The sequence below is a fragment of the Leptinotarsa decemlineata genome, unplaced genomic scaffold (genome assembly GCF_025532065.1).
Source record: "Leptinotarsa decemlineata unplaced genomic scaffold, Ldec_3_MD MMD2_tig00026330_RagTag_RagTag, whole genome shotgun sequence".
Classification (NCBI taxonomy): domain Eukaryota; kingdom Metazoa; phylum Arthropoda; class Insecta; order Coleoptera; family Chrysomelidae; genus Leptinotarsa; species Leptinotarsa decemlineata.
The window spans coordinates 5,080,981-6,037,279 of NW_027412690.1; the positions used below are offsets into that span (position 1 = coordinate 5,080,981).

Sequence of the window (956,299 nt, forward strand, 5' to 3'; positions counted from 1 at the left end):
GAAATGATTTATTTTATAATTATATAATATCCCTCCGATTATCAACTAAACCAAGCGCCACTGTTTTATGGTCCAACTTACTTCCCGCAAACAAACAAAGTTATGCTGCCTTCAATGTAAGGATGATAAAGGCCTCTCTATTGTCTTTTGTTACACCAGTATTCTGCAGGAAAAGGTGCTTTATTGCTGAATGTGGTAAATTCTGAAAATAACCGGTCTATGTAATTGAAGCGATTCAAAAAGCGTGTTATGCTGCATTCAGCGCAGCGCTTTGTGCATTTTCATCTTAGACGCAACCATTGCTTTATTCCGGGAGAGACTGCGAAATGGCAAATATTTTGGCCGCCATCTTACTGACGTCATTGAAGGAAAAAATAGCACTAAATTTGAACTGATATCGAATACATATGGTATGTTCAGTATAATAACCGACAGAAAGTAGAGTCGAAGGTGACTCAAAGTGGAGAAATTAGTTTAGAGGTGAAGACTGGAAGAAGTTGGTTTTAGTTTGTTGGCTATTAACCATAGTTAACTTTGTTTCTTAAAGGCTTCTGATAGTTCATGAAGATTATATATATCTTTGTGTTGGTCAATGATTGTGGTGTCATCAGCATGATTATTCAGAGTTCAATATACTAATGAATAATAAATCGGTCTCATTAATCAACGATAGTTATTATAATGATTAAAATAACAAATATGAAGACACTAATGATAGGCGGATTTTTTCGACTTAACCTAGTTAGAAGACGATAAATAGGTAGACATAGACACTCAAAAGTTCACTCATGGTATTCACAAGTTGAATTTATTAAAATAATCATAAACCAGTGGACAGAAAACACAGAGGTACAATGACAATGAAATATCACGAAAGCGATCGCTAACGGTATTTAGTTGAACTAGAGGGCTAATTTCAAGTACAGTTTCTGTTTATTCTTGGAGTTATATAACGTAGATATGGTGTCTGAAATTACTGGAAAGTGCATTACAAAGGACAACTGAATTGAATATGAAACTTCTTGATGAAAAATGTCATCCATGGTACATATCATTGTGCCGACTAGAATGTCTACTGTATTTTCTATAATTTTACTGTACTTCCAAATTTCAAGGATATTTTTCTTATATAGCCCCTTCTTATCTGAATGAAATTTCACCCCTTTCAAATCATAATATTCATCAATTCAAGAAAGAAATAAAATCACAGATGCTCACTGCTCAGTGCTAATTTACACAATTTTAAATTCAATGTATGATAGTGCAATGAAATTGTTAAATTGACCAAAATAATTTTAAGAATATTAAGCGTTATTAGCAACTATTTGATGTATTATTGTTAAAATATGTCTAATACTGGTGATTTTTGTATTATGCTTTTGGCTGCACTGCCTTGACATATAATGAAGTTTGTTTAGTTAAGTTCTGTGTTTCAAGTGTTTCTTGATGTAGGTTGAAGAGAAATGTAGTGTCAAGTTGGAAATACAAAATAAAATAGAAAATGTATACGGTCTTTTGATAAAGTAAAACAACAAAGTAAAAGGAGCCTATATTAACAATTATTCTTTCTCTTCTCTATGATAGTATGTTGTTATGATAGTAAATAAGTATGTTTATAATTATTTTCTTATACTCACTGTATAATTTTTGGGAGGGGTGCAAGAAAGCCTTTGGCTAACCCTTTTCCTTTTATGTATAAATGTATTTTTATGCATAATAAACGATATTATTATTATTATTATCATTAAGTGAATATCAAAAACACTAGAGTCCTTCAAGGCCATGACACCATTAGATACCTCAATATTGGTCACATGTGCCAGAAAAAAAGCATAACTTTCAGAAATTCCATTACATGGTGATTGATGATCACTGAGAAGATATAGGCGACTTTAAAGAAGAATGAGTTGAATTCATTGGTAGATATATCTATCCATTCTCAGTAGGATTTATTAATTTCTGATGAAATATGTCATAAAGCAATATTTTAAGAATGAGAGTAGTGTTTGAACCGTGAAATGAGAATTCGCTGTATCTTCATTTACAGTTTGTCATTGTGAAAGTGACTCTTCTGCACCTTCATAAACAACAATATTTTTGGATTTTGGATAAAAATAAACGAGCACTTGTTATACTCATAACACTTTTTTGAAACGCAATAAAAGTCGAACGCTTTATTTCTAATTACAACTTTATTTCCAATAATTCATCAACATTGCTTACGCAAAGATAAATTACATCAATCTATAGGGCAGTTTTATTTCTATTAAGTTCCTAATGTAAGCGTTTTTCAATAGAACCATCGTATCTCGTTAAACGAAAATCCATCAGACAGTCATGCCTACAGTTCCTCTCAATACATAAAACACAAAATCACAATGAGAACCATTCATTTTATTCTACAACGATATGCTGAAGAATAACATACATTCGAGTTAAATTTCTTAAATACATTTAAAATTTTTCTTCAACCCCGTCATTACTTATTTGAAATTGATTGTTAATCTGCTAAGGAGGCAGTATATTTTTATTTGGTGATGACGATCCCCAATTTTTAGATGAAGTCATGTTTTGGGAATCAGTATTATATATTGAGTGAAATGCGTAAAAAAGTTTTTCAGTTCTATAACATTTTTGTATTATATCTAAAAGTTTTGACAATTATTGTTACAACAATCGCACCCAGAAATAAAACCTTATCAAAGGTTTTTTCCAAAACATTTTCTAAAATATTTCTTACAATATAAACTTTGTTTATGCTAACCTCGTATCCTGGGTGAGGTAATTTTCTACTTTATTTGCCACGTTCTACTCTCTAACATCAAAACAGATAACTCAGGACTTTTCGAAAATTAAGCTGTCATGTGATAGATGCTGCTAGAGTGATTCATTTGATCCATATGGTAGATACCCTGTTTTTTGTTGAAGCCGTCTACATCCTCATGAGTGAAAAGTCTACCTACAAGGGTTGGATAAGTTGAAGGAATAAGGTTACGAAAAATATAGTGTCCCTTCAATGGATAATTCAGGAATTAAATTTGAGCTCTTAATACGAGTATTATTTACACAAAAATCAATAGGAACGAATTGAAATATTCCACATTGAACATAATTTGATTTTGGCTCCACCATATTTCATTTTAAAGGGATTCTGAAGTTTTTTATACTACAAGTTCACTGTTCATTTTGTTGATCATTAAAGAAATATTCTTCGCTTGAAGTTTACGAAAATTTTTTAGTTCAAATATTTTTTATTTCACAATGAATGAAGCATTGGAAGTTATGGAAATCAAATGAACAATTACATTCCTGAATGGATGGTGGTGAGCAATACGGTATCAATCCACATGCTCATTACTTTGAGTAATGGATTTTGATTTCGAAACTGAATCGAAACTTGGTTTTGAAATCTCAATTGATGCTTTTCTGGTATGACACATTATTACTTGTTAGCGTATTAATATGAGGTTGTTTCTAAAGTTTGGTCCGTTTTTATGTCATTTGTTTTGTAGCTCCACATGTCCAGTAATATTCAACCTAATATGACAAAACATCTAGAATACAGTTGGTTCTACACCCCAATTTATTTTATGAGTTACATTTTGAATTTCAAACTTGATGGGTACTTATTCTAAATTTTCGATAAATTGTTTCCGAAATTGAAAAAAATAAACATGAATGTATCATTCAGATGAAGTATTTATTACACAACTTCATTAGGTGAACTTGTCAAGATTCTCAATACTGTCAATGGTATTCTTGACATTTTTTGATATTCCTTAGAAAATGCCAACCTCTCAGTAATGAATATAACTGTTAAAATCTGAACCTATAAAACGGCGAAATGCTGCAGAAGGTTTGAAAGTAGTTTAAACCGGAATTTGAACTAGAGTTTGAACTTTAGTTTAAACTTCAGTTCAAACCAAATCTATAAAACGGGTTGCTAGCTCAACTGTCTGGGATATTCTCTCAAGTTGAAAATAACTCAAAAGACTTGATATTTCAATCAGCTCAAAGTGAGGGTAACATTTTCATAAAGAGAATTATTCACGTATCTATAACTATTTCAAGTGCTATTGAAATTAATAGTTTTCAAATATCTTGGCAAACACTGGAATGGAATTTGAAAAACTTGAACGTACAGTTACATTTGAAGCGGATGATTAGTAACATTGTCTAATGGATATTCATACAAAATGAAACAAACTGAGTAAACTCACGTTAGCAGAAACCTCATTCTTTATAGTATACTTTGAAAATAAATTGGAAAATTTTTATAAATTCACATCGAAGTTGCTAATAGCTTTATTATTATCCAGAGAATGAGGAAATATGAAATATATGCTTCAATATGTCTAACAACGATTCATAGAAGTTGAATCTGATTTCAGTGTACCCAGTGTTGATTTAAACTAGAGGCATGAGAAATGTAGCAGCAAAAAATTAATGAGTGCCAGATCAGGCGCAGAGCATAACATCTGAACGAATGATATGTAAATTTTGCCCTGAAATATTCACTAGACGGCATATGGTTTCTTGGCTGATACTGAGACGTATATTGAGCTACATCTGAACTGTGTTTTGATAGTATCCAAAGTACCCCTGAAGCAAAACATTTGGCATTAACAAGGATGTAAGGGCTACCTAATTCCTCGAGTTCAAATCTCTTCCATGAACCACTCTGGCAGCCCAAACGCAATAATGTCTTCCACATACACCAACAATTTTAAGACACGCTTCAGGTGATGCTCGAGTATAGTCAAATTCGTTAAAAAGATATATCTTATTCCTAGAAGAAGATCGACAAGTGTTTTCTAAAATTTCTGCCACAAGCTTACAGTTACAAAAAAATTTCTGCCTCAGTTTACCTTAATCTAATGTAACCTCAGGCTACAAATTCAAACATTTAGTTACACAAATCATGGGTTTCACAACTAATCCTGCTGACCCTTTGGTCGAGCTCTGGTCAAAATCTTTTCTGCAAAGTATGAGCAAAACTCCTCAAATTTTAACCAAACCGCTACCGGGCGACCATTTCCAGGTTCAGACCCCGGTGTTGTTGTAGATGTAGGAAACTGCGTTGTCCTGCACTGGCGGGATCTTCCTGGTGGAGGAGTTGTTGTTGTAGAAGTGCGAGGACTTCCTCATGCTAGTAGAGGAGGACATCATGGCCACAGCTTCGTAGTATCTCAGTCTGCCGCAGCATCGTCTGCTCTTTATTATTGCCACAAAGCCTCTGCGGTACTTCTTGTTGAAGAAAGCGTAGAGTATAGGATTGATACAAGAGTTAGATGCTCCCAACCACTGTGCTACCGGGGTGGCAATCGGAAGGATCTCCTCCTCCCAAGGTTCTATCTCCCCACCAAGCTTGATCCTAGCGAAAATTGCATACAGTGGCAGCCAAGAGATAACAAACAAAATGACAACCGCTACGAGCATTTTCACAACTTTGACCTTGGACTTTTGCTGCATCTTCTCCATCTGGGCATCCTTGGTGTCTGTTGGGATGTCGCGCTTCCAAACCTTGATGTAGATCAAGACGTAGCACATGGTGATGAGGATCATGGGAAAGATGTAGCAGAACATCAAGTTGGCAGTCAGGAAGTACAGGGAGCCGTTCATTTGGTCAGGCCATACTTCGATGCAGAGCTGTACGTTGGGAGCGTCGCTGAAGATCACCACTAAGTCGAAAAATATTGCCCAAGGTATTGTCGTTGTCAGTGCCACGAACCATATGAATATTATAATGATTCTTGCTCGTCGTTTGGTGATTTGGCATTTCAGGGGCCACCATATTGCCAGGAATCTGTAAAAGAAACGGTGTTTTAGTTTTCTAATGTCAAAGTTTCAGACGAGAGATTAACTAATATATGAATTTCTTTATTCGAAAGAAAAAAAAACATTAAGAAAGTTTTGAACGTGATACACAGTCTGAAGCCTTAGGTTTTGAAATGAATTGATTGGATTTTGGAAAAAACTTTCTAGATCTATGCATGTAATATATATATGGGGCATTTCAAAATAACCCATTTGGATGTTTGAAGTTGACAATGTTTCGTTGTGTATTTTATGAGTTCGGACTTCTATTATCTCATATAATATAAATTGATTCGAAATCCCTGAAAGAATCTGTAAAAAAAATTGAAAAGACCAACCGAAAAGATAACAATTTTATTAAACAAAAAACAGGCCACCAAACGTGGACTGCGATTCCAAGAATTGCATTTACTGCATACCCTGCGAGTGCGGAGAATCATACATCGGTGAAACTAAGAGGCCATTGAAAGTTTGCATTGCTGAGTACAAGAAATACTCACAGCGAGGAGAAACCAGCAAATCCGGAATAGCAGAGCATGTTTGGACTCATCAACATAACATCAAGTGGGCTCAAGCTGAAATAATTCACAAAGAGGAACACTGGTTTAGGAGAAAATTCAAAGAAACCGCGCATATGTTGTCCAACAACGCATTTAGCCAAGCTAGCGAAGAGATACGTAACATATGGAAACCTCTAATCAAGCGGAAAACGACCAACTCCCGCCAAACGGTCATCTCCCGCTAAAACCAATAAAGCGTAGAGAAGGAAGAGGGGATAGATGAAAGCACTCGAATGACCTATAAATAGTCAGATCTCGGAGAAATGAGTCCAGTTATCACCCGAAGACGATTGTTGATACTAACAATCGAAACGTCGTGACGTAACTTGTTTTGGAATCTTTTAATTTTAATTTTTCGTTTTTTGTTAATGATATTTTCAATTTTCAGTTTGTATTAATATTTCAATTTTATATTTTTTTTTGGTTGTTGCTTGTATGTTATTTCTTTGTAATTTCAGTTTTTTGTTTAATAAAATTGTTATTTTTTCGGTTGATCTTTTTAATTTTTTTTACAGATTCTTTCAGGGATTTCAAATCAATTCATATTGTATTAGATAATGGAAGTCCGAATTGATGAAATACAAACCATTCGATATCGGAACAGTTTGTTTATTTTGAAGGCCTCTGGGATCTAGAACCCTGAGATCTAGAACCTTCTACCGTTAGAATGAATATTTCTTCTTTACCAGGATGAAACAGAAAGTGTTGATAAAATAATACTATATGTAATGATATGAAAATTCTATGTATATTAAGCTTTGTGACGTCATCGGTAATTTGTTTATTTGAGGTCTTTCAATACTGCATACAGTAATGACAATCAATTCAATATTTTTATACTGGGTGACCAAAAATTATTTTTTTTCATTAGGGTACCAACCCTATTCTTACAAAATACAACAGTTGAATGATATGTTCAAAATGACATCCACCACTCTTTCTATAATAAGCAAATCCACGGACATATCCTTTTCCAACATTGCGAATAACCCCTATATTAATCTTGCTAATTTCAACCTGGAATCGATTTTTCAACTTCTCTAAATTTTACGGTCTCTCTACATAGAGTTCCAATTTTAAATGACCCCACAGGAAAAAATCTAGTGGCTTCAGATCTGGTGATCTTGGGGACCCCCTATCCTTACGTGCATAGTGAACGGATACACCAACATGTAGCAATCATATTCTTTCATTTGGTTAGTTAGGTAAGTTAGAAAAAATGCGAAATTTCACTTTTTTGAGCTTCGGCCAAGGCTTTAATTTCCTAGGCTCCAACAATGATTTTCATCTAGATATGAGTAGTTTGTATATCTCATAGTTGATTTTTTATCTAGCTATTTCTTTGGAATGTATGAAAAATACTATCGAAAGTATTGCGTTAAAAAGTAATTGTCAAGTAAATGTCAGTTAAGGCGTTTGGTGGAAGATTCACCACATATTCTGAGTGAGGAAGATTTTGAAAGTAAAATATGGTTACTTCAAGTGGAACCCAAGTGGAACCCAACTAGTCATGTCAAACATATTCAGAATGCTATTCGTCCTAAACTATTGAGTATAGAGGAAGATTCTCACGATACTTAACGACAAAATGCATCAGACAATCCACGTTTTATTAAACAAGTTATGTTTTCTAATGGTTTAGTATTTCATTGGAGTCCCTGGTAACAGAAATAGCGCCATAAGTTTTGCTTCATTTATATTCAGTTGCCGTATTCCCAGCCGTTGTCAATTGTCACAGTGATTTTATCAGTCGAATAACTTGAATCAAACATGTGGTAATCGCATCGCATTCGTAAAATCCCCGTGAAACTTTTCATTGACACGAATGTAGGGAACTTCAGGGAAGTTGGTAATGGAGTTTTGAACTTTTGGAGTCCGATATTGAATTCGAAAACATTTTAATTATGCACGACTGAAATCTCCGAAAAGAGCATTTTCACGGCCAATTTTCTACAACAATGGGATGATCAATTCGCAAACAAAAAGTATTCGGAATGTTCCAAAGACTTTTCAAGAGTTTCATTGAAAGTTTCATACAAGGTCTGCTGAATTCTCTCTTTGTACTTTCGTGGGATGATTTTCTTTTGGATTTTTATACACATTCGATGATTTTAACATTGTTTAACTCTGTTCAAACAGTGAAGGAGATGAATCAATGCGAATTATAGTCTCAAATATTATGATGATTGCAGTTAATGACATCATCCAGTTGAATAACGAATTTAGGATCATATTGATATTCCTGACTCACTTTCAATCTCTCAAGTTTGGTTTATACAAACTTATTCTGGTGGAATTCGAACTTCACTTACTGACTGTAAGCCACCAATTGATGAAGGCAAAATATTCGGCAATTAATTATGTGATCTCAAAATAACTCTCAAAACTTTCAATGGAGAATTGCTTTTATGAAAGTTGCATAGAATGGGATTCACTGATAAGATGAGTTGGTTTGAATCCTGTATCAAAAGTAGATTACAAGTTACAAAGTTGAATGATGAAATACCAAAAAAATAAAAAAAACATAGTGTTCCACAATGGTCTTTTTTGGGACCCATGAGTTATATTTATACAATTATAAAAACTGTGAAAAAACACTTTTCGAAATATGAATTTATGTTACAGGAAATATACAAAGTGATATCAAGTTTACGGAAAACTGATAAAATTCAATGATTTGAAATTGAACCTGAGTGAATCGAAATTTATATCATTTTCAAACTGGGCAACACATTTTTTTATATCTTTTGATTAAAAGTGTTGGTGTATTTTCAGATAGCCCGCTTAATTTCAATGGATTCATCAAGAACAGGAAAGGACTTACCAAATGAAACAAAATCTACGATATTTAGATCTATCATAGTCTCATTTTCAATATTGTTCAACTATTTCGTTCTCACTAAATGAGAATGAGATGGAAAGTTCATAGAGATTACAGAATAAGGAACTTCAACATAATTTCTGAAAGATATCCAGCGAAAGAATATCTGAAAGATGAAATACATTTCTCAAGTACCAACCATTCATTTATGCAATACAAAAACTTCAACTGACGTAACATAAGTTTCGGACCAAATCAATTATTCTATTGAAATCTGCAGGATTACAATAAGTTTTCACTAGCGTTACTGTTAATGATCACATTGAATTATGAAATGTTCAATAATTGGTGAATGAATAGAAACAAAAAATGGCGAAGGAACAACGGATCATGATGTATACTGTGGATTTATTGAAAATATAAGTTCCACTCTGACCCGTTCAATAATTGGTGAACGAATAAGTTCAAAAATGGCGAAGGAGCAACACAACATGATTCATACAAAAATATTCTTTAGCCAGGTATGCAATTAGAATGGAATTGTAGCTTGAATTTATTTCTGCCAACAGGTGGAGGATTACTTAGATTATCATTGGAGTGATCTTCAATTCTCTCAAGTACTATTTCAGATACGACCCAGTACTATACTTTGAAGTTGAATAGTTCTGACTGCCTCGAGATGAATTTGTTGCTAGCAATGCTGAATATTTTCCCAGATATTTTTCTGCAGTCGAAAATTGAATGTTATGTCCATATAACGACACAATGAAATATGTCTGTTTTAGTTTTTTCCTATTATTACATTTCCAAAGCTATCGTATTGTTGTTAATATAATACAGTACGATCCGAAAGCTAAACACTTACTTTCATAACCTGATTTCAATCAATTTATCAAAATAATGTCATTAGAGTTGCTGGATCAAATTGTGTCAAATCTATTTTACGGGTTGTTAGCTATGGTTCGCAGGTTTTCAAACCCGACGTTTCGACTACGACTGCGGTAGGCATGAGGCGATGAGGTATCGAATGAAGTACTGTGGTGGTCCTCACAGCAGATGAATCATCATTGAAATTTGCCTCTGGTTCAATTACATTCGACGTGGATGGTACTCCGTTCCTGATTGAATGACTTCATTCATGAGCAGTCAAGGACAGGCACCCAGATCTTATTCATGTTAACTCATTCTTCCTCTTTATAGAAAGTGCCTCTATGTTTTTGAATTTCATTGCCTCCCTATATACTCTTGAATATTAATTATGAGTTTCGTATTTCGGACGGAATAATGAGACTGCTTTTTTGTGTTCATGTTCGGCTGCAGCTGATTGATCGTTGTACTCGAGGTGACAATTTCAGATGTTCAGAGAGCTGTGTACTTATTCTGTAATATCAATGTAGACCAACCCGCAGTCACAAGCGGTCCTGTATACCCCCGTTTTGTTTTTCAGAATTCTTTTAATTCGTTCAACATTTTTCAAAGTGCTGGTAACCTCCATTTGTTTATAAAAATCATCCCACTGGAGATACTTCAGTAGTGGATAATAAGCGGGTAGGTTGAGAATACTTCGCCAATTAGCCGTATAGGGTTTTTGACCGGAACCATCGTGTTCAAGAAGACCACATTGAAGGTTACTAGTATGTGTCCTGGACTTGGACCTGTAAAAGAAGACCACGTCGAAGGTCACTAGTATGTGTCCTAGACCTAACTATATATCTCTGATATTTCAATGAAATATCACGAGTACTCAACAAATGACAAGTACGACAAAACACAAGTACGACAGTACATATGTACACATTGGATTTGAACCGCTAGAAATCAAATCCATTTGGAAAAACGTCCCCAGAAAGTTTATTCCACATAAAAGCAGTTCCGCAAATGAAAAAGTTCTTAAATAATGAAGTTCGAGGTGTACTGAGTTGAACTTCAATACGATGAGCAGTCACAGTCCGTCGCGTATGTATGTATGGTGGAATCAAACGTGTCCATTCACTTGAACACTTTCTGTGAAAATATCTATAGAAGAGAGACAAATTCCCAACCTTCCTTCGATGTTCCAGAATATCAAGGTTGAAAGTAATCTTCGCATATCTAATCAGGTGGATGACTCTTTTCTGGAAGATAATTGAAAGATATGTTAATTCATTCAGTAATATTTTAAGCAACATTTACTGAAATTGACAAAAAATTTAGTATTTGGTGAATGCACAAAAATATGGTGGAGGAATCAGAACCTGACCAACGTCTTCAGTTCAATCGAGATGGAGCTCCCTGACCCTTTCGGCTGATTTTTGTCGAAAAAGAACAAATAAATACCTTTATATAATTACGTGTGCTGCTTAGGTAATTGTACATTGTTCAAAACATTTTCATGAGGCTACTGTGAACTGGAATATCTCAGTGAATCCTTATTCAGTTGAATCTAAATAAGAGTCATTTGAATCAGTGCTCGAGATTCGAGAAAGTCGACGAAGTCCGTTTTTGCCTGGTCCTGATTGTCGAAGATGCTTCTGGTGAAGAAGTTATCGAAGTGCTTGAGAAGATGGTAGTCGTTTGGTGAGAGATCTGGGGAGTATGGTGGATGGAGCAGAACTTCGACGCTCAATTTGTTCATTTGTCGGACAGTGCTATGTGAAACGTGCATACGGACATTGTTGTGGAGCAGAAGATCATCTGTTGACCAGTGTCGGCTTCTGCTGACGCAATTTTCGGTATATTTCGTCGATTTGCTCACAATAGGACTCTGTTGTGATAGTTTTGATACAAATCCAAGTGATAATTTCAGTTGACATAGCACTGAAAAACAGGCAAACCATAGATATGTGTTTGAGGTTTTTGACCCATCATCAGTATAGTGCAGCCAAATGTGAAGATGGACAACCAAGTGTTACCCATCCAAGTGGACTTGTCAAAGGCGTTTGATAACGTTGAATATTTCATTTTGCTTGAAAAGCTTAAGAGTTTCGGTTTTTCAAGTACAGTCAGCCAACTTAAACAGTCTTACCTATCATGAAGGAAGCAGTTTTATTACAGTGGTTACGAGTCTATAATATATGTAGCTACTTCGAGTGTATCCCTGGGATCCGACATAGGTTCTCTTTTGTAGGTATTTACTATTTATTGATTATTAACGTGAAAGATTGTGATGTGAACGACCATGTTTTCAGATGATTCGAAATTATTTTCCATAATCAATGATCTGAGTGATTTTATAAAAATATATACAAACTTACATAAACTTACAAAAACAAATTCATGACGCAATTCTCTATTATATGTCATGTATTGAATTTTCAAATGCATCTCTTTCCATCGTGATATATACTCTTCACGAACGAATCTGAATTATATCATCGAATTATTATTCGAATGGAAAGGACTGAAATATTTCTCAATATACTTCTTGTTTCTTTCTTGCATTGTGAGTATACTTCTGTGTATTTTTCTGTAAATGGGTAAGTATTGGAGAATTGAGCTATTATTACTATCATCATATTATTATCATCATTACTTCTCTCATCTACAAGCTTGACACTTCAAATAACACAATTTCCAGCCACGTGTGAAATAACATCGAACTACAAGCATTTCTGTCCTTGAGGCGTCCTTTCTATTCCGAGACCAATTCCATCAAACGTAGGATTATACAGCAGGACGCTTTCAGCTGTAAATGTCGGACAATCTGTCATCAGGAATCCACTCAGCAAGACTTACAAACTTCCATTGGAGTAAGGACCAATTCAATTTTGAGTTATATCCAACTTTCGATCAAAGTCCTATGTAAAGCTTCCGGAGTTGTTGGGAATTGTTGTTTGTTCATGGGAACCGTATGCATTCGGAAGATTCAGATGAATGGAATGAGCTTTTTGAGATAATGAGCTTTTCAGGATGATGGTTTGGGTACAACTCTTTTTTATTCACTGAAATTTTTCATAAGGAAAATATATGTTGAAAATCTGTTTTATATTAACCAGCTGCCTCTCAGAAGTCGAAACTTGTGCGCGCTAAGGACTAACGAGGTCTTACCTTTCAACAACTGATTCCTAACACGGAATAATTGGGTGTCATGGAGAAAAAAGAGTTTGATATAATCTTTATAATGAATCAAAGACAATTGAGAAATGTCTCGTTCGTGGATTGAAATAATAACTCATTTCTGCAATATTATACTAGAAAAACGTTTGCTATATATATTTAAAATTCATGTAGGTCTATTATTGATCACAAACAAAAGTTCTATAAGGTAGAAAAATATTTGAAAATCATGAATATTTGAATAACAATAGGAAATAATAGAATCACTTGTGTGGGGAAAATGAATTTTAATTTTGGATTAATTAATCTAATTTTGAATTGAACTCTGGTAAAATAGATGCGTTTCACTCATTAGTTGGTTGGTGAAACGGTTGTCGAAACGGTTGTCGAGAAAAGTGTCACAGTTTTGATTTCAGAGAGGTGAATATAATAATAATAATAATAATGAAGGTTTTTATTATTTTCAAATAATATACATATAGATTTTAACATTGTATGCAAAAAAAAAATAAAAACATTTCTGAAAATAAAGGGCGAAGTTCATTTTCTGCAGACAAACGATAGTTTTACTACGAAAATGTTCTTCCACTTAACCCTTATCCATAGAGAAAGCTGAGTTCGATCAAACAAATAGCGGTCAATAACGGTTATAAGGTAAATATTATAGACTCCATTCTTTCCAAAAACTACAAAAGGACCAGGTCTATCTGAATGCAAAATGCGATAACGTAAGTTATAGGACATTGTCATATTTGAGTGAACCCACCAATAATATTGCCTATTAAAAAAATGCTTACAGGACGAGTAATAGTTTGAGTAAATTTATTAAAAACAATAAAGACAAAATTCGGTGTTGGACAGATCAGGAGTATATAAGCTGACTTGTGGCTCTTGCCCAAAACTGTATATTGGCCAAACAAGGAGAACATTTTCCCAAAGAATTGAAGAGAATATGAGTAGTTTTGTAAATAGAAAGAACAATTCCACATTTGCAAACCACCTTTCAGCAGAAGGGCATGAAATCAATCATGAATAAAACGTGTTACATTCAGAAGAGGAAAGTTTGAAACTTGATTTTCTAAAATGTTTAGGAATCAATAGATTCAGGAATACGGGTAAATTATTGAATAATCAATTAGAATTGAATAACTCCCTGTTACTAAATATTTTTCAAATATGGAAACTGGGACATGAAATCAAGCAATTTAATTCATTTCGAACTCAGATAAAAATCAGGTACTTGAAATGAAGGTACTTCAAATTGTAAAATAAGGTGTATTAGGCATTGAGTATGTAGCTTATAATTAGTAAAGACACGCCTGAAAAAGTTATTGTATGGCGAAAAACGTGTTGCACTTTTGTAAAACTGTTTAGTGAAAATCTCACGCCATAAAGTGTTTTTTGAATACGTTATCTATGGATTTTCATAAATTATCGGCCAATTCCATCATATACAAAATTTTAGCTTTGTTCACCTCTGTTATAAACAGCTTTGCCCAGAAGACTACTTCAGTTACTCGGGCTTGCCCTTTTAGAATATTGGAGCCCAATAATACATTCGTGATTCAGCCTAACACCACTGATATGTAGAACCTGTCGGGTCAAAATATGTCTGGTGCTGGATCATGAACGCTTCGTCTTTGTGCCCTGGTTCCATCTAGTCGCCTAGCAGTGGAAGCGCTGGTGAAAGGCATAGCACAAATATCGTTGATCGATGTCGGAGCTTGGCTTTGCAATTGACCGCCTTGAGGAGCCTCGTTTATCTCGGTTGAGTCTTCTGCTGATTCCATAGCTGGCGTTAATATAGATGAAGATGCCTTTGCTCCTACTTATGAAAGATAATTTTTTTAAATTTTGGATTCAAAAGCATTCGATTTCGAAAAGCTGAAATATTTCAAAAAGTTTTCCAAATTATCATTCATTTCATCAAATGATGGTCAATTCATTTACTTCGAAAATACATACACTACTGCGTGTAATGTGAATAATGGAGTGGTGTGCAAATATTTATCAACTTCCAACAATTCATGGTTGTAGATTGAGAAGAGAAGTGGGCAAATAATTAGGCCTTGTGGAACTTCGTGTCCTTACGATAGTTGATCAAAAATATTGTTATTTAGCGATACATATTTCTGTCAATTTTATAGGAAAGTTACTCATGAACTCACTGTAATATGATCGAATCCAAAATTCTCACTTTTCTACTATACTGCAATATCAATAGAATTGCACGCTTTATTGTCTGATGACAGCAGATTAGGTATTTCACTAACATCTGTTGCTGGTTTCTAAAACTTCATAACGAATTAAGACTGATTACTGCTTTGCTCAAGTCCTCCAAGTAGAATAAAAACCATTGCTCATTATTATCATTAGATTATCTGGAATCTGTTGATTCACAAACTTTTCTTGTAGTTTTTGTGGTAGTGAGCAATTTGCCAGCCCGTTGAAGGCCTGATAGTTCTTTGAATGATGCAGTGAAGTAGTGAACTATGCAGCGGAGAGAAAAAAAGAAGTTTTGAACTGAGCTTCGTTTATTTTTGATGGATTTTGAGAATATTTGTAAAATTACAAAGCAGTCGTGCTTTTTGCACTTTGACATCTAATTCAGAACTATGAAAACATTTGGGAGACTATACTCTGGTTTCTAGCGAAATACTTTGTTGGTCTGTGTAATTTGAAAAGTTTTCACGTACATCGGATTCTCTGAAAACTTTATCTCAAACTTCAGTTAAGTAGTTTATTAGGTAAAGTTCACCGGAGTAAAATCGTTTTCATGGAGAGTTACAACTGAATTGATATACCCGATTCAGACTGGAACAACAATTGAACGACTGTTTTACAAGAAAGCTAGTCCATTCTGAATCTCAGAATAACACTGGGACTAGACAAGGTAATTGTTATAGTTTTCTATTCCATCTATTGCGTTAAAGTAAATCCTCCTGGATATCGTACAACAGCCGCAAAAAATTCTCCAGACGTCGTATTGTATCGCATTGTCATCTAAATGGATGAAAGATAGCAAAAAACATCATGTAGAGAAGATTGATGGAAACATCTCACAATTTGATTCATCTGACCGAAAAATTTGAGATTCCATCACAGTGGATCGTTTGATTACCATCAGTTTCACGACTGGATGGAGAGATAATTTATCAAACGTGATGAAATGTTGGTTTTTGTGGATGGAGGTTTGTATGTCGATAACTTTCAATAGATAAATGATTCATATATTCAGGGGATGAAAAGGTTTTGGTAGAGATGGATATTAAAACATAATTTCCGCACCTTTCAAGATTTGGAAAGAAGAGTGATAAAGACCATTCGATCTGATAGATAACTACTGAACTGCTAGTGATTTTTTTGTTACAGTAGAATGTTATATGGTACAGAATTCGAGTGAATGATCTCTTCACTATGACTGCTCAATAATCATGAAAGAAGACACTTATGAATTTCATCCGTGTTTTTGGAAAACTGACGGGTCATTCATTTGGCGCTACGTATATTTAAATTTGAATGTTTATGTTAAATTATCAAAATTTTTCATTCGTTCGAAATACCTATTGATGCCACTATGTTTGGAATATAACACCGTTCAAATTTCCGCCACGGTTGCTCTGGGTCGAACGCAAACGAAACGTCCAATTCTCCATGACTCTTGCGCATAAATCAGGCTTAATTTGACCGGTGACATGGGTTATGTTGGTCTGTGGCTTATTCGCATACTCCTACAACATGAGGAAGTCTCACAAAAAAAAGTCTAACGGGGTGAAATCGTATGATCTCAGTAGCCAGTTCATACCACCTCACATAACCATGCTCTCAAATCGCTCGTGGAGAATATCCAATGTGGCATGAGCTGTGTGGCATGTAGAGCCGTCCTGTCGAAACCACATTTCACTGGTGTCCAAATCATTCAATTAAGGCCAAAAGAAGAGGCTAATGATCGACTTATAGGGCTCGCCTTCGACAGTGATATCCTAGCCAACGTCGTTCTTAAAGAAATATGGACCGGTGACGCCGCCAGTCCTAAATCCACACCAAATGGTGTCTTTTTTGGAATGCATTGGACGCTCTTAGATCTGATGTGGATTGGTATCGTCCCAAATTTCTGCTCCGATAAGTTTGTTGGGGATTAAAATGGACGCCAATATGTCTTGGCACAATCTTGTCGCTGGAATTGCAAAGGCTGCTTATCAAAAGCTTGGAATACTATTCCGAACCAGAAAACTATACACACCTCAACTACTTTTGATGCTTTATGAAGCTCAGATCAGACTTTCTTTGAAGTATTGTTCTCATGTATAATAATAATATATTCATTGATTTCTTCAGGACATCCTGAAATACATACATTATTAAAAAAAATATATAAATAAATGACATATAAATAACAAAAAATAATGATATGATAGAAAAAAAAATAAACGCATTTTTCAATAATTCTAGAATGGTTTCAATATGGGGATATACATAACAAATATATTACACAGAAAAAAAAACAGGGATTAGATTCTATATAGTTCATGAGTTTTTTTTTAAATGGAAAACATTTGTTGAATCTTTCAACGAAAGTGTGAGTTTGTTATACTCATTCAAACCTTCATAAAATAAAGACTTCATCATACTAATCAAATTAGTTCGAGGAAGATGAAATTTTTGAGAGCTACTTTGGGAGCTACTTGTTAAGTGGTTTTGGATTTGAGATTTATATATACAGAATTCTTCGAAATAAGTTGGAAGCAAGTTATGTATTAGTTTAAAAATGAATATCATTGATAACTCGTACAGTCTCTGGGAAACAGACAGCCACTGCAATGTACTTAACATGTTTGATATACAGCAATACCTATTCACTTGTAAAATAATCCTCATTTTACGATTCTGTAACTTTTGTAAAGCCGATACCTCATTTTGGTCAAATGAGTAGAAAAGACTAGCACAATAATCAGAATGGGTTTGTAATTTTTGAGTACATTGAAAGCTGAGATGAAATTATTGAGGAAAAATATATTTTCTTAGTAATTTTTTTGAATATATAATCAAAATGAGCATGAAGAGATAAACGATTATCCACCAGAATTTGAATTCATTTACGAACTCTATTACATCACCTGCGATTTGTAATCTTATGTGGTGTTTGTTGATGAGTGATAGCTTATAACCAGTCGATAGGATCATATATTTTGTTTTGGAGGTGTTGAGTTTTAGTTTATTGCGATTCATGTACTTGTAAACATTTTTTAGTTCATTATTCATTTGATCAGCTAGTGTTTCTATATTATCTCCTGAAATTGATAACAAAGTGTCGTCAAAGTGAAATTACAAACATGGATGGTATCTATATCATTCAGGTAGATTAAAAATAATATAGCTCCCAAAACACTTTCCTGAGGTACCCCGAAAACGACATCGCGAGATGATGACACTGAATCTTTTATTTTGGTTACCTGTTTGCGTTGTGATAAATAATCAGTAGTCAGCCATGACGAAACAGTTTCCCTGATACCAATACCTTGCTGTTTATTTAGTAATATGTGGCGATCAATTGTCTCAAAAGCTCTTTTAAGATCTAAAAATACGGCTATGATATAATGTCCCTTATCGAACTACAAATGATCGGACCGAACAGAAATTTCGGAACAAGAGGAGGAGCACATATTGAATATATGCACGGACAACATGACACCGAAGTACACCCGTAACACAAACTTCAAGGCCAAAATCATAAGCCGCGAAGAGTGGAAGACCATTAGTCATCTCGAAAACATGTTTGGAAAAAACACCTGATATACAGATGGATCGAAGACCAAACATGGAACGGGAGCTGGAATATACCGAGCGGAAAGAAATTTGAACTACAGTTATCCGCTAGGACTATACACATCCGTCTTTCAGGCCTTGCAGTGTGCAAGGCTTATTAAATTGAGACCTCAAAGAAATGAGCGGATCAATATTTTAACAGACAGCAAGAGCGCACTAGGGACTCTGAAAAACCCGAAGGTGACATCAAAAATGGTCTGCAACAATGCATAGCCTGGAACATCGAAAAAAAGTTGGAGATTTGTCTCTCTTCTATAGATACATTCACGTGAGGTTTTCCAGTGACTTGGTACATTTAATTCCACCAAAAGTGGTACATATCAGAAATACGTGGCGGATGGTGGCTGCTCATCATTTTGAGGTTCGACTCAGTACACCTTGAACTTCACTGTTTGGGAACTCTCTCATCTGGAGAACTGCATTCATGTGGAATGAACTTCCTGAGCGTTTTTCCAAATGGATATGATCTCCAGCGATTCGAATCCAATGTGAATCGCTACTGTCGCACATCGGTCTGAAAGCGCCTCAAGGATTCTCCTGTAGTGCTTGTGTTTTGTCCTTTAAAAAAATTGATAATTTCATTTGTTTCCGTACGTATTCATTCAGAAATGGGCCTCATCGCTTGAAAGTGATTCAAAATTCTTTAATGCAAATTATGATGGAGGAAGATCGGAGGTATTACAATCAGTCATTGTATCATGAAACTGGATTATTCGAAGTTTTTTAGAGTTTATTATGGACTGCTAATTCTGCAATCAAGTTCGTACGGTACGCTTTCAATACTCGTAACAGTTCAGTTAAGACCATAAATATTACACGGTGCAGACTCACGCATAATCAAAAATTTATAACGCATCTTGGGACTGAACTCCACGAAAATCTACCTGAATCATTGAGATATATGAGAAATGAACTCAAATTCAACAGAGAGTTGAAAGATATTTGTTGTTATATGCTTCTACGGATACTCGAATACGGGATAACCATTATAAGAGGTGTTTCCCAGAGGCAGAGTGCACCACAAACAGATCTCTCTCTCTCTCTCTCTCTGTCTCGTCCTATCTCTTCTTCTTTCTCTCTCTTCCTTTAACCACCCTGCAAAATTAGTGAGTCTGGTTATACAGGATAAGAATTCCTACTTTGTTTGTTGGCTACAATACAAGCTTGCTTAGGTACCCGTAACTTTCATTAGTTTTCCTAGGATTATAAAATATAAGTTCCCTTTCTTGTTTTCCAAAACTAAACGTTCCTTATCCTGCCTACTATTTCTCCATCGATGTTTTCTACAACCACGAGTATATCGATAAAATTGCATTCCACCACATTAATCTTGTTCGTGACTCGAGACACTCAATTTTTTTCTTAAAGCACTGCAGTTTTTGGTCATTTCGCACTTTCCTGTTTCTCCAAGACCTGTTATAAAACAATCATGTGAGATTGAATCACGTACATACTCCATTAGTTTCTTTGCACAAATGGAAGGCCTATGAGTTTCTGCAGAACGTTCACCTTTTCCCAAGGCAATTGAAATGTCTACGGCTATTTTCCTGCGGACTCTGCTCTCAGAGATGGGATGGAGTGGAGACCACACAAGAGATTTATTTGGCTTTTGGCCACCGGTTGCGAAATGTTCTCGCTGAGAAATATTTTGAAGGAATAAAATGCATAAAGGTGAATGGAGTTTTTTTTCACTTATAGAAGGAATTCTGAGAAAGATGGTTATATGGATGATATGAGAAATTTCCCAAGAAAGGAAGAAATCAAATAAGTTCGATATAAACTTTTCACAAAGATCTGTGAATTAAGTGCTGACGAGTAGTTGACGAGTCTTTTTGACCTGAAACTGAGAGAATTACACTTTTGATATGTTCGATTTGCATGTAGTCGAATTTCATATCCATGCTCTTTCATGCATTACGTTGTGTAGCATTCATTTTGATTCCATAACAAATGTTGGGAGTACTAACTGAATGGTAATCACTGATATCCATGATTTTCAGTATTCATATGAATGCAAATTGTTTCTTGAGGATTTTTTTTCGTATAATTCAATATTCATGCAAGAATTATTTTTTTCAAATGGGCTTCTTATTTCTTCCAGATTTTATCTGATTAAAACTATAATGCACGATCTATAAATGTTTGTGAAATTTTATTTTGAAGTCTCTTTCTTTTTTCGGAAATTTTCCTGATTTTTTGGATAAAAATAGAAAAGTGGAAAGACGAAACGGAGTTTTCTCTAAAGCCTCAGAATATATATCATTACGAAACATTCTGAAAATTTAAATTGTTCAATGATATCCTGTCAATTCACCATTTGAATCACAACGTTATCTTTAATATTGAAAAATTTAAAGATGCGGCATATAATGAATTTTCATCACTTGCATATATTTTCATTCAGGGTAATATTTTGATAATTATTCATAGCGAGTGTGTGAAGTAGAGAAATGTGGTAATATGTAAATCAACAGTATTTCCAATCCATCTTGTCCTGCAAGATTCAGTATCATCATTTTACTTCGTTAGCTAAATCTATAATGATGATAGATGTTATTTTTCGAAATGAATTCCAAATTTATTTTATTTATTGAAGAATTTGATTCAAGTGTAACGTTATATGTGATACGAGTATGTGTGTAAATGATCTTTATTGCTTATCGTGTATTACCTGTCTAAGGAAACCGCTACTAAACTGTACACAGAAGCTGCTACTGACACACCCTGTATGTAAGGAACAGTCTTGCACATCCACCATCCCAGGATCCATGCTGCAAAAAAGATGAAAATATAATCAGTATGATCTCCTGAATTTGAATCTAAATTTTGGAAGATTTAACCTTATGTTACTATCAGTATTGTTTTCAATATTCATGTTAGCATGTTTTTTGGCCTCATATAATAGTAATTGAGTAGACATGTCTAGAGGACGCTCTTTTTTTATTCGAATGATGGTAATTTTGTTGGGTATAGAAGTTCTTAAAACACTCATCATTGCGTGTTTCAGACCTTTATTGGTATCGTAATATTTACCAAATAATCATCTTTTTTCTTATATCTACTTTCGAAATGGAACACTGACTTGCTACAAATGTATGGTATGAATTAGATACTCGTCTAGTAGTGGGCGGTGGAGCACCATCCTGTTGAAACTAGATGTTTATAGTTAGCCAAAGGCAGATCATCTAAATAGTCTTCGAAAATCGACATTGAGAGCTGGTGATAGGTTTCTTCATTCAGAATTCCGTCAAATAAATGAGGACTCAAAATTCTATCTTCGTAAATTCCTGCCCACACGTTAATACTAAATCACAGGTCAAATTTCTCGGAACTGCCTGGGGTTGTTTATGCTCCAAATGTGTTCCTAATTTCTGTTGAATATTCCACATTTCGTAAAAGTGCTTTCATCTGTAGAAAATATATTTTCCAGGAAAACAGGAAAATCAGGTCTTCTTATTAGCCAATTACAAAATTCTAATCGCTTCTTGGCATCACCTGAATGCAATTTTTGAGATATGTGTATTTTGTAACATTTTAAACCGCTATTTTTATATGTCTACAAGCACTTGTATGACAAATATTCAATACGAAGGAAATTTGACTTGTAGATTTCCCCGGATTCATATTTATCTGCAAATTATAAATTTTTATTGAAAAAGACACAATGTCTACTTTACCTCGCCTATAAGAAGAAATAAAGTTGATGATGGTGGCCAGAAGACGAAACGTCGAATAGCAAATCTGAAAATATCATTATGTAGCAGGAAAAAAATGGCATTATAGATGTGCAATTTATTTTCGAATCCTTCGAAAAAAAGGTCAGAAAAAATAAAAACCATTTTCCAAAATTTTTGTTTTTTCCGGATATCTCCGAACATACTCGGAATTTCAGAACTTTCTCAATGGCATATTGTTAGTCAGATGAATGCGCAACTTTGACCTATTTCAACCATCTTCGTATCTCTCATAGTTTCCGAGATCCCAATGGTGAGAATTGAATTTGAAACACCCTGTATACCTATCGGAAAAAGATTGTTGAAGGAAGTGTGTCCAGAGTGTGTTCTGCCCTTGGGGAAACGATGAGTTTGCATCTCGCCGCTGTTTTCCATATCTACCACCAATTCCTTATTTATACATTCAAAAAGACAGAGCGGTTTGTTGAACCTTCTGGAATGGAACAAAGGGCCTCCGATTGAAAACACTTTATGACCACTTAATCTAAAAGAGGATTGACAGAAGAGCCACACAAGGACATTCTTTATATTTAGCTATCTGACCTTAACATCCCGATGGCATTTTTGTGGGATGCGAATTTTTATCGGGTCTGTTCTTTATGATATCCTTATTTTTATGGAGGAGTGGAGATAGTGAAAATATCTTACGAATGGAATGATTTACTTGAAACGAGGCATTTCTAAAAAATATTTGGATATTTGTTATGTGATCTCGAAAAGGAACTGCTGCTACTTAATGAATGAAAAACATTTGGAGAAAATTCGGAAGACTGGTGGTTTATATAGGGAAGCGATTCAAACCAGTGAACAGACTTTTGATGTGCATTGCCTTTCTCAATTGGAGTGAAATTGCTTGAAAGACAAGGGTGATACAGATATCCCACAGTGGCCTATACAAAGTCAATTGAATAAAATCCCAATAAATGAAGTTCTGAAAAGAAAAACTACCTGGTTACCAGAAAAAAAGGTTTCGCGGTGTTAGCACTTGAGAAAAATATTTATTCGATACGAAATTATGGCTCGATGACTCTGCTGACGCCCACCCCAAAAATTGTTTGCTCAATCTGTTTTTCATTTTGTTTTGTTGTTCAATTTAATGTTCATTGAAACATGATTTTATAATTTTGAGTTAATTTCTCTCGAATCCGATTAAATTTTTTCGAAATAATTCTTCATTTCATTGGTGGAATTGAAGGGCGTAACATCAATTCCGTTAGGTGTTATCCAAGTGATTTTGGAGTTATTTTGCGTAAAATAAAATACTTCCAAATGCCTCAATTGTTGAAACTCTCATCTACAGAGTAGAGCAAAAAGAGCATACGTGTAGTCGCCTGGATCTACACTGCAATAATAAGACCTATGTTAACGTATGGAGCCATTGCATGGGAACCGAAAGTTCTACAAGCAACGGCCATCCAAAAATTATATCAAATACAGCGATTGGCTTGTTTGAACATCACAGGAGCCATGAGAATAACACCAACCGCGGCAATGGAATTAATCACGTGTCTGACCCCTCTGGATCTGTACGTTAAGGAGGTTGCGTTAATGGCTATGGTACGATTGCGCACGGCTGGTGTAAACCTCGAAGTAGGAATGGGTCAATTGAGGCTGGGCCTATGGCGGGAAGCGCTTACTGCGCAACCTCTGCTGCAGGCAACAAGTGATGCAATTGAACCCAGGTTTGTGTTTAATAAACCCTACAAAATACAAATTAAGCAGAACACAGAGTCAGATGCTACAAATGCAATACGGATTTATACAGATGGCTCAAAAACCAAAGAAGGCTCAGGATGTGGAGTGTACTCCAGATCACTAAGCCTAAGGATTAAGTGGGGAATGGGAATGGAATACCAGCGTGGTCCAAACAGAACTGGCTGGTATCTCAATCGCCACAAAAGAAATAACCAAGAAAAGAATTTCTGGCAAAAACATAACAATCTGCACCGATAGCAGACAAGCACTATTAGCCTTGAACAGACAGCGTGTTACTTCAGGGCTAGCACTAGAGTGCCACCAAGATTTAGCCAAAGCCTCGGTAGATAATAACATTATCCTGAGGTGGGTTAAAGGGCACGACAGGAGTAAAGGTAATCGCATTGCCGACTCTTTAGCCAAGGAAGCGGATGGACTAAGAATTTTAGGACCCAGTGGCACCCACGGCCTGATGACTTCGACAATTGCGGAACTAGTCAAATGTTACACCCATGCTCAATCTTCAGAGAGATGGGATGAAATCAAAGGATGTAACTTTGCCAGGATCACCTTGGGCGACCCTGGGAAGCTGGCGCCGAAGAAATATCTGGCGATGACCAGGAAAAATCTACGCCTTACAGTAGGATTTCTGACTGGCCACTGTCAGCTGAGGAAACACCTACATAATATGGGGCTAGTGGACACACCTCTATGCAGGATGTGTGAACAGGAAGATGAGACTGTCAGGCATGTCCTGTGCGAGTGCCCGGAGTTATCGTCAATAAGAGAGTGTGTGTTCGGCGAGTCTTGGCCTACACCTGCCGATATAAAGGAGATGTCTCCCAGCGACCTGTCCACCTTCCTGGAAAGGACAGGATGGTCGATGACCTAGGAGGACAACTCCTCGGGAGAATGTACAATGGGTCACATGTGGCCTAAGTGCGTGGGCTTACACTCACCCTACCTACTCTACAGATACAGATACAGATGCCTCAATTGCTTTGATCCATTTCATTTTCGAGTTTGAATCACACATCTTACTTTTCAGATGAAATTTACATTACACTCAAGTCGAGGAAAGATTGATCGATGATTTTTATGATGACGTTGCCTTTTTCTGTGATTTTGTTCATTCAATTCCTCAAGTAAGGGTGAGAATCACCCCTCGATATTTTAATATCAATGGAAGTTATTTGAAAGCCCTTGAAATTATCTTTAATGTAGCCTCGGAATTTGGAAATTGTGTCTAATAGTTTAATGAAGATTCCATTTGTAACTTGTAACATTCGAACTTATCTATTTACTCACGTAGTCGATTACCTTTTCAAAATAGTGAAATAATCATCTACAAAATGATGAAGATTTTGTTGGGAAAGTTTTCGAATAATCACAATGAGGATCGGGATGATATCATGGCCTGAGATGACTGCGGTCATCCAAAAAAGCCTCATTCTCTCAATCTCCCAATTCGATGTCGTGAAAAATGTTGATATAGTAGAAATTACAGAACAATCGCAATGAAATAAAATTATCTCAAAGAACAATTAATTCAGGCCAGTCTCAAATTAGCTACAGTGTAGGTTGATGGACTGATACCTATCAGAAAATAACTACTTCCCTGGCCAATACCACGAAAGGCGTTAAATTATAAACGACAGGTCGCAGTGCAGGATTCCTCACTGAAGTTATTCCTGCACATGCTGTTGGCGAAAGAACAATTATACAACCCACCAAAAAAAAAATTTGTCTTGCTGCCGAAAAAAATTCAGCTAATTTTGCTAAATCCATCTGTGCTGATTTCGAAAAATACAAATCTTCTCTTTGTATCAGCTCTAGTTTTCGAGATATAACATACTCATCAAATACTTAAATATTCTTACATTTCTGTATATTCCACCACTATAATTGCATCATGTTTATAAACAAACTTAACAAATTCTAAGACAAACGCATACTAATGACTTCTAATTAAAGTGTACTTATTGGAAAGAAGAATATAAAACATTGTCGCTGGTGCTAAAAAACATCAAGTATGACCAACATCAGTGTGCGATCTGTGTTGATTTTAGGATGGTGAACTGGGACAACAAGGTGGCTATACAAAATATCCTTGTTTCCTGTGTCTTTGGGATAGCAGGGCTGAGGACCAACACTGCAGTAGAAGAAAATGGCGTTCTAGAGATGCTTTAGTTCAAGGAGAAGCTAACGTAGTTAACGAAGCATTGGTTGACCGAGAGAAAATGACATTACCTCCGTTACATATTAAACTAGGGCTGATGAAACAATTTGTAAAGGCCCTAGACCAGAATCGTCCTTGTTATAACTTATAAAAGATTCGCATTTTACAGACTCGATGACTGAAATTGAGTGTAATGCATGGTGCTCTTTTGTGAAAGTTGTGGAAAATTTTTTGTTCTTGGAAATAATAAATCGAAAAATTACCGAGATTTAGTGGAAGAAATGCTCAACAATTTCAACAAACACGGTTGTTATATGAGTATTGAAATTCATCACCTCCACAGCCACTTAGACCGTTTTCCAGAAATTTTCAGGTGACGCCAAATAACAGATTTGTGCGATCTGGTTAGGTTACATGAAAAGTTAAGGTTTTTTGGGAGATATGTGTAATGATTTTTGTAAGTATATTGTTGTACAATAACTATCTTACTTTTTATTCGTGTTTCGTTTATTTGATGGGTTGCAGCACTACTTATATGTAGATAGTTCTGCGTTAAATTACCCTATATGTAAGAAATGTGATCTGTTATCGTATTTTCTGAAAATGATCTAATGGAGCAAATCTGGTGGCATTTTTGGGTTCAGCAGATCCAAATAACCTAGCAACAGTAAAACAATTTCCGGCAACAAACTGTGTGTTTACCAGTGTATTGGATCACACTTGTAGACCGGTTTCGGGCTGTTTGGCCACTCATCAATGATTTCCGATATCTGAAAATCGAATTGCTCCATAGTATCATTCCTCGAACTTGGCCGAAACGAACAACAAACAACAAACAACATGTTTGTCATCTCCCCATTTGCCTGTGAACGAGGCTAGTGTAATGGTCAAGCTTGGAAATCATTGTATGTGATTTACTTCAATCTTCCTCTTGAAGATGATCACTTGGTGATTGAAACACATGTCGAGGTGTTGAAAATAACGATTTGAGATAGATCTTCAGTAAAATTCATTACTACACCAAAGGTTCCAAACAGTGCATTACAAGTACATGGTTCGATATATAAAAAATGGTTTGAACACGAGTTGTGAGAATTCATTCAACTACAATATTTATGAGAAACACTAATAGCATATAACTCATACGAAACGGGATATTTGCAATAAAGGTTTGAAACATCGATTCTTTGACCTTGGAAAATCTGTAATTTGGGGTGTCAAAATGAAAGTTTATACAAGTTTATAGCTAACCATCTCTCATTCCGAGGTAAAACTCGTAAAATTCCTGGTGACTTGCGTTGGAAAAATTGGAAGCTCGTCAGTCTAGAATAGTCTTTGTCAAAGTGAGCGATAACGCCCCCTTGTGGGTGCTGGAGGCCTATAGGGGGTCAGTAAAGGGCACAGAGAAGATTGGAGGGCGTTGAAGCGGTTTAAGGGGACGATGTCTAATTTAAAATTTTTTTTTGCTTTTAACATGAAATTTACCGCTCCTTTACGCTTAACGCGCGTTTCTTCGTGTCACGCCATCTAGGGGACTAGACAGTAACTATTTCCTGACCAATAGTTGTCAAACTGTACAATAGATGGCGGTAAGCTTCAATGCAAAGCGAGAAGTTTCTAGTCTCCATTCTCGAAAGTACTAGGCCCGCCCGCTGCCTCATATAATAGCTCGCGCGCCATTCAGCCAGTAATGGCATTTGACAATATTACGAAAACAAGTGAATTTAGTTAGCGACTAGCTAGGTAAAGTGCTGTATGTGCGTTGGTGAATACTGTGGGTGGTGTCATTAGCAAGTTTTCAATACTCGATTCTTTACTTCGGCATTTTTGAAGACAAAATATGTCGGAAGCAAAAAATAAGAAACGGCAGTATAGCGCGGAATATATAAAATATGGATTAATTGAAAATCCCACAAATCCATCTTCGCCTGTGTGCCTTGTTTGTCAAAAAACATTTTCGAATGAAGCGATGAAACCCTCAAGGTTACAAGATCATTTCAATAAAATGCAGTCAGATAAAAAGACAGAAATGTGACTTATTTTCAAGAACTGAAAAAGAAACAGTCAGCTCAGCCAACTGTGTCAAAACTTTTTTCAGCGGCGTCTAAGCAAGACGACGACGGACTCCGAGCTTCCTACAATATCTCATTGCTAATTGTTCAAACAGGTAAACCTCAAACTATTGAAGAGGATTCAATTTTACCGGACATAAAAGAAGTAGTAACAACTGTGTTCCATAAACCAGCGACAGATATCCAAAATTATCGGAATTGATGAGATGACTGAAAACATTTAAGAGTCATTGTGCAAACATCTGAAGACTTCTTAATTCTAAATTCAGTTGAAGCATTATTGTTGTCATACGTGAGGTTCATTAAAAATGTGAAAATATATCAAGAACTAGTATTTGCCAGACATTCAGAGGTGGATACAAAAGGAGACACCATATATAATACACTGGAAAAATTTTGTGATGAAAAAGAAATTCCACTGAAGAATATAAAATCAGCTGCTACGGATGGCGCTCTGGCTATGACAGGGTGTCAAAGAGGCTTTATAGCGTACTTAAAAAATGAAATTCCAGATGTGCCAGCTGTACATTTGAGTGAGCGCCTCTCTCAATCACTGCAATATATCATCAAAGCAGTCAATGAAATCCGAAACAGCTCTTTAAATGACAAATTATTTAACCAGCTTTGTGTTGTTGATGATGAAGATTTCAACCGGTTGCTATTTCACACAGAAGTGCGTTGGTTATCAAGAGGTAACTGTCTGATTCGATTTTACAATCTATTTGACTCTGTAATAATGTTATTGGAAAACAGAGACAAATAATTGCACGACAACCTCATCACTTCAAAGAATGAAATTGCGTACTTGACAGATCTGTATAAATTATTTAATGACATCAATCTCCAACTTCAAGGTGACGACTTGAATTTGATTCAAACATTGCTGCTTTTGTAGCCAAATTGCTCTTATGCAAGAATAACATCGGCAGACGTGAGTTTCGCAATTTCCCTAGTTTGTCAGCAGTATCCTTCAACAACGACGACTTGCTTGTTTACTGCCAACATTTGGAGAACCTCCACAGTGATTTCGCAGAACGATTCCAGGACATTTCAAAATTGGAAATACCGGACTGGGTGTTGAATCCTTTTTCAAATGTCAACACAGCAGGATCACTCCAGCTGGAAGAAGAACTCATAGAACTGATAACGAAATAATGAAAATAAAATTGTTGTACCGTACCCTGGATTGTGGTCCATTGTTCAACGATTTTTGATAGCATTTACATTTTCGTATTCGTGTGAATGTGGATTTAGTGCTGTGGCAACGTTGCTAACTGAAAAGAGAAATCGGTTGCAGATTACCGAACGCGGTGACTTACGGCTGTTTTTAGGCATATAAGAGCTTGTTAAAAATCATCAATTCATCCCTTCACATTAAATTAGTTTTAAAATTCAAATTGAAATGTTTGTTTTAATACCATGAATAAAATTTTTCCTAATATAACAAAGTGGTGTTTTACATTACCCTCATCAGAAAGTCTTATTTTCATATGACACACATGATTTGATTATTAAAATAATGATTGCGATGGTGATTCTTAAGATGTCGTAAAGTAAAAAAAAATGGGGGGCGCTGCGCTAGAAAATAATTAATTCTCGAAGTTGGCGGTAGACAAAATGAGTGTTTGAGAACCTCCCGCTAGAAAGACTCTATAGTTGATAAGAATATTATTTCTGGGAAACAAAACAGAAACTTTCCTCATTCCTTGTAGTCTGGCGAGTTCATTACCGAAATATCTTCCCAATTCGATTTGAAATAACTTCCGACTATTTTTCTCCCCCATTCTGCCACACTGCAGTATGAACCCGTTTTTACGTATTCCCATTTCCGCATCCGAATGGCTTTAAATATAGACTCTAAAACCCCTGAAATGTGTCCTCCCTGAGTGCATGCCGACCTAGATTTCCTCTAATCTGACAGCGACATTCACTATTTCCCATCAACAATCCAACAAATTTGAAGTTGCAGGGCCTATGGTAAGGAGTAGCCATAAATCAATGCACCTGTGTCAGCCGGTTTGAGTCGAAACCAGGTCAGCACCCTGCAGGGTCATGGCGCAAGCGCCCTCGCTTTACTACGGAAATTATCCTTTCCACCTCGCCGTAAAACTACCCCACATACTCCGAGTAATATTCAATATCAGGAAAGCGAGGAAATGACACACGGAACTTTTCTTGCAATCTCTTAACAACCTGGAAGTAATCAAACTGAGTACGTAATTTTCGAGTTGTATTGCTCTTTATTACTTTCGGCTTGGAGTTTTTCAGCAGAAAAGTTTTCAGGTTAGACAGAGCAGGTGTGTTGAAGTCTTCATGGGTGGGAATATTTTGCATTCGGTGATATAATTAGGCAAGGAATTCTTGATGAAATCTTGATTTGATATCACTTTTATGGAGGATTCTCTTTCATCTGTTGTTGTTTTCTCATTGCAATGATAACAGTTTGGAGAATTTTGTCAAATTTTTCAAATATTCGTTATTTCTAGATAATCTGCAGCTTTCCATTCATTTCAATAATTGTTTCAACGTTGTTATTAAAAAAAAGAGTTGGAGAATCAAGGACTCATATAAACCAATAGGAAACCGAATTATTCAGAGCGAAAAAGCTCGTCAAAAGACTTTATATTATCTTCTGTCAGAGAGTTTTTTCGAGCGCAATATCAATTAGGCGATAGGACTCAAGGTATTGTACCGATTGTTCACAAAATGGCTGAACCAAAATTTACACCGATCAGCATAGAAGCTGGGTCCATTCCCTGCAACTACAAGAAAGCTATAGTCCAACCAATCTCTAAAAGAAGAAAGAATCATCTTCAAATTTAAATTCAAATTTTATTGAGTCTTTTTCCTGTTAACATTAATAAATTAGATGAGTCTTTGAATGAAGAAAAAAATATACATTGTAAAATCACATAGAGACAGATTAAAAAAAAGCCTTTTACGGCAAAATCATAGAAGCATCACAACACAAAACTGAAACGGTGTAGAATATAGTAAATTCGTTCAAAGGCAAACAATCGAAAAATAGCAAAGAAATAATCTGTAATGAAAAAACCTTGACCCAACTGTTAGATATGGCCTCTGCCTTCAGCCACCATCTACCAACAACAGTTGAAATAAAAATATTCGATCATTTTGCTTCAGAACTGTCAACGACCTGTACAGCAGGACAGAGCAAATGCGAATCCATTGTTTTTTTAACCTGTCACTGAGAGTGAAGTTGCGGAAATAATTCATCATTTACAAAACAAGAAGTCTACCGGTCCGGATAAAATTCCAGTTTTAGTTATTAAAGAATCCGTATTTATTATTGCACCACCTTTAGCACATATCATTAACTCCTCAATCACCCAAGGGAAATTCCCTTCGAGCTAGAAGTTAGCCTCGGTGATTATGATTTATAAAAAAGACGACACATGCTGTATTGAAAACTACAGAGCCATTGCTCTTTTTAGTATTTTCTACAAAATTATCGAGAAGGTGGTCGCAAATAAGGTGACGAATTTTCTAGAAGCTCGAAAATTGATAAGTGGTAACCAACACGGCTTCAGAAGAGGTCACTCAACAGAAACCGGGACAATAGACTGCTTTCAGTCTTTATATGATAGTATAGATGTTGGCGAATATATAATTTCAATAATGTTTGACCTTACTAGAGCCTTTGATACTGTCAACAGCTCTTTTGTTTCAGACAAACTGCATAGCCTAGGCATTCGAGGTAATATTAACAATTGGTTCATATCCTTCCTAGAACGAAGGAAATTCGTAGTAAAAATTGTCGAGGTCATTTCAGATGAATTTGACAAGGAAGCGTCCTTGGTCCTCTGATCTTCTTGATTTTTATAAATGATCTTCCTGATCACATATCATGGGGGAAAGTTCTGATGTATGCCGACGAAACATGTACACTTCTTTCAGATATATCCGAAAATAAACTAAAACAAAAAATACAAATTATTCTTGAGGAATTCAAAAGCTGGTGCTTCAAGAATAGACTAATTATCAATCATAAAAAGACTGCTTGCGTGGGGTATCACAACAAATATTAAACACCTTCAAATTCAGTTATATCATTTGGGGGGTAATATATTAATATATCACGTGACACAAAATTTCGGGTACAGTCCTTGATCAACATCTCTCTTAGGATAAACAAATAGACAATGTTTGTGGTGAACTTGATAAAACTTGAACTCTTTGAAAAATGTTCTAGATCGCAAATCCCTTCTGAATGTGTATTATGCATTTGCCTATTCAGCTATTTCGTATGGCATAGTAGTATGGGGACAAGCTCAGGATATTCAACGAATTCTTCAGAAAAAAATCGTATGGCCCATTTACAATCTTTCCTACCAGACTTCCTGCAGAGACACCTTCAAAAAAAATTATATTTTGACAGTTACGTGTATATACCTCATGGAGCTACTCACATATACTTTCATAAACAGGGAAAACCTCATCAAACATAGTGACAAGCATGATTATAAAACCAGGAATAAAGATAATTTATGGATAAGTAAATGTAAACATTCATTTTATAAAAAATTGTGGCAGGTAGCTATTTCTACAATAAATTACCCACGTCATTGAAAAAAATTAAATCCCTGACTATTTTCAAGAGTAAGCTGAGAGGGCTTCTGATTGCAGAATTCTTCTATGACTTGAATGAATCTGCAACTCATTTCGAAGACTGAAAGAGCTTATTATTCTCTTATATAATCAGTTTTCAATTTGTTTTCATGTTCATTGCTTTTTTTCTATTTTTTATGTATGTATTTCTGTGTTTATGTGATTTTACAATGTGTATTTTTTTCTTTATTTAAAGACTCATCTAATCTGTTAATGTTAATAGGAAAAAGACTCAATAAATAAATTTGAAGCATCTTCTAATTATGATCTTCATTTGATAGAGGAGTTTATAAGCATTGGAGCCGATTGCTTCGGAAATATGAAATTATCGCCAAAATGGTTTATGTTCAACCGAAAGTATTTTTTTGGGTTATGTCACGTATGTATGCGTAAAATAATAAAATATGGAAAGTCTCTAGTAATGACAGAAACGAAAACTTCTTATTTACGGTTGCCTCTCTGCTTCTGCTGCACGTGAAAGTCCTTGATACGATTTCATTCTCAATACATAGCTTTGTAGATATTAAATACATAATCCAAACTTTGCTAAACAGTAAGAAATGAAGTAAGTAATAATAATGAGGTTCACTTGACAAAGTAATTAGTCGTATGAGATATATTGCTCCGAATTCTTGGGGTTCTTGTTGAATACTCTTCGTGAGCAAAACAATAGCAAAATCAATACTCCTGACCGCTCTGGACTGAATGATTCCGTACAGCCCATCTCGTCTTGTGTTTGTAAATCTTTTGCTGGAAAAATCTTCACTTGTTTACTTTGTAGTAAATGTTCAAGAAGTAGCGAAAACTTATGTGAATTTCTGGAACTTCATCTAGCATTTCCTAATATGACTAATAACCAGTCCGTGCAAAGCTTATTGCTAAATCATCTGAAAATGGAATTTTTAACAGGTTATGATCGACTGTATTGCCAAACATGCGCCAAACTAACTGACTGTTTATAAGGAAACAAGTATATCTGAGGCACCAGTCAATCTAATAATAACACTGATGATCTTCAAACAAGACTCAACCTCTAACGGAAGCAAGAAACGCTTTGGAAGGTTCGAAATAGATGAACATTTTAACCTAGCAGACCACTATTATAATATTCATGCAGTCATTGTTCACTGTGATTCTGGCGTTGAATTTGGTGATTATTACGTCTTGGTCAAAGACGAAACGGACTGGTTCAAGTTTGACGATAGTCGTGTCATGAAGTGTTCTGGCGATGCATTGAATTTATTGTAGCCTCTGGAGACACCCTACATTTTGTTTTATAAGAGAGAAGACATTGTTAGATCAAGATCTTCAGATGATGTGGTTTTCCTGCAGCTGAAAAAGCAAACGCGCCGCTGGAATCAATGAAGTCGCCCCGGAGCGCCAATTAATTTTTATTGTTGTTTTTATTTTATTGTTATCGTTGTTTTAATAAAATTCCCAAAAATTTATTGCATATTACACCCATATCGTCGTTTCTCCAGCATAGGCCAGATCAATACTTTCATGTCACAAAATCCAAATTATTCCTTACATTGAACATCTCATTTTCCTCGGTTCAGGTAGGAAGATTTCTCTTCTCCAAGAATAATGAACGTCTACCACGCTAAGAAAATTTCAAAAGATGTAATTTAAAAGTTCAAAGGAAGGAAATTTCAGTCAATACTTTGTTGGAACATTCTTTCACCGACTACATGCATTAAATCTGGTTTTGCATATCCGTTTTTTTGCTCCAGAGATTTAATTCAGAATTAGAATGCGTTCTGAGTCTGTATTTTCCAGCTATTTGAATAAGAATGAGACATTTGAATCCAGGCAATGAAGATATTTGATTACTGCAACTAAACTACGTATTGAACTGGAACTCCTGGCGTAGAATAAATTCAAAACAAGAACTGTTTCCGAACACCAGAACTGCAACAATAATTTGAATTTGTCTACTTTATCTTCTGGAGACGCCTACTTGGAGACAGTTTCTTGATTTGGACACATTATATTGCATAAATTTTTCATTTCAGAATAATTCATTATACAGTGTCTTTATTTCAAAACTTCCCACCCTTAGTACTACGTTTAGCAGGGAGAATTTGCCTTAGGCAAAAAACACGTCAATTCAGATATCGAGGGGGAAGTATAAAACCAGTGCCAGTGGTATTTTATGTTCAACCCCCTTACTCCTAGTTACCCCCACTTAATGATTTTAAATGGCACCCCCTATCTTGTAACACATCATTTTGAAGATCTTAAAAATTCTCACTAAACCCCGTTTAGAAAACTGAAATTGGTTGATCCGTTCTCGTAAAATATGGCAAAAAGAAAATAATAATAATAAAAAATGAAATTATAGCTATTGCAATTAAATAAATGTACCTTACTTCATTAGTTGTTCATAATGTTCACCATTGATAGCTAAGCAAAAGTACAATCTATTCTCGAATTCCTGTCGGACTTTTGTAAATGTTTCGTTATTAATTCGTCTGCATGTGTCAGTAATCTTGTGTATTAAATCCTGAATGTCCTGTGTGGGAGTTCTGTATACTATTGTCTTGAAATAACCCCAGAAAAATAAATCCAATGGCGTTAAATGCAGAGATCTTGTCGGCCATTCCAGAGCGCCTAATTCATTTGTCAGGATACCGTTGATCGATCCACTGTCATTTTGAATTCTCGCAGTTATTATTTCACAAAATTCAATTGTCCTATCATAGTCATCCTCACTGAGTTGCTGAAGAATACTCATTTTGTGTTACAAGATAGGGGGTGCCATTTAAAATTATTAAGTGGGGGTAGCTAGGGGTAGCTACCATTGACACTGGTTTTAAACTTCCCCCTCGATATCTAAATTGACGTGTTTTTTGCCTACGCCAAATTCTCCCTGCTAAACGAAGTACTAGGGGTGGGAAGTTTTGAAATGAAGGCACTGTATGTTAAATACTTAAGAACTTGAAATTCCAGAAATGACAACAAAATTCTAATGAAAGTATGATTACCCATGAAATTACAACACAAACTACAAAAATAGTCACTAATTTACCATGAGTATTGAGTATACGGTCCAATGTAGGCCAAAAACGAAGCATGTATGACCGAACACTAAACAACGCTGTTGCGACCCAACATAGGCATCATCAGTTGCAATATGCTGATCCGAAATGCATTGCTGGATTCAACTACCCTTAAAAGTATGAGAAAAGGTAACTTAGACGCCATCACAGAATATTTTTAATGTTTACTGTTCTTATTGTTTTTCTGACACAAAATCTACGGCTTGGCATGAAAATGACTGTTCGTGTTAGTATGGCCTGACTTCGTGCTTCACAAATACAGTATAAAATATGTTTAAAATATATTTTTTCCGTTAACCAGCTATTGTACCCTTACGAACGAAAACCCTCAGAAGTCGAAACTTGTGCGCGCTAAGGACTAACAAGGTCTCACCTTTTAACGTGTGATTCCTAAGATGTTGATTCAACTAGGCTCATAACTTGATACACCATTCAATAATTATACGGCGGTACTAAGTTCTCCGATTCAGCTAGTGAAAAATAAACCAGGCTGATTCGTCGGATTCATACCAAATTACCAGTTTTATGCGAATTCTTCTACGAAATATTGGGAAAATTTCCAAATGATGTAAGGTCTTTCAACAGGTATTTTCTAACTTTGAGAATTGATAGCGGCCATTTTGTTGAAGCTACATCTGTAAAATTAGTTGTCATTTGTTTAGTCTGTTTTGCTAAATCACTATGGATGTTGTAAAAAAAGCGATTTATTTCCAACAGAAGTACCCAGTTACAGGAAATGCTATTATTACAGAGTATACATGGAATAAAATATTAAAAATAATGGAATATATAAATATATAAGAGTAAATGCTGAAACAAAGTATATATGAAATATTTCTATAAGTAGAATTTCAAAAGAGGAATGACAAATAGTATATAATACAAAAAGTTACAAATCATGCAATTTAACAGTACTGACACAAAAGTTATTTATAGTTTTTGGGAAAGAAAGTTTTTGACTTTCTACTACTCCATCTTGAGAAAAAAAATATGTGAGAATCTTCCAAAGAAAGGAAGGAAGTAATCAATTTGAAAATAAGTAACTTTCTTTGGAAGATTGCCACATTTTTTTTTGTATCAAGATGGAGTAGTAGAAAGCCAAAAACTTCGTTTCCCAAAAATTATTCTCTTCTAAAAATATAACTCCTTCAATTTAAATTATTTATATTATTAATAAAAGTGATTATGAACTTGTGGTCAAGTATAGTTGTGACTATACTTGACCTTGTTATATCATTTTCCAGTTTTTTTTAATTCACCGATGTTTAAATAGACCCAGATATTGCTTCTGTGAATATATAAGGAATTTACCACCTTATTTTGGCTTGAATTGGATGTACATCAACGATGTATGATTTCAACAAGACGGAGCTACGTGCCACACAGCTCATGAGATATTGAATATCTGCACGAGCAATTTTAGGGCATGTTCATATCACGTGTGTATGATGTGAACTGGCCAACGAGATCGTGCGATTTGACCCCGCTAGACTTTTTCTTGTGGGGTTTTCCCAAGTCGTAGGTGTATGCGAATGAGTCACAAACCACAGCGGTCCACAAAGCCAACATAACCCATGTCATCGGTCAAATACAGCCTGATTTATGCGCCAAGTCATGGAAAATTGGACGTTGCTGATGCGCTCTTCCCATAAAAGCCGTAGCCGACATTTCAACGATGTTTTATCCCACATACAATGGCATCAATAGGTCTTTCAACGGAATGGAATAACTTTGTTTTATTTGGATTTAAAGAGAGGGAACGCTCGATGAAATACCCTATAGATACTTACATATAATATTTCATTACTGAAGGTTATAATTGAGTTTATGAGAAACTGCTTTCTGATCTTCAAACCCGCACGTGCCATAAATTGAGCTGTTATACCTAACACAATGATGAATTGATATCATATCATAATATTCATTCAGTATTCCAAATATATGTATCTCATATTGAAGTGATTTTTTCTGATTTTCCACCTCAGAAATCGAACATAAAATCAAAACTACGGAGGAAATTCCTGTACATAGTGAGTCTTTTAGGTGAAGTCAAATAAAACCTTACCAATTTTCCAACATGGAAGCTATTCACTGAAACTGACATGAGCCCAGTATTTCATAATTCTCAATATTTTGTGATATTGATGACTTTTTAATTTTGTGGAAATTCATCTTCAATTGAATGATATAGATATAGAAATAAAATACTTTGTCTAATTTCCACTTACTTAATGTATTGATATAGCGGATATAAAATAGCGGATGACACCACTATTTTATGGAGAGAGAAGAACTCATTTGAATTGCATAGAAAAATATCTTCTGACTTGCAAAAAATAAAATCGTGGTGTGACGCTAATATGTTATCCTTGAATGTCTCAAAATCCAATGTGATATCATTTAAATGCTCGCTTGATGAACTTCACATGGGTAAGGGTATCTTACAAAACAAATCAAATACTAAATTCTTGGGTGTATTTATTGATAATAAGCTCAAATTTGAAGAACACGTTAGACATCTTGGGAGTAAGTTATCCTCCGGTTGTTATGCAGTGAGAGTGGTTTCAAAGGAACTGAACTTCAGTATTGCGAAAATCGCCTACTATTCTTTAATTGACGCCCATCTTCGATATGGCATACCATTTTGGGGAGCATGTAGTCCAACCCTTTTGTCTTCTGTTCTGGTACTACAGAAAAGAGCTATTAGATGCCTTTGTAATGTTAAACCCAGAGATTCATGTAGAGAACTCTTTAAAACCAATAAAATATTAACTGTGATAGCAGCGTTCATCTTAGAGACGGTGTGCTTAGTGTTCGTAAATAAATCAAAATTCACTTCAGTAACCACTCCATATTCGACTCGAAGTAGTGAGTTTACTTTTAGGCTCCCTATCCCCACCTCAAGTTTAGTAAAAGATTCGATAATTTATAATGGAGCCAAATTATATAATCATCTGCCAGTTGACATAAGGTCTACTACTAACTTATCTATCAGGGTTTTTAGAAGGACCGTAAAAAAATTCCTTGTAGATAGACCGTATTACAGCTTACAGGAATATTTTAATGACTCCTTTTAAAAGTTTTGCTTTGATGTGCATATTGAAAGAAAGATCTATTTACCGGCATATTTTATTGTAGATTGTATTAGTTATTTTGACATTTGACATTTGACGTTAAGTTATCGAAGTATTTGATAATTTATAGTTTTATTTTATAAGGTGTTGTAATTGAATATATGTATCTTGCTTTGTCAACAAGTTTTTCTTATGACAATAAAGCATATTTATTATTATTATTATTATAATACGACCAAGATTTCGGTTTTTACACCATTCTCAAGTATTCTAACACGAAATACTTGAGAATGGTGTATAAACCGAAACCTTGGTGGTTTTCTAACATGGAATACTTGAGAATGGTGTATAAACCGAAACCTTGGTCTTATTAATATCAATTCATTAAGTAAGTGGAAATTAGACAAAGTATTTTATTTCTATATCTATATCATTTAATTGAATTCTCAATGTGGCAAGTAGTTTAGATCAAATCTAGAGGGCCAAAAATATTTGAAATTCTGCTTTCATTATAGAAAACGGGCAATATGAATACGTAAGGATGCTTTATGATAAAAGTGATAAAAGATGAAGTTTCAGAATGCCGCAAGTAAGTATTTTCACACGTGCTACCTAGGAAAAGCGTGTCGCAGTCCTGGTAGTCATGAGACGTAGAAGAATCAGAATCACTAGCAACGTTGGTACTTCCCAGGGATTCATATATTCTCCCACCCTCTTTTTGTTGTATACCAAGGACTCATTGGAAAAAACAAAGATTCCAATATATTGCTTTGCTGACGATAGCACAATTGTCTCGTCATTGCATTTGGATTCGAGGATATCGGCTACGGAGGCACCTCTTCATAGGCAGCAGTAGGTTGCATATCTTAATGAGGATCTAGAAGTGATTTCGGATTGGGGTAAAAGTAACCAGGTTCAATTCAATGCCACAAAACCCAGGCATCGGCTTTTTCCAAGTAGATAAATGACTCCGTACCTGATATAATGATGTCAAGTCAGACAACCCCGCTTTCTGCTTCGATAAGTTTGTTGGGGGTTGAAATGGACACCAATATGTCTTGGCACAATCATGTCGCTGGAATTGTAAAGGCTGCTTCTCTAAAGCTTGGAACACTGTTCCGAACCAGAAAACTGTACACAGCTCAGCTACTTTTTATGCTTCATAAAGCTCAGATTGGACCTTCTTTGGAGTGTTGTTCTCATGTATGGAGCTCTGCCTCCAAACATACCCTGAAGTTGCTGGATTCCATCCAGAAAAGAGCATTCGCCTGATTGGAGACGCCAACATCACTTAAAACCTTGACAGTCTGGAACATCGAAGAAAGGTTGGAGATTTATCTCTCTTCTATATATACTTTTACAGGAAGTGTTCAAGTGATTTGGCACATTTTATTCCACCAAGAGCGGTATATATCAGAAATTAGCGACGAACTGTGGCTGCTCATCGTTTTGAGGTTTAACTCAGTACACCTAGAACTCCACTGTTTAAGCACTCTTTCATTTGGAGAACTGCGTTTATGTGAAATAAACTTCCTGAGAATGATTTTCCAAATGGATTTAATGTCCAGCGATTCAAATCCAGTACTTTCAACTACTTTCGCACAGGCACCGCAATTAGAGCGTCTTGAGGATTTTCCTGTAGTGCTTGTGTTTTGTTCTCAAAAAAACCATAGGTATCTTCAGCACACCCACTTCGAAAAATGAGCAATGTTCCTTTCGCCTTATGATTTATCGAATGTTTCGAAATCCATACTGATATTTGAACCAGTTCTAAGTTCTGGCATATCCCAATTTTGAAAAACCTTCTGAAGTCAGAACACGTTTTTCAGAAAAAACAATGGCGTATCCATTTCTCTGTGAAAAATACCTCTCAATGCACAAAAAATGCAGACCATTCGTTCATATGAATAGTAGCATGTTATTGAGGAACAGCCTGTATGTACCACTCAAAAATAGCGTTTAAGAGAGATGAAAATAACTATGAAATGTTAAAAAACCTTTACTCCCCGATAAAGTTTTCCACTAGTTTGTTCACGAAACAGAAAATCGTTTACGACGTATGGATGTTGCCTCATAATATCGATGTCTTATGGAAAAACTTGTAACTTTTTGTTAAAATACGATGCTATATCTCACAGATGATGGCCTGGAAAATATTTCACGAAACCAAATAGAAACAAGTTTTCGTCACGAAACTGAATCGAGAAAGTTCAACAAAACCCATTTATCATCGATTCGTGGATGTCACTGCTTGAAGTGGTTCAATCACCTGCTCATTCGAATAAAGTGGTTGATACATGGTAGTTGCCTCAGTATTTAAATCGTATCACCAAAATGTTCGTCATCTTTTGGGGATTTGAATGTGTTTATATTCAAACAGAACCTGATTGGTTCTGTGGGTGTTTGATTCTTTGGCATGTATATATCTGATTGGCTATAAATTTTTTGGTTGAATGCTTCAGTGTTTTGCATGAGATACTTTGTATCCTCGTTTATAGGTCTGGTGAAGAATTGAGTAAGTTGAGCCAATTACTTTCAGTGTGAATAACGACGATGCTTAATTCTTCGCTATTGAATTTGATTTAAAATACACTGAAGGTAGAATGGAATTTTGAAACAAGGCTCAGCTCTGAAATTTGCTTGTGCACTTCAATAATCATCACACAAAATTTCTACATATTTATTATGTACCATAATCTTTGATAAAAGTACTTCAAGCTCAGGTAAAGCTCATCTTCCAATGGTGACCGAATCTCTAGAGCAGGAGTAGTTTTAGGTGGGGTTCAGATACTATGGGGAAGTTTTGATGTATTATTTCGGTTTCAAATAAAATTCTGAATTATAGAACACAAGACCAAAAATCAATGTGAGAAACTACACCGATGGTCTTGAGCCAGTATGATTCTCCAGAGGAACAGCAAATTCGAAGTGGATCTTCTATTAGGCGTCCATTAATCTCGAACGATATTCATTTTTCGAAAAATTCATGTTTGAGATGTTTCACATACGTATGTCAAGCCAAACATAGTGGCCAAATTTATAGCTAGTTTGTTGCAATTTTCATATTTTTCCGAGACATGTTTGGTCCAAAATTTTCAATAGGATACTGTTTCATACATTTGCAAAGATATATCTTCTTGAAAATCGATTTCCTCTGTTTGATGGCTTTGACAGATTAAACAACTTGGCAGCTACATCGGTCCATTCTGCCGCTACATCGTTCCTACGATCGGCTAGATTCTCAATAACTGAACAATGTCTTCTCAAGAGTTCTTTTTATATTCAAGAAATGTCGGAAAATTATTGAATTTTTGTTTTGCAATATCGTTTTCAAAGATATCCAGCTTGCGACGAGAAGCAGACACCCTTTGTATCATATCACATATCAATTTAACATTTCCTTGTAACTTTGTGTTGAGCGCATTTAAATATTTCGAAAAATCTTTTAAGAAAGCCACAACTTGTTTGCTATGAACTCGAAGTGCTTTCTGGCTTTCTGCGTATCCGAGTTTTGCAAGAACGGGGTTACTTGTTCTTTAATTAGCCAGGCTAGATGGGAAACTAATCAAACTATATCAGTTGTAGGTACTGGTGAAACAGGTTAGCTAGAAAACTCAAAATAAAATAAGTACTAAGCAAAAATCTATGTGGCCTAAAAATATTTTTTATTTAATTAAGATATTGTATGCCTTATCTACGTAATAATTTATATTTGGTATACTTGCTGGTCCGAGGTTCGACCTTTCGCGGTCCGCCCGTTGCTGACCGTTGCTTTAGAGATTCATATACTAAAAGTTAACCCAATCTTGCTAGTTTCATTAACATCTTCAACATTATGTTCTTCGATTGGAAATGTGGGTGATGAGAGAAAACTGCATAGTCAGGAAGATGGATAGAGGCGCTCTCAGAGCGGTGCCTGTGTGAAAATATTCCGATAAGAATACTCGATATATTAGTTGATCTAATAAATAATTCATTCAGAGAAGGAATCTTTCCAGTTTTTTTGAAGAAGTCGGTTGTGTTAGCACCGCCAAAGGGAGAAGTCATCAATGATCCATCAAGTCTTCGTTCAATTTCTCTAATCTCTGCAATGGCTAAATTGATAGAAAAATTAGTGAAAACAAGACTCCTTTGCTTTCTGAATTGAAACAAAATAATAAGTGATTGCCAGTTTGGTTTCCGAAAGCAAAAAAATACTTCCGATGCCATATTTTCATTTCTTTACAATGTTTATTCCAACATAACTGACAAAGAAACAGTGGCTGTGGTCTTCTGTGATATAACCAAAGCATTTGATTGCATGAATCACTAAATCGTTTTGCGGAAACTCAGTAGATATGGTATAATTGGAATAAGTCTTAAGTGGTTTGAGTCATACTTAGCAGATCGCACCCAGATGGTCAAAACCACTTCGTACTCAAATGAAGGTAAAATTACTTGTGGCGTCCCACAAAGTTCGGTACTGGGCCCACTTTTATTCTTAATTTACATTAATGACCTATCGTCTATCCAAGGGAAATTTACTTTATTTTCTGATGATACTACAATTTTATGGCATGCTCCTAACAACCATACGTTGTATGAAGTTATTGAGAATGACATCACGAAAGTGAAAGACTGGTTTGACTCAAATCTCTTGAGCTTGAATTTATCAAAAACAAAAATAGTGTCCCATCGTTGCCAGATTCCAGCCGTACATCTAAATAATATTCAAATTGACAACGTACTAACTTCTAAATTCCTTGGCTTGTTCATCGACAATAATTTAAAATTCAACAAACATGTAGAGACTTTGAAATCGAAGCTCTCCTCTGGATGTTATGCAATACGAGTAACTGCATTTGGGCTCGGGTCTGCAGAAGCTTGAATGGTTTATTATTTTTTTTTTGAATCCCATATTCGTTATGGTATTTGCTTTTTTTTGGGGTGTGTGTTCTATCACATGCCTTCAATCAGTATTATTAATACAAAAACCGTGCAATACGATGCATATGCAAAGCCAAGCCTAGGGACTCTTGTCGACCTCTTTTTGCCTCTAACAGAATCCTAACTGTGGTCTCCTTATTTATATATGAGACAATCTGCCGTCTTTTCAAAAATAGGGTATTGTTTAAAAACTTGGACGAGCCAATGTATCAAACCAGGCAAAGATTCAGCTTAAAATTACCGCTGCCTTCTTCAACCCTAGTTAAAAATTCCATCATTTACAACGGTCCCAAAATGTTCAATCACCTTCCTCAAGCCATAAGAACCATAAATGACCTTGGAGCTCTTAAGGAAGAGTTGAAAGACTTGTTTTCTGTGAGACCTTATTATAGTTTAGCAGAATTCTATGATGATAATTTTAATTGGGAAGGCTAACTGTAATATCTACGGTATTTTATTGATTTGATTCAATTTAGTTTGAATCGATTTATTTAATTTTATTGACCATGTTTTTATATCCTGAAACTTTGTATTAGGTTATTATTATTTACATATCTCTTTTCAGTTCATGTTATCACTTACTTTTAGTTATTTTACTTTTGTGATACTTTTGTGATTTAATGTATATGTTATTTATATTTCGCACAAGGCTTTATTCTTCAGACAATAAAGTATATTTGAATTGAATCGAAAGTAGCGATTCACATCGGATTTGAATCTCTGGAGATTATATACATTTGGGAAAACGTTCTGTTTAAAATCTGTTTAAAATCTGTTTTTCCGTTAACCAGCTGTCGCACCCCTACGAACGACAACCCTCAGAAGTCGAAACTTGTGCGAGCTAAGGATTAACGAGGTCTTACCTTTTAACGTGTGATTCCTAACACGGAATAAACTTCTCAGGAAGTTTATTCCACATGAATGCAGAGGAAAGAGTTCTTAAACAGTGAAGTTCGAGGTGTACTGGGTTGAACCTCAAAACGATGACCAGCCATAGTCCGCCGCGTATTTCTAATATGTTCAGCTCATGGTGGAATCGAACGTGCCAAGTCACTTGAACTCTTCCCGTGAAAGTATTTATAGAAAAGAGACAAATCGCTAACCTTTTTTCGATGTTCCAGACTATCAAGGTTTCACGTGATTTTCGCTTCTCCAGTCAGGCGGATGGCTCTTTTCTGGATGGAATCTAGCAGCTTCAGGGTATGTTTTGGGGCAGAACTCCATACATGAGAACAATACTCCAAAGAAGGTATGATCTGAGCTTTATAAAGCATCAAAATTTGCTGAAGTGTGTATAGTTTTCTGGTTCGAAACAGTGTTCCAAGCCTTCAAGGCGCAATTCCAGCGACATGATTGTGCCAAGACATATTGGTGTCCATTTCAACCCCCAACAAACTCATCGAAGGAGAAAGCGGAATTGTCTGACCTGACATTATTATATCCGGTTCGGAAACATTTATCTTCTTGGAGAAAACTGATGCCTGGGTTTTTGTAGCATTGAATTGAACCCGGTTACTTTCACCCCAATTCGAAATTTGATTTGAGTTGGTGACGGAATATAAATTACTGAAATATATTCACACCTAGGATTATGAAAAATTATTCTGACACATTAAAGATCAACCGATGGAAAAGGTGAAAAAATATCAACAAGTTTAGTATTCCAATAGTGAGAATCAATAGCAAGTAATTTGTAGTTTGAAGGGAAGAATTCGGAATCCAATACTCCTTCTCTCAACCAGGTTTCCGTAATCGAAAATATACTGCATTCTGAGGCCAAAATATTATTGTAAAAATGGTGTGTTTTTGAATTCAATTCTCTGCATTTTTGCTAATACAGAGTTTTTGTATGCTGTTCCTGTCGGATGTATCCCTGATATTTTAGTGGCGATGACTGGAAATCCAGTCTCTTAGCTGATGAAGATTCCTTTTTCACCAGTATTCAAACGATTGATGTATTCCTATTGAACGAGTCGAGGAAATTCGCGCTCTTTCACAGTTAGGTAATGAATTCCATCCTTGCATAATTTGATCTTTCTGAAACCAATTTGTTTCTACGAGATATTTTATAGTTGTCAAAAAAAATTCAATTGGTTCTTTTTCGACCACCTACAAGTGAAGTTCGCAGTAACAGTGCTTTACAGACCGCCCAATTTTCCCGTGCCTGAATTTTCATCAGAGTTTGAAGAGTGCCTGTTTTCTCGCAGTCCTAAATTTGACCATATTGTTTGTGTTGGTGATCTCAACATATATTATTTGGATCCAGAAAGTGTTCAATGCGTTAGAATGAACAATAATTTGGAATCATTCGGTTTGAAGCAAATGATTGATGAACCGACTCAATTTAGTGCGACTAGCAGTACGCTCCTAGATCTTATTATCTGTTCTGAAACACTGAATATAAGCAACTGTACTACGGTTGATTGTAGTGTGTTTACTGATCATCGCCTGGTATCATGTAAAGAAGGTTTTCCTAAAACGAAAAATTGGACTTTCATGTACAGAAACAGAGATTTCAAACGGTTTAACCAAGTGGATTTTAGCACTACTTCAAAAGAGATTGATTTTGATATAATGTATAACATGGAGGATTTGAATCGCATTTTTAGTATTTTTGCACCAGTAAGAACCGTAAGAATTTCCAAAAACAAAGCTCCTTGGTTAACAGAAAATTTAAAACAGAAAAAACAATTCTGTACATCGGTGGAATTATTATAAGGATTTGAGAAATCTCACGAACAAAACGATAAATCTTGAGAAAAAAGCGTACTTAGAATTCAGTTTACGAAATAAAAAACAACTATGGAGAGGACTAGCAGACCTTGATATATACAGTAAGAAATCAAACATGACGTTACTTCTGCGGTATCAACAATAACAACTTGATTCCTGATGAGGAATGTATTTCTTTTTTTAACCAAAATGAAAAACATGAACACACATTTAATTTCCATGCCATTAATAATAGTGAAGTATTCGAAGCGATTTTAAGCATTAAATCTGTGCCGTTGGTTCGCACCTACTGAGTATCAAGATGCTATTACATTGTTGCCCTATCATTGTTCCTCATATCACTCATATTTTCAGTTATTGTCTAGAATATAATGAATATCCGACTCTCTGGAAACAATCACATATTCTGCCTTCATCTAAAGTAGCTATCCCAGATAATTTGAGCGATCTCCGTCCTATCAGGATACTTTGTGCGATACCCAAGGTTTTTGAAAAAATAACAAGTAAAGAAATAACAAAATACCTTTATGAATTCAATATTCTACCACCTATTCAATCTGGTTTTTCCGAGCAAATTTTAGCTGCACAACTGCATTACTAAAAGTAGTTGACGACATCCAAAGGTCAATAGATGATAATAAACTTTGCCTTCTAGTTGTGCTCGATTACTCAAAGGCGTTTGACCACATCAACCGTGTACTTCTTATATATCTTCTGAATTACCTTGGATTCGTACCGAGTGCACCTGAGTTGATTGGAAATTACTTACAGAACCGATCAAAAAAACTCTACGTCAAATCTCATCAATATCTATAACGGTGTTCCGCAAGGGTCCATATGGGGCCCACTACTATTTGTATTATATACATCACAATTTCCAGATTGTCTTTGATATTCTTCTGTCATCTGCTACGCCGATGAAACATAGAATGCGATGAAGATACTTCTGACATAACACAAAACAAGGTTTCTATAACTGCAAACGGAGTTGAGTTACCTCTTAAGGATATTACTGAAAACTTAGGAGTATACCTCGACAGTTCTTTAAGATTCACACGACATGTATCGCAAATTCTGAAACGAGGGTACAGCAATCTCAAAATGATATATTCTAATAGAACACTGTTGAAAAAAAAAAGACCTTGTGCGAATCTTTAGTGTTGTCATATGCTAGTTTTGCGGACGTAGTATATGGTCCCAATCTCCTTCAAGCTGACAAGAATAGATTACAAGAGCTACAGAATTCATGTATGAGGCTGATAACTGGAACAGAAAGACGCAACCATATATCACACCATTTGACTAAATATGGAGTCGCGACGCATTCTACATTCTACTGTCTTGTTTCATAAAATAATGAATGACAAGAAACCAAGTTATCTTTATAGAAAAATCAGTTACAGGACGGACGTACACAACCTCAATCTTCGATTCCGAAATCAGCTTACCACACCAAAACATAAAACGTCTCAATTCAGAGGCTCTTTTTCATTTTTTCTAGCCTGGCTATACAACCGGTTACCCAATGGATATATGCATATTTCTTCTGGTGCGCTGAAAAAGAAACTTAAGAGAGATATTTTACTGGGTATTTTCACTATATCTTGAAACCTGTCAAGTAGGCATTTTAATATCTATATCGTATCTTATATACCATAGAGTTATAAATTGTCATTTATTCATTCTCACTCAATAATTATAATCTTCATTTGTATTTATGCCTAATTATTATTTTTGAAATTAAATTGTAAATAGGAATAAGGTTGGATGGAAGAGCAAGTTTTGTCAATGTGTGAACATGGGCGAAAAGTGAATCCTGCCATTTGATAAGAGCTATGTATGTACTTATGTATGAACTTATCAATAAAGTCAATTATTATTATTATTATTAAGAACATTTTGTCATCAAACCAGTCATGCCGAACATAACTCTGAAACTCTCTGCATATCAATTGTATATTACGCTTGTTGTTACGGATCACAAGGACTAACCGAAGAGAGTGAGAATGAAAACTGTTTCCCAATTTGTTTTACAACCGAAAAATTACCGTTGGAAAGTGATTCATTCCATCAACCAGACAAAAATATTCATGCGATGCATAAATCTTGGGCTGTTACATGGAATTGTTGCAGCGTCAGGACGCTTTACGTCGTCGCCAAATGATCCGACAGAATGCTGCAAAACGTAAAAATGCTGGAAAATCCATAGTGAATTCATCGCCTGCACAATTTCGAGACCTTCGATATAGTCCGCATAAAGTATAGGCAACTTATACGAGAATTGCATAAAATTTACAAATTTCTGCACGAGAAAGTGAATTGTGTCTGGACTGAAAGAGATTTACTGTCTCAAAAAATTGATAGGCACAACGAACCTGAATGATATGAAATATCAGACGGTCTGCATAAAATAGGATATTGAAGTATTAGTATAAAGAGCCTTCAAATTATAAGTCGTAAGAAAATTAGGTGGAAAAACGGGGGCATTCTTTTTTTTAAGGCATAACACAATAACTACAGAAAAGTCTTTAGGGCGTGTGAAGACATGCCCGAAAAAACCATTGTATGGCAAAACACGTGTTGCGTTTTTTTAAAACTGTTTAGTGAAAATCTCACAATAAAGTGCTTTTTGAATAGGTTAATTATGGATTTTCATCAAGTATCAGACAATTCCATCATGAATCCTCGTTGTTTTTGAATCGCTGGAGATTGAATTCATTTGAAAAATGTTCTCAGAAAGTTTATTTGACATAAACGCAGTTCTTCAGAAGAAAGAGTTCTTAGGCAGTGAAGTTCAAGGTATACTGAGTTGAACCTCAAAAGCAGTGAAGGGAAAAGTCACCACGTCTTCTCTCTTCCAACACGTATTACAGACAGGACACAACATCAATTTCGATAACACAAAAATACTAGCAAGTAATGAAAACTTTTACTCGCGAACAATCAGAGAGGCTATTGAAATTGAAAAACGACCTAGTAATATGAACAAGAGAGATGATGCGCAAAGATTACCAACAACATGGAGATCCGTTTTATCGCTTCACAAAAGCAAACAGACCGTCCAACCCCAGAAGTAAAACTCAGCACATGATAATATAGGTAGAATAACAGAGGCAGGAGGGGTAGTTCAGGTAGGGCGAAAACAGGTAGAGGCACAGAGTTGTGACTGATCAGTCTAGTTGAAAAACTCCAGACATCATCAGAGGAGGGAAAATGTACCGAAACATTGTAAAAATAATCCTCATGGGGATAAAACACACAGAACACGGACAAAACCCGAGAAAACAGCTCATCTTTTTTTGTCCGTGAGAATTTTAGATATATATATATATATATATATATATATATATATATATATATATATATATATATATATATATATATATATATATATAAATATATATATATATATATATAAATCCTTGGAGTTATTTGAGATAGTAGCGAAGCGCCCCCAAACACCCAAACTCACATGAATTTTCAAAAATATTGATAATAAAAAATTGCACACAAACCTATTTTAACAATTAGTTCCCTTTTTTCAAACTTAAAAGATAAAATCCCAAAAAAATTTCAATCTCAAGTGGTTTATAGTATCCCTTGTATAAGTTGCAGTGCTGAATACATTGGTCAGACTGCCAGATTATTAAAAGACAGAATATCTGCCCACAAAAGTGATTGTAGACTTCATCCAGAAAGGTGTGCCCTTAGTGAACATGTTTATAATAATGGACATGTAATGGATTTTAACTCAGTAAAAATCTTGGCTGAAGAGGGAAATGTTTCTAAAAGATTATTCCTTGAAATGACTTACATTTCGCAATCACGAAATTGTCTAAATAAAAAAACTGACTTACAACATTTAAGTGAAATATATTCCTATTTACTTTTTATTGACAAAAATTGGAATTCCTTCAAAGACAACTCATTTGACATTACTTGAATTCATTTATCAACTCATCAACAAAAATTACATAACAAAACTCTTTCTTCTGAAAGCAACTGTAACTCTTTGATTAATTGTACCAGCGGCAAATGCCAAGTCTACTTCTTCTTGAAAATTTTAATAAATTGACAAGTGATATGTTTCTAACCTAAGATCACCACGTTCATTCTCAAATGAAAAATTTTTTATGATTACTCCTTATATATATATATATATATATATATATATATATATATATATATATATATAAATATATATATATATATATATATATATATATATATATATATATATATATATATATATATATATATATATATATATATATATATATATATATATATATATACAGGGTGTCCCTGGACTTCCTCTTTTCCTCTCGGGAATGTATAGATGGGGTCAAAATATCACCAGTACTTCATATAACTTTTTTTCCTAAAATCCTTCGTTACCAAGTAACGGGCCCTCGAAGTTACAAAATGAAAAATGTTTTTCTTTGATAACTTTTCAAGTGAATATTCAAAATCATCCAAATTTTGGTAATTGACTAAACAAATGAATTCCTTCGATGAGCTTTCATGCAGGAGTCAGTTGTTTTGCTACAAAGTCAGGAACGGACTACCCCCGATGGTCCACACCCCAAAACTTTGAAATGACAGATATTTTTCAATATTTTTCAACAAATTAAGGTTACTTGGACAATTTTATGAATAAAAGTACTCGTGTGGAAAGTCGATCGGAGCAACGAGTCTTGATAAAAATGTAGTTTCACTCGACGACATCAAACCCGCTCGTCCACCATTATTTGAAATGAATAATTATCAAAGCAGAAATAATAATGATAACGTTAATTCAACAACATTTATCCTGAGATGTGTACCATTATTCGAAAATATTAGTTTTTAAGGAAAATGGAAATGATAGGTAAAATGTTCATAACGAATTTTTATAATGCAAACACGTTTAACTAACGAAACTCAAGAGCCTCAAGAGCAAACAGAAATGAAAAATCCGCTACAGAAACTGCTCGATATGACCACCTTCTCTCTCTATACATTTTCTTAGTCTGCGAAGACACCCTCTCTGTACTTGAAATAGCATTCCAGGGTCGTTTCGTATGGCTTCACAATGTAATGTTATTCTATTCAACAATGCATCTCTTGTGTGAATAGGTGTAGCGTAAACAAGGCTTTTTAGATGCCTCCACAGAAAGAAATCCAATGGATTTAAATCCGGAGACTGCGATGGCCATAAATATGGCCCACCTCTACCAATCCATCTATTGTGGAAAATATGGTTCAGATGGTCACGCACAATCAAACTAAAATGAGGAGGAGCGCCATCATGCATAAACCACATATCTTTTCGGGTTTGCAATGGAACATGTTCCAAAAGTCCATTCAAATCGTTCTGAATGAACTCCAAATAACGTTCTCCATTCAATCGGTCCTGTAGAACGAATGGTCCTATAAGATGGTTTCCTATGATACCAGCCCAAACATTCACGTTGAATTTCCGTTGGTGCTTGGTTTGCAATATCCCATGGGGATTTTCTTCGGCCCATATATGGAGATTATGAGAGTTGATAACTCCATCTCTACTGAAACCTGCTTCATCAGTGAATAAAACTCGATTAATAAAAGTCATATCCTCTCTTTGCCTATCCATGAACCAATTGGCATATTCCAGTCGTGCTGGAAAATCTTGAGGTGTCATGGCATGTACCTTCTGGATGTGAAATGGGTGGAGCAGTTGTTCCCTAATTATTCTATGAATAGTGGACTTGGATGTATGGAACTGTTCTGATAGATTTCTGATGATCATTGAAAGATCATCAGCGACGGCTTCCAAAATATTTTCCTCCAATACAACGGTACGTACAGTCCTAGGAGCGCCCTCAACACCTCGTTTTGGCAAAACTGTACCTACAATAATATCGAAATAAAACAACGTGCTCAAATTAATTATCAATTATTACATACCTGTCTCCCTCAAGCTGCGATCGACACGCTCGAATGTTTCTCTTGACGGTACTGTTCGATTGGGAAAATGCTCGGAATACAGACGACGAGCTTCTGCAGCATTACAAAATGCTCGTCCATAAAATACATGCATATCTGCATATTCATTGAATGTAAACTGTTCGGTCATATCAAAAAAATTCAAAATATCCTATAGAATATTGACAATACAATGATAGTCATATGACAACGCACCACTCAACAAAACAAAATCGCATTCCAGTTTCTCATTTTTTATCAAAACTTTCTAAAAGGTTTTTTTGTCAACATCTGTGAAAGAAATGGAACATAATTATTCCCTGGATATTTTTCACCTGATCATGTGCAGCCGTTTTTGTAGTTCATTCGTTTGCTTTTTATTAGTATAGTAAATATTTTTTCCGATGTGCGTTTTTTCAGCTAAATTTAGATTCGTGTTGAAGAATTTCTCCCATAAAATTATAATTAGCAGTGAAACTCCTCAACAGTTTAGCTGTGAAGAAGAATTTGAAACATTCGAATGTTGAGTTTCATGAGATTCAGATAACTGATCAACACGAAACGTGATTATTCCACACGTATTATGTACATACAAAATACGGAATGAATTCGATATTTCATAGTAGAGTAGCTTGTTAGTTTAAAAACACCACGAATCTACAGAACTTGATATTTCTTTTGAAAAAATATCTGCTATCACAATTGTGACAAACTTCCATATAGGTACTGTAGTTTTTGTTTACGACTTCATTTTAGCATACTTTGTATTATTCCTGTTATAAATGTTGTTGAATTAACGTTATCATTATTATTTCTGCTTTGATAATTATTCATTTCAAATAATGGTGGACGAGCGGGTTTGATGTCGTCGAGTAGAACTACATTTTTATCAAGACTCGTTGCTCCGATCGACTTTCCACACGAGTACTTTTATTCATAAAATTGTCCAAGTAACCTTATTTTGTTGAAAAATATCTGTCATTTCAAAGTTTTGGGGTGTGGACCATAGGGGGTAGTCCGTTCCTGACTTTGTAGCAAAACAACTGACTCCTGCATGAAAGCTCATCGACGGAATTCATTTGTTTAGTCAATTACCAAAATTTGGATGATTTTGAATATTCACTTGAAAAGTTATCAAAGAAAAACATTTTTCATTTTGTAACTTCGAGGGCCCGTAACTTGGTTACGAAGACTTTTAGGAAAAAAAGTTATATGAAGTACTGATGATATTTTGACCCCATCTATACATTCCCGAAAGGGAAAGAGGAAGTCCAGGGACACATATATATATATATATATATATATATATATATATATATATATATATATATATATATATATATATATATATATATATATATATATATATATTTATATTTATATTTATATATGGTCATTGTCATTCCTTTGAGTGAAATTATATTCAAACTGAATTATTCAGGAAACATTTTTCTTGCTATGGTCACCCTCATCTAATTCCCGTATTGGTCAAAAGTGCAACTTTTGCGAATTTGGAAGGATCCAGTCGACCCGAACTACATTCTTATCGCCCATATCTATGAAAATGCAACCGAGATAACCGCCCTAGAACCGATGAAATTCGATAGTTTCCGAATCCTTGTCACAGATTCCGCACTTGAACCTGATATAAATCAACATTTTCCTCCTCAATCCTAGCATTCGACCTTCCGCGTTCTCTGTTGTCTGCGGAAAGATTTTGATTAATCGTTTCCACATCCGCACAAACGGTGATAACCTCGAAAAATTCAATACAGAAAAGTTTTCATTCTCGTTGAGTTACTTCCAGATCATTTGGTGAGCAAAATGACATTGTGATAATTTTTAATCTTTCAGGAGTTGCCGGATATTCGAGCTGGTATTCGAATGGCATCAATCCTTGTTACTTTGGGTCAACGTCCTGTTCAGGATCGGTCCGCGTTGAAGTGTCCGTCGCAGGGGATGACACTAATGAAAACAAACAGATTCGAGTTTTGTTTCGTTTTATATCCCAAAGCTGTGTTTACGCAATGAGGACACAGTTCTCGAATTATATGTGAATATTTCATGAAATAAATGAGTCAATATTGCATGAAATAGCCGATTCATGCATCCACAACGTATTCAGGTAACACTACATTGTGAGATTTTCACTGAACAGTTTACACCATACAATAGCTTTTCCCTCAGGCGTATTTATACTATCTGAATTTTATCCAATTAGTGAATTATACAGGGCTATTCAAATTCCTTTCTGTAAATGGGGATCTCGTAAACGATAAGAGATAAAGTGTCGGTTAAATTGTGGCAAAGTTGGGTATTTTAGACACCATTTCAATAATGTGAAAAAATCGAATAGAACTCTTTTGGTTCTGGAGGTATACAAGTAAAAACAAAAAAACCCAAATTATTTTTTTCCTGTATTTTCTTTATTTGCAGACATATTGAAAATCTGTCCACATTTTGCTATAGGTACTTGATGTGAGCTATCAGAACATGTCATCTGACTTGGGCCACCCCTATCTTTGAATTTTTAAATACAAACCTGTATTTTTTGTTGTAGTTTTTGGATCGTCGACGTTCATTTTATACTGAGAAATTGAATTTTATTTTATATTTCGGGATGTTTCGGTGATATTTTATTATAATTGGGTTTATTATTCCCTTTTAAATTACGGTCCTGGAAATCGGTTGACCGAGTTGAATAAAAACACAATAGCAACTTCCATGTCTCCCTATGTACCGTAGAGTTTTTTTTCATGTTTAGGTACGTATTCATATTTTTTTATATTTCTTTTGCTGTGAGCATTTTCTACAATGAACTTTGAATAAGAAAACCTTTTATGATTATCTGAAACATATCTACAACAAAAATATATTAAATGCGTTTTTATCACCAGAAAAAGAAATGATAGCAATAATAACATCCGAAACGAACACTATAATTGTAATGAACAGTGAAATGAAGTAATTTATATACACAAAAAAATTAATGGTACAATAAGTGTTCGAATTGGAGCCCTTCCTTTTCGAGACAAGTAATGGGTCAATAAGATGGCCTGCAAGATCACCAGATCTTACTATTTTGGACTATTTTCTATGGGGGACATTGAAAACTAGGATTTACGCTGGTAGAGAGATAGAAAATGTGGAAAACTTGAGATTGAGGACTTTGAAAGCAACAATGCAGCAAAGAAGTGTATTAAGGGCAATAAATAATATGAAAAAACTAGTTCAAAAATGTATCGTGTATATATATATATATATATATATATATATATATATATATATATATATATATATATTGTTATATATTGTTATATATGAGTGATGTTGATGATTAGTAATTTGTTTTTTGGATTGTTTTTAATTTGAATTTTATAAATGGATTCAGAATTTTATTATATGAGTTTTGATTTTTATTGTTTGTTTAATAAATTTTGACAAATATACTTCAGGTAGATACCTTATCTTACAGACATTTCTAACCTTGCTTAGCTCAGCTCAGTCGGATTTATATAAGCATGCAGCGCCCTCTCTATCCACAGGTAGAGTTTTTGGAAAAGTCTTGGATGTTTTCAAAAATATTTTGTCAAATAAAATTTCAAAAGGATAATAAATATAATATAGAATTCAAAAATATGGCACTAATACAATTAACCTTAACCTACCTACACCTGCGAAAAATATCTCAAAATTTAAACACTGAATGGAATTTCACAAAATAGTACCACTCTATAATAATTGCTGTTCCGTGGTATAACCTTGTTGAAAATGAACTGATACAACTTTCTCTTATGACAGATTACTAAAATGGCTGCTCAGTGAATGTTTATAAATTAATCATTAATATCAAGTTTACAAGTGGTTATAGTTCTCAATGTATTTTTAAAATAGTGAATGAATGTTCAGTGAGTTTTCAATCACTGAGAAATTGAAATACCTCTCCTGGATTCCTTCTATCAGCAAACAGGTTTAGTGAATGGTGGTTTAAGTTTTATAAAGGATTTCTAAATACCTTGAACTTTTCCTTGTTGGTGCGGTGAATTGATCTGGATGTTCTTTTTTTTTTAACTCCAATTTTCCCAATTGGTACTATGTGTAAGTTCAATTATCTGCTTTCCACTATATATTTATTTAAAATTGAATCTATACGTATTTTAATAGGTTTGATCCATTAATTCCCAATTTTAACTCAATTTTCAAAACTTTCAAAAATTTTACATGCTTCTCGTTCCAGCGTCGATCATCGACTCGACATTTCTCATCACACTTGGTCAATGAGAATTCACTCTTGGACAATAATGTACATTTATCTACCTATCTAGTTTCAGAGGTGATCCACATATCAACAAAAACGTTCAATTGTTAGCATGTTAGAGATCCATGTTTTCAACAGAAGTGCAGCGATTTGCAAAAGTAGAACTGCAATAGCTAGATAATTTTCGTCTCAAAACCCTTACAAACAAATTTATCGAATCTTCATATTTTTCTGGAAAGTCCTTTTCCAAATACTTCACAATTTATGAGTGTATCATCAACACTGATATCACACTGCATTAAAAGAACAAAAATGATTCGAGTTGACCCTGAAACCGAAATCCACCCATCACGTGAAAGACTCCGGCACTTTTCATCGTATTTTCCACTTCTAATTCGCCTCATTATCAGAAGAACGCCACAAAGTAGTCAAGACGAGAAAATAAATTGGAGTGAGTTCTACATAAATATTTCTCCATTCATTTTGTCGCGCCATTTACTTGTCACATCCAAGCAAAAAAATGTCGCCAAGCAAGACGAATACCGCAAATTTTCAATATCAATTCAGACTCAGAGCTAGTTCATCTAAGTGTGAATTTCGATGTGCTAGAAAATGGAATGCACGTTGATAACGATGGTGTGAGCAAGATAATTTGTTTTTGGAGAGTGAGTCTTACGTTTTGTGTAGATTGGAATGATTCACCGGAAGTCTTTCAACAAAGACTCTCGTTCAGGTTTTTGATTACTTATCAAATTCAAATGGGCTTCAAAAGATGTATCAAAACTGGAGATGTCTGTCGCAGCTGCAAACTTGAAATGAATGAAAGCAAAGAACTTCACCATCAGAGAATCAGATATAATCCCAACAGGTCTAGATCCTTCTGGTCGGTAGCTAAAACTACCGACAAAATTCACAATTGCATCACTAACACAAGTGATGGAATTGTGGCACCAACAGCCATAGAAAAATCAGATGTACTAGGCACCACCCACTATTCCACACTAGAATCCACAATGCCGGAAATTACTCTTCAACAGCTCAATATCAACAAGGCGTCTGTCCCTGATGGAGTGCCCGTCATCGTACTCAAAAAGTGCACAAATGAACTCTTCCAAATAACTATAGACCAGTCGCTTTGCTATCAGTGAATACTCTCTCGAATACTTTTACCATCAACGCTGGCTTTCCCCAGGGATCCATATTGTCTCCAAACCTTTTTTTATTGTATATCAACGATTTATTGGAAAAAACAAGAATCCAATATATTGCTTTGCTGACGACAGCACACTTGTCTCGTCGTTCCATTGAGATTCCAGGACATTGGCTACGGAAACACATCTTCACCGGCAGCAGGAGGTTGCAAATCCTGATGAGGATCTAGAAGTGATTTCGAATTGAGGTGAAAGTAACTAGGTTCAATTCAATGCCATAAAAACCCAGGCATAGGTTTTCTCCAAGAAGATAAATGTCTCCGAATCGGATATGATAATGTCAGGTCAGACAATTCCACTTACTGCTTCCATAAGTTTGTTGGGGCTTGAAAAATGTACACCAATATGTCTTGGCACAATAATATCGCTGGAATTGCAAAGGTTGCTTCTCAAAAGCTTGAAACACTGTTCCGAAGCAGAAAACTGTACACACCTCAGCAACTTTTGTTGTTTTATAGATATTACTGGAGTTTTTTTTTTTCCAACACCAAATCGTTATTTTTAACACCTCGACACGTGTTTCGATCACCAAGTGATCAACTTCAAAGAGGAAGATTAAACTGAAAACTAACGCGAAGCTAACGCTATTTATGCTATATAGATACCCCATACAGGAAAACCATCCAGGTGTACCACCCATACAGGTGTACCAACCTAAATTAATTTTACAATTTTGCCTTATCTATTATTTTACAATATGTGTTGTAGCTGTATATAAAACAATTTTCAGCTGTATAAAAAGTAATTTCACAATATTGCCTAACTAAATTCATTTTTGCAATGTGTCCTTATGTGGTAATCAGTAAACCCAACAATATTATTTCAACAAGTATGCTCTTTGGTATAGGTCCGTCATCGTTATTAATAATATTATTGTGTTCACTTATTTCTACACCATGATAGGCATCCAGTTGCCTGTTTTTGTTAACTTGTCTAACTAATCTTAATGAACTGAAGTCCATGGAATGGTTTTGTTGCAGATTATGATGGGCAACTGCTGATTTTTCAGGTCTTCCGTATTTTAAGTGTGCTATGTGTTCCTTATATCTCACTTTAATAGAACTTTTTGTCTGTCCATAATATTTTGCATCGCAGTCCTTACATTCAATTTTGTAAATTCCAGACTTTTCTGAATTCTCGACTTTGTCTTTTGGACTTCCCAAAAGGCTCTGTAGTGTATGACTTGTTTCAAAAACCATCTTCATACCTAGTTCCTTGAAACTCTTTCCAAAGTTCTTCGTTAGAGGGAAAGTCAAAAGACGATGCACTGAAAAATTCTTAGAGGGAAAGTCAAAAGACGATGCCCTGAAAAATTCAACCCAGCACGTTTGTGTTGTCCACAGTGATGTGAACTGTCGGGAATATACCTGTACGTGCTTGTTTCTTTTCTAAATATATCGTATTCTAACCCTCCATATTGGCTCCTCATTACCAAAACGTCAAGAAATGGATGTTGTCCCTCATTTTCTAACTCATACGTGAATTTTATTGATGGACATCTATTATTTAAAATAGAAATAAAGTCGTCAATATTCGATTTTTCGGTATCGAATATCGCGAAAATATCATCCACATACCTAGGAAAATACCAAATCCTAGGAAAATACTTCGACTTTTCTTTGGCTTCCATTTCGAATCTGCTCATGAAAGGGTCTGCCAGGTAGGGGGACAAGGAATTTCCCATGGCCGTTCCTTCCTGTTGTTCATTAAAGCAACCTTGCAATCATCTTTGGTAACGCTGGTGATAAAGCTCAGATTCGACCTTCTTTGGAGTATTTTTTTTAATTATTATTCTGGCATCGACTACTGAGGTCATTAGCCATTTTGTAGTATACGATAACTCTTTATATTTTGTTGAGAAGTTCTGTTGCTTTCAGAAAGTTCAAAACATTTCTTATAGCTTTGGTTCTGATATTATCCGGTGAGTTATATCGTTGTCGATCGTCTTCATATTGGTGGTATTCTAAGAAAAGATGTTTAACCGTCATCAAAGCTTGGCAATTTTCACAGGATGGTTGTCTTTGTCTTCTCAGTATATAAGAGGATGTTAAGTTCATATGTCCTATCCCAAGTCGTGTTATTACAACTTATTCTCTTCTCGTTAGCCCTTGTGGAAGTCTCATGGCTGCGATATCAGGTTTGATATCTCTCAATTTTGAATCGTTATTTGTCCATTCGTGTTGCCATGTGTTGAGTATTGAGTTTTTTATGAATTCATTTGTGTCATTTGGACTCACAGGTATACTCAGATTGACATTATTCTCAGTTGCAGCTCTTTGGAGTATTGTTCTCATGTATGGAGCTCTGCACCCAAACATACCCTGAAGTTGCTGAATTCCATCCAGAAAAGAGCCTTCGCTACTTGGAGACGCGAACATCATGTGCAACTTCCATAGCCTGGAACATTGAAGAACGGTTGGAGAGTTGTCTCCCTTCTATAGATAATTTCACGGGAGGTGTTTAAATGACTCTGCACATTTGATTCCACCAAGAGCGGTACATATCAGAAATAGGCGACGGACTGTGGCTGCTCATGGTTTTGAGGTTCAACTCAGTACACCTCAAAATTCACTGTTAAATTTCTTGAGAACATTTTTCTAAATGGATTTAATCTCAGGCAATTCAAATTCAATCTGGATCGCAACTTTCGCACAGGCACCGCTCTGAAAGCGCATTAAGGATTTTCCTGTAGCGCTTGTCTTTCACCCCTAAAAAGAACGGAATGGATAAATCTACTCATATTTATGTATTTTATAAATCGAGTTTTATCAGTGAGACTACAACAAAAACAAAACTTTACTTTCCTCAATTTGCTTCAATGCATAAAATTATTCAATCTTTTTGTAAGAGGAGCAGTATAAAGAGCAATCAGTAAATGCAAGTGAACGATCAAACATGAAGAACATTTTGTATTTTAGATAAGCTCAGTCCGTAGTTTACATACATTACAGCTGTTTTTGGTTAAATATGTCATGGCTCTGCCAACAGATAAGATCTTTATGTGCATCACGAACAGAAATAATTCACCCTGATTGAAGTTGTTCAAAATCTGATCTTTGTCAAAGTTATTACTTTCCTGCTGAACTATCACTGCAGAGCTAGAGCAAAATCAATAACTCCACAATATACAGAAATCGTTTAGAAAGAATAATACACCATATTACGCGCTAGCCATTCTTTCTCACTTTGGAAACATTTTTCCAATATGCCTAATGACTTTGACCTTGTAACTTTTGTAATTCGATATTTCATAAAGGCGTTAGTCAAGCGATGCAAACGATTTATAACTGTCAAAGTTGATCGACAGTGCTCTGAGTTTGGACGGAAAAAGCTTCAGTGTCAGGGAAAACAAAACCATTATCAAACAGCTTCACACAACACATTCTATAAGAACAATCTATCATGAAAGCCTTGATCGTCTTTTGAAGAAGAAATCAAGAATTATTTTGTAGCGTGATAGAAATCCTGATGAGTCATCAATCATATTCTGCTTCGAAGTTTATGAAAGAATATACGAATCATCAGGTTTTGAGGCCCTTACAAACATATAGGGTGTTTTAAAAACCATTTTCTGATCAAAAATATTGAAGAATTCAAGTGTGAAATTATGCGCCCTTTGATGATCGAAATTTATTTGTCTTTTCATACAATACAACTTTACGATTTGATAAATTACTATGGGAAAGGCACAACCCACTATTCCCACACTAAAATTCACAATACCGGAAATAACTATTCGACAACGTCTAGTCAGGCGAATTTTGAAACAGCTCAATAACAACAAGGCGTCTAGTCCTGATGAAGTGCCCGTCATCGTACTCAAAAAGTGCACAAATGAACTCTTCCAAATAACTATAGACCAGTCGCTTTGCTATCAGTGATATCAAAAATCATGGAGAAAGCCGTAAACCACCATATCCTCAAATATTTGGGAAGCTTCAACATCTTGAGCGATCATCAATATAGCTTTCGGAAACAAAGATCTACAGGCGACCTTCTATCGTATGTCGCCCATATTTGGAATAAAACAATCGAGAAACATGGAGACTTAAGAGCTATTGCGATTGATGGTTTGTTGGCCAAACTTCGATGATATGGTTTGTCGGATAATTTTTGTGAATGGCTCTTCAGCTTCCTGAAAGAACGTTTCCTGCAAGTGGCCGTTGATGAACATCTCCCTTAAACTTTCACTATAACGCTGGTGATCACTATGGATCCATATTGTCTCCAACCCTCCTTTAATTGTATATCAACGACTTATTGGGAAAAACCAAGAATTCAATTTATTGCTTTGCTGACGACAGCACAGTGGTCTTGTCATTACATTTGGATTCCAGGATATCGACTGCGTATGCACATCTTCACCAGCAGTAGGAGGTTGCATATCTTAATGAATTAGAATTAATTTCGAATTTGGGTGAAAGTAACCAAGTTCAATTCAATGCCAAACAAATCCAGGTATCGGTTTTCCTCCTGAATGATAATTGTCTTCGAACCGGATATAATAATGTCAGGTCAGACAACTTCGCTTTATGCTTCGATACGTTTTTTGGGGGTTGAAATGGACACTGATATGTCTTGGCACAATCAATTAGATATAGGAATACAAATACTTCGTCTGATTTCCACTTATTTAATGCACCGGGGGTCGACTCAATAACTAACAAGTTGTTGAAGAGGCTTCCGGACCATTACGTTGAATGCTTACTTAACATAATAATCAGTTCGTTGGCCCTCAGACACTTCCCCAAAAGGTGGAAGCATGTGGTCGTCGTCATGATCCCGAAACAGGGTCAGAACCCGCTGTTCCAACAGAACTACCGCCCGATCAATCTACTCTCTTCGGCGGCTAAGCTGGCTGAAAGAGTTGTTTTCCAAAGGCTGCAACAAAGAAGTTGAGGACCGAAATGTTCTGCCTGATGAACAATTTTCTTCAGGAGAGACCACTCCACTGAGTAACAGGATCTAAGGCTGGTCGAAAACACCATCCACGAGTTAAACACCAACAAAAAAGTGCACATTGTTCTATTATACATCTCGAAGGCCTTCGACCGTGTTTGGCACGAAGGTCTTCTGCACAAATTAAACGCATTCGACCTGCCTCGGGGCCTCGTCCGGTGGATCGGGTCTTTCCTGAAAGACAAGACATTTCAGGTTAGAGTAGAGGGATCTCTGCCTGATAACAGAGAGATCCTTGCTGGAGTGCCACAGGGGGCCGTGCTCTCTTCGACGTTGTACTCACTTTACACCAGTGACCTTCAGAGGACCGAGCGTGTGAAGATATCTCTGTACGCCGATAACACGGCTCTCCTTCCATCTTCCATGGGTCGGGAGCTCGGCGTCGTCTATATGCAACGTGCATTGGATGACCTTGAGCGCTGGTACCTTAATTGGAAGATCCGGGTGAACCCGGATAAGACTCAGGCAATAACCATGGGAAGACTGAAATCTTCTCCGGCCAGAAAAGTGAGAATCTCTGGAAGGGGGACTGAATGGCAAGCGCGGGTAAAGTACCTTGGCCTTCTAATAGACCGTAGGCTTAACGAGCGTCAAATCAAAGATCGAGGGTCGGATAGCACGTCTGTATCCTCTGATCAACAGAAAATCTAAAATGAGTCTCAAAAACAAAATTACCGTCTATAATACGATGTTCAAGCCTGTCATCATGTATGCTTCAGGCGTCTGGGGACAAGCGGCGAAATCTAATATCACCATTCTGGAGGTATTGCAAAACAAGCTAATAAGGATGATTGTGAATGCTCCTTGGTTCGTGCGAAATGAAGCCATCCGCAGAGATTTGCAGCTACCTTCCATTCGGGAGTCCATTCAGTCGAGAAATCAGAGAGTTTTCGATGTTGCAGAAACTCATGAAAACCCATTAGTCAGGGAAGCTATGGATTATACTGTAGACGACCCCTCCCGATATAGAAGGCCCCGACACTCTGTCGAATGAGGCCCCTATATCTTCCGTTGAAAGATGAACAACGTTTTCATCCAATTCACCCCAGCCAGGCAGGGGTATACCGTGAAGGGCGGAACTGATGTCTGAGGACACTCATGCCGCCATACCAATAACACCCACTTCAGTTATGACCCGTTTGTCCTTCTGGCAAACATCAGTCCAAATGGTAAGGGAGCCAGGCTCCAACCTGTCTAAATTCAAGATGACTTCCACCACCTAACTGAATGTATTGATAATAATACGACCAAGGTTTCAGTTTTTACACCATTCTCAAGTGTTCTAGCACTTTAGTAGAGCTAGAACACTAGAGAATGATGTTAAAACCGAAACATTGGTCGTATTGATATCAATACATCAAGTAAGTGGAAATTAGACAAAGTATTTGTATTGCTATATATAATTGAAGATGAATTTCGATAAAATATATGAGTCATCAATATCACGAATCTTGGCACAATCATGTCGCTGGAATTGCGAAGGCTGCTTCTCAAAAGCTTGGAACACTGTTCCGAACCAGAAAACTGTAAGCAACTCAACAACTGTTGATGCTTTATAGAGCTCAGACCAGACCTTCTTTGGAGTATTGTTCTCATGCATGGAGCTCTGCCCCCAAACGTACCCTGACGTGCAACCTTGATAGCCTGGAACATCGAGGAAGGGTTGGAGATTTGTCTCTCCCCTATTTTCCCATGATTTTGGCTTTGTTTTCAGCGAGTTCCATACTTTGAGCTATCTGACAGGCTTTACTGAATGTCAAATTTTCCTCAGATAATATTTTTTTCTTGACGTTTTCTGATTTGAGGCCGCAGACTAACTTATCCCGAAACGTATCATCTAAGAATTGTCCAAACTGACAATGTTTAGATAATTTTTTCAATTTGATTATGAACGCATTCATATCTTCAAAAGACTCTTGAGTACATATATAGAACTGGTACCGTTCAGCAATAATCAGCTTTTTTGGGCAATAATGTGCTAAAAGGACATTTTTGAGCTGCACATATGTCCTAGAACTGGGTAATTCTGGTGAAATTAGATCTTTGATAACACTGTAAGCCTCTCCACCAACCAAAGTGAGAAATAGAGGTACTTTCTTCTCTTCTTCCATATTATTACACAAAAATAACTGCTCCATTCTCTCGATATAGCTAGATATTTCCGACTCTCCAGGTTTGAAAGGTTCAATTGATCCCACCAAAGACATTTTTATAGTTCGACTTGACTCAGCTTCAGACTATTGACCAGTTTATCCTCGTCGCCAATTATGTTATGTATTTTCGGATACAGACCAACTACTTTTAGATCAAACTTTATTACAAAGAATTATCTGACATTACAACTTCATTCCTATTTGACAGTAAACCGACAGTTCCCCAAACCCGTATTCTAATGTTTTCTAAATACTGAAGGTTTGATACTTTTCAGCTTACCTTACATGATTATAATATATAACAACTTCGACACGTGTTTCAATCACCAATCATCTTCAATAGCGTTAGTGAACTTGTTTCATCAAGTTCACTAACGCTATTGAGCCTAGTCTCTCAACAGCTTCAGCAAATTCTTAAATAACCAATGTAAAATTCCTGGAACGTTCCTCATTTTTTCTTCACTAGTTCTCGATCATTTGCAGCACTCTTCATGGCATTTTCCACAGTAACGTCTTTGAAATTATATATTTTTATTTATTGATTGTTAATTGAACATGATATAGCTCTAATGGCAATAACCAACTGCACTGGTCGATCATCAACAAGTGTGAATAGTAAGTACTGAAGAAACATTCCAAATATTCTTTTGAATAAATGAGAAATTGCTGAAAATAATGACAGCAGAATAAAGTGGCAGTATATGTAACTAGCGAGTAGCCCCGGCTCCGCACGGGGCAATGCTGATAATAAATATAAATGCAGCCTCCGAAAATATAGCGATGCAGAAAAACAGTGATGAAAAGGTTACTTTATTTTATGAATGTGCCTTTTCCTCCACGGTTGGCGCCCCAGTTGAAATATTCATAGTTCCTTCCTTATTGCACATAAAACGAACCTACATACAAAGTTTCAGCCTCCAAGAATATAGCAGAAAGTCAGTGATGAAAAGGTTGTTTTCATATGCAAACACCTACGGGGGGCTCCCCAGTTGAAATATTTGAAAATCCTTCCATAGTGCGCATCTAATACCTAAGAAACACCTATTGCGAAATTTTAGCTTCCTACGATTTACCAGTACGAAGAAACATAGATAAATAAGTGTTAAATGAGTGATTTTTATATTTATAAGTATAGATGAAATTATTGGACACTAAGAAGCCATAAAAAGCTTTTCTAGTATAATAGTGTCTTGAACTAAAACTTGATTCGGGCTCAACTACAAATTTGATAAAGAGATGGAGGAACTAGCCAAGGAAATGTGACAGTAGATCGTTCGAAAAGAAAAATAGTAGAACTGTTTCACTTTGAAGACTTCCTCAATACAACTTCGTACCTTACACATATATTGATGAATGTCAATATGCTTTTCAATAGGAATTCACTGAGTTTGAGGAATTTAGTGCTATTTGATGCCAAAGATATTTCTCCACCAGAAAATTATGCAGGACCAATCCATTGTATATTATTGGTACTATACTGGATAGAGGACACGATCCATCTAGAACTTCAACAATATGGTTCTATTGATTTTGCGTAATTTAATACTACTGAATCGAAAGTTGTTTCTTCACCGAAAAACTATGCAGAACCAAGCCATTATATTTGATTTGTGATGAAGTGGACAGAGGACATCATTTATCCAAATCCTTTTCAGTAGGGGTCAATTGATTTTGTGGAATTTAGGGCTCTTGATCGTTCGAAAAAAAAATAGTAGAACTGTTTCACTTTGAAGACTTCTTCAATACAACTTCGTATCTTACACATATATTGATGAATGTCAATATGCTTTTCAATAGGAATTCAGTGAGTTTGAGGAATTTAGTGCTATTTGATGCCAAAGATATTTTTCCACCAGAAAATTATGCAGGACCAAAACATTGTATATTATTGGTACTATACTGGAAAGAGGACATGCTCCATCTAAAACCTCCACAATATGGTTCTATTGATTTTGTGCCGTTTAGTACTACTGAATCGAAAGTTGTTTCTTTACCAAAAAACTATGTAGAACCAAACCATTGTATATCATTTGTGATAAAGTGGACAGAGGACATTATTTATCCAAATCCATTTCATTAGGAGCCAATGGATTTTGTGGAATTTAGGGCTATTGAATGGATATATCGTTCAATAACCAGATAACTTGTCCAAACCAGTATATATCAGTTACGATATGTACAGAGTACAGTCCAGAAATGAAAATTCGAAGAATATAATTTTCTGTTTGAAGTTTTATCACTACATAAATGTCGCCCCGGGAAAATTGACACATTTCGTTTCATGTGAAAATCCAATCTTTTTATTACACCAGCTGCCGAAAACGGAAAAAATCAATTAAACTCATTAGAATAGTCCGGCATTCAATTAACTCTACTATATTCCCGATGCTTCCACTTCATTTGTGCTGATATTCAATTCCGAAATGCTTGGCTAATAGGAGAATGTCCAGTTTTCCGAGCAATTTAATCGAATGGGCGAAATCAGGAATTAGTTGAGATGAAAAACAATGACCATGACATGCTGGAAATGCCTTCATACTTCGATGGCTGCGTTCTTGGTTTGGGGAAACATTTGTGATGCAGCGATTTCTGGTACATAAGTGAGGACGACACGAATGCTGCATTTTTTGAACCGTGTCTGAATTTATTTGGGTCGTGAACCTTTGTCTTTGTGAGTGTTTGAAAATTTCATTACTCTTTTCAACCTCAACACCTTTTTGATTTACTCAGAATGTAATTAGACCTTCAATATTAAATAAAAACATGAACTGTTGACATTCCTCAACTCATTGAACTGTTAGAATGTTTGTGGTTTTCAGGTTACCAAATACAAAAACAGTCATTTTTTGTGTGAGTTGAGTGCCAAAATAATCAATTATTTGAAAAATGGTGTAATACCTATTGAAAACTTTATATGTATGCATTTATTTGCTGTATGTTATTGTATATTTGAATATTATCACTTGAATCTTGAATGAAAATTAGATAATAAAAAAATTGCAAATCTTATCATACAAGAGATTCCATTTTTACATTAGTTCTGTTCCTCAGTTCCTCAGAAATATAATTTGGGATTGCATATTTTTCTGATATTTATGAATGATTGATGTGAGAAACTAAATTGTAAAAAACTTTGTTCTGATGATGATTTCACATTTCATTCACAAAGATATTCATCATTGTGAGCATATGCAGAAGCAGTTGAACCCAATTAAAATTGATAGAGTCAACAAGTTGTGTCTCAATGTAAAGTTGTTAGCTACACCGCAATACACAATATTATCATATTCCTATGAAATTGTTGGCACTGAGTTGAAGTAACAGGTATTGTTTTTGATAGAGGAATCAAATTTGATCCTGAAGGAAGCAAAAACCTTATAATCAGAAATTGAGTTTCACTAATGTGAAACCTTTGCAAACATTGTTTGACAATTATGTGATATTTAGAAATGTAGGCTTTTACGGCTGGCGTCAATGTGGTCCTAGTACTCTTATTGACGTGTCAACTGAAACGTCAAGTTGACACGTCAAAAAGAGTACTTTGACCAGGCCACTGAAGATGACTGCCGCAGTTGTAGTCGAAACGTTTGGAGATTATGAACAAAGAAGACCACGGCAAAATCCCAAAACTAACCATAACACTTATGTGATATCTAAAATTAGATATGCTAGTGGCTAGTACTACCTATCTGGTCTCCTTTTTACGAATGTCATAAGATTGTTATTGAAATTGTTCCAAGGAAAGTTTTGTAATTGAAAGTTGGCCAAACAATCGAAATTCATGTTATAGGTTGACTGTTATACAGTATTGTAACAAGAACTTAATATTCAATGATATCAAATCACAAAACATCAAAATAAAATAGTTATTTTGTTACAAACTCATTGATTTTCTGGAGATTATTTTGGACATGAAAATCTCCAGCAAGTCAATGAGTTTGTTCCGAAATACCTATTTTATTTTGGTGTTTTGTCATTTGATATCATTGAATATTAAGTTCTTGTTATGATACTGTATAATTTCGAGTAATTTTCGGTGTTAACAAAAAATATAAATAACCTCGACAATTATTTCACCCCTCAAAATAATTGACCGTGGTTAACACCATAGTTGTGTAATTCCTAATATTTCCTAATATCTATTAGTCGTTATAGCAATTTTTTGTAGTAGGCACCATTTAAAAATAAAGCGTTAATGAATTAAAGTTCACTCAGATGGTCATGACTTCAAATCTAGATGAATTTTTCAATGCTAAACAACTTTTTTGAATAACATTTCCCGAGATTTTTCAAAATAAGAGTACTTTACGCCTGTCTCAAAATCAAATACTTGAAAGCTCGTTTATTACGTGTGTTTTACTGTATTTTGTACACTTTCTTAGTGAATTTACATATTTGTATATGTATATCATTTGTATATCAATCGGGTCAATTTTAATATTCAGTAATTGATGAATCATATATTTCATGTATTTTATTCATATGAATTTCACAAAAATAATATATTTTATAGTGAATATATTTTATACATCGAAACTCATAGAGTATTTCGTTCATCAACTTCATATTTCAAGGGAGTTCACTGAAAGTTTTTGCTATTTTCATAATGTTATATGGAGTGTATATTTGTCAATCAATAATATTGTCCTATGAATGGAAAACTGCTGAGTAATGAAGACCTATGATTATTTTTATTTGAGAAAATTTTAGCACTCGTTGCAGTATAGCAGTATGAACGATGTAATACTAATGATGCTCGATGACTATTCAACTGAAAGAGAACGAGTTGTGAAAAATAAACTACTCCACTTCATAGGTCCAATTAGACACTTTTCTATGTTCATAGAATGTAGCATAGAATTCAAATTTGTATAATGATAGTATATAATTGCAATCATTATTACGCCGCCGAAAATATTACCTACATTAGTTCTGACAAGCGACAAGGTTAGAAGCAATGATGAACTAGTGAAATAAATGCAGTAATTATGAAATGTGATTGAAGTATAGTGTTCAATTATGATTTTGAATCATCAATGAAGTTAGTGAAGTTGAATCAAAGTAGCATCACTAGATTCCATCCGTATTATTGCAGACATAGCATTTTGTAACAGTGGTGACAGCAGCGGTGTAAGTATTGAGTTGTTTCAAAAGTTTCGTCCGTTTTAATGCCATGTGTTTTTGAAGTTCTGTATCTCAAAAAATAATCAACCGGGCATTTGGCAATGATAGTGTTAATGCACGCACTGTTCGAAGTTGGTTTGCAAAATTTGAGGAGCCCGGTGGATACCGGCCCATCACAAACGGTGCTGGGTCAAAAATCTATGAAAGTGGGTACTCCGCAGACCCCTCGCCAACCGACTACCATCGTTACAAGCACTTCGAGAACTTTATCACCGGTAGAACCTTCGCCAATCAGAATTAAGTAAAAATGGCCTTCTTCGACTTCATCGAATTCCGAGCACACAATTTTCATGCTGACGGAATTGACTAACTTGTGTTATGTTGGCAAAGATGCACTGATTCAAATGGCGCTTATATCGATTAAAATGATTGAGTATTCACTGAGATACAGTTTGGAGGAGACTCATGGAAACGATCAAAACTTTCGAAACAAACCAATAGTGATACTGGAAAAATGCGACAAAATGGCGGTGACCCCAGCATTAAATGAAAAACAGAAAAGTAATAGAAAATGAGAAAAGGATAGGATGAAAAAATAGAAGCAAGAGAAACGAAAAGGGAATCAGAATATGGTGGTTTAGTGATAAGACATTGTAAGGAAAAGATTGGACGATTAAGAAAAAAAAAGAAACTAAACATTTTTTAGTAAAGGACACTTTTTTTGTACCTTGGGAGCTGTCTGATTTGTCCAGTCAGTCCAAGTCTCCAGAAAACACTGCAGTCTCATGGGCTCATTGCGTTTATTCACCAATCTTCTCATGACGCCCATTCCATCAGTCTCGTTCCCTGTACTAGTTTGTACAGGTTCCGTTTTGGATGTTCGTCATATTCTTCTGGGCGTAATTTTGTACGTCCATATGTTGCCTGCCTCCTGTGATTCAGTGCCTCACATTCGCATAATATGTGTAGAGCTGTTTCTGCCCCTTCGTTGCATACTCTGCAGCTGAGGTCTCCGTTGTACAGCCCCATTTTATCCAGGTATCCTCTGAGCGGACATTGATTTGTGACCCTGTAATTATTCTGAGCCGATCCCTACTATATTGAAATAGTTTTTCGGTTCTTTTCTCGGACGGTTCCCTAATGAAGGTTTTACTGTGTTTGTTGCCAGGTACTTTTGTCCAGTACTCTGTATGCTTCTTATTGGTCCATGTCCTAATCTGGTTTCGTACAAATGATTTTGGTACCCCCAGAGCTGGTTCAGGACCTATATATGAAGTTGATGATCCGCGTCTAGCGCATTCATCAGCTTTAACATTACCTGTGATTCCTGAATGCCCTGGCACCCAGTACAAAGTTAATTTGTTTCTGTTTGCAAGTTCATTCAGTTCTTCATGGCATTCCTAGACACTTTACTAAAACAATCAATAAAGTAACCAGTGATACCAAAAAGAGGAAGAATATAAAGAAGACCAAACATTTACGGAAAATGTTCATCATCGACTCACTTTTCTGGAAAAACGTCCCGCCAAACGACTTGAAAAACATTTTCAGTTTTGATCATGTGAACGCCAGTTGATGGAAAAATGTATTTCGCTAACCCTGTTTCTATCGCTGTGACTCACATAAAATAAATTATATATTGAGGAAAATTAACTTCTGAAACATATGCCACCTATTAAATTCGGATCCACAAATTGTATTCTCCCATCTCGGTAATAACACGGTTTGCAATATATTCTGCATTAGAAAACCGTTCGATATAATATGGGATCTTACAAATTTCAATTTGAAGGACGGTTAAACTCCGATTTCAATTAAGTTCAGTTGGCTGATCTGGCGTCCTTTCTTCTCCAGAATATTCAAGGTTTTACTATATTTTATCTATCGATTTTACACCAGACTATCACCAAATTGCGCTGTGGCTTCTGTAGCAGAAGTTATAGAGATGTATTCACTCTGATATATTCCATGATATTCGAGTTTTGCAATTTGTACTTGAATTCTATTCAAAAAATCTGAAAGTGATCTTGGTTACCTTCAGGTCAAGTTGAATTTTTAGGTAAGGTTATTGAAAAATTATTATGAGTCCAGAGAAGAAAAACTTTTGCACTCTTCTTTTTTCGAGTTGGTTTCATAGAAGAGTCACTCGTGTGATTCCGAAAGCTGCAAGTTGTAAATGATGAATCGAAAGTTGAATTTCATTTGGAATATTCCTCTAGAAAAAAGGACCAATATGAATTTACAAGTCTCAAAACTCATTACTTGACATTTAAGACTGGAGCAAGGATGCATCTTCAATATTTTGCTTTTATAATTATATCCGCTGTTTCAACAAATAGCACGAGAGTACGACAATGGGAAACTCATTATATACATTCTCGTTTCTGTTTTAATGAACGAATTTGAAATTTAGGTGACATACTATCGAATGATTGATGTACTTGCTTTTCTTGTTACGAATAAGTGTGAGGTGGGGGATTGTATTCATTCTCAACAGCAGATGTCCAAATATTGAATTGAAGAAAATGGAGAGCTACCACTCCTGAATGTTCTAGAAGAACGCCAAGGAGAGTTTTGAATTTGATGTGTCTAGAAAAAATACTATCATATATCCATGAGACCTCCCATCAGTGACCTCGACACAAATTGGTCAGGCAACACATTCTTGTACATTGGCTGATCATGCTCCTCTTTAGCAAAGAAGGATATCACATCGAGAACAAATTATTAAGAAAATACCTGAACGTAACGAGTATCCTTCAAACACAGTCCATAAACTATTAGGAAACAGAAATTTGAGAAACGTCTTTCATCTCCAATTTTTCAGAAAGATGAAGACTGAAAGTTGATGGTTTTTCCATACGAACCGAAATACATGAATGGGTTAGTCCATATATCTGAAAAGTACACTCCAACAAGTGTTGGTATTTCAAAAGACAGTATGATGGATTCACGGAAGGAACTATTAAAACTGCTACAAAAATTTTGTTGGTCAAATAAAACGGACTATGACAAGCAGTTTCAAGAAGCACGTTCCTTGAACAAAGTGTTCTAGTGTCACAACAAGTAACCATTATGATGAAAATTAGGCAATGAGATATAATAACGAACCGAATATTGGTACTAAGATGTGAGGGTTTGAACAGGTTGATATTGAATGCAGTTACTTGGTTGGTAAAACAAGCATCCCAGGGCATTGTGCAAGAAATTATTTTCATTAGATTCATGTTCTAATTTTAACAGGTCTTTCATTAAGCGCCATTATGTGAGAAATATAACATAGTTCAAATGTGAATCACGTCTTCTCTGGGTGCAGCGTATCCTAAACGTCCAAATTTCCAGGCCTCTGGCTCATAAATCAGGTTTTTTTTCTGTGGTTTGTGGTTCATTCGCATACCCCTGCGACTTAAGGAAACCCCCACAAGAAAAAATCTAACAGGTTCAAATCGCAAGATTTCGGTGGTCAGTTACCATCACCTCCACGTTTCGGTGGTCAGTTACCATCACCTCCACGTTAGATGATCATACACTCAAAGCACTCGTGCAGAATATCCAATGTAGTATTAGCTGTTTGGCACGAACCGTCGTCTAGTTGAAACCACATGTCTATTATACACAATCTATTATATATCTATTCATGTTAAATATATGAACTATATGAGTTTTCTTTTTGAATAATGAATGAATAGCAAAGGGTATATTTGAGCTATCTCTATTCAATAAAAACCGTGGATAAAACTACTCTGCCAGAAAATTAATAACCTGAATAATATCAACAGTATATTTTGGTTGATTAAAAAACCACTTCCATCTGCAGAATAGCAATACATATTCGAGAATCCCTGTAATTTGTATCCTGCTGCTTGCTCGTCTGCGGAAAATCCAAGTACCCCTTTTTCACTAACCATCCTGAAGAACGTAGGAAGTTTCTTTGATAAACGAGGTACTTTGTAAACAGTACATTTTTTTCTGCTGGGAATTCAATTAGCCAAAGTGAAATATGAACTTAGTGGAACGTTTTCAGTGCGTGTAAACATAAATGGAAACTGGAAATCACATCCAGAAATCCGGGAAAGCGAATGTATTGTATGGCTAGACAAGGGAGACTTTCGGTTGTTGAATTGACAATTAAATTCGAAAAAACTCCTGAATTCATTGCTATCGGTTCGACAGATAATTCCGTGCCACCGCAGACTTGAAATATTGATGTTTTATGGGATGGTGTCTGAATTTTTTCTGTCTAGCAAATATCAGACATTTTCTGGCATCTTCCAGGATGGGGTAGCAAATATTTATGCGTATTTTTTTCTGTTGTAGTGTCAGATCCGCTTCTCCATGAAGAAAGTGCTCATTTTTACCTGAAATAAGTGCTGCTGAAAATATCAAGATATCAATATCTAGAAAGTTCTAGTACATTTCAGAACAATCGAGAGTATTCGAGTCCATTCCATAATATTCCAAAACATCCGGATACATTCTGGAATGTTGTTCAAGAATATTCTGAAACGATTGGGTGAACCCCAGAATATTCTAGATCATTGTTGAATAAACCAAGGAGTTAAATGGTGTGCGAGCTCTTCATCCCCCATCCGTGAATAAGGTTTCCGTTTTAACCATTGTGGGGTGTTTTTGAAAAAATATGGGTTGGAAGTTTGGAAGTTTCGCTCTCTAGAAAGTTTCAGAACAGTCCAGAATAGACCGGAACATTCAGGTGTTATCGAGAACATTGCACAACAATCCGGAATATCCCAAAATATTCCGGAATGTAGTGGAATATTTGGGAACTCTCTGGAACATTCCAGACAATTGTTTTTTTAAGGATCAAACACAAGCACTACAGAAAAATCCTCAGAGAGCGCTAATAGCGGTGTCTGTGCGGAAGTAGCGATCCACATTGGATTAGAATCGCTGGAGAATCAATTCACTTGGAAAGACGTTCTCAAGAAGTTCATTCCACATAAACGCAGTTCTTCAGATGAAAGAGTTCTTTCAAAGTGAGTTCGAGGTGTACTGAGTTGAATCTCAAAACGATGAGCAGCCGCAGTCCGTCGCGTATTTCTGATATGTACCGGTCTTGGTGGAATCAAATGTACCAAGTTACTTGAAAACTTCCCGTCAAAGTATCGATAGAAGAGAGACAAATCTTCAACTTTTGTTCGATGTTCTAGACAATCAAGGGTGCAAGTGATGTTTGCTTCTCCAATCAGGCGGATGGATCTTTTCTGTATAGTAAACAGCAACTTCAGGGCATGTTTGGGGGTGGAGCTCCATACATGAGAACAATACTCCAAAGAAGGTCTGATCTGAGCTTTATGAAGCATCAAAAGTTGCCGTGGTGTGTACAGTTTTCTAGTTCGGAACAGTGTCCCAAGTTCTTGAGGAGAAGCCTTTGCAATTCCAGCGACATGATTATGCCAAGACAAATTGGTGTTCATTACATCTCTCAACAAAAAAATCGAAGCAGAAAGCGGAATTGTCTGTCCTGACATTGTTATATCTGGTTCGGAGACATTTATCTTTTTATAGAAAACCTGGTTGCTTTCATACCAATTCAAAATCAAATCTAGATCCTCCAGATATCCAAATAAAATGACGAGACAAGTGTGTTGTCGTCAGCAAAGCAATACATTGGATTCTTCGTTTTTTTTCAATGAGTCGTTGATATGCAATAAAAAGAAGGCTAGGGACTATCCCGGAGTACTTTGAGTATCCGAGAGCATTACAAAACACATCGGAACAATCTGGAATGAATTAAAACACTCACCGATTGTTTGGTCTGCCGACTCAATAGCAAGAAGTGTTATTACCAACAGAAATTCGATGATGAAGAATAATTATGAAGCTCCTTAGGTGGCTTGGAGAGTTGTTAACGGGCTCCATTTGTGATACGAATCTAACGAATATTTCTGCTGATACCATAAAAACAAGGAACTTTATATTTCAGTGAAGAACTGGTGTAAACTTGTGGTGATGGTACCTAAATTGAATTAATTGTTAGGAATACTAAAACAATTGTGTAGGGCTGGACGGAAGTTTTCAAAAATAGATAAAATATATGAGTTGAGATCTAGTAATTTTCGAATTCTACTTTAGAGAAATGATAGTGAGCTCACCAAGATCAGTTTTTACAGAGATCTGACATATCAAAGAAGTGATCTTTATATTCTGCTAAGTATTAACACTTTTATAATTAAATTTATGGATTAAGCCGTTACTACATGGTAGGATATCATCATGCAGTTTCATCCTGTAAGGACATGTTCAACCTATTGAATTCATTGCAGATGCAATTAGCAATCAAAAACAAATAGAATGTGGAGTCCCACAAGGTACGGTACTGGGTCCTCTGCTTTTCAATTCATATCTGAATGAATTATTCAATTTGGACAGCGTTGGGAAAATAATTGGATACGCAGACGATACTGCGATATTCTATGAGGCAGACACTTGGCTTGATTTGAAAAAGAACGTAGAAACAGATTTCCACTTGCTCAAAAAATGGTTTGACCAAAGGCTCCTGACAGTTAATCTGGAAAAAACTAATTTTCTTCCTTTTAGCTGCAATCTATCCAATGATTGTCCATTTTAATCTCTTGATGTCGGCGAACAAGGAAAAACAATAAAAATAGATTCCCTGAGAAAAATCAAATACTTTGGCGTCTACATAGACAGAAACTTAAGGTGGGACTCTCATATAAAATATACAATAAAAAAACTGCAAACAATGCTTCACAACTTCCGTTCCTTGAAAAATTACTCACCTCACGAAGAACTTAATCATTTATATAGTTCCCTAGTAGAGAGCCGTTTGAGATATGGTATAACAGAATGGGGATCAGCTCTGCGTGTACACCTCAATCCGTTAGAGGTATCACAAGGGAGATTCATGAAGTTGATCATGTCCAGAAATTCACGTTTCTCGTCAGATCTCCTGTATAAAGAGTATGAAGTTATGGATATGAGACAATTATATTACCATTGTACAAACGTGAAGTATCATTTCAGCAAAAATGAAGCATCATCACGAAACCACGACTATAACACACGACATCATGACCAACTAACCTATCCTACTGTTAAAAAGTCAATTTCATAAAGATCATATTCTTTCATGGCAACTGAATTATATAACACCGTACCTCACAAAATAAAAAAAATCTTTTTCCAAACCAATATTCAAAAAACAAATTAGAAAATACATTCTCGAAAAAGATAGACACTTTTAAAAAAATCTGTTAGAGTGAAATAAATTAGTCATAGTCAAATTTATCCCGAAGTTGTATCATACTGTATTGTAAGTAGCATAATTTTATCCATATTTTCTGAAATTTTATCTATTTGTACATTAATATTTTATTCTCATAGAACGTGTAATATTTGTCTAAGGTTTTATCTATTTTTCTTACTTTTTGTTTGTCTAGTATTTAATTGGCCTATTTTATCTCAAGCTGAAATATAATTTGCTTAATTATAACACCAAATTCACAAAATTTAATAAAATGTTTTTAGTTTCTACTCTATGAATGCAATAAATATTTTTATACAAATATTTATGTACTTACATATTCTTTATAACTTCTTGCGAAACAAGAGCTCTGCTCTTATCGTCAAACCACTTTGTTCACATATTTTGTTTTAATTGTACTCTAATCTGTATACGTTGTGAATAAAGTTATTATTATTATTATTATTATTATTTCAGAATAACCTTATAAGACGAAACAACTGTAGCTTGAGTTACGAACAAAAGTGGTAGGAAACGTAGGAAGTTTTAATTCTTATTTTTCGAAATTAATAATTCCTGCAACCATGACAAAATAATTGATCACTAGAAAAATAATGAAATTCTAAGACAATTCACAGTTCTCAAAACTCCGTGAAGATTACTTCTTTGATGTGTCAGATCTCTGCAAAGAACGGATCTTGCTGAGCTAACTATTATTTCTCTAAAGTAGAATTTGAAAATAACTAATGATGTCGATGTTTAAATTTTCAACAAATGTTTTCTGCATGATATACCATCTATAGTGCGTATAATGCTCTTCAGGGCAATAAAAACACCTGCCACTGGAACAATCCTCAGAATGACATCCCATATATGTTTGGAGGTACGGTAATCCAGGACGAGGATTTGAGGACCCTGATGAAGAATGACCCATCACAAAAGGTGCGCGAAATGGCGGAAGAACTGGACGTTAGCTTCCAACCGCTCGCCAACCGACTACCAGTTTTTCGAGCACTTCGATAACTTTTCCGTCAGTGGAACCTTCGCCAATCAGAACTATGTGAAACCGGCCTTCGTCGACGTCATCGAATTTCGAGCACCCAATTTTTATGCTGATGGAAGTAATCGACTTACATTGGCAAAAGTGCACTAATTCAAATGACGCTTATTGCGATTGAATTCATAATTATTCAATGATATATTACAGTTGGAAGTCAACTCATGAAAAAGTACAAAACTTTTGTCAGAAGCTTTATCTGAGTAACGTAGGCATTTTTTTCATTCCTGCTTAGAAATTAATAATTAGGCTCTTCCAACTTGATACAAGCAGAGGCCAAGGTCCATGTTGTTGAAAGTATCTCTAGTTGAGGATTATTCACCCTCATTATTCTTATGCGTCAGCACCTCAATTCCAGTTGTTAATTTCTTTATCGGTTTCATGACAAGAAACGACAGTAATGGCTACTTTATTTTTAGCTAGTTCTTGAAGTGGAATCAGTTGACAATCCCTGCATATTTGGAACAAAATATCCAAAGAAAAATTTGAGTCACAGTACTCTCATTACATATGTTATGAATAATTATAAATAAATAATAAATCGCGAGTAAATTATAAAATGCCAATTGCGATCAGCCAAATATTCAACAAAGGCTTGTGTGATTGATGACTTGTTTATTTTGTGGAAACTCATTTTATTAAATTGAACAGAGAGCAATACTTTATTTGCTTGTGTCTGTGTTATCACTGTAAAAACATCCAATGACCTTAATCGAGCAGTCAACACGGCTACATTTCGCACTGTCAAACTATAATCACCGATGTAGTTACATCCATCATCGAGATGTCTGAATAAAACATTTGAATAAAACATGTGGCTTTATCGTCCGCGTGCTATTTCCTGTGCTCGAGCTGAATGGACCCGATTTGTTCCTGGCCCTGGCCTCAGTTCGTTGGCCTTTCACCTGGAAGATATCGAGTGAGACGTCTCAGAGGTATTCCCGTATTCCCATCCAGGAAGCGTTGCTTTCAACAAAAACGACTATTGAGCAGTGAAATATTTATCAATCGGAGATGAAGGCGGATTTGAACGAGTTATAAAAATCGAACTATGGATAATTTGTATAGTTTTATCTTACTGTGATTTGACTATCTCGAGAAACTAAGTGATATATAACAGCCATCTATGTTTTGGAAATGAGGTTGATTTCAATAATGACTTGAATGGTTCTTCTGTACTTTGATACTATTGTCACTGATAGGTTGGGTTAGAGGTTGGAGCGGATATTGCCGAAACTTCAATTGCTTTTTTTTTCAAAAACTTTATGATATTGTATGGATATAATTTCATTGATGAATAATAATATTAGGAATAACAACAATTACAACGTATATACTAAGGAGAAAAGAACAATATAGACAGTTCAACTGATTTGCTTCAATAAAAATGTTTGGAATATATAAAATATTGCTGATAATATTATAGTTTGAAACAGAAGACCATTTTTAAGATATATTTTGAATTTTATCTTGCTGACATTTTTCAAAGAATTTGGTAAATTGGCCATATAGTTCCAAACTACTCCAATGAATCAACTGTTCATCAATATTTGATCATTATATATTTTGAAAATCAAACTTTAGTATTTCAATTCGTTTTTTGTCAGATGAATGAAGATGCAAAATTTGTGTGCATAAATATTTTGATTAATAGCCAGTCTTCAAGTATGCCCACTGACTATACGTGAAATATTTTTTTTGATTTATATACATTAATAATTGGTTTCTGCAGTATTTTTAATAGGTTGAGAGAAGCATTTGATGCTGCTCATACAAATAAATATATTCGAAATATTTTAGTGACAGAAAATATAAAATTTTGAAAAGTATTGATATTATGGAAGATACTTGTTTACGTGAAATTTTGATATATTCACACCGTTATGAATTTGTATTTATTTAGGCCCTAGAAACTTGACAGATGATGAATTATTGATAGTTTAATTATGATACTTATTAGATTGTTTCAAATCGTTAGATTGACATTGTTTTGTAATAGTCGAAAATGAAGACTTTTCATAATTTGTTGTATTTCAGCCATAATAAAATATTACGAAGATCAGACAGTATTTCCTGAATACATTCAACTAGTTGTTCATGGCTGCTGATACAGCATAAACGGGCAAATATGTATGTTTTCTTGAAATATACAAATAAAACACGCGAACATTATTGAACATACTTGAGTCGTTGGAAATACATTTCAGTGGAAGAGCTTCATGAAGCAAGAGCCGAATCGATCCCTCTACGAAACCCTTGGAAGGATTGATTGCAGCTTGAGAAATGCTTCTGATACAGATTCTGTGAAACATGTTTTTCCTCACGAATCAGTAGGTACACAGTTGTCCGGAAAATCTTGAGAAAAAAATTGTATCAGATAATTTAGGAAGCACTGAAATACGTCAAAAATCTGTCGCTATAAAGATTTCAAACTATAATCAGGTCAGCCGTCGAAAGTGAATTCCATAACTGTAAAATCTTTCATAGAAGAAATATCTGCACCAACTGGACTTTTGGTGTTTGAATTTGATTTTTTTTCAACTTCAGCACTTCTCTGGCAAGAGATTTATTTACAGCTGAGTAAATTGAGTTGAGTTTTTCCTCCTCTTTTCAGACGATATTTGTCTCGCCAGGAGCTGAAAACTTCACGATAAATATCGTCTTACTCTGGTGGTCGAGAAGGGCTACATCAGGCTTATTAGCTTGTATGAGCCTGAGGGTAGGGAACGGATAGTTCCAAAAAATTCGGCACTTCTCGTTCCCCACAACGGATTCAATATCCCCCGGAGCGTAGAGCAACACCGGTGTCTTGTCAATACCCATTACGCGACTGCGGTAGACTAAGGTGTTAAAAACACCATCCTGGCAAGCCATGATGAACCCCTCAGTTTCCGACTTTAGCCCACTCGACCTGAGAAAAGCGAAGGTCAGGCGCTTTGATAAGCCAATTATTATTATTATCGTAGTGTGCGCTGGTAGTGTGCGCTTATCCCTCAAAGCCCCGATACATTCGGGAGGGCGCGCCAGCATTATCAACCAGTGACCACTCTCCACACCGTGGGGAAAGCGATCATTGGGTCCGAGAATCATGTGCCCTGAACAAGTGCAGTGAGCCAAGAATGACAGTCTTCTGCATCTGTGCGGCTAAAATTTCTGCCTTAGTGCGGCAAGCCGGTATGATTTTAAGATTCGAGGGTAGAGAGGACATCATTCCACCAAGGACTCCAACAATCAGAACAATCATCTTGACAGAGTGATCTGAATAGAGTCTACGGAGTTCGAAGGGAAAATCTCGATATTTTATCCGTTTTTCCTCCTCTTTTGCTCTGGTGGTCCAGAAGATTTACATCAGGCTTATAAGCTTGTATGAGCCTGAGGGTGGGGAACGAATGGTTCCCCACCCTCAGGTGGTATATTACAGCTTGCTCTACAGTATTTAGTGCAAAAAAGAAGCATTCTGAGATGAAGCACATATGTGTGGAGATTGTTTGTTTTATGTAGTATTTTTTTTATAAGAATACAGACTTTGCACTGATGCACTCTAATGAGTGACAACTTATATTGGCATAGCAATATATTGGCATAGCAATATCAACTCTTTGAATGATATACCCAAGGAGTATCATGGAGATAAAAAAATACTCTTCAATACTTTTTTTGAAGTACCTCTAATTGATGGGTGGTTTTTCTGACACCCCTACAGCAAACTATGCTATAACTGAGTGAAGTTCCTTCATTTTCAAGTATTTGTGAATTGATTCACTTATATCTAAACGACCCTGCATTTTTTGAATTGCTGTTTCGAAATAATTATAGTTTCGCCTTTATAAGTAACTTACTTTTTGGTATCGAAAGTATCTCATTTTCAGTTCTTCTTTTCTTGGTTTTTTCATGTATTTATGGAAGAATCCATCCAGATATTTCATGAAACTGATCAAGCCTAATATCAATCAAGACTTACTTCTGATCGTTTTCACCACAATAATTCTGGTCGCTTCACCAAATAATGTAGTAAACTGATTGAAGTATATTCAAAAAGAAAGTTCAGCATCATTACAGTTCTATACTTTTTCGTATAACTCATTTTTCAATCATGTTTCATCTTCATTGTGTTTATGTATTGTAGCATTAATTTCTTTCACTATCATCGGGATAATGATCAGTGACTGGTGTTCATGAAATTGCAGAAGCCATGGTTTTCTCGTAATTTTTACTCTTTGCCCATTCTGGTTGAAGCATGTTGATGATTGCAGTGTAGATAGGCACAATTTATTTCGAATATTATTGATTCTATATTTGAAATAATACTCATTTCATTTTGAATTACATTGGGAACGATTCAATAAAAGCTTAATTCTGACAATTCTTTACTACTATTATTATATATTTGTTATGCAAAACCATCCTCTCAAGTTATGAAACATTGTTAGAGCTTCTGTAAAAATCGTTTCATAATATCCTAAACTTCCCCGTTCTCCCCACCCAGTACATCCGCCTTCATTTCCTGGTTGTAATATGGCTGAATGGATTCCGGCCTATCCGGGCTGGCCTTGGCTTGGTTCGTTATCCTTTTCACCTGGAGAATATATTGACCCGGTCACCGTCCTAGTTGCACGTCGTGACCCACTTTCCGGCGTGCCCCGCCAAACTTTTAATATTCATATCGAATCTTCCAGAAGCGGACTCGACGATTTATTTGGATTATTGGGTTAAGTGTGCGATATATTGAGTGCTTCGTGCTGCCTTGTCATCGAAAACAATCTAGGAATATCGGTCGAAGGCTTTTAATATCCTTTCGGGGATTGCACCGGAATTCTCCTGGTGATTGTGGAGTTTTCGTGGCATTCAGTAGTTTTCGTGCAATTTGGGTCGAATGAAGATATGATATAATGAAGGAATTCTGGACGAATGATACGAGGGATGCTTGTTAGCAGGTGGGGTTGAAAGATGCATTGTAGCTCACACCTCTTCTGCCTCATCGAAATGAACTCAGCTTCTCAACTAAACCGATGTTATCTGTACATTGATCTTTCAGGTCAGCTGGCAAGAGTGGGACTTTATCAAACGCTGAAAACCTGTCCGGTTCGGAGCAGAGTAGGCTCAACTTCCTTGTGAAGAACGATCCCCTACAAAATTGACAGACCATGGACAACTTTCTACAATCTAGTGACCTGATCGATGGTCAGACCACGACCATCTCCTGCAACATCCTCTACGGAAACCATAATGATTCTCTGAAGAGATTTCAGTTGAATGGTCGATATTGTTGTTGTCGGAATTTGAGGTGCAAGATTCCCACCTTAATGAATCTAAAGAAATGAAGTTCAAATGTTCAAGCCAGTCTCGGATATACATACACAGTGCAGGAATCTTCACAGAAAATTTCCTGCATATGCAATTGGCAATACAACTGAGAGAGTCGACCTTCAATTCTGGAACGGGCACACTTGCAGACCGGTTTCGTGCTACTTAGCCACTCGTTAGTGCAAGATAGCTATCATCATCGATCTAAAGTCAATGATATTCTATAATTGAAAATTGGTGGAAGTCATCTTGAATTTAGACAGGTTGGAGCCTGGCAACCTTACCCTTTGGACTGATATCTAAAACTGAAATTCTTTCAGAGTATTTCATTCCTCGTCTTAAGTTGGAGCAAACAACAAAAATGTCACTCCATCTAGTAGGCAAGGAACTAACTGACTGCTTCCTTATTCAGAGGAATCGGGCAAATTTCGGATATGCAGTTGGTTAGTACCTCGCCCACTAGATGGAGGGACATTTTTGTTGTTCGCTCCAACTTAAGACGAGGAATAGAAATACTCTGAAAGAATTTCGATTTCCAATTATGGAATATCATAGACTTTAGGCCGATGATGGTCACTATCTTGAACTGACGAGTGGCTAAGCAGCCCGAAACCGGTCTGCAAGTGTGCCCGTTCCAAAACTGAAGGTCTACTCTTTCAGTTGAATTGCCAATTGCATATGCAGGAAATTTTCTGTACTGACGCCTGTCGAATATAAACCAACGCCGTTCGTGGTATTAGCCAGTGGAGTAGTTGTTTTCTGATAGGCGTCAGTGCATTTAACTTACTGTGTAGGTATATCCGACTGGCTTGGAACATTTGAAGTTGATTTCTTTAGATTTGTTTACTGCCAGTCTTCAAGCATAGCCCACTGACTAATAAGAAAGTCCCACCTTAATGGCCACATCAACTTTCCCAAATGAGGACATCTGTGTCTCAGCCAAATGTGGCGATATCAGATTCAGCAGAGATTCTTGACTCATCGAGTAGAATGAGGGTTGCAAACAGTTGTACACGAAAATAAGTTTCTGCTCATTAACTTTTTATCCTGAATATTGAGGAACAAGGAAAGTGTATACTTCAAGAAGACACCAAAACCAGTTGAAATGGAACTTCAACACGATTTCATGAATCATCATTTTGAATAACATTAATGAATACCTCTAACATCAATACACGATTGCTGTGTTCAACTTTGAAATTCGAGAATTGAGTATTCTGTCTATCCCATGTATGTAACCGCCTCTTTCCAGTTGCTGCACTGCAGATTTATTTTCAGCAGCCACTTTCAACTCCTGCAAAATCTGAAGTTTTTTCTTCGGTTGCATACTACTTTGGAGAGCATATGAAATGAAAAAATTGCAGGAAATACAATAATAATTCATTAGTTCTTCAGATTATGTCTAGCATAATATAGAATAAGTCAGGTGTCAGGAATCAGTTAAAATCTGTGTCTCCCAAATACTTATAGAGTAGTACGCTTTTTTTAATAAGATATTTTTACTACTATTTTGAATTAATTCAAAGGAAGATTTTTGTAGCAGTTTGGTAGATGATTAAATAAGGTTATTGCCATTTATTTTGGGCAACGTTCTGTTTTTTGGAGACGGTGATTCGGTACTTCTAGGATTGCTGCATTTCTTGTGTGATATCTACTGTTTTCCAGCGCTCTGAATGAATCCAGCTCTGTTTTGGCATATATCAGTGTATGCATGATATACAAAGAATAGAAAGTCAGGATTTTCAGCTGTACAAATATATTCTTACAGCTTACTCTCCTGGCCACTCCAACGATATTTCTATCGGCCTCCTGTGATACTCTCCATATTATGACACACTGACTGAAAGTGTGCAAAATATATTATCATTAATACAGATTTTTCTTTCTATGTTGGTTTAGGAGATAATACTTTGGAGCTAGTTTTTTGCACACTTCATTTATATGGGTAGTCCATGTACAGCGTTCATTCAGCCCAAGAAACTTCGTTGAAGGTGCTGTGCTCGAGTTTATCATTTGAGTGACTGAATCTTATGAACGTTGTCTTCTCCATGTTCATAACTAATCCATTTGTACAGACAATTCCTCAGATATTTTGATTTCTTCATTGGCCTTCAAGACTGTTTGCTCTACATTACTTCCTGTAGCTATGAGGAGGGTGTCGTTTGCATACATTATACAACTTTCATTAGAAATGTCATTCACGTATATTAGAATCAACAGAGGACCTGAAACAGAACCCTGGGGAACCCCTACATCATTTATTTTCAACGAAATGTGATAAGATTGCAGCTCCCATAGTTAGTGAGAAAGCATATTCCAAGTATGGATCACGACATGTTTCGCTTTCATAATAGCTTTTTCGTAGTGATAAATTACTGAAAGTTAATTCTTCACTATAATTTTTATATACCGACGTAATCATAAGTGAGAGCTACCTACTCAAGTATTTTTTCGATCATAATTTGCCTAAAGCATCTACTCAGCTTTTATATTTCTATATATTTTTCATATACACTTTTATACATACATTTATATATGTATATATATATATATATATATATATATATATATATATATATATATATATATGTATATGTATATATATGTATATGTATATACATTTATATATGTATATAAAATGAATATGTATATAACAGTTGAGTAGGTAGCTATCACTTATTTTATATACATATATAAATGTATATAAAAGTGTATATGACAAATATATAGAAATATAAAAGTTGAGTAGATGCTTTATGTAAATTATGATCAATAAAGTGCCTGAGTGGGTAGTTCTCACTTGTGATTACGTGGGGTATATAAAAATTAGAGTAAGTAATAGCAAAACATAAGATATATTTTGAGAATGAAGTTAGTGAATGTCAAATCGTAAGGTGTAGTTTATGAAATTACCATGAATCTTCATCAAGTGATGGCCGAATCAATGAGTAAAAAAAGATTACTATTGACTTTACTGAGAGATTCAGAACGGCACAGTACAAATATTGTTTGCCACGTATTTCGTAAGTGACATATAAAGAAATAACCACCAGGTAGCTTAACGTTATTTATTTATTAGTAAACAAAACACAAATTTCATGTGTTAACCTGCTAATACTTCCAGCTTGAGTCGTAGTTCTCACTTTTAATGATTAGATACTAATATGAATTTTTAATCCAGTGTTTTCCAAACTTCTTGAGAATTCAGGACCTTAAACCGTTTGTGGTTTCCATTTTTTTATATTGAAGAAACCTATGATGAATGAGTAGTCAACCAACGGACAAGGAGCCAGTTTTCTCTGCAAAGTTGTGAATCCACTGAGGTATATAACAAATGATTTTGATTTTGTAAACCACCTTCTGCAAATATTCATATTCTTGGTAATTTCTTCGAATAGCACTTTCAACTTTCAACTGGTGTCCTTGCAGTGAAAGACAAAGAATTGACAGTCGCTATTGAAGCCTGGCTTTGGTACCAACTGACATTCTCATAGGTGGCGTCTTATTAAGAGACGATATTAACGCCTTCACTCAAGCCGACTTGTCATTTGAAAGAGAGTATAGCAATGCAAGCTTGGTTCAGCCTAATACCACTGATGAGTTCTTTAGAAGGTCGAAACAGCGCTGCATGGATCATGAATGTTTCATCTCTTTTGTTTCATCTAGTCGTCTTGCAGTAAAATCTCAATTGAAAAACACAGAAACTCTCGTTCGGCAGTCGATGTTGAAGTTTGACTTTATCGTGAATTATTTTCAATATGTTAGAACACTCAGCTTTCATATAACACATCAAATATCGATCAATTTCATCATGAACAACATAATTCATTTCATGTATATGTCCCAAAATATAGTAATTTACTTACTGAATTCATCAGACGACGATTTTGAAAGAAGCACGTTTTCTCCATAACTTCATCCAAAAACGAATCAATTGAAACCTCATGAATAAGTAAATGGGTTGATACACTTGAGGAATCTATAAGACGTTTACCATTTGATTCATAAGGCTTAAGGGAAAAACGTTCATGTATCTGGTGGATCGGGCAGATCTATGAGAATCTCGAAATATTGGATACGGCCAAAGTGCGTGAGAAATTATAATTTACTTATGCTCCGTGTGACGTCTTTCTCAATACGGTTTTTGCTGGGCAGAAAAAAGTAGAAGTATTTAACTTTGTATGAAAATATTGTATGCAGTCGGTGCTTTGACAACCGTTACGATATAAAAATATGAAGGTTTGTCGAGGCAGTAACTTCAAAGTCTTCAATGTTTGAATAAATCAATCATTGTGAAAAAAGTGGAGAAAAATCTCACACTTTTACGTTATCATTTGAATGTTCTATTGACTTATTTCAGTATTTTCTAATATTTTTGGTATTCTCAGTATTGAAAATTGGTAAATAAAACTTTCTATGGTTTTTTACCACTTTTATTTGTAACTAACGTTACACGTTACACGGATATTTTCGAATAAATACAAAAAATTGAAATAATGGATCGTGTTAACATTTTAATATCAACTATACATGACTGAAGGTAATAACAGAGGTATTTAACTCGATTGAGTATGTGACATTTGTTTACCTGTGACAATGTGGGTACGCTAATTGGGTACTGTTGAGTAAACTAGATCGATTTGATCATTTAACAGGTTACACCCTCATTCTTCATGCTTCTGAATTTCCAAGAATTATAAATAATTGAGTTTCCAACCCTTGCTTGCATAGTGCAGAATTTCCGTCTGCAGTCTGAAGGAACCTTTCATGTTCAACATACCGTTTTTGGAAATTTCGACCAAATTATTCCACATAAACACTATATCCATCCTGTCCAAATCAGATAACCTGGCATGTGGCCTGAATGCCACTTCCACATTGTTTTTTTTAAATCCCGTTATTGTCTCTGCTCAAACATAGGAAGTCATATTTCTCAATTTCACTACTGATCCCCTACCACGTAGTAATGGCTACATCCATCATTTTATTGATATACTAAATCTCAAGGTTCATATTGAAATTATAGTTTGATTTTTTCAACACCACATTATTCACGAATGCCGCTCCTAAGACGATTATCCGTTGTTGATTTTCATTGATTGTTTCTTCAATACTTTGTCAATGGTGATTGAGTGTTCCCGAAGTTTCGCACATTATTGTTGTTATAATTCTTCTATAAAGTCATCAACTTTTTCCTCGCTTGACTGCTTCATCCTTTGCCAACATAAACCCGTGTTTTATGTTTATTAATGATTAAACATTAGTTTAATCATTAATAATAATTAATAAACTAGTCTACTTCTCCAGCTGACTTTTGAATAATATTTTTGTAGCCATTATATGTTCGAGTGATTTGCTTGTTAGTCTATTGTGGCGGCTACATTTTCAAATTTCTCAACCTTCCCCACTACTACCACCCATGTCAACTTCCATTCTATGGAATCTTATTTGTTGAATACTTTGCAGTAATGAATTTCAGGGGAGATTTGGACAAAGCTTTTGGCTTGCAGAATCAGAAAACCGAAAGTTTGTTTCCATGTTTTTTGTATTCTAATTTCGCTTTTCATCACAGTTGGAACCACTTCTATTCTTTTATAAACTCATCAATTTTTTCCTCGCTCTATTGCTTCATCCTTTGCCAACATAAATTCGTTTTTTATGTTCATGAATGAATCTCTATATTTATCTACTTCTTCAACTGACTTTTGAATAATATTTTTGTGGTCCTCAGTCATTAAATGTTCCAGTGATTTGGTTGTTAGTCTATTCTAGTGGCTATATTTTCAAATTTCTCGAGGTTTCCATTCTATGAAATCATATTTGTCAAATACATTGCAGTGGTGAATTTCAAGAGAGATTTGTGTTTTGGACGAAGTTTAGCTTGGAGAAAGCCCAAAGCTTGTTTCATATGTTTTGTATTCTATTTTCTCTTTTCATCATAGTTGAAAGCACTAACGTGTTCAAAAAAGACTTCATTGTGCGATTTTCACTAGTTGTTTAGTTGTTTAGATGTAGCCGTTACTACGTGGTAGGAAATCGTAATGAAAAAAAGAGAATTGAAACTTTCTATGTTTTTCACCATCCCAAGTGATTCTTTCCATCCAGACAGTCATAAATTAGCAGCCTACAATTCAGTGTTGCACTGTCATTGTCTGCTAGCAATCTAGCTAGGAAAATTGATATAATTACAGAGATAGGCCATAATAATGGTTTCAACGCAGATACAATCCAGAAGTTAGTCAGAAAACAAAGCCATAAATTCACTTACAGATCAATATACTTCCAGATCGAACTATCAGAAAACAAGAAATGGGCGACTTTAACATATTTTGGTAAGAGAACAGAGACAGTTGCGGGTTTCTTCAGAAAAAACAATGTGGAAGTGGCATTCAGACCACATGCCAAGTTATCTGATTTCCTTTTCAATGCCAAAGATGAAGTGGACATGTTGGAGAAATCTGGAGTTTATAAGCTTGTGTGTCCGGAGTGTAATAGTGTTTATATGGGACAAGGTGGTCGAAATTTCCAAAAACGGTATGCTGAACATGAAAGATCCTTCAGCCTAGGTAAAAATGATTCAAACCATTCCTTGGCATGCAACCACAAGTTCCCGAATCTAAAAGATACGGAAATTTCGCACTATGCAAGGAAGGGTTGCAAACTCAATCATTTGAAATCTTTGGAAATTCACAAGCATAAACATTGCGGGTGCAACCTGTTAAATGATCAAATCGACTTAGTTCACCTACTCACTGGTTTTCAAATTAGCATATTCACATTATCAGTAGTGAACAAAATTCAGGTACTCAATCAAGCTAAGTACCTGTAATATTACCTACAGTGGTGTACTCAATCATTTTTAATGTATTCGTTTGAAAATGTTCTTATAGGACGAAATTGCAGTAACGTTAGTTTAAAATAAAAGTGGTAAAAGACATAAACTTCCAATTCTTTTTTCTTCTTTTCTTTCAATACGTTAGTTATGGATTTTCATCATGTATCGGCCAATTCCATCATATAATAATAATAATGTTTTATCACCATTTTTGATACACTTGGGTACATAAGGTAAGCCAGTTGTATCTACTACAAGCTGTTAAAGATAAAAAGAGAAAGAAATTATACCCAGATTTACATCTATATATATACACATACAAATAAGCATATCTGCCCACAAGTTTAATGAACATTCGATACCATTTACACAATTCAATCTAAATAAAATTATGTCAACTATGAATTTGATTGTTTGTGAAATTGTCAATTAAAAAATCTTGGTAAGTGTAATAGCATCTTTCTAAAAGCATAGTTTCAACACAGTCATGAAATACTTTGTCACTTGTGATTTTATCAACTACATTTGACAGTTTATTGAAGCACGTAATGGCATTATACTGAGGGAATTTTTATAGCTTGTCTTGAGATGCTGTGGGATATTTAGAAGATCACCATTTCAGGTATTATGACTGTGTTCTGAAGCAGTCTTAGCGTATAATTTATAGTTTTGCCTGACAAATAAAACACATTCAAGAATGAAGATTGACGGGGCCATATTGAAGATCAGCCTTATGATGCGTTTTTGTACTATAAAGACTCTGGAAAAATCCCTTACTCTGTCCCAAGCCATAATATTCAAACTTATATGAGGGTAGGCCATGGAATAACATATGTTGAGTAAGCCAGTTTCATCCAAATAGGATTTCAGCTGTTTTATGGCATAATATGCTTTATTCAGCTTAGCACGAATATAGTCCACCTGACTATCCCAATTTAGATTGGCGTCTAGGTAGGCCTCTAAAAATTACATTTCTTCAGAAGTTTGAATATTATAGCAAGAGCCTCGATCAATTGAAATATTTCTTCTGAAGTGGAAGTTAGCACTCTTCGATTTTGAAGTATTCAGAATAAGATTATTTCTTTGGCACCAGGTAATGAACTGATCAGTAATGTGTTCAGATTTGCTGATGGGTTTCTCAGCATAATTGCCTGCTATAGTTATCATTGTATCAGCAAACATTATGACGTAGCCCTGCTTTATATTTTGTGATATTGATTACTTATTTATTTTGTGGAAATTCATCTTCAATTAGATATGAGAATGAAATACTTTGTCTAATTTCCACTTACTAAATGTATTGATATCAATACGACCAAGGTTTCGGTTTTTACACTATTCTCAAGTGTTCTAGCACTACTCAGCAGTATTAATATCAATACATTAAGTAAGTGGAAATTAGACAAAGTATTTCATTCCTATATCTAATCTTCCTTCATATGTTGAGGAAAATCATTGACATAGAGAAGAAATGGTAGAGGTAGAACAGAGCCTTGTGGCACCCCAAGTTTCACCGTCTTTGGATCAGATGTCGCTCCATTGCAGATTACAATCATTTCTCTGTTTGTCAAAAAGAATTGTATCCAATTTATTATATTTCGTGGAAACCCAAGCATTGACAGTTTTTTGATGAGAAATTCTGTGCACACTGTATCAAAAGCTTTTGATAAGTCGAAAAATAGTGAGATCACATAATTTTTTTATCAATCTCTGTGTGCATATAATTCAGAAGTTGATAGGAAGCTGTCACTATAGATTTATTTTTCCTGAAACCATGACATACATCTAATATACATAAATTACGTGACACGTTGTTTGTCCACGATGGACTCCTAAACTACTTAACCGATTTCAATCAAATTTTCATATCGTGCAAATGGAGTAAATGATTCACTTCGTTATTCATAATGGTTCCCTTCGATTTTTTCGATGTTCCTGTTTTTCAGGAAAAAAACTACAACCCTTTCGAAACAGGAAAAGCAAAATAAAACACGCAGAACAAAATTTCTGCGCAGTTAACCATACTGAAAGCCACTTATTACGTTCATTCCTTTCTTTTGCTTTTGGATTATAAGCGGGCCAATATCTTCTCCTCCCATCTCCTAGGATTTATGATATAATATTGTGAACTTGAAGCATTCTGGCTCATCGATTCATTTGGATTATTAGGTTAAGTATGTGATTTATTGGTTGTTCCGTGCGCCTGGGTTTTCATACGATGGTATCAATTTAACTCGCGGATGTTTCCAATTTACTGATGGAAAGAAAATCTCGAGATTTATTACTGGATATTGAACTGGAAAGATGGCAATTATTTTATACAATTTGGGTAATCAAAACTCCAGAAACTATATAAACAGAGCTGAACTGTTGACGAGGGTGCAATAAAATGAAGGTGATCGTTTATTTATTGGAAAACTACACTGAGTTTATCTCTATGGCCTATAAAAGTTTGGGTTTACGGATGGAAAATGTTTAGGAGTTATATTAATCCGCCATAAAACCTCATTGGGAGTATTCGGTTCGAAAGAAAAGGAAATTTTTGGTGATATTTAGATTGTGGTCAGCGAGTGGAGAAGGAGATAAAAATGAATTTTTTTCAAATTCGGCAAATACTTTTATGGTTTGTCGAGGCAATGACGTCTCTCGTCCCCCAAGCTCACTGGTGAAGGACAGAAGAAGCGATGATATTCATCTTCTGTCTTCCACTGTAGCTTCCACTGCAAGACAACTACAAGTACTCGTGATCCAACAAGTGTTGGATAAAATGGTTTCTCTGTGCGTGTGACAAGCTTCTTCAGAGGTTCATACATCTTGAGTTCATCTCCGACCAGAAATTGAACTCAATATGTATGAAACACTCTCGCCAGCGAAACGTCATGAAGATATTCCAAAAATTGTCGGTTCTCAAACTCGATGCAGGTGGTGACACTGAAGTTTTGGATATTTGATCTATATAGAAATATATATTCCTGTCAGCTCCCATCATTGCAAACTTAGACGATACGTTAATGGAGAAACGGAAAATCACACTAAATCTTCAACTTTTTTGAAAAATGATGACTCAAAGATCATATTTTTGATGATACACTATTGGCATGCTACGATACAAGCTTGAATAAAGCTATTGATAAAATGGATGGCGCATTATAGGATGTAAATGAGTACCTCATGGCAAATAAATTGAAACTGAATAAAATGAAAACTAAAAGAATGATATTAGTGTGAAGTTACCCACAACTTCTCATCCACAGTTTATGACGAAGGACAATCGAACTGGGTTTAGAATGAGATTAGCGAACAGTGTTGCCACATTGCAAATATTAAGAATTTTACCTGTATTTCCATGTTATCATTTTAAGAACACAATATATTATTGAAACATATCGAATAAATGAGTCAGTATTTTACATAAACTCATTATATCAGCCAACTGTCCGTATACAAGCATTAATACCGAAAAAAATGTAAAATGAGAGTAAAATATTATTCAGGAAAAATTCATTTGTACCGAAACAGGTAGCGTATGAGAACTGGAAAATTAGTTTCTCGGTGAAAATTTTATGACTTGTAACAAGTATGTCATTTGAAATATCCTGCGTTGAACAATACCGAATGCCCAGGAAAGACTCATCCACAAAATATCAAATTTCTCACTAATCAAAAATAGTTTGTTGACGAAAATTTCAGAATGAATTCTTCGAAAGTATATCTATCGACGTGCTGAAACAGATTTGCGTACCTTACATTCCTTGGGTGCGAAACAAAAATAATTTCATATATTCGGAACTGAATTACTCAAATAAAGTCAAATTTCTCACTTATCAAAAATAGTTTGTCGATGAAAATTTCAGAATATATTCTTCTAAAGTATATCTATCGACGTGTTCAAACATATTTGTACGTTGAGGAGATTACGTTAATGGCCATGGTACGATTGCGCACGGCTGGTGTAAACCTCGAAGTAGGAATGGGTCAATTAAGGCTGGGCCTATGGCGGGAAGTGCTAACTACGCAACCTCTGCTGCAGGCAACAAGCGATGCAATGGAAAGCCAGGTTTGTGTTCAATAAACCCTAAGAAATACAAATTGAGCGGAACATAGAGTCAGATGATACAAATGCGATACGGATTTATGCAGACGGCTCAAAAACCAAAGAAAGCTCAGGATGTGGAGTGTACTCCAGATCACTAAGCCTAAGAATTGAGTGGGGAATGGGAAGAAATACCAGCGTGATCCAAACAGAACTGGCTGGTATCTCAGTCGCCACAAAAGAAATAACCAGGAAAGGAATTTCTGGCAAAAACATAACAATCTGCACTGACAGCAGACAAGCCTTATTAGGCTTGAACAGACAACGTATAACCTCAGGGTTGGTACTAGAGTGTCACCAAGATTTAGCCAAAGCCTCGGTAGATGATAACATTATCCTGAGGTGGATTAAAGGGCACGACAGGAGTAAACGTAATCGCATTGCCGACTTTTCAACCAAGGAAGCGGCTGGACTGAGAATTTTAGGACCCAGTGGCAGCTACGGCCTGATGACTTCGACAATTGCGGAACTAGTCAAATGTTACACCCATACTCAATCCTTAAAGAGATGGGATGGAATCAAAGGATGTAATTTTGCCGGGATCACCTTGGGCGACCCTGGGAAGCTGGCGCCGAAGAAATATCTGGCAATGACCAGAAAAAATCTACGCCTAACAGTAGGATTTCTGACTGGCCACTGTCAACTAAGGAAACACCTCCATAATATGAGGCTAGGGGACACACCTCTATGCAGGATGTGTGAACAGTGCCCGGAGTGCCCGGGCACTGTTCACACATCCTGCACACATCCTGCATCCTCGGGGCACTCGGAGTGCCCCGAGTGCCCGGAGTTATCGTCAATAAGAGAGTGTGTGTTCGGCGAGTCTTGGCCTACACCTGCCAATATGAAGGAGATGTCTCCTAGTTGACCTTCCTGGAAAGGAAGGATGGACGATGACATAAGAGGACAACTCCTCGGGAGGATTTACAATGGGTCATATGTGCCCTAAGTGCTATGGGCTTACACTTACCCTCCCTGCTCTACAGATACAGAAGCCGCAGGATGAACAATCCATTTTTACTTGCTTTCGTCCAACCCGTGTTAGAAATCACACGTTCATAGGTAAGACCTCGTTAGTCCTCAGTTCGAACAAGTTTCGACTTCTGAGGGTTGTCGTTCGTAGGGGTGCGACAACTGCTTAACGAAAAAACATATTTTAAAAATATATATTTCTAGAGAAACAAAGAACACGTCATAAATGTTCACCACTTTCAAATAATTCAACTAGACCTCTGAATTTGCATAAAATTTTCTGATATTCCGTTTCAAAATAATTCTTCAAAAATATGTATATGATATGGTGAGTTTGACGTTCGATCCCGATTTCAAAATTCTCCAGAAAAAGTTGAATGTCATTTTGTCAATATTTTGCACGATGTGAGTGATGCTGATACATCTCTATATTATTCCTAAAGTCCAAACATACTTGATGTTAGTGAGAACTTTCGAGACAAAATTTTCATTTCCTATTGTCTATCTATAAACACAGTCTGCCTGACATTCGGACTAATAGCATTTGTTTACTCAGCTACATCCAAAATGTTTATGTTGTCTGGATGAAAACGTTCAAAGTTTGTTTCATCCTTTGGAATGTTTCGAAGTAAACTATCAGAGTCTCACAACGAATCGGATTGTGATTCGCATAATGAAGGAATCAAGTTGACTGAAAGGGATGTGAACTTGAAGTTCCCTCGTCCTTTGACACCCGAACCATTATTATGGTGAAGGAGACAATGTTACTGGCTGATCAATTTGTCCACGAATATATTAGACAAGTTATAGCTTCCAGAATATCAATGTAAGATATAGTATGTGCAAAGAAGAGTTTTCGCATATGTTTGACTTTCCGATTACTCCCATATTTTGAACATTTCAACAGTTTTTAATTTTTGACAAATTTGTATGTAGATCAGAATGTGAAATTTCTGTGAGTTTTTAACTGCATTTCCAAAGTTACTTTTGATTTTGCATTGGCAAGAGTGACAAGTAAACTTACTCCAAAAGCCTTGGGAGATGATAAGGCAAGTTGTCAAAACTCCATTTTCATGTCTCTAACTATATCATTTTTCGAATGGCGAAGTTTTGGAAAGTACTTTCCGAAAGCAGAATTGTCGATGAATCGATTATTATGAATAATTATTGATTTGATACATACAATGCATTTCTTTTCAGAATTTGAATAAAGTACCACTATATTGCTCAAGTTATTGAGGACGTTACACGAATTTTGTTTCAGTGGAGATTGAGCTTGAAACCATGAGACTTTTCATGGATTTTTGAAGATTACAATAGAAGACGGTCACAAATACACAAATTTCGCGGATAATGAAGTATTCGTGTTTGAATTGAAGGGGTTATATTTTTAGGAGTGATTAATCTTTGGGAAATAAAGTTTTTGGCTTTCTACTACTCCATCTTGATACAAAAAAAAGGATGAGGGAATCTTCCAAAGGAAGGAAGGAAGTAATCGATTTGAAAATAAGTAACTCTATACATGGACGTGTAGATCATGCAAAGAAGTAACTTTCAGACACATACTGAAAGAAAGTCATCCTGAAACAGCAACTTTCATATAAACATTGAATTACACGAAAGAAAAAAATTCTTTCGAAACAAATACTTCTATATGAACACTAAATTATACAGAAGATACTTTTCTCTACTCAGTTGGTATTTCAAACATTCGTTGTGGAATAAAAATCAGATATCATTCGAATGAGTTCAACTTGGAATTGATGAAATGAATGGTAACAAATTGCACCTACTTGCACTGTCATCCTCACTGGTATACATCGATGTTTCGCCTTAAGACACTTGCCCTACGGCTCTTCAGTAACAAATTGGAAAACATTGTAGAAAATACACACAATTCATTCATGAATGACATTAAAATCGTCTGAATGAAACTAAAATTGAATTATGTGGCGTGTTTAGATCCACCACCAAAGTGACCAAAGTAGAATTTAACAAAGAGGAAATTTCAACAATGTTCAAGGGGCCGAAATATACACCAACAATAATTAATGAAAATAGTTTGGATACGTTGATATCAGATACAGCTATTGCATTAAAACAGACAGATAATAGAGATATAGGGGCATACAAGATAAATGAAGTAATTCGGAACCATCCATTCTCTTTATCAAACAGTAGAGGAACAGGCATAATAAAAACTATACAACAAAAAATAAGAAATAATGATCTTGTTTTCACGAAAGCTGATAAATCGAATGCCATAGTTATCCTTGATAAACCTTACTGTCATCAAGAAAGACCCGACGAAAAATAGTCAAAATGAACTGAAAGATTTCCTCTTAGATACTAAAATCATTTTCACGGAATGAGAGAAACGGAAAATCACCAACATGAACCCCTCTTGCCCTAAACTGCATGGCCTGATAAAAACACATAAAGAGGATAACCCCATAAGACCGGTAGTTTCGTATATAAATAGTCCGGTAAGAGAACTAGGAATACGTCTTAACAACTTGTTCAAAAATATTACCAATTTCGTCCCACCTCACAGCATTAAAAATTCACTGACTTCAGTAGAAAACATAAGGAACCAAACCACGCCACATGATTAAATTTTAGTTTCATTCGATGTGAAGAGTACCTATGTAAATGAAAGGGTTCTTGTACAGTTAAGATCGAGGTGTACTGGGTTGAACCTCAAAATGATGAGCAGTCACATTCCGTCACGTATTTCTGATATGTACCGCTCTTGGTGGAATTGAACGTGCCAAGTCACTTGAACACTTCCCGTGAAAGTATCTGTAGAAGAGAGACAAATCCCCAACCTTTCTTCGATGTTTCAGACTATCAAGGTTGCAAGTGATATTCGCGTCTCTAATCAGGTGGATAGCTCTTTTCTGGATGGAATTCAGCAGCTTCAGGTTATGCATAGGGGGGAGATCCATATATGAGAATAATACTCCAAAAAAATGTCTGATCTGAGCTTTATAAAGCATCAAAAGTTGCTGAGGTGTGTATAGTTTTCTGGTTCGGAACAGTGTTCCAAGCAAAAAGTTTTCAAGTGCCAAGTCAGTGCCAGGCCATCAAGATTGCAAATGATGTTCGCGTCTCCAATCAGGCGGACGGTTCTTTTCTGGATAGAATCCAATAGCTTCAGGGTATGTTTGGGGGCGGAGCTATACATGAGAACGATATTCCAAAGAAGGTCTAATTTGAGCTTTATAAAGCATGAAAAAATGCTGGGATGTTTACAGTTTTCTGATCCAAAACAATGTTCCAAGCTTTTGAAAAGCAGGCTTTGCAATTTCAGCGACATGATTGTGCCAAGATATATTCGTGTCCATTTTAACCCCAAACAAACAAATCGGAATTGTCTGACCTGACATTATCATATCCGGTGGTTCGGAAATATTCATCTTTATGGATAAAACCGATGCCTGGGTTTCAAACCTGGGAATTAAACCTGGTTACTTTCACCCCAATTCGTCGGGATGCGTTGACCAAACGCACATTGATATGAGAGCAGAGTAATTTTTCGAATGTAGAAACTAATTCCACATTCACAAACTATCTTCGACAAAAAGGCATGAATTCTGTTAGAAATGACGTCATACATTCGGGAGATCAAGGTTTGGAACTCAGTATTTCGTAATGCTTGGAAATAATTTGGTTTTGAAACACGTGTCGCGGTTTTTATGAACGGTGGAAATCCAACAATTAGGTGTTACTCGAATATGTCTTCATCAGTTACCTAATTGCGCAAAATTTTATAAAACTAGAAAATACATTGGGAATAATTCATTAGTTTATCAGTAATTGAATAGAACTGGCCGATACTTGATGAAAATACATAATAAAACTGATTAATAAAGTTTATTGTATGATTTTCACCATAAAGGGTTTCACTAAAACCGCGACACGTGTTACGCTTAAGGAAGTTTTTGAATAGCGAAACACGTGTTGGGGTTTTTGTAAAACCCTTTATAGTGAAAATCATAAAATAAACTGTATCAATTAGTTTTATATTTCGTGCTCTTCATTTTGTAAAGTTTGTTCGCTAAAAAAATAATCTTCGCATTGTGAAAGTTAAGTTTCCTTCGCTGTGTAATATATTTAATTTTACAATTTCATTGGTCGAATGAATTAATGAATGAACAAATAAATGAATGTCAAGGATTTTTGATGAATCGATCGTGATTTTCTATTTTTTTAAACACGCTTTCATTAGCTTCACCTGTATGGGTTTATTTTTGTTTGTTTGTTTGTAACACTCGATCTCGGGATCTGTATTTGACAGAATTATCGACATTATTGCTTGATCTATTCGCGGGCAGATGGTGCTGTACGTAACCTTTTGATATAATTCGAACTTACTTTACATGTATTTCTTCATTTGAAAAAAGTATTTTTTTATTAATACGTGCACCTGCTGTCTTATTTGTAACCCTCCTTTGCGCGCCTGCTGCCTTGGACTTGGTAGCTAATTTTCAGGCTCCCTCTCCGGAATCGGAATCAATGATAATTTTTTTTTCTAAACAATATACGGCTGATTGATCCCAGAGTTTAGATAGAATAAATATAGTTTAAAAATACTAAAAAACACGCTTTCAAAGAACATCGAAATAAAAAGTTGAAAATATTTTTTTTCAAATAGGATTAAAACAATAACGAATGGAAAATACTAGTATTAATGCATATTGCGCTTTGGGTCATATTTTTTGTATATCAAGCTTATTTAAAAAAAAATATTTATAACCTTTCAGTTCTATGTTCTTTGAAACTATATTTATCAACTGAAGTGATTGAACTAAAATTTTCTTAGGAAACACAAAAAGCTTCTGTATAATAATTTCCATAGTTACATTAAAATCTTTCAGTTGACTCATCGTGAAGGTAATATAATAAAACTTCTAAGAAAAATATCAAATTCGAAATATTGATGTTATCATCAATAAAAAGCCGTCATCTGTTATCATTCAAAGCTGATTAGATGCCTGGAACACCTACGGTTTTTCTCATTTCAGCTAACCGAGAGTTTTACAGGACCGAAATTATCCTATCGTACCTCCCACCCGGCGGTTATGCAAATATTATCCGTTGCTTGAGCGCCTAGGAGGGTGTTTTATTCGAATTATGAAATGCTGTTAGTGATGCTGCCATGTCACGAATGCAAAATAGTTTACCCGACGTGCCCGACGTGATTATCGTTGATAATGCTAATGTATTTTCATATTGCGGTTTTCCCGGATTGTGTATTAGCTATGTATCCCTGAGGGACACTGGGTCATGGGAATTGTTCCGATCGCAGATGGTCCTGAACGGAAATTCACTTTGTATGCATTCGCTGGCATCGGCAAAAAATACCGCTTCTTGTTTTTATACAAGTACTAATTGTTGCCCGCGGCTTTGCCCGCGTAGAAGTGAATAAATTAAATTATGGAACTTGTCTCAAGGTATATTGGTCAAACCGGCAGAACATTAAGGAATCGCACCAAGGACTATCACATGTTAATAAGAAAACAAGTTCAAAATATTCTAATCATGTTTTAGTAGAAAATCATATCTTCAACGGAGATTTTGATGATAAACCATCATGAAAATGTTGAAAGTGTCTATATAACAAGGCAAAAAAGACGGTAATACCCTTCCAACACCAACTCAACTATCACCTATTGGAATGGAAATAGTAAATAGTAAATATAATGAAATCTACACTCATAAATTCAAAAACCAAAAATATAATAAAGAACTGAAAATTGCATTAATAACATACATTGTTCTTCTGTTGGAAGTTATATTGGTGAAACTTCAATGCTATCAGAAGTGCGTGAAAATGAACATCAAAAATATATCAAAATGTCCAAACATGTTTGGACATTAATAATTATAATAATAATGTTCATTCACAGTAAACAACATATAATTACATAAAAAAGTTCATTTAAAAAATACAGTAACTCATTGAATCAGGGTAAGTGGTGAATAAACACGAAAAAAACACAGAAGTAGCTGCAAAAGCTACTTGTATATGTGTATATGAAAGCAGTAAAAAAATAAGTTTAATATCAGAGTACAAACATGGATGAAACAATATGGAAATGATTGCCAATGGACCACAATGTAACTGCTTTTTAGAAATAGATCGTTACTTGGCTACCCGTCTTCAAGGAAAATATGAATAGTGGCGAAACTGCAACAGACTAATATCAGAGAATAACTTGTGCTGAACCGAATGTTCTGGAAGCAATCAACAACATATTCCACATTTTAAAACTCCTTTTACATTCATTGAGATAGTTTAAAATGGAATCACATAAAGAAAGAGGAACTGCAACTATCAACAGTTCTAAGGATGCCGGTAGATTTTGGCCTCCGAAATATGCAATTCTTAGCCTTTATCGATGGATAGACTACCAATGGATAGAATTATCGCTGGATAGCACATATTGCTTGGTGAAAAATACATCGAAATTATTTCATTTAGTTCATTATCAACTGAAAATTTGGAGATTGTTCCTCGGGCGCCAATGAAAAGACCAATGATTTTTATTTCACCATTAATTTTATATTTCCCCTTGATGAATTTGATGGTTGGTACATAGATCTTTTTCTGCGTCAGATTCTGCAGACTGAAAAGTACCTATTTCGAATTTTTTTTTTTTGGATCCAATATGAATGCAATATCGTCCTTTCTGTCTATCGCTATAATGCTACCATTGGAAGTTGACTTCCTCATAGAATTCGAATATTTTTCAGACAATGTAGTAGCCGTTGGGGGAGTGTGGTTGAATGATGTGATGACCAAATGGACGAGAGGAAGAGTGGACGTAGGACGTAGTACAATGTCTGCACTGGGTTCCGGCTTCAAATCTACCGGGTCTACCACACGTTATCAGGCCCTTTAGAGTCCTTATTCAATTTGCTGGAGGGTACTGATCATGAAGTTTCACACCTCTTTCTTCCATTTTGTGGTCCTTTCAGTTGTTATATATCTCAACTTCCGCAGAGAATAGGCACATTTGTCATTGTCGATGACAATATTCAGTTTTTTCTAACATGTAATAACTTTATCAACGAAGGATCTTACTTTGTCTGGTAGCACATTCTGTTTAGATCTGAGTTTCTTGGATACATTGAAGTATTGGAGAAACGCTTTCCATGATGCTATGAAGAGACCTAGTCCTTTGAATTTTAGAGAAGGGTTAACATCTGCATTTCTTTGAAAGGAAATTTTGTCGATATCTTGGAGAAATTTGGAAAGTAATTTAACTAGGGGAGTTGCCTGAAATGAATATACCAGTGATGGCCACATTGAATAGTTTTGTATGAGTATAAACTTTTCCTCAAATCACAAATATTTTTGTAATATGTTCGACTTTAAATCAAAATAATTGTTTCAAACTGATCTTTCATAAGAATGAGATGCAGATAATGATTAGATTTGGAAAGATGATTATATTTGGTTAGAAAATTTCGCATTTGAAAAAAAGAGAACTATTCAGAAATGTTCAACAAATGAGATTCGTTGAGAAACAAAATAAAGGAGACGTGTGCGTATTCATATTATTTGGTAGCAAGTTCAAATCTGATAGAATACTGTTCTACCAAAATATTCGTTGAAAGGATATCTTTTAACTTTTTGATGTTTTACAAGTATTAAGGAGAAATGCTATCGCATTTCATATGTCAGGCTCATCCTTCAAGGAGAGTTGTGCAGTCGTGATCGAGCCCACCATCACTGATGATACCTCGGCGGGTAGAAACAGTGGTACCTGGAGTTGGATCTCGAATGATTCGTTCATGGTCTCTGACTTTAACCTAATGAAGGAAAATTCAAGAGGAAGAAAGTATACAAACTGTACTTCCACGGTTCGTGGAAAGTGTGTGACGATGCATTAGAAAAAGTGAATTGGGTTTTTCCTATATGTGGACTAGGTTTCTGGTTTTGAACTGACTCATGAAAAGTACATATTCCTCACCGATTTTCCTCATTGAGTATTTCTTTGTCACCTCTGAATTCATTCGATACATTCATGGTACTTCAGAATCACATCGATTCCAATTGATCATCTTCAAGAGGAAGATTAAACAGTTTATTTATTCTTCCTTCCGAAGGTGATCACTCGGTGATCGAAACACGTGTCGAAGTGTTAAAAAAAAACGGTTTGATAAAACCCCAGTAATATACTTTTGTTTCTATCATGCATTATATTGTGTTTCATTTCGTGATTTTCTGTGCTTGCTGGATAAGAAAAATGCCTTTTATAATTTCTAGGGAACTTGATCCGTTTGTGGATTAGTTTGTTTGGATCAAATCCAACAAAGAACTCTTCAATATGAAAACCCTTTAATTTTTTATTGCTCTGGAGGAGAAGTTGCCAGACCCCAATTCAATAAAGCCGAAAACACGCTCATAAAATTATATTTCCCATTATTTGTCGATAACATCGGCCTTAACGGTCATCGAATATATCAAAAATTCAATGTATCTATCGGAATGTTGTGAATGGAGGAAGTTTCGTCCAATGAATTAGAGTAACAGTTTTCAGCAACCCAAGAAAGACTCATAAGTTTTTTCATCAACTACCAATGGGATACAGAAAAACCTTCACTGATTAAATTTTTGCAAACCGCAATAGTTTTTCAGAAAAAAATCCTTTTCTCTATAACGATTCATTCTATTCTGAAATGTATATCAATTTATACTTCATTGTTTAATTATATTATTTTTGTATTTTATGTAGAAATTTCGAAAATGGTGAACTAGCAAACAGATTATTAGGTTTTCAACTCCAGAATAGAGTTTCAATGAAAATAAAGAATGCTGAAAAAATTTATTGGTATATATACATACTGTCAATAAAAATGAAAAATGCTAAAAAAATTTATTGGTATATATGCATACTGTCAAATTAAATTCATTCAGAAGAAGAAGCTAGGAATTAAAAGAAAATTTATATATAAAACAATCTTGGTTCTTCAGTAAAGATTGTCAAATAAATGGTAAAATCTTGTTGTTATCTCATACAATTTTCAAATCCTGAAAGTTATCGTTTATTTGGTAACCATATTGACAAAAACACTGATTTTGAGAACTATTTTTGGTCCCTACGGTGTTACACTCCAAATGAGCCACAATAAAACATCTATCAATGGTATTTCTGATTAGTTGGTAATATTTCTTCAGGTTTTCTCATATTCTAAGTGGATAATTCTTGAATAATCACGCGGTTTACTTTAAATATTTATTTTCGAAACAATACATACATTTTTGGGAAAGAAAGTTTTTGACTTTCTACTACTCCATCTTGATACAAAAAAAGAAGGATGAGGGAGTCTTCCAAAGGAAGGAAGGAAGTAACTCTATACATGGATGTGTAGATCAGACACAAACTGAAAGAAAGTCCTCCTGAAACAGCTACTTTCATATTTGTTTCGAAAGAAAAAATTCTTTCGAAACAAATACTTCTATATGAACACTGAATTGTAACATGAATGGTAACAAATTGCACTTACATAGATCACTGCCATCCTCACTGGTATACACCGATGTTTCGCCTCAAGACACTTGTCCTAAGGCTCTTCAGTACCAAATTGGATAACATTATAGAAAATACATTATTTTCTATAATATTATAGATAAAAGTAGCTGTTTCAGGAGGACTTTCTTTCAGTTTGTGTCTGAAAGTTACTTCTTTGTATGATCTATGTATAGAGTTACTTCCTTCCTTTCTTTGGAAGACTCCCTCATCCTTCTTTTTTTGTATCAAGATGGAGTAGTAGAAAGCCAAAAACTTTCTTTCCCAAAAATTAATCACTCCTAAAAAATATAACCCCTTCAATTCGATACATACATCATTCTGAAACTTCTTAGGCTTGAGGAAATCTGGGAATTTTCTCTTTAGATGATGATTCATAGCTTAAACAGGGTCAGGGTTTTGCAACAGTCCTGCTAAAACTTTGTAAACTCCTCAATCATATTCCATTGTAATATATTCTGAATCGCATTCGAGGAACTGGAAACACGCTGGATTTATTTATTGTTCTCGCATCACACGACTCACAAACAGCAGCAACCTTCACAAAGGCGAACCAATACGCCACAATAATGTAAAACAGTACATGTGAGGAGACTTACACTCGTCTCTGACAGATATATAGCCAGTTTGCTGGTATCAGTTTAGAGACATGTATGGAAATGGTAAATGGTATTGGAGAAAAACGGGTCTCTGAAACTATTGATGTATAACGATTTTTATTGAAGTTTAACAAGCACAACAGAGAAATCAATAAATCAGTCTTTCTGGAAAAATGATATCAAAAATTCGTTCAACTGATATATCTCTAGATGACGATAACAAAAAAAATCATCATTTTCGGCAAAACTGTTAATTTGCGATCTTCATTGATGCAGCGGTCATTGAATTGTTCCAAAAATGTTTCACCACCATATTCAACATCGAATTCAAATAAGCCATGTCGAAAAATCACCGCCCACTTATTAAAACAGCCTATTGATTCATATCCTGCCTCCATCATTTTCAATTTTCAATATCCCTTTCATTATATTTCACAGACGGGAAATCTGATTTATAGGTTTTCATATGACAATGTGAGTATTCCAATATTTAATCAACATCGAAATTCATTAGGATTTTTCCAAATAGAATTTGAAACGGTTCTAAATTAGGATCGATAATGATTTACAGTAAAAATTGATCATAATCTTTTACTGTTCGACTGAACTGACAACGTCTTCATTTCGTCCTCAGAAATTTTTGGATGCAATGATATTTATTTATTGCGTATTCATTTATAAACTTTTTACAAGACTATTTACATCATGTCAGGTCCAAAGTGAGTGAGTCTATTTGACCCTTCACCACAACCCGCAAGGGTTTATTGTGGCTCACACCTATTCACACTCGTCTAAATAAACCCAGCTTCTTAACGAAGTCGCTTAGTTTGTATGGTGAGTGGTCTTACAGGTTTGATGGTTAGATAAACTCCTGATTCGGTACCCAGCGGGGCAGGCACAAAGTATATACTCTGCTGTTTCATCGTTAATGAGGTAGTCGGATAGTCAAGGTGCAAGATTCTCTTGCATCGCTCTTGAGGAGACGACTCAGTCATTTCCTGACTGCACCACCAAACCGTTTTTTTTAGGTTCAGTTTTTGGATCAGGAGTTGGAGAGTTGAGAAGCCCATCTTCGCTGTAGACTCAGCGTCAGAAAGAATTTTGGAGTTTACTCTGTCTACACTATACAGGGGTGCGCAAAAGTCCGAAATAAAATTAATATCTTTTTAACCAGTATTTTAGGAAAAAAACGCTGAAACAAGTCAGTTGATTTCACGCTGTACGCATTTTTTGGCAACCCTCCCCAACTTTTTTTTTCAAATGCAAACCTATGTCGTGTATGGGCTCATTGAAAAGCTCGTAAGAAATGGATTCTGACCATACCCTTTTTTTGTGGTTACAACGAAATGAGAAAAAACTCTTTTGAAGAGTTACAAATACCTAACTTAGTGCTATCTACGGGTGAATAAACGTAACAGATGCTGAAATTGGCCTCCACCCTCTACTTGGCAGGCTCCTAGGCGATAGTAAAACCCGTCTACGGAATTCCGAATGGCCTCAGCCGGTATATTATGTGATTGCACTCTAATTCTGCTTTTTAGATCTTCAATATTAGCCGGCCTATTTTGATAAACCTTGTCTTTCATATATCCCCAATAAAAATAATCTAACAGCATTGAGTCTGGGGATCTTGGCGGCCATTCAATTGTACCACGTCGTCCAATCCAGCGTCCTGCAAATATGTCATCGAGATATTCTCTGACATCAATACCAAAATGTGGGGCAGCGCCGTCCTGTTGGAACCAAAGTGTTTCAGTGGGGATATCTGGATCTGCTTCATTGGGAAACATAACAGCTAAAGCAGGGACTAATTCAAAGCGTAAAAAGTCTAAGTAGCAAGCGTCTAAGTCTCACTTCGACTCCGCATTCTATCCCCACATCCCAACAATATCAAGACTTCGATACGCTGCCTCTCTGACAGTACCATTTTTGTTCAGCAAATTAAAAAAGAACACTTTGAAGGTACCCAATTAATAAACTGAACATACATAAAATTTCAATTTCACCCAGAATTTCCACAATTTTGAAACTGACTCAAGACAATAGTTCTTATCAGGGCATTCATTTTGGTACAAAAAATGCAAAAACCTTTTTCTCTTTTTGAGGTACACTGGTCAACAATTGCTTGGGATGTAACTAATTTTATGTGTAAGTTTTTGGCGAAAAAATAAAATCCACAGAATGTTGATGCTACATTACGTTATCAGTTTTACACATGAATCAATGAAATTTGTTGTGGTGCCTGGCCCGGTTGGTCTGTTCTTAAAATTTGTAAACTTTTAGAAAGTAAGTACTGGTGATCCTTAGCAATTGTTGATCAGTGTACATCATCACCACTTATTTGTTTTTTGCAACGTAATTCAACCGTATATAGCACTAAGTAGGTATTTCTAACTTTTTTGGTTTTAAAAGAGTTTTTTCTCATTTCGTGGTAACCGCATGAGTAAAAAAAATAAAGGGTATGGTCAGATTCCATTTTTTACGAGTTTTTCAATGAGTCCATACACGACATAGGTTTGCATTTGAAAAAAAAATGTTGGGGAGGGTTGCCGCTAAGGGGTTGAAATGAAATATTTCATTTTATTGCCAAAAATGCGTACAACGTGAAACCAACTGAGGTGTTTCAGCGTTTTTTTCCTAAAATACTGATTAAAAATATATTGATTTTATTCCGGACTTTTGCGCACCCCTGTATACATTCGATTGTAAATACTAACAATCGAAACTTCGTGAAGTAACTTGGCTTGGAGTCTCTCAACTTTTTATTTTTGATTTTTGTTCGATTGTTCTATTTTACTTGTATTTTATCTCACTGTTATTTGATTTCAGTTATTTTTTTGATTGATATAAATGTTATTTTCAGCTATTCTTTTTCAATTCTTTTTTTATCAGTTTTTTCGTGGATTTCAAATCATTTTATATAATATCAGACAATGAGAGTCCGAACTGATGAAATTCAGATCCACTCACTTTGGACCTTTGGATTTGATCGTGGATTCATTTTGAAATATAGCTTCAGTGCCAGAATCAGTATAATGAACTCCGTAAATATAATAAACTAATTTGAGGTTGAAGTCTATGGACATGCTCAAGTTATTCACGTGTGGAAACCGATGGTATTGAAACACTATCTGGTATCTCTGAGATGACTGGGAAGTTTTTTAGGCCGATTTGCGTTATTCAAAATAAAATAAAGTTTGTTCAGTCGAAATGTATGTTTGGTAGTCTCGAATGAAACCGTTTTCCCATTTTCATGAAAGTCATTTGAACTGGATTGGAAAGAACAGTTCAGTTATTTGTTTTCATATATGTGTTGGAAATACAAGATCCTCATACGGTACCTTGTGGTACACCGTTCTCAATTCTTTCAAAGCTCTCCCAAAATTTCTTTCATTGAGTTCTATTTCATGGTAACTCATTATCATATGATTTATCAATAAGAAACCGTAGTGATCAATTTAATGAGAATTAAATCTCGACTCTACCCTCCCTAATGTTTTGACACACCGTCTCTTCCAAAAGTTATCGAAAGTGCAGTTTGACTTATGAATCCCAGCGTGACATATTATAGCGAGCGAAACATAGCAAAAAAGTTTCCTAATAGCCTTTATATTCCACACGACCCTAAAAATTGTAACAGCGCTCTCGAACTTCCGTTGTTTCATCTCGTTAACCTTGAGATCCGGGTACCAAAAAAACTCCACCGTAAACACAACAAATTGCGAGCGCCGTTTGGTCTTTAATAAGAGCGTCCTTCAACGAGCAATTAAAACGGTTTTTAGTCGTAACTTGCCATTATTTCGTTTTGAAAACGCTCCGGCCAGGGTCTTTAGGATTTATTGCTAGTTTTTGAAATATTTTCACTTCCTGACACTGGTTGTTGGCTATTTTGTTCATATCGGGCACGTAAACAAAAGCCTAATGAATACGAGAACGCAATTTTAGTGACAGCTCATTTGAATGTGAAAATTGACAACTGAAAAAACCTGACGACAGCAGACGTCTCGTCATTCCATTTGGATTCCAGGACATCGGCTGCGAAGGAACATCTTCACCGACAGTAGGAGGTTGTATATCTTGATGAGGATCTAGAAGTGATTACGAATTGGGAAGAGAGTAACCAGGTTCGACTCAATGCCACGAAAAGCCAGGTATCGGTTTTCTCCAAAAAGATAAATGTCTCCAAACCGGATATAATAATGTCAGGTCAGACAATTCCACTTTCTGCTTCAATAAGTTTGTTGGGGGTTAAAATGGACCCCAATGTGTCTTGACACGATCATGTCGCTGAAATTGCAAAGGTTGCTTCTCAAAGCTTGGAACACTGTTCCGGAATAAGAAAACTGTAAATACCTCAGCAACTTTTCATGCTTTATAAAGCTCAGCTCAGACTTTCTTCAGAGTATTGTTCTCATGTATGGAGCTCCGTCCCCAAACATAGCCTTAAGCTTCTGGATTCCATTTCATATGCCTGATTGGAAACGCGAATATCACTTGCAACCTTGATAGCCTGGAATATCGAAGAAAGGCTGGAGATTTGTCTCTCCTCTATAGATAGTCTCACGAAAAGTGTTCAAGTGAATCGGCACACTTGATTCCACCAAGAGCGGTACATATCAGAAATACGCGACGAACTGTGGCTTCTCTTCGTTTCGAGGTTCAACTCAGTATACCTCGAACTTCACTGTTTAAGAACTCTTTCATTTAGAGATCGCCGTTGGCGGGTTGGCTGTCCTTGTTTATCTTTCACTGCCTGAACCACTGTGGATGCTGTTTTTGGCGAGTACATTGGCTTGGGATGTGGGGATTGAGCAAACTGGCCATCGGATGCCTGCTTCCACGTAGTCCTGCTGGATACGAGGATGACAGAATCACTGGTTCTGTTATTCCCTAACTGAATGGCATCCTAACGATGGCTTAATCCTAAGGTGCGTGTATCCGTGCCGAGAGGATGAATGACACTGAGCCTATCCGATGTCTATACGGGACCTTCGAGATACCGGGCGTCCTCTCCTCGTAGCATCTCCTTGTCACGGTAATGCGGGGCTCTGCCGAGATTGAACTTCTTTTCTTAGCTACTTGTGGGACTTTCATGGACAGAGTATGCTCAAAAATTTTTTCTGACGCTGAGTCTACAAAGGAGATGGATGTCGAGCATACGAGAATATCCAACTCCTGATCCAATAACTGAACCTAAAAAAAAGGTTTGGTGGTGCAGCTAGGAAACGACTGAGTCGTCTCCTCAAGAGCGGGGTAACTTATGGAACCACCTTTCACCAAATTCTAGAGCGGCGTGCACAGAATCTGCCTCACGTTTGCAGTTTAGCAAACGTTTGCGCTCACGTAATGATTCACCAAAACCAGATGCAAAAAGTCCTGCACGGCCAAATCTAAGGCATCGTCAGGTATATCTGATATGCAAAAACCCTCATATGGAAAGGTTGTCGCGGGTATCAAGGTGGGGATCTTGCACCTTGACTATCCGACTTACTCATTAACGATTAAACAGCTGATCATATACTTTGTGCTTGCCCAGCTGGGGACCGAATCAGGTTTTTTTTAGAGTTCGGCAGAGCCGAACTCATACCACCTGACCTGAAAGACCACTCACCATACAAACTAATCGGCTTCGTTGAGAAGCTGGATTCAGTTGGTCGAGTGTGAATAGGTGTGAGACACAATAAACCCTTGCGGGTTGCGGTGGAGGGTCGAATAGACCCACTCACTTTGATACTAACCTAACCTAACCTAGAAAACGGCGTTTCTATGAAATACACTTCCTGAGAACGTTTTTCCAAATGAATTTGATCTCCAGCGATTCAAATCCAATGTGGATCGCTACTTTCGCCCAGGCACCAATCTAGGGGCGCCTTCAGGATTTTACTGTAGTGCTTGTGCTTCATATGATATGATATGAACACTGAATTATTTAAAAAGCTTTTCTCCACTCAGTTTGTATTCCAAATATAACCCTTTCAATTAAGGTACATAATCATTATGAATTGAACCCTGTTTCAGATGAATTTTTTATTGTAATGACTATGTGTTATATATGTTCTGGACTATACTGAGAAGGATTTTCATCATTAATTTTTTCCCTTTTTTTAGAAGTTGTCTAGTTTCTACATGATGATGGAGGAGAAGAACGCCAGAAAGTATTTTTTTGGAAATTTAATCTTCCATGATTTTCTGTTTTACCATGTATTTCTGTTTTTGAAAAGGAGTATAACCAAATATTCCTTTAAATTTTTCACCAAATTACATTTATTATGTTTGGTTGATTTTTTCTGTGTGAATGTTTTCTCTAAGAAAAACACATTCTTACACTTATCATTCTCTTCTTTCTTGTGTGATCTTTTCAAAGACTACTCAGATTCAAATATTTCCTTGATGAAATCAATAAAAATAAATCACTCTCCGTAGCAATATGTTTCCCTAATCGAAGTTGTTTCTCAGGAAAAGCAGTTGAGATGCTTCCTTCTCCAGAAATAATCACAAAGGGATAAGAAACTGACATTGTTTGTCAATGTGGAAAACTGCTTATTGGAACGATATACGAAAAAATCTTTGCCGGAGAAATTGGGTTCAGCAACCTTTGTTGAAGGGATTCCGAAATAAACGATGAGAGAAATTTTTCGGTGGGGTTGTTTTCATGGGCCATATAATCACAGAGGGATTTGTTTGTTAAAATAGTATAGGAGTCCAGTCACAGAATTTTGTACCAAATTAGTGTAGTTGGAGTTTACGGAATGATGGCAATTTATATTTGTGTACAGGAAGGAAGCTGGAGATTTAATGAAATTGAAAAAAGCATTTCCCTGGCTTGAATATCAGTATCTATTTCATGAGTTCAGATTTTCATCATATGATATGAAATTATTTGAAATCTCAGAAACAATCAATAAAATTAAAATGAATACCTGGAAATAACAATTATATCAAGCAAAAAAAACCCTTAAATGAAATAACAATGAAATAAATCAAATAATGGAGAAGAAAATCCTCAACAAACTTCCATTCTTAGACGTATTGGTGAAAAGGGCCGACACTGAGTGGGAAACATCTGTATACCGAAAACCCACTCACACGTGACACTAAATCCAACCACTGAAAGTCAACTAGTTGGTGAAAACACGCCCGAAGAAGCCATTGTATGGCGAAACACGTGTTGCGTTTTTGTAAAACTGTTCAGTAGAAATCTTACAACAAATTGTTTTTTTGAATACGTTATGGATTTGCATGAAGTATCAGTCAATTCCATCGTATAGTTCACCAGCGATTTGAATCAAGTTCGGAAGAGATAATAAGTTGTTAAATTTACAGTCAGTTATACCCGAACTTCTTGAAGTTGCTATACATACTCTTTCAAAAGCTTCCCAGAAAGTAGTTCATGATATATGACTGAATGAATTTGTAACGTTTGAGCCTCGGACTCATTCTGTTACATCAGGTTTCTCCCAAGACTCAAACTTAGGTCCCATCCTATTTTCCTATCCTATCTTCATTATTTCCTCAGTTGTGACTGTGAATTAGGACCCAGCTTGCACTTGTTTCGACTTTTTAGAGTTATCGTTCATAGAGGATGACAGCTGCTTAACAGAAAAACACATTTTTCTAACGTTTGTTTGAAGGTGGTTGGAGATGTTCCGATCGGAACTTGCCCAGATTTCTGATATCAATTATAAAACCACTGCAAGGAAAAACATCATTTTTTGTAAAAAATTCAACAAAAAAATGTTGTCTGGCCATCGAACAAGCCCATGAGAAGCCCCGAGTATGGTTGGATACGTGGACGACACCTTCATAATATGGAACCATGGGAATGCAGAACTGGATACTTTCCTGAAGCATCTCAACAACGTAAATCCTTCCATCACTTCCACAATGGGGAAGGAAGTCCACAACGAATTGCCATTCTTGGACGTATTGGTGAAGAGGACCGGCACTAAATAGGAAACATCTGTGTATTGAAAATTCACTTACACGGGACAGTATCTGAACCACGAATCCAACCACCATCAATCAACTGACAGAGGAATCATCAAGACTCTACTAGATCGTGCTTTCGGGCTCTGCAATACAAAGGAAAGCTTCGAAAAGGACTAGGCATCATCAAAAATGACCTTCAATGGAATGGTTACTTCAAAGTGATGGTAGAACAAGCTTTGGCTAAAAGACATCAGCAAAAGCTCCACAAGGAAGAGAAGCCGCCACAACCAGTACTTGTACTTCCCTACATCAGAGGATTGTCGGAAAGGATAAGAAGGATTGGGTCCAAGTATATCTGGGAACACTATCCACAGCAGCCTCACGAAAATCAGGCCACCAAACGCGGACTGCTATTCCAAGAATTGGATTTACCGGATACTCTGCGAGTGCAGAGAATCATAGTTGAAACTAAGAGACTATTAAGAGTTCGCATTGCCGAGCACAAGAAACACACATCAGCGAGGAGAAATCAGCAAATCTGGAATAGCAGAACATGTTTGGACTCAGCAACATAACTCCAAGTGGCCTCAAGCTGAAATCATTCACAAGGAGCAACACTGCTTTAGGAGAAAATTCAAAGAAGCCGCATATATGTTGTCCAACAACGCATTTAGCGAAGCTAGCGTAGATATACGTAACAAATGGAAACCTCTAATCAAGCGGAACACGACCAACTCCCAGCAAACAGTCAGCTCTCGCTAAAACCAATGAAGCGGAGAAAAGGAAGAGGGGATAGGTGAAAGCACTCGAATGACCTATAAATAGTCAGATCTCGGAGGAATAAGTCCAGTTATCACCCGAAGACGATTGTGGATACTAACAATCGAAACGTCGTGAAGTAACTTGGTTCGTAATCTTTTAATTTTCATTTGTTGTTAATAATTTTTCAATCTTTCAGCTTGTGTTGACAATTCATTTTTTATTTTTTGTTTGTTGCTTGCATGTTATTTCAATGTAATTTCAGTTTTTTGCTTGATAAAATTGTTATTTTTCAGCTAATATTTTTATTTTTTTGTACAGATTCGTTCAGGGATTTCAAATCAATCTATATCATATTAGACAATGTAAGTCTGAACTGAAGAAATGCACATTTTTTTTTAAATCTATCTATCTGAAGACAACCCAAACAAAAATGTGACCTCAACCTTCAAAGTGATTCACTACCTGGAACAAACTTTTTCTATTATACGTGTAGCATTAGTTTGTGAGGCTGCTTGAATTTATTTTCTTGCAAAATAGTTTCGATTTCACGAAAAATCTTGAGGGATCAATTTCAATTATACTTGGTGAAGGACAATTATGATATGTATGAAATGTATTCATTTGTATCTTATCAAAATACCACATCATATGTAATTATTCTAATCATTGAAATGGGTATAGTGAGCTATCGTTGAAAGATATATCATATGCCACTGTCTTTTTTTTCCTCTCAAAAGGAGTTATGCCGCATTTTTTATGAAAGCTGCCCCGACTTCTCACAGATAACATCGTCTGATCTAAACCTATTATCAGAAAAAAAAAGAAAAATATACACAAACCTTCCACTGTATGAAGATCCGTTTGGTAATTTTTGAGTTTATCGTCTTCAAAGAGACAGATGAAAGCGGTGGGGGACTTGGTTTCATAAAACGCAGTGATGATAGTGATAAATGACATATGAATATTCAAAAAGTAAATATTCATGCCTAACTGATACTTTTTATCATACACAAGAATATATGAAATCCAGTACCGAACCTAAATGTCATGGAATGTAAGACAATGAATTTCTGTAGAACCAAATACGAGTATCATAGATATGCATTTTTATATGCCATCCAAAGTGTATGACTTTTGTAAAATACATTTCTTGAAATATTTCAGAGGCGTACAAGTTTTGAGAATTCATAGAAACTGAAAATTGTCATGCCTTCATACATATAATTCTCGTATATTGATCGTTGGCAGTGTTTTTAAATTTCATATGACTTTCATTATTTAAAATGAATGCAATTTTTTCTACAATAAAAATATCCTTTTGAAGTCATCCTTACAAACCTTTCAACAAATTTTTTCGCACTTTGATACATACACTTCAAAATAAATCATTTTATGGTAGATATAAGTTGAAGATATCATCAGTATGTGATAGCATGCTATTTTTTATCATCCATCGTTATTTATTGTATCGAATAATTTTGTCAAAAGTTGAAATTACTATTATTGGAAAGGATCTAGTTCCACGAATTATTTTTATGGGAGAATGACCCTGGAAGAAGCGACGGAATAATCTGACCTTTAGTAAATGTTTCTCGTTTCTTGTGTATCTCACTGAAATCCAGTCTAATTTTCCAATACATTGTGTAAATGAATCGGATCTTCGATTCTATAGAAGCTGCTGCTGAGGTTAATGAGATCATGGGGGATACATCTAATTTGCAATCTTTAGGATCGAAGGAAATCGTAATGCTCAAATTTCCGATGAAACGATCTCTTTTCTTTAGTGTAATAAATTTATACATGCTTTCAATCAAAATACCGCATATTCCATTTGGAAAAAAATTGTTACATATTCATTATATTTTGATTGATATGAAATGAATTAAATTCTACTCGTCATCAACATTCGGAATGATTTATAAATTTGAAGTTATTAAAAAAGAATTGAAACATATTCAGAGCTGTATGAAAATATTCAAATATTCATTTATGGTAATGACATTCAAATCACATATTTTCAATAGGTATCAAAATATGAACAAAAAATCTCCTTAAAATCTCGTTTAAACAAATCAGCATTGAAATCATTTTCATCAAAAGTTGATGAAAAGTGATATTGATCAAAACGAAGACATTCTTAGAGGAAGTATCTATAGTCGTTTCAGGCTTATTGAGCGTCATCAGAACGATGTAATCAAGTGCAGAGACGAGAACACTTGGTTGCACAAATGTATGGAGTCAACAGAAACCAGCTGCACCGTAGTTTCGGTCAGATGACTTAGAGTTGAAGTCACCAAATAACATTTTCCCTGAAACAGTCTGAGCTGTCTGGATGACATTTGACATATTTATCTTGGAGTTTTGTGAGAGAAAATATGTATTAAACCAGATTCAAGTAGTTGTCTCTTGCATTGTTGAGTGCTCTGTCCATGAGATTTGGATTTATATCAAATTCACTAACAACTATCTCTGTATTATATTCTGGTTTCAAAAGATGCTCAAGCTGCTGAAACTGTCTTCAAGGAGAAGATAGTTATTCCTCCATCCGGAGATCATCTGATTGAACCCTAAAATACAATTGGATTCTGAACACCTTATATTCGTGCGGTTTCCTTCCAACAAAGTGTTGCTCATTCTTGCATTCAGGTACACCATACTGTTGTTGACCAATAAAATGAAAACTCTCAGCTTCAGAAATGATAATAATAACGATCCTTCAGATCACATAAATGGATTATGCTAGGTATCAAAACAAATTCATCTACATAAACAACAACTAAAACAAGTAAACATTCTAGCTATAGTTACACGAGAATATAAATAGAACTCAAATATAATTAAGGAAATATTCTAAAAAAAATATTGTTCAATTGCTTCTCAAGCAAATGTTTTTTGGAATTTTTTGAAAGTGTGAATTGATGTAGAGAGATCGGGAATATCCAGGAGATTGCCGTGAAGAGATGTCTGGTAGGTAAATAACCTTTTATAAATTTCTTCATTGTGTGCCGGAATATGGATCATATTTTTTCTCCGAAGATTGACGTTATGCACATCTGTTCTATATATAACTTTTCCATATAAATATTCAGAATTTTTGAATTTTAGTATTTCATAGTAAAAAGTGAGAGTCTGTAATTTGTGTCTGTTACACATACTCAACCAACCCGCGTCTTTCAGCTCATGGAAAATTTTTTCTCTCCTCCTAATGTGATATAACATTCGAAGACAACAATTTTGAACTTTTTGGATTCGACGTATGTCGCTACAATATATACATGAACCATACACAATGTCACAGTGATTGAAATGGAACAATATCATAGTATCGCTAAAGATTTTCTTCACTTTCAAACTTAAATACATTCACTGCTGATATACCAACTTCAACGACGCGTAGGCCTTTCGAAATTTTTCCGTAACATGTGTTTTAAAACGTAATTTAGAATCTATGAGTAAATATAAATGTTTGCAGCTGTCTCTGAAAGTCAGCATATAAGCCCATAAGATTATCTGCATTTCACTCAAAGCTTCATATTTCTGAATAACGCCACCGAATAATACAGCAGAAGATTTATCACAATTCATAGATAAAAAATGATCATTAGAAATATTAAGGAGGATTTCTGAATCACGATTGATTTTTATGTTGGCTCATATTTTCCAATTTGAATGCACAATAAATTTGCGTGTCATCGGCAAACATATGGTAATTGCAATATGTCAGATGATTATGAAAATTGGAGGTATACAATGTGCATAAAAGTGGTCCCAATTCACTACCTTGTGTAACTCCTTGGTAAACCACCATTCTATTTGATATTTCGTTTTCTTTTTTAACGCACTGAGTTCGGTTTGATAAATATGATTTGAGAAAAGAACAAGCAGAAGTACTTAAACCAATAAAATGTAAAATTGCAGTTAATATTTGATGATTTAACCCGTCAAATGCCCTAAAATAGTCAATAGATACCAAAACACTCAACTCATTTTTATCCAAGGTAAACAAAATATCAATATGTCTGTTTCGTGAATTTGGACGGATGCAAAATATTAGTGACTCTATCCATTTGGAGGAAGCAAATCTTCATAACATAGTGAAAACTATAATAATAATAATCATATCTGCTTAGGGCACATGGACCAATGATCATTTACCTCAAGATGTGGTAAGTAGTTATTGGTTGATAATGCTAGCGGGCCCTCCCGATTATGGAGCTCCGGGGTCAGGGCACGATCAGCTCACCGTTCAAAAAATAATAATAATAATAACCATAATATTTATTTATTATAAGAAATTATACAAAACTAATTTAATAATTTGTTCACAGAAAGAAAGGTAAATAATGGAGTACTATCTGAAAAAGCCTTCACGAGTCTCGTTTATAGCTAGTTTCAACGGCTGGCGTCAATGTTTTGATTAGTTTCTGGGTTTTGCCTTGGTCTTTTGTGGTTACAATCTCTAAACATTTCAACTGCAACTGAGGCATCTTCAGTGGCGTGGTTGAAGTCAAGAAGAGTACTTGGATCACTCCACTGAAGTTGACTGCCGCAGATGCACTGGAAACGTCTATAGATTGTAACCGAAGAAGACAACGGCAATACCCAAAAACCAACCCAAACATCATTTACCAATATCTTTATATTGGTAAATAATGTTTTCGAACAATTATTTGTTCATCAATGAACCATTTCATATGTCATATGTCAGGTCTTTAGTTGCGAATTTCGTCACTTCTTTTCAAATGTTTCCTTCACAATAGACGGTATCATCCACAAGTGAAAGAGTAGTGGGTATATAATAAATAATATGGTCTCAAAGACGGTTTTCATAATAATAAAAATAATAATAATATTTATTCACACAAGAAAATTAATTACAGAGTATAATTAACAAATACAGCATCATTGTGAATAAACAAAAATATACCACTGAAGCAATAGGTTCTGCTTGTGTGAGGGCTTACACACCATGAGTATATATAAACAAATTTTTCGAAAGTACTATACTAAAACTACTAACAATAAAATCAAGTATACAGTTATTGTGATAGCAAAATTAGTATAATTATTAATACAACTATCATACAATATATTCATAAAAATACACACACTCTCATATAACATTTACGCTTATACACATCGAATTAATCGCAGGTAATATAATTACGAATTATGGATACTGAAATTTCTACGTGTTAATAATGTGAAAGACTTCCAAATGTGTTTTTATATACTTATATTAAAGTGTGAATATGTAAAATGTAGAATAATAAATATCGAGATGAAAAGTATGAACTTTCAATAGTTTAAAATTTAAAAATACTCGAATATACTGATATACAGATAGTGCAATTAGGATAACATTATGAATATCTGAAATTATTTTCAATTTTCAATTATTGACTGTATATAATGACGAGGCGACAGTTTTGTAAATAATTTTAAATCTAAATGTTGACCATACGTCAGCATTCGGGAAGGAGATCAAATACTTTTGGGGCCAGATATTGACAGCAATTTTTGGCCTATTGATTTCGAAGCGAAAGGTATTAAAAAATCCTTTTTTTGTCTTGTAGTATAGGTATGAGAAGGTTTATTAAGTTCGGTGTTTTTGAAGAACTGAGTTGTAGCGATGTAGTGGAAACATATTTGTCTGTTATCAAAAATCTCAGACTTTTCATAGAGAGCATCACTCGCGTATCTGTTGTTTTTGAAAAGTTTCATTCTTATTTAGACATATCCCAGGTTACGGTTCTGGCAGTGCCCATACTGCCCTATGTTTGAACTTGCTATTGATAATTTGTCAAATGAATTACAAAAAGTTCCAAAACATTTTTCTTCATTTCCTAGATTTTTCAAGAGGAGTTCAAGGTTGATGCTATCAAATGGTATCAAATCGATAAATATGCCATGGTATGAAATTATGCATTGATTTTTCCCAAGTATCTCAATAACGTCTTTTCGATATAAACTGAATCGATCTTTTGGAATGATTGAGTCCATTGTTATTTCCAGACGATTCAGATACTTTTCAATATATGCAAATTGTTCCGTCTTCACCAGTTTTCTTTTATTTTATTTTTTATTTTCATTTTTCTCTTTCTGTATTTGTCTACTGATGATTTTCACTCAATTTTCAAATTTTTGATTCAACACCAAATTCGTCTGTGTGTGAAATTCTGATCGAATATATGGAGCGCTCCTCGTATCAATATATTTGGTCGGTCGCTGGAACAACAGCAGAACTGGAATTTGATATTACAGTCTCGCTATAGAAAGCATCTCAGGTCAATTGACAACCTACTCAATGAATTAAGAAAGTTACTGGCCAGCTAGTGTTGTGTGATCCAACGGGTTTCAACGATCATTCTCCTGGAACCGGAAATCTCTCTACAAGCCGCTACTGGAGCCGACATAAACTCAGGTGAGAACCACAGCCACGTAATCTCTCTCGCCCTTTTTTTTGTGTCCTGAACAAAATTCTATTGGAAACTTCCTTAAATCATATAATCCTATATTATACTACAGTCCATTTATCTAATGAAGCTACACAAATTATATGTGTTCAAATTGGAATTTTCTAAAAAATGCATTTTTGTTGTGATATTATTTGTAGAAGTGATTTGAGATTTGCTCCGTGATTTCATAAAAGTGTTCAATCAAATTCCAGTCAGAAAGCTGTGAAAATCAAACTATGCACAATGTTTTGGAATAAATCACCCGTAATTTTGATGCACTCATTCACATTTTCCCGACAACCTTGAGAGAAAAAAGTCCACAAATGATACTTCATCTCAAGTTCAGTCGCACAAACACTCATCCCAACAATCCAGATACATCAGTATTTATCAGCTCGCTACCCCTTTTCTATTATCCTCTCTCCTCAGCGACAGTCTCTACATGTCAGACGCCTTTGTATCACCCAGAAGTTATTTCGTTCTGTCACCGAGTTGAAAGTTTCGAACTTTTCGGGATTCTGTCCATTGTTCAGAGCCGAAACCCTATTTCAAATTGCCGTTTTGACACCAGATCGATAAACTGGCCGCATGCCCTTGTGCTCTGGATGGGTTCACTCCAGATGTAGTGTATGTATACACTGTTGTAACACTGAAAACGGTTCAATGCTAGCCAATTGACAAACTGCTTTAATCAGGGAGCTTGTTGCCAAGGCACTCTGGATGTCACTTCAATGCCGGAACGTGGGGTTCGATGTATTTGTTTTGCCGTGCTTCTTTTCAATAATTTGTTGTCACGCTATTGAACTGAGGAACATGCAAACTATCACGATGGAAATATTTCAATCTGATCAGCTAGATGACTGTGTCTAAATTTCTAGACGATAGGATCTGGCGAAAAACGTCTGGAAAATAACTGCTTCCCTGGCTAATATCACACCGGAGATTATTTTCTATCACATAGAAATTTGCTCAACTATGATAACTTGGAATCAGTCTATCATTCGAGCCCATTTCCAGCAGAAGTCTCAGCACAATGTTACAACTTGATTTGTCAATTCAACTCAATTTGTTGAATTGAAATTCTCGCAGATGCTTTCTATACCCCTAACATTAGGTAGCCTCATCTATACATGAGAGGTTTCGGATACTCTTCAGTTTCAGAACATTCCACATCATTTGGTAGTGTTCACTGCTTCACAATGACCCAAAATGTTCCAGGATGTTCTGGAATATTCCAGACTATTCCGGAACTTCAGTAGTATCGGTGAACTAACATTAAGTGGTCCCAAGCTGAGATCATCTGCAAGAGGAAGTTCAAAAATCACCATCCTTTTATGGGTCTCTTCAGTCTTGGAAACAGAAAAATGTCGCAGGGGGCCAAATTTGGTGAATACGATGGTTGGATCATGATCATGGTGTTCTTTTTGGTCGAAAACTCATGAACAATCGATGTAATAACCATTCGTCACCATTTATGAAACTTTCAGAAACTCTCGTGATGAACAGTGACAGAGACAAAACAAATTCAAATTTGAAAAATGTCATTGAAACGCATAAGTGATTCATTGTTGAAATACTTTGCAACTGGTGTATCAAAACATATACATTATTCAAATGTATATGTCGTGTATACGTGTATAAAGATCATTACAATTTTTATACTTTTCAGATGGCGAAGGTGAAAATACCCAAAAAAAGGTCAATAAAAACCTAATTTTCCACACAAAAATGACCTTCGTTCAATATATTGACCTACAATTGTATTTTATGTTGGGATTGAAGATATATTATTTTCACTATTATTAATGTTAATTATTCATTATCCATAACCATCATGTGAGCATCATCTGGTAGAATTAACTTTGCTACATTAGGTTCCTTTTCAAATGCCCGAAAAAGTATCTGAAACATGAAACTTTGCCTTGAAAAATGAAGTGTCTTTTCCAGGGTATGACGGTGGATTATGAAGTGTTGTTTTTCATCTCTCGAGTGGTTCGGGTCGGAGAGTGACACAAGGAGGGTACTTCAAATGATCGCAAAGCTGCGAAATTGTGAGCTCATATGAGTTTGTGCGGTGAAAAAAAGTTTACCGTTCAACTTAGGGAAAGTTTTTTTAGAGAAATCGTTCGCTTGGATGGAATAAATTTTAAAGAGATTTGTTTTTAACGCAGTATATTTGAATGATGTATTGAAACGACTTCATAGAGTTGAATTGGTTTTCGCTGAAACTAGAAGCTAGAAATGTACTAGATTGTTCAAAAAATAAGGTAAATGTTCAAATTTCGCGGGCTATCCATATTCGAACAACGAATTTTTTATGTTGATATACTTATCTCTAATATCTTTATAGTTTCAGCTGTTTGGAATGTTGTGTTTGTTAGTGAGAGGCATACAAGTAAAAAATATTCTCCGTGCACCAAAAATGCTTGAAAAACACTTGGAATGTTGACGGTGGCATACGACGATTGTACTCTGGGTCAGAAGAATGTTAACAAGTGGTACACGCTCTTCACAGAAGGTCAAGAAGATGTGAATGACGACGCTCGCCCTGGACGCCCTAGCACATAAAAAAAACGACAAAAATTTCGAGAAAGTGGAAAAAATTGTTATAATTGCTAAAGATGTCAGCCTTTTGCCTGCGGCATGCCTCAGTCACCGTAGTCAAGCCTGTGCCACCGAATTCACCAGAGTTGATCCCATGCGACTATTCCTGTTTCCAAGATTCAAGAGACTCATGAAGAGACGGCATTTTGCAACGATAGAAGAAATGAAAATCGAATTGTTGAGAGAGCTCAAAAAGTGAATATGAAAACTGCTTCGAGGTTTGGAAAAAATACTGGTACAAGTGTATTATATCAGGAAGACTACTTTGATGTGGACAAAATTGAAATTGATGAGTAAATAGATATTGTTTGAGAAAAATTTAAATTCACCAACATAATTTTTTGAACAGAGAGCGTATGAATTTTGTTTTATTAAAGTTTTTTCTCCTTCTGTCACTTCACTTAAGTTATCCATGTTTCATAATACGTTGATTCAGAGAAGTCCTTCAATAACTTTCTTAACGGTCAATAACGGTCTTAGTTATTGTTTAGGAATATTTCACATCAGTTCGAACAAAGAAGTGATTAGAACACTGCTTACAAATACTGAAATAGAAATAACACGGGTTGATAGCAAGTGGAGATCGGTTGTCCGTTCTCGCGGCTTGAACCTCCGATTCACACAGCGGTCGATTGAGTGAGTGCAGCAAAGCCCCCTCGGCTACCGACCATTATCATACATATTTTGGATGATTTTAAGAATAAATATAGTTCAAAAAAAACTTAAAAACACGCTTTCAAAGAACATCGAACTAAAAAGTTGAAAAAATGATCGAAAAATACTGGTATTATTGTGAAAAAAGAGCTTGATATACAAGAAATATGGCACAAAGCGCCCACGCTTTTTTCACAATAATACTAGTATTTTTCTATCGTTATCGTTTTGGGCTTATTTAAAAAAAAATAATTTTCAACTTTTCAGTTCGATGTTTTTCAGAAGCGTGTTTTTTAGTTTTTTAAACTACAATTATTTTTAACTCTCCAATTCGATGTTCTCCAAAAGCGTGTTTTTTAGTTTTTTTGAACTATATTTATTTATTTTGATTTTGTTTTGACCGACCTATCGAGGATGTTACGTACAGCGCCATCTGCCCGCGAATAGATCATGCAATAATGCCGATAATTCTGTCAATACAGATCCCGAGCTTGAAAGTTATAAACAAACAAACATACATACAAACAAACATACATGCATGCATACATACAGGTAAAGCTAATAGGTGAAGCGTGTAATAGAAAAATAGAAAGAGTTTTTGCTGTATAGGCCTTCATCGTCGCATTACTATTATCGTTATTAATTCGAATCTATTTCGGGGTGAATGAACTGATACCTACTGAAGTTAGGATCATTGGAATCGAAATGTAGAATCGAAAATTATCTGTGTATCAATGCAAAAAATTGAGCAGTCACAAATAGTGACTACTCAGTGAAATGTTAATTATCGTTAACGTTAATTGATGCTTGGATTTTTGACTGAATCTACCACCAACTCAGCAAGAATTCAATGATTTCCAAGTTCTAGGTTTCCGAGTTTTGTAGTGTTTTTATGAGTGATTTAAGTTGAAAATTATTAATATTTTATTAAAACAATGATAAAAATAAAATAAAAACAACAATAAAAATTAATTGGCGCTCCGGGGCGACTTCATTGATTCCAGTGGCGCATTTGCTTTTTCAGCTGCAGGAAAACCCGGAGAAACCTGCAGCACCACATCATCTGAAGATCTTGATCTAACAATGTCCCCTCTCTTATAAAACAAAATGTAGGGTGTCTCCAGAGGCTCCAATAAATTCAATGCATCACCAGAACACTTCGTAACAGGACTATCGTCAAACTTAAACCAGTCCGTTTCTTCTTTGACCAAGGCGTAATAATGATCAAATTCAACGCCAGAACCACAGCGAACAATGACTGCATGAATATTATAATAGTGGTCTGCTAGGTTGAAATGTTCATCTATTTCGAACCTTCCAAAGAGTTTCTTTGGAAGGTTCGAAAGCCTACTCGTGCCTGACGAAACACCGTTCCGGGTTTGATTTTGGAGTTTTCCTTCTCCTAGACGGGTTGCAGACCAATGCTAATGACGCCCATCTCACCAAATTACACAAGTCATGGTATGCCTCTTGTGCCTGTTGCTCACATTGTGTGATGGACCCTCTTACTCTGGGAACTTACACGGTGTTAGATAATAATATTTTCTCACAATGCAAATAAATATGGGTTCTTACAACCTACTACACTATTTATTGTCTTTTTTTGAAGCCATCCCTGGATGTGGCATCTATTGCATGGTGGGCATACCAACTGCCTATCATAAACGAATGCGTATACAAAATTTCGTGTCCCTGCTATTTACCGCTTAGGAAATCTCTCGTACGGAGACGATCCTGGCAGCAGCATCAGGTCACGTTTATGATTGACATGCATTGTCATCGGTTCTGGACCAGAATGCAAAATTTCAGGTCAATCGGATACCGGAAAGTGGGTCATACAAGTCAAGTTAAATAAAAGCTTTTAAAAATGTGTATATTCTATTATTCTACTGAGAAATGAATCTTCGACTTTTACCAATATAAAATTTGAAACATAATCTACAAGTTAACTTATATATGTCAGACACTGATTTTGCGTCCTTATGTATTCATTTTTTTCTCCAAGATTAACTTTCGAGGATGACCATTCAGAAATTATTGAAGTTCACCATAACATTTTTATGTTAACATTGTCTGGCTGATCTTCCCCAGTAAAAAATTGCCCTACTTCATCGTGTTCAAAGATGATTTTGTGACCCAGAAACTGGAGGCCGATATTATTCATATTCTCGCGCCTGTTTATTACTCAAGGACGTCCACCTCCTTCAGAATTGTCTTAATTCCACCCGGAGTTTTTAGGGCGGAAAAAGGAGAGGGTTGTTAAAAGTAAGGAAATCCACTAAGAGGCTGTGAACTGCTGGAATACTTAAACAGTTACATTGGGCATTTGGTAGTTTTCATAGTCCGGAGCGTTTTCAGGAAAATTAAGTTGAGGATTGATATGTGGTGGAATTGACCGATACGTGATGACAATCCATAACGTATTCAATTAACACTTCATTGTGAATATTACTGAAGTGTTTTTTCCAAAACCAAAACGTTATTTTGACACCTCGACATGTGTTTCGATCACCAAGTTATCATCCTCAAGAGGAAGATCAATTAGATCTTTGATCTGATAGAACAAGTAATACGTTGGGAAAGTTAGTAAAAAATAATAAAAACATCCAAATTCGAGAAATCAGGAGTGTGAAACGTGTTCTGAGGTATATATTGGTCAAACTTGCAGAACATTTAGGATTTGAATCCAGGAACATACGAGCTATGTAAATAAGAAAACAAATTCAATATACTTGAAACAAAACTTGAATTTTATTCGAGAACAGCATCATATTCATATAATACTCAATATAAAAAATATAAAAAAATTAAACCATGGATCACTACAGACCTGATTATCGTAATACGGCAAAGGGATCACCTGAAAAAGGAATTATTAGTTAAATATACCCCAGACAGGGAAAATGAATATAAATCATACAGAAATCGATTAAATAATATTATAAAGTTGACAAAAAAATCAATATTATGAAAACAGATTGAGTACAATAAATGGAAATTGTAAAAAACGTATGAACTTGTAAATGAAATAACTGGAAAAAACTCACTAATAAAAACAAAAGTCGGTAATATAACGTTCAAAATTCAAAACGGAAAACCAATCTCTGATAAAAAAGATAATCCTAATAATTTTAACAATTACTTCACTAATATTGGAACTGAAATGGCAAAAAACATTTAAAAAAAAACAGAAAACTTACCTGATCACTTCCTCAAAAACACCATGCAACAAGAATCCATGTTTCTGAAAACAGTAACACAAAATGAGCTGATTGAAATTATATTCAAGCTAAAAACCAACTGTTCATCTGGTCCTGATGGCATTTCCTCGAAACTCATAAAGAATATTCATTTATTCGTTATATCTCCATTAACTCACATGATGAATTTGATCTATAAAAATGGTAAACTACCACACCAATTTAAAGAGTCAATCGTCACCCCCATATATAAAACAGGTGAGCGTGATGACATTGGAAACTATAGACCAATATCGGTTATCCTTAAAAAGTAGACTTGTAAATTACCTCAATGCAAAAAAATACTAACAGGTAGACAGTTTGTTTTCATTAGCAACTCCAATACCGAAAAAGCAGTACTAGAATTTGTACAAAAAATAATTGGAGCATTGGATAGATCAGAAAAATGTTCAGCTATATTTCTAGACCTAGCTAAGGCATTCGACACCGTTGATCAGGACAGGCTATTGAAAAAATTACATGGGTATGTTATACGTGGCCCAACGTATAATATTTTGGAAGACAAAGTTGATAATAGCCTGAGTGAAGCAATGAAAGTTAAAACAGGAGTACCACAGGGAACAGTTTCAGGTCCCATACTATTTCTTGTTTACATAGATAGTATCTGTTCCATCAACAATTTTGGTGGTCATCTCATATCATATGGGGACGATACAGCACTCATATTCACAGGTAGTAATTGGAAGGAGGCATTTGAAAAATCAGAATCAATGTATTCTAACACTCATAATGATGGACACCCTAAAACAATAGTCATGTAGCTGGCATTCAGTCTATGTATGGAGTGAAACACAATAATTTTGGGAAAATATATTGTTATTGATGATCCCCTGAAAAAAAAACTGCTGGCTGCCGCTGGCCATCGTAAATCAATTGTGACGTGGTCATGATGGCGCTCAACTACGCGATTATTGTTCTAGTTTTCGCGTCGTTTCGATAGACATCTAGCAAATTCCCTATCGGCTTGGAGGTACTTCGATTACCGTATATAAATGCTACCCACGTGCATATCCGATAGTCAAGTTAAGCAGACAGTACGGTACGGAGCGATCTAATAAGGCGATAGACATTGGAATATTAGTTGAAGTTATTGTTGAAGGGTTTGGTTGTATTAACGGTGAAATAAGGTTGAGTTTGATTATTGTATAGTGTAATCAATTATTGTCAAACCCATGAGGAAAACGAAACAATATCTAAGAATACATTCGAAAAAACAGATATAGAGTGTTGGTTTTTATACATTTGTTACGAAATGTATGAATAGACTGAAGTAGCAATTCGAATTGCACCAACACAATATATCATTACTCAGTGTTTGTTTGAAGGTGATTGACCCAGTTATTACCCGAAGACGATTGTGGATACTAACAATCGAAATGTCGTGAAGTAACTTGGTTTGGAATCTCTTAATTCTATATTTATATTTATATATTTTTTATATTTTATATTTATAATTTTTCAATTTTTCAGCTAGTTTCAGTTAATAGTTCAATTATTTGGTTTTTCGGTTGTTGCTTGTATGTTATTTCATTGTAATTTCAGTGTTTTGCCTAATAAAATTGTTTTTTCAGCTAAACTTTTTAATTTTTTACAGATTCTCTCAGGGATTTCAAATCAAGTCAATGTAAGTCTGAACTGATGAAATGCATATCATTCCTCAAGTTCAAGGTCAATTTAAAATCTATTGAAGTTTTCGGAGAACTTCTCAGTCACCGTAGTTTTTTCTTGGTCTGGGTCTGCAGACCTATCAACGAAAAAACAAAAGACAGTGAATGAAAGTACGTAGCGTTTTTATCGGAAAAGTGGCATTATCATAATTTTATACGATTCTTTAAGGATGGTTAACGCCGAGCTGCTGGAAAATTGGTTTTCATGTGAAACATCCAGACCAAAAATCGATGTTTTTAGTGGCTTTTGTGGATTTATGGTATCGTTTCGTTTACATTCCGGCCAATTGACGAGTGTTAAAAGGAATGACTTCGTCTTTAGGAGGATCTGTAATTGATTTTTTTCGCAAATGGCGATATTGTTTCTGTTCCATAAAAGACTTCAAGTTTTATTTTTCCAACAGTACAGTGTGAGAAAACACTATCATTTCAGAAACGACTTTTGGTTTTATCTGTATGAGCGTTTTTTATATTTATGTCTCTGCTGGCCTAATAAAAATTCTTTCGAGGGAAAATAAAATAGCGTTGTTTACGTCGAATAGTGAATATTTCTGTTTGCTAAAAATGTATTCCAAAATGAGTACGGATTATTGCAATAATGATAATGATAACCCTCGTAGTTTGTTCTGAACCAGATAAATTTCCATAGCAAAAACTGTGAAATAAGCCCGTGTGTTGTTAGATTTCACATATCACTCTAAGGAAGACCTGAGTGTTGTGTTTTCGTTCTTATTTGTCAGATTAAATGACTTCATTCGTTTGCAATTGAGTGTAGGTAGCTAGATTTCATTTAGGTTAGTTCCCTCTCCCTCTCTATCAACATTTTTCCTGAGTTTATTGATTCATTATTTCCACATAAGTCGCTCATTTTCAATTATAGGAAGAAAGGTGATACACGCTTTGTTGTTGAGAATGTTTATACAAATCGAAATGCGTGATAAAAAATAAGGTGTTCCATTAAAAACAATCATTTTATGAAATACTTTCGCGACTGTCAATTTTTTTTGTTTCCAGCATCGAGAAGGCCATCAAAATGCTACCGAATTCGTAGCATCAATAATAACGGAGTTGGCAATGGTGTTAACTCGATTTGGAACACCCTGTATACTCTTGTTTAGTAATTCTGAGTTTTGTGCAGTATTTGTGTATATGCTCTTGTGGATTCTGTTTTTTCATACGATGTGAATTCAAAATTCATGTGAATTTGCTAATGCACAGTAATTCATAACGAATGTACATGTATCATCTTGAATTTTTGTATTCACCTAATGATCTAATATGAGTCATTTTTTGACGAGTCCCATATCGTTTTTGTTGGATTGCACCAGAATCAGGAAAGTAACTTCATGGGAGGCATTGTTGAAACTTCATATTTATTGAAACAAATTCATCATTTCAACAACAATATTGATAAATATCTGCATTAAGACTAGGACCATCCCAGATCTATGGAAATTATCTAAAGTTCGGCCAATTTATAAAAAAGGGGACAAGATTGTTGTCGGTAATTATAGACCCATATCAATAATATGCAACTTCGCCAAAGTGTTTGAAATTCTCATCTATAGCAGGTTATATCCTCATCCAAGCAATCAAATTACACCACTTCAACATGGTTTTGTGAAAGATCGCTCGACAATCACCAACCTTTTCAATGTTACCCAATATATTTCTGAAACCATTGATAGGAAATCCCGAATTGATGTCATATACCCAATATATTTCTGAAACCATTGATAGGAGATCCCAAACTGATGTTATATATACGGACTTCTCTAAGTCGTTTGACAGACTTGATTAAGGATTACCGCTATCGAAATTGTACAAGTACGGTTTTTCTCTGACCCTGATCCAACTTTTTTATCATACTTCACTGACAGGCGTCAATATGTTATTTCCAATGGCTTCAAGTCCGTGGAATATGCAGCTACCTCGGGTGTTCCACCAGGAAGCAACCTAGGTCCACTTCTCTTCAAAGCCTTCATAAACCACATAGTTGAGGTCTTCGACATCAACTGTTCGATATACGCGGATGATCTGAAATTATATTGTGAGATCAATGGCATCGAGGACTGTCTTCAACTCTCCCTCAATCTGAAACGTGTTGAGCAATGGTGTTTTCGCAATAATCTTCCTTTGAACACCAGTGAATGTAATGTAATGACGATGTTCCACTTCAACGGCCTCTCACATTCACCGATCTAGGTGTTACCTTCGACACAAAAATTTCCTTCATACCATACATCGAAGCCATTCTGTCTGCTGCAAACAGTATGTATGGATTTATTGCACGAAACTCCGGAGATTTCTTGGATCTATCTTAAACTATGTTTTCGTCAGATTAAAATTAGAATATGCATCCATAATCTGGAATCCATCTCAACAGTTGTATACAGAGAAAGTTGAATCAGTACAACGTCGTTTCCTAAAACTTCTCTCCTATAGATCAGACAATATATATCCACCAAATTTCCCCATGAGGTATTGTTAGCTAGATTTGCTATGAATAACTTGAGTTGCCGTCGTGATTGTCACTTCACAATTTTTTTTCAAATTGAATAATAATTCAATTATTGATCCACATATTCTTCAAGAACTTAATTTCATTGTACCTAGACCAACCACTAGAGTGGTTAGTCCTTTTTATCTGCCATCACCACGTACAAATATTCTGAAACGTTCACCTCTGCATAACATGTGTGTCAAATGCAATTCTGCAAGTTGTCAGCTCGACATTTTTTACTGTTCCATCTCTGAGACTAGGTCTTTCTACTTCAGCTAATTATATATCTATTGTTTTTATCTTATAACATATTGTGTTTGTATTGTATTGTGATTTGTCTTATATCCCTGTTCTGTAGTTGGGTGTAACCTGTAGAACAGTGCATGAATAAATAAATAAATAAAAACATTACACGATATTTGAATAGAGTCAGTTGTGAAAGTAACTTTATGTTACAACATCTTCAAATGATCATGATGAAAGTTGTATTGAATTTTCAAATTTTTCTAACTGCCGTTGAAACCCCGAATCTTACTTTTTTTTTTTCGTGTATTTCATAAGGAGAGCTTGTCGAACAAAAATTCCATTCACAATTCATCTCGCATTAGTTTATGGACCATAGAATTATCCAAAATGTGTTTGTTCACTTTATGTTTATTTTAGGTACCCATTTGCTTTTACGTTTATTATACTGTAAAAATAACCATGAACTTGTATGCTCACTTTCATCGCATTACGAGGGTGAAACACTCATTAACATCTCGTCTCAGAGAAGATTCGTATATTTCCCTCCCAATTTACATTTATTTGTGAATCATTCAGGATTGTTTTGAGAGGTTGTTGTGTTTTTAGATTAAATTTACATCGTCCAATAATTCAATTAATATCAAGTTAATGATGGAATACAAATTTCATTTACTGGTTTCTCCCTGTGAACATTCTCGAAAGACTTTTGGAGATTTTCACCAGCCAAGGAGGTTTTTTCGTTTATCGTTTGACACCAAATACTGGTAAGAGGATAAGCACCGATCAGATTAATTATTACCACAGGACGAAGGAGCTTTGAGTTTGTCATACGAGTCATCTATCGAGTCACATGTTCAAATCGATAAATCTCAAAATCTTCGTAAAGAAATATGTCGTCGCCATTGTCTGCACAGGCATGTTCTTCAAAAATAGTTGAATCCAGAAATGTATTTGTGGTTCAGCCTAACACCACCGATAACACTTATGATGGGTCGAAACAGCGCTGGCTGGTATTGGACTCTGTATCTGTAGAGTAGGAAGGGTGAGTGTAGGTCCACAGCACTTAGCCCACATGTGACCCATAGTACGTCCTCCCAAGGAGTTGCCCTTCTAGATCATTGTCCATCCTGTCCTTTCCAGGAACGTGGACAGATCTCTGGGAGACATCTGCTTTATATCGGCAGGTGTAGGCCAAAACTCGCCGAACACACACTCTCTTATTGACGATAAATCCGGGCACTCGCACAGGACATGCCTGATAGTCTCATCTTCCTGTTCACACATCCTGCATAGAGTTGTGTCCACTAGCCCCATATTGTGGAGGTGTTTTGTTATTTGACAGTGGCAAGTCAAAAATCCTACTGTTAGGCGTAGATTTTTCCTGGTCATCGCCAGATATTTCTTCGGCGCCAGCTTTCCAGGGTCGCCAAAGGTGATCCTGTCAAAATTGCATCCTTTGATTTCATCCCATCTCTTTACGGATTTAGTATAGGTGTGACGTTTGGCTAGTTCCGCAATTGTCGAAGTCATCAGGCCGTAGTTGCCACTGGATTCTAAAATTCTTAGTCCTGCCGCTTTCTTGGCTAAATAGTCGGCAATGCGATTACCTTTACTATATATTTCAAGATATTTTTCCTACTCAGCCAGTGAGTTGTGTTAAACAACCAGAAAGTAATTCATTGTTATGTAGTAAATACAATACAATGGCTCTGAAATTGTCTCCTTACATTCCTTCCTTTCTTGTTCATCCATTCGCCCGAAATGAAGTATGTAAATTTCTGAAAATGTTATTTCTGTTACTCATTTTTCCCACCAGCCACTACAATTTCAAAAAAGCGTCAGTTAGCGATGATTAAATAGATCTGATTTTGTTGAGCCTGAGGGATGCTCAATGAAAATAAAAACCCCTCTCAAGATATATTCACTAGATGGTCGATAAAGTTCGTAGGCTAACACACATACAACGATACTAATATGGAATCCATATGATTATTAGTTGCCCTTATTATTCAAAAGAAATATGTACAAATGTCACAGCTATTGGACTATTGATTTGTCGGATTGGAACATTTTGAGTGAAGCAATTTTTGTTAGTTCGAAGGAACTGAAAATAAAAGGATTTTTGTGTGTCGAAAAGGAACTGTTGAGGCCAAAATTTGGCTTGATGAACATTATTCGGACTTTGCACCTGAAAAATCAACCGTTGAGAAGTGGTTTGCCAACTATAAAAGATGTGAAATGACCACCGAGGATGATGCCCGCAGTGGACGCCCCAAAGAGGCTGTTACCGACGAAAACATAAAAAAAGTCCACGAAATAATCTTGCATGACCGCAAAGTGAAGTCGATCGATATAGCTGAGGCTCTGAAGATATCAAAGGATTATGTTGGACATATCGTGCGTGACTTTCTGGGTATGCGAAAGCTCTGTTCAAAGTGCGTGCCCCACAAGCTCAAAATCGACTAAAAACAACAACGAATTTATAATTCTGAGCAGTGTTTGGAGCTGTTCCACATTAATACACTACAAAATCCATTAGGGTCTCAGACGCTTCGCGGCAGGCCCTGTATCGTCAATATTGTTGAAGAAGACCCCATGTGCTGTCTTATCCTTGTGTTGCCGCAGTGAAGTGATCTCTGCGACTTTTATATGGGTCTTTTGCTAAACGGGTTCCAACTCGATGACAGAGATGTGATCACCCCATCCAGTGTCATACACTCAACCGAGTTTGCCAGCTGCCCTGAAGAGAAATGCTCCAATTCCTGCTCTCTCATGGTGGCAGACCATGCAGAGAAGAGGATTCGAAATCCTAATGACTTTACAGGCTCCATTCAATACCACCTATATACTACAACGTCAAAAGTTCATGGTCTTCCTGTTGTCAGGGGAAGTACAACCGTGGAACGGGTGATTTGGTATACAAACTCCTTATGAAGTTGTATCATATAACATTGGAATAGCAAGAATATTCGAACGTCGAGTGGGTAGAGCTCCTTCCGAGTTCAAAAACGAGCAGTGTGAAATTGGAATAGCTAGCAACTTTGTTCTTCCCTGACAATTCCGAAGACCAAATCTCTCGGTGTTTGTGTTGGTATTTACCGCGGAGATAATTTTTCACTGCTGTTTCCTCTTGTGAGTGGTGTTGTACCACCCCGAAGTAAGTATACGTTTCAACGGCATTCATTTGGGCAGGATGCTTCCATCTACGAGCTGCTCATCCTCTTCGTAGTCCAAGCATCGTCCTCTTTTGAGATGAACTGTTGCACAAGGTCTGTCCCGAATATCATACCGATAGCATGCGTGTAATCTTCACCACCCTCAAGGACTGATGAAGATCCTTTTCTTCAGAGGCATGAAGTTCAAGTTCATCCATATAAAACAAATGGATGACCTTGTGCCTACAATTTCAATGGGTGCCACACTTATACCCCCGAGTATTTCTGGGTGCAACGGATAATGGCAATAGTGAGATGCAGAAGAGAACGGAACTGAGGGAATCCCTGCTTCGACTCTAGCCTGACTAGATGTCAGAGTGAAGCGAGTCCACCAGAGTGGCACTTATTATCATTACTAATAATATAATTATTATTTGGTCTCAACTTGAGTTTGCACTGGTCATGATCTATCCTCCAAAGCCACGATACATTCAAGAGGGCGCGCCAACATTATTATTATTGTTATTAATGTTATTATCTACTTTTCTCTCTCTCTGCCATATCTGGGATTAATGAATATTTCAATTCTTTGGACCAAAACTGGTTATCTGCAACAATGTCGCTTTCTAAAAACAATCCTCTTTCCAAAGGGCATCGAAATCGGTAAATTTGGCACATCAACCGAATATAAACACGTAGGAATTCATGCGAACGAATTTAATATGAAGTTGAATCACGTCATGTTATGAAAAATGATCCAGTTTCTGCGGTTGGCTTCTGTGATGCGAAGTCTTCAGATAGTAATTAATCTTCCGGCCTCTCTATATTTTGATCTTATTAATTTCCCTCTTCTGGTAGAGATTGCTTTTCATGAAAGAGTTCGAAAGACAAGTGAAGGTTCTCCTGATAAATGATGTCGCCAGATGAATCGAAGTAATTGATAATGTTTTTCTTTTGAAACACTGGAGATGCACGAGAGGCGCAAGGTTGACGGAGATATTGTCAAGTGGGTCGAGTTCCGGATTTAGTCCAGGGATCGACATTCAAGGTTTCCTGTCGAATTACTGAAATCCGCAGGATTTGGGGATACATTATTCGTTGTATATACGATAAGATGCGTTCTGGATATGGAGAGAATACAAGTGATGTCGTTTTTGGTGGATCAGTTGGCAATGAATCACGAACAGCCTCTCAACGTGAGGTACTTCATGTTTTTGAACAGACAGATAATGATGTATTGATCTTGTTTTAGTGGGATATTGTTATGCTATTGATTTTCATTTCATTTATTTTTTTTCTAGTCATGAGTTGAAAAAGAAAAAGAAATGGCACCCGAGCTAGCTCAGTTGTAGAAAATATGTAATATTTGGGATCAAAGGAAAAAAACATTCATTCTGGAAATACATACAAAAATTACATATGAAGGGTTCATTTTCACTTACAAATTAATTGGGAATCTCAAAGATCTACTGTGGAAACGTCTCTATTTCTCGTGAGCATGTCATGTTATTTTCAATTTCCTGGAAAATTCGGGAAATGCCATTTTTCTGAAATCTTTTCGAAGTTAATCAAACCACAAAAAGGTAATTAGAATTCTGGCTGGTGCTTCTTGAAGTGAACACTGCAGGTCATTATTCATTCGTTATAGTTTTTTAACAATGCCTAGTTTGTGTATCTACCAAACTCTGATATATATAACGGGTGATTTTTTAAGAGGTATAGGATTTGATTCTCAAAACAACACAAAAAAATTGAAAAAATTGATGAAATCTTCATTGGAATCGATAGAACGATCAATATAATTTAATGTTTGAAGATGATTTCATGCAAATGTTGTCCGCGGCTCCGCTTTAGAAGGCCCATACGCAAGGTCCAATTTTGGTAAACTCTCTCTAACATATCGACCGGAATTTCACGTATAAATGCTTCAATATTGACTTCCAGAGCGTCAGTCGTTGCTGGTTCATCCCTGTAGACATGAGCCTTAACATGACTCCACAAGAAATAATCCAAAGGCGGTAAATCACATGATCTAGGCGGCCAATTGACGGGCCCCAAACGTGATAAACACTGTTCACCGAAGGCGGCTCTTAATTGGGCCATTGTTTCGCGTACCGTGTGGCATGTGGCACCGTCTTGTTGAAACCACATGTCAGGCATGTCCAATTCTTCCATTTTGGGCAATAAAAAGTCGTTAATCATCACACGGCAGCGCTCGCCATTCACAGTAACGTTCTGGCCACTGTCGTCTTTGAAGAAGTACGGCCCGATTATGCAACCGACCCATAATGCACACCAAACAGTGACTTTTTTGGGATGCATCGGTAGCTCTTGCAATGCTTGTGCCTGGTCTTCATTCCAGATGCGACAATTTTGCTTGTTAACGTATCCATTCATCCAGAAATGAGCCTCGCCGCTGAACACAATTTTTCGATAAAAATGTGGATCTTCCTCCAATTTTGCCAGCGCCCATTCACCAAATGTTAGACGTTGTGGGAGGTCGTGTGGCTTCACTTCTTGCACCAGCTGTATCTTTTAAGGCTTAACACCAAAATCCTTTCGCAAAATTTTCCACGTAGTGGAGTAACAGAGGCCCAATTACTGCGAACGGCGGCGAATCGACATTTCACGGTCATCACGAACACTGGCGGATACTGGCGGATACAGCCGCAATATTTTCTTCAGTTTTTACTCTACGTATGCGTGTTGAGAACTGGGTTCGAAATTTAGTCACAAACTTCCTAGTAGCTCCCTCAGTAGACCCGCGAAACTGCCCATGAATTGGAAGAAATGCAAGATGCACTTTCTTCACCGAGCATGAATTTTGATAATAAAATTCAGTAATTTACAAGTGTTGTTCATTCGTAAGTCGATTCATGGTTAAATTATAGACCAAACTGAACAAGTTTGATAATGACACAAGACACGATTCACGCGTGATCTGTCGAAAACAATCTTGCCAAAAGATACCAGCAAAAAAGCACTCTTTAAAAAACAATATTCCAATTATTCCTATAACTGAGCAAATCCATGAACACTTCACCAGAAATAACTCTCAACTACATTAACCTTATAGTAGATTGACAGTATTAAAGAATCACCCCATGTGCTGTGGGGTTAAGCTATATTATAAGCTTAGTGAGGACATTAAATCCTCAAATATGAAAGTTTTCAAAAGACGAATGAAGATTTTTCTATTGCAAAAAGCATACCACTCTGTGGATGAGTTTCTCCTTGAATCCTAATTTGATTGTAGCTTATCAACTTTTTCTTTGTATGTTTTATTTTGACTATTTCATTATTGTTTGACCTGTTGAATCAGCCAGTATTTTATGATGATGTTATGTTTTTTTTGTCTAATGTAATTGTGGGGGAAAACTGATTCAATAAGTGTTTGACTGACTGAATGTATGTCCATGTTCGAATCTACTAGATAGCAGGAATTTTGAACTGCATAGGAACTTTCAATGATGAAATACAATAAAGAATCATTGATAACAAACATCCTTCTTATTTTTGAACTGTGATATGAACTGCACTGTACCTATTCAACTTTTTTATACTTTGCAACACAAAACAAATAAATGTTCAACTCCGGAAGATACGATCTAACTAATACGAAGTAAGTTTGTTTCGAAGTACACATGTGAAACATAATTTTGAAACTTCTGTAGTCGATGTGAACGAATTTATGGTTTGAATTCGCAATTGTGAACAATAAATCAATAAACGACCTTCAGACCAAATCCGCAGATTCCATATTCTTGAGTAAAAGGGAACCTTCCATGACAACGAATAACGCAAACTTTTTTTAGTGAAAGGTTTCCATAGCGCTTCATGTATTTGAGTGTATTTGATTAATACTGCGATCCTTTTATATGCGAATATCCACATCAACCAGATCCTAAAACGTCTCTGAAAGGCAATTCGATATGATTTATTCTTCAGAAGGATTCTGACTGCTATTGGATCATATCACGATTTCATCCTTGTGAGTAACTGAGTGCCATATAGATCAGGGACTGGAAGTATTTTCGTTCGTAGCTTGTTCTAAATACAAAAATTTGGTATTTGGTATATATGCTCAAGGAGTTAGGTTGATACGAGTCAAAATTACTATGGATACATGTTCCCAATGGATGAAGCTTGCTGGAGTTTTTTGTCAACACTAAACCGTTATTTTAACACCTTGACACGTGTTTCGATCACCAGGTGATCATCTTCCTCTTCCAGTTTCCAGTGGATAACAAAAAGTAAAAAAAATAAAAAAAAAACATTTGCGACAGAAGAAATTATGTCATTTCAAAAAATTCGCCTATTTTGATAACAAATCGGGAAAAATATGGGGGTCTAGTGACTATTGAATATAATGGAATGAAAAGGTAATTACTTTCCATCTACCCAAAATTTTATGCACAAAAGTCGAAATGAAATATGTATTCACATTCAATGTTTTTCAGTTATTAACTCTGCGAGGTTCAGTGATCCAAATCACATTTTCAAATACTGTTTTTTCATTTGTTGGGAAAGGGATCAAAAATTTCTTCGTAGCTAAACAATTCAGTTTTTTGCCAACTACTTTGTCAGAAAGTTTCATCAATTACTTTTCACAACACAGTTTTAACAACGAAATTACCTTAAAATCAAAAGCACTCACAATTTCTGATACTGAGTTTCACAACAAAAACATCAAAATAATGCAAGATTTCCTTATTGAAAATAATTACCCTCCTTCGTTAGTAAAAACAGTCTGAATGAAAATAGACAACCTTTACTGGAAACAAACAATTCAAAATAGTTCAAAATTTCTTCTGTTTCTAACCTTTCTGGAAAACTTGGATCAATTTTAAATATTGAAGACATCAAAATGGCGTTTGCAAATGCTAACACTGTAGAAACATATTTTTTTCAATATTTTTAAACAAAAACTCCGATAAATAAGCAATTGAACGCCATTTATTGAATTAATTGCAAGGATTGTACAGAATATTATATAGGACAAACGAGACGTTAGCTGAAAAATAGGTTGTCTGAACATGAAAGAGATATTGCCAATCCAACAGCCCTCGCTTGACACACAAGAGAAAACAACCAAGGAGAAGATTGAAGACCTGGAGGACGAAAGGATCGAGGGTGATTCTGTAATAATCGGTAACCAGTGGTTGAACGTCAGCGGTATCTTTACCATGTGATGTATTCATACGTACGGATTCGAACGATTGATGATCGCACACAAATGCTATATTGTTGTTGTTCTTATTTTTATTCCCATTGAAATGATGATGTAGGTTGGTATGAACACGTCGATCTCCATTATATCATCTCGATGACGGAAGTCACTCAAACAGGGTGCGAAGCGTACGACAGACCACATACGAACTTGCGCTGATCCATGTATTATATGCAATCATGATAGAATGTATTGGACGGTGTGACCTTCCTCTTGAAGATGATCACTTGGTGATCGAAACACGTTTCGAGATGTTAAAATACCGATTTGGTGTTGGGGTTGATCTTCCTCTTGAAAATGATCACTTGGTGATCGAAACACGTGTCGAGGTGTTGGGTATAAAAACTCCAGTAATATTCACGTCCTGTTGAGTTGACAATGATTCCAAATGAATTATTTTTCTTTAACATGCTCCTCCGACAAATGAAGAACATGTCAAGCGTCAGAAAATTTGAAGATTATAGTGAAAAAACTCCAGGGGAATCCCTTCTATTAGCTAGACGAGTGTTTCTATTTCGTTATTTGATACTTTTACTCATCCCATAGTTATGTTACCTCACAGTTGATTGTTTCATTTGATAATTTTGCATTAGAGTCTATAATATAAGTTTGTCTTGGGTGTTCAAATTTTTTTTTCACATATTCAATCTCAGCTATCCTGTGTCGTGTGCATGATTGATAAGGATCAATGAAAGTATATATCTACCGAGAGCTTTCATATCATCTCATGTTATTACTTTTTCAAGTGAATTTTCAATTACAAGTGATGTCATAGAAAATCACGTGTCATCGAATCTGGAAACCCAACTGGTCATCCGTAAGGACCCAAATCAGTTTACCAGTTCAGTGCTAACCTTGTGTCATTCCTTATTGTTGATTATATTCCAGATCTTATCAGTTCTCATCTTATGATGTTTTCAGTTCAAATAACGTTGGATAAATCTCTAGAAAATAGTGGCTTTTTTTCAGAAACCACTATTTCCATTACTCATTTTTCAGCTTTCGAATTGAGATAACTTGGAACATCCATGGCAGAATTGAAGAAATCCGTTGCGTCTATCTAGACATATATAAATGAATCAGAAAAAGTTCGCAACAGGAATATAACGCAAAAAACCAATAAACAATAAAGTCCCTGCTACATCCTGATTTGACCGATACATCATTGAAATAAATGATAGAGTATGGAATATTTCGAAATCAACACTCCAAACGACAACGGCTCCTGGTTCAAATGAACAAAAAGGATTCTATTTACTGCTCAAAGATCCTTTTTTGTTGGGATTCGATAATACTTTTATCCGATAATTCCCCACGTACAATTCTACAAATCGCAGGGACGAATATAAATCAACATTATTACCGTGGAGCTTTCAGAAGTTTAAAATATCATCTGGAAAGTTGGAGACCCTCTCACTTAATCAAAGAACGCATGAGTTCTGCACTGTGACAATCTCAGTATATCACTTCAAGCCTTGAGATTTGAGGATCGTCTAACCGACAAGAAAAGTTCAGCAGTCTGGATGTTCACCCAGAAGGAATCGGTCATTTTTCCACTGGATTGCAATTGGTCTCAGGAGGTTTGCAAACTCATCGAAACTTTGTATACTTTCCGAGTCAGAATATGTTTTATTGCCGAATAGATATAAAAATTTTTATCGATGAAGTTCAAATCGTAGCTCAATGATTAGTGTGAATAAATTCACATTTTCTGAAGGGTAGTTTGTGGGAGCTGGTATGATTTTTCATGTCAGTTCTGCTGGTACAAGAATTGCTGGTTCAAGTGTATTATATCTGAGAAGAACTACTTTGGAGTAGTATAACTTACTCAAACTGTCGAACTATTGATTATGTGAACGCTTTTTTCTCCATGGCTATTCTTGATATCCCTAGTATGTTCCGTTGAGCTCTGTTTACTGGAGCCTTTGAAATACAAATTTTATACTTCGATTGGGAGTTTTTTTTCGTATGCACATTATTCAAATAGATGTACTTTGTTGAAACATATCAGCGAAATTTCTGAATGCTAGTGAAAATTAATGCAATTTAGATGAAGTTGATGGTTACCTGAAAAAATGTTATTTTTTTTTTCAATCTGCCCTGTATGGTTATTGAACGTGCACTAACTTCTGACGGTATTCAAATTCCAACCTAGTGAGTAGAATTTGGGTCGTCTGGTATAAGATCATTCTATTGAAAACCTTTTCTCTCACTAGAGGAAGAGATAGTATTTTTATTCTGGTGAGTGTAGATTCAAGTGAAAAATGTCACTATTTGTTGCAAACTCAATAGATCACACATCTATTATGAAAGAGGTTATGACTACAATAAACTGTACGATTGCTGAGATCTTTGTGTTTTGGACCATCATAGGGACTGTTAATTTTATTTCATGAATAGCCGTTTCATCCTTCACGTTATAAACACCTCTCACTTTTTGATATTTTGAGAAAGAACAAAAACGAAAAAAATTAATAACTCCTAAAATTAAAACCTTTTTAATTAAAACAAATATTCTTCTGATATAACCCTTGTACACCCTTTTCAAAAATCATTGGAGTGAAGTATTTATTTGAAATGCTTCAACAGAGCAGAGATGAGAAAAGATATTGAGAAAATATCTGAACAAAATAGGACTGTACAACCTCAACTGCAGGCAATGCAACAAAGCTTCAGAGACAGTGAGTCATATTTTATGGGAATATGTTTCAATATTTTTTATATATCCTGCAGTATGGGTGACACATGTCTATTATCAATCGAATAAATGGGAAAAGCATTGAGAAATATCAACGAAAACTTCTATATCTGAAAACAATGTGGAAGAATTATTATTTCAGTCATGCAATAATCAGATATTCTGAAACTGACATTGTGGTGTAACAGAATTCGATTGAATTATGCCTATTGAAATGCCATTGAGGGGAAATTAATTCTCATTGATGGCATAACAATATCCTCTCATTTATTACGTTATGAAGCTTTTCTTATGGATAATATCTGTGTCAGATTTCATTACGAATCTTTGCTTAATAAATGAGAAACCGAAATTATAAATTACAAATGCAGCTGGAAATATCATTAGGATATTGTAAAATCGAACATAACCATAAGCCTGAATATCTTAATGCATACCTATAATGATAATGAATGTGTTTTATTGTCCAAAGATAAATTCTGATTGACAAGGCTTTGGTAGATGTTGCTTTTTTAAAGAAGAAAAAAAATAGTCAAATACATGAAATCAGATTATATGCTAGTAGATTAGTAGAAATATCTAGAGTCTTATCATAAAAATTATGAATTTGAATGTCACATTTATTAAAAAATATTTGTTAAACAATAAATAACAAAAATAACATGTGATTTTACTGAAGAATATTTGTTTGAATTGCAGTTAGTTCGTTAGAAGTTATTTTTAAAGCATAACACCCAGATGAAAGTTTTTTGTTAAGTAATAGTATGTGGTCCTCAAACTATTTATCAATTACTAACCCGAAAAATTTGTTGAATAGTGTCTTCTCAATCACATTCGAATTCTAAGCTGGAGAAATTTCATTAAGAATATATTTAAAGTCTAAAACTTTGGTTTTTGAGACATTGACAGCTAATAAATTTGCACTATACCAATCTGAGATTTTGGAGATATCGAAGCCGATGGCATTATGTAGATTATTAGTGTTGGTTTTATGCCACAAAATTGTACTGTCTGTCGTCGGCAAATAAAGTGAATTCACATTCTGGCAGTCAAGTCGTTGATATAAAATAGGGTAGGTCCGAGTACTGAGCCGTGTGGTACTCCGCGAGAAATGTCATAAATATCAGATACCTGATCATGTTCAAAATCTTGTTCCCTGAGCATTACATCAGCATTATAAAAACAACTATTTTATGAGGAGATGCTCGTTTTTAACGACTTGCCGGTAGCTTCAAAACACACCTAGCAGTATACATAATTTAAGTAAGCTTTCTTTTCATATCTACGCAATCAGAAATGATTCTGAAAAAATGTATTTCATTCTATTTTTTTTTCGAAGGAAAGTAATTATTCGAAAGAAAAAATTCCTCAACGTGTATACAAAATTCAGATAACAGAACTCAAAAATTCTAAGAAACATTTAAGAATATATCAGATGAAAGATAAATAAAATTGAATGAAAATCATTCCTCGAACGTATTTTGTTCAATTTGAATTCGAAATTCACTTGGATTCAATCAATGAATTATTGGTAGTATTATCAATTCACATTTGAATTATATCTGAAATACTCATTTCCGTACTAGTGATAACAAACGAACCTATAATTCTATTTGAAACTACATTACATGTAATATTTTCTTCGTTCTTTCGGAAAAACTTTGGACAAAACATTACGCCTTACGCCATTAAGACGTTTTCAAGCAACACTCTGTTATGAGACTATCACTAAATGATTTACAAAACTGTAACACGTGTTTCACTATACAATATCTTCCTCAGGCGTGTTAATATTCATATTTATACGAATTTTATAGTATCATAGCAAATATGTATAACTATTGAATTTTTTTAAATCAAACATCAAACTGTTTCTTGCTTGACATAATTCTCGCCTATCAATATCTGTACTGATTGATTGATAATAAAAATAGTAATGATAATAATAATAATAATAATATTCGTTCCCCACCCTCAGGCTCATACAAGCTAATAAGTCTGATGTAGTCCTTCTCGACCACCAGACCAAAACGATATTTGTCGTGGTGTTTTCAGCTCCTGGCGAGACGAATATCGTCAGAAAAGAGGAGGAAAAACGGATAAAATATCGAGATTTTCTCTTCGAGATGTTCTGATTATTGGAGTCCTTGGTGGAATGATGTCCCCTCTACTCTCGAATCTTAAAATCATACCGGCTTGCCGCACTAAGGCAGAAATCTTAGCCGCACAGATGCAGAAGACTGTCATTCTTGGCTCACTGCGCTTGCTCAGGGCACATGATTCTCGGACCCAATGATCACTCACCCCACGGTGTGGGGAGTGGTCATTGGTTGATAATGCTGACGCGCCTCCCCGAATGTATCGGGGCTTCGGGGGATAGGGTCTGACCAGCGCACACTACGGTGAAAAAAAATAAAATAATAATAATAAGTTTATTTACCAAAAAAAAAATGTTACTACATAATCAACACTAGAATTAATTGTTATTGAGATGTAAATAAACATGGAATTCCCACTAAAACTTAAGTTGCGCGTGGGATTTGCACAAATAAATTCACAATTTTTTATGCTGTTTACAATATACAGTGGTTTGAATTGGTCTCATTTTGTTAATTTCTATATTGATTCTTAACATTTTGACACCTGTTTTAGATATGACTACAATAAAGTTAACAATACACAAAAACAGTAAACAAACAATTTGCGAATTATTAGAATTGACAAACTATATTAATATATATAGAAATTTAATAATAATATAAGATTCAGAAGGTCAGTTAGTCAATGAGAGAGCGAACCAGATCTCGATTCAAGTTAAGAACGTAGTTTCTGATTATTTTTTTCAACATTTGACAAGAATTTATATTCATTATGTTCATTTTTTGTTCAGTGGGAAGGAAATTGAAGACTTTTGGAATGAGGTAAGTTATATTTAGTTGTCCAATTTTTGTACTGCTCAGAAATATTTTAACATGATATTTTTTTCTTCCAGTAAAATGTTCGTGGTCGATATTATTTAATAGATATTTATTTTTGTGTATGTGCGTAAGTATGTTTCTAAGAAATGTTTCTCTTACATCGCATATTCTTGATTGTGAAAAGGGTAAATTGCTAGAGAAGGTTGCTTCTTTTCCATACATAATTTTCAGAATTCGTTTCTGTACTGTTTCAAACTATTTCAGGTGAATAGCAGCGACCCCACCCTAGCTCAATATAGAATATTGAATACGAGATTCTACTAGGGCAAAATAAATGATCTTCAAGTGGTGAGTTTCAAGTAATTTACACAAATATTTGAATTTGAACAGCATACTTCTTAAGGTTTTTGTAACTTTCTCAATGTGAACATCCCATCTCATATGACTATCCATTGTTACTCCTAAATATTCAATGGTATCTGTTCTGTAAATATCAATAACCGACTCGTTGTTATATATAATGAGGGAGTTGAAATTTGGTAAATGATTAACAAATTATCTGCAGAATTGTTCGAAATATTGATTCTCTTTCATATAATTATCATTTCACATTTTTTGTCACAATCAAATTAGATTGTTGAAACTTTTAGTAAATAATTCCCAAAAAAATACTCAACAAATATAGTGAATATTCCAATATTCAGAACGTCACCATCAGTGGGATGTTCATCTGATTTGATGAAAAACGGCCAGATGTAGGGAATAGTCAGAGCTACTACCAGTTCCACATATTCAGAATATGCAAATCTCCGAAATCCATGAGCCAGCAATATTTGAATTCATTGACTGAAAATCTGGACTGTCTGGATCAGATGGTGGGATTCCTCAGCTGAATGATTCTCATCTCGAGAAATATTCCACATAGCTTTCTCTCTATATCATACCCACGAATTATCTTCACCAGGTGTCCAAGAATAGAATAAATTGAAGCTATAACTCAACTTTGATTGATATCCTAAACTACGAGAGAAAGAATGAAAAGAAAGTTTTGGAAATTATATGATGTAATCCTATGTTTCCAGTGTAGTTTGGAAACGAAGTAGAAACAGAAATCGTGGGATATGAAAGAAGTTTTGAGAGTTGTGAAATATACCTGGTCTGTTCAGAAAATGAGGTGAGATTAAATTTTACTCAAAAATTATGTATGTATTCATCAATTTCTATTTTGTCTCCTCCAAAGTAGTCATCCTCAGATATAATACACTTCTGCCAGCGTTGCTGCCAAACTTGCAATAATAGAACCTATCCATAAAAAAAATGACAAGCAATCGGTTTCCAATCACCCAACTCCAATAGCAGGAGTCGCTGCTATCTACATTTTCCAAAATATCCGAGAAACCTCATCATAAAAAAAAGACTCCTCTCTTTTTGCAAGAAGTATAAAACCATCCCAGACTGTCAATATGGCTTTCAAATTCGCAAATTCATGATGAATTGGGTCAATGAAGTCATTTCTAATCTTGATAGAGGTGAAAAAACGATACGTGCTCTCATTTGAGTACTTTCACTTATCTCTGCTTTCCATTTTCTGCTTCACTAGTTTTAGTGGGAGATGACCGTTTGGCAGGAGATAAATGTTCTATTCGACTTGTCACGATCTTTCGACACTGTTGATCACGATTTACTTTTGAACAAGCTGTTTTATCTAGGAATTCGTGGCTCATCTCTGTACTGGTTGATATCTTATCTGTATTGCAGAACGCAAACTATGAGGGTTGAACTGGAGGCTGGGACCTTCCAGTCTAGAACCTGTGTCATTCCCACCGGTGTTCACCAGGGTAGCGTCCTAAGACCTATGCCCTTTCTTTTATTCGTACATGACCTCAACAATAGTAATCGTCAACATTGCACAGTGCAATTTGCCGACGATTCTTCGTTTGTTTTGAAGTCCTCGGCTTATGAGAGATTGTCGTGTCAGACCAATCAAGCAGTTGCTAATATGCAAAAATATTGTTCTCAGAATGATCTCATTCTCAACAGGTCAAAAAATAATACAATCATCTTTTCACTAAATGAGAATGGTAGCACTGTTCTGGTCAAAATAAATGGCAAGTTATTACAACAAACTTCATATGTGAAATTTTTAGGTTTGAACATTGATGCACAACTCTCTTGGAAGAAGCACATTGATTATATTTTGAGTAAACTGTCGAAACATTGTTTCGATGAGCTATTACTATGCTTATATTCAATCTTCACTCAGTTATTGTCTGATCAACTTTGGTTTGGTCTGATTTTGTTGGATTCTATTTTTCCACAGTTCGAAAACATAACCATGGAAACAAAAAAAAATATTTTTTATTATCTGTCGTACAGAGAAACCGCAATAACGTAAAAGTTCACTATTACATAGAAAACAGTATCAACATGGGTTGGGGTGATAAAAACTTGGAATGGTACAAAAAACAAACAAACAAACCACTTCAAACGCATCCCTTATTCCAGACGGGGATTGAAAATTAGAACAGCGTCATTTATTATTCACCACTGTAAAAACTTCCCATATATAAAAAACGTGCAGAATTCATTGCAGATACTGAAGATTAGAATATTTACTTTATTGGTGTTTTTTATGTCCCGGTTTATATGTTTACTGCTTTTCAAGTTCATGATGAATCGACGATTAGCTGGAAATGTAGGAAGGAAATAGAGAAAATCATTCAGGAATTTGATGCCCTTCACCCTTTTCTGAGTTTAGTGAAACTAAAAAGGATTTTGACAAGCTTTATGAAACGAGTAAACTGGTTTTGAGGTTGATGGAAATTTTTCCAATCTATTTTTGTTGAAATGAGAAAAAACGTATAATTTAAATGCCATGAATGGAAAAATATAAAATTTTCCAAATTCATTCAATTTTCTGTAGCATAAATATCTAAAAATCTATAATCATCCATGTCAGACTACAAATAGAATCAGAAGTACATTATAACACCCTGTAAGTATATTTTTTCAAACAATTTTTGCAGGGCAAAATCAAATTCAAATTATTCATTCATCCATCAAATTCTGAAGTTGGTAATAATAATAATGAAAATAATATTTATTCACCTTCTTATGAGAATGAAACATAGCAAATAGATAAAAAATGACAGTCACTTCATTAAACAATAATTATCAGGATAACATAAATATCAAATCACAAAATAGTGGTAACAACTATTGTGAAGTACCCGTCCATAGTAAAGCTCACATATTTCTGTTGTACACTGAGAGGCATAAGAGTGAATTAGGCTAAAAGCTGATGAATAGTTTGAATACAATGGCCAAATGAAAGATGTCATCCAACCAGCAGAAAGGGGAGTAAATACTGTTAAATTGTCAAATGTGAGATGTGTCCACAAATCAAACTGGAGAAAACAATAATGATGAATAAAGTAAGTAGTTATGCTAGCTAATTTTTTATGTATTTCTATTCGAGGTACACTTTGAGAAATATTTTCAAATGTTTTTTTAATTGAAGTGGATTCACTTGATTTTTCAGATCTCCGAGAAAAAACTACACAGGGCGTTCCAAAGAAAACTTGACCACGCCTGAGTCAGAAACGGACGTGTAATCGAAAATTTCAAAGAACACGTCAATTTTAATTTCTAGGGAGACCAATTCTGATATGAAAATCACACCCGAAACTTCACCCCCCTGCGGTCAGCAACTACTCCCCCTATTTTTTCAGTAGCATAGGGGTCATTTGTTTCTCTATGAATTCTTTCATTTTTATCGAGATTAGTTCATTCGTTAGTGAGAAATTGAATGTTTTTGCTGTCGCTCATTATATTGAGGAAATCAACAAAAGCTATATCAATGGCAACACAATCAACAGATGATGTGTTCAAAATAACCTCCATCTAGTTCCATACAATAATATAGCCTACTTTCGAAAGCGTTCCTTACATTATTAAAGATGTCCGGAGTCAGAAATCGGGATTCCCGAACAATTTTCTGTCGGAGGTCTTCTAGGTTTGTAGAATTTAATTAGATAGATAGATAGATACAATTTATTTGTTCAGGAAAAAAATACAGTACCCCGGAGGGCATAGGACATATCAGTATTCAGCACATCACAATAATATTAGGTTAAAAGAGGAAGGAAAGATGTACAGTACATAAACTGCACAAAAATTTATGCATACATATAAAAATATTAGTACATGTAGATATAGGCTCTTAGAGTCCATGATTGTAGTGAAAGCAGTCAAATAGATCAAATAAATAATAGTATCATTTAAATACTCGTCAGTTGCATAGTATAGTAAGTGAAAATGCTTTTAATTTTATTTTCAATGTTGTTTGGAGTATTACAGGTCAAGTCTGACTTTATTTCTTGTAGAGTATGTGTGTTTTTTTAGAGTTCTCAAAAAGTTTGGTGTTTTCCTTAACAAATAGTATAGTATCAAGAATGTACTGGCTGTATAAGGTTAGTATTTCATTTTTTATAAATGAGGGTTTACAACTATCAGTTTGTTTATGGTTGAATATGATTCTGAGGCATCGCTTTTGCATCTTAAATATTTTGGGGACATTTGTCGAAGAACGTAAGAATATTAAACCGTACTTGATCCTTGAGTGAACTTGTGCGTAGTAGACCCACATAGCAGCGTTTATATCTATTGCTCTTGTTAGCACTCTTAGAGCATAGCAGTATTTTGCAATATTCTGTATTATTGAGGTTAGGTGAGATTTCCAGTCCAATCTAAGATCAAGCTCAATTCCCTAGAACTTTGTACTTTTGCAAGCTGATATTGTTGATCTACCATCTGAGGCTGAGTATTCACACGCAGTTGATTGTTGGGAAAACTTTATTATTTGTGTTTTGTTTATAGTCAACTTCAAGTGATTATGTGTGAACCAATCTTCCAATGTATTCAGTGCTTCAAACAGGCTTCTGTCTAATTCTTCAATACTATGTTCCTTGATTACTACACTTGTGTCATCTGCAAACTACACAGTGTAGAAATCAATAGCATTTGCTAGCAATTGGTATAGAGAATATTTAGATTGTTACTTCATCTGACTAAGTTTTCGTTAGTGAGGTAGTATTTTTCAACAACTCTTTGTGTTCTATTTTGCAAGTATGATTTTATTAAATCGTAATAAACGTAGTAGTAAACGTTTTCAAGTGGACGACACTGTTAGTTTTTTCTGTACTGGTGGTTATTGTTGATTCTAGTTGTCATTGATCAAAAAGTAGATGTTTTGTCACTTCTTCATGAATTATTATTCAGTCATCCTTGTTCACTGTTACAACATGGTTCATTCTACTGAAGAAAGAATAGAAATTGTCACAACATATTGAAGAAATAATACATGTGCTGAAGCTGCTGCAAGAATTTATAATACGAATCATCCAGACCACAACGTGAGTCGTCAATACGTTAAACAGAAGACCTGCGACAGAGAATTGTTCGGGAATGTCGATTTCTGAGTCCGGACATCTTTAATAATAAAAGGAACGCTTTCGAAAGTAGACTATATTATGGACTATATAGTATTATACTAGAGGAAGGTCATTTTGTACATTTTATCCGTTGATTGTGATGCCGTTGATATTACTTCTGTTGTTTTCTTCAATAAAATGAGCGACAGCGAATTTTTCAATAACGAATGGACCAATTTAGAAAAAAATTACAGAAGTAGTAGAGGGACAAAAGACCTTTCAAATGATGTATCACTCGACCAAATCAAAAATAATCCTTCCAGTAATTAAAATTGACGTGTTCTTTGAAATTTTTCATTAGACGCCCATGTGTAACTTACAAGGCGAGTCAAGTTTTCATTGGAACGCCAAGAGATTTATATAATAATAATAATAATAATGATAATAATAATAATCATTTATTCAATACTAAATTATATTACATAAATATAAAATTGAGTATATGGAGTACAATGTACCTTGATGAATAAACACATACTTCCACTGGGGGTGAAACCACGTATGTGGATAAATTACAGAACAATAACAAAATAGAACAATTATGATGATCAAAAAAATATGGGCAAGAAAATAAATATTAGGATCCAGATATCAAATATAATAAATTAAAATTTATGTTTCACAGTTTTGGTATGAATTCAACACTAAAATAAATTAGGATAACCTATCACTGAATAAAATAAACATCTGAAAACTTCTGCAAATTAAAATTGAATTAACATTTATAATTCGCAATTTCGTATAAATAAAAACTACAGTAAATTAGTACAATAAAAGGTCACTAAATGAAATACACCTCATATAAAATAAACACTACAAACATCTGCAAATACAATCTCTATATAAATAAAAGCATCCAACATTTTTTTGTTTACTCTTCGATAATTTTACGTATTTCCTTTCTATCTATTTCTGTTAAGAATGTTTTCACATATTTCTTAAATTTTTTATGAGAGGGTTTCATTTTCAAAGTGTCCGGCAGGTAATTGAACAATTTCGGGGCTATGTAATTGAAACTTTTTGTCCGACTATTTTGTTAATTTTTGGAATGTCATACCTATTTTTTTGTCTTGTACTGTGAGAATGGGTGAGTACTCTTGATTGTTATGTTCAAATATTGTTCAAATATTGTTTGATACGTATTTGTACGGTATAGAGTTGTCTCATGTCCATTACTTGTGTTTCAGAGTAAAGGGAATCACTAGAATAGCTTAGATCTTTCTGTCCACGTTATGACCCCATAATTCAAATGAGTTTCCACTAAACTTTTGTACACAATTTTTTTGAGGTATAGATAACATATGACTTGTTTGAAACTAAATAATAGAAAACGCAAGTTTTTCACAAGATATGATATATGCTCATTCCATCTCAAGTGTGAATCTAGAAATATACCTAAATATTATATTTTTTTCACTGGTTCAGTGTATCTGTATTATCTTGATAGCTTCTCAAACATCATCTGTATGACACAGTGTGTCAAGTAAAATTGAATGATCAATCACGTCGAAGGCATCAAGGTACTAATCGAAAATACCAAACGACTTTTAACATTCGTCCGCACATTTGTAGATCTTATGAATCAAATTTTTCATCGAATCTTGGGTTGATATATTTTCTCGAAAGCCAATTTGTAAATCTGGAATCAATTAACTACATCGTTTTTCCCCACTTTCATGTGTTGGAAAGCTGAAGGAAATAACACACGTTTAAACAATTTGTAAGATGCAGAAATATAAAGTGGCGGCATATCATTTTTGTCGAAATGGTTTGGATTTCTAAGATTTAATTTCGGCAACATCTGACCAATAAAATGAAATAATTATAAAAACTTTTTGCTATTTTCACCAGGAAGCAGAAAGAAATACAAAAGGAAACTTTCGGTCTTCTCATAGAGGTATGGTAATTGTCAGGACGAAATTACATATCTTGTGAAGTATTCTGTATGAATTCATCAATATTCAGTCATATATCAACGTTCTGCTATACTGACCGTATTCCCCAAATCATACATTTTTATGAAATTGTATGTCTGAATGAATAAAAAGTTCAAAGAACAAATATACTACCGGGAAAGCAGAAATTCCAACAGCATCGCAGCTAGCAAGAGAATTCCGAAAGATATTCCGGATACACAAAACTATTCATACATTTTCATCCGATTACCTTTTACGAGAAAGTGAGTAGATCCCGCCATTCATTTGAATTCGTGCACACAAACTCGCTGAAAATGCTCCGCGATCTCCTAGCAACCGCTCACAGTTTTCGATTTCGCACAATGTACAATTTGGCTCATTCTTGTTCGCAGAAATGTTTATCTAGGAATTTGTAGTCTGTGAGCATGGAACTAGTACTTGATTATTCATCGAGAACGGGGTTGTTATAGCTGTAGCTGTTTGGATTGAAGTTGATAGTAACAGTTTCATCAGTGTTTCGATTATGGAATAAAAAGCTCACTTTAGTAATGAGTTTGGAAATTGTTGTAGGAAAGAGCTCTGGAAATCACTAAAATACAACAAAATCATGACTCTAATGTTGTCAGATGTTCCTAAAAATCTGAAGGATCCAGAAAAAATTGATGATTTTTTGGTGAATATACTATCCCGTTTCATGAACCTTCAGATGCACTTCCCTTTTTCCAAGGAAAAAACACAAGCACTACAGAAAAATCCTCAAGGTGCTCTCAGAGCGGTGCCTGTGTGAAAGTATTGGATTTGAATCGCTGGTGATTAAGTACATTTGGGAAAACGTTCTCAGGAAGTTTATTCCACATAAGCGCAGTTCTTCAGATGAGAGAGTTGTTGAACAGTGGAGTTCGAGGTATACTGAGTAGAACCTTAAACGATGTGCAGCCACACTCCGTCGCGTAATTCTGATATGTATCGCTCTTGGTGGAACCAAATGTGCCAATTCACTTGAACACTTCCCGTGAAAGTATTTATAGGAGACAGACAAATCTCCAACTTCTCTTCGATGTTTCAGGCTATCAAGGTTACACGTGATATACGCGTCTCCAATCAGGGTATGTTTGAGGTCAGAGCTCCATACATGAGAACATTGCTTCAAAGAAGGTCTGATCTGAGCTTTATAAAGCATCAAAAGTTGTTGAGGTGTATACCTACAGTTTTTTGGCTCGAAACAGTATTCCAAGCTTTTGAGAAGCAGCCTTTGCAATTCCAGCGAAATGATTGTGCCAAGACATATTGCTGTCTATTGCCCCCAACAAACTTATCGAAGCAACAAACGGAATTATTATATCCGGTTCGAAGATATTTATCTTCTTGGAGAAAACGGATGCCTGGGTTTGTGTGGCATTCTATTGACCTTGGTTACTTTCACTCCAATTCAAAATCACTTTTAGATCCTCATCAAGATATGCAATTTCCTGTTGCTGGTGAAGAAAGGCCTCCGTAGCCGATGTCCTGGAATCGAAATGGAAGTGTGTTGTCGTCAGCAAAGCAATATATTGGATTCGTTGATATACAATAAAAAGAGGGTTGGAGACAATATGGATCCCTGGGGAACAACAGCGTTGATGGGGAACGTATTCGAGAGATATCCATCGACGGCTACTTGCAAAAAACGTTCTTTCAGGAAGCTGAAGAGCCATACTCATAAATAATCCGACAAGCAATAGCATCACACTTTTATAAGGAAAACCGAATGAACAATTCAAATTTTGAGTTACTGGATACAACAAAATCATAAATGTAATGTAGTAGGATATTTCTGAACATCTGAAAGATTCATAAAAAATTAATGATTTTTTGGTGAATAGTATCCTGTTCTCTTCCGTTTTATGAACCTTCAGTTGCACTTCAGATTTCTATAGGAAACAGGTTGATATTGACGGACTCTTCAAGGCTTGTCTCACGGTAAGTTACTGACAATGGAAAGGAGATTTCTATGAGCAATTAGACGGCGTAGCGATGGGAAGTCCACTCAGCCAACTTCTTCATGGAGCAATTTGAGAAGGAAGCAGTCGACGTTTTCGATTTCAAATAACCAACCATTTGGCTACGATACGTGGATGACACCTTCGTCATCTGGAGACATGGAAGGGGCAGACTGAACGTACTTCTAGACTACATAAATGCTCAATACCTTAACATCAAGCTCACCATGGAGACTGAATAGAAACAAAGGATAGATTTTATAGATGTACTCGTCGAAAGGCGTGGCACACGACTGACACATAAAGTGTACTTTCGAAGCAACCTCCAAATCAATAGCGGGGAATTATCAACACCCTGACGGAAAGTGCCCGTAGAATATGTGACCAGGAACACCTACAAGAAGAATTGGAGCATCTTCAAATTGCTTCGAGATCGAACGGATACAGTTTACAGCTTGGCCAAGGGGATCGGCGGTGCGAACGACGAAGAGGGGAGCGAGGCTACCATTTGCGCGACACCGTTTGCAGGCCACGGGCAGTCACGTTCGTCGTCGCGACCAATAGTCCAACAGCGAAATGTCTTTATCGAAATTATCTCGATATTGCTTAGACATATAATAGTGTAATGAATCTGAAGCCGGCCCTGACCGTTATCTCAGACACCAAACGCATGCCATCACCGCGAAGAAAGCGGTCTGACTAACCGGGAAAATACTAGGTGAGTGCAGAGACCTCTAGATGAATCTAGAAAGTTCGTTAGCGGTATATAAGCCCTGCTTTCCGTCCATAGAGAGTAGTCTGTACTCAGAAAGTGAATCGTGCGTTTAAAGAAAGGAATCTAACTGTGAAGATAAATTAAGCGTTAGTTACTAAGTGTTGTATATAAATTAGTTGTGATAGTGAAATATTGTTAAAACTAAATTTGATTAAGACAGTTAATTCTTTAATTCGTTACAATAGTTTTTTGGTTCAAGACCTAATATTTGCAAGATATTTTGGAGTACACGATTTGAATAAGAGTCGGGGTATAGATGGTGAATTCCACAAGAAGTACGAGAAGTACAGATTATATCCAGAAATATTTTTTGAGTACACCAGAATTAGTATTGAAACTTTCGATTATATTCTTATGAATATTCAATCAGAATTGGAGAAAAAAGTTAATGCAAATAGAATTTAGAGTGCCACTGAAAAATTGTTTTTGGCATTAAGGTATGTACTTACCTATCCATACATATCCATCTATATTAATCAACATTACGTATTTATACAGGTAATATTCAATTAGCTAATCATATTTTCGAGAATTACCTATAGTATCCATCAGTATGAACAACTTTTCCCAAGAAAGTAATGGTCGCAAACGGATTTTTTTATAACTAAATTTATTTGGAACTATCTTTGCCCAAAATATTATCAGCTAATTAAATGTTACCCTGTATATTAATATTTCATGAAATAAAAACACTTCCAGATAATTATGTTATTCATTGCAAAAATCTGAATTGTATGACAGTAGTTTTTCGTACAACTAAAACAAAAAACAACTTCTAACTTGTAATTGACGGTAGAATGAATAATGAATTTCTAATTTTTTAATCACTCTTTTATTCAGCAATAAAAGTCTTAGTGTTCATTTTTCGCGGCGAAAACAACTAAACTCCTTTGATCACGGCACTATTCGCCGCGACTACCGCTCGACTCCGTGCCTTGCGCCGTTTTGCACCGTACTGCGTAAAAAACAGTTCGTATATACAAAAACATATGAGTCATACAGGATACTGGCGAATAATAAATAAATTAAAAAAACAGTTTGTATATATAAAAATATATAAGTCATACAGGATACTGGCAAATAATAAATACATTAAAAAACAGTTTGTATAAATAAAATTATATAAGTCATACAGGATACTGGCAAATAAATAAATGAATTAAAAAAAACAGTTCGTATATATAAAAACATATGAGTCATACAGGATTCTGGCAAATAATAAATAAATTAAAAAAACAGTTTGTATATATAAAAATATATAAGTCATACAGGATACTGGCAAATAATAAATACATTAAAAAAACAGTTTGTATATATAAAATTATATAAGTCATACAGGATACTGGCAAATAAATAAATGAATTTAAAAAAACAGTTCGCATATATAAAAACATATGAGTCATACAGGATACTGGCAAATAATAAATAAATTAAAAAAACAGTTTGTATATATAAAAATATATAAGTCATACAGGATACTGGCAAATAATAAATACATTAAAAAAACAGTTTGTATATATAAAAACATAAAAGTTATACAGGGTACTAGGAAATAATAAATGAGTCCTTTTTTTGTAAATATAAAAACATATGAGTCGTACAGGATGCTAGTGAATGATAAACAAATAATGTATTTTATTGAAGATTATTTTTCATTATGAACTTCTTGTATATTACTGTATGGTCTTTCATTTAAAAAACTTTCACAGCCTTCCTGAAGCATTGTAAATACTTTATTTCTGTTACATTCTTTAGCAAGTGGTTGAACATTTTCAACCATTATAAACAATGGAATCCTTTATGCCTGATGTCATTGGTATTGGCAACTCAAAGTTGTTGGATTGCGATGTCACATAAAGGATTGGTGAGGATAATTGAAAATCGGACTTGAATATAAAAATTACATAAAAATCGAACACTGCCTTGAAATTTGGTATGTAGAGTTGAAATCGGTTTTCAAACGATTTTTTGTGTTAACTCATTTCGGTATCATCAACGCGAAGCAAAATATCGAGAATCTGCCTCGCAGAAACGCAGTAGGCTGGGTTTAAGGCTGACACTTGGGCTTAGTATTGCGATACGTGCGGCCTGTACCCAAAATCAAATATTTGCTTAGGAAAATAGTTCAAAAACAGGAGTGTCTTTATCTTAAGTGTGTCACACTGTATACATCAGGTCAACATCGAAAGCCCCAATGAACCATCAATTCCCACATAATAACCGATTCAGTCACATATTGACATATTGAGAACGTTCGGGCCGATTAGGCTATTATTCCCAACACCAAACATAATCAATTTTCATGATATAGTGAATCAGAAAGCAGGATCTACGAGACCGGTCACTGACCTTCCTCAATAAATCACCTGTTGAGAATACTATGACAGGTATGAAAATTGGTTGGGTTGTGTATAAGAGACTATTCGTGGAGGAATCTAAGGGAGTTGGGGATTTGACGTTGATATATTTTGATATTGGTTCGGATCGTGGAACTGTGCCAACCTACGAATTTCCTGAATAACCGCGCATTGTTCTGTTGAAGCTGAAATTATGTACGAGGTCCGTTCCAAAAATAGGGTGTGAATGTTAAGACGCTCTGACCGTATAAAGAGACAGACAACAGGATGACCAGTTCAGTTTGAGGAGTGCCAGATGATGACAGTACTACCAACCAAATCATTTCATATATTTGACAATGGAAGTCCGAACTAGTGAAATTAATCATGAAACATTGTCAATCACCTTCAAACAAACATAAAAGCATAAGAACAACTGAAAACATTAAAACAGAACTGGAACACCAAAAATGGGATACATTGAATTATAGCACAAAAAGTGAACATTGAAAAATCGACGAACCTTGAATACATTTAAATGAGTTGTACGCGGGGAGGAGATCATTTTTGACGTGTCTGTCTGCACTGTAACACTCAAGTCCGAGGTGGCTACTGCTGGAGACTGCCGGATTCCCGGATCTCAAGGGTCAGAAGAGACTAGTTGGAGTAGTTTAGATAAAAAACCTAAATTTTCTTGATGGTTTCTGAAAATATAATTTCAATCAGGAGTAAGGAGGTTTTTTTATAGTGACAGTTCAAATCCAATATTAATTATTTATTATTTTTGTTTACTCATTCATTTCAAGGTTGGGAATGCATGCCGTTAGGTAAGGTTAGATCCAAAGTGGGTGGATCTATTCCACCCTCCACTGCAACCCGCAAGGGTTTATTGTGGCTCTGTGGCTCACACCTATTCACACTCGACCAAACAAACCCAGCTTCTTAACGAAGCCGATTAATTTGTATGGTGAGTGGTCTTTCAGGTCGGATGGTAGGAGTACGGCTTTGTCGAACTCTAAAAACCTGATTCAGCCTACAGCACAAAGTATGTGCTCTGCTGTTTCATCATTTTCCAAACAGAGGCGACACACACTGTCTTCCGACAATCCGAGTCTCTACATATGATGATTCAAATGATAGTGACCTGTCTTGCTTCGGCAAACTTGATTTTTTTTCTCGAGACAAAATTTCACATTATTATTGCGTCGCGAAGCTCATTTTCCGCAGTTTACTATAAGAATTCATTTTATTGAAACCGATGTTATTTTAAAATCGACTTTTTGAGAACGATATAACAATTCCACGCTACACTAACCAAAAGCTTTTTGATAATATCTGCGACAATTTACAACAGCTTGTTAACTAAACACCAAATATCTGTTTGTCGAAGATCCAGTTCATATACACTGTCTGTTCAAAAAATAAAGAGAATTTTTATTTTCCTCAAAAAATATTTATGTATTCATCGATATCCATTTTGAACCCTTCAAAGTAGTCTGATATGCTCTCTCAGACTACTCAGACTCTTTCATGAATCTCTCCAGTCTTGGGAACAGGAAAAAGTCGCAGGGAGCCAAGTCTGGTAAATACAATGGCTGAGACATTATTACGAACAAACAATGATGAGTGAATAGGTGCATCGTCGTGATGAAAAAGTTATGAATTGTTTTTCCAGAATACTGGATGTTTTCTTCGTATTGCTTTCTGCAAGTGGCGCATAACTTGAAGATAATACTGCTTATTGACCGTACGATCATGTGGCAAGAACTCCTGAAGCATTACGCCACGGTGATCGAAGAAAACAGGGAGCAAAATTTGAAATTTGATCGAACCTAGCATGCTTTTTTTCTTGGCTCTCCTAGGCATTTCCTGTGGAAAGATTTGGAAAGGTTTCGATGTGAAAAGTCAACAATTACGGAAAAAACTCTGCCGACACACGCTTCATACCCAGAATTTCCGAAAATATTGCATGGCATGAGCCAACCGATATGCTGACATCCTCAGCAACTTCTATAATAGTGACTTGACAATTTTCCATAACAATTTTTTTCAATTCCTCAACATTTCCATCGGTTTTTGATATGTTGGGGCGTCCAGAGCGAGCTTCTACAAAGTTTGTGCTCTGCTGTTTCATCATTTTCCAAACAGAGGCGACACACACTGTCTTCCGACAATCCGAGTCTCTGCATATGATGATTCAAATGATAGTGACCTGTCAGAAGGCCTATTAGACATCGTAGTTCATCCGTATTATAGTCCAACAACTGTTTGGTATCAAGTTTAGAAGGGTGAATAAACGCCTGAGAGTGAGCCAATCCTGGAAGATTCTGCCAGAAGTCCATGAATCTTCTTGCCATACAGATGTTCAATATTTGTTTGGCAAAGCCTGAAGCGATGATAATGATAGGTTTTGGTCCAATGAAGCTGTTTACAGCACCCTCTTTTGCAGCCTTCTAGGCTAGTATGGCCAGGAATCCAGACCAGAGGCAATCTGTTGAGTCTTCCTATGAAGGAGAGTCGTTTTTGGAAATTTGTCACCAATTGAGACGTTTAAAAAATGATTAACTTTTGCGGCTGATGTTTTCAGTGTCAGTGTTTTTCGAGTTTGAAAGCCGTGGATTTTTGGAATTTCTTCTTGACGTTTCGCTGGCGCAAGTGGCTAGCTTCTTCAGAGGTTTAACCATCATGGCTTGTCCGACGTCATCGGACAGCAAACCATGATGGTTAAACCTCTGAGAAGAGGAAGAAATTTCAAAAATCCACGGCTTCCAAACTCGAAAAACAGTGACACTGAATTGAGACGTTCCTCGGTAGGAGCCAATAGCGTAAATTTCCGCTTGAAATACAGTCGCATAGGTTCCTAGCCGTATTCCTTGTTTCATTGGTATGCTTGGAATGTCTCCTATTCCAATGTAACTGAGGTGGTCCATAGTGACAAGTTTTGAAAAGGAGAACAAGATTTCTGTAAATGGCCTACGAATAAGAGCTTTTAATTTGGTAACCCTTTTCAGCACTCATGATTGTGTTCCTTCAAAAAATAAAAAATCAAGAACAGACCTGTGCCCTTGCCTCTGCAAATCAAGTCAGTCCAACTAGACACATGTAATACTTTACTGTTCTAAATCAAGAGAAGAGTAGGGAAACGGTATCAATTAATAATCCGAGTATAATTCAATCTTTATATACTAACAATTTGAAATATGAATTCTACCTACCCTATGACTAATAATTTCATCGGAACTTTGGTTAAAGTTAATTCAAGAAAATTTCAACCAATTAAATGAACATGTAATGAACTAATCACCATTCTCCACATTGAAAAACAATGTAGGAAGCAGTAAAAAAATCAGTTCTATTTGGCCATTAGGTATATTTTCAGAATTCTCAAATAGTAATTTCTAAACGTTCCAAAACATTGGTTTCCAAACTTCCCTCTTTGAAACTTTATACTTCATATTCGTAATTGAACTCAAGCCCCTCTCTTAAAAACTGATTTGTATATGTGGAATTGGTCTTCATATTCAAGTAACTACTCCTGTGTTCTCTTATTGATTGGAAAAAGGTTCTTTCTGTTTGGCCAATATAAAGTTTTGGGCAAGAATCACAAGTCATCTTCATTGTTTTTAATGAATTTACCCCAATGATTTTTATCCGTCCAAGACTGACTTTTTTTTTAAATGTCCAATGATTGAATGTGTATCAAACCAAACACTTTTTGCAAGATTAAAAAAATTCAATTTCTATCTGGGATCTGATTTGTTTAATAATTTTGTCGTTAAGTGAGCAATAGTTATAGGGCATTGATTTATTTTACTGAACAACTTACGACCTGATATCTCTTTTTCTCAGCATATAACGTCATTCTAATTTTGAATAGCTTCAATAAGTGAAAAAACAAGCTATTATTTCGGTATCCTTGAATTAATAAAATATTCATTCATTTGACATGATACATGTATTTTCTTGTGAACGAATTTCTATAAAACAAATGTTCCATTTCACGTTGATGAATATCAGAAAAAAATTGAGACGGGGCAAATTTTTAGTACTTTTTGGATATACATGTTATAAGAGGAGACCAACGAAATTCCTAGATTGTCGTAAACTTGGATTCACATCGTGAATGACTACAGAAACTTCGGAGAGTGTTATATTTTTCCATAACGGAAATCTAATCTGACATTGACAAAGATATATTGATTCCTATGCACTTGATCACTTGAACTCTTTTCTCGTTTCTTGTCGTTAAAATTTATGACCGCAGCGTTATGATGAAAAATTATTTTATTGTCACTAGGATGGGCCATTAAAACTGCAGACACATATCATCGAAATCACATTTTCCACGTGTACGACTCGCTGAAAGTTGTATTTTCATAAAATCTAACTTTCATGCATTATAATAGAAGGTACTTTATCAATTTCAATAACTCATTACAAATTTATCGTCTAATTTTACTAGTTCGGACTTCCATTGTCTAATATGATTCGAAATCTATGAAATAACAAATAAAATTGGAATGAAATTGCTAATACAATGAAACGAATTAATTAATCCAAGATGAAACATGAAAATGTCCACATAGTGAAAATAAATGAGGAAGAATTAAAATAAAAATAAGCAAAACTTTTAAAAGAAATCAAAACTTATGAATAAATTGAATATAGTTCAAATGAAATACATGTGAAGTGAGTTCGAATTATATCAAGGAGGTTACGTACAGTGCCATCTGCCCGCGAATAGATCAAGCAGTAATGTCAATATTTCTGGAGTTAAAAACTGACAAACAAACATACATACATACAGGTTGAGCTAATAAAAGTGTGTTAAAAAAATGTTTCCAGAAGAAGTGAATTTATTATGAAAACTTTATGATTCATTATGATATATCATCTCGAAGCATTTTTCATCTTCTTTCAATTAGCAATATATCGGGAGTTTTATTTGAAAAAAATGAACTTTTGACCAATTTTATGTATAATGCAAATAATAGTAATTTTGGCACACCCTGTATGATGTTGAGTCGATTTCTTGGTGTTAATTGAATATTTTCAGTTTGTCCCAACCACTATCAAAATAATAACTTTTCATGAATTGAGATTACTGATGTACTGAAGTTCAATTAGGGCTATGTGTTGTACCATATTTAGCACAAATTATTTTTCATCTCGAAAACCTTATTAACAAAAAAGTATTTTAATAAAAGGGCGATTTCAAAAATGTGTTACTATACGGGTTCTATTTACAAAAATTAAGTCGCTAGGACTTTTTGACAGAAGTAGCAATGCCTCAATGCTGAAAATTCAGATTCACTTCAGAAAGGGCTCTTTTGATTATTGATTTTATTATTATCATTATTATCATTCAAAAATATGACTGATGACACAACTGGTATACAACTGAATATATTTGCAATTCGTATATACAACCTTCGTTGATTCAGATTAATTTTGAACCATATTTCATCATTCTCAACAAGAAAAAAATTGATTGAAGAAAATTCACATTATCTAATAAACAATACCGTAGAAACTTGAAACTTGCTAACTCTCAACTTGCCTTTGCACTTAGGGATGAACATTCTCGAATTTTTCACTTTCTTCCTTCCAGTGAAAGTTTTTTATACCTAATTATAGATTGAAATATTCAATCTACACTAAAGTGATTATTTGTTAATGATATTTTATTTTAATTGTCTCATTTTATTGTCGACTTTATGTATTTTTTATGTGTAGATTTGAATATAATTATTTTAAACTCAGAATTGCTACTAAAATCATAACTGAAAACTAATCTCAAATACTAAGTCACAAAATCCTCACCACTGAATTTTGGCCATGAATGTTTCGAAAGTATCACACAATTTATACCTGGAACATGAGATAAAAAATATAATAATTCTATCCACACAGAGACAAGAATACGAATAATTTGATCTGATGTCTGATGCTATTCAACAGGGAATTATTCTATTCAAATTCAGCCATTCTCTTGCTTCGGCAAACTTGATTTTTCTTCTCGAGACAAAATTTCACATTATTATTGCGTCGCGAAGCTCATTTTCCGCAGTTTACTATAAGAATTCATTTTATTGAAACCGATGTTATTTTAAAACCGACTTTTTGAGAATGATATAACAATTCCACGCTACACTAACCAAAAGCTTTTTGATAATATCTGCGACAATTTAAAACAGTTTGTTAATTAAACACCAAATATCTGTTTGTCGAAGATCCAGTTCATATACACTGTCTGTTCAAAAAATAAAGAGAATTTTTATTTTCCTCAAAAAATATTTATGTATTCATCGATATCCATTTTGAACCCTTCAAAGTAGTCTGATATGCTCTCTCAGACTACTCAGACTCTTTCATGAATCTCTCCAGTCTTGGGAACAGGAAAAAGTCGCAGGGAGCCAAGTCTGGTAAATACAATGGCTGAGACATTATTACGAACAAACAATGATAAGTGAATAGGTGCATCGTCGTGATGCAAAAGTTATGAATTGTTTTTCCACAATACTGGATGTTTTCTTCTTATTGCTTTCTGCAAGTGGCGCATAACTTGAATATAATACTGCTCATTGACTGTACGATCATGTGGCAAGAACTCCTGAAGCATTACGCCACGGTGATCGAAGAAAACAGTGAGCAAAATTTGAAATTTGATCGAACCTAGCATGCTTTTTTTCTTGGCTCTCCTAGGCATTTCCAGTGGAAAGATTTGGAAAGGTTTCGATGTGAAAAGTCAACAATTACGGAACAAACTCTGCTGACACACGCTTCATACCCAGAATTTCCGAAAATATTGCATGGCATGAGCCAACCGATATGCTGACATACTCAGCAACTTCTATAATAGTGACTTGATAATTTTCCATAACAATTTTTTTCAATTCCTCAACATTTCCATCGGTTTTTGATGTGTTGGGGCGTCCAGAGCGAGCTTCTACAAAGTTTGTGCTCTGCTGTTTCATCATTTTCCAAACAGAGGCGACACACACTGTCTTCCGACAATCCGAGTCTCTACATATGATGATTCAAATGATAGTGACCTGTCAGAAGGCCTATTAGACATCGTAGTTCATCCCTATTATAGTCCAACAACTGTTTGGTATCAAGTTTAGAAGGGTGAATAAACGCCTGGGAGTGAGCCAATCCTGGAAGATTCTCCCAGAAGTCCATGAATCTTCTTGCCATACAGGTGTTCAATATTTGTTTGGCAAAGCCTGAAGCGATGATAATGATAGGTTTTGGTCCAATGAAGCTGCTTACAGCACCCTCCTTTGCAGGGGAGTCAGCAGCCTTCTAGGTCAGTATGGTCAGTAATCCAGATCAGAGACAATCTGTTAAGTCTTTCTATCGAGGAGAGTCGTTTTTGGAAATTTGCTACCAATTTAGACGTTGCTCGGTAGGATCAATTGATGTACACTCGTACCTGAAGTACCAAACGTTACCTCCGCTACTGCGGCAGACATCACCAGTGATTTGTGCGTTGACTGTTGGGAGGAAAGTTATATCTAGAAGTTACAGCTACTGTTACTGATCTGTTTGTTTATTTCTGAAATGGACTTCATCCATGTGTATCATTTCCGTGAATGATTTTCAATCCCATTGATTGATCGTTCTGAAATTTTGGGGTTTTCAAAGTCCAGTCTTCAGTCTTTGATCCTCCTTGTTGACGTGCAGGAATCAAGATTCTGTCTACAGTCACTTTTGTGTAAAGCTATGACACAATTCAAGACACGTTACTACTGAGTTATATTCAACAATTAATAAGAATTATAATAAGTTCATTAGCAGTCTCTTGGTGACAATATAAATAATGTACAAAAATAGAGCAGTTTCTTGAAATTACAATAAACAATAATTCCACAAAGCCGAAGATGTCCGTGGTATTGAGTTTATGTATTTCTGATCTCTAAACATTATTCTAAGAGGTGTACATAAATGTTGAAAAACTAGTAGTTACCAAGTTACTGAATGTTAACTCAATAATAAGAAGTTGTAACTCTTCAAAAATCTAATAATATTGTAACGAGTATAATACCTCAATAATTCAAATCACATATATCTACACACATACATATATAAAAAAAACAAATACAATAATTCACGATATTACAGTAATTCACTGATGAACATATTATCATACAAATAAATTTCAAATTTCAGATACAAAGTAATGTGAAAAATCATTGAATACATATTCATTATTCGAACAATTATAGAATAGAGCTCTTCTTTCTATGGAAAGTATAAAATGCCCTACATTTTTTTCAAATTGAAAAAGAGAGTATGATGCAACAATTTCTCTTGTTAGGTAATTAAAAATTCGTGGTGCTAAGAATGCTTGGCATTTTTGACCTATCGTTTTCCTTGCAAATTATATTTTTAGTTTGTTGGAGTCCTTTGCTCTCGTGAAATATCTATGCGTTATATAATCAAGGTCATTTTTTTTGTCTTTGAATAAATAGATGATTGACTTGAAAAAATATAATTATCTCAAATCAAGCATTTCAATTTCTATAACCCATTAACCGCCAAAGGTGCGTCAACGCAACTTTTCTATACACTTTTTTTTGTGGTTTGGATCAATATTATTTATGTTTATTCTGATGAATATTCATAATAATAATACAGAAAATGTAAAAATATTTTTATTCAATCCAAAACATGATTTTTTCAATTTCTGAAATGAATTTGAAAATGTTATAAATTGACCGTTCTGGTAATTCTCCAATAAAATCACTTTTTTTCGATACTGAATATGAACTGATGAATTCATTTTGTGCTGAACAGTAATGAAAAATATGCTCAATGATAACGTGTATTCTCATTTACGTAAATATTTTCGGATGTCGTACATTTTTGCATGTATTTGTGTTGGTTGCGTATACGCACCTTTGGCCGATAATGGTAAACATTTTCATGCACTAGTATGCGAGTTTTGACAAGTTTAGGAATATCAGGATACAATGGTCAGTTGATGATTAGCCTTGATTGAGTTTATTTCAGTGCGAATCAGTATCAGCAGGGAAGATGTCTTGTATTTTTTATAAAAAATTGTCAAAATGAGGTAAGAATCATAACTCGAGCGTAGATTTTGGTATTTCATTATCATTATTTATTCTTATAGTGCGTTTTCGAAATGGAAAATGAAGAGAGCAATGAGGACGCAAGAGTTGAGTGCTTTATTAGAGGAAGAGTTGGATTATCAAAATTATGATTCGATTGATGTCGTTTATGTGCCGGCGGAATTATTTTTGTGAGCTTGAGAGAAAAAAGGATTTTTCGCAACAGGAACAGTGAAGGAAAATCGCACTGCTGAATGCCCCGTTGAAGATAGTAAAAAAATGGTTTGAAAGAAAAGAGGTTTTTACACTTATGCTTTCGATCCCATCCTCGGAGTTCTAGTTGTGCGATGGAATGACAATTCTGTTGTAACTGTGGTGACCAATACGTATGAAGTTCTCCCTCTTGTTCAAGCTAAACACTACAATCAAAAAGAATATAAAGAGATTCTTATACCCCAGCCAAATGTTATACACCAGTATAATAAATATTTGGGTGGAGTAGACCTCCATGACAATAGCATTGCTAACTATCGAATTAGGATAAGAGGAAAAAAGTGGTAGTGGCCATTGTTCACTAATATGATCGACAGTATGGTTGTAAATAGTTGGAAAATTTATAGAATTGCGAATGAATCCAGAATATCACAATTGGAGTTTCGTTCTCAACTGCTAATGAGTCTACTGAAATGAAGTGGGCAATTAAGTAATACCAATGAAACCTCGAATGGTGCCGAATCCAACCTATTGTACGGAAGACCATCTAAATCAGTTCTACCAGTTCTACGGACATGTGATAATTAGACATACCAACAGTGCAAGAAAAAAATGTTGATTTTGTAAAAGTACCACCATATATTCATGTAGGAAATGCAAAGTGCATGTGCACCCAGATCGTTTCGAAAATTATCATATGAAGAAATAGGACACCTACTCTTTTTTTTTCATTCGATTATTTTAACCATTTTTGGCCAAAGGTGCGCTTACGCACCCACTTGTTTTTTTCAATACTGTGAGTTTATATTTTTTTTAATGACGAATTGTTCTTTTTTTGAGTATTCTAAACGTGCCACAATAAATAATTTTTCTAAATTACGAATTTCTAATGTCTTGGCCGTTAATGGGTTAAATAGGAGATCAGACGAATAGATTCTTTTTTTGTGGAGCATAATTTTTAAAAAAAGTTTTTGCATAACTTGCAATTTTTGAAGATGTGTATACGATGTAGCACCCGAGATTCAATTAATGCAAAATATAGTATTTTTAGAAGGTACAGGGTTAATATGTTGCTCATGTATCGGAATCTCCCTAGTAAAATTCTCAGAGTACTAGTGACACTATCTATATGACAATCCCAACGTAAATGACAGTCGATTTTTATCCCTAAATATTTAACATTTTCAGTAGACTTAACTCTCAAAATATTGCTATGGCTCTTCACTTCTAGAAATTTGTAGTTGGGTAAACTGTTTATATAACTTGTGATAGGCAGAAACATAGTTTTATCAAAATTGATAGTTGACAAAATATGGTTGAACCAGTCGATGATTGTGTTTAGATCTTGTTCAATTTCAACTATGAGGTCATTCCGTGTTTCACTAGAATGAAAAATTACAGTTTCGTCAGCAAAACTTATAATTTCGCCAGAGGTTTGTGAAGTTGATAAGTTATTGATGTAAATAATAAATAGTATCGGTACCAAAACCGTCCCTTGTGGAACACTGTACCACCCTTTCCTTGCTCACATAACCATCTATTTTTACGCATTGCCGGCGGTATGATTCAAATATACTGTAAACATTTCCACGAACTCCCACATCTTGCAAGGCCTCCAAGAGCTGAGTATGGTCCACTGTAAGGTTTTATTTTATTGAAGTCGATATTATCTCATAACTGACTTTTCGAGGGCAATATTCCAGTTCCATCACGCCGTATTCCACAATAACCATCAACTTCTCGATAATATCTGCGACAATTCGCAACAGCTTGCATGGGTGCAGACTAGACGCCAAAACGTCCTCTCGATGGCCCCAAAAGGGTTAGTTTCAAATTTATTTCTCCCGACAACAAACCGGGAATGTTAATGAAGGAACGTATTAAACGGGCACTAGAGTGTTTTTGAGGAAGGGATCGAACTCCTTCGCCAGGGGAGTTGTTCAGTTCGTCGGATTATGATAAGTAATTTTACGATTTTTGAGACAAGAAGTTAACGGTTATTTCTTGTCGAAGTTTTCAGGGCTCACTCGATGATAAGAACACTCGTAAAGTTGTCTTGAGTCATTTCCATTTTCGGGATTGGTAATTTCGAAGTTAGATGAAGATGCTGCGTCATTGACACTTCGAGCCCGTTTACAGAAAGTTCAGGTTATTGAACGGTTTCTTTCCAATTATATCGTGTTTGTCTATAAAAGTTGATTCAGTAAACGATGCTGAAGAAGTGCTACTTATGATGACATAGCGATTTTTTCCAATGGCTGAGTTCTGTTGAGTGAGTACGTGGGGTTCTCCGAACCCCTTTAGTTAACAATTTTTACCCAAGCATTTTTTTATTCATTAGGGAGTATATATTGATTGAGGGAACAAGTTGAAAATTGAGAAAGGAGCCTTTTGTCTCTCTACTTCTCCATCTCGTAACAGAAATATTGGAATCAACTCTTTGAAAAAGTTTATTATCATTCATATACGAACTGCAAAAAAAGTTCTTTTAGAAACAATTACTTCCACTTGAACAAATGTTCCCTTCTCTATTTGAAAGAGAGATTCAGTGGCTTTACGAACTGTCATCACGACAACATTTTCTCTTTCGTTGACATAAAATTGTGATGTTATACAGAAAATGTAAGGGGTTATTGAACTTTGTCTTCGAAGATAAAAATTAAAACAACAATAAAAATTATTTGGCGCTATGGGGCACCTTCATTGATTCCAGTGGCGCATTTGCTTTTTCAGCTGCAGGAAATCCCGGAAAAACCTGCAGCACCAACTCATCTGAAGATCTTGATCTGCCAATGTCCTCTCTCTCATGAAACAAAATATAGGGTGTCTCTAGAGGCTCCAATAGATTCAATACAGCGCCAGAACACTTCGTGCGCGACTATCGTCAAACTTAAACCAGCCCGTTTCGTCTTTGACCAAGGCGTAATAGTGACCAAATTCAATGCCAGAACTACAGTGAACAATGACTGCATGAATATTATAACAGTCGTCTGCTAGAGTGAAATGTTCATCTATTTCGAACCTTCAACAGATTTTCTTGCTTACGTCAGAGGTTGAGTCTTGTTTGAAGATCATAAGTGTTATTATTAGATTGACTGGTGCCTCAGATATAGTTGTTTCCTTATAACAGTCAGTTAGTTTGGCGCATGTTTGGCAATACAGTCGATCATCACCTGTTGAAAATTTCATTTTCAAATGATTTAACAATAACCTTTGCATGGACTGGTCATTAGTCATATTATGAAACGCTAGATGAAGTTCCAGAAATTCACATAAGTTTTTGCTACCTCTTCAACATTTACTACAAAGTAAACAAGTAAGGATTTTCCTAGCAAAAAATATTTACAAACAAAAGACGAGATGGCCTGTACGGAATCATTCAATCCAGAGCGATCAGGGGTATTGATTTTGCTATTTTTTTGCTCACGAAGAGTATTCAACAAGAACCCCAAGAATTCGGAACAATCCGCTTGTTGTCCTAACGAGAATCTAGTGGACTTCAAAGACTTCAGGAAATCGGTTGGAGGGAAAGATGATGCATTCTTACGAAACTGCAGCTGCACGAACAGGTGTTTGAGTTTGATGAATACGTAGGAAACATTCCCGTTCTCGTTCATCATCAAAACCTCGTTCTTGAAATTCTTCTTCATGAACAACACTTGTAAAATGCTCTTCATGTAGCAAGTGTTTCCTAAATATCCAATCCAATTTTTTTCTATAGATTTTCAAGACAACTCTCTACTGATTCGTAAGGAAAATTCGTGTTTTCGTCTTCAATAATTCAAAAAGGTACTGATCAGTAGTTTGAGACAAACTTCGAGATCAACACAAATAAGTATGATAACATACTCATTTGTGATTTTCGTTTAACTCAAAGTTTTTTTCGAAAACCTTTCGAACCTTTCAGTTCGTGTAATTCAATGTTTCCGTGGAGATCGTTATTTCGGAATGTATCTTTTTTGTATTTTATATTCAAAGAAAACTTATGCAAGATCTACATATTTATAAAAAGTTTCTCCTTTCACTTTTCGGGATTTTTCAGCATTTTCGTTAAAAAATAGAGAATTAGAAAGCTGTTTTTCCAAAAATATCTCGTCCAGAAATGTTTCCTTCTATACATTCAGATTATCTTTGATGAAATGGCCATTCATTATCTTCTGCATTCCTTTTTTTTTGTAACGTGCTGTAAGTTGAGGTACTTGGACTGATCGTGTGGATCTCAATCCACATTCCTGAAGTCGAATTCGTACAGTCTGGTCCCAGTTGCTTGATTTAGCTCATATTGTAGCTCCCTGGTTCTTGAAAATCTACGCCTGAAAGCACTCAGACATAAATACCTGTTCTTTTGGGCTAAAGTGGACCCTAGCCGCCCTTGATCTGGATTCCTATGGACAATGTCTGGTTGTTGGAACGGTTCCAAAGTTTTGAAACCACTTATTGACTTACATCTGACCTTTGACCCATCTGACGTTGAGAAACACCACCTCCAATACATGTGACAGCCCTAGTAACATCATTGTCAGAAAGAAATCTTTCAACACCTGCCATGGTGAGACAGGAAGCATCAAACAGAAAATGAGTACACTGCACCCCTTATAAGTTCAATTGATAAATGGTTTGTACTTGGAATCATGCTCTTATCCATTCCTGTTTTGGCAAGATAAGAATTATCTATACTATCTGTAGAGTGGGGAGAGTCAGTGTAGGCCCACAGCACTTAGGCCACATGTGACCCATTGTACATCCTCCTAAGGAGTTGTCCTCCTAGGTCATCGTCATCCTGTCCTTTCCAGTAAGGTGGACAGGTCTCTGGCAGACATCTCCTTCATATCGGCAGGTGTAGGCCAAGACTCGTCGAACGAACACTCTCTCATTGACGATAACTCCAGACACTCGCATAGGACATGCCTGACAGTTTCATCTTCCTGTTCACAAATCCTGTATAGAGGTGTCTCCACCCAGCCACATATTTTGCAGGTGTTTCCTTGGTTGACAGTGGCCAGTCAGAAATCCTTCTGTTAAGCGTAGATATTTCCTGTTCTGTTTGGAACACGCTGGTATTTTTTCCAATCCCCACTTAGTCCTTAGACTTAGTAATCTGGAGTATACTCCACATCCTGAGCCTTCATTGGTTTCTGAACCGTCTGTATATATATGCGTATTGCATTTATAGCATATGACTCTCTATTCTGTTTTATTTGTATTTTGTAGGGTTTATTAAACACAAACCTGGGTTCAATTACATCGCTGGTTGCCTGCAGCAGAGGTTGCACAGCAAACGCTTCTCGTCACAGGTTCAGCCTCAATTGACCCATTCCTACTTCGAGGTTTACACCAGCTGTGCGCAATCGTAACATGGCCATTAACGCAACCTCCTTAACGTACAGGTCCAGAGAGATCAGACCAGTAATTAATTCCATTGCCGCGGTTGGTGTTATTCTCACGCCTCCTGTGATGTTTAAGCAAGCCAGTCGCTATATTGAATATAATTTTTTGATGGCCGTGGCTTGTAGAATTTTCGGTTTCCATGCAGTGGCTTGTGTGGCAGTGGTTTGGTTTGTTTTTGAGGATTTTGAGAGGTTTGAGGCCCGATAAACTTCTTTTTCTGGTGAAAAGGATCATCTCAGTCTTGTGATTGTGATTGATCGAGTGTTCCTTACACCATGTTTCTATCAATTTGAGTCCATCATGTGCTCTAACTCACAGTGTATTCACAAATTTGCCGGTCTGTAAAATAACTGTGTCATCTGCATATGCAATTGTGTAGAATCCATTATTGTTGAGGTGAATGATCAGGTTATCCAGAAATATGTTTCAGAGACGAGGTGATAAATTCCCTCCCGGACATCCCCCAATGACCAGTCGTGTCACTGTGATGTCTTCTACATTGATATTTATTGCTCTACTAGAGAGCATTTTGAGTTTACATTTACATTTGAGTTTACATTCTTCTACTGCCAGGGGTATATTTCTGGAGTGCTGGAGTTGCTGAATGATTGTTGGAAAGGTTGTTTTATCAAACACTCCCTCGATATCTATAAATATTCCCATGGTGAATTCTTTGTTGTCCAATGATCTCTCGATTCTGCCAACCACATGGTGAAGGACCGAATCAGTAGACCTTCCCGGAGTATTTGCATGCTGATTTGGATGAAGTGGGTTGTGAACTAGTGCTTCATCTCTATTGTACTGCTCACATAGCCTCTCCATAGTTTTCAAAAAGAACGATGTAAGACTAATTGGTCGGAATGCTTTTGGTAAGGTGTAATCCATCCCACCTGGTGGTACAAGTGGTATAAATACCAGTGCTACTCACTGGAAATATACCTCAGAGCTAGAGAGGATCTGAATATTCAAACCAGGTGCGTCATAAGAATATCCGGTCTCCATTGAAGTAGGGCTAGTCTTATACCGTCAGGTCCTGGTGACTTGTAGGGGGAAAGCCCGATATGTCCCTTCTTATCTTGTTCTCGTCAATTACTGTACTAGCAGATTGCCAGTCGTATAGTTAGGGTATTATTGGTACTTCCGTCGTTCGTCGTTCCAGAAAAGACAGAACCTGGGAAGTGAGTTTCCATTAGAATCGCAGCACTCTCTTGGAGGTTGGCGGCTTTGTCGTCATTTTCCCTCGTCAGTATGCCGATACTCTTATGATGGTCATTTGGGGGTGCCTTCTGTAGCCTAAAAGCTAGTAAGAAGTCTTCAACTGCCTCACACTAGGCTCTCCAGGCTTCTCTTTGTTTTTGTCTGCAGACTTTTTTGAACTCTTTGAGGTTGGCTTGATTATCTATACTAATGCAAAGCCAATAGACATACAGCTCCGTTTTTCTCATTAAAGTTGTCCACTACCAAAGGTCACATTATTATATTTATCATAAAACTTGTAAATGATCATTACAAAATAGTAATCCTTCAATTGTTTGGAGGAGTGTATATTGAAACACGTATTATGGTTTTGTGAAGTGTCCAATAAAAGTTTCACAATTAAATGTTACTTGAATAATTCATAAATGAAATAAAATGATTGAAGCTAACAGCGAATATCAATATTCATCAAAAGGTGATTGATTTCACTTCAGACATACATGAGAAATTTCACATCTGTCCTGAAACCACCAACACTATGGAATATTCATTTATATCAATGTACAATTGAAACTAGTCCCTTGTATGGGAATGATTCCTAATACTGAATAATTAAAATATCCCATCATTGTATCCCTTCCCACATAAATATTTCACAGCTATATGATGATTTAAAAAATATCGATCGAAATATGAAATAGCTGCCGAGACTTTCGTTATTTTTGGCACAGAATATCTACCCTTCATACATGATATTGGAAGGAAATTGGGCCATACAATGAAAGATGATCATTTCACCCTCTTTCTGGAACGAATAAGTATGTCATCTCAGCTGTGTAACGTTTCATCGGGATCTGGTATTTTTTTCAAATCGCATTTGACGATGGGATATTTTATTGGAAAAATTCCGCATGAAACAAAACTTATTTTCGATGTATGGAAAAAATGGTTTGAAGATAATGAGAGCGATACTGTTATACAGGGTGGTCCAGTGATGCTCGATTATGGTCTAAGATTTGTTTTCTTGATTTGCTTTCATTCACTTCTCTCACACCTAAGAAAATACTGTTTCTCGACGTGCGACGTTTTCCCACTAATCAACTTAGGATCATCAGGATATTTATCAAGCAGTTTTTTTCAAGGACAGAACACACGCATTATAAGAAAATCCTTAAGGCGCTCTAAGAGCGGTGCCTATGCGAAAGTAGCGATTCACGTTTGATTTGAATTGCTGGAGATGAAATCCATTTGGAAAAACGTTCTGCGGGAGTTTATTCCACATAAACGCAGTTCTCCGAATGAAAGGGTTTTTAAACAGTGAAGTTCGTGGTGTACTGAGTTGAATCTCAAAACGATAAGCAGCCACATTCCGTCGCGTATTTCTGATATGTATCGCTCTTGGTGGAATCAAACTTGCTAAATCACTTGAATTCTTTCCATAAAAGAATCTATGAATGAGAGCAAAATATACAACCTTTTTTAGATTTTCTAGATCATCAAGGTTGCAGGTGAAGCTCGTTGTTTTCTGGATGGAAACCAGCTTCAGGGTATGCTTAGGGGAGGAGCTCCATACATAAGAACAATACTCCAAAGAAGGTCTGATGCTGATGACACAGCTATTGTATACCATGGGGAAAACTGAATCGATCTCAAATAGATAGTTGAAAATGACCCCTAGGAAAGAGTAACGTGGTTTAATCACAAACTGCTGACCATAAACTACAAGAAAACTATTTTTATATCGCTATCGCTGCTATCGCTAATAGCAGAAGTGGTTTGCCAAATAGTCATCGAAGATTACACAGGGGAAACAAGCCAGATAATACGTGTTGAGAAAACAAAATACCTAGGTATAACTATAGACCAATGTCTATAGTCAGGTGGGACGCTCATGTCAATTATATTACTCGCACATTGAGAAGCCTACTACTCAAATTCGAATATATTCAAACAATTGTTAATTTACCACAAATGAGAATCATTTATAGTGCACTTGTAGAATCTAGGTTGTGGTATGGTATACTTGGTTGAGGTGGAGTTGCAAAAACCCATCTATGTACCAATGTACCAAAAAATTTAACTTACCCTTCAGACGCACCATTGAAAGAGGCACTACTCCTCGATATAAGGCACTCTACTTCAGAGATGTTGTGCCATTTCAATTCAGAGAAAAAAACATGCAGTTTGTAGATCAACGATATTCCACAAGGCACAAACCTAATGCAAATATAAAAACAAATCCGGCTACAAGAACTCTAGCTCAAAGATGCCAGACTTACCTTGCAGCAAGATTATTTAATATCCTGCCAACTGATATCAAATATGGAATCAATAGCACAAAATTGTTCAGCACTTGGTTCAAATAAAATAGATATTCGTAATTTGAGTCATCCGAATAATAGTTGAGTTGAAAGAATACGTTAAATATTTTGTAAGGATAAATATGTGGTTCAAGAGGACATCAAAATAATTTAATCATCTTAATAATTTCTTTTCTCTAATAATTTTTTCATTGTATTCATCTTATCATGCTTCATTATATATGGATATATAATCGAAATTCTGAGCTCTCAGAATTTCGTTAAGGTATTCAACTGCCTGCTGCCGGTAAAGATGACAAGAGACAAGTGTACTGTCGTCAGCAAAGCAACATATTGGATTCTCAGTTTTTTCTTAGTAAGTTGATAAGAAGAGGGTTGGAGACAATATGCATCTCTGGGGATATTCATCGTAGGCCTTCTTCAGAATCTTTTGATTATTTAAGCGTTATTAATCAGTTTCAACATTTAGAAATTTTTATCGTAAAACAACGATAAAAATAAAAACAACAATGAAAATTGATTGTCGCTCTGGGGTGACTTCATTGATTCCAGTGGCGCATTTGCTTTTTCAGCTGCAGGAAAACCTGGAAAAACCTGCAGCACCACATCGTCTGAAGATCTCGATCTGCCAATGGCTCCAGTAGACTCAATACATCTTCAGAACACTTCGTGACATGACTATCGTCAAACTGAAACCAGTCCGTTTCGTCTTTGACCAAGACGTAATAATGACCAAATTCAACGCCAGAACCACAGTGAACAATGACTGCATGAATATTGTAATAGTGGTCTACTAGATTGAACCTTCGAGAAGTTTCTTGCTTCCGTCAGAGGTTGAGTCTTGTTTGAAATTCATCAGTGTTATTATTAGATTGACTGGTGCCTCAGCTATACTTGTTTCCTTATAACAGTCAGTTAGTTTGGCGCATGTTTGGCAATACAGTCGATCATCACCTGTTAAGAATTCCATTTTCAGATGATTTAACAATGAACTTTGCACGGACTGGTTATGAGTCATATTAGGAAACGCTAGATAGAGTTCCTGAAATTCACATCAGTTTTCACTACCTCTTGAACATTTACTACAAAGTAAACAAGTGAGGATTTTTCCAGCAGAAGATTTACAAACACAAGACGAGATGGGCTGTACGGAATCATTCAATCCAGAGCAGTCAGGGGTATTGATTTTGCTATTGTTTTGCTCACGAAGAGTATTCAACAAGAACCCCAAGAATTCGGAGCAATCCTTTTGTTGTCCTAACGAGTATCTAGTGGACTTCAAAGACTCCAGGAAATCGGTTGGAGGGAAAGATGATACATTCTTACGAAACTGCAGCTGCATGAATAGGTGTTTGAGTTTGATAAATAAGTAGGGAACATTCTCGTTCTCGTTCATCATCAAAACCTTGTTCTTGAAATTCTTCGTCATGAACAACACTTGTAAAATGCTATTCATGTAGCAAGTGTTTCCTAAATTATCCAATCCAATTTTCTTCTCTAGATTTTCAATATATTTATTTCTATTGCTAATATCCTAATTTTTATAGAACATTTGTTCATTTGCTCCACTTTTTTCATAAGTTCCTTTATGAACAACAGGAATTTATGTTCATAGACTTTGTTTTCATAACAAGTCATCAGCTTTTTTTATAATGTAGTCACTTCCTTTCCTGTCTTTTATCTGTTTTGTCATTTCACTGCTTTTTTAACATTTCATCTCAACCGTTTTGTCATCTCTGCATTATAAAATGTCTTCTCGGTTTCATCAACTTCAGTAATGACATGCCTCCTTTCTTTCTCACATTTTTGATCAATAAGAAGGAAGATCAATGAATACTGATGATATTATCAATACTCGTTGTTCATGATCTTGACTTTTTTCAATATTCATGCTGATGATGCCACTTTCTCCGGTCACCGTACTACGGTAAAATGCTCAATATGCATTTCTGCAAGTTTGCGTATCATTTCATTTTGTTTTTATTCTGGTATTTTGTATTTTTGGAGGCAAATATTATATCAATAATACAAATAACACTCACTCTAAGAAAATAATATATATCAATATATCAATAAGTTATTCATAACACTAACCGTTATTTTGGTTGGCATATTCCCGTCTGTTGGAATCGAAAGTATTATCTTCCATCCCACAAACTATTTTGGGATATTCTTTATGATGAATAGATAATTCATATTACACAATACAGATAACACAATAATTGAAAGTTAGAGCAATGACATATCCCCTTACGAAAATCCCATCTAGTGAATAAACAAAGAACTCAATCCTCGAATATCAAAGATGAACGAGGCTCGCCAATGTGGTCAATTGGAAACTAGAGCCCAAACACAACAAAAGACAATGTGGTCAATAATAAACAATAGTTAATTGCTTGTTCCTACTAATATTTTCTTTCTTCTTTATATTAAATGACCAAAAAATACTGACTGAGAAATGATGGTACAAAGGTAAAAATGAACAGAAAAGCTGTCAGACTGAACTTTGCGAAGAAATGAGAAGCCTAAAAATAACTCTATATAATACATTTTTGGGTGCTAGAACGTTGCGTTTATCTCTTGATCTACTACATTACCTTCCCTATGCACGAACTTGATTCGTTTTTCCATTTCCCTTTCCTTTGCTATGTTACCTAATATTCGGACGGAAATTAATCACATTTTCCAGGAACGAACTCATTTGAATAATTATGGCGACCGTGTCGGTTTTATGGTTGATCGAGGTGGAAAATGAATCTTGTTAACTCGTTTTCAGCTCCAGAATTATTCAGGTAATTAAAATATTCAAATTCGTTTTTTCTACCCGAGAACTGAGTTAGTGACAGTCAATAGGCTTGCTTAACAATCATTTCAATCTGACTAATCGAGAAGTTTCAAGAAAAATCAAGTGTACATTAAAGAATCATATGAACAGAATAGGTAACGGTCTACAAAACGTGAAAAAACAGGTTTTTATAATATCTTTTCAAAATTATTTGCCGAATTTCCGAATTTTCTTTCGTTTGTTAAGAAATATGAGCTTTAGAGCACATAACATGAATTTTACACATCAAAAACATCTTTCATCTTAGAAAACATTTTGTAAATATGCAGGGTGTAACTTAATAAGTGTAAAACATTCAAGGAGGTGATTCCTCATCAAAAAAAAAGATAGGATCTCTCATATAAAAAAAATTCATTGGAGCATCCCTTGTTAAGATACAGCCCCTTAAATGGGATACATAAAATTTGTATAACAATTTTCTTCACAAGCACTAAAAAAGTTACAATATTGAAATCAACCTGACGTTTTGTACTACCAAAAATAAACTCAGTCAGAAATTATTAGGTTTACCCCATGGTTGTAAGGGGTGGAAAACGCAACACTTAAAATTTATTTCCAATGTAACTTTCTGTCCTATCATTTGTTTACCATTAAAAAATTCATTTCCGATAGCCTGTTTCATTTTAAACAAAAAATGTCTCCTAGGTTTTTTGCCCAAAATAAACTACAGAGATACATCGTCATAAATGCGAAAATACGAAACTAAATTATCTAGTAGGTCGCTATTAGCGATAGTGACAATTAAACTGGTATGACGCTGTTAGTTTGTGAATTTTCGAAATTGAATTAATACTAATTGTGTGTTGTTGTTCTATTGTTAATTTGTTACTTTAATAATTCACTTGTTATTAAAATGGCATACACAAATGAGGAAATAGCTGATATGCATTACGTTTACGGTCTGTCGCAGGGGAATGGGTTAGAAGCTTCTAGAAGATATGCTGAAATGTATCCTTAACGGCAACATCCTTCACATAGAATATTTGCTCGACTTCATCAACGATTACGAGAATATGGTTCATTCGACAAAAGAATGCAGGATTGTGGTCTCCATCGAGAAGTACGAACACCACAGCTTGAGGAAACAGTACTTAATTTGATTGAAGAACAACCTACTACCAGTACTACAAAGATTGCTTCCCAGCTAAATGTATATCATATGACGATATTTCAAATTTTAAAGGAACAACTCTTACCATCTGCAAAGAGTACAGGCACTGTTACCGCGAGACTTTCCGAACCATCTTGAATTTTGCAATTGGATGCTGGTAATTATTAGAAGAAATTGTGAAGACGATGGAATTCACAGACGAATGTAGTTTTTCTCGGGACAAGATTATTCATTGCCATAATTACCACATATGGGCTGCTGAAAACCCTCACGCTATTGTCGAAACTGACCATCAAGCACAGTTTTCTCTTAACGTGTGGCTCGGTGTTATTGAGGATGATTCGATTGGGCCTCATTTTCTACCTCCTCAATTGAATGGTGAGGCATACGTTCAATTTTTAAGAGAAGTACATCCAGTACTACTGGAGGAAGTCTTTTTGGGCGTCAGAAGGGATATGTTTTTATGCATGATGGGGCTCTCGCCCATTTTATTAAAGTAGCACGTCAGCATTTAACTGAAACATATGCAAATCAGTGGATAGGTTGAGAAGAACCACAGAACTGGCCCGCTTTATCCACGGATCTCAATCCTCTCGATTTCTCTATTTGGGGACATCTACAGCATTCGGTTTATCGTACTCCTGTTCGCGATGTAGTGGACTTAAGAAACCGCATCATCGATGCGTGCAGGGTAATCAGAGAGACTCCAGGAATATTTGAGCGAATACGTGGCCCTTTAATCGTTCAATGCAGGTACTAACTATAAAATAAAAATAAATCCAGTTCGCATTTATGACGATGTATCTTTGTAGTTGTTCGTAAAATAATTTTTTGCTGCAAACTGGTTTACTTTGGGCAAAAACCCATGAGACATTTTTTGTTTAGAATGAAACAGGCTATCAGAAATAAATTTTTGAATGGTAAACGAATAATAAGACAAAAATTTACATTGGAAGTACATTTTAGGGGTTGCGTTTTCCACCCCTTACAACCATGGGGTAAACAAAATAAATTTCTGACTGAGTATTTTTTTGGTAGTACAAAACATCAGGTTGATTTCAATATTGTAACTTTTTCAGTGCTTGTGAAAAAAATTGTCATACAAATTTTATGTACCCCATTTAAGAAGCTGTATCTTAACAAGGGATGCTCTAATGAAGTACAGATAGTGTCCCGAAAACTGACAGCCAGGTCTATTGAAAGATGAACTTTCAGAAGTATGATGAAATATGTAGTTCATATTCTTTGGAGTAACTGCTTGTGAATATCTCAATGACATTCTTGCTCAATATTGAATAGATCGTGAGGGGCCTCAGCCACTGTAATCTCCGGACTTTGCAGAATTATTCCTTCACCAAAAACAAATGTTTATGCGACGCTAGTGATGATTGCGAATTAGTAAAGAAACAAAAGAACGCAAGATCCCAGTTTTTGGCAACGTGTGCAATAATCGAAGAGGGGACTCATACTTGTATTGCAAGTCAAAGTTTACATTTTCAGCATCTATTTCTCAATTAAGTTTCAAATTATCTAAAAAATAAAAACCGAGCACACTACCACTTACGAGACCACGAAGTTTCATCAATTGCTCGGACTCCTTCATCACAACTTCAACACCCTGTTTAGAAGATGTGTTCATCTTACTTTTTATAAAATATGACAAGGAATCACCCCTCGAAAAAGTCATCATTTGAGTTACACCCTGTGATACATTTCAGCACTGACTAAATTTGATACGAATCAGTTTCTCCCTTTCTATGAGATAATTGTATACGTTTTATTCCACAACACAGAAAACCTTTCTTTCAGTTTTTTACATGGGAAATCCATATAAGAAATATTCAAATATATTGATGGAATACTCTGGCAGATTTTGATAAATTGCTTCTCGATCAACATATGTGGGTGTAGACAAATTACCGAGTTCAAAACGGTTGTCAGAAATATCAAATTATCTCCCGTTTCCCTTCGAGGAGTTTAGTGGATCTTTAGGATGTTTATCCAAATGTATTTTTTTGGGGAATCTGGTGGTGAAGAGAGCGATGAGATCTGCTCACTTCGACATGGTGTAGCAAATTAAAAATATGGTTTTCACCATTACAAATTTTCGTGAAAATTCGTGTTATCGTTAATCGGTCCTCAAATAATAGCTTCTCAACTACTGTAGATAAACTAGATATACAGTGGATTGTTGAATATTGTAAAACTTCTTTTATTTTAGCTATAAAGTATTTGTGACTGAAATTATATCGGCATGTTATATAAACTGAAACAGATTTTCACTAATCAATAATCTCAAGAATGAGATATCATGAGAAAATCATGATCAGTCACTTCAAAATTTCGTTATTTTCAAGAATAATATGTATGCGCGTCGAAAAGATTGTTGCAGTTCTGGTGTTTGGGCACCGTGCTTGTTTGGGTGTGGAATGATGCTCAAACGATATTTTTGAGGAAAAGCACATTCACCCAAAGACAGCTATTCCCAAATTCAATAGAAGAGAGTACCTACTTCGTTTTTTATCAGTTCCAAAAACATTATTCTCTAAACGAGAGTATAGAGAGGGAAGGAAAAACTCTACCATTACTTCTACTCTATTTGTAATACTTCGAATAATGACAGCACATAACCTCTGTTTTCACTTGTTTTGGAGTGACTTTTGGTTATTTGGAGGAAAAGTCTGTATTATTATTTATTCAAAATGGAAAAACTGCTCAACATACTAGAGCAAAAAACTCAGAAGAAAATGTTTCAGAGATTATTCTGAAGTTATATATCAAATAATAATTTACGAGTTATATTTGTCCTCATGCAAAAGCTTTGTGCTGTGAACTAACAAAGAAACGGAACATTGTCATTTGTGGAACTTTCGAAATGTTCAACAATATCCAAATTAATGAAATATATCGACAAATTCTATATAAACAAAAATGAAAATTAACTTCTGTTCAAGTAAAATAATTGATTCTTCGTGTGTTATTTTCCAAAGTTCTCATATATTCCCCAATTTCTGATTTGAAGAAATCCGTTTTGCAAACTTCAAATATATACAATCAAAGATTCTGTCAAATCAAGTCAACAGTATTTTTTCACCAAATTTTTGTCGTGAATTCTTCAAGTTGACATAACTTTTCTATTTATTGACCGATTGACATAAATTAAACAATAAATTTTCAGTACATTCAATTAGTGAAAACCACACCAAAATGGGTTGCGTCATTTTTGAGATTAACCTGCACAAACGCGAAGACAAACAGACATGATACGTTACACATTTATCATATGAATTGATTGATTCACTGACGACACGCTCCGGTTCGCACAGGTGCAAATCAGAAGTGGAATTTAATTCAAGTCCTAGGCTCATAGATTCACTGATAAGGCCAGTAGGTTCACATGTTCTCAGTTCGCCTTCCTTATTGAGTGTTATGGCTGTTATGTGTTATGGCTGACGCCACTAACGTTTGAGGAGGAGCTTTGCGGTAAACAATATTTAATGTTTTATTTTGTGGTAACAAAATAGATCCATTTTTGGGGGTTTTGACATCAAATATTGTTCATGAGGTATTTCTAAAGCACCAACATTGAGGATGGTCGCTACAAAAAAGAAAGGAAACTTCTGAAGCAATTTTAATGATGATTCCACTATTGGAAAACTATATTATTCAGATAATAATAATAATAATAATAATAATAATATTTATTGCATATTGCATCCCAAATCGTCCGTTCCACGGTTGTACTTCCCCCGGCAACAGGGAGGTCGTGGACTTTTGAGTTTGGAGTGTCTACATGACAGAATGGTACTGGATACAGCCTGTAAAGTCGTCAGGAGTTCGGATCCCCTTCTCTGCATGGTCCGTGACCATGAGAGAGCAGGAATTGGAGCATTTCTCCTTAGGGCAGCTGCTCGAGCAGCTGATGAACTCGGTATAGTTTTCGACTCTGAACGAGGTGACTACAACTCTGTCACCGAGTTGGAACCCGTTCAACAAAAAGCTCAGATAAAAGCTGCAGAGATCACCTTACTTCTGCGGAGACACAGGGATAAGCCGATGCATGGGGTCTTCTTCAATAACATCGAAGACCTTGGCTTATCAAAGCGCCTGACGTTCGCTTTTCTCAGGTCGAGTGGGCTGAAGTCGGAAACTGAGGGGTTCATCATGGCTTGCCAGGATGGTGTCTTCAACACCTTAGTCTACCGCAGTCGCGTGATGGGTATAGAGGTTCCTGACACAAGGTGCAGGGCCTGCCGCGAGGCGCCCGAGACCCTAATGCACTTGCTATCAGCATGTCCAGCATATGCGGTCTCGGCCTATATCCATCGACATAACGCGGCCCTAAGAGTGCTATATTACCATCTACGGCACTCTTACGGTATTGACGAGACACCGGTGTTGCCCTACGCTCCGGGGGATATTGAATCCGTTGTGGGGAACGAGAAGTGCCGAATTTATTGGAACTATTCGTTCCCCACCCTCAGGCTCATACAAGCTAATAAGCCTGATGTAGTCCTTCTCGACCACCAGACCAAAACGATATTTGTCATGGAGTTTTCAGCTCCTGGCGAGACGAATATCGTCAGAAAAGAGGAGGAAAAACGGATAAAATATCGAGATTTTCTCTTCGAACTCCGCAGACTCTATCCAGATCACTCTGTCAAGATGGTCGTTCTGATTATTGGAGTCCTTGGTGGAATGATGTCTTCTCTACTCTCGAATCTCAAAATCATACCGGCTTGCCGCACTAAGGCAGAAATCTTAGCCGCACAGATGCAGAAGGCTGTCATTCTTGGCTCACTGCGTTTGCTCAGGGCACATGATTCTCGGACCCAATGATCACTTACCCCACGGTGTGGGGAGTGGTCATTGGTTGATAATGCTGGCGCGCCCTCCCGAATGTATCGGGGCTTCGGGGGATAGGGCCTGACCAGCGCACACTACGGTGAAAAAAAAAAAAAAAAAAAAAAAAAAAAAAAAAAAAAAAAAATAATAATAATGATAATATTTATCCACACACGAGGATAATAGTACAAAATTGTAATTTGGAAACAAATTCCTAAAACTAACGGTGAATAAATTTACAGCTTACGAAGTACAAGTACTTGTTTGTAAGTTTTAAAAGAAACACATAAGACATTACTAATTGAAACGAAATATAAATACACAGAGTGTATAAGTTCATCTAATAAAATGATCTAAAATTAAAATCTGAAAGCAAAAACATACTAAAATATCTACATTGCAACATAACCTACGTTTTATTCCAATGTCTTCTCGGAATCGGGATTTACGCGAGCTTATTACTTATATTCCTCTGTTCCAAGGATGATGCTATGATGAACAAAATAAAACTGTAATGACGAAGCTTCGACAGTCACAATCAAAAATACCTAAATTTGTCGAATGCAATAAATGCATTTTTGCAAAGTTGAAGTTGGTCCATTATGACATGGACTCCACAAAAAGATGTAATATCCTGTTTTACGTATCTCGAAACTCAAATGTGTTGATTAGATAGAAATGCGATGTCTTTGTAACTGCGAAATTCTAAAAATTCAATGATCTTTCAGGTAGCTGTGTAAAATGTGGATGAAACGTTGATATTCAAAACTTTGGTGTCGGATAGATCAGGAGTATATAAGCTGACTTGTGGCTCCTGTCCAAACTGTATATTGGGCAAACAGGAAGAACATTTTTCCAACGAATTAAAGAACATAGGAGTAGTTTTGTAAATAGAAAGACCAATTCCACATTTGCAAACCATCTTTTAGCAGAAGGACACGAGTTCAATCATGAGTACGAGGTGTTACATTTAGAAGAGAAGAGTTTGAAACTTAATCATCTAGAATGTTTAGAAATCAATAGATTCAGGAATTCGGGTAATTTACTGAATGATCAATTAGAACTCAATAACTCTCCGTTACTGAATATATTTTTTCAAATGTGAAAATGGATCATAAGTGCAGGTAATTTAATTCGTTAGAAACTCAGGTAAAATATCAGCTACTTAAAATTCAGGTACTTCGTTTACAGGTACTTTGATTTCAGGTACTCCATAAACTATATATATATTTAGTATTGAATGTGTAGAATTAGTTGAAAGACACGCCAGATGAAGCCATTGTATGGCGAAACACGTGTTGCGTTTTTGTAAAACAATTTAGTGAAAATCTCACAATAAAGTGTTTTTGGAATACGTTAGTTATGGATTTTCATCAAGTATCGGCCGATTCCATCATATAATTGAAATACCTTCATCTCACGTATCTCCTTTTCCTGAGCAATCAGGAAAACCACCTGTATAGAAAGAGTTCGTTACTTTTTTCAATGATTTCTCAAAACTACTTAAAAATTGTGATATTGAGGGGAAAATGTATCATTGTAATCACCAAAAAATTTTATCCAAATGTGATGACTTTATAGTTTCCATGCATTGGACAACAATAACTTCTACAAAAAAATTCCGCGTTATCTCATTTTCTCACTCGAGGATTGGCTGGGCTGTTTCTTAAACGGATTTTTTGCACTTTATTCCCATAAGGGAACTTACCAATACCAAGCTGTTTAGTTTATAAAAAAGTTTAACCCCAATCTAAGGATAATGACTGTCATCAATTACCGCCTCCTGACAATATCTCTTTTTTATCTTCGGCTGAGGTTCAAGTTGTTCATAAAATCGGATTTCTTTCAGAGCCACAGGAAATTTATAGGGGCATTCTGGAACGTATGCTGCTAGATATCTGTCTCAAGACGTTAGGCCAGAAAGAATGAATATACAGACGAGTATGCCTTTCTGACGTGCTTGTAGGGTATTATGTTCTGGTTATTGAGTTGAATAGGGGATATCAAGTCGAATAGACTGGATAATGTTTTGAGTTGTCTGGGAAAGATACCCAATTCACTAGATAACACGGTCTTATTAGGCCTTATTGAAATGTTTGTAGACTAGTATCATATCAGTTCGGGAAAACTATCGAAAGAAGAGTACTGATTCATGTCATATATGATTTGGGATTCGTTATTTTGCAAGCTCTGGAAGTAATACAGAAGCAAGAATATTTTATTAAAAAACGATACTTCTGATTCTACTTACTTGACGATTATACATCGTAGTTACCTTTCTATATTATTTTATCTAGTTATAAATATATTAGGAGTCTGTCAAATGTATCATACTATCGCCATTACTCATGAGAATGAAATTTTCCAATGCCAGCCAAAGGCAAGCGTCACCAATGGACACCAATATATCTTGACCCAATCATGTCGCTGAAATTGCAAAGACTGCTTTTCGAAAGCTTAAAACACTGTTCCAAACCAGCAAACTGAACACACCCCAAAAACTTTTGATGCTCTATAAAGCTCAGATCAGACCATCTTTGGAGTGTTGTTCTCATGTATGGAGCTCCGCCCCTAAGCATATCCTGAGGCATCTGAATTCCACACAGAAGAGGGCCATCCGCCTGGTTGGAGAAGCGAATATCACTTGCAACCTTGATAGTCTGGAACATCGAAGACTGGTTGGAAATTTGTCAGTCGTTCATAGATACTTTCACGGGGGGTGTTCAAGTGACTTGGCATATTTGATTCCACCCAGAGCGGTACATGTCAGAGGTTTAACTCTGCACACCTCGAACTTCACTGTTTAAGAAGTCTTCCATCTGGAGAACTGCGTTTATGTTGAATGAACTTCCTGAGAAAATTTTTCAAATGGTTTCGATCCCCAGCGATTTAAATCCAATGTGAAACGCTACTTTCGCACAGGCACCGCTGTTAGAGCGCCTCAAGGATTTTTCTGTAGTGCTTGTGATTTCTCCTTCCGAGTATACTGCTATTTGTTTGACTTATAACAGAAGTATATAAAAATAGTGTTCGTTAGTGGAGCATATCCTGTTCATTCCACATAATCGCAATTTTCCAGATGGAAGAGTTCTTGAACACTGAAGTTCGAGGTGTGCTGAGTTGAACCTCAAAACGATGAGCAGCGACAGTCTGTCGCGTATTTCTGATATGTACTGTTCTTAGTGGAATCAAATGTGGCAAGACACTTGAACACCTCCCGTGGAAGTATCTATTGAAGAAAGGCAAATTTTTAACCTTTCTTCGATGTTCCAGGCTTTCAAGGTTGCACGTGATGTTCTCTCTAATCAGGCGGATGACTCCTCTGGATGTAATCCAGCAACTTCAAGGTATGTTTGGGGGCAGAGCTCTAAACATGAGAACAATACTTCAAAGAAGGTCTGATCTGAGCTTTATAAAGCATCCAAAGTTTCTGAGGGTGTACAGTTTCCTGGTTCGGAACAGAGTTCCAAGCTTTTGAGAAGCAGCCTAGGCAATTCCAGCGACATGATTGTGCCAAGACATATTGGTATCCATTTAAACCCCCAACAAATTCATCGAAAGCAGAATTGTTATACACAATATAGTCAAGTACAGTAGCATCAATTACTCTTCAAAATTATTTCTCTAAGTACAAAATTTCAGCAGCTTTCACAAGTGATAATAATTCAGGTAGAACCTTGTTTAATGCAAAACCCAAACGGAACAGAATGAAAAAGTCAGGTATATATAGAATAGAGTGTGGCGAATGCTCTGCAGTATATACAGGCCAAACCGGTAGAAATTTTGAAAATAAGACTGCGTGAAGACGACTGTTTGGACAAAAAATCTGCAATGTACGAACATCTTCAAGAATCAACCCACAAGATAAATGAAGATAACCTCAAAATCCAACATATATGTAATAAAGGGAGAAAAATGTTGGAAGCCATGGAAATTAACAAATCAATTAAAATCCAGAAACCTATACCCCTAAACGAGCAACTTGATTTATGTAGGTCTCCTCTCTTGAATTTATGAGTTTAATAACCCCTAGAATTTTCAGGATGGTATTTTAAGTTGGCATCCTGTCTCTCAAATACCTGTCCTTGCAGCATACCTGAAAATTCTATAAAATTGATGTTTCAAAATTCAGATTTCAGTTTTATACATGATAATGGGATCAAACCCGGAACCGGTCGTATGTATAAAATTTTCCAGTGGTATTTAGATAAAAGTGTTTTTATTCGTTTCATTCAAGTGATCATGAATCACCATAAAGTAGACAAGTCATCAATCACACATGTTAAATGAGTGAAGAACTTTTTGAAAAATATCAATTTTTTCGCCAATCACAAATCTCTTGTAGAAAACACTTGTTTTCACTACCTGAGTCCACGTTTCTGTTCCTATTGTTCACTAGAAAATATATATTTCAAAACAAAATGTCAGTCCATTTCACGTTCAATTCCACGTCTGAGAACATATTTTGTAGGAAATTCTCAAGGTTTAAATGCGATTGAAAATAACTGAAACACAACTATGAAATTATGGACTTACTCATCTGTGATTGGCTTCGTGGTAGTGGAATATGAATCTGGCCATTTATAGTTGGTTTGAAGGTGTGAATTATGGGTAATTTTGGTTACTTACTCAACAAAAACCAGTAAAATGATAAATGCGTTCCTCGATAATCATTGAAAAAAGAATAGTTCTATATGGTTATTACAGCTTTGTGAATATTTCTGCATGACCATAATAAGAAAATAAATAAGTTTTTATGCGGCAATTGCCAAAAAAAGTTAACTTTTTTCACCATTCTCAAATATCTACGGACATTATTGGCTGACCATAAAGTAATAGTATTCTGGAGATAACCTTTGACTCAATTTCTTCAACTATCAACTACGAACTGCCCAGATTCCGAGTAGAGAGAATTGGGTTCTCTGGATAGATGAAAAACTAACAGCGAATAGCTGTTGGTGCCAAAAATGACACTTCTCCATAGAAATAATTCACAAGTTGTATCTGATTTGGCAACACCGGCCTTAAAGGTGATGAAACTACTGACTTTCTTGCGGAGAAGAGCACTGCAAGCGGTTTCATTGGTCTAAAACCTGTTAATCGCTTCACTTCATACGTTGCCGAAAGAAAACCTGGACTGAAGAGTTTCAGAATTTTGGCCCAAACTCTCTGGATTGGTGCATCCCAAGTCGATGAAACATCCTTGGATGTATGTTACCAAACAATTGTTGGACTACAGCAGAGATGAATTACGGTTACTCACAGGTCACTGTGGTCTATATCATCATATACAGAGACTTGTACTGTTGAAAGATGGTACGTGGTGTATTTGTTTGCAAGATAATGAAATAGCACAGAACATACTTCGTGTCTGCTCCGCACTGTTATGCGTTGACCTGAAAGCTGGACTTTGGACCTACCTATCTACTAACTATGTTCATCAATAAACATGTATCAGTGTTTTATAGACCCTTCCAACTTAATTACAATGAAAGGCCATTCCTTCATGTTTGGATGGTTCTCCCTCGGAAACCCTCAACATAAAATCTGGTGTTGTCCAGGATTCTATATTTTCTCCATCCCTTTTTCAATTGTAGAATACTGTCATATACAAGAAACCAATAATCATAAATCGAATATATTGTTTCACTAATAACAGTACAGTGGTCTCTCCTTTCTATTCAGATGCTCGAACATCAAGCAATGTATATCTTCGTCGGCAACAAGAAGTGTTGAATCGAAATGTAGATATGGAGAAAATTGTCTCGGATTGATAGTATCAAGTAGAATTCAAAATAAAAAACCGTAGGCTTCAGTTTCAAGTGTTTAGTTGTTCACTAGAATGCCTTGTAATATCACATGACTGAAATATCAGAGATAGCTTCTCAAGAATTCGGAATACTGTTTCGGTCTAAAAACTGTATAGTCAGCAGCAATTCTCATGCTTAATGAAGATGAAATTGGACTTCCATTAGAATAGTGCTTACGTATATGGAATTTCGTACCCAGCATATTCTCAATACAAAGAAACATCCATCCTTTTTACTTTGATGCACTGTTTGGAACATTTGGTGTAGTAATGAATATTAATGGAGTTTTCCCCAACAACAAATCGTTATTTCAACACCTCGACGTGTGTTTTGATCACCAAGTAAATCATCTTCAACAAGAAGATTAAACTTCAAGAGGAAGATTCGATCTTCCTTTTGACGATGATCACTTGGTGATTGAAGCACGTGTCGAGATGTTGAAATAACGATTTGGTGTTGGGGAAAAATCCAGTAATATTCCTGCATCTTATTGAAAAATCCAAACACCAAGAGCAGTGCTAGTATTCTGGTAAATTGAAGGAAGAATCGCATTCAATAAGTACTTCCACGAAAAGTATTCCGTTGACTCAGCCAACTTGGTTCTATAGTGGGCATGGTATCTTAGATCGAATTATAAACATTTCTTGTTATATAAACCTACTGAAACTATTTATTCAAGTAAATGTAACCTGAATCAGGGAGATTCAAATAGAAATTTCATTCGAAATATCATTTTACACCTGCTCCGGATCCCACATCGGCTAGACCGATGGAGAAATCTCCAACATAGCCTATAAACAAGAGTTTGACGCTCGTAAATCACATCCTGCTTCATATCCTTCCATGAACCATCTTGGAACAGGCTGCAAAGAAGCTCCGGAAACAAAAATAGCAATACCATTAAAAAACTCATCCAGGGTAGGATAATGCACGAGACTATTGAAATTGAAAAACATAAGTTACCACCACTATTTAAAGGATATAAATATCTATGAAGTAAAATTTTCCAGTGGTATTTAGATAAAAGTGTTTTTATTCGTTTCATTCAAGTGATCATTAATCACCATAAAGTAGACAAGTCATCAATCACACATGTTAAATGAGTGAAGAACTTTTTGAAAAATATCAACTTTTTTCGCCAATCACAAATCTCTTGTAGAAAACACTTGTTTTCACTACCTGAGTCCACGTTTCTGTTCCTGTTGTTCACTGGAAAATATATATTTCAAAACAAAATGTCAGTCCATTTCACGTTCAGTTCCACGTCTGAGAACATATTTTGAAGTAGGAAATTCTCAAGGTTTAGTTGCTATTGAAAATAACTGAAACACAACTTTGAAATTATGGACTTACTCATCTGTGATTGGCTTCGTGGTAGTGGATTATGAATCTGGCCATTTATAGTTGGTTTGAAGGTGTGAATTATGGGTAATTTTGGCTACTTACTCAACAAAAACCAGTAAAATGATAAATGCGTGAATATTTCTACATGACCATAATAAGAAAATAAATAAGTTTTTATGCGACAATTGCCAAAAAAAATTAACTTTTTTCACCATTGTCAAATAGACTGATATCTACGGACATTATTGGCTGACCATAAAGTAATGGTATTCTGGAGATAACCTTCGACTCAATTTCTTCAACTATCAACTACGAACTGCCCAGATTCCGAGTAGAGAGAATTGGGTTCTCTGGATAGATGAAAAACTAAGAGCGAATAGCTGTTGGTGCCAAAAATGGCACTTCTCCATAGAAATAATTCACAAGATGTATTTGGTTTGGCAACACCGCCCTGGAAGGTAATGAAACTACTGGCTTTCTTGCGAAGGACAGCGGTTTCATTGGTGTAGAACCTGTTAATCGCTTCACTTCATACGTTGCCGAAAGAACACCTGGATTGCAGAGTTTCAGACTATTGGCCCAATTTCTCTGGATTGGTGCATCCCAAGTCGATAAAACATCCTTGGATGTATGTTACCAAACAATTGTTGGACTACAGCAGAGATAACTTACGGTTACTCACAGGTCACTGTGGTCTATATCATCATATACAGAGACTTGTACTGTTGAAAGATGGTGCATGGTGTATTTGTTTGCAAGATAATGAAATAGCACAGAACATACTTCTTGTCTGCTCCGCACTGTTATCCGTTGACCTGTGAGCTGGACTTTGGACCTACCTATCTACTAACAATGTTCATCAATAAACGTGTATCAGTGTTTTATAGACCCTTCCAACTTAATTACAATGAAAGGCCATTCCTTCATTTTTGGATGTTTCTCTCTCGGAAACCCTCAACATAAAATCTGGTTTTGTCCAGGATTTCATATTTTCTCCATCCCTTTTTCAATTGTAGAATACTGTCATATACAAGAAACCAATAATCATAAATCGAATATATTGTTTCACTAATAACAGTACAGTGGTCTCTCCTTTCTATTCAGATGCTCGAACATCAAGCAATGTATATCTTCGTCGGCAACAAGAAGTGTTGAATCGAAATGTAGATATGGAGAAAATTGTCTCGGATTGATAGTATCAAGTAGAATTCAAAATAAAAAACCGTAGGCTTCAGTTTCAAGTGTTTAATTGTTCACTAGAATAGCTTCTCAAGAATTCGGAATACTGTTTCGGTCTAAGAACTGTATAGTCAGCAGCAATTCTCATGCTTAATGAAGATGAAATTGGACTTCCATTAGAATAGTGCTTACGTATATGGAATTTCGTACCCAGCATATTCTCAATACAAAGAAACATCCATCCTTTTTACTTTGATGCACTGTTTGGAACATTTGGTGTAGTAATGAATATTAATGGAGTTTTCCCCAACAACAAATCGTTATTTTAACACCTCGACGCGTGTTTCGATCACCAAGTAATCATCTTTAACAAGAAGATTAAACTCGACGCGTGTTTCGATCACCAAGTAATCATCTTCAACAGGAAGATTAAACTTCAAGAAGAAGATTTGATCTTCCATTTGAAGATGATCACTTGGTGATTGAAGCACGTGTCGAGGTGTTGGAATAACGATTTGGTGTTGGAGAAAATTCCAGTAATATTCCTGCAACTTATTGAAAAATCCAAACACCAAGAGCTGTGCTAGTATTCTGGTAAATTGATGGAAGAATCGCATTCAATAAGTACTTCCACGAAAAGTGTTCCGTATCTTAAATCGAATTATAAACATTTCTTGTTATATAAACCCTGAAACTATTTATTCAAGCAAATGTAACCTGAATCAGGGAGATTCAAATAGAAATTTCATTCGAAATATCATTTTACACCTGTTCCGGATCCCACATCGGCTAGACCGATGAAGAAATCTCCAACATAACCTATAAACAAGAGTTTGACGCTCGTAAATCACATCCTGCTTCATATCCTTCCATGAACCATCTTGGAACAGGCTGCAAAGAAGCTCCGGAAACAAAAATAGCAATACCATTAAAAACTCCTCCAGGGTAGGATAATGCACGAGACTATTGAAATTGAAAAACATAAGTTACCACCACTCTTCAAAGGATATAAATATCTATGAAGTCTCCGAAGACTATAAGCGTATGAAATTCCTGGTTCTGATAGAAACACCAAAGCCTTGACTCCCATGTGAGATATCTCATTCTCAAGTACGTGCAGCAAATACTTGATGAACAAACAACAACCGGTCTATCAGTGGTCATCACTACCAAGTGAAATTATTTTCAGAGGAATTCTGTTATATGTGGGACTAATTTCAATTTATATTCGCATGTTCTCAGAAATATATTTTTTTTAAAGTACACTCAGAGTTCTGCACTTTCTCGTTCTCCATTTGCCATAACAATGACTGGTAGGTTACCGACAATTCCAAGAGTTCCAACTCCAGCTGGATATATAATCTTGACAACTCTATTGCACGACATATTTCAGAGAGTAAGTCCCCTTACTGATCCTTGAGTAACTCCAGATGGGAGCAGTCTATCCTTGAGATAGCGGTTGATTGAGTTCACCAAGTTTTTGTTACATCTACTGTGATGACCAGGTACAAATTTGCTTTCGTTTCTGTTACGATATTGTTCACTATTTTAATGGTTTGTATTGTTGATCGCGATTTATTGAATTCACAATGTGAAGTGTGTATCTTGTTTTCTTATTGTACCACTGTTTCTACGCCGAAAAAGACATTCATAAAAATACATCTCACAAGCGATGTCAAACAGTTGTGGAACGTTTTGATCTGCCAGAAACATCGCCACTGTCTGTGAGAGTATGCAGGAGAATGTCGGGCTTTTGCAGACCACAACTTGAAGAATCTTGCGTCGTGCACCCGTACAAAATTCAACTAACCCAGGACCTAGGAACGTGTATTCGCTCGATGGGTTCTGGATCAGTTGGTAATTGACCCTAATTTTCATGAAAAAATCATTTTCAGCGATGAGTCCCAATTCTGAATGAATGGGTATTCATACAGATGAGATTCAGGAGCATCCAATGCATCCCGAAAAAGTCACTGTTTGGTGTGGATTTTTAGATTTTGGGCTTGCGGCGTCATCGGTCCATATTTCTCTGAGAACGACGTTGACCAGGTCATCACTGTCAACGGCGATGATCAGCACTATACACTATAGGACGCTTATAACAACTTCTTTAGTTTAAACGATCTGAACACCAACGACATGTGGTGTCATCAGGACGGCGCTACATGCCACACAGCTCATTCCACATTGGATATTCTGTAGGAGCGATTGGAGGGTATAGTCATCTCATGTAGAGGTGATGTGAACTGGCCACCGAGATCGTGCGATTTGGCCCCGTTAGACTTTTTCTTGTGAGGTTTCTCAAGTCGCAGGTGTACGCGAATGAGCCACAAAGTACAGCGGTCTTCAAAGCCAACATTACCCATGGGAGCGGTCAAATTCAGCCTGATTTATGCGCAAGAGTCATGGAAAATGGAATATTTCGGATGGGGACATTTGAACGAAGCACTTAATGAAAGACACATGATTGATCATGTCATTTAAATGGAAAACAAAAGAATATTATTAGTATTTCATAAAACAAAGCAAGGAATGCAAGTAATCGACTAGATAATGACCTCTTTGACGTCAAAATGCTTAAACAGCAATTAAGTTGAATAGAGTTCAGGCAAATAACAGGATTATCCTTTGAACAAAACAAAACATTTTTTATCAGAATTATCCAGTCTATGTTTATGTCTATGCTTCTGCTTTTGTGCCTATATGCCATTGCACCCTTGTAATCCGAAAACAGTCACGTCGTGATATGTGTGAACCGTCTAATAAATCATTATACAACGGACACTGAATCCTGCCAGGAATGCCCTTTCACTGAACGCATCATTAGCCTCCTTCGATGTGGAGGTGACAAGGTCAAGGAATTACATCTGCGAAACCCGACATTCGAATTAGTTTCAGTGTTGGAAGGTCGACATTTTGCGGCTTGATGTGACGGAGGGTTCGACTTGGAAATTCTTGAGAAAACTGATTAGATGGTCGTTAAAGTTCCACCAAGCATCCGGAGGCTGGGGAAATATCAACTGTGATCGGGCTCCAGAGATAACAGTGCACCACGTGTCTGTCTGGTTGGGATCCATCTTATTTTTTTGCGGTAATTAAAGAGATAGAAAGCTATTACTCGGGAGAATGGTTGCGGATTATAGTCGGTTTGCCGAAATGAGGCGGTCTGTAATAATAAATGTTATTGCTGTATAAAATATTTGAGATGTAGATAGTTGTGAATAACATTATGTTCAACCTTTGTCGGCGATATCTAAGTAATCTCTTTTCGTTCCTTTCACTTCATCATTCGACTAAAATTCTTCTGTAGAATAAAAAAAATCAGAGTGAAGAATAAATAAAATAGTTGAAAAATATTTTTCACATGAAACGTGTTGGAACTAATAAAAAAAAGAAAGACAAATTACTAGTTTCAAATGAATATTATATATTCATGAATATCGTTATAACTGTATTCGCATTTGAGTCATATTTTTGTTCAAAGCCTTCTCAAATGATACTAGTTGATGTCACTAAACTTGCTAAAGTATGTAAGTTTTTATGTTACTGAAAATTTGCGCGAAAAGAATGTTGCCTACAGAAATTACTATGCCTGCCTGGTTACAACTGGTTTTGATGTGTGGTTATTTCATTTCAATATTTAAAAAAACATTTTTATGTATGATACATGGTATATATACAGGTATTCACAGGTTTTTTTATGACTAGAAATGTAGAGGAAAGTTTTATTGTAAACGAAATGTACTATAATAATGTAAAAATAATTCCCTGACCAAACGTTTCGTGTCAACACGACCACCATCAACTTCGTTTCTCAAATACGCCCTGTATCTTTTATTACATTGTTGAAGCGATGAAATCACAATTCAGTGATATATCACACATTATATTTTCATATCCTTTTGTTTAAAATAAGTAGCATCATCAGAGATAACAGTGAATATTTGGGGGAAAATGAAACCCATACAAAAATTAAATTCTTCATGACAAACTCCAATTGACGATTTGTTGAATACACATGAGTTGTCTGTCCATACAATTTCTGTGATAATTTTCTAGCATGAAAGGTGTAATGTTTTACCATGCATGTCTAATTTTTGTTTGAGATGGTCAATATCTGTACTAGGTGTTAAAAAAATTGTCTTGTATGCATCTCCAGACCAAAATTCAAAGTTTAAAGATCTGGTGACTGGGTGAGACAAGCAATTGGTCCATTGTTCACAATCTATTTCGTTCATGTCAAAGAAGGAATTCCATATGTTTCTGCATGAATCAATAGCATATCAGTTCTTTCGTCTTTTGTATAAATTTTTTCTAGGTTTTCTTCTCATAACATTGTACGCTTATATAATCGGCTACCTATCGAATTGACATCACTACCACCACTTGGTTTCAAGAAAAATCTGAAGAGATATATGTTTCAATCCGGTTCTCTCTTTTATAAAACATTATCAGTTGATACCAATACCTCATATTTATTTACCATAAATATGTACGAAATAACAAAATTATCATTATATTATTATATTAAATTTCCTTTATGTTTATGACATGACTATTCACATTTAAAATATAAAATTCTCATTGTTTATCAATATTCTGTATCACTCGAATCTGGCAACATTAAAAACAATCAATATTCTGAATATTACAATAACTAATGAAATTTGGAACAATCATGTGATACAAATCAATTCAAAGAACTCAGATTATAAAAAGAAAACAAAAAAAGAAGAAAAAAAACACATCAAAGGTGCTGTTTCGTTCCCTCCTGTTCACAAAATCACAAGTGATTTTGGCGAAATTGAGAACGCGTGTGAATCGTTGTATTCATGGACGTGCCACTATATGGGTGTCTGCAATATGCTTTGTAATGTCCGTTGTGAGTAGTCCCACTGTGATTTGAAAGTGCATATAGATTATAACGACAAGGAGCCACATTCTCATTTATTCGTTTTTCCACCCTCTTTTCTGCTCTTTAGACGATCTTATCTTTTTCTTCTTTTTTTCATCAAGCTCGTTTGCGAAATATTTTGTATTGATATGAGTCAGTTTTTGTTGGTTGGAGGGAAGAGCAATAATATCTGTTGTGATTTATCATGTGCAGATGTCGAATTCTGCCATTTGTTAGGTTAGGTTAGTATCTTTTGTAATGAGTAACCTTTCAATGAAAGCATTTATTATTATTTTTATTATTATATAATCGAATGCATAATCGTCTGGCAGTTATATCAACAACTCATTTGATCATCCTGCTATAAAAACGGTCAATGAAGTAAGATGCTAATAAATTGTACCAAATTACACAACAATCGTATTTTGACCAAAAAACTAATACTTTTGTTACTTCCAGGATTGAAAATTATAAAAATATTCCGTATGAAAATTGATTCAGAAGAAATCAGCCTCCAAACAAAAATAACTGTAATACAAAAATTTTCTAGAACGAAAAATACGAATGTTTTTTGTGTTAGGGTATGTTTTAATTGAAATTATTTGGTAATTTCTGTGGTATTCGGTTGAATAGGTTTCGAAGAAATCAAAAGATATTACAATATAACTAACGACATGACCGTAATTAAATATGGTTGTCACTGATGATGCTAGTTATTTCGAATGAAACGCTTTAAAAATATATCAATTATAGTAAAGCACTGAATTGTGATTTTTTTACTTTCGTGACCATGTTGCCACGAAACATATGTTAAAAATTTATTGTTATATTGTTACAGTATATTTCGAATACGATACATGTTTTTTTCTGTTTTTTTATATTTTCTGAAATAACAATTATATTCGTGAAAATAGATTTCCCTGTATAATTCGCGAACAGCGAAAGTTCCTGTGTTTTCCTTCGATCAGTCTACTGATAGTCTACCACAATAGTTACCTTTTTATCATTCAATCGTTCTCATATCTTTACCACGAGATGAAGAAAACGGTAATGTGCTTACCTAATAGATTAGGCACATTACCTGTCATTCTCAAAATACTCCAAATACTCATTGCCTGAAAATCAACAAACGTACAAGTGAACGTTATAGTTTATTGTCTCATTATCTTTTGTACGTTGAAAATTTATAATGTTCATCAATTCCATACCCTATAAAAATAATCAAGCAAATACAACAACCAGAACATCACTAATCGGCAAGTTGATTGCAATAACAAAAACTTACCAACCAAGCCTAGTGTAAAAGCTAGCCACCCAATAAACGATCGTCAGAGCTATAGCATGATGGTAAAAAAGTTCTGGTAAAATTACTGACTGTAGTATTCAATGAGACGTTGAGCACCAGAGTGGCTCCCTTGGACTGTATTTTCAAAAGGGATCCTTTAAAGGCATCGCTACCTACCGAACTGATCACCATGATGTTTTGGAAAGGGCTCAAGTTCTTTCGGGATTACTTTTCAGTCAGAAAGAAGTCGAAAGTGCATGATATTTATCACATAATTAGAAAAACAAGAACCTCAATGATTTATGAAATGGAATAGATTCAACTGCATTGATAAAATTCATATAATGATGATAAAAATTACACACCACGTTAGTTTTGATGAACTTGACTATGACTTGAAAAATTACCAATTCAATAAATAATATCTATTTTTGAATAAAAATTTTGGTTCTACGTGTTTTCGTTATCAGGCCATGAAAAATCTAGTTCATTTCCTGATGACGCCGACTTGATTGATGGAATGTGCGTCGAAAAGAGTTTTATAGTGCTTCAGTTCTGGTGTTTGGAGGCAGTGGCTTCTTTGGATCTATTCCATGCCGGAGATTTCAGTTCTTCTCTTCAGTTCAGGGGTATTTGAGTTTATTCTCCACGAACAAAGAAATGTCATTCTGTTCAGTATAGAAACGATTAATGGAATATCAAATTCATTTTATAGGTAATTGTCACTGACCCATGAAGTATATAATTCCATATTGATTTTTGACAAAAATTTGAATTAACATAAACATTACATGACTGCATTCAAATAATATAAGGTGCATACCTACCGAGTTTTTCAAAATGATTTGATAGATAATTTGAAAGAACTGATTACGCTTCTTGTTTCTTATTAAACTCCTCTTAAGGAGTCCTGGTGATAATTTTACTGTTACTAACAATATTAGTTGTTTTCCAATTCGATGAAATTTTATAATTTTCATCGCCAGCGATATATTTTTACTAGTCATCTCACAAGTCGTCTCGTACCTTATAATAATAATGGTGAAGTGCATTCTGGAAACATATCAGTACTTGTGTGAGAAAATCCATCTCTATCTTTATGGTGTCAGTTTCATCTCTTATAAAAAGAATAAAAACTGGTACTTACGAACAAAGATATTGGACATCAAAGTTGCAGGCAAGCAAAACATCACAACCAGAATATCTGCAATGGCCAAGTTGACAATGAAAAAGTTCGTCACTGTCCTCATACGTGGCGACCGAAAAACAACTGCAATCACAAAAAAGTTCCCAACCAGACCCAGGGCAAAAACCAGGAGATACGCTACGCAGTAAACCGTCGTCATAGCCATAGTATGACGGTAGAAGAGTTCCGGCAGTAATACCGACTCCGTAGTGTTCATCGAGGCATTAAGCACCAAAGTGGCTCCGTTGGACTGTATCTCCAGGAGGGATTTTTTGTGGGCATCGCTGCTCTCTGTATGAGTCTGCATGATGTTGTGGAAAGGACTCAAGTACTCAAGCATCTCGTCTGGATCGCGCGACAGTTCTAAATCAACGGTTTCAAAGTTAGAACTAGCGAAAATATCATCCCCGGAATCTGTATCGAAAAGCAATTTGGAAAACAGCATTGATATGCCACGTTTCTCACCCATATGTTGGAGCCGCTACTTCACATAACTTTGGGAAAGCCAGTGAAAAGTTCTCGTGAAAATCGCACACCGCATCCGCGGGGTGGACTGTCACGGGGCGCGAGTTTGTTCGAAGTGCTAGACGACGCGACGCTGAGAATCACGTTGCAGTTGCGTGGGAGAGGGTTGCATAGGCGGCTGCGTCGGAGTTTCGGTTTAGAACAGTGGTGGCTTTGACGATATGCCCCTAAAGAAGCTTTTTTTACACTCGCATGATGATTTGATGTGTAATGGAGATATCTATCAGTATGTGTTTTCTTCCGATAAATATTTGTATCAACTTGATCTGACGACCTGTCCAACATTACATCAAGGAAAGTGAGTTGACCTTCTTGTAAAATCTTTATTGGGAACTTCATTTTCGGTTCCTGTTCGTTGATATAATTGAAAAAAATATTCAAAGTTTTCATTCCAAACAGAAAAGATTTCGTCAACATATCTCCACCAAACAGACTGTTCTGGTGAGTCTCAACAGATGGTCCGTCAAAAAGTTTTCATATATATGTTGATCAAGAAATAAAGGAGAACGCATAGTCATGCCAAATTCTTGTTGATAGAAATCATCTCCATATTGAAAATGAGTTTCGTCCATACATATTCTCAAAAGTTGTCAAGTGAACTGATGTCAACTGAAAATTTATGTCAACTTTTCAGTTGATATAAATTGTACCAATTCGGTGAGTAAGTTCCATATAAACACACAGTGCTTTTCAGATAAAATGAAACAAATAGCGTTTTTTCTCAATGTTTGATTAGAATTTGATGTGTTCTCTTTAACCAAGCACTGGCAGAATGAAAATAACTTACAAACGATTAATATTCCTGGGTTTAGCCTTGTAAATTATTTTTGTAGAAAAATCAATGAAATGGAAGGGGTAGCTATTCATTGAAGACAAAAAAATATATCATTGAAACCCTCAATTTGAATTCATTCACTGTGGAAATTAATTCATGGGACCGACCTCTTCTGAACATTATAACTGATAAACTTCTGAAATCTACAAGTGTATATGATAAGGCTCGTCTGAAAGCAGCAATAATCAAGGAATCAGGTGCTTGGCTGAATGCTTCACCTGTTGCATCTCTTGGAACACTATTAGACGATGAATCTTTCAGAATAGCAGTAGCACTTAGGATGAGTTTATCTATTTGTGTGCCTCATACTTGTGTTTGCGGTAATATAGTTGATGAGAAAGGTACACATGGTTTAAGTTGCAGGAGAAGTGCAGGGCGTACATCTCGACATCACCAAGTAAACGACATGTTGTCAGCAGATGTTCCTGCAATTCTGGAACCCTTAGGTACTAGTCGAGATGATGGTAAACGACCAGATGGTATGTCTCTCATACCATGGAAATACGGTAAACCTGTGGTATGGAACTTCACTTGCGTTGACACGGAGAGAGTTATTCTGAAAATCTAGAGAAGAAAATTGGATTGGATAACTAAGGAAACACTCGCTACATGAATAGCATTTTACAAGTGTTGTTCATGACGAAGAACTTCAAGAACGAGGTTTTAATAATGAACGAGAACGGGAATGTTTTCTATTTATTCATCAAACTCAAACACCTGTTCATGCAGCTGCAGTTTCATAAGAATGTATCATCTTTCCCTCCAACCGATTTCCTGGAGTTATGAAGTCCACTAGATACTCGTTAGGACAACAAGAGGATTGTTTCGAATTCTTGGGGTTCTTGTTGAATACTCTTCGTGAGTAAAACAATAGCAAAATCAATACTTCTGACCGCTCTGGATTAAATGATTCCGTACACTACATCCCGTCTTGTGTTTGTGAATATTTTGCTGGAAAAATCCTCACTTGTTTACTTTTTATTGAATGTTCAAGAGGTAGCGAAAACTTATGTGAATTTCTGGAACTTCATCTAGCTTTTCCTAATATGAATAATAAACAGTCCGTGTCTTAAATCATCTGAAAATAGAACAGGTGATGATCGACTGTATTACCAAACATGTGTCAAACTAACTGACTGTTATAAGGAAACAAGTGTAGCTGAGGTACCAGTTGATCTAATAATAACACTGATGATCTTCAAACAAGACTCAACCTCTGATGGAAGCAAAAAACTCTTTGTAATGTTCGAAATAGATGAGTATTTCAATCTAGCAGACCACTAATATAATATTCATGCAGTCATTGTACACTGTGGTTCTGGCGTTGAATTTGGTTATTATCACGCCTTGGTCAAAGACGAAACGGACTGGTTTAAGTTTGATGATAGTCGTGTCACGAAGTGTTCTGGCGATGTATTGAATCTATTGGAGCCTCTGGAGACACCCTACATTTTGTTTCATGAGAGAGAGGACATTGGTAGATTAAGATCTTCAGATGATGTGGTGCTGCAGGTTTCTCCGGGTTTTCCTGCAGCTGAAAAAGCAAATGCGCCACTGGAATCAATGAAGTCGCCCCGGAGCGCCAATTAATTTTTATTGTTGTTTCTATTTTTATCGTTGTTTTATAATTTCGCAAATTCTGAGTTCTCTGGCATTTTGAATCAGGACCTGAAAACATCACCTTAATGAAATGGATAAAAACACTTCTGTCTGATTTCCACTAGTTAATTTTATTTATACGTCTGGTTTTGAGTTTGACCCCATTTTCAAGTATAAAACTAAAATGTTAAATTTAAAAACTCAGTTATATCGGTATTTTATAGGTAAGATAGAAGGACAGGTATTTAAACGAACCAGGGTGCCAACTGCAAAATTCAACACTGAAGATTATAGGGGTTGTCAAAGTTATAAATTCAAGAGTGGAGACCTACATAAATCGAGTTGCTCGTTTAGGGGTATATGTTTCATGTTTTCAACTGATTTGTTAATTTCCAAGCCTTCCAACAAATTAACTTTTTCCCTTTATTACATATGTGTAGGATTTTGAGGTGATCTTCACTTATGGTGTGTTTTGTTTTTTGAACATGTTTATACATTGTAGATTTTTTGCCCAAACAGACGTTTTCGCGGTGCCTTACGTCAAATTTTCTACCGGTTTGGTCTGTATATCCTGCAGAGAATTCCTTACATACTATTCTATATACCAGATTTTATCATTCTATCTTGTTTGGATTTGGTATTAAACTGAGTTCTGCCTGAGCTATTTTTATTCATGGAAGCTGTTGTTATTTTGTATTCAAAGAAGTGATTTTGAATATTTTCTGATAGTTGATGTTATTATATATACATAAATTGGTTTCACTGCAGTTTGGGTATAATTTACTTGTAAGTGTTTCATGAGTTTCTCCTGATATTACCTTTTCTATTAAATAAACCATCATACGATATCCATTATTTCTATTTCCTCCAAGGACATTAAAAATATTCTGAAACAAATACAAGCAAAGTAATTCGAAATTAACATATATTACAGTGACTCGTAGTTTTACTGCTGGTAGCTCAACCACAACTACGGTAATGGAAATTGTCAGTGGCATAGTCGACTTTGGACAGCTGAATCATACGGCTATCACGTTCTGCGACCTCTCGAAACCCTTCGACTGTGTCGATCATGACATCCTACTGGAAAAAATGTATTCCTACGGAATAAAAGGCTCTCCAAGGCTCTCTAATGGGCCACTTTTATTTATTATTTATGCTTATGAGCTAAGCAACTTCATGACTCCCTTCAAATGTGATCTCTTTGCCGATAATACGTCATTCAAATGTTCGAGTCCAGATTACCACGTTTTATTAGATCGATCTGAAGAAATTGAAGAAAAAGTTGAAACATGCTTCAGAGCTTACAATTTGAAACTGAATAATGACAAAGGCTTCTCGTAACGACCCGTCAGTGTGAACAACTAGATCAGAATGTAGAGTTATTTGGTGTGACTTTGGACTGTAAATTGAATTGAAATGCTTATATAGAACAATTGAAACATAAACAGTTCAGGCATATTCCAAATCACGAAACTTTGAGAACAGTTCATTTCTGTTTCAGTCTCATATGGGTTATGCCATTTTACTGTGAGGAAAATCCTCGGCTGCTAATACGATTTTTGTTCACCAAAAAAAGCAACATATTAGGTTATTTTATTCATAGCTTTTGCATCACTTTGATCACTGTTCCCAAGAATGAAGACACCCATGGAAGGATGGCGTTCACTAACGATTGAGGAGATAAAATCCAAATCGCTGAGAGACATTTGGAACATATCAAAAACTGTATACCGGAACTGCCTGAAGGATTGAAATAAACGCTAGCACAAGTGTATTATATCTGAGGGAAACTACTATGAAGAGGATAGAATAGAAATTGAATAATCAATAAATATTTTTTCAGGAAGATGCAAATTCTCCTAATCTTTTGAACAGACTTCATACGATTGTTACTCAACATAGCCACAGAAGGCCACCAAGACAAGCAGTGTGTCGATGACTCGACTGAGTTGATCTAAGTACGACCGCACATAGGAAATATTCGTCAACAAAAGAGTATAAATCCCAAACCAATCTTCAGGTGATCAATCGATTTATTACTGCTACTGGAACGAAATTCTTCTGCAAGAATTGTATCTATCTGCTTGTGGGGACGTTGGAAACGGTAAATGTTTCGAATTTCTGAACAAAATATTAATTTTCTAGAAACTTAGTTTCAATTATTTATCAACTTCTGAATGTGAGCAACTTCCCTGAAGTTCTAAAACACCTCATTTCCCAGACGAAGTGAATTACCTTTATAATTCCTCTGAAGTAACGAGACAATAAAATGATCGTAAAGCGACTTCCGACAAAACTCCAGAAAACCGCTGAAACCACTAAATGTGTCTAAAGCAGGGAGTCCCTTACACTACATCACCAATTAAATTGATCAGACTGAAAATTTGTTCTGAACGAATTAAAGAGTTGTAAACCTGTTACACTTAGGTCAACCTAAGATTACACATACGTTATCAATGAAATATGGAATAAAAAAAATACTGTCATGAAACACCATTCCATTGATGAAAAAAATTAACAGAGAAATGTTTCGTCTACGACTTTGGTAGATGCGAAGAAGCAATAGATGAAGGGCATGGGTTGCTCTCACATCAGAAACTACATTCGAGATTCGAGTCTACCGTTATATTCCATTAATAGCGTGTGTGGCTTCACTTCTGTTGGTTGAATTGAATAACCTATCTTTACGAATGTAGTTTGAAACTACAATTCAATACTGTGAGTATCTATACCTTCTTTGAGTGCATGTTCCATTAGTACTGATTTTGCATTTTGCTCCAGACGATTAATTTCTCTCATGTTCAGAAGGCTTTTTTGTGATTTCAATATAGACACCGAACCACAACTACTACACTCTGCGATCCTTTGCTGACTATAGGTAGTCCCAGAAGTATCCGGTCCAACAAACAATAAACAAAGATTTTGGAAAAAAATTAATTCATTTCCGATACCGTTTTTATAATAGAACAATTAAAACTGTCTGCTCCTCAAAATAGTCATTAACTGTCTACATCACTTCTTCATCGTTGAAAAATATTTGACCACTGTGTCATTTTTCAAGTTTAGGAACAGAAAATAATCTGAGGTGGCAAAATCTGGCGAATAGGACACATGAGGTGGCAATTCAAACTTTAATTTGGTAATTTTGGTCATACAATAATGAATTTGTGAGCTGGTGCATTGGGTGATATGAATAATACCGGAGTATAAACTCCGAGATTGGCGTGAAGTTATCCACAGATTTCTGGCCATACATGCTGACGTAGAGGAAAATAAAAATCTGTGGTTGGGATTATTAGCACCTGTACTAATATCTGTGGCTGGAAATACCTATTCACTATAGGTTGAAGGTGGAATTATTAAAACTATTTTAACAAGTTCTATTCTGACAAGAAAACAGTTTTCACTATATCGATCTACCCAAGATTCTATAAGAGTTATGTGATTTTCATGAATACAAGGAATCTCAAAAAATGAGTCTGATTGTTTCAACAATTTTTTTTTCGAAATCTCTTCAGATGACAGGAAAACTATCATCACCAAGTTAATCTACTCAAGAAACTATGGAAGTTGTGTGATTTTGATGGACGCACATCATGGGATATCATTTTTATATGGGGTATTGGAAAGTAAGTCTAATATTTACAATTTTATTTTTCCCTAAATTTGTATTGTTGATGAGAAAACGATTATCAACGCGTCAATCCACTCAATATTTTATAGAAAAGTTAAACACCAAATAGTCTTAATAATTCCACGTTCAACCTATAGTGAATATGTATTTCCAGCCACAGATATTAGTACGGGTGCTAATAATTTCGCATCCCAACCACAGATTTTTATTTTCCTCTACGTCAGCATATGTGGCCAGAAATCTGTGGATAACTTCACGTCAATAACTCCATGTATGTTCTCATGAGTATGAGTTTGTACTCCATTTCATATGATTAAAAATATTTCGATGTGATGAGTAACTGTTCAGAGTACATAAGAGTAAATACTCGCTATTTGATTTCTATAAACTTGTCAGAGCCTGTTTAGGAGGTAGCAGGGATTCGGCATATTCTCGCATTGCCTTTTATTTGAGCAAATAATTAGCGCGTTGTCTTGTTGTTACAAAGAGTGAAAGCAGTGAGGACGAAAGTAATAAGGGATGCGAATCCCAAATGGGATTTGTGCATATGTTACGTAATTTTCCTGTACTTTTGTCCAAGTCACAAACACCAGCTGTCCGACTATCAAAGTCAAAAGCACTTGAAGCGATGAGAAAACAATGGACGCCTAATTTCGGTTTACGAATAAGTCAAATCTACAAAAAAATTAATAATATCAAATCCAGACTCAAGAAAAAGACTGATATTAATAGAACAGGAAATAAGAAAATTGTTATGCAGGATTGGGAAAAGAATTTTTTGGAAATCATGGAAGGCGATAAAAATCCAGTACTTACAAAGATCACAGGTGATGTGATATTTATAAATAAAAATGTAAATAATGTATCCAAGCTATATTTAATCTAGAACCAAAAAATGTATTTCTGTTAACCCTTCATTGCATGGTTTTTTATATTCGTCTTGTTCATCGGATTGTTTTTGCATGAGAATGAATGGAAAAATATTAAAACAAATTCATTTCATTTCAATACTTTTTTTATGTGTTGTAGAAATGCAACACCATGTGTACGCTATCAATATTTAGGTGGTATGAAACTGAAGAAAACAATAATTTTTTCTGTTCTAACAAAGTCCAACGCCACACTTGGAACAAGTTGTTTGTGAAATTCATGAGTTTAGAACTTTACATCTTACTTTCTTTCTGTCCAAATGGGCCAATATCCAATTGAATCTTGTCTCACGTCTTTGGGAGGTACATGTTGGGTGGGACCCCTCATTTTTTCTTTTGAATGTCTGTTTCAATGGATAAGGACAGTCTACCTCTTTTTTCTCTTTCCCGCTGTGCACCAATTTTACACATACATTCTGCTATTTCTGTTTTGAACTCAGACAAAGTTGGCAATTTGTCAGTACTTGAAGGCTGAACCAAAGCCTGCTTATAAAGTACCCAAGAATTGACTACTGCCAAATCTAACAGATGATAGAACAGTCTGAAATACCACTTTCTACTGCGTAGTAATATTTTGTGTCGTGTCAAATGACTGTCCAACAAAACACCACCAATGTGCCGGTTGTATTCCTTCACAATGTATGGGCAATCCACTTCAATTCTTTCCTTTCTCTTTCTATCGAAACGCTGAACTTTACTCAGAGGTTTTTCTCCATCAAAATTCGATAGGAGTGTTACAGTTTCATTGTCTTTCCAGGCAACATTTGAAATTTCTGTGCACTTATATGAGGCAACATATTCATATGTAGCACCTTTATCTGCTTTTTTCATAGCTTTCTCATATGGCAACTTACAGTTTGATATCCTATTTCTCCGTACAGTACCCAGGCTCAATATTTCTCTTTCAGCTAAGTATGATATCAACGGAATCGAGGTATAATAATTATCGAAGTAAATTCTGTGATTCAGGTTGTCTGGAATCATTTGTGCCAAACGAACCACGAAATTGCTGCTAGCACCCAAATCAGGAACTTCTGTTGAGTAATTGCCATTTTCTTGTCCTGCATAAATTTCAACTCTTGAGCAAATCCTGATACGGAGGATAAAATGAAGAGTTTGAACCCCCACTTATGAGGTTTGAGTGGTAAATATTGCTTCAGAAAATGTATTGCTTTTGTAGAACAAATTTGCTCATCAAGGGATAGGTACTGCTGCATTGGAACTTTTGAGAAGTTTCTGTTCAGTGCATCATGAAGAGGTCTTATTTTATCCTCATATAATACATTGTAACTATGCTTACGTTATGATTTCAAATCGTTTCTATTATTTGGGTAGACGAACTAAAGGGTTAGAGCGCCCGTACACGAGCCACATTTTACGGTCGGATCGACCACGCAATTGCAGTCGCGTTCCAGCGAACTCAAGCCGCCCATAAGAAATATTGTACTATATGTACACGGGCATTCACAAAAGTCAAAACGGATGTCTGCAGTCAACTTGCTGTTGATCTCCGCCGAGATGTCATCGCGGCATCCGCCGTACACTAACCACAAACTTGCAGTCGTACCCAACCGCGTACACCGTGGTGTACTTTTTCTCATATTGGTCTCACAGTATTCAATTTTTGATGTCAGTTGCCTCAACTGCAAGTGCGGTTTATATGACAGCAAGTCGACCACAAAAATGTGGTTGGATCAACCACGAAGTGCAGTCAACGTGACCACAATGTTGTGGTTGCCTCAGCTGCAAATATGTGGTCCGTGTACGGCCGGACTTAGCTGTGCACAATTCGTATGCTCAGAATGTGTTGAATTATAACGCATACAGGACATGTTTTTCAATTCGTTTGTTTATTAATAAAAAACAAGTATTCTGGTTGATACTTCAAAATATACTTATAATGCACTGTTTGGAACCTTTGGTGTAGTAATGAATATTACTGGAGTTTTTTCCCAACACCAAATCGTTATTTTAGCACCTCGACTTGTGTTTCGATCACCAAGTGATCATCTTCAAGAGGAAGGATTCTTCCTCGCCTCACTACAAACAAACTCTCAGACGTCTAAACTTGTGTTGAATTTATTGGAACTATTCGTTCCCCACCCTCAGGCTCATACAAGCTAATGAGCCTGATGTAGTCCTTCTCGACCACCAGAGCAAAACGATATCTATCGTGGAGTTTTCAGCTCATGGTCAGAGAAGAGGAGGAAAAACGAATAAAATATCTAGATTTTCTCTTCAAACTCCGCAGACTCTATCCAGATCACTCTGTCAAGATGGTTGTTCTGATTATTGGACTCCTTGGTGGATTACTCTCGAATCTTGAAATCATACCGCCTTGCCGCACTTAGGCAGAAATCTTAGCCGCACAGATGCAGAAGGCTGTCATTCTTGACTCACAGCGCTTGCTCAGGGCACATGATTCTCGGACCCAATGGTCACTTATCCCATGTTGTGGGGAGTGGTCATTGGTTGATAATGCTGACGCGCCCTCCCGAATGTATTGGGGCTTCGGGGGATAAGCCCTGACCAGCGCACACTACGGTGAAAGATAAGAGGGCTTTATTCGTTGACATTATAAAGAAGAAGTAGATACAAAAATTAATGAAAGGGCGACGTTCAGCCGAAGCTGTTTTACAACTAAACCTAGATAGGCATTGGTAATCAAACATCCCACAGTTGGAATCGAACCATCGTTCACCTGCCGGTTGACTGAATGAGCGGAACAACTTACCGTGACGAATCGGCTACCGTCCGACATTTTTGATGTATTTATTATCCACTTTTACATTCTGTATACAGTGCGGGCGTAAGACGCCCCCTCCCTGTCAACCTTGTGTTGTGGGAGATTCACAAAAATATTGAGATGTTTCCGAAACGCTCTCACAATCATGATTAATCAACAAGATCCGCATGTTTATTGAATGAATACAAGAAATAGGTTAGCAGTTATTCAAAAAAACTCCCTAAATTTGAATATATACAACTATCTCTATCCCACAGTTGAATCTTTGGATTTCAGAAATTTCAAACATAATATCAAGATATATCTTCTCAACCCTGTTTCTACACAATCGAGAAATATGTTGCTGTAGCTGGTCCATTCATAGTTCTTGAAAAATGATTCATGTTGTGATTCATGTAATTCATGTGATAAAGCCTGTTTTTTTTGTTTTTTGACCTTTTTATATTGATATCTTTATTATATTGCCATTCATGTGACACTGTGGTCATTTCAAGGAATTTTGATATGCCAGTTTTATTTATTTATGAAATTTATTTATTTATAAAATTTATTACTTTGATCTAGAGATCATGTTACTCAATTTAAGTGTCTAACGTGGAACCTATAGTAAATATGACTTTGCCATAAATGTATTTTGTATATAAAGTGGTCAAATAAATTACTCGACTCTACTCTGCACATCTCTATGCAATATTTCTTTATTTTCGAGAATCGAATTAGTCGTTCCTGAGTACTCAGCAGTATCATAATATTTGAACGCTATTTTCCGGGTTTTTTGGCCGTGGTCTGTTGGTTTTCATGCCTTACGTTTCGTCAACTACTGACTTTAACAGTATCATAATGTTGAAATCACTCACTAGTAAATGTTTGAATGGTCACCATTCACTTGATAAATTGTTTTCATAAATTCATTATGAAATGTTTCTGGAGTAATTCGAAAGAATCACCTCTTATTTTAACCATAAGAGTAATGAGAACTTTAGATTCCACTAATCCTCACAAAAATCTGAGGATGTCATATCAGGTAATGCAGCGGGTCATTTTGAGGGAGCACTTTTACCTATCCAGTGGTTTGGATAATTGTATAGATAATGTCAATCCAGCTCATAACAAAGAGGTACTTCATCTTGCTGAAACCTAATATTAATTAAGAACTTCTTCAAGTTTGTTAATTTTCGTCAAACGTGATCCCTCAGAAAAGCCCACTAGATCACCTGATATGACAGCTCAAGATGTTTTTGAATGAATACGTGACATTCAAGGTGTCCAACATATTAGGTTGGACACTATATTGGATTGAGAATTGAAATACCTATCAAACAAGTTGTCACAAAACCTCCCTCTATTTAAAAAAAAGTTTGTACCGTCCTCTCGACGACGAGTGATGCAACACTATTGTCTTTTTTATCAAATAAAAAACTGCAAAGCATGCATAACAAACCCGGAAAAGAATTTCGACAAAGGGTTAACAGAGTTATTGAAAAATTAATGCCGTATATCATCAAATTGACATCAGATTGTTCGGAGAAGTAGTCTGATGTACCGAAAATTTTTTTAAATCTCTTTTTCGATTTATTAGGATGCACAAATTAATGACGCATGTGTAATCTTCTCTTGCTCTAACTGTAGACAAACAAAGCACTAGTCTGTGTAACATCAACCAATGCAAACCCGTCTCCTGTCAGTAGCAATTTGTTTACCTTTTTCAGAAGGTGTGGACTTAGCCAATACATCAAGCGATATCCAATCTGCACTTAACTCGTGGATATTACCTCTCCAGGAATCGATAAGGATTATGGAATGAAAGTCAATGGTCTTATTTACGGAGACAATGGCGAGGGTAACAACCTGGATTTCTATTAGCGAAATTTGTCGACAAAAATCGCCGCTTAGAATGGATTTCACTCATCCTACCAAACTCAGAGATGTGGAAACTTGCTACTTGTTGTCGTTAGTATATGATGGAGTGATAACCTTGCCCAGTTACATTTCCAGTAATCATAACTCTGAAACTTTTTCACAAGGGTCAATCTCTTTGAATATTTCTGGACAACATAAATATTGATGATTTGATTAAGCTGTTTTTTGTGCTTGAGAATGAACGTGAAAGAGGACAATAAATTTGTCTAATTTCTAGTAAGTTTGTTATTTGTTACAACCGGTTTTGGTTCGTTAGACCATTCTCAAGTAACTGATACAATTTGTCAAGACAAGTCCTTGAATATATAATGATACAGTTAAATACCTGAAACTCAATTGAATTGGTAATACCAATACTGCAACAACAACAAATTATCGTCTATAATATATCACAATTACCAACTGTTGATCCCCAAAAACCTATGAAACTTACTGGAATTTTTTCAAACTTTGAGTAGAGCCCAAATGATGACAGCACGACCTATATCTGAGAGGTGTAACTGATGATCAGTTACACCTCTCGAAGCGAAGCAGTAACTCGTCTTGATAATGCCATCTGAGATGATGGCGAAACGTCGACTATCGAATAGTACACAACGGATGAACACCCGGAAAAACAACACATCATATTCTACCATCCGTGAAAACCTACATTGTAATATATATATATATATATATATATATATATATATATATATATATATATATATATATATATATATATATATAAATAAAAATAAAAATAGAGATTTTATCGAGTGTGCATGATATAAATCAAAAATTAAACAATTTGTGGACACAACACTCAAAAAAGGGGGGCAAACCTATATATATATATATATATATATATATATATATATATATATATATATATATATATATATATATATATATATAGATATATATATATATATATATATATATATATATATATATATATATATAAATATGAATACGAAGGTTATCGAGTGTCTTGATATAGATAAAGGAATTTTTTAATCGGACATAGCACTCAAGGAAGTGGCAAACCATAGACACGTGTTTCGGGCTTTTGGCCCATCATCAGTATGGTGCAGCCAAGTGTAAGGATGGGCAACACTTGGTTACCACTTAATAGATCTTGTGTTTACAAGAAAATGAAACCACAAATGTGCGGCTGGCTCCTGCTGGTGGCTCCGTGCATTTGTATTTAATTCTTCTGGTAACCAAGTTTTGCCCATCCTTACACTTGGCTGCACCATACTGATGATGGCCAAAAGCCCGAAACACGTGTCTATGGTTTGCCACTTCCTTGAGTGCTATGTCCGATTAAAAAATTCCTTTATCTATATATATATATATATATATATATATATATATATATATATATATATATATATATATATATATATATATATATATATATATATATATATATAATATATATATATATATATGAATATCCTGAAAGTTTCATGGAAATTCCTCGGGTTCTATTGCTGGAATATTCTTAATAGAATATACCTTACATATTCTAATAATATTTCAAGATACTATTAGGTCTTCGTCCACCATCGTCCTTTTTTATGTATTATGTATTACCAGATAAAAAATCAGCTATATATGCACATATACGCACAAGATTCTTCATACGTGCAATAAAGGAAGGAAGAGGAATTTGTTGGAAGCATTAGAAATGAGTCAACTCTAATTGCAGCTCTCTTCTTTTGAATATGTGAAATATGTGAAATCCACAAGTAGGTTTTTAGGGATCAATAGTTGGTGATCGTGATTATTGTCAATTATCCTTTTCTAACAGAAACTTTGAGATGGACAACCATAATAATCAGTTAGGGAATCTGATTTACTGTTCGTAGGAATCATACACTTTATTAAACCTTAAAGTATTAAATTATTTACAAATATTGGGAGTCGTAGATTTTCCATAAGTGAGTAAAAGATAATGAAAGACGTTGTGATTTCTATTTACTCGTTCATGAATTACTGACACAGTAATCTATACCAAAGTATCGGAGATGACAGACTGAACACTAGTCAAACAGACAGATTGAAAAGAAAAAACTGAAAGGGTTGTATCCCAAAAATTCCGACCAGTTGAATTACAGTATCAGCAGTAAACTCAAAGTAGTAATATTCCATTCAAGGATATAATGGCTTCTTCAGACATGTTTTTACACGCCTGAAGAAGCTATTTTATAGCGAAACATGTGTTGCGTTTTTGTTACACTGTTTAGTGAAAATATCACAATGAAGTGTTTATTGAATATACTATACTGATTTTAATATGATAACATGTCGTAATTGGAAAGATATTGAGACGGATACCATATTAATCGTTTTCAAATGAATACGTCAGTAGCCTTAAACATTTCATGCACAAAAATTGTCCTTTACACCATATGATCTTAGGAGCTATCGAAATTGAAACTATCGTGCAAGAAAATAAATTCAAGAAGTCTGACAAACCGATGTGAAACACATGATGAAGAAAAGTTGCAACTATGTTGGTTATTTTCACGATTATTTTATCGTCAGTATGAATGCTTAATGGACACAAGACACAAGAATTACATTAACTCTTGTGAAAAGATAGGATAAGAAAAATAACTGGCAAGATATACTATAGACAAGACAAGATTTATTCTTCCTGTACTCTTACAAAGGTCAAAACGTAATGAATAATTTTATAAAAGAAATGTTTCACATCGGTAGTTGGAGAAGGGGTTCAACTTGGTCATTGTGGGGAGAGGCTCGGATTAACATAGGTAGGAAAGGTCATAATAGTGGGTGAGTCCCAAGATAAGGGACACAAGGAACAGTTACGGAATTGAAAATCTAGCTATTTGTAGCTCACAATATTAACATGGAAAAAGGCCTGAATATACGGGTTGCCTTGGTAAAGATATCCCCTTGGTAAAGATATTCGAGAATATTGAATTTTATGAGGATAAGTGGGTTAGAAAAGACCTATACATTAGAAGTCCAACTGGAAAACCCCGATTGGAAGACCCTTGAAAATAATGAAAAACAAGATTAGTTAGCAATACCTAAACTAAAAATAATGCCATGAAACAATCCGCTTTGTTGTACAAATTTTAGAGCTGGCAACTCTAAGTTAAATATTAAAAATTGAAAATTCACAATTCACTTAAAAAAATTATAATTTTGATAGCAAGATTTTGAGACCGATCATCGGTAGTCAATTATTTTGAAAGTCAAGGCCGCATTTTTCTTTTAGATGAATAGATACTACTTGAGAAAGCTGTTGTATGACGACAACTTGTCGTGATTCTGGAACATCTTATAGTGAAAATCTGAATAATTCTGGATAATGAGTATTTCAAGTATCGGCTAGTTCAATTCAATTACTGTTCTCCATTTTTGAAATGTTTCAATTTTGCGAATAGACACCAGAAAACTTAAAATCAATAAAAATATTTCTCGATCAAAAATGTTTCAAGAATTATTTTTAGGTAATCAAAAACAAAGTATACTTTGAGGCTTTGAAATGAGCAGCTCCAATATGAGCAAACAGCAACACACACACACACACACACTTTCCACTATTACGATACGAAATGGAGATGATATTCTACAGATATATACGACGCGATAATTTTCAGTCATTTGCGTGGGCAACATGCCTTCAGAGAATATATAACATGGATCAGTACAGCCACAAGAATTGAAAACCGTGTCTCATCGGTTACGAGCAAGGAAGAGTGTAATCTCTATTTTTATCAGGAACAGAATCGCTCTGGAACCGTATATTGCTCCTACAGGTGATTTTACGCCCGACTGGTGTGTTATCCGATTTTCCAACAATGAAAAATTGGGAAAGTAGTGGAATTGAAACTGAGAGATCAATATATCAATGAGAATCATATCATGACATATGTTCAGCATTGTACCACAACGGCTCTTCTGTTAATTACCGACGATCTTTCTAAAGCTGTATATGATGAGATTGTGACCTGATCAGTACTTCTGGTTTATAGCAAAGCATTCAACACTATTGATCACGAGATTTTTTGTGACAAACTTGTCTACTTTAGGTTTTCTCAGAAGGCAGTGTCACTTTGAGGAAATTATTTAAAAAATCGTACTCAAAAAGTTGTTGTGGATGGAGTTGTATCGGATGCTCTACCGGTACCAAATGGAGTGCCACAAGGATCTATCCTTGGGCCTTGAGCTTTAGCTCATACATGTGCGATTTTTATCAGTTAGTTAAAAAATGCAATATGTATCACTTTGCCGACGACATGCAATTATATTTCTCTTATCCGCCTCGTGATTCTAGCTCAGCCCAGTTATATATTGATAGGGATCTTCAAGTCATCTCTGACATCTCTACAGCCCATAAGTTCAAGCTAAATCCTGATAAATCTGCAATAACGATGTTTGAACCCAAGAAGAACAGAGAGCTCACCAACTCCACTTTTCGAGTCCGCATCGAAAATGAAATACTTCCCTCCGTGACCGAGATGAAAAACTTAGGATTGTGATTTGATCCAGAACTTCTTTTCACTTAACATGTCAGCTATCTGAACCAAACTTCTTATAACGTTCTCATGCAGCTGTTTCCAAATCGTGATTTGCTCAATACTGCTTCAAAACAATCGGATGTTCTTCGTCTACAGCGTATTCAGAATAGCTGTTGGGAAACTCAGAACACTACATCTACAAACATAAAGTTTTGATATCTCGTCAACCTGATTACTTACTGAAGAGACTTAGAACATTCTCAACACAAGAAACAGTTCAGTTTTAGGCATCCCCAAACACAAATCTGCCATCTTCACCCGCTGTTTCTCGTATAATGCACCTAAACATTTCAATCGAAGACCCTGTGAGTTGAGATCGTATACAATAAAAAACTATAAGAAAAGACTAAAGACCTACTTAACTGTCTAGTCTCTTGTCCGTTCCCGACCTTGGCATCACAAAAAGGAATTTTCTACAGCGGTTGCATACATTTTCTGATCTTGTTATGACAGTGTCACTGTTAACTCAACTCCTTTGTTGTTGTTGAATTATTGCTATTTCCAGGTTGAGCTGAAAAATAGCTTTGGCTGATACTTCTCTTATTCAACTTTATACTGAAAGCTGTTTTCTTTTTGTTCGTTTTAATTGTACTTTTATGGTGAATAAAGACGTATTATCATCATTATTATTATTACAGAAGTACAGTTGCTCTTGTTGAGATATTACTTGCAATGAAATAAACTTATCAGTAACTAGATAACTCTTTATACAGTGTGATCAAAGTCAAGTCGGCATTATTATTATCTTACTTCTTCATTATTCGATTGAATTAGAGAACAGAGAAGTAGTAGTGGTTTCTCCGCTGATCAATGTGGTGCTATCAGAAAAACATCGCGTTATCGATTTATTGCTCCTATTGGAGCTCCTATTGGACATTTCGTTTATTTCTACCTCAATCGATTACCAACTCTTTTCGGAATTCAAAAGGTCATTATGAATTTAATTCTTAAACCAAAAATAACGGAGGTACACGCCTTTTTAACTTCTCCTCAAGTTTGCCAAGAAATTTGAAATTAATACAGAATAATGCATCAGTTACAATATTTGCTGAATCTCTCTCTCTCTCTAAAGTCATTGATATTGGGTCGAAAAAATTCCGACCGGGCTTCAGAGCGATATAGTACTACCTTTAACAAAAAAAATGATTCCAGATCGAAGATATTTTCTAATAGGATGCACAAAATAAAAAGGTTTCTGCCAAAAGTAGGTTAGGTTAGCTCCAAAGTTAGTGGGTCTATTCTACCCTCCACCACAACCCGCAAGAATTTATTGTGGCTCACGACCAAATAAACACAGCTTCTTAACGAAGCCGATTAGTTTGTATGGTGATTGGTCTTACAGGTCAGATGGAAAGAGTACGGCTCTGACGAACTTTAAAAACATGATTCGGTCCCCTGCGGGGCAGGCACAAAGTATGTGCTCTGCTGTATCATCATTTTCTGAACAGAGGCGACACACACTGTCTTCCGATAGTTCAAGCATCTGCCTGCCAAAAGTAAGTCAAAGAAAACATTTGCAGTGGACGAAGAAACTGAAATAAATATTGTAGCTCATTTTGAAGCATTTTCGAAACTATTCAGAACATTTCGAATCTTCCTTTCTATGGAAGATTCCCACATTTTTCTGTATCAAGTAGGAGTAGTAGAAAGTCAAAAACTTTTTTCCCCAAAAATTGGTTACTCCTGAAAATATAACCCTTTCAAATCGAACAAGATTCCTTCTGGCTGGGATTTAATCAAATAGGTGAATGAATGTCATTCACCTATGCTTTTTCTTGTAATGTTATTCAGATTGGTACTGAGCAGCCCTAAGGCAAGTGTCTTACGGTGGGAACATCGATGTCTACCAGTGATGAAGACAGAGTTCCATGTGAGTGAAATTTTCATTTTAACTTAGTATATTGTGTAGAAACCCTGTGAATGATATCTGATTTCATTCCATAACGAATATTTGGGATACAAACTGAGTAGAAAAAAGTGTTATCTGTATAATTCAGTGTTCATATAAAAGTATTTGTTTCGGAAGAATTTTTCTTTCGTGTAGGTGATTCAATGTTTGTATGAAAGTAGTTGTTTCCTGAAGGCTTTTTCTTCCGGTTTGTGTCTAAAAGTTACTTCTTTGCATAATCTATACATCTATGTATATAGTTACTACTTTAAACATTGATTACTTCCTTCCTTTCATTGGAAGATTCCCACATTTTTCTGTATCAAGATAGAGTAGTAGAAAGCTAAAAACTTTCTTTCCCGAGAAATAATATGTTGATTGCAACAGGTACTTTGGAAAGTAAGACTTTGCCATCGTCTAAAGTCTGTTTGTGGATAATTTCAAACTCTATGGGTAATTCATGGAAGAAATCACTTTTGTATCTCTTTAATTATATCGTTCGAGCTTTTTGAAGGACCTTGTATGCTATTTTCCTGAATGATCAGTAAACATTCAATTTTCACAAGCTCTCTCATTCAGAAATTAATCAATTTCATTCTGGAAATAAATGTATAGATTTCCACTACCTTTGAACAATACCTATATGGAATAATCGAATTTTGTTGGGAATTCCCATTTTTCTAGGATGTTATTTCATATTTTCCTAGAAAGAATGTATGTTATCAATTTGATTATAATCAAAGTTGAAAGTCTGTAAATTCATTCAGTAAATATTGATTGATAAAAAAACTTACAGATAAATTACAGAATAGATACCGACCATTGTGAACGAAGTTTTCATTTCTAAAGTCATTAACCTTGAACTCCGAACTGTAATATTTCCAAGAAACACGTTCCATTGTAATCAAGATCAAGACGAATGCCCAGCAAAAGTTAGAATGCGTATTTCTCAACGTCTGCTAATTCATTGTCTTCAATGATTAAACGTGCTTAATTTATTACTTCCCTGGAAGATTCTGGCTCCATCTCCGTTCGTGTGCAGAGGGTGTTGCAACCAGAGAAAGGGATGATATTTATTTCGTGATTAGATCCTTTATCAAGTTTGGGGGAAAATATTGTTCGTTTTAAACGTTCATTATCTCTCACTCAGAACCATATTCTTTTCAATTCAACAGTTTTTGAACACATATTTAATTTTTCGATAATAAGATTTCTGGGAACTTGAAAATTATTTGGATCATTGTTTGGAGAATACTTTTGGTTAAATAAATGCATCATCATGTATATTTTTCAGGAGAGATCAATTTTTGAGAAAGTTTTTGCTTTTCACTTCTCCATCTTTATACAAAAACAAATAATATTTTATGTAAGTGTTATCACATCTCACGCGAACAGCTATATTGAGTAAATAATCAAGACATATTAGTCGAAGATTTGCATTAAAGTTCTACAAGTATGAATCGCTACACCAGTGTATATACATCTTACATCAAATCAATTGATGTGAATATCGACACTATGACAGTATAAATATTCAAATGGTTAAAGAATAGTTCCTTGTTGATTGCAGATGTCGCTGGAATTGGATGGATAGGTAATAATTGTACAAATTTTTTGTAATTTCTTGTAATACAAATGAAGTCCAACATCCATGCCTTTCCAATTTCAATAGGTATCCAATCAATTTCTTCGATTTGATTTCGAAAAATACTTTTTGTTGCATGGATTATAATGAACAAGAATCAAATTACCTATTCTACAAAATCGTAAATGGGTTGATAATTACGGAATATTATTATTCTTTTGATATACTGAATTTGAGGAACACATTTTTCGAAATTATGAATATTCAACTTTATATTCAGAAGTAAAGATTTACCATTTGCAGAACGGTGTTATTTAATTGATTGTTGAAATTCAAAAGACATATTAGCGACATCTCTATTAGAGTAGTGAAACTACATGGGCACCACACTAAGAGAACTGAACATAAATTACTGTAACTGTGTCGATGCGATTAGATGATAGATGTCTTTACTCACCTTTTCAAAAAATATTTTGGAGGTTTGTACTGATTGATTTGTTCATCGCTCTCACAGGTGATAACGAGGAAAATAGATGTAGAGTGAACCTCCTAATCGCCAAAACTCATGAGATGAATGGTATGTTGAAAATGAATAAATCAATATGTTGCAAACATGTCACATATAATCAATGATTACATTAGGAATATCAATCTACACATATTTTGTGCCTTTTTCATTGTAGGAAACATTTCCGATCGATGAAGGAAAAAGTTTGGTTATCTGTAGAAATCTTCTTTTACAAAAAGAGTGTTACAGGTAGATGTCTCTGCGGGTCACACGTTAGGTACAAGTTTATATAGCATACAGGGCGTTTCCTAACTACGCTATGAAACTTCAGAGGGTGATTCGTTAGGTTGTTTTAAGAAAAAATACACGGCGTTGAAGTTTGAAAAAAACGTTACTTAAATAAAATAATTTTTATTATCTTTACACCGATTTGGTTGAAATTTGCTACCGTTGTTTGGATGGATCACTAGGAATGACACATGGAGAGAGATTTGTGTGGTTTGAATTTGTGATTCACTTTTTGTAATCGGCTGTGATTACACGAAATGAATCACAAACCAGCTTTTTCACCTCAACGGTCGAAAACTTTACATGAGGGTTATTCAGTTTTGACAAAAAACAAAGAACATAAAAGTTCACGCATTAAACTTATGTCGGTGATTTTTAGCATATGATAACATTCATAGACACTGAGTGTCTACACTATAAGTGTAGAATCACGTATTTCTCACAAAGTTTAGTAAAATCAGCTCAAAACTGTGGTATTTCCACATAATTCACAGAAACTCAAAAATTACGACATTTTTCTTAAGTTCGTTTCAAATTTTTTAGAAAAACATTAACTATAGTAAAATGTCGTATTTCTCACATGATTCATACAAATAACCCAATAACATATACACATATATATATATATATATATATATATATATATACGTGTCTATGGTTTGCCACTTTCATGAGTGCTATGTCCGATATTAACTTCTGTTTCAATATCAAGACACTCAATAACTTTCATATTTGTATATATATATATATACCCACACAGCACTAGATATTCATGGAATATTCCCTGTATATCATAAAACGAACGTATATATTCCAAATATTCATAGAATATTCTTGGAATATATACATGCCTTTAGAATATTCATAGAATATGCTTGAATGAATATGGCAGGATTATTCCCGAAAGAATGTGCATAGAATGTCTATAAATGGATTATTCTCCCTTGAATATTCTAAGAATATTGTCGATCGAATATACCATATGGTATATTCTTAGAATATATCCCCACGGTATATTTTGGAATATTCTATACAATGGAATTTTGAATTATCTTATAATAACGTATTCAAATAATTCAATATTATTAAAAACAAAAATATTTGAAGATCTTAATCGAATGCATAACCTAATGTATATAACCCTGATAGTGTTAACCAGTTTTTGAACTCAACGCAAAGATTCTGAATGAATTGCTCCAACAGCAACTGTTGGAAACGACAAAAAAATTTGAATGGGCCAATAAATGAACCAATTGCATCAATAAATTGGTTAATTCTCATCCTATTTGTCTTTTTGTATTTGAAATTATTTAATTACAAAGCGAAAAATCCTGGAAACAGAGAAATGGGGAAGTGAATAATTGGAGTAAACGTTTCTCATTGGTCAATTGAAGTGTAGCGCGCGACAGTCGAATAAGCTCTGTGAAAGCGGCTGTCCCTTAATGCATGGTACATTTGCGTTTGCGTTAAATTCGACATTTGATTCAACATGGCGGTTGACGTGGCAGGTTCGCGTGTGTAATGCATGATGTGTTGGTGTTATTATCAAAGTATAATTCTGTCACGTTCAGTGTGCCATTTATAATTTGGGGTTGTCCAATTTGCAGTACAGCGAATAGTTTGATTTTGGATCTTCAAACAGGAGAGTTGCATCTATTCCGTATTCAAGAAAAGTAAGTAAAATGCAATAGTATCGATAGTAAAGTCATGGTGACTAACCTACTATACCTCATTTTAGGTTCGAGGAGAGATGGTGTGTGGGATTTGTTGGTTTGACTAAGTACATGTTTGAACTAGAGTGATTTCAGTTGTGTATCTTCAATAGAGAAAAGTAAGTGAATGACACATTCTTTTGTATCATTTGTTTTCATAATTTTTATCACTCGTTTTCAAGATAGTATCAATTTGCCCAAAAGGAAACAGAGTGGTACCTGGTACAGGCAGGTGCGCCAAGGAACTGAAAACGTAATGATTACTTTTCAACAAGATAATGCAAGTTGCTCTCCAAGTCATAAAATGTTGTAAATGTTCATGAGTAACCTATGCGAAAAATATCTATTTGATTTTTATTCCAGTTTTATTGTGCCACTTTCAAATAGTGATAATGAACGTTAATGTATATTTTGTTCCAGGTATTACTATTGAAACACTGGCTGATGCATTGTTGGACAAATATAAGGAAAACTATTCTGGTGAGCAAAGTTTGAATAACTTTAAGTAAGTGAAATTCATTGAAGAACCCATCATACCACTCATTTTAAATACTTCATTTGTGGGTTTATTTTTCTAAGTGAGAAACCTAACCTAACCTATTTCTTGATGTAATACACTTTTTCTTTTTCAATGAAATGATATATTTATTATTTTTTAATTAGTGCTGATGAATTCACAGAGTTGTTATTTTAGTATATTTTTTAGTATACATTTGTTTGAGAGTAGGAACATCCTAATTTGAATACATTTCTAATATTTGTAATGTGACAGTATTCAGGAATATTTTATTCAGTGAATAAATTAGATTTTTTATTTTTAATATTGGTTGAAACGTCAAATATTTCAGTGTATATTGTTTTCAAAATATATTTGTTTATGAATATTATGTGTTTTATTACTTGTGTGAATCTTGTATCAAAATGCAATATATACATGCCTAATAACGGTTACTCGTCACATTCTTGGAATATTCCAAATATTCCTAGAATATTCATAAAATATATTTAAAGAATATTCTATGGTGTTTCTCTATTGTATATTCCTACAATAAACTAAGAATATCCTGAATATTTAATGAATATTCCTCGGGTTCTATTCCTGGAATATTCTTGATAGAATATACCTTAGATATTCTAAGAATATTATAAGATATTCCAAGAATATTCCCAAGGAATATTCTTAAAATATATCAAAGGTTCGCCAGGAGCACTTCCAGGGAATATTCTCTAGAAGATATATATATCCATGGCATATTCATAGCATAATACAATATCCTTAAATGTATATTCATGAAATATACCTGGAATATCCATTGCTATGTGGGTATATATATATATATATATATATATATATATATATATATATATATATATATATATATATATATATATATATATAAATATATATAAACACAAATATATACATACAAATAACCCAAATATCTCTTAAGTATATTTATATGTGAAGTAATACAAATTATGAAACAAAAAACAAACATTAATTGGCGCTTCGGGGAGACTTGATTCATTCTAGTGGCGCATTTGCTTTTTCAGCTGCAGGAAAACCCAGAAAAACCTGCAGCACCACATCATCTGAAGATCTTGATCAGCCAATGTCCTCTCTTTCATAGAATAAAACGTAAGGCTCCAATGAATTCAAGATATCGCCCTTGAAGAAACATTATTATTATTATTTCGAACCTCCGTAAGAGTTTAGTGCTTCTGTCAGAGGTTGAGCCATGTTTGAAGATCATCATCAAATAACAAGTCTATGTTGATGTAATTGATTGCTTCTCCGATATCTACTGGGTTGAAGGAAGAATTAATTCAAGAATCATCAGCATGGAGACGGTAATAATAATGATTTGGTTTTCCATTGACAGTGATTGTGTACAGTGTACGGAACATTGGACCCAAAGTACTGCCTTGCGGAACCCCTGTATTTATCTGACTACAACTAGAGGATATGCTCCATCAATTTGCACATAATGTATAAGGACTCTGAACTGACAAAATTCATATTTTAGGAAATATTTCTCGAAATTAATTCAGTTCCATAAATCCTTTCATCTCATTTACAAACCCTCGGCAATATGCTTCTCGAACCTGCCGTAATTCTAATGAAATTCAAATGAAACAAGAGGGAAAGTAAAGAAGTGAAATTGAATGTTCTTTGTTAGTGAATTCCAATAAGAGAACACGATTTTTCACTCAAGTGTTTACGGAGATAACCTGCATAGTCACTTAAGTTTTTGCAGCGGAACCCCGACTTCTAAATAATGCATGCAATCGCCCACATACTGGGCCAGTTCTGATTTCGCTTTCGAGAGCACAGGATGAGAAAGGTATTTGCGGTTGATATTTTGGAAAATTGTAGTCAGAGAGATGAAGGTCGTTTTGGTTTCAGGCGATATTACTGGTGATTATGGAAGTAGTGTTCACGGGTGAAAGCTTTGCAGGGCACAAAAAGGATGATGACTTGCAAGGAACGCAGAGTGATAAGGTTTTTTATCAATACATAGACCCTGTTTTGAAATATTCTCACATTTCTACGGACCCACAAGATGATCGTGTTTACAAAAGTGAGTAGAAAAACCATTACTCACATTATTATTCATTTTTCACCTGACACGGTAATTTGGTTGGGAATAAAAATACTCAAAATACCACACAACTGCTGATATCATCAATATCATGTCACAACCTACTGATATCATCAATGTTACAATATCACAACCTGCCGATATCATTAATATCAGCAAGTTGTGTTTCATAGACAAGTGATTTGAGATGTCACTAAAGATAAATGTCTATAGGAGTTGCTCTTGTTCTGCAACCATACCGCCAAGGAGAAACATCTTCAGATGAAAACAAATTATCTGGGGTTGTTACAAATTATCGTTATTTACTGCAGGATAAATATTACTGGAGTTTTTTCCCAACACCAAATCGTTATTTTTAACACCTCGACACGTGTTTCGATCACCAAGTGATCATCTTCAAAGAGGACGATTAATCTTCCTCATATAAAATGACTTGACATCCCTGGAAGAACTATTACACATTGAAATTAAAATGAATAGCCAACAATAACAATTATATCAAGCAAAAAACCATGAAATGAAATTACAGTGAAATAAAATAAAAGCAAAAATCTGAAAATTGAACAATTGAACAAAAAAAAGGAAGTAAAAATTACGAGATTTCAAGCCAAGTTACTTAATGTCGTTTCGTGTTAGTCTTCGGGTGATGATTGGACGGGATTTGGCCGCCAACTCTCGCCAAACGGTCATCTCCCGCTAAACCGGTGAGGCGGATAGAGGGAAGAGAGAATAGGTGGTTAAAGCACACACGAATGACCTATAAATAGTCATCCTTCGGAGCAATTAGTTCAGTCATCAACCGAAGACGATTGGGGATACTAACATTCGAAACGTCGGCGTCGTGACGTAACTTGGCTTGAAATCTCTCAATTGTTAAATTTTTTGCTTGTATTTTATTTTACTGTTATTTCATTTCAAGATTTTTATGCTCAATTAAATTGTTATTTCCAGCTATTCATTTCAATTTTCGATTGTATTGGATTTCAAATCATTTTATATCATATTAAATAACACAGGTCTGCAAAAAAAACTTAAAAAAAATTGTTTTGATTTCGTTAACTGATCTTTATGTAGTTTTTTGCGCTGCATTCAAAAATGACATTTGTTTTTATCTATCACGTGAGGTTTGCCAACAAAATAAGAATGAAATAGTTGAAAAAATACAAATAACGAGGAATTGTGGATTTATTTTTATTATTTCAACATGAAGTAAAAGAAAAAAACAATGCTACATAGCTAAACTAAGCATAATAGTGATACACAAATGTTTGTAACGTGAATAAGTCTTTGTAAAAACGTTTTTTTTTTTCGTCAAAGCTTCTTTTGATATTTTTTCGGCTGTGTTCTTGTGAATTTCCCTTTTTACCATCCGACAGTTGTCTGTCATCATGTTAACATTCCACCGACCTTGGTATCTGCGTTCCATTTCTTTTATGTCTTGATGGAACCGTTCTCCTTGTTCCTTATTACAGCCCCTAGATTTTCAGGAAAGTAGTCCAGATGTGAGTGAAGGAAATGGACTTTGACACTCATGTTGCAGCCCAACATTTTATAGTTTTGTATCAATTCAGCAACAAAAGTTTTGTAGTTTGGGTCTTTTTTGTTTCCAAGGAAGCCTGTTATAACAAGTTTAAATGAATTCCAGGTATTTTTTTTTCATTTCCATTTTAATGACAAAGCTTTCATCTTTCAGAAGTTTTTTTATGTCAGGCTCAACGAAGACTCCTTCTTTTAGTTTAGCATCGGATAGACCAGGAAACTTTTCAGAAAGGCACTTGAAACAATCTCCTTCTTTGACTAATGCTTTCACAAACTGTTTCATTAGCCCCGCTTTGATATGGAGTGGTGGAAGTGACAATTTTTAGAATCCACTAAACTTTGTTTCTCAACATTTTTATCTCCAGGAATAAGACCCTTTCTTATTCGGCTATCCCATTCACATAGGAAACATGGAAACTTAGTGTAACCAATTTGTTGATCTAATAACATTGAAATAACTTTCAAGTCTTCACAAATGGTCCACTTATGATCAGAGTAGCTGAGCTTAGTGAGAAGAAATTCAAGATTTTCGTAGCACAGGCACAGAAGCATATTGGTTTCCATTCTGAAGAAGTATAGCTTTCAAACTTCTTTTTGATGAATCGATGAAGTCTTCATTTCTCTGGTTCATACGTTATATTGTTGCAGAAAACTAGGTCACCCACTTGTGTAAAAAAAGGGACAAATTCCCTTTCTCTAAATCGGTACCATGAAAATGAAACACAAACATATGTCTTTTTTAAAGTTTAGACCCTAAAATTTTTTGCTGAGTCCTTCGGGAGGCTGGATTTCCCAGTTTAGATTCGTTATGTTATTGAAATAAATAGATTGAAACCGTATTTCATCTTAGATATACACTCACATTAAGTAGTCACTTGTACATCATAAAAGCTCCATAATTCAGACTCAATTTACCGCTTATATAGGCTATATAATACAGAAACATCGAACTCTTACCGAACCTAAAAACCCAATTAATGAGAATTGTGACTTATCTATGAGTGACAGATTTTTTTTATTATTTTTTCCGTAATCTGCACACAAAATAATGTTAAAATCACTAGTGAAATATCCTACAATTTTTTCATCGTAGACCTGTGTAATGGAAGTCCAAACTATTGAAATACATACTACTAATTATCACATCAGAACATTTTCTTTATGTTTTATTGGCAAGAATAAGAACCACATGAAACAGAAACAAGATCTGTATAGTTTTCTTGACATGTACCATGTTGATGATGGTCTCACTATTAAAATAAATTTTTCTGTTCGGAAGGCTGTATCAGCATTCACAAAGAAAATTTCACTTATACGAGGCAGACTACCTAGTACAAAGTTATTCTTGCAAGAAGTGATTCATTGAGGCATTTTATCAAAATGGCATAGTCCGAGTCACAAAAATATTCAAGAATAGATGCGTAAAAAACTATCTGCATCCACTTTATGCTTTCATTATGTCTATGGTGAATGAAATGATGAAATGAATCCACTTACCTCAGAAGATAATCGTATCAAAAATCAGTTTTAATGTATATGTATTCACATAGCATTAATTCATTAATGACAGCAGTTTGAATGATAACAGAACATTATAAACGAGTTTTGTTGCTATTGCAATATTTTGAGTCGTTGACAATGAAGTTCTTCGACCGGCATCTAAAGTTGAGGGTGAAGAAATTGTGATTGTCAATAATAAGATTATTGAAAATACATTCATTGCTCATCGAAAATAGTACTATATATTTTTTTTTATGAATAACACTTCATATTGATATGGATTCTGCTTCAAATCGAGAATTTTTACTCGCATTTGATCTTTCACCTAAGTCAAAAATAAAAAAATATGGAATGGCAATTTTTTCATGATATACCTACTAGGGAATAATAAGAAAAACAGAGAAAGAAAGGAAGAAAAAAGTAAAGAAGAAGTGAAAATAAAACAACAGTGATATTGAGACAAAGAACTGAACAGAATATATTTCTCAGTAATTTTTTGTTTGTGTTCGTCTATTAGTCTACAGTGTTGAATATGAAGAAACTTTCATCAGGATTTTCGCTGCAGACGCAGACATAGTTACTCTGATATTATTATATGGATTATTATATTATAAGTTATGAAATGGCCTTATATTATATCATTATATATAAAAAAAATCGTTCAAATATGTCGTTTTCATCGGCAAAGATGCTTAAAATCATCTTCCTTCGCAGATTCAGGTTATGCACATCTATTCTATATGACAGTGGTTCTAATAAGTAGAGAGGGCTGATGTATTTGATGATTTCATTGAATATGCATGCTACAAGAAAACGTCTACGATTGAACATATCCAATAACTTCAAATCTGCTAATTTGTGTAAAATTCTAAATCTTTTTCTAATGCCAAATATGAACCGGATGCAAGAATTTTGAACGCTCTGTATGCAACGTCTGTCGTTTGTCTATACAGGGATGTTGTCGATGTTGTCTACACATTGAGCAACAACTGATGAATCACATAGCATTTGACATCTACATTCAAATATTGCCTATGAGGATATATCAGTTTCAGAGATGAATGAGCATGAGTTTTTGTAAGTTTTTGATCTGAAATTAACATAAATTTCTTCAATACTACCTTGATTGTATCTTAGAATTTCCCAATTCGGAACTGTATTACTTTACTTTTTTTCCAATACTATTGGAAAATACTATCAATGATGGTATATTAATGAAAATTCATATTTAAAAATTGGAATGGAAAGTCATGGCATTCTTCAAAACAAATGAAATATTGGTGTTGTCTTTCAATTGTATTTAAGTAATAATATTTTTCCAGCATACTCACCTCCACATCTTCCATTGATACCACAAACTCCAACAGTGGACCTGCAACACTTGGTCGATAAGAACCCTCTTGCTGCTTCACTTCTCTTGAGCTCCATGCTCCACTTACCTTCCATGTATGCACCAGCCAATCATCCAGAGTTGCTCCCAATCAACCCTTATATAGCTCTTCTGCTGTCTCAATATGGAAGGTATCTACCCCAACATGGGGCCAGCAAAGGGTTATATGGATACCAGGCAGCCAATAATTACCACAACAATAAACCGTTCGGGTCATATAAAATCTATGACGACAGCGAGTGAATATGCTGAAGACATTGGAATAGGGATATTGTGACTCAGTGGAAATCATGTGAATCTTCATGAAATGGAGATTTTTGTTTGTACTTATTTTTTACTTTTGTAATATAAATATTCTGTCATTTTCATTATGAGTGACTTTGTTTGGATAATTTTGTATAAAATTAATTTTTTTCATAATAGTTTTTTATAATGGTTTAGGTAAATTTATCAAAAACAATAAAGACAAAACTTCAGTGTCGGATAGATCAGGTATATGAGTTGACTTGTTCTCTTGCCCAAAACTTTATATTGGCCAAACAGGGAGAACTTTTGCCCAAAGAATCAAAGAGCATAGAAGCAGTTTCGTGAATGGAAAGACCAATTCAACATCTGCAAATCATCTTTCAGCAGAAGGACATGAGTTCAATAATGAATATGACGTGTTACATTCAGATGAGAGACATTTGAAACTTAATCTTATGGAATGTTCAGAATTAAATACATTAAGGAATTTGGGTGATTTACTGAATGACCGAATAGAATAACTCAACGTTACTGAATATTTTTCAAATGAGGAAACTGGTACATAAGCTCAGGTCATTTCTCTAATTTCATTACAAACTCAAGTACACATTCAACATTATTTGGCTAGGTAAAACTCAGGTACTTGAAATCAAGGTACTTCAAATTGTAAATATATATATATATATATATATAGAGTATTGAATATGTAGATTTAGTTTGAGTTGCAGTGAAACTGTTAAGTGAAAATCTCACAATAAAGCGTTTTATAAATAAGAGAATATTCCAGAAAAAAGTCAAGGTTGCTTTTCCAAAAGCAATGTGATTTTTTTGAGTAAGGTAACTGAAGAACAGAAAAAAAATTATTTGCAAATTTCTTTATACTTTCACGGTTAGATATCATCTTGATTAATGTTCCACAGTTTGGTGCCCCCATTACGTTACAGTGATGTGTGTATACTATGACAATGTTGTATTAGAATCTAATTGAATAAGCTTCTGTCCAAATTATCCCTACCTGTCTCTAGTCTTTTAACTAGACGGATTCAATAACTCACACAACAGCTTCGCCACGAGAACTCTTCATATAACTAACTCTTTGATTAACCTTCAAGTCTTCAATATTATGATTTCGATACAATAATTATGAACGAAATTTCGATTTTGTTGTTCAACTTTCCACATAATTGAACAACATGTACTGTTACAAAAGTAGGTCAAATAAATGAATTGTCAAAGCGAATTATGGGGTTAGTAGTTGAAATAAATATCGTCTAAGACCTTTGCTTTCACCTGATACCCTTTCAAATAACTGGTTGAATCAGTTGTACACCTGAAATTTATAAAAGAATTTTGGAACAACCATTTCAATGGATCAAGGAGTCTGAACTTTCATGGTCGGGTTTATTGACCATAGGGTCAATGTTTTCATGCATGACGTTTCGTCGGCATCAGACATTGTGATGTAGCTGCCCTCCCAGCAGATACCATTTCGTTGATTTGGATCTATCATTTTATTCTATTGGTGGTGAGTGTGGCCTTATTCCTTTACTATATTAATGGATCTGATACACGCGTAACTCATTGCAGACAGTCACTTGCTTCATTCTTTTGGTTGAAATTTCTCAACTTTTATCGCCTCCCTTGAATTGAAACTATCGAGTGTTCAAAGGGACCCTTGAACACAATAACGTGGGTGCCATTTCTGAGTGCTACTGCTGATTCGTGGATATGTTTCAAGCAGGATTTCTTTTCATGTTCAGAAAACCAAGTACTCATACTCCTCTTCATGGTTCCAATGAAGACCGATCCACACCAACAGTATTGCTCGAGGCCCTCTAGGGTCCTTAGCTCACATATTGTTTTTCTCCAGATCCTAATCTCGTCCGTAACAATATTCACATAGAGCAGAAAATCCTTCGGGTTATACAATGTACAAAAAAACAATGCAAATGAATAGGTATCTGAATAAAAAATGAGTAGTATTTGAAACTTTAGTTGGGAAGGTTCAACGTATCTGTGAACCTGAGATTCTTCTCGAAAACTAGAATGCCTTGGGAAGGAATGCGTAGGGAGGAGCCGATTTTGGGAATTTTGAGAAATCCGGTAAAGGATTTGAAGGGAACCTAGAGGTGCTTTATTGAACTCAGGTTGCTGTATATATTACATACCTGTACTATATTACATACGTCATTTGATCTGACCAATAGGATCAACAGCGATGGAATGAAGTCGGAGACCAAAACCAACAATGTGGAATTTTCTGTGAGAACAAATAGAGCCCTTCGTCCACCACACCCTATCGCAGTGGAAGAAATAGTATACATACGTATTAGGAAACGTTGATTCAAGAAATTTCAATAGATGATAGTTCAATTATTGCATTTGGAACAGATAACGTCTTGATATGATAAAATTCATGCCATTAACAAATCGATATCTCATCACTGAAAATAATGGATTATGTTTTAAGAGTTTACCGACAGCTCCTTCAAGGAATCATCTGCTAGTTACCTACCCATTAGAATGATATCTGAGCCGCACATTCTCCAGTATTACATCTTGACACCCACCCACGCCCGTGCTTGTCTTCTATCATCACGTTATAACAGGCAGCTTTAGGCAAAGCTTCGGGTCCCAAATTTCAATTAGAGATGAAGCTGTGAGAGACACAACTCGAGTTGTGATATTAAATGTAGGTGTGAGGTTCAATTACTGCAATATTGACAATCGTTTATTAATGTCACACTTGTTGAGTTAGATGATACGTTGAAATTTGGATAATAATAATGATAAAGAAGTCTTTCACGGCCCATTGTGTTTTCTTAGGAAGATTCTTGGACTACTTTATTAAAGTGTGGAGAATGGTTATTTATCGACTACGGCGCTTCCTTTGTAGGGTTAGAGCTACGGGAAAAGAGCTAGAATGGTACAACTTTTTTGACATTGCTGGTAGAATAGTATCCTCATATCATTCGTATGGAACTCGGTATAAAATCCATTATTCGTTTTGAGATTTTTGCTGCATTTTGCTGCATTATGAATCAGACCTTTCCAAATCCAAAAATGATAATAAGTGTCATGAAACATTAATCTACTTCTAGGACTAGCATGTAGCTCACATAGCCAACAATCATTTCAGCAAATTCATCAAAAACAATTCAGAAAAAACCTCAGTGCTGGATAGATCAGGATATATACTCCTCATCCACATATAAGTGAATTTGTGATCCTTATCCAGAACTTCATATTGGTCAAACTCAGAGAACTGTTTCTCAAAGAATAGAGAGTACATAGGAATGTAAGCTTTCACGGCTGGCGTCAATGTTTTGGTTGGTTTCCGGGTTTCACCGTGATCTTCCTTGGTTACAATTTCCAAACGTTTTAACTGCAACTGCGGCAGTCATCCTCAATGCCGTGGTCGAAGTACTCCTCTTGACGTACCAACTGAAACTGAAGCTCTCATTACTGCCACGTTATTTATAGTGCTGGCAAAAATGAGAGCTTCAGTTTCAGTTGGTACGTCAAGAAAAGTGCTTCAAACGCGCCACTGTAGATGACTATCGCAGTTGTCGGTGAAACGTTTGGAGATTGAAAACAAAGAAGATCACGGCCAAACCCGAAAACCAACCAAAACAATAAAGAGCATGAAATAAGTTTTTTGGAACGTGAGGGCCAATTCCATCTTTGCAAAATTTGGCAAAGGACCATGATTGCAATCGTGACTAACACTGAGTTAGCAAATCTAAAATTACCTGTTTGAATGTTAGATTAACGTGGTTTTTCTCTAAAAGGCGCTCAGCTAACCCAATACTAGGAGATTAATACTAGGAGATTAATTTTGGACACCAAAAGATATTAATTTAGCGTTGTCGAGAAGAGTTATGTTTTTAATGTATTTCACTATTTGGTATGTTTTATTGACGCTGAATTGTGGTTTGAATCAGTGTAGGATTGAATGAATTATTTCTATGAGCATTTCCGGAATTTTCACGGATGGAGCCGTTACGAATGACACCACAGGTCTGCTTGCAAAATTTGTTTTGTGTTATTTGATTAGCGAATAACATTTGAGTGCTTGTATGTTCATGACAAATGCCCTACGTTTGTCAATTTCAATCATTATAACCTCTATTTCTTTGACTTTTTTGTAGTAAAGGGTTGTTGGATCATCAACCAGAATATCGTAAAATCACAAATTAAAAAAATCACGTATTCGCACTTATCTATGACATTTACTGGTCGGATTTTGTAACGAATATATCATTCATTGGCTTCTTGTTTCTCATTTCTTCATTGAATTGGATCCCATGAACGGGTAATATGTGTTTTCGAATTGGAACTACTTCGCAGAGTCATCCCTGTTTCAATTGGTACATAAAACTTCCATACTCACCGAATCAATATTGGGCTTAATATTATGATTGAGGCCTCTTTCCAAAAGTCTGGTTCCATCTTGTGTTGATTCGTTGTCGGTGATATTTACAAACCAATCAAAAAAATGTATAGCAAGAATAATTTTTCGACTGATGGGAGACATTAAAATGGAATAGCTGTTGAAGCTTTTTATTTTGTGTCAATGATTTTTATGGATGGAAATATTGATTTTTTCACGCATATCTGTGTCCAGAATATGGAATTCTGTATAATGAAGTGTAAAAACTAAATCAGTATGTATATTACGAGTACATCATTGATTACTTCATAGGCTGAAAATTCACAAAACCTCGGTTTTTCAAACTTCCAAAAGAAAATCTCACATTAAAATGTGTTTTTTGAATACGTTATTCGATGTACATATTCATTCGAGTTGTCTCATCAGAATCATGTTCTAGTCACTGTCAAAATCATAATGCCAAATTGAACTTGTGGATTTCTACAGAAGCATTTATGCAAAGTTTTATTGTTCAATCAGAGTCATATTTGAATCTTTGATTTCAATAGTTCAATTTGATTATATCAGTGACTCAGATTACAAAAATGATGCATTACTATATCTTGAAAGCCACGTATGATTCAGAATTGTGATACTATGACACCCAAAAGTCAGTTTTATAGTTATAAGTTATGGTTATCACTGTAAAACTGTGTTGTCATAGCCTTCATGTTTTCTATCATTTCATCGGTTTGAAGAAAATACTTATATTTGGTCAAAAAATCATAGAGATATTGTATAACAACAACTCAATATAAATATAGGCTCCAATGAATTGGAAATCGTGGAGTAAGCAAAAAAATCTTGGGGTGACTATAGACAGTGATCTCCGAATTGATACCCATGTGAATAAACTGATCCAGAAAGCTTACTTCTCACTCAAGCTGATTTACGTAAATGAAAAATTCCCAACTAAAAACACAAGAATTACGCCATGTGAGACTCCTGTTCTTTCATCTTTTTACTATGCAGATGTAATCTATGGACCAAACGTCACAATTAGGAACAAGAAAAAACTGCGAAGGATTCAAAACTGCTGCCTTCGCCTCATTCACGGGGTACGTAGAAGGAACTGAATTCCATAAAAGCTCAGAAATTCTTTTCTGATTGATTCGGCCATTACTTGTGTCCATTCCATTGTAATTTCAAAAACTACACCTCACGATAATATTTTAAATCAAATATATCACACAAGTTGTGATATATTTCCCAAATAAGGTTTGTGGAGATCAAATCGTGAGGTGTGTTTTTGAAATTGCCAGAAACTCGTTGGCTTGACATGGAAAACCGAAGGTCACTATACCCTGTGTCTATCTGCAATTAAATTCCGACTTATCAATATAATAAAATTACATTTCGGACTGACGTACACAACTTAAATGTACGGCACAAAGGGTTATTAACTCATACGATACACATTCACGAATTTTTCAAGCGATTATTTATGTGTTAGATATGCAACGTTTACAATAAACTTACCCCCTATTTGAAATATTTTAAAATAGGTATTTTTAGGCAAAAATTTTAAAATTGAACAACTACGTAAACAAACTTGACTTCTCAATAATTTATCCATATATATATATATATATGTATATATATATATATGTATATGTATATATATATTTCTTTTTTGTTGTTATTGGAATGCTGATCAATATCACGTTCATGATGTATTTCTTTTTAAATTTTTTTTATTTTGTATTTGTTATATTTTTGTTGCCACTTCGCGTAGCTGGCTGTGGAGGTTAAGTGTTTTAACAAACCTGTAGTGTTCTGCATTGACATTTTGAACTTCGCCTTTTGGTTTTGATATCCTATTTCACCCAATAAAGACCATTGTAATTTTTTTTAACCGTAGTATGCGCTGGTCACTCCCAATTCACCGAAACCCCGATAAATTAGGAAGGGCACGCATTATCAACCAACGATCACTCTCCACACCGTGGGGTAAGTGATCATTGGATCCGAGAATCATGTGCCATGAGCAAGCGCAGTGAGCCAAGAATGACAGCCTTCTGCATCTGTCCGGTTGAGATTTCTGCCTTACTGCGGCAAGCCGGTATGATTTTCAGAGTCGAGAGTAGAGAGGGCATCATTCCATTAAGGAACCCAATAATCAGAACAACCATCTCGACAAAGTGGTCTGGATAGAGTCTGCTGAGTTCGAAGAGAAGAACTCGATATTTTATCCGTTTCCGTGAAGACACCATTCTGGCATACCATGATGAACCCCTCAGTTTGACTTCAGCCCACTCGACCTGAGGAAAGCGAAAGTCAGGCGCTATGATAGGCCAAGGTTTTCAATGTTATTGAAGAAGACCCCAAGCATTGGCTCATCCTTGTGTGGCTGCAGAAGTGAAGTGATTTCTGGGTGAATGGATTCCAACTCGGTGACAGAGTTGTGATCACCTCGTTCAGTGTCAAAAACTTAACCGAGTTCGTCAGCTTCTCGGGCAGCTGCCCTGAAGAGAAATGCTCCAATTCCTGATCTCTCATGATCGCGGATCATGCTGAGAAGGGGATCCGAACTCCCGACGAGTTTACAGGCTACATCCAGTACCATTCTGTCATGCATACACTCCAAACTCAAAAGTCCACGGCTTCTCTATTTTCGGGGGAAGTACAACCGTGGAACGGAAGATTTGGGATACAAATTCCTATAGAGATGCATCTTTTTTCGGGTCTTTACGTCGAGTTGATACAGCTCCTTCCGAGTCCACTTCGCTACTCCAAACGAGTAGCGTAAGATTGGAACAAAAAGCATATTTATTGCAGCAACTTTGTTTTCCCCCGACTGTTCCGATGACCAGATCTGTCGAAGTTTGTGCTGATACTTGCCGCGGAGAGAGTTCTTCATTACTGTTACCACTTGTGAGTGGCGTTGTTCCACCCCGAGGTAAGTATACGTCTGTCTCTCTGGCATCCAGATGGTGTAAGATGCTTCCACCTACGAGCTGTACATCCTTTCCGTAGTCCCCGCATCCTCCTCTTTTGAGATGGACCATTGCACATCTGTCTATCCCAAATTTCATAAAGTTTAAGATCATCCATATAAAACAAATGGGTGCCACAGTTATGCCCTCGAGTATTTCTGAGCGCAACGGATAATGGCAATAGTGAGATGCAGAAGAGGAGGTGACTGGGGGAATCACCCTGAAATACACCCCTTACGAAAGTGACCCACCCTGTTCGGGACTCTTGTTTTTTATTATCATTATTGTTATTACTGTCAATCATTATGACATTTCGAATGCACACTTGGAAATTCAACAACTTTTGATTTGGACATGAATTTCAGTTGAATTCTGAACTAGGAACCTAAACCAGGAATTTGGAGAATTGTATTTTCGAAAAAAATTGTGGACTTTCTATGCCATTGTATCTCCATTATAGCTTGTTTCATCAATTTTTTTTCGATTCCAACAAGCTCATTCGTAATTCCCGATCGGATCACACATAGCTGTGACAGAGATAGTGTCAGAGTTCACAGGATATGGTTCATTAGTCCTGTCGCCTGCCGTCTCTATGATCAACAAGCCGACTTACTTCCATATCCGCCATCCACAATCAGAGTGGCCCGTACGTGATACAACGTCACGCACACACACTCTTTAATTAAACAATTTAGCTGAGGGGACCCTTGATTTCACGATATTACGAAGGACGTTGTCCTGAATCCTGATTTTGCGGTGAACATTGTTGATTATCAATTATTTGAAGCGGTATTACTCTTGAATGATGAAACATACTTCTGAATCTGTAAATATAACTCCTTCCAAAATTACAACCAAAAATAGAAAATAGTGAAAGGTGAATTATGAAACTTATGAGAAGATTTATGAGATATTTGAAGAGAAGGAACAGAATTGTGAGAGTGTAATATCTGAAAATATTAAACAGGATTTTCCACAAACCATCTTACACGGACATCATTATGCGCAACTCATCTATACATCCTCATCAATATAAGGTAGCAGCATTTAATAGTATGATTCATGGATTATTGAATAGAGATCACCATCCTCGGCCCATCAAATAAAACTCAAAAATAAACTGGTCTCCTTGCCGGAAATCGCAACTCAGCCACTATCAATAAAGCCACTCCACCAACGGCTAAAGCGGGTGCAATGTTGTCCTTGACAACCTCAACTACGGAAGCCAGAACAGCTACAGTGGACGCAGAACTGCAAGAACTGGGGAGAGATATATAACATCACAAAGACTATCAACTGGAAATTACTTCGAGTCCGGGCAAAATTAACAAGAATGTCACAGTGGGTGCGGAGACACCCACACCCCTACAACAGAGGCGCTTCGTCGCTGAACACGCAGAATCTGGCTGGCTCTCAGAGTCAAGCCGGATCTGCTAGTCGAGTTCAAAATAAAAAGGGTAGAAAGACCAAATCACACAGCCAGAACTACACAGACAGAGGTCCACGTGAGGCCAACTATAAAAAAGCGCAGGACCTCTACTGTGTTAATTCTCCAACATAATCTCTATACAGTTTTCCCAATGACGTTCAATGAGTTCGATACCGTTTTTATAATAAGTACTGTCCTGCTCCTCAAAATAGCCATTAACTGCTGACGTCACTTCTGCATCGTTGGAAAATCTTTGACCATCAAGACATTTTTTCAAGTTTGGGAACGGAAAATAATCCGAGGGGGCTAAATTTGGCGAAGAAGGTGCATGAGGTATCAGTTAAAACTTTAATTCGTTGATTTTGGTCATTGCGGATTTGTGAACTGGTGCATTGGTGATGAAACCAAATTCAAATGTCAAAAGAGGCCGTTATTGCTTTATTTCTTCACTCAAACGTTGCAATGAGTTCGCATAGTATGTTTCCTTTTCGTAAGATAGTCAATGAAGATTATCCCAAGCGCATCCCAAAAAACGGATGCCATGACTTTGCCTGTGGATGAAATGGTCTTCGTCTTCTTTGGAGCCGGTTCTTTCTCTTGCATCCACTGTTTTGATTCTTCTTTTGTCTCGAGTGTGCCGTGATGGACCCATGTCTCATCCATGGTTATGACATGACGCAAGAATTCTGCTTTGGTGCTACACTTCATTTCCTTTTGGCAGCGCGAAGGTCCTGTTTGAACTCTGCCACCCAACATTTTACTGTTGTGAAGGAGAGAGCAGACTTACCCAGAGTGGAATCCAGTTCAGCTAAAATATTGGTTGAGCTGATGCCTCGGGTGTGCCGTGATGGACCGATGTCTCATCCATGGTTATGACATGACGCAAAAATTCTGCTTTGGTGCTACACCTCATTTCCTTTTGGCAGCGCGAAGGTCCTGTTTGAACTCTGCCACCCAACATTTTACTTTTGTGAAGGAGAGAGCAGACTCACCCAGAGTGGAATCCAGTTCAGCTAAAATATTGGTTGAGCTGATGCCTCGAGTGTGCCGTGATGGACCCATGTCTCATCCATGGTTATGACATGACGCAAGAATTCTGCTTTGGTGCTACACCTCATTTCCTTTTGGCAGCGCGAAGGTCCTGTTTGAACTCTGCCACCCAACATTTTACTGTTGTGAAGGAGAGAGCAGACTCACTCAGAGTGGAATCCAGTTCAGCTAAAATATTGGTTGAGCTGATGCCTCGAGTGTGACGTGATGGATCGATGTCTCATCCATGGTTATGATATGACGCAAGAATTCTGTTTTGGTGCTACATTTCCTTTTGGCAGCGCAAAGGTCCCGCTTGAACTCTGCCACCCAACATTTTACTGTTGTGAAGAGAGCAGACTCACCCAGAGTGGAATCCAGTTCAGCTAAAATATTGGTTGGGCTGATAATGAGTATTGTACCACATAACGGTGACCAATTTTCCTCACTGTCACAAATTCACCGAAAACGTTGGCTATTGATGGCTGCCAAACAAATACTATATAAGGTTGTTTCTTCATACTTGTTAAATATGCTTCATAGATTGTGTACTTTCTAATACAGTGATAATCTTCAAAGATATTTTGAACTACCGCTATATCCAGGTTAGACCGGGCTTTTGGGACCACACTCGTATACCTTCATATCAACATGAGGTAGCAGCATTTGATAGTATGATTCACAGACTATTGAATATTCCTCTTTCAGAAAGCGATTTTTATAGATAACTGGTGTCATAAAACATGTTGTTTTCAAAAATGGTTGAAAGGTGGATATTATTGCAGAAACAAAATCTGAACCAGGTCTGTCCAGTTCCAAATAATGATACTAAATATTACAACTTACTGTGGTGATCCTACTAATAATATCACTCGTTTTTTAAAAAGCAAAGAATTGGACACAGCCTACAGAACAAATAATAAGTTTTGTACAACTGTCATTAAAAGTGTACTACATCAATCAGAGAATTAGGAAAAAATTGCTTGCCAGCAAACCTACACCCAGAAGGTTTAGGTCCTTCTGGTCGGTAGCTAAAGCTGTCAATCCTAGCATTAACACAAGCGGATAGTTCAATTGCAACAACAGACTTAGAAAAAGCAAATCGCGTCTCACTCCACAGTCGATTTTCTGGAGAAGGCACCACCTACTATTCCCACACTAGAAACCAAAATGCCGGAAATTACTTTCTGACAGCGTCTAGTCAGGCGAATTTTGAAACAGCTCAATATCAATAAGTGCCCGTCATCGTACTTGAAAAGTGCGCAAATGAACTCACACCAGTATTTTGCAGACTCTTCAACCTGTCTTACAAGAAAGGGTGGGAAGATTGCTCGCGTTTACAATTCCCAAAAAGGGAAAGAAAACTTTTCCAAATAACAATGGACCAATAGCTTTGCCTTCAGTGAAAGAAAATCATGGAGAAAGCCGTAAACCAGCACATCCTCAAATATTTGGAAGGCTTCAACATCTTGAGCGATCATCAATATGGACTGGAATGAACTGGAGAGTCTAGAGCTGTTGCGCTTGTTATTTCCAAGGTCGAGTGTGGCATGATGGTTTGCTGGCCAAACTTCGATGCTATGCCTTGTCGGATCATTTTTGGGCATAACTCTTTAGCTTCCTGAAAAAACGTTTGGTTGTCGATAGATATCTTTTGAATACTTTCACCATCAGTGCTGCAGATATCCATATTGTCTCCAACCATCTTTTTATTGTATATCAACGACTCATTTGGAAAAAAAAATCAAGAATCCAATGTGTTGTTTTGCTGACGACAGCACACTTATTTCGCATTACATTTGGATCCCAGGACATCGGCTGCGGAAGCACATCTTCACCGGCAGCAGGAGGTTGAATATCTCAATAAGGATCTAGAAGTAATTTCGAATTGGGGTTCAATTCAATGCCACAAAAACCCAGGAATTTACGCTTTCTGTTTCGATAGGTTTGTTGGTAGTTAAAATAGACACCAATATGTCTTGGCACAGTCATATCGCTGGAAATGCAACGGCTGCTTCTTAAAAGCTTGGAACACTGCTCCTAACCAGAAAACGGTACTCACCTCAGCAACTTTTGATGCTTTATGAAGCTCAAATCAGGCCTTCTATGGAGTATTGTTCACTTGTATGGAGCTGCGTTCCCAGACATACCCTGAAGCTGCTGGATTCAATCTAGAAAAAAGATAGCCACCTGATTGGAGACGAGAACATCACTTGCAACCTTGATAGTTTGGAACATCGAAGAAAGGTTGGAAAATAATCTCTCTTCTATAGATAATTTCACTGGAAGTGTTCGCCACGATCCTTTTCTGAGAAATTGTAGAAAATACACTTCTTTCCAGGCATGAGATTATACTCTGATTATTTAGGCACATTTGATTCCACCAACAGCGGTACATATCAGAAATACGCGACGGACTGTGGCTGCTCATCGTAATAAGGTTCAACTCAGTACACCTCAAACTTCACTGTTTGAGAAATCTTTCATTTGGCGTTTATGTAGAATAAACTTCCTGAGAAGGTTTTTCCAAATGGATTCAATCCCCATCGAATCAAATCCAATGTGAATCACTACTTTCGCACAGGCACCGCTTAAAGAGCGCCTTATAGATTTTCCAGTAGTGCTTGTGTTTTGTCTTTGAAAAAAAATGGCTCGTGTGCCGCAGGTTGGCTCCTCCTGGTATAGAGAGTTGAGGTACCATTCAAAGAAATGTCACAAGACCCCCTTTTCATTTGAGAAAAACTTGATAGCGCTTTTTCAGCGACAAGCTATGTCACACTGTTGGCTTTTTTATCAAAAAAATCTGAAAATTATTCTATTTTACAAACATTTCATCCGACTCTGATGTCTTTCCCCGTAGGAAATTCTAGAGAAGCGTACTGTATATTTTTTTAATCTGTTGCCCCTTTTTTTAAACTTTGTGGCCGGACCCTTCCTGAAGTCTCTCAGATCCTGCCCTGATTCATGCCACGCGGAAAAATATGAAGAGAAATAAAAATTGTTAATAAAACATAATATCATCTTCTGCCGCAGTCATGAAAGCCTTGAAACCACCCATATTTAATTTTACGACCCGCCCGTTTCTCCTTCATTCCTTCCATTTTTGTTTCCGCAACATTTTATATCCCGAAATCCCCGAGGCCATAAGAGAAAATTCAAAACACATTCCCGGTTCATTTATTCCCTGATGGCAGAGAAAGGCATTATGCTGTGGAGCAGTTCGAACATCTTCAAGAAACGTGCCGTTTATGAAGAAGTGTATCAGGAAGGATTATTCGCAGCTAACTTCAAGCGTGGGCCGTTGGGAGTTCTTGGAGAGACTCCAGGAAGTTCCATTGTGAGTAGCGGCAGCCTCTCGAGCACATTTTAATGTGCCCTTGTCTTGGGAAATGTTGAATAAGTAGTTTGAGCGTCTCCTGTTCGGTGTTCATTAGTTATTTGCCAGTATTATTATGTGCTCGTGACTGGAAACTTTAGATGCTTTCTACGAACAATAGTCTTTCTTGATTCAATGATTTTCTACTGTTAATTTTGAGATGGTTTGATCTGACTCTGTTGTTTCTCTCATACAAATCCTGCTCTCCATAATTCTCGCTGAAATATATTTTGAGGAAAACCTTATTACAATACAATCATATAGAATTATCAATAATGGCTGTTTCTATCATGAATGCACATTCAGCTATATCTGAAAGGCAATAATATGTTAATCACGAACTATTTATCTTGAAGCTATTTTGAAGTTACTTTGGAATGTGTTTATGAGTTTCATGAAGGGTAACGTGTCTGTACGAAGCAGTGGGTCAAAATCAATAACCATATTTCAAGAGGTAGGAAAGGAGTCCTACAAAATCATGTTTAGTTCTCTGTTATTTTATTCTTTTTATCCTTTCTGGAAGTCTTCAAGCTTATCCATTTCTTCCAAGTTTCTGGTAACCCATGTTTTACATGACACTCATTCCAATTATATTGTCCTCTCTACAGGTGTTCACAGGTCTCTTGCTTCACGTATGTAATTTTTTTTTGCCTTATGCCTATTTGCCTATTGTAATCCAAAGCGTCTTATTAGCTGCATTGCCTGCAGCTGAAGCCTCCGTTGTACAACCCCATTTTATTCAGCTATTCTTCTAATTAACAGTGTTCAGTGGGTAGCCCTTCGACTGTTCTGACCTCATCCCTGCTTTTTAAAAGCAGGTACACAGTTATTTCCTCAGACAGTCCCTTTATGAAGTTTATCCCGTGTGTTTTTCTTGTACTCCTCATGTTTTTTATAGGCCCATTTTCCAATCTGAACACAGAGGAGCTCCGCGTCTGGCACCCAGTATATAGCCAATATATTCCTGTCCATCAGTTTCGTCAGTGCCTGACATAATCCTCAGACCAATTTCGATATCACTTAATGTCATTATATTGATTCGGAAATTGGAAATCAGTTCAACTTAGATCTTCATTAATTTTCTTTTTGTTGAAACTACACCGCCTTCTGGTGAACAATTCCAAAACTGAGTGGCTTGTTCTGGATTATAGAAATGAGGATGCTTTATCAAAAATCGTATGAAAATCCTTTCAGAAACTTCTGGAAAGCTGGAAAATTCAGGTCTCTATATCAATGATATCTGAAGTTTGGCAAACATGTATATTATCTTCTGAAAAAAACGCGTGGGAGTTTCTTGATTTTGATGAAAATATTAGTCGAGAGTTGAGTGTGTTTTCAAATTTGAACAGTCTACAGAGTGACAGTTCTGAATGCTCCAATTGAATACATTGTTGAATTTTTCAAGAGATCTGTAGTAGTTCTCTGTAGAATACGGTTTTCTCTCTCTCAAGTATTTTTTATTCATCTGCGAAAGAGCTCAATTCCATACTAATAACTCCAAAACTCATGCTTCAAGTTTGAATAATCGAAGATATCATTTTTGTAACTCCAATTTGTTGCGATTAATTTAAAATAAGTTCAGTTTCAATATTTGTCTACCTTCCTTTGATTTTGATTTTTTTTCTACGTTTCTCAATTTATTGACAACTTGGATAGTTACAATAAAAAGCAATTATGTTGAATGCTTCCTTCCAGATAATATTTCGTTCATTCCATTGTTTCCTGAAAAGGTAGACACATCATTGTAAAAATTATATCCGACTTCACAATTCAATGAATTCAATATCCATTCAAAGAATCTGTCTTGAATGAAAATTGAGGTCAATAATGTATAGAAAACAGGTTATTGGAGAAATATATTGTGAACAATCAATCAATTAATCAAAATATGCTTTATTATCAAAGAATAACATCTTGTTGACAAAGCCTGTATAAATAAAATAAATTAAATTAAATTATATGAATAACATTTATATAATTATTTACTTAGTATACATAGTATACGTAGTCACTACTTTATAAAATTGAATTGTTAAAAAGCAATCAGTCACTCATTTAAAATTTAAAATATAACAAACAATAGTAGGTATGTGATATCAAAATGTAAAGTTTTGGTATATTTATTATTAGTCTATTATATCCGCATAATATTCTTCCAAACTATAATAGGTTCTATCGGAAAGAACTTTTTGTACAGCTTTTCTGAAGCCAGTATTGGACTGTATATTTTTGATATAATTTGGAAGGTGGTTGTACATCTTGCAGCCGTTATATATAATGGAGTCCTTAACTAGAGTGGAATATGGTAAAGGTAGTTTGATATATGGTCACTTTGGCGGGTGGCATATCCACTATTTGGAATGGAATTTTGTTTATGTTTATAAATGAGACACACTGTTTCAAGTATGAATATACACACTACCGTGAGAAGGTTATGTTGCTTGAAGTGAACTCTACACGAATCGCGAAATTTTAATTTTCAGAGGTACCTCATGGCTCTTTTTTGTAGAACAAAAACACTTTGAAGAACATTTCCACTGCACACTCCCCAGAATGGGATACCATATCGCAAATGTGACTCTATCAAGGAGTAGTATACTGACTTTGCGATTGTGTAACCTAGTTCGTTTGCAGCAGTTTTTACAGCGTAACAACTAGAGGACAATTTTTTATTCAGGTTTTTGACATGTCCATTAAATTTGAGACCGTTGTCAATGTATAGTCCTAAAAATTTAGAAAACACACTGTTTTCAATGATCTGGTGGTTGATAGAAATATCAGATACTGCGCATTTGAAGGACACTATCTTGGTTTTTAATATATTGAAGGATAAAAGGTTTGAGTCACACCATTCGTCAACCTTTATTATATCTGAATTGATGACCTGTTGAAGATCGGCTTCCTTATCTTTATGTCATAGTATGGTGGTATCATCGGCGAATAGTGTGAAACTTCCTGAAATGTCAAGCATCGTCAAGTCATTGACATATAGTAAAAATAAAATTGGACCTAAGACTGATCCTTGCGGAATACCACATTGTATATTACGTACGCTTGACATTGTTTTTGTTTTTACTACTTGTGTGCGGCCAGATAAATATGTCGTAAACCATGAATGTGCCTTATTTCCAAATCCGTAATGGTGAAGCTTTCGCAGCAGTATCTCAAGATTCACTCAGTCAAAAGCTTTCGATAAATCACAAAACACAGCCACCGCAACCTCCCCATCATTGATTCCAGTATTTATTTCATATAAAAGTGAAAAAATTGCATCACTTGTGTTCTTATTGCACTGATATCCAAACAGTTTGATGCTCAATATATCACACGCCTGCAAAAAGTCAAACATTCTTTGCCTAACGAGTCTTTCGATGATTTTGGCTAACGTAGGAATGAGTGAAATGGGTCTAAAATTCCTAGGAGAGCTCACTTCACCACCTTTATAGATCGGTATGACAATTGATGTTTTGATGATTGATGATGTGTTGATTCAATACAGGATGTTTCTCAAATACTGCCAATCAATTTCAGGTGGTTATATAAATAATTCATTAAGCTATTTATATCGTTCAAAGGATATAAACTTCTAAAATTATTTTCTGGGTTTTTTGGCCGTAGCCTGCAGGTTTTTATGGCTGACGATTCGTCTACTACTGCGGGAGATATTAGCAAAGGCGGTAAGGTAACCGTTTCACTATAGTGAAAATCATACAAAAGAGTTTATTCTGATTGATTTTTGTCATTATCAAACAAATTGTGAGCTCATTCAGATCTCGAACGGAGAAATAATCTGGAAGAAAACAAGGTTTATGAAAGGAAAAAAAAATTATAATGACCTAATGTCCACTAGTCCTTCTAGAGAAAGATGACATTATATCAACATCATCGATCAGGTTGACAGGTTTGTCGAATCTTTTGAGTAACACAATGTTGATATATCTGAATTCGAAAAAAAAAAATGGATTTGTGTCAGTAGAAAATGACAGAAATAATATACGCCCTAAATACTACATCAAATTGAAATAGAAGCTGTTATAAAGCTCTTGCACTGATTTCATCATGAGCTTTACGGCTATTAATACATGATGCTAGAGATGAAACTTAGGATTCACCTGAATGCTATTGATCAATTCATTTCTCAATCAAGTTGCATTTGCGGCCCATCATATTCTATTAGAATCAATACTACACTGATTATCATAAAAAGCCATTAGCGTATACGTTATTATCACGTTTGATTGATCGTAACGGAAATGGATTTAATGCGAATTAGGCGCATGGTGGTACCGATATCATTAATTCTAATTACTGAGATTGAGTGAATATTGTAAATGAACTTGTATGCAATCATTGATAATTGTGTGTATTTGATATTGGTTTTTTTTGACCAGTGTCCGTCAATACCAAAACGGCTTTCATTCAAAGTTTCCATCGGCCTTCTTTGGGTATTTTCCCTTTCACAATCTGAAAAATATATGAGGATTGCAATAGAGAACACTATACAGATATACTATACGATAAAATACTGCATGAAGTATTGAATTGGAAAAATCTGAGGACACTCTCAATGTTTCCTTTGCTAATTCACTTCATTTCAGAATGTCCCCGACAGATGTCAAAGGAATTTTGGAATGTGAAATACGTCAATGTTGTTGATTGCCTTCTGAAATGATCAATGTAGTGCAAGGATCTACTGTCTGTTTCGCCACGATCCTTTTCTGAGAAATTGTAAGAAATACACTTCTTTCCAGACACGAGATTATACTCTGATTATTTGAGTTAACGTCCCTTAGAGTGAATTAAGGTTGAGGAAGGTAAAAATAGCTAATGAAAGTTGATGGAAACCCCGATTTCCTCCACAAAAAGTGACTTTTGGTCAATGTTATTCAATTTCGAAAGTTTGATTTTAGTAGACCCTTCAATGTCAAATATGGACTATAGGTTTTATTTCTTTCACCAAAATGTTCTATCATGCTTGTCAATACTTTCGAAAAAAGTGGATTTGCAATAAAGATCAAATTGAAATTACTTAATTGACGATCTAAATCTGTAACCAGTTAGAAAAGTCACATGAAAACTATCAATGTATATTATAAAAAATATTCAAACAATAACCAATATTTTCCAATGAAAGACTTATTAAATATATTGTAAAAATTTCAAGCCATCTATTGAAACCAATATAATGATAACATCTAGAGATTTGGAGATTGTAGTTTGACCATTAATGAGCATCTCGTCAGTTAAAATTCCAGATGAAATTCAATCGGGTCATCTTCCTGAAACTATCTGGTATACTATTCACAAAATGTTCACCGCAATTTCTCATTGCCAGGTTCGAGTGCTTGTAAAATGTCTGATTTGTGCTCTCGAAAGTCCTATACCTACTTTCTACTGCTTTCGTTTCATACTGCTGAATATTTATAGTCATTAGTTTGAAAATGTTCGTACTGGTCTGTTTTGTCTTCAAATAGTTCAGATATCCCAGTTTCAAAGACATTATTGTGACATACTGTTTCAGCATATCAAACTTTCCTTAAGCAAAATCTCGATCTGGATGGCTGATGTATTACCATGTAGAAGAGCTGCCACCTTCTTCTTCAACTTTGATGTGACTGAACACAAGAAAATATAATATCTGATTTATTTCTGCTATAAAGTTGGGACTAACAAAAAAATCAATTTCCGGGAAGCGTCCTCACTCATATGGACTCCACAAGATTCACAATAAAAATTTTCCGTTTATCTCCATAATTAGTTCCAGTTATTCAACCATCCTCAAGTTGACCAGACTTATACTCCAAATCATTCAATTGTTACAAGAAAAACCTTAGTTTTGTGGAGAATTGAAGATTCTCGTGGACAGAGAAAAAGAAAAAAAAATTCTAATATTATCACCCAGGAACTCAAAGGCTTGGTTTCGCTTTATTCAGAGTGTGCCAGGGAAGATGATCGTTATAAAACCGTGAGCAAGCATCTCGCACAAATATATAGGGAAAAATTGAAGGAAAATCATAAACGCCATGTTGATCATATAATAGCAAAATCCAATAATAAATCAAAAACAATGTGGCAGATGATTAACCATCTCAGGAAAAATGACAAACGAAGCAATAATATTGAAATGAATGATGGTAATGTTGAAATATCAAAAATCGAGATGGCTAATAATTTCAATGCCCTTTTTTCCCCTATGAAGTGTCATGATGGGATATACATTAAATTTATGGAAAATAATTTTCCCATCTGCCAAATCTCTTTTTCTATGCATCCCATTAGTGAATTTGACATAATTGATTTGATAAAAACACTAAAAAATTCGGGTGCAAGTGGTTATGATGAGATTTCAAACAAGCTCCTAAAAAAATGTGCTCATGAGTTATCATATTCGCTGCATCACATCATTAACCTATCACTAGAATATGGAATGTTTCCTGACAAACTGAAAATTGTTAATGTTGTAACAATTTATAAAAAAAGGTGATAAAAATTTGTATGAAAATTATAGGGGCATTAGTTTGCTTTCTAGTGTATCAAAAGTTTTTGAGTTGAATATCAAAAATCAATTAATTTCCTTTTTTTCTATGAATAACATTCTCTCATCAAAACAACATGGATTCACAAGGGATAAGAGAACATAAACAGCTCTATTTCAGTGAACACATTATAAATGCTCTTGATTGCAAATTGCACATTTGTGGTTCATTCATAGATTTTTCAAGAGCTTTCGACACCGTGAACCATGAACTACAGAAATTGGAACGATATGGCGTGAGAGGGACTGCTCACAAGTTAATTAAATCATATCTGCATGGCAGAATTCAACGAGTGATTGTTGACGACACTGTGAGTGAACCACGGAAAATAGAGCAAGGTGTCCCTCAAGGATCCATACTTGGACCACTTTTCTTCATCATTTTTGCGAATGACTTGTTTCACTATTTTCAACAACTTTCATCAGTACACGTGGTAACATATGCGGATGATAGAAATTTCCTTTTGACAGAGGAAGACTTGGCAACTCTATCAGATATTACTGGAAAGGTATACCAGCAAATTATAACATGGGCAAGTGAAAATCACCTGAAAATCAATATAACTGAAACTGTGCTGATGAAATTTACTATGGTCACGAATGAGTCCGAGATTTTCAGTATATATGAGGATGATGATTTTCATGTAGAATCCTCTAAAGAAACTAAATTATTGGGCATCACAGTTGATTACAGACTCACCTGGACACCACATATCGTAGTGAAAAACTACGTAAAAATTGTTATGCGTTAAGATTCTTGTCTAACTACTTTAATGCTGAAATCTTGCTGAGTCTGTACTATGCCACTATACATTGTCATTTGCGATACGGGATTTTGAATTGGGGTACGGGATCGTCCGTGGAAAGGATTTTTATATTACAAAAGTCGGCAGTCCGAATAATTGCTGAACTGGGATGGAGAGAGTCATGCAGGAGCTCTTTCAAAAACCTGAAACTTCTTACGGTTGTTGGGATATATATCGATGATTTTATTCCTCTCCATGTAATTTTGTGTTTTTCTTTTTCATTTGGAAAATCATTTGTGAATGTGAATAGTTTTTTTTTAAGATAACGTTTTCCTTGTTATTGTATATTGGAAGATAAGTTTTTTCATCTTTTTTCCATTGTACCTTTCAACAAGTGAAATATTTGATAATAAATAAATAAATGAATTTCACCAAATTACTGAAGACAACTGAAGTTTCAGAACGATATCAAATAATCTGTCGTGAAAATATAACAAAAAAAATTGCATGATGGCTCTTCTACGGTCAAAATACTCTGGAGGTAAAATTACTCTTCAATCTGATCATCATCGGGTGAGGGCTGATTCGAGGGTATTATCCTGCAGAAGTTATTCGAAAATCACTAATTCTGACAGTCAGAGATATGTCTTGAAAAGTTTTATTAGCTGAGTAACTTATCTGTTGAATCTGTTAAAATCTGCGAGGTGAGGTCTAAAAAAGTCTTACTTTTGAACGTGTCCAACACGGGTTGGACGATAGGAAGTGAAAATCGATCGCTTGGCTTTGCGGTTCACACAGGGCAGCGGTGGATTGAATGAGTGAAGCAAACCATCCACATCAGCCTACCAGGCTGATGTGGATGGTTTGCCCGAATTTTTCAGAGATACGTTGACGATACTTGAACCAAAATTGAATTAGACAACTTTTTGCAATATAGTAGTAGCATGATAACCTCCATAATATTCACAATGGAGAAAGAAGCTCACAATGAACTGACGTTTCTCGATGTAATGGTGAAGAGAACCTTTTTCAACTGGAAAAATCTTCATAAAGGAAACCAACCTACAGGAACGGTGTATCTACTAGTAGAGAAATAGTTGAGACTCTAATTGATCGTGCATTTAGTTTTTTGTAATTTGAAGAAAATTCCCCACAAGAACTGGACCCGCAGATATTTTAACAGAATGGATACTCCGAGAAACTGGTGGAACAGATTTTAACCAGGAGACAAGTAGAGCCCTTGAAAAAAAGTCAGAAATAACCCTATCTCTTCCTTACGTCAAAGAACTGTAGGCAATGAGAATTGGGTCTTGGTACAACATTGATACCATATGATGCAAGTAATTTGTATATCGGTGAATTCAAGAGACCAGTCAAAGTCCATATTGGTACTACCAGCGAGGAGAAACCAGCAGATCAGGAATAGTTGGGCACATCTGGACTCATCAAAGCTTTTGATTGTGTTTCACACGAACTTTTAATAGAAAAACTTACATTCTATGGCATTAGAGGCACGCCGTTGAACCTGTTCAAGTCTTACTCAGAAGGTAGACAACAGTTTGTCCATCTTAACAACAGTTCTGATTCAGAACGGAAAATCATAAAACATGGAGTACCGCAAGGTTCTGTTCTTGGACCCCTGTTGTTTATCATCTACATTAATGACCTATGTTTTCACATGAGGACGAAATGTCAAATTGTCCTATTTGCGGATGATACCTCTTTCATCAGTTCAAACAGCAACATTTCACGTCTTCTTGATAATGCTGAAACCTTGATGACTAAAGCGGAAGCTTGGTTCTCTGCCAATAACCTTCGACTGAATAAAGGGAAGACACAAAACCTCACAATTTCCTGTAATAATCAGATCACGTTAGGTAAGCATTGTAAATTGCTTGGGGTTGTTTTAGATGATCGTTTGAACTGGACTCCCCATACAGATATATTGAGTGAGAGACTATCCAGTCTCTTATTTTCGCTTGGACAGCTCAGGTACTGCCTCAATTCGAGCATGTTAAAAAATGTTTATTTTGGATTATTTCATTCTGTGATCAGCTATGGTGCGATTCTGTGGGGTAATGCTGTTGATTCCTCAAAAATATTCAGGTTACAAAAACGCGCAATAAGACTATTAGCTGGGGCTAGGTATAGAGACCACTGTCAACCACTGTTCAAAACAATGAGGATTCTACCACTCCCTTGTGTGTATATATACCAAAATTTACTAGAAATCCATTCAGAAAGGCAGAATATTAAAAAGTTTCTGGCCTGCATCATTACACTACCCGGGCTGCTACGGCTGATGATTTAGTATTGCCACGTTACAGGTTGTCCAAATCTGAGAAAAATTCATTAGATTTTAAAGTATATATAAATTTCCCTGTGAATTTAGATCCATGAACGAGAAATTGTTCAAAATTAATGTGAAAAATTATCTTCTCGAAATTGTTTTTATTCTAAAGACGAGTTTATTCAGACAAAAATTCAATTTTGACGTGTATTACCCAATTTATGTGATTATGATATATTTTATATTGTATACCTGAAGGCTTTTAGATAATGTTATTATATATTCATTCAATATGATATATTAATTGTGATTGACTTGCTATAACCATATCATGTATGAGTTACATAGTTGAATAAATATCTATCTATCTATCTATCTATCTATTACATCAAGTGGTTTGGATCTGGATTATTCCACATGAAGTAACACTGGCTTGAAAAAAAAATGCATTCATCCAGTCTCGTATGGATATAAAGAAGAGACAAAAATACTCAAGTGGTGAATAGTCTTGAAATATCAGGATTGGGCTAGTAGCAATCAAAACGTTGTAAAGCAGCGTGATTTGGACTCATTTTTCTCATTATTTCTCATTCATCATTTCAGTTTCATTTTGGATCACAATAATTATTTCTTAGAGTTTAAATATTTTCAAGTATCATAATTTTTTCTCGTGAATTTCAAAGTTTTCAGACAACTTTTCAGACAATACGTCCTAAACCACTTCAAAAACAATTTATTGGCGTGAAGTTACCCACAGATTTCTGGCCACACATGCTGACGTAGAGGAAAATAAAAATCTGTGGTTGGGATACGAAATTATTAGCACCCGTACTATTATCTGTGGCCGAAAATAACTATTCACTATAGATTGAACGTGAAATTATTAGGACTATTTGGTGTAAAACTTTTTTATAGAATCTTGAGTAGATTGACGCGTTGATAATCGTTTTCTCATCAACAATACAAATTAAGGGAAAAATAAAATTGGAAATATTAGACTTACTTTCCAATACCACATATAAAAATGATATCCGATGATGTGCGTCCATCAAAATCACACAACTTCCATAGTTTCTTGGGTAGATTAACTTGGTGATGACAGTTTTCTTGTCATCTAAACAGATTTCAAAAAAGGAATTGTTGAAACAATCAGAATATTCATGAAAATCACACAACTCCTATAGAATCTTGGGTATATCAATATAGTGAAAACCATTTTCTTGTCACCCATACAGATTTCGAGAGAAAAATTGTTGCAAAAATTAGACTCACTTTTTAAAACACCTTGTAGAATTGTAACCAGAAGATGTGCGTTCATGAAAATTACACAACTGTTATAGAATTTTCGGTAGATTGATATAGTGAAAACCGTTTCCTTGTCACCCATACAGATTTCGAGAGAAAAATTGTTGCAACAATCAGACTCACTTTTTAAAACACTTTGTAGAATTGGAACCAGAAGATGTGCGCTCATGAAAATTACACAACTGTTATAGAATTTTGAATAGATTGATATAGTCAAAACCGTTTCCTTGTCACCCATACAGATTTCGAGAGAAAAATTGTTGCAACAATCAGACTCACTTTTGAACACCTTGTAGAATTGTAACCAGAAGATGTGCGTTCATGAAAATTACACAACTGTTATAGAATTTTCGGTAGATTGATATAGTGAAAACCGTTTCCTTGTCACCCATACAGATTTCGAAAGAAAAATTGTTGCAACAATCAGACTCACTTTTTAAACACCTTGTAGAATTGTAACCAGAAGATGTGCGTTCATGAAAATTACATAACTGTTATAGAATTTTCGGTAGATTGATATAGTGAAAACCGTTTCCTTGTCACCCATACAGATTTCGAGAGAAAAATTGTTGCAACAATCAGACTCACTTTTTAAAACACCTTGTAGAATTGTAACCAGAAGATGTGCGTTCATGAAAATTACACAACTGTTATAGAATTTTCGGTAGATTGATATAGTGAAAACCGTTTCCTTGTCACCCATACAGATTTCGAGAGAAAAATTGTTGCAACATTCAGACTCACTTTTTGAAACACCTTGTAGAATTGGAACCAGAAGATGTGCGTTCATGAAAATTACACAACTGTTTAGAATTTTGGGTAGATTGATATAATGAAAACCGTTTTTTTGTCACCCATACAGATTTCGAGAGAAAAATTGTTGCAACAATCAGACTCACTTTTTAAAACACCTTGTAGAATTGTAACCAGAAGATGTGCGTTCATGAAAATTACACAACTGTTATAGAATTTTCGGTAGATTGATACAGTGAAAACCGTTTCCTTGTCACCCATACAGATTTCGAGAGAAAAATTGTTGCAACAATCAGACTCACTTTTGAACACCTTGTAGAATTTAAACCAGAAGATGTGCGTTCATGAAAATTACACAACTGTTATAGAATCTTAGGTAGATCAATATAGTGAAAACCGTTTCCTTGTCAACAATTTTTCTCTCGAAATCTGTATGGGTGACAAGAAAACGGTTTTCACTGTATTGATCTACCCAAGATTCTATAACAGTTGTGTAATTTTCAAGAACGCAAATTTTCTGGTTCCAATTCTACAAGGTGTTTTAAAAAGTGAGTCTGAATGTTGCAACAATATTTCTCTCGAAATCTGTATGGGTGACAAGAAAACGGGTTTCACTTTATCAATCTACCCAAGATTCTATAACAGTTGTGTAATTTTCATGAACGCACATCTTCTGGTTCCAATTCTACAAGGTGTTTTAAAAAGTGAGTCTGATTGTTGCAACAATTTTTCTTTCGAAATCTGTTTGGGTGACAAGAAAACGGTTTTCACTATATCAATCTACCCAAGATTCTATAACAGTTATGTAATTTTCATGAACGCACATCTTCTGGTTCCAATTCTACAAGGTGTTTTAAAAAGTGAGTCTGATCATTGCAACAATTTTTCTCTCGAAATCTGTTTGGGTGACAAGAAAACGGTTTTCACTATATCAATCTACCCAAGATTCTATAACAGTTGTGTAATTTTCATGAACGCACATCTTCTAGTTCCAATTCTACAAGGTGTTTTGAAATGTGAGTCTGATTTTTGCAAAAATTTTTCTCTCGAAATCTGTATGGGTGTCAAGAAAACAGTTTTCACTTTATCGATCTACCCAAGATTCTATAAGAGTTGTGTGATTTTCATGAATACAAGGAATCTCAAAAATGAGTCTGATTGTTTCAACAATTTCTTTTTCGAAATCTGTTTAGATGACAAGAAAACTGTCATCACCAAGTTAATATTCTCAAGAAACTATAGAAGTTGTGTGATTTTGATGGACGCACATCACCTGATATCATTTCTATATGGGTTATTGGAAGTGAGTCTAATATTTACAATTTTATTATTCCCTAAATCTGTATTGTTGATGAGAAAACGATTATCGACGCGTCAATCTAGTCAAGATTCTATAAAAAAGTTAAACACCAAATAGTCAACCTAGTGAATAGGTATTTCCAGCCACAGATATTAGTACGAGTGCTAATAATTCCGTATCCCAACCACAGATTTTTATTTTCCTTTACGTCAGCATGTGTGGCCAGAAATCTGTGGATAACTTCACGCCAATAAACAATTTTACCTACATTTGAACAATAAATTTTCAGGTTATTCATAATATTTGAATGCTTTTTATATAACAAAGTTTCGAATTTGAAACCTTCATAAGTATGTAATTCATACAGTAGATATTTTCACCAAAAACATACCTACTGATTTTATTAAAGCGGGTGAACAGTGACTACCGCCTACTATAAAAGTTTGCAATTTGAAAAGGTATAATTCTTGTCAAAGAAAAGTAACATCATTTGACTTGTGAACTGAATAATTCCCGTTTCCTAAAAATGCATTCCCCCCTTCACTACATTTTTCAATGAAAAAATTGTACCCCTACTTCCACAAAAATCCGCCCCTCTCCGCAAAGTTAAACGCGCTTCATCCCCAGTCTCTGCGTCCTGAAGTTGGTCCGATGTTCACTGCTCAGTTGAGCGTCGTTTGTTAGAGAGTTCACACAGCCCGCTACGCTCTTCTCTAATCCAATACGCACACGCTGATCACGAGTACAAACAAATGCAAGCTCTCCACAAAACGAAGCGGTTTTCGATTTCCGAACTTTCTGCGGGCATTCTCGGGCGTATGTAAAAAGTTTTTCTACGAATTGATGCACCTCGTTGGTGTCGGACATCCATGTTTTCAATGACTCGATAATGAAGATTATCGTTTGAAAAGGGGATCGGAAATGGATAGAGTCCCCCCAAGCGCGCCCGCTAGGGCAGCGCAAAATAAAAAGACAAACAAACAGAAATTAGACGACCAAATAAAATCGAAGTCCTGCAACTTCGGGATAAATCTGGTGATGTGTGTTTTGTGTATAGTGAGTGTTTCTTCGTCGGTGTGGCGAGAGTTTGACTTGAAAGCGCGACTGACTGTGCTCGAGGATAGGGTGGCCTTCTTGGAGGTGAGGTCGGACAAAGGGGTGGACGGCTTCGTCGAGAGGTTCAGGAGGGAGGCGGTGTTCCACCTCAAGAGGAGGGTGATGAGGGATGTCAGTCCGATCAGGAGTCAAGAGGGGCGCATGTCGAGGGATGCACCTGAATGTGTTTGTCCTGCAGGTGAGTCTGAGAAAATAATTCAAAAGCGACAGTTAACGTATGTTGTTTTTAAAGGTCTTATAACGATAATTTACCTAATGTGATTGAGAAGAGAACATTTCTTAGAGAGGTTAGTTTTTGTGAAAGAAATATTTATCTTCTCTTTCAATATATCAAAGACTAATATAATGTAACCTGGACCATATAATTCTTGAAGAACACATCATTGATCATAAACTAGAGAACAAATTTTTAGGCCTCAACATAGACAATAAATTAAAATTTGAAACGCATATTAGTATACTATGCAAAAAATTATCCTCAAGTTGATAAGCGATAAGGTCTATCTCTAACTCTTTGGACTATCACTCTGCTAGAAAAGCATACTTTGCACTTTTCGAATCCTAATTGCGGTACGGAATTTGTTTCTGGGGGAGCAGCTGTCAAAACTTGATAAGTCAAGTTTTCACAATTCAAAAAAGACAAGTAAGATTCATTACCAGAGGTAGTGTCCAAGATTCCTGTCAGCCCTTTTATTTAATTCATCACATTTTAACAGTCTACCTAAATTTTTATGGCAATCAAGCATTTATGACTCTCTATCTTCAAACAATAATGTGTAAGTTTTTCAAAGAAAGGAAGATGAAATCAACTTCGAAATGAAATATAACAATGGAAAAAGGCCCTAACTACTTCTAGATGAATATTAAATTACACAAAAGAAAAACTCCATATGAAAAACCGCATTTTCTCATTCAGCTCTTACTACAAATATTGTTATAGAATTGAAAAAGTTATCACTCATAGGAACGCAACAGAATAAATGAGAAGAATTGATAAAATTTGACTTACATGAAACACTATCAAATTTAATGATGTACTTTTCAAAGTTATGGGTTGAAAACAATTGTCTTCCACTTCAGTATCAGTATCTCGCATGAGAGTACGACTGAGAGTTTTCCATATTATGGATTGAAGAAAGCCAAAAACTCAATATAATATTTTTATTTCCGCAGGAACCTCTTGTCGAAGATTTTTCATTAATTACAATAGGGTTCATAGAAAAGGCAGAAACTCACGAACTTGAAACGATTTGAGATATACTTATCTAGTCTAGTGGCGATAGTAGTTAGCATTGAGTTTCCTTGAAAACTACATTAGCAACCACATAACTTGACACATTCATTGAATTGAAATATTGTGTAGTACTAAAAAGTTATGAATGTAATTTATATATGTCCATGCTCAAAGTATGAGGTATATAAAAATTATGCTGATTCATTTGAGGATTTATTCTGATTTATTCTTTTATTTGGTGATTTCAATATAATAGGAGTGAATTCGATGATCAAAATGTTTTGTGCAATATAAATGGAGAACTATTATATACGAGCTGCAACATGAACATTGCCAGTCGAGCCAACCTTTTCAAATATAGGCGTAGACTCACTGGTATACACCGATGTTTCTCCTTAAGATACTTGTATACTAGTGAGGGTGACAGTGTTCCATGTAAGTGCAATTTATTACTATTAATTCAAAGTAGAACTCATGTGAATGTTATCTGATTTTTATTCCACAACGAATGTTTGAAATACAAACTGAGTAGAGAAAAGTATCTTCTGTATAATTTAGTGTTCATATAGAATTATTTGTTTCGAAAGAATTTTTTTCTTTCGTGTAATTCAATGTTTATATGACAGTAGCTGTTTCAGGAGGAATTCCTTTCAGTTTGTGTCTGAAAGTTACTTCTTTGAATGATCTACACATCCATGTATAGAGATACTTATTTTCAAATTGATTACTTCTTTCCTTTCTTTGGAAGATTCCCTCATCCCCCTTTTTTGTATCAAGATGGAGTAGTAGAAGGCCAAAAACTTTCTTACCGTAGAGTTATTCGAAAAAGTTGCTGAGAAATCGATTCTGACCCTAAATACTGAATCTCAACCCAAATTTGCCTTGTTCGCAGTAGGCTGGGTTGAAGACTGTTACTCGGGCTAAGTATTGCGAAAAAAGCGGCCCATACAGAGCTACACCGGTATCAAAAAATCAAATCTCTATTTTCAAAAAATAAAGGGGGTGTCTTCATCTCAATCGTATCACACTGTATATAGAGTGTGTCCCAGGATTGTTGTTACAAGAAGTATGATGAAGAACTAAACATTTTATTCTTAGATTGAGGACTTGAGCTCTGCTTGGTGAGAAATTAATTCCAATTTTTTCAAATTATGAAAATCAAATTGGCGTTGATGGTGAAGTGAAGTTGAAATTTTTCTCTAGTAATATACCTTTTTCCTTTATGAATGAATTAGAATATTACTGAAAAGAGTTATTCAGGATAAGATATTATGGCTCTATAAAGAACTTCATGAAGACTCAATGATATTGACATTGCCAACATTGATTGATTGATTTAATTTCCATCATTGTCTAAGTTAATATGGAAAATGATGGAAAGTCGCTGGTACAAATAAACAAACATCATCATCATTCCTTGCTTGTTGGTTGCGAAATAATGAAAACCAATAAGCATATAAATGATTTTGAAAAAGGGGTCAGGATCAAATATTATTTCGACTGAATATTCATCCTCCAAATTAGATTAAAGTCATAAATTTCCATTGGAATTCCTCTTGAATAACAGTTTGGAAATCACTCTTGATAGGTACTTTTCTGAAATCCTTGAAAACCTAATAATAAAGAGAGTCATTCTTACGTCTTCAAGTGAAATTTTCAATTTTTTCATGAATTTGAAGAAGGGAAGAGGCATTCATTGAATTTTATTTTATACAATCTGAAAAAATATAACTATTTCACATATTTAGAAAGGTCAACCTTTTTGATTGATTTTGAATATAACCCGTGAGGTTTCTGCGTGAAGACAGTATTCTAGTTAAGAAAAATAAAATAACAATGCAGGAAGTAATCCATTCGGAATAAGTACTTCGTACAAACAAAAAATGTGGAAATCTTCCAAAGAAAGTAAGAAAGCAATCGATTTCAGAATGAACTCTTCACGAGGATGAAGGTGCATCAAGATGGATAAGTAGAAAGCCAAAATCTTTCTTTACCAAAAATTATTTTTTCTTGAACATATATCCCTTTCAATATATTAGGAGTACCTCTATATACTTATAATAATAATATCCATCGACATAACGCGGCCCTAAGAGTGCTATATAACCATCTACGGCACTCTTACAGCATTAACGAGACACCGGTGTTGCCCTACGCTCCGGGGGATATTGAATCCGTTGTGGGGAACGAGAAGTGCCGAATTTATTGGAACTATTCGTTTCCCACCCTCAGGCTCATACAAGCTAATAAGCCTGATGTAGCCTTCTCGACCACCAGACCAAAACGATATTTGTCGTTTTGGTCTGGTGGTCAACCAATGACCACTCCCCACGGTGTGGGGAGTGGTCATTATGACCACTCCCCACGGTGTGGGGGAGTGGTCATTGGTTGATTATGCTGGCGCGCCCTCCCGAATGTATCGGGGCTTCGGGGGATAGGGCCTGACCAGCGCACACTACGGTGAAAAAAAAATAATAATAATTTTTATTTTCCTTTAGACAATAGGAAATTGTATAAGAATTGTCTTAAAAGTAGAAAGTAGATTAACAGAAGTTAGGTATACTACCAGTACAAACCACAGTCTTCACAATAGAAGTTACATTACATTACATTAGCTTGCAGAAAAAAAAAATCCACGTCATAAAAACACTTTTCGATCAAGTAAGATTTCAAGCGAGATTTGAACAAAGGTGCAGGTACACAATTTCGAAGATCATAGGGTAGAGAATTGAAGACTTTAGGCCCTATTACATTTGGTGACTTCGAACATATCATTATTCTGCAATGGGGAACATCTAAATTATTTTTTTGTCTGGTATTAAGATGGTGAATATCAGATCTCAGTATAAATTCAGCTTCATTTTTAAATACATATAGACAAGTTTCAAATATAAATATAGACGACATTGTTAAAATTCCCATATTTTTAAAACTATAGCAGCAGGATTCTCTTCTTTTCAGACCAGTCATACTCCTTATAACTCTATTTTGAGCAATAAATACTTCATTCGCCAAGGAGGATACGCCCCAAAAACAAATTCCATAACGAAGTCTATTTTCGACTTGTGCATAATAGAGTTGTCGTAGCATATCAAGACTGAGGATATGTCTTAGGTTCTTCAGCTGGAAGGATATAGTATTCAAGTGAGGAATCAGATGTTCACATTAAATTTTCCAGGTGAGACCTTTATCAACATGTAAACCCAGGAATTTCACACATTCTTCACCCGTCCTAAGATTATGAAAAAATAGTTCTTCACATTCTCTCTGACTATTATGATACCTTATCACCTGCGTTTTCTCCATGTTCATGAAAAGGAGGTTAGCAGCAAATCACTCTTCCATATTGGTTACTGTTAGTTCACATTGTTTGACTAATGTTGCATTGTCATTAGATGATAAGACAACAGACGTGTCGTCTGCATATAAGGTAAAAGAATCGAGAACGTCCAGTTTGTCAATATCATTGATATATAATAAGAATAATACAGGTCTCAAGACGGACCCCTGTGAAACCCCTATATTTATGTTTCTCATTTTAGACGATGCATTATTTACTTAAATGTACTGCTTTCGATTTTGAAAAAAGTTTGAAAGCCATTTTAGTGGTAAACCTCTTATCCCATAACGGGATAGTTTTTCTTTCAAGATATCATTTTTGACACAATCAAATGCCCTGCTGAGATCGCAAAAGATCCCTACAGCACACTCGCCGGTGTCAATACATTTCATGATTCTATTATAAAATGAATGAACTGCAGTCATGGTTGACCTATTATTCACAAAACCATGCTGATTTTCTGATAGGATTTTCTCTTGAATTAACCTGAAGCTCACCATAACACACCTTCCGTGTGTTATGGTCAGCTTCAAAAACAGTTTCACTGAGGGCAGAAGATTTTTCATGCAGACATGATTTTTTTATGCAATGCAGACTAGAAGATTTCCCAAAATCTAATTTATAAATCAAAGGCATTTGCTCTGTTACCCTTTGATCCCCTCGCAAGCCGTGTCCGGTCGCTGGAAAAATTTTTATTAGCTCTGGTTTTTGAGATACACAGTACTTAATCTTAAAGAGTAGTTATACTATACGTGAAAAGTGAAAGTACATAAAACAATATTGTTATGTTTCTTTTAGAATATTTTAAGTACACAATTAATAAATAAAACATTATTCTTAGTGTTTTGACAAATAAAAGAAGTTTGTACCACCAAATTTCAATTAAGTCCATCCGATTCATTGTAAGATCGCTGTCGTTTAGCTTGTCTTTTATAAAACACTTCTGGAGCATCCCTACACACAGACCAGCAGTAGTCTGCAAGCATTGCTTCATTCCAACGGCCCTGATATCTCTGTTCCATTAAGGCAATGTCTTGATGGAATCTTTCTCCATGTTCGTCACTCACAGCTCAACAGTTTTGTGGGAAGAAATTAAGATGAGAGTGAAGAAAATGAATTTTTAAGGACATGTTGCCTCCAAGTTGGTGGTAAGCTTGAAGAAGCTCTTTAACCAATGCTGTGAAGTTATCATCTCTTTTGTTACCTAAAAACCCATGTACAACCCCCTTAAAGGCTTCCCAGGCTCTTTTTTCATTTCCTGTTAAAATCATGTCAAAAGCAGGATCATTTACGATTTCACGGATTTGAGGCCCAATAAAGATGCCTTCCTTGACTTTAGCATCACCCAACCTGGAAAACTTTGCTCTCAAGTACTTAAAAGCTTGTCCTTCCTGGTCCATGGCCTTCACAAAGTTTTTCATTAGTCCCAACTTAATATGTAATGACGGAAGGAGAACATCCTTAGGATCTACAAGAGGCTCGTGAACTACATTTTTCTCATTAGGATTTAGGTCTCGTGTAGGCCAGTTCATTTTTTTATAGTGAGATTTTCTATCCCGACTGTCCCACAGACACAAAAAACAACAGTACTTGGTGAACCCTAATTGCATTCCTAGGAGTATAGCAATGACTTTCAGATCACCACAGATGTGTCACTTGTGTTGTACATATTTGATTTATTGGAGAAGTGTTTTCATATTTATATACGTTTCCTTCATGTGAACTGCATGACCTATAGGAATAGAGGGTAGCTGATTTCCATTATGCAGAAGTACAGCTTTCAAGCTTAGTTTTGAAGAGTCTATAAACAGTCTCCATTCAGATGGAGTGTGATCCAAATTCAAGCTGTCCATCAAACCATTAACATCAGAACAAACTACGAGGTTTTCTTTTTTCTCAAAAAAAGGAAGCAAATCTTTTTGACGCTGTCTGTACTGAGATATTATCACATCATGTTTTAGAAGATTCCACTGTTGTAGTCTTGACCCTAACAGCTCAGCCTTTTCCTTAGACAAGCGAAGATCTCTTATAAGGTCACTCAACTCTGCTTGACTAATTCTGTGCGGATCACTAGACCTATCGCTTACCTCAAAATCACGGTCATAGGATGTAGAAGGATGGGTTGCTCTTTCTAAACAGTCTTCATCATCTTCCTCTAAAATTTCATAGTTTTGGGGTGGAGAAGGGACTGGCAAATTGTCTGAGTGTGGTACAGGCCGAAGAGCAGATGGTATTTAACCGTTCCTCTTTTCATCATAGATAAACCTTGCTTAATGGGAGGAGTTAAGCAGAAATAACAGTCGTCTGTATGATTGGTAGGCTCACGCCAAACCATAGGTACTGCAAAAGCCATTGCCCGGTTTTTATTTTTCAGCCACTCTCGCGATATGACGGAACAAGAATTACAACATATATGAGGAGCCCATGATTTATCTTGGTCCCCATCTTTCACACCAAAATAATGTTCATAGGCTGTCTTAACGATAGGTGTCATTTTACGTTTCTGAGCCTTGAATGTTATTTCACCACATATATAGCAAAAGCTATCGACAGAATTCACACACTTTCGAGGCATTTCAGATCCGCACTTAAATTAATTTAAAAATCAACTTCACACGATAATTTCAATAGCAACCACGTGCGTACAATTGACAAACTCACATAGGTTATGTTTACTACTTAAGAACAGCTGATGAGGGGGGTGTTATGTAAACAAACATGTGTACCAACTGTTGGTGATGAAATATTTCATTTGTTGAAAACTCAATATACATATATATAATATAATGATACCTACTATATCTTGAAAACAAGAGCTAATATATAATTTTTATGGTCACTTTCGGTTTTAACACGTGGAAATACTTTAAAATCATCTAATTTCAACCCCGAAACAAAAACTTTGTTGTGTTGTGTAATATGAATCCAAAACCTCAATAATTCATAAATAGGCTTGACTGATCTGTGAGCTATCACGTAGAGATCAAAATCCATTAATTTTCGTGTAGCACACTTTCTTGGGCCTGAGATATGCGTCTTTCTCAACTTACTGAACTTGAAGCATTGGACTGACAGGAGTGGAGGAAAATATTCAGCAGGTACCTCAACGTAGTTAAGTGGCAAAAACTTTAATTATACTCATTCATCATAATAAGCAGTCGAGACGGATATTTATAGAGTTTAACAACTTTGAAAGATTCTGCTTTCCATCTGAGCAGCACAACAGCAATTATAAAACCGATTATAGAAACAATCACCGTGATTACGGCGCAACAAATACAATCAAGTGTATCAGACGAAATCAAATTAAGACGAAGGGTTTTTATAGGTCATGTTTTCATTATGACTGGAATAATGGCAGTATTCAAAAAATTGGATTGCTTCAACGGCCTCCATTGAATATAATTTTTCGAGTAATTTCTTCAAATCATGAAGGTAGTTCTGATTTTTATAATACATTTACGAGGGATATCCAAAACCTAGCTGAGGACTTCATGAGAGGACTAAAAACTATTTAGGTATAAACCTTTTGTTCAATTTTCAATAATTTTTCAATACCATTTCAGATCATTGTAAGTGATTACAACTCTGTCACCAAGTTAAAGCCTATTCAGCAAAAGGCACACATAGAAGTCGCAGAGATTACTTCACTCCTGCGGCAAGAATGAGCTAAAAATATGTGCAAGAAAGTCCTGCTTTAATCTTTCACAACCTCGTCTATTATTGCGATAATTTCTTGTTTTCCGGAAGCGAAACTCCAGAATTTTCCTATTTCAAATACTTACACTAACTCAAACAACGTGCCTTTCATATCTTGAACTTTTTGTACCTACTTGTAACATGAATTATTTATGAAGTTGCATGGCTGGTAGAAATTGATTTTTCCCATTTGGAATATGCCAGAACTATAACCTTCGAATTTGAACATATATGAAATACAAGTTGTTGCCCGGGGCTTCGCTCACGTAGAATTCGGTTTGTCATATTAAGTTTCGTGACAGACCATTTTGAAAAAATAGTTACAATATGTTTTTATCAACCCCAACTTCCCCAACAACCCTTATGTTTCCCTCTTGCGGGTGTAAATTCCTGATAACCTTCCTTGATACTTATTTACGCCATACAAATAACCTACCTGCATATTTTGAGATTCTAGGTCCCGTAGCTTCGTCTGTACGTTAATATAAGAGCGGGAAATAGCTGGTAACTTATAAAAAAATTCGTAAAACTAACAAAACCGTCAATGATGCCTGTCCTCACGCGTCTGTTCGGGTCGGTCGGCCGCCCCTCTTCACCCGCGCATCGTCCCACGTCGTCCCACAGTAGACGCGACGAGTAATGGTTTACTGCGTTACGTCAAGTTATTCTTATATTTAGTGTAGAAACAATATTCGAAACGACAATTGTATCAATTGTTTTTTTCGAATATGGAATCCAGAAGCTTCAGGGTATGCTTAGGGGCAGAGCTCCTTACATGAGAACAATACTCCAAAGAAGGTCTGATCTGAGCCTTATGAAGCATCGAAAGTTGCTGGGGTGTGTACAGTTTTCTAATTCGGAACAGTGTTTCAAGTTTTTGTGGCCTTTGCAATTCCAACGACATGATTGTGCCAATACATATTGATGTCCATTTCAACCCCCAACAAACTTATCGGAGCGGAATTGTCCGTCTCATCTGACATTTCGGAGACATTTATTTTTTTGAAGAAAACCGATGCCTCGGTTCTTGTGGCATTGCAATGAACCTGTTTAGTGTCACCCCAATTCGAAATCACTTCTAGATCCTCATTCTGACGACAATTCGATGATGCTATTAAGTAGATCTAGTGATAATTGTGAAAATCAAAATGAATTTTATTAGCAACTTTCAATATGGGTTTTCATCAAGTATCTGCCAGTTCCTTTCAGTGATATTTGAGACTACTTGTATATCTAGTAACAGATACTATTATCATATATATTTATAGGTACTATTTTCACACGTGGTGACACAAAACCGCTTTATTTTTGTGCACAAAACCGTACTTAAAACGCAATTTACCTCTGGTTCCATCTCTCGACCAGAGAGGTGGAAATTCTGTTGAAGTTTCCTTTTCAAAATTTTGCATACAAGTCCAAATTCACAAGATTAATTATCTAGTTCAGTTCGAGACACTCTGTGGTGACTGAGTAGTGGAATCATTTATTCATATAAAGATCATTACACATCTATAAAGAACAAAATTATAAAATACTCTTTAAATAGATTCGTTAAAATATATGTCCATCTTGGCAATCATACTGGTTCAATAATCAAAAATATTTTATACAACATTCTTAATTACTAATTATCAAATTATGTAATTGTTTCTTCTGCATATTTCTCACAAATCAATCGAAAGCTACACCTTCTCTAGACGTTTTTTCGAAACACCACCCACATTCCGTATCACATTACCGAAATCATTTTAACGAGGTCTGTCACCATTAACCTCAATATTTACGGCTTTTGGCCTTTCTTGTAGTGAGTCAAATTAGAGACTATTTGTCACTACGTTCTTTCATAATGTAACGTTGATAGAGTCATTACTCATACGAGTAAAATATTAAATTATTCGGTATGGCACCATAGGAAATATGCTCGTTTCTAATATATCAATTAATAACCTTGAAATATGAGATTCTAGGAAATACGCCTTGATATTGTCTGGACAATACATTTTTCCATAAGTTTAATATTGATACGCATTTGGTGTGTACATGGATGAAATATTAATAAGAAAAAGGTTTTCCGTTAATAATCCAAATCAATATCATGAAGAGAAAATATATATCTTTGTACTGGATGAACTACTGAACTATAGAAAACTACTGAAACGATTTTGAAAATTTTTTCCACCAATAGAAAGCTAGATTACCAGTGAAAAATATTTTATTTTTAGAAAAATTGGAAATCCCTACCGAAATTGAAAATTGGCCTTTTAAAATCTAATATTGATCGTGTGCACAATTAATATTGTTAGCTACTATCTCTGTACTATATAAAAATCAAGCCAATTACCTCATCACCTTTGATTATCATGCCTCAGTTGTAGACGAAATATCATTTTCTCTCGACGAGGAGGTGCATCATTTCCTTATGATGCGAAACGTCATTCGGGAAACTGTATCTATATTCTGGCGTGGAAAAAGTTGAATTGTATAGATCACCTAGGTCTATACAATCATAAAAATTTTCGAAACAAACTTTAAAATGAATATAACACACATTTGAACAATAATAAGGAAAACCGTTAATTTGGTGGCGGCATCCATTAGTATAAGAAGGCTACATCGCCTACAGCTTAAGTCTGTTAATATTATTGATATTATCAATATCACTTCAGCATAATATCAAATTTTGATGACCAATGAACCTGATAATTCCACTTTGAAATGCAGTTCTATCTTACGATAGAACTGCATTACAAATGGGTTCAAATCTCTCACCAACTCAACTTCTACGCTCTTATTTGGATCAGAGAACCAATGTTGTTCTTTTATAATGGATTTGCGTCTGCACCATACTTATCACCATCCGGTGTGCCACAAGGCTCCAATCTGGGACTCCAGCTTTTCCTCATCTTCATAAATGATCTCATCTGCGAGCTTTGGTGTGGCAACTTACTTTTTGCGGACGATTTGAAGATGTTTTCATCTATCACAAGTTCAGAGAGCTGCACTTATCTCCAGTCTCAATTAGACCTGATAGATAATTAATGTCAAAGCAATAAATTGGCAATGAATGTGAAAAAGTGCAAAGTTTGCTCCTTCACAAGTAATGCCAATATTATTGAGTATTTTTATACTTTCGAAGATGAAATACTCCTTCGCGAAGAAGCTGTCAAAAATCTGGGAAGACGTTCGACAGCAGGTTGACATTTGTTGGCCACTGTCGCGGCTTCGGCTAGAAAAATGCTTGGCTTTGTTCTGCGCAACCGTAAATCATTCACCAGTATTACCGCCTAAACCATACTTTATATACAAGGCTATTCAAATTCGTTTCTGTACATGGGGATCTCGTAAACGATGAGAGATAGAGTGACGCTTAAATTATGGCAAAATTGCGTGTTCTTTCGGATGTTATTATTGCTATCATTTCTTTTTCTGTCTGTTAAAACACATATAATATATTTTTGATGTAGATATGTTCCAAATAATCATTAAAGGTTTTCTTATTCGAAGTTCATTGTAAAGAACGCTCAGAGCAACGGAAAAAAATATGAATAGGTACCTAGAAATGAAAAAAAACTCTCGAAAAACTCTACGATACACAGGCAGACGTGAAAGTTGCTATTATGTTTTTATTCGACTCGGTCAACCAATTTCAGGGCCGTAATTTAAAAGGGAATAATTCACACAATTATAATCGAATATTACCGAAACATTCCGAAATATAAAATTGAATTTGATTTTTCAGTATGAAGTGAACGTCTACGATCCAAAAACTACAACAAAAAATACAGGTTCGTATTCAAAAATTCAAAGATGGGGGTCGCCCAAGTCAGATGACACCCTGTATGAAAGATTAATGGATGTATTCTGAGAGCCCACAACAAGTGCCAACAGCAAAATGTGGACAGATTTTCAATATGTCTGCGAATAATGAAGATATTGGCAAAAAAATAATTTGGGATTTTTTGGTTTTTCCTGTATATCTCCAGAACCAAAAAAACTATATTCGGGTTCTTTACATTATTGTCTCTGAAGTACACAACTTTGCAACAATTTAACCGACACTCTCTTATTGTTTACGAGATCCCCATGTACAGAAACGAATTTGAATAGCCCTGTATATATCTCGTTCGCTCCAAGTTAAGAGTATGCTACTTTGATTTGACATCCTCTCTAAAATGTACATAAGGAAACCTTGGCAACTGTGCAAAGTCGTTTTCTGAAGTTTCTTACATTTAGAACTGATGGCGTGTACCCTGCTAGAGAAACTGACCACTCCACACTACTTCAAAGATTCGGACTGCTTTCCTTGGAGCAGTTTAATCAAGTATTGTTATGTTTTACGAAATTTTGCATTGTTTTATTGATGCACCCTCGTTACTAAAACAAATTAACTTCAACGTACCCCAAGCTACGACACGTAGACAGATCACTTTCTACATCCCTTTTACTAGATCCAACCTTGGAAAAATGTCTCCTATAAATTTGATGTGTGAAAATTATAAGACCCACTGCAGTCAATGCGATATTAATTTCCATCCACTGAGACTATATTATCCAAAATTGAATATACCGTCATCTAGCTTACTGTCTTCATTTCGTGTTATTCACAAATGATTAATTAATATGTCATATTTTTTTCTTAACTAAATCATATATGTGAATTTATTTTTCAATTTGTCAAATCCTTAATATGTTAATCTTTTGTTATATATTTACTTCAAGTAGCCTTTATTTATACTGCATTATTATATTATATGTAGATGGATTCATCTGTTGGGCAATGAATTATTTTTTTCTTTCTTCTTCTAATAAAACTGAAACTTATTCCACAGAGATTCATGTTATGCGGACTATGACAAATCCCTTCAGCTTTGTGAATTCCAATAATATAATTCAGAAATTATATTCACGATTCATCATAGATCCATAAGAGGATTTGTTCTTCAATAGAATCGGATGAACGTTGATCATAAATGAAGCCTTGCATTTTCCGATGAATCAAAATGAAAATAACTAAGCTCATTACAGAAAGATTAATTAGTCGAATGCAGTTGATAAATCGTGATTTACTACTAGAGTTCGTTTATTATAACGAAATTAGTTATTAAATGTATATGTAAATACTCGGTATTTATTTTAATGTTTAGGTATGTCGCTAACCGCATTGGTTCGTCAACGGTTCTGTCTTTTTTGGAAAAAATCCAACGCCTTTACTGCTCCCTCACAGCAGAATTGAAATCGTAGAGTGTTGAAGTTCTGGTATGTGGGAACACTGCGCAAATTGAAATCTGGTGCCATTTCAATACTCATCATATTTTTACCAGAACCACTGATGAAACACATCATCAAAAATAATTTGAGCATTGGCAACTGACAGACTAATGTCTCACCATATACCGATGGGTACAGTCGAAGTAAATGATATTGTGCACACTTGATGTTGGCGGCATTCTCTACAACAAACAAATACATGGAAATGAACCGGCTGCGACCTAGTCCACGTGGACTGTAGAATTGGCGGTTCGTATTGGATAATTTTTACCAACCGAGTTTTATGATTGGCTGAAGGATCATAAAATGGAATTTGAAGTCATGTTACGATGACGAATAGAAATCGGAAAATGCGGGGATGGTTATCGACGTCGTGTCATCAATGTTCAATTCAGAAACTGATCGCGATTTGAATGTTGAAATTCGATATTGGTGCAGTTAAAATTACTTAAAATTTTTGTTATCTTTTGAAAATGTGGCCTCCTTGGACAAGTACTAATAGTAATATCGAGTGTGATAACAACGCAGACTTTTTCCAGTGTAGTGATTCCAATAGCGATGGTGAACAATGCCATAAAGAGATACCAGTGGATAAGATTCGGATGCATTCGAATATTGAAACACAAATTGTTTGTTTCAATGTATATAAGAATCTACATCTCAAGTTTGATTTCGAGGGAAAGAAAGCAACATCAGATTTGACCGAAATTCCTTTCTCAAACTTCATGAACGCAAGACGCGGTGTGATACAAAACCTTCAGATGTCCATCCAATAAAATCATTGTAAAAAAATATGGCCGTTACGAAAGCAATAAGATTCCTACATAAGGAAGTAATCGAATACTTCCGACCATAACGTGAGCTGCTGTGACAAAACTATTCAGAATTGGACAAAGAAACTAGGATTTAGATTTAAAATAATAAACAAACGTTAAGCAGTTATGGAAAGCAGAAGAATAGTGGAATTGCGTAACAAATACTTATAATAAATAACTAAATATAAATATAATCAGAAATTATTATTGAATAACGAAATTAGTTAGCTCCCTAACTATATTATTGAAGGGGAGTAGCTGAAAGATAGGTTGCACTATATCGTTTACTTGAACAATACATCTAGTATTTTAATACGAAAGTAGAAGTTCACTTTTGGTTACTTTTATATGAACATGGCCCTGTAAATCTGCTAATTATAACAGCATTCATTACGTTCAGTTAAACTTGATAGTATATTAGGGAGATTTATGTAAATTACGCTATCAGTTATTGGTTCGAAAGGTCATGTCTGCCTTCCCCTCCAATATCGAAAACGTCATTTATTACGGTTTCCTAATAGAACTACCTATTTTAACTTGATTAATGGATAGGCAATGATTAGCGTGAGTATGAATACGTTTCAACACGCAGAAGACATAGATGTAAACTTTCCAAAAACCTAGCATTCACATTTTCTTAGATAGTGACATATATGGAGAAAAATGTTATAGAAAACTCAGAAAGCAATGTAGATGATGAACAAAAAATTTACAACCAAAAAATAATAGGAAACGGCAATGATTCAACTTGTTCACGAAATTATTGAAACTACTTTTCTCATTCCAGAACAAAAATACGGCCTCATGACATAATTTTCTGATAATGATTTCTTAGTTAGCAGAATACTCGCCAAAAGCTTCATTTTTGATCTGGAATCAGAAAAGTGTCTTCAATAGGGTCCACCCCTGCTCACTGGGCGGTACATACAGATTTCATATTGAGATATGCATGTATATACTATGCAATTTTGTATCTTTTTGAAATTAAATATTCATCTATCTTTTCCACCTCATCCTTCAGAATGTGTCAAATACCTTGACAAATGCATTACCCACCAGTTCAAGTAAAGATGGGAGATGATTATGAAGAAATGAAATCTTCAGATATTTTATTATTTTTTATATTATATCATACCGTATTTATAGATTCGTAATCGATGATGAATCTGAAAAAAAATCAACATAAGAATTCACGAAAAATCATATACCTACCTACTTACCACACAAACCTTATCTTTATAGAAACAGACCTCTTTCATGTGAGACAATTTTGCTTATATTCGATTATCTCAAGGCAGCACATCACTCGTAACAACTTCAGTAATAATTAATAAAGTTATGATACAAGATATGAAATCGATCAAGTACGCTTCTCTGAATCAGAGATCGATCCATTTTCTGGTACTCTCAATTTCAAAATGATACGTAAAACTCCGAATTCAAATGATCTACTACTATCTCTCTTTTGAAGAACAGACTGAAACATATGTTAGACAAAAGTTCCTATGGTTCACAATTATATTGATTTCGAAAATTTATATAAACCAGGATCTATCCTTTTAAATTTCCACTCAAAAATGTTACTATCAAATACTTGTTTTATAATTCATTGTATCAGCTCACCATATGACGCCTCCTGAGGTATTCGTGCCAAAAAGAGGTTTGATCCGGAACCCTCTAGCCGAAAAAACCACAAAAAACGACAATGAGAGGCATTTACCAGTACAACTCTCTATGAAGCATGGAGTAACCAAAGAATTTGACTCTGATGAGATAGACGATGACTGAACGATCCCAACCGCACTCTCTGTAACATCGAAACAGAGCAGGAGCTTCTTAATTTTCAAAGTCTTGATCCACCAACAAATTTCTGACTCTGGGTGATGCCTCCAGAAAGCGTGTCTTTTGAATCTGCCATGTAGCAGGTAATAGCAGAAGCAAAATCTGCATCTGAGCAGGACAGGAAACGTTTACGTTCAAACGATGATTCATCCAAACCAGGGGTGGAAAGCTCTTCATGGCTAAATCTTAATCACTGTCAGAAACTGCTGACTTGCAGATGCCCTCATATGAAAAAGTTGCTCTGGTCATTAAGTTGTGAATATTGGGCTCTGAATATAATACAGTCTCAGTTGGTGTCTGCCATGCTGCAGACTGGATCTAGTTTTCAGCGTTTAGTATAGTTCTACTCTTGCTAGCTGATCTGCACTATCAGTCACCAATGGAAGGGAAGTAATCAGCTTCGTTGATATGCTGGATATTTGGTTAAATTTGAATCGGTATGAGCCACTACCATGCTTACCATTTGCTTGCCTTTCGGAGAGGGGTGTTAGACTTAGAGCTGATGTCGACTGTTATATATTGGGTTATGAATCATCAATATTGAAAACATATTTGATCATCGTTGAACATATACATCAATTAAGCCATGAGACTTGCCAATATATTGCCAATCAACTCACTGTATACGTAGAAGAAATCGCACGAGAGCAGTGCCGTATTCGGTAATAATAGTTCAATATAACAGTTTGGCTTTCCTGAGAGACTTTGTACCTCACAATGTTGCCGGATCAACTTCTTCTAGATTTTCAATTATGACTGTCGAGGTACTTTTCTTCTCTTTAAGAGTTACTTCCTAAGACTTCACAACACTAGTCGTATTAGTATGACCCGACTTGGTGCTTCAATGAGTTATTATACCCAGTTAATAACTTTAGACACCATTTATCAATTGAAGGCGATATGACATTAGCCGAGTCAGCTAGTATTATATTATAAAAATACCAACTACTGCTCTTGAAAACTGAAACAATTCAGACGAAACTATGAATTCTAAAACTAATTGGATCAATGAATCGGATCACCCAATTAATTTCCCTCATTACCAGTACCGAAATCATTGTCACAGCATCTGAATGCACCCCCGAATCAATTTCGGCGTGTCACATAAACCCATGACAACCCTAATCAAGAGGTAACATGAAAATCCCTCTGGAAAACCTGAAGACTCAACTTCTCAGCGCCGAAAATGGAACGGTCCATTGATTTCCAGCAGAGGAAATTGTTAAAGGGCACACAGCCCGGAAATTGGAAGCCAATAAATTGACGAGGGGACTGCCTCAGATATCACCGACATACGACAATAGACGTTTCGCCTCAACTTTGCAAACTTAATTTCACACGTTAGTGCACATGCACCCGAATTTTCTTGTGAATGTAAATGCGCTGCCGCAGATATCGTATTTGATTTCGGCGAAAAATTCGGAACAGAGAGAACGGAAATAGTCCAGGACTATAAGTTCTCCACTCATGGGGTGGGAAGGTTTCAAAACGAAAAAGAGTCGGGATCTTAACGTTCTTGCCTCTGTTCCATTTCATATGTGAATAATATGGAACCCACTCAAGCGGCAAAGGTTTCAAAACGAGAGAGTCGAGATCGAAACCTTCTTGGCCCTGTTCCACTTCATATGTAGATAATATGGAATTCACTCACGGGGCAAGAAGGTTTTGAAGCTACATGGAGTCGAGATCAAAATGTTCTCGCCTCTGTTCCACTTCATATGTAAATAATATGGAACCCACTCGAGGGACAAGAAGGTTTCAAAACGAGAGACTCGAGATCAAAACTTTCTTGCCCCTGTTTTACTTCATATGTAAATAAATTGAAATTCACTCAAGGGACAAGGAGGTTTTTAGGCTAGAGGGAGTCGAGATCAAAATCTTCTCGCCCCTGTTCCACTTCGTTTGTAAATAGTATGGAATCCACTCAAGAAGCAAGAAGGTTTAAAAGCTAGAGAGAGTCGAGATGAAAACGTTCTTGCCCCTGATCTGCTTCATATGTGAATAATATGGAACTCACTCAAGGTGCAAGAAGGTTGCAGAGCGAGAGAGTCGAGATCAGACCATTCTTGCTCCTGTTCCACTTGTCAATAATATGGAAGTCACTCGAGAGAAAAGAATGTTTCAAATCGAAAGGGACTCGGGATCAAAACGTTTTTGCCACTGTTCCAGTTAAGGGGCAAAAGGGTTGCAAAGCGAGAGAGAGTCGAAATCGAAACGTTCTCGACTCTGTTCTACTTTCTATGTATATGAATAGGAATCCACTCATAAGGCGAGTAGATTTCGAAGCGAAAGAGATTCAATTTCTCCTGCAAATGCAAATACTATGGAATCTACTACTCATGGTGCAAGGAAGTTTCAGAGTCAATTAAGTTGACTCCACTAACGGGAGAAAAGGTTGAGAAATGAGAAAGATTCGAGGTCAAAACTACTTCGCCTCTATTCTACTTTCTATGTGAGTGAGTAGGAATCAGCTCACAAGGTGAAGAGGTTTCAAAGTGAGAGAGATTTGAGATCGACAAGTTTTCATTCTGTTCTACTTTCTATGTAAATGAATAGAAACCCACTCACAAGGCGAATAGATTTCGAAGCAAGAGAGGAAGCAGATTTCGAAGCGAGACAGAAACCAGATCAACAAGTTCTCGTTCCTGTTCTACTTCCTATGTGAATGAATTAGATTCCACTCACGGGATGAGGAGGTGTTGAATCGAGAAAGATTCAAGAACAAAAACGAATGAGGATCAACTCAAAAGGTGAGAAGGTTTCGAAGCGAGATAGATTTGAGATAAAAATGGTCCTGCCTCTGTTCCACTTCCTATGTGAATTAATTGCAATCCACTTACGAAGCGAGAAAGTTAAGAAGTGAAAGAAATTCGAGATTAAAACTCACAAAATAACTCACAGTTTGAGCATACTCTGCCACCATATTTTGGATAACAAAAATACTATTTATAGAACTTTCAATAGATGAATCGTAGATAAGAACATTTCATAACGATGCCTACTGATCACAGTGGACTGGTCAACGAATTGTTCATTCCATTTTAGAAAATACTTCGCTATTATTCTATCAGAAATATCAGGTAACTGTACAAGATGAGGTTTCGGTATGGGTGATTGATGACGAAATGAATAAAAAACACTTTTGTCTAAATACCGCTTGTAGATTTTATATATACCTACCAGTAGTATTTAGACAAAAGTGTTTTTTATTCATTTCATTCAAGTGATGGAGTTTTGGCTTGTACATTTTCCGAAAAACAAAAGTGGCAATTCTGAAGTGAAAATTTCACTTTGGATTGAATGAAAATGAACTTTTCTCTCCTTTGCGAAACCGAATATATCCATTGAAAGTACAATAAGCTTTTTCAACGTTGCCATATAAGTGGTTATTATACTCGTTTCTACGTGTAGCTAAGGAGCTTTATTCAGAATATAAATATGTTGTTGTATTGGTTTTCTTCTAGATAATAAGACGGCTCATTGTTATTTTACTATACTTTTCTACGTTTGAATATAAAATCAAGAAGCTCGTAGAATCCAAGTTTTTAATAATATCGACTGCTGTAATCTCTCTGTCAAATGTGATATTGAGTTGAAATTGACCATGAAAGTTTCCACAAACGAGTTGAGTTGATGAAAATCAATTCCGAAAAAAGTTTTTTGTGAGTCATTTTGTGGACTAGACCCATTGAAGAATCAAATGAAAAAAAAGTGCTCTCAAGCGCTAAATTTGCCTAGACGTTTGTAACAATTTTATGAATCAAAAACGCATTTGAAAAAAGAGACTTTCACGAAAAAGAAATCTTTTTTGTAAAGATAATTTTAGAGATTGCAGTTTTTACAAAAATTGTTTGAAACTATGTGAAGAATTTCATGATGGACAAGCTTATCAGGGTCCACAAAAAAATTGAGCTGTCTCCAAACTTTCCAGCAACAGAAATCTAATACTCTTGGACTACATATATGGTTTTGGCGAAAAATTCGGCACAGAGAAAAGAGAAATATATGCGAGATCGAAATTCAGAAACTGTCGGTCGGACGCAGCCACCTGAAAATTGGTCATACTTCAGCGCTTTCCAGCTGATGACTGACGATGCTGAATCGAATATATACCAGGCCACAGGGAAAATAATCAAGTTAGTTCCTGCATAGAGAGTGTTATATCACTGGCTAATACTTTCCAATCAACAGTTTTGTATCTGACACCGAACTGATGTCAATAAATTGAATTTTCTTCAGTGATAAACGAAGCAGATAAATCTTCATTCTTGAATATTCAAGAGTGGTCAATTCCAAACATTTTGGGGAGGATTACAAACGGCTCGACAGAAAATTGTTCAGGATGATTACCAATCTATCAGGTCATGATAATTATTGTACGTTTTTTATTCTGAAGTCTATTCATAGCAATAGAGGGTACTGCTCAAATCATCAGCTGACTCTGTATTTTGGCCAAATGTGCCCGACCTGGAAGCCAACTAAAATAGGGAGACTGTATCTGGTTCATGTTATAACTTGATCATTTATAAAAAATATTTCGAAGGTTATACCTGCTAAAAGGGTATCTCATATGATTTAGAAGACAGTATAAACGTTGCCCATTGTCTGAAGAGTAAGTTTCTTGGGTCCAAAAATACATCTATAAACCCTGGCTATTGAAAATATGTTGCTTTGGAATAATGAATTAACCTTCATATAACTAAGTTTTACTTGTGCTGCACTTTTTGGAACCTTTGATGTAGTACTGAATATTACTGAAAAAAAAACTCCAGTAATATTTATTAACTAAAAAAGTTACACGAAATAATCATTCCAGGCTGTCACAGCATATAGGACAAACCTTTAGGTACATTCAATAGTTGAAAGGTAATGCATGCTTTTGACCTCTTTATATATCGAAAACGCTTGTCAGTTATTCGCAGCGCTTGATTGGTTGCATGAAGATTAGGCCTTGGCAAAATTTAGGGTTATCAAAGGTAATTCAGTATCACCGAAACTTGTCAGAGAATGATTATTTCTACTACTGCGACAACGACAGTGGAAGGGCAACTTGAGCCTATCATTTAAAATTTTTTCAAACTTAGTAGCTGGTCGACTGGTAGTTGCTCTGCAACTACCTATTCCTTTGTTATTTGGGCAGCTCATAGATTGTTTCGACTATAATAACCAAAAAACCTCTTTACCAGTAGTTGGGGTCTTCAGCTCTGAGTTTATCTATTTCGAGACATTCTGGAATTTGTTATATTTTTATTAGAGTGGCACTATATCTAGCTACTTTATGAAAATAGTTTCATATCCATTCCAGAGACTAGCTGCGTATACACCTCAGCAGCTTTGGATGCTTCATATATCTCACACAACATCTTCTTTGGAGTATTGTTCTCATATATGGAGCTCCGTCCCTAAGCATATCTTGGAGCTGCTGGATTCCATCCAGGAAAGAGTCATCCGCCTGATTGGAAACACGAAAACCTTGATAATCTGAAACATCGAAGCAAGATTGGAGATTTGTCACTCTTCTATTGATACTTTCACGGGAGGTGTTCATGTGGCACATTTGATTCCACCTAGAGCGGTATATATCAGAAATACGCGACGGACCGTGACTGCTCATCGTTTTGATTTTCCTGTAGTGCTGGTGTTTTGTCAAAAAAAAATTACCGAGATAACAATAGTGTGCAAACAAAGTTTCGCCACCCGATATTGGTTTCATCATTCTGGTGGGATGAATGATCACTGCATAGTCCCATTTCACTATTACTAAAGTTCTATTTTAGAAGCTGTTCATGTTATATAGATATACTAGTTTTTGAAATAATAAGTATAGTTTTCTACTCGATAAGAGGAAGTTTGTTTTAGAGCACCACGTCTGACTGAACTAGTGCAGGTTCACATAGCAGTTACCTTCACCTGTATCTATAGTAAGGTATCAAACTGATCAAGAATACCTTGGTTAGGGAAACACGAAACAGTATTTTCATTCTGTTGAAGAAAAAGTGTTTTCAATTCATCCTGCTTCTGAGAAGGTGACACATCTTTTCCTAACTGCACCATCTAGCTTTCTAGATTTGTTGAAGGGTTGCAGATCAGATAATCTCCTGCTCTTGATACGATGTCACAGGAAGGATAGTTGGGGTCGTTTAGTCAGGTTATTTGCAGGGCGTGTTCGAGGGGAGATTGTTTCCTCTCCTGATGCAGATTCTACTTCTGCAGCTCAAGAATGTTGTGCAAGGCAGATTCATGGAATATCCTGCCCTTGGTGAGGCGATAAGTAGGTTCCTGGCTATAATATTTAGCCTTCACGGCTTGTTCAAAGTCTTTTCTGTTGACTCATATCATTTGCGAGACCTGCTTGGGTGGAGATTATTTCTTCTCTATATGTAGATTCTGCTTCTGCTGCTCAAGAATGGAGTGCATGGCAGATTCATGAAATATCTTGCTCTCAGTTAGCCGATGAGCCGCTTCCTGGCTGCATCACCTAACCTCCTAGGTTTGTCCAACAGATGAAGAACTGAGAAACACCTATTATTATTTGACTATTAGGGTCATCCGAGGACGCCCAGTATCTCGATGGTTCTGATGGTGATACTCTTAGGGTAGTACATCCTCCCGACATGAAGATGGGGTGCCACTTAAAATGACCCCTACCTTCACAAGCAAGAGTAATCTAATGATCTTCGCTAAGTAATATAAAGAGAAATATTCAAAACTTCTCAAAGAAGTGACTTTTTTCACAATGGATACTGAAATTTGACATAAACGCTGACAATAAAATCCCCAGCGTCAATACCATCCTCGGAAACAAAATTAATCTTCTACATAAAATTCCCTCCAGGACATCCCAATTTTTCATTACAGATCTGGCATTGTTAGAGTCCACTGCGATAAGTAGATTACTTTTGGCATTATTTTTGTCAAACAGTCATATCAGCTGGTGGCAGATAGTCGTATGAATGGGCGCTGAAATTCAATTTCTCTCTTCGGACTCTATATTCGGAAAAGCTATTCAGCTTGTCCATTGAGGCCGAATTATCCCGGGGAAAATATTTTTCAGCTGCGAACGCGTCGTTCCAGAAGGAAAAATTAGTTCATATCTTAATATTTCCACGTGAACAGGATTGTGACGGGATGATCTGAGGTTTCTAGTCGAAGGAGTCGGCTGGAAGCTACAATTTTTTGTTGTTTGGGTGAGGTATATTCGGAAAAAAACTGTTATGTTGCAGAAATTTATGAAAAATTCGGTATAGCCCTGAAAGAATATACAGTACAGAAAATATATATTCTTCAATAAGATCAACATATAAATGAATGCTATAGAAACATTTGAATTGAATGGTTGTGTTATGAATAGATGAACATATCCATTACTATGTGGTAGGAGATCATCATGGAAAACGAGAAACGAAACTTTCTATATTTTTACCACTTGAATTGGTAATTTTATCTCTTTGGCACTCTTGGTTGAACCATGACTTCTGCGATGCTTGATGATACTTCATTTTCAGTTCAAAGTAGTATGTTGCTTGTCTAGCTGTACTAGCTTCTTTCAATAAATTGATGGATGTAGTCGTTACTAGGTGGTAGGAGATCATGCAAAATGAGGAATGAAAGTTTCTGTTTTTTACTACTTGAATTGGTAATTTCATCTCTCAGGTACTCTTGGTTGAACCATAAGGTCTGCGATGCTTGATGGTACTTTATTTTCAGTTCAAAGTAATATGTGGCTTGTCTAGATGTACTAGCTTCTTTCAATAAATTGATGGCTGTAGCCGTTACTAGGTGGTAGGACATCATGCAAAATGAGAAATGAAAGTTTCTGTTTTTTACTACTTCAATTGTTAATTTTATCTCTTAGGTACTCTTGGTTGAACCATAAGGTCCACGATGCTTGATGGTACTTCATTTGGTAAATTTTCGTTATGTGGACACCCGGCGATTTTGAAAAAATTTTTGACTGTACTTACGTATTTTGATGCGTAGATTACGAATCCGAAAGAAAAAAGCGGCGCTCTCCCTTATTTAAAAAGTTACGGCCCTTCAAAGTTCAGAAAAGGGCAACTTTTCAGCCTTCTTTTTCACTAAAAAAAACTATTTAAAAACACAAGCATTTATTCACTAGGTCACCTTTACACCTTATTCCTCCTTCTTTAACACTTTTCACTTCAATAATCAACATTTTTCTTATGAAAAACTTTACTTCAGGAATATGGACTGCATCAGTCGTACCAACCATATCATTAACCTTAAAAACGTAAAATACAGTGATATGTACCCAAAAAGCAGCTCCGTACATTTTTTAATATTTTTATAAGAAAAATGTTGATTATTGAAGTGAAAAGTGTTAAAGAAGGAGGAATAAGGTGTAAAGGTGACCTAGTGAATAAATGCTTGTGTTTTTAAATAGTCTATTTAGTGAAAAAGAAGGCTGAAAAGTTGCCCTTTTCTGAACTTTGAAGGGCCATAACTTTTTAAATAAGGGAGAGCGCCGCTTTTTTCTTTCGGATTCGTAATCTACGCATCAAAATACGTAAGTACAGTCAAAAATTTTTTCAAAATCGCCGGGTGTCCAGATAACGAAAATTTACCCTTCATTTTCAGTTCAAAGTAGTATGTGGCTTGTCTAGCTGTACTAGCTTATTTCAATAAATTGATGGATATAGCTGTTACTACGTGATAAGAGGTCATCATAAAAAACTGAAAATGGATCTTACTATGTTTTTTACCAGAGTATCAAATAATAAATTAAACATATGAATCGGTAAAAAAAAAGTAAAACATTTCTCCAGTCGCTAAGATAATCCACTTTGAATAAATAAGATATTGGACCAAAAGTAAAATGAGAAATAGATAATTCTTGAAAATTTATAATTTTCAACTTCTGGGTACGCAAATCCTATTACCACATGTCTAAATTGCCGGGAATTCAAATAGAGAGAACTAAAAAACAGTGACATGCAAAACGAATCGACCGATACATCACATGACAAAGCGGCCGGCACCGATATATCACTCGACCTCAGAGGTTACATAGGCAGCCCTTGAATACATTTCAAAGGGGGCTGTGCTTTCTGTATACATTCAATAGAATGCTTTGTGTATCTGAAATGATAAAATGAATCAATATTAATGTTAAGTTTTAAAATGAAACGATATGAATATCACAGAATCGATAGCAATATGGGTCTGACAGAAGATACCCAATGCAAGAGAAAGAAACCGCAGTGTCAAGGCTATGGAGTCTCACCAAAGAGATGAAGCTAGACAATGAGCTGTAACAAGCAAGGACCATCAAAATAGATCTAAAAAGTTTACAGTGAATCAGGGCATGGGCTAGCTCCCCGACAATCTAGTCTAATCACAGAATCGATAATGTCATCAATTCGTGGTGGATATTTTAATCATGGCAGATTAAAATAGTGAATGAACAGTTAATAGTTTCCAGAGGATGAACTTTGAAGAAGATGCACCGAACATCGTCAGCCTCAAACCTAACGGTATGTTCATCATCTGCCTCTACAAACGACAGAATCAAAATCGTTGAATCAGCATTCAATCTACCACTGATATTGAAAAAAACAACCAGTTACTTTCATCAGACGTGATGGTCATAAGGAAACCAATTTACCAGAAACTCGCACGCACTAACTAACATCAACCTATTATCCAAGGATATTTTCATCCAGAGTCAAGATGTCAATGACCTGCTGTTTCCACCGATCTGAGAACTGGAAAGGAATACAAAAATAATGTAACAAGGTGGCAATGACTTATAAAAACTGTAGAAAGCCATCGACAGACGCACATTAGAAAAGCTTCTTTCATCAAAAGTATTACCGACAAAATCAGGAGAACATTGTGGAGACAAAATATCTGTACTTGTTACGAAGATCCAAATTGGGTACTACATAGACTGGAATATAAAATCTCTCTATAGAGAACAAAGTATTGGCCAGACCAACAAAAGAATACCCTCTTTCATTATATTATCTGTTTCAATGAATTTACTTGAAGAAATGCATTCTCATTATTTTTTTTAATGCAACTGAGACAAATCATCACCTCTACTGGAAACGATGACTATTTTACTAGAAAGTTTTAGCACGATTCGTGTTTACAGTCTCCTGAAAAGTATGTGTTAGCAAAAAATTACATTGACTCTTGAAAATTTTGATGCACTGATTTACTTGAACTTCCAACGTGGTTCATGAATGAGATTTTGATAATGTAAAAATTCCTTCATAAGCCTTTGTACAAATCAGAAGGTAAATGTCAAGTCGCAAATTATCGATCAATGAATTCGACTGTGAAGTGTTCAAAAATTTGAAACCACTTGGTATACGATAGCTTGACTGAATTCTTGGATATTCATGTAGTGAAAACAAAGTAGTAATTTTAGCAAAAAATTAATATCATTATTCAAAAGACTACTGCGAGGCTTGTGGCCAATATTTATGATGTAGTTGAAAATGATAACACAGCTATGATAGTTTTTCAAAAAGCCAATTAAAATGTTCGATCATATGACATCATTTGGAAAGCTTGACCTTTTCAAAAATTATTTGGGTGATCCTATTCAATAGTGAATCAAATGCAATACGTGGTTATGTTAGGTAAAGTTAGGTAGCAATGATAGTGTGTATAAATCTAATCAAATCGTTTGATCGTATGACATATTTTTAGAAAAGCTTTGTAGAGAATAATGAAACAATAATCATATTTGCGTGTCATGCATGTTCAGTCACAGTAATTGTTGGTCAATATTATATGAGTCGAAAACTACTCAACATTCACCTGTATGCGATTCATGGTGAATCAAATCCAATACTAGGTTAGGTTAGGTTAGGTTGGGCTAGATTGAGTTCCCACGATAAAAGAAAAACCCTGTTTGATAATTATGACCCTTGTAGGAACTATATTCTGGGATGAAAGTGTTACATAAGTGAACAACTAGAACTAGAATATTACTGGAGTGTTTTCCCAACACCAAACCACTATTTTTAACACCTTGACAACTGTTTCGATCACCAAGTGATCATATTCAAGAGTTTGATCTTTCTCTTGAAGATGAGCATCACCAAACCACTAATTTTATCACCTTGACAACTGTTTCGATGACCAAGTGATCATCTTCAAGAGTTTGATCTTTCTCTTGAAGATGATCATTTTTTGATCGAAACACGAGTCGAGGTGTTAAAAATAACGGTTCAGTGTTGGGATATTCATTACTACACCAAAGTTTCCAAACAGTGCATCACAAACTGGAACTAGAATAACAACATTTACTGTGAAATTATTTTGTTGACTAGTTCCAATCAAATACAACCTACCTCGTGAGACCTTGAACAACAACGTGTTGAAATAAGCAAAGTTTACGTGAATTTTTTTTGTGTGTGAGTTAACCTTCCATTTTTTTTAATCAATTCCTGATTGATCTGATCATTGTTATTGATTTGAAGATAAATTTATCGCAGTACATTTCTCCTAACTTTCCCGCCTTCCAATTTATTCTAGTTCAAGTTGGATGTTGAAATCCTCTTACGTGGCCAAATGTTTAATCGTAGATTTTTCTGTTATTTGAATTTCTCAGCTACATCGAATGATTATTCAGACTTGTGTAACTTCAGCTAAAAATGATCATTCTACCGATCTGTGGTTCAAGGATCATTATGAATCCTCAATTTCTCATCGCCCCTTTCATATCGCTGGCAATGTAGGATTATACAAAAGTGACTTCTTAGCCGAGGGAAAAGGATCAAAAGAAGGATAAGTAAAGTCAAAAATGAACTGTGATTGCGTCGTCCTGAATGCGAATGGCTAGGGGCCTTTTTCACACGGGGAAAGGGCATATCCCGGATATTGCAATCATGCACGTTAATAGCTAGGAAGATCTGAAGCTGGGGCCTCCACCGCCAACTCTGACAAATGACTCTTTCCGGCACCAGACGAACTACTACACTATTACTCAACACCTATGTACGAGGATGGTGCATTATGCTTCTAGACATATTCCATTTATATTTACCTATGAAAAACTAAACGGAATATGGCATGATTCGTCATAATGATATAATAATAATAATGATAATCTTAATCTGCATAATAAAATTAAATCTTACAAAACAATATAACACATGTAGAAAACAAATAAGTACATTATTTGTTTGAACAGATAATTTCTTCAATAACATTTAGTATCCTGTTACTTTTAACACTTGATCTCTCGAATAAGATTTTGGTTCCTTTTTCATCGACAACTGAGGATATTAACCTTGTGTTCTGAGTAAGTGTTATTAATAACTCCGCGAGTCACCCAGGAAGCATCATAACTATTCAGTTCCATCGAAGGTAGATTCGAACTCACAATCTTCAGAATTTGAGTGGAGCACACTACCACTGTGCCAATTCAAAGCTTGTCAAGTTTCACTATTATCTCTCCCTCTTTCTCTCTCTCTTTCCCACAGTTTTTAATGAACCCAGATCTAGTGGGCGGGGCCATAACGGAATTCAGAAAGCTCTTTCTACATTCAATTAGCTGTACTGTTTACTCAAACAATTAATCAATATCCTGTAATTTTTGTCTACTATCCACTCTCTGAATAGAATAGTCAAAGAATTTTTTCACTTTCTTATCCAATATCTGTCAATCAGTGAAAACATCTGAGAATTGGATATTGTATCAATATTGTGAATACCTACCTGTTGTCACATCATTAAATATAATTTGACAAATGGCATACATCGTAACCAATTAGTTGTTTTTTTTGAATGTTTAGTGCACTAGTTGTATTCATCGACATTTCGTTTTATTTTTTCTTGAGAAAAGCGAGCCATAGAAACAAATCGGAAGATAAAAAAAATGTATTAATTGAAGAGTTTTATTTACCTTGCCCTGTTTGTTGTTTATTTGTTTGACCCCCTTCCTATTGACAGATTGATATCATATTTGATATATACATTCAGTTTTGATGACAATACAATTCAATAAATTCTGTATCATTATGAATAAAAGATGGCCGCGGCTACAAAATGGCGGATTGCATGTTGTTTCACAACTATCCCAAGATGGGTATTAAATGATAGGGCTTGACTAGTAGAATGGTAGTACACTTTGGAAAAGATGCAAATCTAAGATGGCCGCAGCTAAATAATGGCGGATCACATATCACCTTGTAATACTAAGTCACTAAATGAACTGAACAGAATGAGGAGAAGCATTGAGTATCAAAATCAGAAACTGAAAACTTGAAAATGAAATGAATGAAAAAAAATGTTGAATGGAAACTAAAAGAGAATTTCGAAGGTCCTATGTAGCAGTCATCACACCAATCTCCTCAGCAATCTCCGGTATTGATCAGCTGAAAAATAATAAAATCTTTGAGCGTACTATTTACATATTTATTCAGGTTACGCTACACCCAACGATTTTATAATTTTTTATCCAATCACTACCGTTTATTGCTGAGAAGAGTGGTGTGATGGCTGCTTCCTAGGACCTGATTATTTTTTTGTTTCTACTGCATTATCTACATCAGTTTTATCTTTTTTTCCAATAAAACCGTTTGACACTCAATATTTGTCACTTATTTTTCCAGAAGAATTACCCAATATAAAACTGAATGTACCAAAATACGTCAGTGCCGTACATTTCTCTTCGTCACTAATGCTGGCTAAACGATGCCACTAGACTCAACGATTCGTATCTAATTGGGGCTGAATGAAAATTTATGAAAATAACATTGGCAAAATTCACAGAAATTGGATGAGGAATACCTTCAGTATTGATAAAAAAAGGAATCATATATTTTCCAACCTGTAACCTCCTGAATTTGAACTCACGTTTTTTTGAGTTCAAGGTATATGCGGTGAAGAAAGTAATAGAAAACATAATAACTAGCTTTGAAAAAGGAGAACACACTATTGCTGATTTATGTGATCTAACAAAAGCATTCGATTGCGTCCCTCATTCTATTCTATCGAAAAAATCAGATGACTATGGCATAAGAGGAACCCCCCTGTCTCTCTTTTCTTCATATATGACAAACAGATACCAATATGTGTCAATTGACTCGAACAATGTGTCCGACTTATAACCAGTTACATGTGGAGTTCCTCATCATCGTTCATCAACGTTCGGTTCTGGGTCCTCTTTCATTCATAATCTATATAAATGATCTCTTTTCCTTCATGTTACCTCATAATTGTTTTGCTTTAGCCGATGATACTACTCTTACGACATCCGGAAAAATCAAGAGTAATTTGGTGTGCGATATAAATCAAATTCAAAAGAATCCTGACATGTGGTTCAAAAGAAATAATCTAATGTTGAACGGAAATGAAACTCAACACATCATTTTTATATCATACACCTCTTGGGTTGAAGGACAGACTGTTAAACTCTTAGGTATACATCTAGATTATACTTTGGACTGGTTAGAGCACATTGAAACAACTTAGCATCAAACTGTCGAAACACACTTTTCTTCTTCGGAAATTGAAAGATATAATCTCTCAAAAGGCGCTATTATTGGCTCACACGCTTTTTTCTATTTCCACATCTCATATAAAACAATTCACTGAGGAAATAGTACTAACGCAAATAGGATATTTATGTTACAAAAAAGGCCTTGAGGATATTATCTGGGGCTGGTTTTTTAGACTCCTGTTGACCTCATTTCCTTTCGATGAAAATGATGACGACATTACCTTCTATTCATCTGTATCAACTTTTGAAAGATATTCATTAAAATGAACCAACATTAAACAGAAATTGTGATTTCCACAATCATGAGACTAGATGATGTGATTTGTTGAGGGCCAGTAGATTCAGACTGAAAAAGTCAAACAGAAACTCTATCGATGTCAACTTATTCAACTTGTTCAAAAAGTATCTAAAATATCTATTGATTACAAATTGTATTTACTCTACTGACAAGTATATAGCTGTCTTATCTAAAGAAACAAAAATAAACGACGACAGTGTAATATTCATTCTTGGGTAATAAATTAAGTATGTGGCTATATGTGACCTATCTTATTTATATCTTATTTGTATACATCGAACAGACCAATAAATTATCTTATCTTATTATTTGTCAGATTTTTCAGACAAAAAATTAATCTCAAGTTCACATTTTCAACGAAAAATTGTAAAATAGAAACACAATACAATGAATACAAAAATTTGTTTCAAAAGCATCCTAACAAGATGAGTATATTTTTTGATGGATTTACATTTTTAAGGTTAGGAATCAAACGTTAAAAGGCAAGACCTCAAAAGTTTCGGCTTCTGAGGGTTGACGTTCGTAGGGGTGCGACAGCTGGTTAACGGAAAAACATTTTAAACATACAACGTACATCTTTTCCAATTTTCAGTATCCTTTTGTGACTTGTTTACATTATCTTCCAAATGAAGTATCACAATTTGAAATATGAAACAATTTTATTCCTGCCAAAATTATATTTTTAATGATGGGACACACTTAATACTTTTCGTTTTCAAGTAAAAAGGATGATGATCATCATGGGGCGAGAAAGAAAGGATGACAGTTGGGACTATTATAGGAAGATAACCCCCTTGAATTTAAAATTGACATGCTCCAGCATGTTCCTGTCAATAATAAATTTGTCTTGAAAATATTCGATCTATTTTTGTTGATGATTCACACTTTGTAATTAAAAAATATTGTGAAGTCCTGGTACATGTGTGTACTATACTGACGTATTACCGAATAACAAACGGAACATCTGGGGAACAACAACATGGAAATGACCAAAGATTAGCCCTACTGGGTCTCTCGTGTAGGTTGCTTGTTGCGCCAAATACGCCGAATGAAATTTCGTGTTGATGAATATGGAAATTAGGCTATTTGCACCTCCATATGATGAAGTGTGACATGCATACGAGGACAAAGTTAATTCAAAATAACCCAACAAAAAGGAAAACTGGATGATTGGAGTTTAAACTGGGGCAAACAACTAGTTCCTGCATCAATATATTCTGCAGAAATTTGAATATCTTGTCATCAATGGACATGACATAATAATATTCAAATGATGTTAGTGATATAATAATGATTATTTCATTATTTAAATGTTGCCAATTCGGAAACGAATGTAACGGACACAGACAGAATGTATGTTTGTGCATATTTGCTTTGAAACTATCAATGTACCAAAGCATTGAATTTCAACCTATCGGTAATTGATCCAATAAATTTATTTGTACCACCTAGACAACTTTTTTTCTTCAGAATGTACCTTTTGACTGAAAATTGACAAAATAGATTGATTTTATTTACGATTCAACTAAATTATCCACAACCCTTCAGCCATACGATCAATTTCCAATCTTCTGAAAAATGCCGAAGAAAGTTGATTTTATTTTCATGGGAGACACCTTTTTACAAGCACTTCATATCATTCAACGTAACAACGGCGTCCAATAACAATTTTCGAATTACATTTTCTTCATGGACATATACAATCACTGACATTTACTCTCCTTCCAAGTCCCCCATATTGAACTAGTTGAAAGTGAAGAAATAATCATCAATATACTGTAACAAATTTCATCTCACCATTCATTTATGTTCCATAATTTAAACTGTTACTGTTTCTTGCAGGACTGAATTATATTTCATTAATATTAAAGATTTTTCAAATATTAGTAACATTGCATTTCTGTATGAAATACAATACAAGTATGAAATACTAGAAAATGATTTATAAGAATACTTGGAAGAGGTAAATCAAGAAATGAGGCAAAATATGTGGTATTCACAAGAAGAAGTTCCAGCGCATTTCGATAACGAAGTTAGGAAATATATTTTCGGTCTGTAACCAGAATGTTGGATTGGTGCAGCTATTCCTTGGCCATCCATAAGTCCAGATCTCAACCCTATTGACTTTTGCTTCTGAGGTTTCATGAAAGAGGACGTGTATTTCGTTGAAATGATCCGGCATACAACAACTGGGGCATCGACTCATTCAAAGTGCGAATCGACCTTGCACAAAATTCGGTTTTTGTTTTTAAAACGATAGTCATGTCACTGAGTGTTCTGATTGACATTGAAGCCCCTGGATATGCCCTACATTTTGTTTTAAGAGAGAGAGAGGACACTGACAAATCAAGATCTTCAGATGATGAGGTGCTGCAAGTTATTCCGGGTTTTCCTGCAGCTGAAAAAGTAAATGCGCCACTGGAATCAATGAAGTCGCCCCCGGAGCGCCAATTAACTTTTGTTGTTTTATAATTTCATGATTTGTATTTTGATAGTGAAATCAACAAACTAGTTTCACTACGAATATGTATGTTAAGAGTATTTTGCCCTATCGTCGTTCAAATGTTGTAGATTAAAGTTATGACTGGTAACTAGTTTTCAGCAAAAACAATGTTTCACTTCAAATGTTACTCTGATAACACCAGAGAAGATCAAAGGTTACTGTGATATCACCAGAGGAGATCAGAGATTTGGGATCAAAATATAGAGTTGCACTTTTGAAAAAAGTAACGCCAACTGGAAATGTGAAAATTGACTTTGCAAAGAAATGTCCACTGAAATTGTAGAAATTGGGGGGTCGAGAAAACATCAAATACCCGTATTTATAGAAGTTGTGAGATGAGCAGAATCACGATGATATGCCTGAGAATCTTGGTGATCAGTGCCTTTTGTACACACTATGAAAAATTGCAAGCTTCAAAAGAGATATATTTTTCAAAGAAGATGAAGCCCAGCAAATATTGATGTAGTCCAAGACATCAAACGGTTCATCAAACCGAACTGAATATTTCATATGTTTGTTTGAAGGTGGTTGACAATGTTTCGTGGTGTATTTCATGAGTTCGTACTTCCATTGTCTGATATAATATAAATTGATTTGAAATCCCTGAAAAAAAATTAAAAGATTAAGCGAAAATAACAATTCCAATAAACAAAAAATCTGTAGTTACAAATGAATAACATACGAGCAACAACCAAATGAAATGAAAAATAAAAAAATTGAAATATTAATAAAACCTGAAAATTAAAAAATATTATTGATAAAAAATGATAAATAAAAATTAAAAGATTGCAAAACAAGTTACGTCATGACGTTTCGATTGTTAGTATCCACAATCGTTATCACCCGAAGACGATTGTGGATACTAACAATCGAAACGTCGTGACGTAACTTGGTTTGGAATCTTTTAATTTTTTTCCATTTTTTGTTAATAATGTTTTTTAATTTTCAGCTTTTATTATTATTTAAATTCATTTTTAATTTCAGTTTTTTTGTTTGATTGAATTGTTATTTTCGGTTAATATTTTGAATTTTTTTCAGGGATTTCAAATCGATTTATATTATATTGAAAAAGGGAAGTCCGAACTGATGAAATATTTCATATGATCTTGTCCATCGTAAAGTTTACTTCGACTCGGACATGAGAATAATTTCTGCAAAATGGATCCCCAAATCTTTGAATTTTTACTAAAAGCATGCATGGATAGAACCTTACTTCTGTTCTGTGTTCGATTTGAAAAAACATGCGAACTTCTCAAAATGTGTTGTCATTATAAACAATACTTGGGTGGATTTCTACGACCTAAAATAAAAGTAGCAATCGTTGAATATTTATACACTCAGATTCTTCAATATCTAGACTATGTTGTGAAAAAAACTGCTACACATACTCTTGGTCTTTTTTGTTTGGGATTGCCAAATATTTTGTGAACTCAATTTTATTCAAATTCTAGTCATACATTTCACTTTCTTTCCATGTAGAAATCTCTCTGAGAAAAAGTGAAAATACATTCAATTATTTTGGAAAGGAAATATTTCCAGCTGGTTCACTGATCAACCCTACTAAGATTCAATCTCAAGACCATTCTAATATCGAATTGCGAATAATTGTTGTGGATGATTCAATGAATCGAATCTCGAAAGACAACAAGAATATATGAGTTTCTGGAAATGTTGAATACTCAGCTTTGGAAGAGAAACTGTACCTGTTGATGAAAACTACAAAATTGCAATTGAAAGAACCGTACATTCATTTTATTTCCAGAAAGAAATAGCGACTCTCGATCAAATGATGAGAGCTTCGAAAGGAGTCCAAAGTATGAATCCAATAATGAATTTCAGCTGGGAAAGACGACACAAAAAATTGTTCCTAATAACGAATGATGAAATCATTAGTCTGGTTCACATGTACTCGATTTAGCTCTTTTTGGTGACATTTTTCAGTTCTGTCTAAAAATTACGACCAATGTGTCATTCGATTCCTATTTTTGCCTAGAAACTTTGAGGAAAGGTCCGAAAACGCGCCGATAAAAATCACAAAAGTTATAAACAATTGAGTGAAAAAAAATGGGGCTGAATTTTCTCTTAATATCCCGGAAAATTCTCAAAATTTTGGAAATTTGAAAGAAGATTTGAAAAAATCAATGAATTTGCGTAAAAAAAGTCACGACTCTCGAAACTGTATCTCGAATATTTATAATTTTTACAGAGCCCTGAAAATAGAGCCAAAAGCGGGTAGTCTGGCTTCCGCGCGCCTTTCGTCACTCTGATATAAAAACAAAAAAAAATATTGAAATATATTAAATGTGAATATTAAGGAATAAAAAAAATCATGTAATGTTGGGATACATCAATAAACAATAATCCGCAGTCAAAAAGTTTTTATCCCAATTTTACCGTTAATTATAAATTTGTTAATTAATAACTTTTTCTGAATTGAAAGTTAATATAATAATATAATTATTAAACTAAAACCCTGGCATTTTTTTCCTTTGGTGAAGTTATCCTTAATAGGCAAAAAAATAGATTATCGTTGCCAAAATAAAAAAATTGTTATTTTCTATTTTGTTATTACAATTGAAAATAATAATTTTATAAAGAATACATTAAAAATGTTTTTCTTCAAATTTTTTATTGTTTCAATGTCTCATGGCTAAAAACTGATTAATAATATTTTTTTAAATTTTTTTACAGCTATTGTTAATAAATTTATTATAAACAAACAATTTCTTTGTTGCTAAAAAATGCGTTTGTTAATTAACAATCGTTTTTTGCAACTAAATATTGAAATTAAGGACCGTTTTTTTTAATCATAAATTCTATTGTACTTCAAGGTTTTGAGAAAACTTTTTTTTTCTTTTTTAATTGTTTATTAAAAAAATTGTTAAAAACAAAATTGTCATAGACAAATTTTTTTTTTCATTTTTTATTTCAATACTTTGTTCTATAATAAGAGTAACTACCTATGTGTTTTTTTTTAATCTTTCCATTTTTTATAAAACTTTTAATATTGTGATATTGAAAAAAACAGTTACTTTCATTATAGAACAAAGTATTGAAAAAAAAATAAAAAAATAATTTGTTTATAATTTTTTTTAAATAAACAATTGAAAAAATAATAAAAGAAAAGTTTTTTCAAAACCTTAAAGAACAATAGAATTTATGATTAAAAAAAAACGGTTCCTCAATTTTAATATTTAGTTGCAAAAAACGATTGGTAATGAAAAAACGCATTTTTTTTTTATAAAATTATTACTTTCAATTGTTAATAAAAAAATAGAAAATAACAATTTTTCTATTTTGGCAACGGTAATCTATTTCTTTGCTTATTAAGGATAACTTCACCAAAGGAAAAAAATGCCAGGGTTTTAGTTTAATAATTATTGGGATTTTTATATTAACTTTCAATTCAGAAAAAGTTATTGATTAACAAATTTATAATTAACGTTAAAAGTGTGATAAATATTTTTTGACTACGGATTATTGTTCATTGATGTATCCCAACATCACATGATTTTTTTTATTTCTTAATATTTACATTTGATATGTTTAAATGATTATTTTGTTTTTATGTCAGAGTGACGAAAGGCGCGCGGAAGCCGAACTACCCGCTTTTGGATCTATTTTCAGGGCTATGAAAAAATTATAATTGATCGAGATACAGTTTCGGGAGTCGTGACTTTTTTTACGCAAATTCATTGATCTTTTCAAATCTTTTTTCAAATTTCCAAAATTTTGAAAATTTTCCGAGATATTAAGAAAAAACTAAAGCCCCTTTTTTTTCACTTAATTGTTTATAACTTTGGTAATTTTTATCGGCGCGATTTCGGACCTTCTCTTAAACTTTCTAGGCAAAAATACGAATCGAATGACACCTTGGTCGTAAATTTTGGACAGGGCTGAAAAATGTTACAACAAAACTACATATGAACTAGACTACATTTGCTGGGAAAATATCACCTGAGGAAGATATGAGACGCGAGAATATAGAGATTAATTATCTGGATGAAATTCAGCTCAACGAAGGATATACCATGGGAAAGATGTGGCATGACAATAACATAACAAGTTCACATCAAACATTGTCAGAAAGCAGGTCAAACAGATCAAATTTGCCTCCTGGGCCTCCTGTAAAAGAAAATAGAATGATTCCTATCCACATTGAAAGTGTTTATGGTTTCGTTGATGACGGTTTATTTATGTTTGATTCAAAGCATTCTGGCCACTACCATGAAGACATTAACGACGATGTGATGGAAGAATATTTTGACATTATTCCACCTGACGGTGTTAGTTTGATGGATGATGCAAGTTATCATTCCAGATAAGTTGAAAGTAATGCTTCGAGAAAAGCAAATATCATTGACTTGCTTCGGCAGAAAAAATACCAGTTGATGAAAGTATGGTTGAAAAAAAAACAATTGTCCACAGTGTGTGTGATGTAAGGATTCAAAGAATACACATAACTCAAGAATTCATACAACTGTGTATTTGTGTCTATGAAACATGCTAGAATGTCATCCACATATTTGTACCAATTGAAGAAATTCCCAACAAGCGGGTACCTGTGTATTTTTCATTTCAAATCAGCTATGAAATCTTCTGTCAGAAGGGGACTTAAAGGGTTTCCCATTATGAGTCACCCTTTGGTTGAATAAAATATGTCGTTGAATTAGAAATAATTCAGTCAATAAGTCTATTATTTCTTGTTTCGATATGAATTCTTCAATCTGAATCAAGACTGAAAATTACTATGTTTCATAAGATTGATATTGAGTTTCCTGATATTTTTACTGAAGATGAACAAAAGAAACCACTGGTCTGATGGGGTAGTTCTATTTCTGTTACTTTGATGAGTAAATGAAGTTCAAGTGGTTGCTTTCTTTCTTCCATCCATGATGTATTTAACGTTCTTCAAAGTTTCTTTGATTTCTTTCTGATGTAAAATTCAACATCAGAAGTTTTGAGGTCCTAGTTTGGACAGCAAGACTCAGATTTTGTTTGCTTCTATAGTTAGCTGATAATATTTCCATGCATCATCATAAGTAGGACCACTGTTGTATCAACAGTCGGAATGGTATGGGAGAATCTCAAAACAAATGTTTTTATTTCACACGATGAAAATAAACCGGTGGTATCAACCTTGACCCACTATTTCAACAACGCCCTATTCACCAATTATTCAAGAGTTCACGAAATCATTGCCCTTTACCAAATACCTACTGCCTCCAATACGGTCGTTGGCTTGTTAAGTAGGCAGGTAATCATGAGCGATATTAATAAAACGGTAATTGATGATGTGTCAGGGGTATAACATACCTGTACTGCACAACAATCGCATCTTGTGATTATAATCGATATATCAACCTTGTCTCAGAATCTGAAGACGTCAGGGGTTCTGCAGTGAATAGATGAGGAAATTCACCGTCGGGTGGGGTCGTTGATCTAGTTAGGTGCGTATACAGAATGATACAATTCTAGGGTCCTTGAATGCTCTAGGGTCCTTTATTTCATATATATATATATATATATATATATATATATATATATATATATATATATATATATATATATATATATATATATTATGGGTTAGTTGTTGTTTTTTCCGTTGGGTATCTGCCACATGTACCTACAAAGTCGTAGGTCTACATGAGAGGAAAGGTGCAACGTTGAGCATGTCAATAATCCACCTCTCCGGGGTGCAAAAACAACTCCATTGGATATAATTTACTTCATTGTAATTGTGCACATAAAAAAAGTTCAGCCTTTGGAAAGTACAAGATGAAAATCGATTTCAAACATTTTGCAATGAAAATAGATCTATGGTTTTTTCATATGAATCTATGACACCTTAGGTTGGTATTAAACCCCTAAAACCCCCCAAACTTTTATATGAGTCACAAGTAATTCAGTATCGTGAGACAGTTGGTTTAATACATCATTTTTGAAATTTTTTTTTGCTGCTCAACACTTTTTGGTCCAGCCAGTTTTTATCGAGGTGTGGCAAACATTTTAGTTACAAAAAGTAAGTTATAAATAAACATTCCTGTTACTTGCAGGTTGAAAAAATATGTATTTCCTAAAATGAATAGTCAGAATCATTTTCCTGAATATACCAGTGGAAAGAAATTTAAGGAATATATTTCAAGTGTGTTTTATTTTTCAGATATTTTAATATTCTTCGTAACTGAGTACAAAACGGTATGGTTGTTAAAGGTAACATAATATAATTTGAATCTACAATGAAGCCACTTTCACTTTGGATGCTTTCTTGTATCCAAAGAAATTAATTTCATTGAGAGCGCTTTTTTGACAGTGTTGCTTTATCCAGTTTTAATTGTGTTTACATAGTACATGGTCTTTGTGATTTTATGTTGGATAGAATGGAGACGCGAACTCATTTGTCTTCCATTCATTGGTGTAGTGTTTCCGAAATGGAGTTGATGAGATTGAATGGAAAAGTTGAATGAGAATGCCTCTCACGTTAGGTAAATAGTTAGCTGAATAGTTTTGTGTATACTTCGATCTGCAGGAGTGGCAGTTACAATTCAATTACGAGACTTAGTTTCACATTTATTCATATTTCATTTAATTTCATCTCATTTTAATTCATCTCAAGAACATTTTACATTTCATAGACACGTCCAAACCTTAACCCAAATAACTAAAGATAGATAATAGAATGATTTGTAGTCCTGGGAATATAATCGAGGTTGACAATAATAATTGTTGAAAAATAAATATTACTGGAGTTTTTTCCCAACACCAAATCATTATTTTTACACCTCGACACGTGTTTGGATCACCAAGTGATCATCTTCAAGAGGAAGATAAAACTAAAAACTACTCAAAACTGAAGCTACTTATACCAATCAGGTACATCATACAGGTAGGTAATCAGTAATACCACCCATATAAGTGTACCACCCTAAATTAATTTTACAATTGGCATTTCTATTATTTTACAATATATCCTTATGTATGTTTGAATGTTACAGCTATATATAGAACAATTTTCAGCTTTATAAAATTAATATAATAATAATTGTGATATGGGATAGTGAAGAATAAAAACATATATGATCTACATACAAGATAAAATACTAAATATGAATGTATGAAATGTATCATGTATGAATTATATATAAAACGTAAATGTATAAAATATATGAAGTATGAAGTATAAAATGTAAAATAAATATATAATGTGAAATGTATAAAATGTCAAATGAATGAAATATAGATAAGTGTATTAATATATACCGTAACAATAAAGTGGGAAAGTATATCCAATCACTGTGATTATCCATGAATAAATGCCGATTTACAGCGATTATGTGAGTAAATTCTTGGTAGTTGGATACAGTTACTAAATAAGATACATTTCAATTTTGATTTTAATTTTTTTGGAGGTAAATCTCGAAATTGAGATGGTAAGTTGTTATAGAGTCCCGTATCCATTTTGGTAGTTTTTTGAAGCCTTGTTATTGGTTCAACTATTCTGGTTTTGAACCTTGTATCATATTCATGTATCTCTTCATAAGTTTCATAGCATTCATTATTATTTTCAATATTTATTTGTTTGTGGTATATAATTAAGGCATAAACAGTTATTATTTCTAGAGGGGGAAATAAAGGCCTACATCTAGCCTCCCAATTCGAATTTGTAATACATCTTATGGCAGACTTTTGTAAAATTAGTGGTTTAACTATGTGTGTTTGAGCTGCATTACTCCAAGATAAAGTAGCATACTGAAGGTGTGAATGAAATAGGCAGTAATAAGAAGTTAGCGCTGCTATTTGATTTTCAAGGTCTCGAACTTTTTCAATAGCAAAAACAGCCTTGGAGAGTTCAGTACACAACAAATTGACATGTTGTGACTACTGGAGGTGACTGTCAATTTGTACACCTAGAAATTTCACATTTTCATACATTTCTTCTTGATTAGTAGAATGATTTGGCCTACAATCAAATTTTAGGCTTACAGTTTTACTCTCATTCAGTATGAATTCACTGTTGTCGAATCATGTATGTGCTTGTTGTTTGACATCATCCTGGGCTATTTTGAGATCTTCATCCCTTTTTATACCTACTGATTGTGAATGTAGCGTCATCTGCAAAGAGTAAAGATAATCTGTTATGTGCAGCCATATTATGAGGAACAGCAGAGGTCCCAAGATTGAACCTTGAGGTACTCCCCTTTCAATTTATAGGAATTGACGTTTTTATTATTGCAGTCCATTCGCTGTGTTCGCTTGGACAAATACGAAGTGAACATTTTTTGACAGATTCCACGAATGCCATAGTAGCTCATTTTGTTTAATAAAGTTGAATGATTGATTGAATCGAAGGCACATGTAAGATCCGTTAAGATACCCAGACAGTGTTTGTTTTTGTCGAAATTTTCTTCATAAAATTTGGTGAGGGACATTATGACATTGGCAGTCGATACTCCTTTCCTAAAGCCATATTGTTCTGCTACAAGTATACTGTGAGTATCTGGATAGGAAGTTAAGTCATTATACATTTTTTTCTCCAAGATTTAAAAAAATACTGGCAGTATGGATATTTGTCTGAAATTATTTATTAAAGATGGATCATCCTTTTATAAGATCAATATGAAATTGTTCAATGTCTGCAAATTACATAATTATTATCACAAGTCTAGAACTCACTATCGTTGATACTTTTCACAATGGATAATTGAAAATGTTCGATGATCAATACAGTCTCTAAAATTACTATACCAGCGAAAAAAAATTAATTCCAAAATCGATTCACTCCAGTGTTTTCAATGAGATTTCCCAACCGGCATTTGTATTTTTAATTTCGCCCATCTCGTGCTTTGAAACATAAAACCTATTTTACTTTTATGATGGAGTCGTTATGAAACTGGAATTGACTGTCATAACAAAGGCCTTTATGGACTACATTGGAATTCTCAGTAACTTTATTTGAATCCCAATGGAGTCTTCAGTTCTTGTGCTCCGGGTGAATATGAGTAATAAATACTATTTTACGGCAGGATCATGTCAGGATGAGCATAAATTTCCTAGGGTAGAGTTCATTTGAGAAACTTGCAGTGTATTTGGATATTAGTTTGTGTTGAAAGAAGTGATTTTGATTTCGGTGTCGGTTTTTATTATGAAAATAATGATTGCTATTCCGATTTGTTAAGGAATATTTCAATTTCAATCAAATTATGGTACATTTTTGGTAGGGATTCTATGGCTGGAATTTAATCGAATAAGCAAATGAATGTCATTACCTACTATCATCGGTAAAATAAGTAGATTGAAGCAATATATTGGATTCATGGTTTTATTCAATAAACCGTTGATATACAATGAAAAGAGGGCCGAAGACAATATGGATTCCTGGGAAACACCAGCGTTGATGGTAAACGCATTCGAGAGATATCCATCGCCGGCCACTTGCAGGAAACGTTCTTCCAGGAAGCTGGAGAGCCATACAGAAAAATGATCTGATAAGCCGTAACGTCGAAGTTTGGCCAGCAAACCCTCATGCCACACACGGTCAAAAGCCTTAGAAATATTAAAGAATATCTAGGCGATTGCGTTATTCCAAATATGTCATACGATGTTATATAATAGTTTGTCTTCGACTAAATACAAACTGTAGATATTTCCAATGAATAGAGTGAGTGAACGTCTATAGTGTCCGGCTGGTAAAAAGGTCAATTTTAATAATTTGTGAGTATTTTATCAAAAATTCAAATAGAGCACAAAGAAGTCCCATGTTTGAAAGTTGAAAGATCTGCCCCTGCATTAACTAAAATAGTGTCAGATGACCTTCGGAATAATTCAGGGTTCGGTAATTGCATACATTTCGCTATTTCTTTCGCAATGATGCCAAATTTATCTATCCCCACAGGCTGTTTCGTACATTTGCTATTTTTGTAATTAAAAATAAACGTGTTCCATTTGCGCATGGTCGAAGCTTCACAAATTTTTGTAATTTTGGTAGAATTCTCCTGTTACTGTGAAATTTCTGGGAACCTTGGTTTTAGTCTCGGGTAATTTTATTGAAAGGGCCGAATTAAGATCTTCCATGTCATCAATTTTTAATCTTCGAAGTTCTTGAAACCACGTGATGTATTCGGGCTCAGAAAGGCTGATGCTTTTCCATTATTTGATTTGGAAGCATCTGTGTAGAATGTTTTTGACTCTTTTGGAGCATATTTTTCAAATATGTGTGTTAAAAATGCACGTAGTTTTATATACCAACACAGTTTTTAATAATTAAGGTACTGCTCAGCATGGAGTACTGAGACCATAAAGTTGATCATTTCAATCTTCTTGACAACTCTTCAAAATAAAGTAACAAGGTATTTTCGGAACAAGAATTTAGCTTGGCTTTCATTTTTCAGTCCATAAAGTTTCTGTAAGCAATTTCATACTTTTCTCCTGATGTCCTTGGTAGCAAATTATTGCAAACATCTATTGCTTTCAGAACAATTTCTGGAGGTTTATTTCCCAACTCTTAATCTTCGTATTCCATTATATTCAATATTCAATGAATCTGAACTGTTTATACTATAACAATCAACAATAAAACTATTTTCGTTGGGTACGTTGACAGCAATAATGATGCAGTGCTTCGGTTTTGTTGTTATGGAAACGCCGACAATGGGCTACTTGGATACTGTACGCAAATCGTCGGCGTAGCGTTGTCAACATTGAGAACGTGTCATATCAATCTGACATGTAACAATTCATGGTTGACTTGGGTTATCGTGAGAAACTATTTCTCACTGTCATGGCGGATATTTCTCACTGCGTGAGAAATCTTTCGTTTTGAATGTAGGAAAGCGATGAGAGAAGTAGCACATTGTATAGCATCCGTAGAGAAAAACTTATTTCTGATATACTAACTTTCACTTCTCATGGTCCGATTCACATAATGCTCGGCGACAAAAGAGCTTGTCCATTTTTCATCTTGCAGTTGAATGATATTTTCATCCCCATTCACTGTTTTTGAAGGCTCATCTGATTATCAGTAAAGTGCTTCTGGTCTATCATCTATGATTTGAAATATGAGAACAATTCGTTTTTTTTGTACAAGTCAAAGTTTTAAACCCGAGGATATTCACTATTCCAATTAATTCATGAACCTAATGCCATTCAGTATCATCAACTAGATTAGTTTTCAATCACTAGTGATTACCCTAATCATTACGATATAAAAATCTAATATATAAAAATGGATGTTTGTTGGTTGGTTGGTTGGTTGGTTGGTAAGTGATAAACTTCTACATCGCTCAACCGATCGTGATAAAACTTGACATGTATAAGTAATTTTTCATTGAGAAGGTTTTTAGGCTATCAATTTTTTTGTAAGTCGCCACTAGATGGCGCTGTAGAACAATTTTTTAAAAGCACTTTTCAATAACGCTGCGCACGCCTAAGTTCGTTGATTCTGATTCTGCCAAAACATTGGAACAGCAAACAGCAGCGGTACAGCAACATAGTACTAGTATTGTATATTTATAAATACCGACAATATTACTAATTTTCATGAAATTGGGTGTGACTGTATCATCAAAAACGTAATTAAAAACCGGCAATATCGATTATAAATATGACCTGAAATCCCGAAAAATGCTCCCAATGAACTGAATGTGACGTTCTGAATCAGCAAATGTTGTTGGATAGCAAATTTTGATCTACGGTATTCTTAGTTGACAAACCACCAAGGTCGGCTTTGAGCAACGAACTCTTATTTTCTGATTACACATTTGAAATAATCCGCTTACTAAGCATTTATAAAAAATATAATCTGATTACTTGATGGACTGTAACCAGCTTAAAATTTTCTGTACATGTTTTCGATTTCGTGCTTCCCATAAAAATTTAACATTTCTTTCTTCTAAACAGTTTTACGCTCCTTTGTTTTTCCACTTTACAGATGTGAATTTTGCTATAATCGACATGGAACCGTGAGAGAACGACCAACTTACATCAGCAGCCGTTCGGATCACGGATTCTCCAAATATGGCCAATCGAATCCATTATAGATACGCTCTAGAGGAATGTCTCAATAACATGTTCCTTCCAAATCGACCATTAAGAGATAAACGCCGGTCTCTTGCGCTCGATAATTAATTAAAGTATCAATTTACCAAAGCGAGATGAAGGCGAAATCGAGATGGAGTGTTGGACATACAGGGTGGTGAGAAGAATAATAGCTTGGGATTATTTCAGTTAGAATAATCCTGAATAAAATGTTTAGTTAGCTTTTCACCGTTGAACTTGAGAATCTCCTCATAACTATGTTTCATTTTTGATGATGTATTTGTATCAGTTGTATAACTTTCATACAGGAAGAGTATTTCAAGAATACTCAACTATTACTCACCATACACTATGTCCAAGATAAGAAGGCCACTATGGAAATATCGGAAATAGTGAGAGATACAATTCGGTTGAATGAACCTTTTTCTTGAATTACAAAAAATCACTCACTAGCAGCGCTAGTAGTTCCGTAAGGACAAACACTGCCTAATCCTCATATAAACATATGATAAAGTACAATTAAAAAAGAATGTTTTCAACAGAAGATGTTCCTGGAGCAACACTAAAATTTGCAACTGTGAAGGATAACAATGCTGTAACATTAAAACGTTGACTTGCATGCCGTAATTAGAAAGTAACTGAAAAAAAAGTGAATTGATAGACAGGTTAGTACAAACTCTAGTAAACGAGTAGCGGTAAATTCAAACTGTAATAAAAACAATTTGAAATAATTATGAATTTCAGACTTATTTCCGAGTGAAATATGAATCAAATATAGATGGTAATGTAATAAATTCAATTAAATATAATGAATATAATTCAATAAACGATTGAGGTTATATCTCATTCTAATCAATGGTAATTGACTATGAAAAATTTACTATTTATTTCATGTTCAGAGCATACATATGAATATTTATTTATTTTTTGCACTTTTAAATCCACTCTCCTCGAAGCATGTATCCATTTCTTACATCCAACCTCATTATGTTTTATAAATTGAATAAAAAACACGTTTTCTTCCGGATATCGATTATTATCCGACGTACAATTCGGAAAACAGCAATGCTTTGTTGGCATTATACTAGCACAAAATAATTTTAAATATCAGATTTATATTTTTAAATAATAAATTGATATTACGTAAATAACACTGTTTTACATGTAAATATTTTATTATTTGTCCCTACTACTAGTGCTGCCTCTCGTGACACGTTTGCTGTACTATTCTCAGGAAAAATGCTCATTCGGTTGAATTAGTTCGTTCATTTGGATGACGTTTCAAAATTCAGAAAATATCAAATATGTGTGATACATCATTGAAGTTGTCACCACAAAAGCTAACTTATAAGAAGTGATTCTTTTTCCATTCTATATGAAAAGGTAAAATTTTTGATGGTCTTTTAGAGAAGAAAAGTCAGATTAAGAACCTAGGAAAAGACTTTTTGTGCAGCTTGAAAAGTGGCAATAATGAAGTGTTTTCTGTTTTTCAATATCTTTTTGAATGATGCCAGAAGAAATTCTTATGATATCTGGATCTAATCCGGAACTAAACAGAACTTTTTTAATTCAAAACGACATTCAAATAATCTCTGAACACTTTTCCAGTTCAATAGACTTTGAATTTCTGAAGATTCTTGATTTTCTCATGCTGGCAAACAATATAATTCCAGAATACTCAAAACACGTTGTTGAAAATAACGTCGAATGATTAAATTAATCTTCTACGACTATAACAAGAGTTTGATTCATTGATAGTATTCAGCCATCTGTTTCTTCATTTTGAAAGACGAGCTAATCTACAATCAATTTCACAGATGAAAATATGCTCACGAATCAAACTGATTTCAAACTCTAAAAATTTGTTTCATTTCGATCATAATTGGTTGTACAAATAGGAATTTTGGAAATACACTTTTTCTGATTCTTCTATTTGATCTCTCTACTCAGCATATAATCAATCATTTTTGTTCTTTGTGAATATATAATTCACAATAAATCTAGTATTTTTCGTTCGTTATTGTTTTGAGCTAAAAAAAAATATTTTCAACTTTTTAGTTCGATGATCTTTTAGTTTTCCAAACTATATTTATTTTTTACTTTCGCATGCTATGAATGCGTGTTTTTTAGTCCTTTTGAACTATATTCATTTTATCTGAACTTTGGGATCAATCAGCCGTATATTGTTTGGAAAAATGACCGTTGAAGCCTGAAAATCAGCTACTAAGCCCAAAGCAGCTGGTGCGCAAAGGAGAGTTACAAATAAGGCAGCAGGCACGCGTGTTAATAAAACAAAAACATTTTTCAAATGAAGAAATACATGTGAAGTGAGTTCGAATTATATCAAGGAGGTTACGTACAGCGCCATCTACCCGCGAATAGTTCAAGCAATAATGTCGATATATCAAGGAGGTTATATACAGCGCCATCTGCACGCGAATAGATCTAGCAATAATGTCAATAATTCTGTCAAATACAGATCCCGAGCTTGAGAGTTAAAAACAAACAAACAAACATACATACATACAGGAGAAGCTAATAAAAGCGTGATAGAAGAAGGAGATTTGAAACTTTCTGTTTTTACCACTTTTATTTATAACTAACGTTACTGTAGTTTAGTCCTATCAGGACATTTCCAAACTTATACATGATTACATACATATACAGGGCTTTTCATGATGAGCGTTAATTAGCCGTTTCTGACAAACTATTTAACGGATCAACCTGAAAATTTCACAGTATGCATAAGTCAATATGACCTACACGCCTAAAATATTTCAGATGACGCGGCGTTGTCGCTTCTACTATAAAGTAGCGGCTTCTTTGATTTTTCAAATGGAACACCCCGTATATAATATCATATTATGATTCATTATTACTTTGTCAACAAATTCATATACTATTTCCCTATACCTATCTATTACCGCTTAGAAGATATAAATTAATTTCGATATTTTTTCTACCAAACATGAACTTTAATGAATGCTGATAATCTTGAACTCTCTTGCACTAAAACGAACAAATTTGAAATGGAGTGGAGTGATACAATGAGGATCTTCATTCCGTGTCATATTTTCATTTGCCTCATACAGGGTCTTCAATAAATGCAGATACTTTGATCTCATGAAAAAATGAGTGGAACTCAATATACACCCTGTATATGTAACATTTTTGAGCTCTACATCCAATTTTAGATTAACTTTGTTCAGATAATACTATTTCTATTTTGAACCGTTTTCGAGATAAACTGTTTCAAACGGAAACTGACGTGGTTTTCTTGCTCGTTTTTTCGAATTCATTTGAATTTGCTTAAGTAGAGGTGAAGATGTGTTTGAGCATATTCTGAAATACACTGACGATTAAATTAACTCATTAATTTATGGGTTTATTATTTTCAGTTCGTGTTTCAGCGTTAATAAAACTATTGTTTGAAGAGAAGTTTCATTCGATGGTTGAGGAGTATTTTAATAATTATCTTTTCATTGTGTTATCTGTGACTAATTGAGAAACATCAAACGAAATCTATTTTACAAAAATGAGTGATGAACAAGGAAACCATGTCAATTTCCGTTTGAAACAGTTTATCTCGAAAACGGTTCAGAATAGAAATAGTATTATCTGAACAAAGTTAATCTAAAATTGGATGTAGAGCTCAAAAATGTTGAAATATACAGGGTGTTCCATTTGAAAAAATTGAGTTCCACTCATTTTTTCATGAGATCAAAGTATCTGCATTTTTTGAAGACCCCGTATGAGGCAAATGAAAATATGACTCGGAGTGAAGATCCTCATAGTATCACTCCACTCCATTTCAAATTTGATCGTTTCAGTGCAAGAGAGTTCAAGATTATCAGCATTTATAATAGTTTATGTTTGGTAAAAAAAATAGCGAAATTAATTTATATATTCTAAACGGTAATAGATAGGTATAGGGAAATAGTGTATGAATTTGATGACAAAATGATAATGAATCAAAATATGATATTATATACGGGGTGTTCCATTTGAAAAATCAAAGAAGCTGCTACTTTATAGTAGAAGCGACAACGCCGCTTCGTCTAAAATATTTTAGGCGTGTAGGTCATATTGACTTATGCATACTGTGGAACGGCTAATTAACGCTCATCATGAAAAGCCCTGTATAGTTTAATGTATAAGTTTGAAAATGCCCTTATAGGACGAAACGGTAGTAATGTTACTTATAAATAAGTGGTAAAAAGTGGAAAAAAAGTTTCAATAGCTTCTTTTTTACATTTCTAATAAGTGACAAAGATGAATCCAATAAGTCCAGGCTAGAATAATAATGATAATTCACTGATTTGAAAATTCTACAAATTGTATTATTTTGGATCTTTAAAAAAAATTTAAACTACCAACCAGTTGAAATGTTTGCTCTAGCACGATTTTCGAAATTCGGCTATAATTTGTATATTGATTGTTTAAAATCATTTACGAGTTTTTCCGGACCTGAAATATTGAGAGTGCACGCATTTTGATCTATGGAGTTATGAGGAACTGAGTTGAAATAATCTCCAAAAAGCCAAATATAAATCCAACATATCTGGTCTCATCTTGAAATTTTCGAATTCAAGCGGAACATTTCAAAATTATATATATTATTGTTCAACCGATTGAACAGGTGAACCAAAACGACCTATCCGACCCCAAAAATACTGTCTCCCGATGCGTGTTTCGTTAACGAAGTAAGCATTAGAAGGAGATGACTAAACTCAAATCTTAGGGACATGTTAATGTTATGAAATACATCTAGGCGAATAACGGAGATCATTAAATTAAGTCCTAGTACTGCTTAGGGTGTTACCTTATTATTGTTCCTAATGGTAATTACTACCTGTTTCAATACCCAATATTTACGTATTCAACATATGAAATTATTAAGCGAAAGAATAAACACTGAACTGTTTTGAATGGTATTTTTGTAGCTGTTCTTAGATATCATTGTATATTTTTTTAATTTCTATACTAGTACTTCCAAAGTCGTCTAAAAATATGTAGTCGTATTCTTCAAGGCTTGTTCACCGATACCAAACTTTTCTGGTCTATAAATACCAATATGTGAAGAATGTTTCATGTAGAAAGCTATTATAGACCTACAACTTCTTCGTTGCGATCCTTACCACTTATTTAATACATCCCAAATTTTTCTTCTTCAATTTTTTGCCTTCAGGATTGCCCAGTACTTGTTGAAGCAAACGAGCAGTTTCGAAAGACAAGAAAAAGATTTAATTTTTCTGTTGAAGATTATCACTTGGTGATTGAAAGACGTGCGGAGGTGTATAACGGTTTGGTGTTGAAATTAAACTCTTAAACTTTAGTTTATCGGAAATTTGAACCAACCTGTAGGTATACTTTGATTCATATAATAGAACTCATGTACATTATGAATCTTTGTCTTTCACTCTATTCGAAAATTACCCATTACTTTCACCTATTTTCTTGATGAACGTTTTCTTTGTATCATATCTTCCTTTCCTCAAGTCTAAGAACATGAAAATATAGTCTCGTCATCTTTTGCTGTGAAAAATGTTAGGAGCTGCAGATATACCTGAAAGTACTAATATTTTTCGAATTGAAGGGGTTAATATTTCTTAGAAGTGATTAATTTTTGGGAAAGAAAGTTTTTGGCTTTCTACTACTCCATCTTGATACAAAAAGAAGGAGGGACTCTTCCAAAGAAAGGAAGGAAGTAACTCTATACATGGATGTGTAGATCATGCAAAGAAGTAACTTTCAGATACAAACTGAAAGTAGCTGTTTCAGGAGGACTTTCTTTCAGTTTGTGTCTGAAAGTTACTTCTTTGCATGATCTACACATCCATGTATAGAGTTACTTCCTTCCTTTCTTTGGAAGACTCCCTCATCCTTCTTTTTGTATCAAGATGGAGTAGTAGAAAGCCAAAAACTTTCTTTCCCAAAAATAGTATTTTTCCTTTTTTCATCAAACTCTACACACATTTTTTATAACAGAAATGCTGGTTCTTCAATGTCATACGTGAACTTCATAGTTATGAAACTGATCTTGAGACAAGAAACAAACTCTTCTGCGTTTAATTGAATAGAACTGGCCGATACTTGATGAAAATCCATATTGAAAGTAGTTAATACAGTTTATTGTATGACTTTCATTATAAAGGATTTCACAAAAACCGCGACACGTGTTTTGCTATACAATAGCGTCTTCAAGCATAAACTAAACGTTTTAGTTTATGTTATAATGAAACACGTGTCGCGGTTTTTGTGAAACCTTCACAGAGCGTGGAAGATAAGTCTTCTCTTCTATTGCTTCCATTTCAAATATGTAAACAGGTCTCTGTCAAATTGTTTTTAGTATTTATGCCCTGAAAAAATAATCGCATTTTCCTATTAAAAACTGAACTAAAGTAGTTTTTAACGTACATTCAGAAGTGCAATGAAGCACCCCACTATTTCATCATAATGTGAATATTGAACCATAAATCCAATGCAAGTTGTTTTGCACATTTTGTCATCCACCAGACATTCCAGAAAACTATTCCAGATATATCTCATAACGATAAGCGGTTTTCCATTCAGGCGGGGAGGAAAATGTAATAAAGACACTAAACGTATCGGCGATAAATTTATTTCGAGGCCCACTTCTTCATCTGAATGTTGAAAGACTTGGCACGGATTTTGGTTTTCCTGCATTTTTAGAACGAATTGTTATATGCAGTAAATTATTATTCTTGGGAAAATATATTTTCTTGAAAGGAATGAATCGTTATCGTTAACCGGAATTCTGTTTCTGATTCATTAGATCCTTTTTTTGCCAGATATTTCAAAATTTCCTATCACGCTTTTCACTTCATCGAAAACAATGTTCAATTTGTGAGAAATACTAAATGAATGAGTATGAGTAGAAATATTGCGAATATTATACTTCCAATATGGACGATCTTATTCAAATCTATTATCAATACACACGCTGTCTAAATTAAAAGGGTATATTTTTCGGAGATATTAATTTTTTGGGAAAGGGAGTTTTTGGCTTTCTACTCCTCCATCATGATACAAAAACTGTGAGAATCTTCCAAAGAAAGGAAGAAAGCTATCAATTTCAATCAATCAATGACACAGGTGGATTCAACCCATTCCGTGATAAAAATTCGTAATTATGAACGAAGTGAGTGTTTTTTCTTATAATGTTATCCGTTTTTGCTACTGAAAAGCCGATAAGGCAAATGTCTTACAGCGAAACATCCGATGTCTAGCAGTGAGGATGACAGTGTTCCATCTTAGTGAAATTTTACTTCTTTCATTTATTATATTTATTTATTTATTCATTTATTTATTTCATACACTATTCTACAGGATGAACCCAATTACAGAATAGGAAGTAACAGTGGCATTTACAAATATGTACTTACATAATATAATTTGTGAATCTATATAAAAGAAATAAATAAAAACAGAACTGTCAGTTAGCTAAGCAATGTCTTTTGATTTGTATAATCTAGCAGTTATATATCTAGGACATGACTAACAGAATTAGAGGTATCGCACATTGTATAAATTGTAGTTTTTTTCATTATATTTGTACACGGAGTGTTGAGATAAAATGTGACACTATTCCTAGATGACCGTCTAGGAACCCAAAAATTCAACATATGTAACAGTTGAGAGCAGGTGATGAAAATGTTTATTACCTTGAATAAAAAAAGAAATGAATAAAATTGTGAGTTACAAGCAATTCATAATAGGGTATTCTTACAGTAGGATACGTGCCTTCGAGATTAAAAGACATATATTTTAGGGAGCGCCTCTGTAGGGCTTCTAGTTAATTTATATGAACCTGATAGTAGGGACTCCATACGACAGATGCATATTCCAGCCTAGATCGAACAAAAGTGAAATACAGTAATTTCAATGTTGAAGCTTTTTCGAAGTCTTTTGTATTTCTAACTAAGAATCCATACATGCGATGAGCTGCTGTTAGAGTAATGTCAATAGGTTTATTGAAAGAGAGGGATGAATCAAAAGTAACACCTAGATCAGTGAGCGTGTCAGGACGCTCCAGAACTTGATTGTTTATGACGTAGTTGTGTAAATTCAGGTTGGTTTTCAGTGAGTAAGACACTACATTACATTTGGATGTGTTGAGAGATAGATTATTCTTTCGACATCATGTAGCAGGGCAGGGTTGGGCGAGAAATTTGCAATCATTAGAACATGTTATATTGTGATAGAGTTTCAAGTCATCTGCGTATAAAAGGAAATTGACATCAATCTCAACTCCGATATCATTAATGAACATATTGAATAGTATGGGTCCTAGATTTGATCCTTGTGGCACACCAGATGTGGCTATATATTCGATAGACTTGAAGCCATTGAGTTGGACGTACTGCTTACGGTTGTAAAAATACGATTTGAAGAGGGTAATTAATTCATTGGATAACCCAAAAGTCGCAAGCTTGTTGAGCAGGACACTATAGTCAAGTCTGTCGAACGCTTTAGAAAAATCAGTGTAGTTGACATCAATCTGAGACTGTCAATCAATATCGTCTGCAATACATTGAGTGAGGGTTACAAGATATGTGGTGGTTGAACGTCTTTTCATGAAACCATGTTCATTGGGGGTAATAATGTTGCTGACATGACAATAGATTGTCTTCTCAAGAAGCATCTCAAACACTTCATAAAAGTTGCCTATGATAGAGATGGTCTGTGATTTTGTATCTCACTTTTATCTCATTTTTTGAAAATTGGATAGACTTTCGATATTTTCCATATTGATGATACAGTTGATGTTTTCAGGCATATATTAATTAGAGTTGTTAGTGGTTCAGCCAGAGCTGAGGCACAATCTTTAATAATGAACGCTGGAATATGATCAGGTCCCGCAGTAAATTTAGGCTTTAATTTATTTAGGATATGAAAAACATCTTCAATACCAAAGTTTTTGATTGCTAAGCAGGGAATATCACTACTGTTGTTCGCATGGTCACTTTATGTTCACACTATATAAGAACCACTGAAGAAATCTGCAAAAACATAAAGAATATCTGAGGGATTATCGAGTAGCTTGCCTTCATGTAACATTTTTTCTCCGATTCCATTCGTATGTTTTGATCTGTTGATGAATGACCAAAACTTATTGGCTTTATGGATAATCTCGCTCTCAGTTTTCTGAATGAATTTTTTATAAGCTATTCTAATGGCTGCTTTGATTTCTGCCCGAAGACGTTTGAATTCGTGAAAAGCGTGAATGTCGCCGTTTCTTTTTATTTACACCAAAATTTTGTTTTAGTTCGAATTTTCTTTATCAATGCCAATATATTGTATAGGAAACCTGTGAATGATATCTGGTTCGATCCCATACAAATATTTGGAATTCAAACGGAATAGAAGAAAGTGTTTTTCATATTGAAACTGAATAATACCAGTTTGTTGTATGATTTTCACTACAAAGGGTGTTACAAAAACCGCGACACGATACAACAAGTATCGGCCAGTTCTATTCCATTTTTCATATAATTCAGCGTTCTTATATGAACGCTGTTTGTTTCAAAATATTTTTTTCATTCTAATATGAAAAGAGCTTCTTGAAAAAGGTTTTGTCTTTCAGTTTGTGTCTGTAAGTTACTTCTTTGCATGATCTACACATCTTTGTACAAGCTGTCCGAAAAATAAGGTGAATTTTCATGTTTCTCAATAAATTTACTGATTGATTTGGCTGTTAATTGATGAAGATCCATAGAAATTTTATAAACTACACCTCATGATTTGATCTCCACAAACTTTATTTGAAAAATATATATCACATGTTTCGCTGACACACTTCCATATATTTTAATTTTTCTAATCCATATTACTCATGATGATATTCTGCTGTTCACCATTCTCAAAATTCACATCACATTTTTTATGTACTTTCCAAGACGTAAATATGATTTGCTTAATGTTGATTTTATACAACGCTGGAAATTTAGACTTATCGCGGCATTATGAAAACGTTGTTATGAAACGTCTTTTTCTCATACATGATGGAAATATTCACTATAAAAGTCATAAATTGATGGAGGAGGTGACTGTTTTCGCCCTTGAAGTTGTCTAGAAAGATGCTGATGAAGAACTGAACTGTCTTCGCCAAAAACTTTCAAGAACCCCAGAATTTCGATAGTTTTTCATGTGACTGAAATAATAATTACATTTTTATGTATTCTTTAAATATAATTTCATGTGAAACATTTCTATTCGAAATCTATCACATAGTAATAGTTATAACTGATTGAATAAAGTGATTTTCGTGTAATACAATGTTCACTTATTTGGATGAGAGAAAATATTTATTTTAGAAGGACTTTCTTCCAATTTGTAGCTGAGAAAAACCATCGGCTTTGTCTACACATTTTCAAACAGTTTTTATGCTCCCAAAGAAGTTTCCCACTTTTTGTGTATAATTATTGAGGTGAAAAGCCAAAAAGCTTCTCTTTTTGGGATCCTCTTTTTTGTAGAAATAATCACGAAAAGAGTTCGACTTACTTGGCTCGTCTGATTTCACTGAAACAATGAAAGACAGAGAATTACGTGATGAACTACAGCCGCCCATCGCATCGAAATTCAAGACAATACATCTTGAAATACGAAAAATTTGTGTCGAGAACAGCTTCCTTGTTTAACATCTTCCCGTTATAGGTTTTCCAGATGAATGTGATTTATGTCGATTCACATCCAACGTGGATCGCTACTTTTGAAGTGCTTGCCCATTTCATTGAAAAATAATTTGCCGAATTTACTGTTCACTATAGAATTTGTTTTCTGATTTTTCTTTTCATTCAGTCCTTCGAGGAGAAAAGTAGTGGTTAGGGTTAGTGGCCAATTCCTAAAAGTAAAGATGACGTCTAAGTTGTCTCGTGATACACTTTACGAATGCGTGAATAATGTATTGGAAATCTCCAAAACTTAGAAGAGGAACTTTTTGAAGACTGTGGAAATTCAAATAGGTCTGAAAAACTACGATCCCCAGAAGAAAAAGCGTTTCAGTGGAACCGTCAAATTGAAGTACATACCTCTTTCAAAAATGGCAGGATGTGTCCTTTGAGATCAGCAACATTGTGATGAAGCTAAGGCAAATGGATTACCCTTCATGGACGTGGAAGCCTTGAAGAAACTGAACAGAAACAAAAAACTTGTCAAGCAAGAAACTAGTCTGTCCGGGTCTAAACCCGGTCTAAACAAAGCTGGCAAATTCCCTGGTTTTCTCCCGCATCAAGAGTCGATGACTCAGAAGATTGATGTGGTCAAGGCAACCATCATGTTCCAGACTAAAAAGGTACTTTGTCTTTCTGTTGCTGTTGGGTATGTTGACAAGAATTCCGATGAACTGGTACAAAACGTCCATCTTTTGGTCAATTTTTTGGTTTCGCTATTGAAGAAACAGCTATCGTACAACTAAAGTCTCGCATAAAATTCAAAATTAAAGTCATTCTGTGAGCATTATGAATTACCCCTCTTTTATTCCTATCATTTTTTTCTCTCTCTCTCTCTCTTTTACTACATAGGTACTATAATTTTTGAACATCATATGTTCGATGCATACTTTTAAGTTTTGTATATTGTAAAAGAGTTGAATGGAAGAGTAGGATTTGGCGTGTTGCACACGTTTGTCTCCTGAATTCCGCTCCAGGATTTTACCAAACCCATTGAATTTTCCTGTATGTACCTTCTTTTTTACCTTTGTAAATAAAAGACATTATTATTATTATTGGCAAAACACTTGGTCGTTGCACGTCAAGTCTTCGATGGGACCTCTCCAGAGGCTGTACTTGGCAGGATTGGGGTTTTTATGATTGAACATACGTATTTACTAATGTATAAGAATATATGTTCAAAAAACCTTACCAGAAAAATAGCAAACGGAAAGAAACAAACCACTATAATTTCTCAACCGAAATCATATAACTTACAATAAAACGACGAACGTGCATCCCCATTCAACGAACATCCCTCAAGCGTCTCGACGATAAACTATTTTCGCCCCAATTCAATACCGTCCAACAAAAAAAACTAATATCACTTCCTTTACGGGTGAGAGCTGTTGGCTAACAATCACTCCACAACTTCCACCCTTCAGACAACAATATATCGTTAAGCAATAATTTTTATCCGATTGCATGCTTTGTAGAAGAACTTAATAGAAAATTGATGATCAATTTCCTGCGGACCATAAATCAATATCGTAAGTCTTACATGAACCATCGCTTAGCTTTAATAAACTTCCGAGAAAGTATGTCTAGCTCCGGTTCGGGTTGCATGACAGAGAAAATTACTGGAACTGATAGTCATTGTTTGAGAATTTTCAGAAGAATAATTGAGTGACAAGAAATGAGGCAGTGTTTGCTTCTTCGTACTACTGTAGAGACTACCCAATGGTGTATTAAAAAAATGCTATACAATAGCATTATCGGGCGTCACAATAATTTATTGTGACACCCTAAGATGCTATTGTACGACTATAGCGGAACACGTGTTGCTTGCGGTTTTGTAAACTTTCAAGTTGAAATCTCACATTGGAGCGTGTTTCTTGAATACAGTATCATGACGCCTGAATATGCTGTTTCATAGCGTAACACGTGTCACGGTTTTGTAAACTTACAAGAAGAAATCTGACATTGAAGTGTGTTTTTTCAATAGGTTTTAATAGATTTTCATCAAGTATCGGACAGTTTTGTCATACCGCCTGATGGGTTATGTTGGAACATGTTTATTTAAAAAGATCGAGAATAATGTATTTGAATTTTGGGTATCACACTTTTTTTGAGAAACAGGTCTATTTGGTGAGAATGTATATCATTATTACAGAATGAAAATTGAAATCCACTTCAAGAGGAATACTTCTTCACGATAGCATACCTAGAGCAAGCGTATGGAGCGTATGAAATAACCCAATATTGTCATTGGTCCATTTCTGTTTTTTTGTTTGTTATGAATAATAAGAGTCTGGAAAAACCTAAATCTGTTTTAAAATATGTTTTTCTGTTATTCAGCTGTTGCCCCTATACGCACGACAACTCTCAGAAGTCTTACCTTTCAACGTATGATTCCTAAGACATCCATGAATTCAATAGTCATAATTCACTTATTGAGACACAAATATAAATCGAAACACAGCCTAACATTCTACATACTACACAATAAAATACACATTTCTAGAAAATGATCAAACTATACTAAAACCAATAATGATTGAGAGTAGAAGCAAGCCCAGTTGACAGCAAATCGGAGGCGTGCTTATTAATTTTTGAGAGGGTTAAGAATGAAAGAAAAATTCTTAGTACAATTAGTTAAAATATTCATACACATTTTTTATTTATTTCATTAAAACTTTGCAATATCGTAATTTACCTAATCGTTGTAGTCATTAGGTGGGACTTATGAAATATATATATATATATATATATATATATATATATATATATATATTTCATATATATATATATATATATATATATATATATATATATATATATATATATATATATATATATATATATATATATATATATATATATATATATATATATATATTTATATATATATATATATATATATATATATATATATATATATATATATATATATATATATATATATATATATATATATAGATACAGAGATATATATATTATTGAGTGTGTATGATATAAATCAAAAGGAGGAAATCGTGGACATGACACTCAAGAAATATGGAGGCAAACCGCGGACACGTGTTTCTGGCTATTGGCCTCATCAGCGCGGTGCAGCCAATTGCAAAGGTGGACAACAACTGGTTACCAAAAATGGAAAAAAAAAACATCACATATACACGGTGTCACCAACAGGAGCCAACCGCACATTTGTGGTTTCAATTAGAAGACCCAGCATTCCCAGGCATCATCTAACATATATATATATATATATATATATATATATATATATATGTTGCTGTTGTTACCGCTATCATCAAAGTGAATTATGATTGGTTCAATATTGTATTCAATACGGTTGTCTACGTCCCACATTTTTTGCTCCTCTTTTAAAACATGCTGCATGCATTTCTTCCAGTCTTCTACAGAAACAGTTCGAATAGCTTCTTGTAGGTGATGTTGCACGTTCACTAATTTAAATGTTCTGTTTTCTCGTGCCACATATCTTTTTACTTGCGCCCAGATTAATTCTATTGGGTTTAATTCGCAGTGGTATGGTGGTAACCTTAAAACTGTAATTCCACGACTTAACGCCATTTCATCCACTGCGAATTTTTTATATTTGTCTGTGCGTAATTTTGTTAGCTGAAGTAGTTCTGCCTTTAAACTATCTTTGTTATATTGGATGTTCTTATTAATTAACCATTCTTGAATTGCTGCTTTTTTCCATGATTGTTTCGGTAATGGTTCTAAATGTCGACTATGGTATGGGGCATTGTCCATGACGATGACAGACCCAGGTTCCACAAGTTGAATGATGCCTTCAAACCATTTTTCAAACACCTCCGCATTCATCTCTTCATGATAGTCGCCTGTTTTCTTAGATTTAAATATTAATTCACCATTTGGTAAAAATTCACTGTCGCTTCCTATATGCGTAACTATCAGACGACTACCTTTTCCAGATGGCTGTTTTAACCCAACTGACAAACCTTCAATAAAGGCTTGTCGTGCACTTGTTATATTACCATCCTGCCATACTTTTTTGACCGTATGTCCTTGGTTAACCCATGTCTCGTCCATGAAGTACAATTTTTTTTGAGCTTCCGAAATTCGTCAATTTTTCTTAGATAGTTTTTTCTCCATGCTATTATTTTTTGACGTTCAATGAGAATGCTTTTCCTGCCAACTTTTCCGTACGTAAATTTCATTTCGTGTACAAGTTTCCTAAAAGTTTCTTTATTAATTTTTGGGACCAATTCATGATCGCTAAGTGCCTTCAGAACTATTTGTAGTGTGGGCAGCTCATTTCTGAAAAAGAAACTGTGAATAGTTCTGCGTATACTGGTTTTGGCGTCTTCATCAACTGTGTTTTTTTTTCGTCCGCTACTAGTTCTTGGCGTTTATACGTCCCCATGAATTTCTGCTTCTCTTAGTATTTTGTAAATCGATGATTTTGGTACACCGGTATAATCAGAGCACATATCAACTAATTCTTCCTTTGTAATTGTGGAACTTAATGATGTAGAAATGCCCAGTTGGTTATTCGGAGGTACACACGTAGAATTACAGCACATATGCACAAAGTCATCTTTTGATCTCTTTCAAGACAGTGAAATACTCGCAGTACAATTTGTTTTTCTCTTACTCCGACAGTTTTACCTTTTTCGACGTGGAAGGCCCGACCATGTCTCCCATTTTTTGAGTAGTTTGAGAACGGTGTGGAAATATAATTATTAGCACTATTATTTTCACCAATTGTTATCACAACACGTCGATTGCTGACTAACTTAACTGTAAAACGTACAATTCACAAACCAATGATACGCTCATGGCTGCAAGTACATTAGTGAGGACTGCAACGATGAGATGGAAGTTACGGTTAAGTGACAAAGACAGAAATATCGTTGCGTACAGCGTTGCCACTAGTTGTAATAAATATCTAACACTATACAGAAAATAATGAATTTTAACTGATCAGTAATCAGGAAATGTATAAGTATTACTCATTACAAGCTCATTACTGATTTTTGTCATAAATAATACCTTTTAATTGTACTAGTATTGTGTATTATCTATAATTTGCCACAACCTACAACTCTACTGCTTACTATATTTTGATTCTGCTATAAACTGGTAACGTAAAATTTAGATATGACAACGCGCTTTACTTTCAATCATTATTGGTTTTACTATAGAGAAACTCCAACACGAAGGATATTACCTGATGTAACCCAAATACAGGCTAATTTGAAGAGACATCCAGAAAACAAGAGAGAACAGATACCTGCACTAAGATGTTCTAACCGTATAAAAACACAAACAAGAAAATGAATTGTTCAGATCAGTTCAGTATTCAGTACAGCCTGCTATCGAAAGCGCTCTCATATAATAAGTAAAAGTTATTGAAGCTTCAAATCCTTCTTGTTAAGAATTGGTAATGCATTATAAATGCAGCAACATTGATCTCTCAGTTTGTTTTTTTACGTACGGGAATAAAAATAAATAATTCGGTGCCAAGTCAGGAACATACGGCGGATGAGTCATCAAATCGATGTTTTGGGTTCTCAAAAATGCAGTGGTTTGAGCCGATGTCTGAGAGCTCGCATTGTCGTGGTGAAGAGTGATCCGTCTTCGGCGGTTGGTTTTCCTGATTTCTTGGAAGACAATTGGCAAACAAATGGTTGTGCACCACTCAGAATTGACTGTTCTGCGTTGTTCTAGTAATACGGTTGCGACGTGTCCAGTTTTTCCAAAAATACAGGCGACTATTTGCTTGGAAGTGCTTCGTGCGCGAACAACTTTTGTTGGATTTGGTTCATCTTGAAACAATCATACAGTCGACTGCTGTTTACTTTCGGGCTCATACGCGTAAATCCACGATTCATCACCTGTCATGATGCTATAGACGTGTTTCGAAGCACCGCGCGATCGTATTTTTTGAGCATTTCCTTCGACCAATCGACACGGGCCATTTTTGAGCGATTGACAAATTGTGTGGGATCCAACGCGACCAAATTTTTTTGACATTCAAATGTTTATGCAATATTGAATGTATGCTGGTCCCACTAATGCCTGAGGTTTGCCTCAATCTCACGATAGGTCACATGACGATCTTGCAATATCAGTTCGCGCACAACATCAATGGTTTTCGGAACAACAACTGATTTTGGACGACCTTCACGGAATTCGCGTTGGAGTGAACTACGACCACGATTGAATTCACCATGCCATCGATAAACACTGGTCTTTGATGGAGCTTCATCGCCAAAAATTGAATTAAGTTCATCCATGCACTGTTGCTGAGTTAATCCACGTCGAAAGTTGTAAAAAATAATCGTACGAAAATGTTCACGATTTAATTGCATCTTTGGGCCGAGATGAATCTTTTAAGTTACTGTAAACAACACAAATAGCGCACGTATGTCAAACTGTTCTGAGTTCATATAAGCTCAAAAATGTCCAACTTTACGATAGAGCCGTCCGGCCCAGATTGCAACACTAGGGTTGCCAAATCTCCTACCACATCTACCAATTTATAGATTATATTCAACAATACAACCTCATTTCACACTCTATTGAATTGGATACGATCTGCTTGGAAGTTAAAATGAATCAGACATTCATGATAAAAAATCCTGACCTGTATGTCGAAACTCTCTGATACATGAAGTAACTATAGGTTGTGAGTTATTCGAAGTTCTGGTAAAGTGGTATGTCTCGACCGCAAGTCTAATATTTACAAAAGCAGTCACAATGCACCTAACTGAACTGCCAGTATTTACCTGGTTCTTTCTGTGGATTTTATTACGACATTGGTATTCATGCAAGACAAATATTTGACGGAACATTTTGTGTCCATTGGAAACTCGCTTCTAATATGCATGAAGTGAGTTCATAGTTCAAGTAATACGAGAGAACCAAGCTGAATACAAGTTCGGGATATTTTCTATTTATATCTTTTTGTATGTGCTTTATAGAAATATTGGAATGGTTGTTCTGAAATTCATAGTTTTTTTTAGTTGTAGTGATTTTCGTGACTTTGTTTATGCCGCTCAGATTTACCAGAAAAGTTAATTGAAATAAGCAAGCATCCCATCACCGTTAAAGCTGTCTATCATATATGAACCATCAATTAGGAGCCCTCCAGAATAAAAAAAGCTTATCAGAAATATTAGGATGTGTCAGATTAAGGTATGGTGGCTTAATTTCGAGGTAAAAAAGTACAATTATCAAAATCTGACAATCTGAGCGTGAAGTATCATACTCTTTTCACCTCAAAATTGACAGCAATTCGCACGTTTTCCTGGAAACACATACCTAATATCCAGAAAAAATTATCGTTTATGCAGGAATATTGGGAAACCATATTGTTGGACCTCTATTTATTGATAAAAATTCAACAGGAGGACTGTATTTAAATATGCTGGAAACTACTGTTGACCCTCTCATCACTGAATTCGTCGAAGCGAATCCAAATGAATTTGATATGGATTTTGTATTCCAACAAGATGAAGCACCACCACATTACTCCAGATAAGTAAGAAACTATTTGGATACTCCTTTTGCCGGTCCTTGGATTGAGCATCGAGGTCCTACAGAATGGCCAGGCCGCTCGCCATATTTGACATCTTTAAACTTTTTTATTTTGCTATTTGAAGCAAAAGCTGTTCGAAACTGAAGCTGCCTCAATAATGGATATACGGAAGAGAATAATAAATATTTGTAGAGATATTGACGTTACTGTTTTCGAAAATGTTCAGCGTGAAATATCGGATAGGCTATTCATATGTCAAGAAGTTCAAGGCATTTTGTGAACTAACCTCAAGCTTATCACCTCATATTATGTAGTTAAATTTCAATATATTCAGGCAATTATTAAAAGTTTCGCCATTTTGTAGTAGTTGAAGATATTTACATAATATTCTAGGGTTGTGAAGCATTTGTCAGGAGCTTCAAAAGGATATATCACAAGACCCCCCATTCCATTTATTTTTTTTTCTCATATGGCACCCAGTCGCCATTTCGAAAGTTTCATCTGTCAATTTCACTTCAAAATAAAGTATACATGCATTAATTTTATTAAACCAAATTTCAATTTTTTGAGTTGACCTGTTCAGAAAATAAAGGGGGGGGGTGAGACATTAAAGAAATGCACTGTATAAGCTTGTATACTCAAATAGTTGTATATATTTCCATTTACGTCATTCTTGAAGCTCTCGAATCACCTACGGAGGAATATCTAAACACAACTAATTCTCGCACAGTCCGGAAGCAAATGTTCGAAACATAAACTATCATTCGAGCGAAACTCATATTCATCGCTTGTAGCACCAGTTGTAGAATTGATAATTAATATATGAAACGATACGAGGGCCGGATCAGATTCCCAATTATCAGCCGATTGAGCTGTTCCCAACTTCGTGATGCAGCACGTGAACTATGAACTCACTTGCTAATTAAAACAGTTATGGCGACGAACGCCATCAAATCTCGACATAACCAACATAAAGTATCTCAAATTGGATAAAGCATAATCCTCCCAGAACCAGCATCGATTCTGGGTGGGGAAATTGCTGTGGAAATGAGTTTGCAGCTCGATCCGTAGTCGAGCTGAAATTGGCTGTCACTTCGTTATTAATTTCTTGAGGAGTTACATGACTAGACAAAAAAAAAATTAATTGAAATCGGTAAATTACATGCATATACTCGAGGTGTTGGATTTCATTTCGATAGATGCGAATATTGCCCCAATGATAATCACTAGGCATTAGTCTGAAAGTTCATTAATGTTGAAAATATGAGCTCCAACTGAAAGATCAGAAGTTCATTTTTGTTCAATATATCTGCTGGAATTTCGAGATCAAATCGTCGTGAAAATTTTCACATCCACTAGAGAGTGCGTTTTTTAGTGTTTCTTCATAAGAATACATCCCACCTGGAACTGAACAAAGAAGTATTGAATAAACAAAGTCGGAAACTGGAAACGAATCTTTTGAGAATTTATATTCAATGAAAATGACCAAATTTATCAAAGTGAACCAACCAAATGTCACATCAATCAGAGGAGGAGTATAGCGTCAACATAAAAATGGTATTTTATCTCAACAAATATACTCGTATATGTGGAATAAACTTCCTGGGAATGTTTTTCCAAATGGATTCAATCTCTAGCGATTCAAATCTAATGTGAATCGCTACTTTCGCACAGGCACGCCTCTCATAGCGCCTTAAGGATTTTCTTTTAGTGCTTATATTTTGTGCTTGAAAAAATATCAGTTACTCCGCTGCATATCATTTGCAGCAAGAGTTGAATAACTGTGTATTATCCTTGTTAAAAAACTCACTAGGAATCTTCACTTGGAAAAGGTTCCAAAGAAAACTAGTCTCCCCCTATCATCATGTTGTAAGATCTGTCGAAAATATTGGTGCTTAGAGCAGAATGGAATGTTTGTGAGGCCAATGTTGATGTACAGAGCAATTGCTTGGTGGCAAAAATCTTTACGGCTCAAGCAGAACCCACTTCTTGTATTGGTATAGATATGTGGATGACGTTTTGGTACGGCCTGTGGGCCGCATTTGGCCCTCGGATGTATCTTTGACACGACTGGGTGGCTGTTCTACAGGGGAGCCTGAAAAGGCAGACCACGTGATTGATAGATGCATGAATGGGGAAAGAATTGGTTGAAGAGAGTGGAAGGAGAGGTAGGTAGGTAGGTAGGTCTAAAGTGACTGGGTCTATTCGAACCTCCACCGCAACCTATGAGGGTTTATTGTGGCTCACACCTATTCACACACGGCCAAATGAATCCAGCTTCTTAAAGAAGCTGATTAGTTTGTATGGTAAGTGATCTTTCAGGGCAGATGGTGGGAGTACGAATCTGCCGAACTCAAAGAACCTATCGGGGCAGGCACAAAGTATATGCTCTGCAGTTTCATCATTTTCCAGATAGAGGCGACACACACTGTCTTGCGACAGTTCGAGTCTCTGCATGTGATGATTCAAATGACAGTGAACTGTAAGAAGGCCCGTTAGACATCGTAGTTCATTCCTACTGTAGTCCAACAACTGTTTGGTATCAAGCTTCGAAGGGTGAATAAACGCCTTGGAGTAAGCCAATCCTGGAAGATTCTGCCATAACTCTGTCCATAACTCTAATTGTTTGGCAAAGCCCAAAGCGATGCCAATGACAGGTTCTGGTCCAATGAAGCCGCTAGCAGCACCCTCCTTTGCAAGAGAGTCAGCAGCTTCATTGCCTTCCAGGCCAGTATGGCCAGGAATCCAGACCAGAGACAATCTGTTTGGTCTTCATATCGAGGAGAGTCTTTTTGGGCAGTTTTCTACCAATTTAGACGTTGCTCGGTAGTAGCCAAGAGCTCCCAACGTCGCTTGACTGTCCGAGAATATTTTTATTGATTTGTGAGTGAGGTTGGATTTATCCAATCTCTCCACACACAATTCAATAGCGTAAAATTTCGCTTGAAATACAGTCGCATAAGTTCCTAGGCAGGTAGATAACTATGTCCTGGGTCTGCGAATGAAAACACCTGCACCACAACCGGAAGGTGTTTTTGATCCATCTGTAAACCAACAACTATCTGCTCTTAATATTTCCTTCTCCGGCAGGATCCAGTCCTCTCTACTCGGGAATAGTACTTTATAAGGCAGTTCGTAGTTGACAGTTGGAGGCATAAAGTCAGAGGTCACTTCCAGAATGCTGTGACTTCCAATGTCAACAAACAGTCTGTTGCACTCTGCATTGAATTGATTTGTGCAATTGGCAATGTGCACTAGTCTGTATGCAGTCTATCTAGCCTCTCCTTTCAGCAAAAAGTGGAGAGGAGGTAGATCTAGAAGGATCTCTATGGCCGCTGACGGTGTGGTACTGATAGCCAGACAAGCCTGTCTCTGTAAGCCAGATAGCTTCGCTTGGGCCGTTTTCTGTAAAGCCTTTGGCCACCAAGCAATTGCACCATAAGTGATCATTGGTCTGACAATCCTCACATAAATGCAATGGATTTGTTTGGTACCTAAGCCCCAAGTTTCACCACAAATCCTTCGACATGGCACTAGATAGGTGGCTGATGCCTGATGTAAGGCCTACGGGCTAGGGCATCAAAGGCAATGGCGTTATTCATGTCCTGAGGTATATATTGGTCAAACTGGCAGAAAATAATTTTGAGAGTTAAACAGAGTAACCTAATGAAATAATTCGATAATTCGAAATTCATAATAAAAAATATCAGATAATTATTAATGCGTTGAACACCTTTTATCCATCTATATGGAAGTCTCAGTCAGAAAGAGATAAAGTTGTTTTTTTTTTTCAAAAAATGTTAATTATCAATGAAACACAATAAATTCCACATTTCGCCAATTTCTCTGTGTGACTGTAGATCAAATGCTACACTGATACTTATATTCAAAGTTTCATAGTGGTACAAGATTAGACATGAAAATAATTACAACTCAGTATGCTATACTACGTATTTGAATATACAAATGATATTCATTCGGTTGTTTCTCTTCATGGAACTTCATGGAAAAATTAATACCGGCTCCTCCACCAATTACTTTAATGTTTAATTTTCTGTTATACAGTCGAACACATTTTAATTGATAGAGAAGCAAATTAAATTCCCACTTCATAATAACAGTTCCCATTGCCAATGAACTGGCACGATCCCAAAAACCAACATCCCTTTCAGAGCTACCGAAGCGCAACTTTTCGAAAAACAACAAATCCAGTTCACTTCACTCGCCAACATTTACTGAGATATATTTTTAATTCCAACATACCCACTGATTAAACCAGTTGCTACCCGAGCGCAGATTTCCTTTATCCGTTACTTCTCGATTAATATTTCGAGCCATTGTTAGCCCATCTGTGAATCAGAGTTGCAATAAAGGAAGCTCTGAGCACTCTGAGTAATATGCATGTAGTATGCATGTTAGTATGAATGCAGGTAGAGGCAACATGTAGCCACGATCTCGTTGATTATCTGACCACCCATAAAGCGGTTGCTTTGCTCTTAGTAGCATCAGGAGCCGGTATTGTGTGAGATTGCTATTATTAGTCCAGGCAAAATAAACATTTCAATTCACTTTGTTTTACCGACCGTATTTTAATTGGAGAACTGTTCTTTAGGTGATTCAATCCATATGGAAATGAAATTAGATGAAATATTCATTCGTTTTCATTCAAATAAACAATAACATACGTTTCGACATTTCTGTCATTTCTCAAAAATTATGAAATCACAAACATAAAAATGTGAATAGATCAATTCCACTTACAGTTAATTTTGAAAATTGCATTATTTTAATGACGTTATCGTGAAGATAAAGTGTTTAATGAACAAAAAACTTGATTTGTGGATTGCGTTTTTATATAGGAATTCGGAAAGTGAGACGCAAAACTTTGTGTCCAGACTGCATGGGGAAGGTTAGCCCATGTTCATCAAATTGTTACAAATATGACTTACTCATTGTCGGAGAGTGAAGAGTGAACATTTAGTAATTAATTTTGGATACATTTTCTTCTTGAAGTTGTCGGGACTGGTGATAGGTGAATTATGAATCAGTCGGACACAGCATTTACAAAATTCATCAATAACACCAACAAAACAAAAAATAGGAATAACAGTGTAACCTCGTGGCGAGGAGAATCGAAATTAGTATTAGTTCCCGGCCGAAATCTCAGAATCGAATGAATGCATCGGCTAAGAAATGTGTTGGAAGTAACTTTGTCACTGAAAATGGTCGAGTCATAAATATAGTCAAGAAAGCTCAACCACTTGGGCCCTTGTCTTAATTCATAAAAGTGTTAACAATGAGTACCTACTCGAAACATTCCAAATGGTTTCGTTCTAAATATTCATCTATTTTCTTCGGCAATAAACTTTCTCTTCAAGATAAAAGTGCATTTCAATGATAGGCAATGAATAAAAAACAAAAATGCTAAGTAAAAACTAAAATAAAAGAATTAACATAAAAAACCCAAGCAGATGGATATTTTGGACGATTGCCCGATAATAGAGTTATGAAAAGTTAATTTCCTAACAAGAATTCATAATGCAAAAACAAAAATTAATAAATGAAATGTTTCAAAACTGAATAGTTGAAGGAAAAACCCTACAAAATTATTTTATTCATTGCTAGTTTCTCAGGAATAGGTTAACCGATTTTCAAGAGAAGTATCGGATGAAAAATTAAAATAACTATCAAACGAGTTGATAGGTGCAGGAGTGCATATTTCGTAATCTCTATGTTTGAAATAGTTATCTCTCAGAAATGGTGATTCGTAAAAAAAAGAATGAGAGCAATTTGTGCAAATAATTTTCACGATGCCTCTTACCGTTAACGAAAAAAATGCAAAAATTTTCGACTTTCAACGAATTATTCAGTACAATTGACAAAAAATTTTGATTTTCCACCTATTACAGTGTATTTGAAAACTGTACTTACCAATTATCAGCTTCATGCGAATTATTGTGAGCTCACCACTCTGTTTAGGTCATCTTCACTGGACTATATAGTCCAGTTTGAATGCTGCCCGACTTTTTCCTGTGTCTGTGTTTTTCACCTTCTTTTTCTTTTGAGTCCATTGTATTTTCTTGTATGTCGGACAATTGTTTGTTTTGTGGTGACATGTTTTTTCGAAAGTCTGTATAAAAGCCAAGGTCGTTGCTAACACAATGTGTTGAGTTTTCTGTGTATGTTAGATTTTGCTCCATTTTTTGGGTAATTTAACTGCGCTGCTACCAGCTGATTGCAGGTTATCACCAACGCTGATACAGGGTGACTCGTGATTAGTTAGGAATATGAATTGATGTTACAACTCCTGAAAAATTACACACTTCGTATTCATGCCGAGTGACCACTAGTTTTTGATGGAATTGAATCAATATCATTCAAAACAATCGATTTACAAAACTGGTTGCTTGAAAGTTTCATATTCAGAGAAAGAACAGAAAGTAAAGGAATATTTAAATTATTTTTAGGATTCTCTTCAGTTACAATCGGAATGTTCTATGGCCGGCCCATGAATACGCTAATCGAGAGAATATTAAAGACTCGCATAATAATAATAATAAATAATAATTTTTCATTATTTCCTTGTTAAAAAGTACATTGTTATACGTACAGTGACAAGGAAAACGTTTGAGGGTAGGACATGTTACAGAGTATAATGTTTGTAGTAATCAATACTCTAAAAATGATACGTATAGGTATATACATATAATTACTTGTTTGGCTTAGATTATGTGAAAAAATAACTATAAATAAATGAAAGTCAATTTTATCACATAGTTGTGATATTTTGTCATTAAAATATAAAAAAACAGTTTAAAATTCGTCAAGTGTGTAGCAATTTTTTTCAATAAGTGCCTTTTTCAGTCTTGATTTAAAAATGTTGAGATTTGGTGATATTTTAATTGATTCTTCTAATTTATTAAACATTTTTGTTCCAAGATAAAGAAAACTTTTCTGATAAAGAGTTGTTCTATGAATATCGGGCATCAGTTTGCCTCTAGAACGAGTTGGATAATTATGTTGCTGGAAAGGTGTATTATGCTTGTTTCTATAAACGTATATACACAATTCATAAATATAGAGACCTGCAACAGTTAGTATCTTGAGATTTTTAAAAGCATTTCTACATGATTCTCTCCAACCAATACCGGCAATGATTCTTACTGCATATTTTTGAAAAATAAATATTCTTTCAGCAGCAGATCCGGTACCCCAATTCAAAATTCCATATCTCAAGTGGCAGTTTATAGTCGCATAGTATAAGCTCAGTAAAATCTCTTTACTACAAAAATTAGCCATGAATCTCAGAGCATAGTAGTTTTTTCTCAATTTAATACAGAGGGTCTCAATATGAGGAGTCCGTGTGAGTTTGTAGTCCAAGGTGACGCCTAACATTTTTGTAGAAGTACAAGATTCAATTGGCAGTTCCCCATTTTCATGGATAACAAAATGTTCGGGCCAGTTACTAATTGTGAACTTCATCATCACAGTTTTAGATGTATTGAGTGTTAAGTGATTGTTTTCTGCCCATATGTTTACTTGTTTATGTATATCCTGTGTTCTTTCCTGTAGGGTCGTTACATCAATTTCCTTCACTATGAAATTTGTGTCATCTGCATACGCTACTGTGTGAATAGTTGACAATCCTTCAAAATATTCCATCAGGTCATTTGCATATATCAAAAATAGTATAGGTCCAACGATTGATCCCAGTGGAACACCCTGCCTAATGGTTACCAACTGACTGAGAGTGTTTCCAACACTGCACGTTGCCCTCTGTTTTCCAGGTAGGATTCCATTAAATCTAGGGCAACTCCTCTTACACCATATTTTTCCAATTCCCCTAATAGCAGGTCATGATTAACGCAATCGAAAGCTCTGGAGAAGTCTATGAACAATCCGCAAATATGGAATTTACCATCAAGATCATTAACCACATGCTCATTGAACTCATAAACTGCTGTTTCTGTACTTTTGTTCTTTGTGAAACCGTGAAAAAAGGTTATTTATTGTGAAGAAAGACATTAATTGATTTTTTAAATTTAGTTCAAAAATCTTGGAAATACTTGAGAGTAAGCTAATTCCTCTGTAGTTTTCATAGAGGTTTCTATCCTCTTTTTTATAAATTGGTGTTACTTTGGCTAGTTTAAGACTATCCGGAAAAATTCCATTTTCAGTAGACAAGTTTATGATATACGTCATTGGGCTGCAAAGTTCATAAGAACAGTTTTTCAATAAATTGTTTGATATCTCATCGTAACCACTCGCGTTTGAATGCTTTAAGCTCTTTATCAATTCTATAATTTCGGGTTCCGTTAGGGGACGCAAAAACATTGATTTTTCGCATATTGAGATATTGCTATTCATGTAATCGAAGTCTACATTTCGTTGCTGTATGAAATTTGAGAACTCATTATTGAAGTTGTTGGCCATGTCTATGTTTGATACTTCAATACCATCTTGTTGAATTTTCATTTCATTTACCACGTATTCTTTTTTTTGAATAGTATGTACCATATGCCACATTGATTTGACTTTGTTGCTGGGAATAGACATTTTGTCATTTACGCACTGCTTATAACTGGCTTTTAGTTTTTCCCTATACGTTTGGGTCCCTCTCTTATATGTATATCTCCGTATAATTATAGACTAGATTAGATAGATTCAGTTCAATATTTTTTGACATCATCCATGAAAACATTTTTATTGGATATGAACCTGGATATTCAATAGTAATTTTCGTGACGATTCATCAACTCGCCACAAAATATCATCCAAAAAAAATGTAATTAATAAACTGAAGGATTTTGAGGAGATGAACGTAATTCTTTCATTGATTCATGGGAAAAAATCAGTACATTAAAACAAAATTTTTGATTTTTAATATGAAAATAACTGAAAATGAAAGAAAACTACTGATCATTACAAACTACAATCACTTCAATTTCAATATTAATCGACATGAATCATTTTTTGATTCCACAAGGTATTCAATTCAGTTCTGATAATGAATCATTTCAAATGAATGTCAAACCCCTCAATTTTTTACTATATTTCTATTTCACAGTGGTGAGCTACACTTGAGAAATCGCTAGTCTAAGTGGAGTTACTTCCAAATTATGTAAGTCTCGGAGAAAAGGTTTCGTACCTGTAGTTTATACGAAGTCAATCCTAACAGCTAAATGGAAGTTCTCCATTACTCTTTATCACTAATAATAAACTTTGTGTAGGTTTATGAAAAATTTCCTTGATTTTGAAAAAATTATATCACGCCGCCCATGCCATACAAAAATACTGCCGACATTCAGTAACTATTTACTTTTCATGCCATTGACTTCGTATGTACTATAACTGCTAGAAAATTCACTCTCATATTCGGTATTCAAATTATATCATTCATATTTTTTATAAAAATTGAAATATTTTGGAAACTGATACGCCTACTATCAAATGCACTATTAGCTTTACCAATATCACAATGATTGGAATTTTGTCATAATGAAATATACAAAATGAAAATTGATATATTTCCAAAATACATCATGGTATTTTTGTTCAGTATGAATCTCTAAATCAAAGTTATCATGCATTTGTTTCGTAGAAATCACCGTTCTAAAAACAATTGGTACTCTTCGATATATTCCATAATAATGTATTTTATCAACGTCAAAATATATATCAAGCTTCCTTGTTTCCTTGTGTTATTTTCATGCTAGAGAAAATTCGATTTTGTTAGTTCAATTTTCAGAAAAACAGGCTGCTGCTCTTCTCTTCTACAGTTGAACTGAAGAAGACAAAAGCATCTTTGTTAATTTAATGCCTGTGATGAAAAATTTTGAAGAAGACAATTTTTAAAATTACTAGTTCGAAAATTTATGATTAGATATTATGTATATTTAATTAAATATCAGATGTCGCCCCCTCTGTCGCCTCTGATAGTATCAACCAGACGTCAGTACCGAGTCGTCATTCGTCGTCATGCTAATTCTTATCACTTTTTGAAAAATAACACGAGTAATTCATGGAATATACAAAAATGTTCGACAGTTCGACTATTTTAGACGCACAGACAGTTCCGATCAGTTCGAGAGCAAGAAAAGCAACAGTGAGATAGTAAAATGAGTGTACTACTTCCAAAGTACATATAGTGTATAGTTCTGATTTTGTTCAACAAATTCATAAGCCTGTTGTTCATTAACTTCGCATAGAGTTCAAACTTTCACAGCCACAGATAACTATGCTGGGCATAGGCGTTTCGTCTATTACTGCGATTGACATTATCAAAGTTATCTGATTACTGAGTTATGAACATGACTCAATAAATGAACTGTAAATTATATTGAAAGCAATAAAAATGAAACAAATGAAAAATTGGAATGACATACGAAAATACATCATGAAAAAATACGAATATATCAAAATAAAACAAAATATAAGAGAAAATATGATACATCTCAAACCAGAATATTTCACGACACATTGCTTATTGGCATCTATAATCATATTCGGGTGACAACAAAAGTGAACTTGCAAATGTTACAGTAGTCTTGACTTTAGGCCATTTCTCAGTTTTGCATTCAATCGTGCGTGTTATAATTGCGAATATTTCCCAAAGAAATATTTCTCTACTTCCCACCCTCTACTACTGGAATCCCATAAAAACAATGTTGTTGATATGACATCACTGTCAGTTCCAAAGAATATTTTAAGCGCCAAGGAATGACATCAGTTTCAACAGATATAATCCTTGATATTATCTCAAACAATCCATTCCACGTAAACATCACTGAAAACTTCATTCCTTTCTCCAAAATTCTCACACAAACCATTCTCTTATTAAATTAAAAGATTTTATCTGCTCGAGCATAATTATTGTGTAGGGTAGAATTTATGGTGCATGTTTATTAGATGCTTCGTGTTTCATTAGAAAAACTATTTATCCGACTCGATCTGAAAACACGATCAATCTTGATTATTCAGAGGCAGGCCATTATTCAGGATTATCGTAACAGTAACAGTTCATGAATGTCATTAATTGTTTACTTTCTTCGTTGTGAGTGTTTGCTGATCGGTAATTGATTGGAAGTGCTTGCAACAGAGGATTCGTGATCCAAAGATTATTGGTCGAATAGTTCGTGGCCTCGTCCTGTAATAAACTCATTTGATTCTAGTTTGGATATAATCGGACTCAAGAGATATATCAAATCCTATCGGATTCAATTCAATGTCGGTCATGAGAATAGCCAATAAAGGCGTTTTCTGACGAAATATATTTTATACAAAATAGCATACTGCCACATTTTCTGCAAATCTGAACAAAACTGGTTGATAGAAAAAACAAAGAAAAAAATCTTTAAATTTTTTCTTTATTTCTGCTTACTTTAATTTTTTTTATTTCTCAGTTTTTTTTTGTTTAATATGATTGATATTGTATGTATTCATTATACTTTCATTTCTTCTTTCATAGATTTCTAATCAAAGTAGAAGAATCATATTAGATAATGAAAGTCCGAAGTAATAAAACTCGATATTTCAACTTTTTCCTCATTTCATTTGATTCCATTAATTTTCATTCTATGATGAGAACCTCTCAAATATTTTACTATTATTATATTGACTCCATTGAAATCAATGTTTTTTCTTTACAGGTGAGTTATGTCAAGGTCTTCAAACCGATAGTAAGTGGACAGTTTCATTTTATTTTTCAAAATTATTTTGTGATGTTAGCCAGTTATTCCACAGGATGATTAATAAAACCCAAATGATGCATTTTTTGTCAATACCTTCATTCAAAGTTTGACTTTGGCATCAATTTCTACTTCTATCGAGTTTTAAAATTTTAATTCAATGTGGAAAAGTTTCAATTGTGGAATTCCTTGGAAAATCGAAAGAAACGAACAAAATAATTTTTCTGAGTGCAATTTTCAGTTCGAACGCAAAATTTTCAGTGAGTAAGATAATTTCGATTGTTTGTCAATTATTTGCATTACTGTTTCGAACTCACTAGTTTTGACACTGCTTTCTTCTAGACATATTTTCTAAAAAAAAAGAAACATAATTTCATGTATATTTTTACTATACATTTTCAAATGAACTATTGAAATTTGATCAAATGTGAAGTGGAGTTCATTTGTTCATATTTGAAAAGGTTTGTGTCTAAAAGCAGTTCAAATGGGTTAATTTTTTGATAAAATCAAATAAAAGTAGAGTTGGACGTTAATCAAATTTAAATATATTGAGTTCTCCAATAGATTTACATAATAATTCCAAAATTATAGAACAACAATAAAAATTAATTGGCGCTCCGGGGCGACTTCATCGATTCCAGTGGCGCATTTGGTTTTTCACCTACAGGAAAACCCGGAAAAACCTGCAGCACCACATCATCTGAAGATCTTGATCTGTCAATGTCCTCTGTCTCTTAAAACAAAATGTAGGGTGTTCATCTATTTCGAACCTCAGTAAGAGTTTGGTGCTTACCTCAGAGGTTGAGTCATATTTGATGATCATCAGTGTCATTATTAGATTGACTGGTGCCTCAGCTATATTTGTTTCCTTATAACAGTCAGTCAGTTTGGCGCATGCTTGGCAATACAATTCATCATCACGTGTTAAAAGTTCCATTTTCAGATAATTCAACAATAAGCTATGCACAGACTGGTTATTTGTCATATTAGGAAACGCTAGTTGAAGTTCCAGAAATCCACATGCGGTTTTGCTACCTCTTGAACTACTACAAAGTAAACAAGCGAGAATTTTCCTAGCAGAAAAGATTCACAAAACACAAGACTGTTCGAAATCATTCAATCCAGAGCGGTCAAGAGTATTGATTCTGCTATTGTCATGCTCACGAAGAGTATTCAACAAGAACCCCAAGAATTCAGAACAATCCAGTTGTTGTCCTAACGAGTATCTAGTGGACTTCAAAGACTCCAGGAAATCGGTTGGAGGGAAAGATGATACATTCTTACGAAACTGCAGCTGCATGAACAGGTGTTTGAGTTTGGTGAATAAGTAGGAAACATTCTTGTTCTCTTTCATCATTAAAACCTTGTTCTTGAAATTCTTCGTCATGAACAACACTTATAAAATGCTATTCATGTAGCGAGTGTTCCCTGAATTATCTAATACAATTTTCTTCTCAAGATTTTAAGGATAACTCTACTCATTCGTAAGGAAGAACATGTTTAACATAATCTGCATAAGAACCATTTCTCAAGCTGCGATTGATGCTTCTGAGTGATGAAAGGTTTCGTAGAGGGATCGATTCGGCTCTTGCTTCATGCTCCACTGAGATGGAACCAGAACCACGAGGACTTCAACTCATATTTCTGGGACGAGAGTGACCATTGGTCGCACTGAAAAAGAAGAAGGTCGATCAATCACTTGCGAATTAACCTCGACAGGAGACTGATGAACGTTAATTAATTTTCCAGTCGAAGAAGACTTTACTGATGACACTGTTGGTGTGAACGACAGTTTTTGGGTAAATAAATATACTGAAAATGCTTCAGTAAAGTTGTTTGTCAATTTTTCTTTCGATTTTTTTTGTATAGTTATTCAACACGAGGAAAAAATATATTTGTTTTCTTTTACACACGTTGATAAATATGAAAGTAAAGAAAATGAAGTCCTATGTATTATGGGCAAACTGTCATGAAAACCTATTGTTACGAATTATCGTTGTTATCAGGAAAAAATGATCAAATTTCCGTTTGGCCCCAAATAAAATATTGAATAGGTTCCACATTGTCAACTATTGGATGTAGAACCCAGGAGCTACATTCTGTTGCTGAAGATACAAGACTGTTTCATCCAAATTCGCAAAATAAAGTATCTAATTATTCACGATTGATATAATTCTTCAATGAATACGAATATTTTTCCACTCAGAAAACATAATGGCGCAATCCCTATTTTTTATATCATCAAATCTAAACGTTTTTAAATTCTGTAAAAGCTCCGTTCAGAGTATTCACTGGGGAGAATGATTTCCGCACTGCAGGAAATTAAATTGTATTCGTGAAATTGTATTTTCATTACAGAGATTACAGGAGAGTTCTCTTGAATACATTTTTTCGGCTTGTAACTGTTTTCCAATTCCAATTGTGTAATGACCGGTAAATTGGAAGTTGATTTATACCGGATGATCCTACCGAAAAGAACACTCTTTAAACTTTCAGTTATATTTTGCCAACTAGAATGGATGATGAGAAAAATTTGTAATTGATAGTTGTTATAGAAAATGTTTTTTAAATAATGCCGCTTCATATTGTGAATGTCATAAATAATACGGTGCATTTCAATTGAAACAAGCTGACCTGAATGAATCATTTGATATTGAAGCTACTGAAGTCGATAAACTGGTCTCTTCTCGGCCACCTCTTCCCCACAACAACCCTCATATAAAAAATTTCAAATAAAAAGCCTTTCCAGTCTGTGTCCAACCCTGAACAATTCTGGAAGAACAAACCTGAACACGAGATTGCACTATTGTTGTTGAATTATTCTGAAATAGTGACTATCACCCTTGTTTCATTAATAAGGTTTTTATTTTGGCCACGTTCATAGTCAAGGTCTTTTTTGGTTCATCGTAGATTCTCCTTTTCTGAAATGTTTTAATTTCTCAACAGAATAGGCATCCTTTCCGTCACGTAGTGCCAGTGTGATGGTTACCCGAATAACTTTCCGGGTTGATGGGTTTTAAGGATATATTCAATGCAACGACCATTTAGATCTCCAGATTTGACTCAACGGAACTTTTTTCAGTGGATATAGGTGGCTACGAGACGTAGCCAACTACTTCAGATAATTCACGGGAAGAAATTACCAGGTGGTCTAGGCTACAATTTTTCATATCATTGTATTAAAGTTGATGGTTTCCAGTTCGAACATTAGATATAGTGTTTTTTTTTTTATTTTGTTTTACTTCCTAATACGAAACTGAATGTGAATTTGAACATCACAAGGTTGGATACAAAATTAGAAAAAACCTTTCAAATAAAGTGTAACTGGACTTTCATCACATTTGAAATTTTTGACATGTGATTTGTTATGTTATTTTATGTTATGTTATGTTATGTTATGTTATGTTATGTTATGTTATGTTATGTTATGTTATGTTATGTTATGTTATGTTATGTTATGTTATGTTATGTTATGTTATGTTATGTTATGTTATGTTATGTTATGTTATGTTATGTTATGTTATGTTATGTTATGTTATGTTATTTCGTGTTATGTTATGTTTTGTTATGGATTTGATTTTTACGTAGAAATGAGTTCCACTGAAAAGTGAAGTTGACATGTTGACACGACATGACGATTTTTTACAGTTCCAAATGACTTTTTCAGGGTGACTCTATTTGAAGAAATGTACTGTATACACAAAAATTCATTTTCAAAAAACTCTTGTTCAATGATTTAGGTGCTTCGTATCGTTTTTCTTTCATTTCAGCTCGAGTTCGATGGAAAAGAGTTTGCTCTTGTCAGCTAATCTTATCAATTAAGATAGTATGATGTACAACCCACTGGAGACTTCGTTTCCTTTCAGACGGAATCGCGTGTTTTCTTCAGGGAATCGGAATTAGGGATCCCATTAAACAGATCACGGATCGTATGAGTATCGATAGTAATGACGGCGAAACGATACTGAAGTATACAGAGTGTTTCTTATTAGTCAGTGGGCTATGCTTGAAGACTGGCAATAAACAAATCTGAAGAAATTAACTTTAAACGTTCATGCGACTCTCTATATACCTACACAGTAGGTTGAATGGACTGACGCCTATCAGAAAATAACTACTCCTCTGGCTAATACCACGAATGGCGTTGGATTATATCCGACAGGCGTCAGTGCAGGAATCTTCATTGAAAATGTCCTGCATATGCAATTGGCAATACAAGTGAAAGAGTCGACCTTCAATTTCGGAACGGGCCTTATTCAAAGGAATCGGGCAAATTACGGATATGTATTTGGTTAGTACCTCGTCCACTAGATGGAGTGACATTTTGTGATGATCGCTTCAACTTCGGACGAGGAATGAGAAATACTCTGAAAGAATTCCGATTTTCAATTATGGAATATCATTGACTTTAGGTCGATGATGGTCACTATCTTGCACTGACGAAACCGGTCTGCAAGTGTGCCCGTTCCAAAATTGAAGGTCGACTCTTTCAGTTGTATTGCCAGTTGCATATGCAGGACATTTTCTGTGAAGATTCCTGCACTGACGCCTATCGGATATAATCCAACGCCCTTCGTGGTATTAGCCAGGGGAGTAGTTGTTTTCTGATAGGCGTCAGTCCATTCAACCTACTGTGTAGGTATATAGAGACTGGCTTGAACTTTTTAAGTTCATTTCTTTAGATTTTATACAGAGTGTGTTCAAAATGTGATTCGTTACCATGTTTCATAATTAGTTAGTTGTTTCAAAAACTACACCTCACGATTTGATCCCCACAAACTCCACAAGCTGTTTCGCTAGCACAGTAGGTTTCTAAGTGTATGAAAGTGTATACACTTGAGCCAAACATGTTGTGATTTTGAAATACTATGGATCTTCATCAAGTAACGGCCGAATCAATCAGAAAAAAATAGTTAGTTGTTGTACCTGCCGCAAATTTCAATCTGTTCAATAGATGGCAGACAAGTGCTAATTAAAAAAGAACTGAAAGGTTCGTAAAAAAGCAAAAATTGCATCCACCACAACATATCATTACGGAAAATATTGTGCTGGTGTAACATCAGGACCAGAGTACAATCATCGTATGCCGCTGTCAACATTACAAGTGTTTCTGAGCACTCAATTCCATTTTCTACTCAAAATTTGATGCAAATTTTATGATCCATTCTTTTCGATACAAGAAAATCGCCGAACCCGCAAAACAGTTCTAAGTTGTGTGCCTTTCTCCGACAAACTAAACATGCTAAACAGCTGAAGATGTGTACATATGTTTGAGTGAACCAACATAGAAAAATGAAAAAATCGCTGATAGAATTTACGTAGCCCGCGGAGTGCCCGGTGTTTCAAGCCGAGAGACCGGGCAATCGATTTGCATTGCCCATCGTTCAACCCGTGCTAGAAATCGCACGTTGAAGGGCAAGACTGCGTTAATCCTCAGCTCTCGAGAATTTTGAGACTTTTGAGAATTATCGTAAGTAGATCCAGTGAATCACTGTAAAAATTCTAATGGTAAGTTGAGGCTGTGCATCAGAAAAAACTCAACAACAATATGAGAGTATTATTATGTGACAATTATATTATTGTAACGTAGTTTATCAGCTGACGTTGTTAGCCAAAAACAATTACACTTCACAAAAAATCCAAAACTCTTGTGTAAGATATTCTTTGAACCTTTATATTACGTTCCCAGAGGATTTCTAGTTACAAACTGGCTTTACCTGAATATTACGTTCAGTATTCAAATCCAAAAAACAAGCACCTTTCCCAGTCATCAGAAATGCAATACTCTTCTCGACACGCATTTTAGGCGTCTTCAAAAGATGGTGTCTTTATCTTCTGTTATACTACCCGTGCAACTATGACAGATGATTTAATATAACTACATTATAAGTTGGCCAAATCGGAAAAAACTCACTGGATTTTAAACTCGGTAATGCCCTGTGAATGTACATTCGTGAATGAAAAGTATTCCAAAATCAATATAAAAACTACCTTCTTGAACATTTTTTTTTAATCTATACATGAATATAGTCGAACAGAAATTCAAATTTCCACTCATTGAATCCAAATATACTTATATCTATGCTCAATTATATCGGTTTCTCAAAAACAGCCATTAAGATGATGCAAGAATACTTCACTAACAGACGACATCATATGGTGAAACTAGAAGGCGAACTGTCTGAATCGGTGAGATTGATGCGTGGTGTTCCGCAAGGATCTGTACTTGTACCTTTGCTTTTCAGTTCAAATAACAAATATCATGCTCACACTGATGATACCCGACTAAATATATCGTTTATATCAGAATATCTGACTGAAGCTGTTGTTGAAAACACATTGTATTTCTCTTGTTGCTCTTTCTTTTTTCATCTTGGTAAATGATACAATATGAGCATAACTTCTCCATGGCCTGGATCAATTACCGTGAAGCATTTGATACAATATCGCATGAGGTCATCTTGCATTTGTTCAGATGCCTGGCGGTACCCGACAAAATAGTAAGATGCATTGAACAACTGAAACCACTCTGGCGAACTCGCTTCACCATAACATCTGGTCAAGGCAGAGTCCAAACAGAATGGGTCACTTTCAGAAGGGGTGTATTTCAGGGCGAATCCCTCAGTATCCTTCTCTTCTGCATCTCAGTATTGCCAATATCCGTTGCGCTCAGAAATACTTGAGGGTATAACTGTGGCACCCCCGGAAACCGGAGGCACAAGGTCACCCATTTGTTTTATATGGAGGATCTTCAACTTTATGCCTCTGGACAGAAGGATCAGTCCTTGAGGTTGGTGGAACAGTACACGCATGCTATCGGTATGAAATTCGAGATAGACAAATGTGCAATGGTCTATCTCAAAAGAGGACAATGGGTGGACTACGGGTAGGATGTACAGCTCGTAGAGGGAAGCATCCTACACCTTTTGGATGTCAGAGAGACGTATACTCAGTGTCGGGGTGGAACAACGCCACTCACAAGAGGTTAACATCAGTGAAGAACTCCCTCCGCGGCAATTATCAGCACAACATTCGACAGATCTGGTCATCGGAACTGTCGGGAAAAACAAAGTTGCTGCAACTCATACGCTTGCCGTTCCAATTTTACTCTACTCTTTTGGAAGTGAAGTGAACTCGGGAGGAGCTGTATCAACTCGACGTAAAGACCTGAAAAATGATGAATATCTATAGGAGTTTGCATCCCAAATCGTCCGTTCCACGGTTGTGCTTCCCCCGACAACAGGGAGGCCGCGTACTTTTGAATTTAGAGTGTCTACATGGCAGAATGCTACTGGATATAGCCTGTGAAGTCGTCAGGAGTTCGGATCCCTTTCTCTGCATGATCCGTGACCATGAAATAGCAGGAATTGGATCATTTGTATGTATACAATTTACTTCAATATTTATATAAAACAGAAGTAAGCTACAACCTATTACAAACCCTTATGGAACAAGAAGTATCCAACACGCAAAAATTGAAACAACCTTTTGCTCAAGATCTCTTGGCCAAAAAAGTCATATTTATTGGATTGCAAAATTATTCAATTATCTTCCTGATAATTATAAAACATATATAAGAATCCTTAACTCTGAACAACTATTTAAGAACTATTTTAAAAATTTTCACACTGTCTTGTTGAATATACAATGAAATTTTTATGATATCCTCAATTATATATATATATATATATATATATATATATATATATATATATATATATATATATATATATATATATATATATATATATATATATATATATATATATATATATATATATATATATATATATATATATATAATATATATATATATATATATATATATATATATTTAATATAATTTTACCCTACCTATCATTATAAATGTGATTTTTCATAGTACCCTACAAACTTCAATGATCATAATTTTATTGTAACACCTCAATTTATTACCATTAAACTATGCCTAAAATATTTGTTACTCATGCGTAACTGTAGAAGTTTTTATGGGTTCCAGATATTTATTGGTTGAACACACTGACACTAGAATCTATATATAATTTTTATTTGACTGTATAATTTTGATCAGCGAAATTTTCAATTACGTATGAAAACTATTTTTATATTGCTATGTATCTTCTTATAAAATAAACCAACTCGATTAACTAATATAATAAACCCCTCACGCACATGCTTAAGTTTCTATCTTCAATGGGGATTCTCCCTCTTTATTTGACAATTAACTTATTATATTAATATTAATTCCATTGTGAATTTTGTATATTGATCAAATAAAGTTTATTATTATTATTTCTCTTTAGGGCAGCTGCCCGAGCAGCTGATGAACTCAGTTTAGATTTCGACACTGAACGAGGTGACCACAACTCTGTCACCGAGTTGGAACCCGTTCAGCAAAAAGCTCATAAAAAAGCCGCAGAGATAACCTAACTTCTGCGGAAACACAATAATAAGCCAATGCATGGGGTCTTCTTCAATAACATTGGAGACCTTGGCTTATTATCATTATGATTATTATTATATTATGACACTACTTATGTAATTGTGTTATCGCTCCAAATTTCATACTGACTTGATATAAACAATATCATGTATGATATTGTTTATATCAAGGAACAATTGATGACTAAAATGAATAGAAACATCCATGGACACTATTTTGCGGCAAGATCAATATTATCATTGAAATAGAAACAAAAGCTCATTTCACCAACCACCAATTAATAGACATAGCAGTCTGAATGAACTGACCCGTCACTTGATAAAAATCAATAACACCATCCATGGTAATAAATACGGTGTTAGTCCTATGCGAGTGTCTGGAGTTAGCGTAAATAAGAGAGTGTGTATTCGGCAAGTTTTGGCCTACACCTGCCGATATGAAGGAGATGTCTCCTAGTGACCTGTCCACCTTCCTGGAAAAGACAGGTTGGACGATAACCTAGGAGGACAACTCCTTGGGAGGATGTACAATTGGTCACATGTGGCCTACACTCACCCTCCCTACTCTACAGGTACAGATTTATGGTATTACCAATGAAGCTATAATGTCAGCGAAACGAGTTTAGAAATAAAAATGTTTGTAAAAATTAAATAATGATATTAATAATAATAATGATGTGTCTTTATTCTGTCAATCTAGGATACATACAGATTTTTTTACATTTGGAACATTAATGATCTTAGGGCTGACGTCAAAGGCGAAGTTCAAATCAATAATTCAAAATTACTGATTTGTTGTTATATACTCAACTATTTTTGTCGCCAATTCACTGTCACGAACAATCTTAGGTATAGTCATTCGAATAACTCATAAATGATATCAAAATTGAACTTCTCAACATGACTTCACTCAAATAATCTGCAAGTATTGTATATCATTTTGCTTTTCCCTATTTCCAGAACTCTCAAATTATCCTACCAGAGATAAATGGATTTTTTCACATCTGAACCTCTCCATATACGTTTTAACACTGCACTGGTCGTCCACACGATCTAGGTAATTAAGTCGCCCAACAAAATCCCTTTCATCTTTGTCTCCAAGACAAGAAGATTGATGTCTCTACTACCCTCCGGAATAAAATTCTTATCTGGCCGTTCTTTTCTACAACAAGCCGTCTGGAAATATGTAAAATACAGAAAAAAATCATCAAGGATTACACTTGTAAAGACTTTTGAACATGATGAATGTTTTAGAGCTTCCTCGGATTTTTTATTGTATTCTCTTGACTTTTTCGTCATTTATCAAGGTATAAAAAATGTTCTGAATGCATTTTGAGGATAAAAGAACAGGAAGAACGCAAGAAGGATTTCGAGTTAATGAAGCTAAAAATAGAGACTCCCACAGGCGGGCTATTGTTTTTTATTTGGGATTGGAGAATTAATGATTGATGAGGCGCTTCTAGCAAAAGAGGAAAACAAATCATTGGTGGAACTTGAACCATAAAATTTATTCTTCGAATAAACGTTGCACGTTGAAGGAAGTCTGACCAAAAAATATAAAAACATTTTATTATTTTTATTGTGACTTTTGAAAAAGTGGTGGAAAAATAAGGAAAACGCAGTTAGAAAATTCATTACTTATACATGGTGAATCGACAGTCTAAATAATAAAGAATTACCAAAAATCAATTTTGAAATTTCTTAGAGTTGAAGAAAACTTCACAGGGTATTATTATTTTCAATCACATATACAAAATTTCAGATGTAATTGATTAGTGAGTCGAAATTTTCACAAATAAATTCATTATTTCATATTATTGAGAAATTGTTTCAGTGACTGAAAAGTAGAATATCAATTTGACGTTTCTCAGGATTCTGTTTTCCGGCTTGTTAAAGATTGGTACTGTCTATTGATTTAAATAAAGTATTTTTTGGAAAATTGAAGTTTGTTTGTTGACCGGTAAAAATTGCTTGGGATTCTTCTAAAAACTTTAGGAAAATACTCAACTGTATAACAATAACATACTGTGTGTATTTTATTGTTTGTCATGTTGTATGTTACTGTAAGTAAGTGAACAGACTGGGAAAAAATATTTGCTTTCATATCCATACCTTTATTTATTTATAGTATAAAAACGTCTCAATATGATGACAGTTGATATATAGATGACCTATAGATTCAGAAATAAATGAAAAAGAAACTGGTGAAAATAATCAAAATTGTGATGAAAGATATTTAGCAGTTTGAGATGATATTTTTAAGGCAAGATTATAGAATGATTGAGTGGTCATTTTTCTTGACCCTCTTCAAAATTGAACATTTATCAAATGAACCAGCATATTGATTGAACCCTCTGAAAATACTTTACCGTTCGCACATGTACCCTCTTTATCAAATCTACAACAAACAAATGTAATTGAAAAAGAAAATCCTCATTCTTGAGGGAAAATAAAAGAAGTTGATCAGGGAATGATCTCGCTCAGAGATAAGGACTTTGGAATGCCTATATATGCTTTTTACGAAAGAATACCCGAAAGAACAGAGGGATGAGAGCCAAACCACTTTGTCTTATTGAATGATGATTTTTGATGGATTTCGGAGATTCCGTATGCCTTTCCTCTCATTGATTCGCGGAGTGGAAAGTATTTGAGTTTATGCAAGGATACTTAAGTCTGGAGAAATGATTTTTATTGCAACATGACTGAATTTGTCTGGAACTTGATGTACAATAATAATGGATTGTTTGAAGGAGCAAAATTTGTGAATGAAATAAGTATTTCCCGAAACTAAGTCAGTTGTGGTACTTTTGAAAATGTTTTTCTGAGGACATTAATCTATTCTGATATAATTTACCGACCTGATGGTATAATATTTCATTGTTTTCAATTGGGACTCAGAATGAATTGAATTTCACTAGTTCGGACTTCCGTTGTCTACTATAAACAAAATAAACCTGAAATGGAAAAATAGTGAAATAAAATACAAGTAAAAATAGAACAATTGAATAAATAAAAATAAAGTAATGAAAAAAGAAAATAAAAATAAAAAGAGGAGAGATTACAAGTTAGGTAAGTTCACGACGTTTCGATTGTTAATATCTACAATCGTCTTCGGGTGATGACTGGACTGATTCCTCAGAGAGATGACTATTTATAGGTCGTTCGAGTACTTTTACTCATCCCCGCATTCCATATTTCCGCTTCACTGGTTCCGTGGGAGATGACCGTTTTGGCGGGAGTTGGCCATTTTCCGCTTGATGATGGGTTTCCATATGTTGCGTATTTCTACGCTAGGTTGGCTGAATACGTTGTTGGACAACATGTATGCGGCTTCCTTGAATTTTCTCCTAAACCAATGTTCCCCTCTGTGCAAGATCTCAGCTTGGGACGACTAGATGTGTTGATGGGTCCAAACATGGTCTGCTATTCCTGATTTGCTGGTTTCCCTTCGCTGTGTGTGTTTCTTGTGCTCGGCAATGCGAACATTCAATGGCCTCTTAGTTTCACCAATATAGCACTCACCGCACTCACAGGGTATCCGGTAAATGCAATTCTTGGAATCGCAGTCCGCGTTTGGTGGCCTGGTTTTCGTGAGGCTGCTACGGATAGTGTTACCGGATCTGGAGCAGGTTGTGATGTTGTACTTGGAACCAATTCTTCTTATCCTCTCCGATAATCCTCTGATGTAGGGAAGTGCAAGCACTGGTTGTGACGGCTTCTCTTCCTTGTGAGGCTCCTGCTGTCTTTTAGCCAAATTCTTTTCTACCATCGCTTTGTAGCCATTCCGTTGAAGATCATTTTTGATGATGTCTAGTTCCTTCTCGACACCTTCCTTCGTATTACAGAGCCCAAAAGCACGGTCTAATGGAGTCTTGATGATTCCTCTCTTGGTCGATTGATGGTGGTTGGATTCGTGGTTCAGATACTGTCCCGTATGAATGGGTTTTCGATATACAGATGTTTTCCACTTAGTGTTTGTCCTCTTCACCAAAACGTCTGACAATGGCAATTCGTTGTGGATTTCCTTTTCCATTGTGAAAGTGATGGAAGGTCTCACGCTGTTGATGTGTTTCAGGAAGGCTTCTAGTTCAGTATTCCCATGGTTCCATATTATGAAGGTGTCGTCAACATATCTCAACCAGACTCGAGGTTTCTTGTGGGCTTCTTCAATGGCCAGAGTTTCAAACCACTCCATATATATATGTTGGCTGTGATTGGTGAAAGTGGCGATCCCATTGACAGTCCCTCATCTTGTGTAAAGAATTCGTCTTTCAGTTGGAAATAACAGTTTCGTACACAGCATCCTAGTAATTCCATAATTACTTCTATAGGTAGATTCGTTATCTCTTTCAGGTTCCCGTCTTCGGATAGCTTTCTCTGTATGATTTGGAGTGCTTCTTCGACCGGAACGTTGTAAATGGAACGTTGGAAAACGGGGATAAGTGAAAATACTCGAACGAACCTATAAATAGTCATCTTTCGGAGGAATCATTCCAGTCATTACCCGAAGACGATTGTAGATACTAACAATCGAATCGTCATGAACTAACGTGACTTGGAATCATTCCACTTTTTTTTATTTCACTATTATTTCATTTCAGATTTATTTTGCTCGATATAATTGTTGTTATTTTCAGCTATTCGTTTTTAATTCTTCTTCTTTAGTTGTTTCAGGGATTTCAAATCATTTTATATAGTAGACAATGGAAGTCCGAACTAGTGAAATTCATCATGAGAAATTGTCAATCACCTTCAAACAAACGTCAAAATGAATTATTCATAACTGATTAGAGATATGAGCTTCTAGACAAGGCTTTCAACAGCATTCAAATGTGAACATTTGGTTATCAGGTGATATACAATGTTTCAACATTGAAAATAACCTGAATTTCTTTAATTGTATTTGCGTTGACAAAGTGACGAATACAGAACTCATTATCAAAAAGAAATTCTACCTCGGAGAAATTTCGGAAATTTTATGTCTTTTCGGAGATATACAAAAGAAAACTTTTTGGTTTTTCTAGTGTTCTAGATCTATAAAAAGTATTTTTTCAAGACACAGCACAAGCACTACAGGAAAATCCTTAAGGCGCTCTAACAGCGGTGCCTGTACGAAAGTAGCGATTCACGTTGAATCTGAATCGCTAGAGATTAAATTTATTTGAAAAAAATTCTCCACGAAGTTTATTCCATATACACGCAGTAATCCAAATGAGAGAGTTCTCAAGCAGTGAAGTTCGAGGTGTACTGGGTTAAACCTCAAAACGATGAGCAGCCACAGTCCATCGCGTTTTTCTGATATATAACAATTGAACCAGAATTAAAATTAAAAATAAAATGTTGAGAGATTCCAACCCAAGTTACTCCACGACGTTTCGATTGTTAGTATCCACAATCGTCTTCGGGTGATGACTGTCATTACCCGATGAATTATATGATGAATCACATTTCATTTCATTTTTTTAAATTAATTGAAGTCTGCTTGTTTTTTCCCAATGAAAACTGAATTGTTTTTTATATATTTTTTTAGAATGGGAGGTTCACTTGAAAATGAAATGCCAAAATAGGTAAATGATTTCAAATATGAAAATCATTGTTGGATAGAAGAATGTTTATGATATAGAATAGCCATTGTAATGAATCTAACATAAGAATTTTCTTAAAATATTCGGTGAAAGGAAAAATTTGTAACAAAAGTATTCCATATATTTACGCAATTAACTGCAATTCCACAGTAACTTCAGCAGATAGTAAATGAATCTCGCTTATTCCTAAACTGCAAAGTGTCCTACTTAAATGAGATAAACTCCATTCTGTGAAACTGGAACGAATATTCACAACGAGCAAACTCCACTGAAAGCATTAAATCTGTCGAAAACCCTTCAGCACCGAGAGCTTCGTTAACGCCATTAGAATGCATCTGCGTAACAACTACCTCTAAAAATTCAAATCCAATTCCAAAAACTGCACGTCAATTAAATTTAACGTCATGGATCGAGGGAGAGAGTTCATAGCGAATCTATTTCCTAATTAAATTCTCAAATTGTGTACACATGAACTTAGGCAAGGGCTCGCTCAGTTTCCCCAGGGTTACCTCGGCAAATTCACTTCCAGACTGAAAGCAAACTCATTTCAACATGCGAATCAGGATCAAGGGATCTGAAATGATCCCTGTCGCTCCGTTTACAGAACTTAAACGTTTTCACCGACGCTCTGTTTACATTTTCTGCGAGATTTTCGGTGATGCTACGCAAATAGTGCGAATTCAGCTTTGTTGGAGTCGGTTTTTTCATTCGGGGAGAACATATGATTTTCATTCATCACCTCCTGACATTCCGTAGATGAGAAGGCTTTGATCGTGTGTATAAAAAGATTGGAGGAGTCATTCCTTAGTCGTTCCGATGTATGTGCAAGTCACCGAAGAACTCCTCAAGGAAGACAGATCAGGAGATCCTGTTGGTCACTGAATGAATATATACAGGCTGATTCACGGTGGATGGCACATTAGACGTTTCTGGTGAACCAGACAACGGATCACTTTGAAAATTTAATGAAGGGCATATTCGGACATTCTCTAGCCAACTAAAATATTTTCGACAATGCGGTGTTGCCGCTTCTATTAGAAAGCAGTAGCAACTTTGATTTTTCAAATGGAACACTCTCTATATAATATTATTTTTGGAATCTCCAACAATTGCCCGACAACTTTTCTTGATATTTCCCTATACCTATCTGTTACCGTTTTCGAAATAAAAATTAATTTCAATTTTTTTCTTCGAAAATCATGACTTCTAAAAATGCCGATATATTTTAGTTAAGAAGTACTATGATATCGAAATTTGGTTTGGAGTTAGGTGATACTTGGACACTTCCCACACGTCAGCCTAATCTCCGTTACTTCAATACAGGGTGGTAAAAAAATACAGTTTTTTCGTTTGCTTGAAAAAGTTGCTGAAATTTGATTATTTTTAACGGAACACCCTGTATATTATTAAAAATTCGCAAAGCTGCTGAAATTTGCTTTCTTTCTATGTATATCATACCTATACCTAACTAGTCAAGTTTCGGACTTATGAACATTTATTTGTGAAAATGTCCCTTCAGAATGGTATTTCCATTCGGTACCATGATTACTATTTGACAGTAGCATTGTGACATTCTCCTAATAATATCGACATTTTCGTCACTTCAGAAGTTGCAAATACCTTCAAAACGATGGAACAAAACTATTCAAACGAAGTTCTTATGAATTTGTTTATTATTTTTGGACAGTGTGACAAAATTATCAGCAGAACATGTAGAAAGTTCAATGAAATGTATCCGAATCTACCGCCAATGAACCTCAAGAAATTTATACGAATTCAGAACAATTTCAATGCATTTGGATCAACTTTAAAATCACCAAGAAACTTGCCTCTACCCGTAACTTTCGAAGACAACCAGATTAATGTCTTAGCATATTTTCACGCATTTCCCGAGTCATCGATAAGAAGTGCTGAAGAAGATTTGGCTATAAAATATTCATCGGTTCAAAGAATCTTGCGAAGACATAAAATGCATGATTATAAATTCACCAAAATTCAAGCAATGAAGCCTCAAGATCCTCAACAGAGAGTAGAATTTTGTGAAATGTTGTTGACACGCATTCAAGAAGATCCACTTTTTTTAAATAAAATTATTTGGACCGATGAATCGAAATTTTCGAGAGAAGGGATTTTCAATAGAAAAAATCGTCATTATTGGTCCAGTGAAAATTCTCACGTCACAAAAGAAGCCGGTTTTCAAGAAAAATTTAGTTTTAATGTCTTCTGCATGTTGATGGACAACAAATTGAGGTACGTGATATACGAGGAGTCATTAACATCCAGAAGCTACCTGAATATTTTGGAGAATACTGTAGACAGTTTCGTGGATAATCTGCCACTCGAAGATTATCGAAACTGTTGGTACCAACTAGACGGAGCTCCTGCACATTGCACAAGAGAAGTGAGCGCAGAACTGGATAGACTATTTGACGATCGGTGGATGAGGCGCTTGGGACCATGGAATTGGCCAGCGAGATCACCCGATCTTAATCCATTAGATTTTTATTTGTGGGGGATGTTTAAAGAAAAAGTCTACAAAATACCCGTGCGTTCGAGAGATGAATTGTTAGAAAGGATTGCCCAAACATTTGAAGATTTGGATCCCAATGAAATCAGATCTGCCACCACGAAAGCAGTCAACACCCGCATTTTAAAGTGCTTGGAAGTGAACGGCCAGCGATTCGAACATATTTTGAAATATTCCACATGATTGTTTTACTTTTTTATAATTATTCATATCAATATTTCCAATTTCAAGTTTCTTGGTGCTTTTTTAAAGTTTATCCAAACATATTGAAATTGTTCTGAATTCGTATAAATTTCTTAAGGTTCATTGGCGGTAGATTCGGATACATTTCATTGAACATTCTACATGTTCTGCTGATAATTTTGTCACACTGTCCAAAAATAATAAACAAATTCATAAGAACTTCGTTTGAATAGTTTTGTTCCATCGTTTTGAAAGTATTTGCAATTTCTGAAGTGACGAAAATGTCGATATTATTAGGAGAATGTCACAATGCTAGTGTCAAATAGTAATCATGGCCTGCTTACCAAATACTGAATGGAAATACCATTCTGAAGGGACATTTTCACAAATAAATGTCCAAAAAAAGTCCAAAACTTGACTAGTTAGGTATAGGTATGATATACATAGAAAGAAAGCAAATTTCAGCAGCTTTCCGAATTTTCAATAATATACAGGGTGTTCCATTTAAAATAATCAAATTTCAGCAACTTTTTCAAGCAAACGAAAAAACTGTATTTTTTTACCACCCTGTATTGAAGTAACGGAGATTAGGCTGACGTGTGGGAAGTGTCCAAGTATTACTTAACTCCAAACCAAATTTCGATATCATAGTACTTCTTAACTAAAATATATCGGCATTTTTAGAAGTCATGATTTTCGAAGAAAAAAATTGAAATTGATTTTTATTTCGAAAACGGTAACAGATAGGTATAGGGAAATATCAAGAAAAGTTGTCGGGCAATTGTTGGAGATTCCAAAAATAATATTATATACAGAGTGTTCCATTTGAAAAATTAAAGTTGCTACTGCTTTCTAATAGAAGCGGCAACACCGCATTGTCGAAAATATTTTAGTTGGCTAGAGAATGTCCGAATATGCCCTCATTAAATTTTCAAAGTGATCCGTTGTCTGGTTCACCAGAAACGTCTAATGTGCCATCCACCGTGAATCAGCCTGTATTGTGTATCACTACACAACATAGGCAGGGGTGTTTTTGAAGCAGAACTTCTTTACGCTTGCTCGACTTGTGACTAGTGAATATAAAAAGAGAGAGAGTTACGCTTTGTATATTGCTGTCGGGGCATAAAAGAAACAATTCGTGGACACAACACTGGCTATTGGCCTCATCTATCTGAATATTATTGAAACATCGAAACATGAATTAATAAGCAGCATCTCAAAATTAGGAACCCAGTAAAATATGTATTCGTTATTCTCCTTATTGAACTCATATTTAACTTTTTTTCCCAAAATCCAAATTTTGACCATCGGTGCTTTTAGGTAAGATCAAACAAAAAAATGGCCATTAACTGGAATATGAATTGGAGAAAAAATATATTTTGACGCAATCAAGTTGTTTGTTGAAATGTTTCAATTACACTGGATTCAGCCCAGAAGAATCCAGGAGTGTCATTGAACACTCAAATATAAAAGAGAATCTTCGAACTAAAAATTCTGAAGCATCAAAGAATATTGAGTACCACAAAAAAAATGGATGTACGATGTCTGTTCAACAAATATGGTGAATTTTTATTTTTTGGTATGTTCTTGAGCTCTTTCAGCTATTCGGTTATTATCTCGTCAATCGTCACAAAACGACGTAATTTCATGGGTCTCTCTAATCTCGAAAACAGGAAAAAGTCGCAGGGAGGCAAATCTGGTGAATACGGTGGCTGTGGCATGATTACGGTGCTGTTTTTGACAAAATATTGCAGCATTGACGAGTGAGCAGGTGGATCTTATTTTTCAACAGACCTTGTATTTCATAGGTCTAGTCTAGACATTGGACTTGTCTTTGGCTCAAGGTACTGTAGTTTCCACGCAACTCCTTCGAAACATGGTATATACTATAATATGGGCATAGATATAGTGAAGATTCAGCAGTTTTTTTAAAATTTTCTCATTTTGTCTTCTGTTTTATTTCAGTTTCTGTTATATGAGGTCAAGACATAAATTATTCATAAGATTCAAGTGTTCACGAATTCTTCAGAAGTCGTAACTATCTATTTATCTATGGAAAGTTGTGAGTCATCTGTGAATATTAAACAAGAGTTTGACATTTCGAAAATAACTGGAGACCCGATTATCTTCATAAGATACTTTGACTGAACCACATGGCCTGAATCCAAAAATGTATTTTCTTGGCTATAAGCCTATTTTGTTTTATATAATTTAAATATTACAATGTACAATTCACTTATCTTGATACTTCCTGTTGCCTGACAAGTGAGCACTGATGATGACGAAAGTCGAAAGCGCTTTGCAAGAATTTTAAAATATTATACACTTTAATACAAAACCTCTTCGATTCATTAATATATAAAGTGGTCACACTGAAAAAAATTGTGAGCGGAAGCCATTGAATATCACTTTTTGAGTCCTTTCATGTAGACAGGATCATATTCAAAGTCATGAAGGTCATTAAGGCATTCCAACTCAAGCGGGTTTTAATTTGATTTGAATGTTGAATGTCAATTTATTGTGTTTGTGCAGCAAACTTGCAGTGTAATCATATCATGAGTCCTGTCAGATCATGACAATTTCAAAGATATAAACGAAAGAGAATTTTTGGTTTTTCCTGTTATCGAAAATTCCAATTAAAAATTCTGATGAAGTAAGGACGATTAACTTAATTCTACCTTACTTTGGCAAAATTGCGTTAAGTTTTCACGAATGAATTTCAAAAAGTCAAAAAACCTTCATATTTGAAAAACGATGTGACCAGTTGTTGTTCGTTATTGATGTTTGAACTGATTTTTGCTTGATTAACATTCGCAAGCTTGCAATTTACGACTTGGGACAAGTCACTCACGTAATAGTTGATCATTTTTTTGAATAAAATATCTCAGTTACTCCGCTCGATATGCTAGGGGCACTAACATTCAGAAAATTAACATTGTGAAGTTTGGAATGATACATTCGTTCATTTTTAAACTTTTCCTTCATATTGCTTGATTATGACTCTCGAAGACACCTAAAAGTCTGGTGTCATCCCAACTAGCAATTTTATATTTTATAATGGTTGTGAAAACGTTTCGGAGAAACAAATTATAAAACTGTATTTCTCCCAGAAATGTTTTCAATGTGTATATAAAATAGCTATAAATAGGAAATTGGCACCGTTTTATAAAACATTATAGTCTTCAATAATATTTTGTAACGCCTTTTGCAAACACTACAAAATAGTTTTATAAACATTTCGGCAGTCACTATAAAATTTTTCTAACACCCTTGAACAACAATTTCGTAAAGAATCTTACAAAATAATTGAAATACAATTTTATAAAAGTGTTTTTAATAATTCCAAGTAAAGATTATAAAATATAATGTAGGCGCAAGAAGTGATTTTGTATTGGACACTAGAAAAATTTAATAGATATATCACCAACTGAAAGGTTGGGGCCATTTTAATAACTTTACTTTTGTACGTATAAAATCGATGAAGACATTGTTTGTGCTTCAAAGATTGATATTTTAACTGCGAATGAAATTTTATTGACAAATATATAGCCTATTATTAGTAAAATTTAAGCGCGCCACGCTGTTGTTAAAATTTTTGGAAAAAATCATCAATTATACAAAAATTCACTTTGTTGACGTATTCATTTTTTAGTTGCAAATCAACTCAGTTTGTTCTAAATAATATAATCCTATAATATCTATGTACTTTTCATCTGCAAATATTACTATATGTGCAGTATTTCATATTTTTAACTCATCTAATGCCAGTATTCCGAATCGTTATCATTTTAAAACGGCGTCGTTCTATAAAATAATTTGGTATCAATAGCAAGAGTTTTAATGGCTTTCAGCTTCTATGTTACCCCTATAAAACTATTAAAAAAAATCTGTTTAAAATCTGTTTTTCCGTTAACCAGCTGTCGCACCCCTACGAACGACAACCCTCAGAAGTCGAAACTTGTGCGAGCTAAGGATTAACGAGGTCTTACCTTTTAACGTGTGATTCCTAACACGGGTTGGACGATAGCAAGTGAAGATCGATCGTTCAGACTAGGGCTTGAACCACCGACCAACACGGCAGTCAATTCGAGTGAGTGAACAAAGCACCCATGCCGAACCGCTTGGCTATCGACCGATTAAGAAACATTTAATCATTAATAATCCTGTTTTTAGCAAGAACAAATTTGAAACACCAGGTTACGTACGTCTTCGTCTAAAACAAACCACTTTTCTCATTTTTTTTTCCAGTGACCAATATTACACGACGTTATTAGACCTATAGTTATTGGGACGCTAGTCAAATTAAACTTGACAAATTATACTTCATTACACGACCTCTTAAATCAATGTCAGCTGATTCTTCTAAAGTGATGCATTTTATTCTTAGCGATAGCAAATATATATTAGAGAAAGCAATTTGATTTCATAACAGTTATTTTATTGTTTTGGAAGTAAATTTTGGTAGTAAATACACCATACTATGAAATACTTGGGAAATTATCATCAAAGTGACTATATGGCAATGAAAACAAAATTGTATTTGAAAGCATTCCAATAAAATAATTTTATTAAAACTTCAGGAAGCAGTTATGAAATAATCTTGAAATAGTTTTATAAATGGCATAAAAACGTCACAGAAAAGTGCTGTAAATCTTCGACAAAACAATTTGATTTTATAAGTTGGTTGTAAAAAAGTTTCTGTGATAATTTCGTGACTATTTTATAACGTATTTATAATTTTATTTTATAAACGTTTCTATGACTAATTCATAAAACACTTTCATTGCCTCTACAACTGTGTTATATTCACGGCTCGTCTACTATAATCAATTAGCATTTTGGAAGTAATTATAAAATACCAACAAAATGAAACTGTTGTAGCACCATGAAATTATAAAACAATTTTGCTGGTTGGGATGTAGTTTTTTAATACTCCTTTGTCTACGATTGGAATATCTCATAAATTCGATGTATAAGATACCCATGTTATACCATGTACTTTGGATTTGTTTCAGTATAATTAGAATATTCATGTCCCAAGTTACACTGAACTGGATTGAGAATTTCAATTATTTTTTATTTGTTGATCTATTACGTCATTATTTTTCATGAAAATTAAGAAATTGATTTTTGAAATTCATAGGTAGGACGAATGTAAAAAAAACCGAGTCAATATGCGTCAGTTGGCGATTGGAAAAATATATCCCAAAATCGTCGAATTTTATCTTGAGAGGAAACATTTCAAGTACATTATCAATCATGCCACTTCTACTTGAGAAGCTCACTTGAAAATACGTAGAATTCTTATTTCAACCCCTGATACTTCTTTAAATTTTCCACGGTGGCAATGAACCAATAACTTTTTATAAATCGTTCAATTTCAGCTCATAGGAATGTTTTTGTAAGAAATATAACGCTCTACAACAGATGTTCACCCACCTTTTCGAAAAAAAATCGATACCAAAAAAATTGAGTTGAAACTTAAAAAAAATGTTATGTGTTCTTCAATTGGATAATTGAACCTTTGAACGAGCAAAATATTTTTCAAACTTTCTTCCACGGGTAATTTTTTTAAGTAGTATCAGTTTTCCTGGTAGCCCAGGAGAGAAAATATCGTTTGAAAATAAAACTCGCTAATGTGTACCTATACAATGCACAAAACTATGTCAAAAAAACTATGTCAAATAATGCTAAATTTTGCTAATGTAATTCTCATTCACTTCCCGACGATACTCGAAAACGAGACTATAACAAAACTGAGCAAAATCGTTGTTCACGTGTTTGCACCAGAGTCTGTCGTCTGTTACACGATTCATTAGAGTCGTCGTATTCCTTGCCCATCTCTCTTTCAAACGTATATCCTCTCCACAGTTTAACATTAGCGCTCCCGAGGGATGAACGACGCTCGAACTGCCCCCAAAGCGGCATTCATAAGCCGGGAGCGATGGGATGACAAATGCGGAAATTATGGGCAACATGCTTTTATTTAGGGGAATAAAGTGCGGTAACTAAGGTGGATTGACCGTTGTTCGGGGGATATAGTCTCAATGTTTGGACGAGCAGTTGTGTCAAAATTGGTATAAATTGTTTATTTATGCGGGTACTATTACCTTTTTTGTTCGAATAATATGTAGTTCATGAAATTATGAAAAACAATTGAACTGGGCATGCAAATATGTATGCTGGTTGTAGATTTACCACTACTTTAAACTCACTTGATACCAGTTTTTCTCAAAACATTCCCAGTCTCATCGGCTACTTCATTCCCTGTGTATATCTTTTATTCCCAATTAAATTTTTCCAAAAACATTAAAGACACTTCCACAGGCTCCTCACACTCCCCAGTCTTTGCAAATATTTTCATGGAGGTCTCTGAAACCAACCCGTCTGTCCTCAAACCTACCTTTGTTGCATTTCCAATTAAATTTTTCCAAAAACATTAAAGACACTTCCACAGGTTCCTCACACTCCCCAGTCTTTGCAAATCTTTTCATGGAGGTCTCTGAAACCAACCCGTCTGTCCTCAAACCTACCTTTGTTACATAGCTTTATAGATTTGAAAGGATCTCTTCCTCAGGAGTTCAAAATTATAAACAGCCTTTCTGTCCTCAACATCATCATAAAATGCAACAATCCCTTTACACACACTAATGGTTACCAATTCCATCTGCTACTCAGAGGCATATTTATCCTACCTGATTGAATTCAGTCTGAAATCATCTTATAAACAGATCTTTAAGTTTCACTGATAACCACAATATATCCAAAACGACTATACCAATTCCTAGATTCAAAGACAAATCCATCTTTAGAAAATTCATAATCCAATTTGCCAATAGCTTGATGACCAGGCTTACCATCCGAAAGCTTTCCTTTTCCATATTCTTGAAATTATCAATAAAATAAGCTGTTTGACAAGGTATACCATGATCTATACTGATATAAATGTGAGGATGTGAGGATGGATGTATGTATGTGTCTTTGTGGCTCTTTCACGCCCAAACGACTGAACGGATTTAGATGAAACTTTACATGAATACAGCTTATAAATCAGAATAACATAAAGGCTACAATTTACAAAGGTTTTCTGTAATTTTGGTCACAATATAACGATAAGTATTAGGCAAATCGAGAAAATTCTTGCTCTCTGAGAGCTATATTGGGCTGCTTATACCGTTGGAGTTACATGCAGATAATGTACCCTAAGATTGTTTATATCAAATAGTTCTAAATAAAAGTCCGCGATAGCATATATCTACCTCTTATGTGGTGGCCACCATATTGAGTCATAAATACAATTGAATTATGTATTCTTTTTACAATGCACAGGTCATCATGCGTCGCGTCTATTGTAAGAAGACGGGGTTAGAGGGGCCGTCTTAAGCAGTGAAGCGCCATCGCCGAGAACGCGAGCCGAACGCTGGCAGACGCTTGAGGGCAGACGTCGTTGACGGTTGTATTAGTTTTTGCGAATTTCTTCATAGGTAACATAATTCGATTCTCGAAGCTATTCATTACTTAGTGCAGTTGGCATATTTTTTAGTTACTGCATTTTTGAAGTAAAAATTAGTAGCTGCTGCCCGCTCTCATATTAACGTATAGCCAAAGCTACTGAACCTAGAATCTTGAAATATGCAGGTAGGTTCTTTGTATAGCATAAATGAGCATCAAGCACCCAAAGGAGAAAAACAGGGGTTCAAAGATTGTATTGAATTTCGTCAGTTTTGAGGTTGGAAACCTGAAGTTTTGGGTAATTAAAAAAATTGTTTTTTTGTTCAAAATGCTCTGTCACGAAACTTAACGTGACAATTTTACGCGAGCGGCTGGCAACAACTAGTATTATCCTATAGGAACTGAATAAATTTGGAATTTCACAAAATTTTCTGAAACTAATGGTAGGCCATCTACAAGATAGATCTTTTACAGTGAATTTAAATTTCGACACATATAGAAAGTTTTATGCTACCTCCGGTGTACCTCACGGATATTATTTGGGACCTGCTTTTTTTGTACTATTCATGAATGTTTTTTCCCTGTTTCGAAATATTCTGAAGGTATGCTATTTACGGATGATCTAGAAAGTTTTAAATGTATCAACACGATACTGCAATGTGTTATGTTTCAGAAATATATTGTTGAATGGAGTTATGAAAATAAATTGTGGGCCAGGCTATTTCAGAAAGGGAAAAACGTGTGAAAGACTCTGGGGTTACGTATGTTGTCTTTCACAACCCATATCAACAATTTGGCAAACAAAACGGTAGGCTTTTCTCATGAAACAATCTGAAAATTATGAAGTATCTTCACAACAGTTCAGTAAAAGCAATCGTGAATGTACTTCCGATATATGAATGGGAGAACATATCATAATTTTGAATAGAATCGCAAAAAGTTTGATAGGAACAACCTCATTGAGAAGGTAATTGAGGATATTGGTTCTGAACCAAAGCAGGAAGTTGGCAGCATTGTTATTTCTCTTTAAAATTACCATTAGTGACACAAATACCCTTTTGAATAATTCTTCGAACTTAGAGCACCTCTTGCTTCAATTAGCTAATACATTCAATGTTCAATCAGTTGGTAGACATAGACTGGGATATGTCCCAGATCCACTTTAACCATGTAATCAAAAAGTTGGTAATTCTTGTTACTTTATAACTTTACATTCTTATTTACATATCGCGGGTTTCTAGGGCAGTTGGTGAATTTGTAAAAAAAACATGTTTCATGCAGTTTATAACGAAAAATGAAATAGAAAATCTAGTTCATTTATAAGAGTAAATCATAATAGCATTGAGCAAATTGATGTTGCTCGCTTTCTGGGAGTTATGTTGGATAATAAAATCACATGGAAAAATCATATAAACGAAACAACAACCATGTTAAGGAAAACTTGTTTCGTAATAAGGCAACTGAAAAATACTGTATCAACTGAAACCATGAAACTGGCATACTATGGATTGGTTCAATCAACATTCAGTTACGACCTAATGTTCTGGGGTAGCTAAAGCTACCTAAATCAGATATTCGTAATCCAAAAATATCATTAGAAGCATGGTTGGAGTCAAGCCTAATACATTTTGTGAATCAATTTTTCCTAAGATAGGTATTCTCACAGGATCCTTAAAAATCTGATGCGGTATCGTGCGTCGACTGAAAGCAAACTAAGAGTTCAGATTTGTTGCAAAATAATTGAGGATCTAAAAGGTATTTGTTTGTTGTCAGATGCACTGTTCTCAATTAAAATTACGTCATAACGCAGCACCGCTTAATAATTTTTGAAAACATCAATTTAGTTATCCTGGAATAAATGACGTGTAGCAGAATTTATTTACTGCACCTCTTGGAAATATGGAGTTTGTCGATATGTGATTTCTTTTAAAGATTGAAAGCAGAAAAAACAGCGTACCCACCATAGCAATAAAAAACCTCTGTATATACAAACGTCAGTAAGCTAATATTGATGTTGGTTTAAAGTAAGGTGTTGGTGTTGAAAACTGTCACAGCGCGTTTTGATTGATTTTGAAGTGTTATTGAAGTTATTTTGGTAGTCCGCTGTTTTTCTGAATATCAGTAAATATGGTAAATTATACGAATGCGGAAATGGCGCAAATGCATTACGTATATGGCCTTGCCGATGGTAATGCAACAGAAGCCAGGCGCATTTATCAGGAAAGATATCCTAATCGTGCCTTACCAGATAGCCGAACCTTTTCAAATATTCATCGTCGACTTGGGGAAACTGGTAGTTTCAAGAAAGGGACTCAGGAAGGTAGACCTCGTGTAGTAAGAACTCCTGAAATTGAGGAAGCGGTGCTGCAAGAAATTGAGGAACATCCTGAGACGAGTACGAGGAAGATCGCTAGAACTCTGGATATTTGTCATCAAATTGTTTGGCGTATTTTGGTTGATTTTTTGTTATACCCATACCATATTTCGAGAGTGCAGGCATTACTCCCCAGAGATTTTCCACAGCGTGTTAACTTCAGTCAGTGGTATCTACAAAGTATTGCACTAAATCCGCAGTTTGAGACACAAATTTTGTTCACAGACGAAGCAAATTTTTCTCGGAATGCCATTCAAAATTTCCATAACAATCATATGTGGGCTGAAGAAAATCCCCATGCAATAACCGAAACCCATTTCCAACACCAATTTTCGGTTAATGTATGGGCAGGAATTATAGGTGATCATCTATTAGGCCCATTTTTTCTACCAGGACGCCTTGATGGTCGTTCTTATTTATACTTTTTCGAAGAAGACTTACCTGGGTTATTGGAAGATGTGCCACTTGCGTTAAGGAATCGATTATGGTACATGCACGATGGCGCCCCTGCTCATTTCAGTGTAATTGCCAGAAACCATTTAAATACAGTTTATCTTAATCGTTGGATAGGTCGCGGAGGACCTCAGCAATGGCCAGCAAGATCCCCCGATCTCAACAGTTTAGATTTTTTTTATGGGGTCACCTTAAAACTCTTGTGTATAAAACTCCCATTAATACTTCAGAAGATTTAAGAGAGCGAATAGTTGCCTCGTGTGAAACTATACGAAATACGCCGGGAATATTTGAACGGGTGCGTAATTCCATGCGTAGAAGGGCGGAAGCATGCATACTAAGTGCTATTTGTGCTATTCGTTTAGACTTACTGTCACAAAATAAAATAAAACTCGTTTTTGTGAAAAATGTATTTTTTTGCAGATTATGTTTTCGAATATTATTAGGGAATTGGTAATGCGTTATGAAGCAATTTTCAGATTCTCATTCATTTAAAATTGATCTAATTTCTTAATTTGCTTTCTGTCGATTTTTATTTTTTTGAGTGAAAATCATGCGTCGGACAAAGAAATACCAGGCGATCAAATTTTCTCAAAAATTAATGAGGATTTTAAAAATGATTTTATTTTGAAAAGAAAGCATTGGCGTAGTACTTTCTCCCCAAAAATATTCAATGCGAAACCCAGGATGCCACTGTTTGAAAAAATACAATTTTGTGTACATCAGAAAATGCGCCTTGAGGCATGGAACATATGTACCAAATATGCCAAAGATGTCTACAAAATTATCTCAGTTATCATTAAAAAATTGATTATTTTTGAAAACTTTGCCACCCTGTATCTCAAAAGTTAAGGCGTTTAGGACATACGTCCATAGGAAGTTTTTTTCTTAAAATGGGTCTAAGAATTACCTCCTTGAATATTAGCATGTGTTTAAAGAACACCCTGTATATTTCAAATTACCTACTATAAATATAAAAACACAAGAGAATTCTATTATTAATAATAGGAGTTTACACAAGTACGATACAAGAAAATGTGAAAACCCAAATCAATCATACTCAAGATCAACAACCATTGGGCAAAACTCGCATGTCTATAAAGGTATATTTGTTACAATAGATTTATAGATTTGTTCAGTACCAAAATTGATCTTGCAATTCTGTGGATTTTCAAAAACTTCCTGTACAAATATTTAGAATCCAGGGCATTTTACTCGTTAGAGGAATTTCTAGACTTTCTAGAGAAATGAAGTAATATGTTGTATTCAGGTATATTTACGTGTATATATGTATACAAAATATACATTACATTTTGTAACGAGTCTAATAAATCATACATTCTGTATTCCTTCTTGTGATAACTTCTGTGACGAATAAAGTTCTATTCTATACTATTCGATAAATGTTATTGAGCGCTAAAGGCTTATTTGGATAAATAAATAAATAAGACTGCAAATACTATAAACTAATTGAATTATCAGATGACCAGCTAATTCCTTCGTTCGTGAAAATATATGATGTGGCATACTTTCGTGGACAGATGGCCAGGTGTAAAGAATACAATAGGGTATTCGTTTGAAAATGTCATTGTAGGACGAAACTGCAATAACATTAGTTACAAATACAAAGTGGTATATAAACATAAGGTTTGTTCTGGTTCTCAGTTTGTACTGTTTCGAATCGTCCAAAATCAGTGAGTCAGTTGTGGACTGAAAAGGTTAACGCGACAACTGACTGGAAAAGTCCGGGCAGAGAACCAGAACAAGCCTATAGAAAGTTTTAATATTAATTTTTCACGATGATCTTCTACCGCATAGTAACGGTTACATCGATCAATTTTTTAGAAAGCATAATATTTTTTTCGGAATTAAAAAGCAAAAAACTGTGGATATACTACGGTGGATACTGTTAACTCATTGAATCATCAGATGATGTGCTAATTTTTTCTTTCATTTTTTGAAAATATATGCGGCATAAAATAGTTTGATGGGAGACCTAACCCTACAAAGTTATTAGGTTTTTCATCACATTTGTTGACTTGTGGGCATATTTTTGTGTTATTTCAAAACGATTTAATAAATGCAAAAAATCACACGTTCGTAAACAATTATTTTCTTTATTCAATTGGCTATCCTCACGATATTTTGATTTCTATTTAATTGTCTGATCTGATTTTTTTTCTGCACACCTCCCCCCACTGCCCAGTTTTACGTCTGTTGCGACTAATTCGCCGATTTATCTACGAATCGACGCGTTTGCCTTGGTGTAAAGATCAAAAACGATTTATTTTTCTATTCAAGCTCTTTCCCCAGTGCGAGTTCTTATTGAATCTCGCAACCGGGGCTCGTTTTTCACATTCATCAAGCGTAATGATGGAAGAGATGGATGAAACGTAACCATTATTGATAGCGGTTGGCTGTTCGACATGGGAGCGTGTCCACGGCCTCCTCGATCGATGTTGGTTGTCCCTCAGAGACAATTCACTTTTAATCTGATTGATTAGTTTACTGTGCGAACGCCTGCAGGGGATTAGGTTTTGTGTGTTTTGTTTTCAGTTTCGATTTAGACAAGCGAACGACCATTTTTCAAGCGGGTTCGTTCTGAATTCGTCCGGGGACTTGCTTGTGAGTTCAGATATCAATATTGCTGTCATAGTTCAGCAAAGTTAACTCCAAAAATAGATTCATCAACTGATAAAAATATTCAACTTGTATTCAATTGAAATTGTTTTTTACGAGAAATCAATTTAGATGGAAAAGTTGAACACCATAAATATTTTTCCCAAAACGTTATGGTTTCTGGGGAATGTTTCTCAATTTCGGTTATTTCAGCGAATGCAAGTTTGCAAAAAATAAAGTTGAGTTTGATTCATGAGTTTTTCAAATTCACTTCGAAAAGTATTCAAATTGATGTTTCAAATGTTGGGTTTTAATTTTTAAAGGTATTTGTTCCTAATTCACATATTGGCAACAGCCCCTATATCAAGTTGAAATAATTTATACGTAACTAGATATTCTACTTTAAAAATTTTGTTTATAAATCAACAATTAGGGCAAAATATAAATTATAGTTCAATACCACCTCCACAAGCCACACAAACAACAGTTGTTTTGTTATTTATCTATACAGAGGAAGATAGGTTAGGTGCACAAAATGTCATATATGACAGAATGTCTCGGAATTCGGAACATAAGTGAACAGAACAACACGCCTCTGAAATATGTCATCTTTGTTTGTCTCATAGTAACAGATTCACTGTTACTGTTATTAGCTATAACCGATGTTGCCAAATGTTGAAATAGAAACGAATCCCTTTAAATGTTGAATGCATTATTTCATTCCTCTTTTTCAAATATTTAAATAATTAAAAAAAAACGGTTGAAATGATAAGTTTAAAATGCGTTGTTTTAGAGCTCTTTTATGAAAACAACTTGATTTTCGTCAAAAGAAACATTCCCCAATGTTTGGGATTAGTTAAACCAATCGTTTGAATGCTTTTACGAACTGTCATTGTAACAAGCGCAGACTGGTCTCTTCCAGTGACATAAAGTCGTATTCTCATGCGAGAAAAGAATATGTTGTCTTCAAAGTTATCCCAAAGGTAGCTGATGAGGAGATAAAGATAGGTGTTGTCCCAATGAAAGAGCTCAGAAGATCAAACGTCAAGGTTTTGCTTCCGGTTTCCTTCGATTACTGTTGGTTCATGATCGTGCGGTCGATAAGAAATATTATCTTGATGTTATGCGCCGCTTGCGGGAAGCAATACAACAAAAACGTAAGGCATTATAGAAAAATAATTCATGGTTTTTGTATCGCTCAATGATTGTTCTAATTATGTCTCAGCTATCGTATTCACCAGATTTGGCCCCATGCGACTTCGTTCTGTTCCCAAAATTGAATAATCTATTAAAGGATGGCGTTTTGCAACGATTCGTGAGATAAAAACCGAATCGCTGAGAGAACTCAAGAAAATGCTGACTTTTCACTCCCCAACATTTTTTTTAGGGTTACCTAACATTTTTGGAAGTTTTAGAAGCCAATTTCACGTTCAAAAAAATAATTCATGGGTTTTGTACCGCTCTATGATTGTTCTAATCATGTCTCAGCTATCGTATTCACCAGATTTGGCCCCATGCGACTTCGTTCTGTTCCCAAAATTGAATAATCTATTAAAGGATGGCGTTTTGCAACGATTCGTGAGATAAAAACCGAATCGCTGAGAGAACTCAAGAAAATGCTGACTTTTCACTTCCCAACATTTTTTTTAGGGTTACCTAATATTTTTGGAAGTTTTGGAAGCCAATTCCACGTTCAACTTTCAAAAAAGAATCCATTTTTTCAAATTAAAATTCACTTTTCCTAATCAACACATTGGAAACATACCCGTTGCTTATCAGGGACATCGCTGAAGGCAATTGGCAATTATCATTAAATGAAATTGTACGTTACCACTGTAAGCTAAATCAAACTCATATTGAACCGTTCCAGACATATTTGCCAAATTTTGAGAAAACATACATTACCAACCACCATTTTTCTTGCATCCCTGAAAGAATCTGTAAAAAATTGAAAAGATCAGCTGAAGAAACAATTACATTAAGCAAAAAAACTGAAATTGTAATGAGATAAAATTTGTATTTTGAGCCACAACCAAAAACTCAGAAAATTGAACTATTAACATGGGATAATAATCATGGCTATTGTAGAAGCCCACCAGAAGCCCAGAGTGTGATTGAGATACGTGGACGACACCTTCATAATATGGAACCATGGAAATGCAGAACTAGACACCTTCCTGAAGGACGTGAGTCCTTCCATCACTTTCACAATGAATTCTTAGACGTATTGGTGAAGAGGACCGACACTAAGTGGGAAACATCTGTATACCGAAAACCCACTCACATGGAACAGTATCTGAACCACGAATCCAACTACCATCAATCGACTGAAAGAGAAATCATCAAGACTCTATTATACCATGCTTTTGGACTTGTAATACGAAGGAAGGTCTCGAGAAGGAACTAGACACCATCAAAAATGACCTTCAACGGAATGGTCACTCCAAAGTGATGGTGGAACAGACTTTACTAGAAGACAGCAAACCTCTAATCAAGCGGAACACGAGCAATTCCCGCCAAACGGTGAGCTATAACCGACGAAGCGGTAAAAGGGGGAGAGGGGATAGGTGAAAGCACTCGAATGACCTATAAATAGTCAGATCTTGGAGACGACGATTGTGGATAATAACAATCGAAACGTCGTGAAATTACTTTGGAATTTTTTAATTTTTAATTTTCATTTCTTGTCAATAATTTTATTTCAATATTCGAAACATTGTCAGTCTCCTTCAAACTTACTGTTATTCTTATTTTTCTCATTTCGAATACTTTTACAGAGAAACATAAAGCAAAGGGTGACATGGAACAAAATACCTATATGGAACGTATTTTTTTCAGTTCTTAGGTTCAAGTGTTTTTGTGCCTAATTCCACTGGATTACTCGTTTTCAGTTCCGATTTGAAGTTTGAACAGGCGCAGAACCTTTTTTTTTTCAGTCGGCTCGTTTTGAGTTTCTCGAGGGACGCGTGTTTGTTGGCTCTGGTTCAAATATTGATATTGTCATCGAGGAGTCGTGTTCAATTAGATAGAATATTGAATGAAAGTCAATTTCTAGCATAATTCATCACTATGTAAAACAAAGGCGCCGCTTTCTTGAAACAAAGAGTATTCAAGTAGACTTTTCACTACTGAAACGTATTAATTTAACGATTTGCCTACAAACCTCTTAAAATGACAAGGGAAAGTGATATCTCAAAATATTTATTCTTGTTGATAGTGGATTTGTCATGTCATTTACACATGTCCTATGGTCATTATACTGTTTGATAAATATGAACAGTCTACCTGCCTATCAAAGGTGCCGCTTCCTGAAGAGCCAGAAGTAATTGAGGTACCAAGAATGTTTTCCATTAGTGAAAATCATTGACAGTAATAACCTGAATTTTTTAAATTTGGTTCCCAGAGATCACATAGAAAGTTACCCAAATTTGCATGAACAGTACCCTAGACTTGTTTTCCTGACTTGAGATAGTTTTTAAATTTTTATGAAAAATTCCGTCTCTAACAGTTTTGTAATAGGGAAATGACTTTTTTCACTTGTACCACTTCGTTATCTACAAATTTTCATATTCCTGAGCAAAAAATATTCATTCATTAGAGTATAGCATATTCAGTATTATGACGAATCTAAAGCCACCCCTGACCGATATGTCGGCCATCGAACAAACATATGACATCACTGCAAAAGGAATGCAGTCGGCAACCGCCGATCAAACTCTAGTTGAGTACCGAAATGACTATAGAATTCTAGAACGATCGTTACCGATATATAAGGCCGGCTTCTCGTCCAAAGAGGGCAGTTGAGTTCAGAAAGTGAATCGAGTGGTTAAACAAGGAATTCAAATAGTGGAAATAAATTAAGCGTTAGTTGCTAAGTGTTGAAAATAAATTAGCTGTAGTATGCACCCCTCCGAGGGGGTGCGTACTACAAAAATTCTGATTAGTTTGAAAGGTGTCCCCCTTCAATTAAAAATCGACGTGTCCGAGCTTTTTTTAAAAATCTCACTTTTTATATTCAAAAACGGCTCTGTTAAGTTTTCGTTGTTACACACTGTATAGGATGGAATACCATCTATTCCAGTTACCTTCTTAGGTTTCAGTTTTTTGATTGCTTCTTCATATTCAGACTATGTAACTGATTGCATGTTAAACTTATCATTTGTTACTGAAATACCACTCACACAGAGTATGATTGACACGATGACTTTCTTTTTGAATAAACAGAGGTAAAAAATATTGCAAATGCTTCCGCTGTTTCATTGTCTTTTTTTTTCCTTCATATTCATAGTTCCCAATACTATCATTTTTAGTTTTTCTGTCATTCACCCAATTGCAAAAATCATTAATATCTGTACCCAACCCACTTTCAATTTTTTCAATGAATAATCTTTCCTCTTATCTTATTAGTGTCTTAATCTTCTTTCTCATACTGTTGAACTGTACTGCATAATAATCAGATACAAATCTCAATTTCCTAAACCTCTCTTTCTCCTTCAGCAACCCTTTAATTTCCTTTGTAAACCAACTTAGATTTCTTAGATTTTTTATACACATTGTACTTTGGTACACATTTATCGATAATCTTATTCCATATACCATAAAAATTTTCAACTGCCATATTAACATTTATTTCTGTTGTCACATTAGACCAGTCGGTGTCTCTCACCATTTCACCAAGTCTATAAAATTCGGCTTTTTTGTAATTGTATTTGCTTAGGTTTTGCTTTTGTTCATGTCTATCAGTATCCATATTATCTAATATGTAGCTATGCTATATATCCCAATATGCATTGCGATATATTCTGTTATTCCTAGTGCTTATATGTTCTTTTGCCGTTATAAAATCACTAACCGTACACATAGTGGGATAAAGATCGCTAAAGCCACAATTAACTGGAACTTGCCACGTATATTTAGTAGCTATACTTGCAGTCTATAGGACTAAGATTATCCGTTGAATTGTGAAATCTTGTTGATGTATCATCATAACAAACATCAAAATGTTGCCATTACTATTACTTTTATTACTTCCCCAAATATGATGATGTCTATTAAAGTCCCCCATCCAAATGCTCCCAAAATTTTGCTCAAAATTCTATTCGATGTATTACATGATAAAATGTTATTTAGCATACTATACATGTTGATTACATGAATATTTCCTATTACTATAACATTGAATTGATAATTTGTAACGTAAAGTCGAAATGTTATGAATGAATTGAGTGTGTTATCTTGTAATGTTATCCAGATTGTTGTTGAAGAGGCAAGTGTCTTATTCCGAAACATTGGTGTGCGCTATTGAGGATGACAGTGTTTCATCTAAGTGAAATTTTACCCCATTCACATACCATATTGTATGATAATCCTGTGAATGATATCTGATGCAATTCCATAACGAATGTTTGGAGTACAAACTAAATAGGAAAACGTATTTTTGTATAATTCAATGTCCATTAAGAAGTACATAGTTTGTTGCTTTGAAAGTCCTTTTCTTTCGTCTAAATCAATGTGTATATGAAAGTGATCGTTTTGACAGGGTTTTTCTCCAGTTTGTGTCTGAAAGTTACTTCTCTGCATGATCTACACATGTTTATAAAGATATTATTTCGAAATTAATTGCTTTCTTCTTCTCTTTGTATGTTTTCTCCTCTAGAAAGTTATACACAATATCCCCAAATATTATGTAATGTGATGGTATGTCCGATAAAAATCTGGAACTTTTAGGAACATTCGCGAACATCACAGATCTTTGTTGTACAGTCAAAGCATCTCTGTATCGTACATTTATAAAGAAGTTCTTGTGTTTACTTGAAAGGTAAAAATTGGTTTTGCAATTAGTAGAACATTCCAAAGTAGATCACCAAAGCTGATTCTGTGACACCAGCCAATAAGAGCGCGGTATAGTTTGGTGTTGCGCAGTTACGCTTTGCGCAGCATGGCTTGGTTCCGAGTACTATGTATCAGTTTCGCTCGAATCGTTATCTTTCAAACCGTGATAACGCTGCTCGATTCTCAACCATACGCTTGACCTTGAAAGATACCGATTCGAACGAAACTGATACGTAGTACGCTAAACCAAGTCATACTGCGCAAAGCGTGTAGCGAAACGTGATTTCCACAGCGCCACTTCGTTATAGAACTCACAATACATTTCCATGTGCTCTAGGCAGGGCTACGATTAGCAGCTCGAGAAGGGTTTTTCAAAGCGAGTTTTTTTAGTTCCACATAAAAACGGCAACGGCTATTTCGATCGTGGTTACTGCAAGGCCATTTAAAAGTCAGAAAAGATCGACACATTGATGAAACTGTTTTCGTGCTTTTGGTTGAATAAAACTCATAATATCATCTTTTTGATATTTGGTTGGTGCCTGCACTATTTTAGGTAGGTAAGGATATAAAATTCAAGTGTAAATTTAAACATGCACTATTTTAGTTTTGTCAAGTCATCTGAGAATAAACAGTGTACCACATTTCTGCTTTTCACTACAAAGAGCCAGGTTTGATCCACTACAACCCTGAGATACCATACGATCCATTGCAAGCGTAACTGCGAAACACCAAACTACACCGCGCTCTCATTGGCTGGTGTCACACAATCGGCTTTGGTGATCTACTTTTCAAAGTATTTGAAAGCACTCCATAATGTACCGGAACGTACTGGAATGTTGTGGAGTGTTCGAAAACATCAGAGCATACCTCACATAATTATGAAATGTTCCAGAATAGATTTGAATATTTTGGAAAATTGTAGACTATTCGAAGCTTTTTTCTTTCGGGTTAGGCTACTCATGAGTAGGGGTATATAAAGCAATATTCACCAACCATTTGTATCCAATCTGATACCTATTGTCTGAGTATTACTGTCTTTCGGGTTTGAATATGACACAAAACAAAAGTACGACCTTCTACTATCTTTCGGGTTTGAATATGACACTAAACAAAAGTACGAACTTCAAAATGGTTCGCTACGTAAAACAAAACCAATGCAAAAAAAAATTTCTTCATCATGACTGTCGCATCAGTTGGTCAGATCGCTGGAATTTATTTTCTGGCATGAGTGTTGATTTTGCAGTAACTTATAAGATATTTATTCGGATTATATGCTATATAAAAAACACGCTTTTAAAGAACATCGAACTAAAAAGTTGAAAATATTTTTTTTAAATAATCTCTAAACAATAACGAACGAAAAATACTAGTATTATTGTGAAAAAAGCGACGGGCGCCTGATATACAAAAATATGGCACAAAGCTCCCACGCTTTTTTCACAATAATACTAGTATTTTTCGTTCGTTATTGTTTAAAGCTCATTTAAAAATTTATTTTTAACTTTTTAGATCGATGTTCTTCAAAAGCGCGTTTTTTAGTTTTTTTTAACTATATTTATTTTTCACTTTTCAGTCCGATTTATTGTCAAAAATACTTTTTTTTTAAGTTCTAGTCACTAGTATTATAAATCTTTAACAGACGGCACACGAATGTAGAATTCCTCTCAAACAACATAATAAAGTTTGAGGTCTCAAATTCTATAGTAATACTGAGATGCAGTAAGTCTCCAACAGAGGGCGGACAGTTGTAAAATTTATTTCGAAGTAAAGAGAACATTTGCAGAAATAATCCCAAAAAACAATTCAGTCTTGATGTTTTGATTTGAAGTTTCATTCAAAATAATAATGTACTAAAAATATTTTTTCAGTGAATAATTTCATTTTTCATATCAATTTGATTTGACATGTATGTCAAGCACCTCAATTCTAATTTTTCGATTTTTTTTAAATATTTGAGTAACTGCATTTTTTAGGTGTACAATTTACGATAAAGTTTTCATTGTTGAAATCCATATTCTGGTTCACGGATAATTGTAAATATTTAAATATTTCATCTGTAGTACAAAATTTCTCTAACACTTATAATTCTCAAAATATGTCTTTTATTTTGATTTTCTTTTGAACAACCTATCAAGGAGGTTACGTATAACGCCATCTGCTCGCGAATAGCTCAAGCAATAATTGATAGTTACGTACAGCGCCATCTGCCCGCAAATCTCCAACCTTTCTTCGATGTTCTGGACTATCAAGGTCGCAAGTGATGTTTATGTCTCCAATCAGGCGGATGGCGCTTCTATGGATGGAATCCAGCAGCTTCATTGTAAGCTCAGGGACGAAGTTCCATACATGAGAGCAATACTCCAAAGAAGGGCTCATATGAGCTTTATGAAGCTTCAAAAGTTGCTGAGGTGTGTACAGTTTTCTGGTTCGGAAAAGTGTTTCCAATCTTTTGGGAAGCAGCCTTTGCAATTCCAGCGACATGATTATGCCAAGACATATTGGTAGCAGTTCAGCGCGTCAACAAACCTATCGAAGCAAAAAGCGGAATCGTCTGTCCTGACATCATTATATTCGGTTCGGAGACATTTAATCTTTTCAGAAAAAACCGATGCCTGAGCTTTCGTGATATTGGAATTGAACCTGGTAACTTCCACCCCAATTCGAAGTGACATGTAGATCCTCATTAGAATATGCAACCTCCTGCTGCCGGTGAAGATGTACATCTGTAGCCGATGTCCTGGATTTCAACTAAAATGACGAGACTAGTGCGCTGTCTTCTGCAATATAACATAATGGATTCTTGATTTTTTCCAATATGTCGTCGATTTACAATAAAAAGAGGGCTGGAGACAATATGGATCCCTGGGGAACACCAGCATTGACGGTAAAAGTAGTCTAGAGATAACCATTGACGGCCACTTGCAGGAAACGGCCTTTCAGGAACCTAAAGAACCATACACAAAAATGACCCTACCAGCTATAGTATCGAAGTTTGTTTCTTTATTGCGTTATTCCTAATTGGGTAACATACAATTGAAAGTTGCCTGTTGATCTTTGGTTATGAAAGCCATATTGATGATCGCTCAATATTTTGAAGCGGTCCAAATATTCAAGAATATGTTGGTTTAGAGCTTTTTCCATAATTTTTGATATCACCGATTAGCAAAGCGACTGGTCTATAGTTGTTGGGAAGATGTTCCTTGCCCTTTTTGGGAATAGGCTGGACGCGAGGGATTGATATCGTGTCCGTTTAAAAACCACGATATTTCAAACATTGAAATGGATATAGTGAGACAGATGCCGTTGCTAAATTTTTTGTTGACCTGTGAAAGGGGAACAACAGCTAATAAATATTTTAGTTATATGAAGTCGCATGATAGCATCACCGCCTCGACTTCTCACGGCTTATCGTCATATTTTAACCAATTCACACAATAAATTTGACATGAACCTCACCCTTTGAATAACTCTGTCCGTTCAGACACACAAACAGTCAGACAGACATGGCTGACATTTTCATCTATAATATGAAGTGGTAACTCCGGAAGCTAAAATCTTCTTATCGGAAGAGAATAATACGAATAAAATCGACACATATTTAAGCTGATCACTCTTATCGCGTCAATGCGTTTTCGAAGCATTTATCCTTGAATAATCCGCGCTAACTTATCACCAGCTTGGTCGAGAACCCCGAAAACGCTCGTTCGCACCTTTTTCCGGAGAAAAATGATCACTTTATCAAACAAATCGAGCTCGAAAACCAGTGCATAAAGAAACGATATTTTAAAAATCTCGTTTATGTTCCACCGTCACATCGAAATCGCTTGAAAGTACGGATACTGTTGAGGCGGATATACATCAATTCGGGTTTAAATGTATTAACGGACATATTCAGACCAGTTTCCGAAATATTAAGCACGTGCCAATGCGGGGCCTTTGTGATCGGGCTGATTTATTGGCTTTTTTATGGTTTCCACCCCCGATTCATCTCAATAATGATAACCATGCATGCATGATGCAGTAAATAATAAATAGTCCTGATGCGATAATGATGCACTGATATTCCGGTTCGCAGGAAATGATGATGTATGGATGGGGGTTGTTGGGAAGATCGTAAATGATTGTGTGAATTTAGAATTTTATCAACATTGTTCGTATCCAGGGATAGAATACCCCATCGCGTATTGTTTACAACTTCAAATATCTGAATAGCGATTAGTTGTTATTATAGTAAGTATTGTGATAATAAAAGATAACAAAAATGTATTTTCTCTTTCAGAACTGTTTTTTTTTTCATTCTATTGTGAAAATACATATTTTCCTCCTCTGAAAAAATTGGTTTTGGTACTTTGTTATGGCACAATAGAGCTCTGTCACATCAGAATTTAAATTTCTGATGTGACTTTGGACACTATGGTTTCGATTTAATTTCAGTAATAGTGAAAACTTACTCAAAAACTACTAGAATTCAAATTAATTTTGTAACAAAGATAATATGTGGAATAAAACAACAATAAAAATTAATTGGCGTTCCGGGGCGACTCCATTTATTCCAGTGGCGCATTTGCTTTTTCAGCTGCAGGAAAACCCGGAAAAACCTTCAGCACCACATCATCTGTTGTTTTTATTTCAATCACAGAATTTATATGTGGAATTTCAAGAATTTTTGAAAAGAAAGTTACCTAATGGATGAAGTACCTAAAGAATGATGTTGCAACTCATCCATTCCAGCAGATTTTTTCTTTAGTTACTTGTGTCTTCATTTTTGAACCAGACATATATGTCCAAAATGAAGTTATATATTGCGTTTTCCGTTTGAATTTTAATATCTCAGTAAATACGTTGCAGACTTTTCCCTACAACTATTTAGTTGTAGCAGCTCCAATTAATTTTTGATGTTGTTTTATAATTTCATGATTTGTATTTTGGTAAAGTAAAATGTAGAAAGAAGTTTAGAAACATTTCATGTCGTTGTTGATTTTTATTTTTGTATTATAAATTCTTGTTAGGAAATTAACTTTCCATAACTCTATTATCGAGCAATCGTCCAAAATATCCAACTGCTTGGGTTTTTTATATTAATTCTTTCATTTTAATTTTCACTTAGCATTTTTGTATTTTCTCATTGCATATCATTGAAATGTTCTCTTCTCTCAAAACGAAAGTTTAATGCCAAAAAACATATGGATATTAAGAACGAAACCACTTGGGATGTTTCGAGTAGGTACTCATTGTTAACACTTCTATGGGTTAAGACCAAGGCCAAAGTGGTTGATCCTTCTCAACTATTTTAGAAAGTTACTTCCAACACATTTCTTAGCCGATGCATTAATTCTGTTCTGAGATTTTGGCAGGCAACTATTGTTTATTCTGGGGTTTCCGCCGAGAACTAAACCCGCGCCCTACAGTCTCGTCGCTGTTCGAGAAAAGACTTTGCGTTAGTTTCTCGAGGTTTTTCGTGTTACGTTCGTTATTGTCTTATGAGTTGAAGAATTTTATCGTTGAATACGCTGAATAATAATTCACCTATCACCAATTCCGATAACGTAATCAACTTAATCGAAATATGGCTGAATCAGGGCACTTTTGCCAACGTAGGTTAGATTAGGTTAGGTCCAAAGTGAGTGTGTATATTTGACCCTCAATCGTAACCCGCAAGGGTTCATTGTGGCTCTCACCTATTCACACTGGTCCAAATAAACCCAGTTTTTTAACGAAGCCGATTAGTTTGTATGGTGAGTGGTCTTTCAGGTCAGATGATAAGAGTACGGCTCTACCGAACTCTAAAAGCCTGATTCGGTCCACAGCGAGGCAGGCACAAAGTATGTGCTCTGCTGTTTCATCATGGATGGATTGGTCCGGTTGCAAAAAGTTACAGTGAGTCACATCAACAGCTGATCACCATACCATACGGTAACCATGCTCTTGTTTGGTGGGTTTTTGCCTTCAGGAAGTGCCTGTGTGGGTGTCCATGCGTCCAACCATTCTCCTGAACGTCTTCTGTTGTATAAAATTCACTTTTCATCACACGAGACGATCCGACCCAAAAATGATCGTTTTTGTTGCGCAAAATCAAAGAAGAATATACCTTGAAGCGTGACAATTTATGTCGATTGTGAGTCACCCAATTTTCGAGCTTCTTGACCTTTTCAGTACGTTTGGAACCATGAAATGCCGCATGGGAATATTGTAGGTCGACCACTGCGGGGCTCATCTTCAAAGCTAAAATATCCGGAACGAAATTTTGGAAAGCAACGTCGAACAGTGCGTTCATTAACACTATTGTTGTAAATCATGCCCGGAAGAAATTAACGTCGGCCGCTACTGGTAGCCATAAACCAATGGTGACGTAGCTAAAAGGGCACGAATGTACGATGATTCCCCGCCATTCGAGAAGCAGCGAGAATAATGCTACTTCGACAGAACTTCGGCCAAATTTCTACGGAATTCGATTACGATATTGAAACGCTAGCTGCGAGTATATCGACACGGTCAAGTGGACGTTACAGTGCGGTACGCGAAGTGATTTGTAAAGGCGATAGACATTCAAATAATAGTTGAAGTTATAGTTGAAGTGTTTGTTGTATTTAAAGAGAAATGAAGTTAAGTTTGATTATTCAGTGTAGTCAGTTATTGACCAATCCACGGGAAAAAAACTTAACACCATCATTGCCAAATGCCGGTTAATTTTTCAAGCTGTTTCAGCGGCGCTTTGGTTCAATTCGAATTTGTGGAGAAAAATTGGCGGATCTCTCATCGACATCATATAGTGATGAGCTGAAAATATGCAAGAAATCAAGATTTGGGAAAAAATGAAGAGCATCAATGTATAGAGAAAAAATTCTATATCGATCAGTATATACCTCAAGAAAGAAGATTGAATATTTGTTGAGATATGGAGCTACAAATACACATGACATTGAGACGAATAAAACTCTTGAAATAACCTATAGTTGCTTTTCTGAATGAATTTTATTATTTTCACTGCCAAGATAAATCACTCATTGCTGCACTAATATATATCCAAAACATTTCATGAAAACAAGTTCTAATGCTACATTCTATTATTATTGCAGTCTCCCTATTTTTTTTCTTTTGTTGTAACTGAAATTCCTCAAGCGTCTCGCTTGGAATGAATCCAAGTTCCTGAAACACATTTTCCAACTTTATTGGATCTGACTCACATGAAATTAATGTTAAAGCCTAATTAATTGTTCTGCCTCTTGGGTTTGTCAACATATTTGTTGTTCGACCAATAAAATTTACGACGCCGTAAATAAGCCGAGGTGACAGTTTTGTAACAGTTTTCCCAGTGTAACCACTAAATTTCGAAATAACACTCCTTTGAAGTATTCTGTTGAAGTTGATGGACAGATTATGGGCGTAAAATACGCTTTGTCGTTTGATTTGTGGCACAACAAGAGCAATGGGTTTCTGAAATATCGGGCGATTTGAGTTACAGATGTTCTCTTCGTGTTTTGAAAACATTATCAGATTTCCAAATAAGTCAATTAGGCTGTTTGTTATATTATCATCACTACATATTATAAAACAAAGCCCCCAGCAGTGTCTGTCTGTTTCACTGAACGTGATAAGCTCAGAAACTGAACGAAATTTATCGGAGTGTTCGATAGTATAGTGGTCGGTTGGCAGGAGGTCTGGGGAGTATGGTGGGCGAGGCAGAATTTCGAAGCTCGATTCGTTTGATTTTTGGACGGTGATTTATGAAACGTGCGGGGTTGTCGTGGAGCAGAATCGAACCTAGTACCGGTTGCTGCTGAAGCAATTGTTGGTACTGTGATGATTCAGCCCGGTTGCAGTAAGTAATAGTGATTCACACCAGCTGCCGACCTTCATACAGTAACTATGGTAATTTTTTGGTGGGTTTTCGCCTTTGGGAAGTGCGTGGATGGCTCATCGGTGTCCAACCACTGCTTCTGGTTACGCGAAATCAAAGAGGAAAGTACCTTGAGAAGTGACAATTTCTGTCTATCGTCTTAATCGTGAGATGCCTACTTTTCGACCTTTTTTTCTTTTCAATACATTTTAAACCATCGAAAACCGTATGGGAGCTGACGCCCAATTCTTCCGCCATCCCATGCACCGTTTGTGATGGGTCAATTACTTCCAGGAAACTGACCAATGAAATATCTTGGCATTATCCTTGATAAAAAACTTACCTGGTACGCTCATTTGGAAACAAATTCTCACAAAGCCAGACTCTCCTCATAGACTTATCGAAGTATTTGTGGTAAAACTTGAGGTTAGGTCCCAAACGAATCTATTGGATTCATGTAATGATTGCCAGACCAATAATCACTCAAGGAGCAATTGCCTGATGTTCGAAGGCTTAACAGAAAACGGCTCAGGCAAAGCTCTCTGGCCTACAGAGACAGGCTTATCTAGTCATTCGTGGTGCCATCAGTAGCACACCGTCAGCAGTTATGAAGATCCTTCTAGGTCTACCTCCTCTCCAGATTTTTTGGTGAGACAGGCTGGATAGACTGCATTATACACTACTGTTCCTGAGTAGAGAGTACTAGATCCTCTGGGAAAATGAAATATTGGGAGCAGTTAGATCAAAACCACCTTCAGGTTCTGGTGCAGGTGTCGCAGATCCAGGACACAGATATCAACCTGCCTATGGACCTATACCACTGTATTTCAAGCGTAAACCTATGCTATTGAATTATATGCAAAAATATTGGTAGAATCCAACCTCATACACATGACAATAGAAATTCTCGGTCAGTCAAGTGGCGTTAGAAGCTCTTGTCCACCACCAAGCAACGTCTACTACCACCAAGCAAATTGCCAAAAACGACTTTCCTCAATAGGAAGACCTAAAAAATTATCTCTGGTCTAGATACCTGGCCATATTAGCCTGGAAGGTTATTAGGCTGCTGACTCTCTTGCAGAGAAGGGTGCTGCAAGCAACTTCATCGGACCAGAACCTTTCATAGGCATCAGGCTTTGCTAAACAAATATCAAGACCTGAATGGCAAGAAGATGTATGTACTTTTTGCATTATATTTCAGGATTGGCTTACTCTAAGGCGTTCAATCACCCTTCGAAGTTGTAAACCAAACGGTTATTGTAGGGATGAACTACGACGTCTAACATGCCTTCTCACAGGTTACTGTCATTGGAATCATCATATGTAGAGACTTGGACTGTCAGAAAACAGTGTGTGTCGCCTCTATTTGGAAAATAATGGAACGGAAGAGCACATACTTTATGAAATTCAGAAAAAAAATGAACAGCAACAATGTATAGAGCACAGAATTCTCTATCGATCACTATCGATCTCTATCGACCTTGAAACAGTAGAATAAATATTCATTGAGATATGGAGCTACAAAAACACATGACATTTTGAGGAAGCCTGATAATGTGATTCCATTTCCTTTGAAACTGATCTACTTTGAATCTGCTCTACTCAGTATTCATTTTGCCATGGCCTATTCTCATGTCAAGCAAATATCATGATCTGGGACAGAGTGTGAGAATTTTCAAGAGTCTTTATAGCACAAAAGAGTGTACTCAGACTGAATGAAAGTCTGAGTACACTATCGAAAAAGATGTCGACCAATATTTGCTTCACAATAACATCTTCCAGCGTCACGTCGAATAATCGAAACAATCATCTTCACAGAGTGGTCTGGATAAAGTCAGTGGAGCTCTCAGAGATAATCGTGATACTTTATCCGTTTTTTCTCCTCTTATCGGACGATATCAGTCTCGTCATTAGCTGAAAACCCCACGACAAATATCGTCTCTCTCTCTGATAGTCGAGAAAAACTACATCCGGCTTATCACCTTGCTTGAACCTGAGGGTGGGGAACGAATAGTTCCAATAAATTGGGCATTTCTCGCTTCTCACAACGGATTCAAAATCCCCCGAATCGTAGGTTAACACCATCATCTCGTCAATACCTTAAAAGTGCCGTGAGTGGTAATGATGAACTCCTAGGGCTGCTTTATGCCGATGGATATAGGCTGAGACCGTATATACTGACAGCAAGTGCATCAAGGTCTCAGACGCCAGCGGCAGAAACATCTCATTATTTTTATTACTTTTAAGCTGTATGGGAACTGGCGTCATCATGATTAGCAACGACACGAGGTTGTTTTTTCTATTTCTACTGAGACTTTTTGCAAACAAATTATTGTACATCATTCAGCGTCAACTGTTCTATCGTCTAAATCAGGGGTCTCCAAACTTTAAAGCCTTCGCGTCATAATGATTTTTTCAGTTCGTTCCAAGGGCCAATTTCTGCCCTCAACTATATTTCTAGACTAGGATAGTCTAAGCAAACTTATGCTTTTTTGCATTACAATTATTATTGTGTATTGTGACACTTAACGATATCTAGTGGCGAGTAGTGGTACTATGTACTATCTTTTTCAGCTACCCGCTAGGTGGCATTAGGCGTAATTAAATATTTGGAATTACCGCGTTGGTTCGAGAAAGTTCTGGTTGTAGTTAGTGTATTCCGATCCCCTCGAAATGGCAGTAATAATTGCATATAAAAAGGCTAGCGGCGCAACTGCTGCGAGTTAGTCTGTGTAGGAAAGGCGAAGAAAGCGAAAAAGTCCATTGTGAAATAAAGTTACACAATAAAGTTACTTATTGTTTTTATGTGTGATTTGTTAGTATGGAAAAGAAGCGAAAATTCGACAGTGAATGCAGAACGTTCCAAGAAAAATGAAACTTTCAGTATTTTGTGATTGAGTCCAGTAATAAGGCGCTATGTTTAATTTGTTATGAAACCACAGCTGTTCTCAAAGACTATAACATTAAACTATGAATCGAAACATCTTCAAAGTTACTCCAAGTATACAGGAAGTTTGCGGAAGGAAAAATTTGAAGCTTTGAAACGCGGACTCAAATCGCAGCAATCTTTGTTTACCAAAGCGAATACTGAACAAGAGTCTGCAACTCGCGCCAGCTTTTGTGTGGCTCTTCAAATCGAAAAACGTGGCAAACCATTCACCGATGGAGAAATGATGAAAGAAGGCTTGATTGCAGTAGCCGAAGAAATATGCCCCGAAGAGGTAAATTTATTTGAAAGTGTCAGTTTGTCAGCAATCACCGTGGCTCGGAGGGTGCAAGACATCGCAGAAAATATATCATCTCAACTGTCTGACAAAAATGGAGATCATGAGTGGTTTTCTTTAGCATTGGATGAGTCAACGGATGTGTCAGATACTGCTCAGGTGTTGATTTTTATTCGCGGAAAAGCTAGGAAGTGTATGAAGAACTTCTTGATATTAATAGTATTCACGGCACGACAACTGGGGCAGATATTTTTAAGGGAGTTGAAAATGCCATTAATAAAAAGAACCTTCGATGGAAAAATTTGAAATCTATAACAACTGATGGAGGCAAAAATATGTATGGTAAAAATAAGGGAGTGGTTGCACTTGTGTCGAAGGCTGTAGAAACTGATGGTGGTTCAAAACCATTAGTCTTACATTGTATCATTCATCAACAGTCTTTGTGCGGAAAATGTTTGGATATGTCTGAAGTTCTAAAACCAGTCGTAACAGTTGTTAACTTCATCAGATCCACTGGGCTGAATCACCGACAATTCCGCGAGTTTATTCAACAGATTGGAGAAAATGATTCACCATATCATACTGCCGTGCACTGTCTTAGTTGCTGAAAAGTCCTTAAGCGCTTTTTTGAACTTCGCACCGCCCTTTTTTCGATTTAGAGAATAGTGAATGGATGTGGAAGTTAGCCTTCTATGCCGATTTGACAAATTTTATGAACGAACTGAATTTGAGATTTCAAGGAGACAATCAGCTTCTCCCTGATTTATACACCAATATCAAATCCTTCAGGCAGAAAATAATACTATTTCAATCGCAATAACGTAAAGAATGTTTCACACATTTTGGAACATGTGAAATATTCAGCCACACTACAGAGACTGAATTTCCCGTCAATTTTGCAATCGAAACTTTGAGTGCTCTGAAGATAAATTTTGATACTCGTTTTTCATATTTTGATGTCATTGCGAATGGAATTAGGCTTTTTCAAAATCCTTTTGATTCTGACATTGAAACCCTGGCTCCGGAAGTCCAAATGGAAATTATTGATTTAGGTACAGTGATATGCTTAAGAACAAATATCAAAATTCATCTTTGTTGGAATTTTATAAGACTCTTCCACTGGAACAATTTGATAATTTGCATAAATTTGCTCGTGGGTTGTTTTCTGTTTTTGGTACTACTTGCTTGTGTGAGAAAACGTTTTCCAAGATGAAGTACACAAAGTATGTTTACAGATCTCAATTAACCCATGAGCATCTTAAATCTCTTTTGATAATTGGTACAAGTAATCTCATCTCATTAGTGTTTTTGTTTTACTGTGATTCATTTCAATTATTTGTCAGTTATTAATATGCTTAAACTTAGATACTTTGGTTAAGTTTTCTTTGTCATCATTTCTGTCGTTAAGTTTTACCTTTCAAGTAAATAAAACCGAGTAATTATCATTCTGTGTTTTTTTCTTCAACTTATCACAGCAAAAGTAACAACAATTAGGTAATTATTGGCTGTCGCGGGTCAGATTGATGACAGTAAATCATTGGCTGTCGCGGGCCGGATTGATGACTCTGGCGGGCCGGATTTGGCCCGCGGGCCGTAGTTTGGAGACCCCTGGTCTAAATTAATGTTGGAAATATGTCAAGTTAAGTCCAGAAAACAAGCAATGATTTTCTTGGAAGTGTTTTCACAAAATTTTTACGAGATTTATCGAAATAGCCAGTTGGCAGGGTGAAATATATTCAAGGAAATGGACCGGAGATATCAACATATCAACGTTCCGAAGGGTACAAATGTCGCAAAGAAATTCAATCTGATCAATATCTCTGACCCCTGTATATATCACTCCATTTGCCTGACCGTATCGGAGTTGCGTATGGAATCGAACGTGAACTTCATTCGTGGTGTCATATTCCACGAATCCTCGCATGCAGGCATATCTACACTACGTGTCGAAACAGGGATATAAATAAAAAATAATACTGCTACCGATAATGCAGATTTCTTTCGCCACTCTTCTCGGTTGAAAAGGTTGCCAGTCTAACGAGTTCTGCGGCTTACAGCTGCCTCTCCCCATAAACTCCGAGAAGGCTCTTTATCTGGCTTAGAACTGAGCGGATCATAGATTTTTATGTTGATTCCGAATGAAAGTCACAACAAATTTAGCATAGATTTCGGTGGTGTTCATTCAAGCAGGATTTTTTTTGTATCGTATGGCGGATTTTTGGGCATGTGATATAAAATGTGGTTTGTAAAATCCGTTTGCGTCTGCAATATCGTTCCATTTTATTCAGTGGAGAAGCATGGAACTGGAATTGGAATTCGGAGATTCAAGCTGTATTATGAACTTGCACGAGCTGAGTTCAATACTGAATATACCAGATTCAACATAGTGCTTCTCTGATTTGGTTTGTTACGATAATTTTTTTTAATTAATTCTTTGCATCGATTCAACTTCAATTGAATATATTTTCTGTATCACGAACACCCTATAAAAGTAGTCACTTCTTCATAAATTTATTTTCTATGCGACTAAAACTTTTGGGCTCGGTACTAATTCAAAACGACGTAAATTAGATAGCGATTCCTGGAGAAAATCGTCAAGATATCTGCCTAGTAAATGTTTTTTTTAACTATCATTGATTGAGTTTCGCAAAAGTGCGGATTTACATTTCAAAGGCTGGTAAAGGTTAAATGTTTGGTGCATCTTCGGGTTATTTGAAAGCGAATTCAACCCTTGATTCAATCGAGTTTGGATTAAGACAATAAATGGATTTCGAATCATCTCCTGTTGTGCTAGAGATCTCGACACAAGTAGGTAAGCGTTCGATAATTTCTTATAGAAACATGAACTTGAAAATACCTTGAATTGTTCATAATTCTAGATTCATTTCTCACGGACCACGTTCTATATTTACGAGTTTTCTACACTCGTTGTGTATCCAAAGGAAAGTTTCAGAATGCTTCAATTCCTGAAATATTGCGACTACTTAGAGTTGGGTATTGCTACATCTTTTTACCTGGTGATTGTATGCAACGGACTTGGATAATAGAATCGACGAGGATTAAAATAAAAAATCGTTACAGAAGCAATAAACATAATAATAGAAAGATCATTTTTTGGGTGAAGTGTATTAATTAAGGACAAACCGATGCCTATATTTTACGTTATACTAAGAACCTTATTCATAGTTGAGAAGAATTGAATGATTGATGTGTTTGTTGCCTGTTCACGTTCTATTCTTCCAACCGAAGTTCTTGCAAGAATCGGCTCATTATATCGTTAAGTAGAACATTAAGAATCAGTGACCTTTGAGTTTTTCTTCATCGTGATTTATCATATCTATATATTAGGAAACCTGGGTATTAGTTTAGGATTGAATCTTGTAGTTATCTCTCGTATATTTTAGTGATTTTTGTATTAAAAGCCGGCCAAATCACTTGGCGCCGGATTTTGATTAGAAATCATTTATTTTATTGGTGATAACATCTTTGATCCACGGCCCTGTTGAATGTTTCGAGTTGGTAACCAAACCGACCGTAACTACTATCTGGAAATTAACAAACCCACGGGTAAACGTAATAAGTTTGTATTTGAAATATTATCATATGCCAACCGCGAATACCACAGGAAATGCCACTGTAATAAGTTCTCCAATCGACAACTATTAATTGAGTCTGACAAAGGGAGTTCCGTGGTGGCCGTGGTAGTGGACGGACGTGCTGATAACGTCCGTCCTCAAAGAAGGTACGCGGATGCCATGTGCTATCGTGGGACTCCGTTTTCTGTTGTGTTGTATTAAAATTGAAATGTGGAGTGTCTGAAAAAGTGATGAATAAGTGGCCCCCTTTATTCACGCCGGTATCCAGGCCGGGGTGGTTCGGATAACCACGTAAAGGGGGCTATATATGTGAAAAATTACCAAAAGGTCTCCCAAGTAGGAGGCGACTTCAAAAAATGAAATTGTTTTTATGGTTCAAAAAAAATAGTGTTTTTTATACATAAAGTTAGAGAAAATTGGTGGCAGCATTGCTTTGTGCAAGACCGCTGCGCCCCCCGACGAAGCTCCTGTTAACCAACAGGAGGAGCATTGGTCGGATGCGCTTGAAGATAGGAAGCAACGACCATCTAAAATAGAGAGAGAGAGAAAGAGAGTCTGACAAAGCTTTTGATAGCATATTTTGTGAAAGATGACAAAAAATCAAACGGATTTAGTTACATGGCAAGTGTTGACTTGTTTGATTGATGACCTATTTATTTTGAAGAAATTCATATTGAATATAGGTTGAAGAATATAGCTTTTGACTTATTTCTACTAAGATTTTTATTTGTAACGACCGGTAAACATGTACATCTTCTTTTGAATAATTGAGAATGTACCTAGTGAACAATATTTGCAAAATATCGATCATATAATCGTGTTCATAAGCCTTATACACCATATGAAAATGAACTGGAATATCATATTGGTGAATATAACAATAACATTATAATGGATATTCTCAACTTAAATATTCTGGCTAATATTAGAAGATTAGAATTAGATCTTATACTAATTCACAAAATAATAAATGGTGGTATTAATTACCCAGAACCAATTGAACTCCTAACTTCAAATGTGAATTCAGAAAGAACAAGAAATTATCATATCAACTATGGCCAGAATGAGTCTAAAGGTTGGTATTGGCTCACTTGATTTTTTCATATGTTTTTAATAAGTGTGTCGTAAATGAATGAATAAAGGAATTTTCAGGAGAGATTAATGTTTAGGAAAGAAAGGTTTTGTAAATTTTCCAAAGAAAGAAAGAAATCAATCAATTTCAAAATGGACTATTCACCAAGAATGTGTAGGTTACACAAAAAAGTATCTGACAGACACAAACTGAAGAAAAATTCCTCTCGAAATAAGGCAATAAGGCAGGTGTATTTATCTCGAAACATCGATGTTTGCCACTGAGAATGACAGTTTTTCATGCAGGTGAAATTTTACATCTTTCGTATACTATATTGTGTAACAATCCCGTGAATGAAATCTGATTCAATTCCATAACGAATGTTTGGAGTATAAACGGATTAGAGGGAGCCGTTTTTGAATAATCCTGTGTTCATCTTATGGAAGTAATCTAAAATTCAATTCAATGCACTAAAAAAGGTTATTTATTTATTTATTTATTTATTTTCAGTGGAATACAAAACAAGACAGACCCAAAAAGAGTATCCACAAATGATGAAGTGAAAATAACAATGAATGTATTGATGCAATATCGTGTTATGAACAGTGCAGAGCAGTGCAAATTACAATAGTTAGATATTAAAATGGTGATTGTATGAATGTTTGAGAGACATGGTGAAGGTTGCGAGGTATTTAGAAAAGATGTCAATTTCTATTGATTTGAATATGGAGTTAAAGGATTCACAACACCTATTTAGGGGAGAATTGAAATAGTAATTAGTTTTAATTTGATATGTTTGGAATGAATATAATCCTCTGGTATTATACAGAGGTACATTTGTCAAAAGTTGGTTCAATATAGAACTGCTGTCCCAACAATCAATTATTTTTTTATATATGAACTTAATATCAGCTATTTGGCGTCTATCCGCCAAAGATATCAGATTGAGTTGTATTTTATTTGTAATGGATCTTTGAGATTATGAAAGAATTTTCTATTGATATAGGTGACGAATTTGCTTTGTATAGATTCAAGTCTTTCAATATACGAGATATACAGGGGATTCCAAATAACTGAAGCAGAACTGTGCTGACTATTTACATAAGCTATGTAAAGTGTACGACAGGGTTAGTATTACGGAAGTCGTGACAAGTTCTGATCAGAAAGCCAAGAGCTTTGTTGGCTTTTTTTGCAATATAGTTAATATGTGAGTCAAATAATAGCTTAGAGTCCTTGACTTCCTAAAAAACAGTAGAAACTAATCTATCTCCTTATTCAACTGCAAAGCTCATCAATCTATAACACTCCCTCACAGATATTGATACGGTAGGTTTTCAGATGATGAGGGGATATTTATGACAGTAACAGATGTGATTCTCAACAGTTTCAAATGATAACTCAAATGACCGCTCGAAATATGCACCTCTATTCATTTTATACATAAGATAAAATTTCAATATGAGATACAATCTAGTTCACGTTGAGCGTAGTTAACAATAACACAAGTAAAAGCTTCACAAAATAATTCAACCACCTACACACCTGAAAACAATGGCAGTTTTCTAGACATTTATTGCAAAAGCTCTTGGTTTTCTGTTGATTTTGCTTAAAATAAATATCCATCAGTACAGAATACCACCCACACTGAAGCCCACATTATAACTGGTGCACATATTTTGAAACCATAAAGAACTAGAAGCAAACTCTGCCCTGTATTTTTGAGTGGAGTTTGAATATTTTGCTTGCAATACATGTACATGTGGGTGGAAGATTTACTTACAAGTAGGTGAATATATTGAGGGAACAATTGTTTTTTTGCAGGATGAAAACAAATATCACATTTTGGTGTGTGTGGTGTTTACAATCAAATTTTCTGCAAGAAACTTATTATAATATGTTGGGATGGTTCATTTTTGAACATTCTGACATCAGATAAAGTAACGAATGAATTGTTCTTGTAGATAATTTCATTGGGGAAATCAGAATTTATTGATTTGTAGTTGCATACAATTTCATAGAGGGATATGCCATGACTGATATCTTTCAACAATGCCGGTTGTCTTCAGTGTCTTCATCCACTAAGCTTCAATCAGATCCACTGGGGTATTGAATTAGCATTTGCAGAATGCTAATGAAAAAAGGAGACGTTCAGTAATGATACATATGACATCATTCCCCATAAAACATATTCATCTCATGACCAACTGCAAATCTTTTAGAGACTGATAAATGAAACAAGTGAATATAAATCACTTTCGCTATTGAAATTGAGAAGTTGTTTTGATAACAGTCATTATTATATGAAGATTTGTGAGTTCATTGACTAATTTACTAATAAATCCATCTTATGACAGTTGAAAACAACATTTCATTATAATTATCGGCGAATGTGGAGAGACTTCAAAGTCTGAAATTTTTTCACAACGAGAAAAACAAACTTCCATGTTAATTGCTTTTACTCAATATATAATTATGGAATCGACGTATCTGATCAGTTGAAGATAATTGACACTCCTCAACATATAATTGATTTTTCCTGAATGTTTGTGAATAGTTAACTCACTTGTAAGTAGGTGGGTGGTATAGATTGGGATCAGCTGATAATTTTATAATATTAAATTAACCTAAGTTGTTAATAACTATCTTCATCGATCTAACTTTATGAAATAATTATTGTTCAGTTAGTAAGCTTAATGAAATAATATGACCTGGAAACGAAGTAGATTCCATGGGTTTTATGGATCACTCGCAAAACAATCAAAACAATTCTGAAAACATATATTATTACACAGTGCATTTCTTTAATGTCCTCCCTTTTATTTTTTTAACGGGTCAACTCAAAAAATTAAAATTTGGGATAATTTGGGATAATGAAATTAATGCTTGAATACTTCATTTTGAAGTGAATTTGCAGATGAAACTTTCAAGATGGCGACGGGATGCCATCTGGAAAAAAATTAAATGGAAAGGGGGTCTTGTAACACATCATTTCGAAGCTCCTGACGAATACTTCACAACCCTAGAATATGAAGTCAATATCTTCACCTACTACAAAATGACGGAGCATTTATTACTTTCCTGAAGACAAATATTCATATTTATAGAAATATTCCTTTTTATCTGCCATATGGCAATTCCAACAACCCGATAAGGTTTGCTAAGTTATTTTTTGTTTATAGGAACGTCAAAAATGTCAGTACGACAATGAACATCATTGTTTAGTTAGAATATTCTCATTTAGTTTTTGGTTTTACTAGCAGAAAGGTCAACAATCTCTAGATTGTATCTCATTAAAGGACATTAAAGAAATGCACTGTATACATTGAAAATTCAAATTATCCTTCAGTTTGTCTGTGTTAATATTTCTACATCGGCAGTAAGTATCGTTGTTTTTCGTATTGGGTATAATCATCAGTTTTCTTCAGTCCTACCACTGAAGTGTCAGAGGATACCTGATAAATATTCTACATCCTGAAATCATAATAATTTTGAGTGATGTTTTCAATTGTCAGATATTTATTCGACTACTCACTGTATAAAATACATTCTTACTCACATGAACAATACAATTTACAAACACGCATTTCAAAACATTTTATTTCTTTCAATTGATAAACGAGGAATTCTCAACAGAATACAAACAATCTGCAATACGTAAATATTTCTCATTTTTTCATTATATTGTTATTCAAAGATTATATTGTCAATTGCAATTTGGTAGATATGTTTACATTCAGTGAATTTTGTTGTGATTATTTTTCTTAATTCAACAGTAGTGATTGTAGTATGCTCATGAAATACACCATTGGTAAAAAAATGTCATAAATTATTATGAATGAATTCAGATTCATGGATATAAATACAGGGTGAAAGTAATATTTTTCATCTCATGAACATAAGCTGACCACGATTCGCTGAAAAAGTTTTAGTGGACTTTCACTAAGTGACATAATTTAGATTTTTTCATATATTCTCATATAAACCAATATATATATATATATATATATGGTACTAGCACATAAAACTTTTAATGAGTTAGTTGAGAATTTGAATTATTAATGGAAAAAGATGTATAATCATGACAGAAATCAGAAAAACATAAAAAGATTGTTACAACAAATGAATAATTTTGGAAATATATGAAATGACAAGGAAATGTATTCAATGGTCAGTGATGTTAGTGATGGTTCAGAAACAATAGTTTTCCGATTTTTGAAAGGCGAAGCAGAGGCGAGTACACTCATTTCTTAATTTTTTTCGTTCATCAACATTTTCAAAATAAATTTTTAACTGTCGCGAAATATGAGGTAAAATGATAAGACACCATTATCACATAATGAAGGGCATTTCTATTAATTTTGTCACCTTCATTTCTCATTTTGTACTGATTGATTTTTGATTGATCTGATATCTGTACTATGTCATTGTAGGACAGTCCTTTATTGCTTTTAGTATTCACTTTTAGTTATTTGATGTGATGACATGATCACAGATGTTAATCTGAAGACAATAAAAACTGTTTTGTTGCATTTTCTCCCATCAGCTGTTTCTTTTTTGTGGCCATCATTCTCACAATCGTTTTTCTATCCATTGTTTGATATTTCGTATGATTTACCTAATATAACAAATCCAATAAAAAAAACATCCTATGAGCCATTACGGAAACCCGATCCCATCATCCGTCCTCCTTATCAATTTCAGTTATCATATTTGTCACATGTAATAAACGCGATTAATGATAAGGTCTTGCATGAATGGGTAACTTGATCTGAACCATGGTAATCACAGTCGTCTTCTATTGTTACCTTAGCCATTGACTGTAACAAAGAATTCAGGTAGCAACGTTTACAATAATGAGTTGCATTCTGTTCACAATAGGAATCGTTCCACAACAGTGTTCTTCTAAAAATGCGGTGTGGATTTATGGTTAAGACCGTCTATAAATAGTTAAGCATACAATTAACACTTCAAAAAATGTACAAGCTATTTCATGCACATACATAAAGAGTTTTTGAAATGTTCAACTGTTAACTGGGTGATCTGTTGATTTTTCATGGCGAAAATTATAATAGATACAGGATTGTAGGGATTTGATTTCTCTTATCCACCAGGTATCGCCCATACGGTACTGAAAATGAAACGGATCAAAAATCTACAAGACACAGTTGTTGAGGAGGCATTTTTCTATCATAACCTCAATTGTCATACCTCCTGACTGCTGCCCTTAGAATTTGGATATGCAAAGTACCAAGTGTGACACATCATTGTAAAGATAAATTTATGAGTAAGTCATTCCTGTAACTGTTCCCTGAGTAACTGTTTATTTTAACAGCTGCCTCTTTTGAGTTTTGAAACTGAATTTGTATTTCTTTCAAATTATTTGAAACTTCACCTAGAAAACAGTAAAAAAAATGTTCTGTGGCCTTGGAAAATATTTGAGAAATCAATGTCTCCAAATTTTCTGTGACAGTTACTACTACGACGACCTACTTAAGCAATCAATTTTTTTATGATTACCACAGACTTTGCACTACGAAACCGTATTGTATTAATTGAATACAGTAAAAATAATGATGAAACCATAGGAACAATAGGCTGAATACTCGAATAAAGAGACCTGAGATAGCAGAAGTAGAATATCTGAAAAATAAAGATGAATGAGTTGTTGGAGGAACCAATAACTGGAAAGGATGAAAAGAGGAGGTAGCATTGATATTAGCACAGCAAGACGTAGGAGAATTTTCTATCGAGACTTTATTTCTTCAGAAAATAAGCTTCATATATAAAAACATTTCCATTAAAATTATCAACGTTTTTATGTGAACCTTCAATTTGGGGAATTTGGTTAAATTGAAAACATGATTGAGATGATAATTTTACGATGAAAATTTTTTGCTAGACGATTATTTTTTATTCAACGTTCACTACGTATCTATATGAAGGAAACTATAACCTCCAACATAAAATTATGAAAACACTATGCAACAGATGTCTACTATTAATGAAATACAATTCCCAGTTTTGAAGAAAAAAATTTCAAAAACTATGCACACAGATGCCTACTTTCAAAGAAATACAGTTCTGAGTTTTGAAGAAATAACAAAACTTCGAGTTCCAAAACCAAAATTTGAATTTTTTAATGAAAGAATCCAATATTAGTAATTATTTGACACATCAAAGTACAAAATAATCAACGTCAGTTTCATGTCTTTGGTAGGTTGAAATAATTATTCGTATGACATGAATGAGTAAATGTTTCTGAGAAATCACTCGAAATAATGAATGAAGAAATAGTGCCATGGAGAAATTGCCTGGTGACCGAACGCTTCACAGAAAACAGCTCAGGCGAAGCGCTCTGGCTTAAAGAGAGATTATCTTGCCATCAATGGTGCCATCAGTACTACACAATCAGCGGTTATGGAGATACTTTTAGAACTACCTCCTCTCCACATTTTTATGGAGAGAGGCTGAATGGACTCCATTTAGACTTGTGTACATCGCCAATTGCACAAATCAATCTAATGCAGAGAACACTATACTGTTGGTTGACACTGGAAGTCACAGCATTCTGGTAAACATTATGCCTCTAACTGTCAACTACGAAATGCCTTATACAGTACTTTTGCCGAGTAGAGAGGATTGGATCCTCCGGGAGAAGGAAATATCAGGAGCAGATAGTTGTTGGTTCACTGATGGATGACAAATACCTTCAGGCTCTGGCGCAGCTGTTTTCAGTTGCAGACCCTGCCTAGGGACTTATGCTATTGCTATTGAATTGTGTGCGAAATGACTGGTAGAATCCAACCTCATGCACAAGTCAATAAAAATGTTCTCGGAGAGTCGAGCGTTATTGAAAGCTCTTGGCTTCTATCAAGAACATCAAAATTGATAGCAAATTGTCAAAAACTACTCTCCTCGAATGGTCTCTGGTCTGGATTCCTGGTCACATTGGCCTGTAAGGCAATGAGGCTGCTGAATCCCCTGTAATAGAAGGGTGCTGCAAGTAGCTTCGTCGGACTAGAACCAGGTTTTCCCAAACAAATATTGAACATCTAGATGGCAAAAAGATTTCAGGACTTCTTGTAAAATCTTCCAGTTGTTGGACAGTTGTTGGACTACAGTAGAGATGAACTATGATGTCTAACATGCCTCCTTACAGGTCACTGTCGTCTGAATCATCATATGCAGGGACTTGGACTTTCAGAAGACAGTGTTTGTCGCTACTGTTTGGAAAATGATGAAACAACAGAGTATATGCTTGCCGAAAGAACATTTCCATTCCACACAATTCCTCATTTTGATTGCTCATGAATGAAAATATTTATTTTTGATAGCTTTATACTCAATAAACAGTTTATTTGGACCATTTTTCTACGTGTCGCAAAACTCGTAGATTGTTCTAGATCTGTTTTATTTATCTCTGGACCAGTTCTGAAGTCCATTCAGGCGAAATCATGGACATCAACTATAAAAATATTGAACTATAAGAAAATATTCACGAGGGGTTAATTTCATTTAAGAACTTGAAGTAAAACAAAATTTTATAAGACTGGCACCATCTAAAAAAGAGTTTCTTTTTGGAAATGGCCTTGAAATATCATTAGTGGGTAGCAAAGTTTAATTTATAAATCACTCCTCCACTGGACCATGCTTACAAGACGTTATCACAAGCCCTTTGAAATCCGATTCTATCTCAATTTCTTTCGAATGAAAAACGGTCCATTGTCTGCAATAAACAATGCCTCACAGGAACGAAAGAGTTGATTCGCTAACCCCGGTCAAAGAACCATGTGTTTTGTGGGAGGACACACAACACTCTCTCCTCAACAATGTAGCTATTGATCAAGAATAATAACAATGCTTGCGTTATTAACTTTCGATTCGATTTATTTGATAGAACTACGAATGCGACATACCCTGTTTTGCGGATCAACATTTGAATTATACGTTTTCGCTAAGGCTTGCATTTGCATGCGTATTGCTATAATGTAATATTGTTGTTAACACTTTGTGAATGTATATGATGGTTGCGGTGAAGTGAAAAATCACTTGCTCTTCACCAATTTCAACGCATTGGTCACAATGCTTGCTCTAAACTCTAAACTTTATCCGAAGGGAAACCTCATGTTTGAATCAGCAGCCTGTTCCAAGTAGTAGTCCAGGCGTTTGAATTTGCATGCTACACATTTTTCTACATCTGGTCGGTTGCTCTATTTTGTTATTGGTATTCTTCTAATCCTGCCATCTTGGCGATGATGGTGGTCCAGGCTTTTATTCTTTGGAATACTGGATTCCCGTTATCCACACCTGGTAATCTACATTCTAGTACCGATGGACTCAGAAGTGGAGTTCCTGATATCACTTATATCGCCTTAGTAGCAATAGTTTGGTATCCGCTGGCTAATCTCATTAGTAATTTTCCTTGGGTGCAGTCCATTATATTCTTATACTTTTTAGCTCTCATTGCTTCTACCCAGAGTGCCGCACCATATAATATGATGATTTGTATGACACTATTTACTATCTCATTTTCCAGATTCTCTAAGGAGCTGTTATAATTTTCCCTGCCATTTTTGTTGTCGTCTTGATATGAGTTCTGGAATAACTCATCATTCCCGGATTTTTGTTCCCTCTGTTCCAGTTATCACTTACTGTCATGTTCTCAACCAAGTAGTTCGATTGTCCCATCTTCTTGAAGATTATCACTTGGTGATGGAAACACGGGTCGAGGTGTTAAAATAACGGTTTGTTGTTGGGATAAAACTTCAGTAATATTCAAGTAGATCTTCTGTGACAAATTTCAGGTGCCTCAGCTAACCTGCAACCATCTAGGCAATGTGCAACTCTATAATCTTGCCTGAAGACTGTTTTCTATGAATACTGAGAAAGTAACACTTTGATTGATATTGGGGTTATCCAATGTTCATTGTGCAAGATTTCCACCTTGAGGACAGCAACAACCCTCCCACATGTGAGTATTTGTTGGTCAGCTATACCTGTCCATAAAATGAATTCAGCCTCTGGTTTGAGTGAATCTTTGTTCAAGCCCAAGCGTTTGCTTACTTGCTAAGGAAAGATCTGCTTCCTCTTTTAATGCAAATTCTACCTCTATTGCTCAAGAATGTGATGCAAGGCAGATTTGTAAAATATCTACTTCTGAGAAGGCGAAAAGACGCTTTATGGCTACATCACTCAGCCTCCTTGGTTTTTAATAGAATCAAGACTTAGAGAACTGAGTTCTCGCCTTGATCCGATGTAACAGGTATTTCCGGTTGAGGGTCATTATTCGACCTTCATCTCGTTTGAAGAATCAGGGTCAGATTCTTCGGTTACTTTGTGGTCCCACGAGGAGCTAGGGACAGGAGATCCATCAGCAGAGCACCCAATTCACCGATAGTTCCAGAGACATACATCCTCCCAGCACTGGTATAAACCCTCAAGATTTGCCATCGCTGGAAGAAAATTGATTTACAGAATAACTAGCACCACATTCTGTTATTCCCATATTCAGCTACAATCGAAAGCTGCATTTGCTTATCATCTCCACACACATGACATAACAACAACAACATAAGCAATTAACAAAGGCAGCGAACTCCGAATGCTAGAAATACAATTTCTTTTAGGTTTGCTCCATTTCTTTCTGGATCCAATATTGAACTTCACGCAGAAACTACTTGGAGATAATAACGCAGATATCAAAAGAAACTATTCACTTATTTCATGAGATTACTTATGCCGCATAAAAACGATTTTACTCCTCTGACATGGTCTTGAAAGATCACTCTTTTAAATTGATGAATTACTTCTCCAGTCGACAATGTGTACAAGAAGTTTTCAGAAAATAGATTCTATCTCAATTCCTTACGGATGAAAAACGGCCCATTGTTTGCAATAAACAATACCTCGCTGGAACAGAACAGTTGATTCGCTAACCCCGGTCAAAGAACCATGTGTTTTGTGGGAGGACACACAAACACTCCGTCCGCAACAATGAAGCTATTAATTAAGAAGAATAACAAAGCCTGCGTTCTTTCGCTCCGATTCATTTTGTTTGATAGAATTACGAATGCAAAAGACCGTGTTCTGCGGATCACCCTTTGAATTTGACGCTTTCGCTAAGCCTCAGGCTTTTTATTCGGATTAGAAGAGCTTCGGACGAGGCAGATTAACTGAAAATTACATGCTGTATGTCCCAACTATTATGCGCTCGGCATTATGCGAAGTTTTAATAGGTTTATAATTTCGCTCTTGCGGGTTTGTCGAGTGCTGTTTTTGAGTTGCTTTTTTGGATGTTTAGTGAATGTGTTGAAAAGTGCTTGAGGGAATGGAAATGAATATGAATTTTCGAGAATTTGCGGGAAATTTGTCCGCTTTTCAAAGAGTTGGTAGTTGCACGACTCAACGAATGATCACAATATTTATTTTTCTGAAGAAATATGTTTGTGATAATTCAGCTACAGAAGAAGGACAAGCGGTACTGAGAGTTTCTAATCAAATCAAATCAAAATGTACTTTATTGTCGAAGATAAACTCTAATTGACAAAGTGTTACTATTCTATGAAATATAAGATACACATAAGATATTGTCGAAGATAACATATCATTGTCAAAGTGTTATTATTTTATAGAATATAAGTTACATAAATTGAAAGTAATATTTGAACATTTGGTGATTTCAGAATCTTGGGGTGAAAAAGTAGTCAAAAAGTAATAATGTATATGCTACATATTGAAATAAATAATGATAATGAAAATTTTATTAAAACAACGATAAAAATAAAATAAAAACAACAATAAAAATTAATTCGCGCTCCGGGGCGACTTCATTGATTCCAGTGGCGCATTTGCTTTTTCAGCTGCAGGAAAACCCAGAAAAACCTGCAGCACCACATCATCTGAAGATCTTGATCTAACAATGTCCTCTCTTTTATAAAACAAAATGTAAGGTGTCTCCAGAGGCTCCAATAAATTCAATGCATCACCAAAACACTTCGTGACACGACTATCGTCAAACTTAAACCAGTCCGTTTCTTCTTTGACCAAGGCGTAATAATGACCAAATTCAACGCCAGAACCACAGTGAACGATGACTGCATGAATATTATAATAGTGGTCTGCTAGATTGAAGTGTTCATCTATTTCGAACCTTCGTAAGAGTTTGGTGCTTCCGTCAGAGGTTCAGTCATGTTTGATAATCATCAGTGTTATTATTAGATTGACTGGAGCCTCAGCTATACTTGTTTCCTTATAACAGTCAGTTAGTTTGGCGCATGTTTGACAAATGATAATGAATATTCTCATGCAACACATAAATGTAAGTATAAGAATATAAAAACTATAAAGCATAAAAATATGAAAATGAATGCATAGAAAATAAAAGTAAGTATCAAGTTCGTAAACATTTTCAACTATACAGTTGAGAGCTGAATGTAAACATCAAACAAAAAGTTAAAAAAGGTACATATATAAATACCACTAGTTACTGAAACACAATAATTTATTAATTATATAATTTAAATTCCTCTCTGAATAGAATTCGTTTAAAGAATAAAAGGCCTTTGAAATCAGAAGCTTTTTTACAAACTTTCTAAATTTAGTGATACATGTTATGCCTTTGATCTACATATTATATTTCTGATACCATTGAAAATATGTCACCAAACTTGACGAGTACAATAATTAACCCAATGACAAATATCTCAAAAGTCAGTTGAGGTAAAAAATTCATAATATCATTTAGTTACTGTTTTAGATTCGGTACATAATGAATTAAAATGACAGTAATTCGAATTCTGATATCTCATGTGGGCATCCCAGGCAATGAAAGAGCAGATCAACTGGCGAAAGCAGCCATCTCAAATCCATTGACTTATACTGAACTCAAAATAAATCACATTGACCTGAAATCTTTCTACAAACAAGAAATCATTAACAATTGGCAACATCAGTGGTACAATTCCACCTCTAAGCTAGCAGAAGTAAAAACATCAGTACTCCCATGGAAAAATATTCCCAAAAACAGAAGACACCAAGTGATCCTGACTCGTTTGTGACTGGGACATACCCGCTTAACACATGAATACCTCATAACAGGTGGTGATAAACAAAGATGAGAAGTGTGTGGAACAGACCTGAGTGTAAAACACATTCTAACAGAATGCGTGCTATATCACATCAACAGACTCACTCATCGCATCCCACAAACAATGAAAGACATACTTGGTGAAAATTGTGACACTGAACAACTGATAGCTTTCCTCAAAGATATACACATTTTACGACATATATGAATGTCATATACTAAGCATTTGTATTATGCCGTTGCTTAATAACCCTAGCGGTTGATGCAACTTTCTTTAAATAAAAAAAAATATATCGATTGTACTGAGTGAATTTCTAGCAATAATTGATTTGCTTCATATTGTTCCATTATTATACTTTCACAAACAATCGTCAACGTCACTAAACTTTTGTAACTACTTTTTTTCTCATGTCGACATATTCTGAATACCGAAACAAATATTTTAAGTACTGGTCTGCATATGTTCACTTGTCATTATTACTCATTGGTATATCTATATCTCTGAAAGTATTCCACGGCTTGAAATACTGTTGAACTTTTTCGAAAACTTTCCTTAGGACAACACTTTCCTGATTTGCTCTTTATTTAATTGATGAATGGTTGATAAATATCCAACTGTTTAGTTTCGAAACCCTGTTGAAGTTAATCGAATTATCTTCTATAGAATTGCCTCTGCATCAATCTTAGTGAGGTTCTGCTGCTCATCAGAAGAGAAATATCTGCATCAGTGAGAAATCTTACACAAATGTACTGCAAAAGTCCGTCGTAGTGAGAATTTAATGCTACTATTATAAAGTTGTACTATATCTTAATCTTTTCAGAACACTTTTTCCACATCATGCTGACCAATTTAGCATCAATATACAAGATATATGATGCTGTTATATTTTTTAAAATTATTTTCATCGAATTACGGTCAATTGAAGATGATCCATGTATTACAAACACCCTACAAAAGTAGGCACTTCTTCATAAATTTATTTTCTGCGCAACAAAAACTCCTGGAGAAAATCATGAAGATATCTGCCTAGTAAATGTTTATACCTATCATTGATTGATTTTCGCAAAAGTGCGGATTTACATTTCAAAGACTGTTAAAAGGTTGAATGTTTGGTGCATAGTGGGTTATTTGAAAGCGAATTCAACCCTCGATTCAATCGAGTTTAGATTGAGATAATGAATTGCTTTCGAAACGTCTTTCATTGTGCTAGGGATTTCGACACAAGGAGACGTTTCATTTCTCACGGACCACGTTCCATATTTACGAGTTTCCTACACTCGTTGTGTATCATCTAGATAGAAGTTTCAGCCTGTATTACTTCCTGAATTATTGCGATTACTCAGAAATTTTGATTGTTATACTTTTTCACGTGGTGATTATATCATAAGACTTGGATGGTAGAATCACCGAAGATAAGTTGCTCGTAGAGGATTTTCCTTCGAAACTATCGTTACGGAAGCAATAAACATACGAATTAAAAGAGAATTTTTGGGTGAACTGATTTATTCGATAAGGACTAACCTATGCTTATATTTTTATATTTTACTACAAACCTTATTTATAGTTCAGAATAATTGAATGATTAACGTTTTGCCTGTTCACATTCAATTCTTCCAATCGAAGTTCTTGCAGGATTCGGCTGATTACATCGTTAATTAGAACATAAGAATCAGTGACATCACCTTTGCATTTCGTCGACGTACGGGTGATCGATCGTTTACTGAACCAATGAAACCGAACTGAACACCCATTTCGATGAAAAATTATTATTTGCAGCTGTTGTTGAACGCTTCATCCGTCCATGGTGGAGATTGGCAAAACAAAGTGCATGAACTGACAGAGGTAGTTTCAACAAGATGATCGTTGTCAATTGGAAGACCCTATATATAAGTATTTTAGTGTAGAACAGAGATGTTCGTATAAGACTTCGAACAAAATCTCTGCCTCATATTCAGGGCAGCAATCTGTTTCTCACCCAGTACAACATAATTAACGGCATTATTTCCTTTATGAGGTATTCAATGCAGTTCTTGTTACAGCCGCGTTCTGAAAGCAGATGATATTTTCCATTGATAACATACGACGTAATGATATACTGGGCCTTTGTTCCAAGATTCACTAAGTGATTTGATACACCGACAATATCAAAGTCGGCCGCCTTCGTGAGATTACCATTATCAGCATGTCAAAGTTCTTGATCTCCAGACAGCAGTGCGCTAATTTGAATACTTACTCCTCAACCTTCAGGCAATATCTAAGACATTCCATCACCGACTGATTCTAATATCTAACGGTACGTAGTTCGAATATGAGCCTCGGGTTTACACGTGAAGTTATTTACCGGATTAAAAGGGAATTAAACGTTCAGGCGGCATCTGGTGTAAAACGTCGCATTATCATACTTAACTTCATCTGAGTTTCGAGAAGTTTGTCACTAAACAATTTAAGTCAAAACTATGCGAGTTGGTGCTTATTTCGAGACAAAATGCAAATTAGACTCGGTATCACGCACGGTTGAATTTGGAGGAAGATGTTTATGCAAATGTACCCCCCAATTACATTGGTGCTCGTCACTTTTGATTATGTTAACTAATGCCAATGGTGCTTTTACATGCTCAAATGCGAATATCGATGGGTGGATGGAACTTATTTATTTTCACAAACTACACTTAAACGATTTGATCTCCACTAACTTTATTGAAAATAATCATAACATGTTTCGCTAAAACATTAGCTTTTTCAAATGATTAATACATCCAAGCATCCTTACATTCATATTTATATACTACAGGTAACCACAATCGAGACTACCTGTAAGAAATTACCTGAATCTCTACATCACATACCTGCTCGATTATGCTTACCTAAAGCAAATTGCCTACCATCTACATCAATAATAATTCTTTATGGGTTTTTAAGAAAACAAGTTCAATAATGGTGATCTATTCAAATCTAATTGGTCATTCATTAGAATATTTGAATTTTTAAGTTTATTAATTTCCATTGCTTCTAAATGATTCAGTTTGAAACCTTTATTTTCAATGTGCAAAATTTCGAATTCTTCATTAAAGATGTGATTTTCTTCTAGAAGATGATTTGAATACGTTGAATTTGTTTTCTTGTTTACATAGCTCTTATGATGTTCCTGGATTCGATTCCTAAATGTCCTGCCAGTTTGACCAATATATACCTTAGGGCACGTTCCACACTTTAATTTATATACCCCTGATTTCTCGAATTTAGATGTCTTATCTTTATTATTTTTAACTAGCTTTCCCAACGTATTACTTGTTCTATATGCAATTTTAATATCTCTATTTCTCAAAAATGAAGCCACTTTTTCCGTTGGTTGTCCAAAATAGGTTAAAGCTCTATAATTTTGATTATCTACCTTATCAATGGGAAAAACGTCTCGCATCGCTTTTGTGTAGACTTTCTTGGCAAGTATTTTGTTTATTAATTCGGCTTTAAACCCATTGTTTACCGCAATTTGCTTGATGATATTGAGTTCTTTATCAAAATTATCTATTGAAAGAGGAACATTGACTAATCTATGAATCATGCTATTATAAGCTGATACTTTGTGTTGATACGGATGGGTAGAATCGTAATGTATCGTAATATCCGTATAGGACGGTTTGTGATAAATTGAAAAATCATGTTTGTTGTTCCTCCTACTAATTGTTAGGTCCAAAAAATTGATTGAGTTGTCTGTTTCTATTTCAATAGTGAATTTAATATTGAAATAGAAACAGACAACTCAATCAATTTTTTGGACCTAACAATTAGTAGGAGGAACAACAAACATGATTTTTCAATTTATCACAAACCGTCCTATACGGATATTACGATACATTACGATTCTACCCATCCGTATCAACACAAAGTATCAGCTTATAATAGCTTGATTCATAGATTAGTCAATGTTCCTCTTTCAATAGATAATTTTGATAAAGAACTCAATATCATCAAGCAAATTGCGGTAAACAATGGGTTTAAAGCCGAATTAATAAACAAAATACTTGCCAAGAAAGTCTACACAAAAGCGATGCGAGACGTTTTCCCATTGATAAGGTAGATAATCAAAATTATAGAGCTTTAACCTATTTTGGACAACCAACGGAAAAAGTGGCTTCATTTTTGAGAAATAGAGATATTAAAATTGCATATAGAACAAGTAATACGTTGGGAAAGCTAGTTAAAAATAATAAAGATAAGACATCTAAATTCGAGAAATCAGGGGTATATAAATTAAAGTGTGGAACGTGCCCTAAGGTATATATTGGTCAAACTGGCAGGACATTTAGGAATCGAATCCAGGAACATCATAAGAGCTATGTAAACAAGAAAACAAATTCAACGTATTCAAATCATCTTCTAGAAGAAAATCACATCTTTAATGAAGAATTCGAAATTTTGCACATTGAAAATAAAGGTTTCAAACTGAATCATTTAGAAGCAATGGAAATTAATAAACTTAAAAATTCAAATATTCTAATGAATGACCAATTAGATTTGAATAGATCACCATTATTGAACTTGTTTTCTTAAAAACCCATAAAGAATTATTATTGATGTAGATGGTAGGCAATTTGCTTTAGGTAAGCATAATCGAGCAGGTATGTGATGTAGAGATTCAGGTAATTTCTTACAGGTAGTCTCGATTGTGGTTACCTGTAGTATATAAATATGAATGTAAGGATGCTTGGATGTATTAATCATTTGAAAAAGCTAATGTTTTAGCGAAACATGTTATGATTATTTTCAATAAAGTTAGTGGAGATCAAATCGTTTAAGTGTAGTTTGTGAAATTACTATCGATCTTCATCAAGTAACGGCCGAATCAATCAGGAACTTATTTAGTTTCCGCCTCATTTCATGAGACGCTACCACTGTAAAAAATAAATGTATATCTATAATTGAAGTCATGAATAGGAAAATATTTGAATAATTATCATCAATCATTGTTGTGTTCATGAATTATTTTTGATGATACATTCAAATAATCGTATTATTACGAGTGTAGCAAGTAAAACGATTTCTGGTTCACCCAGAGCTTTTCTTGAATTATTGAATGATTCTTGGGATGAACTATCTGTGCTCTTACCACTGCCACATATGTATATCTGGATATATTATTCAAACTGGAATATTTCACACTGCTTCTCCTGTTATTCAAAGCTATCGCTCTAATATCATCTATTCTCTGCTATTTCGAAAGTGATATTAACTTTTTCCACTCTTTATTCGTTGGGATTCAAGAAACGCAGCAAAAGTAGTCAGGCGAATTTTGAAACAGCTCAATATCAACAAGGCGTCTGTTCCTGATGAAGTGGCCGTCATGGTACTTAAAAAGTGCGCAAATGAACTCGCACCAGTATTTTGCAGAATTTTCAACCTGTTTTACAAGAAAGGGGTTTTTCTTTCTTGTTGAAAGATTGCTCGCGTTCAGCCTATTCCCAAAATGGGAAAGAAAAATATTCCAAATAACTATAGACCAGTCGCTTAGCTATCAGTGATATAAAAAATCATGGAGAAAGTCGTAAATCACCATATCCTTAAATATTTGGAAGGCTTTAACATCTTGAGCGATCATCAATAATGCTTTCGAAAACAAAGATCAACAGGTGACCTTCTATCGTATGTCACCTATATTTGGAAAATTGCAATCGAGAAATAGGGGAAGTCAAGAGCTGTTACGCTTGATATTTCTAAGGTCTTTGACCGTGTGTGGCATGAGGGTTTCTTGTCCAAACTTCGATGCTATGACTTGTCGGATCCATATTGTATCGAACCCTCTTTTTATCGTATATCAATGAGTTCTTGGATAAAACTAAGAATGCAATGTGTTGCTTTGCTGACGACAGCACACTTGTGTCGTCATTAAATTTGCAGCAAACAAACCCCCCCTGAGCAGGTTAGCAAACGTTTGCGCTCAAGTAATGATTCACCAAAACCAGAGGCGAAGAAGCCCTGCACTGTTAAATCTAAGGCATCGTCAGGTGTAGCGGACGTGCAAAAACCCTCATATAGGAAGGTTGTCGTGGGTATCAAGGTGAGAATCTTGCACCTTGACCATCCGACTACCTCATCAATGATGAAAAAGTAGAACATATACTTTTTGCCTGCCCCGCTGGGGACCGAATTAGGTTTTTAGAGTTCGGCAGAGCCGTACTCTTACCATCTGACTTAAAACACCACTCACCATACAAACTAATCGGCTTCTTCAAGAAGCTGGGTTATTTGGTCTAGTGTGAACAGGTGTGAGCCACAATAAACCCTTGCGGGTTGCGGTGGGGGGTCGAATAGGCCCTCTCACTTTGGAATATATCTCAGTCATGATATTCTCTTACTACGAGAAGATAAGAGAAAATATTCCATCAATGTCAACGTAATTAGCCGATTATTGATATCCCTAGGTTTTTCCTTGAAATCCAAAAAAATTCGAAAGTTAAGGAGTTTGATTCGATACTGAAGTGATGAACATATTTTTACTTGTAGATCAGGCAAAGAAACAACTTTCAGACACAAACTGGTAAAAGACCTCTTTAGAAGGCTCTCTAGGCTTCTACTTGCAGTTTGTGTTTGAAAGCCCATTTGGGAGGGCTTTTTCTTCGAGTTTGTTTTGAAAAGTTGCTTCTTTGCATGATCTACTCATTTTTGTGAAGAGTATTTTTTCAAATGTATTGCTGTCTTACTTTCGTTGGATGATTGCCATATTTTTTTGTATAAAGATGGAAACCTTTCTTTCCAAAAGTTTTGGTATGGTAAGGGATACATACTCAGAAAAAAAACCGAGGGTTTTGGAGTTGATCTGACAGTGATAAGCACATAAATTATTCAACATCAACTGCTGCCTCCAACAGTAACGATTCATAGCGATAGTTTAGCCAAGCGTTTCCTGTAACTTAACTCTGCAACAGCTACTCGGTGACTACACTCTTCAGAATCTTTTTATGTCGAAGATAGTCATTCAGAATGATATTGGATACATCTTTTTATGGACAGCCGACCTTGAAAAAGCTATATATCATTGTTATTGATCACAATTATTCATACCGCCTCATTTCTGATGAACGTTTAGATCTGTGCCGCCTTCATTTGTTGTCATAACGTTCGAAAATGGTCAACCGAGACATAATAAAATATTTATGTTTGAAAATAACGCCTTCTGAATATTTAAGCGACGTAAGAAAATAAAAATGACATAGGGTTGGTGTTGGTATAGTGCAAGGTAAGAATGGTCACACCAAGGCATTGTTTGATATAACTCTCGGTATACAAGGTGGATCATTGTGCACAAAGTTGTGAAGGTTGGGCTATTGAGTTTTCGGTATGTTTAGGATTTGGATCAAGTGATGAAATATTTTTACTTGACAATCAGATTTGTGAAGAAAAAAACACATAACGATAATGAAAACAAAATCGAAATGTAAGAGGAGAGAATTTGCTAGTTTTATTGGAACATTGAATCAATCTTTTACAGCCATTGTATATGGGGGTTATATATGGAAACCTTCGAGGAAGAGATCTCTTAGATGAATAAATGATATTTATAATGCTACTTTGTCAATAGGATGATGTATTGAAGCAGATCTGCATTGATGGGAAGAGCATATGTAAAATTCTGATAAATATATCAAACATTTCAGTTTTAAATTGAAAGGAAATGAAAGTTCTGGCTTTCTACTTCTCTATCTTCATACAAAAATTACAAGAATCATCCGAAGGAAGAAAGAAAGCAATCAATTCCAAAATGAATTCCTCAGAAATATAACCTGTTGTAGAAGTCCATATCATCTCGAAGTGGAGTGTAGTAGAATTACGATGCAGAAAATCCCAAAGTCGTCTCCAAAATGTATTATCACCTTCAGATGTTAGAACGGTAAAACCTTCAATCAGTACATGTTTTGAACCTATTATAGGTCCATCATCAGCTAATTATTTGAAAATTCTACAATAAAAGAAGAAGAACAACAATAGTTGATATAATGAAGTATGAAAATACTCACATGGAGAAGAACATTTTATAATAGAGGAAAGAAAATTATCACATGATACCAATGAATAATTGGTAATAGTAATTAAATTTGATATTTAGTAATATAAAGGAGGTTTATAACATCCTAGCTATAAATGACAGAAGTATGGGAGGTTTAGAGCCTTCATACCCATTAATAAAAACACCCAACATGAAAAAGAATTCTAATGGAAGAGATCTGAACTGAATTGGATGAAAATGAGGAATAAACTGCCAAAAATGTATAAAAGAGTAAAGTCGAGATGACATGGAACAGTGACAAGAGACCTGCAAACGCAGAACACAACAGAAGAAGGACCACCACATACATATCAACTCGTGTTCTGAGCAAACAGATCTCATACATCTAAACATGCCACTTTCTTACAATAATTCGTAAAAGTAAGTATATGAGTTCAACTGAGAGATCAGTAAGGTTTGAAGAACAAGTGTCCGGATCGGCACCACCATGCGAGACATCTATCGCACACACATATAATCTACATCGCGAATATTTCGTAATAAAAAAACTTTGATCACCAACAAATAATTGTGAATAGAGGATTTTCCTTTGGATACGTTTGCTTCACTTGATTGAGAAATAGCCTAAAAATCACATCTGTCCAAAATGTGAACATTTAAAAAAAATCTATTTCATTTATCAATTTCAAATCATACAAAAAATTTTTGGTTTAATCAGTTCATTCATGGCCTAGAACTCGATAGAAATGTTATAACCAATACCTGGTTCATCCAATTTTTTCATACAGTACTTCCGGTGATATGATAGAAGTAGAAGAAAAAAACAGAACAAAAATTTCATTTTTCAAAGGAAATCCATTCTTCATCTTCTCGTTGAAAATAAGATTATCTATAAGAGAAACGTGTTTTTTTACCCACCAATTTTTATGAAGATCCTTCGAGAATTTGAGTATATATAACTCCATTAGAGTTGAATCAATTCTTTTGACATTTTATTTACCGCCTTATTTTTTTGTTATGGAATATAGCAATGATTATTTTATAACTTATGGTTAATGTCATTTTATCACTTGATATGAATATGATTGACATGAAGAGAAAAAATGTTCTTCATTATAGGTACCTACTTGTATGATTCACCCTGTATTCGTGAGATTAGCCCAACCCTTTGGCAGACGCCTAACACACCATACAATCAGCATGTTATTATCTGGGGGTGTAACACACTGTTTAATAGACCCACATTCGACAACAATGTACTCACAGTTGATCACCTATTTTAATCCTGTCCGAACCGTTACAAAGGGTTTTAATACTGTTTGGAATACCAATTTCAATAGCAAAACATTCTGCTTGATTACTTCGATTAATAGACAAGATATACAGTGCGGAATATCTCTCATAGAGGATTGATTCAGCTATTGTCCAAGGATGTGGAATGTGTCTGTCTGTAGGATATCTGTTCTTTTTTCATGATATTTTCTTCAAACTGTATGGCGCTCTACAGCTAGTGGACTGAGTCATGGCCGGTGGGAGAAATTGTATCTGCGTAGAGTTTGGGTCGATGTATGACGAAGAAAGTATTAGGAAAGAAGGAATATAAACTTTTGTTTGCAATTTTACGTTTACTACTCGACTAATCTGACAGACCGGTAACAGATTGAGGGGTGGGCGTTTCAGTCCGGCAGCTATACATCTTCATTATCGAACAGAAAATGTGTGAAACTTCTGATGAAAGGACGAAAAAAAAGTGTATATCACATCATCAGCCTCGTTATTGGATAATACACAGAAGTTTCTTTCAGATAAAAACTGGAAGAAAAAACTCTTTCAAAACAACTACTTCCATGTAGATAGACAATTGCCTACACAAAACAAGTGATCTGTCCATAATTCAGTTCTAACAATGCCATGTCTCATATAATTGTTGTCAAAACTGTGTCTATAAGAATATAGGCTTTCACCACCGGCGTCGATGTTTTGGTTGGTTTCCGGATTTTTCCATGGTCTGCTATAATCCGCCGCAGATGCAGTTGAAACGTTGGAAGATTATAACCAAAGAGGATCATGGCAAAACCTGGAATCCAATCAAAACCGAACTGTTTCTGCTGTCTTTACTGGAGTAGTTTCCTAATCTGCGATTCTTCTGTAGATCTTCAACAATCTTCCAGTATTATCGACGCAAAATCGCGACATTAGAGGTGTCATATATGACCAAAAAAATATGAACTTTGCATAAAGATATTCAGCAAGAAAGGTTGTGATAGAAATAGGCAGGTATGCCTCACACGAGGTTGCAATCTTCCTCATACCAGGAAGATTGCAACATACAGGTGATCTTACTAGTAAAGACGTTGAGAATTGTTTGGGAGGTCAACGATAGAATCAAAAGGTTCACCAATAGAAGGTGGGAGAATACTGGAAAAGAAAAAAAAATTGTGAAGATGACACGCTGACTCGATAGTTTGACTCCAGGTCATAACTACGAGAGAGAAAGATACTGAAACCAGGATGACGATGAATTATTAAAGAGCGAGAATGTTTCCAGAATATTCCGCCAGTGTTCGTAACACCAGCTGTAGGAATTGGAACTCCTGCAGAAAAACTGCAGGAGTTCCTATTCCTGCAATTTTGATTTTTCGAAAAACGTATTTTTCAAAGATATCTAAATTCTTCAAATAAGTAAATACATTTTTTGAAACCAAGCAATAATGGAGAGAAAATAGAAAACCTTTCTTTAATGGGTAATCTCTTGACATTCCCATTTGGCAAACATTTCGGAATGATAGCCATACTTGAGGAAATATATAGGGTCTTTCATCAAGCTCCATTAGGTGTAGGATATAAAATCGTTCGAATGTCCGCCACTAATTCTCTGGGTGGAGCGCATCCGGAACGTTCAATTTCACAAGACTCTGTCCCGTGGGTTGGGCTACCTATCGGGCGCGTCCTCAGGTGGCGGGTAGGGGAACGGCCAGGGAACTGAAGGCAGAAATAAGTAGGATGAGGGGAACTAAAACTTCCCAAAGGCCTTTGCGAAACATGCCACCTTGGATCAGCCTTCCCAAGCTAAGGAAACGTGCCGACACGGAATGGCCGCAGGGTGACATGCGGTTACGAACGATCCCCGTGAGGAACCGGGCGAAATCTCATTGTAATCAGCCTTCCTCTGGTAATGCGGGGCTTTGCCAGAGGAGACCAACTCTTTCCTTGCTACTCGTGGTAACACACATATATGAAACAAACAAATAGATCCAACAAAAACCAATTCCGAGGCTGGACAGAAGTGCTCACCTCAATCTACGGCGGTGGCTGGGGCTGAACAGAAATGTCCACCCCAATCCACCGCTCGAAATGAGGCTGGACATAGCAGATCACCTCGTGATGTAATGCAAAGGCGTGGCATTTGTGGCGCCCAGGCCAAAAGGAGAAAGAGAGCGGAAGAGGTAGGGGTGGCAGAATTTATAAGTGCACCCTCCTCCTACCCCACTACACCACGAACAGCATGGGCACTTCCTGCGGCGAGCGCCAAGATCTCCGCCTTGAATAAAGGCAAGGAACCGGCTGCCCCTGCAGGAAATCGCCTTCAAGTGAACACCTCCATTAGGGGAACCCCAGGAAGATTGAAGAAGCCGCGCAACGACAGTAATGTCGCTGCACCTTCCAAAACCTTCCCAGAGGCCGCCGTGAGATACCTCAAGATTTCCAAAGATATAGTGTATTTGGCGAGTCTTTGTCTACACCTGCCGATATGAAGCAGATATTTCCTAGTGACCTGTCCACCTTCCTGGAAAGAAAAGGATGGACGATGACCTAGGAGGACATCTCATCCTTCCTACTATATACATACATACATACGCATGTATGGCGCATGAATCAAGCTGACTTTCACCGATGGCATAGGTTATGCTATGGGTTATGTTGGTTGTGAGGACCGCTGTGGTTTATTTGCATACATTTGCGATTAAAGGAAACCTCACAAGAGAAAGTCCAACGGGGTCAAATCGTACAATCTCGAAGGCCAGTTCATATCACCTCCACTTAGGACCATGCCCTCAAGTCGCAATGTGGCATCGGCTGTGTGGCACGTAGTGCCGTCCAGTTGGAACCATATATCGTTGGTATCCAGATCATCCAATTCAGGCCAAAAGAACTTCGTAATCATTGACCTATAATGTCCACCGTTGATAGTGATGGTCTTGTCTACGCCGTTATTGGAGAAATATTGACCAATGACTCCGCCAGCCTAAAATACACAATAAAAAGTGACTATAGTTGATTTCGGGAAACCGGGTTTCAAGAAATTTGTTAAATCAATTTCTTGTTGCTTTAATTTCACCTTTCACATTTGATTACCGTCAAATGGTGGGGGCTGAGTTGACGGTGAATTCAACTCCCTTCTATCCAAACCCCTACCTTAACATCATGAACGGCATACACCCATCACTGTTTCTTTCAAGATCTCCAACATCAACTGTTGTGAAACAACCATCGGCATCAGCACATGCCGTAAGTTGAACAGAGTTATAGCTTATAAAATCTAAATTAGTTGAGCCAGAGTTTTTAAATTTTCTCATTCCAACATGTTTGCCATCCATAGAATCGATGCATTTGGGTAGACTCCAAGGCTGCTGATAGCTATGTGCGGTGTACTTTTACATATTACCATTAGGAACTGGGGTTCACAGTGGTTGTAAGTACTCCCAAATTGCACTGGTTGTTTCAGCCACAACCAAATCAATAGTTCAGTGACCTCCTATGAAATATTGAGCCAAACACTTGAAAGAACTGCCATTAGTCATGTATCTGAAAAGTTGAAAATTATGTGAGTGAAGTAGAATGGAATTCGTGAAGTAGTTGGTAATTATTCAAGTAGTGAAATAAATGACAGATTTTCAAATAACTCAATTTCTGTTTACGTAATCTACCTGTTAATCTTCTATCTCCACCTTCTTAATCATCAACAACTGCTCCCAATCAGTATTCAATTACTGAAGATTTCAATATTCCACAATAGGATCAAGTATTCAATGAACTGGAATACTTTCTTTCAATGGAACACTAATGATGATATTTTTTTATATTGATTTTCCATTACCTACTTCAAATGACCATACCTCAGTGACATAGTTCATTTGTTTGAAGGTGATTGACAATGTTTCATGATGAATTTCACTAGTTCGGACTTCCATTGTCTACTATATAAAATGATTTGAAATCCCTGAAACAACTAAAAAAGGAGAATTAAAAATGAATAGCTGACAATAACAATTATATTAAGCAAAATAAACCTGAAATGAAATAATAGTGAAATAAAATACAAGTGAACATAGAACAATTGAATGAATAAAAATAAAGAAATGAAAAAAGAAAATAAAAATGAAAACTGGAGAGATTCCAAGTCACGTTAGTTCACGACGTTTTGATTGTTAGTATCTACAATCGTCTTCGGGTGATGACTGGACTGATTCCTCCGAGATATGACTATTTATATGTCGTTCGAGTACTTTCAGTTATCCCCGCTTTCCATTTTCCGCTTCACTGGTTTCGTGGGAGATGACCGTTTGGTGGGAGTAGGCCATTTTTCGCTTGATGATGGGTTTCCATATGTTGCGTATTTCTACGCTGGCTTGGCTGAATACGTTGTTGGACAACATGTATGCGGCTTCCTTGAATTTTCTCCCAAACCAATGTTCCTCTCTGTGCAAGATCTCAACTTGGAACCACTTGATATTGTGTTGATGGGTCCAAACATGGTCTGCTATTCCTGATTTGCTCGTTTCCCATCGCTGTGTATGTTTCTTGTGCTCGGCAATGCGAACATTCAATGGTTTCTTAGTTTCACTAATATAGGATTTTCCGCACTCACAGGGTATCCAGTAAATGCAATTCTTGGAAGTCCGAACTAGTGAAATTCAACATAGTTCATATTGTTACATACTACTTCAAATCAAATCAAATCCTTTATTTTCCTGTTCGACAATTTCACAAGTAATTGTATTAGGAATAGTCAGTAAAGCTAAAATTATAAACTACTACACTAAAACTAGAAGCACACACGAAAACGCATGCACACACCACACATACACTTACGTTAAATAATCATCAACACTGTAATACGCATTCAGAAGTAAAAAATTTTCAATCTTTGTTTTGAACATCTCTAATGTTTTGCTTTCTTTTATTTCAGTTGGTAAAATATTGAACAAACGAGGACCTGCAACATTAGGACCTTTAAGAGCAATCCGCCCTCGAGCTAGAGGAACTTGATATATTTTTTTTGGCCTAGTGTTAATTGTATGAGTAGAGCCTATTAAAGGAAATTGACTTCTATTTTGAAAAACGTAGACACAAATTTCCATTATGTACAAGCAGGGTAAAGTCAGTATTTGTAATTTCTTGAAAAAAGGTTCACAGGACTCCATGTAACTTATACCAGTGATACTTCTGATGATGTTTTTTTGAGCCAAAAAAACTTTACCTGCGTTGGTTGACCAACCCCAAAAACGTACACCATAGCGCAAACTTGTAATCGTTAATTTTTCCTCAGCACTCAGAGCTAACCTGGTTCCAACGAAAGATGAAAAGTGGCTTTGACATCGGAAAAAATCCCTAAACTCATCAGAATCTCTGCTTAGATCGCCAACTACAGCAAAACAGATATGCTGCCGAAAGTGCCGATACCTGATCAACGGGTGAACCCAGTACTTGTGTTTTTTCTAATTCTTAGCCATCACCATAACATTACCACATTACAAAACTATTGGAAAACATTTGCTTCAGTGTGCACGTTCCAATGAAAAGGTTTATTGAAACTCATTACATGAAACCACTTTCATGAAACACGTTTCTGCAGTGTCCACCGCGCCCTGTACAGATATTTCACTTTCCAAACCAAATATCCCCAGTCATCACTTTAATCCTAGCAACAAATTTGGATTTTTATTTCAAATGGGCGCAGCGATAAAATTCACAAAGTTCACATATATCTTCAATGGAACAATACTTGGCACACGTTCGCTGCGCCACTTTAATCTCATAAGCCAAAGAGCCGTTCTATTTCGAAATGTCACACTAAATTACATTCATTTAACGCGCGACTTAATTAGTTCTTCAAATCTATTTTTGAATGGAGCGATATGTATGACGTTAGTCTGAATGCCCGTCTAGAAGAACATGATGAATGTCGGCGACGAAACCAGCGTATTTTATAAATATGTCACGGCTAAGCCGTATCATTTTGCTAGGATGGATATCTTTGCTGTAACGTCTTTGAGATATATAAATGCGGTGTTGAGAAATAAGACACTCGCCAATTCAGTAGTTGGTGGTGTTTTCTTTGAATGCTTCTCGAAAGGGATATTTTTGGTTTTGTTTGTTTGAGTGCGAACAATTTTTTGTATTACGTTGCTTTTCATCTCTGAGTATTTATACTGCCATATTCAAGATTTAATTAATATAAGATCAAAATCGTTCACAAGTGATGAAATCAACAAATGTTTATAATCTAATGTATTTTCAGTTAGGTATTTGACACGATTAGATACTCTCTATTGTGCTCTGAACTCTGCATCAAACTAATAAATATTACTGGAGTTTTTTCCCAAAACCAAATCGTTATTTTTAACTCCTTGGTGATCGAAAAACGTGTCGAGGTGTTAAAAATAACGATTTGGTGTTGGGAAAAACTCCAGTAATATTATTACTACACCAAAAATTCCAAACAGTGCATCATAAAAAAATATCTGCATCTAACTGTTTCTAGATTTATACATTTCTACAATCTAGGAAATAAACAATAGAAACTATTCTGAAGTTTATCAAAGGGCTAACTGGAAAGCTCACCCCGAAAACTTATTGAGTAATATAAACACTGATGAGTTCAATTAGTCAGTAACGCCGACGACCTGAGTTCAATTCGCATACCGGTAAATTCTTTCAATTGAATTTCCCCCACCTGTCAACTAGGACCACGTGACCAGTGGTTCAGAGGTAAAGGCCCGAGGGGTGAGGCAGAGTCCTAAGGGGGCCCACGCTTCCTCAGATGCTCATTCCATCCTCCTCTGTACGTCACACGTTTCTCTCTCCCACTCACTAAAATCTCTCCAAAACACATCTACCTCGAGTGGGGTGTTCCACGAGGTTCCGATCGGATGTCACGAAAATTGACAAAAATTTAGCGCAATAAGAAAGTATGGAATTTTGAGCTAGGAACAAGTTTGTTCATCTACAGATTTGAATTTCCCGCTGTACGCGCGGTAGCTTCTGATTGGTCGACTGGATGACGGCAAAAGTAGAAGAGTGGGGACGACTACGTCTCACCTACCTTGAGGATGTTCCACAAGGTTCCGATCGAAAGTAGTAAAATCACGAGAATGAAGCGCCATAAGAAAATACATGAGGTTTTGTGCTGGAACTCTTGCAGTTATTATATTACTTTGTATTCATAAATTGAAAAAAGTCCATTAAAAAAATTAAATATTCATACTTAGCTTTCTTCAATGGTCGACATTTCGAAAGCGAGTCACTTACGTTTTCAAAACCTGGAATCAACTCCAAAACTTTTGCCTCATATTGTGAACAGCTCTAATTCTTATGACGTACGTCAAAAGAATGAAATGTACAGATGTCACATGCGATAGTCTACATAAATACATATACAGGATATTTCCTGAGAATTCAGTTAAGGTTCATGTTTCCGTTTCAAACCTCTCTTTTTAGTAATGACAACCAGGTACGATCCATTTCCACGAAGCTATTTGAAATACACTTGTTACCTGCTAAAAGGGTAAATACAGCTTCTTTCATGTGATGATTTTTGGTCCGCTCCATTCTATAGCGTGATCAACAGTTGATTTGAGAATATGCTCCGCTATCCCCGATCCTGCCATCTGTCTTCTTCTATACATTCACGATGCCATTTCTTCTCACATCTACGGGCCTACGTGTTTCACCTATATAACTTCTTCCATAGAAACAAGATGAACTACAAATTCAATTATTCGTTTTTTCAACCGTACTTTCGGGTTTAGTTTGTATCGAACGAGATCTCAATATATTGGTGGTTCTGAAAGCTGTTCTAACATTATATCCATATCCATTGCCTCTCAATTTCTTCGACATACCGTGAACATAAAGTATGACGTTCGTTTTGAGGAATGTGTATTGTTGTTGGGTTTGTGGTGATTGTGGAATCTGTATTTGTTGTGTGTTGCTTTTACCAACTTCATTGAGAGCTCTTCTCACAAATTGTTCTGGATATGCGTTTGGCTCCAAAACACATTCAATGATAATTGTTTCCTCTTTCGTATCATGATTATGAAGAGTTATATACCCAAAAAACAGTATAATGTGGTAAATATCCAATATTAATATTTATACCTTATTGATGGCATCTTTATTGGTTTTATTGTTTATTGAATTGAAATTATTTTTTTCTCGATAGTTAGTTAATTCAGTGTAATTTTTTGTTGGTGTTTGTTAAATGCTTACTCTTTAGATGAGACCACAATGATTATTTTGTCACCACAATTTTGTTTTATAATGGTACATAAGAAAATGCAGGCTGATAGGCGGTGAACTGATAGAATTTGTAGTTCCAAACGTTTTAACTGCTCCTGCGGTAGACATCTTAAGCTAACGAGTACCCACTCCTGATCAATCGGCATTTGTGCTAGGTTAATCTGATTGGTCCACGTTGTAGACATATTCATTCAGTGAATCTTTGAAAAATTCTTCACTACCGCTATTCAAAAGTAAACTTAAAACTGAATTGCTCAGCCAACAGTGATCCAAACATAAACATTTGAATTCAATCCTACTATTGTCCTGAAGTTGCCATTTATTTTTTGTAATGTTTCTTTTTTTTTCAAACGTGGTTGAGTGGAAGAATAGCGCTTTGCTTAACTCCGCCACGTAAAATAAGGACCATTTATTATTATTATTATTATTATTATATAATTCTAGTAGAATGTAAATGAGAGATTTTGAACGGTTTTATTTAACTTTCCCTGTGTGTTTGGGTATAATTTAGTAATTGAAGTTTGACCTCCTTCCTGTTGACAGATGGTTCTGATATTCGTTATACACATTTAATTTTGACAACAATACAACTCAATAAATTCTTTATTATTGTGAATCCAACCTTTCAATACTGAGACACTAAATGAACTAAAAAAAATGAGGAGAATCGAGTAACAAAATCAGAAACTAAACTTGAAGATAAAATAAGTAAAAAAAAAATATATTGAACGGTATTAATCAGATAAGTGAATAATAAAATCGTTGGGCAAAGTATTCACTTACTTACTCAGATCACGCTTCACCCAACGATTTCTTTAATTTTTCATCTGATCAATAACGTATATTGCTGAGGAGAGTAATGTAATGACTGCTACCTAGGATCTTCCGTATTATGTATTTAAGTACATCATCTACATCATCATTATCTTTTTTATATCATTAAAACCGTTCAACATATTTTTTTTGGTACCGAATACCATGTTCTGTTGATCCGTATACCTTCTTCTTTCCTGTTGAAATGATTGGGATGCTTCTGACCTTCAAAGGTATTCATTATAGCACGTTTTCGCCCTGGCGTTGGGATCTTCAGAATTTGATATATTCCAGCTCAAATACATTCAGATTTTATAATAGATGAAAATGTTGTTTGTGAGAGACTGACATACATTTCCCCGCAAATTAAAAATATCTGAAACATAATGAACTCTGTAGAGTACAACAAAAATCTTTAACGAAATTCAATTATTAGCTGTTACATTACTTTTTCGAAAGGATCTAGGAATTATTTGTCTGAAAACTGAAGAAGTGAACATTGAACTCTCATTGAACTGGAGCAATTTCCAGTGACTTGATACAATAAGAGAATCCACTGCAATGAAGATGAGCAATTAGGAAGTCTCGCAGTAATATTCTGAATATAATTATGACCATTATCGTGAAGTTGGAACATTAAATACTTTCATCGCAAGACTTTGGTTTGAATGGGTTTTTTTATTGGGAAAAGTCAGACGACTCTCCGGCTATTCGAATAATTTCACTTCTACAGTATATTTCGGCAAGTAATTCGAAAAACTGCATAACGACGATTGATGAAATGAGTTTTTTCATCAACCCGCAGACGTTTCCATACAGATGATAACTTTCAGAAGTGATAACTCGTGCGAGCTGAGTTAACAAGGACCTACCTTTCAGCGAGTGATTTCTAGCACCCATCAGAAGATGAATAATGAAAAATCCACAATAGCTGATTTCGACTATTAATAAATCAAAACTGTATTCATTTTCCCCAACCAGGTGTTACCACAATATAAAAAAAGCTTCATTGAACAGCTCTTCATTCAGATCAAGACATACTCAACCACTTTGTGGTTAGCTCAAGCACTCTTTAATTCAATTTTATTCTCTGTTTTGTTGATATTGGAAGTTCATATTAATTAATCCATCTAAAAAATCTTCAATCTGATAATAAATTCAATTTTTTTCTTTTCAGGTAAGTGCCAAAAGAATTCAGAATAATTATTCTCTGGTAAGTAAAGTGAATAACTATAACCTCTTCGTAACAGTTGTGTCTCAGTGAAATGTTTCAGATGAGTACAAATATTTGTGAAATAGAAGCGACAAAACGTTTCATTCTTGCACTTGGCTGTATTACCAGAGAAAGGTCGTATGTATCGCTTTTTCGGCCGAATGTATGGGCTTTTCTACATTAATAACAATATTTTGACTTTCATTCAATGAAGTGAAATTGAAAAATATTCCTATAAATTGTGAACACTGGAGTTTTCATAATAAGGGATTTTTCATCGATAACTTCATTCTCAATTTGATTTTATCATCAATTTTTGGACAGATTGGGTTGGAATATAACCCAAAAAAGAAAACAGTAGTCACGTGATTTCTTTTCGAAATAAACCGAAAAGTGGGGTTTTTCTCAAAATGTATATGTAGCCCGTGTGAAGAACTCGGGCAGAGAACGGTAATTCTTGAAATAAACTATAGGTTCGTTCCAACCTTGAGTCACAAACAGATTTCCAACTGTTTGTAAATCGTTGACAACGCGCATGTCTGGTAAATATTGGTTTCTGATTAATTTGAAATTTCTGATTGGAACAGCTGATAGTTCAACTGGCAAGTTTGGCATGGAATTTCAACATAACCTTCAAAAATAATTTGGGAAAGAAAGTTTTTGGCTTTCTACTACTCCATCTTAATACAAAAAAAAGGGATGAAGAAATCTTCCAAAGAAAGGAAGAAAGTAATCAATTTGAATGTGTAGATCATGGATGTGTAGATCATGCAAAGAAATAACTTTCAGACACAAACTGAAAGAATGTCCTCCTGAAACAGCTACTTTCATATAAACATTGAATTACACGAAAGAAAAAAAAATTCTTTCGAAACAAATACTTCTATATGAACACTGAATTATACAGAAGATACTTTTCTCTACTCAGTTTGTATTTCAAACATTCCACAACGAATGTCACTCCCAAAAATATAACCCCTTCAATTCTTTAAAAATAAATCTAATCAAGTGTATTTCTGGAGAGTAAAAGAAGGTTGCAGTATTTTATATCTCTATTCTATTTACTTATCAACATGGAACTGGGAGGTCACCGCAATAATTAATTTGTGTAATTAAAGATGTTCATATCATAGGTTCACTTAAAGAATTCCCAATTTTTCCTGCGCCAGCAAATACATAATTTATTTTATAACAATTTTTGCAGGTTATGTTGTTTGTAAGTTGCATAAACATAAAACAGAAACAGTAATACGGAATATGCATGCGTCAGATTGATGGTTAGAAGATAATCCTCAAACCATTCTGATAGATTTCGAACAGGTTTGAATCTTGGATGGAACAGAAAACTGATAGTTTACTGATGGTTGGAAACTCACGTTGGAACGCAATCACATTACTGCGCAGAATCCTGATTGTCAGAAACTGTTTCTGACGCTGGTTGGAACGAACCTTATATCAATTTAAAGCGTGAAGTGGAGGGTGAATTCATTTTTCACTCAATACAGTATTTGCTTATTTATTATACTGTCACTAATTCGTTCAGATCAGAATGTATTACTTTGAGTCCAATCTTTGATAGTGATGCAGTTTACAATTATTGATAGTGGTAAAAACCTTGCTTATGAGCATTTTTCCAAAATCTTTTTGATATTTTGACAAGGTTATGTTAGGTCCAAAGTGAGTGAGTTTATTCGATCCTCCACCACAACCCGCAAGGGTTCATTGTGACTCACACCTATTCACACTCGACCAAATAAACCCAGCTTCTTAATGTAGTCAATTAGTTTGTATGGTGAGTGGTCTTTCAGGTCAGATGGTAAGAATACGGCTCTACCGAATTCTAAAAACCTAATTCGGTTATAAGTTCATAAATCGTCTTGCCATCCAGGTGTTCAATTTTTGTTTGGCAAAGCCTAAAGCAATGCCAATGACAGGTTCTGATTCGATGAAGCTCCTTGCAGCACCCTCCTTTGCAAGGGAGTCAGCAGCCTCATTGCCTTCCAGGCCAGTATGGCCAGAGATCCAGACCAGTGACCAATAGCTTCTTTTGGAATTCCCCGAAAAATAAATATAATAAATATAATATGGCACTGCTTGAAGAAGATGTACCTGGAATGAGGAATTTCAAAAACTGAGTTTCACATAGGTTGCATATTGAGTCTTATCTAGAATAGTAATGCAGTTTATAATGGATACAGGTACAAAACACCTTGCATAGGAGCATTTCTCCAAAATATTTTTGATACTTTGACAACTTCATTCTAGATTTTTTTTTAAAACAAACCTGAAATTGGGCTAATGAGTAGAATCGCGAATCTTTACAGCTAACAGTTTTTGTAACTATACCTCGAACCTCATTGAAAGTAGTTATCGATAGTTTTCTCACTGATAAATAACAATTAATAATGTTAACTTAGTAGTAATGTAAATGATGAATAAATAGGGTCCAACATAGTTCTGTGTGGCACCCCAAGAGCGGTTATTTTCATTTCTATATTCCTTTCCATTTTATACGATGATTCCTTTGATTTTGAGAAAAATAAATACATATTGATGATACTCGTATAACTGAGGAGTAACTAACTCAAATTCAAAATTAATAGCGTGATAGTTTTTACACAGTGGGAGATACGACTCAAAGCATATTTTATAAGTATTCAGAAGTAATTGTTCTACTCATTATATCTGCATAGTTCTAGTTTCTCAAGTTTTCACCTGAGCTTACCCTCCTTACTTTGGCTCTGGCATTTTTGACCCCATTCCGATCCTTGTACCCCCGCTGCGCTGTTGCAGTAAAAGTCATCTGCGAATTTATGTCTTAACTTGGGCCACAACTCATTTAGGTGACGCATACCCATTTCATAGAAGCCACCAAGTACCGTAATATAGTCCCTAATAAAGTGCTAGTTTGTTCGGGGGTGGTCTGCCTTTCATCTCGTGTAGCAACTCCCTTGTGTACCGTTCTACCTGCCGTCTATAGCCCATGGCCAAATTGCCCTTGCATTGTACAATTCACAAATTTAAAGTGGTAATTAAGCGGTCAGGGATCTGCCCGGAAAAATATATGGGTCAGGGTAATTTGAGCCCTTTTTTGTTTTCTTTCAACAGGTGTACGAGGTGGAATTTGTAAGGCCTCGCTCAACATGATCGTAGGATGTTCTTATCTCAAAGTTTCAATCAAGTGATTGAGATAAAATAATTATACAATTTTTTGGGGTAAAATCATTGATGAAGATGCAATGACGTGAGTATACGAATTTTATCCGGGATTGCAGTAGAATATGATATAACTGTTTCTTTGAAGGTGATTGACAATGTTATATGATAAATTTCATTACTTCGGACTTCCGTTGTCTGATATTATATAAAATGATTTGATAACCCTGATAAAAAAAAGAATTAAACATTGAAAAAGAATAGCTGAAAATAACAATTATATTGAGCCAAAAAAACTTGGAATGAAATAACAGCGGAAAAACATACAAGTAAAAATAGAACGATTGAACAAAATTCCAACCCAAATTACGTTTCGATTGTTAGTATCCACAATCGTCTTCGGGTGATTACTGGACCAATTCCTCCGAGAGATGACTATTTATGGGTCATTCGACTACTTTCACTTACATCCGCTTTTTTTTTTCCGCTTCACCGGTTAAGTGGGAGATGGCCGTTAAGCGGACATTATTCGCTTGATTTTTATGGTTTTCCATATGTTGCGTATCTCTACGCTAGTTTGGCTGAATACATTGTTGGACAACATGTATGCGGCTTCTTTGAATTTCCTCCTAAATCAATGTTCCTCCTTGTGTATAACCTCAGTTTGGGACCACTCGATGTTATGTTGATGGGTCCAAACATGTTCTGCTATTCCTGATTTGCTGGTTTCCACTCGCATTGCCGAGCACAAGAAACTTACGGCGAACAGCGAAAATGTATTGAGCATGTTACGAAAGAATGGGACAGCATACAGAAGTTAGACCATTTATTTGAAAAAATTGTAGAACCTTCGATTATAATATTCAAAGAGGATTACTCGAAGTCATATGATGATGATAAACGTTAACTTTTGCTTACACCTCATATTATTTCTTCAAATGAGCATATCTATTCATTATCATGTGAAAATTTCAAACAGAAATGTTGTATATAAATACATGAACATATTTTTCAGTTTTGACAAGTAGTTTCGATAAAATACTCAAACGCGTGCCATTACAGGTGATGAAACGACCTGAACGATCAGAAAATCTTTTGTTTGCGAACCGTTTGCGTTACAAAAATAGGGTGAACCCGGTATCATAAACCAGCCTACAGCAGCTGTGTCAGATCATAACGATATCAAAAAATTTTGCTTTACCACTTAGATACCGTTTTGCCTTTATAATGAGTTTTTTTTACTCTTCACTATTAGGGAATAGAGTACAGTAGAGGGCGACGCGACGCCGACGTAGGTTAAAAATTCCAAATTTGTACTGTACTAGTACTATGTTGCTGTATCGCTGCTGTTCCAATATTTTGACAGAATCAGAATCAACGAACTTAGGCGTGCGCAGCGTTATAGAACAGTGCTTTCAAAAAATTGTTCTACAGCACCATCTAGTGGCGAGTTACAGAAAAATTGATAGCCTATATATATATATATATATATATATATATATATATATATATATATATATATATATATATATACATACATTTATTGAAAGGTCAAATTTAGTTGACTGGTTATTATATAACTATAAATTATTTTTGATTTGGGTATTTCAGTCAATATCTGCGGGCTATGGAAACACTATTTTTTGTTATTCAAGCTTTCGAAAAGTATATTTTTCTCCTTTATCAAGAATATCTACAAAATAAAGATCATGTGAACATTATACAGCAATAGATACAAAAACTCACCAAAGTTAGTATAAAAAAAGGCATATAAATCCAAACATAAAACGAAAAGTCAAATGCAAAATTTGACGTTGAAAATTTTGTTACAACACCAGAGAAAATGTGATTATTATAATATTCACACATACAGTGAGATTTAAATGTAAGTGTAAGTGAAAAATTATTAGTAATATGATATTGAAATTATTTGTTCAATTTTATTTATCAAAAGTTAAAATATAATTGTAAATTTGACTTAAATGTTGTATTTCTGATTTTTTGTTTGAATTATTATTATGTTTACTTATGTGAACCATTTCTAGTAAAAGCCTTTTGAATTAATTATTTTCAACTGTTAAAATTTTAGTATTTTGATAATCCATAACATGATCTGAAGAGATAACATGTTCAGCTAGTCCACAGGAATGTTTGTTTAGTCTGCAGTCACTTTTATGTGAAGTGATTCTTCCAGATAGATTACGACTGGTCTCACCAATGTAAATTGAATTACAAGAAGAACATGGAATACTGTATATAACATTAGATTTTTCTTTGTTGCTGAGAGGGGTTTTGATTTCAGGATATAGGGTTGAAATTGTTTTATAAATTTTGGTAGAAATTCTAATACTTTTTATGTCACGAAATATATTGAGTAATTAAGGGGTTAAATTTGGAATATATCTTCAAAATCATATGTGTGAATATTATAATAATCACATTTTCTCTGGTGTTGTAACAAAATTTTCAACGTCAAATTTTGCATTTGACTTTTCGTTTTATGTTTGGATTTATATGCCTTTTTTATATTTTATACTAACTTTGGTGAGATTTTGTAACATATCTATTGCTGTATAATGTTCACATGATCCTTATTTTGTAGATATTCTTGATAAAGGAGAAAAATATACTTTCCGAAAGCTTAAATAACAAAAAATAGTGTTTCCATAGCCCGCAGATATTGACTGAAATACCCAAATCAAAAATAATTTATAGTTATATATATGATGTATTCATTGGAATTCATCGGAAAAAATCATTAAATCTTTCCTCTTCCTGTGGAAAGCATATCTCTCAGATTATAATCGATTAGAATCTATTCTTTTCAAATTGTCATACCAGGGCCTCGAAAACTATAAGTCCGTTTCTGGAAATCAATGAATGCATATGCCACAGAATCCCCACGAGCCATCTAGTGCACTGGAGACCAGAAAAGAGGGCTTTTTCAGCTCGAGTGGCACCCTCGTCCTTTTCGGATAATGTACGCCTCCGGTACTTAACTTTTTACAGGCATCACTAATCTGGCATCGTGCCCAGCCTGAAGAGGTTATTATGGAGGTAATGATTAATGCGATATAGGTGAGGCGAATATCCGTCACGGTGAGGTGTACTTGACGATATGTCTCACTGACAAGAATGTGGCCACGGCAACGTTTCGTCTTACGAGGGCGAAGCAGAAATTTGTTGCTTTGTACCAATTGGAATGTTTTCCACAATGCACATAAAATGAATTATTTTTACGTCGTTGTGGTACTTTGATAATGGATGGTACGCTTTATCAAACTCAACAACATGATTCAATAAGTAATTCTTAATTTGCCTCATCACTTCAGTTATACTTCAAAATAATATTCGTTGAAATTGATAGTGAAAACATTTTCTGAAACAAGCTTTTGTTCACATGCTCTAGAAACAAGAAAATAAAACTCAATTGAAATTGAACCCGTCAATTCACTACTTTTGTATATTTTATAAAAGAACATAACATTTTTTCTCCAGAATCATTTCTGGATCATGGTAAATTCTGCGACAAACTTTCATATTATGTAAATCATATAATATATTGAATGAATGGGTTCGTTCCATTCAATTTAAAGAATTCTTTCTCCTATATGGAGAATGTGAATAAAACCGTCTTCGAAAAAAATGTTTTACTGATAACTCATTTTTCAGTTATCACAGTTCCTAGGTCAATTCATTCCATTCATAGCTTAATTGCTGCATTTCATTGAATACGCATGTCCTGAGAGTTCATGAAAAATAAAAAGTCTGCATCTTACGACCAGGAATGATGTCACTTCATTTATTGTGTTTCGCTAATCAAGCCTTTCCAGTTGATTTTCATATTATAGAAGTTAGTGTGAAAATGATTAAATGCAATTTGGTGACGTCCTAATAAGGTAACTTCAATTAAAGTTGAAAAGAACAAAATCCGAGCTGGTTCGTTCGAATGAAACTTCTACTATAATAATATAATAATAATAATAATAATATTTAATCAGTTGGATCATCTATAGATGACATTGAGTATGTCAAAACGTGTACAAATACAAAATTATAAATACAAACTCCGTGCACTTGGAGGCACAATATACAATTTACATAGATAATATATAATAGTTAAAACCCAAAATAATCTGCTATTCATGTAACAGCATTGTTATTAAAAATCTCACTAAAATGTTACACATGTACAGGGTTATAAGTCATCATCCGTATATTCTTTCAGAGAATAATAGGATTTATCCATGGGCAACTCTTTGATTTGATTTTTTATTGTAATTGGAAGTTTATTGTACAATTTAATGGCCATGAACCTGGGACCTGATTTAGATATAACTAATCTGTGTGTTGGCACTTTCAACTGTAGGGAATTTCTAGTATTATAATTCTTATTACCATTAAGAGTAGAAAAACTGGTTACGTGCGATTTTACATATTTTAATATCTCATAAATGTATAATACTTGTAAAAGTCAATATTCTGAGATTTTGGAAGATGAGTTTGCAATTTATCCTTCTAGTAACTTCTGCTATATACCTCATGGTTCTTTTTTGAATTTTGAGTATTCTGGAACAATCACTAAATGCTACCCAAGCTATAATACCATATGGAATGTTACAATGAAAGTATGCATGGTAGTACATTATTAAAAGTGAACTATTTACATTCCAGCGAGGTTGTTGAATACAATAAGATATTGAGGATATCTTTCTACAAATCGTATCAATATACTTGTTCCATTTGAGATTTTCTGTAATCTCCAAACCCAAAAATTTTGTCTCCTCTTGTTGTAGAATTATTCCATTAAACTGTGATCTGGAGTGGTTCTTGAATGATTCTTTCATTTAACAAGAGACCATTGTCTGAGAACCTGTTTTGGGTTCTTTTTATATCATCAGATGCTTTATCAACACATATATATATATATATATATATATATATATATATATATATATATATATATATATATATATATATATATATATATATATATATATATATATATATATTTTGTTTGTTATTCTCTATTTATTAACGAAACAAGTGATGCATCACTTATCGTTTGCCTTACTTTATTCAATTACTTTGCAATTGTGTGTACTATTTATTCATTTTTTTATTCGTGAATAAAGTATTATTATATATATATATATATATATATATATATATATATATATATAACAGTGGACCTAATATAGAACCCCGAGGAACTCCGAAGGAACAATTTCTAGATTCTGATTTATTTCTGCTACTGGACCTTTCATCTACTACTCCCGTAAACATCATCAATGGTATGTGCGTTGAATGTGAGGATGAAGGTAACTATGAGGTGTCGAAACAAACAGTATCGTTATTTATATTTATACCTGATTGGATATTTATATGTGATTTCGCTATAGAATAGTTTCCTAAACATACTTGAAAAAGGTATTGTACAGCAAAAGACGTTGTAAATCATGCCCTGAAGTAAATAACGCCGACCGCATCAACTTTAAGTGACAGCGCACTACAAGACGATACAATAAGGCGATAGGCATTTGAATAATAGTGTAAGCTATAGTTGAAGTGTTTTGTTGTAAAAAAGTGAAATAAAGTGCTCTTGATGTATACTTTTTGAATCTTGGTGAATTCAGAATATGAATTGAAACATGGCCGGAGTCATAATGAAAAAGAACAAAATCCATGCTGGTAGGCCATGGCGAATGTATCATGAAGTACCAAACGTTTCGTTAACTAATATGGCAGACATCATCAGCGGTATAGGCGTTGACTACAAGGACGAATCTCGAAGTCTCAGCAATGATTTTCAGTTTTTCAAAATGAACGTGTTCATAATGAAGAGGATTCTCAACCAATAAAGATGCAGATGACCAGATTTTTAACTTGCTCCATCGTTAGTGAGCCTTGAAAATTTTTTCTTCAAAATATATTCTCAAACATCAAACTCAATCATGAAACTGGCATAGCTTGCTTTGAAATATTCAATTTCTACCAACCCAATCCCAACCTTAAGTCAATCACATATGAGCTCATTCGTAACTTCACAGTTGTTTTTCAACCATTGTCCATCGTTAGTGAGCCTTGAAAATTTGTTTCTTCAAAATATATTCTCAAACATCAAACTCAATCATAAAACTGGCATGGCTTGCTTTCAAATATTCAATTTCTACCAACCCCAAGCATAAGCCCAATCCCAACCTTAAGTCAATCACAGATGAAGTGATTCAGAACTTCACAGTTGTTTTTTAACCATTGTTAATCGTAAGTGAGCCTTGAAAATTTTCTTCTTCAAAATATATTCGCAAACATCAAACTCAATCATAAAACTGGCATAGCTTGCTTTAAAATATTCAATTTCTACCAACCCTAAGCATAACCCCAATCCCAACCTTAAGTCAATCAGAGATGAGCTTATTCATAACTTCATAGTTGTTTTTCAACTATGATCAATCGCAAGTGTGCCTTGAAAATGTTCTAGCTCAAAATATATTCTCAAACATAAAACTCAATCGTGAAACTGGCATAGCTGACTTTGAAATATCCAATTTATATCAACCCTAAGTGTAAGCTCAACCTTAACCTCAAGTCAATCACAGATCAGCTCATTCATAACTTCACAATTGCTTTTCAATTATTGTTAATTGCAAGTGAGCCTTGAAAATTTTCTACCTCAAAATATTTTCCCAAACGTCAAACCCAATCACGAAACTGATATAGCTTGCTTCAAAATATTCAATTTCCAACAAAAAATCAAATCTGAAAATATGGACTCTGAAATTGAAAATGAGCGTAGTTCACTAGAAATTTTTAGTTTGGCGGTAATATTGATAGGTTTTGAAAGTTCTTCATTCAATAACATTTCGAAAGTGATTAAAAACTCTAACTCAATTTCTTGAAGTAGTAGTTAGAATTCTAAGCTAGTGTGCTCAGAGTTCAATTTGTAGTCAAGTCATATCAACGATAGTTTTTTCCACGCAATTCTCAAGTTATTTGACGTTGAATTAAGTAAAATGAAATATATTTCGGAATAAAAGCACTTATTCGGTTGACGGTATGACCATCGACTCCTCACTCGAGAACAAATTGATTTACTCACTTGTTATAAAATTAACCCCAAAAATTATTCAGTAACATTCTATTTTTGCCATAAGAGTATTTTTATTCACTTGGTTGAGTGGAAGAACAGCAGCTTGATCTGCAGTAAATAAAAATAGTTATCATTCTCATACTCAAAGCACAAATAACCGCCTGCATTTTCATTTTCTCTGATTTTACGTAGGTTGGGTTTCATGAGTATACTAAAGTTCAAGAATTACCAGTTTCTCCTCTTCAACATCCGAATCTCGAGTACCGGTGTTCACCATTCCAAGTTTTAATGTAAATTTGCCCTAGTACTTGTTTTTGTAGACTACGCAGACGTTTGAGTCAACATTTCCTCCCGTGAGCTTCTCATTGATGCCAACTATATCTACCCCGCGTTTTTCTATTCACCATCGTGCCTTTTCATAAAGGATAAACTGGAAAATATCAAATCGGTGAAACGTTTTCTGCGGATTTGGCACTCGGAGAAAATAATAAATTTGAGAAGCCACCGCAGACATTTAGTAAAGGAGTAAACACTATATACAGTGTAATGCAGCTGAAAACAGGCGCCTAGAACAAGTCATTTGCTATTGACGTCAAATTAAGTTTTCGGGAGGACATAATTCTACGTAAATATCACCCCATTTCCGCAACTTTTATGTACTAAATTGTGCAAAAATGTGGTAGAGTAACACCTTGATTAAAAGGTATTTCAATTTTGTATCCAACCCTTCCACATTCTTCTTCAACATTGTAGGTTAATGGACTGACACATATCAGAAAGCAAACACTGCCCTGGTTAATACCATGGAGGGCGTTGGATTATGTCCGACCGGTGCAGGATTCTTCATTAAACTTATTTCTCTATATGCTGTTAGAGGTAAAACTGCCGCAATAGATTTTCAATTATTAAAACACACCTCGTTCACAGACGGATGAGGCAATGGCAAACCTGTTGTTTGTTTTCCGCTCCAGCCTAGTTCGAGGAATGATACGCTGAAGGAATTCGATTTTCCATTACCGGAAATCATCAACTTCATGTTGATGATAGACACTACCTTGCACTGACGAGTGGCCAAACAGCCCGAAACCGGTCTCCAAATGTGTTCTATTAATTGAAAAACAGTTGTATCGCCAACACATTATTCAGGAATAACTTCAGTAAAGAATATTTCATTGACACCTGTTGGATATAATCCAACGCCCTTCGTTGTATTAGCCAGGGGAGTAGTTGTTTTCTGATAGGTGTCAGTCCAGTAATCTACAGTATAGGGCTGTACAATGGAGACCTCAGCTGCAGATTATGCAACGAAGGGATAGAAACAGCTCTACACATCTTATGCGAATGTGAGGCACTGAATCACAGGAGGCAGGTAATATATGGACGTATGAACTTACGTCCAGAAGAATATGACGAACATCCAACACGGAACCTGTACAAACTAGTACAGGGAACGAGACTGATGGAATGGGTTTCATGAGAAGATGGGAGAACAAACGCAATAAGCCCAAGAGGCTGCAGTGTTTCCTGGAGACTTGGATTAAATGGACAAGTCAGACAGCTCCCAAGGTAATAAAAAAACGAACGAATTGTTCCTTCATATGATTTGATAGTAAAGTTATATAACAGTTGGGCTTACAAGTTCGTTTGAATCAGAATTATGGAGCGTTTATGATGAAGAAGTTACTACACAATGTGAGTGTATACCCAAGATAAAATAAGGTTTCAGTCTATTTATTTCAATTACAAAACTAATCTGAACTGGGAAAATCCAGTTTCTACTGGAACAAGGCATGTAGCATGATCAGAGTAGCTGAGCTACTAGCTACTCTGATCATAAGTGGACCATTTGTGGAGACTTTTCAATGTTACTAGGTCAACAAAGTGGTTACACTAAGTTTCCATATTTCCTATGTGAATCGGATAGCCGTGACAGGAAACAACACTATATCAAGCAAGTGTGGCTAATAAGAAAGGGTATTATTCCTGGAGTTGAAAATGTTGAAAAACGAAGTTCAGAGGATTCTAAAAAATCTTACTTCCACCACTCCTTATCAAATTGGGGCTAATGAAACAGTTTGTGAAAGCATTAGACAAAGAAGGAGATTGTTTCAAGTGTCTTTCTGAAAAGTTTCCTGGTCTATCGGATGCTAAACTAAAAGAAGGAGTCTTTGTTGGGCTTGACATCAGAAAACTTTTAAAAGATGAAAGCTTTGTCACTAAAATGGAAATGAAAGAAAAAAATGCCTGGAATTCGTTTAAACTTGTTATAACAGGCTTTCTTGGAAACAAAAAAGACTCAAACTACAAAATTTGGTTGCTGAATTGGTACAAAAGTACAAAATGTTGGGCTGCAACATGAATGTCAAAGTCCATTTTCTTCACTCACATCTGGACTACTTTCCGATAATCTAGGAGCTGTAAGTGAGGAACAAGGAGAACGGTTCCATCAAGATATAAAAGAAATGGAACGCAGATACCAAGTCAGTGGAATGTTAACATGATGGCAGACTACTGTTGGATGTTAAAAAGGAAAAATTCACAAGAAAACAGCCGAAAAAGTATCAAAAGAAGCTTTGACGTTAAAAGAAAACCCTTTTACGAAGACTTATAATCACTTTGCAAACACTTGTATATCACTATTATTTTTAGTTTAGCTATGTTTTATTGCGTTTTTTGCTTTTATTTCATGTTGAAATAATGAAAAGAAATCCACAATTCCTCGTTTTTTTGTACTTTTTCAATTATTTCATCCTTTTTTTGAAGGCAAACCTTGCGTGATAGATAAAAACAAATGTCATTTTTGAAATCAGCGCAAAAAACTACATAAGGATCAGTTACTGAAATCAAAACAATTTTTATTTAAGTTTTTTCTGCATACCTGTATAATTATATGAATTCAATAGCAGTAGTGCCATCTTTTTGTTAGCCTACAAACTTTTCAACTCATCTCGTACTAGTGACATTTCGGAGAAAGCAGCTTAGTCAAATAATGAAGTTTTTCATAGGAGAAATGTTGATTATCATCCTGAAAACTGTCAAAGAAGGTGAACTCAGATGTGACAGTGACGTGGTGAAGAAACATTTGTGATTCTATAGTTTGTATTGTACAAAAAAAGGCTGCAAAGTTGTTATTTTCGGAACTTTGGAGTGCTATCACTCTGGAAATGAGGAGAGGCACCGATTTTTCCTTTCGTATTCGCAATCTACGCGTCAAAATACGTGAGAGAACACACAATTTTATTTTCAAAATCGGCGAGAGTAGCCCACCAGAAATTTCACCTCATTTCTCAGAATAAACATCGAAATAAAATGTTATACTGAATATTCCTAATTGAAAAAATAACAGCAAGATAGAAACACGAAAACGGGAGTTCCTATCGACTATCGTAAAAACAAATTATTCTTGTAGAAGGAAACAATCGAAAACGAAAGTATAGGTGTTTCCAATGTTTTCGGGAAATTTAGGATTATATAGAAAAATTATCCAAACTGAAGTACATAATTTTATTTCAAGTAATACAAATCATGGAATTATGAAACAACAACAACAAAAATCAATTGGCGCTCCAGGGCGACTTCATTGATTCCAGTGGCGCATTTGCTTTTTCAGCTGCAGGAAAACCCGGAAAAATCTGCAGCACTACGTCATCTGAAGATCTTGATCTGCCAATGTCCCCTCTTTCATATAACAAAATGTAAGGTTTTTCCAGAGGCTCCAGAACACTTCGTGACACGACTATGGTCAAACTCAAACCAGTTCGTTTCGTCTTTGACAGTGAACAATGACTGAATAAAGAATATAATAGGAGTCTGCTAGACTGAAGTGTTCATCTATTTCGAATCTTCGTGAAAGTTTGATGCTTCCGTCAGAGGTTGAGTCATGTTTGGAGATCATCAGTGTTATCATTAGATTGACTGGTGCCTCAGCTATACTTGTTTTCTTATAATAATCAGTTAGTGCGGCGCATGTTTGGCAAGATGATACATTCTTACAACCAGGAAATGAAGGCGGGTGTACTGGGTGTGGAGAACGGGGAAGTTTAGGATATTATGAAACGATTTTTTACAATAGCTCTAACAATGTTCCATATCTTGGGAGGTTTTTCATAACAATTATAAAATAATAGTAGTGAATAATTTTCAGAAATAAGCTTTTATTGAATCGTTCCCAATATAATTAAAATGAAATGAGTATTATTTAAAATATAAAATTAACGATATTCCAAATAAAGTGTGCCTATCTACTCTGCAACCATCAACCTGCTACAAAGTTGACAAGTGAGGATTTTTCCAGCGAAAGAACTACAAACATATGACAAGATAGACTCTATGGAATCATCCAATCCAGAGCGTTCAGGAGTATTGATTCTGCTATTTTTTGCTCAACAAGAACCCCAAGAATTCGGAACAATCCTCTTGTTGTCCTAATGAGTATCTAGTGGGCTTCAAAGACTCCAGGAAATCGGTTGGTGGAAAAGATACATTCTTACGAAACTGCAACTGTATGAACAATTGTTTGAGTTTTGTGTATATATCTTTATATTTGTATATATGTATATGTTTGTAAGCACACTATTTTATTTCCTCCATTATGATTACTATCCATTACTATACTATTCATTCTATTTTTCAAAAATTATTTACATTGGCCCAGTTAACTTTTGGAAGTGGAACATCCATCAAAATTGACGATGTGCCTCCAGCCTAACTCGACGTTCCTAAGAAATAACAAATTTGGGGACGCCGCCACCTCAGACTTTCGCCAGGGGAGACATTGAAATATTCTCGGAAGGCTGATCTTACATTCCCGAGCCTACTTTGACGAGTTAGCGTGTTCTAATAATCCCCCTAAGCGAGAGCTAACGTCGTGCCAACTGCAGATTCCCAATCACGGCTCCTTATTTATTGGCACTTTCCAATTTTTTCAGGAAATTTCGAACCGCTTACAATAATAACGGTTACGAAATTCTCGCCGGATCGGATAATTCGGAAATTGGATCGAAAACCGGGTATATTTGGAGACCCCGCGAGACAGCATCTCTCGTAGGAGGCCTATAGGAACACACAAACAGATGAACGTTGTAGAAGATTATGAAACACTTCACTAAGAGAGGAGATAAATTAATAGTTCAAATCAAATTCATTTTTTATTGTTTCGTGAAAGAGTTTCAATATGATACTTTGAGGAGTAGTACTACAGTTTTACGAGTCAGAATGTTAATTTATTATTAAATAAAAAAAATCTCAATAACCCTATAACAATAACCAATGCTAAAAAACTTTCTAAAGTGAGAGGCTTATTGGCTTTTATTCGGTAACCCTGCAACGCTTTCTGTTGTAAAATTGTTCTAACAATTTCTTAATGTCTTCGAGTTATTACTACTAAAAACGAATACATATGAAATGAATACTTTGTGCGTTGAAAAAATGTAACGCAGTGAGCATAATATAAATTAGGCGTTGGGTACAATTAATTATATTTCCTTAATAGGAGTATGAATTACTATGAAAATACTGAGAAGGTAGGCAGGTCAGATGGTGAGATGGTGAGAGTACGGATCTGCCGAACTCAAAGAACCTGATTCGGTCCCCAGCGGGGCAGGCACAAAGTATACGCTCTGCTGTTTCATCATTTTCCAGACAGAGGCGACACACACTGTTTTCCGACAGTCCAAGTCCCTGCATATGATGATTCAAATGACAGTGACCTGTGAGAAGGCCTGTTAGACATTGTAGTTCATCCCTTCTGTAGTCCGAAAACTGTTTGGAATCAAGCTTCGGAAGGTGAATGAACGCCTTGGAGTGAGCCAATCCTGGAAGATTATGCCGGAAGTCCATGAATCTTCTTGCCATCCAGGTGTTCAGTGTTTGTTTGGCAAAGCCCAAAGCGACGCCAATGACAGGTTCTGGTCCAATGAAGCCGCTTGCAGCACCCTCCTTTGCAAGAGAGTCCGCAGCTTCATTGCCTTCCAGTCCAGTATGGCCAGGAATCCAGGCCAGAGACAATATGTTTAGTCTTCCTATCGAGGAGAGTCGTTTTTAGCAGTTTGCTACCAATTTAGATTTCGCTCGATAGGAGCGAAGAGCTTCCAACGCCGCTTGAATGTCCGAGAATACTTTTATTGACTTGTGAGTGAGGATGGATTCATCCAATCTTTCCGCACACAATTCAATAGCGTAAATTTCCGCTTGAAATGCAGTCGCATAAGTTCCTAGGAAGGTAGATAACTCTGTCCTGGGTCTGCGGCTGAAAACACCTGCACCAGAACCGGAAGGTGTTTTTGATCCATCTGTGAACCAACAACTATCTGCTCTTAATATTTCCTTCTTCCGAAGGATCCATTCCTCTCTACTCGGGAATAGTACTTCATAAGGCAGTTCGTAGTTGACAGTTGGAGGCATAAAGTCAGAGGTCATTTCCAGAATGTTGTGACTTCCAATGTCAACCAAAAGTCTGTTGCCCTCTGCATTGAATTGATTTGTGCAATTGACAAAGTGCACAAGTCTGTATGCAGTCCATCTAGCATCTCTTTCCAGAAAAAATGTGGATAGGAGATAGATCTAGAAGGATCTCCATAGCCGCTGACGGTGTGGTACTGATGGCACCACTGATAGCCAGACAAGCCTGTCTCTGTAAGCCAGAGAGCTTCGCTTGGGCCGTTTTCTGTAGAGCCTTCGGCCACCAAGCAATTGCACCATAAGTGATCATTGATCGACGATCATCACATAAATCCAATGGATTTCTTTGGGACCTAAACCCCAAATTTTACCACAAATCCTTCGACATGTCCATAGAGACAGTCTGTCTTTGTGTAAAACTTTTTCCAAGTGAGCGTTCCAGGTGAGTCTTTTATCAAGGACAATGCCAAAATATCTCACCTTCGTTCCAAATGGAATGACCACACCATTGAGGAAAAGTGGCTTTAGATCGTCCAATTATCTTCTCTTGGTGAAGGGGATTAACATAGTTTTGCTGGGGTTGACAGACATCTGCTTCCTCAGGCACCAACTGTGAACAACGTCCAACGCGCTTTGGAGGATATTACAAGCTACCCTTTCCGACGTGGACCTTGCTAGGATGACAAGGTCATCTGCATAAGCTTGCAGATCAACTTTCCTTCTGTCGAGGGCATCAAGTAGACTATCCACCAGGAGCGACCACAGAAGGGGAGATAGTATTCCACCTTGAGGGCAGCCCTTGATGACCCTGAACCTGATAGCCTCGCCTTGAAGAGTTGTAGTTGCAGTTCTGTTTACTGGCATGGCATAGATCCAGCCCGTTGTGGTCGATTCTATACTCTTCCTAGCCAGAGACAATACTATATATTAAGGTAGTGCATTGTCAAATGCTCCTCCAATATCAAGAAATACAGCAACCACAATCTCCTTGTTGTCAAGGGATTGGCAGATTTTCTCAACGAGGTTGTTTAATGCTGAATCTGTCGATTTGCCGGTTTGATAAGCATACTAGTGGTTATTCAGGGGTGATGCATATAATGCTACCCTCCTGATATGTCCGTCCAGTATCCTCTCAAGTCCTTTCAGCAGGAAGGATGTGAGGCTGATTGGTCGTACCGATTTGGGGTGTGGGTCTCTTCGGCCCACTTTAGGTATATACCACCCTTGCTGCCAACCAACCGGGTGGTATATAGTTCCACGCCAGACAAGCTCTAAGTATACAATATTGTAAGAATAGGTACAACTATTTCCAGTCCGTTGTGAAGAAGAGCTGGAAATGTACCATCCTCTCCGGGAGATTTGAAGGGCTGAAAAGACTTGATAGCCCATTCAACTGCCGGTGCTGTGATAACTTTTTTTGCGACGTCCCAGTCGTTCTTATTTGGGATTTTCTGTTGTTATCAAGAGTCAGATTTCCAGGAAAGTGGTTTTCTATCAAAAGTTCTAACGTTTCTTTACTAGAGGTCGTAGATGTTCCATCGGGTCGTTTAAGCGACCCAATTTCAGCAGTCGGCTCTCTAGAAAGAATTGTTGTGCTGCGAGGTAAATGCTAAGTACTCAGAATTTGAAATGTGATATTTTGTATGATAAATTTACTGTTGACAATATTATCATTATCTTTGATGTTTGTGGATTGAGTCTTACATCAATCCCATACAAGGAAATATTTTATCTCCTTCACTTTCACAAGTTTTTTCTCTCAAATGAAAAAATATTATCAATTGAATATAATCAGTGGGGAATAAAAGCTATCAACGAATTCACTAAATCGTGTGAAATGGCCGAAGAGAAGAGACACATATAAATTCATCAATTCCGGAGATCTGCTCTGCTGAATCACTTCATGTAGTTAGTTTTATCAGTTGAAAGAATCTCGTAACGAAACCCATCATATAAATCACCCATCCAATAAAATCCCTTTCTTATCGGAAATGGCCACACAAACGCTGTGATAATATCACCCCAACAATGCACAAAAAGACATATGGAAGGGAAAATGTGCGATACCCAATTCATATAAAATAATTTGTGGAGATTCACAGGGGCTCCTTAATTATTATAATAATCACGTTTCCTTCATTACAGGGTGTTTCAAATTCGATCGTCACCATTGGGGTTTTGGAAAATATGAGAGATACGAAGATGGTTAAATAGCGGCAAAGTTGCGCCAGTTGAGAAGTTTTGAAATTCCGAGTATAACCGAAGATATCCGGAAAAAATAAATTTCAGAAAATGGTTTTAATTTTTTTCTGGCTTTATTTTTCGAAGGATTCAAAAATGAATTGCACTTCTACGTTGTCACTTTTTCCCTGCTACATAATGGTGTTTTCAGATTTTCTATCCGACGTTTCGTATTCCGTATACCATCATCAACTTTTTTTTTATAGGCGCTACAATGGATTGATTCTTTCTGTTCTGAATAGAACCATTCTCCGAAATTTCTGTTTTTTCCGGATATCTCCGGATATACTCAGAATTTCAGAACTTTCTCAACGGCATATTGTTAGTCAGGTAAATGTGCAACTTTGCCCCAATTTAACCATCTTCGTATTTCGCATAGTTTCCGAGATCCCAATGCTGATGATCGAATTTGAAACACTCTGTATTATGTTCCATTTCACTATATAAAATAATGAAATTCGTAATGAACAATTTGGAAAAGGTATCCCGAAATTAGTGAGTGGAGGTACAACTTGTATTCAGTAGTTTTTGGTTTGTCATTTTGAAAATAGCAGTCAACAAATATAGGGCTAAAATTATTAGATGCCGGGAATTGAATGATGAAACGGTTATGATAAAATCTATGCAAACATTTAAAAATTATTATTCGTGAAATCATTATTTGATATAAGAGTATTTGTAGAGTCGTCGTTAGGCCAGCCATACAAATAGAGTTTTAACTGACGGTTATAAATGAACAGCTATAACTGTCAGTGGAAACTGTTAACTAAAATTCACGCAGATAGACAGATAGACAGTTGAAATCTTTTAGTTTTCACCGCTCCCACTTTGATCGTATACAGTTTCGTTTACGCGACATAATAGAAATGAAAAGTGAACATGGTTTAAACACGCTCGCTTCTGGAACGAATTGAACTGGACACGTTTGTTTCAATTCCCAATCAAGCTCAGTTAAGTTAGCCTTCAGAGTGAAAAATTTCGAAATGTATTTCTTTCAGTTTAACTGAATAATTGAGCTATACCTGATTTGTTATCACTATCAGTTGAAAATGTGCGTATGTGGCCGGCCTTATGAGCTGATTGAATATGAAAACTTGAACACTATCACTGTTCCGTGAATGTCGTTTATAACGGAAGGAACTGACGAATACAACTAGTTTTAACTGATACTTGATTCCTGAAAACTCAGCATTGACAGAGAGTAGCGTTGAAGATGTTTCCCCTTACGAAGACGCCGTCCACGTGGTCGACACAAAACTCACTCCTTGGATATCAAAGATAAACGAGGCTCCTCAAGGCGGTCATTTCCACAGCCAAGCTTTGACATCGACCACCGACGAGATTCGTCCTCTGTCTTTCACTGCAGCTTTTACTGACAAGTTACTGAAAACCACAGCCCAAACACAGCGCATTTATGATTCAACACCAGATAGCGCTGTTGACAATTTTTGAGAAAAACTATAACGTTGGTAGCGTTATTCACGAGGTATCTTCAAAAAATGAGGTGAATTTCAATTTTCTCCAAAAACTTTTATATTCTGTTCCCTCAAAAGTATCTGATTGCGAACGAGCCTAGTTCGAGGAATGATACTCTGAAGTAATTCGATTTTCAATTAACGGAAGTCCTTTATGTTGATGATAGACACTAGCTTGCACTAACGAGTGGCCAGACAGCCCGAAACCGGTCTGCAAGTGAGTTCCAATAATTGAAAATATATTGCGACAGTTGTATCACCAACAGCATATGCAGGAATAACTTCAGTGAAGAATCCTGCACTGACACCTGTTGGATATAATCAATCCAACGTCCTTCGTGGTATTAGCCAGGGGAGTAGTTGTTTTCTAGTATGTGTCAGTCCATTAACCTACAGTTTAGGGAGTTGAGACTGGCCTGATAGAATTGTTCTTTTAGATGTTTTACTTCCCTGATAGTGATTTGATGATTGTCCTTAACAGTTTTCCCCACTATCTCAACAATTTAATCGCTTGTTGATGTGCTGGAGCGTCGTCGTTCATATCTTTTTGGCCTTCTGTGAAAATCTTGTACCATCTGTAAACAATTTTTCATATCACAGAACAATCACCGTACACCACTGTCAACATTTCAAGTGTTTTTCAGCACTTAATTCCAGTTTTCACAAAAAATTTCATGTAAATTTTCTGATAAATTTTTTTTGATAACAGAAAATCACCGAACACGCAAAATACTTCTAATTTGCATTCCTCTTAGCAACAAACTAAACATGATAAACAGCTGACACTGTGAGCATATGTTCGAAACGAGTTTACCAACATAAAAAATAGAAAAATCGCTAATTGAATGGCCACGAAATTTGATCATTCACTTCATTTTTCAACAGACCTCAAGGGGATGATCAAACCAAGTCGAAACATTCGCTTCGGAATGAGAATGAAATTAGTTCCACTTGAAATCTACTTCATACATATTCAAGAAAAAGATATTTTCTCCACAAACAATACCAAGCTCTTCACGAATCTAAAATGTAGTTAAACTAAGTTCAGGTAAATTTCAAGCAACTTCAAGTTAACTCCAATGGAAATAATATGTAGGGGTTCATTGAACGCAGTATAGAGTTGATCCCAGGCTGTAGTGAGATTTTGGGTGAATTTGATAACAGGTTATATTTGTATCAACACTAGATAGTGTTGAGATATTCCGTATCACTTTCGTCATTAAAATCAATAATGAATTCATTTCCACCATTAGTATGGATGTGTCAAATCTCCATATAGTCTTTTCCAACTAAAATTACTTTTTAATCATTTTCCGCCAGTCTTCTTCGGTAATATTAGATATTTCTTCTTTAATCAGCTCTACTACCTTCTTATCAAATGTTGTAAAATTATTTTTTTACCCCTGGTGGTCTGTTTCAATTTTACCCAAATCAACTCGATGGGATTGAAAACCCAAAATAGGGGGGAAGTCTAAGTATGGTGTGTCCATACTTTTCAGCAATACTCCCAAGGGTATCGTCTTTTTCAAATGTTTTTGTCTGTAAAACTTCAAGTAGTTGGTTTTTGGTATAGTAATATTGTTATCCATTAAAAAACTTTGTATTTCATCTTTCCTCGAATTTTCATTCGGTATTTTGATGAGCTGTCGCGAATGATAGGGAGCGTTCTCAAAAACTATTACACTATTCGCATCCAAATTTGGGATCAATATGTTTTCAAACCATTACTCGAAAATATTAGCTTCCATGTTCTTATGGTAGTCAACATTGCAGTACTCAAGTTTGTTTTCACATAATTTCAAAAAATTCGGAACCCATCTTTTACTTCCTCCGCAATGCACAATGATTAGTCGCGATCCTTTGTTTGCAGGCATGTTAGGCGTACACATTCTCGAACTATCAGTTCACCATTTAGTAACTGTAGCGTGAATGTCATAATACCAAGTTTCGTCCAAATAGAAAATTTGTCTATATTTATTTATTTGTTCTAAGTATTTATTACGCAATTCCACTAATCTTCTGCTTTCTATAACTGCTTAACGTTGGTTTATCATTTTAAATCTAAGTCTTAGTTTCATTATCCAATTTTGAAGAGTTTTGTCGTCGCAGCTCACGTTATGGCTGGAAGTATTCAATTTTTTCCTTATGATTCCAGTTGTAGGAATCTCATTGCTTTTATAACAGTCATATATTGTTTTTTTTTCAATGATTTTATCAGATGAACATCTAAAGGTTTTGGTAATTCTGTATCACACCGCGTCTTGCGTTCATAAGGTTTGTTTTTGACTATTCTACTGTAGTTGAGAAAGGAATTTTGGTCAAATCTGATGTTGCTTGTAATAGTTTGTTTTCCTCGAATACAAGTTCGAGATCTAGATTCTTATATACATTGAAACATACTCTCTGTGTTTCAATATTCAGATGCATCCGAATCTTATTCACTGGTATCTCTTTTTCGCATTGTTCACCATCGCTATCGGTATCACCACACTGAAAAAAGTATGTGTTTCAATGTTCAAATACATCATCATCTTATTCACTGGTATCTCTTTCTTGCATTGTTCACCATCGCTATCGAAATCATCACACTAGAAAAAGTCAGCGTTGTTATCACACTCGTTATTACTATTAGTACTTGTCCAAGGACGCCACATTTTAAACACTCAACAAAAATTTTAAGTTATTATAACTGCTCCAATATCGAATTTCAACTCTAAAATCGCGATCAGTTCCTGAACACGACGGCGATAACCATCCCCGCATTCCCTGATTTCAACTCGTCACCGTAACGTGACGTGAAATTCAATTTTACGACTCTTCACCCAATACTTCATACTTGAATACTTCATATTGTTAGGGATGTGTCCATAAATTGTGTTTGACAATGTACATATGAAATGATTTGTTGAAAATTGTAAAATCTTGACTATCAGTCATTTTAGTAATAGTCAAGTCTGGAGGATTCATTGAGTTGCAATTGGTTGAAGAATCAAAGATGAGGACGTACTTTTCATGAAAGTATAAAGAACTGAATTGTCAATTTTGTGTATCTCTGAAAACACTATACAACTCAGTTCCTTCATTTTGACAGAAGATCCAGCAAAATAACATATTTGAAGAATTCACTTGAAATGGTGGCAAAATAGTGTTCCGTTTTTTCTCTAAAAATGTTTCGATAGGGACACGTTTTCTTCAATTGAATATTCGATTGAAGTATAACTGATGACTCATACAATTTCTCTCAATGTTACCAAGTGCCAAGTGCAATCATTATAATAAGTTCATGAGTGAACTTTAACGTTGGTGTTACATAGGAAATTCTGTTACACTTTGTAATACTAATCAATATACGAAATATTTTTTTTTTAATGAAAAATCAACGCAATATGGATGAATATCACGTGCTTCTAGCAAAAGTTTTAGCCTTGAGAATGGGAGATCAAAAGAGCGAGGACTTATGTTCCTTATATCTGACAGAAATATGTCATTTGTCATATGACAATTATGAACAAGAGATGAAAACGATTTGTGTAATACGTTGTAAGGAGAGTTCAGACTTTCATTCGCGTAACTATACGGGGTTTGGGATGATTTACAGAATTGATAGAATATTGGAAAATATTTATTGTAGTTTCAAAATCGAATAGAATGGAAAGTTGAAATGCGTTTGTCAACCAGTTCGTTTTATTTGGTACTTCTACAATGATTAACAAATGGAAGTGTAAGCACTGTACCAAGTTCAGAAATAAATGGAAGAAAAATCAGAATATGAATATTCACATGAAATTGACAAGTGAAAAACTATATACATTTGAAAAATGTCTTCGTGGATCACCCTATATGAATCTCATCAACGTTTGCCTACTCGAATTAAAAGACCGATTAATTCGAGAATTTCATACAACTCTATTCTGTCATCCGGAATTTCAATCGAATGAAAATGAAACATTTTACGAATTCACGTCACACAAAGTTCAAGGAAATTGCCGTCATATCCGTTAGGGTCCCACTATCGAAATTTTTCCTACGCTCATGACCCCTCACATTCAAGCGGCACAAGTCTTTGCCCAATTAAGAATCGAGCCTTACAAAGAGTTGAGGAACACTTAAACGAATTTTCTCCAATTTTGTTATATGTATATTCATAGACACTTATAAAATTCATTATCGCGTTTTATTACTCCTTTGTGCTGAAATTTTTATGCCATTCCAAATCGGCGCGTCCCCAGATGAACAGAAATTAAAATTAGACTACGTTCTCGAAGTAATTTCGGTGAAGGGTTCACAATTATTTACTGATGATGTCGAGATGAAGAATTATCTGTAATCAAAATTAGAGGATCTCGTATTTCTGAGGTTTGTGAGTAAAAAGTTGTTGTTGAAATAACAATTAATGCTCGATCCACACTATGATGCAGTTCTCGGTCCGGTCTCGGTCCGATCAAATCTCGCTGTGTCTACACTACTAGTTCCACACTCAGTCTGTCTCGATCCATGATCCACATAGGACGTTTCTCGAAAAAATTCAATAAAATGTACTCGCCAAAAAAAAGCATTTACTGCCTTTTACTAGTTCGATCAGTATTTCATCTAGAAATAATAAATATAAATTCGTATTCTATTTATTCCCTTTCACTTCATTTATAAAATATTTATTGAATGTGCAAAACAGTCAACTATTCTTTTAAAATGTTCGCGAATTTCACTATACTTTTTTCTCGGGGAAAACGTTTATAAAAAGTTGATGAAAACAATTATAGTGTGACTATTGATTATTTATGATCAAATGTTATAAATAACTTAAAAAAAGTACTAACCATTTTCAGAATCCCACGATTTATTACTAGCCATGACTAGAAGAAAAATGTAACGTCTCCTTGCAAGACCGAAGAAAGACTGGAGTTGAAACAAAAACGTATTCACGTATTTCTGATGAAACGTATTTCTGATGAAACATAACAAATATCAAACAAAAATTGAACGTCTGTATTGATCACATAATTGCACTCTTCCACCATAAATTTCACATGGAGATACCCAGTCAGATTCGAAACGCCGTCAACCAGCACTGATTGAAATTATGGAAAATGATCTACTTCACCATAATGAAAATCCGATATTCGAGCAAGATGAGAAGAGCTCAATATGCGTCACTTGTACAGCAGTATCTGGATGAAAGGTCTCCTGGTACATGGATACTACAAAATGACCTGCAAGATAACCCGATCTGTATTTCATTGATTTTTGTGGATACATCTGAAATATGAAATGTATGCAACCCAGCCTGAATCTTCAAAAGATTTGCGAAGCACCACCATTAAAGAGTACCAACAAGTACCACCCGATACGGTTGTATGAAGATGAACGGCTGACATTTCACACGTGAGATTGATCACACGCGGGTATTCAATCAAATGAAATTGAACTTACAAGAACCCGAAGCTTGAATTAAAAAAACATAGCGCCATTCTGAATGAATTTCAAATTACATGCTATAAGTCATCGCTCCACATTAGAAAAATAATGGTATATGCCACCCTTTGAATGGAAGTTACATTGTTTAAGTATGCACATACAAAGCCGTGAACCTAGCTGATAAACTCAACAGTAAATCTAAAATTCAATTAGATTCAACCTTGAAATATATATTCAAAGTCATTGTTTTCCAATGAGAACTCTGGATTCGCAAAGAGCAGAATATTTCGCTTTCAAATATGCATTTAGGTGACAAATAATTGAAAATATCACGAAACATAGGAATTTTTATTTTCTCATATTTTCAGGAGAGATTATCAAATTTTGTCTTTCCATTTCTCTATCAAAATATAGAGTGAGTGAATTCCAAAGGAACAAAGAAAAAGTATTTATACCTTTGTCCTACTATTGATGTAACCCAGAGCAATAACATCAAAGGACTCTGTTCCCTTCGCAGTGCTCATTTTGAAGTGAGCCCTTTACGATGGAGTACTTTGACCTTTATACATATTTCAGAATAAAATTTCTCGTTTCTTTCAATTCCGGATTCAAAAATAATTTTTGAATTTCCAAAAAATCATAGTTGATCTTGGAAACATCTTGAAGATGGAGTTCACAGTCAAATACAGTTGAGCCACAGTAGAATAAAACAACCAGTAGGCTCTCTCACCACGTTATCCGCCCGCTCTTAGGATGAGATTCTCATCCAACGCGTTCAGTGCTGTAGTATCAAGGGATTCGATGGTCCCACGGACATCTGATTGGTTATAATAAACGGTCGAAAATGGATATTGTGTTCAGTTTATTCGCTGTTATTATTGTTTTTAGTTTTTGTAGTTGGTTATAAGTAACTTGCCACAAAATCTTCTACAGTATCCACAAATTTCGTTTTTATATGAGCAAACGCCTATGGTGAAAGAACGAAATTGGCACCTCACTTCGTTTCGAGGTCACCGAGAACTTTGTGAGTTTATGAATGAATTTTTGAGAATTTTTATACTTTTTCCACCTACTAGTATATATTCATAAACACTCAATTCATTATCGTGTTTTATTACTACTTTGTAATACAATTTTTACGGTATGTCAAATCGTCGCCTCCCCAGATGAATAGAGATTAAAACGAGGCTACGTTCTCGAAGTAATTTCATAGAAGGTTTCGCAATTATTTACTGATGATTTCTGTCGAGATAAAAGGATATCTGTAATGAAAATTACTGGAGACGTTTTTGCCCGGCGATTCTGTTTCATAGGAGCTGATTATTCATTATGCTAGAAAATTGCGAAGACACAGCGATTTCGCGTGAACGGAATCAAATTATAATCTGTTGACGAGGAGTTTTTATGTTCGGATCTGTTGAGATCGCGTTTTTCCATCACATATCCTTCATATTAAGACTACGCTTAAAAATTGACGAATAATTCAAAACATCACGAAACTTCGAAGCATAAGAATTCATATTGTTTTATATTTTTGGGAGAGATAATCAAATTTTGTCTTTCCATGTCTCTATTGAAATATAGAGTGAGGGAATCCTGAAGGAAGGGAGAAAAAGTATATTCAGGGTGTAACTGAATAAGTGTAAAACATTCAAGGAGGTGATACCTCATCGAAAAAAAGATGGGATCTTTCATATCAAGAAACTTCATTGGAGTATCCCTTGTTAAGATACAGCCCCTTAAAGGGGGTATATAAAATTTGTATAACAATTTTTTTCACAAGCACTGAAAAAGTTACAATATTGAAATTGACCTGACGTTTTGTACTACCAAAAAGACACTTAGCCACTAATTTATTTGGTTCACCCCATGGTTGTAAGGGGTGGAAAACGCAACCCCTAAAATTTATTTCCAATGTAACTTTTTGTCTTATTATTTGTTCACCATTTAAAAATTCATTTCCGATAGCCTGCTTAATTCTAAACAAAAAATGTATCTTGGGTTTTCTGCCCAAAATAAACCAGTTCCCAGCAAAAAAATATTTTACGAACAACTACAGAGATACATCGTCTTAAATGCAGACTGTATTTAATTTTTTTTTATAGTTTTTTGTAGTTAGTACCTGCATTTAACGATTGGATGGTAATGAACAAAACTGATTTATTAATAGCAAAACACACAACATGTAGAAATCATAGTAAATGTTCAAAATGTCTACCTTCAGACATTATGCATGCGTCTAGATGTCGGCGCATTGAGCCACGTATTCGCTCAAATATTCAGGGTAATCAGAGTCTCTCTGATTACCCTGCACGCATCGATGATGCGGTTTCTTAAATCCTCTACATCGCGAACAGGAGTACGATAAACCAAATGCTGTAAATGGTCCTAAATAGAGAAATCGGGAGGATTGAGATCCGGGGATCGAGCGGGCCAGTTCTGTGGTCCTCCTTGACCTATCCACTGATTTGCATATGTTTCAGTTGAATGCTGACGTGCTACTTGACTAAAATTGGCAGGAGCCCCATCATGCATAAAAAACATATCCCTTCTGACGCCCAAAGGAACTTCCTCCAGCAGTACTGGATGCACTCCTCCTAAAAAGTGAACGTATGACTCACCATTTAATCGAGGAGGTAGAAAATGAGGTCCAATTAAATCATCCCCAAAAACTCCGAGCCACACGTTGAGAGAAAACTGTTCTTGATGGTTAGTTTCGACAATAGCTTGAGGGTTTTCATCAGCCCATCAGCCCTGTACACAAAAAGCATATTTATATATGTAAATTAAACTATATCACATATATCATTATTTCAAAATATCATAACGTACTATAATTATGGTTCGCTATATTCTCTGTGCTCATATATTATATCTATGTATTTGAATGAAACAATAAATTCTATTCTATTCTATATGTGGTAATTATGAAAATTAATAATCTTGTCCCGAGAAAAACTATATTCGTCTGTGAATTCTATCGTCTTCAGAAAGTCACAATTTCTTCTAATCATTTCCAGCATTCAATTGCAACATTCAAGACGGTTCGGAAAGTCTCACGGTAAAAGTGCCTGTACTCGTTGCAGATGGTAATGGTATAAGATTTGTTCCTTTAAAATTCGAAATACCGTCATATGATCAACATTTAGCTGGAAAGCCATCTTTATAGTACTGGTAGTAGGTTGTTCTTCAATCAAATTAGGTACTGCTTCCTCAAGCTGTTGTGTTCATACTTCTCGATGGAGACCACAATCCTGCGTTCTTTTGTCGAATGAACCATATTCTCGTAATCGTTGATGAAGTCGAGCAAATATTCTATGTGAAGGATACTGCCATTGAGGATACATTTTAGCATATCTTCTAGAAGCTTCTAACCCATTCCCCTGCGACAGACCGTAAACGTAATGCATATCAGCCATCTCCTCATTTGTGTATGCCATTTTAATAACAAGTGAATTATTAAAGTAACAAATTAAGAACAGAACAACAACACACAATTAGTATTAATTCAATTTCGAAAATTCACAAACTGAAGTGCGTCATACCAATTTAATTGTCACGATCACTAATAGCCACCTACTAGATAGATCAGTTTCGTATTTTCGCATCTATGACGATGTATTTCTGTAGTTAAGTATTCCTAAAATAATTTTTCGTTGCGAACTGGTTCATTTTGGGCAAAAAACCCAAGAGACACTTTTTGTTCAGAATGAGGCTATCGGAAATAAATTTTTAAATGGTAAACAAATAATAAGACAAAAAGTTACATTGGAAATAAATTTTAGGGGTTGCGTTTTCCACCCCTTACAACCATGGGGTGAACCAAATAAATTGGTGGCTAAGTGTCTTTTTGGTAGTAGAAAACGTCAGGTCAATTTCAATATTGTAACTTTGTTAGTGCTTGTGAAAAAAATTGTTATACAAATTTTATGTGCCCGCTTCAAGGGGCTGTATGTTAACAAGGGATGCTCCAATGAAATTTCTTTATATGTAAGATCCTATCTTTTTTTCAATGAGGAATCAGCTCCCTGAATGTTCTACACTTATTCAGTTACCCCCTCTATCCAAGAAAACCTCTTCGCAAAAATGTGTGGATAACGCGCCGCGCAAGCTCACTGTTGACCAAAAATCAAAACGTCTTGATGATTCTGAGCAGGCCATGTTTTTATATAACAAAACAGAATTTTTACGTCGATATGTGACAATGGATGAAACATGAATCCATCAATTCACTCCGGAATCAAACCGATCGTCATCTGAGTGGAGAGCAACTGGTGAACCTCGACCAAAGCGCCCGAAAGCACAACAATCGTCTGGAATGCTTATTGCCGCGGAATTTTGGAATATGCGTGGTGTAATATCGACTTGAGAAGGGAAATACCGTCAACAGTAAATATTATATAACGTTATTGGAGAGTTTGAAGCCCGAAATTACAAAGAAACGACCGCGTATAACAAAGAAATGAATTTAGCGCTCTAACAATGTTTGCTGTTCATTTTTGCCTAATTCATTTTGGCATTACTCTTGTTCCAACTAGCTCAATGATCTTTACATTCGATTCCTTTTTATTTTATCTATTTTTTTCATAGATTTGGAAGCACCATTTCAGATAATAAAAATAAAATCTTGTGGCATTCATTAGGAAACATTGTTAATCATTTCCGACAGAAAATATGAAGTAATAGGTAAACGCGGGTCATTAACGTAGACCTTCATTTATTTTCCATCCAATTGATTTGTAATTTATCAATAATGGCATTTTCTTCATATTATCAATAAATTATATGAACTTCCAGTTCACGTCACAGTGATTTGGATAATGAAATACTGTCCATCTGACATTAAAGAAACATTACCAAGTACATTACCTCAAATCTCCTTTCATTTGTTACCGCTGTTAACAAAAACCAGAAAGAAACCAGAAATTTAGACTTTTCAATTATTTTGAAATGATTCACAGATTTTTTTTCAAATACGAGGAAATGTGTAACGTTTTTCGTTTTCTATAAATTCTCAGCAGCCACTTCACATCAATATACAGGGTGTTAATTAAGTACCATAAGTACCATAAATTCAACAGACGATTCTTTAGGTAATTTTGAGATGAAATGTTCATATAAACATAGGTCCGCAAATCCTTCGTTCTCAAGGTACAGGCACCTAATTCTGTTGTAATTTGGCAATCGTATTTATAACATTAAGGAGCTAATTTAGCCCGAACGTGATTCAATTTATTAAGTCCAGCGGGATTTGAACGAATATTTTTGACTTAAAAATGTACGCCACTGACTTTTGTGCAATTTTCATTATTTCATTGGATTGAGCAACTATAAATACAACTCTTTCGTTTTTTTAAGTAAGCAATTAGAAATATAACTTTTTTGTCTCTTGATTTTTTTCGTATCTTGCTTAGTTTTTAAGAAAAAAAAGTCGACCTTATTGCATATCCCTGGACCTCACAAGGAATAATATGGGGAATTAAATGTTTCTTCTGGGAATTATCATTTTTACAATGTTTTATTACTGATTATTTAACAATAACAACAAATATTAAATATCATTAACATCTAGACTAACGAATTGCACTAAATTTAGTGTTGGAAATGGCCTCCTTCGGTTTCAATACAACCATCTAGCCGCCGCATCATTGAATTTCGCACTCTTCTGAAAATACCATAAATAGTAATGAAGGGTTGCCTTGGAAAACGATTGCAGCATTTAATAAACAACTTGACAGTTGTTGTAAAATTTATAAGCTTTTAATCTATAATTGTTATAAAAAGTGTGTTTAGTGGTTACTTTTCGAACCATTTTTGTAAAACATGGTTCAATTTACCAACAGTAAAATGGCAGATATGCATTTCTGTTATGGAATGGCTCACGGAAACTCGAATGCTGCAGGACGCATTTACCATGAAAGATTTTCTCAGCGTGTAGTGCCTAATAGAAGAACTTTTGTACGTCTCCATGCACGACTTTCGGAAACAGGCAGCTTTAAAAGATCGACGGGTGTCATTGGGAGGCCTGCAACGGTACGAATAGTTCAAATTGAAGAAGCTGTTTTAAATGAGATTGAAGTAAATCCTCATACCAGTACTCGGAAGATAGCTGAAGAACTGAATATTACCCATGTCACAGTGTGGCAGATTTTAAGATCGCAGCAGCTATATCCCTATCACATGCAACCCATGAAAGCTCTATTACCCAGAGATTTGCCTGTAATACCAGCTTTTTCTAATTGGTTACGCGGTGAAATAAGCAAAAATCCAGGTTTCCCAAGTCGAATATTGTTTACAGATGAAGCTTGTATTTCTTGTACTTCCACAACAATCAGTTTTGGGCCGAAAACAATCTACACGCCTTGATAGAAAATAATTTTCAAGAACAGTTTTCTTCCTTCCACCTAGACTTAATAGAGAAGAATACCGAAGGTTTTTAGAATTTGTATTACCCGGACTTTTAGAAGAAATTCCAGTCATGGAAATTTTCCGTATGTGGTACATGCACGATGGTGCTCCACCACACTTTAGTGTAGTGGCACGGCAATTTTTGGATGAACATTACCATAATCGCTGGATTGGGAGAGTAGGCCCACACTAATGGCCACCTCGCACGCCCGAAATGAATTCCTTAGATTACTTTCTCTGGGGACACCTTAAGTAATTGGTATACAAAACTGCTATTCAAAGTGAAGAGGATTTACGTAATGAAATCATTAATTCATGTGATATAATAAAAAATACGCCAGGTATTTTCAGGAGAGTGCAAAATTCGATGATGCGGCGGCCGATAGTATTATCCGAACAAAGTTAATCTAAAATTGGATGTAGAGCTCAAAAATGTTGAAATATACAGGGTGTTCCATTTGAAAAAATTGAGTTCCACTCACTTTTTCATGAGATCAAAGTATCTGCATTTATTGAAGACCCTGTATGAGGCAAATGAAAATATGACACGGAATGAAGATCCTCATTGTATCACTCCACTACATTTCAAATTTGATCGTTTTAGTGCAAGAGAGTTCAAGATTATCAGCATTTATAACAGTTCATGTTTGGTAAAAAAAATATCGAAATTGATTTATATCTTCTAAACGGTAATGGATAGGTATAGGGAAACAGATTTTCAAACCGGCAACGCTACATTACTCCATAAACATTGATTTATTGTACAACTGGCAACGCCGAACCTGCCATGCTGGCATGTATTGACATTTGACAGATGCAGTCTTATGAGTCTAGTGTCTACGGTGTCCTTCTTCAACCAATAGATAGTTCAGCTAGTGACTCATAGATGACTCTGTGTGTTCTATAACTTAATTTTCAAACCGGCAACGCTACATTACTCCATAAACATTGATTTATTGTACAACTGGCAACGCCGAACCTGCCATGCTGGCATGTATTGACATTTGACAGATGCAGTCTTATGAGTCTAGTGTCTACAGTGTCCTTCTTCAACCAATAGATAGTTCAGCTAGTGACTCATAGATGACTCTGTGTGTTCTATAACTTAATTTTCAAACCGGCAACGCTACATTACTCCTTAAACATTGATTTATTGTACAACTGGCAACACCTGCTTGCACTAGCAACCGGTAAAACCTCAATCTCCATCTCTCTTTGCATCGATTACGTCACACGCGCCTCTCGCTCTTACACACACATACACATCTTTACATGAAATATTAATTATTTTCCCAAATCTAAGTATATTTTCCTATCTTCAATATGATAATGACGATTACATTCTACGGAAATCAAAAATAATGCTGTCAAGTATAATGAATGAGTCAATTTCGGTCCTGACAAAACTAACGCTATAAATACCCAACATTCGCAGTTAACTTCAATATCTTACGATGGTGTAGAGGCTAAGGACAATGTCTACGGCGCGGACGACCCAGGTTCGAATCTCATAACTATAAACTTTTTTTATTTAAAATCACGTGACTGAAGGGGACCGAGGGAGCTGATAGGTTAGGTGGAGTACCAAGGGGGCCGAGGGGTGAGGAAGAGTCGCAAGAGGGCATGAGCGGTGATGTGGAGTACTAAGGGGGCCGTGAATGCTTGAATCGCTACGAAACTCGTTCCATCCTGCGTCGATGACGTCACACGTTTCCCCCACTCCTGTTTGAACCAAAAATTGCAGAAAGTTTAGCTCCATAAGAAAATACATGGGATTTTGCGCCAGAAGTCTCTTTGTTACACTACTGAGGATATCTATGTCCCAAAAGAATAAAACTGGTGCATCTGATATGACAAACTTACAGAGAGATATCAAGCTGAAAGCAATGGTGATGTGTTGGATGAATACAAAGGCCAAATTCAGACCCCATTTTGTGGAGGATCCCTCACAATTATTGTTACTAAAACGAAAGTGGACGTTTGTGTAAACTCCATTATCTGTTGATGTTATCACTCTTTCAATAACGCCAAGCCTTTTCGAAAACATCTACTATGAGTGTTTTAATAATATAGTAACATATAAACATTTTGTACATGTCATCCACGTATCACCTTCATCATTTGGAGGCATGGGAGAGACATATTGAATCTATTTCAAGACCACGTAAATGCTCAACACTGAACAGGAACAACGGATAATAATAATAATAATAATAATAATAATAATAATAATAATAATAATAATATTATTATATTATTATTATTATTATTATTATTATCCGTTGTTCCTGTTCAGTGTTGAGCATTTACGTGGTCTTGAAATAGATTCAATATGTCTCTCCCATGCCTCCAAATGATGAAGGTGATACGTGGATGACATGTACAAAATGTTTATATGTTACTATATTATTAAAACACTCATAGTAGATGTTTTCGAAAAGGCTTGGCGTTATTGAAAGAGTGATAACATCAACAGATAATGGAGTTTACACAAACGTCCACTTTCGTTTTAGTAACAATAATTGTGAGGGATCCTCCACAAAATGGGGTCTGAATTTGGCCTTTGTATTCATCCAACACATCACCATTGCTTTCAGCTTGATATCTCTCTGTAAGTTTGTCATATCAGATGCACCAGTTTTATTCTTTTGGGACATAGATATCCTCAGTAGTGTAACAAAGAGACTTCTGGCGCAAAATCCCATGTATTTTCTTATGGAGCTAAACTTTCTGCAATTTTTGGTTCAAACAGGAGTGGGGGAAACGTGTGACGTCATCGACGCAGGATGGAACGAGTTTCGTAGCGATTCAAGCATTCACGGCCCCCTTAGTACTCCACATCACCGCTCATGCCCTCTTGCGACTCTTCCTCACCCCTCGGCCCCCTTGGTACTCCACCTAACCTATCAGCTCCCTCGGTCCCCTTCAGTCACGTGATTTTAAATAAAAAAAGTTTATAGTTATGAGATTCGAACCTGGGTCGTCCGCGCCGTAGACATTGTCCTTAGCCTCTACACCATCGTAAGATATTGAAGTTAACTGCGAATGTTGGGTATTTATAGCGTTAGTTTTGTCAGGACCGAAATTGACTCATTCATTATACTTGACAGCATTATTTTTGATTTCCGTAGAATGTAATCGTCATTATCATATTGAAGATAGGAAAATATACTTAGATTTGGGAAAATAATTAATATTTCATGTAAAGATGTGTATGTGTGTGTAAGAGCGAGAGGCGCGTGTGACGTAATCGATGCAAAGAGAGATGGAGATTGAGGTTTTACCGGTTGCTAGTGCAAGCAGGTGTTGCCAGTTGTACAATAAATCAATGTTTAAGGAGTAATGTAGCGTTGCCGGTTTGAAAATTAAGTTATAGAACACACAGAGTCATCTATGAGTCACTAGCTGAACTATCTATTGGTTGAAGAAGGACACTGTAGACACTAGACTCATAAGACTGCATCTGTCAAATGTCAATACATGCCAGCATGGCAGGTTCGGCGTTGCCAGTTGTACAATAAATCAATGTTTATGGAGTAATGTAGCGTTGCCGGTTTGAAAATTAAGTTATAGAACACACAGAGTCATCTATGAGTCACTAGCTGAACTATCTATTGGTTGAAGAAGGACACCGTAGACACTAGACTCATAAGACTGCATCTGTCAAATGTCAATACATGCCAGCATGGCAGGTTCGGCGTTGCCAGTTGTACAATAAATCAATGTTTATGGAGTAATGTAGCGTTGCCGGTTTGAAAATTAAGTTATAGAACACACAGATTCATCTATGAGTCACTAGCTGAACTATCTATTGGTTGAAGAAGGACACTGTAAACACTAGACTCATAAGACTGCATCTGTCAAATGTCAATACATGCCAGCATGGCAGGTTCGGCGTTGCCAGTTGTACAATAAATCATTGTTTATGGGGCAATGTAGCGTTGCCGGTTTTGGAATTAATCGTGAACTACTCGACGAAAATTGGAAGCGCGAAAATGATATATTTTATAATAATGAATCAGATTTAAGAAAAAATATGACAATCTGCGATCCGTCATTGTATACGGGGTGTCTCAAAATACATCATTGAAAACAAACATAACGTCGAAGTGTACAGGGTACGTCAAAATATATTTAAGAAAAAACATGTCGGTTCAACAGAAGTCTAGCATTCCAACATGTCGGAAGTCACGTATCTTTGTTAACCAAGTTAGCATCATCAGGAGAAAGAGGAGATCCAAAAGTGTCGAGAGGTTAAGCTTTGTGGACTCAACGTGAGGGCAATGGGGGAGCGAAGTATTCGACAATGACATTTCAAAATACGTGGTTTTCCGTGCGTTTTCGATCGTTTTTCGTGCGTTCACGATCGTTTTTCGTCCGTTTACGATCGTTTTTCGTGCGTTTTCGATCGTTTTTCCTGCGTTTTCGACCGTTTTCCGTGCGTTCATTCGTTACCGTTTCATCGTTATTGTCGTAACGGTTTTTCGTGTTTCAATATGACAGTCATTTATCATTAAACGCGTTTCGCTAACCAAGTTAGCATCATTAGGAAATGATTATTTTGCGAATTTTCAGACTCTTGAACGGAACCTTGTGGAACACCCAACCTAACTTCTGTTACAGAGTAGTGTCGGTCAGCCAATCAGAATGGAGAAATCAAATATCGCTCGATTGATTGTGCTAGATGAAATTGAACTGGAGAATGAGGGTCGAATAATAATAATAATAGTGATAAAACATTAAAAGCTTGAAAGTGACGTAGTCAGCGTGATAGGTGGTGGCGTGTGTGATAATGAATGGGTTATTACAAAGAATAATAGCGCAACTGTCAGAAGGGCACTGAGTTGTATATTTACTAATAATGATCAGATCGAAGCATACGGCATGTCAAATGAAAGGATAAGAAATGGAGAATTCGTCGACAGAGAAAAAACAAATATGGCGTAATGAATATAATATCCAAGGCCGAATGTGAAATAACATAGGAAGAATTGCAAATTCAACAAACTTGTAATTAAAAAATGTTGGGTTATGAACAACTATAAGTTTATTCCAATTGCAGAAGCTTGATTCAAAACGCAGAATTTATTGACAAAGAAAATGAAAAAAATTATTGGATACTGAAACATATGATATATTTGGATTCCTTAGGGTGAGAAGGATTCGAATCCATCAAAAAACGACCACTTCCGGTTTTCACTTCCGGTTCTCCGATTTCGATGATTTCAACATCAATGGATTCGTTTAGATGTCATGAAACATAATTGATCATTTGTCGAAGCCAAAAGGACCTTATAACCTATTTTCATTATACTAGCAGCAACAGACCGATGTGGGTACTCATTTCAAATGATGTCATTTGTAGATTATGAAAAGTATAATATCGAGCATCTAATGTGAAATAGCATAGAAAGAATGGCACATTTGAAGAAAATCATTGAACATATTTGAAATTAAAAGTTGTTGAGTTATGAACAACTACGAGTGTAATGTAATTGCAAAAGTTTGATTCAAAACACATAATTTGTTGACAAAAAAAATGAAATAATCATCGTATACTGAAACATATGGTATTTTTGGATTCCTTAGGGTGAGAAGGTTTCGAATCCGTCAAAAACAGGTCACTTCCGGTTTTTACTTCCGGTCGTCCGATTCCGATAATTTTGACATCAATGGATTCGTTTAGATGTCAAAAAACATAGTTAATCATTTTACGAAGCCAAAAGGACCTCATAACCTATTTCTGCTATACTAGTCGCAACAGGTCGGTGTGGCTACTCATTTTAAATGATTTAATGTGTAGACTATGAAAAATATAATATCGAGCGCCTAACGTGAAACAGCATAGGAAGAATTGCAAAGAGAATCATTGAAAAAACTTCGGATCGTTACGTACATCATGTCAAATGAAAGAAGAAAAATTGCAGAATTCATCGACAACGAAAAAACAAATATGGTGCAACATGTCAGAAGGGCACTAACTCACATCTTTATTAATGATAACTGAATCTCAACGTGCAGCACATCAAATGAAAGGGAAACGAATGCAGAATTCATCCTCAGAGAAAAAGCAAATCTGACGCAACATGTCAGAAGGGCACAAAGCCACATTTTCGTTAATAATTGTCGAATCGTCACGTACAGCACGTCAAATGAAAGGAAAAGAAATGCAAAATTCATCGACAGAGAAAAAACAAAGATGGCGCAGTATGTCAGAGTGACACTAAGCAACATCTTTGTTGATGATAGTTGGATCTCAACGTGCAGCACATCAAATGAAAGGGAAACGAATGCAGAATTCATCAACAGAAAAAAAAAACGAAGACGATGCCAAGAGGGCCCAAAGTTGTATCTTCACTAATAATAGTCGCATCATCACATGTAGCATTTCAAATAAAATGGGGGAAAAAAAACAGAATTCATGTGTTTGTTGCGCTATTCAAATCCAAGGTGACATGGATCAATGTCAACGCTGAATATGCATCTAACAAAGACTCTTTGATTTTCTTTTGTTTCATTTCAGAATATGTCATCACTAATTTTTATATTCAAACCCAAAGTGACATTGATCACTGTCAATGTCGAATCTACATCCGGAGATACGCAGTTCTCAAAGCGACGAAACAAAGGCTCTTTGTTTCATTTTGGAATATGTCATCACTTATTTTACTATAAATACGTCATGCATGGCGAAATGAGTTAGTTGCATCCGTTGAAAGTGATACCAGTGACAAGTGCACCGATTCTATTTGAAAGTAAGTGTTTTAGGTTTGACTTTTTCCTCAGATGAATTTATTCAAATGTAATTTATTTGAAAATTGGTGAGAATTGTTGAATCATTTGATTTCCAAAATTTTTCTCGATATATATATGTTGGATGATTTCAGTCAAATGTTTTACATGTCGTGGTTTGTTTGAGATAGTATTCGCATATATTGTCAATCAAAACATGAAGCTTTCATTTTTTATTTTTCACAGATGGATTTACAAAAGTTGAATGCAAGTTCGATCGTGAAGAGAAAGCCAAGTATCAAAGTAGTAGATTTGCCTGTGGAGATGCCGCAGAGGATATTCACTGCCAAAATCGTGAAAGGAAAATTTGGTGAGGCGGTCTTGTTAGATTTGGGAGATAAAGTATCATTTCTGCCCCACCGAGTGACGGAGGCGTATCGTCCTCACTTAGAAGAATTTTCATCAGGAAAATACGCTATTGTGTTCAAAGGGTTGATGGACATTGGGAAACCGAATCTTGTCGTTTCATTTGAGATTGTACAAAATTAAGGTTAGTACTGTTTCCAATTTTTTCTTTGTTTTATAGGCAAAGAGTTTTTGGGTGTATACAATATTTCTCATTCGAGTCAAAAATTCTCACTCACAGATATGATCCGCATAAAGTAGTGTTTCCATACAATATATTTCCTTCACTTAGTACGTGCAGAATATGTGTTTTAAATTCATTATTTTGAATGACACTTGATTTTTTTATTTTCATTATATGTGTAGCAATTACTTCATGGAAGACATTACCCTCTCTGTTGTCAAAAAATTTTGTTTAGTGTATGTTTTTATTAAAAAATCGAATTTATTTCAGTGTATGTTTTTATTGAAAAATCGAATTTATTTCAGAATAATACATCAACGTGTGCAGTATCAGTCAGAGTCATCTCAACAACAACATTCAAAACCGTCATAGCAACCTTTCCAGAACGAGTTTCAAATCTAAGCAGTTTCCATTTTTTTCAATCTATAGAGGCTTGAATTTGTCGATATTCAGTGATTTGTTGGACAAACTGCGTCTATTCAATATATACACAACCGTAATGAATTTGGAAGACTTTGAAGATTCATCGTGGTGTGTTCCAAAATTCAAGAAAAACACGCCGTTCTGTATGGGTCATTTCAAAGGAAATTTGTTCAGCTGCAGTCTCAATAACGTTGATATTTTATATAAATGGCTTTATAATATACTACCAAAATAAATACAATACATATCACACACATCTTTTTTTGAAAATGAAAACTTATCTTATACAGGGAAAGTTGTCAAAGATGTGCAATAACAAAAAATTATATATCAGATTTTATAGAGATGAAGAAACATCATATTGAAAGATACTAAGTTGACAAAAACAGGACATTTTAGAAATAAAGGAAATAAGTTTGTCTGTCATTTTAAATTCTGATTCGTTGGGTCGATATAACAAAAAGTGGCATTTTATATCTTGAATTTTATTCAGGACACTATTATAGATTATTGACATTTGTCATTAAATTTCAAGTGTGATATTTGGAAATTCATTTCGTATTGTAGTTTTTTCGAAATTCCCTTTCAAAATAGCATCCTTTGATATAGATACCGGACGAGTTCATTATGTGTAGATAACCTGAGTTTCATTTTTATGACAATGTCGTTTGGTGTGATCACGAGTCCATTATAACAGGGAGTGAAATGAATTCTCAGACATATGAATATAACAAAGTAACGATACAGACAAATATGAAAAATCGTTATGAAATAATTCAAAGCCATGAATCGAAATACATGAATTGCTTCGATATTCTGAAACAAAAACACTCAGTATTCACAATTCCATTCATTATTCCAACTATCTTCAAAATGCACATCAAGCATTTTGTCGTAGTACGGTGACCGGAGCAAAGTTACAACTTCAGCATATGAATGTTTATAAATAGTGAGGTAGGTCAAGATCTTCAACAGGTATTACGAAATTCATTCGGTGTTCATTGATCACGAAACGGTTCGTAAGCTTTCGGAATACAATGCAAATAATTTTCTTTATGACTATTCGTTAGATATTAAATATTATTACCTCAAAATATATCGAAATCATAACACGTTTGCGATTCATTTTACGATCAAGTTACACTTGAAAAGTGAGTTTCAGTTTGCAGAAATAATAGCCCACACATGTTGGAAATTTTGCCATAGTGTGGTGAAAATCGTATTGAAAATTCTACGAAATATAAGCGCATACATACAGAGTGAATCAATATTTGAAATACGTCGTTTGGAACCCCCCATAACCCTTCTCTATCGAATTTTGGCAGAAATAATGCTGAGTCGTATTGTAGAGTTAACGTTCGAAATTGGGGAAAGTGAAGTATTCAACAGTTTTGCGTGCGACGGTTATGCGTGCGTTTTCGAACAGTTTACGTGCCTTTATTCGTTATCGTTTCGTCGTTATTGTCGTTTTTTTTTCCTATTTCAATATGACAGTCATTTAACACTTAATGCGTTTCGCTTACCAAGTAAGCATCATCAGGAGATGACTAAAGTCCACGCTTTGTCGTATGAAGGTTCGTTTTGCGAATTTTCAGACTCCTGAACCGAACCTTGAGGAACAATCAGCCTAACTTCTGGTACAGAGTGGTGTCGTAAGCCAATCAGACTGGAGAAATCAAATATCAGTAGAATGATGGTTTTAGATGAAATTGAACTGAGGAATGTGGGTCGAATAATAATAATAATAGTGATAAAACAGTAAAACTCAACTTGTGTTACAGAGTGGTGTCGGTCAGCCAATCAGAATGGAGGAATCAATCAATGGCGTGGTAGAAAATGTGTGAGGATTTGTGGAAATGAATGAGTTATTAGAAAAAAAAATGGAGCAACTGTCAGAAGGGCACTAAGTTGTATATTCGCTGATAATAATCGAATCTTCGCTTACAGCACGTCAAATGAAAGGACAAAAAATCCAGAATCCATTGACGAGAGAATACAAAGATGGCGCAACATGTCAGAAAGACATTAAGTCACAATTTCACTCATGATATTTGGATCTTAACGTGCAGCACATCAAATGAAAGAGAAACGAATGCAAAATGTTATCGACAAAGAAAAAAAAACAAAGACAACGTAACATGTCAGAAGGGCAATGAGCCGTATTTTCGTTAATAATGATTTGTTCTCAACGTACAGCACATCAAATGAAATGGAAACGAATGCAGAATTCATCGACAGAGAAAAAACAAAGATGGCGCAACATGTCAGAAGTGCACTAACCTGCTTCTTCGTTAATAAAAGTCGCCTCGTCACGTGCAGCATATCAAAGAGAAAACAAAAGAGGCAACCAAAAGGGCACTGAACCATATTTTCGTCAATCATAGTCGGATCGTCGCATTCGACATGATTCATTCACTCAAAACTGAAATATTTAGAAGATACCAAAGGAGATCTCACGGTGACTATAAGTTCTGGTATGCTTTGTTAGGTATCGAATGATGCGTGCAATTTCGTTAATTCCAGCGACATGATTATTCCAAGACATATTGGTGTCCATTTGAACCTCAAAAAACTTATCGAAGCAGAAGGTGGAACCCCAAAAAATAGGAGATATAGTACACCAAGTCAGTGAAGAGCGGCATTTTCCTGCCGAAAAATTTTTGAATTTCTTCAAATTTTCCAAATATCTGTAACAGAAAGACAAAACTCAGCTGCGGAACGCTTCTATCTACTAAAGTTAAGTATGTGTCGGTAGTGTGTAACAAAGGTTTCCATTAAATTCACTGGTTGCGCCCTCTGGAAGATGTTTGTTGCGATACACCATAGGTGACAATATTTATTGTTTATCATTTCGAATCCATTGAATACAAGGGGTTTGGAAATAGAAAAAAACAACGTTTTAACGCTTTGTAGACGTGTTTGATGCTCTATGAGCAACACCCGTTATCCATATTTTCATTATTATCTCGATTGTATGACCACCAAACATTCGATATTATCGGGATTGAAGGGAGCTGATAGGTTAGGTGGAGTACCAAGGTGGCCGATAGGTTAGGTGGAGTACCAAGGGGGCCGAGGGGCGGAGTTCCACGCTTAAATCGCTACGATACTCGTTCCATCCAGCGTGCCCCCTTGGTACTCCACCTAACCTATCGGCCACCTTGGTACTCCACCTAACCTATCAGCTCCCTTCAATCCCGATAATATCGAATGTTTGGTGGTCATACAATCGAGATAATAATGAAAATATGGATAACGGGTGTTGCTCATAGAGCATCAAACACGTCTACAAAGCGTTAAAACGTTGTTTTTTTCTATTTCCAAACCCCTTGTATTCAATGGATTCGAAATGATAAACAATAAATATTGTCACCTATGGTGTATCGCAACAAACATCTTCCAGAGGGCGCAACCAGTGAATTTAATGGAAACCTTTGTTACACACTACCGACACATACTTAACTTTAGTAGATAGAAGCGTTCCGCAGCTGAGTTTTGTCTTTCTGTTACAGATATTTGGAAAATTTGAAGAAATTCAAAAATTTTTCGGCAGGAAAATGCCGCTCTTCACTGACTTGGTGTACTATATCTCCTATTTTTTGGGGTTCCACCTTCTGCTTCGATAAGTTTTTTGAGGTTCAAATGGACACCAATATGTCTTGGAATAATCATGTCGCTGGAATTAACGAAATTGCACGCATCATTCGATACCTAACAAAGCATACCAGAACTTATAGTCACCGTGAGATCTCCTTTGGTATCTTCTAAATATTTCAGTTTTGAGTGAATGAATCATGTCGAATGCGACGATCCGACTATGATTGACGAAAATATGGTTCAGTGCCCTTTTGGTTGCCTCTTTTGTTTTCTCTTTGATATGCTGCACGTGACGAGGCGACTTTTATTAACGAAGAAGCAGGTTAGTGCACTTCTGACATGTTGCGCCATCTTTGTTTTTTCTCTGTCGATGAATTCTGCATTCGTTTCCATTTCATTTGATGTGCTGTACGTTGAGAACAAATCATTATTAACGAAAATACGGCTCATTGCCCTTCTGACATGTTACGTTGTCTTTGTTTTTTTTTCTTTGTCGATAACATTTTGCATTCGTTTCTCTTTCATTTGATGTGCTGCACGTTAAGATCCAAATATCATGAGTGAAATTGTGACTTAATGTCTTTCTGACATGTTGCGCCATCTTTGTATTCTCTCGTCAATGGATTCTGGATTTTTTGTCCTTTCATTTGACGTGCTGTAAGCGAAGATTCGATTATTATCAGCGAATATACAACTTAGTGCCCTTCTGACAGTTGCTCCATTTTTTTTTCTAATAACTCATTCATTTCCACAAATCCTCACACATTTTCTACCACGCCATTGATTGATTCCTCCATTCTGATTGGCTGACCGACACCACTCTGTAACACAAGTTGAGTTTTACTGTTTTATCACTATTATTATTATTATTCGACCCACATTCCTCAGTTCAATTTCATCTAAAACCATCATTCTACTGATATTTGATTTCTCCAGTCTGATTGGCTTACGACACCACTCTGTACCAGAAGTTAGGCTGATTGTTCCTCAAGGTTCGGTTCAGGAGTCTGAAAATTCGCAAAACGAACCTTCATACGACAAAGCGTGGACTTTAGTCATCTCCTGATGATGCTTACTTGGTAAGCGAAACGCATTAAGTGTTAAATGACTGTCATATTGAAATAGGAAAAAAAAACGACAATAACGACGAAACGATAACGAATAAAGGCACGTAAACTGTTCGAAAACGCACGCATAACCGTCGCACGCAAAACTGTTGAATACTTCACTTTCCCCAATTTCGAACGTTAACTCTACAATACGACTCAGCATTATTTCTGCCAAAATTCGATAGAGAAGGGTTATGGGGGGTTCCAAACGACGTATTTCAAATATTGATTCACTCTGTATGTATGCGCTTATATTTCGTAGAATTTTCAATACGATTTTCACCACACTATGGCAAAATTTCCAACATGTGTGGGCTATTATTTCTGCAAACTGAAACTCACTTTTCAAGTGTAACTTGATCGTAAAATGAATCGCAAACGTGTTATGATTTCGATATATTTTGAGGTAATAATATTTAATATCTAACGAATAGTCATAAAGAAAATTATTTGCATTGTATTCCGAAAGCTTACGAACCGTTTCGTGATCAATGAACACCGAATGAATTTCGTAATACCTGTTGAAGATCTTGACCTACCTCACTATTTATAAACATTCATATGCTGAAGTTGTAACTTTGCTCCGGTCACCGTACTACGACAAAATGCTTGATGTGCATTTTGAAGATAGTTGGAATAATGAATGGAATTGTGAATACTGAGTGTTTTTGTTTCAGAATATCGAAGCAATTCATGTATTTCGATTCATGGCTTTGAATTATTTCATAACGATTTTTCATATTTGTCTGTATCGTTACTTTGTTATATTCATATGTCTGAGAATTCATTTCACTCCCTGTTATAATGGACTCGTGATCACACCAAACGACATTGTCATAAAAATGAAACTCAGGTTATCTACACATAATGAACTCGTCCGGTATCTATATCAAAGGATGCTATTTTGAAAGGGAATTTCGAAAAAACTACAATACGAAATGAATTTCCAAATATCACACTTGAAATTTAATGACAAATGTCAATAATCTATAATAGTGTCCTGAATAAAATTCAAGATATAAAATGCCACTTTTTGTTATATCGACCCAACGAATCAGAATTTAAAATGACAGACAAACTTATTTCCTTTATTTCTAAAATGTCCTGTTTTTGTCAACTTAGTATCTTTCAATATGATGTTTCTTCATCTCTATAAAATCTGATATATAATTTTTTGTTATTGCACATCTTTGACAACTTTCCCTGTATAAGATAAGTTTTCATTTTCAAAAAAAGATGTGTGTGATATGTATTGTATTTATTTTGGTAGTATATTATAAAGCCATTTATATAAAATATCAACGTTATTGAGACTGCAGCTGAACAAATTTCCTTTGAAATGACCCATACAGAACGGCGTGTTTTTCTTGAATTTTGGAACACACCACGATGAATCTTCAAAGTCTTCCAAATTCATTACGGTTGTGTATATATTGAATAGACGCAGTTTGTCCAACAAATCACTGAATATCGACAAATTCAAGCCTCTATAGATTGAAAAAAATGGAAACTGCTTAGATTTGAAACTCGTTCTGGAAAGGTTGCTATGACGGTTTTGAATGTTGTTGTTGAGATGACTCTGACTGATACTGCACACGTTGATGTATTATTCTGAAATAAATTCGATTTTTCAATAAAAACATACACTGAAATAAATTCGATTTTTTAATAAAAACATACACTAAACAAAATTTTTTGACAACAGAGAGGGTAATGTCTTCCATGAAGTAATTGCTACACATATAATGAAAATAAAAAAATCAAGTGTCATTCAAAATAATGAATTTAAAACACATATTCTGCACGTACTAAGTGAAGGAAATATATTGTATGGAAACACTACTTTATGCGGATCATATCTGTGAGTGAGAATTTTTGACTCGAATGAGAAATATTGTATACACCCAAAAACTCTTTGCCTATAAAACAAAGAAAAAATTGGAAACAGTACTAACCTTAATTTTGTACAATCTCAAATGAAACGACAAGATTCGGTTTCCCAATGTCCATCAACCCTTTGAACACAATAGCGTATTTTCCTGATGAAAATTCTTCTAAGTGAGGACGATACGCCTCCGTCACTCGGTGGGGCAGAAATGATACTTTATCTCCCAAATCTAACAAGACCGCCTCACCAAATTTTCCTTTCACGATTTTGGCAGTGAATATCCTCTGCGGCATCTCCACAGGCAAATCTACTACTTTGATACTTGGCTTTCTCTTCACGATCGAACTTGCATTCAACTTTTGTAAATCCATCTGTGAAAAATAAAAAATGAAAGCTTCATGTTTTGATTGACAATATATGCGAATACTATCTCAAACAAACCACGACATGTAAAACATTTGACTGAAATCATCCAACATATATATATCGAGAAAAATTTTGGAAATCAAATGATTCAACAATTCTCACCAATTTTCAAATAAATTACATTTGAATAAATTCATCTGAGGAAAAAGTCAAACCTAAAACACTTACTTTCAAATAGAATCGGTGCACTTGTCACTGGTATCACTTTCAACGGATGCAACTAACTCATTTCGCCATGCATGACGTATTTATAGTAAAATAAGTGATGACATATTCCAAAATGAAACAAAGAGCCTTTGTTTCGTCGCTTTGAGAACTGCGTATCTCCGGATGTAGATTCGACATTGACAGTGATCAATGTCACTTTGGGTTTGAATATAAAAATTAGTGATGACATATTCTGAAATGAAACAAAAGAAAATCAAAGAGTCTTTGTTAGATGCATATTCAGCGTTGACATTGATCCATGTCACCTTGGATTTGAATAGCGCAACAAACACATGAATTCTGTTTTTTTTCCCCCATTTTATTTGAAATGCTACATGTGATGATGCGACTATTATTAGTGAAGATACAACTTTGGGCCCTCTTGGCATCGTCTTCGTTTTTTTTTTCTGTTGATGAATTCTGCATTCGTTTCCCTTTCATTTGATGTGCTGCACGTTGAGATCCAACTATCATCAACAAAGATGTTGCTTAGTGTCACTCTGACATACTGCGCCATCTTTGTTTTTTCTCTGTCGATGAATTTTGCATTTCTTTTCCTTTCATTTGACGTGCTGTACGTGACGATTCGACAATTATTAACGAAAATGTGGCTTTGTGCCCTTCTGACATGTTGCGTCAGATTTGCTTTTTCTCTGAGGATGAATTCTGCATTCGTTTCCCTTTCATTTGATGTGCTGCACGTTGAGATTCAGTTATCATTAATAAAGATGTGAGTTAGTGCCCTTCTGACATGTTGCACCATATTTGTTTTTTCGTTGTCGATGAATTCTGCAATTTTTCTTCTTTCATTTGACATGATGTACGTAACGATCCGAAGTTTTTTCAATGATTCTCTTTGCAATTCTTCCTATGCTGTTTCACGTTAGGCGCTCGATATTATATTTTTCATAGTCTACACATTAAATCATTTAAAATGAGTAGCCACACCGACCTGTTGCGACTAGTATAGCAGAAATAGGTTATGAGGTCCTTTTGGCTTCGTAAAATGATTAACTATGTTTTTTGACATCTAAACGAATCCATTGATGTCAAAATTATCGGAATCGGACGACCGGAAGTAAAAACCGGAAGTGACCTGTTTTTGACGGATTCGAAACCTTCTCACCCTAAGGAATCCAAAAATACCATATGTTTCAGTATACGATGATTATTTCATTTTTTTTGTCAACAAATTATGTGTTTTGAATCAAACTTTTGCAATTACATTACACTCGTAGTTGTTCATAACTCAACAACTTTTAATTTCAAATATGTTCAATGATTTTCTTCAAATGTGCCATTCTTTCTATGCTATTTCACATTAGATGCTCGATATTATACTTTTCATAATCTACAAATGACATCATTTGAAATGAGTACCCACATCGGTCTGTTGCTGCTAGTATAATGAAAATAGGTTATAAGGTCCTTTTGGCTTCGACAAATGATCAATTATGTTTCATGACATCTAAACGAATCCATTGATGTTGAAATCATCGAAATCGGAGAACCGGAAGTGAAAACCGGAAGTGGTCGTTTTTTGATGGATTCGAATCCTTCTCACCCTAAGGAATCCAAATATATCATATGTTTCAGTATCCAATAATTTTTTTCATTTTCTTTGTCAATAAATTCTGCGTTTTGAATCAAGCTTCTGCAATTGGAATAAACTTATAGTTGTTCATAACCCAACATTTTTTAATTACAAGTTTGTTGAATTTGCAATTCTTCCTATGTTATTTCACATTCGGCCTTGGATATTATATTCATTACGCCATATTTGTTTTTTCTCTGTCGACGAATTCTCCATTTCTTATCCTTTCATTTGACATGCCGTATGCTTCGATCTGATCATTATTAGTAAATATACAACTCAGTGCCCTTCTGACAGTTGCGCTATTATTCTTTGTAATAACCCATTCATTATCACACACGCCACCACCTATCACGCTGACTACGTCACTTTCAAGCTTTTAATGTTTTATCACTATTATTATTATTATTCGACCCTCATTCTCCAGTTCAATTTCATCTAGCACAATCAATCGAGCGATATTTGATTTCTCCATTCTGATTGGCTGACCGACACTACTCTGTAACAGAAGTTAGGTTGGGTGTTCCACAAGGTTCCGTTCAAGAGTCTGAAAATTCGCAAAATAATCATTTCCTAATGATGCTAACTTGGTTAGCGAAACGCGTTTAATGATAAATGACTGTCATATTGAAACACGAAAAACCGTTACGACAATAACGATGAAACGGTAACGAATGAACGCACGGAAAACGGTCGAAAACGCAGGAAAAACGATCGAAAACGCACGAAAAACGATCGTAAACGGACGAAAAACGATCGTGAACGCACGAAAAACGATCGAAAACGCACGGAAAACCACGTATTTTGAAATGTCATTGTCGAATACTTCGCTCCCCCATTGCCCTCACGTTGAGTCCACAAAGCTTAACCTCTCGACACTTTTGGATCTCCTCTTTCTCCTGATGATGCTAACTTGGTTAACAAAGATACGTGACTTCCGACATGTTGGAATGCTAGACTTCTGTTGAACCGACATGTTTTTTCTTAAATATATTTTGACGTACCCTGTACACTTCGACGTTATGTTTGTTTTCAATGATGTATTTTGAGACACCCCGTATACAATGACGGATCGCAGATTGTCATATTTTTTCTTAAATCTGATTCATTATTATAAAATATATCATTTTCGCGCTTCCAATTTTCGTCGAGTAGTTCACGATTAATTCCAAAACCGGCAACGCTACATTGCCCCATAAACAATGATTTATTGTACAACTGGCAACGCCGAACCTGCCATGCTGGCATGTATTGACATTTGACAGATGCAGTCTTATGAGTCTAGTGTTTACAGTGTCCTTCTTCAACCAATAGATAGTTCAGCTAGTGACTCATAGATGAATCTGTGTGTTCTATAACTTAATTTTCAAACCGGCAACGCTACATTACTCCATAAACATTGATTTATTGTACAACTGGCAACGCCGAACCTGCCATGCTGGCATGTATTGACATTTGACAGATGCAGTCTTATGAGTCTAGTGTCTACGGTGTCCTTCTTCAACCAATAGATAGTTCAGCTAGTGACTCATAGATGACTCTGTGTGTTCTATAACTTAATTTTCAAACCGGCAACGCTACATTACTCCATAAACATTGATTTATTGTACAACTGGCAACGCCGAACCTGCCATGCTGGCATGTATTGACATTTGACAGATGCAGTCTTATGAGTCTAGTGTCTACAGTGTCCTTCTTCAACCAATAGATAGTTCAGCTAGTGACTCATAGATGACTCTGTGTGTTCTATAACTTAATTTTCAAACCGGCAACGCTACATTACTCCTTAAACATTGATTTATTGTACAACTGGCAACACCTGCTTGCACTAGCAACCGGTAAAACCTCAATCTCCATCTCTCTTTGCATCGATTACGTCACACGCGCCTCTCGCTCTTACACACACATACACATCTTTACATGAAATATTAATTATTTTCCCAAATCTAAGTATATTTTCCTATCTTCAATATGATAATGACGATTACATTCTACGGAAATCAAAAATAATGCTGTCAAGTATAATGAATGAGTCAATTTCGGTCCTGACAAAACTAACGCTATAAATACCCAACATTCGCAGTTAACTTCAATATCTTACGATGGTGTAGAGGCTAAGGACAATGTCTACGGCGCGGACGACCCAGGTTCGAATCTCATAACTATAAACTTTTTTTATTTAAAATCACGTGACTGAAGGGGACCGAGGGAGCTGATAGGTTAGGTGGAGTACCAAGGGGGCCGAGGGGTGAGGAAGAGTCGCAAGAGGGCATGAGCGGTGATGTGGAGTACTAAGGGGGCCGTGAATGCTTGAATCGCTACGAAACTCGTTCCATCCTGCGTCGATGACGTCACACGTTTCCCCCACTCCTGTTTGAACCAAAAATTGCAGAAAGTTTAGCTCCATAAGAAAATACATGGGATTTTGCGCCAGAAGTCTCTTTGTTACACTACTATCCTCCCTCATTCAACGTATTTTTGTTTCGATGGTTTAGAGGTTCCCTTCCCTTTATTTAGGTCTCCTTGAGAAATGTTAACATGGTTGATTCTGATATTGTTATAATGGTCAAAATCTGCTGCTCGCTATATCATTTCATTTACCCCCAATCGACAGCCGAGCAAGAGCAAGAACGGGGACAAAATTTTACCTTCTTCCCAATACAGTGATACATAGCAATCTTTCTCTGAACAGGTTTACGTACTACCAGCTGGTTTTGTCGATTCCTTTTTTGTTTTAAAAAGGGAGACATATTCAAAATATGGTCATTTATTGTTGAGATAATCATTCATTTTTTATGCATCTTTTCAATGATTTGGTAACGAGAAAGAAGTGTTTTTTTCTCGTCAGATAACAATCATAATTAACTTTTCTTTTCGATTTGTCTTTCAGATATTGAAGCAAAACCACAAATGGGCTGAAAAGTCTCAGGCCTGAGGAAGGAAACGCGTTTTTTTTCAAAATTGTCTTTCTTCATCAACGTAATCTCTAGGAAGTGACGCAATATTTTCAGTGCCGCTCTAACGTTTCAAGCAATCGAAACTTAATCAGTCCTACTCAGTCCTTACACATACCTCAAGGAGTTCCGCAAGGCTCGATCCTGGGACCATTTCTCTATGTAGTTTATACAAATGACTAACAACTTTAATATACATATGGTGTGTTATGCCGATGATACTAATGTATCAGTAGCCCAGGACGATCTGAATGCATTGAAAATTGTAGCCGAAACATGTGCTGAAGTGGTCAAAAAACAATAATCTAAATTTGAATACATCAAAGACTAATGCTATGTTAAATACTCTGCGTGGGCACAATTTAAACTGCAGACTTTTTGATGGTACCCCAAGTGAAATAGAAATGTCAACATCGATTAAAATGCTGAGCATCACTTTTGACGCGAACTTGACATATTGATTGACATATTGACAATCTATGCACAAAAATAATAAAATTTGGCTACTCTTCGAGGTTTATGGCAAATCATTGTAGTAAAGAGATACTGCTGATCCTGTATCATGCTAATTTCCACTCCCACCTGAAATATGGCATTTTAAACTGGGAAAATTGCACCTCTGTAAATAGAATGTGTAATCTACAGAAATATGCCATACGAATATTGGCAAAACTAGGCTCAAGAAATTCGTGCAGACTTTTTTTTTAAATTAAACATTTCAACAGTGGCAGGGACCTATATCCTAGAAGCCTGTGTGCCCGTTTTCAAACAAAGATTTAGCAATATAGCTGAACGTTTACATGACTATAAAACTAGAGGAAAACAGTTGCTACTACCAGTACGCCATCGTACTGCCCTCTTTCACAAAAGTTATGAAGTGAATAGGTGCAAATTTTTTAATATTTTACCCGAGACTGTGAAAAACTGTAAAAACATATATGTGTTTGAAAAAATGACAAAACAGTTGGCATATTCGGGTGAACCAACCAGGAATATTGCCCGTTTGTCGAAGAAAGAAGGCGTAAATTTAGCTTACAGAACGAATAATAATCTAAGTAAATTTATCAAAAACAATAAATACAAAACTTCGTTGTTGGATACATCAGGAGTATATGAGCTAACTTGTGGCTCTTGTCCAAAACTGTATATTGGCCAAACAGGAAGAACATTTTCCCAAAGAATTAAAGAGCATAGAATTAGTTTTGTAAATAAAAAGACCAACTCCACATTTGCAAACCACCTTTTAGCAGAAGGACATGAGTTCAATCATGAATACGATGTGTTACATTTAGAAGAGAAGAGTTTGAAACTCAATCTTCTAGAATGTTTAGAAATCAATAGATTCAGGAATTCAGGTAATTTACTGAATGATTAATTAGAATTAAATAAGTAAATAACCTTGGTAAAAAATCAGGTACTTGAAATTCAGGTACTTCAAATTGTAGAACAAGGTATATATAACATTAAATGTGTAGAATTAGTTAAGACTCGTCCGAGGAAGCCATTGTATGGCGAAACACGTGTTGCGTTTTTGTTGAACTGTAAATACGTTAAAACAGTTCATATTACAAAAAAATTGTTACACTTTTGAAAAATTCCTCAACAAGTGAAGTTTTTTTCTTTTTTTCATCTGTGTGACTGTTTATAGATCATTTATTTTTGAGATCTGTGAACAGACAGTAGTAGCTGGGAGCCAAATCTGACGAATATGGTATATGCTGGAGCAATTAGGAGCCCTTTTCATGCAATTTTGCCATCGTTCTTATCGATTTGTGACACTGTGCTTTGTCTTGATGAAGCAGCACTTTTTTCCTTCAAATGGGGCTGTTTATCCGCAACTTCGGCCTTCAAAGGTTTCAATAATGCTATATGATATTCAATGTCGATGGTATTTCCCTTCTCAAGATAGATACCGAGGCCGTCACCTTTCCAGCCGATTGTTGTGCTGTCAGGCGATTTAGACGAGATTCACCAGTTGCTATCGACTCTGATGACGATCTTTTCGATTCCGGAGTGAAGTGGTGGATCCATGTTTCATCCATTATTATATATCGATGCAAAATTTCGGTTTTTTATGTTTAAATATGGCCAAACACTGCTCAGAATCATCAAGACGTTCTTGTTTTTGGTCAACAGAGAGCTCGCGCGGCACTCACTTTGAACAGAGCTTTCTCATAGTCAAATACCGATGCATTCGAAACGATTTTGTGGATTTTCTGCATCATCGGTGTCTCTACGACCACGTTTGAAGTCACCAAATCAATGTTTATTTGTTGTTTCTGATGGAGCATGGCCCTTATAACACTTCGAATGAACGGTATTTTTTCCCATCGAGAAGGAGTGTAAAATTAAAACACGAAATTGTTTTTGTTTTGAAAATAATAAAAGTATTGTCTCTCGTGGCAGAATAACTCACAAACTCATCAGTAGAATATAATGAAATTCCAAAAGCTTCTTTTTGAAGGTTAGTACCAACTGAAAAAAGTGGTGAATGCAATCAGACTAGAACAATCTATGTGATAGACTCGAGATTTTTCAGCCCATATAATATTGTGTGCATCGTCATTTGGGTATTCAATCCTTTGACTGCATAAAATACAAAACCTATGAGTTATTTTCCAATTTGTGATATAATGATAGACTACATGACTTACAGTTATTTTGATTTTCTAAATGAAACCTACATTTTATAGTAATTGCTTTATCAGCTATCGACTGATCCACTGCGATAACATTCAAATAACTCACGATTTCTCAAACTGTTAGGAATCACGTTACGGTCTACCACTCAAATTACCGAGTATCGCTTCTCCTTTACCACTATATCATCAACACTGTCCTGATCATCGTCATTTTCTATCATCACTCACCAACCAGGCTGGTCACTTCTCTGCAAACAACTCTATTCCAGACGCGTATACTCCGCTATCGAACGAATCATATTTGCGATAATTCATATAATTTCATAGAACTGAATGCGTATTTCCCATACGTATTTGCATAAGTGAGGATTAAAATCCGCAATGCTGATTGGATATCTCCATAATGTTCATCCCACAATATGGGAAAATCAAAGTAAATTACTAGCATCATATGCAAACGGGAGATCGCAGATATCTCTGACTCCGGGTTGGTTTCTACATGCAGATGAGATTATTCGCCTCCGACATAGCACGATCGATTGGAGCGAAGGGTCGTTTTCTAGAGTAGCCGGATGAGTATATTATATAATAATAATAATGATAATAATGCTCATTCACATAGGAAAGAAGAATACAGAACAATGTAGTAAGAAGATGAAGGTGAATAAATGAGTACTCGATAAGTATTTTTCACACTTGTTTCGAGAAAATACAATGCAACAAAACTTATATATATATATATATATATATATATATATATATATATATATATATATATATATATATATATATATATATATATATATATAAACATACTGACTGACAATTGCGGAAATATGAAAAAATCCAATGACTATCAGTCAGACTTGTCCAAATTTAAAAATATATATTTAAAAATCATTCGCACATACGAATATACATGTGTAACTGTGAATTAATACAATGGTTGATGCGTGTGAATGGTATAAGATTGTTTGTATGACATTTAAGTGACACAAATGTTAGAATTGGTGTGTTGGAAATTATAATAAATGAGGAAAAATGGACAATCCTAATGTACTAATATATAATACATCAAATTTTGGAATGTATCAATTTTAGAAACTTGTTTTGTAGTACTTCAAGAGGACGAAGGTGTGTTCGAAATGCCCCGCCCCAGCATGCTATCCCATAGCGTAAATTACTTTCTACTAGTGCAAGGTAAATAATTTTCGAAGTGGTGGGTGGAGAATAGTTCTCTTGAAGTTTTGAATTTGTGTAGAATACTTCGCAGCTTTTTGCAAATGAAGTTAATGTGCTTATTCCATTTGAGATGTCAACCAATAATTACCCGTGAATACTTCACCTTATTTTCAGGATGAATCAAGTGTTGAATGTCTAGATCTATATCTTCAGAAAAAGGGTGATTTGTTCGTGCCATTGCAGCTAAATGAAGTATTGAAGTAAGCATTCGATACAGAACGGCATTGATTATTTAAGAGAAAATATCCACATTGGAATTTCTCCGAAATAACATAACAGCAATAGGCGACGGATTTTTTTGATGCACAAGATCTGCAGAAATAGTTTACAAATTTATGCATATCATTCGGGAATATCACTGAGGTAAATTTGTTACAAGCACCTCTTATCATCATCTTTTTGTGTGACAAATATTTAAGATTTCACGCTGTACACAAAAAACCTAGAAGTATCATTAGATCAGATAAACCAGCAGACCATTCTGAAGAACTACATCTCTTTTGTTTGGGTATCTGTCATTCGGTCACGTTCAAACCAGTCTATCATATTGAAGATATACCCAATCTTGCTGAAATGAAACATTAGTTGAACATTCATTTGGTTTTTCATGATTTTGCAGCTTAGCACATAGAGAGGTACAGCGTTTGCTAAACTATTCTCCAATATTATTCTATTTGTTCAATGAATAATTGGTCCCAAAATCAAATGAAACTCACTTATGGAATGAACAGATAGTAGATACTGAAGTTAAAAATGAATTGCTATACTTTATTCAAATCTGTTTAAAATCTGTCTTTCCGTTAACTCACAAAAGCTAAGCAAGCTAAGGGCTAATGGGGTATCATCTTTCAACGTATGATTCCTGGCATTGTGATTCATTGATCTACATAATCTCACGAAAATAAGAGAAAAATCCTTCAATTAATATTCCTATTTGTATACCAACAATTTGTATATGGAAACGTTATTCTGAATTTCAATACAATCGAAAAGAATACGCGACGTATTGATGATGCAACTAGCTGCGTTGAGTAGGTCGGCAATTGTTGACAAATACGAGTTCAGTCTTTTATGTACTCTGTTCATGCCAATATTCTAACATTGTACGTCCAAACGAAAATGATATTTTGTGTATATGTCGATGCATTCAGCTGTGAATATTTCAGTTACTAATATTTATCAATACCACTGGGCTTGAAAATTTTCTTGGATAAATATCCTTTTTTTACTCGAACTTTGTTATTTTCCAGCAATACCAATCAAGCAATCAGCAATAGAAAAATATGGCTGTACTGGTTGTTCTGTTTCGTTAAATATAATGGAGTTTTTATTGAAGAATGAAAATTCTTCGACGACATTTTGAGATCTTGTGATATTACTATTGATACTTTGGAGTGGTATTTATCGTTCTTTGACATATTTTGAAAAAGAATATAAACTTCAAGACTGGCTGGCTGGACTGGCTGGTCTGGTCTCAAAGTTGATATCGTATTTTCGACGGTATGTGACATCACACTATGATGTTTTATCAAAAAGTTTCGAAACCAGAAGTGGTACTTTGTATAACAAAAGTGTAGACAAAAATATTCGAGAAAGCACTTAAAAATAGAATAAATGACTTCTTGAACAAACATAAAATAATATCTAATGAGCAATTTGGCTTTCGAGAGAAAATGTCAACAAACGATGCCATTGCCTACCTAACCAAAGAAGTATCCACGTCCTTAGATAAGAGTGAGCCCAATTTGTGCGTGTTCCTGAATTTGGCCAAGGCTTTTGACACGGTTAGCCATGAACAGTTGTTACAAACTTTGGACGATATAGGATTACAAGAAAAACCGAACAAACTACTCACTAGTTACCTTTCTGATAGAAGACAAGTAGTGAAAATCAACAATGTACTATGTGAAAAAGAGTTGATCAACTACGGTTTACCCCAAAGTACGATACTCTTCTTCATTCATGTCAATGACTTATTATTGTCAAACATGTCAACGGGAAACATTATCAGGTTCGCCGACCACACTGCTATCCTCTTTATAGATCAAACATGGGACACATTGAAAAACATAGTAGAAGCGGATCTGAAAATCATATTCAGTTGGTTCAGTCAAAAAATATTAACTGTCAATTTTGAAAAAACATAAAAGCACACTACCCAATTTTGAAAATTAGAACGTAGAACATAACGGAAATATGGAAGTAATACATTCGCAAAACGACATAAAGTACTTAGGAGTAACAATAGATAAACACCTACACTGGGACCTTCACATAACGAATATAACGAAGACATTAAGATGCTTATTATATAGATTCAGAAAATTAAAAGACATACTTGACATCACTTACCTAAAAGTGATATACTACGCTCCAGTTTAGTCAAGACTACCATACGCCATTCTCAGCTGGGGTGGTTCAGTTAAAACCCATTTGAAGCAGTTGGATGTCCTCCAAAAAAGAATTTTGAAATGAATCTACGGCAAAAAAACAACTACTCCTCCAATATACTATTCCAAGAAACAAGTATACTCCACCTCAGACAACTGTTTATGCATCAAATAATAATATTGAAAATCATCCTGCCCTTGTTTATTGTCCGATGTAACGTAATGTCCATCGTAGTTTTTATTTATAAATGATAATAATAAACATTATTATTATTATTATTATATTTTTATTGAAAGAACGAGTTACATCATCTATTAGCCCTCTAAAGAATAAAATAAAATGGAGAGAAAAATGTCTTGACTTACTTCATTTTCAACAGGGGCTGGCAGATACGCTTTTCAAAGTTAATAACTGTGTGATATGAAAAGCCGCCCTTTCAGTGTAACAATTACTAAAAAGATGCCTTTCTCAGAAGTAGGTACTGAGATATAATACGATAAAAAAACAAACAAACAACTCGTAAAAAAAACTGTTCTGAAAAAAAGCACAAAATTCTTAACAAAATGGAAGATACATTAATATTTTCTACTGTATTATGGAGAAACAACATTCCCAATCTGAAAAATATACAAAGCTGAATCAATAAAGAATCTGCTGGAGTGTAATAAAGAGCAAACTGAAAAGTTCATCCGGAAAATTTTGCGTAATATAAACCACTAAAAAGTCCAATCCATAAATTCAGACTTCAAATTGAGAAATATTCAATGGAAAAAGATGAAATTTTTATACTAAGCTTTTTCAGTGGCCGACATTTTGGAAAACAAACCAAAATTTACTTGAAAACTTCATATTACGCAATAACTCGAGATTCGATGAGCTCGACGAAGGCCGTTCTCACCTGGTCCTGACTGGTGAAGATTCTACCAATGGGAAAGTAATCGAAGGGCTTGAATAGACAGTAGTCGAGTGACGATATATCTGGAGAGTATAGTGGCTAAGGCAGAGCTTCGAAGCTTAATTAGTTCCATTTCCGAACGTCTTCTGTTGTTGTTGAAGATCCATTTCTTATCACACGTGACAATTAGATCCAAATTAGGATCGCTTTTTTTGCGCAAAAGCAAAGAAGAACAGATCTCGAAATGTGACAATTACTGTTCGAATCGTGGGGCATCCAGTTTTGAGCTTTTTGGCATCTCCCATACCTTTTAAACCGTCAATAACCGCATGGAATCTGACGCCCAGTTCTTTCGTCATCCCACGCATCATTTGTGATGGCTCAATCTTCTCCAGGGTTTGTTTGAAGGTGGTTGACAATGTTACGTGGTGTATTTCATCAGTTCGGACTTCCATTGTCTAATATGAAATAAATTGATTTGATAACCCTGAAAAAAAAATCAAAAAGATTAACCGAAAATAACAATTTTATTGAACAATGTTCAATAAAATTACAAAAAATTACAAAAAAATAACATACTACAGCCAAACAAATAAAAATTGAAACATTAATAAAAGCTAAAAAAATTTAAAAAATCAAGTTATGTCAAAACGTTTCGTTTGTTAGTATCCACAATCGTCTTCGAGTGATAACTGCACTCTGGACTCATTCCTCCGAGATCTCCGAGATAGCTAATTTATATATGGAGTGGTTTGAAACTTTGGCCATTGAAGAAGAAGAAGGCCCTAGTCTGGTTGAGACACGTAGACGATACCTTCATAATATGGAACCATGGAAATGCAGAACTAGACACTTTCCTGAAGCACAACGTAAGGCCTTCCATCACTTTCACAATGGAGAAGGAAATCCACAACGAATTGCCTTCCTTAGACGTATTAGCGAAGAGGACCGACACTGAATGGGAAACATCTGTATATCGAAAACCCACTCACACAGGACAGTATCTCAACCAGAAATCCAACCACCATCAATCGACTAAGAGAGGAATCATCAAAACTCTACTGGACCATGCTTTTGGGCTCTGTAATACAAAGGAAGGTCTCGAAAATAAACTAGGCATCATCAAAAATGACCTTCAACGGAATGGTTACTCCAAAGTGATGGTAGCTAAAAAACAGCAAACACTTCACAAGGAAGATAAGCCGCCACAACCAGTACTTGTACTTCCCTACATCAGAGGATTATCGGAAAGGATAAGACGGATTGGGTCCGAGTATAACATCAGGACCTGCTTCAGACCTGGGAACACTATCCGTAGCAGCCTCACGAACACCGGGCCACCAAACGCAGTCTGCGATTCCAAGAATTGCATTTACCGGATACCCTGCGAGTGCGGAGATGTATGGGTCAAACTGAAAAGCTATTGAAAGTTCGCATTGCTGAGCACAAGAAACACACACAGCGAGGAGAAACCAGCAAATCCGGAATAACAGAGCATGTTTGGACTCATCAACACAACATCAAGTAGGCTCAAGCTGAAATCATCGCCAAAGAGGAACACTGGCTTAGGACAAAATTCAAAGAAGCCCCGTATATATTGTCCAACAACGCATTTAGTCAAGCTAGCGTAGAGATACGTAACATATGGAAACCTCTAATCAAGGGAAAAACGACCGCCAAACGGTCATCTCTCGCCAAAACCAATGAAGCGGAAACAGGGAAGAGGGAATAGGTGAAAGCACTCGAATGATCTATAAATAGTCAGATCTCGAAGGAATAAGTCCAGTTATCACTCGAAACGATTGTGGATACTAACAATCGAAACATTGCGACATAACTTGGTTTGAAATCTTTTAATTTTTTTTTCTTCATTTTTTGTTGATAATATTTTTAAGAAAGGAAGTTTTTGGCTTTCTACCACTCCATCTTGATACAAAAAACAAGGATGAGGGAATCTTCCAAGGAAAGGAAGAAAGTAATCAATGATCTACACATCCATACATGGATGTGTAGATCATGCAAAGAAGTAACTTTCAGACACAAACTGGGATTAAAGCAAATACTTAGGTGAATGAATGACATTACGATGTCATCGATGACATAAGCAGATCAAGCTTATTCCGTGACATTATAAAGTGTGTATTTTCTATAATGTTATCCAATTTGGTACTGAAGAGCCTTGGGGCAAGTGTCATGAGGCGAAACATCGGTGTATACCAGTGAGGTTGACAGTGTTCCATGTAAGTGCAATTTATTACCATTCATTTAAAGTAGAACTCATGTGAATGATATCTGATCTTTATTCCACAACGAATATTTGAAATACAAACTGAGTAGAGAAAAGTATCTTCTGTATAATTCAGTGTTCATATAGAAGTATTTGTTTCGAAAGAATTTTTTTCTTTCGTGTAATTCAATGTTTTTATGAAAGTAGCTGTTTCAGAAGGACTTTCTTTCAGTTTGTGTCTAAAAGTTACTTCTTTGCATGATCTCCACATCCATGTATAGAGTTACTTATTTAAAAATTGATTACTTCCTTCCTTTCCTCGGAAGATTCCCTCATCCTTGTTTTTTGTATCAAGATGGAGTAGTAGAAAGCCAAAAACTTTCTTTCCCAAAAATTTATCACTCCTAAAAATATAACCCCCTCAATTCAAATATTTTTAATTTTTTCAGTTTTTTTAACTTTTATTAATATTTCAATTTTTATTTCTTTGGTTGTTGTATGTTATTTCTTTGTAATTTCAGTTTTAAGTTTAATAAAATTGTTATTTTCGGTTAATCTGTTTGATTTTTTCCAGGGTTATCAAATCATTTTATATTATATTAGACAATAAAAGTCCGAACTGATGAAATACTCCTCCAGGGTCCTCAAATCCTCGTTCTAGATTACTTTAAGTCGACAGTTTCAGGGCACATCTTCCAAAACATTAGAATGTATTCTATTTGCCACAGAAAGAAATGTGCATACATTTACATTCCTCCTAATTTACATTCCTTCGTTAATTTAATCATAGCGTCGTGAAATTTTTTCTAGTGCTAGTAGACCAACGATTCGATGGGAATATGTATGTTCAGTGAAATTAACTCTGTGAGAAGCTCCAATATGTTTCTTGATATATTTGCATATTCGAAAGAAATCTGATTCAAATTTCCACAACAGATTCACCATCACATCAACATTCATCACAATTAGTGATGCCAATTTTGGCTAGATGTGAAGAAGAGCAACTATAATTTAATTTCAATCAATCGATGGTAGATGGGTTTTGGTTTATTTTGAAATGTGAGGAATATCCTCTGGTAGTTAGGGATGTAGGTGTTGTTGCTCGAACGAACAAAAGTCAGCCTTTTTTCCACTGTTCTTTTTGTAAAGTTTCCACATGACTGATTTGGTCTTCATTTGCGAAAACATGTTTGATATCATTGCATGCCTTTTGGTCCAGATGAAGGTAATATTGACATTGTGAATTGATAATCCACTCAAAGTTTTTCTGATGTTGTTTCTGATCAGTGTTTAAGGTTAATTTGAAAGTCATTCGATAATGAGTAAAGAACCGATTTCAAGTCCGTTATCAAAATGGACTTTCAATACTTTCTGAAGCTATGCACAGCAAAGCTCCCTTTATAGCTGAAGATTCTGCTGTATAGTTAGAGCAATTGGTCTGAATTCGAATTTTGTTTGTTTCTTTGATGTTTGAGATGTAGAATCACAGCCTGTACCACCACTACTCATTTTGGAACCATCTGTATAGATAATTGTATCATTTATATAATCGCTCAGTATTGAATTCAAAAGCATTTTATTGTTAATGTAACTAGGGAATATGGCTGTCGGTCTGAATATAAAAGTATCACTATCAGAAATTGACTATTCATTAAATTGGTGAATATCTACTGAACTTGTTGCAATAAATGCATTTGTTAAAGGATTGTCCTGTTTTTTGTGTCAATATCTATCAGTTAGGTTATCAGTATTGAGTTCCGCTATATATGCTAGTGTTACTTTATTACAAAAATCTAATTTTAATCTTCATTTTGTTTGCTAAGTAGTCTCTTTGGAGATATAGCGGTGGTTTAACAAAATCAATTTTTCTTTTGCATATCACGATATTTCGAATTGAGGTCTTTGATTCAATTGATTCCACAAAAGGAGACTAGGATAAAACCGTTCGTTGGTTAAAATGAGGCTGGAGCAAGAGAATCGCTGAATATTCCGACAAAAGGTTGGCACTTCTCCTTTCCTCATTCAATATTCAATGTGATTCAATTGACATTTCTTATATCGCAAACTGCCTCCTGGTTTATGCATTCTGAACGTATGCTGCGCTCCACTGACTTGTGCATTGAGCTGTGTTTAGCGTCTGCAAGCGTACCGTGATATGAGTATCTCGCCGCATTCGGTTTGTTCTTTGATGTTTTGGAAGCCATCAATGTTGATATTCTGAATAATTCAGAACTTTTGTAAATTTGATATCGTTTGCCGTTTACTCTGAAAGCGCTTTGGGACCACAGTAATTTCTAATGGAGATGGAGAGTTGTCTATTAGTTGGGTAGAAGATGGAATGGGTGCTAATTCAGGCGACTAATCTGAGGAGGGGCCGATTTTCACCTTAATCGATAGGATTTCCTAGATGAAATCATTACGAATAGAGTACGAGCATCAACACAGTTTTCATTTCGAACACTGCAAACATTGTTGAAATATGGAAAATATGTTCGGATATAATATATGGGAAACGGTAGTTTTTCAATACTGGTTGGGCCTCTTTGTTGATAGCCTTACAAATTTCAAGTTCGTACTCAAAAGTGAACTCGCACCAGTATTTTGCAAAGGAGGGGATTTTGCTTCTTGTTGAAAGATTGCTCGCGTCCAGCCTATTCCCTGAAAGGTCAAAAAAGTTATTTCCAAATAACTATAGACGAGTCGCTTTACTATCAGTGATATCAAATATCATGGAGAAAGCCGTAAACCACTATATTCTTGAATATTTGGGAGGCTTCAACAATAATAATAAATGCATACATGCTTCCATTGAAAGGTTACTTAGAGATACTAACCTAACCTAACAAATGTCGAAATTCAATATCTGCACATGATAAATCAAAGCAGGCATTACTCTTCTTGGGCGATCATCAATATGGATTTCGTAAACACAGATCAACAGGCGACCTTCTATCGTACGTCACCCATATAACGCAATCGAGAAACATGAAGAGTCAAGAGTTCATGCGCTTGATATTTCTAAGGCCTTTGACTATGTGTGACATGAGAATTTGTTGGTTCAACTTTGATGCTATGGCTTGTCGAATCATTTTTGTGTATGGCTCTCCAGCTTCCTCAATGAACGTTCCCTGTAAGTGGCTGTCGATGAATATCTCTTGAATACATTTACTGGTGTTTTCTAGGGATCCATAAAGTATATTTTATATCAACGACCTAGTGGAAAACACCATAATTTAATATGCTTTGCTGACGACAGCATACTTGCCTCGTCATTCCATTTGGATTCCAGGACATCGACTGTGGATGCACATCTTCACTGGCAGCAGGAGGTTGCATATCCTAATGAGAATCTAGAAGTGGTTTCGAATTGGAGTGGAATCAAGCAGGTTAATTCAATACCAGAAAAACCCAGGCATCGGTTTTCTCCGGAAAAATAAATGTCTCGGATCCGGAAAGAATAATTTTAGGACAAACTATTTCGCCTCCTGCTTTGATACGTTTGATGCAGTTTAAAATGGATACCAATATGTCTTGGCACAATCATGTCGCTGGAATTGCAAAGGTTGCTTTTCGAAAGCTTGGAACACTGTTCCGAACCAGAAAACTGTACACACCTCAGTCACTTTTAATGCTTAATAAAGCTCAGAGCAGACCGTCTTTGCAGTATTGTTCTCATGTTTAGAACTCTGCCCCCAAACATTCCCTGAAGCTGCTGGATTCCATCCAGAAAAGAGCCCGTTTGGCTGATTGGAGACGCCAACATCATTTGTAATGTTGATAGTCTTGAACATCAAAGAAAGGTTGGAGATTTATCTCTTTTTTATAGATACCTTCACGTTCAAATGAGTTGGCACATTCGATTCTACCAAGAGCGATACATATCGAAATTACGCGACGAACTGTGGCTGCTCATCGTTTTGAGGTTCAACTCAGTACAATTCGAACTCCACTGTTTAAGAACTCCTGCATTTAGAGAACTGAGTTAATGTATAATGAACTTCCTGAGAACGGTTTTCAAAATGTTATCCATTGTGAATCCCTACTTTCGCGCAGGCACCAATCTACGACCACCTTAAGGATTTTCCTCTAATGCTTGTATTTTGTCCTTGAAAAAAACGTTTTAATGCTGTCATTTGCGGAGTTTTGAAACTAAGTTCAATCAAAACTTGAACATAATTAGGAATTCATAACTTTAGTGTATTTTTTGAAAAACGATAACACCTTGTGATGTGCATTTTCTCAAAAATAATTCACTACATTCTTACAACACCAAGCTTTTGGTAAATAATATTAAATTCAGTAAAACTTTTATTACATTATCAGAAACTTGATGAATACGACAATGGGCTAAATGCATGTTTCGCTATTTTCGTTCGAATGCTAATGAAACATTCATATTCATCGTTACAAAGATTTGCTACTTCATACTCGTACAAGCAAAACGCTCTCTCAGAGATTTTCACTTCACTAGTCGGCTGTGTCGTTATCCGTCATAACAAACTTTCGTTTATTAAACTGGTGTTAGATTATACACGATCAAAACGAATCTGAAAGGAGTATTTCAACATTAAGGAAGGAATGTGGGAACATTTTCTTGTTGATTTTGTCAGTGTTAAATAATAAATAAATGAAGTTTATTAACTACGTTACATTAGTATAAATGTTTGTAGCAAGTCGTTCAACATACATCAATAGATTGATAAAAAAAATTTAAAAGACTAATAAAAATTAATTATTGTATATAACATACATATATCACAGATTTCGAAAATGGGTGACATATTCATTGACAGAATAAAAGCAAAATCTCAAAAAATAAGCCTTCAATGTTCTTTTGAATTTGGTTATACTAAGGTTCTTCAAATCTTCCAGTAAGTAATTGTAAAGACCATAATCTAAGGTATTTTTCTGGCTCTTACTGAAACGGTACCGATTGGTACGAATTTTGTTTGCATTTCTGGTGTTAAAATCATGTATATCTGATTGTTTTGTCAAAGAGTCCGTGTTTTTATGTATTTCTACCAATACACTGTACAAAAATAAAGTTGGTAGCGGCATTATTTTCAGTTTTAAGAAAAGAGGTTGACAATGATCTCTGTAACCGGCATTATTTAAAATTCTGATAGCTTTTTTGTAAAGTTTAAGCAAGGCATTAATGGAGTTACCCCAAAGTATAACACCATGGGTTATATGCTAGTGAAAAAGTGAAAACTATGTCATTTTAAGGATATCATAACTGGTAATTTCTTTAAGTTGTCGTAAAAGGAAAAGAGTTCTTCATAATTTACTTTTCAGTTGGTCGATATGGTGAGACCAGGTAAGAGTACTATCTAAGGTAATGCCCAATAATTTGACTGTATCTATACCTGTTTTATACCTGATGAAGTATTACTAGTAGAAAAACATAATTTTTGAGTTTTTTCTGAGTTTAACTTGAAACGGTCAACTGAGAACCAAGTTGTGGCTTTATCTTCTACCTGTTCAGATACTTTAGAGAGTTCTGATGACTCTCTATGTGAATAGATGAATGTTGTATCATCTGTAAAGGTAACAGTTTTGAAGGGGTTCATGAAAGATGAAATGTCATTCACGTAAATGATAAACAAAAGTGGACCCAATACGGACCCTTGAGGTACACCATGCTTCACTAGTTTGAAATCTGATGTAATATTATTAATAGATACGGCTTGATGACGATTTTTCAGGTAGGATTCTATAAGTGAAAGAGGAGTGCCTCTGATTCCATAGTAATGAAGTTTTTCAATCACAGATTGAACGGATTGGACAGATCGCAAAGCGTAATTGCTATGTGAAGACCCTGTTCAATGCCTTCGATCACATCACTGACCACTTTAAGAATAGCTTCTGTTGTTGACCGCTTTGTACGAAAGCCAAATTGACATCCATTAAAAAAAAATGTTTTTCAAAGTACTGATATAGTCGTTGTTCAAGGATTTTCTCCACAATTTTTGCAAAAATACTTATGATCGAGATTGGACGATAATTCTCGATAAGAGAATTGTCACCTTTTTTAAATAAAGGAATAACGCGGGATAATTTGAATGCACTTGGAAAAATACCAGTAGTGAAAATTAAATCAATCAATTCCGTAAGTGGCTGTAAAATTACACTGCAAGTTTCTTTGATGATAATGCTATTCAATTCATTGGCATCGAGAGATTTTGAGTTACTCAACGATTTGTGTATACAAATATTAATATTTATCAACAACACCAACAAATGGACAAACAGAAAAATAGTGTAACCTCGTGATGAGGTTATATATATATATATATATATATATATATATATATATATATATATATATATATATGTATATAGGTGAAATTAAAGATAATATCACATACACGGATCAAATACCCGAAAAACATATATACATATATTTACATTTTTCAACAAGCTTTGTCAGTGAGAATTCATCCTAGGAGGGTAAAGTATATTTATCTATCTATTTATTCAAGAAACACTTTGTTGTGAGATTTTCTATTTTTCGAAAACTCAACACGCGTTTTGTCATGCAATCAAACGTTTGAGTTTGATTTCATGTATTTCTCTGACTTCAATTCTATTTGCTGCTTCATTATCAGGTAGTGTTTTGGTCCCTTGAATCATTACCGTTCTCATTTCTTCAGACAGTCACATCTCTAAACACACAATCATTATATCCACAAAGAAAGACAATACTCCCAGCACCCTTGCAGATGTTTTCCTTCGTTTCTCTATTTCTACTCGCGTTCAATTCCAGTTGAATATAAATGCAAATGAGATAGTTCTCGGCCGATAACGATATTCGATACTTAAAGTTGAACATATAAGTAAACAGAGGAGCGAGCGAGCTTACGAAGTTTACTTTGAAGGCTGAGGGATTGTTTATTCTACCGCCCTAGAACAAATGTTGAGACGATATTGGAGTATGTTAGTTGTCCCCCGTGTCTATGAAAATAAATGAGAGTGGATCTGCTGGAAATATTTGAAAAATATATATTATAGTGAATTGTGAAATTTAAGAGGAAAGAAGACGTTGACGTTCTACTGAAATTTTTGAAACCGATCTGTGTTATGAATGTATTTATTGGAGGTTGTATTGGATGAACATACTGGAAGGTTAGAATTTTCGTTTCGGATGTGAAGTATTCCTCCAAAGGCCTTTTTCTTTATTCAGTTGGAACTTTTCGGTCGAGGTTTTTCAATGATGCTAATAACTATGAAAACTTATATGGAGGTGAACATTGAACGTAGGTAGTTAGTGGGAGATGATGTTTTTTTTTAATTGAAAGGAGTATATTTTTAACAGAGATTGATTTTAGATGAAAACAGTTTTTGGCTTTTTCCTTTCCCCATCTTCATAGAAAAAATTAGGGAACCTTTCAAATAAATGAAAGAAGCAATCCATTTCAAAAAAATATCTCTATACAAAAATGTGTAAAAGTGTAAATGATGCAAAGAAATTAATTTCACGCATGAAGCTTAAACCTTTCTTTCTCAAAAAAATTTTGTTTTTATTTTGTATTCATCTTCATATACCTCTGTGAATTCGAAACATTCGTAATATTGAATAATATTTCGATAATAATAATATGAGTTCACTATTGAACAAAAAAATGACATTGAATTTTCCTTAAACTGATATGGAAAAATGGATGAAAAATTCATAACGACAATCTGGATATAAAATGTTGACGATTAATATACCTGTACCTATATATACAATATAGTATTCATTGCAAAAGATGGTTTAGGACAAATTATTTGAAAAAACAATGGACTGACACCTACTTCCCTGGCCAATACCACGAAGGACTTTGAAGTGTATCCGACAAGTGTCGGTGCAATTTATGGAACACACTTTCAGACCGGTTTTGGGCTATTTGTCCACTCGTCAGTGCAAGGTAGAGCATCGTTCTTCTAAGTAGGCTGAAGCGAATGACAAACAACTTGTTTGTCCTCGCCCAATCTGTCTATGAACGATGTAACCAACCGCATAAAAGATAAGCAAGGAATTACGAACTGACAGATTTCAGATAACTCAAGATAACATTCAGGAGACGGAAACGGAGATTACTCAAAGTATCTAACACTAGTTCAAAAAGATGTTCAAAAAGGCGCGCACATATTAAAAAATAACGCATTCTTGTAGGCCCGTCTGGTGATTTGGTACGCTTGGAGAGTTTTTAATAGATGGGAATAGGGAAAAGCATTGATCCTTGAAATATTTCAGCAGAAATAGGTCATATATCAAAGTGAAAGTAACTGCACTAACTAAATTACCTGGATACATAGTATTTTGCATTCATACGGTATTTGATAACAAATGATTATTTGAACATCAAATAATTTTATAATCAGCAATCTTTGAAGATATGAACCCACACATCATTTCAAATAATAATTTTCATTCGATAGTTCGTAGTTCAAACTTTCCATCTCTGACTGTGATACTGGCAATCATTCCATATCAAACAAACCGCTCACCCGTAATTCCTTAAAAAATTCCAGCAATTATCTGTTATCAAGTCTTGCGGCGAGCAACCTAACACCATAACAACTTCATTATGATGTGACACTCACTGACTGGTCTGTTTCTGGCTGTTGATTTTTCGTTAAACAACGAGAAGTGACAGTTTCATCCGAACCTTTCTCAGATTCTCAGATGTTCACTAGCGATAAGGAGAGAGGCTTTGTGTCGGATTTCGGAGTTAATTCCACAGCGTCTGTTAATTTAAGTGGTGCCTTTTGTTAAATTGGAAAAAGTTGCTTTTTGTCTCGGTTGGTTTCAGCGACCACATTTCTAAATCCTGTTCTTGTCATTAGGAAAATTGATGAACCATATTGGTTTCCGTTGCATCTAAAAATTAGCTCTCTGAGTTCTCATCATCGTATGCGCATTAATATCCAGAATTGATTGAGTTGAAAGTTGATCAAGAGTGGAATATCAATAATACTAAGAATAATTCGAGGGCACGAAACCGTCACACTTTCATTATTTCAAAACACTCGACAGCCTGCTTTCTCGTAGTTTTATTTACAACTCTATCAAACAATATAACGCTCTGCCCAGTGAATTTAGACACTATTCCATGTATAATTTCAAGAAAAAGTTGAAAACATATCTGAAGTCTTCTGGATAGATGATATATTCATGTTATGCCTTGCTCATATGGTTTTCCCTTTGTCTCACTTTTGTGTATGTTTTGCTATATATTTTACCTAATTTAAGCTGAATAGGTTTTTAATATTTACTTTGAAATTTAAAGCCTTTGTTTTTTCTTAGTTTTACAAAGATTCATGAACTACTCACTTATCAAAGTATACTAGGTAATTATTATTATTATTATTTTTTGATTGATGCAACTAATTTTTCTTCATTTTGAGTATTCCAATATTGAATTCTACAAAAAGGATTTGAAGCTTTATATCTTCTATTAATTATCTGCGAGCGCTTTCGACAGTTGGTAGTACTGTCATCATCTGGCACTCCTCAAACAGTTTGAGGAGTGCCAGATGATGACAGTACTACCAACTGTGATCTACTGCATCAGCTGAATCAGTTATAAGGTACTGTATTATTGTTTGGGGTGAGTTGAATAAAATACATTTACATAATCTCCAAGTAATACAAAACACTTTGCTTAAAATAGTATTGAAGGAAGATTTAAGACATCCAACTGATAGCTTATATAAGGAGGCTAGTTTATTCAATATCAGAAAATTATACACCTATCACTGTGTACTATGGACGTTGAACTCGCCTCTCACATATCTGACACATATATACGACACCCGAATCAAATCCGAGAGAACAATTAGTGGACCTTTTTGTAAAAACGTATACATATATCCAAAGGTTTGTTACTTATACTTTGGATCGAAACTTGTCAATCAAGTTCCCATTGAACTAAGAAATATAAAAACTATTAATGAACGCAAAAAAACAATTAGATCCTTCATTGATCACAACTTTGATTTCTCGAAAGAAATATTTGAATCAACTCACTAAATCATGTCTGATTTTTTTTTATTTATCTCACACCTGCCTCCTCTTCGCCTTATTGTCTGGTTCAATACTTCTTCAGGTTGATCATCGCTTTCCATTATATTTTTTTCAGTATAAATTTTTATTTCTTATTGAATGGAATGAATAGTTTTTTTTTCTGGCATTCATGGTTGTGTTCAGATCTAGGAAAATACGCAACACAAGCTTTACAGGCCAAGAACTGTACACCACCACTTATTTATTGTTATCAATTTATTTTTCAATTTTTCAGTCCACTGTAATTATTATTAAAGATATGCTAACATCTATTATAGACAAGAATATGTAAGTTCATTGAATAAATTGATTGATTGATTGATATAACTCCACTATGATGAAGTTATCAAGTGAGTAGAAGGCCGCGGATGATGTTGATTTATATAGAGTTCCAATTAGGTAGAATGTACTAGTATGAACACCCCCGTCATAGTACTCTGAAATTGCGTAAATGAACTCGCACCAGTATTTTGCAGACTTTTCAACCTGTCTTAAAAGAAATGCGTTTTTCCTTCTTGTTGGGAGATGGCTCACGTTCAGCCTATTCCGAAAGAGGGCAAGATACATTTTCCAAATAACTGAAGACCAGTCGCTTTGCTATCAGTAATATCAAAAATCAAGGAGAAAGTCGTTAACCACCATATCCCTAAATATTTGGAAGGCTTCATCTTGAGCTATCATCAATATGGCTTTCGGAAACAAAGATCAACAGGAGATTTTTTATCGTATCAACATTCAGCTGGGAAGCAATCTTTCTAGTACTGGTAGTAGGTTGTTCTTCAATCAAATTTAGTACTGCTTCCTCAAGCTGTGGTGTGAGTACTTCTCGATGGCGACCACAATTCTGCGTTCTTTTATCGAATGAACCATATTCTCGTTATCGTTGATGAAGTCGAGCAAATATTCTATGTGAAGGTTGCTGCCCTTGAGGATACATTTCAGCCATTTCCTCATGTATGTATGCCATTTCAATAAAAAGTGAATTATTAAAGTAACAAATTAAAAACAGAACAACAACACACAGTTAGTATTGATTCAATTTCAAAAATTCATAAACTGACAACTTAATTGTCACTATCGCTAATAACGACCTACTATATAGATTAGTTTCGTATCTCTGTAGTTGTTCCTAAAATAATTTTTTGCTGCGAACTGGTTTATTTTGGGAAAACCGAATGAATTTCTGGCTGAGTGTCTTTTTGGTAGTACAAAACGTCAGGTTAATTTCAATATTGTAACTTTTTTAGTGCTTGTGAAAAAAATTGTTATACAAATTTTATGTACCCCCTGAAAGGGGCTGTATCTTAACAAGGGATGCTCCAATGAAATTTCTTTATATGAAAGATCCCATCTTTTTTTCGATGAGGAATCACCTCCTTGAATGTTTTACACTAATTTAGTTATACCCTGTATTGTTGTGCTTTACACACTTGTCTCGTCACTCCCTTGGGATTCCAGGACATCGGCTACGGAGGCACATCTTCACCAGCAGCAGGAGGTTGCATATCATAATGAGAATCTAGAAGTGATTTTGAATTGGGGTGAAAGTGACCAGGTTCAATTCAATGCTACAAAAACCCAGGCATCGGTTTTCTTCAAGAAGATAAATGTCTCCGAATCGGATATAATAATGTCAGGTCAAACAATTCCGCTTTCTCATTCGATGAGTTTGTTGGGGGTTGAAATGGACACCAATATGTCTTGGTACAATCATGTCGCTGGAATTGCAAAGGCTGCTTTTTGAACCAGAAAACTGTACAGACCTCAGCAACTTTTGATGCGTTATAAAGCTCAGATCAGACCTTCTTTGAGTATTGTTCTCATATATGGAGCTCTACCCCCAAACATACCCTGAAGTTGCTGGATTCCATCCATAAAAGAGATAACATTGAAGAAAGGTTGGAGATTTTTCTCTCTTCTATAGATACTTTCACTGAAAGTGAACTTGTGTCACTTGGACCATTTGATTCCATCAAGAGCGGTACATATCAGAAATACGAGACGGAATATGGCCGCTCAACTTTTTCACGTTCAACTCAGTACACCTCGAACATCACTGTTCATGAACTCTTTCATCTGTAGAACTGCATTAACACGTGCCGTGGTAATAGAAATAATAGAAATACGAGAAAGTAGAAAAAAGGGAGTACACAATGAAGAATTAAGGACAAATATGCCTCTCCTGATAACATAAAACCAAAATATCTGGTACGCCAATGTGCCCCACCCAATTTATTCAAGTGTCCCTTCGGACAAGCATTCTGTTACATACTCCCAAATGATAACTCTCGAAATTCAAGAACAACAAATAACAGTTAATTTTCCAAACTTCGTGACAGTTTCAACAGCGGCCGATATGAGACAATACGGCAACTTATTGTGGAGCCTCTCACAGAAAGGGTTGCGAATGGGGCGACCCTTCGTCCTCAGACTGAATATCTCCCCCTTGACAATCCTTGAAGCTTGTATCGAGGTTGTTGCGACATGACCCGATCGTTGAGAGGAATGTACAGCACGCGGTGTGTTGAGTGGATAAAAATTCTACCCGGGGTTCATTTGAATGAGGCCTGATTTCAAATTCGATATTCGATGAATAATTCTGTTGCTAACGAACTCTCGGGAAAAATGTTCCCAGTGATATTGTGTGAGGAAGTGTAGGTGGAATACTTGATCCGAATCACAACTTCCACATACCAGGTGTGTATATGAAACCACTGGTAATAATACGAGGTCTATTCAAAAAATAAAGTTCATTTTATCTTTCTCAAATAATATTTATTCATTCATCAATTTCTATTTTGTCTCCTTCTGGCACTCGTGCCACCGTTTTCTCCAATCCTCGAAACATATCTCCTTTTTGGTACGTCTTAACTCAAGCACTGTCAGCAATTCTGTTTTTATTTCTTCAATCATCTCAAAACGCCGTTCTTCCATGGGTCTCTTCAATCTTGGGAACAGAAAAAAGTCGTAGGGGGCAAATCTGGTGAATACGGTGGCTGAGGCATGATCACGGTGTAGTTTTTTGACAAAAAATCACGAACAGACAATGCTTCTTGCATGTGGCACATAACTTCAAGATAATAATCCTCATTGACTGTATGACAATGTGGCAAGGACTTCTGATGTACTACGTCACGGTAATCGAAAAAAACAGTGATCAGAGCCTTGACATCTGATCGAAATTAGCGTGCTTTTCTAGTCTTGGCTCTCCTGAGCCTTCAAAACAAATCTGGATCATCGCTGACGTAATTCAACTCAACAATTGCTGTGCGATGGTCAAAATTCAGCAATTCCAGACCGAACTTCGCTGCCACACACTTCATATCCAAAATTCACAATGAACATTCCCATGAACATTTTCTTCACTTTCTCAACATTTTCATCAGTAGTTATTGACTCAAGAGTACAATCAACGTATGCCACTGTCAATATTTCAAGTGTTTTCGAGCACTCAATTACATAATTTTTTGTTCAGGTAATGTATCCATCATATTCATCATAAGTCAAAATGTGACTGGGAAATTTGTTGAGAGCATACACTGTATATGCAATACAATGTTTTATGTGTACTCTAGCACTGCCCAAATTCGAAGATTCTCGACTGCGTACACTTTCCACTGATTGCAAAAAAATTTTTAAAATATTTTCTCTCAAATTTTATACAGACTTAGAACTGTCAATTTTTGAGTTTTTTTTATTGAAAACTAATCGTTTCTATAACCTAACCTGTGAAGTTGAAGAAAGTTATAGTAATAAAAACTAACCTGACCCATAAGACTTCCATCAAAAACTAATCTAACCTATAAACCTAACCTAACCTAAGACTACTGGTGATAATAGTAATCTGCTGTTGAGCTTATGGTTTGATTCAGAACAAATACCGCTCCAGAATGCCAAAACACTCTTCTCGACGCGCGTTTCACCAACCAAGTTGGCCAGGAGACAAACTAGACTCTAACTGGATGTAAAGTACTCATTCGGTTGTTTTGCGTTTTGTATACATCACCACTATAAAAGTGAACATCGAAACTTACTTGTCACTTGTGCCCCTCGAATGTAGAAGTTTTGCATGGCGTTTATGTAAAAAGTAGCTCTTCAATAAATTTTTTAAGTCATTACTATTGAGACTTGTGATAGGTGAATTATTAATCGGACGGACAAAGTGTTTACGAATAATAAAGTTCATTAACATCAACAAATGAGCAAACAGAAATAAACAGTGTACCGTCGTGGCGAGGAGAATCAGAATAACCATTAGTTCCCGGCCGAAAACTCAGAACAGAATGAATGAATCGGTTAACAAAAAATGTTCGAAGTCACTTTCGAATAATCATCACTGACAATATGGGTCGGGGTCATAAATATAGTCGAGAAGGGTCAACCACTTGTGCCAGAATTATTTGTCTAAATCCATAAAAGTGTTAACAATGAGTACCTTCTCGAAACACCCCAAGTGGTGCCTGTCGTTCTAAATATCATCTGTTTTTCGGCAATAAACTATCGTTTCGAGAGAACATTCCAATGATATATGATGAAAAAATACAAAAATGTAAAATGTGAAGTAAAAATTAAAATAAAAGAATTAATATAAAAAACCCAAGCAGATGGATATTTTGTATGACTGCTCGATAATATAGTTATGAAACGTTAATTTCCTAACAAGAATTTATAATACAAAAATAAAAATCAAAACCGAAATGAAATGTTTGTAAAGTAAGCAGTAACCCTACATTACTTTCAACAATGCATTCGCGTCTGAACCCGTTGAAAGTGATAGGTGTGACGAAAAGTCATGGAGAATGTTACAAACAAAAAATGTGTACTTTAATTTTTCCACTTCAAGAATAAGAAGTGGCGTATCACTTCCCTCCTCAAAATGATGAAGTTCAAATTCCCCATTGACGACACTGGTAAGTGGTGTTTTTTATGCAATGATTTTTTTCTATTTTCATGCAATCTCTGTGGAATGCTCGAAAGTCTTAAATTTCCTTCATGCGAACCAATGATTTTTAATGCCAATTTCGACAAAATATCAATATAATATCAATGGCAAATCATTGTAGTGAAGAAATGCTGCTGATACTGTATCATGCTAATTTCCACTCCCACCTGAAATATGGCATTTTATACTGGGGATATTGCTCCTCTGTAAATAGAGTGTTTACTCTACAGAAATATGCCATACGAATTTTGGTTCTAGGCTCTAGGCTCTAGAAATTCGTATAGATATTTTTTTTTAATTAAATATTTTAACAGTGGCAGGGACCTATATTCTAGAAGCCTGTGTGTGTGAAGCCTAGCAATATGGCTGAACGTTTACATAACTATAACACTAGAGGAAAACAGTTGATACTATCAGAACGCCATCGTACTGCCCTCTTTTACAAAAGTTATGAAGTGAATGGGTGCAAACTTTACAATATTTCACCCGAGACTGTGAAAAACTGTAAAAACATATATGTGTTTGAAAAAAGGACAGAACAATTCATATTACAAAAAATTGTTACACTCTTGAAGAATTCTCCAACTAGAACTTAAAATTGTTTTCCTTTTTTTAATGTGTGTGACTGTATAAATCATTTATTAATTACTTATTGCATATATACAGCTATATATAATATATTATGTAATGCGCTCATTGACGTCTTTCACAATAATTTTGTCATATTATGTGAAACCTTATTGATTGAAATAAACTGGTATTATTATTATAATTTGCAAGTCAGAGGGAGTGGGAGAACAGAAGCTTCGCTTGAAATCCCTCTCATACATAACCATAAATACAAGTTTTATTGACTGAAATAAGACTCTAAAACTCCTTTTCTTTTTCAGGTAAGGCATATCCATTGAAAACTATTCAAGTAAGTACCTAACTACATGATTAATGGATGTTTTCCATTGTCCGGCTCTTATATAATAACATAACTCATTAGTCATTCGATTGAATACAACTTTGATTGCAACCATTCATACGGATATAAAAGAGAAAGTATGAAACATCAAAATTGAAATACTGTTATGTTGTGGTCGTGGATTAGAACTGCCATCCGGGAAAAGAAAGACGTGGATATTTTCTGCGACTCATTTTAATTTTGACTCCCCTGTATATACGCTTCCCATCCATCATTTGGAATGGAACAGCGGGAACAACTGGAGCATTAACTGCATAAACACGATTATGTGGCGTCTTGAAACAATGTCGTTATAATTTTGCTAGTCATGTTCTGTGAATGTTCAATAAATAACAGACAATGTTTTCCTTTGCTGTCTCTGCAAAATGGCAACGACACGATATTGCACTTCAGACTAGCATTATGTTATTATTTACGAGTTTTCCTCTATTGGAAATGAGAAAAGCAACCGCAATGACCTTTGCAGAGGTAAACAGATTCATAAAATTGAGTGCAGTCATTTCCTTATATGGTTTCGTGTTTAATTTGTAAGTTGGATACTGTTAGATTGCATATATAGTAGAATTTCAATCCAATTCAGTTTAGACTTCAAAATACATTTCGAATCAGATAACCTTCTACCTATTTGATGACTAATAACTAATTCAAAGGTTAAACAATCGGAGAGAAATTAAAATAACTTATTTGACTAGGCATGTAATAAATGATGACAATAATAATAAATTTATTTTGAAATGTTGTTTCATTAGTTGGGAAAGGGATCAAACACTTTTTGTTGATGAACAATTTGCCAACGTTTCGAACTTTATTAAATCCATCATTAGAGCTCAAACATCAGTTTATCATATGACCTTCTACCTATTTGATGACAGATAACTAATTCAAAGATCAAACAATAGTGGAGAAATTATAATAACTTATTTGACTGGACATGTGATAAATGATGATAATAATAATACATTTATTTTGATATGCTGTTTCATTAGTTCTGAAAGGGATAAAAAATGTTTTGTTGATGAACAATTTATTTTTTTGCCAACGTTTCGAACTTTATAAAATCCATAGTCAGGACTCTAACTTGAGTTTATTCGTGTTGAAAAAACGTTAAAAATATACAGGGTGGGGCACCGAAAACGAAACAGATCAAATATCTTCAAAACGCATGTGTTCGGAAAAAAATGCAAATCACCCAATTTGAATAAGGAAAGTAGTAAGTGAGACACATCGTTAAAAAGGTGATTTCGTAAGGAATTCAGCCATGTCAATTTTAGCTACCTAACTTTCGGTTTTGTCGCCTTCTTGCGGGAAAAGAAACTGTTCCGTATTCCAAATTATGATACTTTATTCGCATGCTAATTTGACATGAATTCGATGACAATGCATTATGGTCCGATTTGCAATCATGGTCCGATTTGAGTTGATAAGTGGTGGTTTTCAGGGTCGAAAATTATGAATTGTTTTTCAATGCAAAAAATCAAGATGATGGCTCCAAAATGCCTTCTAAATTCGATGATTTTAAAGAATATGCAGGTTGCATGAAAACGTCTACGATCAAACATATGCAACCACTTCCAATCTGCTAATTCGTGTGAAATTCCAGTTTTTTTTTATACCAAATACCAACCCGATGCAGGAGTTTTCAACTTTTAGTATGCAACACCTGTCGTTGTGTTCTGAACATGAATGATGAACAACGTTACAGTGGTTGGAATGAGATGAAACTAATGAATCACATGGTATTTTCTTGACATATACATCCAAATATTGTCTATGGGATCAAATTATCTAAAAGAACAATTCGTTCAGTCCAGTCTCAAATTACCTACATTGTAGGTTGATGGACTAACACCTATCAGAAAACAACTACTCCCCTGGCTAATACCACTAAGGGCGTTGGATCAAATCCGACAGGTTTCAGTGCTGTTTTCTTCACTGAAGTTATTCCTGCATATGCTGTTGGCGATACAACTGCCGGAATCGATTTTCAATTATTGGTATAGATAATTTGACACTGGCCTGAACGAGTTGTTGTTTTATATAATTTGATTCAGACAGTCTCCAAGTATGCCCACTCATTTTTTCATTCAGTAATTTTTTCAATCTATTGATTTCTGAACATTCCAAATGGTTCAGTGTCAAATCTTTCTCTTTCGAATGTATCATGTCATACTCATGATTGAACTCATATTCGTCTGTCAAAAGATGGTTTGCAAATGTGGAATTGCTCTTCAGCTTAGGAAAGATTATTTGACTTGTGGTTTTTGCTCGAAACTTCATATTGGCCAAACGGGAAAAAACTTCTTCCAGAGAATGAAAAAGCATAGGAGTTTGTCTTGAGTAGGTCTTGAAAATCATAGAGAACTTGAATTTTTAATTTTGTATTCATGAAATTAGTCTTCCAAAATAAACCTTCCATACTGTGTCAACTCTGAGGCTCATTCAACCCTACACACTGCATTTTATTTTCAGATAAGTATAGCTCTATCCTTGCATTAAACCATTTTACCTCATCTATTTTGAAAACTGAATCAGTATAGTGACATTGAGGCAATTCATCTATTTTCTTGTACCAATCAAATACCATTAAATTTCGAATACGCTTCAGATTATCACTGCCGACTGATCAGTCGATTAAGAAGATAACATATTATAGAATGGAGTAATATTAATCCGATTCTCAAAGTTATTGAGTGTCAATTCATCCATTTGCCAATGAAGTACGTATCATGATTGATTGCATCCCACCTTTTTTTTGTATTGCAGTAAGACAGGTTGGTTGATGTGAGTTAGTTCCACAAGATAAAGCTGAATGAATGAGTGCTGGCAACTCCAATCACAGCTCTGAAGAAATGCATATGCTGAAGCTGCTGGATTCTATCCAGGAAAAAACCATCCGCCTGATTGGAGACACACACATCACTTGCAACTTTGATAGCTGGAGATTTGTCTCTCTTTCATACATTTTTTCACGGGAGGTGTTCAAGTGACTTGGCACATTCGATTCTACCAAGAGCGGAGCATATCAGAAATACGCGACGGACTGAGGCTGCTCATCGTTTTGAGGTTCAACTCAATGCACTGTTCAACTGCAACTGTTCAATTTTCCAGTGCCTTTTTTCTGCTAGTTTTTGAAGTACTAAGTCAGCTCTTCGAAGCTTTTTGTTTGATTGAATATAACTTCTTGTGGTGAGTGTGTCTCTTTTGAGGCATCCTTGAGTACACATATGTAAAGTCATCATTTCTGTTAGAAAGGGGTTTGAAGAGATTCGATCTTGATCATTCAACACTCCCACTATAATATTTCCATTTATCTTTACGGTTGTAACAATCAATGTACACCAATGCTTTGCCTACACTAATGCTTTTCCCCTTGACTTGTGCGTGTTTTCAGGTTTGTTGAGAATGTATAACCACAGTAGAATCTGTCACGAATTAATTATAGAAAGCGGGTAGCGAACCCATAAAATCGAATTTGAACGCGAACGCATACGCTCAGATCACAAAATTATCGGAAACCTAGATACTCCCAAATGGATGAAATTCCGTGAATCACCTTGTATGGTTTAGCTGCTAAAACTGAACTCCCATCCAACTCATTTCTATATGAAATATTTTTTCAAAACACAACTAAGCACCCCGTTATTTTGATGTTTTTTTACACAGGAAATGAGGGGTAAGTTTTTGATGTCAGAATATATCTTTTAATTAGCTTCAATAATTGACCAGATATTTGATAATTCAGGCCTATATTTTCAGTTGATAGTTTTTTTTTGAAGCTGGATTTGACTCATTTTATCTACGTTTTAGGTATATATGTTCACCATAGTTCCGTCGTCATGGGTAAATAATAACCAACTCTCATGGTCAAAAATTGATGCTGATACAATGATGTATAAACTAAAACGAAGTCATTTGATGACCTACCAAATTGCTGAAGAAGAACTGTTAGAACGAATGCTGAAGAATGACGATACAGAACAAGAAAAAATTATCTATTCTATGCAACCCAAAAAGCAAGCAGGGTTATTTTAATTCAAACGAGTTGTCACAGAAAGTGTGAAAAAGCCAGAGTTATGTATCTTTTATGGGACACCGTCTATATGACAGTAGGTATTAGTTATTCGAGGAGTTACTTCTGAATACTTTCTGTAAAGCATACCTTGCTGTACCTGAATTTGTCATCATTTAAAGGGTTGTAACACGAAACTGCTTCACTCAGAACAAACTATTCAGGTTTTCTAAATAAATAACTAAAAACTGAAACTTGAAAGTGCAAACACTTTGTATTTTACAGTCCTTCAAATTGTGAATAATAAGGTTGATTTACTAAACCCAATGCCTTGAAAATATTGAATTTACTTACAGGGTACACCTATACTCAATAAAAATCAAATATTTAGAAGTTGCTGAAGAACTAATTTCCACCACGATATCGATGGTATCCCATTTGAATAACTAAATAAAAATATTCTTACTAAACACAACTAAAATTTTGAAGATTTTTTCAAAGCTGTGATTAGGAATCGATGTCAGCTGGTTGTTCTTAAACGCTGCATTTTATTCTTGGTGGCAGCAAATATATATTAGCGAAAGCAGTTCAATTTTATAACAGTTATATTAGTGTTTTTGAATTGTTGTGAATATACCATACTATAAAATAGTTGGGAAATTATCATTGAAGTGACAATATAGTAATGAAAATAAAATAGTGTCTGAAAGCATTCTAATAAAATAATTTCATTAAAGCTACAGGAAACAGTTATAAAATAAGCTTGAAATAGTTTTATAACTATCATAAAAATCTCGCAGAAAAGTGTTATAAAACTGCTACATTACAATTTACTTTTATAGGAAAATAAGTTTTATAAGTTAGTTTTAAAAACGTTTCTGTGATAATTTCCTGACTATTTTATAATGGTTTTTTAATTTTATTTCATAAACGTTTCTATGACAAATTTATAAAACACTATTATTGCCTACAACTGTATTGTGTTCACCGATCATCTAATACAATCAATTAGCATTTTGGAAGTAATTATAAAATATTAATAAAATAAAACTGTTGCAACACCATGGAATTATAAAACAACTTTGCTGGTTGGGATATTACAACCAGTAGGCTATCTCATCACGTCACCTGCCCGAGTTTCCGCTCTTAGGATGAGATTCTCATTCAACGCGTTCAGTGCTGTAGTATCGAAGGATTCGACGGTGCCACGGGTATCGGATTAGTTATAATAAAAGGTTGAAAATTGATATTGTGTTTAGTTTGTTCTCTGTTGTTATTATTATTGTTTTTAGTTTTTGTTGTTGGTTATAAGTAACTTACCACAAAATCTTGTATAGTATATTAAAATTTCGTTTTTATATGAACGCACGCTTATGGTGAAAGAACGAAATTGGCTCCGCCTTTCGTTTCAAGGTCACCGAGAACTTTGTGAATTTATGAATGAAAGTAGTGGCAGTGAAGTAACTGGTTGATATCTATATGGTTTCGATTCTTCAATGAAAAAGCAAATTTTATTTTCATTAGTTTGCCTTGTTTACTCATCGTAATAGAATTGAAATCACACATTGAAACTTGATCTTCATTTCGTAAAAATTTTGACTTTTGTGGGTTGTTGTTCATATGATGATGACAGCTGGTTATCAGAAAATTACCTTATTCAAGTCTCTCTCATAGGTAGTGAACAGTATGGAAACTTTTCAACTAGGTCTCACTAAAGGCTCGAGTGTCAGATTCTGATGGAAGCAAAAACAGGTCAATATCCTGATTGATTCCTAATTATTTTCGGAAAATCTCCAGTTTCTCAACAGTCTCTTAAAACTTTCATCATTCACTGGGCACAATCTCAGCAAACGCGATTGGAGTTCATTTCTGCGCCAACATCAATATTCCAAATTGAGGTAAATACAAAATTTTCAAGTTTCACGTTAATCAAGTCTCAATGGAATGGAAGTTTCTGTGACAAACTTTCGAAGTAATTCCATTAAAAGCTTTTCCCAAGCATGCGGGTAGGTAATTGTATCCATAAAATGATTCATATTTCTGAATTACTCGTTTTCGCGGAATCCACCTAATCACTCTCATTATTCCTATTACATTAGTAGGGATAATCAAAAATTAACTCAATAGAAACTTTGTGGGCGAAGTATTATATATTATGAGAGAAAGTTCATTAAATTGTGATTGTTATTCAGTCAGCAAATATATTTGAATGAAGGGTATTATTAAATTAGCGAGATTGATTATGTACTATATGAAACAAATAATTTCAGCTCATTCATTATTATAAGTGCTCCATAAACCAGTGTTTATTTTTGATAATCATTAGGTTGTTTCAGAAGTTTTGTTCATTTCAATGTCATGTTTTTGTAGTCCATACCTCAATAAATATCTTTTTCACTCTGATGTGATATATATTGATCAATAGAGAATTATGTACTCTATACATTGATGCTGTTCTTTTTTTTCTCAATGTCCATTTTTTGCCTGTTTCCAGCGTATTACTATATGATGTCGTACAGTGATTTTTTGTCAACTATTCTCTACGAATTTGAACTGAACCAGAGCGCTGCCGAAACATCTCGAAAATATAACCGCATTTGGTAGTGATATTGTTAATGAAAACACTGTTTGACGTTGGTTTGTGAAATTTCGTTCCGGAAATTTCAGCCTTGAAGATGAGACCCAAATTGATGACCTCTTCGGTCATCGTCCATCCTGTTCTTTCCAGGAAGGTGGACAGGTCTCTGGGAGACATCTCCTTTATATTGGCAGGTGTAGGCCAAGATTCGCCGAATATACACTCTCATATTGACGATAACCCCGGACACTCGCATATGACCTGCCTGATAATTTCATCTCCCTGTTCACACATCCTGCATGGAGTTGTGTCCACTAGCTCCATCCTACTGTGAAGCATATTTTTTTTCTGGTCATCGCCAGATATTCCTTCGGCGCCAGCTTCCCAGGGTCGCTCAGGGTGATCCTGGAAAAAATTCGTCCTTTGATTCCACCCCATTTCTTTAGGGATTGAGCATAAATGTGCCGTCTGGCTAGTTCCGCAATTGGCGAAGTCATCAGGCCGTAGGTGTCACTGGGTCTTGAAATTCTTAGTCTAGCCGCTTCCTTGGCTGAAGAGTCGGCAATGCGATTACCTGTCCTCCAACCCAACTCACGAAGACGATTGTAGATAATAACAATGGAAACGTCGTGAACTATTTCGACTTGGAATCTCTCCACTTTTTATTTTTATTTTCTTCATTCATTTCTTTATTTTCATGTATTCAATTGTTCTATTTCTTTTCACTATAATATCATTTCAGGTTTATTTTGCTTATATAATTGTCATTTCCAGCTATTCATTTTCAATTCTTCTTTTTTAGTTGTTTCAGGGATTTCAAATCATTTTATATAGTAGTAGTAGTCGTATATCTCTGTGCTGGGTTTGCGACTCAAAAATCCTGCACCAGAACCGGAAGGTGTCTTTGATCCATCTGTGAACCAACAACGATCTGCTCTTAATATTTCCTTCTCCCGAAGGATCCAGTCGTCTCTACTATATGTATGGAGACTCTGCACCATCATTTAACATAGTGAACTTTTCGGCAGGTGAACTCAAACCTGGCCGTGATAGCTTGGGTAACGATGAATCCAAGTCCAAAAACTACACCTACCGACGAAACCATCGCCAAAGTTTACCAAATGGTGCTAGACGACCGACGAATTAAAGTGAGGGAGACAGCAGAGGTTATGAACATGTCAAAAGAACGTGTTTGACACATATTCAATCAGTATTCAAGGATGAGAAAGCTGTTCGCACGTTGGGTGCCGCGTTTGCTCAAGTTAAACCAAAAACCTGTTTGAATGAATATTTCCAACGCTCTGCTCGAGCAGTTTGGGTGCAATAAATCCCAGTTTTGGCGTCGAGTGATTACTGTGGATGAAACTTGGTTACACGATTATGCGCCGATACAGTCCAAACAGTGGACTGCAAAGGAAGAACCGGCTCCAATGAAAGTAAAAACTTTTTTGGCTGGGAAAGTGATGACGACTGTTTTTTGGGATAGTCATTGAGCTGTTTCAATCGATTATCTCCAAAAGAAAACACCATAACAGGAGCATACTACGCATCATTAATCGACAAGCTGAAGGCAAGATTCGCTGTATAACGGCCACATTAAAAAATAAAACATTCAGACCATACTCATAGATACTAATATTATACTAAGATCCAAGTTTTTTGATCTTGTACGATAACGCTCCAATATAGGAAAAGGGCAAATCTGGTTGTGAGGGCCTTCATTTCTCATTGAGCTTTTTATTTTTGTCCAGTTTCTCTCCCGTCAGCTTTTTGGAGAATCAGAAATATCAGCAGATTTCATCTGTTTCAGATTCTCACTTCATGGATAACTTTCTCCCAATGACCTGAAGTTCCCCTTTGACAGTTTCATTCTTAACGCTCAAACTGGTTGTTTGATTTCCATCCAGCAACTCCACAAATTTGAATTCTGGAATAACGAAATTTCCTCTCTCAATGGCTGAATCAATGGAATAGAAACTATTGCAGAGTTTTGGATAATGGCACTTTTGAAATCAAGTGGGACGTCCTTCTTGTTACGTTCTGGTAGTCCATAAAAGTGAGATGGCTTGCTGTGATATCAACGATACTCCCTCCCAACCAGCAAAGTTGATTTATAATTCTATGGTGTTGCAACAGTTTTATTTTATTAGTATTTTATAATTACTTCCAAAATGTTAATTCATTATATTAGATGATCGGTGAACACAATACAGTTGTAGGCAATAAAAGTGTTTCATAAATTTGTCATAGAAACGTTTATGAAATAAAATTAAAAAACCATTATAAAAAAGTCAGGAAATTATCACAAAAACGTTTTTGCAACTAACTTATAAAACTTATTTTTCTATAAAAGTAAATTGTTATGTAGCAGTTTCATAACACTTTTCTGCGAAATTTTTATGATATTTATAAAACTATTTCAAGCTCATTTTATAACTGTTTCCTGTAGCTTTAATGAAATTAATTTATTGGATAGCTTTCAGATACTATTTTATTTTCATTACCATATTGTCACTTCAATGAAAATTTCCCAACAATTTTATAGTATGGTAAATTAACTACAATTCAAAAACACTAATATAACTGTCATAAAATCAAATTAATTTTGCCAATATATATTTGCTGCCACCAAGAATAAAATGCAGCATTTAAGAACAACCAGCTGACATCGATTCCTAATCACAGCTTTGAAAAATTCTTCAAAATTTCAGTTATGTTTAGTAAGAATATTTTTGTTTATTTATTCAAGTGGGACACCATCGATATCGTGGTGGAAATAAGTTCTTCAGCAACTTCTTAATATTTGATTTTTATTGAGTATAGGTACCCCATAAGTAAATTCAATATTTTTAATTCATCCTTAATTTAGACACTATGAAATACATATATATGTGTATATATATGTTATACTTTCAATTTGATAATAATTCCATTGTGTGGATACGGTAGTGGATTTTTCTGTATCCCGAATATATGAATAAAAATAAATAATAACTCAATGGCGGCTATTTTGAATATTTATTGGGGGGTATATAATAGTTTTAGATTCAGTTCGAGGTGCTTCAAATAAACGAAGAAATGACTTCGTGTTCCATGAAAAAAACTTCCTGGAAGCTTTGAGCTGCCCTGTATATTGGAAATACATAAAAAACACTTAAAACTATCCCACCTAACCCAGTGCTTCAATTTTTTTGCGAAAAACAGGAAAAGGTTATAATATTGGTTAAAATCCGTCGTTTAGCCTTTATAATCAATGAAAGAAACTTTTTAGCCAAAACATCCCGAGAGATAATATTTATCCAAACTGTTCATACAAGCACTTTTGTATCTTCAAAAGTAGTCCGACTCTGCAGCAATACCATCACTCCCAGAACTGAGTGTTTCTTAACAGTTTTATAGGGGTAACATAGTAGCTAAAATACGTTGAAATGTTTGCTACTGATACCAATTCATTTTATAGAACGTTGCCATTTTAAATGATAGCGATCCGGGATACTGAAATTAGATGAATTGAAAATATTAAATACCGCACATATAGTGATATTTACAGTTGAAAAGTACATAAATATTATAACATTATATTGTTTAGAATGAACAAAGTCAATTTTGTGACTAGAAAATGAATACGTCGACAATTTTGGTATAATTAATAATTTTACCGAAAACATTTATAAATGAGTGGCGCGCTTAAATTTTGCTAATAATAGGCTATATATTTGTCAATAAAATTTCATTTGCAGTAAAAATATCAATCTTCGAAACACAAACAATGTCTTTAAAAGTTTTATGAGTGCAAAAGTGAAATTTTAAAATGGCTTCAACCTTTCAATTTCTTAGTTTTCAGTTGGTGACATATCAATTATATTTTCCTAGTGTCCAATACAAAATTACTTCTGGCGTCTTCAAGAAAACAAGAAAACATTTTTAACACTGTTTTATTTCATTGTTATCGTTTTTGGCTGTATTATATTTTATTACGCCTACTTGGAACTACTAAAAAGCTCTTATATAATTGTCTTCTGATTTTTTTATAGGTATCGCTCAAATATGTTGCAGAAGTGCAGTAAGGGAAGTCTTTACAAAACTACTTTTCAAGAGTGTTAGAAAAATTGTATAGTAACTGTCAAAATGTTTATAAAACTGTTTTGTAGTGTTTATAAAAGGCCTTATAAAATATTGATAATAACTATAATGTTTTATAAAAAGGTGCTAATTTCTTATTCATAGCAGTTTTATAAACACATTGAAACCATTTCTGGGAGAAATGTAGTTTTATAATTTGTTTCTCCGAAACGTTTCCGCAACTATTACAAAATACGAAATTGCTAGTTGGGCTACTCATACAAATAGTAGAGTTGATGTCACCTCAATAGATTTTATATCTTCAATTGCAGGAGTTTTCTTTGAGCATATTTTGTATGGAGACTACAGATAATTGAAGAAGAATCCTATCTCATTTAGTTTCCAAATGACCTATATTCATCAACATTCTCTGATAGTGAGCATATTGAAGAACCTGCATTTTGGAGTGCAAATTTCAATAATTAACCTCGATCTTTTTCTACAGACACTAAAGAATGCCTAACAACGCCCTTGTTACGAACACTCCAAGACATCACGGCGTCTTGTAGGAAATAATGATGGAATTCTAAAATTACTCGCGTGTGGGAGAAACATTCCACAATCCGAAGACAAACACTCCATTAATTTTGTCATTATCACTAATTTCGAACATTTAAGTGAATTAACTGTATTTCCCATGTTCTTGAGACGCACCCAGACAGAAGACTCGTGTAATAACATAGTTATGTTTTCCTCGACATCGTGTGGGAAGTTCACTTTCACAGAACGTCTGGTACTAACATGGTTTCGTTGGAATCGTTCAGTCATTTGTTTGGGTTTTTTAGTACAGGTTCAAAAAGTTGTTATCTTGTTTAGCTAATACTATATTCTATCCACTACAAAAATATTCAAGAGATTCTGAAACTCAAACCATTGAACTATTTTCAAAATACAAGTAGATATACCAGGATCGTTAGATTCTAGTGGAATTTCCTCAGTAAATTTTCAATGAATATGCAAAGATTATGATATGAGTAATACATATATAAAAACACGATCAATAATCTGAAAAAGATAATAGAAAGCAGTGTCGGCCTAAATTTATTGTGTGCAAGGTACATTTTGTGAGGCGCTTTGATGGTGCAAGAAGAAAGGTTTATAAAATGAAAAAAAAACACTTGGAATTTTTCATTCATTAAGAAGCACCTACCAAAATTTCTACTAATTTACTTTTCTGGAGCATTAAACAACAAAACTGAAAAAAAACAACTTTGAACCAATAAAAAACACATCATGTATAGGTCGCCGTATGAAATTCCAGTCATAGTCACTGACACTGCGGCTATATACTTATTGAGATCTTTGAAATGAGGAATTGTTCCTTGGCAGAATGTTCTGGTTGCAGCATCAAATCAAAAATGAGATGTTATTGTACATATTCTTAAAAATATCGAAGTTTTATTTCGATTAGTCGAATGGATGTATAATGAATGCATAATTTTTCTTCATATTCTCGGAAACGAACTGGTAACATTTGAACAGCTCGAGCGATTTTCATGAAACGTATCTAAGAATCACCCCAACAAAATTAACTATTGAATAAAAAAACCGCATTAAAATCGGTCAACTATTATAGGAGCTACAGTGTCACAGACAGACGCACAGATATACAGATACACAAGTCAAACTTTCAACACACTTTTTTCGCATCGGGGATTTAAAATGAAGAAAAAATGATTAATTGAAGAAACAAAAATGTTCTTCTTTTGGTTTTACTGAACTTCCTAATTATTGGTGATGCTTTGATGCTATAATCTGCTTAGATAAAACTGCAGTCCAAAACTGAAAGTCTTTCTTGGCCCATTGTATTTCTTGAATAATTTTTTGTTGTTTCAAATTTTGAAAAGCATTTTTCAGCGGAAGCAATACTTATAGGTAATTTAAGTAAATTTCTGTCAAACCATCCTCTATAATATATTGAAGCATATAATTATATCTTTGTCCCAACAGTTTTTCAGTATTTTCTCTTCTGGAATTTTTTTCAAGTTGTTTAAGACTCGTTAGAGAAATCCAAAATCTTCAAAGTGTTGATATACATCTCGAATCCATATTGCTCATCACAGAATCAATCATGGTATTGAAAAATTTTTCTCATATCGGCTTTTGGCAGACTGATATGACATAGATGATAATTTTTCAATTAATCAATTACACAATACAATGTACTTTATCACAAAAATAAATATATTCACGAATTTTTCATTCATATTCTTTCGTGTGCCGTAGGTTGAAAATTTTCTAATCTATTGATTATAAAAAATCATGGCGTGTCTTGTTGGATTTCTTAAAATTCATTTTGCCAACGCCTTACGCCGTCTCTGATAGAAAGCCTCGTACATTCTGTGTATAGACAATGATTACACAGCTCTACAAATGAAATTTTTGTTGTCCTGGACATATTTGGAGCCCAAGAATAATTTCGATGACTGCTATTTTTGCGTAATGAACATCAAAAGTTTCAATCGAAATAAAACGTGGCAATATCCAAATTTACAGTCTACAAGATGTACCCTCTTGCACATTGAAGACCTTTCTCGCCCTATATGCCTCCAAAGTGGTTACTAATCCCTCAGAAACTATGATACTGCTGAATTCACAACATTTAGTACACTCTACGAGTAGAAATGGATATGAAGATGAAATTTGTTACAATTCCATGTATTATTTCAACATGAAACACCAACACTCGTTCAATATTCCAGTATATATTTTTCACAAAATATATACTAATAAATGAATTGTATTCAATACTGGTAAAAGTGCAATTCCTTTGTATGATAAATTCATAGCAACCACCCTGTATAATTATTCATTCCTTCAGTTGATTAATTCTTGTTGTTAAAGTCCATGTTCTTCAGAGTAATCAACTAAGCTCGACCTTAGAACAAAAGTCTTAATCGTTAAGGGAAAAAGCTTCACTTCTTATTTTCACTAAGCAGAAGTTTTGGTTATTTTTTCCTGAGCAGGTGTTTCAGCTCAATGCATTTGTGGATTCTAGAAACCAAAATGGAAAACACTAGTAAATATTATCAATTGTTATCTGAAAGTATAACATACCCACTGTTTGTTTGAAGGTGATTGACAATGTTTCATGATGAATTTCACTAGTTCGGACTTCCATTGTCTACTATATAAAATGATTTGAAATTCCTGAAACAACTAAAAAAAATAAAAATTAAAACGAATAGCTGAAAATAACAATTATATTAAGCAAAATGAACCTGAAATGAAATAATAGTGAAATAAATTACAACTAAAATAGAACAATTCAACAAAAATAAATGAAAATAAAGAAATGAAAAAAGAAAATGAAAATAAAAAGTTGAGTGATTTCAAGCCACGTTAGTTCACGACGTTTCGATTATTAGTATCTACAATCGTCTTCGGATGATGACTGGACTGATTCCTCCGAGAGATGACTATTTATAGGTCGTTCGAGTACTTTTACTCATCCCTGCTTTCCATTTTCCGCTTCACTGGTTCCGTGGGAGATGATCCTTTGCCGGGAGTTGGCCATTTTTCGCTTGATGATGGGTTTCCATATGTAACGTATTTCTACGCTGGCCTGGCTGAATACGTTGTTGGACAACATGTATGCGGCTTCCTTGAATTTTCTCGTAAACCAATGCTCCTCTCTGTGCAAGATCTCAGCTTGGGACCACTCGATGTTGTGTTGATAGGTCCAAACATGGTCTGCTATTCCTGATTTGCTGGTTTCCCCTCGCTGTGTGTGTTTCTTGTGCTCGGCAATGCGAACATCCAATGGCCTCTTAGTTTCACCAATATAGGATTTTCCGCACTCACATGGTATCCGGTAAATATAATTCTTGGAATCGCAGTCCGCGTTTGGTGGCCTGGTTTTCGTGAGGCTGCTGCGGATAGTGTTACCGGATCTGAAGCAGGTTCTGATGTTGTACTTGGAACCAATTCTTCTTATCCTCTCTGATAATTCTCTGATGTAGGAAGTGCAAGCACTGGTTGTGACAGCTTCTCTTTCTTGCGAGGCTCCCGCTGTCTTTTAGCCAAGGTCTTTTCTACCATCGCTTTGGAGTAGCCATTCCGTTGAAGATCATTTTTGATGATGTCTAGATCTATCTAGACTATCTAGATCTATCTTCTTGTTACAGAGCCCGAAAGCACGGTCTAATAGAGTCTTGATAATTCCTCTTTTAGACCATAACGTCTAAGAATGACAATTCTTCGTGGATTTCCTTCTCCATTGAGAAAGTGATGGAAGGTCTCACGCTGTTGATGTGTTTCAGGAAGGCGTCTAGTTCAGCGTTCCCATGGTTCCATATAATGAAGGTGTCGTCAACATATCTCAACCAGACTCGAGGTTTCTTGTGGGTTTCTTCAATGGCCAGAGTTTCAAACCACTCCATGTATATGTTGGCTATGACTGGTGAAAGTGGCGATCCCATTGGTAGTTCTTCATCTCAGTTCCAACTGAAGGGCAAATTCTTTACACAAGTCCAGTAATGTTCATTACTTCACCAAAGATACTGAACAGTGCATCACAATTCAAAAAAAAATATTTATAACAGAAAAGAAGAATAAATTTCTTTATTTTCTTTTTCAATTCAACTTTTATGAATAAAGTATTGAAACAGAAACAGAAAATTTGATGATAATTTTCAGTGAAAAGTTATTTGATAATGTTTTTATCATTTTTAGTGATTGAAAAAATATGAAAATGAAGTTGAAAAATTCCAGAGACAATTTTTCAAAACCATTCATAGTTTCGTGATTTGTTGGCATAGAGGTACTCGAAATATCTCTTACATCAAGAGCAACAAAGCCGCTGTTGCTCTGTGTTATAATTAATACATGTGTAATAATTTCTGGTACCAATTATTGAGACAATTCTTGCACTTAGTTGCATGCAGGCCAATGAGACAGAATCACCTATCGGCACTTTCATTTTTGGGAATGCACTATGAAACTATCACGCTGTATGTACTGCTTGTCAAAACTAGAAAGAACCTCAAGAATTATATCTCTCCCCCTCTCTCACACAGTTTCCTAATGAATGCGCATCTTAGGGAAGGTCCTAAGCTGAGACTTTGAAGTCGCTTCCTAGATTTGATAAGCTGTGGCTGATTCCATAAAACAGAAGCAGTAGCAAGTTCCAATATTACCCTGAGAACTTCAAAACCATTCTTGGCATAGTACTCAATATATCCAGATAACAATTAAATATACATCTTCATTCTAGAGTGCCAGAAGTTTGGATGAAGATGCGGATGATGGAAATACTTCTGAAGTACCTATGTGAAACAAAAAAAACAGCGATAGTTCATTCCATCATTAACAGAAAGTATTCTCATAAAATTATTTGCATTTTCCGGTTGAATATCTAAGGAAATATGTATTTTCTTCTCAATCAAAATTACTACGGGCATGGAATGTGAGCCCACGTGGTGACCATTATTGTTCAATTATCAGCCTTGGACTGATTCCAAATAATCCTTCTCTAATATCAAAATTCCCGAAGAGGAGTTTTCCTCGAACTCGTTTGATAATGCGGAAGGCATTCTCCTTTATTTTCATTCCTCACTCTACGCTCCGTTATTGAATAAAAATATTTCTCATTCTGTTGTGCTGCTAAAATGGTATTCGGGAAATTCATATCGGTATCTCATATGATATGGGAATATTTTTCTATGCTGCATTCCATTTTATCGAGATAAATAGACTTTGTCAAACAGTTTCATAAAAAAATATATTCATCTAGGGGTATGTCTTCAATGATAATTTGAAATTATTGATATTATATTCACCAACTCATTTATTAGAATATTCGTTTTTCAATTATTTCGTAACAAAAGATGGTTCGACAAACCATACAAAAATATACGGAAACTTCATTTGACAGGGCGCTTTTTTTCGAAGAAACGGGGCGAAAACGATTTTTTTACCAAATATTACATGTAATGTTTCTCAATCTACAAGAACTGTTGAGAATGATCTTTCCATCGACTCCTGAACTCTGTCAAAAACACCAGGATCACTTACGGAACATACTATTCAAACTGAATGGCTGCAGCCGTTTGTAGCAATCGGAATGATGTTTACAGGTACCAACGGAATCGTTAGATTTTTTGTTACATGCCGGAATTGGATATTCTTATGCCGCACCTGGTTGGAATATTCAGAGCCTCTCTAGCTCTGAGGTATATTCTTAGTAAGTGTTAATACCCAAACCAGGTAGGATGGACTACACATTACCAAAACCATTTTGACGAATTAGATTCACATCGTTCTTTCCAAAAACTATGTAGAGGCTATGTGAGCGGTACATAAGAGATGAAGTGCTAGTTCACAACCTACTTCCTCCAACTCAGCATGCATATATTTCGAGAAGGTCTACTGAGTCGGCCCTTTACCATGTAGTTGGCAGAATCGAAAGATGATTGGACAAAAAAGAATCAACCCTGGGTATATTTATAGATATCGAGGGAGCGTTTCATAAAAAACATTTACAACAATTACCCAGCAATTACACTCCAGGAATGTACAGGTAGTAGGAGAATGGATACTCAAGATGCTCTCTAGTAGAACAATAAGTTTCAATATGGAAGACATCACAGTGAGAGGAGTGGTCATGAAAGGATGTCCACAGGAAGAGCTCTCATCACTTCAGAACATAGTTCTGGATACCCTGAATAATCACCTCAACAATAATGGATTCTACACAATTGCATATGACAAATGACATAGTTATCATGCAGACCGGCAAATTTGTGAACACACTGTGCGATAGCGCGCAGTATAGGCTCAAATTAATAGAAACATGGTGTAAGGAACACTCACTGTCGATCAATCCCAAAAAGACTGAGTTGGTCCTTTTCACCAGTAAAAAAAAGTTTATCGGGCTTTGAACCTCCCTTGAATCTTCAAAAGTAAATTAAACTTCTCTGAGCAGTACCGTGGTACTGTAATCACAAGGAAGCTAACATGGAACTTTCACTTACAGAGTAGAGCAAAAAGAGCATATGTGGCTTATGAGCAATGTCGGAGGACAGTGGGACACTGTCCCCCGTTTGGTCACCTGTATCTACACTGCAATAATAAGACCAATGTAAACGTACGGATCCATTGCATGGAGACCGAAAGTTCCATAAGCAACGGCCATACAAAAATTATATCAAATACAACGACTGTCTTGTTTAAACATCACAGGAGCCATGAGAACAACACCAACTGCGGCAATGGGATTAATTACTGGTCTGACCCCTCTGGAACTAACTGTACGTTGGAAAGGTTGCATTAATGGCCATGTTACGACTGCGCACGGTTGGTGTAAACTACGAAGTACGAATGAGTCTCGCCTATGGCGAGAAGCGCTTACTTCGCAACCTCTGCTGCAGGCAACAAGTGATGCAATCTGACCCAGGTTTGTGTTTAATGAACCCTACAAAATACAAATGAAACAGAACACAGAGTCAGATGCTACAAATGCAAAACACATATATACAGACGGCTCAAAACCAAAGAAGGCTCAAAATGTGGAGTGTACTCCAGATCACTAAGCCTAAGGAATAAATATGGAATTAAATAAAAACAGCGTGGTTCAAAAAGAACTGGTTGGTATTGTTGGAGATTAACAACAAAAATGAATTTGAGCCACATTATATTTATATATTTTTGATTCGATGTTTCTATGGTTGTATGTTGATATATATTGTCAAGTTCAGTTGTTATATTTTACTAGAAATAAATATTATAAAAAGTCTCCATAAAGTTCTCATCATAAATATAACGTATCTTCAAACAGGTTATGGGCCCAGGCACGTTTCAATAAAACTGGCATATATAAGTAAAACTGTTGTTGATATGGATGTGACAAAATCCAACATAGTCAGGCTGAATAGCAATAATTATCAAATATGGAAATACAAGGTTGAAATGCTTCTACTGAAAGAAGAACTATGGAGCACAGTCACTCAAAACCCACCTGAACAAAAGAACAGTAATTGGGATGCAAAAGATGGTAAAGCGAGAGCTACAATTGGTTTACTAATCGAAGATTCGAAAGTGATACATGTTAAGAATTGTAAAACAGCCAAAGAAGCTTGGGAGAATTTAAGGAAACAATATGAAAAACCAACTCTCACCAATAAAGTTTTTCTGCTGAAGCGGTTATGTAAAACAACATTACCTGAAAATGGTGACATGGAAAAGCACATATCTAATATGATGAACATTATCGATCAGTTAGTCACATTGGGAGAAAATCTAGCATAGAATCTACAAGTAGCACTACTTTTATGCAGTCTCCCAGAAAGCTATATCTGGTAACAGCATTAGAAGGAAGGGCAGAGTGTGATCTGACTCTAGAAATGGTAAAAGGCAAATTAGTACAGGAGTATCATAGGCGGAAGGAGAAATCCACATCAACTAGTGAAATGGAACTAAAAGTTTACAAGAAAGGGTCTGTTAAAAAGGCATTCGAGCACTGCAACTCGAAAAATGTGATATGTCATTTCTGTAAGAAAATGGGACATATGAAGAAAGATTGTTTTTATTATAAGAAATCGAAGAGATAATCAAATACAGCCAATGTAGTTTCTACAGATAATGAAAAAACTGAAGAAAACACTCATGTTTGCTTTAACGTTAGTGATAAAGCTCAAGCTCATGAATGGTATATAGACTCCGGAGCAAGTAGTCATATGACAAACAATAAGGATTTTTTCAAGCATTTCAAGGATTCGCTGAGTGAAGTTGAATTAGCCGACTGTAGAAAAGTTCGTTCTTATGGTGTAGGAACTGGACAGTTAACTTGTATTCTGGATGACAATAAGAAAACAGAAATCACAGTGAAGGACACCCTTTATGTACCCAAGCTCGGAACAAGTTTACTTTCGGTCAAGAAATTAATACTTCTTGGATTCAAAGTCGAATTTGATAAGCAGCATTGTTTCATCAAATCAAATAATACAGTTGTTGCTCAAGGAACGCTGGTTGGTAATTTATATAAACTAAATCAGTACAATTCAGCAATGACTGTATGGGAAGGCTGTAATGACGGCTGCATTCATTTATGACACAAAAGGTTTGGCCACCGTGATTCTACCATTATACGAGAAATTACAAATGAAAACATGGTGAATGAAATGAAAATCAAAAATTGTGGACGTTTATTGACATGTGAAACTTGCATTAAAGGTAAACTCTCAAGAAAATCATTCCCAAAGAAATCTTTGACAAAATCTACCAAAGTATTGGATTTGGTGCATACTGATGTTTGTGGTCCCATGCGTACTATAACTCCTTGAGGAAATAGACGATTATAGTAGATATTCCATTATTCATCTTCTCAGTCAGAAATCCGAAGTATCAGAGAAACTTCAATTTTACGTCAGGATGGTCGAAAACAAATTCGGCAGAAAACCAAAAATCATCAGATCTGACAGAGGAGGCGAGTATATGAACACAGAAGTTAGGAATTTCCTGAAAAATGAAGGTATAGAAATGCAACTCACGGCGCCATATTCAAGTCAGCAGAATGGTGTAGCTGAACGAAAGAATAGATATTTAACAGAGATGGTCAGGTGCATGTTAACTGATGCTGATCTACCAAATACTTATTGGGGCGAAGCAACCATGACAGCAAATTTACTTGAAAATTTGGTTCTGACAAGGTCAACCAATAGGATCCCCTTTGAAGTATGGCACGGGAAGAAACCAAATGTAAATCACATCAAAACCTTTGGCAGTATTGTTTATGCACATATTCCTAAAGAAAAACGCCATGAATTAAGTGAAAAGGCAAATAAATTCATATTAGTTGGTTACGAAGCTGGTTCCAAAGCATATAGACTTCTTGACAGAACCACTGGAAAAATCACCATTAGCAGAGATGTACATATTTTGGAAGAAGCTCAGAGCGGATTTCATCAAATGAAAGAGTTTCAAAACGCTAAAAATAGAAGTGATTGTGAATGTCAAAATGACAACAGTGAAGTTGAAATATCATTTTGTCAAAAATCTACAACTTCTGATGGAAATATTCATGTAATATTCGGGCACGGCAGAAGTAAAGGTAATCGCATTGCCGACTCTTCAGCCAAGGAAGCGGCTGGACTAAGAATTTCAGGACCCAGTGGTACCTACAGCCTGATGACTTCGACAATGTGGAACTAGCCAAACGTTACACCCATGCTCAATCCCTAAAGAGATGGGATAGAATTAATTGATGAAATCTTGCCAAGATCACCCTTGGCGATCCTGAGAAACCGGCGCCGAAGAAATATCTGGCGATGACCGGGAAAAATCAACGCTTAACAGTAGGATTTCTGATTGGCCACTGCCAACTAAGGAAATACCTCCCCAATATGGAGCTAGTGAACACACCTCCATGCATGATGTTTAAACAGGAAGATGAAACTGTCAGGGATGTCCTAAGCGAATGTTCGGAGTTATCGTCGATAAGAGAATGTGTGTTCGGCGAGTCTTGGCCTATACCTGCCAATATAAAGGAGATGTCTCCCAAAGACCTATCCATCTTCCTGGAGAGGACAGGATGAACTATGACCTAGGAGGACAACTTCTCAGGAGGATGTACAATGGGTAATCTACAGATACAGATACTTGGTAGGTCCAGTGTAGTAACCTATACTTTGATTTCGGCTAATTCTGCTCACGTCATCTCCATGAGGACTTTCCTGCGGTTGGCGTGGTCGCCTGTAGCTCAGCTACTTGGGAGAATACGGCTACGGACCATATGAGGCTAAGCCCTTGGACCTTTCTTTGCCGTACCCTGATGGTCTCAATAATTTCATAACTACCAAAATTGTTACTGTCGAAATCTGTTTGCCCCTTGAATTCGAAACAGAGCACCATATCGGAAATCATTAAACGACAAAATATCCTTAGAATAGTCCCTTAATTTCTTGACACATGTTTAGTAAACACCCTGTATTTTCAATATCAGAGAAATGTACTAGTTTTGTATCTTTTCTCTTCTAGTTTGGTGTGGTGAATATTTTTTGCAAGCACAGAATGATCTTGTTTATTATGTGCCCAATGTGCAATGACAGTATAATAAAATCAAATATAAATTAATTTATATGACCATAGAAATTCTAATGAAATCTTATACACATCTTCAGGGTACTTTGAAGTTCTTGGTTAGTAATATTATCAATTGCCCAGTATATATTTTCTCCATATCCTCATCAAAATTTTTCAAGTATCCAAGTTCAACTGATTATATTGAAAGAAATTGTCTTCGCTATTTCATGAAGTGAATCCACTTTTCTCTCTAGAGATGAAATATCAGGAAACCAAAATGTCTCAAATTGACAGTCATTCCAAAACAGTAAACGATTGCGATTCAATTTGGTCAGACTATCTAATGTGTAGCCGCTATTGAAAGCTGAACAAAAATATTACAAGAAATATTATAAACTGCCAAAAAACAATGGCCATATCAAAAAAATATCAAAAATGAATATATAAATCCGATACGTGTTCGACTGATTTCGTTGCACATCGGATAGAAATGGTCTTAATGCTCCTAAAAGATGACAATCGACGACATGCGAACTGCTACGACTGCAATTCACATAGATTGTACTGAAACTTAACGAAATTTATTCTGAATTGTCACGATTGTTTGAAATTGTTTAAAATTGTCACGATTGTTAGAAATTCAAAACACGAAACACTTGTAATATGTAATTGTGCCTCAAAATTATTTTGTCATCACACAAAGTCACGATATCGTCTTACGACAATAACGGGATACTTCAAAGATAGGATGGAGATAACATTGCATATCAATGGAGATTCAACCTAAGAAATATACGGTGAAATTCTATGATATTACTTGTGACGCCTCATAACTGTGATTGCCTGGAGATATTCATCAGATCTTATCTCTACTTAAGTAAAACATTCTAAGGAGAGGCTGAGGGGGAGATCAGTAATCTAGGATATCCTGCGGAGCTACATTATGATATCCTGTGAACAAATTGATGATGCCATGGATATATTCCAGTGTGATATCTGAGTTATCACTACTAGCCGATTACAATCCTCTCCATTTCATTTTGAAGTAATCGAAGCATGGTACGAAACATTGTGACGAAGCTTGCCCTCGAATTACAGAAATTAATGAACAGCTAATCAAATAGGCACTTTCCCCGTCCCTTATCCTAAACTGGCGCCTTCGCCACCGACGAAATTGAGACTTCCTCCCTAATCCTTTCCGGAATCCTGCCGCTGGCCTACAATTCCTTACACGGCCCATATAGTAGGGTCACACGAGTGGTGATATCGTTGCCATTCTTATCAGCTCGGCGAACACGGTGATTCGTTACACGGTGTCGAGCAGCTGCGACGGACAGCGAGGGACCATCTCCGAGGCCATCGGTTCCCACAGACGTGATCAGAAATAACGACTAGAACAGTCCATTTGCTTCGAAATGGATAAAAGCGGCGGAGGCTGATTTGTTGTGGCAACGAGCGCGTTCGATAGTTTTGCCCTCTTTGGAAAAATATGTTCTGCTCGAGAAAATAATGTTTTTTGAATCAAAAATATTGAGGTTCGTTGAGTATAAACAATTTTATTTGCACATTCTCTTGAAAGTGAACTTTCAAATGCTTGTCATTGGCTGTCAAAACTGATGTGCAATATAATTAATAAAAAAATTGAATTTCCATACCCTATGTCTTGTAAACTCCGCAATTAGAGTACAACCTAGCTTGACTTCTATCAATATAACTGAAAATTTGAGGATGATGTTTGACACCAATATGAAATTCACTAATCATTTCGAAAATTTTATGAAAAACGAATATACAGGGTGTCCCTGGACTTCCTCTTTTTCTCTCGGAAATGTATAGATGGGGTCAAAATATCACCAGTACTTCATATAACTTTTTTCCTAAAAGTCTTCGTAACCAAGTTACGGGCCCTCGAAGTTACAAAATGAAAAATGTTTTTCTTTGATAACTTTTCAAGTGAATATTCAAAATCATCCAAATTTTGGTAATTGACTAAACAAATTAATTCCGTCGATGAGCTTTCATGCAGGAGTCAGTTGTTTTGCTACAAAGTCGAGAACGGACTACCCCCGATGGTCCACACCCCAAAACTTTGAAATGACAGATATTTTTCAATATTTTTCAACAAAATAAGGTTATTTGGACAATTTTATGAATAAAAGTACTCGTGTGGAAAGTCGATCGGAGCAACGAGTCTTGATAAAAATGTAGTTCTACTCGACGACATCAAACCCGCTCGTCCACCATTATTTGAAATGAATAATTATCAAAGCAGAAATAATAATGATAACGTTAATTCAACAACATTCATAACAGGAATAATACAAAGTATGCTAAAATGAAGTCGTAAACAAAAAGTACAGTACCTATATGGAAGTTTAAGTCACAATTGTGATAGCAGGTATTTTTTCAAAAGAAATATCAAGTTCTGTAGATTCGTGGTGTTTTTAAACTAACAAGCTACTCTACTATGAAATATCGAATTCATTCCATATTTTGTATGTACATAATACGTGTGGAATAATCACGTTTCGTGTTGATCAGTTATCTGAATCTCATGAAACTCAACATTCGAATGTTTCAAATTCTTCTTCACAGCTAAACTGTTGAGGAGTTTCACTGATAATTATAATTTTATGGGAGAAATTCTTTAACACGAATCTAAGCTGAAAAAACGCACATCGGAAAAAATATTTACTATACTAATAAAAAGCAAACGAATGAACTACAAAAACGGCTGCACATGATCAGGTGAAAAATATCCAGGGAATAATTATGTTCCATTTCTTTCACAGATGTTGACAAAAAAACCTTTTAGAAAGTTTTGATAAAAAATGGGAAACTGGAATGCGATTTTGTTTTGTTGTGTGGTGCGTTGTCATATGACTATCATTGTTTTGTCAATATTCTATAGGATATTTTGAATTTTTTTGATATGGCCGAACAATTTACATTCAATGAATATGCAGATATGCATGTATTTTATGGATGAGCATTTTGTAATGCTGCAGAAGCTCGTCGTCTGTATTCCGAGCATTTTCCCAATCGAACGGTACCGTCAAGAGAAACATTCGAGCGTGTCGATCGCGGCTTGAGGGAGACAGGTATGTAATCATTGATAATTAATTTGAGCACGTTGTTTTATTTCGATATTATTGTAGGTACAGTTTTGCCAAAACGAGGTGGTGAGGGCGCTCCTAGGACTGTACGTACCGTTGTATTGGAGGAAAATATTTTGGAAGCCGTCGCTGATGATCCTTCAATGAGCATCAGAAATCTATCAGAACAGTTCCATACATCCAAGTCCACTATTCATAGAATAATTAGGGAACAACTGCTCCACCCATTTCACATCCAGAAGGTACATGCCATGACACCTCAAGATTTTCCAGCACGACTGGAATATGCCAATTGGTTCATGGATAGGCAAAGAGAGGATATGACTTTTATTAATCGAGTTTTATTCACTGATGAAGCAGGTTTCAGTAGAGAGGGAGTTATCAACTCTCATAATCTCCATATATGGGCCGAAGAAAATCCCCATGGGATATTGCAAACCAAACACCAACGGAAATTCAACGTGAATGTTTCGACTGGTATCATGGGAAACCATCTTATAGGACCAATCGTTCTACAGGACCGATTGAATGGAGAACGTTATTTGGAGTTCATTCAGAACGATTTGAATGGACTTTTGGAACATGTTCCATTGCAAACCCGAAGAGATATGTGGTTCATGCATGATGGCGCTCCTCCTCATTTTAGTTTGATTGTGCGTGACCATCTGAACCATATTTTCCATAATAGATGGATTGGTAGAGGTGGGCCATATTCATGGCCATCGCGGTCTCCGGATTTAAATCCATTGGATTTCTTTCTGTGGGGGCATCTAAAAAGCCTTGTTTACGCTACACCTATTCACACAACAGATGCATTGTTGAATAGAATAACATTACATTGTGAAGCCATACGAAACGACCCTGGAATGCTATTTCAAGTACAGAGAGGGTGTCTTCGCAGACTAAGAAAATGTATAGAGAGAGAAGGTGGTCATATCGAGCAGTTTCTGTAGCGGATTTTTCATTTCTGTTTGCTCTTGAGGCTCTTGAGTTTCGTTAGTTAAACGTGTTTGCATTATAAAAATTCGTTATGAACATTTTACCTATCATTTCCATTTTCCTTAAAAACTAATATTTTCGAATAATGGTAGACATCTCAGGATAAATGTTGTTGAATTAACGTTATCATTATTATTTCTGCTTTGATAAGTATTCATTTCAAATAATGGTGGACGAGCGGGTTTGATGTCGTCGAGTGAAACTACATTTTTATCAAGACTCGTTGCTCCGATCGACTTTCCACACGAGTACTTTTATTCATAAAATTGTCCAAGTAACCTTAATTTGTTGAAAAATATTGAAAACTAGCTGTCATTTCAAAGTTTTGGGGTGTGGACCATCGGGGATAGTCCGTTCCTGACTTTGTAGCAAAACAACTGACTCTTGCATGAAAGCTCATCGAAGGAATTCATTTGTTTAGTCAATTACCAAAATTTGGATGATTTTGAATATCCACTTGAAAAGTTATCAAAGAAAAACATTTTTCATTTTGTAACTTCGAGGGCCCGTTACTTGGTAACGAAGGATTTTAGGAAAAAAAGTTATATGAAGTACTGGTGATATTTTGACCCGATCTATACATTCCCGAGAGGAAAAGAGGAAGTCCAGGGACACCCTGTATGTCATTGAAACTGTTATACTGATGATCGTTCCATTTTGAGCCAATCTCAAAACTAAATACGCGTAGCGAAAAGTAGTAGTCTGAAAAGTCCAATTACTCATGAATGACTTTTTCCTATTAAAGAAGACAAATTAGTGGAAGTAGAGGTGCCAAGTGTTTCTTATGGAATTCATATTATGCATTCCAGTCATATGAAGCTGTCAAGGTAAAGGTGAAGGTGAAGGATTTGCTGTGATCTGAGTGTTTATTTGCACATGTCAATCATTAACTAATTTCAATATTGATTACGTTATTGGTTTGATTTTTTTCCATATTCAAGATCTGAAAACCACTTTTTTGTATATTCATATTTATCACAAATTAATGACTGACAGTCGTGAGTAGGTTACAAAAAAAATCAACAACGGACTTCCGTTATTCGACGGTTGATTTTTTTCAATTATTTTCTTGCAATAGCAACTGACCGAACTTTCCAGACCTGTAGTGAAATTATTTCTGAAAAACTCTTGAAAGTATCTTTGTTACTTGAAACCTCAGTAAAATGCCTGCCAGTTTCACATAAAAGCCAGAAGGAAAACACGTTTTTTATCAAATTATATCAAGACATGCTAAAGTCGCGGCAAAGACTTTCTCACAGTCAAAAATGAATCAAGCAGAGCGTGTGACTCATTCGAGGAATCGATTCGCAGTATTTCGTTTTCTGTTTTCCCCATTATTCATCCAGCAGTCTTATGAGGAAGCCAACAAAATCGTATCAAAAAGAAATTTCCTCTAGAAGAGATAAAAATTGTTGAAATATCGGATTTGAGTAAATTATATTTCAGTTGAATGGATTTTCGATTTGTCAATCGGGTTTTTCATGGAGCTGGGGGAAAATCGCAAAACCAAGATTTTAATGATTTCGAGCATATGTCGTATGAGAGGAGAATAAAATGATAATACAAATAATGGAATTACCTTTCTGGTAAAAATATTTTACTGTGAAAAAAATATTGCTTCTTTTCAATTAGTTACAATGTAACCATGAAGTTCATTATAGCACCTTTTGTTTCATTTGCAGTGGATACTATTTTTCATGGCTGTTTTTCGGATTCATTATGTAGTAAAATGTAAACCTGGAAGCTCTGGCTTGAAATAAAACCAAAACAAGTCCCCAAACAGTATTGCATTTCTGGTGATATAGGGAAAAATGCTTGAAATTGCATCATGTAGATAGGAAAGTATATGTTCCATAGAGTTATTGATTCGTTTTCATTGTTTATTTATCAAATTTCGTTTCAATATTGAAGAAGTCGATGTAATGCTGAATTGGGTTTTCAGAACACTACCAAACACTTTGAGGTTTTCTGAAAATATTGAAATATGTATTTCAGAAAATTTATTTCCATTGATTATGATTGTAAATGTTTAAAATTTTATTGAGAGAGCCTCTATTTTGGACGGATATAATAATAATAATAATTTCAATTATTTACCAAGGTAAAATACGAAAATACACAAAGGAAAATACAATGGGTTTGGTAAACTCCCGGAGAGGAATTCAGGAGACAAGCGTGTGCAACACGCCGAATCCTGCTCTTTCTTCCATTCAACTCCTTTACATAATATACAAAACTTGAAGTATTCATGTGGAAAGACTATTGTAATGAGTGTGGATAGAAAAACTGAACGATCTCTCAGAGAGTGCTGTGCTGTGGTGGGGAGCAGTTATTGTATTTTTGTGTCGGATATTCACTTCATGTTAATTTTTACGAAATCGAACTTTATCACAAATCACTCCGGTGATTTGTTGATGATTATATTGTGAAATAAGATTGGAGATTGCAATAAGAAACGATTTTTCATTGACAGCCATTGCGACTGAGAAAGCTTATGAGAAATATGCTGGAACTTACGGATGCCATATATGTAGCGTAAACAGGAATTTTCAACTCTTTGTATCCTGCACAAATCTAGACTATCCAAACAGGGAAAATATACAGGTAAACAGTAGGTGAATTGTGAAAGGATGAGATTCTGGCATGAATTGATTTTTGTCTGAGTATTTAGGTATTCTCGGTGAGGGTAAATTCATCTTAAGTTCGCGTAAGCTCTCTGGATATACAATGAAACTTGCTTCTTGAATCTGGAATTATTATCCAACATCAAGCCAACATCAAACCAAGGTTTCTTGCCTCCGACATTATATTTAGAGTTATACCATTCAGAGAAATATTCACTTGAGGTAAATACATTTGGTATAATAACTTGGGACCAAACATGAGAACCTGCGTTTTATTGGGATTGAGTAGCAGTTCGTGTTCTACAAAAGAATTATAAATGTTTTGAAGTTCAGTATTGATGACAGCAAAAGCTCCATTGGCAATTCTGGTTTTAACGATACATAAAGACGGGTATCATCAGCGTAAGCATGATACTTGCAGAGATTGATCTCAGTCAGTATATTTGAGGTGTATAAACTAAAAATCAAAGGCCCAAGTATAGATCCTTGTGGAACACCGCACATTTATATCACCAATTCAGATAGTTTGCCTTCGATTTTCACCATTTGATGTCTATTTGTGCATCATCTCAACGGCTGTTTTAGAGAAGCCAATATAATTCAGCATGGATATAAGTATTTCTGGATTCAATGAGTCAAATGGTTTACTGTACTGTATCTGTTGTTGCCAACATGTCATCCGTTATTTAAGGCAAAGCTGTTGTACAGCTATGTAGAGGCCTGAAACCCGACTGAAAGAGAGGCATTAGATTAAAGTTACTTATATATTCCCTAATTTGTTTGTTCAAAATGTATTCCAATAACTTAGACATGGTGGGTAGAATACTTAAGTGTCTGAGATCTTTGTAGTAAAAGATATCAACTGTTTCCATTGAGTTGGGAAACAATTTTCAAGAATACAGCTATTGACTGTATGTAAGTCATTTTTTATTATCGGAAATCATATATACATCATTGTCATATTAATACTGTCGACTCCAGTTGCATTAGTTTTCAGTCAATTTTACTACATCCACAACGTCTTCTTCAGATACAATTGTAAATTTTCTGGGATTGCAACGTAAGTTTTTCTGCTTGTAACATTTAGGTTTCTCAGCACTTTCCATAGTTGCTTCTGGTCTTTATTGGCACAAACATGGTTGAAATAAACTGTTTTTAATGATTCATAGAAGTGTTGGTAATGTTTCGGAGATTTTTATAATGACGAAAGTTGTCCTCTGATTTAGTTTGCTTGTATTTCAGTTTTGCTTTGTCTCTGAGGTTCATTAATTCTCTGAGATTATCGGTCATCCATGAAGAAAGTGGTTTTGTTAATTTTACCAACCGCATTGGGGCATGATATTCAGTCACGTAGGTTTTGGTTATTATTGTGATTTACAGTAACAAATTTTGGAAAAATAAAAAAAAATATTAAAAGTTACGTATACTTATTTGCGATTATATATTTTAATGATTTTAAGTCACAAGCAATGCTTATTTCTTCACTATTACTTTTTTATCGCAGTCAGTAACATACTGGTGTTTTAAAAAAATCAATCAAAGAATAATTCAATATTGATTTCAAACTATCGATTGAAATTTTGCCTGCCGACCAGTTAAGTTGCGAGTGTAAGAGTACAACGCATTTTTGTGCGATTTTGTTTTCATAAACGCGCACTAGAATCCTGCTATTCAAGTCCTTCAAAGGGAATACCATTAATACTGTCTTTTTATCATTCAGTATTATTTTATAAGTGTTGCAATAATGTTTCATGTCATTGACTATCTCATTTGATCCTAAACTGAGCTCTTTGGGGATTTATTGGAAGTGGATGATATCGCAGACAATAGTGCTTGTGTTGTCGATTTTTCCTGGGGAAAACCAAATTATTCACCATCATAGAAGTTGATAGAATCCGAGAAGGATAGGATGGTTTCTCAAATGTCTTTGAGAAGACGGATAAAAAGCAATGGGTCTGTAGTTGTTTAAGTTGGGGACGTCATCTTTTTATGCAGTGGTAGAATAATGGCATTTTTCAGAATTTTAGGAAAGTTACCTCGTGAGAAAGACAAGTTCATCAAAAAGGTGATTGGTTTCATTAATTCGAGAGAAGGAAAGTACGTTTCACTAAGAATTTCAGTAATCTGATTCCATTCGATGTTCATTTCACTTGGAGCTGGAAATTCCTCAACAAATATTGTTTCAATTTAATAATACGATGAACTACATCAGGCATATTATATTGTATGATTCTGAGAATTAAAAATCTATAGTTTCACTAAATTAGGCACCTTCAATTCGCAGTACTGGATTGAATATACACTGAAGAATGAGAGTGTCAAATTCGTAGGGAATCATTATAAACCGAGGAAAGCAGAGGTCAGATGCTTGAAAATCTAAAGTATTTTATATTGTTGAAGAAAACCACATTACTGTATGCCTGTTGTTGAACGGTTTTCAACTCCATAACAGTTGTAATCACCTTATTCAGTGAACTAGTTCATCAAATCTCTATGAGAACTTTGACCAGATTCTAGTGGTACAAAGTATTATTTTCAGCGAGTGTTCAACTCTTTTGGGCCTATAGCAGCAACAGTTTTCGAGCTGTCGAGCTCCGCCTTCATTCGTATGGGTGGGGGTAGCTGTAGGTGTGATGGTGGGGACGATGGTGGGGCTAGATGTGCAGTATCCATGTGAATACTTACTTCTGTGTGGTTCGTGTTTTTGCGGGGTGGATCTGATTGGTACCCAATGCTGACTCCGCATGACTTCAAAGGGAAGCCATTGAGATCTCCTGGTATCTCAATAATTCAAACAGAGAAGAAAAAGGTATATAAGTCAACAAAACGTAGTATCTTGAATTGGGGAAGGCCAGAAATGTACCAGATTATATTTTCGATCGACATCCCACCAATCAAAACCCAGCCAAAGTGCGGACCAATCAGAAGTGAAATGAACATTGTACCCGCTAGACAGATATTGGTGAGATTACGAAATGTAACCTTCGTTCTCGCAGTCAACGCACATACTCATTCTACTGACGATGTCTTTTCGTACTAGAAGTCCTTGGTCACCACGGTCTATCAGTCAGAATTTAATTTTTTCCAATCGTGATTCCAGCCATAGAAGCGTATGTCCTTATATATAATAGTTTTCCAGAACTTTCACGAATGAATTAGAGCTAAAATTTCGACTCTTAGCAAACCTCTTCACGTCGTCAACATCTGCTCGTTGAAAACGTCAAGCCTGTCCGGCCTCCGGCTCAGAGTTCGACGTCGAGCAAACCACTTTCCTCAATCGAATTATATTTGTTGTGGAGAGACTTCGATCTTCGAGATTTATTGTAAAACTTCGAGTCGACATGTGCGGTGGCGAAAATTCATCATGTTCTTTATGAAAATAAAATGTCATCGGCAAATATTGGGGTCGGGGTTGGGGTTACACGTCAGCCTTGCAACCACTTCAGTGGCGGGTAACAGTTGCCCTACCAGTACAACAGGCTTGGATGATGTTCACGATTTCCATAACTGAATATTCTGTCGCTTTAAGATGATATTTCGAATAAATTGAGAGTTCTGTTTGTTCTATAGACTGTTATGTAGAATAGTACTCCTCGTCTCTGAACAAAGATTCAACAAAATGATTAGATTAGATAGATAGATTAGATAATTGATTGTAGATAATTGAAAATGGATGATAATAATCTCGCAGCTCAGATACTACTTGATTATATTAAGGCTAATGTTGAAGTCAATCACTGTCAACTTCTGAATATTCTTCATTATATGTATATGCTTTTCAGCTAGGGTGTTCAAGTTGATAGAAAATCACCTTGTTAATCCAAATCAATCAACTGTTCCGTATTGGCAAATGTCACTCAGTTTGTCTAAAAATAAATGAATACAGTTTAAAAACACTAAAAAACACGATTTTAAATAACATCGAACTAAAAAGTTAAAAATATTTTTTTAAATAAGCTTGAAACGAAAATACTAGTATTATTATGAAAAAAGCGACGTGCGCTTGATATATAAAAATATGGCACAAAGCGCACACGCTTTTTTCACAATAATACTAGTATTTTTCGTTCGTTATTGTTTTAAGATTATTTAAAAAAAATATTTTCAACTTTTCAGTTCGATGTTCTTCAAAAGCGTGTTTTTTAGTTTTTTTAAACTATATTTATTTTTCACTTCTCAGTCCTATTTATTGTCAAAAATACTTTTTTTTAAGTTCTAGTCACTTGTATTATAAATCTTTAACAGACGGCGAACGAAGACGGCGTAAAATTCTTCTCAAACAACATAATAAAGTTTGAGCATTGGTTTGAGGTCTTAAATTCTATAGTAATAATGAGATGCAGTAAGTCTCCAACAGAGGGCGGACAGCTGAAAATTTGTCTCGAAGTAAAGAGAAAATTTGCAGTAATAATTTCAAAAAACAATTCGGTCTTGATGTTCTGATTTGAAATTTCATTCAAAATATTAATGAACTGAAAATATTTTTTCAGTGAATAATTTCATTTTTCAAATCAATCTTTTGATTTGATATGTATTCTAATTCTAATTTTTCGATTTTTTGAAATATTTAAGTAACTGAATTTTTTAGGTGTACAATTTACGATAAAGTTTGCATTGTTGAAATCCATATTCTGGTTTTCTTTCAAATAATCGAATTAGATTTTAAAATGTATCTACCGTTTCGTTTTTTTTGTACTGAATACTTTTTTCTGTACTGAATCACGGGTAATTGTGAATATTTAAATATTTCATCTGTAGTACAAAATTTCGCTAATACTTATAATTCCTAAAATATGTTTTTTATTTTGGCGCTATACGTAACCTATCGAGGAGGTTAGGTTAGGTTGATTCTTACTGTTCAAATATTACTTTCAATTTGTATAACTTATATTCTTCAAAATAATAACACTTTGACATTATTATTTTATCTTCGACAATATTTTTCAAGTTGTGTACCTTATATTTCTTAGAATAGTAACACTTTGTCGATGAGATTTCATCTTCAACAATAAAGTACATTCTGATTTGATTTATTCTTTTGTTCGCAAATAGATCAAGCAATACTTGAATGTTACGTACACCGCCATCTGCCCGCGAATAGATCAAGAAATATCAATAAGGTTACGAACAGCGTCATCTGCCCGCGAATAGATCAAGTAGTAATGCCTATAATTCTGTCAATACAGATCCCGATCTTGAGAGTTACACACACACATGCATACAAACAATCATACATGCATACATACATACATACATACATACATACATACATACATACAGGTGAAGCTAATATAAAGCGTGTAAAAGTGGGGTGTCGCAAGGTTCAACACCATCTACCTCAGTTGTGCTTAACACAAACGAATTTTCGAAAAATTTGAAATACCTACTGATAAATTGAGTTACTGAAGAAGAGAGAATTGAAACTTTCCATGTTTTTTACCACTTGTATTTGTAACTATTTTTACTGCAGTCCTATAAGGACATTTTCAAACTTATACATTGTATTGTATTGATTTCCTAACACGTAGTAACGGCTACATCCATCAATTTATTGATAAGTTGAGGTTAACACTAGTATATCAAAATGGAATGATCAAAAGTTTCGATCAGGCCTTCAAATTGATGCAATTTATTCTGATTTTAGTAAAGCATTTGATCGTGTTAATCACGATTTATTGGTACAGAAGTTGGTTTCTTCAGGTTTTCCCAATTTAATTACTAACTGGATAGGCGATTATCTCAAGAACAGTTCACAGGTAGTCAAAATCAGAAACCTTGAACCAGAACAAATTTTGGTACTGTAGGGTTTCTCCTACAACTATTTAGTTTAGAAATATATAATTTCTTTATTGATTTTTATTTTGTATCATGAATCTTCCTTGAGAAATTAACTTTCCGCAACTGCACTATTGAGCAGTCGCCCAAAATATCTATCTGCCTGAGTTTTCATGTAAATTCTTTATTTTCATTTTTATTTATCATTTGCCTTTTTTTTCTCATCGCATATCATTGAAATGCTCTCCCTCTCGAAAGAAAAGTTGGAAGATTCGTCGCAAGTTATTTCCCAACCTTTTGCTCCATCATCAATACCGGGCATGGTTTCTTCAGAATGGTGTGAAACGTCTGAATATCACGACCAAACAAATATAATTCCAGCTAGTCATAGAATCCCTCTGCAGTGAATTTAGTGGGATATTCACTGCGCCACCTGCAGACAGACTCAGGAAATAACTCCACAAGCATACTTCGGGGTGGGAGTCGAAATAATTTTTTTCAAACAAATTTAAATATGGTTTTCGCATTTCCCAATATTTATGACTTACGTGCTCATATTTGCGTATTTCGAAGGAAAGTCTAATACAAGAGTTCTGTATTTTTTGAAGTTGACTACTGTCAACACTCAGAAGTGCGGGTCCATAAATGTAGTCACAGCAAGCCAGTTTTGAATTTTCAGAGCGTAACTCATGAATTATCTACTTGGAGTCATTTGAGTGTATTATATGAACCTCGGCAAAGTTGATTGGCATGTTTTGTGAACCTCAATTCATTGTTCAACTAGAGTCCGAGGTTTTTTGTTTTATTTTTTATGGGAATTATGTCCCCACCCAAAACAATGTCGATTGAGGTACTGGCTAGATTACGTTTGAGCTTCGATCCGAACAACAATGCACCGGACTTACTTGCGTTCAACTTCAGCAGATACATTTATGAAGGAATATCAGATCCGAATTTAAAGCAGCGGTAACATCAGGTTTCACTGATTGAAAGATAAGTTCAGCTAGGTATCGTCCGCGTAGTGGTGTATGCGGCAGTACCTATATAACGAATGAATGAAAATCTGAGATGTACAAAGAGAATAACAGTGGGCCCAATATTGATCCTTGCGGAACGCCATGGCTCAAAGCAAGGGTCTCTGAGGATTCAAGTTCATGAACCACTCACTGCGTTCTTCCCTTCAGGTAAAATTTCAATAGTTTCACTGAATCCGGGTGGAATCCGAATAATTTCAATTTACTAATGAAAACCTCATGATCTATAGTATCAAATGCCTTGCTGTAATCCAGCAGGACCAGACAAGTAACCTTTCCTTCATCAATTGCCCTAAAAATATCATCAACAATATTTGTTAGAGCTGTGGTGGTGCTAAATCCTCCCCTAAAGCAAGAATAATATATTTTGGAAGGAAACAAGTTTTCGAATTCCATTTCACTTTCAGTGCAAAACATACCATTCATTTCCTCATTTTCCAACGAAACGCCTCTGGTTGTATCACGTTCCTAGACAGATCAGAAGATTTACTGGGGGTGTTCGTCATTCCATTCAAAAGTCAACACCAGAAAAATCATTTGTTGTGGACGGATGGGTTGATTTGATCTGTGGTTTTGACGTTTTCGTGCAGCTTTCGGAAGTATTCAGTTTGACTGATTTATGCCAAGAGCTATTGATAAAACTTTTTGTAGGTTATGATTTCAAATGCAAAATATAATGATTCATAATGCTGACTTTTTGTGTGGAAAAGAACAATGTTTTTTCACCAGATAAGTATAAAATATCTTTATTGCACAACATCTTTTTTCCAGAAATACCATATGAAATTATAACCGGACGTGCGTTCATAAAGTTTCTTTCATTCCATGTGTTACTGCAATATCGCCTATTAGGTAATAAATCACAGATTTTATCACAATAACTTGTGATTACTGGACAAGAAAACACAGTTTCTACATTTCTCTCTAATGTCCTTCCGACTATAAATCCTCCATAAATCTTGGATTTAAACAAACGTCTTCTTTTAATGATCAGTATTTCGACACAATGGTTAACGATTGAAAAGTAGAAATGTTAAAGTCATTTACAGTTGCGTCTAGTTTCGTAACGAGGAGCAGCTAATTCAACTGACGTTGAAGATCAAAGAAGATAGTGAAAGAAGAGTACAGTATCCATCTTGAATTGACGAGCGTTTAGCATGGCCGAGAGCCGTCACCTTCAATGACAGTTCTGACACAATTTCAATGCATTTATATACCATTCATATTTTAAAGTATGAACAAATAGATATATTTATCGCAGCGAACTAATTTACGGAACATAGGTTAAGTCAAAAGTGAGTGGTCTATTCGATCCTCCACCACAACCCGCAAGGGTTTATTGTGACTCACATCTATTTACAAACCTAACCTTACCTATCATAAATAACCTAAAATATCGAAATAATACAGTATCGATTTTTCTTCCTCGATCTACAAGATAGATTCAGCTCTGAGATATCGATAAGAGTATATTTTATCAGTTCAGACTTCCATTGTCTAATATGATATAAATTGATTTGAAATACCTGAAAGAATCTGTAAAAAAATGAAAATCAAAAAGATTAGCTGAATGAACAATTTTATTGAGCATAAAACTAAAATTACAATGAATTAACATACAAGCAACAACCACCAAAATAAAAAAAAGAACTATTAACACGAGCTGAAAAAATTAAAAAAATATCAACAACAAATGAAAATTAAAATATAGAATTAAAATATTTCAAACCAGTTACTTCCCGACGTTTCGATTGTTAGTATCCACAATCGTCTTCGGGTGATATCTGGACTTATTCGTCATCTTGATTTCAAGCAAATTGGAGCTTGGATCCCTTATCCTTAGCACTGATGAATGGACTTATTCCTTTGAAATCTGACTATTTATAGGTCATTCAACTGCTTTCACATATCCCCTCTTCCCTCTCTCCGCTTCATTGTTTTTTTTTAGCGGGAGCTGACCATTTGGCAGGAGTTGGTCGTGTTCCGTTTGATTAGAGGTTTCCATATGTTATGTATCTCTACGCTAGCTTGGCTAAATGCGTTGTTGGACAACATATTTGCGGCTTCTTTGAATTTTCTCCTAAACCAGTTTTTCTCCTTGTGGATGATTTCAGCTTGAGCCCACTTGATGTTATGTTGAGTCCAAACATTGAACTCGCTGGTTTCTCCTTGCTGTGTGTTTTTTTTGTGCTCGGCAATGCGAACTTTCAATGACCCTTCAGTTTCACCGATGTATGATTCCCCGCACTCGCAGTGTATCCCGTAAATTCTTGGAATCGCAGTCCGCGTTTGGTGGCCTGGTTTTCGTTAGACTGCTACGGATTGTGTTCCCAGATCTGAAGCAGGTTCTAATGTTATACTTGGACCAAATTCTTCTTATCCTTTCCGACAATCCTCTGATGTAGGAAAGTACAAGTGCTGGTTGTTATATATCATATTACACAATGGAAGTCCGAACTGATGAAATACACCACGAAACATTGTCAACCACCTTCATACAAACATATCGATAAGAATTAAACTTTCACTAAAAGTTCATACAGTTATTATTAATATCATGTAAAATTCACGACTTGGCTGATTAAATTTGTTGCTTCATGACAAATAAGTTACTTTAACAGCATTTTTTTACCGAAAGGAGAAATAATGAGCAAAATTCCGGAGAAAGTAGAAAAATTTCATAACGAGTTCTTTTATCTCCTATTTTGAATAGTGTGAGTCGTGAAAGATGAAGTTATTGTTTTTCGATATCTTTTTGAAAGAAAATCTCTTGTTTCTTCAATGAAAAATTTTCAGTTGTCTCGTTCACTATTGAAAACCCATTCTATATACAAGAGACATTCTTCTGGTATAAAATTAAGTTTTACTCAACACCTAACATGAAAATTGATATTTCATGTCCAATATCTTCTTCAATCAAAACTTCTTCGTGCATATGCATATTCTACGAGTTCTTTATTGAAACTATTGGAATTATTCCCCACCAAATTTACTGAAAAGCTCTGACCCAATCTGAAGCTTGAAAATAAGTCATCCCCAGCCACCGCCTTAGATTGAGGTGAGTACGTCTGTCCAGCCTCGGTACGTCTCCCAGCTTCGGGAGTTTTTGTTGTTTCCGTTTTTGTGTTTGTTTCATTCATGTGTGTTCCCACGAGTAGCAAGGAAAGAGTTGGTCACCTTTGGCAGTGCCCCGCATTACTAGAGGTAGGCTGAATACAATGAAGTTTCGCTCAGTTCTTGAGTAGGCTGGTCCACGGTGGCATATTTTGTTTTGATCCCCCTCACCTCACTTATTTCTGCTACTGATCTGGAGTCCGGCGACTCCGTCCGTAAGGCCACATTGGCTTCTCCCGGACAGTGACTCCAGGGATAGGATATCAATTTATATTGTAGCTATCTATCTAGAGGATTTGTTATACAATTCAGTATTCTCACGAATAGTGGATTTATCTTGCATATTCCATTAATTGAATTTTCTAATGGTTGAGTTATATTTAGAATCAGAACCATGTTACCACCTATTCATGAACATTTTATCTATTTTATGTGGAGCTATTGAATTCAGAACTTCAGAAAATTTGTATAATCTTCGTAATACACCATATGAGGCTATGAAGGTGAGGCTATGGAGGTAGTTGAAGAGTAAATGGCATATATCAGAAATAATGAGAGTCCTAATATAGAGCCTTGAGGCTGCTGATTTCTAGCTTTCCATGACTTTTAGGGTTATTTTCCGCAAATGGGCCTTTATAAGACTTGCGATGAAGTCACTGACTTATTATGGTACGGTTTCTTTTAATAATCCTTGAAAGGATAATAATCATTTTTCCTTTTCACACAACCCTTATCTACTCCACTGTTGATCCACGGAGCTCACTGTGCCAAAACATTCACGTAATTTATACAACACTAAACAATAATTTATAGATGCTATTAATTGTTTCCGCTCCGTATATAGATTTTATAGCGTTTTATACACGCCACGAATGCATCGCAAAACGCCTTCTGAGCTCCGTTTTCGGTTATTGGCGTTTATAAATTATTTTTGCGGGATTTTCGTTACATGGTACGCCCCTTCGTACATGTTCGGAGCGAATTTATCGATATCGGTTTTCGGTGTCTTCATCAGGTCATTGCAATCCGGATGATTGGATTTGTTCACGATAAATCAACAGTTCAAAAAAGTATTTATCTCTGGATAAATGTTAATGACTTGAATATAAGTTAAAGTGGATCATTTTAGAACACCCTCGCTAATTCAAGAAATTGTTATTTTAGCCCAAACACTATAACAACAGGTACATCTGGTGCGTGTGAGACGTGTGAATATTCCAAAACAGATCTGGGTTCCAAGCCTCCTGTAATTGGAAGTGTGTGCTGTTGAAATAATAGTCAACTTCAAACATGACAAAATAATTCGATGTTCAAAAGTTGAGACCTGGTTGAGCGTTGTCTCGATTTACACAATGGCCTGTTGTCTGCTGGTCATCTATTGATTTTTGATGGATTGATTATACTAGTGGGGTAAACATGGTGACAGGCAGCTACCCCTTTGTCACTAGTGGTTTTCTTCCAACTTGGATTCTGGTATTCCAACAAGATGGCTCAGCTATCTGGTTGGTTCATATATTTATCAGAGAAATCAGGCTTTATGATTCTATAAGAAATGAAACTATATATAAAACTATAAAGAAAAGTAGCAAACTGAAACTTGTTTAGAATGGTTAAGACTTCAGCAGCCGAGGTTTTCTGTGTCACTACTTTTGGAATTTCTTCCTGACGTTTCGCTGGCGCAAGTGGCTACCTTCTAAAGCTCATCTTGAGCTCATCTACGATGACTGGGTTTTATGACTGCATGAAGCGTATCCATGTTGCCTCAAATAGTTTGGATTCGGTAAGTTGCGTAAAGCGTATTTATGTTGACTCGGTTAGTTTGGTGTGCTAATAAATACACCTGGATTGGGTAAATTATCGGAAGCACACGTACCCTTCTCTACCTGCCGTCATGTGCTATTCTTGAACTTATTTGAATGGGATTCCATATACGATGGAGGTTCACAGATTCTCCTCTTTGTTCAAATTATCGTATTTGTCGATCTCTATTGCCTCCCATACCAGTCGACTATGGTATCCCTGGTTGAGGGTAATGAGTTTCGTGTTTTCAAACAGAATACTGTGGTTCTTTCACTGAGTGCGTGTTCCACCACAGTCGACTTGTTCGTTTGGCCTGCTCGGCAGTTACTTTTATGCTCCTTCAGCCTTGTTCGAATGGATCTTTTGGTGATTCGTATACCTCCACACAAGTGTACGGTATACAATATACTCCTGCTGCTGATACTGCTGCTAATGTTGTGTTTCTTTAAGATGGTAGATACGTACGTGCAACCATCTGAGCTTCCTCTATTTTTTGAACCAAGGAACATTATATGAAACTGAAGAGTTCAACAGAAAAAAATGGGCCGTGGACCTGAACCGAAAATGAAATCCTATTCATAGAGCTCACTAAACTACCTGAGTCAACATATAAACGCTTCATGCAGTCGTAATACCCAGTCATCGGAGAAACTAACACCATTGGAATAATAATTCATGAACGAGTTGACTGAAGTAATTTACTCTTTCAAAGAAAAACTATTATAAATTCTCAATATTTCCATGTAGTTAGAATATTTGTTGGAAATAGATCGGTAATTGAGAAAAAAGCACTTATTCTCTTCTACATTATGATATGTATGAGCAATAGGTAAAATATAATTATCCAATAAGAAGAAAAATCTAATCTGGTGAGGTAGCAAGTGAAACCTACGGTTTGCCAGTCCGATAACCTGAAAAAAAATCTTCGATTATCCAAATTTGGCACAGGACTACACAGTAAAAATAAAAATCTCAAAGTGAAAAACATTATCTCGATTTAAAGAAATCTTGCTCTCCTATATTCATAATGAAACATTTTTATAAACTCAGAAATATATTCTCTCAATTTGAATTTGAATCATTAATTCAAATGAACTGAATAAACGCCTATTTCAAGTTAAAAAATATCCCACCAAGATTGTGCATACATTTCAATGAAAATCATCACATTAGCTCAAGAGCAGTAAGTATGCATTCTTTAGTCTGAGCAAAATTTATCTTCAAGCGAAACTATTTTGGGTTTTGAAACAATGATATGTTAACTTGGAGAAGAGAGAGGACATTGGCATATCAAGATCTTTAGACGATGTGGTGCTGCTGGTTTTTCCGGGATCTCCTGCAGCTGAAAAAGCAAATGCGCCACTGGAATCAATCAAGTCGCCCCAGAGCGCCAATTAATTTTTGTTTTTTATCGACCTTTTTTGGGTATTTGTTACCTTCCACAATCTGATAAAAATAAAAATTATAATGGAGAACTTTATGAAAGTGTAGAAGGGCAAACTTTTTAGTTTACCCCGTATATACTTCGTATATATTCGAATTTTTTATCCATTTCTGAAGACGGAGGCAGATTTTGGCCTCCGAAACGTAAAAGATGAGTATTATACCTTGACATTTTTTTTGATAGGCAAAATTGTTAAATACGACAAGTTACTGATAAATAGAAGATTATTCTTTGTGAAAAATACTTTAATTTTTACGCAGTTACTTATCGGGGTAAACTAAAAAGTTTGCCCTTCTACACTTGTATAAAGTTCTCCATTATAATTTTTATATTTTTCGGATTGTGGAAGGTATCAAATACCTAAAAAAGGTCGATGAAAAACTGATTTTTTTTCCTCCACAAAAAATGACTTTCGTTGAATAATGTTTGTTGTTTCATAATTTCATAATTTGTGTTATTTTATATTTGAATATATTCAACCTCAATGTATGCAGTAATATGTTACAATAACTAGCTAAGATTCTTGAGTTAACCGGTATATTAAAGCCACTTTAAAAGTTTTCATGAAGGCATGTTTTATTACATTTTTTTAAGGAATATTTCCGTAACCAACAATCATCACAGGAGTCACGAAACATTCTTATTGATGTTTCACATCTGACAGGCATCCCGTGACGGTTCACAATTTTTTTATACATCTTGCTAAACTGAAATTGATACTGTCAAATGAAATTTATAATTTAGTTAACTCATGAAATATTATAAAGACAGTTTGAAATGAAACATCATACGATACATGTCCTCTGTCAATACAGTACTCGTTTATATTCCGGACTCGTACTGTGATAAGTCACCTAGCGGACGTAAAATACTAATATTTTGTTACACCCCAATTTCACTAGCAGGGGAATTATACATCAATTTGATGAATCATACCAGTGCATCGTATTCGGTGTCAGTGAGTAGGAATATCTAGTTACTAGGAGCTACTTAACATCTGGTGACATTTAGGAACAGTTGTATATTATTATGTAAACCTCAGAGAATAACATAATTAAGACATTAAAAAGTATCCAAGCGACTCCAATCTGGATAATTGCAATTCATGAAAATTTGAAAGCATGGATATCAGAATTGTTTTTTATTACGTCAAGTACCACAATTGTGCAAACTGTACCAATTCGAATCCTTCGAACACAACGGAAAGAGGATTGTGGGATAATACATGTGACACAGCACATGTCCTTTCCCCAGGGTGCGTTTTCAGATAACTGAAAGTGCGAGAGAAGCGTCAAGTGGAAATTTATACAGTTCTGCATAATTTCGTAATGAGGATTTCAAAATGGGCATTAAAAATGTAAAGCTCCGAATGCAGTTCCATTTTGAGTGGTAAACCGAGATTGTACACGGCAAGCGTAATCTGTTTTGGTAATATGTTTCATTTACAGTGGCGTGACGCTCTTGTTTTTGTCACTGTATGTATTTGTTTCAACGATCAGATTTTTCTCAATGGACTTTGATGAGGTGGATATAAAGTGGAATCATGAAAAAAATTTGAATTGAAAAATCAGTTATCAGTAATGTTTCAAGAAACTTGGAAAGTCTCTACTTTTCGGAGATGAAATGGATAAAATAAATAAATAATGAGAGCTCTAAATCATAATAAGTTTGTTGTTGTTTACAGAGGCATTTGGGATCTGCGATAGTAATTATATTATAAGTTTTTTTCAACAATAAGTAACAAAACCCAGTTTCTGACAACTTTATGAATTTATTGACCAAGAGTTTCGCCGTCAGCAAATTTACAATTATTTCTCTTTTACCACAGCGGTACCGATAAAAGTGCAGAAAGTTTTGTTTTCTACCACTTCGAATTCAATTCCAAATGTATCAACAAATTTACTACATCTGTCTGTTCAAAATCTGTTTGAAGCTAAGGACTAACGAGGTCTTATCTTTTAACGTGTGATTCCTAACACGGTTGCAGAATCATCCCCGCTTCAACCAGGTAAATTATCTCGAGAAAATATCTAGTCGAGGCGGGAATCGAACCCACGACCTTCCGATCGTGAGTCGAGCGCTCTACCACCGCGGCCAATTCCACAACTGGAATGCATAATGCATAATATTTCAACACTGCTAAGTGTAAACACTTGAATTTGAGTGGCTCAGTTGAAAGGATCCTTCATGTTTCTTCCAAATTTCGATTTTCACTAAAAAAACTTCAGCGTTCCTGTCAGTGTCAAAATACTAACAACGGTTGTGACTAGTCTTGTTTTCTAAGCCATATCGCTACTATTTTGTTTCGATCAAAATTTTTAGGTCGACTTGCACTAAGAAATTTTTGACCTCAGTCTACTTGGTACATAATCAAATAAATATCAACATACTGTGTCCTAACTTCGAAGGATTGTACCTGTAGCACTAATAATGTACAAGATACACATCAAATGTTTCATTTGATTGATAGTAAAAGTGATTAATATTACTGGACTTTCTTCCCAACACCAAACCGTTATTTTCAACACTTCGACACGTGTTTCGATCATCAAGTGAACATCTTCAAGAAGATGACTAAACTATTTTAAAGATTAACCTAGGTGTTAAAATAGCGGTTTGGTATTGGGATTTTTTTTGGTCCCTTGGGAGCTGTCTGACTTATCCATTTAGTCCAAGTCTCCAAAAAACACTGTAGCCTGTTGGGCTTATTGCGTTTATTCTCCCATCTTCTCATGACAAACATTCCATCAGTCTTTTTCCCTGTACTAGTTTGTACAGGTTCCGTGTTGGATGTTCGACATATTCTTCTGGACGTAATTTGGTACGTCCATATATTGCCTGCCTCCTGTGATTCAGTGCCTCACCTTTCCATAAGATGTGTGAACTGTTTCTATATCCCTTCGTTGCATAATCTGCAGCCCCATTTTATTCAGCTGTCCTCTAAGCAGATAATGACCGGTTAGTAACGCCGTAATTATTCTGAGCCGGTCCCTAATATATTGAAGTAGTTCTTCGGTTCTTTTCACGGACGGTCCCCTAATGAAGGTTCTACTGTGTTCGTTGCCAGGTACTTTTGTCCAATACTCTGTGTGCTTCTTATTAGTCTATGTCCTAATCTGGTTTCGTACCAATGATTTTGGTTAGTATTGGAATTAAACTCCAGTAATATTCATTACTACACCAAAGGTTCCAAACAGTGCATCACAAGTAGAAGCGATTGTATGATTCAATATATGTTCACACAGTTAGTTATTCAAGCTCCATTCTGGAATACCAAAACATACTCTTGGGAATGGAACTTAAGATGTATCACAAAAAAGTAAAACTTTTACGAATGAGAATTTGGAGTCTCATGATAGATAGGATTCCGTTGTTTCATCTACTACTGATTCGAGTAGCTTCGTGAAAAAGCTAAAAAGGATTTGGTTTGTATTCGGTCTCAAATCTCATGAACAGTTAATCATGGTGAAAAAAAGATTTTGGGTCAGAAATGAGAGATTTTTTTATTTTTTCTTTCAGAAATATATTCCGATTATTTTATTGTTGGAAAATGCAAGTCACTTGAAACTTTTCGATTTCTATAGACTCTGGTACTAATAGAACCCATCTCAGAGATATTGACGATGTCCCGAATGCGGATCTTTCCAAATCACATCCTTCCACTACGCCTCTGGTTGTTCTGCAATGAAATATTTATGAAAGATTCATAGAACTTATCTTTCAAATTATGGCATTGCCGTACCGAGACAGAAACCGTCTATGTGTCATTCGTTCCGTCGATTTAGTGCCCTCGTAGGAGTACGTCTACGCCGAGCTAGACACTTGCACTGTTTTCCATACCAAACTACAACCTACGTGCGTCCACTAAAAGGTGAGTTGATAACTGCTAACGAGTGGACGTGTCATCGGAATGGGTCTGGAGTGTGGGTTTCTTTAGTTTAGTATGATTTGATTAGAACAGTGAGCAGGCTCGTAGGTATACAGTGGTCATCAGAAAATACTCCCATGTATTGGTTAGATAGATAAATTTTATTTAGTATATTTCGAGTGTATATGAAAAGTCGCATTATTCCAAAGACATCTTGATTTATAAGAATACAGTAAAATAATAGTGGGTACAAGACTTTTTGTCGAAACCGTTTTGATGCCGACATTCTCGTCCCTATAGGTTATATCTACTCTGAAAAAATAGTTTCTATATAGGGAAAAAGAAACATATGTTTTTTTTTTTGGCAACATTGGACAAGATCATAGAATGATACTTCCAAAATACGTTTCTCTTGGGGTGATAAGTCTCAGTTTTCAACGGTGAATGAACATAATATTGCTTTTGTTCACGTCTCAAAAAGTGTTAACAAAAAGGGGTGAATTTTTTTTGAATGGTGGACATAACATCAACACCATGAAAATATTGATGGAAAATGAAAATGCATTCGTGGTAATAAGATCCAGATCCAGAAACGAACAGGTCACTTCAGAAAAGGTTACTCTAATCAGCTGCATCACAATCACAGACTCTATAACTGAAGCTACCGCCACACTGCAACGGGAATGAACATCGCAGATTGAAGGAGTGACGTCACAGATACTCAGACCACTGATATATCTGAACTGAAGGCGTATATATAGTAAAAATAAATAAAATAAAATACATTTTTTCGCCCAAGAGACTGACAATAATCAGTATACGAGTCGTCCTTTATTACAATAGAAATGTATACCTAAAATTATTCACTAAGTGAATACAGACATTTATCTAACAGGAAGCCCTTCAATTTTTTTTTAATATTTGTTACCATTCATTTGAAGTAGAACTCATGTGAATGATATCTGATTTTAATTCCACAACGAATGTTTGAAATACAAACTGAGTAGAGAAAAGTATCTTCTGTATAATTCAGTGTTCATATAGAAGTATTTGTTTCGAAAGAATTTTTTTCTTTCGTGTATTTCAATGTTTATATGAAAGTAGCTGTTTCATGAGGACTTTCTTTCAGTTCGTTTCTGAAATGTACTTCTTTGCATGATCTACACATCCATGTATAGAGTTACTTATTTTCAAATGATTACTGCCTTCCTTTCTTTGGAAGATTCCCTCATCCTTTTTTGTATCAAAATGGAGTAGTAGAAAGCCAAAACCTTTCCCAAAAATTAATCACTCCTAAAAAAACCCTTGAATTCAAAATATTTATATTATTACAGTCACAAACGTGTATCAAATAATCTCAAACCTAAACAGCTTGGCTCACAAGACGTGAATTTAGTTTTTACAAATGGTATGACATAGTTTTTAGTTTGTCGTAGTTAGTAGTAATACACTGCGGAACTTTGATCGCGTTTTTCTTGAAAACTTATTTTCGTACACCATGTACCTTTTTTCGGCGAACACCACATATATGGATTTGGTGTTCCGCGTCTAGCATACTCATCAGCTATTTCTTGATTGTAGAGAGTGGCCTGGAACTCAGTAAATACTCCACTCCAGACTGATAGTTCTTCCAGTTCTTCACGGCATTCCAGATCGGTCTCGATGTCACTTTTGGGTTCATCAGAGACTAGACTACATTCTATCAATCAACTGTAAGAATATTGATCCATTTCATTAATATAATTCGATGCATGTAAATGGTTCGTAGATACTCTGTATTTTATTTGGATATTTTCTCCTACAAATTGAAACGAAATCATAATAGAAAAGTTAACAAACGAATAACATCTATCGCATCAAAAAGGGAACTAATCATTTTATAAATTCTTGTCCTCCAAAGGACGTTGGATATTGTTCACAGTTGGTGCCTGAGGGAGCAGATGTCTGTCAATCCCAGCAAAACTGTGATAATCCCCTTCACCAGGCGGAGAAAACTGGACGATTTAACGCCACTTTCCCTCAATGGTGAGGTCATTCCATTTCATTGGAGATAGTTCTAGATCTACCTCCTCTCCAAATGTTTTAGGAGAGAGGCTAGATGGACTGCATATTGACTTGTGCACATTTTCAATTGCACAAATAAATTCAATGCAGCGTGGTTATTGGTTGACACTGAAAGTCACAGTAGAGAAGACTGGATCCTCCGGGAGGAGAAAATATAAAGAGCAGATAGTTGTTGGTTCACAGATGGATCAAAAACACCTTCCGGTTCTGGTGCAATTATTTTCAGTCGCAGACCCAGGACAGAGATACCAACCTACCGAGGAACCTATGCGACTGTATTTCAAGCGAAAATTTGAGCTTTTGTGTGCAAAAAGATCAGAAGAATCCACCCTCATTCACAAGTCAATACAAATATTGTCGGACAGTCAAGCGGCATTAAAAGCTCTTGACTCCGAGCAACGTCTAAATTGGCAGCAAATTTCCAAAAGCGACTCTTCTCGATAGGAAGACCTAACAGATTATCTCTGGTCTGGATTCCTGGCTATACTGGCCTGGAAGGCAATGCGGCTACTGACTCCATTGCAAGGAGGGTGCTGCCTGGCAGCTTCATTGGACCTGAAGCTGTCACTGGCATCGCTTTAGGCTTTGCCATACAAGGATTGAAAATCTAGATGGCGAGAAGATTTTTGGACTTCTGGCAGAATCTTCCACGATTTTTCTACTCTAAGGCGTTTATTCACCCTTCGAAGTTTGATGCCAAACAATTTTTGGAATACAGTAGGGATGAAATACTTTGTCTAACAGGCCTTCTCACAGATCACTGTCATTTTAGTCATCATATGCAGAGACTCGAACTGTTGGAAGACAGTGTGTGGCCTCTGTTTGGAAAATGATGACACACCAGAGCACATACTTTGTGCCTGACCCGCTGGTGACTGAATCATGTTTCTAGAGTTCGGCAGAGCCGTACTCCTACAATCTGACCGGAAAGAATACTTACCATACAAACTAATCGGCTTCGCTAAGAAGCTGGGTTTATTTGGTCGAGTGTGAGTAGGTGTGAGCTACAATAAAACCTTGCGGATTGCGATGAAGGGTCGAATAGACCCACTCACTTTGGACCTAACCTAACCTATTGGATTCTTGAGATAGAAAAGTTCTAATTTCGTTTTTCTTTCAAAATACTTGAGAGAATCTTTTAAAACTTTGATACCTCCTCAAAAAATAACATATCTAATGATTTGATATGTTCTGAGCGTAAACAAGCTTTTGAAGTAATTTCTCATAACAATTTGTATCATCCTACGGGCAGAATCAATCTGTTACATGTACTCGACACTGAACTATCACAAAACTATTTAATCCAGCGTGGTTTCGAGTCTCTCTGGAATGTTAAAGAACCGTAAACCACTTCAAATCATGATAATCACAAGATAAAGCTATTAAATCATCACATTTAATGGATTCCATCTCAACGAAATACATTCACAACTCCATTATACAAAATTATCGAGCAAATAGCGTATAAACTTGATCAAACTTTCTATTACCGATGTCAATTAGGGCCGGAGGTAGTCTTTGGAGAACCGTAATGAGATCTGACAGGCAAGGATTAGGTCTATTCAAGCCTAATAGGACTAATGAGAAATTTGAATAATTGTTAGTTGACGGTTATCCATGAAAAACACTTTGCTTCAACTTGATTATCAAGTTTTAATCGGAGTATGGCAATTAACAATACATTTTTATGAAGTTATCTACCTAATTTCGTTTGATCTCAGGGTTTTTTAAAGAAGCTGCATATTTATGTATTAGCATCCCGATCAACTCAAATTCTGAGTTGAGTGAATTATGGTTGAAAATAAATCGATTTTTTCTAAACATTATAATTATGCAGCTCAGAATTAAGACTTTCTCAAAGGGAAGCTTTCGACAATATCTTCAATGACCTATTTTCAGAAATACTCAAATTTCTTAGTGTGCGAGATATTTATTGGGCTGAAAGGTATGTAGGCCAAGAGAGAAATTATATAATTTTTCGGCACCATTTTTATAGTAGGTACGATTGAGGCCTCAAAATAGGCCTCAATTTTGACGATTGCATCTTCATCGGCGCTAAAATTCTTTCCATGGAGCATTCCCTTGAGGTCTGTGAACAGAAAAAGTCGCTGGGGGCCAAATTAGGAGAATACGGTGCAAGTCTAAGCCGAATTCATGCAATTTTGCCATGGTTTTCATCGATTTGTGACAAGGTGCATTGTCTTGATGATACAGCACTTGCTTTTTCTTCAAATGAGGTCGTTTTCCTGCGATTTCCTCTTTTAAACGCTCCATTGGAGGCATGTACAATCCATTGTCAAATATTTACGCATAAATTCGGATTTTTCATGGTGGAACAGCTTCAAACACTGCTCAGAATAATTAATTTATTGTTGTAGAGCTTCCGCATACCCAAATATTCATGCACGACATATCCTACACGTTCCTTTGGTATCTTTACAGCCTCAGCTATATGGATCACATCCATTTTGAGGTCATTCAAAGTTATTGTGTGGACTTTCATGATGTTTTTGTCGATAACAGCCTCTTTGGGGCGTCCACTGCATGCATCGCTCTTGGTGATCATTTCACATCGTTTAAATTCAGCAAACCACTTCTCAATGGTTGATTTTCCTGGTGTAGAGTCCAAATAATGTTTATTAAGTCAAACCGTGGCTGCAAGAGTTTTTCTTTTCGTCAAAAAACGATCAACACATGAAGTTCATTTTCATCCATTTTCTTCAAACTAACAAATCTCACAACCTTATATTACGACAGCTGTAAAATTTGTTCCCGTGTCTTTTGAAGGTTGGAGTTAACTAAAAATCATATAGACTCAATGCTATACTGTGTCCATCTGAGCAAAAAAGAGTCGCAATTAGAAAAGGCCGAAATTGCATTTTTTTGTTTCAATAATATGCGGCAAATTATTTCATTTAGTCGTATCAGTACTTGACATTTAGAAAATTTCAAACTTCAAAAAAACCGTATATGTACCCACCACAGGCATCAAAAAGTAACTTACCATATACGATACACCTGAATGAATTCCGCCTGCCGATTGCAGTTAAATCTGATTGTTCAGCATAAGGTAGCTCATTTATTTCATTCAATAGATGCAAGTGTGCCTGGTGATCGTGCTTTGATCACGCATCTATCGTTTTTTGGGTTTCTTTGCTTGTTGGATGGAAAAAGTTCAGTAGCGCCATCTGTGTGTTAGCCGTGAAACTTTTCAGCCTTCCTTCCTCCTTGTTGAGTTTGATTAAATTTTATATAGAACTCTACTCAGTCAGTTTTCTTGAACAATTTTCCAAATTACATTTTCATGCTTTGACGACCCACAGCGTTCTGTACCAGACCTGCTATTATTAATATTTTTTCTACAGATAGTTTTTCACGGTCCCCAAAAATTTTCAACTTCCCCCAAGAAATAGTGTTATATAAAGAACCAATTCAACACACAAGGCAGAACATTATACATATATTATGATGTGTGATAAAACGCTGATTCTTTAAAAGAAATACGTGATACAAATGTAATTGTAAAAATTGAATTCCCGTTTGTGATATTGGGAAAGGACATAAAGTTTAATGTTAATTATAACGCAAAGTTTTCCCTGTAACTTGAAAAGTCAGAATTCTTTTTTGTTACAATAATCTTGTTTCAATTCTGGAGTCACATCATACGAATCGAATAAACAAATTACTATTAAAATTATTTTTCACCTATATGAAAGCTGCAAAATTATTTACTTATCAAACCAAGAAAACGAAATATATTAGAGGTAACTTATATATAGTTACTGATAAACTGATATAAGTTTTGTTTCTGTTAACTTTATTTTCACATAAAAGCAAATGAAACTGCCGACATTGAACATTAAAGGTGATGACATAAATAAACTCCAATACCAAAACCAAAGCAAATTCTCTTCACAAAACAGCATCGCCTACGTGACGATGTCGTTTCTGTATTTCCCTACCATTGGTCAATAAGCGTAGTTTATTTAACTATTTCTGAAACGTTTCTGATAATTCACTAGAGCTGTTCGCACTTCTGACAAACTATTCCTAATGAACACTACGAGTATATCAATAAAACCCAAGTCACGTTCGTCCTGTGCTGGAAATTATAGTTATTGTGTGGACAATATTCAATATACTTCCAAATTTGCATTAACTTTCAATAATCCTCACCTATTTGGTATGTTTTCTCGAGCTACTAATGTTTTATTTGATGGTCTTATAAAATTCATCAAACCTCAATTGAATTTTAATGGAGATGGGTAATATACCAGTGCTAGAGGCTGAATGGTGGGATATAAATTCAATAAAAAACTATCCACGAGTTCAAAGGAATTACATCTAAGATTTTTCACATCCTATTCACAAAGATACTCTTTCACGTGTTTGTTAGGCTGGCACTTCTAAACGAAGAAAAAGCACTATAAAACATTTCAATAATACTTCATACTATTTTTGTGACTGCTTTCCAAGCTTTCGAAAAATTTTGCAACCTCAAAAAATTATTGCATTTTCCCCATTTATACCTATTCCAAAAACCTATTCCAAAATTCTTGTTTTCTGTATGTAACAAACAACTATGAAAAAAAAGAAGACAAAGACCAAAACGGGATATACAGTATACAATGCTCGGACTGCAACAAATTCTATATCGGCCAAACCAAGAAAAAACTGATCCAAAGGTACAATGAGCACAAAAAGGCATACATAGATCCAACAGTATATAAATCAAACCTTGCAACACACGCCATACAAAACAAACATAATTTCCCCCCACCAGAGAACATAAAACTAATAAAACAAATCAACAAGGGAAACTGCATGGACATTTGGGAAAACTTGAACATCCATAAATTCAACAGTCATAAATCACTTATCAAGGAACAAGTAAAAATCAAAACACAACAAGATCTCACATTCAATATATTAAACAAAAACATACACATTCCTAGAGAAGATCTAACACGAAGAAGAGTACCTAATGCAGAACAAATACAGGCAAATTTACCTAAAGTACCTGAAATACCTGAGTTGAGACGCTCTGACTGTATAAAGAGACAGACAACAGGATGACCAGTTCAGTTTGAGGAGTGCCAGATGATGACAGTACTACCAACTGTCGAAAGCGCTCGCAGATAATCAATAGAAGATATAAAGCTTCAAATCCTTTTTGTAGAATTCATTATTGATATATATATAGATATATATATATATATATATATATATATATATATATATATATATATATATATATATATATATATATATATATATATATATGTAAACTTGATTTGTAATTTTTGTTAAATATATATTATTATTATATTATTTCTCCGACAGCTAGGCGGCAATTGAGGCGCTCAGCTCATTTCAAGTCTTCTCAAGACTGGTGGGAAGCTGTCTAAGGTCACTCTAGCTTAGGTACCCGGACATGAGCGTCACTAGGACAATGAGGCGGCCGATGTTCTAGCCCATGAAGGCGCATCCAAGTCTATGATTGGCCCAGAACCCTTCTGCCGGATAGCGAAAGCATCTATAAAGACATCCATGAACTCATGGATGCGAGCCAAATCGATACATTGGTGGAATAAGCTCCCAGGAATGAGGCATGCAAAAGAGTTCATAAAGAAACCATCGCCCAGATTCACGGAAGACCTGCTAAACCTCAACCGTAAGGGTAGTGGTGGATCTACTAACGGGGCTTAGCCTGCTCAGGAAACATATGAACAACATGGGTCTGACAGAAGAAATCCTATCAGGTTCTGTCAAGAAGAGAAAGAAACCGCACAGTATGTGCTTTGTGAATGCGAAGCGATAGCAAGGTTGAGACACGCAAGATGCGGGGAAGAGAAACCAGAGGTTGCCAGCTATATGAAGGGGTCAGTGTCAAGGTTATGGAGTCTCATCAAAGACATCAAGCTAGACAGTGAGCTCTAACAACCGAGGAGCATCACAATAGATCTGAAAAGGTAGCAGTGAATCAGGCCAGGGGCCAGCTCCCCGAAAATCTAATCTATGAAAACATTGTCTCGAAACTTCTGTTCCCTACGGCAATTTCATAAGAACAGCCTGTCGATACTTCTACCATATCTCTCTCAGTGAAAAAACTTTTAAAGTCATTGATAAATTGTCTACTTCTTCACACCCTACCTACAAATCATTCTCAACTACGGAATAATGGTTTGAAAACGCACTGAGGAGAAGTTCCGATCCGTAAAAAACACATGGCCCAGCTTAGTTAAATATCCATCTGGCGAATTATGTAACGATTGCATTCGTGAAAGAAATGCCAAAGAATGCTAATAGTCGTTGGGAACTTTGAAACGAGTTACGTTTGGGTACCATTTGGTTTCGAAAGCATAATTACAAATGCGATTAGGTATCTTTCTAGACGTATCGTCTGATTTTTCATGGGCATTACTACTGAATCTTTTTAGGGAAACTGTAGCAGGCTTTATGTGCGCTGTCTGTTGGAAAAAATGAAAATGAATTGTCATTTTTCTCAAAAAATATTTATTTATTCATCAATTTCTGTTATGTCACCTTCAACTACTGTGACTTCATATATATGCCATACTTATATGATTCAGATAAAAAAATAATACAAAAAGTGCAAAATTCTTGTTGCCGCCTAATTTATGGACTTCGTAAGTATGATTCAATTTCTTAAGCCTTTAAAAACTGCCGCTGGCTGAATATGAAAAACCGTATGTTTCATTATTTGGGTTGTTTTGTTCATAAATTGATTACACTTCCCCATTCTCTCCTTTCAATACAAAAACTAGTCCTGCGTGAATATATTTACTAAAGGAACATTAGACATAAAAACAAATTAACTATGCCGCAATATCGCACTGCACAGTTTCAGAGATCATTTCTTTTTAGTGCTGTAAAACTCTTTAATTCATTGTCTGAGCAATTGAAGAGATTCAATACCAAGAAATTCAAATACAAATATAAAAATTATATCTATGATATTCAGTAATGTCAACTTTTGCTCAATGGACAAATTAATGAAGAACAGATCAATTAAATTCAATCAGTTATCAAGTCTCTTCAGAGGGTAATCACAAATTATTATTTTTATTTATGTTTCTTATTTTATGATACCATCACTGTTAATTGTCTTTTATTTCTGTATGTTCGCGTGCATTATGGAGTGGTGCTTGTTGGTTGAGTTAGAGTAGCTTTGAGCTAGACTTCGCCAATGAGTACCAGAATCTCCTGTAACTTATTTTCATTTTCAAATGTATCTTCGTATTGTTTTTTTTTTTCGTATTATCAATAAATCCGATTTATTATTATTAATATACAATACACTTGTGCCGGCGTTTTATCCAATTCTCGAAGTTGTTCTAATATTCATTTCATGGTATGTCCTGAGCTCTCTCAGGGACGAGGGTTTTCTTGGTCGATATTCAGCAATTTCGAAAAGAACTTCGCAGGCACACGCTACATTCCCAGTTTCATCGGTTGTTGATGTGCTGGAGAGACCGGAGCCCCAGTACATCAGCATCAGTGAATCATCAAGATGAATAAACCTCTGAAGAATCCAACAAATAGTACTGGATGCAGTTCCAAACTACGACGGGTGGGGATAGTGATTGTGATATACTGTTTGGAACCTTTGGTGTAGTAATGAATATTACCGGAGTTTTTTCCCAACACCAAATCGTTATTTTTACACCTCGACACGTGTTTCGATCACCAAGTGATCATCTTCAAGAGGAAGATAAAACTAATAACTACTCAAAACTAAAGCTACTTATACTAATCAGGTACATCATACAGGTAGGTAATCAGCAATACCACCCATACAAGTGTACCACCCTAAATTAATTTTACAATTGGCCTTTCTATTATTAACAATATGTCCTTATGTATGTTTAAATGTTACAGCTATATATAGAACAATTTTCAGCTATATAAAATTAGTTTCACAATATTGCCTATCTAAATATATTTACAATGTGTCTTTTTGTAGTAATCAGTAAACCCAACAATATTATTTCAACAAGCTATATAGTATGCTATTTGGTATTGGTCCGTTATCGTTATTCATAATATTATTAAGTTTACTTATTTCCACACTCTCATAGGCATCTAGTTGCCTGTTGTTATTAACTTGTCTAACTAATCTTAAAGAACTGAAGTCTTTGGAAGGGTTTTGTTGCAAAATATGATGGGCGACTGGTGATTTTTCAGGTCTTCCATATTTTAAGTGTGCTATGTGTTCCTTATATCTCACTTCAGTAGATCTTTTTGTCTGTCCATGATATTTTGCATCGCAGTCCTTACATTCAATTTCGTAAATTCCAGACTTTTCCGAATTCTCGACTTTGTCTTTTGGACTCCCCAAAAAGTTCTGCAGTGTATGACGTGTTTTAAAAACCACCTTCATACCTAGTTCCTAGTACAATACAGGAAATAGCAGCCACTAACGGTTTCCCGAGGGGTATTGTAGATGACATAATTAGGAAAAAGAAGTTTAGGTTAAGTATGAACGAAATCTCGACTTTCAGAAAGGACAAAAACCAAGATAAATACATCTCAGTTCCATACCACCAATATACGAAGAACTTTGGAAAGATTTGGTGGGGTGTGTATAGTTTTCTGGTTCGGAACAGTGTTCCAAGCTTTAGAGAAGCAGTCTTTGATTGTGCAAAGATATATTGGTGTTTATTTCAAACTCTAACAAACTCATCGAAGCAGAAAGCGGAATTATCTGTGCTGACATTGTTATGTCCGGTTTGGAGACATTTATCTTTTGGGAGGAAACCGATGCCTGAGTTTTTGTGGCCTTGAAGTGAATTTGGTTACTTTCACCCCAATTCGAAATAACTTCCGATCTCCATTGAGATATACAACCTCCTGCTGCCATTGAGGATGTGCATCCGCAGCCGATGTCCGATTCAGAATAGAATGACGATACAAGTGTGCTGCCGTTAGCAAATCAATATATATTATATCCTTGGTTTTTTTCAATAAGTCGTTGATATACAATAAAAAGAGTGTTGAAGACAATATGGATCCTTGCGGAACACCAGCGATGACAGTAAAAGTATTCGAGAGATATTTATCTACGCCCACTTGCAGGGAATGTTCTTTCAGGAAGCTGGAGAGCCATATACAGACAAGATCCGACAAGTCATAGCATCGCTTTCTCCATGATTTTTGATATTACAGATGGCAAAGCAACTGGTCCATAGTTATTTGGATTATTTTTCTTGCCCGTTTTGGGAATTGGCTGAACAAGAGCAATTTTCCAACAAGAAGAAAAAACCCCTTTCTTGTGAGACAGGTTGAAAAGTCTGCAAAATACTGGTGCGAGTTCATTTGCGCACTTTTTGAGTACGAAGACGGGCACTTCATCAGGACCAGAGGCCTTGTTGATATTGATTACCAGTTGTTATTCCTATTCTTCAGCACCATGTTTGATGATTGTCAATTGCTTCAACTGTACGCAATCAAAGTGTTCAAAGCGTTCATGTGAGCAATCCACAAATATTGAAATTCCATTCATTCGAAATTTACTTTATGAAGTGCTTTTCCCACGATTTTATTTTTAATGAATTCCTGTTTGGTTTTCCCAAGAGATCGCTAGCTGTGAGAAAGATATTAAATGTTCCTGGGTCAAACTTCCACCTGTAATATTGTGAATCAGTAATTCGGGATAGATCGTAAAATGGCATTTATATTGCGAAACCAAACTGAAATTCACCCCTTTCAGTGCCCCCATGCTATTCTCGCGACAAAGCTATAAAAACTTCAAAGTTGTAAAATGAAGCTGAAGCCCGAAGAGCTCTCATGGCTGACTGCAATTAATGTGAGAACACTCTGAGATGTAGGTGAGCCCGGGATAAACATAAAACGGAGTTTTCTCAGATTTCACTTTCAATATTGGCCTTTGTTATAAGACCCGGCAAATTGGAGAAATCAGAGGGTACAAAGTTTGGAAAGAATCCGTGCGGGTCTGTAGGAATACAGTTCGCTCGCTTTTAGTTAATGTAATTGACAAACTTTTGTAATTTCATGAAGAAAAGGCATCGATCGAATCGATTTTTATTCTGGTGCTTTTTCGTCTTGTTATAAGAATATTTTATTGTCTTCGTTTGAATTGAACATTCCGATGTCGGGGTCAGGATAACTCGGCAGTATTCATGCCGTTAGTACAGTTGGATTTTTGAAAAATAATAGTAATAATTTAATTGCAAAACGTACAACACAGGATACAGCATACGTCAGGGTCAGGTTTGAAACCAATTTAAAATGTATTTACAATATCTATAGATTATGAGGTGCAGTACAAAATCTCAAAATATAAAACAGTATTGGAATACAAAGACAAAGATTAAAAATACAGCTGAACTTGAAAGTATGAAAACTAATTTCAACATACACACTTACATGTTCACTGCATCATACAATTGAATGAGTATCTGTAACTAATTTCAACATATATACATCTTTATTACATCCAACAATACCTCGCTGAGCTATGGCGAGAAGCGCTTACTGCGCAACCTCTGCTGCAGGCAGCCAGCGATGCAATTGAACCCAGGTTTGTGTTCAATAAACCCTACAAAATACAAATGAACAGAACACTGAGTGAGATGCTACAAATACAATACGCATATATACAGACGGCTCAAAAACCAAAGAAGGCTCAGGATGTGGAGTGTACTCCAGATCACTAAGACTAAGGTTTAAGTGGGGATTGGGAAAAACTACCAGCGTGGTCTAAACAAAACTAGCTGGTATGCCAAGGAAAAGAATTTCTAGCAAAAACAACAGTCTACATTGATAGCAGCCAAGCCCTTTAGCCAAGGAAGCGGCTGGACTAAGAATTTTAGGACCCAGTGGCACTTACGGTCTGATGACTTCGACAGTTGCGAAACTAGACAAACGTCACACCCATGCTCAATCTCTAGAAAGATAGGATGAAATCAAAGGATGCAATCTAAACAGGAACACCCTGTGCTACCATGGGAAGCTGGCGCCGAAGAAGTATCTGGCGATGTCCACGAAAAATCTACTCTTAACAGTAGGATTTCTGACTTGCCACTGTCAACTGAGGAAACACCTCCACAATAAGGAGCTAGTGGACTCACCTCTATGTAGGATGTATAGACAGGAAGATGAAACTGTCAGGCATGTCCTATGCGAATGTCCGGAGTTATCGTCAATAAGAGAGTGTGTGTTCGGCGAGTCTTGGCCTACACCTGCCAATATAAAGGAGATGTCTCCCAGAGACCTGTCCTCCTTCCTGGAAAGGACAGGATGGACGATGACCCAAGAGGACAACTCCTTGGGAGGATCTACAATGGGTCACATGTGACCTAAGTGCTGTGGGATAACACTCACTCTCCCTACCCTCCAGATACAGATATATCCAACAACAACAGAATAATAGCATTTCTGCTTTTTTTACCTCATCTGAAAGTTGGGCTCGGAGGACAGATATTTCTAGTAATTGAAGGGGCAACCACCCTCCTGAACAATTATTTTGCAGAGAAAAACACCGAGTACTATTTTAACGGGTTACATAGATGGGAGCATCGCTGGAAGAAGTGTATGAAGTTAAATGGAGACTATGTTGAAAAATAAAAAATAAATCTGAAAAAATATCTCGCAACTCAGTACTCGCTTAGCTTATTGACGAGAGGATTTCATTCCCTGTTTCACGAATCCATCATTCATCCTAATAATGAAAGAACTCCTTTAAAAACTCAATTAAATATTTATTGTATCGAAACAGGAAAAATACTTACACTAAAAATACAATTAATCATCAAAAACTTACATTATACTACCATCCAGCAGGATCGAAGAAAATGAGATATACTGCATTGATGGAACCTTTTCTGAAGATCAGTAGATACTGAATGAATTTCTCAATACTATATGTTCTTGATCTTGACCTCCCTCAATATTTATCAAGATTTACACGCTGACAATGCAACTTTAATCCAGTCACTGTACTAAGGTAAAATGTTCAGTATGCAATTTGTGCAAAATTTGCGTATTTGGAGATTGTTTTATATTTCTATATCCTGTGATCGTATCAATTTTGATGTCTATGAACTTGGAATATTGAATGATGGAATTCTGAATACTGAGTGTTTTTGTTTCAGAATAAGGGTTTGGAATACCTTTCAATTCATGTTTTCGCTTGAATGAATTTGAATCATTTCATGATTATTCTCCATATTAGACAGTATGTTTGTTAGTTCTAAAGCTCTTCAGACCAAAACGTACGCCTAAGAGTTGGTACGAAAAACCCTGATGCCTGTGGGAGCTTTTATTTTCGAGTTATAGGGTTGGAATTTCACACGAGTCGACGTATGGATCATTCCAGGCGATTTTGCGTTTTATGTAAATTTACATAGTCTATTATGTAATTTTTTTACACCGTGTAAATTTACACAAGACCCCAGGAGGGGTCGGTAATTTGGATTTGTATGTAATTTATCGTATATTATTTGAATTTTGTCGGTACCAGGGGATTTCCGTACGATCTGTCATCGTCGTTTGGCCTGATTCATTCCAATGCATCTTCAATTGGACGATTCGCCTCGATTCAATATATTTTCACTACAGGGGTTTTTATGAGCTGTTCGTCTACTACTTAACATGATCTTGTAGAAATTCATTTGTAACAGTGCTGCTGTATGATTTTTTTTTTGAGTGACTATAAACGATGGATACAAACCTCGTTTTGTGTAGCTTTTCCCACTTCAACAATTCTCCGAATTTATTGAACATAGCTTATTTTGGATGTAGAAAATCAGATTTTTTTGTCGACTACTTTTTTTGTTTTTTTTTTGCCTTCTTCAGTCTGGAAAATATTAAAACTCTAATGAGGAACTTTTCAGTTCCACCTATAAGTTACTGTGTGAATTGAAAGTATTTTTCAGAAAAAGGTTCTATTTTTCAGTGACCTGCCGTATTTGATAATTCTGCTAATCAAAAAAATACTTTATACAGGTACAGATTATACAGATACTCATCTTACGTTTTGGAGGCTTACATCTGCTTTCATCTTCGGAATTTGAAAAAAAACTCGCAATTTTTCTTATCGATGTAAACTAAAAGGTCTTCCGTTTCTATACCTGTACAAAATTTTATATCTTTTAGATTGTGGAATGTGGAAAAAAACTGAAAAAGAAGTCGATAACAAAAATGTATCCACAGGGAAACACTCGGTTGAAAATAATTTTATGAATTCGTAAAACATTCATACTTATCTTCCCCAAAGTTCCCAATTTTATCCCACGTTCTCAAAGAAAAAGTTCAGGTAAGAATTGTTGAACCTTTGGGGTTTTCTCCCCGATGTTGATGGCTTCCCTATTGTTGGAAAAACCCCGCTTCTCAATAAACCAAGGCGTTACTTCCAGAACTTTTAATCTCTCGGCATAATGCGTTTTGTTTCTTTCATTCCAATTCAAAAACAACTTTTCAAATTTTCGTGTCACGTTTCATTATGAATGTTATGTCACCCCAGATTGCAAGTGAGTCTTTCATTGTTGCAGTTCTCTGTGAAACTTCCTCTAAGTGGAAAACTTCCAGGCGGGTCATTTCGCTAAACGTGCAACTCCATTCAAATATTCGAACTTTTCAGTCTCAAAATTTCTTATCTGACACTTTGTCTCGAACTTGTTATCGGAATATTAATTTTGTTTCGGTCTTCAACTTTACAGTTTTCCGTCGTCTTTTTGTCATTTGTTCCATTTGTTGCTCACGACCGTGATGAAATTAGAGATAATTTCGCAAGTTGGGCAGAGAACTTTGATTGCTTCGATGATGGAATAGACTGATAACTGGAATTGTATATCAATGCTCTTTCATACAGTATGTAAAAACCAAATGGAATAAATTCATCATTTCGGTTACTGTAAATATTTTAATAAAAATCATGAAACACGTCAAATGTAAATTAAAATTTGACATTCTTCAACGCAAAAATGCCACCTCTTCCTTCAATGACAATGACAATGACAGGTACAACCCCCAATTTTTTTAATGGGAAGTATAGGTTTGTGATATATCGTTTGAAAGGTATCTTCATTCTCTATTGAAAAATGTCATCTTTTCATGTTCATTGCAACAATTGAGATTAAATAAATTAAAATCATGTGGTTACCGAAATTCGATAAAATACTCTCAAAAACTCAAATGTAACGCAAAACGTAATGAAATGTAGAATACGAAAAAGAACTATATATGTTAACGGAGTACATGTCCAAAATGTTCACCGCGAACGTCTTAGCAACATCCTTATCTCTTCTAACATTATTTAACTTATCAGGCGTGACCGACCTAATCGTATGCGATATTCGTTCTTTCAAGTCATTCAAATCTGAAGGCTTAGTTTTATACACATTGCTCTCTTCGTATCCCCATAAAAAGAAATCTAATGATGAAAGATCAGGTGATCGTACTGGCCATTCAATCGATCCTCGCCTCCCTATCCACCGATTGGAAAATGTATCGAGATATTGCTTTACAATAACTTGGTAATGTGGTGGTTCTCCACCACATTCACGTGGAACTTGAGGGTTTCCTGGATCAAGATGTTTATTGGCTAAAATTGGAATAGTTCAAACGTGTTTCTCTATACAATACCTATCTCAGGCCAGTTCATACTTGCTGAATACTACCTAATTGATGCTCCTACATGTTCAATAACTTACAATTTTATCTGAGTTCTGGTATAAACTAATTGAAAATTATGCACTATGAAAGAAATTTCACTATTCACTTATTGAATGGATATGTAATAAACCAATTTACACATTGGAAAATACGTTTACCAGAGAAAGAGAAATCAATTCTATTTCGCCATTCACAAAATTTTAAGATTTTTTATTTATTTATTACACAAATAGGGATACAAAAAATATCCTCGTTTTACATATGAAAGATAGTGAGTAAACAAAATATAAATGCGGTACATTACACTATATAGTAATAAATATTAACAAAAAACTCAATAAACAGTAAATGAAGAACCGATAACTACTTATGAATAAAAATTGATTTCACATACTTTTTAAATCTAAGGAAAGGTAACCTCAGTTTTTCAATATCATTGCAATAAGTATTGAAGGATCTGACGATTCCGCATGAAGGAGAGTTTTTTCTGAATTGGTTTTTCTGAATGGGGTTGCAAAGAGATCATGGTTTCGCAAGTCTCTGCAAGGTGTATTCAATGAAAATTTTGTTATCAACGTAGAACAATCGACACGTTTATTGAATAATTTATACAGCAATAATATATCTGACATTTTTCTTCTATCTGTAAGAGACAACAAAGAATACTTTTTGTAAACTGGACGGAATGTTCCATTGATTATAGAAATGTCAATTTTACGCGCCAATTGTTTGACGAATTGATTTTGAACAATAAACGATTACACATATTAACGGTCTTCTCAATGTGGGATTTGAAAATCAATTTGGAATCCATTATCACTCCCAAATCACGTACTTCATTAACTGTTTTGATTGTGTGATTCCCTATTTGATATTGAAAATCAATGGGATTTCTATTTCTGGTGAAAGTTATTTTGCGACATTTATCAAGATTGAAGTGTAGGCTATTGCCTATTGCCACAGATCTCTGCAAATGCTTCAAGATCATTTTGCAATCTCTCACAGTGCTGGATTTCTTTGATGGTTCGATAAATCTTGAGGTCATCGGCATATAACAAAAAGTTGGAATGTTGAAATACTTCAACAATATTGTTAATATAAATTATAAAAAGAAATGGTCCCAAGTGACTTCCCTGTGGTACACCTGATGTAACCACAATAGGTTCTGACTGGTCACCGTTAACATAGCTATCTGCTAGGATTATACACATCCGTCTTTCAGGCGGAAGTGTATGCTATCTTGCAGTGTACAAGGCGTATTAAATTGAGACTTCAAAGAAATGAGCGGATCAATATTTTCACAGACAGCAAGAGCGCACTAGGGGCTCTGACAAACCCGAAGGTGACATCAAAACTGGTCTGGGAATGCCATGAAGAACTGAATGAACTTGCAAACAGGAACAAATTAACTTTGTACTGGGTGCCACGGCATTCAGGAATCACAGGTAATGATAAAGCCGATGAATGTGCTAGACGCGGATCATCAACTTCATATATAGGTCCTGAACCAGCTCTGGGGTTACCAAAATCATTGGTACGAAACCAGATTAGGACATGGACCAATAAGAAGCAGACAGAGTACTGGACAAAAGTGCCTGGCAACAAACACAGTAGAACCTTCACAGGGAACCGTCCGAGAAAAGAACTGAATAACTACTTCAATATAGTAGGGATCGGCTCAGAATAATTACAGGGTTACTAGCCGATCATTGTCCGCTTAGAGGACACCTGAATAAAATGGGGCTTTACAACGGAGACCTCAGCTGCAGATTATGCAACGAAGGGATAGAAACAGCTCTACACATCTTATGCGAATGTGAGGCACTGAATCACATGAGGCAGGCTCTATGTGGACGTACAAAACTACGCCCAGAATAATATGACGAACATTCAACACGGAACCTGTACAAACTAGTACAGGGAACGAGACTGATGGAATGGGTGTCATGAGAGGATGGGAGAATAAACGCAATACGCCCAAGAGGATGCAGTGTTTTCTGCAGACTTGGACTAAATGGACAAGTCAGACAGCTCCCAAGGGACCAAAAAAAACCCAATACCAAACCGCTAGGTTAATCTTTGAAATAGTTTAATCATCCTCTTGAAGATGTTCACTTGGTGATCGAAACACGTGTCGAGGTGTTAAAAATAACGGTTTGGTGTTGGGAAGAAAGTCCAGTAATATTGATCACTTCTACTATGAATCAAATGAAGCATTTCATTTTTATCTTGTACATTATTATATTGTACAGGTACAATCCCCAGTTAGGGCACAGCATGTTGATATTCATTTGATTATGTAGCCAATTAGACTGTGGTCAAAAATTCCTCAGTGCAAGTCGACCTAAAACTCTTGATTGGAACAAAATAGTAGCGATATGACTTAGAATACACGACTAGTTACTACCATTGTCAGTATTTTGACACTGTACGAATAGAACACTAAAGTTTTTTAGTGAAAATCGAAATTTGGAAGTAACATGAAGGATCCTTTCAACTGAGACAATCAAATTCAAATGTTTACACTTAACAGTGTCAACATATTATGCATATAGTAACAAATTCTTTAAAAAAATACCCATAGACATTCATCTGACATTGTACATTTGTTAATAAATTTTAATTTGTTAATGAATTTGAAATTAAACATCCTCAACTCGATGCCCTCCTGTAGTGTATGACGATATCCACACCAGAAGATGCTGATCTATCCCGATCTCCGCGAGTCTTTCAATGATCAAGTTGTGACTTGTCCATCATTTGCTCACAAAAATAACGATCAAAATCGTCTTCTGTAAGCTTCTGAGTAGGTATAATTTTATAGAAATGCATTTTATTTTCTTATAATATGTTTACCATCAATGTATGGCTAACATAGAATGTAGTGGATGCCTGTCTACTCGATGTATATGGGTTTTCCTCAAACTCAAGCATCACATCTGATTTGAGTTCATCACTTATTGCATTGGCAGCTGCTTTTTTTAACTGCCCCACATGACCTAGCTCGCGAAACTGCTTCTCTATTATACATATTGTTCCTCGAGATATGGGCGGTGAATTAGAAAATTTCTCATGAAATAGGCGAGCTACTTCCTGTTGTGTTCGGGTTTTATTTCCGTGACCAATCATTTTGTAATACTGTTAATTCATGCATTTTCGTTAAGCTAACCATTTTTCAGACTTGAAGTTAACGAACTTTAAACTTAAATCAAAATACTGACAACTAATGTTATAACATTCTAAACAAGTTGACAGGTCGTTTTGAACTGACGTTGCCACGGAAATTATTTACAGTTTTTAAAAGGATACCATCAAAAAAAATATTGCTTTAGTTTTTGGTCACTTTCTTTTTATCAATACCTCGATATGGAATAAGTTTTGATGAGTTTGATTTATTTTATCTCAATTGTTGCAACAAACTTGGAAGAGATAACATTTTTGAATAGAGAAAGAAGAAACCCTTGAAACGATATATCACAAGACTATACTTCCCATTTCAAAAATTGGGGTTTGTACCTGTCATTCGACGGTGGATTAAGGTGGGGGTAGCATTTTTCCGTTGAAGTATGTCAAATTATAATTTAAATTTGACGTGTTTCAAGTTTTTGTCAAAATATGTACCGTAACGGAAATAATGAATGTATTCCATTTGGCTTTCACACACCGTATATTAAATTGTGTAGCGTTCCTGCGAAAGATATCTGTTTGAATTTCATAAAAAATGTTCAGAATACATTCAGTATTCATGTGAAAGTAGTTATTCCTTCCAGTTTGTATACAATAGCAAATTTTGTGCATAATCAAGACGTCTTTGCGAAAAAATCACCTATTTTGAACTCAGTTGCTTTCTTCCTTCCTTCAGAGATTTCCCCCATTTTTTGAATGAAAATGGCAAAAATAGCCCAAAATGCTTGTTCCCCATTTTTTTTATTTGCATTATGAATGGGAAAAAGTGATTTTAGTTTAATTCAATGCTCATGTGTTTGAAAGTAGTGGTTTTGGATGTATTTTTGAACTCATACTTCTTTTGGCGCGTTAGGGAAAATTGATGAGAGTGAATTTTTACGATGCGCGCGCACACCGCCACGAAAAACCGACATCCTGAAGTTAGCTTCTTCTTCTTTAATTTATGTGGCCGTTACTTCTCAGTTGAGCGCATTTGGTCAGACTCCTACTGTCCGTAGTGAACAGAAGCTCCGTACGGGGGTGCAGCTATCTTGCCCGAGGCATTGCTGCCACCCTAAGTTTTCTAATTCACTTTTTCTTTCAAAAAACGAAAGATTTCTTCACTAGGGCTCACCAATAGTCTCAATATGACACATCTATTATCGCACTGACGACCTCGTCGAATCCGTCGACATCCAGCCTGGTTACTGGCGTTGGGGCCGCCAGTCCTTTCAAATTATCTTTCACTTACATATTCATTTGGAATTAATTTTTTTTTAATCATCTCACTTTTGGACTCCTCTCCGATCGTTATCGGCACAACCGTCCTCTGTCGCAATCGGAGAGGAATTCTCTGAAGTTAGCTGTTCAACAATTTAGTTTCTTAAAAAAGTTACCAACAGAGTAAAAATGAAGACAAATACATATGTTTGCAAATGTATTCACTATTTTTATTTTCATGTGTTTGATTTTTTCTTCCTTTCTTCAGAAGTTCCTCACTTCGCCTTATGACAAAGAAGTAGAAGACTTACTTTCTTTCAAAACTTTCATAATCAAATTTTGAATTCATCAGTACAATATATTCTCGTAATCAAATTCGAGCAACGATGACAATACACTTTCAAATCCTCATCTACTTCCATTCGATGAACTTATTCGATTTCCATCCACACTTTGTTATTATAAGATTGAACGATAATGTTTCTCAACAAGGGCTGGTTCTTCTTTGACTGACAGTCTTGTTATGTAATGTTTCCCTGCTGGAATAACAAGAAGTATTGACACCTGTCAAATCGGTACAGCAGAAATATAATGGAAGTAATGTTCGATAGGAAGGTTCGAAATTCTAATTAAAGAATAATTGTTATTACAATGTTTGATACTCATTCACAATGAGAAAATAATGATTACAAATGATGTTTCACAGTATGAATAGGATTCTTCAAAAACTCATTGTTGCGTATGAAAACATTGATCGAATCAAGCACCCTGAGAGTATACTTGTGAATGAATCACGGAGTGCCACAAGGATTGATTGTAGGTCCAATTCTACTTGCATTATATATTAACGACTCGATGAATATTAATATATTCAGAAAATTTTTTTTTTTCGATAAAAAATTCCACGTCATAGCATATGTGTCTATGTATCAAATAAGAGAATAGCTCAGGACGCAGAAAAATTAGGGCATATTCTGATTGAAATATTCTCTTTCAATATTTCTGAAACATACATATTATGGCTTCAAAGTTAATGATGATGATAATGAAAAATTGTGAGCCGTCACGGCATGTCTGTGAAAAAAAATGTGTCCGCTACTCGCTATCAGTTTATTTTGAAATACAATTTTGTCAGTCTTTATGAAATGCATTCTTCAAGCTAGTGTAATATTGCTTCATTTTTCATAAGAATGGAATATAAATAATTAATAGGTACCTATTTGATTCGAAAATATATTATGCTATGAAAATTGCATAAATTTTAATCTACCAAGAGAGTAGATTCTACTTTAACTGAACTTCAAGATAGACCATATACGCGGGCTCAATGCAAAACAATGCACAATTCAATTATGAAATATAAAAATATAATCAACTTACTGATGACTTGATGGTGTTTCGTAGTGTTATTTAGCGTTATTTGCCCAAGGCTGCTCACTTTCACCTTCTGAATTATTACTGTCAGACATATTTCCTTTTCAATTATTTTTAAAAATTCTTCATTCAGGTTATGTATGCTGTACTGATCACAACTGTATACACTGTAGGTATCCGAGGTTAGTGTGGCGAGAGAGGTAGCGTAACGCCAAACCAGTGGGAATATAATCGCACAGTCGCTTGCGCATGGAGACACGTCGCCACGACACACCTATAGATGTTTCACATCAATAATGAATTGACTTCATTCATATTTCAAAAACATTTTGACAACGATATATTACAATGTGGAAAGGTGGAGTGTTACTGCAAAGTATTTTTCAACTCAACCTTATACTCCATAATTCAACTATAGGGAGAGGTATCATTGAAATCATAGATTGTACCCGATTTCCAGGTCGGTTTTTATAGAGATAGACAGTGTAGTGAGAGCTGTGAGTTGATTTTGCAAAAATAACATTCTAATACAATTTCAAAGGTGACAGGGCGAAATTGGTTTCGTTTTTTAATATCCCATTAAATATAAACAAAAAAAGCTGAATTGGCGAATTGGTTCTTTTTGAATATTTCCGCAATTAATCAGAATTTCCTAGATTTTCAAACGGCATACCAGACTCTCAGAGGGTAACTTTTCTCTGTTTTATGTAACTTTGTATCGTTCACGGTTTACGATTTTCTCGTGCTGGTTCTTCCTTTATTGGCGACGAAATATTCATCAATTTCATTTCGTTTCTCTTTACTTTTGTGAGATTTGTCAACTAGAATTTTTCTTGGTCAATAACGAATATTCATCAATATTATCGTTATTTTAGGGCGAAGCTCCATATGTAAACATTATCCCAAAGATCGGTCAATTTGATCTTGAGGTTAGTCCAGAATTTTAATATGAAAGAATCCTGTTCATCCTTGCTGACGAAAGCGTATACTTTCCCTTTTACTGGAATATTATAACAGTTTTCTTTTGTCACCTGTTTACTCAGTTCATTTATGTCTTTGATAATATATTTTGATATTTGAAGCGTTCTATTGATTGTTGAATTTTTTGTTCTTCATTATATTCTTTCATCCCTTTATTTTTACTGTCGATTATATCACATGCAAATTTCACATTATTATGTGCTTTGCGATACGTGTAATATTTAAGTCATGTTCCGTTGACAAAAAAGCAAACCATTTTAATGAATAACCATCTAAGGTGTGAACTGTGTCAAATCATCTGAGCTGAAAAATATTTTAAAGTCGTTGCTAAACATGCCGAGTATTGCATTATAAACTTCAGCATCTCGAGTAAACAGCTGTTCATTCGCAGCAAAAATTGAATTAAAAACATGCGGGAAAATAATATGCTGACTGTATAGCTTGTTAACGGAATTTGCATTTAATTCATATAATTATAAGACACGGTAATATAATATACATAAACGTTGAGTAAATAGCCGGCGGGGTTTCAATTTCGAAATTGTTCTTTATTTATTGTACAGTGCAAGCTTCATAATATATTCAAAATCAATTCTAATACATTTGTTTACAAATCGAGAATGTAAACATGATAAGCAATTTCACAATGGAATTTGTAATATCGCTTTGTGTTACTACGACTTTCCGATTCAGGAGCATTATTTTCACTATACATATAGGTTGTTCGTTTATAATTCAAATATATATGTGGTAGTTAATGAATTGTTAACGTGACTAATGAAAAATTTCATGAGGTTTTGAACGAATCTGTTGGTTTGAAATATTTTTTTTACAAACTGACATTCATATATTTTCAGTTCTTCATGAAAGTCTGTTAACCATAACTACCATCTCTATCCACAAATAATAATGATAATAATAGGTCACCCATTTGTTTTATATGGATGATATTGAACTGTATGCCTCTGGAGTCCATCAGTCCTTGAGGGTGATGGAATAGTACACACATGCTATCGTTATGAAATTCGGGAAAGACAAATGTGCAATGGTCCATCGAAAGTGAAGATGCTGAGACTATGGAGAAGTTTGCAGCTCGTAGATGGAAAAATCCTACACCATCTGGATGCCAGAGAGACGTATACTTACCTCGGGGTGAAACAACGCCACTCAAAAGAGGTAACAGCAGTGAAGAACTCTCTTCGTGGCAAGTATCAGCACAAATTTTGACAGATCTGGTAATCGAAACTGTCGAAGAAGAACAGAGTTGCTGCAACAAATATGCTAACTGTTTCAATTTAACTCTACTCGTTTGGAGTAGTGAAGTGGACTCGGGAGGAGCTGTATCAACTCGACGTAAAAACCCGAAAAATGATGCACCTCCTTAGAAGCTTGCAAATCGTTCGTTCCAAAGTTGTGTTTTCCCCGGCAACAGTGAGGCCGTGAACTTTTGAGTTTGGAGTGTTTATATAACAGAATGGTACTGGATGGAGCCTGTGAAGTCAGGAGTTCGGATCCCCTTCTCTACGTGGTCCGCGATCATGAGATAGCCGGAATTGAAGCATTTTTCTCTATGGCAGATGCACGAGTAGCTGGTGAAGTCGGTTTAGTTTTCTACACTGAACGAGGTGATCACAAGTCTATCACCAAGTTGGAACCTATTCAGCAAAAGGCCCATATAAAAGCCACAGAGATCATTTCATATCTGCGGCAGCACAAGAATAAGCCAATGCATAGGGTCTTCTTCAACAACATTGAAACCCTTAGCTTATCAATGCGCCTGACCTTTCCTTTTCTCAGGTCGAGTGGGAAACTGAGGGGTTCATCATGGCCTGACAGGATGATGTCTCCAACACCTACCGTAGTCGCATGTTGGGTATAGAGGTTCCTAACATAAGGTGCAGGGCCTACCGCGAGGCAGGACTCCAATGCAATTGCTGTCAGCATATGCGGTTTCGGCCTATATCTATCGATATAACGCGGCTCTGAGAGTGCTTTATTACCACCTGCGGCACTCTTACAGCACTGACGAGACACCGGTGTTGTCCTACGCTCCGGGTGATATTGAATCCGTTGTGGGGATCAAGGAGTTCCCAATTTATTTGAACTAGGTATTCGTTTCCCACCCTCAGGCTCATACAAGCTAATAAGCCTGGTATAGTCCTTCTCGACTACCAGAGAAAAACGATATTTGTCTTGGAATTGTCAGCACCTGGCGAAAAAGGTTTCGTCCGAAAAGAGGAGGAAAGACCAATGAAATATCGAGATTTCCTATTCGAACTCTGCAAACTTCATTCAGACCACTCCTTGGCGGAGTCCACCTTCTGTTTCCACGTAGCCCCCATGGGTACTAGAATGGCAGAATCACTTGTGATTCTGTTATTCCCTAACTGAATAACATGCCAACGATGGCTTAATCCTAAGGTGTGTGTATCCGTGCCGAGAGGTTAAATAACACTGAGCCTATCAGCTGTCTCTACAGAACCTTCGAGATACCGGGCGCCCTCTCATCGTAGCATCGCCTTGTCACGGTAATTCGGGGCTCTGCCGTAATTGACCTTCTTTTCCTAGCTACTGGTGGGACTTTTATGGACAGAGTAAACTTATAAATTATTTCTGACGCTGAGTCTATAGAAGAGATGGATGTCGAGCTAACGACTCCAACTGTCCTCCCTGTAAATTTAGTTCAGAAGCGAGTCTACAGAGGAGATGGATGTCGAGTTTACGACTCCAACTGACCTCCTTGTAAATTCAGTTCACAAGCGAGAGTTTTCAACTCTCCAACTCTTGATCCAATAACTAAACCTGAAAAAAAAGTTTGAGGGTGTAGCCAAGACACGACTGAGTCGTCTCCTCAAGAGCAGGGTACCTTATAAAACCGCCTTGCACCAAAGTCTTTAGTGGTTTACGCAGAATCTGTCCCAGGTTGGGGAACAAACCCCCCATGAGCAGGTTAGCAAATGTTTGCGCTCAAGTAATGATTCACCAAAACAAGAGGCGAAAAAGCCATGCACGGTTTAATCTAAGGCATCGTCAGGTGTTGCTGATTGCAAAAACTCTCATATGGTGAGGTTGTTGCGGGTATCAAGGTGGGAATCTTCTTGCATCTTGACTATCCGACTACCTCATCAACGATGAAATAGCAGATCATTCATTTTGTGCCTGCCCCGCTGGTGACTGAATCAGGTTTTTATAGTTCGGCAGAGCCATACTCTTACCATCTGACCTGAAAGACCACTCACCATACAAATTAATCGACTTCTTCAAGTAGCTGGGTTTATTTGGTCGAGTGTGAATAGGTGTGAACCACAATAAACCCTTGCGAGTTGCAGCGGAGGGTCGAATAGACCCACTCACTTTGGACCAAACCTAACCTGACCACCTTCTGTATAGATGGTTATCTGAAAAATAATCGGCTCAACCTTCATAGAGTCTCTATTATGATTTTACATAAAGATGGTGTGCTTAGTTTTCAGAGTAGAAGGTAAAGGGAAAATAATAATAATAAAAAAGTTTACTGAGATTAATGTTGTTGGGGTGTTGATATACTGAGTAGAGCAGATACGTTGATAGTATATACAAATGTATATACTTCGACGTGGCTCAAAGAACAAATAATGATTTGAGCAACTCCATTGAAAACAATTAAGACGAAACTTCAATGCCCGATAGATCAAGAGTGCATTAGTTGACCTACGGTTTCAGCCGAAATCCTTATATTGGCCAAAAGGAAAGAAATTCCTTTCAAAAAATACAGGAGCAATATGACGACCATTTCACCATTTGCAAACCATCTTGTCACAGAGAAGCATGACTATGTCACGTTACATTTGGAAGAGAAAAATTTTCAATTAGATTGAAAGTGAAATTCTATTGCGGCAGTTGTATCCTGCACTGACACCTGTCGGATATAATCCAATGCCCTGCGTGGTATTAGTCAGGATAGTAGTTTTTTTCTGAAAGGTTTCAGTCTATTAACCTACAGTGTAGGGAGCTGAGCTGGCCTGAACGAATTATTCTTTTAGATGATTTAATTCAATATTTACAACCTCGACAACAGGTTCTATCTTAGTCCCATTGTTATTATTACTTTTGAAGAGCTGTTGTAAGATAAAACGAATTTGGAATTAACGAAATATTCATCTTAATTATTTCTTGAATGAAAAGTGTACATATAGAGTATAACTCACCTGGAGAAGCTATTGTACAGGGGTTTTTGTAAAACTGCTTAGTGAAAATCTCACAATTGAATGTTCCTTCTCCCATCTCAAAACATTAATGAACTCCTTTTCAAATATTGAATCATCTGAAAGTTTGGGTAAATCACTAATAAAAATTAAAAAATCCTAGTCATTCATGCATGTATGTCGCCGTATATTCCGTTCCTAACTATCCCCAAGCCAACCCCCATTTCTAAATTAATCAACAAACATGGCCAGATTCAAACCTACAGGATATCTGGATGCATCGTCAAATATGGTCCAGAATTACATCAATTATGCAAATATCTCGAGGCCGCTTGGTTTTTCACCGTCGACAATATAAGCGACTTAACCGCAGCATCTACGAATGTGACATTGCATGCAGGCAAGTTCAGCTCGCAGCTTTGTATTCTGATTGAGTTGTTACAAGCGAACCGTGTAATTTAAAAGGTAATTTGTACCCTCAGACCGAGAAATGAAGGAATTTACTCTTCTCTGCTCATGAATTATAAACAAGTTGTGTTGGTTTAATACCTTACAATTATAACTGCTTTTATCTTCGTTCACGTTGATTTCGAATAAATTTAATGGAGGCGCTTTCAGACAGCTGTCGCTATAAAAAATGCGAGGTTTCGTTGCCAGGGGGTTGAAGTGTCCTTCGCAATCCAGTTGGATATAGACATTTTTTCAGGTGGAATTTGAGCGTTGAAGTCGTTGGAGTGAGTGATTCGAGTGTAAAAAGTTATTCAACGAATCGAATACCCGTCTTTTGGTAACAGATTGAATTATCTTCTGTTATCTTTGAAGCTTATTCCCATCAACACCAAAAATGTATTTTATAAAGACTTGGAAGAAATGAGCGAAGAAGAAGGCTCAAATATAAATGTTACTCTATTACATATCTCCTATTTTGAATAACTCTAGCATGTCACATTATCCATACTTCCTCGTTATGAACAAGATCTATGAATGGTTTATGGTTTATCTGTCAACGTGAAAACAACCAATGATGTCGATACGAATCATCAGTTGAAATTCGAAAAGAACCAAACTCATCTCTATAAACACATCCAGATTCATATTAGATTTCCTGATAGGTCAATATTATTAAGTCAAAAAGCTGATAAGAAATGGACATCGGCCAGGAAAAAATAATTGTACACCGTATTCAATGTTTCCGGAATTCAAACTCTACTAGAAATGGTATTTTGACTGTTTACCTGATTTGCCATTCACAGTTTATCAATAGAGTTGTCAAGATATGATAATTTATGAAAATCTATGAAGAAAACCAGAAATTCAGCTCTCAACCATAGGAAAACTTACAAATCAACCCATTCAGTGTTCGAAATGATATTCATTCAGAGAAACATCATAGTCTTACTATCCTTCTGTCATTCGCAGATAGAAGTCTTTCGTTCCAATCGGCTTCTCCATCAGAATCTCTCCAAACATCTGCCATTCTGATGGTGCAATTTACTAAATCATCTGAAGAAACAATTCGTTCAGGCCAGCCCTTCCTTACCTGACACCTATCAGAAAACAACTGCTTCCCTGGCTAATACCACGAAAGGCATTGGATTATATTCAACAAGTGTCAGTGCAGGATTTTGCACAGAAAAAGTTATTGCATATGCTTTCGGCGACACAACTGCCGAAATTGATTTTCAATTATTGAAAAGGGCACACTTGGAGATCGGTTACGGGCTATTTGGCCTCTCGTCAGGGCAAGGTAATGTCCTTCAGCAACACGAAGTTGACGATTTTCCGTAATTGAAAATCAAATTCATTCGTAGTATCATACCTCGAACAAAGCTGAACCGAATGATGAGCAACATATCTGTCATCGCCTTTAGATGAGGAACTAACCAACCGCATATCTAAGTGACCGAAATCCTTCAAATGAATTCCACCTATAGTAAGTGAGCATACTTGAAAACTGACTATGAATCTGTTCATTTGTGAAATTATAAAACAAGAATAAAAATAAAAACAGCAATAAAAATTAATTGGCGCTCCGGGGCGACTTCATTGATTCCAGTGGCGCATTCGCTTTTTCAGCTGCAGGAAAACCCGGAAAAACCTGAAACACCACATCATCTGAAGATTTTGATCTACCAATGTCCTTCCTCTGATGAAGCAAAATGTAGGGTATCTCCAGAGGATCCAATAGATTCAATACATCGCCAGAACACTTCGTGACACGACTATCGTCAAACTTAAACCAGTCCGTTTCGTCTTTGACCAAGGCGTAATAATGACCAAATTCAACGCCTGAACCACAGTTAACAATGACTGCATGAATATTATAATAGTTGTCTGCTAGATTGAAGTGTTCATCTATTTCGAACCTTCCTAAGAGATTGGTGCTTCCGTCAGAGGTTGAGTCTTGTTTGAAGATCATCAGTGTTATTATTAGATTGACTGGTGCCTCAGCTATACTTGTTTCCTCATAACAGTCAGTTAGTTTGGCGCATGTTCGGAAATACAGTCGATCATCACCTTTTAAATTAAATCATCTGAAGGAACAAATCGTTCGAGCCAGTCTTTCCTTACCTACACAGTAGGTCGTTGGATTATATTCGACAGGTGTCAGTACAGGATTCTTCACAGACAGGGCCGTAGCGAAAAGAAATACCAGGGGGGAGGGAATCCAAATTTTCCCAACCCCACCAGCAAAATTTCCCAACTTTCGAAAAAATGAAAGCCGAGGAATTAGTTACTACTATAATATATTAATTCTCTTAGCTATCCAAAGATTGGCTGAATGCTTATGCCCGTTAGGTTATGCACAAACAAAAATAAATTTTGGTAATTATAAAAATAATAATGGGAATTATTCTACTTTGGACCAAGATCCTTGGTCTTTCACCATTTCCACCATGTATAGGAATATTCAATACAAACGAAAGGAAACAACACTTGTGCTTACTGTTTTCTACTATTATTCTTTCTTTCTTCACGGCCCGAAATTTCCTAACTTTTCCAAGTCGAAAAAACAGCGAATAGTTGGGAATTTTGTAAAATTGTCACTTCAAAATTTATGGACTGTTCAGGACTGTTCTCTTACTTGGGAGGAATTAAACTTTTTTGAAGTTTTCAAACAACTCAGAAATTAAAAGTATGGGATCTCCAAGTTATGCACGTTGGGAAATCCCAACCTTCTCCCGGTTCTTTCCCTTTTCTTATTACCTCTTCCTTTCTTTTCTCTCATTTTTATTTTTTAATTTTCATTAATTTTTTTAGTATTATTTTTTTCTATCTTCACGGCCCAAAATTTCCCAACTTTTTCCCAAGTCCCCCCCATGGCGACGGCCCTGTTCATAGATAATTATAAAGTACAAAACAATGTGGTACAATTGAATAAAATGAATGAAGCATAAACAATAATATCAAAAAAAGTTATCATTATCAGAAAATCATTATCGAAGGCATTTTGTAAATGAGAATGGAAAATATCCTAATAGTTGATAAGTCACATACACTAACCCAAACGCATCAAAGTTTCAGAAAACTATAATGGAGTATTGCCCTTGTAACTGTCGTTTAAGAACTTGACCGCATAAAACCAGTTATAGACAAATTCTTTTATGAGATTTTCATTATGTACACTGGAAATGTGTTTCAATACATTGTTTTCCATTATGTCCTCAGAAAACATACTTCTTTCTGGTCGAAAATGCTTGAGACAACTTCCAATACTGACTCGACTGATCTGATCTTTTAATAAACACAATATGCAGATTCTTCAGGTTCAAATTGTTGCTAGGTTTGATGGGTTCAGAGATGATTTATTTTCTATAAAATCCAGAAATTTCGTTGCAGCCTCAGAGAATTGGTTCAGGGCTTCTGTAAATCGAATAAACAAATATTGGTTCAGAGAAACACTAATGAATGCATTTGAAGCAGTCTCAAAAATTCATAATTGAAGCAGTAAATGCAAAGGCACGATTACACCAAAATTAGTGAAACTTTTTCACGAAGTTCAAACAAACTTCTGGTTATTTTCTCTTTCTTATCTCTACACAGTATTGCGGCAGTCAGAAACCAAATATTTGAAGCGGGGCAACAGCCCCCAAATGTCCTGATATATTATACATAGTTTGACTCTGTTACAACCCTTGCCTATATATTTCAAAGGCACAAGACGTCTGCATCGAATGCCCGAATACAAAATGAGCGAGTAGCGAAGCGCATTATTTGCATATTTGTCTTATCATCGTGAAAAACACGTCTCGCATCCGATCGCAATTAAAAAATAAATGAAAACAATTAACGTTCATTACTCATTTCTGGTTCTTCGTATGTTTGTTGGTGGTACTTGTCACGATGCGAGGGGTGGTTAGAGTACACGGAAATTGAACTTATTTTACATACAGGGTGATGCTCCGAGAAATGTGTCGTCCGGAAGACTTCCGGTTATTCCAGAAGTAGGTTCAACTTATATTCTACATATTCTAGCTATATTTAATACGTTCTTTTATCATCCATGTGACATAGTTCCCAGAAGATTCAATATCGAACAAAGTCGCAAAATCATGTCACACTATGTATAAACCAAAACTTGTTGGATTTGTCTTCGTCAGGAATAGCAGAATAACATTTAAAAAAATTATAGAAAGTTAGATATCGAACAATTGAGGTGATGACTATTCAAGAAACACTTTATATGAGATTTTCACTAAATAGTTTATAAAAAGCGCATGAATACCTAACTGTCAGTGTTATTTACAATCGATATCGAAATTTTGAACATTGATTCCGAATAAACCAGTCAAATGTTATTCAATTATTGATCTTCCATTGTATTTTTTAAATTTCTATGTCTTCTTCGATTCAATTGAATGTGTTTTTCATAAAATCGTGTTTTGTGAAAATCTATCTATGAATCAACATTGGAAAAGTGGCGAAATACATTTGAAATACAATTTTTCTTGATGTACAATACTCCGTGAATTTATTTCCTTTTCTTTCTATGAAACAGTAACTCACCATATCAGAGATTCTGGATAATACATGAACATTTCATGATATCAGTAGCAAAGCGTAATGGTAGCAACGCCAACTTTAAAATGATAATATCGTTTCTATACAAAAAAATTGAGAGAAACTCACGAAAGACTGAAGAAAGCAATCAATTTCAAAATAAAATTCTCCCAAAGATATGTAGAGCATGCATAGACGTTACTGTCAGATACAAATGGATAAAAATCCAACCGAAACAACCACTTTCAAATCACATGCATGAAAAAGTACTTTCATATGAATATAATATGAATTATATGGAAGTAGCTTTTTCTTTTCAATTGAAAAGGATATATTTTTAGGAGAGATTAATTTTCTGAATACTCCTAGTTAATCATCTATAATTATTTTTGGAAAGCCAAAGATCGTGGAAGGGCCATACGTAATATCCATTTGCATACTGATGGACAAACTGATGATGACAAACTTGTTGTTTGTTGTCCGCTAGTTCGAGGAATGATATTCTGAAGGAATTTGATTTTCAATTATCGGAAATCATCGACTTTATGTGGAAGATAGACACTACCATGCACTGACGAGTGGCCAATCAGCCCTAAACCGGTCTGCAAGTGTGTTCCAATAATTGAAAAATCTATTGCAGCAGTTGTATCGCCAACAGCATATGTTAGGCCCTATCCCCCGAAGCCCCGATACATTCGGGAGAGCGCGCCAGCATTATCAACCAAGGACCACTCCTCACACCGTGGGGTCAGTTATCATTGGGTACGAGAATCATGTGCCCTGAGCAAGCGCAATGAGCCAAGAATGACAGCCTTCTGTATCTGTCCGGCTGAGATTTCCGCCTTAGTGCGGCAAGCCGGCATGATTAGAGAGTAGAGGTGGGATCATTCCACCAAGGACTTCAATAATCAGAACAACCATCTTGACATAGTAATCTGTGAAGAGTTTGCGGAGTTCGAAAGGAAAATCTCGATATATTTTTTTTTCTCCTCTTTTCTGACGATATTCGTCTCGCCAGGAGCTGAAAACTCCACACGACAAACATCCTTTTACTCTGGTGGTCGAGAAGGACTACATCAGGCTTATTAGTTTGTATGAACCTTAGGGTGGAGAACGAATAGTTCCAATAAATTCGGCACTTCCCTACAACGGATTCAATATCCCCCAGAGCGTTGGGCAACACCGGTGTCTCGTCAATACCGTAAGAGTGCCGTAGATGGCACTCTTAGGGCCTCGTTATGTCGATGGATATAGGCCGCGACCGCTTATGCTGGACATGCTGTTAGCAAGTATATTAGGGTCTCGGGCGCCTCGCGGCAGGACTTGCACCTTGTGTCAGGAACCTATATACCCATCACGCGACTGCGGTAGTTTAAGGTATTGGAGACACCATCCTGGCAAGCCATGATGAACCTCTCAGTTTCCGACTTCAGCCCACTAAACCTGAGAATAGTGAAAGTCTGGCGCTTTGATAAGCCAAGGTCTCCATTGTTATTGAAGAAGACCCATGCATTGGCTCATCCTTGTGTTTCCGCACATTATTATTATTATTATTTAGTATTAAGATGGAGAAGTACAAAGCTGAAACTTTTGTTTTCAAAAACTTAACTGTTGTTTAAATATATTCTTTCTGAATTGAGACAACATTGTTTTATTTCAACCAATTCAAATAAATCACTTCTGAATTATACACATAAAGCTTCCTCGTAATTCATTTCGTCCGTATGGAAATTCATTTGGTAGTTTCTGGGTTTATCGCTCAGACAGACATGCTGTTGCGGCCCTTTTTTCATAATATATCAAGAACCAGATTACATTCTAACTCTCAAGCGTTTCTAATTCTCCTTTACATTACAATAAAAATATGACTCAAAGCTATCTATTACACCTTTATGAAAGAGGTGTGAAATATCGCCTTAATTTCACACCTGATTAATGCCTACATGAACTAGCTCGCTATAAATACCGTTGAGGTTTACGAGTTCACAAACAACTCAGGATTCCCTTGAACAAACATAAGTTACTTAAATTTATTGTTCATTTCAATTTGTGCCTGAAATGCTGACGGCATCATCTATAACCGTGAAGAGGAAAGCTGTTATAATGTGAATATGTTTACATTCCCGAAAGAGGCCAAACTCATTATAATGACAGAATAGAACAAAAAAATGAACACGAGTGTTCCTTATAATAGTGAGTTTGGAATAAATATTTCAATAAGTCAGAAAGGTGTCTATTTCTATATTTCCATGGTTTCCTATCATGAAGGTGTCGTCAACATATCTCAACCTGACTTGGGGCTCCTTATCAGCTTCTTCAATGGCTTCAATGTTGCATGTAACTGGTTGAAGTGGCGATCCCTTTGTCAGTCACTCAACTTGCATAAAGAATTTGTCTTTCAGTTGGAAATAGCAATTCCGTACAAATCATCCTAATCATTCCACGATTACTTCTACAGGAAGTCTTCGGATAACTGTTTCTTTACGATTTGAAGTGCGTCTTCGACAGGAACGTTGGTGTGAAGGCTTTCCACGTCGAAACTGATTGATTGATCTTGCTATGTGACTTCAATTGACCGTTCATCTTTTGTGAAGAATACAAGATTATTGTTGAAATAATAGGGGCAATCGAACTCACAGAGCAAGATCAATTGATCTGTTTCGACGTGAAAAGCCTTCACATCAACGTTCACGTTACAGAACCACTTCAAGTTATACAGAAAAAGCTATTCGAAGACGGAGACCTGGAAGATAGAACGAACCCACTTATAGAAGTAATCATGGAGTTACTAGAATGCCGTGTACGGAACTGCTATTTCCAACTGAAGGATGATTAGGGACTGCCAATGGATCGTCACTTTCACCAGTTACAACCATTGAAGAAGCACACAAGAAGCCCAGAGTCTGGTTGAAATACGTTGACGACACCATCATAGTATGAAAACATGGGAAAGCAGCACATCAACAGCGTTAAACCTTCCATCACCTTCACAATAGAGAAGGGAGTCCACAACGAATTGCCATTCTTAGACGTATTGGTGAAGAGGACCGACACTGAGTAGAAAACATCTGTATACCAAAAACCCACTCACACGGGGCAGTAAATCACGAATTCAGACACTATTAATCTACTGAATCAAGACCCTAGTAGACCGTGGTTTCGAACTCTGTGATACAAAGGAAGGTCTCGAGAAAGAACCAGACATCAAAAAAAAACTTCGATGGAATGGTTACTTCAAAGTGATGGTGGAACAAACTTTGACTGGAAGACAACAAGAGCCTCGCAAGGAAGAGAATCCGTCACAACCAGTGCTTGCACTTTCCCACATCAGAGGATTGTCGAGAAGAATGAGAAGAATTGGGTCCAAGTACAATATCAGAACCTGCTTCAGATCCGGAAACACCATTTGTAGCAGTCTTACGGAAACCAGGCCACCAAATGCGGACTGCAATTCCAAGAATTGCATTTACCGGATACCCTGTGAGTGCGGCAAAACCTATATTGGTGAAACTAAGAGGCCAATGATAGTCCGCATTGCCGATACAACAAGAAACACACACAGCGAGGACGGACCAGGAAATCGGAAATGACAGATTACGTTTGGACTCATCAACATTTCATCAAGTGGCCCCAAGCTGAGATCATCCACAGCGATGAACACTGGTACAGAAGGAAATTCAAAGAAGTTGCATTCATGTTGGCAAACGACGCATTCAGCCAAGCTAGTAGAGAGATACGCAACATATAGAAACCCATAATCAACCGTGAAACGGTCAACTCCCGCCAAACGGCCATCTCCCGCTAAACCGGTGAAGCAGAGAGAGGAAAGATGGGATAGGTGAAAGCACTCGATAGGCATAAATAATCATCCCTCAGAGGAATACGTCCAGTCATCACTCGAAAACGATTGTGGATACTAAAAATCGAAACGTCGTGAAGTACTTTGGTTTGAATTTTTTAAATTTTCAGCTCATTTCACTTGTTCGATTTTCAAGTTTTGTCTAGTTTCATCGTAATTTCATCCTCTACTCAACAGAATTGTTATTTTCACCTATTCATTTTAGTTTTTGATTTCATTTGTACTTTCAGATATTTCAAATCATATTATAACATATCAGACAATCCAAGTCCGAATTAATGAAATTCATGACAGTTTTTATAACGAATATCTAGAAATATATAAAAAAACATATCCCACAAAATACAAACCAAATTCATGATTCGGTCAATTGGAACCCAAACTGGCCACATCAATCACTTTTAACAATAATTCCCATAGAATTTCCGTTTGAAGCGTAATTTTTACAGATGAATATTTGTTCGCATTGGTTTTGTTATTGTTTGTCACAGAATGGTAATTAATGCATGTTATTTCATATTGCAGTATTGTAAACATACACTTTATGCAATGTTTTTTCGAGCAAATACTCCATGAAAGCGCATCAGTTCGTGTAGGAAAACGTGTATCAATATGGAAATTATTGAAGTTTCCGTACGTTCTTTGTCATTTTCGATTACTACGAAAATCATCTAGATCTATCTTATTTCACTTTTATTTCTCCTAGTGAATGCAATCTACCAAAAGCATTCTGGTAACAAATTTTCATTGGCAAATTTTTATTTTTACTATTGAAATGGAATTTTGAACAAAACTGAGAAATATATTATCTGTTGGACTAAAAACCAGTGAGTTGTAGTAATTTCCACTACCTATGTAAGTTAGGGTTAGGTTAAGTCCACAGTGAGTGGGTCTATTAGATCCCTCACCGCAACCCGCAAGGGTTCATTGTGGCTCACACCTATTCACACTCGACCAAATAAACCCAGCTTGTTAACGAAGCCCACTAGTTTGTATGGTGAGTGGTCTTCCAGGTTAGATGGTAAGAGTACAGCTCTGCCAAACTCTAAAAACCTAACTCGATCCCCTGCGGAGCAGAAACAAACTAGATGCTCTGCTGTTTCATCATTTTCCAAACAAAGGCGACACACACTTTCTTTCAACAGTCCGAATCTCTGCATATGATGATTCAAATGACACTGACCTGTAAGAAGGCCTGTTAGACATCGTAATTCATCCCCACTGTAGTTCAACAACTGTTTGGTATCAAGCTTCGAAGGGTGAATAAATGCATTGAAGTGAGCCAACCCTGGAAGATTATGCCAGAAGTCCATAGAACTTCTTACCATCCAGGTGTTCAATCTTTGTTTAGTGAAGCCTGGAGCGATGCCAATGAAAGGTTCTGATTCAATGAAGCTGCTTGCAGCACCCTCCTTTCCAAGGGAATCAGCAACCTCACTGCCTTCCACGCTAGTATGGCCAGGAATTCAGACCAGAGACAATCTGTTAAATCTTGTTATCTTCATTCATGCCGCTTCCAAATTAAATGATATCTGTTTTTACTGGAAATTCAAAAGTGTATGAGTTATTATATTAATACCCACTTCGTTTTGGTTGAAATCGTCTCTGTGGTTATGAATTTCTGTAGCCTTCCTATACAGGCTGATTCACGGTGGATGGCACATTAGACACATTGGATCCCAATGAAATCAGATCTGCCACCACGAAAGCAGTCAACACCCGCATTTTAAAGTGCTTGGAAGTGAACGGCCAGCGATTCGAACATATTTTGAAATATTCCACATGATTGTTTTACTTTTTTATAATTATTCATATCAATATTTCCAATTTCAAGTTTCTTGGTGCTTTTTTAAAGTTTATCCAAACATATTGAAATTGTTCTGAGTTCGTATAAATTTCTTGAGGTTCATTGACGGTAGATTCGGATACATTTCATTGAACTTTCTACATGTTCTGCTGATAATTTTGTTACACTGTCCAAAAATAATAAACAAATTCATAAGAACTTCGTTTGAATAGTTTTGTTCCATCGTTTTGAAGGTATTTGCAACTTCTGAAGTGACGAAAATGTCGATATTATTAGAAGAATGTCACAACGCTACTGTCAAATAGTAATCATGGCCTGCTTACCAAATACCGAATGGAAATACCATTCTGAAGGGACATTTTCACAAATAAATGTTCATAAGTCCGAAACTTGACTAGTTAGGTATAGGTATGATATACATAGAGAGAAAGCAAATTTCAGCAGCTATCCGAATTTTCAATAATATACAGGGTGTTCTATTCAAAATAATCAAATTTCAGCAACTTTTTCAAGCAAACGAAAAAACTGTATTTTTTTACCACCCTGTATTGAAGTAACGGAGATTAGGCTGACGTGTGGGACGTGTCCAAGTATCACCTAACTCCAAACCAAATTTCGATATCATAGTACTTCTTAACTAAAAGATATCGGCATTTTTAGAAGTCATGATTTTCGAAGAAAAAAATTGAAATTAATTTTCATTTCTAAAACGGTAACAGATAGGTATAGGGAAATATCAAGAAAAGTTGTCGGGCAATTGTTGGAGATTCCAAAAATAATATTATTTACAGAGTGTTCCATTTGAAATATCAAAGTTGCTACTGCTTTCTAATAGAAGCGGCAACACCGCATTGTCGAAAATATTTTAGTTGGCTAGAGAATGTCCGAATATGCCCTCCATTAAATTTTCAAAGTGATCCGTTGTCTGGTTCACCAGAAACGTCTAATGTGCCATCCACCGTGAATCAGCCTGTATATAGTACAGTATTTGTATTTTATTTTCAACGAGATAACGTGAGTGCATTCTTTGAGTGCTTGTTCGGCTAAAGCTGATTTGTCTGTTTGCCCAAGTCAACACTTTTTTCATATGTACTAAGGATACTTGGTGTACTTGGTCTTTTATTTGTGGGATCCAATGATCGCAAGGGATTCAATATATCGTCTGTGTTGTTGAAGGCTATCTGGTGTAGGTCTTTAACTGTCTTTAGACTCTCCATGATAGTATTCGTTTGCCTGAATGATAGGAAGAACGCAGTAAGTCTGGAAAACTGGTTATTCGAATGTTTCAGTTGGTAAAGTTTGCCACCATATTTTTCAGTTTCATGAAGAATTTGAACAACGGGCCTAGAGCAAGCCATGAAACCATATTGATGGGGGCGATATACTGAAAATTCTGAAGAAAGTTTTCGTGGCTGTCCAGCTTTCTCCAAGACCGGGCCTCATAAGTAGTCATCAACGGTTTTCTCTTGAACATCCATGAAGTAGCCCTCATTCAGGCAGACTGTGACGTCATAACACCAGCCAGGTTGCCTCTCAGCTCGCCATACAAGGCAGACAGATCACCCAGTCAACCAGAGTACATCAAATTGTCACGTAGTGTCCTGTCACACAGCGTGTAGCGTAGCGTCCTCAAATTGTCACGCAGCTTGCCAGCTAATTAGAGCACACGCTTCCCTCAACGCAGCCACGTGGCGCAGTTTCCTCAACTTGTCACTTTTTCTGGCTCTCCACACCTTTGTGATGTCTCAGCACACGTCATTGGGTAATGAAAAATATCGTAGAATTAAATGCTGGTCATCGGCGTGATAGGCTAGGTCCTTAGACTCGACACCAACGTGAGATATTGGAAGTAATTGTGAAATAATGATAGTGATGATCTAATGTAATCGGTTTGTACCTCGAGAATTGATTCTCGAATGAATCCTCAATTTAGTTGTTATTGAATCGCTCTTCTTGATATTTTCCAAGTAAGCATATTGCATCCAAAAGTTTTTCTGTTATCATAAATTCGATATTTTGCTCTGTTGACGACATCACGTCTGTCTATACTTTCTAGAATGAATCATGTTACATTTGATTTTTTCCAGCTGGGCTAGTATGTAGTTATTAACAATAATTTCAAAATAAACATAAGTTCTTCACCTATATTATAAGTTAATATATGTCGAAATGAATTATATTAAATTTTTAATTTTTTAACGATTTCAGAAGCATATGGAGTACATAAGACAATCAGAATGTACTTAGGATAGAAGCATATCTGTACATCAGACATTCAGAAAGTACTTAGAAGTTAAGTTCTTTAATGTGAACCAGGAACAAAAGGTGTCCTAAATTGTAACACTGACGTTTATCTGGCGAGTAAACACTTTAACATTAATGTTATGGAAATTATGATAGTTTTGGATTCTGTTGAACTCATTCAAAACAATTTTTTCGTCGATTCTCTCATACTCCCCAAACTTTAAGACTGCACAAATGAAGTTTTGTGCATCTCATAGCTGCCGTCTACCTAACTTACAACTCAAGATGTCCTCCGACTGATATTCCCTTCCGGCTGTCATCCATTTATCTTAGTAACTTTCAATTACTCGGATTAGGGAAATTAAATTCCAATGAAAATTAATTTGAGCGTAAGTTTACCCGTTCACAGGTAATTAAACCCTTTATAAGCAAGTTGAAAATAGGAATCGGGTATAAGTTACTTCATCACGCTATTTATACCACTGTGAGACATTCTGAATATCAATTAGCGCAGGTGGAGATAATAATGTTTTGTTGTGTTAATGAGATTAATCGTTGAGAGGCGCGAATCTCTCAAAGTTGGCTTTGCCATTGGAATCTGCTTGATGGGGGAGGATTATCTTAGAGTTGGCGGAATAATATTTGAGCAGAAAACAGCCTGGGGACACTTTCATGAAGATACGTATGGTATAACTTCCTATTAGGTTGAAATATTAGATTGTGGATGGAAATAGAATGATGCTTTCAAATTTATTCAAAAGTTGGTATAGATAGTGTTGATGAATTGCCGAGAGCTTAGAGGAAGAAAAAATATAGCTGAAATATCATCTATATTTTTGTTGTGTATAACAACAGCCATGCTTTCAAATCAGGCTAACTCTCACACTGGGATAAACTCAACGTACTTATGTACAATAGTTACATACATTATAATTCCTAACGAATAAACTTGACGTATTATTAGACTTTTTTGAAGGGTTCTCTTCCCGACACCTACGCTTTATAGTGCTTTTTCCATAAACTGATTTTTAGTTAAATTATCTTTCATGCCAATTAATACTCAATAGTTACCAATGCATTCGCTCACGTTTCATATCATTCAACCTATCCTGAATTTTTTTAAACTCAACCCGTTCAACGTCAGTGATTTATTAACCACTTAAACTCTTTAGTATTGCGGCAGGAATCGTATCGTCATAAACAACCCGCATTACGAAATTTATACCGAATAAACATGTCATATCCTTGCAGCACTTAGTACTGCATCCATATTACTGTAACCGTGTCGCAGCAGGACCTGTCTCAAAATGACAATACGTGGGATTTAAAAACGGCAACAACAGATCCGGACAAAGGAGTTTTACCATGAAGTATACGCGTCTTGTGTGAAATATAGATTAAGAGCCAATGGACGGCCGACTGAATAATCATTTTTAGGAAAGCTGGTTTTTAGGATCATTAAAATATATCGTAGAAAAATAATATTGACAGGTGATCATGGCGGTTATATGGCAATGGCAGAAAATGTCATACGAAACTCAATTCCAATTCTATTCAGCATAGTATTATGAATCTATATGTATTACGAAAGACGTTTTTTCCTGTTAGAACATCCTGGCAGACAGCAAAATTTTACCTCAATTATAGGCGTACGTATGGCTAGTAGTAGTCACTCTCACATTTTATAAATTTGCATGCATTTATTAAGTAGACTGTCAGCGAGACAGCGAAGTCATCACACCAGTCAGGTTGCTTCGCAGCTCGCCAGACAAGACATACAGTCAACCAGAGTGCACCAAATTATCACGTGGTGTCTTAAGCTGTCACCCAGCTAGCTGGGCGATGAGACAGCCAATCAGAATGTACCAAATTGTCATGTAGCATCTTCGCACTGTCACCCAGCTCACCAGCTAATCAAAGCGCACGCTTCTGCATCACAGAACATCGTGGCGGGAGATTTGAATTTTCTGTGGACGAGACAGACCACCCAGTCACGTGGTGCGCTTACGTCAGCCCAATACATGTTCGTTTCATGACGTCATAAAAAAGTTTTCGTTCGAGAATTGAACGCAGATCGCTGGTGAATTACCCAGACTCAACAAATAACAAAATAATTCAAAAATGCATCTGAGCATCTGATAGTCTACTGGAATTCATTTCGAATATTGTAGGAAATATTGAAAATATTGTAGATGTGAATTATGTATTTCACACATAATTCAAACAAATTCACTATTCTTCACATGAATCACTAATAAACACATTAACACTATGAGAATTTTCATACCTGTTACTCATGAGAGCCACCCTTGTTGAGCAGAACGATTCTCCATCTCATATATCTCGTGTAGAGTAGATATATTGACTGTTGAAAATTTGGGGTGTCCTTATAAGCTGTCTGTTCAAAAAATAAGGTAAATTTTCATTTTTTTCAAAAAATATTCTTTCATTCATCAATTTTCATTTTGTACATTTCGGAGTAGTCCCTCTCAGATATAATACACTCGTGCCAGCGTTTTTTCCAATTCTCGAAGCAGTTCTGATCTGCAATTTTTTGTATTTCTTGAGCTCTCTCAGCAATTTCGTTTTCATCGTCTCAGTCGTCGTGAAACGCCGTCCTTCCATGGCTCTCTTCAATCTTGGGAACAGGAAAAGGTCGCAGGGAGTCAAATCTGTTGAATACGGTGGCCGAGGTATGATTACGGTTTTGTTTTTGGCCAAAAAATTACAAACAAGCAATGACGAGTGATCAGGTGCACTATAGTGATACAACAGCCACTAATTGTTTTTCCAAAATACCGGACGATTTCTTCGTATTGCTTCTCGCAAGCGGCGCCTAACTTCAAGATGATACTCCTTAATGACCATACGACCATGTTGTTAGAACTCTTGATGCACTGCTACGGTATTCGAACGAAACAGTGAGCTAAATCTTGACATTTGATCGAACTTGGCGTGCTTTTTTTTGGTCTTGGCTTTCCTGGACCCTTCCATTGGGACGATTGGACTTCGATGTCATAACCATATACCAATGATTCGTCACCAATTATGAACCTTTTAGGCAAATCTGGGTCACCGTTGACGTTTTTCAACAATTCCTGGGCGTGCGACGGTTTTTTTGTTCAAAATTCAGCAATTCTGAAATGAATTTCGCTTTCATAAGCTTCATGCCAAAATTTCGGAAAAAATTGCATGGCATGAGTCGAACGATATGTCGATATCCTCAGCAACTTCTCTAACAGTGATTTGATGAATATCCATAACATTTTCTATATTTTCTCGACATTTTCAACGGTAGTTTATGTGCTAGGGCGTTTAGGGTGAGCGACGTCATTCACATTTTTTTGACCTTCTGTTTGAAGCTTGTATCATTTATAAACGTGTTTCTTATTCAGAGCACAATCACCGTATAACACTGTCAATATTTCAAGTATATTTGAGTACTTGATTATATTTTTTACACAAAATGTGATTAAAATTTTTGATCTATTTTTTTCGATAGCAGAAAATTGCCAAACACGCAAAGCACTTCCAACTTTTATGCCTCTCACCAAGAAACTAAAAAAGCTGAAAAGCTGAAACTGTGAACATATGTTCGACATGACTGTATAAACATAAAAAAATTGCTAATCGAATATATTCAGCCGGCGAAATTTGAACTTTTATCCTATTTTTGAACACTCTACGTATACGAGTATATTCCGTCAGTAGGGTGCCATTAGCACCCTACTTCCATCGTCCACTGTCTCAAAGACTAATAGGTAGTAATATTTGTATTGGTAACCAAACTGACATATTGTTGTCTTCGGATACTTATCCAAATCTGGGGAGTTTTTCACTAGTAGTTTTTTTGTGATCTTTTTACCCTGTCTGCTTTCTGGTCCACCTAAATTTTTTATGAAAGCAATTAACAGCAACTGTCCCCTTTCATCGCCAATCAATTGGTGAAATTAAGGTCGAGAAATCCTACTTGATAGACGTTACTAGAATATGCAGATGTATTTATTTCAACGTCATTCAGGCAGAAGCAAATGAATCTTCTGAAAGAATATGAAATATGTACCAGAAAGAACTCATCTACTTACTGGAAGACAGAGATGAAAATAGTTTCGGCATTTCCAGAAACAAAATACGTTTTTTTCAATGAAAACCAAAATTTTCACCATTGTCGAGAATTTTCGAAATCAACGCTAGTTGAAGTATTTCTACCTCCTTAATGAGCATGAGTTGAGGCTTATGTTTAAATAAATGTTCATATATGAATATTTCCCTGAGACTAATTGATACTTCAAATAATTCTATTATCTTTGATCAAAATTCTATCAAATATACAAGAACAATAAAATTTTCAGGTTTATACATTGATTCGAAATTGTCGTGAAATAAATATATTGAAAAAATTTGGAATTTTTTACAGAATTAGAAACTTCATGAATTTGAAATTTTTCAAAAATATATATTTCAGTCTCATTCATTTCTGATTGGGGAACAGCAAGTAAATCTATAATCAAACCTTTGAAAACCTTACAAAACAAAAAATTAAGAAGTTATAAACTTCACCAATATAGATTCGACTCTCAACTCTTATACCTTTTCCGCTCATACTTAACTGAACGTATCCTATCAGTAGATTATAGGGGTCACAAATCGTTCCAATTTATTGCAAATAGTGGTGCCCCTCAAGGAAACAATTTAGCACCCCTTTCATTCTCACTTTACATTAACGACATAGGAAATAATATCTCTAGTAATTTCTTACTCTTTGCAGATGATTTGAAAATCTTCCAAAAAGACCTTAACTTTTTTTACCTTTGGTGTACCGAAAATAATCTTCCCCTCAGTAAAAACAAATGTAAATACTCAAAATTCACCCTCATACATAAAATTATTTCTCATGATTACTGCATAAACAACACACCTCTTCAAATAAGCACTCATAAAAGGGATCTTGGTGTTACATTTGATCCTAAACTGAATTTGACTCTATAATTTTCATTTATAAACTAGTGAATAATCTGATTGACTATCCCGAACTACTCTCCCACTTCAACTTTCATCTTCCACGAAAACTGTACCATGCTTGCTATTGATATTAATATGCCTTGTTATTGGGATTTATTCGTGTTTAGTCATTAAAATTTTTTTTTATATATATTTGAAACCAACATTGAACTCATATAAACCAAACATTGAACTTGAATTCACCCTGTAAACTCAAAATTAGCTGCTTCATTCATTCTATTAAAAGCCATACAAAGAAATTAAACTTAAATTTCATTCCAATAGGACATATTCACAATCATGCCACAAGACAAACCAAATTACCGTCACAAATTGAGATACAAACAAATTTTGGAAAAAAGTCGATATATGATGATAGATCGTTATATATAATTCAATTCCAGAAAAAATAAAGAAACATTATTCCATTACAAGATTTAAGTATCAATTGAAAAAAATCTAATCACTGGAATTTCATAGTTTACATTTTATTTCTATTCCAACTGGATTCGTTTTCAACATATACTTTCTCTAACCAATTTCATTATTTGCTGCTTCCATTGGTATTTTTTTTTCTAGATATAATATGTGTTCATTGTAAAATATGTTATTTCGGTTATTTTATTATACTTTGTTGTTATTTCCCTAATAGAATAGAATAGAATAGAATATTTATTTACCAATATTTGATACAATAGTGTATATTTGGCACGTCACTTAAATATCACACACAAATAAATATCACGAATGTCACAAATAAAGGTAGAGTCATGTAACAAAATGAATAAAAACTGAATCATCACATTTACACACATGAACATATTTACAAATATGATTGTATAATATAACTTATACTTGTCAATTTCACAAAAAAACAGGTGTATATAAGACAACACAAAATATTTGTCAGATGTATATGGAATAAAACAAAATACTTACACTACACAAAAAGTTTACACAATGAGGAAATAATTTAGATTCCTCCTTCCTCCTATTTTCCCTATGACAGGTCATTTATTTCTATTTATAAACTCATCTATACTATAAAAAGCATTCAGCATTAAATATTTTTTTATTTCATTTTTAAATGAAGATAACGTCATTTCTTTCATAGGCTGAGGAACACAGTTATACAAAATAATACAGTTATAGTATAGAGAGTTTTTGAATGCAGCTGTTTTATGCCCAGGTATCGACAATAATTTTTTATGTCGTGTATCGTACATGTGCCTTTCCGCAGAGGTATTGAAAGAGAGTATATTAGTTTTCGCGTACACCAGACATTTATAGATGTAAATGCTAGGTACCGTGAAAATATTATTATTTATAAAAGTTTCTTTACAGCTATCTAAGCGATTTATATTGAAGATCAGTCTCAGTAATCTTTTCTGAGCAACAAAGACGCGCTGTAAATGACTCGATCGTCCCCAGGTTAATATAATTTTAAGCATTCATTGTTTCTCGTGACAATAAACAGAATTGAATTGAGAATTTTCACTATCACTCTCCCAACTAGAGACTGATTCAGAAACGGTCCTGAATACATCTTTATTACTGCCACCATATCGCAGCAGGAAATGTCCCAAATTGACAGAACGTGGGTTCAGAAACAATATGTGCTTCTCGTAGTGCACCAAAGATGACACATTCCTAATACTTATTTCAATATGCGAACTCAATGGCTGTTTAGAATGATTGGTTTAACGATTGAGTCGTTCGTGTTCTGAAAGTAACAACGAATGAATTTCTCATATGGAGGTTTCGATATTGGATTCCAGCGGCGTGTGGGAAACATCAAAATATCTGCATCGTTTTATTGTAGTGAAATATATATATATATTTGGAAAGAGAGGTCTTAGCCTTCTACTTCTTTACCTTTATACAAAACTTCCAAACGAAGGAAGTAAGCAACTAGTTTCAAAAGAAACTCTCCACAAAGATGTGTAGATCATGTAAAGAAGTTATTGTAAGATACAAACTGAAAGGACCAGCCCTCTGGAAATAACTTCTTTCACGAAAACAAAAAATTCGAAATAACTTTTCGAACTACTAGGGTCAATTGAAGTCACAGAGGAGGATCAAATAATTAGTTTCGACGTGGAAAGCCTTTACACCAACGTTCCGGTCGAAGAAGCACTCCAAATCATACAGAAAAAGCTATCCGAAGACGGAAACCTGAAAGAGAGAACGAATCTACCTATGGAAGTAACTATGGAATTACTAGAATGCTGTATACAAAACTGTTATTTCCAACTGAAAAACGAGTTCTTTACACAAGATGAGGGACTGCCAATGGGATCGCCACTTTCACCAGTCATAGCCAACATATTTATGGAGTGGTTTGAAACTCTGGCCATTGAAGAAGCCCACAAGAAACCTCGAGTCTGGTTGAGATATGTTGACGACACCTTCTTGATATGGAATCATAGGAATACTGAACTAGACGCCTTCCTGAAACACATCAACAGCGTGAGACCTTCCATCACTTTCATAATGGAAGGAAATCCACAACGAATTGCCATTCTTAGACGTTTTGGTGAAGTGGACCGACACTAAGTGAGAAACATCTGTATACCGAAAACCCACTCAAACGGGACAGTATCTGAACCATGAATCTAACCACCATCAATCGACTGAAAGAGGAATCATCAAGACTCTATTAGATCGTGCTTTCGGGCTCTGTAACACGAAGGAAGGTCTCAAAAAAGAACTAAACATCATCAAAAATGATCTTCAACACGAAGGAAGGTCTCGAGAAAGAACTAGACATCATCAAAAATGATCTTCAACGGAATGGCTACTCCAAAGCGATGATAGAAAAGACTTTGGCTGAAAGACAGCAGGAGCCTCGCAAGAAAGAGAAGCCGTCACAACTAGTGCTTGTACTTCCCTACATTAGAGAATTATCGAAGAGGATAGAAGAATTGGTTTCCAGTACAACATCAGAATCTGCTTTAGATCCAGTAACACTATCCGTAGCAGCCTCACGAAAACCAGGCTACCAAACGCGGATTGCGATTCTAAGAATTGCATTTACCGGATACCCTGTAAGTGCGGAAAATCCTATATTGGTGAAACTGAGAGGCCATTAAATGTTCGCATTGCCTAGCACAAGAAACACACACAGCGAGGGTAAACCAGCAAATCAGGAATAGCAGACCATGTTTGGACTCGTCAACACAACATCGAGTGGTCCCAAGCTGAGATCTTGCACAGAGAGGAACATTGGTTTAGGAGAAAATTCAAGGAAACCGCATACATGTTTTCCAACAACGTGTTCAGCCAAGCCAGCGTAGAAATACGCAACATATGGAAACCCGTCATCAAGCAGAAAATGGCCAACTCCCACCAAACGGTCATCTCCCACGAAATCAATGAAGTGGAAAATGGAAAGCGAGGATAAGTGAAAGTACCAGAACGACCTATAAATAGTCATCTCTCGGAGGAATCAGTCCAGTCATCACCCGAAGACGATTGTAGATACTAACAATCGAAACGTCGTGAACTAATGTGGCTTGAAATCTCTCAACTTTAATTTTATTTTCTTTTCCATTTCTTTATTTTCATTCATCTTTTGATTAATTGTTCTATTTTTACTTGTATTTCATTTCACTATTATTTAATTTAATCGAAATAACTACTTTCATATTAACAGAGTTTTTCCTATTCAGTTTGTACTCCAAACATTTGTTATGGAACTGGATCAGATATCATTTATAGAAAAGCAACAACAGCCATAGGAATTTTGTTCAATTTGAATGTGGTATATTTGTATAAAGATGAAAGCCAAAACCTGACATTCGCGAAAAATAATCTCTACTAAAAATATACCTCCTTCAGTTCACACAAGATTCCTATGGCTGGGATTGAAATGAATAAGCGTATGAATGTCATTACGTACCTTCATCTATGACATGAGTAAATTCACCTCATTCGTGACATAAAATCGTTATTTTATGAATGAATTGAGTGGTTTCACTTTGTAACGTTATCCAGGCAAATGTCTTATTCCGAAACTTCGAAATCCGTCTTTGAGGATGACATGGTCCCAAGTACGTGGAATGTTATATCGTGACTCTCTCATATACTATATTATGTAGCAATGCTATGAATGATATCTGATTCAATTCCATTACGAATGTTCAAATAAAAGCAGTTTCTTCGAAAGTACTTTTTCTTTCGTGTAATTGAAAGTGTATGTGAAAATAGTTGTTTCGAGAGGGCTTTATTTTTCAATTTGTGTCTGAAAGTGACATATTTCTAAAGTGTTCATTTTTAAATTAATTGTTTTCTTGAATCCTCTGGAATTTTCCACATTTCTTGTATAAGGATAGATGAGTAGAAAGTCATAATCTCGCTTTCCCAAATACTGATCCTCCTGAAGATAAACCTCTTCCAATGTATTATATATAGTTTTTTTGGATATTCAATGATGAAAGCGCAAATAAAATTTCGTGTGGAAGGAACGTTCATGATTTTCGGTAAATGAAAATGGAAATATTCATTATTTGTCATGATGTAAATTCATGTGTAATTCCTCGTTAATACGTGTGATTCCGTTTAGGGAATCATAGGTACGATAAAAGGTAAGACCTCGTTAGTCCTTAACTCGCACAAGTTAATCAACTTCTGAGAGTTGTCGTTCGTATGGGGGCTAATTAACGCAAAAACAGATTTTTAAACAGATTTTTTAAACATATGTTAATTCAATAGTCAATAGAATGTTCAGTAAACACCAATAAAAACGTGTTACATAAAAAAACTAAATATTTAACAAAATTTCAATTATTATTTGTTGATTGAACGAATCGATTATGTATGTGTATGGAACAGTCATTTTGAAACGATCCATCACTCCTCTGTTCAAGTAAATATATTATGAGGTATTGGCTGAGTTATACTAGTTTTTCCATATTGATAACCAAAATGAGTCTGAGAAGCGATACATATGTATGGGAAAATAAATATTATGGAATGGAATCATTTATATCGTATTCAAAAATCACGCCGCAGTGCCATACTAATGCGGCCAGTGTTGCCAGGGTGTTTTCTTGCTCACTAGAAGATTTTATGTCAGAAGAACATTAGAAAATATATTTCATAGATACATATTACACACGTGGTCATTTACGTTATCACCAAGCATTTGAGAGTAACTATGAAAAATAAACTGATTAGTCATAATAAGATTTTAACTGTCAAACAGCAGAATAGTAGTTCGAGAATAAAAACAGGAGATACACTGTAAAAACTATAGACTTGGCAACAGTGAACACGGCGATGTGTCACGTACGATTTCGTCTTCATTTGCAGTGTATTAATTCGCAATATTCTGCAGTCTAATTGCTTTACGGCTTCATTGTGAAAGATTCGATCTTCTCGCTTGCGGCTTTGTAAATAACAATTTGATGTGCAGTGCTGATATTGCTTCTATTCTGATATAATAATTATTCATGCGGAAACAATCATAAATGCCATCACTTAACGAACCTTCGTTGCCAATTTGTTTCATTTTTTCTTTCTCAGTTATTGAAATGTTTCAAAAGTTATTCTGCCGTACCGGTCGGAAACCAATCCAAGAAATGGAAAATCAAAGATTTTGGTCCAATGTTTTTTGAGTTACAAATTATGTAAATAACACAATTTTGCAACTTCGTTTTTTTTTAAGATAAAACACAAGCACTGCAGAATAATCCTTAAGGCGCTCTAAGAGCGGTGCCTGTGCGAAAGTAGCGATTTGCGTTGCATTTGAATTGTTGGAGATTAAATTCATTTGGAAAAATGTTCTCAGGAAGTTTATTACAGAAAAACAACACAGGTCTCCAAATGAAATAGTTCTCAAACAGTGAAGTTCGAGGTGTACTGAGGTGAAACTCAAAACGATGAGTAGCCACAGTTCGTCGCGTATGTACCGCTCTTGGTGGAATCAAATGTGCCAAGTCACTTGAACACTTCCTGTGGAAGTATCTATAGAAGAGAGAGAAATAATAATAATAACAATAATAATAATATAACTTTATTCACAAAAGATGAATCAAATACAGATACAAATAAGTTACAACAGAGAATGAGTAAATAAAGCGATTTTAGGATAAATGCAAAGCACTTGTTTCCCATAGAAATTGACATACATGTATGAATGGTATTATGTACAAAAAACATGCATGTAACATGCATGTTACATTTAGAAAAAATTACAAAATTGAAAATGTTATAAAAAATTATGAAATGTGGAATTTGTAACAATTTAATAATGAGTGTGTCTATAAATAAAATAATTCGAACATCATAAAATATACACAATGCAATAATAATAATAATAATAATTCTTTTCAGTTAACAGATAGCTGTGCAGAATACAAAATACAAATACATTTTAAAATAATTATTAACTGAATAAGACAATAAGGAACGATAAGTACCCAAGTACTTGTTTCCTTATAGCAATAAAACATACTTGAATGAAAAGTAAATGCTTGCTCAACCTTTCTTCGATGTTCCAGACTATTAGAGTTGCAAATGATGTTTGCGTCTCTAATCAGGCGGATGATTCTTTTCTGGATAGAATACAGCTGTTTCAGAATATGCTTAAAGGGGAGGAGGCCCATACATGAGAACAATACTTCAAGGTCTCATCTTAACTTTATAAAATATTAAAAGTTGCTGAGGTGTGTACAGTTTTCTGGTTCGGAACAGTGTTCCAAGTTTTTGAGAAGCAGCCTTTCTAATTGCATGATTGTGCCAAGATATATTGGTGACCATTTTAACCGCCAACAAACTTATCGAAGCAGAGATCGGAATTGTCTGTCCTGTTATCATTATATCTGGTTCTTTTTGGAAAAAACTGATCCTTGGGTTTTTGTGGCATTGAACTGAACCTAGTTAGTTTCACTCTAATTCGAAATAACTTCTTGATCCTCATTAAGACATGCAACCTCCTACTGCCGATGAAGATGTGTATCCGCAGCCGATGACGAGACAAGTGTGCTGTCTTTCACGTATAGTCAGTGGGCATACTTGAAGACTGGCTATAAATCAAATCATCTAAAGGAACAATTCGTTCAGGCCAGTCTCAACACCCTACACAGTAGGTTAATGGACTGACACCTATCAGAAAACAACTACTCCCCTGGCTAATACCACGAAGGGCGTTGAATTATATCCGACAGGTGTCAGTGCAGGATTCTTCACAGAAGTTATTCCTGCATATGCTGTTGGCAATACAACTGCCGCAATAGATTTTCAATTATTGGAACACACTTGCAGACCGGTTTCGGGCTGTTTGGCCACTCGTCAGTGCAAGGTAGTGTATATCATCAACATAAAGTCGATGATTTCCGATAATTGAAAATCGAATTCCGTCAGAGTATCATTCCTCGAACTAAGCTGAAGACTACAACAAACAACAGGTTTGTCGTCGCTCCATCTGCCTGTGAACGAGGTAACCAACTGCATATCCTTTTACGAGGAATTGGGCAAATTTGGATATGCAGTTGGTTACCTCGTTCACAGGCAGATGGAGCGACGACAAACCTGTTGTTTGTTGTAGTCTTCAGCTTAGTTCGAGGAATGATACTCTGACGGAATTCGATTTTCAATTATCGGAAATCATCGACTTTATGTTGATGATATACACTACCTTGCACTGACGAGTGGCCAAACAGCCCGAAACCGGTCTGCAAGTGTGTTCCAATAATTGAAAATCTATTGCGGCAGTTGTATTGCCAACAGCATATGCAGGAATAACTTCTGTGAAGAATCCTGCACTGACACCTGTCGGATATAATTCAACGCCCTTCGTGGTATTAGCCAGGGGAGTAGTTGTTTTCTGATAGGTGTCAGTCCATTAACCTACTGTGTAGGGTGTTGAGACTGGCCTGAACGAATTGTTCCTTTAGATGATTTGAAGTGTGCTGTCGTCAGCAAAGCAATATACTGTATTCTTCGTTTTTTCCAAAAAATCGTCAAGATACAATAAAAAAGGGATTTGAGACAATTTAGATCCCTGGAGAACACCAGCGTTGTTGGCAAAAGTATTTGAGATACTCATAGATGGCCACTTGCAGGAAACGTTCTTTCAGGAAGCTGAAGAGCTATACACAAAAATGTTCTGACAAGCCGTAGAATCGAAGTTTGGCCAGCAAACCCTCATGCCCCACACGGTCAAAGGCCTTAGAGATATCAAACGGAGCTGCTCTTGTTTCTCCATGTTTTTCGATAGCGTTATTCCAAATATGACTGAAATACGATAAAAGGTTTTCTGTTCTGTTTCTGAAAGCCATATTGATGATCGCCCGAAATTTCGAAGCCTTCCAAATATTTAAGAATATGGTGGTTTACGGCTTTCTCTATGATATTTATTACTACTAATAGCAAAGCGACTGGTTGATAGTTAATTGGAAGACTTTTTTGTCTGTTTTGGAAATAGGCTGCAATTTTCCAACAAGAAGACCCCTTCCTTGTAAAATAGTTTGAAAAGTCTGAAAAATACTGTGCGAGTTCATTTGCGCATTTTTTAGGTATGATGGCGAGCACTTCATCAGGACCATACGCTTTGTTGATATTGAGCTGTTTTGAAATTCGCCTGACTAGACGCTGTCAAAAAGTAATTTCCAGCATTGTGGATCCTAGTGTGGGAATTATTAGTGAGTGGTGTCTTTCCCAGGAAATCGACTTTGGAGTGGTACGCGAATTGTTCAACTAGTAGATTTGCTTTGTCTATGGCTATTGTTGCAACTGAACCATCCGCTTGTATCAGTGGTGGACCTGTGGATTTTTGAATAAGTCCGACAGTACACGGACCACATATTTGCAGTTGAGGCAACCACAACATTGTGGCCACGTTGACTGCACTTCGCGGTTGACCCAACCACATTTTTGTGGTCGACTTGCGGTCATATAAACAGAACTTGCAGTTGAGGCAACTGACATCTATATTTTGTGGTGTCAGAGTTAAATACCAATTTCAATATGGATTTCGAAGAAAAAGGACTACTACTTCTTATTTTGAGGAGAAGGAGAAGACGTAGGAAAGTACGATCCACTTCTGGTTGCGCGACAATAGGAAGTAAATTTTTATATTCTGTTTGAAGGTGGTTGACAATGTTTCGTGGTGCATTTCATCAGTTAGGTCCTGCATTGTCTAATATGATATGAATTGATTTGAAATCCCTGAAAGAATCTGTGAAAAAATTAAAAAGATCAGCTGAAAAAACAATTTTATTAGGCAAAAAACTGAAATTACAATGAAATAACATGCAAGCAACAACCGGTGAACTCCGGCAAGACAAAAAAAATTTTTAATTACTTCAGAATGTCCATTAGTTCTTTTGATGCAATAATTAGAATTTTGAAATCAAAAATTGAATGCTGTGAGACCAATATGAGAAAAAGTACACGACGGTGTACGCAGTTGGGTACGACTGCAAGTTTGTGGTTAGTGTACGGCGGATGCCGCGATGACATCTCGGTGGAGATCAGCAGCAAATTGACTGCAGACGCCGGTTTTGACTTTTGTGAACGCCCGTGTACGTGTAGAACAGTATTTCTTACGGGCGGCTTGAGTTCACTGGAATTGGACTGCAATTGTGTGGTCGATCCGACCGCAAAATGTGGCTCGTGTACGGGCGCTCTAACAGCTTCAGCTACCGACCTCAAGGGTCTAGACCCCTTGATGGGATTGGCAAGCAGCTTATCCCTATTTCTCTGATTCTGAAATTGTTTGCTTTCATCTTTTCGAAGTTGACAGCTGTAACGAGCATCAACAAACCTAGTTCGGTTTTCGGCACAGAGACAGCTTGCTCGCATTTTTTGTTGAACCAATGTTCAAAAGAGACCTGCAATAAACGCAATTGGAAGAAATAGTCGCAGTTTGCAATTTTCAACTAATTTGCATTCTTTCCTAATGAAAATTTTGGATCTTTCATTCTGACTCACTACGATTTTATATTGGAAGGATAAATGAAATAACTTAGAAATATTAAGGTGTTATGAAGGATTCATACTACATATCCCAAAATGATTGTTTTCATTTTTTCCATACCTTATAAATTGAAGATCAATTGAAATAAAACAGAAGGACGTCAATGGATCTATTTATTATTTGTTTTGTATTATAGGCAATGATTGATCAGTTGAAAGGGTATGCAGTATGTTTTGTTTAGGGTTATAACTACTCCAAGGATCGATATCGCCTTCTGGTCATGGCTTTCATTAACGAGGTTCCTGAAACTCGATACTGAACTGTACGATAGAGATACAAACTGAAAACGTATACATATATTACCCTTGAATCAATATATTGAAACATGAATATCAATATTTAGGTCTTTTTCAAGAGAGGGGGTTAATTTGATAATTTTTTTCAGTTTTTTACAGTTTTTTCCTTTGAATACATATATAGTGGATCAAAATAACTTTTTTATTGTTAAGAATAATTTTTAGCATATGGCATTGTTGCGAATAATAGTGAATTTTATCGAGAAACAATGTCAATTTTGAGAATCAAAACTGAAAAAAATGTTTGTTACGAAAATTGAAAAGGATATAAAATGGGATTGATTTAGAAAATGTCTCTATCGCCGGATGTGGTTTAAGAAAATATGAATATTGATTGTAAAGGGATATAACATAAAAATTCATGAATACTCTGTCCCTCCACTGGATGATAACTCTATGCATGATAATATTTATAAAATTTGTTGCTCAACCGTCGAAGTCAATATTACATTCTGAGATATAATAGAGTTGTGTCCTTATTGCTCCAGTCTGTTGGAGAATTAAAAGCTAAATCATCATTGAAATGAAGTAAACAAGACTTGGGAGGAAAGATGTTAGAAAACAATGCATTTATGTTTGTTTCGGCCACATTTTCTGTGGCCGAAAAAATTAATATTTTCATTTTTCACCGAATCACCTAGGAGAAAACCGATTAATGACAAAAATTGTGTTGGTCCCTATTTTGTTCGACGAAAAAATATGAAAATCACTTTCTTTTCAGCACTGTTAATATAAAAATAATCACTTCAATTCACTTCATTCATGTATTTGAAATATACTCTATCAGACTGAACAATTCACAGTGGTTACTTTTTAAAAAAATTGGGTTTCAAGATAAAATACCAATTTTGTAATTTAAGAAACTTTTGTTTTTTTTTTCAACAACTCAAAAATATAGGTATAATGGGTATTCTTCAATGCTTCAATATTCATATCATTTATAGTTTCAGGATTATTTTGTTAAAAAATTATTACCCTCGAAATACTCTTTTTATCAGAAGTACATTTCATTTTGCCGAAAAAAATTATTGACAAGTATTATTATCGTCATAACTTTAAGTCCTAGATGGAAGTTCAGTATTTTTTATGTAAATTTCAATAATCTTTGAAATATTCTCAAATATTCAATATTTGTCATTTGATGTTATAAACTATATAAGATCTGTTTTGAAAAAAATCTGTTTTAAAATCTGTTTTTCCGTTAACCAGCTGTCGCACCCCTACGAACGACAACCCTCAGAAGTCGAAACTCGTGCGAGCCAAGGATTAATGAGGTCTTACCTTTCAACATGTGATCCCTAACACGGGTTGGACGATAGCAAGTGAAGATCGATCGTTCAGACTAGGGCTTGAACCACCGACCAACATGGCAGTCAATTCGAGTGAGTGAACAAATCACCCACGCCGAACCGCTTGGCTACCGCTATATGTGATAAGAAAGAATTAGACGAATTTCCAATCAACTGATTATAAAGAACATTTTTTTTCCAACAAATTCACTAGAATTATCTCATTAAACTCATTATTTGTAAGTTTTGAAACATATTTTTGAGAAATATTGTTCAATCAAGGTAGTCATATAAATCTTGGTGAATACTTTCAAATTTCACAATATCATGCTTGGTTAATCATTTGACGTAGCTTCATAATTATTACAGAAAGAACAAAAATCAGATTTCAATTACTAAAAACTGAATTCTTCACCAACGAACCACCCTATAGATATCTACACTTTTTATAGATTTTTGTTGGGCTAAATGTGAAACAGTAAAAGTTGTACTTTGTAGCTTCAGCTCCCCATATAACGTCCTTATTTCTGACTGTAATACCGGTCTTATTTCTCTATCTCGACGAAAAAACACATTTTTTCCTCATATTTGTCATCCCCGTTCAAAATTTTCTGTCATTTGCCATCTCATCCACGCCCCCTGAAATTGCCTGTCGTCTGTCATATCTTCCACTCTTCGCTCGTATCCGCATGAAAGCCATTCCCGCCATCCAAACGGCAGTAAACCTTAATTTGCTTCGTCGCCGACCGCTAAGCAATTCATTTTCGGTACGAAAATGGATATTGATCTAGATGGATTTGTCTGCATCAACACTGATTGCTGGTGGACAGTGCTAGCCACGACGACCACGCCGCATAATAATTCTTGTTTAGTTCGACAGACGCAGTAATAAGCAAAGAGCAACCCAGCCCACATGATGAATTACAAACCGCTAACATGATTTCAATGTTCACATTTAATAAGCTCGTAATTGTGAAATATCGTTTACTGGGGGGGGGGGGCTGAACCAGGTGAACGGATGGAACAGTCACGTGCTCTATTTGACGGAAAACAAGTTTCTTCGACAAAAATTATCACTCAGATTTGTCACACTGAGATATAACTTTTATCTTCACGAAGTTTTCCCTCAAAATGAGTATGCAGTGTGGTACCTTTAACTGGACACCACTTTGGTGGTAACTATCCTATGTAAGGGATGCATGTAATTTAGTTCATTAGAATGTAGAAATGTATCTCTCTTGAAAACAAAATTGACTTGTCTCAGGAATTTTGCAAGAAACATTCTGCTACAATTCTACTGAATTTATTCCAGTTAAAGGTACCACACTGTATAAGTAAGGTTATCAATAGACATTTCAGAGTATTGTTATCCATAGGAAATGACCCAACACCTTCCTTTCCATTTCAATTCCTCTCTGGAATAAAGTCGGTCATGAAGAGAGACAGCGGGTTCTCAACTGCCATACCTGCATGCTGTTTCTAGAAATAATTTTTGAACAATTTTGTATGAGCCGGATATGCTCTTTGGCTCAATTATCTTTCGAATATACGACGGGTTCTGTTATAGAAACATTTTGAAATATCGAAGGTATGTCGTATGATGAAGAAAAGATAAATGAAACTTTCTATGTTTTTTACCATTTTTATTTGTAACATTATGATTTCCACCACTATAATTGCAATATGTTTGTAAACAAACTTAACAAATCCTAAGACAAATGCATACTAATGAATTCTAATTAAAGTGTACTTATTGGAAATGCCCATAGCATGAAATTAGTGCTAATTGCTTCTTACCTATTGTCAGATAAGTGAATTCCATTCCATTGCTTTCCATTGTAAAATTTAGTCTAAACTTGAGTTTCGTTGCAAGAGTTTGTCTTTTACAACTGAAATCCATGGCTTCTACAAGCATGCGTTGTTGTGTGAATAACCCGAACGTTTTTTGCTACATATGTGGCGAGTACACTGTAAAGGAAAGTAGAACACCAGTTTGTGATTTTATAATAAGGGCATATCAAGCCTATTTTGGTGTTCCTTTAGGAGATCAAGATAAATCCTGGGCAAAACTTGTCTTGGAAACTTGCGACATTGGACGAAAGGAGAACGAAAATGTTTAAAGTTTGGTGTTCCAATGAAATTGAGGGATCCAGAAAATCATTTTGACGATTGCTATTTCTGTCTTGTGAATATAAAGGGCAATAATGGTAAAAATCGATATACGTGGACATATCCTAACCTGGATTCAGCAATAAGACCAATTCCACATCAGCAGATACCCATTCCAATACCTACGTTACCAGAGGATAATGTCGAAACGTTATCTGATGAACTACAGACTAAAAGATTTGAGGAAGACGACAGTGAGTTTGAAGGGGATTCAACACGTCCTGAGCGCTTTACTCAGGAAGAGCTAAGCGATCTCATTAGAGATTTGAACCTTCCAAAGGATTCTTTCGAGTTGCTTGCCTCCACACTGAAGGAAAAGAAACTTCTTCAGCCAGACAGCAAAATTACATACTACCGTAATAGAGAAAAAGATCTTTTGCCTTTTATTTTCTTATCAAGATGATATGGTTTTTTATCACAATATTGAAAGAGAAAAAATGGGTGTATCGGAGTATACACAAGATCACTGGCGTCTTTTTATCGACAGTTCCAAACTAAGTTTAAAGTATGTCCTTCTACATAATGGCAACAAATATGGAAGTATACCAATTGGACATTCTACAAAACTGAAAGAAGAATATAAAACAATATCGCTGGTGCTGAAAAATATCAAGAATGACCAACATCAGTAGACAATCTGTGTTGATTTTAGGATGGTGAACTGGGACAACAAGATGGCTATACAAAATATCCTTGTTTCCTGTGTCTTTGGGAAAGAAGATGTGAATTACCACCCTCATCCTGGACGTACCAGCACATCCACATCCGATGCAAATTGAATAAAATTATTATGGAGAATCGTCGAATCTCTGATAGAGAAGTTGCTGAGGATGTCGGTCTATCGGTTCGCTGATGCCATGCAATTTTTTCGGAAATTTCGGGGATGAAGCGTGGCAGCTAAGTTCGTTCCAAGATCCTGAATTTGGACCGTAAAACCGTCGCATGATCATTGTTCAGGAATTGTTGAATGACGTCATCGGAAATCCAGATTTGCTTGAATAATAAATAATAAATAATGAATTTGCTTCAGCCACACCTCTTTTTTGAAGCATTCAATCCACAGATATTTTGAAAAAATCTTGATTATCACCAGAATGAATTTGTGATTTTTGTTTACGCCAGTATGACTCTGAAGATCAGCAAGATATCTTTGCCAAATATCGTCTTTTTCATAATAGCATGTTAATTTTTCCAGAGAAGATTCACTCAAATCATTCTGTAACTGCTAAGTGAATCAAAGATTTGTTTTTCACCGATACGATAACCTTTGATTCAACAATGGAGACGAAGATACCTTGCTTAGTTTATTCAAGTGATTTATGAAGATTTTCTCATAGTGGAGCAGCTAGGAAATTGAATCTTTGAATACAACATTCAAATGTATTATCCAATTCATAAAATATGAGGAACAACAGATATTACCCGTTATACTACGCCAAATTTCTGCGATTCACTTCATTCCCAGTTCTATTCTGCTAACAGCCTTACGGTTTTCTTAATGATTAGTTGCTCATTATTACTGAGTTGTTAGCTCCTCTCCTCTCATATAATCTTCACAATTTTATTTACGGCGTGATTTAAATACTTGATTAAAAAATAAGAGAAGAAGCAAAAAAATCTGAAGGCAATAAAGCCTAACAATGCAACCGATCATTAAGGTTTTATTGTGCCGAAAAGAACCACAGACGAAATAAAACAGCTCTTCCATTAATTACTGCTATAAATACTAAACGCCTGCCGTTATTCAGGCATGTTTCTTTGGCAATGCATCACGACACATGTATACATCTAGCTGTTTAATCCCGTCTCGTCTCTTGTCACAAATCTCGGAATTTTTAGACGCGGATTCTCAGTTGTCGGTTTTCTGTCGGGTTAAATTACCAATTGGAAGATTCCGTGAGAAAGACTTGAGTATGTGAATAGAGGTTCAATGGGATATTGTAAAATTTTCCCATCAAATCACAATACAAAACTATTTTCATGGTGGAACCCAAACACTACATTAAATCCTGGAGACACCCACAAATAAGAATAAAAAATTGAAATATTATTGCTCATTAACTAAGAATCGATAAATTCAAGCAGAAAGTATACAGGATGGTAAAAATAAATAAACTGTTTGTCACAGAAGCTTGAGTGTCATGAAAACTATCGCTTAGTATCAATGATCAGTACATGCATTTGATTATCTCACCGTCTATGATCTTGAAAACATTTGCGTGTCACTTCTACGGTAAGAAGCACACAATTATTCAAGTGAAAACTGAAAACAGTGACTCAACTATTCGTTCAATGAAGCTCTATTCGTTCAGACAAAGGTCACACTAGGTTGCTTTAGTAGAAATTATTATTACATATTTATTTTGTTGTCTACACTGTCAAGGTCAAGCTTAAGTGTCCAGTTACCCTGGTAATCCACCAAACGTAAGCCATTTTTTTGCATCTATCAATGTGGCATCAATAAAACTTCAGAAGGCCTAAGTTCGTCCCCATTTTCAATATTCTGGACCAGTACAGTGTCCAGTCCTCATAAGCGATCAAAGCTTATCTGTCAAAATGTTTGACAGATATTAACAACCGATCGTTATTGACATATTTCTCGTAACAAAACTGACCACTTTCCATCGTCGAAGAAGTCTGAGAAGACCAACCTGAGTCATACATACATTCCGAATTGTGTTTGCAGGAGCATGAGCTGGAAAAGACTATTTCAAGGCGGAAGAAATTCCTTGGAGAAGTTATTCATGGCACATCTATCACTATTTTTGAAAACCGAATATCAATACTTCATTATCAATGTAATATAGGCTGCAAAGAAGAATAGTTCGAATAATTTCAACCAGGTCATCAGATAGTGTGATGACTCTTTTGAAAGATGATCAGACAGTACAAGAAAGTTTTGATATGAGGAAGCCAAAAGGATTTCAAAGAAACCAGCAAAAATATATATGCAAATATTCTTATACCAATTTCTTGAACACTATATGTTGGAATCTATTTTGAGAAAGACGGTATGTTTTTAGCTTCTTCTTCAGTAGTACTTTTGTAAAAAAACAAATGAATCTATTGAAAACTCGTTCCCAACATCAGAACAAAAATTACGCCGAAAATCCACTTACAGATTAATATACCTTCAGGTCAAACAATCAGAAGTCAAGAAATGGATAACTCTAACATATTTTGGAAAAAGAACAGAGATAATTGCGGATTTCTTCAGAAAAAACAATGTGGAAATGGCATTCAGACCATATGCCAGGATATCTCATTTTGTTTTCAATGCAAAAGATAAGGAGGACAAGTTGGAGAAATTTGGTTAAGTGTCCGGAGTGTAATAGTGTTTATGTGGGACAATGTGGTCGAAATATCCAAAGGAAAAAATTATTCGACGTTAACAAACCATTCCTTGGCATGCAACCACAAGTTTTAGAATCTGAACGATACGGAAATTTGGCACTATGCAAGAAAGGGTTACAAACTCAATTAATTAGAATCCTTGGAAATTCACAAGCATAAACATTGCGGGTGCAACCTGTTGAATGATCAAATCGATTCAGTTCACTCACCGGTTTTTAAATTGGCACACCCGCATTGTAAACTGGAAATTCAGGTACTCAATCAAGCTAAGTACCTCTATTAGTACCTACAGGGGTGGTATATAAGGACTAATGTAATGAACCATTATTAGTTCATTGTATGAGTTTGAAAATGTCCGTATAGGACATTTTCAACTGCAGTAAAAGTGGTAAAAAAACAGAAAGTTTCATTCCTATTTTTTTCATTTTGATTTTCTACCACGTAGTAACGGCTACATTATCAAATTGCATGTAATAACTTCTCATAGTCATGATAATTAAATTCATTTCGTATGAGGTCATTGGTGCTATACATTTCATTGCTTCGATTTGATATGAAGTTGATTGCCAAAAGTTTTAATAATTGGATTTGAAAATGAGTTCCACTTCATAGCATAGATTTTATTTACATGCTATCTATGTGTAGTGGTGACCTTTTCTGGCTTTCAACCATGATCGTTAGTGTGAAGGATTTCCAGAGAAAAATTCTATGGTGATTATCCAGAAAAACTCAGTTTACTTTATGAATGTACCTTTTCTGTTTTAAAAATTTTAAAATGCATGATTTTCAAGAGATTTCTCAAAATAAACTTCTATTATCTAACTGAATATGGTCAAATTCAGAGCTTTGTTCTCGTATACAAGTTCCGTTCATGAGACGTAATCGAAATTAGTCGTTATTACTTTAACTTCATGTAACATGGACGTTTTCTGTTTGTTTATTACGTTATTAAATCTGCCTACGGTAAGACATTTCAACTCGACTCCCCACTCATTTCCTTATATCTTTCATTTATAGTTGAATTTAATTGCATCCGAACAATTCTCTGGATAAAATATATTCTCAACTTCCACAGTCGCACTTAGCACGTACTCAACTATGAAATATTATTCCTTTTGTATCTAGCCTGCCTATCTGAAAATTCAATTGATGTTATTTATTATGAAGTGAATCTATAAAATAAAGCATGAAGTGAAGCTTAAGTGGATGAGCAATATCATCAAAATTTCCTGAAAGACATCAATTTCGAAGTCTACAGTAAAATATTTGAAGCATAATTTTATAATTCCGTTTTGGAATGACAGCACCCTATTCAAAATGTTTTGAATGAGGGTACATGTAATATCTATCTCATTTGAAAGTGTTTTCAATTATCTAACATATGTCGGAAAGATTGTTAAATTTAAGATTTTTTCATAAAGAAAATCAGATTTAAAAATACTGACAGTGTTTCTAACGTTTGAACTGGACTTGTAATATAACAGTTGTACTTAAAGCTTTGTAGGCTGGTAGAGAAAACAAAATAAATGAAATTTCATATCATCATTCAATATAGTTGCCTTCGAGGGCGATTCAACGATTATAGCGGTAACACAATTTTTAGAAAACATTTTTATTGTACAATTTGTCTTTGACCTCAATATAGGCCTCAGTTTCGACGATTACTTCTTCATCAGCGTTACATTCCTTTCCTGCGAGCAGTCTCTTGAAGTCTTAGAACAGAAAAAAGTCGCTGAGGCCAGATCTGGAGAATACAGTGGATACGGAAGCAATTCATATGATTTTGCCTTCGTTTTCATCGATTTGTGACACGGTACATTGTCTCTCCTTCGAATGGGGCCGTTTTTCAGCGAGTCCGTCCTTTAAACGGTATAATAGCGCTATGTAGAAGTCGTTGTTGATGGTTTTTTCCTTTCCAAGGTAGTCGATGGATATTATATCATGCGCATCCCAAAATACTGATACAATAATAACCTTACCAGCCGACTGTTGCATCTTTGCACGCTCTGACGAAAAGAGAAATGAAACGGATAAAACATAGAAATTTTCTCTTCGAACTCCGCAGACTCTATACTCAATGATTCTACAGTGATCTAAAATTTTACACAGCAGAGGCCTGAGGATTCATTTTCATTTTTATGTACAATGGAGCCCGTTTCCATAATATCACTTCTTTAGGGTGGCCAGCCTGCAGAGCCCGTGCCTAAATTCCATCAAATATGTCTGGGATCAACTGGTAAGAAGTATCCGAAGCCATCAAAACCCACCCACCACTTTAGTTGATCTAGAAATCCCTCTTCGAGAAAAGTGAAAGCGTTTGCCTCAGGAAAATCTCTGGAGGGTCATGAGAACCATGCCCTGGCGAATGACCGTTATGATTTCTGTTCAAAGAGAATACTGAGCCATTTTGATTTCAATAATTAAATGGTTTTCATTCTGATTTTGGTAGTTCTTTACTTTTCTCACCTGCAGAGAATACACAACAGAAAAATATTCAATAATTTGGCATGGGTCGAAGGACAGTGGGACGCACATGAGGTCTTTCACGCTATGTGGTCACTTGGATCTACACTGCAATAATAAGACCTATATTAACATACCGATACATTGCATGGAGACCGAAAGTTCTACAAGCAACGGTCATCCAAAAATTATATCAAATATAGCGATTGGCTTGTTTGAACATCACAGGCACCATGCGAACACCAACCGCGGCAATTGAATTAATTACTGGTCTGACCCCTCTGGACATGTACGTTACGATTGCGCACGGCTGGTGTAAACCATGAAGTGAGAATGGGTCAATTGAGGCTAAGCCTTTGGCGAGAAGCGCTTACTGTGCAACCTCTGCTGTAGGCAGCCAGTGATGCAATTGAACCCAGGTTTGTGTTTAGTAAACACTACAAAACACAGGGTCAGATGCTACAAATGCAATACGCATATATACAGACAGCTCAAAAACCAAAGAAGGCCTAGGATGTGGAGTTTACTCCAGATCACTAAGCCTAAGGATTAAATTGGGAATGGGAAAAAATACCGGGATGGTTCAAAAGAGATGGCTAGTATCTCAATCGCCACAAAAGTAATAACCAGGAAAGGAATTTCTGGCAAAAGATAACAATCTGCATTGATAACAGACAAGTCCTATTAGCCTTGAATAGACAACGTGTTACCTCAGGGTTAGTACTAGAGTGCCCCCAAGATTCAACTAAAGCCTTTGTAGATAATAACATTATCTTGAGGTGGGTTGGTGGGCACAACAGGAGTAAAGGTGATCGCATTACCGACCCTTCAGCCAAGGAAGCAGCTGGTCTAAGAATTTTAGGACTCAATGACATCTAAGGCCTGATAACTTTGACAATTGCGGAACTAGCCAAACGTCACATCCATGCTCAGTCCCTAAAGATATAGTATGGAATCAAAGGAAACAGTCTTGCTAAGACCACCCTGGGCAACCCTGGGAAGCTGGTGTCGAAGAAATATCCGGCAATGTTCAGGAAAACCTACGCTTGACAGTAAGATATTTGACAGGCCACTGTCAACTCAGGAAACACCTCAATATCATAGGGCAAGTAGACACACCTCTATGCAGAATGTGTGAACAGGAAGATGAAACTGTCAGGCATGTCTTATGCTAGTGTCCGGAGTTATCATCAATAAGAGAGTGTGTGTTCGGCGAGTCTTGGCCTACACCTGCCGATATAAAGGAGATGTCTCCTAGTGGTCTGTCCACCTTCCTGAAAAGGACAGGATGGACGATGACCTAGGAGGACAACTCTTCGGGAGGATGTACAATGGGTCACATGTGGCCTGACAGCTGTGGGCCTACACTCACCCTTCCTACTCTACAGGTACAGAAAAACCATGCCCCAGCGAATCGGAGTTGTGATTTCTGTTCAAAAAGAATACTGAGCCATGAACTTTAACACAAAAAATCACTTTTTGTTTACTTTTGATTTCAATAATTGAAAGGTTTTAATTTTTTTATTTTGGTAGTTCTTTACTTTTCTCACGTGCATCCAATACACAACAAAAAATATTCAATAATTTAGTATGGGTTTGGTAGCTATGTATTTGCATTGCTTCTCAAAATAATAAAACATATAATAAGTTTCTTCACTGTTTAAAAATTGCAAGCATATGAAATGGTGATTCTTCAATTGTTTTAAGGAGTTATTCGCATCTCTGTAAGTGCATACAAAATTTAATGGATTCTCTGGAATAGGTACAGTTATGTATAATGGAGTTGAGATGTATACCACAATTTCTAAAGTTATTAGTTCCAGACTTTGACTATAACGCAAACTTTCTGCAAAAGTTAAACGTAGAACACTAGAAAAATACTCATTGAATGATGTGGCTCAAATTGAAACAATTTCCAGTCACAAAATATAATTGAGAGTTGATATTTCTATTACAGAAAAAAATAGTGGCCTAGCTGGCCACTAGATGCTGCCTGATTTGAAAACAATCAAATATATTATTGTGATATTGAAATTTGCACGTTCACTTCGTTGATAACAGTGTATAAAAAACTCCTTCAAAAAAAAATACTCTTGATATTATGAAATATAAATATTTTATTATGCACTGGAAATGTCAATCACTGGAAATTCCACTTACCACTGATTTTTGTTCAGATTCTATTCTGTAATTCGATTGATATTAAGCAAATGTATCTTTCAAAAAATATAATTATATAAACTCCAAAACTCTAATGAATATTCTTAAATGGGTGGACAACCGGACAACAGTTATAAGAAATTACTTGGATCAATGGATTACCATAGCAGGAAAAATATTTCATAAAACCATAAATATTTTACTTCGTTTTCGAGATAGCTCAAATACGGAGAACGAAGAAAATGTATATTCCAAGTCTGTTGGTTCCAAACAAGGCAACAAGACATAATAATTTACCTTTCCAAGTAGATCTTATCTTTCTCGGATGATTTAGAAATGATTCTTATCTGGATTGTCGTTAATTTGCCTTCATTCATCTTCGGCCGAATGGGTACCGACGGTCTCCACAATGGGGATGTTGACTATTTTAAAGGAGTAATTAATTGAAACATGTTGCCAAATACCTGAATATTTCCACATTCATCAATTTTTCACTGCCAGACATAAAATTAGGGCCACTCCATAATTCGAAATTATTTTGAATGTTTTTGATTTTTTTTTCTCTCCCTGACGTCACATATTTTACCAATTTCTGAAAAAATAAACAATTTTTGGTTGCCTAGATTTACTTATCAATACTGAAAATGAACAATTTCACTTCAGCAAGCTATGGAATGAAATGAACGATTTTATTCTGATATGCATTTGGTTTGAAAAGTATAAATGTAAGGGCTTCAGTATTTCCTCCTCTTGCAGTGATACCAGCCTGCAATCGACTAGGCATGCTTTGGATCAGATTTCGCATCACATTCTGCGGAAGATTTTTACATTCTTGTACCAGTATGCCGCGTAGCTCTCTAGAATTTCTGGGAGCCAGCACATGTCTTCATAAACGTTTCTCAAGCTCATCAAAAAAGTGTTCAATGACATTTTAATCCGCACTGTGCGCAGGTCAAACAAATTGTGTGAGTTGAACCTCGTCAATACACTGAGTAACGATCCAGGCAATATAGGGCCGTGCATTACCATGCATGTTGCTGCTACTTCAAGAAAAAGCATGTATGGTGAAACATGGTCTTGTACAACCTCCATTATGTGACTATGTGCATTCAATATCCTATTCTCCCAATGTCTCCATGTCTCCCAATGCCATAACTGATCCGCCACCCAATGGAAGTCGCTCGGCAATACACGCTTGGGCATATATCTGGCCTGGTCGTTTCCATACTCTATTAATCTACACTATTTCATTTCCAAGAGCTGTTGAAAATGACTACCCCCCGCTCGGATGCAAGAATCCAATCTTCCTTCTCATCAACTCCTGAACTCCATCATAAACACCAGGATTGTTTCTGATTACGTCACACTCAGCAATTATACAATTTCTCAAATCTTTCACATCTTCCACTGGAGTAGTATAAACTAAGGACTTCAGGTGGTCCCATAGGAAATAATCCAGGGGGTTCAAGTCAGTTGATTGAGCGGGCCATAAGTGAGGTCCACCTCGACTAATCCAGCGATCTCCGTAGGTTACTGTTGAAAACTCTCGAGCAAATATGCTGAAATGCGCTGGTGCACCATCGTGCATAAACCACATTGCATTTCTTGTAACCAATGGTACATCCTCCAGAAACTGAGGTAGCGTTTGTTTCAAAAATTTGCAGTATACCACGCCGGTATGCCTTCCTGGCAGAAACACCGGTCCAATTAGAAAGTCACCTACAATTCCCACTCAAACATTAAACGAGAACTGATGTTGAAAGCGATCTTCAAGCACTCATGTGGATTTTCTTCAGCACAAAACATGTTCATTGTGAAACTTCCTTATGGCATTTCTTGAGAAACTGGCTCCATCGGTGAAAAGAATAAGCGTCAGTAGTCGAGGGATTTGAACCAATGTGAGCAAAAGTCATTGATAGGATGACAGAATTGGCAGAATACGTTGAAAAAATCTGCAGGAAGAAGTGCCTGAACTCATTATATGTGCTATGGGTGAAACAAATAGTCTCTAGGAAGATTCCAATTCGTCCCGTTACTCAGATTTAAAGTATTTACAATTTTTCGAGTAGAGGTACCTGGTTCTTCTTCTTTAATGGCCAGCACATTCTCTTCTACTTCTACCGTTCTTACTATCTCTGGGCTTCCTGGCCCTCCGTTTCGCTTCAATGCTCCTGTTTCACGAAGTCGTTGATGTATACGAGTAGAGGTACCTGGTTCTTCTTCTTTAATGGCCAGCACATTCTCTTCTACTTATACCGTTCTTACTGTCACTGGGCTTTCTGGTCCTCCATTTCGCTTCAATGCCCCTGTTTCACGAAGTCGTTGATGTATACTTTGGAAGGTTTTTTCATTAGGCACAATACGATTAGGAAATCGTTTACTGTACAACCGCCTAGCTTCCAATGAATTGCCTTCAGCAAATGAAATGCATGTCAGCCATCATTGCGTTACTATACCCATTCATGATAGAGGACTTCACTGACAAAACTTCAACATATTCGACATAATAGGTACAAATGAGACATATTATTCAAATTGAATGTCTGCAGCTGTTTGTAGTGATCGGAATGCCGTTGATAGGTACCAATGGAATTGTTAGATTGTTTATTGCTTGATAGATCCAGTGTAGTAGGCTATATTTTCATACCGGCTACGTTGATAACTTCAAAATTACCAAAATTGTTATTGTCGGAATTATTTTTGCCCCGTATCTTCGAAACAAAGCGCCCTATAAAAAATCATCAAAGAACAAAATATCTTTAAAATAATCTCTTGATTTTTGCCGCATGTTCAATAAACACCTTGTATGTTCTGAATATACTATTTATATTCAGTGAGGATAGATTGGAATACTTTGTCTGGACGGAAATAAATATATCAATTAGCACTGAATTCATGAAAATGATGTTGGTTAACGCGAGAATTTGCGATTGTTTCTTGTCGTGTTCTATTTTAACACGCCAATCAGTTTCCAAATGTTTATTTTCAAACGGAAAATTAATTTATTCAACGATGAAAAACGTCATGTAATACAATTTGTTAAAGCTTCTATGTTTAGAAGACATGAAGTAGGGAATTTTTCCGTTTTCTTTTCAACGGAAATTATTATTTGCTGAAGTCAGGGAGATTTTATCGCAAATAAAGGCCATTTCATTTCTTGGGAAATATACATCAACAAGCAGATTAACACGTGAGAAAGTCAAGATTGCGGGGCATGTACTTCAAAAATTTCAGTTCTATTTCACAATAAATTACATTTACGCGAATACAATCTATTATTAACATGTATTTGAGACGTATACGGCCTTGGGTTGTTGCACTTTTGTGCGTGAAAAGAATGATAGAAAGGGAAATAAAACTATATATTTGGGTGTATTCATCCTAAATGTCTATAAAGTCCAATTAAAGGTACCTTCGTTACCCTCATTTCTAATTTACGTAAAAATGCACAAAAATTTTTCCGATGTTCTTTTCTTCATTCGACGAACTGCACCACTGTTTTTCTAAAAGAAGAATTGAAGTGGTCGGGCTCTATATCTTCAATCTCTTCCGAAGTGGTATTCCAAACACACGGTTTTCAGGTATTGTTTTGCTGTCAACAAAAAAATTTGCAGAAATGTATTCAAAGATTACACTGCAACAGAAACATAACTAATCATAGGTCACTTTGTAGAAAAATCCGATGATCCGCATCATTCACGGGCTTGACTGACGCTGATAATAGACAGGCATGTGATACATTCAGAACCCTGGCAGAATTATCATAATGACCTATATTCTTTCAATAGTAATGTTGATTTTGATGACCTAGTAACATGACAACATAACCAGGTAGATAATTGTCAAAATTGTTCATTCGAAAAGTGTCAGATATAATCCAACGCCCATCGTGGTATTAGCCAGGGAAGTAGTTGTTTTCTGATAGGCATCAGTCCATTCAACCTACTGTGTAGGTATATTCGAGACTTGCTTTAGATTTGTTTACTGCCAATCTTCAAGCATAGCCCACTGACTAATAAGAAAATTTTTCTTCCTTATTCAGAGGAATCGGGCAAATTACGGATATGCAGTTGGTTAGTACCTCGTCCACTAGATGGAGTGACATTTTGTTGTTCGCTCCAACTTAGGAAGAGGAACGAAATACTCTGAAAGAATTGCGATTTTAAATTTTGGAATATCATTGACTTAAGGTCGATGATGGCCACTATCTTGCTCTGATGAGTGGCTAATGAGCCCGAAACCACTCTGCAAGTGTGCCGTTCCAAAATTGAAGGTCGACTCTTTCAGTTGTATTGCCAATTGCATATGCAGGAAATTTTCTGTGAAGATTCCTGCACTGACGCCTGTCGGATATAATACAACGGCCTTCGTGGGGAGTAGTTGTTTTCTGATAGGCGTCAGTCCATTCAACCCACTGTGTAGGTATATTCGAGACTGGCTTGAACGTTCAAAGTTCATTTTTTTAAAATTGTTCATTTCTACCAACAAAAAAATCTGTTTTTCAGTAACTTCTTTATACGTTGTTTAATCTCTAATCATATCCATTCTTGTAACAACTTGCAAATGAATGAATTTCATTGTTAATGCAAAAACCATACGTCAAACTGAAAAGAATCAAAAGTTTCTCAAAAAACAGTTATACATTTTTTTCATTCGGTACCCTGATGTAGTTCATAATTTGAAACGCTCAAAATATATAATCATATGAAATATTTTCTCAAAATCGAACCTCAATAGACAAAGAACTGCATATTTACACATCGTCAGCTAATTGACGATCAGCAGGCTTTGAAATGAATCATACGTGAGAATCCAATCCAAAAAAGGATCGTTTTGGTTGCGCAAAAGCAAAGAAGAACAGACCTTGAAACGTGACAATTTCTGCAGATCTTTCAAATGGTGTGATAGCCACTTTTCGAGCTTTTTCACCTTTCCACTACATTTTAATCCTTCAAGAACTGCATGGTACCTGACGCCCAGTTTTTTCACCATCCCACACACCGTTTGTGATCGGTCAGTCTTCTCCAGGGTCCTTAAATTCTCGTCCTGGATTACTGAATTTCGCAAACCAATGCAGTTCTCAAATCAAAAATTATTTTCCTTCTCACCTGTATGATTACCTATTTTAGCCTCCTACACTTCCATTCAATATATGAAATCCGTACTTGGAGACATTCCATAAACTATTTGGACTTCAAAGAAAGGCCATTAGAATGATGAATGGCCTAAGTTTTCGAGCTGATGTCAAAGTCTACACTCTGGGATTAACAAAACTGTATAGCTTTCGATGCTCATTATGGATTGATGATGGCAGAAAACACAAGTAATTCTTCTCATCTCATAGCTCCCGAATTCGTACGAGATAGATAATATTCTGTAAATTATTACGCACCTAGGTTTTATGCTAAGCTCCCTTTACATTCGAAGATTTTATCCTATAATAATTTCAAAACCAAAATTAAACATATACTTATACAGGAAAGTTATTACTCAGTTGATGACATTTGCAATGCTGATCTGTGTTGTTACTGAACGGAATTTGATTACATCTATTCAGATAATTTGACCATAATTTGTTGATTTGTACTTTTGTCTTGTTTGATTTATTTCAATTATCTGTCACTGATCACTATTATTGGTGTTTCTAATTATCATCATGTAGAGTGTATATTCTCTGTATCCTTTTGTTTCGGAAATATACTGATTTTAAATTTACTTTTTACGCTGATGGACTTTTAGAAACTGTTGAGCCGAAGAAAACTCAAAACAGCCTTAGTAGCTTCCAAGCTTTCCATTTAGCAAAATGGAGAAAACATTACAAAATTTCATCCGAAAGAGCAATTTCCGTGCTTTCGCAAGGTTATCAAGACACTGTTTTGCTCTCATTTTCCATTAGCGTCCGGCATATCGCTAAAGAAACGGGGTAATTGGAGGTAATTTGATTTACTTTCATTTAATTAGCTCGCAAATTATAGCAGTTCATTTTTTAATTGAATTGAGACATGCAAATTCCTCCATTATTTTGCCAGCAAAGCAAATATCTCCAGGCGCTCTGTTCAATTATTCAAATCGGGTGTGCTGAAATTTAAATACGTTCACCCGTAGTTTTTCACACGAAGTATAAATTCTAAATGCGTGATTTATTTCGTTTCAAAATATCAAAAATTATGCATATATAAATTTTTCATATTGGTTCTCAAGTTCGCTTCTACGTTTTCAGTATTCAATTATAGTTTTCAACGAAAGTCATTTTTTGTGGAAGAAAAAATCAGTTTTATATCGACCTTTTTTGGGTATTTGTTACCTTCCATTTATTGATATATTTAGCGAAGAAATGGGAGCACGTGAAAACTAATTGTATATCTGAATTTTTCGTGAATCCACTGATTTTCAAATTGACTTATAATCCGTATAATATAATCCGTATCTTCTCTAAATTTCAATCCAACTAATACTATGTCAAGCTCTTATAGAGTTGATTTGATTTGATTTTATTTTTCACAAGAGATGTAAATGTTATGTTTTGAGAAAGAAAAAGACGAACTAGCAATACATAACTTCAATTGAGAAATGATATGTATATGTATGTATATGAAGTATTATAACTATTTGTAATATTTAAAGGACTGTACATTTCAGATAATTTTTTTTTTTCAGGTACGTGGAACATATTTACATGACATGGTAGCCACAAAAGTAGAATTCATTGGTGGGTAAATATGAAACAAACTTTTTTGTTATATTGAGTAGTGAAATAACTATATTTTTTTTGAAAAATTAGATTCATGTTAGAATCATGTTCTAGAGCTAGATATTTCATAATTTTCACAATTTTCTCAGCTCTGTCACTTCCTGAAATACCTACTAAAAGTAATTCGTTGGAGTACCACAATATCATAAGTATTTTTCAAGCAGTTCATGATTATTCATTATATAATATACTAGCTGACCTTACGAATTTCGCAATGCCTTAAAAATCGATACAAAATGCGTTACGTTATCAGTTGAGGTGTATTAACTTTTTCATATTGTCTTCGAGACATACGCATAGAAATCATGAATTTTATACTAGTCTTCTTTCTTAAGGTTTCAGATGTTTCGGTAGTTATTCTGCTATTTCGCACAGAGGCAAATCCAACAAATCGAAAATCATGAAAATCGGTGTAGCACGATCGATTAAATGAAGGAAAATGAGTTGAATGAGAGTCGAAATTGTGTGAGCTAGGGATTGACAAGGTCTCATCTTTTAACGTGCGATTTCTTACGTGAATGGAAGTTACAGTTGGTGTCTTTTCAGTTTGTTTATTTTTATTCACGCAAAAAGGATCCGCAGATTCTTATTCGAATTTGCAACATTTTATGATCCAGAATACATTTTTACGACTCACCACAAGTCTTCAGCAATCACTCATTTCCTAAGACAATGGAATAAAAACAAAGTTTCTCCCTCGTTAGGCATGTCATCAAGCTTACGTCGATATCGTCATCCTAATGAGACCAACTACCAACATGTCCTAACAATAATCGTCTTTTTGAAGCCAACATGGTGTAATGTATGTAGAAATATATACTTTGAGAACAATCTGACAACGTTGCAAAATCAGTATACTTTACAGCCTCGATGTGAACACACATATTAACCGGTGACAATAAATAACCTTATAGAAAAGTATCAGCCTCTTGATTTCATAAGAAACAATTTCTTATCAAACAAAGTACATTACATGGTGGCAGCGGAAAAGTGCTATAAGGTTATGCAAGAACACTACTTGGAAAAGTGCTAGAAGGTTATCGAAATTCGTGCGAAACCAGTCGTGAAAAAAGTTCGACCGTTGAGAAAAAACGGCTAAGTTGAAAACATCGAGAATTGCACTGGCAGTTTTTGTTAAGTTTTTTTTCGTCGACAAATGGTGTTTACGAACAATTTTCTTGGAAGAATATAAATTCTATCAGTGAATGTTGACGCAAATAAAACCTTTAATAAATTTGCGGGTTTGTGAAAAGACTTCTGTTTGGTGAATTATTTGAAGTCTGTGTATAAAAATAGGTACAGTTGAAAAAATGGGTGAACCGTTAAAAACACCTGGAGAATTTTCATTCAGAGGTGAAATCTCATCGAATTGGAAGTTGTGGAAACAACAATTTGAATTGTATTTGATGGCCAGCGGAAAAAATTGCAAGCCAGATGAAGTCAAAATTGCCATTTTATTGAGTTTGTTGGGTGTTGAAGCAATACAAATCTATAATACATTTGAATATGCACCAGAAGAAGATAAAAATAAACTGGACGTCGTTGTTGAAAAATTCGACAAGTATTGTAACCCCATCAAAAATTTGGTTTTTGAACATTATAAATTTTTCAAGAGGGATCAACTTCCTGGTGAATCGTTTGATCAGTTCATTACTGCTCTTCGACAACTGGCATCGACCTGTGAATTTGTGGAAAAAGACGTTCTTCTGCGAGACAGAGTTGTGCTAGGTGTGCGTGACTCGAGGATTCAGGAAAAACTTTTACAAAAACCTGATCTTAGTTTGAACGATGCTATTACTACGTGTCGTGCGATGGAAATGCTGTGAATAAACATTATTACAGAAATAATAGTGCAAGTGACAACAGTAAGGCATCTACTTCAGCATCTTTTGAGAGATTTTTCGGACAAGGGAGTGTTCCAAGAAAAAATACCCACCATTTCGAGAAATCTGTAGGTCCGGCATCAGGAACAGCTGGTAATGTAAATAAAAGATGTAATCGATGCGATGGTTTTCACCAATTCGGTAAGTGTCTTGCCTTTAATAGAATATGCAGTTTCTGTCAAAAAAAAGGACATTATAGAAAATGTTGCCCTAACAATAAATCGGGGGTGCATGAAATAGTGCAAGAAACTGATGATATTGAACATTTGAATAATGACTCTTGTGATCCTAATTTAATTGTGTGGTCTATTACCAATCAAACTGACGTTAATGCAGTGGAATGGTTTGAAAAAATTAATTTCGGTGGACATTCATTGAATTTAAAAATAGACACTGGTAGCCAAGTTAATATTTTGAACTACAGTGACTTTAAAAAATTGCGAATTAGTGATAAGGCACTCAGTCGCACTAATTCGAATTTGTCATCTTATTCAGGTCATTCAATTGATGTTGTTGGACAATTATATTTGAACTGTAACTACAAATCAGTGAATAGAAAAATTTTGTTCTATGTGTTGAGCTCCAATAAACCATGCTCGATTTTGGGACTTGACGCGATAAAGTTATTGAAAATATTACCTGGACATGAAATTGTTCGTGATGTTAGTGTAATCGAGAATAATGAATTACAATATATACTTAAATCACATGAATCCGTTTTTACTGGCATAGGTAAAATCAATCGTCAATATAGAATAACTTTGGGTGACAACGCGATTCCATGCGTGAGTGCACCGCGAAAAATTCCTATGGCCTTGAAATCGAAGGTCAAAAATAAACTAGATCAAATGGTGTTGGATAATATAATTGTACCTGTTAATGAACCAACTGATTGGGTACATCCAATAGTAGTGGTGCCAAAACCAAATGGTGATGTCCGTATCTGTATGGACCCTCGTACATTAAATAAATATATCAAACGTGAGAGATTCCAGATACCGACCCAGGAAATTTTGTTTTCCAATTTGGCTGGAGCCAAATATTTCACGCTCTTGGATGCTTCTCAAGCTTTTCTTCAAGTGCCTTTAACTTATGAAAGCTCTTTGTTGTGTACCATTACAACATGCTACGGTAGATTTCGGTACTTAAGGTTACCATACGGAATTTCATCAGCTCCAGAGATTTTCCAAAAATATATTCACGAAATATTAGATGGTATTAGTGGCACAATCGTGTACATAGACGATATTTTAGTTTTCGGTAGAACTTTGGAAGAACACAACTTGAATTTGAAAACAGTTCTTACCAAAATCAAAGATAGTGGCTTAACTTTGAATAAAGAAAAATCCAAATTTTGTGTTAAAAAAATTCAATTTCTTGGACACATCATTAGTGAAGAAGGAATATCAGTAGATCCTATCAAGACTAAAGCTATCCAAGAAATGCACTCACCCAGAAACAAGAAAGAACTTCAAAGGTTCCTTGGAATGATTACTTACCTGTCTAAATTCTTACCTAACCTTTCTCAAGAGACCAATCAACTTAGAAAATTACTAAGTGATAGAATCGTGTGGGTTTGGACTGAAAATGAACAAAAGTGCTTTGACAAACTGAAACGTCTCGTGTCTTCTGCAACCACTTTGTCTTATTTTGATCCATCAAAGGAAACCGTGTTATCTGTGGATGCAAGTCCCTATGGGCTTGGTGCTTGTATATTTCAAGATAATAAACCAATCGAGTTCGCATCAGTGTCACTGACTGATACTCAAAAAAACTACAATCACATCGAAAAGGAATTGTTAGCCTTGGTCTACGGATGTGAAAGGTTCCATTACTATTTATTTGGACAAGCCTTTATCATAGAATCGGATCATCGACCATTACTAGGGTTATTAAAAAAACCCTTAGATGAATTATCTCCTCGAATTCAGCGTTTAACACTTAAACTTCTCAGATATCAATTCACTTTAAAATACGTGCCAGGGAAAGAAATGTATGTATCAGATACATTGAGCAGAGACCCAACTTCTGACTTTCTCAAGACGGAATATTTGGAAAATAACCTCAAAGTATTCTCTATTCTAGCTACTTCACGAGAGAATGAGAAAAGGTTGCAAAAAGCTATTTCAGAAGACGAATCATTACAAAAATTGAAATTTTTTGTGCTACAGGGTTGGCCTGATCACAAAAGTAAGGTACCAAATGATGTCAAAAAATTTTGGCCGATAAGAAACGATATTTTTCTTCAACATGACATTTTGTTTTATAAAAAACGTGTTATTATCCCAGAGTGTTTGAAAGATGAACTGCTCTTCGTAAGCTCGAGCTTTACTGTTGAGACTTTGTGCTGTTAATTGCGATCATTATCGTGGATGGGCTGGGAAAGAGAAATCGTGTATAACGGAAATGCGGTTTTGATCGGCTTTTGAAGGAGAGATGGAAAATTTTTCAATGTGGGTGACAATCTGCAGATGACTGCGAAATAAGTAATGTTTTTTTGTTAATGTACTCATAGTCTATAGTAATACATCATATCTGGTTCCAACCTCCATGCATATATCCACCTAGAAGTTGAGAGGAACACTATGAAAAATATTATGATTTTATTTTTTCCAAGAATTCGTCAATTTTTTTTTTAACATCATTATGATATTAACCACGTACGCCAACTATGTCCTCACCATCAACATGTTCAGCTAACAATTATTCAAGGTTCTTTCAGTAGATTACTAATATATGAGGAGGTTATTTTTTGGCATATTGTATTGTATTTCTGTTATACAACATATATTCTTCAATTCTATCAGTGGCGTTCGTGTGGGATTTGCAATGAAATATTTTGAAGTGATACGATATTGCTTTTTCTCCTTGTAGAAATTATTTTTCCAATATTCAGTCTTCTCTGTAGGACTTTGACCTTTGACGCACAACTATTGAATATGAAAATGATATTTCAAGTTTTTACAATGACACTGGTAAACACACAGTTTGCTGCCGGAATTTTTTTTACTGTTTCTAGGTAATTTGGGTCTGCTGAATTCAAAGATGCCACCAGATTTGCTCCAGCAGATCGTTTTGAGAAAATACGACAACAGATCACATTTCTAACATATAAGTGATATACACTGTCCGCCACTTGCGATGGAACACCCCATTTTTACGGTAAAACATATTAGGAGGCAAAATAGGCTCAAAATTCCTTCAGATTCGTGATCAGGACTACCAACTTACTACGATTACACTTTTTTCCTGAAAAAATTTCAGTCCTGAAAAATCAGAATTTGTTTCACTTCTCATGAAAACACCCCCGTATCTTCCGTAATAATTGAAGTAGATTTTTTTTGGTTTTGACATAAAAACGAAATTGTTTAGGAGAAACTCGACTTTTGTTTTCACATAAATAATTTATTTTTTATTTTGTTGTCAGGAAAGTTATTCCTTCTCAATAAGAAAGAAATTGGTAACTTTGTAAGAGGAACGGAAACATGTAATCATTGAGGTTTTAGAATGGTTATTGTTAGGTTATATTCTCATTTTCTCATTATTTAAAAAAACAAGGATATTTTGTGGCGAAAAATGTTATGTAGTTCAAAATTCTTTCGAAGTACTACTTTGAAAATCACATTTTCAATTAAAAAACAAATCAATCAATTTTCAGGAAAAAAGTGTATTCGTAGTAAGTTGGTAGTCCTGATCACGAATCTGAAGGAATTTTGAGCCTATTTCGCCCCCTAATATGCTTTACCGTAAAAATGAGGTGTTCCATCGCGAGTGGCGGACAGTGTATATCACTTTGGCCAACCCCATTCAGGTGGTAGGTGCATTTTGAGCATTTCCATCAGTTCTGAGAGTTTCATCGTTCCAGCTCGAATATTACGGAAGATACGGGGGTATTTCCATAAGGAGTGAGACAAATTCGGATTTTTCAGGACTGAAATTTTTCCAGGAAAAAAGTGTATTCGTAGTGAGTTGGTAGTTCTGATCACGAATCTGAAGGAATTTTGAGCCTATTTTGCCCCCTAATATGTTTTACCGTAAAAATGGGGTGTTTCATCGCGAGTGGCGGACAGTGTATATCACTTTGGCCAACCCCATTCAGGTGGTAGGTGCATTTTGAGCATTTCCATCAGTTCTGAGAGTTTCATCGTTTTACCTCGAATATTACGGAAGATACGGGAGTGTTTCCATGAGAAGTGAGACACACTGTATGTAGTACTGCTACTCATCAAACGAAACACGAATAAAAGGTAAGATAATATATTGTACAACAATATACTTACAAAAATCATCATACATCTCTGCCAAAAAAACTTAACTTTTCATATAACCTAACCAACATCGCAGCACAAATATGTTATTCGGCGTCACCTAAACACTTCAATTTATATGATTTTTTTGCAAAAACTTCAAAAGGACAGTCCCTTTGAAGACTCCAGCATTAATCCGCCGTCAAGTGAGTGTCCTGTCTCCCGTGATACCTCTCTTTCATCGTTTTGATATCTTGGTGGAAGCGTTCCCCTTGTTCCTCACTGAGGTCACCAAGATTTTCTGGGAAACGGTCTAAGTGGCTGTGGAGGTAATGAATTTCAATACTCATATGACAACCAAGTTTGTTGAAATTGTTGAGCATTTCTTCCACTAAATCCCGGTAGTTTCTCGATTTATTGTTTCCAAGAAAATTTTCCACAATTTTCACAAAAGAGCACCATGCTTTGCACTCAATTGTAGTCATCAATGAACTGATGAGTTGTCGTATCTGAGGTCCATCAAATATTCCGGCTTTAGATTTTTCTTTACTAAGTGCAGGGAATTTGCTGGACAAGTATTCAAAACAAAGACGATTCTGGTCTAGGGCCTTTAAAAATTGCTTCATCAGCCCTAGTTTGATATGTAACGAAGGTAATATTATTTTCTCTCGGTCGACCAATGCTTCGTTAACTACGTTAGCTTCTCCTTGAACTAAAGCATCTCTAGAATGCCATTTTCTCCTACTCGTGTTGGTCTTTAGCCCTGCTATCCCAAAGACACAGGAAACAAAGATATTCTTTATAGCCACCTTGTTGTCCCAGGAGAAAGTTCACCATCTCAAAATCAACACATCGCCCACTGATGTTGGTCATACTTGATGTTTTTTAGCACCAGCGATATTGTTTCATATTCTTCTTTCAGTTTTGTAGAATTACCAATTGGTATACTTCCATATTTGTTGTTATTATGTAGAAGAACACACTTAAACTCCGTTTGGAACTCTGGATAAAAAGACACCAGTGATCTGGTGTATACTCCGATACACTCATTTTTTTCAATTTTTAACAGTCCTTTAAAATTGTTACAAAACACCATATCATCTTGCTGAGTAAAAAAAGGCAAAAGATCTTTTTCTCTATTACGGTAGTATGTAATTTTGGGATCTGGGTGAAGAAGTTTCTTTTTCTTTAGTCTGGAGGCAAGCAACTCGGAAGAATCCTTTGGAAGGTTCAAATCTCTAATAAGATCGCTTAGCTCTTTCTGAGTAAAGCGCTCAGGATGTGTTGAATCCCTTTCAAAATCACTGTCGTCTTCCTCAAATCTATCAGTCTGTAGTTCGTCAGATAACTTTTCGATATTATCCTTTGGTAACGTTGGTAGGCTGCTAAATATTGGAATAGGTATCTGCTCAAGCTGATGTGGAATTGGTCTTATTGCTGAATCCAGGTTAGGATATGTCCACGTATGTCGATTGTAACGATTAATGCCCTTTATATTCAAAAGACAGAAATAACAATCGTGAAAATTATTTTTTTGTTCCTTTCATACCATTGGAACACCAAACTTTGAACATTTTCGTTGTCCTTTCGTCCACTGTCGCAAGGTTTCAAAAAAAGTTTTGCATACTACATAAGGAGCTCAGGATTTATCTTGATCTGCTAAATGAAAACCAACCTAGGCTTGAAAGGCCATTTATATAGAATCACAAACTGGTTTTCTACTTTCCTTTACAATGTACTCGCCACATAAGTAGTAATAAACGTTGGGTTATTCTCACAACAACGCCTGCTTGTAGAAGCCATGGATTTCAGTTGTCAAAAACAAAATCTTGCAACGAAACACAAGTTCAGACTGAATTTTACAATGGAATTCAGTTGACTTTATAGGAATTTATTAAGGCCATTTCCGAGAAAATACTATTTACTTATCGGACAATAGGTAAGAAGCAATTAGCGCTAATTTCATGTTATGGGCATTTTCAATAAGTACACTTTAATTAGAAGTCATTAGTATGCATTTGTCTCAAGTTTGTTCATGAATTTATTGCAATTATAGTGGTCGAATATACAGAAATGTGAGAATATTTAAGTATTTGATGAGTATATTATATCTCGAAAACTAGAGCAGATATAGAGAAAAGGTTCGTATTTTTGGAATCAACACAGATGAAATAACCAAAATCAGTTGATTTTTTTCCGGCAGTAAGACAAACATTTTTTTTTGGTGGGCTGTGTAATCAAAGCAGAAGAATCATGAAATACAATATTATATGATATGATGTTAGGTTGTTTCAGAAGTATTGTTCGATTTCATCAGACTAATTTAATTCAATGACACAAAAACCTAGGCATCGGTTTTTTCCAGAAAAATTAATGTCTCCGAACCAGGTATAATAATGTCAGGCAATTCCGCTTTCTGCTTCTATAAGTTTGTTGGGGTTTGAAATGGACACCAATATGTCTTGGCACAATCATGTCGCAAGATTTGCAAAGGCTGCTTTTCAAAAGCTTAGAACACTGTTCCGAACCAGAAAACTGTACACACCTCAGCAACTTTTGATGTTTTATATAGCTCAAGTCAGACCTTCTTTGGAGTATTGTTCTCATGTATGGGGCTTCGCCCCTAAGCATAACAGAAAAGAGCCATCCGCCTGATTGGAGACACGAACATCACTTGCAACCTTGATAGTCTGGAATATCGAAGAGAGCTTAGAGATTTGTATATCTTCTATAGATATTTTCACGGGAAGTGTTCAAGTGTCTTGGTATATGTGATTCCATCAAGAACGGCACATGTCAGAATTACGCGATGGACTGTGGCTGCTCATCGTTTTGAGGTTCAACTCAGTAAACCTCGAACTTCACTTTAAAAGAACTCTTCCATTTGGAGAACTGCGTTTATGTGGAATGAACTTCCTGAGAACGTTTTTCTAGCAGCAGCTGACAGTACATTTTATCAATTTCCTCATAATAGGATTCTGCTATGGTGGTTTGACCCAGTTGCAAAACGTTACAGTGAACCATACAGCCGCTGACCACCATACAGTAACCATGTTCTTTTTTGTTAGGTTTTCGCCTTTGAAAAGTGGCTGGTTGGCTCATCGGTGTCCAACTACTGTCCTGAACGTCTCCTGTTGTCGTAGAGGATCCATTTTTTGTTACACGTCACTCTCCGATCCAAAAATGGATTGTGTTGCTTGCTCAAAAGACAAGAACAGACCTCAAAACGTGACAATTTCTGACGATCGTTCAAGACACACTTTTTGCAATGTTTGGCCTTTCCAATATGTTCCAAATCATATGCTTAGTTCCTTCGTCATCCCACTCAGTCTGGGTCAGTCTCCACCAGAGTCCTTAAATCCTCGTCCTGTATTACTGTAGGTCGATCACTTCGACCACCAATACATCACTGAGAAAAAAAATAAATAAACAAGGCATCGCGGAAGAAACTTCAAAAGATTCTCTTGTGTGTGGAATAGTTCGCCTATTGAAAACGTAACTGAATATACAACATTAGTTCAATTCATTCTTGGTGATGTAAACATAAAACAAAGTATAATATTGAATCAACTCGTGCATATACAGTTGAATAGAGGAAAGAAAAAAAAAGATAATAGACAAATAACATTGTGCGTAAAAATTCAAGGTGTCAACTTGAATTTTTACACCTATCTGGTACAAAATCCCAAATATTCTTGCCCATGTAGCTACAATGCCTTTGACCGACTAATTTATTACATCTTGGTACCAACGCGGTATGTTCTTTTTTTCTAGTACTATATGGGTGTTGAAGTTCGTTCAGTGATATTTTTCCCTCCTAATATTCAAGTAAAATAACCATTTGATATGAAAAATCCCGCTCTCCATGAACAAATTTCTACTAGGATAAGTCCTTTTCTTATCATATATAATTTTCAAGATATGTTTTTGTATTACGTTCAGACTTTTTAAGTGTTTATCGTTCACACCGCCCCTTGCTATAATTCCATAATTAAGTTGTGATTGTACTGATCCATAATAAATTGTTTTTAACTGGGAGATTTTGAGAATTTTTCTCAATAATTTGAAATGTGATAAAAATTCGCGTAATTTTCTGGTTAAATGTTACATATGTAGATCCCCTTTCATATGTCGATCTAGAACTACTCCCAAATATTTGATTGTAGTGGCCATCCGGTTTTGAAGTTTCCTCGTTTATTTTTAAACTACCCATGTTTGGGAGGTTATTAGTGTAGGAGGTAAATGGCAAGTATTTGGTTTTGTCTCCATTCAATGTTAATTTGTCATGCTGAAACCACCTGACGATTGTGTTGAAATCAACTTCGGCTTTTATTTTGAGTTGTTACCACGTGTTTGACTCATACAGTACAGATGTATCATCAGCAAAACTCAAAATTTTACATACCGATTATAGTGTTAACAAGCTATTGATGTATATGGTGAATAAAACAGGGCCCAAGACTGTTCCCTGCGGGACAATATGTGTTATCATTGATTCCACCACCAAAGCCTATTTCCAACAATAATATCCATGTGTCTTCACAGTGATCTTTTAAGAAACGAGAAAGTTTGGGAGTTTTTTTGTAGAGGATATTTTGTTCTATAGTGCTGCTGAGAGAATTCGAGTTAATCCATACCGTGACGAATGTTTGTGAAGGGTTTCTTTCACCTTCGATTAGTCAATTGAAGCTATATCTTCTCTCCTACCGAATCAATAACAATTTTTCTATGAAAACTTCATACGTTCCCCACGAGTTCACAGGAATTATGGAGATGAACAAATAAACGAAGAGAGATATATTTCAACCGCATTTTATTTGTTCCCATATCCCGCGACATCGAATAAATCGATCGAATCACTTTTTGTGGAACACAATTCTCCCAGACAAAGCTATCCAATAAACCAATTCGAACATAATATGGTATCGAATAGCACACATACATTCAATCGTTTTGGCGCTGCGTTCCATCCAAGGAGCAATTACAGACAACTCGGACCGGCGGCAACTTCAAACGCCTGATTTATTATACTGAATAAATCAATTAAGATTAAATTTGAAAGGATTTGAGACAGCGGGTATGCGTCGTAGTACGCGAGAATTAGGCATAATGGTCAGAATGTCGATATAGACTGATTTTTCTTCGAAGTGGAACTTGAGAAGGCGTCAAATGGTCTTGATGAAATATTATTATGACATTACAACACTTATATATTTACCTGTCTCCGAAACTGTATAGTACTCTTCCTGAGGAAGAATATTTAATTTTTCTCAACCTCGGATAGTAGTTTCAGATTTTGTTGACAGAAAAAATACTTGAATCCAATATACATGATTGCTATCATTTCGATTAGGAAACTACACACTACATCGTTTTATTTATACTATATATTGTTCCAATTATTGACCATTTTCTTTTACTAGTACATAGGTATGTATTCATCGTTCCATTTATTCAAAAGTTTTACTTTTATTTACATTTTATTTTACGTTGTGTTACTGAAATGTCATTAACGATAGTGATATCTTAAACATATATCCTTTTTACTATTGTTAATTTTATAGGTTTAACTTTATATCTGTATATTATATCTGTGTTTTACCAAATTCTTGAAATTGTATTGTTCCTGTTATGCGAAGCAAGTGCTTTTGCATTCATCGTCATTTTTTTTATTACTATTATTATTTTCACCGTAGTGTGCGCTGGTCAGGCCCTATCCGCCGAAGCCCCGATACATTCGGAAGGGCGCGCCAGCATTATCAACCAATGACCACTCCCCACACCGTGAGGTAAGTGATCATTGGGTTCGAGAATCATGTACCCTGAGCAAGCACAGTGAGCCAAGACTCTATCCAGATCACTCTGTCAAGATGATTGTTCTGATTGTTGGAGTCCTTGGTGGAATGATGTCCTCTCTACTCTCGAATCTTAAAATCATACCGGCTTGCCGCACTAAGGCAGAAATCTTAGCCGCACAGATGCAGAAGGCTGTCATTCTAGGCTCACTACCTTTGCTGATGGTACATGATTTTTTTTCACCGTAGTGTGCGTTGGTCAGGCCCTATCCCCCGAAGCCTCGATACATTCGAGAGGACGCGCCAGCATAATCAACCAATGACCACTCCCCACACCGTGGGGTACGTGATCATTGGGTCCGAGAATCATTTGCCCTGAGCAAACGCAGTGAGCCAAGAATGACAGCCTATCATTATGCCTTTTATTATGCTATGTGAAAACTTTCAAGTGAATGAATAAAATTATTATTATTATAATAAAAATATCCTCGAATGACTTCTAAGATATTTGGAACTATGGTGAATTACAATTCTCTTTCACACACATTTTCTTATTTTCATAAATATATCAGGTTTTCATTTAGAATTAACAAAATAATGTAATTTTGTGAAATCCACGTTTGCTTACTCGTTCGTCCATCTGTCTTCCCGGTCAGCTAGTTTTCCTTCCTGAAATGGATATTTCCAATAGAAATATATTATTCCACATATTATATATTTAATAAAAATTCGCAAAGAATCATATGAGTGTGGTTTTCCTTTTCACAAAACCCATTAATTACTGTGTTTGAGATGCAAGGTATACCTCAATACTTTCGCTCTAACTATAACTCCATGTTATCCATGTTGTCCATCATGAAGAAAAAAGCTCAAATGTTGTATTTATGACCTAGTCAGTAATAGGTCATTTCATGTCACTAGTACAGATCAAATCGATGGCAAAGATCGATTCATTGATGCCACGTTTTTAGGCTCCTCTGTCATCAAACGTCTTCTGCTACAAAAAATTTGTACAAATAATAAACAGGTGAAACAAAACTGTTCAGATATGAAAAACCCTGGCTTTGCAAGTAACCGCCTTTAGGAGTTTCGTTTATCTTTTATTTTCGAGAAGTAACGTCTCTGTCGATCTCATAGATGGCGTTTTTGTCTGGGGAGAATTCATCACCGTCACATAAATTGAAACTCGTTGAATAAAGTATATATATTTGATCAGAAATGCTGGCAATAAACTGGTTAAACGTGTTTCCAAGAAGAAGAAATCCAAATATTTCTATGTCACGTTCATTAAATCAGATACTTGGGTATGGTTCTTGGAAAAAGGCATGCTTTACAGTGATTGTCAAAAATACCTATGAATGGAAATAGGCAACTAAGTCTGGTTGAGTTCACCTCAATTTTGTGAAATTCCTCAAGATGTTTTGTCATCTCTCATTTATGAATACAGGGACCGCACCAAAGCTATCATTCAAGATCTTGCATTCCGTAAAATAGACTATTATTTTCATTCACTATTAACTGTGAGTTTTCCGTTTGATTTCAGTACTTAGATTGTTGCTGATTATTTCCCGTTTGCAAAAACAGTTGAATAATCAGGCTTCACCTACAACCCATACCGAACACTTTTTCTTAGTCAGATTGTCGCTTTTTCATCCGAAGAACTGCGTTTATGTGGAGTAAACTTGTTGAGAATGTTTTTCCAAATGTGTCCAGCGATTCATATCCAATGCGAATCGCTACTTTCGTACAGGCACCGCTATGAGAGCGCCTTAAATATTTTTCTGTAGTGGTTGTGTTTTGTCCTTGAAAAAAATTCATATTACGTGTTGAAGATACATTACCGCTCGTTTTCCACTTCCGCGAAGGTATGATTGCAAGTGGTGGAGCCACCAATAGTCTATTCTGTATAAACTTCAATTGATATAACGATGAGATTGGAACCTTTGGTGTGAAAGTTGAATAACTTTTTTCGAGATCAATTGCCTTAACACCAAACTGATATTTTTGCACTCGATGCGCGTTTCGCCAACAAAGTTAGCATCCTCAGCAGAAGATAATTGATACCTAGTCTTATATAGTCTTATATAGTAGTTAGTCCTTATATACTAAAATTTGTTACCTGAGGTTGTATACCTGAAGTCCAATATGGAATTTCTCGGTAATTAACTACCTGCAAGTTCTTAGTAATTATTCTCTTCCTAACAGAAAATTAAAAAGCGGGCTAAACGGGATGGGTCCTTTATCGCCATTTATGTTTTTACATTTCGCTATTTGTAGACTCTCACATGCATGCATGCCTGGTGTCATACACATGCTTAATCAGTTTCAGATTGTTTTCACCAATTCTGTGGTCCTTGTCTAGAGCATGTTGGGCGACACTGGATTTTTCTATCCTTCCGAATTTCATGTGTGCACAATGGTCCTTGAAGCGGGTTTTAATCGCTCGTCGGCTCTGGCCGATGTATTTGCTGTTGCAATCTTGATAACTGATTTTGTAAATACCCGACCTTTCTGTGTTTTCTAGTCTATCTTTTGGATTACCAAGAAGCTGTTGCAATTTATGAGAAGTTTTCAAGGAGCATTGTGCACACATGAAATAAGGAAGGATAGAAAAATCCAATGTCGCCCAACATGCTCTAGACAAGGACCACAGAATTGGTGAAAACAATCTGAAACTGATTAAGCATGTGCATGACACCAGGCTACTCGATGCATGTGAGAGTCTAGAAATAGCAAAATGCATGAATGGCTATAAGGGACCCATCCCGTTTAGCCCGCTTCTTAATCTTCTGTTAGGAAGAGAATAATTACTAAGACCTTGCAGGCAGTTAATTACCGAGAAATTCCATGTTGGAATTCAGGTATACAACCTCAGGTAACAAATTTTAGTATATAAGGACTAACCAGACTAGACTAGGTATCAATTTTTTTCACATGAGGATGCTAACTTTGTTGGCGAAACGCGCGTCGAGTGCAAAAATATCAGTTTGGTGTTAAGACAAGAGATCTCGAAAAAAGTTATTCAATTGATATATCTTTTCAATTTGTTATTGTTATGAATTTATATTGTTATTCACCAGTTCAAGATTCGGTATATTCAATTTTGGCACCACACGCTCTATTTCCGTTACACAAATCACTTTGCCTGAGTTTCATTGCACACTTTCTGTCACCAGACACTTTTCGAATGCTCCTGATAAATCTAAGAGCCTTATATCAGATGATCCTAGCGGGCCATTTCAAAGAACCACGTTCACCTATCAACCGATTTGGATAATTGTCCTCTAACAACTTTGAAACCAACCAGTCTTAATGGGAAGGTAACTCATCTTGCTGAAACGTAACATTACTAGAAAAAAATCGGTTTAGTTTATCCAAACTGATAACAGGTAGAAGCGGTCCCTTAGAAGCCCCACCCAGAACACCGGATATGAAGCCTCTAGATGTGTTTGAAGAGGAACATGACATCTGGAGTGTACGATACACAACTGCAGTTCATTCCACAACTCATGGATATAAAAAAAAATACTCGCAACAAAATTACCTCAAAAGCATTTCATATCATTAGAAATCACTTCAGTTATATTGTGAACACTTTGAATATTTATTTATCGGAAACATTTCAGTTTAAATTAGGATAGTTTGTCATCTCATTGCATAGTTTTCAGATGAATATAAAACTGTAAATTACTCAGGAACGGGTGACTAGATTAGCGTAAATAATTTAGTTCGGTGTAGAGAATTGAAATATCTATCAATCGACGTATCATGATACCTTATTCCTATCAAAAAAAAAGATTTGGTAGCTCTTCCTGTAATGCAACAGTATTGTTTTTTATCAACAAGTACCAAAAACGATGTACTTTCATGTTATGTTTCCGACTTCAACATGGAGATAGTAGCACTCGTAAATAAAAGCTAGTGAATTTCGTTGTTTATCTGTTGGCAGTTACTCACCAAGTTTCAGCCATTTTGGACGTCAATTGTTATGTAACAGTCGTTTGCATGAGTTGCTGTTGTGTTTTTATGAAAATGAGTATCTAGCTGTCCTTACGCAAATCAAAGATGAGTTGGATTCTGTATATGGGGACTTTACACCATCATTCACCATCAAGAGTTTAGGACGTCCAAAAACTGTAATTACCGACAAAAACATCGTCAAAGTTCTTCAAATGCCATTTTTGCCATTATTTCCTAATTTTCCTGGAACAGCCACCACTCAGGACTTCGATATGCATCTCCAAAATTGGAGCGGTCTGCATGTCGATCGAAATTAATTAAATATCAGCAAACTACAAATTATTCACGAAATGAGTGTTGTCGGATTGGATGAATGTATGATCGAAGTAAATGAATGGGGAAATCGTCAGCACGGATAACTCTGAATTGATGGGTTGTTCGAGGAGAGTCTGCATAATAACTTTGGTTCCATTTGATGCTGGAATTTCTGGTTATAGCTTTATTGGTCAGCAGAACTTATTAATTACAAAGCAATCGAACAAGCGTTCTTGATGATCCAAGTTGATTCATTGTCTATAAGTACATGGAGAAATTAGTATTCTGTCTGGTCCAAAGTAAGGAAGGCGTACATGGGAAAATTGAATACCGACTTAAATTCATTATGGGTTTTCATTGATTAATTTATATTCTTGAATAGATTTTTCATTTCTATTTATGATTTTCATTATTTTCATCATCAGATACATCAGTAATTACTGTGATTGATTTTGGGACCGACACGATTGACGTATGGTATGTGAAATGATATGCAAATGTTTTTCAATGAAAATTAGAAAAATATCCCTTGCCTATTCCGATTGTTGTTTATTTGTAATTCTAATTTATCTTGTAGAAAGTTTACCAAGAGTTGTCCATCTTCAGACGTGAAATAAACATCGAAATCTCCTGCTAAAATTAGTGGCAACATATGATAGTATTCTCCTGATTCTTCAAAACCTACTGGACCGTAAATATGTGCTCGCACCTATCTCTCTTTCTCTCTCTTGCCCCTACAGTAATATGAGAAACGTAACTTCTCCTTTTTATATCTTCAATAACTCATACCTCCCTCTCGACTTCCGTTCGCCTCGCCCGATCACAGTTTTCGTCACGTATTCACCAGCTTACTCCCCAAATCAATCGCGCGTAAAAAAAGTTACTTCAGAAATAATTTTCTGGTAGATATTTTTTGCCCAACCTCGAGTTCGAAAATAAAATTATAATCATTTGATGGACAAAAACAATTTGTTGCTATAGCAGTAAAAAAAAGTTCATCTGAAGTACGCCTCGTAGTAACCCGCAGGGATCTATTTTTTTAATATCAATAAATCAACTTTTCAACTAAGATTTCAATGAGAAAATTAATGAAATCTTTTTTTAGCTGAGGCGTCATCAAGTTTCCATAAACTTCATTTATTTCGTTCATTTGAAATATTCTATATTTCACACTTGAATAACCTTTTGGAAATCAACATATAAATATATCGAATAATTGCATTGAATCGAATTTTTTTGACAGAGTATCCTAAATTATATTTGGTATATTTCATCTTTCAATACCTAATTTTAGTTTGGGGGCTACTACGAATACAAGTTAGTAAGTAAGCTAACAGAAAAATCATTATGAAACCAAACACCAGAACCAGTATGCATATGCCACAACACAAGCATGCAAACAAATCATCTAATCATTTGAAGTTTTTTTTAATCCTGGCGTATTTCAGTCGAATATTGAACATACATTATTTTTGTGGTGGAAATCAGAGTTTTTATCGGGTACTTTCATACAATCTGATCATGAATCTGGTTTCAAGCTCCGAACTACTTTAGAATATAAAGCTACTCAAATTTGGGAATATGTAACGCATATTGCGAAAATTCATCCATTTGCCACTTTAATTTTTTATTTTTTATACAAAACGTTTAATTTTGTCAAAATCGTATTTTTTTCAGTACACCAGCAATTGCTATTAAACACATGTTTCGTTTTCATGAAGCTGAATGAAAACTAAACTAGAAATGAATTCGATGTTGTCAAATTCATCAAAGGAATGAGAAATGCTACCTTCTTCTTAATCATTTGGAATGAACCTGGCAAGTTGTAATTATTCGCTGAAATGGACAAACATATCATGTAAAGAGTCAATTAAAAACCAAACGAACATACAAACAGCTTCACAAATTCAACAACATCCAACTCAAAAATTACCGACTCAACATCCAACGACACCTTTTACAACTAAAGTTATACCTTACATTCCAAGACTATCTGAAAAAATAAGACGAATTGGAAATAGATATGATGTTAGAACTACTTTCAAAACAAAAAATACACTGAGATCTATACTCACACATACAAAACCCAACAACACTGAAGAAAAAACAAAAAATTGTATTTATAAAATACCTTGTTCTTGTGGTAAAAGTTACATTGGTGAAACCTCAAGACCATTGAAAGTGTGTGAGAATGAACATCGAGATTATATAAAAAATAGACAATTGACAGGATCAAAATTATCAGAGCACATTTTAAAATCAGACGGTGAACATCGGTTGGAATGGAATAAGACAAGAAAGATTACCAATGAGCCTCATTCTAAGAGACGTAAGCTAAAAGAATCAGCGTATATTCTCATGTCTGGAGAGAACTGTATCTCGAATAGCTCCTTAGAAATAGACCGTACTTGGCTACCCATCTTGAAGAAAACTTTGGATAGTGGCGAAATGGCAACAAACTGATATCGGAGAGTACCTTGTATTACATCGAATATTTCAGTTGTCAAAACTTCTTTGTTCAGTTGTTCAAAACTTCTTGGACATCTGTCGAAGAAGTGAAGAAATAAGCTCTCAAAAAAGGAATAACTGCGTATATATTCGAATTTTTATCCATTTCTGAAGACGGAGGTAGATTTTGGCCTCCGAAACGTAAAAGATAAGTATTATTTCTTAATAATTTTTTTTGATAGGCAAAATTGTTGAATACGACAAGTTACTGATAAATAGAAGATTTTTCTTTGTGAAAAATACTTTGATTTTTGCGCAGTAACTTATCGGGGTAAACTAAAAAGTTTGCCCTTCTACACTTGTATAAAGTTCTCCATTATAATTTTTATATTTTTTCAGATTGTGGAAGGTAACAATTACCCAAAAAAAGGTCGATAAAAAACTGATTTTTTCCTCCACAAAAAATGACTTTCGTTGAATATAACATGTACGTTCTTCTAGGGTTGAGCTTTGTGAAATTTGTCAACATAATTGTCATTTCTTCAGTTCAATTTTTCGTGATATTGCCAACAAATGAAATTTACAAGATTTTATTACCAAAAGTGAATTCCTAGAAAGTCAATTTTTATGAGTTTTGACCTTTGATTGAACGGACAAAAATAAATGGGTGTATTTCAAAATTTTCCATAAACTAGTACGACTTGAACAAACAAAAGTTCACCTTTGGAAACAATGGAAACCAAAATCAACTTACCTATTCTACCGGAATAACACTTTGTTATCACATGTTGTGAATCATGCCCTGAAGAAAATAACGCCGGCCGCCACTGGTAGCCATAAACCAATTGTGACGTAGTAAGAGCGCGCGAATGTTCGATGTTCGCTGCCGTTCTAGATGTAGCGAGAATTATGCTACCGAGACAGTCGAGTGAAAGTTACAGTGCGATACCAGGGCGATCTAGTAAGGCGATAGACATTCGAATTATGGTTGAAGTTTTAGTTGAAGTGTTTGTTGTATTTAAAATGAAATGAAGTTAAGTTTGATTATTGTTCAGTGTAGTCAATGATTAATAAACCCACGAGGAAAAACGTAACCCACATTGAAAAAAAAAGGAGTAAATCAAAATTTAACACTCATTCCAAAAACTGTTACTTTATTCTAAATTTGAGATCGTATAGTTCTTCACTAGTTTAATATTCATTTCTTCCCGTTTTCTATTCATCCTATTATTTATACGTTGAACATCCAGTACCTGAATTATTGTTATTCCGATTCAATAATTGAAATATGTTAAATATTTTATAATCGTTGAGAAAAAATGTAACCCAAAATTTCACTGTTAAATTAACAACATATTTGAATATTTTTCAAACCACTGAAAGGAGAGACAGAAAGACTAATCATTCACAGAAACATTTACTATCAATCATTCACGGGTTACCAACAAAATTACTTTCAAAGATATTCATATCGATTACCTTGAATCAATACTTCTGAACTTAATGACTTTGCCGATTTGCCAAAAACGTATTCTCTCTAGATCATCAAAAGCAGTATATCTATTTTTTTTTTTTGGGAAAGAAAGTTTTTGGCTTTCTACTACTCCATCTGATACTTGTTACGTTTATAGATGAACAAGGTAAAAACCAGCTGAATCTAATCAATTTTCTAGTTCCACTATAGTCTAATTTATACGCTCCTGTGGCTCGTGTTAGAATCACTGAGAAGTTTCAGCAAAGCAAGAAGTAAATATATAATGGGTAAATATAAACACCAAATCGATTTTGGCATGTGCTCTTTGAAATGATTTTCAGAGGTTCGGCAGTTCATCCACCATACTTCTTCAGTTTCATACGTCCTCTACCATTGTATCGTCAAAAATATGTAATACCATATTTTTTTACTGAGGACTACAGAGTGGAAGAAATTACTGTTCACATTAATAAGCTCTTTTCTAGATTTTTTTTCCATTTTGGTACATCCAGGAATAGTAGGTAGGTTGTCTTTGATTTCAGGACTAGAAATACATTTCCATTTTAATGTTTCGAAGAACTTTCTTTCTTTTTTCAGTTTCGCACAGGCCACAATATATAACAATTTTTTCGAGTACCTCAAACCAAATTTCGGCTCATGACATAATATCATTAGCATTCATTACTAAAAGAAGAAACTACAATATTATATGTTTCAGTTCATAAACCCTCAAATTAAATATCTCGCTTTATTCCATTATTGGAAAAATAATCAAATATACGTGATTTGAAAATGATTTCATTCTGTTTCATCCGCATACAAGTAATTGTTGCCACCTAATTAAGTATGTGATTAATTCAACGAGATTCTTGGACACTCGCCCTCTCACTAATTGCAGTTGGCAACACTAGTTTTCCAGCACACCATGAATATGCTAATTGAATTCAGGTAAATACGTTGTAATAACCAAGAAACCATGTGTAGATAACATTCTTGATATTTTGACGGCATCATCCTCATTAGTATTCTCCAGGAAATGAAAATAGGAGCATGCGAGAAATAAAATAGTGTTGTAATTTCCTACATAGGAGAAATGTGGTAATTGATATTCAGTGGTTCAAATGCATGACAAATTAATTGAAAAAGACAACAAACACTGTAAATTATTGATTTCATTAGAAATTGAAAAGACAAGGACAATAGAGTTGCGAAAGAAATTCCAGAAACTTCAGGTGGCATAGCATCCAGAATTGTAGGAAGGAGCAAACGTGGGTTTGGGTTCAGATATTCTGAGGGGTAGAGTTTTTGATAATGGAGTTTGGCCAACATCGTGTTTAAGCTTGCCCCACTGAAATTTTCTCATATTATTTTTGGTAACTGGTTTTTGATCATATGAGATGACATAAATTGAACCGTTATTATGTTGGGTATAACACGTGTTTAACAGCATATAAGATATACTCAAATATCAAAATCAAACAACAATATACTCAAAAAAATAAAACTTGAGACAATTATCATTATAAACTAGTTGACACAATGAATCTTGTCTGATTGAGCATCTAGTTTGTAAAGTCGATGACATGTCTTCTCAAGAAGAAGCTATCTATGAAACCAACAGTTCACATGAAACACTGAATGAGATTTATCTAACTCTCACTGCAAAGCAACTGGTTGAAACCAGAGCACGCGAGCTGTTGCTATATACCTTCTCAACTGTCGACATAAACCCCGAAGACAGAAACATCAAAAATGGGATGGATAAAATTGCGAAATCTACGTTGAGCACCTTGCAGACTTCCACCCAACTTTCTATGACTTCATTTCAATCTTAATGAACGTCGAGACTTTCATCTCAAAGAGCGGGTCGGTAGCAGACAGCACTAATTAACAGCTCCACATCGTAATCTGCCTTGATAAATAGTGTGAACCAGGGAGAGCCGTCTCCACTCCACTCATCCTTTAGCATCTTTGAGGAGGAGATGCAGCTTCCCGGCTCGAGGTGCAGGAGTCGTGGGAGCTATCGTCTCCATGGACGTGGAGGCTCCTGCTCTTCGTCTGAAAGCTCCATTGGACTCATTGCACTTCGGCGGTGAGAGCCTTTCTCTCTCTCTTGGGAGCGACAAACGTAAAGCTCCTCGTGTGAGAGAGCACTTAGTGGTTCTAGCGACGGTTTGTTTTCAGTCTCTAGTCACAGTTGCGTTGCAGTGAAAGAAAGAGCACGAATCTCCTCAATTTCTCAATGGATCGCCTTGGATGACCTCGATCATCGATATTCATGGATTGAGTCTTCCGTCGATGCCATAAATGACGTCTTTGTGAAGGAAGACAATAACGTCGTCTTCATTTACTTAGGCTTGTTTTTTAAATACAGCTGGCTTCAGAATTGCATGTTTTGTTTATGAGCTCTGGTTTCGATGAACCTAGTTATCAATAAATTTTTCTCACTTTCATCAGTGCAAATTTACATATTCTATTCGTAGTGGACTAGGAGGGTCTACAAAGTGGATAACCTCAATTTGTATCAATGGAAATTCTTTAGTGGAACACTCGGAAATCAAAGTATTCATACTGAAACATTACTTGGTGCTTGCTGTTTTTTTTTGTATTCAACCTTGCACAATCTGAAAAATAAACAAAGCTGAATCAAAAGAGAATCCGTTGAAATGTAATCAAGAATAAATTGAAAAATTCACTTCGAAAATTTACTGCGTAACTGAAGAGAACAATTAGGTATTTTTGATTGATGTTTTGGTAACTGTTATACGTCGAGTAGCATAAAACAATTGAATACTAGATTTTCCAAATAATTCCATAGTCTTTGATGGAGCTAACATTCAAAATTAGACCATCAATCCATTGAATTTTCAAACAGTTATGTGATGCATCGCCGAGGAAGCGCTTGAGGAAAATATTGTATAGCGGTTTTTGTTTAAAAATCTGTTTGAAATCTGTTTTTCCGTTAATCAGCTGTAGCCCCCATACGAACGACAACTCTCAGAAGTTAAGAAACTTGTGCGAGCTGAGGACTAACGAGGTATTACCTTTTAACTTGTGATTCCTAACACGGATTCCTTTGAAGTGAAAATCATACAATAAACTGTATAAGTCGGTTTTAATATGGATTTCCAACAACTATCGTCCAGTTCAATTCAGTTACTGAAGTTTTGTCAAGTCAAGTCAAAATATGCTTTTTTGTTTGAAGATTCATATTTTATTGACAAAGCTTGATTGAATAATTAAATAAAAAAACAAACAAACAAAATTACACATATTAGCTGTCGCTACTAAGTCATATAAAACTATTAACTATAAAATAATATATATTTTCCAGTAGATACTGAATATATGTATATGTAAAAAAATAGGAAAGAAAAAGATAACAGATTTGTTATTGCCCTATAGCACATTGGAAGGTGATTGTATATTTTCTTGCTCTCATATATCAAAGGAAATTTTGTAATTGCTGATTTTGGAATTGGCAAGGGTAAATTTCGACTTCCTCTCGTGTGGTAACGTATGTCATTATTTGCTGCTCATTATTTATTACTCATATAAAACTTTCAACTATAAAATAATATACATTTTCAAGTAGATACTGAATATATGTATATGTAACCAAATAGGAGAGAAAAAGATAACAGAAACAGTTTTAATTTACTCAGCACAATACAACACTTTAGGAAAATAGCCAGTAATGATGTATTTTAATAATTTTCAATAATATATTGTCCAAGAAATCCTTATTGACAAAGCTAGTGAAACTTCATGAAGTCAACAATGTTGAAGTTTTTAAAAGATATTCAAATTATTATAGGAAGTGAACTATCATTATATGGTTAAAAATGTACATACAAGAATACACATAAATGAAACAATTTTTAAACCATTACAGATAATAAATAAATAAATCATTACTGATATGTAAGCAACTGAAATACTAAGAGTTAAAATACATCACCGTAATATTTCTGTAAGTCATAGTAGGCATTTAACAAATTTTCTGAATGTTTTTAAATTTGTTATTGCCATATAGCACATTGGAAGGTGGTTGTATATTTTCTTGCTCTCATATATCAAAGGAAATTTTGTAATTGCTGATTTTGGGATTGGCAAGGGTAAATTTCGACTTCCTCTTATGTGTCAACGTCTGTCAGCAGTTGCTGCTGAGTTGTAGTATTTTTTGTGAATTAGGCAAACGGGTTCTAAAAGAATAAACAAGGTACAGTAGGAATTATCTGACTGATGAAAAGTGGTTTGCAGTGGTCTTGTGATTTAGCCCTACATATGTATCTGACAGCCTTTTTTTGTAGAACGAATACTGAATATAAGTAATTGTGTTAATAAAAAAATTTTAAGCTATTTGTTTGAAATGGTCTGTCACGAAACCTAATGTGACAAACCAAATTCTACGCGTGCGAAGCCTCTGGCCACAACTAGCATTCATATTGTTTTTGAAGTACCAAAAGGATAACTTGCCCCTATAATGAAACCAAGCATTTTATCTGCATTTTCAGTGACATAAGATATTTGTCTATCGAAAATCAATTTGGAGTCAAGTCCTTTATTTCGTAACATTTTTGGAGATGATAGTTTCCTAATTCATTGCCAAAATGTGATAGATTGTTTCAATGAAATACAATTTGATAGCATTTGTGAGAATTTGGGAAATAAATCTTTCCACTCCCATAATTATGAATATAAAACTCTGCATTGGCCTTTGTAAATTACAATCTGCTGGAGTTTTTCGAGGCAGACATTAACATTTCAACCACTGATGAATAAAAAAGGTTCAAAGTTTTACCCCCTCCTTAAATATCGTGTTGGAGAACTAGATAGTTGGGTGAATGTAATTTTTTCGAAGATATATGAATATTTCATTCTATAACTGACGAAATCTGACAAAAATAGAGGCGGCACACATTGAATCCATTTTTCATAACCAAATTAGACTAATTATTTTTGCCGCGTTATTGCATCCCGTGAAATCCCCAAAGCTTTCCATTCCGTCCGCATCCAGAGATCTCATAAATTAAAAACTCATCCGTGCATTTTCGAGAAATAAACCATGTCCCATTCACGCATATTCCAATACGTCCGCCATCTGGCAGGAAATTTTTCTCTGATTAATGGCTCCCCACAAAAATTTATTAAATTCCCACCACAGAATCTGCCATATCTTCGGATAATTTCATAACTCCGACGAATATTTAATCCTACAGACAAGAGAGACCTCACGCACTGCTGTCACAGGGTCATAGTTGACGAATAGGTGTGTGAATTTCAAATGGGGCTTTCCCACGTGTGAACTTATCTTTCATGTAATACAAAAATTATAATAGATTTACTCGAAAGATAGGCATAATGCGTCCGGCAGCTCTTCGTCGATATGTACTACGGGTTTCGTTCAAAAAAACTTTTCAGTGTCCTGAAACTTCAGCAATTGAATATTTTCTTTCACAGAGATCTAATTTGGGCGCCAGACAGCCAATAAAATAAATAGTACGTGATCTGTTCGACTGTGTACGGAAGCGTAGAAGGGCCACAGATTATTTGTTTTTTTGATCCACAATAATTTCGACTTAAAAGTCGAAATTTCGACTTTTATCTCGTAATTTCGACTTTTATCTCGTAATTTCGACTTTTTTCTCGTAATTTCGTCTTTTATCTCGTAATTTCGACTTTTTTCTCGTAATTTCGACTTTTATCTCGTAATTTCGACTTTCATCTCGTAATTTCGACTTTTATCTCATAATTTTGACTTTTATCTCATAGTTTCGACTTTTATCTCGTAATTTCGAATTTTATCTCATAATTTCGACTTTTATCACGTAATTTCGACTTTTATCTCGTAATTTCGACTTTTATCTCATAATTTCGACTTTTATCTCATAATTTTGACTCAAAAGTCGAAATATGGTTTCTTGAGTGCATTATAATTTATTCCAAGGTGGTGTTAACAGGAGGTTTGTGAAATTGTTGTTTGATTGAAATTTCAATTGAAATATGAGTATCAATAACTCACACCAGGTAAATATTTATTTCAAATCTTTTATTGATATCCATTTATCTGGAAATTGAATATATTGAATCATTTTAGTTACGATTATAGTTAGTTAAAAATGTAACTGGTGGAATACAAAAAAACTCCCAATTCAACTTGATTTACAAAAATTTTAACAAAAGATTAGTTACCAATCAAATTTTCTCGTCAAAACAAAATTTACTTTTCCTTTCTGCACTGTTAAAAATTTCTATACTAATTCTACACAAAAAGCTTTGGAATTTTTAACGAATAACATTTTTCTTTAATAATAGAATCACAAGTTGTACTATATACATACTGGATGAATTTATGTCAAACCCTGATTGAAGACAATTCATTTGATGGATCATTTTTGGACAAGTTCAATTTTGTTCCATACCATCAATACGAGTGAGAGGTAAGTTGTTGTTAATGGAATTATAATTTTTATTTCACAGTGATCTTGATCAAGTATGTTGGGAATGGAGTATTCATAGAATACGGAAAACAAGAAATGCTATTGCTCCAGCAGGGAGACCAAGTATATTGTATGCGATGCCTTCCCTTTATGGAGTACAGATCACCTCATCAAGATTCCATCATTCGCTTTTAAACATTTTTCTTCGAAGTGTACATATCCCCGGACAGCCTGTGATGAAAATATTTGGAAATTGTGTTCAATTTTTATGAAAAAAATAATTACACAAGGTCTCTCCATCCTTATGCCACAATTAATTTATACATTAAACTAAGAAGTGAATTAATTATGTTAAGTCAATAAATTTTAGATTGATAAGTATGCATTGAAATTATTCAGTACCTTTTTGAAAAAGTAAATGCTTTCCGAACGAGTTTGGCTAAAAAATATTAGTTTCTCATCATAGTAAATGAATCTGATTAGTAATATCCTTACTTCATCATCAAATTCAGTTTTTCACTACAACTGAATAAATTTCTAGTAGAAATTTATTCAACATTTTGAAAAAATACTCTACACATTCATATCTTAAACGTCATGTAGAAACACATTTTGCAATGGCAACCAACTAATACTCTTGGTATGTTCTTCGAAGAGATACAATGTTCATTTCTTAGGTATAGAGACCTAATGACGCAAAAAAACTAACTGGAGCAGAATGGTTCCCGAACGTTCAATCAAAAAATGAGTAGGCTTCGAATATTCAATAGAATCGGTTTCTGTCATATTTCTTCGTAAAAAAACATACCACTATGAGAAGATTGGAGCACTGTCGAAGTGATTTGAAAAGAGTGTCAAAATTTTGAGATAAAAGTTGAAATTATGAGATAAAAGTCGAAATTATGAGATAAAAGTTGGAATTATGAGATAAAAGTCGAAATTACGAGATAAAAGTCGAAATTTCGACTTTTAAGTCGTAATTATTGTAGATCAAATAAACAAATAATCTGTGGCCCTTCCACGCTTCCGTAACTGTGAAACCAAATCTAAACAAATCTATAAGAAATCAGATATTCTGAAGATACTTGATATTCACAAAATACTGGCTGGTAAATTGAACAAGGGTAGAAATCAAAATCTAAATGTGCTCCAAATTTGTCATTTAATCGTGTGTAAAAAATTGTAATAACTCAATATTGATCGTGAATGAAAGTACACTTTCACTTATCTAAGGATAGTCCAGGTAAAAATATCGGAAAAAGTATTACTTAGAAGATTCATGTCATAGAAAAAAATAATCATTGGGAATGGTGTCAAAATTACACCACCAGAGTATACTCAGTACAGGTTTACATTTTGAATGGATATTAACTCAAAATTCAATAATTGAATCATGTCGATAAATCAGTGTTTGTAATGCAGAAAATATTTATTTTAGAAAAAATGAGTCAAGTGCGAGAAAGTTATATTTGTCAGAATTTCATCAGTTTGGGCTTCCATTGTCTGATATTATATAAAATGATTTGAAATCCCTGAAATAGCTAAAAAGAAGAATGAAAAATTGAAGGGGAAGAATAAAAATGAGTAGTTGCAAAAATTAATTATATTAGGCAAAAACCCTGAAATTAAATAATAGTGAAATGAAATACAAGTGAAATTGGACAAATTGAACCAAAAATAAATAAAACAAAATTAAAAAGGACGTTCCGCTCAGACCGATCATCAGCTCCAGAGATTCGGCTACACAAAACTTGTCTAGATTTTTACTCACCATAATACAACCATTACATGGAAAAACATCGTCATTTGTGAAGAATTCAAGGCATTTTGTCGAACTACTAGGGGCAATTGAAATCACACATGAAGATCAACTGATCAGTTTCGACGTGGAAAGCCTTTATACCAACGTTGCGGTCGAAGAAGCACTCCAAATCATATAGAGGAAGCTATCCGAGGACGAGGACCTGAAAGATAGGATGAATTTACCTATAGAAGTAATTATGAAATCACTAGGATGTTGTGTACGAAACTAGCATTTCCAACTGGAGGACGAATTCTTTACACAAGATGAGGGACTGCCAATGCACTGTGCTTTCGGACTTTGTAATACGAAGGAAGGTCTCGAGAAGAAACTAGACATCATCAAAAATGATGTTCAATGAAATGGCTACTCCAAAGCGATGGTGGAACATACTTTGGCTAAAAGACAGCAGGAGACCCGAAAGAAAGAAAAGCCGTCACAACCAGTGCTTGCACTTCCCTACATCAGAGGATTATCGGAGAAGATACGAAGAATTGGATCCAAGTACAACATCAGAACCTGCTTCAGATCCGGAAACACTATCCGTAGCAGCCTCACGAAAACCAGGCCACCAAACGAGAACTGCGATTCCAAGAATTGCATTTACCAGATATCCTGTGAGTGCGGAAAAGAGAGGCCATTGAATGTTCGCATTGTCGAGCACAAGAAACACACACAGCGAATCAGGAATAGCAGAGCATGTTTGGACCCATCAACATACAATCGAATGGTCCCAAGCTGAGATCATACTCAAAGATAAACATTGGCTCAGGAGGAAATTCAAAGAAGCCGCATACATGTTATCCAACAATGTATTCAGCCAAGCTATCGTAGTGTTACACAACATATGGAAACCCATAATAAAGCGAAAAATGGCCAACTCCCACCAAACGGTCATCTCCCATGAAACCAGTGAAGTGGAAAAAGGATAGCACAATAAGTGAAAGTACTCAAATGACCTATAAATGGTCAGGTCACGGAGGAATCGGTCCAGTCATGACGATTGAATTGAGTAAGTATTCACTAAGATTTTACAGTTTGAGAACGGACATGAAAACGGACAAAACCTGATATATTTTGTTTAAAAATTTCGAGTATATCGTAGTAGACGAACAAAAATCCGTCACGAAAAGTCAAATCATGCAAATAAAATAGAACATAACACCTGCTCTGCTAGAAAACGTTTGGAATGAATTCACTGTTCGAGTAGGTTGTGGTAGGTTTCATAAAAAAACGTTTATAACGTCATTACGTGAAGATAAATGACTTTTTTCATTTCAAAAACGGTAAATCAAAACCTGAAATAGACCTTATCCAGGAATTTACAATGGACATTTACTGAATGACCAAATATTTAGAATCAAGTAACTCCTCGTTACGGAATATTTTTTCAAATGTGGAGACTGGTAATTAACTGATACATTAACTCATTAACCGATATATAGATGAGTTTATAAAATTTCATTTCTTATTTAATGTTCATTGAGTCATTCTTCAACTCAGGAACACATTCTTAACATTAATTGTATAGCGAAACATGTGCAGCATTTTTGTAAAACTCTCACAATAAAGTGTTTCTTGAATAGTAAACAAGATTAGGCTCAACTGTATTCGTTTTTCTAATTGCACACAATCAAATTATGTTATATTATGATTATTCTATAATTCTGAATTATACATTTTTTCCCTATGACATCTCCCCATACCGTGGGGTATGAGATCATTGGGTTCGCGAAGCAATGGCTCTGAGCAGACACAATAAGCCAAGATTCGTGGCTACAGGACTTAAATAATCAAAACAACCATATCAACAGACGGGGTTGGATATTATTATTATTATCATTAGGAAAATTTCATGATGAGTTCATTACTAGACTGTAGGTAGATTTTGTTTGAGAAGTAGTAATAAAAAATTAAAAATTGACCTATTGCTGTATTCGGCGATAAACCATATTTTTTTATGAAAATTATTTTCAAATCTATATTAAATCGCCTTCTTCACTCGACCAGTTCCTGCTTCCAACAAAGTCTGCTACTCAAATACATCTTCTCTGAACACCAACAACAGACTGGTCATTCGAAACAGGAACGGACGTTATTCGAGGAAAATGCCCGTTATCTGAAGTTAAATATTGTGATCTTACAGCGGGATTTACTTTGGTCATAATGTTTGTTGGTCAACCGCTTTTATTTGCGAAAGCATCCAAAGGATTTATATAAATACCAGTTATGGCCGACAGACCCCGTCATGTTTCTCAATAACGGAGGTCGAAAGACCTCTGGAAGAAAAATCGAGAATTTTGTCGGAAGTTATTGAATATTATTATACACTGACTACGTTACAGGGGTAACTCAAAGAATAGGCTTTGACGCCTTGATATCAAAAAAACTCAAGCAAAAACTGATGTCATAAATAAGCAATACGGATATTCATTGAAACTAATTTTACAAAATTTTATATTTGTATCTTCCCATTACTATTTTTGTGATTACGGTTGTGAGTAACTCAAAAGCTGATGAATTTCGGAACCTCTCACGAGAGATCTACATTTTTCACTTTTCAACCGACTTATTCATGTACGCCAATGAAACAGTAACTTGATAATGATTTATTACTTCTATTCTCAGAGAAATAGACCATAGTGGGTAAAATATACGTACATGCAATACAAAAGCAAGTCTATCTGGCCACCTGGTAACACTACAAACAACAGCAAAAGCACAAAAGAAACCTTGGGTATGCTATCTTTGAATGCTTCTCTGTAATGACCACGTAATCACTTGAATATATAATTGTTTACACTTGCATATATAACTGTATTCAAACCGCATGCATCTTATTTCATTGAATATATAACTTAGATATATTTGTTTGGTGATATATATGTCGATGACATAATCAGATCAAGTAATCGTGGTATGTGTACACTGTTGGTGCTCTTGCATTTCAGGCGTGCATTTGACACTACCAATTATCAACTGACTATTCTGCACTATTTAGGCTTATCAGTAGTAGCAATTAAGTTATTTGTTTCCGTCCAAGTAAATATCTGTTAAAATCTACCTCAAATAACAGATTACAACAGATATTTACTTGGACAGACACAAAAGGTGTTTACTGACAATGTCATCAAATTCAAATCTTGATTTCGGTGTTCCACGAGGCTATATATTAGGACCACTTCTATTTTCTTTATATACCTCAACAATTCTGAAATCTCTTGAAAATTGTACTGCTCACTGCAATATAGCGACGATACACAGATTCATTACACTTTTCATCCAGGGCATATGGTAATGGCCTGTAATTTCATTAATGAAGATGTTAACAACTTCTTACAAAAACATCAAAACATTGTCTTCAGATTAATTGTAGTGAATCTAACAAAATGTTATTTGATCGAAAAAACAATTCTCAAATCATCAAAATTACTATTGATAATGAACAATTAGTTTTTATAGAACACACAAAATACTTTGGTGTGGAGATCGACTGTGATTTTAAATTCGTAAAACACATAAATGAACTTGTTCAGAGATCTTATCTATCTCTGGAAACATTATACGGAGCCAGGCATTTTTTAACGACGGACATGAAACTAATTCTGTGTGAATCGTTAGTATTGCCTATTTTCAAATCTGCCGACTGCGACGAGGGATGTATCAAAAGTCGTGTACCAGAAAACTCTATACCTTCTTTGGAGTATTGTTCTCATGTATGGAGCTCTGCCCCCAAACATACCCTGAATTTGCTGGATTACATCCACAAAAAAGCCATTCGCCAGATTGGAGACGCGAACGTGCAACATTGATAGCTTGGAACATCGGAGAAAGGTTTGTCTCTCTTCTTTAGATACTTTTACCGGAAGTGTGTAACGCTCCTTACGCGTTACGGGTCACTTTGACGCCGAGTTCAGGTTACGGGTTGCCTCGGGCGCCAACTTTCGGCGTGGTGTGCATCACGTGCTCCGGGCAGCGTCAGTGAAGAAGGTAATACACCAGGGGTCTCTATGGTATTGACTAAATCAACTGTAGCCAGTACATCAGGCTTCAATTGTCGTCCTGGGTTCGAATCCTGGGTATCAAGAAAAATCAATCTACTACTATTTTTACAAGCGGAAGAAAGCGGACAAAGGTTACGCATTCATCATGCCAAGCATCGACAGACGGTTAGGATACTACGGCAAACGGCAGCACAGGTGCTGAGCTCATTCAAAGCTCTTATATGAGGATTCGTGATTCTGGGTTCAAAACAAATAATCAGCAAAATACGGTGGTATCAACTTGAGGAGTGTTTGGCACACGGCCTTCGACAAATTATAACAATAATATAATATTACACCCAGTATAATAATTAATCGGAATGTGGGGTGTTCATCACACGGTCCATTTAAAATAAAATGAGTATATCAATATGAAGGGTGTTCACCACACGGACTTCTTCAAAATAAAACAATCAACAATATCAATACAATTGACCACTCGGTATCAAGGGTGTTTTCACACGGCCTTTAAAACAAAACAGACAGTTATTTGTCGGAATATCAAACAAACTGAGAAACACTAATTTTTATCCACCCACTTTTTTTGTCTACCGGTTTGCCTTTATTTATCGAGGCTCAGACTCGAGCAGAGCTGGAACTGAAACTCAGACTAAAAGTCAACTGAACTCCTGGACTTCCCTGGTCGATAGTCTTCTTCATCTTAATCAGGTTGGAAACTTATCCCTTACCCTTTCAACTGTCTTTCGTTAGGAGGACGAGTGGTTCATGACGTAGGGTATTTTGGTGGCGACATAAAGATCAATGACATCTATGCCGCTCTGGCCTTGTGTACCCCTTCCTGACTGGGGTATTTGATGAACAAACTGTTCATTTTAACAGACGTCATGGGGCCTTCACTCAACCGAGCGACGGGGCCTTCTGAATCGAGTGGAGTCGTCTATAGTGTAATCTACAGCTTACCTGACTATTGGGTTATCATGAGTTTCCGCTGACTCAAAAACTCTCTGATTCTTCGACTGAATGGACTAGTTAACAGCTTCGAATCTCTGCGGATGGCTTCATTCCGCACGAACCATGGAGCCTTCACCAGCACCCTGAGAAGTTTATTTTGCAACCTTTCCAAAGTGGAGAGGTTTGACGGAGCGGTTTGTCCCCAAGCGCCTGAGGCATATATAATGACAGACTTGAACATCGTGTTGTATAATAAAATCTTGATTTGAAAGGGTCATATTTTTAGGAGTGATAAATTTTTTGGGAAAGAAAGTTTTTGGCTTTCTACTACTCCATCTGATACAAGAAAATGGATGAGAGAATCTTCCAAAGAAAGGAAGGATTAGTCAATTTGAAAATAAGTAACTCTATACATGGATGTGTAGATCATGCAAAGAAGTAACTTTCAGACACAAACTGAGAGAAAGTCCTCCTTTCGTGTAATTCAATGTTTATATGAAAGTAGCTGTTTCAGGAGGACTTTCTCTCAGTTTGTGTCTGAAAGTTACTTCTTTGCATGATCTACACATCCATGTATAGAGTTACTTATTTTCAAATTGATTAATCCTTCCTTTCTTTGGAAGATTCTCTCATCCATTTTTTTGTATCAGATGGAGTAGTAGAAAGCCAAAAACTTTCTTTCAAAAAAAATAAAATCTTATTTCTAAGACTGAGCTTAGAGTTTTGATTGATCAGAAGATAGAGTTTAGCTATCCTCATTTGTACTCTGTTCTTAATATAGTCGATGTGATTTACCCAGGTGAGTCGGTGGTCTACCCAAAGACCTAGGTATTGTGTTGTGAAATTGGCCGCGGTGGTAGTGCGCCCATCTCACGATCGGAAGGTCGTGGGTTCGATTCCTGCCTCGACCAGATATTTTTCTCTATAGAATTTATCTGTTTGAAGCTGGGATGATTCTGCAATCATGTTAGGAATCACACGTTGAAAGGTAAGACCTCGTTAGTCCTTAGCTCGCATAAGTTTCTCAACTTCTGAGAGTTGTCGTTCGTATGGGGGCGACAGCAGATTTACAGAAAAACAGATTTTACTTGCGTTTGCCATTCTATCTCCCTGTCTGAAATCGTGACTCTTGTTTTGTTTTGAGTTTTTCCTGGGTTCACCCGAATCTTCCACTCCAGGTACCAGCGTTCGAGGTCGTCCAATGCGCGTTGCATGTAGACGACCGCCAAACATCGACCCATGGAAGAAGCGAGGAGAGCCGTATCATCGGCGTATAGGGAAACTTTCACGTGATCGAACCTCGAAAGGTCGCTCACGTAAAGGCTGTACAGTACTGGAGACACCACAGCTCCTTGAGGCACTCCAACTTGGATTTCCCTGTCAGGAGACAGGGTTCCTTCAACACGGACCTGAAATGTTCTGCCCTTCAGAAAGGACATAATCCTCCGGATCAGGCCCCGAGGCAGGTCGAAATCGAGCATAAGCCTTCGTGCCATACTCGGTCGAAGGCTTTCGAAATATCTAGGAGGACAAGATGGACTGTCTTTCTATTGTTAAGCTCTGAGGTGGAGTTTTCGACCAGTCTCAAGGCCTATAGCTCGGTGGAGTGTCCCCTCCTGAAGCCGAATTGTTCATCAGGCAGAACATTTCAATCTTCAACTTCTTCGGTTAGCCTTTGCAGCACAACACGTTCAGCCAGCTTAGCCGTTGAGCAAAACAGACTAATCGGACGATGATTCTGGGGAAACAGCGGGTTCTGGCCCTGTTTCGGAATCATGACAACTACGGCATGCTTCTATCTTCGAGGGAAGTATCTGAGGGTGGACTCCCGTGGTAGATGCTCTCGAGATTATTTGAAATAAAGTTCGACGACGGTGTCCGGTGATGGGAGTGCCCTCCATCGGTGGTACGGTGTATTAACAAATAACGTATGATTTTCAAATCTCATTGGCGACCCGGCATTGTACAGTTTCCTATCGCTATAGAGTGGCAATTCGCATTAGCGACCTGGGATTTCTATCGCGATAGAGTGGCAATTTGATCGAGGAAGGTATTCATTCAGTCGGGGTCAAATAAATAACGGAGCAATAATATAAACACAAACTAAAATGCTGATTCTACCTGACGTTCTACTGGGGAAAATAGTAACTTCGTTACAAGTGTTCATGTGACTTAGCACATTTGATTCCACCGAGAGAAGTACATATCATAAATATGCGACGGACTGTGGCTGCTCATTGTTTTGCGGTTAAACTTAGTACACCTTGAACTTCACTGTTCAAGAACTCTTCCATTTGGAGAACTGCGTTTATGTGGAATAAACTTCCTGAGAACGTTTTCCCAAATGAATTTAGTCTCCAGCGATTCATATCCAATGTGAATCGCTACTTTTGCACAGACATCGCTCTGAGAGCCCCTTAAGGAATTTCCTATGGTGCTTGTATTTCATCCTTCAAAAAAACGAGCTCTCAGTATTTTTTTACAGACATATAGTTCATAATATGTATTGATGCTAATTTTTCCGATAGTTCATTTGCAGTAAATTCATAAGCCCATGAATATTTCACTTCTTTCGCTGCACCACATAGTCTCCAAGCAGCCAGACATCATCACTTACACCACCAATTTCGGTTATTCTTTTATTGCTCCTTCGCAAGGACCGCTTCACGGATCATTTAACAAAAGGCGTAACCGCATTAGTTCACATAATCATATACAACCGCAAACCGAGGCATTGAATGACACAATTAGCATCGTATCGGCCGCGAATAACCATAAACAGTGCGCCCGAACCACTCGTCTCAACTATTAGGGCACCCACATAATAACCTCTGATCTTCGACTTGTGTGATTGGTGTTGGGTACGGATCAATTGCACTTAGCTTTGGCTTGAGTAGAGTTTCTGAGGAGATATGATGATTGCAATAGCTTTTTTCGACCACACTACTTCTTTGAGAAAGTAGCATTTTTCCGGCCTTGTCCGGGGAGTACGTACTAACGTGAACGACTTATTGGAAAAAAACAAGAATCCAATATATTATACACTTGTCTCGTCATTCCATTTGGATAACAAAACATCGGCTACGGAGGCACATCTTCACCGGCAGCAGGAGGCTGCATATTTGAATAATGATATAGATGTTATTTCGAATTGGGGTGAAAGTAACCAGGTTCAATTCAATGCCAGAAAACCCCAAGCATCGGTTTTATCCAGAAAGTTGAATGTCTCCGAACTGTATATAATAATTTTTGGACAGAAAATTCCGCTTTCTACTTCGATAAATTTGTTAATACTGTAATGAACACCAATATGCCTTGGCACAATCATGTCGCTGGAATTGTGGAGGCTGCTTCTCTAAAGCTTGCAACACTGTTCCGATCCAGAAAACTAGCTGTACATAACTCAGCAACTTTTGACGCTTTATGAAGCTCAGATCTGACCTTTGGAGTATTGTTCTCATGTATGGAGCTCCGCTCCTGAGCATACCCTGAAGCTGCTGGATTACATCCAGAAAAGAGCCATCCGCCTCATTGGGGACCTGAACATCACTTGCAACCTTGATAATCTGGAACATCGAAGAAAGGTTAGAGATTTGTTACCATTTTTCAGATACTTTCCCGGGAGGCGTTCACGTAACATTTGCTTTTACCAAGAGCGGTACATACCAGAGATACGCGATGAACTGTGGTTGTTTTACGTTTTGAAGTTCAACTGAGTACACCTCGAACTCCACTGTTCAAGAATTCTTCTATTTGGAGAACTGCATTTATGTGGAATGAACTTCTTGAGAACTTTTTTCAAAATGGATTTTATCTCCAGCGCTTCAAATCCAATGTGAATCGCTTATTTCGCTGTTAGATCGCCTGTAGGATGTTTCTGTAGTGATTGTGTCTTGTTCTTGAAAAAAAGGCCGGAAATAATCACATTGTTGTGTTCATTGTGAATATGAAAGTCTTAGCAGATATGGATTTAATAAATGCAGTATGTTCACAGTTTGTTCACAATTATCGCAATGAACTATGGAAAGCAGCAGCGATTAGATAGTTTAAACATGTGACATGCGAAATTTACAATGTAGCAGCTGCTGCTACAGTACAATTATTATCAGTCTTCACTTTATGGAATATTTTTGGAATATTTCCTTCAGAAAGCATCCATACAAAAAATTGGAGTCAAATCAGGTGACCTAGAGGGCTACTCTGTAGGACTTTCTAATCAGTCTTTAGTAATGAAGAGGTATTTAATCTTGCTGAAACACAACATCGGTTAAAAACTATTTCAGTATGTCAATTATATAATTTGGTAGATATGTACGCTGTCTGTTGAGAAATTGATATGAGTTTTCAATTTCTATTCTGTTCCCTCCAAAGTATTTTCTTTCAGATATATTATACTTGTGACAGTGTTATTTGCAATCCTTGAAGCAGTTCTCAGATGCACTTTTTGGTTTGTTCTTGAGCTCTCTCGGCGATTCGGCTTTCATCTCCTCAATCGTCACAAAACACCATCTTTTCATGGGTATCTCCAATTTAGGGAACAGAAAAAAGTCGCAGGAGACCAAATCTGATGAATATGGTGGCTGAGGCAATGACGGACGTTTTCTTCGTATTGCTTTTGTCAAGCGGGGGCAAACCTTAAAGATAATACTACTAATCGACTGTACGACAATGTGGTAAGAACTTTTGATACACTACGCCACGGTAATCACGGAAAACAGTGAGCAAATGATTCGTCACCAGATATGACCCTTTGTAGCAAATTTGGATCGCTATGGATGTCATTCAACAATTCTTGGGCGATGCCAATGCGACGTTTTTTGGTCAAAATTCAGCAATTTTGGAACGCACTTCGCTGCCACATGCTTCATACCCAAAATTTACGAAAAAACTGCATTGCATGCGCCAGCTGATATGCCGATATGTAAACCTTCTGTATCTGTAGAGTAGGGAGCGGGGAGTGTAATCCCACATGTGACCCATTGTGCATCCTTCCGAGGAGTTGTCCTCCTATAGGTCATCGTCAATCCTGTCCTTTCCAGGAAGGTGGAGAGATCACTGGTTGACATCTGCTTTATATCGGCAGGTGTAGGCCAAGACTCGCCGAACGCACACTCTCGTATTGGCGATAACTCCAGGCATAGGAAATGCCTGACACCCTCATCTTCCTGTTCACACATCCTATATTAGGTGTGTCCACTAGCCCCATATTATGGAGGTGTTTCCTTAGTTGACAGTAGCCAGTCAGAAGTCCTATTGTCAAGCGTAGATTTTTTCAGGTCATCGCCAGATATTTCTTCGGTGCCAGCTTCCCAGGGTAGTCCAAGGTGATCCTGACAGGATTTCATCGTTTGATTCCATCCCATCTCTTTATGGATTGAGCATGGGTGTGACATTTGGCTAGTTCTCTTCTCAATTCTCTAAGTCATCAGGCCGTGGGAGCCACTGGGTCCTAAAATTCTTATTCCAGCCGCTTCCTTGGCAAAAGAATCGGCAATGCGATTACCTTTACTCATATCGTGCCCTTTAACCCACCTCATTGGATATGTAAAGGTTATTTCATAATGTAGGGCATAAAAATAAAAACCGATGGAGTTTTCACTTAAGCCTATTGTCCTTTTTGTTTTAATCCAGATTTTCAATCAACAATTTGTTGAATGGCAATATAGTTTACATATTATACATAAATATATTTGCAATATTAGCAAAATATGGTTGACTTAGTTATAAGTAAAAATGATCAATGTATATGAATGTGATGTATATGAATAAATATTTCAAAGAATATGTACACTTATCTAATGGGCACTACATCTCCCCCTTTTGGAAGAATGAACTTCATTCCAACCAAAAATGAAGATCATCCATTTTAACGAATTCGAAAGGAAATAGAAGACATGTATTGCCGACCGTTAAAATTACAGATAAAAAATTTCACAACCAGATCTATTAGGTTGGCAAAGTATAAACAAAATGAAAAAATCGTTTTTTTTTGTTTTTAAGTAGGTAATCACCTTCTTTTAAAACTATCAAATCCCCAAAAATAGATACTACACAAAAATATTTCATTACCCCTACTTAAATAGTAATACTTAAACTTAAATTACAGATACGTCTTCAATAATTTAGTAGTCTGAACCACGCACTATTAATGTTTTTTTTTCACTATACATATAACTGCACACTGTTTTTATGCACTGTCGTATTTTTATTGTCTTTAAGGTTTTTTAGTTTACAGTTTACATTGTCACAACTAAAGATTAAGTATGTGCCTTTACCAATGATCAAACTTTGATCTATTTTCGCTTGTTATCGCAACCAAATCTACAGGATTTGAATTAAGGGATTTTGAATATTGATCATATCTAATTTTACGTTTCTCCTTTTCCCCAATTAAAAAATCTCTAGCCCTCTGGTGAGAAATTTGTAAACGATGTTTGAGCTCTAAATAATAGGCGTCAGGGTTATATACTGGGTCTATTTTGTCAGTCAATGCCTTCATCATTTCGGGTCTTTTTCCAAAAACTAGTTCGAAAAGTATATAGTTCTGATATACTGGGAGTCGTATTGTAACAAAAACTATAAATTTTTATCAATTGATAAACATTTTGAACATTCAACGGAATAATCTGAAGTGATTCTTTGAAAAACAGTTTTCTGTGGAAGAGTTGATGTTTCTTGATGTTTTCTTGAAGTTTGTCTTTCTATCTTCTGAGAATTCAACAAAGCTCAATCAAAAAGTTGTAGCAAGTTCAGAATTGTATACGTTTGAGAATAGGGCAGGAATTGAGGTTCCGGCTCATTTCCGGCCATCACGCATATGAAGTGGAACGAAAATTCTCACAACATATTTTCCTATTATTCGAAACAGAGTTGGTGGAGCGAAAGATAATACTGCAAAACAAATCTACCGTTGAGTCGTGCAAATCGTTATTATTGTGTTTATTGCCGTTTAACTCTCAGCAGGCTTGCATCGATCCATTTTCGAAGTATCGGCAAAGCTTCTTATCGTGTTGGAACACAGCATGCAGCAGAGTTATTTGAGGACGAATTAGAACCATCCTAAGCGGGCAATTATGCTATCAAAGCAATCGGTACACAAAGGGCACAATAATCTGTTCCGGAGAGGGCACAATTAAAGTTTCTTGAACCCATACGTGTACTTTGTTACATTAGATGTGATTCATGAAGGGGGTTTCAAAAGAAGATGATAGAGATTATAATGACTTCAGAATACTACAGGGTCTTTCAACAGTGACTTTCGAACTTTGACAATTGATAACGGCCAACTTTTAGCTACATCCGTCTGTCAAATTACTTGTCACTTATTCAGTCTGTTTTGCCAAATCACCATGATAGGATGTAGCATTCAACAATACGTGCAAATACTAAAATTGTTTCATCAAAATGGGTGTTCTCTCCGGACAACGTACCGCGCGCTTCGCCAATTTTACGGTCGGCATAATCGTCTAACCGAGATGACAATAAGATAGGATATGATAATTTATTTCACCACGTTACATAATAAAATATTTGTAGCAAGTCAAAAAATAACATGAAACTAATTTGTTAACAGTAAAAATATTATAAAAACAAACAAGAAACACAAATACAAAAATATAAGAACAAAATTGAGTATGTATGTTGACATTATAAATATTTAAAATGATTCACGTATTCTTCGACAGAGTAGAAGCAGAAACTCAAAAGAAATTTTTTATTGTTTTTTTGAATCTGGACATACTAAGAATTTTGAAACTATCCGGAAGATAGTTGTAGAGGTTGAAATCCAGTGTGTTCTTTTGTGATTCACACAAACGATAGTGGTTTGTCCGAAATTTGTTACAATGTCTGGTATCATAGTCATGAAGGTCTGATTGCTTGATTAATGAAGTTGATTTTTCATGAATTTCTATGAGAACGTTGTACAAAAATAATATGGGTCACGGCATTATTCTCAATTTCAAAAACAGGTAGACAATGATCCCTATAACCAGAATTCGTAATTCTCTGAGAGCCCCGTATCTGAGAATGGAAGAGGTAGAAATATGTTATTTTCAGTGTTCCATTTTTTACTCAATTGGTCAATATGACAGGTCCAAGTGAGAGTACTATCGACAACTAACCCAAGTAATTTAACACTGTTCGCACTTGATGTAGCGGCAAAGCTTACTGAAAACTATAACTGTTGCGTTTTGTCTGTATTCAGTTTGAGTCGATTTGTCACGAACCAACTTGCTGCCTTCTCATCGACTTCCTTTGATATTCTAGATAGTTCAATAGAATATTTGTCAGAGTAAATAAACGTAATGTCATCGGCAAACAAAACAGACTTATATGGATGCATGAAGTTACTAATGTCATTCACGTAAATTATGAATAGAAGTGGTCCCAATACTGATCCTTGGGAAACACCATGTTTAACGAGTTCTAAATTCGAAATGCAATTATTGCTACTGACTGCTTGATATCTATTCGACAAATATGATTTTATGAGGGATAGAGATACTCCCCTGACGCAATGGTGATATAGTTTTTCCAATAATATGTCGTGAGAGACGCAGTCGAACGCCTTAGAGACGTCGCAGATGGTAATAGCTGTGTGGTTACCTTGCTCGAGATTGTCGACTACTTTACTCACCACATTGAGAACTGTCTCTGCTGTAGAGCGGTACTTACGAAAACCGAACTGAGATTAGTTGAATAATTTATATTTTACAAAATATGCGTAAAGAAGTTGTTTAATAATCTTCTCCACATTTTGCTACTGGCACTTGATGTGGGCTCCCAGAATATATTCATGAATCTTTTATACAGGTTGTTATCCAACCTGGCCACCCCCATCTTCATATTTTCAAGTACAGACCTGTATTTTTTGTTGTAGTTTTTGGATCGTAGACGTTCAGTTCATACTGAGAAATTAAATTCAATTTTATATTTCGGGATTTTTTAGTAATATTCGATTATAATTGTGTGAATTATTCCCTTTTAAATCATTCCCTGGAAATTGGTTGACTGAGTTGAATGAAAACATAATAGCAACTTTCACGTCTCCCTATGTATCATAAAGTTTTTCGAGGGTTTTTTTTCATTTTTAGGTACCTATTCATATTTTTTCCATTGCTCTAATCATTTTCTACAAGCATTTTCGACAAGTTGGAAAAATTTGGAGTTTATAAGCTTAAGTGTCTGAAGTGTAATAGTGTTTATGTGGGACAATGCGGACGAAATTTCCAAAAACGGTATGCTGAACATGAAAGGTCCTTCAGACTAGGAGAAAATGATTCTACGTTTTCAAATCATTCTTTGGCATACAACCACAAGTTTCCGAATCTAAGCGATACGGAAATTCTGCACTATGCAAGGAAGGGTTGCAAACTCAATTATTTAGAATCCTTGGAAATTTACAAGCATAAACATTGCGGGTGCAGCCTGTTAAATGACCAAATCGATTTAATTTACTCTCCGGTTTTTAAATTGGCACATGCGCATTGTGAACTGTAAATTCAGGTACTCAATCAAGTACCTGAATGGTATATATTAGCGAATGTAATGAATCATTGTTAGTTTATTGTTCAAGTTTGAGAATGTCCATATAGGACGAAACTGCAGTAACGTTAGTTACAAATTAAAGTGGTAAAAAACATAGAAATTTTCATTTCTCTTTTCATCATGATCTCCTACCACGTTGTAATGGCTACATCCATCAATTTATTGACACTCTATCTCTTATCGTTTACGAGATCCCCATGTACAGAAACGAATTTGAATAGCCCAGTATATCTGGTTTGGACACATTCAACTTCCTGAAGAAAACCGATGCGTGGGTTTTTGTGGCATAGAATTGAAGCTGGTTACTTCCACCCCAATTTGAAATCAACTCTAGATTCACATTCAGATGTCCTGGAATCCATAGGAAATGACAAGACAAGTCGTTATATAATAAAAAGAGGGTTGGTGCCACTATTAATCCCTGGTAAAAGTATTCGAGAAATTGTATATGTGGGTATATGAGGTACCAGTTCAATTGATAGCTCATTTTATTAACTGTTTCAGGTGCTGCAGGTTTTTTCGGGTTTTCCTGCAGCTGAGAAAGCAAATGCGCCACTGGAATCAATGAAGTCGCCCCGGAGCGCCAATTAATTTTTGTTGTTGTTTTTATTTTCATCGTTGTTTTATTATGATATAATAATTATAATATTATGTTATTCAAATTTCCCAAATTTTTTTTCTTGTAATATAAAGCCTCCTCTATGATTCCTCGTGAAATATTTTCACTTCTTCCTCATGTGTCTCATCTGCTGTATCATAAAGTGAAGTAAACAAAAAGATCGACGAAAATTGCTTTACTCCTGATGTTCCATTCGGAGTTCGTCTCAACATCGTAATTATAGAGAACTCGAAAAATTAATGACATCACTCGCGAAACCGAATTAATCACAGCAATATCTCATGCTTCGCCTCGTAGAAGCTTTGCTGTCAGTTAGTTTCAGCCAAGGAATGGGACCAAAACGTAATAAATTACGGGGGAATGTCAACTCCTAGACGAAAGTATAGTGTAATATGCTCCGGTGATCTTATAAATGTCTTGAACGTAATCTATTGTTTGGCTAAATTTATGTAGCCTGGTGTATTTCATCACTCAAAGCGACCGGCTATGGGGGTATCATAACGACCAATTCGTGTCCTCTGTCTTTATTAGGGCCATCGAGCATATTTCAGATGATCTTGATACGCAAGAGTGGCTGCAATAATTGCTTGATGGTCTTTTATAAGGAAGACCCTCATGAGATATATTATCAGCCACATCTGTTTCAGCAGACGAAAAACTCGTCAAATAGCCTTTTTTACAAACGAATGAGCTTAATTCTAACACTTTCATCATGATTTATTTTTCTTTATATTATGCTCCCTCTTTCAAACACTATTTTATTCATTAAAGTAGCTGAGTGTCAGAATGAGCTTCATTTTATTATTTTGTTTCTTCTTACAAAGATATAATTTCCTAGTCGAATTTTTGGGCAGAAAAATGTTGACAAAACAAATTGTTCAAAGCCATTAAACTTTGAATATCATGTAGAACTAGGCCATGACATAGTGTAGAAAGTTGAATAATTGAATAAGGTTCTGAAAGTTGTCAATGAATTCAACACTATGAAAGTAACATAAGAAAAACAAAGTAGAGAATATCAACATTGTGAAAATCATAACTTCTTCCCATTTTCCATTCTTTGATCGATTGGAGCAAAATCATTGTATTTCCATTCATTGACTTTTATTTTGTTTCGAAAGAAATGAAAAATAGGTTCAGAATTTTTCATATAGACTTATTTTCCATTTGCAGCAGAAAACACAAGAGCCTTTGGTTCACAGTTCTCGTTAGATTGTCATAAAATGAAATGATTGGATATTTATTTAAACTTTACCGTAGTTAGTTTTTTCATTCAATATATACCTTTTTACCAATTCTTAGAAATTATAACTTGAGATCATAAATTTTTCTCTTTTCTTTCATTTTCTGTGTTTCATCTTTTTTCTCTCACCAATTTGTCCTTCTATTGAAATTGAACAACTTTACATTCATATAAAACATATTGGTTTTTCATAGCAGTGTCAGCAATTAGATATTCCTTCTACTACTTTCAAGTGATTCAAACTATATTGAGCTGATAGCCATGTATTTATTCCACGGAAAATATTTTTCCTTTGAAGCATTTCTTTTGTGTTGTGCCATTTAAATTTGTGAGAGTAGAAAGAATAGAAATACTTTCACAATGCCGTGAATATACAATCCACTTTTATGTGTATCAGCATTTTTTAGAAATCCATGAAAACTCAAGTGGAGCTTGACTGTATTAGAGAATTATGGAAACAAATATCTTGACTGCACATGCATCCTGGAAATATGACTACTAATGAATTTGTATTAGTAAGCCAACCTATCCGTACACCTACTTATTGTTTTTTTTTCAGTTGCCCACTTCAAAATTCGCTATTTCATCCTGACAAACAATGTTATTCAATAATGATCAACTCAGAAAGTACATTATTCGTGATTTTGATATCGAATATTGAATAATAATATCGAAAAAAAAACTGATTTCTTGAAGGCATCAACTCAAAAGTTCCTTATATTGACAATTCAAAATCTACATTTCTTCCCGCTCTAACTTGGAGATTTCTCATCAAGAAACTTAGTGTATTTTTCAATCTTTCATGGTAGGTTGTTGTGATCAAATTCTTCTGATAAGTTAACATATTAAATTTTTTGGTTTTGTTTTGGTGTAGCGGTAATACGGTTTAGCTCTACATTCTTGTTATTTCAATCTTCAAAAAATATCTCTTTGAAATCAACTATCTTTTTCGGTTTGATCAATTACCATTATTGAGTCGTCAGGATATATGATTGCAGAGAAACGTATCATGTTCATAGTCGAGTTGAAGGTTGGACAAACATTGATCAAATAATTCAAGTTCATTGAAATAATGATAATGTAATTAGTGGTATTAAATGAATACATTATTCAGGCAATCCGTAGAAATCCTTGGAAACAGCTGCGATCTTGCCGATTTATTTAATAATTCAAAATCAGAAATCTTTCGAAGAGAAACAAAAGATTGAAGAGGTGCTTCAGAAAGAAAAATACATGAAGATCGTGAGGGACCCTACTTCATCAATTGGAAGGAAGTTATACCAGACTTCGAAAAAACAATAAGTTTATTTTTCGGAAAAAGATCATCGCTAACACCGCATCACAGTGAGCCACCTCATTTGTACGGACTACCCAAAATTCAAAAGAAGGATGTTCCGCTCAGACCGATCATTAGCCTCAGAAATTCAGCTACTCAAAACTTGTCCAGATTTTTGACACCCATAGATGAAACCACTGCAACAAAAAACATCATTTTCTGTGAAGAACCCAAGGCATTATGTCGATCTAGAGCAATCGAAGTCAAAGAGCAGGACTGATCAGTTTCGACGTGGAAAGCTTCTACACCAACGTTCCTGTCGACGAAGCATTTCAAATCATACAGAGGAAGCTATCCGAAGATGGGGACCTGTAAGATGGAACAAACTTACCGATACAAGTAATCATGGAATTACTAGGATAATGTGTACGAAACTGCTACTTCCAACTGAGGGACGAATTCTTTATGCAAGATGAGGGAATGCCAATGGGATCGTCACTTTCACCGGTTTCAGCCTACATATATATATGGAGTGGTTTGAAACTACGGCCATTGGTGAACCACACAAGAAGCCCCAAGTCTGATTGAAATACGTTGACGACACCTTCATCGTTCAACGAAAGTCATTTTTTGTGGAGGAAAAAATCGGTTTTTTATCGACCTTTTTTTTGGGTAATGGTTACCTTCCACAATCTGAAAAAATATAAAAATTATAATGGAGAACTTTATACAAGTGTAGAAGGGCAAACTTTTTAGTTTACCCCGATAAGTTACTGCGTAAAAATCAAAGTATTTTTCACAAAGAAAAATCTTCTATTTATCAGTAACTTGTCGTATTTCACAATTTTGCCTATCAAAAAAATATTAAGAAATTATACTTATCTTTTACGTTTCGGAGGCCAAAATCTGCCTCCTTCTTCAGAAATGGATAAAAAAATCGAATTGATATGCAGTTATTCCTTTTTTGAGAGCTTATTTCTTTACTTCTTCGACAGATGTCAAAGAAGTTTTGAAATATGAAATTATGTCAATGTTGTTGATTGACAACTGAAATATTTGATGTAATACAAGGTACTCTCCGATATCAGTTTGTTGCCATTTCGTCACTATCGTAAAAGATAAGTATAATTTCTTAATATTTTTTTGATAGGCAAAATTGTGAAATACGACAAGTTACTGATAAATAGAAGATTTTTCTTTGTGAAAAATACTTTGATTTTTACGCAGTAACTTATCGGGGTAAACTAAAAAGTTTGCCCTTCTACACTTGTATAAAGTTCTCCATTATAATTTTTATATTTTTTCAGATTGTGGAAGGTAACCATTACCCAAAAAAAAGGTCGATAAAAAACCTTCATCGTATTTAACCATGGAAAAGCAGAACTAGACACCTTCCCGGAGCACATCAACAACGTAAGTCCTTACATCACTTTCACAATGGAGAAGGAAATTAACAACGAATTGTCATTCTCAGACGTATTGGTGAAGAGGACCGACACTAAATGGAAAATATCTATATACCGAAAACCCACTCACACGGTACAGTATCTGAACCAGGAATTCAACCACCATCAATCGACAACTAGTCATAATCAAAAACGACCTTCAATGGAGTGGTTACTCCAAAGTGATGATGAAAGAGACTTTGGCTAGAAGACAGCAAGAGCCTCACAAGGAAAAGAAGATACCATAACCAGTAATGGTACTTCCCCACATCTCAGAGGATTGTCGAAAAGGATAAAAAGAATTTGGTCCAAGTATAACATCAGAACCTGTTTCTGATCTGGGAACACTATCCGTAGCAGCCTCACGAAAACTAGGCCACCAAACGATTCCAATAATTGCATTTACCGGATACCCTGCGAGTGCGGAGGGTGAAACTAAGAGGCCATTGAAACTTCGCATTTCCGGGTACAAGAAACACACACAGCGAGGAGAAATCAGCAAATCGGTGAAAGCAGAGCATGTCTGGACTCACCAACATAACATCAAGTGGTCTCAAACTGAAATCATCCACAAGGAGGAACACTGGTTCAGGAGCAAAGTCAAAGAAGCCGCATATATGTTGCACAACAACGCATTTAGCTAAGATAGCGTAAAGATACGCAACATATGGAAAACTTTAACCAAGCGGAACACGACCAATTCCCGTCAAAAGGTCAGTTCCCGCTAAAACCGATGAAGCGGAGTGAGGAAAGAGGGGATAGGTGAAAGCACTTATTTGATTTTCAATTCTTGTTGATTATTTTCAATTTTCATCTCGCGTTATGATATTTGAATTTTTTATTTTTTGATTGTTTCTTTTGTTTTATTTCATTGTAATTTCAGTTTTCTTTGCCTAATATAATTGTATTTCAGCGAAATATTGTCAACCACCTTCAATCAAACATTTATTTCATTCAAGCACTATGTATTTTCATATTAAAAATCCATTTTGCGATGCTTCTTTCGAAAAAATCGAAAAGATTCTTCGTATCAATTTACATAACAGATATGTTGAAATGAGTGGGGTTCTCAAAAGATCCAAAATAGGTGAATGTTCACAGCTTCAGTTGTTCAGCATGTTTGGTTTATTGCTAGGAGTCATAAAAGTTGGAATAGTTTTGCATGTTCGGCGATTTCCTGCTGTCGAAAAAAATAGATCAAAATGGATAAAATTTTGTATAAAAAATGGAATAAAGTACTCAAAAACGATTGAAATTTTTACAGTGGCATATTGTGAAAATGCGGTGATTAAACTTTGAGTCAGAAAAATGTTTACAAGTGATATTAGATTTCCACAGAAGGTCGAGAAAATGTGAATAACGATGCTCGCACTAGATGCCTAGATAAATCAATAACCGATGAAAATGTTGCGAAAGCGAAGAAAATTGTTAAGGAGAATCGACGAATCACGATTAGAGAAGTGTGCTGAGAATGTGGACATATTGTTTGGCTCATGCCATGCAATTTTTTCAGAAATTTTGGATATGAAGCGTGTGGCAGTAGAGTTCGTTTCAAAATATCTGAATTTGACCAAAAAAGCAGTCGCCTGAGCATTGCTCAGGAATTGTCATAACTGGTTCCAATCGTCCCAATGGATGAACCCAGGACAGCCAAGACCAAAAAAAGCACGTCAAGTTCGATCAAATTTCAAGGTTTTTCTCAATGTTGGCAAGAGTGTATTATATCTGATGGAGACTACTTCGAATGGGGCAAAATAAAAATAGATGAATACATAAATTTTTCCAGAGGAAAATGTAAATTCACCCAAATTATTGAACCTATACATATTGTTTGAAAAATAAGAATAATAAATTAAATTTTTTTTATGAATTTGAACAAAAATCATCAAAATCCAGGCTGTTTCTGAAGAAACCCGAGAAAAATACCAATAGTCATTTCAAATAATGATTTCAATGTGTCATTTATAGGTCTTAATTTTACCAACAGTTCATATTTGTTATATTTTCTCATGCACTATATGACCTGCCATAAATGTTGTATGTCACATGGTCAAATAAAACGCTACTCTACTCTATTCTTTCAAATTGATCATGCCCTCAATTATTTTCTAAATGCTTCAAGATACAATTTTTATACGGTTGCAGTATTTCGCCGTTGCTGGAAATTCCCTAATGAGCCGTATTCATTCCGAAAAACGGCGAGCAACGTCACATCTTTTCGGGTAATTACGACAAGTTGGTCCCACATCTCGCGAAAAAACTGCAACCCCATTAATTGCTAGAGCGGCCCGAGAGCCCTAATTACTTAGCACACCCTTCGACGGGGGTAGCGTTGAAACAATGAACATGTGTTCCGTCGACAGGCGGGATATGTCAAAAGCTTTTGACATGGACGCTGCTTGTTTGGCTGTTGAGAGGGACAAGGAAAGAGCACTTGTAAAAGATGAGATATTTCATGATATCGCTATCAAACGGCTTTAGGAAGAGCATCACATGGTTTTACACTCTCGACGTTGATTGATATAGTCCGAAGGTAGAACTGAAAAAAGCCGGAGCGAGATACATAGAAAACCTGGTGTTGTCACCGATTCGCTTTTGTTGAAAGCTCTCGACGTGATCAGTGTACAATGTACAATGCACAAATATTAATAGATGTTGTAAGAATCAGTATGAAAAAATGGAAAGCGCTGCGCAAAATGCACCGTAAGCGTCCTTTCATAGGGGGAGCTTCACGTCTCGCTCCCGAGTCAAGTCAAGTCAAAACTGTTTATTCAAAATTTTGGTTGAATTACATAATGTTTGTGTGAGTGTGTTTTGAGGAGGCCCTGCTATAGGCTTATGTCTTTTCTGGGTTAGGATATTGTGTATGTGTAGTATTATGTTGTGATGTCTTATGTTGTGTTGTCATGTGTTCCTCTTGTTTTCCGTTTTTCCATTGGAGTGGTCCGAGTTCGTTGCAGTGGTCATAAGAAGATGGGTCTAGGTTGTTAGGCCGGGGGTGGACGTCGCCCGATTTCAACTCCTTCCAGACGTACCTGCCCGCTATCTAATTCCCAGTGGGTACTCCTCTAGGATACCTTGGATCTGCTCCGACGGATTTTCCATTGCTCCCAGGAGTCTTGCTGGGGGAAACGGGAGCTTCTTTCTAGGTATCCTTCTGGGTCCTCCACGGGGAGTCCAAATTGTGGTCAGCATGTTGATGGCATCGGCGTTATTGCTGCTCATCGTTCTAGTCATCGTCTTTGAAGTTCCTGAAATGGTAGGTTGATTAGTGTAGTATTTACTAGGTTGTATAAGGTTTGAGATGGATAACGGTAAGGGAGGTTGTGAATGATGCGTAGGATTCTTCTCTTGATTGTTAGGATTCGATGGAATAGTATCGGGGAAAGCGTATCATGGCTTTGTAGTCTAGGACTGGTCTGATAAAGGTTTTGTAAGTGTGTAGGAGAGTTTTACTGTCGCATCCCCTGAGCTTGCCTCTCAAGGCTTTTAGTAGGTTGCTCTTTTCCGGACTCTGTCCAGAGTTTCCCTCCGGGCGAATTCCCAGTTGAGGGTCCTCGTGAAGGTGGCCCCCATAAGTAGGATACCGAGTCTTGGACTATGAGGTTTTCTCCTGAGAGTATGAGTTTCAATTCATCAGGGTTTGATTTAGGGCGGGTAGTGGTATGAGGATGTCTTAATGGTATGGTTTTTCTTATGGCGGAATTTATTTTGATACGCCACTTGTTGCACCACTGCTCGAAGTGGTCGATCATGGTTTGTGCTTGGGATAAAAGTCTCGATATTTATAAGGACCGAAACGAAGTCGTAAAAAGTTTGGTGGACGTCTGCAAAGTGCTCAATTCATTCTTGATCGTTGACGTTTCTGTCGTCGAGGTTTAGGTCGACGGTAAAGAAGGTATACTGGTATTTATGAAGGTATTTTCGACAAACCCATCACCAGGAAATATATCATTCAGCCATAGCCTGACTGGTTAAGTATAGGGTTGTCGAACTCCATTTTGTTGGAAATGAACAAGATTATCTTGCAAAATCGTGTAACTTGTTGTTACTGAGGAGTTCATCATCCAAGCAAATTTGAGTATAGTTCATCGGTTAGATTTTATGCAATGAATGAAGATCCAATAATTGTATTCCCAAGAATACGATCCCAAATGATCACTTTATGTACACTGCGTCCCAAAATTTCAGCATCCATCAGTAAAGCAAATAATGAGCAGAATATTTTGGATTCCATTCATAAAATCCATCGTTTATTCACAAAATTAATTTCTCTTGTCGAAATCGTTGTCATGAAGCTTTTGAAGAAATTTTATTTCATAGGAGTGACATTTATACAGTTTTAGTGCTTTTCTTACTGTTCCGGGAGACTTTCCTTCTTGGCGTGCCACAATGCGAAGTGACGTCTGAACATTGTTGTCGTTCATCTTGCGCACCTTCAAATTTCCCCATGAATAATAATAATTTCAGTTCCTTGTTGAACTGTGATCGTATTTGTTGAGAAAAATTCAATAAACGCACAACCTGTAACTCGCAAAACTGATTTTACAATAATCCTATTTTACAAACCAGAGTGGAATGGAATGATAAATAAAGGATAATTTAACAAAAAAACTCAAAAATGCTTCACCTGGGCTTTTTATCCACCGTATGTGAATTGTTTTCAACTTTCTTTATTTATTTTTGAACACTTCAACTAACTTTTCATTTGTGACTACTATACAAGTAGTTCCGGTAAATAACATTTTTTTGAGAATAATTCTTATTGGATCATGTTGGATATTACGAGTAAAATTATTTGAAACAGTTATCGTTATAGTGGACGACTTCAGTTTCTTCCATTTACATTCATCAAATCAGTATCACAAAAACACTTTTTCAATAAGTAAACTTGTTTACAGTTTTCACCCGGTTTCTCTCGAATTGCTCTCAAGCAAGTACTTCTGCAGAGGTTGCTGAACGGCCTTCAAAATTCCCGTTTTCAGTTGAAATTTTAGGAGTTGCGTCTGCTCCAGCTGAAGAGTTGATGCAATTTGATTGAAAATTAGCCTACCAAATGTTTAATTCTCTCTAGGGGTCAAAATATTGAGGGCTGTACGTTCTTAAATAGGCCTTGTATCACAAAATTTTTTGTGCGCATGTGTCAGTATCAGCCATCTTTTTCGTACTGTTTTTTGTAAACAAGCATATTGAATAGGACGCAACTCATGTTTTGAAAATTGAAATATAAATTGAAGTTTATTATTTGTAAAAAAAGTGAAAAAAAAGTAGTACGTCAAAATTATCAGAAAAAAATGTTTATACTCCGTTATAATAATGTTATCTGTAAAAGTGATACACGATACAAATCATTCAAAACCAGCACATACTATTTTATAAATTTTCCAAAGCCTTTTCTTGAATATCGCCAAAAAAATAATCAAATCATCAAGCAAATTACATATTAAAGCATGTGCAAAATGTGCGAAATGTGAATTATGGGTGAAAAAATGTGACAGGAGTGACCAAGGCTTTAAATCTATTGATGATGTTACCAAGGATACTGGAAAATTTGTTCCACTAACATGAAAACAGTCGAATCTCATAACAAGTACTTTTTACCTCATACACAATTTTAAGACAACGATAAAAATAAAATAAATACAACAATAAAAATTAATTGGCGCTCTGGGGCGACTTCATTGATTCCAGTGGCGCATTTGCTTTTTCAGCTGCAGGAAAACCCGGAAAAACCTGCAGCACCACATCATCTGAAGATCTTGATCCAACAATGTTCTCTCTCTCATAAAACAAAATGTAGGGTGTCTCCAGAGGCTCCAATAAATTCAATGCATTGCCAGAACACTTCGTGACACGACTATCGTCAAACTTAAACCAGTCCGTTTCTTCTTTGACCAAGGCGTAATAATGACCACATTCAACACCAGAACCACAGTGAACAATTACTGCATGAATATTATAACAGTGGTCTGCTAGGTTGAAATGTTCATCTATTTCGAACCTTCCAAAGAGTTTCTTGCTTCCGTTAGAGGTTGAGTCTTGTTTGAAAATCATCAGTGTTATTATTAGATTGACTGGTGCCTCAGCTATACTTGTTTCCTTATAACAGTCAGTTACTTTGGCGCATGTTTGACAATACAGTCGATCATCACCTGTTAAAAATTCCATTTTCAGATGATTTAACAATAAGCTTTGCACGGACTGGTAATTAGTCGTATTAGGAAAAGCTAGATGAAGTTCCAGAAATTCACATAAGTTTTCAGTACTTTTTGAACATTTACCACAAAGTAACCAAGTGAGGATTTTTCCAGCAAAAGATTTACAAACACAAGACGAGATGGGTTGTACGGAATCATTCAGTCCAGAGCGGCTGGGAGTATTGATTTTGCTATTGTTTTGCTCACGAAGAGTATTCAACAAGAACCCCAAGAATTCGGAACAATCCTCTTGTTGTCCTAACGAGTATTTAGTGGACTTCAAAGACTCCAGGAAATCGGTTGGAGGGAAAGATGATACCTTCTTACGAAACTGCAGCTGCATGAACAGTTGTTTGAGTTTGATGAATAAGCAGGAAACATTCCCGTTCTCGTTCATCATTAAAACTTCGTTCTTGAAATTCTTCGTCATGAACAACACTTGTAAAATGCTATTCATGTAACAAGGATACTTATATTTGCTCACTACATTTCTTTGGAGAAAGTGGTCCAAATGAACAAAACCCTGATCCTTCAATCTATCAGGAATTTCAACATACGTTCATTATTCCTTATTCTATTGCATTTTTGACTGTAAATTTCATATATATTATATTGCATTAAATATTTTCCTCTAATAAAAATTACTAAAAATATTCAATTCGGTATTTACAAATTTGTCTAATTAATAATGTTATATGTACAGCCTCAAAATATTAATGGCTTGATTTATTTATTAGTTCCATGAGTAATACTCTTGTCAACTGAAATATATTTTCAATTCCATCAAATAAATTGACATTATTAATGAGAATAAAACTGTAAATACTATTTTTGTATATGTTTTTAGATAGTAAACAAATGCTGATACGTAAGCTATCAATCAGCTCACTTTGTTTCCATTTTACGGACGCCTATGACATTTTAACTATCTTTTCAATTGTTCACCATTATGAGCCTCAACTGAATTATAAACATGTGAAGCACCATCAATGATTTTTTCCAATAATTTATTTTTTATAGAGATTATATTTCTTGCCCAGCCATTGTTTATTAAAACAGTACGAATGTTTTGAATGACCGCCATTTCAATATGACGGCTACGCTTGCGCTCGTCTTATGATGAAAAGGCACAACAGTTTCACAACATACTCTTTTATTCCTGGTTGGTCCTGATTGACAGTGATTTTATGTTGACTCTCTTGATATTTCATCAACACTTTATAATCATAAGTTAGTACCATTCCAATAACTGAAAAATATGTTTTGTTTTTCCGGTAACCAGCTATCGTATCCCTACGAACGAAAACCCTCAGAAGTCGAAACGAGGTCTTACTTTTTGACGTGTGATTCCTAACACGGGTTGGACGATAGCAAGTGAAAATCGAGCATTCAGGCTGGGGCTTAAATCATCGACTCGCATATCAGCCGATTGACTGAGTGAACAAAGCACCCACGTCGAACCACCCGGCTGCTTTTATGAATAATTTTCCATACAGTCCTTGACAGACAAGTAGTTAAATAGACTTTCATTACACGATAATGCTTCAGCTTTTGAGAGGCTAATGGTGTTATCGAGGGATTATCATTCCATAAAGTGGTTTACGGAACTTGAATGTTTAGAATGAAATCAAAGATAATCCCTCAGACATGCTATTACCGAAGAACATTCTACATTATTATGTCGCCGATATGTTATAACGCCTCAAGAGGTGACAGGATAATGGAGCGCCGTAAATACAGAATGTAGAGCAAGAAAACATATCAACAGCAAATTGATTATGCTGACAGTTTACACAGAGGTGGTATAGCTTTGTCGATACGTTTTGTAGGGTTGTCTTGTCGAAAAGTTGATACAATTTTTTGATACCTTCGGATTCCCTGATTTCAAAAAGGAAGAAGGTTGTTTCAATTCATCAGATTTTTTTCCTCATTAAATTGATGTATGTAGCCGTTACTACGTGGTAGGAAATCATATCGAAGAAAAGATAATTGAAACTTTCTATGTTTTTTATCACTTTCAGTTGTAACTAACATTACTGCCGTTTCGTCCTATAATGGCATTTTCAAACTTATATATTTAACATTAAACTAAACATTGAACTAAACTAAACTAAACAGTTAAACTAAACATTAAACATTAAAGTAAACTAAACAGTTCAATGTATAAGTTTGTAAATGTCCTTATAGGACGAAACTGTAGTAACGTTAGTTACAAATAACAGTGTTGAAAAACAAAAAGTTTCAATTCTCTCTTCTTCATATTTCCTCATTTTGCTCTTGTATTTACTTTTTGTGTATTGCCACATACTTTCCAAGATGATCCCTACTTTCTTCAACTTTCTTCACTTGTTATCGTCAGACCCGTGTTAGGAATCATACGTTGACAGGTAATACCTCGTTAGTCCACAGCTCGCACAAGTTTCTGAGGGTTGTCGTTCATGAAATTAATGCATAAATACCTAATTTGAACTGAAATTGACAGATGACATTTTCAAGATGGCCCTAGATGATCCTGGTAATTCAAGTCAATAACTTCACCTACTACAAATTGACGGATATATTAAATGATTTGAAATATCTTAAAGAACTAATGAAAAGAAGAATTGAAAATGAGTTGCTGAAAGAACCAATTACGTTAGGCCAAAAAAAACCTGAAATGAAATAATAGTGCAGTTAAATACAAATAAAAATAGAACAAATTAACAAAAAATGAAATTTGATTTCAAGCCAAGTTACTTATAATATGATGCATTCAACATTAGGAACTCAAAAACCAATTCAGAGGTTTATTGCCCTTTCAAAAATCTGACGACCAGTTTTAATAAGAACCTGATTATTTAGCGCCCAATTTACCGCCAACCACCCGAATATGAAGGTCATATCCGGATATACGCAATTGAGAAAACAAATTTTGAACATTTACCTGTACTGCAGTGGGTATTGTGTATCTACGAAGGCGCTAAAGAAGCAAAAATTTAAATTTTATTAAATTTCGAGTATATATAGTCTAAATTACAGATTGAAATCAGAGTTCCACAAAAGTATTAAAATTCATACGGGATTTTTATTTTTTTTTTGGAAATATGTGACTTTTCTACGGTTTGGTATAAAACCTTTTCAGTAGAACGGTTCAGAGGGAAAAATAATATTGAAAATAATGTAATGGTGAAATTTCGATGGTAATTTATTAACTGATTTCATTTTCATGATTCGTTCGTCCGGAAGAAAAACGACACAACTCAAAAACACCAGGTTCTGACGATTAAGAAAACCCAAACTCAGCGAAAAGTTCCTGAATATCAGAGTCAGATAGCCCAAAGTCTGAATTAGAAATCACAAGCTTCGTTGGCTCCATCGTAGCTTGAACAGCTGCTCTAGCCGCTGCCACTTTACGGGGTCCGTATCCATCGTGAACAAATTCATTAATGAAGGTTTTAATTTTATTCACCAGAGTGTTTTTTCAAGAAACACCCCTTCGGCCTTTTGGAGCACTTCCTAACGAACCAGATCGACCGGAGTTTCTAAAATTTCCTCGGCGTTGATTATCTACTCCCCCACTACCACGAGTTCGGCCACCTCTTCGGGGATTTTCGGTTGATTTCATGATGTCGTCAAGACTCATTTCGATTTTGTTCTTCATTTTATAGTGAAATCTTCACAATCTTCAGAAGTATTCTTTCAATACTCGAAACTATACGCCCCTTTCACTTCGGCTCTAAAATTTCACGCTCATAGGACACCGTACAATCGAAAAACGGTAAACTATCAATATCTTAGTCTATATCTTAATATATATGTTACCAATATTTCAAGACGACTGACGACTAGAGATATGAGTTACCTAGTTTACACCTAATTTAATTATCTGCAATTCAATCTCATCGACACAGTGTACATCGGCTCCAGATGAAAGCAATTTTAAGTGGTTAACTATCATAAGAAAAATTAAAAGTGATAACATTTAATTGTTCCAACTATCCCTAGGGAACAGTGAGTACAAAATTCATATGATCTCAAGGGAACCTAAGATAATAATCCTATTTATCTATTCGTATATAATATAAGGTTCAAATTGGAACCATCTGAATATGAAAACTAAGAGAGATATCAATGCTGTCGAATTGTTTTTCTTGCAAAAAAGAGGTACATTCCAACAAACAAATAAAATGTGACAACTGCGAAGACATTTTTCATTACGATTGCACAAATTTGTCCAAACTAGAGATAAATCTCCTAAAAAGTCTGGAAAAGAGAAGTTTGAGATTCTCATGCTCCCGTTGTGATAATCTATTGACACCACTCGTCAAGCTAGTAGAAGAACTCAAATCTACAATTTCTGATCTCAAAGGAGAAGTGAATCAATTGAAGGAGAAACAACCTATACTACCCGAATGTGTCTGCATACAAAATATAATAACCGAAATCAATGAACGTGAAAGAAGGGCTTGCAACGTAGTTATCTACAACCTCCAAATCAATGATGACGAAAATTTAAAAACAGAGGTTTCTAAAATCAGCCAGACTGCCAATAAAAACATCGTCACCAACGATCTCAAAATAGAAAAACTAGGCAAATCTTCTGATGACAAAGTTCAACCAGTGAAAGTTTATTTCAAAAACAAAAACGACTCTTTAAGTATAGTGAAATGTAGATCCATTTTGAAACAAAAATTTGCTGGAATAAATATAACACTTGATCAAACTGTCCATCAAAGAAACTATTTTAAAATTAAAAATGCTGAAGCGGACCTGAGGAACTCTCAAGGGGAAAACGTCTTCATAAAATTTTACGGTGGTGTGCCATTTATCAAGAATATGTCCCAATAAGAACAATATAGAAAAGATTAAAACACAATGGTCAGCAGTTATGTGTAATTCATTACAAAATGTCTATGCTGTTCTAATAATTACATATTATTATTATTATTAACTATATTTCAACTTTCTAATATTACAATGGCACTCAAAATTTTGAACTTGAATATAAGATCATTAGCTTCAAAATTTATAAGATTTAAAAATTCTGTCGATTATTCGAAATATGACATCATTATTTTAACGGAATCTTGGTTAGACACAAATATTGATGACAATGTTATAAGCTTAGGAAATTTTAACATCGTTAGGAAAGATATAGATACCCGTGGTGGCGGTATTGTAATATATATCAGATGTGATTGTAATTTTCATCTCATCCAAGAAATGCCAGTGAACGATACTGAACAACTTTGGTTATCTGTCACTAACAAAAAAGAGAAGGCCTGTATTGGAGCAATTTACTGCCCCCCATCATATCCTGTTCGTGAATTTATCGAAATTTTAGAAGAATGTCTTATTAACCTGACACCGTTATATGATAATTTGATTCTTGCTGGAGACTTCAACATTGATTTTATGAATCCAACGAACAGTTCAGTAGAAAAACTCCAATCGCTCCTAGATAATTTTGAGCTCAAACAAATAATAAATACTCCCACTCGTATTACAAATACATCTAACACCTTAATAGATCTAATCATATGTTCCAATCATTTATCTGTCACAAATACTGAAGTGAAGAGTACAGATCTCTCGGACCATTCAATTACAACATGCAGGATCGATTTGGAATTAGTCCCCAAAAAACCCTTTTATCATACATACCGTTGCTTCAAGCATTTCAACCACGAGGCATTTTATAATGATTTGGTTAACTCATCATTGTATGTAATACACCTAACACCAAATGTCTATGAAAAAATTCAAATTCTAAATGAAACCGTTATATCTTTATTTAACAAACATGCTCCTTTGAGAACAGTTTCAATAACTAAATCTCCAGCCCCCTGGTTGACAGAAAATATCAGAATGGTAATGCGTGAACGAGATAAGGCACTCAGAAAATAGAAAAGAACAAAAAATACGATGGATTGGAATAATTACAAAAACCTCAGAAATTACGTCAATATCGCTGTAAAAACTGAGAAAAAAGCTTACTTACAGTTCAGAATTCAAACAGGTACCCGAAAATCTATGTGGAAAGATCTTGATGACATGGGAATTCACTCGAGAAAAAAATTTAGAAAAAAGATAACAGATCACCTTGCCGACTCTAATGCGATTAATAAACACTTTGCGACAGTTGCCAGTAATAACAAACCAAACCCTCAACTTTTAGACTATTATCTGAGCCAAAAATTACCAGACATATTGCCATTCAATTTTAATCTTATAACCAACGAGGAGATTATCAGTATACTGAACACAATAAAAAGAAACACAACGGGACCAGATGGCCTCAATATGAAACTCATCCTGTACTGTTACCCATTTATTATAGACTTCTTGATAAATATCATCAATTCCTGCATACTGGACAATGCTTTTCCAGAACAATGGAAAGTATCACACGTTATACCTGTTCCGAAAAAAGACACACCACAACACTTTCAGGATCTTCGCCCAATAAGTATCTTGAGCGTTCTATCGAAGGTACTAGAGAAAGTTATTGAAAAGCAGTTACGTAATCACTTAGACAAATATTCGATTTTACCCGAAACACAATCCGGTTTCAGAAAAAGTCGTAGCTGCGTCACAGCTTTACTCAAAGTTACAGATGATATATTCACTGCGCAGGATAATGGAGAACTAACCGCTCTTGTACTTCTAGATTACTCAAAGGCATTCGATACTATCAATCATTGCCTCTTATTAGCAATTCTGAACCACATTGGATTGAATGATGGTGCAAGGCTTTTACTAAGCAATTATCTATGTAACAGAATTCAAGCAGTAAAAATTGAACAATCAATTTCGCAGCCACTATATGTATCCTGCGGAGTTCCACAAGGAACAATCTTAGGCCCTCTATTGTTTTCGGTGTATACCTCATTTCTGAAAAACAGCCTTTCATGGTGTCAATCACACTTCTATGCTGACGACACTCAACAGTTATCAATAGACAATTTAAATACTGATATACAGAATTTAGTAACTCTATCTAATGACCACTGTCTACAAATAAATCCCTCCAAATCTGTAGTGTTATTGTTTGGATCTAAGGCAAAGCGTTTAACATTTCTAAGAGACTTTGTTATTAAAATTAACGATGAAATTCTCCCAATAGTTGACAATGCCAGAAACTTGGGCTTGTATATGGACTATCAACTACGATTCACGGCACATATCGACCACCTTATTAAAAAATCCTTCGGTAAAATTAAACTCCTGTATGGATGTCGACACATTCTGAATCAGCAAACAAAAATTGTTTTATCAGAATCATTGATCTTGTCTCAGCTTACCTTCGGAGATGTGATTTATGGTCCTTGTCTAACTATAAGAGATGAGTCCCGATTACAAAAAATTCAGAATTCGTGTATCAGATTCATATACGGTTTGAGAAGATATTCCCATGTATCGGTTAAACTCAAGGAACTTGGCTGGCTGAATATGAAGAAAAGAATATTTTTTCGTAGTGCATGTACCTTCCACAGAATTTTGATAGAAAAGACACCTAAATATTTATATAACAAAATATCATTTTGGTCACAAATTCACTCTATAAACATTCGTCAGAAAAATCGAATCCATATCCCACGACACAATTCAAGTTTATTTAAACGTTCATTCTCTTATAATATAGGTAGTATCCTGAATGTATTGCCCTCAGATATTATAAACACCTCTAATTATAAATAAAAAAAAACCATTTTTCAATTTTTAATAAAGGATGAAATCTGAAGTACTGATAGTTAACCCTGATAGTTAACCGTCAACCCTTTTAACTGACTTTACGATCACATCTGAACCATGCAGTTTTGATTTTGATTTGTTAGACCTTGTATTTTAAATTTGTTTTAAATATTCATTGTTTTTCATGCTGTTCTAATAAAGACATATTATTATTATTATTATATAAGTCAAACGATTTTTTCGAGGATACTGTAATAAAAATCCGATACAATTTACGTTTCACCGATAAAATATGGGCAAAGTGAACTGTTGGGACATATTCATTTTAACTTTCCTTATCATCGAGATTCTTCAATTATCGTAGTTTTTCAAGAAATACCAATCGTTTGACAGATAAATATTCTGAATTTTGACACAAAACAGATTCACTGAATCCATTTGTAACATCTATTCTGAATTTCTTACCAAATATCTTGTTAAGTTAGTGGCATTGATACCTTGTGGATAAAAACTTTGAACTCTGAGGGGCACATTGACAGTTACAGTAACAATTATATCTATTAACAATTTTTGTGGTCAAGTCATTATTATAGTCGTTTGTAGTAATAAAGTTCGCATGTGATATAGAATAATTTTTTCAGCTAGATTTTGGATTGTTTCAATTGGTTTTCTTGTTTACAAATTCTCATTTCTCCTAAAAATTCAAATAACTTGGTTAGGAAAAAGTATTCAATAAAATAAAATGGTAAAATTCTTAAAACCCCGCTGTGCATATACCCGTCATAATGTTTGCCTTCTCATGTTTCTCATTGTGCATGTTTACTCTGCCTCCAGATGAATCTTGAAGATATGGAATATGAAATTTCTCATCTCCTCCAAGTGAATACACGATTCAAATGTACATTATTGTGTTAATTAAGATCAAATTTATGCTTATGAGTATCTGAATTCAATATTTGGATGTTACTACAAATTTATTTGAGAAATAGTTGTTTATTTCATCTCATACTATTACAAATGATTCAAAGTTTCTAGAAATTGTTTTTGTTACAGGTATGTCTGCCACATATGCAAGCCAATATGACGTCTGGTAAGGAATAAAGAACAATTCAGTCTATAATTTATTACAACGGTAATAAAAAATCATGTTCAAAATTTTCGCCCCACTATTCATTTCACATCTGCCACCAAAGTAACTTTTTTTTCTACTGTTAAAACATGTTACGGTCGCCTCCCCAATTTTAATACAATACCCTTCGAAAAGCAGAAGTCCCTTATATTGAAAATAGAGGAATCTTATTCGGATAATATTACATTCTTTCGCCTCAGACAGTGCAGGACTTTTGATAATGAAATCCGAAAGAATGTTCGAATCGGAATCAACAGGATGCAGATCGTTTCGGCAGGAATGGGGGAAAGTATAGGGATGCGAAGGGAAACAATAACATTCTTGAAACTTTCAGATCCTTGGTGGTGAATAAATGAATGGAAATTGATAATATGTTACGAATTGAGAGGGATCTATTTTCAGAATGGAGAAGCATCGTGGGGAATATTCGATGGTAAATATGTATCAGCTCAACAACCCCTTCACTTTGTGAAGTTCAAATGGATGAACCTGCATTCATTCCGATTGGAATCGTTTGAAGAACTAGTCTGTTGGCTCTTAGTGATATTAACAATAACAATGAATGAAGAATATCTTGCTTAGGAAATGTTTTAGCTTACTAATTCTCCATCTTTATACAGAAAACGTGGTGAACTTACCCAAGAACTATATTCTTCTAACAATATATCACTTTCAATTCAAACTTGGATAACTTTTCAATACTATTTCTGAAACTTACTTCGTTCCTAGGAATCAAAGTACAGAATTCATTTGAATTATTTCGAAGAGGTTTTTTGTTGAATGATTCTCATAATCTTCCAGACCTAACTTCATATCTATATTGAACATAACAAGCTCTGTTGTACTATCCGGAGATCTTCGTAATACAACTTCATTTTGTACAAGTTTGATCTATATCACTAGGGTGTTTTCCCAACACCAAACCATTATTTTAACACCTCGACACGTGTTTCGATCACCAAGTGATCATCTCCAAGGGGATCTTCCTCTTCAAGATGATCACTTGCTGATCGAAACAGGTGTCGAGGTGTTAAAATATCGGTTTGGTGTTGGGAAAGAAATGGTTGAGGCTTGCGCCCCCACCAAGAAGATACTACAAAGCCTCAGGTCGACTAAAGACAAAATCAGCAAGAGAGATATATCGCATACTGTACACTTGTGGAAAGGTATACTTCGGAATAATAAAAAGATGTGAACAAGGTTGAAGGAGCATGAGAGAAGCTGCAGACTAAGGCCAAACGGACAAGTCGATTGTGGATGTTCCACGAATGTAAATGACAATTTACTCGATCCAAGAACAGGTATTAGCACACCAAACTACCTGAGTCCACAGAAATACTCTTCACGCAGCCGTTATATCCAATCATCGGAGATAATTCGGGATGTATAAACCTCTGAAGAAGCTAGCTACTCGCACCAGCGAAACGTCGGGAAGAAATTCCAAAAATCAACGGCCTTCAAACCCTAAAAATAGTTTTTGACAGATTCTCCTGTATATTTTCACGATATCATTAATGTTTGATTCGGTTCCAGACCAATTACTTTGTCCCAACAGCTGGTTCAAAGCTCATATTTCGAGTTGATGGCCTTGGGAGTGATCAATGTCCTGAGCAATGTCATGTTGTCTCGTGATTTGTTTCGGTATATGGAGCTGCGAGTTTGATTATTCCAGGAATGCAAGTACTCTGGTTGAAAAGACAAATATTTATTGACTGAATGGGTAGTGGTAAATTAGATTTTTACCTTCAGAGTATAATCCAGCATTCGTCCTATTTTCACACGCTTTATATCAGCTTCATCTGTATGTATGTATGTTTGTTTGCTTGTAACTCTTAAGCTCGGGATCTGTGTTGACAGAATTATCGGCATTATTGCTTGATCTATTCGCGGGCAGATTGCGCTGTACATAACTATCAATTATTGCTTGATCTATTTGCGGGCAGATGGTGCTGTACGTAACCTACTTGATATTTCTTTGTCTATTCGCGGACAGATGGCGCTTTACGTAACCCCCTTGATAGGTTATTCAAAAGACAATCAAAATGAAAAACATATTTTAAGAATTATAAGTGTTAGCGAAATTTTGTACCACAGATGAAATATTATTATTTTTATTATTATCGTGAAAATTCACTTTCGAGGAATACACCTTCAAAAGAAAATGATAAATATGATATATTCGAAATTAAAATACGGTGCGAAAAAATACTTTTGTTTCAGAAACTTGAACCTAAACAAATACAAAAAATGAAAAAATGAGACTTATGTAATTAACGTGTCACCAATTTCACCAAAGTCGCTTGTGAGTGGAGAAGCATACGTCCTCTTTTATGTAAAGGATGGAACAAAATCGCGCCTTTAAGATAACCGAGGGAAAGTTTTTTTGTGCAATTATTATTTATTTTTTGTTAATTTCTTACATAGTAGAACTTAATATTGTAATTTTTTTAAAATTCGATAAAAAATTCTCAGTATCAGTTGAAATGTGACTTGTGGCTTCTATATCTGAGTTAAAACTTGAAAGTTTCAAACGCAGGGCACTTTCCACACAAAGCCTATTTCCATATTTATTTTTTAAATATACCAAAGTGGAGAATGCCTTCTAACACAAATATGTGGTTGAAAACCCCATCAGCTCTTTCAAGGCTAGGTTCGAAAGAACTGGATACTCTTCCTTAGCCTTTATCCAGAATGGGAGAAACAATTTAAAAGTATTAAGTGTTTATGATATGTTTCCAGTGGGTCGCGGCCTATAGTTTGGGAACCACTGTTCTGAGTCGAGGGATACTCATATTTCTCATCACAGTTCTTCAGAGGGTTGTTTTCTTCCACAACGATATCCTGTTATCAACAATTTGCTTTCATGAATGTTAATCGTAAATTGAACGAAATTGACCGCTACTATTTTACTGTAAAATTCTACTATGGCCCCAAATAGAGAAATCGAGAGGATTGAGATCCGGGGATCGAACGGGCCAGTTCTGTGGTCGTCCTCGACCTATCCACTGATTTGCATATGTTTCAGTTAAATACTGACGTGCTACTTGAATAAAATGGGTGGGAGCCCCATCATGCACGAAAACATATTTCTTCTGACGCCCTAAGGAACTTCCTCCAGCAGTACTAGATGCACTTTTCTTAAAAATTGAACGTATGCCTCACCATTCAATCGAGGAAGTAGAAAATGAGACCCAATCAAATCATCCCCAATAACTCCGAACCACACGTTAAGAGATAACTGTTCTTGATGGTTAGTTTCGACAGTAGCGTGAGGGTTTTCATCAGCCCATATGTGGTAATTATGAAAATTAATAATCTTGTCCCGAGAAAAACTACATTCGTCTGTGAATTCTATCGTCTTCAGAAAGTCACAATTTCTTTTAATCATTTCCAGCATCCAATTGCAAACTTCAGGACGGTTCCGAAAGCCTTGCGGTAACAGTGCCTGTACTCATTGCAGATGATAAGGGTGTAAGAGTTGTTCCTTTAAAATTCAAAATACCGTCATATGATCAATATTTAGCCGGAAAGCAATCTTTCTAGTACTGGTAGTAGGTTGTTCTTCAATCAAGTTAAGTACTGCTTCCTCAAGCTGTGGTGTTCGTATTTCTCGATGGCGACCACCATCCTGCGTTCTTTTGTCGAATGAACCATATTCTCGTAATCGTTGATGAAGTCGAGCAAATATTCTATGCGAAAGATGCTGCCGTTGAGGATACATTTCAGCATATCTTCTAGAAGCTTCTAACCCATTCCCCTGCGACAGACCATAAACGTAATGCATATCAGCCATTTCCTCATTTGTATTTGCAATTTTAATAACAAGTGAATTTTGGGAAAAAAATCCAAGAGACATTTTTTGTTTAGAATGAAACAGGCTATCGGAAATAAATTTTTAAATGGTAAACAAATAATAAGACAAAAAGTTTCATTGAAAAAAAAAATTAGGGGTTGCGTTCTTCACCCCTCACGACCATGGGGTAAACCAAATAAATTTCTGGCTAAGTGTCTTTTTGGTAGTACAAAACGTCAGAATAATTTCAATATTGTAACTTTTTTAGTGCTTGTGAAAGAAATATACAAATTTCATGTACCCCCTTTAAGGGGCTGTATCTTAACAAGGAATGGTCCAATGAAATTGCTTTATATGAAAGATCCTATCTTTTTTCGATAAGGAATCACCTCCTTGAATGTTTAACATTCATTTACACCCTGTATAGTGAATAACGTGTCACTGGTATGTGAACCTTTCATAGTGAAAATCTCACTATGAACTATAGTTTCTAGTAAGTTTTGAATTACTTCGTATTTATCAAGGTGCTTGGAATAAGCAGATTGATCAACACAATAATTAGCATTCCTGAGAATATACAATAAATTTCTGAAGTCCAATGGAATCATTTTGCTTCTGGGGTTTTCAACAGTAATCGAAAGTGAGAAATCCACATAATTGTAGAGTAAAGAAAACTTTCAAGTTCGATCTCATTCAAATTCGAGTTTTACCCAATAATAATTATCGAAAACATAGCAATTTATTTTCCCAAATAAGTATTTTGTGTTACCTCGTACGTTGGGTGTTATTTCAGGATATAGTCGAGGTTTTATGAGTTTCACGCTTGTGCTATAAGTGTTTTATCTGTAATAACAGGCTTGGGCGGGTAACCCTAAATTTCGTTAAATATCTACCACACCACATATATATAGTCTTATTCGACCTTTACTATACACATTCTTTACAGATTACCCCAGGGACGTAGCAAGGAAACGGAAGGATTTACTCATGTCAGGGGCTTTATGTGAAAGAAAGATTTTGGCTTTCTACTTCTCCATCTTGTTACAGAAAATGTGGGAATCTTCCAAAGAAAGGAAGAAAGCAATCAATTTCAAAAATTAATTCTATATAAAGATGTGTAGATCATGCAAAGAAGTAACTTTCAGACACAAACTGAAAGAAAAAGCCCCTCACATGAAAGAAACATACTTTCGAAACAAAAACTTTTATATGAATGTTGTATTATACAAAAACATTCGTATGGAATCGAATCAGAAATCATTCACAGGATTCCTACACAATATAATAAATGGGAGAAGTGAAATTTCACTTACATAGAACACTGTCATCCTCACTTCAAAAGACATCCGTTATTTCGCCGTAAGACACTCGCCTTATGAGCTCTTCGGTACCAAATATGGATAACATTGTAAGAAAAAACACTCAATTCCTACATTTTTTGTATCGAGATGAGTAAACTTTTTTTTTTTAATATTCCCCCCTAAAAATGCACCATTTCAATTTAATCAGGGGCTTTGTTCCAAAAAATATTTAAACAGTAGAGATCATCTGAAATACGAACGCAGAAATGAATAATGAATAGCATTATTTTTTTGCGTGAAAGAACATTACATTCATTTTTATTTGTCGTTTCTCCAAACAACAACTATCATCGATCATGAAGGAATCGGGTTGAATTCAATCAATCAACTCATTCTCGACTATAGTGTTTTTCTCCAAGAAAAAAATTCTGTCTGTACCTGAATACGAGGATTATTAAGAATTAACCTTCCCCGCCCGCGTCTAGCGGGCAGAAATGAATTCAGTATCCCCTCTTCTTTCACTTGACGTGCTACACGCTACAATACATCTATTATTAACGGTTGTGTTCTTTAGCGTATCTACATGTTTTTTATTTACTCTACTTCATTGCCATCTCACCCGTATTGCCATCCGTCTCACTCTTACACACGTCACCTTGAGTTCAAGGACCAATTCGAATGCGAGGACCTATTCAAGGACCAATTCAAAGTTCAACACGACGACTAATTAGAGAACCAACTCGAGGACCAACTCTTCGACAAGGATCAATTTGAAGACCAATTCCAGGATCATATCAAAGACCAATTCAAGCACCAACTCGAGGACCAATTCGAGACCTTTTCGAGAACCACGTCCAGGGCTCACCATAAACCCCAAAGACTTATCACTTCTGCGTCGAAGAGTCGTTCCAAGGCTAAAACCAATTCAAGAACAGAATCCAGGACTGAGTTGTCAGCGCCAATGTTTTCATGCGACACCCACGTGAAACATTTATTTTTATCGTCGCCACTTGGGTGTAGCGTAAATGGGTGAAAAGTAGGATTGACAGCTCGCATAAGTGGGTGCGTGGCAGGAAAAATTTTGCGGTAATGAACAGAAGGATTAACACAAAGGTGTGGTTGGCGAGAAACGTGACAGGTAACGTGGGTAGAAAAAAAAGTAGAGCTGACAGTTTGTTTACGTGGGCGGGAAAAGTGACAGACGACGTGGGCGGATGACCTAGCCTGTGACGTTACCAGGCTGGCCCAAGTGCCGAAACACCTGCATACATGAGAAACTTTGGAATTGTACTCAAGAAGCATTCTATTGGTTAGTCTACTTTCCCACGTTGGCTCCGTCATTGTATGCAAAACGAGTTAATGACGGTTTGTTCATTGCAGAGTGAAAATTTTACCGGAGTATAAAGATGGAAATCAATTTTTAATCAGAAAAATCGGACAAAATTCGGGTAAAATGTATCACTGTTTGTACATATAATAGTAATAGTCTTCATTATTACTCATCACATGCTAGAAAAATACTAAGACCTTGGATTATATACTTATTAGGATAATAAACGGCGAAGTTCAACTCAGAAGCAGGAAATACCACTCAACCCTAAAAATACATTCCTATACTAAAAGAATCGAATAATTAGAACTGAATACAGCTTCACATAAATATTAATCATAGTCTATAACTTTTTAACCAGAAGCTTATTTGAACTGATTCTTGAAGCTGTTCGAACTGAGCTTCGAAAACCTGAAAACTACTCATTTTGTAATCGCATGGAATGATGTTATGGATTTTGCAAATTTGATAACTATGAGATCTATCGAAGTATTCGTTTTCAAAACGGAACGAAGACAATATTACCCCAAATCTTACATTTATTCACGTTATCCATATCCGATGTAGAAACGGGCAGCACGGGAAGTAAGCTTGTGTGCGTGAATAGTAATCGTGTTCGGAGCGGCGACAGCGCCATTTGCACGAACTTCACTCTCCGCTAGTGTGTCCAAGCAGAGCGAACAGGTTAGAACTCGTTTTTGCGATGCAGAGAGAAAAAAGTGATATTGCAAGTGTTTTTACACGATATTTGATTCGAAAACTGATGTACTGTGTTAATGTATTATTTCAATCCCGAGCTTATTATAGTAGTCTAAAACATTAAATTCAAATCAGATTTTTTGCCGGTAAAGTTTGAAATTAAAATTGCGTCATCTATTTTACCTACGTGTGGATCGGAACAAGATGATCGGGGCATAATGGGATACTATAATCAAGACTGATAATCAAGTGACTGAAAAAGGTAAAAAACAAATAAAGAAACCTGGAAAAAAGACTGCAAAGAAGATTAAAAATACAAATGACAAGGAAAACCTGCAGAAAAAGCGTCAAACCAAAAGGTGTAAAAAAGAAACTGAATCGGAAGATAGTTCATCCCAAGAAGAGGATGATGACTGTGCTTGCATCTATTGTGGGTACTTATACTCAGATTCAACCGAAGGTTGGGTCATCTGCGGCGTGTGCCACGGTTGGGCGCATAATTCATGTGCCGGAGTAGATGGGGAAGATCAAGAGACACACATTTGTGAACGCTGTCTACCCGATTAAAAAGCGTACTCGTTTTGTCCCACAGCGTTTCCCATCTTACCCCAGTTATGGGGCAAAACGGGAAATTTGCCGAGTTTATTTTTTCATTATTTGCCAAAAAAAGTTCTGTGATTTTGCATGCTACAACGTTTAATTATGAGAGAGAAATGTATAATGGTTACCTCTTTTGTTGAAGAATGTTATTAAATAGTTTAATTTTCCTTGTTTAACGAGTTTTGTCCTAGCTATTTCATCTTGCCCCAGTCTCCCCTATACAAATTATATTATAAAAAAGACAGCCACAATGTGTAGTTCTCCTATTTTCCATATTCAGCCAACCAACTCCGTGCAACTTATGGGTGATTCTTTCGCGTCTTCATATTCCATATATTAGACGTTAACATAAATTTTGAACTTTTTGTGCTTTTTAAAGTCTGAAAATAACGAAGTGTGGCATGAGAACTATGAAAACTAACAAAATATTTGAAATACTTCAACATGTTGAGCGGTCATCAGTATGGCTTTCGAAAACAAAGATCAACAGGCCACCTTCTATCGATGTCACCCATATTTGGAATAACGCAATCGAGAAACATGAAGAGTCAAGAGCTGTTGCAATTGATATTTCTGAGCCTTTTGACCGAGTGTTGCATGAGGGGTTGCTGGCCAAACTTCGATGCTACGGCTTGTCGGATCATTTTTGTGTACGGCTCTCCAGTTTCCTGAAATAAAATGCGTGCAAGTGGCCGTCGATGGATATTTGTCGAATACTCCTACCATCAATGCTGGTGTTCCCCAGGGGTACATATTTCATTGTATATCAACGACTTAGTGGAACAAACCAAGAATCCAATATATTGCTTTGCTGACGACAGCACACTAGTCTCGTCATTCCATTCGGCTGCGGATGTACATCTTCACCGGCAGCAGAATGTTGCATATCTTAATGAGGATCTAGGAGTGATTTCTATTTGGGATGAAAGTAACCAGGTTCAATTCAATGCCACAAAAACCCAAGCATCGGTTTTCTCCTGATATTATTGTATCCGAACTGGATATAATAATGTTAGGACAGACAATTTCGCTTTCTGCTCCGATAAGTTTATTGGAGGTTGAAATGGACAATATGTCTTGGCACAATCATGTCGCTGGAACTGCAAAGGCTGCACCTCAAAATCTCAGATATCTATTCGGAACCAGAAAACTGTACACACCTCAGCAACTTTTGATACTTTATAAAGCTCAGATCAGTCCTTCTTTGGAGTATTGTTTTCATGTATCAAGCTCCGCCCCTAAGAATAGCCTGAAGCTGCTGCACCAATAGCGATATATATCAGAAATACGCGACGGACTGTGGCTGCTCATCATTTTGAGGTTCAACTCAGTACACGTTTTTCCAAATTGATTTAATCTCTAGATATTCAAATGCGATGTGAATCGCTACTATCCTACAAGCACAGCTTTTAGAGCGCTTCAATGATTTTACTGTGGTGCTTGTGTTTTATTGTAAAGGAAAAAAGTTCCATTCAAAACAGCCCAATACTTTTTATTTTTTATGAATCACTCTCTTTAAATTATCTAAAACTTTCACGAGAAATTACATATCTTTGATATGTATCGGAAAGTGAGAGTAAAAGTGTACCGTGTTAGATATAAATAGAGACAAGTTCAGAGTTAGGAATTGATTTTCTTCATCTCCTGAATCTGTTTATTTAAAAAAATCTGTTTAAAATCTGTTTTTTCGTTAACTAGCTGTCGCTGTGGACAACCCTCAGAAGTCGAAACTTGTGCGAGCTAAGGATTAACGAGGTCTTACCTTTTAACGAACGTCGAGTAGAGTATTGTAGTTTTGGTATTTGGAAAAAGAGTTTGTTTCAGATTTATTTTTGATTAACTATGCTGTAATATTTGTCGACTATTTCTACTTGCTTTTTCCGATACTCCTCCTTCCGTTTTGTCAAAAACTCCCTTTGCATACGTGAACACTGAATAATACTCACGTATTTTCCAGCTAATCTTACATTACTACCTTATCATTTTCTTCAGAACCGAAATAACGAATTTCGTGGAATCTCAAACATCAGATGAATAGTTATCCACAATTCAATGTCACGTACATCGAACTAATCTACTTTTAAAAAAAGTCCGTCTCTGATCAGAGGTCCTAATTCTTTCTATTCCATTACATTGGTCTCCCATTCGAGAGCGTATTATAGAGGACCAGACAACAAGATGTAACATTTTCTTCATCTCACCGAGCGTAAAATCTGTCCATTCTTATAAAAGACCCAAAAATTACGGTCTCGGGAAAAGGAGATAAAAAACTACATCCGCGTGAATGGTGCATTGAACGTTATGTATTCCAGTGATGAGAATTCTCGTGGAATTATCAAAAAACAGGGACTGGTTCTGAGATCCCGGTCTTTTAGTGTCTTGTGTGGATCGTTTCACGGTTAAATGCGTGGAAGTTGTTGAGATGGATGAAATGGGGTAAATGACGCGTAGTTTGCCGCAAAGAACTAGCCTTGGTTCTTTTTTTCATTAGAGTTGTTTTATAAAAATATGGTGAAATCTACTTTTCCGTTAACCAGCTGAGGTTCATTTAAGTACCACAACCCTCATAAGTCGAGCTGAGGATTATCTAGTCTGTTTAAAAAAAATCTGTTTAAAATCTGTTTTTCCGTTAAGCAGCTGTCGCACCCCTACGAACGACAACCCTCAGAAGTCGAAACCTGTGCGAGCTAAGGATTAACGAGGTCTTACCTTTTAACGTGTGATTCCTAACACGGGTTGGACGGTAGCAAGTGAAGATCGATCGTTCAGACTAGGGCTTGAACCACCGACCAACACGGCAGTCAATTCGAGTGAGTGAACAAAGCACCCATGCCGAACCGCTTGGCTACCGACTGACCAAACTACAAACTAAACATTCAATAGTCAAAAACAATGAAGAGTATCGCAAATAAAGTAACATCAGTAGTATCATAATAACATAGTGACAACAATAAAGAGAACAATAAAGAGAAAAATTGTTTCCAATGACTTTGCTGACACATGTATTTCAACCGATTCTATTTCTCAAACATAAAGATGTACAAAATTATCGAGAAAAAGAAAAAAAATGACATTTGGAGATTTTCGAAATACTAAAGGAACATTAAACTTACTTGATAGTTCGTACTGGAACTTCTGCCGTAAAATGAATCCATTGAAAACACTTTCCCAACACCAGAACAAAAATACGGTCTCTCGACGCGCGTTTCGATAACCAAGTTTGCGTCCTCAGAAGATCATCATGACTGAATTTTACTACTATGTTAGTGATTTTACATGCCAGTGGCCTGACTACCACCTGTTAGTAGTACCTAAATACTACCGGTTAGTAGTAGCTAACTACTACCTGTTATTGTTCTTATGCTAATCTAAATAGCTCAAATTTGTTGTGTATTTCCTCTATGTAGGTGACTATCCCCTACTTTTTTTCTCTTATATTTATCTGTTTTCAATTGAGAATTATTACGTATAAGACCAAACAAACGAAGGACTGTTTGAAATAGGACCCTTGTCGTTATTCATAGAACTCATTCCACATTTTTTGATTCCCAAGTTTCCGACGGCATCCAGAAAGATTTTGTTATGTACTGGTCTCAATAATTTTGAACACATCTCACTTATTCTGTGGTCGTTCTCTATGTCATGTTGAGCGACACTAGATTTCTCCGGTCTAAGAAACCGAATATGCGAAATTTGATCCTTGTATCGAGCTAATATAGTCCATTTGATTTGACCAACATATTTTCTATCACAATCATCGCTTACTTCGTAAGTCCCAGACTTTTCTTTTTCCAACGTCTTGTCTTTTGGACTGCCTAACACTTGTTAAAGTGTACTTGCAGTGTTGAAAGCCACTCTGATATTGAATTTTTGGAATGTTCGGACCAACCTCGGTATATTTAAATTCATATGGAAGCACTATGAATTTTGAATCTTCCTCTTGTTGAAAAGTCGAGACATTACGAAGATACTCCCTGAATTTTTGTTTTCTTATTGATTCATCCACTATGTTTGATGCATACACGTTGCTTTGAGACACCTCCCTAACAACTTTTTTCTCAATCTCATACCCTTTTTTTAAGGAAAATGTGAGCAGTCTTTGAACAAGAAATTGTAGTCCCGCCATTTTCTGTTATGGGCAGTGATGGAAGCTGTCAGGGAAATACCTGAAAGTACTCGTATTCTTTCTATGTACATCAAACTCTAGTTCCTTATCGACATTTTGATAACTCGTAAACCAAAAATGATAGTTGATTGTTATTTTCAATTAAGTGGATTTTATATTTGCAAATTTGTTGAGGCAAAATACGAAATCCTCTACCAATTCGTATTTAATGCAGGGTGCAACAGACCATTGGTTGACACTGGAAGTTACAGCATTCTGGAAATGACCTCTGACTTTATGCCTCCAACTGTCAACTACAAACTGCCTTATGAAGTGCTGTTTCCAAGTAGAGAGGACTGAATCCTCCGGAAAAAGGGAATATTAAGAGCATATAGTTATTGGTTCACAGATAAATCAAAAACACCTTTCGGTTCTGGTGCAAGTGTTTCCAGGATAAAGATATCAACCTGCCTAGGAACATATGCCACTGTATTTTAAGCGGATATTTATGCTATTGAATTGGGTGAGGAGAAATTGGAAGAATCCAACCTCGTACACAAGTCAGTAAAAATATTCGGACAGTCAAGCGGCTTTGGAAACTTTTGGCTGCTATCGAGCAACGTCTAAATTGGTAGCAAATTGCCAAAAACGACTCTTCTTGATAGGAATACTCAACAGATTGTCTCTGGTCTGGATTACTGGTCACACTGGCCTGGAAGGTTATGGGTATGCTGACTCCTTTGCGAAGGAGGGGGCTGCAAGCAACTTCATCGGACCAGAACCTGTCGTTGGATCGCTTTAGGCTTTGCCAAACAAACACTGAACACCTGGATGGCAATAAGATTCAAGGACTTCTGGTAGAATCTTTCAGGACTGGCTCACTCCAAGGCGTTTATTCACCCATCGAAGCTTGATACCAAACAGTTGTTGGACTGCAGTAGGGATGAACTACGATGTCTAACAGACAGTGACCGTCATCACCGGTCACTGTCATTTGAATCGTCATACGCAGAAGCTCGGACTCTCGGCAGACAGTGTGTGTCGCCTCTGTTTGGAAAATTATGAAACAGAACAGCACATACTTTGTGCCTGCCTCGCTGGGGACCGAATCAGCTTCTCAGAGTTCGACAGAGCCGTACTCTTACCATCTGATCTGAAAGACCACTCACCATACACATTAATCGGTTTCGTTGAGAAGCTGGGTTCATTTGGTTGAGTGTGAATAGGTGTGAGCCACAATAAACCCTTGCCGGTTGCGGAGGAGGGTCGAATAGACCCACTCACTTCGAACCATTGAAAGTCATCTCGTAAAACAACATTTTTACCGAATAACTTTTTTGACAAAATGGTTATATTATTGAAATCCATACCATGTCCAGTTGTGTTAACAGGTTTGTTCATGGCACATCTATGAGGAGCTAATCAACAATCACTTCTTTGTGAAGTAATACGGTCTTTCGATGTTCTTGAAGTTTTCGTTTAATTCATTTGACATATGTCTTTAAAGCAGTGTTTCTCATTCTTTTTAATTTCGCGACCCCTTTACAAGTTGAAAAATTCTGGCGACCCTCTTATGTCATAGAAAGACAAAGAAATAATTTAATTTAATCAAAAGACTTCGTTAATGATTTTTTCTATTTTGGTAAATTTATCTATCATTCAGATCTACACTCTGCAAGAAGCCGGGAGAGTTTTTAAAGTAAATACGAGGTAAGTTGGTAAGGCTACGCGCAACTTAAGGTAGTACTATCGGTTTTAATTAGCGTGCAGAATTTAATGAAACTTGGCATATTGGTAAATGATTATATCGTAATTAACCAGTCAAGATTTTAGAAGCCTACTGAGAACTGGAAAAATGATATAAATATTTTGAAAAAATTATCTTCAACATTGATCCTTATTGGAAATCACAGTTTTTATTTAATTTCCCAAATCTGAACGTTCAGATTTCAATGGAAAGAGAAAAATTAATTGAATATTGTGTGTCAATAAAACTTCAGCTACAGACCTTGTGATGAGAGTAATTAATAAATACTTAAGAAAAAAGTGCTCTGTACCAGTGTTTGTAAGATATGTTTTAAGAAAGCACTTGCGACTATGACATTGATTGGAAAAATGTATCGCAATTTGTAGTGATGGCGCTAAAGCTATGATTGGCAAAAATAGCGGACTCATTTCGAAATTAAAATCGATAATGCCAAACGTATTTTGGACACACTATTTTCTTCATCGAAAGGCTCTAGCTGCTAAGATAGTACCTTCTGATGTTAATGACGTGATCAAGGAGGTGAAGCCTTGCGAATCCGAATATTCAAAATCGTTTGTGAAGATATGGGCTCGCTTTATCAAAATCTCCTTCATCACATAGAGGTCAGGTGGCTATCCAAAGGAAACTTATTGACAAGAGTTATAGAAAGGAGTGATGAATTGTTAATGTTCTTGTAAGATATGCTAATCGTTTTTCTGACCCTATTTGGCTCTTGGGAATTGGCATTTTTGGCAGATCTTTTCATCCACCTTAATAATTTGAACAAGAACTTCCAAAATCTTGTAGTAAGGCCTCATATTCCTTGCATGATACAGAGCTTGCATAATTCACAAGAGAAACTTATGACATACTTAAAGATGGATTTTGAACCCTTGTTTGGACGAGTTACTAGATCTGGCTGATGTCACCACACATATGAGAGAATGTCTTCTAGATTTAGCTCCTGATGGCATGCTTGAAATGGAATGTCATTCGCAAAGTGCCTACTGAAGTGCCTTTCGCCACTTCATATTTATGTGAACTGACATTTTCTGCAAAATCCAAAAAAGAAATAGACTGGAATTAGAAAATGATTTATTAACGTTTCAAAAATAGCACCACGTTTTGATAAACTTTTGAAAAATAAACAGGCCCATCCTTCAAACCAAACTAAAATTGTGTTTTTATTGTAGTATTAGAACCTTGCCTTTTTATTTCAGCCGGCGAGTAAGGCTTGGCGACCCCCGTAGGGGTCGCGACCCACAGATTGAGAAACACTGATTGAGAGTTGATTTTCTTCAAAAGTGTCTCACTTTCTTGCATATAAATAGGAAAACAGATAGCTAGATTCTTCTAATCCTTCCTTTCAATTTGAGCATTTTCACTTCTTTCGTTGCATTTACATTGTCTCTCTCTCTGAAAAAGATTGAATTGTGATGAAGAACTTTTTGCATATGTTATAATGGCTAACCTCCCTTTATAAAAACCAATATAATTTTCTCGTTGAATGACATTCTCTTCAAATATTGAACAACAGTGGAATCATGAAAGGTGAGAAGTTTCAAATAAGTTCAGTGAAAATATCCATCTTGTTTGTCACTTCAGTCAGCTAGTTTCGTCATCAGAAAAAGATTACACATTCATAGACACCATTTTTTAATTCTACACGATATTCATAACTTCTTTCAACAGAAGTCAAGGGAAATTCAACATGTGGTGTTGAAGGTATCAACTGGCATTTTTGACATTGGGGGGTGGCCATATGAAGTCCTTTTGGTATACATTCGTCACCATTTGTCGGTATTCTGATAGAAGTCTGTGTTCTGCTTCAAACTATCATGCAGGTATCAAAAAAGCTATAATAAACCGTTTCTATAACAGAGCGGAATCGGTTTCCAATTCTTCGAAAAATTTTCTAGGATAAATAGAACTTATAAACACTGTTTCGAAAGGAACATTCATATATTCTACAAGAAACTCGAAAAAAATATATATAACAAAAGTCAACATCAACAATCATCAACTCAACAACCACCATCAACGATGGCGATGCAACTGCCGGAATCGATTTTCAATTATTGAAACACACTTGCAGACCGGTTTCGGGCTGTTTGGCCACTCGTCAGTGCAAGGTAATGTCCTACATCAACATGAAGTCGATGATCTTCCATAATTAAAAATCGAATTTCTTTCAGAGTATCATTCCTCGAACAAAGCTGTAGCGAACGACAAGCAATATAATTGTCATCGCTCCATCTGCTCGTAGACGATATACTAGCCAACCGTATATCTGAATGACCAAAACAATATACGTTATTTCCATTAGAAGAGAAGAATAACTTTCCAGCCATTAAACCAACACTAGTAGTAACATATTTTCTTTTTCTTTAAAGAGTAAGTTACTTAATAAAGATGTAATACATCTCCTCCAGACTGGACTATTTCATTCATGAACTGTCCAATCTGTTTATCAACTCGGCGTATGCAGTGTGTGTGGACCTCGTTCCATTGTATCTAAATCATCACACCAGGAGCTCATCCATAAATTAAAACCACAGTGTGTGATTAAAAGGAATGACAAGCCACTGACTGACGGCGAACCCCCAAGTAGATCGTTGCGTGATTCCTGAAAATGGATTCAGACCACCTAGAAGTGGATCCTTTTGTTTATCGACATGACTCTTTTCGCCAATTATAGTTGAAGACTAGGAAATTATACAATGAGAAGGGATAATCAAGAAAATAGACGAGTTCGGGATCGGTTTTTATGTTAACAAGTGGCATTCGGTATTTATTTTTCAGTGGTTGGTGTTTTAATTTTGTATTCTATTATTTATTGAAATAGATACAATAGAAGTTATAATAATAATCTGTCATGTTAGAATATATCTTTATGTCAAAACAAAGAATCGAATCGTCACAAAATAAAGCTGGCTTTTTTCAAGAAAATCTGAATTATACAATTTTGAAACTGTTCTAGAGAATTTCTTTTTGAATGCGAACTTCAAAAGAGGCGTTGATTTACATTTACGTTTATACATTCATAGAAAGAGCTATTCAAATTCGAATATTTGCTCAAGTGATACCGTAAAATCAAAGTTTTGGTGATTTGATCATTATCAAATTAATTATTTTTTTTGTCATTATGGCTCTGTTAATCACTCCAATGGAAGAAATTCTTTATTTCTTAATGTGCCAGAGTTTTTTTCCCAAAAATCACAAAGTACTTTGAATGTGTTGATATCAAAACCTTCAATATTTCCATTTAGGTTTTCCACATCGTCTCATTTCCAAAAACTTTTATATTCAACCCTCCTTTTCCGCCCTTTTCAAGAACAAAACACAAGCACTACAGGAAACTCCTTAAGGCGATCTGAGAGCGGTGCTTGTTCGGGAGTAGCGATTCACGTTAGATTTGAATCGCTGGAGTTCGAAGTTCACTGAGTTGAACCTAAAAACGATAAGAAGTCACAGTCTATCGCATATTTCTGATATGTACCGCTCTTGGTGAAATCAAATATAACTTGAAAAGTCACTTGAACACCTCCGTGAAAGTATCTATAAAAGAGTGACAAATCTTTGACTTTTCTTCGATGTTCCAAACTATCAAGGTTACAAATGATGTTAGTGTCTCTAATCAGGCAGATAGCTCTTTTCTGGATGGAATCCAACAGCGTCAGTGTATGCTTAGGGGTGAAGCTCCATACATGACAACAATACTCCAGAGTAGGTCTGATCTGAGCTATATAAAGCATCAAAAATTGCTGAGGTGTGTACGGTTTTCTGGTTCAGAACAGTGTTCCAAGCTTTTGAGATCAGCTTTTGCAATTTCAGCGACATGATTGTGCCAAGACATATTAGTGTCCATTTTTAACCTCAACAAATTTATCAAAGCAGAAAGAGGAATTGTTTGTCTTGACATTATTATATCCAGAGAGAACCGATGCCTAGGTTTTTGTGGCATTGGTTACTCTCACCCATTTTCGAAATCACCTCTAGATCCTTATTAAGATATGCAACCACCTGCTGCCGGTGAAGATGTGAATCCGCAGCCAATGTCCTGGAATCCAAATGGAATGATAGATAGATAGATATATAGATAGATAGATTTTATTTAACTACTTTACAATATGTTTGTTTGTAGCACGTCAAAAAAGAAAGTCCAATAAAAAAATGTATATAAAATTTGACAGCAAATGCAGTAAAAACAGGAATTTAAGAATTGTTTAAGATTACATTGCACATTGCCGCAGAGATGCGGCAATGTGCAATGTAATCTTCAACAGTGTTAAAACAATATTTAAGGAGATACTTTTTTAATTATTTTTTAAAAGCATTAATACTCAATTTATTTACATTTGATGGCAATGTGTTGGAAAGCTCATAGTTTAATGAGTTCGACTGTGAAATATTTAGTCGAAAACGGTTGCTTCGGATAAGGTGAGCATTGCGAGTGTTGTAGCTCTGTACATCCGAATTTCTCGGCAACACCGACTGACTTCTATGAATTTCAATTAAAGTGTGAAATCAAAACAAACATGGTAAAGGCATAATTTTTAATTTTATAAAAAACTCTTGACAGTGATCTCTAAAACCAACTCCGGCAAGTACCCTTATTGCCTTCTTCTGCATTTTAAAAATTGTTATCACATGGGAGGAATTACCCCAGAGAGTAATGCCATAGCTAATGTGAGAGTGAAACAGTGAAAAATACGTGGTTTCAAAAGTTGTAAAATTAGTTATTGTTTTCAATTGTCGTAAAATAAATAAGGAACTAGATAGTTTTTTAACTAATTGATGTGTCTGCCAGTTTAGTCTGTAGTCCAGCACTAATCCAAGCAGTTTAACGCTTTTTGTTTTTTGATTAACAGTTGATTGGTTATTTGCTGATATTTGCATTATTTGTGTTTTATTACTATTTAATTTCAATTTGTTTTGCCTTGTTAGTGGCGCAGTCGAGTAAAGCATCCAAGTTTACGTTGTCTTCCTCAGAAATAATAAACGTTGAGTCGTCTGCAAAGAGAACTTACCTATAAAGTGACATAAAGCAGCTGAGGTCATTATTATAAATGACAAAGAGAAGGGGGCCCAAAATCGAACCTTGTGGTACTCCATGACCAACAACCTGAAAGTCTGATGTTTTACCGTCCACTGAAACGCATTGGTTTCTATTGGAAAGAAAAAACTAATGAGTTTCAAGGGAATTCCTCTAACATCATAATAGTTTAGTTTTTTCAAGAGACTGTCATGTGACACACATGATAAGACAAGTGTGCTGTCGTCATCAAAGCAATATATTTGATTTTTGACTTTTTATAATTAGTCGTTGATAAACAAAAAAAAAGGGGTTAAAAACAATATGCATCCCTGTGGAACACCAGCGTTGATGGTAAAAGTATTCGAGAGATATCCATCGATCGCCACTTACACGATACGTTCTTTGAGGAATCTGGAGAGCCATACTCAAAAATGATCCGACAAGCCATAGCATCAAAGTTTGGTCAGCAAACCCTCATGCCATACGGTCAAAGGCCTTAGTAATATCAAATAAAACAGCTTTTGACTCTCCATGTTTGCCAATTGCATTATTCCAAAAATTATAGAATACGATAGAAGGTCGCCTATTGATCTTTGTTTCCGAAAGCCATATCGAAGATGATCGTTCAAGATGTTGAAGCCCTCCAAATATTTAAGGATATGGTGGTTTTCTTCATGAGTTTCAATGTCACTGATAGCGAAGCGACTGGTTTATATTTATTAGAAACAACTAAATGAATGTATCTCTCCTGATACAAAGCTCATATGAGAAAAGATGCTTATTTCTGGAACTGAGAGTTTCAACAAGTTCTCACTTTCGAAGATACTATAGAAGTGATTTTAGGTATCGGCTCTTACTGGTATTCAAAATTTCTCAAGAACTTTGTATGTACTACAAATTTAAAAAGAATAATCCATTCACAGAACATAAACAACATCATCGCACTTTTCTCAAACACCAATTCATATTCCCCAATATTTTTCGATGCTTCGAAGCTCGATAATAAAGCATTCGTGATCGAATGATATTAGACTCAACCACAAATGCTTTGCTGCACTCAATTGTCCATCAAAGACAAGCCTGAGCAAGAGTAAACATCTATGAGATTCTGATACTATTAAATAATTACCTTTTCTAAGTAAACAAAGGTTCCAACAGCGGACTGTTATAATGTCAAGCTCCAACTGCAAGGCAACTAGAGAGAACCAAAGCTCAAAAATGGAAAATGTCGAAGCTGAGCTTTACAAAAGACTACCTGGAGACCACTGTTCATCTTCAACAAGAAAAAATTGATCTCTAGATCCTATGCTTACTCATACTGAGGTTTGTCATTTAAGGACAACTGATTCCAGCAATGAAGTCTTAGTCTGAAAATTTTGAATATTGTTTGGAAAATGCACAAAAATTAAGAATACCAGTTCCGGTTGTTCTGGTATTATTTTCTGGAATATGCAATTTCACTAAGTAATGTCATATGAGCTCTGAATTGGGTGATACATTTATGTACAGTTTGAACAATAACGCGTATTTTTTATGGATGCCTTTTTTGGACGTTGTACGATGTGACAAAACCTCACTGGAAATTTCAAAGGTTTGTGATATCAACACATTACAGGTACTTGGAAGTTTTTGGGAATGAACTTTGGTTTATGAAGAAAGTCAGAATTGCTCCCATTAGGGATGATCATCGGTGTCGTTATGAAAAGTAATTCATTTGATAATCTACAGGTATCGTATTATCGAAAAAAAATCAACAATATTATATGAGCATCACTTATCAAAAACTTGCTACAAAAACGCAAGCCCTCATTTGATGATTTGAATGTGGAGGGCGCCTCAAGTCTGATGACACCTTGTATAAAAATGATATGCTCATATCCTGGTAGTACAACAAAAGTTTCAACAAGTGCGTATAACTTAACAAATTATGAAAAAAAACTATAAAAATTCTACATAATGCGGTCTTTACTGGTCACACTAAATAGATGACCACATTGAAACATTCAGCCACCCTGTATCTATTTCCAACCGCAATTAGAATAATGGCTGGAAATGGATGATGAATCTGACCGCACTTCAATTATTTTAGTCGCCATCACCATCTATCACTGGCATTTCAGCCACTGTGCAAATACCATTGTGAAGTATAGATTTATTGATAATTACAGAAGTGCCCGATTGGCCTGATTATTACCAATAAAGTGATAGCTATCTTTCATTATTCATCATGGAACGGTTTATTCATGGCATTCGTAATCGGCTCTTCTATCTCCCGCTGACGTCAGTTGGTCATTTGCGTAACAGGTTATAGGTCAAACGTACAAGGGTTGAGCAACAAGACTCCTATTGACCTCACCAATTATTTTTCTTCAGTAGGTAAGCATTCTTGTGCAGAAAATATAATAATAATCAAGAAGGGAATAATATCAAATACTGATTTTGCCTAAGCCTACCCAGGTTCAATAAGTTTGTTGGGGTTAAAATGGACAACCATATGTCTTGGCACAATCATGTCGCTATACACACTATCATATATACCTCAATAACTTTTGATGCTTTATAAAGCTGATATCAGACCTCCTTTCATATTTTGTTCTCATGTATGGAGCTCTGCCGCCATTCATACCCTGAAGTTGATGGATTCCATCCAGAAAAGAGCCATCCGCCTGATTGGAGACGCGAACATCATGTGAAACTATGATTGCCTGGAATATCAAAGACTGACCTGAAAGACCACTCACCATACAAACCAATCGCGTTCGTAAAGAAGCTGGATTCATTTGGTCGAGTGTGAATAGGTGTCAGCCACAATAACCCTTGCGGTAGAAGGTCGCTTTGGACCTAACCTGACCTAACCTTAAATGTTAGAATCCCAAAAGCCTGCAAGAATGAAACCATCGCGTTCGATGTGTACTCGGTTTTGAACAGGTGCTAACTTCTCAAGCCGCGATGTTAATGTTGATGAGTCTTTGATATGTTTCTAGTACCCAGAAATGAAGTCGCTAGCGAAGGAATGGAGACATTCTGGTTTTTCAAGGCGTAAAAAACTGCAAGTTCAAAAATTTACTGAAGAAGTTTTCGGAAGTTTTTTGTGATTGTCAGGGAAAACGATTGATTTTCCTAAAAAAAAACGACCAGTCTACGACAAAAAATCATGTAGAGAAGACAAAAAACCTTGTCCGAAAGTGTTTTGTTTTTGTGACACGAAAATAACATATTGCCATTCAGGCAATTCGTGATTCAGGGTTCGATTTACTTGAACACCCTCCTCATTCACAAGATCTAGCCTCGTCTGACTATTGAATATTTTCTCATCAACTGAAAAACATCCTGAAAGGTGGTAATTTCTTCCTGTCGAGGAAGTGATAGCAAGAGCAAGATGTTGTTTTGGTCTAAGTCGTTGCAAATTAAAAAAAATCTTCTGTAGTAGGGTGAGAATTGTTCTCAATACAACCTCGTATAATGGAAGTGATTCTGTAATGTCCGAAATGACCCTTAAATTGCCAAAATGTGGGCCCGCCCATAACTCTCCTCTATCGACACTGTTTCTCTATAATCTTGAATGGTTACACCACTGATACGATCTTCGAAAACGGTTCACCTTCGCCTATCACCGACGCCTATTGGCCATTTCAACATGGGTGGTCGCTAATTGGTACTGTTCGAAAGCCAGTACTGCGTGTACTACTTACCTTAGACCAACACTTTCTGGCTCTCAGCATGTGTTTATTCGAAATCGGGATAATTAAAACAAAGTGATTCCATTAAATGTCTTTCGTTGATCACGTGAAGAATACCGAAATGATCTGGAGAAATTAGGAAATGAATTGAAATTTTTGATTCCGTCATTGATAATACATTGAAAAGTATATTAACGAGAATGGATGAAGCATAATGTTAATAATAATGTTTATTAAATCCTTCAAGATCACAAAATGATATAGGATACGTCACATGGAAAATAAAAAACATACATATATGCACAAACACACATTTACATATATATGACATACAAATATACAGATAGAATATTTTACAAAGCATATTTCATTATCAACTCTTATATTATCAGTCCTCATATTGACTCAAATATTCTGCTGTACTGTAAAAGCAACCGTTAATCAAGAACTCTTTCAGTTTGACTTTGAAAATATAATTTTTTTTTCATTTCTTATATTTACAGGAAGATTATTGAAAAACTTTGCACCTGTGAAAGATGGACACTTTTCTAAAAACGATGTAGAGTATTTTTAAAGCCTTATCAAATTACCATCTCTCGTTGGGTACGAATGAATTTCAGAATTTCGATGGTGATCGTGTGAATATTTCTTGAATACTAGTATGCACTTGTTAATATATATACATGGTACACAGATAATTCCATTTTCAAGACTCTCGGCACTCTAATTTGGATATTAGTCGTATAACCCTTTTCTGGGACACAAATATTCTATGAAGCTTGGAGGAGCAACCCCACACAGCGATATTATATGAGATGTGACAGTATATAAGGGCAAAATAAACATTTAGGAGCTGTTTTTTGTTGAATACCGATCTCAATTGTCTAATAGCATAGTACCCCGAATTGACTTTTTTATTCACTTGAGCTATACTTGACTCCAACGACATGTTGTTATCTTTGACCGTACCAAGAAATTTGGTTTTGTCTGATGATGCAATAATCTCTTTTCGTACCCCGACCACAAGTGGTCTAATTTTTTTAATCGTTCTATAGTAAAAATGCATCACCGCTGTTTTGCTTGAATTCACAACTAATGATTTTTTTCTACACCAGGTTGTGAATTCGAACGACAAGCTTTTCTTGAAGTTCTTCGGAGCTATCAGCATCAATTGCTGAAGTTGTATCATCCACATATAAGACAATACAATTTGTGCTTATATAATTCGGCATATCATTGATATATAGTAAAAAAATTAGTGGTTCCAAAATGAAGCCTTGAGGAACTCCTAGGTCTATGCCATACGATTGAGAGTAACTGAGCTACTGTAGAAAGATACCTCTGAAACCCATTGCATATAGTTTACTGCAAACAATATCGGGGTCAATAATGTCAAAAGCTTTCAATAGGTCCAAGAAAAAAACACCAACATACTTCCCTTCATCAAGTGAGTCATAAACAGACTTGAAAAAAGCATAAAATGCACTTTCCGTTGACCTACCTGGGAAAAAACCATGCTGAGAGATGAGATTATGGGATTTATGAATGTAATGTTTATGATTGTTATTTAATTCAGTATTATTATTATTATTATTATCAAAATGTTGATTCTATAATTCAATATTTGTGATTATCACAATATTGATATTGATTTCGAAATGAATTTACTCGGCAAGACTCTTTTGTTGAGTTTAAATCCTATACAACACTCAGTATAGAGATTTTTCTCAACACCTCAGGTGGATTCAGATTCTGATGCCATACACTTACCAAGAAACAGACCTGTGAATAAATGCTAAAAAGATACAAGTGACACTGGGTAAAGTGTAAAAATGGTTTAATAAATATAGAACAGGAAATGATTCGAACAAAAACGACCAAAAACTAACTCTACTTATATCAAGGAAATCGTGACTTATGTTAAAAACATTGTCTTATGTTTCTCTCGAACGGTTCAGAGCAAATTTTTACACACACTCTTTCAAAATCTTTGTTCTTTGTTTCTGTGCACGATTGTTCTGTGATGACTGTTGATTCATGAAATATTTTCTTGAGTTAGCCAAAATAGTTTTTGTTTGAATTTTTTTTTATTTTATATTTGCAAATTTAATCGGAATAGAAATACTTTCGTGGTGTGGTGATGATCGGGAAGTTTTCTCACAGCGGGAACAGCACAAATACAGGATACCTCGGTGGTATTCTCTCTAGATACCAAAATTCTTCAGGTATGTATTCGACTTCGCCTTTACCGACTACCCGTTTTTAACGACTATAATGTGTACTCAACTTGAGTTTCATACTTAGGCATTGAGAAAATATAAACCGTTTAGTGCGACTCCAATTAAAGTGACCAACTGCTTTTAGCAACCATTTTTGATGATAATACTTCCGGTTAAAAGGTCGCGCAATGTTCTGCACTACAAATGCAGAAAAGAGTGCAATACCTTTTCATTTTATTTATCAGATATCATTTGTATTCCTATTGACAATAACCACCAACCTCTATCGATTGCCTTTCACATAATATAATCTAATTAATTTTGGTACAGGTGGAATTTTGAATTTACCGCTTTCATGAATGTTTCTTGAATGTCTCTGGAATGTTAAACTCGTACAGGGTGATTCATATGTACTATTTATAGGGTGATTCAATTTTAATTTTCATGAGATATTAGAATTTTCTTCTTTTATTGTTCTAATCGAGTCATTCCATAAAAATATATTTTCGAGTGTTCTGGAGAAATTATGAAATTAATTGAAACTGTTGATTGGTTAATTGATAATGCATTCAAAAGTATATTAACGAGACAGTATGAAGCATAATGTTGAAATTTATTTTCAAGAAACATTTTTCCGTGAATAATATAAAACGAAAAAAATTAGGAATGAAAAAAAATATTTATATATGTTCGAGTGACAGCAAAAAAACGTGTGCGTCTCGGGAACCTCGACATAAGTGATAACTTAAACTAATTCAATATTGCCATTGTTCAATTTGAATAAAGCCTAGCTCATCACCTAAATTTTGTGTATATTAAGTGTGTATATTAGTGTGAGGAAAGGTTATTTATTAATGAAACCTTTCAATGATTATTTTGTGTATGTACATACAGTGCTTTTATTTAATGTCCCCTCCCCTTTAATCCGTTCAAAAAATAAAACGGGGGGATATTAAAAAAATGCACTGTTTATTATAGCTACCATAAGCCAATTGTTACTTTCGTAAAATTAAATAATGATACTAATAATGTACATTCACAAAATTGTTATCATCATTTTCAAGCCACGTTTCAAATAATACGTGCTTATATACTGTTAAGATTTTTATAATAATCATTAATAATCGTTTATGTGATATGTATATACAGGGTGTTTCAAATTCGATCTCGGAAACTATGAGAGATACGGAAACTATGAGAGAAACTTTGACCAAGTCTTAGTCATCTCCCGTGTATTTTCAAAACATATATTTTGTGAGGAGTAATAGTAATAATATGCTAAACTGGCTTTATTCCCTTCCACAATAGTGAAAACGTTCTATCTGGAACAAATTTCATACAGTTCCTCGATATTTTCCTTAATCCTTCTTCTAGGTGCGAAATCGAAAATTTTTTCGAAAATTTCTACCCGATCTCCATCGAAGAACTTCTTCGACTTTTCTATGTCGCCCATAATATCAGAGATCACCTCCTTAGGCATCAACCACAACTGATTGTAAAGCAGTGACATACAAATTGCAGTGGACTTCATCTCATGTACACACTCCATTAAAGTTTCGTATGGATAGATTTCACTGACGTCAATTCCGTGTTGTTTCAAAATATGCTTCATTTCAGAATAGTAATCGTCTAGAAGTCTAGACGAATATTTATCTCTTGTGCTCTTATCACTGTTCGCGTGCATGACGAAAAGTATGTCAATTGCCGGAGGACAATATCTTATCAGCTGATAATCGACCAACAGACTCGATACACACTTTTTTTCACTATCGGTGCGAATCAAAATATTGTTTCCCCACATATCACCATGGTTCACAACGTTCCGGTACGTCTTGGAAGGTTTGACATCCTGGAACACTTTGCCAAAATAATATTTCACTTTCTCTTTGAAGTCTTCCATGGTTAAGTCCCTGATAAGATCTGGGTATTTATCCAAGTAGAAGTTCACAACCAAATCACAGGAAGATTTGACTACAGGTTCACCTACATCTGGATTATACATCACCTCTTTGAAGTAGTTTGCGTAATACTCTCCAATTCGCACGGTTCTCCCAAGTGTTTTTCCAAGCTTTTCTTCGAATATCAGAGAACAGGAATGTAGTTTTGCCAAATTTCTCATGACAGCAGCGAGTGTTTCGTAATTGAAAGGAACAAGAAGATCTATAGCAGCATATTCCAAAACAGATAGATCTTCTAAAATAATACAATCGTTTGGTTTGATGAGGAATGAATCAGCAGCAAAATTTGTTATGGAACCCAGCCCAAGTTGTTTGAGGATTGGAATGAAGTGACCATAGAAGAATTCTTCTTTCTTGTAGATTAATAATGAGAGCTCCCTTTTGTTGTCATCTGCTGGAAAAAACTTGCCGAAAAACGAAAGTGGCAGGTTTTGTTCACTGTTTTCCAATATTATTTCTAGTTTGAAGTAATCACCTAGTTGTCCCTGTCGTTGCGCTGTAGAAACCAAAGCATACTCCAAGATCTTGTAGTCGAATGTCCCCAGTTTTTTGCTAAGTATTTTATAACAATCCTCTGTTAGTAATCTGGGACAGAGAATATACTGATAAATCTCTTCTACTGTTGTCTCCATTATACCTTCTGGAATTTTTTCACCTTTTTGTGTATTATCGTACAATTTCAGTGCCAGTTTCAACTTCACAATGGGGATGAATCTATTTATTCTGTTTTTGTATTCGGCAAGCGACAGAATAGGCGAAGGCATTTCCTCCTGAAGCAGTTTTTCATTCAAAATCATATAAAAATAATCTATCAACTCTTCGAAATAGTGTTGCCTCTCGGTTTGAGTTGTGTTTGAAAATATGACCTCAAGTGCTTTGAATATGATGTTGTCAACCCAAGAATTTCCATTAAGACTTTTTGTTCCAATTATGAGTTCTTGCATACCTTCTCTCAACTTGTCTTGATTGATGCTCCTGGTATATTTTCCAAAACATAACTTCGGAAGATCACGTAAGAAGTTGTCATCCAGATTGAGGTTTATTTTTTCGTGGATGTGGATTCGATCTTCGGCCAGAATCGCAATGATCGCTTTTAGATGATTGAGTTTCATGACTGATTTCTTTGCCCAATCAAACTGACAACATTTGTTGATGCAATCTTTTGTCTGAAAAAATATTACATAGTTAGATGAGATGATAAATATGTGGAATAACACATGCAAACACATATTGTCTTATCTATATGTGTACCAGCTGACCGAGCAAACTTCGAACCGCCTCAGGGTTAGGCCGCACTACGGGTAAACCGCCACGGATTTTAACCGCCTGATTGTTAGTTAGGGAAGCTATAGATTATGCTGTAGACGACCCCTCCCGATATAGAAGGTCCCGACACTCTGTCGAATGAGGCCCTCATGTCCCCAGTTAATGGATGAACAATCTCCTCATCCCACTCCAGCCACTCAGGGGTTCACCGTGAAGGGCGGTACTGGCGTCTGATATTCATGCCGCCATCCCATGATCAGTTTCAACCCGTTTGTTTTCCTGACGAACCTTAGTCGTAAGGGTAAGGGAGCCAGGCTCCAACCTGTCCAAAATTAAGATGTCTATAACAACCGCCTGACTTAGTGAGTAAAGGAAACTAAGCAGCTGCACTGACGGTTTTTTCCCGCGACTGATTTTGATACCGCAACTTGTTACAGAATGGCTAGCGGGAAAAAACCGCGCCAAAATTTGTAGTTCATAGAACTTATTTTGGACCACACATATTAGATGTGGCAACCGCGGGCGGTTCTGTCATTATTCGGCATACCGTCATGAAGAGTCGTCGCTCTTCTGGTGAAATACATAAGCGAAATATTGTATTCATGCATGTAATGTAATGTAGGACGTACAATATACAAAATTGTTTTGAAACTATCTACTGACATGCGATAGAAGCTGAAAAATTTCTCAGGATGTTTTTTTGAAATCTCGATAATTTTTATGAAAGACACTTTTCTTAAATCTTCGGCTAGTAAGTGGATGGACCCAATATTTGCAAAAATTTTTATGACGTTTTCTTTTTCTGTTTCTGAGTACGAGCATACATACAACTTCTTGAAATCCATATTCAAACTGAAAATCGTGGCCACTTCCGCGGTTTTTATTCAAAGTGTGTGCGTCTCGAGAGGTTTTGTGGTTTGGCGATTCACCGATTGCGGGAAAAATCCGTGGGGCGGCCTTAGCCTTAGAATTATCAGTTGCTGGGTAGAATAACTTATTTTTATTTATGTTTGTGAAGCTTAAAGTCGAGCCAGCAATACGGCCAGCGTTGCCAGATAATTTTTATGTCTATAGCATTAGGTTTTGTATCCGAAAAACACTATTAAATATATTTTATAAATATATTATGGAGGTGATTTCCATCATGCACAGTCAAGTAATGATTATTATATTGGGTTGTTTCAAAAGTGTTGTTCATCTGTATCTGTAGAGTAGGGAGGATGAGTGTAGGCCCATCGCAAGATTCTTCTTCGGCGACAGCTTCCCAGGGTCGCCCAAGGTAAGATTGCATCCTCCCATCTCTTCAGGGATTGAGCATGGGTGTAACATTTGACTAGTTCTGCAATTGTCGAAGTCATCAGGCCGTAGGTGCCAATGGGTTCTAAAATTTTCAGGCCAGCCGCTTCCTCGGCAATGCAATTATCTTTACTCCTGTCGTGCCCTTCAACCCACCTCAGGATAATGTTATTATCTACCAAGGCTTGGCTTAATCTTAGTGACACTCTAGTACTAGCCCTGAGGTTATAGGTTGTCTGTTCAAGACTAATAAGGCTTCTCTGCTGTCAGTGCAGATTGTTATGTTTTTCCAGAAATTCCTTTCCTGGCTATTTCTTTTGTGGTGATTGAGATACCAGCCAGTTCTGTCTGGACCACGCTGGTATTTTTCCCATTCCCCACTTAATCCTTGGGCTTAGTGATCTAGAGTACACTTCACATCCTGAGCCTTCTTTGGTTTTTGAGCCGTCTGTATATATGCGTATTGCATTTGTAGCATCTGACTTTGTGTTCTATTTTATTTGTATTTTGTAAGGTTTATTAAACACAAACCTGGGTTCAATTGCCTCACTGGTTGCCTGCAGCAGAGGTTGCGCAGTAAGCTCTTCTCGCCATAGGCCCAGCCTCAATTGACCCATTCCTACTTCGAGGTTAACACCAGTCGTGCGCAATCGTACCATGGCCATTAACGCAACCACCTTAATGTACAGGTCCAGAGGGGTCAGACCCGTAATTAATTTCATTGCCGCGGTTGGTGTTCTTCTCATGACTCCTGTGATATTTAAACAAGCCGTTCGCTGTATTTGATATAATTTTTAGATGACCGTTGCTTGTAGAACTTTCGTTCTAGGTGTTGTTCATTTTTATGAGTCTAATTTCAACTGTACTCCTCAGTGAATAATTTTTGAACTCATTCAAAATAGGCGCCATTTGAATCAGTGCACTTTTACCGATGTAACCCAAGTTGAATAATTCCATCAGCATAAAAATTGGGTGCTCAGGATTGGATGAAGTCGACCAAGGCCGCTTTTGCTTATCGAAGTTTTCGAAAAGATGGTAGTTGGTTGGCGAGAAGTCGAGGGAGTGGGGTGGATGAGGCAGAACTTCGACGCTCAATTTGTTTAATTTTTGGACGGCCATTTGTGAATCGTGTGGAGCAGGATAGGACTTCTTCTGTTGACCAGTGCCGGCTGCTACTGATGCAATTCCCGATACATTTCGTCGATTTTGTTACAATAGGACTCTGCTGTGATGGTTTGGTCTCGTGAATGACTGCAGCTGCTGACCACCATACAGTAACTATAATTTTTTTCAGCAGATTTTTGCCTTTGAGAAGTGTCTGAGCTCTTCGATGTCCAACCACTGTCCTGAACGTCTCCTGTAGTAAGTAATCCACTTGTTATCACACCTGACGATCTGATTCAAAATAAAAAATGGATCGTTTTGGTTGCGCAGAAGCAAAGAAAAACAGACATCAAAACGTGACAATTTCTGTCAATCGTTCAAGTCATAGAGCACTCACTTTCTGAGGTTTTTGACCTTATCAATATGTTTTAAACCATCAAACACCGTAGAGGGGCTGATGCCCACTTCGGAGCTCATTTTGAAGCTGAAATCTCCGAAACGAAATTTCGCAAATCAACGTCGAATAGTGCGTTCATTAACACTATCATTGTGGAATGCCTGGTTAATTTTTTGGGCTATTTCGGCAGCACTTTGGTTCAATTTGAATTCATAAAGAAAAATTGGCCAAAAATTGCTGTTAATCATATTGTAATGAGCTGAATAGAGACAAAGAATAAACATTAAATCAACAGCGTCAATGTAGAGTGTAGAGTACAAAATTCTTTATCGATCAGTATATACCAGTAAGTATGTTACATTAAAGAATATATTTATTAAGATATTAGGCTAGAAAAACACATATGACATGGTTTTTTAAACAACCTTCGAAACGAAAGAATGGTACTACATGAAGAATTCGAATAGTACATATGAAAATGAAATGAGATCAACCAATAAGATTATATCATCGCTTTAAAGTGCTCATTACGTTGCTTAAAAGTAATCACTTCAGCGCCTGCGGCCGGCACAGTAGGCAGGCAACCAGCCATTCAAACCATTTGCGAGAAATTAAAATCAGTTTGATTTCATATGATGGATTGGCCGATACTCGATGAAAATCCATAACGTATTCAAAAAACACTTCATTGTGAGATTTTCACTAAACAGTCCTACAAAAACACAACACGTGTTTTGTCATACAATGGCTTCTTTGTTTGATTTCCGTTTCTTTATAATTTATCACTTACATTAATTCAATTCACTGCCTGATCTTCCCAAAAGTTTTTTCGTTTCACTAACCCGAATTTTATGTTTAAAATTACAGTATAAGTGAAGTATTCAAACTATCAACCGGTTATTACGGTAATATGAACAGTGAAGGTCACCACGACTGATATGCTCTCTAGTTTTCTATTTTATCCCCGCCATGATATTTGAGAGTGAATGAACCTTTGCCAACGTAAATGAGCGATCAATTGTTTTTTCACTGAACAAGAGAAGTCCATATAAGACCTTTTGAAGAGGTGACCAATAAAAAATTATTTTACTTGGACTATTTCTTTCAGTGTATCATTGGAAGAACTTTTGCACAGCTGTCATTCTTTGAGAGGTCTCCGTCATTTTTCATTTCTTTTTGAGGACAAAACACAAGCTCTACAGGAAAATCCCTACGACGCTCCTAAATCGGTGCCTGTGCGAAAGTAATGATTCACATTGCCTTTGAATCGCTGGAGATTGAATCCATTGGGGAAAACATCTCCAGCAATTGTATTTCACATGAACGCCGTTCTCAAACAGTGCAGTTCGAGATGTACTGAGTTGGACCTCATAACGATGGTAGCCACAGTCCGTCCCATAGTTCGGATATGTACCGCTCTTGGTGGAATCAAATGTGCCAAGTCACTTGAACACTTCCCGTGAAAGAGAGACAAATCTCCAACCTTTCTTTGATGTTCCAGACTGTCAAGGTTGCAAGTGATGTTCTCGTCTCCATTCAGGTGGATAGCTCTTTTCTGGATGGACTCTAGCAGATTCAGGGTATCTTTGGGGGCGGGGCGCCATGCATGAGAACAATACTCCAAATGAGGTCTGATCTGAGCTTTATAAAGCATCAAAAGTTGCTGAGGTATGTACAGTTTTCTGGTTCGGAACAGTGGTCCACACTTTTGAGGAGCAGCCTTTACAATTCCAACGACACCACTGTGCCAAGACATATTGGTGACCATTTAAACTCCCAACAAACTTGTCGAAGCAGAAAGCGGAATTGTCTGACCTGACATTATTATATCCGGTTTGGATAATCTTCTCGGAGAAATCCGATGGCATTGAATTGAAGCTGATTACTTTCACCCCACTGCCGGTGAAGGTGTGCTTCCGCAGCTTATGTCCTGGGATCCAAAGGTAATGACGAGATAAGTGTGCTGTCAGCAAAGCAATATATTGGATTCTTGGTTTTTTCCAATAAGTCGTTGATATACAATAAAGAGGCTTGGAGACAATATGAATCCCTGGGGAACACCAGCGAGAAGTATCCATCGACATCCACTTGCAGGGAACGTTCTTTTAGGAAGCTGAAGAGCCATACCAAAAAAAATGATCCGACAAGCCACAGCATCGTAGTTGCCCAGCACACACACGGTCTAAGGCCATAGAAATATCAAGCGCAACAGCTCATGACTCTTCATGTTTCTCGATTGCGTTATTCCAAATATGGGTCTCGCCTGTTGCTCTTTGTTTCCGAAAACCATATTGATGATCGCTCAAGATGTTGAAGCTATAAAGATATGCTGGTTTACGGCTTTCTTCGTGATTTTTGATATCACTGAAAGCAAAGCGACTGGTCTATAGTTATTTGAAAGAGTTTTCTTTGCCCTTTTTGGAAATGGGCTGAACGCGAGCAAGAAAGGAGAAAAACCCCTTTCTTGTAAGACAGGTTAAAAAGTCTGCAAATTACTGGTGCGAGTTCATTTGCGCACTTTTTAAGTACGATGACGGGCACTTCATCATGGCCAGACGCCTTTTTGATATTGAGCTGTTTGAAAATTCGCCTGATAAGACGCTGTCGAAAAGTAATTTCTGGCATTGTGATTTCTATTGTAGGAGTAGTAGGTGGTGCCTTTCCCAGAAAGTCGACTGTGGAGTGGGACGCAAATTCTTCAGCTAGTAGATTTGCTTTTTCTATGGCTGTTGTTGCAATTGAACCATCCGCTTGTGTTAGTGGTGGCTATCAACCAGGAGGACCTAAACCCGTTGGGATTGGCAAGCAATTTATCCCTAATTTTCTGATTGTGGAGGTGTTTGTTTTCATTTATTATTTGCAGCTGTTGCGAGCATTAATAAACCTGGTTCGGTATTTGGCACTGGGATTTTTGCGCCTCTCCTGGTAGTCGAGATTTTTGGAGGCGACAGCTTGCTGGCATTTTTTGTTGAACCAAGGAAGTTTCATTCCAAAAGGAATATATGCATTCATTGATGATAGAATGGATGGAGTTTGATTATGAAAATAAGACAAATGCATGATTGCTAAAATAATTAGTGGGCTCAGCAGCACTTGTCTTGTTCAACATAGTATAACTTGGAAAATATCATGAAGCTGGGAGATTTGACCGATATCTTTGAATATTTCATGTTTTTGTTTCGATTTCAAATGGATTGATTAAACATCAAAAGTTTATCAACATTTATCGTGTATTTTCATCAATAACTGGCCAGATTACTCGAAAGCTCCTTTGTTCATTTGGAATTTTGAAAATATCCATAACCATACACTAATAATAGTGAAAGACTTTGATGAGAAGTCGGGAAAGAGAAAAATAATAGAAATAAAGCAGAACAATTCACTGATCAAATAGTGCAACGGAGCAATACCATGGAATATTGCTATAGAGTCGACATATATTGCTAATACAAAATTTCTGCCCAAAAAGGAACACAAAATGATATGGTTGCTCCCAAGTCGAAGAAAAAGCTACTTGGTTGATCAATGAAAAAACAGAAAAAAACAAATAAAGAGAAAATAGATAAATTGAAGAAATGGTTCAACGATGATCGTGAAGTGAAAAATATGGAGGAAACACATGTATAGAAATTGAACTGAATAAACAAGAAGCCGCTGAATTGTATTAAAAGACAAAAATTGATAAATATCAAATACCAGATAGTAGCCGTGGATTCAAACAATAATGGTAACAGAAAACTCTCAAAGTATGTGAAAAAATAACGAGAGGTAATAAATAACATAAGTATTCAATATTAAAGATGACTTTCATGGAAAAAGGAAAATATTAACATCGCTAAATACCATAGGTTAGGGAAATTTTGGGGCACGGTACATCAAGAACGTACATATCAGAAATACGCGATGAATTGTGGGTGCTCATCGTTTCTGGGGTTCAACTCAGTACACCCTGAACTTCACTGTTTAAGAACTCTTTCATTCGGAGAACTGCGTTTATGTGGAAAAGTCTTTCTGGGAACGTTTTCCCAAATGAATTTAATCTCCAGCGATTCAAATCCAACGTGAATCGCTACTTCCACACAGGCACCGCTCTCGGAGCGTCCTAAAGATTTTCCTGTAGGGTGCTTATGTTTTAAACTTAAAAAAGGAATACCAGCAAGAGAAGTTGATAGATAAAATTGGAACTTCAAGCGTGAAATGAATCCATTGAAAAAACTTTCACTACACCCTCAAAGACAACTGTGGAGTAAATAATTTGTTCATCTATGATCGGCTTCAGAGTTGGTGAGTTATGTGATCGACTGTGATTAGTTCGATCGTGTTCATTTTAATTGACAATCACAATAGTGTCTTCGAATTAGTATGTATCAATGTATCTGTCTTGAAATCATCATAAGTTCTCCTAATTTTATTTTCTTACACACAATTCACCAAAATAAGTTGAGATATCCCAATGGTTAATACTATGAGTAGGTGTGTCTGTGGTTTATTTTTTTCGATGTTCACCTATTTCAAACTCTATATGTGTTTGTTTTGTTTTAACTATCTTCTTGTCTAGTTATCATAATGAAAAGCGACCAGTGATTCATATCGCTAGACAAACATGTCATACAAACGACTGCATGAAGCATGTTTCTCATAATTCATGTGAGCAGGTATTTCCAAGGAAAAATATTTTTCCTTATAAACAGAAACCGCATCTCATTACGAATGAAGCACCACGTGTGACAGCACGGCAAACAATTCCCGCTCGCGCAATCACGAAACACGAAATCCATCACCAATGCCCCGACAGCTGTCAGTCGAAATGACCGGCGATCCATTCGAAACATGCACTCATGCTAGGATAAGTGGGTGGTAAATTGTTTTCGAGTCCAATTTGTCAGAGATTCCAAAACACAGCGATTTCAGGGCGCATAAACCGCTTACTGATAACCCCGAACGCAAATGGAGTCGGAGATTTGATGGTGTCCGTAGAGGTCTGTGGTTTTTTCTATGATTAATAACTGAAATTGAAAATTGTCACGTTTCAATGGGGAGATAGAGATCGTGTAATTTGACAGGTAGCTTTTCATATGCTCTCGTTGGAGTAAACAATCTTCATGCACGGGATCGCAACACTACGAGAAGATTGAACCTCCCGCAAAATGAGTTCGTTTAGCTCAATGGAAAATAGTGACAAAGTGTGAACAAGCATACAATATTGTTATTGTTATCAATCGGAGTTCTAACATTTATTATTTATTCTCTAGGAAGTATTTGAACAAATCAAGGGTAACCACAACATCTGACTTTTTATAAAACCCGTTTCTGGCTACCATCGTTACCAACATACCCCACATAACTAATTGACAGTTTGAATTCTGATGAAATCGAAAATTTTTGTAATGGCAGACATAATTTCTGGAACTTTCTTTTGAAATAGCGTCTCGAGACGCTACTGAGACTCTAAGGTTTCATCTGTGTGAAAATAAGTTATGTCTGATCTCTCTGGGATCTTACTCCATAACCTCAATTGTATTGTATTACTGTCTATGTGAAAATCAATGGAGAATGGATGTGTTCCAAAAATTCCTTCTATTCTTTATCGAGAATGAAATGTTTTGAAGAGTCTATGGACATATTTGAAAGTTATCAGGTAGCCATTTCCATACAAGGGCTCTGAAAACTGGAAAAATATTTTTTCGACTTCAATCGTTCTCTTTTCAATTGAGTCCCGCCTTTTTCTTATTCAGTCTAGCAAGAACTGAGGTTTTATCTTCATCTCCAACATATCCTTTTGAGCTAGGAAATTGACCATTTCAAGAGAATAATATCAGCTTCGAACTTGCGTCTGGCAAACATCAATACGAAATGCGAAATTCCTATTCCTCTACAAAATAAGTATATCCTACTATTCTCTGATTTATTGAATGAAGACATTCAGGATTGTCCTATCATCAGACCATTTTATGACAATAAAATATCTACCGTTCCATTCTGAAAGTGTTTCGTTGTTTCCAATATTGCTGCGAGAGTTAGTGGAAAGGGTCGGCTTAGCTCAAGAAACTTTATAATGAACTATATAAGTGGTATTTTTGTTGATCATTGAATACTTCACAATTTTTGGTTGAATTCAGCGATCTTGTGTACAAGTTATCTTGTAGTTTCTATGGAATCGACGAAAAAGTCAAGGTAGTGAGATCTGTAATAACTACGGTAGATCCTATTCTGTCAACAGTGTAATAACGTACAAAAATTGAAAATGTTTGAATGGTGGAATTAGATTTCTTTACCGAGAAATCCTCGTGAAAGCAGCTGCTGTCACCAGATGCAGATTTCTCCACATTAAAATTTGGATGTCAGGCTGTAGGGTTTGTGCCAATCACACGAAGGCCGATCTTTTTGAAATCTGGTCTGGTTGAAATTTGGTGTACCTACTTATATTCTCTCTCATTATGTGGTTCCAGAACTGAATTTTAATTTCAGTTAAAATGCTTTCCACTTACTATTCTCTTCTCGATATTGACAAAAAAGTCTCTAATTTGTTTTTGTTTTCTTAACTTCATATTACCCTACAGGGATGTTATTTTTCTCACTCCAAGAGAAAATGAAAGCACAAGGTTTCAAATATAAAGTTTAATGAGTAAAATAACAATTCCCTGGACAAACAAAAAAAACAACTTCTGAGTTTTATAAAAAAATGTGAAATTCTAAAAAATGAAAGAAAATAGAACAAAGAAAATGCCGCCAATTTGACTGCGCTATTAACTATTAATGTAACTACAAAAGTTTCAAGTCAGTAAGAAATACTTTCAGTTTCACTTTTGCTTTTTTCTGTAATTGTAATATGAACTCTAGCTGAACAATCAGCACTGGGAACCCAACAATATATAACCTCTTTGCAAATAGGAAGTGAAGTCAGGTTATATAATATGTGAATTCTCTCTCTCTCAATATCAACTGGTTAGTAAAACAACAAACACTCGCATAACGCCTCTTTGGTGGTTCATGGTCAACCATAGGTTCGGTTGACCCGGTGTATCTTCAACACCTACACATTTACTTTTAACTTCCCTGTACACATCACCGGTGTACGATTTCACTACCGATTTTCCTTAAATTTCGCACTACGCGCTTAGAGAAAACTACTTCTCTATTTAGGCCACCTTCCTCAGCCTCGAAGGCTGAGGGATGAGACCCCTGATCTCGTCTCGACGGGCTCCGGTGACCGACTCTTTGTGTCTCGCCCAAAAAAATCCCAAGCCCCCGCGACAGCAACGCTAGCCACAAAAACCTCATGTCAGCGTTCTTAACCTTCCCAAGCGTATGATCAGGGCAGGATGTAATATATTCTTTTGTTTAGTCTAGCCCAACTTGTATATGACCGCAATGATGCTCAAAGGTCTGACAGTCATGAAGTAGTTCAAACGCTTTTTTCATCTGCGAAAATATCGACACCAAAGAACCAGGTGATCGACCCCGATCTTTATGAATGAAATAATATTTCATGTTACTATCGCAATGGCAGTTATTATAGGTCCTAGTCAATCTGTTGCTCTGAGGACTAAATAAGTTTACATGCGTTGATCAACAGAGGTTACTTTGACATTTCACAATGAGCGCACAGCTACACAGAACTCCTCAAAAGTTTATTCCAACCCCCATGATTCTTGTTTTTAATATCCCTCAGTGGTAACGTCCTTTGCCTGAGGACGGCTCTGTCGGGCGCATCGAATTTCACTTCATGGTGTGTCGTTTGAGAAATCCAATTAGGATTGGGAATTTATCAGTACTCACACAATATATCACGATAACGTTTTATCGACGTCGAGTTTACTGCGTCCAGTTTACTCCCACACATAAGTTTGAGTTCACGTTTCATTTTATCGGTGGTTAGCTTCGGGACAAGATGAAGGTGAATCGTCAAATATAACGAGTCGTTGGCTTTTGGATGGTGAGGATTTTACGAAAAAGATGGGTCATATTGAAAGTAGGGTGATTAAACGTTATTGAAGATCTTGGAATGTATAGAGAGTACGATATAAAAATGACAGTACCATTTTTGGAAACTAAACGTGAACTTTTAATCAAAACTGTTTTTCGATTATGTATTTTTGAATATGATTGACAATGTTTTCTGGTGAATGTTTGAGGTTCGGAATTCCATTGTCTGAAAAATTGTTGATGAATTTTGAATTCAAGGCAGGATGAATAAGTTAATTGAATCATTAAAAATGATGTCAAAAATATAAAAAATAATAACATAAAAATTCATAGAGAAAGCCATAAACCACGATATTCGAAAATATTTATGAAGGCTTTAACATTTTGAGTGAAATGAAGATCAACAGGCGATCTTTTTTCGTATGCCACCTATATTTGGAATAACGCAATCGAGAAATATGGAGATTCAAGTGCTGTTGCGACTGATATTTCTAATGCCTTTGACCAGGCATGAGGGTTTGCTGGCCAAACTTCGATGTTATGGCTTATCGGATCATTTTTGATCCGATAAGCCATAAGCCGATAAGCCTGGAATAACGTTTCCTGCAAGTGACCTTTGAAGCACATCTCTCGAATAATTTTACCATTAACGCAAGTGTTCCTCAGGGATCCATATTGTCTTCACCTCTTTCAATATATCAACGACTTATTGGAAAAAAACAAGAATCTCATGAATTGCTTCGCTGACGACAGCACTGTGTTATCATTCTGTCGAGACGGTGATAGGTAAATTATTGTTTACACGTGTTCAACGATAATATTTATTAACACAACACAAATACAAAACACTATGACAAAATAGCAAGAATAATTTGAGGGGCCACGTGGTTTGCAGAACGGGGGCCACGTGGTTTGCGGGCCTGACCCTCAGTGAATAGACTCGATGTTACTCACGCCACAGTTCGCACCAGAAAAAACTCCTGTCTCTGGATTTCTCCTCAGGTGGCGAACCGGAAGTTCAGGTTAGCCAACACACATTTCGAGAATTCGACTACTCGATTTTCGAGTGTTCGATTACAGTGTTCGATTTGGATGACTGCTTGACAATAAAGAATTTTCATGTTTTTATACTAAGCAGTTGTAGAAAACGTCCCTACAATTCTATTTGGACTCTAGGACATCGGTTGTGGATGCACATCTCTATCGGCAGCAGGAGGTTGAATATCTTGATGAGGATCTAGAGTTGATTCCGAATTAAGGTGAAAGTAACCGGGTTCAATGCATTGCCACGAAGACACAGGCATCGGTTTTCTCTAAAGAGGTAAATGCCTCTGACCCAGACATGATAATTTCAGTACAAACAATTCCGCTTTCTGCTTCAATGAGCTTCAACGAGCATAATATGTCTTGGCACAATCATATCGCTGGAATTGCAAAGGCTGCTTCTCAAAAACTTGAAACACTGTTCTGAACCAGGAAACTGTACACATCTCAGCAACTTTTGATGCTTTATAAGGCTCAGATCGAACCTTCTTTGGATTATCGTTCCCATGTATGGAGATCCGCCCCTAAGCATACCCTGAAGCTGCTGGATTCCGTGCAGAAAAACCAATCTGCCTGATTGGAGTCAAGAACATCACTTGTTACCTTGATGGTCTGTACATAGAAAAAATATTGGGGATACGTCTCTCTTTTATAGATACTTTCACGGGAGGTGTTCAAGTGACTTGGCACATTTGATTACACCTAGAGCGGTTCATATCAGAAATACGCGACGAACTGTGGCTGTTCATCGTTTTGAGGTTTAACTCGCCTCGAATTTCACTATTCAACAACTCTATCATTTGAAGAACTGCGTTAATGTTAAATAAACTTCCTGAGAAGGTTTTTTCAAATGCGATTCAAATTCAATGTGAATCGCTACTTTCGCAGAGGCACCGCTCTTGAGCTCCTTGAGGTTTTTTTGTGGTGCTATTTTATCCTTGAAAAAAGCAATTCGTATTTGATGTCGAAATGTAAACACGCCTGTTTCCAAAAAGCCAAGTTATCGTGGCCTGAAACAGAAATGAATTGATGATATGCGTTAAATTATCTTACAGGAATATACAAACGACAATGAATGAAGGTAAAGTGATGAAAGACCAAGAGAAATATTTCCATACCAAGCTGTTCCACGACGTTTAGAACAAACATAATTCACAGTGCGTGCTTTTCTCTCTCTTCTTTGAGTGATTCACTTCAATACAGCTCAGGCCGTTTCCCCCTGGATTCAACGTTTCCAAACGTTGCGTATCTGCACACCAGGCTGACAGAATCTGTTGTTGTTCAATATGTATATGCAGCTGTTTTGAAAACCTCTTCGAAACGATATTCTTCTCAATTGATTCTAACCACTTAATATTGTTTAGATATGTTCAAACATGTTTTGCTGTTTTCAATTTTCTGATTTCTCCTCAAACGGTTGTTTTGCCCCCTTCATGGCTTGCTTTCTGTGAGACTGCTACATATGTTGTATTTGGAAGCAGGTTATGTTGATGTATTCATTCTCAAAGATTTTCATCTCCTCTGACAGTTCTGTATTATCAGGAAGACCCAGCTGTCTGGAGTAACCATTCTGTTGAATATCCGTGCTGTTACAGCACAGTTCCTGCTAACTTCTTTCATTTTACAAAGACTGCGTTATTCCTCTCTTGGCAAACTTGGTGGATTTGTGATTCATGTGTCAGTTCGGCTGAGTTGGTGTTCTGAATACAGATGTTTTTCAGTTGTTGTCGGTTTCCTTCACTATCGCGTCTAGAATTGAAGTCCAAAAACCTAACAAAAGAAGAAAAGTTGTAGGGTATGTCAAATTTCTCCCATATTGAAGAGTTCCATTAAACGACTGACCGATCAAAAATGTACTTATAATGTACAGTTTATAGACAAGTCTGCATAACAATAGCCTAGCAATAAGTCTTGCCGATTCTTGGTTTCGTTTTCGTAGAACGAGCTGTGAAAGAGGAGAAAGAGTGTTTGGATGACAATTATGTGAGTATTATTCCAAAATGGGTTGAATCTACGAATCTAGATCATAGAAAGATGCTAAATTTTTGAAATATGTTCATTGCACCCAGTTCGTGAAAGGGTACTGCTTAGATGAACTCGACATCAACACAATATGTAGGTGTTGCCCTTTTTATCAAGTATTTCCCTCGCATATTATATGTATAGTATTCTCAATGTGTCCAAGATTAGGAGTCGGTTAGATTAGAAAAAAGTTTTCAATTTTAAAGTATTTCAAAACTGAGACAATTCCGATTGAGTGTGATACATCGGTGAGTGATTTTATTCTGGTTCTTATACAAAAATTGCATCGGTTGGTTTTAGTTTCTCTGAGACGAAATTTCCTGAATTTTTAAACGTCATTCAAATATACTGTTTTAGTTTCCAGTCTTCCTATGTTGGCCCTCCACATCTCGAGGTGGAGGTATAACATTAATAATATACTCGTATTGCAAGTAATTATTGGGTAATACATTTCCAATTCATTTTTCATCTACTTCATTTTTTTAAATGTCGTTTGCAAGTTAACCAAACTGGGAGAAAAAGTGGATTAATAATTCAAAATCAGAAATATCTTGAAGAGAAACAAAAGATCAAAGAGGTGCTTCAGAAAGAAAAATACATGAAAATTGTAAGGGACGCTACTGCATCAATTGGAAGGAAGTTATACCAGACTTTGAAAGAACACTAGGTCTATTTTTCAGAAAAAGATCATCGCTAACACCGCACCACAGTGAGCCCCCTCACTTGTAAGGATGTTCCGCTCAGACCGATTATTAGCTCCAGAAATTCAGTTACTCAGAACTTGTCCAGAGTTTTACTACCTATGATAAAACCACTGCAAGGAAAAACATCATCTTTTGTGAAGAACTCAAGGCATTCAGTCGATCTAATAGGAGCAATCGAAGTCAAAGAGCAGGATCGACTGATCAGTTTCGACGTGGAAAGCTTCTACACCAACGTTCCTGTCGACGAAGCACTTCAAATCATACAGAGGAAGCTTACTGATACAAAACTGTACTAAACCGCTACTTCCAACTGAAGGACGAATCCTTTTCGCAAGATGAGGGACTGCCAATGGGATAGTTACTTTCACCGATTTTAGCCAACATATATATAGAGTGGTTTGAAACTACGGCCATTGGTGAACCACATTAGAAGCCCCGAGTCTGGTTGAAATACGTTGACGACACCTTCATAGTATGGAACTATGGAAAAGCAGAACTAAACACCTTCCTGGAGCACATCAACAACGTAAGTCCTTCAATCACTCTCACAATGGAGAAAGAAATTCACAACGAATTGCCATTCTCAGACGTATTGGTGAAGAGGACCGACACTAAATGGAAAACATCTGTATACCGAAAACCCACACACACGGTACAGTATCTAAACAAGAAATTCAACCACCATCAATCGACTGAGAGAGGAATGATCAAGACTCTAGTAGACCGTGCTTTCGAACTCTGTAATACAAAGGAAGGTCTCGAAAAGGAATTAGGCATAATCGAAAATGACCTTCAATGGAATAGTTACTCCAAAGTGATGATGAAACAGATTTTGGCTGGAAGACAGTAAGAGCCTCACAAGAAAAAGAAGCTACCACAACCAGTACTTGTACTTCCCCACATCAGAGGATTGTCGGAAAGGATAAGAAGAATTGGGTCCAAGTATAACATCAGAACCTGTTTCAGATATGGGAACACTATCCGTAGCAGCCTCACGAAAACACGGCCACCAAACGCGGACTTCGATTCCAATAATTGCATTTACCGGATACCCTGCGAGTGCGGAGGGTGAAACTAAGAGGCCATTGAAAATTCGCATTTCCGGGTACAAGAAACACACACAGAGAGGAGAAACCAGCAAATCGGTAATAGCAGAGCATGTTTGGACTCACCAACATAACATCAAGTGGTCTCAATCTGAAATCATCCACAAGGAGGAACACTGGTTGAGGAGAAAATTCAAAGAAGCCGCAAATATGGTGCCCAACAATGCATTTAGATAAGCTAGCGTAAAGATACGCAACATATGGAAACCTTTAATCAAGCTGAACACGAACAACTCCCGTCAAACGGTCAGTTCCCGATAAAACCGATGAAGCGGAGTGAGAGAAGAGGGGATAGATGAAAGCACTTATTTAATTTTCAATTCTTGTTGATGAATTCTGATTGTCATCTCGCGTTATGATATTTCAATTTTTTGATTGTTTTATTTCATTGTAATTTCATTTTTTTGCTTAATGTAATTGTATTTCAGCGAAATATTGTCAACCACCTTCAATCACACATTTATTTCATTCAAACACTATGTATTTTCATATTAAAAATCCATTTTGCGGTGCTTCTATCGAAAAAATCGAAAAGATTCTTCGTATTAATTTATGTAATAGAAATGTTGAAATAAGTGGGGTTTTGAAAAGATCCAAAATAGGTGAATGTTCAAACTTTGGGGGTTCACATCTTCAGTTGTTAAGCATGTTTGGTTTGTTGGTGAGAGGCGTAAAAGAGTTTTGCATATTCGGCGATTTTCTGCTGTCGAAAAAAATAGATCAGAATGGATCATCAAATTTTGTGAAAAAAATGGAATGAAGTACTCAAAAACACTTTCACATTCACAATGGCATATTGTGAAAATACGGTGATTGAATTTTGAGTCAGTAATTTTTTTACCAGTGATATTAGCATTCCACAGAAGGTCGAGAAGATGTGAATGACGACGCTCGCCCTGGATGCCTCTATAAATCTCTATAGATATTTTCTTTATTCTATATTCAATATAAGTTTCTACAAAACAAATAGGTCTTCAATCCAATAAGTCATATATGTTATGTGGTTCACACTGAATTTATATTTTTATAAACAAACTTTATTGAATATGATATTTACAATAAAGTATAAAATGTTACAAAATATGATTCAAGAAATCGACGAACTTGGATAGTCGCGAAATGATTCAAGAATCTGATCAAATGTTACAAATAATGATTCAAGAAATCGACGAACTTGGATAGTCGCGAAGTGGTTCAAGAATGAGGCGTCCTCTTGTTTTCCCATATTTATAGGGTCAGGAACTGCTGATGTAGATATGCGTTTCTTCGAATGTTCTAGAAAAACCTTGGAAATGTGCTGAATATGCTGAGTCATTTCCTGGGTAACTGCGTAGTGGCTGATGCAATGTTTGTTTATTATGGTGCAATCCTTGGACAAAGGGTGCATTGATTTTTCTAATATAACAACTTCCCCTTGAAAAGAAAGTTGATGCGGTGCTGCAACTTTCAGTCAAGCAAATGTTTTATTTGAGCTTAACTCAATTTCTTCCTCAATGGGTTCCTCTAGGTGGATACTGGGTCTTCTTCCTGGAGCTGGGAGTAATCTTCGTAATGAAGCGAAAGTTCTTCTGGGTCCAGGTGGTTGATCATCATTGCTTGATGTCATTATACCAATTTGCATAGAACGTCTTTTTCTACATTTACAAAATATGTAAAGTACTATTATTATTACAATTATTACAATTGTGAAAATAGTAAACCATGAAACATGTCGGTTTACGAATGGTTCATTTATAATTTGGTCCAACTGATCTGAATATTGATCTAATTTATGTTGAGCAATATTGAGATTGTCTACATTCAATTTACTCAATTTCAAAGGTTTTAAATGTGGTAAACTTTCTTTTTCTGGTACATCTTTGCAACATTGATATGGTATCAAAATTGGATGACTTTTATAAGTTACATTCTGTTCATTTGCAAGTATTTTTGAATACACTCTTGTGTTTCCAATGAAAGCATTACAATTATCTTGGAGTTTCAAGATTGAGTTAGTTTTTATAATTCGTGTTTCAACCTCACGTTTTTGGCAATTTATTGTTACAGCTAACGGGTCTGATAATGCGATTAGCCAAGTATTACTTTGTATTTCATAGACATTGTAATCTTTTGCAAATAAAAGTGAAATTGAACACATTCTAGGGAGTTCTGAAAGTGGTCTCAAAATTTGAGCTTCGCACATTGCGTTACTATCAATTGGGTACGAAATTACATTTTGACATATATCAATATTATAGTTTAAGTTTTTACATAAATTTAGATTTTCAAATGCAGCATACAGCATTGAATCATCATCTTTTGCTATAAATTTCTTGTTTGTGGGTAAAATGTGATGTAACCCTGTTCGATTGTCCAAAATTGGAATGGGGTACAATCTATAGACAGTATATAATTCAGGTTCTACTAGTGGTATTTTTAAAATAAAGACAAGTCTTGAATCTGCTTGAAAAGCTTGTAATTCAATTATGTCAAGATATTTTGATATTGAAGAAAGTCTTGTTGGTAAAGGTAAATTGTTTCTTTGTATTGTTTGAGCAATTTCCTGAAGGGACGAAACTAAATCGTTTGGCTTTATAATTGATGTGTGAATGATATGAAGTCTGGCAAAAGTAATTGCGTTCAGCATATCATTTAAATAGTCTTCTAGAAATACATAACTTTCTAAAAGTTGTTCGCAAATTTGGATGGCTTTCAACCTTGCGTTTATTAAAGATACTCTGTCGGATAGCGTATATATCCATGCTTCAATTTGAACTATATCTTCATTAAATGCTTGTTCATCAACCTGTAATTGTCGTATTGTAGTATTAAATTCTTTAATTACAGAGGTTGTGACTGAAATTTGGTTTTTTAATAAATTTTCAATTTGGTGTTCATCTTTATAAATCTTGTTAATACATTCATTAAAATATTCGCCGTCACTGGCGTCAAGGTTGCCGGTTATTGCTTTCCATACGGAACCTATTCCATTTAAAAGTCCTCGTTTGTATCGCTTATTATTCTTATTGTAATCATTCGCGTCTATTTGCGTCTCTTCATATTTCAATCCTACCGACTGCGCCAATTTGTTATGTGGTTCACACTGAATTTATATTTTTAAAAACAAACTTTATTGAATATGATATTTACAATAAAGTATAAAATGTTACAAAATATGATTCAAGAAATCGACGAACTTGGATAGTCGCGAAATGATTCAAGAATCTGATCAAATGTTACAAATAATGATTCAAGAAATCGACGAACTTGGATAGTCGCGAAGTGGTTCAAGAATGAGGCGTCCTCTTGTTTTCCCATATTTATAGGGTCAGGAACTGCTGATGTAGATATGCGTTTCTTCGAATGTTCTAGAAAAACCTTGGAAATGTGCTGAATATGCTGAGTCATTTCCTGGGTAACTGCGTAGTGGCTGATGCAATGTTTGTTTATTATGGTGCAATCCTTGGACAAAGGGTGCATTGATTTTTCTAATATAACATATATGTAAACAGCCAAGATAATCAATATTATTGAAGTTGAATTCAGGCAATGAATCATCCGTGTACGAAAAAAGAATGATAAATATTCGATTCTTTCCATATCGCCTACTATGAATCAACAAATCTAAAAGTCAACCAAACTGGGAGAAAAAGTGGATATCAGATGTTTATTTCTTATTCCGGCTTGCCTTTTATAGCCGACTTCGCACGCTGGCGCAGAATTTCGAAGGCGGAATATCGAGCTCCATACAAAGAGATTAAATATTTTCGTCATAGAAAAACAAGAGGCGTCCTTTTTTGGTCGTCTCGAGATACTACTTGGGCTCGCCTAAATAGTATTAGAATTTATTTGAATTTTCGGATGCGGATTCCGATAGTTTTTGTCGATTAGGGATTTTAAATTGAACTTTGTGAACCGAAGAATTGGAAATTCTCGGAACAATGAGCTAGCTATACCTATTTCAGTTCTCGTCTGGGATTTCAAATATTCCCATATTTACTCTGAAAGCAGAAATTTTATAGCTGTATGAAAATATTGAAATTTGAGTTCGAGACATGTTTAGACATTTTTTGTCTCGCTTCGTGAAAAATAGTTATTGAATTCGAATTTTCAAATTCAACCACCCGTTTCATTAGGATGGGTCTTTCATTAAGCGATGAAAATTAGGGTCAGGTACCAACTACCCCACAGACCATTCAGCGAACATACCACTGTCTATGGTTGTTTACCTTCAGTCCATGGGCCAGTTGAATTCTGTAAGGATGCAGCGGCGATTTTTTCGCAGATCTTGCATTTCATCGATGTACGTGTGTTGGTTGATCGTTTACTGAACCAGTGGACTCAAATTTATCCATCACATTGCGAATGGTCCTCTCGGTAGAACGATTATGGCGCGGTACGTTGCGCAAACGGAACACCCATTTTGATGAAACAATTTTATTATTTGCTTGTGTTGTGGAAGGCGATATCAGACTAAATAAATGACAACTAATTTGATAGATGAAGTTCAAACAAGATGGCCATTATCAATTGTCAAAGTTTGGAACGCCTCTGTTGGAAGCCCTATAACTATATATCTATCGCCTACTCGTAATCAACAAATCTAAAAGTCAACTACTATATATTTTTAAACATATTTTCATTTCAGTACTTACATTTGATGTTCATTTGATGCCTACCCACTAACAAGAAACGATCACATAATTGTTGTTTTTTTTAATAGTCATAAAATAGCCCCAACTTTCGAAAATTCAAACCAAGATCGTTTCAATGATTTTTCAAGTTCAAAAATTGGTAATAATATAATTGTTGACAAAATTTGAAGTTTGCCTGTTTTTATTTTGAACACAAACATATTCTTGAATATATTTTACACAAACATATTCTTGAATATATTTTTTCCAAATTGTATATCATTATCTGATTAGTATCATACTATTAGCATCTTTAATATCAATCGCTTCAAAAAAGAGTTGAAACAGCATATTCTTCAAAGTCAGAGACTTGAACTTCTACGTCTATTTCAGTAACTGGACAATATAGCAGTCCAGTTACAATTCCGTAATATATGTATGTTACATGTGTATATATGAGCACTATCGTTTTGTTAATATTTATATCACATCCAGTTTAGAAACATCCATATCGATTTCAACATGTTTCTATGAAGTATAAGTAGTAAGTGTATTTTATAATTGTGATTTTATACTTAATTGTCAATTCAATTTTATGTTTAAATGATATTATATGTCAAAACTGACAACTTCTTTATATTCATAGTTATATTTGTGATTTTATATTATCTTGTGTGTTTTTAATTTTATATATTGAGTAGTTTATTTCCATATGCAAATCCCTTCTCCATAATTCATTCTCATACTTCAATATTATTTTATTTGGATCTCTTTTTCCACACAAACAAGCAACATCGATGCTTCTGTGGTTTCTACGATGTTTGTTCAACTGTATGTATTACTTTAGTTATTTCTTTTTTGCGATTTGAATCTGAATAAACATTATTATTATTATTATTATTTTTCTACCGTAGTGTGCGTTGGTCAGGCCCTATCCCCCGAAGCCCCGATACATTCGGGAGGGCGCGCCAGCATAATCAACCAATGACCACTCCTCACACCGTGGGGTAAGTGATCATTGAGTCCGAGAATCATGTGCCCTGAGCAAAGGCAGTGAGCCAAGAATGACAGCCTTCTGCATCTGTGCGGATAAGATTTCTGCAAGCCGGTATGATTTTTAGATTCGAGAGTAGAGAAGACATCATTCCACCAAGGACTCCAACAATCAGAACTACCATCTTGACAGAGTGATCTGGATAGAGTCTGCGGAATTCGAAGAGAAAATCTCGATATTTTATCCGTTTTTTTCTTCTCTTTTCTGACGATATTCGTCTCGCCAGGAGCTGAAAACTCCACGACAAATATCGTTTTGGTCTGGTGTCTCGTCAATACCGTAAGAGTGCCTTAGGGCCGCGTTATGTCGATGGATATAGGCCGAGACCGCATATGCTGGACATGCTGATAGCAAGTGCAATTTGGTCTCGGGCGCCTCACGGCAGGCCCTTCACCTTGTGTCAGGAACCTCTATACCCATCACGCGACTGCGGTAGACTAAGGTGTTGAAGACACCATCCTGGCAAGCCATGATGAACCCCTCAGTTTCCGACTTCAGCCCACTCGACCTGAGAAAAGCGAACGTCAGGCGCTTTGATAAGCCAAGGTCTCCAATGTTATTGAAGAAGACTCCATGCATTGGCTTATCGTTGTGTTTCCGCAGAAGTAAGGTGATCTCTGCGGCTTTCATCTGAGCTTTTTGCTAAACGGGTCCCAACTCGTTGACAGAGTTGTAGTCACCTCGTTCAGAGTCGAAAACTATACCGAGTTCATCAGCTGCTTGGGCAGCTGCCCTAAAGAGGAATGCTCCAATTCCTGCTCTCTCATGGTCACGGACCATGCAGAGAAGGGGATCCGAACTCCTGACGACTTTACAGGCTGTATCCAGTACCATTATGTCATGTAGACACTCCAAACTCAAAAGTCCACGGCCTCCCTGTTGTCGGGGGAAGTACAACCGTGGAACGGACGATTTGGAATGCAAACTCCTATAGAGATGCATCATTTTTCGGGTCTTTACTTCGAGTTGATACAGCTCCTTCCAAGTCCACTTCACTACTCCAAACGAGTAGAGTAAGATTGGAACGGCAAGCATATTTGTTGCAGCAACTTTGTTCTTTCTTGACAGTTCCGATGACTAGATCTGACGAAGTTTGTGCTGATACTTGCCACAGAGAGAGTTTTTCACCGCAGTTACCTCTTGTGAGTGGCGTTGTTCCACCCCGAGGTAAGTATACGTCTCTCCGGCATCCAGATGGTGTAGGATGCTTCCATCTACGAGCTGCACATCCTCTCCATAGTCCCCATTGCACACATATATATATATATATATATATATATATATATATATATATATATATATATACAAATATGAAAGTTATTGAGTGTCTTGATATAGAAACAGAAGTTAATATCGGACATAGCACTCATGAAAGTGGCAAACCATAGACACGTGTTTTGGCCATACTGATGATGGGCCAAAAGCCCATCATCATATCTATATATATATATATATATATATATATATATATATATATATATATATATATATATATATATATATATATATCTATATATATATATATATATATATATATATATATATATATATATATATATATATATATATATATATATATATATATATATATATATATATATATATATATATATATATATATATATATATATATATATATATATATATATCTATATATATATATATATATATATATATATATATATATAGATATGTCGTAGTTATAACTAGAAAAAATTGAAAAAATTCAGTGGCATTTGTTTGAAATTAGTAAGTGGAGGACATGTGAGTAATGGGACGATCGAAAATTGTTCTAATTTTCTGTGAAATTGTATATTAACATGGAATGGAGAATAGTTTTTCCCAGAAAAATAATGACTATCGACAGAAATGTGAAAAATGTATATAAATACGGAATATTCATCACACGACAAGAAAAATATGAAATTGTTATTACAGGTAAAAGTTTCACAGATTTCAGAAGCAGCAACACTACACAAAAACGAGAATTATTTCCTGAAATCATTAGCAAAACATTCTGGACTCCATCCAGAGAAAACAAACTTGAGTCTGCGAATTGCAAATTGGTTAATTCTGATGTTATTTCAGCTTCAAAGTAGAAAATGTGGTCCAAATTAACTTCTTGCCGACTCTAACTTAGTCTCTGGAGTATTTACATAATTAAAAAGTAACTTTGTGCAGAAACGCCCATAATTTGCAACCATATTTTCATGAAATTTCTGGATTTTGTCGAGAATAGTTTTGAAGTCTCAGAACTAATGGCGAACTCCTGCCATTTTTTGTTATTTCTTATTGGAAATATCAATCTTTCAGGAAGTTCAACGATAATCCAGCAAATTTCACTAAAATGTTTTCTTTTGAAGGGGGTTTATGCTTGTATATTACTTCCATGACTCCAACTATTGCATTTTTCCTTCCATATTTCCCAATTCCCTTACATATTTTTGAGCAAAGGGTATTGATTAAAGTTCATCTCTTGTGGATGAAATCAGAATTCTATCAAAGTAGGTTTTTGCTATTTGCAACTTCAAAAACTTCATATGAGCTTTCAATAAAGAGAGATGAATTTGTTTGAAGGTGGTTGAAAATGTTTCGTGGTCTAATATGATATAAATTCATTTGAAATCCCTGAAAAAATTTATGAAAATTAAAAAGATTTGCTAAAAAATAACAATTATATTAAGCAAAGAAAACTGAAATTACAATAAAATAAATTACAAGCAACAATCAAAAATTTTTGTTGCTCGTATTTCATTTCAAATAATTTTTGTATATTATAACACTTAGATTCTTATAGCGTATTCGTTGTAAGCAAAAAAATGAGGATACAAAGTTATTGCTGTTTAAAGTTTAGTTGCTTTGGGGAAGAAGAATGAAGGTACCAGCGAAAGGAAGAAAAAAAGATGAGTATCCAAGTAATTTGGCGGCCATGACTCACTGTTTTGGCTCATTTTGTATAACCTATTCTTATTTTTGGATAGCCCTATTGGTTATGTTTGAAAATTGATGCATAATCATTATTCAGGCAACTGGTAAAACATTTCTTTAGTTTTATGTATAGAGTAGTTTACCAAAACTTCTGAATTTATGTTGGGTTTGATATTGTAATTGAGACCTTTTTCTATTCTATTCTATTCTATTAGAAAAAGGTCTGAATTACAACATGAGAGTAGTTTATTCTACATTTTTAGGACTCATTTATATTTTCAAATATTTTTTGAACTCAAATACTTATTATTGTGGTATTTCGAATTAATATATTCAAAATCTTTTTTGTTTTTTATGGTTTCACAAGTTAAGTTATATGTGCATTGCAACATAATGTGAGCAAAAATATTGTAGTTTTATTGTGCAATTCACTATGAGTTTTGAAAAATTAAATTTACGTTTTCTCAAAGTGAATCGTCTTGAACCTCATATTTTTTTCTCTTGAACTCTTCAAATGTGAGATGACACTCCACCTAGAGTTAACTGTCTGTTTTGCATGATTTTAAGGTCAAAACTTTCAAAGTCACAAATAAATTTTGTGGTTTCGCGAAAAGGACTTTCCTTGGCATTCCGATGACTCACTTTGTATGATATTTGTATGATTCTAGTGCAAAGCTTTGTACCATGACGGAAAACACCCGAAGTGCTATTACTTGGAAAACCTGCGTCTCTACTAAATTATGTATTGACACGTAATGAAAATAAAACGCAACACCGAGAAAACACGGTGTATCCTTTATTTGTCCCATAAGGTTTCACAGCCGACTCGTCGGATCTCTTGAAAGGTTTCTGAAGGGTTGCCGAATTGTTTGTTAATGGATTATCGCTGTTTGGATTTCTAACCTAACACCGCTTTCAACGCTCATACGCGCTCCTTTTATTGTCGGTAGTTTGTTTGAATATCAAACTTTACACATAAAAGTATTGGTGATACTTTTCTTCTAGGTGTTTGAATAAAGATACGAAACGATAACAGAACTAGGGAAAACAGTTTGCGAGATGTGTTTGTGTTTTTGTAAAATATTTGGTTATTTCCTGGCTTGTTCGATGTGTGGATTTTGTGTCAACACATGACAAACATACCGAGTATAGTCAGAAATGTACCGTGTAGTAGATTTGTAAAAGGCAATAGCAATATTTTTTTCTGACTTACTGATTCCAGCATATTCTTCATTTTGTCGAGGTTATTTGAAATATCTTTCTGTTAAATTATTGTTTTTTGAAAAATCGAGATAGGGAATTATTGAAAGAACAGATGTCTCATAGATAAATATCATACAGCGAGAATTACTCAAAAGATAATATCTAGCTTTAAATTTCTGTTGGAAATAAAACTATAATAATAATAATGCTTATTAACCATTTTTGGTCGTTGGTTGACAATGCTGGCGCGCCCTCCCGAATGTATCGGGGATTCGGGGGATAGGGCCTGACCAGCACATACTTCGGTGGAAAAAAAATATTTATCAATCGATCATATGTGCCCACGAATGTGAACATTCTACATCATTCCCATAATTCAATCTTAATAAAATTACGTCAACTGTGAATTTGCCTGTTTGTGAGATTGTCAATTAAAAAAACTGGGTAACTGTAATAACATCTTTCCAAAAGCATAGTTTCAACACAATCATGAAACACTTTGTCACTTGTGATTTTTTTAACTACATTTGGCAGCTTATTGAAGCACGTAATGGCATTATACTGAGGTGATTTTTCATAGCTTGTCATGAAATGCTTTGGGATTTTTAGAAGATCACCATTTCTTGTATTATGACTGTGTTCAGAAGCAATATTATCATATAATTCATGGTTTTGCCTAACAAATAAAATACATTCGAGAATGAAGATGGAGGGAGCTGTCTATCTTTTTTTGTCTATAAAAACGGGCCGACAGCTCTCCCGGAAATCCATATTAAATATTAGCCTTATGATGCGTTTCTGTGCTATAAAGACTCTGGAAAAATCCCTTGCCCTGCCCCAAGCCATAGTATTGAAACTTATATGAGGGTAGGCCATGACATAATATATGTTGAGTAAGCCAGTTTTATCCAAACAGGATTTCAGCTGTTGTATGTCATAATATGCTCTTTTAGCTTAGCACATAAATAGTCCACCTGCCTATCCCAAATTTGATTGGCGTCTAGGAAGGTCCCTAAACATTTTATTTCTTCAGAAATTTGAATATTATTGCTGGAGCGTCTACCAAATGGAATATTTCTTCTGAAATGGAAGTTAACACTGATCGATTTTCAAGTATTTAGAATAACCTTATTTCTTTGGAACCAGGTACTGAACTGATCAGTAATGTGTTCAGATTTGCTGATTAGTTTCTCAGCATTATTGCCTGCTATAGTTATCGTGGTATCACCAGCAAACATTATGACGTAGCCTACCTTTATATGTTGAGGGAGATCTTTGTATTGGCCCTAGAGCAGAGCTCTGTGGCACCCCGAGTTTTACCGTCTTTGAGTCTGATGCCGATACATTGCAGATTACAACCATTTTTCTGTTTGTCATACATGTTGTTGAATATTTGCGTGATAAAATTGAAATGAATGCGTGACAGACAGAAGCTCCCTTCTATTAAATTGAGAGAGGTATAATTTTAGGAGAGATCAATTTTTGGAAACAAAGATTTTGGCTTCATGCTTCTTCATCTCTATACAAAAAATGTAAAAATTTTTTGAAGAAAGGAAGGAGGCAATTAATTTCACAATAAACTATTCACAAACTGGATTCGTTGTTCATATGAGGGTAGTTTATTTGTTTCATCGTTTATTTCGTTAGTTCGGACTTCCATTGTCTGATATTATTCTACTATGATTTGAACTTTATGAAAGAATAAATAAAATTATAATGAACAGCTGAAATAACAATTGTATTGAGCACTAAACCTTAAATGAAAATGCAATGAAACGAATAAAATGAACAAAATGAAAATGACTACAGAATAAGGAAGAGAAAAACAAAAATAATGAAAGTAAAATAAGCAAAGAATTAAAAAACATGAAATAAACCAAACTGAGTTACTTTACGGCGCGGCGTTTCGATTGTTAGTATCCACAAGCGTCTTCGGGTGATGATTGTAGTTTTTCTTCCAGTTTGTGTCAGTGGAAGTCATATCTTTGCATAGAAAGTATTTTATTTGGCAATAAATTACTTTCTACTTTCCTTTGAAAGATTCTCACATATTTTGTATAAATATGGAGAAGTGGAGAGCAAAAACCCTTTTTTGAGTTGCATGGGAATATTGATAAGTAGACAAATAACCCGCTGTCAAATTGTTGAATTCAGTATGATGTTCCATTTTCATAATTTTAAATGTTATAATTGAAATACTTCGAAAATAATCAATAGACGAGGATTAGTTATGTTAACATCAACTTGAATGAAACGTAAAATTCCAAAGTCAATATAAATCAATTATTGTGCCACTCTGTACATTTCTCCAGCCCACCACGAGTGCTTTTCGAACCTGTAATCACAGTGCGGTATTCGAGCGTCCATAGTTTTTCGAACACAGGGAGTCAGGGCATCACTTCAGGTATCTTATTATAGAAAATGACTAAGGGCAATTCTTCATTAATGAGATTCTGTAATAAAGTTATCTCCTGTTTTATATTCATTAACTTATCTGACAAGTGTCTCGAAATTAATTTCATGCATATCCAATTTTCCATTATTTTAATGTATTCGCCAGGGGTACTGCTAGTCAAGTTTGATACAGGGTGGATATGAGAAGGATAATTTAATCCATTCATAATTGAATGCAATTCAATGACATATCAATAGAAACGATGATATTATGAAAAGCTAGATTTTTTTATTGAGCGTTCAATTTAAGAAACATATAATACAGTTTACGATGCCACAGAAGCTGTGAATTATCCAATAGAGTCCTTGTATTAATTGGATTTGCCATTCATGCCACCGCATAACTTACAATTGAAGGTTGGAGCGCTCCGTGATTTGAATCCACCACGGCTGTGCCACTATCAATAACTTCTGAGGTCGAACAATGTCCATTTGTGACTTGGATTTGACCACACCATGTTTTTCACACGGACAACTACACGTGGCTGGCTCTCGAGTGGACTAACCATCCAGTTTGTTTGTGTTAGCTAAACATGGACTAACAAAAAAATATCGTACACACTATAACGTCAAGGAATTAATATTATTTGTAAGTGTTATTGTTCTGTTTGAAGGACTTCCATTGTCTACTATATAAAATGATTTGAAATCCCTGAAACTACTAAAACAGAAGAATTGAAAATGAATAGCTGAAAATAACAATTATATTAACCAAATAAACCTGAAATGACATAATAGTGAAATAAAATACAAGTAAAAATAGAACAATTGAATAAATAAAAATGAAGAAATGAAAAAAGAAAATAAAAAAATAAAAAGTGGAGAGATTCCAAGTCACGTTAGTTCACGACGTTTCGATTGTTAGTATCTACAATCGTCTTCGGGTGATGACTGGACTGATTCCTCCGAGAGATGACTATTTATAGGTCGTTCAAGTACTTTCACTTATCCCCACTTTTCATTTTCCGCTTCACTGGTTCCGTGGGAGATGACCGTTTTGGCGGGAGTTAGCCATTTTTCGCTTGATGATGGATTTCCATATGTTGGGTATGTCTACGCTGGCTTGGCTGAATACGTTGTTGGACAACATGTATGCGGCTTCCCTGAATTTTCTCCTAAACCAATGTTCCTCTCTGTGCAAGATCTCAGCTTGGGACCACTCGTTGTTGTGTTGATGGGTCCAAACATGGTCTGCTATTCCTGATTTGCTGGTTTCCCCTCGCTGTGTGTTTCTTATGCTCGGCAATGCGAACATTCAATGGCCTCTTAGTTTCACCAATATAGGATTTTCCGCACTCACAGGGTATCCGATAAATGCAATTCTTGGAATCGCAGTCCGCGTTTGTGTTTTATATAGTAGACAATGGAAGTCCGAACTAGTGAAATTGTTATTGTTCTGATGGAAATAATCTGATGGTAATAATATAAAACCAGTGTCAAACACCAGCATCCTTGGTACTGCGTTGGGAACAACGGAAAAACAATTCTGGTACTGCAACCATCACACATTACTTTGATAATATCTACCGCAGTAGTAGACGGAACGGCAGGCTGTCACACAGTTGTCTTCTATCGTGAAAGTTTCAATTCTTTGATCAAAGTAAATATAGTTTGTATATTATTTTTATAGAACACTTTCAGTAAAAAATATTGACAAATTAACATCAAATATGAATATTTTGATACTTCTTTTTCAACTGGTTTGTTACTGTTTTGATTGGCTTCCGGGTTTTATCGTGGTGTTATTTGATTGTAATCTGCCGCGGTTGTAGTTGAGATTTGATATTACCACCAAAGAAGACCATGGCAAAACCCGGAAGCTAATCAAAACGGTTTAGATAAGAAACTTATTTCTTCAAGGTTTGTTACAATTTTAGCTTCAAATGTACTTATCATTACCCAGTATTCTCATTATGAATGAAATTAGAATGCACTGTTTCCAAGTACAATGGTACGTTTTTTATCTATCTCTACCCATTGCATTACATCAATTCTAAATAACTCAAACCCGTACCTTCGCCAATACTTTAAACCAACAGTTTATACATGCTAAATTTTAGAATAATAGGTAAAGCGAAACGTAATATGTTTATGTTTCTGAACTGACATTGATCCTAGATGTTAGATTTCTATGTTCAGAATACATTCATATTCATATCATACAATAATGAAGTGGGCATTTTATGTGAGACACTAAACTGAAATATATCAACTTTCTTGAATAACGTGGTTGGCATTGACATAATTCATGTGTCATAGCATGGTTATTATGAGGGGATTCATACCACCGTGAAAAATCAATAATTGTGTTAAATTGGCTGTGAAATGGACTCCGAGTGGATAAATTAAAAAGTTGATCTAGATAATGAGCGTAGCATGACCAGCGTTATTTTTGTCGTGAAGATACCTCTAATCAGATCGTTAATGACAAGACGTTTTGCTCCAGATGAATTCAACTATCTGTTGTACATCCATTAGAATATGAGTGTTTCTCTGAACATTTGTCCAATGTTGCTTCGTTTCTGAGATACAGGACTTTGACGTTTCAAAAAATAGTATTTATGAAATTTCGTGAATATCCTTGAATCTTTGAAATTCAATAGAGTTATTTGAAATAATGAAAAGTTATTTAGCTTCTACTATAGTTGAATAATCAAGTTCCGGCCGTTTCGATAGGAACCACAGCCACAGTATTGGGAAAAAGAAACGTCACTCCATCGTCTTTTGTAGCAACTTTTGTGGCAACTAAAAATAGAACTTTTTGTTCTATTATGGATTTTTCATATCCAACTTAATTTTCTAGAAAACAAGTCACTTCAACTCGTTCTAAAAACTATCCATGAACAACATGGAATAAAAACCAATAATAATAATATTTATTATGTTCTCTTGTTGAAAAGTATAAAATTCCTTTCACAAAATAGTACACAGTAACAAGAAAGACGTCTATAGGGTGTAAAACACAATAAACATAATACGATATAAATTAAAAAATGATACAATACAAATAAAAAATAATACAATATAAATTAGAAAACATTTACAGTCAAACATACACATGGAGTGTAAAACAATAAATATATTACAAAAGAAATTCAAAACATTTATAGTCTAACATACATATGAAAAGGTAAATTGTTCAATAATAGCTGTCCGGCTAAAGTGAAGAATTATTGAATTGAAAAAAAAATCATTGATGGTATAGCAGTTTTTTTTATGAAATAGGCTTTCAATCGTGTTTTAAAAATCGATATATAATCAAGAATTAACAACTCCGATATTGAAGTAATTGGGAAAAATGCTCACCTCCTGATAAATCAAATAGACGACTGCAACCGATTTGTCATCGATTGTCCGACAAGTTCAAAAATACCTTTCTTTTGATATCGCCGTTGTCAATTTTCCGATTCCTCAAGTCACTTACATATTTACGAAGCCTTCAAACAACCTACTGAACAGAAATGTAGAAAACTCATATCAGGATTGTGAGCTGGCCAATTTTGACGTCCTGCATGTCTAATTTAGTACATATACCACTTTGAAATGCTTCTGAATCTTGAGCGATCATCAATATGGCTTTCTGAAACAAAGATCAACAGGCGATCTTCTATCGCATGTCACCTATATCGAGGAACATGAAGAATCAAGAGTTGTTGCGGTTGATATTTCTGAGGTCTTTGACTATATGTGGCAGAAGGGTTTGCTGGCCAAACTTTGATGCTATGAGTTGTCGGATCATTTCTGTGTATGGCTCTTCATCTTCCTGATAGAACGTTCCCCCCATATGGAATAAATTTCCTGAGAACGTTTTTCTGTAGAGCTTGTGTTTTGTCCTTGAAAAAATACCCAAAAGACGAGACTAGTGACTACAGCAATCGATGCTGTTGATACTCAAAACAAGAAACAGTATGAACTTCTCGTTTTTGTCTGTCAAGTTTTATATTATTCTAACAAACCTGTCTTGCATAACAAGTAGTACCATCAAATACATATAATTTTTTTTTGACGCATTCCAAAACTTGACGAGTAAAGTATTGCCCTTAGATGAGTAATGCATTGCTTTTTGCTGGTATTATGTTAGCATGCTAGGTATTTATTGATTTTTGGATACTGTAACTGAAAAAAAGTAAACATGAATCATTACTAAATTCACTGGAGTACAGGCATATTAATATTCACAAAATTTTATCGAATTTCACGAAATTGAGCTTTATCAGAAGGACATCTGTACCCTCCAGCTAGTAGGTTTATCAACATGTTCAGAAAGGAGTTCGTAACCTTTAAAGCGGACAATAGACGGATAAAACGTATTGCTATATATATGGCCCTAGGAAAAAACGCAGCTTTATTCACGAGTTGAACAGAATATTCATTCAAGACGAAACCAAATACATGAAAGAAGACCGTAGGTGAGCGGTTTATGTTTTTTTTCTCATAAAAAAACCGGAAAAACATGAAGGAAATATTCAAGAATATTTATTTTCAGCATCTTATGTTTGAGCTTATATGAATATCCTGATCAATACTCTAGTGTAACGTTCTGCTGGACCATTTGAATGCGATCAGTGTGAAAACGATTTGAATTTTATTTTGCTTCGCGCTTATTCCAGGAATTGCGAGGATAATGAATGTAATTAAGTTGGAAATTTAGTGGAGAATCGGCATGAATTGCAGATCCATTCTCGTTATTTGAAACGAGAAGATACTTATTAACATTATATATAGATTAGGGAGGTAATAAAAGTGATATATTTTTGGGATTTGCGGTATTCAGACCAGAATATTCTTTATCTGAATAACTTTTATATTTTCATTCAGTTAACTATGCTTTATTCAACATTGCTTAAGCAAATTATTTAGTTTTTGTATCAGATGTTGCAAATGAATATTTATCATCAACAGCTCAACATTATTTTCAGAATAACATCATAACAGTAATTAATTATATTTGTTTTAAAGTGAACTATGTATCAAATATGGAGTATTCAATGGTATTCTAAAATTATAAATAAAAATTAACATTAATTCCATCTGAATCTATAAGCTCCTTCATTTTGATTTGAGAACTTTTTCCCTTCTCAATTCTTTCACACATAAAAGTTGTGAATTATGTAGGCCAATGATGAAAACAAATCTTTGTAAGCGACTTTTCTTGAAAATCGGCAAGTCAATAGATTTGTTTTCTATGAATAGGTTTACATCATGCAATAATATTCAATAATAATATGAAATTTAGTTGCTTGGATTCCTTATACAGACTTTTTGTATTATATAATCTGTCCTTGTTGAAGAGTATTCTTAGCAAACAATTTTGAGTAGTTTGCAATTTTTTTGATACCTCCCTATATTACTAAGCAATATATCAGCCAATGAGTTATAAACTATGGAAAGGTTTTTTCTGCTGAGAATATCACGTAACGAATAAAACTTACGTAGGATATAATTCAACGTCCTTCGTGGTATCAGCCAGGAAAGTAGTTGTTTTTATAGGTGTTAGTCCATTGCCCTAAAGTGTAGGGAATTGAGACTGGCCTGAACGAATTGTTCCTTTGGATGATTTGATTTATAGCCAGTCTTTAAGTGTGTCCACTGATATGCGGTTGGTTACCTCGTTCACATGCAGATGGGGCGATGACAAACATGTTGTTTGTTGTCCGCTTTAACCTAGTTCAAGAAATGATACTCTGAGGGAATTCGATTTTCAATTATTGGAAATCATCGACTTTATGTTGATGATAGACACTACATGGCAATGACGAGTGGCCAAACAGCCCGAAACCGGTCTGTGTTCCAATAATTGGAAATGTATTGCGGCATATGCAGAAATAACTTCAGTGAAGAATCATGTACTGACACCTGTAGGATATAATCCAACGTCCTTCGTAGTATTATCCAGAGGAGTAGTTGTTTTATGATAGGTGTCAGTCCATTAATCTATAGTGTAGGGAATTAAGACTGGCCTGTGCGAATTGTTCCTTCAGATGATTTAAAACTTATGTATTAGTTGTAAGTTGTAATTTCTTTCTTACATATAATGTATGTTCATCCCACCTTAGGTGTCGATCCACTATCAGACCAAGATACTTCAGTTCATTAATTTTTTCAATATGTGGACAACCTCTGAGACATATTTTGTCATAAGAATAACTATGTACTGAAATATATCTTTCTGTAAGTTGGTCTTCACTAGTTAGGTGATGAAATTACTCTCCTGAAAATTTACTGCTGATGGACTATGATTCAACCAACTGTGGATGTGAAAGGCTCCATTTAGTACACTCATATACTTTTTCCCATGTCATTTATGATGATGTGGCCATGAAAGTAATTCAAGCCAGCAATGTCGTCAATATACACGAGAAACAATATTGGACCCAGCACTGAACCCTGTGGAACACCGATTTTGATTTTCAGTGAGTCACTGAGACACTTTTCAATTTTTACTCGCTGTGTCGTGTTTTGTAAATAATTTTTCAATAGAATCAGTGCTGTACCACGTATGCCACCTTTATCGAGACGTTCAAGTAAAATAGTGTGCGACACGGTTGGTCGGTAGCCAAGCGGTTCGACGTGGGTGCTTTGTTCACTCTCTCGAATTGACTGCCGTGTTGGTCGGTGGTTCAAGCCCTAGTCTGAACGATCGATTTTCATTTGCTATCGTCCAACCCGTGTTAGGAATCACACGTTAAAAGGTAAGACCTCGTTAATCCTTAGCTCGCACAAGTTTCGACTTCTCAGGGTTGTCGTTCGTAGGGGTGCGACAGCTGGTTAAAGGTGTAATTTATTATTAAACAGGATACGCCACTGTTTTTATTTGATATATTTTATATTTTCTTTTTATGCGTTTTGTTTGTAAAACTGGTCTGAAGGGTCATTATAATATTTATTCCAAGTGTGTATGTAATGTTCATTGATGAATAAACCTTATTCGGGAAATGAATGGTTTTCTTTTTCCTCTAACGTACATATCAAAGGGAAAAACAGATTCTCAACATGTTTCAAACAGAAACGGGGTCGAAAGCTTATTTTGGATCGAACTTCACTGCTACACGCTTCATTCTCAGAATTTCCAATAGCATGACATGCGCTTGATATGCCAACATTCTCAGCAACTTCTCTAATGATGCTTCGAGGATTCTCCAAATGTCATTTTGACTATTTTGTGCGTTTCTTGCCTAAAAAGAATAGCAATGCAAACTGTATGTGTTTCAAAAAAAAATTTTGTTCGTTTATAGTTGAGAACCTATAATCCATCTGAAATCACATTTCACGAAACTGAAATAGATATCATTCATTGGAAACGTATTCATATAAAACTCTCAGGTGAGAACCCTCGTTTTCATTTCCCCTGCTCCAGTAATTTTCATTTTTCAATTAATGAATTACTTGAATTATACAACTAAAGAAAAAGTGTCAAGGTGGTAAATTCATTATTTCAAATCGATAATTTTCCACAAAATAACTCTTTCATGTATTTTGATTTGACTTTCCAAAAAAAAACTTTTTTCTAAATATTTTACTTATTTCAATAACAACTGAAAGCCACTGATCTCGTGTTAGCTAATTAGTGTCAACTGTAACTATCAAATAACTCACTTCTCTGGTAGCCGTACTTCTGATGTATACAGTGCTAGTCAAAAGTCCCCTCCCCCCCTCGTATCTTTGGAACGGGTATACTTATAATAATGAAATTTGGAGGGTGGAAATGAACGGATGTAGGCTTCTGACGCAATAGTCATAAATGACGTCACAAGGCCACTGTGACCAAAAATTTTAAATGGGGCCCTATGGCAAGTGACAGCTCGTTTGAAAGGTATTGAAAATACCTATTCAGTCATACCAATTTTGTTTGGGTTTCGGCTGATTTTGATTGATAAATTGAAGAAATACGAAAATTATTGTTTCGCATTTAATTAATAAAGATTTTAAAGTACGCCTCTGGTTCATTGTCAAAAAGGTTGACGTGTTTGAATTATCTACTTGTCAAAAGTGTTTATACCTTGAAAATGTACCTAAGCTATTGTTTAACGAGACGTTTAAGTGTTTACATAGGCAAAATGGTACGTACTGTAGCCGACAAAGTAGCAGCTATCTTAATAATTGGTGAATGTAGAAACAATTTCAATGCAGCGGAACGACTGTTTAATGAGAGGTACCCCGATCGCCCTATATCGAGGGTTTATTTGAGGGAGCTTCTTCGGAAGTTTGAAGCATCAGGTAGTGTTCAAGATGCCAAACGATCTGGTCGACCAACAATTAGTGATGACAAAAAAATTGACATACTTGGAGAAATGGTAGTGAACCCTACTTCTTCCACAGCCCAAGTTGCGTCTATCTGTGAAGTCAGTCAAAGGACAGTACATAGGGTGTTGGCTAAAAACAAATTTCATCCATACAAATTAAAAATGGTGCACCAACTTTCAGATGATGACCCCGACCGAAGACTAGAATTCTGTGAAACTATGTCCGATAAAATGAACCAACAACCAGGCTACATACAGACAATTTGTTTTAGTGACGAAAGTACTTTCTTTCTCAATGGAAATGTTAACACTCAAAATGTGAGGTATTGGAGTGACACAAATCCTCACATCTTTCGTGAAAAACATACTCAATTTCCAGAAAAAGTAAATGTTTGGGCAGGTATTTTGGGAAACCACATAGTTGGGCCTCTTTTTCTCAATGATAACTTAACCGGTGAATTGTATCTGGAGATGTTACAAACTGATATTGAGGCGTTAATTCTTGAAATTCTAGAAAATAATCCAGATGAATTCGACAACTTGGAAATAACGTTTCAACAAGATGGTGCTCCTGCACACTATTACGGTGCAGTAAGACGTTACCTAGATGAAGAATATCGTGGTAGATGGATTGGACGACGAGGTTCGATCGAATGGCCAGCTCGGTCACCGGACCTTACACCATTAGATTTTTTTCTATGGGGGTACTTGAAATCTAAGGTTTACGCTACAGCACCTGACAGTATTGCCATTCTGAAACAACGAATTGCTGAAGAATGTAGGGCAATTTCCGCTGACACACTGGGACGAGTACGACAAGAGTTTAGCAATAGGATGCATTACTGCCAGGAAGTAGATGGAGCACATTTTGAACACTTATTATAAGAACTGGTTTTTAAATCTTTATTTATTTAATGCGAAACTATAATTTTCGTATTTCTTCAATTTGTCAATCAAAATCAGTCGAAACCCAAACAAAATTGGTATGACTGAATAGGTATTTTCAATACCTTTCAAACGAGCTGTCACTTGCCATAGGGTCCCATTTAAAATTTTTGGTCACAGTGGCCTTGTGACGTCATTTATGACTATTGCGTCACCTGTTATGACCAGTTAAGAAGCCTACATCCGTTTATTTCCACCCTCCAAATTTCATTATTATAAGTATACCCGTTCAAAAGATACGAGGGGGGAGGGGACTTTTGACTAGCACTGTATAGTTTTGCCGTTGACCCTAGATGTTTGCAAAAAATTATATATGTAATAGGTCAGAACGATCTGAATTGTAGGAGGCCTTAAAATTGCAGGTTATGATATGGTATAAATAACATCAAACTGGGAATTTGCATTCCATCATGCTGAATTTGTGTGTTTCACGTTAATGGAAATAAATGTGTTTCATATCAGAGCTCAATAGAGAATATCTTTGTATTGCATTACGGGAAATAAGGTGTCCAACTTTATTGCACCGTCAATAAAACGATCATCGTAGTTTCATTATGAAAAGTTAAATGAAGTACCAGAGTAATTTCCAGACAAAATTTTATAGTTGGATGTGTCATTTTTTATTACTTTCTAGTAACGTGACCCGGTGTAAATTGTATTTCTTGTGTCACATTCTCTTAATTATGATCATTTTTATGGCAGTTCCAACAGAGTTACATTACCATTTCGATAAAGTGTTTGTGACTTGTTCGAATAATTTTTCTGCCACTAATTGATCGTTAATAAAAAAACGTGACTAAAAAGACTGGATGGATATTAGAGATTCAGTTTTAAAGTGTCTTCTTAAATTGGTGAAAGTGAATTCAATAAGGTGCATAGTCACGAGAAATAAGATATTCGTTTTTTTCGATAGCCTATCCAAAGAAAGGTGTCAAATTGTTCGTAAGTGGAAATGTCGGATAGTAAACTTCTTCAAAATCTTCAGTGCAACCGAAATAAAATATACCACATACTTCGAACAAATTTTTATGAACATTCAATTCTCGACTCATAATTTTCTCATGTAGAAAACTTGATACGTTGGGTAAAGATACATATTTTTATTCAACGTTAAAATAACACAAAAGATTTCATCACATTTGTGTACAGTTGTGAAATTCGAACATTTATACAAAAATTATTTGAATATTGAACTAAAGTTGAACAACTTGCATTCCCGTTGTTGAAAAGTACTCATTACGTTTTCAGTTTCTTGGCCAGGTACCACTCCTTTTCCTTTTGGACAAATTGATACTATCTTAAAAAAGAATGATGAAAATTATGAAAACAAATGATACAAAAGAATGTGTAATTCACTTACTTTTCTCTACTGAAGATACACAACTGAAATCACTCTCGTTTAAACATGTACTTAGTCAAACCAACAAATCCCACACAAGAACTCTTCTCGGGCCTAAAATGAGGTATTGTATGTTAAGCACCATGCCTTTATTATCGATACTATTGTCTTTTACTTACTTTTCTCAAAGACTGAATATGTAACTCTACTGTTTGAAGATGCAAAAGCAAACTATTTGCTGTACTGCAAATTGGACAGCCTCAATCTATGAATGGTACACTAAACACGAGAAAATAATACTTTAATAATAACACCAATGCCAACCGCCATGTTGAACCAATTGTTGATTTCAAAGCAAAGCTGTCATGCGTTAAGGGGCAGCCGCTCTTACTGAGTTTCGACTGTCGCACGCTACACTTCAATTGACCAATGAGAAACGTTCACTCCAATACTTCACTTCCCCATTTATCTGTTGCCAGAATTTGTCGCTTTGTAATTGAATAATTTCTAATACAAAAAGAAAAATTGGATGATAGTAAACCGATTTATTAATGCAATTGATTCATTTATTGGACCATTTGAATTTTTATGTCGTTTCCAATAGTTGGAGCAATTCATCAGTATCTTCGCGATGAGTTCAAAAACTGGATAACACTATAAGGATTATTTACATTAGGTTATGCATTCGATTAAAATCGTCAAATATTTTTGTTTTTAATAATATCGAATTATTTGAATACGTTATAATAAGATAATTCAAATTTCAGTGATATAGAATATTTCGGAATATACCCTGGGGATATATTCTAAAAATATTTCATATGGCATATTCCATCGACAATATTCTTAGAATATTCACGGGAGAATAATCCATTTATAGACATTCTATGCACATTCTTTCGGGAATAATCCTGTCATATACATTCAAGCATAGTCTATGAATATTCTAAAGGCATGTATATATTCCAAGTATATTCTATGAATATTTGGAATATATTAGTTCGTTTTATGATATAGAGAGAATATTCCATGGATATCTGGTGCTGTGTGGGCGTATACGGGTTTCACGGGTTCACTATGGAAAATTTCCAATAAAAACATAGAGGAACCACCAAAATTCTTGCCCTTTCATACCGTCTGATATTCCGTCGCAATAAAACCGATCTAATTCATCTGGCGCAGTGTTTTTCACAACATTCCGTTACCGAGAATGATTGATCGCCCCGCATACCCACATCAAACCACACTTATCGCATTTCCGCAATCAATAAGAAGTGTTCAAGCAATTACATTGACAAATTTCATGTGGTCCCTCGGAAATGTTTTCCTGACACATTCGGTGAATCGGGTGAATGTCTGCGAATTTATTGGCAAATCCAGATCAGAAGGGCTGTCGGAGAGTTTGCGGTATAGTACAAGGGCAATATTTGATTCGAAATCACTTTCGATGTTGAATGTGACCACTTTTGGAAACAATTTCGTTTCGACATTTTACTTGTGGTGTCATTTTCTTTGACTCACTCGATATATGAGAAATTTCAACATTTTCTTTCTATAGGAACAGAAATCGATTTGTGAATGCCAATGACTTTGTTCTGAAATTAGGAAAAGCAGTTCTTCTTCAAATATTGATTTTTGCAAAGAGTCCAGTTCTACTTTCGATAATTTCAAAATATCTTACAATGAAAATCATTGTAAGAATATTAAATATCACAGAATTTTTCTTTTATTGATTGAAACACTTTATTCTTTCACCAACTTTTGTTATTCCAATCTCGAATTTCAACCAAAAAGGGATTTGAAGGGTTCATAACCAATTTTGGAAATATGATATGATTACTATATGATGTCGTTCAGCGATTTTCAGCCACTTTTTCTCTACGAATTCTAATTGAACCAAAGCTCTGCGAAAAAATTAACCAGGTGTCGGGACTGGTGATACCTGAATTATTAATCAGACGGACACAGCGTTCACAAATAATAAAATTCATCAACAACACCAACAAATGAACAAACAGAAAATAACAGTGTATAACCTTGCGGCGAGGAGAATCAGAATTATGTTTAGTTCCCTGCAGAAATCCCTGAATAGACTGAATCCATCGGCTAAGAAATGTGTTCCCAGTAACTCTTGAAAAATCACCACTTGGGCCCTTGTCTTTATCCATGAAAGTGTTAACAATGAGTACCAACTCGAAACATCCCAAGTAGTGCCTGCGTTCTAAATATCCATTTGTTTTTTGACAATAAACTTTCGTCTCGAGAGAAGAGAGCATTCCAGTGATATGCGATGAGAAAATACGAACATGATAAGGAGGCATTCTATTCCAAAGACACGAAGAGAACAAACTGTGATTACATGCTTGAGAATAGGTCATACCAACTTAACTCAGGAGAACAGGAGAACAACAACCAATATGCCAACAATGTAGGCAGAGGCTAACAGTGAAACATATCTTGCTAAATTGTGTCTAATATGATGAAGCAAGGCGACGATTTGAAATACCAAATTCTATGAACCAATGTTTGAAAGATCAAAATGAAAGTATGGATAGAATTATAAAATTCATGAAAGCTATTGGGCTATACTCAAAAATTTGAACAAGAAAGCAAATGATAAACAAACTAATAGTAGAAGGCAATGACCTCGTAGTCGAAGCCTTTAAACCACAGAAAAATTATAAAAATAATAGAATTGAAATAAAAAACCAAGCAGACATATATTTTGAACGCCTGCGCGATAAAAGAGTTATGGAAAGTTGATTTTGTAGCAAAAATTTGTGATACAAAATAAAAATCAGTAAAGAAATACAATCTTTCTAAATCAAATAGTTGTAGGTAAAACCCTACACAGGTTTTGGGTTCAAAGGTGAGGCCTGACGTGATCGACCTACAGTAATCCAGAATGAAGATTTGGGGACTCTGGTGGAGACTGGCCAATAAAAACTGATTCGTGAAATAGCAGAAGAACTGGTTGTTAACGCTCATGCGATTATTGATGGTTTGAAACGTATGGGAAAAGTCAAAAAGTTCAAAAAGTGGTTGCCCCACAATTTGAACGATCGACAGAAATTGTAACGTTTCGACGTCTGTTCTTCTTTGGTTTTGGGCAACAAAAACGGTCCTTTTTTGAATTGGATCCTCACGTGTCATGAAAAGACGATCCTCCACAACAACAGAAGACGTTCAAGTCAGTGGTTGGACACCGATGAGCAACTCAGGCACTTTACAAAGCCAAAAAAGTATGATTAAAGTATAGTGGTCAGCGGCAGGTATGATTCACTACAACTTTCTGCAACCGCGCCAAACCATCGTAGCAGAGTCTATTGTGAGGAAATTGAAAATATGTACGGAAAATTGCATCAGCAGCAGCCGGCACTGGTCAACAGGAGATGTCCGATCCTGCTCCATGATAACGGCTGTTCGCACGTTTCACAAATCTCTGTTCTAATTGAGCATCATCCACCATACTCCCCAGATCTCGCCAACTAACTTCCATCTTTTCAAGCACTTCCTCACCGGTAGAACCATTACCAATCAGGACCGGGCAAAAATAGCCTTCGTCAAGTTCATCGAATCCCGAGCATACAATTTTCATGCTGACGGAATCAATCGACTTGTGTTACTTTGGCAAAAGTGAACTGATCATGAAAACGGACAAAATTTTTCAAACAACCTAATAGTTCCATTATCATCCTCAGTGAGTTTAACAGTAGATCATGAGAATATTATGATCATAGTTCTAGGTAGTTTGAATTCATTTTTTTTTCACTACTTAAAACACTACTCTCCCTTCAAATTATCGTATAACCTGTTTTCTCTTCAATAATGTATGACGTGACATATTTGACATTTCCCAAATCTTATTAGTGCATTTGGTTGAAGGTGGTTCACAATGTTTCGTGGTGCATTTCATCAGTTCAGACTTCCATGACTGATATGATAAAAAATTGAACTATTACCACGAGATGGAGTGGAGTGCAGTGAAGTGGCCATTGAAGAAGCCCACCAGAAGCCCCGAGTCTGGTTGAGATTCGTGGACGACACCTTCATACTATGGAACCATGGGAATACAGAACAAGACACCTTCCTGAAGCATATCAACAACGTATTGCCATTCTTAGAAGTATTGGTGGAAAGGACCGACACTAAATAGGAAACATCTGTATATCGAAAACCCACTCACTAAGGACAGTATCTGAACCAGCAATCCAACCATCATCAATCGACTATAGACCGTGCTTTCTGGCTCTGAAATACAAAGGAAGGTCTCGAAAAGAAATTAGGCTTCATCAAAAATGACTTTAACGAAATAGTTACTCCAAAGTGATGGTGGAACAGGCTTTAGCTAGAAGATAGCTAGAGCTCCACAAGGACGAGAAGCCCCACAACCAGTACTTGTATTTCCCTATATCAGAAGATTGTCGAAAAGGATAAGAAGGATTGTGTCCAAGTATAACATCAGAACCTGCTTCAGATCCGTAGCAGCCTCACGAAAACCAGCCCATCAAACGCGGACTGCGATTCCAAGAATTGCATTTACCGGATACCCTGCGAGTGCTGAGAATCATACGTCGGTGAAACTACGAGGCCATTGAAAGTTCGCAACCAGCAAATCAGGAACACATCAACATAACATCAAATGGGCTCAAGCTGAAATCATCCACACGGAAGAACACTGGGTTTAGGAAAAAAATTCAAAGAAGCTGCATATATGTTGTCCAACAATACATTTAGCCAAGCGAGTTCAGAGATACGTATTAGGAATCACACGTTAAAAGGTAAAACATCGTTAGTCCTTAGCTCGCACAATTTTCTCAACTTCTGAGAGTTGTTGTTCGTATGGGGGCGACAGCTGATTAACGGAAAAACAGATTTTAAACAGAACAGACAGATATGAAAACCTCTAATCAAGCGGAACACGACCTCCCGTCAAGCGGTCAGCTTCCGCTAAAACCGATGAAGCGGAGAAAGGGAAGAGGGGATAGGTGAAAGCACTCGAATGACCTATAAATAATCAGATCTCGGAGGAATAAGTCCAGTTATCACCCGAAGACTATTGTGGATACTAACAATCGAAACATCGTGTAGTAACTTGGTTTGGAATCATTTAATTTTCAATTTTCATTTCTTGTTAATAATATTAATTTTTCATCTCGTGTTAATTATTCAATTTTTTTATATTTTTGGTTTTTCTTGTATTTACTTTCATTGTAATTCCAGTTTTCTTGCTTAATATAACTGTTATTTTTCAGCTAATCGTTTTAATTGTTTACAAATTCATTCAGGGATTTCGAATCAATTCAAATCATAGTAGACAATAGAAATCCGAACTAATGAAATGCATTATTGATGCTTCATTTGAAACCGTATCTTTTTTTTTTCGCTTTATGATGACATGTTCATATTTTCACTATTTATTAGGCAGATTCTGATGAACTTCAGCATTCATTTTGTGCTACAATTGATTTTAAAATAAATGATTTCTTATTTCACATCCATAAATGAAAATATTCCTGATGAATTTATCACAACAGTTCGATGTATTTTGAGAAATCTCAACTAATATTACATATAAAAGGAAATGACTTGTTTTTCTGTTCGTTTTGTAAACTACGTCGAATAAGAAAACACACGTAGAAAGCTACGTTATAAATAACATGAGTTGTATTTTATATTGCATTAATTATCCAAATTTTGCCGGTAAAAGTCATTATTTGGGGATTGATAGTGATGAACAGAGTAGAATCCTATATTTTTGCTGACTTTTATATGAAACATGAGAGCTAATTAGTGAATATGGGGTGCTTGATTGTGGAGTATTTTGTATAATTCAGAAAGAAGTGATGATAATAACTTATTTTCAATTGTTTTCCTGGCATTTACTTAAGAACCCACAACTAACAGTCATTCCGTTACGTCGATACATGAAATATTATTATGGAAGGAGTAAGCAGACCTAATTCTGAAATTTTATTGAAAAACACCTTGAAAACTATCCAATAGATTTGAAATTTATCCACCTTTTGAATGTATTTTCGCAGTAATCAACTTGCACTCGCAAGTTACAGACAAATCTCCTTGTGAAAACTCAATACATTTGAGGTGTGGCTAGGAAATAACGAGACGAACAGTGCGAGCCTCAAAACCAAACGCCATATTGTCGAGTTGCTTGACATCTGCCATTCACATTCCAGCCAGTTGAAACACACTAGCTTGTTCAGCTGAGTCACAATCTTTGTTGCTGTCGGAAGTATAGGCGTTTCCATTTAAATTCGGTAAATTCGCAACAGACACAAACAAGTTTGAGGGGGCGAATGTATATCTTTCACACAAGTTTTTGGATGCAATAAACGTTTTCCAGAAGGAAGAGAAGACATCAAAGACGATCCACGTCTGGGACGTGCTTTGCCATGATGGTCGATTTTTTCGACATTCATAGAATTCTTTATGTTGATTGAGTATGTAGTAAATCATAACTATCAGAGAATGAATATTCTTTTTATCAGCAGAGTGAGGATAGTTCATTTCAAACATGTTTCTGATCGACGTAGATTACGAACTTTATAATACTAGAGTATATTCAGTAACGATTGGGTGAAAGTTTATGTACTCTAAGAATTCATCAATGCAACACAGGATAATGCTGCAGCTCACAATGCACTTTTGATCAAGTGAAGGATCCATATACTGAAATATTCAACCTACCCACCGGATCTTGCTCCGTGTGATTTTTTCGTGTTTCCGAAACTTGTCGAAGCAGAGAAAAGAACCCGGTTTGATATCTTGGAAGTTGTGGAGCAAAACGCGACGGGGACTATGACCATGTTTTAGAGAAAGACTTTCAAAACTGTTTTGAATAGTGGAAAATTCGAATAGAGAAATGTAGAGATATTGGAAAAAAGTATATTGAAGGGGATGATGTGTTGTTTTATGGATCAAAACCTGAGCCTGATTGATGAAGGTCATGGTAGCATTTGTATTAAAATCACGGCAGAGACACTATGTACGTTTCTCGCGACAACTTTTGATATACTTCCGAAATTAGTTCAGATGTCCACCGAACTATCATAGATCAAAGCAGATGTCAGATGCCGCATCTGAGGAACTCCTCTTTCCAGACGATCAGTAAAGGGCGTCGAAAGGGTGGCCGAAGGGCGTCACGCCGAACGTGCACTTCGCTCTCAGAATGTTGTCTAAAGTGACACACCCCACGTCTGTTTAGTGCCCGATTCGGGAAGAATTGCATTTGCATTCAATGGGAACTGGAATGTGTTTCTTCTAATGGGTATTTAGATCCGGCAAGGGCAGAGGTACAGGGTGGAAGTGAATTTGATCGAACTATCAATCACTGATAATGCTCACAGATATGCTCAGATAATATAATAGACCAAATTCAAATCAAAAAGTAGGGTTTTGCTATGAAGAGCTGCGTTATCTTGATGAACGTTCACGGTATGGCAGGACTGTGAAGAGCTAATAAACAAATATGGAAAATTGTCATGAAATAATTCAAATTTATTCGAGCAAATAAGTACATGAATTGAAAGATGTTTCAACCTCAACTTCAGTATTCTAAAACAAAAACACCGTTCATAGACTTCAAAATTGATACGATTACAAAATATTGAAATATAAAACAATCTCCAAATACGCAACGTTGCACGGATGCGTATCAACCATTTTACCTTAGTACGGTGAACTGAGCAAAGTTGCAATCTCAGCATATGAATATGTATAAATATTGAGGGAGGTCGAGATCAACAAAGAGGAAGTATTGAGTATTCAGTATTCGTTGATTACTTTTCTGAAACGGTTGCAGAGCATTTGCAGAACGCAGCATATCTCCTTTCCTTCAATCCTGCTGGGTAGCAGTATAATGTAAGTTTTTGGTGATTCTTTTATATATTTTTTCAACCATTCAATGTTACTTCCTTTCTGAGCGTATTTTTCTCGTTTTTTCCATAATAAATTCATCATTAAGTTTTTGAATGAGTTCTTCTAGTATTTATATGAATTGGAGTTGGATGAAACAGCGATAAATCCTCTCGTGATAAGCAAAACGAGTACTGAGTTGCGACACTCCCTCAACCCGAATCCACGATGAAACGATAACTCAAAAAACCATTCACTTATATAGATATACTAATGGACGAATAGAGTCTCGGTAAACTGAAAGTCTTCCCGAAAAATGCTTTCAAAGGAAACGGGTATAGCGAAACCGATTTCGAGCGAGCAATACCACCCGGTATAGCGACTACCAACCCAGCTTCAAATAGGTCTGCCAATGGAAAATGTGTTCTGCCATGTGAGAAGAGTGTTACAGATTAAAATTGGAGAGTTCTGGATAAACACAGGCTGAAATAGATATTCAGTCCAACGAAAACCATCAGAGTGAATCTTAGATCAGTTGAGGATCCAAGCAGGCTATAGGCAATACCAACGGTCAACCGTACCCTTGGAGGTATGGGTCTAACTACATTGGGACCACGGAGAAAAGTATAATCACCTGGCTCTCTAAATACAAGAGAAATTGTCCTCTGGGGCATACTGAGAAATCAGCTGTAGCTGAACATACGCTCTGTGAAGGTACTCAGATCATAGTATTTGGGGATACCTAATTCCTTTTTTGAATTCAAAGTTATCACATAGATAAGCAATGGAAATTCAGAAATACAGAAAAAGTTTCAACCGAAGGAAAAGGAAATCAGTATTGACAACAACTAGCCACGGGCACTCAGTTGCTCTCTTATCATTCAATTCAACCACTGGAAAAAAGCCACGTTCATCACTAATAGAACGCAATTCATTCATTCTTCATATATTTGAATTTTGACAGGTGACACCTCAAATTTTCCACTAGATTATTACTTGATTTCATAGAAAAATTCAAAAGGATTGAACAATATTTCATAAGTTATCTCTTCAGCTTCGACCATAAAGTATCTCAAAAAACTATCACAGCGTCATCTGCAAAGCAATTAATTGCTCCATCAATCGGTAAATCAAAAAGCGCATTCCAATAAATCAAAAATGAGATTGGCTCGAGTACTGTTCCTTGGGAAACGCCAAATCCAACTTCTCTTTCGGAGCTAAGGGGGTTGGAACTACGCATGATGTATTGACTATATTCAATGGAAGTTAAACATATGTATGTCTACATAAATTTCTTTGATTTCGCAACCAAAGATGGAAGAAGCGACTGTCACTAGCAAACTAATATAAGGTAAAACTGGAAGTTATGGCGTAGACTAAATCCAAAACAACCACTTTTCTGAATCACCCGAAATGTAATACCCTCATTAAAACGCCAACTTGGTTTGGGAAACGGGCATCGAAAAGTGTATTGCATTTCTGGTGATTCGGAAAAGTGCCTAGCAAACTAGGCAGGGTACAAATACTTTCTCGTATGGGAATAACGAGATGAATGAAAACCACACCAACAACTGTTTTTACCTTGATCTCATTGGTCTTATATAGTTAAGTTGAATTCGTTTCATTTCCTAAACTCAATAGTTCAATTTCTATCTTCCTTTCAGATGAGAGAAAAGTTCACTCTAAACGTTGCATAACTAATACGTAAATGATCGCTTGGAAAACTCTTAAGTGTGTATTGAAAGAGTTGATAATCGTTTGTGCTGTACATTCAAGTGGTGTACTTCAGTCCGAAACGCAATTCTATCCCATAGACGCGTTGCAGATTTTGCAGAAAACCGTATAGTTGATAGTCACTGAAAGCATCCGCTTTTCCACAATGAGCCAATAATTATCTGGCAACTTTGATGAAATTTTAATTCCCCAACTCACCTCATGAATCAGGTGACTGCAGGTTCGAAGATGAAAGTAATTTTCATTTTATTGGAGAGACTTTTTCGATTCTAGTAAATCAACTTGGGTGAAACGTATGAATTCCTGACTAGTTAATTCACAGAAGATTCATAAAGGAGATCACTGAGTATAGTCACTTCAATTATTAGTTTCCTTGATGATCTCCAATTCATTAGAGTCTACACTATTACTGAGTTGGGAGCTGAAATGGTGGAATCAATATTGAACACGCTCACATACCACATGACATCGAAGTACACCTAAGACACAAGCACCCTGGTTGAAATCATGAATTATGAAAAGTGTATGGTTAACAGTCGTTCCAGGTAAATTAGTATTCTCACCATTTATTCTCACGATTTAAAACCAGGTATAATACGGGAACTAGAAAATATTGTACGACCCATTTTGGAATGACACATAATATCAATATGAGGCCTCAACAAAATGAGCGGATAAATGCTCTCATAAAAAGCCAATAAGTGGAACACTGAATATTTTATCATTTCAACCAGAGTATAATAAATTTTTAATTGTCAAATCATTCTCCAATGATTTTTTCGATTTGAAATAATAATAATAATAATGAATCGGCTTTATTCCAAGGAGACGGTGAAGTGTCAGCAGTGCTGTTTGCAACTCAAAACATATCACTAGGAGAGGGATTAATAACCTCGAACATAGGACGTTCAGCTAATGAAAAAACCAGTTTAATCTTTTTTCAAAATGGTTTGTTGAATTGTACCATTATTTCCGATAACCTGTAGAGATCTTCTCTTTCTTTGTAGCTTTCATCAAAAAAATATCCAAATATTCTTGTTGACAGTTTCAAACTCGGAGAATCGTCATGGCTGCCTTGAAATTGATATGTTCCAGCACTCAGCGGATGTATGAAGTATTGGGATATTAATATCTGACGTTTGAATATGCGATGATACCTTGTTGGTCGAACAGATTTATGACTCTATCAGGATGCCTCCGTGTGCGGTCTCGAATAGCAACATATAGATTTCATTTTATGAAGTGTACAAAGTAGTAAAAATTCAATACATTTATAATGTGCTGTGAATATTTTCATGAGAACAGAAGGCAAAGTGGAATGTCTTTTCGATAACTAAAGGCGTGTTTTTCAGATCATATCTATGTGGTGAGTAATAACACTGAGTAATGTCAGTAATAACAAAAACCTTCGAAACTTTGTGAGAGAACTAACTGAAAATGTCAAGTGCAGCAAAAAAAAGTAACAAGACAAGACAATAACATTATACTAACAGCTTTTTTGTCAAAATATGTTCAGGGCAGTGTGAATATGACATTTTTGGTAGCTGAAGCAGAATGCACGAAAAATTAAGCAACCTTACTTTCAAATGCAAAATATTACCATCCCAATTCAATCTTGGCTAATCTCAATAATTCCAAAGGATCATCACTCTCACGTGTGAATTTCAATGCATTTCAATTTCCATAGTTTTTGTCAATTTAATTAATTGAAAGATTTTCAACCTGGAACTCTGTCTTCTAGATTCAACTACTCATACAACATACCAGGCTGTTGTCATCAATACATCAAGAACAGTTTTGCGTTGATTTGGTCTTGCAAAAATTATTTATATAAATGATAAAAAGCAATGGCCCAAAAATCGAACTGTGCGGCACTCCGAATGCATTTCAATAACAATTTAATCTCATTTAATAACTTTCCGTTTTCGAGAATTTTTTTGACAGGCTGTAGAAGATCAATTCCATTCTTCACGAACCTGCTTTCATTAATTGAATTTCTCTTATGAGTGAAAACTCAAGATCGTGATTAATTCATTACTGATTGCATGTCAAAATGGAATGGTTTTATATGACATTTTTATAAATATAAACATGAAAATAAATGTTTCAGATATTTACAAATCGTACGGGACCTCGATGATTCATATAATAAATGCCAGGAGGCCACTATTAAAATTGTTTATTGCTTTGTTTTCGAGAGTGTCAATCTAATTTCACTACAAATGGTGTGGCATTACATGTTGGTGAAATAAATACCCACAACAGAAATCGACAATGATAACCAATACTAGCAAAAACTAAACTTTTGGTGTTTCAATAGTAGATCAATTTTTCACCAAAAAATATGAAATGTAATAGTTACCTAACCTTATTGAAAAAATGGGTAAATATTTTGATAATATAACATAACAAGATCTACATAATTCGTATTCCAACTCAATTTCCGTCCTGAGCATTTCGGTAGTAATATTTTCCATGGCCGTATATCGAATAATATACTATTATTTTTTACTATAATATATTATTATATATTATTCGAATCATGTACATTGATTTTGTTTTCGTATAGTTAGCTAGGAACCTCCTTGCTATAGCTTTGGTATGTTGTATTGAATCTGACATTTCTAAAGCAACCTTATGAGAACTAGTAGTATGAATTTAATATGTATAATTCAAAATCTGTTCATATGCACATATCATTTATTACAAGTGAATTCTTTGTTTTATTGAGAAATCACTTGGCAAAATTATTAAAATTTTGTAACAATTCCAAAACACTGATGTTTACAGAAAAAGCATCAAAAGAGATGAATAGACTGAACAGAACATTAACATAGCATAAAAGACTGATAACACCTTAGGTAGACATATAAAAAAATCGGGTCCACAACCTGGCTTGTGCCCAAAAGTTTTTATTGGAAAAAAAGCTGCAAACTTCAAAGTTTTGAATTGAAAAAAACCAGTTGTACATTTGCTAGCTATCGGACAACAACCACAACTTCCGACATACACTGCCACGTATACAGAAAATAAAGAAAAAAATTGAACCTCTGGAATCCCTGGAAATCATAAACGAGAACAACCACTTTCCCATTGAACGACCAACAAGGAGTTAAGCTTTCATCACTGTTATTTTTTTCATGAAAAATTTACCGAAATAATTTAAAACATCAGTATGTTAAGTTGGGTTAGTGAGTGGGTCTATTAGACCCTCCACCGCAACTCGCAAGGGTTTATTGTGGCTCACGCCTATTCACACTCGACCAAATAAACCCAGCTTCTTTACGAAGCAGCCGATTAGTTTGAATAGTGAGTGGTCTTTCAGGTCAGGTGGTAAGAGTACGGCTCTACCGAACTCTAAAAACCTGATTCGATCCTCAGCGCGGTAGGCACAAAGTATGTACTCAACTGTTTCATCATTTTACAAACAGATGCAACACACACTGTCTTCCGACAGTCCGAGTGTCTGCGTATGGTGATTCAAATGGCAGTGTCTGGTGAGAAGGCCTGTTAGACATCGTAGTTCATCCCTACTGTAGTCCAACAACTGCTTGGTATCAAGCTTTGAAGGATGAAGAAACTCCTTGGAGTGTGCCAATCCTGGAAAATTCTGCCAGGAATCTGTAAATCTTCTTGTCATCCAGGTGTTCGATCTTTAATTGGCAAAGCCTGAAGCACTGCCAATGACAGGTTCTCGTCCGATAAAGCTGCTTGCAGCAGTTTCCTTTCCAAGGTAGGCAGCAGCCACAGTGCCTTCCAAGCCAGTATGGCCAGGAATCCAGACCAGAGACAATCTATTGAGTCTGCCTTTTGAGGAGAGTCGTTTTTAGCAATTTGCTACCAATTTTGACGTTGCTCGGTAGGAGCCAAGAGCTACCAACGCCGCTTGACTGTCCGAGAATATTTTTATTGACTTGTGTGTGGGGTTAGATCTATGCAATCTCTCCGCACACAAATGAATAGCGTAAATTTCCGCTTGGAATACAGTCGCATAGGTTCCTAGGCAAGTTGACTCTGTCCTGGGTCTGCGACTGAAAACACCTGCACCGGAACCGGAAGCTGTTTTTGATCCATCTGTGAACAAACAACTATCTGCTCCTACTATCTCCTTCTCCCGGAGGTTCCAGTCCTCTCTAGTCGGAAACAGTACTTTATGAGGCAGTTCGTAATTGACAGTTGGAGCCATAAAGTCAGAGGTCATTTCCAGAATGCTGTGACTTTCAGTGTCAACCAACAGTCTGTTGCACTCTGCATTAAATTGATTTGTGCAATTGGCAATGTGCACAAGTCTATATGCAGTCCATCTAGCCTCTCTCTCTCTCAAGAAAAATGTGGAGAGGAGGTAGATCTAGAAGGATCTCCATGGCCACTGAAGGTGTGATACTGATGGCACCACTGAAGGCCAGTCATGTCTGGCTTCGTGTAAAACTTTTTCCAAGTGAGCGTTCCAGGTGAGTTTTTTGTCAAGGACAATGCCAAGATATTTCACCTCCGTTCCAAATGGAATGAGCTTACCATTGAGGGAAAGTGGCGTCAGATCATCCATTTTTCTCCTTCTGGTGAAGGGGATTATCACAGTTTTGCTGAGGTTGACAGAGACATCTGCTCCCTCAGTCACCAACTGTGAGCAACGTCCATCGTGCTTTGGAGGATACTAAAAACTACCCTTCCCGACGTGGACCTTGCCAAGATGACAATGTCATCTACATAAGCTTGTAGATCTACTTTTCTTCTGTATAGAGCATCAAGCAGACTATCCATCAGCGACCACAGAAGGGGAGATAGTACCTCACCTTGAGGGCAGCCTCAGGTGACCCTGACCCTAATGGCATGGCCTTGAAGAGTGGTAGTTACAGTTCTGTTTTCCAGCATGGCATAGATTCAGCCAGGTAAAAAATTTGTAACAACAATTTTTAACGATACATGATGAAAAGTGCAGTGCATTCTAAGTTTATAAGACATAGCAAAATGATTTTATGGAAACGAATAGATTTCTGTATTTTTTCATAGTTTGGCAATCCGCTATTAACCAAAATATCAAAGTTTTGAAAGTGCATCTTTATCATATGCCCTCTCTCAAAGCTTTTCAAACAAGAGTTTTTTTATAATTGTGTATAGTCCCAGCCTAGTCTGACTTTTCAGGAGTTTTCTAATAAACTTCAAAACTCATTAGTTCGCTATAGGCGCTGCAAAGTTCGGAAAGTTTTAAACGGTTTCATTGATATTCGGTTAACGTTGTCGGCAGAGGCGTACGTTTCAAGATTGAACTCTTTGAAAAGTTTCAAACACGAATTTTGAGAGCACCCTCCTATGTGTGTGGTTTAGAATAAAACCGGCATTATGCCTAAATCGACTTTTGAGAGGTCCAATTTGTATAATGGTGTGTGGGAGAAATTGATGGTGTATAAAAATGAATTTTCTTGACATTGTTATATTCTAGGGGTTCAGGAAATTTATAGCCACTATCGAAATTATCATAGTAGAAATCAAAAAGTTCATCTACATATGTCAGTAACACTGTATTTTTGCCACCAAAAGTGAACTAGAACACTTACGATAATAACTCCAACTCTTTTACTTTCAAACAGTTTGAATGGTCTGAACTGAAAATGTATTTGAAATCATCTAAAGAACAATTCGTTCAAGCCAGTCTCAACTCCCTACACTGTAGGTTAATGGACTAACACCTATCAGAAAATAACTACTCCCTTGGCTAAAACCACGAAGGGCGTTGGATTATATCCGACAGACGCCAGTGCTGAATCCTTCGCTGAAGTTATTTCTGCATATGCTGTTGGCGATACAACTGCCGCAATAGATTTTCAATTATTGAAACGAGCACACTTGCAGACAGGTTTCGGGCTATTTGGCCTCTCGTCAGTGCAAGGTAGTGTCTATCTTAACATAAAGTCGATGATTTCCGATAATTGAAAGTCGAATTCCTTCAGAGTATCATTCCTCGAACTAGGCTAAAGCGGACAGCAAACAACAGGCTTGCCATCGCTCCAACTGCCTGTGAACGAGGTAACCAACGGCATATCCGAAATTTGCCCAATTATTATATGAATAAAAACTAGTTAAATTTCAATCCCAATGTTCATTGATTTTCCAAGTGCTAATAATCCCTTTTCCGCACGACACTGATAGAAAACTTGGAATTCGAGATTCCAATCAGACATCCGATAGGATAAACGTGAACCTCTAATCACATTCTGTATTTTGCATGATATTATATTATTCAACGTTGTGTAATTGAAAGTAATTTCATTTATCTGTCAAAGCTTGTTCACGACGAGACAGAGGCGTTACTTTATATTTCTAAGTGAAAAGCAGTTTTGTAATGAACAAGTATAATAGAGTGAGTGAAAATGAATTTTCATGTTAAACGGTTTCATTGAAAGAAAAAAGATAGAGCGTATCCTGAATGTATATGTGAATACTACGCCCAACTATGTTATTATTTTTTTATCTGATAAATACCGTAGACTGCCGGGAAGAATGGTGTGATGACTGCTACCTAGCACATTCCGAATCATTTTTCAGTTTTTAGTATATTATCTACATCGTTATTACTTTTTTTTCAATAAAACCTTTTTACATGATTTTTTTTACTTATTTCATTTTTGTTCGACCTGGGTGGGAGATCCATGCTTGTATCCCGATTCCGAGTTGACATAGTTCTTTGTATAGATTATAACGATTTCGAATCTTTTTCATAGTGTACTACTTAAGTACTAATCAAGCCCTGTCATTTGATACCCATAGAGAGGTACTTGTGAAATAATATGTAATCCGCCATTTTGTAGATGCGGCCATCTTCATTTTGCATATTTTTCATAGAACTTTTCTAGTATTCTACTGTCATTTGATGAAACCCATATTGAGGTAGTTGTGAAAAATTATGTTTTCCGCCATTTTGTAGCTGCTTGGATTTACAATGATACCGAATTTTTGAAATTGTATTGTCATGAAAATTCAAATGTGTGTACCAAATATCAAATCAATCTGCCAATAGAAAAACTTCAATTGCTGAATTTGATCCCAACAAACAGACAATTCAAATAAAACCGTTTAAAAAAGTATTCTGATTTTGTATAATGATCTGTTAGAAAATTTTAAAAGTTCATTAATTTTTATAATAATGAAAAATGAGAAATCAAACTAATACAATACTAATACAATGAAAATGTCCATATAAGTCGAAACTGCACTAATGATAATTACAAATGAGAGTGGTAAAAAAACATAGAAAGTTTCATTTCTCATTTTTCATGATGATCTCCTACCATGTAGTTACGGCTACATCATTCAATTAATAACATGATAATCATGGTTCAGCTAGCTGAAAATATATTTCGAATATGTAATAAATACTATGACGACTTCGCGAAAAATATTTTATTCGAAAAAATGATGTATTCGTTGCACATATTGCCGATTTAAAACTTTTTCAATTCATAAAGGAGACAAATAAAAACATCTGATTGTATATCAAGCTTATCTCATTTTAAAAGCACTGAGACAAAACGTAACAAATATAGGATGCTAAAAAGAATCAAAGTTATTAAATTTGAGAGGACTTGCCGTGAAATTCACTGTTACTTATTTTTTTTTCTGATAGTCTCGGTGGTTACTTGATGAAGATCCATAGTAATTTCACAAACTACAAATCGTTTCCGTTTTAGTTTGGAAATTACTTTATCATATTCATGCATTTTCAGGATAAAAATCACGCACAAAACTGAAAATAATTCATGTCGATATACAAATCTGATTTGAGTTGGATATTTCCAATTATGAAAGAAATGATTGATTCAAAATGTCAAATGATCTATATTCGCATGGCAGAAATATTAGGTATGTTTTTGGCTTGAGTGTTCATGCCACATGATAAATTATGCTTGATTTTCGACTCTGCAAATTGAAAGTTATTGTTACTGATTCAAAACTACATTTATTCAGAAAAAAGATTTTTGGCTTTCTACTTCTCCATTTTATATGAAAAAAATATGGTGAACTTTCGAAAGAAAGAATAAAGTAAAAAGTTCAAAATAAAAACATCACAAAGCTGTGTAGATCACGTAACGACACACGTCACAACTACACACGTAAACAACTACTTTCAGATGAACATTGAATTATTCGAAAAACACTTCTTTCTATTCAGTTGGTTCTCTAAACATTCGTTATAAAATTGAAACATATATCATTAATAGGAACGCTCTGAAATATAATATATGAAAGAGTTATGATATACAATTACACAAGTATGGAACACTATCATTTTTTCAATCGTGTTCTTCGAAATTTCGGAATGAAACACCTGTCATATTACCTCAAAAGAGAATTTGTGGCAGCCGATTTCACGTCGCTCTCAAGAGTTATGACTTGGGCATGCCAGGAACTGAAGGTATACGACCATAGACAATGACGTATGTTCGAATAGACTCTGGAGCAGTTGGCAACTGATCCTAATTTTCATCGAAAAATAATCTCCAGCGATGAGGTCCATTTATGAAATTGTCGAATTTGGGACGATACCAACCAACATGAGATCCAAGACCGTCCAATGCATCCCAAAAAAGTCACTGTTTGTTGTGGATTTTGGGCTGGCGGCATGATCGGTCCGTATTTCTTTGATAACGACGATGGCCAGGCCATCACTGTCAATGGCGAGCGCTATAGGTCGATGATTACCAATTTCTTTCGGTCTGAATTGGATGATTTGAACACATGTGGTTTCCACAGGAAATCGCTACGTACCACAAAGCTCGTGCCACATTGGATATCATGAACGAGCGATTTGAGGGCATGGTCATCTCATATGGAGGTGATGTGAACTGGCCACCGAGATCGTGCGATTTGACTCCGTTAGAATTTTCCTTGTGGGGTTTTCTTAAGTCGCAGTTGGTGCGAATAATAATAACCTATGCCTTCAGCCAAATTCAGCCTGATTTATGTGCCAAAGTCATGAAAAATTGGACGTATCGGATGCGTTCCACCCAGAGACGCCGTGGCGGAATTTGAACGATGTTATATTCCACACGTAATGGTATCAATAGATCTTTCAAACGAATAAATATGGTTTAAAAAACTAAAGAACATGTTTTAAAAGAACATCGAACTGAAAAGGTAATTTTTTTATAAGCTTCAAACAATAACGAACCAAAAATACTAGTATAATTGTGAAAAAAGCGACGGGCGTTTGATATACAAAAAATATGGCACAAAGCACCCACGTTTTTTTCATAATAATACTAGTATTTTTCGTTCGTTATGGTTTTAAGCTTATTCAAAAAAAATATTTTTAACTTTTCAGTTCGATGTTTTTAAAAGCGTTTTTTAGTTTTTAAACTATATTTATTTTATCTAAACTTTAGTATGAATCAGCCGTATATTATTTAAAAAAATAGAAAAGAAATGTACTTATACTGAACAACAAACAGAATGGTTTCCACTTACATGATGCACAGTTTTTTTGAAAGATCTTTCACCTCATTGATTCTCTGTAAATTGGTGTGATTAATAGTCCTTGATAGTAGGTGACTTCTTTCGTGTGAAAAGTAAGTAGATAGATTATTGATATCATAATAATAATAATGTTTATTTATAAATATACAACAGCACAAAATAGTAACCTGTAAAGAAAGCGATACAAACAAACATGGAGAAACCCACTAAAACCGAAGTTGTCCGTGGGAATTCTTTAGTTACGCAATGCATAACTGATGTGCAGAATTTATTTTACATTTAAACAAGGCGATGACAAAAATTTAATATTAAACTAAGACTGAAGGACACAAATGAATGATTAATTTTTTGAAAAGAAAGGTATGTTATATATATATATATATATATATATATATATATATATATATATATATATATATATATATATATATATATATATATATATATATGTATATATATATATATATATATATATATATATATATATATATATATAAATGAAAATACATTTAGCAGTAAACGAGTATGAACGAACAATGACAACGTAGATATTTTATTTTGAAGTACAAAGGAGGATTATTCATTTATTTATGAGTATATCATGAACAATATATCTATTAGTATTATATACATGAAAGTATGTTTTGTACAGATCAGGTAAGTAATTAAAAATTTTTGCACTGTGGTATTTGTAAGAGTGTTACCCAATTAACTTTTTTGTTGCGTTTAGCTCTACATTACCTTCTGTTTTAGTGCGAGTATTATAATCATTACCGATTTGCTGAAGAGATGTTTTATTTTTGAAGACATACAATATTATATTATACATATAACTGTCGTACATCAAGTAGCTTTGAATCGCTAAAAATATAATTAGAGGGGTAGTCATTCTTTCTATTGTACATAATTTTAATGATTTTTTTCTTGTAATACCTCATCTTGAAGCATATCAGAATTTTTTTCGCTTTCGATTCTTCTAAACAGCTTGAGATCACCGGCATATAGGAGAAATTGAGAATGCCCCATATACCGAGAAAAGTCATTAACAAATAACACGAGAAGGAGAGGTATCAAAATCGAGCCCTGCGGAACTCCCGAAGTAGCGGTGAATTTGAAGGAAGAAACGTTGTTGAACTGTACTAACTGTATTCTGTTGGATAGATAGCAGTGAAATGAATCAAGTGTGTTGTTTGTGAAACCGAATGCTTTTAATTTCAGGATCGAAACCTCGTGGTTAACTCTGTCGAATGCCTTGGCCAAGTCAGTGTATATAACCATATGACCATGGATATTTTCCGATTCTGGAGAGGGAACCTGAAAATCAGCTACCAAGCCCTATGCAGCAGGCGCGCAAAGGGGGTTACAAATAAGGCAGCAGGCGCGAGTGTTAATAAAAAAAATATTTTTTTCAAAAAATATGGCTCAAAGCACCCACGTTTTTTTCATAATAATACTAGTATTTTTCGTTCGTTATGGTTTTAAGCTTATTCAAAAAAAATATTTTTAACTTTTCAGTTCAATGTTTTTAAAAGCGTTTTTTAGTTTTTAAACTATATTTATTTTATCTAAACTTTAGTATGAATCAGCCGTATATTATTTAAAAAAATAGAAAAGAAATGTACTTATACTGAACAACAAACAGAATGGTTTCCACTTACATGATGCACAGTTTTTTTGAAAGATCTTTCACCTCATTGATTCTCTGTAAATTCAGAGATTCAGCTACCAAGCCCTATGCAGCAGGCGCGCAAAGGGGGTTACAAATAAGGCAGCAGGCGCGAGTGTTAATAAAAAAAATATTTTTTTCAAATGAAGAAATACATGTAAAGTGAGTTCGAATTATATCAAGGAGGTTACGTTCAGCGCCATCTGCCCGCAAATAGATCAAGCAATAATATCGAGGAGGTTACGTACAGCGCCATCTATCCGCGAATAGATCAAGCAATAATGTCAATGATTCTGTCAAATACAGATCCTGAGGAATTTCACTAGTTTGGACTTCCATTGTCTACTATATGAAATGATTTGAGATCCCTGAAACAACTAAGAAAGAAGAATTAAAAATGAATAGCTGAAAATAACAAGCAAAATAAACCTGAAATGAGATAATAGTGAAATAAAATACAAGTGAAAATAGAACAATTAAATAATAATAATAAATAAAAAAGTAGAGAGATTACAAGTCACGTTAGTTCACGACGTTTCGATTGTTAGTATCTACAATCGTCTTCGGGTGATGACTGGACTGATTCCTCCGAGAGATGACTATTTATAGGTCGTTCGAGTACTTTCACTTATCCTCGCTTTCCATTTTCTGCTTCACTGGTTCCGTGGGAGATGACCGTTTGGCGGGAGTTGGCCATTTTTCGCTTTCGCTAATCTGGCTTGGCTGAATACGTTGTTGGACAACATGTATGCGGCTTCCTTGAATTTTCTACTAAACCACTGTTCCTCTCTGTGCAAGATCTCAGCTTGGGACCACTCGATGTTGTATTGATGGGTCCAAACATGGTCTGCTATTCCTGATTTCTGTGTGTATTTCTTGTGCTCGGCAATGCGAACATTCAATGGCCTCTTAGTTTCACCAATATAGGATTTTCCGCACTCACAGGGTATCCGGTAAATGCAATTCTTGGAATCGCAGTCCGCGTTTGGTGGCCTGGTTTTCATGAGGTTGCTACGGATAGTGTTACCGGTTCTGAAGCAGGTTCTAATGTTGTACTTGGAACCAATTCTTCTTATCCTCTACGATAATCCTCTGATGTAGGGAAGTGCAAGCACTGGTTGTGACGGGTTCTCTTTGTTGCGAGGCTCTGCTGTCTTTTAGCCAAAGTCTTTTCTACCATCGCTTTGGAGTAGCCATTCCGTTGAAGATCATTTTTGATGATGTCTGATAGTCATCTTTCGGAGGAATCAGTCCAGTTATCACCCGAAGACGATTGCAGATACTAACAATCGAAACGTCGTGAACGAACGTGACTTGAAATCTCTCCACTTTTTTATTTTTTTTTCTTTTTTCATTTCTCTATTTTTATTTATTCAATCGTTCTATTTTTACTTGTATTTTATTTCACTATTATTTCATTTCAGGTTTATTTTGCTTGATATAATTGTTATTTTCAGCAATTCATTTTTATTTCTTTTTTTTTATTTGTTTCAGGGATTTCAAATCATTTTATATAGGTAGTAGTCAATGGAAGTCCGAACTAGTGAAATTCATCATGAAACATTGTCAATCACCTTCAAACAAACAGATCCTGAGCTTGAGAGTTACAAAGAAACAAACAAACATACATACATACATACATACAGGTGAAGCTAACAAAAGCGTGTTAATAATTAATTAATAAAAAGACACACTTTGTTTCATTCAAATTTGAAGATAGAAAGCACTCAATGAAAGACCCTTTACGTCAAGAGGTTTGATGGTACATGACTGATACATGAATGATGTGGTTGCGATATACTAATTGAAAACATTCAAAATGACAATATACAACAAGAAAAATTGTTGAAACATATTCTTTTTTGGATTCTCACTTTTCGTTTACTATCTAAAAAATGGAAGTTGTATTCGAATCTACGCTTCGATCGAGTTAACGACTAATTTGATATGAGTTCAAAGAACATTCATCGAACCGTGAGCTACGCTGGCAGCATACGGAAAGCAAGATAAATGTTCATTTCTCTAGAGGATGAAGATATTTCCGTGGAACATCATTTTGTTTGCATCAAGCAATGCGAAAATGAAAACACACAGCTTCTCCCAATTAACGCTTTGTATTTATTTGGTAAACGAGTCTCTAAGGAAATCTCTCATAGTCACCGACAAGCGGGAAATTCGAGTCGGAAGACATTTTGTCGTTTATCTTCAAGCACCACTTGAGTTTTCTGTATTTCAGGTTATGACAAATCGTCCAGAAGACGTTTCACAAAACTAATCGAGTAGCTGCCCACTGGATCTGCAGATATAAGAAACAACTGACTGGCGTAAATCCACCGCGCCCACTGCGCATTTACTGTTTCCACTTCATTTGTTATTATCTCTAGACTTCGCTGCTTTTAATAGTTTGCTTGACTTATGAACTATCCACTGGAGGACCCTACACACCCAGAGTTATGGGTGTTAGGAGGGGTGTGGTTTTTTAAGCTGAAGGCAATTTTGAAATTGAATAGTTGAGAAAATATCAAGAAGTCGGGTCATTCATAAACAGAAGGCACCGAATATGACATTTCGTTGGTGAATACAAGTCAAGTGTGAAATTTGTAATCTGATAAATCAACTGGTATGATTTTTGAATGGGGCATTTTTCAGCGCCATACAAAATTCACTCATATTCTTTTTCGTTCCGCTATACGAATGCGAAATATAAAATCTGTAAATATTATGAAATAGAATTGGCCGATATTTGATGAAAATCCATATTGAAACTCATTAATTCAGTCTATTGTATGATTATCACTCTAATAAATATATATAAAATGAAAATCATAAAGTAAAGTGTATTAATGAATTGTATAAGATCGATTCTTCCCAAATAAATGTATTTTGAGTACTTCACATAATATGATAAATATTCCCAAATATTATTACATTAAAATTTGTTTAGTAAATACAAAAGTTCACATATAGTCAGTGGGTATACTTGAAGACTGGCTATTAATCAAATCATCTAAAATCTAAAGGAACAATTTATTCATGCTAATCGTCAAGTATGCCCATTGACTATATGTGAAGATTCGTTCCTTATACGAGGAATTGGGCAAATTTCGGATTTGAGGTTGGATACCTCGTTCACAGGCAGATGGGGCGATGAAAAACCAGTTGTTTGTGGTTCGCTACAGTCTAGTTCGAGGAATGATACTCTTAAATAATTCAATATTCTATTATCGGAAATCATCGACTTTATGTTGATGATAGACACTACCTTACACTGACGAGTGGCCAAACAGCCCGAAACCGGTCTGTAAGTGTGTTCGAATAATTGAAAATCTATTGCCGCAGTTGTATCGCCAACAGCATATGCAGGAATAACTTCAGTGAAGGATCATGTACTGACACCTGTCGGATATAATCCAACGCCCTTCGTGGTATTAGCCAGGGCAGTATTGGTTTTCTGATAGGTGTTAGTCTATTAACCTACAGTCTAGGGAGTTGAGATTCACCTGAACGAATTGTTCCTTTCGATGATTTGAAATACAAAAGTCGTCATTTGTACAAAACCACAATCTTAAGAAGAAAAAACAGATAGAGGAAGAATAAAAATTTCATCGTAAGAAGTTCGTCAAAATCCACAACCAAAGCCAAATAACTCTGAGGACAACCGTGAGGCTGATAATAATGGAATACTATCACTGGGGCACTCTGAAGGGATTTCGGAAAAGAAACAGAAAAGATGGCAATACATTTATCATCATTACATATCTGATAGATCTTCAATACTGACTCAGTAATCCTCATCAATTTATGTTGACATATTGACAATATTGTTTTTTAAGTGAAATTTGCTTCATTTAATATTACGTAAGTGCCATTTGATTCGCCAATTATTTCCAATTATCTCCAACATAGCAGTCTCATAGTGGTCATCTTATTCACATGTGCTGAAAATTCCCGGGCCTAAAAAAGAAACCGCGTGTTCTCTATTCGAAATTGGCATCAACGTAAACACCATCCAGAGCATCACAATCATTCCAGCGCCCCTCTAACATTTCAATACCACTTTTGTAGAACGATTCATCTTTTGCCTCAAAATAGGCCTCAGTTTTAGCAATAACCTCTTCACTCAAGCGGAATTTCCTATCGGTGAGCATTTGTTTTGAGGTCTGCGAACAGCCTGTAGTCGCTGGGAGTCAAATCTGGCGAATATGGTGGATGAGGGAGCAATTCAAAGTTCAATCCATGAAGTTTTGCCATTGTTTTGATTAACTTATAACACATTGCGTTGTCTCGATGGAACAATTTTGTTTCTTCGCCATATGTGGTCGATTATTTGCAAATTCGGCCTCCAAACGTTCTAATAACGCTATATAACAAACTTTTGATGATATTTTTCTTCTCAAAGAAGTCGATGAATATTACAGGAAGCATATCGCAAAATACCGAGGCTATAATTTTTCCAGCCAATTGTTGTGCTTTCGTGCGCTTTGGACGAGGTTCACCAGTTGCTCTCCACTCAGATGACGATCGATTTGATTCAGAAGTGAGGTAATGGATCTATGTTTCATCCTTTATCACATATCACACTGCTCAGAATCATCAAGACTTTCTTGTTTTGGTCAACAGTGAGCCCGCGCGGCTCCCACTTTGGATAGAGCTTTCTCATACTCAAATAATCATACAATAAAAAGCCAACACATTTTTTTGGTGAGTTTACAATGTCAGCTAACTGACGCAACTTCACTTTTCGATCACTCAAAGTGATTCTGTGGATTTTTGTAAGTTTTCTGGTGTTACTGCCTCATTTGGACGTTCAATGCGATCTGCATCATCGGTGTCTCTACGAACACGTTTGAAGTCAGCAAACCAACGTTCAATTCTTGTTTCTGATGGAGTGGAGTGTTTATAACACTTTTCAAGCCATTGTTTCGCCTGAACGTTATTTTTTCATCAAGATGCAGTGTGAAAGCAAAACACGAAATTGGTTTTGATCCATCGCCACAAAAGAAATAACCAAGAATGGAGCTTCTGGCAAAAACATAACAATCTGCACTGACAGCAGACAAGCCCTATTAGCCTTGAACAGACAACGGATAACCTCAGTGCTAGTACTAAAGTGTCACCAAGATTAAGGTAGATTAGGTAGATAATAACATTATCCTGAGGTGGGTTAAAGGGCACGACAGGAGTAAGGGTAATCGCATTGCCGACTCTTTAGCCAAGGAAGCGGCTGGACCATGAATTTTAGGACCCAGTAGCACCCACGGCCTGATGACTTCGACAATTGCGGAACTAGTCAAATGTTACACCCATGCTCAATCCTTAAAGAAATGGGACGAAACCAAAGGATGTAATCTTGCCAGGATCACCTTGGACGACACTGGGAAGCTGGCGCCGAAGAAATATCTGGCAATGACCAGGAAAAATCTACGCCTAACAGTAGGATTTCTGACTGGCCAGGAACATGAGAATGTGAGGCATCTCCTATGCTAGTGCCCGGAGTTATCGTCAATAAGAGAGTGTGTGTTCGGCGAGTCTTGGCCTACATCTGCCGATATAAAGGGGATGTCCACCATCCTGGAAAGGACAGGATGGACGATGACCTAGGAGGACAACTCCTTGGGAGGATGTACAATGGGTCACATGTGGCCTAAGTACTGTGGGCTTACACTCACCCTCCCTACTCTACAGATACCAAGATAACTCGAAAAGCGGTGAATGCAAAAAGTCTAGCGCCACCTATGAATTAGGCCCGAGAATTTTCAACCTCTGTGTCATGATTTCCATGTATTGCTTGACTGTCTACTTATAATCATGTTTACATCTGAGGTCTTGTAGTAGATTTTTTTCCAGTATACTTCATATTTCTTTTTGGCCAATTTCCTGGTCGATTTTATTGATATATTGATAGGAAAGTATGAAATGAAATAGGTGTTTGAATCAGAAATGAAATCTGTTCAAAAAATATTAGCTTTCCAATACATTCCTTCGCGTGCTATTTGAATATCTAATTGGTTGATTTTTATGAACTATCATTGTTATGGAGCAAATTTCGATGAATGAAGATGTGATTTTGTCTTTTAACTATAGAGCATATATCATTTTTGCATCTGTACCTGTTCCTGAGGTACATAAAAGTTGAGTGGAGCTAGAAATAATATATGCTCTAGTCATTATGATTGAGTATATACAGGTAGTTAGTTCTCACTGGTGATTATGTAGGATATATGAAAGTTAGAGAGAAGAATTAGTTTTTGGTATGTAATTCACTACAGAAAAGCTATTGTGACAGCGAAACATGTCATGATTTTTGAAAATAAATTTTGTGTAGAGCAAAACCGTTTCCGGTGTAGTTTGTGAAATAATTATTCTCAATTGTTATCCTGAGGTTAGTCGTTTTTTCCATAAGTATCTGCGTTCATTCATATTTTCCACCAAAATATACTTACAGAAACTTCGTTAGTTAATTCATTAGAGAATAGTTTTGGTTCGACGCTTAAAAAAAAGTTAGTCTTCAACGCCTAGTCATTGAAAAAATTGTTTTTATTACCTAGGCGTTGAAAATGTCACTTCCGTGATCGAAAAATATTCCTGAATTTGACGTCAATTGCCAATCAGGCAAAAATTAAGTCACCCCTCAAAGTTTCCATCTATAATATGCAAAAAATATTTTCTGAAATTAATTTTATTGATTATTTAATTCACTTTAACGTAATCTTCTTTGTTATATTGATAGAAATTCATTGAAAATAATATAGATTATGAATGTTACTGGATTTATGTGATTTTGACTCTCAGCAAAACATTTTGTCCAAGGTTCACTTTTCGTAATCGTACTTTTCTATCTGGGGGAAATCTAATACCAGTGTGAATTACTGAGTAAATATTGATCAACAATCCCAGATACGCTGTTGTATCGTAAAACCCCGCTTCTCTGCCGCTGCGAATCTTTCGCAAACGAACAAACACCGGCCGAACATAAAAATCCTTTCTTTACGTTTCGTATTTATTCATCGTCAGGGTGTTCCCCATTATTTCGGATCCTACGAGTCATAGTCTAGTTAACAAGTGGCAATTCATCGGAAACTTCACCTCCAAGACCAAAAATAAAAGTGCCTTTGAAAGAGAAGTAGTAAAAATTACAAGAGCTACGAACAATTAATTGAGGAAGGGAAAACGGCGAATTGGATTTTTTTTAAATATATCAAAGAATATTTGAGAAATCTGAAATTTGAAATGGAAGAGGAAGATCAAACAGTTTGATCTTCCTCTTGAAGATGATCACTTTGTGATCGAAACACGTGTCGAGGTGTTGAAATAATGGTTTGGTGTTGGGAAAAACTCCAATAATATTTATAGTATTTTTTGGTCGGCGAATTGTTGTACATTCATATGTTTGGCTAATACCATTTTTTTTCAATATTTCCGATGCAATTTCTAGAGGTGGGACTTCTTTAGGAACTTTCCTGCGTTTCAAAGATCTTCTTTCAAATTTCAAATATCTCAAAAAATATGGCAAAAACCAAACTATTTTTTTCAATCAATTGATTATTACTCCTGCAATTTTCGTCAGCCTCTTTCCTCAAAAGGATAAATGCAAAATACATATGTCACATATAGTAAGGGGGCATAATTGAAGACTGACAGTAAATCAAATTATTATCTAAAGAAACAATTCGTTCAGGCCAGTCCCATCTCACCTAGGATGTGAGTTGATGGACTGGAACTCATACGAGGAATTAGGCGATTTGGATATGCGTTTGATTACCTCGTTTACGGGCAGATGAAGCGATGACAAATATGTTGCTTGTCGTTCGCTTCAGCCTAGTTCGAGGAATGGTACTCTAAAAGGAATTCAATTTTTGATTCTGGGAAATCATCGACGTCATGTTGATGATGGACACTACTTTGCACTGACGAGAGGCCAAATAGTCCGAAACCTGTCTGCAAGTGTGCTCGTTTCAATAATTGAAAATCGATTCCGGCAGTTGTATCGACCATAGCATAAGCAAGAATTGCTTCTGAGAAGAGTTCTGCACTGACACGTGTCGGATATAATCCAACGCCCGTCGTGGTATTAGCCAGGGGAGTAATTTCTAATATGTGTCAATCCAATAACCCACAATGTATGCGAGTTGAGACTGATCTAAAAGAATTGTTCTTTGACATAATTTGAAATACATATCTAGTAGACACCATGACATTTCAATAACTTTTTCAGTTTGTTCTTGGGTGGAAAGTTCTAAGAGTGAATAAAATGACGATATTCATTTTGTCTTGCAACTCACCGATTCATATTCAATTCATCTGTTGATTATTCAAATATTATCGATTTTCTGCACATATATTCATCTCACGGTACGTGATGAAAACGGCCGATACTTGATAAAAATCTATAACGATTTCAAGAAACACTTCATTGTAAGATTTTCACTAAAATTTTTCAGAAAAATGCAACAAGTGTAATATAAGTCACAAAAAGGATTTGAAGCTTTATAACTCCTATTTAATTATATGCGAGCGCTTTCGACAGCTGGTCGTGCTGGTCGTGCAATCATCTCGGTTCTACTCAAACTGCAGTTTGAATAGCGAAGCACGTGTATAGCGCCTGTATAGCGAAACACGTGTTGCGTTTGTGTAAAACGCAACACGTGTTGCGTTTGCGTTGAGTGGTAAAAGGAACTTATTCAAAACTGTTAAACTGACGTTATTTGATTTCTCCCCTCTCTTCACTCCCTTATCCAAAATACCAATAAAAAGAAGTATTGCAAAATTATCTTCTAGTGGAAATGTACATATAAATGAAACAAATCAATAATATTGACCAAGTTTAATTACACAAAAGCCACTCAATATTTGAATGAGAGTAGAGTAGTAGTTATCAACATTGCCAGCAGAAAACAAAAATTATTTTGGAGTAGATGAATTTTTGTTGCACTTCAAAAATTCATGAATCACCACAGGATAATGAAGAATAGTTCCTAATCGTAACACAACTCTATACATTGAATGCTAGCAGTATACTTGAAGTAAATAATATTCGTCCTCTTTTTCATTTGTTTCTTCATTTTGCTGGGGCAGTACCAGCATTTTCTGCACCATCTGTCTTGACCATTTTGCCACAGTCACCTAAAAAAATTTTCAGAAATAAATGATTAGTAGGTGTTAGAGAAGTTTTGCGCTAAAAACTTTACGGAATAGAAAATTTGAGCACTTTCCAAAATTAGTATCAAGATTCAAATCTGAATGAGGTTCCACCATGGTTATGGTGGAACCTCATACAACAGATTATAATAATACCAACAAAAACATATATTGCATATAATGGCACACTAATCACTATATTGGGAATACTTTACAGGAAATACTGCTAAAAGCTCAATAGTGGATCATAAAAGGAAGTAGGCATGATGCTCTCTAAATGGCTCAGGAAGTTATTAACAAACTCTATCCCAAATACAATGTCCATGACCATCAGCCGATGCCGCTGATACTAAGGAGGAAAAAAAAGCCATTTTTACACATGAACATCAAATTTGTATTGATATTTTGGACAATTCCATCTGGGTCCTATCGAAATATACTATTGTTGGCTGTGTTGTCTTATTAATTACATGCGGAATATACAGAACTGAAACTTTGAGTTGAAAATTAGATGAGTCATTAACTTTATTTTGAAATTTTCACACTTTTACAAAAGACGTAACACTTGTTCCGCTCCACAATAGCTTCTCCAGGCATTACTAGCAACTCCTTACTAATAACACCACCTTGCTAACAACTTTACATTTTATTTTAAGTGTGCATATAAAATGACTCTCCAAACCAGGGAAAGAATTTCTGGCAAAAACATAACAATCTGCACTGACAGCAAACGAGCCGTATTAACCTTGAACAGAAAACGTGTAACCTCAGGGCTAGTACTAGAGTTTCACCAAAATTTAGCCAAAGCCTCAGTAGATAATAATATTATCCTGAGGTGGGTTAAAGGGCACGACAGGGGTAAAGGTAATCGCATTGCCGACCCTTTTGCCAAGGAAGCGGCTGGACTAAGGATTTTAGGACCCAGTGGCACCTACGGCTTGATGACTTCGACAATTGCGAAACTAGCCACCTATGCTCAATCCCTAAAGAGATGGGATGGAATCAAAGGATGCAATTTTGCCAGGATCACTTTGGGCGACCCTGGAAAGCTGGTGCCGAAGAAATATCTGGCGATGACCAGACACTTCTATGCACCACAAACCTCTATGCAGGATGTGTGAACAGAAAGATGAGATTGTCATGCATGTCCTATGCAAGTGCCCGGAGTTATCATCAATAAGAGAGTATGTGTTCAGCGAGTCTTGGCCTACACCTGCCGATATAAAGGATTTGTCTCCCAGTGACCTGTCCACCTTCCTGGAAAGGACAGGATGGACGATGACCTAGGAGGACAACTCCTCGGGAGGATGTACAATGGATCACATGTGGCCTAAGTGCTGTGTGCTTACACTCACCCTCCCTACTCTACAGATACAGACAGAAAATGACCATCCAATTTGAAAATCATAATAATTATTATTCTGTACAGAATGCTCTCGACCTCAATTCCTTGAGTAAGACAAGAGGAAATGCTCTCAAGTGTTTATTGAATGTGTTCGTCTCACCTTTCTCAACGCAATTAATTTTCTTTGGTGCGCCTTGAAACTCAAGTTAGAATGCAATTTGCGAATGGAATAACACCCTAGTCGGAATTTTCAGTATTGGAGGACAGATTTTCGATAAAATGGCCGTCGCGAACTAGACTAGGCGTTTATCCCATTATTCCGAATCCGCTGAGTTATTCTGAGTAAACATCGAGTTGTTTCGTTCGCTTACGAATTTCCGCATTTTGTTTATATTGGCCGCCGGCAAAATGGGGCGCAGCGTTTTGTATGCACCCTTACTCTGTCAAATATATCATCCTGTTGTTATTACTCTATTACCGAATCCTTGCTCAAGAGTACTGCATATATTTGAACTGTGTTTAACCAGCTTGGGCTTGCCACTGCGTCGAGCTAAATAAATACCGTCGTTATTTGGATGGACGAGATGTAACTGATTTAATGTTTTCAGATTGGTTATTGATGTAATTGAGTTGTCAGAGTTGTACAGCAAAGCAAAACATTTAATTTCCTCTTCAATTACAGTCCGAAATGGGATACACAAATGAATAAGTGTGTGACAACGAAAACTTAACAGAGCCGTTTTTGAATATAAAAAGTAAGATTTTTAAAAAAAGCTCGGACACGTCGATTTCTAATTTAAGGGGGACTCCTGTCAGACTAATCAGATTTTTTGTAGTACGCACCCCCTCGGAGGGGTGCGTCCGGCGACCCTTATTTAGATAGGGAAAGTGAAAAAAAATAAATTTTTGCTTTTTATGACAACCTGCTAATACGTGACCATTTGATTTCGTGAAAAAGTAAGAATTATTTGTTTATTACGAATAGATTTTTTCGGGGGATGGGGTTGGTTACCACCCTTACATTTTAGGTAAATTGAGTGGCACCTCCTTATGAAGGTTGCCTTTTGACGTGGATATTTTATGCTTCTGATATAAAAGTGAATCATACTAAAAACTTACCTACACAACGAATACAACCTGCTGATTTCCTTGAATGCTGATGACTAGAGAAGTTTAAAAACTGTTTTAGGGTTAATAAATCCCAATAATTGTTTTTAAAGCACACAAAAAAGTAACACCTAATAAGGGTAACTCACATAGGAAATTTAGAGTAATTGTTCAAAATTTGCGCCATTTTGCTCCATGCAACAATAAAGATTTTGTTCGAATTTTGCTCTCACATTATTCAACATCTCAGGAGTTATAGTTTGGCATTCATCAATAATTCTACGACGTAATTCATCCAAATTGGCTGGCTGTGTAGCATAAACTTTAGACTTTAAATATCCCCACAAAAAGTAGTCTAGTGGTGTTGAATCTGGTGATCGTGCTGGCCATTCAATTGGACCACTTCTGCCATTGTCCTTCAAAATGATTATTCAAAAAATTTGGAATCTGCTGGGCATAATGGGGTGGTGCACCGTCTTGTTGAAAATGGATAAATTGATCTTGACATCTTGGATCCTGTTCAATTCTTTCAACTATACGAGGTTGTATTGCCTCTTCAAGAAGTTGTAAATAACAATCACCGGTTAAATTTTCATCAATGAAAAATGAACCTGTAATATGATTGCCCAAAATTCCGGCCCAGACATTCAACTTTTGGGGATGTTGGGTATGTATTTCTGCGTATTGTCTTAGGTTTCCATCCGACCAATAGCAGCAATTGTGATGGTTCACGCAACCATTTAAATATAATGAGCGTTCGTCCGAAAAACAGATGTTATAAAGCAGCTTGGGATTTTGCATTAATCTCTCACTCATGCCCTCACAAAACTCCTGTCTTCGTTCAAAATCATCCTCATTGAGTTCATGAACAAGTTTAATTTTGTAAGGATGGTTTGTGGTCTTTAAGGATTCCCAATGCGCTCATATGGCTCATTCCGGCCATTGCTGATAAACCTCTGGTACTTTAACCTGGGATTGGCGATGACTTCACCAATCACTCCAATCGCATTATCGTCATTCACTACCCTTCTCTGAACATTCCTTTACTTATTCAAAACCGAACCTGTCTCCTTGAATTTTGTGACTGAATCCAGAACTCGATTTCTGCTTAGGTGTTTACCAGGGTTTTGCTCGTTAAATGAAATTGATGTTCTATTAGCATTTTGGTCGTTGCCAAAAAATAAAGCAATAACTGAAACCCTTTCAGCAGTAGTGTAAGGCATTTTTAAACAAATAACAATACACGACCCGTTTAAACAAAACAATCGAACGATGTACTAATGAAAACTGGAAGAAGAGGAGTGGGTATTCAACAGGGGAACTGTATTTGAATATGCTGGAAACTACTGTTGACCTCCTCGTCACTGGAATCTTCGAAGCGGATCCTGATGAATTCGATATGAATATTGTATTCCAACAAGATGGAGCGCCACCAAATTATTCCAGACAAATACGAAACTATTTGGATTGGCCGTCGAGGTCCTACAGAATGGCCAGCTCGCTCACCATATTTGACACCTTTGGACTTTTTTATGGAGCTATTTGAAGTAAAAGGTGTACGAAACTGAACCTGCTTCAATATTGGATATACAGCAGAGAATAATAAATATTTGTAGAGATATTGACGTTACTGTATTCAAAAATGTTCGGCGTGAAATATACGATAGGCTGTTCATATGTCAAGAATTTTGAGCATCTTCTGAACTGACCTCAAGCTTATCATCTCATAATATGTGGTTAAATGTCAATGTATTCAGGCAATTATTTAAAGTTCCGCCATTTTGTAGTAGTTGAAGAAGTTACACCTCTCGAAGCGAAGCAGTAACTCGTCTTGATAATGCCATCTGAGATGATGGCGAAACGTCGACTATCGTAGTACACAACGGATGAACACCCGGAAAAACAACACATCATATATATATATATATATATATATATATATATATATATATATATATATGCACTTTTTTCATAAGAGGATAGTCTTTTCTCAGATTTTTTTTTTTTCAGATTTCTCAAACAATCGAAAAATTTAAATTGAAAGAGGTATAGTTTTGTGAGAAAAAGGTTTAGACTTTCTATTTCTCCATATTCATACAAAATGATGAGAAGTAGAAACTCGAAAATTTTTTTTCGTAATTGACCCAATGCTCTCAGTTTCTATAACCACAGGTATTCTTACTGAAAAGAAGCGGACAGGAGGTGGGAAATATTTTTTCTGATTATGAATAAATCAGTGAATTTGCAGAAGATTCCTTGAGGTTCAGTGTTATTGGTAAATATGATCGAACCTATGATTATGATCTAAAACCAATCAGCTTCTTCAGTATACGTGTGATATGTCGGATACAATGCCCTTCGTGGTATTAGCCAGGGGAATAGTTGTTTTCTGATAGGTGACAGTCCATGAACCTACTTTGTAGGTATGTAAAGACTGGCCTGAAGGAATTGCTCCTTCAGATGATTTGATTTATAGCCAGTCTTCAAATATGCCCACTTTCTGTAAGTGAAACTTCTCTACTTTGTTGGTGAAAGTTTTCATACAGTCTATTGTATATTGTATAGCTCTAAGTTCATCAGAATTGTTTTACTGGTTTACTTTTGTTACGCTTTGGAATATGTAGAAATGAATTGAATAATTTCTTGGAAGTGTTCCATTCTCAATAAGAGTAGATTCTGTAGTTGGGTGTAATCTGTAGAACAGTGTATGAATAAATAAATAAATAAATAGTAGATCTCCTTATCAAGTACATCAATGACCGAGTGCCACTCACTGAATAATTCCAAGGTTATTCGGGCAGGGTTGGCCGTAAATTTCACTGCGGTGACTTGGGGTCACAATAATTTACACAACACTTGATATATACTCCCTTGAGGTCATTAGAAGTTCGGAAAAGTTAGTTCTCGGCAAACTCATTAGAACAGAACCCGCAGCTAATTTCGATCTACTTTTTGTTATTGTAGACTTGCGGCATTAAACGGGCCGGTTGATTGTGTTGTTGTAATAAATATGCTCGCGTTTAATATAAGACGAAGAATATATTCCGCAGGAAGGAAGATATAAATTTCTTTAATGTAGGGGTGTGTTTCTATAATGAGCTGATGTTGCATTTAATCCCTCATAACAAAAGGAATAATGATAAATCAACAAGATTCGTGCAGATTCTCATATATAGAACTATCAATGCAACTGTTTCGAAAATTAATATAATTGTGATGAAAATTATGTTATTTCAAACCAGTTGCTGGCCGCAGCTTTGCCCACGTACAATTTGGTTTGTCACATTAGGTTTCGTGACAGAGACCATTTTAAGGACATAGTTATAATATTTTTTCATTCACCCAAATCTTCAAGTTCTCATTGGACGAAATTCAATACAATTTTTACCCCTTTTTCCCCTTATGATGGAAATTCGTGATTTCCCTTTCTTGATGCTTATTTATGTTATACAAAGAACCTACCTGCATATTTCAAGATTCTAGATTCAGTAGCTTCGACTGTACGTCAACATAAGAGCAACTTCCTCGATACTTATTGTTATATTATGACCAAAATCACACAAAACCTTTGTAAATTATAGCCTATATGTTATTCTGATGTATGAGCTGTATTTATTAAAGTTTCATCTAAATCTGTTCAGTCGTTTAGGCGTGAAAGAGTCACAAACATACATACCTACATACATCCATCCTCACTTTTATAATATCAGTATAGAGTATAGATGGAGCTCTCTTCATTTAAATAATTCGATCACAGGAAAATGGCTGGTGATTGGAATTTTCCTTTAGATATCCTGTGTGTGTGTGCTTCAGTTTCTTGTGAACTCTATGGAGCAATGTCCCATTTTCTCGTCTGTACACAAGAATATCCAAAATGGCCATAGTTTCTCATTTGCGTGTCCTATTCCATTGTGAATTAGATTTATTGGTTGATGGAGTCTAAATATTAATCTGCAATTTCACCTCACCAATCTGCCATACCAGCTGACTTCGTCGTTTTTCCTGATAGTTTTTGTACACTGAATGCTTATTCGTCGCCTGGATCATTTTTCATTAGATAGAACTGTTACTATTTCACAGTATTTAAAACAGATCCTATCTTTGACGAAGATTTCGTATGAATAGTTAGAGCAAAAATAAAGTCGATGTGATCCCGTTCACACTGCTGTCTAAGTTGGAACTGGTGTGCATTGGCGAGAGGTAATATCACTAAACATGTCCGTTGGTAATCACTCCCTTGATTTCGTTGAAATTTCGCTGATTGATGAACGAAAATTAGCTGCTAGAATTTATTCTGTAAGAAAACTAATGTCTAGTAGATGAGTCTTCCACATAGTACACACGAAGTGATATTGCCATGGAAAATTTTTCAGGGAAAAAACGAAAAAATCAAATTGAGTTTTGTAGGTATTTCATAAGAATTAAATTTTTTTTAGCGCCACCTAAAAATGGTGATTTAAAAAAAACTGTTTTCATAAAAAGGGTATTTTAGGATAAAACTTCCTGAAATATTTCTATTTAGATGAACTTCAGCAAATCCAGAACAAAAATGGTAAATTTGTTCACAAGATTTCATGAAAAACAAATGATTCTTGTAGGAAAAAAAATAAAAAAACTGATAAATCCGGTGTTTCCAATTTTCTAGGAAAATTAACGATCATAAGATAAATAATTTACACAAAAGTTGTAGATTGTTATATTATCTATAACTTTTGTATTCGTCTTTTTTCAATACCAGGTCTAGGTTCAGTGGAAATAATGGAAACCCATTTTTCCCCCTTTAAATTCACCACATTCAGTCCCCTGTCTCTTGGATTGACAGCAATTAATTTTTCTGTATCCGCCCAACATTTTCTAACCGTCAGAATGGGGAATGTTCCTCAATTTGGGTTATTACAGCAAATGCAAGTTTGAACAAAATGAAGTTGAGTTTGATTCATGAGTTTTTCAAATTTACTTCGAAAAGTATTCAAATTGATGTTTCAAATATTGGGTTTCAATTTTTAAAGGATTTGTTTCTAACTCACATATTGGCAACAGCGCCTCCTATATCAAGTTGAAATAATTTATACGTACCTAGATGTTCTACTTTAAAAAAGGAAAATTATCTTTATAAATCAACAATTAAGGCAAAATATAAATTATAGTTCAATAACACCTCCACAAGCCACATAAACAACAGTTGTTTTGTTATTTATTTATATAGAGGAAGATAGGTTAGGTCATATGCCACAGAATATCTCGGAACTCGGAACATATGTGAACAGAACAGCACGCCTCTGAAATAGGTCATCTTTGTCTCATACAGGTAACAGATTCATTGTCCTTTATTAGCTATAACCGATGTTGGCAAATGGTGAAATAGGAACGAATCCCTTTAAATGTTGAATGCATTATTTCATTCCTCTTTTTTGAGTATTTAAATAAAAAAAAAAGGTTGATTTTCATCAGGAGGAACATTCCACATAGTTCACTCCATTCGAACTTGGATGGTATGGTGAAGTTCTCAAGTGAATGAAATCCGTTATTTTCGAAAATTCAGAGAATAAGGTACCCTAGGACTAACTTCTTTGAAGTGTAATTATTCTGGCTGGTAATCCAAATCTAGTAATTCATCCATTACAGAGAGTCCTAGCCATTGTTTCATCACGTATGTTTTCCATAGGAACTGCTTCTACCCATCTGTAGAGTTGGTCTATGCATGTTTAGCGATAGGAGAAACGATTTGAGGCGACGATATCAATATTGATGAGTTGAAACCTTGAGTTTGGGATATTGTACCTGCCGAAAGGACTGACCAGATATTTATTCACTTTGCGTTTTTGACAAGGGATACAGTTTCGAACCCATTATCGAAGATCTTCAATTTCATGCCAAATATATTTACTTTTTATGATTTATAGTTGATTTGATACCACTTCATTGGTGTCGATGTCGAACTGACGTCAGATTTTTGTAGCTTGCTCTTTGTTGAGTTGTTGCAGGAGTTTAACCATGGTTTTAACAATGGTAGTCTTCTTTCCTGTGGTCAACAATTGTGGTTAGCAAATAACTACTAATCATTGTAATGATGAGATACCACACTCCCAACCTCACACAATCATAAGATAACAGTAGAGACGTATGTTATCACCTACGTGTTTACTGAACGCTTTTTCTAGAAATGGGATGCAACTTACTGTAGATGATCCTAATCCGCACACCACTTGGGTTTGAAGGTCTCAGGAAGTAAATGAAAATTTCTGTTTCATGCATAAAATTCAAATTCTCTTCATCTACGGGTTTATCACAACCCTCCTGTGAGTCACAACAAAGTCTCCTCATTAATTTAAAAAATGACTTTCACCCTGTACAAACAATCCAGCATTCTCCCCCGTTAAATAACTAAATTATTCACATCTAATTTACTGATGAGGACATTTAAATACCCTTCATTCTCTTGCTGTCTGCAACTCATCTCAATTCCCTCCCTCTCCCACCCCCTTTCGGCCGAGGGGAAAGATACTTTAACCCTCCCTTATACAATTCGCCGGCGGAATTTACATAAAGTGATTATTGCTCAATTCATTGTTTTGTATATTACAAACCATCATCACTTCCTTTGATGCATCTTCATCAAGAGAAGATCCTTTGTCGGTTCACTTGATTTTCCTTCGTCCGCGTAATGCGCAAATCTTACGGCTTGAAGTGTCTGAGAAATTTGACACTGTTGGCGTGGAGGTTTTTCGTTTGGCGGCATCGTTATGGTGATGAAGGGAGAGATTGGAACCGTGTTTTTAGATAGGATTCTGTGTAATCAAAGGACTTGGTGAATATTCAGATACGGATATATTTTGTTTGTGTAGGTTGTTGTTGAAAAAAATAAGAATGTTTCTAGTTTTCAAAATGATAAACAACATCGTAATGCCGTGTCCATAATTATTATTTGTTTTTGGGAGATGATGAGTCTCTAATTTCAGCGTTGTCTGAAAATTACAAACCGAATGATATTTTCGTCTCGTGGAGAATAAGATGGAAATTTTGAGTGAGATGAATAGCGTCATAAAAATTTAAATGTAATGCATGTAATAATAATAATGATACTAATAATGTTTATTCACCACATTGATCACACGTATACAGCGTGACTCACGGTCGATGGTAGGTTAGACGTTTCTGGAAAACGCAAATTAAGGCTATGTTTTGGACCATATTTAGCACAATTTATTTTTTATCTCGAAAACAGATAGAGATAGGTATAGGACATTATTAACAAAAAAGTATTAAAATATCAGAGCAATTCTAAAAATGTATTAATATACGGGGTGTTCCATTTAAAAAAATTAAGTTGCTGAAAATATTTTAGATCGATAGAACAGGTAAGGAAATGTGAGAGGTGAAATTTTCAGAAAAATCATGCTCTGAGTTTTCCAGAAACGTCTAACCTACCATCGACTGTGAGTCACGCTGTATAACAGGGAATCAGTGAATAAACGTAGGTATTACATTTTCGAAAAAATGTTCCTTGTGCATGATATTTCCAAATTCTGAACTATAACTAAACTAAAAAATATGTATGTAAGAGTATTCTATCATTCTATTATATTATTCGGTGTGAGAAAAACTCACATTTTTCAGAGTTTATTATAACTGCTAATTCTTCAATCAAGTTTGTACAGCATGCTTTCAATATTCGTAACAGTTCAGTTAAGACCATGAATGTTCCACGGTGCAGACACACGCATAATCAAAAATGTATAACCTATCTGGGACCCAAACTTTACAACACTCTAACTGTAACATTGAAGGGCATGAGAAACAAACTCAAATTCAGAATAGAGTTGAAAAAATTTGTTGACAATAATTATGATATGCTTCTTCTGATACTTGAATAAAAGATATCTGTTATTGAAGGTGTCTTTCTGAGCGCATCACAGACAGATCTCTCTCTCTCTTCTCGTCCTCTATCTTCTTCTTACTATCTCTTCCTTTCTACACTCTGTTCACTATGTTTGGTTATACAGGAAAAGATATACTATTTAGTTTGCTGGCTACAATACAAGCTTGCTTAGGTAGCCGTAACTTTCATTGGAATTGTGAAATCTTTACATTTCATGTATCTTTATTAATTTATTTTATTTTGTTTTTTATCCTTTTGTCATAGACGACTATGTATTTTGTCTTTTTACTGAATTAAATAAATTTACTTACGTGCTATACAATGAATAGATATAAACTGATAACTATAATGAACTGAATACAAAACAATTAATAGATATAAACTGAGGAAAATAAATTAGCATAATGAATTGAAAAACTATATACATAATATGAAATACATAAGGACATAATGGGATTGAAATTAAGTACTTTTTATTGAGTTCATTCTACAGAGGGTTTCATTTTTTAGAAAGTGTGCTGAATAATAATTTGATGAAATAGAGTTCGATCAGAATTTCTGAGCCAATTTTTCAATTCTTTCTTGAATTTGGATTAATTTTGTTTATTGATGAGTTGTAATTTTTCCGGTACTATGCTCCAGATCTTTGGGCCAAGATAATTACAGTGTCTTTGACCTACCAATTTTTGGCATCTAGGCGCTAATAATTTTTTTTTCTATGGGTATTATACATGTGTTTCACTGGTTTTATTTTCATTTTGTTCTCAACGACTTTCAGAATAATCTTCTAGCAGTACAGCTGCCATGTATCTATGATATTACTTTCTTCAAATAAGAGGTCACTGGAGAACGTTCTACCTTTACCTAACAAAATTTTTAGAATTTTTTTTTGTAAAGTATCCAGGTATCTCAAGTGGTTATCCCTAATACCTCCCCAACCTATAATCTGTTAAAAAATCTGTTCAAAAACTGTTTTTCCGTTAATCAGCTATCGTCTCCATACGAACGACAACTCTCAGAAGTTGAGGCCATAAGAGAGTTGCGATTGAACCAAACCATAATATACAGTAATCATATAGGGAATTTCGAGCCATTGTTTTAATAGTTTGAAGCAAAACAAAAATTAGCGTAATTTTTGAGTCAGATATAATGTGTGAATCCCATTTCATGTGTTGATCGATCATTAGGCCAAGGTATTCAATTGTGGTACATTCTGGAATCAATGAGTTTGATTGATAATTAATAAACCTATGTTCGGTAGTTTATTGGCATAAGAGGTAAATGGGTAGATATTTTGTTGTTTCTGAGTTTAAGGTCAATTTGTTATATTGAAACCATTTCATGATGTTTTTGAAATCTCTTTCTGATTTCATCTTGAGGTCTTGCCCTGTCTCCTCATTATAAAAGATTGCTGTGTCATCAGCGAAACTGAGAATGTTTCCTTTGGAATGCATTTTTAATAAACTATTCATATAGATAATGAATAGTATTGTTCCCAAGATCGTACCTTACGGAACTCCGTAAGTAATTGTTCTCAGACTATTTTTTACCATCGATGTTGTTTTTCCATCGATGTCAACTATTTATTAGGAATAAAACAGTTCATATGATCTGCCCCGTATGCCGATGTTTTCTAATTTCTCGGGGAGTCTTTTATGGCAAACAGTATCGAACGCTTTCGATAGGTCAACAAAGATACATAATACAGGTTTTGATAAATCCAACGATTTGTGGATTTTTTATTTCAAGAGAATATAGGTCTATCGACCTTCCCTCCCCGAATCCATACTGCTGTTCTGACAGAAGGTTAAATTTTTTAAGGAATCCAGTTAATCTTATTTTAATAATTTTTTCTTCGTTAAAAATTGATGACATTGGTCTTAATTAGCAATCTCAAGTCTATAACCATATTTGTATAGTGGTTTGACGACACCACACGCGTTGTCGATAGCTCTGAAATATTTTCAACATTTGTGTAAAAAATAGTATTACTACAGGAATCAAACGTTAAAAGGTAAGACCGCATTAATCCTTAGCTCGCACAAGTTTCGACTTCTGAGGGTTGTCGTTCGTAGGGGTGCGACAGCTGGTTAACGGAAAAACAGAAACAGACGAGTCGATCACTTTGATCAACACTAATTACTCTATTCACATCACACACAACGTTGCCAATGCCAACAACCATGAACATTATTCCACTGAAATTTATACAAAAGTGTCCACAGCATGAAATATATAGAACTTTAAGGTTGTTTCGAAAGTCTTGTCCGTTTTTGTGAGTCTACCCCAAACTGAACTATAAGCACCATTTGATTCAGTTCACTTTTGCCAATGTAACACAAGTCGATTGATTCCGTCAACATGAAAATTGTATGCTCGAGATTCGATGAGGTCGACGAAGGCCGTTTTGGTCTAGTCCTGATTGGCGAAGATTCTAGGAAATACAAATAGTTTTACAAAAAGTAACAGAATCAACGAAATTCTTTAAGATTGTAGTCGGTTGGCGAGAGGTCTAGCGAGTATGGTGGGTAAGGCAGAACTTTGACGCTCAATTCGTTTGATTTATGATCAATAATTTGTCATTCATGTGTGTTCCCACGAGTAGCAAGGGAAGAGTTGGGCACCTCTGGCAGAGCTCCGCATTACCATAGGTAGACTGATTACAATGAGGTTTCGTCCAGTTCCCGGTGATCGTTCGTGACCGCATATCACCCTGCGGCCATTCAGCTATCGGCACGATTCCTCACACCTCAGCTCGGGTAAGCTGGTCCGCGGTGGCATGTTTCGCAAAGGCTCTTGGGGGTTTTAGTTTCCCTCACCCTACTAGTTTCTGCCACTGACCAAGAATCCGGCGAGCCCATCCGTGAGGCCACATTGGCTTCCCAGACAGGGCCTCCAGTCCCCAGGCCGTTCCCCTATCCGCCACCTGGGGACGCGCCCAATATGTAGCTCAACCCACGGCTGGGTTACCAGTGACACTTACTGCAAGGGGTGGAACTTAATTAAGAGAGGTCGTTTCGAGTACGAAGCAGATTATTCTGTGTGGAACTCTTTTGTGGTGGCCGTTCTGACATAATTGATCATATCAACTTGAAAAAACCTATGAACAGATTTGCTGCACCAAGCTGTAGTAAAACATTGCAAAACTATTTTGTTGTATCTCAATCAAGTGAAGACAGCAAGTTGATCTGATATCGTAGAATTATTTTCCCGGGTCCTGGGTAAATTATGTTTGGGGGAGGGGGACAGTAAAATATGTAAGAAGTCCCTGTTTCCTCTAGGAATGATTCGGTCAGTCTATCCTAGGAGTACCCTGCCTGACCTAGAGATGGCGTTAGTTGTTTGGAAAATAATTCTGTATTAGAAAGTACACAATATATAAACCATATGTTTCAAGTTTAAAGACGCTGCGTTGTTTAGTATTTGTATGGCTGCCATCAATAGCGAATGTTTTCGGTGAATTTGTGAAAATGTAGAAAATTAGTCATCGTTATGTTTGAAAAATCTGTTTAAAATCTGTTTTTCCGTTAATCAGCTGTCGCCCCCATACGAACGACAACTCTCAGAAGTTGAGAAACTTGTGCGAGCAAAGGACTAACGAGTGATTACTAACACGATGATGTAGTATTGTGGTGTGGTATTATACCACAATACTACACCACCGTGTTAGGAATAAAAGTATTATGGTAGAATACTTTAATTTGAAAAGCCTCAGCTCAACCGATAAAAAAGCTTTGCTGGATTTCACTCTGGGTGAGTCTGCTCCTTCGCTCACAACAGTAAAATATTGGGTAGCAGAGTTTGAACGAGGCCATATAGACCAACATCACAGTGGTCGACCAAATGAGATGAAAACTCCAGAAACGGTGAAGAAAATCCACAAAGCGGTTCTGAATTATCGTCGACGGAAAGTGCGCGAGCTAGCACACTCAGTAGGCATTTCAGAATTTGGACATGACATGCTGAGTGCAAGATGGGTGCCGCGTTTGCTCACACTCGAGCAGAAAGAGTGTTGTAAAGATATTTCAATTGAGTGTTTCATCTGCAGGCAAGATCATGGCATATGTTTTTTTGGGATGCGCGTGGGATAATTTTCATTGACTATTTAAAAAAATGTAAAACTATCAACGATGTCAATAGAAACTTTTTCCAGCTAATTTTGCACCATTTTGGATGTAATTGAGTAGATGAACATAACACGAGCATAAAATTTCATTTATTTTCTTATATAGCTAACTTTTTTTCCATTTTCATGACCAGTCACGTGGTGCTAATTGAAAAAAGTTTAACCCAGGACGTCGCCTCGGCGTGGTAGACTTTGTCCTTAGCCTCGACAGCAACGTGGAATATTGGAAGTAATTGCTAATTGTTGATATTTATAGCAGTTGTTTTGTGGGGACCGAAATTGACTCATTCATCATACTTTACCATTGACCGCATTTTTTTTCCGTAGAATGTTAGGGAAATTGTGAAGTCATTATCATGTAAAAGATAGGAAAATATCCTTAGATTTGGAGAATTGCTGTTTCATATGAAGGTGTGTGATTGTGAGAGTGAGAGAGACTCGTGTGACGTAATCAATGAAAAGAGATGGAGATGGTATCGAGGTTATACGTCGCTAGCGCAAGCAGATGTTGCCGGTTGTGACATAAATCGTTGTTTATGGGGCGATCTAGCGTTGCCGGTATCAAAATTAGGCATGAACGGTTAGAAATACGGGAAGTTACGTATTGTGTAGTTAACGTTCGAAGGTGGGGAAGCGAAGAATTCGACAATGACATTTCAAAATACGTTGTTTTGCATATGTCTCGACCGTTTTGCGTGCGTTTCGACCATTTTGCGTACGTTTCGACCGTTTTACGTGCGTTTCAACCGTTTTGCATACGTTTCGACCATTTTGCGTGCGTTTCGACCGTTTTGAATGTGCAACGTTTGAGTGAAAAACACAAACAAAAACGGCCGCAGTTGTCTTAAAGTGTTATTTCATCAAGACAATGCACCAGCTCACAAATCCATCATTGCAATGACCAAAATTAACGAATTGAAGTTTGAATTGCTACCTGCGAGAACATTATGTTGGACAATAAATAATTTTGTTTCAAAATGTTTGTGTTTTCTTTGTTGGGCCGGATATTATTATTATCGCAGTTGAATCAATGAGCGATAGGATATATATTCAAACACCTTGCCTCACGGATCTTGCCATGGATAACAATATATCAAATGTTGATATCCAAATTTTCCAAAATGTGAAAAATGTTCCCGAAATCATCGATCAGTTTCCTCAGTTCTCCTTTAATTCAGTTATCCAAGTCATTTTGTATGAAACTCAAACACTGTATTGCTGCGAGAATCATTTCATATCAAATCTCCATTTACTCCCAACATAATCAAAAGTTTTCGTACCCTGAGGCATCGCTGCTCATCTCCCATACAAAAATTACATCCCCTATCTGTCTATTCAAAATTGCCTCGAGCGCAAATTCAATTAAGTAATGAGAAGAGTCATCTGGGTAAAATAGAAACGTAAGTACAGTGTTCAGTTTAATAGGGATTCTCTGATGAAGATCTGGGAGACAAAACGAAAATTCAAACGAACGTTATAATACACTCTACGTTCAACGGGCAACTTTTGGATTAAATTCAATTTCAACTTTCTCATTTCATCGTTTTTAGGAAAATTCTTGGTACAGTAACTATTTCTATATGAATCTTGTTAACGTTCACTATGAGTTTATTCCAAGACTGTCGTTGGTTATTATGCTTGCTCAGGCAAAATTGAGAATGTAGTAGCACATTTATTCTGCTATGAGACAAAATACCGGGTGTCCCAGAGCTTTTAGGCCAGCAGATATCTCAGTTACCTGCAGAACAAAAATCAAAACAAAAATATGTATCATAGGAGAACACAAGCACTCTCATGCAGCATAGCAAAATCCATCCCCTGGTAAACAACCCCCAAGAAACCACCCCTAACTTTTGTTTTTCAAATGGCACGCCCATGTTTGTTTTGGTTCAACTTACAGTCTTTTGCATTTCTCGGTCAATGATGTATCATGGTAGGTAGAATGACATGCAGAATCATAGAAAATAAAAACACAATTGAAATATTAATGTTTAAGGTCATCTGTATTTTGATACATGATACTACAGAGAATGTTCAAAATGTTGGCCAGCACTTGCCACACATGCTTCAAATCGCCGAATCAGCGCGAGAGTACAGGAAGCCCTAATCATTTCCGGAGTAACGGTATGACAAGCCTCTAAAATTTTTTGGGTTAAATCGTCAATATTCATTGGTTGTGTTTCGAAGGCAACTCGTTTCAGATATCCCCACAGGAAAAAATCCAGTGGCGTGAGATCTGGAGAACGTGCAGGCCATCGCACAGGTCCACTATTTCCAATCCAACGGTCTCGAAAAGTATCATTGAGGAATGTAGTAACTACATTATGGTTATGTGCAGGAGCACCATCTTGTTGCCACCACATTTGTTGTCGTTCTTCAAGTGGAATATCTTCCAGAAGGGCAGGTAAACAATTTTCCAAGAAATGTAAATATCGGTGGCCCGTCAAAGTGTCTTGGAAAAAATGGGGCCCGATGAGTCGTCCATTATGTAAACCACACCAGACGTTCACACCCCACATTGTTTGGAAATTGGTTTCTCTAATCCAGTGAGGGTTGTCCTGTGACCAATAGTGCATGTTATGTCGATTAACAGTACCATTATTATGGAAGCGGGATTCGTCACTCCACAAGATTTGATTGAGGATGTTTGGATTGTCATGGACTAAAACTTGAATGTGAGCAATGAATGCCGTTCGTCTTTCGAAATCGGTAGGTCTGAGTCCTTGGTGTAAATGAATTTTGAAGGGATGATACTTGTACTGTTTGAAAATTCTTTGCACAGATGACTTACTGATCCCAATCTCTACCGCCAATTCACGAACCGAAATATGAGGATGTGCTTCGGCGTAGGCCAACACATTTATGCAATTTTCCTCAGTTCGCACGGAAGTAGGATGTACTTGATCTGTTTTTCCTGGAAATGATCCCGTTCGCATGGTATTTTCTACATACGAAAACGTATTACGACCTGGTTGTCGACGATCAGGAAAGCGCTGCCCATACAGCCTCTCCGCAGCACGTTTATTCTTTCGGCATTCACCAAAAATTAAAATCATATCAACGTATTCGTTGAGAGTGAAGGTAAAAGGCATTTTGATATACAACAACAATATCACGACTGATGGCAATGTGTCATCCAGATATCAGAGGAATGAAAAGAAGCACAAAAAGTTCTAACATTTTATCGCCTCTTTTTCTGCGTAGCGTCCACTTTTTCTGGTGTCTACAATGCAGAACAATTCGATCAGTCCAGTTAATAGTACCCACTAACGTATTCAATTTTCTCGAACAATTATGATATATCGTTGGTTGAGAAATAACAAGAGCTGTCAGTTGAACGACAAACAACATGGGGTTGCCATTTGAAAAACAAAAGTTAGGGGTGGTTTCGCAGGGGTTGCTCGCGAGGGGGTGGATTTTGCTCTGCTACATGAAAGTGCTGGTGGTCTTCTATGATATACATATTTTTTTTCAATTTTTTTCTGCAGGTGACTGAGATATCTGCTGGCCTAAAAGCTCTGGGACACCCGGTATATATTTTGTAGAGATTTGACTTTGACGGTCATCAGCAAGAATGTCTCTGTTAAAAACCTGTTTTTCCCTTAACCAGCTGCGTAATAATGGATCATTCTGGAACTAATGGCGACCAGCTCGTTATCAAAAGAGTAATTAGTTCAGATCAGTCTTTGATCCAGAGGCATGAGAAGATTCAAGCATATACGATGGTGTATAAATGATTTACAATTGTCAAATGTCACAAATGTAAAGCAGTCCTAAGACCCAAGTTGAGAAAATGATAAGTTATAGAAACAACTGGAAGAACAAGAAAGGAAAATGAAGGAATTGTCAGAAAGAAATGAGGATTTTAGGAACAGCAACACTGAAAAAACAAGAAATGAATGGGAAAGGAAAAAACAATACAGATTGCTGAACTATCTTCATCGATAGAAGGGGAGTGAGAATTGATCAAGAAGAGCAGGAGAAACAGTAAGTTTGGCAGTGGATCAAAGTGCAGAGAGGTATTAAATGATAAGAATCAAGATTATTTCCTTCAGTGTTAATTTTGATACTCTGTTAACGATTTTGGTGATGCGGTACAAACCATTCACATGAGTAAATGTACCATGGTACTTGATGAAAATAGTGAAACTCAGTAATACAGACAATTTACTAAATGATTTTCATTACAAAATGTTTGATGTACAATACGTGTTTCGCTTCACAGTGCCTTCTTCAAGTAGGAACGCTCCTACTTCATCCCACTTGGGTACTGTATTAGTGAATTTTCAATTTATGATCAAGAAAAAGAGATTTTGGTTTTTTACTTATCCATCCTGATGAAGTAATTTTCAAGTCGATTGGAAGGAATCCATAATTGTTATAGTTATTGTTTACGGATATCCTCTGGACAACCATTTTGTGTAGTCAATAAATGGTCTATTTATAAACTTCCAATGAATGTCCTTTTGAAGTGTATGTCCATAGAGACTGGAATGGGAGCTCTTCAGGATGTACAGTAGATATTCTATTGGAAAATGAAATTCCTGAGAAGATTTTTTCAAGTGAATATATTATACAGTGATTTGAATCCATTACATGCTATTACTTATTAGTTTACTGTATATTCAACCATCCAAAGTCTGAAAAATAAACAAATTTAGATGTAATGAAGGATAAACTGAACAGTTTACTGAGTAATATAAACCAACCTGTCGTAATCATGAATTTTTGCTGCAAAGTGAATAATCAATATCTGTTTCAGATAGTTTCTTTCACCAAAATACCAAAACTGCAATCCGCTTTTTGAAGTGCGTTTCTCCAACCAGTTTATTTCTTCTCCTGACGACCCTAAACTGGTTAGAGTGTTGCAGTTCTGTTGTTTGGAAAAAATACTTGTTTCAATTCATTCATCGTCAGAGCTTCCAGTTTCATCTTTCATTCTAGATTCAGTTTTGTTAATTTTCCAGACTGTTGAACATTTGAAAAACGGTAAAATAACTGTTTGTAAGCTGTGTGAGTAGAACTCGTTTTTTATTGTTACCGGCATTCTGATTTTCATTCATTAGTTTATTAAAAAATTATCGTTTTATTCAATTGGGACTCGTACCCACAGAATATTATTTCTTATCGAATTTGAATTGACGTATTCAGAAAACATTTTATTGTGAGATTTTCACTAAACGATTTTACAAAACCGCAGCACGTGTTTCGCCATACAATGGCTTCTTCGGGCGTGTATGCTTAATATACCTTATTTTCATTTTGAAGTACCTACATTTCAAGTACCCGATTCTTACCTAAGATTGTAATGAATTAAATTACCTAAGCTCATGTCCCAGTTTCCAAATTTGAAAAAATATTCAGTAATGGAGAGTTATTCAATTCTTAGTATTCATTCAGTAAATTACCCGTATTACTGAATCTATTGCTTGTTTGCCATCAAACAAGCAGAGAGAGTCCGATATCTAGGGGTTACAATAGATTGTCATTCAAGATGGAATCATCATATCGATGAAGTTACTAAAAGTTTAAGACCATTGTTATATAGAGTCGAATGATTCAATAGCATATTAGATACTCGTTCAAAACTCTATATTATGCTCTTGTGGAGTCACGACTGCGATATGGTATCCTTAGCTGGGGTGGTGTAATTAATACCCATCTTGAAAAACATGAGATTGTACAGAAAAAAAAATTTGAAAATGATTTACCAAAAAAAATGTACGTATCCGTCTAAAAAGCTTTCTGAGGATGCAGCTATCCTCAGCGTCAGAAAGTTATATTTACACGACATAGCAATTTTCATAAGTAAAAATAAATACACCCTTCAACAGTTAGAGCATAGTTATACCACAAGAAACAAAGCAAAAATGTTACAAATACAGACAACAAAAAAATCGGTGGGACAACAATGTTTCAGTTTTTTAGCAAATGAATTCTATAACTTTCTAGACGATATGCATAAAAATAAGCTAACGGAAGTCAACTCGATACCACTAATAAAAAATATATTCAAAAAGTGTCTCCTCAATGTAGATCATGAAATCATATTAAATATAATTGATAACAAATAACTTATCCAAATTTCCCTACATTCATCGCTATAGAAATGAACTAGATTTTCGATTTTTGATTCTCCTCTCATTGTCATTTACTTTTTCTCAGGTCCAGAATATTGTAAATACTTATACTGAAATACTGTTCGAAGATTATTTGGTAACACAATAAGTAAAGAATTCCCATGCACAACCTTAGGGTTTTGAAGGGTTCTCTCTATGTTTATTACCCATATTCAGGACATTCCATTTAATTGAATGTTTGTCTTTTTTGGTATTCTATCTGAAATTTCATATGATGTATTAGAAACTCTTTCTATTGCTGGTAAATAAACATATTATTATTGATTTCTAAAAATTCTAGAAGATTGAATTTCAAATTCTTCTCTTCTGAATGTAACACATCGTATTCATGATTGAACTCATGTATTTCAATTGTCTTTAATTCTTTGAAAAAATGTTCTCCCTGTTTGGCCAATATACAGTTTTGGGCAAGAGCCACAAGTCAGCTTATATACACCTGATCTATCAGACACCGAATTTTTGTCTTTATTGTTTTTAATGAATTCACCTAGACAACTATTCGTTCTGTAAGCTAGGTTTACGCATTTTCTTCAAAAAAACGGGCAATGTTATTGGTAGGTTCATCCAAATATGACAATGTCCTATAACTGACGTTATCATATCTCGAATTTGGGTAGACCAGGTCCGTGACTTGCTTTTGTAGTTTTTTGGAAAGAATAGTGACTTCAATATCTACCTACCTTATAACCGTTGTTAACTGCGAATTGTTTGATCAAACTCAACTTTCTCTGGAAATTATTCTCGGACAGTGGAATATTCAATAGTTCGTGAAGCCTACTATTAAATGCAGCAACTTTATGCTGGAAAGGGTGTGTGAAGGAATTTTATATGATAATGTCCGTGTAAGATGGTTTGTGGAAAATTGCAAAATTCTGTTTATTGTTATTTTTCGTAAGCCAAAATAATTTATTGAATTATTTACTTCCCTCTCAGTGGTGAATTTTAGTGACGGATGGATGTGATTGACATATTCAATGAACTTGCCTAATTGCCTATCTGCCTAATTTTCCTTATTAGTCAGTGGGCTAAGCTTGAAGACAGGCAGTAAACAAATCTAAACAAATGAACTTTAAATATTCAAGCCAGTCTCGGATATACCTACATAGGTAGTAGGTTGACTGGACTGACACCTATCAGAAAACAATTACTCCCCTGGCTAATACCACGAACGGCGTTGGATTATATCCGACAGGCGTTAGTGCAGGAATCTTCACAGAAAATTTCCTACATGTGCAATTGGCGATACAACTGAAAAATTCGGCCTTCAATTTTGGAACGGGCACACTTGCAGACCGGTCTCGGGCTCATTAGCCACTCGTCAGTGCAAGATAGTGGCCATCATCGACCTAAAGTCAATGATATTTTATAATTGAAAATCGAAATCCTTTCAGAGTATTTCATTCCTCGTCCTAAGTTGCAGCGAACAACAAAATGTCACTATATCTAGCGCCCGAGGTAGTAACCAACTGCATATCCGAATTTTGGCCAATTTCTCTGGATAAGGAAGAAAAACTTTATTAGTCAGTGGGCTATGCTTGAAGACAGGCAGTAAACAAATATAAAGAAATGAACTTTAAATGTTCAAGACAGTCTCGGATATACCTACACAGTAGGTTCAATAGACTGACGCCTGTCAGAAAACAACTACTTCCCCAGCTAATACCATGAACGGCGTTGGATTATATCCGACCTACCTACTGTGTAGGTATATCCCAGACTGGCTTGAACATTTAAAGTTCATTTCTTTAGATATATCTGCCTAATTGCCTAATTGCCTGGACAAATGAAACCGTTACTTTAACAAGTTTTGAAAAACTATGTCATGTGATCTGCTCATTTCTCTATCATTCATTATCGTGAAAAAGCTATATAATCATTGTTGATCTTCACATACCTTCCACCCTCCATCATAGAATATTTACAAATGTAATCGGAAAAGGGTGTTTATTTAAAAAATAGCATTTTTCTACTTGTGCACACCACCCCAGAAAATTGCCATATTTTGCGGATTCCGTTATCCTTCTCAACGTCCTTAATAATTACCGTCGTAATTTCAGGTCCCCCCGGCCCACCTGGCCCGCCAGGAGCTCCCGGAAAACGAGGACGGAAAGGAAAAAAAGGCGAAGGCGGTGAGAAAGGCCCTCAGGTAAGTTCAACTTTTCGGTAATTAGAAGGAAGTCTCTTAGATCCGGTACCGGTGCTTGAAATATCCGCTCTCCACTGCAAGATGATGCTGTTATAGTCGAAGGGACGCGAGTCGTTCCACGACGTTGCCACGGTTTTCAATTCCAGGAAAGATGGCTTTCATTTGAATACAATCTTACACCAGTCGTTGGTCAGCTCCTCAAAATAGTTCATACGATAACAAACACTAATTCTTCGACAGAAAACTCTGCTACTTGTAGAAAATTAAATTATTACACATTCTTTCTTGTTATTCTGACTGCGAGAGTCAGAAACCGAGCCATGTTCTAATAATTTCTCATTAAATGCTCATATATGTTGATCACCAACATAACTTCATATCATCCGATCAAATAAATCGTTCACGATTTCAATTTTGTGTTCAACCAAGTGGAGTTAATTGACATATCAAAGGAATCAGACCTTATATGGTGTTTTTAACTGATTGAGATTTTTCACCTGGTTCACGATACCCATCAATTAATGCTCGGCAGCCGTATTCGGTAAAACATCAAGAAGAGCGTATATTTCAAAGCACCTCGCCAGTTATGTAGGTACTTGTTAATTTATGTTTGCACATTCCACACTGATTTTGTTTTTTTTTTATGTTCCCCCAGGGGTCCCCAGGCACACCGGGCAAGAACGGCTTTCCGGTATAAATTTTGTTATTTTTTTAATAGCGCTCATTATTCATATCTAGATTTATCACCGTTCAGATTTCGCTAATTTTTTTCTAATATTAATTGGTGATAATTGTTTAGAAAGTAGCGATTCAGATACTAACAACTAAAGAATCGAACCGAACAGGTGATTATGTGTCTGAATTGTAATATACAGGGTGTCGAAATGCTTATAATCTGACCTAGATTATTTGAGGAATAATGAAGAAAGATATCTGTTCTCAAACCACGTCTTTCTTGTATTGATCCAGAGTGTAAACGAATATAGTCGATGTCATCTGCTTTGCCAATTATGAAATAATTATTTTAGCAAGATTACAAAAAATATTTGAAGGAAGTTTGAACAATGTTTTACAATACAACTTTTATCAATATTCGCCTGAAATTATAGCATTAGAGTTAGTGATATAGATAAATATGTCCGGAAAGAATTGAATAAATTTGATTTTTGGTGAAGTTGCCAATGTTGTACCAATAATTTAACAGTTTTTCTTCAATTTGGTGGATAATCAACACTTTTTGCAGGTTGAATGAAATGAACAATATTCTACGGATCATACTGAAAGAAACGAAGTGAATATAATAAAGGTATACAATATTACCCGCTATGTCAACGAAATCTTGAGTCAATAATATCGATAGAAAATTTCAATGCTTTTAGATTGATAGGGAAAAAATTAAAATGAGATCGAGTGACACCTCATTTAGAGATAGAGAACTGTTATAAGGCCTAGATAACATTGGTAATATAATTTCGATTGTGTCAAGTTGGCAGGAATTCCGTCGAAATGTTGAAAAAAACCAATAGTCGACATTTCGAAACTTTATTGTTCCATCCTCAGGACTCTGAAGTAAATGAACAAGACATACATATTAAAATGGGATTCTAAAATGTAGTTTTGTCAAAAACAAAATAAATTATGTAAAATAACAATCGTTGAAAAAATGAAACGCTTCAAACACTTTACAGAAAACACGTTGATGAGTACTTGCATTTGGGCTGCTTTCCGAGTTCAAAAAGAGTAAAGTAAATAAATTCGACATATATTCATAAAATATAGATACATACACAGGTTCACGAAAAATGTTGACACAGACACGAAGAAATTAACAAACTCAACTGTCGGTGAATCGTTTCTTTATCATACAAAAAAGTTCCTTAAAAGAAATGAGGATTGTGATTGGAAAAAGTCGTCTGTTAATGATTCAGAATTATTGTTTGATTTTTTCTATTAGATTGAAACATGACGTTTGTAAATTTTCAGTTTCCGACCTTTTGTTAACACATTTTGTTCCATACTTTGTTATTTCAATCATTTCATTCGAGAGTTTTTTTCAATATCGTCTGTTGTGCTATAATAGTGACTGAAATGAAATCAACAGTATGAAAAAATTACTTAAAATGTTCTGCAAGGCTAGTGGGATTTTTCATTGTTTTCAGTGGGTTGTGTATATTTTTACAATCCCTGCTATGTTGAGCAATTCTTTGTTTCAGATACCTACCTGTTTGCTCTAAATATACTTTCTCACACTAAGCACATGGTATTTTATAGATGACATTGGATTTCAGGTCCTTTGATGTTTTTGTTTTTAATCTCGTAAAGAATTTTCAAGTGTGTTTTCACATTTCATACTGATTTTGAAATATTCATTCTCTAGAACCTTGCATAGTTGCGGTGTCATAGTTGGTAATACACTAAACCATAGTTCTTCTATGCCCCTGAAACAATAAATTAAATGTCAGTACCAATTTTAATATCTGCTTCATTATGTCTTTGAAATTGTATTCTTCAGTCAACCACAAGAAGCAGATTCATTTGCAGAAAAGTACAATTTGAACATTATTATCGTGTACCTACGCTTCACTTTATAGAACTTCAGTTTCATCTAATGAGAAAATAATAATAGTGTTCGTAGATCGTGAATTTTCACGGCTGTAGATAACTGTGAGAAAGAAAGCTATTTTCCGGGTTTTTTGGTCGTGATCTGCAGGATATGACTGAAGTTTCGTCTTCTACTGCGGTAAACACTAGTAAAGGTGGTACGGGTACCTACACTTCTTTCTGTGGTTCCAATGTGAGTTCTCGTGGACCAACCGCAGCTACAAGGAATCTTGCATATGCTGGGTATTGCTGAAGGTTCTCTGGGGTCATTAGCTGACCTTAGACTTTGTCTGATGGTTTTTGATCAATATAACAATGTTTTGTTACAATAACAGTGTTCAAGAATATGTAATATTGAGGAAAATGTATGTATATTTTGGGAATTGTGTTTTGATATTTGTTTTTCTCTTTCTTTGAACATCATTAGAATTGAATATAAGTGTCTAATAGTTTTTTTCTGTTTTTATTCTATTTTTCAGAGAGTCTCGCAGAATTATATGCATTGGTTGTGTTTATATGATTTTAGTATATTCAGAAGTGTCAACTGAACTAACTCCACTAATGGTATCACAGAAACCAATTTCCGGTTTGAAATTTGAGAGTTTTTCCCATCAGATGAATGGTTTGATGGAACTACCAAATTATTTTTCAACATGGCCCCTTCCATTATGAAATTACATTTTCTCACACTTTCTAACCGAGCGATAATATTCAGTGTAGATCTCCTCACCGTGTTTGCAATAACAACTTCGACAAATTTTGTGGGTGAATTTTTCCACCCTATTTTTCTTCCGGCTTACTTCAACTTATTGCCTCATCTCACACCCAAAGACACAACTCAACTATAACTCAGTATCGTTCTTGCGTTCACATAAATTTCTCAACTAATTTTCAAAACTAAACGATTGTGAAGTGAATATTTCATGTACCACTAGACATGAAGTACGTTTTCCACCCTCGATATCACCCCCGGCAATAATTTCACACTCGAGTGGAGTGGAAGCACTCAACACCCTTGAAACATTCATAACTGTGACAAATTCGATTGTATACGTTTTGTGGTTATTAGAAGTTGGCGAAGCTGTCACTATTCTGGATGCAGATTATGAGCATTACGATTTGATTATTGTGAAAGCTGCGAAATGAAATTTTTATGACAGATTATGATTCATATTTTACAGAAATTATAGGATGTTTTCAGAGATTAGTTTTTGAAGAAAATACTTTCCATTTGGCTTTCAGTTTCTCCATCATTCTATAGGTGCTGATGAGTTGAAGACTAATGTTTCCATCCTGAACTTCAATGAATCAAATAATATTCATTTCCATTTTTAGATATCGCTTACATGTAGTGTAATTGTCAATCAGTTGGCAAAGTAGTACTCTAGAATGAAATTTATTCCACCTTAGGCAAACAAATGGCAGACAATATAAATAATACTTCCACCTTCTCATATGTCCCTGAAACTGTTCCAAATTTTTTTGTTCTTCTCCCCACTGATAGAAATGAGATCAAAGAGATTATCAAAGAGCTGAATACAAAGAAGTCCACTGGAACGTTTTCTGAAACACTGAAGTCCATCTCTTCTTATATAGAGAAACCAGAGGCACTAATTTTCAACAAATGTATGGAAAATGGTTTCTGACCAACAGCTTTCAAAAAAACCATAGTAACCCCATTATTTAAAAAAGGGGATGAGGCAGACATTAACTATCGACCCATATCATTCGCTACATACCTGAACAAAGTAATATTATATCTAACCGTCAATTTGGGATTCGTGAAAAATGATCTACCCAAGACGCAATCTTAGCTCCACTACAGAAATATCATCTGCTCTTAATGGAAATAAACCGTGCCAATACGTTTTGACTTCTCAAAAGTACCAAAGTGGGATATTCCGTTGACATTTTTTACTGACTGTTAAATGCCTTAACAATGAAACTATAAATGTGTTATTATAATAATTTTAAATTTTTATGCTTTAACGAAACTCATGCTGAGCTGAGTCAATTTTATCAGAAAAGATTAGCGAATTCAATTTAGGTAGTTTTTTCTATATGCAGGAATTTGAAAAAGGGGGTGTTGCTGTATACTACAGACACGACTTAATCTGCGATAATATAAATTTAGATGGGTTTTGTGTTGAAAAGGATATTGAAATAACAGGTGTCTCCTAGAGAAACCCGATGAATAATAGACTTTTACTAGTGTTCTCCTGTTATATGTCACCCGATGGCTTATATAAAACATCCTCAGAGAATTGCATAAATATATTGGAGAAATTTTATAAACCAAATGTTGATATAGTTCTTGCCGGGGACATCAACCTGGATTCATCTGATCACTCACGTAACTCTCATCTTTTTAAGGATTTCATAAATTTGTTATCTAGTTTTGGACTCGATTAAGTGATAACTTCTTCAGTATCATTGACCACATTTTCACTAAAATTCCAGAACCAATCATATGTGTTTTGGATAATTATGTCTCAGATCATAGAATTACTTTCTCGGAAACTAATCTGATTGAAAAACCAGCTCAATCTCAAAAATGTTGTTTTAAAAGGTCCTACAAGTAAAATAAACGAACAGATTTTTTGTCAGCTCTCCAAGATGAAACCCACCAGATTGTTTCAGAGAAACTCTCTATTAATGAAGCTTTCGAGAAGTTCTATCATTTATATATCTTTTATTTCAATCAATTTTTTCCGTTGAAGAAATTTCGCGTTCACAATCCAAAAAGTAACTGGGTCTCTAACGAAGTGAGAGCATCTAGCGAAAATTTAAAAAATCTCTTTACTCTTAAAAACACTTATCCAGAATTTATTGGAAAATATCTAGTGGCAGAAAAATCTAGACTCATATCTGATAAAAAATGCTTGTATTATCAGAATAAAATAGTGACTTCCGATAATCGCATAAAAATGGCTTGGCGGGTGAAATAGTATAACACACTCTTTTGCAACTATGAAAAATATTTCCTTAATACATGAAAGTGAGGTTGTGAATGATCCTCAGAGAATCTCCTGCCTTTTCAATGATTTTTTCATCACTACCCCTAAGAAGATAATTGGGGAGATTAAAAATAACAACCCATCCAATAATCACATCAATCATCTTAATAATGTTTATAATTCTATATTTCTTGAGCCTTTAAAGATAATGAGCTGTTATCTCTCCTGACAAATAAACTTAAGAATAAAAGTTCTTCTTACCTTAAAAGGTAAGACCTCGTTAATCCTTAGCTCGCACAAGTTTCGACTTCTGAGGGTTGTCGTTCGTAGGAGTGCGACAGCTGGTTAACGGAAAAACAGATTTCAAACATATTTAACAGATATTCATATAGAATAAGAGGAAATGCCCCTGACTGGATAGAGTCTTTCACCAGAAACAGTAGTCAATTTGTTTCAGTGAATCATAGATCTGAAAATAGTCATTGTAAATGACCATTGGAGTACCTCAAGGATCAGTGTTGGGACCGCTATTATTTATATTATATTGTAATGATGTTGGGACCGCGGTTGCTGAGAATACGTGCGTTATGTATGCAGATGACACGTCACTTCTAATTTCGGACAGAGACGACACACTTTTGAAAGAAAATTGTAACACGATGTCAAATCATTTGGTTTCATGGTGTGCCGCCAACTCACTTCATTTCAATTCTCGAAAAACGTTATTAGTACGGTTTCATCACAAGCAAAAAATCTGTTCAATTCTAGAAATTGAAATTAATGAGAATAAAAATACACTTTCTTTTTCCGATGAATGTAAATTTTTAGGACTCACGCTAGATAATTGTCTGAACTGGAAGAGTCATTGCAATAAACTGATATCGAAACTAGGTTCTGTTTCGTATCTGATACGAAATCTTAAGCCAATATTAAGTTATTAAATTATTACTATACATAGAATCCAGAATCAGGTATGGCATTTGTCTTTGGAGAAGCTCTTCATTGGCTCCAAATGTATTTATTGGCCAAAAAAAATTATACGGATTCCAGCAGGCGTTAATCAGAAAACCTCCTGCGAAGATTTATACAAACATTTGAAAATTCTAGCTTTCCCGGATATTTTCATTTTTGGAATGTGTGTATTCATTCACACCAATAGGTCGAAATATGATCGCATTTCATCTTACCATAATGTAAATACAAGAAAGTGCAATGATTTTTACATAAATCCCGTCAAATATAATATAACCGCCAACTCACCTTCTTACTTGGGGCTAAAACTATGTAAGAAACTGCCCGACTCATTCAAAACTACCGATAGAATTCAGGTTTTCAAAACCATCCTTGAAAGATTTTTATTAGAACATAATTTTTTTACTATAGATGAATTTCTCAATCTTCCGTATTTTTATTCATCATATTAATTTAATGAAGCTGAAGTTGAATGAAGTTGACATGTTTTGTATGCATATGACAATCTTTCAAGTATGTTTGGTTTAATTTTACTCAAAGTATTATTTTATGTATATGTACAAATGCTATTTGACCTATCTTATAACTTTGTAAGTTCTACAGGATGAATAAAGTGATTTGATTTGCTTCGAGTTGACTACAACCTTTTACTGAAAACAGTAGAAGATATTGATTATTCAATAGGTGATGCTCTGATCTTGTTCAAGAGATATCTCGTCAAAATACTTCAGTGTGTAAAAATTAAAATTGATGACATTTTGAGTGATACACAAGACACTGTTAAATGAGTCCCTCAAGGCACAGTTCTGGGGCCAATTTTATTCAACATATATCTCAATGAACTATATTCCATCAGGAGCAGAAGTAAAATATTGGGCTTCGCATATGATACATCCATTTTTACAAGGCAAATAGTTGGGTGCAACTGGAACATGTAGTTGAATCGGATCTGGTTTTGATTAAAAATTGGCTCGAACATCGATTATTGACAGTGAATCTGGAGGAAACTCACTATATACCTTTCAGGTGCAATGCTTCAGCAAACCTTGTTTTTCACAACTAAAAATTGATCATACTTTCCGAAGCTGAAGTGATATACTAAGGAGTAATAATAGATTCACATCTTAAATAGAATGTTTATAATCATTTATTTGTAATAAGTTTTGTGATAAGTTGCACTGCAAACTTTTTAAATTTGAATTTTTGGTAAAAATATTAACCAACTCTAACCTCAAAATTTTGTATCATGCACTTGTAGCGAGTCACCTGAGCTACGGAATTGCTTATTGGGAACGAACCTACCATACACACCTTCGCCATCTTGAGGCTATCCAAAACAGGTTCCTGAAATTAATATTGTCGAAACCGTCTTATCATTCAACGGAAACTCTGTTCAATGAAGCGAAAGTTCCTTGATATTCGCCAGCTCTTTTATTATAATATCGTCGTCCATTACCATAAGAACAGAAATTTTGCTCTACCGGCTCATTTTCACAACACCCACAGGAAAAAAAATCATATTATTCCCAGACACAAAAATCAATTTTCCAACACTCTTATACTTACCTGGCTCCGAAACTGTATAGTATTATTCCTGAGGAGATTCTTACTTCCCGAATAATTCACTTGATTGTAAGAAAATTGAGACTATTCATTTTTTCCCAACCTAGAATAGAAGTTTCCGATTTTGTTGACAGAAAAAAATACTTGAATTCAATGTACTATCAATATACTATCATTTCAATTCGAAAACCACATCCGAAAACTACATCGTTTTATTTATATTATATATTTCATTGTATTCCAATTATTGTGCCATTTTCTTTCACTAGTATATAGGTATGTATTATTCTCTCCATTAATTAAAAGTTTTACTTTTATTTACATTGTACTTTACGTTGTGTAACTGAAATTGCCACTAACGATGGTTATATCTTGAAATCTTATATTTCTTATATATAACATTAATGTTATAGGTTTAACTTTATATAATATACTTCTATACTATACCCTATATACTAAACTATACTTCTAATTTAGTGAGTACAAGTGATGCATAAAAAATGCAAAAAAATAGGCTAGCGAAATATGTACATTCATATAATGGATAGATGACCAGTAGAAATGGCAATATAGAAACTGATTTGTTTTGAACTAGGACCATTCAAAAATCACACGAATAAAAAATTTTCTGAACTCGACATACACATACATATTGGAATGAAAATTAATGTAAATTAATTATGCTTCACAATAATTGCATCACTGCAAAACTGAACAATATGAATATAATTGTATAACGTTTTCAAAAATAAAATGAAAATGAATAGATGTGAATCGAAATACTTTCCAACAATTCAACGCACGACACTCTGTATATAATTTGTTGACTGTTTTCGTCCAATTTTGCCAGATGAACTTGGGGACCCAGTCAACATTTTTTCCATTTTCACTGAACTTCACGCTTTGATCGATGCTTAGTTGTTAGTATTTGGGTTGGACCTGAAAAACAAATGCTCGTTGCCGAAATTGTGTCATCAAGGATCAATTATTACAGGGTGACAAGGGTCGCAAAGGAGATATGGGCTTCAGGGTAAGAGAGAGTGGTGGTTTATGTGTAGTCTGCATTAAAGATGAATGGGTACATTAGTGAGAAATTGGTCCAGTTGAAAGCATCCGTTCTCAATTGATTACATTCCGGAGAAACGATTACGCGTGCTTACTGAAGTTTAACATCACTCTCGTTATACTGTTTCAACTGCAATAAAAATTTAAATTTTTTACATTTTTTGATAGCTTATACGTATAGGAATGCAGACTTTTACCGCTGACGTTGATATTTTGGTTGGTTTTTGGGTTCTGCGGTGGTCTTCTTAGCGTGTTTCAGTAGCATGGTCGAATTAGTAAGTACTGCTACCACCCCTGGCCCAACCCGTCGCTGGGAACGCCCGGGAGGACATTCTCAGAGATGGGCGGCATCTCTACTAATGCAGCTTAGTCATTTACGGTGTCTGGTCTGCCTGTATCCTTCTGTCTTCTTTCTGATGCTCCCTCTCTTCCGCCTCTTTCTGTCTGAGCACATTCTCTATGAATGTACCAGCAGTTTTCCAGCCATCGCTAGAGCCCAACATTAGATTTACATTAGATGCTGTTGAGGGAAGCTACGATTCTCGTTGCCAGTTCATACGCGTTTCTTTCCCTTAACCACCTCAAATATACAAACATGGTATGCTACACGTCGCCAACGCTTCCACAGTAGATGAATGCGTCATCCATACTCTTGCCTATCCTCATGGTGAAACTCCTGAAGGAACCGTAACTCGTAAAGAACTGGGTAATGAAGTAGTTTACCTGTCTGTGCTTGCAGGCCAGCCAGGGATTCACTTCTGGGATTAGCCTCTTCGTCCATTGGACGTTCAAGGTATTGTTGTCCTACCTGTCCTGCCACTCCAGTACCATTCTCTGTCTCTCGGCGCCTTTATGAACATTTCGGACTTCCGGAATCTCGTCCAAAAGAGCCCTTTTCCTGACAAGAAAGTTCATAAGAGGTATCCCAGCTAACAGGCAAACAGCCTCTGCCGACACTGTTCTATAAGCGAAGATTGTTCTAAGTGACATTTTCCTCTACGAAGCTGAAGCTTCTTCCTTGGTATTCTTCTGAGGCCTTTCCGAGGCGTCCAAGTGGTAGTCAGGGAGTTGTTGCTATTCATGAATCAAGCTGTATATCGGCCTTGCAGTTCCTGAAATCTCAAGTTGATTGGGGTTATATTTATTCGCCAGATCTTTGGTAGATATGTTTTCTCTGGCACACAGCATTGAAAGGTGCCAAAACGAATCAAGGTCAGCCAAATCGGGCGGAAAGTAGGCGCAAAACCGCCATTACAGAAAATCAGCACCATGAGTGATATACCAAAAATGAGAGCTTCAGTTTCAGTTGATACGTCAAGAATAGTACTTCTATCACGCCACTAAAGAAGACTGCCGCAGTTGCAGTTGAAACGTTTGAAGATTGTAATCAAAGATAACCACGGAAAAACTCGAAAACCAACCAAAACATTTTGATAGCTTTTCTGGGTGGATAGTTAATTTCTGAGTATTTACGTCATTCAATTAATTGTTGAACTCCACGTGAATGATCGTTACTATAATTTATATATTTATTAACAGCAACCAGAAAATATGCAGTCGCATTTTGCATATTCGGACAGTCAAGTAAAATAATTAACTTCTGCAGTTCCTAACACTTCAAAAAAATTTTTTATGCCTCAAAAATACCGCAGCACTCACTCATGGTAATGTAATGCTGTTGCGTAGGGTGATGTTGATTTTTCTCGTAAAATACTGGCCGTTTTTTTAGCTGATTTCACTATTTCTGTCCCGGAAACGGTAAGACCCAAAGGTCACTTCAATTGGACAAAAGTTTTCTATCCTGGGGAGCTAGAATTATCTATTTTCAGATCGAGAATATCAGTAGTTATTTTTGAACTATTCGCCAAAAACTAGATCAGTCGTTTTTTGGCTCAACCGCCCCCATGATATTAAAAAAAGTAAGAGAAACATTCAATACTGTTTCACATTTATTATAATCTGATTTGAACCAATTAGAAATGCGAAGTTTCGTTCATTATATTTCATCATCAACTTTATTTTTTCAAATACGGACGTCTAGTTTTTTCATCGATGTCTGATGCCACTGAAATAACAAATTCTGCTATGTAGATAGTTATTAGGAATATCTCAACAATATTGTTTTTCTGTTTCATTACTGGTATATTCATTACATGTTGAGGGAGCTCTGACCGGAAATTGTATGACCATTAAGTGATACTGAGAAAAACTTCGGAAAACATATTATGTATTGTAATACATAGCTGGATTCGTTATTACAGTGGCTACAAAATTCGGCAAAAAAAAACTGGAGATCGGTATTTAAAAAAAAAGTTGATGATGAAATATAATGAATGAAACGTCGCATTGCAAATCGGGTTATATCAGATTATGAGTGATATGAAACGATATTGAAAGTTTCTCTGCCTGTGTATGGAGTAGAGCAAAAATTCGACAAACCTAATGTTTGACTAATATTTCAAAGACAACCACTGACATTCCTGATCTGAAGAAATATTATTCTAGTTCCCCAAAAACGGAAAGCTGAAAATATGGCCTTCATATACTAACTGAAAAGTATTCATTGTAATGACACCATATTGAATGTTCATTAGAAAATCCTACAATCGCTGTAAAAATTTCTTCGCAACTCTAGATCAATCATTTATATACATAAATTTGAAATCAATGGGCTATCTAAATATAATCACATTTATTTCCATACATAAAAAAATACCATGACATTAAATGTTACTTACATAAATAGGATCAACAATTTTAGCAATATTCTTACTTAATGTGAAAACTGAAAGCAAAAGTATATTTATTGAAAAATTACAGGGATTTGCCAAGTTTGAAGTGTATAATTTTTATGTGATAAATATTTCACTATATATATATATATATATATATATATATATATATATATATATATATATATATATATATAATTTTTTGTACTCAGTATCATTTGAAGAAAAAATAATTTGACTAAAAAAAAATATACAAAAGTCATATTTTATTCCAGAGTCTTTTACATTTCATGTGATTCTGTAAATTGATTTAACTCTGAGAAAAATACCGTTTTGTTCTCAGCTTTTCTCAATGAACATATCTTTCAATCAATATGTAGATCATTCAATATATGGAGCCGCGATTCAAAATGAATGTCAGTTTTTTGAATAACGTGTTGTTTGGAAAAAATAACTTTCAATGGTATTGCAACTAGCAGCTAACAGACCTAATGAAGTTTTGATTGAGTTTGTGTAACAGTTATTAAAAATTGCATGTTCCAACCTATGTCTGACCTATCCAGAATTTGAAAAAGTGTATGAGCCGCTTCGAAAAATTGTACACCTCATTTCTGATGTTTATTCCTGAAATACATCACACTGTGATATAAAAGAACTTAATACCCGTTATAGTCTCGACTAGCGTATATGAAACAACTTTTAGGAACTTGAACAAATAGCAATCTAGTTTAACTCGAAGCTAAAATTGAGGTCAACTGTATTGTACGCTGTATGTTCAAAAAATAAGGTAAATTTAGATTTTTCTCAAAAAAATATTCATCTATTCATGCTAGCGTTTTTTCCAATCCACGAAGTTGTTCTGATATAGATCTTTTCAATTTAGGTAACAGGAAAAAGTCGCAGTGGGGCAAATCTGGTGAATATAGTAGCTGACGCACGATTACTGTGTTGTTTTTGGTCTTATTTTTTATCTGGTACCTCAATAGAGATCTTGGTACCCCACAGCTGATTGAGGACTTATAAATGAAGATGAATCGTATCTGTACTAGCATGTTGATTCCTTTCTTCCATTACCTGGATCCGACGTATCCGTTATACAGCTCTATTTTTTTCAGGTGCCCTCTCATTGAACAGTGTCCAACCTTGTGAATATTCTGTATCAATTTCTGCTTTGCTGAAACAGTTCTTCATTTTCCTTCTCGAACAATCCCTTCATGGAGGATTTCCAGGTATATTCGTCCAGAATTCTGTATGTTTTTCATTGTCCTATTTTTTATCTGGTACCTCACCAAAGATGTTGGTAACCCACAGCAGATTCAGGGCTTATAAATGGAGATGAATCATATGTGTAACTAACATGTGTACTACTTCCTTCTGGAGCTGAGGTCTCCATTATACAGCTCTATTTTGTTTGGTTACCCTCTAATTGAAAAGTGCCCAGCCTTGTGAATATTCTGTGCCGATTTCTGTTTCGCTGAAGCAGTTCTTCAGTTCCATTTTCGAACGGTCCCTCAATTTCCTATTCTTCAATATGGTCCCTCATCAAAGATTTTGGTACCCCACAGTAAATTCAAGGCTTATAAATGGAGATAAGTCGTATCCGTACTACCATGTTGAATACTTTCTTTCATTTCCTGGAGCCTGAGGTCTCCGTCTATTTTGTCGGGTACTCTCTCATTGAACAGTGTCCAGCCTTGTAAATATTCTGTGCCAATTGCTGCTTTGTTAAAACAGTTCTTCAATTCCATTCTCGAACAGTCCCTCAATGTCCTATTCTTCAATATGGTCCGTCATCCAATATTTTGGTACCCCACAGCAGATTCAGAGCTTATAAGTGGAGATGAATCGTATTCGTGCTACCATGTTGAATCCTTTCTTACCTTTCCTGGAGCTGAGGTCTCCGTTATACAGCTCTAATTTTGTCGGGTGCTCTCTCATTGAACAGTGTCCAGCCTTGTTAATATTATGTGCGATTTCTGCATTGCTGAAGCATTTCTTCAATTCTTTTCTCGAACGATTCCTTTATGCATAATCTCCAGGTATATTTGTCCTGAACTCTTTATGTTCCTCATTGACCTATCTTTCAATCTGGTTCCGTACCAAAGATTTTGGTACCTCACAGCTGATTTGGAGCTCATAAATGGATATGGATCGTATCTGTACTATCATGTTGAATTCCTAGAGCTGAGTTCTCCGTTTTACATCTTCATTTCATTTAGATGTTCTTTCACTGGACAGTGTCTCGCCTTGTAAATGTTTTGAGCCGATTTCTGCTTTGCTGGAGCAGTCCTTTAATTTTCTACTCAAACAGTTCTTTTATAATGAATTTTCAGGTATATTTTTCACTGTCCTATTTTTTTCAATCTGGTTCCTCCCCAGAGATTCTGGTTCCCCACAGCTGATTCAGGCCTCATAAATGGAGATGATCCGTATCTTTGTTTCCTTCACTACTTGGTAGCCTTCTGACGAGTCCATTTCTTACAACTTTTCAGAAAAACAATGCGGCCTCAAGTGCTTATTATATTTTTCCCCCATCTTTTACATGGCACTCATTCTAACAATCTTGAGCTTTGCTCTTGCTCTTGGATTCAACAGTGCCCTAAGTGGAACCTGGGTATCTGTGAAGTTATTGATCCGCTCATTTCGTTGAGACCTTAAAATAAAAATCCTTGTGGGCTGCAAGATTGCATACATTTCAGCCTGAAAGAATGATGTGTACTAAGTGGGTGAGTGAAATTATAGATTTCTTCTCTCACAGAAAACTCCAGTTCCAGTTTTCGGCCCGTTTGTATTCCAGGTGATTCTGCTGGGCATGTTTCAGGATGATTGTTCATTCTCCACTTTTCGCTGCTCAAGAGTTCGAACACTTATATCTCACACTCATCATCGATGCCTGTAATTTCTAAGTGTTCATGTACCCTGTATCGAGTCAATCTATCCCAGTTTTGCAGTTCCTTCAGTTCCTTACATCATTCGTCTCGAGTAACTTTTGGGTTCATTAGCACAAATTACCGAATTCAATTCTAACTTAAGAAACAAAGACTTCTCTTCCATAAATTTTGAATTTGTAAAGGTAATTTGGAATAATTTCAAAGAACAAACAGTGTTTGTATTTCTGAAACCAGTATTATAAATGAGTATTGCAGAAAAGACTGATTGTTGAATTCATTCATCAGAAGGAAAACTGAATATTTATCAATCATTTATAGCCAAAATGAATAATATGTTTTCTGAAAAGATGTTGTCGAGTAGTTTTCCTCATCACCAAAACATTTTCAAGTCTACCAAAAGTTAGTTACATAAACGGGAACTAGTCGGGACTTTCGGTCTTTATGGGAAGTAAATGAGTGAAAAACTCTCACGAACATGGCATTTCCATGCTCTGATCGGCACTCGCGTCGGAAACAATACAAAGTGTTGTTGAATCAAGAGCCATAAAGAATATTTATGGAGTGATACAATCTGTTGCAGGGTCCGACAGGGGTGCGCGGATTTCCGGGATTTCCGGTTTGTTAATTTCATTTGTCCAATTGTGGTGGAGGAATCTAACCGTACTGAAGTAGACAGTAATTAATTGTAGCGTAGCGATGGAGTAAAATCGATATGACGATCGACTAGAATTATCGAATATCACCTTGAATGATCTGTTTTCTCCAGTAGATTCAAGAATGAAGGTGTGAATTATGTAATACTGTTTTGATAACAAACTTCTGAAAGTAACACAAAAAATCAGTATCTGAAATATAAATGCAACACATGTAATCTCTCAACTATCCAGCACATCGCTTATTTCCGATTCCTGTCAAAAAATAATTTCAGTTCAAGCTATCATCGGGCCGAATGTTTATTTATTCTCTGCACTAAGAATAGAAACAGAATAAATTCAATAATTATCCTTCGCGGATGAGAAATTGTGAATTAATATTCAACACCAAATACATTACGTTACGATAGAAAAAATAATTCACAATAAATCAATAGCTTATCAATATTGAACAGAAATTTCTAAACTCAAGAAACTTTGATATTTCCTAGGAAAAAAAAGATAAAGGTTCTTGCTTTTAATTGAAGGAGGTGCTTTTGAATATAATCTAGGATATTCGAGAACATTCCGAAATTTTGTGCAATGTTCGGGAATTACCTGGAAAGTTTGGGAAAGTCCCAGGGCATTTCATGTCATTGTAGAACATTCCAGAAAAGTCTTGACTACTGAGGAATGTTTTGGAACATTGTGAATTATTTCCAAATCTTTTTCATGTGATATAAGTTTATGAAGTTAGTTCCGTCAACCTCTTATAATATAGAGGTTATCTTTATGTTTCAACTACCACAAAATGGTATATCAACTCCCTGAGCAAAACCGAGCTATTAACTTATAATATCAACTTTGATATAGGTAGTACATATCTATCTGAAGCCAAACAAAACAAAAATACTTTCTCAACCTTCAAAATAAATCACTAACATTTGTGAAGGATTGATATACCATCCGTCGCAAAACGCCGTCCTTTCATGGGTCCCTCCAATTTTGTAAAAAGTCGCAGGGGGCCAAATCTGGTGAAAACGGTGATTGATACATGATTACGGTGTTGTTTTTGATCAAAAAATTACAAACAAGCAATGACAAGTGAGCAGGTTCAGTATGGTGATGCAAAAACCATGAATTGTTTTTCTCCGTGGCATGAGCCAACCGATATGCCGACATCCACAGCAACTTCTCTAATAGTAATTCGACGATTCTCCATAACAATTTTTCTCACTTCCTCAACATGTCCATATATTGTTGATTTTCTGGGGCGTCCAGCGAAGTGAATGGTTTTGTTGACTTCTCAGAGATAACATGGTCATATTTTCAGTGTATGAAAATCAGTTCGCTAGTTTTTTAGTTCATCGCATTCAGACAGACAGACAATTCATAATATGTAGTGATCAGTAACAAAGTTGTTAAAATAATATATATCAATTATTAGACATGTGGTTCCATTTTTTGCCTTCCCACCCCCTCTATCTTGAATCCAGGTTTCAAAAAATAAGTATATTTTATTAAAAAGTTTTAATGAAGAATTCTGAAGAAGGATTCTAATATTACTCATAGTAACATTGTGAGAAATAATTTCACTTTGATTTCGACATATTCAGCAACAACTTTTGATAAAGTTAAAATCAAGCAACATTTTCGAACGATATGTTTATACTGGAGAAGAAAATCTACATGAAAATGAAGCAAAATGGTTTTCTGATGTATACACCATCAAATTCCAAGGTTAATATTCGATAACTTTAGTATATCAATGGTAAATACACTTCTCCCCAATTCAATTATAACAAAATCGGCAAGAACTTTTTGTTTATCAAATCGTGTTAACCAATTAATATTAGCATCATCCATTTATGTTTCGTTTCTCTAACACAACATAACATCGCTTATTAATCCTCATCTCCAGAAATGAAGTCCAATCAAGAATGAGACAATTTTTATTCCATTTCCAGTCAATATGAACGGTTTGTAACTTATAAGAGAATTCCTTAAGTATTCAACCCACTTCAAATAATATTATATATTTTCAAACTTAAAGGGTAGCCAACAAAAGTATCTCGCCTTACGTTTTCAATACTCATTCTTTCGAAACTTGTTCTGAAGGGGGTAAATTTTGAACACTCGAACCTGTCTCTAAAACTTCATAGCAGTCGGATGATTAGAAGTTTTTCAAGTGAAATGGAGTCTATCCAGCTTGGGGCACAGACCAGAATATTTTATTAAATTGATTGTAGTGACTTATCAAGACAAATTCAGATTCTTGTACCTAGATCAGAATCCAGGCATATGGTTGCTTTCTACAATAGAAATCCTAGGACAAATTTATTGAAAAAGTCGCCGATATCCTACATCATGATAGCAAACAGTTTATTTTAAAAACTATCAAAATTTCGATGTTATGATTGTTTTCTATTTTTTTTTTGTAATCTGAATATTTCTTTATTCTCTCTAATCATTTGTATTTTCTCTATTTTTGGGTATCAACCTATTGAGAATAAACATATTATCATTGTTATTATTTTCATTGTCAAGAAGGCGAAAACTAAGTTTCTTGAAATGCTTCATTTTATAAAACAGTTTTATTTTATTTCTCTTTAGGAAATGGAGACGGATGTCGAATAATGGAATATTGAAAGATATCAAAGTCATCTATGAATTCATTTATTTCAAATACTTGCTACATCAGTCCTAACTTGTGGATTTGATTGTCACTTCATAACAGAAACTATAAAAACAATAACTGTAAACAAAACAAACAATTTTTCGGTTTTTGAAAAAAGACCAGATGAATGGTCTGCTGAGTTGCCAGATTTGACACTTCTGGATTTTGACTTGGAATATTCACTTGAGAAAAAGCGTAAGGTTTTGAACTTTTAGGCTAGCCTTATTTTGTGATAACTTATTATATAATTCAGAATCATTTTGGAATAGTTTGAAGTTAAAAAGTAGAAAATTATATCATTTATATTCGAATAGAATTATCATCTGCAGTCTTAGAGATCTGACTTCATATCTGTAATGAAATTCGGAACATAATTCGGCAATTTATTAATCTTCATTGTGTTTCTCCAGGGTCCCATTGGATTAGATGGTCCCAAAGGAGAACCAGTAAGTATTCTCGTAAATATACCGAAACAAATATAAAGAATGGTATTTCAGGGACGGCCTGGAGAGAAAGGTCAGAAGGGACAAACTGGTAGTGCGGGTATTGACGTCCTTCAAGCTGTCAAGGTGAGTTGTGAAGTAAACAAAACCTAATCATTGTGTCCAAATTTCTATAACAAATCACTACATTGGAATACCCCTCTGGATCTACATATTCAGATCAGTGAAGTTCGAATGAAACTCTAAACCCCAACTACCTGTGGTTATTTTTAGTTACGTACGAGGGTTGTATGATGAGTCAGTTACCTTTTGAATTTCCTGGGCAGTAACCTCAAATACAACGCTGCTACTCTCAACTGTCACATTTGAATAGACTACTGTCAAATTTTCAGCAAGTCGCGTTACTCAGTTTGTATTTTCCAGTTGATGGTTGTCAGAACCAGCTTGAGTTTTAGCAAAAATGGAAGGATGTGAATTTCTCATGGAACACAGGAAAGGTTTGATAAATACCATAGAAATGCTGCATCATTCGGAGGTCCGTTGTGATCTCACCAGCACAAGTGACGCCAAAAGTTCAGGTCGCCACAAAGATAATCACGTCAGGAATCGTTGATGAAATTCATTGAGTGATATCGGACGATCAGAGAGAGAGTACATTAGATGGCTGAGGCATGTCAAGTGAGAGGGTACATCATATTCTACATGAATATTTGGACATGGAAAAACTATCCGCGAAATGGGAGATGCAATTGATCACACTCGACCATAAGCACAACCTCACAGAAGTATTTGCTGATGTTGCTTGATGATGCTGCAACCCGAAAGATTTTTTGCTCCGTTTTGCAACTGAAGAATCAACATGAATCCCTTACAATACATCAGAGACCAAAGAGCAATCGAAACGTTGGGTGTCACAGGGAAAACTGAACTAAAATGGGCCAAGATGGGTCTGTCATCCAGCAATTCATGGACACAGTTTTTTGTGATATACTCGGTCTTATTCACATCGATTACCATGAAAAGGATACAGCGATCACCGTCAAATATTATTGCAAATGTAAAAAATGGCTGGGTGGTAACCGATTTCAGTGGTGAGAAGATATCATCATCGGAACAAACGTTTTCTTCTTTGAGGGCATTTGTAAAATGTATTATTTGGGAGGAAGGACTGTTTTGGAAAATCAAACGCTTATTTGTCGAAAAATGTTTCTTATTTTAAAGACAATGACTTATCTAACAGCCCTCGTATATATAACTCACAGACAGAAGCAATAATTTCATAAAGTTATTAGAAAAACATCCAACCTTGAAAAAATTTATCTGGAATAGAGTTTTATCAAACGAAGAAGTTAAATGCAGGAATGTTTTTCGCAACACTAGTGCAATAAAAAAAAACATAATAATTAAAATCGTCCTAAGTAGCTGGCATTCTGTATATGGGCTAAAATGTGCATCCAGAACTTTTTGTCACAACTTTCATCGATATTCTGGAAAACAACTATGTATTAAGTCCCGAATAAAATATTTTTCTCGTTTTGCCCATACTTGAGTGGTCCAGAGGAGATATTCTAAATATTGAATGTAAACTTGTGATCTCATTCATCTTTCATTTTATTCAGCTACCAGGAAGGGTACGTATATGGGATATATGTGTTCTGTTTTTGTCTTTAGAACATGAGTTGGGAATGAAGCTCGAATACTCTGGAATTTCTTTAAAGCTTCATTGATACCTTCAACTAGAATGAAATTAATACATTAGATTTGGAACTTGCATCCATTAGGAATTTTCTAAATAATGATCTTCAAATTTATCAACATTTTCCAGTTTTTGAGCTGATTTTGGATTCTTTATGTGTAGCAATGCAAGCGGCAGAGAATCAGGAAGCGATTTCTGAATGAATTTGTTACCTTATTTGGGATTATTACCTGAATCTATATTTGAAATCAACCCAATCATACATAACATACCCATTTGAAATTATGAACATTTTTATAAAGTATAATAACTAACACAATTTGCCAATGTATCAATGAAAGACTGGTATAAAAAAATCGGAGTGTGAACAATAAACTCGTCTGGAAACAGTAATCAATAATGATATAACAATAACTCTAATAATAATAACAATAACAAGAAGTAACAGCAGTTAAGAACTTCCTCCGCAGCAAATTATCAGCATAAACTCCGACAGCTCTGGTCATCGGAACTGTCAGGAAAGATCAATGTTGCTGCAACTAATATGCTTCCTGTTCCAATCTAACTCTACTCATTTGAAGTAGTGAAAGGGACTCAGTTGAAGGTGTATCAACTCGACTTGCACCTCCATAGGAGTTTGCATTCCATATTGTCCGTTCCACGGTTGTAATTCCCTCAACAACAGGGAAGCCATGGAGTGTTTGGAGTGTCTACATCACAGAATGGTACTGGATGGAGCCTGTCAAGTCGTCAGGAGATAGTATCCCTTTCTCTGCATGGTCCGTGACTTGAAGTGATCAGAACTCTCTAGAACCCGTTCAGCAAAGGGCTCTCTTAAAAACCGCAGACCACTTCACTCCTGCAGATACACGAGCATAAGCCAGTGCATGATGTATTCTTCAACAACATTGAAGATTATGGCTTATCAAAGCGCCTGACCTTTGCTTTTCTCAAGTTGGATGGGCTGAAGTCTCGTGATGGGTATAGAGGTTTCTGATACAAGGTGCAGGGCCTGACGCGAGGCGTCTGAGGTCCTAATGCACTTGCTGTCAGCATGTCCTGCATATGCGCTCTTAGCCTATATCCGTCGACGAAATGCGGCCCTAAGAATGCTCCATTATCACTTACAGCACTTTTACGGTATTGACGAGACACCGGTGTTGCCCTACGCTCCGGGAGATATTAAATACGTTGTAGGGAACGAGAACTGTCGAATTTATTGAAACTACACGTCCACCACCCTTAGGCTCATACAAGCTAACCTGATGTAGTCCTTCTTGTCCGCCAGAGCAAGACTATATTTGTCGAGAAGTTTTCAGCTCCTGGCGTGACGAATATCGTCCGAAAAGAGAAGGAAAAATAGATGAAACATCAAGGTTGTCTCTTTGAACCAGACGACATCGTCTTCAAAAGAGACGATGTCACGATGGTTGATATGAATATTGTAGTCCTTGGTGAAATGATGCCTTCTCTCTTCTCGAATCGTGCCGGCTTGCCGCACTACGGCAGAAATCCTAGCTGAACACATGCAGAAGGCTGTCATTCTGTCACTGCGCTCGCTCAGGGCACATGGTTCTCGGATCCAATGATCACTTACCCCACGATCTGGGGAGTGGTGGTTGGTTGATAATGCTGGTGTGCCCTCCTGGATGTGTCCGGACTTCGGGAGATAGAGCCTGATCAGCGTAAACTTAGGTTTAAAAATAATAATAATGTTTATAATAAATTTCCATAGAGTATTTAGTGCAGTAAGAACTTTTTTTCATGGTATTAGACGGGTCAAATACAAGTAAAATACACCTATAAATAGAGTAAACCGGAATCAAAAATGTCAATACGTCCGAAAGAATTTTTCAGCCAGACTATTCGATTATACTGATTTAAAAAAATGATCATAGAATACAGTACAGAAAAAATGTTGTTCCGCAACATTATCAGAATCGAAAAAGTTGTTCTCATTATCGTTGAAAATATCATATTGCATATTTGATATTAAAATAGCTGGAGAAAATTTCAGAGTATACGAGAATGTAGTATTTCTAAAAATCTCATAGTAATCATGGGGTACTTTGGTTCACAACATTCTATAAGAAACTTTTTCTCGTTAACACTAATTTTCGCTATGAAGTAACTTCTCATAGTTGGCTTAATGCGCCTCAATGGAAGCAAAAGCCAATATCATAGAGTGAGTAACTTCTCATTGTAACTGATGAAATTTTTAATTACTGCATGGTGTATTTCTTAGTAAACTAATCATAATCGATGGTACGAAAACAAAGCACATAAATCTCTCACAAACATTTTTCCAGGGCTTGAAAAGGTCGGTAACAACGTTACGTGGAGGAACCTTGGGGTATGCCGAAATTGTAGCTGTCAAGGTGAGGGGACACTTGACAGCATTTTTTGCTGTTTTCCCTAGTAGCCTATTAGGAGGATGTCTTTTGGTGTTGTTTACTGATTTTGCCACATAATCAGGTCCAATAGTTTACTTAATCATTCATGGGTTTATGAATTTTTGATTTTCAACTGGTTTTTTACTCAAAAATGATTTTTATTGCCCAATTTTCATTAAAAATCAAAAATAACTGTCATATATCTTCAGCATTCTCTGTATCTACTTGATGAAGACAATTTTTGGAACTCCTGCTGACTTCCATAAAACTAAGAACTATTTAAGTGAATAATTTTGCAAGATATTGGACCTCATTATTCTTCAATGTTTTACGTATCTTAGTTTTTCAGTATTTTTCAGCATGGCTATGGGTGGAACTGCAGCAACTTTTTTACTGTCATCTTCACATTTTGTTTTTGTTATGTTGTAGAGCTGAATTCACTGTTAGTATCGTTTCTAGGGGCTACAAGAAAGGGGCCATAACATTTCCGGGAAACAATTATCACATTGAAAGTGAGTTTTTTTTATTTGGCAATCACACATTTCATCCTCACACGATAAATGACAGATATTTTCATACAAGCAAGTTAACAAAAGATACAATAGGATAGTCGATTCAGTGATCATCATCTCTATAGAAAATTGATGTCTCCAATGCATATCTCTCGAAATTGTTTTTTTTTAATTGTTCCTTGAAAATATAGTTATGTCACCACATACAATTGGAAGAGGAGATTGAAAGTGAAAATCCAGTTGTGAATTAATACTTGATTTTTGAATTGCAACAAAACGGAACCAGCAAAAACCATTGAGCAGCAGAAGCAGAATCTGCAACAGGAGAGAAACTAAACTTATCCTAATCAAGTCAGAAAACACTCAAACTCAAACAATGATTCGTCCATATCAGTGTAAAGAAACCCTGAATAGCTGAAGCTAATATATAATCAGGTCTAACTGATTTATAGATGCAATTATATGCAATATCGCGACATGTTTCGCTAACACAGTAGCGTTTTCGTTGTGAATTACGTGTAGTTCATGAAATCATCATCATCGTTTATTTACACAAAAAGAAAAACAGCAAGCATAACAAGGCTATACATTTTGCAAATAAACATTGGGAAACCCATAGAAGCAACAGGTGTTGCTTGTGCGTGGTGTAAATAAATTTTCATAACTTCAGATACTAAAACTAATAATGAGTATAAGGTTAACAAAAGGAAAGGGTGAAATAAATATACACAGAACATTCAAAAACTTTGTAGACGTGTAAGTAGATATAAAATTAATCATATGTGGTATAAATAAAATAGATTAAAATAATCATTATAACAATCATAAGAACATCCGAGACTTTTATATATAAAATGAATCACATGTAAAAAAATCACTCGAATCACAAAACAATTGGAGACATGTAAGGATGAAATATATATCTATAAGGATGGAAAATGACTATGGATCTTCAACAAGTAATGGCCGAATCAATCATAAAAATAAATGATCCACAGGTACTACTCTTGAGCTGAACCTCCTGGTTATCTGAAAGAATTGAGATGGTGTATTTTGGCTAATATGTGCAAATGGTACTTCCTAAGCCACAAATATGTATTGCTTACCTATCTGAACAAGTTAGTCGAAGTCCAGACTATGTAAAGGAAAATATACCATGGTGTATGAACCTTGAAGTGGATTATTCTTCAGCAGGATAACAGAGTTACAGTCATGCCTAATGAAATGAAAATCCAGTCACTAAAACCACAAGTATAAACTTTCGCAAGTTGAAATGAAGGGTCAAAAGTACATCTACCTACCTACTCCTGGAAAAATGTAGAAAGATTCAAACAATTGTTATAACATTTGGTGAAAAACTTCAAACCCCAGACAAATATCACTCAATATAAGAATGTAGGCTTTCACTGCTGTAGTCAATGTTTTGGTTGGTGTCCTGATTTCGTCGTGATGTCCTTTCGTTACAATCTCCAAACGTTTCAACTATAACTGCGGCAGTCATCTTCAGTGGCGAGGTCGAAGTACCCTTCTTGACGTATCAACTGAAACGTTGGTACTGTCACAAAAATTACTTATATTGGAGGCACGAGAGGAGTAAAGGTAATCGCATTGCCGACTCTTCAGCCAAGGAATAGGCTGCACTAAGAATTTTATGACCCAGTAGCACCTACGGCCTGATGACTTCGACAATTGCGGAACTAGTCAAACGTTATACCCATGCTCAATCCCTAAAGACATGTGATGGAATCAAAGTATGCAATTTTGCCAGGATTACCTTAGGCGATCCTGGGATGCTGGCGCCAAATAAATCTCTGGCGATGACCAGGAAAAATCTACGCTTAACACTAGGATTTCGGACTGGCCACTGTCAACTCTGGAAACACCTCTGCAATATGAGGCTAGTGGACACACCTCAATGCAGGATGTCTGAACAGGAAGATGAAACTGTCAGGCATAAAGGTGATGTCTCCTAGTGACCTGTCCACCTTCCTGGAAGGGACAGGATGGTCGATGACCCAGGAGGACAACTCCTCGGGAGGATGTACAGTAGGTCACATGTGGCCTAAGTGCTGTTGGCCTACACTCACTCTCCCTTCTCTACAGATACAGTTACTTATATTCAATAATTAGATGATCATCCTCAATATCACTATCCGATAGTGAATGTAACACACAAACATCAGAATCAGACTTGAGCCATCTGCTCTCAAAATTATGCAACATCACCTGGAACAGAGAGATAAACTTTCATTTTTCGAAGCTAAATATACTGTTATTTCAGGCAATTTGTTCGATGGAACAAACAGACACAGGAAAATTGCGTTATATGCACAAACAAATTGCTTTTTTGTTTTTATTGCGTATGAAAATATCTGGTAACATTCGGTGCTGTACCATAACTTGTACACACCCCAGCCTTAATTTGACATCGCAGCTTTGGTTTAATTACACTCGTAAATTATTTCACCACATACTTTTTGGGTGTTGCACATGGCAGTGTACGGTATATAGTTGGCAGGCTTGAAATATTGCATAACGTGAAAGATCAATAGTGCAAATATTTATAAGGAGGACTTCGTTTTGATCATTCATACATAGGATTAGTTAAAAATGTCAATGCAATTTAAAACTATAGAAATACAATACGCACAGGATATTGAGTAAAACATTGAAACAGAAAAATAGCATTGAAAGGAAAATGACAACATTAATATTTCGGAAATGAAATAAATACTGCAGATAATTTGAAAGTATCACCATTCACAGTGATACGAATAGGGGAAAAGCTCAATGACATTTGAAGTAATACAAACAAAATAATTTCTGGTTTGCAATACTTAGTTCTCCAGTGCACGATATTTTCAATAATCTTACTAGTTGTCACCTAACAAGAATATATTTCCAAACAATCGTCCAACAATGCCAGTACATTCGATGGCAGTGAGATGTCTGAGCTTATCCTATAATTCACAATGAAACCTTCAATGTTCTTTGTTTTGATAAGAAATTGGTCCTTATTAAATCAAGAGGGTGATACTTTTCTATAAGGTTATTTATTGTCACAGGTTAGAAGAGTATGTGTTCACATCGAGACTATGGAGTATATTAATTTTGCAATGTTGTCAGACTGTTCTCAAAGTATGTATTTCTACATACATTACAAAACAATAAGGAAACTCAATGAAACTATTTGAATATTATTGGTGATCACTTGGTGATCGAAGCACATGTCAAGGTGTTGAAATAACGGTTTTGTGTTGGTAAAAATCTCCAGTAATATTCATGACTACATCAAAGTTACAAACAGTTCATCATTTAAAGAATACGATTGCCAACAATTCAGAAGTTGAACTACTTGGAATTGTTATGGATGACAAATTAAATCGGTCGGCGCATATTGAGCATCTACGTAAAAATTGAACTAATCTCTCTTCATATTACGGAAACAGAGCAAATTTGCTAACCTGGCAGTTTTCAGAAATATTTTCATCAACATCTTAATCCTGTATTTTTCAAAACCTGCCCTAATTTTTAAATAGTGAATCAGTGTTGGCGAATTTTGCGTCGCGGCTGGGCCTGCACCCGTACAAAATTCAACGCCTCAGGTACTAAAGGCAAGCGACCATAGACAACGACGTGTATTCGATGAATTGTCTCTAAAGTAGTAGGCAACTGACCCCAAATATCATCGAGAACTCATCTTCAGCGATGAGGCCCATTTTCGGATGAACGATGTTGGCCAGATCACCACTGTCAACGGCAATTATTATCAACTCCTTTTGGGATGGCATAACCCATGCCATCGGTCGAATTCAGCATAATTAATTAGATAACAAGACAGCTTTCTCAAAAAAAAATTTCAGATTTTTCATGTTCAGTGAAAGTACTGTATTCCATTGATGACTGTATTCCAATTTAGATGACTGTGTCGAGAAATAATGAATGGGAATTTTACACGTAAAATTAGACATTTGTGGTGCACTGTTTGAAACCTTTGGTGTAGTAATTAATATTACTGGAGTTTTTTCCCAACACCAAACTGTTATTTCAACGCCTCGACACGTGTTTCAATCTCCAAGTGATCATCTTCAAGAGGAAGTTCAATATTTCTCTTGATGGTGTTGGAATTGAACTCAAGTAATATTCATTGAAATTAGACATATTAAACATTAACCTCTCTTCATAGGCTTTGTCAGCTTGATCTCATCCAGCAACTTCTGTATCTGTAGCCAATCTCTCTTTAGTTTAATCAATATTACATGTCGACCTATAACTATCTCTCCATTTATGAACATCATTCTTCAATAAAATCTGAAGTTGGAAGCTGAAATAGCGAATGCACCACTAGAAGTCGCTCTTGAACATCACCCTTTCCAGAAGCTGTAGGGGCTGCTACTATATCATGATGATTCTTTGAGTGCAAAGTAGATGTGAGAACGAATCACTTTCTAAGTTAAGGGTTGAGGGAATCATTTTGATTGACATTTGCTGGTTACTTTCGAGAGAAATCAATTTGTAAGTCAATAATGTGGATGTTTGTTGAAGAAATGAGTCGTACAGTTGAATCTAACAGCTCAACGACAGATAATCATTCCTCAATATATGAAAAGTGGTCAGAAGTGTTAGTTTTTTGTTGGTATCAAGCTTGAGCTCATAACTCGAAAAATATCTTGTTCTTACCTTTATTTCACGCTGGAGGAATTGGCACGGTGTAAGTAGCTTTCAGAAAACGATTACATTATTTTTACATTATATATACTTTATTGTTCAAAGAAAAAATCTTGTTGACAAAGTTAGTGAACAAATATAAAAGAATACATGAATGTTCTATGAATATAAAAATATAGATAAAATATAACGTAAACTTATGTACAAAAACACTGAATAAAAAACCACAAACAATGGTTGAAACATTCATACACATAAAACATGCTAAGTTATAAGTGATCGGTATAGAACTCAGTCAAACTGTAATAGGGTCTACTACTCAAAATTTTTTTAATAATGTTTCTGTACTAATTGGTATCAATATTAATCTCTTTAGTGTAACTCGGCAGATGATTATATATGGAAGCAGTTCGAGTCACTTATTTTCCATTAATGGAAAACTTGTACGAAATATAAATTGCGTTATTGATTCCATTATTGAGCAAACTTGGTAGACTTACAGTATCAGATTCATTTTACTTTTCATTGTTTTTTTGTCATGTATTTTTCCGTTACTACCAATATAATTATGTATTACAAGAAGTCGAAATATTATAATTTTGAATGTTGCATGTTTTTGATAAAAAGTAGCTTTTGATGGCGTGTGTAAAACAATGCTTCCGTAGAGAATGTATGATTTCAGAAGTGAGTGATATTTCAAAAAATCTACTGAAAGGTAGGCAACTGAAAACTATTGATAAATTCCATATAGGCAGTCTAAGTCTATGTGAAAAACTTCGTGATGAGAATAGGGAGTGTATTGAAAAAATATCAATATCATTACACTTTCCACACCATCAAACCACTCTTGGATGTTTTTAATTCCATACCTAAGTATATAAGAGCATTGCGTTGCTGTTTAGAAAGTAATTTAATTATTTTATTGGTTCTATTCTCATCTCCTGAGGGAGTTTTTGTTCTTTTTGAACCGTAACATAATTTTTTATGAAAATGTTACAACGGTATAGTCTCTGAGTCTGACTAATTCGAATACAATTTTCATCCCAAAAAATCGAGATTGACTTGAAAAATGCATTAATCTGTTCAAAAATTAAGGTGAATTTTCATTTTCTTCTAAAAATATTGATTTATTCATCAATTTCTATTTTGCCCCCGTCAATGTAGTCTGTAGTGAGTGTAGGCCACATGTGACCCATTGTACATCTTTCCAAGGAGTTGTCCTCCTAGGTCATCGTCCATCCTGTCCTTTCCAGGAAGGTGGACAGATCTCTTATCTCTTATCCTGAGGTGGGTTAAAGTGCACAACAGGAGTGGAGGTAATCGCATTGCCGACTTAGTCCAGCCAAGGAAGCGGCTGGACTAAGAATTTTAGGACTCAGTGGCACCAACGGCCTAATGACTTCGACAATTGCGTAACTAGTCAAACGTCACAACCATGATCAATCCCTAAAGAGAATTTCTAACTGGCCATTGTCAACTGAGAAAACACCTCCATAATATGGGGCTAGTGGACACACCTCTATGCAGGATGTTTGAACAGGAAGATGAGACTGTCAGGCATGTCCTATACGAGTGCTCGGAGTTATGGTCGATAAGAGAGTGTGTGTTCGGCGAGTCTTGGCCTATACCTGCCGATACAAAGGAGGTGTCTCCCATTGACGTGTCCACCTTCCTGGAAAGGACAAGATGGACGATATCCTAGGACCCTAAGAGGACAACTCCTCGGGGAAATGTACAATGGGTCACATATACTCTAAGTGCTATGGGCCTACACTCACCCACCCTACTCTACAGACACAGATACGTAGCCCTTGAACTTGAACATTCACCTCATTTTTTCAACAGTCCACATATGTTTAGGTTTCCTAGAAAATTGAAATTATCATAGCATAAAGTATATAATTTCTTGAACTGGTCGTAGAAACTATATAATTGTGGAAAAGAATAGTAGAGAGAAGCCACAAACAGTTCCAATCGTTCAATACAATTGATTCTGATTCTGGATTCACAAATCCTATTATAGAACTATTTTTCACTATTTTCTGAATATAAAGTTTTTCACTATCCGAAAAATAAAAATGAATGAATCATAGAGAATCTACTGAATCGTAATAAAGAGCAAACTTTTCCCTTCATTATATTAAATTATGACTTCTATTTGAAAAAACAGCATGTTTCCAATTGAAACGTTGTTCAAGAGCGGATTTTTTTTGAGTTTCGAAAATGAAAAGGAATATATTTCCGAAACATCAACCATCTAAAGAAAGCTAATTACAAGAATTGCAATGAAAATGACAAGTTATTGAATAATTGAACTCTTCAGAGGTTTATATCACGCAGTGACTTTTCGGAGTTGACTTTTCTGTTTTTCTTTATTGATTCAGCTTTTTCTATTTTCCAGATTATGAAAGACCGATATTGAGAAATATCTTTTGATTTTAATGGTCTATTTTCAAAATAATAATGAAATGAACATAATTACTCACAATGAAGATACGTATGAAATGAAAAATATCAGTAATGAATATTTTGATATGTGCCAAATGGTTGCCCAAAATGAAAAAAGCCTATATGTCAGGATCATTCATACATTTATAAATTTTCCATCTAATCAACATAAAAAATATATCTAAAAAAAGATTGGTTGAGTAACAATATTAGTTTTTTCTTAGCAAAACAATGTTTTTCTTGGTGACTTTTCAAATTCAATTCAATTCTTTTTCAGAGTTCGAAAAGTAATTGTTTCGTGTTGAAAAAACTACTTTTCGAGCTCTAAAAAAGAATTTAATTGAATTTGAAACGTTGGCAAGAAAGCAATTGTTTTTTTGAGAAAAAACTAATCCTGTTACCCAACTAACCATTTTTTAGAAAAATTATTGGATCACTAAACTAGTTAACTGAATAAAAAATATCGACAAACCAATAAATTCCTGCAACTGTAAATATGTACTGAATGTAACATCATATTTCCTCCTATTTACCTTTATTGCATTATCTCTAGGGCGAACCTGGAGAGCCAGGACCTCCAGGTCCACCAGGACCGCCAGGACCTGAGGGCATGCCTGGCCATGACGGAAGACAAGGCATGCCTGGGGAACCTGGTCCAGCTGGAGACCGAGGGGAACCAGGCCCTATGGGACCCATAGGACCACCAGGAATTGACGGTCTGACTGGCCCAAAGGTAAGAAAGCATTTTCCATAACTTTTGAAACAAAAAACTACCTCGTTTTAGTTTTATCATTCAGTTTTCATCATAATTCATTTCAACCATTTCTTCATTGCTCATTGCTTTTAGGGTGAAAGAGGTCCAATGGGAATCAAAGGTGTTTCGGGATATCCGGGATTGCCAGGACATATGGGTTTGCCTGTGAGATTTTCATTAATTCAATACATTGAATATCCACGCGGATGACATTTTCTATTATTCCTCATTTTCTTTTTTTTTTTTTTCACTACAGGGGCTTCCGGGTAGAAACGGCACTACAGGAAAAGTTGGTCCTCGAGTAAGTTCTTCGAATGGTGTCTGGGATTTGATATCGCTTGTAGACCTTTAGAAAAAATAATTGGTAGACTAACTCCTCATACTTATTTTAGAAAAATAGGGTATATTTTCTACATTTCTGATGAATATTCTCCCTCATATCAATTTTCATTAGACTGTCCATCAATCATTGCATCAAAATTCCTGAACATCAGTTAGTTTCAACCTGAAGACATTTTGTATCCCAATTTCAGAAGGAGTAATAACCAGTGGCAAATGTATATTCCATAGAAAAATCAGATTGTGTTTGCAAAAAATAATTGAACGATGTTCATTACATTCCAGAGGATAGAAGTTACTTTTGAAAAAAGTTTTCTTCATTATTATCTCCTCCCAATTATCTCAGTCTCCTTAGTCTGTTCTCGAATATTAATGAGCCATTTTAACTTGCCTTGTTGGCGAAACAACTGCCGCAATAGATTTTCAATTATTGGAACACACTTGCAGACCGGTTTCGGGCTGTTTGGCACTCGTCGGTGCCAGGTAGTGTCTATCATCAATATAAAGTCCATCATTTTTGATATAATTGAAAATCGAATTCCTTCGAGAATCATTCTTTGAACTAGGCTGAAGCGGACTACAAACAACAGGTTTTTCATCGCCCCATCTGCCTGTGAACGAGGTATCCAACCGCATAACCGAAATTTGCCCAATTCCCCGTGTAAGAAAAAAAAACTTTTCACATATTGTCAGTGGGCATACTTGAGGAGTGGCTATAAATCAAATCATCTAAAGGAACAATTAGTTCCGACTTCTTATCGCATATGCAGGAATAACTTCAGTGAAGAATCCTGCACGCCCTTCGTGGTATTAGCCAGGGAAGAAGTTGTTTTCTGATAGGTAACAGTCCATTTACCTACAGTGTAGAGAGTTGAAACTGTCCTGAACGAATTACTCCTTTAGATGATTTACTTCGTTGGTTCACTGAAATATTATGGCTCTTCATGGTTGTTAATACTTTGTCAACATTATCTTGTTTTTGATGGGTGAAATTCCATCATCATTGGCTGCTCTCTGGCAACACAAAATTCATACATGTTTTATTTTACTAATTATCACAATAAACAATTATTACTAACCGTACATTCAGTAGAGTACTAACCTCAATAATAACCCCTCATTATTTTCGTTTTTTTCATTGAACGCTGTAGAGATGTAAAATGATTTCGATTTGGTAATTGGTACTGAAGTCGGGCCTCCTAGTAGAACTAATGAGAAGTACATGGCTAATACCATCGAGTTAATTCGAATTGGATACTTCTTAAAGATGAATTCATCTGAAATTTGCTTCAACTGATTTAACTCATATCAATAATGCAATAATGCAGTCTGAGGAAAATATTTCGTTTAATTAATATTTCTTTGATGACATCAATTTTATTCGCCTGCTATGAGGATGAGAACAAAGTAATGAATAAGTTGTATGTGATAGTGTTGGTCGTGGAAAATGTTGAAATCAATTTTGAATGAAGAATCTTTCTCGAATATTTTCAACCTTGTCACTTCCATCTACTCGAAAAGGAAAGATCCACCTCTTAAATCTTCAATGTGATACGAGGATGTGATGAGAGGTTAAATGATACTCCATTGGTAGGGGCCATCGATTTCACTTTGTATTGCATTATACGCTATTTTGTTCAGAAAGTGGGGTAAAATTTTATTTTCCACATAAAATATTCATATATTCATCAATTTATATTTTGTCCCCTTCATAGTAGTCCTCCTCAGATACAATACACTTGTGCCAGCGTTTTTTCCAATCTTGGAAACAGTTCTGATAAGCACTTTTTGGTATGATATCTCTCAACAATTTGGTTTCAGTCTCCTCAATAGTCGCAAAACGCCTTCCTTTCATGAGTGTTTTCAATATTGGAAAAGGAAAAAGTCACAGGGGATTAAATGTGGTGAATACGGTGGCTGAGGTTTAATTATGGTATTGTTTCTTGCCAAAACATTACGAACAAGCAATGACGAGTGAGTAGGTGCGTTATAGTGATGCGAAAGCCAATAATTTTTATCATACAATACCGTACGTTTTCTTTGTATTGCTTCTATAAAGTTAGGTTAAGTCTAAAGTGAGAGGGTCTATTCGACCCTCCACTGCAACCCGCAAGGGTTTATTGTGGCTCACACCTATTCACACTCGCCCAAATAAACCCAGCTTCTTAACGAAGCCGATTAGTTTGTATGGTGAGTGATCCTCAGGTCAGATGGTGAGAGTACGTCTCTGCCGGACTCTAAAAACCTGATTCGTTCCCTAGAGGGGCAGGCACAAAGTATATGCTCTGCTGTTTCATCATTCTTCAAACAGAGGCGACACACATTGTCTTCCGATAGTCCAAGTCTCTGCATATGATGATTCAAGGCCTGTTAAACATCATACTGTAGTCCAACAACTGTTTGGTATCAAGCTTCGAAGGGTGAATGAACGTCTTGGACTGAGCCAATCCTGGAATCTTCTTGCCATCCAGGTGTTCAATGTTTGTTTGGCAAAGCCTAAAGCGATGCCAATGAGAGGTTCTGCTCCGATGAAGTTACTTGCAGCACCCTCCTTTGCAAGGTGCTCAGCAGCCTCATTGCCTTCCAGTCCAGTATGGCCAGGAATCCAGACCAGAGACAATCTGTTAAGTCTTCCTATCGAGGAGAGTCCTTTTTGGCAATTTGCTACCAATTTAGACGTTGCTCGGTAGGAGCCAAGAGCTACCAACGCCGCTTGACTGTCCGAGAATGTCCGCTTGAAATACAGTCGCATAAGTTCCTAGGCAGACGACTAAAACACCTGCACCAGAACCCCTGCACCAGAACCGGAAGGTGTTTTTGATTCATCTGTGAACCAACAACTATCTGCTCTTAATATTTCCTTCTCCCGGAGGATCCAGTTCTCTCTACTCGGGAACAGTACTTTATAAGGCAGTTCGTAATTGACAGTTGGAGGCATACAGTCAGAGGTCATTTCCAGAATGTTGTGACTTCCAGTGTCAACCAACAGTCTGTTGCACTCTGCATTAAATTACTTCTATTGCAAGCGGCGCATAACTTCAAGACAATACTTCCTATTGACCTTATGAGCATGTGTCATGTGCCGGGAACTCCTGGTGCATTACTCCACGGTAATCGAAGAAGACAGTAGGCAAAACCTGCACCAGAACCCCTGCACCAGAACCGGAAGGTGTTTTTGATCCATCTGTGAACCAACAACTATCTGCTCTTAATATTTCCTTCTCCCGGAGGATCCAGTTCTCTCTACTCGGGAACAGTACTTTATAAGGCAGTTCGTAATTGACAGTTGGAGGCATACAGTCAGAGGTCATTTCCAGAATGCTGTGACTTCCAGTGTCAACCAACAGTCTGTTGCACTCTGCATTAAATTACTTCTATTGCAAGCGGCGCATAACTTCAAGACAATACTTCCTATTGACCTTATGACCATGTGTCATGTGCCGGGAACTCCTGGTGCATTACTTCACGGTAATCGAAGAAGGCAGTAGGCAAAACCTTGACATTTGATCGAACTTGGCGTGCTATTTTTGGTCTTAGCTTTCCTGAGCTCTTCCATTGGGTCAATTTGACTTTGGTTTTGATGACGTAACCATATACCCATGATTTGTCATCAGTTATGACCCTTTCAAGCAATTTTGGATCGCCGTTGACGTCATTTCAACAACAATGTGCTGGACGCCCCAGCATATCAACATTGATTCTGTTAATCTTGTACCACTTGTTAACATTTTTTTGACTTAGAGTACAATCACCGTATGCCACTGTTAACCACAACACGTGTTTTCAGAGAAACACGTGTTGTGGTTCCGCACACTGTTGAAATCTCACAATAATGTGTTACATGGATGCATAGTGGTGAACATTCCGAACATTCCTTGAAATGAAGTGGAGTTCAGATTTTTTTCAATTACGATATCATTTGTTTGCAGATCTTCGAAACAAAAAAAAAATACTCAATTTCTCATAAACGACCAATCTGATTTCCAAGTATAAAAAAGTGTTAAATGGAGATTTGAAATATCTATTGAAAGAAAGGCGACGATTGAAACAATACTCATACTTATCATGAACATTTTGTCTGACTTTCATATCTTGTCTCGTTCAAAACCTGATTGTCCAGTTATTTTAGGTCAATTTAGGCCCGTATTTCAGAAAGTTGACATAACCAGCTGTAAATTTGTATCAACTTTGTATTTGGGCATCATGAAAGTATTTTCAAAATTCACATATGATTCGCCGCAACTTCAAAAATTGGGGGTCAAAAGTCAAAAAAACCGACTTTTCGCACGTTTTTTGACAATATCTCGTTTTCAATGGGTTTTATGTCGATTGTATTCGGTATCTATATTGTAGAGAATTAAATTCTCTACGACTTTTGTTTCAAACATTTTTTTATACGTTGAATCGATAGAGGGATAGAGGGCAGCGCGAGCGCAGATTAAATATTATTTGAAATCAACTGGTTGTCCCGATCGAAATCAGCTCCTTCAAGGTTTATAAATTATTACTTGATGAATAATTATAAATAATTTTAATTTTTTATGAACAAATACATTATATTTAAATATTATTTTCATTAATGAACCGATCTATGAATTCAATAGTGCAATTTATTCCTGTATTTCAAAAAGTCATTAAGGGATATACTTTAATTACATTTCAATTGTATTCTCTTTCACAGTAATTGCATTTCAAGTAAGAAATAATTTAGTAAATCTTGTTTTAAATTTGTAAACTCTGAAATTTTTTTATAACTTCAAAATTTATACCTGGCAGCCGGGCCATGGAAGAATTGGAAACGAATCTGTGTAAAGATGACAATGAAGATGATAACGTCATTGAATTTTAACAGCTGCGAGAAGACGACGACGATAAAGAAGAAGAAAATCGAAATTAAAACTCATTTATTAATTATTTTATCTTTATCACAATTTCTTTATCACAAATGTATCAAATGAGATTTTTTATTAAAAATATTATTTAAAATTTTATTTCTTTTCTATTCATTTTTATTCATTGAAGAATAATTACTATAGATTAGATTTAAATTATAATGTAATATATGTCTTCCCCTCTACACATTCATAACTACATGGGCAGGTAAGTGTTATTAAATAAATTGATACTTAATTGAAAATAAATAGTTCATGAAAAAAATATTCAAATATAATGTATTTGTTAATAAAAAATGAAAATTATTCATAATTATTTATTAAGTAATAATTTATAAACCTTAAATGATCTGATTTCGATCGGTACAACCTGTTGATTTCAAATAATATTCAATTTGCGCTCGTACTGCCCTCTATCTCAAAAACGATTCAACGTATGAAAAAATGTTTGAAACAGAAGTTGTCGAGAATTCAATTCTCTACAATACTGATGATGAATATAAATAGCATAAAATCCATTGAAAACAAGATATTTGCAGAAAACTTGCAAAAAGTCGGTTTTTTTTGAATTTTGACCCCCAATTTTTGAAGTTGCGGCCGTCGAATCATATGTGAATTTCGAGAATACTTATATGATGCCAAAATACAAAGTTTAAACAAATTTACAGCTGGGTATGTTCACTTTCCTAGGCAAACCCCCTAAAATGACTGGACTATGAGAGGAAAGGTGCCTATTAACATCCGCACTGTTTTATAAATTATATTAGAGTATCACTCTTCCACAGATACAGTTTCAAAATGTATATCAGATGAATATATTTCGAGAACCATAATAACTTCTCATGGATATTTTCAGGGTGATAAAGGCGACAAGGGAGAAAGAGGCTTAACAACAACTTTGACTGGCGATCAGTTCCCAACCGGTATCATCGAAGGACCTCCTGGACCACCTGGTCCACCGGGTAAGTTCAGAGGATTAGAAAAATAATCAATTAAGTGATTCACCTTCTTACTGAGTCGACAAGGAATTACATAAATCAATGAGGAAGAGATTCTCGATTTTTCTTGGAATTTTTTTTTTGTGGAGAAGTCAATGTTTCTTAATGATTTTGAGTTCTTAACCTTCTATAATCTGAAAAGTTAACAAAGCAGAATCAATAAGGGAATCTACTCAAGTAAAATAAATGCCAAACTGGAAACTTCATCTCATGATATAAAGCACTCTCCAGAGTCTAATTCAGTTAGTAATTTGTCGTATTCATGAATTTTGTCTACAAATTTAATAATTTCAATACTTATTCGTATTCCGTTCTCAAAACCAAAGAAATCACTTGTGAAAACTGTCTCAGTCTGATGAAACATCAAAGGAAATATATTTTTCTGGCATTGAGAAGTATGGAAGTTTAATTTCCATCCAAAGTCAATTTGAAGGTAAAATGTATGAAAACGACTGCCTAATTGGACTTTTGGTTTATATTACGCCATAACTTTTCGGTTGAACTTTTCAGTTGCCTTTTTGGCAGGTTTTCTGTTGATTCAGCTTCGTTCATTTTTCAGACTGTTGAATGTTGAAAACCCCAAAAATCATTACAAACAGATTTTTGATTGATGGAAAAAAATTGAGTTTTATTTCTCATTATTTGTTTCATTCATTTCGACTCGCACCGGACTAATGTGAAATGAATTTCGGTGAAAACTTCTCATTTTATCATTCGACTCAGGACAAAGTCTTTCAAGATATATTGAAAATGAAGAAAATTCAGTTGTCAAAATAAATTCAAAGTCGAAACTTTGATAAGTTGAACATGTCAATCAGTTGAACATGACATGCGATTGTTTCTTTTTGTTGAGATCCTGAAAATCTGGTGACACTTGCTGATAAAATTCTGTTTTTTTGACTATGAGAAAATATCTAAAGATTGAAACAATGTTGTGCAGACTTTCATGATTTGACTCTTTCAAAAATTCGGATGAGGAATTGAAACTTTCTTGCAAGAGTTTTCAATTCGAATGGATCATACTATAGGTATCGAATGCCATCTTGGAAAAGCTTCATATTTATTTTTGTGAAAGGCAACAATCATATAAGGGGTTAGCATAATCAATTGTTATTCAACGTTTGTTTGAAGGTGGTAGACAATGTTTCGTGGTGTATTTCATCAGTTCGGACTCCTATTGTCTAAATTAATATGAATTGATTTGAAGTCCCTGAAAAAATCTGTAACAAATTAAAAAATTGAACAATGTTATTGAACAAAAAAATTGAAATTACAAAAAAAGCTATTCAAATGGAGAAACAAGTCCACAACGAATTGCCTTTCCTAGACGTATTGGTGAAGAGGACCGACACTAAATAGGAAACATCTGTATATCGAAAACCCACTCACACAGGACAGTATCTGAACCAGAAATCCAGCCACCATCAATCGACTAAGAGAGGAATCACCAAGACTCTACTAGACCGTGCTTTCGGGCTCTGTAATACAAAGGAAGGTCTCGAAAACGAACTAGGCATCATCAAAAATGACCTTCAACGGAATGGTTACTCCAGAGGGATGGTAGAACAGGCTTTAGCTAGAACACAGCAAGAGTTACACAAGGAAGAGAAGCCGCCACAACCAGTAGTTGTACTTCCCTACATCAGAGGATTATCGAAAAGGATAAGAAGGATTGGGTCCAAGTACAACATCAGAACCTGCTTCAGATCCGGTAGCACTATCCGTAGCAGCCTCACAAAAACCAAGCCACCAAACGCGGACTGCGATTCCAAGAATTGCATTTACCGGCTACTCTGCGAGTTCGGAGAATTATACATCAGTGAAACTAAGAGGCCATTGAAAGTTCGCATTGCTGAGCACAAGAAACACACACAGCGAGGAGAAACCAGCAAATCCGGAATAGCGGAGCATGTTTGGGCTCATCAACATCAAATGCGCTCAAGCTGATATCATCCACAAGGAGGAACACTGGTTTAGGGAAAAATTCAAAGAAGCCGCGTATATGTTGTTCAACAACGCATTTAGTCAAGCTAGCGTAGAGATATGTAACATATGAAAACCTCCAATCAAGCGGGAAACGACCAACTCCCGCCAAACGGTCATCTCCCGCTAAAACAAATGAAGCGAAGAGAGGGAAGAGGGGATAGGTTAAAGCATCCGAATGAACTATAAATAATCAGATCTCGGAGGAATAAGTCCAATTCAGTCGAAAGTCTAGGGGAGCTGATCTCCAAACCTGAAAGAATTCAAGATGACATTCTAAATAAGTCCAGTTATCATCCGAAGACGAGTGTTGATACTAACAATCGAAACGTCGTGACATAACTTGGTTTGGAATCTTTTAAATTTTAATTTTCATCTCTTGTTGATAATATTTTTCAATTTTCAGCTTGTAATAATATTTTAATTTTTTTTTAGTTGTTGCTTCTATGTTACTTCTTTTTGTTATTTCAGTTTTTTTCAATGAACTTGTTATCTATCGGTTAATCTTTTTTAATTTTTCACAGATTCTTTCAGGGATTTCAAATCAATTTATATTGAATCAGACACTGGAAGTCCGAACTGACGAAATACAATTTTTATTCATTCGAAAAAATTTACTATAACTAACTACTGGCATGAATCAACTGAATCACCTCAAAACTGATTAATTTCAATGTAACGATAACACCAAATAGTGTAAGTTTTTGTTCATTTCTCCGAGATCCGTTTTATATAAATATTGGGGGGGTTGGGGTTTTTCTATTTATTCATAATCAACACATTACAAGGTGAAAAAGGTGAGATAGGACCAATTGGACCACCTGGTTCTCCTGGCGATAAGGGTGCCAGAGGCAGAAGGGGCAAAAGGGTAATGTATTCATGTGTAATCTTGGCCCACAGTTCCACAACACTGTCAATTTTCCAATGACATACTTTTTTGTCTAAATATACAGCAACTACATTTTTTCAAATGAAATTGACACATTGACAGGTTGTGGTATTGTTCAACAATCTAACCCAACTACATCTCATAGCATAGCTTCAAAGGGAAATTTGAAAATAGCACGTTAGAAACTGTCATTCGTTTGCCTGTTTGCACGTAGGAATCATGTTTTCAATAACACTCTTTGTTTGCATGCACTCGTATATTCTCACATACATATAACGCCTCATGTCGAGCATGTTTTGATTTGATTTCAATTTGCAGCACGCCTTGATACTTGATATTCACTAGAATATTGGGTGGGTTTTGTTTACTTAAACGCGAAAGACCACCGTGATAGTTCCAAACTATTTTTGTACAGTTGAGAGTTAGTGAATCATCTAAAACAATTTGTTTCTGACCAAAACTAGTAATTCAATTCAAGATCATTATATTTCAAACTAGATTCCCTCCAGTTGAATTTTTTCTGGACATACTTTACTTCTGGTAATCTGGAACGCAAATGAGTCATTCATAACTCATAACTTCATCGTCAAGAACGGTGTAGTTTGTTAAAAAATTTAAGGACAATATAAAAAAATCAATTCGACAGAAATGCAATACTCGGGAGTTACCGTTTTCTTCAAATATGTAAAATGAGGGTTGGTGAAAATTTCAATTGACATGAAACTAAATGAATCATAAATAATTTTGAGCTGAAAAATAATTAGGAATACACTAGCCAAAAGTTCGCAAATATTCAAACACATTGTATTAAAATGTTCACAAATTATATAAAAACAACATTCAAAAAATTAACAATTTATATTGAACCGAGGAAAATTCAGGTAGGTTTTGAAAACTGAGATAGAATTTGAGTGACTCGAATTATTTTCAGGAAGTTATTCCTCAAAAAATAGTTTTTGTATCTCCATGAATGTAGACTTGAATGAACAACTCCCTTTTTCATACCAAAAAATAGGTATATAAACTTTTTCCCAACCTAGGTCAAAGTCAAGATCATTGATCATTGTTTTCTTGAATTGGAAATTATTTACTCACTTTATATTATTTATTTTTTGAAGTGATATTGACTGGGCGCCATCTTTATTTTGGAGTGATGGCGACTGGGCGCCATCTGGGAAAAAAATCAAATGGAGAGGGGGTCTTGTGACACATATTTTTGAAGCTCCTGACAAATGCTTCACAACTCTAGAATATAATGTCAATATATTCAACTACTACAATATGGCGGAGCTTTTAATAATTGCCTGAATACATTGACATTCAACTACATAATATGAGGTTATAAGCTTGAGGTCAGTTCAGAAGATGCTCGAAATGGTTCTTTGAACTTCTTGACATATGAACAGCCTATCCGATGTTTCACGCCGAACATTTTCGAACACAGTAACGTCAATATCCTACAAATATTTATTATTCTCTGCCGTATATCCAATTTTGAAGCAGGTTCAGTTTTGTACACCTTTTGCTTCAAATATCTCCATGAAAAAGTCCATACGTGTCAAATCTGGCGAGCGGGCTGGCCATTCTGTAGGACCTCGATGGCCAATTCAACGACCGGGAAAAGTAGTATCCAAACAGTTTCTTACTTGTCTGGAATAATCTGGTGGTACTCCATCTTGTTTCAATACAATATCCATATCGAATTCATTAGAATTCGCTTCGAGGATTCCATAGAAACAAATAATAAGAATATGTGACCCTTCTGCGCTTCTGTACACTTCAAAATGAAGTATTCTTGCATTGATTTCATTACCCCAAATTTCAATTTTTTGAGTTGACCTGTTCAAAAAACAAAAGGGGGGGGGGAATTGAAGAAATGTACTGTATTTCCATTATTGGCTCCATTATTGACTCCTAGATATACACTAACCTTGATAGTAGATAATTGCAATGAGGTTTGGAAGGAAAATTTTACCCTGTCTGTCACCTCATAAAATATTTCAAATTATATTTCGACCACTCGTGAGGAAGAAAAGAATAGTTCTTTGACCTCATTGAATCCTCTTCAGAACCCATTAAAATCTGAGACTATAAAACAATAAAACGATATCATGAAATCTTATGGCAGTTTTCAACAATAGAGATTCATGAAGATACAGAAAATTACCGTGAGCATGACTCTTTAAATACACAATTTTATTACTTTATTTTACAGTATCATTAAAATTTCATTGGGCACATTGGTAGTGTTGTTCGTTCACTGCACTAACTGCTGATTAACAGAATTAATTGCCGTTTCACGGTTCATTCGATTTTGTTTACGTAAAGCTGCTTGATTTTTGTAAGTATATTTCATTCGTTTGATATTATTTGATCAATGTTGGGGAGGTTACATTCGAATGTGAGACTATATTCATCATGAATTAATTTTTCCAGTGAACAAATTCAAACAAACAATATTTTTTGGAAATCCCAGAGTATAACACAAACTTATTGATATAAAAATTCAATTACTCTGTTATTTATTTTTAATGACTGCCATCACTTTCAAGACACATTTTGCAGAAGTTATAAACATGCTTTCATCAGAGTAAGTCTCTTGTTATTTGCATGTTCTTATATTATGAATTTTTTGTTTTTTATATTTTTGTTCAAAAGTTATGGTACTCTCAAGTTTCTATATGAAGTGGCGACGAATAATCAACTCAGGAGAAGAAAATTATTCATTATATTTTTACAAACTTTCAATAAAAATATAGATCCACCCAACTTCACTGTTATCATATTAGGCCTTTGAATTGACTTATTTCGTTCACATAATGGACTACGAGCGTCGTTACTATTGTCTCTCCACATTTCATCACAAGAACCAACCACTATTGATCCATTCCTCACCTTTCATCCGATTCGACAGATAGAGTTTTATAATTTTCTCTAAACAAATACGAACTCTCTTGTCTCTTCTTCAGCTCGTTAACTCTTCTTTTTGAAAGTAGTATCCGCTGTGGTTCTCCCTTCTCCTTTCTTTTGGCTTGTGTTCCACATTGTTTTGCATTTCTACATGTATAATACTGTTTGGTATTACATAAGTTACCCCGTTCATACCACGACAGTTGAGCCAGGAGTAAATCTACCTCACTCAGATAATTACGTTTTTGGTTCCAAAGTAATTTCCTCGTCAAAATGAGACATAACACCTCCCCATTTTCTAATAATTTCCTTCTGCAGGATCACGACGTTTCCATTCCTTCCATTGTTTTTTTTTTCGTTGAAAAACTACCACCTTAAACGTATTCACATTAATGTATCGTGAGTGATTCTACTTTCTCGTCTTCTGACTGATATATGTTTTTCTGAATAAAGATCTCAATATCGTAGGTAGCCACAACTATCGTGATCTATATCGCGTGTTTCAAAATCATTTTTCACTCACAACCAACTTCTCTTGTCAATTAATGCAATATAACTGTGTTAAATGATCTAACACTTCAAATTATCTTCATTTTCTTTTTATCCCTCTTGGGTTCCAAATGAAGTTCTGGTGTTTTTTTGTTCGTCCAGCTTTTCAACTGTTCATTTCAAGAACTCATGCATTCGTTTCAACTAAATTCGCTTGACTTTTCTGGTGAATATTTTTGACAATTAAAACTAATGGAAAAAGCAATGGACGAATTATGATAATAGTATTTAGGGAAAATCTGTAGACTATCTATACTGCACTAAATATATCACCTTTATATTCGTGGTGAGTAGTTGTCGTAGTTCGAATGTAACGTAAAATTTGGGAAGCTCTAAGTTGTAACTTTGACATACAGTAAGGCAATTCAAAAAAGCTGTATTTTGGTTTTGCCAATTCAGGGATATATTCATTTCCTGATTCTTCTGTAACAACTTTATGCTTTCTATTTTTTATTGTATATAAATGTGAATAAATTTATCGAACATTATTTTGTAGATTAGATAATATTTGTTTTTCAGGCATGGTACATGTTTTTACATAAAATTTGATTTTAACTAGTAGAACAACATGGGTTTCAATAGGACTACACCAATGTACCTTTTTCATAATCGGTACATTATCAAATAAAAGAACCTAGATTTTCACGACCGGAGTCACGATTGGAAGCAACAAATTCCTGGCTTGTGAGCTGTGGTCGAAAGTAACTTGTTGTAGTATCAAACCTTCCATCAGCTACTGTATCTTCGGTGGTTTATGTCTCAAAGTGTCAGCAACGATTGACTAATTAATTCAGTATCAACATGCAGCATCAACACCAGAATACAAGAACACCAGCCACCTCAAGCAATCACAGATATCTGTAACAGCAGAATATGTCCTAGCAGAAAGAGACCATGTAGACACAGTCAACAGAACGTAGTATCCAATACTCAAGAAGGTCAGAAATGAACCAGAATAAAACTCTGATCGACATCTCACCAGCAGTACACCAATCAGTAATGTATACCAATCAGAACAACCCAGTGAAATCGCGACCAAGAGTAAGTATTCTCATGGATACCCCAGCCCAATCACTTTCTATTGGTACACAAAGGGCTCACCAGTCAGTCGTTTCTGAGACTCCTCGCAGTCAATTCATCAACCATTGTTCTTCAGTTGCTCACTAATAATTTTATTCACCACACGAATGATTATCCAGACTCTATGAAAGGTACACTGGTGTAATCTTTGAATAATAAAATAACGGAGAAAATGCAAGCACTTTGAAGCTATGTCTAATGAATGGTTCGATTGTTCAGGGTCTAGATGGAGATGCATTATCCATTGGTCCACCAGGAGAAAAAGGCGATACAGGAGAACCCGGTCTCAAGGGTGAAAAGGGAGATAAAGGTTACACTGGCTTTCCAGGTACTAAATTAAAGGACTGGGGAATTGTTTTTTGGTGTGATTGGATTGCTAAAATCAGTCTCCTAATTTTCCATTGAAAATCCATACTCCAAGATCAATTATTCATCACAATTAATGAACTTTCGGTTGAAAGATTGTGTTAATATTCTTATGGCGTTCTGATTAAGTAATTTTTAATTTTTATCTAAAATTGGTTGCTTATCCAACTAGCGCGAAAAAAATATAACCCAAGCGATTTATCTAAAAAATCAATATTAGCCGAATTTAACCTATGAGGTTCGGTAGAAAAAACCTATCGAATCAGTTTATATTTCAAATACTGGGAACATTGTCGAGATGTGAAAAACATGATCAGATTATTTAGGTATCAACCGGGGATTCACAGAATCTATGGGGTAGGTACTTTGGGAGAGATAAATTTTTCGAGATTTATTTCAAAATATTCATTTCCTTATACAGGGTCTTCCATTAAGCGCTTTGAATAAAACTGAATTTCTTAGTTTGTAGAACTTTTCGAAAGGTTCAATTTGCGGAAAATTAAATCTAAATCCTGCAAAATCTTGACAAAAAATTGGGCCAGCTTTAGGGCTGAAATTTGTTATGCTTTCTACTTAGAAAGTTTTTGAGCAATAAAAAACAATTTTTTTCGATATAATGCGATTGTTCGCAAAAAAAGAGCAAAATGTATCGTCCTGGACACATTCCAGGAGGACGAGGCGAAATGCCGATGTTTTTATTTTTTCAACCCCAAAATGGAGCCCAAAAATATGTCATTTTCGTTTTTTCATTACAATTTTATTGAAATATTTGTTATTTCGTATGTCATCATATCGATTTGCTACTAATATATTCTTATAGATATCAGAAAAACTCATATTAAGAAATCAGGAATATCCCAGCTCAATCAGGGGCCGAGATAATTTTGTATTCAAAAATTTGGCATCCCTTCGTCTATGAAGGCTGACATTTCCACGAAATCTAGTGAAATACTTTGCAAAAAACGAGATCTCAAATGCTTTAGTTTCGTCAATTCTAGACTGATTTTGATTATTTTATTTTTCAATGTGGAATGAATTTTCAGAAGAGGAGAATTTTAGGAAAGAAAGATTTTGACTTCCTACTTCTTCATTTTTATGCCACAAAAATTGAAATTAACTGCTTTCTTCCTATGTGTGGAAGATTTCTTCATTTTGTTTTCATGAAGATAGAGAAGTAAAAAACCAAAACCTTTCTTTTCTAATGAATTCCATGTTTTAACAAAGTTCCCAGCGTTCAAAGGGAAAATTTCCCAAAGTTGTCATACCTCTCATGCTATTAATATAGCAGGTGCAACTGCCAAGAACACATATTTTAAAAATTTCAGGTTCAGAATCAATATCCACACGTTCACTTTGAAATATCTCTTACAAGATATCAAATAAATATTACTGGAGTTTTTTCCCAACACCAAACCTTTATTTTAACACTCCACACGTGTTTCGTGAAGATGATCACTTGGTGACCGAAACAGTGTCGAAGTGTTGAAACAACGGTTTGGTGTTGGGAAAAAACTCCAGTTACATTCGTTACTATACCAAAGGTTCCAAACAGATATCTAATGTTTACCAAAAATGGGGCCTTTTTTCTTGAACTCCTTAACAAACAAACTAGATGATAATAACGAGTATTCAGAAAATTAATTTCCTTGAATCATCCTCATAGACGAATATTGCAATGGTTCAATGGAAATAAATCGATACTTTTCTTTTAAGGACCAAAAGGAGATATGGGTATAATGGGTACGCCTGGCGGCCCTGGAAAAGATGGAGCAACTGGTCCTCAAGGTCCTCCAGGACTTCCTGTAAGTTGTCTATCTATTTCTAATTAGCAGTGGATGTTTATCATTTCAAACATAAAAGTAATCACTCAGATGAAAATCTTTCAGATCTTGTAATTTTCCATCTATGAATTTTTAATGAAGAAGTTTTTATTGCAGATTGCAAAAGGGAACATTGAAATCAAAATAACTCTGTCATTATTATAAACAAAAAATTCCTTTCGAATTCCAAAGTTGGGTAGAGAAGGAAAGGTTTGGAATTTATTGTAAATTTTGAGAACTTTGGATACTACTATATGAATAATATTTCATCCTCCAGATGAAGGAAAAAAGAAATGAACGTCAAAATGAACTCTTTGTAAAGATGTGTAGATCATGCATAGAAGTTACCTTTAAATTCGTAAAAAGCCTTCTCAAAACAAATACTTTCATATAAATATTGAATTATATGAAAATCACCTTTTTTCTATTCAGTTTGTATTTTAAATACATTCATTATGGCTAAAATGAAAAAGAATCTGTCTGTCCGTAACAGAAATATGTTTTTCATCTTCAGACAGATATTCATTTTCTAAAATCATTTTTTCACATACAAATTTCAACATCCTACTCTACAAAACGTTTTCAAAAATTTGTATTGGAAATAGAGAATGAGCTGTAACTCTCAATACAACCGTCTATTTCGCTTTTATCAGACTCAGACTTCTATAAAATTCACTTCTGACATTTCTGAATATCTCGCTCGCATGTCCTACAAGTTATATATTTATGGTGAACCTTGGTGAACCTTAGAAATAATCCATTGGTTGAAGACATGTTATTTTGCCCACTTTTTCAAGCAGCACTTCGTCTTATTCATCCATTGGGGATTTTTTCATGAACAAAACACAAGGACTACAGAAAAATTCTTCAGGCGCTCTCAGAGCGGTGCCTTTGCAAAAGTAGCGATTCACATTGGATTTGAATCGCTGGAGATTAAATACATTTGGAAAAAAGTTCTCCGGAAGTTGATTACATAATCAAATCCATATAATCAACTCAGGAGAAAAAAATTACTCATTATATTTTCACAAATTTTCAATGAAGATATAGATCCACTCAGCTTCACTGAATTACATTTCTCCTGTTACCATATTGAGCCTCTGAATTGGCTTACTTCGATCACATAATGGACTACAAACGTAGTTGCTGTTGTCTCTTCACATCTTTTCATATGAACCAACCAGTTTCCTCTAAACAAGTAAGTACTCTCCCGTCTCTTCTCAGCTCGTCAATTCTTCTTTTTGAAAATAGTATCCGCTGTGGCACTCCCTTCTTCTCCCTTTTGGCTTGTGTTCCACATTGTTCTGCACTTCTCCATGTATAATACTCTTTGGTATTACACAAGTTACCCCGTTCATACCACGACAGTTGAGCCAGCAGTAAGTCTACCTTACTCAGATAATGACGTTTTTGGTTCCAAAGTAATTTCCTCATCAACTATTATGTAGTGACTCATAATAGATCACCACAATAACGTGAGACATAACTCCTCCCCATATTTTTTTCTGCAGGATCACGTCGTTTATATTCCTTCAATTCGTTGAAAAACTACCACCTTAAACGTATTCACATTTATGTATCATGAGTGGTTCTACTTTCTCGTCTTCTAACTGATATATGTTTTTCTGAATTTCTTGTTGGGGAAGACTCATCTATTCTGGTTTCTTCTGGAACTGTTAGTTGAAAGCTGCTTTTCTCAAACCAGACCGAAATAGTACTCTTAAGTTTGCCAGTTTCACATAAATTGATCAATATACAATAAAGATCTCAATATTCTAGCTAGCTACAACTATCGTAGTCTATATCGCATGTTTCAAAATCATTTTTATTCATCATTGCTTGTTTTCTAACAATCATTTTCTGTTTTTTTTACTGACCGATTTGGCATTGAAAAAACGAGTGAAACAACCAACTTCACATTGGATTTGAATTGCTGGAGATTAAATACATTTGGAAAAAAGTTCTCCGGAAGTTTATTCGTCATAAACGCAGTTCTCCACATGAAAGAGTTCTTAAACAGTGAAGTTCGAGGTGTACTGAGTTGAACCTCAAAACGATGAGCAGCCACAGTCCGTCGCGTATTTCTGAAATGTACCGATCTTGGTGGAAGCAAATGTGCCAAGTCACTTGAACACTTCCCGTGAAAGTATCTATAGAGACAAACCTTTAACCTTCCTTCAATGTTCCAGGATATCAAAGTTGCACGTGATGTTCGCGTCTCCAATCAGGCGGATGGCACTTTTTTGGATGGAATCCAGCAACTTCAGGGTATGTTTGGGGGCAGAGCTCCATACAAGAGCTAAATACTCCAAAGAGGGTCTGATCTGAGCGTTGTAAAGCATCAAAAGTTGCTGAAGTTTATACAGTTTTCTGGTTCGGAACAGTGTTTCAAGCTTTTGGGAAGCAACCTTTGCAATTCCAGCGACATGACTGTGGCAAAACATATTGGTGTACATTTCAACCCCCAAGAAACTCATCGAATCAGAAAGCGGAATTGTCTGACCTGACATTATTATGTCCGGGAACCCAATTCGAAATCACTTGTAGATCCTCATTAAGATCACCGGCAACCTCCTGCTGCCGGTGGTGAAGATCTGCCTCCGAAGCCAATGTCCTGGAATCCAAATGAAATGACGAGACAAGTGTGCTGTCGTCAGCACACTTCTCAGAATCCAATGTATTGGATTCTTGGTTTTTTCCAATAACTCGTTGATATACAATAAAAAGAGGGTTGGAGATAATATCGATCCCTGGGGAACACCAGCGTGAAATTATTCGAGAGATATCCATCGACGGCCACTTCCAGGGAACGTTCTTTCAGGAATCTGAAGAACCTTTACACAAAAATAATCTGACAAGCCATAGCATCGAAGTTTGGTCAGCAAACCCTCATGCTACACACGGTCGAAGACCTTAGCAATATCAAGCACAACAGCTCTTGATTCTCTATGTTTCTCGATTGCGTTATTCCAAATATGGGTGACATACGATAGAAGGTCGGCTGTTGATCTTTGTTTCCGAAAGTTTACGACTTTCTCTATGATTTTTGATATCACTGATAGCAAAGCGACTGGTCTTTTGGTAATAGGCTGAACGCGAGAAATCTCCCAACAAGAAGAAAAATCCCCTTTCTTGTAACACAGGTTGAAAAGTCTGCAAAATACTGGTGCGATGATGATTCATACTGTTTCTTAATTGAAAAAAAATGGTCATATTATCTTGTGTAACTTGAAATTAAATCATCTTGTGTAACTTGATTTCTTGTACAATCGAAAAATTCCTTCTTATAAAATCGAAAGTTGCGAAGAATAGAAATTCAAAAATAAAAATCGACCTGTCCTCTTGTAGACGAATATATTATATTACAATATAGCTATCCTCAATGTGAATCGAAAAAAATCCAATGTCATGAAGAGAAATTTCTTTTTGATTTTCAAATTAACGAAAGCATGTTAGTTTCAAATTGAAAAGGATATATTATTTCCCCCCAGTTCTGAATAAATTATCTCAGTTCTTCCCAACTGTCAGACTCGAATATTAAAGCGATATCATCTGCAAATCCTATTACCTATTCAGAAATTACAATGCTTTTGATATTATCGGTATACATAGTGTACAATATTGGGCCCAAAACAGTATTCGGAGGGACTAAGAAAGATAATAACTTCACTAGCGGGTTTCAATTCATTCGATACTCTTCTACTGATTGTAATTGATCGCCTTCTCTAAATATAAAAACAAATAGTTTTTTGTCTTTATCCAGTTTATTATTTGAGACTCATGAGCAATGTCGGAGGCAGTGGGACGAGCATGTGGTCTTTCAACCCGTGTGGTCACCTTGGTCTACACTGTAATAATGAGACCTATGTTAACGTACGGAGCCATTGCATGGGGACCGATAATTCTACAAGCAACGGTCATTCAAAAATTATATCAAATACAGCGACTGCCTTGTTTGAACATCACAGGAGCCATGAAAACAACACCAACCGTGGCAATAGAATAAATTACGGGTCTAACCCCTCTGGACATGTACGTTAAGGAGGTTGCGTTAATGGACATGTTACGATTGCGCAAGGCTGGTGTAAACCTCGAAGTAGGAATGGGTCAATTGAGGCTGAGCCTATGGCGAGAAGTCCTTACTGCGAAACCTCTGCTGCAGGCAATCATTGATGCAATTGAACCCAGGTTCGTGTTTAGTAAACCCTACAAAAAACAAATAAAACAGAACACAGAGTCAGATGCTACAATTGCAATACTCATATATACAGACGGCTCAAAATCCAAAGAAGGCTCAGGAAGCGGACTGTACTCCAGATCACTAAGCCTGAGGATTAAGTGGGAAATGGGAAAAAATACCGACGTGGTCTAAACAGAACTGGCTGGTATCTCAATCGCCACAAAGGAAATAACCAAAAACAACAATCTGCACTGACAGCAGACAAGCCCTATCAGCCTTGTTACCTCAGGGCTAGTACTAAAGTGCCACCAAGATTTAGCCAAAGCCTCGGTAGATAATAACATCATCCTGAGGTGGGTTGAAGGGCACGACCGGAGTAAAGGTAATCGCATTGCCGACTATTTAGCCAAGGAAGCGGCTGGACTAAGAATTTTAGGACAAAGTGGCACCTACGGCCTGATGACTTCGACAATTGCCGAACCAGCCAAATTTTACACCCATGCTCAATCCCTAAAGAGATGGGATGGAATCAAAGGATGCAATCTTGCCAGGATCACCCTGGGCGACCCTGGAAAGTTGGCGATGACCAGGAAAAATCTACGCTTAACAGTAGGATTTCTGACTGGTCACTGTCAACTAAGAAAACACCTCCATAATATGGGGCTAGTGGACACACCTCTATGCAGGATATGTGAACAGGAAGATGAGACTGTCAGACATGTCCTATGCGAGTGCCCGGAGTTATCGTCAATAAGAGAGTGTGTGTTTGGCGAGTCTTGGCCTACTCCTGCCGATATAAAGGATATGTCTCCCAGTAACCTGTCTACCTTTCTGGAAAGTACAGGATGGACGATGACCTAGGAGGACAACTCCTCGGGAGGATGTACAATAGGTCACATGTGGTATAAGTGCTGTGGGCTTACACTCACCCTCCCTACTCTACAGATACAGATATTTGAGACGTTAAATAAGATATGACATTCTGAGTATTTCAATACAGTAGATAAGTGTATTTTTCCCTTGGTTCGATATTATACCAATAACTAATCAAATACTTCTGCTCTATTAAACAAAATACTCTATTTATACTTGAGGAGATGGGTCAAACGACTAATTATTTCGATGAACACCCCTTCCAATGCACTTCACAGCATTTCCCAAGTTCCACTCAGTCAAGTTCTCCTCCCATTGTTTTCACTAATTTTCGTAATAATGTCACTAAGAGTGAAAGAACCATTGAAGTATTCCAGTTGCACCTAGGGGAATATTTCTTTGTCTCATACTCCACGGATCACAGCTCACCCCAGTCGTTTCGAATTAAGAATCTCGAAAAGTTTCGTACCATCCCTCTTGACATACAAATGAAGGGTTGCAGCTCCCGTAAAGACGTCGTAAATCAATAAATAATAAATGTCTGTGGATAGGAGTTGGTTAGATAGGATTAGTTGGTTTGAAAATACCATGGACTCGTAAACAGCATTGAAAATTAACGCCGCGATAGTTTATAGATGTCTGGATTTGCTTTACCTTTAAAAAATCATTTTAATTTAAACACTGTGACTTAATGAACTAAGTTTGGAATCAAAAAATTATATTGCCTTTCTTCATTTAATTTCTTTTTTGTCCAATACATGGATGGATCTATCCCAGTCAATTCTTGATTGCTTTACTGGAACAAAAGTATACATTCCAAATATAAAAATATATATTAGCACTACATTTAAGGAAGTGCACTACAGCTTATAAGAACATATCTTTACAAATCGTATACAATACATTCAAATTGATGAGATAAGGAGTGATGCAGGGATAATAGAGCACGGCGTCCCCCAGGGCACCGTGCTGGGACCAATTCTATTTAACCTATATCTGAACAATCTACTCAATATATCTGAAAATGGAAAAATAATAAGTTTTGCAGATGACACTATAATCATCTACACCGCCAACTCTTGGGAAGAATTGAAGGAAACCTTCGAAAAAAAAAATCCAGCTGATACAAAATTGGTTTAGTGCGAACATCCTCACGGTAAATGTCGATAAAACCAAATACCTTCCCTTTACAACTAATCAAAATCTTAGTTTTGTCACGGTATAATAGAATGGGAAAGTGTCAAAAAAACTCACCTGAAAAACCTTGAAGTTTTACAGAAGTGACTACTCGAAATTATATTTGATAAATCAAAAACTTACTCATGTGAACAACTTACTATTCCAGGAATCTGGCATATTAGACATAAGGCAAATTTACTGTCAAACTCTACTGACTCACCAGTTCAAAAATGGAAACGATATTCAATATGGAGAATATAGCTATGACACAAGAAACAAAATCGAAACAAAAAAGAAAAAAATCCATTAGGAAGTCAAAGGTTCTAGAAATCATTGTTATACTGCACTGAAAGTTTATGACCTTCCTCCATATGAAACAAAAACATACAAATATTGTCAAGAACTATTACACTATTCGCATACAAATTTGGGATCAGTGTGTTTTCAAACCATTCCTCGAAAATATTAGCATCCATGTTCTTATTATAGTTAACATTACAGTCCTCAAGTTTTTTTCCACATAATTTGAATGAATTTGGAACCCATCCTTTACTTTCGCCGCAATGCACAATGATTAGTGGGGATCCTTCATTTGCAGGCATGTTAGGCGTACACATTCTCGAACCATCAGTCCACCCTTTCGTAACTGTGTCGTGAGTGTCATACCAAATTTCGCCCAAATAGAAAATTTGCCGTTGTTCTTGTCTATATTTAGTTATTTGTTCTAAGTATTTGTCACGCAATTCCACTATTCTTCTGCTATTCATAACTTCTTGACGTTTGTTTATTATTTTAAATCTGAATCATAATTTCTTCATCCAATTCTGAAAAAAGAGGTTTGTCACAGCAGTTCACTTTATGGCCGGAAGTATTCAATTTCTTTATGATTTCAGTTGTAGGAATCACATTGCTTTTGTAACAGTCGTATATTGTTTTTTCCAATGATTTTATTAGATGTACATCTGAAGGTTTTGGTAATCCTATACTTCTATGCGTTTATAAGGTTTGTTTTTGACTATTTTACGTTCAGCTGGGAAAGGAATTTCGGTCAAATGTGATCTTGCTTGTGATAGTTTGTTTCTTTCGAAACCAAACTTGAGATGTAGATTCTTATATACATTGAAACATACTCTCTTTCAATAAATTGATGGATGTAGCCGTTACTATGTGGTAGGAGATCATGATGAAAAGAGAAATGAAAATTTCTATGTTTTTACTCTCTTTGTTTCAATATACAAATGCATCCATTTCTTATTCACTGGTATCTCTTTTTCGCATTGTTCACCATCGCTATTGAAATCACTACACTGGAAAAGTCTGCTTTGTTATCATTATTACTATTAGTACTTGTCCAAGGACCCACATTTCAAACAGATAACAAAAATTTTAAGTAATTATAACTGCACCAATATCGAATTTCAACACTCAAGTCGCGATCAGTTCCTGTACTGAACACGACCGCGATAACCATATCTGCATTCCCCGATTTCTATTCGTCACCGTAACATGACTTCAAATTTAATTTTATGCCTCTCCAGCCAATCATAAAACTCGGTTTTTAAAAAGTATCCAATACGAACCGCCAAATCTACAGTTCACGTGGACTAGTTCGTTGCCGGTTCATTTCTATGTATTGGTTTTTTGTTCTTTGAGAGTGCCGCGAACTTTAAATGTACACAATATCATTTACTTCGACTATAAATATCTTGACCTGCATTTGCCATGATATAAAGTGAGACTGATCTGTCAATTAAAACAAGTTGATAGAGTGATCAAAAGGAGGAAAAATTGTGTGCCAAAAAATAAAGAATTGTTTTATTACCATGGAAATAATTTGATAGAATATGCAATATCTGAAAACTTGTTTGCTGTAAATTTCGTGAATCTCAATAATAATTCGGTATTAACTTAGCAGCTCATATAAAATTTTTGTAGATGCAGGAAAAATGAAATTAAGAAAATGTTCGTAGATATCTGCAAATTATTTCTTCATCAAAGATTGAATTCTAATGAAAATTGGAAAATTATTCATATCTGTTATATTATTTCCAATATGACTCCAAATATGTCTCCTCATGATATATTTTCACAATGTCTAAGGGCCAATTTGGTGAAAAAGGGGAAAAAGGTGACTACGGCGACATTGGACCCCCTGGGATGATGGGTCCTCCTGGCTTGCCAGGCCCACCAGGATATCCAGGACAAAAGGGAGAGAAGGGAGAAAAAGGCGATTCGGTGAGTTTGGTCAAATTAAAATCTCTCGGTTTGTCAATATCGGACATTGTAATATTTTTATCTGAAAATTAATCAAGAAGTATATTACAGTACTATTTTACGGAAGCGAGATAAAAGTCGAAATTTCGAGATTCAAAGTCGTACTTTCCAAGAAACAAATAATAAAAATATGTAGCCCTTTTGTGCTTCCGTACTATTTTGTTCAGTGTGGGGTAATAATGAAATACTGATTTCAATTAAAACTTTCAGAATCTGCTATGTGAACATCCACAATAGAAGAGAGATAAATTTCGAGTATGAACTCCAAAGCTGAGGTTTCATTTATTGCTTCATCACCATATCTCAGTAAAATTCGAATTACAATATTTGTCACTTTGGTACATGAATATACTTTTTGATTTCTCCCCTATTGCATGCTGCGTAATAAATTCATTCTCAATATTCTATAGATCGGTCGATGATTCAAAAGAATCAGTTGGAATCATCATAACCAAATTTGAATCTATATTCATGACAAACGATTCATTTTAAGAGAACTATACCATATCTATTACCTTGTAATTATCGATAAGATCGCCTATTCAACTAAAGAAAAAGTTTTCCTTCTCCTTTAGTATTTTAGTTCCTTGTGTTTCTCTTTGTGAAATTTGTTTTTTATTTCAGTTTTTGAGCATGATCGATATACCACTTATTTTTGAATATTTTTGCACATTGTTCAACAATTAGTTATTATTTATTATCAGTTTTTCAATATTTGAAGAGTATTGAGCAAATTATCAGTTGAGCTTTGGTTTTTACTTTATCAGCATGTTAGTTTTGATAATGAGGGATCATTTATGCTCATTCAAAGTGAATTTAACGATATTGAAATACCAATTACAATCTGTACATGTAATATTCTCAAATTGTTCATTCCATTTGCTTCGTTTAGAGAAATATGTTCTGCTCAGATGTTTGTGTGTTATTCATTATGAACACTTGATCTTTCGTTCCAGCTCATTGAATTTTCTCATTCTGAAGGAACACTACATTGGTCTTGAGATGTTCATCTGGTTATTCTCAACTCCGATGATTTTATATATTGTCACATCATCATGTCCTTCAAGATCATCGAAAAGTATAAGTCAATCACTTCAAAAAATTTAAATTCACATGAATATGAAATTATGTCCAGAATTGAACATTTTCAACACTAATGAATTTATATTCCAATAGAAATAAAACTTCTATCATCTTTTATTATCCTAATAGAAACATATTAATCATTAATTTCACTCAGTGCACATTTTGTGACATCGTCTATTATTTTATCAATACAATGTACTATCAACCATTCTTTCTCTCAGCAAAATTTGGAATTCATTTGGAAAGAATATGTTGGTCCATAATATTGAATATGCGGTAAGCTGTATCACATTCAATAACTCCATTGGATATCACAAATTGCAACTAAACTTTATCTTATCTGAAGGGTATCTGTACAGCTCATTATTGCAGTTAAGGACTCCCTGATCTGATCAGGTTCGTTTCAAAGAGGTAACAACTGAGGAATCTAGGGTCTGGCTGAACGTTTTTTCCGTTGCACCTATAAAAACATAGTCATTAGAAGACGAAAGTTCCAGAATTTCAGCTGAAACACGTTTGGGTTATTTGATTTGGAGTTATCCAGAATATCGGTGTGGTTTCGTTGTTGATGAAAGTGGTTCTCGTGGCTTCAGTTGCAAATTCAATGCAGGACGCATCTCTCGGCGTTATGCTGTCGATGACCTACTTAAATATGCATTGCCAGCAGATAATATACCTTTATGTTTAAATCTCTCGAAATCACCCGAGATGACAAAAAACATCCTGATGATATGGGACTTCACCTGCATTGACACTTTTACTCACTCTCATCTCGATTTACTCAGCAAATGGCTGGTACAGCTGAAACATATGCTGAAGAAATGAAACTGCAGGAATACAATTGCCTGGAAGATCATTATAGTCCCTATCCAATTATTATAGCTGGGTAGCTTTGATCCTTTGCATTTTTAAGAATATAAGTCAAACACTAATTGCAGTAACACTCATAACAAAAGCAAGATCATTTTCAGTACAACAATTCAGAATTGCTTGTGAGAAAGCAAATGTTGCATCAGTTCTTGGAACTATTGCTCCTTCTCGAAGTCTTGACTGAATTTTATTTTGCCAACAAAATATGACTGATACCTCAATGTTATCTTCCATGGGGATAGAAGTGAATCATACGCAATTTCAAGGAAGACAGCACAGGCAAATGAAACAGCTACAACATAAGATCAGTAATACATCCTTCACATAAAACCCTTGACCATGACGCATTAGGCAATATCGGCAATGCGTATAAAAGGATACCACCATGAATGACATTAGCACTTTTAGTACAAATGGTGTTTGAATAAAACTTGTCGGTGATCGAGGAACTGTGGGTAGTATATTCATTAGATAGAGTGATGACTTATCTTTGAGAAGTAAATCCAAAGATTTGTTCCTGGGGTCATGAATATCTTCGATATTTCTCCAAGGGTTCACACGCTGAAGTAAAAAGAATCAACGAGATCCGAAATGATAGACAAAAAAGAAAAGAGCACCTTCTGAGATATTCAAGAATGGATAACTCCAAGTTTGTTGACAACTTCGCCAGTTGGTTTAAATCTACATGGAAATGCTCTCATCGCTAGTTTTTGACCCCTTCTAAGATTTGTCTTTTCCGATTTCACGAAACAATGGTCAACTGAGATTATCACGATACTTGGATGAAGTCAAAAAATCAACGTGTTCAGGATGCCAAGATACTCAAGGGAACTCAAAACATTTCTGTCTGTTTGTTCCCAGAATTTTAGTCATACATTTGAAGGGAATTTCGTCATTAGACAGATCTGAAGGCAAATTAAAAGTAACCATCAACATTTCACTGGAATTTTCAGATATGGGTGATTATGCAGTAGACAGTTCAGAACTTTTCCGTTATAACCTCCATGCACCGTCAAGTCACTGCTGCTGAAGTTTGCTGAACTCATACCCCACATCCCAAACAGCACGACCACCCAAAAGCTTACATTCATGGAGCTTCCGACTAGGTAAGCCGAATTCTGAAGAGGCACGATATAAGAACAGTCAACAATCAAATTTCCACCTACGAATTCCTAAGGACACAATACCCAATGACGCACGAAATACCATGTTCCTCCTGCTCCAGAACTTATATCAATCAGACCAACAAGAGAGTCCCTGACAGTGCCTATGAGCTTGATGTTCCTGAATCAGATCCAGCCACATCCCTCTTCAAACATCATCGTGAAACCGGCCATTCAATAAGCTTTGAAGGCAGTAAAAATTTTTTTTTCTCACATTCTGTTTTTTCTGTCCAATGAGAAGTTTCCAGAAATTTTCATTGAAAGTTGTAAAACCAATGATCCTAGAGGTTTCTGTTATTCCTTTGATATTGGCCGAAAAATGTATGGAAACTGAAATTTTCAACTAAAATAAATTGAACATGTAATGTTATCAGATAATATTATCCATAACATTTTGTGCGGGATCCCTTTGCAATAAATACTCATCAAATATCTTCATCCAACAGTTCACATATTTCTCTAAACCGTAGTGCATTTATTAATAGTCATCCTAATAATATCTGTGAAGAAAATGATCATTCCCGCATAGCGCTTGTTTTCAATATTCGTTATCATTTTCCAAACACATAATTGAATTTGACCTTCCTGAAAGCGAGGATTCAATCTTGACTCTAATGGAATTCCACTTTGAATCACCTGCAGTGTCCTCGACCTGAAACAAATTTCGCGAGAGAATAACAAAAATGTCTCTCTGTCGGGCCAGGAAAGCATTTTTCAAGATCTAATTTCAAACGCTTTCAAAATATCCTACGCCCTTTTACTTAGAGAAAATTGAGACTATAACTTAGAATATTTCCGAGCTTTTAACCAAATTGAATTTGCATTTTCTGCTTGCAAGCTTTACACTGCCAGACATTATTTTAATGCCGATTTTTTCTTTTTTCCGGATTGTCTCGTCCTGCAGAAGTACAAAAAACTGAGACGACGACAGGTAAATATTACAAGCTTTCCATCTACGAGGAATTCCGCGAAAGTAACAACTGTTCTCCATTAGAGAAAGGAAACCTTCTTTGGAGACTTTTCCTTGCATTACCACTTGTATTAAAAAGTAAATCGTCTAAAGAACACACGACTTCGGAAGCTCCATATTTCGTTAGTTATTGTTGAAAGTTTTGAGAGTATGAACTCTCACAGATGAAAATGAATATGCTTGGCCTATTTTCCGGGTTTGTTGGTCGATGTCTGTGAATTTTACGCTTTCCTTTTTTTGCTTTACCGGTTTAGTGGGAGATGACCGTTTGGCGGGGGTTGGCCATTTTTTACTTAATTATGGGTTTCCATATGTTGCGTATCTCTACGCTACCTTAGCTTAGCATTGTTGGACAACATGTATGCGGCTACTTTAAATTTCCACTCAAACCAATATTCTTCCCTGTGTATGATCTCAGCTTGGGACCACTCGATGTTATGTTGATGGGTCCAAACATGCTCTGCTATTCCTGATTTACTGGTTTCCTTCGCTGTGTGTATTTCTTGTGCTCGGCAATGCGAATATTCAATGGCCTCTTAGTTTCACCGATGTAGGATTTTTCGCCATCACAGCTGAATGCAGTCCGCGTTTAGTGGCCTGGTTTTCATGAGGCTGCTACAGTGTTTCCGGATCTGAAACAGGTTCTGATGTAGTACTTGGACCCAATTCTTCTAATCCCTGCCGATAATCCTCTGATGTAGGGAAGTGCAAGCACTGTTTGTGACGGCTTTTCTTCCTTGTGAGGATCTCGCTGTCTTTCAGCCAAAGTATGTTCCACCATCTCTTTGGAGATGTCTAGTTCCTTCTCTAGACCTACATTCGTATTACAGAGCCCGAAACCACGGTCTAATAGAGTCTTGATGATTCCTCTTTTAGTCTATTGATGGTGGTTGGGTTCGTGGGTCAGATACTATCCCGTGTGAGTGGGATTTTGGTATACAGAAGTTTCCCACTCAGTGTCGGTCCTCTTCACCAATGCGTCTATGGCAATTCGTTGTGGACTTCCTTCTCTATTGTGAAAGTGATGGAAGGTCTTACGCTGTCTAGACGTCTTCCTGAAATACATCAAACACATAATATCAGACAATGGAAGTCCGAACTAATGAGATACTAGAATTTCATACTATAACGTTTCTACCGAAAGATTACTAGAAAACGTTTACTTTTGGCAAATAACTTGATTTTTTTTTAAACTTTGCTTGTATATTTGGAGAAACAAACAAACTTTTATCCTGATTTTTTGTTAAACGATCTGAAACTAGTCTTAATTGATATACTTTTGTATTTTTGTACTAGGACTTTTAGGAAATAAAATATGGACTGTTAAAAAAATAAGGTGAATGTTGGAAATTTTCGAAGAATTTTGTTACATTCTTTTTGTTCTATTAGTTGTGCTCTGTAAAAATATCTGAACATTTTCAGTCACTTTGATAGTTCAGGAAATATTAACAAATATCTTGATAATATGCAGTTTCCTTGATGAAGGTTGAAAATAAAAAAAAATGGTGAATGAGGTTTGTGTTTGTTTTTAAGATAGTTCATATTTTTTTTTCGAAGAAATTAATTAATTATTTTGGGAATTGGAAAGCAATTGGAAATTGCTGTTGAAAATATGAATAAAATAACTTCGTACCATCATACTATTACTTCAATAAATCGCAAAAAATTATGTAAACTGAAAAAATATCATTTCGATCAAGATTTCGAAAGGGCTCCAGAAGTTTCCTGATCACAAAATCTGTTTTCATCAATACTTATTAGAAAGTAGTTCCGTGTTAGGAATCACACGTTAAAAGATAAGACCTCGTTAATCCTCAGCTCGCACTTCGACTCGCTGGTTAACGGAAAAACAGGTTTTTTTCAAACAGAAAGATCTTCCACAAAGAGAAAATTAAAAACATTTTTATCATTTCGGAAGAGCTGTCTGGTATCTGTATCTGTAGAGTAGGGGGGGTGAGTGTAAGCCCACGAACTTAGGCCACATGTTACCCATTGTACATCCTCCCGAGGAGTTGTCCTCCTAGGTCATCGTCCATCCTGTCTTCTCCAGGAAGGTAGACAGGTCACTGGGAGACATCTCCTTTATATCGGCAGGTGTAGGCCAAGACTCGCCGAACACACACTCTCTTATTGACGATAACTCCGGACACTCGCACAGGACATGGCTGACAGTCTCATCTTTCTGTTCACACACCCTGCATAGAGGTGTGTCTACTAGCCCCATATTATGGAGGTGTTTTCTTAGTTGACAGTGGCCAGTCAGAAATCCTACTGTAAGGCGTAGATTTTTCCTGGTCATCGCCAGATATTTCTTCGGCGCCAGCTTCCCAGGGTCGCCCAAGGTGATCCTGGCAAGATTACATCCTTTGATTTCATCTCATCTCTTTAAGGATTGTGCATGGGTGTAACATTTGACTAGTTCCGCAATTGTCGAAGTCATCAGGCCGTGGGTGCTACTGGGTCCTAAAATTCTTAGTCCAGCCGCTTCCTTGGCTAAAGAGTCTGCAATGCGATTACCTTTACTCTTGTCGTGCCCTTCAACCCACCTCAAGATAATGTTATTATCTACCGAGGCTTTGGCTAAATCTTGGTGGCACTCTAGTTCTAGCCCTGAGGTAACACGCTGACCTTCCCGGGGTATATGCATGCTGATTTGGATGAAGTGGTTTGTTATCAAGTACTTCATCTCTTATATACCGCTCACATAGCCTCTCCATGGTTTTTAAGAAAAACAATGTGAGACTAATTGGTCGGAATGCTTTTGGTAGGGTGTAGTCCATCCTACCTGGTTTGGATATAAATACTACTCTTACTTCTCTCCACTTACCAGGAATATACCTCAGAGCTAGAGAGGCTTTGAATATTCCAACCAGGTGCGGCATAAGAGTATCCAGTCCCCACTGAAGTAGGGCTGGTCTCATACCGTCAAGTCCTGGTGACTTGAAGGGGGAAAAGCCCGATATAGCCCATCTTATTTTGTCCTCATCAATTACTTGACTAGCATATTGCCAGTCGTATTGTGAGGGTGTTATTGATACATCCATCCAGTTCGTCGTTCCAGGAAAGACAGAACCTGGGAAGTGAGTTTCCATAAGAATATCAGCACTCTCCTGGAGGTTGGCGGCTTTGTCGCCATTTTCTCTCGTCAGGATGCCGATACTCTCATGGTGGTCATTTGAGAGTGCCTTCTGTAGCCTAGCAGCTAGTGGGAAGTCTTCGACTGCCTAACAATAGGCTCTCCAGGCTTCTCTTTGCTTTCGTCTGCAGACTTTTTGAACTCTCTGAGGTTGGCTTGATATATACCCCAGTCCTCTTCGAGTCTTGTACGTTTTGCCTTGTTGAAGGTCGTTCTCGCTGTCTTTCTGAGGTGTTCCAGTTCAGGGCACCACCATGTGTTGGTTGTGCCATGTGTTTAAACCATCCTCATCGGACAGGATTCCTTATAGGCAATGTCTATTTTGTTGTGGATAGATACCGTATACCTTTCCAGTTCTTCATTGTTGCCAGGAGTCAGGACCTCTGTTTCCCGCAGAGCTCCTCTTAAGAGTCGATTGTAGAGAGCTACATCCGTCCTTTTCGGGTCACGGGATTTTACAGTAGTCCTGAGATCCTGGTTTACCGTATAGGTCAGCCAGCGGTGGTCTGACATAGAAATATGGTCCAAAACTTGCCAGTATTGGATTTTGTTTGATATTTTGGCTGTCGTAAGCGTGATATCTATTAATGTTTGGCTACGGGCGTTAATAAAAGTAGGTCTGATCTGAGCATCAAAAGTTGCTGAGGTGTGTACAGTTTTCTGGTTCAGAATAGTGTTTCAAGTGATTGTGCCAAGACATATTGGTGTCCATTTCAACCTCCAACAAACTTATCCAGAATTGTCAGATCTGACATTATTATATTCGGTTTGAAGATATTCATCTTTCTGGAGAAAACCGATGCCTGAATTTTCTTGGCATTGAATTGAATCTGATAACTTTCACCCCGAATCGAAATCACTTTTAGATCATCATTAAGATATGCAACCTCCTGCTGCAGGTGAAGATGTTCCTCCGCAGCCGATGTCCTGGAATCTAAATGGAATGACGAGACAAGTCTGCTGTCGTCAGCAAAGCAATTTATTGGATTCTTAATTTTTTGAATAAATCGTTGATATACAATAAACATATGGTTAAACAACAGCGTTGATGGTAAAAGCATTTGAAGATAGCCATCGACGGCCACTTGCAGGGAACGTTCTTTTAGGAAGCTGGAAAGCCACACACAATTCAATCTCTATCACAGACGATTGTTCATCAAGAAGATTACTCTTCTCGGAAAAAATTCCATCGTATTCAAGAAGCAGAAAACTCCCAAAGAAAGAAGGAAATAATTGAAAAAATCAATAAAAACTCTTCCAAATACGTGTAGGTTCGACATTTGATAATTATAGTTTTGGTAATGAATAGAACGGTTATTTTCAGTAGAGCACTTCCATTTATTGATGTTGTAAAATGAAAATTCCACTGATAATATCTATAGATATAGAAAACAGTTGTTACTTTCCGACTATCCTCTCTAAACGTCCATTACAGTAATAATTCACACTTCTCACAACCAACAATGGAGTCAGCCTAGGAAATTTTGTTTTTGTTTTATTTTCTATACTGTTCCAGGGAGATGGTACCGGTGAATTTTCCCCAGGAGATATGGTGAGTCTTACATCAGCTCAACAGAATCGATAGAACTCGTTGAGTTCAATTAATAAACCCGATATTCAAAATTATTGAGAGAATCTTCATATTGAACTTGGTGAAATAGCAATCTTTAGGTGAATTTTACTGGAAATTGCCTTGTTTCCCAACAAAAAATGAGGTAGATGATACCAGATCATATTTTCATTCGCTTCCGGGGTCTGCTATAATGTAGTTACTTGCTTGCAATCACAGCTATGAGAGGGAAAGACAAAAAGCGATTTCTTATTCGGTGGTCGTCGCCACATTTCATAAAATCAAATGACAAAACCTATCACCAACATCAGTGTCTATTATAGAAAAAAACATATTGCAATAAATATATTTTGATACTCCTCCCAAAACAAAAACAGTAAAAAAGAGGAAAAAAGAATATCAATATTTGTCTTTTTACAAATATCTCCATTTGGAAAAATGTAGTGAATTTGAAATGAATCGGACTGAGACAAATCAACAACTACTTTGTTCAATATCAGGTGATTGGTCCCCCTGGTCCTCCTGGACCACCTGGCCCATCAGGCTTACCAGGTCCTCCAGGAATCAAAGGAGATAGAGGAAAAGACGGGATCAAGGGAGAAGTGGTGAGTCATTTGCTTTGTTTTTTCCATTATATTATTTTGCATGTTTAGTGAGTTTAAATGTATCACAACAGTGTGTCCTCAGAAGGAAAACTTTTTTACGACTCGCATTAGAGTAAAATCAATATCAATGAAGACAGGTTTCGTAGCTAATATATTACCTCCAATTACAACCTCTAGTGAAATTTTCAGTCCCTCTGGGGATGCCCTGTACATGGTGGAGATATTGAATTTGTAATATTTCTTCATTTTCAGGGAGAAAAAGGAAACAAAGGCGATCCAGGGCCAATGGGATTACCTGTGAGTATATTGAAATGAATTGAATATTTAGTGGAGTTTTTCGGAAAATAGCATTTTCTTCGTGGTGAACAGATCGTTACTACCAAGTAATCAAGTCATTTTATTCATGATCGAAGTGTGTCAAAAGTATTTCCAAAACAGCGTATTTGTTCTCAAAACCTCAATATTATTCTTTTTGAAAATTTCGTACGTTATCTCAACATATGCATTAATATAAACAATTTTCGACTGACTGATATTGTTTAAGTTGTCTTTCAGATGACCTGTACGTTATGCAGTCTGCAAATTTTAATATTCGAACCTCGAATTAGACTTTTTTAAGATGGTCTGGTCTCCAGGAAATTTAAAAACTTATTCGTATAGATACTTTCATACTTGAGTAGCATACAGGAAGAAAGTGACAAAATTCAGTTGAATGTCGTATAGAACTATACAAACTCTTTCCGTTTGTTATTTTTGATAAACACATCTGAAAACTATGTTCCAAATCTTATATATCTCCAGTTTGTTGTGGATTTGGCCGCGGTGGTAGTGCGCCCGACTCACGATCGGAAGGTCGTGGGTTCGATTCCTGCCTCGACCAGATATTTTTCTCGATAGAATTTATCTGGTTGAAGCTGAGATGTTTCTGCAACCGTGTTAGGAATCACACGTAAAAAGGTAAGACCTCGTTAGTCCTTAGCTCGCACAAGTTTCTCAACTTCTGAGAGTTGTCGTTCGTATGGGGGCGACAGCTGATTAACGGAAAAACAGATTTTGAACAGATTTTGAATATTATTTCGCAATCTCGCACATGAACTGCTAACTGACGTATTTCAACCAATATATTTTTTCACTCCTGAGACCTTATAATAGTTTTCTTTTGAAGAATATTGAAAGATTTTTCTAGATATTGATGCTATTCTTCTATGAAAATGCCACGTCATTCCAAATTTTTTTGGTTCTCAAATAACAGTCGGTACACTTGTTTTCTACACTGCAGATATAGGAGAAAATGAAGAAAAGTTTAAGACCAGAACATTTTCATCGACTTTTTTGGGTTTTTCACCATCCACAATTTATAAATTGTAAATAACCTCCTGAACGTTATGATAAGTATCTACATAATTCTTTTTTTCGATAGACATAATTATCAAATAAGACAAGATACTGACGAATGAAACATTTCTCTTTGTGAAAAATGCGCATAAGGATGAATAAAAAATTACCCTTTTACATCTTTATGAAGTTCTTCACTACAATGTTTATATTTTTCAGAATATGATGTGACACGTGAAAAAACACAAAAAAAGAACAAAACACAAAATTATTCTACGTTTCTCTTTCATTTTATCTGAAAATTATAAGACTCACAATTCGAGGGTACTCCTGTAACTGAGGCTGAGCCCAGGACTTGAAAGGAATTTTGTCAAACAACAACGTTCTGACATAAATCAAAAATGTTTTATCACTGTTTGAATATGATTTTAATTTTTTCCTGGAGTCTTTGACGTTTTAAGTAATTCACACTTGAGATAGTTTTTCAAAGAATAATCTAGAGAGACAGAGAGAATAACGTGCTTCGGCATTAATGATTGCGAGTGAACAGAGAATGGTTCCCAAGATGTGGAATGTACTCCAGATCACTAAGCCTAAGGAAGTGGGAAATGGGAAAAAATACCAGCGTGTTCCAAACAGAACTGGCTGGTATCTCAACAGCCACAAAAGAAATAACCAGAAAAGGAATTTCTGGCAAAAACATATCAATCTGCACTGACAGCAGACAAGCCCTATTAGCCTTAAACAGACAACGTGTTACCTCAGGGATAGTACTAAACTGTCACCAAGATTTAGCCAAATCCTCGGTAGATAATATCCTGAGGTGGGTTGAAGGGCACGACAGGGGTAAAGGTAATCGCATTGCCGACCCTTTAGCCAAGGAAGCGGCTGGACTGAGAATTTTAGGACCCAGTGGCACCTACGGCCTGATGACTTCGACAATTGCGGAACTAGCCAAATGTTGCAGCCATGCTCAATATCTGAAGAGATGGGATGGAATCAAAGGATGCAATCTTGCCAGGATCACCCTGGGCGACCCTGGGAAGCTGGTGCCGAAGAAATATCTGGCGATGACCAGGAGAAATCTGCCCGGAGTTGTCGTCAATAAGAGAGTGTGTGTTCGGCGAGTCTTGGCCTACACCTGTCGATATAAAGGATATGTCTCCCAGTAACGTGTCCACCTTCCTAGAAAGGACAGGATGGACGATAACCTAGGAGGACAACTCCTCGAGAGGACGTACAATGGGTCAAATGTGGCCTAAGTGCTGTGAGCTTACACTCACCCTCCCTACTCTTCCCGATTTGGTGTCCTCCACAAAATACAAAATACGCTAGTTCATCTTTTATAACTGAGTTTTAGCCTTCTGTTGACTCTGTGAAATTACATTTGTCTCCAATAACCCGATTGGAAGGGTACATTTATAAGTGGAATGGATAAATTCCATATACAAAACCTATAAGAATTGAGAAAGCTTTCTCCTAAAATAGCTCCAAATGATTTTGATATCTGAAGACACCTTCTATCATTATGGTGTTAACACATTCATTCAATTGGTCTTTGTTACTGAAGTTTATATGATACTCTTCATATAAGTATGTTGTTGAACTGAGTTGAAATCTACAAAATCAAGTAACCGAAAGCTGCTAAAATTAACCTATTGTCGTCTGAAAGTTTTTTTTGTATTTAGTAAAACTGGTGCCTTCGATGATTTGTCCAAGGTGGTGACGGAGTGATATAAAAGGAAGGGAATGTGATTGGATGTTTTAGATTCAGGCCTCTTGAATGAAGGTAATATCTATCATGACACAGAACCTCTGTCCTTTCTCATGTAAGTTGCATCTAATCAGGTGGCAATGATATTGTGGTGCATTCATCTCCTTTTATAATAATAATAATAGTAATAATAAAGCATTTATTGCTCAACAATAACAACCATTTACAGAGCAATTTAAGATGACAATATATATCAAGTATACTCCTAGCACTAATACATAGAGATCTCAGCGTTATCATACGATATACGCTTATTTTTTAATTCGCTTAAAGAACAGGAAAAAATATCACAATATTCACAAATTTTGTTATAGTTCGTGCACATTACATAGATTGGTGCCTTAAGCATAAGGGTAGTTTGCGCCCGTTTACACATAAAAGTGCAAGTAATAAAGAAACATAGTTTTGGCCTCTAGGTGGGTATACTCCATCAATTTCAAAGCTCAAAAATTTCAGAATTTTTTTTGTGCCTTCTCCACGATAGAAATATATTGTCCGTATATAGGGTTCCATATTATAGATCCATATTCTAGTTTTGATTGGACAAAACAGAAATACATTTTTGTTAGAGCAGACAAATTTGTGAAATTTCTACAATTTCTTACGATAAAGCCGTATGCACGATATGCTGCATTTACTGTACGACTAACGTGTATGTCAAAGATGAGCTGCGCATCAAAATAAATTCCCAGATCTTTTATCGCATCAGTACGCTGCAATTCTACATTATCTATTCAGTATGCATAGTGAAGACTATCACTTTTCCTAGTAAATGTAATTGCTTCACATTTGGATATATTCACTGGGAGTTAATTTTTGATACACCACCTATGAAAAATATTCAACTGGATCTGCAAATAACTGCAATCATTTAAAGAAGTGACGGACGTATATAATTTTAAATCACCGGCAAACATAGGCCTCTTGCGTTCGAGAGATGTACACAGGTCATTTCTCTTCAGCAAGAACAACAGTGGGCCTAAATTAGATCCCTGTGGTACACCGCTGGTTGCCGTATACACTTCCGATTTGTAACCATTGTATTGAGCAAACTGTTTACGGTTGAATAAATATGATTCCAAAAGTGCTATATACATTTTGGAAAAACTTACGTTCGAGAGCTTGTGTAATAGAAGTGTGTGATTTATTCTATCGAAAGCTTTCGAGAAATCTGTGTACACCAGATGATACCTTGACTAAAGTCATCCATTTCTTCAGTTAATCTAATCTCTTTTTTCCAATTCAAGGGTCCGATGGGCTTGAGAGGGGAGAGCGGCAGACCTGGTGATTACGGAAAAGCGGGTTCAGCGGTAAGGAAGCCATATTATTCCACACTCCATAGCTATAGGCCTAGAGAGCGTTAAACAACAAAACAGCCTAACAAATTAACAAAATTATTAACAACATTAATAACAGTACCCTCACCGATTTCCGTTCGGACTCAGTTTATGGACAATTTTTAAAACTCCCCTGCACATGTATTGGAGGACAATAAATGGTGATATAGAAAAATCACCAACTGCCAAGGAAATTGAATCCATTATTAACATATTGTCAACAATATTTCTATGTTTTGAATCATTACTTTTTCTCAAACTTGCTGAATTGTCTACCTTCAAGAAACCAGGAAGAATGGAAATGTCGAATATCCTATTTGTGTATCTTCAATGAGAGCAAGTTGAGGAATTGCTATGTTCCAGACATTTTACTATTAGTTACTGTCATATTTGTATTCGAGCTGTATCTATGCTGCTATTTATAAATATTACCAAAGCGTGTTACAAGGAAATTTACAATCGGGTTTATAACTGTAACAATAAATAAAATCAAAAGTAACTCTATCTTTCATAACTTTTAATCCGGGTCGGGTTTGAGTCCAAATGTTATATAGAGATGATGAGTTCTTTATCAAATTCTGAATTATAATGCTTTTTCTTTGCAATTCGTCAGAGGAAAAAATTAAAAATCTGAAACGAGTCAATATATTTCTTGAGAATAACATCATAATGGATATATAGTTTCTGTATGTTTTTTTGTTTTCTCAACCATAGAGAAAGTTTCGTCTGGAAGTTTTTATATTAAATGAATGAAATAAATGGATAATTCAAACAAATATACATTTAAATTCACATTCCAACACCATTTTTCAAAAGTCATGTTTTTGAAAAAGGATTCCACAGTAATTGTTCGAACTGATCTGTAGAAATTTCCCAAATCAAAATATAACCGATTGTTACAATTTTCTCAAAGTTTGAACAATGTATATCTGAATACGTGAGTCATAATTGTGTATTTATTTTCAGCAAAACATTACCAATTTCAAATTTAGTTACAATACAGTTGGGCTGAAAAGTTCGTAGTTTTTTTAATAGAATTTTACTTCATTATTCGCCCATCGGAGACGATACACCTATTATAGAAGTCATAATATTTTTCAATGCCATTTTTATGGTACAATTGGTCGTCAGCCTCAAAATGTGCGTTATTTGAAACCGTTTTTTTTTGTATCATGAATCATCCTTATGTATAAAAGTGTAATAATATCAAAAATTACATGTGACAGAAACGTTTTTATCATATGCTATATGTATGCTACATGCGGAAAACTATTATTTTAATTTTTTTCAAGGAAAATATTATTTTAAAAAACATATAAAGATATCAGCAAGTCAACAATGAACTTTGAAGTATTTTTATTCTCAGGTTACTTTGAATTGACCTGCTCATTTTCTAGATGCTCAGGCAAACGAATTTAAAACAAAATCAATCGAATCCACAATTTGATAAGCTTCAAAACTTTATCTCTGATCTCTATTTCGAAAATTGCACTCCATTTTTTTTCGTTATTTTCATGAAGTTATGCTTTCTTATATACTTAAACCCGATTGCAAGTTTTCAGATGATCACAATGTAGCTACTACTGATACCAGTTATAACAAATCGAACTGTCCGTTTAAATCATCTATTTCAAAAGAACCTACATCCCCAGAAAGATTATCATTGAATAATTCTAATACAGAATTCTGTTTGTAAATCTCCGGCAAAAACGTTTCTCATTTATTTTCCTATGAAATGCGAAACCCATCAAGTATGCATGCCCGAGGACTCAATCAGGATTTTTAAGAGTTTCTTTGAAGTCCCATTTCAATTTGTTATTCCAATATTTGCTAGTCTACTGAGTACTTAATGGCTATGACTGATCTCAAATTGAAAACCAAGACGTACGAGGGAAAACTGAAGTGTTGATGGGTTTTACAATTGACCAAAAAAGTGATTGCGATTTTTATTTGTTGTAACTGTTTCATTGGTACCTAACATGCAATGTATGGGGATACAAACCATTTTTCGTCCATTCTAGTACTTAACACATTTAAAATGTTATGTTGGATTACCAAGAGTGTATTGGGTAGTGAATAAATATCAGATATCTACATATAAATCTGACATTACAGGGTGATTCAGAACACAGTTTTGAGGTCCCAGAATCCACCAGGAAGAGGTATTTCAGAATCTATGAAAAGTAAACCGACTCAAATAGATTATACATTCAATACAAACTTCTGTCTCACCCCGTAATATTAAGGAAGGTAAATGTATAAAGACTTTCGAAAGCCATTATTTTTGAGGTTATCAAACCAACAGTGTTGTAATATAAATGTTACATTTTTATAGGTGTTTTATAGTAAGTTTAGTATATTGAAACAAAGTAATACAGTTTCGAGAGAACTTTTCCAAAACATGATCGAAAATGCCACCTTTCATTGAAACTATTTAAAAAATCAAATATACGATAATAATATACAATTTATCATGGTCGATCAAAAGAATCAGTTGGCTTAGATAATTATTTTTAACTCACAATACAATACAAGAAAGGTTATATGCCCTTGTTCATTGTTTACTATTCACAATTAATTTCAATAGTATTTAAATCTGCTATAATAAAGAACGCAAAAAGAATACACCCACTCTCATTTTATTTCTACTATATTCAATAATGACATCACGTACTATGAAACATTATAAGGCATTATTCATTTCTTATTTGTATCCCCCATTACTCTAAATAGATGAAGTTGTCTTTTCCTGAGACATTGGCGTTTGGAATGTCAAATATATCGCTGATAATATCACTTCTTTGTATTGCTTCTCTTGACAAATGTATTGGTGATTGGGAATTTGAAGCTGATTTTTTATGCATTGAACTATCACATTATTTTTCACTTTGTAATTTAACTCCCAATGACAAAATGGTTTAGACTTTCGCGGTTGAGGTTTTTAGTGTCACTGTTTTTCGAGTTTGAAAGCCGTGGATTTTTGGAATTTCTTCCTGACGTTTCGCTGGCTCGAGTGGCTAACTTCTTCAGAGATTTAACCATCATGGCTTGCTGTCCGATGACTAACTTTTAGGCTTCGTAAAACGTATTTATGCCTTGTCAGGTAATCAGTTGTATTGGAACCTGTATTTGTACCTGTACCTGTACCTGTACTTGAACCTGGAACATTAACAATCTTGCTGCCTGTTGTCATTCTGTTCGTTATTCTTGAATTCCTTAAAATGGGGTTCCATATTCGATTGAGGTTTACCGATTCTTCTTTTCTTTTGAAATTCACCGTGTGTTTGTGGATCTCTATTGCCTCCCGTACCAGTCGGCTATAGTATACCTGGTTGGGGGCAATTAGTTCTGTGTTTTCAAACAAAATTATGGGGTATCTTTCACTAAGCGCGTGTTCTGCCACAGCTGACTTGTCCGCTTGGCCTAGTCTGCAGTCCCTCTTATGCTCCGATATACACCTTCCCACAAGTGCACGGTATGCGATAGACCCCTGCTGCTGATAATGGGTCTGTTCTGTCTTTAACCGACCTGAGGCTTTGTTGTATCTTCCTCGTGGGTTTGAAGACTGTTTGGATGTCGTGTTTATCGAATAGTTTTCCAATTCTGTCCGTGACCCTAGGGATGAAAGGTAGATATGCGCGTGCAACCATCTGTTCCTTCTTCGCTTTTTAAACCGTGGTGCTCTTCGTTGCCTCCGAAATCAGGAAAGCCATGAAACGGAAGAGCACCACGGTTCAAAAAGCGAAAAAGAATCAGATGGTTGCACGCGCATATTTACCGTTTATCCCTAGGGTCACAGGCAGAATTGGAAAACAATTGGATAAACACGACATCGAAACAGTCTTCATACCTACGAGGAAGATATAACAAAGCCTCAGGTCGGCTAAAGACAAAAGAGACCCATTATCAGCAGCAGGGGACTATTGCATACGTGCACTTGTGGGAAGGTGTATATCGGAACCAGCAAACGATCCATGGGAACAAGACTGAAAGAGCATAAAAGGAACTGCAGACTAGGCCAAGCGGACAAGTCAGCTGTGGCAGAACACCTCAATCGAATATAGAACCCCTTTTAAGGAATTCGAGAATAACGAACAGAATGACAACAGACAGCAAGATTGTTAATGTTCCAGGTTCAAGTACAGGTACAAGTACAGGTACAAGTGCAGGTACAAGTACAGGTACAAGTACAGGTACAAATAAAGGTACCAATACAACTGATTACCTGACAGGGCATAAATACGCTTTTCAAAGCCTAAAAGTTAGTCATCGGACAGCAAGCCATGATGGGTAAACCGCTGAAGAAGCTAGCCACTCGCGCCAGCGAAACGTCAGGAAGAAATTTCAAAAATCCACGGCTTTCAAACTCAAAAAACAGTGACACCTTGACTCCCAATGATATAAATTCCAGTGGAATATAGGTCAAAACGTATCCTTTGATAAAATGTAAAGATAGAAGAAGAAGTCTTTGATACAACTAGTTTGTTTATGAACACTTCAGAATCCCTATTTGTATTCTATTTTGAAACACATTGTCTTTCAAGTCCAGCAGAAATCAGACATCATACGCGTATATCATCTTCCTTGGCTGGTTCCTCATTGTGATAGCCTGGTGGAAACTTTTACCCATCCTCACTGGTTTGCTAATTTTTTATTTCATATTCTGCTTCACCTCAATGCTTATCCAAAAGAGTTGTAATCATCAAACATTACGATTTTCCATGAATTCCGGTTTTCAGTTCATTCAACAAAATTTTCATTCGATTTCTCATCGGTTGGATAGATATTTTTTCCTGAATTTTTTCCATACTCAACTGGAGCATATGGTTTTCAAGAAGATATGACTATATCCTTATCGCCAAATCGTATTTTGTCTCTGCCATCCCAGAGACAAAAGAAGCATATATATATATATTTGTTAGGTTAGTTTTCTGATGTCTAAAAAAAAATTTGATATTTTTGAGTACTAATTATTCATTGATGACAGCGTCATTGAAATAACCAAATCTTGGTGTTTATTTTTTCATTACTTAGTGAACACCTTGAGCTGCAACATGTTTATTTTCCTTGTGAAGAAGAAATAGATCTTCAATCATCTGTAAAATGAATGTTACTGAAGTTTTATCCCAACAACAAACCGTTATTTTTTATTTTTCAACACCTCGACACCAAGTGATCATCCTTAAGAGGATGATCATTCTTTCTCTTGAAGATGATCACTTGGTGGTTAAAACACGTGTCGAGGTGTGTGTGTGTGAATGTAACAGCCTTTTTTGTCTAATATAGTGAAATGTAATTCTATTTTCTGGATTCGGTAATTTGTGCCATTGAATCTCAAACCATCAAAAGCTTTTTTTGGCGTATCTAGATCCCTTCTTCTAGATGTTAAGCAATTGATGGTGTCCTCTCACAATCACTTTCATATTTATCAAAATAATCAGAAAAGCAATATCCATGCAAACATAGTTCTGTTAGCTGGAAATAAGTTGGCATCAGAATTTTCTCTGGGGCAAAAACAGGCAGTAGAAATCTGGATTCCACTGCACAGTCATACATAAAAACACACATCAACATGACTTACACCACCTCTTCTCATAATCTTATTTCATTTATCCAACAACAAACAGAAGAATTAACAAATACGCTTGAGCATAACTTCACAACAAATTTTTTCTCAACATAAATATTCTTTCCACCAACTTCTTCCTATTCAGGATGGCAGATAGAGCACTTTCCTCTATGTTTACCAAACAAATAATGATGAATCAATCTATTGGGGTCTTTGTAAATAAGTGGTCAAGTAACTGACAATTGGACATACTATAACCAAACATGTTTAGAAGTACACTTTATGGTGTTTGAACTATTTTAGTGGGATTTTTTGTATAGGAAAGTGAATATCGATCAAAAAATTAGGCCTGTATAAATAAAAACAGATTTTATATTCAGACACAATGATTCCTGAAATTATTCCAGACAACAAAAAAATTATTGTAAGCCTGTTTTGCCAAAATAATGTAATCGACTAAATGGAAATTTGAGACAAATTGGTGTATTCCGAAATAATTGTTGAATAGTTGCAATCAACAGGTAACTTTTTAGCACTACAATGCTAAACAGGCAAGTGACAGTTTCTCTATAGTCTGACAATTTCAATTTCATTTCTTGTATTTGCACATAATTATCGCATTTCCAATATGTAATCAATGAACTCTGTTATCTAAAAATCTAATTTTGGAAAAGTGCAATCATTGTACGCGACTGATATGGATTAAGATGGAACCTGAGAATTGTAAGATATTTTTAATTTTAATAATATGTACTTAGGTAAGTTCGACGTAATATCATGTACGAAATTCACTGTATGTGCATGTGCTGTAATTATTAAAAACGCTTTGATTTACATTGACTCTTGTGCTTGGATCACCACGAACCACTGCGGGCGGTTATGAAAAAAATTATCATAAGTAATACCTGCTATGCATACATCAACTACATTTCGTTTATCGAATTTAACTTTTGAGTCAAACAAAACGAGCCGCACTACTAAAATTCACGTATTCCATCTCCTGGATTTCTAAATTGTTAAACTTTATTCTGTTCACGAAGCAAAAGCACGCTAAACTGAAAAATAACATTTCCGATTTAAATGTATTATTCTCAGTGATGGTATAAAAGTCCAACTCACTAGTCGCATCAACTAAGATCAGATGTCTCCAAATATTTTTGAGTAACATTCATAATGTTTTTTAATATTCATAATTTTGGACGTCACTGTCATATCTACTATTGACAATTGGAATCTATATTTGTACCTACATAGCACTGCAACGAAGTAAACAAATGTATGTAGTATTTTATAACATCGTAGAGTGCTGGAATTGGTGCTATCTGAAATCCTTTCATATTATAAAAAAAATATTGAAAGAGCAAGCAGTTTCAAGGAAGTCTTTTTGTTTCTGAACCTCATAACTAGTAATGTAATAGAATCGGCCTATAGTTGGTGCAAATCCATTTCAAGAAACATTTTATTCTGAGCTATTCACTGAACATTTTCACATGAATGCAACACTTTTTGCGTATACAATATCTTTTTCGGGCGTGTCTAGACATGCGAATATAGCGTATATAGTGTATCCATTGTATAGGGGTTTTCAACCGGGACTTTGAAACTTTGACAATGGGTAAAGGCCATCTTGTTTGAAGCTACATCTGTCAAATTAGTTGTTATTTATTCAGTCTGTTTTGCCAAATCAACATGGACGAATACTAGTCCGGTCAATTTAGACCTGAAAACAGTAATGAAATAACGAAAATTGCGACAGAGCTAAATTATGGAGGAGACCTTTATTTTACCATAAGACATAAAAGTCCATATCTGTCCCATGAGCGCTTGAAAAGTTATTCGGGGTCAAAGGTCAAAATTTCAGGTTTTTTGAGTTTTTCTCGAAAATCGTAAGTTTTATCAAAATGGTCCATATGATTTTTTTTGTAAGTATCACCGTTCCTGAGATATCGCAGTTGTAAAAGTCACGTTCTTCGTAATATACATACGTTCCACACCACCTGTGAGGTAGTGTACTTGGCGCGTTTTTTTAACGTGGTTTTCCCAGTAGGCCTATTCCACGAATCGTTATTACGTAATTTCTAGTCACAATACTTATTTATTGTCAAACACACAAGATTGAATATCTTCACGACAGCTCAACGACAGCTTTTGATAAGTCATCAGAACGATCTTCAGCTAATTTCAAAATAGATTCTTTAAATTTGAGTGTAGAAACTTTGTAATTTTTTTTTCAAAGACTCTGGAGTTTATTTTTCTCAGCCTATTCATCTGCTTCATCACCACAAAATAAGCAGTTTTCTTCAAAACTAAAGCTGGATTCACTTACTCGTGCTCTACTACGAGGTGGACTTACTTTTGAAGTACTGGCCTGTTCATCTTTTCGCTGTATTTTTGCTGCGGCAATTGAAGTTTTCCGGGTGTATGATTTTCGGCAATTCACGTGGATTGTAACGGACTTCAGACCTCTTAAATATTCTGTAAACTCATCACTTCTCGCATTACTTGTATCGATGTTTGCATTCCACGATTGACCACAACAGTTTCACCTCCAGTCAAAAGCTTAGAGCAAATAAAGCAAAATTGTGACATTTTTTTTTTTCAAATATTAATGACTAAAAACTCTTATTGTAGACGCTTGTAATAAATACGTATATTCATTCGAACAGAACGTTTTACACTGAAAGAAGCAGGCACATGAACGACGTCACATGGACAGTAGAATAGGTAGCCAGATGTTATATTCAAGGCCATACGGTTAGAGGGGATTTTCGAAGGGATTGACGGTCCTTCAAATGTATATTTTCTGAATATAATAGATTATATCATATGCATAAAAGAGACACAAACAGACATTTTTACTTGCTTAAGTACCTGAATGTGTATATACGTGGCTAATGTGCGCATATTACATAGAACGTGACTTTTACAATTGCGATATCTCAGGAACGGTAATACTTACAGAAAAAATTATGGAGACCATTTCTGTAGAGAATTTTGAGATCTACAAATTTTTGTTTTTCATGGTAAAATAACGATCTTTACGAAAATTTAGCTCTGTCGCAATTTTTGTAAAATTCAATATTGTATTATGACCAGACTATACAGCTTTCAACAAGACGTCCAATTGACAAAATTGTTTCATCAGAATAGATGTTCTGTTCGGGCAACGTACCGCGCGCTTCGTCCATTTTACAGTCGCCATAGTCGTCCTACTAAAAGGACTATTTGCAATGTGGTGGATAAATTTGAGTCCACTGGTTCAGAAAACGACCGACCAACACCCGTACGCCGACGAAATACAGTAGATTTTACATCACTCACAAGACCTTTGCATCGTGACTTGAGCCTGCACCCGTACAGAATTCAACTGACCCAGGAACTGAAGGTGAATGACCATAGCTGAATGGTCTCTGCAGCAGTTGGCAACTGATCCCAATTTTCATCGAAAAATCATCTTCAGCGATGAGACCCATTTCTTAACAAACAAAATTGTCGAATTTGGGACCAACCCACATGAGGTCTAGGAGCGTCCAATGAATCCCGAAAAAGTCACAGGTTGGTGTGTATTTTGGGCTGGCGGCATCATTGGTCCGTATTTCTTTGATAACAAAGTTGGCCAGGCCATCATTGTCAACGGCGAGCACTACAGGTCAATGATTACCAACTTCTTTTGGCCTGAACTGTATGATATGGACACCAAAGATATGTGGTTTCAACAGGAAGGCACTACGTGCCATACAGCTCATGTCACATTGAATATTTTGCACAAGCGATTTGAGGGCATGGTCATTTAACTTGGAGGTGGTGTGAACTGGCCACCAAGATCGTACGATTTGACCGCGTTAGACTTTTTCTTGTGGAGTTCACTTAAGTCGCAGGTGTTTGCAAATGAGCCACAAATCATAGTGGTGCTCGAAGCCTACATAAGCCATGTCATCGCTCAAAGTCAGCCCGATTTATGCGCCTCTGCCAAACTCTAAACACCTGATTCAGTCCCCAGCGGGGCAGGCACAAAGTATATGCTCTGCTGTATGTATATGAGTATATGAGGCAGTCGGATAGTCAAGGTGCCAGATTCCCATCTTGATACCCGCGACAACCTTTCCATATAAGGATTTTGCACGTCAGCTACACCCGAAGGTGACTGCTCAGATTCAACCGTGCAGGGCTTTTTCGCCTCTGGTTTTTGTGAACCATCAATTAAGCGTTTGCTAACCTGCTCATGGTGGATTTGTTCCTCCACCTGAGACAGATTCTGCGTATGCCGCCCAAGCATTTGGTGCAAGGCGGTTTTATAAGGTATCCCGCTCTTGAGGAGATGACTCACGCTGTCCTTAAAAGTCCCACAAGTAGCTATGGAAAGAAGGTCAATAACGGCAGAGCCCCGCATTACTGTGACAAGGCGGTGCTACGACGAGAGGGCGCCCGTTATTTCGAACGTTCCGTAGAGACAGCTGATAGGCTCAGTGTCATTCATCCTCTCGGCACGGATACACTCACCTTAGGATTAAGCCATCATTAGGATGCCATTCATTTAGGGAATAACAGAACTACAAGTGATATCCAGCGGGGCTACGTGGAAGCAGGCATTTGATGGCCGGTTTGCTCAACCCCCACATCCCAAGCCGATGCACTCGACAAAAACAGCATGCACACTGGTTCGGGCAGTGAAAAATGAACAAGGAGAGTCAACCCGCCTTGTTTTTACTGGAATTTCATCCGAATACTAAACCGTTATTTTAACACCACGACAGGTGTTTCGATCACCAAGTGGAACCATAGATATCTCTTAAGTGCCCTAAATTAATTTCAAAATGTTGTCCTATCTACTGGTCCAAATGTATTTTACAATGTATCCTTATGTAATAGTCAGGGGAATCTGATGATTAAAATATTATTTCAACAAGCTATATCGTATATTATCAGGTACTAGTATACTATATTAGGAATAGATGCCTGTTGTTGTTAACTTAATAGTATACTAGAAAGCTTAATAATATACTATTAGGCGCTTAAGGAAAGACTCTATATTATAAAACACGTGTTGTGTTTTTGTTTAACTGTTTAGTGAAAATCTCACAATAAAGTGTCTCTTGAATACTCATAACTAGTGTTCGATTGACTTTGAAATCTTTGTACCACTCTTTGCCAAAAAAAATGTATAGATAATCTTCAGTGGAAATAGAGGCCAAAAATGTGCCATTCTGCAGCGTTTTTTATAATTTTTTCTGGCAACAGAACATATTTCCACCGTGAAAATATATTTCATCTTTTATTTTCTGATGCATTAATTCTTGTGGGATGAAGTTTTAGATTTTCACTTTATTAATTTCGAAAATCTACATACCAATATTCACGCCTGTATGAATTTACATGGTAATCAACCACCATGAAAGTAGCATTGAATATGATAGACCCATGAACTGTTATACAATTTGAAACTCAATTTTTCATTTGTTTTTGAAAGCCTATCAAAATTCAATTGTAATTGTAACTCTACCTAACTAATTTTCAAAATTGAGGCTGGAGATGAAATACGAGATTGAAATTGTAGAACTAGTACTGCTGCCATGTAGAATGTAACAACTCTCCACAAACGAAACTTTTGTTTCGCGAAACTCCCCAAAAACAAGTTTTTTCACATAAATTCCACTCAGGAAAAAAGTCTTTCTGATTTAACGTTTTTCAGATGAATAATGACAAACACAATTTTTTGCAATGAAACAGTCATTTTCTCCTATAAGAATTAAACTGGTGGAACTGGTATCGTTACTAAATAGTTTAATTCAATATATCAAATTTTCAAATGCTGGCCAAGAGTTATCCTTGAAAGTCGGTTCTATATTTCACGATGATAGTAACAAGAAGACTAATTCGTTTTTGCTTATGGTTGGGTATTGTGTTCACTTCAAAAAGCATAGTGGAATAACTGCATCACTGCGGAATACGACTTGCATGGTAAGATAATACTTTCCTTATTAGCATACTTGTGCATTTTGACAGATCAGCATTTTGGCTTTCATCATCATTTCAGCTTTCACCAATATCCTTTAAATGATATTTTTATTCGTTTTTCTTCACAGGGTCCACCGGGGCTGGATGGAATGAAAGTGAGTATAGAAGTTTTCTCCTACAAACTCTCTTAGAATTTGGTTCATATTCGCTGTCTTTAGAGGAGTTTTATTGATGTAGTGTTCTGCGTAGACGATATACTTTTTTGGTATATTCATACCATACATCTTTATATCCAAGAAATATAAGTCATAATTGAAATATAGATATGATTCATATATTTCAGACAGGTTGATCTCTATTGAGTCTCTATTTATAAAGGGTTTATTTCAAAATCAACTGCTTCTATTTTTTTGTCAGATTCCCAAATTTTTAATGCATGAAGATGAAAAACTAGAAAACCAAAATCCATCTTTCCTAAACATTTTGAACATATATCCAAATAAATATTACTGGAGTTTTTTCCCAAACCCAAATCGTTATTTTCAACACATCGACACCTGAATCTACCTCCTTTACACTTTGTGATGAAGGGGGAGGCCAGGATGGGCCAATTCAGACTGGAAAACTCACCGAACTACAAATGATCGGACCGAACAGAAATTTCGGAACATGTGGAGGAGCACATATTGAATATGTGCACGGACCACATGACACCGAAGTACACCTTTAACACAAACTTCATGGCCAAAATCATAAGCCGTGAAGAGTGGAATACCATTAGTCATCACGAAAACATGTTTGGAAAAAACACCTGGTATACAGATGGATCGAAGACCAAACATGGAACGGGAGCTGGAATATACCGAGGAGATAGAAATTTAAAGTACAGTTGTACGCTAGGACTATACATGTCCGTCTTTCAAGTGGAAGTATATGGTGTCTCGCAGTGGCAAGGCTTATTAAATTGAGACCTCAAAGAAATGAGCGGATCCATATTTTAACAGACAGCAAGAGCGCACTAGGGGCTCTGACAAACCCGAAGGTGACATCAAAACTGGTCTGGGAATGCCATGAAGAACTGAATGAACTTGCAAACAGGAACAAATTAACTTTGTACTGGGTGCCAGGGCATTCAGGAATCACAGGTAATGATAAAGATGATGAATGCGCTAGACGCGGATCATCAACTTAATATATAGGTCCTGAACCAGCTCTGAGGGTACCAAAATCATTGGCACGAAACCAGATTAGGACATGGACCAATAAGAAGCACACAGAGTACTGGACAAAAGTACCTGGCAACAAACACAGTAGAACCTTCATTAGGGAACTGTCCGAGAAAAGAATTGCAGAACTACTTCAATATAGTAGGGATCGGATCAGAATATTTACAGGGTTACTAACCGGTCATTGTCTGCTTAGAGGACACCTGAATGAACGGAGACCTCAGCTGCTAATTATGCAACGAAGGGATAGAAACAGCTCTACACATCTTATGCGAATGTGAGGCACTGAATCACAGGAGGCAGGCAATATTTGGACGTACAAAATTACGTCCAGAATAATAAGACGAACATATGGAACATATGGAATGGGTGGCATGAGAAGATGGAAGAATAAACGCAATAAGTCCAAAAGGCTGCAGTGTTTTCTGGAGACTTAGACTAAATGGACAAGTCAGACAGCTCCGAAAGGACCAAAAAAACACCTCGACACGTGTGTCGATCACCAAGTGATCATCTTTAAGAGATCATCTTCATCTTGAAGATGATCACTTGGTGATCGAAACATCTTGTCGAAGTGTTGGAAATAACTATTTGGTGTTGGGAAAAAACTCGAATAATACTCATTACTACACCAAACGTTCCAAACAGTGCATCACAAATATATCCAAATCTATTTTTCATGTATGTTCATCAGAAAATAATTAAAAATGTTTCCTTTCCACAACATTTTTTTTCTGACTGTGATATTTTGCCCCATTGAAAAGTTAAGATGGGAGGGTACATTTATGTTCACACTGTAATTTATACAGTGACACCACTACAGTCCGCACCATGATTTTTTTATCAGATATAATCAAAATTTGACTTTGCAGTAACTGTAAAAAATTACTGAACTTGAGCCATTTAAGTTGTCACTTGATATTCTGGATATGTCAAATTTGACATTATCCGAAGAGATTAAAAAAAATTGGGTTATACCTATCTGGAATTTTCCAAAAGTGCCTCAGAAAAAAGTGTTTCAGTTTTCAATTGACCACTTTTCCACCTAATTTCAACTCCCTACTGTCACTTCGAATTTTTCCAATTAATTTCATTGTTTGGAACTTTTACTACATACGATATCTTATTTATAAAATACTTTTGTTGTTATTAAAAAAAAGAATGCGCCTCTGAAAATTCGTTTTTTCATTATGCAAAGTTCTTCTAATCTCCTCAGCTCAATCAGTTTGATTGACTGACAAATTCAATTCAATAGTTCCTTTGCTTATGATTTAGATCATAAATAGGTACACAAAAAGAGAATACAAAATTGCATATATTGAAAAACAGTAAGATATTGAAATTATAATATGAGTACAAATAAATGAACACACTCAGAAACACATAGTGATAACAATGGACTCAGAAATGAAATCTCTAAAACATCAGATGATCTTGTGGGTCTGGTGTTACGTTTCAGCAAAATTAAATAGGCCCTTGTTCCTCAGAGTGACCCTGATATAATGCACTTGGATTATTTGTGGAGATTCGTGAAATCTAAACTATACATAACTGAGCTGCAGTCTATTCGAGAGCTCCTAATCCTAATGAATTCATAAATTCATTATTATCAAGAAGTAGATGATAAACGTTCGAAAAATTCATAAACTGGAGTGGAAAAGTAGGGTTTTTTTAAACTTATATGAGACTGCTAATAACTCATGAATGGCTTATCCGATTTCCAAAAACAAAAATGTGTCGGATAGACCGATGAAATACCTAATAGGTATCATAGGATCCCCCTTCCTGTTTAAAAAACTAGTAAAAAATTGACGACGACCATTGTCTTCCGTCAGAACAATCACGAAAAATACAATAATCTTTTCCGACACGTTTTTCACCAAACGAGTTGGCGTCTTTGTTTCTCACCATCACCTGAAGACGCCAAGTTGGTTGGTGAGACGCGCGTTGATAAAAGTATTGCATTTCTGATGTTTGGGAAAAGTGTTCGTTTTTGGAATCATACGTCAAATATCTTTTTTTCCTATCAATAAAGTACCAAAAATGATGTCTATTTGCGTAAATTTTGATCTTGTCCCTTTCAACAACATGTATATTGAATTATTATTTCACTAAAAATTAATTTATGTCTCACTCCACAATAGTTTCATTGGTAGATGAAGTTTCACCTTTCTGCAATGTAGAAAGTATAATTATATCTATATTTGCTCATGAGAGTACCCATACTTCAGTAAGCTATACAAAATATAAAAATATGTAGACTCAGTAGAGGATCTGAGCGGGATTTGAAAGTCCTTAGATTCGCGATGGTCAATATCTCGCTGAACTGAGGGATAACCTGATAATCATCTAATTTCCTGATGCTGCTAACCAGATGAGCGAAACACACGTCGAAGGAAAGGGACCGAGTTCTAGTGTTTGGAACAAGTGTTTACATTAGAATCATTCTCTGTTTGAAAATTTTTTCACACAATTTTTCATTCAACGAAAAATACCCTGTAATTTGATTTCACACTCAAACTGAACTCCTTCATTAGGGCGCCCAAGGCGAACCTGGAAGTAAAGGTGAAAGAGGGGATCCAGGACTTCCGGTGAGTTTATCGACTTTTCTATAATGATACTTCAAACTACTGAAATTGTTGACTGAAATTTGGAAATAAACAATCATGGTAGAAACGAATATCAATTTGCTTGAACAGAATGTATTTGACAGTAGTCAGAGTTTGAAATTTGAAATTATTTATAATTTAGTCCGGTCAATTTAGACATTCCCACCCAAATTCCCACCAAGCTAAAAATCAGCAAGATGGTTTAAAATATGATTGAAAATGAAATTTGAAAGTTCCCATTTCCCCTGCATGGAAAAATTTTCATTAAAGGTTAAAAGTCAAAAAAATGGTCGCGATTTTCAGCAAAACGGTAAGTTTTGTCATAAAAATACTCCAGACAAAAATTGTAGATTATAAAATTGTCTACAAAAAATGTATCAATACTTTTTTTTCTACGAGCCACCGTTTTTGAGAAATAACGATTGAAAAAGTTGTAATCGTCATAATATGCAAACTTTTCCACGCCACTTATGTGGTAGTGTTCTTGTTCTTCTTGTTCTTCTTCTTCTTGTTCTTCTTCATCTTAATCCTGAGTACATGGAAACTGCGTTAATAGCGATATATCGCATGTCGTCTCGTTGGAATCAAACGGATCCTCCACTGTTGGTGATTCAATATTAGAGCACGACCGGCCTTGACAATGTGTACATGCCAGAGAACAAAACAGTCCGGCATTTTTGCAACCACATTTAGCACTGTACCCCTTTTTACAGTTGCAAAAAATTGTGTTCAGCAGTTTTTTCGGCGCAGGTGGAATGAAAGTTTGTACTGGTTCTAATGAATTATTGATCAACCCAACCCCAGTCTGTAGAGTCTAGCTGATAACCAAGCTACATTTGAACTTGGTTATATACCCGAAAAAGATGTCGATGAGCAGCAACTGAGGTTGGAGGGAGACAAGGTAATTGTACTTGTTTTTTTACTTTTGGTATTTTCAACGAAACATGCATATCTATACTTATCTAAGCAGGTCATTTTTTTAATAGCTCCGCACATAGAAAGAAGAAAGCGAATGGCGTTAGTAATAATTTCTTGTCGAGTTGAATTACTATTTTCAAAAACTTCAGCACATTGAACTGAATTATGTTTTACAAACATTTTGAAAACTGTCATTTTACCCCATGCAGATGTCATTTTACATGATATTCTTATAGTTATAACTTATGTATATTTTATATTATAAGTGTAAGTTACAATAACCGATAGAAAATATTTAAGCATATATTACAACTACACATATGTATATACGTGGCGTACTTATGCATATTATGACGATTACAACTTTTACAACTTTTCGAATCGATATATCTCAAAAACGATGGCTCGTAGGAAAAAAGTATTGATACATTTTTATGATTTACAATTTTTGTCTCAAGTATTTTTATAATGAAACCGTTTTGCTGAAAATCAGGAAAAACTAATTTTTTGACATTTTACCTTTAATATATATTTTTCCATACAGGGGAAAGATGGGAAAATTCCGAATTTTATTTTCAATCATATTTCAAACACTCTCACTGATTTTCAGCTTGGTGGGAATTTAGGTAGCTTTACTCTTATTTTTTGGTCTAATTCAACCTGACTAAATTTTGATAATTGAGAATTATCGCTTTGGAAATCCTTAATTTCATGTATTTAACTTCACTTGATAACTCGTCCAATATAGCATGTGTTGCTAGTACAGTGCAGATATAATATACAACAGGTAAATATCTCGTTAAACTTTTATATCATTTGAATTGTGTAATGTAATAAAGTAATGAGTTTGAATCAATTTGAAACTCATTTTCTCAAAGATATTTTTCACTATCAACTCATTTTTTCCTTCCTTCAGAAGCTCTTTTTATATTTCAAGTACACTGACCCGTTATTTGTTAAAAAATACTGACACTATCCATAAATTGGATATTTTTGTATATTGATGAAGAAATAGAAAACCAATAAAGTTATACAATTTTCCAATATTGGCCACTGAGTTACCAATCGTCTTAATTGTTTTGAATTCGATGCTCACCAGGAACGAAGAATTTGAAAATGCTGACATAAATTTCTGGTTCATGTCAAATGAATTTCAAGAGCTAGAAATATCACTGGAAGAGTCTGATTGAGAGTCAAAGCAAGATGGCTGAAATTGTTGAAAATTATCACACACAAATATCACATCATGAATATATTAGTTCATTCATTTGTCCGATTCAATATTTTAATTGTTTGAATTTCCAAAATTTCACTACAATTTCTGTAATACATGTTACATATTTCACCTAACAGTTTTTTTCTAACACGTCACATGTTTTCATTCCAGGGTACTGACGGAATTCCTGGTCAAGAGGTACTAACAATTTAACCTAGAGCTAATATTAATAAAAAATATGGTGCATGTTTCAAATAATTGTATATAAAAGGAGGTATTATCTTCAGTATTTCTATATCTGTGTCGTTCAACATCTACTATTAAAGCGACACGTACATGTCAAATTTCGTTGATATTTGAGCATTTCTCCATTTCTTTAACAATAATAATGATGTACTGCTTTTATTTCTTGTTCAATTGTCGAGTTCATGATCAGTTCATATCACGACTTATTTTTTGTCCTCAATAATTGGTGAAAACATAATCAATACTACTAGTCAATTTGAGATTTCTTTCAGATTAATGCAGTTCATAACATTATAAATAAATCACTCTGTACGAATATGACGAATCTATCTCACTAATTCAAATTTTTGTAGGGTCCCAAAGGTGATAAAGGCTACAAAGGAGAATCGGTGAGTATATATCAGTATTACTATCAACTACAGGTTGTTATTCAGCAAACGTTCCAAGCGAGTCCAGTTTCTATGTTTGAAATATTTGCAAATGCCCAGAAAAATATATATTTCTTGATCAAAATATGGCAACCATATATCGTTCTTGTGATGCACTGTTTGGAACCTTTGGTGTAGCAATGAATATTACTTGAGTTTTTTGCTAACACCAAACCGTTGTTTTAACACCTCGACATGTGTTTCGATCACCAAGTGATTATCTTCAAGAGGAAGATCAAAAACTTGAAGAAGATGATCAGTTGGTGATAGAAACACGTGTCGAGGTGTTGAAACAAAAGTTTAGTGTTGGAAAAAACTCCAGTAATATTCACATATCGTAAATGATTCGTGAGAATAAATGTTCAATTTGTTTCCATCAATCTGATGATCATGAAAAAGTTTGTATCGATGGTTTTTCCAATTTTCTCCATACGATAGCTTATAATTGAAACATTTCATTCATTCATTCAAAACAAAATTCATCAATTTGCGTTTTTCCTTAACATTATTTATGAGGATATTTTGATTCAACGATAGAAATAAAACATTTCATAAGAATGAAGGATCATACACATTTTCATTTCATCAGAGAAAACAACTTCTAGTTGCACGTCTGTGCTTCTGCCGCTGATACAGGACCGAAAGGTCAGTATGCCAGCGTTCATTCTCAATTTCATTACCAGATATCATACCAAAATAATGCTCAGTATTAACTACTAGTCTATGGCTAAACTTCTCAGGTACAGGGCAAAATAGCACGCACATTATTTTTACCGAAGGGTCGCACCGCGCATAGCTGCAGTGCTGCGTCCTTCACTACCATACGAGACAGTTCGCACAAACCTTTTTGTAGCACATTTTGCTCGCCAACCATCATTTATGTCAAATTATTAGCAGACAACCCTATATTATCGTGTTCGCAATGAAATAGCGCATGTTTCAACGAGGGATTCATTCTTGAAATAGATGAGTGTAATTTGTTAGTATTGACTTCCCTGTTTATACCACTGAACCCAATAGTTATGCCGGGAAAAATAGCCAACCCAACATTGGCATATTCTGTAGACTTGATACTCTTGATTGATATGAAATTTGTTCAATGAACAAATGAGTATAAGGTTTGAAAACGTCATTTTTTAATTTTCAATTACTCATAGTGTGACCAACATTTATTTAAAATTGATTGTTTCCATGCCAAATTTCATATAAAAATAGTTTTCATGAGTTGAACTGAGGGGGTTCTTATTCAATTCGGATCTCAGACTAGATATTTTTCCAATCTTCTAGAATCTAGAAGGACAAGAATTTTGTCTCACACATAACTGTATTACTCAAGTTAATTCACGACGTTTCGATTGTTAGTATTCACAATCGTCTTCTGGTGATGACTGGACCGATTCCTCCTTGAGCTGACTATTTATAGGTCATTTGATTACTTTCACATATCTCTGCTTTCCTTTTTCCGCTTCACTGGTTTAGTGAGCAGGAGTTGGCCATTTTTCGCTTGATTATGGGTTTCCATATGTACGCTAGCTTGGCTGAATACATTGTTGGACAATATGTATGCGTCTTCTTTGAATTTCCTCCTGAACCAATGTTCCTCTTTGTGTATGATCTCAGCTTGGGACCATTCGATGTAATGTTGATGGGTCCAATAATGCTCTGCTATTCCTGATTTGCTGGTTTCCTCTCGCTGTGTGTGTTTCTTGTGCTCGGCAATGCGAACATACAATGGCCTCTTAGTTTCACCGATATAGAATGCTTAACTTTTTAATTTTTATTTTATTTATATTTTTTTTCAATTTGTTTCAGTTTTACTTGTATTTCACTTCACTATATTCAATCTCAGGTTTTTGCCTAATATAATTGTTTACCAGCTATTCATTTTTATTCTTCTTCTTTAATTTTTCAATTCTTCTTTTTAGTTATTTCAGGGATTTCAAATCATTTTATATAATATCAGACAATGGGAATCCGAACTAATGAAATTCACCAGTTCATCTATTCGAATTGTAATTTGTATTTTTTCTCTCTTAGGGTCCTTTAGGGAAGCGAGGAAGAAAGGGAGACAAAGGAGATAAAGGTGATCAAGGGGTTCCAGGGCTTGACGCCCCTTGTCCTCTTGGAGCTGATGGTCTCCCACTTCCTGGATGCGGATGGAGACCTCCGAAGGTAATTCAGAATAACTTTTCACTCTATGTGATATGCTGAATGTGCATTGTTTTGCGAAAAGAATTTTTCTGGAAAGATTTCATTAACAGATAGAAAAATGTTAACTTTCATCCAATAACTTTTTGAAATAAAAAATATCCAATTTTGGTGTTAGACACAGATGAATTTTTTTTCGAAATACACATGTTTTACGGAATATGGAAGATTGTGTATCTGAACTATATTGCTTATTGACCTGCTGCTTACTGTTGAAACTATAGAGCTTCACAAATGCCACAGTCTTTCAATAGTTTCATCATCAGTATACTAGGAATTGTAAAGATGCATCGTGGTGAAGCAATCTTTTGTTTCAAATCCTGCGCCAAATTCAAAGCCAGGATCACCCTGCTTCTTTTTTATAAAAGTCATTTTTTCATCGAAAAAATTTATATTCAATTTGATAACCGTCACAAACTACAAAAAGTGAATTCTGCAACAAAAGTTTCTTAGATAACTTTCCTTCTAATTAGTACCAATAGTTTCATTATCAGCTGGTTTCAATAGAGCTTTTTCACACAAACGGACTTTTCACAATTTTTCGCAATTTTTGAGACTAGTTGATGTTCATGAAAAATATACGTCTAATGTTTATCTTTCTTCTGTACCTTGTATATCTATTTTTATTATTAAAACACTTGAAGATGAATTTTGGCTTGTTACTCATCATTTGAAAATAAAAATGTGGAAAACATAAAAAGAAAGGAAGAAAAATATACAGGATATATAAATCATACACAGGAGTTTGTGCCAGATACAAGCTGAAAGAAAAAACCCTACTCAGACAAATTCTTACAAATGAACATTGAATTACACGAATAAAGGAATAATTTCGAAACATCTACTTCCATATGAACATTAAATAATACCTGTCTACAATAAAAACTCTGTGGAAAATTATGTATATAGTACACAAAGAATTCTTTAAGATGAAAACCAGAATAGAAAATTGTTTTGAAACAACTACTTTTTTATAAACATTGAATTACACGGTAATCACCCGTTACCATTTAGTTCGAACTGTAATTTTTTTAATTTGAAATAAATATCAATCATTGAAAAGCTAGACAAGATTATTCATGAAAGACTATTGATATGAAATGTCTCTCACATAAAACACTATCATCCCTAAATGGGTACTTCGAAGATATTCATCTCAACACCACATCATCACCGTTTTGGTTAGCGTTACACGATGAAACACTCATTACTTTTATTATATCACTAGTTGTTGCCCCGGCTTCGCCCGCATAGAATTTGGTGGTTGTAGTAGTAATCAGTACCATGTTGCTGTATCGCTGCTGTTCCAATGTTTTGACAGAATCAGAATCAACGAACTCAAGCGTGCGCAGCGTTATAGAACAGTGCTTTCAAAAAATTGTTTTACAGCCATCTAGTGGCGAGTTACAGAAAAATTGATAGCCTAAAAACCTTCTCTATGAAAAATCACTTATACATGTCAAGTTTCATCACGATCGGTTGAGCGATGTAGAAGTTTATCACTTACCAACCAACCAACCAACAAACATCCATTTTTATAAATAAATATCAATAATTGAAAAGCTTAACAAGATTATTCATGTAAGACTATTGATATGAAATGTCTCTCACATAAAACACCATCATCCTTAATTGGGTACTTCGAAGACATTTATCTCAACACCACATCATCACCGTTTTGGTTAGCGTTACACGATGAAACACTCATTACTTTTATTATATCACTAGTTGTTGCCCAAGGTTTCGCCCGCGTAGAATTTGGTGGTTGTAGTACTAATCAGTACTATTTGCTGTATCGCTGCTGTTCCAATATTTTGACAGAATCAGAATCAACGAACTCAAGCGTGCGCAGCGTTATAGAACAGTGATTCCAAAAAATTGTTCTACAGCCATCTAGTGGCGAGTTACAGAAAAATCGATAGCCTAAAACCTCCTCTATGAAAAATAACTAATACATGTCAAGTTTCATCACGATCGGTTGAGCGATGTAGAAGTTTATCACTTACCAACCAACCAACCAACAAACATCCATTTTTATAAATAAATATCAATAATTGAAAAGCTTAACAAGATTATTCATGTAAGACTATTGATATGAAATGTCTCTCACATAAAACACCATCATCCTTAATTGGGTACTTCGAAGATATTTATCTCAACACCACATCATCACCGTTTTGGTTAGCGTTACACGATGAAACACTCATTACTTTTATAATATCATTACCTCATGATGAATGTTCATACATATTCACACGGATTGTTTATTTGATCCGAGCCATATAAATTACATTTGAATTGAAAAAGGAATGTTTACAAGAGAAAAAAAGCTTTCTTGGCTTCCTTTTTCTTCTTCATCAAACGAAAGGCGTAGAAAATATATAGAAAAACGAAGAACTACAACGAAAACTCATCTACTTCGATGTTCATGTAAAAGTAGTTATTTTGAAAGGAGTTTTTCTCTTTTCGATTGTATCGAAAGAAACTCCCATTCATATCTTCATAAGAAGTGTCAATATTTTCACTCTCCTTGTATGTTTCCTACATCTTTCATTTCATGATGGTAACAGTGTAACTGATCAGTTACCTTGATCATGAAATAAATTGGGGTACAGTACTCTGTGGTCCATATATTATATTGGTGAAAAAAAAACTCAAAATAAAGTAAAAAGCATTTTTGTGAATTGCAAACAACCTACAAATCAGAGCTCAAGATATATGTGAAGATGAATTTATTCAAATACTACTATTCTTCAAATGAATAGAATACATAGACATATACTTTGTGATACGTGTTAGAGTCTCTGAGTCAATACAAGAGTCAGCTTCCTGTTTTTGTTAACCTAATAACATCTTTTCGTTTTTTTTTGTATTAACTGCATGGGTGTTGGTACTAATTCTAGGAACCACCTCGGCCAGCGCCTCCACCTCCAATCCTCACACATTTTGACGATGAAGATCCGATGGAAGAAGGTGAAGACTATGAGGAAGTAGAAGGGGAAGAATACGACGACTACGCCGAAATCAACCAGGCGCTTCCAGGTTCCGACATGTAACAAGTACTAACTCTGTTTTTGTGTTCGTTTCCTCTGCAGAACTTGGTAGGTAGACGCATTTCCTGGAGACATTAAAGGATGGAGAAGGCTTTCAAATTTTATTGTCTTATGTTCTTAGCTCTTAGCTCTTAGCGTGATAGGTAGTTCTCAAACAAAATTTCAACTTTTCATCAAATCATGCAGCCAATGTCGAATGATTGTCTTGTATTATTTATTACTAGTTGTTGCTTGCGACTTTGCCCGCGTTGAATTTGTTTGTCACATTAAGTTTAGTGTCACACCATTTTAAATAAATTTATATTTCTACCTCAAAGATACTGTAACTAAAAATTATGCCAACAGCACTAATTAATGAATAGCTTCGAGAATCAAATCATGTTTTCTATATATGAAGAAATTTGCAAAACTAACACAACCGTCAACAACGTCTCTCCTCACGCGTCTGCCCGTCTTCGGGTCACGTTCTTGGCGATGGCGCATCAATGCTTAGACCGCCCCCCTACCTCCGCGTCGTACCCTGTCGTCTTACAGTAGACACGACCTGTAATGGCTTACTGCGTTGCATCAAGTTAATCTCATCGTGATAACTTTTGAACGATTCGTACAAATTACTTCATGTATCTATATTTATTACTTGAAATGACAATTGTATTAATTTTCATAATAATTTGACAGATATTCTAAAATGTGTATTGTGAAAAAGAATCCAATTCAATAGTATTTATGGCTCAGTATGTTGCATATAGTGGCTACTACATAAGAGGTAGATATTTGCTATCGCAGACTTTTATTCAGAACTAATGAGGTAAATAATCTCACGATACATTATATGCATGTAACGGTATAGGCAGCACACGCCAAGATATCTCTCAGGGAGCAATAATTTTTCCGAAATACTTTCGAAACAACCTTATATAGTGTGACCCATTTTTAATGGAAACACCCCCCTAAAATTTGAAGTTGTAAAATTTGAAGTTTTGATAATTTTTTTTTGAAATGTCAAGTACTAAAAGGTCTACCTTGGAACAAAATTTGAAATGTTTATTGAAGTTTCAGGACATACTACGATATTTTTTCTTAGTCGAAAATCGGGATTTTTTATTAGCGATTTTTTTATTGAAAAAATCACTACGCCACTGGATTTAGAGTGTCTCTAAATAGGTGTGACCAAAATTTCATGAAAAAATATTCATTATTAACAAAGTTATGACAACTCAAAAATTCGAAAACTCACACAGCTAACAGTCACAATATATCATTTTTTTATGATTTCAACAATAAATTGCCGCCAGATGAAAAAAAAAACAAATAGCGTAAATATTTTTGATGAAAATAACGGAATTACATTCACACAATTCAACTAACAATGAAGAAAAAAATCATAATAAACGTAACTAATAACTAATTATTGAAATGTTTCGATTCAGTGCAACAATTAATTCTAACTCATATTCTAGTAGCCTCTACTGATCCACCACGTATTTCGATACATGTGTCGTAACGCTTACGAATGTTTCTGATTACGTTCCTTAGTTCTTTAGGGCTAATATCTGCACATACCTGTCGAATTCTTGCACAAAGTTCATTTCTACCTCTTGAGCGGCTTTTGTAAACCTTTTGTGTGAGAAGTCTCCAGAGAAAAAAGTCCAAAACTGTGAGGTCTGGAGATCTGGGTGGCCACTCTATAAAACGACTACCACGGCCTATCCATCGGTTTGGAAAATGTTCGTTAAGCCATTGTCTGACAGCTTTGGCATAATGAAGTGAACACCCATCTAACTGGACAATTACATTTGATCGTTCATTGATTGGCAGCTCATGAATAGCATCCCAATACTCTGTGTTTAAAAATTCTAGAAACCTCTGCGCATTAATGTTTTCCTCAAAAAAGAAAGGACCAATTATTCGTTCGTTCAATATCTCACACCAGACGTTGATTTTTTGGGAATACTGGCTTTCACAGTTTATTACCCAGTTAGGATTATCCGCTGCCCAATAGCGACAATTCTGTGATGACACTACTCCATTTGTAGTGAAAGAGGCTTCGTCGGTACATAAAATATTTTTTAGGAAATTTTTCTTGTTTAGATATTCCCCTTGGGCCCATAAACAATATTCCAGGCGTCTTGCTTCGTCACCTTCTTGAAGTGTTTGTAAAAATTTTGGCTTGAAAGGTTTAATATTCTTCGCTTTGAGACATCTCCGAATAGTTTCTCGTGGAATATTCAAATCTGAAGTGACATTCCTTATACTGTCATTAGGATTATTTCCGAAATAATCTAAAATGATTCGATCATTCCTGTCGTTCCTGTTTCGTCATTGTTCAGGATTACTTTTCAACATCATTTTTGATACTGCACCAGTTTCGTTGAATATTTTATTTATTTTATTTACCGTAACGCAGCTAATACGAGGACGATCTGGATGTCTCTCATTAAATACTCTACAAACCTCTCTAGCACTTCTAACGTCATCTCCCGAAAGGCGTACAATTTCAATTTTCTCTCTTACGCTCAATCTTGCAGCCATGACACAAAATAATTCGAAGAACTGTAAGGTGAATATTGTTGACAATAGTACACCTAAATCTTTCACAAGTGTCATACTGTAATATCATTTCCATGGCAACTAAGATTTAAATTGAAATATTAGGTTTTAGTTTTAGTTAATTTACGTGAAAACTTGAATGTAATTCCGTTATTTTCATTAAAAATATTTACGCTATTTGTTTTTCTTTTCATCTGGCGGCACTTTATTGTTGAAATCATAAAAAAATATTCTCATGGCTATATCTGTTGATATAGGGTGTTTTTGTGACTGTTAGCTGTGTGAGTTTTCTTCGAATTTTTGAGTTGTCATAACTTTGTTAATAATGAATATTTTTCCATGAAATTTTTGTCACACCTGTTTAGAGGCACTCTGAATGGCGTAGTGATTTTTTCACTAAAAAAATCGCTAATAAAAAATCCCGATTTTCGACTAAGAAAAAATATCGTAGTATGCCCTGAAACTTTAATAAACATTTCAAATTTTGTCCCAAGGTAGACCTTTTAGTACTTGACATTTCAAAACAAATTATTAAAATCGGTTCACAACTTCAAATTTTAGGGGGGGTGTTTTCATTAAGAATGGATCACACTGTATATTCCCAAATAAGCACAGCTATTTATTGTGTTGTAAATATCCTGAATAAAAAAAAAAACATAATAATAATATCAATTGTTGAGAAATGCAGGTTTTGGTTTCCTGCTTTTCCGTATTTGTGCAAATGAATAAACATTGTTTTTTGTTTTAACAAGTACTTTTGAATAAATACCCGAATGCACGCCACTGCAGGTACTGAACGACCCGAATGCTCATAAAATATCATGTATGCAAGGTGTTCGCCATACAGAAATAGGGTAAACCCGGTATTACAAACTCGTCTATACCAGCTGTTGCAAACTATAACGAAATCACGAAATTTTGTTTGAGCATTTTATTAGCGTTCTGCATTTATAATGATCATTCCTTACTTTTCGCTATTAGAAAATAGAGGTTGCCTTTAAAAAAAATATACATACGGTCGATTGATAAGGAAATAATATTTGGAAACGATATATATTTCAATATAAATCATTATTATAAAAGCTTCTGATTTTAATTTTTATTTCTGTTTCAGGGAAATAACTGATTTTCCACCAGGACTTTAACAGTACTTATAGTGCAAAGTGAACTTGTACATAGTGTTCCGTGATTACTGCCCTTTGGAAGACATTAGTGAATGTTCGTTTACGTTTATTATAAAAAATACATCCTTCATTATTGAATTTTTTACTACGTCCTCATTACGTTAGCATTTAGTTATTGTATTTACACGAATTAATCAACTGTAAATAGATACCTAATAAATTATATTGTTACTTGAATGCTGATGGGTCTGTTGATCTTGTCATGGATACTTGTCACTGAATCATCAACAAAATGTATCGTTAATTCACCTTTTAAATTATTTCCCAATAAAATAAATGATTATGTAGTTGTTGCATTCATTTCATTCACATTATCTATCAATAAAATGTAAATAAAAAGTACTTTGTGTCAGATTGAAAGAATGGGTTTTATTCAAATGTGTGTTGTTTTTGTTTTGAATAATGAGTGATTACAAACAAGAAATAAAACCTCCTATACCACTTGTAATTGTAACTAACTTTACTAATTTCGTCCTGTACATATTTCAAACGAATACATTAAAACTCCTGCTGCTGGTGTTTTTGTTCTGGTTCTGATGTTAATGTTGATGTATGAGAAATAAAACTTCCTATGTTTTATTTGCAACTTACGTTACTGCAGTTTCGTCATACAAACACATTTTCAAAAGAATACAATAAACTGTTTATTGTATTACAAATACAAGTGGTATAAAACATTAGAAGTTTTATTTTACAATTCTCATCTTGATTACTAATGAAAAACTCCTTCTGTGAAGGATTATAAGAGAATTTTGTTAGATTTTTATTTTTGGATCATTCAAAAAAAAAAAGAAAAAAGTTTAGTCAAGTAGTTGAAATACAAAAAAATATCATATGACGTATTGTTTGAAATAATGATCCGGTGCAAAGAAATATTGAAAACAAAAATATTTTAATTTGTATCCCGAATTGTGATATATTTCACTTCTGTAAATTACACAATTTGATGTATTTTTTGTGATGACTAAGAATGTGGTCGGGGTTAATGTGGGAATCCCAGTAGCAAAATCAAAATCAATTTTTCCTTTCAAATATAAAATGTACATTCAAGTAAAAAGTACCTATATTCAACTTGTATGAACAAGAAAACTATTAGATTTGTTGTACTTGCAAAATCTCAAATTACGTATCTTCATTAATTTGGTCAAAGTTCGAACATTCAAATCTGACTTTCAAAGTCAATAATGACCAACTTAATCAGTATGCTTTCTGAAAAAAAGTTATTGAATTTTTTTTGAGTAAACACAATTTCTCTGCATTAATATTCAGTACGTTTTTTTTAACTTACTATTGATACTTCTGACATTTTGATTACTCATTGCGATAATGAAAATGAGCACTTTTTTCTTATTCAAAGTATGTATCATAACAAGTGATGGTGATGGAAGAAGAAAAATGACTATACACTAATAGTTGGTAAGTTTTTATTTTTTACGTAACATAAATATATACAGTATGGTTTGGTTTATCATTAACAGTAATCCAAGTAGTAGATTTATTTCAGGCAAATATAATTTTCAACAGGTTCACTACTGGTGCCTCAAATGATATCGAAATGAGGAATGCTGACAGGAATGAAATCACAATATTTCCACAATATATCACGAACTGAAACAGAAAGATATTGAATTGGGAAAAATCTGTATTTTTCTCCAAAAAAACGTTCAGAATTCATATGAATTCATAATGAAAGGAATCAAGCTTTCACTAATCTTTTGGTTATAATGGATTCAATATGGAAATTATGAAAATTACAGCCTTCAAAACTAGTACAAAATACAACAGGTCATCGTAAAAACTAGAGAACAATCTTCTGGTTAGAGAATTCGAATATTATTCTCCAATATATCAAGCGTAATTGTTACGTGTGCTGAGTTTTTGATTATTCTGAAATATATAAAAAGTGTATCGAATTAATACGCTAAAATCTTCAATGACACTTCATCTAGCGACCATTTCGTTCAAATACGTGTTTTCTTGTAATATCCTCTCTGAATATGTTGGAAAGTTTCAGTAAATCAGTGTTTTCAACAGAAATGGACATATTTGTAACCATTTCAAGCATAATTGTTACATTTGATGGGTTTTTGACTGCTCTAAAATATTCAATATTGTTCCGAATTCTTGGGGTTCTTGTTGAATACTCTTCGTGAGCAAAACAATAGCAAAATCAATACTCCCAGCCGCTCTGGACTGAATGATTCCGTACAACCCATCTCGTCTTGTGTTTGTAAATCTTTTGCTGGAAAAATGCTCACTTGTTTACTTTGTGGTAAATGTTCAAGAAGTACTGAAAACTTATGTGAATTTCTGGAACTTCATCTAGCTTTTCCTAATACGACTAATTACCAGTCCGTGCAAAGCTTATTGTTAAATCATCTGAAAATGGAATTTTTAACAGGTGATGATCAGCTGTATTGTCATACATGCGCCAAACTAACTGACTGTTATAAGGAAACATGTATAGCTGAGGCACCAGTCAATCTAATAATAACACTGATGATTTTCAAACAAAACTCAACCTCTAACGGAAGCAAAAAACTCTTTGGAAGGTTCGAAATAGATGAACATTTCAACCTAGCAGACCACTGTTATAATATTCATGCAGTCATTGTTCACTGTGGTTCTGGCGTTGAATGTGGTCATTATTACGCCTTGGTCAAAGAAGAAACGGACTGGTTTAAGTTTGACGATAGTCGTGTCACGAAGTGTTCTGGCGATGCATCGAATTTATTGGAGCCTCTGGAGACACCCTACATTTTGTTTTATGAGAGAGAGGACATTGTTAGATCAAGATCTTCAGATGATGTGGTGCTGCAGGTTTTTCCGGTTTTCCTGCAGCTGAAAAAGCAAATGCGCCACTGGAATCAATGAAGTCGCCCCGGAGCGCCAATTAATTTTTATTGTTTTATTTATTTTATTTTTATCGTTGTTTTAACACATTGTAATAATTTTTATAACTATTGCAAAATATGGATAATTTAAAAAAAAAATCAATAATACTTTCCTTATTATCAACATTCTAACCAAATATATCAAGAGGTTTGAAAATATCAAAGCAATGAGGGCAAGCACTTACCGCCATGACATCACTTAACGACAAAGGTCCATCCAAATGGAAGCTAGTGAGACACATGAGCACCGGATGGATCAAGTAGGCGCAGTAGGTAAGTCTACTCAGTGGCAGGAAAAGCTTACAGCTCAATAGCGAATCTATAGGTCCTCCATATCCAGTGCAACAGGCCACAGTTATCCAAGCCAGAGATAGACCCCAAGCCGAATGTCCCAGAGCAGCCTGTTCAATAATATAGCACAAATGAATCGAAAAAAGTCGAAGAAAAAACATAGTAGTGTCGATATTGAAAATAGCTCTTGATGCTACCAAAAACACTTGAACTCCCAGTAGTACTCATTTCTTGAAAATGTATTTCAGCCCCATCACCATACTAGTGAAAATAATCTAAGGGAAATAATATATTTTTTGAATCATTTATTATTAGATTGATTATCAAATGGTTGGTTTTGATCTGGACCGATATATAAGGTGGATTTAACAAGAATAAAATGTACCACAAAGGATGAGACATAAATTTCCAACTCTCAAAGTTATACCTAGTTCATAAAAATGTAAGAATAACTCTTTTGTCAAATCCAAGTGGTCAGCTTATCAATTGTGTAAAAGCCCATCTCAATTGAAGTTGAGCTCCCTAGAATAACTAGAGCCGCAGAAAATGCAATTTGAAAATACTTTTCCATAGAGAAACTCACACCAAAAGTTTTTTTTCATAACATTCCAAAACTTCATAATTTACCATCTTCAAAGAACTAAATGAATTTAAACAAAATTACAAGTGGTAAATAGTCGAAAGCATGAAGACTTTTAAAATATAAACATTGGCATAAAGCCTCCAGAACTGGCTGGTATCTCAATCGCCAAAAAAGAAATAACCAAGAAAAGAATTTCTGGCAAAAACATAACAATCTGCACTAATAGCAGACAAGCACTATTAGCCTTGAACAGACAGCGTGTTACTTCAGGGCTAGCACTAGAGTGCCACCAAGATTTAGCCAAAGCCTCGGTAGATAATAACATTATCCTGAGGTGGGTTAAAGGGCACGACAGGAGTAAAGGTAATCGCATTGCCGACTCTTTAGCCAAGGAAGCGGCTGGACTAAGAATTTTAGGACCCAGTGGCACCCACGGCCTGATGACTTCGACAATTGCGGAACTAGTCAAATGTTACACCCATGCTCAATCTTTAAAGAGATGGGATGAAATCAAAGGATGTAACCTTGCCAGAATCACCTTGGGCGACCCTGGGAAGCTGGCGCCGAAGAAATATCTGGCGATGACCAGGAAAAATCTACGTCTTACAGTAGGATTTCTGACTGGCCACTGTCAGCTAAGGAAACACCTACATAATATGGGGCTAGTGAACACACCTCTATGCAGGATGTGTGAACAGGAAGATGAGACTGTCAGGCATGTCCTGTGCGAGTGCCCGGAGTTATCGTCAATACGAGAGTGTGTGTTCGGCGAGTCTTGGCCTACACCTGCCGATATAAAGGAGATGTCTCCCAGCGACCTGTCCACCTTCCTGGAAAGGACAGGATGGACGATGACCTAGGAGGACAACTCCTCGGGAGGATGTACGATGGGTCACATGTGGCCTAAGTGCGTGGGCTTCCACTCACCCTCCCTACTCTACAGATACAGAAAGCCTCCAATATTGATTTTGGATCAAACTTTGACGAAGCATTTTGAAAATTACTATTCAAGATATACCAAAATTCAAGTTGTATAGATAATGTTATCACAAATATTGATGGAACAGAAGTGAGGGTTTTTTAATCTTGTTCGTCAGAACGTCAAGGACAATATCTGATGATAAAAGATCTTCGCGATGAAATACCTAATCAAATAGATTCGGGAATCTGTACAATTCGATATGCTCCATAAGAGGTTGATTGCCTGTCTTTGAAACAACTAATGAACAAATTTTACACTTTTCTTGTTGGCAAACTCAATGTTGGTGTATATTCTATCCTCAGAATGAAAAAAAATCTTTAAATGAAATGAGTAAGGCACCTATTTCATTGGTCAAGTTATTCTTTGAATCACACTTGAGGGATAGCCTCAGTCAAAGTTAAATAGGATGTATCCAAAACACCGATTAGATGTTTCAAAAAACTTTTATCAGAATGAAGTGGAAGAAGTTAAAAAAGTTGCATGCGACCAGTATATTGTCTCCTTTGGAAAGTTCCGAATTTTGAATCTAGTGGGAAGAAATGAATCACAATTTTGTGAAGAAACATGTTGAAAATATATTTTCCGTTAACCAGCTATCGCACCCCTACGAAAGACAACCCTCAGAAGTCGAAACTTGTGCGAGCTAAGGATTAACGGGGTCTTACCTTTCAAGGTATTATTTCTAACACGTGTTGGACGATAGCAAGTGAAAATCGATGGTTCAGCCTGCGACTTGTACCACCGACTCACACAGCGGTCGATTGAGTGAGTGAACCAAGCACCCACGCCGAACCGACCGACTACCGACCTAAATGTAGCAGAAAATAGCATAAAAACTATTTCTCACTGTAGAAATAATATACTCATCATTTTTATGAGCTTTTCGTCCCTCTCTTATTCCTTTCTGCTCTGAATAGAATAGGGTTGTCCCCGTATATGAAAAAGATGATCATTTATTTTCGACCTATTAGAATTATTCGTTAACTGTCTAAAATATTGAAATTATTCTGAAATAGAAAATAAATAGACCGAATCGCAAGAATAAATCGATTTTCCAAACACTATCAGTATTGTGAAAGAATTGAGATCTTTAGGAAACCACTCTGTACTCAAACTGTATAATCTTTACAAGATTATGATTGCATACCTCACAGCATTCTTCCCGAAAAATTTCCATTTTATAGTATAAGAGAAGTGGTATTGCTGTCACTGATCTAATCTCACTGAAAACAGTGTTTTCAGCGTGTTGGTATCAATAGAGCCATTTTTGCTCCCACAGGGTCCCACACGGCTCAGTTTCGGGGCCGCTCCCCTTATAATCTACGTGACCGATATCCATAAACTATTGCATCCTATCAAATGTTTATGTATTATTTGCTGATGACACTACTCTCGTTTTATTTGGATACTAACGTGAGAAACTCAGCCAAGAATCAAATAAGTCGAAAGATAAAGCAGAAAAGTGATTTTATAACAATAATTCCAAATTTAACTTGAACGAAACTCAGTCACTGCTATTGTCAACTCACTCATCATGCCATAGCGGTTGAGCTTTTGAGGATCACAATTGACGAAAAACTAAATTGGCAAGCTCAAAAGTGTAGTAAATACTGAAATTCTGAATATGGTGTATTTCATTATCACCTTTACAATGGAATTATTCTATGAGGAAACTCGTTCTAGTGGCATACTGTTTTCTTTCAACAGAGGAAAGCCTTGAGAGTAGGTACTAGCTGATGCACTTCACAGAAAACATTTAGATAGAATTCTACCAGAGATACATTCACAATCAATGACTCTTGGACTTATCGATTTAGACTAACTCTTCTCATAGGGAAATTTCCAAATACTTTCGGTAGTGTATAAATTATCATGTGGGTCATGTCCATTGTTTTATGTAGGTCAAACTGGAAGAACGTTCAAAGCCTGCATAAAGGAACACAAAAATAGTTTCCGGAATGGAAAAATTAATTCTACTCTTTTGATCATAGAGAGACATGAGTTCAACTATGAATTCAAGCCCATCCATTTCCAAAAGAAAGGTTTGAAACTTAACCTGTTGGAGAGTATGGAAATAACAAAATTCAAAAACTTTCAATATCTAATGAACGATCGAACTGAACTGAATAATTCGCCATTATTGAATCTATTTATTTCCAAGCAATAAAAGTTAAGTATATTTACGGTATTTTCGAAAATTTACCTTTTCAGGTAGATTCATTCGTTAGAAAGTAGACATACAAGTAGGTAATATATTACAGTATACAATAGTTGTAATTTAGAGGCAACTTTTATTTCACGCTTCAGAAAGCTATTCTATAGCGAAACACGTGTCGCGGTTTTTGTAAAATCCTTTATAGTGAAAAGCATACAATAAACTGTATTAATTAGTCTCAGTGTTTCTGAAAAACTCTCTAATTGTATTTATGTTTCTATTCATTCGTATGTACCTATGGTTCATAATATCATACAATTTATAATTTGACCTTTTCATATTTTGATGATTTGATCATATTGCCTTGTGAAAATATTTGATAGTACTCTGTACCAAACCTTTATCTTGACATATCTTGAATAAAACTTCCATAATGTTTCCAAATAAATCAATATATGAGTTATCACCCTACCCCTATTCCCGGTAGAAAATATGGAGAATGTCACATCCGCTTCAGGATTACGAGTCCTCTTCAATTTTTGGTATCATCATCATACTGAATACATTTTATATAGTTCATGTGAAACCATGTAAAATCCTAGTTACAGACAATCAGGTGTTATGTATTTCAAAATTATGTAAATAAGTGAATAGTTCTTCACTATCAGGAATAAAACTTCAGTTAATCGCTTACATAAAACGCAGAAGCGGGCACTACAAGTCCTTCTCGTCCCAGTCCGTACACCAAACTGCCAAGGCAGCCCAAAGACAGAATCCATCCCCCAATAACAACTGAGGGCGACATCAACATTTTACAGTCTATCTGGAACAGCATATACCCAGTGACGATGCCTATCAGGTATGGTCCTATCCGCAACCAAGGTTTATCGTAAAGCTGGTCGAATAATGCAAACGGTTCTTCCACTCTTGCTACGTAGTCCCATTTCATGGCTATAAAAAAGGTTGTTATCCAGGAGGCAGCCATCAAAAGGCCGATTACGACTGCTGCGAACTTCACGTGTTTGGGGCCCCTAAAAATGAGTGGAATTCAACGGTATATAAGTTGGATGTACAGGGGCCAACACAACTAGATGATGAGATAGGTATTAGCAATTCTAAGAAGTGTTAGTCTTTTATGTTATAGTTACAGGTAGAAACCAGGTAAATTATAGGTATTAAAACAGGAAGTTATTAACATTAGAAGCAATGACGCTATAACTCAATAAGAAAGGAACGAACTTCCTCTCCAATTGCGAGAGAGGCAGTTGTGCCAATAACGACAGCCCTCAAAGATGGCACGTGGATATCGTGGCCTTAGTTGAGTGGAATGAATATTGAAGTGCAATATGAGAGAACTGGCTCTACATCAGTTACCAGGCTGGATGTCAACAGATCTGACGAAGTCGTCAGCTGTATTAAATTCATAAACATGTTTATTCGTGTTACTTATAACCGAAGGCCACCCTAAAAGGAGACGACCAGTAGAAAAATGAAATGATTTTGTTGAAATAAGAAGTGAATGAAAAACTTTGGGTAGCAGCATTGCCTTGAACAAAACCTCTTCGCACCTGGACGAAGCTACTGTTCACTATGAACAGGAGGAGCCTGGCCAAATGCACTCGAATGAGAAGCAACGACCATAGAAATTAGAGAGAGGGAAAGTATTAGGAATCATTTCAAAGATGTGAGGTGCTGTTCCTTCCAGACACACATGAAAATTTCAACAGCGCCCTAAAGCTCAGTCTTAATCATCTCCTGATGATGCTAGGTTAGGTTGGGTTAGGTCCAAAGTGAGTGGTTCTATTCGACCCTCCACCGCATCCCGCAAGGGTTTATTATGGTTCACACCCATTCACACTAGACCAAGTAAACCCAGCTTCTTATCGAAGCCGATTAGTTTGCACGGTGAGTGGTCTTTCAGGTCAAATAACTCTAAAAACAGGTGTGTTAGACATCGTAGTTCATCCCTACTCTAGCCTAACAACTGTTTGGTATCAAGCTTTGAAGGGTGAATAAACGCCTTGAAGTGAGTCAATCCTGGAAGATTCTGTCAGAAGTCCATAAATCTTTGTTTGGCAAAGCCTGAAGCGATGCCAATGGAAGGTTCTGGTCCGATGAAGCTACTTGCAGCACCCTTCTTTGCATGGGAATCAGCAGCCTCATTGTTTTCCAGGCCGGTATGGCCAGGATTCCAGACCAGAGACAATCTGTTAAGTCTTCCTATCGAAGAGAGTCGTTTTTGGCAATTTGATACCAATTTAGACGTTGCTCGGTAGGAGCCAAAAGCTTTCAACGCCGCTTGACTGTCACAGAATATTTTTATTGACTTGTGTATGAGGTTGGATTCTTCCAATCACTCGGCACATAATCCAATAGTGTAAATTTCCGCTTGAAATACAGTCGCATAGGTTCCTAGGCAGGTTGATATCTGTGTCCTGGGTCTGCGACTGAAAACACCTGCACCAGAACTGGAAGATGTTTTTGATCCATCTGTGAACCAGCATCTGCATCTGATGATGCTAACTCCATTAGTGAAACGCACGTCATGAGATAGTATTTTTGTTCTGTTGTGGTGGAACTTTTTTCTTGTCAGAGGTTCCAATTCTACTTATTATGTCCTTCCAAGAGTTTGCCACTTTCTATATGGAGAAAATGATAAGTTTGAGAATCCTTCATCTTTGAAACTCATCTACTAAAACCAATTGGACATGTCCCAAGATCGACAAATCTGTTCTAATTAGTAGCATACAACTAATCTTATTTATCTTACCTTATTCCTATAAGCAACAAAACTGACGCGATAACATAAAACTGTGTATCATTGGCGATGTACCAGGACCACAACATGCAAAACTCGTGCTGCGGGTAAAAGTTGTTGATATACAGGGCGTTTCGCCACCAATAGTTATTGCAACTGATATGGTCGATGATCGCTGGTGAAAATACTGATGTGGAATGTAGATATCTCATTATTATCTCATTCAATCCTAATACAAAGAGATAGGCGGGAGTCAGTCGAAAGAACCTGTAGACTAGCATGACAATGAACTTGACGGTACTGGATCTAATGGCGTGGCAGGTTCCATGGGGTTTCCTTGGTTTATCTTTTTTTGAGTCGGAACGGAAGTAAGTGAGGGTAACGAGTAAACCACTAGAAAAAATACGTAAATAATTAAATTGAGAAATGATCTTATGATTCAATAATACCAAAAGATAACTAGAGCAATAGAAATAGTTGCTGTTTAATTGAAACCAGAGTTCAAAAACGGAGCATTCGTAACACGAGACAGTATTCTTTGATGGTATCTACTCTTGCCACAGATCTCTTACGAAGAAACCACGGTAAATTTTCGTTTTGAGGGCACCCGGCGATTTTGAAAAAATGTTTGAGTGTACTTACGTTTTTTGATGCGTAGATTACGAATCCGAAAGAAAAAGCGGCGCTCTCCGTTATTCACAAAGTTACGGTCCTTCAAAGTTTAGAAAAGGGCGACTAGGACTTCTTTTTCACAAAATAAACTATTCAAAAACACAAACATTTATTCACTAGGTCACCTTTACACATTATTCCTCTTTCTTTGGCACTTTTCACTTCAATAATTAACATTTTTCTTATAAAAAACTTAATTTAAAAACGAATGCTTCTCCTGGTGACATTCTTCTATTTCTAGGTTAGTTATTAGTGACATTTCAGAAAAAAGCGGTTGGTATTTGCCGCCGCCTACTATTTCAAATTCGTAATACACCACCAAAAACCAATTTACGATCTTTGAAGTGAAAAGTGTCAAAGAAGGAGGAATGAGGTGTAAAGGTGATCTAGTGAATAAATGCTGTGTTTTTAAATAGTTTATTTTGTGAAAAAGAAGGCTGAAAAGTCGCCCTTTTCTGAACTTTGAAGGGCCGTAACTTTGTAAATAACGGAGAGCGCCGCTTTTTTCTTTCGGATTCGTAATCTACGCATCAAAATACGTAAGTACACCTAAAATTTTTTTCGAAATCGCCGGGTGCCCTCAAAACAAAAATTTACCGAAACCACCTTTGGTTTGGTATAGACATAATATTCAAACTATTAATGTCAACAATAAAAGAGGTTCTCAAAGGCAGTTCGTTGCAAAGCCAAAGTTTGCCATCGAGCGTAGAATAACATTTGTCCTGTCTTTTCTTTACTCAGGCTTGTTTTCAGGGATAGTTGAGAAGCAGCTTAGTGCTATTGATGAGTCTGGTTGTTTGTCTGTTGAATGCATTGTTTCTGGGCGTTGGTTGATTGCTGGGCTGCGCTTGCTTGGTCGGATGCTGGTCATTTATTACTTTGAACACAGTCAAGAAGATGGTGAAAATTTTGTTTGAAGACTGGAGTGCTATTTGATTGAACTAGCATTTATCATTTGGATGAGTGGCTCTTTTGGATAAAATATCTCTATTGATTCTCATCTACCACATGTTTTGACTTTTGAAGTTTGTTGTCCATAGGAAAATACAGCTGTATAAAAAAAACAAGTAGAAACATTTCTATTTTCTCTACGAAATAACCTTGGACTGATACAAACATTACTCAATCCCTGACTTGACATCGATGCATTTCCATGGGAAGAGCCATTTACTTTATCTGACTTCTCATTTCCTTCATGAACGCAATATGTAATTACTAGCTGGCCAACTAGCTGGCAAACCAAATAGTAGATTTATAGTTTCTGATAATGTGACTGACACACAGTGACTGACCATTGGGAATGAATGCTGTCACTTCGATTCCCAATGATTGCACTCATTCTTGCCACAGTCTTCAAGCGAAATTCAGTTGCTGATCAGAATGCAGTTCTAAGGAAACTCCTGCGCATTTATACCAAGCTCTTCATTCAGAATGAATGAATCTCAGGTCACCGCCTTCAGGTTGCCACTGATAATAGTGAAACATTTCCTACTTTCTATATGGCAGTTCTGGACAGATACTATTTCCTTCAAGGCAGTTCTGGACAGTTTCATCGACTCGATATTCTTCTTCGAAATACAAAAATGTTTTACGTCTGTTGGCGTAAACAAACAACTCTCTATCGATCAACTAGAGTTGTTTGGATTCTAGACTTTTCTTCTACTCATCTGCTATAGATTTATTTTTGGTTAATTTAAACGTGTTCCTTTGGTGAGAATAATCATTGTACAACAGTTGATTCGCCTGCGATATAACAGGTTATTGCTTTTCGAACCCTTGGCAACTGAACCCATACTTGAAGATGTCAAAGTAATCTTTAAAGATTTTTGTTTTCAAATCAACTCGAAATTATTATTCTTCTTCTAGCTTTCTTACATCCCATCCAATGTCCCATAGGTAAGGGGTCCTTCAGAAGACAGTTACGCTTTCTCATATTTCAGTTCATTCTACGGTGACCATGGTTATCTGTATCGAACGAAAGTTGGTCTGAGTTCAAAACAGCTTACAACTCCAAGCTTATTCTTTGGGCTGGACCAGTTCTCAGCTACCTAGATCTTTCATTGGTTAGTCTCAATTCCATCCTCCACTGGCTTCAGGAATAGCTTCTTTTAGTTAAGCTTCAGCCGAACATTCGTTAAAATATCGTTCAGATACACAAAGCAAGTTTTTCATATGAAAACTCACATTAACAATTCCATCAACCTTTCAAACATGGCTGGAGTATTACACACCTCATTGGTAGATCCAAAGTGAGTTGCCGACCTTATACTATAGACTGCGAGGATCATTTGATGATCACACCTACTCTAACTCGACCGACTAAATCCAGTTGTTCAACCAAGCTGATTACTTTATTAGTTGAGTCATATTTCAGGTCAGCGGGCAACCATGGGTCTCTCAAAATCAATGTAGCTCGCGGCAGAGTGGCCACAGAGTATATATTCTGCTGCAAAAACCCGAATTTTCTTGTTAAGAATTATCCAGTATACGAACAGCATTCATGAACCAGCAAATGCTCTTCGCAATAGTACTTGTGGACAAGTACGGCCGCCTTAATGACATACTAAAGGGAATCCAATTGAATGGTTATTACTGAGGTTGTAATAAGATGTTCGAGGTGCAAGATTTCCACAGCAAAATTTCTATATTAAGGCATCTGTAAGTGAAGCGTGAATCATGATTCGAGTTTGTTTTCTCTCCTGATGCAGATTCTGTCTCTACTGCTCAAGAAATTAATGCGAGACAGATGAGTTGCTTTCTGACTGCACCACCTAGTCTCTCAGGTGTCTTAACAGGATAAAGAGTTGTGGAACTGGGAAGCTCTGAGGTCGCTTCGATGATGTCCATCACCTCTTCAGACCCAGGATCAGATACTTTGGTTATTTCATGGTCTCTTAAATAGCTGAGGAAATGGGGTCTATAACGGCAATACCCCGCAACATCGTGACGGAGGCCTTTTACGACCAAAAGGATTAGTATCTGCACGGAAGACTCCGTTGAATGGTGCAGTATTACACAATATCGATGAGAGAAGTTCAAACTGGTGCAGCTCAATCCTAGAATAAAATGCATTTCTGCCATCTTTCACCAATTCAATTTGCTTTGCTTCTTGTTGGACCATTGCCACTTTTAATCTTGTTTTCTTCATTCATTGTTTTCAATTTGCTTTTTTTTTTCAATTTCTTCTTACTTTGTCTATTTTTGCTAACTCGTCACAATCATAAATCGGTGTACTGCCCATAAACAATGAATCCGGATCTCTTTTCAGTACCACTTATGCCACTGTTACCGTAATCATACTTATACTTTTGTAAAATGAAAGGTGAACTTTTCAATTATCAAGTTCATTGAAATGAAAACGAAAACATAGCTTAAAGTGGTTGTACTTATACACAGCTTTTTATTTACCATCTTGAATACGTTTCTAGTTATAAGGATATGTTATAGAATAGTTACTCACCTAATGAAGAAAAACGTATCGACAGAGAATGTCGCATTAGAAATTGTCTGGTACATGAACTTTCTCTCTGTCAATATTCTCACACTTTTATTGTCGGCCACAGAAAATACCTCCAAATAGGAATGTACCAGTATTATCCATGCTATTGAGAAAAATCTCAAACCATGAATACATGTGATAGACTCTAATGAAATCCTTTCTACAGACAAAATTTTCTTTCCATTTGATAATGCCGAAAATGATAGTAACACTTTCAATGGTAGCCCTGTAAACAAAATTAGATCATTATCATTGATTTCAGTATCTATTTGTTTTGAGTGTTGGAATTTTTAGTGTCATTACCTGAATGAATCAATGGATGAAACATTGAATAGAAAAATCTAATAATGACAAAATCTTCAGCGATGTGCTGATTTTGTTTAAAGTTTTACTGGTGTTATCAAAGTTTTCGTTCAATAAAAATGGCTGAAAAAGATATTGTGTTGTAATTTATTTATTTTGGCTCACCATATAGATATTTGGAAGAGCCATGTCAAAGTTGGAAAGACATGTGATAGAGATTGTTTTTTTTTGTAATTGAAGTATTGTGTTCTATTAGTGTAATTTTCATATATTAGAATGTAAATTAAACTTCTTGGAACATTTCTACACACCCTGAACCGGAAAACGTTTTATGACAAAAAGTGATGATAAAACCAGGATATTTTGAAAAAAGAGAATGTTGACTGCATATTCGTGATCAGCGGAAAAAATACCTGACAGTCAATAAAAAATTCTAATCAATTTCATTTAACTGAATGTTTCTAAGCTCAATTGGCACTTATCCAAGGTCACCGAATTCATTTTCAATTATCGAGTGACTTCAAAAGTATTTTCGTTGTTTTCTTTGTCGCATTCTGCATTCAATATTTCAAAGAAAATATTGCAAATAACACCTCAAAGTTTGAATTGGTGATAAGGAGAGGGTGGAAAATTTCATGGCAAAATCAATGTGTATAAGTGTTTTCCTGAAAAAAAAAACAGTGAATGAAAAAGTACAATTTTGTAACAAAAAATAGTCACTCTGCTTTTATAATAGTGTTGAGGTGGTAACCGTAAAACATCAATTGCCGTGTCCAAAAATCAACATAAATCAAGGGTGGTGAAGTGGATGATGTATTCAACAATGTCAGTTACACTTAATTGACCATATTCGTTAAAGATGAAAGTAATGTTTCATGACTCACTGTTGTCAATTATAACGTTTGTCATAATTCTCAACGTCATTTGTGACAATTATTCAAAATTGAAATCGAACTAAATTTTCTTCATCAATGTTTGGTATTGTTCTTTCCTCAACAAAAAGGAATGAAACTAAAAAACCAAAAATCAGTAAGTCGAAGAGATAACATCTGTTCTCACGAAGACTTCATCACAAGATTGACAGGAGGCTCAATCAACAAATATCAAAGATAACCAATGTTTTCCAAGACAGTACATTCCAGAGCTTCGACATCGATGTCCGATCGATATTGGTCTCTGTCTTTCACTGCAAGACAATTAGTTGAAACCAAAATCCAAATAACAATGCATCCGCGTTGCAACACCAAACAGCGTTTTTTCAACCGTGAGTCACACCAGTGGGGCTAGCTGAGCTACGAATGCACTTTTCGGCTCAAATGTTTCCAAACGATCAGTCTTAGTGAGCCCTCTATTGTATTTTCATTCCATATTAAATATTCTTAGAGTGAGTCTTCTGTCAATCCCTCAGGTGTGGTCTTCATGAAAGGTCATATCAGCATCTTCATTCACTCAGACTTGTTCTCTAGCCTCTCCTATAGCCAGCCAACCCTCTTGGCGGGTTGACTGTTCTTGTTCACCTTTCACTGCCTGAACCACTGTGCATGCTGTTTTTGGCGAGTGCATTGGCTTGGGATGTGGGGGTTAAGCAAATCGGCCATCGGATGCCTGCCTCCACGTAGCCCCGCTGAATACGGAAATGACAGGTTCACTTGTGGTTCTGTTATTCCCTAACTGAATGGCATCCCAACGATTGCCCATTTCTAAGGTATGTATCCGTGCCGAGAGGATGAATGTCACTGAGCCTATCAGCTGTCTCTACGGAACTTTAGAAATACTAGGCGCTCTCTCGTCGTAGCATCGCCTTGTCACGGTAATGCGGGGCTCCGCCGTATTTGACCTTCTTTCCCTAGCTGCTTGTGACACTTTTATGGAGAGAATAAACTTAAAAATTCTTTCTGTCGCTGTGTCTACAGAGGAGATGGATGTCGGGCTTGCAACTCCAACTGACCTCCCAGCAAATTTAGATCGGAAGCGAGTCTACAGAGGAGATAGATGTTGAGGTTACGACTCCAACTGACTTCCTTGTGAATTTAGATCAGGAGCAAGAGCTTCTCAACCTCCAACTCCTAATCCAATAACTGAACCTATGAAAAGGTTTGGTGGTGCAGCCAGGAAACGACTGAGTCGTTTCCTCAAGAGCGGGGTACCTTATGAAACCGCCTTGCATCCAATTTCTTGAGCGGCGTACGCAAAATCTATCTCAGGTGGAGGAACAAACCTCTCATGAGCAGGTTAGCAAACTTTTGCGCTCAAGTGATGAGTCACCAAAACCAGAGGTGAAAAAACCCTGCACGGTTGAATGTAGGGCATCGTCAGGTGTAGCTGACATGCAGAGACCCTCATATGGGAAGGTTGTCGCGGGTATCAAGGTGGGAATCTTGCACTTTGACTATCCGACTACCTCATTAACGATGAAACAGCAGAACATACACTTTGTACCTGCCCCGCTGGAGACCGAATCAGGTTTTTAGAGTTCGGCAGAGCCGTACTCTTACCATCTGACCTGAAAGACCACTCACAGTAAAACTAATCAGCTGGGTTTATTTGGCCGAGTGTGAATAGGTGTGAGCCATAATAAACCCTTGTGGGTTGCGTTGGAGGGTCGAATACACCCACTCACTTTGGACCTAACCTAATGCTTCTCAATAGAAATTAGTATTTGAATTTCATTTTCAGATCATTGTCACGATGCTATTGTCAATCATCACTGCAATCAGAGTTGCCAAAAATGAAATATACAAGTGAACAATCACGTTAATCCTTGACAAATTTCTAACTTTTTTTCCGAAGGTAAAGCCAAAATGATTCCAACAATATCTACCCACCATCTGAGTTACCATTATTTTCTTTATGTTTATCACATTTTTCATTGCGCAGAACCATTTCGGTACTCCTACTCATGCTGCTGCTACTTCTTCTGGAAATTGTATTGTTATTCTCTATTTGTGGGGTATGCTTCACAACTTCTCTGAATCTATTCATCCTCAAGACTTCTACTATAGTTGAAATCATAATCAGCACGAGGACTACCAGAAAAGTTCCGCTGGAAAATAAAACTTCAGTAAGAATTTGAAAACGAGGAACAATAATAAAACAGTCCAGGTTAAATTGTACGTTACATCTAGATTGTCGCATGGACCAAAGTATTATTTGGCGATAACTCTTGGAATAAATGTAAGGATAATATTGGAAAAGTTTTCGATTCCCTATCAACAGCGCTCAAAACGACAGAAAGAGTTATATCAGCTGCTACGGATGAAGCTCCGGCTATGACATGGCGTCACAAAGGCTTCATAGCGTACATGAAAAATAAAATTTCAGATGTGCTCGCTGAACATTGCGTCATTTATAGGCAACATTTGGTTGCGAAAAATTTGAGTGATTGCCTCTCTCAATCACTGCAACATATCATCAAAGCAGTTAATAAAATCCGAAACAGCTCTTTAAATAACAGATTATTTAATCAGCTGTGTATTGCTGATGATGAAGATTTCAACCGATTGCTATTTCACACAGAAGAGCGTTGGTTATCAAGAGGTAACTGTCTGACTCGATTTTACAATCTGTTTGACTCTGTAATAGAGCTCTTGGAAAACAAAGACAAATGATTGCACGACAACCTCATCACATCAAAGAATGATATTACGAACTCGACAGACCTGTATAAATTATTCACTGATGTCCATCTCCAACTTCAAGGTTATGATTGAATTTGATTAATATGAAAAATGTCATTGCTGCTTTTGTAGCCAAATTGCTCTTATACAAGAATAATATCGGCAGACGTGAATTTCGCAATTTCCCTAATTTGTCAGCAGTATCCTTCAACAACGACGACTTGCTTGTTTACTGCCAACATTTGGAGAACCTCAACAGTGATTTTGCAGAACGATTCCAGGACATTTTAAAATTGGAAATACCGGACTGGGTGTTGGATCCTTTTTCAAATGTCAACACAGCAGAATCACCCCAGCCGGAAGAACTCATAGAACTGATAACGAACGAGGAAATAAAAACAAAATTCAAAAATGGATACCAAGAATTTTGGCTACAAAATCCAATCCCCCAATTGTACCCTGTATTATGGTCCATCGATCAACAATTTTTGATAGCATTCCCATCATCGTATTTGTGTGAACGTAGATTTAGTGCTGTGACAACATTGCTAACTTAAAAGAGAAATCGGTTGCAGATAACCGAACGCGGTGACTTACGGCTGTTTTTGAGTAAATTCGAGTCGAGTCGAGTTAAAAATCATCAAATTCATCCTTCACATTATATTAGTTTCAACATTCAAATGGAAATGTTTGTTCATCATGAATAAAAGTTTTCGTAATAATAAAAAATGTTGTGTTACATTACAGAAAGTGTTATTTTCACATGACACACATAATTTAATTATTAAAATAAGGACTGCGTTCGAGATGTAGTAAAGTAAAACATTGAAGGGGCGCTAGAAAATAATTAATTCCCGAAGTGGGCGGCAGAAAAAATAAGTTTGAGAACCTCTGACCTAGCAGATAATAAGCATGAAAAGAAGATGAAATGAGAGAAAAATTTGAACATCAGTAGCATTCACCAAGAGGGTCAAGATAGGTAGAGTCAAAAATGAGTACGTTTGAAATTTCGAGGTGGAAAGACAGTTTTGTGATAGAACGAATATCCCAGACTGATCTGTCACCATCATTTGTAAAGGATAAAGAAGGCAAGGTTGTATCGATGCTGACAAAATTCACTCACAAAAAGTCATGAAGCAGCAAAAAGACACGATAAGCTGGCCTAACAAAAGTCATCATCATTATTAGTTATTTCCTGATGATGCTAACTTGGTCAGCGAAACGTGTGTCAAGAGACAGCATTTTTGTTCTGGTGGAAAAAAAATATCTTCGATAGATTCATTTCAGGCCAGAGGTTCCAAATTCTACTTGAAAAGACTCGTGATAACATATGGAGGTCTTTGGTCTGGTAACCAAATATGACCCAAACAATTAGGGAGGAAGACAATAGTGGGCCGTACCTTATTGAAATGCCGAGTATGTAAACGGATGCAAAACCAAACATTGGACGGAATCTGGAATATAATGTGCAGATACAAATTCACTTTATAGTTTCCTCTTCATAATGAATGAACAGCTGATGGGTGTACCAGACAGGAATCATCAATTGCCTGTATGAACTTCGACAAGCTGGTGGGGTATCAAAATAATTGGTAAAGAAACAGAACGGGAAATAAATGAAAAAACACAAATGGTTTATAGAAAATAATATTGAATGCAGAAGAATATAACAAACATCCAATAAAGAACCGCAAATCCATAATTCTGCGATATTTTCTGAAGAAAGTGAAGAAAGTCAGACAGCTCCCAAATAAAAATAGAAAACCTGAAGTGTTTTTGCTTTTGTCACTTCTTCACAGTTGCCGTTCAACTCTTCCGAAACAGTTACGATCTACCAATCTGAAGGAGGATTCATTTTACTCATTCACTAATCATACTAATCTGCGCCTTCGGATTACAACAGCCATAACCCATCAGTTTCCTCATCAATTCCAAGAAATACACTTCACTCAATTCCCCCAAATTGCATCATCCTAATTCAGCTCGACTAGCACTTTCTGAATAGTCTACTAGCCATTCATTAACACCTTCTACATTTCAAATCAAGTGAACGCGATTTGATCGCTTCAGCATCGCTGACTCCGTTCATTTGTTCTCCCCGACTCGGCTAAATGGAATTTGGGCCAATGTCAGTTGAGAAACTTGATAGAAATTACTCATCGATTTTCTTACCGTTGACTGGATCTTTTCCACAGAATTAACTGTAAATGTCCTCGGTACTTCTGAGACAAACGAATATCTGGAATGGATATATTAAATCCAGCAGCTTTCATTTGTTAGATCTGGATGGAAATAGCTTTGACCGAAACCTTGTACATCTTTGTTATTTCATGGTACAATAAAATATAAATTATCTAGCGGATTTTACTTTTGGTAGCACAGTTTCATTGCAGTGAAATCCCCTAAACTAAATGATTTTTTTATAGAGGTATAGAACTTTAAGTTGGCAACACTTTTTCAACTGACAGCCATTTTGTCAGCTGTCAAGTGATTTATATTTAGTTTGGTTTGGCATTTCAACATGAATAGACTGATGGCTAAACAACGCTTCCGAATTATGCAAATTTACTTTCAAAATCGTGGTTATGTTCGAAATACGTATCGCGCACTACGTCCATTTCACGGTCAGTATAGTCGTCCATCAGAGCAATTAATGTAGTATAATGTCCATATTCGCTGTATACCAGTAAGCGAAGCTTAAGGGGTAAGCTCGCTTAATGCTTCAGTTTTGTATGCACCGTATCAACTAACGCCTTTAAGTTCCCTTGAATGTAAGCGGCCAAATTCGGTGGCTTTATACAGTGCGGTCCATGTGTATGGAATAAATTCATTTTTAGCGTTATTATGTACTATGTGAAAAAACCTGAATCAGGTCGATTTTCATTCTCAATTTGACAATTTACGGTATGAAAATATTATCCTTCTCCAGAAAGACGTACAATACAGGAAATGGCAGTGACTAACAGTTTCTAGAGGGGTATTATGGATGACATAATAGAGAAGAAGAAGTTTAGGTAAAGAATGAACGAAATCTCGACTTTCAGAAAGGACAAAAACCAAGATAAATATATCTCAGTTCCATACCACCAATATACGAGGAACTTTGGAAAGATTTTCTTTGGAAAGAAGATAGATATACTATATAGCTTGTTAAAATAAAACAAAATAATGTTGTTGGGTTTACTGATCACTACATAAGGACACATTGCAAACATAAATTAGGCAATATTGTGAAATTAATTTTTATATAGCTGAAAATTGTTTTATATAAACATATATTGTAAAATAATAGAGAAGGCAAATTTGTAAAATTAATTTAGGTTGGTATACCTGTATGGGTGGTACGCCTGGATGGTTTACCTGTATGGGAAGCCTATATAGCATAAATAGGTTAGCTCGCAGTAGTTTCTAGTTTTAATCTTCCTCTTTGAAGATGATCACTTGGTGATCGAAACACGTGTCGAGGTGTTAAAAATAATGATTTGGTGTTGGGAAAAAACTCCAGAAATATTCATGTCTCTAGGTATCGAAAAACTTTACGTAGAATGAAGATAATAATGACACATAATATTTAGAATGTATTTTTCAATGTACTTTACAATTAAATTAAATGTTTAAAATGACCACCATTAACTTCTTGACAATAACCGAGGCGATTTTGGAATTCTCATTTTGTATGACCTCGGGGGTTATTTTGTTAATTTCTTCCGTTATCCTAACTTTTAAATCAGCAATATTGTTTGGTCTATCAAAATATACTCCAGATTTCAAATAACCCCATAAGAAGTAATCGAGAGGAGTCAAATCGGGGGATCTAGCCGGCCATTCGATCGTTCCACGTTTTCCAATCCACCTATTGGGAAAAATCTCGTTTAAATAATTTCTAACTGTACGTGCAAAATGCGGTGGAGCTCCGTCTTTTTGGTAGTAAATTGGGAAGATTAATATCAGGAAAATGTATTTGTATTGTAGGCACTGAAAAGTTAATCAAAAATTCTAGATAAACCTCACCATTAACAGTGCCCTCAAAAAAATAAGGGCCAATCATTTTACTGTTAATGATACCAGCCCAAACGTTGGCTTTTTTAGGATATTGAGTATGAGACGCACACATCCAGTGAGGATTTTCTCTGCTTCAATATCTGCAGTTCTGTCTGTTAACTGTTCCGTTTAAATGAAACGTCGCTTCATCAGAAAACACTATTTTGTTTATGAACTGCAAATCTGCGTTCATTCTGTCCATCATCAATTCATAGAATTCTTGCCTACTATCAGGATCATCTTCATATAACTCCTGAACCAACTGAACTCTGTAAGGGTGGTATTTTTCTTTATGCAAAACTCTCAAAATAGATGATCATTGTCGGCGGCAAGTTCTCGAGTTGTCTTATACGGATTTTCCTCAATCTCTAGAAGTACATCTAACTTTTTTTCATCAGTAAATTGAACATTTCTACCTGGTTCTCCAATATTTTTTACATGTCCAGTTTCACAAAACTTTTTTTCAATTTTGCTAACTGTAGACTGCGACACGTGTTGACCAAGGTATTTATTATTAAAAATTTCACAAACCTCCTTTTGAGTTCTTGTTTTATTACCACAACCAACCATAATTAAAATGTTTTTCCTTTGAGTCTCGGACAAATATGCCATAATTAAATTTAATACACCCACAAATATTATACTGACGTCTTTTAGTAACCTCAAATACCTAAATGACAGCAGCCTACTAGATTCATATCAATTGTTTATTTGGCTTTTTGTCTAATATTTTAGTATCTTCAAAGATTTTTTCCAGGATTCAAGGTTAGTAAGGAGCGTGTTACAGGGATGGTCTGTTTAATAGATCAGGTTTTTGTCAAGAAGTGAATAATGGTGGTCATTTTGAACATTTAATTTAATTGTAAAAATCAATTTTCTCAGTTATGATTGCACCAAACTCAAAAAACTTCATATTGCTGAACAGAGGACTAAAATCCCTTTCCAACAAGGTGCCACACGACCCCCTTTGCTATTTAAAATTTTCGAGGGGGTGCTAATAATTTAGAACGGGTGCTGGAGGGGAATAATATTTTCATACTGTAAATTGTCAATTCAAGAATAAAAATCGACCTGTTTCAGGTTTTTTCCACATAGTACATAATAACGCTAAAAATTAATTTATTCCATACATATGGACATATGAACTGTATGTAAAGGCAAGCTCATGTAGACATCATAACCTCACTTATTATTCTTTAGTTTTTGAAATGATGCAATTGTCATTTTGCTCAAATGTTTTATCAAACGGACTTGTGAAATTAAAAGCAGTTGTTGCAGAATGATGGAACTAGAAGATGAAATCATGCTGGAAGGCGATAATGGCATCTTACACATCATTGATTTTGGATATCTGCGAAGAATTTTTGGAGGCCCAACTATTTCGAGGAGATGGATGATATAGCCTTTTATAGAAGATTCGGACTGACCAAGCTGGCAACAATATATTATATGCTGGAGCTCATAGAAGAAGCTGTAGAATTCGAAAACGATTTGTGAAAAAACTTTCTATTGCTTTTACTTTTTTTTAATACAATTACATAAGATATAACTAACCACATGTAAAATAGCAAATGTATAAATGGTTTTATAATATTACTATTGTTCAGCAGAGCTGGCCATCGGCCAAGATGCAGATAGTCCTGAGTAGAACATTTCTCTCTCTGTAGGTGGTCATTTAGATCTTATTTTGCAGTACAGGGGATGATGATGATTGAATTGCAAAAATTAATTCTACGTTGAGGTAAATTTTGGAACTCTTACTTTTTCATTCATTTCGCTAGTAATAGATATGAAAATTCACTAGCAAGTATGTTCTTTCGTCTGATTCTGATACTTTCGACAGGGTAAAAGTAAATCATCGAAAACCCAATTTTTATTAAATTCGCCTAACATTCGGTTCTCATAAATTGAGAATTTACGCGCAAACAGTAATTATCCCCGAAAAGATACAACGTTGCCAAGTTATTTTAGCGCATGGGTAAGCTACGTTTATTATTCTGTGGTACATACCGCAAACATTTAAGCTTGGCTTGAGTTTTAAGCGGGCTTACGCAAGCTTTGCTTTACAGAGAAAACGGCGAATACGGGCTTTAATGATAATGCGTATCCACAGAGACGTTGTACAGTGCGTACAGAAGAAGTAATTGCTGCTGTTGAGCATTGCATAGAGGAAGACCCGAATCAGTCTATCCGCCATCGTGCACAGAAATTAGATATGTGTCCATCCACTTCATGAAAGATTTTGCGGAAAGATCTTGGTTTGTGTGCTTACAAAATCCAACTCGTGCAAGAATTGAAGCTACACGATCACCTAGCAAGGGCGCAGTATTTGTGAATGGGCTCACACCAAGATTGCCGTTGATCCCGATTTTCAAAAGCAAATTTTATTTAGTGAATACGTCAATAAACAAAATTGCCGTATTTGGAGTTATGATAATCCTCAAGTGTAGATTGAGACACCGTTACATCCAGAAAAACTGACTATTTGGTATCATTGGTTCGTATTTCTTTAGAAGTATGGAGCCATAATTACTGTCTATTTCGTTCATAAATTGAACAACCATGATGTGCAGGAGCTGTTTCACGTGTGGAACCCGTGAATTGGCCTCCAAGATCGTGCGATTTAACACCACTAGACTCTTTTCTGTGAGGATGTTTGAAGTCGCTACTCTATGCCAATAAGCATGAAACGATTGACCACTTGAAGGACAAAATTCGCCGCGTTATTGCCGATATACGGCCACAGTCATGGAAAGTTTGACCTCCAGATTAGACTACGTCCGAGCCAGCCGTGGCGGTCATATGCCAGAAGTCACATTCAAGTTATAATGCCAGAAGAATAAAGTGAATTTCATGTCAATTCAAAAATTCATCTTCGTTTATTTCATTTCAAAATTCTAAACTTCTATAAAAAACACCCTTTACTTCGCTAGAATGACTCACTGTCGATTTTGTTGACCCCATGTGCAGCTCATAACATGGTTCTCCTCTTCAATCTGGAGAATTGCTTAACCTCAGTGTAGAGGATCATTTGAATTCCATCTGTATCCAAACAGAACACTTCACTATTAGTGTCATGGAAAATGATGGAGAAAACAGGAAAATGATGGAGAAACATTGGAATATTAGTTAGAAGTTTTAGGTAAAGTGTTTGGTTGTATTGCCAGTGTAGCAGATTGGCAAACTGTTCTGACAATAAAATTCAATCAGAAACTGCACTTGTGAACAGTTCGTTTTCAAAAAAGGCTGATTTTTCCAAATGTATGAAATATAGTATCGTCACAACTCACTTCTGTTGTTTTATATGAATCGCAAGAGAACTTTCCTTCAAAGTTTCTCACAAATGTCAGTTGTTGATGATTCATCTACTTTTGGAATACGGAACCGTTTTAGAGTCTGGCTTCTGCCAGATACTTCTAATTTTTATTAACACTTCTTGTAGATTATTTCGGTGGTGTTTTTATCATAATTTCGTCATGAAAGAGACAAGTCAAGTGAATCTAGAATAAAAAAAATACTTCTGTCAAATTTCTACTAAGTTAATTATTTGTCACGCACGATTTCGGTTTGTTAGACCATTCTCAAATAACTCTAGTTATTTCTATCAAAATCGTTTTCCATAAGCTCCTGAGTACGTATCATTTTTTAGGGATGCATTTTATTTTCTTTCAATATGTTTACTATCGATGTATGGCTTACATTGAATGAAGTGGATGCATGTCTACTCGATGTATGTGGGTTTTCCTCAAACTCAAGCATCAATATCTAATTTGAGTTCAATACTCATTGCATTGGCAAATGCTTCTTTTATCTGCTCCACATGTCCGAGCTCGCGAAATTGTTTCTCTATTTTGCTTATTGTTTCTTGACATATGGGCGGTAAATTAGGAAATTTCTCACGAAATAGGCGGGCTACTTCCTATTGCGCTTGGGTTTTATCTCCGTTAACAATCATTTGTAAAACTGTCATGCATTTCTCTTAATCTAACCATTTGTCAGACTTGAAGTTAACAAACTTCATCCTTGAATTAAAATACTGACAACTAATGTTGTAACATGCAAAATAAGTTAACAGGGCGTTTTAAACTAAAGTTGCCACGAAATTTTTCAACAGTTTTTTAAAGGATACCATCTAAAAAGAACATTGCTATGGTTTTTGCTTACTTTCTTATTATCAATACCTCAACATGAAATAAGTTTTGAGTATATTGCGATAAGTGTTGAATGTATTTTATCGAAATTCGGTAACCACATGATTGTAATTTATTTTATTTAAATTGTTGCAATAAACTTGAAAGCGATAACATTTTTGAATAGAGAATGGAGATACCTCTCAAACGATATATCACAAGCCTATACTTCTCATTTAAAAACTTGGGGGTTGTACCTGTCAACCGACGGGGGTTGAAGATAAAGGTAGCGTTTTTTCGTTGAACTATGTCAAATTATAATTTAAATTTGACGTGTTTCAGCATTTTGTTAAAATATGAAATAATGAATTTATTCCATTTTGCTTTTACACACTGTATAGGCCTTCTAAGCCTTCGTATCATTTTGTTTTCAATTTAAAGAAAATATTCTGTACTCAACCAACTCATTCCATATCCATATTTTCTTTGTACAACAAAATCGAAATATGCATCAAAAATTTCATTTTGTTTATTCTCATCGGAAATAAACATACGCTGGCAAGTTCTGGACGCGTTTCTATTTGAAATCCGCAACCCCTATAAGAGCCGAGCCAGATCGATTTATATTCCCAAACACAATTTCCCCGAAACTTCAAATCATCCGCTTTGCTACAGCAAACATCGAGAGGTAAAACGTTAACAACGTTCCCAACATACCCGGAGCTCGCAAATACTCACCCGACGAGATGAACTTTGAAATCAGACAGCAACGAGTACTCCCCAGGGACCATCCTCACACCCACAATGTTTACTGATGCCGCTTGATTGCGTTCCTGTGCAAGGAGTCCGCGGACGCCCGCTACACCGCAGGACTTCGGAAGGCATTCTCCTAGATTCAGCTGGCGCGTCTGCAAAAAAGTTCCGAACTATCGTTAGATTTAAGAGGAGTGTAAAGTTGCTTTGCTGGTCCAGTGGCTGCTTGGTAAGTCATTCAGTGTGATAGGAATATAGTGCAGGAAAAATGGGCAGGGAAAGAGCAAGAATACTTTCCATATGAACATGCAAATGATTCAAATCACGTGATATGTAATGATAATATAGACATTTGAGTATAATAGTCCAAGATCCTAGAGCCGTAAGACACAACTTATTTTCTAAAGCATATAAATTTCGGTTCACAATAGTTTCTTGTGTACTTTTTAATACCTGAATGTTTGTGAAGCTTGCCCGGTGACACCTGCGCAGGTACCAAGTGAGAAAGGTAACTAAAAATCAGAGTTACTTAACTTAAATTCGTATGGCTGATTTTTATAGACGTTTTCCATGGCCAAAACTTTTATCAGGCGCTTTAAAGCTCTAAGAAAAATAAATGAACTTAATGTATTTTTAAATGTCTGATTTTTTAATATGTTATTAGGATAACAATGTTATATTTAATCAGTCAGACAAACTGCAATGACCAAACATCCCCTAAACACAAACAATAAACGCTGACGCAACTAGGAAACTAACTGGTATAATGCATTTCACCAATTCATTTTCTGCACGTCAACTTTGGGTCCGGAGCCATGATGTCAGTCTACAAGGATTTAGGTTTGCAAAAAGAGCAAGACGTTTCGGCCGAGCTCACAAATCATGCTATAAAAACTAATATTAAACAGTTGCAAACATTTATCGAAACTTTTGATTCATTCATAAATCCATTCGACCCACAAGTGTCAAAAGATCTTTTAATCAACTTGGTTCCGGGTAAAGTCCGTAGAGAAATTTTTGGTCAATATTGATGGTGACGCTAAACGTTAAACGTTTATCTCAGAGTGTGAATTGGATATAAGCAGGTTTAAAAAATGTATTTTGAAAACACCACTGGAAAACTTTACACTGGATTATTCAAGAAAAAAGAAAACGGAAGTAGGTGGTAAAGTGCAAGAGGTACGGATTCAAAGAGATCTTTTTGGACGTATACTTCGAATATCTATAGATCATAAAGTAGATATGGCCAAAATTCTATGTCATTCTATTAGTCCAGTGCCATTATCCATGTGCCATTTTGATGGAGCCATTTGTAAAACTCAAAAATCGACCTTGATGAAGTCCTTAGAAAAAGGTTTAGAGCACAATCCACCTGATCGAACAGATGTTTTATTAATTGATGGTTTTTTTTACTACACACCATGAAAAATGTCCCAAAAACTTTTGGAGCTATTTCGAAAAAAATGCTACCAATGGTGACTCAACTTAAAGCGACAAGATACGACGTTATTTTTGATCAATACTTCTCTTCTTCGATTAAAGATTATGGAAGATCTCTCCGCCAAGAATCTACACAATTCGATTTTAATATTGCTGGCCCCGATCAAGTTAGACCGTCTGATTTGTTGAAAGAATTAAAAAACGTCCATTTTGAACAGACTCTCGTGGATTTCTTCATTCAACATTAGGCATCTGATGAAATAGTACCATTTATCGAAAATAAACTGATATATATAAATTTCAAACAATGTCATTCTTACTTCATTGAAAATAATACAGTTATATCAAGTGTAGATGACAATTTATCGTGTCCAGAACATGAAGAAGCTGTATAAAATCATTTATCATTTCTGTAATATAGACGCTCAAGCAAATTTTGTTATTAGATGTTCCGATACTGATATTGCGGTAATTATGTTGGGACATATGCATATTTAAAAAAATTATGATTCGAATGTGTGGTTATACACAGGTACTGGAAATAACCAATGATACATTAATTTAACAAAAATTACGATAATTTGGGACCGTCTTTGTGTAGAAGTTTGCCAGGATTTAACGCATTGACTGGATGTGATTTCAATCCCGCCTTTTTTAAAAAAGGTAAACAAAGACCATTTAATGTAACGAAGAAAAAACATGAATATCAGCGAGCTTCTCGCTCTTCACTCTATCCATAAAAGTCCCACGAGTAGCTAGGAAAAGAAGGCCAATCACACGTTACCGCAACAAGGCAATGCTACGACGAGAGGGCGCCTGGTATCTCGAAGGTTCCGTAGAGACAGCTGATAGGCTGTTATTCATCCTTACCTTAGGATTATATCGGATTATAACAGATATGAAACAGTGAAAATATTACAAAAACACCCACTGATATTCTCGATCTGAATAGTGATCAATCTACTTCCCCAAAGTAGAAAATTTTCGTTCAATTCAACTGAACTTGCAGTTCTTGCCGTTTCCGAGATAGCAATAATGGGAGCAGCTAAAGAGAACGGCCTGTATATCACAGCATTTTCTAAATGCTGTAAAGTCTGACTGATCTAAAGTCAGTCAGTTATAAACTTCCTGCATCAAATAACCCAACAGAAAAAAAACAATGGCATTGAATTAGATGATCGGGGTAGCCAGTAATAATTCTAATCGCGTCCTACAACTTTACTTCTGAACATTTGATCAAATCATTGCTTTACCGCAATAGCTTGGTGTATTGGTGCACCATCAATCTGGTACCGTACCTATTGTCTGTTAATAATAAGATTTTAAAGATGGCACTGTGTATACAGGGTGTTCCTTAAACACATGCTAATATTTAAGGAGGTGATTCTCAGACCTATTTTAAGGAAAAAACGTCCGATGGACGAATGTCCTAAACGCCTTAACTTTTGAGATACAGGGTGGCAAAGTTTTCAAAAATAATCAGTTTTTTAATAATAACTGACACAATTTTGTAGACATCTTTGACATATTTGGTACATATGTTCCATGCCTCAAGGCACATTTTCTGATGTACAATTTTCTTAATTTTCTCTGCCAGTGGCGTACGTACGAGTTTTGAAATGTATATTTTTGGCGAAAAAAATACTACGCCACTGCTTTATCTTGAATTAAAAATTATTTTTGAAATCTCCATATATTTTTAAGCACATTTGATCTGTTGGGTTTTCTTTGTCCGACGCATGGTTTTCGCTCAAAAAAATAAAAATCGCGTTACTTAAGGATAAATTCCTTAAAAATCTGATGCGGTATCGTGCATCGACTGAAAGCAAACTAAGAGATCAGATTTGTTGCGAAATAATTGAGAATCTAAAAGGTATTTGTTTGTTGTCAGATGCACTGTTCTCAATCAAAATTACGTCATAACGCAGCACCGCTTAATAATTTTTGAAAACATAAATTTAGTTATCCTGGAATAAATGACGTGTAGCAGAATTTATTTACTGCACCTCTTGGAAATATGGAGTTTGTCGATATGTGATTTCTTTTAAAGATAAAAAGCAGAAAAAACAGCGTACCCACCATAGCAATAAAAAACGAATTCTCTGTATGTACAAACGTCAGTAGCTAATATTGATGTTGGTTTAAAGTAAGGTGTTGGTGTTAAAAACTGTCACAGCGCGTTTCGATTAATTTTGAAGTGTTATTGAAGTTATTTTGGTAGTCAGCTGTTTTTCTGAATATCAGTAAATATGGTAAATTATACGAATGCGGAAATGGCGCAAATGCATTACGTATATGGCCTTGCCGATGGTAATGCAACAGAAGCCAGGCGCATTCATCAGGAAATATATCCTAATCGTGCCTTACCGAAGCTTCTCAAATATTCATCGTCGACTTGGGAAAACTGGTAGTTTCAAGAAAGGGACTCCGGAAGGTAGACCTCGTGTAGTAAGAACTCCTGAAATTGAGGAAGCGGTGCTGCAAGAAATTGAGGAACATCCTGAGACGAGTACGAGGAAGATCGCTAGAACTCTGGATATTTGTCATCAAATTGTTTGGCGTACTTTGGTTATTTTTTGTTATACCCATACCATATTTCAAGAGTGCAGGCATTACTCCCCAGAGATTTTCCACAGCGTGTGAACTTCAGTCAGTGGTATCTACAAAGTATTGCACTAAATCCGCAGTTTGAGACACAAATTTTGTTCACATACGAAGCAAATTTTTCTCGGAATGCCATTCAAAATTTCCATAACAATCATGTGTGGGCTGAAGAAAATCTCCATGCAATAACCCAAACCCATTCCCAACACCAAGTTTCGGTTAATGTATGGGCAGGAATTATAGGTGATCATCTAATAGTCCCATTTTTTCTATCAGGACGCCTTGATGGTCGTTCTTATTTACACTTTCTCGAAGAAGACTTACCTGGGTTATTGGAAGATATGCCACTTCCGTTAAGGAATCGAATATGGTACATGCACGATGGCGCCCCTGCTCATTTCAGTGTAATTGTCCGAAACCATTTAAATACAGTTTATCCTAATCGTTGGATAGGTCGCGGAGGACCTCAGCAATGGCCAGCAAGTTCCCCCGATCTCAACAGTTTAGATTTTTTTTTTTATTGGGTCACCTTAAAACTCTTGTGTATAAAACTCCCGGTAATATTTTAGAAGATTTAAGAGAGCGAGTAGTTGCCTCGTGTGAAACTATACGAAATACGCCGGGAATATTTGAACGGGTGCGTAATTCCATGCGTAGAAGGGCGGAAGCATGCATACTAAGTGCAGGTGGCCACTTCCAACAATTTTTATAATCAGTTTTGGTGTTATTACTAATTAACAAATTTGTGCTATTCGTTTAGACTTACTGTCACAAAATAAAATAAAACAAGTTTTTGTGAAAAATTTATTTTTTTGCAGATTATGTTTTCAAACATTATTAGGGAATTGGTAATGCGTTATGAAGCAATTTTCAGATTCTCATTCATTTTAGAATTGATATAATTTCTTAATTTGCTTTCTGTCGATTTTTATTTTTTTGAGTGAAAATCATGCGTCGGACAAAGAAATACCAGGAGATCAAATTTTCTCAAAAATAAATGAGGATTTTAAAAATGATTTGATTTTGAAAAGAAAGTATTGGCGTAGTACTTTTTCCCCAAAAATATTCAATTCGAAACCCGTAGGGATGCCACTGTTTGAAAAAATACAAATTTGTGTACATCAGAAAAGGCGCCTTGAGGCATGGAACATATGTACCGAATATGTCAAAGATGTCTACAAAATTATCTCAGTTATTATTAAAAAACTGATTATTTTTGAAAACTTTGCCACCCTGTATCTCAAAAGTTAAGGCGTTTAGGACATACGTCCATAGTAAGTTTTTTTCTTAAAAAGGGTCTAAGAATTACCTCCTTAAATATTAGCATGTGTTTAAGGAACACCCTGTATAAACAATTCATCTCCAAAGAGCAGAACAAATTTTCAATGAATTAGCCCATTAAACCGAATATAAACTAAACCCATTGACTTGTTCAGTTCCATCATCCATGAACTATTTTTTCCCACTGCCGATTCATATTCATCCCCACATTTGCACTTGCAGCACGTCTTTAACCGCTATCGGAATCACATTTCCCTTCCTGCGAAGGTTTAGCGGCATTTTCTCTCCATACGTGACAAATTTCCAATCCCTCACCTGAGTTTGTCAAAGTACTTCTCAAGGTTTATGTTCTCCTGGACGAAAAGCGATCCGTGCGTCTTCGAATGGAGTTACATCCCATAGGCGCATCTTCCGGGAGTGTCGCAAGCGCACAACTTTCAACTTCAACTCTCATATAGAAATGATTTTCAGATATGTGAATTCACAAGCCTGGGATGTGATATCATGTAGCTTCACAATTTTTTTCTTAAATGATAATCAGTAGATTATGTGTGGTGTGTTGTTGAAAGGGGTTTGGATCAAGTGGCAGAAGTCTCCACGTAAATGTATTATGTTTATGATCTGCTTAGCCAGATAACTAAACCATCAATACATTCATCCAGTCCAGAGTTGATATCAACTTTTGTGTGGCGATAAAGTCATTCTGGCTTCATCCATTATAATAATCAACTTACTAGAAACAGGTAATTGACATAAAATCCCTTCAAATACCATTGAGTTTATTATGTTCCTATTGAAAAGAATTCTTCCAGTGATGCATTCCAAATCATTCAAAAACTGGAAAAAGGCAACCAATATCGATTGAAAAATATCACACTATTACGGCCCCTTATAGACTCTCTGAAGTATTCGAATATACTTTTCTGGAACGCCTTTGTTCATTCTAAAATGAACTTTCCATACTGAATCAATTGCAGCATGGATTTCGTTTCCGAAAATAAAAAATATGGCAATGTTTTCAAATAAATAAAATCACAGAATATGTTAACGGAGGGGAATGCCCAGCCGTGTACCTTTGTGATTCAACTAGGGCTTCTCATTAGGTTATACATAATAAACTTACCTCAAATTTAGAAATATATGGTGTAATGAGGGTTTCTCCCAGTTGGCCGACTTTATTTTTGAAAGTAGAAAATAATTCGTGTCAACACAAGTCAATAGAATGGATGAAATTCAATTCTAAGTATAGATACTAAGAAATCAAAGTGGGTGTACCACAAGTTTCAACAATTGGTCCTGCATTGTTTATCCTCTATGATAAATGATATTTAATCAGTAGTTACTGGAGGTCATTATACCGCTTATGCAGGTGATTTTCCAATAGTTATGGCTGCACCAGATACAACGATATTATGAAAATATTTGTGCCAAAATGGTAAGCCCGATATCAAATTACTTCAATAACAATTATTCATTCTTCAATGCAGATTAAACAGAAGTTATTTGTATTCGCCATTGGTAAAATACAGTGAAAAACATATATTTCATTATGAACAAATACTAATGACAATGTAAAATTAATGCAGTTTAATACATAATGCACCAAGAGATGGTGTTAGTTGTTCGAAAAATATCACGGTATTAGAGAGAGAGAGAGAATATACTTTATTGTCATAAGATTGATCTTGTGGACAAAGTTGCACTTAATCTATAATGCAATTATATGTAACAACAAAGTGCATTTATTTTCACTCATACATAAAATCAGTTTATATATATATATATATATATATATATATATATATATGATGTGTTGTTTTTCCGGGTGTTCATCCGTTGTGTACTATTCGATAGTCGACGTTTCGCCATCATCTCAGATGGCATTATCAAGACGAGTTACTGCTTCGCTTCGAGAGGTGTAACTGATGTTAGGTTCTTCTTGTGGTGTTTTTATATGGTTTCGCTTGCGTAAGTTGTATGGAAAGTTGTATGGAAAGGAGCACTTAACAACGCCCGCCTCAAACCAACCCTGTGGAAAAGATATGTAGACGACATATTCATCATCTGGCCCCACGGAAAACAAGAACTAGACCGGTTTGTGACCTACCTGAACAACATCCATCCCCGCATCCAGTTCACTACCGAAAGAGAGGAGAACAGGCAGCTACCTTTCCTAGACCTACTCATAACACGAAAACCAACTGGCAACTTGGGTTATACAGTTTACCGAAAACCCACACACACCAACCGCTACCTACAAGCAGCATCACACCACCACCCTACCCAGCTACAATCCGTAGCCAACACGTTAATATCCCGCAGTTTCCGCCTAACAGAACCAACAAACAGGGCAACAGAATTGGGGGAGACAACAAAGGCTCTGCGACAAAATGGCTACGGACCAAAGATCATTCAAAAGGCCATCGACAGACAAAGAAGAACCAAAAAAACATCCCCTAGATCGACAGAAGACTGTTCTTCAACCAAACTGTTCTTCATTGATGATTTTATGTTTTGACAGAAATACAGTTATCCTCAGCTTGACTAGTTTTTCAAGTTTTCCTAATGTGGAAATTAGGGAAATAGGCCGATAATGCGAGGGGTAGAAAGTACACAATCTATAAATCATATGTTTCCAAGTTTGAAGACGCTGCTTTGTTTAGCATTTGTTTGGCGACCGTCAATAGCGAACATTTTCGGTGAAATTGTGAAAATAGGAAAATTGGTCATAGTTATGTGATACGATACTTTTATACTTTTAGGTAAATGATTGTGAATATACAGACCCATAATTGTTGGTGCATTGTCAGAGACCTCATATTTTGTGAATGGAATGTGGCAATTTTTTCTTTGGTATGTATTTACGGAGTCAAACAAATTTTTGTCTATTTTTAAAAATAAAGACGGATAATTCATAAATATAGACACAGACATGAGGGTCGAAGTTCTACAATGTTTGAAAATGTCCCTACAGGGATGTGTACCAGGAACTCTAGCTAGTATTCTTACTATTCTTTTTTGTATGGAAAAAACTTTTTTTGCCAAAGTAGAATTTCCCCACGAACATATTCCAAACCTAATTCGTGACACTTTGAGATTCCAGAACATGAAAGATACAGAATTCAATCTTTTCATTAAGTTCGTACAGTGACCTTTCCAGCTTACTTATCCAAAAGTCAATGGATACATCAACACTCATCTTAATTCTGAGAGGATCGCATTTTCTTTGATAGCTATGAAATCGTATAAATTGGATTTTATGAGAAAATTTGTATTGCACCAGTCCTGCATCAGTTCTAGAGCTTTTTCTGTATCTTTTTGCATGTTAAATTCGTTTTTTTGTGAATTTATCAATGACGTGTCGTCTGCTTTCATTGTTACATGAACTCCTTTCAATAATTTATCCACGTCGTTACGATACAATATGAATAAAATAGGTCCCAGGATCGATCCTTGTGGTACACAAATATTAATGGCTTTACTCTTTGAATTGACGAAACCAACCCTTTCAGATTGTATATTTGGAATACATACGTACGTACGTACTGATGACGGTGTTTCAAAAAAGGGGAAATCCATTCTAATGTTACACCTCGTAATCCATAATCATACAATTTTGATGTCAACTCATTATGATTCAGTCGAATGACTTGCTGAGGTCACGAAAAATCCCAGCAGGGCACTCGCCTGTCTCAATGAACTCTATGACCTTTATAAGTACTTACCACAGGGGTTGCCTTTCTATTGAGATTGATTCTAATTTTAGCCACATAAAAATGTACTGGAAACGGAGGAACTTCAGTGTTTGTGTCAAGATTGGCTAGCTCCTGGCATGAGGATTTGGATCCTAACCAATAATCATTTCCAAAGAAGAAGTGACTTGAATATCTTCCAGAAGCATCGAACACTGAAAAACACAATATAACTAGGTAGAGAGTGATTAGTTAAAAGATATATTACATGATTTAGGTGATAGGTTGTTGAATTAAAAAAATTAGGTTCTGTGAAAACATATTTCCACAAAAACCACGAAAATGATTCATTTGAAATAATTGAGCATCATCAGGATCATTAATTTTCTTAAGATAAGATCGTGATGATTTCAACTTTTCAAATTACTTCTCATTGAATATTCAACTGGAAATCAAAAAATAGAAACTGCTTCTCCAACATTTTTTCAGAAAGTAATTCACCATTCACTAATATATTTTACGACTTATACTTCTCCATTTTCATCCAAAAAACGTAGAAAAATACAGAAGAAAGGACGGAAGTTATTAAGTTCCCTAAATTTTTTTTCAGATATAAAGTGAAACAAAATGTTTATCTAAAACAATCACTCTCAAACATATACATACTGAATTGTATGGAAATCACCTTTTTTATTCAGTCACTACTTAAGAAAAAGTGATTTCCGTGTTTCCACGAATTATACGGTAATCATCTTTTCTATTTAGTCAGTGCTTCAGTAAGAAAAAGTGATTTTTGTGCAATACAATATTTCTGTTTGACAGTAATTGTTTCAAATGGTCTTTTTACTTTCAATTTGCATCTGAAAACATGTGGCCCTTCAAAATATTCGTCAGGATCAATCAAAGATGCCAAAAGACAATTTTTCAGGAAGTATTACATTTGAGTTACAATAAAATGGACGACTAATCGATTTTGAGTTTGACAAACGAAGTTTTCGAAAAATGTTCATCAATAGCCGAAGCATCCTGAGAATGAACAGATGATAGTAATGAAAACAATATTGAGATTCTTGATATGGGAATGTAGAATCAGGAAAATATCATATTCAGTGCGGAAAATAAAAAAATTATGAAGTAGTTCATTAATGCTGTGCTGAGTTTTGACAAAAAAAGTAAATCCTTTGAATTCCTTTAAAACATAATTCTAGAAACTAGTCGTCTATTCACTGAGTATATTCTAATCTGCAATCCATCTACCATCTGGAAAAAGTTTAGAGGATTTAAATCTGGCGATCGAGCAGGCCAATACACCGTACTTCCTCTTCCTATCCAACGTTTTGGATATACTGTATATGAGTGATTGTATACATCAATGCTAAAATGGGCTGTTGCAGCATCATGCATGAATCAGAAGTATTATATCAGCTGTGGAGAAATTTCTATCTGTAATAAATTGAGCTGAGGGTAGCCTGTTAGTGGTTGTGTTAGGAAATATGGACCGATTAAATAATTATCAAATACACCAAGTCATACATTCACTGATAACTGAGCTCCAAATATTTCATGTGGACTTTTTTTAGCCCTGAGGAGATTGTTATGGAAGTGTCGTAAACACTGTCGTCCAACATCAGCCTCGTCAATGAACAACATGCTAAAATATCAAGTATTTGGGAAATTTGATGAAGAATCCACTGGCAGAAGTAGACTAGGTAGTAGAGTTCTCACACGTTGAAAATGAAATAGATACAATTGTTGTTTCTTCAGTATTCTAAATACAGTGAAGTTGCGCAAGTTCAATATGTTAGCAAGTTCTCGAGTTTTAAGGCAATGCAAAAATAATTCATTTTCAAAGCAAACTTCAACACGTCGTTTCTAGGAAAATAAAGTATTTGTGGGCAAAAGTTGTATAGCAAACGATCATTATTTTTACGTACAGAATCACCCCCTGAAGATTGTCGCACTCATTGACATTGATACACTCTGTATATTTGATTTATTATGACTATGTAGAACATCATAAATTGAGTCACATATTTATAAATATGTGGTTTTTCAAAATGATGGACCTGTACGTTAAGGAGTTATTGGCCATGTTACAATTGCGCACGACTGGTATAAACCTCGAAGTGGGAATGGGTCAATTTAGGCTAAGCCTATGGCGAGAAGCGCTTACTGCGCAACCTCTGCTGCAGGCAGCCAGCGATGCAATTGAACCCAGGTTTGTGTTCAATAAACCCTACAAAATACAAATTAAACAGAACACAGTCAGATGCTACAAATGCCATAAGCATATATGCAGACGGCTCAAAAACCAAAGAAAGCTCAGGATGTGAAGTGTACTCCAGATCACTAAGCCTAAGGACTAAGTAAGGAATGGAAAAAATGCCAGCGTGGTTCAAACAGAACTGGCTGGTATCTTAATCGCCACAAAAGGAATAACCAGGAAAGGAATTTCTGGCAAAAACATAACAATCTGTACTGATAGTAGACAAGCCTTATTAGTCTTGAACAGACAACGCGTTACCTCAGGGCTAGTACTAGAGTGCCACCAAGATTTAGCCAAAGCATCGGTGGATAATAAAAATATCATGAAGTGGGTTAAAGGACACGACAAGAATAAAGGTAATCGCATTGCCGACTCTTTAGCCAAGGAAGTAGCCGAACTAAGAATTTTAGGACCCAGTGACACCTACGGCCTGATGAATTCCACAATTGCGGAACTAGCCAAACGTCACACCTATGCTCAATCTCTAAAGAGATGCGATAGAATCAGAGGATCAATTTTTCCAGGATCACCCTAAGAAGCTGGCGCCGAAGAAATATCTGGCGAAGACCAGAAAAAATCTACGCTCAACATTAGGATTTTTGACTGGCATCTGTCAACTAAGAAAACACCTCCATAATATGGGGCTAGTGAACACACTTCTCTGCAGGATGTGTGAACAGGAAGATGAAACTGTCAGGCATGTCCTATGCGAGTGTCCGGAGTTATCATCAATAAGAGAGTGTGTGTTCGGCGAGCCTTGGTCTACACCTGCCGATATAAAGCAGTGACCTGCCCACCTTCCTGGGAAGGACAGGATGGACGATGACCTAGGAGGACAACTCCTCGGGAGGGTGCACAATGGGTCACATGTGGCCTAAGTGCTGTGGGCCTACACTCACCCTCCCCTACAGATACAGATACAGATGTTATGGTATCAGACATCATCAGGGGTATCTACGTTGACTTCGAGGTATAACTTTCGTCCTCGCAGTCAACGCACATACCACTGAAGATGTATGTAGCAAACGAAACGTTTGGTACTTCAGGTTTCATTCGACAACGGCCTGTATTTATTTGATGTTATTTGATTTTTGACGAAGATATTATGTACATGTAGTTATGTAATTAGTAGAGCATACACAGAAACGAAGAGTAAGACATATACCTAGCTTTAAATCATCCCTTTTAAGGATTATTCTGCATCCTTTCAATCTCAACACATTCCCAAAACTTGAATTGCATAAGAAAGGTATTCCAATAAATCGTCATCAAACCTTAGATGATAAAAATCAATATTCATTTTTATTCAATCTTTAATGACAATTGTGCTTTCAGATATTCAACTTATGATTTCTGTATGATAATATTTTGGAAAGCGGTACACCGAACTAGCCTATCACGTTACGCGATAATTTTACTTAATTAGGTAATCAATGTACCAGCGCGAGATCCACATGATTCAAGCAATTATCACATCTAACTGCAGCATTAAAGTGAAAGTACTCACTTTTCACCGCCCAGGAAGTTGTGTTGGCTAGTTCCCTCAAATAAGTGATCGTGTCATCTTTGCATTTCTGGTTATCGACCTCTCCTAGATGGTCTCGCCACTTGTGGTGATCGTAAATCCTCGAAAACCACTGAATTTGAGAAACGTTTTCAAAATTGTCCTGGTTCAGCAACGGCTGTACCTCATTCTCGGCAACTGGAAACTGAATACCATTGGATAAGTACGATAAATCTGACGAGTTGTAGGTATATTTTACTGTAGTCGGATCAGAAGAAGACCCCGAGGCACACCATATCACTGTCACCCCGATAAACACTACGAACTGGGACATCATGCTGGAGAAACTGCTGGTGGCGATTTTTGTAGTTTTTTATGTCAGTCCAAACATCTTCGTCTGCAGCTGCGACTCGGGCCACTTGTTGGTACTAACGGTACTGTTATCACATACTTCTTCGACTTTCGATTTCGGTACATTGACGGCTAAGTGCGCCGGTAGAATTGCAAGGATTTCCCCACTGCAATGACCACTTGCACTGCTGCAGTTGTCGACCGATGCAATAGAGAAAGGTGTAAGGTTTGGCGAGACTAATTCCGTCTTAGCCAATTGGACTTTTTAAAGATTATTTACAATAGTTGTTTACTGTTCTATTTATGATGTAATAAGTATGAGGAATGTGAAACATCGTACCATGTTACTACAGACTCTCATTACGGTCAGATGATTTGATGTACAGTCTGGTACACCAGAAAAATAGCTTCTTTCCGCTTAGGAAAAATTAATAGGATGGAACGTCGCGGAGTTTATTGAAGTATGTTAACTCAAAATGCGTGCGTTGAAATTTGTGACTCAACCATATCAAGTACAAGTGTATAATACATATAATACAAGTACCTACTCATTTACTCAAAACTGAAGTTATTATATCTTCTTAAAGATATTTTTTGTGAAGAACTCAATACTTTTTACTGATTTTTTGACTATATAACCTTTCACAATCGGAAAAATGAACAAGGCTAAATCGGCAGAGAATCTGCTGACGTGTCAAACTGAAAAGTTCAGCCCAAAAAATCATTCCATAATATAAACCACCGATGAGTCCAATTAGTTAGTAACTTGTACTCATAAATGTTGCCTACAAATCAATTGAAAAAACTTGAACTTCTATACTTAGATTTCTTGAGTGATTGACGTTGTGGAAAACGGTCTTTTTCCGTTTTCAAAACCCATAGTTTACTTTGAAATTTTTGCCTCAAACTGTAAATAGCTTTAATTCTTGTGACACACGCTGTCTGTTCAGAAAATATGGTGAATTTTCATTTTCCCCAAAAATCGTTTATTCATTCATCAATTTCTATTTCGTCCCGCTCAGAGTAGTCCCTCTCCGATATGATACACCTGTGCCAGCGTTATTTTCAAACCTCAATCGTCGCAAAACGTCATCCTTCCATGGGCCTCCTCAATCGTGGGAACAGGAAAAAGTCGCAGGAGGACAGATCTGGTGAATACGGTGGCTTTTTTGGTATTGGCTCTCCTGGGTTCTTTCATTGGGACGATTGAACTTTGGTTTCGATATCATAACCATATAACCATGATTCGTCAACAGTTATGACACTTTCAAGCAAATCTGGTTCGCTGTTAACGTCATTCAACAATTCATTAGGCATGCTCATGCTACGGATTTTTTAGTCGATATTCAGCAATTTCAGAAAGAACTTCGATGTCGCACATTTCATGCCCAAAATTTAGGAAAAAATTGCATGACATGAGCTGACATCCTCAGCGACTTCTCTAAGTGAGTCGCCGATTCTCCATCACAATGTTCTTCACTTTCTCAACATTTTCGTTGATGGTTTATGTGCTAGGGCGACCAGGACGAGCGTCACCATTCACATCTTCTCGACCCTCTGTGAAAAGCTGGTACCACTTATAAACATTTTTCTGACGCAGAGTACAATCACGGTGTGGCACTGTCAACATATATAGTGTTTTTGAGCATTCAGTTTCATTTTTCACACGAAGTTCGATGCAAATTATTCAAGCCATTTCAGTCAATAGCAGAAAATCGCTGAACACGCAAAATACTTTTAACTTTTATGTCTCTCACCGACAAACTAAACATGCTAAACAGCTGAAAATGTCACTCCTCACATTAAAATTGTTTTCCGATTGAATTAAATAAAATGAGTAATAAGTCAATGTATAATTAGTTGACGTTTCGAAAAGTTATCTGTTTCGATTTCCACCTCGACTACGAATATTGCAATTTTCACGTTACATAATTGTTATTTCCCCCTCTTACATAACAATAAGTGAATATCAATTTATTCATTGAGAGAAATTCTCAATACGAGTGTAGTGGTGCCAATAAGCATGAATGAAATTCATTGCCAACATCATTATGTTATAATTTCCAATAGAATATTCATATAATTCTACTTACTCTTCTTCATTCCGTAAAAAATAATGAAATTCAAAGAAATATTTAAAGAACGTGATTTGATTAGCCGAAAATTATAAACTATAACGACAAATTTTGTAGCCAAGAGGCATTTTTCCGCAAACTAATTTTTCTTTGATCATATACCTACATATCTTTTTTCAAGAATAACAAACGTAATATGTTGTGAAAAGTTCGTTATAAAGTGACATTTTAACGGTTTAGTTGGTTTCCTTGAGTTTTACAGCGCCATCTTACGACAATGAACTTCTGGAATTTTGTAGAAAGTTTAGCTGAATTTAGCTGAATATTTATAGCTTTCAGCTAACTGAACCCTAGAGCAGTAGATAATTCAGGATTGGTAGGATTCAATTGCATTTGGAACGTTTTGTATAGAAAATAGTGGCTATTACTTCGGGTTCATATCTTTTACGGAGGTCTGGAATTATATAAATATTTTTCAATACATTTTCACCGATATCTATTCGGACTTATTTTTTCATATTTCAATATGAAGAAAACGAAACAGCTCCATCTGAACAAACATCTTCCTAAAAAATTCATTCTGAAAAATAGTCAGTAATTTAGATTTCAAACTGGAAAACTAAATATTTATTGAGCGTAACAAGTATATACAAATACATACTTCATCATGGAGTGTTTTCTAGAATTGAGGATAGGAAATAAAGAACAAAAATAGTTATTGAAACTCAATTCCTAAGAAATATAAATTGTGATTCAGTTCATTCAACCGTAGTTATATCATTTAAAAAATTGGCATTTTTGCAAGTCGAATTGAAAGGACTACGGAATTGAAGTAAGCAATTTAGCTTGGTAGTACTAAAGTTGAAACAGGGAGCTGAAGAGAATGGTCAAAGTATTTTATTGTGAAAATTATTTCAAACAAATGATTTCGAAAACATAATACATAAGCTAATCCCAATAACAATAAAACTGTTAAAAATGAAATATTTCAACTGGTTTTTTTTCACTATTCTTTGACACAGCCACAGACTTGATTCTCCCAGTTACAGGTACAGCATGACTTAAGAACATGAACTGATCAACGAGCCTGGACAAAATAATCTTCAGGATTATAGTTTTCATCAAGTTCGTCCACGATATCGTCATAATCACGATTCGTAATATCCTGCCAGATATTTTCAATATTAGGCACATCAGGGTTGTCGTTGGAGTTTTCTTTAATGCTTATACTTCTGTTGGAAGTGAATAGGGTCGCGTTGTCATAAGTATCACTGCTGACTATTGCTTCAATCAAAACCTTCATCTGCTTCTGGTTGACCGGGCCGAAATAGCTACACTTTTTGTTAACGCCCAAGTGTTTCCGCTTGGACAGCAATTTGAAAAATTTGCAGGAATATATCTTCACTCCACTGAAATGTAGGTTATTCAGGTACTTACAGCTAGTCAGTAATCGGCACAAGGATTTACTGAGAACTGTTGGCATTTTTCGTTTAGCACGGGTGTTCTCGACTTTCAAGCTCTGGAGGTTTTTGCTGAACTTCGAAGCAACCTGTGCAATCATATTAATGTCATCTCTTTCTTCCAGAATCAACTCCTTCAGTAATGGAGAATGCTTTAGCCAGTCGCATAGTACTTTGGAAGGTACCTCACCTTTTGCTGTGATTTTTTTCCAGAGAACTGGACTGGAAGTAAGTAGGTACCATCTTTTGCAAACACATCTAGCGATTCTGTACAATTCTTCGTTGTTGAGGAAGGAAAATATGTGGAGCAGTATCTCGTCTGGCAATATTGCTGAATAATCTAAATTTCTTAAGCGTTTACAGGGGATAACCTCATATTTAAAGTCTGTGGCAGTTGTATTTGTCCGTTTTCGCAATGAACTTTCCGTTGGTGGATTCATATTGTTTGGGGATTGCCGGTTTTACTAAAATTTGACAGCGATGGGAGGAATCTGAAGCTACTTGACATGATGTGACGTTCGATGGTATGGGTATTTCGTCTCGTTGTCATAGAGATAAAGGTTTGAGTATATTACGAGTATATTAGGAGTTGACACTAACGTTCAAACGTGCAATTTCATTTTCGAAGTGCTATATTGGCATCATTGGGACCAGAAGATCAGAATTTGTATTCTTCTTAGTTGTATGTTCCAATTTGAAAGGCGAGGCTATCAGGTTCAGGGTCACCAGGGGCTGCCCTCAAGGTTGGGTACTATCTCCCCTTCTGTGGTCGCTCCTATTGGATAGTCTGCTTGACGCCCTCGACAGAAGAAAAGTTGATCTGCAAGCTTATGCAGATGACCTTGTCATCCTGGCAAGGTCCACGTCGGGAAGGGTAGCTTGTAATATCCTCCAAAGCGCGTTGGACGTTGTTCACAGTTGGTGCCTGAGGGAGCAGATGTCTGTCAATCCCAGCAAAACTGTGTTAATCCCCTTCACCAAGAGAAGGAAATTGGACTATCTAACGCCACTTTCCCTCAATGGTGTGGTCATTCCATTTGGAACGAAGGTGAAATATCTTGGCATTGTCATTGATGAAAGACTCACCTGGAACGCTCACTTGGAAAAAGTTTTACACAAAGCCAGACTGTCTCTATGGACATGTCGAAGGATTTGTGGTAAAACTTGGGGTTTAGACCTAGATAACAGATACCATTTCAATTTTGTTTTGAAACTGAACAGGTTTGGCTGATTCTTCAAGTCATTATGTAGCATGTTAAAAAAGTTTACCGCAGCACATTTTGGGGATTTTTTATAGGTCAAGTAGTTGACAATCTGAATTGGTTTCTTTGACAGGTTGGGTAGTGGTGGACATCCGCATTTTGAATAAAATGGTTTTTATGAATGAAGGCAAATATTAATAATTTATACAAATAGATACTCGTGAATGTCAATATTCTCTTTTCTTTGAAAACATCTCTGCAAGATTCTCGAAAACCCAGGTGGAATATCAATGGTATAATTCTTTTCTGTGCTATGAAGACTCTGATGCTACCAGTAGCGGGACCATAAACTATAATATTATAACTAATGGAAGAATATACCAATGCATAGTAAACGCTCATGAGACCTTCTTCACATAAACAGCTCCATAAATATTTAAACGCAAAGTAGTGCCTATTCATGGTGGAACATAGTGACTTTATGCATTTGTCCCATTTGAGGTTTTCGTCGACGATTACACCCAAAAACTTGGAGCTACTTTGAAATGTGATTGATGAACTGTTTATATAAAGATTTTCACCGATGGCTCTTCCCGTAGTCGATATGTGGAATTGAATAGCAACAGTGTTCGAGTAGTTTATTATTGAATTGTTCTTCTGACACCAATTGTCGAATTGATTCAATACGTTTTTTGTTTTTGATATTAGTTCACCTCTGTTAGGGCCAAATATCAAAATTGAGGAATCATCTGCGAACAAGTAAACCTTTCCATCTTTCACATGTTCTGGAAAGTCATTTATAAATAACAAAAAAACAGTGGACCCAGGACGCTACCCTGAGGAACTCCTGAGTCCACTAAGAATTCATCAGATGTTTTATCATTCACTCTAACTATCAGTTTACTCCCTTCTAGGAATGAACGGAACCAGTCCTCAATTTTTCCACGTATACCGAGTGCATACATTTTTGTCAAGATGAAATTGAAATTAAGAGTATCGAAGGCTCGGAATAAGTCGAAAAACAATCCAATGACCAACTCACCTGCCTCCATCTTATCCTGTATCAGCTGAATCAAATCTCTAGTTGCAGTTTCAGTAGAATATCCTTCTCTGAAACCATGCTGGTTTGGGCTACGTATATTGAACTTTTTTATGTATTGGTTTAGCCTATGTGCCATCCCTTTCTCCAATACCTTTGACAATATACTCAAAAATGCAACAGGCCTATAGTTGAGTAAGGAATGTCTGTCATTTTCTTTGTAGATAGATGATACTAAGGATATTTTCAAAGTATACGCCAAATATGGTGCAATTTCTGTAAGACACTTTTTTATTAGGTAAACTGGAATTTCATCTATTCCAGTAGATTTTTTATTCTTTAGGTTTTTTATTATAACTTCTATTTCTGACGACAGAAAAGGCTGAAAAGAAAAAGGAAAAGAATAAAACGCGTGATTCGGCATCACCTGGCACGGCCACTTCACAGCAAATGCGATAACATGAAAATAGTTAACTGACAAGAGATGTCAAAATATGTTTTATAGAAGTATTAAATTTATCTATTTCGTTATGAACATAGGACAGTTGTACAAAAAACTTTGTATGATATTTGTGTTAAAAGTGAGTTTTATTTTGTTCATGAAATTGCTCAACTCGCTACGCTCGTTTCGCAAACTTTTTCCTGGCCTAGTCCGGGAAGTACGTATTTTCCGGATTAGGCTGGAAAAATGCTGCTTTCTCAAAGAAAACGCGTCCGATAAGCGTGTACTTCCCGGACGGTTGCTAAAAAAATGATTTCCTTCATCAGTACTGAGTTATGAAGAAATTACTTTTTCTGTCTCTTTTATGATGAACTATATTTTTCGTAATCTCAACAAAAAGTTACTGCTACCGTTAAAATTCCTTCATATGATTATTTTCTTCAAAGCGATGAAACGGAGGATATCTGCCACAACATAATTTCACAGAGATTATTTCCTTCAAACTGATTAAATGATGAAGCATTAAGTTAGATATAATTGTCACTAAATACGGAAATTTGGCAAAAATGCTTCCATAGAAATTCACAGGTTTTTTATAATTGTGACAGACTCTACTGAGGCATCTCAAATGAATATGTAAATCAAATAAAACTCATCTATACAATGAACAGATACATGAGACCGAATTGAATTCAAACTTTACATTATATATCCTAAAAATGTATATATTGTTGTAAATCATTACCTGAAAAATAACACTGGCCGCCGCTGGCTTTTGCCAATCGATTGTGACTGGGCCAAGGTCACGCTCAACTGGACTAGCGCTTTTCGATAGTTCAAGATATCGCGTCGCTTCGAGAGACTTCCAGGGACTTCCCTATCGGCTTACAGAGACTTCTATTACAATATATAAACACCGTGAACACGCAGATCGAGGAAGTCTAGTTGAAGATGCCTTACGAATTGTACTTTCAAACAAATGGTCTTGATGAAAAATAACTAAATTTATTTAATTTGCCACCACTACTAGATGAAACCATGGTATCGATGAATAACATAATTTTTATCAAAATATAGTAATGTATCGATTAAATTCTGAAATTCTGTGGTACTATCATTTTCAAAAGAACTGTTTGTGCTGTTTTCAGATTATAAGGTACAATATTGTCTCACCGGAGGCCAGATATATGTAATTTCTCAATTATGGTTGGATGGAAGAGCAATCTCTGCTATGATTTATCATACGTAAATATTGAATTCTGCCATTTCATTGGTTGTAATTGTATGGAACCATCAATAAAAGATATTCGAAAAATATAGTTATCTGAATGCGTTTTGTTGAATATTATTGAGACTGAATAGAAAGGGTTATATTTTTAGAAGTGATTGATTTTTGGAAAAGAAAATTTTTGGCTTTCTATTACTCCCTCTTGATTCAACAAATGTGGGAATCTTCCAAAGAAAGGAAGGAAGAATCAATTCTAAACGAAGTAACTCTATGCATTGATGTTTAGATCATGCAAAGAAGTAACTTTCAGACACAAACTGGAAAAGAGAAGATCTCTTAAAACGGCTATTTTCATATAAACATTGAATTCTTGCGAATCAAATACTTTTATATGAACACTGAATTATACAAAAAACACTCTTCTCTACTCTGTTTGTATTCCAAACATTCGTTATGGAATTGAATCAGATATCATTCATAGGATTTGTACACAATATACTAAGTGTAAGGTAAAAATTTCGCTTACATGGAACACTGTGATCCTCACTGGTAGACATCGATGTGTCGCAGTAAAACACTGGATAACATTATAAAAAAACACACGATTCATTCAATTTGATCTACTTATGTCATCGATGACATCGTAATAACATTCATTCGCTTATACGAATAAATCCCAGGCAAAGGAATCTTGTTTAAATTGAAAGTGTTATATTTTTAGAAATGATTACTTCATCTTGATACGAAGAAAGGAAGTGGCCGTTATCTGATGAAAATCCATATCAATAGTTATTAATAAGATTTATTTTGATTGCTGATTGTTGATAAGGCATTTCTTGGGTTTTTTGTTCTTAAAATCCTCAAAAATATTCTACACCACCAAAGGTATTTGTGATCAAGCCACCTAACGTGTTTGAACGTTTGGAATCTTGACGTTAGAATTAAAAAGTGTAAAGCCAGCTGATGTTTAAATTACCCAATTCTTGTTCCTAAATGGAATTACTTGTTAAAAATTTAATAGTTAATATCTGTTCTGTGGATAGACATACTCTTCCTGGTATTGTGGCGACCTCCTTTTAAAAAATATTTCAATTTTATTAGAGTATTAATATTTTCAAATGACTTTCAATAGATAAATTCCTTACGCAGTCATGCTTATCAAAATAATTGTAGGATTGTTCTAGGTAAAACGTTTCTGTCACAATTAACCTGAATCGGTCTAACCGCTACTTAAATTAGTTTCCCAATACCACAGGTGAATGATAAATTGACAACTTCAGTCATTAAGAAATGAAATGGGCAATGTAACTCTTGCAACAAATTTGCTGGAGAACCGAAAGGAAGTACTGAGTGGAAAAAATAATTCCAAGTGATTCTATAACAAAAACGTTCCAATATTTGAAAGATCTTCCGGAGATTGGTGAGCTGAGTAGTGAAATGGACAAAGAGAACATCTAGCTCGCCCAAATTGGCATGCGGAACAGAATTACTCCATTTAAACAATTGTTTTTACTAACAGCACGTGGAGCAATGTGAAACTTGTAACCTCCTATCATAGCTGATTGGTTTTGGAAACGAAAAATAATTAAGAGATTACTTCATATGAGCTAGGATACGGAATGTGGATAACGTATTTGCCATTTTCGACACAAATAAAAGTAAGTAGGAGAATGTTGTGTATTTTCTCAGAATTAGGTAGATACCCGAATACTATGTGTACGAATGAAATTGAAAATAACAAAAAGTTAGTATTTCTGGATGTTCCAGATATAAGGAACGTCCATAGAGGTGAAGAATTGGAAACATATATAGTAAGATTATTAGTACTTTCAATTACATCTTTAACAATCATTCCTCACAGCTCCTTCCACTGTGAATAACAAAAATTTACAGGACTACATTGTTTTGTCCATAGACTGGCCAGGTCTCCTCAAGCAAAGAAGAATACCACTTCAAGGGAAAAGTTATCAAATAATCAACTGAAAGAAACGGATTTTCTTCAGGAATAAACCATACGTTGATTATGAAACGAAAATTCAGAGATCGTCTTCTGAATTCTGGATTTTTCAAAAACTGGTAGTTCTTTCGAATAAACCAAAATACACCAATAATATTGTCTGAATTCAAAAAAAGAGATTTTCAAACTGGTCTTACTAAGCGAAGTGTAATAACCCATTTCAAAAAACATGTTTCACATTTTCATTCTTATAGACCAAAGAAGTCTATAGTGCCGCTCAACATGATATAGAGAAAAGCAACAGAATAAATGAGAATTGATTGAAATTGTTGAGGCCGGTTATTGACACCTTTTTGACGCCTTCAAAAGTTTAAATATCGAAAACTGTATGTATACTGAAATAAAGCTTGATTTATGGAATCAACGACGAATATTTTATATCATTTATGTTCATTGAGAGGCTATGAAAAGTAGCTCATTCAGTTTTTTTATTTTCGAATAAGGTCCGCTTCCTGGGGATGAAACATATCATAGTGAATGTTGACGAAATTTTCGACTTGTCGGATATCTTTTAAAAATCACTATATAGTTAAATATAATCTGCACACGTCTACCGGGTGTCAACGAATCTATTAGACAAGTCATAACTTCTAGACTATTAGGTGTATCAAAACGAGATTTGGTAAAGTTGAATGGTATGTGGAGAGGAGAGTTTTCACATATTTTTCACTTTCCGGTCACTTCCGGTTTCAGCGGAAATGGCTCCGGTTCTGAATTTTTAAATGGAACACCCTGTATATTGTAACATTTTTGGATTTCTGAGACAATTCTGGATCAGAAACTGACATTTCCGGAAGTTTTTCAGCCTACTTGATTTTTTCAGAGTCACTTTTAAAATTGCATCTAGGTGGCCATGATCGGACGTAAACTAATCTATGGACCTCAGGTGATATCAGAAAATTGCAATAGCGGAGTTTTAGTGACTAGTGTGTTGAATATGAATGAGACAAGTTTACAAAATAAAATTTTCGTGTCTAACTATTATTTTTCAAATGGCGACCATTTTTTGACAAGCACTTTCCGAAAAAAGGATTTTTTGACAAATCTAACGATACTAATTTATTTGCGATTGGATTACAAATAAGAACATAAATTAAATATTACTGAGGAAAATACTCGATACAAATTCATTTACTTTTGTCAAGGGTGCCATGGATAGGAATGATGCATAATATTTTGCGGTTATTTCCATCAAGTCTACTTTGGAGAACAAAATGCTCACCTAGGTTATGACAGTGACATAAGCTTTATGAGCAGAAAGTAGAAGTTTCTCTTGATTTTCGTTAATTTTAGTTTAATTTTTGTGGATATGTTGTTATTGTTTGGAGAATGCCACAGAAATTCAAGGAAAGCTGCTGAGTTGTATGCTCAGAGATATCCCAATCGGCAACACCCATCTCATCAGTATTTTCCCTATGTTGAGAGTCGTTTTAGGCAAGAGGGAAATCGAGACGCAGAACAGAGGTTTGTCATAAATGAGGAGACTGAGATTAACGTTCTTGCTATGGTAGAAGTTGACAAAACGGTTTCTTTAAGAGAAATTAGTAGAGAAATGCAGATAAGTCACGAATCAGCAAGAAAAATACTGAAAAAGCACGGATATCGAGCATTTAAATATCAGTTACATCAACATTTGTATGCTGACGACGGCAATAGAAGAGTAGTATTTTGTGATTGGTTGCTTCAAAATCATAGAGTTAACCCAAATTTTATCAACTTCATTCTATTTTCCGACGAATCACGGTTTACAAATAATGGCATGTTTAATAAGCAGAATTGTCGGTACTGGGCCCAACAAAATCAACATGCAATGAGAGAGGGCAATTTTCAAGAAAGGTTTGGCGTCAATGTCTGGGCTGGTATCGTTGGAAACAGAATAATTGGTCCAATATTGTTTCAAGGTCAGTTAACAGGGGTTAGATACTTGGGTTTTCTTCAAAATGAAATCGAGGATCATCTTAATGATATGCCTTTAGAAGTTTTACGGCAAATTTACTTCCAGCAAGATGGAGCACCACCCCATAATAGCAGAGACGTACTTGATTTTTTAATAGAGCATTTTAATAATAGAGTTATTGCAACCAACGGTCCAGTACGGTGGCCTGCCCGCTCACCGGATCTGACTGTGTTAGATTTCTTCATTTGGGGATATGTAAAAGAAAGGGTCTACTATGCAACAGCCCCAGCCACTCTCGAAATCTTAGAAGAAAGGATTCAACAGGCATTTAGAAGTATATCGCCTCAAATGTTACAAAACGTGTTGAGAGAAACAATTGAACGAGCTGAAATGTGTCTTGAACAAGGAGGGATGCACTTTGAAAATTTACTATAGTGGAATTTTCAAGAACTTAGGATATTGCAAAAAATCTAAGTGCATCGCTGAAATTATTAGTTAAATTTGTTAAATTTGTTGATCCAATCGCAAATAAATTAGTAACGTTAGATTCGTCAAAAAATCCTTTTTTCGGAAATTGCTTGTCAAAAAATGGTCGCCATTTGAAAAATAATAGTTAGACACGAAAATGTTATTTTGTAAACTTGTCTCATTCATATTCAACACACTAGTCACTAAAACTCCGCTATTGCAATTTTCTGATATCACCTGAGGTCCATAGATTAGTTTACGTCCGATCATGGCCACCTAGATGCAATTTTAAAAGTGACTCTGAAAAAATCAAGTAGGCTGAAAAACTTCCGGAAATGTCAGTTTCTGATCCAGAATTGTCTCAGAAATCCAAAAATGTTACAATATACAGGGTGTTCCATTTAAAAATTCAGAACCGGAGCCATTTCCGCTGAAACCGGAAGTGACCGGAAAGTGAAAAATATGTGAAAACATTCCTCTCCACATACCATTCAACTATACCAAATCTCATTTCAATTCTCCTAATAGTCTAGAAATTATGACTTGTCTAATAGATTCGTTGACACCCGGTATAGTAACGTACAAGCCAGCATATCACTTGTTTGAATAATAAACGATAATAGACCTAATACAGATCCCTCAAGTACATGACACAACATTTCTGTTGAAGATGAATTTTGAGCATGTACATCAACAATTTGTAATTTTCACATTTTTTCAGTGGGCAGACTTGCTGTAAATCAAATTAACTAAAAGAAGAATTGGTTCAGGCCAGTCTCAAATTACCTACATTGAAGGTTTTAAGGGACTGACACCTATCAGAAAAGAATTGTTCCCCTGGCAACGAAGGGCGTTGGATTATATCCAACAGGTGTCAGTGCAGGAATCTTCACAGAAGTATTTTCGAAACTTGCAGAAAATACTTTTGTGGAGATTCCTGCAATGACAACGGTTGGATATAATCCAACGCCCTTCGTGGTATCAGTCACGGGAGTAGTTGTCTCCTGATAGGTGTCAGACCATTGATCAACAGTGTAGGGAGTTGAGACTGGCCTGAACAAATTGTTCTTCTAGTCAATTCAATTTGTAATTTTCCCGGTGAATGATTTTCGAAATTTCAGTTGAGTTTTCTGAAAATCGATATTATTATAGCTGTCTACAAAGAATGTTATGATTGATTGTGTCAAAGTAAGATGTTACACGTTTACTAACTATATTTTGGACAATGTCATCAGAAACCCGTATCGATCAAAACCGAATGGTGGTAATAACCACCCCTGAATCCAGCAGGGCGATTTAGCAAAAAAGTGGGTTTGTTTATATGGTTAATATTGAATGTAAGGTGATATATATTCGTGAAATTGTTAGGATTGAGTATTGACAGCTTAGTGAAAAAATGTCATTACTACTACAAAACCAACGGCAATCATAAATAAGTATAAATATGTATGTAGGTGTTTAGGTATCTGTGAATATAGGTTTATGTGCATATCGATTTGTGTATATGTATACGTATAAGTAGGTAAATGTGTATATGTATGTGTTTATATACAGTGTCATCCCCAAAGTATGTACCATATGGGAAACTTATTTATTAATGGCTTTTCGGCAAAAAGTTATTCTTGATGAAAGTTTGTGCATCCCCTAAAACTAAACATGCACCAACGAAATACAGGAGCTTTCAAATATTTGATTTTGACACAAGAGTAAAGTACTCTTATTTTGAAAAATTTTGGGAAATGTTATTTAAAAAAGTAGTTCAGCATTAAAAAATACATCTAGATTTGAAGTCATGGCTATCTAAGTGAAGTTTTATTTTTTACCCATTTTTTTAAATGGGGACTACGAAAAAAAATGTATTGAAACAATGAATAGACAGCATCCTGTATACGATGGTTCTTCTCAAAAGGCTGTAATATTACAAATCACACAACTATGGTGTTAACCACGGCCAATTTTTTTGAAGAGAAAAATACTTTTCAAAGTTTATGGTGCAAAGTTATCTTTATCTTTTGTTAACACCGAAAATTACTCGAAATTATACAGTATTGTAAGAAGAACTTGATATTCAATAATATCAAATCACAAAATATCAAAATAAAATAGGTATTTCGGAACAAACTCATTGATTTTCTGGAGATTCAACTTAAAACACTTATATTACTGGAGTTTTTTCCCAACACCAAATCGTTGAAGATGATCACTTGGTGATCGAAACACGTGACAAGGTGTTGAAAATAACGATTTCGTGTTGGGAAAAAACTCCAGTAATATTCATTACAACACCAAAGGTTCCAAACAGTTCATCATAAGTTAAAACACTTATTTTGGTTATCTGGTTGAAGCTGGGATGATTCTGCAACCGTGTTAGGAATCACACGTTAAAAGGTAAGACCTCGTTAGTCCTTAGCTCGCACAAGTTTCTCAACTTCTGAGAGTTGTCGTTCGTATGGGAGCGACAGCTGATTAACGAAAAAACAGATTTTAAGTTCTTGTTACAATACTGTATAATTTCGAGTAGTTCAGATGACCATAACTTCTAATCCAAATGTATTTTTTGATGCTGAACAACTTTTCTAAATAACATTTCCCAAAATTTTTTAACATAAGAGAACTTTACTCTTGTCTCGAAATCAAATATTTGAAGGCTACTCATATATTATGTGTGTTTTACTGTATTTTGTTGGTGCATGTTCAGTTTTAGGAGGTGCAAAAACTTTTATCAAGAATAACTTTTTGTCGAAAAACCCTTAATAAATAAGTTTTCCATATCGTCCATACTTTGGGGATGACACTGTACGTATGTATTCTTCTATCCTTCTAGTGATTTTATTTCTGACATCATTAGTTTTCGTTCATGTTTCTGCATATAAATTATATTTATCATTATTTTACGTACTTTTTATTATTTTACAAGTGTTATTTTATGTGGACTATGTGATCTTTTTTAACATTCAATGTATCGAAAAAGCTGAGGCTAAGTAATGTTGTTCAATTCAATTCAATTTCTTCAAGAGCCAATGTTTCAAGTCAGGATTGCCTTCAGGCGGACATTATTATATGAACTAATTTTACTTGACCTTTCTCATTGTGATATTGGAAATTCATTTCGCTTTTGGATACTAATATTTATAAACATTCTTTGTATATACTTTTAAATTGTAATGTTTTGAATGTGTTCATCTAATGATGTTTCAACTGTGACTTGTTTTTTTACAACTTGAATGTTCTTCACTTTGTTTCATTACTTTATGTTATTATAACACACTTATCCTCAATAACGCACTCATCTAAACTATTTGAAAAATTAATTGAAAATAGGTTGACGTCTTATCTCAACAAATACAAAATAATGTCAGAAAAACAATTTGGTTTTAGAAACAACGTTTCAACGGAATATGCAAACCTACTCAATCTTTTTGCAAGCTACTTATCAAATAAACATCAAGTTGTGAGAGTAGACGATATACTTAGCAAGTAGGAAGTGATCGAATACGGTGTTCCTCAAGGCACTATCCTCGGTGACATACTCTTCAATAAATATGTCAAGGGATTATTCTATTCCGATGACATAGCTATTGTGCATCAGGACGAGAACTGGAACGCCCCCAAAAAATCTGAAAGAGGCTATCAATTGATAAAAAAACTGGCTGTATCACAAACTACTCGGTGTGAACCTGGATAAAACTAAGTATATGCCTTTTACAAGAAGTAAGTCGAATATTCCGTCCTTTCAAAACATAGAAGTCAACTTTCAAAGTGAGCCCTTTCTCCAAACTGTGCTTTTGGACAAAGATCTTTTTCTTACATTCCACCAAAACTATACAACTTTTTTCCGTATAGAATAACCAGCATCAACAGTTCTTTTCTATTCCAAAAACCATAATAGATTTTTTTCAAAAAACACCTAGATTGTTGGATTGAAAAAATTGATTCTTTTGGAGATGAGGAAAACTGAAGTCACTAACTTGGATGGTGAAACGCGCGTTGAGAAGAGTATTGCATTTCTGGAGATTGGGAAAAGTGATTTTTTTATAAAAGAGAGAATCAACGCGAAAACAGATTTGTTCAAATTTCATTCAATTACATCAATTCCAATCCCAGTTGTCGATCCTATTCCATAAAATGCACTTAAGAAAGACCAATGCAATAAACTAGAATCGGTTAACGTAATCAAGGAAATGGATAAACCGAGTGATATCGTTGACGTCCTTGAATATACCTACCTCCTCAAGCTAAGGAAATTATTCGCAACTTGTACGACGTCCTTGTTAAAGAGAAAGTGCGAACACATTGGTATAATCATTATATTCAACCATTTAAATGCATATAATGTGTTTTGCAGTTTTTGCTCGAAATAATTACTGTAGCGGAGCTATTTAATATGAAGATGCAGACATATATACGGGGTACCTAATACACATAGTGTCTTCAGTGTCATTGCTTTTCGAGTTTGAAAGCCGTGGATTTTTGGAATTTCTTCCTGACGTTTCGCTGTCGCGAGTGGCTAGTTTCTTCAGAGGTTTAACCATCATGGCTTGCTGTCCGATGACTACCTTTTAGACTTCGTAAAGCGTTTTTATGCCTTACCAGGTAATCAGTTGTATTTGTACCTGTATTAGTACCTGTATTTGTACCTGTACTTGTGCCTGCACTTGTACCTGTACTCGTACCTACACTTGAACCTGGAACATTAACAGTCTTGCTGCTGGGGTTCCATATTCGATTGAGGTTCACCGCTTCTTCTTTTCCGTTGAAATTCTCCGTGTGTTTGTGGATCTCTATTGCCTCCCGTACCAGTCGGCTATGGTATCCCTGGTTGGGGGCAATTAGTTCTGTGTTTTCAAACAAAATTATGTGGTCTTCTTCACTAAGTGCGTGTTCTGCCACAGCTGACTTGTCCGTTTGGTCTATACTGCAGTTCCTTTTTTGCGCTTTTAGTCTTGTTCCCATGGATCGTTTTGTGTTTCCGATATATACCTTTCCACAAGTGCACGGTATGCGATAGACTCCTGCTGCTGATAATGTGTTTCTTTTGTCTTTAGCCGACCTGAGTCTTTGTTCTATCTTCCTCGTGGGTTTGAAGACTGTTTCGATGTCGTGTTTGCCCAATAGTTTTCCAATTCTGTCCGTGACCCTAGGGATAAACGGTAGATATGCGCGTGCAACCATCTGATCTTTTCTCGCTTTCTGAACCGTGGTGCCCTTCGGTTTCATGGCTTTTCTGGTCTAGGAGGCACTGTATCCATTCGATCTCAAGGTATCTTCAAGGAATGTCAGTTTCCTCTCCATATGGTCTGGTAAAAGCAATGACACTGAAAACCTCAGCCGTGAAAGTCTAAACCATTTTGACACATAGTGTCTGTTCATATGAGTTCAGTACGCCTGAAAAAAATGGATTCTTCATTAGTTGAATAAACAATGTTGTAGCAATTTTCATCCGGATATCGATTTGGTCAATCAACAAATTTTCACAAGTTGAAGATTTATATAAAAACCTTGATATTTATTTGAATTGAAGCCCCTTTTTTGGAGCTATTCGTTGAGCACTCTAAAAACTATCTTCATTGAAAAATTAAAAAAAAAATATTCCATTTATTTATAAACAATCAAGAATGTTTAAAAAATAAAAACGTAAGTGAAGCATTGCACATTGATGAGATGTTCATTTTAAAATTTTCCTTCATATTGTTTGAAAACTTATTGTGAAAAATACTTTGTTTATGAGATGAATTTTAATGAATTTAAAATAATATTTTTCACAAAAAGAGGTTTATTGCTTAGAAACGCATTTATTAATTGACTATTCATTTTTGCTGCTGAATATTTATATTCAGGAACGATTTCTTCAATCATCATTTTCACTCTTATTTTGTATTCTGGAAAAAAAATCAAATTTTCTATCCATTCATTTGATTGGAGATTTGTTATAAACAAAAAAATTTTACAATTCATTATTGTCAAGGTAAAAAATCAAATTATTATTATTTCTCTTTTTGAAATATAGAAAATTTAATGAAAAATGTTGAAAAAATATTTTTTACTAAATAATAAAAGGATATTTCCAAATTTGTTACTGATTGAAGGTGATCGACAATGTTTCATGAAAAATTTCATTAGTTCGGACTTCCATTGTCTGATATTATATAAAAATGATTTGAAATCCCTGAAAGAACTAATAAAAAAAGCAGAATTAAAAAAGAATAGCTGAAAATAATTATATTAAGTAAAAAAACCTGAAATGAAATAATAGTGAAATAAAATACAAGTAAAAATAGAACAATTGAACAAAAAATGAAAATAAAGAATAAAAATTAAGAGATCCCAAGCCAAGTTACTTCACGACTTCGATTGTGGACAAAATGTAGTGAGAACTATTTTCCCAAAAAAATTTGATTTCATTTGAATTCTTTGAATGATCGGGGATAGTTTTTCTGGGATTTCTGAAGTTTACGGAGTTACGGAGTTGAAACTCTGGATACCTACGCTTTTCTTTCAAGATTTATTGTTTTGTAAGTGAGATCCCTTAACTGTTTGTAGTAATCCAAGTGAGTAGCCAAACCATTTCTTCTATATTTCGACAGAGCTTTGTCTCTCAGTTTCATCAACAGCCTCAGCCAAGCGGCTTTTTTCTTAGTAGCGCACAGTTCTCATAGGTACATGGGCATTGAAGATCAAGGAGTAGAATTTCTCGACTTTAAGGTTAATATTATCCACCTCGTAAATACTACTCAACTCACAGGTTTGCATATCAACACAAAATGATTCGACATCAAAGTGTTTGAAATCCCTGTAAGTGTACTGAAAACAATTTTGTCTCTCGGAAGAAACACTTCCAATGATAAAAGACAGTGGTCAGAAAAACTCGAACAATCCACAACAGCACAGTCGGTGTGGCAAATATTTGTAGAACATAAAATGATATGCAGTAGCTTACCCCGAGTTAGAAGAGTAACGGGTAGGTTGATCAATGATCTGGTGTCCACAGACAGTGTAATTGAAACAAGTAGTGATGTACGACATAACATCTTCAAATTCCGACAAAAATGCCTGAGGATGTTCATTGGGTGGTCGGTACATAGCAACGACGGCATATTTATTTTTCTTCAAGGAGAAGGATATCCATATCTGTTCAGTTTCCATTATGGGTAAATTGATAATTTGTCTGGCACGAAAATATACCAGATGATGTAAAAATAATACTAGTTTCTAAAATATCAGTATTTTTCAGTAATTCGCATTATCTGATACATTTTTCTATAGTAATGGTACTTTTCTTTCACCACATCTGAAAGTAGTGCATTCAACAAAAAAATTGATACAAGTTAATTTTGAAAAAAAATATTTTCTGAACATGCATCGTTATTTTAGGTTGAAAATGACGTATCTTTTAGATCATCTGAAGAAACAATTCGTTCAGGCCAGTCTCAACTCCCTACCACAGTTTACTTATATAAAGTAATCCCACATGGGGTGATTTTTTGGATTGAATTTTATACACGCAGACCTAGGAGTTGCGAATTTTATACACGCAGACCCAGGAGTTGCAGTCTCAGGTCTGCGCAAACGACGAATTCAAGACAGGCACGCTACCCTTCCATAGTTGACGGATTTCATGGGTTTCACCCAACCTACTATTTTTGTATGACTGAACACTACACAATAACTTTTTTACTTCTTCAAGTCCTAAATAGTATTACATAATTCAAAAAGAATATGCTCTACACATTCTCAAACCTTAAGTGATGAATTCGATTAGGAATATTTTCAATAATTGGCCGTTAATATAATCGAATCGACAACCTCGTCCGCCATCTTGAATTCTCAAATCAATGAATGAATATGCTATATTTGGCCCCAAAAATCACTACAAAAAAATTTCGCATGGATTCATACCATGGTTCATGAATAACAAAACTCGTTTTTCATCTTGTCTTTTTTCTTGTTGAAATGAAAATATATTTTGTCACATCCGAATATGAACATCTGCCGATCCCATGAATTTTTAAAATCTACTTGTCCAAAAGATCTGGGTTACTTGAATATTACACTGTATATAAGTATACTGTGTCCCTACACTGCAGATTAATGGACTGACACCTATCAGAAAACAACTACTCCCCTGACTAATACCTCGAAGGGCGTTGGATTATATCCGACAGGTGTCAGTGCAGGATTCTTCACTGAAGTTATTCCTGCATATGCTGTTGGCGATACAACTGCCGCAATAGATTTTCAATTATTGGAACGCACATGCAGACCGGATTCGGGCTTTTTGGCCACTCGTCAGTGCAAGGTAGTGTCTAAAATTAACGTAAAGTCGATGATGTCCGATAATTGAAAATCAAATTCCTTCAGAGTATCATTCCTCGAACTAGGCTGAAGCAGACAACAAACAACAGGTTTGTCATCGCTCCATCTGCCTGTGAACGAGGTAACCTCGTTCGTAGCTTGAAACCATCAAGCAAAGCGTTCTCGATTTGGAGAAGGGAAAAATGGTTAACGTTATACAGGGGTGGTTCAAAACTTTGTTTTCGAACTGTAGGGAGACGTAGGCCTCACAAAACTCATTTACATCGGGCATTTCTTTGTGCAATGTTCATCAAAGAGGACATTCCCTAAAAAACAACTTTATCCATACAGAGATTGAATTACATCTGACAGCACAATCTTCAAAGAGAATGTTTGAATGATACTCGCTTGTATCGCGTGTAATACGTTTTGCGTGCGTTTTGTGGCCCTTGTCCGAGAAATGAACATAATAATTGATAATTTTACATTTTTTGTTGACTGTCTAGTTTTCAACAAACTTGAAAATTGTTTGTAATATTTGAACGTTTGAGTTCGCAGCAATAAATGTAAGATATATTCCCTATGATTACAACAAATCGCATTTGAATTATACCATTCGAGAAGATATTTTTGTATATTCTTGAGATTTTTCTTTTCAATTATGATATTATTTTGTTTGTGTGTGTGTGTATTTGTCGAAAACCTTCAGTGTTAACATAGTGAAGTTTTTCAATAATGGTGTTGGAGTTTTCAAACCACCCTTATATTTCAAATCGTAATTTTTATGGAATATCAAAAGCTCTTCTTCAGTGCCAATATCTTCGGAAACTTCCAAAGTATCTCCGAAGAGATATCATACTGAATATTTATATTTATAAAATTACAGGAATTCAAGAACGCAAAAATGTAAGTTTTCACCAAATATCATGAAAAACATTATTTTTATGGAAGAAAAAAGAAAAACACCGGCTCCTCGAATACTCTCATAAGATGGAAGAATGTGTCATACAAAAATTGTAGATCTTAATAGTTCCTTTTATATTGAACTTATTTCAGTAAAACGTCGTGTATCAGTGAAAATCTTTAAAAAACATTTTCAACCCCTAAAATCCACTGCATTTCTTCTTCAAAATTTACATCATTTCATTCCCATACCTGAACCAACTTTAATTTCTCATGTAAAATATTTCTTATCTTCTTTAATAATCTGTATGCTGTTATTTTATCCTCTTTCTTGTGTTTTCAGGGGGCTTCTGTCCTGGTTTATCTATATTATAACAATAGTTTCAACCATAGTTTTCCATTTTGGGTAGTCCGGTTCCCTTACACAAAGAATAATTTATAAAACCTATCTGCCTACGACCAACTCCTCCAAATCCGTAACAGTCAAAACAAACGAGCGTTTATATCCATATCTGCTCAGTTTCCATTATGGATAAATTGATAATTTGTCTGGCATGAAAATATACCAGATGATGTAAAAATAATACTAGTTTCTAAAATATCAGTATTTTTCAGTAATTCGCATTATCTGATACATTTTTCTATAGTAATGGTACTTTTCTTTCACATCTGAAAGTAGTGCATTCAACAAAAAAATTGATACAAGTTAATTTTGAAAAAAAATATTTTCTGAACATGCATCGTTATTTTAGGTTGAAAATGACGTATCTTTTAGATCATCTGAAGAAACAATTCGTTCAGGCCAGTCTCAACTTCCTACCACAGTTTACTTATATAAAGTAATCCCACATGGGGTGATTTTTTGGATTGAATTTTATACACGCAGACCTAGGAGTTGCGAATTTTATACACGCAGACCCAGGAGTTGTAGTCTCAGGTCTGCGCAAACGACGAATTCAAGACAGGCACGCTACCCTTCCATAGTTGACGGATTTCATGGGTTTCACCCAACCTACTATTTCTGTATGACTGAACACTACACAATTACTTTTTTACTTTTTCAAGTACTAAATAGTATTACATAATTCAAAAAGAATATGCTCTACAGATTCTCAAACTTCGAGTGATGAATTCGATTAGGAATATTTTTAATAATTGGCCGTTAATATAATCGAATCGACATCCTCGTCCGCCATCTTGAATTCTCAAATCAATAAATGAATATGCTATATTTGGCCCCAAAAATCACTACAAAGAAATTTCGCATGGATTAATATCATGGTTCATGAATAACAAAACTCGTTCTTCATCTTGTCTTTTTTCTTGTTGAAATGAAAATATATTTTGTCACATCCGAATATGAACATCTGCCGATCCCATGAATTTTTAAAATCTACTTGTCCAAAAGATCTGGGTTACTTGAATATTACACTGTATATAAGTATACTGTGTCCCTACACTGCAGGTTAATGGACTGACACCTATCAGAAAACAACTACTCCCCTGACTAATACCTCGAAGGGCGTTGGATTATATCCGACAGGTGTCAGTGCAGGATTCTCCACAGATATGCTGTTGGCGATACAACTGCCGCAATAGATTTTCAATTATTGGAACACACATGCAGACCGGATTCGGGCTGTTTGGCCACTCGTCAGTGCAAGGTAGTGTCTAAAATCAACGTAAAGTCGATGATGTCCGATAATTGAAAATCGAATTCCTTCAGAGTATCATTCCTCGAACTAGGCTGAAGCAGACAACAAACAACAGGTTTGTCATCGCTCCATCTGCCTGTGAACGAGGTAACCTCGTTCGTAGCTTGAAACCATCAAGCAAAGCGTTCTCGATTTGGAGAAGGGAAAAATGGTTAACGTTATACAGGGGTGGTTCAAAACTTTGTTTTCGAACTGTAGGGAGACGTAGGCCTCACAAAACTCATTTACATCGGGCATTTCTTTGTGCAATGTTCATCAAAGAGGACATTCCCTAAAAAACAACTTTATCCATACAGAGATTGAATTACATCTGACAGCACAATCTTCAAAGAGAATGTTTGAATGATACTCGCTTGTATCGCGTGTAATACGTTTTGCGTGCGTTTTGTGGCCCTTGTCCGAGAAATGAACATAATAATTGATAATTTTACATTTTTTGTTGACTGTCTAGTTTTCAACAAACTTGAAAATTGTTTGTAATATTTGAACGTTTGAGTTCGCAGCAATAAATGTAAGATATATTCCCTATGATTACAACAAATCGCATTTGAATTATACCATTCGAGAAGACATTTTTGTATATTCTTGAGATTTTTCTTTTCAATTATGATATTATTTTGTTTGTGTGTGTGTGTGTGTGTGTATTTGTCGAAAACCTTCAGTGTTAACATAGTGAAGTTTTTCAATAATGGTGTTGGAGTTTTCAAACCACCCTTATATTTCAAATCGTAATTTTTATAAAATATCAAAAGCTCTTCTTCAGTGCCAATATCTTCGGAAACTTCCAAAGTATCTCCGAAGAGATATCATATTGAATATTTATATTTATAAAATTACAGGAATTCAAGAACGCAAAAATGTTAATTTTCACCAAATATCATGAAAAACATATTATTTTTATGGAAGAAAAAAGAAAAGCACCGGCTCCTCGAATACTCTCATAAGATGGAAAAATGTGTCATACAAAAATGTAGATCTTAATAGTTCCTTTTATATTAAACTTATTTCAGTACAACGTCGTGTATCAGTGAAAATCTTTAAAAAACATTTTCAACCCCTAAAATCCACTGCATTTCTTCTTCAAAATTTACATCATTTCATTCCCATACCTGAACCAACTTTAATTTCTCATGTAAAATATTTCTTATCTTCTTTAATAATCTGTATGCTGTTATTTTATCCTCTTTCTTGTGTTTTCAGTGGGCTTCTGTCCTGGTTTATCTCTATTATAACAATAGTTTCTACTATAGTTTTCCATTTTGGGTAGTCCGGTTCCCTTACACAAAGAATAATTTATAAAACCTATTTGCCTACGACCAACTCTTCCAAATCCGTAACAGTCAAAACAAACGACCGTTTATAAAGAAAATTTGGTCGAGTAGTCAAGTCTCGTTGCGAAACCTGATAAACAAATACGGTTACATAACTTTTGTGCAGCGAATCCAAATGCCCAAAGGAGTAGACCGCTAGTAATTCTCTAGAAGGAAGCCAAAACCATAGTTGGATGGCGTTCAGAAGAGGACTCGGCCACAGTTGAACAAGAAGAAAGGAAAATAGTCCAGTCATTATAGTAAGTTCACCTCGGAATTCGAGATACCCAGCTGTAAGTCTGTAAATACTTATATATTGACACCCTAAAAGTTGTCTCAAAACCTACATATGGTAGGGTGTAAGCAACTATTAAATTTCAAGATCAAAGGTCACAAAAATCGGTTCTTTGCGCTTTTTTGGAAATATCTCATTTCCTATGGGTTTTTTGCTATTTGTATTTATTATCAATATTGTAGAATACAAAATTCTCTACAAATTTTGTTTAAAAAAAATTTTTATACGGTGAACCGTTTTCGAGATAGAGGGCGGAGAGCACGCGGTCACAGCATCACTTCAGGTCAACCGGTGCCTCCGGTCGAAAACGCGCCATATATAGTTGATGAACTATCGATAAATCAATGATTATAAATATTTGTCAATTTTTATTAACTATTATATTATATTTTATCATTTTTTTCCTAACTTATCCACTTTTTATTCAGTATTAATTTATTTAACAACACTTACCTGGCCCTGTAATTGCAGAATTGTTAATGAAAATATAGGAATTATATTTGAATTTTAACCTAATTAATATTTATTTATTTAAAAAATATCATTGAATACATTTATTTTTATTGAAAGTAAAGAAATGGAATAAAGGATACAAAAACTACAATTTATAATTTTAATCATCTTCTTCCTCTTCATCGTCGTCTTCTGGCTGCTGGTAAATTTCAAACTGGTCTTCATTATCGTCTTCAATGACATTTGTCTCAAGTTCTTTCATGATTTCGGGGTCAAAGGTTCCATCTTCGTTAATGTCGCTCTGATATGGCAGAGCATTGAGACAAGCTTGCCCATTACATTGGCCACAAGTTAAAGAGCAT

At 35.5% G+C, this 956,299-nt stretch overlaps 6 protein-coding genes, 4 long non-coding RNA genes and 2 pseudogenes across 11 annotated transcripts; 5 read left to right on the plus strand and 7 right to left on the minus strand.

The window, feature by feature from the left end:
• Window positions 1-2,197: 2,197 nt before the first annotated feature.
• Window positions 2,198-202,371, minus strand: LOC111512591 (neuropeptide SIFamide receptor-like). The gene is made up of 3 exons (XM_074182962.1): window positions 201,680-202,371; window positions 21,731-21,830; window positions 2,198-5,806 (listed from the first exon to the last, which is right to left on the minus strand). The coding sequence occupies exons 1-3, from the start codon at window positions 202,185-202,187 to the stop codon at window positions 5,044-5,046; spliced, it is 1,371 nt and encodes a 456-aa protein (XP_074039063.1). The 5' UTR covers window positions 202,188-202,371; the 3' UTR covers window positions 2,198-5,043.
• A 24,016-nt stretch (window positions 202,372-226,387) lies between these two features.
• On the plus strand, window positions 226,388-231,916 carry LOC111517298 (uncharacterized). Its single transcript, XM_023173397.2, has 3 exons — window positions 226,388-226,779; window positions 226,842-227,016; window positions 231,399-231,916. Exons 1-3 carry the CDS (start codon window positions 226,771-226,773, stop codon window positions 231,707-231,709), a joined length of 495 nt encoding a protein of 164 aa, XP_023029165.2. The 5' UTR covers window positions 226,388-226,770; the 3' UTR covers window positions 231,710-231,916.
• A 26,586-nt stretch (window positions 231,917-258,502) lies between these two features.
• Window positions 258,503-891,624, plus strand: LOC111517305 (uncharacterized). Its single transcript, XM_023173418.2, is given in 31 exon segments — window positions 258,503-259,137; window positions 794,893-794,981; window positions 795,637-795,672; window positions 804,069-804,104; window positions 810,343-810,378; window positions 813,482-813,517; window positions 813,569-813,640; window positions 815,134-815,145; window positions 817,520-817,588; window positions 818,063-818,093; window positions 818,096-818,115; window positions 825,785-825,964; window positions 826,079-826,150; window positions 826,242-826,286; window positions 832,073-832,178; window positions 834,986-835,065; window positions 839,845-839,953; window positions 841,705-841,793; window positions 850,144-850,278; window positions 854,341-854,367; window positions 859,059-859,094; window positions 859,613-859,717; window positions 859,970-860,014; window positions 864,074-864,136; window positions 875,816-875,842; window positions 879,451-879,504; window positions 881,828-881,854; window positions 882,256-882,291; window positions 884,368-884,502; window positions 887,442-887,639; window positions 891,256-891,624. Coding segments are annotated over 30 exon segments (2,334 nt in total). The 5' UTR covers window positions 258,503-258,764; the 3' UTR covers window positions 887,595-887,639; window positions 891,256-891,624.
• Window positions 283,135-283,746, minus strand: LOC141485689 (uncharacterized). The gene is made up of 2 exons (XR_012467351.1): window positions 283,290-283,746; window positions 283,135-283,235 (listed from the first exon to the last, which is right to left on the minus strand). It is a non-coding gene; the product is annotated as an uncharacterized lncRNA (long non-coding RNA).
• Window positions 315,267-315,652, plus strand: LOC111517431 (large ribosomal subunit protein uL1-like; annotated as a pseudogene).
• Window positions 601,482-677,180, plus strand: LOC141485735 (uncharacterized). Its single transcript, XR_012467392.1, has 3 exons — window positions 601,482-602,070; window positions 613,694-613,745; window positions 676,165-677,180. It is a non-coding gene; the product is annotated as an uncharacterized lncRNA (long non-coding RNA).
• On the minus strand, window positions 670,700-671,449 carry LOC141485664 (THO complex subunit 4-A-like; annotated as a pseudogene).
• LOC111517413 (uncharacterized) lies at window positions 699,862-707,731 on the minus strand. The gene is made up of 2 exons (XM_023173570.2): window positions 707,564-707,731; window positions 699,862-703,876 (listed from the first exon to the last, which is right to left on the minus strand). Exon 2 carries the CDS (start codon window positions 703,820-703,822, stop codon window positions 702,071-702,073), a length of 1,752 nt encoding a protein of 583 aa, XP_023029338.2. The 5' UTR covers window positions 703,823-703,876; window positions 707,564-707,731; the 3' UTR covers window positions 699,862-702,070.
• On the minus strand, window positions 869,329-870,977 carry LOC111517438 (uncharacterized). The gene is made up of 2 exons (XR_002723819.2): window positions 870,852-870,977; window positions 869,329-870,787 (listed from the first exon to the last, which is right to left on the minus strand). It is a non-coding gene; the product is annotated as an uncharacterized lncRNA (long non-coding RNA).
• Window positions 891,625-892,742: 1,118 nt separating the features above from the next.
• LOC111517446 (nose resistant to fluoxetine protein 6) lies at window positions 892,743-931,366 on the minus strand. Of its 2 annotated transcripts, XM_023173618.2 has the most exons (10): window positions 931,050-931,365; window positions 930,794-930,995; window positions 927,054-927,235; window positions 917,989-918,158; window positions 908,288-908,505; window positions 905,121-905,385; window positions 901,001-901,381; window positions 898,925-899,261; window positions 894,405-894,620; window positions 892,743-892,933 (listed from the first exon to the last, which is right to left on the minus strand). In XM_023173618.2, exons 1-10 carry the CDS (start codon window positions 931,125-931,127, stop codon window positions 892,826-892,828), a joined length of 2,157 nt encoding a protein of 718 aa, XP_023029386.2. In that variant the 5' UTR covers window positions 931,128-931,365; the 3' UTR covers window positions 892,743-892,825. The 2 variants fall into 2 exon arrangements, with proteins under 2 accessions (XP_023029386.2, XP_023029377.2); XM_023173609.2 differs by having other exon boundaries at window positions 930,794-931,366.
• LOC141485681 (uncharacterized) lies at window positions 911,599-914,716 on the plus strand. The gene is made up of 2 exons (XR_012467344.1): window positions 911,599-911,783; window positions 914,390-914,716. It is a non-coding gene; the product is annotated as an uncharacterized lncRNA (long non-coding RNA).
• Window positions 931,367-934,091: 2,725 nt separating the features above from the next.
• Window positions 934,092-935,206, minus strand: LOC141485696 (uncharacterized). Its single transcript, XM_074182976.1, has one exon. It carries the CDS (start codon window positions 935,114-935,116, stop codon window positions 934,295-934,297), a length of 822 nt encoding a protein of 273 aa, XP_074039077.1. The 5' UTR covers window positions 935,117-935,206; the 3' UTR covers window positions 934,092-934,294.
• Window positions 935,207-956,299: the final 21,093 nt, after the last annotated feature.

Bases quoted from the DNA above. Each gene is read 5' to 3' on its own strand.
- LOC111512591 (XM_074182962.1), bottom strand. From the start codon at position 202,187: ATGGGTGAGAAACGTGGCATATCAATGCTGTTTTCCAAATTGCTTTTC. The intron at 21,831-201,679 runs GTAAGTACCAGT...TCTTTTTTGCAG, and splicing joins GATGTCCAATATCTTTGTTC to CATGGATCCTGGGATGGTGG. The intron at 5,807-21,730 runs GTAATACACGAT...TTTCTTTTACAG, and splicing joins GTAGCGGTTTCCTTAGACAG to ATTCCTGGCAATATGGTGGC.
- LOC111517446 (XM_023173609.2), bottom strand. From the start codon at position 931,127: ATGATGTCCCAGTTCGTAGTGTTTATCGGGGTGACAGTGATATGGTGT. The intron at 918,159-927,053 runs GTAAGTACTTAT...ACTTTTTTGCAG, and splicing joins ATAGAAAGGCAACCCCTGTG to ACGCGCCAGCTGAATCTAGG. The intron at 899,262-901,000 runs GTAAGATAAATA...ACTCATTTTTAG, and splicing joins TTGTTGCTTATAGGAATAAG to GGGCCCCAAACACGTGAAGT.
- LOC111517413 (XM_023173570.2), bottom strand. From the start codon at position 703,822: ATGAAACTCAATCATCTAAAAGCGATCATTGCGATTCTGGCCGAAGAT.
- LOC141485696 (XM_074182976.1), bottom strand. From the start codon at position 935,116: ATGAATCCACCAACGGAAAGTTCATTGCGAAAACGGACAAATACAACT.
- LOC111517298 (XM_023173397.2), top strand. The intron at 227,017-231,398 runs GTGAGTAGAAAA...ATATTTTTCCAG, and splicing joins AGATGATCGTGTTTACAAAA to CATACTCACCTCCACATCTT.